Source organism: Acartia tonsa, chromosome 3 (assembly GCF_053477335.1).
Source record: "Acartia tonsa isolate MP-2025a chromosome 3, ASM5347733v1, whole genome shotgun sequence".
NCBI classification, from domain to species: domain Eukaryota; kingdom Metazoa; phylum Arthropoda; class Copepoda; order Calanoida; family Acartiidae; genus Acartia; species Acartia tonsa.
The window spans coordinates 50,568,662-51,722,094 of NC_137262.1; the positions used below are offsets into that span (position 1 = coordinate 50,568,662).

The 1,153,433-nt window shown below is 31.9% G+C and overlaps 33 protein-coding genes and 4 long non-coding RNA genes across 69 annotated transcripts; 12 read left to right on the plus strand and 25 right to left on the minus strand.

Annotated features, from left to right (window-relative positions):
* Positions 1–55,049: 55,049 nt before the first annotated feature.
* Positions 55,050–145,921, plus strand: LOC145314934 (uncharacterized). The gene is made up of 10 exons (XM_080155010.1): positions 55,050–55,110; positions 55,240–55,357; positions 85,384–85,441; positions 91,351–91,626; positions 100,978–101,104; positions 108,822–108,911; positions 127,790–127,839; positions 128,171–130,129; positions 138,100–141,205; positions 143,361–145,921. The coding sequence occupies exons 1-10, from the start codon at positions 55,050–55,052 to the stop codon at positions 144,392–144,394; spliced, it is 6,879 nt and encodes a 2,292-aa protein (XP_080011136.1). The 3' UTR covers positions 144,395–145,921.
* On the plus strand, positions 64,933–431,582 carry LOC145314518 (piwi-like protein Ago3). 2 transcript variants are annotated; one of them, XM_080154451.1, is made up of 36 exons: positions 64,933–64,951; positions 391,991–392,095; positions 392,711–392,778; positions 400,217–400,298; positions 400,645–400,689; positions 401,222–401,290; positions 402,062–402,120; positions 402,411–402,489; positions 403,002–403,097; positions 403,520–403,632; positions 403,940–404,029; positions 404,529–404,632; positions 405,064–405,100; positions 405,372–405,427; positions 405,954–406,012; positions 406,785–406,869; positions 408,706–408,799; positions 409,062–409,146; positions 409,676–409,712; positions 409,939–410,006; positions 411,448–411,502; positions 411,746–411,840; positions 412,870–412,942; positions 414,491–414,536; positions 418,748–418,887; positions 419,223–419,314; positions 419,638–419,689; positions 420,011–420,091; positions 426,494–426,698; positions 427,031–427,080; positions 427,579–427,653; positions 428,244–428,302; positions 429,055–429,184; positions 430,016–430,092; positions 430,509–430,596; positions 431,028–431,582. In XM_080154451.1, exons 2-36 carry the CDS (start codon positions 392,052–392,054, stop codon positions 431,088–431,090), a joined length of 2,751 nt encoding a protein of 916 aa, XP_080010577.1. In that variant the 5' UTR covers positions 64,933–64,951; positions 391,991–392,051; the 3' UTR covers positions 431,091–431,582. The 2 variants fall into 2 exon arrangements, with proteins under 2 accessions (XP_080010577.1, XP_080010579.1); XM_080154453.1 differs by having other exon boundaries at positions 405,372–405,422; positions 405,949–406,012.
* Positions 175,783–194,842, plus strand: LOC145315289 (uncharacterized). The gene is made up of 13 exons (XM_080155310.1): positions 175,783–175,887; positions 180,914–181,015; positions 181,810–181,867; positions 182,418–182,521; positions 182,877–182,946; positions 184,451–184,577; positions 188,868–188,998; positions 189,349–189,388; positions 189,529–189,629; positions 191,248–191,353; positions 192,752–192,858; positions 193,410–193,511; positions 194,035–194,842. Exons 1-13 carry the CDS (start codon positions 175,797–175,799, stop codon positions 194,087–194,089), a joined length of 1,194 nt encoding a protein of 397 aa, XP_080011436.1. The 5' UTR covers positions 175,783–175,796; the 3' UTR covers positions 194,090–194,842.
* LOC145314516 (uncharacterized) lies at positions 217,383–219,307 on the plus strand. Its single transcript, XM_080154449.1, has 2 exons — positions 217,383–217,747; positions 217,995–219,307. Exons 1-2 carry the CDS (start codon positions 217,599–217,601, stop codon positions 218,401–218,403), a joined length of 558 nt encoding a protein of 185 aa, XP_080010575.1. The 5' UTR covers positions 217,383–217,598; the 3' UTR covers positions 218,404–219,307.
* LOC145314517 (protein-lysine N-methyltransferase SMYD4-like) lies at positions 232,544–271,522 on the plus strand. The gene is made up of 15 exons (XM_080154450.1): positions 232,544–232,696; positions 237,514–237,751; positions 245,866–245,914; positions 248,362–248,548; positions 249,917–250,297; positions 250,993–251,056; positions 251,869–251,901; positions 252,879–252,923; positions 256,626–256,743; positions 259,020–259,164; positions 259,489–259,579; positions 262,387–262,457; positions 268,089–268,205; positions 268,781–268,903; positions 269,996–271,522. The coding sequence occupies exons 2-15, from the start codon at positions 237,568–237,570 to the stop codon at positions 270,482–270,484; spliced, it is 2,097 nt and encodes a 698-aa protein (XP_080010576.1). The 5' UTR covers positions 232,544–232,696; positions 237,514–237,567; the 3' UTR covers positions 270,485–271,522.
* Positions 272,253–287,237, minus strand: LOC145314520 (uncharacterized). The gene is made up of 13 exons (XM_080154455.1): positions 287,131–287,237; positions 286,643–286,825; positions 285,725–285,839; positions 284,715–284,775; positions 284,176–284,242; positions 283,826–283,892; positions 277,412–277,511; positions 276,918–276,998; positions 276,458–276,522; positions 275,857–275,930; positions 275,328–275,404; positions 274,846–274,957; positions 272,253–273,548 (listed from the first exon to the last, which is right to left on the minus strand). The coding sequence occupies exons 2-13, from the start codon at positions 286,819–286,821 to the stop codon at positions 273,542–273,544; spliced, it is 1,005 nt and encodes a 334-aa protein (XP_080010581.1). The 5' UTR covers positions 286,822–286,825; positions 287,131–287,237; the 3' UTR covers positions 272,253–273,541.
* LOC145314519 (uncharacterized) lies at positions 287,570–389,248 on the minus strand. Its single transcript, XM_080154454.1, has 19 exons — positions 389,120–389,248; positions 359,597–359,680; positions 355,860–355,959; positions 334,944–335,024; positions 329,595–329,663; positions 328,985–329,028; positions 327,472–327,610; positions 327,015–327,197; positions 316,945–317,097; positions 310,235–310,304; positions 307,799–307,863; positions 307,114–307,477; positions 306,854–306,939; positions 306,486–306,559; positions 303,904–304,044; positions 303,280–303,361; positions 289,901–290,024; positions 288,422–288,546; positions 287,570–288,046 (listed from the first exon to the last, which is right to left on the minus strand). The coding sequence occupies exons 2-19, from the start codon at positions 359,665–359,667 to the stop codon at positions 287,837–287,839; spliced, it is 2,181 nt and encodes a 726-aa protein (XP_080010580.1). The 5' UTR covers positions 359,668–359,680; positions 389,120–389,248; the 3' UTR covers positions 287,570–287,836.
* Positions 357,052–359,251, plus strand: LOC145314521 (uncharacterized). Its single transcript, XM_080154456.1, has 5 exons — positions 357,052–357,167; positions 357,535–357,659; positions 358,059–358,174; positions 358,404–358,480; positions 359,012–359,251. The coding sequence occupies exons 2-5, from the start codon at positions 357,538–357,540 to the stop codon at positions 359,117–359,119; spliced, it is 423 nt and encodes a 140-aa protein (XP_080010582.1). The 5' UTR covers positions 357,052–357,167; positions 357,535–357,537; the 3' UTR covers positions 359,120–359,251.
* A 19,562-nt stretch (positions 431,583–451,144) lies between the features above and the next one.
* Positions 451,145–781,828, plus strand: LOC145314526 (uncharacterized). 10 transcript variants are annotated; one of them, XM_080154459.1, is made up of 37 exons: positions 451,145–451,259; positions 454,573–454,631; positions 462,625–462,689; positions 468,660–468,808; positions 735,902–735,938; positions 740,353–740,437; positions 742,260–742,350; positions 742,741–742,771; positions 745,098–745,149; positions 745,523–745,586; positions 746,253–746,291; positions 751,832–751,875; positions 753,422–753,505; positions 754,741–754,839; positions 758,561–758,632; positions 758,813–759,148; positions 759,457–759,517; positions 759,802–759,948; positions 760,268–760,391; positions 760,863–760,923; positions 767,601–767,705; positions 768,062–768,218; positions 768,536–768,606; positions 769,073–769,162; positions 769,574–769,651; positions 770,982–771,029; positions 771,405–771,453; positions 772,802–772,844; positions 773,628–773,759; positions 774,117–774,237; positions 774,827–774,862; positions 775,698–775,721; positions 776,830–776,933; positions 778,660–778,740; positions 779,034–779,088; positions 780,098–780,169; positions 780,664–781,828. In XM_080154459.1, the coding sequence occupies exons 1-37, from the start codon at positions 451,163–451,165 to the stop codon at positions 780,694–780,696; spliced, it is 3,096 nt and encodes a 1,031-aa protein (XP_080010585.1). In that variant the 5' UTR covers positions 451,145–451,162; the 3' UTR covers positions 780,697–781,828. The 10 variants fall into 10 exon arrangements, with proteins under 10 accessions (XP_080010585.1, XP_080010589.1, XP_080010586.1 ...); XM_080154463.1 differs by having other exon boundaries at positions 760,866–760,923; XM_080154460.1 differs by lacking the exon at positions 760,863–760,923 and adding an exon at positions 763,021–763,081.
* On the minus strand, positions 484,083–491,551 carry LOC145315290 (uncharacterized). Its single transcript, XM_080155312.1, has 10 exons — positions 491,442–491,551; positions 490,881–490,979; positions 490,530–490,573; positions 489,660–489,727; positions 488,091–488,186; positions 487,566–487,614; positions 487,012–487,120; positions 486,390–486,452; positions 485,750–485,798; positions 484,083–484,320 (listed from the first exon to the last, which is right to left on the minus strand). The coding sequence occupies exons 1-10, from the start codon at positions 491,531–491,533 to the stop codon at positions 484,192–484,194; spliced, it is 798 nt and encodes a 265-aa protein (XP_080011438.1). The 5' UTR covers positions 491,534–491,551; the 3' UTR covers positions 484,083–484,191.
* Positions 492,134–497,210, minus strand: LOC145312932 (uncharacterized). Its single transcript, XM_080152141.1, has 9 exons — positions 497,160–497,210; positions 496,680–496,744; positions 496,115–496,193; positions 495,261–495,325; positions 494,315–494,374; positions 493,799–493,916; positions 493,326–493,448; positions 492,553–492,666; positions 492,134–492,220 (listed from the first exon to the last, which is right to left on the minus strand). Exons 1-9 carry the CDS (start codon positions 497,208–497,210, stop codon positions 492,134–492,136), a joined length of 762 nt encoding a protein of 253 aa, XP_080008267.1.
* LOC145314522 (uncharacterized) lies at positions 517,624–527,174 on the minus strand. Its single transcript, XM_080154457.1, has 10 exons — positions 527,063–527,174; positions 524,790–524,888; positions 524,564–524,607; positions 524,302–524,369; positions 523,573–523,668; positions 522,775–522,823; positions 521,405–521,513; positions 520,487–520,549; positions 520,017–520,065; positions 517,624–518,161 (listed from the first exon to the last, which is right to left on the minus strand). The coding sequence occupies exons 1-10, from the start codon at positions 527,098–527,100 to the stop codon at positions 518,033–518,035; spliced, it is 744 nt and encodes a 247-aa protein (XP_080010583.1). The 5' UTR covers positions 527,101–527,174; the 3' UTR covers positions 517,624–518,032.
* On the minus strand, positions 535,802–555,107 carry LOC145312933 (uncharacterized). Its single transcript, XM_080152142.1, has 12 exons — positions 555,033–555,107; positions 552,448–552,526; positions 542,784–542,878; positions 540,766–540,822; positions 540,194–540,258; positions 539,810–539,888; positions 539,407–539,465; positions 538,935–538,994; positions 537,845–537,962; positions 536,775–536,897; positions 536,285–536,398; positions 535,802–535,888 (listed from the first exon to the last, which is right to left on the minus strand). The coding sequence occupies exons 1-12, from the start codon at positions 555,081–555,083 to the stop codon at positions 535,802–535,804; spliced, it is 987 nt and encodes a 328-aa protein (XP_080008268.1). The 5' UTR covers positions 555,084–555,107.
* LOC145314523 (uncharacterized) lies at positions 564,149–569,541 on the minus strand. The gene is made up of 11 exons (XM_080154458.1): positions 569,452–569,541; positions 568,871–568,969; positions 568,459–568,502; positions 568,182–568,249; positions 567,859–567,888; positions 566,803–566,868; positions 566,589–566,637; positions 566,157–566,259; positions 565,682–565,744; positions 565,305–565,359; positions 564,149–564,671 (listed from the first exon to the last, which is right to left on the minus strand). Exons 1-11 carry the CDS (start codon positions 569,538–569,540, stop codon positions 564,555–564,557), a joined length of 783 nt encoding a protein of 260 aa, XP_080010584.1. The 5' UTR covers position 569,541; the 3' UTR covers positions 564,149–564,554.
* On the minus strand, positions 577,396–589,001 carry LOC145312934 (uncharacterized). Its single transcript, XM_080152143.1, has 13 exons — positions 588,419–589,001; positions 587,976–588,044; positions 586,605–586,654; positions 586,036–586,173; positions 585,357–585,424; positions 584,892–584,948; positions 584,756–584,811; positions 583,703–583,759; positions 583,098–583,209; positions 579,275–579,329; positions 578,899–578,966; positions 577,763–577,823; positions 577,396–577,511 (listed from the first exon to the last, which is right to left on the minus strand). The coding sequence occupies exons 1-13, from the start codon at positions 588,487–588,489 to the stop codon at positions 577,396–577,398; spliced, it is 978 nt and encodes a 325-aa protein (XP_080008269.1). The 5' UTR covers positions 588,490–589,001.
* LOC145312935 (uncharacterized) lies at positions 613,291–620,558 on the minus strand. The gene is made up of 10 exons (XM_080152144.1): positions 620,452–620,558; positions 618,619–618,717; positions 618,065–618,108; positions 617,159–617,226; positions 616,239–616,331; positions 615,380–615,428; positions 614,851–614,953; positions 614,302–614,364; positions 613,944–613,992; positions 613,291–613,389 (listed from the first exon to the last, which is right to left on the minus strand). The coding sequence occupies exons 1-10, from the start codon at positions 620,547–620,549 to the stop codon at positions 613,291–613,293; spliced, it is 765 nt and encodes a 254-aa protein (XP_080008270.1). The 5' UTR covers positions 620,550–620,558.
* Positions 621,798–626,830, minus strand: LOC145312936 (glutamate receptor ionotropic, kainate glr-3-like). The gene is made up of 8 exons (XM_080152145.1): positions 626,775–626,830; positions 625,517–625,581; positions 625,008–625,086; positions 624,435–624,502; positions 624,054–624,113; positions 622,925–623,039; positions 622,123–622,245; positions 621,798–621,827 (listed from the first exon to the last, which is right to left on the minus strand). Exons 3-8 carry the CDS (start codon positions 625,077–625,079, stop codon positions 621,798–621,800), a joined length of 468 nt encoding a protein of 155 aa, XP_080008271.1. The 5' UTR covers positions 625,080–625,086; positions 625,517–625,581; positions 626,775–626,830.
* LOC145315291 (uncharacterized) lies at positions 627,244–628,718 on the minus strand. The gene is made up of 3 exons (XR_013878010.1): positions 628,650–628,718; positions 628,097–628,175; positions 627,244–627,340 (listed from the first exon to the last, which is right to left on the minus strand). It is a non-coding gene; the product is annotated as an uncharacterized LOC145315291 (long non-coding RNA).
* On the plus strand, positions 639,439–643,189 carry LOC145314524 (uncharacterized). The gene is made up of 3 exons (XR_013877798.1): positions 639,439–639,573; positions 639,746–639,833; positions 640,268–643,189. It is a non-coding gene; the product is annotated as an uncharacterized LOC145314524 (long non-coding RNA).
* Positions 644,227–658,671, minus strand: LOC145312937 (glutamate [NMDA] receptor subunit 1-like). Its single transcript, XM_080152146.1, has 21 exons — positions 658,623–658,671; positions 657,983–658,039; positions 657,630–657,685; positions 657,256–657,312; positions 656,703–656,814; positions 656,223–656,277; positions 655,849–655,916; positions 655,546–655,606; positions 654,988–655,046; positions 653,622–653,679; positions 651,552–651,645; positions 650,980–651,078; positions 650,520–650,563; positions 649,027–649,094; positions 648,469–648,498; positions 647,949–648,017; positions 647,716–647,764; positions 645,499–645,601; positions 645,134–645,196; positions 644,638–644,692; positions 644,227–644,469 (listed from the first exon to the last, which is right to left on the minus strand). The coding sequence occupies exons 4-21, from the start codon at positions 657,303–657,305 to the stop codon at positions 644,311–644,313; spliced, it is 1,296 nt and encodes a 431-aa protein (XP_080008272.1). The 5' UTR covers positions 657,306–657,312; positions 657,630–657,685; positions 657,983–658,039; positions 658,623–658,671; the 3' UTR covers positions 644,227–644,310.
* LOC145312913 (uncharacterized) lies at positions 659,087–680,740 on the minus strand. The gene is made up of 3 exons (XR_013877177.1): positions 680,669–680,740; positions 680,380–680,429; positions 659,087–659,168 (listed from the first exon to the last, which is right to left on the minus strand). It is a non-coding gene; the product is annotated as an uncharacterized LOC145312913 (long non-coding RNA).
* LOC145312938 (uncharacterized) lies at positions 667,026–668,716 on the plus strand. The gene is made up of 3 exons (XM_080152148.1): positions 667,026–667,159; positions 667,912–668,005; positions 668,248–668,716. Exons 1-3 carry the CDS (start codon positions 667,026–667,028, stop codon positions 668,344–668,346), a joined length of 327 nt encoding a protein of 108 aa, XP_080008274.1. The 3' UTR covers positions 668,347–668,716.
* Positions 720,255–732,036, plus strand: LOC145312939 (uncharacterized). Its single transcript, XM_080152149.1, has 4 exons — positions 720,255–720,343; positions 729,651–729,701; positions 730,030–730,125; positions 731,787–732,036. Exons 1-4 carry the CDS (start codon positions 720,255–720,257, stop codon positions 732,034–732,036), a joined length of 486 nt encoding a protein of 161 aa, XP_080008275.1.
* On the minus strand, positions 781,815–804,227 carry LOC145314527 (guanine nucleotide-binding protein subunit alpha-14-like). Its single transcript, XM_080154470.1, has 16 exons — positions 804,107–804,227; positions 794,051–794,164; positions 793,384–793,463; positions 792,895–792,987; positions 792,528–792,581; positions 792,033–792,072; positions 791,587–791,657; positions 791,017–791,067; positions 787,680–787,752; positions 786,502–786,603; positions 785,807–785,889; positions 785,358–785,444; positions 784,523–784,583; positions 784,215–784,260; positions 783,008–783,078; positions 781,815–782,669 (listed from the first exon to the last, which is right to left on the minus strand). Exons 1-16 carry the CDS (start codon positions 804,143–804,145, stop codon positions 782,619–782,621), a joined length of 1,116 nt encoding a protein of 371 aa, XP_080010596.1. The 5' UTR covers positions 804,146–804,227; the 3' UTR covers positions 781,815–782,618.
* Positions 804,228–806,507: 2,280 nt separating this feature from the next.
* LOC145314532 (U3 small nucleolar RNA-interacting protein 2-like) lies at positions 806,508–814,589 on the minus strand. The gene is made up of 12 exons (XM_080154490.1): positions 814,422–814,589; positions 813,666–813,800; positions 812,908–812,973; positions 812,536–812,613; positions 812,011–812,157; positions 811,273–811,438; positions 810,137–810,209; positions 809,388–809,541; positions 808,848–808,985; positions 808,206–808,376; positions 807,056–807,124; positions 806,508–806,646 (listed from the first exon to the last, which is right to left on the minus strand). Exons 1-12 carry the CDS (start codon positions 814,518–814,520, stop codon positions 806,563–806,565), a joined length of 1,380 nt encoding a protein of 459 aa, XP_080010616.1. The 5' UTR covers positions 814,521–814,589; the 3' UTR covers positions 806,508–806,562.
* On the minus strand, positions 814,555–826,276 carry Bdp1 (transcription factor TFIIIB component B'' homolog Bdp1). 16 transcript variants are annotated; one of them, XM_080154487.1, is made up of 17 exons: positions 826,084–826,276; positions 825,610–825,737; positions 824,223–825,411; positions 822,407–822,529; positions 821,681–822,210; positions 821,289–821,493; positions 820,928–821,056; positions 819,356–819,561; positions 818,952–819,051; positions 818,578–818,652; positions 818,064–818,370; positions 817,477–817,649; positions 816,856–817,169; positions 816,404–816,478; positions 815,762–816,077; positions 815,483–815,552; positions 814,555–815,146 (listed from the first exon to the last, which is right to left on the minus strand). In XM_080154487.1, the coding sequence occupies exons 3-15, from the start codon at positions 825,033–825,035 to the stop codon at positions 815,822–815,824; spliced, it is 3,306 nt and encodes a 1,101-aa protein (XP_080010613.1). In that variant the 5' UTR covers positions 825,036–825,411; positions 825,610–825,737; positions 826,084–826,276; the 3' UTR covers positions 814,555–815,146; positions 815,483–815,552; positions 815,762–815,821. The 16 variants fall into 16 exon arrangements, with proteins under 16 accessions (XP_080010613.1, XP_080010609.1, XP_080010611.1 ...); XM_080154483.1 differs by having other exon boundaries at positions 815,477–815,552; XM_080154485.1 differs by having other exon boundaries at positions 815,483–815,564.
* Positions 826,277–827,436: 1,160 nt separating this feature from the next.
* Positions 827,437–828,227, minus strand: LOC145314534 (uncharacterized). Its single transcript, XR_013877799.1, has 2 exons — positions 828,018–828,227; positions 827,437–827,692 (listed from the first exon to the last, which is right to left on the minus strand). It is a non-coding gene; the product is annotated as an uncharacterized LOC145314534 (long non-coding RNA).
* Positions 828,228–828,692: 465 nt separating this feature from the next.
* TfIIEbeta (transcription factor IIEbeta) lies at positions 828,693–832,051 on the minus strand. The gene is made up of 6 exons (XM_080154491.1): positions 831,796–832,051; positions 831,402–831,539; positions 830,825–831,033; positions 830,439–830,525; positions 830,168–830,248; positions 828,693–829,658 (listed from the first exon to the last, which is right to left on the minus strand). The coding sequence occupies exons 1-6, from the start codon at positions 832,049–832,051 to the stop codon at positions 829,518–829,520; spliced, it is 912 nt and encodes a 303-aa protein (XP_080010617.1). The 3' UTR covers positions 828,693–829,517.
* Tango6 (transport and golgi organization 6) lies at positions 832,017–843,883 on the minus strand. The gene is made up of 21 exons (XM_080154471.1): positions 843,694–843,883; positions 843,475–843,570; positions 842,988–843,116; positions 842,646–842,803; positions 842,425–842,507; positions 841,894–841,991; positions 841,406–841,745; positions 840,982–841,072; positions 840,614–840,724; positions 839,626–839,784; positions 839,195–839,356; positions 838,379–838,636; positions 836,986–837,126; positions 836,384–836,677; positions 835,852–836,019; positions 835,293–835,408; positions 834,772–834,934; positions 834,118–834,282; positions 833,629–833,913; positions 833,254–833,351; positions 832,017–832,643 (listed from the first exon to the last, which is right to left on the minus strand). Exons 1-21 carry the CDS (start codon positions 843,767–843,769, stop codon positions 832,499–832,501), a joined length of 3,336 nt encoding a protein of 1,111 aa, XP_080010597.1. The 5' UTR covers positions 843,770–843,883; the 3' UTR covers positions 832,017–832,498.
* A 10,198-nt stretch (positions 843,884–854,081) lies between these two features.
* On the plus strand, positions 854,082–917,548 carry LOC145314539 (uncharacterized). The gene is made up of 38 exons (XM_080154496.1): positions 854,082–854,204; positions 854,722–854,872; positions 855,214–855,369; positions 855,471–855,670; positions 855,894–856,017; positions 857,029–857,132; positions 857,547–857,647; positions 857,975–858,021; positions 858,399–858,530; positions 859,070–859,142; positions 859,425–859,489; positions 861,262–861,342; positions 861,676–861,781; positions 862,080–862,203; positions 862,515–862,619; positions 885,949–886,037; positions 886,302–886,345; positions 886,841–886,918; positions 887,839–887,936; positions 891,576–891,727; positions 892,049–892,150; positions 893,933–894,031; positions 894,782–894,849; positions 901,563–901,668; positions 902,021–902,125; positions 902,545–902,714; positions 910,438–910,563; positions 910,849–910,976; positions 911,297–911,407; positions 911,667–911,723; positions 911,958–912,039; positions 912,343–912,441; positions 912,892–913,041; positions 913,931–914,050; positions 914,593–914,721; positions 914,888–915,007; positions 915,989–916,105; positions 916,507–917,548. Exons 1-38 carry the CDS (start codon positions 854,137–854,139, stop codon positions 916,921–916,923), a joined length of 4,404 nt encoding a protein of 1,467 aa, XP_080010622.1. The 5' UTR covers positions 854,082–854,136; the 3' UTR covers positions 916,924–917,548.
* A 5,110-nt stretch (positions 917,549–922,658) lies between these two features.
* Positions 922,659–927,571, minus strand: LOC145314536 (dynein axonemal light chain 4-like). 3 transcript variants are annotated; one of them, XR_013877801.1, is made up of 7 exons: positions 927,435–927,571; positions 926,477–926,557; positions 926,096–926,155; positions 925,472–925,567; positions 924,992–925,064; positions 923,772–923,876; positions 922,659–922,740 (listed from the first exon to the last, which is right to left on the minus strand). XR_013877801.1 is itself a non-coding variant. In XM_080154493.1 (6 exons), exons 1-6 carry the CDS (start codon positions 927,474–927,476, stop codon positions 922,718–922,720), a joined length of 375 nt encoding a protein of 124 aa, XP_080010619.1. In that variant the 5' UTR covers positions 927,477–927,571; the 3' UTR covers positions 922,659–922,717. The 3 variants fall into 3 exon arrangements, 2 of the variants coding, with proteins under 2 accessions (XP_080010619.1, XP_080010620.1); XM_080154493.1 differs by lacking the exon at positions 923,772–923,876; XM_080154494.1 differs by lacking the exon at positions 923,772–923,876 and having other exon boundaries at positions 927,447–927,570.
* A 4,164-nt stretch (positions 927,572–931,735) lies between these two features.
* On the minus strand, positions 931,736–935,550 carry LOC145314535 (putative oxidoreductase SAR2567). Its single transcript, XM_080154492.1, has 6 exons — positions 935,246–935,550; positions 934,043–934,161; positions 933,394–933,513; positions 932,924–933,052; positions 932,463–932,549; positions 931,736–931,933 (listed from the first exon to the last, which is right to left on the minus strand). Exons 1-6 carry the CDS (start codon positions 935,334–935,336, stop codon positions 931,805–931,807), a joined length of 675 nt encoding a protein of 224 aa, XP_080010618.1. The 5' UTR covers positions 935,337–935,550; the 3' UTR covers positions 931,736–931,804.
* A 4,042-nt stretch (positions 935,551–939,592) lies between these two features.
* Positions 939,593–952,230, plus strand: LOC145314537 (uncharacterized). The gene is made up of 7 exons (XM_080154495.1): positions 939,593–939,663; positions 940,514–940,676; positions 945,249–945,413; positions 946,763–946,990; positions 948,871–949,003; positions 949,823–949,923; positions 950,570–952,230. Exons 1-7 carry the CDS (start codon positions 939,654–939,656, stop codon positions 951,996–951,998), a joined length of 2,229 nt encoding a protein of 742 aa, XP_080010621.1. The 5' UTR covers positions 939,593–939,653; the 3' UTR covers positions 951,999–952,230.
* A 1,207-nt stretch (positions 952,231–953,437) lies between these two features.
* LOC145315292 (guanine nucleotide-binding protein subunit alpha-14-like) lies at positions 953,438–966,426 on the minus strand. Of its 4 annotated transcripts, none has more exons than XM_080155314.1 (15): positions 966,374–966,426; positions 965,860–965,903; positions 965,407–965,504; positions 964,299–964,405; positions 963,765–963,857; positions 963,429–963,461; positions 961,498–961,554; positions 961,067–961,093; positions 960,626–960,693; positions 960,275–960,372; positions 959,836–959,901; positions 958,102–958,161; positions 955,045–955,156; positions 954,634–954,741; positions 953,438–953,779 (listed from the first exon to the last, which is right to left on the minus strand). In XM_080155314.1, the coding sequence occupies exons 1-15, from the start codon at positions 966,412–966,414 to the stop codon at positions 953,691–953,693; spliced, it is 1,101 nt and encodes a 366-aa protein (XP_080011440.1). In that variant the 5' UTR covers positions 966,415–966,426; the 3' UTR covers positions 953,438–953,690. The 4 variants fall into 4 exon arrangements, with proteins under 4 accessions (XP_080011440.1, XP_080011442.1, XP_080011441.1 ...); XM_080155316.1 differs by lacking the exon at positions 961,498–961,554 and adding an exon at positions 961,652–961,708; XM_080155315.1 differs by lacking the exon at positions 961,498–961,554 and adding an exon at positions 963,295–963,351.
* Positions 966,427–1,026,831: 60,405 nt separating this feature from the next.
* LOC145314542 (uncharacterized) lies at positions 1,026,832–1,151,224 on the minus strand. Its single transcript, XM_080154502.1, has 12 exons — positions 1,150,989–1,151,224; positions 1,089,285–1,089,367; positions 1,084,834–1,084,894; positions 1,082,096–1,082,172; positions 1,065,443–1,065,812; positions 1,064,365–1,064,840; positions 1,064,049–1,064,124; positions 1,058,812–1,058,917; positions 1,054,686–1,054,792; positions 1,032,874–1,032,933; positions 1,032,086–1,032,205; positions 1,026,832–1,028,656 (listed from the first exon to the last, which is right to left on the minus strand). Exons 2-12 carry the CDS (start codon positions 1,089,353–1,089,355, stop codon positions 1,028,570–1,028,572), a joined length of 1,611 nt encoding a protein of 536 aa, XP_080010628.1. The 5' UTR covers positions 1,089,356–1,089,367; positions 1,150,989–1,151,224; the 3' UTR covers positions 1,026,832–1,028,569.
* On the minus strand, positions 1,134,387–1,139,950 carry LOC145314540 (uncharacterized). 3 transcript variants are annotated; one of them, XM_080154497.1, is made up of 9 exons: positions 1,139,870–1,139,950; positions 1,138,906–1,138,962; positions 1,138,399–1,138,568; positions 1,138,032–1,138,151; positions 1,137,330–1,137,584; positions 1,136,650–1,136,733; positions 1,135,638–1,135,709; positions 1,135,115–1,135,290; positions 1,134,387–1,134,531 (listed from the first exon to the last, which is right to left on the minus strand). In XM_080154497.1, exons 3-5 carry the CDS (start codon positions 1,138,563–1,138,565, stop codon positions 1,137,377–1,137,379), a joined length of 495 nt encoding a protein of 164 aa, XP_080010623.1. In that variant the 5' UTR covers positions 1,138,566–1,138,568; positions 1,138,906–1,138,962; positions 1,139,870–1,139,950; the 3' UTR covers positions 1,134,387–1,134,531; positions 1,135,115–1,135,290; positions 1,135,638–1,135,709; positions 1,136,650–1,136,733; positions 1,137,330–1,137,376. The 3 variants fall into 3 exon arrangements, with proteins under 3 accessions (XP_080010623.1, XP_080010625.1, XP_080010624.1); XM_080154499.1 differs by lacking the exon at positions 1,137,330–1,137,584; XM_080154498.1 differs by lacking the exon at positions 1,136,650–1,136,733.
* LOC145314541 (ral GTPase-activating protein subunit alpha-1-like) lies at positions 1,139,592–1,142,003 on the minus strand. The gene is made up of 4 exons (XM_080154501.1): positions 1,141,757–1,142,003; positions 1,141,233–1,141,340; positions 1,140,571–1,140,688; positions 1,139,592–1,139,956 (listed from the first exon to the last, which is right to left on the minus strand). The coding sequence occupies exons 2-4, from the start codon at positions 1,141,334–1,141,336 to the stop codon at positions 1,139,750–1,139,752; spliced, it is 429 nt and encodes a 142-aa protein (XP_080010627.1). The 5' UTR covers positions 1,141,337–1,141,340; positions 1,141,757–1,142,003; the 3' UTR covers positions 1,139,592–1,139,749.
* Positions 1,151,225–1,153,433: the final 2,209 nt, after the last annotated feature.

A 1,153,433-nucleotide genomic window follows, 5' to 3' on the forward strand; every position in this document is an offset into this window, starting at 1 on the left:
CTAATCCCTTTTCTTCCTCTCAAAGATTGTTAAATACTTCAAGAAGAATATTTTATTGGATAATTGGATGAAGATTAATTTAACGTTGATTATTTTATGACTTCAATACGAATTAAACAATTTTATTATAATGTTGTTAAAAACTTATTATAAAAAAAGTTCATATGATAAAGGTTAAACGTCTAAAATTCTATTTTTCTTATTGATCTTTTTAAATTTACATAAATTTAGCAATTTTAAAGGTTTAGAACTATAAAAAGTTAAGCTTGAAATCAATAGAATTAAGTTTATAAAATAATAGGATTAATTATATTATGATGATATACTATTGATTTTAAAATAGCATTTACTTTTGTAAGTTTAATCATATACTTAATGTTTATACATTTGTTCTTTAAGATCTCATAAATGGCTGTCTTAATAGAAACTTTGTATTGAATATGCCATATTTCTGGGAATTTCTTAACCTTATATGTAGATGATTCATATAAGTATAAGTTTAATTGATTTGATTGCTAATTGATTTTTTAAAATCCGACTAAATTTTTTTATTAAAAATATCTTCAGTTGCCATATAACTGCACCTACAACCATAAACTACCACAGTAGTACCTATAAAACTACCCTAAACTACCGTACCACCTTACTACTGCTATGTGTCGTTTCTGATAAGAAATCTTTGCATTTTTTAAGCACTTTAACTCGAGTTAACGTCCATTAAAACTGCATAAGGTGCTACAATTTTTTAATGTTAGATGAATTTTACTGGTTGTTCAATCCGTAGTATTTTTTGACGTCTCTAATAAGTACGTTCAAGTAACTTAATTGGTTTTTTAACATATGTTAAAAGGTCTGTGTAGCTGGGTTTAGTGCCCTAGAAAAATGGGGATAGATGTCACAACTTTTGGCCTACCTATTCTATTGACACCATAGTAGAGGGACAGAGAAAGGGAAGGGGGAAAGAAAATCCCTAGAATAGAGATTGGGTATAGGGTATTTCCTGACTTCAGTAGAATGGGTAGGCCAAAAGCAGTGACATCTATTCCCATTTGCACTATAGACAGCTACGTTTTAATATAATATGATAGAGCACTTCTTACTTCTTTATACAAAAAAATCACGCATGAACGGAAAAAGCCTAAAAACTATCCTTAATTATAAAAAATACATTAAGAAATGATGGTGTGTTGAAAAAAAATATTTTTTTCCAACAATTGAAAGAGATTTTTATATTTTTCTTATCGTCTATGGTGAAGCCATGGCTGCCAACACAAAAATGTTAAAACCGTATTTTTGTTCTCATTTCAACAATTTCCAGAGTTGACATGAGTTTCATACCTTAAACTTTTCCTTTAAACTTGCTTGGCAATCGAAAACCTTTAAATCAACACATTTATTAATGTGTAGGAGTACAGCTCTTCACAAGTCATTTTTACCTGGAGGTCGATTGTGGAAAAACCCCTGCCTAATATCAAATTTTTTTTTCATAAATGGAATAGTCTATACTTGGGTAAAATATGGTATCAATTCTAGATTGGAGACGTTATTCTAACTAGTTCTATAACTGAATAATCTTTTTCTAAAAATCTAGCTTCCTTTCTTTGAACTTCTTTGTACTTTTTTTTCTTGTCAAAATGATAAAATGATTTAACAAATAGCTGTTTAGGCCTTCCTAAACGAAGATCTAATGATTGTGATGAATATAAGCATCCATGATATGCTTCACAGCTCAATATGTATAAGGTATAGTAAATATTACAAATCTTAAACGGCAACCATGATTTTACATCAATTTCTTTTTAATCTTAAGGGCTTTGCTTAAATGGATGTTGTCATCCTTTTAACTTTTAACAGTCGTGCCCCTTGCCGTACCTTAATTGGTCGGGGGGGGGGGGGTGGGCGTTGAACGCCCCCCCCCCCTATTATCTCAGTTCCTATTAGAGTTAGAGGGGTAATTTTGGTTGTGAAAGTCCCCTGTTTGATAATGAATTTTCGACCTTTTATAAGTCAAAGTCAATTTTAGCTTCCTTCACCCTTTTATTTAACAACCTTTATTTTTAGGTCCTTTTTTACTTAAAAATTTCAAACGGCTGTAATTTTCTTATTTTTGAAGCCAGAAGAACATTTTTTTCTAGGAAATGTTTTTCTTTATGTAAAATTTTATATTAGAAATATCAAAACATAAATTTCAGCGGTCGCAGCTGTTTTTTGCAGCTGCCAGCCGCTGCAGTCGGCGGTCGGCGGAAACGGTGGCGGATCTTTATGAAATTTTAATACGTTAGACATGTAAGAAAAGCCTAAGTTTAAAATTTGACGTCTCTAAGTCAAAAATTGCGGCCACAGGAGTTTTTTTAAAGATTTATGGAGACCTGGAGGATCAGAGCCTGCAGGATCATACCGTTCAACGCCCCCCCCCCCCCCCCAACCGTTAAGGGTTAAATAAAAATTAACAATGTATTATTTTTTAGTAGCAATGTCTGTCCGTCTTTTAGAGACAAAAAGGGGGAAACATCATTTTCTCAGCTCCTATAAAAGATAGAGGGCTGAAACTTCTCGTAAACATTCAATCAATATGGAGCATAATTAAGTATAAAACATCCATAGCAGTCGGACTGCTGTTAAGCCGCTTATATTTTTCACAACTAATTTTCTCAATGTATTATTTCTTTTAGTAGCAAAGCTGCTCTAAAATTTGAAATGTCCATCTGTTAGTCCGTCTGTTAGAGACAAAACGGGGGTGGGGGGGGGGGGTTGAAATCGTGATTTTTCAGCTCCTGTAAAAGATAGAAGGCTGAAAATTCTTGTAGCTATTCACATAAATATGGAGCATAATTAAGTAGAACACATCCGTAGCGGTCAGACTGCTCTTTCTTTTCTTTCTTGTGATAACAGATAATCATCTCTATAACTCACTTTGTCCGTTTGTCTATTTCAGAATAGATTTTGTGCTTCACTACTTATGGATGTTGTGAACCTTGTTTTTTCATTTAACAATATAGTGTCAAAATTCAGTATTTGTAAGTGGATTTGTAATTTAAAACATTTAGAATGACTTTTAGTCTTTATCAAACTTAAAAAAGGGGAAGGGGGTTGTACACTTTCACAGTAACAGTGCGCTCTGAGGCCCATATTCAAGATAGAGCTCTGAATTATAATACTATGGGTCAGTCTATAAATATTCTGCAAAACTTTTAATTTTTGTTTGGTTTGGCGGTTTGGCGGCTGACCACTGGTGCAATTATTCAGCTAAACTTGTAAAATTGAACATGCAATCTTGTTTTTTTTTTGGGGGGGGGGGGGTTGTTTTGGTTAATTATGAGAAAATATATCAACAGTAACAAAAAACTGTTGAGCTTCAAACTACCAGCCGCTGGCTGTGGCTATTAATAAATATTACAACAATTTTGCAGCTCAGCACTTTTTCGTTACTGTTGATATATTTTCTCATAATTAACTAAAACACACCCTATGGTTTAAACAAAATTAATTTTAAAGTAGCTTCGCTACTGTAAAGTTGTTTTCATGCATAATGTATTTTTTTGTGTCCCATTTATGTAGGTTAAACAGGAAGGGATAATTCATCTGCCAAGAGGTAATAAGGGAAGATTTAGCCAAACTCCCTGGATATCCTTTTTATCTAAATTACCTCATATATTTAAGACTATTTGTTAAAACATTTTATCATTTTGAAAAGAAAAAAAAGTACAAAGAAGTGCAAAGAAAGAAAGCTAAATTTTTGAAAACAGATTAATCAGTTATAGAACTAGTTTGAATAACTTCTCCAATCTAGAATTGATACCATATTTTACCCAAGTAGAGACTATTCCATTTATGAAAAAAAAATTTGATATTAGGCAGGGGTTTTTCCACAATCGACCTCCAGGTAAAAATGACTTGTGAAGAGCTGTACTCTTACACATTAATAAATGTGTTGATTTAAAGGTTTTCGATTTTCAAGCAAGTTTAAAGGAAGATATTAAGGTATTACTCATGTTTTAACTCTGAAAATTATGCGTTTTAGAACAAAATTAGTATCTCCTCTTCAATGTGTTAAAATTGATGGCGTTGCTAAAGTCAAAACGAAAAAAAATAATTTTGTATTATTTAATGACTAAATGAATTTTTTTTTGAAAGACTATCAATTGTTTATGTATGTTGAACAATTTAGGATGGTTTTTAGGCATTAAAAAATATTTCGTGAGTTGTATAATATTCCAGTCAATTTTGTCTCGATATTAATCAGTTATAGCTTTGCTACTTCTGGACATAATCATTCTTTGTAATTGACAGATTTTAAAAAAATTGTGACACGTCCGATGTGTCTATCCTACGACACACTTAATGCCCATATTTGATGTGTAAAAAATATGCAGGGTCAAACGTGCACAAAAAAAGTCTGCATTTTTTATACACCTTGGCAAGGTGGGGATTTAATTCTAAAAAAAATGAATTGCAAGTAGCAAAAAAATTATTTCTTTTTTTGTAAAATTACTACTCAAAAAACAAACAATCTTAAAAATTAATTATTCTTTTCTTTGATGGATTTTTTATATGATAATTAGTTTCTCCTGTTTTATAGCCAAGACATTTACCTACCCCATTCACTTGCAATTATGTTAATAGAAAAAGGTTCTTTTTTTCAGTGTCAACCCTTAAGCCATACAACTATTTGTACACTAAACATTTAGCAAAAACAAATTAGACTGTTAAATTTTGGCTATGATGTAGCCACACTCGTCGCGTAAAAAATGAGTGATGGTGCACACATGAACGCATATTCCACATTAGTCTAAAAGTGGATAAATTTTGATTATCCGCAAAATAATTGTAAACTACAATTACAAAAAGTTTCTTGCTGAGTTGAAAGTATTTTATCGGATATTTTATTCAGCTAAAATGTTAAATTCATTAATTTAATGACTAAATCTGCCAAAAATGTTCTTTTTCAACTGATTTTCTTTGCTTGGTTAGTCAAATAATTTTGTCCTATCAAAATGTTTATTTTAATTGTAACCCCAAGTGTGGCTAATCTGAGGAAAAAACAAGGTTCATTGCAATTGTTATGTTTGGGGGTTAAGGAAGGGTTAGGGTGGGTTATGATCCTGTGGGGTTAAATTCCATGTCGCGAGGCATACAAGCATATTTATATTTTAATTCATACTTAAATCATTTTAGATTATTATTTTAAATAAGTTACTTAAGCAAATTGAATCATTTTAAAGACACATTATTACTGTAATTTTTTAATTGCCCTTACTGCTGGGTCCATGTTCAATATGAAAGCATTGTATTGCCAATTTCCATTGCCTATGTCGACATCATAGTTTTTAATCTAAGTGACAACAGTTAACATAGAAGTTATATTATAATGGAAATATTTACGCGAAAATTAGGCATTTCTAAATAAAAACGTTAAAGCTCTTGTACATAAATATTAAGTGTTTTTATCTACCCTATAACGCTATTCTAATAAGTATTTGAAGTTGATAATGCAAACAGACAGAAAGACAATATATTTTTTTTCTGATACTCCATATACTAGACAGAGGTAGAGGGTAAGGTACGGCTAATCAGAACATAAATTCGGGAAATAAACAATTATTTCCCCCATTTCAGGGACAAGAGGAAATGTAAGATTGGAAAAAATACTTAAATTTCAAATTATTTCGAAAAAAAATAATGTTTGCAAACTTTAATTGGAAAAAAACTCACTGTTTAAGTTACTAGAAAAACTGTACCGACTCAAATTTAGGCTTAAAATATTATTGTAATATACATATTCCCTTCTTCCTGTAGATCCCCTACTTGAAATGTGTAAAAACACTAGAAAATTGTAATATCAGCATTTTCAACTGTAGAAAAGGTTAATTAGCAATGTTAACATTTGTAAATAGTCTTATTATCATTCTTTCTATAAAAGTAACAGGATGTTTATCTGTCTGTATGTGTGGGTGTAGTTAAGGATCTCGCAAACCGCTAAATGGATATGCTCTTTCTTTACAGTTAAGCTTTGAATAGGTCCGAGTTATAACGATTTTGAAAGAAGGATTTTTTAATCGTTTTCCTTCCAAAATTCGACTTCTCCTTTCTAGTATTAAGGTAAATAGACAGATAGGTAATAATATTAAAAACTAATTTGACAAAATAAACGACCCAATAAATTTCTAATATTAGAATAACAAGAACAATTAAGTCAAGCAAAAGCGCAGCAATAACGAGCTAACTACATAATTGGCGATAAAGTACATTTAGGTTAGTTATGATGGGTTTGTTGTATAGGTCATAAGCAAATAATGCAATAAAATGTTTAAAGATACGTCCTTAACAACGTTTTATGATAAACTACAGACATACCCCTGTAGTAAAGTAGCTGTACAACAAACATAAAACAACTTTAACTGTAAGTATTAATAACGATAAAATTTAATGTTACATTTTTTGTCAAGTCCTCGACCATTCATTGTTTGAAGTATAGCTACTCTATAATTATATTACTTCTATTAATCTGCAAAAGATTTTTGCTGTGTTACTATTCCTTGCTATAATCTCTATTGTCCTCGTATTCATATAAATTTTGCTGTGTTACTATTCCTTGCTATAATCTCTATTGTCCTCGTATTCATATATATTTTTGCTTTGTTACTATTCCTTGCTATAAACTCTATTGTCCTCATATTAATAAAGATTTTTGCTGTGTTACTATTCCTTGCTATAATCACTATTGTCCTCATATTCATAAAGATTTTTGCTGTGTTACTATTCCTTGCTATAATCTCTATTGTCCTCGTATTCATGTATATTTTTGCTTTGTTACTATTCCTTGCTATAATCAATATTGTCCCCATTTTCATATAGATTTTTGTAGTGTTACCATTCCTTGCTATAAACTCTATTAGCCGCGTATTCAATTCATATTGATTTTTGCCTGGGAATAAAGTTGACAGCGCCGGAAATTGGCAGTTAAGCTTTCATTAGCTTTGGCTAGCGTGCTTGGTTTCAAGGATTATCTACATACAGTAGAAAACTGACAGTTAAGAATTTATTACTTTGGCTAGCGTGCTTGGTTTCAAGGAATATGTACATAAAGTAGGAAATTTGTCGTTAGGCTTTAATTAGCTTTGGCTAGCATGCTTGGTTTTAAGGAATGTGTACATAAAGTAAGAAACTAGTAGTTAAGCTATTATTAGCTTTGGCTAGCATGCTTGGTTTCAAGGATTATGTATATAAAGTAAGAAAATAGTAGTTTCGCTTTCATTAGATTTTGTTTCAAGGATATTATACTAAAAATCTGAAAATAAAAAAATCAAGAATAAAAGAAAAAACTATGCCATAAGACCATAAAGCATTTTTGCATGTTTTTTGATTTATTTGATTTTTTTCCTACTTTAGATAAAATTCTCCATGGAAAAGTTATAATTAAATTTGTATAAAGAATGAATATGGGAATAAAACAAAGATTTTTGTAAAAATCACAAAATCTTTTTTCTTTTAACCGGATGTAAACCGGTTTTAAACTGTGCAGAATAACAATATTTTAGATGGTTTCATAGAAATTAATTACAAATAAAATAACATAGAACATTTTCATGAACTTTAAAAAAGTATTCTTTAAAACAAGGTTATGGCTGTTTTTTTCAACTTTTCATATTGTAATTATGGAATTGCAACGATTAGTGGATAAGAAATCATTACTTGTATTAAATTAAAAGAATAATTTTATTGCTATGAAATTTACATGTTTACAACGGACATAATAAATATAGAGATGTTACGCTTTTCAGAATATACCTAATCGTAACGGGAGTCTACATTCATGATTCATTTTTGCAAGCTACAAAGCGCAGTAATGCCGTAATGAAGTATAGACAACATGCTCTAAGATAGAAAAAACTTGCTTTATAGTTTTTTTTATCTCAAACTGATGTACAACACACATTTATTTTGAAGCCATTTTTAAAACTATTTAAAAGTTTCTAGAGAATATGTAAATATGTTGGTTTACAACTTTAGATCAGGAAGTAAAGGGAATAAAATAACAAAAGATGTCATACTTCACAGAAGCCCTGTAATGGTTTTAAGCCATTTTATTATCAAATTAAAGTTTTCGGTTGATTTTAAGCTGTTTTCTAGCCCCTGACTCCGTCAGAGCTCCTAGATGCTAGTGGCGTAACCACTAGTTAGATAAATGTAAATTGTTCGAACTGAGACTGTTTTTAAATAATCTTGTTAAATAAAAGCAAATATTTTTTCCTTAGTTGTCATATACCATACATCTATGAGTGTTTATATAAACTTTATAAAAACATACAGAATACATGTTCGAGGTTTATGAGGCTTTGATAACATGTATGTTATATATGTTTTTACATGGTTTATAGACCGTTTGATGTTATGTAATTCAAATTTTCTTTGAAATTATGAACTTGGAATCTTTTTATTTGTTATGGGTGGTTTTTAGTTGGTAAGGGGAAGGGTAGGTTAATTCATTTTAGCCAAAATATTTGCAAAAAGGTTTGCTGTAATTATAAAAAACTGTTGAAAGTTTGAATTTTACTATAAAGTGAAAATGTGCAATCTGATAACAAACTATAAAGTAGGGAGAAAATAGGAAGTCGATCAACATGTCATACTTCACCATGCGCATTCAGATAATTAAAAACTATTTAATTATAAACAAGAATTACAACATCCATTAAAGCGAAGCTCAAAAAAACAAAAACATTAGCAAATATACAAAAAATAATTCTTAGAATTCAATAAAAATTAGACGTTAATTTGACATAATTATAGGATTAATAGTGTAAGTATACATTTTGGCCTAATCCTAATTAAACGAACATAGTAATGTTTATAAATTCAAATTTAATTATTAACTTATTTTTTTAGGTAAGTTTAAATCAAAAGGTGATGTTTATAAATCAATATTCCTAAAATAGGTTAGTATACAACATTTAAGTAATAATAACGAAAGAAAAATGGTTGGCAAAAATGTTTCTTTTCTTGTAGTAAATTCGTGTATGATGAATGATGATGTACCTATCAGCAACCGACAAGTGTAAATTGTAGAGAACCTTTAAAATGAAAAATAATTTCCTGTAAAAGTAAAATATAGCTGTTTAATTATAGAGCATTTTTTTGATGATTGACAGTTTTATGAAGCAATTAATTTAGAATTTCTATATTTTATGATGGTAAACTGGTATTTTAAGTAAGTTTTCTGTTTTGCCCTTGATATAAGATATTCTCTGAAGATTAGAAAGGGGGGATTATGTGCAAATTTGTTAAAAAAACTTTAAAAAACTAGTACCAATTCAGAGATTAACTGAAACATTTGAGATCTTAAATCAAGACACTTTCATTAAACCATTAAACTAAACCCAGAACCACTTCATTATGCAATCTACATTTTCCTGGATATTTTGTCTACGGTAGTTCATAAGTGTACAGCTTTACAGTACATTGTTTCTATTTGTTAAAGCAACACGTATGATAAAAGAAAAAGATTCTGTTTAAAGTAAAATGCTTATATTTCAATCAAAATCTAAATTTTTTTATTTTTTACCGATCCACTTCATTATGCAAATCAAAAGAAAATCAATGGGAAAACGTTTGTTTTGCACTTTACTCAACTTTTAAAAAAATATTCTGATAAAATAACAATTTTTTAAGGGATTTATGCATTAATTATAATGAAAAACAGTTTAAGGTAGATTTAAATGATTTTTCTAAATAAGAAATAATTGAAAAAAGGAAATTCTATCCCTATCACTTTAGAGGACAGCTGCTGACCCCCAGTCTTATGGATGAAGCTAAATACATGTTAAAGATAAAAATTACCCTGAAAAGTATACAAAAATGTTGTTTGATGTGTTAAAAAAATCCATTTTAAAATCTTGATTTTGAGGATGATGGCCTTTAAGATGCTCTTACTGGTGGTGAAGGTGAGCTAAATGTTATCTAATTACATGACCATTACAACAACTTGTCTATTAACCTATGTACCATTTTTTGTAGTCATATCAGCCTCCAGTGGAGCCTCTCTACATGAAATATAACCATTATCTAAAAACTACATTATTTACTTTATGAATTTTAGTAATTAAAATTGCAATTTATTTCTTTTTTAATATTGCTTGGCTGGAGGCTGCTATGACTACAAAAAATGGACCATAGTTCAATATATAAGTTTTCATCATGGGCATGCACTTTGACAACATTTAGCTCACCATCACCACCAGTAAGAGCATCTTAAAGGCCATCATCCTCAAAATCAAGATTTTAAAATGGATTTTTTTTACCCATCAAAAACATTTTTGTATACTTTTCAGGCTAATTTTTATTTTTAACATGTATTTAGATTCATCCATAAGACTGGGGGTCGGTAGCTGTCCTCTAAAGTGATAGGGATAGAATTTCTTTTTTTCAATTATTTCTTATTTAGAAAAATCATTAAAATCTACCTTAAACTGTTTTTCATTATAATTAATGCATAAATCCCATAAAAAATTGTTATTTTATCAGAATTGATTTTTAAAAGAAGAGAAAAGGGCAAAACAAACGTTTTCCCATTGATTTTATTTTGATTTGCATAATGAAGTGGATCGGTAAAAAATACAAAAATATAGATTTTGATTGAAATATAAGCATTTTACTTTAAACAGAATCTTTTTCTTTTATCATACGTGTTGCTTTAACAAATAGAAACAATGTCCTGTAAAGCTGTACACTTTTGGACTACCGTAGACAAAATATCCAGGAAAATGTAGATTGCATAATGAAGTGGTTCTGGGTTTATTACTTTTATTTGACAACTATTTATGAAAAACCATAAAAATAAGATGGTGGGTTATTTACTCCCGAGAGGTATATGGCAAAGCCACTAGCAATAAACTGCAGAACTGATTAGGGTTTAGGTTGTTTATTGTTATAGTTATTTTAATTGTATATTATATTTTTTTGATTTTATGACTTTTTTTTGTTTAATTTTTATGCCCAAATAAATATGTTTATGTTTTATGTTATGTTTAAAAAATGTATGAAATGCTTTATTTGAGTGAGAGGAAAGTGATTAAAAAGAGGAAATACTAGGATCCATAAAACCACCATGAACAGGGATATTGCAACTCAAGAATATCTTCCAACTTTTCCACAATAAAAAATCTTTTATAACAAACACAGTCTATGCTATATAGTTATGTATTTAAGATACTTTTCTCAAAAAAAACCTAATGTGATGACAGAAAAGTATCCTGCAAATACTTTTTCTTCAGATGTTATTTCCCTGTCCCTGAAAACCGCATTTGTTTATGCAGTATGCAACTGGAGTGCAGCTACTATATTACTAACTATCATGAATTCAAAGAAAATCATGCCAATAGATTACAAGGCTACTTATTAATACGTGGATATTGTGACAGGGAATTATTTTTCGTCAATTTTGGTTGCTTATATAGTCCTCAGATATATATGAATACTTTCTTTCATGGTCAGTGGAGAGGATTTGGTAAAGTTATTAGGCTTCTATGTATATATAAAGGACATTTCTATATACCCGTCTGTCTGTCGGACCACTAATGAGATGAAATGACTGTAAAGCAATGATTGATTGAAAATAATCTTCATCAAAGTTTTTTCTTAAAATTTGGTATGAACCTATTATTGGTTAATAAATTATCTTTTTCTACATAAATATTTCTACATACTTCTATATTTAATTGTAAGTGAAATAAGTTTTAGATCAGGCTAACGTGTTGCAGAATAACAATGTTGAAAGCCAACTTTTTTGAAGGTCTAAATGATTGATAGGTAGAGTAATTTTTAAAAAAGTCCATTGAAAAAAAAACAGAAGTTAGTAGTTTTAAATGTTTTGCACAATTTTTGAAACCATTCCTTTTTAAAGTACTTTTTTGTCATTCATGATAAAGTTATATCGCTGATTGTTAAGATGTAAAAAGCCTACAAGATAATGTTTAGTTAAGCTGTATGCATATTTTATCATGCTGTAAAAGTTTAGCTGTGTAAATCCCACTTTTTCTGCATCGCACATGCAAAAAAAGTTTTTGCTTTATATATGCAAACCTTCACACAAAACATCTTCCCAATAAAAATAGCTAAAAAAACTCTAAAAAGACTTGTCCTTTATTGAAGAAAAGGAGCATTAAAGTGCGCATTAATATATATCATTTTTTTGTTGACTCGATGCTTTAGTATGATTAAGATTAACCAATTACCATTAACTTAATAACAGTAACGTAACTTCTCTAGAACTAGATTTTTGCAGTTATGTCCATAGGTTGTATTGCCGAAATACCTATAAAGTTAACATGCAAGTGCAAATAGGTCTTTTAGAAATATTTCTAAGCTTTATACAGCAACATAAATAAGATACTTTCCAAGGATGGAGGGGACATTATTCTTATTCGTTGGCTCAAAAAGTTTTGATTTAGCAATGATGACATTGCCTATAAAAATTGATTTCAATTAAAATTTTTCTTACCACTTGCGGCTGCGCCCCTAGCATTAAGGAGCTTATTATTGGAATGTGTAGGGAAAGGAATTAAATGGCCTGAAACCACCCTTAGATTAAAAAAAAAATTAGATAGCCTACAACCATCCTAAGACCAATGTAAAGATCTTCTGAAATGGAGAACTCAATCGGTTAAATTTTAATTTAAGCTATAAACAAAAAAAGCCTTACTACCTTATATAAGTAAGAGTTTAAGAATTCTTTTATTGCCAAAAAAGTGTTTTTCTATTTCGTACAAATATCTATAAAAAGTCTGGTTGTCCGTTGCAAATGGGTGTCAAGGCCAATTAAAGATTGAATCAATTTTAAATCGTCCCACACTTGTTTTACTACTTACCGTTGCAGCCTGAGATACACGGATTGGCCAATTGGGAAAAAATACTTTCCCTAATTACTTTATTTTGTTACTAGCGGATACGCCCCTAGCCTAGAGGGGCTTTCTATTTGAAAAGGTGTAGAGGGTCTTTGAAAAGAGCCAAATCCCAAGACTTAAAAGAGAATGGCCTAAAACCAACACAGGACCTATATGAAGCTTTCCGTAAAAAAAACTCAATTGATTTAGTAGTTATTGAGATCTTAAGCTTAAGATAAAACCCTTAATTCTTCTTTTGTTAAAACTGAATCTTTTTTAAAAATTCTTTTTGATTAAAAGAAATTTAAATTTACATTCCATTGATCTGTCCCCGTTTTTTAGGCAAAGTAATACAGGAGAGCAACCTAATAACTATTCTAATATTGGCCATCTCTTTAGTTCTAAAACTTTTTAAAAGTAGTTAATTTTTATTAAAGTTAAGCTATACATCCACTATTTACCTTTTCTTTTGAAACTTTAATATTTCAAATAGAATTTATGACAGGCTAGTAAGCTTATCAACTCTAAACCATGATGAAAATTTTGTTATGATACTTGTTGAAATATATATGGCTAAACATATCGCAAGCAAAAGTGATCAAAATATACTTTTTTTACAGCACTATCATGATAAGCAATTAATAATGTAAAACACACACTGAGTTTTTTATTCTTTTGTCTTGTCTATACTTTTTAATAATATACCTTACACCGGATATAGGTCTTTAGGTGTCCATATGTTGTCGTCAATATTTTTATTCATTATCAATACCTATGGAGGTAAAACTATAAATAGAGTTTACATATGTTAAATGATGACCTCTAGGGTGATGGTGTCGCTTCGAGTTCTAGACCTCTCCATGCATATATATGTTATATGATGAACTTATTATTATAAAAAAAATATTATGTCTTTTAAATCGAAATCCATTATGTTCTTGATAATGATAATGTTTAGGGACCAAGGCATTCCACCATTCTTACTTTAAATGTCAGGCGTCTGGCATAACAGCAGAAGCTCATTGTAATAATTTAATAATAATGCTGTTTGTGTAGAGATTCAAACCAATATCATTATAATTATCGTGTTTTGTGTGAACATTCTGATATAGTTTTAGAAGCCTACTTTGTGGTAATATCCCCCTTCCCCACCCTCCCCTCTCCCTCCAGAGGAAATGATATGTGTAATAATTAGGAATACAGGGACGGGACAACAAAAGTGAACTCCCTTTTCAATTTTATGTATAAAATTCAATTTAAGGTACCTAGAGATAGTACTTTTGTCGGCTATACTATCCATCTTTGTACATAGTTTATAAAATGGTTGATTTGGTAACTATTTATTTGTGTTTTAAATAAGAGATCATGAATGACAAGTATTGTATTATTCTTTTGAATACTATTAATAAATTAGGCTTTATTTTTAAAAATGTAGTGGGCATTTTATGAAAAAGGCTTTTTTTGAGATTGGCGTTTTCTGAGATGGGTGTTTTTTTAGATAGGCGTTTTCTGAGATGGGCGTTTTTTGAGATAGGCGTTTTCTGAGATAGGCGTTTTTTGAGATGACCCATTTTGTCAATCTAGATATGTGTCAGATTTATCTTACCACCATTGTCCTCCCCCTTCTGCAATACTGCAACACAAAGTATTTCATTTTCGTATCCGTACAAATAAATTGCTTTTTTTTTATAAAGAAATACGATTTTTATTTGTCCGTTAAGATATTGCTAACCACTTTTCCAATTGAGATACCTATATAAAAAAAAAAATAAAAAAACTACCGGGATAGTTTTAGGTAATGTTTTATCATGGAATACAGATTTCCTAGATACTAGGGGCGAAGCCAATTGTTTATTTATATCTGATAAGGCCTTATTCTTACATATGTTACTATAGAAAACAAGGATGACAACATCCATAAAAGCGAAGCACTGAAACGGACAAACGGACACTAACACTTGTATAGTGTCAGAACTGAATAATCAGAATATAAATGTATAAATGTCGAAGCAAAATTGTAAGTAAAATTGTTGAAAAACTGCTTGATACAGAATAATGTTTATGGACATACTTACATTCTTAGGACTTGATTAAAGAGTTGCTTCGCTTATAATATTGTACTTTGTTGTCCCAGGAATCAGTATACCAAAAATCAGTTCAATCGGATTATTAGATCACATAAAAATTTGTTGTTAAAAAAGTAAAAAAATCAACATGTTTTAAATGGACGTACGGACATTCTGGTAATGATTATAGAGTTGCTACGCTTTCTAAATCGTACCTAATTACTACAGAAATCACCATGCAAAGTTTAAAATCAATAGGATAATTCTAACATGCCTAAATTAGCGAAAAAGGCTATCCGTTACGGACGGACGTACGGACGGACCGACCCTAATTATAGAAAAGCTTCGCTTTTAAAAACTAGGCTAAAGGTAGAGAACCTTTTAAAATTCTGTAAGAAATTTATTTCAAAGTTTTTTATATCTTCTTGAACTTACAATCTTAGGTTCCAACTTTAGCGTTTCCATAATCTAACCAAAATATTAATTGCCCAGAGCAGGCAAAAATAAAAGTATCCTGTATGCTTAAGAAGTTTTTTTGTATGTCCATCATCAATTCTTAAAAACTTACTAAAAGATCAATCAGGGTTGAATGCAACGAAGAACATTTAAATGGTAAAATATTTAAAGGAAATTTTTGACTCGAAAAAAGACTTATTTCAGACTCTTAAAAAACTATTGAGGTTTTGTATTACCCTAAAAATTGAACAAATTTACACAAAAGCGTCATCTATTTCAAATGTTTAAAAGATATAAATAATTTATTTTGCTGAAAAACTATTAGAAATCTACTAGGTTTTAGTATTACCTCGATCCTGAATTTGGTTTGAAGACTAAAGTGCATTTATCAAGTCTCAAAGAAAAAACTTGAATTGTTTAACATGATTCTTACATTAGGCTTAGAAATCTAATATTAAGGTCAGTTTCACGTTGAAAGAAGATACCATAACACTAGAATGTCTGTCTGTTGTAGATGATTTTTTATCAGCCCAATTACTCTAAAAATAAGGCATTCGACGGTCCTTTGAACCCAATTCAAGGTTCTTAAAGAAAATTATGAATGTGAATTATAGAGTTTTAAAAATTAAAAATTTGATTTTAGAAAATAACTTATATTCAACTTATTTATTGATCTCATATGCCAAAAAATGGAAGGTTTATGCAGTCTATAATTATTTTTTAGAAATTTAATCTTAATTAGTGAGTATTATCTGTTGTTTTATCCTTTTTAAAAAAAAAACAAATTTAAATGTAAAGTGAAAAATAATGTTAAATTTTTCCGAGGTGAAAATTGACATAAATCATACAAAGCTAATCCTATCTTTAACAGACGAAATTTATGCCCAAATCTCACTGTTTTGTTTGAAATCTTCTAAAGGGGAAAAACTATTAGCTTGATAGGAGCTTTTATACTTTGCTATTAAATTCAGCATGCTTTTTACCAACAACAAACTGTATTTATTTTCAATAATTAAAATTTTGACTTGAGAAAAAGTTAACAGCAAAATTTGAGGTGTAATAACTCTATCCCTAATACAATTTGTGAGTCTTCATTGCTGCAAATTTTAACATTTGTTTAACAATTGCTACTAGCAATAAACAATAAGTAATAAGGAATTGGAGACACACCATATTATTTACTTATTTGAAAACAACTAAATATTATAATATTTTTGTTCTAATTCATCATGCAAACGAAATAATCAATATTTTCATATTGATTGTATGTAAAAAAAAGTAAAAAAGTATCAAATAACTGTTTCTGTTAATATTTTTTTCGTCATTAGGAAAATCAATTTTTTTAAAGGTTAATTATCCTGTATGCTAAAGTAACAGGGAAATTGTCTGTCTGTTTATAACAAGTAAGATGTTTTTTTGTATTCATTCGAATCCGATGGATAGGAACCGGTTCTCATCCATACGAAAAAACTATGTCTAGCATCGTAATATATCCAGCTTTCTACGAAAATAAAAATGTACAATCATAAGATTAAACCATTTTTTTTAGCCAGTGCTTTCGGCACATCGGGGCTAAAAAACTGGTTTTAATCTTATAATTGTACATTCTATATCCGCGGAAAGCTGTTTATAATACGATGCGAGAAATAACTATTATTTAGCCGAGCCGATCTTTCACCGTTTTTAGAGAAGTTTTTTTTATGGCCTGATTGTGGTATTAGATTCATTAATCTAATAATAACTTATACCCATCCCAACTGAGTAAAAATACTCCCTTCCAAAATTTTTTTTTTTAAAGCTAATTTAAAATTTAGGAACAGTTATCTAAAAAGAATGATGACCTTTTTCATTTAAGCAACACAAATGCTCATTTTTTACTGTTAAAGATATATTTGCATAGACGTCCAAGGGGGGGGGGTAATGGGGCGATTACCCCCCCCATTTAAAATTTACCCCTACCCTGGGGGTGCCGTAGGCACCCCCAACCATTTAGGAGGGGGTATTTACCCCCCCAAACAATTTTGGGGGGGGTAAATACCTCCCCCAAAATAAAAAAATCTCTAATAAAAAAAAATTTTGCGCGCTTCGCGCGCATTTTTAATACTATATATTTAATACAATTTAAATTACCCCCCCCAAATATTTTACCCCGGGGGTAAATGTTGGGGGGGGTAAACTAAATTTACCCCTGCCAACAGATTTCAGGGGGGATAATTACCCCCCCCCCAAGCAAATTTTACCCCCGGGGTAAAAATTTTGGGGGGGGGGGTAAAAAAAATTTGCGGCGCGCTTCGCGCGCCATTTTACCCCCCCCCCCAAAACGAATTACCCCACCCCTTCAAAAATTTTTACCCCCCCCAAAATAAAAAGCTTGGACGCCCCTGTATATTTGCCCTCTGTTTTTTCAACATGAGTTTTAAAAATTGATTATTTTGTTCAGGTGAAGTGTCGTGAAACAGATTATTTTTCCACCAGGTGACCACACACACACAAAACAGGTAATGTTTTCTTTTTTTTCAAAATAAGAAGAAATATTTAAAATATTTTTTAATACTTGTTACCATTGTACTTTAGCTTTTAATTTTGTCTACCAAAAATTTAAGTTAGCCTTTACTTGAGAAAAATTAAGAGTTGATCTTCTTAATATTCTACAATTGTAAGAAAAATTCAATTCTTGATTTAGCTATCTAACAGATCTAAAATGAATAAATTATTTGACATGAAAGACTAAATATTTTTTTCCATTTTATTCTATGATTAGGTTCAATTTTTCTTCAATAAACAAGGGTTACACCGGGTGAGGAAAGGATCAAATAAAAGATTTGTTTATTAGTAGATAAGCTAAATATAGAAAAATATACTGTTACATTTTGATTGAATGTTTTTTTAATGCCATTTATCTATCCTTGTATGTCTCTCCCCAAATGAATGACTGAATTAAAAATGTTGCCAAAATGTTCCATGTTGATTACGCATTTCTAACCTGAGGGCAAAATTTGCGTTATTTTTGACAGCAAAGCTACTCTATATGATAACTCTTTTTGTCAGTTGTGAATTTTGGAAGTTTGGTTGGTAGTACATACTTTTGTTTGTCTAGCCTCAAGGCGCAGCTACAATATAGAAAATAGAAATAAAACTTGCCCGGGACCTATGTTAAGCCTCTCTCCATAGTAAAGTAAAGGTAAAAGAGTCGAAAGGATAAAATGATTTGATTGAGTTCTAATAAAACTAAAAAGAAAAGTCAAAAACAAAAAATGAACAAGCCAATAAAAAAACTTTTTTCTTTATAAAAATTCCAATAAATCTTTTTTGCTTTTGTACATCCTTGTTTCTTATTTGGACCCTTAGTCTAGTAATTATGGGATACTTTTACTATTACAAACAATAAAAAATAAGATAAATTATTGTTTTTTTGTGTTTAACTTACTTAATGAACCCTCTTTTAATATATTGTATAATTTAAGTTAAGTATGTCTTTTTAATGACACATTATTTAATAAATTACATATATTCTTAGTCTAAATGGCAATAATTAGTTTATGGTCTTGTAATTCTTGAAAAAGGGTGAATTTATTTTTAAGAATTTTAACAAAAATTAACTAGACCTCGAAATTTCTTTAAATTCCTTTGAAATTTAGTATTTTTTTATTTTCTATTAGTCTCACAACTTTGAAATGCATTGTATCTTTAGAATGTTTTAAAAGTTTATCAAACAACAAAATTAAGACTGTTCAAATTTCTGAAGGAAGGGATAAGAAATTGCCTTTATATTACACTGGTACCCGATGCTTTATAACCACATTACTTCATTCGTTAGCACAAAAACTTTAGATACTTTTATTCTTTGTGATTGGTTGGTTTTAAACTATTAGTGACAAAACTTTGAATCTACAAAAGAAGATAGTTTTGATTATCATCATTTGGAATGTAATTCAATTATCTTATCCCTAAAGGCATGTCAGTTTACCTGGATAACTTCTGAAGGACAGGTACAGTGTACACCTTAGTGCTAAATCAGTGAAATCATGTTAGCAACCTAAATTGACATAACATTCACGTATATTCTATATCCATTCTTATTAATTAAGCATATGTTCATATGTTCAAAAAAAATCTATCATAGTCAATAATTATGGAACCCAGATTCATTTTTTTATAGCCAAATAAAGCTGTACATAAACATTCATCTGTAGTTTTCTTTGTCTCCACGTACGAGACAAATATATCATTATTATTATTAGTTCATAAATCCTAAAACCGCCAATATCAATTAAAAATGCTATACTTACTTATTTAAGAGATAAAAACTGCAACTGGCTTTATGGTAATTGTTCTACTTATTTCTGCAATTGTAGAGTTAAACTAGGTAGATTCATCCTAATTTCTAAAAAAAATTTCAAAATAAAATTGGGTTAGGGGATTTTTTTGTTGTTGGAGGGGGGGGGGTTTCCACCTGGCAAGAAAATACCTTAGAACCGCCACAGGACCAATAGGTATAATCCCTAAAGAATAGAGTCCGATCGGTTCAGCGGTTATCGAGATCTTAAGCAGGCAGACAGATTTTTAAAATTCGCCAATTTATTTTTAACGTGACTACCAATTTGAGGCGCAAATTGTCAGATACGGATATACCCTAGTTATAGTGCTACAAAAATATGAACATTGGTCTATAACTACTTTATTTCATACATTTTTTTTGCATCGCGCAAAGACACAAAAATTCTAACGGAAATTGTAATTTAGTAATTTTTGTGTTGGTATTTGTTGTAGCGATGGTTATTGATTAAATCACCTGCAGGGAAAGGATAATGGACGATGAAAAATTAATAGTAATTTATGAAATCTTGCCATTGGTAGATTATAGATATCTGTGGAACATTGGAAACAGGGGCGTCCAAGCTTTTTTATTTGGGGGGGGGGGGGTCAAAATTTTGAAAATTAAAATTTTGGGGGTGCACCCCAAGCTCAATTGGGGGGGGGGGTAATCTTTATTTCATAGAGGCATTTTTTTTTATTTGGGGGGGGGGTAATCACCCATTTAATCCCCTCCCTCTATGATTGGAAAATGCCCTACCATCGCATTGAATTAAACTGTATACCATTTCACCGTTTACACAACCCAAAATAAGTATATAAATTTAGCAAAACAGGAATGACTGAATTCTTTGCAAATTTTAGACAATAGCATGAAATAGTAAAAAAAACTATTTTCTTTGACGTTCGTAAAAGTAGAATAGAGTTTTCTAGTATTGCCTCGAAACCGATTAATCAGCTTGATTAGAAGTTTAGATCCGAAATGAAACTGGTATGGAAAATTGACTGGTAGCAAAAGTTTTGTAAACATGCTCTAGCTTAAACTTTGGGTACTTAATCAAATCTTTGTAGGTTTGTTTTAACTAGAAGTAACCAAACTTTTCAACCAATTATTATGATCCACAGAAAAGGCAATTTTGATTATCTATCCTGCATTTATCTTGATATCTTCATATCCATATTAGCTATAAAAGAATTTAATCTTCAATTGTCTTATCCCTGTATTCCTGGGTTATTCTAGTCGTTTCATGATCTAACCAATATTTTTACACTTTAAACCTTTAGACGAAGAAAAAATATATTTAGATTAACTTTATTTTATAACAAAATGTAAAAAATAGCTAAAATTCTCTTAACATTGCTCTTGAAAAAACGAAGCTTCACTGAAAAAGTTTTTGATTTTTAGATAAGATTTACATTATTTTTAATACAATGCTTGCAATGATGTACTTTGTCGGAAAAATCGCATTTTTACATAATGTAAATGTCTAAAAATTCTCATATTTAAACCAGTTAAAACTGCTAGAAAACTTTGCACATGGATTGTCCTTGATTGCAATGTATACAGGGATGGTATACTAATCTTCCCCTAAATTCTTATATTCGGCTCTAATTATCTGTTAAATATTGGGGGGGGGGGGGGAAGAAAGGGATGTAGATTGATTTAACCTCCATGGTCCTCTCCCTCCCTGTATAGATTGCAAGCTTATTATGATAACATTTGGATATCTGCAAATTCTTGTGAAACTAGGGCACTATGGCGTATTCAGTAGATTAATGTGGATAATATCTTCCGAAATTTATTTTAATGTACCACAATTTTTAGTGTATTAAACATTTACACAGATTTTTCGATTGGTCAAAACTTTTTTCAATTTTTAATAATTTTAAGACTTTGAAAACAAATCTTTAAAAAAGCGAATCTTGACTTTATGAATCAGTCTGAAAATTTCCGCAATGAAATACTTACACAGACCAGTCTCATAGCATCTCTGATTAATAAATTTTTTCTGTGTTTTATTCTACTTTGTAGTTATCAAATCAGTATTCAATTTTCTGTTTTCTTTCCTTTAAATATACACATCTTTTTTTTATGTTTCTTATAACATAGTTGTCCTTGTTTTCAATGTTCCATTATTTTAAGCTCATATAAAAATCTGTAAAAATTCCTCCAGAATGAAGCTCCATATTACGCCCTTGAGATAGCAGAGTGTAAATTATATATCTTCCGTTACCTCCTGACCATATATTTAATTTTGGTTACAGTTTTTAACTTATTCTCTTTTGTACACTTAAACTTTTCATTATAACATTTCATATCTAGTCTCTAGTGGTTTTAAGAAAAAAGCATCTAACCACCCTCGAATACTATTTCTAATTCGATATTTTTTTTCTATGTTGCGTTTAAATCTCTAGAAAAATATCGAAAAAAATTCGATTTTTGTGATTTCTCTTGGGAGGGTGGTGGTACCTTCCCTCCCCCCAAATAGTTTTAAACTTTTCCGGGACCTATGAGAAGCTACCCTGTTAGGAACCCAATCGGTTCTGCGGTTAGCGAGATCTTTCGGTATTATAGATAACATACTTTGGAAAGAACTAAGCCCCTATTCTTTAAGTGATTGTTTTGCAATTTGCCTCATCCCTAAAAACTAGATTAGAATCTGCCAAGGATCAATAAGAATTATCTTTCATACAAAGATGAAAATAGCTTATTTTAGATTATTTTTTTCTGAATCATAAGATTTATGTAAATTAGAATTTTTGATATTAAATAATTTTGAAGTAAAGAGTTAGAGAATTAGAATGATGAAATAAATACTCTTTCTAATAAGTAATAATATGTTTGTTCTTCAGTGTGTGTTTTTATATCTCTGTGATTGTGTGCGTCATAATATGCAAAGCTTTTCCATAGGTCTTATGTCAGTAATGAATTTGTATAAATTTTAAAAGGCAAGTTCTTAAGACAAAAAACTTTTCATCTTGCTATCAATGTATTTATTGAAAGTTATCATCCTTGATTCTCTGTAAATGTTATTGTATATTTGTGTGTGTGTGTTTGACTGTGTGTGGTGAGTCACGGCTGATTGGTTGTGAAGTTCAATAATCATTATCATTGCATTTACAGAGTAATAACAATAGTTGATAAATTTATCCTTTTCAATATAATTTAGAAGTTTAGCAGTTTTAGTAAATTATAATGTAGGGAAACCTCTCAGCAGATTGTTGTCTAACTTGCAGCTAGATGCTAGAAACAAGCAGCTACATTTAATTCTTTGTAACTGTAGCTGCCTTAAGCCATATTATTGACGGCCGCGGCCTAGAAACGTTTAAAATAGGGTGGATTGCAGACGGATTAACTTTTATTTTTTGCACTTTATAAAATAAAGTATGCGGATTTGCCTGATTTGTGTTAAAATTTGTTTGTATGACCATGCACTGCAGAGCATCTATACTTACTTGTCCGTCTGTCTGTCTGTTATGATAATTTTCTCGAACACAGTAATAGTGTCTGACTCATTATGACGTAAAAAAAACAATAGCCAATGAGAGGCCACTATAAATTTTACCATTGGTCAATAACGGCCTCTCATTGGCTAATTTTTTTTGTTGCGTCATAATCAGTCAGACACTATTACTGTGTTCAATTTTCTCCATGATTTTACTTGGCTGTTTTTATTTTATCATTAAGAGCTTTGCCACTTATGGATGTTTTCATCCTTGTTTTTATATGTTTTATATTTTTACTTTAGCAAAATCTGAGAGAACTGAATATCCTACAGAAAACTTTTTCTATAGAGTAGCTTTACTAAAAAAACAATACTAGCTAAACTCACAAACCAACACGCCTCAACAATTGTGTTTGTTGCATTATTTTTAATTCTGTGGAAAAATTTAAATCTTTTGTTGCGGATTTTTTTTGGTTGGAGGGTTGATTAGGATTTTCTTTCTTTAATAGAAGTTAATCTAAGATTAAGGTTTTCTTTCCTTTTTTCTTGGCTAGTATACAGTAATGCTTAATGTTTGACTGACTATTTAAGTAAATATAAGGTTAAATTGCTCTTAAAATGACAGTTGTGATAACTTGGCATGAAGAGAAAATATTTTTGACATTTTTAAAACCAAAATTATCAAACATTGTTGCTAAAAACATATATCGCTTTTTATAAAAATATCATTTTACTAAGGTCTTATTATAAATATTGTTTTATCAATTTTAAACGTTTAATAATGAACACAGTAATAGTGTCCTCTAAATTTATAGTGGCCTCTCATTGGCTATTTTTTTTTGTTACGTCATAATCAGTCAGACACTATTGCTGTGTTTTTTAATAATGCTAAAATATATATTATTTTAAGAGATGAAAAACATATTCAACCTCCTAACTGTTTTATAGACAAACAAATGAAAAGAAAAAGAGTTATAATACCTTTTTGTTCAATAAGCTTTTTATACCCTTTTAATGATCTAAATATTTCATGTTTTATTTTTTTATATAAATATATCAAATATTCAAAATATATATTGATTTTAGTACCAATTTTACATGAACAAGAATAAATATGTCCACAAGTATAAAAAAATTAATAATTTTGTTTTTGGATAAATGTCAACGAATCATAAGTAATAAAAAAATTATCTTTTGTTCTATAATGGACATACGGACAAGCCCTGGTTATGAAGAAGCTGTCTTCTTTCATATTTCCTTTTTACAGCTTCTGTAAAAAAAGTATCAACAAAAAGAACATTACTTTTCGTCACAAAAGATTTTGATTAAAAATAAGAATAATTACATATCATATAGCAGCAACTTTATTAAATATGGTGATTGCGGCCAACCATTTTTTTTTTGAAGAGATAGGGTAGGGTAGAAAAAAAGCCTAAAACCACCCCAAGACATATGTGAAGCTTTCCTAAAATGAAGAAATCAATAAGTTCAATACATATTCTTTCTTCGGTCATTTATTTCCCTTTTTTACAAGCTAACTTGATTGTGTGTTTTCATGTGTTGCCAAGTCTCGTGAATTATAGAAAAGCTTTGCAATTAAAAATCTTATCTAAAACTGTACAAAAGTACAGTATAGAAATATTTTACATTTTGAAAGAAATTTTGTAAATTTTTGTTTGCGTTAACCCGAAGATTACGGTATTTGAAAATCACTTGCTATAATTTACAAATCAGCCACAGTGATAGTGTTCACACTATTAAGCACATTTATTTAACAACAAAAACACATTGGGAAATCTTTAAAATTTTTATTAAATATCAATGTCAACTTTATGATAAGTGGTAATAGCAGGCATACCATTAAAATGTTGTTTCAAGGGAAAGTTACCTAATGTATACATTGTCTCCAAATTAAACTAACAAAGTGACAATTAACCCAATAAAATACCTATATTTTAATGCATTTATGACTAAAACCAAAGTCTTAATATTATAAGAAGAAAGGGTTAATTGCGGTTTTGAAAGCACCTCCTACATATGTCTAATAATCAGGGATAAGACAATAGACGATGAATTAGTATGCATCCCCAATGATGATTCAGCAAATTTCCCCTTCTGTACATTGAAATTATTTGTTTGAAAATGACACTGCTAGTTTAAACCAACCAATCAAGTATATTAAAAGGACCCAACAAATGGGAGAAACTTAAATAAATTGCATACAATGTTCCTTCAACCCTGAAAAATAATAATATTAAGCTGCAATATGTGTCTGGGAAGAAATAACAAAAATGCTAATAAATCAGGGAGGAAAGGGACATTGATGGTAAACTTCAATGGTACCCAAAGTTTTATAACCACTTTATCTTATAAAAAAATTTGGGTTCTTTTAAAGAATTTTGATTGGTCGTTTCCAAGCTTCTATTGTCTAAACTTTTAACCAATAGTTCTAATCTACAGACAGTAGAAATTTCATCAATACACCAATTTATCGTGCATTGTCTTATCCCTTAAGAACCATGCAAAAAATACAACACATCAAAAAGAAGAACAATAACGCATAATATTAATTGTAATAAAAGTGTATTTTTTTGCTGCATAGCTACTTTACAAGGTGTATATGTTTGTGGGTTAGACTGATATGGCTGGCTTTGCAAGAGGCACATAATTAATTATGTTTGACAGACTTTTCTAAAAGCTTTGCTCCAATTGTGCTTAATCTGCATCAGTGCATAGTATATATATTATTAAAAAGGATATACTTTGATATTGGTCTTTAATGCCCTTGTTATAAATCTGCATATATAGTATTATTAAAAGAGCACTTACACTAATTATGGACATATTTGTTCTTGTTATATATTTACATAATTAGAATTATTGAATAACAGTTACATTACTGATGGACTTATGTGTTCTTGTTATTGATCTGCATAAGTAGACTGGACTTTGTTATGCAGCAGTTACGCAGTCGTAGCTTACTGGGAAAAAGTTGTGTTACAAAATTTCCAGTACAGAATAAAAAAATGGTTCCAAAATTTTTTGAATATAGAAATTGAGCAATTTTGGAAAAACTGCAGACGTCTGCATGTCAAGCAAAAACTTTATCTGCAGCTAGCTTTAATATTGATTGGTACAGCAGCTACAAAGCCCTTAATTAACAGCTGACGAACCATTTAAGAAATTAAGCGGTGACCCCTAAAATGGTGGGTCCACGTATTACGTGCATGACAAATATCTCGAGTTTTTTCCGTCTTAATTTCTTACGACTTTTATACAGTTTTGTATTGTGGGAGGCGTAGTTAGACAAATTAGTTGGGGGGAAAGTACAAAGTTTATACTGAGTTAACACTTTAAGGACAATAGGGATGAAAAGTAGAAAATGTTATTTATGAAATAAAAAAATTATATTTGAATGTTGTATATTAAATAATGTATATCATAAATTAATTTTGAAATGGTTTATAGAAAAGTAAAATCTTTAAAGGTTTAAATATAGATGTAACAAACAAAATGATTCAAACGGCAGATTTAAAAAACTTTCAAAATTTTAACAATTGGACATGAGGGAAGTTAAAGACTTGAAATCTGATTTCTTTTAAAGCTGAGTAATAATTATTTAACGCATCGTATTATAGACAGCTTTCCTCGGATATTAAAAATGAAAAATTATCAGATTAAAGCCCTGGAGGCCCTCCACAGTGCAGTGGTGAGGTAAAGTTTAGTAGCCCCGCTGAGTTAGGGCCCCCTGCACGGGTAAGGTTAGGTTAAACAAGGTAAGGGCTCTCCTCCACAGGGATTAGTTTAGGTAAAATTAAGTAGCTCCACAGGGTTAGGGCCTCCTCCAGAGATTGAGTTACGTTTAGTTAGGTTAGTTTAGATGAAATTGAGTAGCCCCATAGGGTCAGGGCCTCCCACAGGGTTTAGATTAGGTTAAACAAGGTTAAATTAAATTAGGTTAGGTTATATTGAGTTGTCCCGCTGAAATAGGGCCCTCCACATGGGTTGGGTTAGGTTAGGTTAGGCTATGTTAAGTTAGTTTAGGTAATGTTAAGTACCCTTGAAGGGTTAGCACATCCATAGGGGTTAGGTTATGATAGATTAAGTCAGATTAGGTTAGGCTAAGCTAGGCTAGGTTATGTTAGGTAATATTGAGTAGACCCGTTATGTTAGGGGTTAGGATAGAGTTAGGTAGGGTAGGTTTAGTAAGATAATCTTGGGTAACCCTGCAGGGTTAGAGCTGCCTCCAGGAGTCAGGCTATTTTAGATTCAATTAGGTAAGGTTAGGCTAGTTTAATTAATATTGAGTATCCCAAAAGGGTTAGGGTCCCCTGCATTGGTTAGTTTAGGTTAAGTTAGGTTTATTTAGATAGGAATAGATAATATAGAGTAGCTTCGCAGGATTAGGGCTCCCTGCAGGGTTTAGGTAAGGTTAGGTAAGGTCAGATAATATTGAGTAGCCTAATGGGTTTGAAACCTCCGCAGGGGTTAGATTCACTTTGGCTCAGTAAAATTAGGTTAGGTTAGGTTTAGTTATGTTAGTTATAACAGAAACCCTCCAGGATTTACCCCCCTTCCCAGGGGTTAGGTTAGGTTAGGTTGAGTTAGATTAGTTTAGGAAATATTAAATAATCCTGACAGGGTTAAGGCCCTCCAGAGAGGTTAGGAACGGTTAATATTATTGGATATAAATTTGTGCATATACAGTAAATTATAATAACATTATGATTTTATGAAAACATTCATAAACAACATCTATAAATGCAAAGATCTGAAGTGGTAGGTCAAACGCACATCAACATTTGTAGAGTGTAAAACTGCTTAAATATAGGATACTGTTTAAGGACATACTTACATTTTTAGGACTTAATTATAGAGAAGCTTCGGCTAAAACACTGTACAATGTTGTCTTAGGAATCATTATTTCAATTATCGCCAACTATCGCAAAAAAAAATTTAAAATCAACATGTTTGAAATGGACATACAGAAATTCTAGTAACATTTACTTAACAGATGCTATGCTTTCTAAATCGTATTTGACTTATATAGGAATCAACATACAAAATTATTTAATTGATAAGAAAAAATGTCTAAATTAACAAAAAGAGCTAACCGTCACGGCCGGACAGACAGACTGACCGATCGACCATAATTATAGAGAAGCTTCACTTTAAAAATTTCCGAATTCATTATTTTCAATTTATTTGTAATTTAGAGTGTTTGCGGTGTTCTTTGCTCAACTAGTCCCTTTGAGGAAACCATAATTTTTCCATAAAAATTTAGCCATCTTTATTATATAGCAGTTAAAATCTTTAGCTTTTTCAAATACCAATTCATACAGACGAACACATTAAAATTTTGAGTTATAGAGTAGTTCTTCTACTAAAAAAATCATTTGGTACAACTAATTTGTCTTAACTAAAGCATTTGTTTAAAGTCAAAAATATATAACAACATTCATTTTGTATGTTTACTCACTGAGAACTATCGCCAAAATTTCAAAGAATTTAATTAAACGAAAAAATCTAAAAATTATTATTGATTAATATAATCTCGAACGGTTGTTATTAAATTATCTTTTAAATTAAATTTCTTTTTTCTTTTAAAAAATCAATACAACAATGTACCTAATAACATTGTGTACTATTATCAATTTGAATGTAGAATAATAGAGGCGTTTCAAGGGGGGCGTACCAAAAAGTGGTTAATTCACCACCATTAATTAAACAGTTTTGAGAATAAAAATATAAAGAATATTGATTTTTTATACATGTATCATATTTTATTTCTGATTATCTTTCATTTCAACAGTAACGGGTGACTTTAGCTTAGGCGTCAATTTATTCGCAGAATATAAAATGTGTTCACTTTAAAGTAAAACGAGGATGACAACATCCATAAAATCAAAGCTCTAAAATCAGAAGGAAGAACAGTCAAACAATAAATTACGAACATTAATTTCCAAGTCTAAACAAAATTGTACATACATTTTTTTGTAAAATTGCATAAATATAGGAATCAGTAAAATGACATACTTTCATATTTAGGATTTGATTATAGAGATGCCTTGCTTATAATACTTTAACTTATTTTCCTAGGAATCATTATTCCAAAAACCAGATAAAAAGGATAAACAGCATCTTTTAATGGAGTTACTGACTTTCTGATAGATAATATAGAGTTGCTACGCTTTCTTATTCGTACAAAACTGTTCTAAATTGTGCCTAACTGTCATAGGAATCATTATGAAAAATTCGAAATTGATATGACAATTCTAAAATGTCGATTTTAATTATTATTTCATACAAAAAATGTTGTCAAAAAAGTTACAAATCAGCATGTTTTAACCCTTAACAGTCGGGCCCCTTGCCGCACCTTAATCAGTCGGGGGGGGGGGGGGGCGTTCAACGCCCCCCTTATTATCTAAATTCCTATTAGAGCTAGAGGGCTAAATTTTTTTGTGCAAGTCCCCTGTGTTATGATGAATTTCCGACCTTAAGTAAGTCAAAGTCAATTTTTGCTTCCTTCACCCTTTTATTTAACAACCTTTGTTTTTAGGTCCTTTTTTACTTAAAAATTTTAAACGGCTGTAATTTTTTTATTTTTGAAGCTAGAAGAAAATTTTTTTGCAGAAAATGTTTATTTTTATGTAAATTTTATATTTGAAATATCAAAACATAAATTTCAGCGGCAGCAGCTATATTTGGCAGCTGCCAGCCGCCGCAGTCGGCAGTGGGCGGGAAAACGGCGGCGGATCTTTATGAAATTTTAATACATTATGTAGACATGTAAGAAAAGCTTAAGTTTAAAGTTTGAAGTCTCTAAGTCAAAAATTGCGGCCACAGGAGCCTTTTAAAGATTTCTGGAGACCTGGAGGATCAGGACCTGCAGGATCATACCTGGAACCTGAAATTGACTTGAACACCTGTATTTAATATGAGGATGTACTACTAAAGGATATTTTAGTATTTTGGTAAGATAAAATGCTTTGTTTAATTAAAAAAATATTTTTGTTCTTTACCTGGATGACTCTGCCAGGTTTGCTGGCATCCTGTGCCCGCCAGGATGGAGATATTCAAAAAATTCCAACTCTCAGTTATGTGTCATACCCACACTTAAAAAGTCAAGCAGTATGGGCTCTTTATCTTTCACACACAGAAAATGAGATAGAAAAAACCGGATGGGGGGGCGTTCAACGCCCCCCCCCCCCTCTCCGACCGTTAAGGGTTAAATGAACGTACAGACTTTCTTGGTAGAGTTGCTACACTTTCTAATTCGTATGGACGGACGTACGGGCGGGGGGACCGATCAAAATTATAGAAAGGCTTTTTTTAAAATGTTTGCAGGAACAAATTGAGCTGAAAAATGAATCTTTTATTTGTTTGCAATTTACTCTATAATTTAAAATGTCGTTTAGTCCGTCTAAAAGAGTGTTTGTTTTTTAAAGAATTTCTGTATTTCCTACCCTTTTACTTTAGTATCGAAGCTACTCTATAATTCAAAATGTCCGTATTTCGGTTGGAGACAAAGTGGGGGGAACGTGATTTTCTCGGCTCCTATGACAGATAGAAGGCTGAAACTTTTTGTCAACATTCCCAACACTAACGAGCATAATTAACTTTAACACATTCATAGCGGTCGGACTGCTTTTTAGCAGGTTTTAGGCTATATTTGTATTTTTCAAATTTTTCACCATAACTTTGGTGTTTATGGTCCGATTTTCAAATCTTTTATAGTTATTGATATCTAAATTAAATCCAGCATATAATTTACTTTGGCCGTTGGTATGTCAATCATTATAGAAAATAAAATAAGGTTTTGTGTTTATTTTTTCCAGTGAATCTTTTCTTGATTTTAAAGTTTACTCTTTCATTCTATTTGTATGTATTCTCATCCACGATTTTTGTGCCACGCTACTTATGGATGTTGTCATCCTTGTTAGGCCCTTTTTAAAGATTTTAAGCTGCTGTAGTTTTCTTTATTTTTGAGGGTAGAAGAGCAATTTTTCCAAAAAAAAAAGTTTATTTTGTATTAGAATTCTCAAAATATAAACTTCAGTGGTGTACTTGGAAGCTGTCTGCCACTGCAGTTAGCGGTTGGTGGGAAAATAGCGGCAGATTTTTATGACATTTTAATATGTCATGTTAACATGTTAGTTTAAGCTTGGAGTTTAAAAATAAAATTATCTTAGTCTAAAAGTGCTTTCATAGGAGCCATTTAAAGTTTTATGCAGGTCATACCCAAAACCTGAAAATGACTTTAAACCCTATATTTTAAATTGATATGGACTACTATAGGATCTTTTAATATATTGGTAATGTAAAAAGCTTTGTTTAAGTAAAAAAAAATATTTTTGTTCTTCACCTGCATGATCCTGCCTTGTTTGTTCGCATCCTGTAACCCCAAGGATGGAGATGTGGACTCTCACACATAAAATTAGATAGAAAACATCGAACAATGGTTTCCTAATAGTTTATTTGTTTGTTTTATCAAGGTAACGACTTACGGTCGGAAATTTTTTAACAACCAGGGAATATGCACACAACCTTCTTGCTGTAATAGAAGATGATATAAAAGGTTAAAGGAAGCGTTCAATGCCCGTCCCCCTCCTCCCCACTCAAAAACGGAAGGGGTAAAGCTACCTACAACTGCCATTGTTTTCAAAAATGATTATATGAATGGTGTCAAGAAGTTTCAGGTGTCTATCTTGAATAGTAGCTGAGAAAATCACCTTTCCCCTACTCCATTTATGACAAAGTTAAGTATAGATGGACATTTTGGAAATAGAGTAGCTTCGCTACTAAAAAAAAGTGTCATGACATCCTAGAAGTAACTCGAATTTTTACATTAGTTTCATACGAAGTTGTCTGCGATGTCATCGCTAATTTTTAAAATCAAATTGATATTTTTGTTATACAAAATTAAATTTCTTGATAATTTTAATTGCTTTTTAATACAGAATGTATATATTCTAAATATAAATTAATTTTGTTTCTACTAAGGCGTTGCAAAATTTTAAGTTCGCCAAAATTGAGATATGCCAGAGAGCCGGACCCACCATTTTAGGATTCACCAATTAAGCAATGTACTTTATGAATTTTGTAGCCATACTTTTTGAGACATGTTAGACAAATATGTAATATTTTCAGACATACAACATAGTAAATAAAATTTCAAATACCAAGGATGTAGGGATAAGTTAAAATATGATGTCATTTTGTTGTCATTGTTTAGTCAAATAAAATAAAAATGATGTACATTAACATGCAGAAAAACAATACATAATAGATGAATAATGATTATTTCAATGATTAATGACTAATGGGTGATATTGAAAAGGTTTAGAGATATTTATGGAAAAGATTAATGTATTTTTTATTGTCCTATCTATCTATCCCTGCTAAACTGTAAATACACATATCAATTAAGTTTAATTGTGTATACGTAAATCAAGGTTCCATTTTTTATTCATTTTTTTGTTTTTTTTTCATTGTATTTTATAATTGTAATTGTTTATAATCATGATATTTTAATTTTAGAAACTTTTTCATTCATTCAGGGATATAACAATAGACGTTAAAGTCATCCCATCCCCCAACCCCCCAAAAAACTAATTTAAACTTATTAAAGAATAAGCAAGTCAAATAGCAAATTTAAGTGCTTTTCCCCTGCAATGGGCTTAGCGAGCAAAGAACCACCAACTGGGGGTTCTTAAATTGTTAGATAAAATATAAAAGTTTAGTATATTTTTTTCGCATTTTAAAAATTACTAATAGACAAAAATTATATTTTTTCCAATCACCAATTGTTAATCGAGTTTGTCTTAATTCAAAAAAAAGTATGGCTATTTCTTTTGGATGTTGTCATCCTTGTTTGTATAGCGTCATTATTAAAAGAATGATAGATTACTGCATTCCAGACTAAGGGAAAATTCATCAGGCTTTTCCCCACAAAATTAAGCGGCTTTAAAAGTGGTGCTAAGAAAAAAAAGAAATTAAGAGCAAAATTCAATTTAAAGAAATACTTAAAGATCTATGGATACCTATTTAGAATTTGTATTCTGTTTATTAAAACAAATTTCAAAGGTGTTTAACTATCAAGTATGCCTTTAAGTAACAAACCAAGCTAAGAAAAGGTTTAAGATGACTAAAAAAAATTGACCATGTTTTTATTTAATTATTTTGATTCACCATATCGCAAATAAGCAAAACCATGCCAAGACAGCTTTTTATCAACATGAATTATAATAAACCATTAGAGTAAAACTTAATTGGATAATGTATAATCCAACCAGGGTTGCTGAGATAGGTAAATAGAAAATATTATTATGTTTCAACAAAAAACCTTTTTTTCGTCCAGTAAAATGTGAACATCCTCTCAAATATTCTATTTTTTGTTAAACATTACACTAAGATACAGAAAAATGTGTAACATTTTGACTAGTAGAAAAGTAAGATGCAATTAATTTTGGAAAAAGATTTATTTAATTTTATTTAACCTATCCATTTTCCCCCAGAATATAACAGGTTGAAAAATCTTTGGTTTTGAAATTTGTGTTGCTTAGATAATGCTTTTTAATCGTTTTCCCAGACTTTCCCCACTGAATTTTGCTAAATTCAGAAGAAAGGGGAATTTGCATATCTTAATAAATTTTATAGAAACAAGGATGACAACATCCATGAAAGCGAAGCACTGAAACGGTAGAACAAACGGACATTAACACTTATATAGTGTCAGAACTGAATAATCAGAATAAAAAAAATATATATCGAGTCGAAGCAAAATTGTAAACAAATTTGATGAAATACTGTTTGATACAGGAATGTTTATAGACATACTTACATTTTTAGGACTTGATTATAGAGTTGCTTCGCTTATAACATTATACTTTGTTGTCCCAGGAATCAATATACCAAAAATCGGATGATTAGATCACATAAAAATTTGCTGTAAAAAAAGAAAAAAAATCAACATGTTTAAAATGGACGTACGGACATTTTGGTAATAATTATAGAGTTGCTACGCTTTCTAAATCGTACCTAACTAGTAAAGGAATCACCATGCAAAGTTTGAAATCGATAGGACAATTCTAAAATGCTTTAATTAACGAAAAAAAGCTATCCGTTACGGACGGACGGACGAACCGACCCTAATTATAGAAAAGCTTTGCTTTTAAAAAGGTTTTATGTATGTGTGAGTGTGTTTGTTTGTGTCTTTCTGTAAAATCTAAAGATTTTGCCAACCACTGACCTAATTTGGTTCTCTTTTACAGTGAAGCTTCCTATAGGCCCTTCGAAAGAATGGAGAGGATACCTCCACCCTCCAAGGAGATTTCTTCCCAAGAAAAAAACACCTCTCCCCCACAAAACTTTTTTCGTCCTTTTTATGTTTAAAAATAAATTGTAAGTTTAAGGTCGACATCCTCCCCCCCCCCCCCCCCTCCCACCACCTAAAGTGCCACTGAGGATGTATCCTTGTTATAGAGTAGCCCCTCTTCTACAAAAAAAACTTTTCTTTCTGCTCTACTGAACATAGTTTTCCTTGTTCTTGAAAAATTTTATAATACCATAGAAAACTATGGATAAAGGGTCATGTAGCTAGTTCTACATAGATTAATATTTATTAGTATTATCATTTCATCTATTAGATGCATATTGAAATAAAGAAATTATGTTACTTTTAGGAAAACTATTTTACTTTCATTTTTTCCCTCAATTTCAATTTATTTTCGTGAAGGCTTTTTTAAGCTTTTAATAATTGCTTTTATGAAGTACTGCGTACTTGAAAAGTAAATTATAAAAGGTGTGAATTTATTGCCATACTGAAAGCAAGGGTAGTTATCAAACGGCGGTGATACAATCTTAAACTTAAAAAAAATAGCTAGTAGTTATGCTTCTCTATTGTTTGCATTATATGATGATATACACAATTGCGACAAATGCAAAAGTAAGCAAAACCCATTTAATATAAGAAATATGAGATGCCTTGAGAAATATATAAAGTGACAGACCTATCAGTTAATAGTATAAATATGGATTAACATAAGAATAATAACTAAAATAAAATATTGGTATTTTGAGGAACCTCATAAAGAAACAAAAAGGGTTTATTCTTTGATGATCAAAATGCTTGAGAATTCTATGTAAAAAACATTCATTTTTTAACATTTTTAGTAGCATAGCTACTCTTCAGGCTTAGTATGTCCGTAAGTCCATCACTATGTCAAAGTAAAAGACTAAAGTTTGTAAAATATAAAAGATTTGATAAATCACAAATCTACTTTAAAAATGCTTTATTTAATGATTTATTAACAATAACTGCCCTATTTTAAAAACCAGCCAAAATTTACAATTATAAAAATATTTATTTCCCAAGAATTGTGTTTGATCGCTGATATTGGACATGAACATACTTGTTTTAATATTTTTATCATACTTGATTAAGTTTTATTTGTTTCCACTGTTCCATACATACAAAGTAAAGTGCGCACAAAAGTTGGGCAGATGGAAATAGATAAATAGATTAGATAAAATATATAAAGTTGTAAAAGGTATTTTGTCTATAGCTTAAGATTTCAATAAGTAATAAACTTGTTAGGTTTTTTATTTTAGGGAAGTTTTAGGTCCTAGTTTTGGACTACTTTTCTGCTCTCCGTACCGTTTAGAATACAGAACCACTAGATGCTAAAGTCGCAGCCTTTAGTATATCAATATTTTTTAAATGTAACAAGGTTGACAACATTTATGAAAGCTGACCTCATAAATATAAAAAAAATAATTTACTAATATAATCTTTTAAAATTAAAATAGCTTAGAACTTTTTTAATAACCTCAAAATAAAATGTCCATAATTCCGAAAATACAATATACCTGTATGCAAATGCATATGCCTGAAAGTAAATATTATGAAAGATAAAAGTGTTTATCTGCCTAATTGTAGAAGAGTTATATGAAAGCAAAAAATGTTGTCCTCTATTGTTATAATTTAACTACGGCATTTTAGCTTTAAATGATTTTTCAGTGTTATATCAAGCGAATGGCACATTTTTAAACTTCAAATTGCGCGGCTTGTATTAATAGTAGAAAAACGTTATGCATACCGTTAGAATCGTCATAAACTCTAGTTTTTGGAAATATAAGTGCCATTTTTGTGCTATTTGTAGTTTAGGAGCTACATTGAAAAATGTGAGAAAGGTTGAAGAGTTTTAAGAAAGTTGGAACATTTTTCCACGTAGCTCCTTAGCTATACGTAGCACAGGAATGGTTCTTATATATCCAAAAACTAGAGATTTTGACAATTCTAACGGTATGCATAACATTTTTCTACTAATAATACAAGCCGCGCAATTTGAATTTTTAAATGAGGGCATTTATTCCACAACCTTTAATTCTGTAAATCTTCAAAAATAGGGCCCTTGGAAAAACCGTTTTTAAGGCATAATTTGTCGAAAAAATCATTTTGAAATATTTTAAACATAAATGTCCCAGAATAGGTTTTCTAAATATATAAAGCATTTTATATAATCGTTTCATTTTCTATGCCTAATTAAGTTTTTAAAAAACGCATTTCTCTTGAAACACCCTGTATTAAATAAATTCTACATAATTATTTGGCTTTTATTAAGAGTCAACTCTAGATAGAACTATAGCTACGGTCAAAGGTAGGGTAATCAAAAGGTCTTATATATAAGCATACAAACTCATTACAACAATATTTATGATGAATAATCGTCTTAGTTTACTAATAATATTTTCTTGTTTCAGGTAAGTTTTTGAATATATATATACATGAGAAAAGATACTTGATTAAAATGAAGGAAAGGTTTGCTTCCCGTGGTTTTTTATTGATATTTACAACTTTACTTTGAATTAATTTTTAGCTACAACTTGTATTCTATGCACTGTGATTAAACATAAAATTGTAACCACATCTTTATATATCAACTCTTTGTTATAATCGATTTTATAATTAGAAAAATTCAAGGGGTTTACGGTATATTGGATCCTTTAATTTTTTAAAAATAATTACTGATAGGCCGTTGCCTAAATGTTTTGAATTCATTACCATTTAATGTAAGGCCCTACAGAAAAAGGCCGTGTTATCAAGTGGCTAGTTAGGTCGCCAGCTTTTATCTTTGACAATATAACCATAGCTAGGCATAACTGTTAGAATCTTATACCTAACGCTAATCTTATAATGACACTAAAAAACTTACATATATATAACTGCGCCCTAGATTCTGGGGGCTTTGTACTTAAAGGATATGCGGCAGATAATATTAAATAGCCTAAAACCAACCTGAGACCTTTGTGAAGCTTCCCTAAATGCAATGGATATATAATAGGTTCATTCGACAAAACATGACAATATTAATTTATTTCTTCGTATTTCATATCCATTATTAACATGGCGATAATAATTGTAAATCTCCCACTGATTTAAAATTATAATCACACACTTTTAATAATTATTTATATTTAATTGAATAAACTTATACGAGATACCACGGGATAAAGGAATAGATAACTGGATTAGAGAAGTGAACACAGTAATAGTGTCTGACTGATTATGACGTAACAAAAAAAATTAGCCAATGAGAGGCCACTATAAATTTTACCATTGGTCAATAACGGCCTCTCATTGGCTAATTTTTTTTGTTACGTCATAATCAGTCAGACACTATTACTGTGTTCTAGAGAACTTAATGCTCCGTCTTTAGTTATCATATTTAAATATTTAAAAACCCGCCATTAGATTACCCCCCTCAATTCTTTGAAATGCCCAATTTTCTCCCCTTAAAAAAGCTTGGGCGTCCTTGGATAAAGGGGGTTGTTTTCTGAAGAATTTTAATCTAAACCTCACCCCTAAAAAAAGATTAGTAATTCTTAAAAGGATATCTCTTAATAGTGAAAAGGCTATTATGATGAAATAAAATTAAATCAAACAATGTTTTTGAGTTTATGTATCTACACGTTTAGCTTTCATTTCAATAGAAAAATGTATTTAATAATATACACTTAACATTTAATCATGGACATAGGGATAAGAAAATTGACGACAATTTAATCTTTCCCCAATTATCATAAACAAAATATCCTTTTAGTAAATTGAATCTTTTAGGTTAAAATTGTTGGGATTATTGTATTGTTTTGCCTTTTCTGATCTTTACCCGAACAATTTCAAGCTACTATAGGTAGAAGTTTAATACAATATCATAAAATTGTTGTCAATTATCCCTTCCTCCCTGGTATTAAATACGTACTTGATACAATGATTAATAAATTATCAGAGGGGTAATTAATTACACCAATTAATAGAGTTTTTCTATGAGAAAAAATACTTAATATGTAATATTTTCATAATAAACGAGGAAAAAATAATAAAATATGTTTGTTGAAAAATATTTCACTGGATAATTAAATAAAAGGCAAAATAGATTGAAAGAAAGTTGCGCCAAAATGACAAAATCTTCATTGTTTATTGGTGGATTTTAAAAATTGTAAAATTTAAAACATCTTAAAGTATAAATTTTTAAAACAACCTCCATATGAATTAAAAAATCGTTCTTATTTATTATCTCATTTTATTCACTGTTGTCCGTATTTAGCTGTGCTCCTTATGAGAATGGTTGTTCTTGTTAATGAAATTTTTTGATTTTCCCCCCCAAAAGTCTGTGAATTCTAACCTTTGTCTATAGAATAATTTTTCATAAAAATTGATGATTCAAAAACTATTATTTGCTCTACTTTCCCTTTGTATTAATAAACCATTTAATGTGGCAAATAATTTGTAAAAAAAAATAGGATGATAGCATTTATTTGCAGCGAAGCTTATTTTACTATTCTTTTTTACGAAGCTTAAAGACTCAGTATGTTGCTAATACTCAAACCAAAATAATAATTATTTCTGGCCTCTGTGTAAAGCTCTAATCCTAAAGGGTCCCATCAATACTGAGTATTGTCCCTACGGTGCTCTTTTAACCTATTTCTCAAACTGACTTAACGTAATACACGTATTTTTATATACAAAAAAGTTAGTTTTTGGTACATAAACAACATGATTGAAACCAATCCCAATTCTTATTGTGTAATATGTCATATAACGTTGCAATTTTCTTACTCATTTTATGTTAATTTATTTTTTCTTCTAATATTTACTATTTTTTTTTCCTTCTCTACAATCCATTTCTTTTGACATGCCAGCAAACTGAAAGCCATACTAAGGATTTGTAGAGCAGCTTAGCTACTAATAATTTGTTAATCAAAAAAAATGTTGATTAATGCTTCCTTTATGTACATTTTTCCATAACTTTAATTATTGCAAAAAAATTTATACTTTGTCTTTTTCTCCTTTGCTTTAATTCGCTTTTACCAACAAAGATTTTATAAAAAAACTTTCTCTGTTTTCTTAGCTTGTTATGATTTTGTCCATTGATAAAAGTTCCTAGTTCTTTTTGGTTAGTCGTACAGACAAGCAGATAACAGTCAGTCCGACATATTCACAAAAATTCAGTCGGAATGACAAAAAATGGACTTTCCATGCCTATTGATATTTAGATAGTCATCTATAATACAAAGTAAAACGATGTCTATCTGTACGTCTGAAGCTTAAGATCTCAGTAACCGCTGAACCGAATGGGCTCTACTCTTCAGGGAATATACCTACTGGTCCTTTGGTGGTTTTAAGCTAATTTTTTGGGGGTTTAGACAACCCCCCCCCCCTAAAAAAAAGGCTAGGGGCGAAGCCGCTAGTACATACATAAAATAGTAAATAGAGATTATATTTTCATTAAAATTTCAAAGAGCTTACCTTCTTATAAACATCATCCTTGTTTTATCTTATCTCAAATGCTCTATGATTTTCAAAACCCGCCCATTTCGCAATGAAAAAGGTGTAAGATAAAAGATAATAATAATCTAAGTTTAGATTAAAGGCGAGAATTAATAATGTATTTTGACTTTTACTAAACCAATGATCTCTTTCACAAATGTATTGACCTTAGATTGGCTGAAAGGTTAACGTTACTTACACTATTATAACTCATTTATTGAAATCAGTTCTAATTATCTTTAGTTTTGCAGAATTCCTATCCACTAACGCTGTAAATGGCTTGCAAAAAAATTGCAAGTTTGTGCCATGTGCACAACTTCGTTGTTCTCTTGTGTCACAGGGAGCAGGGAATGCAGGGATAGGTAAATGGATTCATCTAAAAAGTAGAATCTGTTAACAATGATGCTTGATAAGTATTTATTTATAGTTCCCTGAATTTCGAACATTTAAGTGTTAAGTAAAGTTTCAATTGCAATTTTTTTTTTCATATTGACATCTCTTAATGCTTTTTGGTGTATTCTGACTTTCAAATTTCTTTATTTTTATGTTTATTGCACTCGCTGGGAGCTCCAACTCCGCGTGGCTTTCCTAACCTAACCTTACCTAACCTAAAATAGCATAAAAATAAATTGTTCTAATTAAGTTCGGTTTAGGGTATTGTATTTAGGGTATTTTACCTTTCCCTAATTTCCTGGCCATGTAGTTGATGGATGATTTTTATCATGTTTTACCATCCCTACAACCCTGTTGAACTGGATGATGAATGATTGTGCACATCAGTCATCCATGCATAGAGGACGTTTTTAGACAGTCCCGGGCTCTTTCAATAAAATGTCAAGGAAAGTTGGGACATTTGATGTGTTTTTCAAAAGTCTACTATCTAGAACTACCTCTTTAAGCCATATTTACGCATGCAATTTTCACAGATTATGTCTGCATGAAATTACATATTTTAATATAGCTAATATATTATGGACATATCGATATAAGAACTAACTTGTATAGTCTTATATTAAAATTGCATAGTTAAAGATTATATTCAGCCATTCATAAAAAAAGTAATTTTGCAAAAATAAGTTAATATAATTTTGTGAAAATGTTTAATGTTAAAAAAAACTTGGTCTACAGAAAGAAAGAAAGAGAATTATTTGTGTGTCTCTAACCATTAAACACTAAACAGTAGCAAAATTTAGCAATTTGGACACTCAGGAATAAAAGTAAATACACAGAAATGATTTTAAAAATATTTCTTTAACATTATTCAAATAAAATAGCCGTAGAGAGTTAGGACTCTAATTTATGAGGAGGTTAATTTTGTTTATGATAACAGGGGTGATAGAATAAAGGTTAAGAATAATATAACGTCCATTGTCATACCCCTGTATTCCTGATAAACTGCAAAGCAATTCCGAGACATTATACAGTCAAAGTCATGCATAAAAATTCAGCCACACAACTTTATACACAAAGAATAGGGATGGAACAATAGGATAAAAATACTTTTGAATTTTATAAGTAAATATAACTCAATAGTGTAAAATGGGACCCAACATTCTAAAGGAAAAAGAGGCATAATACAAGAGAAAAAAAAAGGATTATTTTATTGTACTGCTATGCTACTATTATGTATCGTATAGTCTGTACTCTGTTTTATTTGAAAAATGTACCTATTTATCCTTCTCAAGTCCCTGGCATTGTGTAATGGAATAGCCTTTTACCACAGCCAAAATTTACACAAACTGCATATATTCAGACATAAACATTACTAAACCAAAGAAAGAGTAGCACAACGTAAGGGGGGGGGGGGGCATGCTTTGGCTGAATTTAACAGTAGTTTTTTGTTTATTTAATTTGCATTTAGCTGCTCTACATAGATGATTAACTAGACTGTACAATTAGACCAAAAAGGCAACATTCCATAAAGGTTTATACAGTAGGGTTGTCAGCCGACAGTTTATACTTGTTTTAACTCCGACTAAGGATTGTTGAAAAATTTAAAACAATGGATATAGAATATACGAAGATATTATGACAGAGGAAAATTGTCTTCAATTTAGCTTGCTAACATGGACATCATTTATTGGTATTCATCCAGTAGGAAAGAAGGAGATAGGATAAAGGGGGGGGGGGGGGGTCCTTATTTTATCCAGCTTCTAGTTTCACTTTATTAGAGTACTTGATAATTTGGTGTAAGATAGATTAGGATTATTGCCTCAAAATTAGAAATAAAGTACGGACTAATGGTATCAATTCTATTAAAAAGATGGCTACTTCTCAATTTTCTGTATCCAGGTAAATGTATTTTGCTGGCTTTGAATTGTATAAAAAAGGCATTACAACTGGTCTATTTCATATATGTAGGATAGTTTAATCTTATTTATTCAATTTAGAATATTTTATATCCTTGATATTCTATATAATTTTATTGAAAACAAAATTAAGAATTTTATTATTTTACTCTTATATATTTATATTTTATATTACTTGTAGGGTATGTATCAGTATGCCCATCTGGAGAATGTTTTAGGGCTTCGCTCGTATGGATTTTTATCATCCTTGTACTAACAATTTTGTTGAAAGGCATCAATGCTTTTAAAAAATCTATTAATACACATTGAAACTTTTGGTTTAATTTAATTTTAAAATGGCATCTTTTGTTTGAAAGAAGGTGTATCAACTATTTTTTTTATAGCTAGCCGGTTCTTTTAGTAAGTAGTAGATGTAAAATTTTTCATAGAATTCAGATATGCAATCGGTTTTTTTGTAGACCTCTTATTTTTTAAGTAATTTAAGTTTAAAAAAAAAAAAATTAAGTCGATTTTAAGGTACTAAAATGCAACAAAAAAAAGAAAGAAAATGGTCATTATGAACAAAAATAGTAAGATCTTTAATTTGACACCTTACTTTTTCAATTCTGTCAGGTAATTATTGAAAAAATCGATTTTTTTAAACCCACGAGAATAAAAACTTTGAACTTAATTTTATTATTTCACAAATAAAAAAATATGGGTTCATATATACCATTAGAATCAGAAAAATATTACGAATCCATTGTAAGCAAAATTGAAAAAAAAAGTTTACAATATAGTATATAAACTACAATAAAAGGAATTATATGAAAATATCATATTATGTTGTACAGGCAACGTCATAATTCTTCAATTGAGTATAAAAATGGGAAGGGGGTAAAGAGGGGGGTAAAGAGGGGGCAAAAAAGGGAAAACAATAGTGTTGTCTGAACAAAAAAAATAATTGGCCATTTCTGTAATTTTTTAATTTTTTAATTTTTTTCAATTTTGCTTACAATGGATTCGTAATATTTTTCTGATTCTAATGGTATATATGAACCCATGTTTTTTATGTCTGTTTGAGAAAATATTTAGGTCTAAAGTTTTTATTATACCGAGGTTAAAAAAATAGATTTTTTCAATAATTACTCAACAGAATTTTAAAAGTAAGGTGTCAAATTAAAGATCTTACTATTTTTGTTCTTACTGACCATTTTCTTCTTTTATTTTGTTGCGTTTTAGTACCTTAAAACCGACTTAATTATTTTTTTAAAAAACTTAAATTACTTAAAAAATAAGAGGTCTACAAAAAAACCGATTGCATATTTGAATTCTATGAAAAATTTTACATCTACTACTTACTAAAAGAACCGGCTAGCTATAAAAAAAAAAGTTGATACAACTTCTTTAAAAAAAATAAAATTTGAATATCTTTGTATAAACATTCACTTTTTTGTTTTAATAAATATTTCACACATAAACAATTTTCTGTCCCTTCTCTATTTTTTCTTTCTCCCACCTCCGTCCCCAACGCACGTCGGAGATTTTTTGAATGGTCCGCTACGCAGCTACGCAGGGTACGCAATGGTAGGCTAGACTTGAGACTGTATAATAGACACAAAGAAACGCATCTTCACGTCTGCACGCATTAATTTATACTCAAATTTTGCTAGATTTAATATTGCAGCAACATGAAAAAGTTTATTTTATTTGCCTTCATTTCCACTTTGCTTTTGAGTTCACATAGGTCTTAGGATGGTTTTATGCTATTTTTGTGGTCTTACAATGGTCTTAGCTATTTTTTCTTTCAGTAGATTATAGTATATCAATGTTTGGTAAGTTTAATTGTTTGTGTAGCTGATTTTTGGGTGCGCAATTTTAAGAATGGCCAGTATTGGCTAGGTTCTAACTCAGTATGACGCAAGATGAGCCAATTATTTACTTAATCTTTATTGAAAGCAATAAAGCAATACCTACCTAATCCCACATAAATCATATCAGTTTGCACAACCCTCCTCCTTCAATCAAGGGCGCCCTCTGAAAAATACCTAGAGTGGGGAGGGGTTGGTCTTTCACCTATTTCAAGTATATATATGTATATCAAAATTTTTACTTTTTATTTTAAATTATTTTTGAAAAGCGAGATTGCCATATTTGGGTCAGGTTTAGACTTCCAGCTAATTTAAAAATACTAAAAGAAATTTCTCTGAGGATTACAGGCTGCTGACGCTTGGCTGCCGAGCCATGCATATTTTAAATATCAGCCATTATCACTTTTGTTGTAAACCAACACCATTTGAATTATGTATGGATTTTCTCATCTCCCTCTTGGTACACGCACCTGGCTATGTTACTGTATTAAAAATATGTGTTAAGTCTCAGGGATCTAAAGGGATAAGACAATGACCGATAAATTAATGTAATACCCAATAATGGTTGACATAAAATATCTGCCCTGTAGATTACAATTAGAGGTTTAAACGTTTGAACAATCAAGTTAATGATCCAACCAATTAAAATTCAATAAAAGTCCCCAAAATTGAAGAACCAACGAATAAGGAAACGTTAGTCAAAACTTTGTGGACGAGTGTAATAAACAGCCCAATATCCCCCCCTCCCTGGCTCAGTCTAGTGCAAGCAAAAATAAAGAAGATTGCCATAATTTTTCAATTTTTAACAATTATGTGAACAGCTATACAATTTTTCCAGTAATTATTTTTTCTTAAGGTAAAAATAAATGATCACAACATCTATAAAAGCGAAGGTCAACAAAAAGTGTTTATAAACATATAGTGGCAGAACTTTTGATATAAAAGAAATTTAAGTTTTAAAAAAATTATGCCATTAGTCGAAAAGTTCAAAAGACTTTATTTTGACGTTCAACAGTAAGAATAAATTGAAAAAAATACCACGCTAAAGCACAACAAGTGTAGGTTTAATAAAAGGCAGAAGAATAATAGAAAATCTTTGCATTAAAAAATAATTATAAAGGATAAAAAACTGATTATTTTCTATTGGATAAAATGTTACACCTGAGACAATCCATTACAAAATATAATATAAGACAATTATAGAATTATAATCTAATGATAATGGCACTTTATTTAAAATCTGTTTTTAAACATTTATTTATTACTTGATATCATCTTTCAGTAATTGCAACATGAAAATTTTATAACTTTGTTTTTAAATAATATGCAATATTTTAGTTTTAATAGATTGTATTTTATTTTAGGTAAGGCTACACAGCGCAGAATTAAATACCTGACTTTTCTTCCATTGTTGACTAAATCTACAAAAATAACAAGTTTTTTGATGCATCAAAATTAATAACGAATAAAATCAATGACATTACAGCTGAGAAAATTGGTGAATTTTTCTCCAATCAATCTATTTGATTTCAAAAAATGCTCCTTAATGTTTTTTGTGCTTCAATATTTATGAATGTTGTTGACTTTGTCTCTATATGAATCTTACATCAAAATTATCGTTATGCACGGACCAAATATTATTGTAAGAAATGTGAGTTATATAGCAGCTTCGTAACTAAAATAACTCATCCCTGCATCCCTGGCCACCTTTACTTTCATTCATTTTATAGTCAAGCGAAGATAAACAAAAGAATTTATCATACAAAAACACACACAACGATTTTTAAAGCATTCCATTGATAATCAATTTAACCCCCCTTCTAAATGTTTCAAATAAAGCCTTTTCTTTTTTTAAAAGCGAAGCTTTTCTATAATTAGGGTCGGTCCGTCCGTACGTCCGTCCGAGATAGTTAGCTTTTATTCGTTAATTTAGGCATGTTAGAATTGTCCTATCGATTTCAAACTTTGCATGGTGATTCCTGTAGTAGTTAGGTACGACTTAGATAGCGTAGCAACTCTATAATCATTACCAGAATGTCCGTACGTCCATTTTAAACATGTTGATTTTTCTTCTTTTTTAACAACAAATTTTTATGTGATCTAATTATCCGTTTGATCTGATTTTTGGTATATTGATTCCTGGGACAACAAAGAACAATATTTTAAGCAAAGTATCTCTATGATCAAATCCTAAAGATGTAAGTATGTCCATACACGTTATCCTGTATCAAGCAGTTTTTCAACAAATTTACTTACAATTTTGCTTCGACTCTTATACTTTTATATTCTGATTATTCAGTTCAGACACTATACAAGTATTAATGTCAAAATTAAACCCAGAATAAAAGCTTCTCTAATTTTTTTTTTTTTTTTGGGGGGGGGGGGAGGTTGGGGGTTTCCCGCGTCAAGTTATTAGGTTAAAACCCCCAAAGGACCAGAACCTATATTTTCTGAAGAGTTGAGCCCAATCAGGACCTTAGATTCAGACGGACGGACAGACAGACATCGTTCTAGTTTAAATTTTAGATTACGTAATTTTTTTTTATGAATATAAGATGGAAAGGTTGGTTTTAATAGGTTTGATTTAAATAAATTGGATATTATAAAATATTTTCATTTCTCTTTCTCTCTTTTACCATAAAAATATTTTGTATGGTTGACTTAAATGAGATGCCGAGTAACTGATCTTTATATTTGAAATTTGTTTTCGTATTTAAATATTTTTCTTTTAATAGTTTTATGGAACAAAAAAGAATATAGTAATTCAGGGAGTTTCAGAGATCTTAATCACCGCACATATAAACAAACGAAGTAATAAATTTTATTGGTTTTTTGAAAATTTAATATTTAAGAAGGTCTTTTACAACTAGCTATCTTTAGGGATAAACCAATAATTGATGTACACCCCAAATTATGATAACACAATCAAAATCGCATAAAAGATAGGTTACAAGGAAGTAACATCCCTTTGGTTACACGACCTTTGCTTGGAAGTCTAACTCTACATGGTAGTGAGTTGCGCCTGTTCGGCATATATTTATTCTAAAAAAAGTAACTTTTGCAGAAAAGTAAATTTAAATAATATTTAATATTTATAATTAAACAATGATAAAGAAATATTCTTTTTTTTTCATGACTTTATTTTATTAACAGAACAACCTAACTGGGGGGCTAGCCATAGAGCTCTTGATTAGATCAAAAGGTGATTCAAAATAACCATAATATTTTATAGACAAAATTACTAGGACATTTTTTAACCCAATTTGAAATACAAACATTAATTATATAGCAGATGCTGTGCTAAAAATTAATTTAAAACACGATGTAAATGTAAATATTTTGTTTAAAAATTGTTATTTTACTACACTTTTTTAAGTAGATTTGTTCAGGGTCTCGTTTTTTATAACGTAATTTTTTTGGTTAAAGATGAAAAACCCTATGTTGTATGAATGACATTAAAAGTTGAGTTGTTTGCTTTCTAGTGCTATAATTATCTATAATACAAAGTAGAATGATGTCTTTCTGTCTGTCTGTCCCTTAAGATCTCGGTAACCACTGAACCGATCGGATTCTTCTCTTCAGGGAATATACCTACTGGTCCTGTGGTGGTTTTAGGCTATTTTCTTGGGGGGTGGGACACCCCCAACCCCCCCCCAATTTTTTTTTGTAGAAGATTTCCTTGGTCCTTTTACGTATTTCGCCCAAAAAAAATTTTTTATCACCCCGCAAAGCCGCTAGTATAATATAAATTATTAAATTATCAAAAATGTTGTAGGCCCCTCTTTCTAAATTACTCATCTGGTTTTTATCTTCTCGTCATTTCTGTATGGTCCAATAACTTAGATTTTACGCATTTTCACCATTTCTTATTTATTAAAACATTATAATTTATCGTGAAGCAAAGCTACTCTATTTATTACTTTGTCTGATGTTCGTCTGTCCTTACGCTTTGTGGGAAATGGGATTACCTCGCGGTTCATTTGTAAAATAGAACGATTACTTTTCATTAACTAATAAACAATCATGATATAACCTACTTTGTCTGTTAGATCGTCGGTAATGCTGAAGAGAATTAGGATTATTCTAAAAGAAATTAGATTTTATCGGCTGATATTGGAGATATGTAGAGGATCTCCTGACTAATGATATGTCTATTAAAGTAAAACTTTTATGTAATACCAAAATAATACATGTCTCAACTACTACTATATATATAACCCCAGTAAAAACCTAAAACTACTTCATTGCTATGTCTAAAACTTTTATGTCCACTAAATCTACCCAAATATTTCAGGATAAAAAATAGTCTTGTACTTTTTAAGTAAGGGGAAGAAAAGAACAAAGTAGTAAAAAAGGCGGTAAGATTTTCCCTGTTAAAAGATTTCTGTACTTCTTTGAAATCTATTTTCCTTGTTTTTATCTGAAGAAATATTTTCCCCCGTAATTAAATCTAATTATAACATATTATGAATGATGTATGGAGTGTGTTGCAATAAAAAATTAGGATATGACATAAATAACTATACTAATTATTTTAATATTACATATATTACATACTTAGTTATGATTATGATTATTTCTGTGTATGTATTTGTATGTGTATGATAGTCGCTGGTCTAAGCAAAAAGTTTCAACATTAGGTGACACATAATTTTTAAAAGTTTTGAAATCGAATTTGGGTTTGAATAAAAAATTGACGATACCGTCTTAAACGGACAATATCTTAAAATTTTTTCTTTGACTATAAAGAAAAATCATAGTTGAGGACACTTTTGATAATATTTTGAAATAAAGTTATCTCATTCAATTTCAGTGGCTTAAATACAATATGTGGCATTTGATAGACATAAAATGGAAATGCTGATAGAATTGTATATTCATTAATATTTAGCCTAACGTTAAGCATAATTGATCCTTACCTGATGTCTATCCACAACTATACAATATATGTATATGTACATGTTTATAATGTGATATAGTTTGATGAATTAGTAGCACCTTCATATAAAAAGAGCTAACATATATCTGAACATGATTTGATGTGCCACCTAATAAAATATAATGCTACAATAATTAGCGTCTAGACAATCATGTGCAGAGCATTAGACAGGTTCAAAATTTGGTTCTATTGGTCAAAACTTATTTTAGGGTTTAGGGATTTATTAATACATTTGGAATTAGTGCCACTTGATGCGGCTGAATTTCGATAAAGCAGATGAAGCTTATATATACCTAATTTGGTGGCTAATGTAAAAATATTCTTTTTCCTTCCATAAAATAAGTACAGAAATGTATAAGGAATGATTTTGGACAGATCTAATAAGTACACATTCTTGCTAATGAAGTACTAAGTAGCGGTCAAGTAACATTATTAAGAATTATTCATTAATTTTAGTCAAGTATACAAGCGTTAAAAATCTCCATTTTGAAGGAGGTTCACATAGATCCAAGAGTTGTTTTGGGCTATATTGTATTCCTGACTCTAAATAAATAGGAGGCCCTTTGTGATATGGGCGCTGCCGATATTACTATTTTAAGTAGATCGCTAAAGCTAATTTTCTACTTATCTACAATTCAAAGGTACTTACATTAGGTATTAACTCATGTAATTAGTATTAATAATTCAGCATAATTTAATATCTTGATAAGTATACCCTTTAATTTTCATCTTAATGAAAGAGATAACTTTAAAAAATGTTCGAACTTTATTTTAGAAAAATCTTCTAAGTAAAAAAATATATTTTTCAATGCCAAGGCCTTTTTAATCAAACCTAATTGTACATTATTTCAATTATTTGACGAAGACAAGCCTATAATTTTATAAATTAAATACTGCATGAAAATCAAAATCTGAAAATATTTTTCAAATTGTTTGAAATTGCGTCCTCTTTTTCAGAGATTATGTACCTAAAAAAATTTAAACGTTACCAACAAATAAATGAAGGCCTAGTTCCATTATTAGAAAAGCGTTGTATCATCGAAAATGGATGATAATAGTAAAGGCTTTTTTCAGTCATAATGTTGACCTTTCAGAAATATTTTATCTTTCGGTGTCTTATCCTTATCCTGATATTTCGTCTGGGTTGATTGAAGATATGACAAAGATATTTCTAACTTGCTTGCTTTGTAATAATTTCATTACATAATAATTTGTTTCATCTTTTTTTTGTTGCACGGCTTTTAAAAAACCAGGGTCATGACCGTACGTCCATACGGTAAGAAAAGATTTAGAACCTTTATTTAAAAAAAAAATTATTGTGCTTTTGTGATGTTATCAATATTTTCTCAATATCTGAAAATTCTTCTAGACTTCTACATTTTATACTGTTTAATGCTTTACTGTCCTTTTTTTTGTATATATATGAACATTATTTTCCTGGCATAGAGCAAGAGAACGTCTGTCTATTTGTCGAATTTAGGTAATGTACATTCTTGGGATGATTTGTTATGTCGAACAACCGTACAGTATTTCTTATTGAATTTGTTTTATGTAAGCTACAATGTCGCTGTTTTAAACATAATGATCCTTGTTAATAACAAATTTCTATTTCGGTGTTTATTCTAGATTTTTCAAGTTCAATGCGTTTCATGTATTTTTCACCTGATTTAATTAAATCTCAGATTTTTTTTGGCAGATAAGCTTTAAAATGTACTATGAAATAAAACTTTTAACAATTCCTTTGGCAGTTAGGACAGGGAAAGCTCAATAGAAGAAAGATAACTTTCCCAAAGCAGAATTTGAAAGATTTAAAAAAACCTTCATTTGACTTGACTATGTTGCTTTGTATTATATCATCCTTGTTATATTCAGGTTATTTCATTATCTTTTTTCCTGTGATAATAATGTCCAAAATTAGCATTTTTTATTCTTATGCTTAATTTTAAGGTATGATAGGAAAATACGAAAATGCTTTTATAAACAAAAATAAAATATCATTTTTGTTAGTGTTATATATTTTATCAATCTTATGATCTTTTTCACTTTGGCCTATCAAAAAAATGCTTTTGATGCACTTCAAAATATTTTTATATCTTTGCTATCTATCTTTCTTTCCTTTTACGATTCTTTACAGATATTACTTTCTTATTAACAAGGATGACCAACATCCATAAAAGGACAAACGCATATTTATAGTGTGTCAGAACTGAAAAATCTGAACATAAGTGTATAAATGTCGAATCAAAATTTTAATTAAATTTGTTAAAAAACTGCAGAAATACAGGATAATGTTTAAGGACATGCTTACGTTTTTAGGACTCGATTATAGAGATGCTTTGCTTATAACATTGTACTTTATTGTCATAGGAATCAGTATTCCAAAAATCAAAACAATCGGATGATCTTATCACATACAAATTTGTTGTCAAAAAAGTTAAAAATCAATATGTTTAACATGGACATACGGACATTCTGGTAACGATTATAGAGTTGCTACGCTTTCTAAATCATACCTAACTACTACAGAAATCACCATGCAGTGTTTGAAATCGATAGGACAATTTTAACATGCCTAAATTAACGAAACAAGCTATCCGTTACAGACGTACGGACGGACCGACCAGGGGCGTCCAAGCTTTTTTTTTGGGGGGGGTAAAAAATTTTAGGGGGGGGGTAATTCGTGTTTGGGGGGGGGTAAAATGGCGCGCGAAGCGCGCCGAAATTTTTTTTTACCCCGGGGGTAAAATTTGATTGGGGGGGGGTAATTACCCCCCCTAAAGTCTGCTGGGGGGGGGGTAAATACTCCCCCCAAATCTGTTGGGGGGGTAATTACCCCCCCCCAAACTAATTTACCCCAGGGGTAAAATTTTTGGGGGTGGTAATTTAATTATGTAAAAAAAGCACCTACCTAATCTATTAAGTTAATAAGTACTATCCTATAACATAAAGTAGTAAGTAAGGTTTATTTGACTATAGCTTCAGATTTCATTACTTTTAATACTGAGTTCTCCTTTTTAGGAAAGCTTCACATAGATCCCATGATGGTTCCACACTATTATAGGTCAATCCTTTGAGTGGTTTTAGGCTATTTTTCTCCTCCCTTTTTACCCTTTAGAAAACACGAGTTCTTAGATGCTAAGGGCGCCACTACTATTCTAATATATAGTAGTATCTCATTCTTTAGAACATAAAAATACAATAATTAACTCACTAACCAATGAACCAATATGATTATGCTTTAAAGTGAAGCGTCTTATAGGTCCTGGTAAGTTTTATAACTAGTTTTGAGACACCCTGACATCCTCCCAAAAGAAATCGCCTATAGAAATTCTTTTTCATTATTTAATGAAATATCTAATTTAGTTAGGTATCTATTTTATGGAATCTTCAGTGCTTTACAATTACATCATAGATCCCCGGGATGGTTTTAGCCCTTATAAAGGCCCAAGCAAATAAAACATGATCAAACTATTAAATTTTTTCAATTTGGGGGGGGGTAAATACCCCCCCCCCCCAAAATTTTTTTTAAAGAACATTTATTTTGGGGGGGGTAATTACCCCCCCCAAAATGGTTTGGGGGGGTAAATACCCCCCCCAAAATCGTTGGGGGTGCCTACGGCACCCCCAAGGAAGGGGTAATTTTTTTTTTGGGGGGGTATTGTTAAAAAAATTTTGGGGGTGCCTACGGCACCCCCAAAATCGTTTGGGGGTGCCAAATGGCCCATTACCCCCCCCCCCCTTGGACGCCTATGGGACCGACCCTAATTATAGAAAAGCTTTGCTTTTAAAAACTAGTATCCAACCTTGTCTGGTTTATATGTCCGTCAGTCCGTTTGCTCAGTCTTATTTAATTGTCAGTATAAATCAAGAATAACAAAAATTATAATTTTTCTATGACTCATTTAAATTTTCTACTCTTTTTGCTAAAAATAAATATATTGCCAAATGATTTATAGCTAAATAACAAAATTACTTAAATTATTTATCAAATTAACCCTACTTAAACACTTGTTTTATAATAATAGAAATTAGGTAAATATTGAAAATCCCTTGTTTAAACTTTAAATTATTGTTTAGTACAAAAGAAACTAATTATGTATAAGTAAAACTAAAATCAAAAATACAAGTACTCATTTGACCAACAATAGCAGAGCTTTCATAAAACAAGGATGACAACATCCATAAAAGCGAAGCACAGAAACGGTAGGACAAACGGACATTAATACTTGTATAGTGTCAGAACTGAATAATCAGAATATAAATGTATAAGAGTCAACGCAAAATTGTAAGTAAATCGGATGATCAGATCACATATAAATTTGTTGTTAAAAAAGTAAAAAAATCAACATGTTTAAAATGGACGTACGGACATTTTGGTGATGATTATAGAGTTGCTACGCTTTCTAAATCGTACCTAACTATTAAAGGAATCACCATGCAAAATTTGAAATCGATAGGACAATTCTAACATGTCTAAATTAACGAAAAAAGCTATCCGTTACGGACGTACGGACGGACCGACCCTAATTATAGAAAAGCTTCGCTTTTAAAAAGAAACCATGTAACAAAAAAATAAGTTTACAAGCATAAATTACATCAGTGTTAGAGAAGAAGAACATTTTTTTATTCTATAGTAAGCATTTTATTCTTCATTTTATTTTCTTGTAAAATGTCGCGCCAATGAATAGTCACGTTTTGATGATGTAATGTTTTGACTAACCTGCTCTGTTTGTAGAGTAGATTCGTCACTCAAAATTAATTATACATAAAAAAGATTTTTTGCCAAAACAAAGTGTTCATTTCTAATGCATTAAATAAACAAAAGAAGCTATATTATGCATGAGATTATGTGAAGAGAAAACAAGGATGACATGATACTTACAAGAGGAGCTTATACATGGACGTACTTTCATTTCAGGTCTTTGTTTTGGTGATGTCTTGCTAATTAATTTATGCCTATTTGGTGATGTTCTGCTAATAAAATTTTAAATTATAGTCATATAAATTACGATTAAAGAGTACAAGTTTTAAAACAATTTGTGACAAGTTTATGTTTTATTTTTCTGTTATCTAATGTGTCATACCTATATTTTTTTAGACAAAATGAATTGAAAATAGTTGCTAACATCGAAATATATTTTCATGTCTTAGAATAGATTATTTTTTAAAAATAGGTTGAAAAACATACTAACTTTAAAACATTAATTTATAGAAAAGGTTCTTAAAATATATTTAACACCTGAATGTGAATATATGCAATGTTTGTTCTTTTAGATCATGTAAAAGTCCTAGGTCTGAATTTAATCTTTCGGGTGAGGGGCACACTCCCAAGTAAATTGGTTTCGAATTAGACGAAAACCCCTACTTAAATATTGCATTTATTTTAATTAAACGGCTACCTCTTGGTCCGAAGCCTCTAGAGGTTTCTAATAGTACAAAAAGCTACACTCTTTAGTGTTTTAATCAATAAATTTAAAGTACCCAGTTTAAATAAAGATTTTTAGTGGAATTTTCCTATAAATTGAATTTTATGAAAAATTAGGTTTTGTCCGCAAGTCTTTAGTCTAGAGAAATGTGTCTTACAGCATGGGATGAAACCAAAATAGATAGATAGATAGATTTAAAGAGCGAGACAGCAAGAGAATGCAAGAGACAATAAGAGTAGAGAAAAGAGAGAGGGCGAAAGGAATGTCTTAGAGCCATAGTGATGGAGGGGTGGTAGGGGGATTCGCCGGAGCGCAAAAATTATAAGAATACAAGAGAGCTCTTGCAGTGGAGGGGGGATGTGATGGGTGGTTTAAATGCCGGGAGTGGTGTGGGGTCTTGGGAGGAGGGTTGAAAGCACTGCAATCAAGCAAGCTTAATCTTACAGCTTACCCCTTTCTCTTCAAACAATAATCATAGAAGATAAATTTACACAGAGAATAATAGAGTGGGGGGAAGAGGGAGGGGGGCAAGAAATGCCGGGTATTCAACCATCCGGAACCTCTGAAAACCAGAGGTGTCCAGTAGAGGGTGGGAGTAACACCCCCCCCCCACGCCATGCTTCCACAGTTGGAAACCTAGAGTATGAAACCACCCCAGAGTATTGTTAAATTGGGGGGGGGGGGGGGTGTCGAAACCAGAGGTGGCTGTGGAGGGGGGCTGCAGCCACTCAGTACTGGTGTGACTCTGCCAGTCGGAGCACACAACAAACCTATCATTCTCTAAACAGTGATTATTACAGACTAACAGATCTGCCGCATATTTATTTTATATTTATTCTAAGGTGAGTTTAGTTATAAATATAAATGCATTTGTTTGTTCTTTTTTTTATGAAAGTGAGGTTTCTTAAAAAGTGAAAATATAAATGAAAATTTTTGTTTGTAACAAGGATGACAAAAACCATGGCATTGCAAAAATTATTTGCATTAGTCAATTGCAATGTTTGAGCATTATATAATATATATTTTTTTTAATGTTAACCTAAAATATGACTCTAAACTGTAAATATTAAAATATTTGTATTTCTTTGTCGAAATCATTTTTGAATTTTGACCAATTTTAAAGAAAGTAATTTTTTTCTGTTGGTAGGATGAGAATGCCTTTTTCGCTGTTAAAACCTTGCTTTCATGAAAAACCGAATTAATTCGCGTGCCAAATCAGTGAAATTTTTTTTATATTTTGTGCATTTTAAGTTTAAAAATCTTAAAACTTTATTTTTTACTCCTAACATCCTCCGCCATATGGTTTAAAGTTGAAATTTTTATATAAAATATTTTTTGTGTGTAATAATTTGGATAGGGTTGGGATTTTTGCATTTTTTTTTTTCATGCATTAAGAAGTATATAGGTAGTTTTTAAGTTCTCGAAAAGAAATTAGAAATATTAGTTGAATATGATCAATTATGAATAAGAGGAGCGCAGCTACTCTATAACTTAGGCGTTTAACTATTGACTTCATTATATATGTTTTCTCTTTTTATTCATCGACCGATCTTCACAATTCAAGAACGTAAATTGTTAAGATTTAATTAAGTAATTACAATTCACAAGAATTAATATAAATTAAATGCCTGCCGCCCCCCCCCCAAAAAAAAAAATACTAAGTGATTTTATCTTTGTTATTGGTTGTTTGCCTAAAGATTGTGTACATGTATTATTAGAATATAACAGTTTATTGTTCGTTTTTTAAATATTGCTTTTTTAGAATTTTTAATATCAAAATATCAATCTTATGTAAAAAAACTTTGACGTTAAAATGGTTTGCTTGCAGAACTTTAGATTGTTGTGCTGATAGCTTAAACGGTTGTTCAATTTAAAGGATTTTTTTCTTGTATCAAATGAATGGAATATAGCAACACTGTAAAAATTTATTTCCATGTATAAAAGAACTTATCACAGTTTTGTTTTATTATTATCAATTTATTTATATACTTTCTAATTATTGAGAATTGTTTTAATATTCATATATAATACACTTTATAATTTGGACTTGGTTTACACATGGTTTTACAAAGGTTTTTTTTTTACAAAGGGTGGAGACAGAACTTCAAAATTTTTATGTAGAATTATTTTTCTATATTAGCAGGTTAATAAATATGTAATTAAAAAAGTTATGAAGTGCTAAAAAGTTCCGACGAAGCCTAATCTGTACCACTTTTGCACCACTTATGATTCCTGTGACGTCATAAAATGAGGGAGATGAGAGGAGAAGTGAGAAAGATAACCCCTAAAAAAGAGATGGAGAATCCTTCGTTTTTATTAATTCACAGGGATCAAAAGTGGTGCAAAAGTGGTACAGATTGGGCTTCGTCAAAAGTTTCATATGTACAGGAATAAGTTTTTATAGTGTGTCCATTGATATGTATGCTTTATAATAGTTTTTTAAAAGCCTGGTAGCAGCGCTCTTGCATAGTGTGCAATAGTGGTGACATAAAAATAATTATTTCTAAGTAAATAACAAGGACAGTTACGTCCAGTAGTATTTGTTCAATTGATGAAGATTTTTTTAATTTTTCAACTTCAATGTCATAAAATGAATAGATAAATTCCTCTAGATTTTAATAGCTTGTAGCATCGGCTCTAGCTTCCAGGGCCATTTTTCACGAGAGGAATAGTACAGGAATATAGCCTAATACCAACCAAAGACCTCTACAAATCTTAAAATAAAAGGAATTTTTTAACCCTAGTTAATTTGCTATATTAAAAACTGATTATTAAATTTTTTATTCATTCCCGTTTGAAAATATTAACTGCTTTGCCCCTAACCTCTAAGAGACATTTTTAAGCTTTCCTGAAAAGGATAAACCAATAAGACCAGCTGTAGAAGTTTTTGATAAAATTGTAGAACTCTTGGTACACGATTCAAATTCTGTTGTTATTTTGATTCATACATGAATGATAACAAATATGATGGGCGATCACATTCGCAAAAAAATCAATCACTGAATATGATTTAGATAGCTAGATATCTCAATGAATTTTAAGCAACTTTTAAAAAAACTTTCCAGTCCATAAATTAGAAATTAAATTTGAAAAATCCTTAAATTATTTTTACTTTTTTACTTACAAACAAACAGACCGACCATTTTATTACGATGAATGTGTCTATGTTGCAGTATTAATAATTTTCATTTTGCCAACTTAACAGCAGACCATTTACGGTTGTGATTTGAGACCAACAAATATCATGTCAAATAAGAATTCTTTTCAAACTTTAAAAAGGGACATTCATATGCTTTGGCTTTTTCACATACAAAAGAAAATTTTAGGAAAAAAAAACAGAATCTTTACACAAGCTTTTCCGCCAGTCAAAAAATTCACACAAACGAGTAGAAAATTGAGACACTTTATTTAAATAAATTTGGTTTTAGCTGGCATAAAAGTTTTAATCACATGATTTAGAGAAAATAATCCTTAGATTTTAAAAGGCCTAGTGTGTATTATTTATTACTTAGGCAAGAAAAATCTTTGAAATATTTTGCTTAAGATTACTAAAAGCCGTAGTTTCTATTTAATGCACACACACACGTGCACACACCCTTGCTGCATATTTATTCCAGGGATACAAGGGATAGGATGATTGGCGATGCATTATTCTTATTATACCTAGTTTTGAAATAATGCAGTTATGATAATATGTATATGTAGGATATGATAAATTTTGCTACTTATCTACATTAGGGTGAGTCGATTATGAACATTTTTATCTGAGACCAAAGCGGGAACTTGCACATGATTTTTATAACCTCTAGATGATTTAAAATTTATCTTATGTCTAAAAACCGTTGGCTACCAGGCCACACTTCCAATTGTATAGCTATTTTTTAATGGGAGTAAAAAATGTATTGATCCAGAACTACATAAACTTTATATATTCTATAAAAAAAGTCATCCTTTGAGGAAGGTTAGTTAATCATCCCTGCATCCCTGAATTTATTGTAAAATAATATTTCACACTATCTGATCTTCAAACAGTTTGAATGAAACAACTTTTGTTTAAAACTATAATTTTCATTTCAATATTTCCTACAAAAAAATGAAAAGGTGAAAAACAAAAAAAAAGTTGAAAATGAAGTGTTAAACTTTTTCTGATGTCAATCAAATTAATCTTAGGTTTTCATACTTTTGCTGTTTATTTGAATTAATAGACCATTTTATTAAATTAAACAATAAATTTTTATTGGGATTGCAACATTGAAGTTAACTCTTGAAAGGACGTTTTTAAGTGTAACTATTTTTTTTTACTTACAGGCAGTCTTAAGAAAAAAATCTTTCTATGCTTTAAATCAGTTTTTTTTCTACTAAAATAAAAACCATCAGTAAATAATCCAACGAAAAGTTAAAAAAAAAACTTTATTTTTCATTTATGTCTTTTTCATGTGGGGTAAGCTCTGTATAAAGAAATATATTTTTTCTTTGAAAATTAATTGTTTTTATTTTTGTAGGTATGTTGAAATACTGTTGATTTACATTTATTTAGTGATTTTGCAGTTAAAAGTATAATTTTAATAACTTAATTATTGCATTTAGAAAAAAAACCAAGTCACCCCTTAAATTATCAATACCACTGCTACTTTACAGCTAGGGTCTGTCAGTGTGTGTGATCGAATGTTTTAATTGTAAATTAACAGTTTTGAAAAATTTTAGAATAAAAGTTAATTAAGATTTTTTAAATGTCACTGTACAGACAATATATTTGCTCATACATTTAATGATGTGAACTTGTTATTGCTGCGCTACTTAAGGTCATGACTGTACCTGTTTTATTATGAAGCATTCAAAATATTGCAAGCATTTTTGTTTTTCACGCCAGCTTTAATTCTGGACAAAAATTTACACACGTTGTTAATCAATTTTAATTGTTAATAATTCAACCAAATCTGTGTATGACACCACACATACACACACACACAAACACACACACACATAAACACACACACACACACACAAACCCCCTGAGACACAAAAATTATATTGATCATAAATCTTAAAATATTAAGGAAGAGTTTTACAAGAATATTCTATCTATTTGATTTTCTAATATGTTTTATATTATAGTCCATACATAAAGACTTTTGGTTCAATTCGAACTATATTTCGAATTTAGATAACTTTGGACTTTTTAATTTTTACTGATTTTAATATTGTTTTAGTTATATTCTAAAAAGGCTCCTTAAACTTTGAATTAAAAAAATATGTCTGAAAATAATAATAGCTGATAATAACCAGTGTATCAATCATAATTAAGTTGTGTTTTATATATAACAAAATAATATATATATAATCTATTTGTAGCAGGGCATGGGTGTTATAGCTTTATATATTACAAAATAATATATATAATCTATTTGTAGCAGGGGTGCCATAGCTTTATATATTACAAAATAATATATATAATCTATTTGTAGCAGGGGTGCCATAGCTTTATATATTACAAAATAATATATATGATCTATTTTTAGCAGGGGTGCCATAGTTTTATGTATCACAAAATAATACATATAATTCTATTTTTAGCAGGGGTGCCATAGTTTTATATAACACAAAATAATCATTGCAAAATCATAATTTTTCCAAAAATATTTTTTCACTTTTGGAATTTGGAAACCATGTCTGGCGATTTGACTAAATTGATAAAGTTGGCATGTGAAGTTATTTGTAATGATAACTATACTATGCTTATTTAATCATGTGAGGAAAATATATCATTATTGTATTATTCATGTCATATAAATAACAAACAAACTACATATGCCAAAGTTATTAAAATAAAGTTATTCTTTAATGTAAGAAGTTACTAAAAAAATCTGCAATCTTTTATGGAAACATATCCCAGGATGGCTTGAAAACCGATTAATATCCGCTGGATTAGAACCGATTCTCAGTCATACTGAAAAATCATGTATAGTATCGTATTATATACAGCTTTTAGCGGTTATTAAAATAAAAAAAATATAAGATTGAAACCAGTTCATTAATAATACCATTTTATCTATTTTTTAAGGTTTTTTAATATACTAAGCAATGACAAATATTATAATTTTTATTTTGCAATGGATAGAGAGAATATATAATTTTCTTTTTCTATGGGTTGTATATTTTTGAAAACCTAGCTTTTTTCTATTTTTTTTTAAAATTCTATTTAGTTGTTTGATAAACTGTGTAATGAAACCATTATGGTTTCTATTTTCTATGGGTTTCATATTTTTGAATACCTAGATTTTTCTATTTTTTTTTATTCCGTGTAGTTGTTTGATATATTGTGCAATGACAAATATTCTGGACCTATATTCAATGGATAAAGAATAACATAATTATTAATATAAAATTGTATTTTAACCTTTAAATAGAAATTATCGGCGAAAAAAATTGCGCTTCCTACCCAAAAATTAGTTTTATTCTTCCATTTTCTTTTATCAAATGGGATTGGGACCTTTTACCCTGCCTTATAGATTTGACAATTAAATACCTAAAATATTACTCCATGGTTTAGAAATCCACTAGATGCACGCCCTCACCCTTTCCAACCTTGACTTTCAGATTTGCATATATATTAAGAGTTATATAACAGGGATATATGGGGAGTGAAATGTAGATTAAATGATTTAATCTCATTTTTCCGAAATATTTTGTCTTTGGTAGTTAGTATATAATGGTAAGCGGAGATAATTTTAACAGAAATTCCACTTTTCTCCTTACATTTAATAAGTTGCTCATACATAGGACTCTATAAGAAAGTAAACATAGATAAAGTGTCTTGCAGCTGACTATGCATATTAAGCAAATCTTGCAAACCTGATTATTAAAGATTAGAAATTCAAGCATACCGTTCAGAGATTTAAATATCATTTTATTTACATTGGCGTAATGTCCAAAATTAGGCATTTCTTCAAACACTCTTCTAATAATGAAATTATGATTATTTTTTTGAAATATACAAATACTAGAGGATATGGCAAACATGGATATAATTTCCAGTTGTCAAAACTATACTACACTTAGTATTCCATGTCACGGCTTGACACTTGAAAAGAATAAAGCTCACGATGCATTTCTAATCCAGGGATGAATGGATAGGTCAATACTAAGTAAATCTGAATTCACTTTTTTAATATTCATAAAATCCTATGTATGTTTACTAGCAGCTGCGCTCTAACATAGAGGGTCTCTATATTTGAAGTATATGGAAGGGTAGAAAAATAGCCTGAAACACTTTTTATAAAAAAATTCTCTAAAACCAACTTAGTACCTTTAATAAGCTTCACTTTAAAGAAGAATCATATCGGTTCAGCGGTTAGCGAGATACTTTGCTACGGACAAAAAATCTTACTGTAATTTGTATATTAGGGTATAATTAAAACACCCTAGTTTCATAGGAGACTTTCACCTAATAAGATTTTTATTAAATCCATTGTCCTATCCTTATATTCCTGATTGGTAACACCTACACTCCTATCATTCATTTAGGGTAACAAACAACAACTATCACAAACAAACAAGGATAATTCTGTCATGAAAAGCGAAGCTTTTCGAGATTTTGAGAATTAATTTATTAAAAGTGATGGTAGTTTCCTTCAAAGTATCTTACTATTTCTAAATAAAGTAAAAGGTTTTTTTTATTCATGATATGTAAGGTTATATTGAGGATAGGGTAGCCCTACGTAGGGTTAGGCCCAACGAGCCTAGTTTAAGCCTTAAAGAACAATATTCCATTTCTTTTAAAATATATGAATTTAAATAATACACAATCAATGCAATTTATTTCATATTAACAACCAATCTTTAAAAATGACATTAAATTATTTTTTAAAAATACAAAGAAAGACAAATTGGCATTAAACGGTCACCAATTTAATTTTGCACATTTACAATAATACACACTCTAAGAAATGACAAGAATTTTTTTTATTGCTTCATGAATAACGAGGGGTATCCACCCTTAGATGTGACTACATTCGCTCGTCTACCAACAAAAAATTCTACTTTAAACTCTCATTTCTAATCGAATGAACCATTTCAATCATAGATACTCTTTTTCCAAAATTTAAATTTTACAATCCTTTGTCACAATTACAATACGCAGTCGTAGCCGTTCCTCTCCTTTTAAAACTTTTATAAACAATAAGTCTTTTTATTTTTTTGTTTTCTTCTAAATAATTAACTTTTTAGAGTATGTTCTTTAATAGATTTGAAGTTTATGTTGATATCTCGCAACCCTTGTATTGGTTTAGATAATTTAGCTGCACACATTTTTCTTATACATTTTCCTTTCTTTTACCGATTGGACCCTTCCCCCCACAAAAAAAAAATAAAAAATAGAACTATATCGCATTGTTGTCTAAGGTATAAAAATCTACTATTGACATAATAACAAAATATATGATTGAAAAGGAACCGAGACTTTTGTCCAAAAAAAAACATTCTGTCCCTACCATTACCACGCCCTTAATTTTAATTTAAAAAAAATGCTTCTGGGGGGAAACTGTTTCCTACAAAAGTGATTAAAAGGATTTCCATATTTTTTTCCTGCAAATTTTAACTGTAATAAAACAGATGCATATATTTTAAAATTAAAACATTCTTTCTTATTAGAATGGTTAGATTCGGAATACAGAAATAAAGATAAAAGTATGTCAGCTAGAAATTTTTTAAAAAGTTAAATTAATAAATTTATTTTATATGGTTGTGAAATTAGGCTCATAAGTTTAGCAAAAATTAAAGTAATGCATTATTTTATTTCAAAAACAGTAATTTTTGAGCAAATATTATCAATTAATCTTAATATATAATGCTTTTTGTTGGATACAACATTAAATTAATAAATTGTAAGATATTATAAAAACCATTAACCAATGTATTCATCCTAATAGCAGCTACGCTCTAAGAACAATTTACCAGTTTCTTTATTTCTGTGCTTGCATCTGACAAAGTAATAGTTATGACAACGCCCCCGTACTTGTGTTTCTGTCTTATCTATTTTATACTTGGGCTCGGCAGCCGCGAGTCAGCTGCGTGTAAGCCTCAGTGAAATCATCATATAATGACTATAAACACAGCTGAATACCTAAACCTGTTCCGATACATAAAATCCAACTTTTCGTAATTTTTTGCTCACAAGCAAGTTTTAATTTGTGGCTTATGCGCAGCTGCTGAGCCCTGTTTCAGATTGTTCTATTTATGTTTATTAAGTGGTTCAAATTATAGAGGAACAGAACAATTCTTTTATATATCTACAACTACAACCTTTTATTTTTCTAAAATTAAACAGTTACCAAAAGCAAAATAATGCATACGTTATTGGAGGTAGATTAATTTGTCGTCCATTGTGTTATCCCTGCCTCAGTAAGCTTTAATCATGCAAATTATTTTTGTTCTTTTTCTTTACTAAAAATTTCAGCTGTCTATCTTTATTACTTAGTTGAAAAGTTTAAGTAAGTGAGAAAATCGTTGATTTAATAAAAACTAAAAATATTGATACAGACTGTAATTACGTTTTAAAGTGTGGTTTACCTTCCACCTTGACATTTATCAGAAATTTCTCTGTCTCTCATCTGGCTGTCATCACAGATACTCATTTATCTTTCATTTATTTTCATGGGGTAAAGATTTCAGTAAATAAGTAATCAGAAGAAAAAGATCTTTTTAACCTTACATTGAAGGACTAGCAGGTGAGCCCCTGGCATCTAGGGGCTTTGTATTTAAAGAAAGATGCTAGAAAATAGCTTGAAACCGATCCAAGACTTAAATCCAAGGAATATAATAACCTAAAACCACCCATTAACTTGAATGGAGAATTCGGTTCAGAAGTTATCGAAATCTTTAGCTTCAGACAAAAAAGCATACTACTTTATATAATAGAATTTATTGGCATACAGTTTCAATATATAGAATAGTGTTCATAGATTACTTTTTACCTTGAAGCTAAACAATAGCATGTTATTATTGTCACCCTCTAATATTTTTTTCAATATTTAAAAAAGAAATTAAATCTTAAAATAAAATCAGTAATCTTTATTTACATTTTTTTCAATTTATTTTTTGGTTAATTTATTTTTCCCTTAATCCATGATTTTTAACACAATGATTTGATATGATTATCGTGTTTAGATAAAGAAGAAAGGATGTATTGTTTCATATTGAAACACAATTATTGATATTTATGGAGTTTCTTTTGTGTCTCCAAACAGAGACTTATAAATTTTTGATTATTGTCAATGTTGATTATATAGCTATAATATTAAAGTTGTCAAAAAAAAAAGAATTAAAACACAAATTCAAACAATACCTACTGTTGCAATGTTAGATGGGTAATAGAATATGTGCAATTTTTAGGCCATAAAAAACGATCAAGCTAATATTGCCTGATTCACTTCTACAAGAGACAAAATGAATTGAAAATGATTGCTATAATCGAAATATATCTCAATGTCTTGAATAGTGTAATTTTTTAAAAATAGGTTGAAAAACATACTAACTTTAAAAAAAATAAAAAAATACAACTTGTAATTGTGAAAACTTAGAACTTTCTGGCAAAGAATGTGCAATCAAAGAGTTAAACATAAAAAGAATGATACATATTTTCTGTTAAAAGAGTTACTTCTTTTCCAATATAATTTTTAAAGGGAACATTGTAACACTAAATATGTAGCAATCATATTCATATTACATTGAATATATGAATTAATATTAGTAAACTGTATAATATATTGATAACCATGGAAAGAGGAAAGTAGTAAACTAAGAATTAGTCCAAAGATATGAGGGGGGGGGGGAGGACTTCAAATCAAATAAACCATTCAATAGATAAAGAGACCTAAATCAATGTTAAAAAGATAAACAATTGGTTCATTCAATTGTTTGGTTGAGAAAAAGAGTTGTAATTCCTAATTATTTACTTGTCTCTTTTCAAATATTTAACAATAAAACAGCCACAAAAACACATTGAAAAAAAGTTACAAGCTTTCTTTCAATTGTTCAGCATCTTAATTTATTTTATTGCCAAATTATTTGTCTTTATGTTTATCTTGCAGTTAGAGACATAACGGGATTAATTTCCATAATTATGGAGATACAACATCAAATTATCGATGGACGCGATTCAAATATCTTTTTAAGTGCATCTGTAATATTAATATTTCTGTCCGTCTGTCTGTCCATAGGACGGCTAGTTAATTGTTAGTTATTGTGACAGCATGTAATTAATTGTCAATAATGAAGAATGAATACTTGGGCTTGTAAATTAACTGTTTCAGTATCTTATGGTGATGCACAAAATTACCCCTTAACTTAAATAACCAATCAAAATTCAATAAAAGCAAACAAATATGAAACTGTTTTTACAAAACTTTGGGGACAGGTGTAATAAACCGCCCAATGCCCCCTTCGTCCCTGGAAGTATGTGGATATGTTTAGTGGTTTTATGACATGAGTATAATCACCACCACCCTCTCCACAATATCATAGTTAATGAGGGAAAAGGTTGAAAAAAACTTGGACATTTTTTTGTTGTTTCCCGTGTACTTTTTTGTTGGTTAAGTTTTTAGACTACAGTAGAATTTCTTTTCAATGGATAAAAATGGATAAAATCATATTTTTTCCTAGGCTATATGTGCTATAATGTAAAAATGAGACTAACATCTTTTCATCGTAGATATAGGTTACTAGAAGTAACTTTTAATGTTGTTAAACTGTTATGACAACCTAAAAATACAATTTATATAAAAAAAAGATTCCAATAGTCGATTTAAACATTGAAATAACATAATATAAACATAAAGCTCAAAGTTCATTGATAGTTCGAATTAAAATTCGAAAACTCTCTCCATATTTATTAGAACCTTTACTTAAAGACTAAAGCAGTAAAATCTAAAAATGTAATTGTTAATTTACTTTTAATAACCGCGAAACACATTTTTTCTGTGTAATTACAGTGTTTTCTACATTTTAAATATGTTAAACAGAGTGAATTCAGACGTTGAAAGCAAATTTTAATTTATAGTAAAGTGTCATTTTTTTCTAAAGTTTTTTTATTAATCTTTTAAAGCTGATCAATATCAAAATAGTGATTTTTTTAAATAAGACATTATTACTAAAGTCTAAAAACGATGTAATAACATAAAGTTTAACAAGTATCCTATGTTGCTGTTTTTAGATATTGGTTTTAACTGAAAATTAACATAAAATGATTCGCCTTCTTTGGATAAAATCTGCTAATTCATTTTATAACACAGTAACAACTATAACATGATTATTAAAATTTATGTTAAATTTGTACATTATGCTTATAATTTATAAAATTAGCAGAACACCTGCCATTTTCACATTTATTAACAATACTTTTTTTTTATAGTTGTTGAAATAAAATGATAGGCGAGGGATATGGCAACTAAGCAAAATTACTTTTGTCTTTAATTAGCCATTTGCTATTAATAAAGTCATTGTATTATATTATTAACTCTTAAGGCAAAACAGTATATCTTCATATGAAATATCCCTACCCCTTGAATTTAATTGTACGCAATAACTTGGATATGCCTAGCTGCTATCTATCTATCTACAAAGTAAGGCCTAGCTACTATCTATCTATCTACAAATTTAGGCCTAGCTAGAATTATCATCAAAAGTCTTATTGTCTTGGTCACACTTCATTTAATTGTACATCATCTCTCTCTAGCCATTTATCTATCTAGCCATCTAGCTATCTAGTATCTGTCTATCAATATATAAATCTCTTTTTATGATTCTATGGATGCGTTTAATAAAGTACTTTTCAAAGCAATAAAAAAAATTAAAACTTATTTCTCTTAGTAAAGAATTTTTAATTATAGTTTTATTTTATTTTGTAAAACATTCCATTATAACTTTTAAACACTTAAAAAAATGTTGGTCAACTTTATTTGTTCATTGAGTTTTCATATGTTGAATATTCATTCAAACTTGTAAACTTGTTTATAATCAAACCTAAAATAAAATGCTTAAAATTTGTTAATTAAGATATTATATTTGGTTTAGGTATGTTTACTTCTATCACAGTCTAGAATATGATTCCTTTCTACGGGAATCAAACTGGTTATACAAAAATCATGGTCAGCAAGGACCATCAAAAATTAATTTATTCTATGTTGTTTTATTTACGTGTCTGCTGACAATAAAACCTTGGTAAGGTTAGAAAGATTGTGAATTTTTGTGACTAAACATCAAATTTAAATAGTATAAATATTTTGTATTTGATTTTAGTACTTCCGAAGAATTTAAAATTTTGTTCTTGAATATTTAAATAACACATTAAGACGTAGATACAGGTGTCTTTTCTAAATATTTCTAGCGAATAATAAAACAAAAATGTAATCTAATAAAAACAAGAATGAGAAAAGACAAGACATACGGACTTAGAAATTACAGTGTAGCGGTATATTTCAAAAAATCAAAATAAAGAAGAAGATAATTTAATTTAATTTGAAAAAAGAAGAACAGTAAATATTAAATTAAATTCCTAAAAATCATTGTTAAAACTAATAAAATTTACTTGCAAAAAATTAGTATTTAAAAGCAAAAACTATTCAATTAAAACCACAAAAATGTGCAGCGCTACGGCGTAATACCTACATTTTAATAAACCATGGATAATAAAAAAAATATTTTTAATAGGGGGGCCTCTTTTTAGGTTAGTAACTTTTTGAAAGGAAAATTACTTTAATTGCATAATAAAGCACTTTTTTACCATGCCTGCCTATTTGAATAAGTTTTTAGCGCATGCTGCAGATATTGGCAGCTTTAATTTACTTGCAAATCTGCCATGCGTGAACACAAACAAAAGCAAGGTTGAGTGTGTTCATAAGTAGCGCAGCAATAATAATCTTAAGAACTTAAGAAGTTTTATATTGAGAAATTAAAGATATTTTCTGAGAAACGGTAATATAAAAATGGCGGCAGGATGCCGGTATGTTTTTATCAAAACAACTACTGGATCGAAATGGATCTTACTTTCAGTGAAGCTTCTATAGGTCCCGATAAGCTGATACGATCTGTTTCTAATTTGACGGTACCTCAAGCTATTTGAGAGAAATCACCTTAAAAAAATAATCAAATACCCTTTCCCCTTTTTATTATTAGACATTAAAGGTTATAATAGTTTCAATCTTAACAGGTGTAAAAAAAAATAAGTTACTGATAAAAATCAAGAGCTGGATCTTTGAATCATTTTAGTGGTGAGCCAGATCGGGGTGAGCAAACTTTCCACCAATGAGAGCACAGCATTTTTTAAAATGCCGCGCTGTGATTGGCTGAAATTCGGCTCACCCCGATCTGGCTCACCACTAAAATGATTTAAAGATTCAGTTAAGGTAAAAATTCTTTAAAAATGAATGTTATTAGAAAAAAATCAAACAGACAGACGAACACACATACTTAGTTAATGAGTAGCTGCGTTACCATAAAGAGAATGAAAGAAATAAAAAGGGAAAGAACTTTAATGGAGAGATATAGAATTATAGACATTCTGTCAGGTTGTGCAAAAATTATTTGCCGATAATTGGCGGTATTTTGCAAGCAGTGAAACCAAACTCATTTGTTAACAACCGTAGTACTGTATAGTAGTTATCAATACACTAGATTTTTAAACATATGGAGTAAATCATATATATTCTAAAATGTATAGTTTAATGTAATTGAATCTTTGTATATTGGTGGATTTAAAGATTTAAAAATATTGTTTGCTTAGAATACAATTTCCAGAATTTATTTCAATTTCTTAATAATTTTTTTATAATTTGAAATTTAAATACTCGTAGCTTTATATTCCTTTGGTACACCGAGGGTTCTTATTAATAGCCCAAAACCATGGTATGTCCAGTAAGTGTATCTATTAAGAGTTCTAGTCAAATCTGTCCATTGGTTTGCGAGATATCAATATCAGACAGACAAACAGACATCGAACATTATTTTATTTTTCAAAATCTTTAATGATTCTTTATTTATGCAGATATATAAAACAAAGCTCTGAACTATAAAATGATAATTTAGGTTTTGTCTGGCGGATATAATAAATTAAAAGTTTTGTTGGCTTCAAAATTTCAATCCCATGGCTAGAGTAGTGTGGCGGATGAGACTCTGTATGATTGTCTAGAGAGAAAAATCTTTTTTTTTGTTTGTAATTTTCTAATAGAAATAAGAAATATTTGAGAAATCTTTATCCATTATCTATATTATGACAAACACTAAGCAATATTGATATTTTCCTATTTTATAAAGTAGTGAATTTTTTTTGTCTATTTATTCAGGCTATTATGTTTTAGATCTAAGCCTTGGGATGGTTTTACGCTGTTTTTCTGCCCTCTTCTTATCCCTTTGAATACAGATTTCCTGATGCCAGGGGTGCAGCAACTAGTTGTTATTATAAAACTGATATTATGACTATTCAGTCTCGATTCGGTTTTCATTAAGGATCAAAAAAATCTCTCTAACATATCAAAGCAGGTTTCACTAGCCTTACTATAGAACATTCCAAAGTTGGTGTGTAATAAATCATAATTTTACAAATGGCAAAAAAACTGCCATAATTCTAAAAAATTGTGTGTTTTTCGCCATTAAAATAATCATTGAAAAAAGTACCACTTAGGTTTTATTTTTGAATTATTAGGTAAATTGAATCAAATCAAGATAGTAAAGCTTTCGAAAGAAAGAACTTAAATGTTGTAGTTGATTTTCTTTTTTTTACCTGTTTTTGCTGACCTTTTCTCTCCAAGTACATAGCCGCTAACACTCTGAAGGGTATATTTGCTTTTGTAGATGCAAGTTTCTGCGCCCCTTGCATCTAGTGTCTTTCTCTATAAGGTGTGTATGAATCCCACCCCCCCCCCCCTTAAATACTAGTTCGACTTATTTCCGGCCGTTATTGAGATCCTAAGAAACCTAGGAGAGAGACAAAATACCATTTTTTGTATTGGATAAAATATAAAAATGTACTGTAAATCAAACGATATGGGTAGATAGAAAAACAATATTTTTTCTGTTTTCTATCACACATCGCATATAATATTTGGTGTGACATAACTGTCGCATAAGGTCTTGTTTATTTCCTAATACATTGCATTGACAAAAGCCACCAAATCCGCGAAAAACTATACTACAACTCAAACTACTCATTCTTATTTGATTAATTATTAAACATTCCATTTTAATTATATGCTATGCTATTTTGTCTTTTAGCATTTTGAAACAGTTTGAAATTATGATGTTAGCGGAAGTTAAGTAACATCATAATATCATTATTAATATTTATTGTGATAATAACATTTGCATATATCAGTTGAGTGGTTGGGTGAATTCTCATAACATAAGAATATCTTCCAAACCATACAAAAATGCGGTAAACTTGTTATGGTTTAGAGTAATAATTATATTAATATAGGATTTCAAAATGTAAATGTTTTAAATTTTAGCTACTACACTTATATAGTTTAGGAGTTGTTCCCTGTAGACAAGATCAATATAGTTCATGAGATGGTTTTAGACTATCCCTTTCTTCTCACTACAAAACAGATCCCTCGATGATAGAGGGAAGCTATTAGAAAAGTATAAAGTTATTAATCTCTTTTGGACAATCTTACTTTTAAGTCATTTGGAGTTGAATTAGTAATCTTAATTAAGAGAGGAAAAATATTTCAACCACCCAACATTATAATATAGATAAATATTATGGTTAGGAACCATATTTTTGATTAAAACAAAACAATATCTCTACAAGTAAATATGAAAAAAATCACAGATTAACCTTAACAAAATTTTATTAAAAATTTTAAATGCTAACAAGTAAGATTACGGTTAAAGTTTTCGGAAAAATTTTTTACAAAAAAAATATATGTCATTCTTAATGGTGTAAGTAGTATTACTGACCCTTGCTAGGGATAAGACAATGACCGATGAATTGATGTACATCCATAATTATTAAACACAAAATATCCCCTTCTGTAGAATACAATTAGTGGTTAAAACATTTAAACACTCAATTTAATGAACCAATCAATCAGAATTCAATAAATTCCCCCAAAGTTATTTAGTTAACGAATAAAAAACATTATAATAACAAATTTTGGGACTAGTGTAATAAATAGCCCAATGTCCCCTCCCTACAAACATATTTTTAGAATATCTTCCCCTCTAATAAATATATTTCCCAAATGCCAAACCGGTCGAAAGCAGTTTTTGGTGAACTTAAAATAACTTTTATTCCCACTACTAGATAGATATGGTTGCTCTGGGCTTTTGGTAAATTGTTTTATTATTAAAATTTAAATTGGCAGAAACGATTACCTAAGTGACTCATTTTAGCAATTTAGTTATTTACCACAAAAATGTTACTTTTTCCAAAAATAAATGAAGCAATATATACAATTATCTTAAAAATAACAGTAACGTATTGTGCAGTACAGATAGAAAGGGTTAAAAAATCCAAAAGAGATTTGGTTCGCTTTCGAAATCTTACATAACTGTTACCTAAAGTATTTTACTAAGTTAAAAATCAATAAAACAATTTTAATACTACTAAATTAGAGCATAATCATAACTAACCGTTTAGTAACCGACGTACGGACGGGCCGACCCCAAATTTTAAAATAGCTTCGCCTTTGAAAAGTATTAAGTAAATTAACCTAAATTAGTCATAGCTACTCCCAGGTACTAGACTATTAAAGTGCATACTTACTTAAAATCAATGTTTCATTGATTTTCTGAGTCATTACAATTCTTTATTTCTAACAGGGTTTTAGGTATATGCTGATAGAAGATAAGATTACAGAAAATAAATATTTGAAAATTGAAGGGTAAATTTGGAGAAGCACTTATTTTACACCTATACTTTTCCACCAATAAAAATGTAATTTTACATTTTACAATATATTAATTTCCCTATATGAATAATATTTAACCTACGAAAATGAGATTTTTCTAAAAAGTGCCATATTCCTGGTCCAATAAGATTTTTTTCTCCATTGCCCAATCCCTGTATCCCATTTTTTTATCATGACCAAAATCATTTAGTTAAAAATTCCCCAAGCTTTATATTTATCATTCTCTGCAGGGATCAGGGATAAGGGATGGGAAACGTAAGAAAATATTATTCCAGGCCTATTTTCCAACTAGGCCTAAAAAACTAGTTTCGGGATGACGCAGTAGTTAGATTTGAAAACTATGAACAATGATGAAATAGCTATTATATGAATGCAAAGAAAAAAAGTATAGAATAGAATTCAGGTAGTTGATTCCACAAAATATAATAAAAACTTTTCAAAGAACCAATTTGTTAGTGGCTTTAAGTAGAATCCCGTTAAGATGGTCATTATTTCGCCACCCCCCCCCCCCCCATTTAAAAAAAAGTTTTTTTTGAGATGGTTAAATCTGATTTATTTTCAAACATTTTAAGGAGGGATCTACTTCACCCCAAAATTTGTATTTAGAAATGAACACCGCTTTAGCCCCCCAGCTTTAATAAATAAATTAAGTAGATTTGAATAAGTACATGGGTAACATTCTATCAACAAATTGTTCCATAGCATACATATAAATTAAGAATTTTTAAAAAAATTAATTTTACGTTAAATATTAACAGAAAAGTTCAATTAAGTGTGCATTAATTTTTACCAAAATTAATGAAAAAATTTTTTTAACAAAACACAGTACACTTTTATTTACATATTGAACTAGTTTTGTATTTGTAATCATTTAGGTGGGTTATCAATTCCACATGAAATGTAACTTTTAAATTGTCTAAAGACAATGAGTTTTTCACATTGTTCTAAAGTATAAAATGTTGAATCCTACTCAGTCTTCAAAAAACGATCTCTCAATTTATGTTTTGCTATATGGACATTTATTAATGTGTAGGTTTAATAAAAAGTTGATGTGATTGAACGTCATATATATTGTTGTCCTTCTGATAGCAGAAACTTTCCATTGTTGTCTTTCTAATAGCAGAAATTTATGTTTGCTTGAATTAATTTAGCCAATAATGAACTGGGGGACGCGTTTGTTATTAATAATTGGTTAATGCTAAAAGCAAGTTTCAGGTTATTGGATATTGGCCTACAGCCAATGAGGAACTGGCGAAAATGAGTTGATTTTATAGGCAAAAAAGAAAAGTTGCCCCATCACTTTTAAAAGGAGGCTGAGACCTAATTTTCGGCCAGGTTTCCCATCCCTTATCCCTTGCAGGGATCTAGAGATAAGACGATAGATTGTTGGTTAATTTTTATCCAAACAAGGATGACAACATCCATAAAAGCGAAGCACTGAATCGGTAGGACAAACGGACATTAACACTTGTATAGTGTCTGAACTGAATAATCAGAATATAAATGTATAAGAGTCAAAGCAAAATTGTAAGTAAATTTGTCGAAAAACTGCTTGATACAGGATAATGTTTTTGGACATACTTACATCTTTAGGACTTGATTATAGAGTTGCTTCGCTTAAAATATTGTTCATTGTTGTCCCAGGAATCAATATACCAAAAATCAGATCAAACAGATAATTAGATCACATAAAAATTTGTTGTTAAAAAAGTAGAAAAATCAACATGTTTAAAATGGACGTACGGACATTCTGGTAATGATTATAGAGTTGCTACGCTATCTAAATCGTACCTAACTACTAGAGGAATCACCATGCAAAGTTTGAAATCGATAGGACAATTCTAACATGCCTAAATTAACGAATAAAAGCTAACTATCTCGGACGGACGGACGGACGGACAGACCGACCCTAATTATAGAAAAGCTTCGCTTTTAAAAAAGGAACTATGACTTTGGTAGCTTTTAATTGTTTCGGAAAGAACAATTTGAAGATTTTTTAACCACTATTATTCTCTTCTTCCCTGATAAATAAATTTTAATAAAGCTAATCTATTATTAAACTATTATTATACTATTATATGTATGACTAATAAACAGGGATAAAGGAAAGGACATTGGAAAAAATAGAAAAGGACAAATGAATGCTTATAGGAGTCTTCCTGTTCATTATTATATATATTGATTATATGAACAGATGTAATAGTAATTCTAAAAGTTTATAATGTCGTCGTAAATATCATCTGTAAAATGTTAGTCATGACCATTTAATCAAACAACTTATAGTCGATATTCTAATGCTGTATGTCAACATAAAGACATTTTTTACAGCCTGAATAATTTATCTTTCATTTACTTATCCCTGTATTCCTGATAATAATACAAACCAAATGTTAATGATTGCTTTATGTCTAGCTAATTATTTAATGAACCCTTTTATAGAAAGCTTTTTTCAGTTATGAGTAAAAAATATATATTGATAATTTTAGTAGCTAGAGGGCTTTGTAGTAAGTCTGTCGTTGATACCAACACAACCATGGCTTAAAGACTTCGGGTCATAAAAGAAGTTTTTAAAAAAGTGGTTATGGCTAATATAAAATAGATTTTATATATATACTAATGACAAAATTGATATTGACTTTTGAGAAAAATACATAATAGTTGTCAAGGAATAACGTGTACATCATAGACATGACATAAATACAGCACAAACGTTTGGCAGGAAATCGATGGACAGAACAAAAAAGTAAACTAGACTTAAAATTGCTAAAAACTCTTCGCAACAATTGGATGAATCTATTCTTGTTTATAACAAAATGCAATGTTTTAAGACAAAACAATTACGTGTTATTTGAATTGGTCAAATCAATGAAAAAACTGCGGTTTGTTTCAAAAGATTCAAACAATTAGAAAACAATGAAAATTTAGAAAAACCGGACTTTTACTTGAATTTTTAAATGAATTATTTAGAAAAGAAAGGGATGGTATAATAAAATAAAACAAAAGATAAAATTATTCTCGCTAGCTTTTTCTTTTTGGCTCTGTTGGTCACGTAATATTAATTATTATACATTTATGCATTCAGATTATTTTTAAGTATTTAAATTTATGCAAAGACTATTAAAGGGGAAATTTTATTTCCCTTTATTCAATATTATTGTAAAATTGGATTTTAATAGCACTGCTGCTTGATTACAAGGGTATGTATGTAAAGTCTATTGTTTTAAATATCCACATAAATAGATTTAATTGCTTAAAAAAATTAAAAAAAATTATTTTTACCCATTCAGTCAAAATCAGTTCATATATTGCTATGCCTCTCAGAATAAAATTTTTCTTGTTTTATATTATTGAAATAAACAAGAAATCCCTCAAAATATAATAAAACAAGGATAATTATGTCAATAATAAGCGCAATCAAAAGAAAAAAATATAGTTTATAACCAAATAAAAGTAATTGTTATCCAAAATTTATATCCAAAATTTATAATTTTACATTCAGACAACCAGTAGTTTTAAAGTAGCTGCGCTCATAAAACAATCGTTGAAAATCCCACACCCCTTTTTATTGTTAATTACTTATGAATATGGATTTTTAATCGTTTCCTAAAAGTCAAGGGGTCACGTACATCAAATCTACCCCTCGGGGAAATAGTTCTTTTTTTTACAATGTGAGAAAAATACTTGGAAAGCGGGGATATAATGATTTTTATAAGGTTGAAGTTGTTGAAAATATTTCCTTTCTCTTAAAATTATTTGAAAGATGATTACTACTCAAAAAAGATTCAAAATGTACTTTGAAGTCAGAAAGAAAAATATTTTATTACAATAGTAGATGCCTCTAGGGGCACTCGAGTGGAGGGGGGAAGTCAAACCTTCTCTTTCATTTTTAGTTTTAAACGGAAGAAGTGAAAAAAGGCCACATACCAAAAGAATTCGCCATTGCTTTAAAAGTGTTAAGTGTTTAAAAGAACATGAATACATTAATTATCTTTAAGTTTTTCTCAATAAATAATGATCTTATTTTTTTTACGGGAGAAGTATCATTTTTCACCCTCCCTACAGGAATAACGGTGATTAAGTATGTATTTTATTACAGGGGGCGGGGCCACTGAACAACCAGCGTTTAATGTTTGTGTATAATAATCATGTAAATAATCATCTAACTCATCATTACTTACGGTTGGGGTCGCGAAACCAATCCTTTAGGTGTAGAAACATCAACTAAGATTGATTTTTGCATCTTAAACTTTTGCTAAAATGAAATTAATGCTAGAAAAGTAAAAAAGAGTGGTTGTTATTTTTAATTCTGTCGACCTCTTTCAAACTTTCCGTCAATATTTTCAAGATACCAAAAACAGTGCCTAGTTACTTGAGTTTTTTTGTTATTGGAAGTTTAGTATTTCAATATCCCATCTCTTTTCTAAGCTTTCTTAATTTTACAGATTAAAATAGGGGGGTGGGGGGAATATCTTATATTTTTACTTCTAAAGTTGGTTTTGCGGTCCCAACTGCATTATACCTTTAATGATCATTGTACTTATTAAAGCACGTGGATTTTTTATGCTTCATCGAACAAAAATCATTACATCACAAGTTTAAAGAATTTTTAGTAGTTTTGAATTTTTGTAAAATAATAAACAATGATGAAAAATAATGTTATTTGATTCATAAAAAAAGTACAGATATTTTTTTATAATCTTGAAAATTAGTATTTTGTTGATATAATAGCTAAACAGTTGTAGCCATCATTCAAAAAATTTAAAAGGATTTTTGACAAATGTAATAAAAACTGTTATTCCAACTAAAATTGTTTTACTAAAAATGTCATGAAGCTGCGTTTTCCACTTCTTATGATGATAGTTTGGACAATCAAATAATTACATTTAAAATAGAGAGAATTCTGCTAACAATAAACGAATTCAATCCCATTAATTTGTTATATGTATCTTTTTAGGATAAAAATATGTAAATATCTAATTGTTACACTAGTAGTTTGAACAGATTTATAACAGTTCCCAAAGTTTTTTAAATAAATGAACGGGGTATCCTATGATACTATGTTACGATTTGCAGTTCTTTGTCCCCTCCCTAACTATTCATAATCCATTCAAGTTTTATAGATTTATAGAAGTTTCTAAAGTTTTCAATCCAAAGAATGAGAGAGCTTTTTACAAAAACTTATGGCTCCAATATAATTTACAGCCCTTTGTCCCCCTTTCTAATGATAAGAATTTTCTACAATATCTGTCATTCTTTTATTGCCAAATCTGAAATAGGCAAACAAACACACACACGCGCGACTTGTCTCAAATTTCAATTTCCCTTCTTTATGTGGTGTCTGTCAGATTTAATAGAGATATAACTTATAGAGTGCTACATCGCCTGTTATTTACATTATGAATAATAGAGTTAAGTAATAACTGAATAATTATATGACTTTCCATTTATTTAATCAATTCAGATTTAATTACTCCGCGAGACTTTACTATATCTTAACTTCGATTTGCTATGGATAAAATGTTTATGAATACTCAATAATAATAATTCTTATATGTCAAATGTATTTTTTAATGAAAAAAAAACACAGATAGCTTTTTGTGATAATGGCATTAACAAACATTTGATATCTTTAGCTATTGTTTAAAAAAAGAGAGATATAAGGAAAATGAATAATTTATGCCGTTTTTTTGTGTTTTCTTTGAGTAAAAACAAGGATATACGTATCAAAAACAACCATCAACTCTTTTCAAGCATCATGCAACATTTACATGATATAGAAAGAGTAGTTTTAGCAGTTATTGCCATTAAATCACTAAATTTAACATTGCTTAAGAAATCCTAGAAACTTTTCAATGATTTATTATGAATAAAATAAATTTTTAAAATGCAAAAAGAAATTCAACAAATTTTATCAACCTTCTTTGACAGTCGGTCGGGTATACACTAATTGTAGAGTAGTTGCGATCCTAAAACAAGGGTGGGGGGGATATAAAGTATAAATAACACCAAGGGACTCATTTGAATGAAAAAAGGAAAATTAACATAAAAACTTTCCCCCCTTATGAATTCTAAAAGTTATTTTCACTTTTTTTGTGTGACAAGATTAGAAAAATTTTCGGGGATTTTTGGTGACAAAGCGACGAGATCAGTTTTCAGTTTAAGTCTCACAGGGAGGGAGGGGATAATGGTGCTCAAATAAATCCACACTCTTTCTTCCAATTATTTCATTTCATTAAAGCATTGCCATTGATTGACATTTCCCTATTTCCCCATTGAATTTGTTTTTCTTAAGATAAATTCCTAAAAAATCCTAATTCTTAAGAATTTGACAAATTTAGAAAAATGTAATGTAATTTAATATACTTAAAAAACGATTATGTCCAAAAGAACGGAAGTCTTGCAAGAGAACTAGATAATTTTAAGACTATTCAAAGCATGTGCAACTGTCTAGGAAAGTTACTTACTATCTTTTATTTGTCTTGATCATATTTTGTATTTTATGATATCTACTTCTGATTTATAACTTTCAATATTCCAAACTACCTACGAACCAACAATGTTCATGACTTATAGAGAAGGCTCGCTACAAAACGAACATAAACAGCTTGTTATTGACTTTAGATATTCCCCCTAACCTATAAAGTTTATAAGTTAGAGAGAACCCCCTACTGTTCGTAATTGCCTACTCAATGAAATTCAGGGATAAGGGATGGGAAACGTAAGAAAATATTATTCCAGGCCTATTTTCCAACTAGGCCTAAAAAACTAGTTTCGGGATGACGCAGTAGTTAGATTTGAAAACTATGAACAATGATGAAATAGCTATTATATGAATGCAAAGAAAAAAAGTATAGAATAGAATTCAGGTAGTTGATTCCACAAAATATAATAAAAACTTTTCAAAGAACCAATTTGTTAGTGGCTTTAAGTAGAATCCCGTTAAGATGGTCATTATTTCGCCACCCCCCCCCCCCCCATTTAAAAAAAAGTTTTTTTTGAGATGGTTAAATCTGATTTATTTTCAAACATTTTAAGGAGGGATCTACTTCACCCCAAAATTTGTATTTAGAAATGAACACCGCTTTAGCCCCCCAGCTTTAATAAATAAATTAAGTAGATTTGAATAAGTACATGGGTAACATTCTATCAACAAATTGTTCCATAGCATACATATAAATTAAGAATTTTTAAAAAAATTAATTTTACGTTAAATATTAACAGAAAAGTTCAATTAAGTGTGCATTAATTTTTACCAAAATTAATGAAAAAATTTTTTTAACAAAACACAGTACACTTTTATTTACATATTGAACTAGTTTTGTATTTGTAATCATTTAGGTGGGTTATCAATTCCACATGAAATGTAACTTTTAAATTGTCTAAAGACAATGAGTTTTTCACATTGTTCTAAAGTATAAAATGTTGAATCCTACTCAGTCTTCAAAAAACGATCTCTCAATTTATGTTTTGCTATATGGACATTTATTAATGTGTAGGTTTAATAAAAAGTTGATGTGATTGAACGTCATATATATTGTTGTCCTTCTGATAGCAGAAACTTTCCATTGTTGTCTTTCTAATAGCAGAAATTTATGTTTGCTTGAATTAATTTAGCCAATAATGAACTGGGGGACGCGTTTGTTATTAATAATTGGTTAATGCTAAAAGCAAGTTTCAGGTTATTGGATATTGGCCTACAGCCAATGAGGAACTGGCGAAAATGAGTTGATTTTATAGGCAAAAAAGAAAAGTTGCCCCATCACTTTTAAAAGGAGGCTGAGACCTAATTTTCGGCCAGGTTTCCCATCCCTTATCCCTGATGAAATTTTAATATTTAAAAACACCTAATTTACACTGCACTTCAAATAAATTAACTGAGAACAACTATTTTATCTAATCTAAAAGTACAAATATGTCTATATACAAAATAAACAGATAAGATATAAAAGAACATTTTAATAAATATATACAGTAAGGGTAATACTCTTATTAAGCCGTTCGATGCTTTAAAATAAGATTTTATTTGAAATTAATTCATTTTATTGTTTTAGGTATGTGTTTTTGAAGATTTAAGAATAATAGGAAAATTTATATTAATAAGTAGATAAAATTAAATCAGGAAAATCAATGAATTCCACACAAGAGAAGTTGTATGTATCACTGTCTGCTCCTTAAGATCTTTTACCCATTAAGTTTTCCACTTCCGATAGGCCCTGGTACTATTCTAAAATGTGGTTAAACTTATGTTAGGGTCCATGAAGGCAGTGTTGAATATATTAAACAAAAAGATTTGGAAAAGCAAAAAATTAAATTCTCACTCAATTAAATGTTTTTGCTGACACATTATTTGTATATTTGGTGACTTTTTCTGACTCATTGAATTTCAACACGCGTCTGACAATGTTTATTTATCAACAAATACCTACAGTTAGATTATTCATATTTCTATTCATTTTAGTTGGGAGGAACGTGAGAGTAAAAATTCTTAGTAAAAGAACTGATATGGTTCTCCTTTACAGGGTAGCTTCTCATAAGTACTAAGGTTTCCTAATATTTTGGGGAGGGTAACACCACTCTCCCAAGAGAAATCGCTTCTAGAAAAAAATGCCCCCCTAAAAAAAATATTTTCTCACTTTTTCTTTTTAAAACTAAAATAAAAAAATGGGTTGTCATAGGAATTTTCTAGTCAGCTTATACCAACAATGAGATTAATTCGGAAAAAAATCTTGAAACCTATACGTGTTTTTTAGCTGTAGTTGGGGGGTAACATATCGTAAAATTGACCTCTCCATTTGCCCCCCAAATATTATTTTATATTTATTTGGTATTTATAGTTATTTGTTGGTTATACCTTATAGTTATACCTTTTTTCTAGTAATCATCATGCAAAGTTTCAAATAAAAAGAACAATTTTAACATATTAACATTAAGGACATAATGGAATTATTAGATAATCTATGTGCAAGCTTTACTACTATTAATTTCATTCAATTGTTGTTCTTTTCTTTTTGAATATAAGACATACTTGTTTTAATTAAAAATATTTCAATTTAACATAATTTAAATCTTGAAATGAATTTATGAAGGGCGACATAATTTAGAACTATATTCAAACAAATTAATTAGTGTTAAGACATTGTAACTAAAAATTATTGTAGTAATTTTATTACTAGAATGGAATTACATAGTAGATAATGGTTTCAAATAGTACTCTTAGTTTCGACATTAGGTCAAAGTGAAATTGAAGCAAGTTAGATCATATAATAGGGTGTCAATAGTGGGGCAGTTATGGTGGCATATCAAATTTTTATATGTTTTTAGTTAAGATTTCGGAAATGGCAAATGAACACCAATAAATTGAATTCTTACACATTATGGTATTGCTTTCCCACGAACGTATATTAGTTATTACAATTTACATTCAGTAAAGGTTAAAGGTATATGTAACTGAAAGATAAATCAATCTTTCATTCAAAACAAAAATATTTTCTTGTCCATTACCATATTTATTTATTAGTATTTAGTTGAGACATATCAAGTCATTATATTTTGTCACATTATTAATTATCATTTAATGATTGACGATATAAGTTAAAATATTTAATGTTATTAATTTTTCGTTGACCTATCTACGTATTCCTGATATGCTAGATATAATAACGTGGTTAAATCAAATCTAAATCAATTTAAACATAATTATTCAAGACAATTTTAATCCAGAATTTTATAACAATGAAACTAAAGTATATTATTTACATAGAGAAAAGCCTCATAGTTTAGCTGAACCACCTTTCTAATCTATCAAGAGCATAGTTATCTTGACTTGCAAAACTTTATTAGATTTGCTACTATTAAAATAGTGGCCTTATCTTTAGTCAATGGTTTTAAATCTTTTGAACAATTCTAGCATATATTTATGACAAGATCTATACGTTATTGACAGACAAAATAAAATTTTTTAGAAGATTTATTACAAAAAAGATATAATTAAGACGATTCGAATTATTTTTAAAAATTAGAAAGTTTCATAATTTTAGGAAATTATAAAACTTACTTTTTATATTTAAGATATGCATTCATTTTAAAGAAAATTAAGGCTTAAAAGATAATAACAGTTTATACTTTCTTCTAAAGAATCTACCCATTAAATTGTAATGCTTTTGTTATACTTTTTAGAATGTTAATTTCTAGGATTATAAGTCACAATAAAAATTATTCAATAATGTAAATGTTATTTTGTCATCTTTGTTGTGTTGAGCTTTACTTTTATGGTAGTTGTCATCCTTGTTTAAGAAAGAGAAATTAAACTTAATAAAATTAAGTGAAAAATTCGTCAGTGCATTTATATCTAGTTCAGTTTCTAAAAACCAAATGTGAACGTGATAAAAGATTTTTTTTGCAAACGAAGGTGTTTCAAATTAATGAAAATTTTATTAATTTGAATTTAGAAAAAAAAAAAACAATTAAAACATCTATTAAGGAGGGAAGGAGCCAGGTTGGCTGTTTTTTTTTTCATAACTTCCATGACGGTCAACCAAGAGTAAAATAGCCTAAAACCTACCCTATAATGTTTCTGACCAATTGTTTCTTTTACAAGATATTTTTGAAACAAATGTAAAATCATCGACTTAAAATGTCAAAATATCATTAATCAACATTTTTTTAGAAGTTTAACATTAACTTAAGAAACGGTGTTGTTAAATCTTTAATAACTATTGAATTTGACATTTTGTAGCACCAACTTTTATATGTGTAGTGTTTGAATTCTTGCGCAAATATAAAATAAAGAAAAGTTGAATTATCATCGCTCTGTCAGATTGTTGTAATAATTACTTTATTAAGATATCATTCTATTTCTAACTATGTCAAGTAAATAAAAAGTCGCGGCACGTACGCGCATTTTCTACCAAGTTTTTCTCACCATTTTCTCTTTTAAAGTTTAGGGTTTATAAATTTGTACAAAAGCTGCTTAATTTCTCTACTTTTTTTCTTTAATTTCAATACTTAAAAACAAGGAATAAGATATACCTAACAAGCGAAATAAATCTAAAATAATATTTGGGGGGCAGATGGAATGGTCGCCAATTCTACTAGTTGCCCCCCAACGACAGCTGAAAAACACATATGGGTTTCGTGATTTTTTTCTGAATTAATTTCGTTTTTGGTATAAGCTGACTAAAAACTCTATAAAATCATTAAAAATTGGTGCCCATTTCTTGGAATTAATCATCCTTGTTTAATCATGAAACAAAACAAAATGATAAGAAAGAAAATAGTACATTGGAAACAATTATTAGTCTTTTTTTGTGACCATTAATGAACGTTTGAACACGAATGGACATTGAAAATTATTCTTTACCCCTTTGCCTTCCAAATCAGTATTATACTGCCCAAAGACATTTAAAAAGAATAGGGGGAGGGAGGATTAATTTTTATAAAATATTTTTGTGACCATTAATGAACTTTGTATGCAATTTAAATTGTCTCTCCTAGTTCTATGAATAAGTTGTTCTATAGCCAAGTTAATTCCAGATATTTGGGGAATAGGGCATTTAAAAAATATATATTTTACTTCAAGTACTATTATGTAGCTCTGCTATTCTATAACTAGTATTTGTAGCAATAACGATAATTTTAAGCATTAAAAAATATTGGATGCAAAATTGTTTTTTGCTGATATCTAATCCCTTATTTAACTCCCTGGTTAATTCATTTCAGAGTTTAATTAGCTCTGTTCTCTCTCTGTTCATTATAAGGTGCAAGCTTTAATAGAACAGGGTGCTTTTAAAGTTAGTCATTCATTTGAATCAAAAAAATTATTCTTTGGCTTATTTAAGAAATAATCTAATATCCTCTAATTAATATAAAGTTTAGAATATTACAGTAGCCTGATATTAAATGATACAGTTTTTTTGTTTGGTAAAAGCTTAATATCAATAAAATTGTCTTGCTTTGAATACGTTTTGTGCAGGCAGGGTTTTATGCGATTTTTGTAATGATAACTTAAAAAACCCTTTGATTTTGCTTACAAATACATTCAATTGCTTAAAATATTTGGGTTATTGGCGGCCTTATGTCTTCTGTCTTAAACCTCAATTTAAGATATTACTGCCACTGGTACCATTTTCTTGTTATGTTAACATGTAAAGTTACTTCATTTATATGCAAGATATGAATTGTCTTGGACCCTCTTGTTTAGAAACTGTCATATAGACAGGAACATGGATATATTTTATTATGTGGTCTAACTCTCCCCAAGCTGAAAATTTGAGAAGAACAGGCTAAAAGAATCACACCTCTCCTGTGCAGCCAAATGATTTAATTTATATGAGCAATATATTCCTCCTACTTTAATCATCTCAAAAATCTTAATCTAATGAGTGACAAAAATATAAATTCCTTGATTAAATTTAATTCCTATAGCCGTATATATATATATCACCCTATCTTCTTATTAAGAATAAAAGTAGAATCAGACGTCTAAGCAAAGAAAGTGAGACTTAATTCTAACATTGCATGTAATCCAAGAAACAAAAATTCATTCATTTGTTTTCCAACAAAGTGTTAATTAAATTTTAAAATTTCGCCCTAACAGTATTTATTAAATAAATCCTATTATAATATAAAGTAGTACGGTTTTTTTTCTAAAGCTTTTAGTAAAGTATAGTAACTATAAACATTATCAAAACATAATAAAACTATTTTATAGATTAAATAATCATAAAACATAGTCAGCTTACTTAATGGTGATTTTCAATTGGACAGTGGGTCATTTACCCATTTACTTAAAGAGAAGCTAATTTACTAAAAATTATATTTGTGATTATTCAAAATAATCATTAAAACACTCATCAATAAAATGGAATAAAAACACAAATTTTGTTTCCATTATTTGAGATAAAAACATCATTGTATCATTTTTCAACAATTTTTATAATAATAAATAATTGCTATTGTTATTTCAGATTAAATCGGCGAGAAGTTGGTGAAATTGGATACATTGCAATCTGCAATCTCCGGAAGGTAAACACAAAGCAATTAGACTAACAGGGTCTTCCAATATTTATGTTAAATTGTTCAGAATTATTCGTAGTAACGCTACATTGTACCTTTTGCACTTTCATTGACATAAGGCATAGCAATTGGTCAATATATCAACAAATCAACCCTTTTAATATGAACATGTTGATATTTGACAATTTTTTTAAAAGTAAAATTTATCGATATCAAAATTTAATTCAACATTATTTTGGAAGGCCCTGTATTTTAAGTTTATTTGCTTATTTCATTATTTTCTGTCATGTTTTATTTCTTTTATCTACAATTTTTCTTATTTTTTTATGTATTCTGCTTTGCTTTTTTGTATGTTATACTTTTTTTTACCTAAAAACTTTATGTTAGATTACTTTAAAATGTTAAATGATAACATTTTCTGTTTTTTTTTGTGAATAATTAAACGAAAACATTTTTCTTACATTAATATTTCAAATATCATTAAATGTCAAAGGTGAACAAAATAAACATTATAAATGTTTAAAATAAAAAGAAACAAGAATGACTACTATATAAGTTAGGAGGAAGTAATGTGGAAAGTAAAAGCTTTTTAGTCAGGGAATCTTCCAGCGAAATTTCAGAATCTTATCTTTTACAGCAGTCTAACAAATTGCGTTTTCCTTTTTAACTTTTCAAGCTTCATTGAAAATTTCTGGAAAGTCACACAAACAAACGGAAAAATCAATAAAAAAGAATATCTTTTACAAAAAAAAAAATACTTTTTGAGTGAGAAACAGTTTTAATTAAATTGTGTGTTCTAAATTTTGATTGAATGGGTTTAAAGTTGTAGGTAAAAAGACAAAGTTAGATGGATTTAAATAGAAAATAGGTCAATGTCTCACTTTAATTTATTCCAAAATTACATATAGGACGACCATGCCAAAAAGCAAAAAGTATTAAACTTAAAAAAAAATATATCCTTTAAAAAAAGTAACAAATTGGTCAAACTAATTGACATTTTGACACCATATCTGATGTTCAATGCATTTAATAGAACAAATTTTAAATTCATTTCAAGTGCATATTGAAGTTTTTTTGGATTTAATACCAATTTGTTTATAATTAGAGAATCACTAAACCTTCCGTGAAGAAAAAATAAATTAGCAAGCTATTTTTCATAAACAGAATATAAATAGTTTAATACCGTATAATCATATCATAGCTTTATTTACTAAGTATACTTGCGATTACTTTTATTTAATGAAATCTTCCAATTTTTAACATTTACAAAACAGCCTGCATTATTGCATCAAGATCCATGACAGATCTATATAGGAAATAAATGTCTATATATGAGCTCAAGTCTTCCAAGGGATAAATGTTTAAAACTCATAGTGCTCCAATAATCCATAATAAACTCTCATTGCCCAGAACGATAAGACCCAATATTTTACTTTATTAAGAATAAATTCATCTTTTTTATTTGATGTTGCTATTTACATAATTTTGAAGTATTTAATTACTATTCTTAAAACAGAAAATTTATATTCATAATATAATAAATTTAAGAAAACTTAGTTTTAAAACAAATTGATTCTAGCGCCACTTTTAATGTGTTCAGATTTACAAACAAAAATTAAAAACATTTTAACCCTTTCGTGACGGTTATATAAAAAAAATATATATTGGAAAATAAATTCATTAATTCAAATTTCATTTTTGAAAGAATGAAAAAAGCATTATTATAAATACGTATCTGAAGATCAAATAAAGAAATCAAAAGAAAAATGGAAGAAAAAGCAAGTGTGAGAGAGAGGTTTTAAAAAAAAGAAAACGCTAAGGCAGAATGTTATTACGTTCATAGTATCAAAGGCTTTTATTATAAAATAAATAACTGAAATCAGCCAGACAGAAATTCTAAACGTAAGTAGTTGAACTTGAAGTAATCTTTATGTGCAAGTTAATATATTTATATTTATTTTCTAATATTTCCCCTGTGAATATACAGTGAACCCCCCGGCCCCCCCCCCCCCTCCCAAAGAAAAACGGGCATAGAATTGTCAGGGAAATTTTAACAAAATCCATATTTCTAATTCTGAATAAAAGAATGCATACCTAGCGGATGCGTACCTAGCATCCAGGGGCTCTGTAATTAACGGGGCAGAAACAGGCTAGAAAAAATAGCTTAAAACCATCTAAAAATGAAATAACCTAATGCCCCCATGGGACCTATTTGAAGCTTACCTAAAACTGAGAACCCATTTGCTTTAGTAGTTATTGAGATTTTAACCTTTAGACAAAAAAACTTTATATATTATTAGCGTTTGCCCCTTTATCATCTACGGACTAGAAAAAAAGCTTAAACCCATCCCAAGACTTAAATCTAAAAATTAAATAGCCTAAAACCATCACGGGACCGATGTTAAGTTTATATAAAATAGAGAACCCAATCAGTTAAGTAGATTAGATATTAAGAATGAGACATTGCATTGAAATCAAATTGACAATGTATTTACAAATAAAAATATTTTTATTAGTTTTTTATTGTTGTATGTTGTAAATCATATAAAACTTGAATAGAAGATAAGATAAGATAATAAAGTCTTCCCTGGAAATACTAAAAGCTATACTGACAGACCGACGGCATATAAAGTGGAAAAATACATTAATTTATAATTAAAGCCGTCTATCTTTAATAGCAGATGAAGAATTATGTTTTACCCTCAGACGGACATTTCTAATTATAGAGGTGCTTCGTGTAAAAAATATATTTAATAATAATTAAGCAAGTGATGTTTAGTGTGCTTTCCCATATCGAGTACATATCAAGCATTGAAAATACACTTCCATATTTTATAAACTAGCGGCTTCGCCCAAGAGGTTTAATCAAACCAATTTTTCGTATTTTTTATATTTTTTGGGGGGGGGGGGGGTAGTTGACCCCACTATTTTAATTTTAGTTTTAAAAAGAAAAAAAATATTTTACATTTTTTTGGGGAGTTGGGGGTGTCCCACCCCCCAAGAAAATAGATATAAACCTTCCCGGGACCTATGAGAAGCTACCCTGTAAAGGAGAATCCGATCGGTTCAGCGGTTAGCAAGATCCTTTGCTACAAACAGACAGACATCGTTCTACTTTGTATTATAGATAAACTAGCAGCGGCTATGCCCCTAGAGGCATCCAGGGACCCTTGGGTTAGGGGGGAGTCAAACCACCTCTTTCAAGTACAGTTTTTTAAAGAAAAAGTAAAAAAAAAAATTGAGAGGGGTTTATTATTTTCTAGGGGTGATTTCTCCTAGGGCGGTTGTGGTACTCTCCCCCAAAATAGTTATAAACCTTACCAGTTCCTATGAGAAGCTACAATGTAAAGGAGAACGATATCGTTTCAGTGGTCAGTGAGATCCCTTAGTACACACAGACACATGTAGAATGTATATCCTGTTACTTTATTATAAAGACTAGCGGCTGCACCCCTAGCATCTAGGGGCTCTATATTCTAAGGGATATGGAAGGGCAGAAAAATAGCTTAAAACTATACCTAGACTTATTTATAAAAAAATAAAATAGCCTAAGCCCATCTTAAAACCTATATGAAGCGTCTCTGTAAAGGAGAACCATATCAGTTCAGCGGTTAGCGAGATCCTTCGCTACAGACAAAAAAAGCTTACTACTTTATATAATAGGATTGTAAATTAGAAGGGATAGGTTTTTCCCATAAGCCTAATTCTTGCAAGGGGCCCTAACCCACCGAGGTTTACACTTGATGTGCCTTTACTCTTGATAGGATAAGGATAAGAATTTCTAAGAAATTTTAAAGCTTAACAAGGATAACATTATTTATAAGTCTTTAGTAAAGCTAAAAAACATGGAAAGGTTTACAATAGATTTATACAAAATCTTTGATAGTAGATGCATATCAAAGCTTTCCAACAGATGGACGGACAAAGTAAGTTATATACTGGATGTTCATCAGTATGGGGATGTTTTTTTTTAATTCCAGTCATTTATCTTTAATAACTGAAGAGAAATTCACAATTACTTCTTTACGGTTTCTTACTGACAGACAGACATTTCAATTAGAGTACATAGAAACATATGATAACATCCATAAACTTAGTGAACTTAATAAAAATCTAATAAGATAGACAATGTGGTTAAAACATTAGATTTCAATAGAATTATATACAGTAAACTTTAAACATACATCTCTAAAACCATAAAATCTAATTACTAAAACTTTAGCATAATGGACGGACTGACTGACAAAGATAATTGAATATATGATGCTTTTTAGTCAGCGAAATCCTCACAGACAAATTTGCTTTCTATTTTTATTTTAAAGTAAATCATAATTCTGATTGTGTACCAGACAGACATATAAAGTTCATGTAAGATTTTCTGCTAAAATATTTTTTAGTAGGGAAGCTACTCTATAATTTGAAATGTCCCTCTGTTTTTTTCTAATAACTCGGACTCTAAGGCGGCCTAAGGCCGCTTTGTCACTAGTTACGAATATTATCCCTTTTCTCTTTTGTGTAGGTTAGGATAGGCAAGCCCAGCAAACTTAAAGTTCCCCACAGAGGCTTGAAACATTTTGAAATCGTTATTAATATTAGTGGGGGGGGGGGGGGAGTTTTTATAAGCCAAAAATAAAAAAGACCTTCCAAATTCGATTCTTATTAAATTCTTCTAATAACTAAATTAATTTCTAAGCAGTTTACTTTAATTATATTTTAGCCAAAAAAATGATTCTCTTGTTTGTTAATATAGTTAATTCTTTCTTTTAGAAACTAATAATAGAGAATGAATATTTTGTGATATGTTTTTTTTGTATTTCATATTTAATACTTTTTAATTTTGGTAAATTCTTATTTTGCAAGAGTAGCAACTGTATGGTGTGGGGCCAAATGAGTAGGGTGAAATACAAAGTTAGCCCCGACAAAGTTACTGTATTTGAAAACTAAAAATAAATTGAGGGGGTCAATTTTATAAATGCTCAACTTGTACAATAAGATTTATGTACTGTATAAAAACTTTTGTTTTGAACTTAGTTTTCTTTTTTGGTGATTTCCCTCACAATGTCTAGTCGAACACAGAAACCCTCCCTTCCTTATTTTAAATTTATTCCAAAAAAATGGAGGCTTGGGGATGCTTGCTTTCGTGTTTTACTAAGGTTAGGTAATGTTGAGTATAAAAGCCCCGCAGGGTCAGAGTCCCTTGCAGGGTTATGCATAAAGAAAAATTCCCATTATTTTACATTTATTTAAAAAATAAGCGTGGAGGGGGCACTAGGCACTATGAGGGAAAGCACCCTTATTTCTTTTTTTCTTTCAAATACTGTATGATACTGTATTATAGCATGGAGAATGAGAACTTCTCCCTGGTTGATGACAATCACACCATCAACAACACCAACAACAAGGACAGAAAACTGAGCAAGAGCCAGGTAAACCATACGGACAAACGTTGTGCAATGATCTGCTGGGCTGTAATAACAAAATTCATAAAGTGCTCAAAGAAGGGAAAGTTCAATGGCAGATTAAACAACACGCAAATTTAAAAAATGCATATGTTATAATTGGGGGGGTCAAATAAAGGAAAAGATTAGGAGGTCATTTTTTTACTGATTATGCAAAGGGCAGGTAAAAAATTAGTATAGAAGTAATTAAATCATGTTATATGGTAAATCTAGATATAGAACAAATATTATAGAAGAAATCAATTATTTGAATTACTGATTGGGCTATCATTAAAAGGTATGTATTTATATATCAAGATAATCAAATGCCTTTTAAAATTTGGCAAAATCTCAACATTTTAGAACTTTGCTTGTGCTCTTTTTTTCCATAACGTATTGTTTTGTGAATTTAACTGTGTAAATTGGGATTTAAATGTTTTTGGATTTTAATGGCCTTTTTATTCAATGTTTTTTATTAAGGTTGAAGAAGAAGGCGCTTGCGCACTGTCTGGAATTAGCGCGGGTCCCAAGCTGTCCAACGGACACAGCTTTGCTGACAACCTTGTAGTTGCTGCCGGAAACGGCGATTCTGCCCGCCTTGAATCGCTCTCCAACGATGGTTACTCCGAGAGCGGCGTGAGGTCTACTTACTCTGCTGATTCGCCGTCCCCCGGACGCTCATCGCCGTCTATTTCGCCGGAGCGCGAGAGTGGATCTAGCCCCACTGCTGAATTTGAGAATAGGCCTATTAATACGGTAAGATAGTTTTAATAATGGCGCAGCCACCCAACAACTATTTGTCTTTTTGTTACAACGTTAATTTATTCGCCGGCTGAAAAACTTTTATTGCTTTTATTGCATTTGAATGGTAAGTTCTAAACCAGTAGTTTCCAGTAAGGGGCAATTTTGTTTATCATTAATGTGTTTATCCCTTAATTCCCTTGTTTTTCAGTTTCCAATTTATTTCGCTTTAATTTTTAAAAAAAACATGAATATCCTTGTCAAAAATATTCATTTAACTAAAAAAATGGATAAAATGCAATATTCTAATTCATTTCCAATATGAATTATTATCTCTTTGTTATTTATCGAGAACTCAGCCCAAAGCATGAAAATGAAATGAAGTAATAAAAGTTTCTGCGAATTTGGGTTGAAGCCTTATTCGTACTATCCGTTCAATACAGCAAATTTCAAGTTCCTACCTGATATGAAGACGAAGAAAGACTCTCAAAAAAAACTCTGACATCATAAAAATGGAAATGAGGAGAGGAGGAGTGGGAAAGAAAACCCCTAAAATAGAGATGGAAAATCCCTCATTTTTTTTCCTTTAATATCCAAAATTGCAGAGTTGCTTCACTAATCATATCTTTTATCTTAAATTAACAGGGGCGTCCAAGCTTTTTTTATTTTTTTTTTGGGGGGGGGGGGGAATAAAATTGTTTTAATGGGGGGGAGTAATCCCCAATTTACCCCTCCCCCCTTGGACGTCCTTGTAAATTAATCAATATTTAAATGAAAATAATAGGAATATTCTAACATCCGTTAATTTTATATTAATTGTATAAACACTTGGCCGGAGTTTCAGCTTGTTATGAAATGGGTTGAGAAGGGAGATTCAACAATTCGCAAAATTTTATTGCAAATTTTCATCAAATTTGATTTAGAAATTGAGTGGTGCTTTGTGTATTGTTGTGAATGTGTGTGTGTGTTTGTGTGTTATAGTAAGTGCTTTTAGGTTTTAAATATGGTTTAATGGAATAAAATTTAATTGTTCATATTTTTCACAAATATCAAAATAAAAATAAGGCCCCGACTAAATTCTGGTTTTAGTCTTTTAAGTTCTTTTTTTTAATATCCGCTGAAAGCTGTCTATAATACTATGCGATAAATATACTAAAACTTTCATATTAAACTGTTAGAAAAATAGTTTGAAAGAGAGATAAAATAGTTACATCAAATGCTATACAAAAGTCTTAATGCTAAAACTCTTATTTTACACCTTCCCAATATCAAACTGTGTTTACCCTATAGATATCTTTTTACTATTCCCTACTGTGTCTTATTTCTATAATCCAAGCTTCTCTATAACTCAATTGGGTTCATATGTCCGTCTATGATAGTATTGTATATAGGTATGGATGTAACTTTATTGTGTTTTGACGGATTTGAACAAAATATCGATTACTGAGAATAAAACAATACATCTAACAAAAATGCCATATTCAGTCATTTATAGACAATACTTATTTGTTTTTACTAATTATAACATCCTGTAAATTGTAAGATGAGGAGATGTTTGTCCTTGTTAAAAAATATTTTCTGTCTGTACTCCATATAGACTTTTGGCAAAAATATGTGAAATAGATATACCCAGGAAAGATAGGTAATAATTCGGAATAAAAATCTATGATGCCTCCGTTATATAAGATGCTGAGAAATACGATTTTTTCTTCTTAAATAATGATTTTTTTTCCTGGTGGAAAAAGACAAATGCAAAACAGTCTTCTTGAGGGTACAAATCCATTTGTTAAATTGAAAATGGGATAAAACCAATCTTAATAAAAATACCACAATCACTTTAATTCTAGTAAATTTAGTATCCCACATAAGGATTGTGTGTGTGTGTTTGTGGATTTGGTGTGTTCTCAGTGCATTTAAGTAATTGAAAATATCTCTAGTCTTTAGTACAATACTTAAAAATATGCTTCAGTTCCAAAAATTGAAAATGTCAACAATTAAACATTTGTTTCGAAATTGAACCTAAACTACATGACGTAAATTGTAGTTTTAGAAATGTAGTACATTAATTGGAATAACGTAACTTTTGAAGAAACTTTTTTTTACATTTTTAAGGATTGAGCTTTGGTTTCACCTAGTTTTAGTTTCTAAGTTGGCATAGAGGGTGAGAAATTGAGAATCGACTCAAATTTCTAGTAATTTTTTTACAAAAAGAATTATATTATATGGCAATAGTGGTTGTGTAATTTAATTAGGTTATTTTAACCTTCAAAAGTATTGCGTTTAATTGATTCTTGCATTTTTTGGAAATAAATCATGGAATATGAAGTTGTCTTAAAGGGGAAAAAAAATAGCTTAAAACAATCCCAAGACTTAAATCTGCAGAAGAAAATAGCCTAAAACCATCACAGTACCTATATGAAGATTACCTAAAATAGAGAACCGAATTTGTTCAGTAGTTATTGAGATCATAAGCCTCAGACAGAAAAACCTTACTACTTTATATAATAGAAATAGGATAGCAAGGATGGACGTAAGTCACATACTATTAGTATTTATAGAGAAGATTCCCATTTTAACACATTCAAAATGAGAAACATATAGAAAAAGATTAAGTAAATAGTAAAACGAAAAAAATGCCATTGTCGGGAATTTAAGCAAAAAATCTTTCAAATATCAAGATTTTGGCATAACAGACTTTCATGACATTTGATTTGATGATATAATTTAATTCATTGCTTGCAAGGATATTAGCATAGATATGTTGTAAAAAAATATTTTTTCTAAAAAACATTCAATTAACATTCAAAGAAATAGTTATTTGTAGATTTTTAAAAATAATGGCCACAATTGAATTACTATAAATTGTTGAAATACCCTGTCTAACTTTGATCACTATTATATATTAACATACGATTGTAAAAACGACAAAATTGTAGTCAATAAACTAATGAAATGTTAAGTGTCAACAATTGCCATTTTTATAAATCTCATCAATTTGACAGCAACCATTTAAGGTGCTTAGATACTTGACAAGTTAATTTACCTACCATTTATCGCTGTTCAAATCGACCAATTAGGACTATGTCATCAATAAATGTAGGTATTAATTTATCTTCCATGGATCTATCCTTATATCCACGATTATTTTGAAAAAAAATGAAGCTTTGTAAATAAACAAAATCCAAGCACAGGCACATACATACAAGTGCACATCAAGACTTCTATACTCAAGGTTTAAATTTAAGGGTTGGTTGTCTAGAATAGTTTGAGGCCACAAGATGATTTTTGCCCGAACTTGGGCGTCACATGACCTTTTGTCATTTAGAATACTATCAATAAAAACGACAAACCTTTTTCTTTGAGGATGAGAGAATTTACGGTTGACCTCTGCATCCTTCCAAATAAAATAAATAAATCTAGTACACGTTGCTTATTCGAACAACATTTGACTGCAGTCATAATATGTCATTAGCATAACTTTATATGTCAACCATGACCACTTTAATTTTTGGCTATGACCACTATTGTCATTTTTAGACTTAAACATTGAAATTGCATGTCGACAAGTATGTCAGTTTAGAAAGGTTATACTTTCCTCTCAAACCTCCTGTAAGTATTTTCAATGCTATGGTTAGTTTTTTTTTCAGCTGAGATTATAGTGGACCAATACAAAATCGGAACAGGGTCTTTGCTATTTGGTAAAAGCTTTTGCACTCTCTAATTTTGCCATCTTAGATAAATAGAACTTGGCGCACACAATTACTTATCATGAAAGTCTACTGCGCGATATTTTGCAAAATGGTGAAATCTGCAAAAAACGGAGAAAAAAATGCGCGGTTGGTCTACGCGAGAAATTCACTATAAGTCCCCCCCCCCCCCATCCATTTTATTTTTTTAATCCCCCCCCCCCTTGGGTAGTTCTATCCCCCTTTTTTCCGCCAGTTACTTCCTGCAAAGTAGACGATGTGCAAATTTTGGTATTTTTGCAATACGTTGATGTTAAACTAGCATCTACGCCCCTAGAGTCCTCTAAATGTCCCTTGAGGGTGCGTGGGAGGGGGGAGTCAGTGGCTGGCGCGAGAACCTTCGATACAGACAAACAGACAGATAAATACAGATATCCTTTGTAAAAAAAAGTGCTAAAGTCTTATGTTGATTTTATTACAGCAAAGACAGTAATTTAAATCTAAAATCTGAGAAATATATTTCAATGCTTTATATAACACAAACCATACTAGTAATTTTTGTGTTACATTATTTAAACACTCATATCTCAATTTCTCTTTAAATTTCTCTAAAGCATAAGTATCTGTCATTTTTTTGGACCTCCTGAATTTCCCCCATACCATTTTTGGATGTCTTTAACAAAGGGGGTCATTTTTAAGACAGCCTATATTAGGATTTGATATCAAAAGATTTTAAACGTATGAATTTATCTTCTTTAAGATTTAAAAGGAAAGGAATCTAAACTGAAAAAAAAGTATTAAAATTTAAAATAGGGTAGATATGGACGATTAAGAAATTAATAAATGTCGTAGGACAATTTGGCTTTGATTCTAAAAATTTCAATCATCAGTTATATAGGTATAAGTTTTATTTAGAAAGATTTCTTCAAAGCTATTTATCGTTTATTTAAAGAACCCCCCTCCCCCCAATTAGGGTTAATAATATCCTATTATATAAAATGTAAGAAGGGTTTTATTGTCTGAAGATTAAGATTTCAATAACTACTAAACTGATTAGGTTCTCTGTATTAGAAAAACTTTATTTAGGTTCCGGGATGGTTTAGACTATTTAATGCCCCTCTAAATGTAGAGCCTGTAAAGGCTAGGGGTGTAGTTACTAGTTTATTATACAATAGAAACAATTGATAATTTCAAGCCCCTACAATAAAACTATTTTTCTAATGTGTGGGTAAACCCGTTCCAAGCCCCCTAATTGGCATAGAAACATTAACCTAATAGAAATTAAAAGTTGAGTATAGCTAGCTATGTAAACAAACATAGTATAAATTATGTTAAGCTTAGCAGCAATGATTAATACATTTATAATCAACACACGAATACAGAGATAGGACAATGAACGATTGATTAGTGTTTCTCTTAATATTTATTTATTTGGTAGCTTGAATTTTTGGTGGGGTATGGAGGAAAGATTAACTGTTTAATTTCATAGCTAGTGCCCCTTCCCTTCCTGGAAATTAATGTTTTCTCAATCAACGAGAAGCTCAGGGAGGAAGAGAACAACCGTAGTTGAAACATTTAACAACCTGCCCCCTCCCCCTCGCTTTCTTCCTCAAATTACAAGCTACTATAGACAGACTTTAAAACATAAATATCTGGGAATATTATGATATCTTTGATTATTCCATCCCTGTATATCCGATATGGATAAGCTGTATCATAACGAGGATGATTACGTCCAACGGTTGTAACGTTTGTTGTTGTATTATAATGTTGAATAATTAGAGCATTTATTTTAAAGCAGGTTTTTAAAGGGGTAAGCCTAGGGTCTGTAAATTTAATCCCAACCCAGGTGATTTTACACAAAATTTCCCCTTCTGTAGATTACAATTAGTGGTTTAAGCGTTTGGACACTCAACTTAATGAACCAACAAATCAAAATACAATAAAAGTCTCCAAAGTTGTTATTAATGAAAAAGTTATTAAAAAATTTTGGGGACTAGTGTAATAAACAGCACATTGTCCCCACTCTCCCTGATTTTAAAGGTTCTTGAGTGTTGAAACCATGTAAAAGACAAAAGAAAAACAATTTATACCAATAAATACACAGTGTATAAACTAACAACCAACATACAAAACTACCAGATATAATTACAGAGTATCTTTGCTGCCCAAAAAATGACATATTCGGTCTGTACTCATAAATATACGTTTTAAAATCGCGTGATTTTTCAAATAAAAAGAAAATGAACATCCGAATATAGTTTTAAATTTGTGCTTGAAGAGTTAATACCTATTGAAATATATATAATTTGATTAATTATCTGTGATAAAATGTTAAAATTAAAAAGAATAATTATAAAGGTAAAAATAGTAGTTAGAGATTTATCCTTAAAAATTATTCAGGGTATTTTTTCCATTGCTCTACAGTTATTTCTATCATTTTACTCATTATATGCAATGTACGTTTATTAATTTTTTTTTTAATTTTGTTGAAAAAATGTTCTGGTATCTAGTGTAATGCAGGAATATAGGTATCCGTCAATGGAAAAAAATAATTTTACTTCTATAGCTTAAAAAAGATTATTCAGCGTTTCTCTAGCTATCCCCCTCCTCTAACAATAAACAATGTATTTCTTAGTTAGAAAGAATATTCATGAACGTTGAGTGTTGGAAAAAAAACTGTTTATATTTCATTGACTCATCCCTTCGTGCCTGTACGTAATTGAATGAAACCGTCAAGTGGACTGGAAAATTGACTATTTGCAGTTTTCAGAACAGCACAAATCATTTTTTCAGCTGCGTAGCTACTCTACAACTCTTGTGTCAACCAGTCTGTCAGTCAGATTAAATGGTCTAAATTAAATGGAAGACAATCTACTATATAAGCTACAAAGACAATAAAAAGTAAAGAAAGATCGATAGCTACAGCTACCATCGTCTTTAAGTTCAGCTAAGTGAAAATCCCTTTTTAAGCCTCACCCGTTTCATAGAAGGCTGTCCTTGTTATATAAACTAAAAAAACCTACCTATCAAATGCACACAACACAAAATTCTACAAAACAAAAAAAAGTTTAAATTTTATGTTCGCAATTTCAGAAGCCATTTTCCTTCTTTATGTAGTGCCTAAAAATATAAGTCTTAGATTTTTCTTTAAAAACTCAAAGGATCGTTCAGCAAAATTTAAAATTTAGGTTAGTATTATCTATTAATTACTGGTTCATATTTAAGCTAATGGGCAAAAGGTTAATTTAGACCATATTCATAAAAAAGTTCACAATAATATGGACAATTTTTCGACTTTAGATAAAAAAAAAGGCCATAATAATTAGATGCCAAAGTAATCAGCAACAAAAAAAAATTTACTTCAATAAAACTTTTCTTATATTTTAAAACAGTAGGACATAAAATTTACGTTCCTAAATTTCTTTATATGTTTGTTAAGGTTATAATGTTATTATTTTCTCTTCAAAAAAGGAATTGTTTTTATAAACAAAATAACCATGAATATATTTTTATCTTAAAGCCGATTTTAGAAAATGCATCGAACGAAAACACATTTTTTTCTTTTTTCAAATTCTTAAATTAAAGGGCAATGGTTTAGTTATAAAAAGAGTAAAAAGAGAAAAAAATTTCTATTAAAGAGAGCTGCAACGTTTTTTATTCGCCAGAGAAAATTTATAAAATATATAATTTAACTTTTACATTCACACTTGCTGAAATTTTCCATTACTTTAATTTGATTTCGTTTTTATTGAAACTTTTTAGTGGTCCTTTTATCGTTTTTATGACATAGGGTAGTAAATACAGAATACGGACATGAATTGAGCATTTTCAATCTATTAGAATTATGTATTGTTTTTGTCAATCTAAATTTGTAGATACCTGTCAAAATGAGGATATATCTAAAACAAGACATATATTTTAACATCTCAATTGTAGTCAATTAAAATTAATTAACATCTGTTCCTATCCCTGAAAAAAAGGGTTAGATTTAGTATAATTATACTTAAAAATGTCTAAATTTTCCCGTATTAAATTTAAGGTGTACTACAATTAATTTTGTCATTCATGTGGCTTTTTAGGATAACTTACATAAAGTATACTTACCAGCGAGATAGGTATGCCTATCTAATAGATATATAGATTTTGGCTTTCAAAGTGTAAATTGTGTTAATTTTATAAACTTTTCGTGAAATTACTTTTAGTATGCAACAAGGAAATAATAGAAAAGGTTAAATAACAAAACAATTTACCTTGTACATTTTTGTACCTTTTTCCTTTTTTAAAGTGTATTTACTCTACAAATATTATGGTAATTCTTTGGTCATTTTGTTAAAGAATAACGTAAAATGGGAAATCAACTTTTTGATTGCTCATAACTTGCTAAAAAATCTATTTTTCACCTTTTTAATGTCTTTAATTTGACTCAAGAGTAAACCTAACAAAATGGGGTGTTAATTGAAAAATTCTAATTAGAAGAGAATCCTAAAAAATACGAAATTGGACGAAATTGTAATTGTACATTACACAACATTATCAAAATAGCTTTTTAACGTGGAACATTTTAGATTTATTTCACTCTTTTCATTACTCATAAAAAAGAAAATTACGTTATTGTGCGAAAATTTAGGAAAATTGTATTTTTTAACTTTACTGTGTAGACATTTATGTAAAAAGTATAAGTATCATTTTTCATAGGGGGTATTTAGAATAGCGCAGCTACTTTATCAATAGATAGTTTCTAAATTCCGTATGTTTTAAGGTCATTCGTTAAAGGATGCGAAAGTTTTGATTAATTCTTGATAAGCCTCTCTTAAAGTTTACTTTATTGTTTGTCTGTATTACTTAGGATATAATTGTCCTGGTTTAAAATAAAGTTACAAAATTGTTTACAAATATTCATGGGATAGATTTAGTAAAATCCTTCCAGAAAATTGCATACAAAAGGGTTAGTTTCATGAAGATGAATTTGTCTGATAAGCAGAAATTTATATTTCTTGTATAATATAACCAAATTAATTTTAATATTTTCCCCCATTTAGTTTTTAAAATATATTGGAATTAAATTTACTATCTCTAAAACTTTTAAAAATTTACTTTAGAATATATATTTTTGTGTTATTTAAAATATTAATAAAATACTGGAGGTATTTTTCATTAATCTATCCCTTTAACACCATTAGCCTCCATACAAAAAATACTTAAAACCTAAATTGTTTATGCTAAAAATAGAAAATGTATAAAGATAAATAATGTCATTAAAATATAGGAAAAACCTTACTGTATCTTATTTACATCACATGGTATTTTCTCATGAATATTACATTTTATTTATTTTCTTTTATATTAAAATCTCTAAAAGAATATTAAGCAAATTCCCAAATTACAAGCTGGTTTTTAAAATTTACACGATTTATTTGGACAGATGGTTGGACGTTCCCTGATTTTATTGAAGCTTAATGTACATTCACAATGATGATAAACAAAAATTATCCCTTCTTTTGATTTAAATTATTGATTTAAAAGTCTAAATACTGCTAGTTTGTACAAACCAATCTAAATATAATAATAAAAGCTAAATAATGAGTTTCGTATTTAATTTGAAGCCATAGTCACACAAGTGGTTATAATACTTATCAAATTTTGAATATCATCTATCTGACATGTTCATCCTTTTCAGGTTGAGGGTTGGGTGACTGGAGTTCAGTTGGGCAGGAAGGAGGGAGACAGTGGGTTTATCAGCCCCGAGGGGGTCAACAACCAGAGGCACCACGCCAACCCCAGAGAGATCAACGCACAAGTCGAAGGTAGGTCAAACTACATGCTTTACACATCTGCTTAATTTTGTTTGGTGTCACGGTAATTGTTTTTAGAACTTATAATTTCTAATTTGTAATTGGAATTGGTATCTTGAATGGTTAGATGCTATCTAAATTGTCAAATGAAATTTCATATTCACGGACAACTGTCTATAAAAGGTTTTGAAAATGTAGAAAACCAATATCATGAATAAAAACAGAAATAAAATAAATTTACGTAAAACAGTGTGAGAGGTTATATGCAGGGAGGGAGGGGACATTGGACTATTAATTACACTAGTCTCTAAAGTTTTAAAAAGAGTTTGGGAACTTTTATTAAAGTTTGACTGGTTGGTTCATTAAGTTGAGTGTTCAAATTGTAATTGTAATTTACGGAAGAAGTAATTTGTGTATCATCAATCGGGATGTACATTAATTTATCGGCCATTTTCTTATCTCTTTATACCCCTGGGTTATAAGTATAGTATATTTTATGTCTATGTTTTTTTTATATAGGGCTAGAACAAAGGACAAACTATTAACCATCCTCAAAATTTTTATGTTGAATTTTGCCTGTAGTAACTGGTAGATAATGTGGGGAAGAAAGGATTGTAGATTATTCAAATCATCATTGTTCCCTCTCTCCCTGGCTTATTGTGTAAATGTGAAGAAAGGTCTAAATTGTAAACCAATTTTAGATAAATGTATTCGCTAGGCTTTTTATTGATATAGAATTTCTATATCTATCCTTTTTTATACCAGGATATACAGGTATAGGCTAACTGCAAGATAAATTCTTCTTTCCCAATTAATAGTGATTAAAATTTTGTCTTTGCTAGCATTGATAGTTAGGTAGGGATTTGCCTTCAACTTTTCTACCATTCCTTTGACAAAATACATTGCTTTTCTATCAATTTATCAAAAAAGTCTTTTAAAAATTATAATTATGGGCTGTTGAAGAAGTTAGAACCCTATGAAATATTGGGATGGGAGGAAAATTAATTTATGTGCTGTTAACCAATCCCCGAAACTCTGATTTACACAAATGCTTTGCCATTCTTTTTCTGTTCTGCTTTGTATTTCTGTTTATGGCCACACTATGCTACAGCTTGCCTCAGGGATACAGGGATTGGAAAACAGTATATAGTTTGTGTTTCTGTTTATGGCCACACTTTGCTACAGCTTGTCTTACTATCAGGGACATTGGGAAACACGAGATAAAAGTACATTTGTATTTCTGTTTATGGCCATTTTTTTCAATTTGAGCTTTTCTAAAATTATATCTAAACACTTGTCTCGTAATTTGATTGATTTCATATTCCTACAGAAATTAGGGAAACAATGTGCGTTTTATTTTGAAGGGGGAAAAGAATAAGAAAGGAAAGATTTAGCAATGGGAATTTACATGAATTTAAAAATGTGAATTAAAACATAATCATTCTTCACCAGAATTTTTCATAAGATTAATGTTCTTTTATTCCTGGTTTTGGTGCATAGATGTTTTATATGCATCATTTTTATGGCATGGTTTGTTTGTGAGAGGGGCTTACATTTGTATCAACCCATATACAATTAATTTCAAAATTGGATTTAGAAGATTTAAATTATTTTGCAGAATTATAATCTAATATAATAAAATATTTAAATTTTTTTATCACGCAACCTTAAAAATAAAACAAATATAGAATGATTATTTTATTATTTATTAAATAATCAGCCCACACAGTGTAACGGATGGTTGGACAGCCTTAACCCTTTACAGTCGGGCCCCTTGCCGCACTTTAATCGGTCTAAGCTAGTGGGGTAAATTTTTTTGTGCAAGTCCCCTGTTTGATAACGAATTTCCGACCTTTTATAAGTCTAAGTCAATTTTCGCTTCCTTCACCCTTTTATTTAACAACCTTTGTTTTTAGGTCTTTTTTTATTTAAAAATTTCAAACGGCTGTAATTTTCTTATTTTTGAAGCTAGAAGAAAATTTTTTTCCCAGAAAATGTTTATTTTTATGTAAATTTTACATTAGAAATATTAAAATATAAATTTCAGCGGCCGCAGCTTTACTTGGAAGCTGCCAGCCGCCGCAGTCGGCGGGAAAACGGCGGCGGATCTTCATGAAATTTTAATACGTTTTGTAGACATGTAAGAAAAGCTTAAGTTTAAAATTTGAAGTCTCTAAGTCAAAAATTGCGGCCACAGGAGCCTTTTAAAGATTTCTGGAGACCTGGAGGATCAGGACCTGCAGGATCATACCTGGAACCTGAAAGTGACTTGAACACCTGTATTTCATATAAGGATGTACTACTAGAGGATTTTTTTTGTATTTTGGTATGATAAAATACTTTGTTTTAGTCAAAAAAATATTTTTGCTCTTTACCTGGATGACCCTGCTAGGTTTGCTGGCATCCTGTGCCCGCCAGGATGGAGATATTCAAAAAATTCCAACTCTCAGTTATGTGTCATACCCATACTTAAAAAGCCAAGCAGTTTGGGCTCTTTATCTTTCACACACAGAAAATGAGATAGAAAAAACCGGATGGGGGGGCGTTGAACCCCCCGACCGTTAAGGGTTAAGGAATCAAATTGAGTTATAGGGTGTCTTCGCCACTAACTACATGGTAATTCTTAACCCTATTTTCATATCAAACAAATAAAAAATCTTTTGAGGGCAAAATAAAATAAGTAACATTAGATTTCACGGAACTATTCCTTTGATTTAAATTATATAAAATTTGAAATTAATTAAAACTATTCGTGAAGATTTGTTGATACTTTTGTGTGAAATTGATGATTAGGGGTCTACATTCTAAAAGGGGGTGTGCCTTGACTTCCGATTATTGTCCTATTCGTATAGTGTTCTTTTTATATTTGCAAAAAAAACTTAATATCAATTTATTAAAGACGAATTTTAGTTATAAGAGGGAATCAAAGTGGAAGGGGTAGTTTGTGTTGATTTAAAAGAATTCTTAATGGTCAAGTCAATGGACTAGGAATTTATATCCCCACTTACTTCTGTAGATAAAATTAGTGGAAAAAAGTTCAATAATTGAATAAAGGCCAAGTTTTAAGCCAACGAATGAAGGATCTTTTCTAAACAAAAAACTTTTGATACTACTACCAGCATAATTTACAGTTTATGTCCCCTTCCTATGAGATGTAATAATTAGTTCTGTTGATTTTTTAAAGAAATATATTTTGCGGAAATGATGGGCCATATCTAAAGGGTTGGGGTCTAGATTCTAAAGAGTTGCGGTTTTATCCCTTTCCAACACTTTTCCTTACACCCGTCTGAAGTGTGCGCACATTCTTGTATATTGAAATTTATAGACAATAGTATAAATACACAATAAAATATAGATGTAACTTCTACATCTATTTCCACAAGCAGCGTAGCACTGTTAAGATTTTTGATTCATACCAATTGATATATATGTCAATTGAACTTTTAATATTACATTTATTTCAATATCAAATTAAAAATTAAGAGGTGAATTTGCGAACACGTATGAACAACCCTAGCAGAATAGTGCAGAAAAGTTTGAGGTGATACAAAGTAAACAAAATTTAAAATTATTTTAAAAGTCCAAAAACTATCACAACTAAATTTACTAAGAAATCAAATGAAAGGGATAAAATTATATTCAATGAAACCCACAATTTTTTTTTAAATTGTACATATTATTTGTAGGACTTAAAAGTTTGCTATTTAGTGTGTTCAATGGTATGTGAATCTAGCCATATGGCACACACACATGCAATAGACATAGTATAACACTACTCAATAACCTACACCGAAAACGTAGTATGAAGCTTTCTTGAAAATTGAAGATTTAAAGTGCTAAATGTCATGGAGAACCTAACTAACATCCTAATTTCTTTACGAGAAAAGATTTATAAATATTAAAATTAATAAGTCTATTGTTTAAACCCTTTAAATTAAAATCTCACACACCTTGTTAGAATAGAAGAATAATCAAATCATCATGGTAACAAAATTCATTAACAAATTTCAAGTTATTAAACCTTAATTCAATTAAATATATATGTTAAAATGAAAGTATTGAGTATATTATTAAAAAAAAGTCATTCTAGCGTTTTTATGTAGTCAACTTTTAACCATTTTGAACCCATATTTATCAGGAACAAATGAACCTCCTCACCCTTAATTATTTTAAACTCATTCTTTTTATTATTTTCCGTCTTATTGTTGTCTTGTGTGTGCAGTTTATTTGATGAGTCATGAACGGTAGACCGACCTACAGATAGATTTTAAGAATATATTTTTGATTTATAACTTTTCTAGTATTGCTTTTAAACCGATTAATATCCGCTTTATTTGAACCGAATATCGGCCATACTGAAAAATCATGAATTGTATTGTATTGCAGACAATTTTCCACGAATATTAAAATAAAATCATAAAATTTGTACCAAAGGCTCGGGCTAACAAAACTGGTTTTAATCTTTAAATTTTTCACTTTGATAGCCGCGGATAGCTGGATATAATACGATGCGCTTAATAACTTTTTATGGAAAAATTTTTAAAAAAATACATTTAGTCTGCAAATTTACAATGTAATTTTACAAATAAGGTAAAGGCTATTATTGTAAATTCAAATTGATATTCCATTTTAAATATGTTTAAATATTTATCTAATAAAGAAACAGTTATAAGACAGGAACATTAGGGATTGGGAGACTGAAAAAAAACTATTTTGTCTCCTAAAATAAAGAACTTAATCTATTATGTTCTTGAATAATGCATATAACATCATGTCTTCTTTTTTTTATCATGTAGAATTATAGCATAAAAATATTGCTTATACTCGACAATAATTTTATTTAGGAATATTAAATATTTTTTTTTTTTATTGGGGACAAAACATTTATTCGTTAGATACTAATTCCCTGTATATAAGGAAGTTTATAAAAAGGCATGAATCTTAGATTTAATTTAAATTTGATCAGTTAACCAGCTAAATTTTAAGACAACGCCCTTACCCCCCTCAGTGCTTTTTTTGCATTGTTTTTGTTTGGTTGTTTGCAAATTTAGTTAATTTAGATAACTTATGTTCAATTAACGGTAATATTGCAAATTTAATCATTTTGCCATATTTAAATATGAACTTCACGAAACCTTAACATTTAAATTTTTTCTCAAAATTTATCGCCAATTTTTTCCTTTAAATTTTACCATAACCCTTAGAATGTAAAAGATCTTTAAAAGGTTAACGTTCTAGCAGTATCAAACTTATGGGAATAGTCCCTTTCGTGGCAACGCCCCTTAAGAGGCGATTCTTCGTCTTTTTTAAATGGCTTTTTATAGGTTATTTTAAGTTAGGTTAGGGTATATTGGGTGAGGTGATTGAAAAATTTTTTAAACACTTGTAATTGTACCTATGCTGTTTTAATTAATAAATTAAATTACCTACATGTGTAAGCAAAAACAAAACAAAAACAAAAAGTCCTTTAAAAAGCTAGCATGGAAGTACAAAAACAGAAAAATTATAATTTGAAATTGTGTGTATGAAAATGCCACCTGGTAGCAATTTCTCCACCCCATAGTGAACATGTAAATCAGCAAAATTGATTAAATAGCTAACACATTGGTTATTCGATTTTGTAGCATAAAAAAAGAATCTCTGTAAACAAAAATATCAATTTACTCCCAGTTTCGATATTTATATATTAGTAACGTTTTAAATCTCTTTTAGCTTTAATGTAAAAACTTTTGCTTTGAAATACAATTTTGCAACATCGCACTGACACCAGTAAGCATTTCTTGTGGTTAATTCTGACAATTTCAAAGTACACAAGTTGTGTTTTCTTTTTGTATACTAAAGTGCCTATATAGGTTCTGACTGCCCAGGCTTGCCAGAACAATATGCGTACATACAAATGTTGAGGTTTTCCAAGAAATTTTCTTGCCATATACTTTGCTGCATATATTTATAAGTTTTTAACATAATTAATACACATTCAGAAAATTTTGCTTTTCATTTATATTAAACTTATTAACACGAACAAAACACATTCTTAGTTTGATTATGGAATAGTTATTTCTCGTATCGTATTATAAACGGCTTTCCGCGGATATAGAATGTACAATTATAAGATTAAAACTAGTGTTTTAGCCCCGAGGTGCTGGAGGCACCGGCTAAAAAAACTGGTTTAATTTTATGATTGTACATTTCTATATTCGTAGAAAACTGGATATAATACGATGCTAGACATAGTTTTTTCGTATTTATGAGAACCGGTTCCTATCCACCGGATTCGAATGAATACGAGAAAGATAATTAAAGAAGAGGGAGGTGACAATTTCACTAAAATTATAATATAACCCATTTAAACAAGCTATAATTTTTTATTTGCAGATAAATGGAATTATTTATCATTAATTGTCTCATCCCTGTATCCCTGATTATTTATATAGTGTAAACAATTATAAATTATGTCTAGGTCTAAATGTTTACCCTAAAAATATTAGGAACAGAGATATGGCATTAGAAGAAAAAAATTTTGCCTCCAATTATTTCTACCTATAAAATAGTTGCTACTTTTTAGTTTTTGATTGAAAACAATATTTTTTATTACTATGAACATAAAATTTTCAGAAAGGTCTGCCTTAAGAAGTAATATTTTAGGCCCGAAATAGTTTTTATAACATCGTATTATAGAAATCTTTCCGCGGCTATTAAAATGAAAATATTTAATATTCATGGAAAATTGTCTCTAATAAAATGTTATACATGATATTCGGTATGGCTGAGAACCGGTTGTAATCCAGCGGTTTCGAAGCCATACTGGAACATAATGTATTTCGATGTGCTATATACCTATTCCTAAAAAAACTACATGTAACAATTGTGTATTCATTAATCTCCTAGTTCTGGGTAAAAAGCGTAGCGTGGAGAGGAAATAAATAATAGATCTTCTTTGCTTGCAGAAAGAACAACATATAGTTTGTTATACTGACCTTATATCAGAGCTCGGCAGCCGCTCATCAGCCGCGACTAAGCCCAAAATTTAAAACTGTTTGGATGCTTTGAATTTTTTTTTATAAAGAGGGATTACCAATTTACCATATTTGGTACAGGTTTAGACTTAAAGCCGATTTTAGAAATTGTAAAGTGTAGATTTTTCTACAGCCTAAAGGTGGATGAAGCACAACTGCCGAGCCCTGCTTTTTTCTTTAAAATGTAACAAGGACGATCACGTTCAATAATAGAAAATGTTATAAATTAAAACATTTATATATGTAGATTGAATATTAGACAATATTAATATTATTTGTTTGTTATTAAATTTGCATTTTAGTCTCATTCTTCACTCTTTCCCTACTGCTCTCTGCATGTCTTGTGTGTAAGTATGTTTGAGAAATATAAGTAAGAAAGCTTTTGATAGACAAACAGACAAACCAAATTATACTTAGACTTGAAGAGTGTTTTCGCAGCTATGATTTCAAAGTAGAGTGCTAAGTGGTTAATTCTCTTATAAAATATGTTAAATTCTTTTTTAAATTCAAGTATTCTTTTGCCTTAACCTAAAAGAGATGGCTGGAAAGTGGGTTGTCCTTTACAGAAAAGCTTTCTTCGGGTTTCATCTGATTTTAAGAAATTCACATAAATAGTTTAAAAGCCACAAAAGAATAGGGGCGAAGCAGCTTCTACATATATCAACTATCTATTATCTAGACAAAGAAATTAAAAACAAAATCTTTAATTTTAGAACCTAGTGAGAGAGCAGAGTCGAAAGAATCCTATTCACTCCTCAATCCTTTTCATTTATGTATGCACATGAAGAACATGATATTTGGAAGTAATTATTCTTTAACATAAAGTACTTAAAAAGGCTGAAAAAATCACACTATGCTTTATTTAATTATTGAAGGGTAAATGTATTATATTAAAACAGAAAAAAAACATTAAAAACACACAAAATGTAATATTTTAAATGACTTAAAACACCAGGCACAAAAAAAATAAATGAATATTGTATAAATAAATGTTATGTAAATCAAACTAAATACGCATTTAAAAAATCAAGCAAAAAATGCACAAAAAAACTTTTTTAGAAAAAAAATTGAGAACATCTGTGTCAAATTTAAATTGTCTAACCTTGCACTTTTTGAAGAAAACCTACTTTTCCTCTAATTTTCTTCTTGTAAAAAATAAAGACATGGCTTTATTTCTGCATGATAATTTACACTGTAATGCTTTTAATTGTCATTTAAATTTATTTCATAGTTCTATTTGACCTGCGGAAAAGTTATGGGAAAAAAAGCATAATTCGTTTTAGGGAATGTCCTTTTTAAAAGAAACAGTTTAATTTTTAAAGCTTTTGTAACGCTTAAAACCAAATTGTTCTTGTAAAAGCTTAGCGTTGCTTTTTTAAAGCTGCACAGATTTTATTTGTATAATGAAAATGAACACGAATACTGCACCCCCCTCACCCCCGCCTCTTAAACCCCTCAGGGGCCTAGCCCGGCTTAACATTTAACCGTGAAAGATGTGTTAGCTGTCAGAAAAAATCATGCAATTATTTTAAACTCAAGTGTATGGGCATGGATTGGGAATGGGAATCTATTTTGCCATTAACCTTTTGGACATAAAAATACATCAAATACCATAATCATTTATCAATTAGGGATGCTATAGTACTCGAGTTTTCTTTTAAAAAGAAAAATATATTTTGATTCAATTATAGTTTTTATACTGGTATTTTTTGAGTTGGCATATTTCTTCAGATGCAATATCCATGCCCCTGTTAGTGTATGGGGGTTAGTTTTTAAATAGTTCATTTAATAATGCATTTAATGTCTATATTTAAAATTATTTTATTTTTAGATTACAATTTTAAGCTACAATCCAATTATTGCATTTTTGCTACAAAAATAGTCAAACCATATCAAATTTATTAGATTAGACTTTTAAATGGTTTAAGTTCTTAATTTTTTCCAAACAATTAGTATTGGTATAACGAAAAAGGTCTTACTTCATAAATAACTCCTAAACTTTCTTTCCTAAAAATTGAAAGCTGGTTAAAATAATTAGGCTTTTAAAACTGGTATGTATGAGACACTGGCATGCACAACAATCGGAACAAATATTCTTGAATTAAATCGAATTAATCGTTTTACAGAAAGGAAGAGGACATTGGACTGTAAATTACATTAATGCCTAAAGTTTAACAACAACCATATTTTCTTTTTTGTGCTCAAAATTTTGGGAATTTTGATTGGTAGGTTAAATACTAGAAGGATACTAACTTTCAACCCGTTGTTATTATCTATTTTATTTATTTTTTTTATCATCTTGGGGATGTATTTAAAGCTTATAATTCCAATTTCTAATAAAAATTTATGCCTTTAATTTAAATCATACAAAAACATAATATGATTAAAATAAAAATCCTCAAGAATTTCAGAATGTTTGTCCTTGATCCCTGGTTGAGTAGTGCATGACTTGAAAATGCATTCCTAATCAACTTAATATTAAACAAGATGCGCGAATTATGCATGCGCTATACGTAGGGGAGGCAATATTACAGCCGACAAAAGTTTGGTGATTGTGTTTTTGTCAAACTATATTTTTTGTATCTTTCTTTAAATTGGCACGTTTCCTTCTTTACCAAGAATAAGGCTTATTGAGAAGGCAATTAGAAAACAGAAAAGTTTGTCAAAAACACAAAAAAATCAAATTATTTATGTAAGCTGAACATAAAAAAGAAAAACAATTTTGATTGACAAAAGTGCAACATCTGAAATTTGGAGGTTATAAAATTGCTGGTGACTGTAAATACATCTCACACTATCACAAAGCTTTTAAAATTATAATTTTATATATTCATTTAATATTGTATTACGTTAATTTTGCACTTAATATAGAATATTCATTCATTAACTTTACTTTTTACAACGCAGAGCTTGTTCTATACAGCTTTACTCTGTATGTCTGTATTGCTGTTGTGTGTGTACTGTTTTTTAAAGTCTCCTATAATGGCAAAATTATTAAGGAGGGTGGGAACATTGGGCTGTTTATGTGTAATAATAGTTACCTAAGTGTAATAATAACCTAGGGGACTTTTATTGAATTTTTAATGGTTGGTTTGTTAAGGTGACTTTCAATTACTAAATGTAATCCAAAGAAGGAGTAATTTTGTATATACCATCATTGGGAAGGTACATAAATTGATCCCTGCCAAATTACCAATATTTCTTTTGGAATTTCATTAAGTTTATAAAATTGGATTTTACTTATTTTATTGTTTATTTAATCTGTTTGCGTTATGGTCACATACGATCTTGTATTATATTTTACATTTTTGTATTGAATAAAAAGGGAAATATTCATAAGTGTCTATTGTGCCAAAAATACCTTCTTTTATTCAAAAAAGGTTCTTTCATAAAACATTCATAATTATATTCTATTTGTATTTGGTGACATAAAGAATGCAATATGTTTGCCTTGCTCTTTGGGGGGATTAATATTCCCAAAATGATCACAATAACTAAAACTTCCAAAATTAATACTTTCTGGCATAAATATTATTCAATAATTTAAAACTTTATATCAATAAAACTATAACAAGCTAAAAAAAAACTAGCAGACAAGTAATTGTAGAGAAGAAACGAGAAGTAACTTTTTCAAACATTGTACAATGCCATTTTTACCCCACTCTCCAAGGACAAGCCACTTGCAAAGGATACATGCAAATGATCAATCTTAGGTTGTTTTTGCCTCAATTTTGAGAAAAGTAAGACATTGACTAATCTTTGCATAAAATTAGATTTGTTTTCAATGGATAAAACATTTTTATAAATTGTTTTATATATTTTATTTGACAGTAAAAGAAAAAAAACCTTATTTCTATTTTTATCCCTTTATAATTTTTTTTCTCTCTAGACCTCTTTCACCTTTTTACTCTTTCTCTATTTTTCTATCCCACGATCTCTCTTATTCTTTTCTCTCTTTTTCATGTACTTTTTCACTCATTCATTTAGCTTTCTTATTCATGTAGTATTTATTGTCCAATGCCAAGATGAATAAATGTATATGAAAAGACACAATGTCATTGGTTATAATATGGGATACAGGGATAGAGAAATCGACTATTTTTTCACTTTTAGAAGAAAGATAATAATGCTACACCCACCTCTGTTTGGTAAGAAAAATTTTTATGTTTTTTTTACCCTCTTTAACCGATATTTTTAAAGGCCAATGAAATACTTTTGATCTTTACCTGGATGGCACAGTAAGGTTTGCTGGCGTCCTATGGCTACTGGGATGTCTATTATTATTAATGTGTTGAATAAAAAATCTGTTTCATTTTTCTTTTCCACAAAGAAAATTAAACAAAAATCTTTGTTAATCTTCCAATGTCCTATCCCTTGATAACTAAAATATTTGATTTTGGGGAGAAATAATTATTTAATACTTATATTTGCGGGAACTTTTGTTTAATGGAATCTTTCAATTTTTAACATTTACAAAACATCCTGCTTTATTGCATCAAGATCCATGACAGATCTATATAGGAAATAAATGTCTATATATGAGCTCAAGTTTTCTAAGCGATGAATGTTTAAAACTCATCCTTCCATATAACCATCTCTGGTTCCGTGAGTTACCAAAGCTAACATGGTTATTGCATTGTGCATGGTCATATATTTTCAAGGATATTAGGATTGTTGAATTGAGAAAAATTAAGGTTTACTATCATAGGTTTACCTTTATTCGTAATTTTGTCAATAAAAACTATGAAAATAATATAAGCTTAGCTACTTCTTTATTATTTAGTGTTCATTCACAGGTCTATTTGATAGTCTTCTTTTAATGCAATCAGAGTTGATTTAGTTTGCCCTTTATCCCTGCAATTTTGGTTAGATCTACCAGTTTTTACTGGATCATTGATTATGATTTTCTCTTATCAATTACATGACATTTGTTAATTTTTACATTATTTCATATCAAGCCTCATAAAGTCGTCATAAAAATTGAAAATGATATTTAAATTCAAACTTTTTTATGTTAATACAAAGGTCTATTCATTCAATTTAGAGAACTTCTTGTGAAAAGAAATTTATCTTTCTATCAAAGTGCAGTGATAGGGTAATAAAAGAACTATTAATCGTCCACAAAATTCTTATTGATTTTAAAATAATTATTAGTAAAGATATTAGGGACATTTGGGTAGAACAATTTAAGATCCTTTTGAGAAAAAAATTAAAGGAAAGTTTGCTGATTTTTGTTACCATTAACAATTTTGCCTTGGAGATAAAATAAAAACAAAGCAATGTTTGCATGTTATAAGAAAGATAGCTAATTAGATGCCTTCATGTTGAACAATTGTCAACCCTTTCCTCTAGTTACCAAGACATCTAGATATCAAGACAGTTAGGCCTTATTAATGGTTTAAAATTTTAGTAATGATATTTGAAAAATCTTCTAAGTGAGAAACGTCACCCAAACGTAATGATTATGATTTACATGAAACAAGGATGAAAACTTAAATTTACTTATAGTAATGATTGAATTCTTCCCTTTAGAGAATTAAGCTTCACCTTGTCCCGGGATGGTTTAGGCAATTTTATTGTTAGATTTACCCCTTGGGAAGGTTTAAGGCTAATTTTCTTTCAAGCCCCTTTAAAGCCAGTGTCCCTAGATGCTAGAGGTGTATCCGCTTTTAATCTATGAAGACTAATTAACACAATTAAAAACATCATTAAACAAAATAAGGATGACAGAACTAACTTTTTAATAATGACATCTTAATTGCGTCATTGAATTTTGTTATCCTTGTTTTCAATAATATTTATTATGCACTTATTATATTTACTTTATATAATTTAGTTTTTGATATCAATATCAGTTTGTCGCATTAATCAAGACTTTTAACGCAAAATATATGCAATAGATCTTTTTACTAGCACAACTTCTTTATAGTGCATTTGTTTGTATGTACGTACTAACTTTCTAAATTATTTCAACAATTCGCCATCCAAATATTACATTTCCATTTTTAATTTTTTTCATTGATTACAATTATAGCATTTTATTGTACCAAAAAACCTTAAAGACCATCAGTTAACTATTTACCGAAAAACTCAACCTTCTCCCCAAAACTGGTTTAAACATTTCTTTTATTTTTTTGACTTAATATCCGCGGAAAGCTGTCTATACTACGATGTGATAAATAACTATTCTTTAATATTTCGACTTCCTTAATGTGTAGCTCCAATTTTGGACATAATTATTCTTGTTTTAAAAGGTTATTTGATATGTAGATTAGTGGATTATGAAATCTTATTTTTGCAACTTTTAACAGAAATGACAGTTTATCATATAAGTTTTCACTACAAAATATTATGAAAATGAATCTAAATAATGAATAATATATAATTTAAACACCTTAACGTTGTTATACAAAAAAACTCATTACTTCATTAATTGATGTATTAACGTTAATTGATATAATCCTAATTATATCAAAGAAATGCATTAATCCTAAAAACAACCCAACCACCAATTTTTAAAATAAATTAATAAATTAAAATAGTTTATATCAGACACTTTAATTGAGGGCGTTCTGATATATTCTTTTAAATTACTTTTTTCTTCTTACTTCCGTTAAAGACATTATTATATGTTGATTAAAATTTAAACACGAAAAATAATATCAATTAGCTGTACAGCAAAGACATTGAAAAAAGTCTTACAATGTTTTTTTAGCCTTTGTAAAATTAATAGAAAACTACATGTTTATTAGTGGGTAAAAAAACACGCAACCTTGATCTTACATACATACATCTTAAGATTGTAGAACAATTAGGGACGTACAAAGTCTACGCTATAACTTGATAAGTTTATAGTATAAACTTATCAAGTTATAGCGTAGCTGCGCTACAAACAAACAAAAAATCGAATGTAAGGTTAAAAGAGTTCATATGGGGGGTGGTTTTATAACTCTGAATTATTCAAGACTTCCGGACTATGGTGTCCTATCAATTCCACAAAATTTATTTATCTTATTCTCTCCAATTATTATATCTAATTATTTATACAGCACCAGCTTCTTCTTCTCTTATGCTTCATTCTTTTCATTGAATTTTCAAAATTTTGCTATTGTACATTTTTGTGACTTTGATAGAACACAAATTAAGGTGTAAGTAAGTATGTAATGCTGATAACGGGGGTGATACAAAATAAAGTATTGGTGTGTGTGTATGTTTGTCTGGAAAGATCTCGTAAATAAGATTAAGGCAATTTTTGCAGGGAGAAATGAGTTTGTCTCAACACAACAACCCTTTTGAGACGATGCTAGATTTGTGTAAAATAAACTACTAATAATGTTGGCATTTCATCAAATATCAAGGTTTTCTTAATTCCTCTTTTTTACAAGCTATAAAGGAAAATTATATGTGTAAGAAAGCTGTGAGCTTTATTCATCATGCATTGTCATACCCCTGAATTACAGGTTTAGAAAACAAAAAAGAAAATGACTATTTTATTAATTATAAAATTGTTATTTTGTGGAACAGATAAAAAAGGGTGAAATTAAGGAAACAGGAAACAAATATGTGAAGTCAGACTGTATGCCATGTAAAACATAAGCTTACAAAAACAAGAATGACTACGTTTTATATAAGCTAAATGTGAGGCCTTTATATATGAACTAGCGGCTGCGCCCCTAGTATCTAGGGGTTCTGTATTAAAAGGGGTAGAAAGAGGCTTATAACCATCCCAAGGCTTAAAACTGAAATTAAAATATTCTAAAACCATCACGGGACCTATGTGAAGCTTACCTAAAGGAGAGAACCCAGTCAGTTAAGTAATTATTGAGAGCTTAAGCTTCAAATAAAAAAATACCTTACTACTTTATATTATAGAATATGAAGGTGCAGTATGGCTAAAAATCCTAATTAATTTCTGCTTGATAAATGCTGGTTGAAAGAAATACATATCATAGGAGTTATTCTTGTTATGTTGTCCACAAGAGGTCAAAGAAGAATACCACCTAAAAATAATTGTTTTGTTCTCTCTTTAACTCTTTGCCTGCCCTGTTCTGATATTTGTCAATAAGATCATTTTTACTTTAAAACTTAAATATTTTCTTTAGATCATTTTATTGCTTATTCAAACTTCATACACTAATTTAAATTTGATTTAAACGTCCATTGATACAATTAAAATACCTAATTTTATTGCGCGTTCATGTACTTCATACATTTTTGTTGTAAATTTAATAATGACATTACGCGGTCAATTTTTCTAATTGCCCCTCAATTTAAATATTTAGGGCTCGGCACTTGCAAGCAAGTAAAATTGCCATAAAGCAACAAAACCTCGACTACATCCGCACTTTTAGTTTGGAGGGTTTAAATCTTGGTCTAAATCGAGTCTAAAGTTGTACCTACTGATGCTATGTCAGATGCCCGAAATGGTCTTGGCCCCAAACAGGTACAGGACATTACCGTGCACAGATAGGACTTTCAGACAAAGGTCGTTGTCAATACTTTTCAATAATAAGTGGGATATTTGCATTGGAACCTACTATAAACATGGACAAACAATTTATAACTCGCATCCATATGTATTAATCAGGTTTAAGCTAGAAATTTGATTTTATTGCTGATTTTGCTGCCGAGCCCTGAATTAAATATTCCAAATATCTAAATAATTGTTTATATTTATTCACGAAACCTCAATTATTTTTTTTTAGAAGTCTTCAAAATAAAAATTTTTACAGAATCAAAAATTAGTAAAATTTACTTTTTAATGGGTTTTGAAAAACAAAGGAGATAAAAAGATAATTTGTAATTTAAACCAGAAATATTTTTCATATTTTAAACTTGTTTTAAAATGTTTTTGAGTACTACAGCTACTCTACAAATTTGTAAGATGGTGGAATGGTTGTGGGACACTAATCTACCTAAACCATGGAATAAAACTATTTATATATAACTTTAAATGTTAAGAACACTAAAAGCGACAAATACATGAATGTATACCTCGGAGAGGGTCAAATAACTAACATAATTAATCTTTGAATGAATTAGATACTTGTGGTATAAATGGTTGTAATCATCCTTGTTATTTTACGCGCATTTGCTCAATCATGGTTGGAAATTTTTAAGGCCTTTAATTGATCAATTAGAACATAAAAAAGTGAATTTTAATGTTGGCGGATTTTTGAAGGGATATACAAAAAATATCAGTAAATGAAAATGAAATAGATTCAAAATTAACAAAACACATAATTTCTTATGAATTGCTTGAAGATTGATTTATATTCCATTGACATATCCCCAGATCCCTGACATGTTGGTGGTTCTTTTGGTATAAAATTTTGAATATCACCTGGCACAAAATAAGGGATGGTGCTACAATTATACAAATATCGAAACTTTAAAAAAAAACGTTAACAGTTAATTTCTTTCTTTTCGTCCATTATTCATATTTTCAACCAACTTATTTTATTAGTCTCTTCTTTCTTTTTCCCTGAGAAAGAGAATAAACTATCACTGTTTACTCCTTTTCTCTAATTTTATTATGATTTTTTTTTAACTTTTTGGTAACTTTTGAGGCACCTCTTAGTTTTTGGCACCCTATACAAGAAATTTGTAAATAATTTAGAATAATTCTGGCCATTTCTTACAATTTTCTCAACATGGGAAGATTCACTGTCCGTGCATGGAGCCAAGGAAATGTCAAGGAAACTCAAAAATGTCTTCTTTTCTTCTATCCCTTCCTACAATTAATTATTTATGATATAATCTGATCATAATTAATTTGCGTCTTAGAAAGTTGTATTTAAATTCTTTATCAAAATCGACAATTATAAAGTAGTCAAGTAGGATTTAAGCTATTTTATTCCAAAAATTGTATGTGAATACAGAATTTCAACGTTCTTATTGTTACTTTAATGATTCTTTTTGTCAAATTTATCAACATTAAATATTTTGTAGGGGGGTTATTTGACCCCCCCCCCCCTCCCCCCTTTGCGTCTCAGAAACATAATATGATAAAATATACCTAACAAAACATTTTTAAAGTTGCTAGAAATTAAGTTAATTTTACCGCCATTACACCACCATTTATCATACTTCTGATCCCCCTCCCCCAACCCTTTAGGAATTGAGTTAAATTTCAGTTTTCTTGGATTTTGTCATTCTTGTTTTAAGTAGTTTACATATTTGTGTATTAAAATAGTATATATGAGGTTTTCCCAATTTTTGCTGGTAATTGGTTTTCTTACCAATTTGGTTTCAAGTACTACAAGCTTACATGTATCTAAATATAGACAGATTACCTCATACTTGTAATTACACATTTATGATGAAGTAATCGGATGTGTGTTTGTATTGTATGATTATAAATATGTATCTTAAGAAAGTCAAACTATACATTTCTCAAAATTTAAAGTAAAAAGTTCATTTGACAAAAGGATATTAGTTTGCTGCAATAATTTCGCATGATGTAAATAAGATTAATTCTTATATCTACTTTTAAAATTAAACAATGAGATTTGGTTTATTGCAAAATAGTTTTATATTAGAAAAAATCTTTACTTTGAAAGATTTGTAGATTTGTAAAGTCTCTATTTTGAATCATGAATCTTATAGGGTTAAGACAATTGAAGATAAATTGATGTACATCCTCAATCCCCAATAATGAAAAACAAGTTAACCCTTTCTGTAGAATAAAATTATTGCTTCTAATTTTTGGACACTATTAATTTTAAACTAACCAATCAAAATTCAGTAAAAGTACCCAAAGTTTTGAGCCAACGAATAAGATAACGTGATAATACTTTTGGTACCAGTGTAATAAACAGCCCTATGTTTCCCGGATTTCTACTAGTATATGCATTTTTTTTCATTCTAATATCAATTTTAGTATGTACTCATATAAATATTTGAGAAAACAGTAAAAGTGTCTGACTATGACGTCAGAAAAAATTAACAATTAACCAATGAGAGGCCGCTATATATTTTACCATTGTGAATACTGGCTTCTCATTGGTTAATTGTTAATTTTTTCTGACGTCATAGTCAGACACTTTTACTGTTTTCAATATTTGATTCAAAATAATAAACTTTTAAATGTAAGGTAGGTAGGTGTTATATTATGAAACAACAATGAATAATTTGAAATTTAAAAAGAAGCTTCTCTACATTTTTTTTCCGTCCGTCCGTCCAGTCTTAAATCTTATCTTTATTTCACTATTTTTTTTACAAAAGTATTTTTTCAGTATGAATAATTATTTATGTTTCCCAATTTCTCATCAATTCATAATTCATAAAAATGACTAATTTATGAATAACTGTTGCTGGAAAAAAATATAATTATAAAAAAAGACAATTTTTAGATAAGTCAAAAATAACAAAAAATCATATGATAACACAAAGTGGGGAAAAATTTAAAATCTTTTCTTTTTACTAATTGTCCAATTAGCAAATGTTTTTTAGATCATTTGTATGAAGTTTTAGTAGATTTACTAATTAAGTTAGTCAATTGTTATGTAATTAAATTAAATCTTAGATTCTATAAGAAGGAAATAGATAAAATAGATTAGGTTTTAGAAATAAAATATTTTATAAAAAAAACAGCAAAAAACTAAAAATCTGGTTTAGTTGAGTGACCATTGTCCAAGTAATGGCTCACTTTCAACAATATTTCATATCAAAGTTTAGTTTGAATTCCAGATTATTATTCAGAAATCTACTTGAAAATTTAGGATTTCTTTCTGTTAAAAACTGTACAAATGGAAAAAGCATTTTTGCAAAAAAAAACTTAATTGGTCACAACTTTTTTGCAGTTTTAATGACTTTTAACAAAAAATAAAATGTTGATAACCAAGAGGTTAAAATAGGATGACAGGAATCTTAAAGGCGAAGCTATTTGATGGAGAGCCTTACTGTCTATCAATCTGCCTGATTCTCCCAGGAATCACTTTCTCAAAATATCAAATTAGTAGGATTTTTATATTTTTTTGCTAAATTTGTTTGAAATAGCTAAGCATATTTTAATGGAGGTACTTACCTACTTTCCAATTGCTATAATACTTTTCTTGTCTTCTTGAATATAGCTTATTATTACATTAAAATCGTTAGTTTGTTGCCTGAATTGGCAATCATAGCTGCCAGAAATTGAAGTTTGGTTAGACCCTGGTTATAGAGTAGCTTCGCTAAAAAAATAGTTGATGAACCCGGTATTAGTGTCTTAGAAATTATCTTAGTGACGTCAAAAAAATAGGATGTGTCGATACTACTAGGATTTTTAAGAATTGTTAATATAGGCCTGAAATCAAGATTTTTTGTGCTTTTAAAAAATATTAAAAATATTTCTAAAAATTCTACATTATTTTTGCTCACTTTTAAAAATAAAATCAATTTTTTTTTATTTTTTTTTGATAAAATTATCTTTCAAAATTGAAATAAGATCTATCAGCTGATATTGTACTTCTTACATAACTCAAGAGTTGACTTACAATGTGTAAATATTTTATAGATTATTTAGCAAAATAATAAAAAACTTATATGTAATTTCGTGATTAATAATTGGCTTAATCTTACATTAAACATTGAATGATTTTAAATAATTTTCAAATATTTGCTTTTATAATTATACTTATTGTATAAACACCTCATAAGTTAGCGCAAAATGCTATATATTTTATCACATATGAGCTATTTTTTAAGCCAGCTTTTTAGTCAAAATTTCAAACCAATAACAATTAAATCAAAAGATATTTGGTTAAAACTATATATAAACGAGAGTAAAGAAATAAGATATTGCTATCAACAACAACAAAAAAGGGTTTTGTCTAGTTTTTGGTAAAAATAACGCATATTTATCATTTTAAATTAAAGCTATCTTTTCAAGATTACATCTATAAATTCGTCTGTATTTTATAACTTATACCTGTTAATCAATTGATTTTCCATAATAATTTTATTTCTATATTAAATTTAGAGACAGCTAATTTTTCTTTAAATATAATGAGATGTTTATCAGAAATTTTTAATTAAGCATAATAATGTATATATTAAAAAGACAATTACGAATAAAAACAAAACAATCAATTATTAGATTATTTATATCAATAAATTTAACGGAATTTGAACGTAATTGTTAAAAAAGCTAGCTTAAACAGTTTTGCCATTAAAAAATAACCTTCTTTATGAATGGTACATTCTAACAAGGGTAATGATATCCAGTAGAGCAACATATTTAACAAATATGTCTTTAAATAATCAGTCTATTTAACAAATATCTTTTTAAAATGCATAAGTTATATTACCTCTCACAAGATTGTTTAGTCCTTTGAAACTGTACATAATTATTATTTGATTGATCTATCCTTAATTTTTATTCATATTCAATTTTATTGTTTGTATATAAATATTTAATACCTGTATTATAATACGGTTATTATTTTTTTTGCTATGTTTTTATAAAATAAATATCTAAGCAAATGTTACCAATTCTTATAATTATCTGGAATTGAAAAGAATTACTTTCATTCGGTTGCTAAAAAGAGGAGAAAAAGAAATGTATTGAGTCAGATAGTAGCCTTAACCTGTACAGCTTTACATTTATTTCATAGATAAATTGAAATTGAAATTAGATAAAATTATTAATTGATTTTAGATTATTAAACAAGACATGTTAGAATTATCCTATCAATTTCAAACTCTTCATGATGATTCCTATGACAGTTAGGTATAATTTAGAAAGCAACTCTATCATTGTTAACAGAAAGTCAGTACGTCCATTTAAAACATGCTTTGTGTGTTTTTTGGCTGCTATTGAAGAAAGACAACTGAAATTTTAAGTGAAAAGGTCTTTTAAGCGGTGTTTTAATGTATTTTTTTTTACAGTAGCTTTTGATGGATTATTTTAGGTTAGGTTAGGTGATTGCCCTGCATGGTTAGGAAAATGGCCCCGCATGGATAGAGCCCCCCCCCCGCAGTGGCTAGAAATAGGATAAAATCTACTGTGAAAATACCAAGAAACGTCCCTTAAGAGGCATTGTCATGAAAGGGACTATACCCAAGATATATGTGCATCTACTTAACGACTTCCAAAATTTGAGGGTGCCCTCAAGTAATGACCCCTTCCCCCCCCCCCTGCATCTACTCTATACATTATTTTGTCTGTCTGACTGTCGGTCATGCTTAAAAAACCTTATTGTTGGAGAAATGTTATTTTCACGACTGCTTTTTTAGATAGCCAGCTGTAAGTTTTAGTCAAGATACCTTATATTTATACAGATCTGCTCCATATATTTATTGTCTGTCTGTCTGACAGATATACTTAAAAGGACAATTTAGTTTTAAAAGAAAAAAATTTAAAAAATGTTGGTGGTTTTTTTTCTAAGCGCGTGAGGGTGCAGGTACCCTATCCTAAAATAGTTAAAAACCTTCCCATGACCTATGACCTATGTCCCTGCAAAGGAGAAGCATATTAGTTAGGAAGATCCTTCCATATAAATAGACACACACACACAAACATTCTTTTACTTTGATATAAGGATTAGCATTTTGTTACTGTATCCTATTACTAGCGGCTACGCCTTAGAGGCCTCTTGGGGCACTTGAGGAGGAGAGAGTCCAATTTAAGAAACCAATTTATTTTTCTAGATTTTAAAAGAAAAAGACAAACAAACAAACAAAGAGACAGACAAACAGACATCCTGTTACTTTATTATATCCTATTATATAAATTAGTAAGCTAAGCTTTTTTTGACTGTAGCAACGGATCTTGTTAACCGCTGAACCTAAAGGGTTCTTCTTTACAGTGAAGCTTATTATAGGTATAGAAAAGTTTATAACTATTTAGGAAGAGGGCTCTCCACTCTCCAAAAAAAATAACACCTAGAAAAAAAGTACCATCTCCGCAATTTTACTTCTTTGTTTTAAAACTTAAATTGAAAATTGGAAGAATGAACTTTCCCCCTTACCACCCTAAAAGCTTCTAGTGATGTTACTGCTAGTGATAATATATTATAGTTTATATCAACATAATATGCGGATTTTAAGAAAAATTTAATCAAATATGCGGACTTTTTTCAACCTTTTTTGACAACATTTATTAGACATATTAGAATTATACTATTGATTTCAAATTTTGCACGGAAGTATGTCCTTTTACTGTATGCTATATTTACGCAATTTTGCAACAAATTTATGTGCAATTTCATTTAGACTTCAAAATTAATATTCTGCTTATTAAGTTCTGACACTCTAGCTATTGTGCGTTTGTTCTACCTTCTGATTTTTGTGCTTCGTTTTTATGGATGTTGTCATCCTTGTCTAGAAAATACAAATTAATTAATCTATGGTAGAAAGTACAGAGAGTATAAATTATTTCCTACATTTTCTTTATCAATTATCAATTATCAATCACCTCTATTATCCATCTCTTTTTTAGGGGTTACCTTTCCCACCTCCCCTCTAATCCCTCGTTTTTAGTTACGTCACTAAGATAATTTCTAAGACACTAATACCGGGTTCATAGTTGATAATTAAGACTATAAAAAAGAGGTATGTTGTTAATGATTATCAATCAAGCCTCACAACCAAATACTTTACCACTTTGATTAATCCTTTCCTAACCACCAACAATTTGCAAAAAAAAAATTGCCAAATCCATGTCCATCCATGCTTTCATTGGATTGGAGGGATGGATAGACGGATACAGAAACACACTGAGAGAGGCTTCTTCGGAGAAAGAGGGAGTGTTTTAGTCGGGGTGAAGTATTAGTTAGTTGTTGTATGTGTTATAGGATGTTGATAAGAGTTTAGATTAGTATTAGTAAGCTTCCTGTTACGCTTCAGTGCAGTGCAACTCTTCTCTCTCTCTCTCTAACTCTCTGTTACAACAGACAGGAGAAGAGAAATTTCTCTCAGAACTCGTGGAGATAGTGATACAAAATTGCAATTATTTTTGCAAGTGTAAAACAGCCAATAGTGTTAAATTGCAAGTATATATAGTTTTAGTTGATATTGGAGAATTAGTGCAAAAAAATTCAAAATGACAGTTTGATTTGAAATTGAGGTAAAGGTATAAAGATTAATATGATTAATATTGGTTTTAAAAATACCAATCTTGTTTGAAAGACTTATTGTCCTTTTAGACCTTTAGACCTAAATTGTAAGCTTAACTTACATGTTAAATATACCTAATTTTCATTTTAATATATATAATAAATAAATGGCTTTAAATCAAAATTATACTCTCACTCTATATTCTCTATATTACTGTTCTTTATTTCTTTCAAAACTGTTATTGCTGTGCTACAAAGCTGTCCTTGTTAAATACATATTTATTTTGTGCCACCACTAAAAAAAACATCTCAGACTAAACAGAGAGGATTGCATCTATTTTTCTAATCAGAACTCTCTCTAAAAAAAAGTATTTATACCATGTAAATACATCGACATGCATGACAAATTATATCTTGTCTATCATGTATATCTAATTTATCTATCTATTTATCTAACTAGACAGTCCTAAAAACAGAATGACAGTTTCCCTAATTAACAAATGTTCAAACTAACATTTCGTAAGATTTTTCTAAAATATTTTTTTTATACTTTGTATGCAAATTATGACTACGCCCCGAGCCACTATCTTTAATTTCACATTAAAAATGAAAATAAAAGATTAAAAGACAATAACTAAATATTATATTGTAGACAAGTTGTTTCGCACCTAGCCTCTAGGGGAGGGTAAAGTAGTCTTAAATCGCCTTAACACATTTTAAAAGCTTCCTTGGAAAGCACAACCTAGAATTCGGAACAGAATTTACAGAGAACTTTAGCTTTAGACGAATAAAAAATTAATACTTTATATTAAAGGATAAAGGGCAAATGTCTAACATTTAAAATTTTAAAAATGTTAAGTTTTTAGGTTAAGAATTGAAAGGTTGTTTATATAACTTTCTTAAAATACAAATATTAAATATGATTTTAGAATTTGTGTAAAATATTTCTTATTTGTATGTAAATTATTTTATTGAAATAATAAATAAATATCAATATTTTATTTTATATATAAAATTGTAATTTCTTTATAGGAAAAAAATGTACAGGATTAGCACAATTAGAATCAATTATTTTATTTGCCATTTTTGTCCTATCCTAAAGCACTGTGTACAATGCAGTTGAATTTTGCTATCTGTGTGTGTGTGTGTGAGTTTGTCTGGCCAATAGTTTTACAGTTAAGACATATGGTTACAAATTTTCCATTTGCCCCTCCCTTTCCCCCCCCCCCCTTAGCCAAGCCATCTTTTCTCCTTTGCAAATAGTGTTCTAACAATATAACAAAGACAGCTAGGTCACAATAAATAGCGTTTGGCAGGTATTGTCAATAAATCACCTATCATATTAATTACAAAGCTCCTATCTAATTTTAAGTAGTATACATTTTTTAAACCTCTTTCAATAGGATTTTAAAATAATGTTTTACATTTATCTTTTTGTGTGAACACCATGGCAAATAATTTGGCAATATAAGCGTGTGCGTGTTTCATTTAACCATACTCTAACATACCAGCTATACTAACTATATGTTATTATACCTTAAATTATTATTATTTTCCATGCGACTAAACCGATCAAATAAATGATATATCAATGATTTTACTTTTTGTTCATCTAATACAACAAAAAATATTATCTTTTTAAAACTTTTTTTTATTAATAGAACTTAAATTGATCTTTAAGAATAATCTTATTCTATATTTAATTTTATTATGATGCATGTTATTCTTTTAATTTTTGTCGTTTTTTGAAAACGCTGAAACACATTCCGCAGTTTTTTTTTAAAGTTTCTTTGCAAAATCCTTCTAGTTTTCTATTTTTCACTTTTTTTCTCTTTCTCTCACTTTTTCGAATGGTTTCTCATTGTATTTCTCTCTTTATTTCTCTCTTTCTATCTCTCTATCTATCTATATCTCTCATTTTCCATTTTTCTCAAATTCTTTATTACCTACTTTCTCTTATCTATTTTTCATTACCATGAATCTCTTTTTCTCTAAAACTTTTTCTATTATTTCTGAAAGTTTGATAATCTATCTACTTTATCTCTATCTTTCTCTACTTAAAAAAGTACAAATTAAAGTTTTCCAATGAAATATAAATTATAACGAATTCAGAAGAATAAAATATTATTTAAAAATCATGAATTTTAATGAAGCATAATTAAAAATTTTCAATTGTTATTAATTTTTATTTGTTTTATTTGAATCAATGGGCCCTTCTCATATGTTTGCGTAATTTTTGCATTCATTTTGACACACACACACACTCACCAAATACACACACTTTCACACGTCTATATAGACGTCATTTATACAAACACTAGCGGAAGCGCCCATAGCATCTAGGGACTATGTTATCGAAAGGGGTGGAAGGAGCAGAAAAATAGTTTAAATCCATCAAAATATTTAAAAACCAAAAGATGTCTAAAATTATCATGGTATTTGGAGCTATGCAAAATTCAATATGTTAAGTTGCAGTAGTTTTTGAAATCCTATGGATCAGATAATAAAACCTTACTACTTAACATAATAGGATAATGATAATCTGAAGTGATTGGGTAAAGCAGCAATTTTAAGTCTTGGAATCAACAATCAACCATTAACGAACGGGTGCAAGTTATTGAGAATCTACAATTTAGAAATAATGATGAAATAAAAAGAAAAAATTTTAAAAAATCCTCGAATTAATAATATTACGGTTTTCAATACTTTTTAGGATGGATTAATCTATATTTAAATTTTAATGTTTATTTAATAAAAATAGAATACTCCCTTTTAATTCCCCTACCACAAATTTGTACTTTTAAATGTTTTTACAAAAAATACTTAAAAAGGGTTTTGAGAAACAGAAATACTTTTATTTTTTTACTTTATCCAAATGTTGATGTTCATGTAAGACATTTTTTTATATATTAGGTTGACAAAAATTAGTGCTGGCTATTTTATGATTTTTTGGTAGATAGAGATTGATCGAAATAGCTAAAAAAAAATTTCATTGCAGTAGCCCCCCTAAAAAATCTCCAAATAATCTAAACTTAGCTAAATGAAACATAAACATTGAGAATAAAAAAGGATGCTTTCTTATTATTTTTACAACATAACAAACTGTACATTCTTTAAAAGCACCTGCTTTCATTATATTAGCTACTCTTTGAAAAACTTTTGATATATTTGAATATTGGAATCGACAGGTCAATGGAAAATTAAAAGTATCTTACCTCTACAACTTTATTTAGTGAATCAAACTTTTTTTCATTGCTATAAGGCTCTTTACTTCTAGACAGTTGTCCGCGGATACGAAATATAAAAAAACAGGAGTACCAATACATTCCTGATGTTATGGCATTTGCTTTTCTTTCGGTTTCATGTTTATGGATAAATGGCTGGTTTAATAACTTTTCAGTATGGCACTGTAATGCAGACAATTTTCCACGAATATTAAAGTAACAAATTTTAAAATGCAACAGTTTTGTTAGCCAGGGCCGGGCCTTTGGTCCTTTGGAGCTAATAATACTGGTTTTAATCATATAATTTTTCATTTTGATATCCGCGGAAAGCAGTCTATAATACAATGCAATAGATAACTATTAGTTTATTAGTACCTTTAGGAAAAAATCTATGAATCTAATTAAAATTTATATTTTTAGGTCGCCTTGAGTTACTTGACACAAGCATGGACAGCGAGGACGAACGCAACAGGAAAATATTTAACCTTACTTAATAACGTTGTGTTATATATAACTAAACAAATGGATGTAGAATATATGTGGATATTATGACAGGGGAAAAATTTAGCTTGCTAAAAGAGAACTCATTTTTTGGTCGTTTATCCATTTATAAACATTTTCAATTAAAATATTTATCTGCTAAGATAGGCTAACCATTTAGGGTAATTGTACAATTGTGAAAATTGGTAAACTTACATATTATTTCATATGATCTTACCTTAAAGACCTTTCACAAATAAAAGATACAAAATTATAGAATATTTTAGTTTTATTAAAAGGTTAAATCTTTCTTGAAATTTTAGAAAGTCAAGCTTTGACACAGATGACCAGGGCTCCATAGATGCTCGCGATGTCAAATTCAACGATGATTTCCACAACGGCGCTGTACACCACAAGAACAGCCACGACCTCGGCGGCGCAGCTGACCGCTACGAAAGCCAGATTTCCTATGTTGGTTATGACGTGACCAAAAGTCAAAATCCTTTCCTGACAAATCTTGATGAGGAGGAGGTGAGGAAGTTCAGCAATGATAGTTCATTCAGCATGGAGACAGCCTCGGCTGCCATTGACAAAGCATTCAGCTCCCTGGATCACGAGGAGGCCAATGACGGCATTGGCGAGATCACTGTCGGTGTTGATGTTGTCAAGCAGAATCCTATCTTTGACAATGACTTTGAGAGAGATACATCCAGCCCCATTGAATACAAACCTGTTGTAAATACCAAAGATAATGACATGTCAGAGTCAAGTGATGAAGAAGAAAGGGAAGAATTCATTTCCATTAAAGCAGTTGAGCCAGCCAAGAAGGAGAGCTTTGCTAAGGAGAATGACCATTCTGTTTCAGAAACTGAATTCATGTCATTGAAAGCCACATCCAAAGAGGTTGATACATCCTATGATGACACTGAATATTGTTCCATGAAGGCTCATGAAACATCAGCTGATGATCTAGAAGTCCCAACCAAAGAAACTGACACATCTGTTTCTGATACAGAATATTGTGTTGAAGCCAAGCTGGAAATTAAGCTCGAGCACGATGATGAAACAGAATCAAATCATTTTGATAGCTACAAGCCAAAAGAATCATTTTCTTCTAGCAATCCTTTTGAAGGCTACAAAGCTGATAAAACCAATGAATATAAGGATCAATATAACAGCTACAACTATGAAGAACCTAAAACAAAGGACCAATATGATGCTTATGAATATGAAGCCCCTAAGGCTAATGATTCATTTGATGGCTATGGTTTTGATGCCCCTAAGGCCAAGGAGTCATTTAGCAGCTACACTTATGAGGCACCCAAAGTTGATGACGATGAAAGTGCCTATTTCAACATGGCTCCTAAGAAGGCCAGCATTGATGGAGAATATGTCTACAATGCCAAGGAAGAAACATGTTCCTTTGAGAAAGACATTGATACCAAGGAGAGTTCTTCATATGATAGTTCAGACCATGAGGACAGTGAAGAGGAAGTTGAGCCTGCTCCAGTTCATGCCAAGCTCTCATTCTCAGCTGTTCCTGATGATCAAGAATTGACCACTGTTGTCACCACTCAGGATAAGTTTGAAACTGACTTTGTTGACCAAACTGACAGTGCTCAGTTGATGGATGTTCCTGCACAGTTTAACAATGTCAGTATCGATGCTTCTAACAACAACATTGATGCTTTTGCAAGATCAAGATCATCATCCCACAGTAGTGCTACAAGCAGCAGAAAATCATCAGTCAGCAAGACTTCCACAGAAGAACATCAAGAAGTTGATTATGTGCAACTCCACTCTGCTCATGATAATTCCTCTCATGTTGATACAACAGAACAAGATGATATTGATTATGTTGCACAGCAAGAGAATTCTTCTTCCTATGAAGAGCCTGTCAAAACTTACAATGATGACATTTCTGACAATATCGACGGGGCTGCTTTTTCAACCAGTCTCCCTGTTAAGGAACTCGCGGTAGACAATGAGGAAGATGAGAAAGAATACGAAATTGATGAAGCAAATCCGATGACTAATCAGTTTACAGCTGAGCAAGAGATTCCTAACTATTCATCTATCAATACTCAAGCTATCTCCAATGATATCTCTGCCTTCCTTGAAGAGGAAGAGAGAGAGAAGGAACAGATGGCTACAAAAGAAGCTTATTACACAGAAGAAAAGCAATATTCTGACAATGAATATGAAACAAAAGAAGATTCCTATGATGATTACAATGAAGAAAAAGAAGTTTATGAAGAGAAAACTGATCTTAAACAAGCGGTAAGTCTTAAAAATTCTAATTAGGGACAATTATGGAAATAAGTAGCGCTTCAATGTTATTATATATTTTTTAGAAGTTAAGAGTTTTTTTTAAAATTTGTTTGGACTGTTAGACTGTCAAATTTATGACAGACTCTTATATAGAAGATTTGCGGCTAAACATTAAAGCAAATTAATACTTTTTTCTTTAATGAATTGCTTATCAAAGCAATGTCATGTTTGATATTATAAAATTATTAATAAAAATTGAAAAATTAGGTCATGATATTAATACATATTACCAAATAAAATTAAAACAAAATAAATTTATTTCTTAGGACTTTTTATCCGAACGTAGCACATTAAACAGTTAGGGAGTTGAATCCATTTTTATAGAAGCAGAAATATAATCAATGATTATGGTTTTGACCCTCTAAAACTGTAATCTACCTTTCCACTTTCCCCTCTCTTGGTGAAGATATCTTCAACGCCGATACGATTTTTGAAATGTAAGATTCTACTTTCCCTTCTCTTGGTGAAGATATCTTCAACGCCGATACGATTTTTGAAATGTAAGATTCCACTTTCCCCTCTCTTGGTGAAGATATCTTCAACGCCGATACGATATTTGAAATTTAAGATTCCACTTTTGCCTCTCTTGGTGAAGATATCTTCAACAAGAGAGACAAAAGTGGAATCTTATATTTCAAAAATCGTATCGGCGTTGAAGATATCTTCACCAAGAGAGGGGAAAGTGGAAGGGTAGATTACAGTTTTAGAGGGTCCAAACCATAATCATAGATTATATTTCTGCTTCTATAAAAATGGATTCAACTCCCTAACTGTTAAATAATCCATCAAAAAGAAAACAACTTATATAAACAAATAGAAATATTTATAGTTTAAAAATTATATCTTTTTTTGAACCTTTATTCTTACATTTGATTTTATTGACCTCTGGATCGTTTTTTAACTTTGTTAAGATTCAAATTAATCCCTTGGTGGTTTTAGTCTATTTTCTTCTTAAATTAAGTCTAGGGTTAGTTTTAGGCTCTTTTTTTACCTCTCCCATTTAGAATACATAGTTCTTAGATGCTAGGGGCGCAAACGCTAGTGATGCTAATGCTAATGTCGTTTGGGTGAGTTGCACTTGGACTGAACAGTCAACTTGTCAACTCAAGGCCAGACTCTTGGTCCTTCACCTCATACCCGTAGTACAGTACATTACAGACAACCAACTCTCTGTGATGCACGACCTTTGTCTGAGAAGTCCTAACTGTGCATGGTAACGAGTTGCGCCTGTTTTGGGCCAAGGCATTCCCCCCACTCTAACTATTTACGTCGCGCATTTGACATAGTAGCAGTGGGAACCATTTTTAACGTCTTTAGTTTTGACGCGGTGTCGGACCGAGATTCGAACCTATCACCTTCCCGACGACGAGCGAATGCGCTACGTGTTGAGCCACGGTCGCGGGTTAAACGCTAGTGATACTTAAAACATAAGGTGCAATTCAAATGATTTGTTATAATAACTTCATTTTTGATTTTTAAACAATTCTGACTGCTTTGAATTAAAGTAAAATTATAACTAATGTCCATACGTAACGCAGCTATTACAATAAAAGTGTTCATCGCTGACTTTTTCCGAACTAATATCATTCCAATGGCATTAAAATATATTTTTGTTAAAGGATAACAGTAAAAAAAACAGTGAAAGTCAATTTCAAACAGATATTGTCAATAAATCACTAAACGGGTAATTTTTGTTGATAAGCTTATTTATTTTTGAGGACCTAATGTTTAAATTTTCAAATATGTCAATAAACAAAGACGATAAACTCCGGGACGGACGTACATTCGGACACAACCTAATTATAGAGTAGCTACGCTGCTAGCAACATGAATAAAAATGCTCATATTTCCATGATTTACCATGCTGGACATAATAACAATTTTTTCTGTAAAATCGATGAGAATTTTTGTTTAAAAAGTCCCAGGGATTATGATAGTTATAAATTCTATCAAGATCATTGCCCTAAGTAATCCGGGGTAAAGGAATAGTTGGGCATTTTCTTTGCTAATATTATTTAAATTATCTTAGATGGCATAACCAATTCAAATTGTAATGCTTCAACTTTAAACTAGTGGCGTACGATTGAGAGGAGTTAAATTACTCCACAAATTTGAATTTCTCTAAAAGGTTCACTCCTTTCCCCCCCCCCCCCCTTGCTAATTCCTGTTCACGATACTGCTTTAAACAACAAAAAATAGAAAATAATAATTCAATTTACCCAAAGAATAATAAAATCTAATTACATAACCCCCCTTTTTAAAACAACAAATCATTACTATATGCATGAAAGAAAGAAACCAATGTACTTTCAAAAAACTTTTAGGAAATTTATAAATCCATTTATTCTTGAATTAAACACTATTCTCTCTCTCTCTCTCTCTCTGTCTCTCTCTCTCTGTTTATCAACGTCATTATTTTCAATTTCTTTAATTTAAAACAAAAGAAATTAAGATAGAAGTTAAACGTTCATTTAAAGTTTGTTTTTTTGGCTAGAGGCGTTGCCTTTAGCATCAAAGATTTGAAATCTAAAAAATTTTTTATCTACTGCCCGGAAAAATAGCATAAAACATGCCAAGAAGAGCAAGTAGCCATTGCTAAAACCATATAGAATATGGTCAATTGGTCCTATGCTTTTACGTTATAAATTGTTTTCAGCAAATGTATGTATCCTAAAAATAAAGTAGTAAGGTTTATTTCATTATTTTTCCATTCAGATCTCACTTACCAATAAAATAATTCATTTTTACATTTAGGAAAACTTTACTTAGGTAACGTTATAGTTTTTGCCTAATTATTTTTAAATTAAAGTCTTAAGATATTTATTTTTTAGTTTTAATGATGTCTTGGGCCGACACAATAAAAACTGTCCCGAATTTGTATTAATTTTGAGGAACACGACTCCAGTTACGTCATATTTTTCTTTCCCGAAAAAGGGAAGGGGGAAAGAAAAAAAGGGAAGGGGGGAAGAAAAAAGAGATGGGAGAAAAGGGGGTTTTCCCCATCTCTTTTGAAGAGATTTTCTTCCCCCCTTCCCTTTTTCGGGAAAGAAAAATATGACGTAACTGGAGTCGTGTTCCTCAAAATTAATACAAATTCGGGACAGTTTTTATTGTGTCGGCCCAAGACATCAGTTTTTATTGTGTCTCTTGGGCCACTTTATGTCCTTATCTCTAATTTTTATTACGAAGCCCCTAGATGATAGGGGCGCACCCGCTAGTCTAACTAAAAAAAGTATAGTTTTGAGCAGTAGCTGTAGGTTTTTGTATAAAAATTAACCCCAACAAAAAAGTATCCTGAATACTAAAAAAAGTTTAATTATTTTGGGTCCCATTCATTATTTTACAATTTCAAATTGTCAAGAATTTAAGGATAGGTTAATAGGAGTTTAATAAATTCTTTCCCAATAAAAGAGTACACAATTTATTCTTAACTGTAGATAGGATTTACAATCAAGGAGGAAGGGGACATCTGGCTTTTTATTACACAAGTCCTCAAAGTTTTATAATAACGTTGGCTTTACAACTTAAGACTTTTGTTGAACTTTGATTGGTTGATTCATTAAGTTCAGTGTTCAAACGTTTCAACTACTAATTTTAATCCAGAGATGGGGTCATTTTTTGCTTCATTATTGGGTATGCACTTATATTTATCGGCTAATGTCTTATCGCTACTTAACAATATATATTTATATCAATTTATCTTTCATTGTCCTATCCCTGAAACATTTTGATTTAAATAAGGAAGGTATTCATCAACCTTTTTGTGCAATTAGACAAACCATATAAAAAGTAGTCCTACTAAATTTCATCAACTTTATCCCTAGCATTTTGTTCCTAAAATAAAATAAGAATGTCATAATAATTATTTACCGCTTTCCTGGGATTTCAAGATTAAAAACAGATTTGTTAGCCCGGAATAACAAAACCGGTTTTAATTTTATTATCTTTGTTTTAATATTTCTGGAAAGTTGTCTGTGATATCTACTTTCTTCTAAATATGACTTGTTTGTTAAGCTGCTAATTAAGGAGAAAAAGGTATAAAAAAAACTACTTTAATGCTGTTAACATAATCGTCTATGAATTAAAATTATATTTTAAAGCACCATTTTCAGGCATCAAACAAAAGTGTTGCACTCCTTATATAAATAATAATCTTGAAATGAATTGGTTAGAATTGATCTGACTACAAATTAAAATTGGTCTGCCCTTCCTTTTTAGGAAGGATTAAATCCCTTTTTTACGGACTGTGCCGAATTTTTTATGTCTGTTTTGTCACTTGATAAATTAATTGAAATAAATCTTTTTATGTGCTTGCAATGAAATCTATTTAGGGTGTAAAGAATCCCTTATTTAGCTTTTAAGACTTGTTTTATAGTTTATCATAGACGTCCAAGGGTAGGGGAAACTGGTTGCTTACCCCCCTCTAACATTGAAAGCCCTCGATCAATTTACCCCTTCAAAACTTTTAAAATTACATTAGATTTACCACCTTAGAATTAAAAGACTGAACGTCTTTAGACTGTATGACATACGACCAATTATTGAAATACTGCTGAAATAGTGAATTAGGCCTTAAATTCGACGTACATTACTAGAAATGCTAGAAACCTATATAGGTCTAAAATGTAATGTTATTCCAATAATGAAATAAGATGATAAGTCCTTTATTTTCAAGCCTAATATTGTTTTGAATAATTGATTAATCGATTATTGTTTCACATTAATAAAATAATTATTTCACCCTAACTACTCAACTGTCTATTTAAACGAAAATACTCAAATATTAGAAAAATTTTGCTTTCAAATTCCGTCATACCCCTAGTTTTGACCCTTTACTGGTAACAATAAAGAGACAAATTGGTCTATGCCACAGTTTACTGAAAGAGAGATTTAGAAAAACTCATAAAAAGCTTTGACTTTAAGCTTAATAAACTGAGAACGTATTTTTTGCACACAAAATATACTTTTATTTCAAAGTCAGGCGCTGTTCTTTGTAGGGAAAAGAACTATAGTAATAATGTTATTTTGAGAATAGCATTTCTTTGTATTTTGGTAGGTTTTCGTGGATACAGGTTTCTAATTTACATAGAATAATATGCTTAAAAGACAAAAAAACATTGAATTGCAGAAAATGATTAAAAACTACTTTTCGCATATTTTAAAATTTGTATGGGGGCGTGGATGAGTGGTGAGATTAGCTCAATCCAAATTAATCTTCCGAAATTTTAATGGCTGGGCAAACGAAAAAAACGGATCCGCTATTTTAAGTAAAATTTTTTACAAATGGCTTATGCTTTTGGTGTTAAAATAAATGTAATTTTAGCTAAGTGTAAAAATATTATGTAAAACCTAAACGTTCTATGAGAGGGAGGGGGGTGTCATAACCTGCCTCAATTTTTGAAATCCCTTTTTTACATCCCTTAAAATTTCAGAATACATTAGATTAACCCCACTAAAAACTTTGAAACCTTCCTACAAGTAAAAAGCTTGGACGTCTCTTCAAGAAAAGTATTTTTTTTAGTTGCCCAATTGTTTTTAATGCATAATCTCTTTGTCAACTTTGAAATGTGGATTTATCCGGATTTTTGGGGTGGCTTTTGACACAATGGACTTTTGGGGGATGTCTCGAAGAAATCTTGGAGAAAGAAGACTCAACAAATGGACAATAGACAACAATAACATACAATTAAGTCTAGTGAAAAGTTAATGGAAGATATTCTTAATGGAAAAAAACACGGAACCTTCTTCAGAGTAGTGATAACAATCAACAAATCATGTCGTCTATCCTCATTTAAGTTTAAATTTACTCGGAAGATATATAAGATAGATCGTTGAGTTTTTGCTGTTAGAAATGAAGCTCATTTTGATGTTATTTTTTTTAATACTTAGTCTTCTACATGTAAAGTGCAAAACTAAATGCTGTTACAGTTAGATTCTAAATTATAGTTTAATTGTAAAGCAATAAAAACTATAAATTACATGAAAACTACAATAAAATATTAGCACAATCCTCTTTTGAGCATGCGAACCTCATTAATAGCCATCCCCTCTTCCCCTTATTGATGTAGTTATTTAATTTGATGCTTAAAGCCAGTATTTTTTGTTATGATTTGATTAAAGATATTGTCGATAAAATGTTAGTCATGACTATTTTTTTTGCCCAGTCACTAACAAAGGGCAAGCCACCCATGGGTGTTAAACTCTAAGTGGTACGCTTTCAAATGAAGGATTGTACAAAAATTTCTCTTTTGAAAATCCTATGACACCCGCTTCACCAGACAAAGTAGCTCAGCTAATTAATTTAGAAAATTAGGGCGTCAAATAATAATGATCACAGAATAGAAATATAAGTAGAATAAGAACTGGGTTGTTTTTTTTAAAGCTGAACCTTATTTGAGTGTTAGAAAACAAGGTTTATGTCGACCATATGCCTTTTTAAAAGTGGTTTAAAATGTCATTTTGACTGGTAATGTAGAATACAATTTCTGTTAATTTAGCGTTAACATTACATTAAGCATTATTACTAGAAACACATATCAACAAAAAAAGTTTTCTAACAATTAAACATGAATAATATTGGAATAAACTTTCAAATTTCAAGGCTAGACCAAATATTAAAGTTGCCTTAGCCTTGCATAGATATAAAAGAATATTTAAGACTTAAGAGGCTAGCATGATAAATTTTAAAGGATTTGGTCATTTATTCAATTACCAAAAGTATATGATCAAGCTACCTGACCAATCATCTAATATATTCCATGATTTAAAAGCAATGCAATGTGTGAGAAAGAAAGGCGTGGAAAATTACATTTGAATCTACACATTTCATCTCATTTGACAAATTATAACACATTTCTTGTTTGGTTGGGTTAGAATGGGTCAAAGCATGTTTTATGGTTTAATTCATCTTAATGTTTTTTTTTGTATAATGCTTCAATAAATTGCAACTACTCTACAACTAGGTTTGTTGGATTTTTTGAATGACCGTCACTAAAAGATATTTCTTTTACATTTTCACTTTTTTAATTTTTACTTAAACCGTTTTCCGTCCTATTCTACTTATTTGTTATCCAAACAAATTTTATTTTATTTTTTGATTTTGTTGACTTTAGTGCATATAAAATCATGGATACAGAGATATATCGCTGAAAGATAAATTTACCTAATAACCCATTCTTCCTATTGTAAAATATTATACCCATATTTAGTGCAGAAAGGACAAATAGATAACAAAATTTGTTGGAAGAACTACTGAATTACAAATTAAACAAAAAAATGATATTTTGTAACAAATAAACATTTCCATAAATTTCTGGTTTTACACTTTCACTTTTTGGTGTATTCATACATACAAACAGACTCTAATCATATACTCACAGATGTTTCTTTGGAGTTCTACTTAGATTAATTTAGAATTTTAACGTCAGCTGAAAATATTTATCTTTTGGTGGAAAATGTCAATAAAATTTATTAAAAAAAACAATATTGAGTTTTTCAAGTCAAATTTATCTCTATGCTGAATCTAAATACAAACCATGTTTTTAATAACAAATAAGCTATACTGTTTTATCTCTAGTTTTCTAAGGGGTTGTCAACAATATTTATTCAAAATGCATATACATTTGTAATGTATGTTTAAATTTGAAAAGAAAATCATGACATATTCGCATTTAAAGTAATTTATGAATAAACTATTTTAAAAACCTGTAATCTAAGTCTAGAATCTTTTATTTTAAAGTACCTAAATAGTTTACCATTGATATTAAAAAGATTAAACCTTGAATATTTAAACTATATCAATAAATTATAGTTGTTTATTACCAAAACCGGACAATAAATAAAAATTTTCATTAAAAAACACAATTTTTTTTTTCGTGCAAATAAAATTTTTAAACTTATTAACAATTTTATTTTGTTAGGTTGTTGAGCCCGAGGAGAGTGTGGAGATCAACATCAGCCAAGCAACCGCAGAATCAGTCCTTGATTTTGTCAGAGATGTTGCTCAACAAGACAACAGCCAACAACAGGAGAATGAGGTTGAGGAGAGGTCCAGAAAGACGAGCATCTCTTCTTCTGTGTCTTCCAAGAGCGAAGATATGAACAATGAAGAGAGAATGGGTGAGGTGGCTCAACACCAACACAATGATGCTGATAATGATGTCAGTGATAATGAACAAGAAGTTTCTCTTGATGCTGTCAAAACTGATGAAAATGAATATTATGCCGAGCAGAAAGAAGAGATGTATGTGGAAGAAGAAAAAGAGATGGTGCTAAATGAAACGGAAAAGATGGTTGAAGAATCAAGCCTAGGCATCAATGAGGAAGACGGAAGTAAATTTGATACTGAGAAAGTAGAGGAGAAGGGTGAGATGGAAAGGGAAGTATGCATGGATGTGGAAGAGAGGGAGGAGGTTATGGCCCATGACGGAGAAAGTGCAGACAAAATGCAACAAGAAGCCGAGGCACCCCTGCCCCAAGAGGGGGAGGAAACTTCTACTGTCTTGTTAAACCCTTCATCATCAATTGAACAATTAGAAATCATTGAAGCACCACGTGGGGGTGCTGGTAGCCCTGCCCCTGCTGGAGAAGAGGAAAATGCGCCAGTTCAAATGATGCCAGAAAACAATTTCGCGGATTTTACACAATCACCCTCAGTTGTCATGGATACACAGGCTGATGAATATGCAGATGAGAAACTTGGTGATTCTTTTGATACAAAATCTGAAAATAATGATAATGTGATTGAGGAGCCTGTTGTTGAAAGTAAGGATATCAGTGCTCTGTGTGAGAGTGATATTGAAAAGGTCAATGATGACAAGATTGTCGATAATGACGACGCTAAATCTGTTGATTCATCCGATAATGAATCAGAAAATGACAAGGAAGTGATTGCTGCTGTTCCTACAACTGATAATTATGCAAATGAAGAAATTGTTGAATCTTCTCCTGAACAAAGCTTTGAAGAATCCAAGCTTGAAATTGTTGGCCACCAACAATCTGAGGTTGAGGAGGAAATGTCAGTCAATCATCACCAAGAAGAAGCTGTCCAACAGGATGATTCCAGCTCTGACTCTGAGGACTCTGTTGTTGAGCACAAGGAGATTATTGAAACTCAGGAATTGGAAATTGTTGAAGAATCCGACGCTGCTGATAGCTTTGTAGCTGTTGAGCCTCAGTCTCTGGCCCAGTCTGCTGACAGCTTTGCAGCTGCTGAGTCTCAGCCTGAAAGCCTTGAGATTGCAGAGACCCAATCACTTGCCCAATCTGAGGAAACAGAAAGTCAACCACAATCATTTGTTGTTCATGAAGATGTCATTGAACAAGAAATTACTGCTGTGCAATCAGAAACAATTGTTGAAAGCGAGGACAATGTCCATGCTGAAATTATTGAGGAGACATGCAACCAAATTGAAAATAATGAATCGCTTGTAGCAGTCCAAGAAGAAAGTACACAAGGGGATGAAAATGAAATTGCAAACAATGAGTTTGAAGGCAGCCAAGAAGTGTTGCAAAAATGCGATGAAAATATTTCACTCAGTGAAAATATAATGGGCAGTGTGGAAGAAGAGAAAGAAGTTGTTGGGGAAGTGGTGTGTGATGTTGATGACTCATTCCATGGGGAAGAGAGTGTAGAAGAGCAGACAGAAGAGAAGGTTGTTGAGGGTGTAGAGAATAGTACACAAGAGCCACATGTAGAAGAAGAAGAAGTATGCAGCACCCTACAAGATAATACGCTACAAAATTTCTCCCCCAGTTCCCACACCCCCGAGGAATCCTTGCCCCAAGCCGACGATACTTCCTCCCCCACGCCTCCCGCCCAGGAGGACTCCACTGAAAACCAGACAGATCTAAATATGATAGCAGCGGCGCCCGGGGTTCAGCGTGCACTAAGTGTCAGTAGTTGCGAGCAAACAAGTGGGGGAGATACACTCACTCAACATACCACCATGGATATAGACCAGGTGGACAGGGCTTCACTAATTGAAGAAAACATTGACCATAATATTGAAGTTATAAGCGAAAAAATGGAAAATGTTGTGATACCCACCGAAAGTGTCGACCAAAATGAGTCAGTGATTGATGAAAATAATGACGTCGAAACATTTGTCGACGATGTGATGCAGAATGGAAATGAAAGTGTTGAAAATGACCAAACAGAACCGGAAGTAGTTGAGCCGGTACAATCTGAATCAGCTGATACTGAAAATATTACTGAACCAGAGGTTATTGAAGAGGTTCAAAACGAAGCGGCTGAAGCTGAAAACGTCGAAACAGCTGAGCCAGAAACTGCTCTAAATGACGTTGAAGAGCCCGTCGAAACTGTCGAAGTTGAAGCCGTTGAATCTACAGAAAATGCAGCAGAGCCGGAAGCAGTAATTGTTGCCGAAGAAGAAACCGCCATCGAGGAATCTGAACCTGCAGCTGTCGAAGAGCCAGTAGTTGTCGAGGAGCCTGTAGCCATTGAAGAGGCCGCCCCCGAGACGGCAGCCGCTGAGGAACAGCCAGAAGCAATTGTAGAACCAGAACCCGCCGTTGCCGACGAGCCAGAGGCTGTCCAGGAAACAGAGCCAGAAGTTGCCGTTAAAGAAGCTGCCGCTGTGCCAGAACCAGAACCTGTAGCCGAACCCGAAACTATTGCTGAGCCCGAAGTTGCCCCAGTTGAAGCCGAAATTGCCGCCGCCGAACCCAAACAAACAGAAGAAGCAGCCGCCGAACCCGAACAAACAGAAGAAGCAGCCGCCGAACCAGAAGTAGTTGCCGAGGAAGCTGCTGAAGAAGCTGCTGCAGAAATAGCCGCCACAGAGACATCTGAGGAGCCTGCCAAGACAGATGACAGCACATCAGACGTGTTAGCCGCAATTGCTGCCGGTGTTGCCGCCACGGCTGCCGTTGCTGCTACAGGCGCAGCTGTTGCCGCAGCTGCTAAGTCCAAGGTTGGAAAGTCCAAGACCGCTGCTGCAGCTTCCAAGAAGCCAGAGACCGAGGTTAAGAAACGTACTCCACTCTCTACTAGATCTACCCCAGGTAAAATAAGATTATTAATAATTTATCTTAACAGTAATGCTGATGCTTTAAAATTTCACACTAAATACATTTAATAAATCTGAGGGGGATTCTTAAAAAAAATAGGGTTACTTAGTGAGGCAAAATTATTTTTATGCGATTTTGGAGGATTTTTCACAAAAAAAAAACAATTTTGACACACAAAGTGACCCTAATTTTCCTACAGAATCCACCTCAGGGGGATCTCTCCTTACAAGGTACTTTACTTGTTTGAATTTTTATATTCTCTACTTATAACATTAGATATCTAACCGTAAAAGTTTATAATGTTCCATCTGCGATTTGAGAAAAACCTCAATATTAGTTTCTTTAGATAACTGTTTTTATTATGCATATTTTTATCCTTGTCTTTGAAATATCCATGCTAAATAAATATATTTAACGCTCTACTGAATCTTAAGAAACAACAAAAATACTTTATTTTCAAATCACGAAACCTCGACTGACAATTTCCCCCCTCAATCTTAATAAAATGAACACCTGCCTCTACAAATTACTCCCTTTTCCTACAATAAAGAAAAGTCTATGAAAATTAGCTAAAATTATTACCTTTTAATGTAGTTTCTATGTTTAACAAGGATGACAACATCCATAAGTAGCGAAGCCCAAAAATTCATGGATGGGAATACGGTTGTTTTCTTAAAACGACAGGAAATTCAATTCTTATATCCTTAACTTAAAAAATTTGGAAAATCGGACTATATACATAAAAATGGAAAAATAAGGAAAAATTTAAAAAATAAATTCTTTAAATGAAAGAAAATTTAATTTTGATATCTATAACTGAAAAAATTTGGGAAATCGGACCATAAACACCAAAGATATAGAGAAAAATGTGAAAAATTCAAAAATAGCCTAAAACCTGTTTAAAGGTAGTCTGACCGTCATAGTGGTTTTCTTTAAACGACAGGAAATTTAATTTTGATATCTATAACTGAAAAAATTTTGGAAATCGGACCATAAACACCAAAGATATAAAGAAAAATGTGAAAAATACAATAATAGCCTAAAACCTGTTTAAAGGTAGTCTGACTGTCATAGTTGTTTTCTCTAAATGAAAGAAAATTTAATTTTGGTATCTATAACTAAAAAAAATTTGGGAAATCGGACCATAAACACCAAAGATATAGAGAAAAATGTGAAAAATTCAAAAATAGCCTAAAACCTGTTTAAAGGTAGTCTGACCGTCATAGTTGTTTTCTTTAAACGACAGGAAATTTAATTTTGATATCTATAACTGAAAAAATTTTGGAAATCGGACCATAAACACCAAAGATATGCAGAAAAATGTGAAAATTACAAAAATAGCCTAAAACCTGCTAAAAAGCAGTCCGACCGCCATTGATGTTTTATAGTTAATTGTACTCCTTACTAATAGGAATGTTGTCAAAAAATTTCAGCATTCTATCTTTTATAGGAGCTAAGTAAATCCCATTTCCCCCATAGCGTTACGGACTTACTGACGGACAGACAAAGTGAATTATAGAGTAGCTTCGCTACTAAAAACAAATAATAGCACATTTAAACGAAATTATAGAAATTTAAACCAGTGGCGTGCACAGGGTTTTGTCAGGGGTGTCAGGGGGATGTATATCCTTGTCAAGGGGGGAGGGGGTGTAGAGTGGTGTAGGGGAGTGTATCTATACCTCTTGATTTAACCAGATGGGTAGATGCACCCCAATTCTGCACGCCTCTGATTAAAACTAATTTATCCTTTAAAAATTTGAAAGAAGATGTTCGGCTTTTCGATGGAAATATTTATTTTGTTTCATTTTCTAATAATTTTATGTTAAATACATTTAAATTCTCCAAAAAAGACTTTTCAATATTTTATGCAATTATTCATATTGAATCTTATGCGATTGGACAATGGAAGACAAAATGATATACCCTTTTTAATAATAAACAAAATTGACATACATCAGTTTAATTTACAGACTAATGTCCCTTCTCTTCCTAGCAAATTACATATTGCTTTTGGATTTTTCATAAATTATGTTTGTTTACAATTATTTTTAGTGTCTGAAAATCAATTTAAAGTCTTTTTAATTAAAATCTAAACCGAAGTTCTGTTTTATTAATTTAAATTGGGTTTAAATTTTTGTTATTTTTTCAGTTAAAACCACCACAACTAGTCCTGCAAAGCCCACAACAACTGCACGAAGCGCCCCATCATCAGCCACACCCAGACAACCACTCAGCACAAGAACAGCCCGACCCACCACCTCTACAACCCCCAGCAGACCTGCGTCAGCCGCCACCACCCCCAGATCAACTCCCACAGCAGCTGCCACCACAAGGCGGCCAGCCACACGACCATCAGGAGCAACCACTCCGTCATCAACAACAAGAATATCCACAGCAACCACAGCAAGAACAATTACAAAGACATCGACAGCGCCTGGCAGCGCAACTGCTCCCAAGACAACACCTGTGTCAACATCCAGAACTCAGGCCCTGGCCCGTACCCCACTGCGTGCCCCGTCTGCGACAAGAACCAGCGCGGCGAGAGCCGCGTCAGCCGCAAGAAAGGCGGCTGCTGACACTAAATCTGCTCGCAGCACCCCAACATCTAGGACGACACGACCTGCAACAACCACTCCAAGAGTGCCACTGTCACAGCGCTCAACTCCCAAGCCCGCCACCCCTACTACAACAACCCCACGCACCACCCCATCCTCTAGACCCACAACTGCGCCAAGTTCTGCAACAGCCAGAACTCCCAGGTCAACAACACGGCCTGCAACAGCTGGCAGCACACCTGCATCAAAAACTAACGGCACCACAACCCCATCAAAGCCCCGTGTCCCATTGTCGACCCCAAGGACCACAACAACAACTACAGCAAGAGTGCCGTTGGCAAGTAGGACACCTGCTGCATCCAAAACAGCCGCCACCACCAGCAGAACATCTACCCTGGCTGGCAAGAAGGCCGCCACATCAGGTTCTGCTACCCCTAAGCCTATCAAGAAGCCAGGAAGCATTGCTGAGAAGAAGGCAGCAGCTGCTGCCGCCACTAACGGCGAGGTAAAGCCTGTTGAAAATGGAGATCAGAACGGTCACGCCGAAGAGGTTCATGAGAACGGTCATGCTGAAATGAACGGTCACGCCGAGACCAACGGTCACGCTGAGGAAATTGTTCAGGAATAAATAATTTGGCTCCAGCTTGGGCTAAATTATCTTGATATTTAATCACTTTATGTGTTTCTTATGCTTTTGTGTCATTATTCAGTAAAATTTACTATTCTGTAATTATAAAGCATTGGATGCATGTAATAAGAAAATTTTATCAACATTTTGGCAACAGAATTGCTAGTTTTTTGATAAAATTATGAATGTGAGCTAACCAAATTTACCATCATTGTACATTTGAATGTACAAAAAAAACTAAGTGTACATAAATGTACCCTTTTCTGAAAAAAGAACTCTGTAAATGATATTAAAACTAATTATTCTAAAAATTCTTCCTGAAACAAAATGATAAAAAAATAATTAGGATTAAAAGAGATGTTTGATAATAACTTGTGCTTTAACCGATGCCAATGTGAAGATGTGATACGCGCGCATATTTTAGCAGACGCAATTTTTAAGTTGAACCCAGGCCACTTTACATCTTATGCTTATATTATAAGAATTATGCCTAAATGGTTGAATATAAAAATTGTGTCTTTATTAACCCATTTTCTGCATATAATGATAATAGTTAAAGTAGCGTTTTGTAAAATTTTGAAAAATTTAATTGTAAAAAAATTATTTAGATGATTCAAACTTATTTTATTTTAAGCTTTTTTAAAGTCTTGCATTTTTGTGTCGGGTATTATTAATTAATTTTAGAATTTTAGGCACCCTTTTTGTGTTGAATTCTTTACAAGTTTGAATCATCTAAAGTTTTTAAAAGACATCCTTTTATTGGCTGTTAAAATTGTTTGATTTAGCAATGTGTTGGTAATAATATTTACAAATATTACCCAATTAAAGTTGCTTTAAAAATTTAAATAATGTTAATTCTAAAAATAATGTTTTTAATGCTGTTGTGTTATGATATATCCATTTTAAAATTTGTAAGCAGTATTCTTAAACCCGAGCTTCTTTTTATTTTCTATTTTGAATAATACTCAAAAATTAGCATATTATTAATATTGTATAAAATATGTTTCTTATTTTAGCTTAAGATTTAACAAAATATAAACATTTTTGATAAGTTATCAAAGTTTATTTTTTAATAAATCTTAAATCTAAAATATTTTGTAATAATCCATGTATTGTATATAAATAAAAAATAGTTTTAACATTAATGACATTTGATTTATTTTATATTTGATATAAATTCTTTATTATATCAATTATAAAAGGTCTAAAATTAGTATATAGCCTCCTAATCTTAATATCTTTAATAACAATTAAGAAGTTAAACTTTTTACCCTAAAGAAGTTTCCAATTTTTAAAAGATTTTTTCATGTTCCCTTAATACTTGATATAGTGTTTGTAAATTAGATATTACAGTTAGGGGCACGAAACCATCTCGTATTGAGTATATTTCATGCCCCCAACTGTATTACTGTATAATAAAAGCTAATATGAGTATTGTATTTATATTGTATTTATCAATAAACTGGTCAGCAAGCTTATAAACTAAATTTCATTTAAAAATGAAGAAAAATAAACATTAGAAAATCAGCCATTGTTTATGTTTTTTTTCTGTTCCATGCATTTTATCATTTTTTTCAGATTTTTGCCTTGAATATTTAAAGGCCGTGAGATATAAAGGAAGGATACAATCAAAATATGATTTTACAAGGATAACAATTATCATATTTTGCGCAGTTATAGCAGATAAATATGATTTTAAAAAGTATTCAATTGCCTCCGCTAAAAGGTCATACATTTGAAGTATTGATTCCTCAATTACCTTCGACATACGAAGATTATAGAAATGCTACTGTTTCTAAATTGTACCTAACAGATCCAGGAATTTCTTTGCCAAGTTTAAAATCGAAAAAATGATTCTGTCATGCCCAAATTTTTGATTATTAAAGCTATCGTTATGGACGGAAGGACATCTAAACCAACCGTATTTATAGAGGCTTCGTTTTTTTAAAATTTAGTCTTCCATCGATACGAGTCAAGGCGTAAGTAATTACTTCGCTACTAATGGACTAATTATTTTGGTTCTAATTCTAAAGAAATCTATTGAACCATTTTCTTTGCATAACAATTTCAATAAAAGAAAATAGTTTTGTAAAGTTTTAATTCTAAATGGTAGTAATTAAATTATAATTACATACAACTTTAGAATTGGTAGGTGGATAATATTTCATTTCAAAATTTCTTGTTTTATTATACAAACTTAAGATGTTTATAATATTGTTTTAGCAAAAAATATCCTCTATCACAACTATTATCCTATTAGATCGAGTAGTAAGCTTTTTTTGTTTGTAGCTTAATATTTTAATTACCACTGAACCGATTGAGTTATCCAATAATTAGGTAAGCTTCCTACAGGTCTGAGGATATTTTTAAGGTATTTTATATAAAAATTGAAATGTATAGCTATTTTTCTGGGCAATTTTTTCCCTTTTGAACCTAAAGTCCCTAGATCCTAGGGGCAAAACTGCAAGTTTAAATAAAATCTCCATATTGACCATACCACTAAAAATATTTAAAATGTGCATTTAAACTGGGAGGAGAAATTTTGATCTAAGCTGAAATCTTCTTAAGGGAGGATAAATATTTATATGAACCAACTGTAATATGCATTGAAATCAGGGAGGGAGTGGACAATGGCACATTAATAAATTTAATCTAAACTCCGTTCGTCCCTTAAGCATTAAATATCAAAATAATAATTGGGGGAAAGATAAGTTGCGTTCACTGATGTGTTCTTTAATGAAATGAATATTTTGAATATACGTTCCTTCACGTCTGCATATTTTCACATTAGCATAGTGTTTCATAATCGCAAAAATTGGCATAAGTAAATTAAAGTAGCTGAGTGTTTTATGATTCCATAGCTTGTTAAACTATACTTTCCTACTATATTCAGTTGATGTCAGCTATAAAAGCGATTTATGATTTGCTAATGTTATAAATTTACGGCAGTGAGTACACACCCTGTAATCTCCTTGTGCTATAGGTTCAAGTTAATATCAAACCAAAGGCATATTATTCACATACAACAATTATGCAGAAAGTACGTTTTTTACAGTTTAGAGGAGCGATACTACTCTACAGATCTTATTTGTTGATGACGGCACATTAGGCCATAAGAATTGTTAATGTTCAAGCACAATAAAGAATGAAGGATTGGAGAGGAAAGAAAAAAATTAAAATTTATATTGCCGGCATATCATCAATCTTGAATCTAGTATTTTAAGATTTTCAGATGTTCCGGTTCGATATTGACATTTTCATAATACAAGGTATTTCTCTAATTAACTGTAACACCCATAGGATGCTATTTTAGTAAGGACATTTTAATTGATCTAAAACTTTCAACTTAATAAAAACGACAGAGGAAAGCTTGCAGTAATCTTGGCCGATTTTTCAACTTAGCTTTGCTACTACTTTACACGCGTGAGATCGTCCTTGTTATTAAAAGTTGAACTCAAATGGCAGTCCTTGGTAGTTGATTGAATAAAAATTTGTTGCATATGAATAATTATAAAGACAGGCTCCAATGAACATTAAGCCGGGATAGGACAACAAACGAAATATCAATCTTTACCAAACCATTTAGTGTACAATGTACATACTTAATATATGGTAATCTTTTTGGGGAAAGTTAATTTAACAGGGATAAAATAACTGATAATAAATTAATCTTCCCTCTATTTCATGAGTGTAAGATTATGCCATTGGTACCTAGATATTATTAGACAACAAACAATGTTACTAAAATATCATTCCTTGTCTAACCATCAAAAATTGAGTGTAAAATCTTTTTTTTTAAAGCAAGATAACATTAACAGGGGAAAGAAAGGGTTGTAGAATGATTAAGCTGTCATTGTCCTTGCCCTCCCTGAAGCTTATGTAGAAATATTTAGGGTGTCCATTCACGGTAGCACACCCTAAATAATACAACTACAAAGTTTTAAATGTCTTTATTTTTTAAAAGAGGTTTATATAACCGAAAAACAAACTTTAACACGTAAATCAACGTTTCAGAATTAAACAATTGCCGTAAGTTTCATCATACTTATTTTCAACTTAATTTATTGCTATTTGAAAACAGGTTCATGTGTGGTATTGATAAAACATCAAATTATCAACCATATGAACGAATAGTGCAGAAATTTTCAATTTGCAAAATGTGTTTATTAATTTGTCTCAAATAATGCCAAAACTTCAGTAAGAGGGACAATTACCATTTTCTCTTATTTAGATTGTTGAAAAGTTTCCTGTGATCTAGAAGTTCGAAAACTAAGTCGAAATTTTAGAAGGTACCAAAATAAAAAAGAACGTCAAAGGGGAAGTGGGAGGGGGGGAGTTACCAGGGTTTGTACCCCCCCCCCCCCATCCAAAACAAAGCTTGCACGTCCTTGAAAACAAATCAAATTATCAGGTTTTCTTGCCTTAACTCAAATAAAGACAACTAAATGTAGCGAACTATGTACAGAATCTAATTATAGATTAACTGCGCTTCTTAGAATCTAAATAACTCACCGGGCAATAAAATGAATCAAATATATATTCGAAGGGAAAACAGTAAAATATTGAAAACGGGTGTTTATTTGTATTTTGTGATGAAATAAAAGGTGTAAAATTGCTCGTAAAAATAGGCGTTAAATTTCAAAGCACGAAAAAATGTAATTCTTTCAAGAAAAATGCAAGGAATTCAACATAAAAATAAGAATTTTGTGTTAAATAAAATAAAAATGTTTACCCTGTTAGTTTGTTGTGTCGATATAATCCTTATAAAAAAAAAGGATATCTATCTGTGTGTTTGTCAGGGGCGTCCAAGCTTTTTATTTTGGGGTGGGGTAAAAATTTTTTAGGGGGGGGGGGGTAATTCGTGTTTAGGGGGGGGGGGGTAAAATGGCGCGCGAAGCGCGCCGCAAATTTTTTTTACCCCCCCCAAAATTTTTACCCCGGGGGTAAAATTTGCTTGGGGGGAGAAATTACCCCCCCTGAAATCTGTTGGTAGGGATAAATTTAGTTTACCCCCCCAAAATTTACCCCCGGGGTAAAATTTTTTTTGGGGGGTAATTTAAATTTTATTAAATATATAGTATTAAAAATGCGCGCGAAGCGCGCAAAAATTTTTTTTATTAGAGATTTTTAAATTTGTTTTGGGGGGGTAAATACCCCCTCCTAAATGGTTGGGGGTGCCTACGGCACCCCCAGGGTAGGGGTAAAATGAAAAATATTTTGGGGGGGGGTAATCGCCCCATTACCCCCCCCCTTGGACGCCTATGGTGTTTGTAGCTTACGGTCCCACAAACCGCTGGACCTAAGTGAATCTTCTAAGGTCTAGTTAAGGTTTATAACTATTTTGGGGGGAGAATTATCCAGAGAGAAATTTCCCTGCAAAAAAATATTTGTAAAACTAATATTAGATGTGGATGGCGACTCTTCTTCCCTTTCCCTTAAGTGCCACTAGAGGCATTTTTTGTGTATCTGATAGTATCATCGTTATATTTTGCAAACTCGATAATATGTCAGTCATAATCACTTTTATTTATTGCCCATAATGTCGACATAAATAATAGTCAATTGTGTTAATTGAAAATAGTCGACATAAACTATTTAAATTGCAATTCGACATAATGCTTCTTACTATCTTAGAATAGGTAATTGCTATGGCTGACGGGATTTATATGAACAAATTAATGTTGAAAAGAACAGTTTCGCTACCAAAAACAATTACATTAATTAATTGCCTAAATAAAAGGAAAACCCTAGAGCTTTAATAATATGTACATTTGGGTTTCCCTTTCTTTGTTTAATTTTTATAAACCTTTATTTGAAATTTATTTCAACAAACAAAAAATAATACATTTAAAAACTGAAATGTTAAATTCCCGTTGCTAATAATACATTTTGGTTGCTGATATATTAAAAGTGAGTTCGATCTACGATTTTGGATTTTATACATTTGTTAGACTTTAAGTGAAGGTTAATTTATCTTTCGTTAATCTTTCCCTGATTTTATAAATACATTTTTATCGTAATACCTTTCCCGGATTAGAATAGGGAAGTGTTTAACTAAGTGAGAAGTGGAAGTTGTTTTTAACAAGGATGACAATATCCATATCGAAATGCTTAATTTGTAAATATAAATCGGTAAATAAAAGTAACGATCTATCTAACAATTTCAATCTTTGTAGAAGATACCTAAAACAATTAAGTAAAATTTAAACTCTATAATAATTGCCAAAAAGTCCTTATTTCCATTTAAAACATTAGATATTTTGATACACATTTTTTAGTTGGTGTAGTTATCCTATTAATATATAAGTTTTGTAGGGTGATTTCTTTGAAAATTATACCATATACACAAACGAAAATAATTATTTACTAAGAAACTACGCTGCGTAAAAATTTACAGGAAGGCATAAGAAAGCACACTGTCGGTTCACAGATACCTGAATTATAGAGAATCTACGCTGTGTAAGTGTATTAGTAGGCAAAAGAAAGCATGCCGTCGACAGTGTTATACCTTGCTATAAAAAAATACCTTAACTATAGAAAAGCAACGCTGTATGAAGAATGTGGTGAAGGGAGGTAAAAGAAAGCACCCTGTGCTTCACTGGTTGGTTACTCTTGGTAACAAAAGACAATACACTGCAGTCACAAAAATGAAAGGAGCAATAAAAACGTGAATTCTATTTAATCTTTTATTTAGTGGCAATTTTAGCTTATCTATGCATTTATAGTTGAAAAACGTTTTTGAGCCACTAAAAGATTCTTTTTTCCTCATTTGAATTAGTCATATTAATTCGAATGTAACCTTATATCAAAGTATCTAAAATTTCGCTTACCGCTAGAAGGATTTTTTTTTATTTGAATTGAAGATTTTTACAATCATGAGTATCTTTTTTCTTTTTAAGGATTTTTACATTTTTATTTAATAAAACTAGTTGTTTATCCCCTACCCTCCAGGGGAAGGCGAGTAAGATTTTAAAAATAGCCTAATACCACCCCAACACATTTATGACGCTTCCGTGAAAGTTAAACTAATTCTGAATAGTATTTTCCGAGATCTTTATCTTCAGACAAATGGAACGCTAATGATTATCAATTTCCTTTCTTCTTAGTTCCAAGTACCAATGGTTCTCCTGCTTTTCTCTTGCCCGATGTACATTGTTTGGTCCAAAGTATCGAATAAAAAAATTGAACTTATATCAGTGTATTATTACTGTCTGTATCAGGTGATATTCAAGGAAATAAAACTACAGTAAAGTAAGAGACGCCCAAGGACAAACTATTTTTAACTGTTTTTATGACTTTTATTGATGTATTGATAATGTCTTACTTTGTTTTTTATTTTTATTATTCTTTCACTAAAGTTACTTGGTATAATAATTCATTGTTACAGAAATAATATCATAATTAATGGTTATTTGCAGTTAGATTTAAAAGTTTAAAACATGGTTTCACTTTAATTTTTAAAGACATTCTTAGTAATATAGGAATATGAATTTATTGAATATGTATTGTTTAAAAAGATTAAAAATAATACTAAAATCCTAAGATAATATTTTTTAACTTGCTTAATATGCCTAAAATAAAAAGTGTTTGGATTAAAACCTTTTTTTGTGATATGATTAAATATAATTTTATTATATTTCTACTTTTCTATTTGTTTTATGCAAACTATTCCTACAACGGATTGATTGATCAATTGATAGGTCAACTGAAGAAATATATACAAGTTAAATGAATTGTTTTAAAGACTATTGTTAGGGAGGGAGGGGATATTATGCTGGTACCCAAAGTTTTATTAAAATATTGTCTCATTATATTTGCTGGCTATAAAACTTTTATTAAATCTTGATTGGTTGGTTCGAACTTGCAGTGTCCAAACTTTTCAACCAATAAATTCAATGTAAACTATTGGTAATTTTGTTTATCATCATTAAAGATGAACATACATTTACGATGCATTGTAATATCCCTTTGGAAACCCTAGATTATAGTACAATACCAATTACCAATAATTCAAATAATTCAAATTAATGGTTTTTCTTCACGAGCTGTGTTATTTGTCCTTGATATTTAAATATTAGCTAAATTCAATTTAATGCAAATTATAAATTTATATAAATTATTAGTCATAATCTCCTCCTACTTTGTAATTAGTGCAAGTGTGTAATAACAAAAAGTTTTGATTTAAATAATTATCTAATAATCAATATCAAATAAGAGAGATTGAATTTAGAATAGTAAAGATTTATCATTACTCCCTGTAAAGATTTCTTTCAAAGCTTCAGAATATTTACTTAATATTGCAGAGATGTCCAAGAGGGAGAGAGAGGGAGGGTGATTACACCCCAAAAAAAATTTGAGGTAAAGATCATCTTCCTTTCCCCTAACTCTTTGAAACCCCCTAAAGAAACTTAAAACCATCGTTCAAAGCCAATGGCTTTTATAAAGTTTTTATAATTCATACCCAAAAAGTGGGTTTCACCCTCAATGTCATGTATATCACAAGGTAAAAATAATTAGAGGGGGGGGGGGGGTAAGGCTTGAATCAAATTGGTTATGAAGCCATATTCTTTAAATTTTCTAACTTTAAATATTCTCTGTTACTTCCATTGTAAATTTAGGCTTGGTTGCATACTTTTCGTACTTGACTTATATTTACAAAACAGTTGATTATAACCAAAAGTAGCGCAATTATAACAAAAACTATAGTAGTATATTTGATTAAATTTTTTGGACAAGGATTGTTTACTAGTGGCTACGTCCCTAGAGTTTCCGGCCAATATTTTAAAAAAGTGGGGGAGTGGTTTTTTTTTTTGGGGGGGGGGGCGATTTCTCTTAGCAGGGTGAAGGCACCCTTCCCCAAAATGGTTGTATGAGAAACTACAATGTAAACGGGAACCATATCTGTTCAACAGTTAGGGATATCCTTCGATACACACACACACAGACAGGCATTCTGTTACTTTTATACAGTATTAAGTTTTAAACATTTTAAGATTTAAAGTCCAATAATAAGCAACCATAACAAAAAGACGGACGGACAAACATAAGTTATAGAATAGGTGCGCTGCAAAAAAACTAAATATATGTCTGAAATTTTTTTATGTAATGCAATGAGACTTAGGAGACTTGTAAAAATTGGAATACAAATTTTTCTTTCAAAAATGTGCCGCCTACGAAAAAGTTGCAAGGTGTGGATCTTTTTTGGGCTTTAAATTCATAGTACACATTGTTGCCAGAGAGAGAGGGGAAAATAGGCTGTTTATTACACTAGTCCCCAAAGTTTTATTATGCATTTCTTATTCGCTAGTTTAACAATTTTGAGGATTTTAGTGAATTTATATTGGTTAGTTCATTAAGTTGAGTGTTCTAACGTTTTAACCAAAAAGTTTAATTTACAGTAGGGGAAATCTTGAGTAATATCATTAGGGTATCGGCCATAATCTCATCCCTTTAGATCCCTGCTCATCTGTCTGTTGTTGTATCAAGTTAGTGTATTAACTACCTTTCACAAATTCAGATAATTTAGAATGTGCGAATTAGTTTCCAGGCATTCCTTTGTGATTGGAGAATATTTTTTGAGCAGATTGTTAACTAATAAACTTATTCATCCTTGTTTATAACACAAATTTAGTTTGCTTTTAAACCTTGAGCAAATGATATATGCTAAAACTTTCCCTCACTTTTCTAGAAATAATATTCATTTAGAAAATTGGTATGTGTGTTTTTAGCGGCGATGCTCCTAGAGGCCTCTAGGGACACATAAGGGAATTAGGTGTGGGGTAAGTCGACCCTACACTTTCGATTTTAATTTTGATAGGAAAAAGGAGACCCATATCGGTTCAGCGGTCAGCGAGATCTAAAGTAACACACATACAGCCCACATATCCCGTTACAAACAACTTAATATTTTATAATTACAATTTTCATTTAAAATATATATTTTAGGCCTATATATATAATCGATTTTAATTAAAGATCATAAATTAAGATAATGATTAAATAACTAAATTTTGTACCCGAGATCCCCAGCCCTGATAAAAAAATGATTTGGCAAAAATTACATAAATGTTCAACATGTGCGCTCAAAAAAAAATAACAAGGATTGTTATGATCTAAAAGGGCGAATCTTTTTTATCAAAAGTTGGGCTAAATCCATTCGAATAAAAATGTACTCATATTTCTTAATATATTATGGGACTTTAGAGATATATAAATGGCGGAAAAATTAATCTTTTATCCAATAAAGATACAAAATGTGTAGCATAAAAATTTGAGGTAAACAATTTGTATTCCATGTAAGTAAACCAACAAAATTGAAAGACCAATGATAAAAAAAAGTATTTCTTTACACATAATGCCTGTTGAGAACTGATAACCTACTCTCTTAATTTTTTTAAATAAATTGAAAATAGAGAGGAATTGGTAATTCCTAAACCAAATCCATTCGGACCCCTCACCTGCCGTGTCCTAACTATGCGGTACCCAAATTAACCTAACCTAATCTATCTACAGCAACAAACAACAGGAAAAAGATTCATAATTATTAACATACAAGTATATAAGTAGCATGAGAAGCATTGCTAACAGACAGACAAGAAAAAAACCAACATAATATACTTGTAGTTTAGCTTTGCTTACAAAAAATCAAAATCTTAAACACATTGAGTACGTAACTAACTAAGCAGGACAGACAAGATTAAAAAGATATAAAAAAAAACAACGCAAAATAAACCAAAAATGGGTAATTGCTCTTGATAAAACTTGCTCAGTTAGATACTGAAATACATTGCTATGTAGTGGGAGAGTTCTAAATTTTGTGAAATATTTAAATAATCTTAGCAACAAACATTTCCTTTTAAATCCATTATCAAAAAAATCAAATCCTTGATATTCAAATTAAAATAGGCAATTTTAAAGATCAGATTACAATAATACCATTAACATTTCCGTACCAATGATCATGCATCTATTGATGTATCTAACTATTGTTTATATCGGTGGTGGTTGTAAAACAGAAAATTATGATAATATTATTGTACGTTCACATCCGCACATTATACAATCATCTGAGTCGCGTATTTTTACTACAATGCAAAATTACTCTACGCCCCTAGAGGCCTCTAATGGCACTCAAGGTAAGAGGGGTCGACTTTCCCCCTCAACCAATTTTCAATTATAGTTTTGAAAAGTTCTAGGGGCGATTTCTCTAAGGATAGTGGTGGCTTTGAGAGGCTATATTGTAAAGGAGAAGCATGTCAGTTTAGTTTTTAACTTGATTCTTCGGTACACACTGACAGACAGACATCCTGTTACTTTGATACAAGGTTTACATGTTCGGAATGTACGGGCGAAATAACAAGTGGAAGTGATGACACACCGATAATATTATGCCCTTTCCTGTCTGGCCAAAGAACAAGTAAATTCTAGCTCGAGTATTCTCGTCTATTTAAAAGCAAGTCTTCTCAACAATTAGGGTTTGTTAATTCGTCTTTGCTCCATCCATAAAAAAAAGCTTGTATTGTTTTAGACATGCTGGGTTCGACATTTTTATTTCATAATTAGTAAGAAGATTCTTTTTAAAAAAGTGGTAGGACTGTTAGACAATCTAAGCAATTTAAAAAAGAAGATGAGGGTGTCCCATAGAGTAGTGGTTAGCGCACTACGCTGTGGTTGGGAAAATCCGAGTTCAAGTCCCCTCATAGATATTGCACTTGGATGACAAATGCTGTTGCAATTTGTCAGAATATAACCACACAACCTTCCCTGAGATGCCCTTAGGTTGTAAGGAGGGAGATTTGTAGGAAGTTAGGATTCTACCAATCAAGCAACTGTAATCGTGCTTTCTCTCGTCCATGCTCCTCATTCATATGAGAGTGCCATTAATTAGGGTGGCTTAATATGGAACACCTGCCAAAACTCTAGGCCAGGGTAATAATTGAGTAGCTTCCACGAGAATTGCGGGTCAGCTTGTAATGTAACATAGAATACACTGTGCGCGAATATTTAATCTATAATTGGCCAAAGGATTCTCACCTCCAATCTCCTCGTGCATCTTAATCCTAACTTCAGAGAATCAAGGCTACATACATACAATTTAAAAAAGATATATAACAGACATTTGTGCTTGACCTTTATTATTTATGGCAGTCGTCATCCTTGTTATGCTAATAATACATTTGTCTCAATATTTATCAAATTTGAACCAATTTGGAAAATATAGCCATTTGTATGGTTCAGAACAATCTCACAATTTAGGGTGAATTTTATGAATGTTATCTCTCGCATCGTATTATAGACAGCTTTCCTTGGATATTAAAATGCAAATTATAAAATTCAATAAAATTCATAAAACCGAGAACTGGTTTTGATCCAGAGGATATTAATTGGTTTCTAATCCATTGTGGAAAAGGTATTAAATCAGTTAAACTTTTTTTATTGCTACACAAAAAAATAATTTTGAAATAACCTATAGTAATGAAATAATATTCATATAACTATCTCTTTTACTTTAAGACAGCAGACAGTTAGTTATTATAGTGTCTAAATCACAAACTATTTGTATTTGCATAATTACTACAAATATATGGACCATTTCAGTACTACAGTTAGGGCTTTGTATATGAGGAAATACATATTGTGTCAGAGTTAGTGCTAATAAGACAGCAGTACAGTTAGTTATAATAGTGTCTATATAACAAACCATTTGTATTTGCATAATTACTACCAATATATGGACCATTTCAGTATTACAGTTAGGGCTTTGTATATGAGAAAATACTTTGTGTCACAGTTAGGGCTAATAAGACAGCATATCTACTATTGAGCCTTATTCAAAAACTTATATATTGGTATTTAAAGTTTTAAATCAGTCTAGTTATAGTTTTTAAAGTGAAATAATTACCCCCCCCCCACTCCCCTTCTAAAAAAATCTGAACAACAAAGTAAAAAAAAGTCTTTTAGCTCCCTAACTGTGTTCCCATTCATTCCATACATAAATGTTTAATATTTACATGGTAACAATCGATATATGATTACTTGGATGTAGCGCCAGATTTTCATGTACTCTAATAAAGTGATACTCCCAGCTGGCTAAAATAACGATAACCCCCATCCAATTTACCATGTATCTCCAACTACAACAGAATAAACGAACTAAATAAATGTGAACCATATTAGCAATCTAATTGACAACAAATTTTCCTCAGTCAATATATCCACATATTCTATATCCATTATGGTAGCTAATTAGGCCCAAAACATTCGAATATGTTTACATTTTTACAACCATCATAAATCAAATCTAAGATTAAAATTAGTTTTTTTTATTGTTGTCATTTTTAAAGCAAAGTTTTTCCATAATTGGGACTTGTGATATTGCCTTTTAATTGCTACTGGATGGTGGTACAAAATGATTTTTAAAAGCAGCATTATTCTCCTTATCCTTATTGCTCTATTACATATTAATTCACAACTTGTACTTTGAATTGATTTTGTGAATGTTGTCATCCTTGTTTATTTACAGCGTTGAAATGTTGTAAGAAGGCGTAACAAATGAATAAGATAACAAGAACAACTTTGTCCAAAGGTAACGCAACAGCAAAATTAGATAATTTACACTAATTTATACTAGATTGCCCTTAGGCAGGTTTGAGTTTATACTGTTTGTTTCTTCGAATTTAACAAATTCTAATTTTAACAGAGGTTCTTAAGGGACGCTGCTAGGTTGTACAACCCAATCAAAATTTAATGAAAGCCTCATACAGTTTTTAAGCCTAGTAATTCTATAAAGTAGTTGTGAGTTTGATTTTCAGTCCAATGTACTTTCCCTCCCTGGGCACTCCCTTTAACCAACTACATAAACAACATGAAATTTCTTTAAGTGACGGACAGATACACGTTTATGCCCTATTTATAGGTAGGCTGTGCTTCAAAAATATGGAGGGACTTAAATATTTTTGAAGAATGACCTTTAGTGGCTGAAGAACTGCATTTTATGTCACCAAAATTGGGGCGAGGCCGCAGCTCGAATGATGTACATACAATGTTACAAAATTACATTACACGAATTCTAATTGAATAATATAAAAATTACAAGTATGTCCATATGACGAGAAGGAATCACAAAAAAATGCAAAGCATTCTTTGTTGAGGGTTTTATTCGCCAGAAATTAGGATTGTATCTTCTACATATAATCCAGACGTACTTACCGGACCTGAATGTCAACATACTGTAGAGTAGCTGCACTAACTATAGCAAAGTCACAAATTGAAAAGACAATAAAAAACTAATACATTTGTTACATTTTTACTTTATTTGAAAATATCAATTTTTGTTGTATTGAAAACTAGCTGTGTTTAAAGTGCGTGGGTGTGGATTGATGCTGCTATGCTAAATACACACACACAAAACTTAAGATTAAGGTTCTACAATTTAAAAATCCTTTGAATGAAAAAAAAAATTTTAATTATAAAATTTTTGCAGATTTAACTAGGGTATCAGCCTGCCTATTATTTCCTATATTAAAGCCCTTATTTAGTCTAGATTTAAGAGAATAAGTAGACTGGAATTTAGTGAATTGTTTACCAGATAATTAAGAGGCTTGGGTATATAACTTATCTAAAACTAATGGACAAACAGGTCAAAGAAGAGTTAAAGACAGTATATTATTAGATTTTTTGTAACACCTTTCTATGAGGTTTTATGTCCTTTTGTTCAATTTTCACAGTTTGAAGAGATACATATTGCTAACAGGGATAAGGGATAAACAATCAAAGAATTTAATTAATTTGAGTAATGTATATTTTGGGGGATCTTTTCCCAATGCCACACCCCCTAATATATTCTCTATTTTCCTTTCTATGCTGTTGATCCAAAAACTTTAAGGAGACTATATAAAATTGGCACACTTTTGTAGGGGTATTTGTACTCCACCCCTTAAATTTTGCTAGGTGTTTAGATATATCGCCATTTTGTTCTTTATTAACACAATCATTTTTGTTTGTTCAAAAAAGTAGACATAATTCAAATTGCCGAATAACTATCCATCATCCAAAATTGCTTTAAGCAATTCTGTAACTCATTATTACACAATTTAAAATCCCTTATCACTACACATTAGACCCATAAAAACACCCAAATATACAATATAGACACAATAAGATTTTATTCTAATCAAAATGTAACTTGTGACCTTTTAGGTTTAGAAGTAATGGACTAATAAATCAACATAAACTAAAACTTGAATAATTGTTTAAATTTGGTTATTTAAAATAACTTTCTCGTATTCATTCGAATCCGTTGGATAGGAACCGGTTCTCATCCATACGAAAAAACTATGTCTAGCATCGTATTATAACCAGCCTTCGGCACCTCAGGGCTAAAAAATCTGGTTTTAATCTTATAATTGTACATTCTATATCCGTGGAAAGCGGTTTATAATACGATGAAAGAAATAACTATTATCAGACCATCTTCAAAATTTTATCCAAAGATTTAGCAAAAATTAGAGAAAGTAAGAAATCCTTATTTACTAAGTATATTTGCGATTACTTTTATTTAATGAAATCTTCCAATTTTTAACATGTACAAAACGGCCTGCTTAATTGCTTCAAGATCCATGTCAGATCTATATAGGAAATAAATGTCTATATACGAGCTCAAGTTTTCCAAGGAATATATGATTAAAACTCATAGTGCTTCAATAATCCATAATAAACTCTCATTGCCCAGAACGATAAGACCCATTATTTTACTTCATTAAAAATAAATTCATTTTTTTCATTTCATGTTGCTATTTACCTTATATTGATGTATTTAATTTCTAATCATAAAAAAGAAAATTTAAATTTATAATATGATAAATTTAAGAAAACTATGTTTTAAAAGAATTCGATTGTGGCGACATTTTGTGTGTTCAAATATTAAACTAAAATTGTAATCATCATCATTAACCCTTTGGTGATGGTAATGTAAAGAAAAAAATATAATTTAAAAAAATCATTTAAATTATTAAATATTTACTTTCTTTTAGATAGTAATGCCGGGTGAGAAAAATAGATTTATTGAGAAATAGATATGCATATAGAAAACTAGCCAATAGGGAGATAATTATATCGAGCCAACTCTAGTTATCCAATAGAGGGGACAGTTGGTTTTTATCCATCGTGACATCTAAAGTTTTTAAGTTGTACATGGTCTTTAGTTAGCTTTGAAACTTTTATCAAGTCAATATTAGTTGGTTACAACTGGCAGTGTCCAATCTTTTTAACCAATAATTTTAATCTATCAATGGTATATTTCCATCAATTTATCGACCATTATCACACTCCCAAAGATCCTTTATAGTAATAACCGATATTGATCAGAGTTTAAATTACCACATCAAAAAATATAAATTTGTATGATAATTGAAACAGAAAAAGACACACACATGCTTTTTATATTCATTTAATATTCAATATGAAAAATAAACATCTACACTTTCATAAGATAAGAATTCGTAAAATTTAAGACGTAGCTTTTAGATTTTAGCAAAGAATTACATAGGTATATATTGTATTTTAAACTGACCAATAAAGTTTAGATCAAAATACCATTACTAAATAGCAATCATTAATTCAGGTTTTAAGTCATTGAAACTTTTTTTCCTAATATTTGCCCCGCCCTTTATGGATAAAATTTATGGTATTGTGAGCCCCCTCCCTCCTCAACCACCCCCCCCCCCCCCTTACATATCCAAATATTGCATTCACATATAAAACTTATTTGTCAATCACAAGAAATAACAACATCCCACAGTATTTGGCATTCACTTTTTAGACCCCCCTGTGACTAATTTTTTTTATGTTGGTTTTCAATACTAACTGCTATTTACATCAACATTATGACTATCACTAAATTCTTTTCGTCTAACTATACATAGTTCCCTATTCTACCTATTTTATTTCTTGTGTGTAATTACTTTTTATACAATATGAATTCTGAAAATGCTTGGTTGTCTTAGTACAAAAGAAAACATTGCTAATGGACGCACGTATGGTCCCTCAGATGTCAAAACTTTATTTTAGTGTTTGGCCAAAATGACTTAGCAATTGTATCTGTAAGTACGTCTAATAACACCCTATGCTATTTTTAAAATCCTAGAAAATTTTTTTTGCAAGAAAATTGCATAAATTCGCAACCTTTTTTAGAACCACTACATAACTCGAGTTTTAAAACTTTTTATATAAAATCCTTTTTACAAAAAATATCAATAATTACTTAAAATTAAACCTGAAAGAAAAAAAATCTCATTACACGTGTTAATTTGCATGTTTTAGGTCTTTTTTTGAGGAAAGTATAACTTCCACATTTTTGACAATAATTATATTTTTTAACATTTCAAAGTAAAATATAATAAAACTTAAACGATTTTTCTTGTATTATCAGTTGAAAATTTCATCAAACATGCAATTTAAGTGATGAAAATTTAATAAAATCATTTTTTGAATGTTTAGAATTACCAATTTTCTACATTTAAAACAAAATGTTAACAAAATTTAAAAACATTCTAATATAAAACTTTAAAAATCAATAACATTTTATAAAATGATGTTTTAAAAAATAAATCATTAAAAGGTATTAAAATGCATTTTAAGTTGCTTAAAATTAAAACGAGAATATCTTTTTACACTTTATTCTTTGTAATAGAGATTAATCGTCATTTGCTGAAAATGAAACATTTAATAAACTAATTGAATCTTTTTGTGACCATATTTAGAATTTTTAATTTTTACACTAAGGTGTTTTTTAATAAAAATCTTTGTTAATTTCTGTTTTACGACAAAAAAAGAAAGGGACTTTTTTACTATTTCTAGGTTATCTTATGCAATTTAAACTATATAATATGAAATAAATTTTAATTGTCTTTCTTTTGAGCCACAAAACACTGTAAAATGTAACATATATGCAAAAATAACAATTTTTTTAATGAATATTATAATATCCTTACATGACATTGCGTCAGAGCTTATTCTTTAGATCATATGTTCATGAAAAGTAGCCATAACTTGGAGGGTTGCGCTATTTATTAGAATATTAAATAAACTTGAATGGTAAAAATATTAGCATATCCTTTGTTAATTCAAATGCTTTAGGTATATTGTTCGGAAAGTTAGTTAAAAAAGAGAGAATTTGCTGTGTATACTGTTGAAAGACTTTCAAAAATGTGAATTACAAAGCAATCCTAAAAGATCGGGCCGTAGGCGAGTCTTAGTCGATTGGGGGGGTGGGGGGGGGGGGGTGGGGGTGGTTAATGATCACCTTTTCCAACCAATATTCAATCAACTTCTATTTAACACTTATCAGTCGGTCGCCTGCCCCCCTATTATCTCAGCTCCTATTTGATCAGGGCTCAAAAATTTTGTGCATGTCCCCTGTTTCATAATGAATTTCCGACTATAAGTGAATCAGATTTTCGTTATTAGTATACGAGGTAAAAAAAAGAACATTTTAAAAAAATTATTTAAATAAAACCCAACGTGTATTGGCAGTACAAACATCTTAATGCTAGCAGACATATGTTTATCAACATTTGCAGAAAGCTATTTCCACAAGAAAAATTATTCAGGTTTCTACCTCACAATTTTAAATATTTCTTTTTGATAAAATGTTTGACATATATCGTATAATCATTTACCAAAAAAAATATTTTGATAATTTAGATTTCAGAGAAGATTAATCCTTTCAAAAAACTAAGACGACATTTTACATCTTCTGTCATGACATTTTAGAAAAAATATAAAAAAAACAAAATTTAGTATGAAAACTATTTTCATCGATTTTTCTGAAGGTATTATCGTATTCTGTGGCTTTGTTATTATCATTTACTTATATTGAAAGTGCCAAACATTGTACCCTAACTTATTCATTTAATAAAAAATCAACCGTGGGACGTATAGCGTGACGGAAAGTGTGAGCTATAGAATATACCTTCCGAAGTCTAAAAAAAGCCCCAAATGATATTTGATGAAAATTACATTCCATATAGCAGAATAAAATACATATATTTTGGTTACTCTTAGATGCAGGGATAGTTCAATTGAAAACAAATATTCCAATCATGAAATGAAGATGATTATGTCTTTGCTGAGCATCAAAGAACAGGGGAAAATATCAAACTATCTTTTATTGTCCTATCCCTGTAACCCTGCATCCAAAAGCATATATTTTGGTTTGTGTAGCACAATGCAGGGAGTGAAGGAGTAATGAAATGTAAATGATGATCCTATCTACTGTTCATAAAAGTTTTAATGAGCAATTTTTTATAATGATTGATTCGTTCAAATAAAAGTGTCCAATCTCTTCCACCATTAATATTTTCTACATATGAGTCATTTAATGGGTGGAGAGAATAATTTACCCGCCCTTAGTCCAATCCCTGTATCCCTGATCACAACAACAGCTTTGGTTCATTTGGTTATGCCCTCTTCTGTCTACAAAACAGATTTTCACATCATAGAACCAAGATAGAAGGGTAAAGTATGAAATGAAACTCGCGGCATTAGCATAAATATGTAGAAGCTCTACTTTGAGTCCTAAAAGGTGCACACCGGGTCATAATAAATTTATTACAATGCAGAGTTGGGACTTCCAAACAAAGAGAGTACAATCAAACCGTAGTTGTTAAAAGGAACAAGTTTAATGTTCTTAAAGTCTAAGAACATTTCTAATATCTTTTTAGCATTTTGTTTTATAATTTTTTTGAGAGGGGGCGGTTATTCTATGTATGTAACTCCACTATTTTCTCAGTGTAGCATTTTGCATCTGTGCTTTTTTTCAATCAATAACAAAACACAGTTGGGAATAGATTTGCCAACATTATTTTTATTTGTGAATATTCTAAAGATGAGAGTATTAAGAAATTTGGTTCTGTTGAAAATGCAGAAAAATATTGCTGATGATTACTATGAATGCTATAGAATGTATTTTTCAAATAAATATAAACTTTTTAATCTGCAAAAAAAATCTACAATAAAAACTGATAAAAAGTTTTCTCAGGTCATCTTTAATAAATTCTGCAAATCTATGTATAACCCTATTAAATGTGCCAAGTTTGTTTTAGCTGCGCTTCTAATAGACAGAATCATTAAATCTTGCTTAATTTTTTTTCTTTATACTATTTTTTAAAAGCGAAGCTTTTCTATAATTAGGGTCGGTCCGTCCGTACGTCCGTCCGTCCGTACGTCCGTCCGTCCGTACGTCCGTAACGGATAGCTTTTTTCGTTAATTTAGGCATGTTAGAATTGTCCTATCGATTTCAAATTTTGCATGGCGATTCCTTAAATAGTTAGGTACGATTTAGAAAGCGTTGAACTCTATAATCATCACCAAAATGTCCGTACGTCCATTTTGAACATATTGATTTTTTTCCTTTTTTAACAACAAATTTTTATGTGATCTAATCATCCGATTGATCTGATTTTTGGTATATTGATTCCTGGGACAACAAAGTATAATGTAATCAGCGAAGCAACTCTATAATCAAGTCCTAAAAATGTAAGTATGTCCATAAACATTATCCTGAATCAAGCAGTTTTTCAACAAATTTACTTACAATTTTGCTTTGACTCTTATACATTTATATTATGATTATTCAGTTCTGACAATATACAATTTTTTATGTCCGTTTGTCCTACCGTTTCAGTGCTTCGCTTTTATGGATGTTGTCATCCTTGTTTTTTAAAGAATGTTGAATGGAAAATTTAACCTAACTGAAAGATGCATCAACAAAGTGTAAAAAAACACAAGGACAATCATATACAATTCCAGCGAAGTAAAGGGAATCTTATTATATAAAGTAGTAAGGTTTTTCTGTCTGTAACGAAAAATTTTGTTGAACTGATTGAGTTTTCCATTTCAGTGAAGTCTCTCAAGGATCTTAGGATTGTTTTAGGTTATTGATTTTTAGATTTAAGTCCTGGGATGGCTTTTGGATATTTTTCATATATGCTACATGTAAGGAGTAGAGCCACTAATTGTAAATAAACTATCATAACGTAAATATAACTAAGGACCTTTTTTCTCTTTCTATGTTTGGATAATTGTGTAATTCAACTAATTCGATAAATATATAAGTGACTTGTGCAATACTACAAAGTATAAAATTTTTTTTAAAAGTTTATAGAGTAGCTTCGCTCCCAAAAAAAATTCTTCCAAATTGGCAACTCAAATCAACAAAACAGATTTTCAAAACATTTTTGCCTTTTCATAGCTGCATTTTTATTTTAACTTTGTGTGTTGTTTATTTTTATTGTTTTTTAATATATTAGTGATGATTGTTCCCTTATTCTAATAAGAGCTTTGTATAGGTCCTTGGGACTATTTTTGTGGTGTTATACTCATTCCAGCCTCCCACCTATCTCTAAAATTTTTTTTAAAAACTTTATTTATAATAGTATTAATTTTTCACGTTCTGTGACAAATCCCCCAAAAACTAGGGTCGAAGCCAATGATAATATTATAAAGGTAACATGCCTACTATAATTATGCCCATTTTTGTCATGGTATTTGCTTGAAATAAGTTGGTTTCTACCAGGCATAATCAGATAGGCATTTTAGCTAAAAATCAATAAGTTTCACTTTTTATGACTTCATCACCAGCTACTAGTTGATCTACTGTACAAGAAGGATGGATATCGAAAATTAGATTATTTCTATTTCATCTGATATTAAGTACAAAGAATAAAGTTGATATAAAATAGTTTTGCCTTCGTTGCAATATCCAAATATATTATTTTTCTCATAAACTGAAAGTTCTTATGTTCTAAATGATTGTCTAACTTGTTATCACTTCAACCCTGACAGAGTTGCCTTATTTAAATAAAACCAACCCATAGTTTTCTTATGTTGAGGAATGTAATTACTTAGAATTGAAATATATCACATGTGTTTGTGGTATCCGCCGAGGATAAATGGCAGACACCGGAGTTCAATTAGATTACGGCAGTGTGACAGACGTGGACACCTTACTATAGAGAAGCTACGCTTCTCTAGCATTCACCAAATAATAATCAACATCTATTTCAGTTGTCACTTTATTGCAGGTCTAAAGAGTACTGAAGCTATATACAACAAACAATAACTACACAGATAGGAATAAATAATCATAACATAAAAGCATTATAATACATATACAATAGTCAGTTTGGGCAATAATGATCCCCCATCCCTGGAAAGGGTGGGGGGGATTAACAATACAGTTAACCATAATAAACTTGGCAGATTCAATCATTAATTTTAGGCATAGGGAGGGGGTCGTCAGACCCCTTCCCCAGGACTCGGGGGAGGGCCATTGACCCTCCACCGAACCCCGGTCAGGGGTGCCATAGGCATGGCTCACGGTTGCCGAATACCACAACTCTCCCCTCGGAAGGCTGGGAGAGGGTTTCCCTACCAGACTTCCGACAGTGGTTGAGGCCTTCGGTCCGCTCCTTAGGGCTAAGATATATACAAACGATAATGATTCAATGGAATCCTAGTGGTGAGTGTTTCTCAGGGTTGATGGGCTCCCAACGTGGGATAGAAGGCAGAGGCTGGCTTTGGTTGGACACGTTGTTCAGCGCCGGCAGGTGTCAGGTTGGCGGGTGGCACAGTTGTTGCTGGGACAGTCAGCAGTGGGGCATGCTGGTTGTTGGTGGCAGCGGCTGGGGCACTGGCTGCCAAGTTGACCGTCTGGGCGGCAGCCTGACCTCCCGAGGGGCCGCGGGGTCTTCCAGAGGGCGGTCCTGGCCTGCCTGGGCGGTCATGCCCGCTATCGGCTGATTGCATGGACACCATTTCCTCGGCTGCTTCCCGGCCGATGGGAATGGCATCCCAGTCTACTGAAAAGTCCCGGGACTTGGCATGGGTGAGCCGGGCTCTGGCCAAGGCCTTCCTGTACAAAGTTGGATGGTACAGGAACACTTGTGACATCGCATTCAGGGCTGCCCGTACACCTCCTTGTGCTGCTGCCAGAGAAATGATGGTCAGATCCCCCAGCAGTTTGAGGATTAACAACAGCAAGCACAGTATGGCTGCGCCATCTCCCCACTCGTGAATAGCTTGTCTGAACCCAGCCCAGACATCCAGGGCGGCCTCTCCTTCCTCCGCCAGTCGGTCGATGTTGTAGGACACTATCCCATGGTCACCTGTGGCCGAACAGCTACCTTGCTGAACGCATGAGCCATAGGACAGGCTGGTCAGCATGGCGCTTTTATATGCTGGGAACGCCAGCAGTTGCTGCCAGTCGTTCAACTCAGCCTGCGAATACAAGCCCCCTGAACTGAAGTCATCCAAGGGTTCTGTCAGCAGCTGCTTAGGCGTATCCAGCGGGGGTGGCCTCTTCTTAGGAGCGGGGGTTAACTCTATCCAGCCTTCCTCCGCGTGCACAGTCAGGGGGTATGTGGAGGAGCAGGGAATCTTGGTGGCGTGGCCGCTATACACTCGTGTCACGGCGTCTACAAACCCTGTGGGCTCTACTGGCACTTTGTCCCAACACTCCTTGTGTTCACGGACAACATATTTGTTGCGTTGGCAGGTCAGCTGGAGCAGGACATCTCCCCTCAGCACCGAGAACGTGCTCCCCTGGACACGCACCGGGTGGGCCGGGTCTAGTTGCTGGAGCTTCCAGCAGTTGGCCGCTACTTCTTCTGCTGCTGTGCTTTTCATGCGTGTCTCCAGAGTAAACCCAATATACCCTGCATGTATCTGGGCCTGCAGGGGGACATCAACATCCCTGGCCGATACTCTGGGTAGCGCTGCCGCGGCTGGGTCAGCTGCCACGAACAATGCTGGGTGGTTGGTGGCATGGGCCTCAAAGTCGCAGTTCACTATTGAGGTGGGGTTGGTCATGTTGATGAAAAACTGGGCCTGATGGTCAACCAGGAACGCATCCATCACTAGGCTGGGCTGGAGGCTGCGGATCAGCCTCAAGGGGCAATCTCTCCCCAGGTGGTCCCACACGTAGGTTGCTTCCCCAGTGATGCAAGACAGCTCTGAATGGGGACACTCCAAGGTCAGGTGGTCAGATTGGGACTCCACCCGTCCATCCTCTACTACGTAGGTCTCTTCCTTAACCAGCAGCCGTCGCTCCTGGAGCACTAATTCATTGCGGTACAGCTGGCCCTCGAAGTGGACGTCCTCCCCTTCACAACCCACCCCCTCGGGGCTGTTGACGAGGGCGCCCACCATATCGAGGGTGAAGAACAGGGGATGGTTCAGCTGGAACGTCAGTGGCTGGGTCTTGCCTGGCAGCGTGTAGACTCGGTTCCTGGCCAGGTCTCGGCACGTTTCTGGATCTATCTTGGTTGGCCTCATGAGGGTGGGGACCGAGGTCACTTTGAGGTGACCCCATACCCCACACCTGAATGTCCACTGGGACACAGTGAGCTGGCAACTGTATCCTGTTGTTTCCCTCACCTTGACTTGCTGCAGGACGTGTACTTCATGGCCCAGGGGCACCTCCTGGTGTAGAGGTTCCGTGTTGCACATCTTTTCTTTATTGTAGGCTGTGACGTGGGTGGGGTTGGCGCAGTCCCATCCCACCAGGAGGTAGCTGGTTGTAGGCCACACGGCTGCCAGCAGGAGGCCCCACAGGACCATCCACCAGTGGGAGAAGCTTCCAGGCAGCCATCTACCTCGCACACGCGGCTGGGGATCTTCGGCTCGGGTCACGGCTGCTTCTTGGGGCTGGACACGGCTGGGCTGCTCCTGGCTAGATACAAGTTTCCATTGAGGGTTATCTTTGTGTGGCCGGGGCACCCCGATACCCTCCCCAATGACAGACTGGCAAGCGACTGGCACTTGCCTGGGTGTCGGCTCCCCTAGCCCCAAGTGGGTCTTTCCCTTGTCCAAGGCATGCCCAGTGGCATGGGGCTGAAGTGCGTGTGGCACAGACTCTCCCTTACTCACGTCCCTCCCCTGCCCTAGGAACTCAGGTGCATGTGGCACAGGCAAGTCCTTATTTTCCCAAATTTCAATCTCCCCAGCCTCTGGTGCAGGGGGCACAGGCAAGGCTGGGGTTTTACAATGGCTTGGATACAACACATTTATCAAATTTAACTTATCCTGGCTCGACTGGGGGTGCTGGGCAGCTGGGTTCCTTCGGCTGGCAGGGGGCTCTGGATGGCACGTAGTTGGGCTCTCCCTGCAGGCTGGTGGCGCTGGCTGGCTGGGGGTGACGGGTGTCACCCCTTCCTCTGGGACTGCTGGCTCGTTCCAGGATCCAGGTCTCTCGGTGGCGGCGACGGTTGTCGCCCAAGGCACCAGGTTGGAGGCTGGCTCGTTCCAGGATCCAGGTATCTCGGTGGCGGCGACGGTTGTCGCCCCAGGCACCAGGTGGGAGGCGCTGGATAGCACCCCCCAGTCATCACAGGTGGCGGCGCCGGATGGCGCCCCATACATCGATATTGATGCGCTGGCTAGCGCCTCCTGCCTTTCTCGTTCAGCGGCCGCCAGGGCCTCCCCGTACACCGTCTCAGTGACGCTGGGTAGCGCCCCTCCACTCTTGCTGGGTAGGCTCGGCCGAGCAGGCTCCATCATGTTGAGGCTAAAAGGCTGGGGCCTCAGGACTTCTGGCTCGGCGATGTTGTAGGGTTGTACCAACTCCGGCCCCAGGTGGTTTAGACTGAAGCCCAGGCCAACCCGGTTGGGTTCAGCCGCGCCGCCCAGTACGTTGATCCTAGCTGGAACGGTCCCAAACTGCGGCATCCCGTCGGCTCGGTCCACTGCTTTGGGGGCGGCTGCTTGCTGCGGTGGTGCTGGGGGCGCGCTCCCTTCCATATGGGCCACTCTGCTGGGCTTTCCTGGAGGGGCACCCTTGTCGGCGGTGCGCCTGCGGCTGGCTACCTGGTCCCAGTCAGCTCTGCACTCGGCCGCCGTGTGACCGGCATAGTGGCAACGCTCGCACTTGGCAGAACGGTCACGGCGTGGCTGGGTGCGTCTCTCCTCTAGGCTAACTTCCATAGGCGTCGGGCAGTCTCGAGCTCGGTGGCCTCTCCCCTGGCAGCGGAAACAGCGACCTGGAACCTTGTCATCTGGAGCGACCTTCCCCATCTGGTGGAGACCCGGAGCCAAGGCGCCAATCTCCATTGGCTCCGACTCGTCATATTGGGGCAACTGGATGCTGGCCGATCCAGTGAGCCCGTCGGTAGAGTCCACTAGGCACACACCCTCCTTCAGCTGCTTGGTAATCATGGTGACGGTAAACATGGCTCTACGAGTGTACTCAGGTACACTCGTGATCTCATGACTCATCATTTCACGTTTCACATTAGCGTTACGAATGCCACGATTTAATTCGTCCACCAACAACTCGAGATCCTCATGGCTGTAGGCGTCCCTATACAAGGCACACTTGGTTGATATGTATGCTTGTATAGGTTCTGTCGAGTGTTGCTTGTAATCCCTAAACGCTTGTTTAAGCGTTTGGGATTCAAAAGCAGGACGAAATAACATTTCACACTCGGCCTTGACCTGTTCGTAGGTCAAGGCTTGGCCTGCCTCGCCAAACAGATGAGAAGCCATTTCCGCCGCTTGCCCTACCAGTGACAGTAAAAGGGCGTTGCGGCGGTTGAGGGAGTCATGGGGCGGCACGCGGTAAGCCGCCCATGACATCTCGAGTCTGCGGATATGTGAACTCCAGGATTGCTTGGGCGGTCCTCTATACTCCGGCAGGTTACTCAGCATCAGCTTGCGGTACTCGGCTGGAGCCGGCTGAGGGTCATCCTGGAGCCATCCTGGGGCTTGATCGCCTCCTGGCGCTTGCGGCTGTTCCATCGGGTCAACGGTTCAACGGCGGGACACAAGTTATAAAGCAATAGGGTAAATGGTTTGTCACTTGAGGCTTTCTAGCCTAACAGCCAACACTGTTTTTATCACTAGGTTGGTAGTTTAGTTACAAAGATATAACTTAGCTGTACTTATCACTAGTTGGATTCTGAGGTTGTAGAGTAGGCTGGTAGGGGTAGATAGGTGTTGAGGGTCTGAACTGCTGTCAGGAACTGATTTGGTTTTCCTTTATCACACTATAGATAGGAGGAGGGAGCTTGTAATTCTTTATTTTCTAAAAATACCCCTGTTAGATGCTATGGAGTAGCTCCGCTCCGGTGTGTGTGTGTGTGCGTGAAATCTCCTGTCCTTGCAACGCGCTTACGCACCGTCAAATCCGCGCACACAGGTAAAACGCGCACTTATCCCTCAACTCGCTCTCTCATTGGTCCGCTTTGTCCGTTGAATTTTATGATATTTCCGCACTCCGTTGCGCTACCCGTGAATGGCGCTCTGTGTTCCCGGTCACTAGCTCCACACTGTAGACGGACTTAGTCTAGTGTGGGTAGGAGGGGGGAAGCGCGTGAGGGGACGGGGGTAAATCCGTCCGTTCCCCCTGTGAGGAAGGGGGGAGTGCTGTGGGTTTGAGGTAACTGTGTGATGAGGTAATGGTGCCTTTTCTCCTTAATCCTAGGCTTATCTATTATATCACCTTGATTGTATTTCCTTCAGTGGAGAGTGGGCTCCTCCCTTTCCTCTGAAATAAGGGGTGTATTGTTGTTGTGCTGTAGGCTTGAGGTGATTAGATTGTGTATCAGGGTCTTTGTTATATTACATCTAGCTTCTATTTTTGTCCTTATCACAATTACATAGCAGATTTGTTTACCAACCCTGTTCTATTTTTAGTTGTTATCACAATACACAATAAATCCAAGCCTGTTCTATTTTTAGTTTTATCACAACACAACAAATTGTTTGCCAATCTTTGCTCATAAATCTATTGTTTAGCCATCACACCAGGGTGGTAATCCCTGCAATGTGATATAATATCTGTTTTTCTAGATGGGTGGCTGCGCTGTAGCCTCTCAGGATACTTGGAGTTGACGTAGTTTTCTCTGTTTTGGTGCACTACACTCGTATGTTGGCTCGCAGCTCGCAGCTATGTGGCGTGTTTCAGCCTATCGGCGGCAGGGAATGTCCCGTCCTGCTAGCGCCGCTGATCCAAATCCGGCTGATGGCGGCAGGGAATGTCCCGTCCTGCTAGCGCCACTGGTTCGGATCCTGCTGTCTCTTGCAGTAAAATTGGCCTATTTTCAGCCGTTTACACTTATTTGGCTTGTTTCAGCCGGTCCGCAGGCCTGTTTCAGCCCTTTGAGCGCTCAATTCTCCGTTAGATGTCGGCGCTTCTCGCGGTTCTTCGTCAAGTTTCGCTGTTTCACTTCCACAACTGCCGGATGCAGAGTTAGACCTTGCTGTCCAGGGTGGGTAATTCAGGTTGCTTGTGTCAGTTTTGCCAGTTTCACTGCTGGGAGTACCTTAGCCTCAGCTGCGCGTCTGCTCTACACTTGTGGTTTGCCGTAATCTCACACAGCTGTCACCAAAAGTTGTGGTATCCGCCGAGGATAAATGGCAGACACCGGAGTTCAATTAGATTACGGCAGTGTGACAGACGTGGACACCTTACTATAGAGAAGCTACGCTTCTCTAGCATTCACCAAATAATAATCAACATCTATTTCAGTTGTCACTTTATTGCAGGTCTAAAGAGTACTGAAGCTATATACAACAAACAATAACTACACAGATAGGAATAAATAATCATAACATAAAAGCATTATAATACATATACAATAGTCAGTTTGGGCAATAATGATCCCCCATCCCTGGAAAGGGTGGGGGGGATTAACAATACAGTTAACCATAATAAACTTGGCAGATTCAATCATTAATTTTAGGCATAGGGAGGGGGTCGTCAGACCCCTTCCCCAGGACTCGGGGGAGGGCCATTGACCCTCCACCGAACCCCGGTCAGGGGTGCCATAGGCATGGCTCACGGTTGCCGAATACCACATGTTCAGTAAATAAACTTTTTTCAGGGGTGGGATGGGGGATAACCCAACTAAGAAAACTTATTTTCCAGTATGGCTTCGAAACCAAGTAATGTCCGCTGGATTAGAACCAGTTTTGAGCCGTAATAAAAATCATTTATAACACCGTATTAATTACATACAATTTTCCACGAATATTAAAATAACAATCATAAAATCAATACCAGTTGAGTTAGCTTCAAGGAGCCGAAGGCCCGAGCAAACAAAACTGGTTTAAATCTTATAATTTTTATTTTGTTACCGCGGAAAGCTGTTTATAATAAGATGCGCTAAATAGTTTATATTTTTTTGTTCATGAAGCCTTGTTTTTATTAATTATGATAATTAAGCAAATTGTATAATAGTAAGTCACACCTATATTTATATTAATTATGAATAATTTCTCAACAAAACAAGGACGGAGGCGGAATAAATTTGTTTTCAGTACGGATTTGAAACCGATTAATATCTGCTGGATTAAAACCGGTTCACAGCCACACTGAAAAATCATTTAGAGCAACATATTACAAACGTTTTTTCACGAATATTAAAATAAAATCTTAAAATTAATGCCAGTTTTGTTACCTCGGGACTTCGGATCCATGTGACTAACAAAACTGGTTTTAATCTAATAGTTTTTTATTCTAATTTTCGCGGAAAGCTGTCTATAATACGATAAATAACTATTTAGCTGATTAAAATAACTACTGTATTGCATAGTTTGATTCTAATTGTAGTAAATTAAGCTAATGCGTAGTCTCTTGTATTTTTAATAGTTATGCTTGTCTACATTTAATGTGTGTCTGTTTGTCCATATATGGAGTAACGGCTAGCCATGAGAAAATTTAGTTGTCGGAATCATCCCATCGAGTTAAAGTCTCATATTATTATTAAAACAAAGTTTAGTATTCTGAGCAATTTTGTAGTCTTTATATATGTAGTTAGGTCCTTTGCTCTATAATTTGAAAAACTAGTATATACTGTCGTCTAAGTGTCCGATTTGCTACGCTTAGATTGTATTGATGTTGTCATCCTTGTTTTGCGTCTAATTTGAAACAGGCCTAGAAAATAAGTCTGATAATAGGATAACTCAGGATCTGATTTTGTACAGTATGTATTTGTACATGTAGGTTTTTCTTAAGTTTTACAAATTTTTTTCTAAGTTTTATTTAAAACTAAAATTTAATTAGCTTTTAGAATTAGTATTTTAGTTGTTAGCCTTTGTACATTTAAAACTTACGTATATTCTCTGTCTATTGGATGCCTGTCATCATTAGTCTGATACACCAATACATTTATGAAAAAGTGTAGAGTAGCAAAGATACTTTATTATTCATTTATTCCTATTCATTTAAATCATGATCATAACTAATCACCCTCAGTCGCAGTCAATAAATTTCAATTGAGCCACACTTAGCCGCAGCCACAAGATTTGAATAAATCCGCAGCCGGAGACTGACAACGATTGTATAAATCTCAAATTTATTTCCATTAAATGTCTTATATACTTCTAATGTTTACATCCCTGTTCTATCTAATGTACTAGATATAAACATTACCATCCTTGTTTCTGGAACTAAACTCTAAATGTACTGCATGAAGCAAAATTTGTGTTAATTTCCCCAGTGGATTTCATGTATGTTGCATTTCTCCTTGGATATAGAGTTTGAAAACAATTAAAGAATCTCAGTGGGATAAAGTTGGTCTTGTTGATAACTATTATGTCATAACAAATTATTGATCAAAATTAGGGACTATACAATTAAATTATATAGGTACCTAACGTTTTTGTTTTACAAACGGAAACAATCTCATTCATATGTTAAAAATCTTTGGGGACTTTTAATAAATCTTGACTGTTTGGTTCAAACTATCAGTGTCTATATAACCCATAATTTTAATGTAGAAAAGAGCAAATTTTTTTATATTATAATTTAGGATGTATATCAATTTATCGTCCATATTCTTATTCCTTAAAAGATTCAAAAATATGCTAAACCTCTAGTTCCAAATAAAAGTTTTTCAAACTCGTATTCCAGGGAGGAGTGGTTCCTCTTTCCGTTTGTCTAAGTTTACTTCTTGACCTTGGAATATTTAGTTTATACAACCAGAAGGGGAGTATTTACACCAAAACAGATACACATAAATCATACAGAGGGAGATGGCAATGGTAGATAAATAAGTCCTACACTCTATTTTTCTATGAGAAAGCATGTTTATGAAACTTTAGAATCAGTGAAAAAATCCTGTAGCTTTGCATTAATTTGTGTTAAATTTTCATATTAGCATAGTGTTTCATTCTCCCAAAATGACAAGAGGGGAGGGGGGGTGTAAATGATGGGCTTAAAGAAAAGGGAAGGGGCAGTTTGTGCTGTTTTAATAATATGTTGGTTTATTGATGTTATAATCTGTTAAAAATGCGGAAGTCAATGCACACTGCATTAATTAGGGTTTTCATTAACCCACTCATTAACTTACTTTAATTATATTAGTTTTATCAACTTAATTTTGATTTCAGAGCTAGAAAAAAATGCCAACAAGTGGGGGGACTATGGAGTACACCTCCCCCCACCAAATTTCTGGGATTGATATCTGGAGGATCAAACCTTTGAAAGGAGCAGGTAAACACCTTCGTAGACTATCTATAAATGCAGTTCCAGAAAGTCTAAATGGATGATAAGAGAATAAAATAGCGTCCATTGTCCAATCTTTGTGTACCTGGATAATGAAAATTGTAGGGCTGGGTCAATAGCAGTTTCAAGTTTAATTAATCAACATATCATATCTACTATTGTTATGTTTGCTATTTCAAATCTATGTAATGAAAATTTACTATTTAGTTTTATAATTCATAAATTGCTTGTTTTTTCTTTTAATTTGATTATAAAATTGGCACTATGCAGATAATGCCAATACTTAAAGTTGGGACCCTAAGTAGTTTTTTAAGAGTAGTTTTTTTTCTTGTTCGTGCCAAACCATTTACAAATTGTTGGCAACTTATTTTACCACCTTTAACCAGAAAATAACCTAATAACCTGAATTCTTTCTTAAATATGTCCAAAAATAGATTTTAAGCTTCTTTATTACAATTCCAATAACTTTGCATGTTCAAATATAAAGGAACAGACATTAAAATCTATAATAAAAAGCATAAGCGTGCGGAAGGGGGGTGTAGGGTGGTGTCAACACCCTCTTCAAAATGTAGTAGTTTATATCAGGGTTTAAGATATGTACCTTGAAAGTTAGGGGAATCATCGCTAAGGCATAGTCAATCCATAAAAATGTCAACCCTATAAAAAGTTATAGAAATCAGTTGAAATGAGGTAATGTAGATTGTAGACCTCTAAAAATAATCACAAAGTATAGGGTTGCAGCATACTAGAGACTAAATTTATGCACTTTTCTATAATTATCAATATTCGATCACCTTCATTGCAGCAGTAGAATTATGAGACAGACAAAAAAAACGTTATGTAACTTAATGCAAAATAAATTATGGATATCAAGGCCGATTTCGTCCATAAGAAGCGTAGCAACAAAAAAAATTAACAATATTTAGAATTGTATAAGAGTCAATTCTTTAGTTTTTATGACCTAGGATCTTTTTATTCTTTGTGTGAATGGTCAAACAAAGCAAGGGACAAATATAACAAGGTTTTATAAACTTGTAGAGTAGCTTTTTGTGATCAAATAATCAATGAAAATTGTGCTAAAAGATTTCATGTTAAAATGCACAAACATGGACAAAGAATAGATTGAGATTTTTTGTGCAAAATTTTTGTATAAAAAATTAGCACTTTCATTTAAATTAAATTCTTAATAAATATCTATTTATGTGTGCTATTTTAAGCTACTGCAATATAATTAATTTTGTCTCTATGATTTTATATATTAGGCTTTAAAAAGTTAGCAGAAAGAAATTTTTCAGGTGATAAAAAAGACATAGTAACTATTAATAAATTTGTTTTATATAAATTCAATGAAAAATAGCTTTGATTATCTTTTCAAAGATGAGGGGAGAAGTGGAAAAGAAAACCCCTTAAAAAGAGATGGATAATCTCTTATTTTGTGACGTCACATGGCTGATTTTGAGACACTTTGTCACGCTAAATAAAAACTTAGATTTAATAAGATATTTTTTCATTACACTATCCGCAAAAAGCCGTCCATAATGTAGTGCAATGCATAATTTTACTAATCTGCAATTTTGTTTTCGGAATACATTGCCTATTCTGTCTCTCTGTCTATTTTTAAATTTTTTCGTCATTCAAATATTGCTAAAACGTAGCTATTTTTATTATTACATTTTTCTAAAATTTGCCAAAGATTATTTGTTTGTTTTTTCTATATATATCAAAGATGGTTTAGGACTATTAATGTACCTTTAAACCATATAGAACCTTTTGATCTATTTTTTTCATTTTTTGTTACAATAAAGCTGATCTAAATGCGTCATAATCTGAGTCTTGCATTTTGCAAAATATTACTTATGAAGCATAGCTTATGTACAATTATATTCCTTTTTTTTCGCTTTGTTAAAAGGAAGTAAATATAAAAGGATAAGGTCTTTGAATGCCTTGATAAAAGTGTAAGACTTGGCAGCCATGTATTTTAGATTCAGCTGTGTCTGTGAACATTTTGCAGCTGAATATGTGCATTCAAGCTGCAGTTTATACACATTCAGACATTAAATTTTGACTGCTGCGACTGTAAAGGTTGCAATAAATTTACAAAGTTAGATTAGTGGTTGTCGCTACAAATCTTGATAGTTGTGCGGCTGTATAAATAAAAAAAAATCTTACAATTTTGATATTCCAAACTAATCCCTTTTTTTCAAAAAGCTTTGCTTCTTATTTAAAGCAATCCTTCTTGTTTTGTCTTAATTTTAACACGCTATCTTATATAACAAATAATTTCTTTCCTGATAATGAAAAACTTAAAGAGTTAAACATGAAATCTTCTGTAAGAATAAGATTTTATCAATTATATTACTTCACATTTTATTGTCTACATTTAAGATACAAAGACTGATCTGTTTGTTTAATTAGGTATTTTCAGGGTAAACAAAATATAATTTATCTTTTTTTTATTTTGTATAAAGTTTTTAGTTTGGTCCAAGACTTATTACTTACGATACGCTATCTTTAATCACGAGTTACATTTTTTTTAAATAGAAAAAATCTCTTATTAAAACGTTTTGAAATTTCAAAATATGCATTAAAAATTGCACAAAGAAATGAACTTTATTATCTTTGAATTATGATTGAGTTAATTCAATTAGTTTCTTTTATATAGAATATATATGAAAATAAAAAATATCATGGTTTATATGGAAGCAAGGTGATTTAGTTCAATAATCAGATTGGCAAAAGTAAGTTTAAATAATAAGGGATTTAATTATGATAAGTGTATTTAAATTAAAAACGACAAATTATTCTAAGCTTCTGAATTTTTTACACAGTAATAAGTACATAATTATACATTTAAAGGTTAAATTCATAAATACAATAAATGTATAAGTATAGATGTATAACACAGACAACTACCTGCATGGTTTAAGTGGTGGGAACCTTTTTCGTCTGCTCTTTTTCGACTTGGTTGTATTAATATTTCCGAGAAGAGTAAATTCTAGTTACAGAGTGGCTGAGTGGCTGAACCGATTGAAATATATAAATATCAAGGACATGTTTTGTTCTACTAACACACTTTTTATTTCGACTAACCTTTCAAAATCAAATATTATATTCTTTTTATCCACTTTCTAGTAAAATTTCATCAGGGCTCGACAGTCGTCACTTTTTAAGTAGATTTGGCAGTGGCTGTAAGTAATGGGGAAAAAAGACTGCTTTAGATGCAGATAATTTTATAAAGGGTGACGGCTTTCTTTAGCGGCTGAGGATGCTGATTATCAATAAGTTGGTGGCTTCCTGCGGATGCCCAGCCCTGGTTTCTTTTCTATATACTTTTTGCACTCTTTATAACAAGCATAAAACAAACTTAATCACGTAATTTAAAAACTTTTACAGGAAAAACAAGAATGGTTATATCCCAGTGTTATTAGCGAAACTTTTTCTTGTTAAAGATCAATAGCCACTATATATTTAAACTAAATTTTTGTCAATTTTTCTAAAAACTTTTTTTTACATAGCCCTATTTGAGAACTTTCCCTGCGGGGCTATTCTTACCTTTACTTAACATAGCTCAAACTCAAAAAGCGTTAATTGTCTACAAAGAAGGAAACCAAATTAAAAAAACAACAATTAAATGTAGTATTTACACGATGATTTGAATACTCAACCAGAAAGACATGTACAACTTGTAGAGTGGCATTGGGACAAAAAAAAACTTGGTTTTTGCATGGTTCCAAAATTAGCCACAGTTGCCCAGTAGTTTTATTCATTACAATCAGGGTGGGAGAGGTATACACAAAATATATTTGCAAAGACTTTTCAAACCCGAATTAACTATGTGCATATTGTACATAATTTTGTCATAATGTTCATATTTGAAATTCAAATACTAATTTAGTATATTATAATCTAAGCTTTAAATTGGCTATACTCAAAAAACGCCTCTATTTCATAATAGCGACAAAAAAAATGTGTAATCTAAAGTTTCTCTCATATTATTTTGGCGTTTACTGACATGTAGGGGGGTGCACAGGGTTTTGTCAAGGTGTGTCAACAATGAGAGAAAGGGGATTTCAATTCACGGGGGATGTTGACACCATCCTACAAACCCCTATATAATCAAGTCCTAAAAATTTAAATATATCCTTAAACATCATGCTTTATTTATAAAAATTGTATCCAATTTTATAAGGACTTTTATATTAATTTTGCTTCATAAGATCATACCTTCTACAGTTGTTACGTTCATTTGTCCTACTGATTTGAGAGCTCCGCTTTTATGGATGCTGTCATCCTTGTTTTCAATATATCTATTCCTTGTCCAGGATTATAATGTTTGGCCCAATTTTTGTGCATAGCTCGTCAGGAATTGGATTGGTCATTAAGATATAGATATTTTTTTGTTTTGTTCTTATATCAACAAAAGACTAGCACAAGTCATTATTATATGGCGTTTTATTACTTATATGGTCACAATTTCAATTTAACTATTGAGTTATATATTGATTAATATTTCAACGGCCTATCCCTGTGTCGGCCCAAAAAGGAAGTAAAAGCTGTAAGTTTGTAAAATTATGATAATTTCCCTCAAACTCCAATAAACCATAATCGTATCTTTCTTATGGTAATAATCTATTTCTTTGCAAATAACTGTGTCAATAGTATTATTATTTCATTTTTTTCCTCTTTTATTTTAATTAAAATCAATATAAGTCAGTCATGAAAAAAAATATGTGAAAGGAGGGGGGATTGACCCTCCACATTTTTTTTGTTTTAAAAAGAAAAAGTAGGAAAGAAAAAAATCGAGGGGAGAATTTTTTTCAGGGGTGAGGTACCCTCCCAAAAATAAACTTATAAAAAGCCACACTGTGTAGAAGAACATTACCAGTTCAACTTTTAGTGAGATCCTATGCAGACAGACATACACTAAAATACTCAGACAGATAGAAAGACATTCTGTTACTTTTATTTAAGTATGTTTATGCAAATAGGATTTTTTTATTTTTTGTTCTTTTAGATTTAAACCTAGATGCTAGTCCTATGGGACTGGGAGGCAGCAGTAATGTATCAGACCCCAACTCACATACTGGTCAGACTAGCCAACCTCCAGTTAGTCCAGGTAGTACAGGATTATTCTTATTACATAAAAAAAAAACAAGATGTTTGTCTGTTTTTTTGTGTGTAGTTTAAGATCCCGCTAACCGCTGAACTACCATGTTTCTCGTTTACAGTGAATCTTCCCATAGGTCCATGGAATGTTATAATTAATTTAGGGAAGGATGCCACCACCTTTACTAGAAAATACCAACCCTCTCTAATAATAGTTATTTCTCGCATCGTATTATAAACGGCTTTCCGCGGACATAGAATGTACAATTAAAAGATAAAAACCTGTTTTTTTAGCCCCGAGGTGCCGAAGGCACCTGTTAAAAAACTAGTTTTTATCTTATGATTGTACATTTTTATATTCGTAGAAAGCTGGATATAAAATGATGCTAGACATAGTTTTTTTCGTATGGATGAAAACCGGTTTCTATCCACCGGATTTGAATGAATACGAAAAAATTTATTTTTATTTTAAACTAAATTATTAGTAGAGGGTCGACAATTAAGAACCCATATAGGCATCAAGGGCGTAGCTGCTGATTATAAATATTTTAAAACTTGTGATGAAGCTTACAAAAAATGGAACGACATACACACATCTAAAATCTTTTATGGATTAATCTTTCAACAAGTTAAATAAAAAACAAAGTTATATCTTACAACATGAATTGAGGAGCCGGCTCCGAGAGCCAGTCGGCTCCGAAAATTGAAATCAATAGTGTAGTATAAGTAAACTTTACTTAATAAATTACAATAATAATTTGTACTAAAGATTCATATGATATTAATGATATTTTTTTATTTGAGGTCAAGCTCTGGCAGCTGTACAGCCTCCAGATAGGACTTCTAACAGTGCCAAATACAGGTAACAACTTTAAGAATTAAAGCTTCTCTACAAGCCATATAATTAGCCATTTATTAACTCCCTTCAGGAGTGGTTTTATGAAGAACTTTATAAAAGCAAAGTTGTTCAAAATTTAAAATAAATAATATTTGCTTTTCTTGTCATGATTATGCGGCATCTCCTAGGGGGTGAAAATTGAACTTGAAATTTTCAAATCTAATTTTCTCAAAAAGCCCCCGCTGAAATATTTTGGTTTTACCTGGAATCATCATAGTTTTATGTCTATTTTCACCATACATAGGTCCCAGGGCTCGGCACTTACTTTTGTCTTGATTCGATTCTAGCCCACAGTGACCTCTGATTTTTGCTTTACCTGCCATGAAAACAAGACCTATATGTGAAACATACCTCTTTAACACATCACTTTTCTTAACCGTACAAATTCAAATACACATTTTTATAGGCGAAAATTTAAATACATCAATAATATTTGTCCATGAATACAATTATACATACTACTTTAAATTTTCAAATTAGGATTTACAATTTGAAGGAAAAAAAAATATTTAAGGATCTTAAAGCTAGAGAAATCTTTATCTTGGCTACAAGAACAACACACACGCATGTTGGCGGATCTTCACAACGAAATTGAATCGCTCAAAATCAAGAACAGAGGTAGGAAAATTAATTTTCATTTAAACTTTTATGAGTTTTCTCCCAAAATGCCTAGTTAAGTAAATTAGAAATAAGGGGGGGGGAAGTTTTGTCTGGTTTTCATTTTTACTAAAGGTTAGGTTAGGTTATAGTGGGAGGGGATAGCGACCCCAAAGAAAAAAAGATGTTTCCCTCCTTATTTTCAATTCTAAAATAAGTAAGTGGGGATCCTGTTCTCGCTAGGCACTTTAAGGGAAAGTAAAAAAATTTCTATATTTCCTTTATTACTAAATATTCGAACGTACAGTCGGACAGTTTTACTTTGCAAAAAAAATAGAAGCCAATAATTTGTATTTATGTAATTATTAATTTTTAGAATTGCAATTTGAACTCATGATGAACGGAGATGATGAACAAATAAAAAGGGTTAAAGAAATAATGGACAGGTAAATTAAATAAAAAAAATCTATTTTGCAGGTATTGTCAAATCATCAAGACATTTTTGGCAGATTTAATTTAATTTGAACAAATTATGTTATAGTATGTTTAATCTTTCCGCGGGTGTTAAAATGAAAATTGAAGACCAGGGCTAAAAAAATGGCATTATTTTATGTTTTTTATTTCATTATTCCTGGAATATTGTAAGTAATACATTGCTGTTTAGATTTTTCAGTATTGCTGAGATCCAGTTCTAATCCAGCGAATATTAATTGGTTTTTAAGCCATACTGGGAAAAAGTTAAAATTTTAAAAAGGAGAAGTACTAATATGTTGTGTTTACATAGGCAAACTTTTACTTTAAGGCTTTCGGAAATTTTTATCTCTCATTTATCCATCCCTTAGTCCCTACTTTATCCCAACTAGAACTTGAACTTAAACTTAAACATCAAAGCTTCAAAACTACTACTTTACTTCAACTAATAAGCATAATTCAATAGAGTGGTTCTAAATCAGTATTAAATAATAAAAGATAACAATTTTATTCATAAAGAACAATATTAATTTAGTCAGAAATTGTTTAACATTTCAAGGTAACTAAAAATTTCAAATGTTAGAAGGAACAGCCATATATATAGAAAAGCTTCGAATATAAATACTTAAATATTTATGGATATAGGATATGCATTAATATATTGACAGTGGGAAATTTCTCATCAATTTAGCTTGCTAATATGGACCTCATTAATTGGTCAGTTCATTCTTAAGGTTGGAGGAGAGGATAAGTGGTAAAGGGGGTAGGTGGGGTGTATCGTTATTAAAGCCAGCTGCAAGTATAATAGTACATGAAAATCTAGTGCAACATCCATGTAACAATATATCGATTTTAATATTATATCACAAACTAAAACCAAAGTTACATAAATAATTTCACCTGACAGGCCAATGAGTCAAATGCAATTTTTATTGGTTTTGTAATGTACTGACAATTTTGTTTCAACTATCAATATTATCAAGTGACAAAATTGCATAAAAAACTGAAGAAAATAAATAAACTTAGTCATAAAGTTATGTTAAGTAACATTTTTAGATGTAATAATAATGTATAATTCTAGATGTCCCCCTGTCCATATTGTCTAACCTAAATGTTAAAGTTGTCGGCTGCTTTTGTAAAGATTCCTCTGAAATAAAGGCATCTTTACCTTATTACTAAAAGTTACGATGAAAATTAGCATCCACTCCATAACTATAAGTAAATTTCTTGGCTGCTATATGAGATACTAGGGGCTCTATATTAGTACTAGATACTAGTGGTAGATAGGGAACAGAAAAAATAGCCTAAAACCATCCCAAGGATAAATGTACAATGAAAACAATCCAAAACCATCCAATAACATACGTGAAGATTCCGTATAAAGAAGACCTCAATCAGTTTAGTATTTATTGAAATCTTCAGCTTCAGACAAAATTTAATAGGACATCGTTCTTGTTTTTATCAGATTGTCTATTATAGGAAGGTTGACTACTCCAAAAGTTCTGAAACCACTGGAAGTTCATCAGAGACAGATAATGTGAGATCTTCAAGTAGATTACCAAATTCAAGTCAAGACTTTAATGTCCTCAAAATCTCAAATTTAAAGGTAACTTTTTTATTTACTCATTTTAGCTTAAGATTTACTTTACAAAAACTACTTGATGGTCTATTTTGCCCCTTTCATGTAGTCGATTATAATTCTCATTTGATACTGTGATATATAAAAGTAGATTGCCAATTTAGAAACAGGATTTAATGGCTTAAAACCTCTAATCTATATTAGCTCTTATCATTAATTTGTTCCTGTAACTGTTACTTGCGGCTACGCCCCCTAGAGGCCTCTAGGGGCACTTGAGGAGGGGAGAGTCGAATTTGATAACCCAATTTCATATTTTACATTTTAAAAGAAAAAGTAAAAAAAATTTTTTTTTTTTGGGGGGGGGGGGAATTTTTCTTTTTTGGGGGGGGGTTGGGGGTGTCCCACCCCCCAAGAAAATAGTTATAAACCTTCCCGGGACCTATGAGAAGCTACCCTATTAAGGAGAACCCGATCGGTTCAGCGGTTAGCGAGATCCTTCGGTACAAACAAAAACACAAACACACAGACACACAGACAAGAATGTACGACATAGAAAGCATAGACCTCCATAATGGTTTCCACAAAGTCCATACGTTTGTCAACTTTAGAAATGATAATTCTTAACTTTTTTTGCAAAAAAAAATTTAATGTTATATTATCTATAATACAAAGTAGAACGATGTCTGTCTGTCTGTCTGTCTGTCCGTCCGTCCGTCCGTCCGTCCGTCCGTCCCTTAAGATCTCGGTAACCACTGAACCGATCGGATTCTACTCTTCAGGGAATATACCTACTGGTCCTGTGGTGGTTTTAGGCTATTTTTTTGGGGGGTGAAACACTCCCAACCCCCCCAAAAACAAAAAATCCCCCCCTACCATTTCTTTTTTGTATGGGATTTCCTAGGTCTTTTTTGTAGGGGATTTCCTTGGTCCTTTACGTATTTCGCCCAAATTTTTTTTATCACCTCTTGGGGCAAAGCCCCTAGAGGCTAGGGACGAAGCCGCTAGTATTGTTTAAAAATGATAATTCCTATGAAAACAAAGATCAATGGTCTAAGCAAAGTATTTCTATAATAAAGTCCTCAAATGTATGTGTCCTTAAACAGTATCTTGTGTTAAGCAGTTTTGTGATGTTTGTTTTTCCTAATGTCTGATTTTAGAGGTTTGATTTTATGAATGTTGTCATGCTTGTTTATTAATTATTTTTAAAATTTGCAAAGCAATATTATAATATTTTATGTAAATTTAGTTGTCCTTACTATTATGACTGCATTAATGTGTGTACTAAATGCACAAAATAAAGCTTGCCCAGTGCAAAAAAGCGTCATTATCTAGAAATAAGGACTATTAATCCAAAAGTGGCGCAGCTACATTCAGCTAAGACAAATTAAAATGGAAAATTAACTATAAACTATAATACAATAATACTGTTATGCAATGAATTATTGAATTTTGATTGATTGATTCATTAAGTAGAGTGTCCAAACGTTTAAGCCACTAATTGTAATCTAAAGAAGGGGTAATTCTGTGTATCATAATTGGGGATGTACATAAATTTTTCGGTCATTGTCTTGTCCTTTTAGATCCCTGGTAGAATGCAACCTAACAACTTGATTTTCCTTTATAAACGTACAGACAATCACCAATTATAAATCTGCTACACTTCTAAAAATATAAAATTATACAGTATCAGATTATACATATACAAAGCTAGAAAAGACAAAAACAAACCATTTTCTCTCCATGCACTTTCAGTGCAAACACGGATTTATCCATAGAATAAAAAACACGAAAAAAACATTTAAAAATCTCATATTTATCTAAAATTATTTCAAAAATGCTCTTTGATTTTTAACACTTTTTTTCAGAAATAAACTTGACGAGATATGAGTAATAGACATTATGAACATAATGTCCTTGTCAGTCGTTTGACTAAAATGTACATGAAGTCATGGGCGTGCGTACGGGAGGTTTTAAAACACCCAATTCAAATTTTAGAAGGCCCGCATTCACCCGTTTCCAACCCCAATTACAAAAACCTGTACATGCCAGTGCATATAGTGGTGAGAGAGAAACAGACTAAGGCATCCTAGCTTTGTAGAACACAATTATAATTTTTGTGTCTTGGTAATCCTAGCTAAGAACACGTCCGTCCAAGACGTGTCATCGGTGGAAGCCATACCTTGAGCTTTAACACCATAAATTATTTTCGTAATCATAAAACAAGATAACCTAAGCCTTATATTTAAAACCTTCTTAGAGTTAGAAAAGAATGCAAACAAATAAGTTGTGACTTTAAAACTTTTTGAAAAGAGATCATAAAACTTTTTATAAACTTGCATGTAAAGTAAGAGAACCTAAGCTTTATTGAGTCAATGAAAAAGCTGGTAATTTATTTGTAACTCAGTAGGCATAAACAAAACCTCTGCAAGTGCAATCAAATTAATTGTTTGGATGTTTATTCATTCTAAATAGTTACACATTTTTTTCAATAGCAAAGCTACTCTTTCTAGACAGGAAAAGTAAGTTTAATAATCCTTATACTAAAGTAACAGGATGTCTGTGTGTCTGTCTGTCTGTGTGTCTGTCTGTGTGTACCAAAGGATCTCGCTAACCGCTGAACCGATTGGGTTCTCCTTAACAGGGTAGATTCTCATATGTCCCGGGAAGGTTTATAACTATTTTGGGGGAGGGTACCACCACCCTCCCTAGAGAAATTAAATTTTTAAAAATTTACCAATTTTAGAAAGAGAGTTCAACGAAAAATAAACATCAAACGTAAATTTTTTTAAACTTTTTCTTTTAAAATCTAAAATAAGAAATTGAATTATCAAATTCGACTCTCTCCTCCTCAAGTGCTCCTAGAGGCCTCTAGGGGCGTAGCCGCTAGTATAATAGATAGTAATAAGAATCCTTTAAAAGATTGTCAGACATTTATCTTTTTAGCAGCCGAGAAAATCAAATTTCTACCATGTAACTTATAACTTAATGAAGAAACAAAGGACATAATAGGTTAAATAAATTATGTTTCTTTGTTAAAGGAATCTTCACAAAAAAATATCATACTTCTATCTTTAATAGCAAACTAGAAAATCAAAATTATAGGTACAAAACGTGTATGACACATAGAGAGACGGACATCTGGAATTAAAGAAATAATTTGCTACTGGATATTTTCTAATTTAGACTTATATGAACATAAATGTTTCTAAAAGTAAATAAAAAGTGTTTTTGATTTATATATATATTTGTATAATAGTGTATTTTCAGCTGCATCCTTGATTTATATCAATTGCAGTGCATTCATTTTAAAGCAAAGCAGTGAGCCAAAAAAGTTCATTGAAAATATACAAAAAGCCTTTAAAACTCTGTCTTTGTTTGTGTGTTTTGTTCGCTTTTCTATCTGTCGATTTGGTAATAAAGATTTTAGCTAGATCTCTGCTCTTTGAGGAAGTTTCATATTTGTCCTAATTTCGTAGTAAAAACGACCTTCATATTTGCCCCCTAAATATTATTTTAGATTTTTTCGGTTGTTGAAGTCATACCTTATCCCTTAGCTCTAATAGTCATTTATTTTGATTTTGTCATATTCCAACATTTCTTAAATTAGATCTATATCTTTTTTGTGTCCACCCTGTAGTGAAGTGCAATGTGATTATTTTCCATGATGGATATGTTTTTAGCTTCTACATTTATTACAAGTTGTGGAATCAGTGTCATAAATTTATTTTTAGAGTTACTGCATTTTCATGTAATAGCTTTTTAATGTTTGTTTAGTAAATACTTATGTTTAACCATGACATTTTATGACATGATTTATTGTTTCTTTTTGATAAATATTTTATCAATGTTTCTATTGTAATAAATCATTAATAATTACCTATTCAGATCTTATTTTCCTTCGTCATTTCAATTTCAATATTTTCAATTTTTGATGCACACTAATGGACAACAATTTCGAGAAAAAACACCTTACAACTTCAATATTTTTTTGTTCGCAAAACATTAAGCCGGTTTGAGTAGAAATTTAAATTCTTTACATAACATTTTATAGTCCCTTTCGTAACATCGCACCTTATATGGCGATTTTTCGTATTTTTCTCCTATTTCTAGCCAATTACCTAACCCTGTGGGGCAATCACCTAACCAAATATAACCTAACCTAACCTAAAATAATCTATAAAAAGCCATTTTAAAAATACGACGAATCGCCCCTTATGGGGCGATGTTACGAAAGAGACTATTCCCCATTTTTCCTATTTTTTTTTTAATTGTAAAGCTTGTTCTATCTTAAATTTAGGTTTATTATTTATTATTTAGGGCGAGCTTGTGTCCAATTATCCTATGCAGATAGAACTTCTGGACAATGAGATGAAGGAGCTACAAAGTTCTTTGTTAGAGGCCAGGTCCAGGAACCTGTATCTGGAGAAAATTCTGGAACAACAACAAAGGTGAGCTCAAGAGTTTGCTACTTTAGGTTAAGTTAGGAATCTTTACCTGGAGAAAAAATACAGAGGTAATCTCAAGAGTTTCTGATTGTCAGGTACAGGAATATTTACCTGAAGGAAATTCTGGAACAGCAAAAGATAAGTTACATAGTTTACTACTGAAGGCAAGGTCAAGATATCTTTATCTGTAAAAAATTCTGGTACATGAACATTGAACAAAGTTGAGCTAAAGAGTTTTTTACTGGAGGTCTGGTCAAGGAATCTTTAGTCGGAGAAAATGATGGAGAAGTGTGACCCAATTTTGAAACTTACCTAATACCTTGATTCATAATTATATTTTATATTTATTCTAGAAAACTAGAAGAAATTGAAGAAAGAAAATTAGAGCTTGATCAGGAACAAAATTCGTTGAAAAAAAATATGTAATAACTCTATTTTTTTTACAAAGTCTTCCATAGATATATAATTTTATACATAATTGGTTGATTTATACTTTTTTTGCTTTTTCATTTCTGATGTGATTTTGTGGCTACCAGGTGTCAGTAACAAATACTATTGATGAGCTTACAGAGTCAGAGCACCTTCATGCACAACTATTGAAGAAACTTGGAGATGCTGAAGCTCTACTTTCCAGGTAATTGCTTGTAACTAATGGTGCTATAATCCATGTTAAGGTTATCATATTATCAAAAGGGAATGTTGGCGGTGGCGGAACTTTAAGGGAAAGCACATGAATATTTTGTTCCATAACTCATGATTGTACTCTATATAATACTTGCGGCTATGCAATTAGAGTTCACTAGGGGTAATTTCTCTAGGGAGGGTGGTACACCATTCTCCAAAAATAATTAGAAAACATTACCAGAACCTATAAAGAGCTGCATTGTAAAAGAACACCATATCAGTTCAGCGGATACCAAGATTCTTCGCTACACACAGATGGGCATACTATTACTTTTATTTAAGGATATAGAAAAACTTAATTAGTACCTAATTTTGATAAGTCCGGCGCGTGACTTCAATAGTAAGAGTAAAGACAATTCATTAGCTCATAATCCCATGAGACATACATACACACACACATCATATTACTTGTTAAACGTAAGAAACATACTTTAATAGTACAAAAGCTTCACTAGAAAAGAAAAATATAAGAATTAGAACCCGATTTAATCCTAGTTTATCACCGATTAAACTCTTTTAAAACTAATTCTTGTATAAATATATCTTTGTGAACTATTTTCTATAGAAATGTTTGATTTTCAGCGTAAAAGTAATTTACATTTACAATTATTTGTTTTAAGTATTAAGTATCAATTGGGCAAATTACATCAACCAACAAACGTTAAATTTTTAATTTGATTAATCACGCAACCTATATGATATTTTATGTGGGGGGAAATCACGAAACCTATGTACGACTTGTCTTTTTAAAAGCGAAGCTTTTCTATAATTAGGGTCGGTCCGTCCGTACGTCCGTCCGTCCGTCCGTCCGTACGTCCGTCCGTACGTCCGTCCGTCCGAGATAGATAGCTTTTATTCGTTAATTTAGGCATGTTAGAATTGTCCTATCGATTTCAAACTTTGCATGATGATTCCTGTAGTAGTTGGGTACGATTTAGAAAGCGTAGCAACTCTATAATCATTACCAGAATGTCCGTACGTCCATTTTAAACATGTTGATTTTTCTACTTTTTTAACAACACATTTTCAAGTGTTTTTATTATCCGTTTGATCTGATTTTTGGTATTTTGATTCCTGGGACAACAAAGAACAATATTATAAGCGAAGCAACTCTATAATCAAGTCCAAAAATGTAAGTATGTCCATAAACATTATCCTGTTTTAAGCAGTTTTTCAACAAATTTACCTACAATTTTGATTCGACATTTATACATTTATGTTCCGATTTTTCAGTTCAGATACTATACAAGTGTTAATGTCCGTTTGTCCTACCGTTTCAGTGCTTCGCTTTTATGGATGTTGTCATCCTTGTTAGATATAGATTAGGAACAAAAGATTTTTCCCCCATCTTATTATCCTCAGCGATCTAAAGGGATAAAACAATAGGCGATAAATTAATGTAAAACCACAATGTAATAAAAAATTATCACTTCTTGGTAATTATTTGTTAAAAAGTTTGGACACTGCTAGTAGGTAAATAATTCTATAAAAGTAACCAAAGTCCTGGAGCCAATTTGGGTACCAGCATAACTAGATATCCCATTCCTTCCAGATTATCCTTATTTTAGAATGAAGGTTGAGAATGAGAACCAACGCCATGAGTTAGATGCCATGAAAGCATTTATTGTGAAAGAAATGAAACTCAAATACAGAGGTTGTAATCACCCTAAGAAGGTAATTTTTCCCGGGCTACATGGAAATTGGAAAGGTCAATAACAGATATAACAGATTTACCCTTAAAGGGAGTGTGAACGTAAAAATTTCTCATCTGATTATCAAATCTTAACATTTACTAAGCACATTTCACTACACTGATCAACCAAAAATGTCCTATTCACAAAAATATCCAGAAATAATGCCTTGATTTTATGGTAATTTGAGAGGGAAAAAGGAAAAAACAGGGAAAATCTGAACGTTTTTGTTTCTTATAATGTTTGTAGGGATATTTAACTTGTCATATATAGTTGAAACAATTTACTTACTGTTAAGGATTTATTTTATGCTATAAAATTGCCAATTCGTTTTTTTATAACGTAGTAATTAGGTAATAAAGACATATTTTAAATTCGTATTATTGACAAAAAAATACCTCACTGTCTACAAAGGGTTGAATCTCATAGGTTATATAAAATAATAATATCCTTTTTTATTGTGTTGAACAATAAATAACCCACTTTGGAGAATTAGTTTACACTTTTATCAGACTGTCTATAAAGAAATATTGCGTGTTTATTATTTACAAATTTGTAATTAAAGGTGGGCGAGAAATGGGCCATTTAAAGTTAATTGGATACTAATAAAAAACCTGTTTCTGGCTTTGTTATTGTATTTGGTTTTCAATAAAAAAATATTGCTTATTTTATCAATTTCTAAGTAACTATACATTGGATTAAAGCAAGGATTATGTTAAAAGTCAGCTTTACTGTTAGGAAAAATCTAGAACTATGTGAAAAAGTTTAATTTTAGCTATAATGGGAGAAAAAAGCAATTTAATGCACATTTTATATAATACGGAAAATTTCTTCCTTTCCCCGTACCTTATAAAAATCGTCGGAAAAAGCCGTTTTTTAAGCAAACAAAAGCGCGTTTTGCTCTATCTGTGAGATATTATGAATGAGATAATGTTAAGATTTGATATTAAGATGAGAAAAATTTACGTTCACAGTCCCTTTAAATAGAAGTGCTGAATTATAGTTTCTTGTAGTTTAAAAATCTCGATGAAGATTTTTAAGTAAATGAAAAATATTGAGTTAGTTTTTTTTTACCTAAACGCCTATAGAGAGCCCTAACCCTTCGAGACTTGCCAATGCGCACTATGACCTAACTTGGCCCGACCTAAAAAAATAAATAAACAAATGAATAACTAACCCAACACCTTTATTTTCAAATAAGGAAAAGGGTTTTCTCGACAAGACACCTTGCATGAAACAACCAATAACTTTTCTCTGAAAATAGGCTAAGACCATCCATTAATCAAACCCACATGGCATACAAACATTCTTTATGAATAAGAAAATAAAATATCATCTGCTTTCATTGAACAATTTAAAGATGAAAGTTATAATATTTTAGATAAAACTAACAACAAACAGTAGATCCGCATCTTCTACTCGCCTTGAGATATCACTGGACAGATTTCCTCCATTAAAACCAATTTCTGTTACTCCTAGAAGATCCAGGTATAAATATATCTAGCAATATAGTTATGCATATTTACCACATAGGTAAATCTCTTAGGAGATATGCAATAAGGCACACAGAACCAGCTCATACCAATAACTAAATTAATTCAGAAGAAAATCACGAAACCTATACGTGTTTTTCAGCTGTCGTTGGGGGGCAACACATCGTAAAATTGACGACCTCTCCATTTGCCCCCCAAATATTATTTTAGATTTATTTTGCTTGTTGGTTATACCTTATTCCTGACACAGAACATTTATTCCACTTAATTTGATTTTGACAATGCTGCAATGGTAGTTAAAATAATCCACTTTATTACTATAATCATTTACAAGCCACGCCAATGCATATTTCCAACGTTATTCAACTTAACTCCTTCAGGGTTTTTTTTTCCATAGACTCCTTCTCATATATTTTCATAATAATCTTTTTTTAAATATATCTCTGAATGAAACATTATAAAAACGGCATTTTCAAATCAATGAAAACCTAGTTCAACCAAAAAAACATAATTTCATAAATGTAAATGAGGGATTTTTTTGTCTAGTCGAAGATTATCCCGTCAAGATATGAGTCCCGGCCATATAAATCAACAAAATTCAGAAAATATTCAACACACCACGTATCATCCACTGCCAGCTAAACACAGGTACATAGATGGATTCATGGATTGAAAATATATAGAAAAAGGTAGATAAAATCATCCTACTATTGTATTTAGTTTGTAAAGGTTTTTATGTTTAGCCGTTAAGATATCGCTAACTACTCCATTTTCACAAAGGGCCCATCTATTGTTTTAGGCCTTATTTCTATTATCCCTTCCCTCTTCTTCAAATACAAAGGCCTAGATGCTGGTGCTCTCTGCTAGGGAGCAGTCACTTTTAAATGAAAACAAAAATTTCTGCTGGAATGTTATTCGAAATGTCGTTGTCCACACAAAAACTTCCAGTTTTTAACTTTTTGTTTCGTCTTTTTTTTACCAAAGTTGAATAAATTCTACATTACATAAAATAATACATGGTTCAAGATGTTTTTAATTTTCATGGAAGCTTCATTAAAAGCTTTTACTGGTTTTTGGCTATTTTCTTGACCTTCTCGCCCAACCCTAGAAGCTACAACTAGTGCTTCTATAATTCAATTAAATCTTTATGTAATACTCTTTTTATTTTCAGATCTCTATCTTCACTGCCATCACTGAACCTTGGCCAAAGAAACATGCACAGATAAACAAGGGATACAGGGATAGGTATAATGAATATAAAAAAAATATTTCTCAGTCGTAGCACAGATAAATTCTTACCAGGGTTATAGGGATAAGTAAATGGAAACTATGTAGGCCATTCCTTAAAAAAGGATTCAGAGAATTAGCAATAGGATAATTAAAATATTTTGAATGAAACCTACAACAACTTTTTAAAGAATTTGGCTTGATTTTAGAAGATTTTTATTCCATGATTGGACGATTTTTCCACAAAAAATAGTGAATTTCTGAGATCTTCGAATTTTTAAGAACTGGCCTCTGGTTTATAATTCTGTATTAATTGTTCTTTCCGCCAATTTTTTCGCCAGACTTTATATTATAGCAAATTATGATTTTTAGCACAATATTGTATATTATGCCAAATTCCATTTTCCTCAGAATATAAGCTCATTGTCATTTTCAAATATTTCTTAAAATTCTTACTTTAAGTATTCGCCAATGATTTAGGTATAGGACAATGGAAATTAATAATTTTCCATCCACAAAGTTTCATGTGTTACATCCTGTCTTTGATAACTGATAAAGTTTGGGAAATAAAGAGATAAATATTAATAAGACTCCCATCATATTCTCATTATTGGAGAATTCTCCTATAAAAATATCATTGTCCTATCACTGGTAAACTGAACAGCATATAATTTTCTCGTATTCATTCGAATCCGGTGGATGGAAACCGGTTCTCATCCATACGAAAAAACTATGTCTAGCATCGTATTATATCCAGCTTTCTACGAATATAAAAATGTACAATCATAAGATTAAAACCAGTTTTTTTATCCGCGGAAAGCCGTTTATAATACGATGCGAGAAACAACTATTATAATCTATTTTTAAAAGCTAAGCTTTTCTATAAGTAGGGTAGGTCCGTCCGTCCGTCACAGAGAGTTTGTATGTTAAACTTATCCGATTCTTCTGATTTTTTGAAAACTGATCTTATTACAAGGTAAATGTTATAAGCGAAGCATCTCTATAAACAAGTTCTGAAAATGTAAGTATGTCCTTTTAACAGTTTTATCTATTTCTGCAGTTTTGAAACAAATTTACTTACAATATTGTTTGTACTGATGCATTTATATTCTGCTAATTTAGTTCTGACAATCTACAAGTGTTAATGTTCGTTTGTCCTTCCAGTTCAGAGCTTCGCTGTTATGGGTGTTGTCATCCTTGTTTGTAGTATAAATTCAATTATGCATTGACAAATACTAAAATAATTTCTCACAGCTAAAATACTCTTTATGCAGATTTTAGAAAAGGCTTTTTATGTTTTAAAACATACGTAATAAGTTGTAATATAAAATTGCTCACAAGACTGCTGATTTTTAGTAGCGAAGCTACTCTATAATTCACAATGTCCGTCCGTCCGTCCGTCTGTCCGTCTGTCCGTCCGTCTGTCCGTCCGTCTGTCCGTAATTAATGAATTGGGGGAAACGTGATTTTCTCGGCTCCTATAAAAGGTAGAAAGCTGAAATTTTTTGACAACATTCCCATTATTAAGGAGCATAATTAAGTATAAAACATCTATGTCGGTCAGACTGCTTTTTAGCAGGTTTTTGGCTATTTTTATATTTTCAGAGACAAAGTGGGGGAAACGTGATTTTCTCGGCTCCTATAAAAGATACAAGGCTGAAATTTCTTGTCAAAGTTCCCAATTATATAAAGAATAATTAAGTATAAAACATCTATGTCGGCCAGTCGGCTTTTTGGCAGGTTTTTGGCTATTTTTTTAATTTTTCCATTTTCCCTTATATTTTAGGTTTTTTTTGGTCGATTTAAAAAAATTTTCTAGATAAGGATATCAAAATTAAATTTCCTGTAGTATATATAACATCCATAAGGGACACACTACTTTTAAGCAGGTTTTTGGCTATTTTTATATTTTTCACATTTTCCCTCATATCTTTGGTGTTTTTGAACCGATTTAAAAAAATTGTAGATAAGGATACCAAAATCAAATTTTCCTCTGTTTTAAGGGATTATTGCGTCTGTCCTTCTGTCTTTCTGTCCGTCTGTCTGTTAGCCACAAAGTGGGGAAAACTTGATTTTCACAGATCCTATATAAGATACATGACCGACTCTTTTTGTCAACAATCTTATTATTATTAAGCATATTCAGCTATAAAATAAACCATGGCTGTTGGACTGCTTTTAGGCAGCTCTTAGCTGCTTTCATATTTTTAAATATTTTCCCATATCTTTCATGTTTTTTGTTTGATTTTCAAATATTTTTTGGAGGACAGAATCAAAATGAATTTTCCCATTGTTCTAGGGGATTTTGTCTTTAAATGAAAGGACAATTTCTTTTATTTTTATTATGACTGATAGACCAAGTAAATTATATACTTGAATTTCAGTGGCACATCTAAAATTAATAGTTAGACAAAAGCTTAAATTTTAAGAATATTATAGAAATCAATTAATTACCTGTGATTGATGGAGCTACTGGACTTAGAATCTGTTCACCTGTGGTGGATAAGTTCTTCTGGGTAATGGACACATTTGTAGATAGAGGGGTGGGAAATGGACTATATTCTCAGAACACTTCATAATCACATTCTGAGCATATTGTACATCACCCGTTTGAAATTTGTGTCCAGCTTATTTAAAAACGGGGGACAATTTATTAATTATGATTTAATGACCAATAACATGAAGGACATCATGGTCTAACCATGATATGGAATGATGAACAACCTGTATATCTATTTTCACATTACGTATGTAAATATGATCAAGCAGATTTCCTTGGTTATGTGTTGGTTTTGACACAATCTGGTTAAAATTGTGTTCTTTTAGTTTCCTTATAACTATGTTAGTGTTATCTTTAATGTAGTCAATATTAAAGTCACCTAGGATCCATAATTCTTGTTGATCAGAAAAGTTATCTATGAATCTTAATAGATCACCAATAAATAATCTGTGATTTGCACTTGAAGAACAATAAACATTAATCACTACTCTCTTGGATGATTTGTAGGCAGACATTTGATAACTGTTATTACAAATATCATGTACTTTAGAATATTCGTTTTTTAGGTAGGCTCCAACACCATTACCTCTTGAGCAGCTATTAAGATATAGTTTATATCCAGGAATTTCCAGGCTCTCAGCAACTAATAAGATTGATTGTTTAAAATAATTTCAAAAATAAAACTCAAAAAAAGTACAACTTGTAAGAATTTAGTCCTTATTTAAAGATTTATTTTTTGTTGTTGTGGATAAAAGTAAATTAATGTTTTAACTTTTTAGTTTACAAATCAAAATGAGATAAAATAAAAATAGAAGGAAAGGGATTAGTGCATTTTTTAAGCTAATAGGTGTATTAATTAGTATAAAAAACATTAAACAATCAAACCACCTGAATTAGTTGTTAACCATGTTTCTTGGAGAAGAATGATATTTTCAGAAAAATTTTTTATTTGTTTTTTTAGTATATCAATGTTTCTTTTTAATGAGTACACATTAAGACATGATAATATTATATTTTCTGATGATACATTTGTAAAGGAAATCATTGCATTTTCAGCAAGGCTCATTTCTTCTTCTAATGCCTTAGGGCAATGCCTTATTTTATTGTCCTTAAATTCACCATAAATCAAAATTTGAGATAACTCTTGCACACGAGATAACATTACATAGGATTGTGCTGCTTCCAATGATGAATCTATATCTATAACTAAAGATTTTGGACTTTTAACTGTAATTCCCTGTATTTTATGAATTGTTGAAGAAAATGCTAACCTCAGTGGAAATTGGATAACACGACCAGAAGCAACATGAGAATTTTCCCTGTAGGGGAACTCAATTCTCTTTATAGGGGTCCTTTTTATCTGTTGATTTTGTCCTAAACTCTTTCTTAATTTTTCACCAACATTGGGATCATCAAACTCAACATAAATCATACTAATTTTGTTGTCATGTTCTTCATAGTCAACTATTTCACCAAACGCCCCATTTATAAGACCATCTGATATATCAATATTATATGTGACCATCACTTTGGCGCCAATCTTAAATCTAAAGTCATATTTAAGTGGCGAATTTTTCACATTTAAAGTTCCTTTTTCAAGTTTGGGATTATCTATAATTTTTTCAAACCTTTCAACAATAGCAAGGGAATGTTGTTCATCACCAGGCAAATTTTGTAGACAGTATTCATTATAGTCATTTACAGCAGCATTTGTAGAAGTTACAAACAATACATCTTTTGGAATTAAGCTCAAAGATCTATTGATAACTCTTTCCCTTAGAGTTTGGAGGTCAGATTTCATAGTCTTGCCTATACGAATTCTATTCAATAACTCTGCATATGTTTGGTTTTCACCTTGTCTATGGTTTGTCCTTAATATCACTGGTTTAAATCTTTTCCAAATTGAATCATTGATGAAAGTAAATGTAAATTTGTCATTTTTTGGCTTTTCAAAGATGTAATTAGATCTAACTGGTCGTAATTGAAGTATATCACCAAACAAAAACACTGCCACACCCCCAAAAAGTTCATGGGGTTTTAATTTGATTTCTCCAAGGCGTAGATGGATTTTATAAAGCATGTCGCTATCAATCATACTTATCTCATCCACAATTAAAAATTTAAGATTTTTAAGTTCATTTTGTTTCATATCTCTTTTTTTATCACTTAAGCTTTCATAATTAGAGCCAAAACTAAATGAAAAAGCAGAATGAAGTGTAGTTCCTGAGATATTTGCAGCTGCTACTCCAGTTGGGGCAGTTTTAAGTATATAGGGACTTTCAATATCATCCCCAGCTTTTCTCAATATTCTTTCAACTGTCTGTTCTAATACATTTATAGTATGACTTTTACCAGTACCAGCTCCTCCAGTTACAATGACTAAAGGAGCTGTATCTGGCTTACATAATCCTTTGCTAGATTTTCTTAAAGAATTTGCATAAGATGTTGCTAAATCTATCACAATAAGTTGGTCAAAGTCACACTTTAGATACATGTTTCGTAACTGTTCCTTTGATACAAGTTTAACTTGTTTAAAAGAATCACATCTTGAGCTTTCATTTTCTGGTTGCAGCTCTGTTTGTAAATTCTGTGGATCATCAGTGAACCCTTCTAAAGCACATTCTAATTGATTTGCCTCATACTCAGGATCAAGAACATCTCCAATATTAAAATCAGAAGCTTTTTGAAAAGCTTCTTGTAAGTCAAGTGAATGTTCAAGTAGCTGCATTTTCACAGCAAATATGCTTTGAGTACCTGATTGGTTAACTTCATAAAATAATTTTTCACATAGTTTTTCATTGTAGGGTCCAAGTTCTTTATCATTTTTATGAGGATAGAACAATTGTAGTAGTGATAGACGGTATTCATGGGCATTATTTATTTTATTGTATTTGTGATATCTGATAACCAGAGGAGATCTCAATTTAAGATACTCTGTTCCATTGCTTGAATTAATTTTTATAAATTTTGGCAAACAAAAACTTTTACCAATCTCAGGAGGATTATGTGTTATTATAAAATTTCCTTCATCAATATCACTTTGAGCAACTTTCGAATTATCAGAAATATTAGGTTCTTCATTATTAGACTTGTACAGTGTGTACCTCTGACAAAATTGGCTGAAGCACATTTGTTCAAGATAAGGTTGAAGCTCAGTATCTCTTGTGCAATATCGGTTATAAGATGAAACCTTCTCCTTGTACCAACCCTCTCTTCCCTCAACTTGAACAGCATTTTCACATTTTTCTGTTTTGATTAGAAATTTACTTTGATTTTCTTTCAAACCAGTAGGAATAAAAATTGTGTCAACATTAAAATAGCTAAATTGCATTGATGGAATGAGACGAAAAACTGCTTCACATGGACCTTAATAATTATTACAACTTACAATGTTTTTTTTCAGACTTGTTGCTTCATTTCATTTGTAAGGCAGGGAAATTCTAGATCAATGTAGAATAGTTTATGTTCAATATTGCTGGAATCAACATTTCTTTTTAAAAAGAAAAAGGGAGAAGACATTAAATTGTAAATTATTCTGGTCTCAATTTTAAGGGTTGATAAAAATTTTTTATCCATTGTCTTATCCCTTAAGATATATTTTTAAAGTCAATTTCCAAGTTTTAAAATTAACATGAAGACATACAAACTGAATTATCAAGTTTTATCTATAATGGATTTTTGTATGCTGTTTTTATTTTTATTTTACACATAAGAAGCTTTACTTTAAAAGAAAATTGCGTGGTTCTAGCATTTAAAAAAATCTTTGGCAATGACAGACAGACATCCTTTCTCATTAAGTTGTAAATAATTTCCTAGTTGTCTAAATGTCATGAAAGTTCTTGCAACCAATTTTAATTTTTCTTGATACTCCTTATTTTTATTCTGTTTCAGCATGTCTTTTATGGCGTCTGTGGTGCCAGTATCATCTTTACTGAAATATGTGTTTATGTTATCCTGAATCTAAAAAATGTACATGTTAGTGACAGAGGTGGTGTTAGAAGGGGGGGGGGGTGTGATGTGGTATGTTTAAAATTGTAATTATAAGAAGTTTATATTTTTGGTTCTCTTTATTATAAAGGATTACCTTATTTTTTATGTTTGAATACACCATTTTTTAATAAATAAGCAAATTTTTACATTGAAACATAACAGCTTTTAACAATTTTCAATTGGGGTTAATACTCTTAAAATATATGAACTTAAAGGTTATACATAAACATGCCTGTAGTATTCAGATATGTATGTAATTACAGAATAAAAATCAAGTGAAGGTTGTAAATCCATGTTAGCAGACCAAGCATTAATCCACTCATTATTGTAGTTATTGATGTATGTTTCGTCAGTTTTTCGTTTTATAAATAATGAAAAGCACCTCTCATTCACTTTCAAAGCATTTTCATACAATGCTATCAGTTCACTATCATTAACTTCATCATCAATGTTTGAAACTTTTAATAAAGCTAACAATCTCTCTCTTAAGATTGATTCTTCAATTTCACTAATGTTCACTTGATTACTTTTTGCTTTTTCATATAAAGTCTCTAATTCATTCAGAGATAGTATAGCTTTATCTGAATTCCAAATTATATTGCTCCCCAAAATGTTTAATTCATTTTTATCAAGTTCTATTTCCTGCAGATTTTCGTGTATTAATAAAGAGAGTTTATGAACACATTTTTTGTAAAGCACACAGTACTCAAATTGTTTTTGTTCTATCAAATTGATTTGTTTCATTTTATCTTCATTTTCCAATGTATTCTTAACTTTTTTCAAAATAGATTTACTTTTTACTATTAATTCTTTTCTTTTTTCTTCATCTTTCTCTAAAACTCTAGCAGGAATACTAATTATTGTTTTAAGTGTTGGGAAACGAGGAAAATTGAATCTACATTTTTTTTCATGTTTATAGCATGTGTGGGAATGTCTATGCACATTTACTTTGTTTACTATTTCTTCACTAAGTGGATTGTATCTATCCACAGTTACATGTCTATCTAGGAACTTAGTTAGTGCATTTTCCTCTTCATATCTAAGTAAAACATCATTTTTTATACTGTTAAAAGCACCTTTGATAAAGTTAACATTGTCTAATCCTTCGGCTTTAGCCATATCCATCCAGTCAAGCCAGAGAATCCCATGTACATGGGGGGATCCCCTGGCCTGAAACTCCACCTAAAAATATAACAATAGTTTCTAAATTTGGATAACATATAGAAAATACTGTTTTCCTAAGATAATATTTTTTTTACAAAATTTGAAAGCTTACAGCAAACCTATGAGGAGTACACCACTTTAATTGCAGAAAAACTGTCACAAATTGACCTTATACCTTAAACTTAAAGCTTTAAAGGAAGCCTGCAAGAAATACAACGCTTAAACAGCTGAAAGACTGCCACAAGTAGACTCATTACCCTAAATTTGAAGTCTTCAGCTTCAATAACAAAAGAGTTCTAGGCATTTCAAAATGACATTTAATGTAAAAAGAAAATTTTGAAAGATTTCCATTGCTCATAATAGAATTTACAATTTTAAATTAAGTTGCCTAGACACAAAATTATAACTTTAGAAACTTAGGTTGCCAATAACTGATTACATTTATACAATGAAAACACATCATTTCATAGTCAAAATCTCTGAAAAAAAATCAGTTTTTGTAAGCTTAAAATCATAGCAGAAACAAATGAAACTAATCCAAGCTCAGCTTTGATTGGTTGTTGAGCTGATTCACCCTTCTGATTAGCTGGAAATACTATAGTACACTAGGTACAGCACAAGTTAAACTTGATATTTTTAATGATTTTGACTAATGGGTATTTTTTTGAAAAAGCCTAAATTTATGACAAAAATACAATTTTGTTTCTAGGCAACGTAGTTTAATTTCAAAATTTCTAACATAAGCAATTTTCAAAATTTTTATTGTATAAAAATTGTCATTTTAAAATGCCTTCAACAATATTTTAGTATTTTGGTAAGATAAAATGCTTTATTTAAGTCAAAAAATTATTTTTGCTCTTTACCTGGATGATCCTGCCAGGTTTGCTGGCATCCTGTGCCTGCCAGGATGGAGACATTAAAAAAATTCTAACTTCTAGTTATGTGTCATACCCATATTTAAAAAGTCAATTAGTCATAGCCTTTTATCTTTTATTCACAGAAAATGAGATAAAAGAAACCAGAGTGGGGAGTGTTCAACACCTCTCCCCCCTCCCCCCTGACCATTAAGAGTGAATAATCACTTACTTAAAGACACCTTGATGTCAGCAAAACATTTAACATAATTATAATATAGAAAAGATGATTAAAAACTTAATTGAATGCAATTTCTCACCTTGTATCCATAGTACTTTATCTTCAATTCACTACTAGGACTCATAACTATATGCTTGATGAAATTTTTTAGCCTATGCTGGAAATTCAAGGTTGTGTTGACAAAATTTTTCTTTATAAATTCATAAATGTCTATGTTGTTTTTCATAAATTCTTCTAAAGGTTTGCCGTCAACATATACAAATTCCTTTCCTTGACTGAATTTGTATTCTACATTAAAATCTTCTAGATGTGATACAAAGTTTTCCGGGAAAAGAAGGTCTGCACAACTGAGGGTAAAGAAGAAATGAAATGGTCCATGATTTTCAATTCTTCCCATTAATTCATGCCTACCAGAAATATGCAATTTTAACAAGGTTACCAACGTCCAATAATTCAGATTGTAAAAAATTGTAAATCTTTGTGGACTATAATGCAGGACTTAGGTTTTACATTGTGGGACTGAAGTAGTTTTTTTATTTATCTGTTAAACAACAATGAAATGTGTAAATAATTGGTTAGATTATAGCTTATCAAATGTATTACAGATACACTCATACTTTTCATTTAAAGAATTATAATTTTGTTAAATTGCACATACCTTAATTTTCTCCAATAACGAGGAGTATTTTTAATGTTTTCCAACACTGAATATTCATCTTCCAGATGATAAGTTGCAATGTTATTAGAATTTGTTTTCTTTTTTCCACGAAGGAAGGAAATATTAATATTTCTTTGGATTTGAAACTGTTCAATAAAGCTTGTTGCTGCAAAAACATAATGAGGATTTAGACAGAATCTTGTATCATTATTGAGAATCCTCTGTGTGAAAAATTGTTGAGGAGTAATTTTTATATTTCGTTTACTATCCAAAGAATTTTTACCATCTGGATAATAGGTTGGGAATGTTTTAGGCTCCCAATTTTCCTCAAAAAGAATGTTTGTGGGTACCTTACCCTCTCCAGGAGCAAAGGATATTATATCACTATTTGAAACATTTGATTTCACTGTAGTTTCAGGATAATCATTTATTAGGGCGGTAACCTCATCAGTTGGAAAGTTCCATTGACCTATTAATCAAGAATCATTATTTTTTCTGAGGTTTAAGTTTGAAATATTTAGCCTTAAATAATTATATCTAAAATCCTTCCCCCCTACCCCCCTTCCTCCCCTTAAAATCAGAGATTCTGTTATGGATATAACAACAACAAAAAAAGCAAATGGGTCACATAAATAGTCATTATGTAATAACGAAAATTCAAACATTTTAATATTCAACATTAATTAAATTTATGAACAAAAACTGTCAATCTATTCAAAATTTAACCAAAATAAAGGTTTTTTGTATGGACAATAACATGCTTATTTTTTAAGACTAGAAAAATCCCCCCCCCCCCACCTACAAAATTTTTTCTTTATTTTTAAAACAAGAATTAAGAATATAATTTCTGATACAAAGATACAAAAATTTAGGTATTTATCTTTGCACTTAAAATAATAGGTAAAGACCAAACAAGTAAATTAATGGTTTTATATTTCAATATAAGAAATTGGCAATAATTGATCCTGGAATTAAATCATTTAAAACTTCTGTTGTTGACATACCTATTGGATCAACATTTTCTTTTTGATTCAAATTTCTCATTTCTTCTTTTGATAAACTTTCCATTTCAAAGTCAGTGTCAGATGAAGATTCTTCAACAGGGCAATAGTCTGGATCTTCATCAGAATCATCACTGTCAATAAATTTCAATAAACCTTTAGGTAAAATTAGTATAGTCTTAAAAATCTATATTTCTATGTGTTTTAACAGCAATACACCCACTCTCCAACACAACTACCCTTCCTTATCAAAAATTATAAAATTTTATACAAGTTTTTTTTATGGAAACATTGCAATAAATGCATGAAAAATTGAGAATATTATTTGTTCCTAAATTCTGGGGGTAATAAGGCTAACTTCTCCCAAAAGTATTTTAAGTTTTAGGAATAGAATGATAAAAACAAGCTAGCAATAAACTCATCCCCTTCCCCTAAAACAAAAATATAATGTTTATTGATATTCCTGTGCAATACCTAGATAAGGTTATTTCATCAGAATTTTCAAAATTATCTTGTACATCAGCATAAAATGGATTTTTTAAATTTTTCATGGTTTTAACAGATTTTTTGATTCTTGACACATTTATGTATGAATTGAGATATGCATGTTTGTAACTTAATTTTCTTTTAAATGATACAGGTATAACATTGGTTTCTGTATCTATATTACTCCTTGCCTCAGGAACTGTGATAATGTTTGCCTGATCTAATGTTCTTGGTAACTTGTTGATAGTATTGTTTATATCATCAGCATTAATTGGAACATTTACAACTTTTCCACGTAGCCCTTTCATTCTAGATTTTGGCAGTATTACAAACTTTTGGAAAATAATATTACGAGATATTAGACTATTTTCTAGTTCAGTTATGTCTTTTAACTCTGGGTACTCTTGTAAATCGAACAGTTCAAGACCATTTTTATGGCAGATAGATGGAATTTTGCCATTTTTTAATTTTAAACTGCATGTATTACAAAGATATTTTCCTTCTAATTCATATGGATCAGTATTATTAGTACAATAACTCAAATTTGTTAAATTGCTAACAGTAGAAATCCATTTCTCACTTACTAAACTAAGTCCTGTTAGATGTAACCTTTTGTGGCAAGATTCACATTTGTATTTTCTTCCAAATTGAAGTGATTTTCTAAATTTTTTAAATCTTTCTAACCATGAAAGATTTTCTATTATGATTTTTCGACGTTTTTGTTTGAGTTGAGCTTCATGAAGTTTATATATAATTGGATCACTTTTCCTTTTTTTGGCTCTACTTTTTTGTTTTGATGCAGATTCTTTTTCTTTGTAAGTATCTGGGTCTTGGTTTCTTAAACTATTTCTACTTTTTTGTTTTGATTCAGATTCTTTTTCTTTATAGGTATTTTCATTCATTTGTCTCAAATTTGACCTACTTCTAGCTTTTGATGTAGATTCTTTTTCTTTATATGCATTTTCATCCATTTGTCTCAAATTTGACCTACTTCTAGCTTTTGATAACCGGATAGTTTCATTAAAGTTAACTGGATCTTGATTTCTTACACTACTTCTACTTTTTTGTTTTGATGTAGATTCTTTTTCTTTATAGGTATTTACATCCATTTGTCTCAAATTTGATCTACTTCTAGCTTTTGATAACCGGATAGTTTCATTAAATTTAACTGGATCTTGATTTCTTACACTATTTCTACTTTTTTGTTTTGATGTAGATTCTTTTTCTTTATAGGTATTTTCATCCATTTGTCTCAAATTTGACCTACTTCTAGCTTTTGATGTAGATTCTTTTTCTTTATATGCATTTTCATCCATTTGTCTCAAATTTGACCTACTTCTAGCTTTTGATAACCGGATAGTTTCATTAAAGTTAACTGGATCTTGATTTCTTACACTACTTCTACTTTTTTGTTTTGATGTAGATTCTTTTTCTTTATAGGTATTTTCATCCATTTGTCTCAAATTTGACCTACTTCTAGCTTTTGAAGTAGATTCTTTTTCTTTATATGTATTTTCATCCATTTGTCTCAAATTTGACCTACTTCTAGCTTTTGATAACCGGATAGTTTCATTAAATTTAACTGGATCTTGATTTCTTAAACTATTCCTACTTTTTTGTTTTGATGTAGATTCTTTTTCTTTATAATTGTTTTCATTCATAATTCTTTTATTTTTTCTACATTTTTCTACAACTATTCTGTTATTTTCATTGAACTGTATCAAATCATTACTTTTCTTTTTAAGTATACAGGTATTAACTCTATCCCTATTTCTTTGTTCATGTAGTTGTTGAAGATTTTCATCACTATATGCTAATGCACATATTAGATTGTGATTTAAATGTTGTTTGAGGTGATTGAAATTTCTCTTGCAACCATTACATTGAACTAACCTCAATCCATCTGCATCTTTTTTTTCTGATTGCTTCTTCTAAATATTTGTTTCATTCACTTTTTATATTCAATATTAAGGAATAGTACAGCCAATGTTTGTTAAGATTGGCCTATGAATTTATTTTTAAATGTGATTCATTTTATATTTTTATTTTCAAAATTGAAATGGAGGTCATAAAAATTATTGGTTGAAAAGATGAAAACTATATGTCCTTTACACTGCACTGTAGTAATTAGTGTAAGATCAGATAGGGACATGGACAGTTTTAAAGATATAACAGATTTAATAAAAAACTTATTTGCTTTTTGAGTGTGTAAATGAAACAACTTTCCTTATATAATTGTTTAGAAAGTTTTATATTATATTCTTTAATTTCAATCAATTCCTTCAATGTGTAACTTGATTTACAAGCAGAAGAACTCTTGAAGTGATGAAAAAGTTTTGTTTGGTTTTTATCACATCCTTTACAGGTTCTGTAATTAGTCTCCTCAAAGTTCTAATTAAGAAGCTTTTGAATTATTTTCTTTTATCAAATATGTAAAAGTTACATTATCCTAACCAAATGTAATCCCTATGAGTTGTGTGAAAAAGTAAATATATATATTGTGCAAAACATTGGATTAATTTGAGCAATATGTAATAATTTTATAGAGATAAATATAATTGAATTGTTTTTTTTATAACTTTTAATATTTTATAAATCTGAAGCTTTCCTGATTTTTGTCTTCAACCAAACCCTTTTTACTGAAGCACTTAGTCTAGAAATGATATATGCTAAAGAACTAAAAACTAAATTGTCAATAACTTTCTTTAACCCTAAACAATCAGGGGAAGTGGGGGAGGGGTCTTTTTGCAGAACCTTTTCATTTTTTAAGTAAGGTAGATAAGTAAGTTTTGATTAATATTGAAAAAAATTGGAATGCTGATTTTTATGATGATTTTCCTAATTAATGACTGTCTGTCTGTTTATCAATATATATGTTAGTCTGTCTGTTACTTTTAGAGATTGAAAACTGCTTTTGTTATCAATGGTTAGTGTAAATAAATAAGCTTGTTCTATAACATTCATTTTGTCTGTCAGTCTACAGCTATAAGTGACGCAGAAATTGTAAACTTATTACTTAATAAACTACAGATAAAGGTTGCACAATAAAATGGGTAATGAAGCCAAAAGTTTGAAATTCTACATAAAACATGGATTATAACATCCATAAAGACCATAAGTCTAAACAAAAGGGAGAGCAGTGAACCTGAGTATTTTTTTTTGTTTTTGCATAGGTTTATGCTTGAAATAATTATAAAGACTAAAATAAATCAAGTTTCACCATAGTTTTATATGAAAAAAAACACCTTTTTTTAAATTTAGACATTTTTTTTGATGAAATATGTTATCACATGCTTTGTTGAGTTCAAACTGATGTTTCAAAAGCTTTGAAAATGCATAATTAGAAAAAGGGGTGGTAACTTGTAACATTAAAATTAGTTTGCAATTTACAGTATCTATATGAAAAAAGGCTTAAAGTTTTTTTTCATTTAAAACCACAGTAAAACTTAATATTTTTAGCTGATATTAAACATAAAACTAGTATTTTACTAAAAAAAATACTGATGTTCAATGCTGGAACGTGTTAAAAACGTTTTAAAAATAACTTGCACATGTTCGTACATAGTCCTCTTTTACACAAATGTGTTGCAAAATTGCTTAAATATAGGATACAGTAAAAAAAAAATTTCATTTTAAGGATTTGATTATAGAGTTGCCTCGCTTATAATACTTTATCTAGTTGTCATAAACATTATTATTTCAAAAGTCAGATGAATAGGATAATTATCTCATACAAAAAAAAAACTTTCAGGTTGCCATCTTAGTCGTACCTAAGTGTTATAGGAATCATCATGCAAAGTTTCAACATGCCTAAATTATCAAAAAGAGCCAACAGTAACAGACATATAGACGGACTGACATACCAACCCTAGCATTTAAAATAAAAAAAAACAACACAAAAATTTCTAGAACTCTATATCTATTAGAAGCCGATTTACAAGTGTTATGTTAGAAGGACATAAGGATAAAGTTTGCAAAATAAAAGAGGTAAGAAATTTTAAAAAGATGGTACAACTTTATTCTAGTTAAAAACTCTATATATATATAAGTTTACAAAACTGTATCTCTATTTTAAGCAGATTTACATTTTTTATGTAAAAAAAGATCTACAGATAAAAATTACAAAATAAGAAGGGGTAATATGCAAAATATTACCATGTTACAGTTGCAACTTTTACATAAAAATAGGAAAGTTATTTTAAGCTCATAGATAACAGTTGCATAAATAGGGGTTAAAAAAGGTGTGCGAATGCCCCCCCCCCCCCATGATTTGAGAACTCATAGAGAGCCTAATTGTTTTAGGTTAACCCTATTCCTATTCATGAAATTCATTAGGTTTAGGTGCTAAGACAAAATTATTCTAAAATTTTTAAAGCTAATAATTTTAAATAGGAAATTATATATTGTTAATTGAAAAAAATAAACTAATTGAAGGTCAGATTATACACTTACATGATCTTTTTTAAATATTGTTTTGACTTAAGTAAGACTAAAGGACAAAGACTTATGTTTTTTAGCATATTTTCCTGTTGAATTTCTAATAATATTTTGTGTTCATTAAGCTCTTCAATGAAATAATACTTAGAACAGTCTTTGTTACTTTTTAAATGTTCAGAAATGTTTGGTAGAAAAACCAAGCATTTCCGACATGTTTCTGGTTCTTTAACAGAATCTGGAGTTTCAATGGTGTTGCTATGATTTTCAATAATAGGTTTGTTACTGATATTCTATATAGAAGACATATTAAATTTCTTTTAAATATAACTGTTAGCTAAAGAAAACTTACATACCTCAGAATATAATTCATTTTAATCTATGTCCTAAACTTCTAATTTTTTTATATTCTTATATCATTTTATGTTGTAAGATAAAGGTTTCTGATGTCCTAGATAAGATACAAAACAAAAATTATTGATTGAAACCATCATTATTTTATTAAAGATTTTATGTCTCAAACATTCCTGAATTATTTCATCATTGTCTGGTATTTTCATTTCTCTACATACAAAAGACCGCCAGTATTGCAAATTTGTTGCTTTGAGAATTTGATAGTGACTAACATTGTTGCCAAGCACTATCCTTGCCAGAAGTATAGGGGTAATGTTCACTACATTTCCTGCACCGCCTTCAGCTAAAGCATTTCCGCTTTGAACAATTATTTGACCAGATTCTTGATCAAAAATTATCAAGTGTCTTTTGATTATATAGGATATATAAGAAATTAGATAATCAAAACATTCACTTTTGTAATCATTTTTAGCGATTTCCCATTCATCTTTACTTTTTAAACACATCTGGTTATCACGAAAGAAAACCCTTGCTTTGTCTATTAGCGCATATCTTAATATTCTCAGGAACGGTTTTGCATATTCCTGTGTATAAGATGCTGTTATATTATTTATGTTAAATTCAACATATGGATATGGAGTTGTCAAGTTTAGTTCCTGTTCTGTTTCTTTTATAAAGTCTGTTGAAAAAATATGCTTGAAATGTAATTCATTTCCAGTAACATAATCATTAACAAGGACACTTTGAAGAATACTACGGAGAAAACAGTCACCATCTCCTGTTGTTCTTAATAATGGGACTGTAACAGGCTCACTTGAAAAATTCTGATTCATAAATTTCACAACATCAGGATCACCCATTTCGAAGCTAAATATTTTTGGATTAATTCTTTTTTTCAATATATAAGAATTGAAAAAAATAAGCACCTTTGTTAAAGAGAAGTTATTGTTATAAAAAAGATTATAATATAAAAAGCCCTTGAATTCTTTAGTATCAAAGACAATATGGTATAAAAGTAAAGAAACATGAGTTAGAACAGTGAGCACTTTAATGTAACATAAAATATAGTGGCAAAATAATGCAATTTGTTACATTTTCCTAATACTGTATATTTGTTATCTACAAAATGTAAAAAAAATTTCTGGCATATAAGAATAGATAGACATATTCTAGTTATAGAGTGTCTGCGCTAATAATAAGCATTATTTGCTCAATTAAACATAGATATTAATCATAAATAATGCCGACAGTTGAAAAAATATAGGTTTTCAACATAAATTATTTTTCTCACCTTTAGTTATCTATGTTTTATCACAAATGTGTCCAATAAAGATAAATAATTATTATATAATGCTCAATACTAAACTAAGCTTGATATTCACTAGGAAAACAAGAAATGTTTATAGTTTGTATGGGCACTATTATTGTCTCTTATATCTCAACAATATTTAACTGGAAAATATGTAAGGAATATGTTGAATAAATCTGTCAATTTCAATTTAGGAAAAATCGACATATTTCTAAATTTATAGTTTATATATACTTATAATGAAATCTATTTTAAGCTGTCATTAGCCATATCTACTTAAGACAGCTGAAGAAAATTATACCAATGTTAGTTTTCATGACAAAATTCAAATTTAATGTGTTATTTCGTGAATTGTTTAAGACACCCTTCCCTCTCCCTATAATTTTAAGCAAAAATATCTTTATAAGGATCAAATAAAAATAACAAAAAAAATAAAACAAATTTATATACATATATATTCCTTACTTACCCTATTGTATATAATTCACTTTTATTCACTTTGTAACTATCATTAACTCACTTTTTGGTAAAATTAACTTTAATTTTAATTAAATCACGAATGACTATTTGTATTATAGTATGATCACTAAATAAATCTATAATTATAACTAATTAAAAAGGGTAATAATTGTGCTATATATAGATTTTCTATAGTAAATTCTAGAAAAATCATGATAAAAAACGTTTAAAATTTATAGGTTTTTTGGGGTGAGGGGATGGGGGATAACAGGATAATTCTGATTGGTTTAATATTTTCTAGAAGTTTCTATGAAAATCTTTGATGTTCTAGAAGTTTCAATAAAATCGTTGATGTTCTAGAAGTTTCTATGAAATTCATTGCTGTTATCAGTTTCTAAGGAAATCTTTGATGTTCTTCTAGAAGTTTCTATAAAAAGTCTTTGATGTTGTATGGGATTCTTTGATGGATAATTTGATGGTTTAATATTTTCTAGTAGTTTCTATGAAAATCTTTGATGTTCTAGAAGTTTCAATAAAAATCGTTGATGTTCTAGAAGTTTCTATGAAATTTATTGATGTTCTTATAACAGTTTCTAAGGAAATCTTTGATGTTCTTCTAGAAGTTTCTTTAAAAAGTCTTTGATGTTCTATTGAATTCTTGGATGGATAATTCTATAACTTATAACGGTTCTTTTTATTATTTTTGTAAAATTTGAAGCTTCGCTACTTATGGATGTTGTCATCCTTGTTTTTTATATATGTTATTAATTTTAATTTTTTGATTATTAAAACTTGTTGAAATGTTTTCTTTTTGTTGATAACATGATAACATAGTGATTATGTATAACAAGGATAACAGTTTCATAAGCAGCGCATCAGAATAACCTGATAAAAAGGATGCATGTCTGTTTGTCTATCTGTTCTTTATAACCTCAAACTCGTTTTAGATTTACTTGTCATTGTTTCTTTGTATTCTTTGGAAGGGAAGTTTAAGTTTCTGTAGGAGGCCCTAATACAGCGGGGCTCTCCTAACCTAACCTACAATAAGCATGAAAAAAAAGTTTTGCCTGTTTCGTTTCAAAATAAAGTGATTTAGTTACAGTAAGGTCATAGAAATAACAAAAATAGACTTTACCAGTTAGTCTTGCATATAGAGTTGCTGTGCTACTAAAAAAGTAAAACTTTTTGAAATGCGAAACTTTGTAGATAGATAATTAAACTTGCTTACAATGCAATATTAGATTGTATACAAAATTATTATATCATTTTATTTGGTGCTTTTCCTCAAAGTTCCTAGCGCGCTCAGAACCCCCCTCATTATTTCTAAAATATACTGAAAATAGAGTGTTTTTTCTTTCTTTGTTTCAACACCTAATCCTGCGGGTTACAATGCACCCAGTATAACCTAACCTAAGCATAGCTAAGGTTAAACAAAATTCTAAAAACAACCCACAATATTTTCAATTTGATTCAAAATAAGAGGGAGGGGAGTTTTTGTGTTAAGCACTTTGAGGGAAACCGCCTATTTTTCTTAGTGTTTTTTTCCTTAATTTAAATCATATTAACATTTTGGGCCACGAAACAAACTTTTTACAACCAGAAAATTGTGTTACCACTTTTAGTGGAAATGATAGCCCACCAGAAAAAGTCTAGCCCAAGATTCCATTTTTTTCATCTTAACCTAAAAGATAAAATCATATTCTCTATGCAAGTTTAAAGGGGATGCGATGTTTCATAGGTTAAATATTTCTGCTTGTAAAAAGTTATTTTCGTGCTCTAATGGTTATATGTTTTTTTTTCTAATTCACATTAAACGTTTTTGTATATTTTTTGTTGTTGAAATAAACGTTGTATTATCCATTATAATGTCCATTGTTTTCTTAGCACAAATCAGATATGGCATCTAACGTTTTCTCGAACGTTTTTCCGTTTTAAGAAGCTTTATACGTGTCTTCAAATCAGGGGCGTCCAAGCTTTTTATTTTTTTGGGGGGGGGGGGGGTAATCGCCCCATTACCCTCCCCCCCCCTTGGACGCCTATGCTTCAAATGGTAGTTTTTAGGACATTTTCCTGATCCATCCGCTTTTCTCTAGAGACTAGAGGAGAAACATCAAGTATTATATTAAGTAAGGCTTTTCGTCTGCACTGGTTGAGGTCTTCATTTTAGGTAAGATTCACATAGGTCCCAGGATGATTTTAAGCTACTTTACTGTAATATTTAAGTCTTTTCATGACTCTTCACTACCTCTTCGAATAGAGAGCCCCCTGGATCCTAGGGCCGCTTCCGCTAGTTTAATACAAAAGGTTGGTACCTTTAAATTATTCCTAAGTTTAAAGTTTGAATTTTGGTCCAATATTTAGAAAGAAAGATAGCCAAAGCTAAAATAAAAATGTTTAATGAACGTGAACTGTTAAAAATCATGTATTAATAATTAATCTATTTAAAGCGAATTATGGAATTTTCGTTTTATTTTGAGCGCTATTAATAGAAGATAGACACGCTAAGAAATTGAACCTCCCCTAAAATAGTTTTTAATCTTCTTCCCCCACGTCTTGAAAAATAAGATTTAAGTGTCCATTAAAAACCACTTATAACAGATCATTCTTAACTCTTATTCTCTTTTCATTCAACTAAGGGTAAAATTTCATTAAAAATGGATATTTTTTCGAATTTTCAATAGTTATAGTCATTTTTAGTTTTTTTTTACTTTATTGCAAAAACATATCATGTATAAATTTAATTGCGGTCAGCACGTAATGACCGTTGAACATGATAAGTCCCGCCTGATACAAGACGAAATATTATCCCATCCCCTACCCCCTAAAGATAGATATACCAGTAGGAGGTTTAGAATGATTGGTTATTTATAAAGCGGATAGTCTTAAAAAAATATTACATTCATATAGTAGCGTGCACAGCAATTTACTAGAGTGTATAAAAAAAGGCAGTTCTTCCTTATACCAAGTTTTAGGGGGGTGTTGACACTCCTCTTCTGGACGCCACTGCTTTCAAGCTTTTCCATCTAAATTAAATACTTATTTTACGATTGAAGTTTTAAAATTTTCAAGAGAGATTGATATAAAATTTCATAATTATAATAGTTGATTCTTAGGAATTTAGAAAGTTTCTGCAAAATATAATAGTATAAGAAAAGCATTGACATGAAAATGGTCTAATAAAATGATCTTACTCCTTTTCCTTAAACTTATATAAGCAATTCTGCCACTAAAAAATATTCAAAGAAGAAAAATTTGTGGATTAATTTCTACACCATTAACAATTTCCAAACTGAAAATTAAAATAGTACATGCTCTAATAAACTAGAAGCTATTTCGAAAACCTTACTGTGTAAAGTTTTCTTCATACAACCCTTTCCTTATCCCCTTCTTCTCCTATCCTTCAGTCAGTTCAGTCCCCCTAGTAACACTTTCTTGACTTTCCATTAGGAAAAAAATATTTTCCTAAAAAAATAATAGACAAATAAATCAAAAAAGTATATTTTTTTCAGTATGGCCCAGTTCTTATCCAGAGAATATGTATTCGAACAAATATCCTTAAACTTACCAATACTAAGTTTACCTTGTCATATTCATTTTGACTATTCTGATTTACCCCACACATAGTGTATGTCTTACAACCTAAGGCTCACAACCCATCTATACCTCTCTCCATTTTTTAAAAGAAATATAAATAAATATCTAAATATCTCTATTCTAATTATTAGAATAGAAATATTTTCTTCATATAAAAACATCATTCTTTAAAAAAAAAGATATGTTTTAAAAGTTTTAAAAATTAGTTAATTATAAAGTCAATCTTTTAAACACGAAAGTAGATCAATCAAAGTCATATTGTAATTCTATTTCTTTTAATTCTATTGTTATTAGCACACCTACTCTACAACTAAGCTAGTTTGTACATCAATTGGCATTGTGGGTACTTGCAGTCAATTCCAAACCCATGAAAATAGTCTTCACACGACGAAGGCCAAAAATTAAGATTCCTTGGATGTTAAAGGGAAATCTATATAATGTAGATAGAAACATCAGAAATATATTAGCTATACATACATATAATTGTTACTGCTGTGCTACTTTCAGCAATTTTTGTCCTTGTTTAACGACAAAGTTCACCTGCACTTAACTCTATTATTAGATTTATGTTATTTACCCCTTTTCAGTTTTTCAGGTATACACACAAACCCGTTAAAATAAAAATAATGAAAAGTGTTTTTACATTTATACAAAGAGAGAACGAAACATGAATCTTTCCCCGTATCTTAGATATGTAATTCTGCCTTTGGATGATGGCACACATAAGGAGAACAAATGGGGAAGATTCATTTTATGAAAAATGTTCTCTTCCCTCAATAGACTTTTAAAAAAAACATTCAATTAATCATTTCGGACACAGAATTATTGATTTTTTAACAGTTAGGGAGTTGAATCCATTTTTATAGAAGCAGAAATATAATCTATGATTATGGTTTGGACCCTCTAAAACTGTAATCTACCCTTCCACTTTCCCCTCTCTTGGTGAAGATATCTTCAACGCCGATACGATTTTTGAAATATAAGATTCCACTTTTGTCTCTCTTGTTGAAGATATCTTCACCAAGAGAGGCAAAAGTGGAATCTTAAATTTCAAAAATCGTATCGGCGTGGAAGATATCTTCACCAAGAGAGGGGAAAGTGGAATCTTGAATTTCAAAATCGTATCGGCGTTGAAGATATCTTCACCAAGAGAAGGGAAAGTAGAATCTTACATTTCAAAAATCGTATCGGCGTTGAAGATATCTTCAACAAGAGAGGGGAAAGTGGAAAGGTAGATTACAGTTTTAGAGGGTCCAAACCATAATCATAGATTATATTTCTGCTTCTATAAAAATTGATTCAACTCCCTAACTGTTTAATATAGTGTCTATCTGTCTGTGTGTATTGAAGGAACTGTTGAACTGATATGTTTCTCCTTTTTAGTATAGCTTTTCATAAGTCTTGGCGAGGTTTATAACTATTTTGGGAGATTTACACCCTCTCTGGGGCGTAACCGCCGACACCAGTTAACTGAACAAGTAATAAAATTATACTTCTCTTAGGATTTTTTCGAACAACTTTAAATTTGCTAAATTGTTTTAATTACAGCAATGCATGAACATACTTTAAAATTAGCATCTATCTGAGTCCCCTTATTTATAATTGTCCCCATCATAACCCTTTTGCTAAACTTGTTAAAAATAATCTTTCTTTAACTTTAACCCTTTAATGGTGGGGATTTTTAATGGACGCGGGTTCTGAACGAATATATAATACGTTCATTACAATCCAATTTGTTTGTTTTTTTCTTCATAAAATGAAACAATAGATCTCGGAATTTACTAGTCTAAAAAGTTTACACAGTTTGCAGAAGCTTTCTACAGGTCCTGGAATGGTTTTAGACTGTTTATCCTTTGGATACATGGCCCCTATCTGGAGGCTAGGATAAAGCTGTTTTTTTTCAATAATCTTTCTTATATTTGGATGGCTCATTTTGGTACTTAAAGCAGAGATCCTTTAGAGCATAGAATTGTTTACTTTTTATATAAGCAGCATTAAATGTTTTAGCTATTCTATGATATTGCATTTAGAAAGAACATTTTGGAATATTAAGGCTAAGGAAATCTTATCTGCCTTTTCCAAACGTATATGGATAATCAAGTTTTTTCAAGTTATCAAAATGACCGTTTTTCAAAACAATATAGATTGGTATCTTTCTCCATTCCCACATAAAAAGGGTTAAAAATCTTCTAGAAGTCCCCTAAACAACCTCTCCCTTTAATCATATAACCCTATCCCACAAGTAACTAAACCCCCCGCTTTTCTAATGAATTTTATTATCGCTGATAGGGGATAATCCTTCCCCCACCCCTCCCCCACATAAACTTCGTAGTTATTGAGAAGAAAGTAAGCTAGCCTCAAATTTCACCCTTCCTCTAATATTTCAGTAAACAACAAACTTTCAATGTGTATAGACATATAACTTTAATACTTGTAAAGTATAAAAAAATATATATAAAACAATATGTCATCTACTTGTAGTATTTATGACAGTGACGACCAGGCCTATTCCGTGGTTTTGGTGAAAAAGCAACGGAAAAATGGTGGTTCCAGCAACCAGTATCAGAATTTAAGAAGAAATATGTCAAAGAGTTATGATCCCTTCACCAGGACGTAAGTTACTTTGTTTGTTTATATATTACTTTTACCTGCCTTAAAATTTTTTCTTTTTGATTATTTCAAAATTATTGCTATAATGCTTTTACTTTAAATGTAGAGATTATTTTGCTTCTTTTGGCTTGTTTTTATGTGCAGTTGAAAAATATTGTGTTATTTTTTTCCACAAGCTTACTTTTTCTAAACTATCAACTATAATTTGTCAACCACGTCAACATTGGTTTTTAAAGAATTTTATTTTTAGGAACTCCGTAACCCGCCACGATTACTTCGCCTCCCCCAAGTCCCGAACTACTCCCCCGCCTAAGGCGGTGCCCTTGCCCCCTACAACCTGGATCACTTCATCGCCGCCACCCGCCGCCGCAATGAACTCCGTTGACAGCCTGTTCTGGCACCACAATCACCGCCAGTTATCGCTATCTGACAGCGGCAGCGATTGGTCCTCGGATAGCGATGATACGTTCAGTATTATTTCTTCAAACTCTTCTGACCTAACCCCTGTGACCTCTAGATGTATTGATGACTCTGACAACGACTACTGTGATACCCCTGCGGGACTTCCCCGCGCTAGTGGATGGTGGAAGCAAGCACCTTGTGATGTATCTAGTCTCTCTCCTGGCGGACTCGCCATGAAAATTGATTTTGCTTCCTAGTTGCACTACCTACAAAGGATCTCAGATTATTATATTGAAAACGTCTTACGAAAATTTTTTTAGGGATTAATTATTATATAAAATGTTCTATTCCAATTAGAAAGAAGATTAATTTGATAACAATCCCTTTTTCTGTTATTTGTGCAATTGGCGAATTTTGTGTTTTTTCCTAAAATAAGTAAAACACAATTGGATTAAATTCATTTATTGCTTACAAATAAGCATTTTGACTATTATTAATAAGAAAAATTGTTATTAACTGGCATTAAAAATACACAAATTGTCTTTCAAAAAGATAATGTACACTAACAAAGGGTTATAATAACCTAAATGCCATGTAATTTTATTACTACTTTAATTGTCGAAAAAAGAATGTTCATTGTTCAATGTTTCAACCAAATTATTATTTCTTTACAAATTATAAGTTATAACATGTGATACTTAATATTTGTAATATTATTAACTTTATTGCGTGATATTTCTATTCTCATTTATAATTGTTATAATTTATATATTTGTATCTCTATTTAGTCCTCATATTTGAAATTTAAAGTGCTAAAATGAACTATAAAATGACTATATATCTTATCTATGATATCTAATGTCAATCATATCCTATTTTATTTCTTCTTTAAATCTGTTGTATATATTTCTTTTCATGCTTTGTAAAAAATCTTCAAAAATTTCTATAAAAATTTGTAAAAAAAAATAACTAAAAATATTTAATGCATTTATATACGATACATATAATATATATTTTATATGTATGCATGGAGATATTATTGTTGTGCTATTTATTGGACTATTTATTATTTTACTTTTGTAATACGCTTTTTTTCTTGTTTTGTTATTACTTACTAAAAATGTTTAAATTTAAAGGCAAAATAAAAGTTAAATAAATTTATCCGTATGCTTTCATTATTAAAGTCTGATTTGCTTTTAAAAGGTAAGTACGTCCTTATCTCTTTTAATTAATTTAAAAATGTTAGAATTATCCTATCGATTTCAACCTTTAAACGATTTAGAAAGATTAGTAACTCTATAATCGTTACCAGAAAGTTTGTGTAAACATCGTGATTTTTAAACTTTTTACAACAAAATTTTGTTTAATATAATACTCGTATAATCTGATTTTTGGAAATGATTAATAGAACATCAAGGTACAATGTTATATGTGAGGCATCTCTAAAATCAAACCCTTAAACTGTAAGTATGTCTTTTAAATGCGTCTGCATTTAAGCAAATTTGTAACATATTTATGTACAATCTTGTGTAAATTAATGTTCTGCTTATTAAGTTCTGACACTCTACAAGAGTTATTGTTCGTTTGTCCTTGCTGATATTATGTATGTTATCATCCTTGTTTCTATAAATAGAGTTATGTTTGTTTGTCTGTTGCTCTGTACGAAGTTTTAATTTACTGAACTGCTACTTATTACATACGTTTTGTTTTTTGTTTGCACCTACTCGAGAATTTACTTAATCAAGGGTCTGTCGGTAATGCTCTGGGGGACAAAACATTTCTAAATTGGAAATTTATATTTTGAGTTAATGGATGTATAATTAGATATTACACCTAATTTTCATGTTCTGTAATAAAGGTAACTCTGGGGAAATTTCAACCTAAAATGGCGATAATGTATCTCCTGTTATTTCATCCACGTATATTCTACATCCATTTTTGAGTTTATTTTTGAGCTTATAGATGACATACTTTTGTTTGTCTATTTCTAATTGAATTTAATTACGTTTTATTTAACCCCATAAGTAAGTTTTCTTGAATCGAGAGACGCCTGACCCATTTACACCAAAGCGAGCGGCTAGCGGTCAAAATGGCCAAGGAAGTAAATCTGTGAGAAGAGGTCAAAATTATAATTCGACAGGGGTTGAAAGTCAACAAGATTAAGTAGATAGCTGGTTCTAGGGATAATGATATCAAACAACACCCCCCCCCCCCTTTTGGTTAATAAGTAGCGAAACCAAGACATTCGATCTTTAGACCAAATAAGTATATATCTGTAAATTGTAATATACAGAAAAAGTAAATAAATTGTAATTAATTTCGCAAATATATCCTGTAATAGAATGTAGTAGTTTTTTTTGTTAAGATCTCGTCAACCCTTTCATTTTATTAGTGAACCGTGATGCTTCTATGCTTTATTTTAGAGTTTTTGAATGGATTTGGTCTATTTGTATGTCCCTTCTCTCCCCTTTTGAATTCATGGTCCGTAAAACTGATAGAGTTTAACTTAAAGTCAAGAAAATAAAACATTATGATAACCCGTTTTACCCCATCCCTTATCCTCTACCCCACTTTTGCTTTCATTACAAAATTCTTCCATCCTAACTTAACAACGCTACTCAATACTGTGGCTCACCAAATTTACACATAAGGTGACGTTAACATGGGAAATACATATAATTAATTATGAAAATAATATATCCAAGTGCGTCTGTCGATAAAAAGAGAAAGACACAATAAATCATTTAGCTCTTTATTTTTAATTTTTTAAGTTTAAAAATATTGTACTCGGCTATTCCTTGGCCGATTTAGGCTTTTAATCATATCCTGGCCGAGACAAATTTAGACCGTTGACTAATCAAAAATCGGTTCAGTTAGAGGGATACCCAACGTCTCAATTTATTGCTACCAAAAGTCTTATAACTACGTTGCAATTATATAAAAACCCGTAAATTGAGTTTAATCAAAGGAGTATACTACATATTTCAATCACGCCCCCATCCCGTGATACAGCGTGGAATTAATTTGTCATCGACCGTAAAACTTCTTGTTTTATTAAATAGTGTTTTTTTTTTTAAATGGGATGATATCCTAACTCTTGATCATAGACAGAAGAAAATACGTACATAACTTACCTGTAAAGTAGCCATACTTCATAAAGTCTTTCGCTTATTTTTGATGCTCTGTAGACATTATTACATTTGTTGTGTGACTTTCATCTTCCAAAATAATCATAGAACCCGCCATAAGAAAGGGGTTGAACAATAACATCATTAATGCAAAGGGGCGGAGCATTCTTCTTTTTAATCCATTATCTACGTTATAAGACGATAAGTTCAAAAGGGTTTCATGAAGGGTTATAGGAATAGGTCAATGCAAGAAAATTAAAACTTATATATTTGTTAAACAAGCTTAGATATCATATTAGTTTTTTCTCGCATCGTATTATAAACAGCTTTCCGCGGATATAGAATGTACAATTATGAGATTAAAGCCATTAAAAAAAAACTAGTTTTAATCTTAATGATTGTACATTTTTATATTCGTAGAAAGCTGGATATAATACGATGCTAGACATAGTTTTTTCGTATGGATGAGAACCGGTTCCTATCCACCGGATTCGAATGAATACGAGAAAACTGTATATCAAAACTTTGATTGGTATAACCATCTTAAAATATGGGGATCTAAAGTCTATGGACGATAAATTGCTGATTATCACCTATGTTGATATACAATGTTTTCCTTTCTATAATTAAGTCAAAAATATAGATTCCTACAGTTTAAACCAACCAATCAAGATATAGTAAAAGCTAGTACAAAGGGTTTTGAAGCCAACAAATGAGAGAGCGTAAGTTTACTACTTTGGTTACCAGTATATCCCCCCAGATAGGAAAAAATGCTTACTGATGTATTTCACTTAAATTTTTTAATGTGGAATTCTTGAATACAAAGAATAAAGTCTAAATGTTAGAGTATTTAAAGGGGTAGTTTCACGAAATGCATTTGAACTTTATTAAGTGAACCGCATATTTTTTGCTAGTTAACCCTTAACGGTTGGGGGGGGGGGCGTTGAACGCCCCCCCATCCGGTTTTTTCTATCTCATTTTCTGTGTGTGAAAGATAAAGAGCCCAAACTGCTTGACTTTTTAAGTATGGGTATGACACATAACTGAGAGTTGGAATTTTTTGAATATCTCCATCCTGGCGGGCACAGGATGCCAGCAAACCTGGCAGGGTCATCCAGGTAAAGAGCAAAAATATTTTTTTGACTAAAACAAAGCGTTTTATCATACCAAAGTACTAAAAAATCCTCTAGTAGTACATCCTTATATAAAATACAGGTGTTCAAGTCACTTTCAGGTTCCAGGTATGATCCTGCAGGTCCTGATCCTCCAGGTCTCCAGAAATCTTTAAAAGGCTCCTGTGGCCGCAATTTTTGACTTAGAGACTTCAAATTTTAAACTTAAGCTTTTCTTAGATGTCTACATAACGTATTAACGTTTTCCCGCCGACCGCCGACTGCGGCGGCTGGCAGCTGCCAAGTACAGCTGCGGCCGCTGAAATTTATGTTTTGATATTTCTAATGTAAAATTTACATAAAGATAAACATTTTCTGGGAAAAATTTTTTCTTCTAGCTTCAAAAATAAGAGAATTACGGTGCTTGCTTACATGTGAAGACCGGAGCACCGAAAACCCCCCCCCCCGCTTAGTTTTGACAAAAATCAAAAATAAGGGGGGGGTAGTTTTTTAACCCCCCGCTTAGTTTTGACAAAAATCAAAAATAAGGGGGGGTAGTTTTTAACCCCCCCCTTAATTTTGATGAAAATCAAAAATAAGGGGGGGGTAGTTTTTTCACTGTACAACACGCCAGAAAGTTGAGTGAGGTAAATCAAGTAAATCTAGTATACCAGAGGGGAAACCTTATTACAGGGATATTCATGTTTTGGGGCATAATTTCCTTATTTATTTATTTATTTTCCCAGTAAAAGGTTTTAATTTTGTGCGCACAAAATTAAAACCTTTTACTGGGAAAATAAATAAATAAATAAGGAAATTATGCCCCAAAACATGAATATCCCTGTAATAAGGTTTCCCTTCTGGTATACTAGATTTACTTGATTTACCTCACTCAACTTTCTGGCGTAATGTACAGTGAAAAAACTACCCCCCCCTTATTTTTGATTTTCTTCAAAATTAAGGGGGGGGTTTTGAACAAAAAGTCTTTGCCTTTCCCTGCACTTTTCCTCCTTGCCATTTTCCAGACATTAAAAAACTACCCCCCCCTTATTTTTGATTTTTGTCAAAACTAAGCGGGGGGGGGGGGTTTTCGGTGCTCCAGTCTACCACATGTAAGCAAGTACCAGAATTACAGCCGGTTGAAATTTTTAAATAAAAAAAGACCTAAAAACAAAGGTTGTTGAATAAAAGGGTGAAGGAAGCGAAAATTGACTTAGACTTATAAAAGGTCGGAAATTCATTATCAAACAGGGGACTTGCACAAAAAAAATTAGCCCTCTAGCTATAATAGAAACTGAGATAATTAGGGGGGGCGTTGAACGCCCCCCCCCCCCCGACCGATTAAGGTGCGGCAAGGGGCCCGACTGTAAAGGGTTAATGGGTCAAACTATATTTATATGGCATATATTTGAAAGAATTTAAATTTTCTACCACGTAGTTTTTAAAATATCAAGACTTGAAAATCGTCTTTTTGTGATATATGCAGTTTAAGGGAAGATTTTTGTTTTATCTTCTACTTATCTATTACTGTATTCCTGAGCTAGAATATATAATCACGGAGATAAAGGAATTGATGAGTAAGATTTAAATGACTCCCCAGCGTATTGAGTCTCTTGAAATCGACCCTTGGTAATTTCATTAAATATTCACCCGCATTTTTGTTTTTGGCAAAGGTACTGTTTACGTACAACCATTTATTATTAAAGAATCCGTTTTGTTTTACTTCTCTATCTACGAGAAGCGTCTACGCCCCTAGATTATTCTAGAGATACTTGAGGGAATGGGAGGGGGTCAACATTCCACTTTTGATTTTAGTTTTAAGACGAAAACGTAGAGACATTTTTTTGAAGGTTTGTATTCCCCCCCCCCCCCTTCCTAAAAAAAGTTATAACCTTCCCATGACAACGTATAAAATGCTTCACTGTAAATGAGTTCCAAATACGTTCAGCGGTTTGAAAATCCTTTACCCACACACAGAGACAGACATATAGACATCCTTTTACTTTAATTTAAGGATTACTATAAATTCTATGATGTAAGCGATAAATGAGCAATGGTGTTACTTACAAAGAATTTTCAAAATAAAATAAGTAGTACTAAAGAATTGGTATTTCTAATGCTAGCCAATTTGTTGAGCTCCGCTTTCGTTTCAATCATTATTCTTGTTATATGACCACAGATTTTGGTAATATCTGTTGAATTGTTCAATAAGCATGATAAAGATATTTTGATAAAATTATATTGTCTGCAGCTGCTAGTTAACAAATGTTTCATTTTCCCACAATTTTTCACAAAAGTAGAGTTTTTTAATGTTTCTACCCAAGGAAGAGGGGACAATGGGGTGTTTAATGCACTAGTCTCAAACGTTTTATAAGAAGAATATACTTATGTTTTTACCCAGGGATGGAGGGTTTAATGGGCTGTTTTTTTACACTAGGCCCCAAAATTTTTATAATAACGTTTTCTTATTCGTTTATTAATTTGAGTGTCCAATCGTTTCAACTATTAATTGTAATCTATAGAAGGGGTGATTTTGTGGATAACCATTGGGGATGTACATCAATTATCGACCATTGTCATATCCCTTAAGATCCCTGCTTTCTATCCGTTCAATTGGACACACCTGCCTAAAGCTTTTAGTGAAATAATAATCTGGGATCTTAATGGATAAGACAATGGAAGATGAATTGATGTGCGTACCCATAGGTGACAAACTAAATTAACCAATCTTTAGATTATTTTATTTTTTAGAAAATGTTTGGCACTGCTAGTGTGTAGTGAATCAATATCTAATAATGTACCCACAGATTTGAGCCTACAAATGGGAGAACATTGGGAACAGTATAATTTTCGAGCAATGTCCCCTCCATCAATTATACTAAAAGTATTATCTAAACAAGAACTTTTCTACACTGGAATTAAAATGATGAAATTTTTCTTTTAATTTTAATTTTTTAAATTAGTTAATACTAGGACAATTAGATATATTTTGTTTAGTGCAGCATATCTCTAATGAAGTATTATAAAGTAAATTGGTCCATCTTTTGATTTTGAATTTAAACAATTGTTTAATATATGCAAAAATTATATTTTACTTTTTCATATTAAAAAAATATTTAATGTTTGTTTGTCCGACTGTTTGATTTGTTAAGGCTCTATATTATGCATGTAACTTTTCTTATTTTCAAAATCCCAACCTAGAAGGGTACCCCCTCCCTTCCCTTTATAAAAAAATTACTTAGTTTCGTTTTGATAATTAAGAGGGGGGAGGTTGAGGAGATTTCTCATCTTTGGTTTCTTACACACTCGTTATTTGTAATTATCATTTAGAACTTAAAATTCAGAAACAAAATGTACAAAAGTGTGATTTCTCATGATGCGTCACAACTGTCCTGACACTTCATTTCAAATGTCAAGCAGAATTTCTTATTTTTACGAGTTTTTTTTTAAAACTGCTTAACAATACTTGATAAATTGATTGTGGACTATACCTTTTGAATTTATAATATACCATAGAGCGATCAACACAGTTTATTTAAACATTTTATTCTTATTTGATAAGTCCAATACATAGTGTTTTATTGTTTAATTTTAACAAATCATCCGTTGGTTTATAAATAAAGAGTCATGATATTCAAATGAATATGAATATTTTTTATTTGCCATATAAGTATCACAATAACTTATAGTAGAATATTGATATATTTCATCGATATTTACGGCTTATTCTCAAACTTTTAATTAGATATATCATAGTCTTTTAAAAATTCATATAATAAATCCATTTACTTATTATATCCATTTAAACAAGTAAAAATATTACAGTCTCATTAAAGATAACATATTTCTTTTCTGCAACAATATTTGCTATATGCAAAATGAGAAGATGAAAAAATTAGCATGTTAGTACCGAAAAACAAATGACAATTAAATGAATTTTTCATGAAAAAACTATGTCTTTATAATTAGGGCAAACCCATTCATTTAATTTCATAGGATTTTTAAATTCTAACACAGTTAAGATTAACTTATATAAATCAACTTTAAAAATAGATTTAGTGTTTTTGCAAATTACTATTTGGTATTCATTTGATGTATGTTTGCTGATTTAGTATTTATCTCTGTTCACAGCTTTACTTAACCCGAAACAGGTTTACCTGAAAATTCAAATGAAATAATTTTTTTCAAGGAGAGGAGGGGTTGGTAAATCTTCGTTATGTGTGTCGAAATTACGTTTAGCCCCCATTCCCCTCAAATATTTACTCCAGTGGTGGTAATATCTAAAAAGGCATGGAAGGGAGAGGTGTGGCTGTAAAAAAAATTGTTATTTTCTGATTATGAATTAAAAGTTTTAAGGTTGATGGGGGGTAAACCCATTACATTTCCCTTTTAAGCCCATGTTCCCAAAGCTATTTGACTATGAAATTTATTGGACAGGTTTAAGTTGAGATATAGAATAAGAAGACATTCTGGTGCATTTGTCCTGCATAAATCAACCAGATAATAAACCATAATATGCTTAATCCAGGTGTGTGTTTTTAAGTTTATAGAGATCAACAATTTCGATATCACATTCTCGTAGCAAATACTTTAGGCTTACATTTTTACAAGAAAAAAACACAATTGATTAAGGATAGTGCAAAAGCTTGCGAATTTTATGCTTGTTAGTTGTCAGTAAGGTGGCGGTTTCGAGTCTCGACACAAACCAAACCAAATGGTTTCTACAGGTATATCAGTTAAGTGGTGACGTTTTTTATTTTAGGAAAGCTTCACATGATTCCCGGGATGGTTTTAGGTCATTCCATTTATATATTTAAGTTTAGGGAAGGTGAAAGGCTCCCCCATCCCTCTTCTATAATATAGATACCACTGAATATTAGGGGTTAATACGTTAGTTTAGAATAATGCATTTCTTTATTTCTATCTTTACATTTCCCAAAATAGAACAGGAGAAATTGGCCTGCTAAATTTATTTTTGCATTAACCCTAATTGTAATTAACTTTTGAAATTTGCCTGCCCCTTTTTGTTTCCCTTTTCTCTTGCCATTTACTGTTTTCCTTTTCACTTCCCCTTCTCTTTCCCTATTATTGTACTAATTCTAATACTTTTGCAAGGCACATCAAACACAAAAGTTTTAAGAAATGACAAGAACAATAATGTTTAATATTAGTTAAGCCAACATTTGCTGAAATACAATAGGCTAAATGTTTGATTGATTGATTATTTTTCCGCTGGTCAATAATGATATGATCTTTAAAATGTAATAGTTTGCTGAAACCTTACATTAGAGTAGTGGGATGTCTGACTATCTGTTTATTTTACTAAAAGATCTCGCAACAACTGGAACTTTAACAGTTAGGGAGTTGAATCCATTTTTATAGAAGCAGAAATATAATCTATGATTATGGTTTGGACCCTCTAAAACTGTAATCTACCCTTCCACTTTCCCCTCTCTTGGTGAAGATATCTTCAACGCCGATACGATTTTTGAAATATAAGATTCCACTTTTGTCTCTCTTGTTGAAGATATCTTCACCAAGAGAGGCAAAAGTGGAATCTTAAATTTCAAAAATCGTATCGGCGTTGAAGATATCTTCACCAAGAGAGGGGAAAGTGGAATCTTACATTTCAAAAATCGTATCGGCGTTGAAGATATCTTCACCAAGAGAAGGGAAAGTAGAATCTTACATTTCAAAAATCGTATCGGCGTTGAAGATATCTTCACCAAGAGAGGGGAAAGTGGAAAGGTAGATTACAGTTTTAGAGGGTCCAAACCATAATCATAGATTATATTTCTGCTTCTATAAAAATGGATTCAACTCCCTAACTGTTTAAAGTGAAGTTCCTTTATCTCGTGGAGAGCCTTTTTTCATCACAGCAAGGAAAATAGCAACTAGAAAAATTACTTATCCATAAATTCTTACTTTTTTCTTGTAAACTTAAACCTAAAACGGAAGATTGACCACATTGAAATGCGCCTATATGGCATGATATTATTAGCTTCAGCAGTATGTAAATTCCGGGATGCCGTAAATTCCATATTTTTCTGCTAGTTTAATACCATCTGATACTCCTTAAATGAATTGACTTTTGGGGTATAGTCCCTTTCGTGGCAACGCCTCTTAAGGGAGTTCGTCGTATTTTCACAGTAGCTTTTGATAGGTTGTTTCAGTTTAGGTTATGTGATTGCCCCGTAGGGTTAGAGCCCCCCGCAGTGGCTAGAAATAGGAGAAAATCTACTGTGAAAATACGAAAATACAAAACTCCCGTAAAGAGGCGTTGCCACGAAAGGGACTATACCTGACTTTTGAATGTTTAATGTTTGATAAGTCAAACAAGTCAAATGGGCAACGATTGATCTAAAGATCTTGTGTAGTGAGTAATATATAGTAGCTTTGCTACAAGAAAGGTAATTTAGCTCGCAACCTTTTCTTCTTGCGTAATGACCGTAAGGGACGATAATGACCATTAGTGTGTTGTGTGTGTGTTTGTGCGTGTGTGTGTAATTTTGTGTGGGTCACTTTGTACCTGTTCGCATACATATTAGTTTCAATCTTTTTTACAGATAAAACTTTTTATACAAAAGTTGAAATTTATTATGCTCTAAATTTTTATCTTTGATTAGGGGAAGGGGGGATGGGTATTTTTTCTTCAGGGGGCGATTTCTCTTGGAAGGGTGGAGTTAACCTACTCCAAAAACCATGCGGTTCCAAATATTGAGAAGCTACAGATTGCCGAAAGACTTATATCCTGATACTTTTTATATACGAAGAAAATCCAATTGAAAGATTTCTCGTTGGGAAAGTATGTGAAGAAATACAAAGTTTAACGATGATATTTGGTACACCGACAAACGTCCTACTACGACAAACGTCCTATTGCGACAAACCTCCTAAAGAACAAACCTCCTAATGCAACATCTCTTAAGTAAAGCCTCCTACATTTTTTTTTAGAAATTAAAGGTCGAATTTTTTAATGCAAGGATGTATTGGGTTCGAAACCATGCCATTTGATAGCCAACACAGACTTTGCGAAAACTGTCGGATGGATTTTTAAATTTCAGCCTGAGTACAAAGTTATTTAAGAAATAAAATTCAATTTTGAATTAGGTCCGTGTGTATTATATTTTGGATTTTATTGTTCAACTTTTTAACAGTGGTGGATTTTGTCCTCAAATTTTGGAAGATTTTTTTTTATATTCTAATTTTCGAAAAATTTTAGGACGTTTTACTTAATCGATGTCGCATTAGGACGTTTGTCCCTTTTGGAGGTTTGTCGCATTAGGAGGTTTGTCATTTAGGAGGTTTGTCGCATTAGGATGTTTGTCGCATGATGAAGTTTAGGACGTTTTCGCATCAGGACGTTTGTCCCTTTAGGAGGTTTGTCGGTGTACCTGATATTCAAGTAAATTACAGACTGATAGATGGGACCTCAATGAAAGTGAACTCTCATTTAAGAAAATATCTTTTCATTAAGCTGTAATTTTGTCTTGTATAAGCCTTTTGAATAATAAGTTTACTTTTATTTATTTTACTTACTACTTTTGTACAAAATCTTTGAAATTGCAAATAGTAAAGGTGCATCACACTAACTTTTTTTAACTTATGGGATAAATTGATAGTTAAAAAGATTTGGAGAAAAGTTAAGGTTGTAATATTTTTTGAAGTAACAAGCAAAGTAGTATAACAATTATTTGATAATACGCCTTAAATGCGCTTTTATACCAGTACCCTTAAAACTTGGGTCTATCTATGCATGCATAATTTATCTCTGATTTATAATTATAAAAGGTTGCGTGAATTTTTAATAATTTTATTGATTAATTCATTCTATACCAAAGCTTTTACCTAATAGATTAATTAAGTAGATTTATTCACAATTTGTTATACAAATAACAAACAAGGTTTGCATGGAAAGAAAGGGCAACTTTTTTCAAACTATTCCTCAAAAAATGTCTAAAATTATCCCTAAATGGTTTAACAATACCTAAATAATAAAAAAAGAATCAATAAATTGGGTGGTGAAGGCTTGGTATTGTTGCGCTACTTGTTAGTAACGAAGCTACTCTATAATTCATTTTGACAATTTTTAGATGATGATGTTCTTATCTTTTTATCCTGTTAAAAGTATAAAAACTACTGGCAAGGTTTCAAAATAGTAAAGACAGTCCAGACATAGTGTAGCATACACAAACACACACACATACACACATACATACAAACACAAAATACACACTCAAAATAATGAAGTGTAACAAACACACACAAACATACACTTATAACACACAAACCTACACTAAATTTTAAAAATGCTCAAATACTACAAATACACTCAAAAAACACACAGAAACATTATATACACAGACTTACACAAAATAACACACACTAATTTGCACACAGACACACTATAACTTGCACTGATACACCCACAAACAAACAAATTAATTAGGTAAAACAACACAGAAAGACACACATACACAAAATTTATATAAACCCATTACCCACATAACTCAAAACAAAACGCACAAATACACAAAAATTTTATTGTAAAATTAAACAAGAAAGGTTATAAATTAAGTTGTTTAAATTGAAATTCATTGGAGTAATACACAATAATGAAGACAGTGAAACGCATTACATATTAACAGACCGACAGACATTTTAATTGTAGAGAAGCCTTGCTAAATATGAGCAGGGCTCTCTCGCCACCCAGCTGCGTCTAAAATCAAATTGTGTTTCTGTGGCAATAGTAGGATGAAGCTGTATTTAGGACGCGCGGTTTGTTGCAGCCGCAACTTAGACAAAGCTGTGGGATAAGTGTGGATGCTGCTGCAGCTTATAAAAGGCTGCGTTATTCATTTGCCTGCTGATCAGGTTGGTTCAATTTAAATTGTGTGGCTTCAATAAGCCGCGGAAGTAAGTGTGGTTTTGGCTGACGAGCACGGAAAATAACGTAAGCTAGTATCATGAACAAGGATCCGGCCCCAGAAACAACTACATGGTATTTTTACACGAAGAAGAACATATAGAACATTTCGTCCTGATAATGTTACTTTATGTGCATTATTTTTAAAACCGTTATAAAATTATAAAAAAAAATACTCTATGTATGTATTAAGCCATGTAAAGCCACTTTTGTATTTGACAAAATTTATCTGGAATTTTGAAAAGAATTAATTAATATCTCTAGTAGTATTAAAGTATAACACATAACATAAAATAAAAAAATACAATAACAGCAAGTTAATTAATTTATCTATGTAGATGGCTATTCCTTACATCCCTGTATAATGTAATTAAGTAAATCAGCAGTGACATAGGCTGAAGATTAGTTTACAAACTTCAAACACACAAACTTTAATTTTAAACAAATATTAGCAGGCTAAAAATATACATTCATTTATGTAAAGATAAAATTAGAAATTTAAATGAAAACAATGATAATGTCTTATAAAGATAAATGGTATTTTACTCGCCGCCCTTTGTCTGGAGGTCCTTAATGTGCAAAAAAATGCTCATTGCCTGCTGCTTTGTCAAGAAATTTTACCTTAGTCATATTGCCTAAAATATTAATATTTCAAACTAAAATTTAATAAAAAACCTCATCTTAATTATTTTGAATCGACATTAACCTTGTCTTTTTTGTAGGGGATAACTTGCTTGACCTTCTGAAAAATAACTAAAAACCTGCTTTGTTTAATATAAAGCTTCACTGACAACTGTAGACCTCTTGATAAAGCCCTTTGTGAGATACGAAATAGAAAACAGTCAATTATGCCACAAGTTAAAAGTAGTATTTCAAAAAAAAACTTAGTTAACCCAATAAACTTTTCCATGAATGAATGAAAAAACTAAGTCAAATGCCAAAAGAATTGTTAATTCTAAATCTAATTCATGACAAGCAGTGAAAAGCAAAGTTGAGCTATATTAGTTCCTTATTGACGTCAGTCTGTTAGGTAGAAGGGCTAAATACAGAGAAGGTGCCCTTAAAAAATATTTTATACATAATCTAAAAAATATATCTTTGAGATGCCACATATAAAATAATTTGAAGGACAAGAAATTACAAAAGTCTTTATATAATTTGAAAATTTTGGGAAATTTTTGCTGTCACCCTTACTCTATTCGTAGACACATAATACTATAATACCTAGAGTAGTGAAAAAGAGAGAGTATGCAGCCTGTAATTCTTTAGTATATAGTGATCCGGCGAGCTAGGCAGGTCAACTTAACCTGCACACACTCACACACACACAACTATTCTGCATTCAGTCACTATAGTATACTCAGAAAATTTTCTCTGATTTTAAGTAAGTTTGTTTTGTTAATGTTATTGCATTTTTAGTTTTGTGAAAAATAACTTTAAAGGAATGTTCAATTTACTAAGAAAGTTATTTTTTAGTTATTTTGTAAATCTGCAACTTAAAGATAGAAATAAACAAATTCTTTTGATTAAATTCTTAAAATTAACATTTGTTATGAAATTTAATCAAAGAATTTAAAGAACTAACCATTTGGTTAAATTATAATAAACTTATGTATGTATATATTTTTTAAATCTGTAAGTCTATAGCAACTAACCATATAAGTATACCTATATAAGATGGATGCTCCTTATATCGATATGATTTCACATATGCCTATTAAAAGTTTCATTTAAAAAGCTTTTTTTTATTTCTAATAAAATTAGTGTCATTGTGAAAAATTTTAGGAACTTTTGTACTTTGATTAAGATTTTATAGTTAAAAATAATTAAAGAAAGAATGCAACAGAAAACTGTATAAAAAGGATAAAAACAAGAATAATAATGTCCATAAAAAGCTTAGACATATTTACAAGATAATAATGTTTTTATTGAAAAAATCAATCAATGCTTAATAAGTAAAAGCAAAGTTAATTAACTGTCATATAAGTTTAAATAAATAAATGATTAAACTCCAATGGGTTACAAGACCCACGTTCATATATATCTTGTAGAGTAGCAGCACTATAAACAATTTAAATATAGTGAACCTGCATATATATGCAGCAGCTGTTTTCCAAAGTACAAAGTGTATTGTGTTGTGTGTGGGAAAGAGGGAAAGTTCAACTCTTCTATTCATTATTTAGTTCCTTTTGTTCACATGTATTCATTTCTTGATCTATACAGAGCATTTGATACTGTTTCTGTTAGTTCAATTATTGACATATTATTTACATTAGTTCCGCCTTTATGATTGCTGTAGAGTGATGTACGGGGATAGAGACACACCCCTTAAAATTCGAATTGGGAAGCCCTGCCTTCCACTTACCCCTACCACCTTAAGTTTTGAAACTTCCTGGCAAAACCGTAAACACGCCACTGGTTACGACTTTACTTGGAAACATTTAAGCTAAAAATTCCAGAAGAAAACCGTTGCATCTTTCTCATTTATTAACACATTTGAATATTTTAAACACAAGTTGCTAATTTAAAATACTTAAATTAAAAAAGATCCTCTTTTTTATTTCTGTTGTTTAACACTCTAATACTCTAATTTCTGTAAATGTTTAAAACTTTCAATAACAAATATGAATACAATATTCTATTTTTCTCTTTTTGTTTATTTAACATTTTAAAGCAATCCAAAAAAACATTTTTGTAAGTTTAAATCTTAGATTTAAAAAGAAACTTAATTAAAGCTTAAATCTAAAACGCATAAAGTATTAAGGTATCAAGGTTTTTTTGACTACAGCTTAAGATCTCAATAACTATTGAATTGTTTGGGTTTTATTTTCAGGCAAGCTTCAGAAAGTAATGATTTCAGGCAATTTTTTTTCTTCAGATTAAAGCCTATGAGTGGGTTGAAGATATTTTTATTGCCCTGAATTCTAGGGGCGTATCCGCTAGCTTATATACATAAATAGTAACACAGCTACTTTATAGTAAAGATTATTCTGCATCGTACATCAATACAAATATAAAAGCATAGCTACTCTACATAACTGTATAATGTATTGATTAATAACTCACTATATTTCCTACTTTTCACCTATCAAAATTTGTACAAAATATTATTCATATGGGGTGGTATTCAATCTTTTTTATAAGACCTCCCCAAACCTCACTTAGAGGCTAGGGGATAAGGAACTAGTTTTTTTACAAACAAAAAAGATGTAATATATGTTATTGCTGCGCTACTTATATTTTAATTGTCTTTTTTATACTTTATTTGTAATTTGCATAGTGATGCAAATAATTTTGTAAAATAGATGCCTATTAACAATTTATTGTCTCTTAGTTCTGCAAATTTATATAAGCAGTTAAAAGTTTATTAAGGACGAAACTTTTCATCAATCAGGGTCTAAACGTTAACAAAATATAGTATACAATGTATATAATATCATAATGGGACTCGTTCAAGCCGGTGATCGTTCTTTCTACTGATAACTTTTGTTTATTGGTCTTAGGACCTTTAAATTGTATTAACCTATTTTTTAGCATGCATCTGATGACGTTTCATGGCGGTAGGGGGATACCTGATGACGGCGGCGGACCGAGAAAGCTGGGGGTGTAGGGATTTCAATAAAGCACAACAGCGGATTATTATATTGATTGATAACAGTTGTATAATCAAATCAAAAGTCGAAATAATTGGCCAGCAATAGCGCCCCAACACCAACAGGGGCGTGCTCCAGCCTTAGGGCTACGTTTCTGCACCTGGTTATTTTGACAGGGCAAAATCCGCTAATCTTTATCATTTTTATTCTATGCAATTGCTTTATTATTATTAAAAATGTAATAAAATATGAATAATGATAAATAGATGGGTAATAAATAATAAACCATCATGTTTTTTTATAACAGTTAGGGAGTTGAATCCATTTTTATAGAAGCAGAAATATAATCTATGATTATGGTTTGGACCCTCTAAAACTGTAATCTACCTTTCCACTTTCCCCTCTCTTGGTGAAGATATCTTCAACGCTGATACGATTTTTGAAATGTAAGATTCTACTTTCCCTTCTCTTGGTGAAGATATCTTCAACGCCGATACGATTTTTGAAATGTAAGATTCCACTTTCCCCTCTCTTGGTGAAGATATCTTCAACGCCGATACGATTTTTGAAATATAAGATTCCACTTTTGACTCTCTTGGTGAAGATATCTTCAACAAGAGAGACAAAAGTGGAATCTTATATTTCAAAAATCGTATCGGCGTTGAAGATATCTTCACCAAGAGAGGGGAAAGTGGAAGGGTAGATTACAGTTTTAGAGGGTCCAAACCATAATCATAGATTATATTTCTGCTTCTATAAAAATGGATTCAACTCCCTAACTGTATAATGTAATTGATATATGTATTTTATATATTGCTATTTAATATTATTTTTGCCCTGATGGCGGAGAATTGTCCAAGATCAGTGGTTGTCGGATCTAGAGGTTAAATAAAATTTGATTTGATTTGAATTGTATCGTTAATGTCTATTTTTAAAAGCGAAGCTTTTCTATAATTAAGGTCGGTTCGTCCGTCCGTACGTCCATCACAAAGAGTTAGCTCTTTTAGTTAATTTAAACACGTTAGAATTGTCCTATCGATTCCAAACTTTGCATGATGATTCATATAGTAGTTAGGAACAATTAAGAAAGCGTAGCAACTCTATAAACAATACCAGAATGTCCGTACGTCCATTTTAAACATGTCGATTTTTAACTTTTTTGACAACAAATTTTTGTATGTTAAAATTATCCGATTCTTCTGATTTTTTAAAACTGATTCCTATTACAACAAGGTACAATGTTATAAGCGAAGCATCTCAAAAAACAATTCCCAAAAATGTAAGTATGTCCTTAAATAGTATCATCTATTTATGCAGTTTTGCAACAAAATTTCTTAAATATTAATTACGAGAAGAACGTAAATATATAGGTACTAGAGTTGGCTCGATATAATTATCTCCTTATTGGCTAGTTTTCTATATGCATATCTATTTCTCAATAAATCTATTTTCCTCACCCGGCATTACTATCTAAAAGAAAGTAAATATTTAATAATCTAAATGATTTTAAAAAGATTTTTTAAATTATATTTTTTTCTTTACATTACCATCACCAAAGGGTTAATGATGATGATTACAATTTTAGTTTAATATTTGAACACACAAAGTGTCGCCACAATCGAATTCTTTTAAAATAGAGTTTTCTTAAATTTATTATATTATAAATCTAAATTTTCTTTTTTATGATTAGAAATTAAATACATTGATATAAGGTAAATAGCAACATGAAATTAAAAAAAGGAATTTATTTTTAATAAAGTAAAATAATGGGTCTTATCGTTCTGGGCAATGAGAGTTTATTATGGATTATTGGAGCACTATGAGTTTTAAACAAATATTTCTTGGAAAACTTGAGCTCGTTTATAGACATTTATTTCCTATATTGATCTGACATGGATCTTGAAGCAATTAAGCAGGCCGTTTTGTACATGTTAAAAATTAAAAGATTTCATTAAATTAAAGTTATCGCAAATATACTTAGTAAATAATCTTGCACATTTTTGCTATCGTTTTTCTATTAGGTAACAAGATATTAAATATTATCATCGTTATAATTATATTTAAATACTGGTTTACAAATTTATGGATTTTATCATTCTTGTTTTATTTCTCTCATACTCTTTTAATGAGATATAATTAACAAATTTTTTCTATTTCAATCTCAATTAACCTGTGTTGCTTAACTTTTAGGAAAACTAATATTATATTTTTCTTTCCTAGAAAACACAAAATTAAGCCTTATGTAATGGTCCTATTGATCTAAAACTTCATCATATTTTGCAGCGGTTTGTGATTTTATTTTATAACACCCTTTTGCAGAACTTTTTTGGTTTTAGACCATTTTAAGATCTTAAAAGCTAACGTCCAATACTTTTTATTAATACTTTCCCTTTTAGCCTAAGGTTTTTTGTTTGAATCTTAATACCTAAAAAAATGCTTGTCCGAATGAATTGTACCATTCTGGAAAGGTTTATATCTATGTCATTGGGTGGTTTTAGGCTATTTTCTTTTTTCAGGCGAGGTGCAAAGCATCAAGTAACTCAAAAGAAGAATTAAATATTTCAATTTTTAAGAAAACAAAACACTAAGATTATTCTTTTATTTTCAGATATCACAAACGACTATCACCGACAAGAACGAACTCAACCATAGCAGCCTAACCATGAGTGTGAGCCCCGACTTCAAGCATGTCTTTCAACGAATGGACGAGACCATAGCGGACGTGTGTCTGCGGGAGCTTAATTTCTCTGATGGCGGATGCTGGATGGATGACCGGCCAGGCCTGGCAATGGATAGGATCCAGGAGGTCTACAGGCTGGCCAGGCCGCTTATTCTTCATCTTGTCAAGGAAACATATCTTTTAAAAATACTTTTTTTTACTTTGAAAAATTGATAAAAATAACAAAATAAGATGCGATGTCACGAAAGGGACTATACCAATGAAAATCTTCTTAATATTTCACGAAAAGTTTTGCTAATTGTTGTCAAATCTTTATTGCAAATGTTCATTGACAAAAAGTTAGATAACTTTCCAGTTTATTATTTGTACATTGATTAATTGAATCGGACATTTTTTCAGTTTGATTGTGCAAGTAAATACTTCACAGAATTGAGGGTATATGACACAAATAGAAAAAAAGCATCTACAATTTATTATTGAAAATTCACGACTAATATCCACAAAATAAAAGAAAGGTTTGAACCTTTAATTAATGAATGCTTGAACTCGATCCAACTTTGATATAACTTTAATACGTAATTTATTATGGTGTCCTTTACTTAAATCTTAGAAACTGCTAGTCCAAATGGGTAAGGCTTTTTAGGGAATATTACAAATGACTTGAGATGGTTTTAGACTATTCTCTTGAACTCCACTGTCCTCCCCTAGTATCCTGGAGCGTCGCAACTAGTATTAGATTTTCAAAAAAGTTATCAATGATAAAATTGTTATCATTAAATGATATATATCTTATCTAGTATAATTTTTAACGTTGTCTCATCCTTTAAATCCATGGGTATGTGCAATGTTTCGTAATTGTGAATACCTTTACTCCCCAAAAATGTACCAAGTATGCTTGCACATCAATCTTATAACTTTCAGGTCTTGTTTTTTTTATTATTTTTTACTATTCCATTTGATTTGCCTTCTTTTTCAAATACTTTTAGGTTTTATGAAAGAAATCCTAAGCTACTTTAACAAACTTTAAATCTTTTTACGGGGCAAAAAAACATTTCGAAAACTAAAGTTTTAATATAAAGTAGTCCTTTAAAGAAAATAAATATCAGTAAATAAAACATACAAAAAAATATTTATTATATAATGAAGCTATATGCTAATGTATTATTAAATGTCGTTTTCTGAAGGTTATTTCTCGAACATTTCTTTGTTGATGATATAGCCCCCCCCCCCCCCCACAAAAAAAACTATCAATGATAAGCTATCCTAGAAAATGTAGACCATTCAAAAATTAGATTAATTGGAAAAGTTGTACTGTTTTCTTTTCATAATTTTTAAAATTTCATTCAAATTCTCTTTTTTTTAAAAAAAAGCTCATTAGAATTTTTAGATTTCAGTGATAAAAAGTAATGATGTAAGCAAAGCTTTTGTATGTATGTTTGTGTGTGTGTGTGGCTAATGTGCCATGAAAACTAGCGTAAAGTCTGCAAAATATTGGAGTTCAAACATTTTCGCCAATTTAAAAAAATAACTAGAAAGTGTGGCTACTTTTTAAAGTTTTATACGTTTGTCTGTCTGTATCAATCTCTGATTGGTCATGAACAGAAACGCTATATTGATTTGAACAAAAATATTCAACTTATAGCCATAAAGCTGCCTCGTTAATGTTTATTAAACAACATTGTTGAAACACCAGAGAATACTCTTAGTATTTCAGCAAAAGATATTTAACCAAAATGATTTTTTCCGCTTGGAATTGACATATTTATTGTGTAAGGCCACGGGGTGGGTAGGGATGAGATACCTGAACAAAGATTTCTTTCCCATTGGCTTTAATAATAGAATCATATCGCGGTTTATCATAAAATGTATAGGGGCAAATTTTTTTTCTCATCTGCAGCTATATCCCTCAATCCCTGGCTGAAATGACCGTTTTAAAGATGAAATATGAAACCTGGAAGTATTTATATTTGTTTCGCTGGCAAATTAGCAAAATATTACAAAGCAAAAAACATTTGAAAAAATAGCATTTAGACAAAGAGCATTAATTTTAGTAGCATAGCTAATATAAAAGTCTGGCAATCTGATGTTTACTTTATTTGTTACTAGCGGCTACGCCCCTAGAGGCCTCTAGGTTGAAAAAAACTTTGAGTGTATAATTTATTTCTAAGGGCCATTTCTTTTCGGAAGGGTGGTGTTACCCTCCCCCAAAATAGTTATAAACCTTCCTAGGCCCTATGAAAAGCTACACTGCTAAGTTTAGTTTCTTGTCCTTTATTTAAATATTTAGCTTATATATTTGTCATTTATGATCTTGTTAACAACTAAACTTATTAAGTTTCCAATTTTTAGAGAGCTTTACATGGATTCTGGTATGGTTTTAGACGATTTTCTTCCCCTCCCACTATGAATTCAGGGCTCCTAGGTTCTAGGAGCGCATGCGCTATTTGGCAATGGGGTATTCCTGTCCAGTTTTTTGTGAATAAATGATGACCTATCGGTCCATCATTTATTCCCTCGGGTAAGAAATATTCATTCCCAAACAAAAAACTGGACAGGAATATCATTCTCATTTAAACAAAAAACTCATTTTTTATGCTAAAATGAGGTTTAATTTTGGTTTTTAATTTTCATTTATTTTATATAAATATGAAAAAAGGAGATTATTTTCTTTCTTTTAGTAATTAATAAAAATTATAAAATCTTCCAAAAAAAATTAAAAATCTTCTAAAATCATACCAGGGATATAAATGAGATACCAGGGAAATAAATGAATATTTACATCCACTATTTAAGGGGTTGTTTATATGGGAATGAAAAATCAAAATTAATTTTTTTAGGTTTGTTATTTTGTACAAAAATAAAAGGAATTTGTATTGTAAAATTAACCTTAAATCATTCTATTTAATTGTTGTTGATAGGCAAAAAAAAGAATTCACAATTTATATAACCTTACAACTTTGTGCACCTAAGAAATAAACAAGGACAAAAAGAAAATTTATGATGGCGCGATTTTGCGAAGAGAAATCTGCCTTTAGGGGACAGTAGTTTGGTTAGAGTTATATAATATTAACAATTTATAATTTTTTGTAAGAAGTCAAAACTTCCTATCTAAGTGCCAATTGAAAACAGAAAACCACCTTCCGCTTATTTTTAAAATATTGATTTTTTTAATAACCCTTTGTGGCTACCCTGTATCCAATATAACCTAACCTAAGGTAACAATATAACGAAATTATCCACCCTCCTACCTTATTTGAAAGTTTCAGTTATAGTCCCTTTCGTGTCAACGCACCTTAAGGAGCGATTTTTCACAGTAAACTTTCTCCTATTTCTAGTACCTGCGGGGGCCCCTAACCCTGCGGGACCAATTGCCTAACCTTGTGGGGCAATCACCTAACCCAATACAACCTAACCTAAAATAACCTATAAAAAGCCATTTAAAAATAAAACGAATCGCCTCTTATGGGGCGTTGCCACGAAAGGGACTATTTCCAAAGTTTTTTTCAAATTTATCAAATGGGAAGAGATTTTTAAGGAAGGTAATGTAAAATGAGAAACTTAAAAATGCACAAAAAACATTCACACTTTAGTATTTACACTTATAATATTTATCTATCTTGGTTAAAAACCAACATTTAAAAATTATAGAGCAACTCCCCTACAAAAAAAAACTGTTTGCTTACAGGGATAAGGGATAGGAAACCTGGCCATAAATTAGGTCTCGGCCTGGTTTTGAAAGGGATCATGCAACTTTTACCATTTGCCTAATTTATGGTGTTAGATCACATTAGTTTAATTATTAAATCTGCTTAGAGTTAAACATTAAAAAAGGACCATATAGAAAAAACAAAAATAACGGGATTATTTTTTTGGAAAGAAGGTAGCTACGAATTTTCATTTGGTAGTTTATAAATTAGATGTTGTATTTTGAATTTTAAAAATTTAGTACGGAACTGATACACCACCTTAACCCTAATTTTTGTACAATACAACACAGTACAGATATATCATTACTATATAGAATCCAAAGAACTTGATAGAATGTTACCCAAGTGCATATTTATTTATTTAATTTGAATTTTAATTAGCAATGAAATTTTCAAATAAAATTTTTACTCATTAATAAAAATGCAAATAATACAAACTAAAATCTGTCTGAGGGAAACCCAACGATAGCTTTCTGACAGTTCAAATTACCAAAGTAAAAGATAAAAAATTTTGGGAGAGAAAAAACTTCATTTTAACAAAAGCCATTAATATATAGGTTTATAAAAAGTTATGTTTTTTACTTTAAACTAGCTACCTGAATTTGATTCTATACTTTATCTACACACACACACACAGCTTTTTCATTAGCATTTTATACGAACCACTGCGCTATCCCAAAACTGGTTTATTAGGCTAGAAATAGGCCTAGGCTTGAAATAGGCCTGAAATAATATTTTCCTACGTTTCCCATCCCTTATCCCTGTTTGCTTAGCTTAATTCAGCATAAATAGTTGTCCACTTGATTGTAGTTGCAGGGATACAGGCATAGTTCAATGGGCCATCAATTACTATTTCTATATATAAATAAAAACATTAACAAAAATTTTCGTGGATTATTAAAATTTGATTTAAAAGATATCCTTGTTTTGGAAGTTTAATGTAATTTCTAGTGAAAAAAAGCCTACCCATTTATTTTTATTTGAGAGAAGAATAAGTAATCTTTTAATAACCTATCCCTGTATCCCTGAGAGTAGGTATGCAAGGTCAAATTTGAAACGCACGTTTTCCGGAATTTCTTGCAAAAAGAAACAAAGCTACGGTGTGGCAACGTTTCATCCACATTATATTAATGTGGCACTAAAAGTTTTAATTATCATAGATAAACAAAGACATTTATATCTGAAAGATTCATATTGTTGATTTTGGTATAGATTGTTAAAAAGAACTTTGGAAAACAAATAGATTTTAAAAATATACAGATAAAAAAAAATTAGACAATTTGAATGAAACACCTTAATTTCTATAAAACTTTCCTAAAATAGATTAGAGTATACAATCATACATACACACACCTACACAGACTAACAGGCGAACACACAATTTATTTTTGAGCAAATATTTTTCTTATCTTGAAAAGTACTCTTTTGTGCATTTTTTTACTCTAATTGTAAAGGTAAATGATGCTAGGTATAAATTTAGACCAGTTTAAAAGTTCATGCCAAAACAAGGACAATTAGTTGTTGCAAACTAATGAGAACAATAAGAAATAAATATCAAACATTTAAAAGACATCAATGTAAAAATAAAAGAATATAATAATTACAAATTAACAAAACTGAAAATAGTATTGTATTTAGTTTACCATTATATATTTCAACAAATCATTTACAAAAGCAAAGCCATTCTATGTCTACTGCAGTCTGCACTTGACATCTTACAGAATCAAAACTCTATTCATGATACCTCATAGGGAATGCATTAGTAAAGAAGGAGAAGAAACAATCAGTTAGGAAAAGAACAATTGCTATCATCTAAAGTCAACCACTTTTTAAAAAACTAGGTTATATAAAACTAGCGGCTTCGCCCCTAGCCTCTAGGTGCTTTGCCCCAAGAGGTAATTAAAAAAAAATTGGATCTGCCCCAGTATCAAATTCAAAATTTAAAAAAAATGGGGGGGGATTTACCGAGATCTTAAGGGACAGACGGACGGACGGACAGACAGACAGACGGACGGACGGACAGACATCAAGCTACTTTGTATTATAGATATCTTTTTTTATATTAATGTATTTTGGACTTTAAAAGAGCATTCGACTGATTAATTTTCAGCTAATGGTATGATATCTATTAGACCTAGCTTCCTCATATTAAGGGCATAACCAACGGACAACTGACTAACTTTTTTTTAAATATTCGTGTCAGAAACCTAAATTATGTTTGTTTTGTTTTCACACATAGCAGAGAAAAAAATTTAGCTATTTAGAATAAATTATTTATTAGGGCGGGTTCATATCGGAATTAGACAAAGAGGGGATATGCAACAGATAAAATTAACCTTAAAAACATTTCTGACCGAAAAAGAATTTTAAAAAATTGAGTTTTAGAATGCGACCACTAAAAAATATATTTCATTACTTATTAATATGCAAAGACGACATTCAAATTTTTCTTAAAATCAGAACTATGGCTTCATGGTGCTCCCTGGAAAGGCCTTGAGGAGCTGAATCAGGAACTTTTGTCTGTTACAAAATATCTCGTTCCTAGCCTTAGAAATCTCTAAAAAACTACAATTTTTTAAGGTTTATTGAGAATTGTCTAATTTGTAGAGGTTTTTTAGATTTTCTCAGGCTAGGAACAAGATTTTTTGAAACGGTCAAAAGTTCCTGATTCTACTCCTCAATGCCTTTCCTGGGAGTACGATGAAGCCATAGTTCTGATTCAAAAAAAATTGACTCCCATTTACAAATAGGTATACAATTGAATGTCTGGTCGTCAGCGGTTTTAAGACTTAGGATGAATTTTAATTCATCCAGAGGTGTATTATACGCATACAAATCATTTGCAGATCCCCGCTTTGGCCTCAGAAAAAAAATGTCCAAAATCGATCCACCCTATTATTTATATTTTGATTTTCCCAAAATGTTTTATATTTTCTTTTTTGTTATGATCTACTTTATCATTTAAAATTTGAAATTAGTTGATTTATATTTTTAAATTGTACGACCCTTTGACAGTTTTTAAATGTTTAGTTTGACAGTTAAAAAATAATTAATATTGTTCCAAATTAGTTTGCGTCTATCATGTGTGGGTATTTGTTGATGTGCATTTGTTAAGTAAATGTTAGAAACTGCAATGCATGCAGTTTGCTTGATTACTTTAAGACAAACTATTTTCTAATGACATAGCTGTGTATCTATGGAGTCTATTCTTCATACAGCAACCCTTTTAAGGCAAGGATGTAGGAGACATTGGGTAAAAATTTTGGGTACTTTAATTGATTTCTGATTGGTTGGTTCCAACTATAGCAGCGTTTTACCTTTTTAATAATAATGATTTTAATCTACAGAAGGGGATATTTTGTTTTCGATGATTGGGGATGTAAATCAAATTGTCGTCTATCTCTGAAGATTCCTGCTTTTAATGTCTCTTATTTTTTAACACAAATCTTATCTATTTTTAGAGTGTTTTCAAATGTCCGAACGTACATAACATATAGCTCTAATTTTATTTAGGCTTAAAGAGCATTCTGTTTCAAACAATTAATGATGATTCCTGTATTAATAAATGAAATTAATTAATAAATAATAGTAAAACCTCTACCAGTATTGCCATGTACTAAAAGAGGTGTACTAAGCTCTACTATCCTTTTACCCAGGGGCGTCCAAGCTTTTTTTTTGGGGGGGGGGGTAAAAATTTTTAAGGGGGGTAAAATGGCGCGCAAAGCGCGCCGCAAATTTTTTTTACCCCCCCCCCAAATTTTTTACCCCGGGGGTAAAATTTTATTGGGGGGGGGGGGGATAATTACCCCCCCTGAAATCTGATGGCATGGGTAAATTTAGTTTACCCCCCCCCAAAATTTAACTCCGGGGTAAAATTTTTTGGGGGGGTAATTTAAATTTTATTAAATATATAGTATTAAAAATGCGCGCGAAGCGCGCAAAATTTTTTTTTATTAGAGATTTTTAATTTTTGGGGGGGTATTTACCCCCCCAAAATTGTTTGGGGGGGTAAATACCCCCTCCTAAATGGTTGGGGGTGCCTACGGCACCCTCAGGGTAGGGGTAAATTTTAAATGGGGGGGGGGTAAAATGATAAGAATTTTGGGGGGGTTAATCACCCCATTACCCCCCCCCCTTGCCTATGCTTGTACCATAAACTATTCTTACCTTATCCTATATTATTATAATAAATTGTATATCGATAGTTAAATTAATGAAATACATACAATTCTGAAAGCGAAACAATAATCATTTCAAGAAAGTACCTTCGATTATTTCCAACATGATGATTTTTAAAACTTTTATATGAAAGATTTGTTGTATTAAATTGGTTTGTGGAAGTGTGATTTCTAGGACAATCATGCAAAATCTCTGTTATTGCCTCTCAAAATTTATAAACATCATGTATAAATTATTCTGGAATCTAAGCTACTTTCCCAGATTATAGCGTAACCTCATAAATATTATTTGGTATATTATAGCAACGCTATTAATGGACACAATTGTACTTGTTTGTCTACAAATAATGTGCGCACTTTGGTGAAATTTAAAAGACATGTTGACGCTGTTTAACAGGCAGATAAATCTCCCATGAAAAATATGAAGAAAATTAGTATTGCAAGGTAATGAGACATTTGTTTTTAGAAAATATGCTGCTATTTAATTGACTTTGTCTGTTAGTTTGTAAAAGTTATAAAATCGTTGAAAAAAGTTCAAATTTTGAGTCTTAAGTGTTCTTTTTGCCTTGCCATAGCATATGATTAATTTTGTGTATAAAAGATTTAATAAAGGTCCTCAAACTTTGTTATCAAACGAATGAGAGAACGCACTTGAAAGACTTTGGGGACTGGTTTAATTTACAACCCAATGTCCCCTTCCTCCCTAAGTATTTAGTGATGGTAAATATTTTATTAATTTTGTATGATTACTTGAATTACTTATTTTAATAAAAGTCATATATATAACACATATAAATTAGGGCTTCTTTTGCATTCATTAGTCTTGCATAAGTGAACATTACCGTACTTGTTATTATTATTTCTGCTGGCTTAAGTTTAGAAATAACAACTTTAAAAGTTTCATTATGAGTATGACGTTCATCTTTCAAAAGATAAGGTCAAAATATCTTTACAGACCTTTTCAAAATATGAATGCGAGTTATGAAATACTCTTTATTTTAGAATATACATTATACTACATGGATAATACATTTTTTACAAAGACCAAATTAAGTTTATTAAAAAAATGCAGATGGAATCAAGAAAAATAAAGTAAAAAATACTAATTGAAAAAAAAATTACGAGGAAAAGACTAATGATAAAAAGCAACATTGAAGTCTATACATTGCATCGAAAAGTAGGAAAGAGAGAAAAAATATAATTATATTAAAACCTTCCTCAAACAACTCAAAACTTTAAAATAATGGATCTATCTGTTTACAAGATCTTAGGGGACAAACACATAGACATCATGCTACTTCAATAAAAGGATATTGTGTAGAAGCACAAAGTCAGAGAAAAATAAACAGAAAGTAAAATGGGTGAAAAAATTAGACATTGGGATTAAAAACGGTATTTAGTCCGCGCGGCAATGCGCACACAAAATTAGAACATCAGACAAGAGTCGGATTAAATTTGGATTAATTATTCAGGGATATAAGTAATTTTTTTTGTATATAACTTTTTTTTAAATTTTCATTAAGACAATGTATAATGGCTCCTACAAGGATTAGGTCGATCTACTGGTGCTATGTTGGCTTTATCTCGCTTAGTAGATGGAATCTTGTTTGGGAAAAATCTATGAGGGATCAAATTAAATTAGAGAAAGAACAGAATTTATTTCTAAGTAATATGAAATTAGAAATATTCTTTAGTTTCTATTTGATCTGGGCTGGGTTAGAAATTAATAGAAAATTCATAAACCAAGCAAAAATATTTACAACTAGATAGTTTTCTTTTGATTAATATCCCTCAACACTAAATTTATTTGCACATTCTCATCCTAATCTATTTTAATCCTCTGGACAGACCAATTAACTTAAATAACTCTACATTTAACAATTACATAGTTTACACATTTTTATACCTAAATTTATCTTTTTAAAAAGTAAAAATACTATATCTTACAATAGTGAATTATATTTTTTGAGGGGGGAGTTGCAGGATTGTATAATTTGCATTTGATCACCTGCAAAAGGGGGGGGGGGGTAAAAATATGTTGGAGGGGGAAATAAATAAAGAGTTCTGGAAACAAATTTTTTCTCTCCATTTTTTTTGACTCCTTGGGGGGGGGGGGGTGAAATATTTTGTAGCCAGGGAAACAAATTAATCTTGCGCAGAATATACACCCCAGGGGAGTTAAAACCCAGGAAGTAAGGGAGGGGACAATGGATCGAATATTCAATTTTTAGGAGTCTCAGACTTTGGGTACTGGCTTAAAGGGAATGTGCAAGAATTTAGCAGTTTCTGACTGAGTTTGGGTACTTGCGCATGAAATGCCGCTACTCGTTATGTATGTTTTGAATATTGCAGACGGGGAGAAGGGATAAGGGAAGTGGGGGCAAGGGAAATAAACACTCGTTGTGTTAGTTTGGAATGTAGCAGACGGGGAGAAGGGAGAAGAGAGGTGGGGGCAAGGGAAATAAACAGAATAAAAAGGGGCAGTCATATTCTTGCTAGCAGCTGGACGGGTCCAATAATCTTGTAATATAAAAATCACACCAAAAAACCTCAATATATTTCATCTAAAACAAGTTGTGATTTCACTTTACATAACGCTATGGAAATCTATTATTCAATTAACAATCCCTTTATAATTTCCTACAAATTCATTGGATTAAACTGGATTTCATGCCCTTTCTTTGATAACTCTTATATTGAATTAATTGCCCATTGTCCCCTCCCTTACTCCCTGGTTAAAACCCCGATGAAATTGCCTAAAATAAAATTTTTAATAATCATGAATAATATAGTCACTAGAAATTTTCATAGCTTTTTGTGTGTGTATTTATTTGTCATATTTTATTCACACAAGATGCATTTTCGACCAATAATTTAAAACTTAATCATAGGAGTATGATGGACAACGGTAAGAAGAACATGGAGTCTAAGAACACGTACGACGCGCTCAACATGTACAACAAGTCTATTGTGTTTGCTCCAGAGCTGGATGAGATTCTAGGCAGAGCTTGTGCTGAACGAGCTGCCTGCCTTCTGCAGCTAGGGGACTATAACAGGGCCCTTATTGATGTTGCACAGGTAAGAAAATTAATAGAAGATTACAATTAGCCGGTTTATCACTAACAGCACCCCCCCTAACCCCCCACCACCCACCAACAACACACCCTCCACCCCCTACATTTTGAAATAAATTGAAAATGCCTATACCTACAAACCCCTAACCCTCTTGGGCTAACCAGTACTTAATATAAACAAACCTAACATGACCTACAGTGATTTGCATCCTCTCCCACCCCCCCGTTATTTTAAGTTTTAATTTATTTAAATTAAGTCAACTATTACTGCACAATTCAAAGCTGTTTTTCTAAAAACACTGCTCTTATAGCAAATCAGGAAAGGTTCTCCTTTGAAAGAATTTAAGTATAAAAATAAATTAATCTTAGCCTAGGAATTTTCAAATTATATCTTAATCTTTTTCTATAGGGAGCTAATTCATCCTAGTATAAAGCAAAGCCTATACTTATTAATTTGTTAGTTTGATATTCATAACACAATTGAGCATAAAAATAGGAATTGTTATTTAATTAGGGATATAGTATCATATTCTTTAGTTCAAATGTAATAAGTTTCAAAGTTATAAGAAGAATGCTTGTAAAACATTTCTGTGTTAACAAATGAATGAGATAAAAAATATTACACATTTTAAAACAAGTAAAAAGAAGAATTTTAATTGTGTATTAGAAAAAAGCATTAATAGGGCAGTATTGCTAGTAAAGTATGTTCTATATTGTATACTGAGTGGCAAAGCTCAGGTATAAGGTAATACCAACAAGCGAAAAAAATATAAAATAATATTTGGGGGGCAAATGGAGAGGTCGTCAATTTTACGATGTGTTGCCCCCCAACGACAGCTGAAAAACACGTAGAGGTTTCGTGATTTTCCCCCGAATTAATATCGTTATTGGTATAAGCTGGGCGAAGCTACATTATAATTCTTACATGACTCTGCGTTTGGAAGAAATTAAAAGCATTTATAAGAGGCCTAAACTGAAATAAAACTCAACTTCGTTTCCAATAATTTACAATCCATATTAAATGTTTTTTAATGTTTTTAATTTTTAACGTTTGGACCTACGCTTCCTTTTTGGATAAAAAGGTTCATTTTTATATTTTTTAAATATTTGTACTGTACAATTATGTAGGAAAGATTTCAAACATATAATTATGTCTCATTGGCCTTGAATATAGGGGGGAGGGAGGTAATCTTATCCTGCAGGACTGCAACCCCTAGCCTCTTTTTTAACCAAAGCTAACCCAAAAAAGGGTGCAATGTTTTGTTTTTGGTCCATATGAGATATAAGGAAAAATACCCATAAACCTAAAATCCCACAATATAGCATAAAACCTACATTGAAAAAAAAATCTATCACTTCTGTTTTCTTTAAGGCTGAACAATACGAATACCAATTCGAGAGGAGATTCGAACTTGAGGAGCGCAAAGGTCTGGCCTACCTGGGCCTCAACCAGCCAGAGTTGGCCCGCGAGGCCTTTGTCAAATCCATTAGCTTACTGGACGACGCCGCTGGCTTCCTGCAAAAGAAGTTCGTGGAGCGAAAAATGGCGGAATTGAATTATAACCTGAAGTCATGCATTTATCGCGGCAATTCTAACCACGGCGGCGCTACGAATGGTTTTCACGATGGTGGAGCGGCAGCCAGTCTAACACAGCAGAACCAGAGCCATTTCCAGAACCTGGGTAGGTTGGCCAGTATTGCCAATAGGAATAAAAAGTTTCCAGCGCTTTCAGATAAAGTTGAAGTCTTTCAGGCAAAACTAATAAATTGTTTTTTAAAAAAGTTCTCAATTTTCACGAAGTTCTTGAGATTTATCTGGACAGAAAAAAATACATTCACTTTTGTTTGCTTTTAAAGTTATGTAACATTTTGAGAACCTTTATTCTAAATCATTAGCATGAAATTCAGGAGTTTTTAAAGCTTAAAATAGTTTTGTTAATATGTTAGCAAACTAATTACAAGTTAAGCCAAGTGAAGCAAGAAATATTATTTAGCAAAGCCTCGTAAAATACCACATTTCGACAGAGAATCACCAATGACATCAACCCCCTTCCAATTAAATAAAATTTGGGAGAAAAAGGTATATCTTTATATTTGATTAGGATATATATAGGCTAGGAACTTCCGCGGGGTATGCAACAAGATTTTTAAAGCAGGTGGTGCCTTTTGATTTTAAAGCTAGTGAAATGTGAGATTTTGTGCCAAACTTTAAAAAATATTTTAGTTAATCTTGTTTGTTTTCACTTAGGCGTGCTAAAACAAAGCATTTCTACTCATAGTTAATTGATAGAATTATGTAAAGATTATCAAGTATTGCATAGTGTAAGATTATATTTCATAACAACTAATGAAAGGACTCTGCCTGGAAAAACAGCATTTTCTTTAATTCAGCTTCAAATTAGAAGCACTTTTCTTACACTATGAAAAACAATTTATTGATCCCCATAGAATGGTATGGACAGAAAGAGATGTATGAGGAGTGCAGCTGAGATACAAGCCGGAGATGTTCTAGGTAAAATATTTCTTCCATTTATCTTTCTATGGGAGGGTACTCATTTCTTTACCATCTCTCCCCCCCCCCTAAGCGTTCCTATTTAAGTAATGATCTGATAATATGCTCTTTTTTCATACATTATCTAGCCTTAAATTTTTACATTCTTGTTTCTTTAACATTTGTTTTATAATGATTTAATGAATGATAAAAATGAATTCATTAAAATATTCGAAATGTTTGTAAGCATGATAACTTCTGTACAGATAAATATAAAGGATGCAGGGATAGGACAATTGGCAATTAATTTTCTCCAAGTTTTTTTTGTACATTTGTTATATTTCGATCATTATAAAGAAAACAAAGGTCTAGTTGATTTTCTGATGTTATTGTACCTCCCTTCCCTGGATAAACATAGACTCGAACCCGTGTACTCAGATATTTGAATTATTTCATTCCTAATTTCAAATACCTGAAAAAGAACAGTGGGGCATTTAAAATGATATTTATGAAATAGATATTTTGTAATAAAGTATCAAAACTATTCTGTTCAAAATATGATTTTACATTAAATAAAGTATATACAATTTATCTTTATAACACTAAATTATATTTTAAAATGTCTTCCCCGTCAAAATCAGGAACTTTTTACCAAGTACAATAACTTTTGTATAAAAAACAATACAATTAATACTAATTAGATGTTCCTTTAAAATGTTGTAAAAGTTAAATAATTATTCTCAATTGTACATCTCTTATAAAACCATTTTATTATTTAAATATCATTTCGAATACCCCACTCAAAATTGTTAATTTTTTTGTAATCATTTCAGGTCTAGAGAAACCGATTGTCAGCTTTTTAGAAAAGGAAAATACAAATTCAAAATATAAAAAAAATAACAAATTTTTTTCCTTAAAATTATTTTTTAAATTAGATAATAACGTCAAATAAAATGTAGCATACATAATACATATATACAACAAAATAAAGAAAATCTTTTCAAAAAGATTGATTAATTTTCAAAATTTTCAGACTTCAAAGTTTAGTATTTGCTTTAGGAAAGTAAAAAATGTCAAAGTACTTAAGTTCTGACCGCTTATATATTTATTTTATCTTATGTCTTACGATTTAGCATAAACTTAAATAATTTTAAATCTTTACAAAATCATAAATAAAGGTAAAACAATATAAAGCAAAACTCAGCAATGACATATACCCCTTGCAAACTTTATATTATTATTTTTTTTTACAAAATTTTACAAATTTTTTATTCGAGGAAATTTGATGATTTTGTTGGAACATTTTTTACTATAGCTTCCTGAATCCGTATTATCACGGACGGTCAAAATCATTGATCACTATCGTATACAAAACAATATTGTCCATAAGTAGCGTAGCAATATCAATCTAACAACATTTTTATTTACAAGATTAATCATTATCTAAAAATGAGTAAATTATACTTCTTCGTTAAATAGTAATTTAATTCAGCAAATAATGTCTATGAATTTAAATAAAATGTGACGAACGGACGGACAGACATAAAATACTTCTAAAAAGTTACGCTACTAAAAAACAAATATTTTGTAAAACTCTGTTTTAAAAGTTAAGGAATGATCATTTTTATCTTGATTTTTTCTTATACCAAGGACAGAAGTATTTAATGGAAGCGAAGATTAGGCTCATTAATAAAATTTAAAAAAATGTATATTCTTTCTAAATCAAATATTTGTTTACAAAAATAAGAGCTTAATGACATTTTTTGATAAATAGCCTAATATTTTTTTTTAAATGGAGGCGAATTTTTGTTGTTGAATTTGTATTAAACTGACGATATTGCACAGGAATATGTTCGGACCAACTGCTGGCACTGTCTCGTCACTGTCAAGGAATTAAACACATTTAAAATACCTGGACCAAAACAAGGCTTCACCATTTCAGACCTATTGATTGCACGTTTTTGACTGAAAATCCTCACCTACCATGTAGAAATTGTGTCATCTTTTGATATCAATGTTAGGTAAAATTCATAACGTTTCACTGAAATTCGAACTACTAACCAACCTACAATTTTTACATGTTTTGCAAAGCTTATGGTTTTCTAATATACAAGCTAAGAAAAAGTACAAATCTAAAAAAAATGGCTAAATATCAGCCATGAAGTAGTGTGAAGTCTAATGCTATCATATTATTTAAGATGTGCATTGGCTTCGTGAAACTGCGCAGAAAAATTCAGCCTAGTTATATAGTAGTTGCACTACTAATAATCCAAAAGATAAGATTTCTAATGATTATTTAATTATCCCAAAATATTTGGATTAATTTGTCTTTTGGAATAAACGCATGTTAGACTTTAGTAAAACATTTAATCATCTTATTCAGAAAAAAGCTGACGCTACGATTTCAGTTTTTTTTTTAAAGATAGGAAGAAATATTCTGAAAATCAAATATTTGAAGAGTTACACGCACAAGGTTTTGTCAGAAGGGTGCGCGAAGCAAACCTTCCCCCCCCCCCCCTAGTTTTGAAGAGAAATATTGAAATATTAAATTTTTAATTTAATTATTGTATTAGTCGCTTTTCTTACATAACAAAATATAATTTATTTCTCTGAGATATTCCTAAGATTATATAAATAAAAACAGTTAAATAATTCAATTTTACAACTATAAACTTCGTTTAAAAAAAATTACAATTTGCAAATATCAAATTTGTTTAAATTAAAATTTGAAATTTTCATGTAGCATCTTATATCCTTTATTGAATATATGCAGAAAAAATCCTAATCTAGCAGATTTGAAAATCTATTTTTGCATCCATATATCAATTTTCAAGATATCTAGCTAGACTAAAAATAGAAGCTGCGGCCTGCGTTCGGTGTTTTTATGTTTAAAAAAACAAGGACGACTTTGTTCATAATAAGAACAGCGACAACAAGTTAATAGTTTTATTATAACATATTAAGGGAATGAAACCAGCTTATACCAACATCGAAATTAATTCGAAAAAAATCAAGAAATCAACGTGTTTTTAGCTGTCGTGGTGGGTGGTCTAAACAGAGTAGAATTAACGACCTTTACATCTGCCCCCCCCCCCCCCCAAATATTATTTTAGATTTATTTTGCTTGTTGGTTATACCTTATTCCTGAAATAAAACTAAAATGTACTTTTTACATAGTTACTGTAAGTTTTAGAGCATTTGCATTAGCATGTGTAACTAAGGTGTAAATGATTGGAAGAGTTTAACGACGTACATGCATACCCTATTTAAAAAGTAGCTTCGCTACTAAAATAAGGGAACTAGAAGGGCAAGGTTGTGTTAAGGGGATGAGTGACGCAGTATCGGCCTTTTTAGTAGCGCAGCTACTATATTATTTAAGTATGTCATTGTCCACCTGTTCTTCTCCGTATGTCCGTAAAATAATTCTATTCCATGTTTTATTAAAACTAACGGCTACACCCCTAGAGGCCTCTAGTGGCACTTTAAATGTTTTTTTTTATATTTAAAATATGGCTATGTTGCGTTTGACTTTTATGTTGCGTTGAACTATCTTTCTAAAATCGAGAAATAAAAAAAAATTTATTTCTCTAGGGAGGGTGGTGGTACCCTCCCCCAAAATAGTAATAAACCTTCTCGGGACCTATGAGAATCTACCCTGTTAAGGAGAACCCGATCGGTTCAGCGGTTAGCGAGATCCTTCGGTACAAACACACAAACATCCTGTTACTTTAGTATAAGGATAACACGTTGTTTTTTTATCTTATTCCTTTTTTTATATGTGTTAATCATTTGGTCTTTTCAAAGAATATTAGTAGCTCCGCTACAGGTAAACTCTTCCTTGTTGGCTGTATGTAGGTTGTCATAAGAATCTAGAAATATAATTATGCTACTGGTATACACTTCCTTGTTGGCTGTATGTAGGTTGTCATATGAATCTAGAAATATAATTATGCTACTGGTATACACTTCCTTGTTGGCTGTATGTAGGTTGTCATATGAATCTAGAAATATAATTATGCTACTGGTATACACTTCCTTGTTGGCTGTATGTAGGTTGTCATATGAATCTAGAAATATAATTATGCTACTGGTATACACTTCCTTGTTGGCTGTATGTAGGTTGTCATATGAATCTAGAAATATAATTATGCTACTGGTATACACTTCCTTGTTGGCTGTATGTAGGTTGTCATATGAATCTAGAAATATAATTATGCTACTGGTATACACTTCCTTGTTGGCTGTATGTAGGTTGTCATATGAATCTAGAAATATAATTATGCTACTGGTATACACTTCCTTGTTGGCTGTATGTAGGTTGTCATATGAATCTAGAAATATAATTATGCACATTCCTTTCCGTCTGTCACATATGTCCAAGGATACGGACATGGAGAAAAAATATTAATGCTGGTCTGACAGTTTTAGAAGTTTTAATTGTGGCCATTCATATTTAATCATTCTACTACAATAATTAATACATTTTTTGAATAGTGTATAAGGTTAATTTAACTAACAAAAAGGTTTTCTTTATGCTCTATAGAATGATAAAAATGAAAAATATGATAATATATGTAGTGTACACTAACTTGAACTATTTCGACAGACTTTTGTAATTTACTTCTTCATGTACTTGCCATTTTCCAGTAATAAAACCAATGTATTTTATCCTTGTAACGTTAAATGTGATTGGCGACAAAGTTAAAACATTTCTTGAGATGGCATATCCTTGTACCTGTATTTGATATGTCATCTCATTAATTTATAGTAAATGATGTTATGACTGAAAATCTCGGTGCGCTTATGCTTGTCAGGGAAGGAAAGGGCAATGGTGAGTAAATGATGTTATGACTGAAAATCTCGGTGCGCTTATGCTTGTCAGGGAAGGAAAGGGCAATGGTGAGTAAATGATGTTATGACTGAAAATCTCGGTGCGTTTATGCTAGCCAGGGAAGGACGGGGCAATGGTGAGTAAATGATGTTATGACTGGAAATCTCGGTGCGTTTAGGCTTGTCAGGGTTGGAAAGTACAATGGCGATTAAATTTAGTTACAAACCTATACTATTTTAAGTTTTTGCTAACTGGTTAATAAACATTTAGACATAATATCAGGTGGAAGATTTATTTACTGTCCATTGTACTTTCCCTGCATTACTGAAACACCTATCCCATATCAGTTCATTAGGAAAACTTACTTGTTATATGGTCCATTTTGACTTTATGTCATTGGATAAAAATTATCATGTTATAGAATAATTATTTAATAATGGTTTATTATGCAACGACCTAAGAGGTCTCTAGAGGCACATCTTGAATAAATTTAATTCGAAACTCCACTTTTCTTAAATAGTTTTTAAAAAGAATTTTTTTTTCTCGGAAGGATATTTATTTCAGGGTTGAGGTTCCCTTCCTCAAAACGTTTTAGAAGATTCATTTTAAAGAAAAAAATAATGGTCCACCGATAGTAGATATCTTAACCTACAGACATACAATTATATCCAGTTACTTATAAAGATTTACATCGTCATAAGGAACAACAAACATCATAAATATAAAATGTATAAAAATTAAATGTGTTTAAAAATACCCAGGCCCCATTCGGCTGCCCCCTGTGCAGTGCTGTTAAATTCTGCAGCAGAGAGTGTTTAAGAGAGGCTTGCTCCACATATCATCCTTCAGAGTGTCTGCTTACAGATATTATCATGAGGTAAGAGTCGTCCAAGGAATCCCCGTTATAATCTGTTAGAATTAGGGACATGAATTATCTGAAAACGAAATAAATATTATACACTAACAGCTACGCCTCTAGAAGCCTCTAGGGACACTAAAGGTAGGAGGGGGAAAAGTCGACCTCATCCCATTTTAAAGGGGGGGGGGGCGAAAGTGACACTTTTTGAAACCAAAACTAAAAGTCAAAGGAACTCAACTAAAAAAAGAGTTACAGGTCTGAGATTTTGCATGGCAGTTGCTTTATAGGGGTACAATATGGAACTGTGAAGAAACGGCGGTGCAACCGCCGAAAACCGCCAAGAAAAGGCAAAAAAAATTTCGGCGGGAAACGGCGGTTTTCGGCGGTTGCGCCGCCGTTTCTTCACAGTTCCATATTGTACCCCTATAAAGCAACTGCCATGCAAAATCTCAGACCTGTAACTCTTTTTTTAGTTGAGTTCCTTTGTTGACTTTTAGTTTTGGTTTCAAAAAGTGTCACTTTCGCCCCCCCCCCTTTGTAAATTAGTTTCGAAAGAGTAAAAAAATATTTTTTATAGAGGGGAGGGGGATAAAGACACCCTTCACAAAAATAGTTTAAAACCATCACAGGACATGTAAGATTCTTCACTGTAAAGGAGAACAATATCAGTTCAGCGGTAAGCGAGATCCTTCGAGACAGACAAAAACGCTTATTACTTTATATAATAGGATTATTATTACAAGAATCTTCATGCTATTCTTAAAATCTATAAAATGATTCTGATTACTAAACAACGGACAAACTAACCTTAATTGTACAAAATTATCTTAGTTTGCCCTCTGAAACTTTTCTGTTCATTTTCTTTTTTTGCATTATTTTTTATGTGCAAAGATTCATTTCTTGATAAATGTTCCACAACTTAAAAATTATTTCTGTAAACAGAACATTTTTAATCTTTTTTGATTTTACTGGAAAAATGAGTTTTAAAAATAAGTAAAAAAAGTCGTAGTTTTATATTAAAATAACTTAAAGGCAAATTAACAAAGAAAACATTGAAAATATATGACCTTCGTTGTAATTGAAGTACAAAGTCTTTGTAGATAGTTTTCCTACTTTGTCATAAGATTTTTCAAATAAGATAAGTTTCTTGAAATATAAGCTACCAAATGCAGAATTTTAAGAATCAATATTAATATATTTATCTTTAATCATTAAATCCCCCTATAATTCTTCCTTACACATAATGCCTGCACTAAAGCTTGCTATCGTTGTAAATTTAAATAAAAAAAAGGGGAGATGTAGTTATTTTCCTATGTCCAACCCCTGTGGCGGTTTAAAACCCTGCTAGGATTATACCTGCAGTGCCCCATCACTGCATACCTAATTTAACCTAACCTAAAGAAAAAAACGAAAACTACATCCCAACCCAATTTTTAGAAAAAAGGCTTTAAAATCAAGGCACTTACAGGAAAAACGTCATAAAAATGTTAGGCACTCAAGTGGGTTTATGTTTGAAATCTGCCGAGCCTTGATTAATGCAAGTTAATTAACTAACCAAACAGAAAGACAAATAGATATACTTGTAGAGTATTATTTAACATCTAAATAAAAAAGAAATATATAAATTCTTTAAAGTATCTAAATTATTAGTTTTGTAACAGCCCTTAAATTAGTTTTTAGCTCAATCAGGCATGTCAAATAATTGTTATCTCTACTTGGCCGTTCAATATTACTACATTTTTTACCTTTTTTTAAAGCGAAACTTTTCTATAATAAGAGTCTGTCCATCCTTAACGGTTAGCTCTTTTAGTTAATATTGTCTCTATACTCACGTCCTAAAATAGTAAGCATGTCCTCTATTTAAGCAGTTTTTAATTTTATTCAGTCCTGACACACTTTTTAATAATTGTTTGTCGTAATTATTTAGAGCTTCGTTTTTATTTATGGTGTCATTTTTGTTTAAAACCTGGCTTTATTTGTCTTTAGATAGTTGAGCTGTGCATCTCCTTCTAGGGGCTATTTATAATTATTCAGATAGGGGGTTAAAGCATTATCACCATCATAGCTTTTATATTGATTTAGTTTTATGACAATGACATAATTTTATACAGAATATTTTGTTGAATAGTCAGGACCTATATGAAGCTTTCATGAAGATTGTAGGCCTATACTTCAGTGGTATCGAGATCTTTTAGAGCATACAAAACTATAACACATAACCAACTTAAAGAGGACATTTTCAGTTTCAATTTAATTTACATTTCATGATTTCCTTGACGCCATTGTTTTTCCAGCAACCGCATAGCCTCGTGGCACCTGGCCTTCCGTGCCGTGTCCTCGAAGCCTCTGAAGCAGACCCTGTTGGTGGGCAAGAACGGAGTCTCTCCTGTCTACACCTCCAGTGACCTTAACAACCTGTTAAGCCTCGAAGTTCCACAGGTAAAGTATTGTCATAGCTTTATAAGCATCGTTATTATAATATATCAATGAAAGTGTAATTTTTTAGTATTTTAACTATTATGTTAATGTTTTTGTCAATGATTACCCTAAAATAAAGAGCCAGGATGTCTGACTGTCTCCCTGCGTGTCTACAGCGAAAGATCTAACTAATCACTGACCGATATGGCCAATCCAATCTAGATCATAGGAAGGTCTTTTTTGAATGGGGAGAACGTACACTCTACCAAGAGAAAGTGCCCCTAGAATCACATAAAGGACAAGTCTGTCATCAATATGAAGCTATAGATTATATTTATTTTTAAGGCTGGCTTGGGAGGTAACAGAATCAGTTCAGATGAAATGAAGAAGAGAAGTGTAATGGCTGTTTTCTATCTTATCCTTTTACAGATGACAGGTGATTTTATATTTTTATTTTTAAAAAGATTTCAATGATAGTTTGGTCATATGTTTATAAAGAAACATATATATTAATTTATGGTATGATTTGATTATATAAATAATATATACAGCTAAAACTCTTTTTGGTTATTTTTTAATTATTTTTTTGTATCATTGATTCAAATTTTCAATATAAACCTCATTAGCCAAAGTGCAGTAACAAATGATTTGACCACACTGTCATTTTGGGCTTTTTTATTTGTAATTTTTAATTACACATGTAGATGTTTTGCCTCATATCTTCTGTGTTTATAAATTATATAAATACTTTTCCTCTTCTCCTAATTTTGATTTGACCTAATAGTTTAAATTCCTTAATATTTAAAACAAGGTTTTGAAATATTAAAATATTTTCCCTGAAATATAGTTGATTAGAACAGACAGAAACAGTTTCACTTATTTTCTTAAGTTATTAGAATTCCAGGGAAAGGTATATGGATACAAACATTTCCTAGACAATTTTATCAATATAATATAGGATTCAATGACTGAGTTTAAATTTAACAGTTCTTTTTTACTTTAAGTATTTTCACAAAATGCAGTGGATGCTACAAAAAGATTTCATCTAAAAATAAATGCACAAAACTGTATCTTTTATGATCTAAAATGCTAAGGACATTTATGTAAAACAAAGTTTAGTACCTGTAAAAACTTGTGCATCAAAAAGATCAACTAGGTGAAGTTGAAGGTTAGGATTAAATAGTAATCCTGTTTTTAACTTCTTAAAACTAGGAAAACAAAGAAATCTAAATTAATTATAGAGTTTTTCCATTTTATTTTGATGCTATAAGAAATGTCCAGTGAAATTTGACTGATTTATTTCTTTAAATTATCATACTATTTGTGAAATTATATATTGAAACATTTAGATTGTTAATGATAAATTGTGAAAACATAACTTATATAAATCAAAGAAACTTTTCCATTACATGTAAGATACATTTTTAGCCAAATGTGCTATCCCATGTACAATGCTCAAGACAGACAATCCCAACCAAAGTCCCAGAGCACTACCTAGATCAACAACCAGACTAAACTCATCATATGCATAGATATCATGGTAAACATCAACATTCTCTTTAGCTTTGAGGTTAATCTTTGCATGCTCAGGCAAGTTTGGCAAATAATATGTTTGCTCTATATCTACATCCAATGTTTGACAGGGTGGTAAGCAGCCTTCTATCATTTTCATCTTTCTCCCAACAAGAATTTCAAACAAATCATCTTGTAATATCTTAGATATGTGATTTGGTTGTTGAATAACTTCTTTATCATCCTCACAGACCAGCCCATGATTGTCAGGAACCCAGGGAGGTAAACATCCAAAGTGATCCAGAAGTTTAGCCTTCAGAACACTCACTACACACTTGCCATAGCTGGAATGAAACTTGTTATAATCTGTACAGAAGACACCATCATGTATGCTAGCATCATACAGCTTAAAGGATAGCTCATAAAATGACAAACTGAACATTCCATCTTTTGTTGGACCAAATTTCATTTTTTCTTTACCCATTTTAAAGATAAGCAGGCTGTTGAGGAAAGAAGGATCAACTAGGAAGGCAACTGAACTTCTTTTATTGTAAAACATCTCTTCAATATGACTCAAGTTTGTAAGACCAACCTCCATACAGTATCCTTGATTAAGTAAAAACATGTTAGCTGCCTCACTTCTTTCAGACTTGAAATCAGAAAAGTTGTTCTTTAAAATATCCTGCATTAGATCTTTGAATTGCTGATCTCTATTAATTCCTTTCAATGATATGCTTGAATCTGCCAATTTTCCAACAACAAAATCAGAGTATGACTTGTATCCATAGGCTTTTGCTTTGTGAAAGTCAAAATTTTCATCTGAACAAACAAAGATTGCAGGCTGTTTGATGTCAACTAAGTTTACTGCTGATTTATCCTGTATAACCGGGGCTGTTATGTACTTGTGCACTGAATTTTGCATCTGATACAGAAATATTCCAAACATAATAAGTTGCAGAATTATCTCAAACTTTTTCATCTTCAAATTTGTAACTGAATGAACAAATTTTCTATGAAAAATCCATGTAATAAAGAAGTCATGAGTAGTGATATTTGAATTTTAAAGTAGTTTTGCTTCTAAAAGAGCAAATATTATGTTTTGTACATTAGTCAAGTGGTTTTAAAATACATAGTTAACATCCATATAAGATATATATATTTGGATTTGTATATTTAAAAAGTATAAGATATTGGATAATTATTTTTGTTACCTATGGAATATGGATATTACGTAACACTAAATATAGAAATATAAAGAACTAATCCTTATTTATTCAAACTTTCTTTACAACTAAGTTCAAAAACATCATAATCAAATATTGATTTTATGATTATACCTTTTAAAGAATTATCCACCATTAATGCATATTAAGCGTAATTTACTTTTTACTCATTTTTTACCTTCTTTTATATTAAAATTAATGATAAAATAATTTTAGGAAATTACAGTTAATAATGTACATAATATTCTTTAATGCTACTAAAATTTAGAGATATAGGTGAATGGTAATTCAGTTCATTTATAGATCCAAGATTTCCTTTTGTAAGATGATACAACCTAATTTTTTTACATTATATTAGTAAATGCTTTTTGAGATTTGGTTATTCAATCAGCTCTTTTCCCCAAAATAATATTTATTAGATAAAATAATAAAATTTAAACAGGCTCTTCTCCCCATTAGTTAAAATTACAAATAAATTTAAAAATCTATTAAAATGTTTTATTTTCAGGTTATTTTGACACAAATTCTGACGGTGATGGAAAGTTGAATCCCTCCTTGTCATCAATTCACCAAATGAAGGTAATTCTATACTTTGTTTTTTTTCATCATCAGGGATTTAGAGACGGATAATTTAAAGATGATTTATTCCACCAATCGGTGCTTTCCCTCAAAAAGAGGTCTACAAAAAAACGATTGCATATCTAAATTCTATGGATCATTTTACATCTACTAAACACTGAAAGCACCGACTAGCTGTTTCAATAAAAAATCACAAAAGTTAGGATAGCTTCTTTATAAGAAATTGGGGGTATTTTTTCCAATGTTTAACCACTGTGGGGGCCTTAACATCGGGGCGCTGTACCTAATAAAAAATAATCTAACGGTTAACTACAAATAAACCGACCTCTCCCCCATATCTAAATCTATTTTAAAATAAAAAGGCTCAGTGTTTTCTGGGCTCAACTAGGCACGTTTAGGGACACCACCAGTCTTAATTAAAACAAAGATTAACATTAGATAAACAAAACAAAATTTGACTTGAAACAAATTAGAGTTAATTTCTTTTAAGGGCATCATTACATAGGGTAAAATATTTATTTTAGACTGTGCTATAAATAGCCCAAACCTAATATATGTATTATCTACCTATCATAGTGTGGACAATTTAAACTTTTCAATGACAATAACTTATTTTAACATTATTTCTCTTTATGTGAGGAGCCTTAAATAATATGATAGTATTATAATGCTGGTCCTATTTTATTCAAAATATTTAGTTTAGAATTGATAATATTTTATCAAATGCCCTTCGTAGACTCTACCCAACAGTATGCCAAACTCATAGCAAGCTACACTTAAAAGTAAAATAGTCTGCTATATTATATATCAGTCTGAATTTCATAGATTACACTGTAACAGTAAATTGATTTGATGCAATTTGACCATTATATAGCTGTAATATTTGATTAGTTTTAAGCTAAATTTATAATACCTTACCATCGATCGACTAGAGCCTTTTTTGATCAGTTTAGCTCTCCCAGCCCTAATCTCCATTACATCACGAAGTCCACACACAGTTGTTAGTAGATTACCTTCCTCTTGTATTAGTATGATTTCATGGGCCATACTGACAGAAGTGTCCGCAACCTTTTAAGTGAAAATTTTTTACTCAGCAGACTTTTAAAAACAAATTCAACCTTTTTTTTAGAAGCAAAGTTATTCTTTGACTAGAATATTGTTGTCACTATGTTAATGTAAGTTGAATGAAGTTGATATAGGTTCATTGACTATTGACAAAATTTAGAAATTATAAATATTCCAATTTTCTCCAGACCTCCTTAAGATTATACCTTCTTAATTCTTTTACCTTAAATTATTTTTTTCACGAATTGTATTTTTGTTTGTTATTGCTGTGCTATTTATGGACATAAATGTCCTTGTTTACTTGCCAGCTATCATTTTTCAAGAGATAATTCACTCTAAAAGAGCGAATTTGTTTCAGCCCAAAATTAGATCTGTAATGGGGAAGGTACGGGGGGGGGGTCAAAATATGTCCATTTGGGGAGATAGGTGGGTTAAATTTGTTTCATCCCAAATATATGTCTGGGTGGATAAGATTTCTGTCTCAACATTTTTGTAGCAATGCTCCTCTGTAACTTGCTATGTAGGAGTAAAAAATGAATGTTATTATTCTGTCATTATAATATACACCCGGTCTTTGGACAAACGCAGAAGTGACAAATGTCATAGCGGACAAACGTCTGGGTGGACAAACGCAGTAGGAAAAAATGTCCTTAGTAAAAAATAATCATTATTGAGACGAAAAGTATAGTTTTTTCATCTAATTGTATATTAGTAAAAGTTATAATTGCTTTTGAAATTAATAATTTAAAATAAACTTAAAAATATTAAGTTTAATGTGCTTCTTTTAAAATGTATATTACTACCTTTTAGGATAGATTTTATTAATAATTTGGCTTAAATTAAATATATTAACCATTGTATGTTTATATCCTCATTTTTCTTGCTTCCTCTTTTAACTTGTGACTCTCACAACTTTTTAAATATTTGTGACCCATACATTAACAACAAGATCAATTTTATCCACTATGAGCGCAACAATAACCAAATTATGGCATCACTCGTCACTTAAATTGTATAGAAAAAGGGGTATTAGATTATCTATGGTATGGAGAAACTAAGTTAATGCAGTTATTATCAATAAATCTCTTTTTCAAAATCCGTCAAATAACTCTTATAGGTGACACAAAGACAAATACCCTTGTTAAAGAAAAGCTGCGCTTTTAAAAGTTTTCCAAAAATAGCTAAAAGGCTAGCTACATCTTTTCGGGTACTTATGTAGAAAATGTTTTTCTTTGAACTACATAGTATGGCATTAGAGTTAATAGCCAAAACAAGTTAAAAAACGGTTATAGCACAAAAATGTGTAATTAAATAATTATAGATATTAACCCATTCTCCAAGAGAAAATGCCCAAAAAAATAATCACTCAAATATTTTTTATAAACTTTTTGAATTAGGCATATCCGCTATTTAAATATAAGTTAAACGAGCTTAGAGTCAGACTTCATGCCATCACATTTAAAGAAGACACGTTTATAGACGTTTTAAATGACCGATTTATTTCATATTGAAATTAAGGGAAATATTGAATAATCAGCAAATGCCCTATCATTGTATTCCTGAGTTTAATTGCATTGGTGAAACAGTGAAATCTGTCCTAAACCTGCAGCAATATGCAGAAATGCTTTTCCACAAAGTTGAGAAATAAATAGGATATTAATGAAAATGCAAATGAATTTGGAATGTTAATTTTTTGGCAATTTTGTTAGGTGCTCCCTTTTCCTCCTTCCCCCCTCCAACCCCATCAAAAAATATTTTTATAACATACAAATAAAATTAAGATATAATTGATAGAAAGGTGGTATAAAAGTAGTTAGTTTTAAAATTGTAGATTATCTTTGCTACCAATAGCGGCTACTCTATATTTAGTGATAAGGAGGTGATAGAAAAGTAGCCTAAAAAGGCTTAAATCTATAATGAAATAGCCTAAAACCATCCCGGGACCTATATGAAGCTTTCCTTAATAGGAGATCTCTATCATTTCAAAGGTTATTGAAATCTCAAGCTTTAGACAAAACAACCTTACTTCTTTAAATAGTAGGATCATACCATCACGATATATCTAACTAACTTTCAAGTACGTTCAAACATACAAAAGTACACACACACACACACACACACACACACAAACACACTCACATACACAAATATAGTGAACCACATAAATTTGCCTGCATAAAAAATGTCTAAATTCTACTATTCTAGTTGAAGCATTGAAATCTCAAGTATTTTTGAGGTACATTGTAAAAATACAACTTTTCGATTCCCTTAGTGTACAAATTCACAATTTCAAATTCTATTAGGTAAATAAAAACTAAATTTATCTTTTTTTAATATTACACAATTATAAAAAATACAACGGACCAAACCCTATAAATTTTTCTAGGCTAATCTAGAAGTTAGGATTTTCTTAGTCTTAAAACATTTATAAAGGAATATGTAAGACTAGGCAAGCCTAGGTAATTTTATATAATTCAGCCTAATATCTTAAATTTAGACTTGAAAAAAATTGTCATTGAAAAGGTTTACACCCTTGTTCCTAAACCCAAAAAAAATCACAAAAATGATGATGATATTTCTGTGTATGAATGTTTGCAGATTTTTTTGCAGAATTGTTGGAATCTAGAACAACATTTTTTTTCAATCTAATTTAGTTTTCATGTATTTTGGAACAATTTTTAAAAAATATGGATGACAACATATGTAATTACCAGAGCACATTGATACATTATGTTTATAGTAAGAAAAACAAAAATTGTCGTTATTAATATTTCCAATTCTCCATGGGAATCTTATTTGTTATATATGTATGCAGTAGCGTGCAGAAGGGGGTTGTAAAAATCCCCTAAAACAAGATATTGGAAGAACAGCAAATCCCCTTTTTCATCTCCTAAAGGTGAATCGATATGCACGCCACTGAATATAATACGGACAATGAGTTTAAAGGTATTTGATCTTTGTGCAATTTTGTATCATTTAAAAAAATTTACCTGTAAATTTTGGAACGTTCAGCATTACGTGTTTTACATACATACATACATACAGAAAGACATCCTGTCACTGTTTATAATAGGCATAAAAAGAAAAATGTTTATAGAATTATTTTTGACAATTTCTAGCTAAAGGTGAAAAAAAAAGATATCTTAAAGTTACATCTATTTTATTCCCTGAAATCTGCATAGTAAGGTCGAATAAAAAGAAAAATTCGCGAAACTCAAATTTAAAGACATTTCTTTGTCAATACGTAAACAGTGAGTTACACGAATGTGTTACTGTTTACTAATCGATCTAATGTACTATCCTCTTTTATAAGTCTTGGATTTCAGAAAATAAATAAGTTTTATAAAGATAAAATTTGTCTCCAATAGAAAAATTTTGGTCGGTTTGTCATATTGAATGCGGACAACAAACAAACCATTTTAAAAATAGGTTTAAAAAAGATTTTAGTAAATTTTGTTCATGGACCTAACTGTTAATTTGAGCGCCATGACATTGAGTATCCAGTTTTTACTTACAGCAAAAACTTTTCAAGGCTTTTCATCTTTTACACAAATATTTGATTTATTACAAGTTCATCTTAAACATGAACAATTAAGAAATAAGTAGCGAAAATATAAACAGTAAACTAATACATTATTAAAACTTAAAAAAAACATATTTTGTTAAGGTTATGTTAAGTGTCAATTAGTAAGCATAAAAAGCAAAATTTTTCGGTTTTTCTTTTATTCCTTTAGGTTAGGTTACTAACTAATAAGGTTACTATTGGGTACAGGAAGTCCTGCAGGGTCTTACACCCCAAAGAGCTAGGCTGTACATGAAAAAAATTACCCTTTCCTAATTTTCCAATTATTTCAAAAATAGAAGGGGAGGGGAGGGGGTGGCTTTCAGTGCTCGATAGACACTTAGTAGGAAAAAACCTTGTTATAGAGTTACTACGCTACTAAAACATAAAATGTACATTGAGACTGTCTGCAAACTAGTCACCATCAGTCATATGTAAAAATAGAAATGAAATATGCTAATGTGTTTAAAAGCAAAGGGTTGCGGGTATTTCCGCTAACTACTGACGTCTTTTTTGGAAGATTTCGGGTAGGAAACATGGATTTTTATAATGTTTTTGAATGTTTATAATCTCTAATAAACTTAGGAAACATTGTGCTTATAAATACAATTTGTATGGATATTTGATGTAATGAAAAAAAGTTTGTTAAAATATGTGGACAAATCCTTTAAAATTTCTTAGGCCAGTTTATAAGTTAGGGTTTACTTAGCCTAACAATTGTACAAAGACATAAAGAAATATGGAAGACTTAGGAAACCCTAACAACTAGGCTAGCCTTAAGTCATTTTATAGGATTTGGGTCATTATTAACATGGTGATCAAGTATAATAATTACAATAGACGTGATAGACACGCCAAAAAATAAGTAAAAGCATATAAAATAAATAAGACCTAAATCAACATTAAAATTTTTGATATATTTGATTAGCGAAAGTTTTTAGATAAATTCTTGTTTCGTTCAGGTGTCATGTAAATAGTAATATAAAACTAGTTTTCTAATTTAGGGTAAGGAGAATGATTCCAGCCTGTCCAATGCAGAAATGGATATTGCTGTTCTCCTTGAAAGAATAATTGCCATCACTCCTTATTATACTACAGAAGTATGCCACTTTGAAATGAAGGTAATACAATGATAAGTTTTTAGTAGCGAAGCTACTCTAAAATTAACTTTTTTAACGTTTTCAAGGCTATGGGAGAAATGCGATGTTATCTGCTTTCATTTAAGATATACTGCTGATTTTATATATATCCTTCATCTAATTGTCCATTCATGTCTTTTTTTATGCTTAATTATTTGTGGATGTTGTTATCCTTTTTATAGTTTTATAGATCTAACTTGGGAAAGTCTTAAATAGTTACAGTTAAAATTTTACTTGCAGTTGCTATTTCAGGCGGTTATATTAACGGTAATTGTAGGAGGAATAGCCCTGAAACAGAAAAAAATAATTACATGAACAGTAAGAAATTATATGCAACGGATTGTTTATTTGTTGGGTGTTACTTCAACTAAAATAATAATATGAATCACATACCGAATGTTTTCCTGAAATTTTTTAGATTTTCAAAGTAACACCAAATGCTATTCTAAAGTCAAACTGTTGTAAATTCTGAGAAAACGTCATTGTTCAATACCAACCTACAAGACTTGTACATACATAAGATTGTCTTAAAAAAAACACTTATTAAATTTTTTAAGGGTGGTGGAGAATGGACCGCTGGCAAAGTGACCCCAGTTATTGGTAAATGTATCAACCCAACACTGGCCCTGGCAAAACATTCTTGCTATCCTACAGCTGCCAGGGTTTGCAGCGCTAACCAGGTAAAGTTTTTATCTCTCTATATTTAGTGCAAATAGGTATATATTTGATTTATTCATTAAAACCCATCCACTAATTTGAGATTCGGCTTTGTAACTGGTTTTAAAACTTTCCCAATTCGGTTCCTTTATAAAAACTCCTTTCTCCAGAAGCAGTAAAACAACAGTAGGCTGAATTTTACACATTATGATTTGGGGAATATTTATTTAGCGTTCATTGTTCTGTCCCTATATCCCTGTTTGTCTCCGATTATACCACATTGTTAAGTAGTGATTTTAACAAAATTCTGGCGCTTTCCTTTAAAGTATCGGTTGAGCAATTCCCCCCCCCCCCTTATTAAATTAATTTAAAAGAATGCCATAACCGTGCGGGGTAACTAATATAACTAACCTAACCTTAAGTAATAATCATAATGACCAAAAACTACCTTCTTTTTCAATTTATTCTAAAAAAAGGGAGGGGGAGGGATTATTAGTGCTCAAACGGGAACTTTGTGGGAAAGCGTTAAAATTATTGCTGAAACTCTTTAGATTTAAATTTATTTGTGTTGTGTGTACTTGGACAATGATTTGTGTACATGGACCAACAAAAATGCAGGGATATATCATTATAATCTAATCAAAAAGTTAATGCAGTAAAAATTAAAAAGAATAATATTAGATTAAGAATTAGTAGAGAAATTATTCTTAACAATCATTAACTATTAATATTTAGACATAGTTTAACTACGTTACTAAAATTTACTAGTCTTTCAGAACTAAGAGAAAGATAAATCTTTCTTCTATTGTCTTCTCCCTGTAATTGATGCAGATGACCGCAAAGTCGTAATTCTTCTGAGTAAATACGAGATTTGGGTCAACTTGCCGCGTAGGCATTCACACATTTTTACAACTAGGCCTTTTACATTAATTACAATAGATAAAAGACCAAGGCACTAAATCTGCAAAAAAATAAGTTATAGAATTAAGGCTACGTCATACTTGAGAAGTTTAAAAAATCACTTCAAAGCTCTTTAAAAAGATACAATTTATTACATTGAAAATATTGCAAGTAGGGACACAAGAGATTTTTGTTTACTAAATCTTTTTTTCTAGACTTTGTTGGTTGCACAGAAGAACATGAAAGCTGGCGAGGCTATAACAGTCAACTACTCCGCCCCATTCTACACCGCCTCAAAGGCTGAGCGCCAGGGCTACCTGAGCTCCGGCTACGAACTGACCTGCGAGTGTGACGCCTGCCAGCAGGACTGGCCGCTGTTTGACTTCCTGCCGCCCGGCCCACAAGGGCTTTCCGACACAGATATTGACATTAACGGCTTTAGAAGCATGGACTTTGGCGGCGCGGCTAAACTACTTTCGGCCCCGCTTAATCTTACACCAACAGAGAGAAACATTCTGGAAACATTTAACCGTGTTCGCAGCAAGCTTTCACAGGTCCAGCGGGCCATCTGTCCCGGCCAGCCTCCGAGCAAGGTCATGATCCAGAACCAGGTAAGGCTGTTCAGATGCCTGCTGGCCATGTACAGCACTAAGATGTGCATCAGGAAGACAGAATATGGCAACCTTCATTTGCCAGTTTCATAGTTTTAATATATTTTTTTTTATTTTCTTTTAAATTAAACTTAGCATTTCTTTAGTTAGGTACAAACTTCTTTTGCAGGCAAAACAATTGTTCAATTAAATTATTATTTCATTTAATAAATAAAAATTTCAATCGACCCTTTTCCTTTTATCTTCCGAGATGGGTTCTTAAAAGATAATGCCGCGTTTTTTCGACATTTTTTACGCTATGAATAACAAGCGCGGCATTCGCGAAATCTAAACAGAGTATACAACTATTTATTTAATTAATTCGCTTTTGTTAATACAGCCTTTATAAAAGAAAAACAAATTATCTTAAATCCATTTTTGCTGCATATTAATTAATATATCTTTTTAGAGCTATATTAGGCATTATACAAATGGCTAAAATAATAATTTTAAAATTTGAATTCTTAAGTTGTATACTCTGTTTAGATTTCGCGAATGCCGCGCTTGTTATTCATAGCGTAAAAAATGTTAAAAAAACGCGGCATTATCTTTTAAGAACCCATCTCCGTGGTGTAATTATATAAAGTAAGGTACATTTCCAAAAAAATTCAATGATCATGATTTTTGTTATTTCAAGTAAATATATTTTGTGATTTTTCTATATTTATAATGTTGTATATACCTATTAAAATTTAGTTTTAGCTTGCATATTGTATTAATATTTTATTTCTAAATGGTAGTTTCATGTTGAAATTTTGATTTTATTGCCTTAAAACAATAAGTAAAATTCTTTTAATTTGTTGAGAATTCAAATAAGCTGCCAATTTTTCCTCATAATGTAAAATTTAATGTACTTTTAGACAATTAGTATCCATGTAAAGTAAAATAAAGTAATTTTGAATATAAATGGCACAAAGTGCTGATGTAAAATGGGCTTTCCATGATTGAGAGGTTTAGAGTTTGGCTAAACAAATCTATTTCATAAAAAAGTCTCTTTATAAATGTTGTCGTGATATAATACATTCAGTAAAATATGATGTTATGTTGTTAGAATTAGTTTCAATATTTTTAATAAATATGCTTCCCTGAAAATTGTTCTTTATTCCGGAGTGGATACAAAACTGCGACAGTTACAAAACCGCGACAATAACAAAACCGCGACAACAACAAAAATATAACTATGTAAGAATTTTTGTAGAAAGTTCATGTACAATAAACATTCAAACATATAGGTTAGGCAAGGGGGCCGAGCGCCTGCGGCTGGGCAGGCCAGGGGTTCGAGCTCTGCGGCCATGACCTTCTAGCATTAAGATTTTTCTTATTTTTTTAGTAGATTTTTTTTATATGTAATGTCGCGGTTTTGTAACTGTCGCTGTTTTGTAACTGTCGCGGTTTTGTATCCACTCCATTATTCCAACATACCTTTCCTTTTATAAGTATAGATGTTTAATCCTGAAAACTATCAGACCAAAGTTGTTGAGACCGTTTTTATCTGCTAGCAAATTACTTTCTGTTCGTTTATATTTTCAATGCTATTGGTTGATTTCAAAGACCCAATATTAAATCGCGACAGTTTTCCCTCATTTTTGGATATGATATCTTGATTGAGTAACGGGTTTATACAATATAGCAGATTACAGACATTTGTATTAGTTTTAATCAACTAAAGGAGTCATTTTGTTTATCATAATTGAGGGTGTGTATATATTTTTTGACCATTATTCATTGAGATCCAATATTATCAGCTTTTGCTTTTGCTGAGCAATAAATAAGAACAAAATTATTCCAATTACTACAAGATTGAAATGATTCAAAGACGACCTTTTCTTTATCCATACTATATATATTTTCATAGAATTAGATATTTACAAAAACATTATTAAACTCTAAATATTTTCATATTTAAAAAAAATAAATTCATGATTTTGACTGGTAAAGTTTTCAATAAATTTCAAATTACATTACATGGGATAAAAATGCACTTTAAATGGACAATATAATTAAAAAAACCTAAAACAAATTAAGATACATAATACATATATAGAGAAACTATTAACTGAATACTACATGGTATAAATTGATACTAATGCCCAGTACTCTATTACATTAATTACTACATAAAATATGAGACTATACAGAAAAATGTTTAATAAGTTTCAATGCTTGTAATTTTAGGTAATGTTCAATAAGTTTTTTTAATGCTTAATTCAAAAACATTTCGCATCAAATGAATTACAAAATTTTGAGTGGTAGATTAACAGTTAGATTTTTTTGATAAAACTGGTGCTACAAATCAACGGAAATTGTGAACCTGCCACCTAGAAAAACTGATAAAGCCTCTAACTTTTCTGCCAGTAAAGAAAAGTTCTACAAAAATTGTGTATTTCACCAAATTGAAAATAAAATTACCAAAAGGTTGGGTATTTTGGATAGTAGATTTTCTCGGAAGATTTATTTATGTCCTTAGATATAAAGCCAGTTAAAAATGTTACTAATTTGAAGCACTGTTTACCCCATTTACAAAAATTACAATTTTTGACGGTGTCATATAAACTTAAAAATTGATAATTTTCAAGCAAATTTTTTATCATGCAACAGGATACACTCAAATTACTAGGATGGTAAACTTTTTCATTCAAACTAATTCATTTCAAATTTATGGGGTTTAGGAAATGTTTGAAAAATTCTTATTCTTAAATACAATTTTATTTATTTTTATTCGTTTGAAGAGAATTGCCACGGTTTATTTTTAATGTTAAGATAAAAAAAACTAAATTAAGGATGACTTGTAATTTAATTATTTTGTAAGTCTTAGAAGTTATAAATTCTAAAATATAACAAAATTTATATAGACTGAATGAAATGTTGTACAATGACATGTTGCAAATGTCAAGATAATTTTTTGGCTTTAAAGTATGTTTTCTTCATGCCAATTCTGTTCAATGTAATTTAAACTTCAAATTAAAATTAATTTTACGAAAAAATCCACGAATTTCAAAAAATCCTTGACTTTCACATGTTAGAAAGATTTGACTGATATTCTATTGTGTTCATCCAACCTTCATCTTCTGAGTAATTTTCTTTTGGTCTACATTTGGTTTCTACATTTCTTCAAATTCTAAAACAATACATTATTTTACACATTCATAGATATTTTACATTTCGTTGTAACTTAAGTTGTAAATGAATATTGTGAAATATTTTCGCATACCCTAATAAAATGTTTCAGCTAGCTAATATAAAAGAGACGCTCCCCCATACCCTTCTTATGGTGGGACGTATTGACTAAATATTTAAGGACTATATTAGCAATCTAAAATGACGACAATATCCACGTATTCGCATTCAGATTTTTTTTGGCAAATGTAGTTTATTTGGTATTTGCTGCGCTACTTATTTGTCCGTCACAAGTCAAACGGTTAAGAAATTAATTTTTCAATAAGGTTTAGGAAATATCTTTTTTCAACCAAATAAATGTAATGTAACCTATTATGAAATAAAGCCAATAGTTATTTAATTTGCTTCTGTATGTTGTTTAACTTCCCCTCTGCAGGGAAATTAGATTTCTTCAAATTTTTCTTCGCTTAGATAAAAACTATTTTAACAAATAACTTCAACTTCAAAATGACAGAAGGCAATCCCAAATACATAAATTCCTTTCCAAGATTTTTTTAACTTTTAGACCTAAGCTACTAAGCTTCATCAATGACAAACAGACGTACAAATATGAAAAACTGTAGAGTAGTTGCGATACTAACAAATATACGAATCAGGTACAGTTCACGGTAAAATGTTCCTGGAATCGATTATCTCCAAAAATATATAATTAACTTTAAAGACTGCTAGCGACAAAAAGGCATGATTGGATCTTGACTATTCCATCTATAATACAAAGTAGAACGATGTTTGTTTGTCTCTCTGTTTGTTAGTTTGTCTGTCTGTCTGTCTGTCTGTCTGTCTGTTTGTAGCGAAGGATCTCGCTAACCGCTGAACCGATCGGGTTCTCCTTTACAGGGTAGCTTCTCATGGGTCCCGGGAAGATTTATAACTATTTTCTTGAGGAGTGGGACACCCCTAACCCCCCCCCCCCCCAAAAAAAAAAGAAAAATACCCCCGTTCCTAAAATTTTTTTTTCTTTTCTTTAAAATTTAAAACACGAAAAATTAGTTTGATAAAACCTCTTGGGGCAAAGCCCCTAGAGGCTAGGGGCGAAGCCGCTAGTATTTGTAATACTAATAGGCCTTTTTGTACCGCTTATGACGATGTTCGGGTATAACATGTACGTTCGACCGTTTTGCCGCTAGCAGCCATTAAACTTCATAGATTTTAGGAGATAATCGATCCCAGGAACATTTTACCGTGAACTGAACCATATCCAAATGCCCTATAATAGAAAATACAAATGAAAATCTTACTTTCTGAGTATAGGGGGAGGGGGAGCAGGTTTCTTGAGGCCAGAAAACTTTGGAAATCCTCTGTTCTTGTTATTATTATCCTCCTTGTAGATACCGGGGTATCGAGCTCCAACTAGAAAAAAGTTTCGAAGATTTTTTCTTTTTTTTCCTGTATTTAAAATCGACATTTAATCACATTTTTAGGTAATATGTTAGTTAATATGAATCTTGCAATAAAAGATTTTGAAATGCTTGAATTACAAAAGTTTTTAAATATTATCAATTAATCCCTATAAGAACAAAAATGCATGTTTAGCTTAGTCTTTTAGTTGCATAGGTTACATGAACGGTTTTCATTTCATATTTTAAAACTACAAGAAAGAAACTGGTACCGAGTGCTTTGTGATTTTGTCAACCACATTGTAGTCTTAAATCAAGGTAAACAAGAAAAATACCCACATCATTATTAATCAAAAGTATGAATTCAAATTCAATTTACTAACCTTTATTCTGTTTTGGTGTTTTATCTTCTTGGAATTCTCTCTGCAGAGACTTGATATCCAAACAATATGGTCTTGGCCTTAATAATAAAGATTACTGTTTGGAGTGATAATTATATATATTAGATAATCAAAGAATAATGCAATTTATATTGCCCACAAAGGAGCTCGACATTATAAAGTATTTTGTTTGGAATTACTTTTAGAATTAAATATGACAGGTGTTACACATATATTTTAATTAGTGTAAGTGTTAAATTCACAAAATAAACTCTTATTTTATGTACCTAAGGTATGCTAATAAAAATCTCATTGAAAGAGATAGAAATAGTAAAAAAAAACATTTTTGTTAGGGGCAAGTACTTTTGGCAAGGTAGAGTTACCCTCCCCAAAGGTAGGCAATAACCATTTTTGATCCTTCAAGAGAAGCTTCACTTTAAAAGATAACTTTGTCGAACCAGGGATTTTACGGTACTAATATATATAGACATCCTCTGTTACCATTTTTTATTTTTACATAGTTTCCTTTTACCTGGGTTGAGCATTAACAGCTCTATAATCCTGACTGGCCAGTTTAGCTTCTTCTCCCTCTTCTTTTACAGGAATCTATAATCAAAGGAATTATTATTGTTGCAATAAGCATAGAAAATCACACAACCTATTACTACAATATTTTACTTTAATAATAAATAAAATAAAATAAAACAGTGCAAAGTTATGTTTTTTTGTGATTGTCTTCCAGTGTTATAACAGCAATGGATTTATTATTTCTTGGACCTTACACCAGATTATCATGTACACTAATAAAGTGAAACTTGTAGCGGGCTAAAATAACGATGTAACCAAATTCTCTATTTACCCCATACCCTTCCCTCCTACTGGATATACGAACTGACCAATATATGAGAGGGAAACAGCAACCAAAATTGACGACAATTTTCCCCCTGTCATAATATATTCTACATTCATTATTATACCTTACATGTCTAAAAAGGCTAGGGATAATAAGTCTAATTAGAAATATACTCACTTATATAAAAAAACTAAAGATTTGTTATTCAACTATGAAACACCATGTATTAAAAACAATGCCTTGATTAATTAATCTATGTAAAAAAATGTTTGTCACTCGCCTGACTTGGATGACAAGGTTTGGTTTGGAACTGAAAGCTTTCTTTCTCTCCTCCAAAACTTGACGCTAGAAATATAAACAATTCACATTATTTATTTTGATTATAAAAATCACAAAACCTTTGCAAAATTTAAAAAGAATAACAACTTTGGTAAGTTTCCTTATATAAAATTAACATGATGTTTTCTGTGTAAGTGTGTAGTGAAAGATTAGCCTTTACAGTGTAGTCACTTATAGGTTCTTATAGAATTATAACGTTTTTTGAGTAAAACGACCATAGAAAAAATAATCACACTCAAAAAGAAATTTTGTCTTTTAAAAACTCGAATATAAGCAGGTGTCTGGTGAGAGGCCTTTAGGTACGTAGCCTCTAGTAAATAATTCAGTAGATAGATGAGATATATTATTTTCTTGCTAGTATTTGATGTACAGACTCATAAACCAATGAAAAGTTGCTTTACCTGAAGTTATAGAAAGTGGTGTTGTCTTGAGTGAATCAAAATATGTTGGCGGTGGCTTGTGATCTACTTGTTTGGCCATATCTAAAAATTATTGTATTTTTTCACCTATAAGTTATGCAGTAGGTGGATTCTAACAGAATATGAAGAATTGTTTTAAGAGGTAGTTGCACGAAATGCATTTAAACTTGAATTTAGTAAACTGTCTATTTTTTACTATTTAATGGTTTAAACTACATCTAAAGGGCCATATATATAAAAGAATTTAAATTTTCTACCATGTAGTTTTATAAATATCGAGACTTGAAAATTGCATTCTTGTGATGTATGCAATGATGTATAATCGTTTGTTATTTATTTTATTTAAAAAATAAATATGTTTGATGGTTTACTAGTAACTTATGCATGAAATTAGTTTTTTGAAATGCACTTCATGGAAATAACCAGTTCAGTCATGTTTAAGCTATAAATTAGCAATTAAAAATAATTCCATTTACCTAATTGAAAGGATTCCATAGAAACTCCTTCAGTATTAATCTGTCTTCTAGAGTAGTGGGACATACTTCCTGATACTATAGATCCTGTTTCTGAATACTCCTAATAATAATATTTAGTATTAATATCTTCTATATTAGTGGGACATGCTTCCTGATACCATAGACCCTGTTTCTGAATACTCCTAATAATAATATTTAGTATTAATATCTTCTATAATAGTGAGACATACTTCCTGATACCATAGACCCTGTTTCTGAATACTCCTAATAATAATATTTAGTATTAATATCTTCTATATTAGTGGGACATGCTTCCTGATACCATAGATCCTGTTTCTGAATACTCCTAATAAAAATATTTAGTATTAATATCTTCTAGAGTAGTGGGACATACTTCCTGATACCATAGATCCTGTTTCTGAATACTCCTAATAATAATATTTAGTATTAATATCTTCTATATTAGTGGGACATGCTTCCTGATACCATAGACCCTGTTTCTGAATACTCCTAATAATAATATTTAGTATTAATATCTTCTATAATAGTGAGACATACTTCCTGATACCATAGACCCTGTTTCTGAATACTCCTAATAATAATATTTAGTATTAATATCTTCTATATTAGTGGGACATGCTTCCTGATACCATAGATCCTGTTTCTGAATACTCCTGATAATAATATTTAGTATTAATATCTTCTATAATAGTGGGACATGCTTCCTGATACCATAGACCCTGTTTCTGAATACTCCTAATAATAATATTTAGTATTAATATCTTCTATAATAGTGAGACATACTTCCTGATACCATAGACCCTGTTTCTGAATACTCCTAATAATAAAATTTAGTATTAATATCTTCTATAATAGTGGGACATGCTTCCTGATACCATAGACCCTGTTTCTGAATACTCCTAATAATAATATTTAGTATTAATATCTTCTATAATAGTGGGACATACTTCCTGATACCATAGATCCTGTTTCTGAATACTCCTAATAATAATATTTAGTATTAATATCTTCTATAATAGTGGGACATACTTCCTGATACCATAGACCCTGTTTCTGAATACTCCTAATAATAAAATTTAGTATTAATATCTTCTATAATAGTGAGACATACTTCCTGATACCATAGACCCTGTTTCTGAATACTCCTGATAATAATATTTAGTACTAATATCTTCTATAATAGTGGGACATACTTCCTGATACCATAGACCCTGTTTCTGAATACTCCTAATAATAATATTTAGTATTAATATCTTCTATAATAGTGGGACATACTTCCTGATACCATAGACCCTGTTTCTGAATACTCCTAATAATAATATTTAGTATTAATATCTTCTAGAGTAGTGGGACATACTTCCTGATACCATAGATCCTGTTTCTGAATACTCCTAATAATAATATTTAGTATTAATATCTTCTAGAGTAGTGGGACATACTTCCTGATACCATAGATCCTGTTTCTGAATACTCCTGATAATAATATTTGGGTATAGTCCCTTTCGTGACATCGCTTCTTATGGGGCGATTTGTCGTATTTTTCACAGTAGATATTCTCCTATTTCTAGCCCCTGCGGGGGGCTCTAACCCTGCGGGGCCAATTACCTAACCCTGTGGGGCAATCACCTAACCCAATATAACCTAACCTAACCTAAATTAACCTATAAAAAGCCATTTGAAAAATACGACATATCGCCCCATAAGAAGCGATGTCACGAAAAGGACTATTCCCTAATATTTAGTACTAATATCTTCTATAATAGTGGGACATACTTCTGATACTATAGATCATGTTTCTGAATACTCCTAATAATAATATTTAGTATTAATATCTTCTATAATAGTGGGACATACTTCCTGATACCATAGACCCTGTTTCTGAATACTCCTAATAATAATATTTAGTATTAATATCTTCTATATTAGTGGGACATGCTTCCTGATACCATAGATCCTGTTTCTGAATACTCCTAATAAAAATATTTAGTATTAATATCTTCTAGAGTAGTGGGACATACTTCCTGATACCATAGATCCTGTTTCTGAATACTCCTAATAATAATATTTAGTATTAATATCTTCTATAATAGTGGGACATACTTCCTGATACCATAGACCCTGTTTCTGAATACTCCTAATAATAATATTTAGTATTAATATCTTCTATAATAGTGGGACATGCTTCCTGATACCATAGACCCTGTTTCTGAATACTCCTAATAATAATATTTAGTATTAATATCTTCTATAATAGTGGGACATACTTCCTGATACCATAGACCCTGTTTCTGAATACTCCTAATAATAATATTTAGTATTAATATCTTCTATAATAGTGAGACATACTTCCTGATACCATAGACCCTGTTTCTGAATACTCCTAATAATAATATTTAGTATTAATATCTTCTATATTAGTGGGACATGCTTCCTGATACCATAGATCCTGTTTCTGAATACTCCTAATAATAATATTTAGTATTAATATCTTCTATAATAGTGAGACATACTTCCTGATACCATAGACCCTGTTTCTGAATACTCCTAATAATAATATTTAGTATTAATATCTTCTATAATAGTGGGACATACTTCCTGATACCATAGACCCTGTTTCTGAATACTCCTAATAATAATATTTAGTATTAATATCTTCTATAATAGTGGGACATGCTTCCTGATACCATAGACCCTGTTTCTGAATACTCCTAATAATATATTTAGTATTAATATCTTCTATAATAGTGGGACATACTTCCTGATACCATAGACCCTGTTTCTGAATACTCCTAATAATAATATTTAGCATTAATATCTTCTATATTAGTGGGACATGCTTCCTGATACCATAGATCCTGTTTCTGAATACTCCTAATAAAAATATTTAGTATTAATATCTTCTAGAGTAGTGGGACATACTTCCTGATACCATAGATCCTGTTTCTGAATACTCCAAATAATAATATTTAGTATTAATATCTTCTATAATAGTGGGACATACTTCCTGATACCATAGATCCTGTTTCTGAATACTCCTAATAATAATATTTAGTATTAATATCTTCTATAATAGTGGGACATGCTTCCTGATACCATAGACCCTGTTTCTGAATACTCCTAATAATAATATTTAGTATTAATATCTTCTATAATAGTGGGACATGCTTCCTGATACCATAGACCCTGTTTCTGAATACTCCTAATAATAATATTTAGTATTAATATCTTCTATAATAGTGGGACATACTTCCTGATACCATAGACCCTGTTTCTGAATACTCCTAATAATATATTTAGTATTAATATCTTCTATAATAGTGGGACATACTTCCTGATACCATAGACCCTGTTTCTGAATACTCCTAATAATAATATTTAGCATTAATATCTTCTATATTAGTGGGACATGCTTCCTGATACCATAGATCCTGTTTCTGAATACTCCTAATAAAAATATTTAGTATTAATATCTTCTAGAGTAGTGGGACATACTTCCTGATACCATAGATCCTGTTTCTGAATACTCCAAATAATAATATTTAGTATTAATATCTTCTATAATAGTGGGACATACTTCCTGATACCATAGATCCTGTTTCTGAATACTCCTAATAATAATATTTAGTATTAATATCTTCTATAATAGTGGGACATGCTTCCTGATACCATAGACCCTGTTTCTGAATACTCCTAATAATAATATTTAGTATTAATATCTTCTATAATAGTGGGACATGCTTCCTGATACCATAGACCCTGTTTCTGAATACTCCTAATAATAATATTTAGTATTAATATCTTCTATAATAGTGGGACATACTTCCTGATACCATAGACCCTGTTTCTGAATACTCCTAATAATAATATTTAGTATTAATATCTTCTATAATAGTGGGACATGCTTCCTGATACCATAGACCCTGTTTCTGAATACTCCTAATAATAATATTTAGTATTAATATCTTCTATAATAGTGGGACATACTTCCTGATACCATAGACCCTGTTTCTGAATACTCCTAATAATAATATTTAGTATTAATATCTTCTATATTAGTGGGACATGCTTCCTGATACCATAGATCCTGTTTCTGAATACTCCTAATAAAAATATTTAGTATTAATATCTTCTAGAGTAGTGGGACATACTTCCTGATACCATAGATCCTGTTTCTGAATACTCCTAATAATAATATTTAGTATTAATATCTTCTATAATAGTGGGACATACTTCCTGATACCATAGACCCTGTTTCTGAATACTCCTAATAATAATATTTAGTATTAATATCTTCTATAATAGTGGGACATGCTTCCTGATACCATAGACCCTGTTTCTGAATACTCCTAATAATAATATTTAGTATTAATATCTTCTATAATAGTGGGACATACTTCCTGATACCATAGACCCTGTTTCTGAATACTCCTAATAATAATATTTAGTATTAATATCTTCTATAATAGTGAGACATACTTCCTGATACCATAGACCCTGTTTCTGAATACTCCTAATAATAATATTTAGTATTAATATCTTCTATATTAGTGGGACATGCTTCCTGATACCATAGATCCTGTTTCTGAATACTCCTAATAATAATATTTAGTATTAATATCTTCTATAATAGTGGGACATACTTCCTGATACCATAGACCCTGTTTCTGAATACTCCTAATAATAATATTTAGTATTAATATCTTCTATATTAGTGGGACATGCTTCCTGATACCATAGATCCTGTTTCTGAATACTCCTAATAAAAATATTTAGTATTAATATCTTCTAGAGTAGTGGGACATACTTCCTGATACCATAGATCCTGTTTCTGAATACTCCTAATAATAATATTTAGTATTAATATCTTCTATAATAGTGGGACATGCTTCCTGATACCATAGACCCTGTTTCTGAATACTCCTAATAATAATATTTAGTATTAATATCTTCTATAATAGTGGGACATACTTCCTGATACCATAGACCCTGTTTCTGAATACTCCTAATAATAATATTTAGTATTAATATCTTCTATAATAGTGGGACATGCTTCCTGATACCATAGACCCTGTTTCTGAATACTCCTAATAATATATTTAGTATTAATATCTTCTATAATAGTGGGACATACTTCCTGATACCATAGACCCTGTTTCTGAATACTCCTAATAATAATATTTAGTATTAATATCTTCTATAATAGTGAGACATACTTCCTGATACCATAGACCCTGTTTCTGAATACTCCTAATAATAATATTTAGTATTAATATCTTCTATATTAGTGGGACATGCTTCCTGATACCATAGATCCTGTTTCTGAATACTCCTAATAAAAATATTTAGTATTAATATCTTCTAGAGTAGTGGGACATACTTCCTGATACCATAGATCCTGTTTCTGAATACTCCTAATAATAATATTTAGTATTAATATCTTCTATAATAGTGGGACATGCTTCCTGATACCATAGACCCTGTTTCTGAATACTCCTAATAATAATATTTAGTATTAATATCTTCTATAATAGTGGGACATGCTTCCTGATACCATAGACCCTGTTTCTGAATACTCCTAATAATAATATTTAGTATTAATATCTTCTATAATAGTGGGACATGCTTCCTGATACCATAGACCCTGTTTCTGAATACTCCTAATAATAATATTTAGTATTAATATCTTCTATAATAGTGGGACATACTTCCTGATACCATAGACCCTGTTTCTGAATACTCCTAATAATAATATTTAGTATTAATATCTTCTATAATAGTGGGACATGCTTCCTGATACCATAGACCCTGTTTCTGAATACTCCTAATAATAATAAACAGTATTAATATCTTCTATAATAGTGAGACATACTTCCTGATACCATAGACCCTGTTTCGGAATACTCCTGATAATAATATTTAGTATTAATATCTTCTATAATAGTTGGACATACTTCCTGACACCATAGACCCTGTTTTTTAATACTCCTAATACAAATATTTAGTATGATAAAACCCCTTGGTTGTGTCCTAAAGAAAATGCCTGAATTTTTAAGATAAAATAGTGTTTTCAATAAAATTTAATAAAAAATGGTCATACCATAGTTTTCAGTTATTTTCCCGAGAAGAAAATACCACCCTTAAAAATGTTCTTAGATATTAAATAAAAATAATTGTTAGTGGGAACTCCTATCACCTCTTCCTCTTGGAGGCGAATCTATTATAAATTAATTGTATTATTAAGATTTTAATTTCTTTGGAGCTGATGGAGTTCTTCTTTTTTAGGAAGCTTTATATAGGCTCTCTGGTGGTTTTAGGTTATTCTTAACCCTCTGAATAAAGATACCCTAGATGCTTGGGGTGCAGCTGTTAGTAATCAATAAATTATCAATTTACCTTTCCAGTGACATTGAAGGTAGATTGAGAACTGTAGCTGAAGTTTAGTGATGGTGCCTCATAACTTCTGAAAAAGTTTATATTAGGCTATAAAAATATATTTTTCTTATATGGTTTATCGTATGTTATGCATACCAAGACATTGTTAAAAATTACGATTATGTAAGCTATGATTTTTCTACAGGGCTTAGAATTTGCATGAAAAAGAAGCGAGTAAAAGCAACAAAAGAATCATTTTTTATCACAGTAAAATGTGAAACAATAACTTTATTCTTTCTCTGTCTTACATATTTTACATCAAATTATTTCAAGATCCTAAATCGTAATCTTATTATTATTATTATTATTACCTTAGAGAAGAATTAACAGAGTGAACAGGACTAGATTCAGGTGTCTTGGAAATATCTTTCATTGAACCTACAAAAAAGTTATTCATTGATCTGATTTTAAGATTTATAGGATTAAGAAAAAAACAAATCAATAGATTTTGATAAAATTATTCATATTTCCAAAAAGAAAAGAGAACGATCGTTTAAATAAGTGCTAATCAAAATGTGATCAATCAAATGCCCTCATAAGTCTAAATAACACATATGAAAATAAATGTTGAAACAAAAACTCCTTAGGATTTCAAGGATTCGTTTAATATGTAATAAACTAAGCTGTCCCTTATATTAAATTTTACTTTTTTGTATTTGAACAGATTCCTAGTTTAAGGGAACTTAAGGGACAATGAACTATTTATCAAAACTCAATTAAAGTACCCAAAGTTTTCAAGTACGAATAAGATATCGTGGTTATAAAACGTTGAGTACCAGTGTAATTTACAACTCAATGTCTAGCACCCCCCCCCCCCCCTCCCCAGGGTTAATTTGATATACTTTCATACCTGAAGAAAGTAAGCCGCCAGTACTGGAACCTTTACCCCGGGATCTTCCTTCAGAATCATTCTTTAATAAAAATATATATAGTAATTGATGAAATAAACACGTGACATAAAATAAAATAAATTCATTGGGTCAAGTTTTGTTTTTGACATTTTAAACAAGGACAATTCTATGATAAAACTTTTTAAAAATTTAAATCTGTTTGTGTCAAATGACGTCAATGCTTTTTTATGGGGGGGGGGGGTTAGGGGTTAATAAGTTTTGAGTGGGGTAATATAATGGCTTTTTCGTATGTTAAGAGGGTAAAAGAGGGGTTTAAAAATATGATTAGGGGGGGGGGGGTATCCCGACCCATTAGACGTATCAATGAAGAATAAGTAATCAGACTTTCTAAAAACATTTTTTTTGGAGTAGCTATGCTAAAAATAGTAAAAACCTTATATTTAAACCAATTAAAAACGGTAAACCAATTTGTAAACTAATATTTTCCTCAATAAAAAAAAAATAAGAATTATCTATGACGATTAAAAAACTTTTTACTTCTAATTATATAGGTAAAGGAAAGAGAATGGCGTAAAGGAGGGAGATGGGGGAGATCGTTATTTTAGCCCGCTACAGAGTTTACTTTATTATAGAACATGAAAATCTGATAAAAGATCCAATTAATTATACATCCATTATTTTAAGCAATTATAAAAATTTTTCTTATAAAATATGCTGATATAATATTGATTTTCTCTGAGAAATCTAAAAATATTCTTTTTGTATAGTTTTAATATCTTCCTACACAGTTTATAAGAACTTATTGCTATTGATTTTATTGATTTACTTTCAATAGAAGAAATTTCCTATTGCGGAATTTCAAAATGGTACTTTTAAATGCGAATCATAGTTAAAAATTCTTATTTATTTTATATTCAATTAATCAAGCACAGGAATTTAATACCATATAATAACTTTTAGAACAATTTTTCTGATATCACTGCATTATACTATCTTTTTATATGCTAACCTTATGATCCTCAGAAGCAGTGACTAGAGAGTTAAGAGACTTGGCTCTGGTGATTCCTTCTATTGTGGGCGGAGATACTCGTTTACCAATGTTTCTGTTCCGAATATACAACTTTCTAAAATATAAAAAAAAACATTATATAAAAGAAATATGATGTCATTGTCTGTGTGTATTAGTGTAACGAAGAATATCGCTAAGAACATATATTGTTCTCCTTTCGCCACAGACCTTCTTATAAGTTATAGGTCCAGTGAAACTACATAGAAATTTTCCTTAATATAAAACTAAATTAGTCCTACGGTTAGCGACATCTTTCTGTACAAACAGAGTGACATGATATCCTAGAAACTTGAAATTAAGTTTTTATAATTCAAAGGTTAGCTGTAATATTTAATTAATTAACCATGATAAAACAAAAATATTATTATGATCTTTTATCAGAATAAAAAAAACTTTTATTCGTGGAATACTTACTGATAATTGGTTGTTTTCTCATATTTTCTGTTAAATAAACAAGTAATGATTTAAATTTACACCAAAATTTATGCAAGAAAAATAATGATAATCACAAAACCTTTACAACCAGAATTTTTCAATAGATCTACCAAAATGTTACAATAACAACTTTATCAAAGAAGAGTTTTTTTTTATTCAATTTGCCTTTTTTTGGTTTTCAATCAGATAAAGCAATCCTAATATAAAAGAGGTAGGATATCTGTGTGTCCATAAACAAATATCTTTAATATCTAGTCTGATTAGGTTCTACTTTTCAAGGTACACTACATAGGCCAAGGGCATGTATAATTTCTTTTAGGGATAGGTGAGTAAATCTTACTAAAAAAATTAAATAGTATACTATAATAGAATTGATTAGGATATTTTCGAAAATTTAATATGTTATTAATTGCAAAAACTTACCCAGTGGCGGAGGGTGACCTGTCTGGGGTGGCATCATAATCTGGCGTAGGTATCCCAGGTATAAATATGGGCGCTGAAGTAGCCAGGTGTCCGCTGGAGCCGGTCATCTGACTGCCAGACACACTCTCCACCTCACTCTGCTTCTCGGTGCTCTCGCTCTCTTCGGAGTCGCTTTTCATACGGCTGAAAAAATATCTATGCATCTTCTATGCAGTTTCTAATTGCCTAACACTAGAGCCACAAAAAAAACATAATGGAAAGGATTTATAATTGATTGTAATTAGATAAATTGTCGTAAAATCCTAACATAGAGTGATTAAATCTTTAAATTATTACATTTAATGAACTATACTTTCCTCTTCTTTTTTATCTAAATAATTGTTAAACAAATGCTTCGCAACATGCAAAAAAAATTCTAATAACATTAAGAATCTATTGCCCATCACGTATTTACTAAACCCCCAACCCACGGCCCCCCTAAAAGTTACCTATCAGGTCTGAAAGTGGAGAGTGACCTGTTAGCCTCAGAAGTTTCGGAGCTAACACTTGGAGTTATGGAGGAATAAACTCCACTAGCAGCTGAGCTCCCTCCGTGACCCTGGTCACATGACTTCAATCAAATTATTATTTAGGTATCCTATTATATAAAGTAGAAAGCTTTTTTTTTGTCTGTAGCGAAGGATCTCTCTAACCGCTCAACCGATAAGGTTGTCCTTTACAGTGAACCTTCTTATATTTAGGTCCAGCTGCTAAAGTTTATTCACACTCAAAATAAAAATTTACCCCCCCCCCGAAAAATGTGTCCCTAGAGTCCTCTAGAGACGTAGCCACTAGTTGACTAAATTAGATTACAAAATGTCTAGTTATCTAAATGTAAATGATAATTCTTGTTTTAACCTACTTTCTTCCATGTATTGTAAAAAAAACTCTATATCTCCTAAACTGAAGATCTCAAAATCTACTGGTCGGATTTTGGTAATTCTAGGCTATCTTCCTGACCTCCTTTGCCCTACCTTAGAGGTTAGCGGCAAAGCAACTAGTAAATATATAGATTATAACCATAATTTGTATGGAGTTATTTTTCTTTTCAGAAAAGATTTAATATTCATGCATAAAATTTTTTTTCCAAATAAACTATTATAATTTCAATATAAATAAAATAAATATTTCAAATTGAATTATATTTTTTTTGTTTTATAAGCCACAATTTGATTGAAGTGCCTGCAGGGTTGACGTCTTCATTGGAGGCGGAGGGGGCGGAGCTTTGGGCTTCGCCAGGCTCGGTTCAGTCTCCGCCTGGCTGTGGGTTGGGGTGGACGTTTCTGTTCGTAGAGATAGCGGGGAGGGAGTATGGGGTGTTGGTGTTTTATGCTCCTCCCCTACTTGCCGTTTTCTCATGTGGGCCTGAAAGAATATATTTTAGTTTAAATTTTTAACTGTATGATAATGACAGAAGAAAGTTCTGTTTCAATCAAACGTAATACACATAGCAATTGAAAAGCAATTATGTAAACCAAATTTACCTGTCTCTTTTGCAGATTGAAATTATAGGTAAAAAAGTCTGGGTACAATCTAATTTTAATGTAACCTAACCCCCAAATGCTCCAACTCTGCGGGGTCAATTGCCTAACCCTGCGGGGCAATCATCTAACCCAATATAACCTAAAATAACCTATTAAAAGCAATTTTGAAAATACGACGAATCACCCATTAAGAGGCGTTGCAACGGACTATAATTATACAGAATTTTTTTTTACTAATCGAATCTAATTACGACACCTGTTTAAACTCTGCTATGAGCAGATCATGTTTGTTGGTATGTTCCTTCATGGCAGGACTCGGGCTCTTCACCAAACTATTTGAATCACTTTTCTTCAATATCCCCTTCGTCGCAGTTCCCACACCTTCAAAATCAATTAGCATTGCAGAAAAAATTATGCTTATGTAACATTTTCTGTTAGTTTTCAGGGTGAATATAATTTCTCTTTGATAGGTAATATTCTAATTGTATAAAGGGATATCTTATTTATGACTTGACCTTTCGTATGAAAAAAAAAATAATAGAAGTTATCATGCATAGACAATACATGAACCTAAAATGTTTCAGGCTTTAGTCTCAGCATTTAAAAAGGAGCTAACAAAATTCGGGTATAGTCCTTTTCGTCGTGTTTTTACAGTAGCGTTTCCCCTTTTTCTAGCCCCTCTAACCATGCGGAGCAATCACCTAACCTAACCTAAAATAACCTATCAAAAGCTACTGTGAAAATACGTCGACGAAATGCCTCTTAAGAGGCTTTGCCACTAAAGGGACTATACCCCAGAATTATTTCTGACATCATGTCAGATGTGATCAAAGGGTTTGTTGTCTTATGTGTATTACTGTAAATGACCCATAACGTTAGTTCTAGACCCCTCAAGTCTTATCTATAATAAAGGGACAATATTTACCCCTAAATATTAAATAATAAAGTAATCAAATCAAATTTGACAGGTCTTTACAAATAAGCATGATATGCCACGCTGCAATCTTATACATTTTCGAGAAATCAATTCAAACAAATTATATTTAAGAGCAAAGCTTCTCTATACTTGTAAACTAAAATGACTAATTGCCCAATTCAATTCATGCAATTTTTAAAGAAATTGTAACACAATAAACTGTAAATATTTTTTATCTTTGTACCTGCTCATATTTCTGGGGATTTTTTATATAATGTGCTTTATTTTAAATGGAAATATTAAAATAAGAGTAGCTACTAAACAAGGGGGGGGGGAAGTTTTGATATATTTGCGTAAACCTGGCACCTAGGCTTTATCTTTGGACTGAGAGGATAGGTTATTAGAGATAAAATCATTCTTATATGATGAATTTCACGAAGTTTTAAGATTTTTTGGATAGACCTCCAGGTTCCGGAGCTGCAGGCCTCCAGGTGGTCTCTGTACAGGTAAAAATAAATAAAAAAGATAAAGCCTAGGTGCTAGGTTTACGCAAATGTGTCAAAACTCCCCCCCCCCCCCTTGCAAATTAGCCCATAAACAGTTGATTCGTAAGTTTTGCTGCACTAGATGCTGTCATTCTTGTTATTTGCATTTTAAACAATGTAATCATGTACATTTCAAAAGTTTTATAAATTATCAATACTGGGTATTTTATTGATTCTCCGTTTAACTTAGTGCATTTAAACATTTTTCGTGTTTTATTTGAATGTAGCATGCTGTAACTGTTTTAAGTAAAGAAAAATTACAAATATAACCTACCTGCGTTCTTTTCAGCCCTCCGTCTGATTTCAGATTGAAGGGCGGAGGCCAGGCCACCTCCCCCACTTGAGCTTCCCCCCTCATCACCAGTTGTGGTTCCGCCCTCCCCAGAATCAAAGGAATCCTGAAATGTTGAATTAGGAGTTATTATAGTAGCTGTTCTCATGTTGCCTATAAGACAAAAGCGGATAAATTAATCTACATCCCCAATGATAAGATACAAATCTACCTTTGTGTAGATTACAATTAGTGGTTAACACAATTTAAGACTAAAATAAACCAACCTATCAAAACTAAATAAAAGTCCAAAAAGTTGATAAAACAAAGAATAATAAAACGTTTTTTTAAAAAACTTTGGGGACTAGTATAATAAACAGCCCAAGAACCCCCCCCCCCCTCCCTGAGGACTTCTGCTATTTGTTAAATTATTTTTTTTATCAGGAGATAACTCTTTGGAAGTATGGCAGGTGTCCCTTAATCTACCCCAAAAGAATAAAGATGAACAGTGTATCATATTAATTATAAATTAAAAGACTTAAATATGGAACAGCATTAAAAAATCAATTAATTAAAAAACCTTTTTGTAACCAAGAAAAATCATTAATTTACAAATAGTACAATTAAGGCTAAAATTAAAGATTATAAATGTCATTTCAAACCAAAGATAAATTTTTGCAAATTTTTTAAAGAAAATATATGACGGCAATTTAACAATTAACTTAAAATGCTGCAACTGTTAAAATTAAATAACAAATTAATGTATAAATCATAATTAAGGCAACAAATCAAAGAAACCGTTTAACCGCCGCCAACAACATATAGTCAGCAACACAACAACATCCCACTATTAAATTATTAGAACAACAGTAGTGTATGTAAAACTCTAATTGTATAATATTGTTTCGGAACGCAATGCCTAGCCGTTCTCGAAATCTTATCTCGAAGCCCTCCGAATGACCAACATAGTGAAGTTTACGAATGTGTATTTATTACCATGAAAACAGTGAGTCTAAAACAAAAATATAAGAATTAATTACATAAAATTAATGGTTATTATTTTTGTGACATCGAGGTTGCGTGATTTCAATTTAATAAAAAATATGAATTTTCTAAAAAACTTTAAATTGGCACGAAACATCTTAAATCGCATCAGAAATTGATAATTTTAGAATAAAATGATCAACAATATAAAGGAAAATATTCGTATGTCAAAACTTAGCAGGTAAATGGTCTATTTATTGAAAAATTAATGATTTAAATTTCTTCATAAATTTGTACCATTCTACGCTTATTTTCAAGAATTAAAGATAAATTCTTACCACATATGATGTCAAACTAAGCAGGAAGGCTTATTTGAGATATTCCACACATCAGAGCGCATGTATATTCAAGCAATACATTATTTTCATTCACGTAGCTCCTCACGTGGGACTTATCAAAGGAAAAGTGCGCGTCTCTTTTGTTCGTTTACAAGCCACGCGCCGCGCGGAGATAGTTAGGAATGCCGCGTAACACACTCATTCTCAGGGGAATTCTGGTGTAAGGAAACAGGGATTAATGGGTTCGAACTTGCCAGGGAATACAAGAAATACATACCGAAACACACCCGTCTATTCACTGGGAATCGAACACAATACCTCATCTTTGCAATATGCGTGCAGACAGTGTCCACGAAATCACAATCTCACAACACATAAACCACAAGAGTTTAAAATGTCATGGCCATAAGGCCTAAAATTGGTTATGGTAACTTACGAATACCACAATAACTCAAACCGACTCCACTACCACATAAGGATAGGAATAAGGAATGGGAAAAGCATTCAACATTCATGAATTGCACATTTACCACTCACACATCTCATTATATCATGGCCTCATAATCTCAAATAAAATTAGAATTACAGACCATGTAATTGCGAATACATGAATTAATAATCATTAGTACCTAAACTTCAATTAGGTACCTACATAATAAAATAGGTAAATGATTTTTAAACTAAAAATCGCATCAATAATTAAATAATCAACTCAAACTTTTTTCATCAAAAGAAAGAAAGATTAAATAATGACATTTTTTCTACTAAATCTTTTTGCTAGAAAAGAAAAGTAAAATTGCATAAAAAACTTCTCAATAATTAGAATTTTTCTCCGACGGAAAAATACTTGCTTACATCTAAACATTTTTCAGATAAGATAAGTAAGATCCTTAAATCTAAACATGTTTTAATAAAATAGATACTTAAATCTAAATAAAATATGACTGTAAAAAAAATCATCAAACTTCGGAAAATTAAAATTTCATAATTTTAAATCTTCGTGAATCAAAATTGCGTAAAATTAAAATTGCAATTGAAATACGCAAATTAAATTTACCAAAATAAAACAAAAGCTCAATATAAGAAAAGAACTTCTCTAAATGCTGAATTTGCAATTTCTCTCTGTTTTAAGAAGAAAGCAACTTATACATATTCAAACAGTCATAATTAAGGCAATCTGGGGCCTCAGTCAGAATGAATCCCTCAAGATACAAACTAACAAATCCATCAAATATTAATAATGCCATGTTCCAGTTATCCTGTCGGACGTTATGTCTTTCCATCACAACTTTTGATACTGCATAATTTCCAACAGGATTTCTGGCGCAGGGCTGCATCAACTGAAAATAAACATAATTAGTGATGTTTAAATCAAATTAAATAAAAAGAATCATGAAATAATTCAAAGAAACTTTTAAAATCATCAATCAAAGCAATCGAAATTAAAAAACAATTATCTTATGCTTTAGTTTTGCCGTTTTGCGGCATGCCTGGCCGAGGAAACAGAGCTAAGGTACGCCGTAAAGCGGTCTTATTAAGCTTAATTCTGCGAATATCAAAGAATCTACTTAATTCATCGGCGAAAAAAATCTACATTTTTTCTTTAGGTACATCAGTTCAAAGGTAAATAGTAATAAATTTAATATGCATGTAATATTAAATTATTTATGTGATTGTAATAAATCATAAAGAAATATTTAAATGATGTAAAAATCTCATTTTCTTAATTTCTTATCATATCAAATTTCAATCCAACAAGGATAAAAATGTTTATATCTGCGTAGGTACCTAGGAAATTTTCCGCGAAAAAAATCCCTGGTCCCGGAAAGACTTAAATCATTGAAAAAACTTGCGAAAACGTATAAAAAACTTAAGTTTGCATTTCAAATGAAAAAATCTTGCATCGATTTGAAAGTTTAAACGAAATTGTATCAAAAATTGCGTTACTTATAAATCTTAAGAAATGACAAAATTACCCATTTCCTTTTTAAAAAAAATACTGCTTCAATTTTTATATATGCGATAAAAATGAAGGTAGAGTTAATTTAAAATATGCATAGTTTATCTTAAATTAATTCTGTGACATTCAGATAAAATATTAATCAATATTTTAATAATATCATACATCGTGTTCATTATTATAAATGCTTAAACATGAACGAAAATATATGTACCTAGGAAAATAATTGCTAAAGTATTTTCTCAAGGTTTAAAATTGTCCGAAATCGCTAGGTACGTATATTACTACGAATCTCTGCTCTCGGAATGAAAAAAAATCTTTACGCGTGGATTAACAGGAATCCCAGCTTCCGGAGTGAAAGAAAAACTTTTGAACATGAATTGTTAAGAATCTCTGCCTCCGGAATGAAAGAAAATCTTTGATTTGCTTACAAATTTAAACAAATATCTTGATTTTTTGCGATAATCTTTTAAAATAATAATGAAGAATATTTTAAACATTATCATAATAATATTACATGTTGTGTTCTTTACTTTAATGCATTATTTCATATGAGAATCTGAGAAATAACATTTTTTAGTAAACGTGAACCATAAAAAAATACTTTTCGAGGTATTTTAAATTCTGCAAAAATCATTTGGTAGTTAATATACACGAACTTTTGCTTTTCAAAATCATACTTAAAGAAACAAAATCTTTTAAAATCTGCTTTAAAAGTCTAAACAGTTTTGTAGAATTTTTGTGCTTAGGTATGAACAATAAAATTAGTTGAATAATGAATACTTATTCTTTACAGAACCAATTTAGGTTCCTTTCACAAGCTCAACATATAACTTGTAATATTTTTTCTTTAAAGATCATTTTCACATAAATAGTTTATGTTGTAGATTAGATATGTGTGGTTTGAAAATTTTCAATGACTTTCTGGCGGCAACACCCGCCATATTTCCACCCGCCATTTGCAGGCCTCTTACCCTGTGTCGGGCGGCAAGGTTGGCAGCAGCCAAGTGTGGCTGTCATAAAACTTAGAATCATCTACCGGCTTTTGTCCGGCCGGAACCGAAACTCTTATCGGCTCTTGCCCAGCTGGAACCGAAACTCCCGTCGGCTCTTGTCCAGCTGGAACCGAAACTCTGATCGGCTCTTGTCCAGCCGGAACCGAAACTCCCGTCGGCTCTTGTCCGGCTGGAACCGAATCATTTAGCGGCTCAACACCCGCCGTAACAATGTCATCAACGGCCACAGTATCGTCACCAATATCATCAGGAATAACTGCAGCACAACTAACACCATTATCAGTAATAGCCACGGCAACACCCGCCGTAGCCAAGTTGTCAACGGCTGCAGCACTAGCAGAACCAAAAGGTTCATCAGCAGCGTTACAAGCAGAACCAACAGGTTCAATAATAGCATCACAAGCAGCACCAACAGTCGGCTGCGGCTGAACATCTGAGCTTTCTGGTTTTAAAAACCCTATAGCTTCACTTTCCAACTCGAAATCTGAGCAGACAACATACCTACTCTTTGCTAATCCATTAGCACTAACAGCAAAATATCCAGATCCAAACAGGCTGGAGTAAAGCATGGTTTCACCTACTGAGCGTTCAGAGTAGGGAAACATCGACGGGCAGAGGTGCCCAATGAGCAAATCCACCTGCCCATTAACCAAAGTAAAATCTTCAGGTTTCATATCAAACAAAACAGCTGCCTCCACAGGATTCATGGAGCAGATCGCCTCTTTTGGACCAATGAGAGGCACTACCACAGGTTCTAACATGTGATAATTCTTGTGTCGATCAACTAAACATAGCTTGACCGTCGGGAGACATTTAACTTCACCGTCAGCTAGAGAAATTCTTGCTGAACGTCCAGTAAAAGGTAACTGAAGTTTATTAACAAGTGACTGGGTTACCATTGAGGTAGTTAAACCAGTATCCCACATGGCGGTCACTGGGACCTTCTGGCGATTAATATTAACGACGTCTAATTGTTGTAACATTAACATTAGGTTCGCCTCAGGGGAAGTATGTGCTTCATAGACGGCGGCAGCCATATCAACACTCTCATGGAGAAGGTTGTTATGGGTCATACCACAATTATCCACTTTGCATCCGCCTATTACATCTGCCTTCGGGCAATCCACAGATTTATGCCCTTTCTGCAAACAAAGCAAACAGCATCCAGCACTCTCCACAACACTCTTCCTGTCTGGCACTGACAGGTCATGAAATTTTGGGCACTTGTAAAGTAAGTGCATGTCATCACAGCCATTAACAAAACATGACTGCTTCATCTTAGATTTACCAGGTTTACCTACGGCGGTAGCTGCTGTCGCAGGATTACCCTTCTTCTTAGAGGGGGTGTCCATATCAGTCGAACACCGCATTAAAATAGCGCCCCTCTGTTCCTCTATAATCTGCATCAACTTTGGCAAATTTGGGACGTCCATTGAGCCCAATGCCAAATTGAGCTTATCTTGAAAATCTCGGGGCAACTTCTTGGATAACATCTCCAGAAGTATCACGGTCAACCACTGGCTTGTGGTAACCTCATCTTCTTCATCATCTTTAGTCAGCTGCTCCAGCTGGCTAACTGCACCACCAAACTCTGCTAACACAGTCACAATCTGGTTGGAGTCCGACGGTTTAGACTTCTTCTCCCATTGGTTGAAAAGGCAGAGCATTTGACGTGTTTTAGACTTGAAACGCGCGTCAAGGTAAGCCCACTGAGATTCATGCGATTGAATTTGAATCAATTGAAGTCTCAGCTCTTTATTTTTACAGACCTTCTCACTGCTCAACAATAACTGTAAATATGACGGGTCCTGTCCTACAGTAAGCTTTTTAAAATTGTCTTTGAAACTTACGTAAGCTGCTTCCTGGCCGTCAAAGGAGGGAAGTAAACGTTCGTCGACACGATTCATATATCCTGGCGTGAACATAGAACCGGCGGCGAACTGTGGTGTGCCAAACGGTGACACAAATGGCGATGCTGTCGAGGCACCCGCCGTCGTCATGGGTGGCTTCACAGGTTCAAGCTTAACCTCAGCCAATTTTTTCATCAATGCAGACAAAGTGTTTATAATTGAATCAGGCAAGGGAAAATATGGCCCTTTAATAACTTTCACAATCTTCAAGCATCGATCATATAGTTCAGCCTGATGGTTAGGCAAATTATCACCAACTACATCAACAACACTTTGAATGTCACTAAGCTCTTCTATAGCATCAAGAGCATCTTTCAAGGCACTATAGTCTTTTTGCACAGTAACTATATCAGAATAAATGTCACTAAACTCATCAAGCTCTTGGATTCTCAAACCAAGCTTGCTAAAACCGCCCATGATGCTGTCGAACGTTTCGAACTTGTCGTGGACAAGGATTGACTCCTTAGTGAGATGTCTAACATTAAGTTCTGAAGTATCACTGACCAACTTCATCACTCTACTTAGCTCACTGGTTAGGGCATCAACGGCTGGACGCAGCCGCTTACTCAATTGTTCACCTTTATTCTTTTTAGGACCCATGATTGTCACTAAAGTTAACTGTACTGATTACGACTATAATAATGTGTGTTAAGGTATCACAACCAACACATTCACAAAACTTCACAGATTCTTCTTAGCTGCATCTGTTCTGTCTTGTTTTCATTGTTTCGGAACGCAATGCCTAGCCGTTCTCGAAATCTTATCTCGAAGCCCTCCGAATGACCAACATAGTGAAGTTTACGAATGTGTATTTATTACCATGAAAACAGTGAGTCTAAAACAAAAATATAAGAATTAATTACATAAAATTAATGGTTATTATTTTTGTGACATCGAGGTTGCGTGATTTCAATTTAATAAAAAATATGAATTTTCTAAAAAACTTTAAATTGGCACGAAACATCTTAAATCGCATCAGAAATTGATAATTTTAGAATAAAATGATCAACAATATAAAGGAAAATATTCGTATGTCAAAACTTAGCAGTTAAATGGTCTATTTATTGAAAAATTAATGATTTAAATTTCTTCATAAATTTGTACCATTCTACGCTTATTTTCAAGAATTAAAGATAAATTCTTACCACATATGATGTCAAACTAAGCAGGAAGGCTTATTTGAGATATTCCACACATCAGAGCGCATGTATATTCAAGCAATACATTATTTTCATTCACGTAGCTCCTCACGTGGGACTTATCAAAGGAAAAGTGCGCGTCTCTTTTGTTCGTTTACAAGCCACGCGCCGCGCGGAGATAGTTAGGAATGCCGCGTAACACACTCATTCTCAGGGGAATTCTGGTGTAAGGAAACAGGGATTAATGGGTTCGAACTTGCCAGGGAATACAAGAAATACATACCCAAACAAATATCATATGTAGGTTTAATACCAGTATAGCCCATGAAAGTCAAGCCGATATGAAAGCGAGGTTCGTTAACCTGTAATGTTTTCATTTGCATTTTACACCCATCTACTTTACTACAGCTTCTAGACCGTATAGTGAGCCTCAAAGTGAAGAAATTTATAGTTTGTATAATAAAAAACTAATTACATTCATCCTTTTATATTAATTCAATTCGAAATTTTAACAATTCAGAAAATATGCGTAAGCGTAAACTTGGTTTAGGATGAGAAAACCAGGGATAAGGGATAGGAAACCTGGCCATAAATTAGGTCTTGGCCTGGTTTTGAAAGGGATCATGCAACTTTTACCATTTGCCTAATTTAATGACCTTACTGGCGGACGGCTCATATTGGCTACCGCTCTAAACCAATAGTGTTCTGTGATTTGGGCTTGTTTTGTATCAACCAATCACCAATTGGCGGCGCCAATTGGTGATTGGTTGATACAAAACAAGCCCAAATCACAGATGGCGGAAATTTTAGAAGCAGACAATTCTAGAAAAAATAATGATTTCGTCTGCTACGAAAAAATAAATATAAATGGTGTTAGATCACATTAGTTTAATTATTAAATCTGCTTAGAGTTAAACATTAAAAAAGGGCCATATAGAAAAAACAAAAATAACGGGATTATTTTTTTGGAAAGAAGGTAGCTACGAATTTTCATTTGGTAGTTTATAAATTAGATGTTGTATTTTGAATTTTAAAAATTTAGTACGGAATTGATACAACACCTTAACCCTAATTTTTGTACAATACAACACAGTACAGAATACAGATATATCATTACATTATAGTATCCAAAGAACTTGATAGAATGTTACCCAAGTGCATATTCATTTATTCATTTTGAATTTTAATTAGCAATGAAATTTTCAAATAAAATTTTTACTCATAAATAAAAATGCAAATAATACAAACTAAAATCTGTCTGCAGGAAACCCAACGATAGCTTTCTGACAGTTCAAATTACCAAAGTAAAAAATGAAAAATTTTGGGAGAGTAAAAACTTCATTTTAACAAAAGCCATTAATATATAGGTTTATAAAAAGTTATGTTTTTTACTTTAAACTAGCTACCTGAATTTGATTCTATACTTTATCTACACACACACACACACAGCTTTTTTATTAGCGTTTAGGACGAACCACTGCGTCATCCCAAAACTGGTTTATTAGGCCTAGGCTTGAAATAGGCCTGAAATAATATTTTCCTACGTTTCCCATCCCTTATCCCTGGAGAAAACTAAGAAAAGGATTATGTTTGATTGATTTAGATCACTCATTTTGTTTGCCCGAATCCTGTTCCCTCATCCCTGGATCTACTCTAGATTCTTTTATGTTCAATATACAAAAGCATTCTACCATTCAATATCTTTCAAAATCTAACATAAATGATACATATACAATTTCTTAATGGAGGTTTAGATTATTCTATCTATAATATCATATTTACATTCATAAGCTCCACTGACTCTAATTGTATACTGTTGTTGAATTAAGAATATTTGCGGTTAGGAGCAATTAAAAGTTGTGAGAAAAATGAAGACCTAAGCCAGTGTTTTATACAAATCTGCACCATACCGAACCCAGCTTAGCAATATGAGATAAAGAGAAAGGTAGATTAATTCAAGAAAGATTTTAGTTAGTATCATAACACAAGTTTATTGACAAAAAATATTAATTTACAAACTATACTTGAGTAAATATTCTTTATGTAAGAAAATGATGGTTTATTCTATTATTTGCTTTTTTTGTACAACTATCCCTCTGGGTATAACTCTATTTTATAACCCTTTATCCCTGTATTGCTTTACAATTAAAAATGATATCGTAAATGGCACAGAATTGCTAATTAATGTTGAAGACAAAGCAAATAATTCACACCATATACAACTCCAAGATTATTCTTCTCATTATCATAAAAAAAAATGATTGCAAAAATATTTACAAAATAAAAAGGTCGTAAATTGGCACTAATTCTGACGTTTTTTTTGCTTGTTTTTCCTTAATTTAATTATATAAAGTAAAGATTATAAATACTGAACAAAAAGACTTTGAGAGAGAGGGGACAAAGAGCTGTTTATTTCACTAGTCCCCAAAGTTATATACATAATTAAATTTTCTTATTCGTTGGCTTAACAAATTTATTTGGGGACCTTTTAATTGGTTAGTTCTTTAAGTTAAGTGTTTAAACGTTTCAACTACAAATTTAAATCTACAGAAGGGGTAATTTGTGTATTAATATTGGGGATGTACAGTACATCAATTTATCGACCATTGTCTTATCCCTTTACATCACTGAAAAAGATTACTTCAGATTTTACAAGAACCTAGCGCAAGCAATCATTTGATAATAATGACACATTTAATATTTAGGTTGCTGATCTATGAGCGGTTGCCAAGCCCTGACAAACACGAATACACAAAAAAACACTAGCATAAACTACTATTAAAGTTGTGCTAGCTTAAAATAATTTGTGGACAAAATTAGGCAGATTTGACAATCTTCATTCCCATATAAACAACCCCTTAAATAGTGGATGTAAATATTCATTTATTTCCCTGGTATCTCATTTATATCCCTGGTATGATTTTAGAAGATTTTTAATTTTTTTTGGAAGATTTTATAATTTTTATCCTTATACTAAAGTAACAGGATGTTTGTCTGTCTGTGTGTCTGTCTGTGTGTCTGTCTGTCTGTGTGTACCGAAGGATCTCGCTAACCGCTGAACCGATTGGGTTCTCCTTAACAGGGTAGATTCTCATATGTCCCGGGAAGGTTTATAACTATTTTGGGGGAGGGTACCACCACCCTCCCTAGAGAAATTAAATTTTTAAAAAAAATTACCAATTTTAGAAAGAGAGTTCAACGAAAAATAAGCGTCAAACGTAAATTTTTTTTAACTTTTTCTTTTAAAATCTAAAATAAGAAATTGAATTATCAAATTCGACTCTCTCCTCCTCAAGTGCCCCTAGAGGCCTCTAGGGGCGTAGCCGCTAGTCCTTATACTAAAGTAACAGGATGTTTGTCTGTCTGTCTGTCTGTGTGTACCGAAGGATCTCACTAACCGCTGAACCGATTGGGTTCTCCTTAACAGGGTAGATTCTCATATGTCCCGGGAAGGTTTATAACTATTTTGGGGGAGGGTACCACCACCCTCCCTAGAGAAATTAAATTTTTAAAAAATTTACCAATTTTAGAAAGAGAGTTCAACGAAAAATAAACATCAAACATAAATTTTTTTTAACTTTTTCTTTTAAAATCTAAAATAAGAAATTGAATTATCAAATTCGACTCTCTCCTCCTCAAGTGCCCCTAGAGGCCTCTAGGGGCGTAGCCGCTAGTTATATACTAAAAGAAAGAAAAATTATACCAGGGAAATAAATGAAATTTAAAAACCAAAATTAAACTACATTTTACTAGCATAAAAATGAGTTTTTGTTTAAATGAGAATGATATTCCTGTCCAGTTTTTTGTTTAGGAATGAATATTTCTTACCCTCGTGAATAAATGATGACCTATCGGTCCATCATTTATTCCCTCGGGTAAGAAATATTCATTCCTAAACAAAAAACTGGACAGGAATACCCCATTTCTGAACTTAAAAATTTGTTAAAAGAGATAGAAAAGTTGTTAATCACATTGTATTCTAGAAAATTTTAGTGGTTGGTAAAATTAAAAATTAAAGGAATAATTTCAGTTTTGTTGGCCCCCAGGGGCTGAAAGCCCTGTCCACCAAAACAGGTTTTAATTCTATGATTTACTTATTTGTCAACTCTACGAATCGTCATGATACGATAAATGATTTTTTAATACGGCTTTGAGCCGGTACTAATCCAGCGAAAATGAATTAGTTTCGGAGCCATACTGGAATATTCTTTTTTTCCAAATTAAAAAAATATATTGAAAACTAAAATGTAAAAGGGCTAAATTAAATATCAAACAGATTTCAAAAGTGCAATGGTGTGTATAATTATATAGCTCTGTCTTCTGCTTTACACACAATTAAATTAAATATTATTGAAAGAGACAATTGATTTATGAGCCAAAAATACTGTAATCATAATTAAAAATAAATAAAATAAAATGGCGTTTGAAGATTAAAAGAGTTTGATTTATCTATTTACAAAGATAATTAAGCTTTCATTGTTTTTAAATTAAAAAATCGTCGTAATAGTAGTAATCATGCAATTGAATTTTTTTCCAAATTAAAAAAAAGGGGTAATCAGAGGGATTTAAACTACACTGGTACCAAAAAAAGGAACAACAAGGTACAATATTTTAAGCGAAGCATCTCTAGATTCAAATTGTAAAGTGTAAATATGTCCTTTACAAGTTCATATACAATTTCTTTTTAAAAGCAAAGCTTTTATTTTATTTTAAACTAGCGGCTACGCCCCTAGAGGCCTCTAGTGTCCTTTAAATGTTGTTTTTTTTATTTTAAATATCTAATTTGAGAAATAACTTGTCTATGTTATCAATTGTTAAATTCATGTGTCTACGCAGCGCGACTACGCTAGCGAGACTACGCTAGCGACACTATGCGGCGGAAATATTTCAATTTTTTCGATTTTATTGTGATTTCTCTTGGGAGGGTGGTGGTACCCTCCCCCAAAATAGTTAAAAACCTTCCCGGGACATATGACAATCTACCCTGTTAAGGAGAACCCATTCGGTTCAGTGGTTAGCGATATCCTTCGGTACAGACACACAGATACATATCCTATTTCTGTTGTATAAAGTAAACCATGTGAAAGTGAAGAAAAATAGAATTTAGACACTCCCCCTTTTTACCCTAGCCAGTAAAACAAACAGATTTATCAATTAAAAGTAAATGATTTCACCGCTTAATGCTCTGATTGTTATAAATATTGTTGACAAGTTGAAAATTATCAATAATGCTAAAATAAATTTTCAAAATATTAAGCTTAACTTTAGCATATACCATACAGAAGACAAAAATATGCCAAAAAAATTTCTTTCAAATAAAGCAATAAATCTAAAATCAATAGATAAAATTAATTTTAACAAGGATAATTTTGTAACAGAAGCAAAATTTCCACATTTAAAAGATCAGTATGATGTAATACATAAAAAAACTTGTGGTACATTTAGTAAGAGTAACGTTAATGAACATAAATAATATAGCCATACAGAATAAATATGATCATAGATATTCTAAAAATACTTTTTATGACTTGATAACTCTGGAACATTTAAAGACTCCCTGTAATTTTGGTTTAGCTTAGAGCTATGTTCAGAGACAGAGTAGCCAACCTCTAGAAACTTTTTTTATTATAGCACAAAACAGACAACCAATCCTTATTTCTCAAAGTACTAACTAAGTAGTAGTAAATATGTGCTGTCAAATGTTCTGCATCTGTTTGTGTTTATAAAATATTTCATTTATTCTATTACAATAATGAATTTATTATTACTCGGATCTTACATAAGAATTTTATTTATCTAATAAAAGTAAACTTGTAGCGGGCTACAATATCGATCCCCTTCCCTCCAACTGAACAATAAATGATAGGAGAAATAACAACCAAAATTAACAATTTTCCCCCTTTTCATAATATCCACGTATATGGTGCAATACATCCATTATTACAATTGACATTACTCTGCCTTAAAAGCAAATTTTAACACAGTTTAGGCTTGGATTTGAACCCCATTACCCCCTAAACACCCAGCTAATTTACCTTGGATCCATGTTCAGAAACTGAGTAGTCACACTCTGTCCCAGTATCAGATTCCAAGTCCATGCTTTTATTTCCATTCGTTCTAAAATATAAAAAATACATTAGTTTCAGAGACTTATTATGCATGTTGTAGTTGTGTAAGTGTTAAAAAATTTCAAATAATGATTAATAAACAAGGATGACAACATCCATAAGTAAAAAAGACATTATATGTCTATAGTAGCATGATTGATCGACTGACGTAAAAAGTAAGTTATATGCAGGGTGCTCTTTGTAAAGGGTGAAAAAAACTTCTGTCTGTCCTAAATAGAAGCTGAGAAGGGTTACGGACTAAGGATGGACAGACAAAAAAAATCAAGAGTGGCTTCGCTACTAAAAATATTATAATATTCATTATTGAATAAAAAAAATATATATGACTTTTTACAACTGTATGCATCATACTTGATTCAATGCAATGTAAAAATCTATTTTATTGCTTTTTTCTAAGTACATAAAACAGCTTTTCTACATTTCTAAGAATACATACTACTGAAATTTTCTTCATAGTGTATAAAAAAAACAATAATGATATTTTCTTTTTAAACGAAATTATCAATTTTATGTAATTTGATCGAGTATTACCTTCTTCTATTGACAATAGACTCCATAAGAAGAGTTTCTCTGGCCGTTGAATGAACCGAAGACGACCTTTCTATTTCTCGAACAGCTGATTGGACAGTTTTAGTCGGCCTCTCCTCACTTTGGGTTCGTTGTATTGTGTTTCTAAATATGTATCAAAATTAATTAAAAGTTGCATAGACAAACTAGATTAGGTATTTTGTTTGATTTTATTTCATACAAGTTTTAGTCTGTCCGTAACGCTATGGGGGAAACGTTAATTTCCCCGTCCCTATTTAAGAATGACAGCTGAAATTTTTAGGGTTTACATTCTACATAATTGCATCAAGTTTCATTTAGATTGTTGAGATTATTTGTTGGGTCGATATTTAGATTTGATTATTTTCCTTACTGTCAAAGTCCCTAATTGAAATGGTTCATAGTCATTCGAAAGCTTTTTAATTCCTGACAACAAACATTTAATTACCCTTAACAATGCCTCTGGGCGAAAACGTCCACTTCCTCTGTCGGTTTGTCAGTAATGCATCAAAAGATCACTAAATTTTTTTAAAAAGATTTCCTGATTTATTTATCAAGTTTAATGTTTATTTTTTACTTTGCACTATTTTTTTTTTTTTCGCGATGTGCATCGATAATTTTTGAGCTTCGCTACTTATGGATGTTGTCATCGTTGTTGAATGTTTTTTTTACATTTTAACTATTTCGTGTGTGCATATAGGTGAAGTAGTGTGCAAGATCAAGTGCACATATCACATGAAAATCAATTTCTTGTTGGTTCTCCACGCACAATAAACATGCAATTTGATTAACACAATGTCACTAAAAAATAAACTTAAATGTGCAGCTACTCTTTCGTATGATATTTCTGTTCTTCTGAATTAGTAAACCCTAGAACTCCATTGGATAGTATGTGCCACCATATGAATCCCGTCTTTAATGATGAATTGTCACAATTTATGAGTGTCCCAACTTTCTCATAGGGCTTAAAGGACAATGAGAGATAAATTGGTGTACAACCCCAATTACATATAAGTTGACCCTTTTCTAGATAAAATTATTGGCGTATAAAACTTGTAATTAAAGAGAAACTTTATTATCAAGATTTTTTGACACCTTTCCTCATTCAAGGCTGCAATGTCAGACAGGTTTTGCTTTTTATCTATTATAAATTAAATGTAATGCATTTAAGTCAGGGAAGGAGGCATAGTACAAAGGCGCTTTATTAATCCACAACACTTTTTTTTACTAATAATAGGCCCTAAAATGCAGTAATTTCCAAATAGAAAGTGGAAAGACTGATCAGGCATCCATTGTCTTATCCCTGATTTAAAATACATTGATAATGAGCCTAGGAGTTAATTATCCACATTACAACACAGTAAACAAGTTAATAGGAGAAAACAACATAAGCACAATTTCATATTTTTGATTTGTAAACATATAATTCTTCAACTTAGAAGAAATTTATTTTTGGAAACTTCCTTAGATAATTAAATGTCCTTGTTTGTCAAGATTTATGCGTCTTTGTGTGTACTGAGTCATGTTACAGCCAAGTATTAATTACTTTAGTGAACTTATTTAAGCCGTTTTTAGTGAATTTATCTTAGAACAAGCAGAAGTCGCTCTTAGCCTTTTAAGTCGCTCTGTATAAATGTTTTTTTAGGAATCCAAAGGCTGCAAAGTTTTATAACCAAGCTATCTTATTCGTTGGCTCAAAATCTTTGGGTACTTTATTGATTTTTTATTCCTTGGTTCCAAACTTACAGAAGGGGTAAATTTGTTTATGGTCAGTAAACTAACGAGAATTCTTTGGGAGAAGCCACTCTCTAATAAAAATTATAAATCTTTGATGCACAACATAATTGCTTAATCTTAATTAGCAGAGAAAATTAGATTTGGCATCTCCTATCAAAATTCACCCCCTGCCTGCTGAGAAAAAGTTATTTCATACAATATGCATCTTCTTTATATAAAGCACAGCTTTTCTCAAATTCATTTTAATAGTGTTCAAAACTTATCTGTAATAAGGACGTTGTTCTTGTTTTATTACAACAAAAATTCTTAATTTTAAAAATAATCTACTCTAGAACTAACTCAGTATAATTTCCCCCAAAAATTGATTGTGGCAAATTCATTTGTCTGGTCATCAGTAATAGTAATGGTTAATGTTATTCTTGTGTGTGATTCCATTACTTAATTACATAAACTTAATTAGGCTTGACAGTTTCGTATTCAATTGTGTCAAAAAACGTTAATGTTCTGTTGCACAACCAATCTTATCAAAAATTGTTCATTGACTTTGCCTCTATAGAATATAATCGTTCTTGATTTGTATAATATTTTCAGTATGGCTTAAAAACAGATAAATTTCCGCTGGATTAGAACCGGTTCTCAGTCATACTGAAAAATCATAGCATCGTATTACAAACAATTTTCCACGAATATTAGAATAAAGATTATAATATTAATACCAGTATTCTTAGCCCGGGCATTCAGCCCCTCCGGGCTAAAAATAACGGTTCTGATCTTGAATTTTTTATTTCAATATCCGCGGAAAGTTGTTTATAATACGATATTTTTTTTACCTGAAAAGTATTTTCTCTTGTTCAAGTCTGTTCCTCTCTATCTGAAGGGCTTGCTGTTCTCGTCGTAATTTCTCCTAAAATTTACAGGCATGTGTAGGAATACAGGATTAGACAATGAAAGATAAATAGTTCTTAGACTGGACCTACCCCCTCCATCTGCATTGTCCCCCAATTTGTTTTACCCTTTTGGAATCATTACTAATAACCGTACAAATATAAGCCTTTGCTCGACATAACATCAACAGGAACTTATTAACATCTTATGTACTACGAGCTCTAGGTGCAAAATTGAAACTATCTTATAACCTCTGTTTGAGGTCAACATTATAGAAAATTGTCCAAAACGAAAATATTGATAAAAAGCATACCTTTTCTGATTCTAGTCTTTGTCGTTCTCTTTCTAGATCTCTTTCAAAGGTTGATGCCGGGCTTGAACGGTAGGAAATTGGAGAACCTAAAAGAAAATTTCAATAAAATTTCGAGGACTTCTAGTAAACAGATTTTACCTAGTTACTCTTTAAGTTTTAAAGCCTTTTTAGTTAGTTGAATGGTAATGGACATAGTTTGCACGATAAAACTAGGCTAGCTATACAAAATCATTCTTGTTTTTATTGATTTATTTCCTTACCATGTGAGTATAACAGCTGGCTTCCATGAACAGGTTGACCGCGTGACAGCATAGAGGCAGGCGATGCGGGACTACCACGCGACATCTGCACACTAATAACCGGCGAAGCCGGACCGCGCATGGACGACAGCTGTTGGGCTTGAGCAGGAGAGCCGGGACAGTGAGACGACATATGTGATGTCACTGGCGAGGCGGGACAGTGTGACAGCTGTGAGGGTGGGCGCTTTCCATGGCGAGGGCTGGCTGCCACAACCCCTCGGGACTTAGAGGATGGGGATGATGTGCCTCCTGAAGAACTGGATGAAGGGGAGGAAGAGATGGATGTACCTGGAGGGGGTGGAGCTCGAGGCACAGGGAAACTTGTCTGCAAAAGAAAATACAAATCAAAACAAGTAAAGGGGAAATAAGTTAAAAATAAGTGATTTTTCCTTACCTAACACCTGCGTGAAATCCGAACCCTGCTAGGCCTATAATTGCGACGCACTAATCCAATATAAACTATCATAACATAGCCTGATATAAGTAATAAACATTAAAATCTCCCGTCCCCAACCCACTCTTATTTCTAATGTATTGAAAAAATAATGAGGGGGTATTATTGCTGAAAAAGGGTATTTTTAAGAAAACGCTATAAAATGTCACACTGCACTGTTTGAAATTTTTCTATAAAGAAAATGTATTTTACCTTAATAGTCCTCTTTCCTCTAGGTTTAGAAGTTCCTGTACTACTCCCAGATGAACTTTCATAGCCTGAAAATAATAGATTTGTTATAGCACATTTCAATAACAAAGTAAAATATTTTTAAGAGTGTTAGCTTTTAATCAAGTTTGTAAGATATTGTTTCAAAGTGACAGAAAAACGGTTTTGTGAATATTAATTACTGTATAAAAAGTTGTATTTGTGTGTGTGTGTATTAAAGAAAAGGTGGCATGCCAGCAATTCTAGGCTGCACCCTTTCCTTTCCAGGGTTAAGGGAATAAGAAAGTAAACCACATTTTGTAAATGTAAATGATAATAGAATCCTATAGAAACCCTCACAGGATCATCAAGGGAGTGAGTTTTGACAGCAGAAAAAAAACCAGTATTGCCTACTATATTTTCTAACATATTATTTAAAAATAACACTTCCTTCGCCTTAATATTGAACTATTAGGACTAATTACAAAGTTGTAAACCTAATATTCATGCAAAATAAATTTGATATATTTACACCTCCCTTGATCCCTGTTTTTACCCCTTTTTTTTCTGCATCCTTTAGAGATGATTTACAAGAGGCAAAGGTTATTCAGGGCATGCCAACTTACATATTACTACAACTAACACAATTGAAAAAAAAATCTACTAATAATGTATCCTTTTTTATTGTTCAAAAAGAAATATATTTTCAGTTCAAAAAATAAGTTTTGAAAAATTGTATAAGTTAAGAGATGTTAATTCAAGACAGAAAGGTATCGTTTGGCTTTTAAGAAAGAGAGAGAGGAAAGGGGATGATTCTTTAAAACTTTATAAACGCGTTCTGTCATTGGTTAATTGTTTGGAGGAAAGATTGGTTAAGGATTGAATTTATAAATACAATTCAATTTAGGTGAGATTAAAATAATGTTTGTTGCCTAATCCCCGGACCCCTGAAAATAAGACAATTTCTCAGCTGCCATCCAAGATAGTTTTCATTTTTTTATGACATAGATCAAGCTGATCTACTATTTAAAATATTTTATTGATTTTAAAATTCTAAATGTTTTCAACTGTGCCACCCCTTTATTTCATTGTTGAACATGACATCTTTGCATTTAATATTATGCTAATATGAAATTACACCCATTAACATTTCCATCTTTTATTCTCCATGCCACACACACAGAAAGTTCATTAATTTCGTGCTTATTACAAGTGTCTTAAATTGTCACGCTTTTAAAAACAATGCTTGGTAATTTTAAATGCATTTCCAGAATGGCATCAAAACCGATAAATATCCGCTGGTATAGAGCAAGTTCTAAGCCAAACTGAAAAATTATTCATCGTATCGTATTTTGTACAATTTTTACCGATAATAACATGATATAGCATAATATCAATACCAGTTTTGTTAGCCTGAGCCTTAGGCCCCTCGGGTCTAAGAAAACTCGAATTAATCTTATAGTTTAAATTTACTATCCGCTGTCTATAATACGTTGCGATAAATAACTATTAAAATTAATTTTGTGTTAAATATGTCCCTGAGCATCAAATCTTTTACATTTTTAAAAGCGAAGCTTTTCTATAATTAGGGTCGGTCCGTCCGTACGTCACAGTTAGCTCTTTTCGTTAATTTAAAGAGGTTAGAATTGTCCTATCGATTACAAACTTTGCATGATGATTCCTGTAGTAGCTAGGTACAATTTAAAAAGCGAAACAATTCTATAATCAATACCAAAATGTCCGTATGTCCATTTAAAACATGGCGATTTTTTGACAACAAATTTTTGTATGTTAAAATTATCCGATTTTTCTGATTTTTTGAAAACTGATTCCTATTACAACAAGGTTATAAGCGAAGCATTTCTATAAACAAGTCCCAAAATGTAAGTATGTCCTTAAACAGTATCATCTATTTATGCTGCTTTGCAACAAATTTACTTACAATATTAATTGTACTGATGCATTAATATTCTGCTAATTCAGTTCTGACAATCTACAAGTGTTAATGTTCGTTTGTCCTTCCATTTCAGAGCATCGCTTTTATGGATGTTGTCATCCTTGTTAACATAAATATTCTGTAACTGTATTATCCCAGAAATGGTAAGGAAAAAAACTTATCCTTTCTGCCATTAAAAAGTGAACAGAACATTTTTTTCACAAATTGCTTCCCTTAACCCCTCCCTGCTGAAACTTAATGCCTCTCATCAATAATGTAATTGTTATTTATCGCATCGTATTATAGACAGTTTTTACGAATAACAATATGAAAACTTGATTAATGAAAAAATGAAGACTTTATCTTATTTGTAGAAAACTGTCTATAATGCCACATGATACTAATTTTTCAGTATGGCTAAGGACCGGTTTTGATCCTTTTCAAAGCCATACTGGAAAGCTTATTACTTTTAATGCTCCGTTTCTGTATAACTGGCTGTTCTTTACCTGAAGATTCATTCGGGAAGAGACTAGACCCAGCTCCCTTCCAGATTGTTAAGTTCAGCTGTTTCGAGGCCTGCAATGGAAATATTTTTTAGTAGTAAAGGTACTTGGTACTAATAATTTATGTGTCTGTTGGTTGACTAATCAGAATAAGCGCGATTACACAAAATATAAGCAACACCATTTTCATCGAAATCGTCATCATTGATTTAAGTTGCAAAACTATCAAAAGAAATGTAAATTCAATTATTAATATGTTCAAACAAATTAAAAAAAAAAGGACATTTTTCTTTTGGTAACATATCCTTATCCCTGAAGAATAGTTATTTTTCGCATCGTACTATAAACACTAAACAGCTTTCTGCGGATATATAAATGAACAAAAATAGTTTTAATATTATGATTTTTATCTTAATAATCGTAGAAAACTGGATATAATAAGATACGATACATGATTTTTTAGTATGACTTAGAACCGGTTCTAATCCAACGGATATTAATCAGTTTAGAAGCCACACTAGAAACTGAATTATGACTTTTCTCTTTTGTACAGTGTTGTGTATACGTACATTGTAATCTGAGAAAGTGATAAACCCGAGCTAAGCTTAATTGTCAATTAGTAAGGTAAAATTTGGTATGGTATTTATTGGCTGTGTTAGTTAAAAGCAGTAAAAACTTATTATACAGAACAGCAAATTTATCACTACAAGTCTTAAAATCCAAGTCATTTTTTCTGCTACTTAACAGTTCTTTTCATAGAACATGGCGCTTTATATGCTAGACTATAGGTAAATGGACATTACTGTCCTTGTTTTATTTACATGTACCTTAAAAATGAGGAATTGAGCAGAAAATATAAAAAAATTAGCTGTTTGATGAAAACATACCCTATCAAACTATTACACCATGCGAACTAAAAGATAATAGGTAAAGTTCTTATTTGCAGCTAGAAGCTTTAATTCAAAGCATGAACACGATATTTCTAAGGTAATTCAGTGAAAGTCTGTAGGGAAAGTGGACTCTTAAAGAGATGCTATAAGCATCTAAAATATAGCAACTTGTCCCAAAAACCTACTCTAATAAATATACTTTGATAAGTGCAATTTTGTCTTAATGTCATATGAACAACTTACTACTCTACATTTGTCATTTATTACGTCATAATTTAATTGGAGTAATAAATACAATATTAACTTTAATAGTAACAAGAACAATTAAGTCCACAAGAAGTATATTATCTCCAACTAGCGGCTGCACCCATAACATCTAGGGGCTAGAAAATAGCTCAAAGCCTTCCCAAGACTTAAATCTCATAATGTAATAGCCTAAAACCATCTCGAGACCTATGTGAAGCTTATCTTAAATATAGAACCCGATTAGTTAAGTAATTATCGAGATATCTAGCTTCAGACAAAAATAAACCTTACAACTTTATATGATAGGGTATTATAAATAATCTTTTGTTAAATTAGGTCATCATTTTCAATTTTACTCAATAGCAGCCTCTAAATAACACATCATCATGTATTTAGTTTTTTTCTAATAGGCTATTGAATTTTCGCTTAAATAGTCTTCTAACAAATAGGCATCTATTCTATAACTTGAAATATATGAAGAGTGGTTAGTTTTCAAAATTGATAAATGTCTTTTATCCTTGCTTTCGCAAGTTATTATCAACTTTATATCGTTACTAAAATTAAATAATCGTTACTAAAATCAAATAGAGGAAAGTATGAAATAGTTTTGGAGTTGCTTCACTTATAAAAAAAAATTCTGAAATTACGGCTGTATTTTCTTATTAATGACAAATGTTGTTATAATTATAATAAAAGTGCAAGTTCATATAATAAATTGTTATTATTATATCAAACAAGGCATCAACATAGAAGGTTAACATAAATAAGGCCAATTTTATGTTATTTGGTGTTGACTTACAATGTCAAGAGTTTATTATAAGCAAAGCAACTTAACAACTTACATAGTCTGAAAGTTCGTCATATAGGAAAATTTAATTACTCGGCTACTTTATTAGATAAACAGCTAAATTATTTTTGTGAAAATTTTGTTGCCCATTAGAATCTATTAACCTTGTAATAAAGTAACAGGATGCATGTCTGCCTATTTGTCTGTCTGTCCATTTTTACCAGGGGATCTCGCTAACAACTAAACCGATATGGTTCTCCTTTACAGGGTAGCTTCTCATAGGTACTTGGAAGGTTTATAACTTTTTTGTATGGAGAGGGTACCACCACCCTCAGGTGAAATCGCACCTAGAAAAAAATAACCCCCACCAAAAAAAAACTAAAATAAAAATATGGTTATCAAATTCAACACCCCCCTCCTAAAATGCTCCTAAAGGACTCTAGCTATTTTATATTTCATTAAACAAGCAGTATCCAGACAAATAATTTATTCTAAGCATTTGCAATGATTTTTTGTCCAAAAATAGACAACATATAACACATGTAACGCTATTTTGATAATGAATATATTTACTTAATAAATAATGTATAGTATGTACTACTGTAAAATTAAGTAATGTTAAGAAAAGATGATTTATTTAGCAAATAACAGATTATCCTGTCTTCTTAATTACAATTACAACAATTATTTATTAATATCAAATTACACATAGGTAATGCAATAGCAAATATTATCATTATTAAAAGTGAAGCTATTCTAAAACTAATGTAAAGATGTCCCACAATTTGTAAACAAAGAATTAATAGTTGTTAATCGCATCGTGATAATGGACAGCTTTCCTTGGTTAATAAATGAAAAATTAGATGATTTTTCGGGCTAACAAAACTAGTATTAATTTTCATCATTTTTCTAATATTCGTGGAAAATTGTCAGTAATACGATGCTAAACATGAATGTTCAGTATGTTCGAGAACCGGTCCTAATCCAGCAGATAATAATCAGTTTCGAGGCAATACTGGAAAGGTTCAGCGCAATTATACAACATAAATTGCAGGGAGTAAGGGAGGGGACAGTGGGCAATTAATTCAATATAAGAGTTATCAAAAAAAGGGCATGAAATCCAGTTTAATCCAATAAATTTGTAGGAAATTATAAAGGGATTGTTAATTGAATAATAGATTTCCATAGCGTCATGTAAAGTGAAATCACAACTTGTTTTTGATGAAATATATTGAGGTTTTTTAGTGTGATTGTTATATCAAAAGATTATTGGACCCGGCCAGCTGCTAGCAAGAATATGACTGCCCCTTTTTTTCTGTTTATTTCCCTTGCCCCCACCTCCCTTCTCCCTTCTCCCCGTCTGCTACATTCCAAACTAACACAACGAGTGTTTATTTCCCTTGCCCCCACTTCCCTTATCCCTTCTCCCCGTCTGCAATATTCCAAACATACATAACAAGTAGCGGCATTTCATGCGCAAGTCCCCAAACTCAGTCAGAAACTGCTAAATTCTTGCACATTCCCTTTAAGCCAGTCCCCAAAGTCTGAGACTCCTAAAAATTGAATATTCGATCCATTGTCCCCTCCCTTACTCCCTGCATAAATTGTCCTCCCTAGCACTACTTCAAGCCACACGGACGGACTATTTCAACTATTTATAGAGTAGCCCTGCACATGAATAAAAAGTGTAAATAATAATAATTGTACAAATTGTTGCACTTGACCTTGGCTATAAAAAGGAGAAGGTAGTTAAGGAAACACGACGTTCATACATATCAGTCAAATTTATCTACATTTCTGCAGACAAATGTTTCAAATCAGGACTGGTTTGTGTCCGATAGAAAAGAAAAAAATGGAAGACCCTAAGGAAAATGGATTATCCATGATCTAGTCTATGATCTAGCGTAGCAATAACAAGCTACAATGATTCTAAATAGATAAAAAGCCGCGTAATCTGTAATACAGCATTACATATGTAGAAAATTGAGGGACCTAAAGAGATAAGATAATGGCCGATAAACTTTTGTACATCCCCAATGATAATTCACAAAATTACCCCTTCTGTAGATTACAATTAGTGGTTAGGGAATTGTGTAATAAACAACCCAATGTCCCCTCCGTTTCTGAGAAAATCTATGAGTATAACATTGAAAATACCATATTCTAAAATACAAAGTAGAATGATGTCTGTCCGTCCGTCGGACTGTCCCTTAAGATCTCGGTAACTAATGAACCGATTGGATTCTACTCTTCAGGGAATATACCTACTCGTCCTTTCAAAGTTCCTAGAGGCTAGGGGCGAAGCCGCTAGTAATATATATATATAACATAGCTACTTTATTCTTATAAATTTGTAGTTTTGAGAAAACACTCTTAAGAGTGATGAATATTGTTCCGTTGAATAATTTTCACATGTTTCAAGATTACCAGGGAGGGAGAGGACAATGGTGGCTAAATTAATCAATTACCTGTAATGTTTATCAGGTACTAAAGTATTTTGCATATTAAATTAAGGGAAAGGGGGGTTATTTATCGTCCATAGACCAATCCCTAAATCGCATGAAAAATCTACACCAAGTCTAATTAGATAGATAGATAACACAGGTGTTTCTTTAAAACCACTAAATTATTGGATTATCAATCATATGCATATGCAAATATCACATAATCAAAGTTTACTTTAAATAAATTTTGCTTTAAAAAGGTGCAAAAAGTTTGCAATAGTCTAGAAAACTCCATTGTTTTAATAATCAACATTAACACAAAAACCAGGTTCTTTTGCGTAATTACTTAAATGGTAGGTAATTATAGGATTAGAGTAAAGCTATTTTTCATATCGTGTGATTCAACACTAGTTTGTGCCTGCCATTAGATTTCCTAAATATGGATAAGAGGTTATACAAAAAATATTTTTAAAGTAACCTTTATCTACCATTCTTATCGAGAACAATATTTGGGTATAGTCCCTTTCGTGGCAATGCCCCTAAAGGGGCGATTCATCGAATTTTTAAATTGCTTTTGATAGGTTATTTTTAGTTAGGTTGGGTTATATTGGCTACGAGAACTGGTAAGCTGAGTCAATATGTTTATCTAATTTCTATATATCCATTTACAATTTATGCACTAGCTACTTAATATTAGTTTATTACTGGTAGAAAACATATATTAGAAACAGCAACAGATACTTAACCATTTTATTTATGTAATGTTATGTTATGTTTGAGTTGATTTTGTTTTTAATTCCCCTTTGATTTTATTTAAACTTTAATGTCTTTCTAAGTGTTAACTTTTCTAAGTTTGCAATTTCCCAAACTCTGAAAATTGGTAAGGAGGAGGGATTCTTTCATCACTTGTCACTTAAAGTTGTACTTAAAGTTTGATTGCACCAAACATTACATGAATCGGGTATAGTCCCTTTCATGGCAACGCTCCTTAAGGGGCGTTTCTTCTTTTTTTTTCACAGTAGCTTTTCTCCTATTTCTAGCCCCTGCTGGGCCAATTTCCTAACCCTGCGGGGCAATCAACTAACCCAATATAACCTAAAATAACCTATCAAAAGTTATTTTAAAAATGCGACGAATCGTCACGAAAGAGACTATTCCCCATGAATCAAAATGATCAAAAAATCTAAATGAATATAAGTCCCAATTCCTTGTAGTTAGTACCATACTTATTAAAGGCAACAATTCATAATGATGTATAATAGTTTTATGACTTTTTGTTGACATTATACTTTAACAAGGACAACAATATGCAATTGCAACAGAGCTTCAAATAAAATATTTATACCAAGATATGCAGGGACATGATAAAGAAAGATAAATTAATCTTAAAATAAAGATTATTTATCTACTATTGTCTTCTCCACCCCTATCTTTCTAACACAGTTTTTATAATCCATAAACTTATGTTTGATATGAATCGTGTATAAGTTCGTATCAAACCTATAAAATACTTGTGAACTATCTTTTGAAAACTATCTATAAAGAAGATTCGCTAGTTTTAATTATTTAAAGTATTCATTATTAAATATTTTGTGTGTGAAAATCAACACTTCATACAAGGATTTTTTTAACAGTGTTGGTATTCTTAAAATAATAGGACAATTAAAAAATGTTGTTTGAAAATAAGCAGTTCTATATAAGAGTAAAACCCCTACTAACCCAGAATATTTGTAATACATGTAAAGCCAATCTACGCCCCCACCCCCCCTAAAAATAGTGCCTTCTATTACATTGCATTAAAAATAAACAAGCAAAGTCTGTTATTTAAATTGTACTGTATTAAATATTTAGCTATTTTCTTGAGTTAAAATTAAAATATTGAAAATGATTTTACACAAAGAAATAAAAAAGATTTTTACCACAGATTTTTCTTTATTTAGCTACAAAACAAATATACCTATATTTATTACCTAATATTTTTAATAATATAATCTTTACAAATATATTTTGATTATAGCTGTAGCTTATCAATTAAAACAGTACAAAAATATTAAGTAATTAGTAACATATATTTAACCATAAACGATAATTTAAGCCATCTTTAAATCTTAATTTTAATGTTTTTATTCATATAAATGTAATAACTATTAAATGTGTATACTATTGAATTATTAACTTTTTGATAAAGTTATCAATTTGTTAGACACTTTTATCTATCAAGTCATATTCAGGTTTTATTATTTTACTTAATTAAAAAAAAACAAGCAAGATTTTTACAATACCTTTACAATACGGGAAAAAAAGCATAAATGCTTCTCTCCACTTTAAATTACATGTTCAGCTCACCTTAAGATGGAAGACAGCATCACCGAAGGGAATATTGAGGAAGTCAATGCCGTTGCAGTGGACAATCTGGTCCCCAGTCTGGAGGCCGACCTCGCGGGCCAGCTTACCAACCTTCGTGGACTGGATGAAAATGCCAGGCTTTTCAGGGGGTCCCTGCAATACAAAAAGAATTAGACTTAACCCAGTACAGGAAAAGACATTGATGTTCGACCCAAATGGTGATAAACAAAATTACCCCTTTTGTATTTAAAAATATTGGTTGAAAAGTTTTGAAACAGCCAATCAAAATTCAATAAAAGTAACTAAAGTTTTTGAACAAACGAATAAGAAAAAGTAGCTATAAAGCTTTGTGTACCAGTATAATTTACAATTTATTGGAATTAGGCCAATAAGTTCAATTAGATACTCTTTCTCAAATTTCTAGTAACGAAGCTTCTCCTTTTGTAATGCCCAGGGAGGAAGGGGACTATATATAATGGTACCCAAAAGGTTTATAAATACGAGCTCTTTGGGTACCAATTGGTTGATACGAAACAGCAGAGAAAAACTTTTCCGTCATGATATTTTAATCTACTGATCGGATAATTGTGTTTAGCATCATTGGAATGCACATATATTATACTTAAACTGTTTTTAACCTATTTTTTTTATCATATATCAAAAATATACTATGACACCAGTAGAATCAGACTGCAGAGCCCAAATTTGAATTAAGTCCCCACAGTGGCGTGCGAAGCACTTTGTCTAGGGGGGGGCATTTTGAAGATTTTGTAAAATTTTGCCCCCCCCTAAATCAAAGTGCCCCGGGGGGGCACTTTGCTTTAGGGGGGGGCATTTTGATTATATATTCTAATTTTAAATAAGGGCGTTTTAAGGGGTGGGATTATTTGATTATGGACCTCCTAGTCCTTATCCCTTCTTCCCCATCCCTTCCCTCATCCCTATTTCCCATTTAGATCCCCCACCTCTTCCCCCCCTCATCTCTTCCCCCCCATCTCTTCTCCCCCATCCCTTCTCCCCACCCTGCAATGACCGAAGGGAAGGGAGCTAGAAAGCATCTTCGAAAAAATAGTACAGAAGAGAAATTAACCTTTTCCCCCCCCCCCCCTCCACCACAGAACATTTTTAATGTGTGGAAGGGGATGTTAAAAAATCTCAGCAGGAAGGATGAATAACCCCATTAAAAAAAATTGGGGGGGGGGGAGATAAAAACTCTCATTTTGGAAATAATTTACCAAAAATTAACCTAATATGAGAAAATGATATTAAATATTTCTTTATTGTTTGACAACAAGGATGACAACATCTTTGAGTAGCAAAGCACAAAAAATCATTAATAAGAATACAGACAAGTAGATTTAAAGAGCATCTGTTGAAATAAATATATATTTTAGGTAGAAAAAGTCACAAATCCTTTTTCCTGTATGTTGTGTGATGACAGTCAAAGTAAATTACATACTGGATGCTTGAAACAGCGAGAAATTTTATTTTTTTTAATATTATAATCCACAAAAAAATCTATTGTACCATAAAAACCAAAGATATAATGAACTGTGTAAAAAATAAAAAAAATTACTTGTCCTTTCATTGTGATAAAAAGCAGAAACCATTTGGAAGGGCGTGAAGCGCAAATTTTTTTCTTCAAATATGCAGGGAGGGAGGGGTTTTTGGGCTATTTATTACACTAGTCTCCAATATTTCATAGCAGAAACCATTTGGAAGGGCGTGAAGCACAAATTTTTTTCTTCAAATATACAGGGGGGGAGGGGTTTTTGGGGTATTTATTACACTAGTCCCCAATATTTCATAGCAGAAACCATTTGGAAGGGCGCAAAGCGCCAATTTTTTTCTTCAAATATGCAGGGGGGGAGGGGTTTTTGGGCTATTTATTACACTAGTCCCCAATATTTCATAGCAGAAACCATTTGGAAGGGCGCGAAGCGCCAATTTTTTTCTTCAAATATGCAAGGAGGGAGGGGTTTTTGGGCTATTTATTACACTAGTCCCCAATATTTCATAGCAGAAACCATTTGGAAGAGCGCGAAGCGCCAATTTTTTTCTTCAAATATGCAGGGAGGGAGGGTTTTTGGGCTATTTATTACACTAGTCCCCAATATTTCATAGCAGAAACCATTTGGAAGGGATTGAAGCGCAAAGTTTCCATACATTTCATCCACTAATTGTAATCTATATAAGGTAATTTTGTGTATCATCATTGGGGATGTACAAAATTTCTTTGGTAAAAAGTTTATATTATACAAAATAAAATACTTCCTATAACCTGGTTTGTTATGTTCAGTGAAAAAAGATTAAAACCTAATTTCTTCACTAATTAAAAAATTTTGTAAGGTTAAATGAATAGTAACTGTCTGTTTGGCGCGAAGCGCCAAAATTTTTTTTTGGAGTATTTCTTGATCTTTTTTTTTTTGAAACTGGGATAATTTTGCTTTCTGTAGGGTAGGGGGCAAAAAGGGGCATTTTTGTTGACCAGGGGGGGGCAAAATGGGGCATTTTTTAACATTTAGGGGGGGGCAGGGGGGGCAGTTGCTAGGGGGGGGCAGTGGGGGGCGTTTTGGTCGCTAGGGGGGGGCGATTGCCCCAAATGCCCCCTTCGGTTCGCACGCCACTGAGTCCCCAATAAACTTTTTTTGGGAGATTTAAAAATCAATTTTATATGTTGCTGTGATCATTTTGATGGAAGCAAAAGCATTTTTTAGTTTGGGGTTAAATTGTTTCTTACAGAACAATTTGATGTGATTCAGATTATATCAATGCAATAATAAAAACTCTACTCTGTTCGATGCAAAAAATTTTTTTCTAAAACAATAATTTATATAGAAGAAATTTAACATTAAAATAAAACATATTATTCTGAAGTCTGAACCAATTAGAAGTCTCGTTTCATTTTAGTTTTTTACAATTCAAAAAAGAGTGTTTTCACAAAGTGACGTATTTCCAATGTAGTTAAATAATTTTTATTTAATTAAAATGAAAAGAATGAAAACTATACACATAAAAGATACATGCTTTTTAAAAATATTTTAAAAAATAAGTTTGAATAATCTTATATTTTATCATATTTGTATATGTGACAAAAAAAATTTGTTGTATTGCGTAAACGTTTGTTGTCATCTTTCACTATTTAACCCTTTACAGCCAATTTTTTGTGTTTTAAATAAGTGATGGAAAACAAGCACGATAAAGTTAATTCATTGATATATTGTAAAGAATTAAGTTTTTAATGAATTAATTTAGATGAAATCAAAAGGCCTAATTTTACTCTATACCAGAATACTATATATATGAAGCAAAACACTCTAAAAGCTACGAATTTTACCCAAATAAAAAAAGACCTTTTGCTCTGATCAAAAAAGACCACAGCAACAGTAAAATTAATTTTTAAATCCCCTCAAAAAAGTTTATTGGGGACTTAATTCAAATTTAGGCTCTGCAGTTTAATTCTACTGGTGTCATAGTATATTTTTGATATATGTTTTAAAATAGGTTAAAAACAGTTTAACCTATTTTATTTTTCATTAAAAAAAAAATATATTTTTACATTTAGATAATTAAAGTAGTATCATAATTGCATGTTACTAAAAGCGTATCACAAAGTAATTTTTTAACCAAAATCTATTTATCAAAATTTATGGATTTAAAATGAAATAAATTAGATTCTATTAGGCAATATTCATTAACCAAAAGCAATAATATAAGGTAAATAAATTTCTCTTTTTGATAACGCATTTTTTTCTGGTCTGATAATTTCTAACTATGATTTGATTCGGCAAAAATATTATGGTTAGGGGGTTGAAAGTATTTTGCCTTTACTTAAGTTTAATATTTGATTTCTTTCATTTTTGTATTTTGAGCGATCGGGCATAGTCCTTTTGTGACAACGCCTCTTAAGGAGCGTTTCGTCGTGATTTTACGGTAGCTTTTGATGTTTTTTTCGGTTAGGTCAGTACCCCACGTTGTTAGGCAATTGGCCCCGCAGGATTAGAGCCCCCCGCAGGAGCTAGAAATAGGGGAATAGCTTCTGTGAAAGGCGACGAAACGCCCCTTAAGAGGCGTTGCCTTGAAAGGAACTATATCCAAGTAATCAAACTTCAAAGGGTTTTACCAATTCATTAAAGCTCCATTAAATAAATATCAAATAATATCCTATAATATAGTGGGGTACTTTTATGGAAAATGTTAAATCTTAATTACATATAAAACAGAATAGTAACTGTTTCCATCCTCTCAACTTTACTAATTGAAGGGGAAAGATAGGAAGACAGCGGAAATTATTTGTGCATAAAAACTGTAGGGGAGAAAAGCAGAATTAAGGGATAGGACAATGGCTGATAAATTAATTCATCCATAAAAAGTAATTCTAAACATTTTTAAAGGAAGGTCAGAAGAAAATGATACTTTTTGCAATATTATTCCACTATCATCAATTTTAGCTATCCAAAGTCATATTGCTATCTGGAATATTGATTTTTTGTCAAGTGTCCTATTCCTATATCCCTGGGGAAAAATAAAATCGTACACCACATACATGTTTACAATTACAAGGTCATAAAATACTGAATAATTACAAAGGCATAAAATAATCACATACTAATTAAACATCTTTCTATTAATAATATCTATCCTCTTGAATAAACTGCTGAGGTTTTTTTTTATAAACTGAACAGATTGAGTCCTTTATTTTAGAAAATCTTCACATTCACCCCGGGTTTCCAGCTATTTTTCTGCACCAGACCCGCCCCTTTAAACATAGATCTACGAGATGCTTGGGGCTCAGTCGCTAGTTGATTTATATATTCTAGTAAATAAAAAGATTTTCTATATCTAAAAGTATTGTAAAGTTACACACATAGCTCTATGAGGGCATTTGGATATATTAAAATCGTCCTATTGATTTAAAACATTACTTGAATCTTTTAACAATAAGGCGTAATCTGGGGGAAAAATACTACTTAATCATCACCAGAAGCATAAAATTGTTCTATTGAATTATTTTGGCTTGGTAATAGTTGGGTAGGTAAGATGATATAAGCAAATCTTGTCTGTAATTACAACTCAAAAGGTAAGAAATTTAACATCAAGCATTTTCAGTATTTTTGTCAGACACAGATGAGACTTTATTAGCATCTTTGCTCCTTACAAATATCCGCATTCTTAATCTAAAAGTGTTTAGTTTCTATAAAATTAGCCTCTGCTGTGATTCAATTACTTTAAACAGAGTTTCCTTAACATTATCAATTTACTTTAAAATCAAAGGATTTCCTTAAAGGACCCCTGCAAGAAATACCACGCTTTAACTGCTGAAAGACTGCCACAAGTAGACCCAATACCCGAAATTTAAAGCCTTCAGCTTCAATAACAAAAAAGTTCTAGGCATTTCAAAATAGCATTTTATGTACAATGAAATTTTGAAAGATTTACAATGCTTATAAAAGAAAAAAACAATATTAAATTACGTCGCCTAGACACAAAATTATGACTTTATCTTTGTCAGAAACTTAGATTGCAGGTAACTGATTACATTTTTACAATAAAAACACCACATCTCATAGTCAAAATCCATGAAAAAAATTCGATTTAAATTGCATTTTTAAACAAAAATCAAACGGAAACAAAGGGGGAAACTAAGACAAGCTCAGCTGTGATTGGTTGTTTAGCTGATTCAACCTTCTGATTGGCTACAGTACAATCGGTACAACGCAAGTTAAACTTATTTTTTTTTAATGATTTCGAATATAAAAATGGGTATTTTTATTGTAAAAATATAATTAGTTACTGGTTGCCTAAATTTATGACAAAAATAAGCTTATAATTTTGTTTCTAGGCCACGTAGTTTAATTTCAAAATTTCTAACATTAGCACTGCAATTCTTTCAAAATTTTCATTGTATATAAAATGTCATTTTAAAATGCCTAGAACTTTTTTGTTATAGAAGATGAAGGCTTCAAATTTGGGGTATTTGGTCTACTTGTGGCAGTCTTTCAGCAGTTAAAGCGTGGTATTTCTTTGCAGGCTTCCTTTAAATAGTAACTGTGCGTCCGTCCGTCATTCATAAATTAAGCTAGATATAATACAATTAAGACGTTGTATTCGAGGTTGTGTTTAAAAAAAAAAGATGTTTGAAATATTAATTTGCTGGTCCAATATATAAAATTGTATAAGGGAAATACTTTGACCCAGAAACAGTTTTTTAGGTCTCTCAAACAAAGATTGTACAATCTAAGGGAATTCTGTATTTTAATCTTTTTTAATCTTGAAATTTTATTTCTTGTTATTGAACTTTAAATATTTTTTGATTTATTCCTTTAATTGCAAAATTACAACAAAGTACAACAAAATTGTAAATTTTTGTAAATCAAAACAAATACTTTACTATGGGAACATTTTTAGGAAAACATTTAGAATTTTATATAAAATAATATGCATACACAAATGATAGATAATGTCATAACTTTTAATCAAGGCTCGGCAGCCAATCATTTGGGCTGCGGCTTGTTGAATAAAAGAATGGGAGATTCAGAAGGGATGGAGAAGACATTAGGCTGTAAATTTTACTGGTATCCATATTTTTAATCATAATCATGTTATCTGATTATCGTGGGCTCAAAAATTTTGGGCACTTTTAATTTAATTAGTTGGTTCTAAACTTGTAGTTTACATGCTTTTCAATTTTAATTTTAGATTCAGAATGGGTGTTTTTGTTTCTCATCATTGGAGATATATATTTTTGTCCATTATTGATCCCTTTAGATGAAAAGAGGTTAATTTTGATTAGAAGAGTCTTAATTAATATTCTTTAACGGCTAAATTTATGTGGATTGTCAAAACAAATGGGCGGCTGCGTAAATTTGCTGCGGCTATCGAGTCATACTTAAATTATAATTCTTTATGTTTTATGATTAATTGTATCTTAATTGTGTCGTTAATAATTTGTACAGGTTTGATTTAAGTAAAAAAAAATGACCACTACGTTGCCAGGAAGGGGTTAATATGGACAATTAATCTATTGTAACTTTTCTAATTAATTGCTATACAATCATAACTTATTTTTAATTATCAAGCATTGTTTTTTTTTCATTAATAAATATTTGGTGGATTAATGTCATTTGTATTTTTCAATAGTTTGTCTGTCTGTTTACAATCACTGTCTTACACAGTAAAAAATATTTTTTTCATTTAATATCAATTGATACGCTGGATATAATACGATGCTATACATAGTTTTTCAGTATGGCTGAGAACCATTTCTAATCCACCGGATATTAATCAGTTTCGAAGCCATACTAGAAATTAAATTAACCTGTTTTTTAACATTTTTTAGACCTTACTTTAGAGATTCGAACCTGAAACCTAAGGAAAAGTGTACTGTTATTTAATAAGAAGTTATGTTATCAATATCTTACCTAATAATAATCTCTAAATGACATCATGTGGTTTATTAAAATAGCAATTAAGAATAATTATATAATGAAGTACGGTACATAACTATGAAAAATATAAATTTTTGGTAAACAAACCTAACAAGATAAGTAGGTATACTTTCATATTAAAAAATAAATTCCCGAAATTGATTATGGGGAAAAAATGCTTTGTGATCGAATAAGAAAATTTAAAATTAGACACATTCTAAAATTGGAAAGAGAATAAGAAGAGTAGATGGATGCGAGGGGTGGGACATTAGACTATGAATTATACTAGTAAATACAGTTTTGTTCATGTATTATATTACTCAGTAACTCAATAGAAGGGAAGGGGGGGGGGGGGGTTAATGCAACCATCTCTAAATTTTGCATGACTAAACCTTGGTAGGTATATTTTCCCTAAATCGAACAAAAAGTTGGAAAAGTTACGTATAACGGCTGGCGGCTTAGTTATTTAGCCATTTTTTGGCTATTTTCAAGGCAAATCCATCACGAAACCTATCTCCACATAATACTCTTTGCCGCTTCAAAATATTTTCAAACGGTTCTAGCCGGTAGTTGCTGTTATTAGAAATCAAATAAATGTTTTTTTTTTGTATCATTCACATGATATAAAGCAAAAATATGTTTCAATATGTTTTGATACCTACGTAATTTGTGAAGATTGGCCCAAAAAATAGCAAAAAAACGGCTAAACGGCTGAGCCGTTAGCTGTTACTTTTTCAACTTTTTGTTCGATTTAGGGAAAATAGACCTACCAAGTATTACTCATGCAAATTTAAGATCGAAATTCGAATTCTAAGTGCCATTTACACATTGATTACGAGATGGTTGCATTACCCCCCCCCCCCCCCCCCCTTATATAATGATCTCCAAATTAGGGTTGGGCCGGATATCCGGTGTGGCCGGATATCCGGCCATTTTCGATATACGGCCGGATACCGGATATTGAAACTATCTGGCCGGATATCCGGCTCTATAATTTTTTATACTTTACACCAAAAATCTCTGCTTTTTAAAATCTTAAATGGCTATAATTTTGTTATTATTGAAGCTAGAAGAACATTTTTTCTGAATAAGTTTAACTTTATGTAAATTTCCTATAAGATTTCTGAAGAATTTTTTTTTTACTACTTTAATATCTGGTAATTTAGCCGGTTATCTGGCCGGATATCCGGTAATTTGGCCGGATAGCCGGATATTTGCCGGATATCCGGCGTTGGCCGGATATTTGGCCGGTTACCGGATATCCGGCATTTGAAATCAGCCGGATATCCGGTATCCGGCCAAAAAAGTATCCGGCCCAACCCTACTCCAAATAAACCAACTGATTGAACTCGTTGTAAAGTAGCTTCACTGATTAGGAACGAATAATTCAATAATGCAAAAAATGTACCATAATAAAACTAAATGACCCGTTTAAAATAAGGGACCTTGTTCAATGTTAAAACTCTTTTTATAAGCAAATCTTTTTCTAAATTAAGTTGTTTCCGACCGTCAATCTGTAATATATAGTATTGACAATAGTTTGAGCATCCTATGATTTTCTCTTTGAGTCCAATCCTTGTATTGATTGAAATTCCTGATCAATAAGGTATATTGTATGAAATGTAGAAATTTGAACAGTGATTACAGTGAAAATTTAAAGAAATTATTAAAATATTCTGCACAGAAGCTTCAATAATGAAAGTTCTGCTACTACAAAGTTGTAACAATTCGTTTGTTGATTTGTTCAACTTCGCTTTTTGGATGTTGGCACCATTGTGTTGATAATAAATGCTAATGTGATTATATCTAATTGAATATCGGTTGATGAGTAAAAAGTGGTAAAATAAAATGTTTTAATCAAAACCAAATGTTACGTTCAATTAATTTTAATGTGATCTAATTGAGTATTTACTGTATGTTATTCGTTTTTCAGAGCAAGAGAAGCTACTCAACAATCAATATACGTTGGTTAGTAGGTAATATGCTCGAGCTGTTAAGAGATTACTGGACATAAACAATTGAAGCGGCTTTGCATATAACAAAAAGAGAATAATCATAATTAAATTAAAAGAAATTTTGAGTTACTGCAATATGAGCGCTGAAAAAATGTCCTAATATTTTGCTAATCTTTTAGAATCTTTGTATTTTTTCAAAATTATCATCTTTGCCTTCTGTTCAAATATAAAAAGTAGAGTTTCTATATTTAAAACAGTTAATTTTTCTTTCTTTCTTTAAATAGAGAGAAACTTGTAAATAAAAATTGCAAGTAAGTCAAAATTTTTGCCTATCATTTGATGTCTTACAATCAACATTAAATATGGAAGCTAGAAATTTTAAGTAAATTGCAATACGATTGAGTTGCTAGAAGAGTCAGGTTCTTATTGCTTTTAATGTAAGATTTGGGTTATGCAATGTCTTATAAACAGGTTCAACCTAACACATTAACCTAAACAAGTCCAGACTTATAGTTAAACTTTGTGCAATGAATTAGCTAGATTAATAATGGGCGTTATTTACCTTATGTATGCTCCTTGGGTTTGAGAATTTCTACCTTTGTTAACCTAAGCTGTTTAAACTAATTGTACATGTTTTATAGGTGTATAATAGCATAAGAAACAAAAGAAAATAGTAAAAAATGTTTACCTTACAAATAGAACAGCCTAAACCTTGCTGTTCCTTCAACTCCAGAGATATTTTGACCTCCGTGAACTCAATATCACTGCCTCCCCCACTCCCACTTCCTCCGCTCCCTCTCGCCTCACTTCTTTCCCTGTTGCTATCCCCCTTGCCCCCACCCCCACCGAGGCCAAGCTTCCCCATTCTTATCCTGAGTTGGGTATTTAAATTGGCGCATTTTATTCAGGTCTCATAACAGACAAGCAATCCAATGCCTAAGGGTAACAAATTCTTTGATTGGACCATCAACGATAGTTTATAAATCATTTTTTATTTCTTGAAATTCTATTTTAGGGGAATAAAAGGATTGTAGATAAGATTCAAACCTTCATTGGACTTTCCCTCCAATTTTTGTATTTTGACCTTATCAAAGCTTTTGAAATTTATCATTTTTAAGAGTTATGTGCCATTTTAAGTATCCATCCCTTGTAGGTTCCCTAGCCCTGCTTCTATCCTGCTGATGTTGGCCGTTGTCTCCATGTTTATGTCGCTGGTGGCCGCTGTCTCCAGGTTTGTTGTGTCCGCCGCCAGGATCATCAACCTTATTCAGTGGCTCATCCATCCTGAAATAATAAATAACATTTTTAGTTGGTAAGGTTCTAGATCATGATTGATTAACATTCGCAAAACAGCTCAAAACATGACCCATTACCAAGTTTTCATCATAGAAGATGGGAACAAATAAATTTTTTCAACTGTTTTTGAGATCTCACATTGGGATAGGGAAATTGATCTATATAAAATATACTCCGAATTTTTCACTTTCTGAAAGTGCCTTAATAAGTTATTTTAATTACTTACAGCATATTAATATCCAATCAAAATAATTCATTAAAAAAAACATTTTTCTTTTTAAAGTACGTTAAGATTGTAGACTTTAAAAAAATTATCAAACATTTTCAATCTCGAATATAGAGAAAAGATTAATTTGCATTTCTATTGATAAATTAAAAATAATAATCCTCTTAAAAAGGTTCTCTAGTATTGATTATTTAAATTTAAAAAAAGTTTAATCAATAACATAAACACTTTCATAAGAAAGTGGTATTTATTATTTTTAGTAGCAAAGCTACACTATAATTCACTTTGTCTGTCCGTCCGTCCGTAACGCTATGGAGAAAACGTGATTTTCTCGGCTCCTATTCAAGATAGACAACTGAAATGTTTAGAGAAGATTCCGATAATATATACCTATATATATACATTGTTTTCTCCATCTGTCTGTTATTTGGGTTGCTAGATCGATTTCTAGATTTTTACGTATTTTATATTCTACATTTTTACATCAAGTTTCATTAAGGATTTGTCTATTAATTGCGGTGCTAGATCGATTCCTAGATTTTTAAGTTTTCATAATTTTAAAGGTTTCGTGATTTCGCTATTTTATCAAGTTTTATGTTTATTTTATGACACTGCTCTATATAAAAAATTTTCCTGTTATCCCTTCATTATTGAGCTTCGCTACTTATGGATGTTGTCATCCTTGTTATTTATTTATTCAGAATTGTTCAAGAATGTGGATATCCAAAGAAAGGAAATAAGTTTGGGAGAAAATTTATTCACTTTTCGCAAACAACAGCTCGATGCTTCATAGGATCACCTAAGTCAAGTTTTACTTAAATTAGTGAGTTTGTTCTAATAAGCATTGAAAAGGGTTGTGTTGTGTTAATGGGCAAATGCATTCCCTACATCTAATATTAACTCACGTCTGACATTGGAAGGAATAAATGTTTCTTTATTAGATTCCTACCCATCACATTAACGCATATAACATTAAGAAGTGTCGCACCCTAAATCCTTGAAATCGATTACTCTGAATAAATTTGCAAAATTTTTAATTATTTTCTTCTAGCAAATCCTATAAAGATAGATTCTTCAGTAACAACCATCCTTCAAGTTTTAAATACTTAATTTACCATTCTAAAGATCTTAATTACCTTATTCCTTCATCTAGTTCATCACTGGATTCTAATCCTTCATCCTAAATAAAAAATAATTTTTTTTTTTATTAATATCAATGTTTTGTGTATTAATCATCATATTAGTAAGGTCTTTTGTCTGAAGCTTAGGATCTCAATAAGTAATGAACAAATATAAATTAAACTTCTTATATGTATGTTCGCAGAATTTAAAATGTTAGAAGTGCAAATAATATAATTTAGACATCATTAATATTTTAATACTTCCATACATTATCATTTGTAACATAAGTGTCTTTTCTTATAAATTGCTAATTCAAGTGATTGAATAACAATGTAGATTTTAAGGCAAAGACATGATTAAAACTTTTAAGAATGAAATTGATGTCTATGTATTTAAAGACTTAAAGTGCTGTACTTTTAAGTGACGTCGCCTATAGCCTCTGAAACCAACCAAATTTGATTAGTGGGATTATTTTAGTGTCAAATCTTTAGTAGGAACAATTAACCTATATCCTGCCAAGGGCCTGAAAATATTAAATCATCGATCCAGCCTTTCACGATATCTTACAGGACATAATATTTTATATACAAACAGATTATATATTTAACTAATATTTGGGCCTACCTTTACACTCTTCCATGAAACTGGAGCAGATTTGGTTTGTTTTACAGGAAGAACACCTTCACTTCGAACCTAGAAAAATGAATAGTCATAGATTTTTTTATGTATAAGAATGAGATACTGCAACATTTTTTGGTGGTTTGCTAACTTTTTTAGACGGCAAAGGAAAACTAATTAACACTCCAAACTTAATTATTTCAAACCCATCGCATTATCCTTATTTGCAATGATTTATCCTCAGTATTCAAAAAACCTTGCAGGAAAATAATCAAATTCAAATGAGGCGATTACTTTGGCTGTAATCATTCTTACTTTAAGATGGTTGCGCCTGTTTTAAAGGAAGATAAAAGCGTAAAAATCATTTTGAAAAAAAATGTGTTTACTCTTATTTCTTTGTTTCAACATTTTTTATGAAGTAAGGGAAAATAAATAAATAAATAGCTGAGGTTTTAAAATTATAATAGAAAAAGGGGGGAGTTGAGGGGAGCATTTAAACTACATCCCCTAAAAAAAGGGGGTGTGGAAAATGAGGGGCGTTGGGAAAATATTTGAAATTCTGTGTAATTACCGTTTAATTTGCATTTTCTAGACAATTTAGATATTTAGTTGTTAAATTAGAATTAAATTGAAAAAGGCATGGGAGCAAATATTAATCATCTTTAAATCAGGAATAAAAGGCTTACTAATCGCAAGAAAAGCTTAATGGAAAACTATGATCAATAAAAAACTATAATTCTGGTTCACTATAGTTCGCTAATATTGTTGTCAATGAGAATTTCAGAATAAAAAAGAAATGAATATAAAGGTAGATTCAAAATGTTATATTTAGTTCTTATACTCCAAAAACTGTCTATTTATTTCTGATAAAAAGGTCCAATTTTTTCTCGGTGCTACGAATTGTTCTTCTTACTGAACGAACAAGATAGTTTGATGAATCATTTATAATACAAGTTTGACACTAATAACCCCTCTTCGTATTTTCTAATTCAATTTTCTCTGCTGCTATTATAAATAGTTGGGTTGTTTTTGTGATTATTACCATTTCAACATCTACTCTTTTTTATTGGGATTTACATGTGTGATATTAAAGGTTGTTGATTTAATTATCTTTTGACAAATGAGCAACTCAATTTGTCCTTCTATTTTTAATGTTTAAAAAGATATATTTCTTTGAAAATTGCAATCTTAAACCAAAAAAAAAGTAAGAATAATAATAAAATAGGTGGGCGATTAGGGTATCTACTGACGAGAAGGGATACTTTTCAAGATATCTTCAGCACTGACTTTGTTCCACATGGGAGAAAAGATTCAGCTTTCGCATTATCTCTGCACAATAACAACAATTTGGTAATTTAATAAATCCGCCAATTTTTGAATTAGCATAAGATTTTTGCACAAATATCTAAAAAGAAATAGTTGACTAAAATTTTATTTATAATCCAAATGGTTCTTTTTAAAGTTACTTCCTGTATTTTATAAAAATTAGACTTATTTAACGGGATGGAGTTCTTATCATTGTGCTTTAACTAAGAGCATTAAAAATCAAACCTACAGGCATATTAAGGGGGGGGGGAAGTTCTGACACATTGGCGTAAACCTGGTGTATAGGCTTCATCTTTAGACTGAGAGGATAGGTTATTAGGGATAAAATCATTCTTATATGATGAATTTCCCCCAGATTTAAGATTTTTTGGATAGGCCTCCAGGTTCCGGAGCTCCAGGCCTCCAGGTGGTCTCTCTACAGGTAAAAATGAAAAAAAAAATTTTTTTTTCAAGAGTTAGATGTCAGCTTATGAGACAAAATATGTATGTTTTTTCTTCAAATATGTGAATAACAATCAAAAAGAAGCATATTTTGTTTTATAAGTTAACCTCTAACTCTTCAAAAAAAATCTTATTTTTAATTTTTACCTGTACAGAGACCACCTGGAGGCCTGGAGCTCCGGGACCTGGAGGCCTATCCAAAAAAGCTTAAATCTGGGGGAAATTTATCATATAAGAATGATTTTATCCCTAATAACCTATCCTCTCAGTCCAAAGATAAAGCCTATACACCAGGTTTACGCAAATGTGTCAGAACTTCCCCCCCCCCTTAATGCAAGCAAAAAATGTAAGTGTTTTACACATAGAAGTCCAAAAAGTGGAGCAACTCATTAAAATGCACTGTTTTAACTTTCATCCAAAGGTTTGATTTATGTTTTTTGTTAATATGAAAAATAGGTTCTTTTGCTGTTTTGATTAGTGCCACTAAATAATTTATCTTGCAAATATTGTTGCTAATTACTTTATGCGAAAGTTTGACCAGGGCGACTAAATTATTCTCTCATTCAATCCAATAGAGATATAATTAGAGTATTAGATTTATAATAAAAAAAAACGTTTTCTTACGCCTTGAAAAAATAATAAAAACTGGTTGTTGTGTTGAATTTTAATAATAAAAAAACAAAATAATGATTTTAGGAAAGCCATAACATTTAGGAAAAACCAACTACAGTCGTCGAGTCATAATTTATAATCAACCATTTTAAAATTATTACTCCAACAAATCTCTATTAAGAAACCCTCTATCTCATGATTATATTTTATCAGATGTAGAAAATTTGATGAGTATTTTATTTTATTTTCTCTCGCTGTATTGTTACAAGTAAAGCTCCTCTTTAACTCTTTTTCAAAAAATAATTCATTAAATGGTAGGGAGGGGATATTGGACTGTATATTATACTAGTAACCAAAGTTTTATAGACATGCCCTCGCATATGTTAACTCAAAACTTTGGGTACTATATCAAATCTTTATTAGTTGGTTCAATCTCTGAGTGTCCAAACTTTTCAACAAATAATTTTTATTAACAGAAGGATTAATTTTGTTTTTCCTCATTGTAACTTACATCAATTTATCTTCAATTGTCTTATCCCTCAAGTTCCCTGGTTATTTTTTAATTATTAAGTCATAGTCCATGATGTTTTTAAATAACTACAGTAAAAAGAAAAAAAATGTGTGATATCTATGAAATCTTTCATGTTCAAAATTGTTATAAAAAAACATTATTGAATTGAACAATACAGCTTTGAATTGGATGTACTTGTCATAACAAATAGTTGGAAGTAAATGTTGTGGTATAAAATGGCCAGTAAACTAAGCAGGGGAATCAATTAATAAGACAGGGGCGAGCAGAGTAGTGTGCATGCACGCTGTGCTCATAGACAATTGAAATTGAAAGTGGTGTTTAATAAAGTCCTATGCAGTTAAGTCATTTACTTGCTCGAACTCACAAGTTTTCATTCAAAATTCTATAGGTGACTAGATAAAATCTATTTAAAACTCTCAGTAAATGTTTTAGGATTCTACACCAAAAATGCAATTGACTTAGATTTACTTTTTTTGTACCTAAGCACTTCTTACAACTTTATTGTCCAAAAGCACATCGTGTAAGGAGATCAATTACTACGCTACTAACATTATTAACTCATTTCTCACACTTATCTTAACAATTTTCTTTGTTACAATAAGAGATCATATTAAGAGTAGCATTTCATTTTACAGTGTGTTTAGTAAAACTTTTGAAAGGTATGTGAGCGTGGCTAATTTGAAGCTGTTGACAACTGTACTCAATAGGATTTATATTTAGTTAAACAACACTAAATTAACTCGAAAAAATTTCATGATTTTAGGCGAAATTAGGGGCCAACGCCTAGCAGTAATGACAACCTTTTTATCTGCCCCCCAAATATAATTTAGACTTAATTAGCTTGTTGACTATAGGTAATCATTTAGTTGTTATATTTTAAATCTTAGTTTTGAACATTTTAAATCTTAAAAAGTTTCTAGCTTCAAAATTTTCTATTTTCATTAAAGTTAACAGTCTAATATAAAATTGTAAAATACTATTATATATCTTTTTAGGTTTTAGTACACAATTAAAAAAAATTTAATCTTTAAGAAAATAAAAGTAAATTCGTTCTTCATTCAGTATAAGGGGTTGATGAAACAAACTGTTAATAGCACAGCAAGTGATCTTTAATGATAAAATTTGAACAAAAGCTCTCCATAGAAAACGTGCAAATAATTCTGAAAAGGTCATTTTTTTGCCAGGCAATAAAATCATAAAATTGTTGCTGAGAACAAATGAAAAAAGTCATAAATACAACAAATTCGTAAAAAGCAAGAAAAGGCATTTATTACAGATAAGTCTAAAATTACCCTTTCAATTATTGACAATTTCAACAGAGTTTTATCAATTAGCAAACATTTAAAATGCATGAATAATAAAAGACATTTGGATGTTTAACCATAAAGTAAAATTTAATAACCTATGACTTTTTCGCCAGTCTAAATAGTAAAATGAAATGATCAGGCCTGCTACAGTTTATTGTACGATAGCATGCTTTAATTGACATCATTATAAAAAAATATAGAATATTTGTTCATGTATAATAATGGTTTAAATAGGTTAGTTCAGATTCCTTATGATGAAAACTGAATAAATCATCTAAACACACCTAATACTTGTAGAGTAGCTCCACTACTAAAAATCTAGTATATAATTAATCTAAAACATCTTAAAAGGATAGCAAGTAATTGTAGACATAGACAAAATAAATACGTAAATGGACCCAATTAGACAAAATGACACAAGTTTTGGCACGACACACATATTATTCTAAACCAGGGATCTAAAGGGCTAAGCTAATGGCCGATAAATTCTTGTACATTCCCAATGCTGGTACACAAAATAACCCCTTCAGTAGATAAAAATTAATGGTTGATACGTTTGAACACTCAACTTAATGAAGCAATCCATCAAAATTCAACATTAAGCCAACGAATAAGAATACGTTATTCTAAAACTTTGGGGACTAGTGTAATAAAAAGCCCATTGTGGGCATTGTCCCCTCTATTTCTGATTCTAAACAGTCAAAAATTGACTCATGATCATAATACATTAGATTGTCAGGGATAGGACATCTGGAAATTAAATTGTTCGTAGTTTTAGAGAAAGTAAGCCCCACCCACCCTTATTTTACCCCTGCAAGGAGCCCAACCCTGCGGGTTTACCCTGTACAAAATCAAGTGATGTTAGTGTATTCTTTACGATTTCAGAGAAAGCAAAACCATTAATTTCTAAGAAACTTAGTATTTGGTTTTAAAAGCTATTGATCCATCTCAACCCAAGACTACTTTATCAAACTAACATCTTTGTACAGGCCATATATATACCTGGACAATATCAAAATCAACTTCAAACTAATTTTAAACAATATACTTTTACACTAATCTTACAGATTTTTCAGTATAAAATATTTATACTGATGACTTATCACTGTAATGCATGATAATGAACTGTAAATGTACCTTTAGGTCCAGTAAAGTTTTTTCTTTGATTAAACTGAATATTTCTTTATGAGTAGCTTTGTCCACATACAGTCCACACACCTATAAAAGAATAGAAAGATATTAGTTAAGTACATAGTTGTATAATATAGACATTGAATAATATGTACCTAGTTGTATAGTAGTTGCGTTCCAAGTATCGCGTATAGTCTGAAACTTTAGAATAACTACAGAACTAATTAAGTTTTTCCTTTTAGCGTTATATAGGTCCCAGGGTGGTTTAAGGCTTTTTTTTAGATTTTAACCTTAGGATGGTTTAAGACCATTTTTGTCACTCTACTTTAAGATAAAAAAAAAATATCTTAAAAAGGAAAATTTATTTTTATTTTATAGTACTTAGCATAATATATGAAAATAGCCTATCCTTGTAATTAAGCAAAAAAAATACAGCTTCAAAAAATAAAATTATTTTTGACAAATTGCAAATAAATTTGCAATCATTAAGATTTTTACAAGTTCACTAAAAATTCGCGCAAAATTAGTTACGGTTTCAGTTTGAAGTATAGAATTAATTCTGTAATTAATGATTGCAGTTTGATTCCTCCGGGCTGTTATTAGGATTAATTCTGTGGTTTTAAAACACAATTACATCCAGAGGCCAACATGGTCAAATCAAATTAAGAATAGTTTAAATAGTCTCTATGTCTTATGCATCAAGTGATTTTTTGTCTTTTATTTTTTATAAGAAACTTAAATATGAAGATTATATATTAGTTTTGATAATAACAGGACATAACAAATACCGAGATGCTTCGCGCATCTTGAGAAAATGTATAACAAAGATAATTTAAGTAGACGCCTTGTTTCTTATTAATCAATCAACTTTTGTCTCTTTAAACATAAGATTAATATTTTTCTGAATATTAGACAAAGTGTTGTCATTTACTAATAATTCATAAATGGGATCGACCAAGTCGATTATACTAAGAAGGTACTTTTTAGTAACTTTTTATCTAAAATAATATAAAACTTAATAATAGACATGGAATGTGTGGATCACATAAGCGTGCTTAAAAGTCCGATTTAAGGCGCGTTTCGACTTGCCATGCGATATCAGTGCATTTTAAATTGTGTGCTAGGTTGTAGTACAGTACTCCAACTAAAGATATGCTATAAACTGACGTATTATAGACAGCTTTCCGCGTATAGTAAAACTAAAAAAAGTTGAGATTAAAAACTCGGGGAATATTCGTGGAAAATTGTCTTTAATACTTTGCTATACATAATTTTTTCAGTATAGGGGAGAACAGGTTCTAATCCAGCGGATATCAATCGGTTTCGAAGTCATTATGGCACAGTGCCTTCGAAGGTGCTTTGACTTTAGTGCCAGAACCTAAATTGGGACATAGTGCATTTCATTACCCTAGGTTAGGTAACTTCATTTCACTTTTCAATAAAATCTAAAATGCAGCGGTTTTTGAGAAAATTAAATTTGAAAATTTCGAGTTCAATTTTCACCCACTAGGAGTTACCGCATAATCATGACAAGAAAAGCAAAGATTAGTTATTTTAAATTTTTAACAACTTTGCTTTTATAAAGTCAGTCATAAAACCTCTCTATATATGATTTATTTAAGGCGGAATTTCCGTGACCTTAGCAAAGCAATTGATAAAAATGGCAATTAATTAACTCACTTCAGGAGTGGTTTTATGAAGAACTTTATAAAAGCAAAGTTGTTCAAAATTTTAAATAAATAATCTTTGCTTTTCTTGTCATGATTATGCGGTAACTCCTAGTGGGTGAAAATTGAACTTGAAATTTTCAAATTTAATTTTCTCAAAAACCGCTGCATTTTAGATTTTATTGAAAAGTGAATTGAAGTTACCTAACCTAGGGTAATGAAATGCACTATGTCCCAATTTAGGTTCTGACACTAAAGTCAAAGCACCTTCGAATGCACTGTGTATGGAAGGTTAATTATTCAATTGTATACCCGACATGATCCTTATGAATGTCATACTTATGATGTATTAGCTTAATTTTGATAAAGCGTATGAGAAAGATACATTCAAGATAATGTACACCTAGCATCTGAAAAACATATTCATGCATACGTTATTTGTACATATATTTTAACAAAGACATTGTTAGATACACATTTCGTACAAATGATTAAGAAAATGTAGATCAACCTACAATACATTGAAGAAAAAAATCTATCTTTTTACCTTACTTAAAATTTAAAAACAGCCTAAAAAAACCCAAAAAATTCGTATTCTAAAAATGGAAAGGTAAAGATAAAAAAATTGTGGAATATTTTGTATGATAAGTTCTATGATTTTTCAGTATGGCTTAGACTTTGTTTTAATCCATCGGAAATGAATCGAATTTGAAATCATGCTGGAAAAACTTGTCCTTGTTTATGAATTATTTATATTCCTTAACAAGGAACAAGTACGTCACTAGAAAATAATTAAAGCTAGCTAATTAAGCAACATTAACTACGTGTCGTTTTACTGTTGTTAGTAGATCTAATGACCAAAGGGTTCGGCCGCCGAAATAATTTTTAGTCCCCTTCATTTGGACAAATTTTAAATTTCTGAAAAAAGTTTTTGCCGTCAAATAAATCTGCAGCTGGCCGATAGGGTCGAAGCCGCAAAAAATCGATTGATTGCTAAAAGATAAGTCATTTATTGTAACAAAAGACCTCTTTTTTGTTAAGCCGCAGCCAAAACTCCTTTAAGATATAAGTCTGCAGCTGCGATAAGCCTGCTTCTAGTCAATAATTTGCGACAGCGGCTGCCGAACCCGATTATTTTCTCACAATATTCTTTATTAATATTTAGATAATTATTATTTTAGCCCCCCCCCCCCCCACTCTACACCACCCTCTGCATAATAAACCAGAAATATCTCACAATTAATTATATGCATTATATAGGACATACCTTTTTATGGATATTATATAACAAACAAGGTCACTTATATCCAGTACTGAAGGATCTCTCTAACCACTGAACCGTTCGGGTTCTCCTTAACACGTTAGCTTCTCATAGGTCCCAGGAAGGTTTAAAATTTTTTGGGGGAGGGTACCACCACCCTCCCAAAATAAATCACCCCTATAGTTTATCCTAGATAGTAGCGAAGCTTTTATTTATGCTGTAAAAATGGATATAGAGTATATAGATATTGTAAGAAAATCTCGATTACCCTGATAAAATGTTTCTCCCAGCTGGCTAATGCAACGATAACCCCATCCCCTTCCCTGAAAGATTGTTACAATATCCACGTATTTTATAATATCTCTTGCTGTAACATGTATTGCATTGCATATGTCATTCAGAAAAGTATTTAGAATAGTAAAAGCTAATTGTTGACAGATTTTTCAGTAATTTTAAGTTTTCAAAAGACATAAAAAAGACTAGTCATTGCTACTAAAACTGATGTGACGGACAGACGGAAATATCCTAGGTATAGAATAGCCCCGCTACTAGCAGCTATAAGGCTATTAAAGTACATGAAGTATTTAATCAAAATGCATGTTTTGGTTAAGTTTTTAAAGTAGAATGATTGCTTAAACATATTTTTTGTATCTTGCGAATAGCGAAGCTTTTCTACAAATGGTAGTTCGGTCAGACTGACACACATAAACTGAACTTTATTAAAATAAGAGTGGTTAAAACAGTATTTTGTTTTTCTTATCACTAGAAATATGAGAAAAATGCAGGGGGAGGGGAGGAGAGGACATTGCGCTGTTTTATAATATTCTTTTTAAATTTCGTCGGATTAACAACTTAAGGAACTTTTCTTGAATTTGATTGGTTCAATACAGTCCATAAGTTTCAACCACTAATTGTAATCTACAGAAGGGGTAATTTGAGTATCGTCATTGGGGAGGTACATCAATTTATCTGCATTTGTACTATCTCTTTAGATCTATGAGTAATATGTGTTACAAAAGTCTATAAATAAATAACAATAAGCTTTTGGAAGAAATCGTCCTTGTTTTGATAAAAAAATACATTTATAAAGGGGTTGAACTGTGTTGTAAAGCTCTGAACTTGAGTTTAAGGTCAAGAGGACAAGATTGTGTGCTTCATCATATTGATATTTTAATTTACGGAGACATATCTATCTTTAGGTTGGGAGGGGGAACATATTCTACCTCTCTTAAAAAGACAATTAAAGTTACTAATAGAATAATCCAGCGTGTCAGAGCCGTTTAATTTTGATGCGGCTCCGGCTCAGGCTCCTACCTTAAAATTAATATATCAATTTTTGTTCATTATTGAATTTGATAAAATAAAATAAATAATATAAAATAATTAGCTTTTATTTGATTAAAGCTATATAAAAGTAGAAGGATGTGTGTCTATTTTTTAAGTAACAATAGTTTTTCAGTTTATTATATGGAAATAGACCGTTGCCAAATTATAATATTACTTTAAAAAAATCAGTTTTAGCTAATCTGGAGCCGGAGCCGTTTTTAACGAAAAATACGGCTCCAGCTCCACCAAAAATGTTGTTGCTCCCGGCTCTGGCTCTGAAACGCTGGAATAATCAGTCTTTCTATAATACAGAATTTGGGAGATTTGTGCTAGCGGATTTTCTTTTTAAAATAGAGTTTGAACCACTTACATAAAAAGCAGGGCAAAAGCAATAGAAATGATAAAATGAGTTATTAGGTATGTGAGTTATTGGTATAATTACGTTAAAAAGGCCGTATACTTAAGATATTTGTGTAGTGTATTGATCAAACTTCTTTTTTTCATAATTAAAATGATCAAATACTTTAAAATTGTGAATCAGTATGGTAAATAGGAACCTAGTAAAAGTATCTGACTCTGATTATGACGTAAAAAAAAATTTGCCAATAAGAGGCCACTATAAATTTTACCATTGGTCAATTACAGTGTATACTGGCCTCTCATTGGCTAATTTTTTAAATCAGAGTCAGACACTTTTACTACCTTCGTAAATAGTCTTAAGTAAAATAACAATGTGATGAAAAAATATTTTAAAACTTCTCAGTGAGAAAATATTAATACTTTATTTAAGCTCATTGTTATTGTCATTTTTAGGAGAGGGAAACAATTTCATCCTCCCAGCTAGCTATCTTTCTTGTTGCAAACTTGTTCATGCAAAAAATTGACAAAACTCAGTGGCCCGAGACATCAATTTTTCAAAGCAAATATATGACATTTTTCATTCTTCATTGGATGTCTTGGAATTGTTGCCTGGTTCATCAACAGCGAAGCTTCTCTATGAGCATTGTATATACGTTGTAATAATGATTACAATTTATTATGGTGGCAAAACTAAAATACAAATACATCTACTTTTACTGTTTATATGGTAGCGAAGTAAAAGGATTTTTGTCTGTCGGTGTGTACCAAAAGATCTCGCTGACCGCTGCACCGATATAGTTCACATTTACAGGGTAGCAACTCATAGGTCCTGAGAAGGTTTATAACTATTTTAGGGGAAAGTACCACCACCCTCCAAAGAGAAATCGCCACTAGAAAAAATTACCACCCCATAAAACTTTTTTAACTTTTTCTTTTCAAAACTTTAATTTAAAATAGGGGAATCGACTCCCCACCCCCCTTAAGGGCAACTATAGGCCCCTAGGGGTGAAGCCGTTAGTAATTATAAAGTCTCTATATCTATATCTGTCTGAATCTATTTGAAGAAAACATAATTTTCTCAGCTGCTGTTCAATATACTTTTTATAGTTTTTATAGATGTTTTCACACTTGTTAAACTTTAAATTCACAGAAATATTAAATCAATGTCTGCAACGTTTGCATTTATTATTCTTAAATTTAATACACTATAAAAATCACTTACATAAAACTTTAATAGATTTTTTAATATTTTATTATAAGTTTAGGACTAACACCATTAAAACATATTGATAAAATTCCATAAAAAGGAATCCTATTAAATAAGAAGTATGGGGGTATAGTCCCTTTCGTGGCAACGCTCCTTAAGGGGCGATTCTTCGTTTTTTCACAGTAGCCTTTCTCCTATTTCTAGCATGCGGGGGGCTCTAACCCTGCAGGGCCATTTGCCTAACCCTGTGGGGCAATCAACTAACCTAACCTAACCTAAAATAGCCTATCAAAAGCCATTTTAAAAATACGACGAATCCCCCCTATAAGGGGCGTTGCCACGAAAGGGACTATTCCCGAAGTATGTATCTTAAGATTTCGATAACTGATGAACCAATTAAGTTCTCCATTTTAGGGAAGCTTCCCAATGGGTCTTGTAAGGTTTTACGCAATTTAATTTTTTAAACTTAACTGTTAAGCTTGTTCTGATTTTTTTTTCTGCCCTTCCCCACCCCTTAAAAAAGAGAGTCTCTAGATGCTAGAGGCGCAACCGCTTATATTTTTTTTTATAGTGTATTAAATTGTTTATCATCATTATAGATTTTAGTAGAAAATTGTCATAAAACTTCTAATATTTGTATCAAGAAATATTAATATCAATCTACAAATATATAATGAAACAATTCAAAGACTTTAAAATGTGACGAATTATAAAATGAACGTAAATAATTAAAATCCAATCTAAATTTGGATGCGCTTGTATCCTTATTCGCGAGATATTATTAAGTTGTATCGCTGAACCAAATCTTGCAGAAATATGTACATGGTTATTTGGTCGTACGCCATTTAGACAACCATCTCTTTAATTGCACTATTTTTGTCTAGAAGGCCTAACTGTGCATAAAAATTAGTTGCGCCTGTTTTGGACCAAAGAATACCCTTTATATTTGTCTGTAGTTCACCAGATATTGCAACAGAAGAAACCATTTAACATCTTTAGTTACGATGCAGTTATTGGCATGGATTCGAACCTATCACCTTTCCGAAATTTAGCGGATGTGTTACGCTACAGGCGTCGGGGAAATAATAAATACAATAGAGCACAAGTTATACAAAATATTTAGAATCTAAAGCCACAAGCAATAAAAAGATTAATATGTAAATGTAACTATACATATTTAACATTCAAAGCATCATATTACCGCAAGAATCATAAAACAAGGATGACAACATCCGTAAAAGCAGATCTTACCTATCAATAAAATGGCGAACTATATGAATTTTGGAATAACTATAGAACTGCTTTGCAGAGCATTTTTTATGAAGATTCATATGAGGTATAATAATTGATAACAATAGAACATGCTGACAGACGAACGTAGGAATGCCCTAATTATAGAGCAGCTCCGCTATTAAAAATAGGATGTAATTTTATATTGCTCAATTTCCGTGCAAAAACGTTAACACATAATAAAATGATTTTGCATACATACATACATACAAAGTTTACTCATTTTTGAAATAAGAAATGTCGATTTCTTTAAAAATCATCTTTTCTATAAAACAGGGTTGGTCATTGGAATTAACGTTTCGTTACCGAAAGAGTAGTTAATATGCCCCAACCCTCATATTATTAGATAAATAAGCAGGAGGATAGGGGCGAAGCATAAAAACACATATTACCTATGGTAATTGAATAATAAAATATTAAACCAGAGATTTGTATATAAGATATAATACAGGAGTTCTGAAAACTAATTATGTCACACTGTTCTGTTCACTGTGTATGTAAATTATAGAGTATACACACTCTTAGAACTATAAATTAAACAAATTGTCTGTCCTTATACTTCGATTTTTCCAAGACAGGTTTTAATCTATTTTGTGAGAGGTTAAGTTACTTAACTAGAAAACTATTTTACGATATCATTTCTCCCCATAAAAGGGTTGTCCCCCCCCCCCTATCCACATAGTTTACGATGTTTGTTTCTGCGAAGCTTTAATCTTTGACATACGTAGTCTAAAAAGTTTTTAGGCTCTTATAATTTTCCGAAACAGTAAAAAAGCTAAGGTTATCCTAATGTATAAAAAAGTTTTTTTTTAAGTATTTATAAACTAAGATTTTTTAGAGTGCTCTTACATCTCTTCTTGTGTTGACAACAAAGCAAAAAAATTTGATATTGACAATATGACTGAGCGAGCATTCAAGGGGGGGGGGGAAGTTCTGCCACTTTCGCGTAAACAGTGTGCAGTGGACTAGGTATTGATTTTAGATTATAGGTTATTTAGGATAAAAGTTTACTTTTGGGTATTAGTTCACGTATATTTAATCATTTTTTGAATAGGTCTCCAGGTTCAGGTGCTGCAGGCTGGAAGGTCGTTTCTGGACAGGTAAAAAAATTAAAAATTTTTTGTTTGAAGAGTTAGAGAGCAACTTATAAAACAAAATATGCTTCTTTTTGAATGTTATTAACATATCTGCAGAAAAAATTAAATTCGGCCTCCAGGTTCAGATGCTGCAGGCCTCCAGGTACACTCTGGACAGGTAAAAATTAAGTTTTCTTATTTGAAGAGTTAGAGGTACACATATTTAACCAAATATGCATCTTTATGGATGTTATCATCATATTTGCAGAAAAATTTAAAATCGGCCTCCAGGTTCAGGTGCTGCAGGCCTCCAGGTACACTCTGGACAGGTAAAAATTAAAATTTCTTATTTGAAGAGTTTGATGTACACTTATTTAACCAAATATGCATCTTTTTGGATGTTATTACCATATTTGAAGAAAAAATGACAATCGGCCTCCAGGTTCAGGTGCTGCAGGCTTCCAGGTACACTCTGGACAGGTAAAAATTAAAAACATTTATTTGAAGAGTTAGAGGTACACTTATTTAACCAAATATGCATCTTTTTGGATGTTATTACCATATTTGAAGAAAAAATGACAATCGGCCTCCAGGTTCAGGTGCTGCAGGCCTCCAGGTACACTCTGGACAGGTAGAAATTAAAATTTCGTATTTGAAGAGTTAGAGGTACACTTATAAAACAAATTATGCATCTTTTTGGATGTTATTACCATATCTGAAGGTAAATTGACAATCGGCCTCCAGGTTTAGGTGCTGCAGGCCTCCAGGTACACTCTGGACAGGTAAAAATTTAAATTTCTTATTTAAAGAGTTAGAGATACACTTATTAAACCAAATATGCAACTTATTGGATGTTATTACCATATTTGAAGGTAAATTGACAATCGGCCTCCAGGTTCAGGTGCTGCAGGCCTCCAGGTACACTCTGGACAGGCAGTTATAATATTTTTTGATACTTTTTGATTTGGACACCTTACCTGGATCCTGGTGACCACTGGTGACTGCTTGTGGCCGCTGGCAAGGTAAATTCCAATAAAGGTAATATTTGATATTAGAGGAAAGGTTTCTAAATAGAAAATTATTAAAATATAATAATATGACAAAATTTATTAAGTAAGTCTTCTATTTTTGTTCCAGGCAGGCTCTAGGTAGCCTCCAGGAGCCTGCTGGACGGGTTTAAAAAATCAATTTTATAATTTGTTTTATTTAGATGAAAGGTTTGAGTTGTGCTCCAGATAGGGTCAAGGTGGCCTCCAGGAGCCAGCTAGATAGATCTGTATTTATTACTTTTTGTTTATGTATGGTTTTCCACACATATGCAAAATATAATTCTGTCTAAGATATAATATTACAGATACTCAGAATGGGGAATGCAATTTCAATAGGATTCAGATTATAAAGTATAGATGCTAATGAAATAATTTTAAAATTACTACTGAGAGAGGTTAATTTTATCCAGATGTCATTCAGAGCTACAGATTCTCCATCCAGGTTAGTAAAATATAAAGAAATTCTTAGATTGTATATTCAATCCACATCTAAAGAAAAAGGCAGGAATTCCTGACACTTTCTTGCAAAAATTGTATTTATTTTTATATTCTATATTTGTTAAAAGTTCCTCTGATATTCTAAATGGCCGACTGTTTGTCTGTGCATATGTAAGAAATATTATGGAATAAATGTAAATTTCTTGGCAACTAGGTACTAAAGATAATATGCTTACTTTTTTTTAGTTGGAAATTCCCTATGACAATAAGCATTTTCTTGGTCTGTTGGTCTATCAACAATGTCATGACGTCTAAAGACTTCAAAGGAAAATGTGATTTTGTTTTAATATATTCTAAAAAGATCTCAAAAATCTTTTTTTGTTTGTCTTAGGAGAAAGAAAAGAAGAGGCCATGTTTCTACTCCAGTATATAGTTGTGTACAGGTACTTAATTTTCTTTCATATATTTTAAAGTTGGAAGTATAAGTTTGACAGATTGCTTTGCACGTTTGAGAGGATCTCTTTAAAATCCAATAATCACCCTAAAATTTTCAAATTCAGGAGAAATACACTGGTAATTTGTAAAAGCAAAGCTTTTCTGTAATTAGGGATGGTCTGTCCGTTACAGTTAGCTCTTTTCGTTCATTCAAACAGGTTAAAATTGCTCTATCAATTTCAAACTTTGCATGCTGATTTCTATAACAGTTAGGTACGACTTAGAAAGCGCAGCAACTCTATAATTGTTACAAGAAATCCGTACAACCATTTAAAACAAGCTGTTTTTTTTATATTTTTTTGACAACAAATTTTGAATGTTTAAATTATCTTATTCATCTGATTTTTTTAATACTGATTCCTATCACTAGGTATAGTGTTATAAACAAAGAATCTCTATAATCAAGTCCTAAAAAACGTCAGTATGTACTTAAGCAGTAACATGTAATTAATTAGTTTTCAACAAATTTAATTACAATTTTGTAGAGACCTATGCATTAATATTCAGTTCTGACACTCAACATGTGTTAATGTTCGTTTGTCCTTCCAAATCAGAGCTTCGCTTTTATGGATGTTGTCATCCTTGTTTTATTATTATTAGATGTGAGATATATGGTTGTAACAAGACTTTTGGAAGACAGGTAAAACTTTTATGTTGAACTAGTTGGTATGTATTCAAAGGAAGGGAGGCTGATTTTTTAAGAACATCTGAATAACTAGATAATATTGTGTTGTCTAATAACTATCTCCTTAAGTAGTAAGATATATGTTTGTCTGTGTGTCTAATATTGGCCATTTTTATCAGATTTATTTAGGCTTCAAGTATAAAAAAAATGATTTCCAGTCAATCTGTGAAGTTGATGCAATAGATTTTTTAGTTTATCCTTTTCAATTCCTTTGAATGTATTGCAGACGCAACATTATATCATTGAAATATTTTTAGGCCCACTTAAAGGGAGTGTGAACGTAAAAATTTCTCATCTGATTATCAAATCTTAACATTTACTAAGCACATTTCACTACACTGATCAACAAAAAATGTCCTATTCACGAAAATATCCAGAAATAATGCCTTGATTTTATGGTATTTTGAGAGGGAAAAAGGAAAAAACAGGGAAAATCTGAACGTTTTTGTTTCTTATAATGTTTGTAGGGATATTTAACTTGTCATATATAGTTGAAACAATTTACTTACTGTTAAGGATTTATTTTATGCTATAAAATTGCCAATTCGTTTTTTTATAACGTAGTAATTAGGTAATAAAGACATATTTTAAATTCGTATTATTGACAAAAAAATACCTCACTGTCTACAAAGGGTTGAATCTCATAGGTTATATAAAATAATAATATCCTTTTTTATTGTGTTGAACAATAAATAACCCACTTTGGAGAATTAGTTTACACTTTTATCAGACTGTTTATAAAGAAATATTGAGTCTTTATTATTTACAAATTTGTAATTAAAGGTGGGCGAGAGATGGGCCATTTAAAGTTAATTGGATACTAATAAAAAACCTGTTTCTGGCTTTGTTATTGTATTTGGTTTTCAATAAAAAAATATTGCTTATTTTATCAATTTCTAAGTAACTATACATTGGATTAAAGCAAGGATTATGTTAAAAGTCAGCTTAACTGTTAGGAAAAATCTAGAACTATGTGAAAAAGTTTAATTTTAGCTATAATGGGAGAAAAAAGCAATTTAATGTACATTTTATATAATACGGAAAATTTCTTCCTTTCCCCGTACCTTATAAAAATCGTCGGAAAAAGCCGTTTTTTAAGCAAACAAAAGCGCGTTTTGCTCTATCTGTGAGATATTATGAATGAGATAATGTTAAAATTTGATATTAAGATGAGAAAAATTTACGTTCACAGTCCCTTTAACACTGCATGAAGAAAATCAGTATTTTATTAAATAATGTATTTCTTTTTGATAATGTAAGTTGTACATATTTTAAAAAAGATAATTTGATCTGTAGAATATTTTTTTCAGAGTTCTAAAATGAAGAAAAATTTATTGTTCACTGGAAATAAGTAAATGACGAAAGTTATGTGAATATTATTTAGGATAACATTGCAAATTTTATGCTCTAATTTTTTATATAAAGTTTCTTTTCTATTTCTACATAGTATACCTTTCTTTTAAATAAAAGATTACACATTTGATTTACCTGTCCAGCAGGCTCTTGGAGGCCGCCTACAGCCTGTCTGAAGCCTTAAATGCTATATTATACTAAATTATTATAATTTAGCCATTTTCTTTTTAGAAACCATTCCTATAAATTCAAAAATAACCATTTAGGATTTTTTAACTGGCTACCAACAACCAGCAGTCAACAGGATCCAGGTAAGGTTTCCAAATTAAAAAGTATTAAAAAATATTTTATCTGCCTGTCCAGAGTTGACCTGGAGGCCTCCAGTACCTGAACCTGGAGGCTGATTGTCAATTTATCTTCAAATATGATAATAACATCCAAAAACACGCATATTTGGATTAATAAGTGTACCTCTAACTCTTCAAATAAGAAATTTTAATTTTTACCTGTCCAGGGTGTACCTGGAGGCATGCAGCACCTGAAACTAGAGTCCAATTTGAATTTTTTCTGTAAATATGATAATAACATCCAAAAAGATGCATATTTGGTTTTATGTACCTGTAACCCTTTAAATATTTTTTTTTAATTTTTACCTGTCTAGAATGGATCTGGAGGCCTGCAGCACCTGTACCTGGAGGCCGAATATCAATTTACCTTCAAATATGATAATAACATCCAAAAATACGCATATTTGGTTTAATAAGTTTACCTCTAACTCTTTAAATAATTTTTTTAAAATTTTTACCTGTCCAGAATGTACCTGGAGGCCTGCAGCACCTGAACCTGGAGGCCGATTGTCAATTTACCTTCAAATATAGTAAAAACATCCAAAAAGATGCATATTTTGTTTTATAAGTGTACCTCTAACTCTTCAAATAAGAAATTTTGATTTTTACCTGTCCAGAGTGTACCTGGAGGCCTGCAGCACCTGAACCTGGAAGCCGATTGTCATTTTTTCTTCAAATATGGTAATAACATCCAAAAATATGCATATTTGGTTAAATAAGTGTACATCAAACTCTTCAAATAAGAAATTTTAATTTTTACCTGTCCAGAGTGTACCTGGAGGCCTGCAGTACCTGAACCTGGAGGCCGATTTTAAATTTTTCTGCAAAAATGATGATAACATCCATAAAGATGCATATTTGGTTAAATAAGTGTACCTCTAACTCTTCAAATAAGAAAACTTAATTTTTACCTGTCCAGAGTGTACCTGGAGGCCTGCAGCACCTGAACCTGGAGGCCGATTGTCATTTTTTCTTCTAATATGGTAATAACATTCAAAAAGATGCATATTTGGTTTAATAAGTGTACCTCTAACTCTTCAAATAATTTTTTTTTATTTTTACCTGTCCAGAGTGTACCTGGAGGCCTGCAGCACCTGAACCTGGAGGCCGAATTTAATTTTTTCTGCAGATATGTTAATAACATTCAAAAAGAAGCATATTTTGTTTTATAAGTTGCTCTCTAACTCTTCAAACAAAAATTTTTAATTTTTTTACCTGTCCAGAAACGACCTTCCAGCCTGCAGCACCTGAACCTGGAGACCTATTCAAAAAATGATTAAATATACGTGAACTAATACCCAAAAGTAAACTTTTATCCTAAATAACCTATAATCTAAAATCAATACCTAGTCCACTGCACACTGTTTACGCGAAAGTGGCAGAACTTCCCCCCCCCTTTAATAAACAAGGATAGTTAGAAGCGCCGCAAAATTAAGCTAATGAGAACTTTAAATGGGTAAGAAAAGCAAACTGAAAACAGTACATATAAAGTTATACAGTGTGTTTTTTTATGAGAACTTTTTTGAAGGTAATTTTACCCTACTTATAGTTATCAGAATTTAATGATTAATGGCTTATTTTCTTCGTTTTTTATAACCATTTATTTGAACATCAAAAAAATATTTCAGTTTTTATTTAAAAAGTACAGTAAAATCAAAAAATCAAAACCTAGGTGTCAACATCTAAAATGGTTTTAGCGCATTTTTCTCATGCTCAAATCTTCTAACCTTTGCAAGAATGGCTGCAAAACGCTTCAAAGTTGAGATACATACTTAAACATTGATACAGATACTTTTGGGGACATGTACTAGAACATGTTAAAGTTTGAAGGCCATATCTCCACCAGGGAGGGAACACTGGCCCCTCAAAGTGGACTACTGAAAATCCATTTTTTTCTTGCAAAGGGTAGAAGATTTGAGCTTAAGAAAAATGCGCTAAAACCTTTTTTAGATGTTGACACCTAAGTTTTAAATTTTTGATTTTACTTTACTTTTTAAATAAAAACTGAAATATTTTTTTGATGTTCTATAAATGGTTATAAAAAACGAAGAAAATAAGCCGTTAATCATTAAATTCTGATAACTATAAGTGGGGTAAAATTGCTTTCAAAAAAGTTCTCATAAAAAAAACACACTGTAGAAAGTTATTGACACACTCAGAAAATATAAACATACACATTAAAGACCATTTAGTGAAGTTTTTGTGTTATGTTGCACTTTATGATAGCAGAGAACCAGTATATATAGCGTAGAGACTGTATTTTTATATGTTATCACAACAATAAAAGTATTTTTTTTGTTAACACTTGAAAAGCCCACAAACAAAGAAAGAAATCAGCTAGGAATTTTATAAAAGCTTTATGAATTTCTAAAATTTTTATATTTTCATGATAATTGTCAGTGTTGTGTGCTGTTTCTATCATACCTTATCCAGCTGATAGCAGGATACAGTAGACAAACCCTAAATACAAAGAAGCCACGCTACTAAACACTAAAATGTTTCATTTATCTTAACGCTTTAACATCATAAATCAAATAAATGTTGGCAGCAAAATATTGATGAGTTAATCTTTTTCTTGTGTGTAAAATGGCATAATTTTCTCACGAAAGGGACAGAAGCATCTCAACATTTATTACGCTTTTTTTCATAAATACGTGATAGTGGATACTTGCTACCAGTTAGAGCCACAAATTTATCACTGTTTATTAATATTAATACTAATATAAATATTCTTTTCTCTTTATAAAAAAAATAAGGCCACATATTTTTTGAAAAAAAGGAACTCTACTTATGCGTATTTGAAGTTAGGTTATGTTACGTTACGGTAATGGAAGCTTTAAGAGACTTTAGTTCCCTGTGGGAACTTGAACACGTTAATACGTTTGGACGGTTGATAGACCTTTATTGTAGGTCTCAAGGCGCTAACATCACAACTATTGAAAACAATCGACTGCATGGAAAGGTTGTTAGCCTTGAAATTCCCCCCTAGTCATACTTTTAATGTAGCGCATCTGTCATAGCAATTTTAACGTCTTCAGTTATAACGCAGCTTGGGTTGGGATATATTAGATTGGAAGCTTTGAATCAAATGGACGGAAAATAATGTAGATTACATTAGCTTCATAAGAAAACAATAATTCGTTGATGGCTCTAACTGTCATTCTATCATACTAATTGATGTAACGAGAACACGAACAAATTCAGTGACAGAATACAAAGAAAAGTTGCCATCTTAAAAATTGTTTTAAAAATTGTCTCCATTCATAATTTGGTTGTTTCTTTGTAAAATAAAATAATCACGCAGATGCTTAGTTCTTTTCTGTGAAAATATCAATATAAAATATGGGATCATGAAAAGAAAACGAAGTAGCGTAAAATAACCAATCAAAGCTACTATGAAAATATGACGAAACCCGCTTCTTCGTTTTCTTTCCATTATCTACAATAAGAACTATACGTAGTTTTAAAACAATTTGCCATGATACTTGCGTCAGATATCATAATAATCAGACAACTTTTTAATGACACTTTGTCATGTTCAGGATATGTTTTAATGATTCTCCTTTACAGTGTTGCTAGGTACTCAAAAGTCCTGGGAAGGTTCATAACTATTTTAGGGGAGGGTACCACCACCCTCCAAAGAGAAATCGAACCCAAGAAAAAAATACCCCCCATAATTAAACAAAAAATGAAAGTGGGGAAAAGGCGACTTTCCACCCCACCCCATCAAGTTTAAACTAAAGAAGATAAATAATTTATCGCGTGTCTTTAATAGCTGTAAAGATTATTTATCTTGATATCATAATTATCAATAATAAATCTTAATAAGTAATTAAGGCTATAAAACTGAACAAAACAAACATCTTTATTTGAAGCAAAGTTTTTCTTTGCACACGGTTATCTGTTCTTTATACCTTTCTTTAATTTGGCGCAAGTGATATAGTTTTTGATTGTATAGAATAATCATTTAAAAGAGAATGAGATATTAAAATGTTAACTAATATGACGATTGAGTCGGCTTTTAAAAGATTAGAGTATCTATGTTTATAGATATTTTGCATTTTAAAAATTATGAAAAATAGTAAAAGAAGCAAAATCCTTGCTTTGTTAATGATTTTATTGTCCAGAGCTTCGCCATTATGTATGTTGTCATCCTTATTTTTAATATTTTTATCTGAAATGACAGAAATAACAGATCTATGTAATTATAGTTATCATTATCTAAAAAGGTTCACAAAGTTATCCATCAATTATCTAATGTTTAGGGAAGTGATTTGTGGTCATAACTAGTGTTGATAAATATTTAACAAGTGTCTTAAATAAGAAGAAATTCACATCTTAAAATTGTGTCATAGGCCTTATGTGATAATCTAAAAAAGATTATGACATGTTATTAATATAGAGTGTCTAGATGATTAATCCTATAATTGGACCAATAAGAACGCAATGTAGAATCAATCTGACCACATTATTGGTTTTAAAATGTACTCTTTTTTAATAAAGTTTTTTTTTGTTTTTCAATTTAATTTTATAGGATAAAGCTTTTATCTAAATATCTTATGTGACAGCTAACGTTAATAGATTATGTTTTGAATGCTAGAAATTTATTATTAAGTTAGACTGATTACTGTGTCTAATAGACCAACAAGGGTGATACATCTATTTTACATTTATTGATTATAGACAAGTTACTTAATAAAACAAAACAAATAAGGTAGTCTGTGTTTATTTCCTTAAATTGGTTCCATTATACGTAAAAAGCAAAGCATTTGGATCTTATATGTTTTTTTTTTATTTTACAATATCAAACCAACCAAAGCGGGCTTAAAACATACTGCTCAGGGAGTCAATAAAAATACATTTGACTATAACTTGGACACCTGCCATACTCATATTCCATGGAAGGTATTAGCTTGATAAGTCATAGTACAAAAGTGTCTCTGTCTACTTTATAGCACTTTAAGTTAAAACTCTTAAAACAATGGTTTATCGATCAATCAATTTATGAGAAACTATTTTTTTTTGAAAAAAGTAATTTGTTTAAAATTATTTAAAATGTATAGGTAGCATGTTAGGCAAAACTTATAGTTATCAGAATTTAAAATGAGGATAGGATAGCGTGCAGACACCTCTAACTGTTACATATAGATATTATACAAACACATTATATAGGTGTTTATACCATCTATATAATATTATTAGAATAGCGTGCAGACACCTCTAACTGTTACATATAGATATTATACAAACACATTATATAGGTGTTTATACCATATATATATTATTAGAATAGCGTGCAGACACCTCTAACTGTTACATATAGATATTATACAAACACATTATATAGGTGTTTATACCATATATATAATATTATTAGAATAGCGTGCAGACACCTCTAACTGTTACATATAGATATTACACAAACACATTATATAGGTGTTTATACCATCTATATAATATTATTTATTAGAATAGCGGACAGATACCTCAAACAATGTACAAAGATGTTTAACAAAACAAAAAATTGTATAAAGGCGTTCCATCGTATTTTCACAGTAGATTTTTTACTATTTCTAGCCCCTGCTGGGGGCTCTAACCCTACGTGGAAATCACCAAACCTAACTTAAAATAATCTATCAAAAGCTATTGTGAAAATACGACGAAACGCCCCTTAAAAGGCGTTGTCACGAAAGGGACTATACCCGAATAGAGTACATAAAAACTTTACCAAAAAATAATAGAACATCAACCTATATTCGAGTTATATCTGGTTATTTTATGTGCACACCCCAATAACATTTGCATGAAAGACAGAACTCTGCAAAGCTTCAAGTAAGTGTCACTTAAGATTATCTACCAATATGGCTCTCAAAATCAAATATCTCAAATCTGTCATTAGCGTAGCTCAATATTTTTTTATTAATGGCTGCCCCACAACCCATAAGGGTGATTAATTCTAAGTGGAATGCCAGATGGAGAAAATTATTTAGTATTAAAAATCCAAGTTATGATGAAGGTGTAAATCAAATCATGTTTAATTGTGCTTTTAGATAGAGTATACGATACACTTTTTATTATTATAGAATACCTTTGCTTTCTCCTATTTTTTTCAATTTTGAAAATTTGAGTACCACCCTCCCTCCCCCCCCCCCCCAACAGAACAACTATTTTAGGTTAGGTTTTAGGCTAGGGAGCCGAGCGCTGCGGCTAGGCAGGCAAGGGTGCCGAGCGCCGCGGCCAGAGTTCATAGTTCTGTCAGGGGGGTACTCAAATTTTTAAACTTGAAAAAAATATTTCTAAGAGGATATTACCCTTTGCTTGTATTATTATTAAACACAAATTTGCGTTTGGTTAAGACCTTTAGTATCACCATTTGTATAAGTTAACAAAGACAAATTAAAAAAGGCTTAAAGTATGCATTTTAAATATAACAAAACAATAATATTTAATGCATCATAAGTTTGCTTTGAAATTAACTAGACATAATTTAAACGAACAAGGATAATCATTTAACAAGCATTGCAGTTTTCACAGCTTAAATAAAAGTTTATTAATATATGCCAAATATAAACAGCAACTTAAAGCAACTAGGTAAAAAGTATCATCTGATGCATTTAGGCTTCCTGAGCAAAGACGTCTAAGCTTTTATTTCAATTCTCAACATGAGGTTAGTTCCTATTGAGTATATATCCCCTGAAGGTAAATTTGGTAAAGGTGGTAACCTCAAATTCGTTTTAGGGTGGTAAACACCTCTTTACCCCCCTCACTTGGACGTTCCTGTTCGATCCTACGTGAATTTGTTAATACTGCGGCCTTTTAACCGTTACAAACTTACATACCTAATTGTCTATAGAGTGGCTACTAGAATCATAAAAGTGCACCAGACACTTTTTTTCTCGGGTTAAAACTTGTCAAAATTATTTGTAGATTTTGTGGCTAGAAATCAATGAAGTTTGGCCTTACCACAGAATAATAAAACAAAGCTTGAAAGTATCCCATTAAAAAAAGGAGCTAAATAATAAATGAAATAAAAAGGCTTATCTGAAACGAACAATCCAATAACACAAGGCGTTTAATCTTAGATATCTTTTATTAGAAATGAAACATTGAATAAAAGATTTGTTTTCCAAGTCAAGTAAAATAAGCTACAGGAAAAATTTATCTCTATTAATCAATGGGTTAAACAGTGTAAAATTATTTGGCGGGTACATTTAAATTCTATTTCTCTTTTTTATTGAGGTGTAGGTTATCAAGGGAAAAGTGGACATTGGACTGTATATTAAGCAGGAACCAAAAGTTTTATAACAACATTATCATTATCGTTGGCTCAAAACCTTTGGGTTTCTTTTATTGAGTTGTGATTGGTTGGTTCAAAACTAGTAGTGTCAAAATTTGATCTTCAGATGGGTTAATTTTGTTTATCATCATTGAGTATTTCAATTAATTTAACGTCCAGTATATTTTCCCTTATTATCCCTGGTAGATTATACATAACTCACTTTGTCAGTCCTAACAATTGTGACGTATAAAGAGTAATTCTTTAATGAAGTCTATTCAACTGTCTATAATTATCAGAAATACATCACAGGGTGTTTTTCTTCAAATTTTTCCTCTCTTATTATTTTTATTAAAATCCATCCTTGTTTTATAACAATGAAGACACAGTTTAACTTTTTTTGACACATTAGTCATCAAATTTTAAAAATACTTAGGTAATAATGGAAAATTATGAAAAAAGAGAAACAAATTATTTCAGAGTATGTCTTTTTTTAAATGTAGTAAAATATAGCAAAATAGTTTGCAATTTGTGCAAAACGATGATTCACACAACAACGTGTTAGAAGAAAAACGTAAAGATCCTCTTTGAATAATCTATCAAGATGTTGTACATTTTAATTACGTTATTTGTAAATTTCCACCAATCAGCCGACTGTTATAAAGACTTTAATTTGGAAATTAAAAATGAAAATATTATCTTAAAGATTTTGCTGCTAAAAAAGAAGAATTTGTCTGTTGATATTTCCTTATCTATAAAACATAAATATTTCACCTTGTTAATTTTAAAATCAAATATTACTATTTGATTTTAAAACCAACATTTTAGTTCAGCTTGAGTTAAATTTAAATGGGAGTTTTCCATTTTGGCGGGAGAGACACTCTTTTAGACAAAAACTAGTCATTCATAAATTTAAATTTCATAAATATTTGGAATTCAAACATTTTATATTTAATATATAGGGGATAAAGTGATAATCAAATAAGAATTAAAGATAGCTTCAAATTTTCTTTTTCAAATCACAGTAGACACAATCCAAAGAATGTTATTATGATCATTCGTTCTTAAGTACAATAACAAACAAATCCTTACCTTGAGTATTTGATCTCCTTTCTTGAGGCCTTTGACATGGGCTTCTGAGCCAATCTCTACTTGGGAGATATAGATTCCCAGTCCATGCTCGGCTCCGCCCCTAGATAGATAGATAGTTAGAAATATGGTTATTTAGATAGAAAGATAGACATAAGCTTCAATCTATAAATAGGAGATAAGATTCCCAGTCCATGTTCGACTCCTCCCCTAGATAGATAGATAGTATAGATAGTTAGATGCATTGATAGATAGCTAGATATTTATATAGATAGAAAGATAGACATGTGCCGGTCTCTACTTAGGAAATGTAGATTCCCAATCCATGTTCGGCTCCTCCCCTAGATAAATAAATATTTAGATTTATGAATAAATAGCTGGAAAATAAAATAAATAGAATATGACCCAATATTAGGAGATAAATTCCCAGTCCATGCTCGGCTCCTCCTCTAGATAGATAGTAGTAATAGTATGGATAGACTGCTAAATTACTAGATAGAAAGATAAACATGAGCAATCTCAACTTGAGCGATATAGATACCAAGACCATGCTCGGCTTCTCCACTAGATAGATAGATAATCAGATGAATGAATAGACAGCTGGATATTTATATAGATAGAAAGATAGACATTAGCTTCAATCACTACTTGAGCGATATAGATTCCAAGTCCATGCTCGGCTCCTCTCCTAGATAGATAATTAGATGTATGAATAGATAGCTAGATATTTATTAGATAGAAAGAGAGATATGTTCTATAAAACAAAATAAATTATACCTATTTAAGTTAAAAGTTTGAAGAAAATATGAACTAATATTAATAATACCAAACACATTTTAATCTCATATTTAACTCACAATAATAGCACTTTAACTTATCATTGAAAGCAGTTTAAACTAGACTAAACTTGGATATTTTATATCTTAATATAAATGTCCTAATAAAACTCCTTTCTTTAAGTGTATATTTGAAATATTCTCAACATGTAAAGTGTTCTACTAAGTTTTACTTCACTCACTCTTACATATTAATGATCTCATTGGGAAAATTTAATTTTTCTTTGTTTTTTATTTAATAATTGATGTTTTTTTTTACATGACATTTATCAAATAAATATGCTTCGCTTTCCTCTAAGAGTTTTATATTTTATAATGTTATGGCCCTAGTTCCCCTTGTTTCAAGCAGTTATTGTTTTAAAAAGTTGTAAATCATAACTAACAAATGTTTTGCTTTTACAATTATTCATTCTCAAACATATTTTCTTTTGAACAATATTATTTTATTTCAGTCTCTCTGGGTTATCTAGCTTAGGTAAATGTTAAAATACATTTATAATTAGAAATTTATAATAATAGAATTTATATATTTGTCTTATTTTTTTACCAACTAAATTAGTTTATCCTTTGATTTAGATCTTACCCTAACCCATAACTCTAACATCATAGGATCATAATCATTTAATATTTAGGCCTTATCTAACCTAGAAATGCACAAGCAAAAGAAGTAGAGCTAAAATTATTGAGTTAGACTTCTTGGTTCTCAAATTGCCATATGAAATTTTAAAACATGTTGCAATGTAGAGTACTAAAAAAGTTCTTACAAAAATAACTTTTTCTTGATTTTTTTATCAACATTTTTCAGCTTTAACCACCAACAAATATATATAAACCTTTTTCAGAAAATGATTAAAACACTACTGACAATATTGGTCGTCAGTGTTTTAACAACTGATGGCAATTTCAATCTCTCATGTAAAGATGGCTCTGATTTTGTGTGTAAATGTCCTGGTGATGACACGACCTTGTAAGATTTATTTACATTACTCATTTAAAGGACGTCCAAGGGTAAAGGGTAAAGGGTGTTTACCCACCCAAAAAATTTACAATATACATTAGATAACCCCCCATATAAATGAACTCAATCTTACTTTCTTGTGAGAATTTAGTTATTGTCTAATTACCACTAAATTCTAGTATGGCAGGTATCTTAGATGATGTCATTTTATTTATGTTACTGATAATATCCACGTTGTTAATAAGTTTGCAATCTCTTTTTTAAAACTTTTTTTTTGTTAGTTCCTATGTATTCAATATTATATTTAATCAAATTATTTGGAATTATTAAATAAAGTTTATCTACTCAACTGATTTCAAGGAAATATCTAATTAATATTAAAAAATCAAAGGATAAATATAAATTTAGCAAGATCCACAGACACCACTGTGAAGATATGTCAAAGCCAGTATGTGTGTGCCAAGATGGATCTGAACCTGTAATAGAACCAAGCTGTAAGGATGGAAATTATCCAGTGTGTCCAGGTATACTGCCCATGCACATACAGCATGCTATAATTGTTCAGGGGAACATTGGGCTGTTAATTACACTTGTCCCAAAAATATTATAACAACGTTTCCATTTTAGTTGGTTTAACAATCGCGGGGACTTTTATTGAATTTTGATTGGTTGGCTCAAACCTTTAAACCACTAATTGTACTCTACAGATGGATTTTTTACCAACAAAAAATAAAATGAATTATAATGATTTAGGAGCATGCCCAGATGGATCAGATGCAATTATGGATGGATATTTGTCTACACCTCTGTGCAAAGATGGTTCCTACAAAGTAATGTTTAATACAATAAAATAATCAGGAATTTTTAGATGCCTTTTTATACTGCAATTGGCTGTGGTGGCGGATATTTTAAAAGAGTAGCTGATTAGTGAATTATTCAAATTGTGGCACGTGTGTGTCGAGTGAATTGTAAATTTTCTTGCTGCTTAAAAATTAATAATTAATTGGCAGAATGAAAATCTGGAAAGATAAAGGCAGATGGTTAAAAAATTTCGCCTAAAATACTTATATAAGCAAAATAGTAAACTAGCAGCAAATATATGATTTCATGGCTTAAAAACCTTATAGGAATCTGATCCAGCTAAAACTAATAAATACCTACATTGATTCGAAAAAAAATATTGGGTAATGTCAGCTGATTTTTTTGTGATTTGGGGGGCAACACTTCTTAATAAAGACGACCTTTTAATATGTCCCAAAAGTATTATTTTGTATTTATTTCGCTTTTTGGCTATACCTTATACCTTATTCCTAGATCTAATCTACACCTTACTATGGAAATAATATTTTCTTGTTTTCAAGATCAAATGGAACAAATGCAAATGCGAGGATGGAACACCTTTTAGAAGAAGGCCTGGAAAAAAGAATAAGAATAAGGGAAACAAACAAGATAATGAAGAGAAAAACTAAACCTATTATAAAAATTTCGACCCTATTCTACTGAACTACTTAGAAAATGATTTTCAATTTCAAATATACTTTTTGTAAATTTCTTTTTAACTTTTTAACTAATAATAATAAATCCGATTAAAGCATTTTGAATCATGTTTACTTTTTGCTTGTACGTTTTTCAATAGTATTTTTTCCCAACGTATTATTGACAGCTTTTCGCGGATATTAAAATAAAAAATTATAACACTAACACCAGTTTTGTTGGACCCTAGGGGCCGAAGGCACGGGCTAACAAAAGTGATATTAATTTTATGTTTTTATTTTAATATTTGTGGAAATTGTCTGTAATACAATGATATACAGAGTTTTTCAGTATGGATGAGAACCAGTTCTAATCCAGAAGATATTAATTGGTTTCGAAGCCATACTTTCCCAACCCTACTAATTATTTTTTCAAAGGAAAGTGGCTACATATGAACAATGTTATTTTATTACCTGATGTAGAATCCAAATCCTCCAGATTCTGGTCTGACCAGCCTGATTCGCTGTATCCGGTTACTGGTCATCTTTCAACCATACCTGAAACATAATAGAAAATGAAATATTAACATTTTTAATTTGGACAATTTTTCCAAAATATTCGAAGATTTACGAAATAAATAAATTTAAGAAATTATATTGAAGAATTTTTGGGCCTGCCACCTTAGAAATTATGAGATTAACAAATTTCAAGGATAATCTTACAATTTTGTTTTTCATATGTTTTAGTCTAATTAGAATATGATGTAACATAATAAAATTTCATGAATTTTTCTATCCATGACCTTTTATTTGCGCAACTACTGTATAATTGAGGTACATCCGTCCAATGGTCAGTTAACCCCCACAAAGAAAGTACACTTGCAGCAGAAAAAAGTGCGGTTCTGTATAAGCTCAAAAAGCATAATCTTTATTCATGTTTATGCTACGCTTGTGATAATACTATTCTTGATATAAATGCTTGAATACTCTACAAGCTCTGATTTCTTATTAATAATTGCACTTCAACTAATTGCAGTAATATTCAAGGCTGGAGGGATATGTCAATAATAGATAAATAAATCTTTCTAATAACATACAAGTTATGCGCTCCTTTTTACCAATGAGTGAAAAAGTAAAAGAATATGGAGAAATGATTTTTTAAACATCTAAACTAAATTACAATAAATATAACGCTCAAAAATATTTATTTAAAGTGACTGTGAAGCTTTTACTATTTTTTAGGGAGTTTATTTGACTTACGTCCTTTGATCTCATTTCTTTATATCCACTACCCCATTAAAAACAACCCTAAACCTATAATTTAACAACTTTATATCCAATTCTGCTACATTTTTTAATAAAATAAAATTACTGAATCATACTCTTTATTTTTATTTTACCAAATTACCAATGCTTTAATTCTTATCTAATTCGTAAAAATGTTTACAATTGCATTTCTATAAAATTATTATCATCAAAATACTAAATAGAGCAAACACACACACACTCACACAAACACACACACTATAAATGTGCCTCCATTTAGTTGTGAGGCGGAAAATTTCTCTTTCTATACTCGCCATGGTTCGATGGTTTAAAAAGATGAATTCACTCCATTTTATAAGCAAAGCTGTTTCTACAGTTAGGGTCTATACGTCAGTCGAGTTGTATACTAAAAGATGTATAAGCATACAATTAACATAATATTTGTATTTTCAGCTAGTTCCTGTTGTTAACAACTTAAAAATAGATAAATCTTCTCTGTAAAAGTATTTAATATGGAATTTTTTACTTTGAGTTATGTTATCCTTGTTCTCTTTTATTTTCAACTACGCTCCCTTCATATTTATCAATATAAAACCCTTACCATAATAAATCAGTGTATATATCGTTCCCCTTTTTAGTAGCGCAGCTACTCTAAAATTCAGGAATCTAAAGGGATAAGAAAATAGTTAATAAATTGTTGTAGATTCCAAATAATTATACACAAAATTACTCCTTCTGTAGATTACAATGGGTGGTTGAAACTTTAGGACATTCAACATAATGAACAAACCAATAAAATCTAATAGTAGTTCCCAAAGTTGTTAAGCCAACGAATAAGAAAACGTTATTATAAAAATTAGGGGACTAGTGTAATAAACAGCATATTGTCCCCTCGCTCCCTTCTAAAACTATGCAGGTCCGTCAACAAAGAAGATAAAGTATAGAATAGAATCCAGGTAGAAGATTCTGCCTGGCTAGCCTGAAATAAAATTGGAACTTTTGAAAGCCCTAAATGGCTACAAGGCTTGTAGTAAAATCATATGATTTAAGATATTATCGAGAAATGATATGAAAAATAAATGCCTTTTTTAATAGTATACTAAAAGCCATACAGCCAATCGTCCAGCCATATTTGTCCTATTCACAATGGATTAAAACCTTATAGTATTAGCAAAACTTTAAACAAAATTCATTTCAACATGAATTTAGTAAAAAAATGACTTTAAAAATATTTGGTTAAGAAATAATGATCACGGCATTTGTATTAGGGTTGCATATGAATTTGTTTACAAAAAATCCTTAGCAGCTGATTTTTAATTCTTTCAAGGTGTTTATATCCAATTATATATTTTTAAGTATTTTAATTTCAATTATTATCATAAATTATTTTATTAATTGTTGAGTTATACGCAAGTTACGTTTACATTTCATAATCGAGTGATTCACAAGTTGCGTCATAAAGTACATTGACAGTGGTGAAATGTAAACAATATTAGATAAACATAAATTTAATTTCTATGCAGTAGAGACATAAAGTTAGAGGAAAAATCTAATACTTTTCGATATATTTTCATTAAAAAGATATTATTTCAGTTTTGTCCCAACTTGACATGTGTACCATTCAAGTTTCATATTATGTTTTTATTGCGCAAGTGCAACTTTTCTTCAATATTCCCTAAAATATTTGAGGTTTTCATTTCTATTCCTCCTTATTCTATGTCCGTCAATAATCTAAACTTCCAGAATTTTAATTAGCTTAAGAAATTTTAAATTATGGTTATTTATTGACTGCAAAAAAATTAAGTTCATATCCTAATTTTTTCTTTTAAACAACGGCTAGTTAATTCTACACTTCTTATGGACATTATTGTCTTTGTTAACCAAGGATTTATGTTATTTATTTATTTAATAACACACATAATCTCTCTCTTTCCTTTTCATGATTTCTAAAGCTATATAAAATGTATAAAAATATATGATTAATTTTCTGATTTTACTATATTACACACTTTAGTTAGTTGTTTATTATATAGGATTATATTTACACATAGTGAAGAAGCGAAGCTACTATACAAGTTTTTCTGTTGGTAAGTATGACGTCATGAGTAGACAGAGTACCAATGTATTGAGGACATAACAATCCTATTAAATAAAATAGCCCGATTTTTGTTTTTTTGCTTACGATATCGACAACTAATGAAACACTTTAGATTTCAATTTTAGGAAAGCTTCACATGAGTTCTGGAATGGTTTTAGACTATTTTGAATACGGAGCTTATCAATGCAAGACTCACAATGTTCTAAAGTATCAAACAGTTTTTAGAGCATAAAGAAGGTACTGCTTGAAAATATAATATCAAAGCAACTTCAGACACATATACTTTTATATCTGATAGCACCTCTAAGTAAATTTCTATATTAATACGGACAGACAATTAAAGTGAATTGCATAGATTAGCATTACCACAAGGGATATGTTATTTCTTGGATTTTACACCAGATTTCCATGTTCTCTAATAAAGTGAAACTCGCAGTGGGCTTAACTAATGATCCTTCCTCACACCTCCTTTACCCTATCCCCTTCCCTCTTTCTAGATAAACGAACTGACCAATAAATTAGTTGCATGTTAGCAAGCTAAATTTACGATGTTTCCCCTGTCATAATATCCACGTATATTCTACATCCATTATTACCACTAAAAGAGAAGCAATGAAACAAATATCGAACTTTCCTTTATCAATAAACAATTAAGACAAAAAAAGATTTTGTTTAAAACGGAAGTAATCGTACTTGTTTAATATTTAAGCAGCTGTAAATCTAATAATAATTTTACGTTTGTTGTGAAAATTAAGTTTCACTTGTTCAATTTTAAAAGTAGTTTACATCGGGGTTTGTTTGCGTGCCTGTCTTATATAAAAAATCTATTTTAATTTTGGAGTAAACTAATCTTATTTTTATATTTTAATTTTCCCATATTAAAACTGTTTTGAAATTCCAAGTTGAAAAAAGTTACAAGAGCAATAAGAAGTGCTGGAATATCAGCTTTATATCCAAGGATGAGACAATGAACGATAAATTGATGCACATCTCCAATAATGATAAACAAAGTTATACCTTATGTAGTTTAAATTGGCAAAACTTTGGGTATAATTTATAGTTCTTGAATTTTAATAAAATACAAATTTTTCTATAATTCTTATTTATAACAACTTCCTTTCATAATGGGTGGGTAAAGATTGGGAGAAGAGAAGATAAGCGCGAATTTAACCACTAGTGTGCTCTCCCTCTCTGATTTAAATGTCATAAATTTGCATGGAGATTGATTGAAATGGTTTAAATAAATTAATGAGGTTAAACAGTTGCACCACAATATCATATTCAGGTGTTCAAGCAATCCAACAATTATTTAAGGTTTAGGTAGCTGAATATGCAAAGGCATTAATTACCTATGCAATGATATTAATATGTAGATTTGTCAAGATAGGTCTTAATATTAGAAAGAAGCTTTAGCTTTAGACAGAAAAGCGTAGGAGTGTGGAATCTTAACAGTTCTGGAGGTAGCTGGTTCGAATCTAGCACACATACCACACATGTCCCCTACACATTTATCCTATAATATAAAGTAATAAGGTGTTTTTTTTCTGTAGCGAAGGATCTTAATAACTACTGATCCGATTCTCTATTTAAGTGAGCTTCATATAGGTCCTGTGATGGCTTTGGGCTATTTTATTTTTAGATTTATGTCTTAAGATAGTTTTAAGCTATTTTATAAGCAACTTTCTGTCCTTTAGAATACAGGGCCCCTAGAGACTAGGGGCGCAGCCTCTTGTGATTTTAAATAGCAACAAATTGATTTATTACCAAAATTCTTGCCTGTGTATCCCATCTTTATACATGTGAGTACTACAAATAGCTAAGTAGCTGAGAGTAAATTAAAGCTGAACTGCTTAAACACTATATTATAACATACTTCTCTGATTCTTATCACTTCTGTTACAAACCAAAGAGTAAATAGTTAAGAAGAGAAGTAAATTTTAAAATTAATTATAAAATTAAGATTGGCATTTTGCTGAATGAACTAAAGTAAATTATCAACTTTTTATCTTTTGGTTTAACTGAAAGTAAAATTTCAATCAAATAAGAATAAAAGTATGTCGTATAAAAATTAGTTATGTGTTTAATTAAAACAAGACAAAATAAAACATTTACATATTGTTCATGTTTCTAAAATTTATAAATGTTTTTTTACTCTTTCCTTTTACTCTATGAAATGTGCAGGAAATGGGATGATATGAGAAGATTAAAGATGCACCACACACACACACACACACACACCACTACGTGCACGCACGCTCACACACACAAACGTGCACGCACACAGTATTCTATACAGTTCTGTTACATACATATCCGGCCATGTAATGGATCAAGAAATTGACAATTAGACTAAAACCAAAGATTATTAATAATGTAAAAAGGACAATAAAGCTTTAAAATAAACATTTTTCTAGGAAACATGATAATAAAAAGTTCAATACAATAATGCAATCCCAAATAAGTTAAATTAAATCTGTCTATTCATGCCTGCATATAAAAACTACATATCAATCCCTATGTCCCTGAGAGACTATGGGCTCATGTCATAAGAACGACAAACCATGCAACTATTTAACTGGATATTAGGCATAAGTCAGTCATACAAGGATAGGCCAACAATGTAAAACTCTATTTTGCACAAAATTATGGAAACTTACTAATACATAAGCAAAGTTTAAAGACGTAAAACAAACGGACGGACATGCTTGGATGTAGAGTACACATTCATAAATCTTTGGAACCCTCCCAAGATAGGTATTAAACTTTGAGAAACATTTTACTTTAGAAATCTTTTCTCCAAAACAGCAGAATGTATGGACATACGGACAAAGTAAGTCATAGAAAAGATCTTATTACTAAAGAGAATCTTTAAAGACAATTTAAATTCAGATGAATCTATTAATTAGGAATTCTTATCAATCAAGCTTATGTACGGACATTTTTAACTATACCTAGTTACTAAAAGTTGTAAAAAAATTTAATTTCAAATTCAAATAAATCTTCCAGTTACCATTCCCTTTATTCCTGGATTACATACACACACACACACACACACACACACACACACACACAGATACAATATATTATGAATTAGGTGTCATACATCATGTCAAAATTCAGATTGCTTGGAAATGAAAAAGGTGTAATATGATGACTGCTGCAAGATGCATTCTACTTTTTTTTATTTAATTAAAAAAACCAAAGATTACAACATTTCGAAGTTGCGAAACAAACATAACATAAAATGGATGGACGGATAAGATAATTTATTTAGTAGATGTTCATTGGCCAAAAGAAACTTTTGACAAATATTCGTAACTCTATTAATAAAGCAGTTAAGTAAATAGATTTTCCTGATAAAATACATTTTTCCCATTGCATAATGGATTAATTACTTAAACTTATGGGTTATGAAATCTTAATAAAAATTTCAGACTTAAACCTCCTACATTAGTTCTATTACCTTCTAAAAAGAGGGATAGAAATCAATTGATGAAAAACAAAATTACACACTCTGTAAGTTATAATTACTGGTTGAACAGTTTAAACACTACTAGTTTAGAACCAATCATTCAAAAATCAATGAAACTACGCAAAGTTGTAAGCCAACAAAGAACAAACATGTTTATTAATAATTTTGTACCAGTGTCCCCTCCCTTCTGGGTATTGGCAAAATGATGAAAAAGTAGTGTCAAGACATTCTCCATGATTTATGTAGATTGACTTCAAAATATAAAAAATATATTAAAAGTATGAAAATCTTTATCTTTTTTTTAGAGAAATCTCAACATGACTGCTAAAATAATGATGATTTTCAAAAATAGACATATCTTATAAATCTAACCTACATATTTTTACTTTTCAAAAGTATTTAAGTAAAGGATTACCTATTAATAAACAAAAGACGGTACTAAAATTATTTTAACACTATATGTTAAAAATCAATAGAAGAAATCTATTATCCGCAATTAACAATAAATTTGAAAGATATTGCTAACAGTAATTTGCAGAATAATACAGTAAAACAAATTCTAATTTAAACTGTTATAAATTTGATGATTAAATTCTAATTTTATGGTTCATATGAAAGGAGAACATGTGGAAGGAAACACAGGAAATAGGGGATATGTCAATGAGAGCTAAAAGATAAATTATTAAATATTCTCCTAAAATAAAATAGTACGAGGCAGGATAACGACCAGAGAGAAAAAATTCGTCTTACCACTTTTTTAGGGGATGGGAAATAGTTTTCACCTTACCAGACCCTATGAGAAGTTAAATTGTAAAGGAGAACCAAATCAGTTCAGCGAATAAAAAGATCCTTTGGTAAAGACAGAAAAATCACACAGACACCCTGTTACTTTAGTATAGAGATAAGAAAAAATGTAAGGTGCAAAAGTCGTAGGCAAAAAAATAGTTTTGAGTGACATTTTACTTCATTTTCTTTGCAAAAAAGAGTAGAGTAGAGATTTATTTATCTATATTTTCCTGTATCGCTGAAGAAACGGGAGTAAATCCGCGAATAAAAATATTGCATATTTACATTACACGGGTCAAATACACAGTTACACTGCCCATAAAAATTGTTTCTAATAAATTTTCCATGGATAAACGACTCTGCCGAAGAAATATTAAATTATCCTCTCTCTATTAAAAAAGAATAAAATAAAACGTAACTAGAAATGTGGGAAATATAGACAGACAGAAACTTCCATTATGAAATGTCTAGAGAATCTTCTATGCTTGAATAGTGCTTTTCTAAGAGAAGCTACTCTACAAGTCTGTCTTCAACACCAAATCCACTTAACAAATGCAATAAGACTTTTAAGGTTTATTACATTACTTAATGCTTACACATTTCCTGACTTCGCAACTTTTGGACGCGATCGGCATTGCAAGAAAAACGAATAAAAAATAATTGTATAACTCCTAGGGAGTGAGGAATATGCCAATGGAAGATGAATAATCTTTTTAAAAAGAATCCGAAGTTAGAAAACATATTTCTAAGAAACTCAAACCACAGAAGACTAGCTTGAAATTTTAAGAGAAGATTAATTTATGTTACATTTACCTATCCTCACCCAATATAATACATATGCAGTGCATCTCGGAAGCTTCAACATTTTTTTTAAAGAGATTGCTGTTCTTATAAAGCAGAATAATTTTCAAATTAATAAATAGCAGGATAAAAAACATGCCACTTTAATGATCGAACAATTCTTTTAACAATTACCTTATTTACAACCCCAATCCAATATAAACTCTAGTCATCAAACCAGAATTTCTGAATTTCAACAAAATCAAATTATATTAAAATGCGGTATTCCTTGATTTTTTTTACAAAATAGCACTTTATATTAGCAAAAATAAACTATTATTTTAGATCAAAGGAATTTCTTAATAATGTGTGTCAAAGTTTTACAATTGCATAATAAAGAAAAGATTAATTAAAAATTGTGTTTAAATTTTACACAACGTAGCTAAAAATGCTTTATGATAAAAACCAGTTTGTTTGTGGTTTTGATTGCATACCCTAAGATGATGGGAATAATAAGGAAATAAGAACTGGCATACCTAATCAAAATGCACGAGACTTCAGGGATGCAGGGATAGCTCAATCAACGAAGAATTCATCTACCCTTAAATTCTTGTTGATTAAGTTAGGGTAATAAATAATTAATATAATGGATGGAGAAAGTAAATACACAAGTGTCTCTTACAAAGTTAGATGCTTTAGTGGCGAGGGTAGTGGTACATCTAAAATAGCTTAAGACCTTCCGAGGATCTATAAGAAGATACACTGTAAAGAAGAAACATAGAGTTTCAGAGGATAACGAAATCCTTCAGTACACAAAGATTGACAGACATCATGTTACTTTTATACATGTTAAATGGTTTAAATCAATGACAAATTCTATAATTTTTATAATAAAATAACCAAATTCATCATAATAAGATGGATAATAATAAAATCAATGTTTTTCAAGACAACAAAAAATTAAACATATTTCTATAAAAAAAGTTCAAGATATAAGTATTTAGATAACTATTCAAGGTCGATGTCAAATTAGACTTGTAGTTTTTACACTTATAAAAAAAGGAATATTTCCATGTCAAGGATTCGGTCGAAAGTTGGTGATTTTCTAAATCATATATTTAGATTAAATATTCATTTTCTAACACTGTTTCATCATCTTACTATTTTGCAAAAAAATAGCCTGAAACCTTACTTTGACATATGTTAAACTTCCCTTTAAAGGATAATTCAAGCAGTTTATCAGTTATTTATATCTTGATCTTGAGCAGTACCTCTCATTATAATAGGGCAAAAGGGTTGTCCCCACCCTGACCCCCCCCCCCAAAAAAAAAAGTAAATTATTTTAATACTTGTGCTCCAAAAAGCTACAGTAAAGAGCAATCTTTAAATGCATATTATTTTTGCAAATTACAAAGTACTAGTTAATACATCAAGTAAGTCATCATACACTTCATGGAAGTACCCTTTTAATTTAGAGATAAATCAGGCACTTTTAATGTTGATAGATTGAAAATAAAAATTTCAATTATGTTCAAATATGAAATTCTAGGAGAAATTAATGATAAATTGTTCTCAGTAATGGCCTATTATCCTGTATAGGTTTGTTCTAGAATATATTTCTGCTTTTTGTTACAATAGAATGTTTGTCTGAGCTATAACGAATCTGTATAGTTTTAAAGTGTGACAAACGATTTTAGAATCTGCCTTTGTAGTATTGAAAAATTTTACACTTAAGATGAAACGTTTAAGAAATTTTATTTAATACAATTACACATTGTTTAAAATTTAAGGATACAATCAAGACAATTATGTTAATAAGGAGACTAACTTTATGGCATATCATAGATATATGTAGGGTAGCTGCGCTACTAAAAATTCATCTTTGATTTGGTGATAAGATATCATCAAACTTGAAGCATCACTCAAACAATGAATTCAAGATTGCCTGGTTAAAAATCATTTACTTTAAGATCAATCAAATTATCAGGAAAACAGGGAGATCTGATACTAGAATTTATTAATATCTTATATGGTCTTGAAACAATGGGTATAGGATATTCGTGGATATATTGATTGGGAAAATTTATCGTCAATTTAGCTTGCTAATATGGACCTCATTTATTGGTTAGTTCGCTATTAAAGTAAGAAGGATGGGATGGGGTAAATGGGATGGATTGGGAGTATTAGCCTACCCTTGTTAAGCCTGCAAACTATTGTAAAAAATATTTCATGACAAAAAACATTTTTTTGTTGACAACATGAAAAATCAAATGAAAATGAAAGGTGTAAGAGATTTTTTTTTATTTGGTAAATATTGGATGTTAAGATAACAAGGATAAAAACAACTAAGATAGCAAAGGTTTATATATATATTATGAAATTCTATGGATATCATGCATCAATATTTAAAACAGAAACTGAAAACGTTTTACATAGAATTAAAACGAAGAGCTCTATAAACATGTTCAACCTCTATTGATATAAAAATTTTATGAATAATGTCATTTTCTTGTGAGGTAACGCCTATACCTGCTGTGCCCTAACCCTGTACCCAATATAACTGAACCTAACGTAGCCTAAGATAATAATTTTTACCAGATAAAACAACATCACTTATTTTCAATTTATTTAAAAATGCGGTAGAGGGTTTGTGCTCGACAAGACACTTTCAGGGAAACCGACTAAAAACTCACTAAGGAGATTTTTATTACGGAAACAATAGAAAAAATTCGCAAGCCAAGGTTAACTTTAGGATAATTAGTGATATTATAATCTTTATTTATGTTCAGTAAGGGTAATTAATTATATAAATCAAATATTTGTTCAAGCACAGCTTCTCTATAATAAGGCTTTGACCATTCATCCGTCCCTATGCATACAAGAGTTTTGACGTCATATGGTTTCTAAGTCATTAAAAATGTAATATTACTTCAGAAGAATCACATTTCTTATAAAAAACATCAGGATTTTTTTCGAGCTAATCATGCCTAAATTTTTCGATTATTACCCATTGATTAATGTTTTACGCTAATGATCCTCAGTCCAATGGAATTTACAATATTTGTATGCCTTTATAAAAAATTAACGCGTTTTTGAAGAGGTTCTGTATTCGAAGGGGCAGGGAAGGGGCATAATAATCTAAAACCACTGTAATACTTATATCTTAAAATAGAATAGCCTAAAACTAGCCCGTGACCTATGTGAAGCTTTCCTAAAAATAGATAAAAATCTTAAACAAAAGACAAAAAATTCTCTGTTATATTTTGGGATACAAAATACTTTTAGTATTTTTCTGATCTAATTATTTACCATTCTCTATTAAAAAAGATTCTTTTCCCCTTTTCTAAGAAAAACAAATTAATACTGACTGACAAACAAACCAATTTAGACCTGTAAGATTTTATAGCTAGGTATGCTTCTAAACTATTGAACTTTTTTATATCTTATTTTATTTTACCAATGAAGCTCAATGAAATAGTATTATGAAAGAAATTCCATATAAATTAAGGTTTACTCTTTGCACTGTATTAATTATACAATTCAAAGTGTGAAAAAATTCAAAATTAAATTGACCAAGCCAAAAAAAAGAGAGGTGAAAAAATGCTTTTTATTCTTTATTATATCTTTAGGGTGGAGATTTTAAACATTACCATTTCCGGCACACTTACACACACACACACACACACACACACGCACACACACACACACACACACACACACATACACACCTATGCACATCTATTCAAATATATAGCAAATCAGGGAAAAGGGAAGAGCGAACATGAACCTAAATCCTAAAATGTTAAGCATGAGGCTTACAAATTCAATAGGGAATTTCTCCCCGTCAATTATAAAATTTTCTATCTTGTGAAATGTGACACTTAGAATTAAGATGGACATTTAAAGGTCTTAATTGATTTTTTCGTTTAGAACCAGGAAAAATTGCAAGTAAATCAGCCTTTATTCGGCGGTTTCTATACTAATGTAATATTGTTACCTTTAATAATAATAAGCCAACACCAAAAAAGACTCGTTTATCTCTGTAAAGATAAAAATTTTGCTTCCGGTAGACTAACTAACTACAGTACTGCAACAGTCCATCTAATGCTTTGTAGAAAGCTTTCAACTTTTGGTCAGGGTTGCTTAACAGAAAAATAAACACAATTTAAAATTTTTCAACCATCTTTTCTCTTAAATGTGTGTTCCAATCCCCAAAAAAAGTCAAAAGTGTGTATGTGTATAAAGAAGGTAAAAATTAGATGTAGTTATTAACTAAAGTTACAATCGATTAAAATTAGAGGATGCGTTCCCTTTTCTTTGGGTATTCTTAATTGATTCATTTAAAATTCTATATTCTATTAATTTATTCAAAAAAATCTTCAATCGCGGAAAAGGTCTGTTTAAAATTAGTTTGATTCAAGCAATGTGTTTTCATTATTACAGGGATATGACAATAGACTGTTAAATATTATCAGGGCGGGTTTTTCTTACTTTGGTCCATCCCCGATTGTGCCAATTGTCTAAACTCACGTGTGCTTCCGTGGCTATTTTGAGCTTTAAAGAAAAATAGTTTTAAATAGGAAGAGAATTAAGAATAACCAGAAGTTAATTCTTTAAATAGGATGCCATAAAAGAAAAAAATAGGTTGGTCCAAAAAACATACCTAAAATGTAAATAAATATCATTACTTTTCATATAGACATACTGAGAAAAAAAATATTTTATGACCCAGTCTAATCTATACATTATAATTTGTGTTGATAACGAGGACAGTAATATTTTAACCAGTCTAATCAATAACTTACAATAAAACAATAATTGAGCCAGTCTAATCCATGTATTACAATGTGTGTTTAAGTGCAGAGAGACTGGTCATAATTCAAACCACACTTACCATAACCAAGCTACTTCATTTAGACTTTATTAGCACTAGAGCTACTCTATAACTAATACAACTTAATTTAGTCTTTATTATTAACATAGCTATTCTATATCTAATGCCAAGGATGTACATTTCACAGTCCTTGGTTTTTACGAATCAACTAAAAATCTCCACACACCATTTTACCACCAAGGGAGTGTAAATAACCTCCCCCCCCTCCCCCGGAAATTTTTAATGAACATAATTTAAATCCAGATAAACACACTTTTAAAGCTCACGTATTACTGAACAAAATCTTAAAGAAACAACATTTGAAAATAAGTTGTAGAATATTAAAAAAAAGTTAGTTGTTATCCTTTATTTAACTTTCGCCCTTGTGAACATTATGATTCTTGTTATTTTTATAACACACACATCCTTGTTATATTAGCTTTTGGTTTCATTATAACATTAAGCAAATTATGGACTTTTAATTATCATTGCTGAAAATATAATTAACAAGAACATTAATGTTAATAAGAAACGCAGCAATAACAAGATAATAAAAAATCCTAAATAGATATTTTGTGTTTTACAGCTCCAATCAAATAAAAAAAATACCTGTTAATCAGTCAATTACAAATTTACGCTTTGATTGTGACCATTGGACTTACATACCCTAATTATAGAGAAGCTGCACAGTTAACAAGGACGTAAACAAAATTAATTGCCATGTAAAATTATAAAATGCATATGATATCGTATCTATTTAGTGGCGAAGTTTTTCTGTAAAAAGTGCATCACTGAAAATAAAAATGTAAATGGTCTGAAACCAAAAATATAATCTTCTTTAACAATAATGTTTTTGACTACATTTAGACCTAATTCCCCATTTTAACAATATTGAGTAATTCTACATATAATCATAATAATAAATGTTAAAAAATAAATAATCTTTTTATTATTAAAATTCTACTCTGACTGTTAAATACTTCATACATATGTCAAATCTATTAAAATTATTTAAATTTTTAATGATCTAACATTTCTACAAATAAACTTGATAAAAAATAAAATCGGTAAATCAAACATTAAGTCTATTTTTTGGTTTAGTTGAGAAATACATGATAAACAAATCCTTAGTTTGCACGACCTTTTACTAAAAGTGCATGTAATTTTTAGTGTTATTTTCAGGGCCAAATAATTCCCCATAATCTTGTTATAAGTTTTGCGAATTTTATTTAGCAATAGATTGAGCAGGTTTGTTTATGACACGATTGAGCCCGGGTTGGATAACATTCCAGCTATAAAATATCTAGGTTAAAACCAGTCCCATACCCAACCACCAGCAAAGGTTACAAACGGTACAGAAATGGTACTTTTTTTGTTGAAATGTATGATTATCATGTCTTTCAACCAAACGTTACCATTCAATCAAATAAAAAATACCTTCTCTATGTTAGAACAATGACATAATGCATAACACGTCATCCCTAAATGCAATCAAGATATATTAATATGTCACTAAATAACAACAATTAGGCGTTAAACTATGAGGTACCTGTAGCAAAATTAAATCAAAACAAAGATAACAACATCCATAGAAGCGAAGCACAATTGTGAATGTACCAATACCTAATAGTAGAATGACCGGAGATTCTGATTAATTTACACACTGGATGTTAATTGCTATAGAAATCTTCACAAAAATTGAAGCGTTCTATATTAAATACCAACCGAGAAATCAAAGTTTCTTACAGTCGGACAAACGGATTGGCAGTCGAACGGACATTTTAAATTGTAGAGAAGCTTCGCTACTAAATATAAAAAATCAACTATTTGATAGATTGAGCTAAACATACATACTGTATAAGACGGAATAATGTTATTACAATCATGTTTAAATGTCTTGATGACATTAAGGGACGCTGTGATAACACAATGAATAAAATAATATAAATGCATATCAAATTAAAGTAATATTGACGTGTTGTTTTACAATTTTAAGTAGCGCAACTACTCTTTTATTAGGGTCAGTCCGACTAAGACACTAAAGAACGCGCCTTGGCTCAATTGTATAAACTTTTAGTAATTGTACAAAGCGACCAATGTAGCTTTTATAGTAATTTTTACGACGAAATTAACTTTCCCCATTATTTTCAATTTCATAAGTATTATTTTGAGAGAAAAAATCCGAAAGTCAAAAATAATATTCCATTTTGTAAGATTTATCACTTGCACTTCTTTGGTACATAATTGTCCTTGTTTGGATATTTATGTAATGATAATTGTTGTTCTTTTGTTTCAAAAATATAAACAAAATATAAACAGGGACAATTTTGTCCATTAGAAACCCTGCAAAAACAACCTTAATTGCACTGACACCCTAGAAAAAATGCATAGGTGCTTTAGACTTTATAGTGAAAATATTCAAACCAACTTAGAATTTATTGAGAGAGCTAATTTATGTAGAGAGAAAAGCAGCAAAGAAATAATGGTTGAGATAATGTAACGACAAATCCTACTTAAAGAGTAGCTGCGCAACAAAAACTAAGATTTTACATGTCATATTAAGTCTATTCAATTAGTGAATAATATAAAGGGATGCAATACTTATTCTCCTGTTTATCATGCATATAAAGTGATAAGACAATGGCCGATAAATTGATTTATATCCCCAATGATGATAATCGATATTCCCTCTTCTGTAAGTTACAATTAATGGTTAAAACCTTTGAACACTCAACTTAATAAATCAACCAATCAAAATTTATTACAAGCCCCCAAAGCTGACAAGCCAACAAATAAGAAAACATTATTAAAAAACTTTGGGGAATAGTGAAATAAACAGCCTATTGTCCCCTTCCTTGCAACTTTTTTTTTATTTTGCTTCATTCTCGTCTTTGTGTCAGTGCAGTGCAAGGGTTTAAAGCATATAATTATTTTGGCCAGAAAGTCAAACAGTGAGGTTTTAAAGGCCCCCTCCCTAATAGTGAAGACTTTGACAGTCGCATATTATGTCCATACAAAGTTACAAAATTTACCTAGCCGATTTTTTACTTTTTTTAAATATTAAAATTTTTGGAATTAGATGAATTAAAGAAACCGTTTCGACAGGGCTCGACAGTGGCTCATTTTAGGGTGACAATTGCGGCTTATGCAGCTTGTCAAAAAGGAGACTAACTTGTATTGCAAATGCTTACATTAAGTAAAATATAAATAAATAATAAATAATGCAGTCGCGACTTCCACAGGATGACAAATCATCAATCTAAGTTATTTAGGTGATGCAGTTGAATTAGTGCATCTCGGAATTTTAAGTATTAAGACCGTTATCTGCGGATAAATTTGCTAAAAATGGCGGCTAACATCAACGCGGAAACCCGTCGTCTTGACAAATGCTGTCTTTAGTGGTTGTTTTAACTTTACACAGTCATAAACCGTCGTCATGGATATGGTTTATGAATAAGAGTCAACCCATACATAAACAAACAACCAAGAATATGACAATGGACTCTAAATTTCCTTTGATATCTGTTTATTTATGTTTTTATTTATACCAATCAAACATACCTGAAAAACATATCTTAATTAAGATTACATTTATTACGGGATTTTATACTTATTAAGTCTAAAATTTTGTATAAGGATAAACGAAAATTATACATTAAGTAATTTTAATCATTTGAATCATGTAATAATATCACTTTTTTTATAGGCCATGTGTGCCCTTGTGTATAAAGTGCTGCCTTTAGTAGCTAGTAGTCAAACGAACTGGGTCTAGATTATTTTCATTGTTCTATCCCTTCCTGAGCAATAATTTATAACTGACCAGTACTTAAGTAATTGCAACAAGCCTTCAATATTACTAGCTATGATACACTACGAAGTTAAGAGAAATTCAAAACTATGGTACATTAAAACTCAGGAATATAAGGATAGAACTATGAAAATATTTAACATTGCTGATATTAAAAATAATTTAATATTTTTGCTTTGAAGTAAAATAACTTTTTTTACTTGAAGCCTTCCCCACCTCAAAAATTTCAGTGACTATAGAATAAATTTCACATTTAAAATATTTACTTATTTAAAAACGTTGTTCTTTCAATTTGCCTATCCCTCTGACTCTAACTATTAGGAATTATTAAATGAAATTTAACTTTAATTGACCTAACCATGTAACCATGTAATAAAAAACATTCAGATTACCCTTTGGGGTTTATGAACATGAAATTTAACTTCCCATTGTCCTATCCCTGTAACCATGTAATAATAAACATTCAGAAACGGAATACAAATTACCCTGTGGGGTTCATTAACATAAAATGTATCTTCCCATTGACCTATCCTAATAACCATGTAATAATAAACATAACTTACACAAACAGAATACAAATTACCCTGTGGGGTTTATTAACATGAAATTTAACCTTCAAGACAAATGATAAATCATACTTAGAAATAATTTAATGCCTAATGTAAGAAATCTTCCAACACGTAATTTTGAATTTCATTGATTATAATAGATTGATATTTGGTAAAGTACTTTTAAAACTATTGGTACAGCGAGATTGTAAAATATATTAGTTTTCTAATTTAAAGTAGTAGATTTTTAGCCTGTAGCTTAAGATTTCAATAAATACTGGATTAAATATGGATCTTGGACAAAGTAGCTTCGGAAAAAGTAGCTTCGGACAAAGTAGCTTCAGACAAAGTAGCTTCAGGACAAAGTAGCTTCAGGACAAGGTAGCCTCCTAAGGAAAGTAGCCTCCACTGTTAATAAAGGTCATGGCCGCAGCGCTCGGCCCCCTGGCCTGCCTAGCCGCGGGCGCTCGGCCCCCTAGCCTTTAACCTAACCTAACAAAAAACTTGTAAAAACATTATCAAAACTTGTAAAAACAATATTAAAAATTGTAAAAATCTATCAACCACTCTTTGCAAAATCCACGAAATCCTAAACCAACTATGTATTATCAGTTGATGATATTTTTCTTAGATAAATGTTCTCAGGCTAACATATAGTTATGTTAGGTTAGGTTAAAGGCTAGGGGGCCGAGCGCCCACGGCTAGACAGGCCAGGGGGCCGAGCGCTGCGGCCATATTGGAGACTTTTTTTCTTAGGAAGCTACTTTTCTTAAGTAAATGTCCTGAAGCTACTTTGTCCTGAAGCTACTTTGTCCGAAGCTACTTTGTCCGAAGCTACTTTGTCTGAAGCTACTTTGTCCAAGATCCGATTAAATCCTCTCTTTTTGTCTTAAACTTAAAATTTCAATGTTTTGAAACAATTGAGTCCTCCTATTAGGTCCAGGGATTGTTTTAGGTTATCTTATTTTTTGATTTAGATCGTAGAATGCTCATCTTTTTTCCTTTTATTAAGGAGTCCTTTTAGATGCTAGGGGCGCAATTGCTAGTTATAACAGAATGTAGATATAAGTTTTGTTTATTTGCATTTAAATCTAACTTAATATTATAAATAATTTTAGTGTAACTTTTAGAAATACCTACGCTTACTAAAATAATTAAAATTAACATAAATATGATATTAAAATTTCTTTTGTTGTAAAAGTAATATAATATGAATATTATTGAAATGTTGTTTATTTGACACATAATAACAAATTAAGCATTGACTTTATTCATGCATGAAAATTTGCTCCTACATTTTTCAGGGATTTAATGGATTTTCTTTCAAAAATTACCTTCTTTTTAAAAAGCCAATATTTATAAGCTAAACATTTAAAATGAAAATCATTTAAAACTATAACGTACATGAGGGGGGGGGGAGGGTTAAAGGGGCATACACTATGTCCCCCCCCCCAAAAAAAAAAAAAAAAATTATTACGCTTTTACCGAGTTTTTTAGGCATCCCAAAACAAAAAGCTTCGACGTCCTTGGTTGACAAAAAAGTCTTGAAAAGAATTAAATAATGCAATTGTTCACTTTGTTTAACCATCCCTAATTCCTGTATGATTATTGTTCTATATAATTAACATGTGAAACTAAATTGTTGAACAGAGAAAGGGAGAGAAAGGTTATGTAAATTAGTGTGTTCTTGCTATGCGAATACCTTCATCCAAATTTAAATCATGAAATTAACATTATGTCGCATTAAAAACATCAGATAATGAAAAAACAAACTATGAATAGTTCTTGAATATCTAAATTTGATTTTAAAACTTAACTGTAAATGTCAATTTCCTTTATTACAGTTTATTGTTCTTTTGCAACTAAATTGTTGCCTTGTTCTTGTTTGGCTATTAATGAATGTTTTCGTCCTTGTCTAAAACTTATATTGTAAAGGTTTGAATAGGCTGAATTCATTGCCAAAACAAGATAACAAGCAAAAGCTCTTTAGAAAATAATAAAAATAATAACCATGTTTTTGTTTGACTTAAATATGACTTTAAAAATACAATAACAAAGTGTTGTAAAACAGGGATGATAACATCCAAAAGCAGAGGAGCACAAACAATTGTTGATAGACATACGGATTAAGTGAGCTATAGAGCAGATTTTCAGTGTTGACCGACAGACAAAGTAAATTATATACTAGATGCTTATTGGTTTAGGAAATCTTCTAATCGGCTTGTTTGAAATTCACGTTTCTCCCTAACAGTTTCTTATAAATGTACTGACATTTGAATCATAGAGTAGATTCGATACTACCGATTAAAGGGCCACTATATAAGACCTATGCGCTTTTTTATGTTTATTAAACTTGAAGTTATTACGACACTTGGCTAGTTAACTGAAAATCAGAATTTTATTTTTATTTGGACATTAACGTACTAGTTTTAAAAGTTTGCAAATAAAATCATGAAGATCTCATGTTAAAAAGCATCAATAATCATTAAATTACCTACAATTTACGACAAAGATTTAAACAAAAGGGCATGTCCCCGTCCCCCTATCCCCCAACCCTCCTTGTTAACTAATGAAAAATTCAAATTAAATGTCACAAAGAAGAAAAAATATTTTAATGTGTGTATGTGTATATGCAACAAAGACAATCTTCATGAAGAAGAAAAAAGATGAGAAAAAATGGAGATTTTGATGGATTTTTTAACAAAAGCAGTTATTAGCCAATAAACTAATCAACAGAGTTAATAATTTAGCATAATTGCTTGCTAACTAAGTTAAACAATAAGAGTTGAGAAAAATCAAAACAAGGATGAAGGCATCCAAAAAGTTAGGTTAATACTACACAAAACATAATAATGTAAAACAATTTCCAGTATGGTTTCGAAACCGATTAATATCCGCGTGTTTAGAACCGGTTCTCAGTCATACTGAAAACTCATGTATAGCATCGCATTACGCACTATTTTCCACGAATATCTAAAAAAAATCAATTTAGTTTGCCCAGGACTTCGATGGAAGGCTGTCTATAATACAATGCTACTCAAAAACAAGAATTTAAATTATATATGTATTAAAAGAGTAAACATAAATACATATTTGCATTTAAAGCAAATGCCAAATAAATAGAATTATATTAGTGTTTCTATGCCTAACTGAAGTTTAAGATGGATATATGGTTACAAATTTCCCAGGCGCATTATAACATTATGATAATAGAGGTGTTAATATAGAGTGTTTATTCTCTAATATTCTATGCCTTAAATGACACTACCTACTCACTTCTATTTGGATTGGACAAAACAATATTGAGACAGGGCTTTATAAAACGTATGAGGAAACCCAGATAAGACTTCTAAAAATTCTGTTCAATAAAAGAAGCTGTTGGTCTGAAAGGACACAATAAAAGGTTTTTTTCCTACTCTTCGACTGTAAAAGAAAAAATTTTTTACCGATTTTAACAATTTATGGAGTTTCGGTCAAGAATTTTTCACTTTCAAATAATATTTTCACGTTGTTATTCTTTTATTGTATAAAACTAAAAGAATTCTAAATCGTTTCTGTCTGTAAAAATGCCATCTTCATCTTATACATTATCTTTCTATTTGTGTGCTTATTAAGAATGTTCTAATGCTTTAATTGGTTTACTGTTACATGCTGTCCGCAAATTATATACGGCACCACCAGTCAAATAAGTAGTGTGCGCTGCATTCCGCATTATCAGAATCGCACTTTGTTACAACAGCGGAAACTTCCCCATTTCCCTTTATTTAACTCTCATTATTAAAATTCCTTCTTATTCATTTGTTTTTATATTTTTAAGCGAATATGAAACAGACGTAATGTGATAATATGCAGACGTGAATGCACAACCCAATAAGTACCATCACATATTTATTACAAGAAGAGATGCGCTAATGTTCTACCACGGGTAATGGTATAGGTATGTTCTAAAACTTTTTGATAGATCTTGAAATCAAAGAGATTATTAAAAGTCCCTAAAAATGTCTAATAGTCATGTAAATGTGTTGATTAGAATACAGAAGAAAGGGTTATTTTGCTGATAACTGATAACTTCGAAACAAAAAAATTCTATCAATTTAAGGGGGGGGGGGGGAGTTTGTACACTTATAGGAAATGAAATTCAGTACCAAAGTTTGGGAGGGTCGTATGGGCTTGTTTTTAAAGTTATCAACCTAATTCTTTTTGTAGGCTCTCTTATATGACTTGATATACACGTATTTCTTTGAAAATTGAATTTCGGTACTTTCCTTCTAGGGGCTTGTGGAGCAAAAGACCCCCAAAAACACTAAAAATATGAGTTCTGACCTTATTTTTAAAGATATCGACCTGATTTTTTCTTTATAATACTTTTTTAACATACCCGAATCAACGAACCATTACAGATTACATTTTGGGACTTTCCTTCTAGGGGCTTGTGGAGCAAGAGACCCCCAAAACACAAAAATATGAGTACTGGGCTTATTTTTGAAGATATCGACCTGATTTTTTTTATAATATTTTTTTTTAACTTAACCGAATTAACGAACCATTACAGATTTCATTTTGGGACTTTCCTCTTAGAGGCTTTTGGAGCAAGAGACCCCCAAAACACAAAAATATGAGTACTGGGCTTATTTTTGAAGATATCAACCTGCTTTTTTTATATAAAAATAATATTTAAACATAACCGAATCTACGAACCATTACAGATTTCATTTTAAGACTTTCCTTCTAGGGGCTTGTGGAGCAAGAGACCCCCAAAAATCATAAAAATATGAGTTGTGGGCTTCTTTTTTAAGATATCAACCTGATTTTTTATATAAAAATACTATTTTAACATAACCGAATCTACGAACCATTACAGATTTCATTTTGGGACTTTCCTTCTACGGGCTTGTGGAGCAAAAGACCCCAAAAACACTAAAAATATGAGTTCTGAGCTTATTTTTTAAGATATCAACCTGATTTTTAAAAAATGATACTATTTTAACATAACCAAATTAAGAAAACATTACAGATTTCATTTTGGGACTTTCCTTCTAGGGGCTAGTGGAGCAAAGATTCCAAAACCACTAAAAATATGAGTTCTGAGCTTATTTTTAAAGATATCAACCTGATCTTTTTAAAATAATACTTTTTTAACATAACCGAACTAAGAAACCATTAAGGATTTCATTTTGGGACTTTCCTTCTAGGGGCTTGTGGAGCAAAAGACCCCCAAAACACTAAAAATATGAGTTCTGAGCTTATTTTTAAAGATAACCTGAGAACTCAATTTATTTTGTTTTGGAGGTGTTTTACCCTACTTTCCCCTAAAAGGAAAGTGCCAAAATAAAATAATTAGTGGCTACCTAGTTCAAACATGTGAAAAAAGTTTTCATGAAAAAAATCAGCTCAATATCTCTAAAAATATTTTTTGGGGGTCTTTTGCCCCACTAGCTTCTAGAAGGAAAGTCCCAAAATGAAATCTGTAATGGTTTCTTAGTTAAGTTATGTTAAAAAAAGTGTTCCAAAAAAAATCAGGTTGATATATTTTAAAATAAGGTCAGAACTCATATTTTTAGTGTTTTTGCGGTCTTTTGCTCCACAAGCCCCTAGAAGGAAAGTCCCAAAATGAAATCTATAATGGTTCGTAGATTCGGTTATGTTAAAATAGTATTTTATATAAAAAATCAGGTTGATATCTTTAAAAATAAGCTCAGAACTCATATTTTTAGTGTTTTTGGGGTCTTTTGCTCCACAAGCCCGTAGAAGGAAAGTCCCAAAATGAAATCTGTAATGGTTCGTAGATTCGGTTATGTTAGAATATTATTTTTTTATTATATAAAAAAATAAGGTTGATATCTTAAAGAGAAGCCCACAACTCATATTTTTATGATTTTTGGGGGTCTCTTGCTCCACAAGCCCCTAGAAGGAAAGTCCTAAAATGAAATCTGTAATGGTTCGTAGATTCGGTTATGTTTAAATATTATTTTTATATAAAAAAAAGCAGGTTGATATCTTCAAAAATAAGCCCAGTACTCATATTTTTGTGTTTTGGGGGTCTCTTGCTCCAAAAGCCCCTAAGAGGAAAGTCCCAAAATGAAATCTGTAATGGTTCGTTAATTCGGTTAAGTTAAAAAAGTATTATAAAAAAAATCAGGTCGATATCTTAAAAAATAAGCCCAGTACTCATATTTTTGTGTTTTGGGGGTCTCTTGCTCCACAAGCCCCTAGAAGGAAAGTCCCAAAATGAAATCTGTAATGGTTCGTTGATTCGGGTATGTTAAAAAAGTATTATAATGAAAAAAACAGGTCGATATCTTTAAAAATATGGTCAGAACTCATATTTTTAGTGTTTTGGGGGGTCTTTTGCTCCACAAGCCCCTAGAAGGAAAGTACCGAAATTCAATTTTCAAAGAAATACGTGTATATCAAGTCATATAAGAGAGCCTACAAAAAGAATTAGGTTGATAACTTTAAAAACAAGCCCATACGACCCTCCCAAACTTTGGTACTGAATTTCATTTCCTACAAGTGTACAAACTTCCCCCCCCCTTATTCCTTGAACTCTGATTGTCCCACACAAACCATTCAAATATAACAATAAACAGTATTCTGAGCCAGTGATATGGCATCTTAAGAAAAACAATATCAACCCAACTTTTCCGCAAGTCCCCAAAGTTTTTTATTCAGAATTGTTTATCGGTACCTTAACATAATGTTTACCTAGTGGAATAAGGCTAAATTAATGTGTTTATTTTAACCCGTAAATAAGTTGAAGGCAAACCTTTTTTTTCTTTTAAATGCCGCGGATGAACCAACAGACAATAATAAATTGTAAAATAGTTAACAAGAAAACTGGGACAATTATGTTCCTTAGTAGCGGAGTAATAATCTACTAATACTTTAATTTAAGAGGACAAAAAAAACAGTAAAAAAATATTAGAATGTTTACGTTTGTATTTTTCGCGAATATAGAAACTGCGTAGACTAGAGATTGTGTAAGATGAAACTATCTAGCGATATTAGCTTAGCACGCAAAGAGTGGACATTAGGCTGTTTTTTACTAGTCCCCAGAGTCTTATAATAACGTTTTTTTTTAATTTTTACTACTTGACTTAACAACCTTTGGGACTTTTATTGAGTTTTAATTGGTTGGTTCATTTTAGTGTCCAAACGTTTCAATCACTAATTGTAATTTACATAAGGTGTAGTTTTGTGTATTATAATTGGGGATGTACATCAATTTATCGGCCATTGTCTTATCCCTTTAAATCCCTGGATATTAGCCGTCGGACAATTGCATCTTAAGGTTGGTATAGCTACGCTTTTAAAAGAAAGAGAGACGGGAAAAGATATAATTCTATAATCTCAATACAATAAACCACATTCAATAAAATGGTCAAGGGATTATTGAATCACGAAATGGCAAAATTAAAAGTAACAGTAAACTGTCCAATAGGGGATCCACGGATTTTGCAATGTTGGAGTTCAGAAACCAGTCTATATAAATGAATATAGGATAGTCAATGCACACCACCCGAAATGCACTTTTTCTGTATAAAAAATTAATTTGTTGGACTTATTTAATATCAAAAACTTTTTTAAACAATAAATTGCAAGAATTTGAGTTAAACAAAACTAAATACAAACAAAGATTTTCCAAATTAGTATTAGAGCCCTTGCAAGACTATCATCATAATAGTATGGTCTGGTTCCTGATCTGTAAAGGCGCAAAATTCGTGGGTCCTCTGATGTCCACCAAGGTTCAATGTTTTAAATCGTTGAGAAAAAACTTATTTTGCAAACAATTACAAATCGGATAGCAATTTATTTGTTTATAGCAGTAAAATGAAAATAATAACATTATTTTTTTCTTGATTCGTAGCGTAGCTACTCTAAAAAAAGTCAGTAAATCTTCATTTTTTTAATAGTAGGTAATTCAAAAAATGATAGTATTCTGTTTATTTACTGATATAATCAGCCAAAACTATCTAATCCAATTAAAAATAATCTTATTTTACCCCAATTGTTGCTAGCTTGTTATTGATATGATAAATTGTCATTGTTGTTGTTTCTATTAAGCATTTAAAGTAATGTTATGATTTAATAATTTTTGCGGATTTTTATGGCCTTTCTATTATTGTTTCTATTCAAATGGCATCTCCTACCTTACCAAACTCTTTAACCTCTCCATTTCCGCTGCTAATATCCCTGCCATTTGGAAGCTCTCCAAAATTATTGCCCTCCTCAAACCTGGTAAACCCCCTGACCTTTCCACCTCCTACCGCCAAATCTCCCTCCTCTGTCCTGCAGCTAAAGTCCTTGAACGCCTCCTTCTCCCATACCTTAAACAATCCCTCTCCACCCACCCCACTCAACATGGCTTCAAACCCCTCCACTCCACCACATCCTCACTCCTTTATCTTTCCACCTCCATTGCTAACGGTTTCAACCAAAACCTCCCCCCCAGCCGCACAACCGTAGCTTCCGTTGACCTTTCCAAAGCCTTTGATTGCATCCCAATCCATCTCCTTCTCCAAAAAATCTCCTCATCAAACCTCCATCCAAACATCATCAGATGGCTATCCTGCTACCTGCGTGGCAGGATGGCCTTCTGCTCCTACCAAAACACCAACTCCTCCCCCAAAATTGTCCACACTGGTGTCCCCCAAGGCTCTGTTATTTCCCCCGTCCTTTTCAACTTCTACATAGCAGATGCCCCCCACAACCCCCCCGCCACCACCTCCTCCTATGCCGACGACCTCAACTCCTTCCACTCCTCTCCTGACATCCCCCAGTCAGTCGAATCCATCAACTCCCACCTCTCCTTAATCGCTGACTGGGTCTCCACCAATGGCCTCTCCATCGCCCCCAACAAATCCACTGTCACCCTTTTCACTCCTGACCGTAAACACCAATCCAACCTCCATCCTCAAGTCCAAATTAATGGCTCCACACTCCCCCTTGAGAAAACCCCTAAAATCCTTGGAGTTACCTTTGACACCTTTTTCAATTTCAGTTCCCATGTCTCCACCATTTCCTCTAAAATTTCCTCCCGCCTCAGAATCCTTAAATGTCTGGCTGGCACCAAATGGGGCCACCAGAAGGAGACCCTCCTCACCACCTACAACACCCTCCTCCGCCCCATCACCACCTATGCCTGTCCTGTCTGGTTTCCTAACACCTCCAAAAACAACATTGATAAACTCCAAGTCCTCCAAAACCAAGCCCTCCGCATCTGTACTGGTTCCACCAAAAAATCCCCCATTAGCCACCTCCACCAAGAAACTAAAATCCTACCAGTGCGGAATCACCTCTCCCTTTTATGTTCCCAGTACCTGGCCTCCTCCCTCCGTCATCCCACCCATCCTTCCCCAATGTCACAACCCCTCCTGGTCCTAGATCCAAGAAATCCACCCTCCAATCCATGTTCCTCCCGACTCTCCAACCATTTCTCACCCCTGAGAACACTCTCCTCCCTGCAAATTACAAATCCACCATCTCCCGACTCCACACCTCTGCAGTTACCCAAGCCATCAATTCCTATCCCCCTAATCCTGTCCTTAACCACGCCCCTCCCAACATCAACCCCTCTGAGATCCAACTTCCTAGGCACTACAGAACCATCCTCTCCCAATTGAGATCCAACTATTGTCCTAAGCTCCAAAGTTACCTGCATTCCATCAACGCTTCTCTTTCACCCAACTGCCTATCCTGCCCCAACAATCCTACCCCTGAAACTGTCCAACACCTCTTTTCCTGCCCTAATAACCCCACCAACCTTAATCCCATTGACCTCTGGCATAATCCCACCCTTGTAGCTGCCTTCCTATCATCACACCCAAGTTTCACAAGCCTTCCTCCTCTTAAGCATTGCCGTAAGCATTGCATAGTTTTATTTATTATCAGCTAACTTATATTTACATTTAAGAAACTACCGGCGGCGCCCTGACATCTAGGAGCTCTGTATTTAAAAGGGTTTAGTAAGGGAAGAAAATAGCCTAAAACAAGTCTTAAATATAAAATAAAAATAGTCTAAAACCATTCCGGGACTTGATTAAAGCTTATTTAAGAAGGAGAACCCAATCAGCTCAGCAGTATTTGAAATTTATTAGCTTGAGACAAAAAAACACTTTGTATAATAGTTTATATAAGTATGAAACTTTGGGGATACTTTTAACGGTGAACAAGAAGACATCGCACTTGCATATAAAAGATCGGATAACATGAAACCTAAAATATACTAATTCACTAGGGTAAATCATAATTGTATAAAGTTTAGGACAAAAAGCCTTCAAAAACCAGTTTTCGTGTTCTAAATCTAGAGCAATAAGGCGCGAAATCTCTATCATGAAGTCTTAAAATGAAAGTGAGCCCATGTTAAGCATCCTGTATTTAAGCAATTTTGAGTAGGGTAACATTTGAATTACAGTTAATACTTTTAAACTTTCATAAGTTGTAGTAAAATTAAGTCTATTTAGCTGAGCTATTAAAATCCATTTTTCTTGATTATGATTACGCAATGCAACGGAAAATAATCTCAAAATGACCCCGAATGAGAAAATTAGAACCCATTAAATAGATTGAAAGTAAAATTAGTTTTCCCCGCATTTTCGTGCGTGTGTGTGTGTGTGTGTGTGTGTGTACAATTGACGGGCCTAAAATAGACATGATTTTGATATTTTGCAAGATAATTTGTCCGTAATAATAATTATAGCTAAATCATGCCCCCTACTTGTTCGCTCCAAATATAGAGTGTGTTGGGGGGGGGGGGGTCTTTTCCCCTTTTTATTTAATAATAAAATAAAACATTTGTTGGGAAAGTTTTTGCAATGTTATTTTCGTTTAGTCAGTCATATTAACCCATTTTTTAAACTAAGGTATAAAAAAGATTTGACAACAATGTTAAATCTTTTTACGTCTATAAGCAATGAAACATGTATACAGAAAGTAACTCTAGTATTTAACGTTCTTTTAATTTCTTGTTTTAGAATCCTTGAAATCTTTCCACCCTATAAACACCCCGGCTCTATAATTAAAGCCATATTCTAGCTATTAGTGCACTCATTAAAATTCCTATATTAAATTTTCTTTTATAAGATAAGTTGGGTAATGGTATAGTCCCTTTCGTGACATCGCCTCTTAAGGGGCGCTTCGTCGTATTTTCACATTAGCTTTTGGTGGGTTATTTTAAGTTAGGTTAGGTGATTGCCCCGCAGGGGCTAGAAATAGGAGACAAGCTACTGTGAAAATACGACGAAACGCCCCTTAAGAGACGATGTCAAGAAAGGGACTATACTCGATAAGCTTTCTTTTATTTTGTCAGTGTGTAACAAATAAATCTATTCTTCAACATTAGTTTTGTTTTCTATAAACGTTAAAACAGTTTGACAAAATTAAAATTCTTAGCATCTCGTCAGTACGTGGTCATATTTTTTAAAGACCTCGCAGCCCCCCCCCCCCCTCTCCCCCGAAGTTAGTAGGGTGAAGCTATGGGGCTCGATTGGCACTTTGAGGGAAAGCACCAGTAAGTCTTAAAGTCTGTCTATACCAATAAATACATTTTATGTCATTTTATAATGTATACATTAGAAATATGTTAAAAACAAGATTTCTGGAGATATTAGTTAAAATATCTTAATTACAAATGAAAATTGTGTTTTAATAATACTTTTAATAATAATAATAATAGACAGTCACATAATAAGGTTTTTGAACTTATAATACATATAACATCCTGTTTCAAAATTGAAATTAAGTTTTATTTATGAATTAGAAAAGAATAAATTTGCTAAATTGAAAATAGGTCCGAGTTATAGCTTTCGTCAAAAGATATAAAATATTTCATAACTTGTTTTGTCTATTATTCATTAAAAGCACACTTACTTTTTCATACTTGTATTTATTTTAATGTTTTATTTGTAGACTAATTACATAACCAGCTGTCTTATTTTACTATTATTAGTCTAATAGTTTAGAATTTATTATACTTTATGCTTAGTTAGAACATCTTGACAGTACAAAAATTAAAGTGAAGAAAATCTAGTGTTATGCTTATCTATTAATATCATCATTTTTTAATTGGTCTTAAAACGTATAATAGATCTAGGGATCCAGAGGAATAAGACAATGGCCGATTAATTGTTGTACATACCCAATAATGATTAAGAAAATTACCCCTTTTGTAGATTACAATTAGTGTTTGAAACGTTTGGACACTTAACTTAATGAACCATTGAACAAACCAATCAAAATTCAACAACATTCCCCAAAGTTGTTACGCAAACGAATAAGAAACATAATTATCAAATTTGGGAACTAGTGTAATAAAAAGCAAATTTTACCCTCCATCCGTATAAGAAATTAATGTAGTTAAATTCTTACCTTAAATTTTCTTGCTTTAACATCAAATTTTCATTGTTTTCACTTGAAAAAGTCACATATCAATAAAATTGATTAACTACATTTAAAAGTCTTTCGGTAATAATGTTATTCACGGGTCAAGGTATAAAATTGAACTGAGAGTATTTATTATTTGCTCCAACTTAGCGCGTCCCTATCTCCTCCCTCCTATTCAAATCCACGGAGACAAGCAGAGGGAAGTGGAGGGGGGTGAAGTAACGCACCATCCTGTGGAATGTGGACGTAGGGGGGGGGGGGGGGGTGGGTTATTAGCGACGGAGACAAACAAGCGAGGAAAGTGGTACTTTTCATTATATAGGTGTTTCATCCTTGAAGCTGATTATATTTTTTTTCTTTTAAAATATGGATAATTCATAAAAAGGGCAATGAAGATTCTATTTTTTTTCTTTTACGAAAACTTAAGTACATATTAGTTGTTCAGTACAGAAGTCACTAAAAATCTCATTAACGGCTAAAATTATTTCTATGTAATTCTGCTTTTGGTGAAGATAGTATTTGGACATTTATCCTGTTTTGATATTATCACATGTTATTAAGTAGTAGAGTGTTTGTATGAATGTCCAGTAAGATCTCGTAAACTGCTTTTTAGATAGCTCCACGATTTTGAATAAGGTTCTATAGTACTAATCATAAGTTAGAATATTCCACTTTAGACTAATAACACTCAAAATAAAAAAGTACATTGGCTCAAACGTTCCGAGAGCGCCTTAACCTTCCCTCATTGGGCATTGGGTAGAGCCCCTAGAGGCTGGGGTTAAAATACTTTTGTTATTGCAAATTATTGGTAATACTTTGCTAAAACTTAATTTTTACATTTTACAAAAACGTCGATAAAAAGGTAAATATTAAAGAGAGAAAGAGAGAGGGGGGAAAAAGAGAGGAAGGGAGAGTTAAGAATCAGAGTGAGAATTATTACGAGAGGAAACAGGAGGGTGGATCAGAGATTTTGACGGATGTGCTAAAAGGTGGTAAATAATATTAGGAGGGTTAAATAGATAGTAGCTTATAAAGGGAGGATACATACATATGTAAAATCAAAACATAGACTTATAAATTAACTGAAATATTAAAACATTTAGGACTTTTTGGGTTAAAAAAGTGTTAAGTTTTTTTTCGCCAAACAATTATAATACTTACTATCGGATTCTCATGTATTTTGAATAATTGTTGAAATATTTTAAACTAGCGGCTTCTGGGCATTTGAGATGGGGGAGAGGAATTCATTATTTTCTCATTGGAGGGTGTTAGCACCCACTCTCAAATAGTTACAAACCTTCCAAGGACCAATTAGGAGCTACATTGTAAAAGAGAACCGTATCGGTTGAGCGGTTAGAAAGATCCTTCAATGCAATAGACAGACACCTAGACATCCGGCCTGTTACTTTTGTGTTAGGATAATATGATTCTTGCTTGTAGTCCATCTATCTAAAACCATAATATCTATGTCAAGACATGTATACTGATTTATCAGAGTAACTTTCATTAATTCGTCCTTAGTCCCTTAATTGTAAAAAAAACATAGGATATTTTAAAGGAGCACTACCTAAATTATCCTAATTTACACTAAAAAAGTATATATCTAAACATACTTTTTAATAAAGTCAGAAAAACTATTTCGTTTCTCAAGAAATTAAAATATTTATATATCACCAACATTATCGAAATTCTGAAACAAAAATATTTTTTTTAAGCTAAAACCAAACAGTTTAAGGCTAAAAAGAAGAAAAAACAATCACATCACTCATGTATATATACTATTAGAATACCTATAAAACAGAAAATATAAATTAATATACTGTTAAGTCTTTAATTTTAATTGAATAAATCAATAACTTGCTTGAAAATGAATATTTTAAATATTTAAAAATGTAAACAAACCCGTCTGCTAAATAAAGAAAACAAAGGGTTGCCAACATTATATATATTTTTAAAATAGTATTATGGAAAAACGCTCTTCTGTGTTTAGCAAATGATCTCTAAATTAGATGATTTGATTTAATTTTCCTCCTAAGTGAAGCTTAATCTACATATCAGGGTTGTTTTATTTTTGGACTAAAGTGTTTAGTTTACTTGATTTTCTCGCAGCCTTGAGGCTAGGAAGGCACTAGTTCTTTTCAAAACTATCTGCTGCGTCCCCAGTATTGGTAAGTTTTAACGTCTAAATTATTTCATTTTATTTCAGGGATCTTATAAAAAAAGAGAATGGATGACAAAATTATATTCATCTATAAAATTTACAAAAAAATACCCCTTTTGAATATTAAAAGCAATTGGTCGAATTGTTTGGACACAACTGGTTTGTACAGCTCAATATTTTTAAGTTTTAAGCCATCTAAGATGAGAACGTTTGTATTATATTTAAGGGCCCTTTTTAAATACCAAATGTTCCTTTACTCCTCAGTTTTTTTTTATAGAGACAAACTTAGATTTTATCATAAGTTTCTTTTTTTAAAATAAATTTTAGTGAAACAAATTTCGGCCACCATGAATTTGATAACCAATTACGTCATAGTGCAATTTCCGGTTCAAGCGTGGAGAGGCCATTCGTTGAGGTTTCCTCGACTTGGGCGAAAGGAAACTTGAATTGAAGCCGAAAATTAATGAAAATTCTTGAATTTTCGTAATTTAATTAATTTTTGTTAAAACCATCAGTATTTTATACGTCATTTGTTTGTGAAATTGTCGATTTAAGGTTTTGGTGGAGTAAACTCCTCATTTGAAACTTTTTTCCATTTAAAGGTGATTCGATTGAGTTCTTTTTTATAGGATAATTTTATTTTGTTTTTAAGTATAAGCAATTTTATCATAAAATTTAAGTTATTCCTTCTTTTCAGATTTTTACAGTGAGATTTAATAATTAGAATTTCAAGAAGAATAATAATTCCTATATGAAATGGAGGGAGGCGAAGAAGGGAATTCAAAACAATCCAAACTCAGGTAAAAAAAGGTTTAGATTAATTAAAAATACCCCTGTCATTTCTAGGATGAAGTAACGTCCAAAATTCAGGTAAGGATCCTTCCATGCAGCCTGATATGAAAGGTTCTACTCTCAGTTTTGTTTTCTAATCGATCGATCGTTTCTTTAACTGGGTTTTGAGAAAGAGAATGTTTTATACTTCTTAAGATTGTTGGCGGGTGTGGGAAATTTGTTTAGAATTGGAACAGTCATTAAAAAGGGGAGGGGTACGTATGTCGAACCTCTATTTTACATATTAGTTTAAGTATAAACTAAATCGGTGTGAAATTTTCTAGAAGCGATTTATCTTGGTAGGGAAATGGTAACCTTTCTCTTAACAATTTTAAACTTTTCCTGAACCTGTCAAAAGCTTTACCGTAAAGGAGAATCGGTCCAGTAGCTAGCCTTCGGTACAGACGTAAGACATTATCTTACTTCTTGCCCGTTATACAGCTCAGTAAATTTTCTATTTGTTGTTGGTTTCATGTAAAGACAATTAAGTAAAAGAACATTTTCAAAAATTATTCAGTAAATACTCGATCAAACATCCTGGTCTCATTTCTTTAAAAAATATTAATATTAAAAAATTTTTGCAGGGAGCTGTTGGCGAAGCGAAAAGAAAGGTTAGCAGCAGAGCAAGCCAAACAAAACAAAACTGAAGACAGTAAGTATTTTATTATTTACTCCATATTACAGCTTATTTGTTCTAAGTCCTCATCTTTATTAAAACTAAACTATGAGGTCTTTATTATAATTGGACAAACTAGCAGCTTTGCATACTTTTCCGCCACTAAGTTTTATCTAAAGAAAGAATAATATTAATTATGATATAAGGTATGCAAAATGTATCGTCTTTTGTTTCATTCATTACTTAGGATTCAGGATTTTATTTTGCATTGCATTTTATTAAACGTTTTACTTATGTCAAAGTGCTAAATAACTAAATTAGCAAACAAGATTGTGTAATTTTCATTCCGTATTTAATACTAAATAATTTTAGGAATAAATAAGGTGGGGGGGGGGGGGGGGGGTAGATATACCACACTTTTCTGGGATCTTGCCAGATCAAGTATCAACTGTGGGGAATACCAAAGGATGACTCCATGCAAAATTTGAGCCGGATCCGGCCAAAACCGGCCGGGATTTTTATAAAAAACCGGTTTTTCCCGGTTTTTAGGGGGTATCTGTAAATCAAGCCCCCTCCTGGGTACGCCCCAATATTGATTTTTGCTTTAAGGTCTGATCTGAATTCCTCAACACTGGATATGACCCCTAGATTTGAAAAAATGGTTAAAATCCGGTCTTTTGACCGGTTTCCGGCCATTTCCGGCCCAAAATTTTTTTTTACAAAATCAAAATTTCATCTAAAATTAAAAAAAATATGCTTTAAATTCCATTTTTCATTAATAATTTTTCAAAAAACAAAAACCTTAGGTAATGAAGATAATTTTAGCAACTTAAAATGTGAAAAAAGGTTGAAAATTGACAAACTTATGTCAATTTGAAAAATGTTGGTAAATCCTAAAAAATTGACGGATTTATACATTCATTTCAGAATTTAGGTTGACTATGGTCTTTAAGATACGCCATATCCAACAAAATTGCAATGAGAGGGTCTAAATATTTTTCTTAACCAAAATTCTACATACCCTGGCGGTTCCAGGGATATATCATTAAATCTTGTCGGCTGGCCAGAAAGCTTTTAACAGGCGGCCGACTAAAAGCCGGATTTAATGGTTATCAACTGTACACAGTAGCGATTTTCGGTTTTTTGGCCAAAACTCATGCAGGGAGTTGTTTTTTGGGATTGACATACAAAAGCAAGTTTGTACAACTTATTTGGGCGGACATTTCTTTACTTATGCATTATGAGCCTCCGGCAAACTGTTTGGCTGTTATTTGCCGCCAAAATCGCGATTTTCGGCAATTTTGCCGTTCACGAGGTTTCAAAAGCAATTTTGGAGGGAAATCAAAATGATTATTAAATACTTTTCTTTTGCAAAGGGGGGGGTTTTTAATGCAACCATCTCGTAATCAGTGAGCAAATGGCACTTAGAATTCGAATTTCGAGCTGAAATTTTGCATGGGTAATCCTTGGTAGGTCTATTTTCCCTAAATCGAACAAAAAGTTGGAAAAGTAACGGCTGGCGGCTGCAGCTCAGCCGTTTAGCCGTTTTTGGCCTATTTTTAGGGTAAATTCATCATTATTTACGTAGGAATCAACTTTTTAAAACATAGTTTTGGTTTAATTCATATTAAATGATAGCAATAACCATTTTTTAAATTTCTAGTACCAGCTGCTAAACGGCTAGAACCGGCTGCAAACGGCTGGGAGCGGCCAAGAGTATGAAGAGTAGATAGGGCTTGTGACATGTCTAGGGATAGGTATTTATGGGTGCTGAGCTCAAAAATACTACTAAAAATAGTGACGGCCAATCCATATGGCAGCTGGGTAACAGCTGCAGCTCAGCTGCAAGCGGCCAAGAGTAGAATGAGTAGATAGGGCTTGTGACATGTCTAGGGGTATGTTTTTATGGGTGCTGAGCTCAAAAATGCTACCAAAAATAGTGGCGGCCCATCCATGTGGCAGCTGGGTAATGGCGGCAGCTCAGCTGGGAGAGGCCAAGAGTAGAATGAGTACATAGGGCATGTGACATGTCCAGGGTTAGGTTTTTATGGGTGCTGAGCTCAAAAATACTACCAAAAATAGTGATGGCCAATCCATGTGGCAGTTGAGTAATAGTTGCTGCTCAGCTGCGAGCGGTCAAGAGTAGAATGAGAAGATGGGGCTTATGACGTGTCTAGGGGTAGGTTTTTATGGGTGCTGAGCTCAAAAATGCTACCAAAAATAGTGGCGGTCCATCCATATGGCAGCTGGGTAACGGCCGCAGCTCAGCTGTAAAAGGCCAAGAGTAGAATGAGTAGATAGGGCTTATGACGTGTCTAGGGGTAGGTTTTTATGGGTGCTGAGCTCAAAAATGGTACCAAAAATAGTGGCGGCCAATACATATGGCAGCTGGGTAACAGCTGCTGCTCAGCTGCGAGCGGTCAAGAGTAGAATGAGAAGATGGGGCTTATGACGTGTCTAGGGGTAGGTTTTTATGGGTGCTGAGCTCAAAAATGCTACCAAAAATAGTGGCGGTCCATCCATATGGCAGCTGGGTAACGGCCGCAGCTCAGCTGTAAAAGGCCAAGAGTAGAATGAGTAGATAGGGCTTGTGACGTGTCTAGGGGTAGGTTTTTATGGGTGCTGAGCTCAAAAATGGTACCAAAAATAGTGGCGGCCAATACATGGCAGCTGGGTAACAGCTGCTGCTCAGCTGCGAGCGGTCAAGAGTAGAATGAGAAGATGGGGCTTATGACGTGTCTAGGGGTAGGTTTTTATGGGTGCTGAGCTCAAAAATGCTACCAAAAATAGTGGCGGTCCATCCATATGGCAGCTGGGTAACGGCCGCAGCTCAGCTGTAAAAGGCCAAGAGTAGAATGAGTAGATAGGGCTTATGACGTGTCTAGGGGTAGGTTTTAATGGGTGCTGAGCTCAAAAATGGTACCAAAAATAGTGGCGGCCAATCTATATGGCATCTGAGCAACAGCTGCAGCTCAGATGGGAGCGGCCAAGAGTAAAATGAGAACATAGGGCTTGTGACGTGTCTTGGGGTAAGTTTTTATGGAACTTAGTTAAAAAATTCTCCCAAAAATAGTGGCGACCCATCCATATGGCAGCTGGGTAACGGCTGCAGCTCAGCTGGGGAAGGCTAAGAGTAGAATGAGTAGATAGGGCTTGTGTTACCCAGCTGCCATATGGATGACCTGCCACTATTATTGGTAGTATTTTTGAGCTCAGCACTCATAAATACCTACCCCTGGACATGTCACAAGCCCTATGTACTCATTCTACTTTCGGCTGCTCCCAGCTGAGCTGCCGCCGTTACCCAGCTGCCACATGGATGGGTCACCACTATTTTTGGTAGCATTTTGAGCTCAGCACTCATAAAAACCTACCCTAAGACACATCACTAGCCCTATCTACTCATTCTACTCTTTGCCGCTCCTAGCTGAGCTGTAGCTGTTACTCAGCTGCCATATATGGATTGGTCACTACTATTTTTAGTAGCATATTTGAGCTCAACACCCATAAAAACCTACCCTGAGACACGTCACAAGCTCTATCTAGTCATTATACTCTTGGTGGCACGCAGCTGAGCTGCAGCTGTTACCCAGCTGCAGTGTGGATGGGTCGCCACTATTTTTGGTACCATTTTTGAGCTCAGCATCCATGAAAACCTACCCCTAGACATGTCACATGCCCTATGTACTCATTCTACTCTTGGCCTCTACCAGCTGAGCTTCGGCCGTTACCCAGCTGCCATATGGATGGGATGCTACTATTTTTGGTACCATTTTTGAGCTCAGCACCCATAAAAACCTACCTCTAGACACGTCACAAGCCCTATCTAATCATTCTACTCTTAACCGCTCGCAGCTGAGCAGCAGCTATTACTTAACTGCCATAGGGATTGGCCGAAACTATTTTTAGAAGCATTTTTTGAGTTTAGCACCCATAAAAACCTAATCCTGGACACGTCACATGCCTCATGTACTCATTCTACTCTTGGCCTATCTCGTCTGAGCTGCGGCCGTTACCCAGCTGAGCTGCGTCCATTATCCAGCTGCCATGTGGATGGGCCTCCACTATTTTTGTTAGCCTTTTTGAGCTCAGCACCCATAAAAACCTACCCCTAGACACGTCACAAGCTCTATCTACTCATTCTACTCCTGGCCGCTCGCAGCTGAGCTGCAGCTGTTACCCAGCTGCCATATGGATTGGCCGTCACTATTTTTAGTAGCATTTTTGAAATCAGCACCCATAGAAACCTACCCCTAGACATGTCACAAGCCCTATCTACCCTTTATACTCTTGGCGGCTCCCAGCCGTTTTCAGCCGGTTATAGCCGTTAGCAGCTGGTACTTAAAATTTTAAAAAATGTTTATTGTTATCATTTAACATGAATTAAACCAGAAATAGGTTTTAAAAAGTTGATTCCTACGTAATTAATGATGAATTTGCCCTAAAAATAGGCAAAAAACGGCTAAACGGCTGAGCTGCCAGCCGCCAGCCGTTACTTTTCCAACTTTTTGTTCGATTTAGGGAAAATAGACATATCAAGGATTACTCATGCAAAATTTCAGATCGAAATTCGAATTCTAAGTGCCATTTGCTCACTGATTACGAGATGGTTGCATTAAAAACCCCCCCCTTTAATTGGCTACATTTCATGTGACATAATTTTTTTGTGCGTCCAACCGGTTTTGTTCCAGTTGAAATTTTAAAAAAAGATAACAACTTCTAATTACACCAACCCCATGAAATGTATTTTCCCCCCACAAGAAACAAGTTTGGGTGAAATAATTTTTTAAGCCACAGGATCCAAATTATCTTATTATTAATTATAACACTATAAATATGAATTATATTATCTTACCATATTTATACATAATAATTATGATTATGTTATTATTATTATTCAGTTATAGTATTATAAGTATTAATTATCATATATAACCTATTACAAATCAATCAATAAATTAAAATACATAACCTATTTTAAATCTATCAATAATAACTCATATTAATTATCATTATCTTTTTATTACTTATTATTTATGATTTTATCATTATTATTCATATAAAATATCCTATTACTAATTGATCAATACTTATTCATATTGTTATAATTTTTTTTTTAAATGTAGTAACTATCACCATTTCTAAATTACTTTATTTGATTATCAATTGAATTACCTAACCTATTACATATCTTTTTAATTTATAAATAATTGCTAGAGATGAATAATAAGAGATATAAGTTTTCCAGAATTTTAATGTAGGGAGTAGATTTGAAATCTGCCCCAAATTTTAAGGATTTTTTATAAAATTCGTTTTTTGTAAAATACTTTATCTAGAAGCGAAAATACATTTTAAGTTAATTAATTTTGACCAATAGGATAGGTGGATTTTAAACTACCTGCGCTCTAATTGGTTGAATGATGTACGACATCCAATCAGAGCGCAGATTTTTTAAATCCACCAATCACAGATGCCAAAATTAATTAACTTAATTTGTATTTCCGCTTTTAGATAAAGAATTATACAAAAACCGAATTTTATAAAAAATCCTTAAAATTTGATGCAGATTTCAAATCTACTCCCTACTTTACAATTCCGGAAAACTTATATCTCTTAATGAATAATAAGTATTCAGATTTATCAGTAATAATCATTAAATATTAATCAGAAAAATAAAAGATAAATCAAAAAAAAATATTACCAAGTAGTAAATATGTGGAATTAATTATCAAAATTATGATGTTCTAACAATTAGTGTTTAATTAATTTTAAAATTGCAAGAAAAAAATAATTATAATTAAAAAGTAATAATTTTTAAATTTCAACTGGAACAAAACCAGTTGGACGCAAAAAAAAATTTACTTCACATAAAATGTAGCCAATTTAATTTGCAAATGAAAAGTATTTCAGAGTTATCTTGATTGGATGACTCCTTCCCCTCAAAAATGGTCTTTAAAACCTCGCGTGCGACAAAATCGCCGAAAATCGCGATTTCGGCGGCAAATAACTGCCAAACTGTCAGTTAGAGGTGAATGATACATAAGTAAAGAAATGTTGAACATTATTTAAGAAGTATCCTAAGTCGTCAAATCGACTCCGTTATCCCCTAAAGGGCCAAAAAACGAAATTTTTTGAAAAATCGTCAAAAATTGCGCCTTTTGCGGTGCATATCAGCCAAACGGTTCGCTTGTGGCGGATAATGCGTAATTGAAGAAATGTCCGCCCCAATAAGTTGTACAAACTTGCTTTTGTATGTCAATCCCAAAAAACAACTCCCTGCATGAGTTTTGGCCAAAAAACCGAAAATCGCTACTTTGGACAGTTGATAACCATTAAATCCAACTTTTAGTCGGCCGCCTGTTAAAAGCTTTCTGGCCAGCCGACAAGCTTTAATGATATATCCCTGGAACCGCCAGGGTATGTAGAATTTTGGTTAAGAAAAACATTTAGACCCTCTCATTGCAATTTTGTTGGATATGGCGTATCTTAAAGACCATAGTCAACCTAAATTCTGAAATGTATGTATAAATCCGTCAAATTTTTAGGATTTACCAACATTTTTCAAATTGACATAAGTTTGTCAATTTTCAACCTTTTTTTCACATTTTAAGTTGCTAAAATTATCTTCATTACCTAAGGTTTTTGTTTTTTGAAAAATTATTAATGAAAAATGGAATTTAAAGCATATTTTTTTTAAATTTTAGATGAAATTTTGATTTTATAAAAAAAATTTGGGCCGGAAATGGCCGGAAACCGGTCAAAAGACCGGATTTTAACCATTTTTTCAACTCTAGGGGTCATATCCAGTGTTGAGGAATTCAGATCAGACCTTAAAGCAAAAATCAATATTGGGGTGTATCCAGGAGGGGGCTTGATTTACAGATACCCCCTAAAAACCGGGAAAAACCGTTTTTTTATAAAAAATCCCGGCCGGTTTTGGCCGGATCCGGCTCAAATTTTGCATAGAGTCATCCTTTGGTATTCCCCACAGTTGATACTTGATCTGGCAAGATCCCAGAAAAGTGTGGTATATCTAGGGGGGGGAGGGTTGTAAACTTTAGTTATCTTGGAGATTATGCATCCCAGCCCTCTCTTAGTATATGAATTTGCTATATCAATGGGTATAGTTACAGACAATTTAAGTATTTGAAAATGTCTTTACATATTTGCCTTGCCAAGTTAACAGCAATTATGGCTTAAACCATTGAGGACTTGATTACTAATCTAAAATACAAAGTAGAACGATGTTTGTCCGTCTTAATCTTTAGATCTCTTACCGCTGAAGCGATAGGTCTCGACTCTTCAGAGAATATAGCTGCTACTGGTCTTGTGGGAGGGGGTATAGTCCCCCACCCCCACAAAATCACTGCAATTTTTGCATTTCTTGTAAACAAAAAAAAAATAATGGGGATGCTGAACTCCATATAAGTATTTGATAATGTCTTTCTGCTAAGTTAATTGCAATTATTATTAGGTGTACCAGTACCTGCACCACAAGAACCAGATAAAGATGAAACAACAGTCATTAAACCAGCGGGTGGCGAAGAAAAACCCAAAGGAATATTACTTTTGTTTTTTAAAACGTAATATTACTTCGGTCCAATTTTTTTGATTAAAAAATTGTTATGTCCGTAGAGCACATTTGGTAGATTTTGGAAGTTTGCAATTATATTCAAGCAATAATAAGTTTGGGTCATGTGAAGGAAACGAAGTTGTGGGAATCGTCATATTTTCACAGTAGCTTTTCTCCTATTTTTATCTTTCAAAAGCTGTTGTGAAAATACGACGAAACCCGCGACATCGTTTCCTTCACACGACCCATAAGCTTTTATGTCTTAAAGCACTTAATTTTTGGGTCAATTCTGAATATAATTTCTAGGAAAATTAAAGTAAAATATGATTAGCTGCCGGGAGAGCTGAGTTTCTGGCAAGATTACGTCAAAAGAAGTAAGTGCCGTTTGTTTTAATAGTTAAGAAGAGGATGAGGGGGGAGGGAGGTGGGGTCAAGTTAAATTCGTAATTTCACCCCAAAAATTTCGTTTAAAATGACATTGTATCACCGTTTATTTACACTTACTAAAACCGCTAACCTGCGTTTGGGAAAGACATATTTTGGCTTTCTCGTATAAGAATTGAGAAAATGTTATACAAGTATCAAGTTTTCATTAAGAAAATTTTTTTGTAGGTATTTTTTTCACTCATTGGCACACTTTCTCTTCTTTAAAATCAAAGTTAAGCAAAACAGCCTTAAAACATATTAATCAATCATTCGAACTTTTTTGTTGTGCCATAGGAATTTTATTTTTGCATTAATATAACGGCTACTTAACTACTTCAGTACTTTTATACTGTCTAATTTAAGCTAATCCGACATGTCGCTCATTCTTAATATATTCCTTTACACATCCCATTGTTTGTTGTCTAATCCCTATGGACAAGAACACCTTACAATAACAACCTGAATGTATGCTGTATTTAGATTGGCACCGGTCGGGAGTGGAGCTCAGGGGAGCAGCGAGGAGTCGTCGGTCAACAAACCACTTTCAAGGTAACGATGGGAGAGACGGGGGGGGGGGGGCAATTGAATTTGTAAGCTTTTCTATGATTAGGGTCCGAAACGGACAGCTTTTTAAATTAATTTTGGCATGTCAGAATTGTCCTATCGATTTCAAATTTTGCATGGTGATTCCTTTAGTAGTTAGGTACGATTTAGAAAGCGTAGAAACTCTATAATCATTACCAAAATGTCCGCACGTACATTTTAGACATGTTGATTTTTTTTACTTTTTTAACAAATTTTTATGTGAACTAATCATCTGATTGATCTGATTTTTGGTATATTGATTCCCGGGACAACAAGTATAATGTAATGAGCGAAGCAACTCTAATCAAGTCCTAAAAATGTAAGTATGTCCATAAAAATTATCCTGAATCAAGCAGTTTTTTTCAACAAATTTACTTACAATTTTGCTTTGACCCTTATACATTTATATTATGATTATTCAGTTCTGACACTATACAAGTGTTAATTTCCGTTTGTCCTAACGTTTCAGTGCTTCGCTTTTATGGATGTTGTCATCCTTGTTATATTACTACGTACCTAAGAGGTTTAGTGAGTAACAAAATGTTAAAGTTGTTTACATTTCAAATCAAGATATCAAGGAAAACCTATAGTCGTCGTCTGGGCCTATGAGGTTTTAAGAGGCAAAAATTGTAAACAAAATATCTTTATTAATACTTAAACAACCTGTATCATACAATCAATTTAATACCATTAGATACTTAGGGTTACTTAAATGATCACTTCTTGGTTATTTAGAGCGGATATGTTGGCCCGCCTATTAGCAAAGAAGAAAGAAGCACAGCTGAACCCTACAGGTGTAGTATTTTGTGCTGTGTCAAGCTGCTAATCTTTGAAATAATTTTAATTTATTATATAATATATATCGCATCGTATTATAGACAGTTTTCCGCAGATATTGAAGATTAAAGATTATAACCAGTTTTGTTAACTGATAGTAATTTCACGAGTTTCATTTTGATATTTAGGGAAAATTGTCTGTTATACGGTGCAATGCTATATAGTACATGATTTTTAAGTATGGCTGAGAACCGGTTCTTATCCAACGTATATTAATCGTATTTTGACTAAATTGAACTTGTTATAGGCTGTTCTGGGGATGTTTCTGATGGAAAATCTACCAGTGGAGTTTCACATAACAATGATGACATGGAGCAGTTAAACAGGTTTGTATTTTATACCATGGAAGGAGGAGGTGCATTAGGGTTGTAAGTAGGGAGGTTTGTAGGATTTCACCTATCGAGTAGCTTCAACAATGCGTTTTGCTATAATCAAATATTGTTATCCTTAACAAAATGTTTCTAAGAGACAACCTAACTCTTTTGCCTAAAATTTTTACTTGTCCGACATTAAGTTAAATCAACCCTCAGGAATACACAATAATGAAGTATCTTTTTATTTTGTTCCATGAAAAGAATATCTTTTTTGCTCAATGACGTTCTAATTGCTCGCCATAAATGAATAATAGAATATACGTGGATGTATTATAAGGGAAAAAAATTGTCAATTTAGATTGCTAACTAGGAACTTATTTATTGGTCAGTTAGTTCATCCAGTAGGAGTGGTTAGGGGTATTTTAGCCCGCTGCGAGTCTCACTTTGTTAGAGAATATGAAAACCTGGTGTAACATCCAATTGATAATAAATCCATTTTCCACATTGATTAATATTGTGTTTAGATTGATGGAAGCTGCTCGGATGCCCCACGCAATCTCACAGGACAGGCAGAAAGGTGTCAAGGGTCGAGAATTTCAAGCTTCAGCCAATATTGTTAGGTAAAGATTTAAGTGTAAGAATAGAGGTGGCATGAGCTATATTAACTCTTTTCACGGGGTCGGGACCTTGAGCCAACTTTCCATTGGGTTTTTGAATATCAGCCAATAGCGTCGGAAATATAGACACAGCCGAGTCACTCTAAAGAACAGAAAGTAATTTGCTTACAGATGAAAAATGTCTTCAGTACTTGGGGCAGGTTGTTTATAACACATTTATCTTTTTACATTAGTTAGGTCGTAAGAAGGGTAAGTGGTTGACAAAGGATAACCGTTTAAAACAGTGCATGTTAGGTGTTTTTGGGTAAAGAAGCAAAAATGCAGGCGGAAAAATCCTTCAGGTTTCCTTTAACTCTCCGCGGAAACCTGTCTATATTACGATGCGAAAAGTAACTATTCCATAGATAAAAAAACTTATATTTTAGGTTAACCCTGAAAGAGGATATGGGCGTATTTGAGTATCACTGCAAGTTTGATCCTGTTATTGACAGCATCAAGGAAAGAAAACACCTTATCAGACAGCTCGTACCAACAATAGGTAAACTTGCATGGAAAGATCTCCTAAATTGCATGCTATCACATAAAAAAAATGTACCTCGTGTATTCCTTATGTTAGTTGAAGTCATTGTTGTTCTTTTAACGACATAATTGACAATTCTAAAATAAGGATTTATTTTACCGTCTAAAATAAATTGATGGGAGCTTGTTATTTCTACATTGCGCATGGAAAACAGAAAGGGTGGGTACATTGCGCTGTTCATTAAACTATCAGCCATTTTCTTATCCTTTTAAATCCCTGCACGGATACAATGACAATAATATTGCAATGTTATAACTTAATTCAGGTGAAACAAGAACTTTTGATGGAACCACCCTGTGTCTGCCTAAACTTCTGGAGACTGCACTTGTTGTTTTGGACGCAACATGTACTTCAGGTTAGGGGTTAATTCTTTAGGGGTTGTAACTATGTATTTTTCACATATCTTATGTATGTTATTAGAAATGGCCGATACTAATATTTATCATCGGTTTACTTACAGCAATGCTACTATTGCATATATTTTAATACTACCGGAATTCTTGGCTGATTTTAACTTTTAGTTAAGCTTAGCATATGACCTGGCTCTTATTCTGTTATCTTAGTAATAGATTATTATTATTTACAAAGTAAATACTATAGTAGAAAGTCACAATGTAGCAAGGTTTTTTTTTGTCAGTAACTTTAGTTTCGATAACTTCTGAAGCGATTGAGTTTTATGCATGTTTCTGAAAGGGCCATGGGTGGTTCAAGGCTATCTATTTAATTTTCATATCTAAGGTTGGTTTTAGACTATTTTCCTACTTTGCTTACTACATAGACAGTAGACTCCTAGATGCTAGGAGCTCAACCGCTAATACTTGAGATTGCAATGACAAAAGGATAAATACTTGAAGGTGAATCAGTGGGAATAACACTAAAGCTGGTGAAGAGGCGGAGCTTGGCCAACAGCTTGCAACTGTTCAACGTTCTTTTCGGAAAGATCTTTGAAATTCTGAAGGTATTTTAATATTTTTTATAAGTGATTATTTTAAGCAGTGAAGCTACTCTAAAATGAAATATGTCTGTGTTTTAGCGCTAAGTGGTGATTTTCTTGGCTGCTATTCAAAATAGAAAACAGATATTTTTTTAAGTTTCGTATGATCATGTCTATAATAAAGGTATTAAATGTACAGGTATAAATGTAAAATCCTGACTAATACCTAGCCCAAGTAGTGGAGACCCTTGGGACTCGGTCTAATTGTATTACTTGATTTTAAATTGTGTGTATGTACATCTATAAGTATTAGGGCTTCGCTTCGCTACTTATGAATGTTGTCATACTTGCTTTTGATAATCGAAAATTAGATTAAAAAATACGATAACTTAAAAATTACAATTTTATGGTTTGCATAATATATTAAAATTAAGTTATTATCAAATAAATTTCAGATGGTAGAGATCAAAAGAAACTACTATGACCCAACAGGTTAGATATTTATTGCATCGATTATGGTCAGCTTTCCGCGAACATGAAAATTTAAAGATTAAACTAGTTTTAATTGCATCGGAGGCCCGAGCTTACAAAATTGGTACATAAAACCTATTTTTAAAGGTTTCGTGATTTTCTTATGGGTTTTGTTTATTATCTTTTTTTGTTTTGAGAACTTAACGTCCGCTTTATAGCTTACTTTTTAATAATTCTATGATTTTAAGCTTCGCTACTTATGGATGTTGTAATCCTTGTTTATTTGTTATAGCTAAGATGATGGTACCCCAGCACAAGTTGGAAATCTGGCCAGGATATGTCAATAGGAATAAATAATTGCAACATTTTGTATTAAAGCAACAATCCGCATGGCTATCCTCAGGGATCTAAATGGATAAGACAATGGCAGATAAATTGATGTACATCCCCAACAATATGACTCAAATTATCTATTCTTTAGTTTACAGTTGGGGGTTGGGCACTCAGCTTTATTAACCAACCAATAAAACTTCAATAAAAGTTTTTCTCGTATTCATTCGAATCCGGTGTCTAGCATCGTATTATATCCAGCTTTCTACAAATATAAAAATGTACAATCATAAGATTAAAACCAGTTTTTTTAGCCGGTGCCTTTGGCACTTCGGGGCTAAAAAAACTAGTTTTAATCTTATAATTGTACATTCTATATCCGCGGAAAGCCGTTTATAATACGATGCGAGAAATAACTAATAAAAATTTGTTAATTCAACGAATAAGAGAGCGTTATTATATGACTTGTACCAATGTTTCCTTCCCTCCCTTGGTTATCCCAAATCCTTTAAATTACAAAATGTTACAAGTGTATCCTCACAGAGTGCACGAGACAGACGGCGGCTTGATGCTCATCTGTGATACCCGCAGCAAGGTGCTCAGGTTGGTGCTAATATAAAATAGTTATAAACTCGTGTCATAGTAATTCACACCCAAACAATTACGACGTCAATCGTAACATATATTAAAATATTAGAATATGAGACTAAGATATTGGTAAGAAAATGTATTAAAATCACGAAACCTTTCTAGTAGAAAATAAGTTATTTGTACCTACTTCGAACGCTAAAATTAAAGGTTATTTAAGAAATGACAATTATTTTAATTTCTTTTAATTGGGATGAAGTAAATGGAGGTCGAATTTAACAGTTTTCTTATCTTCCCCCATAAAGTTTTATGCTACTTTATATTGTCTTTAAGTTTTCTTTGAATAAAAGGATATTATTTAATTTTAAATAGCATCTTGCAGTATACGTGGTTGTTATTGACATTTTAATACCTAGCTTTGTTCACATCTATAATTTTTACTGGGTTTTGCCTGTTCTTCAGCCAATTAACTTGAATGTCATAATTAAAGTTAAATAATAGAGGGGGTATGGGCTATATGTGATTCTACCCACAGGGCGGGGACCTTATCCCGATTTTGTATTGGGTCTTTGGATTCAGCTAATAGCGTCGGAAATAAAAACAAAGCGTCCCTACAAAAGGGACTCTGCCACGTGGGACAGGTTGTTGTCTGGATCATACATTTCTACTTAAATATTTATTATGCTATAGACGTTAGTATTGCAGCGATACTCATGCATAACTGACAAACATCTCACAAACCTGCTTTGCATTACTTTTGTGCTATAATGATCTTAACATTTGGTAGGAATGAATCGGCTTACGAGATAATCAAGGATGTGCAGAAGAAAGGTGGCAAAGTTCATGAAATTGAGAAAGCTTTGATTGGATCGGTAGGCTTTTATTTCTTATCAGTAATTCAACAGTTCAAGCTAGGGTTGGCAATCCGTATAATTTTTGGGTCGGATTTGGATTCTTACAAAAATCCGACCAAAAATTAGCGGATTAATCCGTGGATTGCGGATTCTTATTTTTTTTGCTGATTTTCGGATTGTAGATTGCTGATTCTGGCAATATTTTTAAAGGTCTTTTATAAATAAAAAGAAATCCAGCCTTTACTTAACCTAACCTAAAATAACCATGAAAAGTTGCTGTGAAAATAAAAAAAAATCTTTTAATGCCACCCACCATTTTACCTGAAGTTAATAGGTATACAATAAAATTCTTTTTTTTCTGTCACATTTTCAATAAAAAAATTTAAGTGCTACAAAAGTCATAAAAGTCATCAATCAGAATCCGCAATTTCAATTGCGGATTCGGATTCTTGGTTTAAAAATTGGGCGGATTCGGATTACCAACCTCAGTTCAAGCTATCTAGTTTGTCTACAAATAAGTCACCTCTTAACATAAACCTACCATAGCTAGGTCAATTAAAATTCACCAAAATGTATTTTGTTCTGCTACTTTTACTATAAAGGAGCCATCTTAACAGATTTGTTAATGAATTACCGATGCAAAGTCTTTTTTTTTCTTTGCCTGATTTCTAACTATTTATATCGAAGAAAAATGAATACGCATTAAAAATAATAAAACGCAGAACAGGGGTGTATATTCTGCATGGGATCCCCGGCTCAGGGGGGGGGGGGAAATAAAAAATAAGTGGTTGGAGGGGAAAAAAATGTAAAAATTAAGAAAACTGAAAACATTTTTTCCATTTCGCCCCCCTCCTTGGTTAAAAAGAACTAAAAAATGTGTGGTAGGAGGGATAAAATAAATAAAATATAGAATTCTTTAAATATTTTTCTATTTCCCCCCTTACTTTTTAAGAAAAATCTAGGGGGGAAAAAAATAAAAAATTTTATAGCAGGGGAAAAAAAATAAATCTTGTGCAGAATATACACCCCTGACGCAGAATGAAGTAAAATCAGTTTTAACAATTTAAAATCGATTAATTTTTATCCTACGTCTTTTCTAGATAAGGAATTATAATATAATTATTTTGATTTTGATCCTAAAAAACTAAGGAGGAATTTTATTTTAAGATTTTTGAAGATGTGTTAGTTCTTTTGAAATATTAAATACCTAATATAACAAGACGCCTTTATTTTTTTAGTACTTTGATAAACGATTCATAGGAGATAAGCAGAATGACAATAACTAATTTTTCTCCTAAAATTTACAACTAGTGGTTACGCCCTGAGAGGCCTCTAGTGGCACCTAGAAGTAGGGGGAGGTCGATTGTTTGTTTATGAACCATAAATATCAATTTATTATTTTTTTGGTGGGGGGGGGGGGCTATTTTGCTATTTGATGTGAATTATATTGGGAAATTATAGGATCCGTTCCACAAATTTATTTTTAATAATTTTTCAAGGCCAATAAGGATTTACCTTTACAATAAAATTTTACATCATGATCAAAGAATTGTAGGGAGATCAATTCTCTCGTTCTCATGTCTATATAATTTTAGAATAGTTGTTGATCGCATCGCATTATAAACAGCATTCCGCTGATATAAAAATGTATAATTGTGGCTAACCAAACTGATTTTAATATTATGATTATTAATTTTTTATATTTATAGAGAACTGGATATAATACGATACTAGGTATTCAAGATTTTCCAGTTTGGCTGATTTCGGGTTCTAATCCAGCGGATATTAACCGGTTTCGTAGCCATACTGGAAAAATCATTATTGACTTGCATTGAATATTTATTTTATGTTTAGATTGTGATGACTGAGTACAACAAAGCCTCGACCTACAAGATTGAAGATATCAACTTTGATATGAGTCCAATGTCGACTTTCCAAATGTATTCCGGTAAGTTGAATTTGAATCAAGGTTACGGCAGTCAACGTTTCTGAAAGCTACATGTTTTTTTATGGACAGTTTTTAGACACAAGTTTAAAATTCAGTATATCGTCGTCGTTCTGTCGTTTATGCTTAAAAGATTTTATTCTAAAATGAAATATCTCTTTATTTTTTGAAAACCAAACAATTGCTCTAAAACTCACGTTGTCCGATAGTGATGATATTTTTAATGCATTGCTACTTATGGATGTTGTCATACTTGTTTATCTAGGTGAAGAAATTACATTTAAAGATTACTATGCGCTGAGGTACAAAATTGAAGTGAAAGACCCCAACCAACCTCTGCTAGTTTACAGGTAAATTCATCCTATTCTTTTATAAAAAAAAACATGTCTGTCTGTTAATGCACTGAAGGATCTTGCTAACCCCTGAACCGATAAGTTTTCCTCAACTGCAGTTGCTTAAAGGTCTTGGAAAGGGTTGCAACTATTTTATGTGACGGCACCAATTAGAAATCGCCATTGGAATAGGTAACCCTATCTCTACCGCCCTAAATTGCCCCTAGAGGCTTCGTATCTAACACTACGTTTTTAACTAAAGACGCTGAGAGTTAATCCTAATGCCGCTATGTCAAGGGCCGAACGCCTTGACCCAAATAAAGGCGCTGATAACAGCTATCCTAGGATATGGTCTTGCAATCAAAGAGATCGTTGTCTTATGGACGTTTTGCCGCATCGCAATATCAAAACTTTCAGATAATCTTGTTCTTAAATATATATAATAATATATATCTCAGTAAATGTACATCAAACACTTTACATAAGTCTAAACTCCAAAAATTAAACTAATAGGTAATTTTACAATTTATTTTTAATTTATTATTAGGGAGAAGAGAAAACAAGCAGGCGAGGAAATCACAAGGGTTTGTTTTTTTAATCATTTTTAGTTGGTGTCAATTTTTCATACAATCTCCAAAGTACTACATTTTACGTGACCATTTCAAACTTCGTGTCAAGTCCAAAAATATTCAGAGAATGTAAAGATTAAAATTATTGGAATAGCGTTATTTTCGTCTATAAATCAACTCCTTGACAATTTAACTGTTGAAGATGCCTACAACTTTGCACATTATCTTTCTTGTTGTTTAGACTGTTATGCTGATTCCTGAGCTGTGCCGTATGACTGGCCTCACAGATGCTATGATCTCAGATTTCAGGTCTGTATGATAGTAAACAAATTTGGACAGGGAAATATGGTAGTGCGAATCGAGCGCTTGTCCAAAATCTGGTATGTGGAGATCGCTCTTCTATGAGTACTACTTAAATCCTTCTTTTACTGTAATACACATAGACATTCTCAAAGTCGGCTTGTCAGTGAAGAATGCTTTTCCTTTTATTCCCACAAGTATAATACGAATTTGGTTGAACCCGTGGCAGTTCAACAAATACCCACGCACGGTATTATATTGCTTTAAATTAAGAACAAATGTCTGGATATGATGTCCGATCTATATCATATAAGTATATCAAGTACATACGAAGGAAGATGGTTTTATAAAGTGTATTTATATTACAATTGAATCAATTAAGTATGAAAGATACAGGATAGGAGATAATAAACATAAGTAGTGTAGGACAGGAGATTGTTTTAAGTCCAAAGCTTCTAATTGTGCATAGTGTTAGGCCTCTAACATAAGACCTAGGCACAATTCATGCTAAGTACTAAGGAATCTAAATTTAAACTACAATGCATGCTAAATTAACCAAGATCATTACCTTTAAGCCAGGAGAGAAGAAAGAACTTAATAGTTCAAGAGTTAGTAAATAACTGACTGATTTTATAAGGTGCAAGCTATAAAGACACCTTATTACCCGGATTTAATTCTTCTCTGTTCAATAAAGTGTCTGTGTGTTAAGCTTGTGACGTAAATGTAGCAGGGGCTTTAGGTATACTTAGTTTTGCATAATTGTTACATGGTTATGTTATCAATAGATACAAAGTTTACTATAAACATATAACATTAGTTAATCACATATAGATTACCATAGATAGGCTAGTATTACTCATATATGGATGTATATTGGTAATAATAGGCCTGAAAAAGCATTAAAGTGCATTAAAATTGCCTAAGGGTTGACCACTTTAGCTGTTTCTTGTGTCCTGACGCACAAGCGATAATTACTCTAAAACAGTCAATCAAAAGTAGAATAATATTTCATATAGTACCAATTTATAGAGGGTATACCTAAATAAAGTGATCTAGATGCGAAGCATTTCTTTTAAAGATTTGTCTGTACGTTCAAAGTATTTTGAAATTTAGATGTCGCATCTCCAAATATAAAATACACGCCTAGTTATTAGGTCCTGAGCTTTGATTTGAGGGTTACAAAATCTTAGCGGGAAAAAACTATTTTTTGGGGGGTAGGAGGGGGGGGGGGGGTGAAATGTTGCATGTAGCGCCTAATACTTTTTATCACGTGACTAAAACTTGGGGTAATTACCCTTCCTAACCTATATATATTTTTTCAGGGAGAGAGGGGGGGACTAAAAATCCCAGATATTAGAAGATAAAACAACATATATAAAAACAATCATTTTCTTAATAAAGCTCACTAACACTCCCCAAAATTAATCCTAAATATTTCTTATTATTTTAGGGTTATGAAGGATGTAGCTGCCCACACTAGAGTAACACCTGAACAGAGACAGGCTGTAAGTTTTGTTAATGTTACGACGCTACCCTAAAATACTTATTGATTGGTATGTTTCTCGTACGTTTATAATGTGTATCAGAGATATGTTTGTTATAAACCGGAATTGTTGAATGTAAAGAAAGGTAATGGCAATTATTCTTAAATTATAAACCTACCACTTAAAAGAGCACACATAATTAAGACAGTTGAATTAATCTTAATGCACAGTATCATATTTTGATTTCTATTCTTTTCCCCCAAGTCTCTGAAAAAGTTTCTGAAGAATGTACGCGAGAATCCTGAATGTGTCAGACTACTTGGCCAATGGGGCCTTGAACTGGACGCAGAACCAATAAGGTAAATGTTTTTCAAGTGTCTGGTAGATAGATAATTTTTTTTGAAATTAAGTAGTTCTAGGTTATTATGTGTGCGTGTGTATTCATAGTTTCTTAATGTTTGGACCAGAGGGGTATATTCTGCACAAACATTTTTGGTATTATCCTCTTCGAAATATTTTTTTCAATTTTGAAATTTTGTTAAGTTCAAAGGTTCAAGTAAAATAACACGCCAAAACATAATCAAATGCTCTAAATTACGAAATTATTCTCAATAAAACTGTTTACTATATTAAAAGTTACAATCCCTTTTTCTAAATTAAAGTTTTTTATGGAATAGGTTTACTTTTGTGCCACAGCAGTTTGAACGCAACAAATTTTTTGATGATATAGCCAAAAAATGTCAAACATTTCAATTTTTTCTATAGAACTATGGCAGGGGTGTATATTCTGCACAAGATTTATTTTTTTTCCCCGGCTACAAATTTCTTTATTTTTCCCCCCCACTATTTTTTTCTCACCAAGTAGGGGGGGGGGAATTGAAAAATATTTAAAGAACTCTATATTTTATTTATTTTAACCCTCCTACCACACATTCCTTTTTTTTTATTAAGGAGGGGGGGGGGGGAAATGGAAAAAATGTTTTCAGTTTTCTTAATTTTTACAACTTTTTCCTTCCAACCACTAATTCCCCCCCCCCCCCCCCTGAGCCGGGGATCCCATGTATAATATACACCCCTGAACTATGGTGAAACTTATTTTTTTTTAAATTGATATAACGATATTAACATAACACAAGTATATTCACAAGAAAATATATTTAGAATATCTGCTGGAAGGTGCTTAGAATCACTTGCTCTCGTTAGTGCATACTCTTTTGTGTAAAAAGTTCTAGCATAATATTTTACCCACTATTAAAATATTAGTTTAATTCTAAGACGTTGTTAGCACCATTTTAACGTCTCTAGTATACTGATTCCTGGTTCTACTTATTGAGGCATTTTCTGGAAGCACCTTCAAATTTGTTGCTGATTAATTATGTTTCACTTAGGTTGATTGGCCGAACATTGGAATCTGAGAAGCTACTGATGGGAAATTCAAAACAGTTTACTGTCAATTTCAAGGCATTTCAATATTATTTTTAAATATATGATGTTTTGAAGCAAGCTTAAAGTATAATTCCGACAATGCTGATATTATTCGTTAAATAGTCACAAAATCTTTGTTTATATGCTCTAAAATTATTGCATCGCAAATAAAGGCTTAAAAGTAGTACAGCAACATTTTTGATTAACGAAATGGCAGAGAAGCCTGTAGTAAAATAGAATTACAACTCTAGAAGTTCATTCAGAAACATTCTACGATCTTTCAATGATTAAAGACGACTTTTATATAAGAAAAAACGCGGGGATGATAGATGGTTTTCAATTATAAGGAACTAGTGGCTTCGCCTCTAGGGGCTTCGCCCCAAGAGGTTTAATCAAACCAGTTTTTCTTATTTCAGATTTAAAAGAAATTTTAAAAATAATTTTTTTTTTGGGGGGGGGGAATCGACCCCACTATATTATTTTAGTTTTAAAAAGAATATGTTTTCATTTTTTGGGGAGGTTGAGGGTGTCCCTCTCACGAGATTGTTTAGTCCTTTGACACTGTACATGATTATTATTTGATCTGTCCTTAATATTTTATTCAAATTAAATTTTTTTGTTTGTATATGAATATTTAATACCTGTATTATAATACTGTTATTATTTTTACTTGTTATTTGTGTCATAAAATAAATATAAATAGAAAATAGTTATAAACCTTCTCGGGACCTATGAGAAGCTACCCTGTTAAGGAGATCCTGATCGGTTCAGCGGTTAGCGAGATCCTTCGCTTCAAACAAACAGACATCGTTCTACTTTGTATTTTAGACTAGCGGCTTCGGACCTAGCCTCTAGGGGCTTTGCTCCAAGAGTTTTGATCAACCTATTTTTGTGTTATTTAAATTTTAAAAGAAAAATAATTATAGATATAAAAGAAAAGAATGTTTTTTTTGGGGGGAGAGGTGGTATTTTTCATTTTTTGGGAGGGTTGAGGGTGTTCCACCCCACAAGAAAATAGCTTAAAACCATCACAGAACCAGTAGGTATATTCCCTGAAGAGTAGAGCCCAATCGGTTAAGTGGTTACTGCAGGGGTGTATATTCTGCACAAGATTTATTTTTTTTTTCCCCTGCTACAAATTTTTTTATTTTTTTTTCCCCCTAGATTTTTCTTTAAAAGTAGGGGGGGAAATAGAAAAATATTTAAAGAACTCTATATTTTATTTATTTTATCCCTCCTACCACACATTTTTTTTAGTTTTTTTAACTAAGGAGGGGGGCGAAATGGAAAAAATGTTTTTAGTTTTCTTAATTTTTACATTTTTTTCCCCTTCAACCACTTATTTTTTATTTCCCCCCCCCCCCTGAGCCGGGGATCCCATGCAGAATATACACCCCTGGGTTACTGAGATCTTAAGCTTCAGACAGACAGACATCGTACTACTTTGTATTATTGATTGTAAACTTTCATATCTTTTCAGATTGACTCAAATCTTACTGTTACACAACATATTTCAAAATTAAGTTTTATCTTAAATGATTTTTAAAATAGTAGAATCTTGTATAAATGATATTAAATATTTAGTGTGACTGGGGTCGAGAATCCACCAGCAATTCCTGTCTTGTCCCAGGTTATCTTTAGTTCACATGTAGAGCAGCTACTCTTTAACTTGCACATTTCTTCCCGAATGTCCAACAGTACACATGTCTGTAAGCCAGCAAGGGAAAATTCAAATTTGTAAATATGTACATCTGAAATATATGCCATGTCTTGATTTCTACCTCTAAATTTTTTAACGTATATTGACATGTCTTTTTTCAATTTTATGGGGAGGAAGATTATAATCTGCAGCTATGAATGAATGAAAAAGAAGTTGCGGGCGCAGTGATTCACCAAAAGGGGGTGGGGTTAGACGGGCCGTCCAAATTGTTAATATTTTCTTTAATCTATGAACACTTGGGCTGAGCTGTTTTTATTAGAAATAGCATCAATATAAGATGTGATATAATGCACAAAGGCTCTATTTTCTTATAAAAGCGAGAAGTTTGTAAACATCTTACTCAACGCACTAAATCGTTACAATTTTCATGAGAAATACGCATTTTATAAGGCATACAAAACGCTCTAATTTTCGTTATATTTAACATAATTTTGTAATTTTTTTGCTGGTTATTTCATTTTACATATACTTTTATCATTTTATCAAAAAAAAATCATCTTTTTAAATCATTTTTTGGAGAAATTAAAGCTTAAACTAAGGGATCTTTAAACGCAAAATTGACGCACTTAGAATTAATAATGCGTATTGAGTACAAAGGGGGGATAATTTCAAGACATGCATGTTCCAAAGATATCTTTTTTTCCATAAAATTTTAATGTTTAGTCCACCGGAGATTACCCTGAAAATCATATATCAATTTAGGAAGATAATTTTTGTAGAATAGTTACTGAATTTACAACTTTATGTACTCTAAAAGTATAGTTAAGATCAAAGGCGTGCAAAAGGTTGGTATAGGGGTTGTTTACACCACCCTTGTAAAATTAAGGGGGATGGATACACCTCCCTAGGTGTCCACCCATGTCCACCCTCTTGACAAGAGCCTACACCCTCAGATACACCCCTCTATAAATTCCAAGGGGGTATAAAGGAAATAAATTTACACCCCTTAAAATAAAGTGGGGTTGGGGGTGTTTAAGGAGGGTGTATTTAAGCAAGTCACTGATTCAGATAATTCTATGCTATCTATTTTTAGGTAAATTAATTACCAGACTTTACTAAAAAAATCTTGCAATATTCTGTACAACTTTTAATTAGTAAATTGAGACATGAGGAAACTCTCATACATATGTAGGGGGGGGGGGGGGAGTTAATGCAACCATCCCATAATCAATTAATCCAAATTTTGTTATGAAAATTGGCATGTGTAATCCTTAGTAGGTCTGTTTTTCAAAATTTAACAAAAAGTTAAGCTGAAGGGGGGGGGGGGGTTAAGGCAACCATCATGTAATCAATGCACAAATGGCACCTAGAATTCGAATTTCATTACAAAACTTGGCATGAGTAATCCTTGGTAGATCTTTTTTCCCAAAATGGAACAAAAATTTGGAAAAGTTATGGCTAAGGGCTGTTTGCTCAGCTGTTTAGCCATTTTTGGGCTATTTTCAGGGCAAATCCAGCAATAATTACGTAGGAATCATCCATTAGGGATAGGTTTTAAGGGGTGTTGAGCTGAAAAATACTACCAAAAATAGTGGCAGCTGGGTAATGGCTTATAAGGATATAAAAAATTGAATATTTCCATTGAATTAAACTTTTCTTAATTAACATTATAACTTTATGTCATGGACAAGGACATATTACTAAAAACACTTTTTTAATTTCTAGATTTCGCTGTCATAACAGCTGAAAACTGCCAAAAATGGCTGAGAACAGCTGTCAACAGTCAAAAGTATATATTGTAGATTAAATCATCCCACCATGAAAAAAATTTGAAAAAATTTTTGCCCCCAGTAAAAATGTGGTTGATTTAAGCAAAAAAATGCTAAATATTTTTTTCTGTGGTGCAATAATTGTGACCTCACGAGCACTTCAAAGTTTTTGAAATCTGCAAAAAGAATGTTTTTTTAGTTCTTTTGTGTGATCTCAATTTTAAAGATTTTTACAAAATTTCAATTCTAGTATGTCAATATAAACCTATAATTTACCATAAAAACATAATAACATATGAAGGTGTAGCAAGAAATCTGCAAAGTCAAATTCCATTTTTGCAGTTTTTCTTACCTAACTTAAAAAAAATTTTTAATTTTGTTTTTCTTTTAGATGCAGTAACTACTGGACCAGGTAGTTAAAAAATTTTAGCTCAATATATATCAATTTTGTCCACCTTACAGCACCAAACCCTCCTTTATTGATAAGAAGACCATTAATTTTATTTTATTAATTTTTAAAATACCACAAAAAAATTCATTTGGCAGCTTGCTAATGACCGCAGCTCAGCTGGGAGCGGCCAAGAGTAGAATGAGTAGATAGGGCTTGTGACGTGTCTCTAGGTAGGTTTTTAACAGTCTGTGTAACAGCCCCAGCTGCCAAATGGATGGACCCCCACTATTTATAGTAGTATTTTTGAGCTCAGTACCAATAAAAACCTACCCCTAGACATGTCACAAGCCCTATATACTCTTGATACTCTTAGCCGCTCCCAGCCATTTTCAGCCAGTTCTAGCAGCTGTTACAAGAAATTTTAAAAATGGATATTTAAAGCAAAAATATGTTTGAAAAAGTTGATTCTTATGCAATTAATGATAGTTTCGCCCTGAATATAGCCCAAAAAACGTCTAAATGACTGAGCCGCCAGCTGTTAGCCGTCACTTTTGCAACTTTTTGTTCCATTTTGGGAAAATATATGTACCAAGGATTACTCATGCCAAGTTTTGTAACAAAATACGAATTCTAAGTGCAATTTGTGCATTGATTACAAGATGGTTGCATTAAGCCCCCTCCCCCCCCCCCCTCAAACTTGAGTTAATTCCTTTAATGATCTTGATAGATATATGTTTATAACTTTTAATATATTTTACAATAGTTTTTAAAGTTAATGTTGGGAGGGAGATATATCCCAATCCTCTTTTTATAAAAAAAATTTTAAAATGTAATAAATTTCTTATGTAAAGTAGGTTTGGTAAAATCTTAATAAAATCACCCTTGATTTTAGTTAAAGGGGGCTGTTAAAAGTCATAAGTGGGGTGTCAAAAATTTAGTTGTTAATAAATTAATGGAATATAACCTGATATTATAAATTTAAAACATATTTTGATGTACAAAGAGAATAAAGGAACATGTATTACACTTTTCTTCATAGAAGAAATTGAATCATTTTTTATTTGTTTTTTTTTCAACACAAGGTTATTTGTGTATCTCTTGGTACAAGATACCACCATATTATTAGTTAAATCTATTTTTTTATGAATTAAGTGAATAAGTTTGTTAGACCAAGAGGGTAGAAACTCAGTAGATAGACAGACAGACGGGCAAGAAGAATTATCAAAGTTTTACTAAAATAGACAATTAATTAGATAAAATCCAATAGAGAACCTGTGAATGATCAGACAGACAGAGGGACAGGTTAATAGTAACAGAGAGTCTTTGAGGCATTAACAAATTACAATTAGGCTATACTAGATGATTCATTGAAATCCAAAAGAGAGGCAGTTAGACAGATAGACAGACACGTGGTGGGACAGACAGACAAAAGGACAGACAGACAGAGGGACAGACAGACAAATTGGTATTGCCTAAAACAGTTTGGCTGCTATATGAATCATTAAAACCCACAGTAGAAAAGAAATTCACATTAGTTTCTTATTTCGATACTCAACGCCCCCCCCCCCCCCTGCCCCACTTAAAGGGGTTTATTATTTCTTAATATCAATAAGTGACTTTTCAGCTTCATAAAATTGAATGTACTTTTTATTTCATCAATTTATCTTAAATAGAACGAAAGTTATAATCATTTTATTGTCTACAAGATATATGCTTTGAGTAAAAATCAACATAATTGTCAGTAAAAACGTCATATTTATGCATATTTACACAGTAAATAAATTTTAAAATTGTATTTTACTGTAATGAATAACTTAAGGGGGTTGTAATAAATATCAAAAACCTAAAAAAACCTAATTTGGTTAAATTAGTCCAAGTAATGATTGATTTAGTACAGTACGTATGAATAAGTTGTCAATTTCCTACCAGAGTCCTTGTGAATGTATATTAATTTTCATATTTACGTGTTCATATTCTGAAAGTTTTTTGGGTCACATTCGTCACCAATTTATATTGTTTAGTTCACCTGAAAAGCTGGCACGTGGTGACCACTGACAGGAACCAGAAGCTGGCTGAAGGGTTCATCAACCTGATGAAGACTCTGGCCCCGAAGATGAGCATTCAAGTCGGTCAACCCTCCCTCTCACTCCTCAAGAATGATGTAATCTATAATATTGTATGCCTTTGAGAGAGAAAAGACGTTTAGTTTTCACTTTAACAAATTCAAAAAAAAAAATTATTGCTTTCTCGTCATTTGTATTGCCATCGGGACATCTAAAACGTTGGTCTCCAAAAAGTTAGTCCGTCTGTCTTACTACACCTTTTACACTAAATAAGTAGCGCTTGAAGAATTTTTCAATCAGTTTCAAAATTATTTAATCAAGCCTAATTAAGCTATGACACTGAACGTCTTCAACTAGTCATTCATATGTCCGTCCTTTCTAATTGAAAAACCAAAATGAAAAAAACTGTCGACTTAAGTAATTTTTTTTCCAGAGATCTGAAACATTTGTGCAGGATATCCGAGCAAACGTGAATAACAACACTCAATGCGTTGTTATCATTGTTCCACAACAGAGAGAAGATAGGTAAACCGGTTTTTAGAATTTTGCTTCTTTACAATTTTAAAGCATTTCTTTGTTATAATTGTCCGTCCGTCATTTTATTATGAATTATATTGCTCTAATCGGTTGTCGATTTTTATCATGCTTTTTTGGGAAAATCTACGGAATTTTTTTTTCATGTTCAAAATAATCTTAATTAAAAGTTATAAAATATGAAGACAGGGGTATATGTTTGAATAAGATTTATTTTTTCCCCTCCCACATATTTTTTATTTTCCTTTAGCAGGGGATCCCATGTAGAATATACACCTTTGCTTGAGGTTTCTCATATATTAATGTTTGATTAGGTATGCAACCGTCAAGAGATTGTGCAATACAGATTTACCAGTTGCTTCTCAGGTCAATATTATTACTCTTAGATTATATTTTGTTTGTTCTTACTTCTGTTAGAGAACTAGTATTTTCACAACTGCTATAAAAATGATTTAGGCTACATTCAACTAAACCACATATTGTTTTAAATGTATGTTAAATATTAAGTTTTGAAATAGCACAGATATACGATTTATACATACCGTAGTTCATTTTTTAGAAACATATTTATTGATTAAGTAGTTATTAGTAATTACTGTCTTTTTTTATTTTGTCTTCCTGAATCACTAATATAGTTAATAATAACTTGTGTAACTTATAAAATTGTTATATTCTTAATTTCTGTAGGTTATTTGTGCGAAAACAATTTCGAATGAGAAGAAAGTTCAATCCGTTGTTCAGAAGATTGCTCTACAAATAAACTGCAAGGTATGTGTAGTATTCAATATTTCTCAAGCCATGGAAGAAGGGGGCATAGGGCTGGTTTACACTAGTCTCCAAAGTTTTTATAATGACTGTACTTTTATTCGTTGGCTTATCAACTTTGAACTTCTACAGAATTTTGATTGGTTGTAACATTTAGTTCAGTGACCAAACTTTTCAACCATTTATTGTTATCTACAGGGCGACCACTGCATACTATATATACTATTTATACTATATAGGATGAATTTGGATACTATATCATACTATATGACCAAAATTTACTATATATACTATATATTTTAACCTTTACTTGACCAAAATTTACTATATATACTATATAATATTACACTTATATAACAAAAAACTAATATTGTCAGTTTTGTGACAACGCCTCTTAAGGAGCATTTTGTCTTATTTTTACAGTAGGTTTTCTCCTATTTCTAGCCCCTGCGGGGGCTCAAAAGATACTGTGATACGACTAAATGCATAAAGATGAAGAAAATCCTTTAAAATATATTTTTGTTTGTGATTATGATATAAATATCAGTTATTTTTCATAGGTGAGGGGTAAGTTTTACCACTTTCGCTTACTCAGTGATTATTAGGCTAGGTATTAATGTGAGACTATAGGGTATTTGCCAATTTGGGACAAAAATTTACTTTTGGGTAGTAGTTCACTTATATTCAATATTTGTTTGGGTAAGTTTCCAGGTTCAGGTAGGAAAAAGGTGGTTTCTGGACAGGTAAAAAAATTGTAAAATTTAGAGATCATTTTATTAAACAAAATATGCATCTTTCAGGATGTTATTAACATATCTGAAGAAAAAAATTAAAATTGGCTTCAAAGTTCTGGTCCTGCAGGCCACCAGGTCAACTCTGGACTGGTAAAAATTCAAATTTTTTTGTTTGATGAGTTAGAGGTCAACCTATCAAACAGAATATGCATCTTTTTGGATGTTTTTAACATATCTGAAAAAAAATTGAAAATTAGCCCTTAGGGTCAAGCCCTGCAGGCCTCCAGGTCCATTCTGGACAAGTAAAAAATCAAATTTCTTATTTTAAGAGTTAGAGGTCAACTTATAAAACAGAATATGTATTTTTTTGGATCTTATTAACATATCTGAAGAAAATATATAAATCAGCCTCCTAGTTCAGGTTCTGCAGGCCTTTAGGTCCACTCTGAACAGGTAAACAATCAAATTTCTTATATGAAGAGTTGGAGGTCTATTTATCTAACATATTATGCATTTATTTGGATAATATTAACATATCAGGATCCAAGTTCAGGTTCATTCAGGACAGGTAAAAGACTCAAAATTTTTATTTGAAGAGTTTAAGTTCAGGCCTTCAGGTTTTCTCTGGACAGAGTCTACATGGAAGCCTGCAGCACCTTGACCTTGAGGTCAAGGGGAGGGGGGAAGTTCTGACACATTTTCGTAAACCTGGTATATAGGCTTTATCTTTGGACTGAGAGGATAGGTTATTAAAGATAAAATCATTCTTATATGATGAATTTTCCCAAGTTTTAAGATTTTTTGGATAGGCCTCCAGGATCCGGAGCTCCAGGCCTCCAGGTGGTCTCTGTACAGGTAAAAATGAAAAAAAATTTTTTAAAAGTTAGGATCAACTTATAAAACAAAATATGCTTCTTTTTTAATGTTATTCACGTATTTGATGAAAAAAAACATGCAATTTTTTTTTCATATGCTGACCTCTAACTCTTCAAAAAAAATTTTTTTCATTTCTACCTGTACAGAGACCATCTGGAGGCCTGGAGCTCCGGAACCTGGAGGCCTATCCAAAAATCTTAAAACTTGGGAAAATTCATCATATAAGAATGATTTTATCTTTAATAACCTATCCTCTCAGTCCAAAGATAAAGCCAAAATACCAGGTTTACGCAAATGTGTCAGAACTCCCCCCCCCCCCCCTTGTATTTTTTCTTCAGATATGTAAATAACATCTAAAAAGATGCTTATGGTGTTTTATAAACTAACCTCTAACTACATAAATAAGAAATTTTGATTTTTTCCTGTCCAGAGTCCACCTGGAGGCCTGCAGCATCAAACCTGGAGGTCGATTGTCATTTTTTCTTTAAACATATAAATAGCATGCATAGATAGCAGTCCAGAGTTGACCTGGAGGCCTGCAGCTCCTAAACCTGAAGGCCAATTTTATTTTTTTCTTTCAAATAGTTGGCCTAGAGAGGACCTGGAGGCCTATCCAAAAATCTTAAAACTTGGGAAAATTCATCATATAAGAATGATTTTATCTTTAATAACCTATCCTCTCAGTCCAAAGATAAAGCCAAAATACCAGGTTTACGCAAATGTGTCAGAACTCCCCCCCCCCCCCCCTTGTATTTTTTCTTCAGATATGTAAATAACATCTAAAAAGATGCTTATGGTGTTTTATAAACTAACCTCTAACTACATAAATAAGAAATTTTGATTTTTTCCTGTCCAGAGTCCACCTGGAGGCCTGCAGCATCAAACCTGGAGGTCGATTGTCATTTTTTCTTTAAACATATAAATAGCATGCATAGATAGCAGTCCAGAGTTGACCTGGAGGCCTGCAGCTCCTAAACCTGAAGGCCAATTTTATTTTTTTCTTTCAAATAGTTGGCCTCTAAATCTTCAAATAGAAAAATATCTATAACCTGTCCAGAGTGGACCTGGAGGCCTGCAAGACCAGAACTTGGAGGACTATTTTAATTTTTTCTTCATTTATGTTAATAACATCCAAAAAGATGCATATTTTGTTTTATAAGTTGATCTCTAACTCTTCAAACAGAAATCTAAATTTTTTTACCTTTCCAGATAGCCTGCAGCACCTGAACCTGAGACCTATCCAAAAAATGATTAAATATATGTGATATACTAACCAAAAGTAAACTTTTATCCTAAATAACCTATAATCTCACATTGATACCTTGCCTAATAATCACAGAGTAAGCCCCTTATATGTGAAATTGCTTTGATAACAGCTATGCTTTGAGTTATTATTGATGATGTACATTGTATATACTATGTATTACTAAATAATTCTAAGTCCGATACTATATCATACTATATGAGTTTAAAAAAATATACTATATATACTATATGCAGGGTGACCACCGTGTACTATATGTACTTTATGTACTATATAGTCAAAATTTTGTACTATATGGTACTATATGACAAACTAGGTACTATATGTACTATATGAGTTAAAATTTTGGTACTATATGAAATTTTTTTAATATTATTTTAAAACTTATTACCAACCAAAGTATTATAATATTGTTTATAATATTACAATGTACTTTCAGCTCTAATACATACTAATATAGAGAGTAGTGATTTGGGTATGTAAAGTAAAATTATAAGCTTTGAAATATGCAATGACTCTTAAAATCACCTTGATCATATATTTTTTTGCTTTAATGATTTTTATTATTTCTTATAAGATATAAAACTCTTTTTGTTCTTCATATTTTTATGATTGCTGAAGCGGCTGAATACATAGACTAAATTTTTAATTAGTGCTTTTCCTGTATATTGCTAGATGACCAAGTTAGGTTAAGTAAAGAATGCCCTGCTGGGTTAGGGTAGGACCTTGGAGGTGTATGTATAGTAGACCGACTCAAAATGCAAAAAAAATTGGCGCATTATTTTAACCCATTTCTTTTATGATATAATGACAATTGACACCAAAACAAGTGTTCTGGTAGCTTTTTTCAGCAATATGTCAATTTGATTTTCATAAAAAAAAAGAATTTTTGTTATGGCTTTATACACCTTCCTGAATTTGCTTTGAAGAGTAGGATCTACTGCAGTTCACGGTAAAATATTGCTGGTAAGCAATATTTCCAAAAATCTATGAATTTTAAAAGCTGCTAGCTTGTAAACGGCTGAATGTTCAGATCATATCCGCACACCATTTTAAGCGGCCTACGAAGGCCTACAAATAATCTGGAATAGCCAAGATCCAATTATGCACAGGGAAAGCTTCACTGAAGAAAAAACGCGTAAAATAGGTCTTTTTCGCGCATTTCTCAGCACTGCAAGATAATTATGCATTATTGATTTATGGTTATTCCAGATTATTTGTAGGCCTTCTTATGCCGCTTAAAACAGTGTGCGGGCATGATCTGTACGTTCAGCCGTTTGGCAGCTAGTAGCCTTTAAAATTTATAGATTTTTGGAAATATTGCTTACCAGCAATATTTTACCGTGAACTGCAGTAGATCCGAAGAGTATATTAAAGAATTTAAAAAAACGATTTTTAAAGATTTTGATCATAGAAAGGGCTATCCTCAAAAGACTGACAATTTTGGATGTTTTAGCAAAATCAGCAGATTTTGAGTTATTTAAGGATAACTTTTCATGGGTCAATATTTTTATAAACCATTTTTTGATTCTTAATCTACTCTTCAGGAAGGTAAATAAAGCCATACTTTGAAAGAAGAAAAAATTTCTCCTCCAGAGGGAACCCTTCCCTTTTTTATGAAAATCAAAACTGACATATTGCTGAACAAAAGCAACCAGAACACTTTTTTGGGTATCAATAGTCATTATATCATGAAAGGAACTGGTTGGAACAGCACGCCCATTGAATTATAAAAAAAAGGGTAATTCTGAGGTGAAATGTATAGGTTTAGATCCTCACTGTAAATTTTAAGTAATACCTTTATGTGCGACATCTTTAAAGGGAGTGTGGACATAAAAATTTCTCATCTGATTATCAAATCTTAACATTTTCTAAGCACATTTCACTACACTGATCAACCAAAAACGTCCTATTAACACTCACTGTCTACAAAGGGTTGAAACTCAGAGGTTATTTAAAATAATAATATCCTTTTTTATTGTGTTGGACAATAAATAACCCACTTTTGAGAATTAGTTTACACTTTTATCAGACTGTTTATAAATAAATATTGCACCTTTATTATTTACAAATTTTTGATTAAGGGGGGCCATCTAAAGTTACTTGGATACTAATAAAAAAACCTGTTTCTACCTTTGTTATTGTATTTGGTATTCAATAAAAATTATTGCTTATTTTATCAATTTCTAAGTAACTATACATTGGTTTAAAGCAAGGATTGTATTAAAAGTCAGCTTAACTGTTGTGAAAAATAGAGAACTATGTCAAAAGTTTAGTGTTAGCTATAGAAGGAAAAAAAGACATGTAACCGCACATTTATATAGTCCGGAAATTTTCCCCCAATCTTAGACATACTTTGATAATCTGATGAGAAATTTTCTCGTTCACAGTCCCTTTAATTAGGCAATAAATGTCCTTTTTTAGGACTTATTTGAAAAAAAGTCTTCTAGTGTTCGGTTCTTCCACCAACTAAAAAAAATGTTTAATGCTCCCTCATCATTTCACAAAAACCTTATTATTTCATTAAAAAAAGTCCTCAGTTTTAAGGAAAACTATTTTTGTGAAATTACTAGGAATATCCCATTTTTTGGGTGAAATTTCTTTTTTTGGGGGGGGGGGTTGTTAAGGGGTATTTCCTATCCCCTTTATTTGTTTTTTTTTCTCTGCGGCTTCGCCCCACACTGTGCTTTAAACCACCACATGAACAGTACAAATATTCTCTGAAGAGTAGAGCCCAATTGGTTCAGCAATTACTTTTTACTCACAAGAAAAATTTAGTGGGAGATATCATTTTTTTTTTTTTTTTTGAGGGGGTTAGGATTTACCAACCCCACAAAAATTGCTTAAAACCACTATATGACCAGTATGTATATTCCCTGGAGAGTAGTGCCCATTCAGTTCAGCAGTTACCAAATTCTTAATCTTTAGACGGACAGACATCAAGCTTCTTTGTATTATAGACTAGCAGCTAAGTACCTAGATTCTAGGACATCCCAGGACAATTGTTCAGTAGTTAAATAATGAGATCTTAAGCTTCAGACATAAAACCCTTACTACTTTATTTAATAAGATATATAGGTACTATTTTTTAATATTTGGTACTATTTGGTATTACTGCATAATTAGTTAAAATTTTGGTACTATATGGTACTATATTAGTTTAAATTTTGTGTACTATATGGTACTATATGAAAATTTTTATGTACTATAAATGTACTATATATTTGTAAATTTTGAGTGGTCACTCTGTATATGGATTAAAAAAATATACTATAAAAATACTATATTTTTTTGGTTTCGGAGTGGTCGCCCTGTATCTACGAAAGGAGTAGGTAATTTTTAGTATCGTCATTGGGGATGTATATCAATTTATCGGCCATTGTCTTATACCTATTCCTGCATAAAGCTTTGTCATAACTAGCTTTACAGAAAGAGTTACAATTGAAGTATTATCTTTAATATCTTGATAGATAAGATCTGTAGAAATATCATCCTGACTCTTCTCCCCTCACATAAAACTTTTTTAATTAGCTGGGCGGTGAGCTTTGGGGGTGCAAGATTCCAGTGCAGCACTTCATGGTGGTGGGTATGGACGTGTACCACGACCCTGCCCGCAAGAAGGAGTCAGTGCTGGGCGCAGTGGCCAGTGTCAACTCCACCATGTCAAAGTGGGTGTCTGTCTCAGAGTTTCAGAGACCTGGCCAGGAGCTGGTTGATGTTATGATGACCTGTCTGGGTAATAAATCATTATAATATCTAGTAGCGAAGCCATGGATATATATAACTGTATTTTGCTAACATTAACATAATTGTTTGTCAGTTCGTTCAGGGGGGGGGGGGGCGTTGTTTTAGCCAGCTATCATTTTAACTTTATTAAAGTACATCATGAAAATCTGGTGTAAGATCCATTTAATAATAAATAAATCAGCGAAGCCAATCTTCAATACCCACTGTTTTCTTTCCGCCAGTTTGTCTAAAAAAATTGAATATGATAGTCACTTCGAGAAGATATCTGTGCCTACTGCCTACAATATATTGCTTATTATCTGTAAATGATTTTGTTTCTAGGAAATCTGATTGCCACCTACAAAGAAATCAACGGAAATGCACCAGAGAAGGTAAAACAATTTACTTAAACAAGTGCAAAGTAATTTTTATTACAATAAGAACGCGTCCGTCCGCATGTACATTCTACATCCTATTAACGATAGTAAATTCAAGCATTTGAAACGTTGTAAAGAATTAAGGTATTAATGATTTTTATGCCTTTATACCTAGTCACTTATTCTACCAATTGAAAAAAATAATGCTATTTAATCATTTGTATGACATCCAGAATTATGGTCTAAACTTTGTCCGTCGCGTCCGTAACCTTTTTTTCTTGAATACATGTATTGTTTGAACTAAATTGGTGTACCTATTAAAAATATTGCTTTATCGCATCGTTTTATGTACCGCTTTCCATCGATATTAAATAAACTAATATTGTTTTTATGATCAATATTTTAATATTCGTTGACATTGCCTGTAACAGGGTATAGCTAAGTTTAACCAAGAACCGGTTCCAATCTACCGGATTTTAATCGGTTTCAAAGTTGTACTGGCAATGTGTTTAGATAATTCTGTATCGTGATGGTGTTGGAGATGGACAACTGGAGGCTGTGGACTTCTATGAAGCTGAAAGATGCCAGGTTAGTTCTGCAAATCCTGTTATATAAATTAGTAGGTTTTTTAGTTGGCAGCTTAAGATCTCAATATCTATTAAACCGTTTGAGTTCTCTATTTTCGGTAGGCTTCATTTAAGTCCTGTGGTAGTGTTAGGCCATATTATTGCCCCTCTCTTTCCATCTCTGTTGCTAGGGGCATAACCGCTAGTAGGATGAAATATGTTATTTTCTTCAACTAGTAGAAAAGTCGAAAGATTGAAAAAATAACTTTAAAAAATCCCGTACGTCCAGTGGAAAATTTTATTTCCTGTAAATATACAAACTTCCCCTTTGACGAAGCCCAATCTGTCCCACTGTGAGGAAGACGATTCCCTTTTCTCCCATCTCTTTTGAAGAGTTTTTCTTCCCCTTCCTTCCCTTTTTCTTTTCCCTTTATATGACGTCATATAGGAATCGTCTTCCTCACAGTGGAACAGATTGGGCTTCGTCGCCCCTCTCCCTCCCCCTTAAGGATTCATTCAATAGTTTTCACTCTAGTCTGTAGGTATGTATTTTACCCAACACTCAACTATCAATTTTATTACCTACTTTTAAATCTAGTTTTTTTTTATTAGAAAATGTTCAAGACCCTGCAGATCAATCCGGAATTCGCCTTCATTGTGGTTCAGAAGAGGTAATAATAATTTTTCGCATCTTTATAGATATTTTTCCTAGGGGACTGAAGGACAGGGTTAACAAAACTGGTATTGAATTATGAATTAATTTTACGATGCTAAACATGATTTTTCAGTACGGCTGATAACCTGTTCTGATCCAGCGGATTAAATTTTTTATTTTACACTGTATTTTTTTATGGCCGTTTTCGGTCTTTTTCTCTTATTGATTTAGTTTTTTTTACCAAGGAGGGGGGGGGGGGGGAATGGAAAAAATGTTTTCAGTTTTCTAAATTTTTACATTTTTTTCCCCTCCAACCACTAATTCCCCCCCCCCCCCCCTGAGCCGGGGATCCCATGTAGAATATACACCCCTGGTTTTATATGAAAAAAACTTTAATGTAAAGCATTTTTAAATACAATATCATCAACTGCGTTGTTGAGTTCAAAGGACAAAATAAAATAAAAGCATCAAATGCTGTAAATTGCAAAAGTACAGTAATTAAACTGTTTAAAATATTACAAGCTACCAACCCTTTATAAACATACATTTTTAATCAAAATGATATACTTTTGTGTCAAAACTTAACATGAACCTAGTATATTCACTAAAAAAAATGTCAAGGATCAATGCTGGAAGGTGCTTAAAATAACTTGCTCTTGTTCGTGGATAGTCCTCTTTTGATAGGTTTTTTTCATGACTGTATATTGATAATTATACAATAAACCGCTGTTTTATATCCTTTTCTAAAAGAAAATATATATATTTTAGGATAAACAGGCGGCTGTTTGAGATCAAGGGTAACAAATATGAGAATCCCGCTCCCGGCAGTGTTCTGGATCATACAGTCATGAAGAAGAACTTCCAGGATTTCATTCTTGTGTCACAGCATTCATCTCAAGTTAGTTAGTGGCTACGCCCCTAGAGGCCTCTTAACGACACGTGATGGATTGGGTTGGGGGTGTTAAAAATTCGACACTTCACTTTTAATTTTATCTTTGAAGGGGGAGGGATCATTTTTTTCCATAAATCATTTTTTTTGTAAATACACTCCCAAAACAGTTAAAACCATTTCCTGGACCTAAAAGAAGCTTCACTGTAAAGGAGAATTAAATCGGTTTAGTAGTTCCTTCGCTACAGACAAAAAATACTACTCCTTATCATAGGATTAACAGATTGTTATCCCTATAAAAGAAAGCTATCAGGCTTAAAGCAAAAGATCTTTTACTGAGCCATTATGTGTCCCAAATTTAACAATTCTTTTTCTTGGAATAATGTTTACCTGACTAACAAGCAAAATAAATTAGAAATTAAAATTTTGAGGTCACCACTAACGCAACCCCCTAACCCCATCCCAGGGTTTCGGATCCGGATCCGCAAGGATCCGCATATTTTTGAGTCCAAGGATCCGGATCCGCAAAAAAATGCGGATCCGGATCCTTGGACTCAAAAAAATGCGGAAAAAAATGGAAAAATCTACCTAAATTTATATAAAATCTCAGACCTTCTCTTGATGAGAGCCAATCTTTAAGGTTTAGGGTCAGGCTTGAAAATTGAAAGTATTTTTGACTTCGAATTAAAGAATAAATATTTTTGAAAAATTTGGTGATTTTATTTTTATTGTCAAGGATCCGGATCCGGATCCGCACTGACCAAATTTGGAGGATCCGGATCCGCAAAAAATCAATGCGGATCCGAAACCCTGCCCCCTCCATAATCGATATATTTCTAGAGCGTTGTAACGCCGACCCACTACGTGATTGTCAAGAACACGACAACATTCACTGTTGATCAAATTCAGAAGATCAGGTAGAAATATTTTAGACATTGCTAAAAATTACTAAACCTTTAGAAAGGTCTTTAAAACTGATTTAGTTGATTAGTATTTTTTTTCTCGTATTCATTCGAATCCGGTGGATAGGAACCGGTTCTCATCCATACGAAAAAAAACTATGTCTAGCATCGTATTATATGCAGCTTTCTACGAATATATGTACAATCATAAGATTAAAATCAGTTTTTTTAGCCTTCTTAGATATACATTCAACTTGTTATAAGGGTTTGCAATTAGGCTATAGAGTATAAAGGGATAATGGAAGCAAATTTTATACTTAGCCAATAAAGTAGATAATGTGATTATAAAACGTTGGATACCTCATTGGTTTGAAAATAAAGCTATAATGAATGCAAAATAATCTTGTTTGAAATTAAAAGTTATAATTTAGTTACAAGTTGACCCATCAGTATTTCAACTGGCCTGGAACCATCCGTGTACCTGCCCCCTGTCAGTATGCTCACAAGCTGGCCTACCAGGTATAGTTGTAGTTAATGCCAGTCCATAATAATATGCCTGTCTTTACGGTATTATTATTTACCAAAGGGTTGTATATTGCATGGGATCCCCATTACTTCTCATCTACAGGCAGATCGCCCGCAGCTAGGTAGGCTAGTGGCCAAGCGCTGCGGCTAGGCAGGCCAAGGAGCCGAGTGCCGCGGCCAGGCCGGCCAAGGGGCCGAGGCCAGAGTCATAGTTCTAAGTTTCATATAAAAATTATGATTTTTAAGTCTTGATATTTTTAACTACCTGGGAAGAAATTGAAATTCTATTAAATAGGACATGTCCTATAGATGTAGTTTAAACTATTGAACAGAAAAAAATATACAGTTCACTAAATTCAGGTTAAAATGAAATTCGTGCAACTACCCCTTAAAAAACTACATGGTAAAACTTTTTTTTGTTATAGATTGGCGAGTCTACAAGAGCACTTCCTCACCCCCTGCTTACCAAGAGATTGTTCTTCCTATAAAGAGCATGGTGACTGTTCTCAATATGGGGCTATTGATTATTATTAAACTTCTGGCAGCTATCAATAAGCCATGAATTATGTCTTACTTAAGGAGGAGATTTCCCACTTAACGTTTATTATGTATATTTGTATTAGTGTCTTCATTGTAGTCGAAGAATAGTGACAAAATTTTCAAGTTTTAAACCTAAATTATTTTTATAATCTATTTATATAAAAAAAGATAGAATTCTAAAAAAAAAAACTCAACAAAATGATTACTGTAGCACTGGTTAATTGTTAAATAAAACTTGAACACTGTAAATAGTAAACAACTGCTTAAATATGTACTAGTAACAACTCAACTTTAATGTATACGGTATTAAAATTAAAGTAATGGTTAACTGTTAATTAATCTGTCATTAATTATGATTTTGGATGTTTTTTGGTCTCTGAAAATTGTTTTTTTTTTGTTTTTTTGTACGATTATTTTGAAATGCAAATTATTTTCGTGAATATTTGTTTGTTTTTTTTGTTTCGAAATAAAGTCTTGGTAATAGTATATTTATAACGAAAAAGAGCCTATATCTTATACAAGGTTTAGAAACTAAATAAGTTCCTATATCCTTATAAAAATGTAACAGGATCGGCGGCTGTCTGACGTCTGTATGTATACCGAAGGATCTAGCTCGACTGACCATTGAACCAATATGGTTCTCCTTTACAGTTCAGCTTTTCATTATGTCCAAGAAAGGTTAATAGAAGGATGTATCCGCATGTAATTTAAGATGAATTGGGCACATCGCTGCGGGGCTACCTAGACCTTCCTTATAAAACCTAACCTTGGGTAACACAAACGAGATAAATTGTAAGGTTTTTTTTGACGTGACGGATAGCTTTTTTCGTTAATTTAGGAACATTAAAATTGTCCAATTGTTTTCAAATTTCGCATAGCTATCCCTATAGTAGTTAGGTACAATTTAGAACGCGTAGCAACTCTTTATTCGTTACCAACAAGTCCTTATGTCCATTTTTGATATACTGATTCCTGGGACAAGAAAGTACAATATTATAAGCGAAGCAACTCTATAATCAAGTCCTATGAATTTAAGTAAAGTATGTCCTTGAACATTATACGGCATCAAGCATTTTTTCAACAAATTTACTTACAATTTGGCTTCGACTACATTTATATTCTGATTTTTCAGTTTTGACACAAGTGTTATCGCCCTTTTGTCCTACCGTTTCAGGGCTTCGCTTTTATGGATATTATTCTTTGTTAAAAAATGTAGAGGGAGTATTTGAATATTAAGATTCTATATTCTCACCTGTGTGTATAAAACCTGCACCAAACTGTCCCAAAGAATAAATTAAATATACTTTTAAAGAACGGTCTCGAAAATTTTCCCTCTCAAAACCAACCGGTGAAAAAGATGATATGTTCGTCCGTAATACACTTCTTGAGAAGAGAAAATAAGATTATGAACAACTAGAGACGGAGAGAATAAGAGAGCTCTGCGTAAGTAACAGAGACACAGTGGAAAATTATTACAGATTTAAAGGTTTCCTTCAAATATTATCTCGATCCCTCTGAAATAAAAGTTTTTAATTGGAGGAAAGAAGCTCTATATATTTTTTGACCGATTTTTATATTCCCCATTTTTATGGCTATGATAATTGATGATGATTTCTTTTAAGAATATTGTATCCTATAGAGGGATCTAAAGGGATGAGACAATAAATTTAATTGTAGAGCTCAATAAAAATTTAATTTTTAACCAAGTTAAGAGCAGCTTATACAAACAACGAAATTAATTCGAAAAAAATCACGAAACCTATGTTTTATCAGCTGTCATTTGGAGGTAACACATTGACGACCTTTGATCTGGCCCCAAATATTTGGATTTTAGATTTATTTCGCTTGTTAGTTATACCTTATTCTTGATTTAAGATTAGAACTATTTTATACACTTTGGAGATTTATATTCCATTGTCCCCCCTGAGATGGGTTTTTGAAAGATGAATGCTGCGTTTTTTCGACATTGATTAATTGAACGAAGACGATAGGATTTCAACAGAGTATACAACTTAAGAATTCAAAATTTTAAAATTATTATTTTAGCCATTTGTACAATGTCTAATACAGCTCTAAAAAGATGCATTAGTAAATATGCAGCCAAAATGGATGAAAGATAATTTGTTTTTCTTCTATGAAGGCCGTACCAACAAAAGCAAAATAATTAAATAAATAGTTGCATACTCTGTTTAAGTTTCGCGAATTGAAAAAACGCGGCATTCATCTTTCAAAAAACCATCTCTGCCTTCCTGTTATAATCTCACTGTGTGATGAGAGGATCATGGGGAATAATAAAGGTGTAAAACCCTCTTCTTTCCACAATTCTCTTCTTTCTACAACCTGTGGCCGTCATATTTTACATCCAGTTTCTCTCTAATATTGCATCACACAGGTTATGCTAACATCCTCTCTGATGATTTATTATATTTTCTTCTAATTATGGTTTCGTGTTATGAGAACTAGTGAAATATAATATACATATATGTGTATAATAACCATGTTTTATCAATATTAATATTCTTTAGTGATTAATTATTATATAAAAGAATTAGATACAAAAGTTATTACTAAGTTCTTTATTATTAACCATGTAATAATACCAAGTTTTGTTTTTTTTTCTTTTAAATTTTAATTGGGACCAATTAAGCTTCTATCTCTGTGTTTTTGTGTTATTGACAATTAAATTTACCAATTAATAATATATTATTTTATAAATTTTATTGGTGGAAAATTTACATGCAAATATCGTTTCCTTTTCATTGCCTACATATCAAACATTTTGTTTTAGTCTAACTGTACTAAAATATAATTTTAAATCTGTAAGCAAAAAGACACTTATCCACCCAATGATGATTACCAATATTACTTTTTTTGTAGACAAAAATTATTGAGTGAAAGTCTTTACACTGATAGCTTAGTTAGTACTTAAAGTTTTTAGGCTTACGTATGAGAGTACGTGTTCATAAAAGGGGTAGTTGCACGAAGTGCATTTAAACAAGAATTTAGTGAACTGTACATTTTTTTCTCTTCAATAGTTTAAACTATATTTATAGGATATATATTTGAAAGAATAAAATTTTCTACCAGGTAGTTTCAAAAATACTAAATCTTGAAAATCATGTTTTTGGGATATATGCAACTTATATGGCTGTCCCGTTTTCATAAAAACAGCATGATGTACTTCATGCAACTATCCCTTTACTACAACGTACGGAAAATTAGAAATTTACTTACATAATGGTCATATCATGTCAAAGATATTTGTTAAAATAATCATATGACTTCTTAATACGCTCTTATCAGAGTCAATACACTAAACACGTCATGTAAATTTTAGCATGGAGGGAGGGGATATTGAACTGTTAGTCCCCAAAGTTTCATAGCGAATAAGTTTTATATTCATCGGATCAAGAAATCTGGGGAATATTAATGAATTTTTAATTGGTTGGTTACTTAAATTGAGTGTCTAAACGTTTCAACAACTAATTGTAATCTACAGAAGGGGTAATTTTGTGCATCATTATTGGGTTTGTACATCAGGTTATCGACCGTTGTCTTATCCCTTTAGATCTCTAAAATACAGACAGTTTATATCTATTTATATAGATGCTTTTATATTAAAATGTCTGTAATAAAAAGTATCATTAATAACAATTATGTAATGTTAGATTAATTATTGCTGACATTTGAGATAATACAAATTATACAGCAGTTAAAGCGAAGCTACTTAATTATAAACTAGCAACTACCCTCCTCCATATTGGTGGTACCATCACACTTTTACCATTACCTCGTAAGGGCAGGATTTTCCTTCGATATAAGTGATCATCAAGAGAATCATCCACGTGTAATGGGATGCGAAGACCTTAGGATTGCACGACCTTTGTCTGAGAAGTCTCAACTGTGCATGGTTGGGCCAAGGCATTTCCCCTACTCTTACTATTTACGTCGTTCACTTGACATATCAGCAGTAGGAACCATTTTTAACGTCTTAAGTTCTGACGACGATTCGAACCTATCACCTCTCCGGCAACGAACGAGTGCGCTAGGTGTTGAGCAACGATCGCGGGTTTACCCTAACACAAAATAGTTATAAACTTTCCCAGGACATATAAGAAGCTACATTGTAAATGAGAAGAACCATATCGGTTCAGCGGTTAGCGAGATCCTTCCGCACAGAAAGACAGCCATACACACAGACAAAGAGATCCTGTTACTTTTTTTAATCACCATTTTTGGTGCTTTTTGCGTCAACATAATTTTTTTTTGTATTATTGGAACCTTTTAGCTGTATACCTATTCTTTAATGTTAGCCGATTTAATAGAGGCATCATAATAAAATACATTTTTATTTTGAACGTGAAAATTTTTAAAAAATTAAGAATGAATAAAACTGATATTGATCAGGGAGGAAGGGGAGTTTTGATTGGTTGGTTCATTAAGTTGAGTGTTCACAAGTTGCAACCATTAATTGTAATCTACAGAAGTAGTTTTGTGTATCATAATTGGGAATATACATCAATTTATTATTAATATTCTTATCCCTTTAGATCCCTGAATATTAATGGTTACTAATAAAGAAAAGTGAATATTTGAAATAGTTTATAATACAAAAGATTTCTTATAAACGTGACGCAGGGCTGCTGAGCCTCCTACAGTGAATATATAAAGTACAGTGAAATTTTGTATTGATCTCAAATGAAAGGGATTAAACAACAGAAAATCAAACAGGTTATTTTAATTTTCATGGAACTAGTATAATCTTGTTCAAAAGTAGCGCATCAACAACAAAAATATAATCCCATTACTTACTAGTCCATAGTAAGTAACAAAAAGCTACCAACCTATTTTCATAGCAATATTTTAAACAAATTATGCCTTGCTTTTATGGGAATCGAACCAAAAACTCAGATCTTTAATAACCCCAGAGAATTTTATTTTAATTTTTGGTATATTACTGTAACATAAGGACGGACGGACCGACTTTAGTTATAGAGTAGTTTGCGCTACTAAAAAAAAGACTGAATGCCTTTTTTCTAATAAATAATTTTTATATAACTAAGACTATTTTGTCTAAAAGGATAACAACATTCATAAAAGCATAGCTCTAAAATCAGAAGGTTGGACTAACAAGCCATAACATTTGTAGAGTGTCATCAAAATGTTAAATTATAAGTCTGAGTAAAATTTTGTATACATTTGTTACAAAATTTCTTAAATACAGGATACTGTTTAACCCTTACAGATCGGACAGGTCTGACCGCTATGACTAGAAAAAGTAATTTTCTCTAAAAATACACATGAACCACCAGAAAAAAAATTTTACGTCTTTATCTGTAACAGGAGCCGAGATCGAGAAGGGGGCTCTCAGAGCACCCCCCCCCCCTCCCCGATCTATTAAGGTGGGAATTGGGGACCGATCTGTAAGGGTTAAGGACATACTTAAATTTTTATGACTACATGTCTAAATTATGGAATCTTTTTCAAGAAAAGCTTCGATTTTAAAATTATGTAAATAACCTAGATTACGCTGCTACAGAGAGTAAAAAAATATTAGATAAATCAGTTTCTTAGAATATCCTAGGAAAAATAGTTTATAATTAATATAATTGAGAGGTAATAAGAACTCGCTATTTTTATTTTCTTCTCATCAATTCTAAAAAAGTTTTTTTCTTTAATTGGTAAACTATTTATATATATTTATTATTAAAAGCGAAGCTTTTCTATAATTAGGGTCCGTCCGTCCGTCCGTCCGTCCGTCCGTAACGGATAGCTTTTTTTCGTTAATTTAGACATGTTAGAATTGTCCTATCGATTTCAAATTTTGCATGGTGATTCCTTTAGTAGTTAGGTATGATTTAGAAAGCGTAGCAACTCTATAATCATTACCAAAATGTCCTTTCGTCCATTTTAAACATGTTGATTTTTTTACTTTTTTAAATAGATTTTTTCGTTAATTTAGGCATGTTAGAATTGTCCTATCGATTTCAAATTTTGCATGGTGATTCCTATAATAGTTAGGTACGAGTTAGAAAGCGTAGCAACTCTATAATCATCACCAGAATGTCCGTACGTCTATTTTAAACATGTTGATTTTTTTTACATTTTTAACAACAAATTTATATGTAACCTAATTATCCGATTTGTCTGATTTTTGGTATACTGATTCCTGGGACAACAAAGTACAATATTATTAGCGAAGCAACTTTATAATCAAGTCCTAAAAATGTAAGTATGTCCATAAACTTTATCCTGTATCAAGCAGTTTTTCAACAAATTTACTTACAATTTTGCTTTGACTCTTATACATTCGCATTCTAATTATTCAGTTCTGACATTATACAAGTGTTAATGTCCGTTTGTCCTACCGTTTCAGAGTTTCGCTTTTATGGATGTTGTCATCCTTGTTTAAGTATAAACATCAAAAGTTGCACCCAATATATCAACAAACCATACGACAAAGTATTCTTAAAATTATATAGGATAATGATTTTCTTTTAATAGAATCGACCTACTTGACTATTATGAACAATCATTAATAGCAAATATTATAATTGTTGGCTATTTTATATCAGTGAATTTGGTAGTTGTTTTTTTAATCTTTTTTTTATGTATTCATTTTCTATTTAAAATGTAATTAATGTGCTAAATGACAGCACCTTATAATGAGCAATTCTGATGTGTAAGTTTCTTATGTCTATAGATACATTCATATTAAAGAGGAAACTTTCGGCAAAGACAAATACTTGACCATCCATCAATACAGAAGTCAGGGATACAGGGATAAGTCAACTAAAGAAAAATTTATGTACCTCAATTTCTTTTCCTCAAAAGTATGTTCATTAGATATTTATTTATTTTATGACACACATAACAAATAATAATAATAACAGTATTATAATACAGGTAATAAATATTCATATACAAACAATAAAATTGAATATAAATAAAAATTAAGGACAGTTCAATCAAATAATAAATATGTACAGTGTCAAAGGACTAAATAATCTCGTGAGAGGTAACATAATCTCGTGAGAGGTAACATAATCTCGTGAGAGGCAATTACCTGGTAGTTAAAAAGTTTAGACTTTTTCAAGCAACCATTGTCCGACCATTGATTAGTAGTCACAATAGTTCAGTATAGGTTGTTTGATATGAAAATCTGGTTTCTATTTCGTGGCCTTTCCCTTTAACCCTAGCAAGATATAGATCTAAGTTGAGATGAAGGAACTTTGATAAAGTTTCTCTTTGCCTGTCTGTCTCTTAATACTCAAATTAATAGATACTCAAATAGAGAGAAATAAGGAAAATAAAATAAAAATCTTTTTATTTTATTTTAAATATTGTTTTAAAGAAGTCCTGTTAAAACGCGTTGTTTCAACTTTAAATAATATGTCCTAATAATTAAACTATTATTTCTGAATTACATCTTACTTTTCTTTTTAATCTAGTTTAATTTAACTGGTGTTGGCTCTTAATCAATGGACAAATTAACATTGTTTAATATAAAATGTTTAAGATAAATTGTATAAAAAAATGGCATTTATCCTTATACTAAAGTAACAGGATGTTTGTCTGTTTGTTTGTCTGTGTGTACCACCAAAGGATCTCGCTAACCGCTGAACCGATCGGGTTCTCCTTAAAAGGGTAGATTCTCATATGTCCCGGGAAGGTTTTTAACTATTTTGACGGAGGGTACCACCACCCTCCCAAGAGAAATCACAAAAAATCGAAATTTTTTTACGTTCTCGATTTTAAAAGAGAGTTTAACGCAAACATAAACGTCAAACGCAACATAGACATATTTTATATATAAAAAAAAACACATTTAAAGTGCCACTAGATGCCTCTAGGGGCTTAGCAGCTAGTCTTAAATAAATTGATATAACTAAAATATTTTTCCTATTAATAGAGTTGGCGGATGGGTAGATAAGAAGTCGAAACCTCTGTTAACTCAACTTTATTAATTCAATTCTAAAGCTTAAGATAAATTCATTTGAGTTTTTAAATAGATTTTTTTTACGAAGGAATAATCATTATATTAATTAGCAAGAGAGTTACTTCAAATTCCTTCTTGTGGTCAAGCCAATATATATTAGTTCATAATTCATTGGATATAATAGAAAGTAGAATGATGTCTGTCTGTCTGTCTGTTTGTTTGTAGCGAAGGATCTCGATAACCGCTGAACCGATCGAGTTCTCCTTTACAAGGTAGCTTCTCATAGGTCCCGGGAAGGTTTATAACTATTTTCCCAACCCCAAATTTTTTTATTCCTTTTAAAACTAAAATTAAATTAAATAGTGGGGTCGACTACCCCCCCCCCCAAAAAAAAAATCTCCCCCACCAAAATTTAAAAAAAAAATTTCTTCAATTTTTCTTTTAAATCTAAAACACGAAAAATTAGTTTGAACACACCTCTTGGGGCAAAGCCCCTAGAGGCTAGGGGCGAAGCCGGTAGTATAATACAAAGTAGCTTAATGTCTGTCCCTTAAGATCTCAGTAACCACTGAACCGATTGGATTCTTATTTTCAGGGAATATATCTACCCTCCAAAATACAAAAATCCTCCTCATTATTTTTTTTTATGCAGCACCAGAAATACTTAATTTTTTTTAAATTACCTCTTGGGGCAAAGCCCCTAGAGGCTAGTGGCGAAGCGGCTAGTATAATAAACAGTAGTAGGGATTTTTTTGTTTAAAGATTTCGATAATTACTAAACTGATTGAGTTTTCCAATTTAGGGAAGATTCTTATAGGTCTCAAAGCTTTTTTAGGCTATTTTATTTTCAGATTAAGTCTTCAGATGGTTTTAGGCCATTTTTAATCTTAAAAAACAGAGCTAGAGGCGCAGCCACAGGTTATCATTATAGTGAAGTGAATTTATTAGAGCTGCACAACTTTGTCCAGTGTGAAGTGAAGGCCATCTAAATGCAAACTTTGTTTACATTGAAACTATCTAAGTAAAAGTGTTCGTACTCATCAACATAATTTTCAGAATAGCCAATAGAATAAACACAGTTACACAGGATTGCACTGAATTTGGATAATGGATAGTTTAAGTTAGGTTATTTATCTTCATTTTTAAAAGCGAAGCTCTTCTATAATTAGGGTCGGTACGTTCGTCCGTCTTTCTGTCCGTCTGTAACGGATAGCTTTTTTCGTTTATTTAGGCATGTTGAAATTGTCCTATCGATTTCAAACTTTGCATGGTGATTCCTATAGAAGTTAGGTACGAGTTAGAAAGTGTAGCAACTCTAATCATTACCAGAATGTCCGTACGTCCATTTAAAATATGTTGATTTTTTACAATTTTAACAACAAATTTGTATGTGACCTAATTATCCGATTGGTCTGATTTTTTGGTATACTGATTCCTGGGACAACAAAGTACAATATTATAAGTGAAGCAACTCTATAATCAAGTCCTATAAATGTAAGTATGTCATAAACATTATCCTGTATCAAGCAGTTTTTTAACAAATTTGCTTACAATTTTGCTTTGACTCATTCTGATTATTCAGTTCTGACATTATACAATTGTTAATGTCCGTTTGTCCTACCGTTTCAGAGCTTCGCTTTTATGGATGTTGTCATCCTTGTATTAAGAATATTTTAGCCCCTTTGAAGGACTTTAATGAAAAAAAACACCTATTTTTTTGCTGTTTTTGTAAAAACATTATAAGTAAAGTATCTGGAAGTATCAAAGCAAAGAGAAGAGAATTATTTTGGTTTGCCAACTATCCACTTCAAACACTAAGTTTAGAAAAGTCGTAGCTTTGTTTTACAATCGCATACATTTAAAAATTATATATTGAGGGTCGGCGGATGATAGTAAAACGGCGGCGGATGATAGTAAAACGGCGGTGGATCTACAAATTATAATATTCAGATAATAAGTTAGTCCCAAGTTTATACTATGAAGTCTCTAAGGTCAAATTGTGGTCTCTTTGCCGGAAACATGGATGATCAGGTCTGCAGGTTCATAACTGAAATCTGTAAATGGCTTATATTTTTTCCTTTAATTTTAGGGTATTACATATTTTGGCTTTTTTAAATGCTTTGTTTTTGAAAAAATATATTGTTCTCACATTCTATCTGGAAGGTTTACAGCAGATCCTGAGACGCTAGAATTATTAAAAATAAAAATTAAATTGATTAAGAAAATAAGATAGAACAAATTAAAGAAAGGGGAGGGGTATATTACTTCTCTTGTATTGTCTTTCAAATGTATACCTTCTTTTAATTACATTGATATAACTTTAAACATTTATCCTTAATAGAACTTCATAGATAGAGGTATAGATTATTAGAGGGTAATCTTCTGTAATGGGGTATTCCTATCCAGTTTTTTGTTTAGGAATGAATATTTTTTGCCCGAGGGAATAAATGATAGAGCGATAGCTCATATTCATTCCTAAACAAAAAACTGGATAGGAATATCATTCTCATTTAAACAAAAACTAATTTTTATGCTAAAATGTGGTTTAATTTTGGTTTTTAATTTTCATTTTTTTCCCCAGGTAGTCATTTTTTTAATATTGATATTAATAATAAAAAAAATCTTCCAAATAAAATAGACTATAGAAATAGAAATAAAATCATAATCCAAGATGGCGTCAATACATGTAAAATAATATTTTCAAAACAAAAAATTAAAACTTGAATATCTTTTTTCACAGATTGAATTTTTAAAATCTGTCTGACAGTTTTTCCAAAGTCGGTAAGATCTATTGGATGGAAAAGGTTTGAAACCGATAGAACATATAAAATCATCTATAAAAAATTTCATGGATGCATTTATAAATCAAATAACGATATAATAATCTTACCCTCATTAAATGCGCAATGAAATTATGTTGCTGTCAAAACCTATCATTTCATTTATTTATCCTAACATCCCTGGAGAAATTAAACTGCTTTTAAAGTAAGTGTCTTCAATCATTTGGATGTGTTTGGGTTCTTACTTTACATTTAAGCTTATTCCCGGGACCTAAAGGGATAACGCAATTGACATAAGTTCATAAAAGTACCTAAAAGCCAACGTTCCTTCCCTCCCTGGAAAATTCTACATTATTTTACACATACACAAAACCTTTTATTTAATCACCTAAAAAAAATTTTTAAATACTGTCTTAATTGGCAATTTTATGGGAAACTTAAGTTTCTGACCAACAGATAGTTTTAGACATCAGAGTTGGTAAAAAAAACAGTTTTTAAAAAAAAAAAAGAACAAACCAGTTTAATTTTTTTGGTTTAAACCGGTTTGTTTGATAAAAACCATATAATATCCAAATTAGAGGCCTGTCCCCCCCTCTTTTTACCCCCTCCCCCTTTTTCTCGCCCCACAAACTGGAGGTGCCCAAATCTGCCCAAAAGGACCCGAAAAAGGGCAGCCTAAAACCGCCCGCCCAAATTGACAACCCTGGCTGATACGGTAATTTAGGTTTTTGACACTTATTTACTGTATTATTTACATTATGAAAAGATATATCTGGAAAGATAGACCTTTGTATAATTATTTAAAAAAAACATCCCCACCTTGTTTTTTTTTTTTTTTTTAAGCACGGTTTTTTTGGTTTAAACCACTTGGTTTAAACAAAGTGGTTTTTTTTTATGCCATCTCTGTTATAGATAGAGTATATGTACTCTAAATCAAAAATTCGCTGACCTAATTTGACATTAATCATATTATTATGAAGAAAAGTGATGACCTAATAACAGAAATATTCTCATAGTATTGTTGCTGTACTACTTATTATTACAAAAATTGCTGACCTAATCTGCCAGTAATTATATTATTAAAAAAAAAATTCGGTGATTTTGCTCTAAACAATTATGGACAAACTACCCCCCCCCCCCCCCCCCCCCCCACTAGATATACCACACTTTTCTGGGATCTTGTTGAGTCAAGTATCAACTGTTGGGAATATCAAAGGATGACTCCATGCAAAATTTGAGCCGGATCCGGCCAAAACCGGCCGTGAATTTTATGAAAAACCGGTTTTTTCCGGTTTTTAGGGGGTACCTGTAAATCGATTCAGCTGGAGCAAAACCGGTTAGAGGTACAAAAAATTTTACTTCACATGAAATTTAGCCAATGCAATTGCCTACAAAATTGTACTTCATCATCAACTTGATTGGACAACTCTTTCCCCTCCTAAATGTCCATTAAAACCTCGGAAACGGCAAAAATCGCCAAAAATCACGCCTTCGGCGGCAAATAACGGCTAAACGGTCAGCCGGAGGCGAATGAAACATAAATAAAGAAATGTCTGCCTCAAAAAGTTGTTCAACATCAAAGAGATGCTTGAAGTCTCTAAAACGACTCCTTCCCCTCCTTTAAGGGGAAAAACTGAAAAAACGTGATTTTCAAAAGTATGCCCACTTTGTGGGTGTGGGGGGCACTGAACCCTTCACCTCAGGGTCACCAAATATAAAGTCTAGGCGGCCCACAATGCTGAATTTTCACCAAGTGAAAGTCTTGTGTCATTATCTTTTATGAGAAAAAAGTTATTAATTAATTAAAATTTCAAATTGTGATTTTTTGATGGATTTCTTTGATGAAATGACAGGCCGGTCAATTTTTAGGCCATTTTTGCGGTTTTTGGGCCGTCACGCCTAAACGGTTTGAGATAATCTCACGGGACCTTTTGCCCAACCTAAGTCTGGTTATTTGTGAGGTCTAGGAAAAAAAACAGACTTACGCAAAAGATTATAATTATAATCTTTACACAGAAAAATGGCACAAGGTGAGGGTTTGAGGGGGCAAAATGAGCCGACCAGCGATTTTTGACGGCACGCAGCGACGTCGTGCTTCATCCAATCCGGGATTTTTTTTTTCTTAGACCTTACAAATAACCAGGCTTAGGTCGGGCAAAAGGTCCCGTGAGATTATCTCAAACCGTTTGGGCGTGGCAGGCCGAAAACAGCAAAAAACGGCCTAAAAATTGACCAGCCTGTCATTTCATCAAAGAAATCCATCAAAAAATCACAATTTGAAATTTTAATTAATTAATAACTTTTTTCTCATAAAAGATAATGACACAAGACTTTCACTTGGTGAAAATTCAGCATTGTGGGCCGCCTATTGTGGGTGACGGGTTCAGTGCCCCCCACACCCACGAAGTGGGCATACTTTTGAAAATCACGTTTTTTCAGTTTTTCCCCTTAAAGAATGGGAAGGAGTCGTTTTAGAGACTTCAAGCATCTCTTTGATGTTGAACAACTTTTTGAGGCAGACATTTCTTTATTTATGTTTCATTCGCCTCCGGCTGACCGTTTAGCCGTAATTTGCCGCCGAAGGCGTGATTTTTGGCGATTTTTGCCGTTTCCGAGGTTTTAATGGACATTTAGGAGGGGAAAGAGTTGTCCAATCAAGTTGATGATGAAGTACAATTTTGTAGGCAATTGCATTGGCTAAATTTCATGTGAAGTAAAATTTTTTGTACCTCTAACCGGTTTTGCTCCAGCTGAATCGATTTACAGGTACCCCCTAAAAACCGGAAAAAACCGGTTTTTCATAAAATTCACGGCCGGTTTTGGCCGGATCCGGCTCAAATTTTGCATGGAGTCATCCTTTGATATTCCCAACAGTTGATACTTGACTCAACAAGATCCCAGAAAAGTGTGGTATATCTACCCCCCACCCCCTCTTTGGGCCCTAACATAGCAGAGATCTATCTATTGAATCTTTAATAAAAAAAGAAATAATCACCAATAGTCTTGCTTTATAAGTATACACTAAAACAAAAATTTCAAAAATTCTTTCAAAAGTTCTCCTGTTATAATAAGAGTCTACAATTTAAATAATTGTGACTGGTGTTAAATCAAGTCTTCCCAATACGTAGCCATATTGCAAATTGCCTTTTGTATTGGCTATATGCGAATCTGAAATTTCTGCAATCATACCTTGGCAAATAAGCATTTTCGAAGCAACAACTTACTTCTCCCAACTTAAGACTTTCTTTGTATTTAAGAGTAATCAATTTAAAAACAGATGTTGAACCTCTTACTCCGTGGATTTATCACCAAGCTTTTTCTTCAACCAATTTTGTTCTTATATCAATTGTGTTCATATATAATCAATTCAATCATAGAATGAACATAAAGTGCAGTATATTTTTTGTGCTTATTGACAATTGAATAGGCTTTTTTTATAGTATAAATGGGCGAAGCATTCAGAACTAACTTAAGTTTATTTAAATTTAAATTTGGAAAGACGGGGTGGATTTAGAAATTATGCAATTATGAAAAAGCTTTGGTTAGTTGAGGGCAGGTCTGACAGCTCTTGTTGTGTTATCCTTCTGATTACAGAAGACGTTGAGGCTGAAGCTAATATAACAAGGATGACAACATCCATAAAAGCGAAGCACTGAATCGGTAGGACAAACGGACATTAACACTTGTATAGTGTCAGAACTGAATAATCAGAATATAAATGTATAAGAGTCGAAGCAAAATTGTAAGTAAATTTGTTGAAAAACTGTTTGATACAGAATAATGTTTATGGACATACTTACATTTTTAGGACTTGATTATAGAGTTGCTTCACTTGTAATATTGTACTTTGTTGTCCCAGGAATCAGTATACCAAAAATCAGATCTATCGGATTATTAGATCACATAAATTTTTGTTGTTAAAAAAGTAAAAAATCAACATGTTTAAAATGGACATACGGACATTCTGGTAACGATTATAGAGTTGCTACGCTTTCTAAATCGTACCTATCTACTACAGGAATTAACATGCAAAGTTTGATTTCAATAGGAAAATTCTAACATGCCTAAATTAATGAAAAAAAGCTATCCGTAGCGGACGTACGGACGGACCAACCCTAATAATAGAAAAGCTTCGCTTTTAAAAAATGCTGCTGAATATCCTATATGGTTGTATCGCATACATATACATGAGAACACTATAGGCGTCACAACAACAACAACCTTGCATACATTCAGAGATGTACAAGGGTGGGGTTAAAAGGGGTGTTAACCCCCCGCAAACTTAAAACCCCTCTTTTAACCATCCTTAATTTAAGAAAAAATTGCTTTAGATTTCCCACTGAAACCTTTAAAACCCCTCATTTTACCCCCCACAAAATAAAAAGCTTGAACGTCCCTGCGTAGATTCTAGGTAAAATTGTTTAACTTAGCTTTACCACAAATCTAACTTATAGATTGATAACATTTATTAGAATTAGCCTAATTTAGAATTAAGGGCAAATAACAAGATATATAGCATGTACTTCATATACTCCCCAATATAGATTTATAATTTAGCGATAGAGAAGGGTAGATAATAGAGAGTGATACATTAGGGAAAAGGGGGTGTCCCAACCACCTTGAAAACAGAAAAGATATCGGAAGCTTTCTACATTTTAGGACCTTATAAGAAAAAATACTTATAACTTCAACTTTTCTGCAAGCCAATCATTTTATTAGAAGCGTCATTTTTCGCAACAATTCTGTAAAATAGGGTGCAAGCTTCAGGTCCAACGCCCTTATTAGGTCAAGCTGTCATTAATTATGACCAAACGCATAATATAATTCATGTGATGTGCCCTAACTTTCAATCTAAACATAAATTAACCAATGTCTTGATAAATTTATCTTCCATCTGCCTATCCCTGTGTCCTGATGATGTTTGATTGTTATAAGATTAGTGTGAGTGAGGATACTAAAATAGAAATACAAACTTTCATTAGCTTTTATTTCATCACAGGGATATAGGGTTAGATTATTGGAGGATAAACATGTTTTCCTCAATTCTTTTCTCAAGGTTTCTTGGATAAGTCAATGAAGGATACAAATTACTTTTAAAAAAACCTGCCTTAAACTAAAACTGCTGCCTGTACGCACTTTTTCCAGGCTTAAGCTACTTATAGACATAATCGTCTTTATTACATTGAAAATTAGTAGATATTTCTCAAATATCAGCGCATCGTTTTATCCCTGGTTGGATTTGTTGTATTTGTTTCCATTGTTATTTATCAAGAAGAAAACAAGGTGGATGTGCAAATAGAACAAAAATATATAAATACTTGTATATCGGTTTACAAACTAACACATCTTACATATAAATGACTAGTGGCTTTGCCCCTAGATGTAAGGGGGATTCTCTCCAATACTGTTTTCAGGGAGGTGTCAGCTTTTTCAGTAGGGGGGAGTCCCACACCCCCACGGGAAATAGCTTCAAACCACCACAGGACCAATAGAACCATTATCTATAAAACACAACTAAATCAGTTCAGCATTAGTGAGATCTTCAGCTTCAGACATACGGACAGGCGTCGTTTGACTTAACGGACTTAACAATTTTATTTAAAAATGAGCATAGATTCAATAAGATAGAACCATTCAAACAGTCTAAATATGTTGATGCATTACTGTGTTAAGAGAAATTAAGAGCACTGAAATTAATATAATGTAAAGAAGGGAAAAGAGATACTATATCTAATTTCAAAGTTTTTCATTTTCTTCTATTTTTAGCTCAATTTTATTTTATTAACTACTTAAAAAGATTGATTATAAAGTTAAATAACACTTCTCCTATTTATTTCCTTAGGTATCGATACTAAAACGAACATTTGATGAAAAAAAACTGTTTATGTTTTTAAAAATATGTATTTGCAAAATTGATTACTTTTTTCGAAGCAATTTCTTGTGGGTATATCTAATTATTTTTGTTTTTCCGAAAAGGTAAAAAAAATCATTTTTTGATTTTAAGAAAGGTTTGTGTTTTATAAATTTTACACAATTTTGTCATCATAAGTAATAAGATGGATGGCACACCATCATCAAAAAAAAAACTTTACAGTTTATTTTTTCTTTTTAAAAAAATTTAAGAAGATAATGTTTTAAATGACATTTTGGACTATCAAATTTTGAACGGAATCGAATTTTTCATTGTTAGTGAATTTGGGCATAAAGATAACAAAGTTGCTAAAAAGTTCCTTTTTCATCTTGTCTTTTAATTTTAGCATATGATTTGCAAATAATTTTATACATGAATTGATTAAAAATCCTCTCCATATTACAAGGGAGAAAAAAAGAGACTTGACTTATTAAAAACTTTGTTTTATGCTCCCGACTGAGAAGGATTTGCAAAGATTACTAGAGAGACAGAAATAGAATATTTACAAAAATCTCACTTTCACCTCTCTCTCTCTCTCTCTTTCTCTCTTTACCACAAACTAATTCTAAATGTCAAAGACAAAATTGAATATTGGTTGTGTTTCGGTTTGTACTTTTATTTTTAGAACAAATTTATTTAACTGTGCAATTTTTTTCCTTACTCAAGAAAACGATTTTCAATCTTAAATGTGATGAGCCAAAACTTAATGTTATAGATTTTTAGGTAGTAAAATCGATATATAATTACTTGGATGCTGAATCAGATTTTCATGTACTCTAACAAGGTGTTACTCACAGCTGGCTAAAATAACGTTAACCCCCATCCATCTCCTTTACCCCATTCCTTCATATCGAACTGGATGAACGAACTGACCAATAAATGAGTTTCATATTAGCAACCTAAATTGATGACAAATTTTCCCCTGTTAATATATCCACGTACACTTTATCCATTTGTAGAAGCTTAAAATAGACAAATTAAATTTGCAGACTCAGATTTGAAACAGCAAAGTCTAGTGTGTATAATTCTATTGTTCTAAATCTAAACAAAATAGATTTACAAAGTACGTCTAAAGAAAAGGATGTATAATTTTAAAGCATAAACATTTGCCCGAGAAAATTCTGTCCGTTAGGCAATGTATTGAGTCGACATCCAAATTCATTGGTTTAGTTTAACCATATGTCATTTTTCCACTAGCAATAATAACTCTTCCAAATACTTGATAATATTACATAGGTATTTAGAATACAATATAAAGAAAATTTATTTAAACTTTAAAATATAAACGCTGCAATATGTTTAAGATACCAATTTAAAAAAAAGAAATAAACTAAATATATACATATATTATATAATATATACTAGCGGCTTCGCCCCTTTAAATTTAACTCTAAAAAATGGAGGGATTTTTTTTGTTTTCGAGGGGTTGTGGGTGTCCCACCCTCCAAAAAATAGGACATTCCCTGAAGAATCCAATCGGTTCAGTGGTTACCGATATCTTAAGGGACGGACAAACAGACGGACAGACATCAAGCTACTTTGTATCATAGATATTCATGTTGACGGGTATTTGGAAATATAAAGTAGTTTTGCTAATAAAAAGAAATAAAATAGTAATTAAAAAAAAAAAAATTATTATTATTTATAATTAATAGAAAAATAGAAAATAGTAAAAATGAATACATATTACATCTAAATTATGAATTGATTAAAATGTATTTTATTTCATTTGAATTTAAAATTAGAATTTAATAAAAATAGCATGTTTGAAATCAGATAAAATATTGATATTAGTTTCATAATTGATATCTAAAACACTTATGTCAATGGATATATTATTACTTGGATGTTACTCTAGATTTTCATGTTCTCTAATAAAGTTAAATTCGTAGCTGGCTAAAATAACGATCCCACCATCCATCTCCTTCACCCTATCCTCTTTCTACCTATTGGATGCACGAACCCACCAATAAATGATGTCCATGTTAGCAACCTAAATTGACGACAATTTTCCCCCTGTTATAATAAAAAAAAACAATTTGTATTTTTAAAAGGCTTTCATGACAAATTATTTTTTAATCTTCAGCAGGTATTGTTCATAAACCACTCAATAACAGACAAACAGACAGTCAAACATATCGTTACAGATTTATTTTGAAAAGATATTCTATTAAAAAGTTTGATTATTTTATGTAAGAGTTAGAAAACTAAGTTGATAAATATTTTATTAGATTTTTAAAATTTGCATTATCGACAATATATATTACAAAGTAGAATGATGTATGTCCGTCCGTCTGTCTGTCCGTCTGTCTGTCCGTCTGTCTGTCCGTCTGTCTGTCTGTCTGTCCGTCTGTCTGTCTGTCTGTCCGTCTGTCTGTCTGTGCGTCTGTCTGTCCGTCTGTCTGTCTGTGCGTCTGTCTGTCCGTCTGTCTCTCCGTCTGTCTGTCTGTCCCTTAAGATATCGGTAACCACTGAACCGATCGGATTCTACTCTCAAGCGAATATACCTACTGGTCCTGTGGTGGTTTCAGGCTATTTTCTTGGGGCGTGGGACACCCACAACCCCAACCCCCAATTTTTTAAAACTACCTCTTGGGGCAAAGCCCCTAGAGGGTAGGAGCGAAGCCACTAGTATTTTCAATAAGAGACTTCTCTAAAGTTAATTTTCTTGGACATAATCTCAGTTATTTTTGTTCTTTGAATAAAACATAGGATAGGGGGCGTGGGTATGCGTTATTGTCCGTGTGGCTAATAAAGTAGCTTCACTACTACATAAAACTAAACTTAAAGAATTTCCCATAAAATAATTTCCAACTTTTTAGGAAGATCCTGTCGTGAAGAAAGGGGACCAACACACGGAAACAAGAAAGTTTATATTCGAGACTGGCGGACCAAACAATGAGACTGATAATAAAAAGGAATTTTAAACAATGAAAAATGTCTCGTGCCTTTTCGTAATTCATATTTTGAGTGAAATTTTGTTGTAATGTCTTTTAAAATCAAAACTATCTTTTACTTTTACTATTTCTCAGAAAACCCCCCAGGAGGAGTAAGGACTCAAAGATAAACTTCTCATGCCCTTTTCAGAAATAAGAAGTTGGGGGTTTCTGCGCTAACAAGGCACTTTTAGGGAAAGCACCGCACCATACTTTTTGAAACTGAAGAAATATGAATCTAAAGAAAACTTTTAAAAATTAAGTATAATACACGTTAAGCATTTTTATATAAATACAAAGTTGTAATTAATATTTTTGGACAGGTTTACTGAATTTTCAGGATAGCAGATTTGCTATTATAGCAGATTTATCTAAATTTAAATCTAAAATGCAGTATAAGCCAGTTTCATTTTGTTTAAAATAAATTGTCAAGATCGGCACCGAGCAAGAGACCATGAAGGTCGGTAATGATACAGAGACGGGTAAGGTTGGTAGTTATGAGGCCATCAGGCACAAATCTAATCCTGCCACGGGTACCATCAACAGCGTTAAGGAATATTTCACCAGGATTTAGAAAAAATCTCTGAAATGTTTGTATGATGCTTTCCAGCGAAGTGCCTATCGAGTACAGAATTACTAATTGTAACCTACAGAAGAGGTAATTCTGTATATCATAGTTTGGGATGTACATTAATTTATCGGCCATTATCTTATCCCTTTGGATCCCTGATTGATTAAACAGTAACTAATTGAATAAAAAAATTTCAAACAGTAGCATAAGAAATAATGGCTGGTAAAATGTAGTTTAAATAAGAGAATGGTAATTTTTTAAGGCAAAAAATCTAATTTACTTTTTTTATAAACTGAATGTTAACATTCATTTTATAAAAGTTTAGTGTACAGAAATATTTTGAAGATGAAACTTTGTATTGTTCAGATATTTTAAACTTCTTTGAAAGGATTTATTTGTTACATATTTTGTTTTTCTAAAAACTCTAAATATATCTTTTTTTTCTGTCAGCGATATGGATCTTACTATTTTTGGCGGATCTAAAACAACCTCCTGGCTAAATAAAATGTTTCCACTCTGAACTCTGTGCCGACTCTCAATTGGGCCTTAACAGTCAATAGCGTCTATACAAAAACAGCCAAGTCGCTATAAAAGAACAGAAAGCATTTTGCTAGCATACGAGAAGGGTACCCACGACTTGGGCCAGGTTGTCTGGATTATACATCTATTCCTATACCTATATTATTGGCTCCACATCGATATAAGAAAGCAGCAGCCATCTTATTTTAGCGGCTACGCTACGGATACAGTTCCACCTCATTGTTTTGTTATGTACTGAACATCAGGGAAACAAGAATGAGACTATTGGTTTAAAGTAAAAATTTTCACACGAGTAATTAGGGGTAGAACAAAAAACGTACGTGTAAATATTGTTGTCAATTTAGCATGCTAACATGAAACTCGCTTATTGATCAGTTTGTTCAACCAGTAGGAGGGAAGGGGATTGGGTAATGTGGGTGGATCGTTTTTAGCCGGCTACAAGTTTCACTTTTTTAGAGAACATAAAAATCTGGTGTAAGATCCAAGTAATAATTTATCTCTTTAATTAGTATTTCTAATAAATTAATTAAGCATATAAAAAATAGGGAGTCTACTATGCTAGTTTTACCTAGCAAGGGGATGGGTCAGCCTTCAAGACCAGTATTGGAAAGAGATAAATAGATGGGGTGGGGGAGGGTAAAAAGGTGTTTTTTGGTTGAAATCACAATAGATTTTATAAATAAAACTCTAAAACTAAATTCGATTTTCTGTGGAGAAAATTTCTGGAAGAAACTGGTTTTGACTTATATTGTCATATACCTGCATCTCAGCCAAAAACAACATTGAATAAGTTCTCTGTTGAATGATGAATGAGGCTAAAAATTGCACAAATTGTAAATAATTAATTCTTCAAGGGAGAACTCTTCAAGTATTTTCAACAAGTTCAAGAACGATGTTGTTCAATTTTGGGAGGGAGGGGGCATTAGGCTGTTTATTAAACTAGTCCCCAAAGTTTTTCAATAACGTTTTCTTATTCGTTGGCTTAGCAACTTTAGGGACCTTGTATAATTTTGATTGGTTGGTTCATTAAGTTAATTCTAATCTTCACAAGGGGTAATTTTATGTTTCATCATTTGTGATATACATCAATTTGTCGGCCATTACCATTAAAAATTGCTTTTACAAGGTAATCATGTTTGACTGGCAAAATGCTGATTTTTCATACGAAAATATATGTACAGTAGCTACGCTCCCAAAAAGGAGTTATAAAACTTGAATATTTAAAAAGAGCAAATTTGACAAAAATTACTTACTGAAAATTCAATTGAAACCCATGTAATATCAATATCATATTTGATGAAGTAAAGGAAAACAAGGATGATAACATCTATAAGAAAATAATTAACGAAGCTATTACAGATTTACCAAGCTAACAGATAAACATTCTGTTTGTCATTAAAACTAAAATCAATTTTACAAACTTGATGAAAAAAGTGTTTTTTTAAGGAGCTGAAAATAATGGGTTTAGATATGAATTGTATAACACCAAGGCCATAACAGACGAACCTCGTAAAAGTGTCGAACTATGACGTCAGAAAAAAAAAACAATTAACCAATGAGAAGCCAGTATTCACTGTAATTGACCAATGGTAAAATATAAAGCGGTCTCTCATTGGTTAATTGTTAATTTTTTCTGACGTCATAGTCAGACACTTTTACAGGGTTCATAACAGACACGCGATTAGTGATCTTTATAAAAAGTTAATCAGTCTACCTTAAATAGCAAATACAAAAAAGAAAACATATGCAGTCTCTTAGAGTTATACCTTCAGATCGACTGTCCAAGAAAGTTATAAAAAAAATTTTTAATAGTCAAATCAAAGGAGGGAAAAGAAAAGAAAATATAAATCTTCATAAAAAATACCAGCTGTTTAACTTGAATATCAGCCAAAAAACTTACGTTGCAACCTATCGGTTGCGTACAAACAGACAGACAGGCGGACATTTCTGATTATAGAGTAGATTTGTTACTAAAAATATGATAAGAATTAATATGATATGTATTTAATGTATTGTGGTGGGATTTATATTGGTATTATAATATCATGCAATTGTACAAATAATACAAAAGTTTTTATCATAGACGTCCAAGTGGGGGGGGGGGTAATGGGGCGAGTACCCCCCCCCCCCAATTTAAAATTTACCCCTACCCTGGGGGTGCCGTAGGCACCCCCAACCATTTAGGAGGAGGTATTTACCCACCCCAAACAATTTTGGGGGGGGGTAAATACCATTTTACCCCCCCTTAAGATTTTTTACCCCCCCCCCAAAAAAAAAGCTTGGACGTCTATGGTTTTTATTCGTCATTGGAGGATACTTTTTCGTTTTCTTGTCTAAACTGACCAAGCTATATTTGCTTGATTCACTTCACTAAGACGTGCGATTTATAATAAGTATTTTTTACTTGAAATATATTTTGCAATGATAAAGTAAACTTTTTCCGTTTAAATTGGGTTGAGAAATATTTCTAACTGAATCGTTTTTCTGTTGTTGACTAAAAATTCCTTAAAAAGTACCTATTAAAGTACTGAAATAATAATAAAAAAGATTAAAATAATTAAGAAGGGGATAGTTTTTCGTGTTTTACGAGAGGCCACAGTGTATTGAGAAGTCCTGGAGGATAAGGGCACCTCAGGTATAGCTTCGGCAAGGTATAATTCCCCCCCCCCTAAAATTTTTGTATTTATGCACTGCAATGTCTGAAATTTATTTCTAATCTATTTTGTGTACAATGGTGAATTATTTCGCATGACAGGCTAAAAAATCAGCTTCGTTTGCCCACAGAAGGGGACTTGGTGGTGTTATTAAACAGGTAACTAACCTATTAAAATCGAGGCTATTCTACAATTAACTAAGGTCGGTCTTACTGTCCTTTCCTCCGTCTGTAATAGTGTTCTTCCGTCCGTAACGAATGTATGATGTACAGAAATTTTTATAGAGGTTCTAAACAATATTAAATAGTAAAAGCTTTGTCGCTCTATAATTGTTAATGTTCGTTAATCTAACGGTTTTTTGTCTTTATTATTTCTTGACATGCAACCATATTTGTAAAGTAGCAGCGCCCTAAATTTTAGAAATTTATTAATATTTTGAATATTTTTTAGTAACTTTCTTATTCTAAATTTTTAAGGAATGAAATTTTTATCAAATATTAATCCAACATTTTGTTGATGTCTAACTGATGTTTTTAAATAATTTATTCAATAAATGGATTTATTATTTCTTGGATCTTACACCTGATTATCGTGTTCTCTGATAAGTGAAACTTGATGTAGGATTAAACTATGATTTCTCCCTTTACCCCAACCCCTTCCCTCCATACTGGATGGACGAACTGACCAATAAACGAGTTTCATAGCAAGCTAAATTAACAACAATATTTTTCTTGTCTTAATATACAAGTATTTTCTGCATCCATTATCGAATAATACTTTTAGAGAACATGAAAAAAACTTGAGAAATGAACAAGAATAAATATGATCAATATACTCTTCTGATTATGAACTGGGCCATAATGCCATGAAATTATATATTTAACTTTGGATACGTCTGTAATTCCAATATTTTTTTATGTTATTCAACGATTACATCAGGGGCGTCCAAGTTTTTTTTTTTTGGGGGGGGTAAACATTTTTAAAGGGGAGGGGAATTCGTTTTTTTGGGGGGGGGGGGGTAAAATGGCGCGGGAAGCGCGCCGCAAATTTTTTTACCCCCCCCTGAAATCTATTGGCAGGGGTAAATTTAGTTTACCCCCCCAAAAATTTACACACAGGGTAAAATTTTAAGAGGGGGTAATTTTAATTTTATTAAATATTTAGTATTAAAAATGCGCGCGAAGCGCACAAATTTTTTTATTAGAGATTTTTTATTTTTTGGGGGGGGGTAAATACCCCCTCCTATAATTTAAAACTGTACTCGCTCATGTGTTCAATCTTAGTTTTAACATACGGAGGAAGGGAGGACGTACGGACCTACTATAGCTATAGATAAGCTGCATTTCTGAAATAAATCTAAAAAATGCCAATTATGTTGGCTATTTGTTACACAAAGATAAAAAGAATGTCATTAATTATAATTATTTTTAATCTTTTTCTTCTATTAATAAAAGTAAGGAAAATTACAGAAATATATATAGATGCAATAAAACAAGGATGACAACATCCATAAAGTGAAGCTCTGATGTTATTTTTACAATAATAGCTATCCGTTACGTTCCGACGAGCCGACCCTAATTATAGAAAAGCTTTAAAAAGGGAAATTACAAAGTCATGAAAAGCTAAATACAATTTTAATTTAGACTTAGTATATATTTTTTTTGTTCAAAACAATAATAAATATTTGAAAATTATTGATAATATTATTGTACTTTAGTTGTACTTTCTTTAATATTAAACAAGGACAAAATTATACCATATGAGTGCAATAATGAATAATGTAATAACAAACAAAAATACATCCTAACCACCTTATTTTCAATTTATTTTAAGATAGTAGAGGGCAGTTTTATATTTTCTGGTTTCGCCATCTAAATTGACAGTCTTCCTTGTTATAATAAAGTTATATTGAGCATATCAAAGGGTGAAAGTGAATTTTATATTAGCTTCCAGGGAAGGATACTTCTTCCAAAGAAAAGAATTAAAAATTTTGACAATGTTTGTGTTTCCAGTAATATCTCGTTAACTGCTCGAATTTTAGAGAGGCCTTTTATTGATCTTTTGCTGACTTTGGACGGGATTCTTTTCCCAAGAGTGATATGGTACTTAAATTAAGACCACTCCACCAACTTTTTCTTTTGTAATGAAAAAAATCAAATTGGAGCCCTAGAGTAAAGGGTCGCAGCAATTAATACATTAATATATTGTAAAATTAAGCAAATAACTATAAACTTTTTCTTGTTTTTTTTGTCTGACTAAAACTTGGGTTAAATATAATTTTCTTACATTATAAATAAAAAAATCGTATGTATAATAGTTTTTCTTTGGATAAATATTCCTGTTTGACTGGCCTTGCCGCGTATAGGTTCCTGGTAACCTATTCCTGGAACCTTTCATCATTCTGCAACCTTTGTTTGCATAGTGCAAAGTATAGGTATGGAAGGATATAGACATTAGATAAAGAATATGGTGGTTTATCGCAAAAATAAAGGAACTTGGAACAATAAGAAGAATATGTTATGTAATGCAAAGTAAAAAATATTTTAGGATAAATCAATATCTAATATATTTTTTTTATTTATGACATTTAGACCTTGAAATTTTTCACAGAAGAGCACAAGATAATTGTAATTAAGAAAACATTTGCTACCTTTCTATTTCTTCTAAAACTAGGATGACAACATCCATAAAAGCGAAGCTCTGAATTGGAAGGACAAACAAACATTAACACTTGTAGATTGTCAGAACTGAATTAGCAGAATATTAATGCATAAGTACAAACAATATTTTAAGAAAATTTAATGCAAAACTGCATAAATAGATGATACTGTTTAAGGACATACTTACATTTTTGGGACTTGTTTATAGAGATGCTTCGCTTATAACGTTGTACCTTGTTGACCTAGGAATCAGTATTCCAAAAATCAGATCAATCGGATAATATTATCACATAATTATTTGTTGTCAAACAAGTTAAAAATCGACATGTTTAATATGGACGTGCGGACATTCTGGTATTGTTTATAGAGTTGCTACGCTTTCTAAATTGTACCTAACTACTATAGGAATCATCATGCTAAGGTTGGAATCGATAGGACAATTCTAACCTGTTTAAGGCCACAGTAAAAGTGTCTAACTATGACGTCAGAAAAAATTAACAATTAACCAATGAGAAGCCAGTATTCAAAATGGTAAACTATATAGCGGCCTCTCATTGGATAGTTGTTAATTTTTTCTGACGTCAGAGTCAGACACTTTTACTGTTTTCCCTGTTTAAATTAACGAAAAGAGCTAACCCTCTGTGACGGACGTACGGACGGACCGACCCTAATTATAGAAAAGCTTCGCTTTTAAAAACTGAATGGGCATATGAGTGTTATCTTTTATAATAATTGGAAGACCTTTTTCTGGAAGTCCTATTTTTGTATGGTAATCAGTTTCGCTTATTTGAGCCAAGGCATTCACTCTACTCTTAATATTATTGACGATCATCTGACATTGCAGCAGTAGGTACAACTTTTAATGACTTTAGTTTTGACGCGGTTTGGGCCGGCTTTCAACTTTGATATACTTATTTTGTCTCTTAAATTATAAATCAAGGATATTTATGTCAATACGTAGCGCAGCAAAAAGATACCATCTGTTTGGAAAAGTAACTTATTAGCAGTTAATAAAGAATGATGTAAACTATCTATAAAGCAGCTGTTCTACTACCATGTGTTTGTATGTTCATAATGCATCTATGTAGATCCAATAAATATAATAAATTTGATTCCTTTGATCATCAGAGAACAATTCATAAAAGAAGCTTTTGTGTGCTTATAAAAATGACGTCATTTGGCCTACCATTGGTCAATTAAAATGTATACTGGCCTCCATTGGTAATTAAGTCTGTGTATTGTCCATTTATATTGTATGACGTCATTTTTTATAGGCACTATAAAGAGCTTCTTCATAAAAAAAGATATGTTAGGTAGATTTAAGGAAATATTGGGGTGGCCTTTTTTTAAGTTCAACTTTTACGTTCGGCCGAATTGGCTGTGACTTTCTATAAGTCAACTTCTTTAAGTGGTTAAGTTTGCGTTGCGACTTCTTCCAGCCAAGCGGCATGATACGGCTGTGGCTGAATATGTGACTTGATTAAGACGCGCGGCTGAATACAGCTGAGAGCACGGCAAGCTGCCTGTACTGAGTCCTTCTTTTTATCATTTCATTGGATTGTTTTAATGTATTTATTTTGGTTGACCTGATCATAATATGGGTCAATCAAAATCATAGACGTCCAAGGGGGGGGGGGGTAAAGGGGTGATTACCCCCCAAAATTTTTGATTTTCAATTTATACACCCCCCCAACAAAAAAATGCCTCTATGAAATAAAGATTACATCCCCCCCCAAAAAAAAAAATGAGCTTGGGGGTGCCGTAGGCACCTCCAAAATTTTTATTTTCAAAATTTTACCCCCTCCCCCCCAAATAGAAAAGCTTGGACGCCCCTGATCAAAATGATCTTTTGTGAATTGGGCTCCGAGATTCAAACAAAGAGTATATTTTGTTTACATCTTCTTTAATATAAAGTAGAATTATGTCTGTCCGTCCGTCTATCTGTCTGTCCGTCCGTCCGTCCGTTCCTTAAGATCTCGGTAACCACTGAACTGATCGGGTTCTACTCTTTAGGGAATATACCTGCTGGTCCTGTGGTGGTTTAAAGCTATTTTCAACCCTCCCCCCCCCAAAAAAAAAAAATTCCAATTAAAAGTAGTATTCAATTGTGGAAAAAGTTTGATATTTTTGTTTGTCTGAAGCTTAAGATCTCGGAAATTTCTGGTCAGAATTCACAATATTTTTCAGAGAAGCTTAGGGTGGTTTTAAGCATTTTCCTGACCTCAAACACCCTTCCCTAGAGGGTAGGGGTGAAACAACTATTGTAATATGTATTAGATTTGATACATAAGAAACTTCAATTCTTGAAACAAGTAATATATGTTAAGATAAACATGCACCTGTCAAAAAATATATTATTTTTTCTTCCGTTTGTTTATCTCATAAAGTACAAAAGTGTATTGACTTTGCATGGTGATTCCTGTAGTAGTTCTTATTCTGATTATTCAGTTCTGACACTATACAAGTGTCCTACCGATTCAGAGCTTCGCTTTTATGGATGTTGTCATCCTTGTTTGTATAAAATGACGTGTATAAGGTTAAATATTAGCAACCTACTGACAGACTTACCATGACAATACAGTAGTTAGTTTTACAAGGAGGTTTTTTTTCTAAGTAAACAAAAAGAACTATAAAGTGGATATAGTATGTATAGATATATAAAATCTTATGTCTTCGATATTTTAAAAGTACATTATTCACCAATATAAAGCAAGTAAGGTATTTTTGTCTGTAGCTTACGATCTTGGTAATGGCTGGTCCGAATGGGATATTCTTTTTATTGTAGGTTTATGTATGTGCTGTAGTGGTTTTAGGCTGTTTTCATGACATATCCGTCCTTCCATAGAGGCTAGGGGCGCATCAACTAGTAACAAAATATAAAGTATTTATTTCGTAACCATATTTGCTTGTGTGAGTGTACCGAGTGTTGTAACGGTAGATTCTATTCTTAACTTTATTTAGTGACTGACGTATGAAGACAAACGTACAATGTACATACCAATATATAAATCATTTATGCTACCCAAATAATTCTGAGACACTAATGAAGTAAATCAGTGAAGTGTGTATGGAAATGTTATTCTATATCCGTTCCTGGATATCAGAGGCTCGGCAGCCGCATACATATTCAGCTGTTCTTTATTATCTGCAGCTGCTGGTTCTACCCTTTTATAGCGAAGCTTTTCTATAATTAGGATCAGTCGATCCGTACGTCCGTAAAGATTAGCTCTTTTCGTTAATTTAGGCATTACGATTTGTCCTATCGATTTCATAATGATTCCTATAGCAGTTAGGTACGAGTTAGAAAGCAAAGCATTTCTATAATCGTTACCAGAAAGTCTGTACGTATTTTAAACATGTGGATTTTTAACTTCTATAACAACAAATTTTTATGTGATAAAATTATCCAATTGATCCGATTTTTTAAATACTGATTTCTAGAACAACAAAGTACATTGTTATAAGCGAAGCATCTCTATAATCAAGTCCTAAAAATGTAAGTATGCCCTTAAATAATATCCTGTATTAAAATAATTTTTCAACAGATTTAACTACTAATTTGTTTCGTTCGACTTTTATACATTTATATTCTGATTATTCGGTTCTGACACTATACAAGTGTATTTTGATGTAAATGTAAACGTGCCGCACTTTAACTTTACGGCTTCTAAGCTCTGTAAACAATATAATTTTCTAAGAAACGGTTTACATAAACAAAAAGCTACACCAAGCAAATAATCACATTTTGAGATTTTATGAAAGATATAAATCAAACAGTTTAAAAAAAACTTAATCAAACCTTAGACACTAAACTAATCCTTATATAAAAGTAATAGGTGTGTACCGAAGGATCTCGCTAACTGTTGAACTAGATTTTTATCCTTTACAGAGTATATTCTTATAGGTCCTGGGAACAACTGGCCTAGAAAATATGTTATATTAAAAAATGTTAAAGTATAGCTAGAGGCCTCTAGTTGCATTGCCATTAGTTTTACATAATTTAGATTGATAATATTGAATTGGCAACAAATAACAAGGATTATTTTTTAGTGACTTAATTTTAGAATGCCTGTTCAAAAACCTTTTTTTTAAACTTGCAATTGACATTGACAGTATTGAATGATGAATGTTTGTGTGTGTGTGTGTTTATGTGTGTGTCAATATTTGATGCAAATAATTCAATTCTCAGTATCATTTCTAACCATAGGGTTTTTAAACTTATCATTAACGATAATAAGTTCTAGAAATTGTAAACTTTTCAAGATCATAAAAGATAATTTATGTAAAAAGTATTAGTGTCAAGTCATTTTTAAAAAAAAATAGGGATGTGAATCCCATTGATATATAGCTTAAATCCTGTAAATTCCATTTTAGGGATCCAAACTCTAGGATAGAATACTTAAATCCTTAAAGTAATTTACTAAGTTTTTATGTAATAGTTTGTTTTATATAATAATTTAAAAACTGTGGTTTAGTTTCCTGTGCAAATGTTTTGCAAAATTAGTTTGCTATGGGAAAGATTTAGTTTTAACACAGGGAGGGTAGTACGTTTGGAATAACATCCTGCACACACCAAGCAACACCCCCGAAAAGAATGCAATGAAAGCCCTAGGTGTTTAAACAAATCAAATTTATGATTATTAGATGTTTGAAAAAGAAAGCAATATAAAACAATTTTTAGCAGCAAGACGGAAAAATTCATATTGAAAGACTCATTTTTAACTAGTGGTAAAGTAAAAGACAAAAAAAGTAGTTTATCCTAGAATAAAGTTGAAAAATATATTTTTCTCCATTGAACTATCCCTGTACACCTTGCATCTTACGGGGAAAACATTGCAGACATTTTGAGTGCAATATTATCTTTTCATAAATAGGTTTACTTTACAAAAATACTTCAGACAAAAGAAAAAATAATTAAGTGCAACAAAATTGCGTCCAAGCTTTTTTTTTGGGGGGGGTAAAATTTTTTTACGGGGGGGTAATTTTTTTTTTACTATTAAATATTTATTAGTAAAAATGCGCACGAAGCGCGCCAAAATTTTTCTTAGGGATTATTTATTATAGGGTGGGGTATTTACCCCCCCCTCCAAATTTTTTGGGGGGGTGAATGCCCCCTCCTAAATGGTTGGGGGTGCCTATGGTAAATTTTAAAGGGGGGGGGGGTAATCCCAACTTTACCCCCCCCCCCCCTTGGACGTCCTTGCTTAAAGCTGCTCTAAAAGTTTTTTTTTGCGTTATCCTAATTATTTTGTTGATTAATAAATATGATACTATGCATATAAAAAAATAGCATGTCTGTGTTAGCATCTTGCTAACCTTTAGACCCATTTGGTGAATCTTCTTACAGCTTCTTTCAAGATTTTACCCTTAAGAAATAAATAATTGTGTAAGGTGTTTAATTGACCCCTCCACCCTCCCCTTTTAAGGTCTGCCAACTGAATAACAAAGAAAAGGAAAATAGCACAAGAACACATATTTATTTCTGTTTCAGTGGTCAATGGATGAGACAGCGGAATGGTTTGCCAGCAGATCCTCCAGCCAAGACAGAGATGCCAGGTTACACAATTTTGGACTGTTCTATAAAATATTTTTTTGGCTAGTCTCAAAATTTGGCCACAAATCTTAATTAATGTTCCGCTGCGGATAAGAATATAAGAAGGTTAATTGGCAGCTATTATGAAGTTGATATGTTGCCAACTATCAAAATAAAATTGAGATTAAATGTTTTTTTTTTAAATAATACCTCGTCTAGTTGTTAAAACTAAATTCATAAAAAAAATCAACCAATATTGCTATTAATCATCGAAATGGTTTGAAATTTAATATGAAATTTTTAGTTTTACATATAAATATTTTTTTCTCTATTTTCTGGGAAACTCCGATTACTGTTGAAAACAAAATATATCATGAAAACTTATAACATCAATGAAAAGGAATATTTTAGAATCAAAATATAAGAAGATTGGAAAGTTTACGATTTTAAGGAAATGATTTCTTTTGAAGAAAAACTGTATTATTAACAAACAAGGATACCAACATCCATTAAAGTTTTTTTTATTGTATTTTGATTGGTTGGTTCATTAAATTCCAAGTCCAAAGTTTCAACCACTAATTCAGAGTGAAAGTTAATTTTGTGTATCATCATTATGGATGTACAACAATTATCGGCCATTGTCTGTCTTATTCCTTTAGATTCCTGATTTTAAATGATGATTGCTAGACAATTTGTATAGACGCAAAACTCCTAATTATATATAAATTCTATGGTTTTAAAAATGAATAAAAAAAACATCATATTGAATCACGTTTACTTTGCTAAAAAGATTTATAATCATATTCTTTTTATTCACTTTAGAATGATTTGTGGAAAAAATCTATTAATATTTATCTGAGTTTCATAAATTAAAATTTGGAAAAAGATTATGAATAATCAATATTTAGATTTTAATAAAAAAAAAAATCATATATAAATATGAATAAATTAACCATTTTGGGATTTTGCTTATTATAAGAAACTTTTTAGTAGCGAAGCTACTCTATAATTCACTTTGTCTGTCCGTCCGTCCATCCGTCAGTCCGTCTGTCTGTCCGTCAGTCCGTCCGTCCGTAATGCTATGAGGGAAATGGGATTTACTCAGCTCCTATAAAAGATAGAATTCTGAAATTTTGTAACAACATTCCCATTATCAAGGAGCACAATTAACTATTTAACATCAATTGCGATCGGACGGCTTTTTAGCAGGTTTTAGGCTATTTTTTAATTTTCACATTTTCCCCCATATCTTTGGTGTTTGTGGTCCGATTTTCAAAATTTTTTCAGTTAAAGACATCAAAATTAAATTTCCGTCGTTTGAAGAAAACAACTTTAAAGGTCAGACTGCCTTTTTGGAGGTTTTTGGCTATTTTATATATTTTACATTTTCCCCCATATCTTTGGTGTTTATGATCCGATTTTCAAAATTTTTTCAGTTAAAGATATCAAAATTAAATTTCCCGTAGTTTGAAGAAAACAACCATGATGGTCAGTCCCATCCACGAAACTTTGTGCTTCGCTACTTATGGATGTTGTCATCCTTGTTTGTGAATGAACGGGGAGATTTAATGAGTTTGGTTTATCAAATTAATGAAAAGGTTCTTATGTTTATTTGAAACAAATAATGATTAACAGAAATTTTGAAAACTAAATCATTTTCAATAGTTGTATGCAAGAATGTTTATTTATCGCATTTTATTATAGATAGCTTTCTACGGATATTAAGATGTAAAAGTATATGATTAAGGCCAGTTTTGTTAGTCCCACTGGGTCGATAGTCCGGGCTAATATCAAAACTGGTAATAATTTTATGTTTTTTTTTTATGTCCGCAGAAAGCTGTCTATAATACAAAAGGTAAAAATAACCAGCAAAGAAACTATTTTAGTTTAAATCTTCTCAGTTTTAAAACAACATTTTTTTGTAAATTTTTTTAATAGTAATAGGAATGATAGTTCATCCTATGCATCTCGCCAACTGAATGATTTCCCTGGCAAAAATGTTATGCTCTTTTTTAATCTTGAGGTGCAATATCCCAGGTCTATGAATCTACCCATTGAAAAGAAAAGTTTTTTATTTATGTTGAAGAAAGTTGGAAAGTTACCTTTGATCAATTTACACTTACAACTTTTTATAATGGATATAGGATATACATGGATATATTGTTAGGGGAAAATTTTCGTAAATTTAGCTTGCTAATAGTGACGAGAAAGCTCAAGGTGACATGTGTGACGTCATAAGAATCTACTTTTTTAGGGGTGTCCTTTCCCACTTCTCCTCTCATCCCTCCTTAATAGACGTATTTTTATGACGTCCCACTTGACACTTTGAGCTTTCATAAGGACCTCATTTATTATATAGTTCGTTCATTGAGAAGGAGGGGAAGGGATGATGTAATGGGGTTGTAAGGGTTGTATCAGCCAGCTGTGAGCGTCATTTCATCAGTGTTCATGAAAATCTGGGGCAACATCCAATATCGATTCCTTTTATAGATCAATTATTTTATAGAACTTTAAACTTGATTTTCACACGTTTTTTATTCAGCAAAGCTACTCTATAAAGAGTTTGTCTAAAAAGATTTTAATCAAAGATTTTAGTGGCTAAACTTTTAACGACGGTTGAAATATTTAGTGTAGATTCCTTTATCAAATAAGCATCTACTCAATAACTCACTTTGTCTGTCTTTCCGGCCTTAATACTATTATTCGATAATAAAAAAAGTAATTTTCTCAGCTGCTTATACAGATAGACGCTACAATACTTTTTTATGATTTCTACAAAGAAAGAGCTAGCATCTATTCTAATACCTAAGCTAAACGTCTGTTCGTTTACAAGTCTAAGAAAGAAATCTTTTGTGTCATTTATTTAATGAATCGAATGCTTTAAAATTCCTTGGATTAAGCTTCTTACCAATAAGATTCTAAGTATAGTCCTTTCCACGACATGCCTCCACAAGGAGCGATTCTTCGTACTTTTTACAGTAGCTTTTCTCTTATTTCTAGCCTCTGCGGGGGGCTCTAACCCTGCGGGGCCAATTACCTAACCCTGTGGGGCAATCACCTAACACAATATAACCTAACCTAACCTAAAATAACCTATAAAAAGCCATTTTAAAAATACGAAGAATCGCTCCTTATGGAGGGATGTCGTGGAAAGGACTATACCCGATTCTACTTTTTCTTATATCTGTCTGTTCAGCTTTTTTTTCTTTAGAAATAATCTTTTATATAAACAAATGAATGTTGGCTTCCTTGTTTTAACTTTTCTTATTTAAATCTTTGGTGTTACGTCATATATTTAGTCGTAATAAAATAAATCTTCAGGAACTGGGGGCAAGATTTTCCTAAATATTAGTGTTTGCTCTGTAAAAGCCGGGAAAGTAAAAAATTCAATTAAAGTCAACAAAACATTATTCAAAATCAGTTTTTAGGTGACAATTTATATTTCTACTAAATAACCCACTAATGATATTAAGAACTTTTAGGAACAGAAGAACGATGAAAGACTAGATTAAGAGGAGCTTTGCTAAAAAAGATATTAATTATTTATTTTGAACAGTATAGTATATTTTAAAATTTTTTTACAACTTTACTATTTTGTGCTTAAATAAGCAAATCCCTTCAAATCGTCTCTAAGAGTGTTAATATCCTAAATTTATAAAAATTTAAATTTCTCTGTTATTTTTTGTAGATAAAAAATATATATTTTTCATGAATAATTCTGTGTTTCTTTTCATACAAATACGGGGTAAATAAATGAAAGATATATTCATCCGAGCTACTTGATAATGCAATTTGTATGTTGTTCTGTACGTAACTTTTAAGGAAATTGGATTTTCCCGGCTACTGTTTAGGCTATATTTTTTGTGAAAATTCCCCGTACCTCAGGAGTGTCCAGTATACAACTTGATTTGTCTGTTGGTTATGCAACAAAACACATATAAATATTTTGTGTGTTAAGGTTTCGTGATATTCTTTCTCTTTTTCATTATCCCTCTCTCTTAGTGATCTCTAAAAACTTCTCTGTCATTCTGGTCGTTTGTCAATAGATTTTTTTGTGCCTCGCTACTTATAGATGTTGTCATGCTTGTTTTTTAAAAATATAGTAAGGGAAATGACTCGAGCTTTTTGGACCTTTTAAAGATTCAAAAACCTTCCCATGAAAGCACAAGCAGCCACTGTTTATATTGTCTATCCATGATCCGTGTGTGTAATTTTTTCGGCTGTTATTTTAAACAGACTTCTTATTTTTTTTTGAGGGAAATTCCTTTTCTCAATCAGCATCCAGTATATAATTAGTCCATTTTTGAGTTTCATCCATCATTGTTCTGCTTTGCTACTTTAGGATGTTGTCATCCTTGTTTTCTCTGTTTCTGGTAAAAAAAACTGTGAATATATGAATAAGCCAGACACAAATATAATTGTTTTGTTTCAAACTGACAAATAGATGAAAATAAATAGTTACAAAACAAGGATGATAATAGTTATTTCTCGCATAGTATTATATACAGCTTTCCGCGGATAAAAATTATAATTATAAAATTAAAACCAGTTTTTTAGCCCCGAGATGCCGAAAGCACGGAATAAAAAACTGCTTAACCTTATGATTGTACATTTTTATATTCGTAGAAAAAAGAATATCTTACGATGCTAGACATAATTTTTCAGTATGGCTGAGAACCAGTTATAATCCACCGGATATTAATCGGTTTCTAAGCGATACTGCAAAATACATTACAGATAAGTAGTGTGTGTAGAATTTTAAACCAATTAGCGTAAAAAGATCCGTAGATTTCATTTCTGGCAACCATAAAATGCCAAGAAATATATTTTTTTTAGAAAATTAAGTATGGAAATTTCAAGTTCAAATTTTTCCTAAAAGGAGTGATTATATGTAAGAGCTTCAATTCTTAAAAGTTATTAATTAGAATTAGAGCATTTTATGATTTTTACTAATATTGAAAAAATAAGCTACAAACAAAAACACCTAACTTCTTTAAATAATAGAGTTTTAGAAATTCAAATTCAAATATTTAGATAATTTATAATTTTACTGAAAGGATTAGTTAATGTATCTTTAAAAAGCTTTCAAGTTTTATAAATACAGAATATTTATCATTTTAACTCGAGGCATTCATTTTTAAACGATTTCAACCCTTTTAAACCTTTTTTGTTAAAATAACTACTCTACAACTCACTTCGGCTGTCTGTTCTTATTACTAAGTTGATCTTAACGTTGCTGAATTGAAGATAGATAAATTGTTCGTGAGACTGTCTGTTGCGATTAAAAATGTGATTACTCGGCTTCTATATAAGACACTAGGTCCTCAATAAGGAAGTAATTGGACAGAAAAATATCATAAAACCATACTGAGACTTGAATCTAAAAAAATGGCTAAAACCATCCTAGGACCTATACGAACCTCAATTGGTTCAGTGATTAACGAGATCTTAACAGAAAAACAAAGAATCCTACAAAAAATTCTACATTTGTTTCTAATTATTTGCTTTACCACTTATGAATATCGTCACCCTTGTTTATGATTATTGAAAGCTATATAAAAAAATATTGAATCTTTTTATTGTTGTATCTTTTAACTGTGTTCTTACCTATATTGTTAATATGTTCTTTTTATCTATTTCTATTTAATATTTATAAGAAAATAATCATTCGAATTAAATCTAAATATTGTCTATGAATAAATATTTGAAAAAGGTGTATATAAAATCAAATAGGAATAGAAAATAAAAATATTCATATTTGGAAGAAGATTTTATGATATGTATAAAATTCTGAATGCACGACTTTCCGAAACGGATAGCTTTGATTTAATTACGTTCACCAAGCCTCTGATGGCACCTGGATGTCCTAACTGTTAGCAAAGACCAATTTGAAAGTCGGTACAAAGACCCCATCCCGTAGGCAGAGTTACATATAGCTCGTGCCTCCTCTATTACTTTCATCTGTCAATGATTTCCAACTGATATTATTACAGGCAAACGGAGCGGCGACGCAAACGGTGGCAGCGCAGTGTCGGGTCCGCCCCCGTCTCGACAGACTGGGGGCTGGAGACCATGACCCTGACCAAGGAGTTGGAGGACATGCTCAGGGCCAGGGCTCTACAGGATTTAGAACAAGATACAGGTAACAGTACATGTATTACTATTGATGGTCAATCATACCTAATAATACCATGCAACTTAAAAAGGGATTTGTACCAGACGAAGATTTGTTTATATTTTTTAATATATGATTGATTCCAACATAAATTCAACTATGTTGTATACCTGACGAATCCTACGGAGGAGAAAAGACAACTGCAAAATGTGTAAACTTTCCAACCAATAATGTAATAGGATTGATCCTACTCTGTATTTCTATCCCTAATCTTTTTATACTTTCTTTAGTTATTCAAGTAAGCTTAAATGTAACTTGTAGTGATATGGTTTACTAATTTTTTATAATGAATCAGAATGTATTCTCAGAATAAAATAAAATAAGCACAAATGAATTATATATCCTCTTTGTTTTCGACATTGAATTTAATCGTTTTAAAACTTACTCGTCTATATAAGTAAAACCTATGTACATATAAATAATTTGCAAAAAGTCTTTAAACGCGAAGCTTTTGTGCAATAAGCATATAACTAAAATATATCAATAGCATATCTGTTTGTAACGGATAGCTCTCATCGTTAATTTGGGTATGTTTAAATTGTTTCATTAAATACTGCTAATTAACGCAATTTACATCAAAGTTTTGCTTAGATTCAGAAATGATATAGATGCAGTCACTGTTCGTTGTTTGTGTATTTGTTGATCTTCGCTTTTATTGATGTTGTAATCCTTGTTTTGATAACTTTTTGCTCTACTTAAAGTTTTATGGAATTGTTGAGACGTATTTTTTATACACTTTACACATTTGAAAAGTAATAATGTGAAATGCTGAATAAGTTCAGGGGAAATATTGAAAAAATCTCTTTAATCTTCAGCGGACCTTTTAAAATAAAGTCCCTCCCAATGCAATGTATGAAAATGAAAACAAAAATATTTTGTTATCATGGTTAGGTTTTATTTATCTATTGTATGGTTTTAAAGATAGTTGTCCACGGATAGGTAAATAAGAAAATGTTTCTATAAAAGCATACTATCAATAAGTTTTTTTGCTTAACGTAAATTAATAAAATTGAGATGATGTTTTGAACTTTAAAACTTCTCATTTAATTTTATATTATTTTCAAACAGAAAAGGCTTTGTCTTTTTATCCCTCCCCCCTCAAAAAAATATGGGGGGAGGGGGGGTGGTGACAGGAATAACTCATTAAGTATAGGATTTGTACCGAAATTTTGTTAAAAAGTTGTGTAATTGTATAATCCATCATTTCTTTCAAATATGTTTCTAAAAAGAAAAGTTTGCTAGAAGTTACTCAGGAAGGGAATATCATGCTACAGGGATAGATGGATAGGAAAGTGGTGTTTAATGTTTTTTTTACAAAGAAAAGTGTGCTCAATGTAATGGTAATCCAACATCATACGGCCAGAAATGGATAAAGAAATGATAATAGACACAGTTTATTAATAATTTAATAAGATTTGGGGCAGTTTCCCTTAAAGATTGGGTAGCTCCTCAGTATTGGAAATATCCCATTTACATTAAGTTTTTAAAAGCGAAGCTTTTCTATAATTAGGGTCGGTCCGTCCGTACGTCCGTCCGAGATAGATAGCTTTTATTTGTTAATTTAGGCAGGTTAGAATTGTCCTATCGATTTCAAATTTTGCATGATGATTCCTGTAGTAGTTAGGTACGATTTAGAAAGCGTAGCAACTCTAAAATCATTACCAGAATGTCCGTACGTCCATTTTAAACATGTTGATTTTTCTACTTTTTTAAAAACAAATTTTTATGTGATCTAGTTATCCGTTTGATCTGATTTTTTGTATATTGATTCATGGGACAACAAAGAACAATAGTATAAGCGAAGCAACTCTATAATCAAGTCCTAAAAATGTAAGTATGTCCAGAAACAGTATCCCGTATCAAGCAGTTTTTAAGCAAATTTACTTACAATTTTGCTTCGACTGTTTCGATTCTTTTATATTCTGATTATTCAGTTCAGACACTATACAAGTGTTAATGTCCGTTTGTCCTACCGTTTCAGTGCTTCGCTTTTATGGATGTTGTCATCCTTGTTTTTTTTAAATTTTATATTGAAAATATTTTGATTTGTATTTACATTTATCTTTATCTCTGTGAGAAATAGAAATTAAGTGTGTATGTGGCGTTTTACAAATTCTTTTATAATAAATTATAAAATATCGATTGAAAATTAATCATTGGTAAAATATAACAAATTCGGTTGTAAATAATAAACAACCATTTCAGGTAGCTGGACAAGTGTTCAAAAAAACAGCCTTGTGACGTCATAATTTTTTTTAGACACTTTGTCCTGTTACCATTTCAGATTTATTGTCGATATCAGGGCTCAGTAGCCTCAGTAGCATTAAACCAACAAAGGTCTCTATAAGCTTTGCAGGTTACATAAGATACTCGAACAGAATAGATAAAGAATAATATGCCTTACTCTACACGTTCCTAAGAATAAGCTGAAGCTGCAGCCGCAGCTGCACGGGTTCGAGGAAGCCGTACAGCTTAGTGGAAGTATAAACTATTAAAATTTAGATTCAGCCGTCCCCAACTTAAGTCACCCTTAGTAACAAAATATGAATTACTTCAATTGATTTTATTTCAGTCAATGTATTATTTGACCTATTATTACTCTTTAATTTCTAGAAATAATAAATATTTATCTTATCAAAAACAAGGACAACTTTTTTGTTTAAGGATTGCATTAATTTTCAAGAATAGTGTTAAAAGTAAAGAATCTTTAATGTTTGAATCTATTAATAAAATAACCAAAAATTAAGGCTTAATTTATTTTGTCCAAAATATTGGAGAAGATTAAATTATTTTTCATCGCACAAGTTATTGAATTATTTATAGACTTTAAATGTATGGTTACAAAATGATTATATATATATGATAAATTCACTGAGTGAAAAAGTCTTTGATACTTCTTAGTTATTTATTGAAATATATTTTGGTGGACATTGCACCCTCTTCAGTCTAAATGACATAAATCATATTTATTTAATTTACATATTAAAAGATAAGTAAAAATAAAGAAATTTGTAGAACTATAAAGGCAGAAAATGTTGTTAAATAAAGAAAATAATATGATCAACCTTGTAGTTTAGCTGGATGTTAAAAAAATAAACTGATAGGGATTTTTTAGCAAGAGGCAAAAATCAGCAGGGGGGGGGGGCGGGATGTTTCAAAAATACATTAATATACATAAATTTTAATATTTAACATTTTTATATGAAATTATAGTTGCTTTAGATGTATCTCAACTTATTAACGGAGTACAGACGATATTAACTTGTTATAGAGTAGCTACGAAGATAAATCCTTTTCTAGCGAATTGTTATTCGTCTAGGATAATAATTGTATCATGATACTCAATCCATTCTGTTAAGTCAGGCAGGTGAAGCTATTCTCGTTGATAATTTTGTCCAAACTATGGTCTATGTTGACTATATTGACATTAAACACAGTGTGGTCATAGTTGATACATAAACATTATAGGAATACCATTACTTAAATGACATAATAGACTATTTTCTATGTTAAGAGATAAGACAATGGATAATAAAATGATACATCGTAATGTTAATAAACAAAATTACCCTTTCTGTAAATTAGAGTATTGGTTGTAATGTTTGGACACTTCTAGATTAAAACAAACCAATAAAAAATCAGCCAAAGCACCCAAATATCCATAAAATAAAATTATATGCCTATTAAACTTGGGGTAACAGAGAAATTTATATTCCAATGGTTCCTTACTCCCTAACATAGGGCGATTGATTATAATGACGATATTTTAGTTTAGTTGTAACATCTTAAAATTGAAATAATTTTAGGCCTGATATTCTGATATCTATGGACATATTTTCCTAATAAAAATGCTAAAGAAAATTATTATTGCATTCTAAATTTTCTTTTTTTATTCCTTAAACTTAATATCAATTAAGTTATTAAAAGTCCTCAGTAACGAGTGCAAATGATATTGCAAACGTACTAATGTATTTAAATAAAAATTTAGTTTTGTTTGCACGACTGTTACATATTACATGTATAAAAAAAATTAAGTAATATACACGCATTACTTGAATGCCATGAAGACATTTTGCAATCTAAAAGTCTATTTAAGAATATTCTTAATATTTATAGTTATATTTAATTTTAATATTTGTAGCTATTGAAAATACTACTGTGAAATATCTATACAATTGCATTAATTAGTGTAAAGAAAATTAATATTTCATTGGCAAATTGATCAATCTTAAAATATCTTAAATGCATTTGGGACGAGAGTGTATGTTATGATATTATAAAATTAATCCTATTATCTGTTTTGTTGTCTATAATGAGTAATTACTATACATACAATACCAGTTATATAACTTATACAAAAAACAAGGATGGCAACATCCATAAAAGCGAAGCTTTGAAACGGTAGGAAAACTGAACATTAATACTTCTAGAATGTTATAACTGAATAATCAGAATATAATTTATAATTTCGAAAACAAATTAAGTAAATTTGTTGAAAAACTGCTTAAATAGAGGATAATGTTTAAGGACATATTTAAATTTTTTAGGAATAATATTGTACTTCGTAGTCCTAGTAATCAGTATTCCAAAAATCAGATCAATTGAATAATTATATCATATAAAAATTAGCTGTTAAAAAGGTTTAAAATCAATGGCAACCAAATAAAACCACAAATTCTCCATCAATGTATTAACCTACAAAACTGGCGCAGCCACTTGTCCTTAGTGGCCGCAGATACAGTTTCTATTTAATATTTTAACCTCCAGATGTGTTAATTGCGGCACCCTTGCCGAAAAAAAAACCGCAGCCAATCCGTATTATTAACTAGGTGCTGCATGACAAACGCATAAATTTGTTCGGCTGCTGCTGAACCCAGTTTAATATGTAAGTTCTACTTTTATCAAATTATTTCAGCTTAATATGTATTAAAAGTTTTCTAAACAGTAGTTGCAAATGATTTAACTTTTAAAGAGAGATAAAAATATGCAAAATTATGAATAAACTTCGTTATAACTTTTGAAAATTTTCATATTTTATCTTGAAGATGATTATAATTTTGTATAATGGACGAGAAAAATGTTGTTCATAGGTAGCGTAGCAATAAAAAGTCAAAACTTTTGTTTATAATTTTTTTGTAAATAAATTCACAAAATATGGCTTTTTAAAACTGAACTTAATTTGAATTAACCAAGCTTTCTTAAGCTTTGCTTCCTAATAAATTTCTTTCAGCTATTGTATATATAGCTTAGAAAGCTAAAAATAGCTAAACCAAAAAAAGAGATAGATTATTGAAAAAAATCCCCATTTTATTGAGATGACTATTAAAATTACATCCCTTTTTTATAATCTTTCAAACAATTAATTGTTTTCCAATTATTTCTCGCCATTTGGCTGGTCCAAAAGACTGCTTAAACAATGGTTTTAAAATATTCTATCTTTCTGTCTGTCAATCATACTTTTTGAAATTTGGTATATATTAGCCTATTTTCATCTAACATTATATTTTTGAAGTAAAAGCATTAGAAAATTATTTCAGTTGGTTATAGAAGTCATAAACGTCCAAGGGGGGGGGGAGGGGTGATAACCCCCCCCCCAAATAAATTTGGGGTTGCCGTAGGCACCCCCAAAATTTTGGATTTTCAATTTTTACCCCCCCCCCACAAAATAAAAAAAATTGCCTCTATGAAAAAAAGGTTAACCCCCCCCAAAATGAGCTTGGGGGAAATTTTTTTTTCTTCAAAATTTTACCCCCCCCCCCCCCAAATAAAAAAGCTTGGACGCCCCTGATAGAAGTTCCTTGGTTGTATGCCTGTACAAGAAAAAGCAGCCAAGAACCTCTTTTTTTTTGGAAAACCTCAAATACACACTCAAAATAAAAAGCTTGGACGGCCTTGATAGCATTTTATTCATTTAGAAAGGCATAACTTTTCATAAAATCTAATCTTGTTAATTTTAATCCTTCTACACTTTGTGGTAAGTACTTTCATGAACTCAGCCCAAACAATTACTGAATTATGAGATTTATTAAAATAGAAAGATTGGTTGTGGGTGTTTTTGTGATCCACTTAAAACAAAAAGAAATTGCAGATAGATTATTTTGTTTGATGGTAATTTATCCCACTCAATAAACAATACAATGTTGCATTCCATTGTATATTTAGATTTGTTTGGTCAAATAAAAACTTTTTTATTATTCTATTTCTATACTAAAATATTTACTAACATTCTAATTTTTAAAGTTTAGTATAAAATGATAATTTACTGACACAAAATAAAATTCAAGTTCCCATAATAACACATAATTTAATCAGTGCCGTATGGTAGAGGGGTGTGAGAGGTGTCAACACCCTTTTTAAAATTTAACTTTGGAAGGCCTGCCTGCCTCTTTTTCACCCCCCTTGTGGTGCCACACATTTTATTGAAACTTTGCTAATGTTATAAAAATATTATGGCTTTTTTTGACAAAATGTTGTTAATGCAGCACTAATTTGGACAGAGGTGCTTTTTAATCTCGTTACATTGCCATTTTTCTTTTTAAATATAGAAACAATTGATATGGGTATATCATTATTTGGATCTTACACCAGATGTACTATAATAAAGTAAAACTTATATAGTGTCAGAACTAAATAATCAGAATATAAATGTATAAGAGTCGAAGAAAAATTGAGGTGAATTTGTTGAAAAACTTCTTAATACAGGATAATGTATATGGACATACTTACATTTTTAGGACTTGATTATAGCGTTGCTTCGTTTATAACATTATACTTTGTTGTCCTAGGAATCAACATACCAAAAATCAGATTAATCGGATGATTAGATCACATAAAAATTTGTTGTTAAAAAAGTAAAAAAATCCACATGTTTAAAATGGACGTACGGACATTCTTGTAATGATTATAGAGTTGCTACGCTTTCTAAATCGTACCTAACTACTAAAGGAATCACCATGCAAAGTTTGAAATCGATAGGACAATTCTAACATGCCTAAATTAACGGAAAAAAGCTATCCGTGTGTGACGGATGGACGTAAGGACGGACTTACAGACCGACCCTAAATAAAGAAAAGCTTCGCTTTTAAAAATACTCCAGGGAATATATACCAATTATATAATACAGGTCATATAATGTATTGCAAGATCAACTAGAACTGTTCACTTACATATTTGTTTTAGTTAATTTCTTGTCTTATCCTATAATATATAAAGTAGTAAGATTTTTTTTGTCTGTAGCTTAAAATTTAAATAGCTAATGAACCAATTGGGTTTCCCATTTTATGGAAGCTTTACATAGTTCCTCTGGGATGGTTTTAGGCTAATTTGTATTTAAGATTCAATTCTTCGATTGGTTTTAGGCTATTTTCTACCCTTCACTTCTAGATGCTAGAGGTGAGCCTACTATTACTGATAAAAAGTTGAAGAGCATGGGACGTCCATACCACAAACAATTTGATAAGAATGACAATTTTCATGAGCAGCGCAGCAAAACAGAAATCATTGATGGACAAACAGATAAAGTAAATAAAACCATTAGTTGTCACAAATTATAAATCAGAACGGACCAAGTATATCAAATATTGGATGCTTATTTGTTTTAAAGAATCTTCACAACAAATTTCAGCCGTCTATCTTTAATAGTAGCCAAAAACGGACAGACAGGCGGACAAAAACACCAAAGATCAGAACCGATCTAATGATTACTTTATAAATTAGATAAATTATATAATAATGACAGTTCTGCATACAATATAATCTAATCACATTACATTTTATTCAATTATTATTACAAAAAAAAGTATTTTTTCACCTTATTCATAATTCACCCTTATTTCTTTCTCAATGTAAAATACTTTTTCTTTTTTATGAGAATCCAGCTGAGCCAACAACTGAATTAATTTGTAAAAAAAATACTTTCAATTTTAGCTGTTGTTGTGAAACTGAGCCCCCTCAACAACAGTTTTAATCACGAATTATTTTGTACGAAATAATTCAGTTGTTGATTATACCGAATCCTGATGCTGACAACCATATTTTTATTGAAGGTTTCGCGAACAAAGTTATTTTTTCGTTGTTTTAAATATTTTTTACAACTATCTGGCCAAGTTATTAAAGAACAGACAGTATTTCTTGATTTATTGAAAGAAATGTGTTGTAAAACAATATTGCATAAAGTATTTAATTACCAATCTAACAATTACGACCAATCCAGTGCCAAAAATTCAATTTTTGATTTTATAAATATTTAAACATATAAATTTATTCTTTAATGTTACTGTTTTTTATTCATTTTAACTGTGTTGATCTTGTCATTGCTGCGCTGCTTATACTTATTTTTTTTTCATTTCCTTTTTTATCTCTTTTATAAAAAAAAATGAATGTTTTATTTATTAATCAATGGTTATTATTTGTTCTGTATTCTTTTATGTACATTATGATAAGCTTAAATTACATAATTTATAATACAATCATTCATTAATTTTTATTATATTCTTCTTTGTTTTATTAATATTTTCATCATACATATTTTAATTAATCTTTATCAGGTAAGATTAAAAAAAAGAATAAATTAATATAATATATTAAAAATAACAGATAATAAAAATCTAAATTAAAAGAAACTATGAAAACATGAATAAAATAACTTATCAAACCTAAATATACCGATAATAAGTGACGTTGTAAGTGATTTATTGACAACAGAAATACAAAGTTAGTATTTATATTTATTATCAAAATTTATCTAAATGCTTTTTATTGCCCCCCCCCCCCCCCACCTATTTACGCCCTGGTTGTTATTCCAATGAGCAATAAAGTTTTGCAAATAAGTATATGGTTGTTTACAATAGATCTATTACCTTAGATAATAATGCACAATAATCCGTCACAAAATTAAAGAGGAATTTCTAGCATACGGAGATTTTGTTTACATTTAGTCCTATATGATTCAATCCCATAATACAAACTCAAAAAAATCCCAATCGAGATTAATTTTAGGAATTTCAAATATTTATAGCTGACTTACTATTCAGATGAAATTATAAATTGATTTCCTTTTACAGATTAATTGGATTCTTTCTATAATTTGTCCCTATTGGTTTATCGGTGTATTAAGGGATAGTTCATCTTTATAAAGTGGGAGGTAGGTTGTGCTAAAATTCCGTAAAGGTGTGAGTTTTAAGGCTTAAAAACAGTAGTAGAGCGATAATATTCACTTAATATGTGTATTCCTTATTAAAAATAAACTATTTTTATTGGAGTTAACATAAACTTTATCATTTTAATAATGTTTTTAAACCTTAATACTCATTACTCACCCCTATACGGAATTTTAGCACAACCTACCTCCCCTCTTTATTTAGTCTGCAATACCAATGATTCATAGATAAGACAATGAAGATAAATAATCTTCAATTGTTTAACCTGCATATGTAAATGCTGTCTTTGGTAATGGATATAGAATATACGTGGATATTATGACAGGGGAAAATGTCGTCTCTTATCACTTATTGGTCAGTTCCTTCATCCAGTAGGAGGGGAGGTGATCGTCATTTTAGCCAGTTACTACTTTATTAGAGTACATGAAAATCTGGTTTAAGATCCAAGTAATAATAAATCCATTTTTTTGTGGTATATTAAATATTAGGGGATATAAGGGTTACATAATCCGGCAATGTCCTTTTTTTCTCTGGTACAATTATTGTAATACAATACAAACAATACTTATTACTCATTGAATACATTTCATTTGAATTAGAATCCAATTTATTTAGATTTTCCACAAAATCAATTATTATAAACCATACCAGTACATCACGTATTGTATTAGTTATTTGTTAAGAACAAGGATGACAACATCTATAAAAGTGAAGCTCTAAAATAAACATTGACTCTTGTAGAGTGTCATAACTGTATAAGCAAAATATAAATGTGTAAGTTTTGAAAAAATTTTACTTAAATTTGTTGCAAAACTTCTCAAACACAGAATATAGGACACTACTTATATTATTAGGAATTGATTATAGAGATTCTTTGCTTATTATATTCTATCTTGTTTAATTTAACGAAAAGAGCTAACAATTGCAGACGTACAGACCGTCCCTAACTATAGAAAAGCTTCACTTTAAAAAATTTTTAAATAAAGAACATTGGAAATTGTGTTAGGTTACTTTAGTCGTTTTCGAGATCTTAATTGACATACAGCTATAAACATTTACACCCACATACAAATTCTGTACTTTATAGTAAAGAATTTCGCAGTTAAAATAAAATTTATGATTCTTGTTTAAAAATTGAATATATTATACGCAGTGTATACCAGAAATAAGAAACGTAATACCATTGCTATGAACTTATTTCAACGCATTGACGCAGGGATAGGTAACATAATCTTCATTCCATTCTACTACAAATTTTCATAAGCTACATAAAGACAAACATAAAGTCGCTCAAAAAATCAGCATGTGACGTAATAAAAATGAGAGATTTTCCATCTCATTTTTAGTTGTTTTCTTTCCCACTCCTCCTCTGTTCATCCCTCATTTTTATAACGTCAGAATATTTTTAAGCCACTTTTTATCTTTACAAATTGGGGGGAGCCACTTTTTTCTAGGAGCATTTTCTCTTGTGAGGGTTGCTGGTACCCTCCCCAAAAATGAACCTTCACAGGACCTATGAGAAGCTACATTAGGAGAACAATATCGGTTAGGAAGATCCTTTAGTTCACACAGACTGACACACAGACAGATAGACATCCTGTTCCTCTATTAATATGATTACCCTATTCCTATATTCCTGATATAAGTATACTGCAGATTTTTAAAGAGAGCCTCTTATTGATTATGGATTATCTATACACTTTTTTTAGGAGCGAAGCATCTCTATGTAAACATTTTGTAACATTGGAATGTGTCTTCCTTATTTATTGCTGGAATTTAAAAAATTACAATTATAAGTTGTTTTAAATAAAGCTTTCATACAAAAAGTATCTCTAATTTTTTATTTTATATATTTGGAGTATATTAGGCACGCTACTAGTTATTGTTGTCATCCTTGTTTAATGCGTATATTCCCTACTTTTGGAGGTTAATATCATATCTGTTTCAATGGACATATGAAGGGCAAATTATATTTATGGCGGCTTCAACCCTAGCCTCTATAGAACTTAGTTTCAAGGGGGAGGGAGAGTTAATCCCTGATTTTGATTTTGTTTCAAAGAGAAAGGAAAATAAATCCTTTCTATAGAGGTTTGAATCACCAACCACCAACCAAATAGCCTAAAACCCACCCTATATAACAAAATCAAGTTTTCATGACAAAATGTTGATAATTTTTACGGCTAGGTATGTAAAGAAATAAGATTTATCAATATAGCTAGTACAAAGATGCCCAAAAAGCGTGGCATAAACCGAAAATGAAGTATAATTTCTTTGTTGGTATAAATTTTATTTAACTGATAATACCTGTTTGAATGCTTTGATTTTAATGAAACCAGGATGAAAACATCCATAAAAGCGAAGCTCTGAAACGATATGACAGACGAACATTAACTTTTGTTGAGTGTCAGAACGGAATATACAAAATATGAAAATAAAAGCTTTGACAAAATTATACGTAAATTTGTTGCAAAACTTCTTAAATACAGAAATCTGTTTGAGGACATACTGACATTTTTAATACTTGATTTTAGAGATGCTTTGCTCATAATATTATACCTTATTGTAATAGGAATCAGTAATCAAAAACTCAGATTAAAAACTCGGATGATTTTATCACATAAAAAATTGTTATTCAAAAAATCAACATGTTTAAATTGGACGTACGGACATTCTGGTAATGATTATAGAGTTGCTGAGCTTTCTAAACCGTACCTTACTACTACAGGAATCACCATGCAAAGTTTGAAATCAATAGGACAATTCTAACATGCCTAAATTAACGAATAAAAGCTAACTATCTCGGACGGACGTATGGACGGACGGAGAGACCCTAATTATAGAAAAGCTTCGCTTTTAAAAAGCATACATATTTATTTTACTAAATTAACAAGGTTATTAAAACATATATGTGCAGTATATGTATATTTAGAAGCTTAAAAGATTAACTCTCTTTCTCTCTCCATAGTTCTAAGGAAAGGATTTGTAAACCTTGAAAATAGATTCTAAGCTAAAAATTATATTGTATTTTTTTACTCATTTTTTTGTATTTTGATATCAATGAACAATATTAAAAGAACAATCATTTTTAAAAATTTTAATTAAATTAGGCCGCACAGTATATTTTATTTTTTAAAAAGTTGTTATCCTTTATTGGAAAAAAATATTAATGGATTTTTGTTTGACTTTAGTAAAATGTTCGATATCCCTTTAAAACAATTCCAGTCGATCATCACTCTTGATGACTATTGTAAGATTTGTTTTGTAACGAATCTAGTCTATTATGTATTAGTCTGTAGGTGATTTCAAGTCATTATGTCATTAGAGTTCGTTTATTCAATAATCTAAAAAATCTAATAATACCTTATTTTATCAAATAATCAATTGTGTGTTATAAAAATTTTAAGGTATTTTGTTAGTATTTAAACGTACTTTTTGACCTTTAGTAAATTTTTGAAATGAATTTAAGTTTGGGTGCCTTTTCCAATACTATAGGCCAGAAATTTGGCACTAGATCCACACACACTTTCGCCCACATACACACACACACCACCATGTATACAAATAATCTGAAAAGCGTTCTAAACTTTTTTTGCATTGATCAATCCAGGATTTTTTATTCAAATAATCAATGATTGTCCACTACACCGACTAAATTACCAATAGCAAGCCAGTAGTCTTTAATTGACCAATAACAGGCCAGCATACATTTTAAATTATCAATGGCAGGCCAGTATACATTTTGATTGACCAATGGTAGGCCAGTTTTTAGGCATTATAAAAAGCTTCTTACACATGTTATAAAAGTTTTCTATTTGAGTAATAATTCTGGCAAAAAATTCTAACTAATATTTTACTTGCCAATTGCATACAAAATTTAAATTATTAGACGGAAATATTTTTGTAGTTTTTATAATTTAGTTTATCTTCTGATAAACTAAATATTGACGAAGTCTGCATTAAAAAATATTCACCAAAGTTGCCAGAACAGGATACAAGGGAATAGAGAATGTTTACAAAAGTCAAAATATTTTATATTTATTTCTTTTTGCTCTACTTATATTTTTATGAGCCTACGTCTATTTTTTTCTTTTTTTCAATTCACCCTTTTCTATTTTAGCTAAAATTATTTTTTTATATAGAAAGCTAGATACCTTTATTAGTGCGCCTTAGGTTTTCCAATGATTTTAGTTGGCAATTATTGATATGCCTCAAACTTTGTGTATACACACACACACACACACACACACTCACAAACACACACACACAAACACACACAAATTAATTCAAATTCCATTATTTTTTCCATCAAAATTTTAGTTTATAGTGCATCGGGTATTGTTAGAGCATAGCTCCTCTATATAGTTATTACATTGTAGATTTTTCAGGTAAAGATTTTACAATCAAAGGTTTGTAAGCTTCATGGGTGTTACTTTGCTTACAGACAAACCTACAGAACGGCTTACGGTACAGAACCTAATTATAAAAAGCTTCGGTTTTTAAATAAGTTATACTAATGATGTCTAAGATAAATTCTTTATTTTAGTGATTTGTAATATGGTATGATATGAAATGTATGATAGTATTGATAATATTTACAATGTAATGCCATGTATTAGATACTAGCGAAGGCCCTTAGGGGCGGTTGTGGTGTGGGATGGGTGATATAGTCACTTACCCCCCATTTTAAATTATAGTCAAAAAAAGAAAATGGGGAGGGAGCAATTTTTCATAGGTGATTTATTTTTGTAATGTGGAGGTAACCTCACCTAAAATAGTTATAAACCTTTCATAAAACCAATGGGAAGCTACGTTTTACAGGAGTATCATATCAGAAACACAGACAGTCTGACAAACATCCTGTTACTTTTTTAAAAAAAATTGGTCACAACTGGTTCTAGCAGAATTTAATCGGATTCGGAGCCTTACTAGAAAATAATTACTATAATTTGATTGAAAAAATTTATACTTTTTGTTAACATAAATGTTTGTTTTGCTCCATACACTAGTTTGATACACGAGTGAACTTCTGTGGGCAGGTATAGTATGTGTATTTGATTCATAAAAAAAGATTCTCAAGGAAAGTTTTGCAAAAGGACAGTTTTTTTTCTGAAAATGAAATGAATAATAGACTGAACACCCTACCTTTTAATATCAGTGCTAGGCCATTTAGCAGTGTTTATACAGTGTGTTTTTTTTATGAGAACTTTTTTGAAAGCAATTTTACCCCACTTATAGTTATCAGAATTTAATTATTAATGGCTTATTTTCTTCGTTTTTTAAGGCAATTAATAGAACACCAAAAAAATATTTCAGTTTTTATTTAAAAAGTAAAGTAAAATCGAAAATTCAAAACTTAGGTGTCAACATCTAAAAATGGTTTTAGCGCATTTTTATTATGCCTAAATCTTCTACTCTTTGCAAGAAAAAAATTGGATTTTCTGTAGTCGACTTTGGGGGCCAGTACTCCCTCCCTGGTTGAGATATAACCTTCAAACTTTGATATGTTCTAGTACATGTTCCTAATAGTATCTGTATATATTTTTAGCTCTATATTTCAACTTTGAAGTGTTTAGCAGCCATTCTTGGAAAAGGTTGAATATTTGAGCATAAGAAAAATGCGCTAAAACCATTTTTAGATGTTGACACCTAAGTTTTGAATTTTAGAATTTTAAATAAAAACTGAAATATTTTTTTGGTGTTCTATTAATTGCCTTAAAAAACGAAGAAAATAAGCCATTAATCATTAAATTCTGATAACTATAAGTGGGGTAAAATTGCTTTCAAAAAAGTTCTCATAAAAAAAACACACTGTATCTGAGCACTCACTCAGTTATTTAGCTCTGGGACGAGCACTTATTAGGTATCCTATGTAACAGACAGATGGAGAGACAGACTGATAGTGAGACACAAACAATAAAAGAGATCCATAGGAGCGAAAAAAGGAAATTCTGAATTCTTAACCATAATGAACTTTTTATTATTCTCTTTACTTGAAATTTTAGCCATTGCATCGGAAATAATTATCCTTACAGTGATCTAGCAAAGGGTGCTTATCAAATTATAAGTTTTGATACACAGTAATACATTCGTGTACCTTACTAAATACAAAGTAATTCAAAAAGGATTGACAATTTAGACAATTTTGATTTGTTGTATTGACGCTTAATTTTCTTTTGATATGTTTTCTATGCATTATTTAGCATAAAAATAAAATACTTTTAGATTAAAAATGCCCAATTTGTCTGCGATGACTTCAATTATGAGGATTAAAACTGCTAGAGCGATTCCAGCGGCGATACACACAAACAGAAATATGCAGCTCTGAAAATAAACAATGATGAGTGAGTTCAAAAGAAGCGGAGCTTGTTTTGTAATAAAGATAAAAGTTTTTCTCGTATTCATTCGAAAGCTGTTTATAATACGATACGAGAAATAACTATTATGTATTCTTATACTTTTAACTTTTGATATAATTTTACATGATAATAATATATGAAATAATGTTTAGTTAATAATATTTCAGTTTGATTATATATATGACAGCACCTGCAAAAGCTTTAACCCTGCGGGGCCCTATACCCGCAGGGCTCTTATTCCCTTTAATCAACCTATCCTAATCTATAATTAGCATCTACAAAATATTCTTTTGCAAAAATAACATTTGTGCTCCAAATATTATTATAAATGTTATTATAATGAGCAAAAACATTTAGAAAAAATACAATTTAAGTTTTAAAGCAACAAGGTTCTGCTCAAGGCTGGTTCTAGCAACATATTGTCACAGTTAGTTGATTAGTATTTAAGTATTTAAAACATTACAGGGCGACTATGGAACCCACTTCTATAAGTAGGTTCAATAGTACTATGAATAGTCTTGTCTTGTAAGCAAATATTCTCCTAGGATTATATCACAAACATGAGTAGAATCCCTGTAATCCAAAAGTGGATTCAATATCCGCTCTTTTGAGAAGTTATGCTGCTCTATAATTTTTTTGTCCGTCCGTCTTTCTGTAGACAGACTTACTAACATAACTGTAACTCACTGTGTCCGTTTGTCCAAACATAATTATGTTACAAATATTTCCCAAAGCGGTGTCTCTAACCCCCATTCGCTAAAGCAACACTCTTTTACTCCAAAATAAAAGGGGGAGGATACTTTTGTTGTTTACTTATCGTGGTACAAAAATATATTTTGTGTTCAGTATTCCAATCATTTATAGACTTATTTTCAGGAGCATATAAGCACTGTTGGACAATAGTTGTCCTTGGTTTCCATTGAAATGCAATAAATCGAAAACTGGGTCAATTATATTTCTTTTTATTTATTTAAAATAAGTTCTATTTCGAATTGAAACTGTAAGTTCTAAAAGCGCAATTACAAGTTCAGCATATATCCAATGATATTAGTTAGTAGCCAAAATTTTTACACTTTTCTTAAATATCCCAAACTAGGGGGGGGGGGGGTGTAAGCTATAAGGTGGAGAAAAAAAAAGAAAATAATAACCTTTCCAATTTTTTTGGAGGGGGTGCGGTTGAGTTTGACAAACCCCCTTTCAACACCCATTTTTCCAGCAAATTCAGATATATCAGGAAGCGTTTTTTCATTAACTATTAAATTACACAAGTTTTAAAACTTTTTTGGGGGGCATTTTTAAAATTTCATTTTACACTAAAAAGTCGACAATTACGTAAATTACTCAATTTTGACTTCCGTGTTAGTTTTTACTTCTCTTATCCCTGAGATACTTACTCCAAGGCCGAGAACCAAGCTTTGTCCCTGACACTCTTTCATTATGGTACTGATAATTAGACAATTATTAATTTAAAAAATTGTTAAAATTTTTTTAGTTTTAGTTTTAAATTTGTGTTTTTTTAAACATTTACAAGAAGAAACGTAAATCAGTTTGAAAAATCGGGTATAGTCCCTTTCGTGACAACGCACCTTAAGGGGCGATTTTTTATCATTTTTCACAGTAGCTTTTCTCCTATTTCTAGCCCCTGCGGGGTCAATTGTCTAACCCTGACGGGCAATCACCTAACCCAATATAACCTAACCTAAAATAATCTAAAAGCCAATTAAAAAATACGACGAAAAAATGCCACGAAAGAGACTGTTCCCGGAAAATCTTACAAAAATCTTTGCTAAAATTAATGACTTCGCCCTGTAGGCTGTGGGGGATATGTTATTTAAGTGTAAAAGAAAAAGACCAAAGGCGGAAAATTTAAAGGGGGGGGGGGGGAGGGGAGCTTAAACCAATAAGCAAATTCACTAAAAAACAGAGCCCAATCAGTTAAGTTATTACTGAAATCTTAAGCTTCAGATATATAGACAGACTGACAGACATTGTTCTACTTTGTCTTATAGTTAAACCTTAATTTTAAATGTTTACCTTGTACCGTCTTTAGTTATGATGTTGATTACGCCACTCTCATGAAGGGTTGATATTTGGTTTCTATAACACAAAATAATTCATAATTAAACTTGTCATTAAAGTTATTAAAAGCGAAGCTTTTCTATAATTAACTGATTCCTAGGACAACAAAATACATTGTTATAAGCGAGGCATCTCGAAGATGAAGTCCTAAAAATGTAAGTATAACCTTAAACAATATTCTGTATTTAAGCAGTTTTTCAGCAGATTTACAATTTTGTTTCGTTCGAATTTTATACTTTTATATTCTGATTATTAAGTTCTGAAACTAAGTGTTAATGTTCGTCTGTCCTACTGTTTCAGAGCTTCGCTTTTATGGATGTTGTCATCCTTGTTAATATAACTTTAAAGAATTAGAAAATAGGACCATTGCAGTTTTCGCTCTCTCAGGATACTTATCATACAATTTTAGATTGAGGTTTTTTTTACTTCAAACTGTGACTTTTTGGTTACTATAAATTTTCAACCCCAAAAATAGCTATACATATTTAATAGCAGCAAATGTTCAGCATGACCTAACAGACGAACGAACAGCTGGATAAAGTAAGTTATAGATCAGCTTCTCTAAATTAAAGCTTACTTAAACATTTGGGTTAAAGGCGAATCTTTCTGAATATACATTCCAATTTGATTAGCAATCTTTAGAACTGGGTCCTTGGGTACTATCTCGATCAGACATGGATATTTGTCTAAAATTAAATCATTTATTGACAATACCTGCTGAAAATATCATGTAATATGTTTATTCATAATCTTTTCAATTATACAATGTTATATATTCAGGAAAATTAAATTGCTTTGAAGTTAAATATTTATATACATTCTATTCCAAATCTAAAAAATACTACTATTCGATAAAAAGTATGAAGTAGTACATAGTTTTTCAAAAAATTCCATTAGAAAAGTAAATATTTATTCTGCTTGGTTGCAGAGCATTTATATAAGTGTTATTTTCCCTTACTCTTCAAAAAAATCTAGTTGCTTTAACCCCCTAGGTAAAGGTAAAACCAACTTAATTCTTTATAAGGAATACCTAAAAAAACACAAAATCTATTTAGACTTGCATGGTCCGAGTTATCTAGCTTCAGACATGGAAAACTTTACTACTTTATATAAAAGGAATAAAACGCTTACTTTTATACACATACGCCATTTCTCCAGATACAAGGACAACATAATTTTCCTAAAATTATTTTCGATATGATAAATATATGCCTTAAGAAGCCTTTATAAGGTATATTAGAGGGAGGGGGATTTGACCTTCTACTCTCAAAAAGAAAATGTAAAAAAATTAGGTAAGGGTCTATTTTATGGGAGGCTACTAACAAGGGGAAGGGTACCACCACGTTCCCAAGAGAAATCGACGCTAGAAAAAAATTCCCCCTTTAACATTTATTTTACTTTTAAAAAATTTAAAAAAAATAAAATAGGTTATCGGATTCAACTCTCCTCTCCTCACGTGCCCCTAGAGGCCTCTAGTGGGCGTAGCCGATAAAATGTAATAATGTAACAAAATCCATGTTCTACTAAACGAAAGTTTAATTATCTTCGCTTCCCTTTTAGACTTTTAAGAATTAAACGTATTGCTTTTATTTTCATATCTACGGACAATTTCTAATAATCCATGCAAAAAAGACAAGAAAAACACAAATTATAAACCTTTAAAGCTTCAACAATCAATTCTTCAGTTTGTTTGATAACTCCATATTTAGTGCCCTGAATTTTCTCTCTGTAGATATCTTTGTAAAAATCTCCCTGAATAAGAAAATAATCCTTTTAATAAAGTAACATGATGTTTGTGTGTTTGTCTGTGTGTTTGTATTTTTGTACCGAAGGATCTCGCTAACCGCTGAACCAATCGGGTTCTCTTTAACAGGGTAGCTTCTCACAGGTCCCGGGAAGGTTTATAACTATTTTCTTGGAGGGTGGGACACCCCAAACCCCCCCCCCAAAAAAAAATGAAAAATCCCCCCCCCAAATTTTCATCTTTCTTTTTTCTTTTAAAATCTAAAATAAGAAATTGGGTTATTACATTCGACTCTCTTCTCCTCAAGTGCCCCTAGAGGCCTCTAGGGGGCGTAGCCGCTAGTTAGTTATAAAGCGTCAATGATGCGTCGGGAAGGTGTCGGGTTCGAGTCTGGTCCACACCGTGTCTTACTAGAGACGTATCTACTAGGGTTGGGCCGGATATCCGGTCATTTTCAATATCCGGCCGGATACCGGATATTAAAACTATCTGGTTACATGATATCCGGCTGATTTTTGACGCCGGATATCCGGTTATCCGGCCGAATATCGAACGTTGGCCAGATATCCGGCCGGAACCGGATATCCGGCATTAAAAATCTGCCGGATATCCGGTATCCGGCACAAAAAGTATCCGGCCCAACCCTAGTATCTACTTCTGTTATTTCCGGCATGTTACACTAATAGTGAGAGTAGGGTGAATGCTTTGGCCCATAAACAGGCGCAACACATTAACATGCACAGTTAGTTTTTCCAGACAAAGGTCATGCAATCATATGGGTGGTTGTCTCATGTCTGGTGTATCCTTGGGTGTTAGAGTATCGTATCCCATTAATTTTAATATAGTATGTATTACACTAGTCCCAAAAGTTTTATAATAACTTTTCTCGTATTCATTCGAATCCGGTGGATAGGAACCGGTTCTCATCCATACGAAAAAACTATGTCTAGCATCGTATTATATCCAGCTTTCAACGAATATAAAAATGTACAATCATAAGATTTAAACCAGTTTTTTTAGCCGGTGCCTCCGGCACCTCGGGGCTAAAAAAACTAGTTTTAATCTAATAATTGTACATTCTATATCCGCGGAAAGCCGTTTATAATACGATGCGAGAAATAACTATTCTTGTATTCATTCGAATCCGGTGGATAGGAACCGGTTCTCATCCATACGAAAAAACTATGTCTAGCATCATATTATATCCAGCTTTCTACGAATATAGAAATGTACAATCATAAGATTAAAACCAGTTTATAATACGATGCGAGAAAAAACTATTCTTATTCGTTTTACAACTTTTGGGGCCTTGTATTGAATTTTGATTAGTTGGTTAATTAAGTTGAGTGTCCAAACGTTTTAACCTCGGATTTTAATCTACAGAATGGTTTATTTGTGTATCATCATTGGGAATATACTTTAATTCATCGGCCCTTGTCTTATCCCTTTAGGTCCCTGCAATTGTTGATTTAAATACTTACATCTCTAGCATATTCAAACTGGGTAACATAAAAACTTCCTTTTGGAAGAGAGAGCAACATATCAGTGTCTTAAATATAAATATATTAATGTAATTATCAATTTTCTAGTATACATTCGAATCTGATGGATAGGAACCGGTTCTCATCCATACGAAAAAACTATGTCTAGCATCGTATTATATCCAGCTTTCTACGAATATAAAAATGTACAATCATAAGATTAAAACCAGTTTTTTAGCCTGCGCCTTCGGCACCTCAGGGCTTAAAAAACTAGTTTTAATCTCATAATTGTACATTCTATATCCGCGGAAAGCCGTTTATAATACGATGCGAGAAATAACTATTCTAGTATCCTTTGTTATTATCATCAATTCAATTGCTAAAATTAAAACTTTTATACATTAAGGTTATTGCCGTGATCAAAAATAATTGACAGCGTCATAATTTTATAATTTATGACAAAAAAATTAACTTGTAAAGGGTTGAGTATTAAAATATTGAAGATAGGTACCTAAATGCACAAAAATGTGTAACATATTGATTCTTTACATATTTTAAAGCTAATTTTTGGATGTACTGAATTTTAGTTTCCGAAAATGTACCTAGCATCCACGTCTTATCTCAATATTTACTACTAGCTAAAAAAAGCTTTAAACTTCCCAAAAAAATCTAAATTTGAAAAATTAAAATTTGAATGTATAATGTATAAATCGTTTATTATACATTATGTCGCTTTTCCCTTTGACCGGAGTAGCTGAAAATAGCGTTTGCAATAATTGGGTTATCTGTTGTACACATTTTTGCCCTCTTTTAAAATTACAGTGATTTATAAGTGAATTTTATACATATTATTTATAAATATAAAGTTACCCATAATATCTTCAAGTCTTTCAAGTGGCAGTTTGACTTCTTTCCTATTATAAAAAGTTATGTTTCCCCATTTACAATTTATTCGCCAAAAAAATAATTCAGTTTTTTTACGGAATATTTAGATTGTCGAAGTGTAGTTATATATCAAAGTCAACAGCAACTCATTTATCACTACTTTTTTGTTGTTGTAAAAATACGTTAAAGGTTTAAATTTATTATTTAGGAATTATTTTCATGGAAAATACATAATTTTTCAACATGGCTTAAAACTAAAATTAATCCAGCAGAAATTAATCGAATTCAATACTGGAAAAGAATTCAATCAAGAAATGAGTAAAAATATAAGCTTACTTGGTCAATGAGGTGGTGAGTTCAGCATTATATGTTTCCACAGCAAAGTATCCAGTCAATATAAAGGTGAACAGCACAATTTTCCATACATATTTATACCTAAAAATTATTATAGAAAATTTTTAAAATTTTATTATTCAAAATAAACAGTGTATTCAAAGTTTTCCATCCATTTGCGAGTTTCTGTTAGCCGCGTGGCTGAGGTTGGCTTTAATTTGGACTGCTTAGCCCTACAATATTGTCAGGATCTAATCCTTTAGATTTGAATGTCAACAAGGACAATTATGTTTATTAGTGGTAATATTGTTTGAAATTATAAGCGAAATAAATTGTCAACTATTAAGAGGATTAAAAAAGAAGAAAGAGAAAAAAGTAAAAAAATGAAGAGAAAAATAAAGGATAGAAGAAAATATTCTTGTTAAAAATATACTTGTCATCATCTTTCGCGTAGTTTTCTCCTTTTTCACCAATGTTTATTTTTAAAATGTAAGTAATCGGACAACCCTATACAGACAAACACAAAAAACTATAGAGTATCTGCGCTATAAAAAAAACAACAACCTTATTTCTTCCAGCATATAATTATCTTTAGTTGACATAGTTCTGATGGAGAAAGCAATATTATCAGCGGCTATTGCTAATATATTCCACATTGTTAATTCCTGCTTGCAATCCCTGGTTTACATTTCATTTACCTTTTTTCTTTTAATCTTTTTGAAATAATTTTTAAAAAATAATAGACAATTCCCTATTTCCCTACCTTTATTGGAGGACGTTAAACTGTTAGAACTTATTAAGTAAATTTTTTTTTTAAATTGTTTTAAAAATTGCTTAAATGAAGGATTCTTTTTATGGACTTTCTTACATTCTTATGACTTGATTATAGAGATGGTTTGCTTATGATATAAAATTTTGTTGTCCTAGGAATCATTTTTCAGAAGTCAGATGAATAGGATAATTATTGTCGTACGGACTTTCTGGTAACATGTATAGAGTTGCAACGGTTTCTAAATTATACCTTTTTCATGAATTATTATGCAAATTACAATAATTCAGAGCTGGATCTTGAAATCGTTTAGTGGTGCATTGAATCGGGGCGATCCAGTTCACCCCAGTACCGCGCCACTGGGCGCGCTGATGTCCATTCCATTTTGATTTAAAGATTGAAATCTAATAATATCTAGGTGCGCCGAACTGGATCGCCCCGATTCAGCGCACCACTAAACGATTTAAAGATCCAGCTCAGATAAAAGTTAAATGTTCCTAAGGGCAAAAAGTGTGAGAATAAATGTAAACAAAGAAAAGACGACAGCAGACACAAGGTAGGCTCCCCATACATCCTAAATAGAATAATATAAGAATGAAAATATCAAGTAACAGTGGATCCCTTTTTCATGAGGGAGGGAGGGAACACAGTTTTATAATGACGTTTTCTTATTTGTTGGCTTAACAACTTTGAGGACTTTTATTGAATTTTGATTGGTTGGTTCCTTAAGTTTGAGAGTCCAAATGTTTCAGCCACTAATCAAAAGAAGGTTATTTTGTGTAACCTCATTGGAGATGTACAGCAATTTATATCTACATTTTATAATATGGGACATAATAAATTAAAGGACTTCTTTTGCAAAACTGATATTCTGACATTGATTAAACCAAGAACACAAAGTCTTACATTGAAAAGAACAGTAAAGAAAGCCCAGTATTTGTATTCTTCTCCTCCAGCCCCAACTTTCTTTGCCATGAGGATAGTTCGTTGTAACATCATCATCCCACCAAAATCTGCTTTCTATATCAAATGAAATTTTAAAAAGTTTTGTTGGTTGTTAAAGATTTAAACTCCACCCCCAACTCAAAAATTTAAAGGTGACGCCCTTTCATTGTTTATTAAAAGCGAAGCTTTTCTAAAATTAGGGTCGGTCCGTCCGTCCGTACGTCACAGGTCACAGACAGCTCTTTTCGTTAATTTAAACAGGTTAGAATTGTCCTATTGATTCCAAACTTTGCAAGGTGATTCCTGTAGTAGTTAGGTATGATTTAAAAAGCGTAGCAACTCTATAATCGTTTTTTAAGAATGTCCGTTCGTCCATTTTAAACATGTTGATTTTTTAATTTTTTACAACAATTTTTTATGTGATAAAATTATCCGATTAATCTGATTTTGGAATATTGATTCCTAGGACAACAAAGTACAATGTTATTAGCAAAGCATCTCTATAATCAATTCCTAAAAATGTAAGTATGTCCTTAAACAATATCCTGTATTTGAGCAGTTTTTCAACAAATTCACCTACAATTTCTTTCGATTTTATTCATCTATATTCTGATTATTCAGTTATGATACTCTACAAGTGTTAATGTTCGTTTGTCCTACCTTTTCAGAGCTTCGTTTTTAAGGATGTTGTCATCCTTGTTAAAAATACAACTAACTGAACAAACAAATTTAACCTGGGATCTACTAAAGGTATATGTTAAATCCGCCAGGCCAACATCAATTTCTTTTCCCTCCAGCATCCCTATGAGGCCAGTGTGAGTCACCTCGTGCCCATTAAATTTGATGGGTTTCGGCAACTAGAAACATACATTGTATTAGTTGGTTTATATTAAGCAGTTCATGTCTGTCGTTCGTTCATTCGTTCTGTAAGGATAGTCTTGCATAATTTTTATTAAAAGTCCATATGATTCAATCTGCTTTACTTCCATGATTGTCAAATTTCCTCAATTTTTTTATCCACACTTTTAAAACACGTTTCAAAGTGTGGATTAAAGGCTATAAAGCAGAAAATGATTTGCCTAAAAATATTTCAACTGCAAAACAAAATGACAAAGTTATAGATATTTATAAATCTGATTTTCAGTTCACGCCCCTTGAAGCCTATATTTGTCGAAAGATTTTAAAACTATAAAATCAAATGAATTACCAAAGATCCATAACCACCGTCTTTTGAAGGGATAGCTTTATATGTAAAATTCATCTGTCTCTTCATTATCTCAAATAATTTGCCAAATCTCAGGCCAAAACCAGTTGTCTCGTTATAGCTAAACAAAAAATAATTTCATAAAATACATAGAATGCAAAATTGCATATATTGGTTATAAGATTGGCATCCGAAGGGAAAGACCACGTACATAATCTAAAGCCAACAAAAGTCTTGAATTTAGAAATAAGATAAAACTATAACAAGACTACAATGGAGAAATTTAAGTAAATGGAAAAAGTCACTTAAAAATCAGGCATGTGTCGTCATAAAAATGAGTGATTATCCATATCTTTTTCAGGGGTTTTCTTTTCCACTTCTCCTCTCATCTCCCTCATTTTTATGACACCACATGTCTGATTTTTTAGTGTCTGCAAAGGAGAACCGTATTGGTTCAGCAGTTCGCAACACATGGACGGATGAACATTCTGTTACTTTCATAGAAGGATTTATACTTACTCAAGGTATTCTTCATCATAGATATATCCCACTGTCAACTGTAGCCCTTGCAAATCAACCCTAAAATCAAAATTACAAATTAATAAACAGTATGTTGACCAGCAGTTTGCTGCCTACATTATATGAAACTAGCGGATACGCCCCTAGAGACCCCTAGTGACGCTGTATTTTTTCATATCTATGTTTAGTTAAAGTCTCGAAATTTTCGATTTTATTGTGATTTCTCTTGGGTGGGTGATGGTACCCTTCCCCAAAATAGAGTTATAAACCTTCACAGCTACCCTGTTAAGGAGAACCCGATCAGTTTAGCGGTTATCAAGATCCTTCGGTACAAACACACAGACAGACATCCTGTTACTTTATTATTAGGATAGTTGAGTTAAGTCTGATATTTTCTTAAAAGTCTTATAATTTTGTTGAATCTTCTGAATATCGGAGGTTCAATATTTTCTTAAAATCAAATTCATTTCTTTTAAAAATTGAGGTTTTGTTTGTAGTTTAATTTCGATAACTACCAAACCGATTAAAATCTCCAGTTTAAGGAAGGTTCTCATATGTCACGGTACGCTTTTAGGCTATTTTCTGCTGACCTTAATCCGTCTAATGCAGAGCTCCCATATGCTAGGGGCGCAGTCGCTAGTAGCTTTAAAAAGTGAGTACAATGATATTTTTTGTACTATTTTGAGCTTTCAAGTAGCTTTATTATAACACATAATTATTTTATTATATATTTTATAATTATAATTATATATATATTATTTTATTATATTTATTATATACAAGTAACACATTTTTACTTCTAGAAATATTAAGAAACTGTTGAAACAACTTTTTTTAATCACATTGCACATGATTAGATTAAGTTTGACATCGAAACGTAGTACCAATCGCAAACCAATCGCTTATAAATAGATGGTTTGAATTCAAATTTTATGAAAATATTTACCCCGATCCAGATTTTTTACCAGTCAGATCCAGTGGTTTCAAAAACGACACTTTATCAAACGTTGCCTGAATTAAATATCTGCCATGATAAATATTTAACAAGATCTGGGTATAGTCCCTTTCGTGGCAACGCCCCTTAAGGAGTGATTCTTCGAATTTTCACTTTAGCTTTTCTCCTATTTCTAGCTCCTGTGGGGAGCTCTAACCCTGCGGGGCAATCGTCTAACTTAACATAACCTAACCCAACCTAAAATAAAAGCTATTTTGAAAATGCGAAGAATCGCCCCTTAAGGTTCGTTGCCACGAAAGGGACTATATCCGAAGATATTTTTTCAATTGCATGGCTATACTGATTTAATCAACGTTTTACCAATTGCCCAATTCATTATCATTTAAGGATAGCTTCAATTTTTTAAAAAATGTAATAAGTGTACATATTGTAAAATAAGGAATACAAAGATATTCCAATTGTTGTATTCTGGCTATTTTGTTTAGTTTGTATATATATATTAAGGGAAAGATAAATTAATTTTTCATTTCCATTTCCATGTATCCCCATAATATTATGTGTTCTTGTTGATTGGTATATAAACAGAGGCGTATGAAGATGGATGTATCCTCTCCCTAGGGCAAAATTAAAGGGGGGTGTAATTACCCCCCCCCCCCCCCACCTCTACATCCCCCTAAAACAGCCAACGAAGATCCAAAGTAAAAAAATCACTCTTCTAAAATTCAAGGGGGTGTAAAAATGTTTTTTTTTTGCGCTTCTCGCATCAATGTACCACATTTAACCCCCCCCCCCCCCCCCCCGATTTGGGTTTATGCACGCTACTGTGTGTAAATACTTAATCTAACCTTATGGTAGACAGCTTCAAAAATTTCAAACTTTGAGTTAATCAAATATTTCGTGTTGTTATATCCATTTGCCTCAAAACTGAAAAAGAGTTGAACAAGGATGACATCGTCTATGAATAACAAAACACTAAAATCTTTGATGAAAATAGATATTTAGAAAAACAGATATCTAGTGGTCATAAATAAATATTAAAATTATTTGGGAAAATCTTGAAACCTTACATAACTTTCTATATGTTTCAATTAGTTTACTTTTGTAGCATGACAGACGGACAGGTAAAGATAATTGTAGGGTAGCTTTACTACAAAAAAATAGGAATGTATATACATATGTACTCAATAGAAGAAAAGTATTAATTTTTTCTTCAATTGGAAAGATCTACATTTAAGGTACATCAAATAATATCTAGTGGTGTGTCTGTCTAGAGGTTGTACTATTGGGAAATGTAACCTTAGAAAAATAAAACCAAATCCAGAACTTTATTTTTTCTTAAAAATAAAACCAAATTGGTCCAGTGGTTAGCAAGATTTGCAAATACTTACATCTTACTATGAAAAATCCTACCTTAGTGGAATACTTGTGTTGTCTGTAAGGAATATAAATGTTGCATGAGTTGTTTGAATAACACCCTGCAAATATAGACAAAAAATTACATAGTTTAAATTTTACTGACAATTTAATATCATCATAAGTCTATAATGTTAAAATTAAAAAAATATTAACTTCATATATTTAGATAATTAGACTAAAAATAATTTAAAAACTTTGAAATAATTTCTTTTTAAGTTTCAAGCTAATTTTCATTAGAGCCTTGAAACCGATTAATTTCCGCTGGATTAGAACCGATCCTGAGCCATACTGAAAAATCAGATATAGTATTGTATCGTATTGTAGCTTTCCAAACATATTAAAATATAAGATTTTAACCAGTTTTGTTAGCCCCTCAGGCCTAAAAAAAACTATTTATGATTTTATGCTAGTGATTTTTTAGTATGTCTGAGAGCCGGTTCTAATCCAGCAACATGATGGTTTGATATGAGTTACCTTGTCTGGTTCATTACAAATAATTATTGTAGATTCCTTTGGGGGCGTCATTACACTCTAAGGAAAAAATTACAGGTTAAACATTGCCAATGAAGAATTATGAAAGAAATCAAACATTCACATGTCATAGTTTTAATAATTCTTAAATGATATAATGATATTTAAAAGATAAATGCAATGAGAAAGCTATTTTTTTGTCATTTCAGAAGAGCATGAATTTGTTAAGTGTAATTATAATGAATTCTTGAATTTTGTGACTTTTGAATTTTTGTCGTTTGTTTAGGTTTATAATATAGTCGCATTTTACTAATGTAATCCTTAAATCTATCCTTATACATTAAAACCTTCTAATTTGCCGTTTCAACTGTAGATGTCAATGCAATATGCTTATTATTACTCACGAGGCTACACACTGGGACACACAAAAGTCCTAGTAATACTAACAAAACCTGAGCAATCTTGAGGTTGAGACTTTCTGATGTATATAGATCATTTATCATGGACAGTGTTTCATCTGTTGTGTTGCAATCAATCATGTAGATAACTAAGAACAGAGAAGATAAGTCAACACAAGACAAGACAACATGTAACAAGCTTACTCATAATAAGGCACTACATAAGACAAGATATCCTAGCATAGGACAAGACAATACAAGATAACACAAGACAAGACAAGACGACACGTGGTAAGTCATTACAAGACAACGTAAGACAAGACAAGAAAACACAAAAGAAGGTAAAACATGAAAAGACAACACAATACAATACATCACAGTACAAGATAACACAAGACAACACAACACAAGATGATACAAGACAATACAACATGTAACAAGCCAACTCGACATAAGACAATACAAGACAAGTCATCATAACATAAGACAATACAAGACAACACTAGACAAGACAATGCAAGACAACTCAAGTCAGGTCAGGACAACTCAAGTTAGGTCAAGAAAATTCAAGACAAGACAGCTTAAGACAACACAAGACAACACAAGACAATACAAGACATGGCAAAACAAGACAACATAAGAAAGCACAAGACAACTAAATTTGAAACAAGTCAACTTAATAACAAACATGTTAAGGCAACACAAAAAAAGACAAATTCCGGCCCTTGTATGATTTTTTTGATACCTGATTTATAAAGTAAAGCATCAATGGTGCGCAAACTATCAAAATATTTCATCCATTCCTCTGTTGTAAAACCATTAACCTACAAATAATAAATTTAAATCACAAATTTCTTACTATGAATGACTAACTGGGTACCTAAATTCAAAAAGATTATTACAGGAATGAGCAAGCAAACAAGCAAAACAAATCAAAAATGATATTTTGGGGGCAGATAAAAAGGTTGTCAATTTTACAAAGTATTGTTCCCCAACGACAGCTAAAATTGAAGTATAGGTTTGGTGATTTTTTCTCGAATTAATTTTGTTGTTGGTATAAGCTGAGATTATTAATTCTTTTTCTAAAAGTTCTGTATAAGGAAATGACAGTAACAATTTTCAATGCATTCTTATCTGAGTTTAAATGATAACTTTAAAATTAGTTCTTGCTTTAATCATTTTATAAAGGTATTATCAATGAGAGAAGGAATACAAACAATATTTCTTGTTATTTAAATGTAAAATGTACATTATTTCAAGCTTATATATTAAAAATCTGGTTCAAATCAGTTAAAAAGAAAAAAATATTCAAAAAATTAATAATCAATCAGAGAATAGATTTGTTATTCTATGTGATTCTTTGTGGTTTGTGTGATAGAGTATGATTATTGTAATTAAGATAGTATAAGGTACAAACACATTATGTAATTTATAGTACATCAGTGGAATAGTTAATAAATGGATATAAATTACTTGGATTATGCATCAGATTTTTGCCTACTCTAATAAGATTATACTTGCAGCTGGCTAATATAACGCTATATCTCCCGTCCCTCCCCGGGCCCGCTTATGATTTATACCATCCCTTTTCCTCACCACGAAGGAATACATTGACCAATAGCTGATGACTGTATAAGCAACATAAATTGATGACAAATTTCCTCTGTAATAATAACCACGTACTATTTATTTATTAGTTTAACGGGTTTCTTTTAACTATGATAGTATTAGGTACATCATTGCAGTACCTTATAGTACAATAGTAAAGTAGTTTGAAGTCTTTTTACGGTTAAAACATTTTCTAACTTATCCAAGTTAATGTTTGTGTAATGACAAAGCATTAAGTTATATATTACAGTTTTCTGCGGATAGTAAAATTAAAAATCTTATTATTCCAGGTTTGTTGTCGCCAAGGGGTTCAGTATTGCTTTGAACTGTTTTAATTATAAAGTGGAAATAAATTGGATTTTGAAATATACAATTAATTATAACTTAATATTAATTAAAGGTAGAAAAAAATAATAAGAATATTAGATTAGCAATTTAAGAAAGGAAAACTAAGTTCGACCTCCCATCTATATTGTGTGTAGTAACTTTTCCAGTTCACACATTCATAATATTATTTATTACATAAGCTCATGAATCTTTAATTTTGGTGACATAAAATTGTTTTATTTTTGAATAAACAATGATGACAAGTGACATAACAGCGAAGCTTATCAATATACATCTATCAATAATCAAAAGAAGTACAAAATTTTGTATTACAACATACAAGTTTTTCTAACTTAATGATAGAATAAAAACTTTGTTGAAGATTTATTACAGATATAATGTAAAGAATAAACTTCACTGAAAAATTAGAGGCCTCTAGAGACACTTCATGGAATGTGGGAGGGGAAAATTGACCATTTACTTTCAATTTAGTTTTAAAAAGGATTTTTTTGAAGGGGGGTGTGGGCATTTTTCCTTTGAGTGATTTCTCTTGGGAGGCTAAAGACTACATTTAAAAGTTTTATTTATTTTTCAGGTATGTTTTAAAGAAGATTTAGACATTTAAAAATTACTAAAAATTTAGAAAGAAGTTGTATCAACTTTTTCACTTTTTATTTAAGAAAGCTAGCCGGCTCTTTTAGTAAGTAGTAGATGTAAAATTTTTCATAGAATTCAGATATGCAATCGGTTTTTTTGTAGACCTCCTATTTTTTAAGTAATTTAAGTTTTTTTAAAAAATAATTAAGTCGGTTTTAAGGTACTAAAACGCAACAAAATAAAAGAAGAAAATGGCCAGTATGAACAAAAATAGTAAGATCTTTAATTTGACACCTTACTTTTAAAATTCTGTTAAGTAATTATTGAAAAAATCTATTTTGTTAACCTCGGATTAATCAAAACTTTGAAATTAAAAATATCCTCTCACAGGCATAAAAAGTATGTGTTCATATATACTTTTAGAATGAGAAAAATAATACGAATCCAGTCTAAGCAAAATTGAAAAACTTTTATAAAACTAAAATAAAAAATATAAGTTTATTTTAAGAATCATAATTTTCGGCTTTAAAGGGTTAGCTTGAATAAAACCTGAACAAAACCTAAACAAAAGACAATGCAATGTAGCAGATATTTTTTAAACACAAGAAACAATAATGTATTTTTAACTGCATTGTTTTGAAGTTTATAAACAGACTGATGCATATTTGTTCATAATTTTTCATTCTTTACATGTTCTGTAATATCACTATATTTATTGTAGTATCTATTGTATATATTGTATGAACGTTCCCTTTTTTTTTGGTAATTCTATTGGTTAACTTTATAGGTTAAGCTTCGCGATTCGTCAATTTTCGCGATTTGTGATTGGCTAGTTTAGTAGTTACAATTCTTAAAATAAACTTTTTATTTTTTTATTTTTTATTACAATTTTTTAAAACTTTTTCAATTTTGCTTAGAATGGATTCGTAATATTTTTCTGATTCTAAAGGTATATATGAACCCATATTTTTTATGTCTGTTTGATATAATATTTAGGTTTAAAGTTTTTATTAAACCGAGATTAAAAAAATTTATTTTTTCAATAATTACTCAACAGAATTTTAAAAGTAAGGTGTCAAATTAAAGATCTTACTATTTTTGTTCATACTGGCCATTTTCTTCTTTTATTTTGTTGCGTTTTAGTACCTTAAAACCGACTTAATTATTTTTTTTAAAACTTAAATTACTTTAAAAATAAGAGGTCTACAAAAAAAACGATTGCATATCTGAATTCTATGAAAAATTTTACATCTACTACTTACTAAAAGAGCCGGCTAGCTATCTTAAATAAAAAGTGATAAAGTTGATACACCTTCTTTTTAATAGTTATTTCTCGTATCGTATTATAAACGGCTTTCCGCGGATATAGAATGTACAATTATAAGATTAAAAGATTTTAGGCACCGGCTAAAAAAACTAGTTTTAATATTATGATTGTACATTTCTATATTCGTAGAAAACTGGATATAATACGATGCTAGACATAGTTTTTTCGTATTCATGAGAACCGGTTCCTATCCACCGGATTCAAATGAATACGAGAATAGTTATTTCTCGTATCGTATTATAAACGGCTTTCCGCGGATATAGAATGTACAATTATAAGATTAAAACTAGTTTTAATCTTATGATTGTACATTTCTATATTCGTAGAAAACTGGATATAATACGATGCTAGACATAGTTTTTTCGTATTCATGAGAACCGGTTCCTATCCACCGGATTCAAATGAATACGAGAAATTATATTATTTCTTTTTTTTAAAGTTACTTATTCCTATAACAAATTATAAAAGTTTTGGGTTTACAAGGGTTTATAATTGTTCTTTCGGTTTTAAACTTATAGTTATTGGCTGATAAAAAAAATCCCAAACCTATCTGAGCTTTTTTACTTTTATATATATAGGGCAAACGGATCCGTATAGGAGCACTTGAGGCAGGGGGGGTTGTGATGAGTCGACACTTCACTTTCAATTATAGTTTTAGAATGTAAGAAGTAAAACATTTTTAAATATTTCTTTTTTTCTGGAGGGGGGGTATTTTTTTACAGGAGCGATTTCTCTTAGGAGAGTTTTGGTAACTTTCCCTAAAATAGTCATGAACATTCCCTGGACCTAAAATAAGTTTAACTGTAAAGTTGAACCATATAGGTTCAGCGGTCAACGAGATATTTTGGTACAGAGACACACTCAAAAACACCCCGTAACTTTTATATCAAAATATACCTGATTTGTAAAAATAAGAAGCAAAACTGTGAAAGTGTATCCAGTGACCATTCTTGTGTCTGGTGGTTATCAGACTAACACATAGTGTATATAGTACGCTTCACAAAAATCAAACTGAAATGGAAAAAATTGTTTTTTAATGTATGATACGCTAATTACCCAATTTACCATTCACGCACGGAATAAATGGAACAAGAACATTTATGTACATAACGGGCGTAGCAAAATTTTAAGGAATAAAGAATACTTAACTTTTGTATTTAGAATTGGTATGCATATTATATCAAGTAATAAGCGGCTATCATGTAGGGAGGAAGGGGACAGTTTAACTATCAGAAGGTCTAAATTTACAATGAAATAGCCAAAACCCTCCCGGGAGAATTCCATTAATTTAATGACCAGCTAGAACTTTACAGAAAAACAAAAAAATCTGATTGCTATATATAATAGCAGTTACAGTTGTTCAGTTAGGTTCAGCTATTTTTTCCTAAATCCACGTGTGTTACTTGAATGAACAACCACATTTTGAATTCACACATTCAAATTCACATGTACAAAAGACTTACACCCTAGTAGTGGGGTAGCTGCGCTAATTATAGTATACTATCTTCTTTGAACTTAGTCTACATGTGATTGTGGACACTTTAATTGAGTGATTCTAATAATTTATTAAACAACTAGCGGGTACGTTCCTAGAGGCCTCTATCAGGAATAAGGTATAACCAACAAGGAAATAAATTCGAAAATCCATTTGGGGGGCAAAATAACGCAACCTTTATTAATTTGCCGTTTTTAGCTGTCGTTGGGTGCAAATTTTGTATTTCACCATAGACAAAATTATCAGAATTGCGGCATTTTATATTTGTCGCGCTTTGTTTGTAAACAAAGATATACCAATGGAAGCAGACAACAAAATGGCAGCTAAAAAAACAAAAAGTGTGTTTTTTTCAAATAATATCATATACTCACAACAAATTAATAAGTAAATGCTTCACAAAAAAAAACATTTAGTGCATTTCTACATAAAAACACATTTCAAAATTTATTTAGTGAAAAAAACAAAAGTTATTAAAGTACACATAAATTTACTGTGTATAATTAATATCAGGGCTCGGCAGCCTTGTATTCGTCAAAAATTTAATAAATCTTATGTGAAAAAATTCCGAAAAGATTGATTGTCTGTTTAGAAACAGGTTAGATAAACAGCTAAATTTTAAAGTCCCTGATTATTATTATTATTTGGAAAGGGGAGAAATGAGACATCTGATTGTCAGCTGTTTTTCAGTACATAGATTTATTGCGTGTGAGATATTTATAGAAAAAAAAGTGAAAAACATTATTTTTAACATGTTAAACATAAATTTTCAGTTTATAAATGCAAAAAAGCAAAGCTTTTATATAATTAAGATAGGTCCCATTCCTTCCGTCCGTAACGAATATATAGCTCTTTTCAGTAATTTATACATGTTAGAAAGCTTTGCAGTGAGATACCTATAACGAATTAGGAAGCTAACTATGTTCGTTACCAGAAAGTGTACGTTTATTTAAAACTTGCTGATTTTTATACTTTATGTTAAACTAGCAGCTTCGTCTTTAGCCTCTAGGGGCTTCGCCCCAAGGTGCGTTCGACGTTCCCTCAACCAGGTTTGTTCCCTGAAAAGTAGAACCCAATCGGTTCAGCAGTTACTAAGACAGACAAACATCGTTCTTCTTTGTATTATAGACAAGTGGCGTTGCTACAAAAGACCTACTCTACAAAAGACCAACGCCTACAAAAGACCTACTCGTCGGTTCTACAAAAGACCAACGCCTACAAAAGACCAACTTTACAAAAGACCAACGCCTACAAAAGACCTACTCTACAAAAAATCGTAATGCTAGAAGGTCATGGCCGCAGAGCTCGGCCCCCTGGCCTCCCTAGCCGCGGGCGCTCGGCCCCCTTGCCTATAACCTAACCTAACCTAACCTAACTTATATGTAATAATGTATGAATGTTTATCGTACATTAACTTAATTATATTTTAGAATTTCGTTGATTTACAAAAAGTGGTTGATAGATTTTTTTCAAATTTTATTATTTTTTTTTACAATATTAAGTTAAGGTTAGGTTAGGTTATAGGCAAGGGGGCCGAGCGCCCGCGCCTAGGCAGGCCAGGGGGCCGAGCGCTGCGGCCATTTATTGATTATGTATTACTTTATTAATAAATTTGATGTTTATATAACAATATATATTCGTTGGTCTTTTGTAGAGTTGGTCTTTTGTAGGCGTTGGTCTTTTGTAGAGTTGGTCTTTTGTAGGCGTTGGTCTTTTGTAGAGTAGGTCTTTTGTAGGCGTTGGTCTTTTGTAGAGTAGGTCTTTTGTAGCAATGCCTAGACAAGTTACCTCACCTCTAGAATCTAGGGGAGGGGGAAAGGGGTCAGAAAAATATTCCTTAAAAACACCAACTGAAATTTATAAAGCTACCCTAAAAATTATAACTAATTCATACTACCAGTTTCCAAGATCCTAAGCTTCAGACAAAAAAAATTTATTAATGTATACTTTTTTTAGAAGATTTCTAGGACAACAAGGTCCAATAATATAAGCATAGCATCTCTATAATTAAATTTTTAAAATTAAATGTCCTTTCACAGTATCCTGTATTTATGCAATTTTATGGATGTTCTCATCCTTGGTTAGTAATAATTTTTGTCAATTAAGAAATTCAATATCCTAACATTCAATAAGCAGGCGTCTTCCCTCAAAGTACCTAGTTAAGTACAAAACAAGGATGACAACATCCATAAGTAGCGAAGCATAAACAATTAAATAAGAATTTAGATATTAGTTGACAAAAGCATGTATATTAGGAAAAAATCACGAAACCTTTTCAACATTTTTTAAATTTCTTAATATTTATTTATATTTCAGTACTATGACTAACAGAATGACGGTCAAAGTAAATTACTTACTGGATGCTCAGAACAACGGGAAATTTAATTTTGATATTTCTAACTACAAAAATTTAAAAAAAACGGACCATAAACACCAAAGATATGAAGAAAAATGTAAAAAAAATATAAAAATAGCCAAAAACCTGCAAAAAGGCAGTCTGACCGCCATTGATGTGTTCTTGAAACGAAAGGAAATTTAGTTTTGATGTCTATAACTGAAAAACTTTGGAAATTGGGCCATAAACACCAAAGGTTTGGAGAAAAATGTGAAAAATACAAAAATAGCCTAAAACCTGCTTAAAGGCAGTCTGACCGTCATAGTTGTTTTCTTGAAACGACAGGAAATTTAATTTTGATTCTATAACTGGAAAAATTTTGGAAATCGGACCATAAACACCAAAGATATGGAGAAAAATGTGAAAAATACAGAAATAGCCTAAAACCTGCTAAAAAGCGGTCCTATCGTCATTGATGTTTTATAGTTAATTTTGCTCCTTGATAATGGGAATGTTGTCAAAAAATTTCAGCCTTTTATCTTTTATAGGAGCCGAGAAAATCACGTTTCCCCCAAACTAAGACGGACATACGGACAGACGGACAGACGGACAGACGGACATTTCAAATTATAGAGTAGCTTCGCTACTAAAAAATTGAAATAGTTAAAATAAGGGGGGGGGGAGTTTCAAACATGACATTATGATTCATGTTATAGTAATGTACAATTTAAAAAGCATAGCAACTCTAAAATCATTACTAATAGGTCCTTACGTACATTTACAGGATAAGAATTTTTTACATATATTTTTTAACAATTGATTTTGTCATATCGTCTGAGTTAATTTATGTGTTTTATTCTTTATTCATAATTTATTTTGCTCTAATTATATGTTTTTCAGAGATTAAATCATGTATAGTATGCCAGGAAAAAATGTAAGATTTCACTGCTTTCATCTTGAACCTAATTTTAGAAGACACTGCACTGGTTTATCTCACTGAACATTTAAAAGAGTGCACATTGGGGCAAATCAAGCAAAAAGGGGATTTAATTATTTAGTACCCTTAAAATTCATCCCACAAAAATTTCATTTTATACTTTTTTGTAGGCAACTTAACAACGAACAAATTTGTTTTTATGTTTTTTTCTGTCATTTGAAAGGAACATGGAGATAAAGGTCATTTAATGAAGGTAGATAGAAAATTACCGGAATAACACCCCACGAAAATAGCCCCCCTTTACCCTATCCATCTATCTATTAATCTCTCTATCCATCCGTCTATCTATTTATCTATCTATCCATCTATCTATCCATCTATCTATCCATCTATCTATCCATCTATCTATCCATCTATCTATCCATCTATCTATCCATCTATCTATCCATCTATCTATCCTTCTATCTATCCATCTTTCTATCCATCTGTCTATCTATCTATCTATCCATCTATCGATCCATCTATCTATCCATCAACTATTTATCTATCTATCCATCAACTATCCATCTATCCATCCATCTATCTATCCATCTATCTATCCATCTATCTATCCATCTGTCTATCCATCTATCTATCCATCTGTCTATCCATTTACTCATCATCTATCTATCCATCTATCTATCCATCTGTCTATCCATCTATCTATCCATCTATCTATCCATCTATCTATCCATCTATCTATCCATCTATCTATCTCTCCATCTTTCTATCCATCTGTCTATCTATCTATCTATCCATCTATTGATCCATCTATCTATCCATCAACTATTTATCTATCTATCCATCAACTATCCATCTATCCATCCATCTATCTATCCATCTATCTATCCATCTATATATCCATCCGTCTATCCATCTATCTATCCATCTGTCTATCCATTTACTCATCCATCTATCTATCCATCTATCTATCCATCTATCTATCCATCTGTCTATCCATCTATCTATCCATCTATCTATCCATCTATCTATCCATTTATCTATCCATCTATCTATCCATCTATCTATCCATCTATCTATCCATCTATCTATCTATCCATCTTTCTATCCATCTGTCTATCTATCTATCTATTCATCTATCGATCCATCTATCTATCCATCAACTATTTATCTATCTATCCATCAACTATCCATCTATCCATCCATCTATCTATCCATCTATCTATCCATCTATCTATCCATCTGTCTATCCATCTATCTATCCATCTGTCTATCCATTTACTCATCCATCTATCTATTCATCTACCTATCCATCTAACTATCCATCAAAGTGTTCAAAGTGTCAAATTTGGGGTCATAGAATTCATTTCAGTAGAAGGGGAGAGGATGGTGTAAAGGGGTGGATGGGGATTCTTATTTTAACAAGCTACAAGTTTCACTTAATAATAAATCCATTATAAATGTGGGCATTATTGACATAGATTTTTATTAGCTAATATCTATATTTATAATGATATTATGATTCTTGTTTACTGTTTATATGTATACTAGCGGCTTCGCCCCTAGCCTCTATGGGCTTTGCTTCAAGAGGTAATTAAACAAGGATGACAACATCCATAAAAGCGAATCTCTGAAATGGAAGGACAAACGAACATTAACACTTGTGAAGTGTAAGAACTGAATATTAATGCATGTCTATAAAAGATTGTAATTAAAACTGATTAAATACATCAAAACCTTAACATTCAAAACCATTATTTGTTGTCATAAAAGTAAAAAATCAGCTTGTTATAAAGGACCAGTAGATATATTCCCTGAAGAGTATAATCTAATCGGTTTTGTGGTTACCGAGATCTATTGGTACGGACGGACAGACAAACATACATCAAGCTTCTTTGTATTATAGATTAATATCCAGGGATCTAAGGAACAAAACAATAACCGATTAATGTATGTACATCCCCAATATAGATACATTAAATAATAAATTATTTTACAAAATTGATTGTCTGTAGATGACAATTAGTGGTTGAAAAGTTTTGATACTCATCTTAATGAACCAACCAATAAAAAATCAATCAAATTTCCTAAAGTTGTTATGCCAACGAATACAAAAACGTTATTATAAAACTTTGAAGTTTGGAGACTAGTGTAATGTCCCCTCCCTTTCTAAATAAAACTGAAGACGCTAAACATGAAGACCATGTAACTACAAAACTTAAAAACAAAGCATTACCAATAGACAGACAGATAGACTACTTGCTAATTCCAATTTAAAATGATTATAAGAACACTACGTTATTTGAATGTTAGCTTTACCTTTCCGCAGTGAGGGAGGGGACATTGGGCTGTTTATAACACTAGTCCCCAAAGTTTTACAGTTGTGTGTTCAAACATTTTAACTACTAACTTTGATCTACACAAGGGGTAAATATTCATTATCAACTTATATTCAAAGTCTGATCAAATAAATATTTCTCATAACTATGTTTTTGCGTCTTTTATTTATATGTATTACATCTTACATTTGACTTTAAAAGCGCATTTAAAAGCTTTTTCTTACAATCTTTTCTTGCACCCACCTTTAGAAAACAGGCTAAAAACCCCTACGGGGGCGCGGGGGGGTAAATGAAACCAGTACAGGCGATTATAATATGTCTTTGGGCAATCAAATATCGTTTTTTTAGTCGGTGGCAACCAGTGAAAACATGTTTCCTGATACTGTCTACTTAAATGTTGATTTTAAAACAAACAAAAATAAACTAAAATCTTGACTTCAACTAGAATTATTTAGGACTAATTTCTTCAATTTGTGTTTTTTTCTTTTATACTGTCAAAATATATGTAATGCATGACTCATCAAAAGTTATTTTGTCTAATTACGTTAATTCTAAGAGATTTTATAATACTTTTAAAATTGTTGGTGAAACACAAAAAGTATGCCTTTTTCTGTAAGAAAATTTTTGCATTTCTTGACTTCCATGCATTAGAATGCTTACTTGAAAAGTGTATTTTTACGATTCCTTTGAAATCTGATGTACATTGGGTATGATAATACTCATAGAATGTTTAAAACTTGATTTGGGGGTGGTGAATTGATGCCCCTTGTTGCCCCTATGTGGAGTGGAGGAAAAGTTTATTTCAGGTTAGTATTTACTATGATACAGACAGACATATGGACGGACCGAACTTATTTTTAGAAACCATTACCTTTAAAAAATACAAATAAAATGTTTAATTTCATTAAAACAAGGAGGACAACATCCATAAAAGCGAAGCTCTGAAACAGTAGATAAACAAACATTAACATTTTTAGAGTGTCAGAATTTAAATGTATAAAATTCAAACAAAATTTTAAGTAAATTTGTTGAAAAACTGTGCTTAAACAGGATAATGTTTAAGGACATACCTACATGTTAAGACTTCATTGGAGATGCTAATCTTATAACAGTGTACTTAAATGTGTTTAAAAAGTTTTAAGTCAACAAGTTTATAATGGACGTACACTTTCTTAATTCTACCTAACTACTACAGGAATCACCATGCCATGCAAAGTTTGAAATTGATAGGACAATTCTAACATGCCTAAATTAATGAAAAGAGCTAACCCTTACGGACTAACGGACTGACTGACGGTCGGACCGACCCTAATTATAGAAAAGCTTCGCTTTAAAAATAAGTATTTTAAATTCTCCATTAGGGGAAATGAACGAACATGATACATAAGTGAATGGTACATTTGAAATACGTCTTAATTCTGATAACATTTCTCTTTATTTTTAGACAGTTAACTCTTGGTAAACTGGTGTGTACTCAACAGAAAAGTAGCAAATAAAACCTTTGAAGAAAACCATGGCACCTATCTCAAAAGAATGTTTTAGAGAAATATCCTATTCCTCATTTTTTGATTTTGAAAAAAAAATTTTAATATTTAAAATGATAGTAAAAGTAGTAGTTCCATTAATGAATTTTAATGGGCATTTTGGTACTTATTGTTAATTCATTTTTTATGCAACTATTTTTCATAACTTTAAAAAAAGAAATTACTTTTTGGATTTTTATCGAGGAGCTAAAATTATTGTATGAGTCATTTATGTATAGATTCTAAGTTTTGGATTTCCGTATAATAAAGTAACAGGATGTTCATTTGTATGTCTGTTTGTGTGTACCAATGGATCTCGCTAACTGCTGAACCGATTGGGCTCTCCTTAACAGGGTAGCTTCTCATAGGTCCTGGGAAGGTTTACAACTATTTTAGGGGAGGGTCACCACCCTCCCAAGAGAAATCGCCTCTAGAAAAAAATTACCCCCAACTGAAAAAAATTTTAAAGATCAAAAAAATTCTTTTTTAACTAAAATAAAAATTTCTTTTTTTAAAATCTAAAATAATAAATTTAGTTATCCAATTCGACTCTCTTTAAGTGCCCCTAGAGTCCTCTAGGGGCGTAGCCGCTAGTTTTGAAAAAAAATTAAAATAACTACACAGACAGCTTTTATTATGATAATTTGTTATGTTATTTTCAAAAGTAAAGTTTTTGTATAATTAGGTTCAGTCTGTCCGTCCGTAACTGATTGATTTATGCATGTTAGAATTGTCCTTTCAATTTCAAACTTAGCATGGCAATACCAATAGTAGTTAGGTACTATTTAAAAAACATAGCAACTCCATAACTAGAATGTCCGTACGTACATTTCATTTAAAACATATTTAATAAAGATTTTTTATGTGATATAATTATTCTATTCATCTGATTTTTAAAATACTGATTCCCATTACAACAAGACACAATATTAAAAGCAAATCATCACTATAATCAAGTCTTAAAAATGTAAGTATTTCCAACAGTTTCTTCAATTTAAGCAGTTTAGCAACAAATTTACTTTACTATGTATAAGTGCTAATGTTAGTTTGTCCTACTGTTTCAGAGCTTAGTTTTTTTAATATTTTTTGTTAAAGATTATTTTTTTTTTTGGGGGGGGGTATTTAGTATTTACCCCCTTCGATGTCTATGCATCTCTATAATCACGTCCTAAAACGTAGGTATGACCTAAAATATTATCCTGTATTTAACCCTTACAGATCGGGCCCCAATTCCCACCTTAATAGATCGGGGGGGGGGGGGGGGGGCTCAAAGAGCCCCCCCCTCTATCTCGGCTCCTGGTACAGATAAAGATGTAAATTTTTTTTCTGGTGGTTCATGTGTATTTTTTAAGAAAATTACTTTTTCTAGTCATAGCAGTCAGAACGCTCCTTAGCCGCTTTTTAGCAGCCAGCCGCTAAATTTTAAAACAGCTGTAGAGCGGCCAATTTTGCAGCTAGGATGACCAAATTTTAGGACGAACTTTTATTTTTTATAAAAAAAAAATTACTTTTTCTGATCATCGCCGAAAAACGGCAAATAACGGAAACCGCCAGTTACGGCGGTAAAACGGCGATTGGCGGCGCAAATTAATATTTTTATCTGTTTATTTTTGCTCAAGGATTTACCAAAAAAAATTATAGGTCTCTAGCTGTAATAGAAGCCACGATATTCATGATATATGTCTGTAGTAAAAGCCGGACAAAAATCGGTCATAAAGTCGGTCAGGGAGCGGTCAAACGGTCATAACACCACTTTTCTCAGATGGTCATTGATATCTAAGTATTCACAAAAAAAATTTTAGGTTTCTATTTTATACACAAAAGTCATAATGTAGAAATTAAGATTTATTTAGAATTTTTTCTAATTTTTTTTGCTACCCAACCAACTTTGACCGGACACCACGACCGACACAGACCAGATATCCTAATAAAATCATTTCTTGCCGACGTATAATTACTAAACTTAAAAAGTCATGAAGTTACAGCTCTCCATCTTACCTACAAAAAAAATGAGATTGAAAAAACTAGAGGGGGGGGGGCTCTTTGAGCCCCCCCCCCCCCCCCGATCTGTAAGGGTTAAGCAGTTTTACAACAAAGTTAATTAAAATTTTGATTCAACATTTATAATTTATGTTCTGATTTTTCAGTTCTGACACACTACAAGTATAAATGTTCGTTTGTCATACCGATTCAGAGCTTCGCTTTTATAGATGTTGTTATCCTTGTTTATTTATTGCACTGTTATTTTTCAATATTCTTTTGCAATCATTGATTGTAGTGTTTAAATGTAACAAGGATGACAACATCCATAAAAGCAAAGCTCTGAAATGGAAGGACAAACGAACATTAACACTTGTAGATTGTCAGAACTGAATTAGCAGAATATTAATGCATCAGTACAAACAATATTTTAAGAAAATTTGTTGCAAAACTGCATAAATAGATGATACTGTTTAAGGACATACTTACATTTTTGGGACTTGTTTATAGAGATGCTTCGCTTATAACATTGTACCTTGTTGTAATAGGAATCAGTTTTCAAAAAATCATAAGAAGTGGATAATTTTAACATACAAAAATTTGATGTCAAAAAAGGGAAAAATCGACATGTTTAAAATGGACGTACGGACATTCTGGTATTGTTTATAGAGTTGCTACGCTTTCTTAATTGTACCTAACTACTATAGGAATCATCATGCAAAGTTTGGAATCGATAGGACAATTCTAACCTGTTTAAATTAACAAAAAGAGCTAACTCTCTGTGACGAACGGACGATGTACGGACGGACGGACCGACCCTAAATATAGAAAAGCTTCTCTTTTAAAAAGAATAACCTTTTTTTTTATTTGGATTTATTGTTGAATAAATATGAAAAACTTATTTCCGTTTACTTTATTAATGAAGCTAACCTACAAATCTTACTTTGACTGTCTAAATCTAAAAAATGCATTGCTTAATAGAACACTATTTATACTATTTAATTATTTAAAATCTTCAATACATATTTAATTACCATTAACTATCGCTGCGTATTTTAGACAGCTTTCCAATGCTAATAAAAAGAAAAATTATATAAATAATTAAAATTAGGGGCAAAGGATTGGGCTAACTAAGCTGGTATTGGTTTTATGTTTTTTGTTTCATTATTCATTAAAGCTGTCTGTAATATGATACAATACATGATTTTTTAGTATGGCTCAGAACCTGTTTTAATCCAGCAGATATTAATTAGCTACAAAGCCAAATGTTTGTTTACAAGTTTGATTTTCTGGGTCATGGAAAGAAAACGAAGTTGCGGGTTTCATTTTTTTTTTTTAAGCAGCTTTTGAGAGGTTAATTTAGGTTAGGTTAGGTAAATATTAATGATTGCCCCGCAGTGTTAGAAAATATGCCCCTAAGGGCTAGAGTCTCCCGCAGAGGCTAGAAATAGGAGAAAAGCTACTGTGATAACACAACGAAACCCGCAAATTCGTTTTCTTTCCATAAAAACTAAAAAAAGTTGGTTGCTAACATAATATTGTTACAATATGAATTTCACCACTAGGCTTTTAGTAAGTTAGGGTGCCAGCTATTTCACCATAGTTCGAGTGTTTTTTATGCTAAAAGTTGTATCTTCAAAAAAACAGGTTTTTAGCAACTATGGTGAAATAGACTTAAATAATTAATTCCCTTGTTGGTTATACCTTATTCCTGGGCCTCTATGGGGTACTTAAAATGGTGAGGGTTCAATTTGACCCCCCTTTTTCTATTTTAGTTTTAAAAAATACCCCCCCCCCCCCCTCCCAAAAAAAACATATAAACCTTCCCATGAGAAAATAAAATACGAAGAAGAACCATATCGGTTTAGCCGTTAGCGAGCTCCTTCGGTACAGACACACAGAGATCCTGTTACTTTTATATAAGTAAAACACCCAGCTAATATTGCTTGATTCACTTAATTCTACAAGAGATGCGATTGATAGATTTCGTTATGAAGCAGCAGTAGTTACTAATTTTAAATGTTATGGTTAAGATAGATTTATAACTGTTGAAAGTTTTATGTGTCTAAAATTGAACTTTCATTGCATGTTTGAATATGGAAACATTGAAGTTCAAAACAAGTTCAATATAAAATTTGTCATTCAACAGACCCTTAATAAACACACATAGACTTTCAATTGTCTTTTAAATCAAGAATTGTAATAGCTTGTGGTTTTTTTTATATATATGGACATAACTGCCCTTGTTGATATGATTGGTTACAGAATACGTGGATACTGTGACAGGGGAGTTTTGTCGACAATTTAGGTTGGCAATATAAAGGGCGAGCAAAAAAAATATGTAGATTTTAAAAATTCAAATTACGCTGCATGAGGTAATGGTAGACTAAAGGTATGAAAAATTTTTGAGAAAATTAGATTTGAAAATTTTAAGTTCAATTTTCATCCCCTAGGAGTTACTGAACACTCACGACAAGAAAAGCAAAGATTATTAATTTAAAATTTTTAACAAGTTTGCTTTTATAAAGGTTTTCATAAAACCACTCCTGAAGGGAGTTAATCACTGGCCATTTTTATCAGTTGCTTTGCTAAGGTCACGGAAATTCAGCCTTAAATAAATCATATATAGAGTGGTTTTATGAAAGACTTTATAAAAGCAAAGTTGTAAAAATTAAAAAGTGTGAATATTTGTTTTTCTTATCATGGATGAGTGTAAGCTCTTCGGGGCTGAAATTCGAACTTGAAATTTTCAAACTTAAATTTTTCAAAAATTAGATTTAGTTGGATTTTAAAATTAGCAAAAAGTGTTATTAGACCTATAATTACTGATACAATTGCAAAGTCATTTTTGCCTAACACTCAAATAAACTTTTTTCATCTGGCCGTGCAACATCCATTTTGAAAGATTCCAGCGCAGAAGTGTGTAGCGACAACTATTCGACAAGACAAATTCGTTGTCCTTACAGAGTATGGTATTCTAAACACTGTGTAAGACAATCCAGCACATAGGTTTTTGTAATTTAGGTTAGGATTTATGAACTTATATTTTTTACTTAAATAAGGTCCTATAATCCTGCGTTTATCCTATGTTGCGTTTGTTCTTAATGTTTGTTGAGAGGAATTGTTTGATATTTTCAATGTTAAAGTTGAATGTGAACTATTTTGATGAGTTTTGGGTTGATATTATTATTAAGTATATTAGTCTGTCTTATAACTGGTCAAAACTGGTAAGGAGTGTAGCTTCTCTTTAAGACAGCCATGATGGTTTAACTAGTAATGAGTTAGAAGCTTTTGAACATAGTTTTTTGTTCTAAATTCTATTTCTTTTTCTTCAAGTTCTTCCTGCGTTGTTTTTTTGATTCTTTTTTGTTTATTTACAAACCTTGTTTTGTGGCCCTATTTTTAAGCAATTCTGAAGAAAAAAACCCAGTTTGAATTATGGACAAAAAAAGGTAAATGCTTTGTTCTTGATATTTTTCTTTTTGAAACATTTTTTTAAAAGACTGAATGCTTCGATTCTCTTATAGACAAAGACCAAATTGTGTCAAAAATGATCCATGTGACGTCATAAAAATGAGTGATTATCCATCTCTCTTTTAGGGGTTTTCTTTCTTCTTCTCCTCTCATCTCCCTCATTTTTATGACGTCAAATGGATAATTTTTGACACAGTTTGGTCTTTGTCCCTTTATACTTTACCATCCTTGTTGATTTTGTTTTGATTAATGCTTTCCAACTCATTATCATTATCCATTTTAATGTTCTATTTGTGGTCATCATTATAAAACACCAGAGCGTACAGAAGCGTACAGAAGCGTACAGAAGTAGCGAACAACATTTTAAAACAATGATGACAACATCCATAAGTAGCGAAGCTCAAAAATTATGGATGGATATCCAGAAAAAATCAACTCTAGGGCAGTTTCATAAAAAACATTGACCTAAAAAAATCACGCAACCTTGTAAGATATAGTGAAAATCTAGGAACCGATCTAGCACCTCAACCAAAAGCAAATATTAATGAGACTTTGTGGGGATATGTAAATTGTAAACGTATTTAATTCCTAAAAATATTAGCCGTCTTTCTTGAATAGGAGAAAAGAAACTCATCAAAACTTAAAAATATAGGAATTGAACTAGCACCCCAAACAATGGACAAAACTCAATAAAACTTAATAAAAGTATGCCGAATATTAAGGTATTCAATCCATGAGAATTTCAGCCCTATCTTGAAAAGAAGTTGAGAAAATCATGAAAACTTAAAAATGTAGGAATCGATCTAGCACCCCAATTAATTGACGAATCTTAATGAATAAAAATATGAAGAATGTTAACATATTTAATCCCTGAAAATATCAGCCTTCTATCTTTTATAGGAGCCGAGAAAATCTCGTTTCCTTCACTTCGTGACTAACTTACAGACGGACGGACGGACGGACATTTCGAATTATAGAGTAGCTTCGCTACTAATAAATATCTATATTTGTGCACTGAATGATGCTGGATGTCTATTGTGCACGCCTCTTTATCGCACATAAATTTCTTCTCATGTACATAGGACGTTCAAGCTTTTTTTTAGACTTGCAAATCCATCCCAAAATCTAATTGCTTTATACAAATCCTAGCGGCTGTGCCCCTAGAGGCCTCTAGGGGAACTTGAGGAGGCTGGAGTTGAATCCCAAGACTCAAAAATAGATTTTTAAAAAGTAAGGAAAAATTCTCCCCTCCAAAAAAACTTCACATTTTTTTAATTTTTGGGGGGAGGGTGGTGTAATTTTTTTTAGGGTCGATTTCTACCATAACAAGATTGAAATCGATACACCAATTCGAATATGCCTAAATCAACGATAAGGGCCATCTAGTACGGTCAGACATACGGACCTACCCTTGTTATTTGTTTATAGGAAAGCTTATCTTTAAAAAAAAGAAATTCGAATGCACTTTGCATTTCGTGTTCTCAATACCCTTAAATTCATTTCACAATTTATCATTAGAGACATAATTATAGGTTTTTAAATCATCAAAATGAAATTTTTTATAGTAATAATGACATGGTTTTTATGTAGTTATTCTCCAAGACACAGTATATTTTTACATTTTAGATGGCTAAAAAATGAGAAAAAATTAATTTCATAATTTTAACGCGGTCAAAATTAAGGTTTTTAACATATATTCCAATTGAGCTGACTAATACCTGATCATAGGAAGCTATATATATATATTTTTAGATTTCCAGGAATAAAAAAAACACTGTGCTTTACATGATCAGTAAACCCTCCGCTTGTTGATTCAAAATCAGTGTAGTTGAAAATCCTTATATTAATCCTTATATTAAAGTAACAGGATGTCTATATGTCTTTGTGTAGCGAAGGATCACGATTACCGTTAAACGATATGGTTCTCAATCACATTAAATCTTCTTATAGAGGTATTGCTATTACTATTTTGAGGGAGGAGATAGTGGACCTATAAGTTCCCCAGAGGCCTCTAAGACGTATCTTTAAGTTTACATAAGATATTAAATAAGATTTATTAAATTCTGAATGTATAGATTCTTTTCATTTTTACAACTCAAAATACAAGTAAAAACAACACACATTGTTTAGATAAATATATTTATTGAATAGATTTGGAATAATAAGATTCTTAAAACTACATGAAAAGATTAGACAATACAATAAATAACAATTGATAAAAAGATATTTTACATAGAATTAAAGATTTTAGATAAAGAAAAATTACTTTTTTAAAGGCGCATAATCTTCAAGTCTTGCTGTTTATTAAATTAAGTAGAATGTTTAACTATATGTATATTATACGTCAATCTGTCAATTTGAAGCTTAGGATCTCAATAACCGCTTTCTATAAATGTTGGGAGAAAAGCCCCCACTTCCCTAACTAAAAAGTTTTACAGTAAAAATTAAATCAAATGTTACGTAGAAACGAATGAACATTCTAACATATAGTTAAACAGTTGCTACGCTTTTTGAAACTATATACAAATAAACCCATGATTTATTCAGTGTAAAAATAGAATGTATGAAGTTTAAATATTCCCAATTTATCAAAGATAATTTCAATAATTAGAATGATGAAGGCCAAGGCAACTCCCACAGCTATACACACAAACAGAAATATACAGCTCTGAAATTTAAAAAAGATATGTTTATAGAAAAATTAGGAATAATCTCTTTCGTGGCAACGCCCCTTAAGGGGCGATTCGTCGTATTTTTAAAATGGCTTTTTATAGGCTATTTTAGGTTAGGTTATATTTGGTTAGGTGATTGCCCAATAGGGTTAGGCATTTGGCCCCGCAGGGTTAGAGCCCCCCGCAGGGGCTAGAAATATTAGAAAACCTACTGTGTAAAATACGAAGATTCGCCCCATAAGGTGCGTTTCCACGAAAGGGACTATACCCGAAAAATCTAGGAACATCTAAATAACAATAAATTGTAATGAATTTTTATTTTTATTTAATGAAAGTTAAGAGAAACTATTTTCTATATATATTCTATACAGGTATCTTTAGGGATAAGACAATAGACGATAAATCGATACACATCTCCAATGATGATAAACAAAATTACCAATTATGTAGACAAATATTATTGGTAATAATAAAGTTTTGGACAATTTAATTTGGAACTGATCAATCAAAATAATAATACCCAAAGTTTTGCAGCTAACGAATAAGATAATGTGGATATAAAATTTTGGGCCAAGCTCAATATCCCCGTTTTTGGTAATGCTTTAAAAGTATGAATAATAATCAAATTAACCCCGGCCCTAGGAATATCATATTCTCAATTAAATTTGTTAAAAGTCAACGATACTAATTGGTTGATTTAATTAAAATACCCGATAAATCAATTATTTCTTTAAAAGCTTAAAAATCAAATTAAAATAAAAATTAAATGAATCTTACGTGCGTCATATTTTCTCTCTTTTTTAATACGCTCTCACTTCAGAGAATAATATTTATTTAAATTTTATTTATTAAAAGTAAATCTTCAGCTTTTTTGGACGCAAAGCAATCATACAATATGAAGGAGTTTGTATATTTGCCTGCCTGAAAGAGAGTCGTTTTGGTCGTATTTCTGGCAAAAAGAGGGGGGTTTAAGGGGTGATTATCAAATAGTTACGGTTTTCTTGCAATGAAACCATACAATTATGAACCAATTGTCAGTATGTCCATTATTTATTTTATCAGCTTCTCTAGTATTGGACATAAACGTCTTTAATTACACTTCTTTTGTGACGTAACACAAGTATTAGTGTTACATAAAAACAAACAAAGGAAATCTTTTTTAGCCTTTAAAAATAACCAAAAACAAAATTAGCAACAAAAGAGAACGCTTATGCAATAGGATTTGAAAAATTTTTTTTTAGATAAGATAAAAGAATATCAAATAGACATAAACGAAAAAGTTACATAAAAGCTAGGACTTCCAAACTTTTTTATAAGTATATTTTTTGGGGCGTAAATTAAGAAATTTTAAGCTTAAAATTTGACTCTATGCATAAAAGCAAAGTCATTGGAACACTTTTGCCTTTTAGTATTACCATAACGAGAAATTTTATTCTGTAGGGACAATCCTATTACTATGCCACTGGACAGACCAACCATAGAGTATGTCTTGTTTCAAACGTTCTTAGTTATAGTACGTATAAGTAGTACACCCGCCTATACCCACCCTTTGCACGCTTATATTATCATACTTCATACGTTTTTGTTTGTATAATGCCAATTATTAAAGATATTTATCAACATATCTTCTTTTATGTATTAATTCATTATTGAACAATTTCTCTGAAAGTTCCTTTTCAAGCACAAGTCCCCCCCCCCCTTGATTTTGAAATCAATTGAAAACAAAGGAGATAGTTTATCCCCACTACTTCTGTTTAATATTATCTAAAAAAAATAAGGGAAGGGAGGTTTCAGTGCTCGATATACACTTTAAGGGTAAATACCAACAAATTAATTTTCTAAAATATTTACCGCAAGATTAAGTACAAGATCAAGTCCCTGGCATTCTTTCATAGCTCCACTAAAATATTAAAAGAATAATTATTCTATGAAATTTTTTTTTTCAATTTGAGAGGTTTCGTGATAATTAAATAGTATTTCTTTTAGACTTTTATGTAGCTTTTGATTATTTGAAGAAAAACCTAAAAAACTGTTTTTATTGTTGATACTTTTAACTAGTTCATTAATTAGCGAAATCTAGGTATCATGAAAAGACAATCACGAAACCTTTAAATGAAAAAAAGTATTTATATTTTTAATGTATTACCAACTGGCCGATGGACCAAGTATTAATATATGTATGTATACAAAATTAAGGAAACTTGTACCTAAAATTTCACCTGTCTATCTTAAATTACAACCGAGCATTACTCTTACCATTAAGGACAGATGGACAGACAAAGTGAATTATGGAGTAGCTTTGCTATGACTAACGGACTTACTTTCCCTCGTCTTTTGTTACAATACTGACAACTCCGCTCTCATGCATAGTTCCCAGTTGATTTCTAAACAGATATATAAACATGTTCTTTTATTCGTTGGCATAAATCATTAGGTTCTTTATTTTTAATTTGTTGGTACAAAATAGCAGTGTACAAACATTTCCACCAAAAATAATCCGGGTTAATTACTGAAGAAATAAATATATTATATTTTCCTCTGATTAACCTAGGGAAGAAGAAGACATTGGGATTGCAAATTAAACTGGTTCCTGAAGTTTCATGCCATTTCCTTTAATATATTGGTTGGTACATACTAGCCGTGTACAAACTTTCAAACAAAATTTTTTAAACTGTACAAAGGGTAAACTTTGCTTTCATAACTGTAGTAAATGTAGCCTAAAACTTTGGTATGTTGTTTGTTGAAGCACATCTTATGGACAAAAAATCCATATTTGTATATTCAAAAATAATTGATAGTTTAGCTTTGCATATTTTTAGATTTTTCTATGCTATTAAAGAAGGAAAACATTCTTTATTTATTAACTAAAATATATTTTTTTAAGATGCATTTTTTCTTTTCTTTATTGTTTTTCTTCATTACAAACAAAATATTTGATTTAAAATGATTAACATTTACGTACAAACTTTTTTAGGCGTAATAAAATAGTGATTAAGCACAAATATCATGAAAACCAAATACCATGTTCATAATCAAATAGATAAAATTTAACAATAAATGTCAAAATAGCCTTAAAGTTAAACCCATTGTGATGCTTTGACATTTGTTTTGAAATGAAGAATTGTAATATGCAGTTCAGGTTTAGATTTGTAGCTGGATTTTAAGATTGTAAAAAATGATTTCCCTGGTGCTTACAGGCGGCTGATGAGCGACTGCCGAGCCCTGTATTTAATACTTACTTAAACATTTGTGTAAAAGGTGAATTTTTCTGAAGATACATTCCAATTTGATTCTGAGATTCCAACAGGGGATCGTTGGGCACTATTTCTATCAGACAGGGGTTGTTGTCTGAAAATAAACAAGGATAATTATATTAATTTTCATGAGTAGCGCAGCAATGGTAAGCATAAATTTTCCAAATTGATTTTAGGACTTTAAAGAGAAAGACTAAACTACATAACTTTTGTGTCACTTTAGAGGAAGACGATTCCCTTTTCTCCCATCTCTTTTGAAGAGATTTTCTCCCCCCTTCCCTTTTTTTCCCCTTTATATGACGTCATATAGAAATTGTCTTCCTCAAAAGTGACACAAAAGTTATGTAGTTTAGTCTTTCTCACTTTAAATGTAGAGCTATTTTTATTAGGCAGGATTTACAGTGTGAAAAAAAGAATTATTATTCAGTATGGCTTTGAAACCGATTATTTTCTGCTGGATTAGAACCAGTTCTCAGTCATATTGAACAATCGTATGTCGTATCAAATTATAGACAATTTTCTACGAATAATAAATAAAATTAAAATCATGAAAACAAAACTGGAAATAATCATACACTTTTTCATATATAATATCATAATAATAATAACAATAATAATAATATTACTCTGAGACTCATATGTGAAATATTTAGAAAATAAAATTTCGCGATAGGTGCATTAAAGACTAGCAGTTAGAAGGAAAATATTCTTATTTCTTACAAAAACTGTTGTAACTTGTATTTTTGGATTTGATGTGTCAAAAGTTTTCTAGAGTTATGAAATTAATTTGAGTTAGAGATTGCGAGATTTTAATTTTTAATCAGTTTCTTATAGAAGTTTTCATAATTGAACAAAATAAAAAGATTTTGATGTTAAACATCTTTTTGAATTGTTGTTGAGAAGTGAAGTAATATATAATTATAATTTGTATGTTTGTCAATCTTTATTGAATGAATGGATATAGAATATGTGAATATTGTGACAAGAGAATTTTTTCGTCAATTAAGGCTGATAATATAGTCCTCAGATGTTAGTCAATGGTCTATGGTCATGGTAGGGGTTGGGGTGAAGTCATAATAGAAGGATTGGAGAGGGGTGGGGTATCCTTATATCAGCCAGCTTGTAGAAACACTACATCAGAGTATGTGAGAATCTTAATATCCACGTATTCCATATTAAATCTAGTATGTTAGCAAATATTAGATTAAATTATCAGCTATTTAACATAAGGCATTTTATTTTTTTGTGTTCAAATTTTAACAAAAACAACATAGACAGTCGGATTGCTTCTCTGAAAAACTCTACACTAATGGGCATATTTTTCTTATTTTATATTACTTATAAATAGAACTTACTTTTATATGTAAAAGCTATTTCTCCAAAAGTAAGTACAACATAATTATCCTAAAACAAAAAAATGAATTAAAACAAAGAAATAATTTTTATTTAATAGCAAAACCAAAATTTAGGTGCTTTGTCTCAAAGTGACTGTTGACCCCTCTTCCCTCTTATACTTTTATAGGATTTGAAAATAAGGGGAAGGGTTTGTCTTTTCAGACTAACCCAGGGCGTAGGGGAGGGGACAATGGATCGAATATTCAATTTTTAGGAGTCTCAGACTTTGGGTACTGGCTTAAAGGGAGTTTGGGTACTAGCGCATGAAATGCCGCTACTTGCTGTGTTAGTTTTGAATATAGCAGACGAGTATCAATTTGTGTATGATATGGCTGGTTTAAAAAAAAATTCTCTAAAAACTATCATTTCATAGATAAAAACTTTCTTGTGATATTTGTGTAATAAACATTCCAAGAACCCTAATTTAACAACCTAAATTTAATTCTTGTTTATAGTGGCATTTAAAATCTAGAAATATGGGTTGAACGAGTTCCAGAGAGATTTTTCTAGTAATTAATTACAGAATGGTTATGTCAGTCTGATATACTGGTAATCTAATTTTCAAATGGTTGCTTTACCCTTTACAATTTCCTCCAAATTTTCTGCATTAATCTGGATTTCATGGCCTTTCTTTGAAAACTCTTAAATTGAATTAATTTCCCATTGTCCCCTCCCTTACTCCCTAACCATGCGAACAACTAATTCCTCATTCTAATCAGTGGACGAGTATTATCTTAAAATGGTTCAACTATTGAAACCTTCAGGGCAGCAATGGTAGATTCTTCAGTCTGTTGAACAACTCCATATTCTTTTCCAACAACCTTCGTATTCCAAATATCTTTGTAATGGTCTCCCTGAATAGTATTACAGTAATATGGGTCAGAAAAAAGTAACAGGATGTATGTGAATTTATGTGCATGCTTGTCTGTGTGTACTGAAGGATCCTGATAACTGCTAAACTGATATGGTTTACCTTAACAGGGTAGCTTCTCATAGGTCCCGGGAAGGTTTATAACTATTTCGGGGGAGGGTACCACCACCCTCCTTAAAGAAATTAACAGAATGTGTGTGAGTCTATGTGTGTTATTGTCTGTGTGTACCAAAGGATCCTGATAACCGCTGAACCGTTATGTTTCTCCTTTTTAGTGAAGCTTCTTTTTGTTCCTTGGAAGATTCATAACTGTTTCGGGGGAGGGTACCACCACCCTTCTTAACCTTTTCTTTATAAAACTACTTAACTAAGGTGCCCCAGAGGCCTCAGTTAAAATTAAAAGGCACTATTAAACCTGGATTAATTATCTTTACTTTCAATATCAATGTTTTTTTAGATTATATGGACTTAAATTTAAGAATTTATTAATAATCGACAGCTATAAGACAAGCAATGTAATCTCTTTATAAAAGAAGCAGGGTCTTTGTACTGAAAGGTCTAACTGAATTCTGGCTCCCCTTCACAGTGAAGCTTATTATTAAAATTGTACACTTACATCTCCAGCAAACTCGAAGAGGGTGACATAAAAGGTTCCTTTAGGCAGTGACAGAAGCATGTCATTCTCTAAATAAAAATAATAGTTCTAAGAGCGCAGCTAAACTACAACAACGATATAACGTCCATACTTCCGTCTACTCGTCTATGCCTGGATTTGAGAAATTGACTAAAAAAGTTGCATATGTTAAATTTGGGTATTTTTAGTAAATTTATTTATAATAATTCAACAATCAATACAAATCTATTTTTCTTTTTTTTACCTTGAATATCCTCAAGTCTCAGGATTGGCATTTTTATTTCTTTCCTGAAATATATTTGCATTTTATATTTTGCATGAATTTTAGATAGGCTATGCTTGCAATATTTGCTTGATAAGAAAAGTTGTAAGCTTAGAATTATAAATTTCCAAAGTAAAATATCCAGTTAGAATATTGGAAATACCAACAATAACTGCTTATAGAGGAGCTGCACTACTCTATAACTTACTTGGTAAGAGAGGTAGTTAGTTCAGCATTATAAGTTTCCACAGCAAAATATCCAGTAAGGATAAATGTGAACATGGCAAATTTCCACACATATTTGTACCTGATAAAAGGACAATTAGTATATCAACAATAGACAAATGTCAGAAATAGTCTGTGATGTCAATAAATCACTAATAATGTCAATTGGTAGTTGAGTTATCTTTTAAATTAGTCTGTAATGCAATGGGGAAATTGGGATTTTCTTTGCTGATATTCTAGATAGACGCCGGAATTTTTTTTTATCCTATAACAACAAGCATCCAGTATGTAATTTACTTTGTCAGTATGCTATCTACTCTTTTCCTTTTCCGCATATCATTATCCATCAATGATTTTTCGCTTCACTATTTATGGGTGTTTTCATCCTTGTTTTATAATTTAAGCACTATTTTTTGGCATCATCTAGTACAATAGTATGATGTTATTGCTATCATATAAGAATCTAATAAAACACTTTCACTAGCCGAAAAGTTAAGGTAATAGACAATATATCTTTTTTGAGATGCAAATGAAAAAAGGTCATAAATTATATTACTTTTTTAACGTCCTATCTATGTATATTATCATCCTTGTAATACAATAATGGCTTTATAAACCTCCATATTTAATTGTCATTGAATTGTCAACAATATTGGATCAATATTTCAATTATTTGACTTTAATAACATTGTTCTTGAAATTGGCCTGCTGCAGACAGGTACATGAATAGATTATTGTATATTAGAATAGCAACTAATTTCTATCTTTTATAGATCTTGTAAATGAGAAGTGGTGTCTTTGTTGATTAGATTTGCTCTTAACTGTTAGCCTTGATCGCAATGTTTTAACTATTAGAATTGTCATATCTAGTTAAGGTTTGGTATATGTGTTCCTGTAACATTAACCCTTAACGGTCGGGGGGGGGGGCGTTGAACGGTTTTTTCTATCTCATTTTCTGTGTGTGAAAGATAAAGAGCCCAAACTGCGTGACTTTTTAAGTTTGGGTATGACACATAAACGAGAGTTGGAATTTTTTGAATATCTCCATCCTGGCGGGCACAGAATGCCAGCAAACCTGGCAGGGTCATCCAGGTAAAGAGCAAAAATATTTTTTTGACTGAAAAAAAGCATTTTATCTTACCAAAATACTAAAATATCCTCTAGTAGTACATCCTCATATTAAATACAGGTGTTCAAGTCAATTTCAGGTTCCAGGTATGATCCTGCAGGTCCTGATCCTCCAGGTCTCCAGAAATCATTAAATGGCTCCTGTGGCCGCAATTTTTGACTTAGAGACTTCAAATTTTAAACTTAAGCTTTTCTTACATGTCTACATAACGTATTAAAATTTCATAAAGATCCGCCGCCGTTTACCTGCCGACCGCCGACTGCGGCGGCTGGCAGCTGCCAAGTACAGCTTAGGCCGCTGAAATTTATATTTTGATATTTGAAATATAAAATTTACATAAAGATTAACATTTTCTGCAAAAAAAATTTTATTCTAGCTTCAAAAATAAAAAAATTACAGCCGTTTGAAATTTTTAAGTAAAAAAGGACCTAAAAACAAAGGTTGTTAAATAAAAGGGTGAAGGAAGCGAAAATTTACCTTGACTTACTTAAGGTCGGAAATTCATCATAACACAGGGGACTTACACAAAAAATTTTAGCCCTCTAGCTCTAATTTTAACTGAGATAACATGGGGGGGGGCGTTGAACGCCTCCCCCCCCCCCCCCCCCCCCCGACTGATTAAGGTGCGGCAAGGGGCCCGACTGTAAGGGGTTAAGGAATAATCTTTAGCCAAAAATTCTCTATTTAAAAAAGTAAAAAAAAATTATTAGTCCACAATTATAGTACTTTTCCTCTCCAATACTCGGTTCTTATATTCTTTATTCATAAAAAGAACTATGCTGTAAAAGTTCATGAAATAATTACTTTGGAATTTTGATTACAGACACCTAGTACACCAAGAATGTACAAAGTTTAAATTGTACAATACTACTTAACTACTTAAATAACTACTTAAATACTGCTTTTGCAATTTCATTCCTTTGCATTTTGTTTTAAAAATCTTTTTGTTTAGAACGTTTTCCTAATCAAACCTTTTTAATATATCATTAAAGCTCGAGAAAAGCCCATATGTACATAAAATGCACTGTAGAAAATATGAACCTTGATTTACCACCCATCAATATATACCGTCTGTCAGCTTTTTTACTGGTTCAAACAGCCAAAAATTATTAAAAATAAAACAGTACCTTATTTCTTCCAGCATATAATTGTCTTTTGTGGACATAGTTCTGATAGAGAATGCAATATTATCCAGTCCTATAGCCAACACATTCCAAACTGTTAACTCTTGCTTGGAATCCCTTATTTATATTACATTTAACTTTAAGAAAAACATTTAAAAAAGGACAAATTATTGGAATAAAGAATAAGACATATTGCAATGAAGGATAAAAGTCCTTTTGTTGCGTAAAGTTTATTACAATTTGTTTAACTGTAAATTCTAGATTTGTTTAGTTTTAAAACGTTAAATGCATTTTTACAACAATCAAAAAAGCCAATTATATTTTTTGGACATTCCTTTCTGAGTAGCTGCGCTTCTTAAAAAAGAGAAGTGTAAAGTTGTTTGATTAAGAAGAATTAATATCTAACTAACTAGGAACCAGGAATATTATGGATATTGTTTGATTAAGAATAATTAATATCTAACTAACTAGGAACCAGGGATATTATGGATATTGTTTGATTAAGAAGAATTAATATCTAACTAACTAGGAACCAGGAATATTATGGATATTGTTTGATTAAGAAGATTTAATATCTAACTAACTAGGAACCAGGGATATTATGGATATTGTTTTATTAAGAAGAATTAATATCTAACTAACTAGGAACCAGGGCTTTATGGATATTGATTGATTAGGAATAATTAATATCTAACTAACTAGGAACCAGGGATATTATGGATATTGATTGATTAGGAATAATTAATATCTAACTAACTAGGAACCAGGAATATTATGGATATTGTTTGATTAAGAATAATTAATATCTAACTAACTAGGAACCAGGGATATTATGGATATTGTTTGATTAAGAATAATTAATATCTAACTAACTAGGAACCAGGAATATTATGGATATTGATTGATTAGGAATAATTAATATCTAACTAACTAAGAACCAGGGATATTATGGATATTGTTTAATTAAGAAGAATTAATATCTAACTAACTAGGAACCAGGGATATTATGGATATTGATTGATTAGATATAATTAATATATAACTAACTAGGAACCAGGGATATTATGGATATTGATTGATTAGGAATAATTAATATCTAACTAACTAGGAACCAGGAATATTATGGATATTGTTTGATTAAGAATAATTAATATCTAACTAACTAGGAACCAGGGATATTATGGATATTGTTTGATTAAGAATAATTAATATCTAACTAACTAGGAACCAGGGATATTATGGATATTGATTGATTAGGAATAATTAATATCTAACTAACTGGGAACCAGGGATATTATGGATATTGATTGATTAGGAATAATTAATATCTAACTAACTAGGAACCAGGAATATTATGGATATTGTTTGATTAAGAATAATTAATATCTAACTAACTAATAACCAGGGATATTATGGATATTGTTTAATTAAGAAGAATTAATATCTAACTAACTAGGAACCAGGGATATTATGGATATTGATTGATTAGGAATAATTAATATCTAACTAACTAGGAACCAGGGATATTATGGATATTGATTGATTAGGAATAATTAATATCTAACTAACTAGGAACCAGGAATATTATGGATATTGTTTGATTAAGAATAATTAATATCTAACTAACTAGGAACCAGGGATATTATGGAAATTGTTTGATTAAGAATAATTAATATCTAACTAACTAGGTACGAGGGATATTATGAATATTGATTGATTAGGAATAATTAATATCTAACTAACTAGGAACCAGGAATATTATGGATATTGTTTGATTAAGAATAATTAATATCTAACTAACTAGGAACCAGGGATATTATGGATATTGTTTGATTAAGAAGATTTAATATCTAACTAACTAGGAACCAGGGATATTATGGATATTGTTTTATTAAGAAGAATTAATATCTAACTAACTAGGAACCAGGGCTTTATGGATATTGATTGATTAGGAATAATTAATATCTAACTAACTAGGAACCAGGGATATTATGGATATTGATTGATTAGGAATAATTAATATCTAACTAACTAGGAACCAGGAATATTATGGATATTGTTTGATTAAGAATAATTAATATCTAACTAACTAAGAACCAGGGATAATATGGATATTGTTTAATTAAGAAGAATTAATATCTAACTAACTAGGAACCAGGGATATTATGGATATTGATTGATTAGATATAATTAATATATAACTAACTAGGAACCAGGGATATTATGGATATTGATTGATTAGGAATAATTAATATCTAACTAACTAGGAACCAGGAATATTATGGATATTGTTTGATTAAGAATAATTAATATCTAACTAACTAGGAACCAGGGATATTATGGATATTGTTTGATTAAGAATAATTAATATCTAACTAACTAGGAACCAGGGATATTATGGATATTGATTGATTAGGAATAATTAATATCTAACTAACTAGGAACCAGGGATATTATGGATATTGATTGATTAGGAATAATTAATATCTAACTAACTGGGAACCAGGGATATTATGGATATTGATTGATTAGGAATAATTAATATCTAACTAACTAGGAACCAGGAATATTATGGATATTGTTTGATTAAGAATAATTAATATCTAACTAACTAGGAACCAGGGATATTATGGATATTGTTTGATTAAGAATAATTAATATCTAACTAACTAGGAACCAGGGATATTATGGATATTGATTGATTAGGAATAATTAATATCTAACTAACTAGGAACCAGGGATATTATGGATATTGATTGATTAGGAATAATTAATATCTAACTAACTGGGAACCAGGGATATTATGGATATTGATTGATTAGGAATAATTAATATCTAACTAACTAGGAACCAGGAATATTATGGATATTGTTTGATTAAGAATAATTAATATCTAACTAACTAATAACCAGGGATATTATGGATATTGTTTAATTAAGAAGAATTAATATCTAACTAACTAGGAACCAGGGATATTATGGATATTGATTGATTAGGAATAATTAATATCTAACTAACTAGGAACCAGGGATATTATGGATATTGATTGATTAGGAATAATTAATATCTAACTAACTAGGAACCAGGAATATTATGGATATTGTTTGATTAAGAATAATTAATATCTAACTAACTAAGAACCAGGGATATTATGGATATTGTTTAATTAAGAAGAATTAATATCTAACTAACTAGGAACCAGGGATATTATGGATATTGATTGATTAGATATAATTAATATATAACTAACTAGGAACCAGGGATATTATGGATATTGATTGATTAGGAATAATTAATATCTAACTAACTAGGAACCAGGAATATTATGGATATTGTTTGATTAAGAATAATTAATATCTAACTAACTAGGAACCAGGGATATTATGGATATTGTTTGATTAAGAATAATTAATATCTAACTAACTAGGAACCAGGGATATTATGGATATTGATTGATTAGGAATAATTAATATCTAACTAACTAGGAACCAGGGATATTATGGATATTGATTGATTAGGAATAATTAATATCTAACTAACTGGGAACCAGGGATATTATGGATATTGATTGATTAGGAATAATTAATATCTAACTAACTAGGAACCAGGAATATTATGGATATTGTTTGATTAAGAATAATTAATATCTAACTAACTAGGAACCAGGGATATTATGGATATTGTTTGATTAAGAATAATTAATATCTAACTAACTAGGAACCAGGGATATTATGGATATTGATTGATTAGGAATAATTAATATCTAACTAACTAGGAACCAGGGATATTATGGATATTGATTGATTAGGAATAATTAATATCTAACTAACTGGGAACCAGGGATATTATGGATATTGATTGATTAGGAATAATTAATATCTAACTAACTAGGAACCAGGAATATTATGGATATTGTTTGATTAAGAATAATTAATATCTAACTAACTAATAACCAGGGATATTATGGATATTGTTTAATTAAGAAGAATTAATATCTAACTAACTAGGAACCAGGGATATTATGGATATTGATTGATTAGGAATAATTAATATCTAACTAACTAGGAACCAGGGATATTATGGATATTGATTGATTAGGAATAATTAATATCTAACTAACTAGGAACCAGGAATATTATGGATATTGTTTGATTAAGAATAATTAATATCTAACTAACTAAGAACCAGGGATATTATGGATATTGTTTAATTAAGAAGAATTAATATCTAACTAACTAGGAACCAGGGATATTATGGATATTGATTGATTAGGAATAATTAATATCTAACTAACTAGGAACCAGGAATATTATGGATATTGTTTGATTAAGAATAATTAATATCTAACTAACTAGGAACCAGGGATATTATGGATATTGTTTGATTAAGAATAATTAATATCTAACTAACTAATAACCAGGGATATTATGGATATTGTTTAATTAAGAAGAATTAATATCTAACTAACTAGGAACCAGGGATATTATGGATATTGATTGATTAGGAATAATTAATATCTAACTAACTAGGAACCAGGGATATTATGGATATTGATTGATTAGGAATAATTAATATCTAACTAACTAGGAACCAGGAATATTATGGATATTGTTTGATTAAGAATAATTAATATCTAACTAACTAAGAACCAGGGATATTATGGATATTGTTTAATTAAGAAGAATTAATATCTAACTAACTAGGAACCAGGGATATTATGGATATTGATTGATTAGGAATAATTAATATCTAACTAACTAGGAACCAGGAATATTATGGATATTGTTTGATTAAGAATAATTAATATCTAACTAACTAGGAACCAGGGATATTATGGATATTGTTTGATTAAGAATAATTAATATCTAACTAACTAGGAACCAGGGATATTATGGATATTGATTGATTAGGAATAATTAATATCTAACTAACTGGGAACCAGGGATATTATGGATATTGATTGATTAGGAATAATTAATATCTAACTAACTAGGAACCAGGAATATTATGGATATTGTTTGATTAAGAATAATTAATATCTAACTAACTAATAACCAGGGATATTATGGATATTGTTTAATTAAGAAGAATTAATATCTAACTAACTAGGAACCAGGGATATTATGGATATTGATTGATTAGGAATAATTAATATCTAACTAACTAGGAACCAGGGATATTATGGATATTGATTGATTAGGAATAATTAATATCTAACTAACTAGGAACCAGGAATATTATGGATATTGTTTGATTAAGAATAATTAATATCTAACTAACTAGGAACCAGGGATATTATGGAAATTGTTTGATTAAGAATAATTAATATCTAACTAACTAGGTACGAGGGATATTATGAATATTGATTGATTAGGAATAATTAATATCTAACTAACTAGGAACCAGGAATATTATGGATATTGTTTGATTAAGAATAATTAATATCTAACTAACTAGGAACCAGGGATATTATGGATATTGTTTGATTAAGAAGATTTAATATCTAACTAACTAGGAACCAGGGATATTATGGATATTGTTTTATTAAGAAGAATTAATATCTAACTAACTAGGAACCAGGGCTTTATGGATATTGATTGATTAGGAATAATTAATATCTAACTAACTAGGAACCAGGGATATTATGGATATTGATTGATTAGGAATAATTAATATCTAACTAACTAGGAACCAGGAATATTATGGATATTGTTTGATTAAGAATAATTAATATCTAACTAACTAAGAACCAGGGATATTATGGATATTGTTTAATTAAGAAGAATTAATATCTAACTAACTAGGAACCAGGGATATTATGGATATTGATTGATTAGATATAATTAATATATAACTAACTAGGAACCAGGGATATTATGGATATTGATTGATTAGGAATAATTAATATCTAACTAACTAGGAACCAGGAATATTATGGATATTGTTTGATTAAGAATAATTAATATCTAACTAACTAGGAACCAGGGATATTATGGATATTGTTTGATTAAGAATAATTAATATCTAACTAACTAGGAACCAGGGATATTATGGATATTGATTGATTAGGAATAATTAATATCTAACTAACTAGGAACCAGGGATATTATGGATATTGATTGATTAGGAATAATTAATATCTAACTAACTGGGAACCAGGGATATTATGGATATTGATTGATTAGGAATAATTAATATCTAACTAACTAGGAACCAGGAATATTATGGATATTGTTTGATTAAGAATAATTAATATCTAACTAACTAGGAACCAGGGATATTATGGATATTGTTTGATTAAGAATAATTAATATCTAACTAACTAGGAACCAGGGATATTATGGATATTGATTGATTAGGAATAATTAATATCTAACTAACTAGGAACCAGGGATATTAAGGATATTGATTGATTAGGAATAATTAATATCTAACTAACTGGGAACCAGGGATATTATGGATATTGATTGATTAGGAATAATTAATATCTAACTAACTAGGAACCAGGAATATTATGGATATTGTTTGATTAAGAATAATTAATATCTAACTAACTAATAACCAGGGATATTATGGATATTGTTTAATTAAGAAGAATTAATATCTAACTAACTAGGAACCAGGGATATTATGGATATTGATTGATTAGGAATAATTAATATCTAACTAACTAGGAACCAGGGATATTATGGATATTGATTGATTAGGAATAATTAATATCTAACTAACTAGGAACCAGGAATATTATGGATATTGTTTGATTAAGAATTATTAATATCTAACTAACTAAGAACCAGGGATATTATGGATATTGTTTAATTAAGAAGAATTAATATCTAACTAACTAGGAACCAGGGATATTATGGATATTGATTGATTAGATATAATTAATATATAACTAACTAGGAACCAGGGATATTATGGATATTGATTGATTAGGAATAATTAATATCTAACTAACTAGGAACCAGGAATATTATGGATATTGTTTGATTAAGAATAATTAATATCTAACTAACTAGGAACCAGGGATATTATGGATATTGTTTGATTAAGAATAATTAATATCTAACTAACTAGGAACCAGGGATATTATGGATATTGATTGATTAGGAATAATTAATATCTAACTAACTAGGAACCAGGGATATTATGGATATTGATTGATTAGGAATAATTAATATCTAACTAACTGGGAACCAGGGATATTATGGATATTGATTGATTAGGAATAATTAATATCTAACTAACTAGGAACCAGGAATATTATGGATATTGTTTGATTAAGAATAATTAATATCTAACTAACTAGGAACCAGGGATATTATGGATATTGTTTGATTAAGAATAATTAATATCTAACTAACTAGGAACCAGGGATATTATGGATATTGATTGATTAGGAATAATTAATATCTAACTAACTAGGAACCAGGGATATTATGGATATTGATTGATTAGGAATAATTAATATCTAACTAACTGGGAACCAGGGATATTATGGATATTGATTGATTAGGAATAATTAATATCTAACTAACTAGGAACCAGGAATATTATGGATATTGTTTGATTAAGAATAATTAATATCTAACTAACTAATAACCAGGGATATTATGGATATTGTTTAATTAAGAAGAATTAATATCTAACTAACTAGGAACCAGGGATATTATGGATATTGATTGATTAGGAATAATTAATATCTAACTAACTAGGAACCAGGGATATTATGGATATTGATTGATTAGGAATAATTAATATCTAACTAACTAGGAACCAGGAATATTATGGATATTGTTTGATTAAGAATAATTAATATCTAACTAACTAGGAACCAGGGATATTATGGATATTGTTTGATTAAGAATAATTAATATCTAACTAACTAGGTACGAGGGATATTATGAATATTGTTTAATTAAGAAAAATTAATATCTAACTAACTAGGAACCAGGGATATTATGGATATTGTTTGATTAAGAAGAATTAATATCTAACTAACTAGGAACCAGGGATATTATGGATATTGATTGATTAAGAATAATTAATATCTAACTAACTAGGAACCAGCAATATTATGGATATTGTTTAATTAAGAAGAATTAATATCTAACTAACTAGGAACCAGGGACATTATGGATATTGTTTGATTAAGAATAATTAATATCTAACTAACTAGGAACCAGGAATATTATGGATATTGTTTGATAAACAATAATTAATATCTAACTAACTAGGAACCAGGGATATTATGGATATTGTTTAATTAAGAAGAATTAATATCTAACTAACTAGGAACCAGGGATATTATGGATATTGTTTGATTAAGAATAATTAATATCTAACTAACTAGGAACCAGGAATATTATGGATATTGTTTGATTAAGAAGATTAATATCTAACTAACTAGGAACCAGGAATATTATGGATATTGTTTGATTAAGAAGATTAATATCTAACTAACAGGTATATAATGGTGAATGATTTATCAAGTATGGCTTTAAAAACCGATTACTGTAAGTTGGATTAGAACCGGTTCTATATAACTAAATAACTTTTTTTATTGTGAATACATTGCTTATATTACTGATTGCGAACTTGAATCCCAATTATGAGACTGGAACTTCTTATGTTACACAATAAACTTTTATTCTTTTCTACATATTCTTTAAACAAAGATAATTTTGTGCCAAAGTTTCTAAAAAAAGATAATTATAATGTAGCGTTTCATTCTTAAAGTTAAATGTTCCTTAGAGCAAAAAGTGTTAGGACATAAAGAAAGAGGGCAAAGACAACTGCAGACAACAGGTATGCTCCCCATACTTCCTGAAAAATAAGGGGCATGATCAGTGGGGTTGGTTATCATTGTAACATAAAATTATCTTTCTTATCAACCGAACACACTCCTCCGATTTTTTTTTTTAAAGAAACAAACATATTTCAGTTGCGGGGCTTGGTGTTATCTTTAAGGGGTGCATCTCAGTTAGGCTCTATTATCCAAAATCTTACCTAACCCAAGAAAATATTTCACTTATTTCAGTAACAAACTTTCCCAAAATGTTTAGAATTGTCTTTGACCAAAGAAACCAATGCTTGATAATGCTTTGCTTTTTTACTTCAAAATATTTTTTTTTATTTCCTGATTTACGCCATTGGCAATATTGAACAATTACAGACCAACATAAAAAAACTTATAAAGTACAATTGCTACCAAATACTAACCACAAAAAGAACAGTGAAGTATGCCCAATACTTGTAGTCATCCCCACCAGCTCCGGGTTTCTTCACAAGCAAAATAGTTCTTTGTAACATCATCATTCCACCAAAATCAGCTTTCTGAAAAATATGAAATGAGACACCTTGCAATAGTTTTATTGAATCAATAGAACTAATTATATTGATTTTTATGTTTTTTTAATACTAAATAAATGTATTAAGCTCTGATTTGATTGCTCATAATGTTAGTGAAATTTGTATTATTATTAAACTTAAAGTACACGAATGAAATTAAAATTAAAGAAATTGCAAGAGTTTACAGCGTATTTGATAATTGTAAATTAGATTCAGAAGGAATTATTTGAGAGTAACATTGCAGACTGATTCGATCAAGAAACGAAGGTCTTACAAACAATCACAATCTAATCAATTATAGAGTGGCTTCGCAACTAAAAATAATCTCATAATTGTTATGATACAAATAAAAATAAAAAACCTGGGCTCTGCTGTAAGTGAGGGAAAGATCAGCCAGTCCAATATCAATTTCTTTGCCCTCCAACATTCCAATAAGACCTGTGTGGGTAACTGTCTGCCCGTTGAACTTAGTAGGCTTTGTCAACTGAAACAAGGATATTGATATATAATTATATAATTTTTATTAGTAGTGGAGGGGGGGGGGGTATTCCAAAAGTACAAAAAAACAGAAAATTTTACTTTTTAAGGAGATTTATTCATCTGTCATTGACCCATTCCTGTACAGTTTATAGCAGTGTTGCAGGGCCGGAGCCGGGAGCCGTGGAGCCTCCATATTTTTCCGGAGCCGGAGCTGGAGTCGTAATTTTCGTTAAAAAACAGCTCTGGCAACGGACTAGTTAAATAAAGAGATTTTTTATAAATTATAATTTGGTAACTCTGTTTTGTCATGTGCAAAAATTGAACTTTTAAAACCTTCAAAAGTCAAAAATAGACGTGGGAAAAAAATATGTCGAGGTTTTCTTGATTTTAGGTCGGAGCCGGAGACAAATCCGGAACCGGAGCCGGAGCCAGAGCCGGAACCGCCATCATCACAGTCGGCTCCGCGGAGCCGGAACCGGAGCCGCACCAAAATCAAACGGCTCTGCAACGCTGGTTTATAGTGTCGAAATAGTTTTTGTAGGGGAAGTCAGTGGAATTAAATAATTATTATCTTAAACTTTATAAATTTGTTCTGCCATAGGTTAGAATAAGTTTGGATTGGAGAATAGTTATTTCTTTCATCGTATTATAAACTGCTTTCCGCGGATATAGAATGTACAATTATAAGATTAAAACCAGTTATTTTGGCCCCAAGGTGCCGAAGGCACGGGCTAAAAAACTGGTTTTAATCTTATGATTGTACATTTTTATATTCGTAAAAAGCTGGATATAATACGATGCTAGGCATAGTTTTTTGTATGGATGAGAACCGGTTCCTTTCCACCGGATTCGAATGAATACGAGAAAAGATTTTATCCGGATTTCAAATTTATTTCAAAAATAAGAATTAGATTTGCTACCTATACAGTAAAAAAAATCATAAAAATTTACCAATGATCCATAGCCTCCATCCTTAGAGGGAATAGCTTTGTAGGTGAAGTTCATCTGTTTCTTCAGCAATTCAAATAGTTTACCAAACTTCAGGCTAAATCCAGCTTTTTCGTCGTACCTGAAAATAACAAGGTAAAATGTTTAATTTTTTTCTAATGGTATTACGTCAAAATATGGCCCCATAATAAGTAAGAACCTAAATGTATATACATATATTTCAAGTACGATCTAAGGGCAGTAATGTTGATAAGTTTAAATACAAGTTTCTTGATTGGTACCAATAAATACAGCCAATATACGAATGATTAAGACTTGTAAATGTTTGTTAATTAATTTTGAACTGTCTAAACTCATTTATATTTAGATATAAATGAAAATATATTGGTTTTAGAACAAATTATCTCATATGGCTAGATGGGAAGAGAGTTATGTAAAATTTTAACAAAGATACAAACATAGAATCGATATTTTTGATATGCTTTCTATAATGACATTCCTATTCCTAAAATTTTTCAATTATACACATAATGTTCATTTTTTTAGCTATACTGTTAAAATATTTGTGTTTTGTAATCGTTTATTAATAATTCAGTAAATCTTCCAAACTTCAAACTTTTTGAGGAAAAATCTGGAAGATTTTTTTGGTATTAAAGAAAACTTTTTTAAACATCAGATATAGGAAGTAAAAGTAAAATATTATATAAGTAAAAAATAGGTTGGGTAATTATGTGTTTGATGGGTTAAAAAAAATATTCGGAACTTTAATATTTTGAGGATACATGACGGGATAAGAAACATTTTTAAATTTTAGGTTTATAAATGCTTCTTTTTTAAATAGTATATTTTGAAAAATTCTCTGTTTCTTCAGTTATTTTTTATTTTTGGCAACCCCGCCCAATTTCTTGCCATAGATTGAAAATGGTGAGTTTAGTTTTTCAGTTTTTTGTCTGGGTAATGTGTAGGAATAAAGAACCACAGGAAGGCCAAGCAGGGGCTATGCAGTCTCAATTTGTAAAAATAAGAGGGGTTTTAGTGCTAAATAGGCACTCAGAGGGAAAGCACAAAATTTTGTTTAGAAGAATAATCTTACTTGACATAACCCTCATATTCAATGTAGCCAACAGTGAACTGTAAACCTTGCAAATCAACCCTGCAAATAAAATAAAGGAACACAGTAATAGTGTCTGACTGATTATGACGTAACAAAAATAAATAAGCCAATGAGAGGCCGTTATTGACCAATGGTAAAATTTATAGTGGCCTCTTATTGGATAATTTTTTTTGTTACGTCATAATCAGTCAGACACTATTACTGTGTTCAAATAAAGACATATTTTAATTATTATTTCCTTGAGTGTTTTAATTTTGCTTTATTTTGCAGGTGAGTTATTAAAAGTTTACACAAGGACTGGATAAACGGAAACAATTGCGGGTTTGTTAATCTTTTTAAGTGTGATACAGTAAATTTTGATGCTTATAATTTTGTTTTGCTATGGAGCTAAATTGTCTTTAAAACGGATGGATAATTATTTTCCAAACAAAGATTGCCAAGAAAAAACTACCCAGATTCTTCTTTTCTACCATTCAGTGGCCTCAAAAATGACACCTTGTCGAAAGTTGCCTGCAAAAAATATTATCTTTAGTATTAAATATATTTTTTATTCTTCAGAATGGTACCGAATCCAAATGGTTTCTACTGCATAAAGCAGTTTCTAGAATATAATTTAAAATCATATATATTATCGTATTTTCCATGGCAAAACAAACTCGATATATTTTAATTATATTAATAACTTATACAAGAATCAATTAAATGTTTATTTTTTGGTGAAGATCACACAAAATGTAAGAGGTATAACTATGTCCGTAACATATCAAATTTATGAAACACCGATAATGCACTGACTAACAGACTCTGATTTTCTAAAACCTTTTTTTTAAATATAATCAAAATGGTGATTTTACCTTATGATAAATTGCTTGAAATATTTGCAGCTGTGAATTGATTAGATACTTGGTATTGTTAAATCCATCTGCCTCAAAACTAAAATAAGATTTGTGTTTTAATAGATTAGCTATTCTATAACTTGACCTTGTATATCAAAAGTTTTCTTTTATTCTTAGCAAAACAACTTTGTAAAGCAGCATTTGGTAAGTAAATTGGTTATGCAATCATATTTATGAATTTTCTTAATTATATTTATCACTTTACATAATTTCTACCTTTTAATCCTTCCCTTTTAAATGCACATTGTTATATAAAAGTGAAAGTATGTTTGTACCTAAAACTCTCAATATAATACCGTTTATACTTTTTAGGTGAGTAAACAAGCCATCAAAAGAAATTACCTCAAAGGAATTGTTTCGTTATCGGTAAGGAAGATAAAAGTTGTATATGAAATATCGATTTGATTCTAAAAATACAAATCATTAAAATGACTAGATCAATAAGCTGAATTAAATATGATAGAAGAAGAAAATTTCATATTAAAGTTTGCTAAAATCAAACCACAAAAAAAAATTTATTTTAAAAAAAGGTAAAAATGATATTTTTGAAAGATATTATTATTAAAAATTATCCAATTTTCTAATATGAAATAATTTGGTCCTTAACTTTAAAATATTCAGGTGAGAAGGGGCCATTAGGCTGTTTATTACACTAGTCCCCAAAGTCTTAAAAAACGTTTTCTTATTCGTTGCCTTAATAATTTTGGACTTTAATTGAATTTTGATTGCTTGTTTCTTTTAGTTGAATGTCCAAACGTTTCAACAACTAGTTGTAATCTACAGATTGGGTAATTTTGTGTAACATAATTGGGGATGTACATCAATTTAACGACCTTTGTCTGATCCCTTTAGATCCCTGAAAAAAATCACTGAGTCATGGAGCTAGCCATCATGAAAAATACAAGTAATCATACCTTATCCGGAGCATTACAAACAAGTACTGTTGACCCTTTGGGTGCTTGTTCTATGCTCTAAAATGAAAACATAATTATAATGAATTTTTTTATTTAGTAAAACAAAGTTTTTATTTCTTAATTATTATTCTTATTTGGAATCTTCAGAATGATTCTAATGATTGTTACAAAAACGGTTAGATGATTTTTTCAAAATGTTTTAGAAGATTTTTTTGAGCATATTTAATGTAAAAAAAGCTAATTTGAACAGCTATATTCTATATGATATAATTGTAATACTAATAAAACAAACGAATATTTTTGTTATGCTCATTTTAAGATTAGATTAGGTAAAGTAAAAATTTAAAGGCGCAAACCCACAGGGAAAGCAAATACAAGAGCCCCATGCACGGGGCTAGAAATATGTTTTAAATCAAAAATATAATTTTATTATGTATTACTTTGTATTGTAAATTAAATATATTGATACTAAGGTCAATATAATGTAAAACATATAAACATTATTTGTTTTCAAGCAAAATGCTTTTATTAATTTTCCAAACATAATTATACTTTTGCAAAATACAGTAATTGCTGGGTATTAACATAAAAAATAAAAATTGCAATCAAAATTAAAAATGTTTATTTATAATGAATTTTATTTCTCAAAATTGACAATTAATCATAAAAACACAAATTTAATAATTTTTGTTTGTCCAAAGTCAAATAAAAACAGTTAATTTATATTGATTGTATTGAGTTAATGAAAAACTATTTTATTTTACAATTTTTTTTTATGAATATTTTATGGTGTATTAATTAATGTAATTTATATAGAAATGCACCAACTAAGTGTTCTCAATCAGACAATCGGAGAGAGAAGGGACAATGGGCTATTTATTACACTAGTCCCCAAAGTTTTATTATGATGTTTTCTTTTTCGTTGGAATTACAACTTTGGGGACTTGAGTAAATTTTGATTGGTTGGTTAATTAAGACGAGTGTTCAAACTTTTCAACCACTAATTTTATCTCCAGAAGAGCTAATTTTGTTTAACATAATTGGGTATGTACATCAATCTATTGATCATTGTCATATCCCTTTAGATCCCTAGTTTTCGATTGTCTAGAATATAAACAAGATGATTTGTGGAAGTTTGACTTTTCCGAAGTGTTTGACAATTATCAATATTTAATATCTATAATACAAAGTAGAGCGATGTCTGTCTGTTTGTTTGTAGCGAAAGAATCTCGCTAACCGCTGAACCGATCGGGTTCTCCTTTACAGGTTGGTGCGCGTCCTTTTTATGAATATTCTCCTTTACAGGGTAGCTTCTCATAGGTCCCAGGAAGGTTTATAACTATTTTCTTGGGGAGTGGGACACCCCCAACCCCCCAAAAAATGAAAAATCCCCCCCCCCCCAAAAAAAAAAATTCTTTTTAAAACTAAAATTAAAATAGTGGGGTCGACTTCCCCCCCCCCAAATAAAAAAAATCCCCCCCCCCCAAAAGAATTTTTTTCCATTTTTCTTTTAAATCTAAAATACGAAAATTTTGTTTGATCAACCCTCTTGGGGCATAGCCCTTAGAGGCTAGGAGCAAAGCCGCTAGTGTAAAAAATAGTGTAAAAGAATACAATGGGCACGAGCTATAACTCTACCAAGACCCTGTGCCGACTTTAAATTTGGTCTTTAAATATCGGTCAATAGCGTCGGAAATATAATCACAGCCAAGCTGCTACAAAAGAGCAGAAAGCAATTTGCTAGCACACTAAATGTGGTCCCCACCACTTGGGCAAGGTAGTTGTCTTGGTTATACACCTATATACTTATACATTTATAATTTCAAAAATTTAAAAAAAAGAACCTTTGGCTTTTTTGGGAGACTTCACACAAAGAGATTAGCTTTCATAAAAATCACATAGATAAATTTTGCTACGAACAGATTTACAAACGGAAGCAATTAAATAAACAAAAAATAGACAAACGTACATTCGCTAACTTGAAAATTATTATCTCTAAAACAGAAAAAAAAGTGTACCTGTGCAACTTTTAAGTTGAGATACTTTGATGTATAGAGGTCATTTAGCAACCAGATTGTCTCATCTGTTGCGTTGCAATCAACCAGATATATTACTAAAAACAAGGATATTTATGTTCATAAGAAGACCAGCAAGGCAACATCTTTAGTGTTGTAATCAACCAGATATATTACTAAAAACAAGGATATTTATGTCCATAAGAAGACCACCAAGGCAACATCTTTAGTTTTGCAATCAACCAGATATATTACTAAAAACAATGATATTTATGTCCATAAGAAGACCACCAAGGCAACATCTTTAGTTTTGCAATCAACCAGATATATTACTAAAAACAAGGATATTTATGTCCATAAGAAGACCACCAAGGCAACATCTTTAGTTTTGCAATCAACCAGATATATTGTGGTATCCGCCGAGGATAAATGGCAGACACCGGAGTTCAATTAGATTACGGCAGTGTGACAGACGTGGACACCTTACTATAGAGAAGCTACGCTTCTCTAGCTTTCACTAGATAATGATCAACATCTATTTTCAGTTGTCACTTTATTGAAGGGTTAAGAGATACTGCAGTTATATACAACAAACAATAATTACATGGATAGGAATAAATAATCATAACATAAAAGCATAAATAATACATATACAATGGTCAGTTTGGGCAATAATGATTCCCCCATCCCTGGAAAGGGTGGGGGAGAATTAAGAATACAGTTAACCATAATAAACATGACAGATTCAAATCATTAATTCTAAGCTTAGGGAGGGGGTCACTAGACCCCTTCCCCAGGACTCGGGGGAGGGCCATTGACCCTACACCGAACCCCAGATCAGGGGTGCCATAGATATGGCTCACGGTTGCCAAATACCACAACTCTCCCCTCGGAAGGCTGGGAGGTGGTTTCCCTACCAGACTTCCGACAGTGGTTGAGGCCTTCGGCCCGCTCCTTAGGGCTAAACTATATATACCAACGATAATGATTCAATGGAATCCTAGTGGTGAGTATCTTCTTAGGGTTGATGGGCTCCCAATGTGGGATAGAAGGCAGAGGCTGCCTTGGGTTGGATACGTTGGTCAGCGCCGGCAGGTATCAGGTTTGCTGGTGGCCCGGTTGTTGCTGGAACGGTCAGCAGTGGGGCCTGCGGGTTGTTGTTGGCAGCGGCTGGGGCCCTGGCTGCCAGGTTGATTGTCTGAGCAGCGGCCTGTCCTCCTGAGGGGCCGCGGGGTCTGCCAGAGGGCGGTCCTGGCCTACCTGGGCGGTCATGCCCGCTGTCAGTTGATTTCATAGACACCATTTCCTCGGCTGCTTCCCTGCCGATGGGAATGGCATCCCAGTCCACTGAAAAGTCCCGGGACTTGGCATGGTTGAGCCTGGCTCTAGCCAACGCCTTCCTATACAAAGCTGGATGGTACAGGAACACTTGGGATATCGCATTCAGGGCTGCCCGGACTCCTCCTTGTGCTGCTGCCAGAGAAATGATGGTTAGGTCCCCCAGCAGTTTGAGGATCAGCAACAGCAAGCACAGAATGGCGGCGCCATCTCCCCACTCGTGGATGGCTTGTCTAAATCCTGCCCAGACATCCAGGGCTGCCTCTCCTTCCTCCGCCAGTCGGTCAATGTTGTAGGACACTATCCCATGGTCTCCTGTGGCCGAACAGCTGCCTTGCTGAACGCAGGAGCCATAGGATAGGCCGGTCAGCATGGCACTCTTGTATGCTGGGAACGCCAGCAGTTGTTGCCAGTCATTCAACTCAGCCTGCGAATACAAACCACCTGAACTGAAGTCATCTAAGGGGTCTGTCAACAACTGCTTAGGCGTATCCAGCGGGGGTGGCCTCTTCTTGGGAGCAGGGGTTAACTCTATCCAGCCTTCCTCCGCGTGCACAGTCAGGGGGTAGGTGGAGGAACAGGGAATCTTGGTGGCGTGCTCACTGTATACCCGTGTCACAGCGTCTACAAAACCTGTGGGCTCCACTGGCACTTTGTCCCAACACTCCTTGTGTTCGCGGACAACATACTTGTGCCTTTGGCAGGTCAGCTGCAGCAGGATGTCTCCCCTCAGTACCGAGAACGTGCTCCCCTGGACACGCACCGGGTGGGCCGGATCTAGTTGCTGGAGCTTCCAGCAGTTGGCCGCTACTTCTTCTGCTGCAGTGCTTCTCATGCGCGTTTCCAGGGTAAATCCAATATAACCTGCATGGATCTGTGCTTGAAGGGGAACGTCAACATCCCTGGCCGACACTCTGGGCAGCGCAGCCGCGGCTGGGTCAGCTGCCACGAACAACGCTGGATGGTTGGTGGCATGGGCCTCGAAGTCGCAGTTCACAATTGAGGTGGGGTTGGTCATGTTGATGAAAAACTGGGCTTGATGGTCAACCAGATATGCATCCCTCACCAGGCTGGGCTGGAGGCTGCGGATCAGCCTCAAGGGGCAATCTCTTCCCAGGTGGTCCCACACGTAGGTTGCTTCCCCAGTGATACAGGACAGCTCAGAATGGGGACACTCGAGGGTCAGGTGGTCAGACTGGGACTCCACCCGTCCATCCTCCACCACATAGGTCTCCTCCTTGACCAGCAGCCGCCGCTCCTGGAGCACTAATTCATTGCGGTAGAGCTGGCCCTCAAAGTGGACGTCCTCCCCCTCGCAACCCACCCCCTCGGGGCTGTTGACGAGGGCGCCCACCATATCAATGGTGAAGAACAGGGGGTGGTTCAGCTGGAACGTCAGTGGCTGGGTCTTGCCTGGCAACGTGTATACTCGGTTCCTGGCCAGGTCTCGGCACGCTTCTGGGTCTATCTTGGTTGGCCTCATGAGGGTGGGGACCGAGGTCACCTTGAGGTGACCCCATACCCCACACCTGAATGTCCACTGGGACACGGTGAGCTGACAGCTGAACCCAGTGGTTTCCCTCACCTTGACTTGCTGCAGGACGTGGACGTCATGGCCCAGGGGCACCTCCTGGTGTAGGGGCTCCGTGTCACACATCTTTTCTTTATTGTAAGACGTGACATGGGTGGGGTTGGCACAGTCCCACCCCACCAGGACGTAGCTGGTTGTAGGCCACACGGCTGCCAGCAGGAGGCCCCACAGGACCATCCACCAATGGGAGAGGCTTCCAGGTAACCATCTTCCTCGTACACGCGGCTGGGGATCTCCGGCTCTGGTCACGGCTGCTTCTTGGGGCTGGACACGGCTGGGCTGCTCCTGGCTAGATACAAATTTCCATTGAGCGTTATCTGTATGCGGCCGAGGCACCCCGATACCCTCCCCAATGACAGACTGGCAAGCGACTGGCACTTGCCTGGGTGTCGGCTCCCCTAGCCCTAAGTGCTCCCTTCCCTGGTCCAAGGCATGCCCAGTGGCATGGGGCTGAAGTGCATGTGGCACAGGCTCGCCCTTACTCAATGCCCTCCCCTGCCCTAGGAACTCAGGTGCATGTGGCACAGGCAAGTCCTTATTTTCCCAAATTTCAATCTCCCCAGCCTCAGGTGCAGGGGGCATAGGCAAGGCTGGGTGTTTACAATGTTTTGGATACAACACATTTAACAAATTCAACTTATCCTGATGGTGAGCCGCTGGGTTCCCTTGGCTGGTAGAGGGCTCTGGATGGCATGTAGCTGGACTCTCCCTGCAGGCTGGTGGCGCTGGCTGGCATGTAGCTGGGCTCTCCCTGCAGACTGGTGGCGCTGGCTGGCTGGGGGTGACGGGTGTCACCCCTTCCTCTGGGACCGCTGGCTCGTTCCAGGACTCAGGTCTCTCGGTGGCGGCGACGGTTGTCGCCCCAGACATCAGGTTGGAGGCTGGCTCGTTCCAGGATCCAGGTATCTTGGTGGCGGCGACGGTTGTCGCCCCAGGCACCAGGTGGGAGGCGCTGGATAGCACCCCCCCATCATCCCAGGTGGCGACGCCGGGTGGCGTCCCATACATCGATGCAGAGGTGCTGGCTAGCACCTCCTGCCTCTCTCGTTCAGCGGCTGCCAGGGCCTCTCCATACACCGTCTCAGGGACGCTGGGCAGCGCCCCTCCACTCTTGCTGGGTAGGCTCAGTCGGGCAGGTTCCATCATGTTGAGGCTGAAAGGCTGGGGCCTCAGCACCTCTGGCTCGGCTATGTTGTTGGTTTGCACCAGCTCTGGCCCCAGATGGTTAAGACTGAAGCCTAGGCCAACCCGGTTGGGTTCAGCCGCGCCGCCCAGTACGTTGATCCTAGCTGGGACAGTCCCGAACTGCGGCATCCCATCGGCTCGGTCCGCAGCTCTGGGGGCGGCTGCTTGCGGTGGTGGTGCTGGGGGCGCGCTCCCTTCCATATGGGCCACTCTGCTGGGCTTCCCTGGAGGGGCACCCTTGTCGGCGGTGCGCCTGCGGCTGGCTACCTGGGCCCAGTCAGCTCTACAATCGGCCGCCGTGTGACCGTCATAGTGGCAACGCTCACACTTGGCAGAACGGTCACGGCGTGGCTGGGTGCGCCTCTCCTCTAGGCTAACTTCCACAGGCGTTGGACAGTCTCGAGCTCGGTGGCCTCTCCCCTGGCAGCGGTAGCAGCGGCCTGGAACCTTGTCATCTGGAGCGACCTTCCCCATCTGGTGGAGACCCGGAGCCAAGGAGCCAATCTCCATTGGCTCCGACTCGTCATATTGGGGCAACTGGATGCAGGCAGATCCAGTCAGCCCGTCGGTCGAGTCCACTAAGCACACACCTTCCTTCAGCTGCTTAGTAACCATGGTCACGGTGAACATGGCCTTGCGAGTGTACTCAGGTACACTCGCAATTTCATGGTTCATCATGAGGCGTTTTACATTGGCGTTACGAATTCCACGATTTAATTCGTCCACCAACAACTCAAGATCCTCATGGTTGTAGGCGTCCCTATACAAGGCGCACTTTGTTGATATGTACGCCTGTATAGGTTCTGTCGAGTGTTGCTTGTAATCCCTAAACGCTTGTTTAAGCGTTTGGGATTCAAAAGCAGGGCGAAATAGCAATTCACACTCGGTCTTGACCTGTTCGTAGGTCAAGGCTTGGCCTGCCTCGCCAAACAGATGGGACGCCATTTCCGCCGCTTGCCCTACCAATGACAGTAGTAGGGCGTTGCGGCGGTTGAGGGAATCATGAGGTGGCACGCGGTAAGCCGCCCATGACATCTCCAGTCGGCGGATATGTGCCGACCAGGACTGCTTGGGCGGCCCTCTAAACTCCGGCAGATTGCTCAGCATCAGCTTGCGGTACTCGGCTGGGGCCGGCTGAGGGTCATCCTGGAGCCATCCTGGGGCTTGGTCACCTCCTGGGACTTGATGCTGGTCCATTGGGTCAACGGTGAAACGGCGGGCACAAAGTTATACAGTACTACAATGAATGGGTTGTCACTTGAGGCTTCCTAGCCTAACAGCCAACACTGTTTGTATCACTAGGTTGGGAGTTTTAGTTGCAAAGATATAACTTGGCTGTACTTATCAATGGTTAGGTGTTGAGGTAGATAGATGTTGAGGGTCTGAACTGCTGTCAGGAACTGATTGGGTTTTCCCTTATCACACTAGAGCTAGGAGGAAAGAAACTTGCAATTCTTTATTTGCTAAAAATACCCCTGTTAAATGCTATGGAGTAGCTCCGCTCTGGTGTGAAAGTGTGTGTGTGTGTGTGTGTGCGTGGAATCTTCTGTCCTTGTAACGCGCGTTCGCGCCGTCAAATCCGCGCACACGGGGAAAACGCGCTCTCACCCCTCAGCTCGCTCTCTCATTGGTCCGCTTCGTCCGTTGGATTTATGATATTTTCCGCACTCTGTTGCGCTACCCGTGAGTGGCGCTCTGTGTATCCGATCGCTAGCTCCACACTACAGACGGACTTAGTCTAGTGTGGGTAGGAAGGGGGGAAGCGCGTGAGGGGACGGGGGTAACTCCGTCCGTTCCCACTGTGAGGGAGGGGGGTAACTGTGTGCTGGTGTAATGGGGCCTTTGCTTCTTAATCTTAGGCTTATCTGTTATATCACCCTGATTGTATTTGCCTTCAATGGAGAGGGGCCCCTCCCCTTCCCTTGGAATAAGGGGTGTATTGTTTTTGTGCTGTGGGCTTGAGATTGTTTTGATTATATTACATCTAGCTTTCATTTGTTTGTCCTTATCACAATTGCATAACAGATTTGTTGACCAACTCTGTTCTATTTTTAGCTGTTATCACAATATACAGTAATCCAAGCCTGTTCTATTCTTAGATTTATCACAACACAACAATTTGTTTGCCAAGCTTTGCTCATAAATCTATTGTTTGGCCATCACACTAGGGTGGTAATCCCTGCAAATGTGATATAATATCTGTCTTCTAGATGGGTGGCTGCGTTGTAGCTTCTCAGGATACTCGGGGTTGACGTAGTTTTTCTCTGTTCTGGTGCACTACACCCGTATGTTAGCTCGCAGCTTGCAGCTATGTGGCATGTTTCAGCCTATCGGCGGCAGGGAATGTCCCGTCCTGCTAGCGCCACTGGTTCGGATCCTGCTATTTCTTGCAGTAAAGTTGGCCTATTTTCAGCCGTCTACACGTATTTGGCTTGTTTCAGCCGGTCCGCAGGCCTGTTTCAGCCCTTTTGGCGCTCAATTCTCCGTTAGATATCAGCGCTGCTCGCGGTTATTCGTCAGATTTCGCTGTCTCGCTTCCACAACTGCCGGATGCAGAGTTAAACTTTGCTGTCCAGGGTGGGTAATTCAGGTTGCTTGCGTCAGTTTTGCCAGATTCACTGCTGGGAGTACCTTAGCCTCAGATGCGCGTCTGCTCTACACTTGTGGTTCGCCGTAATCTCACACAGCTGTCACCAAAGTTGTGGTATCCGCCGAGGATAAATGGCAGACACCGGAGTTCAATTAGATTACGGCAGTGTGACAGACGTGGACACCTTACTATAGAGAAGCTACGCTTCTCTAGCTTTCACTAGATAATGATCAACATCTATTTTCAGTTGTCACTTTATTGAAGGGTTAAGAGATACTGCAGTTATATACAACAAACAATAATTACATGGATAGGAATAAATAATCATAACATAAAAGCATAAATAATACATATACAATGGTCAGTTTGGGCAATAATGATTCCCCCATCCCTGGAAAGGGTGGGGGAGAATTAAGAATACAGTTAACCATAATAAACATGACAGATTCAAATCATTAATTCTAAGCTTAGGGAGGGGGTCACTAGACCCCTTCCCCAGGACTCGGGGGAGGGCCATTGACCCTACACCGAACCCCAGATCAGGGGTGCCATAGATATGGCTCACGGTTGCCGAATACCACAATATTACTAAAAACAAGGATATTTATGTCCATAAGAAGACCACCAAGGCAACATCTTTAGTTTTGCAATCAACCAGATATATTACTAAAAACAAGGATATTTATGTCCATAAGAAGACTAGCAAGGCAACATCTTTAGTGGAGCAATCAACCAGATATATTACTAAAAATAAGGATATTTATAACCATAAGAAGACCAGCAAGGCAACATCTTTAGTGTTGTAATCAACCAGATATATTACTGAAAACAAGGATATTTATATCCATAAGAAGAACAGCAAGGCAACATCTTTAGTGTTGTAATCAACCAGATATATTACTAAAAACAAGGATATTTATATCCATAAGAAGAACAGCAAGGCAACATCTTTAGTGGTGTAATCAACAGATATGTTACTAAAAACAAGGATATTTATGTCCATAAGAAGAACAGCAAGGCAACATCTGTAGCGTTGCAATCAACCAGATATATTACTAAAAACAAGGATATTTATGTCCATGAGAAGACCAACAAGGCAACATCTCTAGTGTTGTAATCAACCAGATATATTACAAAAAACAAGGATATTTATGTCCATAAGAAGACCAGCAAGGCAACATCTTTAGTGTTGTAATCAACCAGATATATTACTAAAACAAGGATATTTATGTCCATAAGAAGACCAGCAAGGCAACATCTTTAGTGTTGTAATCAACCAGATATATTACTAAAACAAGGATATTTATGTCCATAAGAAGACCAGCAAGGCAACATCTTTAGTGTTGTAATAACCAGATATATTACTAAAAACAAGGATATTTATGTCTATAAGAAGAACAGCAAGGCAACATCTTTAGTGTTGTAATAACCAGATATATTACTAAAAACAAGGATATTTATGTCCATAAGAAGAACAACAAGGCAACATCTTTAGTCTTGCAATCAACCAGATATATTACTAAAAACAAGGATATTTATGTCCATAAGAAGAACAGCTAGGCAACATCTTTACTGTTGTAATCAACCAGATATATTACTAAAAACAAGGATATTTATGTCCATAAGAAGACCAGCAAGGCAACATCTTTAGTGTTGCAATCAACCAGATATATTACTAAAAACAAGGATATTTTTGTCCATAAGAAGAACAGCAAGGCAACATCATTAGTGTTGTAATCAACCAGATATATTACTAAAAACAAGGATATTTATGTCCATAAGAAGACCAGCAAGGCAACATCTTTAGTGTTGCAATCAACCAGATATATTACTAAAAACAAGGATATTTATGTCCATAAGAAGAACAGCAAGGCAACATCTTTAGTGTTGCAATCAACCAGATATATTACTAAAAACAAGGATTTTTATGTCCACAAGAAGAACAGCAAGGCAACATCTTTAGTGTTGTAATCAACCAGATATATTACTAAAAACAAGGATATTTATGTTCATAAGAAGACCAGCAAGGCAACATCTTTAGTGTTGCAATCAACCACATATATTACTAAAAACTAGGATATTTATGTTCATAAGAAGAACAGCAAGGCAACATCTTTAGTGTTGCAATCAACCACATATATTACTAAAAACAAGGATATTTATGTCCATAAGAAGAACAGCAAGGCAACATCTCTAGTGTTGTAATCAACCAGATATATTACTAAAAACAAGGATATTCATGTCCATAAGAAGAACTGCAAGGCAACATCTTTAGTGTTGTAATCAACCAGATATATTACTAAAACAAGTAAGATTATGACTATGAGTAGAGCTGTACAGCAGAAAGCAATTTAGCCAGCAATATTGCTAAAAGCAAGTATGATTAGGATCACAGAAATAATACTTCAGACGACAAAAAAACGACCTATAGATAGATATGAAATGAAAGAATAACTAGGAGGGTCGAGGTACCCCCTCCAAAAATAGTTATACACCTTTCCTGGGCTTTACTTTAAAGGAGAACCATTTTTGTTCAACAGTTAACGAGTTCTTAATCTACAAACAGACAGCATTCTTGTTAATGATAAGCAAAGTATTTTTAGAGTGGCTTTGAAGAAAATAAATTGCAAAGACATTGTTCACAAGATTGCAGAAAAAACGTATATATTTATTGGTATTTTGTTATCTTGATTAAAAAGTAATAGGCTGTCTATATTTAATATGTCTGTAACTTAAGATCTATGAAACAGCCGAGCATAAGCCACTCATAGAAAATTAAACGTCTTATACTTTAACTTTAAACCTGCTTCCATAATTGCAATCAATCAATTCAATAAATTAAATGATCACCAAAACATGTCTAAATTTGAGGCCTATGCGATTCTGGTAAGCCCTGTTTGTTATTGCTGTGCTAATAATAAACATTTTTGTTCTAGTCTAACTATTTGTCTTTTGATTTTTACCTGAATTGTACAACAATGGATCAATAGAGCTAAAACTTTCAATGTATTTCAACCATTCATCCGTTGAAAAACTTCCAACCTTTAATAAAATTTATTCAATCTACAATTTGTTGTGGTCTTCGTATTTCATTTGGCACCTCGCGTTCGCACTTTATATATATAACAAGTGGTGAAATAAACAGTTATTCTTCTTAAACTCCTTTGAAAAAAGTCATAATACTATTATATGAACTAGCGGTTACGCCCCTAGAAGCCTCGAAGGCACTTAAGGTAGGAGTGGAAAAAGTCGACCTCATCCCATTTTCAAAAGAGTAAAAAAAATTTTTTTGAAGGGGAGGTGGGTGAAGACACATTCCCCAAAAATAGTTTAAAACCTTCCTAGGACCTATAAGAAGCTTCACTGTAAAGGAGAACAATATCGGTTCAGCGGTTAGTGAGATCCTTCGGGACAAACAAAAAACGCTTACTACTTTATATTATAGGATAGTATTATTTGGTAGGTAATTCATGTTAGTAGCGATGCTTAATATTGGACGTAATGTCGGTGTATTTGGAAAAAATATATCCCTGAACTATATATCGCTAGTATATCAGCTATAATTTTTTTCTTTGGTGTCAGTCAGAGAAATAAACATAAGTACAGACTAATATTTAAAAAGCTATGCTTATTTAACGGTATTGTTCTTGGTAATTTTTAATTCATATTTAAATGATGTACGTCATTTAGAAATAAGATTAATAGTTTTATTCAATTTATTTAACTCTAAGATTTTTCATCTCAATATTAATTAAAGTTAAAGAAAAAAATATTTTTTTTGAAAAAAAATATATTTTTATAAGTATTAACTTGATTTTGCCTTTTCATGATATTTAAAAAAGATGTATTAATTTCCTTTCAATAAATAAATTTGAAAATAATTATATATAGTTATTATATCATTATCTAGAGTTTACTAGTAAATTATGTTTTAAAGCACACAAAATGTTGTCATTTAGATTTAATTGCAATTTGATTACCTAAAAGAATTTGTTTTTGAAAAACAGCTAAATTTACTCTGTTTGTTTATTTTCCGTTCTAACATTTCTTTGCCTAACATTTAACACCATTAGATAAATAAAAAGGTTGATACTTTTTGAGCTATTATTGGTTACAAGTTTTGAATTTATAGAAATAAATAACAATTAAACAAAAAGTATCAGGGTGTGCAATTGTGATTTTGTACCAAATATTTTACTGTTATTTTATGTATTTTCGTGGATTGTACAAGATAAAACACCCCTAGAAAAAAATATTTTAACAAATATCAATTTTTGGAAATTAACCCCCCCCCCCCCCCCCTCCTCCAACCGACAAAATTTCCCCCGACCCAGCCGCAAAACACTAAACTATCTCCATACATCACTTAAAGATGTTCCTAGAGGCACTATTTGCTAAAAAAGTTATCTGCAGTTTTCAATTGACAGTTGTTTTTTCCCAGTTATTTTAAAATGAATCATAAATTTCCTCCTAGTTTTAAAGTAACTTTTAGCTTTTTACCTAACTTTATCCTTATTCAACAGTATAGAAGACTTATTTTATGGATGAAGTGAAAATAATTGCACTTTCGTACTAAAACGTGCACAATAATGTGGTCGGGTTGACCCTACATTATTTAATTTTTGGTCCAAGTAGGGGATTGATAATCTAAACTTTCTCTATGTTTATTCATAATGATTTATCATATTATACAAGAAATTTACAAAACACTAACTTTGATGTACAGAACAGTAAGAAAGACGACGATTTTTAGAACTAACTTTATAGAAAAACCACCCTTATGTTTTTTTTATTAAATATCAAATAGTATATTTTTAGATAACAATGCTAAAATTTTACATGTACTGTCAAAAGAATTTTGTAAACTCTTAGATAGGATTTTTATTGAGAAATCTTCATATCTAGAACAAACAATGTAATGTGTTATTTTTGGAAAGTAATCTTGCTTCAAAGAGCTCTAAAGTATGAAAAATAGTGATTTTGTTCGTTGCTGAGTTTTGTATGGTCTAGTTCGGGAAGTGAAGCTTTATAGAATACATACTGAATGTTTAAAACTGGTTTTGAAATTAAATTTGATTGGGTGTAATTAATATTTTTATTATAATTGATAAGTAGAATCAAGAAGCGAACACACATTGTTTAATTCACATTATATACTACTAGCGGCTTCGCCCCTAGCCACTAGGGGCTTTGCCCCTAAAAGGTTTGATTAAACCAATTTTTCTTATTTTAGATTTGAAAGAAAAAATTTTTAAAAATTTTTTTTTGGGGGGGGATGGGTAGTCGACCCTACTATTTTAATTTTAGTTTTAAAAAGAAAAAAAATAAATTTTTTTTGGGGGGGATATTTTCATTTTTGGGGGGTTGGGAATGTCCCACCCCCCAAGAAAATAGTTATAAACCTTCCCGGGACCTATGAGAAGCTACCCTGTAAGGGAGAACCAGATCGGTTCAGCGGTTAGCGAGATCCTTCGCTACAAACAAACAGACAAACAAACAGATAGACATCGTTCTACTTTGTATTATAGATTATTATTAAATAATTAACCTGTGCTAAAGAAGCTGCCAATGTGAGGAAAATATGAGCAAGTTTGTTCATTGTTGAGTTGTGCCTGGTCTGATACACACTGACACTCAATATATATACAATTAAATTTTAGGATTAGTCAACAATATACAGTATATAGTGCAATGAGTATATATATATATATATATCCTCAATACTCAAATATAATTTTGATTGATAACTAATAGCGCAGCTACTCTATCATTATAAATGTCCGTCATTCTAAAACGATTTTCTTATAAATGTCGATGATTCCCGCCAAAAGTTCCAAGGCGAGACAATAAAAAAAATGGGGTAGTTTTTCACTTTATGTGAGATTAGGTTAGGTTGTACTGATTACAGGATAGCCCCAATGAGACAGGTCTCCCATAGGGGCTAGTCATCATGAAAAAATGCTGTTTCTTATTTTCAATTTATTTAGAAAATACAGGTTGTGGGTTTTCTGTGCTCGCTAGGTACTTTGAGAGAAAGCACCGAAATATCTAATGCATCTTGTCTATAATTTACTTTGTATGTCAGACCTTCGAATTCGAATTCTAAGATAGAAACATGAGTTTGCTGGTCTTAAGAGATTTTACCCGTCCATTGGCTCAGTTCCTGTTGCTTAAGTACATAATTTCCTTGTTGTTTTGAATGTTAGAATGCATTATGTCTATATTTAAATGCAAGGAACTTTTTAAGTTTTTAGAGTTCAAATGAAAACAATAATTGTCCGTTCGACAGTCTTTTTAAACTTGGCTCTGGTACGGTTTTGTTAGTAAGGTAAACAAATATATGGAAAAAGTTGTTGTTATTATCAAATATCAATGAAAGGGGGCGTTTCCTCTCTGTGGGGTTAAGCCCCTAGAGGCTAGATACAAAGCCAATAGTACGTACATTATTTAGTTTGTCAAGGTTATGTTCAATCAAAAGTATATTCTGTATAATAACATAAATTGCAATAAAACAAGCAGCATCTGCAGCCGTTCTTCAACATTTTAAAAAAATAACTCAAACATCGCCCCACCCAACCTATTGTTTGATTTTTTGTTTAAATTTATGCCTATTAGTGACTTTTTAATCATGATAATTTCACACAAATATTTAACCTGCTAATTTTTCTGTGTAATCGATGTAAGGAGCAGAAATGTGGACACCTACAATGCCTAACTTTCCACACACACACACACACACACACACACACCTCCCCCTGATTTATTTAGTCTATAATGAGGCACGACCATTAGGTTGTAAAAACCGCAGTATTTTCAACATTTTAAATAATTAGCAGGCGCAACACTTTAAATGGTGGCTGTAGAGACATGTCATGCACAATGAACATAATTTTAATTGCAATAAAAACAAGCAAATTGCATTAATGTGAAGGTCACTGATATGTTAGTACCAAGAATAATTATGTCTATGAGTAATGAAGGTTCAATGTTTATTTAAAATCATAAATATCATATTTAAAATAACGGGATATACTTGTACAAGTGACTTTACATGTCCTGTAAAATCTTTTCTCGTATTCATTCGAATTCGGTGGATAGGAACCGGTTCTCATCCATACGAAAAAACTATGTGTAGCATCGTATTATATCCAGCTTTCTATGAATATAAAATGTACAATCATAAGATTAAAACCAGTTTTTTTAACCCGTGCCTTCGGCAACTCGGGGCTAAAAAAACTGGTTTTAATCTTATAATTGTACATTCTATATCCGCGGTTTATAATACGATGCGAGAAATAACTATTCCAGTATGGCTACAAAACCGATGAATAGCCCACCAAGCTAGGAGATCATAGTCAGATGAATAGCCCACCAAGCTAGGAGATCATAGTCAGATAAATAGCCCACCAAGCTAGGAGATCATAGTCAGATGAATAGCCCACCAAGCTAGGAGATCATAGTCAGATAAATAGCCCACCAAGCTAGGAGATCATAGTCAGATGAATAGCCCACCAAGCTAGGAGATCATAGTCAGATAAATAGCCCACCAAGCTAGGAGATCATAGTCAGATGAATAGCCCACCAAGCTAGGAGATCATAGTCAGATGCATCAGTGAGACGGTAGAGAAGACTAGACATCAGCGAGATTAGAACCGGTCTTCAGCCATACAGAAAAATCATATATAGCATTGTATTAGAGACAATTTTCAAGGAATATAAAAAAAATATATAATTAATTAACAAAACTGGTTTTAATATTTTTTATTTTAATGCACTTGGAAAGCTACGATGCGATAAAGTAACTGTTCATGAAGTAAAATAGAAATTTCCTTTTAGATTTACGCATTATATTATTATAAAGCTTTAAAAGCTTTCAATAAACAACAAAAAACTTACTTTTACAAAAAGACAAATTAACATACATAAACTTTAAGCTAGTTAAGGAATAGCTGTAAAATTAGCAATTAATATAATTTTAATGAGAAAATGCAATTCAGAGTGAGTGAAGGACATTAGCGACATTTAATAGAATATTAATGATGTTACATAAAAGCCCTACATTTAATTAAAAAGACTTATCATAAAGTACAATGAGGGAAAATTCACCTCAGGAGAAATGAATATTTCACATCATAAACAACTATTTTGCAGCTTTTTTACCAATTCAATATTAATCTGTAAGGAAGTCAATTAATAATAATTGTCATTTAGATGCATGATTTTATTTAATTATTTTCTTTTAGTTTTCTCAAATTTGTTTTACATTACGACGAAGTTTTGTAAAATATTTTTCAGTATGGTTTAGAAACCGAATAATATCAGCTGCATTAGAACCGGTTCCGAGCCATACTAAAAATCAGGTATCATATCGTATTGGGCTAACAAAACTAGTTTTTATGTTTATAATTTTTTATTTTAATATACGCGGAAAGCTGTCTATGCAATAAGTAACTATTACTTATTTGTAACTAGATTTGATACTATTGGATATAAATATCCTTGTTTGGAACCGCACCAACTGGCAAACTGATTAGACTGAAAGTAATCCAAATATTATTTGCGTCGTCGAGTAGACAAGACAAATACATAACAGTGATTGATATTTCTATTTATTCTACACAGTTGTGCTGCAGCTGAATGAAATCCTCTTTACCTTTATTTTTAAGAGCTGTAACGAATAACTGAATAAGTTCGGGAAAAAAACAGCTGAAATTTTTTTTCGAATCAATTTAGATGTTGGTTACATCAGTTTTCTAAATTGGGCTCTGCTCTTCAGGGACTACATGTAATGGTTTTAAGCTATATTTAAGGAGTGGGAAACATCCACCCCACAGAAAAGACATGCTACCCCCCCCCCCCATTTGAAAAAAAAACAATAACTAAATCATATAATGTGATGCAACCTTCTTGATTTATTCGCTAGTATTTAAAATATAAAGCAGTAATCTTTGGTATCATTATTAGGTAAACAGAAATTACTTATTCTTCCAACTAATGTTGTTAAAATAACAACATCTTACACCTTATGTTTTGATTAACTAATTACAAACATTGGCCCCTCAGTGTATTTAGTAGTATATTCTTCATTTATAAAGCAGCAACTCCATGACTAACTTTATATGTCAGCCTGTCCGCCTGAAAGATCTTCCGGAAAAGACAAACCTTATTTGTGGGTAATTTTTACTAGTGGATCACAAATTGATTAATAGTAGCCAGTAAGGTTACAGCTTTGCGAAAAATATCATTTTAAAAATTGAACATCAAGATGGGCGAAGGTTCGGTTTCGGTGGTCAGATATAAAACAGCTTTTTAAACAGATAAATAGACAAGATAATTCTCAGCTACGGTTCGTATGGACGCTGTCCAACTTTCTATTATTCTACATACATCCCATGTGCGTTTTGGTTTTCATACAAAGCAGAAAAAATTGGTCAAAGCTCAGAGTTAATAATTTAATAGATGAATCTAATACAGAAGAATACCTATTTTTTAAAGCAAAGGTACACTTATGTTATTAAATTCATAAAAAGTAATAAAGTAAGATTTTTGTCAAATTGCTAGAACAAAAGAACATAGATGGATAATCTGCGTAATAACAGTGCACATCCAGGTATATTAAGGGATAAGACAATGGCCAATAAATTAATGTACATCCCCCACGGTCATACACAAATTACCACTTTTGTTGATTACAATAAGTGATTGAAACTTTTAGACACTCTACTTATTGAACCAACCAGTCACAATTCACAATTAATAAAGCCCTTAATGTTAATAACAGCTTATTATACAACTTTGGGGACTAGTGTAATAAACAGTCCAATGTCTCCTTCCATCCTGATGCACATCTGTACATAGTAACAATTCTTTATTTGTGTAGGTATGCAACTTTTTTATTATTTTCTCTAGTTATTTACCTTATTGTTCAACCAACTATGTTATTTTATAGGTTAAAAATTAAAAGAAAATAATAAAAGCAATGCATAGGTAAGAAATTCAATTATAAAACTAAATGTATAAAAATAAAAGTGTATAAAAGTGTAATGAGTATTTTAAAAACACAAACTATCATTATTGGTTTTCAAAACAGACATTTAAATCATCTTTTACAAATGATTACAAATCAACCAAATAAATTAATTAAGTTAAAGAAACATTAAGGGTTTGTCTAATAGTTTATTTAATAAGGTTAAAAATTCTATTTAGAACTAGGAAACAGACATCCATTCTCAAGTTAAATTATTAGAAAATTATAATATATGAAGATAAAATGGCTAAACATGTTCCCAATATAGCACTTAGTTTATGAAATATTAAAAAATAACACTACAATTGAAGGCTTATCGGCAGCGGAGACCCAAGCCCTAATTGATAACCTTTTTGGATAAAAACCTAAATTCAAATCCAGGTTTGAAAATGAGCTTGTGAAACTATTAAGTCTGATAATAGCAGGCACACAACCTTTTATCTTATTATTTAATTAATAATTTATTATTTATAAGTCATACCTGTTTATGGGTCGGCGCATCCTTTTATTTCAATGTTTATATAAGTTTCTGATACAGGTACAAAATAAAAGATTTTTTCCATTAGTTTTTTAGAAAACGTTTCAATGTCGCAACGTTTTCAATTACGAATACAAATGGAACATTAGCATATTTTGCGGTCCAATTCTAATAATTTTCATATTTACAAACAATGGAAAAACATCAGAAAACAGCTTTATCATTTTAATATTAGATTTATTGTTAATCTATAATTTAATTAAGTTAGATTGTTTTATGTGGCATATCATTAACATTAATCTATTTTATATTTATTTTAAAGAATTCATATCTAACGATTTACTCAATCAATTATGTTAAAAATGCATTTGATATTATTCATTTCAGTATGACTAAAAAACGATTAATATCCGCTGGATTAGAACATTTTCTCAGCCATACTGTAAAATCATGTGTAACAAGCAATTTCCAACAAATATAAAAATTATAAAATCATTTCCAAATTTCGTTGCTCGGGTCTTCGGCCCCTAGTATCGAATCTAACAAAGCTGCGAAATGTGTCTATTTTAAGATGTGATAAATAACTATTCTCGTATGGAAGTAGGTGGGCTTTGAATAATGTTACTGACAGCCCTTTTTTTCTGCTTATTCCTTATTCGAATGAGCATCCAGCATAACTTTATTGCTTTTTTTACGCTCTTTTCTATCTCTAATTTTACTCTGCTTCGCTACTTTTTGATATGTTTATCCTTGTTTTTACCTCATCTTACCTTTGCATTCGAATTAAAACATTTGCCTACAACCCCAATCATAGGTCTGCTATGCGTTCAAAATGAATGATGTATAAATACATCATAGATATATTGAGTTTCATGGTTTCAAGTTTCCCGTATTTTCTGTGTTTATCTAAGTTCTAATTCATTATTTAGATTTGGAAATTAAATAGAAATAATATAAATTATTCTTTTTCCCTTTAAAACCAAAATCGTTGGTTTAAAGTAGCCTTTTAAAGTGTTATATTAAAAATCAAATTTCATATCATAGACGTTCAAGGGTTTAGACACCAATTTACCCTCCCTCAAACTTTGAAACCCCTCAAAATCAAAAAAATATAATAGATTATCCCCCTCAAACCTTTAAAACTTCTCATTTTACCCCCCTGAAAATGAAAAGCTTGGACGTCCCCGTTTGATAAACCTATCCTTGAATTCAATCTAAAATTCAAATATACTTATACATAATTTGAAGGAAAGGTAAGTTTAAAATAAAAAATTTTGTAATTAGAAACAGTTTGATATTAGTAAAGCATTTGACGTGATTCATTTCTTTTTATAATTAATTCTATATGAAAGCATATTTTCATTTTACACGATAGAGTCATCTAGTTGATTTTATACTTGGAATTTTAATTTCCAGGACATTTATTTCAAGATGATATTTTATCTTAGACAAGCCCCTATGTCTCTAGAGGCCTCAAGGGGCACTAAAGGTCGGGTGAAGCTAACCCCACACCATTTCTAATTTTAGTTTTAAAAAGAAAAAGTAAAAATAAAAATTCTGAAAAGATTATTTATCTAAGTAATACAGGGAAAACAAACAAAATGAAACAAGAGGTTTTGTTTTCATCTTAAATATAAATATTAAACAATATAACATTCCAACAAAAACATTTATTCATTATATTTTTTAAAAGAGTTGTAAGGTATTGAATCCGACCAAATTCGTATGGATAAAAATCGACAATAAACATGAAAACGCATATAACTGATGTTATATAGAAATCGTCAACAAAAAACCATAGTATTATTACTTTTTTCAACTCAAAATATTCTAAAGATATTTTGATAGTTTCCTTGAAAAGATTAGGAAATTTAAGAGATTCTCTGCTTTTTATAATTCGGCGTTTCACATTGATAAAAGTTTTCAGTTTGAATATAATTGTTCAGTATTAAATTTAATTCAAAACGTAGATAAACTTAACATTATTATACTTTAGTATTTGTTTTCATTTAATTTATAATTCATTGGATGCCTTTTCTTTAATCAACTAATGGCCAAAATCCAGTATTGTGGAAGTAAGAAAACCATTCTCACATTTGGATGGTAAAAAATTTAACCAAAATAGTTATACACCTTCCCAGGACCAATATGAATCTTCACCTTTGAAAATTTTATTTTTAACTAAGCGAAGCTTTTTATAGTGCTAAAAAATGACGTCATACTGGCCTACCATTGGTAAATAAGTCTGTTTATTAGCTTATCATTGGTTAAATAGTTTGTGTATTGGCCTATCACTGGTCATTTGTATTGTATAACCTTTTTTGTAGGCACTATAAAAAGCTTCTAACTAATATTTTTGAATTCTGCAACGTTAGAGCTTTTGATCTGTCAAACTCACATCAAGCAAACAAATTTGAAGAAAAAAACATATTTAGATTCATTATTCAAATTATACATCTCTAGGGGCACTTTATGTGGTGGGGGTTTAAATTCGACCCATCCCTTTTTTATTATAGTTTCGAAAAGAAGAAGTAAATCAATTTCAAGGGGCGATTTTATTAGGGGCATAGTGATATCTTCTCCAAAATAGCTATAAACCTTCCCAGGAAATATGAAAAGCTACCCTGTAAAGAAGAACCGTATAGGTTTAGTGGTAAGCGAGGTTTTAATTGTATCAAGTAAAAACAAACTGAAAGACGTCAAATATTAATTTAATTTCAATCAATTGCATATTGACACCAAATTTGTGGCATATAAAGTCCACAATTACACGGAGGGAAAAGACAATATCATAGAAAATGTCCTTTTTAAAAATTTACAATTCTTGCAATGGGGGATTTTGCTTGTTGGTTATTTTTTCTCTTGCAAATTCGAATTAGCGCTTTATCTGCACCCTATATATTTTGTAATCTAACATCTAACCAAACACTTTAATCACATAGTATTTACCTGGAAGCACCAAATGGATATGGTAATAAGTTGTACATGTTAATTTACATACGAATTAACTCAATAATTGATACCACGAGCCAGACATAGCAGCGGTAGGTAACTTACCTTACCTGATATAAATAAGACACGTAAGAAGGGCGGGGATTTGGGTGTATGTAGATATCTTTTCGTAAGAACATCTCTCTTCTCCGTATTAGAGATCAACATATCAAATAATTTCGTACAAAACATAAATATTATTTATCTTTAATCAATTGTTTCCCTATCTAGTATCCCTGACAAAAAAATGTAGTATATAATTTTGATTCAAGGCTATGAAATAAAAACTATATTAGTATTTCAATTTTATTGATTTTTAATCATTCATAAAGTCAAGGCTTTCATAGAATCATGTTATATTAGATTTTGAGAACTAAAAGGATTATTATGGCTTTTTTTCTATTTCATAAATTTATTAACCAAAAGCAAAAATTATATTTTTTTCTGTTAAACAATATTTCTACAGTTTAAATGAAGTAATTACTAATTTTTAATTCTTGTTTTAACTTACAATGTGGTTGATTTTAAAGTATTAAGGAACTGATTTTAAAAAATTGAGGAGGTAATCAACTCTTAACCCCCACACCTTGGATGTCCTAGGTCTGCCGTTTTGAACATTCATGAAAAAGATAACAAAAATAAAGCTTAGGTTATTTTTGAAATAAAAATAACAATTCATATCTATAATACAAACTAGAATGATGTCTGTCCGTCACGCTGTCCCTCAAGATCTTGGTAACCATTGAACCGATTTTATTCTTATCTTCAGGGAATATACCTATTGGTCGTTTGGTGGTTTTAGGCTATTTTCTTGGGGGATGGGACAAATCAACTCCACCCCCCCAAATAACAAAAAAAAATCCCTCCATTTTTTTTATTTGTTTATACCACAATTGGCGCAGTTGCAGTAAGGGAGGGTGCAAAAATTTTTTTTTTAGTTAGATATCTAATTTAAAAAAAAATACCTATTGGGGCAAAGCTCCTAGAGGCTATGGGCGTATCTACTAATGTAAAGGTATAATAACTAATATATTCAAACAGACGCACGGACAAACCATTAATATAAAGATCATCACACATCATTACCAAAAATTATTAAAAAATAATTTTTTACAAGACATCTAAGTTAAATGTCGTCTTACTCAGCATTTATTTTTCATGATTATACAAATAAATTTAACAATATTTATTACCATAAGGTTAATAAACAATAATATATATTTATTGAGGTGTTTAATATAAAGATTAATTTGGGTCTGCCAATTTATCTTATTGTATTATAGAGTATAGACAGCTTTTCGCGGATATTAAGATGAAAAAAAAAACTGCTATTCATTTCTATGATTTTTATTTTAATATTCGTGGAAAACTGTATGTAATTCAATGATATACATGATTTTTCAACATGACTGAGAACCGGTTCTAATCCAGTGGATATCAATCGGTTTCAAGCCACACTTGAATGAAATATATCATATGATTTTTAAAAATACAATACATGTTTTTGATATATAGATCAGAACAGGTTTTTATCCAACGGAAATAAATCTGATTGAAAACCATACTAAGAATAATTATTTAACATATTCTACGAGTCTTTCTCTGTATTTCTTGATGATGATTTCTAGTATGAGCAGAACAATGCTCATGATCACACCAATTAGTAGGTATACAAAGATGGCTATCATGCTCTAAAAATGAACATTATTGATATTAAATTTCATAATTATTTATCTCATGACACAACAATTGGATTCTTTAGAACTTATCTCTACCTTAATATTTTATTTACTTGTGGCATTTTTGTTTATACCTTTTATAGCTTTGTTGCGGTTGCTACTTGATACAATGATCCTTGTTACAAGATGAAATGGTTTTAAAGTGTGTTTTTAATAAAAAAAATTATTATCCTTATAATAAAGTAACAAGATGTTTGTGTGTTTGTATGTTTGTACCAAAGGATCTCGCTAACCGCTGAACCGATCGGGTTCTCCTTAATAGGGTAGCTTATCATAGGTCCCGGGAAGGTTTATAACTATTTTCTTGGAGGGTAGGACAAATCCCCCCCCAAAAAAATATTTTTTTAAATTTTTTAAACTAAAATTAAAAATGAGGGGGGGGGGGCACTCCCCCCCCCCTTCCAAAAAAGTTATAAATACAGGGGTAACACAATGGACATGGATCCAATTAAGATTTAATAAAAGTCCGTTTTTATTTTTAAGGCAATTTATGAGAGAAATTGAATACAAAACTTTGGGGGCCATTATAAATTACAATCTAATGTCCCCTCCCGCCCTAATAAAATGGAAAAACAAAATACTTACTGGATAACCTAAAGCTAAACTTGCACTCTGTCCACAAGTAGCTGTGGCTGAAGATCTAAAAAAGTCATAAATGTAATCAAGAAAGTGCAAGAGCTAAAAAAGATAATTTAGGAGATAGAATGTTTAGGCCATGGAATTTTATGAAAAAATTGGATCATGGAAAGAAAACGAAGTTGCGAGTTTCGTCGTATTTTCACAATAGCTTTTGATAGGTTATTTTAGGTTTGGTTAGGTGACTGTTAATGAGGGTTAGAAAATATGCCTCTGGGTTATAGCCCACGCAGGAGAAGAACTACTGTGTAAATACGACGATACTCGCTACTTTGTTTTCTTTCCATGATCCAAAATTAATTCTAAACATTATAAAAAATGTTTACCCCTGATTATTTCTTATAATAGTTTCCACTACTCCGGATTCTTTCAAAGTCTGCAGCTCATTTCTAAAATATTTTATTCAATATTATCAAAGAAAATTATACCCACAAATAAAGAAATCTGGGTAATGAAAGATTTTTTTCTAACTTACCTATCATAAGCAGGGATTTTTAGTAATAAGTAAAATTTATGTACACCAACAGTTATGATAAACAAAATTACTCTTTCTTTAGATTAAAATTATTGGTGGAAAAGTTTGGACACACTGCTAGTGTGAACTACACTATCAGGATTAAATTAAAGTCCCCATACCTCAAAGCCAACTTATGAGAAAACGTGTTTATAAAGCAAAATATAAAAAAAGGTTGAATAAATAAGGTATTTTTTAAAAAGAAAAATAAGTTATCTATTTAAATTTTTATGTTGATCAACAAATTTACAAAGAAATTTAATGCAAAAATGAATAATAGAATTTACCTGACCGCCATAACAAATTGTGATTTTTTCTGGAGATAAATTCCAAGAGGCGCTGCCCTCTGAAATGATTCGGGAACTCGAGCAACTTCACAGGGATGACGACCTTTTAAATTATCATTTCTAATTTACATTCTGTAAAATAACAGGTTTTCTGTGTGTATCATAGAATCTCGTTAAAAGCTTAAACAATATGGTTCTCCTTTTCAATGTATCTACTCATAGGTCCTAAGAATGATTCCAACTATTTTTGGGGGAAAAACCACCAACCTCTTAAGTGATATCGAATCTTTCCTCCTTTTTCTTAAAACTAAACGGAAAATTGTTGGGGAGGGGGTCATCTTAACCCACCACTTTGTGCCCCTAGAGCCTCTAGGGTCGAAGCTACTAGTTTTAATCTTCTAATTTTTAAACTGTAAAAAAAGTAAAATTTACTTATAAAATTTAGAGCATCTTCACCATAATGAACCATCACATATCCTTCCTAAAATTTAATTTGAATTTTTTTTATTTATTTCTTTTTGGAAAACTAGCTGGGGATTTGTTATTTAACAAGTAACACTGTGTATTAGACTATTGTGATTTATGCTATAAATAGCTTAAATGTGAAATACTAGAAAATATTTCAGAAAATTACTTGTTGATGTACCTTTAAAGCTTTTAACCTATCTTCATCAGGATAGTTGTAGGGAACAACTCCATATTCTCCATTCACCTAACATTTTTAGTTTAGTGGATGATCTTTATAATAATTGAAGGGAGAGAAAAACGACATCAATACGTATGTAATCACAAAAATTTATGGATTTACACCCGAACAAATAGAATTATAGAGCAAATTTTCAGTGGTCATAAAAAAAGAGAATTACAAGGAAAAACATAAGATAAGAATAATAAACTGCGAACCAAAAAAATAGGCAAATCAGAATTTGCAGAATAGCAGCTTTATTATTTCATTTAGGATGATTTTACTGTAAATATCAAATGTAGATGCATCTTTTGGTTACAAGTTTCCACCGTTAATTTTTTTTATTAATCAGCATCAATGAAGCAAAAGATCTCAAAAACAGCATTTTGGGTAAAACTGGTGAACCAAAAAGATATGCAAATCCAAAACAAATTAATGGAAAAACGATTTTTTTTGCACTTTTCTTCTGTTTTAAAGATTGATTCTACATTTCATAATAATTTATGCATAAATCCCTTAAAAAATTGTGAATTTATCAGAATCAATCTTTAAAAAAGAAGAAAAGTGTAAAAAAATCGTTTTTCCATTGATTTGTTTTGGATTTGCATATCTTTTTGGTTCACCAGTTTTTACCCAAAATGCTTTTTTTGAGATCTTGTGCTTCATTGGTGCTGATTAATAAAAAATCAAGGGTAGAAACTTGTAACAAAAAGATGCATCTACATATTATATTTACAGTAAATTTGTCCCAAATGAATAATGAAACTGCCATTTTAAAAATTCGGATTTGCCTATTTTTTTTGGTTCGCAGTTTAGAAAAAATGACATCTCGAAACTTTGATAAAAAGAATACTTATATGTCTATTGTAACATGAACGACAGACAGAACGGACGAACAGATAAAGTGAATTATAGTGTAGCTTCGCTGATTAGAATACTGATTAGAAATGAGAGATTTATAAAACAAAAAATTTGGTATTGACTTTTTAGTAAATTAGATCCATTTTTATTTTTTACCTTTTCATTATAAATTCTTTTAAATGCTACCTGAAAAAAATATAATGTCATATCTTTATTTTTGATTTCTCTCTTTCTAAGTTTAATTCTTTTGATTATAACAGACCAATGAACATTATGATTATGAAATGACACCTGTCATACCCAGGACAGATTAGGTAGAATATAGTAAGCTATTGTTAGAACAAAAAATATCCAACTTATAAAAGTCCATTGGGACCAATTTCTGGCCTTCAGGTGGTTTTTTTTTCCATCTCTATACATTTTTAGAAACTATAGACAAACAAAATAAAAGGTGATGAATTAGTCAGCAGTTACTACACCTCCTCTGTAGTTTGAAACCATGTAAGGGCAGAAGTTCCATCTGGCAATGACAACTTCATATCATTATCTAAAAAATAAGATCAGATTTTACAACTTAAAATTTCTTAAAGGATTCTTTATATCCCAAAAAAATGACAACGTGTTATCAGTATCATGATAATAGCTTAACTGTTTAAGATATATTTCCTAAGATAGGTAGTATATACAAAAAAAACTTATTGACATTCATTACAATTATGTGCTTAGAAAAAAATTCATTGTATAAAAATGTTTTACCTAGAATATCTTCAATTCTTTGAATGGGTAATGTTGCTTCTTTACTGTAATATTTAGAAAATTTAAATTCAATACAAGAACTTTTATGTCTAATTGTTTCTAGTCTTTAAATTTATTTGAGAAAGTAGCTTACAAGTGACTGGTTGGTAACTGATAACCCCCTCACTCTTATTTTTTTTTTATTAGGGGTGGAGGGTCCTATTCCTAAGCCCTGTGGGTGTCCGAACTACTTATTTTTGATTTATTTTAATTACGGGGGAAGTAGGTATCAAAATGCTTAAGAAGATACTTTGTGTGATTCAAAAAACTTTATTATTCCTATTAAATTTTATATATTTCTTGAATTTCCCTGTAATTTTGGTTTTAATGAGATCCTAATTTTCATAAAGAAAAACATTCTTTATTATTTTACCTAGTGAGGTAAGAAGTAAGTTCAGCATTATATATTTCCACAACAAAATATCCAAGCAGAACAAAATTCAAAATTCCGATTCTCCAACTTTTCTCAAATCTAAAAATAGGATTAAAACATATAAAGTTAGTATTAAAGTATACATACACCCTCAATCCATAGTCGTATATTGTATTACGAATAAATAATTAACTTTTAACGTTTTAACGTAATAAATTCCTTTTGTGAGAGGTAACTGTCTTGTATATTACAGATGTGTTACTTTTGGTAACCAGACATTAAACACAAAGATTCTGTACAAAAAATAGAGTTACAGTGCTGGGATTTTACATGGTAGTTTCTTTAATGGGGTACTAGGTGGAAACCGTCGCCGAAATTCATTATTTCCTATTTTGCTTTTCTAGCAAAATAAGACAATTTAAAATCATTCGCTTTTAAAAAGCAAAAAATCGGCGGGAAACGGTGGTTTGGCCGTTTTTTTAACAGTTCCACATTGTGCAACAATAAAGCAACTGCTGTAACTCTTTTTATGTTTTAGTTTCTATGTGTTTAAGTTCCTGGTCACAAAAAAAACTTTATACCTTTTCATTGAGTTGGAATAAGGATAAAAATTATCCTTGCCCGTCATAGTTCTAAAGTAAAAACCCACCATCTCCACCCAAAATTCCATAGTCTCTGAAAAACAAATAATTAGGTATTAATATTTTAAACTTAATGCTTTTATTATTTTTAAATGATACTAATCAAGTTAGTGATGCAATTATGAAATTAATAATGCATGCCTTTTATTGTTTTTCCTCTGTACACTTTTAATGTGCGATAAAAATGGATGTAGAATATACGTGGATATTAGAACAGAGGAATAAATTTTCGTCAATTTAGCTTGCTGATATGGAACTCATTTATTGGTCATTTCGTTCATCTAGTAGGAGGGGAGTGTATTGAATAAAGGGGATGAATGGGAGGTATCGTTATTTTAGCCTGCAGCAAGTTTCACTTTATCAGAGAATATGAAAATCCGGTGTAAGATCCAAGTAATGATATATCTATTGTTTGAGACAGTGAATCATGATATTTAAGTTTGGAATTTTGATTATTGAAAGCGAAGCATTTCTTAAACTATGCTCGACCCGACCGTACGTCCGTAATGGATAGCTCTTTAGGTCAATTTAGTCATATTAGCATTGTCCTATCGATTTTAACGTGAGGATAACTGTAATAGAAAGGTAAATTTAAACTTTGTTGATGACAACTATTTGTATTCTGGTAAGCCGAGCGTTCTCGGCCCACGGGGTAACGAGTTCGGATTCAACGAGCCCTGGCCTTTAATTATTCTACCAAACAAACAAGCAGGATTCAATCATACAGAAATTATATATTTAAACTGAATAATATTTACAAGTTATGTTTACTATATATATACAACAGATTATAACAATGGTTAGGTTTGAAGGGGGTGTGGGGCGCTAGGGCTTAGCTCCCGACGGCAGACAGGCTGTGGGGGCAGCGGTGGTAAAAGGGGAGGCAACGCCTCCCAGTTATATAAGCGCGTGAGGGACTCGTGATAGTTGCATGTTTGAGTCCCCTCCCCACATTTAGGCAGGCTAGTTTGACCGCTGGGTGCGGGGTCAACAGCGGTCATGAGATAGATGGTGATATAATAAGATTAGTGCAGGGGGTTTGTTATCATAAGTCACAGCGAAGCAACTCTGTAAACGGCCTGTCCGTCTGGGTGTCGTATTACCACAACCTCCCCTTCAAGGGTTGCGTGGCTCCTGAGCCACCAGGCCTTGAACCTGGGGATACGACAGCCTATGCCTGCGCCGGACAGGCAGTTCTTGGGGCACAGCTCGATGGAGGACAGCTCGGGCTACACAGGCTCCCTGGGACACTCGTTGCTCAGTCTGACTGTGGTTGGTGATCAGCATTGTCAGCTCCTGGTTGGCTTCTAGGCGTGGGTTGGCGACGGCCAAGCCCCGCCGCTGGAAATTTTGCCTCGTCTGCAGGATTAGTTCTGTCTCGGCTGGTAGCTGGACACGGAGGCCTAGGCAGACTCTGATGGTTCCCAAGGGTGGAATGGCGATGGCAAATGGTGCATAGAGCTCCATGGGGGCGCCTGCTTGATTCAGGTTGCTTGGTCTCCTAGCTCCTACCCGGATGGGGATGGCTGTCATCAGCAGGGGGCACATGGCTTCTTCTTCTTCTTCTGGGGCGGCTTCTTCCATCGCAGTGGCTGGCTCTTCTCCTGCAGGCTCGCTGCTGGCTGGCAGGTTCTCCATGTCCGCGTCAGGATTCCAGATGGCATCTCTGAGTGGCTCTGGAGCGGGCGGCAGCGGCGGTGGTTCGTTGGGCTGCTCCTGCAGGTTCTCCTCTACTGGGTCACGATCTTGGCCGCTAAGCTGTGGGGCGGCTGCGGCTGGCTGGTGCACTGGGAGCTCCCCTGGGTTGCTAGCTGCGGGCGCCGCCGCTCCAACTGGCAGCTCAGTGGCGTCCTCGTCGCCGTCCAAGTCAACTTGGATGTCTGCTGGGATCTGGTGGGCAGTCACATCTCCAGTGTATTTGCGCAGTCGGCCGACATGCGCGGTAACTTCTGAGATCCTGGCTACTGGAGAGGCAGGTTTAATGACATAATGGACTTCTGTAGCTTTCCTCACTACTTTCCAGGGGCCAGTCCATCTCTTGGTAATCTTGGCTGCCTTCCCTGGCACCAGGCGGGGGGCCAGGTACCAGACCAAGTCTCCAACCTCATACTTGGCCGTGCCTTCGTAAGCTGCCGCGCTCCTCCTGATGGCTCCCTCCTCCTTCTGCTGGATGGCATCATACACTGCATAGTAGCGCTGCAAGAGAGCTTGGACGTTGGCTGGAACTGAAGTATATTCGGTCTCTGGCAGCCGTAGTACCATGTCCACCGGAAGTTTGGCCTCTCTCCCAAAGAAGGCCAGGAACGGGGTCACGCCAGTGGATCTGCAGGCCTTGGTGTTGTAGGCGAAGGCGATGGCAGGCAGGTGTGGCTCCCAGTTGTTATCGTCTCTGTCTAGGAACAGGCGCATGCCTGTGTTGAGCGTCCTATGAAACCTCTCCACTCGGTTGGACTGCGGGTTGTAGGGTGGTGGATGTGTCAGGCCAATCTCAAGTCTGGAGGCCAGTTCCTGGAATACCTGGCCGGTAAATTCCATTCCATTGTCGGAATGGATCTTCAGGGGGCATCCGAACGTGGCCAGGTGGCGGTGCAACAGGGCTTCAGCCACCGTGAGGGTGCGCTTGTTGGGGATGGCGTAGAGGCTGACAAACCGGCTGAATCCATCTTGGCAGGTGAGGATGTAGCGGTTCCCAGCTGGGGTCTCTGGCAGTGGCCCCACCAGGTCGATGAATAGGACTTGCTGTGGATACCCCTGGCGGGAGGGCACATGGATCCCCTGCTTCAGCCTCTCCTTGGTAACTTTCTGGACACACTCAGGGCAGGTTTGTACCATCAGGCGGACGTCACGGGCCAGGTTGGGCCACCAGAAGTGCATGGCAACGCGGGCGATAGTTGTGTCCATCCCAAAGTGCCCAGCCATGGGGAAGAACGCGTCCTGCTGGAGGGCCGAAGGCAGCAGGTATCTTGTCCTCTCTCCTGTCAGAGTCTGGTCAGTGGTGGTGAGGCAGCCATGCTCGTCAAGCCCCAGGGCTGGGAAGCGGCTGGCGTACTGCTGCTCGTCTCGTTCCTTGCCACGCAGCTCAGCCTTGGTTGGGGCTTTGCCATCAGCCACCCATTGGCGGACACGGAGCAGGAGGGGGTCCTGTGTCTGGGCCTCCAATACTCTAGCTGGATCCAGTCGGGCGGCAGGAGGCCGGCTAGCTGCGGACTCCCCTAGCTGTCAAAGGTTGTGGATATACTCAGCCTGCTCTGCTAATTCTTCGGCGCTAGCCGTTGGCATGTTGGCATCTTCCCGGCGGCTGAGGGCGTCGGCGTTGGTATTCTGGGTGCCAGGCCTGTGGCAGACGGTAAAGTCTAAGGCCGCTAGCTCCTCCTGCCAGCGGGCCACCATCCCTGTGGATGTGTTCAGTGATTTCATCTGTAGCAAGGCAGAGGAATCAGTGTTGATCTGGAAGCTGCGGTAGGACAAGATGCCGTGGAATTTTCGGATCCCATACATAATGGCGGCCATCTCTCCCTTCCAGGACGGGTAGCGCGTCTCAGGGTCGGTTGTCTTGCGCCCCACGGCGGCAATCAGCCTCTCCTTGCCCTCCTGACATTGACTCAGTATGGCAGAGATGGCGCGGCTGCTGAAGTCTGTGGTGAGCTGGAACACCGCTGGCAAATCAAACCTGGGCGGCGCTCGGATGGGGGCCTTGCGGAACTTGTCCTTGAGTTGCAGCAGCTGGGCTTCCATCTCAGGCGTCCAGGTTAGGGCCTTGGCCGTCTTCTGGCGGTTCATCTCGTAGGTGAGTGTCTGCATACTCTGGGATGAACAGGCGGTAGTATCCAAAGAACCCCAGCAACGCCAGCAAGTCCTTGGGGGTGCTAGGGGCTGGCCAGTCCAAGATACGGTCAATATAGTCCTCTTGCATGGCTATCCCCTCACGGCTGAGGGTGTGGCCCAGATAATCCACCTTAGATCGGAACAGCTTGGTCTTGGCTGGCTTGAGGCGGATCCCTCCCCTGCGGTGGGCTTCCAAAACCTCTTGGAGCCTGGCCAGGTGGGCCCAGGTATCCTGGTGGAAGGTCAGGACGTCGTCAAGGTATGACTGGAGGTTGGCTGTGCCTAGTGGGTTTAGGACCCCTGCAATAAACCTGGAATAGACAGACGGTGCCGTAGCCAGGCCAAAGGGCATCCTTTTCCATTGATACAAGCCCCTGGGGGTGGTGAAGGCGGTGCAGGGCCGGCTGTCCTCGGACACACGGATGGTGTAGTATGCGGCCACCGCGTCTAAAGCACTGTAGACACGGTGCCCGCCAGCTCGTTCCACCAACTGCTGGATCCTAGGCAGGGGGTAGCTGTCCAGCTCCAGACACTTGTTGAGGGCTCTGTAGTCGACGGCCCAGCGGGTGCTCCCGTCCTTCTTCTTGATGGGCACCAGGGGGCTGCTCCAGGCGGAGTCTGACGGCTCTATAACTCCCTCCTGTAGCCAGGTGTCCAGTTGTTTCTCCAGTTCAGCCTCTTGCCGCGGGTTCAGATCCCTAAATCTCTGGCGGATCGGCTGGGTCCCTGGCTTGAGGCGCAGCTGCAACTCAACCACATCTGTGCAGCCGGGGGTAGAATTGGAGAAAACGTCCCTGTATTCTGACAACATAGTCCAGACCTCCTTCTTGAGCAAGGGGTCCTTGCGTAGGAACTCATTGTCTTCCATCTCCAGGGCCTCCCACAACTCCTGCATGTCTATAGGCTCAGCAGGTTCTTGGAACGAGTGGAGACGCGGGGGAGGCGTATCAGAGACCTCTAGAATGTCAGGTTTGACCAGCTCCCCTGCCACTGGGAGGCCAGCATCCAGCAGGAGGGGCACCTCCCCCTCATTGACCACCAGTACTCTAAACACAGTGGCAGAGCCAGGCCTGTGGGCATACAGGCCCTCTGGGATAACAAGATCCTCCCCAAACCTCTGTTCTGGGGCAGCTAGTTGGATGGCATCCTTGGTGCGATGGCCTACTAGCTCAACAGGGACCGCCATAACCCCGCGGCCAGGCAGGACCACCCGCTTGGCTGTGCGGAGCTGGGGTGGCTGGCCATCAGTTGGAGTGACAGCGCTTAGCCTATACGTGGCTGGTGCGGGGTCAGCTTTGGCTCCGGGACCCACCGGCCGCGACTTGACGGGCTCGGCTTCTGGAGGGGCTGACGTGTCGGAGCCAGGTGTGGCTCCGAGGGCGTACGGCCACGATTTGACGGACTCGGCGCTGGGAGAGGCCAAAGTGCTGGGTCCAGCTTTGGCTCCGTGGACGTCCGGCCGCGACTTGACGGGCACGGCGCCGGGAGAGGCTGGGGCCTGAGAGTTGAGTGTGGCTCCGGGTACATCAGACCGCGACTTGACGGGTCTGGACTCGGGCTTGGCTGGTGGACTGGCTGGCCGTTGATAAAGGTGTCGGCGGAGAAGATTGGTTCTGGAGGGCTGGCAATCTCAGGAAACGTTGTTGGCAGGCTCTCCCTTGGCACCTTGGGCACTGGGGGCAACCCCATGGCTAGCAGGTTAGCTCCCTTGTGTGCGTTGAGCTCAGCGTCCACCCAGTGTGTGCCTTTCTCAACCACACGCGGCTGCTCAGGCAGGGGGCCTGGCAGGGGCCCCTCATAGCTTAGCTCTCTCTCGGCTGTCTCCCGGTCAATGGGGACGCCACGGAGTGGGATAAACTCCCCACGCACCCACAAGCAAGGTGGTTGCATGTCGAAACAGAGCCTAGTTCCGAACTCCTTGAGAAAATACCCTCCTAGGTTCAGAGGGTGTGAGAGATTCCGGACCACAGTCACGTGGTATAGATGGAGTATAAGAGTGTGTGAGACTGCCATATATAACTCTTTTAACTTTCCGATTACCTGGAGGGGCTGGCCTTCCTCATTAGCAGTCAGGATCTGGGTGTTGTCTGGAATCAACATACGTTGCACGCCCATCGCGTGCATGAGGTGCTCAGAAATTACAGCAGACCCTGGTACACGGTTGCCAGAATCAATCATGGCATCAACCTGTACATGCTGGGCAGGGTCAGGGGTAGGAAACCTCACCCTGACATGGCAGGGGAAGTGGAGGTCCTGCCCTTGAGACAAGGGGGCCTCTCGTTCGGCTGGGGTTGGCAGAAACTTTGGTGGTGGCCGCACCGCAGCTATGGTGGTATCGCTTACCATGGTGGCTTAGACTGTAGCTTCGAATCACTAGAGCTTATTAATTATCACTTGGTCAACAATTTTATATTTATTTTTATCACTTGGTTGACATTGATACACACTTATGTGTTGTTATCACTAGGAGCTCTAGGTGTGATTCTGGAAGCACTGGCAGCAGGGAATGTCCGTCCTGCAAGGTTCAGAGGGGTGACGGCGGTAGGGAATGACCCGTCCTACAGCGCCGCTGGTTCGAATCCCGAAAATGGCGGCAGGGAATGGCCCGTCCTGCAGCGCCTCGGGTTCGAATCCTGGGAGGCAGCGGCAGGGAATGTCCCGTCCTGCCGTGCCTGTGGCTCAAAATCTGCTATCCGTCGCAGTGGTAGGGCTTACTTGTGTGCTGAAGCTTCGCAGCCACACATTGCCTTCTTAGGGAGACCAGCACCCAGCTGTCTGTCTCGTAGGTTTGGCCTGGGTGTCCTGGGGCTTGTCCCAGCTACACTTGCCAATTTAGACTCAGTTCTGTAGCCGTCTGAGCTAAATTATCCGATTGCCGTGGCTGCGCACCTAGCGCTACTCCTACACGACACGGAAAAAGCGTCTTGACTGGCGCTTTTAGCAGGCTAAATCTGCTTGCCGTAGGCCAGAGGCCCACATATTGCGTTCAAAATGATGGAAATTCGACCTAAAAAGGCCGTCTCACGGGTCAGTTGGCGGCTGATTGTCCCCTTACTTGCCAAAGGGTCCAATCAGAGGTAGAATAGGCTAGTTTCTGTAAGGCTCGATTGAAACACGCTGACACCAAGTTTTGGTAAGCCGAGCGTTCTCGGCCCACGGGGTAACGAGTTCGGATTCAACGAGCCCTAGCCTTTAATTATTCTACCAAACAAACAAGCAGGATTCAATCATACAGAAATTATATATTTAAACTGAATAATATTTACAAGTTATGTTTACTATATATATACAACAGATTATAACAATGGTTAGGTTTGAAGGGGGTGTGGGGCGCTAGGGCTTAGCTCCCGACGGCAGACAGGCTGTGGGGGCAGCGGTGGTAAAAGGGGAGGCAACGCCTCCCAGTTATATAAGCGCATGAGGGACTCGTGATAGTTGCATGTTTGAGTCCCCTCCCCACATTTAGGCAGGCTAGTTTGACCGCTGGGTGCGGGGTCAACAGCGGTCATGAGATAGATGGTGATATAATAAGATTAGTGCAGGGGGTTTGTTATCATAAGTCACAGCGAAGCAACTCTGTAAACGGCCTGTCCGTCTGGGTGTCGTATTACCACAGTATGATATGATTATCTTATTTATCTGATATTTGTAGTAATGATTCCTAGAACAACAAGGTACAATTCTAAAAGCGAAGCATCTAAAAAATTAAAGCGTAAAAATGTCCTGTAACAATATGTAAAATTCTTAAATATTTTTAAACTTACTCATATTAACAATGTTAAGAGAATATGGTTCTTGTAACCAGTAAAACAGTATTTCTGTTGAAATCTGAGTTAATCATTATGTTATTATTTAATATAGTCATCTTCTCAATCTTAAACTTATCTAAAGGTTTGTAAGTCCAAATAAGGCCCATATTTTTAATTTTTGGCATAACAGCATTTGATTTTTGTATATTAGTTTCTATTTTATAAATAATAACACCAATTTATGATTAGAGTTATTTTCTTTCTTAAATTTTATATTCGTTTTATTACATTTTTTGCTTAATTTATTGATTTACACTACATAGTAATATTCCTGATAAATGACAAGAATAGCTGAAGTTCCCAGAACCATAAACCAAATACTGTCCTTCAGTGGAGATATGTAGGCTTGGTAATTATACTCATTTCCTAAATAACAATATTTTTAAAAAAATTATCAGCAAACTGATAATACCATGTCTAGTCATTTTAGAATTTTTAGACCATAAGAATGTTGCATATGATTCAATTTTTAAAATTTTCACAATTGTTTTAATTAATGAAAATCTAAGAACGTGTCCAATAGTTTTTGAGTAATCGGTGTCTTGTTTTCATTGTTTTATGTGCAATAAATATTTAGACATATTTTTATTAGTAACATAAATAAACCTCATAATTACCTCCTTTAGACATGTAAGAAATAGTTTCTTGTGTCAACATTGAACCACCCCAATCAACTACCTTTAAACATGAGATGTATGTAGTTGATAAAATAAATTTGGTATTTTTGTTTAATCTTTTAAAAGAAGAAAGCAGAATAACAAATATAAGTGAATTCTTTATAATTATTAAGAGATAAAAGTTTTCCAGAATTGTAATGTAGGGAGTAGATATGAAATCTGCATCAAATTTTAAGGATTTTTTATAAAATTCGTTTTTTGTATAATTCTTTATCTAAAAGCGGAAATACAAATTAAGTTAATTAATTTTGGCATCTGTGATTGGTGGATTTAAAAAATCTGCGCTCTGATTGGATGTCGTACATCATTCAACCAATTAGAGCGCAGGTAGTTTAAAATCCACCTATCCTATTGGTCAAAATTAATTAACTTAAAATGTATTTTCGCTTTTAGATAAAGAATTTTACAAAAAACGAATTTTATAAAAAATCCTTAAAATTTGATGCAGATTTCAAATCTACTCCCTACATTAAAATTCCGGAAAACTTATATCTCTTAATAATTATGGGTGACTACATATTTTCAGATAAGTCTAATAACTTTTAAAACAGTTAGTAGCTACTCTAACAATCAATTCTACAAAAAAAAAATCACGAAACCTCTTAAGTAAGGTGGAAGTATATTTTTTATGTAATTGAAGAGGGGTGGGTAAGAAGGGGAGGAAAAGGGGAAAGAGGTAGTGGGGAAATTTTCCTTCAGGATTGTTTGTCAGAATCACATTCCCTTTTCCCAGTAAGAAAATTTATCATAAATCCATACATTTAGAATTTATAACATTAGTAGACGGACATTTTTGGGGCAAAATATTTCTAATTGTTTCGCACCCTTGCTTCCATTGTCATATAATCAATCTAAACATTGTGCTGTTTATTTCACTAGTCCCCAAAGTTATAAATACCGTTTTCCTTATTTATTGGCTTAACAACTTTGGGGACTTTTAATGAGTTTTAAATGGTTTGTTCATTAAGTTGAGTTTACAAACGTTTAATCCACACTAATTGTAATTCACAGAAGGGGTAATTTTGTGTATCATCAATGAGGGATACAACCAGCCATTGTCTTATCTCTTTAGATACCTCCTGTCTAGTAAGAGTTAGTATAATATCTGTCAAGCAAAGGTCAATCTCTCCTCTCTCCAGCATTCCTAAAATAATTGTTTTAATTATGAAATACCATCAAAAAATTAGCTTCACATAAGAAGAATTTTTTCTCTAAAAGCATAGACATGAACAGCAAGGTCATATTTTTATTGCAGGGGTTGTATGCTAGTGATAATTCCTCAAAATCAGTTTCAAATCAATCCTGTGGTTAATAAGACCTTAAGTTGCATTTGGACAGACAAGACTGACAAAAATAATTCTACATTGTATTAAAGATATTAGAGATATCTCAAGACTGTATCAAATTAAGTTAGGTTTTTGTATTAGCTTTTCTAAAAAATATAAGATTTACCAATGAGGCCGTTATGGGTAGAAAACGTATTTCCAACTCTAATGATTTCCTTAGCCTAAAAAAATTAAATATTTTTTTTCAACATGGTTAAAATAAGGTGAAACTTTACAACACTCGAAGATATGGAAAAACTGGTCAGTTAAATTTGAAGTGCCGAATGTGTACACAGTTTCCTCGGTGTTTCCTCATCCTATCGCAATATTTACTACTAGCTAAAAAAGCTTCAAACTTCAAAAAAAAATCAAAATTTGAAAAATTAAAATTTTGAATGTATAATGTATCGTGCGACTAACTACTGAAAATCCACCGCTAAATATTTCACTTTCACTTTATTTATAATCATTCTTTATCATTCAAGTGCCAAAAGTTAATTCTTCATGACTAAACAATATAATTTGTAATTTTTGCAACCTCATAAACCAAATATGACAATGAAAAATTTGAATAGCTTGTGAAATAGATTTTATTCTTAAAGAACGTGTGATTTTAAAAAAATAGCTAGTCGGTGCTTTTAGTAAGTAGTAGATGTAAAATGATCCATGGAGTTTAGATATGCAATCGTTATTTTTTTGTAGACCTCTTAATTAAGTAAATTAAGTTGGTTTTAAGGTACTGAATCGCAACAAAAAAAAAAGAAGAAAATTGCCATTATGAACAAAAGTAGTAAGATCTTTAATTTGACACGTTACTTTTTGAATTCTGTTAATTATTGAAAAAATCTATTTTGTTGAAGCCCGGTGAATCAAAACTTTGAACTTTGGGAGCTTGTCACGAATAGGTTAAAACAAAATCCCAAAAGTTTGCATAATATGATTAAATCATCATTTGCTGGCAAAATTATTTAATACCTATATTTGCGACAACTTTTATTTAATGAAATCTTCCAATTTTTAACATTTACAAAATCGGTGGCCCTCTCGGACGGGATTCGAACCTGGGTTAGCCAGATAAGAAGTCACACATTCTATACATAAGCTATATGCAACTTCAAAGTTTGGAAGTAAAAATAGATAAGGTAGTAAAAATAGTATGATTCACGAAACCTCGAAACCAAAAAATATATTACTCACGAAACCTCCGTGTTTTTCTCACGAAACCTCCCAACTTTTGAATTTCGTGGTTTCGGTCGAAAAGTACATGGACAAAATTTCCCATATAAAAGATTTAAAATTTAGCAATGTTTCGTATAAATTAAGCTTAAACTGACCTAATATTAATTAAAACTATTTAAAACATTATATCTAATGTACATACACATATAATAATCCTAAAAACGATATTCTTTTAACAATTTACATCAAAATTAAGTTTTTGTAAAAAAAACTATACTATTATTATAAATCCATCCCACTTCATATGTTCTTCCTTCCCTATTTCCTCCTTATGTCTCCCCCCACCTCCCAAAATGAAAAGTTCATGAAACCTCCGTGATTTTTTTATAATGTCGTCTTTGTAAAAATTATTAGATTAATTTAAATTAATTTTTTTAGCTCTTATAACAATATTTTTAACAAAAATTTGGTGTAATTTAATATCGGCGTAATAGTTTTAGCTATTATAATAATTTCAATTTCTATCCCCTTAATATTCAGAGATTAATAGTCGGGGATTGGAAAATGGAAGAAAAAGATTAATAGTAGGGTAAAAGACAATGGAAGAAAAATATTAATATTCAAGGAAAGTTCAAGGAAAGAACAATGGAAGAAAAAGAAGGGTTGATTAATCCCCATTATTAATTTTGTTTTGGGTTGTAAAAACATGACCAATTTTTGTTTGATATTAATGTGGCTTTTGTGGCATAGGGGTACGTTGTAAGGCTAAGGTCGTGGCTATCCAAGATCGACTCCAGGTGGGGACATTCATGTAAAAAAAATTTTTTATTTAACATAACAGACTGAAAAATATATTTAACATCTTATTATATCCAGTTTTCTATGAATATAAAAATGCACAATCATTTCAGATTAAAGCCAGTGTTATATAATAATAGTTAATAATACGATGCTTTAAATAACTATTATATTACTCGCCCTACCCTCCAAACATACAAACACACAGACAAATATCCTGTTACTTTATAAATTTTTGATTTTTATATCCGTTTAAACGGTCGCTGATGATTGAAAATTACGCAACCTACGAATTTCTTTCTCTCTCTCTCTCTCTTTCCTCCTATAATATTAAGTATCCCTCAAAGCTTATAGGTCGCCGGTTCAAAACCCCCCAAGTAACTTATCAAGAATTCCAGTTCTATTGCCCGCATGTATAATAAACTATTAAAGCTATCATCCATATAATAAAGTAACAGAATGTTTATTTGTCTGTCTGTTTGTTTGTGACAAAGGATCTCGCTAACCCCTGAACCCATATGGTTCTCCTTTACAGGGTAGCTTATCATAGGTTCTGGGAAGGTTTCTAACTATTTTGGAAGAGGGTAAAACCACCCACCCAAGAGAAATCGTTCTGGAAAAAAATTACCCCCCCCCCCCTCCACACAACAATATCTTTCTTTCTCTTTCTCTCTCTATACAGATAAAAATATTTTTTAAATACCCGAAGAGGTTTCGATCTTAGGTGCTTCAGACTGCTTGGATAAAATATTAACAATAAAATTTATCCACTGAGCTAAAGAGGAAAGCTTTAATGATCAGTTAATTTAAACAATTAGTATAAAGTATTCTTTAAAATATTTAGGGCCATGGAAGTCGGTTCGAGGCTTGGCGATAATTTTTTTTTTAATTACCTTTTTAAATATATTAAGGGACTTCAAAATTAGTTTTATTTTATTAATTACTGATATTGTTTACAATGTCATAAAAAGAAATATTCTTTAGAATATTTAGGGCCAAGGAAGTCGGTTCGAGGCTTGGCAACATTTTTTTTAAATTGCTTTTTTAAAGATTTTAAGTGACTTTTCAAAATAAGTTTTAGTTTTATTTTATTTATTTAATAAAAACTTAATTTTTTTTAAAGGAAATAAAATATGTTTATTCTAACAACAATAATTGAACCACTGATCTTCGTACCCCATTCTCTCATATCATACCACTACGCTATGAAAGAATAGCTATAAGATGCAATACCAATAATGTATTATAAAAAAAGGAAACAATAATTTTCACTAATTTATCTAAACCTGGATGGTACATCCAGGCATTTCTAGTCTTTTATATATATATAACAATGGTATAAAATTCTAAAATTCCTTTATTTAAATGAATACAATTCTTCTAATATTTTAATTATTTATTTAAAGACATAATAAATAATGTATTAAGCTATTTAAATTTATTTTCACATAAAAACAATTTTTGCAAGTTATGATTTGTACTTCAATTTTATGTTAAAGATTTATTGATAATAACAAAATAATTACAGGTTATTTATTTGATTTATTTTTATATTAGCTATAAGATGACAGCCATAAATTCTAGGAGAGTCTTGCTGCTAAACAGAGGTGTCAAATACAGTTGTACATTAAAGCTGCAGGTTTGTTTAAACACGTTTTATCCTGTTTTTTTTTTAAATTCCGGTTGAATTTGGCTTATTACTAAAAAATAATGTACTTAAGTTGTGAGGCTTCCTAAAAATGGCACTTCAATGTGGATAGGATAAATATTGACAGGGCAAAATTTGTTGTTAATATAGCTTGCTAATATGGACCTCATTTATTTGTCTGTTTCTTCATCCAGTAGGAGGGAAAGGGATAGGTTAAAGGAGGTGGATTTTCGTTATTTTAGCCAGCTGCGAGCATTACTTTATCAGAGTACATGAAAATCTGGTGCAATATCCAGGTAATAATATATCGATTAGTACTTCTTACCTTACCACCGTAGAAACCATCCACCGATGGTACAGCTACATATGTTATGTTCAGATTTTTCTTTATAACCTCAAATACCTCTCCCATTGAACCAAGAAATTTGTCCTTGTACCTGTTAGAAATAAACGTTTTTAGAATTATTGAGTTGCTTCTCTTGTAGCCTAATTGATCTAGAAATCACCAATTTATTCAGCTAACCTTATAGAGTTGCAAGGCTCTCTAAAGTTTTTCAATAATCATTGTGCAAAGTTTGAAATCTATTGGACGATTGTAACAAGCTTAAATTGACAATCATAGCTATCCGTTACGGCTAATCAAAAAGTGGTCAGACATTTTGAATAAATATTTATCACATTGTGTTATAGACGTATTGTAAGAATATAAGATTAATTCATATTTTGTTAGCCCTGAGTCAGAAGTCACGGACTAACAAAACTGGTATTGAAATAATGATTTTCTATTCAAAATTTACATAAAATTGTTTACATGACACGATACATGATTTTTTCAGTATCGCTAAGAACCAATTCTATTCCAGCAAAAAATATATATTTTAAAGCCATACTGTAAATGTTATGAAACGACTGTGCCACAAGTATACTCACATAAGATATGGGGCAGCAGTCAGATAACCAACTTTAACTTTCATACCCATAAAATCTCTGTAAAAACACTCAATCAATCATTTTTAAAATCATTAACTGCATTATTTTGATTAATTATACTGATTAATTTTAAATTGATTCATTGACAAATTCCTTAAATTAAGAATGACAACATCCACAAAAACGATAAATTTTGGGTATGCTTTTTTTACATAATTATTTCTAAGAGCAATATCCTTAATATCATATTAATTAGTAAAGTTCACAGTTTGTCGCTAACTATAAATCACTTGAGTTCTTCATCACTCTACGGACGTCCGTCAGAGACAGTTTCAAACATTTTTCAGTTAGCTTTGATAAATTCTAAGTAAATTTAGAGGGTAAGGCTGCTATATAGTAATATCAAAATTGTCTAACTTTTAGGTTTCAGAAATATTTTTTAAAATAACCAGTTATAGAGCGGGTCCACCTTCTCTTTTTAATTAATATGAAATTGACTGCTACCTCTTCAATTTTTGCACAACCATCTTGAGGTAAAGACGAACATATTTTTTATTAGTGATTGGGAAAGATTTGTAACTGATTTTTAAATTTTCAAAAGGGATAGGTTTCACTGGTGTCCTGGATAGGAAACAGGTTTTTTTTTGAGTTATCTGTAAATATGAGAACATTGTGATTTTTTGGGGAAAAACTATGAAAAATTGGGTAAAAAAGTAATTTTCAAAAAAATCCACAAAAATGATCAGCTGTGATTTAATGAAAGTTATGTGCTGAACTGTCATACACGGAACCCGGTATTAGTGTCGGACTGATTATGACGCAATAAAAAAAATTAGCCAATGAGAGGACATTATTGACCAATGGTAAAATTCATAGTAGCCTCTCATTGGCTAATTTTTTTTGTTACGTCATAATCAGTCCGACACTAATACCGGGTTCTCATACACGCCCGGTCATAAAAATATAGGTCTTGTCAAACGTAATTCAAAAAAACCTGTTTCCTTTCCAGGACACCGGTGTTTTCATGAAAACAATCTTGTGAAAAATACTTACACTTTAGGTTTACCATTACCCAGTTTTCTTCTATACACCAATTTGTCTATGGAAGACTAAAAGTATATTCATTTATGAAGAATAATGATATAAGTAAAGTTTACCATATTTTATGCCATAATTTTATTAAATTTACCTTTATGTTGATTAATTCAGCAATTTGTCCATCGTTTTCAATAATAAACAAATTATTCTAAAAAATAAGTTATTACCATACCACTTCACATACAAAAACAGACATGTAACAAACAAAATACGAGAACCCCATTTAAAATAGACTTCACCAATGACCATCCACTCTATAAGTCAATGGTCCCTCTGTCTGTAATACTATTACTGACAAATGTTCATCTACTCTATGAATTACTTGGCCGTCGGTCTATAAGTCAAATTTTCAGTAAATATGTATTTACCTAAGCTGTTTGTAAGACAGATTGCTGAAAATTTTTTAAAAATTTTTACCACTGAGCATCTTCAACTCCTTTATGTCCATCTGTCTGTCTGTTATGCTCATTTAATCTTTAGATGGCTTTTTTTAATATCTCAGAGCGTCGCTACTTACAGGTGTACATATCCTTTTTTTGTAAATGCGAAGACATACTTTATTTGAGGATAATTCTTCTAGGTTTTCTTCCGTTACATGAAAACTTTCAACAAATAAAATTGATCCTAGACAATATAAATACAACCGTATGTGCATTTTTTAAAGGCTTGGAAAATCATAGGACAAGTATAAAACATAGATAGCTCAACGTACAGGGATAGCGCACTGGAATTTGAAAAGAAAATATTATTACTACACAGCTAAATACTTTTTTAACCACTTACATTTTCTTGCGTTAATAAATTATGTACAAATTCAATGCTGATAATTAAAATTAACCCTTTGGTAGATAAAAATCAAAGTTAAAAAGTGGGACGCTGCTAGTTTTAACTAATGAATCAAGTGCCCAAAGTTTTTAAGTAAACCTCCATTGTTTTTTCCCTCCCTGAAATTTCAGGACATTTTTAGAATGTTCGGGTATAGTCCCTTTCGTAACATCGCACCTTATGGGGCGATTCTTCGTATTTTTCACAGTAGCTTTTCTCCTATTTCTAGCCCCTGCGGGGGGCTCTAACCCTGCGGGGCCAATTACGTAACCCTGTGGGGCAATCACCTAACCCAATATAACCTAACCTAACCTAAAATAACCTGTAAAAACCAATTTTAAAAATACGACGTATCAATTGCCCCTTATGGGGCGATGTTACGAAAGGGACTATTTCCGAATGTTCTTTACCTAAAATATTTAAACTCTGAAAATTTTGAACGTCACAGAGATATAAATATTCAGTTGCTATCTCTGAACTGGATTGTGGTATTTTTATATCTTTTCTCCAAAGTTTTGTTGAAATCATAGGTACGTCGCTGCTGACAACTAAAAAAATGGATTTATTATTACTTACAACAGATTATCAAGTACTCTAATAAAGTGAAACTTTTAGCTGGCTTAAATAACTATCAACCCCCTCTACCCCATAACATCCCCTCCTACTGGTTGAGCAAACTGACAAATAAATTATGTCCATGTTAGCAACCTAAATTGACGACAATTTCTTTATGCTTATTCCTTTTTTTAAATCATGAAGAAGTTTGTTTATTTAAAAATGTATCACTAAAGTTTTTATTATAGATGAGTGGTTTTCAATGGAGGTAATCTAATGTATTTTTAAGAATTTTGAGGGGGGGGGGTAAAATGATAGGTTTCAAAGATTTAGGGAGGTAAATACCCCTCTACCCCCCACCCATGAACGTCCATGGTAGTAAGAAAATCTCCAATTAAAAAATAATAATTAGAAATAAATTTACCTAAATCGCCTAAAACGTCATCTGAAAATCCACAATCAACAAAAAACAAACTAAAAATTATAAATACATTATTTGTTATAAAAATGTACATTACTTTTGATGGATATGTTTAATTAATAACAGTCAAATTCAGGGTCTAATTTTGTACAGTAAATAAATTGTACAAAATCTGAACATTTTTTCAAGTTTTAAAAATATTATTGAAAGGTTTTATTTAGGTATTAAGATGCAAAAAAAAGATAATTAATAACATTAAATATCTATTCTGTCTGTCTAACTGTCTGTCTAACTGTATAAATTGTATATTTATAACCAGACAACTACCTGGATCCCCCTGTTAATTAATGACCTTTTTCGTCTGCTAGCAAATTATTTTCTGCTACTTAGCTGTATTAATATTCCCGAAACTGTTGATTTATTTTCAAAAACCCTTAATTGTGAGTTTGCACAAGGTCCTTGGGATGAGGACATACAGTTATTTAACCCCTTCTTCCCCTTATAGTGTTGTCATAGAATAAGGAGGAATAGAAATGAAAACCTCAAATATTTTAGGGAATATTGAAGAAAAGTTGCGCTTGCGCAATAAAAACATAATATGAAACTTGAATGGTACACATGTCAAGTTGGGACAAAACTGAAATAATATCTTTTTAATGAAAATATATCGAAAAGTATTAGATTTTTCCTCTAACTTTATGTCTCTACTGCATAGAAATTAAATTTATGTTTATCTAATATTGTTTACATTTCACCACTGTCAATGCACTTTATGACGCAACTTGCGTAATAACTCGATTACAAAATGTAAACGTAACTTGCATATAACTCAACAATTAATAAAACAATTTATGATAATAATTGAAATTAAAATACTTAAAAATATATAATTGGATATAAACATCTTTTACTCTCAGACCTTGAAAGAATTAAAAATCAGCTGCTAAGGATTTTTTGTAAACAAATTCATGCGGAACCTTAATACAAATGCCGTGATCATTATTTCTTAACCAAATATTTTTAAAGTCAATTTTTTTACTATATTCATGTTGAAATGAATTTTTGTTTAAAGTTTTGCTCATACTATAAGGTTTTAATCCATTGTGAATAGGACAAATATGGCTGGACGATTGGCTGTATGGCTTTTAGTATACTATTAAAAAAGGCATTTATTTTTCATATCATTTCTCGATAATATCTAAAATCATGTGATTTTACTACAAGCCTTGTAGCCATTTAGGGCTTTCAAAAGTTCCAATTTTATTTCAGGCTAGCCAGGCAGAATCTTCTACCTGGATTCTATTCTATACTTTATCTTCTTTGAGTGTTGTACTCTAATATATAAACTATACAAATTCAATACATGAAACTTACTTGACAATATTATTATCATTATGAACTCTGTTGAAATTATCCACTATCTCTAATATTTCTTTAGGAGGCCTAAAATCATTAACAAATCAAATTCATGCGATATTTTGTTTTGATTAGATGAAAAATAGTAGAAAAAAAGAAATATACTAAAAAGCTGCTTTGCCCTGGCCTTACATCTTATGAATTCGATCGTGATTATGATGGGTGTCGTATTTATTTAAATGTTTGTTTACAATGTTGTATGCAAATCCACCCCTCCCCATCCAATATTTTTTTCATAGATTGAAAATCAAGGATCGGAGCTTGATTTTTTAAGTTTCCTAACCCTGCTGTAACTTAACCACTACCCAATATAACCTAACATGTAAAAAAATATCCCCCCCTCCCCCTCTACTAAAATTATTTCAGTATAAGGAAGTTTGTTCATCCTTTTGTCAATATACCTGGATTGGGAGTTTCCAATGCTGACTACAGTCGTTAAAAGTACGCCTATCAAAAATCTGTTTTCCATCATTTTTAGTCACACATTTTCTCTGGACTAATTAGACAGATATACGAGAGACTGTTGCATAAATTAGGTGATTATAATCAATTCAAATTGTACAATCTTTGGTTTTATAATGCAAAATGAATGTCATATAGAATTTTCTTTCAAAATAAAATTTATTAATTTCAAATAAGAGATCGCTAGCCGTTTTGCTTTGCAGAGACCTCTGCATAGTGACTCTAATAACCCAACTGTGTAATTACCAACTATTCATAAATTACTAAAATAATGTAATAAATAAATAACATTAATGAACTAGAGAATAAGTATGTATTTTTATTAGACCAGTTCATTATTTTGCTTTTTGGTCAAAGTTCAAATTTTTCAATATCTAAGGTGTGCGTACATCTGTCCTAAACATATAAACTCTGATTATTTTCTTAGATAAATTGAATCAACAAATTTTTAACTAGTAAAAGGTTATATTTTTCATTTTCTTCGTTGTGTTTTCTTTCTTTATGTCTGCGGGGGGCTTAAGACTGCAGGGCCTCTACCTTCGATGTCATAACCCTATATTAACACACGACTCCCCACCCCAATTTTCATTTTTCAAAATAAAGGTGTTGGGTTTTTGTGCTCGACAAGGTACTTTGCGGGAAACCGTTTTGTTTTTTTCTTGGGCACCCTGAATGTAAATTGTAAATGCTGAACACTTCTAACGTAAACTACAACACTGTGCCTGAAGAAAGCCACACTCAAACTAAATTAAAGATATTCAAAGAAGACTCATTATTGCATTTTCCTTTTATGTGATTTTTTTTAGAATAACCCACTTTTAACTTAAAGTAAATAATTTTATTATGACTGTAAAAGCATTCATTAATGTTCTTGTTTTAGCCATGCTTCGCTACTTTCTTAAAGTATTTTCCTTGTTTATGTCTCTTAAGAAAAATTACTATTCTTTGACATTGAATTATAGTTGTTTATAGCATCGTATTGTACACAGCTTTCCGTGGATATTAAAATGAAAAATTATAGTATTAAAACCTTTGGCCCCGAAGGCCCGGTCTAACAAAACTGGTATTAATTGTATGATTTAAAATTTTGTATTAATTGAAAATTGTCTTAATACGATATTATACATGATTTTAAAGTATGGCTGAGAACCAGAAATAATCCACCGGATATTAATCGGTTTAAAAGTTCCACTGGAAATTATATTCTTTTCTTGGTATTACTTTTTTTAGATTTATTGTTTCTGAATTTATTGATTGTTATTTTATGTCAGAAAAATGAATAATTTTTTTGTGTGAAGTGTATACATGTCAAATTTATCGTTTGGAAATAGATTAGTAAATAACTCCAAATCTATAATAATTATGTATCAATTTAGTAGATGAGCTACTATACAACTAGGGTCTTCTGTACAAGTCATCTAAAAAATGAAAATTTTCACAACTTAAAAGAATGCTATTGAAAGTTTTATCTTAAAAAGAGGTAATTTCAAATTTTACTGGATATTAATTCTAAAAATTAAATATTGGTACATTATCAAATTTCAATATCAAAGTTCATAATAAACTTTCTCGTATTCATTCGAATCCGGTGGATAAGAACCGGTTCTCATCCATACGAAAAAACTATGTCTAGCATCGTATTATATCCAGCTTTCTACGAATATAGAAATGTACAATCATAAGATTAAAACCATTTTTTTTAGCCGGCGCCTTCGGCACCTCGGGGCTAAAAAAACTAGTTTTAATCTCATAATTGTACTTTCTATATCCGCGGAAAGCCGTTTATAATACGATGCGAGAAATAACTATTCCTTATTTGAATGCATTTTATTGATAGTCTAATTATATATTTTGTATAAATTTTCTGAAACTCGTCAAGGCCTTTTTTCTCTCACTATACTGCTCTAAAATTTACAAACTTCTCTTTAATTAAAATTTTTATTAATATTTTATAACTAGCGGCTTCGGGAATTTTTTTTTTTTTGGGGGGGGGGTGTGTTACACTCCCCAAGAAAATGGCTTAAAACCACCACAGGACCAATAGGCATATTCCTTAAAAAGTATAAGTAAGACGAATGGTTAACGGACCCAACATGTAAAATCCTCAGACAGAAAAACTCAAGGCATCAAATTTTTAAATTTATTCAACGTTTCGAGGGCAAAACTGCCCTCATCATCAGGAACTAAACAAAAAAATAGCAATTAAAATTTATCAAAATATGCATTTTAAGTCAATTATTACTTAATATATGTTTTATAGGCATTTTTACATATAAAAAAAAAGAATTAAAATTCCCTATGGTTACACATTGATAACAAATAAAGTGAATAAATAGGATATATGTTTATACAAGGTTAATTAAATGCAAAGTAGGGCAGTTTAAATAACAAAATAGAATTAAATTTGAAATAAAATCTTACTTTTTTTCGTCCATGTACATTATTAACAAAACACAAATTGAAACTGGCAAATTTTTGATTGATTTTTGTAAATTTTTTGAAAGTTGGACGGTCAAATTAAACAAGTTATTAAATCATTTGCTCTAGAAAAAACTTCAGTATAGGTGCAGCTTTGCAGATCAGTCTTTAAGTAAAAGTTTGACGAAGAAAATTTTTTAAAAAAAGATGAGCAAATGTAACAAAACAAAACAAAAAAAAATTTTTTTATTGCAACTAGCAAAAAGGTACATAAAATTGTCATGAATTTATATTTAAACCATGTTCAACTGTCTTTTTTTCTCTTATCCAATATTTTTCTCTGATATCCAACAGAGTTTTATCTTTCTTGTGGAGTTTTTCAAAAGGGGTAAAAACCATGTCTGACCATGAATGGTTTCTACTGTTAAAATGTTTGGCAACTGGCTTTGAAATTTTTTTGTTTAAAATATCCGAAGAATGAGCATTAAATCTAACAGAGGCAGCATTAGAAGTTTGTCCAACATATTGCATTGGACATTGTTTACACTGAATAGAATAAATTACAAAATTATCTGAACATTTAATATTTGACTTGATTGGGTACTTTTTTTGAGAAAAACTGGCAACATGTTCAGAAATATTTTGACTACGATTACACAGGTTACAACCAATATCTCTTATGCTACATTTAAAGAATCCATCTCTTTCTCTTAAGTTGTATCTCTGAGTAGGATATAACTTGGCTCGAATTAGGTGTTCACCTAAATTTCTTGCTCTTTTATATCCTATCATTGGCATCAGAGGAAAAGTTTTTTTAAAAACTGGATCTTTACTTGCTAAAGAGAAATGTTTTTTCATAGAATTAGATACAGAATCAATACGAGGGTCATATGTTAAACAAAACACAGGTCTACTGTTACTTTTTACATGAACAACTTTTTGTAAGGCTTGTGTGCGAGAAATAATCTTTACTTTCTCAAAAGCATGTTTTATAACTTTAGAGTTATATCCACGAATTAATAAATTACATTCAAGTTCTTTTAATCTAATTACAAAGTTATCATTTGAAGAACAAATTCGTTTTAATCTATAGGCTAAGCTGTAAGGAATATTTTTTGTAACAAATGGTGCATGTGCACTTTGAGGCTTTAAATAGGTTACACGATCTGATCCCTTTACAAAAAGGTCAGTTTCAAATTTATTATTTTCATTTATCCAAATATTACAGTCTAAAAAATCAACAGATCTGGGCCTGATATTTAAAATAGGAAAATTTTCAACAATAAATTGGCCATTTTTCCATTTTGTTTTTACAATTTTATCTTTTAAACGATATTCACATGTAAATTTAATAGTGTTATGAAATGTACTTATATATTTCAAAAAATCAAGAAGTTCATCCTCTGTTCCTACAAACAAACAAAGAATGTCATCAATAAAGCGTTTCCACCAAGAGGGGGGACGGCCTTTCCAATCTGTGAGTAATTGGGATTCAAGTTTTCCCATGAAAATATTGGCATATGTTGGTGCCACTTTTGTTCCAATGGCTGTCCCCCACTCTTGCAAATAATACAATCCATTAAATATGAACGAGTTGAATTTTAGAACAAAAGATAGTAACATAATTAAAAAAGGAATAGATACATTACAATCGCCATATTTCTTATCACTTATAGCTTCTTTAAAAGCTTGTATCCCTTCATTGATAGGAATTGAAGGATAAAGTGCCTCGACATCAATACTGACCAATATAGCCTGTTCTGATTGGTCCATATTTTCATTTTGCTGATCAAGAAAACGTAGTAAATCGGGGGTATCTAAAATGTGGCTATCAAGCATTGGGGGAATATGTTTGGCTTTAAAATCTAAATAGCTACTTAGATTTTCAGTATTGCTGGAACATCCACTTATCACTAATCTAGTGGGCGGAATTTTTTTACCTTCTGCTACACCTTTGTGTACTTTGATTAAGCCATAACCTCTCGCTTCTGCTGGTTGGTCAGGCAAAAGTTGGTCAGCCAGCTTTTTGTCAATAGTCTCGTCTACAACAGCATCCTCTAAGGCCTCCTTGATTCTGTTGTAGTGTACTTTCACCATTACTTGATCTATTTGTCTATAAACAGACAAAACAGATCCATCCTGATTGGTTATTTTTGAGCTGAGGTGTTCACCTTCAATCGCTGAAATATAATCATTTCTATTTACTATAGTGGATGCACCACCTTTATCAGCTCTTAAACAAACAATGTGACCCGATTTTTGTTTGTCAATTAAATTTTTTAAGGCAATTTCTTCCCCTTTTGATACATTTGGAAAGACTTTCTTTTTTTGATTAAACATTAAATCACTTTCAATTCCATACAGAAAATTAGACAAAGTTTTAGTTGGCTGACATGAAGGTAGATTAAATTTTTTAACAGGATAATCCAATCAGTTACCGAGATCTTCAGCTTTAGGCGGACAGGCAGACATCATTCTACTTTAATTTATATATTATATTTCAAAAATATACAATTAGAAACCATTATATGGTTAAAATAATAATCTAGAACCAATAAGATTCCTTCCAAACATAGTTCTACATAGTTTGTGGTGGTTTCATATCATTATTATTGTGTTTATTTTAGAATAAAGGCAATCAAATATTTGATTATTGTCAGTGGTTATACTAATAGATTGGTTATTTTTATGCATTTCTGATTATACTTTTTTGACTAGTGGCTGCGGCCCTAGAGATCTTGAGAGACACTTGAGGTAATTAGGGGTTAGGGGTAAGTAGTCGACCATACACTTATTTTTTTGGAGTGGGAGGGCGGGTTATAAGGACAATTTCTCTTGGGAGGGTAGAGATACCTTACACTAAAATACCTTCCTTGGACCTGTAAGAAGCTTCATTGAGTAGGAGAACCACATGGATTCGGCGGTTAGCGAGCTTATTTACAACACAAACAAAGACAAGCAGACAAATAGACACCCTGTTACGTTTAAATAAGGATTGTCTATTTTTTAGTTTGCAGTCTTACGTTTAATGTAAAAATTGAATTAACCTTATAGGTTATCATAATTTTTTTCTTTTTTTTACAGTATAAATTTCAATGTTAATTTTGAATTAACATGCATTGTGCATAGTAAAAATTTGTTTGATATTTGGAAGAACGTTGTTCAAATATCTTTGATTTTATGAGAAATGTTTAATTGTATATGTTTAATATGTACACTTGTCCATTGAAAATTATATAGATCATTTTCCTTTAACAAGGCAAAGCAAGTCAAACAATAAAACAGGATTTCGTAGTTTTGAAATCTTTTTTTATTCTAGTATTTTTTTTTAAAATATTCAAAAATCACATACAATGATATACTCAACAATCATTATCGCCTGAAATTTATTTGTTTAAATATCATCAATAAATACTTATTGAAATTATATTGAAAAAAATACATTTTGGTTTTATTAAAGGTTGTATCAAAAAGAAAAAAATATTAGGCTTAGTACGTGGGTTTTTCCATTTATACTAAAATTAATATTCTGACGAGACAAAAATTTAAAACTCAATTAAAAATCAATTTTATATATCAAAAAACATGATAATTTATTTGATAAATAAATACAAAATTGCCTTGTATTTATTTTGAATTTGACAGAAAAAAGGACTTCTGTGATCCAATTACGTGTATTTTTTAATAGTAATTTCTCGCATCGTACTATAAACAGCTTTCCGCGGATATAGAATGTACAATTATAAGGTTAAGACCAGTTTTTTTTAGCCCCGAGGTGGCAGAAGGCACCGGCTAAAAAAAACTGGTTTTAATCTTATGATTGTACATTTTTATATTCGTAGAAAGCTGGATATAATACGATCCTAGACATAGTATGGATGAGAACCGGTTCCTATCCAACGGATTCGAATGAATACGAGAAAAGTTTTTCAACGTTTATCAATGTTTTCAAACAATTTGATATAAAATCTTCGAAAAAAAAATCCTCTAATGAAAACATCCAATAATGTTAATGATAATCTAGAATTGCTCCGTTTAAAAATGAGTTTAATTTTTACGTGTGAACTCCCTTATCCTTGCTTAGTACAGGGTCAATATTTATTATAGGTAATTATAATCAGTTTGACATTAGTACAGCATTTGACGTGTCACATTTTCAAACATTTCAATATATTGTGTACAGTTCATTTAATTCATGAATTATAAATCTTCTAATTTATACATTTTATAGCGGCTGCTGAAAAAAATCCTCCATTTTTAATGCTCATCTAAAATTGCTCCGTGTAAAAAGGAGTTTTATTTCATACATGTGAACTCCTTTATCCTTGCTCAGTACAGGGTCAATATTTATTATAGGTAATTATAATCAGTTTGACATAAGTACAGCTTTTGACGTGTCACATTTTCGAACATTTTAATACAGGGTGTTTCAAGAGAAATGCGTTTTTAAAAAACTTAATTAGGCATAGAAAATGAAACGATTTTATAAAATGCATTATATATTTGGAAAACCTATTTTGGGACATTTATGTTACAAATATTTAAAAAATATATTTTCAAAAATTATGCCTTAAAAACCGGTTTTTTCCAAAGACCCTAATTTTGAAGATTTATGAATTTAAAGATTGTGGAAAAAATGTGCACATTTTTTAAATTTAAATTGCGCGACTTGAATTAATAACAGAATAACGTTATGCATACCATTAGAATTGTCATAAACTCTAGTTTTTGGAAATATAAGTGCCATTTTTGTACTATTTGTAGTTTAGGAGCTACATTGAAAAATGTGAGAAAGGTTGAAAAGTTTAAAGTAAGTTGAAACATTTTACCACGTAGCTCCTAAACTATACATAGCACAGGAAAAATTCTTATATATCCAAATACTAGAGATTTTGACAATTCTGACAGTATGCATAACATTTTTCTACTATTAATACAAGCCGCGCAATTTGAATTTGTAAATGAGGGCATTTTTCCACAACCTTTAATTCTGTAAATCTTCAAAAATAAGGCCTTTGGTAAAACCGGTTTTTAAGGCATAATTTGTAGAAAAAATTATTTTTAAATATTTGAAACATAACTGTACTAGAATAGGTTTTCCAAAAATATAAAGCATTTTATATAATTGTTTCATTTTCTATGCCTAATTAAGTTTTTAAAAACGCATTTCTCTTGAAACACCCTGTACATTGTGTACAGTTCATTTAATTCATGAATTATTTATATACATCTTCTTATTTTAACATTTTACTGTGGCTTCGCCCCTAGAATTTAGTGGGGAGGAAGGAGTCAAAAAAACATCATATGACTTTCTTCTAAAAATAAATAGCCTAAACCCTTGTACGTCCCAAATCGATTGACTCAGTTATTAGTTAGATCTTTACATAAATAGATAGTTTATCAAAATTTAATCTGTATTTGTGTATTAGTTTAGGATATAACAAGGATGACAACATCCATTAGTAGCGAAGCTCAAAAATTATTAATGGATATCTAAAGAAAAAAATTGTTATATAGCAATAAACATTAAACTTGATAAAATAGGGAAATAACAAACCCTTGAAAATCACAAAAAATAAAAAATCAAGGAATCAATCTAGCACCGCAATTAATAAACAAATATTAATAAATTTTAGTGAACATATGTAGAATGTAAAATTAATTAATCTATGAAAATTTCAGCCCTCTATCTTGAAAATTGAGAAAATCACGAAAACTTAAAAATCTAGGAATCGATCTAGCACCCCAAAACAGACAGATGGACAAAGCAATGTATAGATAAGATGGGCATATGTCATAGGAATTTTCTGTAAAAATTTCAGCTGTCTATCTTGAATTGGAGCCGAGAAAATCACGTTTCTCCCCATTCATTAATAACGAACAGACGGACGGATATTCGGAATTATAAATTAGCTTCGCTACTAAAAAATGTTTAACTGAGCCTACTAAGTTATACTATAATGGGTCCATGAGTAGTTTATTTACCATAAATTTATTCTATCCTTATAATAAAGTAACATGATGTGTGTCTTGAACGACGGATCTCGCTAACCGCTGGACCGATAGGGTTCTCCTTAACAAGGAAGCTTCTCATAGGTCCTGGGGAGCTTTATAACTATTTTAGGGGAGGGTACCACCACCCTCCAAGAGAAATCACAAAAATCGAATTTTTTTTACGTTTCTCTATTTTTCAAAGAGAGTTTAACGCAACATAGACATATTTTGAATATGAAAAAAAATGTTTGAAGTTCCACTAGAGGCCTCTAGGGGCGTAGCCGCTAGTGATAAATAAAAAGCAGAACTTCTTCTTAAACTACTTTAACTGACGTTCATTTAGCCAGTTGTAATTACTTACAATGCTTAATCCGTGGCATAAGCGTAATTGGTAAATTGCTGTTGGGAGGTGTTGGGCTAGGGTCTGAACCCCACTTTGTCATGCTAGAGACGTTATAAATGTACCTACTGCTGCTATGTCAGTTACGTTACATCAATAATAAGATTAGGGGGGAATGCCTTGGCCTAAAAATTGGCGCAACTCATTAGCATGCACAGGACTTCCGGAAAAATAATGTGCAATCAAAGGGATCGTTGTTTATCGGGCGAATGCACGCTTTACACCGCTATTATAATACGCAGTGTATGTTTCAAGTTGCGTTGAGAGGTTTAGACTCCGAAAAGACATCAAGCCCCCTAAAGGTCCTCAATCATACTACATAATCAAGTAATAGCAACAACAATTAACGTTGAACGACATAAAAAGAACATTCTGATATAATGGACTTTACAGTCTGCATTTTTTTATCATATGAAAAATAAATACATTATATATTTTCACACTACCATAATCACAATTGATATAATTTATGGTTCAAAGAAATATTTAGCAACAAATTCCAGTATGAAAATGATGATGGATACCAGCTCCAATCCCAACACAGATAAACAGAAATATTGTATTCTAAAATATTGAATTAATCTTAGTTAAATACCTAAACTATTAGAATCAGGTGTAGTTCACGGTAAAATCTCCCAAAATCTGCTAATTTTAAAGGCTGCTAACAGGCAAACGACGGAACGTATAAATTAAATCAACTCCCCCCCCCAAAAAAAAAAAAAATCTTTCATGAACCTTCTTCCTTACATATCATTATATTTATGTACGTTCAGCCGTTTAGCAGCTGGCAGCCTTTAAAGTTCATCGATTTTTGGATATAATTATATACCGTGAATTAGACTAGATCCAAGTTTTATATCTATTTAAAAAAAATTTGCTTTAGCAAAAGTCCCCAAAGTTGTTGGGCCAACGCATAAGAAAACGTAATAATAAAACTTTGGGAACAAGTGTAATAAACGGTTTATTGTCCCCTCCCTTCCTGATCTGGCGCCCAATGTTATTATATGATAAAACATGTCCTAAAGTTAAGGAATCTACACTAGTAAAATCAGATTTCTATCTTTTATAGAGTCTCAGAGAATCCGACCCTAGCTTGAGCTATCAATAATTTGATGTTACCGGAATACCCAAAACATTATTTTGAACCGAGCAGTCACCAGGCTTTGTTCTGAAAAGGATAACAAAACTAAATTAAATATTTAAAAAATAGTGCTTTTCCACAAAGTGATGGTTATGCACTTAAACACTTCCCCCCCCCCCATATTTTTGAAATATTTTGAAAATTAATTCTAATTCTAATTAATTAGAACGGGTTTTTTTTAATGCTTAACCCCTGCGGTGCCCTAACCCCGCGGGCCCATCTAGCACCTAACATAACCCAGCCTAATCTGACATGTAATCAGCGTGTACTTTCTGTGAAAGCGCCAAATAAATTTACATTTAAAAAAGACTTAATTTAATCAAAAATACTTACACTAGCTTTTTAGTTGCTATAGTGCTGACTATTCCTATTTCTTTCAATATTCCCAACTGTTTCCTAAATAAAGTACAATAAAATCAAAGTTTTAAAAGAGGATAAAAAGGTTGAAGATATTTATATATATCAAGAATAGATCTATTGGGGGAAAATGATTAAACCTTTAATTATATTCTCATATTTTTTAACGTTCATATTTTGTAACATTTTTTAGAACCTAGTAATAGTGTCTAACTTTTTATCTAACTTTAAATATTTGAAACATAACTGTACTAGAATAGGTTTTCCAAAAATATAAAGCATTTTATATAATTGTTTCATTTTCTATGCCTAATTAAGTTTTTAAAAACGCATTTCTCTTGAAACACCCTGTACATTGTGTACAGTTCATTTAATTCATGAATTATTTATATACATCTTCTTATTTTAACATTTTACTGTGGCTTCGCCCCTAGAATTTAGTGGGGAGGAAGGAGTCAAAAAAACATCATATGACTTTCTTCTAAAAATAAATAGCCTAAACCCTTGTACGTCCCAAATCGATTGACTCAGTTATTAGTTAGATCTTTACATAAATAGATAGTTTATCAAAATTTAATCTGTATTTGTGTATTAGTTTAGGATATAACAAGGATGACAACATCCATTAGTAGCGAAGCTCAAAAATTATTAATGGATATCTAAAGAAAAAAATTGTTATATAGCAATAAACATTAAACTTGATAAAATAGGGAAATAACAAACCCTTTAAAATCACAAAAAATAAAAAATCAAGGAATCAATCTAGCACCGCAATTAATAAACAAATATTAATAAATTTTAGTGAACATATGTAGAATGTAAAATTAATTAATCTATGAAAATTTCAGCCCTCTATCTTGAAAATTGAGAAAATCACGAAAACTTAAAAATCTAGGAATCGATCTAGCACCCCAAAACAGACAGATGGACAAAGCAATGTATAGATAAGATGGGCATATGTCATAGGAATTTTCTGTAAAAATTTCAGCTGTCTATCTTGAATTGGAGCCGAGAAAATCACGTTTCTCCCCATTCATTAATAACGAACAGACGGACGGATATTCGGAATTATAAATTAGCTTCGCTACTAAAAAATGTTTAACTGAGCCTACTAAGTTATACTATAATGGGTCCATGAGTAGTTTATTTACCATAAATTTATTCTATCCTTATAATAAAGTAACATGATGTGTGTCTTGAACGACGGATCTCGCTAACCGCTGGACCGATAGGGTTCTCCTTAACAAGGAAGCTTCTCATAGGTCCTGGGGAGCTTTATAACTATTTTAGGGGAGGGTACCACCACCCTCCAAGAGAAATCACAAAAATCGAATTTTTTTTACGTTTCTCTATTTTTCAAAGAGAGTTTAACGCAACATAGACATATTTTGAATATGAAAAAAAATGTTTGAAGTTCCACTAGAGGCCTCTAGGGGCGTAGCCGCTAGTGATAAATAAAAAGCAGAACTTCTTCTTAAACTACTTTAACTGACGTTCATTTAGCCAGTTGTAATTACTTACAATGCTTAATCCGTGGCATAAGCGTAATTGGTAAATTGCTGTTGGGAGGTGTTGGGCTAGGGTCTGAACCCCACTTTGTCATGCTAGAGACGTTATAAATGTACCTACTGCTGCTATGTCAGTTACGTTACATCAATAATAAGATTAGGGGGGAATGCCTTGGCCTAAAAATTGGCGCAACTCATTAGCATGCACAGGACTTCCGGAAAAATAATGTGCAATCAAAGGGATCGTTGTTTATCGGGCGAATGCACGCTTTACACCGCTATTATAATACGCAGTGTATGTTTCAAGTTGCGTTGAGAGGTTTAGACTCCGAAAAGACATCAAGCCCCCTAAAGGTCCTCAATCATACTACATAATCAAGTAATAGCAACAACAATTAACGTTGAACGACATAAAAAGAACATTCTGATATAATGGACTTTACAGTCTGCATTTTTTTATCATATGAAAAATAAATACATTATATATTTTCACACTACCATAATCACAATTGATATAATTTATGGTTCAAAGAAATATTTAGCAACAAATTCCAGTATGAAAATGATGATGGATACCAGCTCCAATCCCAACACAGATAAACAGAAATATTGTATTCTAAAATATTGAATTAATCTTAGTTAAATACCTAAACTATTAGAATCAGGTGTAGTTCACGGTAAAATCTCCCAAAATCTGCTAATTTTAAAGGCTGCTAACAGGCAAACGACGGAACGTATAAATTAAATCAACTCCCCCCCCCCAAAAAAAAAAAAAATCTTTCATGAACCTTCTTCCTTACATATCATTATATTTATGTACGTTCAGCCGTTTAGCAGCTGGCAGCCTTTAAAGTTCATCGATTTTTGGATATAATTATATACCGTGAATTAGACTAGATCCAAGTTTTATATCTATTTAAAAAAAATTTGCTTTAGCAAAAGTCCCCAAAGTTGTTGGGCCAACGCATAAGAAAACGTAATAATAAAACTTTGGGAACAAGTGTAATAAACGGTTTATTGTCCCCTCCCTTCCTGATCTGGCGCCCAATGTTATTATATGATAAAACATGTCCTAAAGTTAAGGAATCTACACTAGTAAAATCAGATTTCTATCTTTTATAGAGTCTCAGAGAATCCGACCCTAGCTTGAGCTATCAATAATTTGATGTTACCGGAATACCCAAAACATTATTTTGAACCGAGCAGTCACCAGGCTTTGTTCTGAAAAGGATAACAAAACTAAATTAAATATTTAAAAAATAGTGCTTTTCCACAAAGTGATGGTTATGCACTTAAACACTTCCCCCCCCCCCCCATATTTTTGAAATATTTTGAAAATTAATTCTAATTCTAATTAATTAGAACGGGTTTTTTTTAATGCTTAACCCCTGCGGTGCCCTAACCCCGCGGGCCCATCTAGCACCTAACATAACCCAGCCTAATCTGACATGTAATCAGCGTGTACTTTCTGTGAAAGCGCCAAATAAATTTACATTTAAAAAAGACTTAATTTAATCAAAAATACTTACACTAGCTTTTTAGTTGCTATAGTGCTGACTATTCCTATTTCTTTCAATATTCCCAACTGTTTCCTAAATAAAGTACAATAAAATCAAAGTTTTAAAAGAGGATAAAAAGGTTGAAGATATTTATATATATCAAGAATAGATCTATTGGGGGAAAATGATTAAACCTTTAATTATATTCTCATATTTTTTAACGTTCATATTTTGTAACATTTTTTAGAACCTAGTAATAGTGTCTAACTTTTTATCTTTGTGACGTAACAAAAATCCATCTCTTTTTTAGGGGTTTCCTTTCCCACCTCCCCTCTCATCCTTCGATTTTTGTTACTTCACAAAGATAAAAAGTTAAACACTATTACTAGGTTCATTTTTTTATTTTGACTGACCGATTGACAAAGTGAAATACATGCTCTTTAAAGTAGGGAATCTTCCCAAAAAAATCAGCATTGTATCTCAAATAGTAGCTGATAAACTCTTCCATGTCGTTATGGACTGACTGACGAACAGGCAGGCAAAAAGAAATGCAAAATAGCTCTGCGGTTGAATACTTACTCGAAATCAATTGTGAATGGAGAATTTTTCTGCAAGTACATTCCTATTTGAGTTGGTTTCATAGGGTCTTCAGATAGGATCTCCATTAAACAGGGGTGCCGTGCTGAATTGTTTATAAAATAAGTAACAATCAAATGATCAAATGATTATAGTAATTTTGTTTTCCAATCTGAAAGATGTAATAGAATAGAGGGGGTACTTGCTATATGTAACTCTACACACGGGTTAGGGACACTGTGCCGACTTTCAATAGCGTCGGAAATATTAAAACAGCCAAATCGCTATTATAAAGCAGAAAACAATTTGTTAGCAGACAAAAAGGTCCCTAACACTTGGACCTGGTATTTGTCTGGTCATGCTAGAGACGTTATAAATGTACCTACTGCTGCTATGTCAGTTACGTTACATCAATAATAAGATTAGGGGGGAATGCCTTGGCCTAAAAATTGGCGCAACTCATTAGCATGCACAGGACTTCCGGAAAAATAATGTGCAATCAAAGGGATTGTTGTTTATCGGGCGAATGCACGCTTTACACCGCTATTATAATACGCAGTGTATGTTTCAAGTTGCGTTGAGAGGTTTAGACTCCGAAAAGACATCAAGCCCCCTAAAGGTCCTCAATCATACTACATAATCAAGTAATAGCAACAACAATTAACGTTGAACGACATAAAAAGAACATTCTGATATAATGGACTTTACAGTCTGCATTTTTTTATCATATGAAAAATAAATACATTATATATTTTCACACTACCATAATCACAATTGATATAATTTATGGTTCAAAGAAATATTTAGCAACAAAATCCAGTATGAAAATGATGATGGATAAACCAGCTCCAATCCCAACACAGATAAACAGAAATATTGTATTCTAAAATATTGAATTAATCTTAGTTAAATACCTAAACTATTAGAATCAGGTGTAGTTCACGGTAAAATCTCCCAAAATCTGCTAATTTTAAAGGCTGCTAACAGGCAAACGACGGAACGTATAAATTAAATCAACTACCCCCCCCAAAAAAAAAAAAAATCTTTCATGAACCTTCTTCCTTACATATCATTATATTTATGTACGTTCAGCCGTTTAGCAGCTGGCAGCCTTTAAAGTTCATCGATTTTTGGATATAATTATATACCGTGAATTAGACTAGATCCAAGTTTTATATCTATTTAAAAAAAATTTGCTTTAGCAAAAGTCCCCAAAGTTGTTGGGCCAACGCATAAGAAAACGTATAATAAAACTTTGGGAACAAGTGTAATAAACGGTTTATTGTCCCCTCCCTTCCTGATCTGGCGCCCAATGTTATTATATGATAAAACATGTCCTAAAGTTAAGGAATCTACACTAGTAAAATCAGATTTCTATCTTTTATAGAGTCTCAGAGAATCCGACCCTAGCTTGAGCTATCAATAATTTGATGTTACCGGAATACCCAAAACATTATTTTGAACCGAGCAGTCACCAGGCTTTGTTCTGAAAAGGATAACAAAACTAAATTAAATATTTAAAAAATAGTGCTTTTCCACAAAGTGATGGTTATGCACTTAAACACTTCCCCCCCCCCCATATTTTTGAAATATTTTGAAAATTAATTCTAATTCTAATTAATTAGAACGGGTTTTTTTTAATGCTTAACCCCTGCGGTGCCCTAACCCCGCGGGCCCATCTAGCACCTAACATAACCCAGCCTAATCTGACATGTAATCAGCGTGTACTTTCTGTGAAAGCGCCAAATAAATTTACATTTAAAAAAGACTTAATTTAATCAAAAATACTTACACTAGCTTTTTAGTTGCTATAGTGCTGACTATTCCTATTTCTTTCAATATTCCCAACTGTTTCCTAAATAAAGTACAATAAAATCAAAGTTTTAAAAGAGGATAAAAAGGTTGAAGATATTTATATATATCAAGAATAGATCTATTGGGGGAAAATGATTAAACCTTTAATTATATTCTCATATTTTTTAACGTTCATATTTTGTAACATTTTTTAGAACCTAGTAATAGTGTCTAACTTTTTATCTTTGTGACGTAACAAAAATCCATCTCTTTTTTAGGGGTTTCCTTTCCCACCTCCCCTCTCATCCTTCGATTTTTGTTACTTCACAAAGATAAAAAGTTAAACACTATTACTAGGTTCATTTTTTTATTTTGACTGACCGATTGACAAAGTGAAATACATGCTCTTTAAAGTAGGGAATCTTCCCAAAAAAATCAGCATTGTATCTCAAATAGTAGCTGATAAACTCTTCCATGTCGTTATGGACTGACTGACGAACAGGCAGGCAAAAAGAAATGCAAAATAGCTCTGCGGTTGAATACTTACTCGAAATCAATTGTGAATGGAGAATTTTTCTGCAAGTACATTCCTATTTGAGTTGGTTTCATAGGGTCTTCAGATAGGATCTCCATTAAACAGGGGTGCCGTGCTGAATTGTTTATAAAATAAGTAACAATCAAATGATCAAATGATTATAGTAATTTTGTTTTCCAATCTGAAAGATGTAATAGAATAGAGGGGGTACTTGCTATATGTAACTCTACACACGGGTTAGGGACACTGTGCCGACTTTCAATAGCGTCGGAAATATTAAAACAGCCAAATCGCTATTATAAAGCAGAAAACAATTTGTTAGCAGACAAAAAGGTCCCTAACACTTGGACCTGGTATTTGTCTGGTCATGCTAGAGACGTTATAAATGTACCTACTGCTGCTATGTCAGTTACGTTACATCAATAATAAGATTAGGGGGGAATGCCTTGGCCTAAAAATTGGCGCAACTCATTAGCATGCACAGGACTTCCGGAAAAATAATGTGCAATCAAAGGGATCGTTGTTTATCGGGCGAATGCACGCTTTACACCGCTATTATAATACGCAGTGTATGTTTCAAGTTGCGTTGAAGTGTTCACGAAGCTGGAATTAAGTTGATATATGTCACTGATTAATGTTTTTTAAGATTACTTTTTTGAGAATTAAGTCTTAAATACTTCCCATTTAAAAATAAATCAAACTTTAAAAAAACGAATTTATTCCCTTGAAAACATCGTTGTATTTTGTGTTTTATTATACATATCTAAAAACCTATCAAAATCGACAAATAACAATCTTTTAGTTGAAGTTTACTTGCAAATTTATAGTAAAATAAAAGCTTTTGTTACATACCGTATTAAACTAACCAAAAAATGTTGAAATTGTTATCTACGGATAGATTTAAAATTTTCTTCCGATGGTCACAGAAATAAAGCCATATATGGTAATGAATATCACTGATAATGGTACCTGGATTTTCATTTTTTCCTTTATTTAAAAATTTTTATGAATATCTAATTCTACATATCTACATGGCTTTAGATATGTGACGTTAAAAAACATTTAAAATCAGTTAATTGCTTTGTATATGTATGATAAAATGTAATATAACCATTGAACAGGATACATACAGGCAATTGATAATATTATAATTGAAACTATAAAATTAAGCTATTCTCGGGACCATCAATAATGTATCATCTTAATTAACGCCTATCTCAAAAAATGCTTATCTCAGAAAATGCTTTTCTAAAAACATTTTAAAAAGCAAAGCATTGTTTTATATTTAGCAATCAATATATTAATAAAAATATATTTTGATATCATTAATATGACTTAATTATATTCATTTTGTATAAAGACACATTCATTTATTAAAAATTGTTAAGATAAAGTCCAAGCTTTTTAGCTCTAACTAGTGGCTACGCCCCTAGAGGCCTCTAATGGTACTTTAAATGTTTTTTTTATATTTAAAATATGTCTATGTTGCGTTTGACATTTATGTTTCATTGAATGCTCTTTGTTAAATCAAGAAACATAATTTTTTTGTTTTCTTGTGATTTCTCTAAGGAAGGTGGTGGTACCCTCCCCCAAAATAGTTACAAATCTTTCCGGGACCTATGAGAATCTACCATGTTAAGAAGAACCTGATTGCAGCGAGATCCTTTGGCACAAATATACAGACACACAAACATCCTGTTACTAATAAAGTAACAGGATGTTTGTCTGTGTGTTTGTACTCTGTTTTGGAATCATACTGCAGAGCTAAAAATACGAATAGGCCCCCACATAATTGGGGGATTTTAAAGTTTTATTATCAATTGAGAAAGTTTTTACAGATATTAAGGTTTTATTTTATTTTGGGGTAAAATTCTGGCTTAGATTATATTTAATTAATTAACTAAAATTTATAGAAGATATTTAAAAGAAACAAACTTTAAAATGTGAATTAATTAAAGGTTTTGCTGTAAGTGTTTTCTAAGATAGGCGTTTTTTGAGTACAGTCAGGTTGAATTAAACACACACACACATACACACAGACAGAGTAAGGACACCACAGAACTTGATTGTATTAAAGTTTATTCTTCAAAACATGGAATAGGACAAAGAGCACACAAATTCTATTCTTTTAATAAATTTATATATAAATCTGTTGTATATGGATGTACAATAATTAAAGCAAGGCTTTATTTTAATACTAAACAAAATTACGTAAAGATGGTTCCTGAGATATTAAATCAAGTCAGTTTATAAAATAACATGTCTTTTCAGTTATGGGAATACAATTATTTACTTATTATAGTTATTGAAATTGTCCTATATTGGTCCAAACTTATAACTTAAAATACACTGAAGGGACTGCAACTTTTACAATATTCAAAAATGTTTGGTTTCTATATTTCAACTTAACAAAATTTGTTGGTACCATTTGTACAATAACAGGTAAGAGAGGGGACGAAGAAAGAAAGAGGGAAATACAAACGGCTACAAGTTGGGTTTATAAACAAAATCTGTATGATTATAAATCAATAAATTAATAAACTTGTTTAACCAAGTTGTCGAGATTTTACATAATATCACCAGGGACGTCCTAGGGGGTGGAGGATAAAGGGGTAGGCATCCCCAAAATTTTTAATTTTTACCCCCCTTAAAATAAAAAAAGCTTAGACGTCACTAACTCTATGACATAAAGATTTCTCCCCCCAAAATGAACTTTGTGATGCTGTAGGCATCTCAGAAATTGTAATTTTTAATTCTTCCCCCCCCCCCCCAATAAAAATGCTTGGACGTCCTTGAAAAGTATGATCTATGTTATCAAGATTTTCAATGATAAACAACCTTTTTGTTTCAAAGACCCAACTCTGTGTGAATGAAACAGTGATATTACTGGATAAAAATTAATTAAAATCAACTTATATATTAGCCAGATTTTATTTAATTGACGACCTTTTTGTTTTAAATCCCCAACTCTGTTGAATGAAACAGACAACTACTTAAAATAATGGGCCCTGAATGTTTATTTTATATGGATTTTTCATTTAAATAATGTTTAGTTGAAACTTATGTATATTGATTGTAGGAATATGAATTGAAGGCTTTAAAAAAAATTAAATAAAAAACAAAATTTGGATATCTAGGGTTTAAATATAGGCAGGTATTTAGAAAAATTTGACTCTTTTCCGATAATTGGGAGAAAAAAAAGATTGCTTTTGTTTATGGAAAACCTTTAGTAAGACTGCTAATTTTTTTGCTAGATATGTATAGCAAATGATATTTGTTTATTCTTTTTGCCCAATTTTATTCTTAAATCATGTATTTTCTGAAGATTTCAACAATTTTTCATATGTTAGTGTACCTGCATAGATATATCAATATTTGGTAACTGATTTTACGAAATTAACGCAGGTTTTATATTTAATTGTAAACCAAGTTTGAACATTTATTTCAAAAGAGGTGTAGTACAACAAAATTTTTGTAGTATAAATTTCGTTGTTTTTATGTGTAAGCAAAGAAAAGGGTGATTTTTCCTTAGTCTTATAAGTGCACAGATTGTTGTGGTATTTTTGTGAGAAGTGGATCTCGGCATTCTTAATTAATTTATTTCTACCTTTATGGAATTTTTAAGGCATTATTCAATGAAAATTACTTAAAACATAAGAAAAAGTAAATAAAAATGCAATTTGAAAAATTAGCTTCGCGATCACTTTGAGAGGTTTAGACTCCGAAAAGACATCAAGCCCCCTAAAGGTCCTCAATCATACTACATAATCAAGTAATAGCAACAACAATTAACGTTGAACGACATAAAAAGAACATTCTGATATAATGGACTTTACAGTCTGCATTTTTTTATCATATGAAAAATAAATACATTATATATTTTCACACTACCATAATCACAATTGATATAATTTATGGTTCAAAGAAATATTTAGCAACAAATTCCAGTATGAAAATGATGATGGATACCAGCTCCAATCCCAACACAGATAAACAGAAATATTGTATTCTAAAATATTGAATTAATCTTAGTTAAATACCTAAACTATTAGAATCAGGTGTAGTTCACGGTAAAATCTCCCAAAATCTGCTAATTTTAAAGGCTGCTAACAGGCAAACGACGGAACGTATAAATTAAATCAACTCCCCCCCCCCAAAAAAAAAAAAAATCTTTCATGAACCTTCTTCCTTACATATCATTATATTTATGTACGTTCAGCCGTTTAGCAGCTGGCAGCCTTTAAAGTTCATCGATTTTTGGATATAATTATATACCGTGAATTAGACTAGATCCAAGTTTTATATCTATTTAAAAAAAATTTGCTTTAGCAAAAGTCCCCAAAGTTGTTGGGCCAACGCATAAGAAAACGTAATAATAAAACTTTGGGAACAAGTGTAATAAACGGTTTATTGTCCCCTCCCTTCCTGATCTGGCGCCCAATGTTATTATATGATAAAACATGTCCTAAAGTTAAGGAATCTACACTAGTAAAATCAGATTTCTATCTTTTATAGAGTCTCAGAGAATCTGACCCTAGCTTGAGCTATCAATAATTTGATGTTACCGGAATACCCAAAACATTATTTTGAACCGAGCAGTCACCAGGCTTTGTTCTGAAAAGGATAACAAAACTAAATTAAATATTTAAAAAATAGTGCTTTTCCACAAAGTGATGGTTATGCACTTAAACACTTCCCCCCCCCCCCATATTTTTGAAATATTTTGAAAATTAATTCTAATTCTAATTAATTAGAACGGGTTTTTTTTAATGCTTAACCCCTGCGGTGCCCTAACCCCGCGGGCCCATCTAGCACCTAACATAACCCAGCCTAATCTGACATGTAATCAGCGTGTACTTTCTGTGAAAGCGCCAAATAAATTTACATTTAAAAAAGACTTAATTTAATCAAAAATACTTACACTAGCTTTTTAGTTGCTATAGTGCTGACTATTCCTATTTCTTTCAATATTCCCAACTGTTTCCTAAATAAAGTACAATAAAATCAAAGTTTTAAAAGAGGATAAAAAGGTTGAAGATATTTATATATATCAAGAATAGATCTATTGGGGGAAAATGATTAAACCTTTAATTATATTCTCATATTTTTTAACGTTCATATTTTGTAACATTTTTTAGAACCTAGTAATAGTGTCTAACTTTTTATCTTTGTGACGTAACAAAAATCCATCTCTTTTTTAGGGGTTTCCTTTCCCACCTCCCCTCTCATCCTTCGATTTTTGTTACTTCACAAAGATAAAAAGTTAAACACTATTACTAGGTTCATTTTTTTATTTTGACTGACCGATTGACAAAGTGAAATACATGCTCTTTAAAGTAGGGAATCTTCCCAAAAAAATCAGCATTGTATCTCAAATAGTAGCTGATAAACTCTTCCATGTCGTTATGGACTGACTGACGAACAGGCAGGCAAAAAGAAATGCAAAATAGCTCTGCGGTTGAATACTTACTCGAAATCAATTGTGAATGGAGAATTTTTCTGCAAGTACATTCCTATTTGAGTTGGTTTCATAGGGTCTTCAGATAGGATCTCCATTAAACAGGGGTGCCGTGCTGAATTGTTTATAAAATAAGTAACAATCAAATGATCAAATGATTATAGTAATTTTGTTTTCCAATCTGAAAGATGTAATAGAATAGAGGGGGTACTTGCTATATGTAACTCTACACACGGGTTAGGGACACTGTGCCGACTTTCAATAGCGTCGGAAATATTAAAACAGCCAAATCGCTATTATAAAGCAGAAAACAATTTGTTAGCAGACAAAAAGGTCCCTAACACTTGGACCTGGTATTTGTCTGGTCATGCTAGAGACGTTATAAATGTACCTACTGCTGCTATGTCAGTTACGTTACATCAATAATAAGATTAGGGGGGAATGCCTTGGCCTAAAAATTGGCGCAACTCATTAGCATGCACAGGACTTCCGGAAAAATAATGTGCAATCAAAGGGATTGTTGTTTATCGGGCGAATGCACGCTTTACACCGCTATTATAATACGCAGTGTATGTTTCAAGTTGCGTTGAGAGGTTTAGACTCCGAAAAGACATCAAGCCCCCTAAAGGTCCTCAATCATACTACATAATCAAGTAATAGCAACAACAATTAACGTTGAACGACATAAAAAGAACATTCTGATATAATGGACTTTACAGTCTGCATTTTTTTATCATATGAAAAATAAATACATTATATATTTTCACACTACCATAATCACAATTGATATAATTTATGGTTCAAAGAAATATTTAGCAACAAAATCCAGTATGAAAATGATGATGGATAAACCAGCTCCAATCCCAACACAGATAAACAGAAATATTGTATTCTAAAATATTGAATTAATCTTAGTTAAATACCTAAACTATTAGAATCAGGTGTAGTTCACGGTAAAATCTCCCAAAATCTGCTAATTTTAAAGGCTGCTAACAGGCAAACGACGGAACGTATAAATTAAATCAACTACCCCCCCCAAAAAAAAAAAAAATCTTTCATGAACCTTCTTCCTTACATATCATTATATTTATGTACGTTCAGCCGTTTAGCAGCTGGCAGCCTTTAAAGTTCATCGATTTTTGGATATAATTATATACCGTGAATTAGACTAGATCCAAGTTTTATATCTATTTAAAAAAAATTTGCTTTAGCAAAAGTCCCCAAAGTTGTTGGGCCAACGCATAAGAAAACGTATAATAAAACTTTGGGAACAAGTGTAATAAACGGTTTATTGTCCCCTCCCTTCCTGATCTGGCGCCCAATGTTATTATATGATAAAACATGTCCTAAAGTTAAGGAATCTACACTAGTAAAATCAGATTTCTATCTTTTATAGAGTCTCAGAGAATCCGACCCTAGCTTGAGCTATCAATAATTTGATGTTACCGGAATACCCAAAACATTATTTTGAACCGAGCAGTCACCAGGCTTTGTTCTGAAAAGGATAACAAAACTAAATTAAATATTTAAAAAATAGTGCTTTTCCACAAAGTGATGGTTATGCACTTAAACACTTCCCCCCCCCCCATATTTTTGAAATATTTTGAAAATTAATTCTAATTCTAATTAATTAGAACGGGTTTTTTTTAATGCTTAACCCCTGCGGTGCCCTAACCCCGCGGGCCCATCTAGCACCTAACATAACCCAGCCTAATCTGACATGTAATCAGCGTGTACTTTCTGTGAAAGCGCCAAATAAATTTACATTTAAAAAAGACTTAATTTAATCAAAAATACTTACACTAGCTTTTTAGTTGCTATAGTGCTGACTATTCCTATTTCTTTCAATATTCCCAACTGTTTCCTAAATAAAGTACAATAAAATCAAAGTTTTAAAAGAGGATAAAAAGGTTGAAGATATTTATATATATCAAGAATAGATCTATTGGGGGAAAATGATTAAACCTTTAATTATATTCTCATATTTTTTAACGTTCATATTTTGTAACATTTTTTAGAACCTAGTAATAGTGTCTAACTTTTTATCTTTGTGACGTAACAAAAATCCATCTCTTTTTTAGGGGTTTCCTTTCCCACCTCCCCTCTCATCCTTCGATTTTTGTTACTTCACAAAGATAAAAAGTTAAACACTATTACTAGGTTCATTTTTTTATTTTGACTGACCGATTGACAAAGTGAAATACATGCTCTTTAAAGTAGGGAATCTTCCCAAAAAAATCAGCATTGTATCTCAAATAGTAGCTGATAAACTCTTCCATGTCGTTATGGACTGACTGACGAACAGGCAGGCAAAAAGAAATGCAAAATAGCTCTGCGGTTGAATACTTACTCGAAATCAATTGTGAATGGAGAATTTTTCTGCAAGTACATTCCTATTTGAGTTGGTTTCATAGGGTCTTCAGATAGGATCTCCATTAAACAGGGGTGCCGTGCTGAATTGTTTATAAAATAAGTAACAATCAAATGATCAAATGATTATAGTAATTTTGTTTTCCAATCTGAAAGATGTAATAGAATAGAGGGGGTACTTGCTATATGTAACTCTACACACGGGTTAGGGACACTGTGCCGACTTTCAATAGCGTCGGAAATATTAAAACAGCCAAATCGCTATTATAAAGCAGAAAACAATTTGTTAGCAGACAAAAAGGTCCCTAACACTTGGACCTGGTATTTGTCTGGTCATGCTAGAGACGTTATAAATGTACCTACTGCTGCTATGTCAGTTACGTTACATCAATAATAAGATTAGGGGGGAATGCCTTGGCCTAAAAATTGGCGCAACTCATTAGCATGCACAGGACTTCCGGAAAAATAATGTGCAATCAAAGGGATCGTTGTTTATCGGGCGAATGCACGCTTTACACCGCTATTATAATACGCAGTGTATGTTTCAAGTTGCGTTGAGAGGTTTAGACTCCGAAAAGACATCAAGCCCCCTAAAGGTCCTCAATCATACTACATAATCAAGTAATAGCAACAACAATTAACGTTGAACGACATAAAAAGAACATTCTGATATAATGGACTTTACAGTCTGCATTTTTTTATCATATGAAAAATAAATACATTATATATTTTCACACTACCATAATCACAATTGATATAATTTATGGTTCAAAGAAATATTTAGCAACAAATTCCAGTATGAAAATGATGATGGATAAACCAGCTCCAATCCCAACACAGATAAACAGAAATATTGTATTCTAAAATATTGAATTAATCTTAGTTAAATACCTAAACTATTAGAATCAGGTGTAGTTCACGGTAAAATCTCCCAAAATCTGCTAATTTTAAAGGCTGCTAACAGGCAAACGACGGAACGTATAAATTAAATCAACTACCCCCCCCAAAAAAAAAAAAAATCTTTCATGAACCTTCTTCCTTACATATCATTATATTTATGTACGTTCAGCCGTTTAGCAGCTGGCAGCCTTTAAAGTTCATCGATTTTTGGATATAATTATATACCGTGAATTAGACTAGATCCAAGTTTTATATCTATTTAAAAAAAATTTGCTTTAGCAAAAGTCCCCAAAGTTGTTGGGCCAACGCATAAGAAAACGTATAATAAAACTTTGGGAACAAGTGTAATAAACGGTTTATTGTCCCCTCCCTTCCTGATCTGGCGCCCAATGTTATTATATGATAAAACATGTCCTAAAGTTAAGGAATCTACACTAGTAAAATCAGATTTCTATCTTTTATAGAGTCTCAGAGAATCCGACCCTAGCTTGAGCTATCAATAATTTGATGTTACCGGAATACCCAAAACATTATTTTGAACCGAGCAGTCACCAGGCTTTGTTCTGAAAAGGATAACAAAACTAAATTAAATATTTAAAAAATAGTGCTTTTCCACAAAGTGATGGTTATGCACTTAAACACTTCCCCCCCCCCCCCCATATTTTTGAAATATTTTGAAAATTAATTCTAATTCTAATTAATTAGAACGGGTTTTTTTTAATGCTTAACCCCTGCGGTGCCCTAACCCCGCGGGCCCATCTAGCACCTAACATAACCCAGCCTAATCTGACATGTAATCAGCGTGTACTTTCTGTGAAAGCGCCAAATAAATTTACATTTAAAAAAGACTTAATTTAATCAAAAATACTTACACTAGCTTTTTAGTTGCTATAGTGCTGACTATTCCTATTTCTTTCAATATTCCCAACTGTTTCCTAAATAAAGTACAATAAAATCAAAGTTTTAAAAGAGGATAAAAAGGTTGAAGATATTTATATATATCAAGAATAGATCTATTGGGGGAAAATGATTAAACCTTTAATTATATTCTCATATTTTTTAACGTTCATATTTTGTAACATTTTTTAGAACCTAGTAATAGTGTCTAACTTTTTATCTTTGTGACGTAACAAAAATCCATCTCTTTTTTAGGGGTTTCCTTTCCCACCTCCCCTCTCATCCTTCGATTTTTGTTACTTCACAAAGATAAAAAGTTAAACACTATTACTAGGTTCATTTTTTTATTTTGACTGACCGATTGACAAAGTGAAATACATGCTCTTTAAAGTAGGGAATCTTCCCAAAAAAATCAGCATTGTATCTCAAATAGTAGCTGATAAACTCTTCCATGTCGTTATGGACTGACTGACGAACAGGCAGGCAAAAAGAAATGCAAAATAGCTCTGCGGTTGAATACTTACTCGAAATCAATTGTGAATGGAGAATTTTTCTGCAAGTACATTCCTATTTGAGTTGGTTTCATAGGGTCTTCAGATAGGATCTCCATTAAACAGGGGTGCCGTGCTGAATTGTTTATAAAATAAGTAACAATCAAATGATCAAATGATTATAGTAATTTTGTTTTCCAATCTGAAAGATGTAATAGAATAGAGGGGGTACTTGCTATATGTAACTCTACACACGGGTTAGGGACACTGTGCCGACTTTCAATAGCGTCGGAAATATTAAAACAGCCAAATCGCTATTATAAAGCAGAAAACAATTTGTTAGCAGACAAAAAGGTCCCTAACACTTGGACCAGGTATTTGTCTGGGTTATACATCTATACTTATACATCTATTCTTAAATTTATCATTTTTATAGGTTAAAATTTTTGGTTAATATTTTTTTTTAAAATAGATGTGATAATAGATTATAAATATTTTTATAAAATTTATTTTCTATTTTATATATAAAGTAAAGAATTCTTAATAAATATTAAATTTCTACCTTGATATCCAACATATTGTTCTCCTCCTGCCATTACTACGTAATTATTCTAAAAATAAAATTAGTCTATCACACATTTTTGAAACTATATTGAAAATCTAAAAGCTTTTCAAGACGGAAATTTAATTACTTAAATCCAAGCTTTTAACAAAATAATTTGGCATATTTTATAATGTTTTCTTTATCTTATACTAGCGGCTTCGCCCCTAGACTCTAGGGGCTTTACCCTGAGAGGTTTGATCAACCTAATTTTTCGTATTTTAGATTTAAAAAGAAAAAGTAAAAAAAATATTTTTTTTTTCGGGGGGGGGGGGGGGTTGGGGGTGTCCCACCCCCCAAGAAAATAGCTTAAAACCATCACAGGACCAGTAGGTATATTCCCTGAAGAGTAGAGCCCAATCAGTTCAGTGGTTACTGATATCTTAAGCTTCAGACGGACAGACAGACGGACAGACGGACAGACGGACAGACAGACGGACAGACATCGTTCTACTTTGTATTATAGATATAAGATATAATATTTTCTCTTTATTTGTTAAAACTTTTGACTATTATCTCACAATAGCATGCAGAATACAGGGATAAAGGGATGGGACAATGGGATCTAAACTCTCCTTGTGATACCTCTAAAATAACCTCAAAACAATTAGCATATCATATAAATTGAAAAAAAAGATATGGGGTGTGAGCCGAGTTTAAAATTGCTAATTTTGCACTTGTCAAATTGTAAAGTATACCTAAATGAATCGGGTTTTCAAGACAAAAAGCTTTGACACTAAAAATTAATTAATGCCCATTGCCCAATCCCTATATTCCTGTGAAACATGACTACATGAACATGAAATGAAAATATAATTACTTTAATGGCTTCCACAATTCCCTCCTCGGTCATATCAATGAGACCATAGGGTTTACCGACCACCCGCTCATCCCATATTGGTTTATAAAAACCCTAAAATATAATTCTATTTTTTTAATTTAAATCAGAATTTATAAAAACAAGGATGACAACATCCATAAAAGCGAATCTCTGAAACGGTAGGACAAACGAATTATATCACATGAAAATTGTTGTCAAAAAGGTTAAGAATCATTACTTTTTAAATGGACTTACGGACTTTTTGTTAACGATTATAGAGTTGATACGCTTTCTAAATCGTACCTAGGAATTGTCATGCAGAGTTTGAAATCGGTAGACAATTTTAACATGTCTAAATTAACGAAAACAGCTAACCGTTGCGGACGTACGGACCTACCCTAATAATGGAAAAGCTTCGCTTTTAAAAGAATTATTAGCGATGACAGAATTTTTTTTAAAATTCTATTAAGTGTATTGCTGTTTAACTAAATTAGACCCTCCCCCCCCCCGCGATCTATTAAGGTGGGAATTGGGGCCCGATCTGTAAGGGTTAAACACGCAATGGTTCATGCATGGTCAAATGAAAAGCTAGTTTAACAGTTCTGGTAAAAGCTGATTGAGAAGAGACAATTATACACACAACTTACTTCTTTGTAATATACTCTTGGGGATCATCTCAAAAAACGCCTATCTCAAAAAACGCCCATCTCTTGGGACACTTAGGGTAATGATGGAGCGAGGGGGTAGAAGGTAGGCCCACCACTTCAATTTTTTTTAAGTTAAAAAGATGTATATAAATATTCCATCGACCTTCATTGTAAATGCAATTCCTATCGGTGGTGCGGTTAGATATGCTATAGACAGACAGGCATCCTGCTACTTTTATATACAGAAAACATTATGACATTTTGTATTATTACCGTGGTATCAAATTCCATGAGACCGACCCAAAGAGTTCCTTTTGGTATGGCTAAATTTAGGTCAGTATCTGAAAATAATTTTAAACATTAATATTATTTTAGCTAAAGAGGATTAACATATTTATTCAGACATTACAATTTGTTTCGATGATGTTTGCTCTCTTCAGATATCAATTTAAGCTATTTATGTTAAACTAGAAGTAGGGTCCATACAGCCATCTTTTCGCCTTGAAGAGTGGAGAAGGGGTATGGTCATCTTTTGGCTTTAAAGAAAATACGCTTTTTTTAGAGATGTAGGGGAGATGAAATTGACATTCAAGGGCCAGATTGAAGCCTTAATTTCTACGAGAATTAAAAGTTTGAAATAATTGATTATCTAGAATATTCTGGTATCAAATATTAATTTAATGAAAGCCGTGTAATGTCTAGAAATAACAGTGTACCTTCTATTCTTCTAATCAATCAATCAACATGTTAAAAAAAGTGAGTGTACTATACCAATCACGGCAGCATTGTACAAATATAATAATAAGCAATTTGGAGAATAACATGTAATAATTATTTTAATATCATAGTAATTTTAGACGAGGATGAGTATTTTCCATTGTTTTATTCTATGTTTGTGTCTTACAAGCTGTTAGATTACTCTGGAAAAGGTGATGACGTAAAACTACAATCAACTTATATTTTTTGGGAGGGTTGATATTTTTTCCTGGGACGAATAATTAGAAACATTTCTGGAATCTAAATTTAGCTTTATTGTTAATGAGAAACATATCGGTCAAGGGTAAAAAAAGAGAACTTAAGGCACAGACATAAAGACATCCTTTTAATTTCATAAATGGATTTAATACAGACTAATATATTGGTGACTTTGAGAGCAGATTCGCTGTTTTAAATGTTTACTTAGAATGTCCTGGAGTTGTTTTATTGGCAGAACCAGTTCTTTTCTAATTATAAAAAGAAATATGTTAACACTAAACAGTTATATTTTGTACTTACTTGAATTGTTCAAATTTAGTCAAATGAATTAAATAAACTATATAACTAATTGTTGTATTTAATCGTGATTTCTAATCTGATAAAAAAACATAATTCGGTGCTTAATATTTAGACAAAAATTAAATAAATTTTAGACATTAAAAAAGTATGGATGTTATTAAAAATAACAAAACAATAAAAAATTGTAGGGATCTAAAGGGATCAAACAACGACCGATAAATTGACATCCCCAATGATGACACAAAAAATTATCCCTTCTGTAGATTATAATTAGTAGTTAAAACGTTTTAACACTCAACTAAATTAAATAAAAGTCTCCAAGGTTATTAAGCTAACGAAGAATAAAACGTTTTTATATGACTTTGTATTCTAGTGTGTGTAATTTTCCAAGGTCCCATTTCTCCCTGAGATAATTGGCTATTATAAAACCAATCCAATGCTTTCCTATAAAATCTGACCTTGTTAAAGAGGTAGTAAGTTCGGCATTATAAGTTTCAACAAAAAAGTATCCAGTCAAGAGAAACGTCAGCATGATTATTCTCCACGAATATTTGTATCTAAATTAAAACAATTAATAAAACTATTGAAGAAAAAAAATCAAATAAGTACTATGTGAATCAGAAAGACGCGCAAATGAATATTTTATAAGGACTATGGGAATAGTCCCTTTCGTAACATCGCACCATAAGGGGCGATTTGTCGTATTTTGAAAATGGCTTTTTATAGGTTATTTTAGGTTAGGTTAGGTTATACTGGGTTAGGTGATTGCCCCACAGGGTTAGGTAATTGGCCCCGCAGGGTTAGAGCCACCCGCAGGGGCTAGAAATAGGAGAAAAGCTACTAAGAAAAATACGAAGAATCGCCCCATAAGGTGCGATGTTACGAAAGGGACTATACCCAGGACTATTATTTCCAATACAAATATCTTTTTAAGCACTACTTTTATTCCTAAGATATAATATATACTAGATACAGAAATAGCGATAAACAATTCACAAAATGATTTGCAACATTAATTTTTAAAAATTTTAATGGTTCAACTATATGGCATTTAAAGAAAGTGACCATGATTGACAAAATAAAGACATGCACTATTTGAAAGTATGTATATTTTTAAATCAAATGATATGTTGACCATTTAATATTAGTCGTCAATGGTGACATGATATCGATAATGCAACGACATTTTATGATTCTAATAACATTATGATGTTTTCCTAGAAAAGGTGACCAAGTAAAACATTATCAAGTTTTGCTTCTAAATGAACCTAGATACTTTCTTCTTGTTCTAATATTTTTTTCCAGTATGGAAGCAAACCCGATCTAAATCCGCTGTAATAGAATCGGTTCTAAGCCATACTGAAAAATCAAGTATCGTATCTTTAGAGGCTAACAAAACTGGTTTTAATCTTGTAATTTTACATTTTAATACCATCAAAATCTGTTTATAATAATGATGCGATAAATAACTATTATTTGTAATATGTAGTGTACTGTTTGACATTTTAAAAAACAATTTTTAAAACTTTTGTTTTTTTGTAATAATTCATATTCCAAAATTATATCATAAATATATTCATTAAATGGATTTACATATTATTTTACACTGACGTAAATTACATAATTGGTTATTTTGGTAGTTTTGTAGCAAAGCTACTTTACAAGTTAACCTTTTTCATTTATCATAAAAGAGGGAGGAGGTGAAAAAAATAGTCACAAACCTGTATCGATATTGTTAAAGCTTCCCAAAAATACAGCTCATTTGGACCAACAATTTAGGAAATCTTTATCACAAGACAAAAAAAAATTCTAATTTATCTCATAGATTTAAAATCTTTTCAAAAATATTAGTATACTTATAGTAAACCCTGCAAGTAAAAAATATGTTCTGTATAAAGTCAGACCGTAAATTGACATTAAAATCTATACATACCTAAACTTTATATCCTCTTTTTTAAAGCTTTGCTACTTTCAGATATTGGTATCCTTGTTTTATACGTTTATGTCCTAATAATTTTGATATTTTCTAGGTATGTTTGTAAATTTGTAAACACCGCGGGAATTCAATTATTTTACTCACAATTTACGAGTTTATTCAGGTAATTTCATTAATATATATTAAATGAATATTTTTTTAATTGTTATGCCCATATTTTACATTTATTTGTAGTTTTTATTTTTGTATCATACAAAATTAGTCGGTTTAAGTTTCAGAATAACTTAAACAAGACGTAAGGGAAACGAATCTTTATAGAACACTTAATGTTTTGGACAACAATTAAAATCTATACCTCTTTTCTTCTAGTAGAAAGTTATTTGTAGTAAATATAGATCTGAGTATAAAACCGATAAGATCATTGAAAACTTCAACTTTCTCGTTTCCCATCATATCCTTCTCTTCTCTGATATAACCATATAATTTAAATCATATTTTTTTCTGGTGGTCGATAAGCTGATAAGGCTTTTAGGTTTTAAATACGAAATGGTAAATTAAAAGAGAAAAGGACGAAATGATAGGGGGTAGGGAAGTAACAGAATTGGTTTTTGGTAGCGAAACTACTTTATGATTTGTTTTGTCTGATTGTTCATCAATCAGTCCGTTTATCAGCTGCTTTTCGAGATATTTTGTATAGATTTTCCATGCAAATGAATTAATTTGTCCGTCGGTCAATCATTCATGTTACAAAATAAAAATATCAAAAAAATATAAAAAATACTTGAGAAAGGTTTCGTGATATTTTTTCTCCAATATATATATTCTTTATTTAAACAAATGCATCTTATATCTCCTTGTTCGTATTCCTATCTTCGCTACTTATTATTGTTGTCATCCTTGTACCATCAAAGGTACCATTATGTTGGATTTTATTTGATATGGTAAATTCCTATATGAAAAATAGGATAAAAAGCATATGAATAAAGTAAGCAATAAAATTGTAATTCCCATAGCTAGCCAAAGGTCCTGAAATTAGAAATCAATTTGAGTTATATTCGAACAAGAATGTTAATAACCAAAAAATCAAAACTCTAAAATCAGACGGAAGGACAAACAAACATTAGCCCTTTGCAGAACATAAATTTATACGTCTAAAAAAATGTATGTGAATTTTAAGCAAAATTGCTTGGATATCATATTTAGGGACATAATTACATTTCTAGGGCTAAGTTTTAGAGATTCTAGACTGATAATAGTTTACCTAGTTGCCCAAGTAATCGTAAACCAAAAAAAGATGAATAGAATAATTATATCATGTAAAAAAGGCTGTCAATTTGCCTAACCCTGCGGGAAAATCACCAAACCCAACCTAACCTAACCTAACCTAAAATAACCTATCAAAAGCTACTGTGAAAATACGACGAAACGCCCCTTTAGAGGCGTTGTCACGAAAGGAACTATACCCCTTTAATCTTACTTTGGTGAGAGTTTTGAAGTAAGCCAGGTAAGAAAAATCATTGCCGCCAGGTCTAGGAACTATCAGCAGCGACCTCTGCAAAGCCATTGACCCTCCAAAATCTGCTACCTGCAATTAAGATATAAGTAATTAGATAATGTGTCAGTAGGAGATAATTAGCTCTGAAACAAAGAAATAATGGGGGGAGGGGGAAGTGAGGTTAGAATTTGAACTTAACTCGAATATTAAGATACAATGTCAACTATCTTTATAGACTGGATAATAAAGAAATATTAAAATTCTTTATAAATAGCCTGACGCACTTTCTCTAATTTTTCATATGAAATACTTTTTATATTTCCAGCGCAGCAACTCATAATATAATTTCATATAGTTCTATATAAAAGCGGCTACAACAGGCCTCTAAGAGAAAAAAAAATATATGTTTTTAGGTGGGCGATTTCCCTAAGGAAATTGGAGTTACCCTCCTCCCAAATAGTTTTAAACTTATTCTTGACAGACAGACACACAAAGAGACATCCTTTTACTTTTATATAAACATAATCTTACCTGTCCTCTATTATAAGTTAAAGAAAGATCAGATAGAGCAATATCCACCTCTTTAGCCTCCAACATCCCAATCATTCCGTTGTGAGTCACTTTATGCCCGTTTACAAATATTGGCTTTTGCAGCTAAATAGGAAAAAGATTTAATTTTTAGTAGTAAATTACAGATTAATTTCCAGATTGTTGTAATACATTTTTTCACCAATTAAAAGTAACAGTTTTTCTACATAATTAATGTTTTTTTAACAAATAAAAAAGGTAATAAATAAAGATAAGGATATAAAGAATAATTTTATGTATTACAAATTATAATGTCTAGACGAAGTGTCTAAAAAAAATCACCCTTGTGACGTCATAAAAATGAGGGATTTTCCATCTCTTTTTTAGGGGTTTTCTTTCCCATTTCCCCTCACATCTCCCTCATTTTTATGACGTCACATGGCTGGTTTTTAAGACACTTTCTTAAAGTTTATTTAAAAATTTAAAATCACGAAACCTTTTAATAAACAAGAACTTTATGTAATAGGATATTTATGATAATTAAATTACATTTTTTCACCAATTGAAGTAACAGTGTGTTTAAGAAAAAAGGCATCATAAAGATAATAATAAAAAAAAAGTAATTGGATATACTGGCAAAAATATAGACATATACTTCATAATAATTTTTTAAAAATTCACGAAACCTTTTAATAAATAAGAACTAAATTGAATTACATTGGTTTCTGTTTTTTAACTTTTCTTTTTCCGTCCAACAAATTTATTATAATTGTAAAGTAGATTATCTACTCAAATTAAACCAAACCTGCGAACCATACATCCCATCTTTGCTAGGTGTTATTTTATATGTAAAATTCATCTCGTTGGCCATGATGTTAAAAATATCACCAAGCGCGCCCTCAAACCTCCCATTTGCTACCCTAAAAATAACATACTTTTTTAATGGCCATAAATTATTGCATAACCAGTAGGAAAATCTCTGAAAAGTAGTACCAAATCGGTCCAGCAGTTAATGAGATCTTTTAAACTTCGTTTGAAAGGTCATACGGACGGACTGGCAGATGGAATTTGTTTTATTTTGTATAATTGATAAGGCATTTCTAATTTTTCTTTGGTGCACATATAAACACATCCTTATACTAAAGTAACAGGATGTCTGTTTGTCTGTTTGTGTGTTTGTGTATTTGTGTGTTTGTGTGTCTGTCTGTGTGTTTGTACCGAAGGATCTCTCTAACCGCTGAACCGATCGGGTTCTCCTTAACAGGGTAGTTTCTCATAGGTCCCGGGAAGGTTTATAACTATTTTGGGGAAGGGTACCACCACCCTCCCAAGAGAAATCACAATAAATCGAAATTTTTTTCCTTGAATAGAGACACCTACTTAACATTGCAAAGTATCGTAGCAATTCAATAGAGACTCCATCGCAACATTGCAAGGTATCTTATTATTTTTTTTTAAATCAAACATCAGTCAAGTGCCACTAGAGGCCTCTAGGGGCGTAGCCGCTAGTCCTTATCATAAAGTATCAGGATGTTTGTTTGTCTTTGTCTCTGTTTTTCTGTTTGTACCGAAGGATATCGCTAACCGCTGAACCGATCGGGTTCTCCTTAACAGGGTAGCCTCTCATAGGTCCCGGGGAGGTTTATTTTGGGGGAGGGTACCACCAACCTCCCTAGAGAAATCGACCAAAAAAAACGCCGCCCTGCGGACAATTTTGCAATTAACTAAAAACATAACTAATATATTGAAAAAAAAACAATTTTATGTGTCCCTAGAGACCTCTAGGGGCGTAGCCGCATGTAGACAAACGGTTGTCAACAAAATGACGCTATTCAAATAATGAAAACGATTTCACTAATATGTTTTAATAACATGTATAATCACGAAACTTTTACAATAATTCTAAAAACCCAATTAATTTAAATAAAACTTACGTTAGATAAGGAGCTTGTGCAACATATCCTATTGTAAGCACCAAACCATGCAAATCAATCCTAAATACAGTTGTAAAATTATACGACATTTTTTATTCAAAGTGTTTCCCCCCTTTACTTTAGAAATAGTTTAAAATGGGGGAGGGGAGTTAGGTTAGGTTTGATTAAATTTGGTAGAGGGTAACCACGCATATACTTTGCAGGTTTTGGGCCCCAGACAAGGTTTTAATTAAAAAAGTATCCTAACAACCTCCCCCCCCCCTTTTTTTAAAATTTATTTAAATAAAATATATAATGTTTTCAAAGACTGGTCGACCCTTGACGTGCACAACCTTAAACCTTGTAGAAAAGCTTCGCTCTCAAAAAACTATTCAAATTTACCTATTCTGATTGTTTTTGGAACTCCTTATGTCTATTTGCTTCAAAAAAGATATTTTACTGAAGGTTGCCTACAAAAGAAATATCAGAAGGGTAAAATTTTAGATTGAAAAAATCGATGAATATGTGACTGATAAGATCTGGAAAACAACATGAAGGAGGTTTCCCTCAACGTGTCTTGTCGAACACATAAACCCCATAACCCCCCCCCCCCCTTACTTTGAAATTTGGAGAATGGGTTCTGGGGTTAGTTAGTTAGACTAGGTTATATTCGGTACATGAAAGCCCTGCAGGGAGAAAATTTCGCGAATAGGCCCCGCAGGGTTGGGCACCCCGCAAGGGTTAGAAATACAAAAACTACCCTAAATCTCAAAATCTTTAATGAATAAGTTAAATTCTTAATCGAAACCAAAAATAATCTAAAAGTGCTATTAATATAGGTAAGAAATTATTAAGTTTTAAATAACTGAAACATAGTGCAAATACTTTAATTTCAAATAAAAACTACCAATTTAGAAAACATAATGGTAGAAAAACTTCACTAAAAATATTAACGCATTAAAGTGTTTTATCTACCTTGATGTCTATGGCATGAAAAAGATTTGAATTTTGATCTATTAAATATTTTGTATTGTTTACTCCATTCATTGAGAACCTAATAAATAAGATAAAAATAAAATAATAAAATCTTTTTATAAAAGTTGTGTTTTTAATCATATTTTATTATTTCTAAGAAAACCAATGCAAAAAGAAAGTATTTGAATGTAATATATGAATTTAAAAGTAAAATTTGTCATTGAATCCGCCAAAAAATAAGAAAGTTGATTACGTACAACAGTTCCAACGCGTAAAATAAGTCTTTTTCGCGCCTTTATTTGCACTGCGAGATAACTGTGCATTTATTAGTAATTGCAATTCAGATTATTTGTAGGCCATCTTCTGTCGGTTAAAATTTTGCGAGTATAAACTTTAATGTATGCCTTAAACCGCTTGGCCGTTTGAACACTTTACCAGGAACATTTTCCATGAAGTGCACTAGGTCCAAGGTTTAGTTGTAGAGAAGCTTTGTATAAGGAAGATATTACCTCAGAACAAAATCTGATTTGTCAGTACAGAATATAGCTGTAGAATAGGATATTCTTAATGTGTCCTGAAAGTAATGGATTTATTATTACCTGGATCTTACACTAGATTATCATGTACTCTCTTAAAGTGAAACTTGTAGCTATCAAAAATTCACTTACTTCCTTTACCCCATTTACTTCCCTCTTCAGGATTGACCAACTGACCTAAATTGACGACAATTTTCCCCCTGTCAAAATATCCACGTATATTCTACATCCATTTTGAAAGTGGTTAGGAGGTGGATAGATTTCCCCTTTCTTAAAATATACAATATACATATATCTAGCCTACTATTTTCTTTCAAAGTTCCTAAAAAAAGATTAATTTCTCTCTTACTATTGCCTAGTTAATTTGAACTTTTAACCTATGAATCTTTAGGAAACCATTAGAAATGTTGGCTATTCAATCTAACGAAGTATGCGACTTTTACTCTAAAAAAAGTCAAATTGAAATAAAAAAAACTATATGTTGATAATCTTTATGTATTTTGGTAAAACAAACTGTATCAAGACCCTTTTAGTGTTAATTGTTGTGGTATTATAAAAGCAAAAATGTCTATTTTAAATGAAGGCATTTTAAAAAATTTATTGGTATAATTGATAGTTTAAGATTTTATAAAGACCTCTTTTCAACCTCTTAACTATTTTGCTTATTAAGTGCATAAATTTGTTTGTATTATTATTAAAATCGATATTGCATGGATTTATTGTTGAGGAAAATATAAAATTTTTGTTATTTTGTTTGTTTTCAAACACAATTTTAAGATGTAATTTTAATTTTAAAAATCTACCGAAAAAGTCACCGTAGATTTTCATCTGAAATTATTTAAACATCAAAACTTTTGGGTTCATTGATTAATAAAAAGTATTTCTCTTACTGTAAACATTCTTTCTGATTGGACACACACACATAGACTTTTACCATCAAGGACTTTCAAGCTTTTTTTAATTAGGGTTAACTGAGACGTTTCAAAGGATCAAGAGGGGTAATCTTATGTATCTTTCAAAGTTTTGAGGATGATGAAATGTGGAGTTTCGAAGATTTTCTTTTCTAAACTAAACAAAAGTGAGTTTGTACATAATATGAAACTGGTTTGATTCCTGTGGATAATTAACAGAAGCTGGCCAGGCTGAAAACTTATTTCTTGTATTCATTCGAATTGTACATTCTATATCCGCGGAAAGCCGTTTATAATACGGTGAGAGAAATAACTATTACCTCTCTAGGAAGATTACAAAACAATAGTGTTGTAGAATTTTGGGTAACCTCAGACATATCCTAAAAATATCAAAATGAATAACACTTTGTTTTGTCTAATTATAATGTTGACACGAATTTTGTAAATATTTTGATTTATTCCTTTTTTCTGGCTTACAAGACCTAACTATAGAAAAACCTCGCTAGCAACACAATATATGCAAACAAATATAAATACTCAGGGATCTAAAGGGATAAGACATTGGCTGATAAATTAATGTACATTTTACTTCACCAATAGTGATACACAAAGTTATGTAAATTAAAATAAATGATTTAAACGTTAGAACACTCAACTTATGAACCAACCATTGATAATTCAATAAAAGTCCCCAAAGTTGTTAACCCAAAGAATAAGATACGCTTTTATAAAACTTTGGAGACCAGTATAATAAACAGGCTAATGTCACCTCCCTTCCTGATAAATACTACCTTGACAGCCCTTAGAGAATATTGTCTGCTGTAGAATAATTCATTGAAAGAAAATATTAGATCATCAGAGAGCTCACAGTCAACCATGTAAATAACTGAAACAAAGACAATTAAAGCCCAAATTGTGTTAAAATTGTGTCAAAATGATCCACGTGACGTAATAAAATGAGGGAGATGAGAGGAGAAGTGGGGAAAAAACCCTGAAAAAGAGAGGGATAATCCCTCATTTTTATTACGTCACATGGATCATTTTTGACACAATTTTAACACAATTTAGGCTTCGTCAAAAAAGAGTTTCATGAAAAAATTAATGAATATCTGATTGATTCTTGATATGTTGAATTTTTTGTATAAAAGTTGACCGTGGTTACGCCCCTAGAGACTTACACTCTCAATTTAAGTTTTAAAAAAGATCATTTCTGATTAATCTTGGTAGGGATTCCTTGGACCTATAAAAAGCTTAATAACAACTATATTGGTGCAGCAGTTAGCAAAATCATTTGTTACATACAAACAAGCAGACATCCTGTTACTTTTATTTCATGTTTGTTTCTTTAACTTGTTGTTTTCTTCACATTTCAGGCATTTATATTTATGCCTTTCCATTTTTTTAGAAGCTCTGTGTTACTCATAGGTATTTCCTAGTCTTCTAGCTTTATACAGTAAAAAATGCAGTGAAATATATGAGAATACCTTTATTTATATTTGTATTACCAAACATGTAATTTCCTGGATACAGGAATTAGGCAATGGGGTAAAATAATCTTCCCAAAATTACTATGTCATAAATTCTGTCTTTGCTAGCTACTAAAAACTAGGAGGAAGTAGAAGCCTCAAACTTTAATTCTGACCTGATTGATATAATGTTGGATTTATCATTTGAATAGTATCAACATGGCGCAGGTAATCCAATGATGACTGACAACCACTCTTAAATATAAAATAAAAAATCAGCACAATTATATCGATTCCTAGATTTTTAGGTTTTCGTGATTTTCTCGATTCCTATTCAGGATTGACGTCTGAAATTATCATGGATTGAATATGCTCATATTTTACATATGTGTATCAAGTTTCATTAAGATTTGTATATTAATTAAGGTGCTAGATGATTCCTAGTTTTTTTTAAGTTTTCGTGATTTTAAAGGTTTTGTGATAAGGTTTCATGATTTTCTTATCTTGTCATTTAAAAGAAATTAAACGATGTTAAAAATCCAAGGGCAATTTATTCAAGATAGGTGATCGTCCCTCAAAAATTTTTTTAAAAACAAGCATGGGATATACTTTTTTAGGGGAGCGGAGTTATGACACCAAATATCTGCCTTCTCCCCTTGGACCTTCTTCATATCACTTATCAAACCTTCATTTCTAAATAGCAAAACCTATTTGTTATTATTATATTACCTGTTTTATAAAATAAAAAATAAGAAAAGCTAATAAAATAATTTTACTGGCTTGGTTCATTTTTCACACACACCTAAACATGACTGAGGCATATTTACTAAATGGTTTTTATTGGACTCATGCATGTAAACATAATGCTTAACAAGAATGGATATAGATAATAAAAACATAACTTTTAATAAACAAATATAACATAAACCATAGCACACATACTACCGAGGCTTAACATGTAGAATATTTATAAGGTGATTGGTTCGAATCTCTGCTCAACACTTCATCATAACAAACGACGTTTAAAATAGTGTATAGTGCTGCTCTGTCAGATGCGCGATATTAATAGTTAATTGACAATGCCTTGACCAAACTCACCACTACGTACAGTTAGGAATTTCAAAAACGGTCGTGCAATCAAAAAGTCGGTTGTTTGATGTGTAATACTTTTCCTAATACCTCGGGTGATTTGAAGTTATCCTATTCTAATAATGAAATTATGATTATTCTATTCCATTAGTGACATAAGTTTTACTGATTCGTATATTAAATCTTTTAAAATCATTAAATCTGGTATTGAAAAAAAATTAGCCGTCAATTATAGAGTAGCTTTGCTACAAAAAAAAGACATAAATACCTTAAATATGGTAATGTTTTTCATAATTTTATAGGCCTAAGTTATTTTCATTGTCTTGCTGTCGGTTTTAATTGAGTACCAGAGAGACAAATATTATTATTATTCATATACACTGTAAAATTTAATTTCCTTTCTAAGTAATATAAATCTTACCCGTTTCTGATGTTACAGCATGCCTCTGCAGGGGCAGTTGTCCACCATACTTTTAGGCTTTTCGCAGCAACACAGCTTTATTGCCATGCACTATGATGAGACTATCATTAAAAGCAACTGCTTTTATTCAACTTGCTTTTGTTCTGCAGCAGCTGAAACCGCAGATAAACTTTAAAAGGGATATTATAATATAATAAATATCCTAAGCAAGTGAAGACTTTGCCAGGGAGTAAGGGAGGGGACAATGGATCGAATATTCAATTTTTAGGAGTCTCAGACTTTGGGGACTGGCTTAAAGGGAACATGCAAGAATTTAGCAGTTTCTAACCAATCTTGGGGACCAATTATGAATGACGTCACGCAAAATCATGCATAATCTCGCGGCAAACTAGCGCGTCAACAAAAAGATAAACAATAACAAGCAGACAGAATATTTTCATTTTGAAAATTATTTTGTAAATTGAATCATTACATTTTTTATATCTAATTCTTGTTTAATGTTAATTCATTCCGATTAGTGCGTTGTAGAAAGAAATTATATTAAGATTATTAGTTATTATGAGCAAAGCCTTCCTATAATTAGGTCCCGCACATTTGTACGTCCGTAACGGTTAGCTCTTTTCGTTACTTTAGACATGTTAGATGTTTCTTATTGATTTAATGTAAAGGCAAAAGTTTTTTGTCTTTAGCTTAATATTTATGTAATTAATGATCCGATTAATTTCAAAATTGTAGGGAAAATTCACGAAGTCCTGAGTTGTTCAAGGTTTGTTTATCATTAAAATCTCAAGATGGTGTTATTTTATTTTTCTGTCCTGGATGCTAGGAGCGCAGCTACCAGTTATCCTAAGATATGTTACTTAAACCTTAAGATCTTTAAAATTAAGATGTACTTATGTTCTCAACTATTTTATTTATGTAGTATGAAATTTTGACGCAAGGAATCTCATTTTTATTTCGTTAAATGAAATAACTTGAGTTAAAAGTTCTGTAGGAAGGTAATTGTTTTAGTAAATTTTGTAATATAATTATTTAAAGGCTTTTTCATGTCTAAGCTTTTTAATAAATACAATAAAAAAATTTGGATAAAAGATGTTGTAAAAGTAAAATGGTATGTTTCCTTAATTTTCCGAAGTTTAAATAATAACAATTATGGAAATGAATTGTAAACTAGGGTTTTGATCTCTAGAATCAAAGGCTTGTAGTAAAGCATTAGTTTAAGGATGGTGCATTTCGAATTAAAAACAATTCAAAAAGTCAAAAATTTCCACTAAAGGTTGCTATATTGCAAATACTTGTTTTATCTGGAAATATCTGGGTTTTCAACCTTAAAGGGTCACAACTATAAAATTGAATTAACTGCCCATTGTCCCCTCCCTTACTCCCTGAGACTTTGCAGTCGTTCTCCACTTTGTTAATTTCTGGAAGTTTTTTATATTGTAGGCGATAATATTATTTTCTTCTGTTAGGCTTAATTGAAGTATTTTTAATAGAGAAATAAAGCTACTCTAAAATTTTTGATTTGTAGGTCAGTTATGCATTCAAATGTCTGAGCTCAAAGACACAAACTGAAACCGGTGGATAGAGGAAAAGGAAAAAATAGGTTTCTTAAAGAAATCAACAAATTAAACTTTAAATGCAGGGGAAAGGGAAAAGAAAACGCTTGTAAAATGCTTTTAAAATATTTAATTATTTAGTATTTGATGAATCTCTTCTAGTGGATACAGCAAAAGTATAACTAACTACTTTATTAATTTGACTAAATATTTTCCAGTTTGGAATTAATGTTTAAGTATAGATGTATAACCCACACTACTACCTGGTTGACAAAAAGGGGACACTTTTTGTCTGCTATGAAATTGCTTTCTGCGCTTTTGTATCAACATGGCTGTGTTGATATTTGGCTGGTATTGAAAGAACCAATTAAAAGCCAGCCCCTGCCTACTCTATTCGTTACTTAAAATTTTTTTGCGAAGACGATTTTTAAAAAAATAGCTGCATTGGATATATTTATCCTTATCATAACTATTTACACTAAAATAAAATATTTTTGTTATTGAAATTGTAAAAAAAATTACTAGTTTTTACTATATTTAAATATTTTAGTCTAATTTTAGTACTTTCGTAATTTAGGCATAATCATTTATAGTTACATGTAATAATTTATTGGCAGATCTGAAAATTTAAGGTATAAAAAAATTTAAATTAAAAATTTCAAAGAGAAATTTTCTATAAACAGTGTATCAAACTGTTCTTCTCTAAAACAAAAAGTTTTTAAAAAGAAAGATGTCTCCCAGCTTGTTTGTCTGTACAAATATTTTTGATCTATTGTTAGACAATTTTTAGGGAAGTTTAGTATTGGTTCAGGACAGGATTTAGGCTTCTTGCCCACGGTAAAAAAGTAACCCATTCCGCAACAAAAAAGTGGGTGCGAAGATTTGTCAGTGGTATACCGCCCACATCCACCGCTTGAAGGTAGGGGCGAAGCCACTAGTGCGTGTCAGAAAAAGTAAATCATTCTCTGCAGTAATTATTGAAAATCGTTTAAATATAATTGTTCATCAGGAGTGACAAAAAAGCATAATTTCTCTATTAGGTTTGGAGGATCGGCTACTCTATAATTTCTAATGTTCCGCCATAAGGAAATAATGAGATTACATTATGAAAAAAATGTCCAAAATTTCTGGTACAATATTATAGGAAAATTTCCTTTACGTAAAAACGCTCTGATTGGCATTTTTAAGAAACAAATGTAAATTAATTGATGGCATTAAAAATTTCTTTTATATCTACGAATTGTATAATATACTGTGTTCCTTATTTCTCTTTTATATTTATGAACTTTGTTACTTCTGGATGTTGTTTTACTTGTTTACTAATGATTGTGTAATAAATAAATGTTAGATTTCCAGGGCACAAATACGCAAATATAGTTGGATTCTTTAATATAGTTAAGGATAAAAAAAATGAAAAAAAATTGGATGGCAACATCGATAACAACGCTTCATTGCTTAACAGTAATGACAAACGAACATTACAAATTAGGTATTCAATATTAATATAGATGTCTTTCATTATCATCGAGATTCTACAATTGTAATGATGTGTCTTGTTGTTATAGGTATCAATTTACAAAAATAAAAGTGCTTCGTTTACCAATTTGGAGCAAAATGACTTAGAACTACTCGTTAAAATTAGCATACAGACTTCTTGTTAACACTCATAGAAAGGTTGCGCTTTTAGATGTGCACAAATTTAAAAAAAAAAAGGTTTGAAATCGATAAGACGATTATAACCTGCCTCATTTTGAGTTGCCTTGCTACGATTCAGATATTAATATATATATTTAAAGGCCAAATTGTTCTTGTTTATAAAACTTATTGTATAAAATTCATAAATCATTTTAATACAAAAACTTTTTTCTAGTGTTTACTACAATAATATCAACCTACTTTATGAATTAAAAGTATATTGTAACTTTTAGTTTTAGTAGCGAAGCTGCTTTAATTTTTTTTTATAAACATAAATATATATATTTAGAATAAAAAAGTCATATTTTAAAGAAAAGAGGAAATTGAGAAAAAGCCAGGGATTTTAAGGGATAAGACAATCGAAGATAAATTACACACATTCACGATGATAAAGTTACCTCTTTAATAGATTAAAATCATTTATAAACTACTAGACCCTGCATGTTCTTGTATTAATAATAAATGTCTACTATACAGTTCGATCACTATTGTTTATTATTAATTAAAATGTATAGGATGTATTTATGACATATAAAAAAGTTTAGATGTAAAATTGGCAAGAAATAGATGGTAAATTTACAATTTTGGATGTATAAATGCCTGTGTTAAATGCAGGGATCGGAAGCCTCACGTAAGCCGCGCATAAGCCTCAGTTTTAAACCTGCTTGTGAGCAGAAAAAAAAATTTCAGAAAGAAGGATTGTCTGCTAAAGAGCCGTTTTATACATCCAGCTGAATTTTATAGTGATAAAATCACGATTTCACTGAGGCTTACACGCGGCTTACGTGAGGCTTCCGATCCCTGGTTAAATGTATTTATGGCGGTTACTTTAAGTATGACTGTATTTTTGGCAAAGTTTTTTACATTTTGACAAAAAAAACATCCAGCTGTATTTCTGCCAGTTGCAGGAACGCCATGTACCCTTGGTTATATGTAATCAAAGATCTAATAAGGGTACCCAGAGTTTTTAAGTCAGCGAGTGTGAGATTGTGTCTTTAAAACTTTGGGCACCTGTAATTCACAGCACAATGTTCCCTTCCTCCTTGGGAAAATGCCCAACAATATTAAACAGGCTTTAAACTATTCCTACTTCCTACATACTTTTTTCGTTCTTGTTTATTTCTATTTTGTACTTGCATATAAATTTTAATACTCAAAGTATATTAATGATATTAGTTTTCAAGGTCTTAAAGTGGTTTTAACCTATTTAAATACAAATATTTATAGAATATTGATTAAACCAACTATGAAACAATTACATCAATTGCAACTTCTTTTGGTGGACGCATTGGACCAAATAATACTAACAAAAATCTTATAAGAAACAAGGATGACAAAAAAAATTTGAAGCTTGAGATACTGTGATGTATAGTCCCTTTCTTCCTGACTTGAGAGCAATGTATGTATTTTGTATTTTAGCTTTTAGTTCTTGTGTCAACCGTTTCGGAGCAAGACATTGCTCTGCAACACGACACGAACATAAAAGTGAATAGTTGCCATTATATTTAATATTATTATTGTATGTTTAACTTGTCTTGAATTAATACACTTTATTAGAATATTTAGCTGTTTGTTCTTGCTATTACTACACGTCATTTTGGCGCAGTAGTGTAGTACGAATCTATAGCTCAGATTTTCTTTTGACTGTATTATTTCTTTACTTTGTTTTTATTCAGGATTTTTTTGTGAGCGATGAAGTTGGACATTGCTCATTTCAGGAAGCTGTCTCCGGAGGAGAGGCAGGAGTACATCTTCGAGGCGATAGCCTCGTTGCAGGGTGCTATATCCTCGATGCAGATTGATCTTGGGACTAAGCTGGATAATTTGACTGGGCGAGTGGCGCCGTTGGAGACGAAGGTTCAAGAGTTGACGGATAATGTTGATACCAACAGTGCTGCGGTTACAGGATTAGTTAACAGTATGGACGATTTCGAAGCTCGAACTGCTAATGAAAAATTTTGTTTCCTTGAACAAGAAAGTTTGGTGGTGTTGCCAACACTTTCTATGGACGATTTCAAAGCTCCAATTGCTAATGAAAAATTTTGTTTCCTTGAACAAGAAAGTTTGGTGGTGTTGCCAACACTTTCTATGGACAATTTCAAAGCTCCAATTGCTAATGAAAAATTGTGTTTCCTTGAACAAGAAAGTTTGGTGGTGTTGCCAAACAGGTTAGGGGGGGGAGAGTGTATAGGTGGAGAGGACCAGGTAACAGTCAAGGAGAGGGTGAACCAGGTCGAACCTCTGGAGGAGGAGAGACATGTGATGCTGGACCAGGTCGAATTCCTGGACCAGTTATGCTTGAAGAATGGAGAGATGGTGAACCAGGTCGAACCCCTGGTGAAGGAGAGATATGTGATGGTTAAGAACACCATGTCATCATCCTGTCCATTGAAGGACACCACGACACCATCCTGTCTAGTGAAGGACAACATGTGGGTGGAGGACACCAACATAATGTCCAGGGAAAGATATGTGCCGCCCTGGACATGTACTATGTTGGTGGAGGACACCATGAAAGGGGAAAAGGTGCCGCCCTGGACATTGCAGGACAACATGTGGGTGGAGGACACCAACATAATGTCCAGGGAAAGATATGTGCCGCCCTGGACATGTACTATGTTGGTGGAGGACACCATGAAAGGGGAAAAGGTGCCGCCCTGGACATGTATCAGCAGGGAAAGAAGGATAGACATGTGTTGTTAAAAATATATCCTTTTATAGTTTGTTTCTACAGGGAGACGAGGACAGTTGAGTATTGTTAAAAATTGTTAAAAATGTATTCTCTCTATTGTGTATTGATTAAACGAGTATTTCTTTCTACAATTTGCAGGGAAGAAGGATTTTCTCTACAGTTTTGGATTGTATCAGCAGGATATACATGTACTACGGCGATTTGACGGCGGTGTGGCGACGATCGATTTTTGAAGTTTTGCAATTAAGATATCTATAATTGAATAAGTTTTGTATCTGATAGATTTGACATATCAATTATTTGTGGAGCAACTTTTTCTAGAATGAACGAAAATTTATCTGCTATTGTTATATCCCTGTATATTACTGATCTTACTCGATTTTTTGGGAATGAACGTCAATTTATTTTCCATTGTTGTATCCATTGCTAATCAATGTAGATCTCTGATATTATTCGAATTAGTGGGATAAATGTTAATTTATCTGCCATTGTGGTGTCCATGCATAAGGTTAGAATTTATAACATATAATTTGGAAAGCGCTGACATTGTTTAAATAATAAGGAGAGAAACGAAGCAACTCTATAAAGTTTGTGATGGAAAATAATTTGATTTATGGTAATTATTTGAATTCTGGAAATATAACATTTTGTTAACTATTGAATACGAGTTTATGAGATTATGTTATTATGAAAATCAAAATATATGCATTTATTTTTTTTTTGTGTTTTGTTACACTGGAATTGGATATTTGGATATATTTATTCTTGTTTCAGACTATTGTGGTGTCTAACAGAGATAAGAATAATAAAAAAAAATTGAAGATGGATTAATTTCAACGAAAATAGGAATACAATTTTGTAAAATTGTTAATGGAAGAAAATTGATTTTATTAAATGTTAATATCGTGATTTTATGAAAATTGGATAAAAATTTGAAATTAGATACTTTAAAAGGTATTAGAATTTTGATGAAAGGCTGTAAATTGTTTTAAAAGTTGAGTCAGTTATTATGGTTCTAAGTATTTAATTTTAAAACAATTATATTGCGGTTTATGTATAAATAAGAGTAAAGCTACTCTTAAGTTTATATGTATGGAAACAAAATATTTTGAATATGGTTAAAATGTGCTATGAATAATAATAATAACGATTGTACTTGCGTGAAGATAGATATGTGATCTTTGATCTGTGATATATTATTCATAGTACGAAATTTCTATTATAGATAGAACAGAAATTTTGTTTGTTTGGTTTTTGAATTTACGTTGATTTGGATTGATACATACTTGTCATCATGATCAGTAGAATGTGATATTTGATTGGTGGGCGGAATTTTTGTGGATTTAACTAGATTTATTTTAAACAATTAAATGGCGATTTAAGATTGGAATGCATAACTCAGCAAAAATTTTTAATGAAGCAAAAATTGTTATTCAGTATTTGATTATGATGTGAGATAGAGAGAGAGAGGGAGAGAGAGAGAGAGAGAGAGAGAGAGAGAGTGAGAGAGAGATATGTGTGTAGAATTGGATTGTACAATGGACATATTATATGTGGATTAATTATGATATGTGTGCAGAATTGAAATGTATAATGGACATATTATATATATATGAATGAATTATCGGAAATATTTGTATAGTAGGAAATGAATGTTATTGGAAATATTTGTATGGAGAGAAGAGAAAACTTGTTGATGTGTGTACAATGGATATATTATTTATGGATGTTTGTTGAAAATAAAACTTTGTGCAAGTTTTGACAATAGATCTATTATATATAGGATTGTGTAGGGAAGAGATGTCTATTGTGTATATCTATATCCAATGATGGGTGATGCAATATAGATTAATACTAAATGTGTTGTTTAGACTTGGTGGTTAAATGTTGCAAGTTTAGTTTGATTTATATTTGACTTCTATTGTATATGAATCGTTTTCGAATATGATATTAATATTCATAAAAATGGAGCATTAACACTCGTATAGTAAATGTTGATATATGATTTATATGATATATGATAATAGTTGTAATGAGGATATGATGTATAAAAACAAAGATGACAGCATCCGTAAAAACGAAGCAATGGAATGGCAGGACAAATGGACATCAACACTTGTGTAGTGTCAAAATTAAATAATCAGAATATACGCGTATAAGATTCAATGCAAAATTGTAAGCAAATTTGTTTGTAATAAACAAGGAAGACAACATTAATAAAAGCGAAGTATTGAATGGTAGGACAAACGAACATCAACACTTGCATAGTGTCTGAACTGAATAATCTTTGTAAAAAACAAGGAAGACAACATTAACAAAAGCGAAGCATTGAATGGTAGGACAAACGAACATCAACACTTGTATAGTGTCAAAACTGAGAAAATAAGTGTATAAGAGTCGATGTCAAATTGTAAGTAAATTTGTTAAAAAAGAACTGATTGATACAGATTGATGTTTTACTTACATTTTATGAACTTGCTTATAGAGTGGCTTCGCTTGTAAACCGCTTAACACGTAGCACATCTACTTGTCGTTGGATAGGTGATAGGTTTAAATCTCGGTCTGACACTGAGTCATAACTAACAAAGTTAAAAATGGTTCCTACTGCTACTATGTGAGATGTGTGACGTAAAAGTTAGAGTGGGGGGAATGTTTTGGCCAAAACCGGTGAAACTCATTACCATGCACAGACGTTAAAAATGGTTCTCACTGCTACTATGTCAGATACTTGAAGTAAATGAAGTAAATAGTTAGAAGTAAATAGTTAGAGTGAGGGAATGCCTTGGGCTAAAACAGGCGCAATTCAATACCATGCACAGTTAAAATTTCTCGAAAAAGGTTGTGCATCTCAGAGTGTTGGTTGTCTGAAGGGTGATTGGATGCTTGACACTGTAATCATAAGTATTGTACTTTGTTGTCCCAGGAATCAATATACATCAAATCAATCGGATAATTAGATCATATGAAATTATTGACACCGCAATCATAAAGTATTGTGCTTTGTGGTCCCAGGAATTAATATACATCGAATCAATCGGATAATTAGATCATATAAAATTATTGGATAATTAGATATTTTAACTGCTTCGATTATAATGTTGAATTTTGTTGTTCCCGGAATTAGTATACAATCGGATAAGTAGATCATATGGAAATTTGTGGTCAAATCAACATGTTTACAAATGGAAGTATGGACGTCATAGAAATGATTATAGTGTTGCTACGTTTTCTAAATTGTACCTACCTGCTGCAGAAATCACCATGTAAAGTTCGAAATACAAAAAGTAGATAGATGTAAAGTTTGGAAGCGATAGGACAATGCTGACATGTATTAATTAACGAAAAAAGCTAAAAGGATTGACGTACAGAGTGACGGAAGGACGAACGGTCGTATGGATGGGCGGACCGAATCTAATTATAGAAAAAACAAATATATCAATAACACAGGGTGGTCAATCAAATTGCACTCAAACTTGAAATGGAAACATTATGTGTTGCTAAATTTTGGATGAATCAAAATAAGTTTTTTTTTTAAGTTTTTGTTTAACTTAAATTTTTTTAAGAACACTCGATATAGAATAGTATATATTGCGATTTAGTGATGTTGATTCAGCAAAATTATTTATGAAGCTTAGAATTTCATGAAGCAAAATTGTTATAATGCATTAGATATTTGTGTGGAGCTGTCTCTCTTCATGGAGAAGGGGGGTGGGCAATAATTTGGCAAGGAAAGTTTGCACTGGCTCTCGGAGTTGGTATGCGCAAGATGGGGTGGTGCAGAGAGGTAGCTGCAATGATGAGCAGGAGTTGGGCGTTGTATGCGCAAAAGTTGAGCTGCGCAAGAAAGTGCTCTCAGGTATAGAGAAAAATAGTTAGTTGTGCTTCAACTTTCAAGATTCTAATACATAAAAATAGTTGTGGATGATATAAGTTATTATTCAGATATTTCATTGAATAATTAGGTAAATTTTTTACTGTATTAGACTAATAAATTGTATTAAGAATTATTTTTATGTTGCTCGATTATTGACAAACATTTGATTAATATTATATTTCTTAATACATTTTTAAGAAGACATGTTGAAATTTTATTTGTTAAGTGATAACATTTAAGTATGGCATCTAAAATAATTGTATTATGTTTTAGATTGGTCGAAAAGAGGAGTAGTTGTGGTGGTTGAGATACAGTATTACCTGTTGGTGAGTTTTAGTTTGTTAAGATTTTATTTTTAATGATGTTCAATATTGATATACCTTTGATTAATGTTATATATACTAATACATGTTAAAGAAATTATTTTATTTTGTTGAGTGAAAATAAAATATGTATTAAATAAGTTTTGGCATCTAAAATGATTGTATTTTGTTTTAGATCGGCCGCAAGAGAAGTAGTTGGTGGTGACTGAAATCTAGTTTTGAATTTGGCCATTGTTTTGAGTTGACATTGATATTATTTGTAGGTGAGTGATTTGTTTTGTTTTATGATATAGTGATTTTTATTTGCTTTTTCTATTGTCATTGTTAGTAAGAAAAATGGCGGAATTTGATGTAGACAGGCATTTTGAAATGGCTTATGAGTTTTGGGAAGATATTCGTGAATTCTTTGCTCATTTTAACAGTGTTTTATCTACGCATATACACAACCCTGCTGAACTCAAGGAGTTTGTTAGAGATTGTGCAAAGAGTTACTTGACCAAGTTAGAGGCTTTGTTCAATTGTTTTAGCATCGCTAGGCCAGAATATGGTGATCACTTCGAAGATACTAGAATAAAATTGACTCCTATTCTAGAGAATATTGATGCTATATATGATGATTTTAAGGACTTAATTACTGTTAGAATAATATTAGAAAAAGTATAGAAAATTATATTATTTGTAGTCGATCTGTTTATAGATTAGATGTGAAGTCTGTTGAAGTTCAGGATGCTAAAACTGCTCTCAATAATGCGGTCAGGAAGCTTGGAGTATCACCAGGAAGGTAGATATCAAGTTCAAGGTTCCTGTATTCTCTGGCAACTATAAGGAGATTTAGTGATCATGAAAAGTACCTGAAGCTAACAACTGAGTGCTTGCACAAAACTCCAAAGGAAGCCTGTGCTGGATTGACAACATATTTGGAATGTATGGAGCTGCTGGAGTTTATGGATGTTTATGGATTTACTGATATTCTGTCTATTGTGCAACAGAATATGTTTCCTCATGATGTACTAGAGTTGAAGAAGAGAGTTGAAAGTAAAAGGAGAGCTGATGATGTTACAGATTAAATACTTGCAAACAATGATTGATGAAGCTATCTTTGAGCTTGAATATGGTATCTCTATATATGGGAAGACTATTACTGATCTTGGCAAGAAGAGTCTTAAATCAACCAGTAGTGGCAAATCATATGCAGCTAATGATAGTACTGGTGATAGTGATGATCATAATTCTACTGAAGCAAGTCAATCTGTTGGTACTGTTGTTGCAACCCTTTCTCAACCTGTTACAAGTACTCCAATCAACAGTCCAACTGCTGCCAAGGAGAAGAAAAGTAATTTAGATTTATAGATTGCTAGATTTATAATAACTGTTGAAAAGTTTTGAAGACTTGGAGGTGTTAAATTTAAGCATTTAAGCAACAGTGGTGGATAATAAGACGTCGGAAAGTAGTTTTGAAGCTTAATTTGAAAATTGAGGATTCGTATGTCAAGGATAATGAAATAACATTGAGTTAAACAAAATATGTTGATATTGTAACATTTTGAACAGATGTGCACAGTGTGCCAGAATAACGTAAATAAATGCACAGTGAGTCAGGTAGATACAAAGAGCTAAACGAATTATGTTGATATTTATTTTGAACAGATGTGCACAGTGTGTCAGGATGATGCAAATAAATGCACAGTGAGTCAGGTAGCTACAAAGAGATGTATTTACAGTTGTCAAAATGAGAAGTATTTAGTTGACAGATAATGATATACAGAGATATACACCATGGGCTAGAAGCTATTGTGAAGTTGTGCAGAATTTTCAATAGCATGCATTGTATCTTAAATATATTTATGACTGATAAAACGGATATTTGTAAGTTGTTAATACAGTGGGCAGTTAAAGTAAAATGCTGGTTAGTGAAATTTTAGCTGTTCTAAAGAAGGCGGGGCTTAAAGATGATGTGGCTGTTGTAGATTTGACTGCCAGGTTGGATATCTTACTTGTCAATGGCTGGTGTTTTTGTCGATAGTTAGTATTGAAAAACGAAATGGATCAGATTTCGAATCAATCTATGGCGAAGGTTTTGGTTGCTTTTGTTCGGCTGCAGTTTTCTCTGTGTTTGTTGTTTCTGGTCATTATTGTCAACGTTATCATTGGTTGGAGTGTCGACAGTAGCATCATTGTTATAACGAAAATCATTGGCAGTTTCTGTATTTTGAATGACATGTCGATCTTTGGATTCTAACAGAGATGTTAATAGCAGTTATTGTGGTTGTCATTATTAGGCTTAAGTCATGCCTGACTATGCAATAGATATAATCTCCTGGTTGATAAAGGTGAACAGCAGTTCTGATTTTTGACATGAGACCTCAAACATTTGGCAGGTTTGGCTACTAGAATGGTTGAGTTAGATGCTCGGTTGGCTAACCTGCAGGATCAGTAACGTATTTTGAATCAGGAAAGGGTGAATTTTGGGAAGTAGCTAGAGCCGATGCTAGAAAGGATTTGATCCCAATTTTTTGAAGAGATTGGAGGCTTCTGGTGGTGGAGGTGAATGGCTGTTGTGTTGTTTGAGAAAATCACAGTTGCTAAGTGGAAACCAGTTTATAACTAAGTTTATAACTAAGCTAAGGTCAACTGGTATGGTTATATCGTTTGTGGTGTTGTAGCATTGGTATGGTTATGTCATTTGTGAGATGTTGATGGATTGATGGATAATGATGGATTGATGGATATGAATGATACTACCATTATCAAGAAAAATCTGGCAAAAGAAAATGAATATTATGATCAAGAATAATTATAGTTTTACTGTGTATTAATTCATATTTTATTTTATTTTTATGTATTAATGTTTAAGTATTTGTTGAGGCAGTAGTAGTCTCGAAAGGTTTAATATTAATGCTTTTATAACAATGCATCTCTAATGACATGTTTTTAAATCAATGCATTCTGATGGTTATATGTTAATCAGTGTTTTTATTTATTATGCATTTATAATAACTATGTTAATCAATGCATTTCCAATGTTTATATGTTAGTCAATGCATTATATGTTAATCAATGCATTTTTCAATGGTTATATGTTAATCAATGTTTTTTTAAAAAAAATATAAATAAAGAGAAAAAAAAACACATAAAGAGAAAAAAAGGAACATATAAAAAAAAACATAAAAGAGTTCTAAGGAACCAAAACAAAAAGAAAAAATGTATATGAAGTGTTTAAAGATCTGGAAATAAAATAAAAAAAATAAAATAAAAAATATGGCAGGTGTCATACCAGATCAATTATTATCTATTTAATAAGCATTCAATGCTACTTATAATATATATATGATAATTAACATGTAATAAACATATTGTTATATTCAATCTGAAATATTACAGTTTTGAAATCCATGTTCATGTTAAAGCCAGGGAGAAATGTGATGTATAGTCCCTTTCTTCCTGACTTGAGAGCAATGTATGTATTTTGTATTTTAGCTTTTAGTTCTTGTGTCAACCGTTTCGGAGCAAGACATTGCTCTGCAACACGACACGAACATAAAAGTGAATAGTTGCCATTATATTTAATATTATTATTGTATGTTTAACTTGTCTTGAATTAATACACTTTATTAGAATATTTAGCTGTTTGTTCTTGCTATTACTACACGTCAATACTTTGCCCGATAGTCCAAGAAATCATTATTTAAAAAAAATAGAGATATAAATCAAAGTATTTTAAATCAACCCACGGATATTCTGCAAATGATTATATAGTTGCTATGCAGGGGCGTCCAAGCTTTTTTATTTGGGGGGGTAAAATTTTGAAGATTAAAATTTTGGGGTGCCTACGGCATTTAGAGGGGGGGGTAATCACCCCTTTACCCCCCCCCCTTGGACGTCTATGTTGCTATGCTTACTTATTATTATATAGCTGTTACAGGAATCATACAGCCATGGTTTTAATCGATATGAATCAATTTTAACATGCCTAAACTAACGAAAAGAGCAATATTTTTTATTTTAGAATTTATTTTTTTCAAATATTATTTTTTTTAGAATTTTGGAAAAGAAAGAAAATAAGTCAATAGTAATTATACCTAATTATATTCATGAATACAAGAGCCAAAAATAGCAATTATTTATACAGTAAATTGTGTTCTAATGCAATTATAATGTACCGGTTGTTAGTTCTTTTGTTGCATATCAAATAAATGCAGCCAATTTTTAGCAGATAGTAGTTGTGTTATAGTTATAGTTAGTTATGTAATATGTTATGGTAATTTTTTTATTGGGGCGATTACTTTTGAGAGAGTGGTGGTACCCTCTCCCAGGATCTAATAGAAGAAAATCATATCGGTTCACCTGTTCGCAAGATCAGCCGTACAGACAGAAACACATACATACAGAACATGTTACTTTACTATAAGCATAAATAAGCATGTTAAACGAATATTATCCTCAGATTAGCTTATTTAATGTCAGTTTGAACTAAGCATAGCATTTGACAAACAATTATTAAACAAATAAAATATTTCAAATCAGGAATAAAGTATGGTCAACAAGCGAAATAAATCTAAAATAATATTTGGGGCACATAAAAAGGTCGTCACTTCTATTTGTTGCCCCCCAACGACAGCTGAAAATGAAGTTTAGGTTTCCTGAATAATTAATTAATTCTGTTGTTGGTATAAACTGATTTAAAATGTCGTCTTATTAATAATCAACACAAATTATTTGGTTAATAACACTTTATTTATATTAATTTATTATCGCAGTCTTTATTATAGTATTCCAATTTTCTTTTGATTTTTGTTTTCGTTTACTTTGTGTCCATTTAAACAATATGATTTCAATTAAAAGTAGAAGGATGCTTGCTAGTACACCAACTAGAAGATACACAAAGATAGCTATCATTTCCTGAAAAATAATTAAAATGTTATTTCTTATTAAAAAGGCTTTTAAAAAAAAATTCTTTTCTATTCAGTTATTCCACTTAGATTTAGTTGAAGGAATTGAATTGCTCATCGTAATCTTAAAAGAAACTGCAATTTTTTTATAAATTGAAATTAAAATGCAAAAGCTTACAGGATAATCTAAAGCTTTGCTTGTTTTCTGTCCGCATGTTGCCCCAGCTTTAGAACTAAAACAAGAACAAATAAATTAGTTAATAGAATATCCTTTATAGCATATCTATAAAATAGAGGTATTTCTAGCTATTGTTGGCCAAACAATACTTACTTATACCTATATGAACATTAATTTTTACGTAAAAATAACTTTTAATGTTAGATTTTAAAAAATAATTTACCCAATCTACAAGAAGGGGGGGTCGACCCTACACTTTTAATTTTGATATAAAAAAGAAAAAGTAACAGAAAAGGGGGGGGGGGATAAGTTTTTTTCTAGGGGGTGATTTCTTTTACAAGGGTTGTAGCACCCCTCACTGGACATATGAGAAGCTTCACTGTTGGGGAGAACCATATCGGTTCAATAATTATGCAAAATCCTTAGCTGCACACGCACACACATAAAAAGACAACCTGTTACTTTAATATAAGGATAATTTATTAAAATAACTAACCCATCATTGTTTTGAATAATTGTATCAACAACACCAGATTCTATCAGTAACATCAACTCTCGTCTAAATTTAAGTTTTTGTTTATATAAAAATAAACCAACAAACGAAATAAATCTAAAATAATGGGGAGCAGATATAAAGGTCATCAATTTTACTATGTGTTGAACCCCAACGACAGCTGAAAACACGTATTGGTTTCGTGATTTTGCTTTCGAATTAATTACGTTGTTGGTGTAATCTGATTTATATCTAGTTTTATTCAATGGCATGCTGATTAATACAAAAAAAAGTAATGGTGACAGAAAAGAAATTTTACTTCAGGTTCTATATCACTGACAAAACATATTTGAATAAAATTATTAAACCTAAAAGCTTCTGTAAACGGAGAATTTTTCTGCAGATATATGCCTACAGTTGCTGCTCTCTGGTAGGATTCTGGTACTCGAGCAACCTCACATGGATGACGACCTTTAAAACCATAATCAAAATACAGGATATAGTGTAAATTCATTAGGGTATATCTAACTACCAATGTAAGTGACCAATTCGGCATAAATGTACAACAATTAATGTTATGTTTTTACAAATTGTCTACAAAAACATATAATATTCTAAATATTACGGGGGAAAGCCAATAATAGTATCATAGATATTTTTCCGTGGATATTAAATTGACAAATTTTGTTAGTTCGAAGGGCCAAAGGCCCGGGATAGTAAGAATTTTATTAGTTTTTTGTTATTTTTTTTAATTTTCGTGAAAAATGTCTGTAATAAGATGATATACATGATTTATATCTGAGAAATTTATTTTTCGTGGAAAAATGTCTGTAATAAGATGCTATACATGATATATAGCTGAGAACCGGTTCCAATCCAGCTGTTATCAATTTGTTTAGAAGCCATAATGGAAGGCCAATTATATATTTGAACTAGCCTACAGCTCACGTTGTTCACTGGTCTGTAATGTTCTTGAGAATATTAAATATCCGTACTGGAAAGGTAGAAGGCTGATGCAAATATTAAGGTATAAAATCCGATGTATTAAGAATTTGTATAGGGCCCGATCTTTCAGGGTTAAGACAGAAGGCTTATTTTATGTTGGCTGACCAATGCATGTATACTCTAAGAATAATATTGTCTGTCGGTCTATCGGTAATGCTCTTAAATAATTTTCCCAGCTTTTATCGAAGATATTTTTTGTGTAAAGATTCAAATACCACTAAGTATCATTACTCAGTATGTCTGTCTTTTGTGCACCCTTTTTGCTTTCATTTGCTTTGCCTTTTATTTTTTTAATTCAAGAGCTTCTACAGTTATGGATTTTGTCATCCTTATTTGTCCAAATAAAATATCTTGTATTTAAGCTATTTAATGATATATTTACTCAAATTTTATTTTATACAAAAATTCAATATGTACTTCCCCCCCCTCCCTTTCTCTCTCTCTCTCTCTCTCTCTCTCTCTCTCTCTCTCTCTCTCTCTTTCTCTTTCTCTCTTTCTCTCTCTCTCTTTCTCTTTTTCTCTTTCTCTCTCTCTCTCTCTCTCACTCTCTATCCCCTAATTCTCTCTCGTTCTCTCTCTTTCTTTCTCTCTCTCTCTCTCTCTCTCTCTCTCTCTCTCTCTCTCTCTCTCTTTCTCTCTCTCTCTCTCTCTCTCTCTCTCTCTCTCTCTCTCTCTCTCTCTCTCTATCTATCTATCTCTCTCTCTCTCTCTCTCTCTCTCTCTCTCTCTCTATCCCCTAATTCTCTCTCGTTCTCTCTCTTTCTTTCTCTCTCTCTCTCTCTCTATCCCCCTGTTCTCTCTCTATATATATCCCTCCGTTCTCTCTCTCTCTTTTTTCTCTATCCCCTTGTTCTCCCTCTCTCTCTATCGACCCGTTCTCTCTCTTTCTTTTAAAAATATTAAGTTGCACATAAAGATTACAACTTTAACGTCTTATTTTATAATATCTGTTTAAATGATTTATTCAGTAATTTTTTGTTTTATCTATATTTAATGTAACAATACACGATATAACGTTTTGCTTCATTTTTTTAACATTTTTTAAAAGAATATACACCTAATATTTTTCATTTCAAATTTTCGTCCTGAAAGGGTTAAAATGTTTAGTTTAATATCAGACCACATTACGGGAGTGTTGCACGAATCAATTTATATTAAAACTAAGATTTCTTAGATTTACTGTATTATATATTTAAATTTTCTGTGTTATGAATAGAAATCAAATACTTCAATGTTATTCAAATAGCAACATGAATTAAAAAACTGAAATAATGATGCTAAAAGTAGAATAATGGGTCTTATTGGTCTGGTCAATGAGAATTTAATAGGGATTATTGGAGCACTATGAGTTTTTAACATTCTTTACTTGGAGAATTCGAGCTCGATTATAGACGTTTATTTCCTATATAGATCTGTCATGGATCTTGATGCAATATAGCAGGCCGTTTTGTACATGTTAAAAATTAGAAGATTTCATTAAATAAAAGTAATCGCAAATATACTTAGTAAATAATGAAATAAAACACACTAAAAACAAATTAGCAACTTTCTTATTTTTATCTAAAATGTAAAAATATTACCTATAAAGTTCAAAGCATCTTCCCCATAATGAACCATCACATATCCTTCCTTAAAAAACAAACATAATTCTCTTCAACTTTAGGTTGCGGTTGATTTAATTTTATATAAAATTCGAATGCAGAGACAAGAGATGGTCCATCTGAGGAAAAACTAATTTACCCCTAAGGATTTCTCAAGTCAACAATCTTAAATAATTATGACTAATTTAATATTACCTTTAAAATATATTTACCTTTAAAACCTTTAACCTAAATTCGTCGGGGTTGTCATAGGGTACAATACCATAGGTCTGACCTTCAACCTGAGACAGGTAAGTTTAGTTATCTATCGTATCGTATTATAGACAGCTTTCCGCAGATATTAAAATTAAAAATTATGAGATAAAAACCAGTTTTGTTAGCACTGTAGGTCTTAAGGCCTGGTCTAACAAAACTGGTGTTTATTATATGATTTTATTTTAATATTAATGATAATTTCTGTAATACGATGCTATACATGATTTTTTACAATGGATGAGAACTGGTTCTAATCCAGTGGATATTAATCGGTTTTAAAGCCATACTGGAAAATTAATTATGAAGCTGGAAATTTTCAGAAAATAGATAATATTAAAACTTAAAAATTAAAAGAAGAAAGAAATGAAATAATAGCAGCATTTATTGGCGAAAAAAAGAAGAATTAAAAGGAACAAAAACCGTCATAACAGAAACAGACCGACATTTAATTTTGTAGAGTTGCTTGAATTGTTTTACCTTTTCTTTCCACAACCTTTGAAAAGCTGGCTAAAGTACACAAAAATATAAAATTAATAGTTTATATACATAGATCATTTATTTATAGTAAGTTGTAATTATTATTCATTTATCTTTAAACAATCATTTATTTATAAGTATATTGTTTTTAGCAGCATAGCTACTTTATGTGAAAAGTATGTCTGTCATTGGAGTAAGTTACGTAGAATTGGCTGCTACTTAATTGATGACTGTTGAGTATATACAAATTTATAGTCTAAATTTTTATTGTAAATATCTAAGTAACTTTATTTCATCAATTTTCTATTTGATATAATTATCTTATTCATCTGATTCCTAGGACAATGTTACAAGCAAAGTGTCGTTTTAATAAATTCCTTAAGATAATGTTAGGAGGTCCTTAAACAGTATTCTGTGATAAGAACTTTTGCAACAAATTTAAATGCATTCAAAGTCTGCTTCGTTTCGATACATTACAAGTGTTAATGTTCGTTTGCCTACCGTTTCAGTGGTTCGCTTAATTTATGGAGGTTGTAATTCTTGTTTATTTACTTTTACCTCTGCAGTTAATTGAAACCAAGTCATAGTGGCCGTACCATTGGGTAATGATAACTTCATAGAATTATCTAAATATAACAAAATTATAAAATCAAGCTAACCTAATTATTTTTACTTTTATTGGATCTTAATTGGCTGATTAAAACTAGCAGTGTCCAAACTCTTAAACCAATATTTTTTATGCACAGAAAAACATTGTTTTTATTACAATTGGGGATTTAATTTATTATCCATAGTATTGGCAGAAAGGGTGAAATTAAAGAGAAAGATCTAGATTAAAAAATTACCAAAATATAGATACTAATTATAATTAAGGATAAAGTTGAAATTATTTGTCACATGTTGATAATAATATTGACACACGCACACTCACATACATTCACACACACGCACACACACACACCTACACACACCCACACACACCTACACCCACACACAAACACACACACACACACACAAACACACCCACACACACCCACACACACACACACACACACACACACACACACACACTCACACACACACACACACACTCTGCCTCAAATCAATAAATTTAATTCCAGACTAATCTTAATCTTATTTTGGTTATATTGGTTTATAATTCTCTCATCACTGGAGACAGACAAAGATTGACGTAGGAGAAATTAAATTATAGAATGTCAAGGTTTATTTAATGGAAGCATGTATATCAACCAAGAATATTGCTTTCCTTTGAATCATATTTGAACCTAAATCATCACTACTCTAAAAGATGTAAAGTAAGAGGATATCTATCTGTATCGAATAATCTTGCTAACCGCTTGAACAGATATGGTTTTCCTTTACAATGTAGCTTTTCATAGGTCCGGAGATGATTTGTGACTATTTTAGGATATATAAAATGAATACTTTTAAAAAAATTGAAAAGGGGAGGGTATCCCCCTTGCACATCAAGTACCTTCAGTGGCCTCTAGGGGAGTATCCGCTAGGTAATACATAAAAGATCATAAGAATAAATCATAAGCCCTTAATTTAACTAAACTAAACTCCATATAAGTGAAAGAGAAGAAGAAAATTATTCTGTTGAAATTTAGTTTCAATTTAATAACGCCACTATATGGCACTAATGGTTATTTCTCGCATCGTATTATAAACGGCTTTCCGCGGATATAGAATGTACAATTTTGAGATTAAAACTAGTTTTTTTAGCCCCGAGGTGTTGAAGGCACCGGCTAAAAAACTGGTTTTAATCTTATGATTGTACATTTTTATATTCGTAGAAAGCTATATATAATACGATGCTAGACATAGTTTTTTCGTAAGGATGAGAACCGGTTCCTATCTACTGGATTCGAATGAATACGAGAAAAAAATTTACAGTCGTAGAGATAAGCAGACCAACATCATAACATGTAGAGTGTCTCGCAATATTAAACAAATACACATAATCAAATCTAAATATATTGGATAACCAAAATCTAAAGTTAATGTATATCTTTGAAAATGAAAATTACCTAAAATATCTTCTATCTTATTAATTGGTAAAGTTACTTCTTTACTGAAAACAAAGTAACATGATTACAATTTAGGTTATTTTAAAGGGTTGCTTTTCTACATTTAGTGTAGGTCGTCTATAAAACTCTGGTCGTTAATTTAGACATGTAAGAATCGTCTTATTGATTTCATCCTTTGCATGATGATGCTTGTAACGATAAGATACAATTTTAATAGCATGGCAGCTTTGATTTCTTATTTAATTGTTAACATGTTGATTTTATTAATGTTGTGACGACAATTTTTTACATGATATAATTTTATTTTTTCTAAATTATCCTGTTTTGCGATATATTTGCATTATATTTTTATCAAACTTCTAAATAATATTCGGATTTTTAACTTTTAAGTGCTACCACGTTATATCTTTTGTGATTAGCTTTTATGGATGTTGTCATCTTTTCATGTATATTTTATTACCTAGTGAGGTAAGAAGTAAGTTCAGCACCATATATTTGAACTACAAAATAACCAAGTAGCACAAAATTTAGAATACTTATTCTCCAACTTGTTAAGTATCTAAAACAAAAGCTTTCAGTTGAATTTTATCCACTAACTGCATTTAGGAACCTTGCCTGTTAAATGGGCCTAAACCTTGCAGTAGTCTAACCAATATGAGGGGCTACCGTAAATTCACAATGTTAAACAAAAAATGATCCAACTTAACCTTACCTATATCATATCAAATTCAAAATTGGTTTAATTCAATATTTAACGAAAAATGTAAAAGAATAAAACAATGGCCGATAAATTGATGTACATCCTAAATGATGATTCACAAAATTACCACCTCTGTAGATTGGTGGTTGAAACGTTTGGACACTCAACTTAATGAAACAACCAACCAAAATCATTAAAGGTGCCCAAAATTGTTAGGCAAACAAATAAGAAAACGTTACTATAAAACTTTTGGGACTAGTTTAATAAATATAATAATGTTTCATTCCCCCCTGATTTTTCCATGCATGAAAAAATTAAAACTTGTTTCCTACTTTTTGCCGGAGTTTGTGTTGTGATAAAAGTTGTCCTTGTTTGCCATAATTCTGATTCCAAAACTGAGAATATCCAACCAGAATTCATAAGTATCTAAGTGTACAAATATACAATGATTAAAATTGATTACTTGTTTTTTATTACTCAGCAAGAGACAAACAATTATGAAGTATGTAATTATGTAATATTTAATGTTATTTGGAATTCCTTAAACATATATGAAAGTCAGTATATTCTTGTTATAATTAAATGTTTTGCAAACTTTCTTTAAATAAAAACAAGCTATAGTACAGTTAGGGAGTTGAATCCATTTTTATAGAAGCAGAAATATAATCTATGATTATGGTTTGGACCCTCTAAAACTGTAATCTACCTTTCCACTTTCCCCTCTCTTGGTGAAGATATCTTCAACGCCGATACGATTTTTGAAATGTAAGATTCTATTTTTCCTTCTCTTGGTAAAGATATCTTCAACGCCGATACGATTTTTGAAATGTAAGATTCCACTTTCCCCTCTCTTGGTGAAGATATCTTCAACGCCGATACGATTTTTAAAATTTAAGATTCCACTTTTGCCTCTCTTGGTGAAGATATCTTCAACAAGAGAGACAAAAGTGGAATCTTATATTTCAAAAATCGTATCGGCGTTGAAGATATCTTCACCAAGAAAGGGGAAAGTGGAAGGGTAAATTACAGTTTTAGAGGGTCCAAACCATAATCATAGATTATATTTCTGCTTCTATAAAAATGGATTCAACTCCCTAACTGTAGTACATTCTAATTATGTTTATTTTTATTTTTTAACCAATTAGTTTTAATTAAACTGAATATTCAAAAAAAAGTAAAATTTTTTTTCTTTTTTCTGACAGTATACTGTGAAATTTCGTTTTGGGGGGAATAATATCACTTTTTTTGCAGGTTGCTTACTCATATTGCCCCTCGGGCCCTCCCCCTCCCCCATAGTTAACTAATCTTCTTCCTATTAAACAACCTAAACCAATTTTAACCCTACTTGACCCAACTCATATTATGTTATATCAGATTTAATTCCATTTAAATTAAGATTAGTTTTGTTTATCTAACTAATTTAATCATTCACTTGATAATCTTGAAAATTACACTATAAATAGACTTATTTATTTACTACAATATTAATTCAAAATCATAGAATAAGGAGGAATAGAAATGAAAACCTCAAATCTTTTAGGGAATATTGAAGAAAAGTTGCGCTTGCTCGTGTTGAAATGAATTTTTGTTTAAAGTTTTGCTCATACTATAAGGTTTTAATCCATTGTGAATAGGACAAATATGGCTGGACGATTGGCTGTATGGCTTTTAGTATACTATTAAAAAAGGCATTTATTTTTCATATAATTTCTCGATAATATCTGAAATCATGTGATTTTACTACAAGCCTTGTAGCCATTTAGGGCTTTCAAAAGTTCCAATTTTATTTCAGGCTAGCCAGGCAGAATCTTCTACCTGGATTCTATTCTATACTTTATCTTCTTTGTTCAAAATCATAAAAATAAAATAACAAGGATGACAACATCCATAAAAGCGAAGCACTGTAACGGTAGGGCAAACGGACATTAACACTTGTATAGTGTCAGAACTGAAAAATCAGAATATAAATGAATAAGAGCCAAAGCAAAATTGTGAGTAAATTTGTTGAAAAACTTCTTGATACAGGATAATGTTTATAGACATACTTACATTTTTAGGACTTGATTATAGAGTTTCTTTGCTTATAATAATGTACTTTGTTGTCCTAGGAATCAGTAAACCAAAAATCGGATAATTGGATCACATACAAATTAGTTGTTAAAAATGTAAAAAATCAACATGTTGAAAATGGACGTACGGACATTTTGGTAATGATTATAGAGTTGCTACGCATGCTAAATCGTACCTAACTACTACAGGAATCACCATGCAAAGTTTGAAATCAATACAGTTTTAACATGCCTAAATTAATGAAAAAAGCTATCTATCTCAGACGTACGGACGGACCGACCCTAATTATATAACAGCTTCGCTTTAAAAAAAAAACTTCGCTTTTAAAATACCTATTTGTAGAAGTGGAGAACCCTGCTGAAGTTTGTAGAAAATAATTTCTGTAATACCCTGCAGGGTCATGTTACATTTTCTCATTAAAACATTCATTCAAGGATTCAATCTACAGGGTCTTCTATTCAATCTGTTTATTTAATCAATTTTTAAATAGAATTCAAGATTACTTGACAGCATATTACGAAAAAATCAACATTGAAAACTGAGCTGGATCTTTATATCGTTTAGTGGTGCGCTAAATCGGGGTGATCCAGTTCGGCGCACCTAGATATTATTAGATTTCAATCTTTAAATCAAAATGGAATGGGCGAACCAGCGCGCCCAGTGGCGCGGTACTGGTGCGGCAATGGCACTCAACGATTTAGCGCACCACTAAACGATTTAAAGATCCAGCTTTTGAAAATCTTCAAAAATGGTCGAAAAGTTTTGATTACAGATTAAATTCTTCATGTGATTCAGCATCCTGTTATATTGTCTTAAAATGCTGTTAGTCCCTTGTTGTAGCAAGACATTTAAATAGCTTTAAAAAAAATTTTACAGGTATTTTAAAATTAAAAATATTTATTTGGACACCCTGTATTTTGTAATTTATTATTTATACACTTGACTGTAATTTTTATTGTCAACAAACATTTTTGAAAAAAAAACATTCTTGCCTAATTTGACATACATTTTGGTAATAAATTTTTGTAATTATTTTTGTAATATAATGTCTTAGAGCCATATCAATTGTAAGAACACAATCTCATTGACATTCTACTTTTTTAAAATTTCATCTAGCATTAGCTTTGATAATATTTAATTACTTTACAGAATTTTCTTGTAATAGCTGCGTTCATTATAGGCATTGTCCTTGTGTAAAAGTAACAAGATGTCTGTCTGTTTGTTTGTTTGTTTCAAAAGATCTCAATAGTGCATTATATTTCTTCTTTACAGGGTTTACAACTATTTTTGGGGAGGGTACCAACACCCTCCCAAGAGAGGTAGCCCCTAGAAAAGGAGCTGGAATAAGTGTCTCAGCCTTGTGACGTTATGAAAATGAGGGATTATCCATTTTTTAGGGGTTTTCTTTCCAACTTCTCCTCTCATCTCCCTCATTTTTATAACGTCACATGGCTGATTTTTGAGACACTTTGTCCAGCTACCTCCCCCCCCTAAAAAAATGTTTTTTTTTAACTTTTTCTTTTTAAATCTAAAATAAAAAATTTGGGTTGTTGAATTCAACTCCCCCCTCCCCAAGTGTCCCTAGAGGCCTCTAGGATCGTAGCCTCTAGTTATAAATACTGTATGAGGAAAATGTTTCAACAAAATAAATATGTAACATTCCTGGTAAAATAAAAGAATAGTTGCTGTAACAATTACCAACAGCCATATTTCATTCTTTAATGGTGATATATAGGCTTGGTAATTATACCCAGATCCTAAATAAACAAACAAAATTTAATATTGTAAAAAAAGTTTAATTTTGTTGCTGAATTCAGGTTAATAAGATATTGAAGTCATGGTATAAGCTTCTTGAGAATACGCCACTTTAGAATCAGGGATAAGAAAATAGCCGATAAATTGATGTACATCCCCAATTATGATATACAAAATTACCCTTTAGATTATGATGAGTGGTTGAAATAATTGGACACTCAACTTAATCAACCAACCAATTAAAATTCATTGAGTCCCCAAAGTTCATAAGCCAACGAATAAGAAAACGTTCTTATAATTCTTTGGGGACTAGAGTAATAAACAGTCCAATATCCCCTACCTTCCTGCTAAAGAACATGCTTATTAAATAACAACATTAATTGCTAAAAATCTTTGGTTCAAAAGTTGATAAAAAATGTATACGTTTGTTTTTTTAAAAGAAATTCGAAATGAACAAAACTAATATTCATATTTTTGTTTGAAATGAAAGAGAATACTTGCCTGTTCTTGCCATGTAAGGAATAGCTTCTTGTGTTGTAAAAGCACCTCCCCAGTCAGTAACCTTTTGCATTAAAATTAATTTATTATAAAAAAATTTTACACTAATGATTTTGCTAACTATAATTACTAGTGGTATTTAAGGTATTTAAACTTACAATGTTAAATAGTTTTGGTTGGGTATTGTTTATCTGGAATGGGCCAATTTACCCTCTCCTGTACTAATTCAAAACTTTGCAAGGATCTATATGAAGGAGAAACAAACAGGCAGACATCCTGTCTGTTTTATACAATATACATACGTACCTCTCTTCTGACTAAAGTCAATGTTATGTCTGTCAAACATAAATCAATTTCATTTCTTTCAAGCATTCCTAAATTTAAGAATAGTTATTTCTTTTATCGTATTATAAACAGCTTTCCGCGGATATAGAATATACAATTATAAGATTAAAACCAGATTTAGCCCCGAGGTGCCGAAGTCACGGGCTAAAAAAACTGGTTTTAATCATATGATTGTACATTTTAATATTCGTAGAAAGCTGGATATAATACGATGCTAGACATAGTTTTTCCGTATGGATGAGAACCGGTTCCTATCCACCGGATTCGAATGAATACGAGAAAAAATATTTCATGAATCAAATGTTGAATGTAAAAAAAGGAAGGTTATTTTGTACCTATTAAACCATTGTGAGTTGATTTAGCTTGTCCTACAGTGACACCTTTTTCTACCTGAAAAAAAGGTTTAATTTTTACCAGTTATAGTTTTAGTTTGGTTTGAGTTCAACAGTAGTCATTAAAGACATTTATTTACCAATTCCTCATCCTTTGATTAGTCAACTTTTATTTGGTGATCTAACTGTACCAATATAAACATTTATTTCTGCACGATTACTTTAAATTTCTATATATACACTCTTAAAATGCTTTTAATTGAAAATCCATAAACATTTTTGCACATAACTTTAAAACAACAAACTAGTATATAAACCTGTAATTAAACTTAATTATTACATCAAACTGTGACAAATAGTGCCATTTATTAAAAAAAGCTTAATAATTACTAGTAGACAGCTATTTATTTCTTGTTTTTTTTAAACAGTTTCTATGTACTTTAAGTCTTTAAAATTTGTTTTAGCATGGTTCAAAATTTATACCTTACTTCCATAAAATCCATCAATTGATTTGACTGCATCGTAGGTAATATTTAGATTTTTGGCTATCACTTCAAATATTTCTCCCATTGAACCAGAGAATTTTCCATCAAATCTTAAAGAAGAAAAGTGAAAAAATTTTATAAAAACACCTGAATTAGGCAAATTTATTTCATATTTCTACAAATTCTTATAATTTTATACTGTCCCTTATTAGAATCATATATGTTAAAACACATTAAAAATAAATATTTATGGCTGACATATTATTCACATAGCATTGTTATGAGAACATTAAGAATGCATTTTATGTTGATATAAAATGTAGGGGGACAAAGTGTCTCAAAAAATAAGCCATGTGACGTCATATAAATGAGGGATCATCCCCTTTTTTAAGGGTTTTCTATCTCCCACTTCTTCTCTTTATCTCCCTTATTTTTATGACGTTACATGGCTGATTTTTGAATATCTTTGTCACCCTACTATAGAAATAACATTAAATGATGACAAATTTCGGTACAAAGTTACTGGTATAAAATAAAATAAAAATACTCACTGAAGATATGAGCTTGCAGGAAGGTAACCAACTCTTATCTTTAAACCCATAAAATCTCTGAAAATTTTTTTTAAAAATTTATTATTTATTAATTGTTGCAATAATTAATCACCAAACCTTTGTTAGACATTTCAGGTCCTAATTAGTACACGCCGGAGTGAACAAACGTCAAAGAAGTCACCTAACCTAAAATAACCTATGTATTTTAAACCATCTTATAGGTTTTTTATATACCTAACTCCAAGAGGGTGCTTATTTGTATATTAATACCTTAACCTAACTTATACAACCGTACAAAAATAGCATTGTAGTAGTACCAGCTGGGTTCAAAATTATTGTTTTATTGCATAATTAAGAAAATCCATAAAACTTACGTGTCAAATTTTTCAAACGTCAGCTTTCTTTTATACACCAATTTGTCTATGGATGACTAAAAAATTAAATAAATAAGTTCGAATTTTTTAAAAGGATTTTTCCCCATGTATGCCTTTGAAACCGATTAATATCATCTGGATTAGAAGCGGTTCTCAGCCATACTGAAAAAACATGCATAGCATTGCAACAGATAATTTTCCACGAATATTGAAATAAAAAATCATAATTTTAATACTAGTTTTATTAGCCTTGGATTTCGGTCCCTGGGGGCTAAAAAAAACTGGGTTTAATCTTTTTTCATTTCAACATCCACGGAAAGCTGCTACAATAAATAACTATTTCAAAATTTTACCTTTAAATTAACAACTTCAGATAATTCATTATTATTTTCAAGGATGAACAAATTATTCTAAACAATTATTTACAATTGGGAAGCTAGTAATAGTGGCTGACTCAGATTATGACGTCAAAAAAAAATAACCAATGAGAGTCCACTATAAATTTTACCATTGGTCAATTACGGTGTATACTGGCCTCTCATTGGCTATTTTTTTTACGTCATAATCTGAGTCAGCCACTTTTACTAGCTTCAAAATTTGAATGTACATATTTTTTTCTGCTCTTTAGGAGTAGTAAATTCAAGAGTCAGTCAATTATCTCCTTTTAGCTTTTGTATCTAAGCCTATTTTGATATAAGACTGAACCCCTAGCATCTAGTAACTCAGGGGTAGACAGGAAAATAGTGTAAAACTATCTCAAGGCATAAATCTATGAATAAAATAGACTTAAACAATCCAAAGACTTATGTGAAGCTTTCATTAAAAGGAGAACTTAATTGTTTCATTAGTTATCGAAATCTTAAGCTACAAACAACAAAACTTTACTACTTTCATTTTAGGATACATAGGCAAACATTCAGCTTGTAATACTCGGTTTGACTTGATTTATTAAAAATTTAATATGTTTAAATGAAACCAATAAACAAAGCAAACCTTAATTACTAATTCAATTTGTTGGGCTTCATTTACAAGTGAGTTTTCAACAAACAATTTAGATCCTAAAATCAAAATCATATGTTTAAGCCTGCTTATTTTAATTAGGTTTGCTCCAGGAACAAGGGAAGGATATTCTGACAAACAATTGTAAAGGAAAATTTCCCCACAACCCCCTTCCCCTTTTCCTCCCCTTCTTTCCCATCACTCTTTACTTACATGAAACACAGGTTTCGTGATTTTTCCTGAAAAACTCTATAAGGTTTCGTGATTTTTTTTAGAATTGATTGTTATAATAGCTACCCCTGGGTTTGCTTCAAAAAGATTTCTAAATCCAACAAAAAGATAAAATGGGTTCAAACTAGGTCTCATAGGCATTGAAGTAATATTTTTTTATATTTATTTTACCTGTAATATTATATGAATCAAACATTTGAAGTCCACATAAATAATAATAAGAATTGCTTCCATCAAATAATGATCTTCTTGTTTTTAGTTCATTTCTCCATAATTTTAAAGTTATACTTGTAGTTTCTTCTCTTTCTACTAAAATTGGATATCATATCAGTTGCGTGCACAGGGGGGGGGGGGGGAGAGTTTAAGCCTCGATGGTGTAAAAAAATGATAAGGTATTACTTCAAAATATTTTTTAGTGGGTTGCTAACACTCTCTCCGACCGTGGCTGTATCAAAAAGATGAAAAGATAATAGTTCTTTTGGCACGGGGTTGTGATTTCCACTCTTTTACGTCATCCAAACCCCTACGGGAAACCTAATAACTTTGTTAGGATAACCTAACTTTTTATTCAATATTTAGTTTATTTAGTCAATATGGTTTTTAAATTAAAATTCTACATGCTATTACATTTTTACGTACTTAATTAACTAAGATATTTTATCAACAAGGTATATTTCACTAATTTGACATTTCAAATAGAGTATATATATGGTTAAACTTTGAGTGTGTTAAAAAGACTGGCTTCTTCTACAGGTAGTTTGTGCTTCCTTCTTGTCTGGTTGTCCGCACGAGCAGTATGCATGGTTGTGGTTTATATTTTTCGGAGGTGTTACAAAAGTTGTAACATGCTCCCCCCTCTTTATGAGGCCAACGAGGCAGGAACTTACAATCATTCAGTAACCTGGATTATCTTTTGTAGATTTAGAAGTTATTTTCAAAAGTCGTCTTCAACATAGTAAATGTTTTTGTTTTCAGGTTTCGATGACAATATGATGATTCAACCAAAATTGCAAGGTAGAAGCTCGCGGAAAATATGAATAATTTGAAGGAGAACTACAACGAACAATTGTGAAGAAGTGGCGCTGCTTCGTATCATTATGATTAGTTTATTACATAGTAAGCAATATTACATATTACAAAATATTAAAACATGTTAATCAATATCATTTTCTTAATCAAAGGGAAATATTTACTATTTGTATTTAATTGGTAATTGTCACTAAGCATAAAAAATATCAAAAGTAAATGATTTTGTAACTTTAATTTTATTGCAAAAAGTTGATTCAATTTTTCATTTTGAGTTTTCATTTATATTTAACATATTAAAATACATAGATCACATATTAACAAATGTTTTAAATTACATAAATTTTGTATTACAATTATCAGTGAATTATATTAATTTTGTATCATAATTACTGGCGAAAATGTTTGAATTGTTAAAGAAAATTTATTATTTTTGCAGTACTATGTAACACAATAAAAATTAAGAACAAAGATAAATGAACGTCGCCAAAATTATAGTATATACGAATTGTTGATTATAATTATAATAAGAATTGAATATCATAATTATTGTTTTTTTTGTTTTGTTGATTTTCTTTATATTATAACCAAATAAAGTATGACAACTTGGTTATTATATTGATTCGAACAAGTATTTAATTATAAAGAATGGTTTATAATAATTTCTTCAATCGAATAAAGAAGGGATTATTGATTGATTTACATACTGATTATTAGCCAATTAAAGACTGAATTAACGGCTGATATATTTTACGTGATTTTATAAAGAGTGAATTATAAAATGTTGACGCAATTTTATAAAGAGTGAATTATAAAATGCCTAATTTAGGGACAGGTAAATAATATACCAGCTTTAATCATTTTATAAAGAGTGAATTATAAAATGTTGACGCAATTTTATAAAGAGTGAATTATAAAATGCCTAATTTAGGGACAGGTAAATAATATACCAGCTTTAATCATTATTCTTGATTAGGATTGACTTGGGGAGATATAAACACAGGTTCTTGTGTATTAGCTGGCGTATACCTTGTACTTCTTCTTGTATTTTCAGTTTTATTTTTACAACAAGAACAAGTAGCCATAGAGCGGGCGTTGTTATAACAAAATATAACAAATTTTTTAGCGGCAGCGAATAAAACAAGAACTACGCCAGATATAGCTGAATATATTAAGCCTTTGAGTAATATTTCATTTTCCTCTGGGAAAAAGGATATATTAGAATCGTTTTCTGTGTCAATAAAGTTTAGATTAAACTCGGATATAGTGATAAAACCTTTTGACACTATTATGCCTTCATTAAAATAATTACAACCTTCCGATTTTGTACAGTGGTATACAAATAGGTCAAGTATAGAGATTTGTTTGGCATAAGATATATCTTTAAAGATACATATATCACTAGGTTTTTTTATCATAGAACATGTAGGTTTGTTTTGAGTTATTTTACTTACATAACCATATTTAGCATCAGAGGAGGTGGATATAGTTCCAAATTTATTATCGTCTAATTCTACATAAGGATCAGCAACTAAAATTTTACAGGTTTCAGCACAAAAAGGCAAGGGGTAGAAAACATTTTTATTTTCGAATTTATTAAGGTAATAATAAAGCTTATTTCCATGACGAGAAAAATGTGTTTTATCTTGTAGGGCTGCACACTTGAAAAATTTTGCTGACAAAGGTTTATCTTGATATTTTAGCTCGGTAGCGTAAACAATATTTAGAAATTTTAATTCATTTAATATGGGTGATAATATATTGAACATAGCGTCTTCAGATTTATAGCCTTCCTTAAATTTATTACTTAATTTAGAGGTGTCAATATTAACCATTTCTCCGTAATTTACGGTTCTAGTTAAGGTATATGTGTTTTGAGTGGCTTTAATGTCCATAGCTTTACTATATACGTCAGCCAAAGTTTGGGATTCCGAAATTAGCTTGGTAGCATCAGCCTCCCCTAAGCCAAAATCAAGGAGTTTTTTCCTAACATTCATTTTGGGTTCCTTTTCTATGCAAACTTGGGGTGTAGAAGTACAAAAAGAAGCTATGTCTTGTTCATCCTGTACTGATCTTAACTCTTCATAGGTAAGGTTTTCAAGATCAACGGTACACGCTTTTTCAGGTTCACTTAGGGGAATGTTTGTAAAGTCTAATCTGAGTGTACCTGATACAGACATAAGTATAAGTTCAAGGAGCTGTCTCCTCAATTCATTTAAGGGCATAAATTCTTGTTCTGATTTAGTTGTTTCTGAATAGGCTACTCCAGTGTGTTTTAATACCTGTTCATAAGTGTGCACAAGATATGTTCTATGCCTATTATTTACCCAACAAGCGAGTATAATCTTAATAGCGTGGTACGTTGAAGCTTTAATCTGCATTGAAGATTTTTTCGGCTTATTATAGTGTGTATCTAATTTTCTTACAAGATCAATTACACGCTTAACCTGTTCATTAATTTTAGCCTCTGTGTAAGGGTCTGGGGCACTAGTTTCTGTTGTACTAGTAGTAGTAGTGGAACTATCTTGATTAGAACTATCTGAATCAGAATTACGTTTAACTCTGCCATCAGATATTTCATCTAGAGCGTGTTTAAGGGCTGATTGAATGTTAGTTATATAACAAGTAGTTAGACTGGAATCAAAAAAGGGGCTATAGGATTGTTTAACCCTTTTAGCCTCGGCAATAATCTCATTCCATAAATCAAGTGATTTTGGAGTAGAAGAGCTAGGTAATATTGAAGTAAAAAATGATTTACTAGGAGTTTTTACTTTAATCAAATCACTTATGGCGAGGACTTGTAATGAAAATCCTTTTCTCTCGGTGAATATTTCGTCTACTACTACCAAGGGTGAAAAGTGGGATTTTCCAAGTTTCAATTTTATGTCACCTTCTATATCTGCTTTATCTAGGTGTAGGAGAAGAAACAGCAAAAGGATATTCAGCCATTTTATTTTCATATTGTCTGAAAGAAATAAAAATATGATTTAAATAAAATTAAAATATTTGTTATTGTTTATATAATACGGCTTTGGTAAACAGTATCACTTTTTATTTGTTATACAAAGGTATTATTAAATATTACATATTGCAGAAATAAAACAACAAATTTTTATTTTATTTTTTTATTAGCATGTTTGGCTGCATTTTTGGTTACATTTATACATTATAATTATGCGATAATAATTTTTACAATCGTGGATGCATAATACATAAGGTTTAGCAAGTATGATTGCATGATATACGTTTACAATAACATTTTTGCAAGTATGGTTGCATAATACATTATAGGTTTATATTGTATTAAAATAAACACGTAGATAAATACATGTTAACAGGGAAATAGATTAGTAAACATCTTTTTGTGCATAAGTGTCATATTTTATTTATTTAACTAATAAGTGCAATTTGATTCTTGAAATAATAATAAAATAGGTTATACTCTAATGCAAGCAAAAAGTTTTATTTGATCTATAATTAGTGCTACATTTAGCAAAACTTATTATATCAATTGTTTAATGTGTAATTTTAGTCAGTATGACAACTAAAAAGTTTGATAGGGATTCTATATTTTTAGTCTGTATGACGACTAAAAGTTTATAGAAAATTTATATTTTTAGTCTGTATGATGACTAAAAGTTTATAGAGTTTTCACATTTTTATGTGTATTTTTGAATTTTAGTCAGTATGACAACTAAAAGGTTTATAGGGTTTTTTATATTTTTAGTCTGTATGACGACTAAAGGTTTATAGAGATTTTATATTTCTAGGCGACCAAAAGTTTTTATAATATCCATATTAATCCGTGGGCGTAATTAAGGTTATTTTATTATTAACTATTTAAAATGTTGATTGCAATAACAATCAGCTCATTTTACAAAAACTTTTCATAATCATTTATTGCAAATGATCCATCTTTTAAATAGATTTATTATCATATAATATGCATATAATATTTTACAAATTTTTTATAAGTACAGATAAGTAGATATAACATATATGAATATTTAATTATGGGCTTTTCTTTTTTTATTGGTCATGGCTGCTCCTGCTGGTGTAGGGCCGGCTGCAGTTATGGTTAGAAAATGTTGTATAGCTTGAATAAACCCTTTTTCATCTGATATTTCTTTCGTTATGACTTGGTTGTTTAAAATATTTGTCATTAAATTAGCGAAATCTGCGGCTTGCTCAGAATCGGTTTTCTTTCCAAATTCTGGGTCATTGAAGGTATTATTCAATGTTATCATGATGTCTTTAACCACAGAAAGTGCGGCATCAGCGTTTTCTTTGCAGGATTGAAATCCAGTGTCTTCACATCCCCGAAAAATTTCGTTTTCAGGATTTTCAATGTCAAAGGCATGGGACATAATGTTGTAATTCGCCGGCATGTATTTTTGACACATATTTAGTAGCCTAGTTGTAGCATTTAGAGTTTGTTCTTTGTCATTAAGATTATTTTGAATTGTTTCAACTTTAATTTCTAAGTTCTTATTATCATCTGCAATGTTTTTTATTCTTTCTAGCGAATGAGTGTACTGATTGTCCTTCATTGTATAATTTGTTAATGATTCTTCATATTTCTCCTGTAAGGATGTAATTTCAGGTAATATATCTGTTGAACTTTTAACATTGAGTTTTCTCATAATTCTGGTTTTAAACTTTTCATCTTGATCTCTATCATATTTCAGTTGATCTAATTCTTTTTGGACAAGCTCTAAAGTAGAGTTTTGGTCATTTTGTTTGCTTATTTCTTGCCTAGCAACATGCAAATCATTTTCCAATTCAGATAAAGTTTGGTTTTGTACTCTTAGATTTTCTATTTCTTCTTTTAATGATTGTATGGTGTTTTCAAGAGTTTGTTTTTCACATTCAAGTTGCTGTTTTTCGTTGTCGGGGAGTGTACAGCTAAAACTAATATTTGATATCTTTGTCATTAATTTGTTAGACAGGTCATCAAATTTATTAGCAAGCAAATCTTGAATGGTTGGTTCTGTATTAACCGAGAGTACTTTGTTTTCAACCATTTCTGTGTCTTCTTCAAGGTTAACATAAGAATGTCCCGCTATTGTTTCAGACGGGTTAACAAATGAAAGTCCTGCTACTTGTTCTAATGGCTGAATATAATGATATGGACTAGTCAATGTTTGGGATTGTTCTGCAGTAGATGTTACATATGGGCCTGATATAACCATTTGTTGAGGCTGATATATTTGTTGGTTATAAAGTGGAACATTTTGTTGAGGTGGGACATTTATTTGAGAATGGGAAATTGAATTTGAGGTAGCTACATAAGGCGCTGACGTCACATGAGAGGCAGCAAAGCTACTGTGCGGTGCTACAGAGACCGCAACATTAGCCGCAGGTATGGTTACAGGTACCGTGGTGTTAGTACACACTGTAGGTACAGGGCTAAGATCCATTAAGGAAGGGATTGTTTGAATGTTATATCTCTTTTCATACTGATCAATTAAGTGGGGTGGTAATGGGTATAACTTATTGTTTCTCAGCCAATGAACGCAGTCTGTATTGATTTCAAATCTGAAACCCTCTTTGCCAACATAGCGGTGGCTTTGCATATAACTGATTTTTAAATGAGATTTACATTTGTTGAATAAAGCAAGATTCATTAAATCAATGGAACAGACATTGTGCATAAAATATGCAATCGCCGAACAATTAATCAAAGCAAAGGTTATTAGAAGGGACTGAGCTGCTATTTCGGATTTAAACCATTCCTGATAAACATAGTAGCCGTGCAAATACACGATACCAGTTCTGGCGGAATATAGGTTTTCAAGTTCATCGCAAAGGTTGCGGCTTAAATGTGCTAACATTACAAGAATTGTGTCACTAGTTGTTACATTAAACGAGGTACAATTAAAAAGGGCATGTTTAAGTTTGGTAAAACAAGATTTTAGTACTTCGTCGCATTTGAAAACTAATTTTTCAATCAGATGTACAGAACGAGTAGTATGGGGTTTTGTGTAATAAGATTTGCTTTCCAGGGACTCGAGGTACACCACTTCGAGGTGTTTTTCATTCGAAAGAAAAGGGGAAACTTTTTCATACACAGTTTTTATATAGTCAACAACTATGTTCGATTGGGTATTGCTGGGCAAATTAAATCTCGATAGAACATCTTTTTTATCAACAATCTTTTTTCTAAAATGAAATACATTGATATCAAATAAGAGGGATGAAAATACTACTTGATTTTTTCCAGCATTTTTTACATGGGCTACAATTTGTTGGGTGAGAGCTATTAGATCATTAGGAGCAAGGTTATACTTTTTTTTGACTATGAAAAAATTGTTGCTTAAGGAATTGGGAAGTTTAGCATTGTGCTGGCTAGATACAAACATACCGCCAGTTTTTGATATTACGTGAAGCGTGTTAGCCGAGCACAGATCAGGCTCGGCTGCAGGAAGGGACAAAAATATTTTATTTCGGTTTGGGTTAGTAGATATATATGGGTCAACCGGGGAATCCTTTTTTTCTTCTCGGTAGAAATCTTGATGAACTTTTGGGCTGTCCATGGGGATTCCGATGTTTGTTGGCGGTTGATTCATTTTTAATTCCTTAACATGAAAAATATTGTTTTAATATGATTTTAACTAAGGATTGTGCTATGTAATATTAAAACAACATGGAAATATTGGTCTAAAATGATATAACTAGGGATTTAGCTATGTAAAGTTATTTAATGTCATTTCAGGTTTAAACAGTAATGATTGTGCTATGTAATATTAAAACAACATGGAAATATTGGTCTAAAATGATATAACTAGGGATTTAGCTATGTAAAGTTAATTATTTAATGTCATTTCAGGTTTAAACAGTAAGAGAAAATTGATGGTGCAGGGTAAAGTTGATACGGCGAATGATTTACCTGTGAAGCAAACCAGTATTGAAATGAGTGAGTTGTCTGTTCCTACTGTGAAGGAAGAGGGAGAGAAGGTGAAATCAGAGCGTACCTGAATACAATTTTAATTTTATTTAATTTGTATAACTTGTATCACCCCCCTTTTTTTTTTTTGATTTGTCCTAATTTAATTTAATATTAAGAGTAAGGCTTTTTAATTATTTTCAGAGCAGTATATGAAAAAAAACTTTTAGTTCTTTAATAGCCATACAGCAAGAATGTTGGATGTGACTTTTTCCTGCCGCGACAAAGAGTCGTGTGTGACCGAGTGCCAGGCTGTTCTGGCACAAAGGACAGCCGAATATTTTGTTAAGTCTGAAAGTTCTTTAACCTCCATTATTGACTTATTAAGGTAAATTTATAGTATTTAAAATTTAAACCACTTCAGTACAAATATTACTTATTAAAGTTTGAATTGAAATGCTTAAATAAGGCGCTGAATTTTGTTTAATAATATGAAATGAGAAGAAAAATATATTTAAATTGTCCATGTACATGTATATATATATATGTATGAATGTATATATATGTATGTAATTTTGCGTCACAAAAAGGGGTTGTTGTATTTCATAATGTACCTTGATATTTGGCGCTCCAATAAACGTAGTGCGCACTCGAAAAACCGGTAATTTTATACCTAAAGGGTTGGAACTTTTTGGGGTTTTTATTTCAAAAATATAATTTATGTACATTAATGTGCAATTTCTATTACTTTTTCGCGATTTTTTGGTATGTTTTTGAGCATAAAAACACTATTTACTTGAAAAATCAGGAAGATAGTATTTTATGAGCGCACACTTTATTGTTTGTGTGAGTAGTGTAAAAACATTGACCACTTTTAAGATTTGAATTTTCCGATATTCACGAAACCCAACTAAAAACCGTTACAAATTGTTTACAAATATAAGACCATATCGATCATTATGGTAATGTGTAGACAAATACTTTTCTGAAATATTTATTCCATATCTGCGTATTGTGCAGACATAAAAATATAAAATAATATATCTTAATGCAGATTGGTTATGTAATATATATATTTACATCTGTCTTTATATAGATATATTTTTTAGATACATATTATAAATTTACGTATTTTTTAAGGGAAAAAGAAACCGGTGATGAGATCAAGTACAACAAGATGAATCTGACCTCGGATACTAGACAAGCGGTCTTCAATGCTTTATTGGGATTCAAGGTGAGTTTTACCTTATATAATTCTTCAATATTAGGTACAATCTGCGATGTTTTATGGAGGATGGTCGATCCTGAAAAATAGGAATATTTTTAGGGATTTTTATATCCAATATATAACTTGTTATGAAAAAGTTTTTAATAGTTAATTTTTTAAGAAACTTATGGACTCTATGGACTTGCAAGAGATTTTTATATCCAATATACAACTTGTTATGAAAAAGTTTTTAATAGTTAATTTTTTAGGAAACCTATGGACTCGATGGACGTCAGACTTGCAAGAATGAAGCTAACGGATGGTTACTTCTGATTGTTTTTGTACTTTCATGTTTCTTGGTAAGATAATTTACAAAACACTTTTACTGGCTTCAAAAGCAAATACTTATAATTATTATTTTACTTCATAATAAATAATTAATAAGCATTTTGTTGTGTAAATATAAAAGATGCGGTATAAGCAAATAAAAACGTTTATTTATGTATCACAAAGAATAGAAATTTGATTTAGTTTAATTGCGTAGATAAGAATCAATTCCGCAAGCAAAAAAAGAACCTTGTGAACGAAAGGGGAGAAAAATTTTTCATTCAACGGCTAGGCGAAACTGTAAGACTCAATTATCTTGCCGCAATCGCGGACGTGATTAGTTACCCCCCTTTTTTATAATGTTGGTAACATAATTTCCTAACTAAGTTTTATATATTATTTATGGTACATAACAAAGAATAATTTTCAAGCCTTTATTTTCTTACACACACAAAGAAGTTTGGGAACTAGTTGTTTAAAAACAAAAGATAATATACTAACAAGTTAGAAAAATAGGGTCTAAATAATTCTATTTTTATTTTAATTTTATTTAGGTTTCTGCGGTTGTTTTAGCAGCTGTAGGTTTCAGCCTGAAGAGATGTAAGGAGTACTATCAAGGACGGGCTAACGAGAGACGCAAGAAGAAATTGGAACATATGGAGCAGGGGAAAACATTGTTACAAAAACTCGAGCATATAGATGCAAAAATCGAAAACCATAGGGCCGCGTCCACTTTAAACAGAAGTTTCAAGGCTGAGTCGGTTAAGCCGGATCATTTGTTAGACACCGATTCTGATTCTAAGGAATTGGTGGAGTTTGACCACCAATGGAGACTAAATAAAATTAAGGCGCATTGTTATGAACAGAAAAAGGCTAATGAAAGTCTTGATTATAATTATGTATCTACTATGTGCGATGACCCAGTAAATCCTGTAAGCAAGGACAATGTTAAGGACAGTGTAAATGACAATTAACTTAATGTTTGAAATTAGTAACCTGTTAGTATTTTACTTAATAGCGCAAGTTGGTAGAATTTTTATATGTAGTGGTTAGTTATCATTTCCGTTTTTGCTTAGATTCTTTCATTGCTTAACAAATCCTTATTGTTTGTAGGAAAAAATAACTATTAAATGTTAATTTGATGTAAAGTTAATAATAAAATAATTGTTTTGTAATTGACGTTTTTCTTGTATGTCAATCATTAATTGTTATCTATTATAAAAATGTACAACCTATTGATATGTTATTAAAATTCATTACACGTAATAAAATTTAAAAATAAAATAATATTGCAAATTTGTTTTTAACTTGCGGAAATTGTAAAACGTTAGTAGGGCTTAGCCTAACCCGGATGCCAAGCCTAGTAAAGCTAGCTTTTATGTTGCTTTGTCATGCTATTTCGTGCTAGGTAGAATATCTTGTTTTGCACAAGAAGGTGTTCTTATTTTTTCCGCAAATTGTTTAATTTACAATATAAAGGATGGAATTATGTGTAAAATAATTGGTAAAAGAATTTGCATTGGCTTTAGAACAAATATACTTGTATAACGATTTAAAATACAAAAACACTAGTATAATGACGTAATACTAATATTTGGTATATAAGTCTTTTTAACCAGTTTTGCAAAACATTTGCAAAAAATAATATACGTCGGTCCTGCATAGCTTGCCCTGGCACAGAAACGCCTTTTTAGAAAGTGCGTACCGTACCGGATAGGTTTACCACTAAACCATTAGGCTAGCTATGGATGTACTACAAATTTTTACACATTATGTTTGATAAATATCGTTTTAGCGTATTTTAAATATATTTTAATAATTACCTTTTTATGTTTTTGTAGTTTTTTGCCTTTATACAAGATAGGTAGGACACGGGGGTATTCAGGGTTCCTATAATATTAAAAGATTAATATTAAAGATTTAATTGTTCTTTTTTAAAAAGACATTTTTCAACATGGAGAAAAGATTTTATATCAGACATGAAGATGGTTGTCTTTTAAAATATAACAATATAAAAATTGAGCGAAAATAATTTCCGTCAAATATTTACCTTTAAGTCTTTTAATAGTATAGGATGTGTGTTATTTTGATGATATAACTCGATGAATGCGTTATCCTTCCGTCTGAAAGAAAAAGGCAATTTTATAAAAAATGTTTATGAGGTTTGATAATTTCTACAATTATTTTTTTTATTAACATTCAGAATATATAAACCATAAGTCACAATTTTTGGGATATTATGTACAGTAGATATAATAATAGGATACATACTCATAAATATCTTAGTATGGAAAGATATATACATCGAAAAGGGTCTTTAATAAAGGGGGAATACATTATATAGTAATATACACATAAATATCTAGTATGAAAGACATTTTCTTGTGTAAATAAAGGTAAAGGAAAAGAAAGAGATTGATTTCTTTATTCCTCTAATATAGTTTCTAAATCATTTATGCTATTTTCATTGTTATCTAAATCGTGATTTTCGTTACTGTATAATTCATCGTCGCTAGATGAAGAATCTAGGTAATTAGGTTCTTGGATATCTTGGTTTTTATTTTTATCTAAATTCCTCGGTTTTAAAACTGGTATGTTAAACAGTTCATTTATATTATCATATGAAAGCAGTTTAAAGGCTTCTGCCAATGATTTGTCAATATCTAGTTTAGAAAGTTTATTAAAATTAACCTTCTTTAAATCGCTTGCGTGACGCATAACCACTTGACCGGAAATTTGATTTTGAATATGTATTGTTTGATCACTACGGTCAACAACTTTATAAGGTACAAGGCCAAACAGTGGCTTATATTTAAAACCGTAGCTTTTGTCGTTTAATTTGGTAAAAACAATATCGTTAATATGAAAACTATGGTCTATTCTATTTTTATTTCTCTTATCGGAATTGCGCATTTTGTATTGAACTACTCTATCTCTACAATCTTTGATTAGTTGTTGGACCTCTAATTTATATTGTTCTGAGTATAGATTTAAATTATCATTCAACACATACTGAAAAACGTTTTCGGTCGGATCCTTAAATTCACCATCCATTATTCCATCTAAAGAATTAAATTGAATATTATATGGTGACAATTTTTCATTTAAAAAGGGGATTTTATTTAGCATTGCGCAACTTATAGACAATATATGACTAAGATCTAATGTAGTATATTTTTCTCTATAAATTCGCAACATTTCATTTGTGGTACGGACGGCGCGTTCGATAAATCCACGTGATTTAGATTTAAGGATTGAGCTGTTAAGAACTTTAATATTAAGATTATTAAAATAATTCATTATTAACTTGCTTTTGTAAATTGAAGCATTGTCGCTAATAAATGAAGCAGGTATGTCATGTACTGAGAAGTAGTTACTCAGGCAGTTCATAATAGCTCTAGATGTTTTAGATTGAAGAATATATATACTAGTATACGTTGAGTAAACGTCTTTAATTATTAGCAATGCTTTAGGGTCTTGTTTTCTAACCTTATTTTCAAAGGTAGGTAGCTCGAGAAGGTCAGAATAAATGAGCTTATTAGGAGAATTAATGGAGTTGTTAAAGGTAGATCCTTCTTTTAGGCGCAAAGAGTTTGGCTTATTCTGAATACAAAGTAGGCAGTTAGCAGTTAGATTATCACAAATGAGTTTTGCTAATTTTCTGTTATTGAAATAATAATAATTGTTTACATAATTCCAGAGCCTTTTATTTCCCATATGCATCAGCGAGTAATGGATAAAGCAAATGTAAGGTAAATATAGTATTTGAGGTAGTAAAATTTTACCATCTATAAATTTTATTGTATGAGGGAGGGAATCAGGGCAGTTTTTTTCTGCCAGTTGTAGTTTTATAAAATTTGGCATAGACAAATACTCTTTAAATTTATCTGAAAAGTATTTTCCTACGTTGGGAAATTTAGTATGTACTTTTTTTATTGAATAACCTTCTTTTTCATTGCTATTATTACCCAAAATTGGAAATTCTGATATAGTTAGGTAATCATCAGTATAATAAGGCTTTACACTATTATTAAAAGTTGAAATTTCTATAGGACAGAGGCGTGACCAAACATCAGCCAAATTTTGTTTGTCTGTTACATGTATGAAATATAACGCCGTACCTTTATACCAGAAGTATAATTTATTAGCTAAATTATCAATTTTGACATTCCGGGATGAAAATTTATGTCTTGTTAATACTCCTTTGACTACCATTGAATCTAACAAAAGGTAAGTGCATTTGTTAGTAATTTGAGGTTCATAATATCTTAGGCTAGCATATACACTAAAAATTTCTAGATATGCTATACCTTGTTTTTCTAGACAACCTAAGGGAATCGCTTTAGAGTAAAAGCTAACTATTTTAACCAAATGTTTGTTCATTTCATATGTGTTATTTTTAATGATATTTATAAAATAGTCTTTAAATTCTGATAATGTCATAAGATTAGGTCCGAAGCGTAGCACAGTTTTTTTACAGAGAATGCTGGGTGTTTTTACATTCAATCCATAAATTAAGGAATCATGGAGTAAGAAACATATATCTTCGCTATAATTTCCGATTTTAATTGTACTACAGGGTGTAGAAAATACTATATTTGTTTTAAACATTTTTGTACACCCATATAATAGGTAATACAAAATATGATCATTGTTAATAAAAAAATCAGTATTTAATTGCTGAATTGTTTTACAGAAAACTTCCTTATGTAGCGTAGACAAACATTCCTTTTTATTGGTATAAGGCATGAACTCTACAAAATCGTAATCATAGAGATTTAGGATGGTATATAAGTGTGTCATGGCGCTAGTAAAATCTTCTGGAAAAGATCTATGATTAAGTTTTCTCGCTGTTTTAAAAATACTTTCTATAATGTTTTCATTTAAACATATATATTCTGTATCTTTAGGATAGGGATGAATAATATTGGGATCAATTTTGTGCGAATTAATAGGGAATTTTTTAACGCATTCTGACATATTGACATTCAGCAGTACTGATCCTATACTATAATGTGACGCGTCTGTTAGTAAGACGTTAACACTGTTTTCACTAGGGACATCAATAAACCTTTCGGTTTTTGATAATAACTCTTTAATTTTAGAAAAAGCTAGTTTAGCTTCTGAATCATAAATAAAAGGGTTTAATTTTTTATATAATAGATTACATTGTTCATGAACAGAAAGGGGAAAAATAGATCAATAGTAATTTATTTTGCCTAACAAGCTTTGCATTTTTTTCAAAGAATCAGGTTCCCCTAAAGTTGTTATTTCATTAAGTTTTTTATCAGGACAAAGGATTTTTCTATTCTTAATTTTATACCCAAGAATATGAATTTCATCTGAACTATCTAAATCAAAAGCAAGTGTACATTTAGAAGTTGAAATTTTTACTCCTATCAGGTGTAACCTGTTTAAAAGTTTTTCTATTTCTAAAATATGATTTTGTAATTCTTCTTCTGATTCAGAATATAAGATAATATCATCCATAAAAATAAGTAAATTTTGAATAAAATCTAATTGACCATTTTTGTCTAAGTGCAAGTATTTTTGCATGGTCTGAACGAGGTAGGATGGCGTTTGGCAGAATCCCGTAAGAGCGCGTTTCATTATGTATGCTGCTTTCTCTGTCAAAACATTCATCGCCCCAGAATCCATGCTTTCTTTGTCTACCTGAATGCTATAAAAGCATTTTTTCAGGTCAATTGTGGTTATATATTTAGATTTTTTAATGATTGGGCTTAACAGATTTTTGTAATCAGGGAGTGCGGCACTTGTTCCCCTAAAAGCAGCTTCATTGCTATATTTGGCATCTATTATGATGCGAGGCAATTCTGACTTATCTTCGCTGCGGCTAGGGACAGTAAAGACAGGGTTGCCAAATGACATGTGTGGGGGAGCTATCTCAGCATACCCATTTTGAAGAAGTAGATCAAAGAATTTATCGACAGCTTCTCTGTCTGTTGCTTTAAGGCTATAAGGCTTTGTATTACGATATACAGGGCTGGATAATTTTACTGACATTTTGGGTATAAAAGATTCATTGAGGGACCCGCAATCAAAGGTATGTTTTGAGTAAACTTGCAGATCATAAATTAAATTAGCTATTCTTGATTTAACCTTTTCAAATTGGCATGTAATTGAATCTTTTATATCTTGTACTGTAGACAACTTTGTTTCTAAAACATCTGAGATATTAAGTCCGATGTCTAAATCATTTTGAAAAGATTGAAAAAACTCATTTTCATCTATTACATTTGGGGATGGTTTAACCTCTTTTTTTATTGTTTTATCTATTTTATTAATAGTTGTATATTTGTCAGTATACAATACCAAAATATGGGAAATTAAGTTATTTAGCAAAAGGGTTTTATTCAAGAATAACAGTATTTGTTTTGATATAAAATTTAGGGGTAAGACTGTCATAATATCATCCAAAGTAAATTTAATATTTATCAAAGCTATCCAGAATTGTGTATAAAGGTAGGCTAATAATGGAAAAATAGAATTAAAGCAATTCTTTGAAATAATTTTTTCAAAAATAAAAATGGCATTATTTTTATTATTATTACAAGGTTGTTTTTGCTTTTCTATTAATGTAATAGAGGAAATTTTATGACTAACTGGGATATTTAGTTTATTGGTAGCGGTGATATAAATATCATTATTTTCTTTAAAAGTTTGCTTGTATAGCAAAGGGCTAGAAAAACTGTTTTTAATTTCATAAGAAGTGTTTTGTTTGTTATTGACAATCTTTCCTACTATTAGTTTTTGTTCAAACGGAAGAAACGTTAAATGGTCGTTAACTTTAACTTTAGGGGCTAATTTTCTGTTGTACTCCAGCCTGGCACTGTTTATGCTATCGTCATATACTATTGTAACACAGGCTGCCTTAATAAAATCCCTACCTAATAAGAAGCAATTATCAATAACATTGTCAGTTACTAGGACGTCCAAGACTATGTCACCATAATTTGGGAGATAAAAAGGGATTCTGAATAAACCATAACATTTTATATCATGGCCAGTTACTGACTGAAGGGTATTTTTAGCCTTTTTATAAAAATATTCCTTATAATTAGGGATTAAGTGTTCTAAATACTCACGGGATACGAGATTAGAACCTGCACCACTATCAATTTCGAACAGTAGTTTTGTATTGTTATGATAAATTTCAAAAATATAAGGCTCTAAACCAGTTCTATGATCCACTTGTTTAATGTAATCTTTTGAATTTTTCGGCGCTTTTATTAGGTTACTATAAATACGCTTTAAAGGGCCGCTAAAATGTGCAGGTTTAAATCTAGTTTTGGAAGATTTGCATTTCCTGTTCAATTTTGATTTTTTAAATTTATTAGGAATAGCATATGTTAATTTACTAATTATATTTAGTTTATACAGTGGGAATAAGCCTAACATTAAACTACTGGCGCATATTATATTAACACATAAAGCAAAAATATATATTGCTAGTTCAGGGTTTAATGAGCAGACGCATAGTAGGAAAGGTATTAGATAATATAAACCTGTTTGAGAAATGAATTTAAAATTAATTATAATATTCCAAAGGTTAGAACACATAAAAGATGTCTTTCCTATAAACTTTGACAGGGAAGGTTGTATATAATTCTTTGTAAGATAAGAATTTTTATTAAAGGGAGCATTTGTAGTAGTATATTTCACATTTAAATCATCTTTTTCCATAAAAAGTGTTTGTTTTGTCAATACATTACTACTTTCTGTTATATTTGTATTTATTAATTTAGATACATTTGTAATAGACGCGGTTTGATTAGATAAAATATCTGTATTGGCGATATTGTTATCGTTATTTTCGACAAGGACGGATTTATTTAACATAATATCTGTATTGGCAATATTTTTATCGTTGTTTACAATTAAATCAGATTCCATATCTGTGGTGACGATATGATTCTCCATACAATCTGTAACAGGTTTTTTGTTATATTTGTTATTAATATCTTCATTATCAGAAGAGGAAGAAGAAAGATAGTCAGTATCATAAGTATTAAGTTTTTTGCAACGTTTTCTTATGTGTTTACTTCGGATCTTTTTAACTTCTCTAAGAAATTATTCTTTACACAAGCATCTACAGGGTGATTATACATATAAAATCCAGCATCTTGACAATTGGGACAAGCAATTGGAATAGGTTTCACATTAGGAAAGTTTGGACATTTAGTGTCAGTGTGAGCCTTATCTCTACAAAGGAGACAAAATTTTATTTTCACATTCTGAAGATTTGCTACTCTAAGGCTATCGTTAGGGTTAAAAATACATTGACTATTTTTATGTCCTATCCTTTTGCAAATATCGCATTTTAGGGAAGCTTTATTTTGATAGCTGTTTAACTTAAAAACATTCTGTGGGCCATAATTGCATTCATCATCACTTAGGTGATCGTAAAGATCTTCTGCGCAAATGTCTACCTGCTCCCAGTCTACATCGACCCTTTTAACGACGTTTTTATGTACTCTAGACTCTTTAGAAAGAAAACTGTCGATCGAGGCTTCGTGGGTGCGCAAAAAATTTTCGAAAGCTGCAAGGGTAATTTGGCCATTTTGAATGGCAGCGGTTGAATTGAGAAAATGACGTAAGCCGTAAGGGATGTACTTGTATACCGCACTAATAATTCTCCTATTTTTTTCTTTTTCAGAAATTATAGCATCAGAAATATTTTCTATATATCTTTTATATTCATACAATATAGACATAATGGATTTAGAAGAAGGTTTAAATTTTGCAAAATTTTCATCGATGTCTAGCATATTTGTAATAGACCCATTGAGAAGACGATTAAGTTTATTTAAATATTCGCTAGTAGGGAGATCTAACGGGTTACCCCCAGCCATTTCCAATTTTTCTTTGATTTCCTTAGATATGGACATGTGAATTAACATATTGTATTCACATGGGCTAAAGTCCGAAAGATCAAAACTATCCAACTGATTTAAAAAGGCTTTAAGCCCTACTGTTTCTATGGACATCAATTGACGATGGATAACTCTTTGTTTTTGGAAAAGTTTATCTGCATTATACGTGTTTTTTCTATTTGCTAAGAAAGGGGGCTCAAGGTTGTTAAAGGTGTTACACTTTAAATGAGGGGCGTTGTAAGTATTCTCAGTGTTTTGTGCTTTAAAGATTTGTTTTATTTGTTGGCTAGTTTGATCTAATAGTAATTCTTTGTTTATTCTATCCAACCCTTTAGCCTTATTTATATGGTCCTCTATTGAAGAGAGAAGTTCCCTAGCATGAATTGTGGATAATCCCGTAGGAGATAAATCTCGTTGGTTTGACCTGTAGACGGGAATATCAGTTGTAGCGTAGCGATAATTCTGAGGGCCAAAACTAAGTATTGGGTTAAGGCTAGGAGGGGGTTGGCTGAAATCATTCCTTATTGCATTACTAGAACCAACCTGCAGGTTGGATATGTCACTTGCCATTTTGTTAAGACTACTTACAATTTCTCCCATATTATTTTTTAAAGCATTTAATTGATCTTCATTATTAGAATTGGAGTTTTGGGAATTAACTGGTGGAGTAGGGGCCGAAGGGACTAATAAAGGTGCTCTAGGTGTGTTTCTTACAAATCTTCGTCCGAAAGTTCTCCATCTATCCCTCATACCTATAGAACCTTCGTCATCGCTGACGTCATAATCTCTGTTCCTATCCATGACTTATTAAAAGCAGTATGTAGCCTTAAATATTTATATGGATTTAGGGACGAATTCAAAACGGATATTTTTTGTTAAAAATATATATTATAATAACTGACGAAATTTAACATACAATTATAGCAGTATGACGCTATGTGTAATAAGTAAAAAATCGTACAGAATTATATAAATTGAATTATTTTAACAATAACTTTTACAAACAATTATAGCAGTGTGATGCTATAGTACAATATATAGGTTAGGTTATAAAAGGGATTTGTGACTTTAGATATGGTATATAAATTGAATTAGTTTAACAATAACTTTTACAAACAATTATAGCAGTGTGATGCTATATTATAATGTGTAAAGGTTAGGTTATAAAAGGGATTTGTGACTTTAGATATTATATATATACTAAAATGAGTCTTTTTATGAGGGACTGAGTAAGGACAGTACCCCGCGGGAAAAAAAAAAAATAAATTTTTATATAAAATGAATATATAAAAATTGAATAAAACTTACCGGTTCGAAAAAGTCGACGGTGGCTAAGCCTCCATATTACATTTTTACGTACTTAATTAACTAAGATATTTTATCAACAAGGTATATTTCACTAATTTGACATTTCAAATAGAGTATATATATGGTTAAACTTTGAGTGTGTTAAAAAGACTGGCTTCTTCTACAGGTAGTTTGTGCTTCCTTCTTGTCTGGTTGTCCGCACGAGCAGTATGCATGGTTGTGGTTTATATTTTTCGGAGGTGTTACAAAAGTTGTAACAATGCAGCAACTCTTGATAGATTATTAATATCGACATGAAAAGTGGCCATGACTGACATCATAAAGACATAATCTTATAACTACAGTCATGTGTTTATATGAAAACAGCACAAAGGTTTCATAGGGAGAAGTTACCTTCCTTGTCAGTATTGTTAAATGGGAAAATCCAGTTTATGTGTAATTTTATGCAGGGAGTTAAAGGGATAAGACAATGGCCGATAAATAATGTACATTAAAAATGAAGGTACACAACGTTGCCCGGTCTGTAGATTACAATTAGTTGGTGTAGGGGGTGAAACGTTTTGACACTCAACTAAATAAACCAACCAATCAAAATTCAATAAAAGTCCCCAAAGTTCTTATGCCAACAATTAAGAAAATGTTATTATAAAGCTTTGGGGACTTGTGTTATAAACAGCCTAATGTCCCCCTCCCTCACTAAGTGTTATGTCATCTACATAAAAAAATGCTTTTGAAACGGTTTTCAATAATGAAGTATTTTGTTTATAAAAACATAATGATACTTAATGTGAGGGAGGGATATGACGGCTAAATAAATAATATTTTGCCTCTAAACATCTATATATTCTTATTTGTAGTGTTAAATAAGATGTTTTTTTTTAAGATTTTTAAGTTAATAACAATACATTTTTTCTTCGGGTGTCTTTGTAGATTACAATTAGTGGTTTAAATGGTTTAAATTGAACCAACCAATCAAAATTCAATAAAGGTCCCCATGGTTGTTAAGCCAACGAATAAGAAAACGTTGTTATAAGACTTTGGGGACTAGTGTAATAAACAGCCCAATGTCTTCTCCCTGCATTATTAAAATATTAATTTGTCAAATGACTAAGATACATTAATCAACAAAGACAAGTGACCAGGATACTTACAAACAATTAGAAATAAAATATACTTCCTGTATTTTGCCTCCACTTTCCTTAAATTATATCTTAAAGCCTTTTTTACCTCAATCCTAACCAACGACAAGTTAACCAAATGTTTTGCAATTTTAAGTTACACTAACAAGAGATCTAAAGGGATAAGACAATGAACTTTAATTTGATATGAATTACATGCCCAATGATAATAAACAGAATTGCTTCTGTATATCAAAATTATTGGTTGAAACGTTTAGACACTACTAATTTGGAACCAACCGATCAAATTTACATTAAATTTCCCGAAATTGACCCAACAAATAAGATAACGGTTTGAAAACTTTGGATACCAAAGTAATTTACATTTCCAAGTCCCCTCTCTGGTCCTTGCAATTACAGACCGATGAAATTCTTTTAGTAATCCTTATACTAAAGTAATAGGATGTTTGTGTGTCAGTACCGAAGGATCTTGCTAACCGCTGAACCGATCGTGTTCTCCTTAACAGGGTAGATTCTCATAGGTCCCGGGAAGGTTTATAACTATTTTGGGGGAGGGTACCACCACCCTCCAAAGAGAAATGACAAAAAAATCGAATTTTTTTTTTAATATTTAGGAGTCTTCAAAGTAACATAAAGAGATATCGTAATATAAAGAATTATCGTAGAGACTTTAACAAACAAAAACATTTAAAGTGCCACTAGATGCCTCTAGGGGCGTAACCGCTAGTCTTACCTAAACTACTAATATTTTCATCTGTTAGTCCACATTCGATGAAATACAAACTGAAAAGCATAAATTAAAATAATACATTTATATATACATAAAAGGAGAAAAATATTTTAGATTTTATTTAAATTAAAGTAAAAGAATAGAGGTGGCATGAGCTATATGAAACTCTGTTAACAGGGCGGGGAACCTGTCCCGACTTTGAATCAGGTAAAAGCACCGAGTCCTTGCAAAAGAACAGAAAACAATTTGCTAGCAGGAATGATGAAATTTTTGCTTATTTAAAATTACCTACCTAATATGATTATTATTATTATAAATACTGTTATATTTATCAATTACATTCATGTTTTCACCTGGAGGCCTAAAATACAAGAAAGATATCATCCAAAACTGTAAAATAGCCTTAAACCATCACCAGACTTACATCTGATTTAGAGATATATGTGAAGCTTCCCTAAAATGGAGAACTCGTTTTCTTAAGTTGATTACGAGATCTTGGACAAACAAAAAACCTTACTACTTTATAGATTACTAGCAGCTTTAAAATATCTTTAGTATTTTTATTTTATGAAGGCGTGGTCTAAAGGAAGCTTCACTTTAAATAAAAAAAACCACATCGGTTCAGTGGTTAGCGAGATTCTTAAAGCTGCAGATAGACATCCTGTTATTTAAGAATAACATAATACCAAACAAAGGTCCTACCTACTTTGCTGATAACACTGTTTGAATAAAAAAAGTATGAAAAGTAATAACATTTTATGAAACATTTTGATTTTATTTGGCTTAACCTGTAATTTTCAAATTTTAAACTTAGTTAGATTAACGGATGTTGTAGAATATAATATAATGTAGATATTAAGACAGGAAAAAAAAAAAATTCGTCAATTGTTAAAATGGAACTCATTTATTGATCAGTTAGTATTTAGTAGGAGATGGGATGGGGTAAAGGAAGTGGATTGCACTGGGTATTTTAGCCAGCTGCAAGTGTCACTTTTTTATAAACATCTGGTGTAAGATCCAAATAATAATGTATCCATTGTGAGATCTAAACCTCTTTTTTGCATTTTCAATTCATCATAACACCCGCCTCCCCCCCCCCCCCTTGTTTTTTATCAGATATTGATAATGGTTTACTCCCTATTCACTCATGAGTTGAAGCCCCTTAGGGCAAGCAACGAAGCCTGGAGTCTTTAATAACACACACACAAAAATCTTACAGACAGACATACTAGATTGACTTTAGAATAGCTTCAACTAAATGTTCTATTTTAAAAATCAATTATGTGAACTAACCTAAAAATTAATTAAAAGTAAATTCTATTGCAAATTTAAGCAAACATAGTTAAATGTCTGTTTTATTTGTACATTTACAATGTTGGTTTTAGGTGATTTATTATCATATTCAGTGGAAATTTAATATTTCATGAAAAAAAATAAGAAAAAAATCACTCAACTTATTCATTTTATTTTCAAATTTATGTAATAAAATGGATTTAAAATATACGTGGATATTAAGACAGGGGTTAAATTGTTGTCAATTAAGGTTGCCAACATGTAACTCATTTATTGGGCAGTTCGTTCATCCGGTAGGAAGAGTGTGTATGGGGTATAGATGGTGCGAGTTTTACTATATTAAAGAACATGAAAATCTAGTGCAACATCCAACTAATTATATATCCATTTGTTTTAATGTACAAAATGACAGAATTTTTTTTTTGGGGGGGGGATTTACTTGTTATTATTACATTTATGATTTTATTATTATTTTTTCAAAACTGCTCTATAATTACGTGTATGTATCATGTAAGTTGTCAGGTTAAAATGGTAATATTGTTATCATGCACCTGTAGCGTGACTAGAACACAAATAACTGATGCACAAAAAGTAGTAAGGAAAAAATTTTAGATTTCAATACAAGTGAAAAATATGATATAATGACTACAAGAGCTTCATTGTTAATTATTTTTTATTCACTTTTACGAACCAATTAAAATCTAGAGATCTGTTTATGCAAGAAAAACTATTTTGAATCAAACTTTCAACTTAACCAGTTTCCATTGAAGTCCCTAGCGACTACAGAAACAGACAATTATTGGAAAGGAGGGGGGAATTTTCGTGTGTTATTATATTATCTTAGGTTAGGTTACATTGGGTACATGGAGCCCCCGAGGGAGTGAATTATTTATACTTTTTATTTTTGAGAACAATTACAACATTTATATGTAAAATAAATGTGACCAATAAATTTTACACTTTAAATAGCGAATATTTGAAGCAAAACAGTTTTTCTTGCCATAGTAAAAACTTCTGTATCGTCCATATATTAAAATAAACCAAAACTTGTATATCTATGCATCAGCTTTCATTAGTCGACGCTTATATCAAAACTAACAAAAAGCGTATTACTCAATTTTACGAGAATCCCGTGTTTTGCGCATTATTACATTTATGAACTGGTTTATGTTGCTGTAATTATAAATGCACGGAAAATTTTTACTGTCTGGGTTTTTATTATGTTTGTAAATAATATGTTATATCTATAACACAAAGTAGCTTGATGTCTGTCCTTCTGTCTGTCCCTTAAGATCTCGGTAACTACTAAACCGATCGGATTCTACTCTTTAGGGAATATACCTACTGGTCCTGTGGTGGTTTTAGGCTATTTTATTGGGTCGTGGGACACCTCCTACACCTCCAAAAATAAAAAAAATCCCCCTCATTTTTTTATTGTGGAGATAACGAAGATGAACGACATGAACTACATTTTTTTAAATTACCTCTTGGGGCAAAGCTAGGGGTGAAGCCGATAATAAAGTCCTCAGATATTGGTAAATACGTAAATCCATGGTCAAGGGAAGGGGACTGTCGTTATATTAGCCAGCTGGGAGAAACATTATATCAGGATTTTTTTGATTTAAAAAAAATTTTTAAATTAAAATTTGAAATCTTTTATAATTTTTTTAAAACCCTAAAGGTAAACTAGCGACGGAAATACCCTTTTTTTTCGAGAAGCTAACCTGTAATATTTATTTATCGCATCATATTGCTTTCTGTGAATGATAAAACGATAATTTTAACAAAACTGGTATCAAACAAAATTATCTATAATACCATACACGAATTTTTAGTATGACTGATAACCGATTTGAATATAAATCGGTTTAGAAGCCATACTGTATAATCTGGTCTTAACCGGTACGGATGAAGTATTATATAGAGTAGCTTAGTCTTTATTTTTAAACAAGATAAAATAATCACGAAACCTCTTATCAATATATAAATATACTCAATTTTTCAATGAAAAAAATCTAGAATTTTCTATGAATAACCATCTTTTTCGTTTTAGGTAAGTCGTAATAAACGTTATTCTTAATAATACAGGTAAAAAATACCATTAAATCATACCAATTTATACGCACAAAAAATAATATATAAATGAAAAAACAAATGTATATGTTATTTTATAATTTATTAGATCTAGATTAAATATCATAAAAGTTATCCACTATTCAAATTTCATTATACAATTGATATAAATATATCTCTATATATGCTGAATGTATCTTATTTGTTGAAAATTAGGAAAAATTATGGAAAATTGTAATTGTACTACAAAGTTTTGTGTCTCTTAAGGCTGCGCTTGGATGTAGCAGCCGCCTTTTGGCCGCTGGGACTGGCAGGAATACAAGGGGTAGATTCGGTTCTTTTCAACTTGTTGGACTTGGCGGCTGTTGGCCAGTCACCGGGGTACAGCTCACTCTTCTCATCAACGCTAACGTTCAACCTGGACTCCAATGACTCCGCAGGGCTGGCGGGCCTCTCAGGGCTGTAGGACACACTGGCAAGCTGGAAAGGAGCAAGAAGGGGCTGTGCGGTGTACGGACTAATAAGCTTCAAAATCTGGCTCCAAAGGCTTTTGATTTTAACCCACTGGACGCCGCCGAAAAGTGTTGAAAGAAAAGAATCACAGATGATAAATTTGTCGGTAAGAAGTTTGTGTTGCTTGGCGTAGGCAAGGATAAGAGAAATCACATATTTGGGGTGAAGCAAATATTTCTTGCCAACCAGACCACATAGAACATCGTCAAGCATGTAGAAATTATACACTTCAGAGCTAAACTTGGGCATAAGCTTTACTTTCAGCTGCTGCAAAATTTTATCACAAGTTGGTTTAAGTTCATCCAGGCGGTAGACAGCAATGCTAGCGTCAACCTGGCCGAGAAATTCAATATCCAGCTGTTGACTGTGGCTGGCAGGCACTACAATCTCGAGGCTGGAGGCGACGGACGCCATCTGGACAGCCTGACCGGACATAACGGTCTGCACGGAGATCAGCCAGGAGCGGAGGCCGGAGCCGTGGCTCACAAGCTCGGTGTTGGTGCGCAGTTCAATTTGAGTTTGGCGCATTGTTTCCGCCATTGTAAGTTTTGTTTTTAAATTTAAGTTAAATTTGTATAAAGCACTAATAAAGGTTGGGATAACCTTGGTATGTGTTCACTTGATGAACTGAATAGTGGAACTGATGAATTGAATTGCATAAACCTGTATTATAACTATCTATTTACAGTTTGACCCATTACTCCCCCATCCCCCTCTGTCCGCAACCCAATCACCCCTTTCTCCTTGTCGCACCTCCCTGTTAACAATAATGGTCGAACTGACCGCTCATTGGTGTTGTTCGTAATGGTTAGAAGATGGGAGGGGGGGGGGGCATAATAAAAGGTGGAGAAGTAAAGGTGGGGAAAGGGTATTAAAAAAAAAGCATGGTTTGGGGAAAGGGAGATAGATAGATAGTGGGATAGGGGAGGAGTAGAAAGGGTTATGGGACAGTTAATCCACCATTTCACACGAACTTAAAAACTTGAGTGTAATCCAACGCAATTTTCCCTCCCTCTTCCTTATCTGACCAATATTTCACCTAACAGAGACAACTAGATCAGACCAGATTAAAATCAACCATCCATCTTGATATTTGGAAATTGTTTAGGGGGGGTTTCAACGTCTTGAATTTGGCGAAGATTAGAAGAAATGTAAGAAAAAGTGGAAAGTGTTTTAATTATTGCACCAACAAGTAATATAATGATTACCTCCCAAAAGTATTAAATCCGGAAGCTTCAGACTTATTTAGGTTAATTTAAACTTTATTAAGTTTACTTCCATTCATTACAAACAATCAAGACATCCTTAAGTATTAGAAGACCACCCCCTTTCTATAGATTTTACTTGATGCTTTACTATTATGATTTCATCTGATTAAATCAAATTAGTTATCTTATCACTTTGTTGGATTAATAAGTATCCGGTTTTGGGACAAATAAAAGGCATCCCCGCATCTACTTCTTGGAAAACAAGGATGATAAAAAAGCATAACATATCGTAATTTTATGTACCAATCTTATCCCAAATCGTTCAATGAATGACTATTTGAAAGTCGAATATATTTTATCCTGTAAAAGAAAGCTATATATGATAACGATTTTACCACATTGTTACATGAATATTAATTAAAGATTTGAAAACTATATGACGATTCTATGAAACCTAAATTTTCGATCAGAGCTATATTTTTCGGGCAAATCCTAAGTATAGAGAAAGAGTCAGAGACTTTAGTAAATTTTGAGTGTTCAAACGATTCAACCACTAATTATAATCAACAGAAGGCGTTATTTTTTCTATCATAATTGGGAATGTACATCAATTTATCGGCCATAGTTTTATCCCTTTAGATCCCTGACAGAGAATGCTAGAGAACTTAAAAAGCCAGGACGTCTTGTTTTTCTTTTTAAAAGCGAAGCTTTTCTATAATTAGGGTCGGTCCGTCCGTCCGTCCGTACGTCCGTCCGTCCGTCCGTCCGAGATAGATAGCTTTTATTCGTTAATTTAGGCATGTTAGAATTGTCCTATCGATTTCAAACTTTGCATGATGATTCCTGTAGTAGTTGGGTACGATTTAGAAAGCGTAGCAACTCTATAAGCATTACCAGAATGTCCGTACGTCCATTTTAAACATGTTGATTTTTCTACTTTTTTAACAACAAATTTTCAAGTGTTTTAATTATCCGTTTGATCTGATTTTTAGTATATTGATTCCTGGGACAACAAAGAACAATATTATAAGCGAAGCAACTCTATAATCAAGTCCAAAAATGTAAGTATGTCCATAAACATTATCCTGTTTTTAAGCAGTTTTTCAACAAATTTACCTACAATTTTGATTCGACATTTATACATTTATGTTCCGATTTTTCCGTTCAGATACTATACAAGTGTTAATGTCCGTTTGTCCTACCGCTTCAGTGCTTCGCTTTTATGGATGTTGTCATCCTTGTTTTGTTGTAATTATTGGATATCTGATATTTCACTCAAATTAGGACATGCCACGCGTAGCAGATATAAACATTAAAAAAAAACAAGTAAAATTATGTTCATAAGTAGCCTAGCAATAATAATATATATATTTTTTAAAATTATATAAGAATCGTATCGTAGTAAAGTTTTTAAAGTATGGCTGATTAATATCTTCTGGATTAGAACAGGTTTTCGGCCATACCAAAAAATCATGTAAAGCATCGTATTACAGTTGATTTTCCACGAAAATTAAAATAAGAATCATGGAATTAATACTAGTTTTGTTAGACCGTACCTTTGGCCCCTCGGGGCTACAAAAACTGGTTTTAATCTTATATTTCAATATACGCGAAAAGCTGTCTATACCAGAATGCGGTAAATAACTATTCCAGGCTTTGAAATAAGATCTTGAAATGTTTTAAATCTGTATATACAAACGAAAAAATTTTCTAGTTAACGGGGATTGCCACAGACGGACAGACCATTTTGATAAAATAGTTAAGTTACTAAAGAAAAGAAAATTGTTCTGTTCATGTGATATAAAAAATATTTTACAGTTATTAAAAATTTAAGGTTAAAAATAATGATTTTTGATAACTTATCTTAGCAATGCAATGTTGACCTTAACTTACAAAAATGTATCAAAATATTTTGAACAAATATAACATTTTATCATTGAATTTTTTCTTGATAAGTTATCTGCTTGTTAGATTTCTCGCCTTTATTTAAAAGAATCTTTAGATCTTAAATTTATTGTTGAAAAAAAATATTTTTTTTTACTATTTTGTAATCCACTAGTTATTTATCGCATCGTTTTATAGACAGATTTCCGCGGATATCAAAAATTTAAAATGTTAGATTTAAACCAGTTTTGTTACCCTCGAGGGTCCTAACTGGTTTTATTGTTATAATTTTTTTAAAAATATTCGTTGAAAATTGTCTGTTATTGATGCTATACAGTTTGGTTGAGAACTAGTTCTAATCCAGCGGATATAAATCGGTTTCAGAATAACAATCCTTTACAGTAGAAATTACGTTCAGAAGCGCAGATACTCAATTATATTAACTCATCTGTACGACAGTACGTCCGTACTTTTTTTTTATTAATTCCATTGTCAATATTTAATATTTAAATACGCTTATTGATTCCTAGATACTAATCAAAACCAAGAATTTGAAGTGTCCCTTTTTCTATATTTGTACTTCCTATTCTATTTGTAATGTGATTGTCTGGTCTATATATCCAACTATCAGACTTCCTGGCTATGTAGGTCAACCTAAATATAAAACAGGAAATAAGACTTTGACCTTCAATTAATTTGACGCATTTTATCATGACAATTTGGGGCATAATAGATATTTATCGCATTATATTATTACAGAAGCTTAACGCGGATATTAAAATGGAAAATTGTCTGTAATATGATACTATACATTTTTTCAATATGGCTGAGAACCGGTTCTAATCCAGCGGATATTATCTTCGGAACCGAATATAAAAAAACATTCCTGGAATAAGACATGAATTATATAAAAAATTAAAGAGTGGCTGTACTCCTAACATTAAACCTGTTTAAAATTCTTACGATGTAAAATTCAACAATTAAAAAAATTCTCTTTTAAGTACATTTTATTCAAATGTATAAAAGAAACGTATGAAATGGATTTTATGCAATTATATAAAAATATCATATATAAAATTTGCTAAAATTTTTTTAAATTATAAAGTGTTTCATGAATTAAGGAATTTTTATTTCAATACTAACCCTTTAATTATATTATAATTAGGAGAATGAAGCAATAATGGCTTTGCTATTGGTTGGTCATTGATAAGAGCAAAGCATTTATAAATTAAGGATATGTTCTCATGTCCATTGGTAACTATAAAATAAATAGCACAGCCTTAGTTTCTGCATTTTAATCTTTTATTTAATTTGATTTAGTAAAAAATGTCAATGTACTTCATAAAAATAAGAATATAGTCATAATTTCATCATGAGAATAGCATTGTGCTAGATTCTTTTAATAATTAAAATCATAATTTCGACTGCATATGAGTCAAATAAGCCTTAATATTGTCGGTCGATAGTTTATCAGTCATTACTACTTTTCCAAATACCATTACATATTCATATACATATATTTCAATATTTTAAGTTTTAATAAGGAAAATGTTAATTTTTATCTAGACTTGTATAGCTTCGCCTTAATGGATATTTTAATCCTTGTTACATAATTTAGTATTTACTGTTACAGGCAAGTTAATTTCATCTAAAATTAGAATTTTAATAACATGATGCGGCTTCTCTCTGATCTAACCATTATTTTGACAAAAACATTGCATTATAGGTGGCACCGACCAACAGTGGACAAGTAAAACAGTAAAGATTATGTAATTTTTTAAATTTTTATAAATTAATTAGAGGAAAATTGACAAACTAAGGTAACATTTTAATAACAAGATAACCCTGTTAGTATTTAGTCGATTTTAATATTAGCCATGTCATAGTTACATTATCAGAATTGCGTTTTGAGGTCAATGTAGACTTTTATCATTTGAATGTTATAAATAAGTAAGTAAATATCGACACTATACCAATTATAAAAGAATATGTAAGTAAGCAATGACCATCTTAATCTAATCTAATTTACACAAGTAAGTTAGGAAGATATTTTCTAATTTGCGATACAAATTTTGGTAGAATTATACGGACACCAAATTAAAATTTAAGCCGATCCATTCATATATATTTACAGGTTAAATGAAGGGTGTTCATATATATCCGCTGATAAGTTTATTTAATAGGCAGTAGTTTTTTATAGTGCCTTTAAAAAAGGATATCATTCTGGCCTTCATTAAAATGTATACTGGCCTATCATTGGTCATTTGTCATTGCTGCGATATTAGTTAAACTGAATATATTGCTAACAGTAAAACTAAACTTTAAAATATTTGCTAATGTTGCAAAAAATCTGCGAAAATGCTTGGACACTTTAGTTGTGGATAGCTTTGATTATTTTTGTTTATTACATTGAAATAAACAACTTATTAATGATATATCTACACATAAGTGTGAAGGCAAGCCTTGGCGCTTAGCATACAAGGTTTTCGGGTCTTTTTGAATGGTGTCAAACTAAAAAAAAATAAACATATTCATCAAATTTTAATTTCTATGAATGGTCAATAATATGCCCCTGAGGAAAATTCAAGATATGTGATTGATAATAATTATAGAGCAACACAAACAAAGTCTTTTAAGTTTTAATATCTTTATTTCAAATGAATGACAACAAATAAACAGATTGAAACGGATATTACTAAATGTTTGTGACATAATTATAGGGTAGATGTGCTTGTAATTAAAGCCGTTTTTAAAAGAAACCGTTTAAAAATTATTTTTTAGCTGTAATACTTATTATGGCGTATTATACATTACTAGCGGCTTTGAACCAAGAGGTAATTAAAAAAAAAACATTATGTACGTGCCTAAAAAAAATGATGTGAGTATGGGAATCATAACATTTTCTATTACCTACCCAGCTGAAAAAATTGTGAATGTGTCGCAAATTTTCGCGAATAAATGGCAATTCGCAAAATATATGCCAAAATTTTTTTTTTAAATTGAAGGGGAGGGTTGTTTTTAGGGAGGTTGGGGGTGTCCCACCCCCAAGAAAATAGACTAAAATCACCACAAGACCCTAGGTATATTCCTTTAAGAGTTGAATCCAATCAGTTCAGTGGTTGCCGAGATCTTAAGGGACGGACAGACATCATTCTACTTTGTATTATAGATTTTAGTAGTTGTAGAGTAGCAGCGATTTTGATAATTTTACCATGTGGAGCGAAGCTGCACTATAGCTATTGCTTGTCCGTGCACCTGAATACTGTGATAAAATTATTGTTATGCCTTAAAGTTGGTTTAAATTATATGTAACTAGCGGCTTCGCCCCTAGCCACTAGGGGCTTTGTCCCAAGAGGTTTCATCAAACTAATTTTTCGTGTTATAGATTTTAAAGAAAATTAAAAAATTAAAAAAAATTTGGAGGGGGAGTTAGGGGTGTCCCCCCCCCCACCCCCCCTCCAAGAAAATAGTTATATACCTTCCCGGGACCTATGAGAAGCTACCCTGTAAAGGAGAACCCAATCGGTTCAGCGGTTAGCGAGATCCTTCGCTACAAACAAACAGACAGACAGACAAACAAACATCGTTCTACTTTGTATTATAGATATATTGTCTAAACCTTAAGGAGGTACCCAACGAAAATATCATATTAAATGATTTATTGACAATAACAGCTTTAATAAAAAAAACCTTGTTTGCCTGCATTGTAATGGATATAGAATATTCAAGGATATATTGACAGGGGAAAATTTGTCGTCTAGTTAGGTTGCTAACATGGACCCAACTTATTGGTCAGATCGTCCATCCAGTAGTAGGGTAGAGAATAGGGTAATTGGGGGTATCGTTATTATAGCCAGCTGCATTTATTACTTTATTAGAGTACATTGAAGTAATATTATATCGATTGTCATTGTGGTTCTTCTTATGTAAAAAAATACTTAAATACCTTTTTAACCTTAAAATTAATGAAATAATTATAAACATATTTTCTGTTTTAATAAGGAAATGAGGGGATTTAAATATTGAAATGCACAAAATAAATATTATGTAAAAGTTAAGCTAACAAACTTTTGGGGTATAGTCCCTTTCGTGGCAACGACCCTTAAGGTTAGATTCCTCGTATTTTCACGGTAGCTTTTCTCTTATTTCTAGCCCCTTCGGGGGGGTCTAACCTTGCGGGGCCAATTGCCTAAACCTGCGGGGCAATCACCTAACCCAATATAACCTATTCTAACCTAAAAAAAAACAATTAAAAGCCATTTAAATAATACGAATCGCCCCTAAAGGGGCGTTGCCACGAAAGGGACTATTCCCAACTTTTGATATTCAAACAATTAATTGTTGCTCTATCTATTTTACTTTGATTTAACAAGGATAACTATGTTCATAAGTAGGGCAGCAATAACAAGATTTTTAAAAATATTAATAATAGAAATATACTGATTAGAATTTTTTGATACAATCTATCAACCTTAAAGTAGATTTTGTAGGTACAGTCAATAAAGCTCTGAATATGACATTTAATGCTTAAGTAGGATAGCGTATCTTTAAAACATAAGCAACCAATAATTATAATCCGTTAGTAACCAAGGAAATTTTGATAATTTTTTTCAAATCTATAACGTAGCGACGTACGGACATATCCTTGTTATAGAGTAGCTGCGCTATCAGAAAATGTTTATGTAAGTGATGATTCAATTCGAAATCATTTATTCTCGTTGACATGAATATTATTATTTTGAATTGTTGAATTTATGACAATGTCGAAATAATATCACAGATTACGATCAAAATAGAATATAATAGTAGACACACAGGCATAAGGGGATAAGTCAATTGGAAAAGAAATTGTTGTCTGCGGATTGAAAAATAATGAAGGAGAAAAGGCTTTTGTATCAAAAGGTAAAAAATTTATCACTTGGATCTTACACCAGATGATCTTGTTTGTAATAAAGTGAAACTTGTAGCTGGCTATAATAACAATTCCCCCAATACTCCCCCTTTACCTCATCTCCCTCCCTCCTACCGGATGAACTAACTGACCAATAAATGTCCAAGATAGCAACCTAAATTATCGACAACTTTTAACCTGTCACAATATCCTCTTATTTTTTAATATCCATTCAAAGGATCCATTATAGTTATATTTTTTTCTTTCGTTTTAATTGCTTTTATTCCTATTTTACGGAAGTAAACCTAAATTAGAAGCCTCTCAACGTTTGATATTTTACATTTACTTATCACTGTATCCATGTCAAATATAGAATCTCTTATGATGAACAATACTTCTAGCTACAACACAATTATTCAAATTTAGAGATTAGGGACAAAACTAAATTTTAAACCAGTCTTTTTGTTTAACTTAGAAGGGGAAGGGCAACTATCGATAAATTATTTTCCATGGACACGATTGGTATGTATCATATGCCGAAGCAAAACATCCGCATATTATATTAATATAAATTCTATTATACAATATCTGCATTTAAACGAAGTTTATTTTTTATTTATATTAAGCTTTTCTTTGAGCAAAAAATGAGAAAGTGAAAATATTTGAAGATACCTACCCACTATAAAATAAAATAAAACCTGCCCTTGAGTAGTAGTTTTAGCCGTTTGTGAGATCAGACACTACTAAGGTAATATTTTTTCAATATTTTAACCAATTTGATGTCATAGTATATTTCTATTGTAAATGGTATTATCCAGAATTTGACTGGTGTGAGCTAAAAATTGACAAAATATTTCTTATAATGTCGCTAAAAATATTAATTTGCAGCATATATATATTTTAGTCCTTTTAATAAGGATTATTTTCTCTTAACGTGATCGAGTTGTCCTATTCTTTTGAAATGGTATTTTTAAAAAATGGAAATACATCAAAATATGTATCTGTAACTAACCATTAAATTGGCATACTTATATTCTGTGTAGATTAATTTATGTCAGCTTATTATGCATTGTAATTTTACTTAATATGAACTTTTGAAAAACAGAAAAAATAAGATTTTAAATACTGTGAAAAAACACCTCAAAAACGAGAACTATAGGTTAACGGTGTTTACTTGTATATAATACTACAGTTCTATACCTTTATTATACGAATATAATATTATAACATGTTGGGATTAAATCTTTTGTTCAAAAATAGAAATAGATTTAACATTATTTTTGAGGTCTTGTATTTGAATAATTATAACAGTAGAATTTAGTTGAATTCATTCTACTATTAAATTGTTATTATTGTGCCTTGTTGTGCTTTAAACCCCATGTTTGGCTTATATCTGTGTGCCAGAGTGTATGTTATTATATTATCCCCTACAGGTGACCTATTCACTCATCCTTGTAAACAGTATTGTTAATAAAATTAAATCCTAGCTGGCCAAAAAAACATTCAATCAAATTTGATTATTTTTGTGCTTTTGTTCAGAAGTTGAAATAGTTTTTTTTGTTTAGTTGTTTATCCGTTAAGATATAACTAACCATTGAACCGATTGGGTTCTTCATTTTAGAGAAGCTTCATAATGATTCCAATGATGGTTTTAGGCTATTTTTTATGCACTCTTCTTTCCACCTTCGAATACAGAGCCTTCATATGCTAGGAATTTATGAATTACATATCTACGGAGTGAGAGAAGTTTTATAGAACACACTTTGCAGTTTATAATAAAAAAGAAATACTTATTTTGGTTATTTAAAGTGTTAAAATTGATGTAAATATGTGTTATTTTTGTTTGGTTGGCATAATAAGATAATCCTCTCCATGGTAAAACAATTACATTTTACAGCTAGTTAGATCATCTAAAGATATAATCATATAATAAGGTTTTTAAACGCGTACCTCTTCTATAATTGATATAATCCGTTAGTATTCTTTTCCATAGAGATTTTCAGAAAAAGGCTGACAATTTACAGACAAGGTTTGCTTATGATTAGGGCTTGTTTTAAGCTATTTTTCGAAGGGAAAATTGCTCTATAGTTTTGTTTCTTTTATAATTAGCTTTAATTTTATTTACCGGATGATATCTTAAATTAAGTAATTAGGTTTTCAGTATGGCTTCGAAACCGACTAATATTCGCTGGATAGTGAAAAATCATGTGTAGCATCCCCGAATATTAAAATAGAAATCTTAAAAGCTATCTATAATAAGATGTAATGCAATATATAACTATTATTGTATGAAGTGACAGGTAAGTCAACCTTTTAAGCTTCGCTTACATAGATTTGTCGTCCTTGTTGAAATAAATTTTACACCTCTGCTTAGTATGGGGTCTAAAATGTAAATTTGTTTACGTAATAATGATAATAATAGTAGTTTACATTATATCTGTGTTGATTATTTTTTAATTTTATTATGTTTAGGGTTTTAACTGGCTTAAAATATTTCTTGATATGGAAATGTAGATGAAAATAATAAAAAAAAAATAGTTAAAAACTCAAATAAAGAAGGGATAGGACAATAATTTTAATCTATAACTTGAGTAGTTTTTTTTGTGTTGGAGGAAAGAGAGTGTTGTAGATTACCTTTAGGTTCTCATATTTGGTTAAAAAATTCATAATAAAAACGGCAAAACTAATAATAGTTATTTCTCGCATCGTATTATAAACGGCTTTCCGCGGATATAGAATGTACAATTATAAGATTAAAACTAGTTTTTTTAGCCCCGAGGTGCCGAAGGCACCGGCTAAAAAAACTGGTTTTAATCTTATGATTGTACAATTTTATATTCGTAGAAAGCTGGATATAATATGATGCTAGACATAGTTTTTTCGTATGGATGAGAACCGGTTCCTATCCACCGGATTCGAATGAATACGAGAAATTAAGTTTCTATTTTTTTTAAATATACCTACCCTTTCTTACTAAAGAAAAATCCTTGATATTTAAAAGCATTGTATTTTCAACTTTAGATATTTTCATCTTTAATAGATATCTTTTAATTTTTTTAAAATGTCTATAAGCCCTTTCGTTGTATTATTTGTACTCTCCCTTAAAAGATATCAAAGAAAGAACCTTTGATAAAGTCTTTGATATCAAAGTACTTGTTATTGTTTTTCACCACCTAATACTTCCTTGTACAATTAAATATAGGTATATACATGAGAAATTATTTATTCTTTTTTAGAGAAAGGTAATTGAAATTTTGTAGCTGATTAAGTACCTTTGATATCAAAGTACTCGCTTTCGTTTTTCACCACCTAATACTTCCTTGTCTAATCAAATTTATCTACATGAGAATCATCTATTTATTTTAAAGAAATAATATCATAATCTTGTAAGAATAAGAACCTTTGATAAAGGTCTTAAATATCAAAGGACTCGTTATTGTTTTTCACCACCTAATACTTCCTTGTACAATTAAATATTCCTACATGAGATATTATCCATTCATTTTGAAAATGGTATTTAAATGTAAAAACAGAATAAGAACCTCCGATAAAGGTCTTTGATATCAAAGTACTCACCATCGTTTTTCACCACCTAATACTTCCTTGATTAAAGGAAGATGTGTACATGAGATATCAACCATTCATTTTGAAGAAATGGTATTCATATCTTGTAAGAAAAAGGCATGATGATTCATGTAACAGGTACAATTTAGAAAGCGTAGCAACTCTTTAATCATTTGCTGAAAGTAGAAATTTTCAATTTAAGCACGACTTAATTTTTCCTATGATAGAAGTATCCAAATTACTTTTTAATTAGATTAAGGCACAATGTTATAAGAGGAACATCTTTAAAAAAAATACTGTATTTTTAACGCAACTAAAAATAACGTAGTGACGGACATACACTATGTATAAAGTAACTCCGCTTCTAAAAAAAACTTCCAAGTTCCATGAGAAATATTTTTATTTTTGTCGGTGGCTGATGTTTTTATATGAGAAATAAACATTAATATCCCCTTCTGCGCATATTTTTCTATTATTTTATAGGATTGAATCATATTGTTAAACAAACCACATATAAACAATTTTAAGATTTGACCACATATCACTTCCTGTCCATCCGTCCGTCTGTCCCTCCCACCTTAATCATAAATTCATTTATTACATCTATCTCCCCAAAAAATCTAACCCCCCACCCCATAAAATTTGGAAAAAGGAGCCTTAATGTTTTATTACTTATCTCCTAACCCTCTCTTACCCAAACTTCCCAATTCATCCGTTTGACCGCCTAGCCACTGAGTATGACGTTCAAGCAATACAGGTAGAAAAGTTTTGTTTCTTTAAAAATAGCACGTTGCTGATTTCATTTACTATTCAATTTAAGCGAATGTGTATCAAAGAAAAAAATATTTTAATATGTATCTATAAGACTTAAAAATAAGCTGTAAAACATGAACATTTCTCTTTAAACTATTGTTAATATTTTAATTTTTATTTCCGATTAACAAAAAAACATACCTATAAAGTGTATATGAATTGTAATTAACCCCGGCAATGCAATTAAAAAAAAATATTGTATAAATTTAGTATTTGCAATTAGTACTTTTAAACCATTTAGAATTATACATTCTTCATATTACGATTTAGCACCTGTATAAAATATTTTTGTTGCTTTGCTAAGACACTTTTGATTGCTTGTTAAACATTGCCCAAACTACCAATTATTTCGAGAGTATTTAAACCTGTAATATCACAGTTCAATTATAGGCTAGTTCGATAAGTTATTGTGTTTAAAAATAAATCTTTAAAACCTTCATTTAATTGTTAAAATATTAGTGTTCGATCATAATGCAAAAGGCCTATTTTTACAACAAAAAAAAATTCAGTAAATATTTAAACAATCCTTACATAAAGTTAACAGGATCTGTGTCTGTCTGTCTGTATGTATGTAACGTAGGATCTGGCTAACCGTTAAACCGATATGAGACTCCTTTGCAATGGAGCTTCTTATAGATCAAGTGCCTCTAGGAGCGTAGCCGCTACTAGTAATAAATATGGAAGCAGCAACTATGAGATTGACTTGGAAATAACGGTAAACTATAAAACAGCAATAATAAAGAATGGACTAAAGAATGACTAATTAAAAAAAATACAGCTTTTGGTAAATTGAAAGCACACCAAAAATTGGGGGGGGGGGAGGCTACGTTATTATGCTTTATGAATGGGAAGTTATCAATCAAACAAATAACAATTCCAAACATAAAAATAGATAAAAATCTTTTTTTTTATGTAATATTCTGTAACAATAAGTTATATAATAGATTTTGATATCTTTATATAGAACTGATTATTTTTACATTTTTTATGCTTTTGTTACAAAATTTGCTACCTTATTTGTTGTATTTATAAATATAAAATTTTATAAATAAATTTTAAATTTTGGTCAATTTAATTTAATATTTAAGCATTATTTAAAACGTAATAAATAAAACTAAATATAAATGTATGCCTATCTGCAAATAGGGTATCCTACACATTTCCCTGATTTTATTCCCACTGTTTAGATTCCCACAAACGGATTCCCCGAAATCTGATTCCCCTAATGTTAAATATCCTTTGTTACTCTTTTCCCAATAACACTTTGGCCTGATGCACTTAGCCTAAACGTCTTAAAGCAATGAGATCATATTCCCTCTTCTACAAATTGCCGCATCTAAAGATATCCATTAAAACAACATTCTTTTATTGGCTCAAGTATTCTCTGTTGACATATGATTGTTAAATACTCTAATTACAAATCATGAGATTTAAAAGACGGGAAATTTAATAAGTTCCATATGACCTTGCTGGGACACTCTCACATTATAATATTATAAACTTAGCAATTTTTAACAATACAACCCCTTTCGGAAAAGGCAAATGAATGTAGAATTTGAGCAGTTTTATTGGTTTAGCCCCCCCCCCCCTTCCCCCTTCTTAATTTATAGACAATTAATAATTTCTAGGGTATTTAAGAAGGATATCAAGGACACGTGGAAATGTAAACTTTAGGATATATGATCTGTCGCTAAAGTGTAATTAGGATGAGTGCATTATGGATATCATAATTTGGGGGTATAAATTTTAATGGGAATTTAAATTGGGGGAATTCGTCACGTTGGCAAAATGAAGTTTGGGAATTTAAAAGAGGGAATTCGATTATGGGGAATCGATTTGTGGAAAAGTACCTAGAACCCTGCAAATAGGTGTATCTAAATCCTAATCAGGTATACGTACTTACAAATATAAAATTGAATACATTGATTAGGTTATCGTCAAATTAGGTTGTTTACAAGAAACTCATTTATTGGTCAGATGGTTCATCCAGTAGAAGGTGAGGGTATTTGGTAAATGGGGGTGGGTATCGCTATTTTTGCAAGCTGCGAGCATGACTTTATTAAAGGTACATAAAATTCTATTGTAATTTGCTACATCCAAGTAATAATATATGGATTAGAATATGGCACCTAATATAAAATTATATTGCCTCCAATCTTTCGACAGCTAAAAATCTCTCATTCCACAAAGATAAAGACTGCAATTTATAACTACGTTATTGAATTATGATAAGACTTATTTATCTAAGAAAAGGTTTACTATGAATAAGTAAGACAACAATGCAAATAATTATTCAAAGGTTTTAACATTTCTTATCCGTGATAAAATCTACCGACTTGTTTCTTAAAGTTTAGCTTCTTAGATCTTTTTTTAAGTATCGAAACTACTCTATTACAGGGTGTGTCTGTATGTCCTCATACTCATTTAAGAAACTGCATATAAGTATAAATACACTTGCAGTAGTTGTGCCAAGTTTAATGTGCCAAATTAAATGACTGACCTTTAAAATATAATAAGCAAAACTAAAGATATTCAATATTTTAAATATATAAAAGTTTGCTGTTCTCTTTTATTTATAATATTGTAAGCTGTGCTACCTAATGGCAAACTTATCCTTGTTTCTTAGATCTTTTATTTAAACCTTAAGCCAAAAATATAAGACAATTTATTTATAGAAATAAAAATCTTTGAATAAGATTTATTTTCGATTATTTTTCTTTTGAAATAATCGCAATATCTATCTTTATATCTTTTATTGATTCTTTTATTAGAATTAATATAAAGTAGTAAGCTTAACCGCTTAACCGCTTAACCGATATGGTTCTCCTTTACAGTGAAGCTCATTATATAACCTGATATGGTTTTAGGCTGTTTTATTTACTAAATAAAAGTGCGTGTGGTACACTAGAGGCCCAGCCGCTGGTTAGAATTTTAAAAATAGAGAAACAAATTTTTTGTTCAAAATACATATATTAAAAGCAGGGCTTTTCTGAATTTTAAATTTCAAACGCAAATTCAATTATAGCTGGAATTATAAAAAAAAGTTTTTTAACACCTGATATTTAACCTGCCCGAATAAATAGATCATAAATTAAAATTTAAAAATTAAGGATGTACGTTCCTGCATAATTTTATAGCAGGTCAAAACCTTTCCATTCATTGATGTTTTACAAGACACTTGGTGGACATACTAACGTCATAAAACAAGGACAATTATGCCCATAAGTAGCGCAGCATTAACAAGAAAATAATACCTTTTTTTAAAGAAAAAATAGAGTATTATGCAGTTAATTTTTGGCTGATATTGTAAAAAAAAAACTAAATTGTAATTCCGTAAAAAATGTTTAAAGCAATCGTAGAAGATTTTTTTATAAGCTTTATACTTTCATGCAATGAGGTCTATTTGCTAACCGTCTCGTTAGACAAATAGATAGACATACAAAGCCTAGTTTTATAGTAGCTGCGCTTCCAAGAATAAAAGAAAATGTGGGAAAAGTCCATCCTGAATGAAAATTATTTGTTTGTGCCAAAAATACCGACTCTCTTCATATACCCCACCAGAGAATTAAGAAATTGGATTAGAGAAAAGGGGTTAGGTAATAATATTCCTTTTGTTATGTGTGTGTGTGTGTGTGTGTGTGTGTGTGTGTGTGTGTGTGATAATCAGTGTGAGAACTGGGGTCACATGTTATGTTTTGTGATAATGTTATAGGTGAATGAATAACAATCTAAACAGGTCAAGCCTTGCAGGTCAAATGGTGTTCACAAAGAACAAAAAAATTAGCAGAATTAAATGCACAATATTCAGATTTTAGAAACGCTATAAAAACAATTAAGTTAATCATACAAAAAAAAATTTATTTACATAATTTTAATATTTCTAGTAAGAATACGCCAATTTTAGACTGTTTTTTTTTGTGAATTGGATAATTTTCTGTTAACTTTTGTCATGATTTATAATATAATTTTTAATATTAATAATAATTTTACATTGTAGTTATAACTTTCTTGTAGTTGACCACTTAAAAACGACACGTAAATATGAAGCATTTAGCATATAAACGTATGTAATCTATTACGTTTTCTAAAGATGCCTCAAAGTTGACATAGAAATATAACTTTATTAATAAACTAGCAGCATCGCCCCTAGCCTCTAGGGGCTTTGCCCCAAGAGGTAATTAATGAGAAAAAAATAAAGTACCTGGTGAGAAGTCCAACTCCACCACTAATTTTAATTAATAGAAAGAAAAAAATTTGGGGGGGGATTTTTTCATTTTTAGGGGGGTTGGGGGTGTCCCACACCCAAGAAAATAGCTTAAAACCAACACAGTACCAATAGGTATATACCCTGAAGAGTAGAATCCGATCGATTCAGTGGTTACCAAGATCTTAAGGGACAGACAGACAGACATCGTTCTACTTTGTATTATAGATAGGTTTCCAAAATGTTTAAGGGCCAATAATTATCAGTATTATCTGAACACTGGGGTCAACCCCGTCCACACCCCAAGTTAAAATTTATTTCCTGAAAACATGTTATTATTAACAACATGGGTTATTTATTATCAAATGTTATTTTCAAAATAGGAAGCCAATCACTTATTATCTGAGGTTATAAACAAAACATGGACAAACATATTCATCAGTAGCGCAGCAATAACATGTTATCAGAATTTTTATTTAGATGAAAAAGAATTAATAGAAGCAAATTTATTCCATAAGAAAACATAAATTAAATGTTTGAGTTCATTTAATGTGTCTTTTTTTTTAATTTCTGAGTTGGTGTAAAATGAGTTCTTTCAAAGTTTGATGGATCTAATTTTAATAAGCTTACTCAATTCGATAAAAAAAGGGAAGCCACAAGCTAATAGTGAGACGTCGAACTTATTGGTTATAGAGTATCTGCGCTACAAGCGATTGGCTTTTAATTATAATACAAAATCCCATACTCAAACTTGATGTTAAATCAAAAATAAATAAAATATTTCCAACCTACAGATTAAAATCCCATTGATTTCTAAATAACTAGAAGCATACCATTTAATTTAGATGTTCGTGGATTTTTAATTTTGGTTTGGAAGAAAATTTTTTTAGATTTATAGTAATTACATGTTCTAGTGTTTGGCGGCTACTAATCAGTTGCGGCTGTTAATTGTTGAAAAGTGTGGCTCGGCTGGGCAATTTTTAAAAGTTAGACAGCTTTGGTCAATTTTTCTTTCAGTTGCGATTAGTCTCCATGTAAGGATCTGCAGGTTGTCCAAACATGATGCGTTGACCGCCGATTGATATGGTCGTAGCCTGCAAACTCTGTTTTAAAATAAATTTGCATAGATATTTATTATAACCAGAGTATCTATAAAATTTCAACTTATCTTCAAAATTTTCTTCTATCTTAAAAGCAGTAATTTTCATTGGCTCATCGTTGCCATCCTTTTGAAAAGCGAAGCTTTTTTATAATTAACCTCCGGAATGGATAGTTTTTTTCGTTAATTCAAGCATGTTAGAATTGTCCTTTCGATTTGAAACTTTGCATGGTGATTCATTGAGTGGTTGGGTATGATTTAGAAAGCGTAACAACTCTATAATCATTACAAGAATGTCCGTACGTCCATTTTAAACATATTGATTTTTTTCACTTTTTTAACACTAAATTTTTATGTGATTTAATTATCCGATTGATCTGATTTTTGGTTTACTGATTCCTGTGACAACAAAGTGCAATATTATATGCGAAAAAACTTTATAATCAAGTCCTAAAAATGTAAGTATGTCCATAAACATTGCTCTATATCAAGTAGTTTTTCAACAAATTTAGTTACAATATTTTTTCGACTCTTATACATTTATATTCTGATTATTCAGTTCTGACACTATACAAGTGTTAACATCCGTTTGTCCTACTGTTTCTGTGCTTCGTTTTTATGAATGTTGTCATCCTTGTTATTTATAGTTTGTTTGTATATTTACTCAATGATACTTTATTGTTCTTTTCCTTTATTTACAAGTCATAAATCTAAACATGTTTAATCTTGTTAAAGGTCTTAATTAATCCGCATATTGCATAATAACCTGCCTGTTCTAGTTTTGGAGGGGTCAATATAAATTAAAATTGGGTTACAAACAAGGAAATTATTAATTGTTGACCATTCATAACTGAATTCTCATAATATCTGGTTCATATCTAAGAAGTGGGCGTGTCAAAGGGGCGGAGTTCAAGGCAGCTGGACTCTAAATTGAATGGCTTGGGTGTAAATATTCGGGGAAAGGGTATTTTGGAGCCTTGGGGTTAGAAATGGGCGTGCCTGGTTTCCAGAAAGTTTGAGCGTCTCGAGAAGAAAGGGGGTAAAACAATTGGGGATGATAAAAACGTAAGTTGACCGTAATTTAATTAGGTGTAAATTGAAATATTTTCACGCTTATTATTCAATTTATATTTAATAATTAAATAATGTTAATTTCAATTAATAAAACACTTGTCCGTATCTGATTTAATACAAATAGATTTGTTTTAAATCAAATATTTGCTTTTTAGAGTTTTTGAATTACTGCGATGCTCCTATATAGAAGTCTAGGTGTTACATACAATTTAGTACTGTTTGACAATTTTCCGAATAGAAAAGACAGAAGTTTTCGATTAAATTTATCCAAGTAAAGTCCAATGAATTATAAATTACCCTTCTATCCAATTTTTCTATTACAAAAATAAAATAATAAATATATTTCTTAACTTTTAAAAGCAGAATTACGTTGATAAATATATTGAAGATTCAAATTCAAATAAATGATTAATTTATGCATACCGTTTTGACAAATTCGTATGGATAACGCCAAAAGAAAGGTAGTCTGTTGTCAGACCTTTAAACAAATTTTAAAAAAATAATCATAGAATTCCATCTTTCTAATAACAAACTAAGATTTAATTTTAATTCTGTATATATTTATCAGTATTTAAATTAATCATATTTGGTCATCCATTGGTCAAGGATAATAAAATCCATAAAAGCGAAGGTAAATAACTAAAATTATATTAACACTAGCGGTTGAGCCCTTATTATCATCTAGAATATCTTTATTTAAAGTAGTAGGGAAGACAGAAAATACCTAACCATCCAAAGGTTTAAATCTTGAAATAAAATAGCCTAAAACCTTGACAGGGCCTATGTGAAGCTTAATTGAAAGAATGAACTAAATCGGTTCTGTTGCTATTGAAATCTTAAGCTACAGACAACAAAGCTTTTACTTTATAAAATGGAAATTATTCTGTCTATATATTGCTGTCGTCGTGATGGCTCAAAATAAATATAGATTTACATACATACAGACCGAAATAACCTTATTATAGAGTAGCTGCGTACCAACAAATTACTATGTATGATATCGATAATATCATCATCAGTATTTTGTCTACATATATCAGGATTTAAACATATTAAGGTTACAACAAGATAAACATTTTTTGAAACAACGCAGCCAAATTTAAAATTTGTTAATTATAAAATTTTAAAAGAAAAAAAACACTTTAAAACAAGACATACATAATCCAACGTTAAAATATTTCGCTGTTATTTCATCAACATAGGAAGACTTCAGTCATTATTGTTATAGCGTTAAATGATTAAAATAGGATTCTTTTTAGATATTAAGCAAATTACCTCGTTAAAAAGCTCTGTTAAAGTAGATCAAAATTAAGTAACATTGATTAGTAAATACGTCTATGATACATTTAAAGAGTAGCTTTGCAACCAATAAAACCCATGACCCACACATGCATGCATGCCTGCTATGGAGGGGGAGGGGGGATGTTCGTATTGGCGTCTGGATGTGGGAATATGAAGATTAAGGTGATGAGATCTTTTAATCTGGACATGTCAATCATAATTGGGGGTGCTCACATGGGTTTCATCATCATACACACAACTTGTACAACATATGTCATTTTAAAGTTTTGGGTGGGATGGATGGGTTAATTAGAAAGGAGGAGTGGTTTTTTGGAAAGCAAAGCTTTTACAAAATTAGGTTTTATTCGTAATTTAACGGTCAGCTTACTTTACAAGTAACACCGCGTTAATTTGGTTTAATCAAATAAAGGCCTTGAAAGATTAAATAATATAATTTTTAAGAAGTCACCTTATAAGTTTAAAACAACAGTAAGTAGGTCCTCCTAAGACTATTGCAAAAATAGTTTATGGTATTAATGATATTTCATTATTTTTTTTAATAAAACGTTTTACGCTTTCATGGATTAGATTCATTCTTGTTAACATTACGTGCAAATCTAGTCTTTCTACGAACGAAGGAGTTTTTTTGAGGGGGGGGAGGTGGATTTACCAAAATCAGGGGGAATTCTGAATTTTAGAAAAGGGGGAAACTAACTGTAACAGGTTATTAATAGCTAAGGGGGTAACATTAATATTGGGTGGAAAAATTTTAAATGAAATTAAGGGGGGGGGAGGGGGAATCGAAGAAAATTTTAATCCATCTTAATCCTTCAAGTGCATTATGTCTAATGACAGCATTTATTTCAAACTTCCCTTACAATTAAGTTTTCTAAATATAATGTCAACAAAATTATCAATACCTATTTTACAGTTTCAATTATTTTAGAGAAAAAAGGCCAATTCTTTAGGGTAAAATATAATAATAATTAAAATTAATATATTTACAATTGGGCCAATAAATTAATTATAAATGATCAAAAGATTTTAATTTGTTCATTCATAAAGTGTTTCTAAAAATATATTTCTTTAAAGATTGTTATCGAAGATTTTAGTTTCTTAACAGATTTTTTTTATTTGGGTAATTGAATGAAAAATCAGTAATAAAATCTTGCTACTTAATTTTTATTGTATTCATTGGAGAATCTTTTCTTTAATTTGATTTTTACGTTTATTAGTACGATATGCTTAGATTGACTAAATAAGCAGGGCTTGGCAAGTTAAATTTTAGTTGGCGACTGCTGTTTGTTTAAAAATAGTAAAGAAAAGGCGGCATTTGCGATGCCTACTGCTGCAAAATTTTAGAAAGTGGCAGTTGCTAGGTAAGAAAAATGCACAGTTAAACGCGACGGTAGGATAGGACAAAATGTAAGAACAGTCGATTTCTCAGTCCAGCTCTTTTTAAAAAAGATATTAAGCAACAAACAAATCTCTAACAAAAGAAAGATAGTTGTAACCATAAGTTAGAAAAAAAGCATTCTTTATGACATCTAGGTATATTTTTTGTTTTCCTGATTCATTTCAAAGATGGCAATACCATAGAAAAAGGTAGAATACTAACAACTAGCATTGGATCTTGCCCAGGCATTTAAAGAATTTTAAGTAAACAACTAGGTACTTCAGTGAATCAGATAATTTTTTTTTAGTTAAATGGGGATGAAAATAAGCTACCCTTCTTATCTTATCTTATATCTATGTTAATCTATGAATTTTTGCAAAAATAAATTTTCAGTGCAAATATTTGCTAATATTTAGCAGATTCCATTTTTTTAGTTGCGGAGCTTCTATATAGCAAAACTGTATGTAAATTTGTAGTCGTACTGATATTGGTGTTACACTGATGTTTTCAAAGGAACCAAACATACACATACAGATGGGGGGGGGGGGGTTGAAGAAGATTGCCCATCCCCCTACGCATGAAAATACATAGACATAAACCTTGGTAAAGATATATTCCCTAAAAAAGAGTCGAATCGGTTCAGCGGTTAGTGCTATCTACATCCAGTTGTCTGGACATAGAGTCAGACATCGTTCTACTTTTAATTATTTTTTGGACTCTTGGTGCTGCGCTGCTAATGGATAAAATTATCCTTGTTAAGTTATGAAGGTTTAGAACATTCTTCATTCATTTAATTTTCCTTTATGAAATCAGATGAAACGAGTGTATGACTAATTTTAATACAATGAAAAGTATAATACAGAGAACCCTGAACCATAAATGCATAAATAGGAAAACTTTTCTCCTGGCATCTTTATTTCTATCTTTCTGCTTTTTAAAGACTATCTCTCTTACTCCTTTTTATCTCAAAATAAAATATTTCTCTTTCTAGTCCTTCTCTCTCTCTCTCTCTATCTCTCTCTCTCTCTCTCTCTCTCTCTCTCTCTCTCTATCTCTCTCTCTCTCTCTCTCTCTCTCTCTCTCTCTCTCTCTCTCTCTCTCCGTCTCGTGAATAGAACCTGTTGAATCTCCGGGACTGTTCCAAATTCCAGGTGAGAGCAACAGCCAACTTTTCCACCGCATTTTTTCACTGTTTTCATTTAAGCTGACTTAATCTTTTTTAAAAGTTTAATTAAGCTTGAATAATGTAGATGTACTACTAGTACAATTTATCTACTTATTCATAAATAGATAAGATGCACAAAGAAAATTTTTAAAGTCAGCTTGTTTTCTTTGGTTTTGGCGCGAAAAAATTCTTAAAGGTTTCTTTTAGAGCAAATCCTCCTTGATCCGCGATCAGATTTTAAATCCACAGATATTTTTTTTTCATTCAACGAGCCAAAGAAATAAATAGAGAAACTAATGAGAGAAAAAGGGACAGAGGGAATAAAAAGGAGATAAATAGCAGAAAAAAGAGAGACAAAATGAAAAAGGAAAGAGAGAGATTATTAGCGAGAGATTGAAAGAGAAATGAAATATGGAGCATTAAGATGTGTGTGTGTGTGTGTGTGTGTGTGTGTGTGTGTGGGTTTATGTTAGTTTATAGGTAATAGTGATGCCGTAAATTAGTGCAAGAGACTGTGCAAATAAGAGGATTGGCAAACTCATGACACTGCCACGGAGAAAAATATGGAAAGAAAAAAATGATTTCCTCCAAATTTTATAGCTTTCTAACTATTATTTTCTGTGAGATGATGCATGTAACTATTCAGAAAACAATACTTTTTAATTTTTATTAAGATTACTTTTGAGGCAAAATTATTTTTCTGAAGGTGTCATATTTTTTTCTGTTCATGGTTTTAAAAATCAATGTCCGCGTATACGTATATGAAAATAATGAATTTAGTTCCTTTTTGTTAGGAATGGCGGGCAAAAAAATTCTGCAAGACATAGTTTTCCTTCGCGGATTTGAACTTGTTTCTTTCCACTAAAAACAGCCAATTTTAACACATTTTCCCTAACATTAAATTTGTGTAAGATATCTAATTTCAAAGGAGAAACGCTTATATAAAAATAAATCTGTGCATTATTAATGTTATTTTATAACTTTGTGGGCTTCATTTTTAATATTTTTCTTTAAAGTAGCGAAACATTAACAAAAACTAGTATTAAATTCATGATTTTTTATTTTAATATTCGTGGAAAATTGTTTGCAATACGATGCTATACATAATTTTTCAGTATGCCTCATAACCAGTCCCAATCCGGATATTAATCGGTTTCAAAGCCATACTGGCAAAATAACTTTACCATATGTTTTATTGGACAGCTTTGTTTGGCGCTATTTATGTTTTTTTTATGCACGGATGGACGTTCGGACATGCCCAGTTTGAAGAGTGGCCTATACTTTTAGATAATTTACGCAATAAAGTTTTTTGTCTGTACGTTAAGATCTCACATTGGCCCCTGGTTGGGTTTAGGCTATTTTCAAATCAGAGTCTTGGGATGGATTTATGCTATTTAGCCATTTGCTAAGATGATTAATGTACTATAAGGTTATGATAAATATTATAAAATTCTAAGAATTGTAGTTTTTTTTCGCGATTGAAAAAAAGCTTCTTTATATTGTAATTTGTATAAGGGCTTCGAAATTTTATAAGATGAAAGCGGAAAAAACCTTACGTCAAATTTTCTTTTTGTCTTATTCTTTTGATAAAATTAAACCTAATCTAACTCTTTAAAAATTTCCATTGTTTATTTTCTTATTATAATAAAACAAGGATAATTATATCCATGACTAGCGCATAATTGACATTTTATGTTAAACTAGTTCCTTCGCCCCTTAGATGGGGTAATAGTCTAAAACCAACCAAAAACATTAATAAAACTAAATTCAAAAGTTCAACCCATTGGGATCAGAAAATTCCGGGATCTATATATAGTTTTAGACAAAAAAACACTTACTACTTTGCATTATATGATTATGATAATACACAAAATTGAGTCCAATACGTTTGTTATGGTAAAGTAATTAATGTACTTAAAGTACATTTTCTAACAGTAAATTGTACATACGGACATAATCTATATACAGAGTTGCAGTGCTTCTTCTAATAAGAGAGAAGAAAGAGTTGTAACATAATACTTTTTTTGTGTGTATATAGTCAAATCAGCCAATCTTTTTATTCATCTAATCAGTCACAAATAAACACACAAGAATCATTTTATCCAAAACAGATATGATGTAAAAAAAACCGTAAATTTGAAGAATAAAAAGAAAATTATATTGAATATCTTGCAAACGGCTGAACCAATCGTTGCACTATTTAAAGGGGAAGTTCGACCCCCCCCCCCAAAAAAAAAAATCTTTTTTGGGGGGACTTAAGTAAAAGACCCTTATATTGATCTTTCACAAGAACAGTAAAAAAAATTTTACATCTTTAATTATGACGCTGCTTGTTTTTTACCATTTTAACTAAAATACGTAAACTACAAGAAGATTATTGTAAGGAATAATCGCTGCTAAGAAAATGAGATTATTTAAAGTTAATTAGAAATACAAATAAGAACAATTTTATCCATAAACAAGGATTAAAATAACTTTATCAGCGAAGCTCATAAAATTAACACTGGCATCTTTGAGTTGATTTACTAATTAATGTATTAATTACTTTTTCATTGCTTTCGTCAATTTCACATTATTAGAATTAAAAATTTTGTTTTCGATCCAAGAAATATTTGAATGAAATAAGTTAAGTTTATACGACCAATTTTTTAAAACAACAAAACTGGTGCTTTTTTAATTGCCATTTCTATTTTGGGTTATCACCCCCTTTCCCCAGCCTTAAAAATAGATTAAAACCATTCTATTCCTCACCTTTGCGATCTTAAGTAGCACACTCATATGTTATACAACTTTAAGATAGATTATTGTTCTTGAATATTCTATCATATAAAGTAGTAAGTTTTTTTTGTCTAAAGCTTAAGATTTAATTAACTACTGAATTAATTGAGTTCGCATATTCAAGGATGCTTCTCATAAGTCTCTGGGTGGTTTTAGGCAATTCCATATTTAGATTTAAGCCTTGGGATGGTTTGAGGCTATTATGATGCCCCCCTAGTAGCTAGGGGAGTAGCCGCTAGTATTATAGAATGTGGAACATATATTGTGAAAAGGAAAGTTATTGGATAATTGAATCAAGAATTAATCTATTGGTTTTATCTGCTTACGGTATTTAACTAGAAAAAATTATCCACAGTAGCGATGCTTGATTTTTGATAATCAAATTGAAGACAATTCTGAAATAATTGCCTTTTAACTTAAAACCTTTACCATTACTGTTTTAGAGACTAGGATAAAATGATGTACACCCCAAATTATGAAAAACAAATCTTGTTGATTAAAATAGTTTTTGAAAGGTTTTTTACCCTGCTGCTTTGTACAACCCAATCGAGATTATTTGATAATTGAAACAAGCAACAAATGAGAGTAGATGTCCATAAAACTAGTTAGATTTAATAGAAAAATAAAGCTAAAAGGATTAAAAAGTATATTGTAAAAATGAATATTTGAATCTGTACTTGTTTTGATTTTAAGTTGGCATCTTGATGTTTACAAGTATTCTAACTTTTAATACATGCGGCATAATTTCTTATCTCAGTATAATTTACAGTCCAATGTCCCCTCCCTTACTTATCTTTATTAATTTGTTTGTATACACTAATGACGGACATACCAATCAAATATTGAAACTTGTCGAGTGGCTGCGCTCCTAAAAATGTTTGCGTGATATGTCATGGAATAATGATAATTGCAGGGATAGGGAGGGATAGGGCACCATGAGATAATTTAATTGTAAAAATCTAGGTTTAACCCAATCAAAACTATAAGCGGCATTATTCGACATTCAATATAAATGCTATTAAATAAAAGTTGATATGGCTGACATGATATTGATATGCCTTTTTTGTCAAAAGATATCATTAAACATTATTTATGTCTACTATCATCGTAAATGATTTACACTTAGATGAAGAAAAAAAGGCTTTATTAAGTCAAATTTTGGAGTAAAAATACTTTTTTATATAATTGATCCGTGTGTATTTTAATATGTATGATGCTCTACAAAATTTCCTAATTATTCTTCACTTATTAATATTTCATACATTTCTAAACTGTAATTAAATTAATTACAATTTAGATAAATATGTTGAAAAGCGAAGCTTTTTGTAATAACATTTTTAGTAAATTATTTTTATCCATATTTTAAAAACTTTGCGGATTAAAGTCACTGAAGTGATGGGAGAGTGAACTATCTAAAATACAGACAGTCATTCATAACAACAGACAGACACCAACACTTTTAGAGTAGCTTCGCTACTTAAAATGTTATTATTGCTGCTCTATTAATGTAGTTAATCATCTTTGTTTCTCTGTCTTTACTATAACTTGTGTCTAATTAAGTTAACTTGGTGAAGTATGGAAACTTTTAAAAAGCGAAGCTTTTCTATAATTAGGGTCGGTCCGTCCATCCGTAACGGATAGCTTTTTTCGTTAATTTAGGCATGTTAGAATTGTTTTATCGATTTCAAGTTTTGCATGGTGATTCCTTTAGTAGTTGGGTACGATTTAGAAAGCGTAGCAACTCTATAATCATTAGTAGAATTTCCGTACGTCCATTTTAAACATGTTGATTTTTTTTACTTTTTTAACAACAAATTTTTATGTGATCTAATCATCCGATTAATCTGATTTTTGGTATATTGATTCCTGGTACAACAAAGTATAATGTTATAAGCGAAGCAACTCTATAATCAAGTCCTAAATATTCAAGTATGTCCTTAAAATTATCCTGTATAAAGCAGTTTTTCAACAAATTTACTTACAATTATACATTTGTATTCTGATTATTCAGTTCTGACACTATATAAGTATTAAAGTCCGTTTGTCCTACCGTTTCAGTGCTTTGTTGTCATCCTTGTTTTTACATAAGATTACTTTTATTAACATCTTTTTGATCTACACTAGTAGTTTATTATTTTCTTTTATAAGCTAGAAAGTTGGGCAGTTGAAAATATTTTCTTTTCCTAAATTAAAAGATTTCTTATTGTAAGAGTACCTATAGACAAAGGTTGCTAAATAAAAAAGCAAAAAGTACTGTTTTATAGTCAGAAAACAAGAGAATTTTTTTCCTCAGTGCATTTGTAGAAAGATATTAAGAAAACACAAATCATCAATTTTAGCTTCAAAAGCAATCCAGTGGTGATAGATTATTTAACAATGATACACAGGTGTGAATACGCTTTAGCAAATGTTTTGCATTAGCAAATAATCAGTTCCGCATTTTTAACAGCAAAATTATTACTTCCCCATATTTCAAACCCATAGTAACCCATTTTTATCTATTATCACTAATAACACATATACTAGCATACTTACTACTTGAATATACATAGATCTATAGTATAGATGTATATACAGACAACTACCTCCCTTCTTTTTTCAAAGACCTTCTTCGTCTGCTTCTAAATTATTTTCTGCTACTTGGCTGTGTTAACATAAGCGAAACCATTGGTTGATTTTCAATGACCCAATAGAAAGGTTGCACAAGGTGGTTGCGATTGGGAGATACAGTTATTCAACCCTTTCTCTCATTAGCGTATGAATATACAAAAATATTCTTTTCACTTTATTATAAAAACACTTTGATATGAATAGTATTATTATATTATATCTCACACACTAAATCATATAATTGATTATGCATAATTAAGTAACAAAAACATTTGTATCCATAATAAGAGTTTTACCACAACACCCCCCCCCCAAAAAAAAAAAAATAATTCAAAAAATAGATGGTCAGTAATTTTTAGGCAATACAAGCCAACAATTTATAGCTTAGTCAATAAAAAATAATTTAATTGAAAAAAAATTATGTCCTGTCTTAATGAAAAATTTATATTTAACATCTAAACTGGTACTAGCTTGTCATTGCTACGCTATTTATGGACATTATTGTTTTTGTTTTAATTCTAAATAAACCAAATTAAACAGTATACATAATCTAAATCAAACATTGATTAAAATTTAATTAAATTCAAGTATTTTGTAATATTTACTTATTCGAAATTAATTATTAATATTGCAGCTCCCCTATTACTACAGTGCGTCCGTAAGTTCGTCCATCATTACGTTAAACGTAAATCTACAAATATTAATAATGCTAATCTAATGCTCTGATTCAACAAAAATATATTTGCTTCGTTAATTTTGGATATAATAGTCTTTGTTGATTTCTTAAATTAGAATATTTTTTCTTGGGAATAAAAGTAACCTGCTTAAAACACCTTTTAAATTTATTGTTTTGATTTAATTTTAAAATCATTAGTTGTAGAGTAATCATAAATAGATTTTTCTCTAAAATCTAATAGCAAAATTTTATTTATATAAGATTTGAGTGAAATGTAGAATTTTAACTTTAATGAATCCTTTTTATTGAGTAAGCTGTGTCGCAGATTATTTTTAAACTAAGCTGTTGCTAGCTTGTTATTGCTGCGCTACTTAAAAACATTATTATCCTTTAAAGATTGAAATGATCACTCTAGTAAATTTCCTTTAATTTTCAATGGTCAAGCATCGCTAATTAAAGAAAAACACACAGCACCTGTTTTTTTGCAGTGTTTACTCGCAACTGCAGAATATATTCTCAAACGCTAACAGAACCATTGACAGTAACGAATAAAGAAAAGAAAGTTAAATTAATGTTATAGGCCTAAAGCTTACTTGAAAGTCTTATTAAATGATCCAATTTATAGTAGTGAGATTTTTCTGGGTTTTTTTGCTTTTTAGGAAAACCTCTTATACAATTACATGCGTTTAAGGGTGAGTTTTGACTATTAACTGTTAGAATATAACACATTATTCAAAATTGCACTGTCTGTAATTTATTGTGAGCTATACAATTTTATAGCGTGATATTCGCGGAATCAAACATTCGCTGTTATACAATTTTGCTGATGCGAGGAAGTACTGTCTTGAGCGCGCAGCTAATTATGCTGGTGAGCGCGCATCTAATTATGCTGGTCAACCTCGCGCGTGCACCTGATTAACATTAATTAAAAGGAAAATTCGAAGATTTACTCGCTTTTGTAAAATAATGAAATAAAAATACCTTTTTTTAATATGTACCAAAATCAAAATATTCTTTTTGGAAAAAAAATCCAATGAAATTGAAACTTAATTTTGACTATTTGAACGAAATTTTATTGGCTTTACCCTGATAATCTAGGCTCTGTATTCAAAGAGGGAGGGAGGAGTGATATAATGAAATAGCCTAAAACCATCACAGGAGCTATGTAAAGCTTCCCTACAATTGAGAACTCAATCAGACAGCGTTATCTTAACACAAACAAACAAAAAACTATCTACTTATAATGTAGGATGATAATATTTATTTTGAAACCACATATCAAAAACAAGTAGTCTCCTTTTCATTAATTTAATTATAGTAAGATTTCAGATTATTTTTAAAATCCTCCATAATTATTAGTTTTGGTTTCTTAAAAATTCAAGAAAAGCATTTATTTCATGGACTAAATAATTTATGTAAATATAATTGTTGTTTAAGAATGATTACATTAACAATTTAATAATTTGATAATTATTAGTTTTGGTTTCTTTAAAATAAAACAATGATGACAACATCCATAAGTAGCTAGCCACGATGTCAAGGCAACAAAAGAAAAAAAATTGAGTAAATGCTAATAAATTCAAAGAATCGTCAAAATAATTTTAGAAGTAAATTTCATACTGGAAAGAAGCTATCTGACATTTTCCACAAAATAACAACACTTAGAACAACTAGAACTTGACATATGTGGAAATACCTAAAAAATAAGAATTAAGCTTTTTTAAAAAACTTTAACTTTAATATTACAACAACAACAAAAAAACAAAGCACATCAAAGATATGTGGAAATCAGTTGTAAAAAATAAAAGCAACTAAAAAGCGGCGTTAAAGCAGTCCGACCGCCATGGATATCTAACCTTATGCTTGAATATGCTAATTGACAAAAAGTTTCAACCGTTAATCACGTTTTTTACATTCCGTCTCTTACGGACAGACGGACGGACAATTTAAATTATAGAGAAGCTACGCTTCTAAAGAGAATATCTATTCAAAGTTCTAAACAGGTGGAAGTATTTTTTTTCAAAATAATTTATGTTTTATAGTAGATGCATTAATTTGATAATTATTGGGTTGTGGTGTTTAGAATCATAATTAAAAGAAACCTATTTAAAGGACAAAACAGGTGGAAGTGTTTTTTTCCAAAAATAATTGTAGCCTTTAGTGATACAATTAAAATACAAGAATAAGTTTATTGCATCGTATTATTGTCAGCTTTCCGCGGATAGCAAAATGAAATTGGTCTATAATACGATACATGATTTTTCAGTATGGCTCAGTACTGGTTCTATCAAATATTATTTAGTTTTGAAGCCATACTGGAAAAAATTAATTTAATTAATTTGGGAGCTTATCTTCACTACAAGATATGATATTGGTCCGTTTGGAATTTTAACAGTCTGTAAGTCAATAAATTTTAAATATCAAAACCTTAATTAAAAATTTAGGTATATTTGATAAAAGACCTTAAAGATAATGTTTACAAGAGCATATGATTTTTGACATAAAGTTATACAGATTTATAATAATATTTTTAGAGAAATGTTTAGCCCAAGATGACTTCAAAGCCAAAAAAATTCTTTCGGTCTCTGACCATCGATTCTATTAGCGTGCCAAAAGCTTTGATCAAGGAGGTAAGCATAAAAAAATTGTTTTTCTGTGTGGCTTCGAAACCGATTAATATTTGCTGGATTAGAACCGATTTTAAGCCATACTGAAAGATCATGTATAGCCTCGTATTACAGAAAATTTCCACGAATATTAAAATAAAAATCATATAATTAATACAAGATATAATACCCGGAATTTTGGCCACTCGTTGCTAACAAAACTGTTTTTCCTTAATTTTTCATTTTAATATCCGCAGAAAGCTGTTCATAATACTATGCGATACATAATAATTTTATTTTCGAGTATTTTAAATCAAACCATGGACATTTATATCCATAACAGCACAGCTATTACAATTAGATGTTAATTTAATGAATAGTCTTTTACATATAGAAAATTTTAAAATCAGCCTAAAAAAGATCGAAATAGATTTTAAAGAGCAAAATAAAACTATAAATTATAAAAATATTAATTAACGTATTTTTGTATTTTAGAAACGATATGAGACTTTAGGAAGCGCTTTGCTCAAATTTAGTTAAAATGAATTTTAAAGAATTAAAGAAAATTATGTATTTTTCTATTGGCATACCCCTGTTTCTTTACAAAGAATCCTTTATATTCTCTTTATAAATTGATTAATTTCTATTCTATTTGTCTCTATGTCAATCTTCCTCTTTTTTCTCTCTTTCTCTCTCTCTCTCTCTCTCTCTCTCTCTCTCTCTCTCTCTCTCTCTCTCTCTCTCTCTCTCTCTCTCTCTCTCTCTCTCTCTCTGTGAATCAATTGTTCTACAGCATGACCCTCAAAAAAGTATTTTTAAGCATCTGCAGCCCTTATTTCTCAATGAATTATTAAAAAATGCATATGTCCTTGTTCTCTATAGTATTCCACGAAAGTAGATATAAAAATATTTTTTTTACCTCCATTAACACCGGAGATTTTTAGTGCTAAAGTTTTGAAAAAGTGACTGAGGAAAAAGTAACTTTTAACATGAAACGACTTTTTTAGCAAAATTAAGCTAGAAATCCTTTTATTTTTGTTACTAGCAGAAACTTTATACAAAAATGAAATAAAAAATTTAGTTTTTGAGTAAAAAGCATTTTTTTACACATATTTTTTGAGTCTTTTTAGTTTAATGATATTTTGAAAAACTTACTTATTAGGCAAAATTGTTTAAGATTAAAAAACCAAATAAATCTCTATGAATATAGCAGGAAAATTGTTTTTGTTTCACAATCCTAACTTTAATAACAAAAAAGTTATAAAGAAAATAAAAATAAACATAATGATTTTTTAGTCTAAAAAGCTTAATTTACCCCCTATTAAATAATTGAGATGTCAGAAAAGTAGGCGGAGCAACTGTCATAATTAATCCTTTTCTATAAATAAGGGTTAATAAATAACCTAAAATTTGCAAATAATCAATTCATTCAGTAGTATTTTTTGCCATTAAAAATTTATATTTTTTGGTGGAATAAAAAAGAAATAATTAGTTAACTTGTTTTTCTTTGTGTATTATTATTTAGATGCCAGAAAAACATAATATAACCATCCAAAAAATAAGAGAAACAAAAAAAAATTCTTTTTCTCAGTCACTTTTTCAAAACTTTAGCTCTAAAAATCTCCGGTGTTAATGGAGGTAAAAAAAATATTTTTATATCTACTTACGTGGAATACTATGGAGAACAAGGACATATGCATTTTTTAATAATTCATTGAGAAATAAGGGCTGCAGATGCTTAAAAATACTTTTTTGAGGGTCATGCTGTATCTTTCTTTTTACTGTTTTCTCGGCAACTGTGAGAACAAAAGAATTTTCTCCTTGAGTTACAAAGAATTATAAACCTTCAAATATTCTTATATACATAAAATACAAGTGGCTTCGCCCCTAGCAACTAGAGGCTTTATCTAAAGAAAGTAGAGGTTGCCCCCATTACACATTCATTACTTTCAAATGGTTAGGGGGGATTTTTTCGGTTGCTTAGCCAATTTCCCCAAGAAAACAATGGTATATTCTCTGAAAAGCAGGGCACCTCCGGTTAATCAGTTAACCGGATTTTAAGTTATAGACAGATATATATTGAATCCTTTGTACTTTAAAATTAAGAATAGATATTTACAATGAGAAAATTTTTGTCATAAATTTTAAAAAAAGTTAATTATTATATGATGATTCTATCAAAATTATCCTTGGTAATTTAATCATGAGCAAAGGTTTGCTTGCAGCCGAGGGAAAGGACAGTGCAGTACAGACACCTGATAACAAACATTTCACAGGAATATATCCCTGATTGTAAAGTATATAAAAAATCCTAAGATCAACGATGTGCCAGGAAAAATCGAAATTTGAAACTGTTTACATATAATAGTAACTCAGGGTGCTTTGACTGTCCTGTATTTAAAAAAAAGGCCCAAGGGCTACAATAACCAAAAACGTCTTGTCTCGATATATTACTGGGAATGAATAATTTTTGGCTGTTGGCGAGAAAATTGAAGTTAAAAGAGCAAACGAAATCTAAGTTTCTATCTGTTATTATTCAGACGGAATAATGGTTGCCGGGAATATATTGAATGAGTAATAAATACCTGTTTTAAATGTTTATGAATACTAAAAATATTAGTTTGGTTGTTTTGGCCTTGGCGGGGAGATCTGTGTAGTGCAACTATTCTTATTTCAGTAGATTTTTTATTTTTCGGGGAAACATGTAAATGGAGCTTGAATGCCGTTATAAATTGATAATCTAAGCAGAATAAGCAATATAAAAGAAGCAAACCTTAGCAGAAAACGTTTAGGAAGGTTTTTTATTTTGTTATCATGGGATGATATTATTCAGCAGCCCCAGGTGGCAGTATCTCCCCTACACCGGCAGGACTACAGGATCTCAAGTTTAATTTCGTGAACAAAACTGGTCCAGAATATACTCCACCTTTGTTTAATACTCAAGGTATGAAAAATAAATTTTCCTCCAATTATGTTAGGTACACAATGAATATTTCAATTATTTCCTCACATTAAATCAGACCTGTTATAATTGTCCTAGTAGTATCAAACTTTGCATGTTTATTCCTATTACAGTTTAGTAAGCGTAGCAACTCTATGATCGTTACCAGAAAGTACATTTGTCCATTTAGAACAACCTGAGTTTCAAACTTTTTGACAACAACTTTTTGTAAGATATGATTAGCCTATTCATCTGATTTATGGAATAATGATTCCTAGGACAACAAAGTACAATATCAAGATTGAGGCATCTATATAATCAAATCCTAAAAATAAAAGTATGTCTTTTTATTGTAATTTGTATTTATGAATTTTGCTTCAATTTATGTACAATTTGTTTAAACATTCAAATAAATATTCTGCTTATTAAGTTCTGACTCTGTACAAGAGTTATTGTTCATTTGGCATTCCTTATGATTTTAGAGCTTCACATTTATGAATGTTGTCTTTGCTTTTATAGGAAAAAGAATAATTCATTTTATTATGATCTATCTATACAACTTTCATGTGTTTTTTCAACATAAACTTCAATTTACAAATTGTTTGACATCTAAAATATATTTTTTCACTTTACTACAGATCCAGAATGGATACTAGCACTAAAATCTTCCACAGTTGGCAACTCTGGTCTTCCCTCAGCCAGCCTCCAATCAGCAGGGTTGCCGTCAGCAACAAATATTCATAATAAGTTTGTGTTTCGCAGCTCTGGATATCAACATCCCAGTGCTGCACAAGGCAACTATTGTTTTTTTTAAATTCCTATAAGTTTTACTTTTTTTGATCTGAAATAGGTAAAATTAAAAACAAGAACAGATATAGGAAGTCCATTTAAACAATACTTTGACTGGATCAACTGTAACAAAGCAATCATATGAGACTATTGGTTAAATTGTACACATTTTGCTATGATATCGCAATTATTCTGTGCATTTTATCTATATAATAAATTTTGTACTTTAAAATTTTGTCCCTCTGATTATGATATTGATTTATATGTTACCAAATAACACATAAAGCTGTACAAGAAAATTTAGACCATCCAGGGATTGAAATGCCAATTGATGATAAATTGATGATCACTGCAAATAATAATACAAAATTACATCTTCTGCAGATTGAAATTATGAATGAGCAACAAACAAGATAAACATTTTTATAAAACTATGGGGACTAGAATTTATCACAGTTTAATGTCCAAAGTAATGTAGACAGTACAAATGAAACAAACAATTGTTGACTTGAACTAGACATACCCCATCATCACCAACCTCACTCTCATCATGGTTCACCATATCATGGATCTCCACTCCATCAACCATTTCAAATTATTCAACAGGATACTTCAAGCCAAGGAATTTGATTTAAAAACTTAAAATGACCATTAACTCTAAGAAACCCTTAAATTGCAATACATTTGTCTGAAAGTCTTTGAATTATATGATTATTAATTAAGCCTGTTTATAGATTAAGGCATTCTCCATAAGCTAGTCACATAAATCATGTGATCCTAAAATAGCTGGAAAGAATACAAGTTTTTCATAATCAAGATATTGAAAAATTTAAAATTGGCAATCAAATAAGGCAGAACTAATTTTTCATTTTTAATTCAAAAGTTTTTAAAGTTTATTTGTGTAAAGGAAAAGGCTTTGACAACTTCTACCACTATCAACGGAGTGGCCACTCCTCCCCCAATCACTCTGTGACCCCCACCCATCATTGTCACTGCACGTGTGGGCGCAGCGTACCTGGCATGGTCATACCTGGACAGGTTATGGCTGGGGGTGGTAATGCTGTACAACCTATTGGGATGCCTGGTCCTTTACTGAATAGATCAGGAGTGTAGACAATTGTTAATTATGAACAGTAAAGAAAAACATTTCTTTGAAAAAAATCATTAATATTTTTTACTTACTTACAAATAATCAATGCATGATTTTTCAATAATTTATTGATCGATTGTCTCTGTTACAATCAATATTTGACTTACGAACATACAAAAGACTCCAGTTATTGCTGTGAAAAGTGGTTCTATAAAAAAGGGGACAAATTAGCTGAATTATCCTGATTGACGTCATATTTCCTTATAATAGAAGCTCTTTATAGTCCCTATAAAAAACGAGGATAAATTTAAAAACTTCTGGCCAAAATGTCCCAAATGACGTCATATTAGAGTAATCCATTATAAAAATATGACGTCATTCTGTAAACTTTGGCCCGAACTTTTTTAATCTATCCCCTTTTTTATAGGCACTATAAAGAGCTTCCTTCAAATATGACGTCAATCGGAATAGTTTGGCCAAACATTGTAACATTTGTTCCCCTTTTTAGGATACACTTTTACCAGTTTGAAATGCTATAGGTAGGTTAAAAATATTAAAATTGAACACATTGTACAAATCCAGGAGAAAGACATGTCCGGCCAAGATCTCTAGTTAGCACAGAATCATCATTTTCTCCCATATCATGTCATGAGAACAAACCACAGCTGAGGAACTTTAGATACTTTTTATTTGAATTTGCTGCTTCCCCCTTAGTCTCTAAGGAAAAGTGTCATAAATAGCCTAAAAAGAAGCCATGGCATTTATAATCTTTCATAGAAAAACACAACTTTGTAAGTCCTACCATTTCCGAGATATTTGTCAGATTTATCTACTATTTATGCAAGAATATTATAAATGAAATTAGTTTGAGTTTTTATAAAACCTTATAAATATCGAACTACTTTTCTTCATGTTGTCTCAAGAGTCTACAATCTAAATATTTAACTCTAACTATATAAAAAATTAAAGGAGGGGGGGGGGAGGTTTTACATATGCCAAAAATCTTCAGAGGGCCCTAACCCTGCAGGGCCTATAATCAGATGCTCTTCAAGCGCAAGACTATTTAGTGCCAAAAATAATCTAAGCTAACAATACCTAAGGTAATGAACAAACAAACAAAACCCTCCCCCTCCCCCCCCCCCCTTATTTTTTTCAATTTACTTCAAAATTTCTATTAGACACCTTAAAGGAAAAAGAAAAATTATTTTCTATTCTAAGATTATATAATATCTTGAGACATGGTTATAAAACGATTTTTGTATATAACAAATTATTATATTACTTAACAATCTCTTTAACTGGAAAAGAGAAAGTTCTAGACACTACACTAAAATCACGACGCACCGCCCACTTTCTTAAATTGTAAAAATTCCTAAAGGTTATGCAATTAATTGATCTCCGCCCAATAAAATATTTTAGGTTTTTTTTTAAATTCAGATAACTAGTTTAGGTAAATTTTGAATAGTCTTTTTTAAGTTGCTAAGCTTAGATTTTAATGACTAAAATCATGTTTTTGATGAAAGCAAAAGTTAAAAGCGGCTTAAAAGCAGTCGGACCATGGATGTTATGTACTAAATATGCTCCATAAAGCTTGGAATGTTGTCTAGAAAAAACAGAGGTCTAGCTTTATTAGCGGCTGAGTAAATCTCATTCCCCCATAGCGTTACGGACTGACTGACGGACGGACGGACGGCTAGACATAATGAATTATAAAGTAGCTTTGCTACTAAAAGCATCATTGATAAAGTGGCCAATCCTGATATTTGTAGAGTAGCTAAAATAAAATAAAATCAAATTTTAAAAATAAAAGCTTACATTTATAAATATCAAATATTTAAGCAAATAAGTAATCCATGAAAAATAAAGCCATATGGATAGACTTATCTTAGATTATATTAGGTATACATAACATTTGAAAAGTATAAACCTGCTTAAGTCAGGATAATCTATGATTGTAAATTACAAGACATAAAAATGGGCGGAGTAATCCCCAAGTTTGACCCTAAACGTCTCGTCTTTACCTGACCCCAAATGTACTTATTCATTAGCATGTTGTTAAATCATATAACCATATTAATAGTTAATATTAGAGTTATTAGTATTGAACCTTCATTTACTGTTTTTGCAAATAAATTAGTAACTCATAAGGTAGCCATTCTTCTACTATTTATAAAAAGTCATTGCAGACAAAGAATTATTATTATCAAAAGTAGTGCAGCTATTTTTAATAAATGAACAGTCAATTCTGTTTTATTATATGAATACTTCTGTGGATGGTTGATAACAATTTCATAGTTGGAATTAAGGCACTGATACCCCTTCTATTACAGACAACCATCACTTTGATTGCATGACTTTTGTATGAAAGTCTCTTGATAAATTTGCAGTTATTGTATGAACAAGGTATCCTATTATATAAAGTAGTTAGGATTTTAGTCTGAAGCTTAATTTCTCGATAACTACTGAATCGATTGGTTTATCTAGTTTATGTATGTTTCACATTACTAGTTATTTAAGGTTATTTTATTTTCAGATTCAAGTCTTGGGATGGTTTTGGGCTATTTTTTACCCCTATCTGCCCTTTAAATACAGAGCACCTATATGTTAGGTGTGAAGCTGCTCTATATTCGAGTTTGAAGCGGCTTGTTGATCTATCTAATTATTTCTATTAAATGGTTAAACCTAAAAACAGAACATCTGTACATGAAAATAATTATTAATAAAACCATAATTTCATTTCCATATAATTCCTACTTGTTGAACCTATGTGCTAACTCATCAGTATTTTATAATGTTTTATTGTTAGTAGCACAGCTATTCTATAACTTGGATATGTTTTTTTGTCTGACAGGTACTAAAAGGATATTATGCAAACTTACTCTTTTCTAATATGTTCATTAAAGGCTAATTTTAGGAATATAAAGAAATATATTGATTACAAATTTACAAATAAGAATCTAATATTCCAAGACAAGTAATGCAAAAATGTTTTAGTCTTTGTGATTCTTTTAAATTTAAATTGCCTCCTATGCTTATTAAGTTCCTGTGTTATACTTCACTGTTCTTTTATAACAAAAGTTTTCTTTGTCGCGGTTTTTATGGATGCAATTTTTCTTGTAAGCTACCATTATGTTTATTGATATATGGTTGAAGTACGTTTGATAGGTAGCTAGGGTAAGGAAACGCTATAAGACATTTTTAAAGCACTTAAATTTATGATTGCTATTAATCTTTTATAGCTAAGTTTTAAAAAGTAAATAAGAGGGCTTTTAAAGTTTTTTAATACACCATTTAATTCACCAATTAATTTCGATCATCCAATAATGACATACTAATCTTGATATCTAAGTTTAATCAAAATACTATTATATAGGATTATATATATTTAACATATGTTTTTTTTTACAAAAATAAGACAAGGATTGTATTATATTTGAGCTGCAATTAAGCTTTTTTATCTTTCTTCTTTTTTTTAAAATTCACAATTAAATTCTTAAAAAGTATAGAAATATTTTTACGAAAATATTATTTATTCCCAATGGTCTTATTGAAATTTTACATAACTTTACATTATTCTTACATTTTTAGTCTATACCTGCCCTCACCGCCCCCCCCCCCCCCAAAGTCTGGGGGTTGTAAATATTTATTATCTAAACGTGACATCCTTGTTCTATGTAATCCTCAAAGATGCCGAAATATCTTGGGCATAAAATAATTGTGATTGTCCCAGGTTGAACTCTATTAGTATTGAGGTGCTAAGTATACCTGTGGTGTGTCCGTGACCTAACCTGTACCCTGCAGGGTTGTAGTCATAGTTATGTGTGTGTTAAAATATTTCATTCTTAGTGTATTGTTAACAAAGTTTTATTTTCATCTCATTTATAGAAGGGTATATTGATAATTGCTTTGAATTTTAATATTTTTTTTGTTTTAAATAGACCAGATTTTTTCATGATACGACTGCCGCCGTCATTTTTGCATTTTTGGGGAAAGGTCATTCCTGCAACGACATAATGTTGAAAAATGTTTCAACCAACCGCAGTTTGTTAGAGGATTTTTTACTTACTAGTGACCCAATCAAAAAAGTTGGCTGATGAGGATAAACTTACAGCATCAAGTCACTATTATTGTGGTGGCGCTTGCAAGCGAAAACTGCGAAGCTCAGTTGCGGATTTTTTTTTGGCTTACTTGCAGATATGGTTTTTCAACAATATAACAAGCGGATGCGGTTATGTAACAAGATTCATAATATTAAACGAATATTTTTTTCTTTGTTTTGTTATATTTCCATATACCTTTATCCCTGGTAAGCCCCCTCTGGTTTATTTGGATTTATTTAGACACGCATTCCTTTTCAATAATTTTCTTAACATTACTTAAGAAATAATAATTATTAGAAAAATAATCTTTTCATTCAGTCCAACTGAAAACTAAAAATTTAATATGTTTCCAAACGTTTCTTAGATTTAAAAATGTTGTTTACAATATGACAAAACAAAATAATTTCTTATTTGATGAAATATCTAAACATTAATTGGTTATAAGATAGGATAAGTTATGTTATATATTCTCTACTGCAAGCGTGAGTGTTTGATTGCTTGCTTAGAAACCTTAAACTGAGCGTTTGAAATCAAGTTATACAATAATTTTCTTTAGGAAAATTTACAATTTTCTTGTGTAAAAAGTTTTCTTCTCAGTCTGTATTTGCTAAGAAAAGTAAAAATAAACTGTTGAGAAGTTTCTTCTTTTTATGAAAGTATTTCATTAAGCCCTTTCTCACGACGTATTTATTGTCTAACACCGTAGGATTGCTTTTAATTAGTATTTGTATAAAATATCTAAAATTTTAAGATAGCTATTATTTATATTTAATAGCGTAAAAACTCTATATAACTAAGAATCTTCAAACCGTCATTGAACGATGAGGATGGAAAAGATTGCCTTGATTTTTTAAAACCATCCATATTCATTAACTATATGTTGTTAAAGTTATCTTTTATACAAATGAAAACTAAGCAAATTTATACTTAAACAGTTTTAAAGGAACGTTCATTTAATTAAGATCTTATAAGACTGTTTTATTTCTGTTTGTAGAGAGAGGTTTTAAGTAATTTTTGTTCAAGAATTTCTAGGAACACAGATTAAGAATAATAATCTTCTTATCATCTTAGTTTAAAAAGTGCAGCCTCTCTGTTACAACAGTTTGTCCGTACGAACAACTGTCATTCAAAGTAAAGTATCATCTATCCTGTCTTTATCACTCTAAGGTTAAATGCTTATTTATGTTTATAATATGTATATTAAGGCACAAGCCTCTAGGGGCTTCGCATAAAATTTACAAGAAAAAAAACCCTGGGCAAATAATTGGCTTCCCATCAAATTGCTGATTAATTGACCAAAAGTTTATGAGATTTTACTCGACATTCGAATATAATATATACCACTAAAACTAGAATATTAATTTTAAATTTTGTCACCATTAATGTATTTTCCAGTATGGCTTCGAAGCCGATTAATATCCACTGGATGAGAACCGATTCTTAAGCATACTGAACAAAACTTATTTAAAGCTTGTAATTTTTAATTTATTAATTAATCCGAGGAAAGCTGTCTATAACACGATAAATAACTATTACATTTATAAAAGTTTGTTATTTATTTTTCTCCAGAGACATCTTTGATAAAGCTACGCCACCCCTGCATATATAAGTGTAAATTGTCCTTGTTACTATTATGGTGGGACATTTTGTAATGTCCAGTTTTACAGTAGTTTGCATTTATTAAGAATAATTAAACTATTTTTAAGATGCTAATTAAAGAAAAGGGATTATTACAAAAAAATACCAAATAAACAAGTACAATTATTTCCATAAGTAGCACTTTCAGGGAGGGATGGGACATTGGACTGTAAATTATGGTGGTCCCCAAGGTTTTATACTATTTTTTGGCTTGAAATCTCCATTTGCTTGTAAAACTAGCAGTCTCCTTACTTTTCCACCAATTATTTCAACAAAGGAAACGGGTAATTTGCGTTCATCTTCTTTAAATTATTGTTCATTAATTGTTTTTTTTGTTCAGAATCACAAGAAAAAGAAATCAATAACTAATTAAAAAAAGATATTTAGTGGGCAAATTTGTTAAATAAAATTAGTTAGACAAGAGATATTATAAATAATGATCTTTTTTCTCAATAAATGTTTTTATGAAAACAAAATGAATAAATATTTTTCTGGCAAAAAAAAACATTATCTGTTTAGGATCAAATAAAGTCTAAATAAATCTAATTTACTTTTCAATAAACTTAGGAATCAAATTTCACTCAAGAAATCAGGGATAGGACAACAGACGATAAAATGACCTTCCCCAAATAATTTTCGATAAATTTTATCTTTAAAAGATCATACTTATTGGAAGAGAGCACGGGTTGAAGATTATTTGCCATTATCTCTTACCTCTCTGAATTTTTATAAACTTGTGTAAGTAAGTTTTAAATCTTAGAAAAAAAGTTACAAGTTTAAAAGTTTTTGGTTATTTCTTTAAACCAGGGATTGGCATCCGCTTGTATCATCAGATGTTATTGTGTTCGCAGTTATCCGACAAAATAATAGCAATTTGTACATAGGGAAATGTGTTAATTACAGGTTTAGCTTTGTATCTGTGATCTAAAGGTATAAGACTATAGCCGGTAAATTGATGTATATTTCCAATAATAATACACAAAATTACTCCTTCTGTAGATTAAAATTAGTGGCTGAAACGTTTGGACACTTAACTAGATGAACCAACCAAATAAAAGTACCCAAAGTAGTTAAGTCAACGAATAATGATTATAGAGTTATAAAACTTGTTCAATAAACAGCCCAATGTCCCCTCACTTCCTGGAATTATAAAGTTTTGATTCTTTTTTACAATGCTGCAGTTTTCTATTCAACAATCCGCATTCGAATACAGCCGCCTTTAGGATATGTGGTTGCCTGTCCTGCTTCAACCTGGTATTTATGTACTGATTCTATTAAGATTACACAAATTCACGTTCAGCGAATAAATCATAATTTAAAAACATATTTTCTTCTTTAATAATACTATATTTCTTTCTTTTTACGCGATTATGTCGGGTTTTTAAAAAACATAGTTGTTGTTGTGTAACATTTAAATCTACGTGCAGTTGATACAACTGATTAATTCCAAATTTAATGGAAGCCTAATTAGGGACAACTTCAGATGGGGAAGGGGTGATTACCCTCTCCCCCAAACAAATTTAGGATTGCTATAGACCCTCCTAAAATTTGGGAAATATATTATCTTAAAGTTGAAATAAAAATACGCTATTCTATGATTTATTTTAGTAATCATTTTCAGTTCATTTTGTCGCTTTTAGAATCAAGCAATATATCAGCTTGTTCGTTTTGAAAAATTATTAGATTTTTATAAGCCTCCTCGAGAGTTAAAGGAAAAATCAAACAAAACTTATATATTTGAAAACTATAGTTTATGTACTCTAATAAAGTGATACTCTCAGCTGGCTTAAATAACGATATATATTTACCCTATTCCCTCCTCTCCTTCTAGATGAACAAATTAACCAAAAAATGAGATCCTTATTTGCAGCAATAATGGACGACAAATTTTCCCATTTCGATATATCCAATACTAAGATAAAAAATACATTTTTCCTGTAGTAAATTGAAGGTCAGACGTTGAGATGTAGATATTAATAAGAGAACTAATAGATCTGACACCAATTCATCAATTAGAATATAATGCCTAATAAAAGAATAAATCTAGCTGTGTTTTTCCACTAACAACAAGGATCAATATTTTCAAATGAAGTGCAGCTATTAATTGTAGTTAATAGCTATTCATCTCATCGTATTATAGACAGCCTTCTGCAGATAGTAAAATGAAAAGTTATAAAAGTTGATTCGAGTTTTGATAGACCCGAGGGGCTGAAGACACGAGCTCATAAAACTGGTATTAATTTTAAGATTGTTATAATAATAATCATACGATTCTATATTGTATAATATTGCAGTATGGCAGAGAACTGGTTCTAATCCAGCGGATAATAATCGGTCTCGAAGCCATTCTGGAAATACAATTATAGACCTTTATATAACCAACGTTATCAAACATTATAACAGTTATTATATTTTGTAGTTGCTTCCGATCAAAAATAAAATTTTATTCTAATATTCACCGATCTATAGAACACAAAAGCGCATTAAGTTCTTTTCAATCAAAGCTTGTTATTAATGTTGCGCTATATGGACATAATTAACATTGTTAATACTAAACTGTATAAACTTAAACCATTTCAATTGATATGTACCCTTTGATTTATATAAATTAACCCACATATTTATATTTTAATAGACATGGTTTATTTATTTAATTCAAAAATTATGGTTAAATAGTTATTTTAGTTTTATTAAAACCGAGGAATTTCAATATATAAAAAAAATTAATATAAATATTTTATTTTTATCTACATTCACTTTTAATAAAGGGATATAAGGAAAAGACAATGGACAATTAATAAATTATTTCTCTTATCAAAATTCAAAATGTCCTCCTTTAGTAGATTAAAACTTGTATAGAGAGGAATATGTGTTTTATTAAACATTTCACCTAATAATCTTAAAAGTTTGAGGATAAGATTTATCAACAGTTTGTAATCCCCTTCATCTATGACAAAAACACACAATAAGCAAATATTTGATTTAAACATTCTATATAAATAGTTATTATGTATAGAATGTTAAGGCTAAATTTTCTCTAATTTAGTATTTTTGGATTCTAAAACATTGAGCTATGAAAACAAGACTATTTACGTCCACAAAACAAAAAACATATATATAAAGTATATTGAAAGCTTTAGATATTATTACATATTAATTTTTATATGCCTTATATCTCCTATAATCATGTTTCTTACAATATGCTTGGCTTTAAACCACGAACGTCAAGTTACAAAAAGTTATTAATGGGTAAAAATAGTTCGTTTCGTTAATGCTTCAAATATCAATTACCTCGTTGGGATATTAGATCAAAGAACATCCAACAGACAATCAACCCTTTAATTTCCTTTGTCTACAAGTCCTACCTGTGCATGTTAATGAAATGCGAATGTTTATTGGCCGAGGCATTGCTTCTACCTTAAACCTTAATACAATAATTGTATCATTGTCACATGCCCGACATAGTAGTAGTAGGTACCAATCTTACTGTCTTTAGTATGACGCGGTTTGGATCTGACTTGAACTTGGCCTTAAGCAGACAAGTACTTGAATCAAGTAGAAAGTATCTAAATGAAACCATAAATATAGTGTTGACAGTGGAAAGAGTCCTCCAAGTTTTGTGGTCACCAGTCCTGCCAGGTTTATAACAATTTACATATTTTGAAATAAATGTATAGATTACTTTTAAATAAACAAAGTATTATGCATTATAGAAAGTGCAGTAATTAAAGACATATTTTCTGTAGATATAGAATATGGCATATATAGTAAATGTAATGTTGAAAATTTTGTGTTTGGATGTAATTGTTGGGGGGTGGGTAGGGTTTAATGATTGACTAGGTGAATTTTCGAGCTATGTGAAATGCAGAATGTGTGAGGAGAGAAACTGCAGTTATTAGGAAGGATCATATTTTTGTTAAAAAGTAGATGTGCTACTTTAAAAATAAATAAAATTGTTAAAAATAAGATCTACCACAAGTTTACTGAACAATGGAGAGGAGGAGGGGAGACATGTGTACAGGAACCCATTCCTTTCTCAGGATAACAGCTGTAATAACTCCAGGTATTCTATACAAATTTCTCTGGATAACAGCTGTAATAACTCCAGGTATTTTATACAATTTTCTCTGAATAACAGCTGTAATAACTCCAGGTATTCTATACAATTTTCTCTGGATAACAGCTGTAATAACTCCAGGTATTCTATACAATTTTCTCTGGATAACAGCTGTAATACCTCCAGGTACTCTATACAATTTTCTCTGGATAACAGCTGTAATAACTCCAGGTATTCTATACATTTTTCTCTGGATAACAGCTGTAATAACTCCAGGTATTCTAGACAATTTTCTCTGGATAACAGCTGTAATAATTCCAGGTATTCTATACAATTTTTCTCTGGATAAGAGCTGTAACAACTCCAGGTATTCTAGACAATTTTCTCTGGATAACAGCTGTAATAACTCCAGGTATTCCTTTCTCTGGATAATAGCTGTAACAACTCCAGGTATTCTATACATTTTTCGTTCTTGTTTAAATAGAAAAATACGGTCAACTGCAACAAAGTGCCCCTCGAGCACTAACCTACCCCAAAATCCCTGATTTTATAAACTAATTTGTTATATTAAAACATGGCGGGGGAGTATTTGTTCCCATGCCTAAACCCTGTGGGGCCTATACCTGCAGTGCTAGTGCAAGGCCATTCAGACCAAAACTTGATTTCAGAAAAATAATTTTTTCTCGTTTGAACCAAAAATTTTCAAAGAATTTCTGTTTTGTAAGTCTATATTTTAAACAAAATTACTGCAAATAGTTTTATTTTGTAGGAGTGCTACTTACAATTTTGTTCTTCTGACTGTTCGAACTAAAATGTTTTCTTTAACTGATAATAAAGATAGACTTATAGATTCTTTGTGATTCCCCTGACTAATAAGCAATTATTTAATAACTCAGTTATACTCTACAAGCTACCTACAAGCAACTACTCTATAATTCACTCTATCAATGAATTTATTCGTTTTATTGATACTATGCTTCGCTACTTTCGGATGTTGTCAACCTTGAGTTCTTGCTTTTCATTTATATTTGTTATTTTAGATTTGTATATTTAGAAAGTGCGCGAGAAATTTAAATATTTTAACACAGAGAGACAGATATTTTCTTTCATTCAAGTATAGTTATGTCACAAAAAGAGTATTTTGCTATGAGGATAATAATATTTCTTTCGTGGGTTATATTCTACTAATTTATCTCAAGGTTTATGTTTCTCCGTCACTATCTCGTTAACGGTTTGAGTTCTCTATATTCATATGGCTATCTTAGGCTACTTTATTATTATTGGGATGGTTTAAGACTACTTTTCTACCATTTCCCATTGGAATTCAAATTTAGAGTCCCTGAATACTAGAGGAGCAACCGTTAGTAGAACAGAAAGCATAAAGACAAATTAATCAAAACTGTAGTTAATCCCTTGTTAAGTGGTCTAACAAATCTATAAATATAGATGTATAACCAGACAACTACCTGGATCCCTCTGATGGGGACATTTTTCTTCTGCTAGCAAATTGCTGTCTTCTATTTTGTAGCGAATTGGCTGTGTTGTTGTTCCCGATGCTATTGGTTGATTTTCAAGAACCAATTGAAAGCGCACAGGATCCTCAGGACATACAGTTATTTAGCCCCTTTCCCCTCTATTGTTTTACTCTAATGTGGACTTATATTTAGATCTCCAAGTATCGACGTCCCGCGTACAGAATCCCTCCGCATGTCCAACCCCCGGATTTCAGACGCGTGCACAGAGATCTCGGAGGTGAGCATGACGTCAGAGAGATCCCTGAGCTTCAACAATATCTCTGATATGGAGGCGTGTATGGAGGATATGGTTACACCTGCAGCTGTCCTCCTGGGGTGCTCCAGCACAGGAGAGCATGATATAAACATGATGAAATACATCCTTACCTTGGATTTAGATTAGATTCACTCTTTAGAAATTCTATTTGGTTTTAGGCTTATTAGAAAGAAATTCCTGCTTTTTAAAAATGAACTAGCTTTTAGTTATTTTTTTCCCATTTTCTAACTCCTGCGAGCCTTGCCTGCCTAGTCCTACCCTGTACCCAATATAATGAAATCTACACGGAAAAACTTTTAATAAAAGTGTGGGGTGGTTTCTAAGCTTGACATTTTTAAGAAAACCGACGGATATTCTTTGCTAAAATGTATAAGTCATTGTTAAACAGGTTGTTCCAAGCAGTTAATAAATTTGAATTTTTTTCGCAGTAAATGTATAAATATGACTTATATTTGGACATTGCACCGACGTTCTTACAAACGTATTGACAATAATATACCCAAGTTATAGAGTAGCTGCGACTCCCAAAATTTTAACATCCACTATATCAAACTAAAACTATGTACAGGAAACTTGGCCCATCCAACATTCAAGATAAATGGAATCCCTTATGGTTCCATAGATAGATACCATAAGTATGCACATCAACAGGCTAAAACGGAATCACCAAACTCCCCTAGGTATAATAATTCAAACAAAACAGGAAAAAAATGCCAAATCACCTTTAATTTTTGGCCATTGTAAAATAATCAATACTGCAACGAAATATATTTATTTTCTTTATATTAGCCTCAAATATTTATAATCTTTTACAGATAAACGTTATTAGCAATTTTGAAAAAAAATGTATTTTATATCAATACAATGAGTTAAAAAGAATAAAATATTCTTTGAGTATTAGTCAGTGAAATTTGAAGCACAAAAGGTACATTTACACAAGAATTGTATAAATAATTATTTTTAGGAGTAGTCAGGGTAAAAATGAGGATTTGTTTATTGAACATGTTTCAGTACTTCAGGATCAACAGTGTAGGTTAGAACAGCTTCTATTTATTTGCTAAGACGACATTTTTATAAACTATATTTATAAGTTATTACTAAAATCAAAGACGACTTTGAGATTAAAAGAGAAATTGATAGAAAACAAGTGGATAGATCAAAAGTTTTTATTTTATTTCGTTAAAATATATAAGATGCTGCATCCCTAGCATTTATAAGCGCTATACATATGAAGGGGAAGAAGGGATGACGGAAATGGCTCAAAACCCTTTTCAAGACTTATACACATAAATAAAATAACCTAAAACCATATTAGGACCAATATGAATTTTCCCTAATAGAAAAATCGGTTTAGTAGTCACAGTCCGGTCAGAAAAAAAACCTTCATACTTTTAAATAGAAAATTAAGTTTTTTAAGTGGCCTCTGTATACATTATCATTTTTAATATAATATGATTTTTCTACCTAATAACATTACATAAACTAAGTAGTGCATCTTCTTTAAAATTCAATTTCCAACTTCTCTGGAAAATTCTTTTGAATTCGGAAAATATTTTTAAAAATAATTTCCTAAATGTCTGTATCATATATATTTGGATCTGATAGAACATTTATGGTACTTTTGAAAAGATACTCTAATAGCTGGGTTTTATTGTATTTCCTTAATATAAAAAACAAAATACTATAAAAGCAAAAAAAAATATGTTTCCCTGTAGGGTAGGATAAAGCATTTAACATGCAGATAAATAAACAAATGTTTTATTGGTGAGCTATGCACACGATAACACAATAATGGTTCTATTAATGAGCGTTGCACGACAATAAACTAATGTTCCATAGCTTCAAAATAAACCAATATTCTATAGAGCAACAACTTATTATTCTGTAGATGAGCTTTGCATTACAACAAAATATCTATAGATGAGCTATGCTACATAACAAAAACATCATTTAACATCAAAGATGAGCTATATATGCTCTATAACTTATACCCATATTCTATAGATAAACAAAGATTTACAAGAAAAAACAAATGTTCTATAGATCAGCAACAACATAAACCAATATTCTATAGATGAGTTACACGTGACGGCAAAAAAATAAAGTTTTATACAGTTGAGCTAAATACTACAAATTATACCCAAATCTATTAATGAGCTATTCAAATTACAACAAAATTAATGTTCTCTAGTTGAGCTAAAAATGACAATATATAGATGTAGCATTGTTATATTTGCAGGTTTTGTTGTAAATCCAGCAGTGATCCAGAACATAGCGATTGTTCCAGAATTAAAATATTTACCAGAGGTATTGTGTGAAATAATAACAAGAAAAAAAATAAATGTTTCAAGATTGTAATCTAATAAATATTTTAAAAATTTGAAGTTAAAATTGAATTATACATATTCAGTGTGATTAAAATTAAAATCTTTAAATTTTAAAGTTGAATTATACTGCCAATAGTTAAAGTTTTGATTTAGTTGATTTAATATGAAAGTATATCTAAAAAGAGATGAGGTATAAACATATTTATTATGTTGTATGATTCTGACTTAAAACCATTTTAACATAATTGTACTAAAACTAATTGTTGATTAGTTAATTAGTAGTGACATCATTTCTATACAATTACAATGTTTTTTTAGAATGTGTATTTTTAGTATCATAGTTCACTACATGTACAACTTATATGAATAGGGTAATTAAAATGTAATTAAAAATATAACTACATAATGTATGTATGTATAATATCAAAAATAGAAGCAAGGCTACCTTTTAACCAATATCTGTCTGACTGTCCAACGCATAAGAAAATCAGTACTTATTACAACATTACATTCAAAGAGCAAATCACTATAATATGGTGTTTCTGAAAGCTGTGCTCAGCAGCCGCTCGTCAGCAGCGACTAAGCCTGAAATTTAAACCAATTAGATGCTTTAAAAATTTTTTCTCATAATTAAAAAAAACCTTTAATAGGATGATTTCCCTGAGACTTTCCGATGACTGACGAGCAGCCGTAGCGCCCTGTTTAAAAGTCTTACTGTCTTTTTAAGCATCAAATTATACACAAAAAAAAATTAGTGTTCTTTTCTTTGGTTCTTTATAAAAAAAGTATGTTAGTTTTTTATATGTTTGATCGTGTATTTGGCCATAACTCTGTCAAAAATACTTACAAAACAGACCTTTTTTGACCAAAGAAACTAAAACAGTTTCTTAACAAGCCCAAGTAATTAATTGTCCCATATCTTTGTAAGCATTTTTGACAGAGTTTTGGCCAAATATGTACATGATTGAACATATAAAAACCTATCAGACTTTATGTTGTTGGGATACTTATGGATATAATTGTCCTTTTAATAATATAATTACACCCATTTATCAACTGCAACCAAAACAGACTTATGTATCATTCTTTTGTATACAACACAATTCAACATTGTATTATATGTACAGAACACATACAACCATATATTATTTACAAAAAATTTTTGTTGAACATTGAAAGCGAAGCTGCTCTAAAAGTCCAAGGTGTGTGTATGTTTGTCAATAACGATTTAAATTCCGTTAGTTTCTCTGTTGAATGAAAAATCAATGAAAAAATCCAATTGACAAAAACATTAAAATCAGAATTGACAGCATTGTATTATTTTAACTTAAAATTTCCAGTTTAGCTTCGAAACCGGTTGATATCCAGTAAGTTAGAACTGGTTCTTAGCCATATAAAAACTAATGTATATCATCTTATTACAGACAATTTTCCACGAATATTAGAATAAAAATCATAAAAATAAAACCAGTTTTGTAAGCTTGGGTTAACAAACCTTGTTTTAATCTTATATTTTTTTTAGAAAAGTTGTCTATAAAACTATGCGATAAAAAACTATTCTGCAATCAAAAGAAATTTTTCTCGTTGTATATTGATTTATCCTTGCGATGATTTATAGCTGTAATGTAAAGAAAATGTTTTTAACATATATTTTTATATTTCAGGTTTAGTTGAGAAAAGTGAGGCCAATAATTCTTTAGGGTAAGTTTTTATTTTAAATTAACTACGCGGTCTGTCTGTCAGCCTTTAACAGAAAGTAGTTCATCTTAATTTAGGCGCGTTTGAATCGATCCTTCGCTTTTAAACCTAATGTTCAAGCTGTAACAATTTAGTATATTAAACTTTACATTACTACAAGAAGTTCGGTAATTTTTTTTTATTTTCCTGTATTTTTTTGGCGCAGAATGTTGACATGATAAGATTAGACTATTGATTTACCTATAGAAATGATGCTTCCTAAATAGATTAGGCACTATTTTTTTCTTTTTCCTTCATAGTAGCTACTCCAAAAGTGCTGTGTCTGTCTATCTATTTTTCTGCAATGTTATTGGTGGCCAATTTTTATTTTTAAAAATGCAATAATTTCCTTTCTCGTATTCAGTCGAATCCGGTGGATAGGAACCGGTTCTCATCCATACGAAAAAAATTATGTCTAGCATCGTATTATATCCAGTTTTCTACGAATATAAAAATTTACACTCATAAGATTAAAACCAGTATTTTTTAATCTTATAATTGTACATTTAATATCCGCGGAAAGCTGTTTATAATACGATGTGAGAAATAAATTTTTCATTCCTTTAAAATTCCTTTTTTTCAACTCCCTTTTTTCCCCTACCCCTTTAATTCTATTGACAGCAACATCTAAACATTTCTAAACAAAAAAAACTTCGCTACATGTGGATGTAATCATTCTTATTTTTTGATCATTTGTCATATGAAATATACAGATTGTTCAACAAATTTAACTTTCAATACGTAGGTAATATATTTCTTTCAACTTTTGTAAATAAAAATATTTATGAAATTTTGAAATTAAGTGTTGTAAAGTGTCAGAAACAGTCAAACCTGCTGCAAACCCCTCATACACCCAGTGGAGAACCCATATGCCCCCCTCTTTAAACAATCTAATCCTTATATAAAAGTAACTGGATCTCTGTGTGTACTGAAAGAATCTCTTTAATCGCCGATTCTAAAGGCCTTTTTCAATATTTTTTGTAAACAGCATATCAGAATATAGATTTAAAAGAAGTGCAACTAGAGGCCTCTAGGTGCGTAGCTGCTAGTGTTAATAATATAGCGTTATTGGATTAGTTTTGCACCAATGAAGAGATCTAAAAATTGCTGCTGAATGTTGAACATTATGTCGACGTATAATCGGTCGAGTAATATTTATGCAGTCTTATTATCATTAGTCATATTGATTCGACTAAATGTCATTTATAAATGGATTTATTATTACTTAGGTCTTACACCTGATTATTATGTACTTTAATAAAGTCAAACTTGTAGCTGGTTGATATAACGATTCCCCCATCCACCCCCTTTTCCCCAATCATCTCCCCTCCTCCTGGATAAAAGAACTCACCAATAAGTTCATGCTAATTAATAATTGACGACAATATTTCCCCTGTCATGATATCCACGTATATTTTACATCGGTTCATTTATGGCCATCTAATGCCTTTTAGACGGCAATATGTCACAATTGGACAGTTTTAACAGGGTATATAAAAGGTCAAACATTACCACTTCTCCAGGGCTGAGGCGACGTGATTCATTAAATTTTATATCTACACAATTTTAGGGGGTGGGGGGATGATACTTTGGTGAAAGAAAAGGATTTTTATGAAATCTGCAATTTTTCTGTGAAATGGTATTTTAGCTTCAATACCAGAGAAATTCTGTCATATGTGTCAACATTTTTATTGATAAAATAAAATTTATACTTTTTAATGTATTATGTTGGTTTTGGTAGATTAGTTTTTAGTATTTATGGATGTAGAATAATCGTGGATATTATAAAATTTGTCGTCAAATGAGCTTGCTAACATGAAACTCATTAATTGGTCAATTCATTCATCTAGTACGAAGGGAGGGAATATGATAAAGGGGGTGGAAGGGAGGAATCTTTATTTTATCCCGCTACGTGTTTCACTTTATCAGGAACATGAAAATCTTCTGTAAGATCCAAGTAATAATATATCCATTTTATCATTTTAACAAAGAATTTAGTCTTTTACAAAAACAGACAATAGGGCAATTTTTTTTACTAAAATAAACTTTATATGTTTATCTATTTTAAAAATTACTTGAAATAGAGGAACTTACTTTAAAGGTTAAACTTATTTTTCAAAATGCCAAAACCCTAACATTTAAAAAAAAAGCCATCTGATTCAGAAAATTATTATAGAGTTTAGTTCATAGTTTTAAGATATGCATTTTGTTTAAATGAATTAAAGTGTACAAATGCATCGGTTTTTTTTATTTTGGATTCAAGCGTTCTTGCTACATTGCACGTCAAAGTGATTTTTTATTTATTTTGAGTAATTGTTTAATTTTGTAAGGGCATCAATATAATAGCTTTCCATTATAGCATCATTTCAAGGAATTTTAGTACTTTTTAGTTGCATAAGATGTGCGTTTGTCATTTAAAGCAAATCAAATAGTATTAGATACTTTAATCAAATAAACCAAAAAAGCATTTCCATAAAATTATAATAGCCTTAAATTTTTTATCGTATTATAAAAAACTAGTGGCTACGCCCCTAGACGCCTCTAGGGGCACTTAAGGTAAGATGGGGAAAAGTCGATCTCATCCCATTTTAAATTTGAGTTGCAAAAGAGTAAAAACAATAGTTTTTTGGGGGGAGGGGGGTGAAATACACCCTCCCCAAAATAGTTTAAAACCTTCCCAGGACCTATAAGAAGCTTCACTGTAAAGGAGAACAATATCGGTTCAGCGGTTAGCGAGATCCTTCGGGACAAACAAAAAACGCTTACTACTTTATATAATAGGATAGTAGGTTTTTTAGAACAACTGAACCGATTGAGTTTTTCATAGCAGGAAAACTTCACTTACGTCGTGGAAAATTTACCTTTAGATTTAAGTTTTGGGTTGGTTCTAGGCTATTTTCCTCCACCTTAATATATTCGTGATTATCTAGAGAACTTTAGGGCATGATCCACATGTTATGGGATGCAATACTCTAATACCTCTTGTGGATATTAGGTTAAGTAACCCTTTGATTGCACGACCTTTGTCTGAGGAGTCCTAACTGTGCATATAAAAAGTTGCGCCTGTTTATGGACCAAGGCATTCCTACTACTCTAACTATTTATGTCGCTCACATTACATAGCAGCAGTAGGAACCATTTTTAATATCTTCAGTTATTAGTTGCCAGACAAGCATATATGAGTATAATATTTCAGGGTTGCCAGACCAGCATATATGAGTATAATATTTCAGGGTTGCCAGACCAGCATATGAGTATAATATTTTAGGGTTGCCAGACCAGCATATATGAGTATAATATTTCAGAGTTGCCAGACCAGCATATATGAGTATGATATTTCAGGGTTGCCAGACCAGCATATATGAGTATAATATTTCTGGGTTGCCAGACCAGCATTAATGAGTATAATATTTCAGGGTTGCCAGACCAGCATATATGAGTATAATGTTTCAGGGTTGCCAGACCAGCATATATGAGTATAATATTTCATGGTTGTTAGACCAGCATATATGAGTATAATATTCCAGAGTTGCCAGACCAGCATATATGAGTATAATATTTTAGGGTTGCCAAACTAGCATATATGAGTATAATATTTCAGGGTTGCCAGACCAGCATAAATGAGTATAATATTTCAGGGTTGCCAGACCAGCATATATGAGTATAATATTTCAGGGTTGCCAGACTAGCATATATGAATATAATATTTCATGGTTGTTAGACCATCATATATGAGTATAATATTTCAGGATTGCCAGACCAGCATATATGAGTATAATATTTCATGGTTGTTAGACCAGCATATATGAGTATAATATTCCAGGGTTGCCAGACCAGCATATATGAGTATAATATTTTAGGGTTGCCAAACTAGCATATATGAGTATAATATTTCAGGGTTGCCAGACCAGCATAAATGAGTAAAATATTTCAGGGTTGCCAGACCAGCATATATGAGTATAATATTTCAGGGTTGCCAGACCAGCATATATGAGTAAATTATTTCAGGGTTGCCAGACCAGCATATATGAGTATAATATTTCAGGGTTGCCAGACCAGCATATATGAGTATAATATTTCAGGGTTGCCAGACCAGCATATATGAGTATAATATTTCAGGGTTGCCAGACCAGCATATATGAGTATAATATTTCAGGGTTGCCAGACCAGCATATATGAGTATAATATTTCATGGTTGCCAGACCAGCATATATGAGTATAATATTTCAGGGTTGCCAGACCAGCATATATGAGTATAATATTTCAGGGTTGCTAGACCAGCATATATGAGTATAATATTTCAGGGTTGCCAGACCAGCATATATGAGTATAATATTTCAGGGTTGCCAGACCAGCATATATGAGTTTAATATTTCAGGGTTGCCAGACCAGCATATATGAGTTTACCCTCCCCGAATATTCCCACAGCAGAAGATGAAGAAACGGATGGCGGGACAACAGAGGTAAAAATTATTTTAGAAAAAGAACATTGATAATAAACTAACAACATAATAGGCGAAAACAGTATAAACTTTTCTATTAATATTAATATTAAATATCAAAATAAAATTTTATGCAAAAAAGAACTAATAAAATTAGATTGAGAGGGGAGGGGGAAGATAGTGAGGGGGAATTTCTTTGAGGGATGATTTCTCTTGCCATGGCTAAAGTAACCTTCTCAAAAATAGATAAGAATTTATTCTAAAGTATGAGAACCTTCATTGAAAAGGAACTTTATATTAGTCCAGGCAGATACAGACAGATTGAATGTTGACATTTACCTCTAGAAAGGAATAAAGTACAACAAAGTAAAATACAGTCTCAAATATATCAGTGTTTTTTTCTTGTTTACATCAATTTTCGTTACTACTTACTGGCTTTTCAACTGCTTAAAGAAAAACTGTTTATTATACATACAATAAGCTGCTAAATTCAAAAAAAATTGTAAAATAATTTATGCAGGTGTTGCAAAGTAAAATGAAAGTAAGTCTGTTAAAGAAAAAATGAAAACCATTTTGGTTGTAATACTTTCGAAAGAAAAATGGTAAATTCCCACAATCTATAAATCGACCACCGGCCCTCCATTAAAACCAATTTTCACCAAATTTTTTTTGGTGTAGAAAATAAAAATTATCTAGCATAATTATTTTGCCCTTTTTGAAATCATTCTTTTCGGATATAAGGCTTCTCATTAGGAGAAAAGGTTAGGGGAAAGGATTAAATATATTTTAAATAAAGCTATTTCTTGCCTAACCCTTGCCGGAAACAATTGCACTAAAGTCAGGCTTCTCCTTATCCTTATTTTCCTAAACTCAAAAAGAAACAAAAAAAGGAGTATGTGTTTTTGACTTTTTAAGGGAACAAAAATGGTCAACTTGAGTATAAAGAGATTTTGTTGAAAAAATTTATTAAAAAGTTTTTACTCTCTGTGTACACTGTACGTGGTGGGACAAACTTGTTTCACTAAATAGCTGCCAAATCAGCAAGGTTCGGCAGCCAAATAAGCCGCAGAGCTCTGCAGCTTGAATACGATCAGATTTATTTAGATTATATTATTCAAAATTCGCCATTCTTAGACTTTAGAAGCTTCGCCTAAGAAAAAATCTAGTATAGGTCATAAAGTTGAAATAATTAATTTTGTCCGAGGCATTTTTCATTCCTTATCTCTAAGGATATTTGACCTTATGGGGAGGAACAAATTATAACGCGGCCTATGTCTTAAAAGGACACAACCCCAATTAAAATAAATCAGTATTTTGGCAGCAAAGTAACGGATGACATCCCTTTGAAATAACTTCTTACTTTATACTCTCTACTTACAAAAAAAAACTTTTAAATTTATTTAGATAAAGTTATTTTTACTTGTATAGCAACACAATAGTTTTTTTTTTGTGGCAAAAGTACGAAAACACAAGGATGGCAATTTTTATAAGCAGTGCAGCAATAATAACATTTAAAACAATCAATAATTATGATCTGTTTGATTGAATTTTAGATTTAAACTTTTAAAAGTATATAGGGACTATTAGGGCAATCTGCTATATAAAGTTTTTTTTTGTCTGTAGCTTAAGATTTCGTAAACTACTGCGATTGAATTCTCTTGTAGCTTTACGTAGGTCCCAGGATATTTATTTTATATTTAAGTTTTGGGAATGTTTAAGGCTATTTTTCTGCCAATCCTACCTCTTCGAATACAAAGGCGCGCAGCTGATGTACAGATTTAATCATCTTACACTAACATTCATAAAAACAAAACATTATGATTAAATAATGATTATCATTAAGTGTGAGACAGAAGGCGAGGGAGATGATGTGATGGGGACCAAACTTACCAACCGCAGGGGGGCGCTGGTACCCCCTAAAATGCTGGAAGCAGGTAAACAATACATACATCCTAAATGCATTACAGACCAACGAACGTATAATTATAAAAATGTTAAATCACTGTCACGAAAAATTGATAATCATAAATGTCATTTATTAAATGTAAACTGTATAAAATCTAATATAATTAAAAACATATTTTCTGTTAGAATGATTTTTAGTAGCGCAACCACTCTACAATTAATTAATGTATGTCCCTACGTCCCCATGTCATAATGTAGAATATCTTCAGCTTAAAAGGTTTTGGGATTTTGAATGGTTTTATTTACAGTTTATTTAATTATCTTAAAGTATCTTAATTTTATCATCTTCTTTCTCTATAAAACAATACGATAAATAATTATTCTAATAAAATATTTCATTGACATATAAATGTTTTTAGGTTGCTCTGGTTCAGGAAGCTCTGTCAGTCTGTAAGTATTGTATAAATAGACTAGCGGCTTCGCCCCAAGCCTCTATGGGCTTTGTTCCAAGAGGTGATTTAAAAAAAATAATTAAGGCGATATTCGTAAAAGAATAAGAAAATAGCTTAAAACCACCACAAGACCAATAGGTATATACCCTGAAGAGTAGAATCCGATCGGTTCAGTGGTTACCGAGATCCTAAGGGACAGACGGACAGACAGACAGACGGACTGACATCAAGCTACTTTGTATTGATAGATAGAAATATAGGTGCTTTCCCTCAATGTGGTTAGCTAGCAAAAAACCCCCTTCCTTATTGAAATTTAAAATACAACATGACCTACAGAAAACCAATTCATGAAAACAACCCCTTTCTATTTTTTATAATTTTTCAAAATAGCTGACGAGGGGGTCTGTGCCCGACTAGACACTTTCAGGGGAACCACCAAAATAGATATTAGAGAAAGGTTATATTATAGATACTAGAGTTGGCTCGATATAACTATCTCGCTATTGGCTAGTTTTCTATAAGTACATATCTATTTCTCAATAAATCAATTTTCCTCCCCCGCCATTACTATCTGAAAGAAAGAAGTAAATATTTAATAATTTAAATGATTTTAAAAAGATTTTTTCAATTATATTTTTTTTTACTTACTATCGCCAAAGGGTTAATATGATTAGAATTTTAGTTTTAATGTTTGAACACACAAAGGAAGTGTCGCCACAATCGAATTCTTTTAAAACAGAGTTTTTTTAAAGAAGGTGTATCAACTTTTTTTTTATGGCTAGCCGGTTCTTTTAGTAAGTAGTAGATGTAAAATTTTTCATAGAATTCAGATATGCAATCGGTTTTTTTGTAGACCTCTTATTTTTTAAGTAATTTAAGTTTTTTAAAAAAATAATTAAGTCGGTTTTAAGGTACTAAAACACAACAAAATAAAAGAAGAAAATGGCCAGTAAGAACAAAAATAGTAAGATCTTTAATTTGACACCTTACTTTTAAAATTCTGTTGAGTAATTATTGAAAAAATCTATTTTTTTAACCTCGGTTTAATAAAAACTTTTGACCTAAATATTTTCTCAAACAGACATAAAAAACATGGGTTCATATATACCTTTAGAATCAGAAAAATATTACGAATCCATTGTAAGCAAAATTGAAAAAAAGTAAAAAAATAAAAAAATATAAAAATGGCCAATTGTATTTTTTGTTCTGGCAACACTATCGTCTTACCTTTTTTACCCCCTCTTTACCCCCTCTATACCCCCTTCCCATTTTTATACCCAATTCAAAAGTTAAGACGTTGCCTGTACAATATAATATGATATTTTCATATAATTCCTTTTATTGTAGTTTATATACTATATTGTAAACTTTTTTTTTCAATTTTGCTTACAATGGATTCGTAATATTTTTCTGATTCTAAAGGTATATATGAACACATATTTTTTTACTTGTGAAATGATAAAATTGAGTTCAAAGTTTTTATTCTCGTGGGTTTAAAAAAATCGATTTTTTCAATAATTACCTGACAGAATTGAAAAAGTAAGGTGTCAAATTAAAGATCTTACTATTTTTGTTCATAATGGCCATTTTCTTTCTTTTTTTTGTTGCATTTTAGTACCTTAAAATCGACTTAATTTTTTTTTTTTTAAACTTAAATTACTTAAAAAATAAGAGGTCTACAAAAAAAACCGATTGCATATCTGAATTCTATGAAAAATTTTACATCTACTACTTACTAAAAGGACCGGCTAGCTATAAAAAAAAAAGTTGATACAACTTCTTTACTATATTATGAGATGCTGTACGTATTGGTGCAAAAAATGGGGACAATTTTTAAATTGATTTGACGGGGCTGTTTATTTACGTCACAAGTGAGGGGAAAGAAAAGGGAAGGAGGAAAGAAACCCCCTAGAAAAGAGATGGGGGTATGACGTCACACGCCAAAACAACCAATACGTACAGCATCTAAAAAATATAAAAAGTTTTCGCTCATATACAAGGTATAGAATAACATAACTGACAGAAACAAAATAATGATTTATAGACACATAAAATGAATATGCGTAGAAAATAAGAATATAATTTATATAAAAAAGATCATAAATGACTTTCATAATGATAGATCTAAAGATAGTTTTAATGAATATTACAAAATAAAAAAAATTATAATATTTAAGATTTATCTAGGTTAAAAAGTAAATAGTTAGATATCTTAATCAATTATAACCTAAATAAAATAATTTTATTATACATTTATATTTTTATGTTCAAACCCTCAATTAAATTCTAATAATAGTAAGTAATAATTTAAAAATTTTATTTAGGCAACATGAAAAAGAAAGGTCGTCTTCTGTTGTGGTTATTCCACCAATGCAGGTCAATATATTTTGTTATTTCTAGCGACCTTTTCCCTCGCATATTTGGATTTGCAGTAAATTTTCATTCATACTCTTTTGTGCAATACAAATTTTAATTTCCAGAAACATTGATTAATTTTTAAATAATGTTCAAATTCACTGTCAGGAGAAAATCTTCTAAAATATTGGAGAGAAAAGACATAAAGAACCGTTTTTGATAAATTAATTTAAATATTATGAGAATGCCATATCTTCTGCATCTATGAAATTTTATAGATATTAAAGTAAAATCCAAACATATTTCTAGGACATGTAAATAATTTTTATAGGTTCAAATAAAATTATAAAAAAATAGTATTTTTAAATAAATGATTTTAATTTTCTATTGCTAGATATGTCCTGGTGATCTACTTGTGTACTCTAGAGCTTTGACACATAAAGCTGGCGGTTATGGAGGTAACATAGATAGATAATCGTACATACAGATATTTAGATTATTTTTTCCTATTTCAAAAGTTGATATAGCAATTGCAGTATAAATTTTTTTACTAAAATTCAAAATTTTCGCTTAAAATTCTCATAAGGACGGGATCGAATGGGTTTCCAAATTATTCTGTCAAATAAGAAAGTTTTAATTTCAACCTTCTTCGTCCCTGAAGGGTTGAGCAAAATTTCAAGTTTTGCCATGTAATCAAACATTGACAGAATATTTGGAATAGTAATTTCAGCATGCCCAATATTAGGAAAATGCGATAAATAACTATTATTTTATTTTTGAATGATTTATAATAAAGGATAATTTTACTCAAGCGGCTCTTGAAAACTATCTGGAAATAGCTTGGTGATAAAATAAATTTCGTATTGATTTAGTAAGGACCAGACTATCTTATTTATTTGCAATATTCAGTTTTTAAGTATGTATTGACACTTAACTTTTTTAAAAAAAGATATACTGAAATTTTATGAGGTTTGTATGCAGCTAATTCACTTCAAACTTACTATATTAAAAATAAATCCTGTTTTTTTTTCAATTTGAACATTTGTACGGACTTAAAACAAAATGAATTAAAATATCAAACGCTATTGCAAAGTCAAACTGTTTATAATTAAAATTTTATTTAGAAATTGATGGTTCTACCCAAAGCTTAATATCAGACGCAGGTAAAGATAAAATCATGAAGCAAAGCTACTCTATAATTATCCATAAACATAGACTTCCAAATTTGAAATTTAAAACACCTTATCCCCCACTCAAAAATTGTAAATTGAAAATATTAGATTCAGTGGCGTGCGAAGCACTTTGTCTAGGGGGAGGCATTTTGAAGATTTTGTAAAATTTTGCCCCCCCCCTAAATCAAAGTGCCCCGGGGGGGCACTTTGCTTTAAGGGGGGGCATTTTGATTATATATACTAATTTTAAATAAGGGCGTTTTAAGGGGTGGGATTATTTGATTATGGACCTTCTAGTTCTTATCCCTTCTTCCCCATCCCTTTTTCCCATTTATATCCCACATCTTTCCCCCCCCCCCCATCTCTTCTCCCCCATCCCTTCTCCCCACCCTGCAATGACCGAAGGAAAGGGAGCTAGAAAGCATCTTTGAAAAAAAAAGTACAGAAGATAATTTAACCTTCCCCCCCCCCCCACCACAAAACATTTTTTATGGGTGGAAGGGGATGTTATAAAATCTCAGCAGGAAGGATGAATAACCTCATTGAAAAAATTTTGGGGGGGGGGGGAGATAAAAACACTCATTTTGGAAATAATTTACCAAAAATTAACCTAATATGTAAAACTGATTTTAAATATTTATTTATTGTATGACAACATCTTTAAGTAGCAAAGCACAAAAAATCATGAATAAGAATACAGACAAGTAAATTTAAAGAGCATCTGTTGAAATCTATAATACAAAGTAGAACGATGTCTGTTTGTTTGTTTGTAGCGAAGGATCTCGCTAACCGCTGAACCGATCGGGTTCTCCTTTACAGGGTAGCTTCTCTTAGGTCCCGGGAAGGTTTATAACTATTTTCTTGGGGGGGGGGGGGGGACACCCCTAACCCCCCCAAAAAAATTTAAATATCCCTCCCCCAAAAATATTTTTTTTTCTTTTTAAAACTTAATAGCAGGGACAACTAACCCCCACCCCTGTAAAAAAAAAAATACCCCCCCCCAAGAGAAATTTTTTTTTTAAGATTTATTTTTTAAAATCTAAATTACAAAAAATTAGTTTCATCAAACCTCTTGGGGCAAAGCCCCTAGAGGCTAGGGGCGAAGCCGCTAGTAAATATATATTTTAGGTAGAAAAAGTCACAAATCCTTTTTCCTGTATGTTGTGTGATGACAGTCAAAGTAAATTACATACTGGATGCTCGAATCAGCGAGAAATTTTATTTTTTTAAATTATAATATTATAATCCACAAAAAAATTACTTGTCCTTTCATCTACAGATATAAAAATCTCTTAGAAATATAGGGTATAGTCTCTTTTGTGGCAACGCCTCTTAAGGGGCATTTCGTCGTATTTTCATAGTAGCTTTTAAAAGGTTATTCTAGGTTAAGTTAGGTCAGGTGATTTCCCTGCAGGGTTAGGCAATTGGCCCCGCAGGAGCTATAAATAGGTGAAAAGCTACTGTGAAAATACGACGAAATGCACCTTGAACTGTTTTTAACCTATTTTTAAAACGTATATAAAAAATATACTATGACACCAGTAGAATCAGACTGCAGAGCCTCAATTTGATTTAAATCCCCAATAAACTTTTTTGGGGGGATTTAAATATTAATTTTTACTGTTGCCGTGATCATTTTGACCGAAGCAAAAGGTTTTTTTTATTTGGGTAAAATTCGTAGCTTTTAGAGTGTTTTGCTTCATAAATATTGTATTCTGGTATAGAGTAAAATTAGGCCTTATGATTTTACTATAAAAATTCATCAAAAAGGTAATTCTTTATAATATATCAACGAATTAACATTAACATGTTTGTGTTCTCTCACTTATTTTAAAAACATAAAAAATGGCTGTAAAGGGTTAAATGACAACAAATGTTTATGCAATACAACAAATTTATTTTTGTCACATATACAAATGCGTTATAAAATAAGATTATTCAAACTTATTTTTTAAAATAATTTTAAAAAGAATGTATCTTTTATGTGTATGGTTTTCATTCTTTTCATTTTAATTAAATAAAAATTATTTAACTACATTGGAAATAAGTCACTTTGTGAAAACACTCTTTTTTTGAATTGTTAGGAATTGAAATAAAACAAGACTTCTTATTGGTTAGATTTCAGAATTATTTGTTTTATTGTAAATGTTAGATTTTTCAATGAAATTAATTGTTTTGGAAAAAAAATTATTTCCAATGAACAGAGTAATGTTTTTTTTATTGTATCAATATAAAGTGAATTATATAAAAATGTTCTGTAAGCCACAATATTACTCGAAGTAAAAAAAAGAGCTTTTGCTTTGGTCAAAATGATTACAGCAACACTAAAAATTAATTTTTAAATCCCCCAACAAAAGTTTATTGGGGACTTAATTCAAATTTGGGCTCTGCAGTCTGATTCTATAGGTGTCCTAGTATATTTTTGACCCCCCATTCAAAAATAGGTTAAAAACAGTTTAAGAGGCAATGTCACAAAAGGGACTGTACCTGAAATTTAAAAGATACAAAAATAGCCAAAAACTTCCTGAAAAGCAGTCCAACCTCCATGAATTTTTAATAGTTAATTATACTCCATAATGATTGGAATGTTAACATAGTCCAAGGGGGGGGTAATGGGGCGATTACCCCCCCCCCCCCAAACGATTTTGGGGGTGCCGTAGGCAACCCCAAAATTTTTTTCATTTTACCCCTCCCATTTATAATTTACCCCTACCCTGGGGGTGCCGTAGGCCCCCCCTAACCATTTAGGAGGGGGTATTTACCCCCCCCAAACAATTTTGTGGGGGTAAATACCCCCCCCCCCCAAAATAAAAAATCTCTAATAAAAAAAAATTTTGCGCCCTTCGCGCGCATTTTTAATACTATATATTTAATGAAATTTAAATTAAAAATTTTGGGGGGGGGTAAAAAAAATTTGCGGAATTTTGATTGGTTGGTTAATAAAGTCGAGTTTCCATACATTTCATCCACTAATTGTAATCTAAATAAGGGTTTGTGATTTTGTGTTTCATCATTGGGGATGTATAAAATTTTTTTGGTAAAAAAGTTTATATTATACAAAATAAAATACTTCCTATTACCTGGTTTGTTATGTTCAGTGAAAAAAGATTATAACCTAATTTCTACACTAATTAAAAAATTTGGTAAGGCTAAATGAATAGTAACTGTCTGTTTGGATTTTTTTGGAGTATTTCTTGATCTTTTTTTTTGAAACTGGGATAGTTTTGCTTTTTGTAGGGTAGGGGGCAAAAAGGGGCATTTTTATTGAACAGGGGGGGGCAAAAAGGGGCATTTTTATTGAACAGGGGGGGGCAAAAAGGGGCATTTTTATTGAACAGGGGGGGGGCAAAATGGGGCATTTTTCAACATGTGGGGGGGGGCAGGAGGGGCGGTGGCTAGGGGGGGGGCAGGGGGGGGGCGTTTTGGTCGCTAGGGGGGGGGCGATTGCCCCAAATGCCCCCTTCGGTTCGCACGCCACTGATTAGATTATCCCCCTCAAACACTCGAAACCCCAAATTTTACCCTCTAAAAAAAGCTTTGACATCCCTGTTTATATACTGTTTTAAATTTTAAATTCAACTTGATTCCTATACAAATATACCAATTTTTCGATAATGGCACAATGACTGTTTGTTACTATGTTGACATAATAACAACATAAAAAAATTAACTGGGTATTTTTTTAATATTTCATCAGTTTCATACTAATCACGACTTAACCTTTAATGTAAAATAGATATTAAAATGTACTTTTTACCCTAAATATAAGACAAACAAATAAACAGTTCATATTCAAATCAAACAAGAAAATTTATGTATTTGACTAGCACATAAAAAATACATTTTGTGAATAATTTATTTATAAATATTGTAATTGAGGCCATTTGATTAAAGTCTACTTTGTTTTCTTAACTGTAGTTGACTGTCTATTGGTTATACAATCTGTCAGCAAACCCCTAAATATAGAGTAGCTACGCTACTAACAAATATCCCTATACCACCTACATATCCCGTGCTATACAAATATTGATATTGAAATAACAAAAATACACTGCGACTCTGTAAAGAAAATATCCAACAGTTTAATATTTACATAAATCTGTCAATAAATTCAAATACTCGCATTGAAATTAAATTAAATTTTTTCCTGCAAGGATGAAAATGTCCCTATGTAATGCAGCAATTACAATTTGCTGCTTAGTAAGAGTCTTACATCTTACACATTTTTTATTAATTTTCCTGTAATAAGCTTAAACAAGAATGAAAATAATTATAAAGAGCGAAGCGTCTCGTATATTGTAGAAAATGTTAAAAAAAAACCAGCTGAGTAGATCACATAGACCTTTTAACTTAAAAGAATAACAGAATAACAGATGAAGTTATAAAAGAGTAGATGCTAGAAAGATTCTATCATATAGCAGTTAAATTATTTACTCATAGAATTTTGATGAAATGAGTTACAGACGGACGAACAGCGAGAATTATAAAACTCTTTAGTCATGAGAATCTAATCAAGAAATATTTATTTATTGACATACGGACAGACATTGCAAGTTAAAGAGTAGATTCTTTACTAAATATTCTTATCCTAATCCTAATACATCACATGAAGCTGGGGGATTTTACGAATGTAAAGTAAATCCATACAAAATATATGAAATAATCATTTCTAATAGTTGGGATATATAATTACTAATAATCATGCTACACTTTATAGACATGAAATCTATCAAACACTGTAAAAAAAAATATCCCCTTAATTTTTAAACATATATTTTTATCTATAATACAAAGTAGCTTGATTTGTGTCTGTCTGTTAGTACGTCCTTCCCTTAAGATCTCGGTAACGACTGAACCGATTGAATTCTTTTCTTCAGGGAATATACCTATTGGTCCTGTGGTGGTTTTAGGCTATTTTCTTGGTGGATGGGACACATAATACCCCCCCCCCTCCCAAAAAAAAACACCCTTAATTATTTTTAAAATTTAAAACTTGAGACTAGGGGCGAAGTCGCTAGTTAGTATATAATATGGAACACTTGTAGATTGTCAGAACTTAATGAGCAGAATGTAAATTTATTAGTCGAAGCATAATTTTATGTAAATTTGTATCGAAAGTGCATAAATTCAGGATACTAATTGAAGGAATATTTACTATTTCTAGGATTTGATTATATAGATGATTCGCTTACAACATTGTACCTGTTATAGGAATTATTATTTTACAAATCAGACAAATAGGATAATTTATCATACACACATCCAAAAAGTTTTAAAAGATCGACATGTTTTAACCCAGACATACGGACTTTCTAGTAACGATTAAAGAGTTGCTGAAGTACGGACCTATCAAAGCTTCGCCTTTAAACACATAATTATTTTTTATCAACGTTATTTCTATATTTTTATAAAAAGCTGCCGTTTATTTGAGTAATAAATTTTGTGAAATTAATCAAGTAAACATTTTTGGCTTTGAACGGATTATTTGTTCTTTTTAGTCCAATATAATAAATATGATATAATATTTTTAGATGGAGGAAAAGCTAAAGGAAAACCCTGGTCTCTGCTAAAATTGGTAAATATATTATAATTCTCACGCTGTTCCTTAATGCCCTCAAAAATAGATATTTAACAACACAGCAACTTCCCTTTTGTTTTAAAGAAAAATTTAAGTAAGGTTTAAGGTTAGTTTTCGTGTGTTTGTATTTTACCTTTGGATAGGTTAGTTTAGGTTATATTTAAAAAGTATGGGGGAGGGGGGTTTTACTCTTGCTGTACAGTTTGAGGGAAATCACCACCAACAACTTCTGCACTAGAATAATAAACCATAAACCCGCGATCGTGGCTCAACACGTAGCCCATCCGCTCGTCGCCGGGGAGGTGATAGGTTCGAATCTCGGGCTGACATCGCGTCATTACAAAAGACGTTAAAAATGATTCCTACTGCTGCTATGTCAGGTGCACGACATAAATAGTAAGAGTAGGGGGGAATGCCTTGGCCCATAACAGGCGCAACTCACTACCATGCACAGAAAGGGTTGGTTATCTGAAGGATGTTACTTAACCTAATATCCTTTTTATGATAATCTTTATGAAGAAGAGAAATTACAATACCTTAAACATAAGAATGTTTTTCAGTGATTATCATTTTTCAGGTCTTTCAAGAATCTGTCCATAATTTTTTTTAAATTTTACTTTTCTGGTTTAAACCCTTATTTTTCTAATTGGCAAAATATCTTGATTTCATTCAATATTGCCACTGTAATCTACTTTACTTATATAAATCTACTCTAATTTAACTTAAAACTTTTTTCTTAATGTGTTTTTAAATGAACTTTTTTTCTGCATTCGTTTTTTATTTACTAATTTTTCTAAATTGAGAAAAACAAAATGATTATGTAACTTTTTAAAAAGAAATACCTAAGCAAGGAAAAGCTTGATCCTTGAACTCAAAGCTTAGACAATGAAATATAAATATAAAAAGTGGCTACTGAGGTAAATTCAGATTCCTAATTTGTATAGCACATATCAATTCCATTTACCCTTGTACACTTTAAGCTTGATAAAATTCTCAACCTTCTAGACATCTAGATTAACAGAAAAGTTTTATAATATGAATTGACGTACCTACCTTACAATTAAAGCTTTGCTGAAAATTATGAAGCCGTAAAATGTCTGACCTATTTTCCGTTTAACAGTTGGACAGAAAAGCACTAAACATATAAAAGAATCACTCCCTGAGAGGATTTAACAGAAAGCATAAGTTAAGACATAAAAGCAAAACTATGTTTCATATAAATATATATATTTCCACATATAGTATGTACTTTTAAAAGACAATTTTTTATATTATTTGAATGACGAACGGCGTTATTTCTAAATGGATTTTTCTATAAGTGAAATGTGACATAAGTGGTTAAATGCAATTAAAATTAAGAATGACAAATATCTCAACTTCGGTGTAAAAATAGGTATGCCTATAAAACACTTTTTGGGTCAGGTTTACCCTTCTAGGTAATTTTTAAATTGTAAATGTTTCTCTGATCCTTAGAGGCAGCTGACGCGCGGATGCCGAGCCCTTCGATTTTTCGTAACTTGTGGAAATAAATTTTGTTGTTTAGTTTGATCGAGATAAAAAGCTGAAAACTGGTGGCGAAGTAACTCTACAATCTGTTCTCAGTCATATCGTTCCTTCAGAATTTAAGGTACGGTTACACATCTTGTTATACAGTTAATTTTTATCCTTTGTAAAGCTTGTAAGTATTAAGAGTAAGGATAATGTATTAACAATCAAGGACTGTCAGACAAAGTTCGTTAATAAATGACAAAAAGCCAATTCTGGTGATTAGAATATGCAAATGTGAACTAACAATTAAGTTCTTAATCGACAGCAACCAGCAAAACAATATTTTAGTTTTGACTTTGTACAATTGTACAATGCCAGTTATCGTTGTCTAAAGTATCTTTACCCTAAAAGGTTTTTGTTTAACAGTATACTTCATCTTATGGATGCTCCGCATAGCTCCCGGGATGGTTTTAAGCCACTAACGGAAGGGGAGAAGCCACTAGTATACAACATGGTGATAAAAATCATTTTATTTTTCCTTAAATTGATTTTTATATGATTCATAAATTCATTGAGTACAAATCATTTTTATATTTCTATTTGATTTCTTACGAATCGGTTTCAATAATAATATATATCAATTTATATTTCTGCTTCTAAGAACGTTTTTTCATTAATTTTTAATTCATTTTTTTATTCTTCATTAAAAGTACATATCATTTATGAAAATTTATATAAAAAAGCTATCCGTGTGTGACGGACGGACGGACCGACCGACCCTATTATAGGAAAGCTTCGCTTTAAAAAATATTTTTATGATATAAATCCTTATTCATCAAGGGTTTAAAATTTGGGTTTTTAGATTACTAAGTAACCAGCGGTTTCTGTCCTAGCATCTAGGACAGTATACCAACTTAAAATCTCCACAATACTTGAATTAGCAAATAAAAAAGTATAAAACCAACCATAGGTGGGCCCACGCAAAGATTTCCTAGAACCGAGTAGTTGATCGGTTCAGCGGTTAGCGAGATCTAAATAACCAAACAAAAAGATATATTTTATAATTGTACTAACGGCTTCGCCCCTAGCCTCTAATTTTAGATTTAAAAGAAAAATTGATTTTAATTTTAAAAAGAATTTTTTTTGTGGGGGGGGGGGGAATTTTTATTTTCTTTGGGGGGTGGGGGGTTCGCACCCCTCAAGAAAACAGTTATAAACCTTCCCAGGACCTATGAGAAGCTACTTTGTAAAAGAAAACCCGTCCGGTTTAGCGGCTAGCGAGATCCTTTAGTACAGACAAACAGACAGACATCGTTCTACTTTGTATTATAGATAATAAGATTTAAATTCAATAATTAAATATTGATATTTCAGGACTCCCAGATGGATAAATATTCATGTTTCACGTGGAATGATTTTGTGGACCATATTCGCAGTGAACGAAGTGGTCGTAGAAGGTCTGGGGTCAGAAGGGTAAGTGTACTTTAGAATTCAGGAAGAACAGTCAGCGCTTTCCATCAAAGTGCCTATTGAAATAAATAAAATTTTCCTGGGCCTAGCCTCTGCAGGAGCACTAACTGTATGGGGCTTATACCCTGCTTGCAGGGCCCCTCAGTACCAAACATAGCCTAATCTAATCTGCCCTAAAGTAATAGCCCCAGGCCCCCCCCCCCTCTCTTTTTCAATTTATCTCAAAGATAGGCGATGTAGAGGGTGTCATCCATTAACCACTCATAAAATTTCCCAGGGCAGCACCTGGGATGTCAAAGATGTAGTTTTATTTTTGGAGGTAGGAGGATAATTGCGTGCTAAGCGCCGTAAATTTTTTAATAGTAAAGTTTACATAGGGGTGGGTGTCGCCTGGCGGGTGTTTATATCATTGTTTAGGGTGTATTAAGTCTCACACACATTAAAATTAAATTATATGAATGTCTTTTTTACAAAAAGCTGTACTTTCAAAATTAATACAAAATAGTTGCAGAAAAAAAATGATTTTGTGTTCTATAATAATTGTATTTATCTTAATAATATAGTAAAAGTGCAACTGTCAAATACAATTTTTCAAAAAAAATCAAGGATGAAGTTATCCTTAAAAGCGAAGCTCAACAAATACTCCGAAAAAATATACTGGGATGACAGGGCGACTACAATTTCAATATTAAAGGAACAGAATTAAATGTAAAAATATGAGCAAAAATTTTATCACAATATATCGTTAAACAGCTTAATTGCAGGATATGGATATTTGGCTCTGCTTAATTATAAGATGCCATGCTTATTAACTCCAGTCTGATTACAATTTCAAAGATTTTGGTAATAGGAGAACTAAGTATCGAAAGAATTTTATATGAAAAAATCTAAAAATAAAAATTATTGTAATTAATTAAAGTTTACAGATTCACTACGCTTTTCAAATTGTAACAGGCTATTTCAGTTATAAATATGAAAAGTTGAAAATCATAGGACAGTTCTACCATGCCTAAATTAACAATATAAGTTATGTTACGGACGGACAATACGGACCAATAAGAATTGCAGAAAAGTGGCGCCTTTAAAAAACATGGATCATTGTATCCATATGATACACTAGCGGCTGCGCCCCTAGCATTTAGGGGCTCTTTATTCGAAGGGATATGGAACATTTATATATCCGATGGGAAATGGAAGGGCAGAAAACAGCCTAAAACCTTACATCTACTTATTTTCCAAAATAAAGTAGCCTAAAACCATATAAGGACCTGTAAGAAGTTTCACAATAAAGGAGAACCATATCGGTTCAGCGGTTAGGGAGATCCTTCGCTACAGACAAAAAAAGCTTACTGCTTTATATAATAGAATATATGTTACTCTCTGTAAATTGATTAAAATTTGAGGTAACTCAAATATCAGCAGAAAATTTTTTTAATCAGTCCAAACGCCAATTTCATCAAGTTTCATAAACAATTGATGAAACTCCTGTTGGCTTAATATTTTTTTGTGGACGAACATACATCGGCAATCAAAGAGTATCTTTGCTACTAATAAAGAAACACAGGATCAAACACACACACACACACACACACACACACACACACAAACACACAAAAAAACATACACACACCGAAAAGTAATTTTAGAGAGAAAAAAGATTTATTTCCGCTACAACAGAAATCAAGGATGACAGCATCCATGAATGTAAATTAATACAATCATATCCTTTAGTATCATGAGCAGTTAAGTGATAGAAATTTCCAGTATGGCCCTCAGGTCTAACAAAACTGGTTTTAAACGTATAATTTTTTTTCATTTTAATAACCGAGGAAAGCTCTCTATAATAGGATTTGATAAATAACGTCTATTATAGTTAAAAAAAACAATAAAGTATAGAAAATTTAATTTAAAAGTAGAATAGAGCAATTTTTGATGGATTTTTAAAATTCGTCAATTAACAAGAAAATCGAGCAATTATGTTTGATTTAACTTAATAATTCATGCTACAAACCGTCATATAAAAATCTCAAAAACTGACATACAATAAAATTAGAGAAAATCTATGATTTTAGAATATGATTTAAATGTTTTCGGAGTTGTGTGTGTGTGTGTGCGAAGGTGGGTGTGTGAGTGTGTGTGTGTGTATGTGTGTGTGAGCGTGTGTAGTGTAGTCGCTTGTGTATTTGACAGCATAAACGTAAATGAAAGGATTTCTGTGTAAAGAAACTGCGTAGAAATAAATATAAATATAATTCGATATTCAAAATTACTTTACATTGGTATTACATTTAATAAAAATACAGGGTGACTATTTAGTAAGCAAATATGACAACATACATGATTAACCATTAAAGTCTAACTTGCTTTTAATTTTCCCTGTAGTAGCTTGCAGCAGGAGGGGTGGCAAAGACCTCTAAGGTGTTCACCACTCTACACCTTTCTTAATTTCAAGGGGGATGTGAAAAAAATCCAATTTACCTATCAAAGGAAGCTAGCTTGACTTTTATAGGGAGTTAGATACCTAGGGGGGTGTAGCGGGTAGCCTCCCTCCTGACTATAAAACAACAACCCTTTTTGTCTGTATTGCACCCCCATAAAAGCTAAGGTGTGAATAAGGAATCGTAAGAGGGGTTTTAAAACCCTGTGCAGGCTACATTTCTTTTAATAATTGCTATATATTTGTCATGAAAAATGAGTTCACCCTGTATTAATATGAAAATTTCCATGTTTTGAAAAGATTAAAATTTAATCTGTTAAAAGAAAGTCAAATAATCCCTTTCATAAGATTTAATCATTAGATTTTTTTTCTTTTATTCAGAATATTTCGCATTTATGAAAAGCGAAGCCGTTTTATAGTTAGGGTACCTCAATACCAAGAATACCTCAATACATCATGTTGTACACTGCACAATTACATGTATTTTTTGACGTGAAAAAATTGTCTAAAAACTGAATTAATATCCTCTGGATTAGAACCGTTTAATAGCTATACTGAAAATCATGCATAGCATCGTATTACTGAAAATTTTTCAGGACTATGAAAATAAAAATCATAAAATCAATACCAGTTTTGTTAGACAAGGCCTTCAGCCCCTGATGACTAACAAAACCAGAATTAATCTTATAATTTATTGTTTTATGTATCTGCGGAAAACTGTCTATAAGAAGATGTGATAAATAAATATTTTTAAGACCTTGTCATCCTAGTTATTATATATTCAGAATATTTTACTTCGCATTAATAGAATATTAATTGAAAATTTACAACAATATAGATTTTACACAACTTTTTGAAAATAATTTTGATTAAAATCACTAAAAAGAAGAACAAATGTGGCCATAAATGCGTCTATGTACATTTTACTTTGTACTTAGCGGAAAATATGCGCATGATCACATAATTACTGCGAATCCAAGTTTTTTTTAGTTTTGGATTGGGGGGGGGGGGGGACAAAATCTCAAGTTTTAGTTTTGGGAGACGCACAAAATTATTCCCGGCTCAATTTAAAAAAATTTTGTTTGGTCATATAATTTACGGAATTTGTTATAATTATTTGTTATAAGGGCTTTGAACCATGGTTTAGAATTTTTATGGGAGATGTAAAATCAAATAAATTTTATAAAATTTTGTTGGGGGGGGGGGAACACTCCCCTCCTGGCCTTCCCTGTAAGACAAGACAAATTTATGTGCATATAAAATCTTGAACTTTAATTTATATTTTAGAACTCAGTTTTGCCAAAGACATTGAGTCCCAGACTTGAAGAGACAGATGAAAGCGCAACTGAAGAAAATCAAGTAAGAAAAAATAATGCTGCGCCACTAGACTTAATTCCCTTTTTTATTCTTAAAGAGCCTCATTCATAAGTAATTATTTAATTTGCTGTAATTTTTTTGAACTTCTTTGACTTTTTTTCTATATAATTGACTTATTTTATGATAAGCTTCTAATTTTGAAAATAACTGTTTCTATTTTAGTCTCAACTGCTTGTATCCCTATCAGCTGAAGACTCCTCCCTTGTACCTGGCCTTAGCTCCCCCCGTACAGTCTCCCCCACACCCACTCTACCCCAGCAGAGATCCTTCCCCTCCCCGGAGCACCGCAGCCTTATGCCACCCCACTCCTCCTCTTCAACAAGCAGTGGGATCGGTACTATGGGTGCGTTTAGTGGGGGTGTACTTAACAGCTATGGGAGTGGGGCGCTGGGTAGTTGTGGGGTGGGGTCACTGGGTGGCTGTGACCGCCAGTTTGCCTCGCCAGAACCAGATCACATGGCCCCGCTCTATTCCAGCCTTTCTCTACAAGATCAACAGGTAAAAATCTTGAGTAGGAAAATAGGAGTGAGAAAAACTTTTTTTTAATTCTAAAAAACTACAATATACCACAAAACCACAAAAAGTTGTAGATAATTGACAAGTAAAAATTCAAAAGATTTGTACTAATGATTTGATTATTTCAGTAATTCCAACAGAAGATTTGAAAAGTTAATATTTTTTGGGAAAAACCTCTGGCTAAAAAGAATACTTTGTCATTTTAAGAGTTCCTGTCTTATTTTCTGCACTTTTTTATACTAAAATAACCTATGATTATAGCATTAAAAATTGATATTTTATAATTTCAGTCTGGTCTAAATGTAGATACAAATGCTAATAAAAGATCTCAGTCCATGGCAATTGAAAAAGGTGAGATTTTTTTTTACATAAATCATGGAAAGAGCTCAAAAATGCTATCTACTATTTAAAAATAACTAGTCTGTGTGTCCAAAGATCTAAACTGAATGAAAAACAATATCCATTAATTGATTTTAGGTTATTCATGAGGTTATCTTGATCGTCTGACGAGAATTCATCCCTTCGATTAACTTATTTTTTTGCTTATAATTTAAAATAAAGAAAATTCAGACCTTTCAAATGGTCATAAAATACTTGTTTGAGTGAACATGATTTACTAAAATTTCATATTTAAAAAGGTCATGAATCTCGACGTGATTACCAGCTGTCCCTGCAGTCCAGACAAACGTCCAGCAGCATGGACAGCCAACCATCCCCAAGTTTGGACAGGCAGCTCTCTCCTGGTCATGGACAGTCCACAACACCTCGCCACTCATCTCCAGGTATTGTAAAGAAACGATGCGGTAATAATGAACATCAATTTGAATTATGGGGATCAAATTTATTAATAACTAAAACTAACCCTTCGGGGACTTAAATTGCGGTCACCTTTTACTCTGGGCTACCCAATACCCAATAATACCTAATCTAACCTGGCCTAAAATAAGAAATATTATGTCATCAGCATTAACAATGAATCATTGAAATTTTTTATAATCAAGCAAGTTAAGGAGAATTTTTATAACTGAACTATAAAACGTATGATCTGACACTAATAAATCTTTTTATACCTCTTGTTTTAAACAAAAATTTAATGTTTAGACAGTTCCGGATCTTCAAGCCACCCATTGCCGCACCCTCATTTGCCAGATTTGGTTGACCAATCAGAGAGAAGGATAACAAATAATGCCGCGGCTGTTGATATTTCTGCTTATCTTGCCAATAGGTAAAATTATCTAATAAAAAAATATTAAGAAATCTGTACAGAAAGTTGATGTATTGTTTAAATACTACATCTAGTATTTGTCTGTCAAACTATATTTTATACAAAAATTTAGTTTAAAGTTTATTCTCTATTGCATTAATTCATTTAAAGTAATATTGATGGCGTCCCCAGTTTTAAAAAGCTTAACCCTTGTTTTTGGATGGACAATCGTTCAATCTTTCACTGAATATACTAACTTGTTTTACCGTATGGCTACGAAACCGATCAATATCCGCTGTATTTAAAACGGTTTTAAGCCATTTTGAAAAATCATATCTCAAATCATATTACAGTTTTTATGAAAAAAATATTAAACTCATTTTATTACCCGCCATAATCTATCTAATTAGGATTCAATAAATAAATAACTTGTATTAAATGTTTTGTTAAAGTCAAACAAGCACAAAATAACAAAATATTTATTTGTGTAAGAAGATATTCTGGTCCACCTTCCCCAACTGTCCAACAAAGCCAAGCGTTTTCTATACCAGAGGTAATGACAGTTGATTTGTCATGATTATAGAATTGTTTTGCTTCTTACAAGGTTTATAATCAAAATTTGATTTTTATGGATCTAATCTTTATTAATTTTAGTAGAATAAGGGAAGGAGGGGAAATTGGATTGTAATTTACACCGGTACAAAAGTTTATAACCAACGTATACTTGAATCATTGAAGATTTTATCCGTTAAGTAAAAAGCATAAATATAAAAATTTCAATTAATTTTTACCATGTAGTTAAGTTGTAAGGTTTCTTTATCTTTAGCTTAAGTTTTAAAAAAATGATGAACCTATTGACTTTTTTTGGGTAAGCATGAAATAGGTCTCGGGATGAATATACATAGATAATATTTTTATTATTTAAGTCTTTGGATGGTTTTAAGCTTTACCTAAAACCCCTCCATAGGTAGGTACTACTACAGAGTACCTGGATTCTGTGGCAACTCCGCTAATAAATTCTTTTACATAAAGTAGTAAATTTTTTTGTCCGTAGCGAAGGATCTGGCTGACCGCTGAACAGATATCGTTCTCCTTTACAGTAAAACTTCTGGATCATGGAAAGAAAACAAAGTCATTCCTAAATTAGGACAGAAGTCACCTTCCTAGGAAGGACATAAGTAGCCTTCCTTAAGTGAGAATTTGTTAGATGAAGGGCATAACATGCCTCCCTAAACAAAGATTTTGCAAGATTGAGGACATAAGTAGCCTCCCTTCACCTCACAAAACCTAGCTTTTTGATCCTTCACATAGCAAAATCTTGCATAAAATTGGTTTTTGCTCCATCACATAGCTAATTCTTGCAAAACATAGCAAATTCTTACAAAACATAGCAAATTCTTACATAACATAGCAAATTCTTGCAAAACATAGCAAATTCTTACAAAACATAGCAAATTCTTGCAAAACATAGCAAATTCTTGCAAAACATAGCAAATTCTTAGAAAACTTAGCAAATTCTTGCAAAACATAGCAAATTCTTGCAAAACATAGCAAATTCTTACAAAACATAGCAAATTCTTGCAAAACATAGCAAATTCTTAGAAAACTTAGCTTTTCTGTCCTTCACATAGCAAATTCTTGCAAAACATAGCAAATTCTTGCAAAACATAGCAAATTCCTGGAAAACTTAGCTTTTCTGTCCTTCACATAGCTAATTCTTGCAAAACATAGCAAATTCTTACAAAACATAGCAAATTCTTGCAAAACATAGCAAATTCTTGCAAAACATAGCAAATTCTTGGAAAACTTAGCTTTTCTGTCCTTCACATAGCTAATTCTTGCAAAACATAGCAAATTCTTACAAAACATAGCAAATTCTTGCAAAATATTGCAATTTCTTACAAAACATAGCAAATTCTTGCAAAGCATAGCAAATTCTTGCAAAACATAGCAAATTCTTACAAAACATAGCAAATTCTTGCAAAACATGCCAAATTCTTACAAAAAATAGCAAATTCTTGCAAAACATAGCAAATTCTTACAAAACATAGCAAATTCTTGCAAAACATAGCAAATTCTTACAAAACATAGCAAATTCTTGCAAAACATAGCAAATTCTTGCAAAACATTGCAAATTCTTACAAAACATAGCAAATTCTTGCAAAACATAGCAAATTCTTACAAAACATAGCAAATTCTTGCAAAACATTGCAAATTCTTACAAAACATAGCAAATTCTTTTAAAACATAGCAAATTCTTGGAAAACATAGCTTTTCTGTCCTTCACATAGCTTATTCTTGCAAAACATAGCAAATTCTTACAAAAAATAGCAAATTCTTGCAAAACATAGCAAATTCTTACAAAACATAGCAAATTCTTACAAAACATAGCAAATTCTTGCAAAATATAGCAAATTCTTGCAATGAGGGTCCCAAACTCAAAAACAAATTTTCTGTATTTAAAACGGTTTTAAGCCATTTTGAAAAATCATATCTCAAATCATATTACAGTTTTTATGAAAAAAATATTAAACTCATTTTATTACCCGCCATAATCTATCTAATTAGGATTCAATAAATAAATAACTTGTATTAAATGTTTTGTTAAAGTCAAACAAGCACAAAATAACAAAATATTTATTTGTGTAAGAAGATATTCTGGTCCACCTTCCCCAACTGTCCAACAAAGCCAAGCGTTTTCTATACCAGAGGTAATGACAGTTGATTTGTCATGATTATAGAATTGTTTTGCTTCTTACAAGGTTTATAATCAAAATTTGATTTTTATGGATCTAATCTTTATTAATTTTAGTAGAATAAGGGAAGGAGGGGAAATTGGATTGTAATTTACACCGGTACAAAAGTTTATAACCAACGTATACTTGAATCATTGAAGATTTTATCCGTTAAGTAAAAAGCATAAATATAAAAATTTCAATTAATTTTTACCATGTAGTTAAGTTGTAAGGTTTCTTTATCTTTAGCTTAAGTTTTAAAAAAATGATGAACCTATTGACTTTTTTTGGGTAAGCATGAAATAGGTCTCGGGATGAATATACATAGATAATATTTTTATTATTTAAGTCTTTGGATGGTTTTAAGCTTTACCTAAAACCCCTCCATAGGTAGGTACTACTACAGAGTACCTGGATTCTGTGGCAACTCCGCTAATAAATTCTTTTACATAAAGTAGTAAATTTTTTTGTCCGTAGCGAAGGATCTGGCTGACCGCTGAACAGATATCGTTCTCCTTTACAGTAAAACTTCTGGATCATGGAAAGAAAACAAAGTCATTCCTAAATTAGGACAGAAGTCACCTTCCTAGGAAGGACATAAGTAGCCTTCCTTAAGTGAGAATTTGTTAGATGAAGGGCATAACATGCCTCCCTAAACAAAGATTTTGCAAGATTGAGGACATAAGTTGCCTCCCTTCACCTCACAAAACCTAGCTTTTTGATCCTTCACATAGCAAAATCTTGCATAAAATTGGTTTTTGCTCCATCACATAGCTAATTCTTGCAAAACATAGCAAATTCTTACAAAACATAGCAAATTCTTACATAACATAGCAAATTCTTGCAAAACATAGCAAATTCTTACAAAACATAGCAAATTCTTGCAAAACATAGCAAATTCTTGCAAAACATAGCAAATTCTTAGAAAACTTAGCAAATTCTTGCAAAACATAGCAAATTCTTGCAAAACATAGCAAATTCTTACAAAACATAGCAAATTCTTGCAAAACATAGCAAATTCTTAGAAAACTTAGCTTTTCTGTCCTTCACATAGCAAATTCTTGCAAAACATAGCAAATTCTTGCAAAACATAGCAAATTCCTGGAAAACTTAGCTTTTCTGTCCTTCACATAGCTAATTCTTGCAAAACATAGCAAATTCTTACAAAACATAGCAAATTCTTGCAAAACATAGCAAATTCTTGCAAAACATAGCAAATTCTTGGAAAACTTAGCTTTTCTGTCCTTCACATAGCTAATTCTTGCAAAACATAGCAAATTCTTACAAAACATAGCAAATTCTTGCAAAACATAGCAATTTCTTACAAAACATAGCAAATTCTTGCAAAACATAGCAAATTCTTGCAAAACATAGCAAATTCTTGGAAAACTTAGCTTTTCTGTCCTTCACATAGCTAATTCTTGCAAAACATAGCAAATTCTTACAAAACATAGCAAATTCTTGCAAAATATTGCAATTTCTTACAAAACATAGCAAATTCTTGCAAAACATAGCAAATTCTTACAAAACATAACAAATTCTTGCAAAACATAGCAAATTCTTACAAAACATAGCAAATTCTTGCAAAACATGCCAAATTCTTACAAAAAATAGCAAATTCTTGCAAAACATAGCAAATTCTTACAAAACATAGCAAATTCTTGCAAAACATAGCAAATTCTTACAAAACATAGCAAATTCTTGCAAAACATAGCAAATTCTTGCAAAACATTGCAAATTCTTACAAAAAATAGCAAATTCTTGCAAAACATAGCAAATTCTTACAAAACATAGCAAATTCTTGCAAAACATTGCAAATTCTTACAAAACATAGCAAATTCTTTTAAAACATAGCAAATTCTTGGAAAACATAGCTTTTCTGTCCTTCACATAGCTTATTCTTGCAAAACATAGCAAATTCTTACAAAATATAGCAAATTCTTGCAAAACATAGCAAATTCTTACAAAACATAGCAAATTCTTACAAAACATAGCAAATTCTTGCAAAATATAGCAAATTCTTGCAATGAGGGTCCCAAACTCAAAAACAAATTTTCAGCGCGATCCGACCACCGGTTCTTGAGATACGGTGACCTGGTGTCCTTGGTACTGACTGTAAGATTTGGGAAATGGTTCGAATCCTTAGTAAATTTGGCTAAGTCCAAAAATGTTTTGACACTTCGATTCGAACCATTTCCCAAATCTTACAGTCGGTACCAAGGACACCAGGTCACCGTATCTCAAGAACCGGTGGTCGGATCGCGCTGAAAATTTGTTTTTGAGTTTGAGACCCTCATTGCAAGAATTTGCTATGTTTTGTAAGAATTTGCTATGTTTTGTAAGAATTTGCTATATTTTGCAAGAATTTGCTATTTTTTGTAAGAATTTGCTACGTTTTGCAAGAATTAGCTATGTGAAGGACAGAAAAGCTAAGTTTTCCAAGAATTTGCTATGTTTTGCAAGAATTTGCTATGTTTTGCAAGAATTTGCTATGATTTGCAAGAATTTGCTATGTTTTGCAAGAATTTGCTATGTTTTGTAAGAATTTGCTATGTTTTGTAAGAATTTGCTATGTTTTGTAAGAATTTGCTATGTTTTGCAAGAATTTGCTATGTTTTGTAAGAATTTGCTATGTTTTGCAAGAATTTGCTATGTTTTGTAAGAATTTGCTATGTTTTGCAAGAATTTGCTATGTTTTGTAAGAATTTGCAATGTTTTGCAAGAATTTGCTATGTTTTGTAAGAATTTGCTATGTTTTGCAAGAATTTGCTATGTTTTGTAAGAATTTGCTATGTTTTGCAAGAATTTGCTATGTTTTGTAAGAATTTGCTATGTTTTGCAAGAATTTGCTATGTTTTGTAAGAATTTGCAATGTTTTGCAAGAATTTGCTATGTTTTGTAAGAATTTGCTATGTTTTGCAAGAATTAGCTATGTGAAGGACAGAAAAGCTAAGTTTTCCAAGAATTTGCTATGTTTTGCAAGAATTTGCTATGTTTTGTAAGAATTTGCAATGTTTTGCAAGAATTTGCTATGTTTTGTAAGAATTTGCTATGTTTTGCAAGAATTTGCTATGTTTTGTAAGAATTTGCTATGTTTTGTAAGAATTTGCAATGTTTTGCAAGAATTAGCTATGTTTTGTAAGAATTTGCTATGTTTTGTAAGAATTTGCTATGTTTTGTAAGAATTGCTATGTTTTGCAAGAATTAGCTATGTGAAGGACAGAAAAGCTAAGTTTTCCAAGAATTTGCTATGTTTTGCAAGAATTTGCTATGTTTTGTAAGAATTTGCAATGTTTTGCAAGAATTTTGCAATGTTGTGAATGACAGAAAAGCTAAGTTTTCCAAGAATTTGCTATGTTTTGCAAGAATTTGCTATGTTTTGTAAGAATTTGCTATGTTTTGCAAGGATTTGCTATGTTTTGCAAGAATTAGCTATGTTTTGTAAGAATTTGCTTTGTTTTGTAAGAATTTGCTATGTTTTGTAAGAATTGCTATGTTTTGCAAGAATTAGAGAAAAGCTAAGTTTTCCAAGAATTTGCTATGTTTTGCAAGAATTTGCTATGTTTTGTAAGAATTTGCAATGTTTTGCAAGATTTTGCTATGTTTTGTAAGAATTTGCTATGTTTTGCAAGAATTTGCTATGTTTTGTAAGAATTTGCTATGTTTTGCAAGAATTTGCTATGTTTTGTAAGAATTTGCTATGTTTTGCAAGAATTTGCTATGTTTTGTAAGAATTTGCAATGTTTTGCAAGAATTTGCTATGTTTTGTAAGAATTTGCTATGTTTTGCAAGAATTTGCTATGTTTTGTAAGAAATTGCTATGTTTTGCAAGAATTTGCTATGTTTTGTAAGAATTTGCAATGTTTTGCAAGAATTTGCTATGTTTTGTAAGAATTTGCTATGTTTTGCAAGAATTAGCTATGTGAAGGACAGAAAAGCTAAGTTTTCCAAGAATTTGCTATGTTTTGCAAGAATTTGCTATGTTTTGCAAGAATTTGCTATGTTTTGTAAGAATTTGCTATGTTTTGCAAGAATTTGCTATGTTTTGTAAGAATTTGCTATGTTTTGCAAGAATTAGCTATGTGAAGGACAGAAAAGCTAAGTTTTTCAAGAATTTGCTATGTTTTGCAAGAATGTGCTATGTTTTGCAAGAATTTGCTATGTTTTGCAAGATGAAAGACACAAGCAGCCTTCCTAATGTAAGAATTTGTCAGACAAAGGACATAAGTCACCTCCCTTAAGTTAGATTTTGTTAGATGAAGGACATAAGTAGCCTTCCTTAGATCAATTTCCAGTGACTTCTGTCCTAATTAGGAATGACTTTGTTTTCTTTCCATGATCCAAACTTCTTATAGGTCCTTAGGTCATATAGGAAGGTTTATGACCGTTTTATGTGAGGGTATTTCCATCCTCGCAAAATAAATCACCTCTATAAAAAAAAATTACAGTTCCTACGGAATTTAGGGGCGCAAATATATAATATTGTATTATTCAGCCTGAGCTGAGGTTAGCTATGGAGCAGAAGAGAAAAGAAGCTGTGTGGGATCTCTTTCAATCTGAATCAAACTTTCTTAGACATCATCTTATGGCGCTTAAAAATGTAAGTTTTATCTACAATATCCAACAATGCACAACTAATCTTCAAAGCCAAGCTTTTGATTGGGTCTTTGATTAAATATCAGCAAATAGGGTCAAAAATATAAACACAGCCAAGTTGCTACAAAAAAGAAGAAAGCAATTTGCCAGCAGATGAATAAGGGCTAGGTAATTGTCTGGGTTATACATCTATACTTATACATTAAATAGCCTAATAAACTTCTTAAATGACTAGAAATCAACAACAAAAATTGCAAAAAGTTATGCAAATATTTTAAAATTAATATAGATGACAACCGGTTTTAATCCAGTGGATATTAATCGGTTTCGAAGCTATAAAAAATCCTTAAAATATTACAGGTTTTCCTGGAGCCGTTGAAAAAGGTGCAGGTTGAGGGGTTTGTGATGTGCGCTGAGCCCGAGGTGTTGTTTGGTAACCTGGACGAGCTCTGCTGTGTTACCTATGCTTTCTGCAAGGAGTTCATAAATCTTCTCATTGATCTCGTCACTGTTGAAGGTAACAGAAAATAATTTGGTTTTTGAGTATTTGTCTGTCTGTTCGTCTGCAAAGCTATAGGTTCTATTAGATATTTCTTATAAATATATCTACAACTATTCCATCCTCTCTATTTCGCTTAGTTCATAAGCCTTTTAATAAGATTTGAATTACACATACACAGTTGCTTAATAGGAGAAGCAGCTTATAGTGCCTATAAAAATATAAGTAATCAATGATAGGCCAGTATACATTTAACCAGTGCAGTAGTCAGTTAAGCACTATAAGCTGCTTCCTAATAGGAAGTCTTATGAAATATATTACAATTTTGTTTTCAGGTGACCTCCCCGTAGTTGAGATCCTGTCAGTGATATTTCTACATAGCAGCAAAGCTGTTCAAGTCTCTAAGGTAAAATTTGCTAGCCAAAAGTGTAATACATCCGCTAGTTGTCAGTTAAGGGATTTTCTATGTCTAATTGATGAAAGAAGGATGCAAGCAGGATAAGATGCATTTATCCAACTATAGGAAGGATCAAGTTGAAAGTCGTGCAATCAAAGAGTTTTTAATAATAGTCAAAATTACAGAGCTAAGTGTTAAACTATTAATATCTGAGTCTGATATCAACAATCCCCTTGAAATTTCTTGGTTCGAAAAGTTGCATACACCATCAAAAGGCCCAGCTAGTACACTACAAAAAGGTTCATTGGATCCAATTGTTGGTTTTCTGCTGGGCATTTGACTCTTTGACAACAAAGACCTTTCCTATGCAATAGGAATTAAATGTCCTTTAAATCTAAGAACTAGTCCACTTTGGTTTTGCCTTTTGGGACGTTATCATCCTTGTTTAGATAATGAATAAATATTTTGTGCTTAGGCTTTCCATCGGTATGCCCTGAATTATATAAATGCCCTCAACTATTTGGAAACACTCAGACGACAACCAGAATTTCTAGAATTTGAAAAGGTAAAATTCACTTTCTTTAGGTTAATATAAGTGTGAATTTCAACAAAATTTTAATGTAAAATTTCTATGTATATTTTTTTCATTTTTTAAGAATCGTTCACAAAAGACTGATTCAGTATACCTTGCCCATAGTCTGAAAAAAAAACCTTAAACCATCAGTCAGACCTCAAATATATTAAAATCGTCTTCTAGTGCGAATTCCAATCTTCAAGACGAATTCAGAAAGTTAAAATAAAGCCATGTTGGAATTGAAACTTTGTTCTGTATTGAGTAGCTCCGTTCTCTATTTTTTGTTTTTCTTCCCTTTTAAATAATCAGTTTTGTAACTATTTGACACGATCGTTCTGATTCATATCTATCTCTCCTAATACTCAGTACTATATTTGTGTATCTAACTAATTTCTGTTTCAGTGGTGTAATAAGGATCCAAGATGTAAGAAGCTACAACTTACTGATCTTTTAGTTGCTCCTGTACATCATATCATGAAGGTAATAGGTGTAAGAAGCTTCAGCTAACTGATCTTTTAGTTGCTCCTGTACATCATATCATGAAGGTAATAGGTGTAAGAAGCTACAACTAACTGATCTTTTAGTTGCACCTGTACATCATATCATGAAGGTAATAGGTGTAAGAAGCTACAACTAACTGATCTTTTAGTTGCACCTGTACATCATATCATGAAGGTAATAGGTGTAAGAAGCTTCAGCTAACTGATCTTTTAGTTGCACCTGTACATCATATCATGAAGGTAATAGGTGTAAGAAGCTACAACTAACTGATCTTTTAGTTGCACCTGTACATCATATCATGAAGGTAATAGGTGTAAGAAGCTTCAGCTAACTGATCTTTTAGTTGCACCTGTACATCATATCATGAAGGTAATAGGTGTAAGAAGCTTCAGCTAACTGATCTTTTAGTTGCACCTGTACATCATATCATGAAGGTAATAGGTGTAAGAAGCTTCAGCTAACTGATCTTTTAGTTGCACCTGTACATCATATCATGAAGGTAATAGGTGTAAGAAGCTTCAGCTAACTGATCTTTTAGTTGCACCTGTACATCATATCATGAAGGTAATAGGTGTAAGAAGCTTCAGCTAACTGATCTTTTAGTTGCACCTGTACATCATATCATGAAGGTAATAGGCACGAAGCAAACACAAATTTTTAAAACCTTATCCATCAATATTTTGTGTCCCTCATTTCATTATATTTACAATGAATTTAGAAAGTAATTTGTGTATTTATTGCCAAGGGCCAAACCGACTTAAAAATTATAAAAATATTTCACGCTAAACCTACTTTAAAATTCTTAAGATATTTGTTGCCTTCCCTCAAAGTACCGGTTGGGCACTGATACCCTTTGATATTGTAAATAAATCCTTATACTAAAGTAACAGGATGTTTGTCTGTGTGTCTGTCTGTCTGTGTGTACCGAAGGATCTCGCTAACCGCTGAACCGATCGGGTTCTCCTTAACAGGGTAGATTCTTATATGTCCTGGGAAGGTTTTTAACTATTTTGGGGGAGGGTACTACCACCCTCCCAAAAAAAATGACAAAAAAATTTCTCAAAATCTGGGAGACTTCAACGTCAAATAAGGAGGTATCGTACATAAAAAATTAACTTTAACAAACAAAAACATTTAAAGTGCCACTAGGGGCCTCTAGGGGCGTAGCCGCTAGTTGAAAATATAGGAAGAAGGTAGTTTTTCCATAAATCTGCAGGGCTCAATAAACCCAACCTAACCTGACTTAGAGTAATAAAATAACCAAAAACTACTTACCCCTCCCCCTTGTTCTAATTGTTCTTGTTTCTAGATGCCCTTGGTGTTAAAAGAAATAGAGGCTAGAACAGAGGACCCTATGGTAGGTTCTTACTAAATTAATGAAAACAAAAACAAGATCAGTTAATTGAATTGGTAGCGAAACCTTTTGGTCAATTTTGTGGCCACTAGACTTGCCTTTGAACATAACAGCCTTATGTCTCGTTGTCGAGCTATGCTAAAAACCAATTCACTTGTTATTTAAATCGACATTGAAACCAACATTAATCCTAACTGCTAGATTATTATATCAAGTTAAATTTTGATTTTATTACAGCACGTAAATTTTAGATAATATTTAACTCGAATGTAGGATAAGCTTTTTACATACAGACCGACAAACACAAATTACTTAAAGCTTTGCTAATAAACTGTTTTTTTTCCTCGAAAAAATTTCTAATAATTTTTTTAAATTTAGGAGAAGCAAAGTATTTCTGGTATCTTACAGCTAAAAGAACATTCTCTAAGTAAGAATTTTAATAATTTTGGAAGATTTTCACAGTAAATCTTCTCTATATTTAGGATTTTTAGGCCCAACGATCGTGATTTTTTACATGTTAGAATTGTCCTACTAATTGTGTGTAAAGATTCCTGCTAAACTTAGGTATATATAAGATGCGCTATATTATGATGCGCTATAGTATCAGAAAGTCCGTATGTCCATTTGGTTTTTCAGAGAGGAGTCCCAAGAATAAAAGACATAATGAAATTCTAGAAATTGAAAAAGTTGGGGGAATGAGCGTTTAACGGGCAAAAGAAGTAATTCTACTAAGATGCAATAATCTAATTTGCTTTTATCTAAAAGCATTTAAATTCGATTTTTACATAAAAGTATTTTGCGAAAATATAAAGAATTCCATATTTAAGAGTTTTTTTTAGGCTAGGTTAATGAATTTTCTTTTAATATTTCAGTGAGGCTATTACAATAATTGTCATTTACTTAAGTTTTTTTTTTATATAATTTACATAACTTTATGAAATTGAATTAAGAATTTCTATTAATGAGATAATAAATGTATTATACTCGAATTTAATCAGCTTTATGAAGTCAAAAAGAAAAAAAAATAATATCTTACAAAGTAAAACAACTACATAGATTCATTGTTTTTACTAACCCCTGGACAGTAGCTTCTTATTGATCAGAGAAAGATTTTTTTGTGTATTTTGAAGAACCCACACTCTCCCTTAAGATTTATGGTGGTTATGGGGCCTGCTCATGATAAAGTGCCCCTTTTAAGGTGTACAGTGTACACTGTACACACTAGTTTATAGGCGAGCAAACAATTATTTTTGCCGAATATGTGACAAAATTATAGTCATTACGGCAATTACTGCTAACATAATATTGACATACCATCTATAATACAAAGTAGAATGATGTCTTCCGTCCGTCCGTCTGTCTGTCCCCTAAGATCTCAGTAACCACTGAACTAATCGAATTCTACTCTTCAGGGAATATACCTACTGGTCCTGTGGTGGTTTAATACTAATTTCTTGGGTGTTGGGACACCCCCTACCCCACCAAAAAAAAAAAAAAAAAATTCCCCTCAACTTTTAAAAATCAGTTTGAAATCAGTGGTTGCATCTCCAATTTTTTTAAAAAATTTTTATATTATTTCTTGGGGCAAAGAGGCTAGGGACGAATCCGCTAGTATCTTAAAAAGAATTAGAAAGATATCCATTCAAATGCAGAGTGTTCAACTGACATCCCGCACCCTGTGTGTGTATATAATCATATTATTGTCGACAACAAAAGGGATTGATTAAAATTCTGTTGAATAAAGAAAAAGAAATGAGATTAATGTTTAATCTTAGGAGAGCTGGATGATAAGATGAAATGGTTGAAAAATTTTGAAAGGTAATATTTAATAAATAAAATTTAGATTTTTCTATTAAAATTCAAACCGACGAATTTCACTATACAGATTCTTTAAGTCACAACTTTAGGCCATATTTTTATCGTAATCAGAGAGAAAGGGGACATTGGACTGTAAATTACACTGGTAGCCAAAGTTTTATAAACTCGATTTCTTTTTCTATGGCTCAAAAACTTTGGGTACTTTTATTAGATTTTGATTGGTTGGTACAATTACTGGCAGTGTCCAAACTTATCAACCAACAAGTTTTGTTTATTATCATTGATGATATACATCAATTTATTGTTCATTGTATCATCCCTTTGAATATCTGGTGGTAATAGAAATGTTAGATTATTGAGTAAATTTCGGCAAAGCTACATACATAAATAAATATATCCGTTAGTCCATGCAATGTTAACTATATAAGAATCAGATTTTATAGGAATTTCATGTCAAATTATTGGTTGTATTACGTGTAAGTGACTTAATCTATGTGAAAGACATAAGGACGGCAGTTTCTGTGCAATTTTTTGAAAGCTTATTGTTGCTGCTCTACCACACAATTGTTTTTGTTTACTAATTTAATCGATATATTGCATTTTGCACCAGATTTCCATCTACCCTAATAAAGAAATAATCGCAGCTGGCTAGAATAACAATACTCCCCAACTTCTCCCCACTTGATGAAAGAACTGACCAATGAATGAGGTCCATGTTAGCAACATTAATTGACGACAATTTTCCCCTTTCAATATGTCCACGTATATTCTATCCATTACCAGATTACTGGAGATCCAACGGAACGTGGTATGGCCGGGTGTAATGGAACTGGAGCCCAAACAATATTTCCCGGAGTTTTTGAGAAGTGCCCTGGCCAAACAACCCTGTGAACGGCTTATTGTCAGTCCTAGGAGGTAAATAATTATTTATTTACTCGTTTCGAAGTGATAAGGCAAGATTAACAAGATTAGTCTTAATAAAAACCGATGTCTTTAAAAAAAAACATTACAGTCCTTTCGTGAACAGACATATAAACCACAAAGAAAGGAAAGAAAAAAAGTTTACATACACTTACACAAACTTATTTGAGATTATTGTTTTAGAGGGCCAAACAAATGAAAAAAGTATTACAAAAAATGAATTGATGGAAGAAGTAAAAAATAAATGCCTAAAATGAATAAGTAACATCTAAAAATGACTTAGGCTTTTAGCTCTTTCCATTATATGCACTATTTGTGAATCATTTCGCTTATTGATTATTCAAATTTTAGACAAATTCTACTGGAGGGGCCGTTGACAATGGTGGAAACCAGCAAACCTATGGAGATGTACATTATTTTATTTGATGATATGCTTCTTATCACTAGAAGAAAGAAAGCCCTGTCTAAGAAGGTTGTAAAAACTTTTATTTTTAAAGAAAAGAAGGCTTTACATTATTTTGAAAAGGTTTATTAGAGTTTTACAAACATTGGATTGCATTCAATACAAATGCAAAAGTCTAACTACTTAAAGGAGGCAATAATGTAACTTTTTGGGTGAAAAAAGCACAAACATGTAAAAAGAGATTATACTTTTTGCTTCTTACATAGCTTCTTATAGAATAGCTTCGCTAATACATATGTAGTTATACTGAAGGTTACTTTCTTGAATGCGATGCCGTGTATGTAAAATTTTATGAAAACTCTTCAAAATAAGCCATGCCTTCTTTTCCTTATTACTTGCATGAAGAAGGTTAGATTCTATCTTGATACTAAATGTACTAACTGTGCGAATTGTCATATTTCTACCAGTTTTTAACAAAAACTAAACTGTATAAAGCATACCAGTTTTTTAAAACATAGTTTTTGAATTAAATTATAATTAGTTATGTAAAAAATCTACAATCGAATATTAACTATGAAGCATAGGTTAATTATTTTAACCTGTTTAAAATTAATGTTCGCGTTAAAACATAGAATTGATGGTTTAATATTTTATTTAGAAATCCTTCTGCGAATCATTGACAAGTCATTCTAGGGTAATTACTTCACCACAAACATGCATAATTCAAACCACTCCCATTTATCAGTTAGGGATATGAAAGACCATTGCTAAGCATGGAATAACCTCAAAAATGTCAAAATTTACATTCCTAACAAATCTATTAAAATTTTCACTTTTTTCAATGTAAATTTTGAATGGAAAGAAATTATCTATGCTGAATAGTGGTCTGATCCCTAACTTATAGCAAACTATGTTCAAACATCACTTATGAATGCCCGCACATTTATATTGACTGTATTCTTCTATGGACAGAAAATGCTGCGTACAACTTAACACAGATTGTTAAAGCTATTTAATTGGGAATAAGTCAGCATTTGAAATCTGTAGATAGAATTTGACAATAGAAAAAAATAATCGGATCAATGGATACCCCGCCCTATTTCTGTTTCAATCATTTGATGCTAAATCAAATCATAAACTAAGGCCTTGCGTCTATTAAAGTACTAAGATTATATGTACTGAATTACAAGGATGTAATGTGAAATATATCAAAGAAAACATGAAAATATTTGTCTACAAATTTAGGTACAGCAGATTTTATGATTTTTACCAAATAAAAAAATTGGCAGGGTTAATAATTCTTCAAACTCTAGAATTAAATCTACTATACCTTAAATAAAACTAATATTACAAGCCTATTTAAATCATTGTTACCAAAATGATATTAATCAAGTAATCCAATAAGTGTATCAACAAAATTGCATAAATATGATTATTTGAATAATACAGCTATGAATCGTATAAAATATACTGTGCTATGCTATGTTAATGTTAATGTTGCCCTAATTCTGTGCCTTTCTTATTTACAGATCTCATTGTTCGAGAGTCAAGCAGTAAGTTAGATATTGAGTTCTCTCTTTTATATATAGTCCAATATTTTTATTATTAAATATTTTTTCAGCATCAAGATTTCAAACACCTTACTTTGTTATCTTGAATTTTTTCACCTAGTGCACAGCTTTTTATATTTAAACATGTAATTTGTAAATAACTAAAATTTGCATCGCGTGCTTTCTCAAACACAAGTCTTAAGTTTTTATTAAATAGATGTTGCATGTAAGTGTTTTAAATTTAGTTAAGAGTTGTTAAAACATTATTTAAATTCAATCTATGAATCTAAAACGAATGAAAAACAATTACATAAAGAAGTCTTTTTAAAATTGAGATTTAGTGTTAGCTCCAGTAATTCTAATAGTCGACTTAAACCTATTGAGAGTACTTTAAATTTGGATATATCCTCTTTATAAATTTAATTGGCCTGAAATCATTACATTTGATCAATAAGTCAAAATAAACAAGTATATCTATAGCTTGCAGCTAGACCAAGATTATTTTATAATTATCTACAAAATTGCATGTATGTTAATTGAATGTTTTGTATATTGTTAGAAAAACCAACAGAATAATAAATTACACAGCTTCTTAAATTTTACATTATGCATACTGCTTATAGCTTTAGATGTTATGTATTTTAAAGTGTTTAAAAACAGATGTTTGGATCGAACTGTATGTACATTAACAACAACATCATTAAAAATGTGAAATCCTCTTTTAGCTACCCAACTGTTTAGAAAGATTTTAACCCTCTATATTGTCATATCTAAATTTAAAGTAAATATTATTTTTTTTTAAATTATTATTTAAAGCCCTTTATAGTTTAAGTAGGTTAGACTAAACCATATTTTTCATCTTTTATAAAATAACTTAAATGAAATTTGTACTTAGTAATTCCTTAGTATTTTCCAGTTTGTTAAAACTTGTATATAAGAACTGTATTTTGAGTTACGAACTAAGAAAGTGTGATTTTTTTGTAGGAAACTGACGGATTTATTTTTAAATTCATCTGAAGATTTTATATTAGGAATTATGTAAAATAGCTACTTTAATTAAAACCTTATCCTATTGAGAATTTTTTTATATAACTTTATTGTAATTATTTAGAAATCCAGTATAACAGATTCCTGGCCAGCCGTTTGTAGCACAACAAAGAATTCTGATGTAGCTCTCAGATATATTGTCTACAAGCAGCCACTGTCTCTGGATAGGTAAGCCAGGGGGGTGGGGATATTGGGCTGTTTATTATACTAGTCCCCAAAGTCTTAAAATAACGTTTTCTTATTCGATGGCTTAAAAAACTTTGTGGACTTTTATTGAATTTGCTTGATTGGTTAATTAAGTTGAATGTCTAAAAGTTTCAACAACTAATTGTAATCAACAGATGTGTATCACAATTTTGGTTGTGCATCAATTTATCGGCCATTGTCTTATCCCTTTAGATTCCTAAAGGTAAGCCCTGGGCAAAATAATATGTAAAGATGTAAGCTTGATATAAACAAAGCTTTTAATAAGAGCTTCATGAACTTGAGAATTGAAAAACATATGATAGCAACTATGGTCAGCTTGTGGTTAAATTTCAATTATCTTTTAAAAAGAAAAAGTACAATTTTTTTGTTGATAGGGATTTTTTTCCAGGGGCTATTTATCTTAGAAGGATGAAGGTACTCTCACCCGAAATATAAATCTACCCCGGGCTTTATCAAGCTTCACTAGAAAGAAGTACCATGTCAGTCTAGTAGTTAGCGAGATCTTAACTTTTTACACACGCACGTTCAGTCAGACATCCTGCTACATAAGTTTTACTTTGCCATATCTTTTGGCAACTGAGACGATGGCAAGACTGGATTAAAAATTCTCACCACTTGAATTTAACCTCCAAGTACCAAAATTAATAAGCAATTTTTTTTCTAAAAATAAATATACAGGGTGGGGCAAATAAGACCGGACAAACTTTAAACGGCCATAGCGCCAAAACTACTTGACCAATCAGGACGTTTGACCACACTATAAAAAGCTTAGGTAATGACCTTTAAGCACAAAAAAATCTTTGGACGAAGATGGACGTGTACAACGAGCTGGCCGCGCATTTGTTCAACAAGGCAGATTCCAAATGCGCCGGTGGTTTAAACTGGATTCTCGACTAGGGCCCACTAAATCTTACCTCAGCCCATCTGTAGGTGAGGTAGAGTTATGTAACTTACTGGGGATACTGTCAGATACATAAGTAAGACACTAGAAAAGACTAGAGCTTTCTATCTGAAATAGCTTGGCTGTAGTACTCCTTCAAAGTGAAACGAAGCAGATTTTGAGCTGTAAAAAAAGGCCTAAAACCATGAACATTCGTGAAAATTTCTCGGTTCTTGACTTCACGGACCCATATTGAACTTAAAAACACATTTTAGACTATAGGTTGCGCTGACAACCCTAGCTGAAACTTCATGCCATTTCTAAAAAGGTAAAAAACGTCGTTCTAGCTCAACTGTGGTCCGAATAAGAGCCTCCGTGTATAAGGGTAGCTTGAAAGATGGGCGAATTTGGATCCTGCAGTTACTCACGTTCCTAAGGAAATGTGGCCTCCCAGCAGCCCGATCTTAATTCAATGGACTTTTGGGCCTGGGGCTTCTTTGAAGCATGCACCATTAGACGTGCCCATGCCACAAAGACCTCCCTCTTTGCCACTATCAAGGAGAACTACGCCAGCTTGGACAGGTACATTTTGACCTGGACCTGCCGGCGGTTGAGGAGGCGGGTAGAGGCGGTGATTAAGGCTGGCAGCGATTTTATTGAATAATCTAATAGTCATATACCTATTTTGCTTGCCAGTTTTTAAAATTCAATAAAATCTTTAAAATTGACGATGTTATGTTCATTTGTTTAGAAGTTAGAATTTGTCCGGTCTTATTTGCCCCACCCTGTATGTATATATAATTTTAGATTCTTTATCCATGATGTGACTGCGGGAGAGGCAAGTATAGCCAAGCTGGAGAATGCTTTTATTATCATTTGTCTTAACAGGTTTGTCAAGTTTAGTTTTTAAATACTCTATACACTTTTTTTAGTAGCGAACCTACTCTATTTTTTATTCAATTTTTAAAGTTTACTATTCTTGTCCATCTTTTCTTTCTAATGACAACTGAATATTTGCTTGATTATTTCTCTTTCCGTTTGTCAATCCATGATTTTTGTACTTTGCTACTTAAAGATGTTTAATATGAGGGATTAAGTGGTTAATTGCAGAAAATTAATGCGTGCAGATAGACCACTATGTATACATCTTTTATAAATTATATATTGGATATTTTTTATAGATACCAACAGATTGTAGGTGTCCTAACTTTCCAAGCAGCTTCAGAATCTGTAAAGGTAGGTTTCTATTAAATAGTTTCATACCAAAGACGTTGAAAATGTTATGTACATGATTTTCAAAGCAAGATTAAGTGGAAAGAATGGGCCCAAAAGATGTAAAAATGATAGCTAGAAACAGATAAGATTTCTAGATAACGATCGTGCAGTCAAAGCATTGGTTGTGTATGTTATGACTGGACCTTGTCCAAAGATGGCTGGCCAATTATTATATATTTGGAACCATGTAACAATTGGGGGAGAAAAAGATGTAGAGTGTAGACTGCTGGCAAAAAAATCTTCTCAATATAGATTTAAATAGATTTTAGATTGCCTCAGATCTAATCCGATTTTCTCAGGAACATAGGATAATTGAAGATAAAAATATCTTCCCTAACTTTGAAAACTAGTTTCTGTCTTATTTAACTTGATATTTATTTAAGGAAATTCTCCTAACTTTCCTCTCATTAGTTATAATTACTTATTTTATGTATTAAATTTTATTGTTATTTTCTGTCCCTATATCCATTCATTTATAGACTCAACTTGAAAGAGTTTATTTCATTTTGGATTTTTAAAAAAATTGATTGTAAAATGTCTACCTATCCATATAAACAGATGTTTTTATTTTTCTTTTAAATCGATCCAGTACATTTCTTAGGCTACAATAAACATATTTTCACTTTTTTCCAAATTAGAGATAAAAATGTTTTGAGAGGGCATAATACTTAATTTTGAGAACAATTTTATACTTTATTTTTCACTGGCGGCTATGCCCCAACAGGATATATGTTTCCAGGTATTTCCAGGGTGACGGAACCTTCCCCAAAAATAATTATCTTCTCTGGACCTATGAGAAGCTTTACTGTAAGAAGAACCTATTGGTTCAGCGTTAGGCGAGATCCTTCGATACACTCATACATGCAGATATCCTGTTATTTTTATACAAGGTTTATGTAGGTTGATTTGTATATTCATATATCATATGGCTTATTCCATTAATTTTTTTAATTATCTGTGAATAATTTAGGCCAACTGGCTGCAGAAACTGAATGATGCCCAGGACAGGTGGAAGTCAACTCTGCACCAGACAGTTTTTAGGGTAACTTTATTTTATTTTCTTAAAAACAAGCCAAACTACTTTTTTTCACTTTGTCTCTATCTTTTGAAATATAAATATAGGAACCTAATAAATAATATACAAAATAATGTACATTGACGTTAAGTGATGACAAATTTGGGTGTCTATAGTCCGATTTTAACATTATTCTTTACTTTTTCAACGACAAAACTTATGTTATGTTAACTGACACTAAATTTAATGGAATGTGAATGTGTTACCAGCATTTACTGTTTGAAAATTATATAAAACAAGAAGAACTTGTAAAGGTGCATAAAGATATACTTTAAAAGAAAAATTTATTGCCATCCATAAGGGACCCTCCAAATTTTTAGATGCATAGGGGCATCGTCGAAAATATTTTCTTTTTCCTTTTTTGGCTTTTTTATATTATGCTCAACATTAAAAGTTTGTAGCACATTCACTATAAAAAATCATTTAAAGCGACCAACTCTATAGAACAATAATTTTTTCAGGAACCAATGACAAGCCATAATCTACCCAAGTAAAAACATGCTATAAAAAAATAAAATCATCCACTAAAATATTCCTTCAAAAGGAACAAATATAAGCTATATGTGTCCATTAAATAGAAGATATTATTATTATAATGCCAAAAAATATATATTAACAAAATAAATTTATAGATATTTTTGTAAACCTTTGCTAGTCAAGTCAATAAAATGTTATATGTAGAATTATAGGTCAGTTGAATTTGAGTTGCCGATTGTGTACACAGTTTCCTCGGTGTTTCCTCATCCTATCTCAATATTTACTACTAGCTAATAAAGCTTCAAGCTTCAAAAAATCTAGATTTAAAAAATAAAAATTTTGAATGTATAATGTATAAATCATTTATACATTAATTTTTTTTTGGGTGGGGAGGTTTGAATTTTTTAGCTAGTAGTAAATATTGAGATAGGATGAGGAAACACCGAGGAAACTGTGTACACATTCAGCAACTCAAATTCAGCTGACCGAATTATATTAAAGGTGTTTTTACATATCAGCAGAAAATTACACATATAATGATTTGTCAGTTGTTTATCAAAGTATATTAAACTAGTTGTCGTATGTTAAAACACCTTATAAATAACATTAACAAGAACAGATATATCCAAAGGGAGCGACGATTAAAGCCTTTTCCTCAAACTACTTAGGGATGAAATTAAGGAAAGGATAGGTTAGGGGGGACAATTGTGATACCTATTACCTACCATAAGAAAAACTGTCTGTCCCTACTGGCTTTTCATGGACACCTTTTTCTTATAATACTAGGAAGGGATAGAACATTGGATTGTAAATCGCACTGATCTCCAATTTAAACGTTTCTAATTCGTTGGCTTAAAAACTTTTAATAAATTTTTATTGGGTTAAACAAAATAACAGTTTTTAAACCTTTCTACCAATACAGATGCGACAATTTTGTTTAATATAACTGGGGAGATACTGTAAATTATTTCATCATTTATTGTCTTATGCCTTAAGATCCCTGTATAATACCAACATACCGACCAATACTAGACTTGTAGAGCAGCTATGAACCAACACATACACATATTCATAATAAATTACTGTCAGTATTATAAATATTACTAAATGTCAGATGTTAAAGTGAAATAAATTATTAAAAAGATTAAATTTTTTATTCATTGATTTGTCATAATAGTTTTATTCTTAAAAATTATTATAAAAGTAGCGAAGCTACTATATAAAAGAAAAGTTTCTTCAACAATTTTTTGCTTTTTTACTTTAGGACATAAATTTTAAAATATTTCAGAAAATTGACACTTTTTGGTTACCGAGATCTTAAGCTTCAGACGGACGGACAGACAGACAGACATCAAGCTACTTTGTATTATAGATTAAAGTACACATTTAACTTATTTTTGAACTATTCAAAAGTAATACACATATTTCGGCCAAAATGTTCAGAAAATTTTGAAATTATATATGAAGATTTTAAAATAAAATATGCAATACTTGTTTTTTTCAACATAGTTCTTTACTGGTAAGTTTCAAAATTAAAGCATAAAAAGGTTTCAAGATTTAATGTGAAAATACATTTTTTAATGTACAGAAACAAAAAAAAATAGTAAATGCTAAGTTATGAACATTATTGTGTTCATAAGAGTTCAGAGATTAGGGGTGTAGGGGTGTCTACCACCCTTTAAATAATATATCAAAATAAAAATTTCCCTTTTTAAAAATCTCCTAATGTGCATCTAAATATATTCTACATGTTTACGACGGACTTGCATATCCTGAAGCAGCTTATAGTGCCTAATAAAAATAACGTCATACAATACAAATAACTGATAGGCTATTGTACATTTTTTCATTGGTCAATTAAAATGTATAAAATTGGCCTATCATTGGTCATTTGTACTGTATGACGTCATTTTTTTTTTAGGGTCAAAACACTAGGAAGCTACAATAAATGTATTCTGATGATTTTTTCCAGAATGGAAGATTTCACTTGCTGAAAGAAAAAAAACATATTATTAGCCAGGAGGAAAGATGTTCAGATTTTTTCAGGAACATTAGGCTGTAAATTACACTAAGCACTTTAATTAAGGGGCTATTATTGAATTTTATTTGGTTGGTTCAAAACTAACAGTGTCTAAACTGTACAACCACTAATTTTTATATAAAAAATGGGTAATTTTGTTTATCACTATTAGAGAGGTGTATTTGAATTTATCGTTCATTGTCTTATCATAATTAAGGGGAAGATTAATTAATTGTCCATTGGCCTATCCCTGAAACTTAGGTATAATTTGTACAAGTATAATCTAATCAAATAAAATTTAAAACTACCTGAAAGACAGTTTTAATATTATCTGTATCGGTTGCGCATGTATGATGGCTATAAACAGATCTTTCAGTCCCTATACATATATATTTTTAGTTTATTATAGACAACTAGCGGCTTCGCCCCTAGCCTTTAGGGGCTTTCACCCAAGAGGTAATTAAAAAAAATGTAGTACATGTGGTGGATCTTCGTCTTCATCATATGCATTATCAAAAAATAAATAAAATTGAGGATCCTCATCTTCATCATATATAATTATACATCATCAAAAAAAAGGGAAAAAATGAGAAGAAAAAAAAATGAGGGGGAAATTTTCATTTTTGGGGGGGTTGGGGGTGTCCCACCCCCCAAGAAAATAACTTAAAACCACCACATGACCAATAGGTATATACCCTGAAGAGTAGAATCCGATCGGTTCAGTGGTTACCGAGATCTTAAGATTCAGACGGACGGACAGACATCAAGCTACTTTGTATTATAGATTACATGTATAATCATTTGAGACGACATGGAATAATGCACCTTATGAAAAACTAACCAAAGCCAATTTTATGCAGTTCAGAATTAAGGATTTTCCGGCCATTAGAATTGTAAATTACTTTGCTATATAATATTGAGAGGTTTGTATGTAGCTTAAGATTTCGGTAAATACTGAACCGATTCAGTTCTCTACTTTAGGGAAGCTTCATATAGGTTTTGGGATGGTTTTACGCTATTAAAAATTTAGATTTTTCAAAGAATGATTTACGCTATATAGCTGCTTTCCCTACCCCTTTAAATACAAAGCTCCTGAATTCTAAGGGCACAGTCGCTAGTAGAACGTTAAAGTGTTTTCTCGTATTCATTCGAATCCGGTGGATAGGAACCGATTCTCATCCATACGAAAAAACTATGTCTAGCATCGTATAATATCCAGCTTTCTACGAATATAAAAATGTACAATCATAAGATTAAAACCAGTTTTTTTAGTCGGTGCCTACGGCACCTCGGTACTAAAAAAATAGTTTTAATCTTATAATTGTACATTCTATATTCGCGGAAAGCAGTTTATAATACGATGCGAGAAATAACTATTAATAAGAAGTCTGATAAGAGAGGATTGCGTTGGTAGCGCCACAACGTATATTCTACAGTTTCCGATACTGAATGACCTCATAAACTTAATATAGGTATATATAAAATAACTTTGGAAATAAAATTTAAGCATCTTACCAATGAGTGGCTTTCCTTGTTCATCTTCAATAGTCATAAATAAATGCTGAAATAATAATTAAATCAGAAATGAGGCAGTGATTCCTTATGCAATACGGTCCCTGGTAAGATAAAGATGTTTTTTTTATAATAAATGTATAAGTATAGATGTATAATTCAGACAACTACCTGCCCCAAGTTGCGGAGACCCTTTTCGTCTGCCAGCAAATTGCTTTCTGTTCTTTTGTAGGGATTCGGCTGTCCCCGCCCTGTGGGCACAGTTACATAAGTATATGCATATATAGCTCATGCCCCCTCTATACTTTTACCTGTATATAAGAGATAGCGGAATCATAATCATAAGGTTTGTAGTTCTTAAATTCACGAAATCTAAAAAGATAGATTTTTGACAGTTTGATTTAAACAAGGCGTTTGACAATCACCTTTACGAAATAAAAGACTGAAAATTTGTGTCACAATGATATGGTTATCCTGTATAACCGGATTATTTCACTTAGATGTTAATTATTAATAATGTAAAATTTAAATTGGGCTGAAAAAGGCAAAATGTATTTTATGTATATACTAGCGGCTTCGCCCCTAGCCTATAGGGGCTTTGCCCCAAGAGGTTTAAAAGAAAAATTAAAAAAAAAAAATTTTGGGAGGGAGGTACTCGATCCCACTATTATAATTTTAGTTTTAAGAAGAAATTTTTTTTTTTTTTTTTTGGGGGGGGGGTTTAATTTTTTTTTTGGGGGGGGGTATCCCACCCCCCAAGAAAATATTTAAAAACCCTCGGGACCTATGAAAAGCTATCCTGTAAAGGATAACCCGATCGGTTCAGCGGTTAGCGAGATCCTACGCTACAAACAAACAAACAGACAAACAGACAGACACACAGACATCGTTCTACTTTGTATTATAGATGTTGTACTGACGAAGCCTGTTTTTTTCTGGATTGTAACAAAACTCGTTTAAACTTTAGTTCTAGTTGCGTCTGGCGCGCGGCTGCCGAGCCCTGGTACCTTCCCACAAAATAGTAATAAAACTTTACTGAACTATAGAAAACTTTACTTTAAACTATATCGGTTCAACGTATAACTAGTTTCTTCGCTACATACATCCTATTAAATTGACATCAGGATGAGTTGGATTTTTTTTTACCCAGGAAAAAAGTCCTCCAGCTGGGAATACTTCACTTTTTCTTGTAATAAATCTTTCTTGTTTAAGAATAGTGCAATTGAACTCTTCCTGAAAATATACAACATTTAGGGATTTGAGGTTTGGATAAAAGGGGAACGCATGTTGATACCCCTCTACCGTGCATTTACAGAGTTACCCAAAATAAAATTAGCCATGTTATCTTATTTGTTATTTGGCTCAAAACATTAGATACTTTTATATTGATTGGTTGGTTTTAAACTATTATCTTCAAACTATTCAATCAGTAATTTTAATCAAAAAAAATTATTTAAAAAAAATTAGTTTATTGTCTTATTCCTTGAGACCCCTAAACATATTCTTTAGGCCTTTAAATTGGAAAACCAGCTATGATTTTATCAATAATTGAACTTATTTGAACATTCCTTAATCCCTGATATAAACTAACTTACTTGAACCAAGGGTGTTTCATGAGCTTGGTGAAGACCTCAATACTTTCCTCAAGTCTGTTCTTGGCGGAATCTTCTAACAATTTCTAAATATTGATAATAAGTAAGACACGCCAGCTGCAGCGGCTAGTCGTCTTTATTTTGGCAGCTACCAACCCAATTTTGCAGATTTTCCAACCACAGCTGATTTTAGTGTTGAACAATATGCAGCTGCCAACATTTTGCAATAATATTGAAACTAGGATAAATAACTGGCGGTCTCAGAAATTTGCAAAGGGTTTCAAATGGGTAAGGTAGGCCTTCCTAATTTTGATTTTAGGGGGTTTGTTGACATCCCCCTTCCGCACCCAAACTTGGGAAGTAGAATCAAATGAGCATTATCTGCAATGCTATTTAGGATGCTGTTTTGAACAAGATGGTATAAATTGACGTCGCCCCTTCTCAGTAATAATAATAAAATCGATCTAGTATTGCTTGGATGCTGCACCAGATTATCCTTTACTCTGATAAAGGGATGGTAATTACTGGCTAAATTAACGATACCCACCACCCAACCCCTTTACCACATCCCCTCCCCTCCTACTGGATGAACGAAATGACCAATAAATGATGTCCATATAATCAAGCTAAATTGACGACAAATTTTCTCCTGTCAATATATCCACATATATCCTATATCCATCTGTAATGATAATGACCTGATCAAACTCATTGCTGGCACACAGAAAGATGAGAAGTTGAACATCATCAAAGCAATGGAGCCATTTTCTTTGCTCCGACCTTTGACCTCCAACATCCACCTATAAAGAAATATGAGAATTTGGAAATCATCAAAGTAAGGGAGCCATTTTATTTGATCCGACCTCTGACCTCCAACATCAACCTGCAAAGAAAGATGAGAAGTTGGACATTATTAAAACAATGGAGCCATTTTCTTTGCTCTGACCTTTGACCTCCAACATCCACCTATATTAAAGTTCCATAAGAATGCTGTGACATAGCGTGATTTCATGATTTCCCAAGATCTTCAGGGAACCTAATGTAACATATATTAATCCAAAGAATTATACAATAATAACAATTCTACGTTACCTTTCTAAAATATAATAAAAAAGAATCTAAATATTTTTTCTTCAAACCTCATATTATTATCCTAAAGCTTAATCTAAGTAAACATTCCTCCAATCGAACTTATTATGTCTATCTTGCTAAAATCGAATTATATCTTCATGTCTTAGAATAATGTATTTTTTTTTAAAAATAGGTTGAAAAACATACTAACTTTAAAATAAATTATTCTATCTATAATACAAAATAGAATGATGTCTGTCCGCCCGTCTGTCTGTCTGTCTGTCCGTCCGTCCGTCCCTTAAGATCTCAATAACCACTGAACTGATTGGATTTTACTCTTCAGGGAATATACCTATTGGTCCTGTGGTGGTTTTGGGCTATTTTCTTGCAACGTGGGACACCCACAACCCCCCCCCCCCAAAAAAAAAAAAATAACATATGGTTATTGCACCAGTAGTGCTGAATGATTTTTTTAATTACCTCTAGAGGCAAAGCCCCTAGAGGCCAGAGACGAATCCGCTAGTAATTTTATATATAACATCATAAGTAACAAATAATAAAAAAGGCGTTACGGACTGACAGAAAGACAAAGTTAATTAATAGAAAGTATATACTAAGTTAGGCTACTAAAATTGGTAAGATGGTAAATTTTGATAACATTTACTTGCGAACGTAAATGAAACTCCCCTGAAAAGAAGAACTACATTAACCCAATATTTTTAACAGTGGATGGACAGACAGACATTCAACCTCTTTAAGCTTAGGATTAAAGATTATCAGAATATTGAAAAAGAATGAAAGTTACCATAGTAATGTTCTTGATGTTTCCACGTAATTTGACTTGAAATTCATACTTGTGAATATCAGTTGTCATCACTCTGAATACAATAAGAGGGATTCAGTAGCGCAGCTACAATATAATTATGGTTGTTCGTACTTTAAAAAAAGAGTAAATTATAAGTCAACTATGATAGTAACCTAACAAATAACAAAACACTTTTTTTAAAGTCGCAAAAAAATCATTCTGGTACTTAAAGTTTTCTTAAAATTCGTTGGCTTTAAAACTTTGAGTACTTTTATTACATCTTGACTGATAGGTTCAAACTTGCAGAAGGGGAATTTTTTATCATCATGGGAGATGTACAATGTACAGCTATATTACCATTCATTGTCCTATCCCTTAAAATCACTGCCAAATCAATTAAATGATCTTTTTGGGCTACAAAATAATGTTTGATTATTCGGCGCTACATATGAACATAATTGTCTTTGTTAGCCTTTTAATTTTAAATCAAATATTTCTTCTTCGTAACGTCAGTGCTTTTTTATTGTGTATAACTGTATGTAATATGGAGCTACAACTCACCAGGTACGTCTAAACTTATTTCTTTTGAGGGGGTAAAATGAGGGTTTCAAAGATTTAAGGGGGGTATTTTAATGTATTCTTTAAAATTTTGATGGTGTAAAATAAGGAGTTTCAAAATTTGGGGGCCTTAACACCCCTTTACCAGCACCATTGGACGTAAATGCAACCCACTCACATTTTAAGTTTGATAATGCGACAAAACTAGAAGCTTTGTGTGGCACATCTAACAACATGCCAGTTGAACCAACCACTTTTATTACAGCTGCCAAAAGAGGTACAATTGCTAAGTCTGCCAGTATTGTATTTTTAAAACTTGGCTGTTTTAGATTTGCGGAAAAATGTCCAAACCCGGAAAAAATGAAAAATAATAGGATAAATCTGGAGATCTCCTGACTAAGAAGTATTTCTCGTCATGCATAATATCCACCGCATATTAGTTTAATCAACAAGGACATATTATTTCCATAAGTAGCGCTGATAGAAGTATTCCTAGGCATGCATAATATCCACCGCATATTAGTTTAATCAACAAGGATATATTATTTCCATAAGTAGCGCTGATAGAAGTATTCCTAGGCATGCATAATATCCACCGCATATTAGTTTAATCAACAAGGATATATTATTTCCATTAGTAGCGCTGATAGAAGTATTCCTAGGCATGCATAATATCCACCGCATATTAGTTTAATCAACAAGGACATATTATTTCCATAAGTAGCGCTGATAGAAGTATTCCTAGGCATGCATAATATCCACCGCATATTAGTTTAATCAACAAGGACATATTATTTCCATAAGTAGCGCTGATAGAAGTATTCCTAGGCATGCATAATATCCACCGCATATTAGTTTAATCAACAAGGATATATTATTTCCATAAGTAGCGCTGATAGAAGTATTCCTAGGCATGCATAATATCCACCGCATATTAGTTTAATCAACAAGGACATATTATTTCCATAAGTAGCGCTGATAGAAGTATTCCTAGGCATGCATAATATCCACCGCATATTAGTTTAATCAACAAGGATATATTATTTCCATAAGTAGCGCTGATAGAAGTATTCCTAGGCATGCATAATATCCACCGCATATTAGTTTAATCAACAAGGACATATTATTTCCATAAGTAGCGCTGATAGAAGTATTCCTAGGCATGCATAATATCCACAGCATATTAGTTTAATCAACAAGGATATATTATTTCCATAAGTAGCGCTGATAGAAGTATTTCTCGTCATGCATAATATCCACCGCATATTAGTTTAAACAACAAGGGCATATTTTGTCCATATTTAGTACAGCAGGAAGTATTTCTAGGAATGAATAATGTCCACCGCATATTAGTTTAAACAACAAGGGCATATTTTGTCCATATTTAGTACAGCAAGAAGTATTTTTTAGACTTGCATAATATGCACCGCATATTAGTTTAATCAACAAGGGCATATTTTGTCCATTAGTAGCGCTGATAGAAGTATTCCTAGGCATGCATAATATCCACCGCATATTAGTTTAATCAACAAGGATATATTATTTCCATAAGTAGCGCTGATTGAAGTATTCCTAGGCATGCATGATATCCACCGCATATTAGTTTAATCAACAAGGGCATATTTTGTCCATTAGTAGCGCTGATAGAAGTATTCCTAGGCATGCATAATATCCACCGCATATTAGTTTAATCAACAAGGATATATTATTTCCATAAGTAGCGCTGATTGAAGTATTCCTAGGCATGCATGATATCCACCGCATATTAGTTTAATCAACAAGGGCATATTTTGTCCATATTTAGTACAGCAAGAAGTATTTCTAGACTTGCATAATATCCACCGCATATTAGCTTAAACAACAAGGGCATATTTTGTCCATAATTAGTACAGAGCAAGAAGTATTTCTAGACTTGCATAATATCCACCGCATATTATTTTAATCACCAATGATATATAGGGTGGGGCACATAAATCCGGACTTTTCTTAAACGACCATAGCGTCAAGACTACTTGACCGATCAGGACGTTTGACCCCACTATAAAAAGCTTAGGTAATGACCTTTTTACCCATAAAAATCTTTGGACGATGTAGGACGTGTACTCCAAGCTGACCGCGCATATGTTCAACTAGGCAAATTCGAAATGCGCCCGTTGCTCATGAAACTTGCTGAAGGTACTGTTAGATACATAAGTTAGGTACTAGAAATTACTAATGCTCTCTATCCAAGTTAGCTTGGCCGTAGTACTTTGGAAAATTGACACATAGCAGATTGTGAGATGTCAAAAACGTCAAAATCTTGAAAATTTTACGATTCTCGATCCTCTTCACGGGCCCATATGGAGCCTTGATTCTCGTTTTAGACTATAGGTTGCGTTGACAACCCTAGCTAAACCTTCATGCCATTTCCAAAAAGGTATAAAACGCCGTTCTAGCTCAACTGTGCCCAAATAAGAGCCGCCGTGTCGAAGGGTAGCTTGAAAGATGGGAATTTGGATCCTGCGGTTACTCACCTCCCTAAGGAAATCTGACCTCCCAGCAACCCGATCTTAATTCAATGAACTTTTGGGCCTGGGGCTACTTTGAAGCATGCACCAATAGAGGTGCTCATACCACAAAGAGCTCCCTCATTGTCCAAACGTTTCAGACAATAATTGTAATCTCTGCATGTACCACTAAGTCAACTATTTGTAGCTGCAGAAGGCCACTGTGTCCCATTTCTAAAAAATCCGGCTAGGCTGCTGAGCCTTGATCTTATAGTAATCTAAATTTATTTTACCTTATATTTAAAATATCTTGATTAGTTGGTACAAAATCTTGACCAGATATTCTACATTACAATATGTTTATCTTTTAATAAAATGTCTTTTTAAATTGGAAATATGAAGGGAGAGGGGTATTTATGTACACCTACAAAATTTAAACTTAATATGCATTACCCCGAGAAATTCATCTATTTATAGAAATCTAAAAATAATTGTCCTTTCGTATCAAAATGTAAGCACTTTAAACCTATAATGTTGTCAAATTTTTCCTCCAATATGTTCCTTTTAGTTCAATTACGGAGTTGGTCATCTAGAAGTCCTATATTTATTATCAAACCCTTTGAATTTTTGTTTAAAGATAAAATAAAAGTAGAAAAGAAGGTTTTCTAGGATAGGAAGGAGTTAAAAATTTTCAAAGTATCAAATTCGTTTTGTGAGGAGACCTGGTCCAAACTGACCCCGAATTTTAAGGAGCTTTCATATAGTGGGCGAAACAAAGCAGTTTAGCTGTTTGCGAGATCTTTTATTACAGACACAAACTAACATCCTTCATTTTTTATATAGTGCATAATAAATAAACATTCCTGTCGATATTTTGAAGAAAGTACGCTGCTGAATCAGGAAGGTGAAAATCTTTTCTTCGCCTAAATGTTTCCTAAAAAGAAATTAGCATTTAATTGATTTATTTATTCATTTTAGAGAATTCAGAATTATTCTGACAAAAAAATCATAATTTGGTTAAATTGCTGTTTCCATCAGTGGCTAATAAAAAAAATTGAAAAGAAGAGGGAGGGTAGCCAAGGACATCAAAGAGGGAGGGGTGAGGATATTTACCCTATTCAGAGCTTGAAGTTCCTTGAGGGGATTTTTTTTGTTTATGACAGTGAAATAGCACCGTAGATATATATAGGCCTTGTAAGGTACAATAATATAGACAAATAATTTTTATCTTTTCATTTCTTGTAAAGAGAATTACACTGGCTTCCCTTAATATTAAACATTACGACAGGTGTTCCACAAATATTGTTACCTGAAGTGCTTGGTGCTGCCAGATTTCTTTGATGAAAACCCTAGATAGTTCAAGGTTTAATTAAATGATTGTTTTTTTGAAGAGAGAATGAAATTTTGTTCATTATTTTAATTCCTATGGTTGAGAAATTAGATTATATACAGTGGCGTGCAATGGGTTTTGATAGGGGTGTGCATTAAGAAAGAGGAGTGTCAGATAAAAAATCAATAAAAGAATAATATTTGACGGACAAACAATAAATCTTTTATTATTAGTTGTCAGAGAGAGAGGAGTCAATACTTATTACACTAGTCCCCAAAGTTTGATAATAACGTTTTCTTTTTCGTTGACTTAACTATTTTTGGGTATTTAGTGAATTTTGATTGGTTGATTCATTAAGTTGGGTGTTCACTGTTCAGTTCAAGAATTAATTTTGATCTTCATAAGGGATAATTTGTGTATCATCATTGGGGTTGTGCATCAATTTATCGGCCATTGTCTTATCCCTTTGGATACCTGTGTTGATGTAGTTTATCCTGGTCTCTGTCCTCATCCAAATCTTCTAATTTCCTAACAATATGGTATAATAGTTACTTATCATAAGATATTCTTTGATTTTCTGAGAATAGACCATTATTTTTTCAGTCAGTAGCAGAGTAACTACTTTAAAGGTGGCTTACTTTTTGATTGGTTGTTATGTTGTTTTCCTAACAGTACCAAGTCGAGCATAGGTAAATCCGCAAGGTTAAGATCCCACGCAGTGGTTACGCATAAAGAAATAAAACTACCTTCCCTTTTAATTTTTTTAAATAAAGAGGGATCATTGGACACTTTTAGGGAAAGCACCAGTTAGTATTTCATAGCAGGACAATTTACTCTTTACCTGGCATTGTTTTCAAATCCAATGGGAAGATCTCTCGTCTTATTTCTGAGTAATAATTGCAGACTGCAAATCACATTTCTTCGTATCTGATCTCTTCAGAAAAATTCAAATTATATTCATGATAATTTAATGTCAAAAATGTTTAAACTCTATTGAATACAATTTCTAATAAGATTTGTTTTGACATCAAATTTAAGTGCTATTTTTTCATATTTTGATAATATTAACAGACTTGTATTTATAAAAGTAGTCATTGATGACATACTATCGACATAGCTACAATTTGACAATTTAACTACATCAGAATTGCTCTGAACGACTGAAATACATCATTTTTCCCTATCAAATATGTGACTTTCTCAGCTGTTATCAAAGCTGTATGTCTCTTATGAACAGTTATTTTCTTTACTGCCTAAATGTTTGTTAAGAACTTCGCTATTTGAAAATGTTATAATCCTTGTTGATTAATTTGTTTGGCAAATTTTATACCTAAAGTTCTCCAATTGTTCTTTTGACCATGTGTCCTCAGCGCTGGAGTGAATTATTTTCATTTGTTTTATAAATGTTGACTAAATATATTACATTATATAAAAGGGATATAATTATCACAACTACTCTATATTTAGAGTATCTGACCGTAGGTATTTTTTTGGTTGTTGGAAAACGTTAACAAAACAATTAGATAAAAGCAACATGATGTCTCTAGCTTAAGAAATGGTTACAGTGACCTATTTTAGGTCCAGAGAAAATTCGTAGATATTTTGTGGGGATAGTACCTCCACCATCCCAAGAGAAATCGCCTCTTTAACTCTTTTAAATGGTTACGCATTACTTATCTTAAAACTTATAATATGAGTTTTACTAACACCTATGCCCCTAGAGGCACTTGAGGTAAGTGGGGATAAACTTTATGAAAAAGGCTTTTTTTTTTGCAAAATAATTGAATCTTCCATCTTAAATATCAGCCGAGAAATTCAGGAATAAGGTATAACCAACAAGCGAATTAAATCTAAAATAATATTTGGGGGGCAAATGGAGAGGTCGTATATTATACGACGTGTTGCCCCCCAACGACAGCTGAAAAACACATATAGGTTTCGTGATTTTTTCCCGAATTAATTTCGTTATTGGTATAAGGTGGGAGAAATTACATTACCTTCCCCGCCTCGCCACACCCAAGAAGTAAAATCTTGATAGTATTGTGTAAAATTTGCTCATCTTTTTTCAATTCTCTCTCGATTTTCTCATTCCTTTGTCGTAGCTCATTCAGCTAAAAATATAAATGTATTGTATATGTATGTACCAGAGGGAGAGGGGACAATGGGCTGTTATTTACACTAGTCCCCAAAGTTTTAAGTTTTTCTTATTCGTTTGACTAACAACTTTAACTTTGATTGGTTGCCTAATTAAGTTAAGTGTTCAAACGTATGAAATTCTAATTTTAATCTACAGAAATGGTAATTTTGTGTATCATATTGGAGATGTACATCAATTTATCAGACATTATCTTATTCCTTGAGATCCCTGACATTGAACAAAAATAAAACACTATGTTGGGCCATCTAATTGCCATAGAGGAAAACCGGAGTTTGGCAGCCGCAGCTACAGTCACGACCAGCCTCGCGGTTTAAAGAATCCTCAAAATCAGCCGCGCGGCTTTCTCAGAGACCCATTAAGCCTCAGTCTAAAAGAAATAATAAGCCACAAGAAGCCTTGGCTACTGGCAGATTCAGGCACCAAAATTCAGCCACCCTCAACCGCAGACAATCTGATAGCCTCGCGTGATAAATTGGACGAAGAGAGTGTAAATGCTTTGCCCAAGAATCACGAGGGATAAGACAATGGTAGATAAATTGATCTACATTAATGATGTTAAACAAATTACCCCTTCTGCGAAAGAGTAGACTCTACAAGTTTTAAACCAACGAATTACAAATCAATAAAAGTACCCAAAGTTTTTGAGCCAACTATTATACCGGTTTTGAGTCATTGTTTAATTGATAAAAAAAAGTAAAAAGTCTACTCTACAAGTTGGGGGTTAACATCATACTTAAAATTCATGTATCGCATGGCCAACATCCATAACGCCATGTGAGAAATAGAATGATATGACACACTGTGGTTTTCTGGACGGAGAATGTGTAAGGACTACGGCCAGAGAGCATAAGTGATATACAGTGTTGGATAATTTGATGTACATTCATAATGATAAACAAAATTATCCCTTCTTAAAGCCCAGACATAAAATGTAGAGTCACAACGCTTTTAATATTATATATTAGTTTTAAAAATCGGAGCTAAAAATCGTTAAAATGTCCATTTTTCTCGTCAAGGGACTAGGACATGCAAAGGTCTGTATTCGAAAGTCTACAGAATTTCTGGAAAGCATTGTAGAGTTGGTACGCTTTCTTAATTGTATCCAAATATTACAGGAATAATAATGCTAAGTATGAAATTGATAGGACGAGCTAACCGTTATTGTAAGAAACCTAAATGTATAAAATCTTCACTTTTAAAGATTGTCTTAACCTCTTTTCGAGGAAGCTTTGTGTTTATCAAGTTCGAAATTAAATTCCTTATCATTAAACCAAAAAGAAAGCGCAAATGTCGTCTTTTAGGGCTTTCCTTTCATAATGTGGCGCGGCATAGAGTGTTTGTTTATTTTGAAGCGCACGTTCCTGACTTTTGAATGGGATATGAGAGTGTGAAGATTGCGGAGAACAAAATTGGGCCTATCATTGGTCTCATTGTGTGCGGACGACCCTAGTATATCAGGGATTTGAAACCATAAGAGCTTCAGGTAGAATTTGTTAATTTGATTAAGAAGTATGGTGTATAGGACGATTATATGTAGTTTTAAAAAGGCTTTAGCCAGCTAAGCATGAAACTTAATTATGATTAATATATGTTTTAGTAATTTTTATGTGCCTTATTGTTGCATTTAACAATGATTTATTAAACCAAATAATTTTCCTTTAAAGCCAAAGTTTCCAAAGATTCTTTAACCATAAGAAAAGAAAAAGATTTTTTTTAGTGCTCAAAGTTTTAAGATAACGAATAATATTTTATTCTGTTTATTAATTGATCTTGTAATTTCAGGTCTTTTGAAATAATTTCATCAATAAATCTATATTCAAACCTGCTGTTGAAACTTGATGGTTCCTGGTATTGGGGGTTTTGTATGTTCGCCAACTGATCTCGTGAACTTCCCGCTAATTCGGAAGTCCAAGCTCAACCAAAGTGTCATGGTTGAGACAATTTCAAAATATCTGATGAATAGGCGTTAGCATTCATCAAGAGATCAATAGCATCTAGTGAATTATTGATGCAATAAACTGTGACAATTTTTCTGTGAAATAAGTACCTAGTGAATCAATATGCCACTAACCAAAAAGCAGAAAATTGAGCGAGCTATCGCTATTGGCAGTGAAAGGCTAGAAGTTTTTGATGAACAGTTAAAATTGTTTTATGACAATCTAAAAGCCTGCCAAAGTTTTAGTTCATGTGAAAATGTGAATGTAAAATCAATTCGTGACATTTTTAGTGAGGTCAAGGACCAATCTGACCTAATAAAAAGTCTAAAACCTGCCGTGGAGACTAGTGAGCTGCGCGAGTTTAAGCGTGATTTGGATGAAGCTAGTGAGCAGAAAACTGTTGCAGATAAAGTTTATGCGTCGTTGGAGCAGTGTACAAAAATTCTGTACTGGCTTGACAATGATTCAGATGACGCGAGGTCAAGCACTGTCGCCAGGAACCTTGACGTCATTGAGAAGGTGAAGATGGACATGGGAGTGCTTAAAATTTCCGTGGAGTTGCGCCAAGAAGTACGTGATATGTACCGAAGGCTTAGAGAGATGGAACGTCGTTCATCTAATCTGGATGAGAGTGGGACACCTGTCATGCTCTCCAGAAGTATGTCTGCTGTGGATATTCGGAGTTCCAACCCGCAGTATGGGCGCTGGGACAACAGTTTGTTGCCGTCGTTCGACGGTACTGACACGGATTACCCAAACTTTAAACAGGTCTTTAAGGATCTATGCTCTGGTTATGGATTTGCTGACCAGAGGTTAAGTCTGATGTTGTGTATGGAGAAGGTGATAACCAACCCGGAACTACGCAAGCAAGTGTCAGCGATTAGAGATCACAATGAACAATGGGCGTTTCTTGACCAGATGTTTTTATCAAACACTCGCCGGTTCATGAGGATTTTAACTAAGTTGAACAAGATGAAACCTGTGGATAAACCTGTGGACGTGGTTAGCGCAATTGCTACCTTCAAGAGCATGATGCAGGAGGTAGAAGCCATCGTTGGTTCTGCAGCTAAGGATTACAACCACCTAACTCTCATTCATATTTTTAAAGACAAGTGCCCTGAAAATTTGAGAGACAAAATTATGATGGAGCTAGGTAGCATGAACCAACCCAACATCCCGAAGATTGTTGAACTGCTGGAGAGGACCAGGGGTGCCATGTTGGCTGGTGATATGTCCTATGACAATGGCGCCGGCAAGAGAAATCGTGACAGAGCTGCCGCCGCGCAAGTATCTGGCCGCAGCGACAATAAGAATGGAAAGGCTGGAAAGGACAAGGCTTCCAAGTGGAACAGTGCATGTCCTGTGGAGAGCTGCAAGGAGAAACACCCGATTTTCCGTTGCCTCACGTTTAAGAAGATGGACGTGGTTGACCGAAAGAAAGTTGTCCAGCAGAAGAAATTATGTGAACTTTGCCTATGTGACGGCCATACTGCTGACAAGTGTAATAAGTCTGATAAGCTTGGTGTTTGTGGTACTAATAATTGCGACAGATACCATTCCAGGTTACTCCATGAGGCTAGTGCTGGTGTGAATACAGTTTACAAGTCAAGTTCTGCACCCAGCCCCTGTACTTTCTTACTGCAGTTAGTTCCTGTTGTAGCACCTGGCGGCGGCACCTGCCACGCCACGGTAATGGTTGACTCCGGGGCAAATTTGCCACTTGTGTCTGAGAAGTTATCCAACAAGTTGAAGCTGAAATCTACTGGCAGATATACAACTATTTCTGTAGCTGATGGCAGTGAGTCTTCCTGCCGCAATGTTGTGTTTTATCTGAAGGATAGGGACGGCAATATGAGGGAGTTTGAGGCAGCTGTCATGCCTACCCTCGGCGGGGCCAACGAGATGCGCTCGGTCCACCCCGAAACTGCCGCCGAGATATTTAAAATGCCGCCAGAAAGGTTTACATATATTAGTGGAGGCTTAGATATCATCATTGGAAATACACATCCTGACGTGTTTCCTTCAACCTACCAGAAAGTGGGCCAGTCTATGTTGTGGCGAACCATTTTTGGTAGTGGTTTTATCTGTACGAGTGCTGATGGTGGAGCTGGAGATCAAAAGTCGGCTTATAAGGCTGTCAGTGTCAGTGGAGGCACTTTGCCAGACTTTCTGACGTCTGAATCGTTTGGCATACGGCCGCAGGCACTTTGTCCAGGATGTACTGCTTGTCAAGAGTGCAAGGCTATGGCCGACGGCACTACCTGGGACCAGCGTGAGAGGCAGAGGATAATTGAGGCAGGTTTAACCCTAGACTTGCAGTCCAACAAGTGGACAGGTCAATATGCTTATATTGAAGATCCTCACACTTTACCCTACAATGAAAGTTTAGCCCGCAAAATTGCTGAAAAGGATCGTGCCAGGATGGTCAAGGAAGGTACCTATGGAATGTATGTGGAGGTATTCAACGACGCCATAAGAAGAGGCGTTTTCCAAAAAGCCACGCCTGAAGAGTTGCAGTATGAAGGACCTAAGTCTTGTTCATCAATAGTGGTTGCTTTCAAGGAGGATTCAAGTTCCACACCCATGCGATTGTGTGCAAATAGTTCTCTGACGTTCAAGGGTACCAGTTTTAATAACATAATGCTGGGAGGCCCGCCGCCAATGCAGAAGATATTTTATCATTTGATGCTTTTCCGCGGTTACAAGGTTGGTATAACCGCGGATATCTCCAAGTTTTATAACTCCATCCTGGCCACAGAGTTCGACAGCCAGATGAAGAGAGTTTTATTTTCCCCGACGCCAGATGGTCCACTTGAAATTTACCTGACCAAAGTTGTAAATTTCGGCGAGTTAGCTGCGGGAAATTTGGCAGTTACAGCCCTGAAGTTGACGTCCCGCCTGTTCGGCGGAAAGAGTGAAGCAGAGGTCAAGGAGATGTATGGAGAGGGACAAATAAATGGTAGTGAAATTGTTGCCAAACCTGAATTATGGAAGGAGCCACAAATACCTACCTACCCTGATGAGGAATTCAAGTTACCTCAGATTCCAGTTGCAGTCAAGCTTGAGAAGCACAGCTTCATAGATGACGTTATTTCGGGAGCAGGATCGAAGCCAGAAGCCAAGGAGATGATGAAAGAGGCCGACAGGATTATCGGTAAAGGTAGTTTTTCCTTCAAACAAGTCATTTATTCTGGAGATGATTGCCAGCATACCAAGGTTCTCGGGCTGATATGGAAGCCAGCCACCGATGTGTTGTCCATCGCCACAAGAGTCAACCAAGATGGTAAAGTCAAGGGAAGGAAGGTGAAAGAGGATGCTGATTTGTACAACCTCCAGGACGCCTTGGACGAGAATCTGACAAAGAAGATGGTCCATAGGTTCGCCGCCCAAACCTTCGACCCGATCGGGCTTTGCAGCCCTATTCTGTTGAGAATTAAACTTGTCCTGCGGAAAACCTGTTTGCTGAATTTGGGCTGGCAAGATTTCATTCCAAAAAGTCTACGGGATGAACTTGTTCAGTCGCTGGAGGACAGAGCTGAGGTCGCTAAATTGGAGTTTGACCGTTGTGTGGTTCCGGATGAACCAACTGGCCTTCCATCCTTGATGATGTTTTCGGATGGGTCATCAGAGGCTTATGCAAGTAATGCATATTTGAGGTGGCCAACTAGACAAGGATTTGAAACGTTTCTGCTAGCCACCAAGTCAAGAGTTGCGCCGGTCAAGTGTGAATCAATTCCACGCCTTGAGTTGATGGGGTGCCAGATGTCCACAAGGTTGGCAAAGTCCGTCAGAGATGCCCTGCCCTTTGATATTATCAGAGTGATGTATTTTACTGATTCATCGTGTGTTTTATCACAAATAGTTTCCAACAGTGCTATGTTGAACACATTTAATTCTCATCGTATTGGAGAAATTCAATCTGCGACCAACAAGGATGACTGGAGGTGGGTCCCGGGGACGCAAAACGTTGCAGATTTGGGCACCAGAAGCACCTGCAAAGTATCAGATTTGGGACCAGGTTCCAGGTACAGATTGGGCCCAGAATGGTTGCGCCAGGATGAAAGTGCGTGGCCGGTGAAAACTGCCGAAGAAGTCAAGCAAGTTTTACCCCCAGAGGAGTTGAATACCAAAATGGTTAAGTTATGTTCAATGAAAGTTGCCGGAGAAGCCGCTGAAGATGTCTTTAGGTTTAAGCACAGGAGATCATTTGGACAGGCCAAACGTATTATGGCAGCTGTCCTGCAAGTTGCGAACACCTGGTTGAAGAAGCTAAAGAGCAGACAAGAAGGTAAGGCTACAGCCGCTGGTAGTCATGTAGCAGCCGCAGATTCTGTGTACAAGCCGTCTTTGTACAATTTTATGGCGGCGGCGGAACTTTTCATTGTGTCACGAAGCCAAGAGGATGAGTGGATAAATGATGCTAAAGGCAATTATGCGTCATTAAATCCATTAGTGCATGAAGTATCATTGACCTGGCCTGTCGTTGGTCCCGGTGGAAATTATGTGACCAGGGAGATGAGGATTCTTAAAATGGTTGGTCGAGGACAGCCAGTCATTGACGCCATTACTGGCGGCCGTAAAATGATATTTGAAGACATGCCAGGTTTAATAATTTTGGAGCCTGGTAATTGGTTAGCTGCTGTTTTTATGAGAGAAGCGCATGTTGAGCTTCACTCTGGTGTCCGTGGAACTTTAGCTGAGAGCCGCCGTTGGTGCTGGATTGTGAAGGCAAGGAGGTTGGCCATCATGGAAGTGAAGAAGTGTTGGCCCTGCAGTGTTGAGAGGGCTAAGGAATGTCGTGCTACCATGAAGGAGGTGTTACCTGACAAGTTGGTTCCGAGCAGGCCTTTTGAAGCTGTGCAAGTCGACCTGATGGGTCCGCTGGTTACGAGGAGAGCTGCCGCCAAAACGAGGAGTCAGACAGCAACGAAGAAGGTGTGGGTGTTCGTGGTGGTCTGCAGATTCTCAGGGGCGTTGTGGTTAGATGCCTTGGAAAAGTATGATACCAGCAGTATCCTGTTGTCCCTGCGCAAGTTGGAAGCTGTTCATTGTCTGCCGAAGATCATAGTAAGCGACATGGGCACACAATTGTCCGGTGCTCGCAAGGTTTTAGAGCAGAAGTTGGGCAGCCAGGTAGAGTTTTCTTGGTCTCAGATCCCGGCCCGAGCCCACCATTATATTGGGCAGGCTGAGAAAATGGTGGGATTAACCAAGAGATTGCTGTCCAAGAAGTTGGTGAATAGTTCTGTTAATTTCAACGAGCTCCTGGTGCTGTTGGCGGAGGTCAGCAAAATTATGAATAGCAGACCACTGACGATTGAAGCTGCAAACGACGTGGAGAATTGGCGGCTGATTACCCCTGGCCAGCTGCTGGGAAATGTTGACCGCCAGCCGTTGTGCAATGTGGCGATGAAACCGGAGGACCAAATTTCCTCCAGGTTGAAGTTGTTGGAAGATTTATCTGCCCAGTTTTGGACTGCCTACCGCCAGGAGATCCTACCGAAGATATTACGGATGTCCAAGTGGAAGGATGAGATGGCAGAGCCACTAGCTGATGGAGATGTAGTTCTGGTTACGAGTACCAATCCGCTGATGAGATGTTTGAGGATGGGCCGAGTGACGAGAATTGAGGATGGAAGAAAGACGGCAAGAGTCTTGTTCAGACTGACAGATAAATCTCCCCTAGAAGAACATGCTGTATCAGTCAGGCAGTTGTTAAAAATTATGATTAATAATTGATTCTTATTTTATGGAAATTGAGTTTTTTTTTAGTAAAAAGCCACATTTTTCATATGCCTATTTTTATGCCTAAAATAAGAATCAAATGAAATGCGATTAAATATTCTTCTATTTCATATGCTCAAATTTAATTTTATTGAGTTTAATTTCTTTTCAAAAGTACAATTCATTTTAAAACTTACCTGAAAAGTTTAACAAAAAGGAATAAATGTGTCGAGGTTGCGTGATTCGATATTTATTCTATGAAAAAAATCAAGTATTTTTTAGCAGATTTTTTTTAAAATTATATATGAATTTCAATCAAGTAAAACATTTTTATTCAGATCAAGGAATGATTGAAAATTCATATTTAAAGTTTTTTTTTTACAAAGAAAAAATTGGTATTTTTTTATAATTCCGATGAAAATTCTAAAGAAGATATTATTATTTTGCTATTCTTTAAGTATTAAAAAGTTTTATTGTTGATTAAGATATTACAGTTCTTATTCATTAGGTTTGAAAAACTTTCTGCCCAAGGATTTTGAAAAATTTTTTCTTACTACTCTTTTTGATGCTTAACAAATTTAGTTTTAAGTACCTATAAATCTTAATTTTCTTGTCTAAGATTTATTTCGTTTTATTTTTACCATTATTGTTTACCTTTACATTTCAACCTGATTTCGTAGGTACTTATTGATTTATTAATAATGATTTATTACCTATTGATTATGAAATGATATTTAGTATAGTTGTTATATTACAACATCATGATTAATAGGATTATCCATTTTAGGATTGTGTATGTGATCTTGTGATTGTCATGTGCATGGAATGTTGTATGGTACAAACCAATCCCCATCCTTCTATCCTAAATGTGAGGTATTATGAGTCCTAGTGAGGAGTATAATATTGTGTATGCATTTCACGGGGTTTCATTTAGTTAGGAGCAAAATTGTCACGTTTTCGGGATGTGGCCATTCTCATGTGATTATGGTGAGTTGAGTTTAGTGAGAAATGTTGCTAGTGCTCAGCGCGAAAAAAACCTTGAATCTCGTTAAGGAAGTTAATTTGACTTTCAAACGGGGGGTGTGTCTTAACCTCTTTTCGAGGAAGCTTTGTGTTTATCAAGTTCGAAATTAAATTCCTTATCATTAAACCAAAAAGAAAGCGCAAATGTCGTCTTTTAGGGCTTTCCTTTCATAATGTGGCGCGGCATAGAGTGTTTGTTTATTTTGAAGCGCACGTTCCTGACTTTTGAATGGGATATGAGAGTGTGAAGATTGCGGAGAACAAAATTGGGCCTATCATTGGTCTCATTGTGTGCGGACGACCCTAGTATATCAGGGATTTGAAACCATAAGAGCTTCAGGTAGAATTTGTTAATTTGATTAAGAAGTATGGTGTATAGGACGATTATATGTAGTTTTAAAAAGGCTTTAGCCAGCTAAGCATGAAACTTAATTATGATTAATATATGTTTTAGTAATTTTTATGTGCCTTATTGTTGCATTTAACAATGATTTATTAAACCAAATAATTTTCCTTTAAAGCCAAAGTTTCCAAAGATTCTTTAACCATAAGAAAAGAAAAAGATTTTTTTTAGTGCTCAAAGTTTTAAGATAACGAATAATATTTTATTCTGTTTATTAATTGATCTTGTAATTTCAGGTCTTTTGAAATAATTTCATCAATAAATCTATATTCAAACCTGCTGTTGAAACTTGATGGTTCCTGGTATTGGGGGTTTTGTATGTTCGCCAACTGATCTCGTGAACTTCCCGCTAATTCGGAAGTCCAAGCTCAACCAAAGTGTCATGGTTGAGACAAAGATAGATCAACACATAAATCACTAAAGAACGTGCTCTAACTTTGTGATTTAAAAAAAATAACTAGTCGGTGCTTTTAGTAAGTAATAGATGTAAAATATTCCATAGAATTTAGATATGCAATCGTTTTTTATTGTAGACCTTTTATTTTTGTTATTAAGTTTGTTTTGAGGTTCTAAAATGCAACAAAAAAGAAAAGAAAATTGCCATTACGAGCAAAAATAGTAAGATCTTTAATTTGACACCTTACTTTTCGAATTTTGTTGGGTAATTATTGAAAAAATCAATTTTGTTGAAAACCCGGTGAGTCAAAACTTTGAACTTTGGGAGCTCGTCACGAATGGGTTAAAACAAAATTACAAAAGTTAAGACACGTTCTTAAGAAATAAATCACTAAATTAAGAAATAAATAACCTCTTTTCTTATCATAGCTCTCCAAACCTTTGCAAACATAATGCAAATAAAAAAAATAACTATAATTACAGTCAAATAATTATACAGTTCTTATCAATAATTTAATTTCCTATTAAAAATTATGTTATCATGTCCGCACAATATTATTAACTAGCGGCTACACCCCACTTTTAAAAGCAAAGCTTTTCTATAATTAGGGTCGGTCCGTCCGTCCGTAACGGATAGCTTATTTCGTTAATTTAGGCCTGTTAGAATTGTCCTATCGATTTCAAACTTTGCATGATGAGTCCTATAGGAGTTGGGTACGAGTTAGAAAGCGAAGCAACTCTAGTATCGTTACCAGAAAGTCCGTACGTCCATTTTAAACATGTTGCTTTTTAACTTTTTTTAAAGTCAAATTATTATGTGATAAAATTATCCGATTGCAATCGATTGGTCTGATTTTTGGAATACTGATTCGATCCTAGGACAACATAGTAAATAGTAGTAAACGAAGCATCTCTCTAATCAAGTCCTTTAAATGTAAGTATGTCCTTAATTATCCTTTATTTAAGCAGTTTTTCAACAGATCTACTTACAATTTTGTCACAATGATTTCGAAGGTGCTTTGACTTTTGTGTCAGAACCTAAATTGGGACATAGTGCATTTCATTACCCTAGGTTAGGTAACTTCATTTCACTTTTCAATAAAATCTAAAATGCAGCGGTTTTTGAGAAAATTAGATTTGAAAATTTCAAGTTAAATTTTCATCCCCTAGGAGTTATCGAATAATCATGACAAGAAAAGCAAAGATTATTAATTTAAAGTTTTTAGCAACTTTGATTTTATAAAGTCTTTCATAAAGCATCTCTATATATGATTTATTTAAGGCTGAATTTCCGTGACCTTAGCAAAGCAACTGATAAAAATGACCATTAATTAACTCCCTTCAGGAGTGGTTTTATGAAGAACTTTATAAAAGCATAGTTGTTCAAAATTTTAAATAAATAATCTTTGCTTTTCTTGTCATGATTATGCGATAACTCCTAGGGGATGAAAATTTGACTTAAAATTTTCAAATCTAATTTTCTCAAAAACCGCTGTATTTTAAATTTTATTGAAAAGTGAAATGAAGTTACTTAACATAGGGTAATGAAATGCACTATGTCCCAATTTAGGTTCTGACACAAAAGTCAAAGCACCTTCGAAATCATTGTGTTGTGTCATTCAACTTTTATACATTTATATTCTGATTTTTCAGTTCTGACACTCTTCTGAAGTGATGTTATGTTCATTTGACCTACCATTTCAGAGCTTTGCTTTTATGGATGTTGTCATCATTGTTAATTTTAGTTTTAATAAGAAAAATTTCTGGGGGCGATTTCCCTCCCCCAAAATAGTTTAAACCTTCCCAGGACATATCAGGTGAAGTGATCATTATCAGATAATCGAACGTCCATTAAAACAAGCGGATTTTAAATTTTTTATATCACAATTCTTAGTTTTTTTTAGGGTTGGGCCGGATATCCGGTGTGGCCGGATATCTTGCCATTTTTAACATCCGGCCGGATATCCGGCAATATAATCTTTTATATTCTACAACAAAAATGTTTTTTTTAATCTTGAATGGCTGTAATTTTCTTATTATTCTTAATTTTTAAAGTTTTAACCTTAATTTTATAAAGTAGTAAGCGAAGGATCTCGCTAACCGCTGAACCGATATGGTTCTTCTTTAGAGCGAAGCTTCTTATAGGTCCCAGGGTGGTTTTAGGCTATTTAATTTTTATAAAAAAAGTCGTTGTATGTTTTCAAGTTATTTTTCTGCACTTTCATGTCCCTTCTAATATCCCTAGATACTAGGGACGCAACCGCAGTATAATATAAAACACCAGTTTATGAAGAAATTTTTTTTGCGGGTATAGTCCCTTTTGTGGCAACGCTCCTTAAGGAGCGATTATTCGTATTTTCACAGTAGCCTTCCTCCTATTTCTAGCCCCTCACGGGGGACTCTAACCTTGCGGGGCCAATTGCCTAACCCTGCGGGGCAATCACCTAACCAAATATAACCTAACCTGAAATAACCTATCAAAAGCTATTTTAAAAATACAACGAATCGCCCCTTAAGGTGCGTTGCCACGAAAGGGACTATATCCTTTTTTGATACTTTAAGATGTAGTAATTTGGCCGGATATCCGGCCTGTAACTGGTATTTGAAATTAGCCGGATATCCGGTATCCGGTCAAAAAAAAATCCGGCCCAACCCTAGTTTTTTAAAAAAGAATTTACATTCTGCTTATCAAGTTTACACTAATAATGGTTCATTCTGCCGTTTGATTGAAGAACTTCGCTTTTAAGGATGTTCTTTCCTGATTTTGGGCGATTTTTTAAATAAAGAAAAAGTTAGAAGTTTATAAACACACATTGAATAACAAAATACACTATATTTGTAGAAAGAAAATTTAACATAAATAAAATATCAACTAGCACAGCCGTTTAATTTAAATATATGTACTCTGTTCTTGACAGATTTGTCCACCCACCATCTACCCAGTCTATGCTCCTGAAATAACAAACAAATGTTAATGATTTCATAACTTTACAATAAAAATAAATATCCTTACAAATATAGAGTACAAACCCGATAAACTAGATAAAAAAACTGCACAAGCGTCGAACATTGAAATACCTTGAAAAATTATTAACCCTACAAGTATTCGTTTCGAAGACCGTAAAACAGTTAATGAATAAGGAAAATAAACAAATTCTCATAGCAAACACCCCACTCCTTATTTGAGAATTGAATTTCTAGAGTGAGGTAGTTTTTTTCTCCTTTCTATGCCTAACCCCATAGAGCTTACCTGTACCCAATATAAAGAAATAAATAACCCCAACCCCCACTCTCGTTTTTCAATTTACACATTGCAAAATAAATGGAGATGTCACCATTAAATTACAAAAAAAAATTTTACCTGACCACCTCCGGCTATTATCATTTTTCCTTCAGCACATATACTCAAAGAATTCACAAAACCAGATAACTAAAAAAAACAAATCTTAATAAAAGGAATAAATAACTAAATAGACAGAAAATAAGGAAAATTTTAATGTTAACATAAAAAAGAACTTATTTAAGATAATGACACAATCAAACAGGCTTAGTTTATTCTAGGGACGCTGGATGTATCAAAATAGTTATAAACCTCTGAGAAACTACCATGTGAAGGAGAACCATATCAGTTCAGTGGTTAGCGAGATCCGTTGGTAAAAACATACAGACTGATTTCCTGTTGCTTTTATATAAGGATTGCATATGGTTCATAAAAATGTAAAAGATTTAGGGATGGCAATCCGTCAAATTTTTGGACCGGATTCTGATTCTTACAAGAATCCGTCAAAAAAATGGCGGATTCCCGCGAATTCCTGATTCTTATTTTTGGCGGATTCTGGATACAAATTCCGGATTCTATAAATATTTTAAAAGGATTTTTTAAAAAATTAAGTGCTACATATGTCCTAAAAATTAATGTTCTTGGTGTTCTCTATAATTCACTTTCGATAATCAAACCAGATTTTAAAAGTTTTTATATATAATGATGATAGTATTTGCCTTCAAAAAGCGGCAGTTGAAAGAAAAAACTCAACACGCTAATTTAAGCCTACCAATTACGAATCCGAATCCGCTATTAAAAACGGATTCCAGATTCGGATTCAGATTCCAAAATTGACAAAAAATTGGGCGGATTCCGGATTCGGATTGCCAACCCTAATAAGACAGGGGTGTATATTCTGCATGGGATCCCCTGCTCAGGGGGGGGGGGGGGGGAATAAAAAATAAGTGGTTGGAGGGAAAAAAATGTAAAAATTAAGAAAACTGAAAACATTTTTTCCATTTCGCCCCCCTCCTTGGTTAAAAAAAACTAAAAAAATGTGTGGTAGGAGGGATAAAATAAATAAAATATAGAGTTCTTTCAATATTTTTCTATTTCCCCCCCCCCCTACTTTTTAAGAAAAATCTAAGGGGGAAAAAAAATAAAAAAAATTTGTAGCAGGAAAAAAAATAAATCTTATGCAGAATATACACCCCTGTAATAAGATTAGTCTATTAATGTAAGCCTCTACCTTGATTGATGTGACTAGGGTAAGAGATTTGAAATCTGGACCAACAGACCAGACTTTGATAATCCCGTTCCTAGATCCCGTGGCTATCATGTCGGAATTGAATAGGGTGGCCATAGCAGAGATCCAGTAGGGGTCATCGTTTACAGGGTCTCTGCCGTGACAAACGTGTTCCTAAAAAACAAGGACAGTTGTGTCAGTAACTAGCGCAACAAATATAAAATTCAATATATAGAACTTAAGTTAAAAGATAAAAGCCGCGAAAAGGATTAGCTATGAAATCGTTGGCAGGATCATCAACGTGATGTGAGGGGTTATAGGAGTGTTTTCCCCCTTAAACGTTGAAAGACCCGCATTTTATCCCTCTAGATTAAAAAAAATATACATTACATTACCCTTCAAACCTTATAAACCGTACATATCAACACTGTTCAAAATAAAAAACTTGGACGTCCCTGTGCGGGATGGTTAATATTTACTTCATATTTTGAAAAGATTCGAACCTTTAACTTTAGAATGTCCATGGATCATCAGGGATAAATAAATACTTTAATATAAATCCTCAATAATAATAACAACTACAACTATTGCCTTAACGATAATAGCTATTCGTTAAGAACGTATGGTTTAGTTCAAAACACTTACTATAGCTAAAGGTTTCTTCCTAATGGCGCCCCAGACGGCTAAATGCCCATCCTCTCCCGCAGTTACCCAGTGTTCCTCGTTTATCAGCCTCACTATATCCACACTGAAGCCAGGATGGTTGAAGATCAACTGAGATTCCTATAACAAATAGGTATTGACCAATTACAGTTCATAGAGTTTAGGATTTGAAATTTGCCGATTTATACGAAAATGTATCGGATTTCAAAGAATTCTAATCCATAAATAAACAAGTAATAGAAATTTAATTTGAAATAAATGACAATATCTTAACAGAGTAATTTGAAGTGTAGGACTAGGAAGCTATGCTTCTAATAAGGTTTCTATAACATATAATATACACATGGGTTTTGGTAATTAACCTACTCTTACTGTTGATATCGCACATCTGACATAGTAGCAATAGGTACAACTTTCAACGTAATGTAGTTTTCTGATCCGAGATTCGAACCCATCATCTCCATAACGACATGCGTAGTTTGAAATAAAGTGCCGCTAAACTCCAAGATAAAACAACTTTACCTCAACAACTTTCCAAACTCTGACGGTCATATCCCTGCCACCAGCGGACACACATCTCTCTCGGAATCCAGCATCTATGTCGGATATACTGCCCTGATGACCGAATAATGTTTCCATGTACGATAATTCGTCTACATTCCACACTTTAATAGACCTAAAACAAGCATTTAAAGCATAAGGTAGGAAAGTTTATACTAGATTTATTATCCTAGATAGCCACGTGTGTGTGTGTGTGTGTGGGTCGGCCAAAATTTCTTATTGTTTGGACCCGTCATTCGTAGTTTGGATAAGATAATCAAGACACAATAACCCGTCCAACTCAATTAGTACGAGACACTTCAACTTACAATAAACGGAAATAATGAAAAAAAAATACATATCTTTCTGATGAATTTGCGTACGCACAATTTCCATCCAATAATGTTGAATTAATCAGACATTGTTTTTATACTGGCCAAAAAAGGATTGTCTTAATATAAATTTTATCCTTTTAAAAAAAGCTACAATTATGTTTATAAAGGTTTTGAACTGTTATTTTTTTATTTAAGCCTTGTGATGGTTTTAGGATATTTTTCTGCAATATTCTTAACAATTTCAAATAAGATCCCATATATTCTGGGGGCGCAACCTCTATTGTATTAATATTTCAATAAAGTTTGTTTAAAAGACAGTCGAATAAACAATGAAACATGACCTACGAAAATATAGCTACAATAGTTAAGCAACTAATGTAAATTTAGAGGCAATACCTGTCAAAACTGGATGAAAATAATGTGTGTGTTTCTCTTCTAAACGCCAAGCCTGATACACCAGCCTTGTGTCCTAGGAAAATAACAAATATAAAAACAGAAAAAAAGATCTAGGAAGGTTTACAGAACTATACAAAAAAAGGATTCATGTAGTACATGGGGATTGCTAGGAAATCTAACCACTCCGCAGATTACTTTTTTTTACTATATTTAGTCATCTATAATACAAAGTAGAACTATGTTTGTTTGTCTGTCTGTTTGTAGCGAAGGATCTCGCTAAACGCTGAACCGATCAGGTTCTCTTTTACAGGGTAGCTTCTCATAGGTCCCGGGAAGGTTTATAACTATTTTCTTGGGGGGTGGGACACCCCCAACCCCCCCAATTTTTTTTTTACTTTTTAAAACTAAAATTAAAATAATGAAGTCGACTACTCCCCCCCCCCTCAAAAAAAACCCACCCCCCCCAAATTTTTTTGGTTAATTTTTCTTTTAAATCTAAAATATGAAAAATTGGTTTGATTAAACCTCTTGGGACACAGCCCCTAAAGGCTAGGGGCGAAGCCGTTAGTTTAGAAAAATAACGCCATTTAAAGGTAATAGTTATTTCTCGTATCGTATTATAAACGGCTTTCCGCGGATATAGAATGTACAATTATGAGATTAAAAATAGTTTTTTTAGCCCCGAGGTGCCGAAGGCACCGGCTAAAAGAACTGGTTTTAATCTTATGATTGTACATTTTTATATTCGTAGAAAGCTGGATATAATACGATGCTAGGCATAGTTTTTTCGTATGGATGAGAAACGGTTCCTATCCACCGGATTCGAATGAATGAGAAAATTTATTAATCTACAGAATAAGGAAACAAAGGCTTATGCATTTCCAAAAACATATTGCCAAAGACGTGCAAGGACCATAGGGGAGGTGGGTAAAGGGAGGTTTCCCTCCCTAAAACTTTAAGTTATTTCTCGCATCGTATTATGAACAGCTTTCCGCGGATATAATATTATGCTAGTCATAGTTTTTTCGTATGGATGAGAACCAGTTCCTATCCACCGGGTTCGAATGAATACGAGAAAACTTTTTCTACTCCCCCCTAAATAAAGCTAACAAGTCCTTGCAAATAGTTTAAATTACCTTTAAAAATATGAAGTCTCTCCATGTTATGACAGGACCAGATATGAATATTGTTTTTACAATCTCCAGAGGCCAAAAATTTGTTGTCCGATGAGACCGCAAGACAAAGTATGGTATGACAATGACCAGTTACATCATTCTCTTTACCTCTGTCCCCTCCTTTAATCTAAATTATTTCCAATTAATTCCAATATTTTACTTATTCGGGACAAGTTTCAATTTCAGCTATAATAGATTTAACAGGGGTGTATATTCTACATGGGATCCCCTGCTCAGGGGGGGGGGGGGGGGGGGGGGAAAATAAAAAATAAGTGGTTGGAGGGAAAAAAAATGTAAAAATTAAGAAACCTGAAAACATTTTTTCCATTTCCCCCTCCTCCTTGGTGAAAAAAACTTTTTAAAAAGTGTGGTAGGAGGGATAAAATAAATAAAATATAGAGTTCTTTAATATTTTTCCATTTTCCCCCTACTTGGTGAGAAAAAACTAGGGGGGAAGAAAAATAAAAAAATTTTGTAGCAGGGGAAAAAAAATAAATCTTGTGCAGAATATACACCCCTGAGATTTAATTAAAGAATTATTACACCAACTTTGATAAGACGATTTGATAAATGTACAAAAGTAAGGCCATTATTTGTTGTTAGGTCATTACGTGTAATATCAGAAATTTTAAACCCTTTGATACGGGACTTTTAACCACATCGGCTTAAATTATTATGTATTATGTAATAAAACCTTACCTTAAATAATTTTTTCCCACTGGGTAACTCCCATTTAATAAGGCCCTTGTCCTTCGAGGCTGTATACAAACTGTTTGAGTCATTAGAAACAACCATACAGGTTATACTCTGCTTATGGTGTTTGTCTTGTAGAAATTCATGGGATATCTAGAATAAAAGATAAAGATTTTTAATAATGTAAAACAGTGGCGTGTAGAGAGATTTATTGTTTTTTTTTTAAAGGAGTAAAATAAACTCAAGATACAAAATGGGTAATAATTCAAAACGTCGAAAATAAATACAAATAATCGTTTTACTTTAAATATAATTACATGTAAACAAAAACTAACATATCTCAGAGTAGTAAGATTTTATTGCCCAATGCGATCTCTCGAAAAAAAACTGTTATGAATTAGTTGTACTTTTCAAGAAAGCTAAATGTAATATGTCTGAGTGGTTTTAAGCTATTTTTTTGACCTCCTTCGCAATACTCTATGAAGCTAGGGGCGACCAACAAGTGTTCATACAAAGCAACACAACACTAACCTGATCAAAATCTAGGGAGGCCGTTATTTCTCTTCTCAACTTTCCTCTTTGAGCGTCCAAATCCTCGTTTAATCTCATCTGAATGAAAAATCATTAATATAGTAAGAAACATATGCTGCTTCTATGTCAAACACGTGACAATAATAGTAAGATTATGTGGAATACATAATCCCATAAACTGGCACAGCTTATTATTTACCATGCACAGTTAAGACTTCGGCACCTCGGGGCTAAAAAACCGGTTTTAATCTTATAATTGTACATTCTATATCCGCGGAAAGCGGTTTATAATACGATGAAAGAAATAACTATTATCATTTACAGAAAATAATAGGTTGCGTGATGATATTTTGACAAATTGCAATCAATTACCGTAATGCCATCCTCAGTCCCCTCATCCTTGCCAACCTCAACTCGCTCTTTCAGCTCTTGCTCGATTTCCTGTGCACGCACAAAATTGAATCTTCATGCAGACAGAGATAGCTTTAATAATCTTGTTCTTGGGTTTAATAAAGATTAATTCAAACCCAAGCTTTTTAAAAACTTATTCAGTACATGGAAAAAATACGCAGTATAGAATATACGTGAATATTCTGATAGGGGTAAACAGTAGTAAAGGGGTAGTTTCACGTAATGCATTTGAACTCAATTTAATGAACCGTATATTTTTTCCCGATTCATTGGTTAAACTACATTTATATGGCATATATTTGAAAGAATTTCAATTTTCTACCACATAGTTTTTAAAATGTCAAGACTTGAAAATAGTCTTTTTAAATTGCATATGTCACAAAAAGACGATTTTCAAGTCTTGATATTTTCAAAACTTCGTGGTAGAAATTAGAAATTCTTTCAAATATATGCCATATAAATATAATATAAATACCCAGTAACTTGCAAAAAATATGCGGTTCACTAAATTAAGTTCAAATGCATTATTATATTGTTATATATATTTGTTAGTTTGTTCATCTAGAAGGAAAGAAATTAATGGGGTAAAGGGGGGAGGGGATTGTTATTATTACCAGCTACAAGTTTCAATTCTAGTACATTGCATAAATTTAGTGCAAGATAGTGTAAGTAATAATAAATCCGTTGCAATAAAAGTTTTAACATGAAGATCTTCAATATTCCTGTAGGTACAGCTTGGCCAATCTCAGTTTCTTCTCCTCTGCAGTTTCTTTGTCCTCCTCACTCTCGTATCCAACATCATGACCGTCCACACCGTCAGCCTCGTCACTGTCAATCTCCTCATCATCATCGTTCTTAATAACAAAACATATTAGGTTAGTTGACGTAAATTATATGATCATGAAATATAACGGATATAAATCCAGTTGAAAATTATTATTGGTCAGTTCGTTCAGAAGGAGGGGAGGAGGTAAATGGTGAATGAGGGGTATCGTCGTTTTAGCCCACTGCGAGTGACAAATTAGAGTACACGAAAATCTGGTTTAACATTCAAGTAATAAAATGTAGAATGTTGACGAGCAGTTTGATAAAAAAAAACATCCATATATAGCGAAGCACAATGAAATCATAGATTGGCAAACAAACAATGAATTATCAAGCAACTGTCACAAAGTAATTTATAAAGTAACTTCGCTACTAAAAGGGCTATTAGGAAATGTTTTTATCTTAGCTTAATATATAAGGGCTTAATTAGATAGGGAACAAATAACATAGTTTTAAAAATATTAAAGGATACGTGAAACAATAACATACTCATTAAAAAAAAGAGTGAAAACTTGTTTGTACAGTGAATGGACTTTCCAAGGACGTCCAAGCTTTTATTTGAGGGGGAAAAGGAGTGAACACCCCACCCTTAATCATCTTTGGAACATTCATTACATATACTATTTCAGTAATTCAAAATTTGACGATACCTTTTTAAACTTCTTTCCCAGGTCATCTTTTGTCGTATTCTTTCTTTTGTTCCCAGCCTTCGCAAAGTCTTTATCCCCTTTCCGGACAAAGAAGGACATTGTAACTTTTATGGAAGCTCTACTCTTCTATCTCTCTGTAATGTAAAACCAGAATTTTTAAAGATGCCCTAACAAAAATTGATAAAATCCTTTATTAAGAGTAAAAACACACAAAAATGAAAGATATTAGGAATTTAGAAATATCAAGGAAAAACAGTAAATAATGCTAATTTGTATTTTATAAAAGCTCTACCCTTATCAAATAACTTCACTAATAAGCCCCAAAACTGAATTAACAACCCAAATAAACTAAAACGAATTTTGAAATTTAAGTGGTAAGTTGGTTACATACACAAGCAATTAAGGATTTTATCCAATATTTTCAAATATTGACAAACTGTAACAAGAACATATGAAATTTTTAATTATAAAAAGCTTAGAGGTCAATAAAAAGTAATTTAAAGCTTAGTAAAATACAACTGTTAAAATGTAGAAATTTTAATAATCTGACAATTACTGAACCTCTAAAATGTATTGGAATGGCAACATTTGCAACTATTTAATCAAACTTGTTTTAAAAATACTTTAATATGGGTTATATGCTACATACTAGACTAATAACAGTTTGTGTTTATATAATGATCATAATATATGATTCAAATCTAGAATATTTGCTGATTTCTTAACTGTAAGTATTTAGAATTTTCATTTTTGTCTTAAAAACTCAAGTATTGTTATGAGTTTATTTTGAAATCGAGAGACCTTATTAACAGGGGCTGCTATTAAGCCAATTAATTCCATTTGAAATTGGCAAAAATTAAATATTTTGTTGGCGTAAAAATTGTTTTTGATGTAGCTGAAGGGAAGTGGGTAAGGAAGGGGGTGGAGAAATAAGGGAAGAGGGTTGATGGGAATTTTCACTTAGAATTGTTGGTTGAATCACATTCCCTAGTCCCTGGAAAATTAAAGGTCTCTATTCATGTTTATTAATATTTAGGATCAAAAATGAAAATTACTTGTACAAGAACAATAATATATTACACATAGGATACATATTAATCATAATACAAGATAAAGCACCCGACAAAAATGCTCAATTCACAACTGTCTTTATATTAATATTAGAAATTTCGAAATAAGAACTTGCATTTGGGAAGTCTTTTAAGCTGTGCAATTAAAATCAAATCTAATTCGCTGAACTATTCAATAAAACCTAAAAATTTAAGAAACTTCTATTTAATTTGAAAACCCTATAAATGCAATCTGCAATTCTATTCTACGTAAATATTTAAAAATCCTACATGAGCAAAAATAAACAATTGTGAAAAACTTTGGCTTAAACCACCCTAAAAAGGTGAAAATTACTCTGAAACCAAAACAGGCCGTGATTTTCTTGCCACCGGTAACTCAGATAAAGTTCTATTCTCCTCATTTGATGCTGCTTGGTTGGCAGTCTCACTACTACTTGTGGTTGTTGTTGTCACAGTTGTAGACAAGGAAACTATGGAGGATCCACCCGTTGACGATGTCGTTTGCTGTACACCATCTGAGGCGGTTAACCCGCCGCTAATTCGTCGGGTGCGAGCATAAGGTTCGGATTCAAACGGATCGGGATACCTAAAATAACAAGAGTTTAATGCCTTTAAGTACCGCAGCTAAAATACAAGTCAAAGAACAATAAACCCTTGTACAGTTCAAGCATATAGAATATCTTGTGAGCTTGCAAAGGTACCCGAAATCAAGATATAAACATTATGATTTATTTTTTGAAGTCAATCTGAAATTTATTATGCTACTATTAATAAGCTACATAGACTTGTAAGTTACTAGAATGGATGTAGAATACACGTTGATATTATGACAGGAGATGAATTAACGTAAATTTGAGTTGCTAATTTCTCTAGCATTAAGATAAAGGAACGGCGAGTATCGTTACAAATTACCTGTTGCCGGGTCGACCTAAACTTCTTAACTTTGATGAAGATATTGTACTTCCTTCACTAAGCGTACGTTGTCTCCTAAAAAGTCAGCAAATTGAATATATGAAATAAAAAAGGGGTAAGGCAAAAGTATAAGGGCACAGCTAAAAAGTAAAAGGGCACAGCTTCAAAGTACAAGGGCACAGCTTCAAAGTACAAGGGCACAGCTTCAAAGTACAAGGGCACAGCTTCAAAGTACAAGGGCACAGCTTCAAAGTACAAGGGCACAGCTTCAAAGTACAAGGGCACAGCTTCAAAGTACAAGGGCAATGATTCAATTAAAGTGCATGGGCAATGCTTCTAAGTAAAATGATATATGAAGTCAAACTGTACATCAGTACAATCAAACTGTACAAAAAAATACAAACATACCGATAAAAATAATCAATATTAAGAAAACGTTAAATGAAACTTACTTGTAGATGTTAATATCCCTTTCAGCAAAATTGGTTCTCTTTCTATCCACAGCTCTGACTACCGCCGGGTCAATACTATATCGTCCTTGTTGTTGAACTTCGCTGGGGATACGACGTGTTGGGGTTGGCGACCTTGACCTGCCTGAGGCCGGCGACCCGTCTCGACTAATACCAACCGGTGTCGGTGTTCCTTTCCTCGGCTGCTGTGATGTTGAAGTAGTAGTTGTTGTTGTTATGGTTGATGAAGATGTGGTTGATTTTAGTTTCTTGTCAGACACCATGTAGAAGTGTAGCAGCTGAGTGGTTCGGTCACCCTAAAAAAATAATAATATCACAATCATCAACAGAGTCAAAAACTACACTATTCATTTCATAAAAATTCAATACATCACAGAAAGCATCTTTATAATCAGTATTTTTGTCTCTTGATGAATGACCGACAAACCATGTAAATATATTATACTGGAAGCTTAATGGTTAAGGAAATATTCACAAAGATTTTCAGCAAATATTATTAAAAAGCAACGGAAGAAAAAAGTTTTTTTCGCAATTCAGTACCGACGGACGAACGGACTATTATAAAGTAGCTTCGCTTCTAAAGCTTATTAACACAAATCTTACCTTTGATGGTGAGGCTACAACGACCAGGGAACCTGGCGTGGCCTGTGCCAAACCTGGATTGGCCGCCAGAAGCGCCGGCGGGAACTTGACATTCGGCAGTTTCTGCAGCGCTGATGACCCAACGTTGACAAAGGATGTCGTCTTGGTAGTTGTTCCGGATGAATGAGTATCAGCTAAAATTACATTATAATCAAAACTACATAAGTGAAAATGGATTTAAGTGTGAATATTTTACTTTGTGCTTGATCGAATACTAGCGGCTGAGCTCCTGTATTCAAAGGATTAATGAAATTAGAAAATAGCCTAAACCAAACTTAGATATAATAATTAAATAACCTCTAACCATCCTGGGACCTAACAATGCATAACATGTAGAACTCAATCGGTGCAGTATTTGTCGAAATCTGAAACTACAGACAAAAAAACCTTACTAACTAGATTTTATCATAATTCTAAAAAATATATGATAAATATTGTTATAAAATCATAAATTCTTAAATTTCTATGATCCATCGAAAAACTAATTCTGGACTGATGCACATATCCTGTTTATAGAGCAGCTGCGCTAATAGAAAAAGTTCAAATACCTGAAACAGGAGTTCTAGATCCATCCACCCGCCGAATATTATTTTCCGGCGTTCCCCGACTAGTCTGACTTATCCGCCGCTGGTTAGGATGATGTCCGCTGCCGCTGCTAGGCACCCGCCGCCTGCTAGCAGCTGGCGACCGACTAGTCTCGCTGACATCAGCATCTTCGCCGCCAGACGAGCTGTCGTACATCCCTCGGCTGCTAACCTTGCGGCCTCGAGCATCGCCGCGTCTCGAAGTTTTGCCACCTTTGGGTCGGCGGCCGCGTGTTGGACGGTCAGCCTTTTCTTCTTCATCTTCGCTTTCCTGTGAGAAAAATATCTTGGTCAGGGGAATTTTAAGATACTTTGAACGCTTACTCAGAGCCAGAAAAGACAGGATTTTTAAGAGTTACATGCTCATACAATTTTTTAATTTTAAAATAAAGACGAAAAATTCACACTAACAAGCTGAAAAGCGCATTTAAGAATTAAAGTGAAGTTTTTAATAAATAATAAATAATAGCTACCATACCTCATCCATGAAAGACTTGAGATCTGTAAATTGTCCTCTCTGCCGCAAACATTTATCCACCAAAGCTCCATTAATCTTAAAAGTATTATTTAAAAAGATCGGATGCAATTATAAAATCAAGTTTGGTAATACCGAGAAGTGGGCAACAATATCTAAAATTACTTTAGTATATTAACATTAAAAGTACAGGTTTTAGTGAGAAACAGCAAGGACCGTTCGAGAACTAGTAAAATAGTGTAAAGCATATACAAAAATTTAACTCCTAAGCGATCTGGTCTAATAAACCAAAAAGGAATAAATGATAAAAACGAATTCCAGAATTTAATATCCAAACTAAAAAACTTCTCATACAAATTTTAGACCAACGTGATTACCTTTTCTTCTTTCTTAAACTTAAGTTTAAGTTCCCTCCTATCTCTTTTCTTGAATAGCTGTTCCATCATAGTGAAGTCAGAACCAACCAACGATAAAGCCCTGAAAATAAAACAATGTTTCTGAAGAAAAAAAACATAATCCAGAATTAAGAATTTACAATTAGCATTAAAAATAATCATTTTATGTCATACTAACGGCTACGCCCCTAGAGGCCACTACGTGCATTTGAGGAGAGGGGAGTTGAATCCAATAACCCATTTTATTAATTTTTTCTAGGGACAATTTTTCTTCGTAACTCAAACAAAGACACAAACAAACAGACATACTGTTACTTTATTATAAGGATTAACATAATAAAACATTAATCAATACAATTTCACCACCTAAAAATTATTGAAAATACCTGTAAAACCTAAAGGTTTCTTTCTCCGACCAGTCGCTATACTTCCTCTTCTTGGAGTATGTGCCGTAGTTGGTCAACTTGTTACCCGCGTTTTCCACCACAAGGGTGGAGTTGGCGAGGTCTGAGCGCGCGCGCTTCGACGCCGTCGTCTCCACCATCGTGCTGGACTCGTCGATGATTATCTCACCGTTCGGGCCGACTTTAACCTAAAATAATTGATATAATATTATAACAGGGGTGTATATTCTGCACAAGATTTATTTTTTTCCCCTGCTACAAATTTTTTTATTTTTCTTCCCCCCCTAGTTTTTTCTAACCAAGTAGGGGGTAAATGGAAAAATATTTAAAGAACATTTTATTTATTTTATCCCTCCTACCACACATTTTTAAAGGTTTTTTTCACCAAGGAGGGGGGAGGGGGGGAATGGAAAAAATGTTTTCAGTTTTCTTAATTTTTACATTTTTTTCCCCTCCAACCACTTATTTTTTATTTTTTCCCCCCCCTCCTGAGCAGGGGATCCCATGTAGAATATACACCCCTGTATTATAAAGATCTTACACTGGATTTTCATGATCTTAATAAAAAGAAACTTGCAGCGGGTTAAAATAGTGTGCAAAAATGGCACATCAACAACCCCCCCCCTTTATTTTGTGTATAAAAATTCCTAACACTACTATAATCAAAAACATTTCTTTAAAGAGGAACTCAAGAAATCATGTATGAACAATATTCAATGAAAGAAACATTAAAAATTTCAGCCAATAAACTTTTGAACAATTTTATATATGAGATTTTTAAAAAATCTCTTATTGCTATAATCAACATAAGAGGGCAAATGGTTTCAACACCTTAATCAAACAACCTTTAGCTTGAAGTACTTGTATGAACAGTATTCGCTGAAAGAAACATTAATAGCTTCAGCCAGTAAACAATGAACAATTTTATATACGAGATTTAAAAAATCCTCTTATTGCTATAATCAACATAAGAGGGCAAATGGTCTCAACACCTTAAACAACCTTTATCTTGAAGTACTTGTATGAACAGTATTCGCTAAAAGAAACATTAATAGCTTCAGCCAGTAAACTTTTGAACAATTTTTTATGCGAGATGATAAAAAAACCTCTTGATGATATGATTAACAAAAAGAGGGCAAATGGTCTCAACAACTTAATCAAACAACCTTTATCTTAAAGTACTTGTATGAACAGTATTCGCTAAAAGAAACATTAATAGCTTCAGCCAGTAAACTTTTGAACAATTTTATATGCGAGATGATAAAAAAAACCTCTTGATGATATGATTAACAAAAAGAGGGCAAATGGTCTCAACAACTTAATCAAACAACCTTTATCTTGAAGTACTTGTATGAACAATATTCGCTGGAAGAAACATTAATAGCTTCAGCCAGTAAACTTTTGAACAATTTTATATGTGAGATGATAAAAAAAAACCTCTTATTGCTATAGTCAACACAAGAGGGCAAATGGTCTCAACGCCTTAATGACACAACCATTATCTAAAGGTACTCACACTTTTTGACCTGAAGCCCTACGGGGCTCCTTACTAACCTGTGGAACAGGTAGGGCAGAATCTTCCTCTCCATCTTGTTGCAGTTGTTCATCATCTAAGCTCTTATCCAAGATGTTTTTACTTGGGGGTGGAATATTATTATTTGTTGGCGTATTTTTTCCATCATCCTAGAAAAATAGTGAATTGAATATTTCAGCTGGGACAATAAAGCAAACGAATTTTGAGGGTTAAAAGAAAACAAGGATTCAAACCAGCTATGTTAAAGACTTTACCCGTTAGATCCAAATGACATTCCCCTTTTGAAATACAAATAGTATTTAAAACTTTTTAAACCTAATCAACAAATAGAGGAGGATTTACTAGAATATCGCAGCTATTTTACATGAAAGAAATACTTACACTTTTAGCTGGGGAGCTCCTAGTGGGTGACCCCTTCCTGCTTCCAGCGATGGATTCATCCCCATCCTCGTCCTGTTGCATCTCTGTCCCATTGTCAGGGTTGTAGTAGATCAGATCGAACATGGTCATGGTTGACCGTCCAGGAACTCCATTGGAAAAGCGGCGCTTCGACTCGATCTTGCGTCGTTTCAGCGCATAATTTGTCCTAAAAATTAACATAAATAAGGTCTTAACCTCAATGATTTAAGTAATAAAATGGGCAAATTTTATTAAAAAAATAATGTCAAAAATGACTTTAATATTTTATACCCCTCAAAGTAAAAAATACCCCACTCTAATGCAATACTGAACCTACATTTCCCTAAATCCTCTTATTAAAATAGTTTCAATACCTGTCGGAAACCGGAACCCTACTTTCAGCAGTTCTCCGCCTCGGCTTTCCATTCACCAGTTTCTCAGCCCCACCACTACCATCACCACGCATCCTGTGCAGTTCATCTCCAGAGCTATTTGATCCAGACCAGGAGCGGCGCCGACGTTTTCTTTCGGCGGCCGATAGCGGCGGCGTATTGCCGTTAACAGAAAATTTGTGATTTGTAAGATGATTAGTTTGCGCGGCAGGCAGGTTGTCATTAGCCTGTACAATCTCATCAGGAGAATCTACATTAGTTTCTTCAATATTTGGTGGTGTATGCTTTGCAAAAGGTGGCGATTTAGTGACTGTACTTTTATTTGTAGGAGAAATTTTAGTTATATCCCCATCGCTGTTTCTAGAATTGCGACGAATTCGCCGTTGGCCATTCAGAGGACTGCCACAATCTTCGCCGCCACTGCTGGCAGAATGTTTCCTGGTCCTGGTAGGATTGTTCACCTCTGGCAGGTTGGCCAGTTCTGCAGGCTTCTGGGTCCGGTTCATTTCAACCTTAAACACAAGACAACGTAATCTATAAGTACCTGACAAAACAATATTACAGCTATTTAAAATGAACTTTTCTATAAACTGTTCATGAGTATGTAATAATGGAGTAAAAGGTCTATTACGAACACTTACATATATCTTTTTTGTGACGACGAAAAAGAACAAACAATAAACAAATTAATACAATGTATTTATTTACCTCCATTTGTTGGGCTCTAGAGAACAAATTTGGTTTAAACTTATTTCTGCCACCCATAAACCTGCGCAACAGAGGTGGTTGCTGAGGCTTAGGTGGAGGTTGCTGCTGTTCTTGTGAACCATCCTAAAACGAAAATCATACTTTACATTATAGGGTTGGGCCGGATATCTGGTGTGGCCGGATATCCGGTGTGGCCGGATATCCGGCCATTTTCAATATCCGGCCGGATACCGGATATTGGAACTATCCGGCCGGATATCCGGCAATATAATCTTTTATATTTTACAACAAAAATCCGTTTTTTTAAATCTTAAATGGCTGTAATTTTCTTATTATTGAAGCTAGAAGAAATTTTTTTCTGAATATGATTATCTTTATGAAAATTAGAAATCTCAAAACATAAATTTTGGCGGTGGCAGCAGTACTTGGCAGCTGCCAGCCGCAAACCGACGGTTGGCAGGTAAACGGCAACGGATTTTATGAAATTGTAATAAGTCATGAAGATATATAAAAAAGCTTAAGTTTAAAATTTGAAATCTTCAAGTAAAAAGTTGCGGTCACAGAAACCGTTTAAAGATTTCTGGAGACCTGGAGGTTCAGAACTTGCAGGATTATACCTGGAACCTGAAATCGACTTGAACATCTATATTACATATGAGGATGTACGACTATAGGATATTTTAGTATTAGATAACATGAAATGCTTTGTTTAAGTAAAAAAATATTTTTACTTTTTACCTGAATGACCTTACCAGATTTGCTGGCATCCTGTGCCCGCCAGGAAGGAGGTATGAAAAATTTTCAACTCTTAGTTATGTTTCATACCCATATTTCGAAAGTCACTCGGTTATAGCCCTCTACCTTTTATACACAGAAAATGGGATAGAAAAAAACAGAGGGGGGGGGGGGCAGGCATTTAACGCCATCTCCCCGCCCATCCTCCAACCGTTAGGGGTTGATAATACATATTTTATCCTATTATATAAAGTAGTAAGCTTTTTTTTTGTCTGTAGCGAAGGATCTCAGTAACTGATGAACCGATATGGTTCGATATGGTTCTCCTTTTTAGGTCCCAGGGTGGTTTTAGTCCGTTTAATTTTTATAAAAAAAAGTCGTTGTAAGGTTTTAAGTTATTTTCTGCACTTTCATGTCCTTTCTAATATCCCTAGATACTAGGGACGCAGCCGCTAGTATAATATAAAACACCAGTTTATGAAGAATTTTTTTTGCGGGTATAGTCCCTTTCGTGGCAACGCCCCTTAAGGAGCGATTATTCGTATTTACACAGTAGCTTTCCTCCTATTTCTAGCCCCTCGCAGGGGACTCTAACCTTGCGGGGCCAATTGCCTAGCCCTGCGGGGCAATCACCTAACCAAATATAACCTAACCTAACCTAAAATAACCTATTAAAAGCAATTTTAAAAATACAACGAATCGCCCCTTAAGGTGCGTTGCTACGAAAGGGACTATATCCTTTTTTGATACTTAATATGTAGTAATTTGGCCGGTTATCCGGTAATTTGGCCGGATAACCGGATATTTGCCGGATATCCGGCATTGGCCGGATATCCGGCCGGATACCGGATATCCGGCATTTGAAATCAGCCGGATATCCGATATCCGGCCAAAAAACTATCCGGCCCAACCCTACTTTACAATTGTAACAAAGTTGTGTAGAGTCCAAAAGTAAAACAAATATGTACAACTAAGGATAAAATGAGAACAAAGCTGTAAAAACGACTTATCAAATATAAGAAAAAAATCTTATAAATACCTATTTATGTACAAACAAACACTAATATAAGCAAGCACATACCTTTTCAGACGTTAGTTCTGCAGAGATGTTCTTATCCGGTATCACAGCTCCTTTAGCAAGATACTTTCCATTCACAAACTGTCCAGTGCTGATCTTTGGTGCCTTGGCAATACCATTTTCAATGACATTATTCTCCGGGGTCTTAGCGGCATTTTGTTCAGTTGATACTTTGTTAACTTCATTATGATCGGTTGGTGTTAGATCAGATTCAATTATATTGATATCGGCTACCTTGGTTGAAACAGTAAAATCCAATGATTCAACAGATTCAATCTCAGCAGACAAAACTTTGGGATCATCATTGACAGTTTCTTTGTCATTAGTTGTAGTTGACTCGACAGGGATAACAATTTTGGTGTTATCAAGAGGATCACTGGTTTCTTGGACAAGAGGTTTAACAGAGTTTGTTTGGTCAGCATTAGCATTTGTAGCAATTTTGTTTGTACAATCAGGATTTACAGGAAGCTCATTTGTGGATACAGTATTCAAAATAGGGATGGCGGGAGTTTTAGGAGGCGATATTTGTTCTGAATTAGCCTTTGCTTCTGAATTATTATTAGACAATGGTTTATAATCTTGAGGAACAGGCTTTCTAGCAAGGACTGGAGAAACAGATGATTTAATCGCAGAAAAGACAGGCTTCACGGGTACTTTGCCAACAACTGCGGACCGCGGCGAGCTGGTCGTCGGCTGTCCTTTGTTTGCAGCGCCCGCGGGCGATGGCTGTGACGATGGGGAATCTGGGCCGCGTGCGCGGGCACGTATAACCGCCAAGTTTGGCGCGGCTTTAATACGCGGCCGGCGTGTAGCCATTTTGAATTTGTACTCCCAGATTTGATTACAAGCTTAATGCTTGGCGTATTTCTTGCAACTAATGTTTGTTTATAATCAGTATTGTGAAATAAAAACAGCTGATTTCTGATGCAATAGGCTTTCTTTAAAAATTTACCGGGTTACTTAGCAATATTCCAAAACACACAAACTAACTTTAATAACTACACGCAAACTGCGTAATTAGATCAACGCATAAAAAGCGTACATTACAATTTTTTTTTAATATAGTTTATAAAGGTAACTTTGTTGACTCACTTATTGTAGTAATGTTTTTATTAATGTCTTCAGTATTACAAAGGGTGTTTTATCATAAGTAAAAACACCTCTTTAAGCTAAGATTGCTACCGTTGCCACTCTAAAATAAAAAAAATACTTTATTATAAAAGTAAAGGATTTAAAGTGCATTAAATATTTTAAATTACAGGAAAAATTTCATCATAATAAATAAAGATTAATAAATTCAAAACAAATAGAAATTAATAATCACGAAACCTATAATTGCTCCAGCTGAGGTTGCGTGATTTTTTTATTTAATTCTAAAAAATGTTCTAACCTAAGTAGTCATGATAGTGATGTCGTTCATGTTCTCGTTCCCACAGAGTTTGACCCATGTTGACAGGACGGAACGGAAGTATCTGGGGCTGTTGGCGTGGTATAGGCATAGCTATCTCATAAATCATCCTTAAATATTTATTGGATAAAATAAAAGATTTATGAGAACTTTGATCTTATACCAGATTATCATGTAATATAATAAAGTGAAACTTGTATCTGGCTAAAATAACGATTCCCCCATTCACCACCTTTACAACATCCCCTCCCCTCCTTCTGGATAAACAAACTGACCAATAAATGATATCCCAGTTCGCAACCTAAATTGGCATTATCCTCAGATTTTTTTCAATTTTAAAAATTTTGGTACGACACCCCCTTTTACAATTAGGTTAGGTTACAAAAATATGAATTTATTTTTGTAAATGACCTGATCTAATTATAGAAAAGCATTGCTAATAGAAAGAACTTTTACCTTAAAAAATTCTGGAAAAAAGTTTTAACACGCTAGTATAAAGGGCTTCTTATGAAGAATTGACCAATAATGTGTTACAAAATAACACCTCGCTACAAGCTTGCAAAGAAACTACGGGTTGAAAACTGCAGCCAACAATTTCTTTATCTAACACCTCGCTGTAAGAAATCTAGTGATCTGAAATGATAAAAATGAGTGAATGAGGCAGGTTTGGTTAATATCAGAATGAACGGATATTAAATGCTAAAATAACAAATATAACTCAATAAATCACATAGGCTCATAACAAACATATAAAATGAATTCATCAGAGATGAGAAAGCATCATAGATCGGTTATTATCCACGTGATTCTGTTGAGTTAATGTTGAGATAGGCAGCATGTTGGAACCCCACGGGGGGATTTACTTGGACCTAGCCCTCATCTTCCTGCGTTTTCTCTGTAGCCTAAAATAAAAGAAATTACATATTACAGTATACATAAATTTTAAAAGCAGTAAATATACATTATACATTGTCTTTTTAAGTAGGATTGAGAATATTCTCTCAAAATCAAAGGGTTTGTTAATGGATAATAAATTCCAGAGACTAAATGGTATTCCTTAAATGGCCGCTTTAGTCCTCACGGAATTACAGTATACGTTACGAAAAATGACCCGTCTTTAAAATGATCTAGCCCCCCCTGTAATGAAGTTGTAACCCTATTTTTTTTTTGTGTGATCTTTATATACATGTATACTGGTGTTTGTTGCGGTAAATTAGATCAAAGAACATTTTCAAACATTCAGCAGGCTATAAAAGAAGAAATTCAAAATGAAAAAATTCATACCCTTATTTTTTAAAGTAAATTTTACTTAAGCCGAAAAATCACATAGTAAAATTGAAATAAGCATAGGGGTTGTGTCGAGTTTTATCTTCAGCATAAAATTCTGCTTCCATAGACCCCTTAACCGACTTCCTAGCTCTCATACAAGTCATTTGAGCCCAAAAAGTATGTATCAAGACCTCAAAATCTATGATTTTTCGGCTTAACCAAAATTCAATTAAAATACATTAGGGTCGGAATTTTTTCATTTTGAATATTTTCTTTCATAGCCTGCTGAATGTCGGAAAATGTTCTTTGATCTAATTTAAAACAACAAACACCATTATACATGTTTATAAAGATCACACAAACAAAAAATGGGGTTACAACTTCATTACAGGGGGGGCTAGACCATTTTAAAAACCGGTCATTTTTCGTAACGTATACTGTATACCAATCACATGACAATCTAAGACAAAATAAAACTGAAAATTACCTGCGCATACGCTTTTTCCTCCACTTTGCTCTCATTGTCTAAACTTTTTCACCTCTGAAAAATTCAGAATTAATATCCAACCAACCATTAAATGGCAAAAAGTTCATACAAAAAGTGGATAAATCACATGTATAAAAGTAGTAACTTTACAAGTGGTAAAAAATCTTCCAAAATTGGCGATGAAAATCTTCAATAGTTGGTAGAAAAATCCACGAATCGATCAGCTGATCGGTCATTCCATGGAAGGTTGTTGAGCTGGGTGAGGTTTACTTGGACCTGGCACGCATCTTCCTCCTCTTACGCTGTAGCCTGAAAAAAAAATTGTCAAAAACTTAGACAATTTGTGAAAAATCGGGACTTACCTGTGGGTAAAATGGGCTGCATTTAAAGAATTTGTTCTTGTACCAATGTACAAGAAACATAACATTTCACAGCAGAGAATATTATGATAGAAAAAGAGATAGTAAGTATTTAATCTTTTATCAAAGGGGTATAAAAAGTAGCTTGGTGACTTATCCTGTTTAAAATTCATCCTTTACGATTAATTTTATCCTTTTCATTATTTTATGACTAACAACCTAAAAAATGTTCAACTTATAGCGTAGCTTCACTACTATACAATAAAATGTCCTACCTACGCATACGCTTCTTACGCCACTTGGCTCTCATTTTTCAGCCTCCACAAGATAAAATCTGAAATACAAAGATTCATCAGTTTCAGATACCCTTTCATTCAAAAGCTTAAGCTTTATCATAACAGTTATAAAACATATAAAATGTGATGGAATAAAATATGAGGATGCTTCTTTCTTCAGATGAGGTTAATGTGGATTGACTGACACTTGGCTGGGTGAACAAGGATCAGTGTGCGCACGGACGCGCGTGCACAGTTTACTTGGACCTGGCGCGCATCTTCCTCCTCTTACGCTGTAGCCTAAAATAGATTTAAGGTTACCTTGTTACCTAAGCATTAGATATAAAACACTGCATTTAATTTTTAGCATCTCAAAATTAATTTTTTCCAACATGAATGTTAATTAGTTGTTAAACATCCTGACAAAAAAGGGCTATCTAGATATAACTTGCTTTACTAATATTACAGTTTACAACTTTACCAAAAAAAATCTTGTTAATAAATACATCGTTAAGTGATGTCAGTTTCAACCCCCCCCCCCCCATTTTCTTTTTAAAATTCCAACAATTCCGAAACTTGCAGCGTAGCTACGCTACAAACAATAAAGCTTACTTACCTACGCATACGCTTCTTACGCCACTTGGCTCTCATTGTCTATTTTACAAGAAAAAGGAATTCTGAAATGCGTATATAAATTATGATATATGATTTTGTATGTACAATAAATAAATAATAAGCAATTTAATACTTTTAACATTTTAAAGATTTTTAAAACTTATGTATGAATCTTTAGAGATAGGACATTGGAGGAAAAATTGAACATCCCAGATAACAAACAATCTTACCCCTTTCTGTAGAAAAAAAAACTAATAAAAAGTTTGGAACAAACCTATTAAAATTAAATATCCAAAATAAGAAAAAGAAAAACTTTAAGTACCAGTATGATAAACAGTCCAATGTCCCCTTTCTCCCTGCTAAAACAAACCTAATCTTTAGCTAAAAAAAAACCCTTAATTTTTAACTTAAAAACCCTAAATTATTAGCTAAAAATAATCTTTCAAAATTATGAATTCTATCAAATTGCCTATTTACAATAATATACTGATAAATATCACAGCCTTAATTGAATTTACTTTATCTAGATATGGGAAAATCATGAAATAAATCGAGAAGTTAGGGACCATTAAAAAGATAATTATGAAGTAACTTAGTGTAATTTACGTACATTAATTCCTGTTTTTAACAACAATAAATTAACATCCAACTTGCTACATAAATATCAAACGAATTCAGCTATCCTAATCATGTAATATTGATTGGAGGGAAAAAAAACGATATGGAGCACAGGACAAAAATTTACAAGGTTAAAATAGCTGAAAACTAGTTCCTAGGTAAATATTTAAACAATCCTTTTTTCCATCACATCTGAACTTCTTCCACCAACTTTCTATGCCAAATTACAAAATTTGTCAACAAGAACAATATTAACCACAGTAATCTCTAGCTCTGAACTTTCTTTCCACGTTCATCATAGTCCTCCAACACATCAGCAAGATGTTCGTTGTCCTTGGGAGCTTTCTTCTTACGGTTAGCTTGGGCCTTCTTACGCTTAGCCATGGGCAGTCTCTTTAACCCTTGATCCTAAAATTCAAAATACAGAGTTATAAATACTCAAACGAGTTTCAAACGTTGTTGCTATGAAGTAAGGATTCAGATAAACAAACTATTTATACTAGATTTATAATAGCAGGGAAAAGGGAATGTGATTCTGACAATTTAACAAACAATTCTAACTTCTAAGTGAATATTTCCCAACAACACCCTTCCCTTATTTCGCCCCCTTCTTGCCCACTTCCCTTCAGTTACACCAAAAAATAAATAAGTTTTACTCCAACTCTACACCCAAAGAAATAGAAATTTTTTAAAAATTTCAAAAGGGATTCATTGGATGCATAGCAGCCCCAGTATAATAGAAATGTAAAGCAAAGGTGAGGGAAATCATGATTTGAACTTCAATAAGAACATAAATAGTATTGTTTAATGAAAATCAATACAAAACTTACGTTGATGTATAAAGAGTTGACAATCACATAGCCACAAGGCTAGTCAAATAATAAATGAGCGGAACAAAAAATAAACAATAATCTGACCTGCATAGATCTGATGCCCTGTTTGTCCAAATAGTCTTCAATCTTCTGAATATCTAATCCATCCACTGATATAGACCTCCACTAAAAGAATTATAATATTAAGTCAAGTAGAAAACAAACAAAAACTACTAAAAGAGAAATCTTAAAGCAAAGATAGTACTAAGGCGGACATTAGTATAACGATACAAGAAGAAAAGACACTTTCTTAAATTTTGAAAAGTAAAAGACAGAACACTGGTAAAGCCCCACACTATAAATAAAAATATTCTACCTGTTTTACAAATTCTCCATCAATTTCTAGATCTGTAGTATGATCAAAGAAAAACAGAACTCTCTTCTTATCACAGGGCCGAGATATCTAAAATAAAACTTATTAGAAAATAGACTAACATTTTTAAATGTTATTACTCCAACTTTTTAGTAACAGGCCTTAAGAATTCGAAAGGAGTCTTTTAGCAACGTTTATGGGGAAGGAAAAGTGACAATAACCTCTGCTATTTAATACGGACAAACTACTTTTTTTAGTGCAGAAATAAATTTTTTTTTTGTGCTTCGCTTCTTCTAAATGTTCCTTATCCTTGTTAAGCAATATTCCTACATTTGTAGGAGGGGATTCGATTGTGGATTATTAAAACCACTAATGGTCCACTTCATTACCTGAATAATTTTTCCATTTGTAGTTAATGTTTGAACAATTTTCTCCGCATTGGGCAAGGATTCAAGCACGTCATCATACATAATTCCTCCCTCCCCGTTCAGATCCTTTCTCTTGAGTAGCTTCATCAGCTCTTTCTTGTTGACCATCTTGTAGGGAGGCTTAAAGAGGTAGGTCATCTCAGGGGTTACCTCAATCTTGGGATTGTTGGCTATAATAAATACAACAAAATTAGTTTAGATATCATAATTATGGAAAAAGAACAAATGCACATCACAGGAGAAAAAAAGTAATAAACTTTAACAAACTTTTAAGAGACGACCGTTTGAAGTTTCAATTGCCATTTTTAATTTGCGAAAGTAGTAAGAACAATATGCCTGGTTTCCAAAAAAAGGCATATAAACAATATTTGTAAACATAGCATATATTCACGAGTTTCTTGAAAATTAACGTTGATCATTTTTTGTTTCTTTCTTTAATCCATAAGGAAAATATACCAAATGAATTATTTCACACTTCTCAATATTTAATTCCATTCCTAGATATTTGATTCAAATTAAATAAAAAAAAATATATTACCTAAAGCTTCTGTGCTGAGCCACATCTTGGTAGCTCCAGTGACGTCCAGCTGATTTGTCTCGTCCAGTATTTCTTCCAGGGTTAAGGGATGATCCATCCCGTCCATGTGACGAGCTTTCATATGCCGCACTATTTTAGCTAAACACAAAATATTTTTAGCAATTACTAATGCACTTAAGTAACCCTAAATATAATAAACATCTCAACTTTTATTGATCTAATTTCAATAACATATTTTGAGACATTTGGTCAATATATTTCTTTAATTGTAAACAATTCATAAGCAGCAACGATACACTATTTTCATAGCAATTAAGAACCGGTTTTACCAAGAGGAAACAATTTGATGTTCAAACTGAAAAAAATAGCGATGATACAACTTCAAAATGCTTACCTAGAACACCAAACTTGTAGTTGGATCCTCCAGACGAGTATTTAGAAGTAAATGCGGGACCACTTTTCCCAGATTTAGCCGTAGAACTGCTTGCGGATTTTTTAGAACTGCTACCGCCAGTATCCTCGACTTTCCGCTTCTTATTCTCCACAACGGGCACAGCCATGGCCCGCCGTTTGAAGTCCTCACGCTCGCGTTTTAACGCCGCGTCCATTTTGTGGTCTGAAAAAGAAATTAACTTAAATTCTTTTCCCATTTTCTTGGTTTTTAAAATGGTCAATACTGACCTTAAGTATTAACATACAAATATTATGTCAAGTCAGTACAAACAAGACCTTTTCAGACTTAATCCATAACATACAATCCTCGCATTAGTTTATTGATAGTTATCCGCAAAGATCGGACCTTTTTAAATAGATTCTTTGGAAAATATTAAAATCTATAAACCCATGCGAGACCTTTATTACCTTCACGATTTAGAAACTTAATTTCAAGTAAAAACTTTCTCAAGTCGTAAAGAAATACGTATTATACAAAAATTACATTAATGACTAGAGCACCATTCGTTTATTTTAACACAGCCACATTTTTGTGAACTTTTTTTAGTAAGAAAATACTTAATAGCAAAATTAGGGTTCTTTCATAGAAAGTTATTAGATGTAAGAGATTCATAAAAGAAAAGGTTATATGCAAACAATATTGGTTAGTTGGTAACAAACATTCTAGGTTCTTGAGTAAGATGAGGGGTAAAAAGTTCTCTAACAATCTTGTCTATCTCGTCCAAAGCAAGGTTGACATGCGTCAGAGCCACCTCATCTGTTTCTGTTGAAAGCCGCAACCTCAAACTTCTAAATTTAATAAAAATATGTCATTTTAATTATTAAGATAATTGTAAATATTCATATTTAGAATTTGTAATAATATAACTTTCATGGTCACATACTTGTACTACGATTCATAATTATAGGTAATCTTCAAAAAAAAAAAAAAAAAAAAACTTCTTTAAATTTCTTCGATGCTTTATTATCAAGTTCCATTTATTGGCAGGGGTGTATATTCTGCACAAGATTTATTTTTTTTCCCCTGCTACAAAATTTTTTATTTTTTTTCCCCCCTAGATTTTTCTGAAAAAGTAGGGGGGGAAATAGAAAAATATTTAAAGAACTATATTTCATTTATTTTATCCCTCCTACCACACATTTTTTTAGTTTTGTTAACCAAGGAGGGGGGCGAAATGGAAAAAATGTTTTCAGTTTTCTTAATTTTTACATTTTTTTCCCCTCCAACCACTTATTTTTTATTTCCCCCCCCCCCCCCTGAGCAGGGGATCCCATGCAGAATATACATCCCTGTTTATTGGTTTAAATCAAAGCAGTCAATACAAATAACTTTTCTGCCCAACTCATTAACTCCCTTTTCACTAGAAATAAAAGTATTCAACAAGCAATAAAACTTCACCTATGAATATCCCTCAGATACTGTTCCAGAACAGTAAAGGCGTCTCTTCCCAAACCTTCTAGAACCATTGTTAATACCATAGCTGCTGCTCGTCGAACCTTTAAAAAATGACTTATTCAACAAGGATGGCAATATCTAAATTTGCCTTTTAAGAAATATTGATATATACGAATAAATAAGTTTTTTTACGATTGAATAAATATAATAAATTCAACAGAATTTTTTTTTTTTTTTTTGAAATAGTTGCGAGATGTTCATATAAAGCCACGTGATCAAAGAAACTATTCATGAATTTCTTGATAATCTCTTAAGAGATTAACAAACTAAAGAGTATTTGCGATATTAAAAAAAAATGCAAAAGCAGTATGTTCTTACCTCTACAGCTTTATCTCTGGCCGAGGCCTCTAGGTGCATCATAAGTTCTCCAGCAATAGGTCCTAGGCTGAACTTAATATTCCTGCACACTTCTCCCAGATTACTCAGACTCGAGGCCCGCACTAAATCCTCAGGATCGGAGGCTGCACCGAAAAAGGCATTCAGCAGAAGATTTTTGTACTTGGGAGTTACTTCGCCAAGTTCTTTGGTGAAGCGAACCAGGGCTTCGCCAATTTTGGTACGCGCTTCAACGGCTTTGTCGCCAAGGTCCTTTCGCTGGTATACCTAAACAATAAACATAAGCATGAAGAGAACATTTAATAAGCTGAAACTTTAAAGACAAGTGATTCGAAAAAGTGGACATTAACAAGAATGATTAACTAGGTTTAAGAAGGATAATAGCAGTAAGTTAATGAACCTTACATTTCACGATCTACATAAAAGTTAGTTTTTAACAAAGACTTCCCATAGAAAAGTAAATGCAATTACCTGGGTAAATTCTCTGGTCAGGATATCGAGAACCTTATCAGGTTCAAATCTAGCACAGCTAACCAATCCATTGATACAGGATAGATAGATATAGGTGTCATCATCCTCCAAGCTGTCAACAAATAGTTGGAATACAGAAGAAATGTGTTCTAGAGTTTCTTCATCCTAAATAGGAAAAATATGTTGACAATATTTTCATATATAGTCGAATGAAATATGAAGATTGAAGAATTAACATTAGTGTTATATCCAGAACAGAATTACGACACCCAATGAAAACTATTTTTTTGTCTTTAACATTTCTGCATGTAATATCTTTTAAAGCCTTCAAATTGTGAGTTTTAAGGCATTACTTAGATTTCCTCGGAATAAAATAATAGGCACCTAGAAAATACTTCCTCTCAATTTATGAATAAAAAAATAACTATCGGAAGCCATCATATAAAACGAAGCTTTCAGATTTACAAAATATGACATTCATATAAAATGTATAATTTTTTAACATTAATCATAAGGGTAAAATAAACAGCGATAGATAGCAAAAATAATTTATCTTTGATCAGGGACGACATTTCAAAGCGGAGACTACGATAGAAAAATAGTTAAGGTAAGAGAAGAAATAATATATACATTCATATTTAAAATTAAAGTTACCTTATTCTCAACTAGTTTATTTAGCTCAATAATACCATGGCCCCTGACAGGAAGTAGTGGATCCTTGACATCATAAAGAGCTGCCTCGTATGCACTCATTCCCTCCTTGTCCTCCAGAATTTGCATCTCAGGCTCCTCTTCTTTCAATCCTACCTTCTTTTTCCTACAAAATTATCCTTTATTAAAACACTTATGTTTTTTTTTGTAGCATAACGATTTTTAATGATTAACATTTCAAGATATAGTGCAAAAATTGTGTTATTGCATGTTAATGTTTAAAATCTCTGTTAATATCATGTCGCAAGATATTAATTTTGTTCGAAAAGATTAGGACGTAACACATTACCATGCACAGAAAAGACTAAATGACAAAAGTCGTGCTATCACAGGGTTCCTAGTCATATAAACGATGAAACGTCAATAGAACAAACTGATATTATGTAGAAAATATATAGAATTGCACCCTTATCATAAAAAAAATATTGAAGCCAGACAGCGGTCATAAAAAAAATAAAAATTACCTTGCAGCTTTAGCCGCAGCTACACTTTCAGCTTTCTCTTTCAACTGTTTCTTCCTTTCATCCATCATACAATTCTCACTGTCCTTCTGTTGGGACTTCAGCTCATCTGCTTTGGCCTATAGAAAGAAAACAACGATAATTAACAAGGTAGAATGATATCCCTTTTAAATTAATTTCTTTTATATACTACACAGGGGTATAATATTGTACATGGGATCCCCTGCTCAGGGGGGGGGGGGGGATGTAAAAAAGTGGTTGGAGGGGGAAAAAATGTAAAAATTAAAATAACTTAAAACATTTTTTCTATCCCCCCCCCCACTTCTTGGTGAAAAAAAAATAAAAAAATGTGTGGTAGGAGAGATAAAATAAATAAAATAGAGTTCTTTAAATATTTTTCCATTTCCCCACCTACTTGGTGAGAAAAAACTAAGAGGGGAAAAAAATAAAAAAAATTGTAGCCGGGGAAAAAAAATAGATCTTGTGCAGAATATACACCCCTGATACTGCAACTAAGAATCGCAGATAATAAGACAAAGTGCTATTTAATAAAGTTTTATACCTTAAGTTTCTTAGTCTCAGCTTGAATTTCTTTGGTTTTCTCCTTCATAACATTTGTATGCGCCAATACTTCTCCTTGCGCGCACACTAACTGATACAACTGGCTTGATAACCTTGATATACGTGGGTCAGGGTGGCCGCACAGTACTTTCAGGTCAGAGGTGTATTCCTAAAAGTATATTTTTATCATGAATGACTGAATAAACGAAACATTATTTACTAGGTTTTGGCCGGATATCAGTCGGCTTTCTAAAGCCGGATATCCGATTATCCAGCTGGATATCAGCTATTGGCCATCCGTCTCATATTCAAATGGTTATAAAATATACGTAAATATTTTGACAGGTGAAAATTTTGTAGTCAATTGAGTTTGATAACATAGACTTCAATTATTGGTCCGTATGTTTATTCAGTAGGATGGAGTAAAGGGGTTGGATTGGGGATATAGTTATTTTAACCCACTGCGAGTACCACTATATTAGACTGGTACATCAAATTCATACATCGATTCATCTTCAGCTACTATTACTAACCTGCATTCTTTTCCAATCATCCGAGGAAACATCCGCTTGAGTAAGATGCAGAGACAATATAGTCAATGACATATTGAGTGACTGTGTGCCCATTACACACGAGGATTCATCCACCACTGCGTCAGATTCCAGCAGCTTGGCAGCACGCTGCACTGTCGTGCCGATAAACTTGATCATACGCGGAGATTCTTTCATCAAATTGTCTTGCAATGTTTTGTCCTCGGAATAGAGTCCAAGAAGGCGAATTACCATTAGATTTCGGCGCATTTTATTCATCATTTTGTCCATTGAAGCCTAAATAAATAAGTTTGGACATACAGGATATTAACAAAAACATGCAAGGGGGAAGTTTCACGAATTTGCTTAAAATAAATGCTTGAATTTGAAAAAATAATTAGAACATTGTCCGCGGAAACTAAAATAAGTTTTAAGTTGGCCCTAAAGAAAAACCGAAGTTCAAAATTGAGAGATTTAGCTGACATTTGATTGTAAGTATTCATAAAACAAAAACATTTCTTGGAAGCAATACTTGCTCTAATCATAATTAAAACTGTATAAAGACCGCAATACAAATATATACCCTTATAAAAAATACTAACTACCTCAATTTCTAAAAGTTGTTTCTCCACGTCACAGCCAGGCTGCAGGGGTGGTAACTCAGGTTCTGGATTAACCTCGTCAGTCATAATGCCGGTCAGATCAGCTGTAAGGCTTAGGTAGAAGTCCACGACCATTTTAGGGTCCTAAATAAAGTTTGTTGTAGAATATTCTATATTGGAACTGTATTAGAAGTTATTGTAATCTAACATACACACTTACAACACAGAATTTCAATGCATTATGTCAGTTCGTTTCAGTAAGGGGGGGGGGGGGGGGGGTTAATGCAACCATCTCGTAATCAATGTATAAATTAGGGTTGGCAATCCGGATCCGGAATCCGCCCAATGTTTGGGCAAATTTTGGAATCCGAATCCGGAATCCGTTTTTTAATAGCGGATTCCGGATTCTTAATTGGTATGCTAAAATTAGCGTCTTTAGTTTTTTCTTTCAACTCTCGCTTTTTGAAGTCAAAGATTATCATCATTACATATAAAAAATTTTAAAATCTGGTTAGATTCTCGGAAGTGAATTATAGAGAACACCAAGAACATTAATATTTAGGACATGTGTAGCACTTAATTTATATAATTTTTTTAAAAAGCCTTCAAAAATATTGCTAGAATCCGGAATCCGCCAAAAATAAGAATCCGGAATCCGCAAGGAATCCGCCACTTTTTTTGACTGATTCTTTTAAGAATCCGGAATCCGAATCCGGCCCAAAAATTCGATGGATTGCCATCACTAGTATAAATGGCACTTAATATTCGAATTTTGATCTGAAATTTTGCATGAGTAATCCTTAGTAGGTCTATTTTCCCTAAATCGAAAAAAAAGTTGAAAAAGTAACGGCTAACGGCTCAGCCGTTTTGCCGTTTTTTTTTGCTATTTTTAGGGCAAATCTGTCATAAATTACGTAGAAATCAACTTTTTGAAACATATTTTTGCTTTAAATCATGTGAAATGATACAAAATAACATTTTTTAGATTTCTAGTACCAGCAACTACCGGCTAGAACCGTTTGAAAACGTTTTGGATCGGAAAAGAGCATTATGTGGAGAGAGGTTTCGTGATGGATTTCGCTTAAAAATACCCAACAAATGGCTATACGGATGAGCCGCCAGCCGTTAGCCGCTACTTTTCCAACTTTTTGTTCGATGGAAAATAGACCTACCAAGGATTACTCATGCAAAATTTCAGATCAAAATTCCAATTCTAAGTGCCATTTATACATTGATAACGAGATGGTTGCATTAAAACCCCCCCCCCCTTATGTAATTTTGAAATCGAAGGAACAATTCTATCAGGCGTTTATCAATAATAAAAGGTATTCGAGCGGACCTACGGACGGACAGACCATAAAAACGGAAAAGCTTCACTGAAAAAAAAATATTTTACCTTCAAATCCTCCAGCAAATCCTGAATAACAATACTCTTTTCATCATCCGTCAGATAGAAGCTTTGTTCCGCACTGGTCCTCGCCTTGACCACAATACCACCCTCTTCGCCGTTACCAAAGACAAGGTCCTTGTTAAGGCTCAACATGCGGCTGCGCTTAGCTTCAGGAAGATCGCATGCACTGCCGTCCAGTGCCCAGGCGCGAATTACGTCCAACGTAGTCTCAGAACTCATGTGCTTCAAGTAACGTGTGATGATCTAAAGTAAAATATTGATAGGACTTAAAAGTTAAAATACTAGATATTAATTAAATTAAGTTAATCATGGCATTTAAACTTAAACTATGGATATAAAACTTTGAAGGTATTTTCTTGTAACTTGTAGCAAAAATTAAAATAGAATTTAAAACACTCCATTATTACTTAAGACTATATATAATATTTGACAATTTTTAAAAATACTAGCGGCTTCGCCCCTAGCCTCTAGGGGCTTTGCCCCAAGAGGTGATAAAAAAATAAGGTGAAATTCGTAAAAGGACCAGGGAAATCTTCAGCAAAAAAAAAAATGGGGGGGGGATTTTTTGTGTTTTTTGGGGGGGGTTGGGGGTGTCCCACCCCCCAAGAAAATAGCCTAAATCCACCACAGGACCAGTAGGTATATACCTGAAGAGTAGAATCCAATAGTTTCAGTGGTTACCGAGATCTTAAGCTGGACGGATTATAGATATTTCTATAATGGTTGAACAATAGATTATCCTGGGATACGTAAAAAACATTTTACCGAAACTGCCATTGAAGAAAAAGTAAAAACTTTTACCTGCTTAACGGGATCACGCAGATGCGACACTCCAAAGGTGATGGAGGCATGTACTTCCAGCAGTAACAGGATCACACGATCCAGGTTGGACAAGAATATTACACATGGATCTGTACCAATTACAAATATCTTGAACAAGGATTTCAAACAATCATCCAACTCCTATAAAATTAAAGTTAATTTAAAATAATTTTACATATTAATAATGGATATAGAATATACGCAAATATTATGACAGGGAAAGATTGTCGTCAATTAAGATTGCTAAAATGAACATTATTTATTGGCCAGTTCGTTTATCAATTAGGAGAGGACGGAATTGGGTAAAGGTAAAAGGGGGGGGGGGGGTTAGTTATTTTAGCCAGCTACAAGTTCTCAGCGATGTATGGAAGTGGCAATGGATACAAAATATTTGGTAAAAATATTAAAACCTGTTCTGTGACTGTAAGACCAACTTTTTCATCCCTATCCGCGAGTCGGATAAATGGCTCCATGATGGCGTCCAGTAAATAACGTCGAGACAGGATCAAAGATCTTTCAGTAACAGCTTTGATTGACGCACATGCAATCATTTGATACACTTTGTCAGTCTGAACAAATAGCTAGATTAATAAAGACTTATATTTTGAGAGGAAAATAACTATTTAATGCCATAGCTCAAACTGTAGAGGAGCCATAATGGAAAACAATGCTATCGTGTAGTGTGGTATCTAAATTCAGTTCAAGGTCATGTTATAGAAATCAGCGCTTTAAAAATGAGGGGGGGGGGGGGGGGGGTTAATGCAACCATCTCGTAATCAATGTATAAATGGCACTTAGAATTCGAATTTCGATCTAAAATTCTGCATGAGTAATCCTTAGGTCTATTTTCCCTAAATCGAACAAAAAAGTTGAAAAAGTAATGGCTAACGGTTCAGCCGTTCAGCTGTTTTTTAGATATTTTTAGGGCAAATCTGTCATAAATTACGTAGGAATCAACTTTTGAAACATATTTTTTGCTTTAAATCATGTGAAATGATACAAAAAAAAACATTTTTAGATTTCTAGTACCAGCAACTACCGACTAGAACCGTTTGAAAACATTTTGGAGCAGAAAATAGTATTATGTGGAGATAGGTTTCGTGATGATTTGCATTGAAAATAGCCCAAAAAAATGGCTAAACTGCTGAGCCGCCAGCGGTTAGCCGTTATTTTTCCAACTTTTTGTTCGATTTAGGGAAAATAGACCTACCAAGGATTACTCATGAAAAATTTCAGATCGAAATTCGAATTCTAAGTGCCATTTATACATTGATTACGAGATGATTGCATTAAAAAACCCCCCCTTATGTGGCTAGCAAAAATTTAAAAAAAGGTAATAATTATAACTCAATCTAAGGAAACAAAATTAAAAACATTATAAATAGATTTAATATTTACTTGATTATTAAGAATATCGATGATTTGAGGACAGATAAGCTCGTAATACTTTTCCACACTTGCATAATTCCCTTCAGGGGGACTACCCAACACAGTTGCCACCAATCCAACCTAAATCACATTAGGTCAAAATTAGATATACATTTACTAAGCATAAAAAAGATAAATTAAAGTCCTTAGTACAAGTGAATTTCATCATTTCGATGTATTATATAGAGAAGTCAGCGCGCATTCCCTTAATCTCCAATTTATTAGATCCAATATAGTACAAAAAAAGCTTCTAAAACATTTACAACTGCAAATGAGAGACAGACAATGTTCAGTTCACATTCGAAAGAATTTCCCCCTCGCCTATACCTGTATCTCACCTTTTGCCAGTCCATATTATCCTCACTATCACCTCCTCCCATGTCAAGAACACCACGAATAACATTCGCCACTCCATTTTCTGCAGTCAACCTGAAAAAAAAAAACAATTATGATTTAATTTGGTTGGTATATTTTCTAAGATAACTAGGTATATCCTGTCTTTAATAGGCAAAAAAAATGAATATTAAGGCAGTTATATTTAACTAAAATGTAAAATAAAGAGGTGGTCTTAGTACTTTAACGAATTCTCAAAAAAAGTAATAACAATTTTTTTATCAGCACCAATAGTTTGGTACTTAATGCTACTCAAAGTATGGTTACGTCCGTGTATGTGTGCTATTTAATAAAAAAAATGGTTATTGTTCTATAATAGATCAATAGTTTTTAAAGTAGCTATACTACTTAAATAAACTTTTAAGTTACCTTTCAGTCAATAGCTCTGAAATCTTCTTTGAAAACCATTTAGGTGCAGGTTTGATAAAAACTATAGTTTTAATTCCAGCCTTTACACCTTTAGCCGAGCCAGCCAATACAATCAAATTCCTTACAATTGTTGGCTGGTAGCTTTTTACGACAATTCTGGTCAATTCTTTGGCATATCGCTGTTGGTCAGCTGATAGTCTGCTGTACAAGTCCGCTGTCATGACAAACTTGTCGGCAGATGGGTCCATGTTAAGTTTAGTGAATTCTTTGTCAACAGCATCAGTAGCCTCCGTGTTGACTTCAACATTGTGCTCACCATCCTTTTCTTCAGCTTCCTCTTCTAAAAGAAAAAAATTCTTACTATTCTAACTTTTGATTGTCTATCCTATTCATAAGACCGTTATCAACAAATGAACTTCTAGAAAATGTTTATATCAAATATTTCTTTATAGGAAATCAAAGTTAATAAAATCAAATAAAATATTTACCTTTTTCAGCAGGCTTCATCAGCGGAGCATGAGATATTTGAACTAAGGCAGCCAAAATATCTCCCATATGCTTTGTCAAAACCAATCCTGATAAAGACCTAAATAATGCACAAGTTAATTATGAGAATACAAGTTGATGGAACGAATATTGTGAAGAAGGTTTAAATAGCGGGACTTCATATTTTATTTTAACATTCTTATATAAAAGTAACAGGAGGTTTGTCTGTATGAACCGAAGGATCTCTTATCTGCTGAACCGACATGGTTTTCAACTATTTTAGGAAAGGGTTATTTGCTTACAACACAAAATCATTTTAAAATGTACTATATTCAAGAATAAATATTCGTCGCAAATATTTGGACAGGAATGCTAGGAATTTGAAGGTCATTAACACGTTAGGTACTATTATTAGATTTCAAGAGAAAGTAACAAATGGGTCAGTTCCATGAAAAAAGTTTTCTTCCCGTAAAAAACCACGTGGTTTTCAACTTAGGTTTTTTGAAAATAATATATACAAAATAATAATATACCTATGAGATGCCAGATCAAGAAGAGAATCTAGTGTAAACACAAGCTGTCTGTATTGCTCCAAAATACTGTACTTTGGTAGATCCTGAAATAAGAACACTTTAATATCTTTAGAGATTGGATCAAAGTCCTTCTCCTGCGTTATGAAAAGAAATTAAAAATCATAAAATTCTTAAAGGAAAATTTGTACCTATAATAAAGTACATATTAACTAGACTATTACCTTAAATATCAGCTGTAAGAACTCTGACCGCTTATGAACAGCCACCCCAACTCCAGGAAGGAGATTGGGAAGGACACCAAGAACAATCATCATTTCCAGGATGCTGCCGACACTCTTCTGTTGGGAAATACTCAATGCGTCAGCTTCCAACTTTGGACCTGATAAGAACATCAAATGAAGACTAAAATTCTTATAACTAAAGATTTAGTTTGGGATTTTAAGCCAATTCAATTGCAAAATAGCTTTAAATTACAAAAACTTAACTAACAATATAAAGCCGATTCCTTCAGTTCATAGATAATGCCAACAATTTAAAATTAATAATGAAGATTTTAAAACTACCTTTGGTAGCTCCCTCCGTGGGATTTTTCTTGGCCTCTTCCACTGCATTAATCAGCTCTAGCTTGAGATTTACTAGGGCATGAACACAACATCTTACATAGTCGAACACAGGCTGTTGATGTTCACCGTCTGTTCATTAAATAATCATGTTTCAAGTACAAACATATGATTGTCATTTATTCATTTATCAAATCAAAGCCCGAATCAGAGCTCTAATCAAATCACAGCTAAAAAGCTTTGATTAACGCTGGTATGTCTGTTGTTACAACATTAAAAGGTAAGACAAGAGGAAACAGATTGCCGAAAAAAAGTAAACTACATAAACATACTTAAATAGTAATGAAATCAATTTGGAAACTAGGAGTATCAAATATATAGGATCAGTATATTATTCTATCTTGAAAACTAAAATAGAATAATAGTTTACAATCAAGCGCCTACGAAGATAATAATCAAAATCAAGATCATATAGTTTGAAACAAAATTCCTTTTGATGTAGCAATTAAAAGTGACCCATCGACAGCTTTGCTGTAGTCTTGAGTCTTCTGTATCAATAGATTCAAGAACCATGTCTTTGGCTCTCCTACAAAAAAAAGAACAAATGTTAAACAATTATGAAAATCCAAAGCAAATAATTTAAATTCAGCACTTATATGTCGATCTTTTAAATGTTAATTAGAACTATATTAACAAGAAAATACCATACCTGGTTGAACAGATGTAGGTGTAACCAATAGGCTGACCAGCCTATGAGCTTTACCAAGGGCGTCCTCACTAGCCATCTTCACAAAGATTAAGGATACACAAAATCACTAAAATCTTCGATTCTTCACATCTTAATCATAGTCCAAATTTCACATCTATATGAAAGTACGTTCGTTCACTATATACATGAAAATTAAAAGATGTCACAACCGTTCAATTACACATCAATATATAATACTCTTAATTAACATCAAGGACATGCAGATTGTATAAATAATAGACTATAAATTACAAGAACTTAAAAAAGTAGTAGAAAATCTAAAGAAAACTTTCCACTCAACTTTCTAATTAATTGTCTATTATTAATACTAAATATAGAAATAGTCTAATGAATAAACGTAAAAATTGAAGTGTAACAAATAACTCTTTAATTAAAGGCACTTTTCACTTAAAAATTCTTCAACATAACTTTACCAAATTTAATTCCGCAGTAAAAAGTGCGGACGAACGAACCCTTTTTGACCCACGAGGCGAAACTAGGGTCCACATAAAAATAATTCCAAACAGGGTCGCCATGAGCACCTCTCATAAAAAGCACATTTTTCATAAAACTTAAAATTTGAACGCTTTACAGAAACACTATAATGTTAGTATATACCGTAAAGTAAAACTGATTTTAAATATAATCAAATACTTATTTAAAATTTACCTACTATTAATTTCCAAAATGCATATCAAATTGTTGGAATGAAAAAAATTTATGTGGCTACTCTGTTTATCCGCCCCACAAAAATACGTGGCATTGTCGCCTCACGCTCAACAGTGTCGACACAATTATACAAATAAATTGGCGCATTTTTTATATATTTTTATTTTAATATACAGAAAATTCGATTTTAATTATTCTAATAGAATGAAATAAAATAAAAAATGCAAGAGATAGGGATTTAGAGAAAGAAAAGAGTCCTTCACCTCCCCTAAATGTTACCAAAAAAATTAATTTAAATAAAGATCAACTGGGAACAAGCAAAAACAGGAGAAATCTTAAAAATGGTCTAAAAATAACAATAAACTAACTTTTTCTTCAAATTTTACGAATGAATAAAATTTTTATGATTTTGTAATGACTTTAATCTAAAAAAAAAGAGCATCCAAAGCTAAATCTAAAACCGAATTTTTTAAGAGTGGGAGGTGAATTCTGAAACAAAGACGACTTTTCCCAGAACAAAAACAATAACAAATCCGTCTGCTAGCAACTCAACATACAAAACGTGTTTTCAAACAAAACAAACAACTTTCGGATAAAGGTAGCACAAAATAGCAATGAAAAGATGAAGTTTGACTTTGACAGCAATAATTTTTATGTGTTTTTCTAATTTCATTTTATTTTATTCTTTTAATTTGTTTATGTTTTTTAATTGGTTGATGATATTTTAACCTTAGAAACAGAAAGTTCCAAAATACAAAGTAGAATTGTTATTGTCCGTCTTTTCGGCTGAAGCTTATATATGAGCCCGCTTATAGCTGGATCTATTTGGTCGTACTCTTATTTTGTGTGGGGTATCTTCACTAGAGGATTGGGTGATGCTAAATCGCATTTCCTTCCACTCATTCCCCCATCGCAACTAGCTGAAGTGCCGATTCCCGGGACGAAATTGGATTGTAAAACATACTGGCCCCCTGTAGATAAGTAAATCAATTATCACATTTACAGGTTTTTAATTCTTCAAATAGGCAGTGTCCTAGTCCTTGCTATTCATCCATCATTAATCTTTAAAGGGCGTAATTTTGTTTTTCATCCCTTTCTTACACAACATATCTCTGTTAAAGATCCCAGCCAATCTGCTACTTATATTGTATAGATCGAATGTTTTAATTAACATACAGAAAAATAAAATAAAACTCGAAGATAATTTAGAAGAGGCTTTTGGGGGTAATTTCATAAATGGAGAGGGGGAAGTGTCCACTAAATACAAAAAGTTAGTTTATACCCATGTAAGCCTAAGTCCAAAATATCTGCACATTTTATCAAGGGGCTTCAGAGAAAATTAAGGTTAGAACAATTAACCTTGTTTCATTTAGCCACAGAGAGCTAGTTGGAGGGGGACAGTTTTGTTGCTTCTTGCTTAAACTATAGCTATTATATATAGCTTAAGTCCAAAGTGTCTGCATTGTTCATCAACAGGTTCCAGAGTAAACTAAGGTTAGGTAAATTTTTATGGTTTTTTTAGTAGTCTAGGACTAGAGCCTCTGATAGCTTTAGTTAAAAAATTCTGCTCTGATGATCAAATGGTTTATAGGTTAATTATTAGGGCGTTTTAAGACCCAGGGAGGCTAGGTGGGTGGCAGGGGGATGATTTCCAAAGAAAAAGTTGGTTTTTACCCTTAAAAGCTTAAGTCCATATTTCTGCATTGTTTATCAAGTGGTTCCTTAACCTCTCACCCCCCAATTCAAAGGGCTTCAGTTTTCTCCCCCTTATATTTCTTGACGCCATAAATGAGTTTTGAGTCTATAGATAAGAGAATAAATAGCTTTAATTTTTAATAGAAACTAATTTATAATATAATTCGAAATGTCCGTCTGAAAATTGGAAGGTGATTTTCTTGGCTCTTATTCAAGATAGACGGCTGAATTTGCATGTGCATAATCCTTTCATTTTAAAGCATAAATAAGTAATAAATTACCATCGCTGTTGAACTACTTTTAGCCTTTGTGGTAAATATTACAAAAATTAATTTCTTCTTGTAATTCATTTCCCTGTCTAAAGATTAAAGGACAAGCAGTCTTATTCTTCATTTTTTATGCTTTTTTAATAATAAAAATTGAAATAGAGGGTGTTCATTAAAAATGCGGATATTTTTAAAATTCAAACTGCTATGAGCTATACTTTAAAAACTATTCCTCCTCTGCGTATTGTTAAGGAGCTACGTGGTAAGAAGTGTACATATTTCTTTTCGCACACCTTTCACTGCAGTTTAATAATTTACTTGCAAGTCAAGTTTTAAGTCAGTTAGGACATTTTACCACGTAGCTCAGGAAACGTTTTTATATTTTGAAGAAAAAAAAAGGGGGGGGGGCGTAAGGCCTAAAAAACGCATTTTCGCAGGCGTTTTCTTGCCTAACCTAACCTAAAAATAAAAAATTTGGATTTTTTGCCATTTAGATTTATTACCTATAGGATTAGGCTTATGTACCAAGTTTCGAGAATCTAGCTCAATATTTAGACCATTTTGCTCACTGTTTAAGTTTAGATGTTGTTACGCCCCCCCCCCCGCCCCCCCCCCCTTAGTATGTAGTATCTAAGAGTATGCATAACTTTTTTTTCTTGTCATTTGTATGTCTCCTAGGACATCTAAAGTTTTACAGGTAGTTGTATAAAGGATTTTACAAAAAAAATAAGGTTGATAGAGCTTGTTTGGTCAGTTCAAAAGAGGACTATAATAGACTATGCATGAACAAGAGCAAGTAATTTTAGGCACCTTCCAGCAGTGAACCTGATTATTTTTTAGTTTAATATACTAGGTTTATGTTTATCTTTATACTAAAGTAACAGGATGTCTATTTGTCTGTGTTTGTACCAAAGGATCTTGCTAACCGCTGAACCGATCGGGTTCTCCTTAACAGGGTTGATTCTCATAGGTCCTGGGAAGGTTTATAGCTATTTTGGTGGAGGGTACCACCACCCTCCCAAGAGAAATCACAAAAAAAAATCAACAAAAAATTATGTTTCTCGAATTAACAAAGAGAGTTCAACGAAACATAAACGTCAAACGCAACATAGACAGTTTTAAATATAAAAAAAAAACATTTAAAGTGCAACTAGAGGCTTAGCCGCTAGTAGTTATAAATCCTAGGTAAAAAATTAAGTTTCACTGTGGCTTTATATGAATTTTTTTTTCATGTTAAGCATAAAAAACACAGCAAAAAATCAACACATGCTGTAAATTGAAAAAGAGCATAAAATAAAATGTATACAATATTACAATTTATCACTCCTATTTCTAAATATGCATTTTTTATAGAAAATTATACTTTTGTGTCAAAGCTTTTTAAAAAAGAACAGTTTAAACTCAACAAAACATTTGATGATATTTCAGGAAAAAATTCTTATAATTTCAAAGTTTGATATATAAAACCATGTTGATACTCAATATTTTTAAGGGGGGGGGGGGAAGTTCTGACACTTTTGCGTAAACAGTGATTATAGGCTTTGTCTTTGGAGATAATGGATAGGTTATTTGGCAAAAAAGTTTCCTTTTGGGATGTAGTTTTCCTATTTTTAAAAAAAATTTGGATTCGGCCTCCAGGTTCCGGTACTCCAGGCCTCCAGGTGGATTCTGGACAGGTAAAAAAAAAAAAATCAAGATAGAACAAAACTTATTTAACAAAAGTTGGTACTTTATGGATGGTATGAACTAATTTGAAGAAATTTTTGAAATCGGGCTCCAGGTTCTGGTACTGCAGGCCTCCAGGTGGATCCTGGACAGGTAAAAATTGAAAATTTTTAATTTTAAAGTTAGAACAAAACTTATTTAACAAAAGTTGGTACTTTATGGATTGTATGAACTAATTTGAAGAAATTTTTGGATTCTGCCTCCAGGTTCCGGTACTCCAGGCCTCCAGGTGGATTCTGGACAGGTAAAAATTGAAAATTCAAGATAGAACAAAACTTATTTAACAAAAGTTTGTACTATATGGATGGTATGAACTAATTTGAAGAAATTTTTGAAATTGGGCTCCAGGTTCAGGTGCTGCAGGCCTCCAGGTGGATCCTGGACAGGTAAAAATTAATAATTTTTACTTTAAAAGTTAGAACAAAACTTATTTAACAAAAGTTGCTACTTTATGGATGGTATGATCTAATTTGAAGAAATTTTTTAAATCGGGCTCCAGGTTCTGGTACTGCAGGCCTCCAGGTGGATCCTGGACAGGTAAAAATTGAAAATTTTTAATTTTAAAGTTAGAACAAAACTTATTTAACAAAAGTGGCTTCTTTATAGATGGTTTGAACTAATTTGAAGAAAATTTTGAAATCGGGCTCCAGGTTCAGGTACTGCAGGCCTCCAGATGGATCCTGGACAGGTAAAAACTGAATTTTTTTACTTTAAAAGTTAGAACAAAACTTATTTGACAAAAGTGGCTTCTTTATAGATAGTATTAACTAATTTGAAGAAAAATTTTGAAATCAGGCTCCAGGTTTAGGTACTGCAGGCCTTCAGGTGGATCCTGGACAGGTAAAAACTGAAATTTTTACTTTAAAGGTTAAAACAAAACTTATTTAACAAAAGTGGCTTCTTTATAGATGGTATTAACTAATCTGAAAAAAATTTTGAAATCAGGCTCCAGATTCAGGAAAAACTTTCAATTTTTACTTTAAAAGTTAGAACAAAACTTATTTAACAAAAGTGGCTTCTTTATAGATGGTAGGAAGTAATTTGAAGAAAATTTGAAATAGGGCGCCAGGTTCAGGTACTGCAGGCCTCCAGGTGGATCCTGGACAGGTAAAAATTAAAAATTTTTACTTTAAAAGTTAAAAATTTTTACTTTAAAAGTTAAAACAAAACTTATTTGACAAAAGTGGCTTCTTTAAAGATGGTAGGAAGTAATTTGAAGAAAATTTTGAAATTTCAAAATTTTCTTCAAATTAGTTAATACCATCCATAAAGTATCAACTTTTGTAAAATAAGTTTTGATCTAACTTTTAAAGTGAAAAAATTCAATTTTTACATGTCCAGGATCTACCTGGAGGCCTGCAGTACCTGAACCTGGAGCCCAATTTCAAATTTTTCTTTAAAGTATTTAATACCATCCATAAAGTATCAACTTTTGATCAATAAGTTTTGTTCTAACTTTAATAGAAAAAAATTTTAGTTTTTACCTGTCCAGGATCCACCTGGAGGCCTGCAGTACCTGAACCTGGAGCCCGATTTCAAAATTTTCTTCAAATTACTTCCTACTATCCATAAAGAAGCCACTTTTGTTAAATAAGTTTTGTTCTAACTTTTAAAGTAAAGAATTTCAATTTTTACCTGTCCAGGATCTACCTGGAGGCCTGCAGTACCTGAACCTGAAGCCCGATTTCAAAATTTTCTTCAAAATAGTTCATACCATCTATAAAGAAGCCACTTTTTTTAAATAAGTTTTTTTTCTAACTTTTAAAGTAAAAAATTACTGTTTATCTGTCCAGGATCCACCTGGAGGCCTGCAGTACCTGAACCTGGAGCTCGATTTCAAAATTTTCTTCAGATTAGTTAAAACCATCTATAAAGAAGCCACTCTTGTAAAAATAAGTTTTGTTTTAACTTTTAAAGAAATTTTTTTTTACTTTTACCTGTCCAGGATCCACCTGGAGGCCTGCAGCACCTGAACCTGGAGCCCGATATCAAAATTTTCTTCAGATTAGTTAATACCATCTATAAAGAAGCCACTTTTGTTAAATAAGTTTTGTTCTAACTTTAAAATTAAAAATTTTCAATTTTTACCTGTCCAGGATCCACCTGGAGGCCTGCAGTACCAGAACCTGGAGCCCGATTTCAAAATTTTCTTCAGATTAGTTAATACCATCTATAAAGAAGCCACTTTTGTTAAATAAGTTTTGTTCTAACTTTAAAATTAAAAATTTTCAATTTTTACCTGTCCAGGATCCACCTGGAGGCCTGCAGTACCAGAACCTGGAGCCCGATTTCAAAAATTTCTTCAAATTAGTTCATACCATCCATAAAGTACAAACTTTTGTTGAATAAGTTTTGTTCTATCTTGAATTTTCAATTTTTACCTGTCCAGAATCCACCTGGAGGCCTGGAGTACCGGAACCTGGAGGCCGAATCCAAATTTTTTTTTAAAATAGGAAAACTACATCCCAAAAGGAAACTTTTTTGCCAAATAACCTATCCATTATCTCCAAAGACAAAGCCTATAATCACTGTTTACGCAAAAGTGTCAGAACTTCCCCCCCCCTTGATTTAATTATATTGAACATAAATCTAGTATATTTAACAAAGAAATACTCAGGTTCACTGCTGGAAGGTGCTTAAAATCACTTGCTCTCGTTCGTGCATAGTCCCATTTTGTAATTAAATTTAAAGTGTAAAAACTCCCCCCTTCCTATCTCCCACCCTCTTGAGTAAAACTTTGATGGTTGAGTTTATTATTACCCCAACTAGCCCTATCAACTGTATCAAAATTCAATTTCCAGATTAATTGATAAGCATCTACTCTTATTTTTTTGTGATATTTTTCAATATAATCATGGTTTGCCACTTATGGATGTTGTCAACCTTGTTCTAGCATTACTTTAGAACTCTTAAATTCACAATTTTTATTTATATTGTTAGACTTGAATGATTTTTAAAAGATGGACTATGCTCATATGCATTATGTCATATATTTAATTTACTATTATGCCTGAATGTTGTTTTTAGCATCCTCTGTTTACCAAATTATAGGATTTATAATAATATGGTATTAGATCTTTCTTCAAGTTTTCCTTATGTTTTCCAGTTTTTGTGTTTACACATTTTATAAACGAGACAATTGTCTTGATTTACAATTTGGAAAAATGGCAAAATATTCTTACAACACAGTTATGAATCATACTCTCATTAATTGTAAATCTCTGGAGTGTGTTTAGTTGTAGGGATTCTTTCTTCTACAATGTGTACATCATACATGTATATATTAATGTCAGAGAATCTGAAGCAACCTCTCTGATAAACTTTTCCCTCTCCCCTCCGTCTCTGGCAATCAACTTTACCTTATCCTCTTCCAATTTTTTTGTTTCTGGCCAGGTTTTCTAACACAGCAGAGAAAGAGAAAGTATGATTAGAGTATGGGAGAATTAATTTCTTATGTTGTGTTTCAACAAATTTCAGCTTTGATTATAGTCCTTTTTCGAGTTCCATTAGTACTCTGAATCAGCAAGACCATCATTTTCAATATTTTAAGGAGAGGTTTGTATTGGCACTAGCCAGGCTTATGTAATTTTTTTTATGAAGTAGATACAAATTGCATTAAAAATCAGCCAACATAGCAATAACCATTTATCATGAATTCGATTTTACATAAGAGGGGGGGGGGGGCATTACTCCTTCCCGTCGGGGGGGGGGGGGGGATGTTACAATCCCTTAAAGCCCAAGGGCGCAGTAGCTAGTAGTTTTAATATTTAACTTTTCAAATAATATAGATTTAAACTTTGGACTAAACTGAATTGATTTTGATGCAACTTTTAAAAAATCAATTATTACCATTGACTCTTCAGTAAATATCAACAGTCATAAATGATTCATATGCTTATCAACTAAAGCAGTAAAATAAACTTCAACATTTGTACCACTGTTTGCAATAAGAGTCTGAATCAGCATTTGTTGTGCCGGGATTGGCGCCGACGTCGGGGAAAGCAGATATTTCAGCCTTGTTTAGCTCTCTGTCAGAGAAGGAAATGTGGGAGATATAAAAAAGGGGAGGTGATGCAGGGGGAATATTGGTGCAGTAGAGGAAGTTAAAGCTGCAGAGGGGGAGGAGAACTCAAGGGATGTGATATACATACATTGTTCTACTGCTACTGACGGAGTTAATGGTGAGAAGATCAATATATTTGCTGCTGTATATATTCTATTCCCGGCTCAGCTTGTGTCTGGAGTTTTTACTCTCTCCACTACAGTAGTCTAGTTGAGTTGTAAAGTGATTGGGGGATTCTGTAACATATATTAGAGATTATCCTATGTGTAAATTAAGATACTCAATATAACAGATAATTTTGTTACATAAAATGATAAAATAAACAGTTAAGTTCTAACAAATATTAAGTATAAGATAATATTTAAAAATGTGTATATCTCAATTTCTTAAAAGAAAACTATTTACCTAGGTAATATAAACTGCTTTGCAAATCAGAGATAAATCCTTTAAAAAATTGCATTTTCTTTGTTAATAAATAGTGCAGTATGACAATAAATACTTAGATATTTTTGAGGATAAGTTTTTGTTCAAACTATTAGAAAACATGATAAAATATTAGTAGAAAATGATATTTAATGTTGCTGCAGTATTATTTGTGAGTGTAAAGGAAATTTTGGCAGAGTATTTTGATTATATTCTTGTAGAGAGATATTCAACTTTGTGCAGAATTTCTGGCATACTTTTAAGTTTTACATTTTATGAAGAATATTAATATTTTTTTTACTTTAACAAGGACAGTTTATGTACACAAATAATGCAGCTATAACATCCCAACAACATCTTTTATAAACCATTGTAAAGGAGAAATATATCGGTTCCGTGGTTAGCGTTATCCTTTAGTACACACAGACAGACGCACCCACACACACAGACATTGTATTAGTTTTATTAAAGGATATATATGAAAGATAAGTTCATCCTAAGCTCAAATTTCATCTATTTTGTTTTTAAATAGAGTTTTTTTCTCGATAAGTTAAGTTTCTTAAAAAGCTTAGTAAGAAGCTAGTAATATTATAGAGTAAGTTTTGCAAGCGTTTTGTTTGTTAATGAGCGGCTGTTTTTTGTGTACTTGCTTGTAAGCTGCACAGAAACTGTATTCTTAGAGAAATTTTACTGATGGACCTTAGGAAAACTAAACGAATATCCATAGCTATAGAGTTGCTACTTTTTTTTAAAGGAAAAATTACATAAGAATAAACGAGCCTTAAACTATTTTAATTTCTTTATTTAACAGGTGTTAAAATAGATGTTGTATTCTTAGTTAACAAATGAGGATGTAATTACTTTTCATCATAAACTGATTCATTTCGAATTATTATCAGTTTAATCTCTGCCGAAATCTAGTTCTAAGGGGGGAGGCGGATGTGCCACTTTTTGAAACCAAAACTAAAAGTCAACAAAGGAACTCAACTAAAAAAAGAGTTACAGGTCTGAGATTTTGCATGGCAGTTGCTTTATAAAGGTACAATATGGAACTATGAAGAAACGGCGGCGCAACCGCCGAAAACCGCCGTTTCCCGCCGAATTTTTTTTGCAATTTCTCGGCGGTTTTCGGCGGATGCGCCGCCGTTTCTTCACTGTTCCATATTGTAACCCTATAAAGCAACTGCCATGTAAAATCTCAGACCTGTAACTCTTTTTTTAGTTGAATTCCTTTGACTTTTAGTTTTGGTTTCAAAAAGTGGCACATCCGCCTCCCCCCTTTAAAGCAAAGCTTTTTATTCTTCAGGGCGTTTTCGTTTGTATATTCGTTATAGATAGTTCTTTGAATGTGGCATATATAAACTATTCCTATAACAATTAAGAACAATCTTAATTGAAAGCTTAGAACCTCGTTAAACATTATCACTATTTCATTTTATAAACTGTCCTAATTAGCAACATAATTGTGCTTTTAGATACATGTATGTGAGGTAATGATGTAATTTTTCAGAAAGAAATGAGAAGAAAAGAATGAAAAACAATAGTTGACTCTAAAAGTGAAATATGAGTCCCAAAGTGCAAACAATAACATGTTTCCTCTGCGGGGGTAAACATGTCTTTCCAGGGCCAAGGTATAGTTTTCTTATTTTAACATGGAAGGGATATTTTTTTTTGAAGAAAAACAAGTTGTCCTACTTCACAATAACGATCATTTCTAGGAGGCATTAAAGTTAAAGGCATAATATTATTTCTATTAAATATACTTTCCTATCAAAGAAACTTCTTTGAATTCTTATTTCTTTGTTCTGTTAAAAACTATGCAAAAACAATCTAATAACAATGATATATTAGAGAAGTAAATTGATTTTAAAAATAAATTCGTGAAGGTTTTATCATTTTGTGGGGCAACGCTTTGAAGTAAAGACGACCCCATAATCTGCCCCCAAATATATTTTAGATTTATTTTGCTTATTGACTATAACTTATCCTGAAATTAAAGAACATATTAAAAAACTGAAAATTTTGACATATTCAATAAAGAGTATAGAAAATGTACTCTTTTTTTTTCTTCTTTCTCGTGGGTTTAAAGTTATGTACAAACTGCTCTACTAATAATCTATTTTATTCTGATTTTATTGATAATTTTAGGTTTGAAGCTCATTTGATCAATGAGCACGGTGCCCTGTATGATATTGACTTCCTTGTTCAAATCTCCCAGTTCAAGGAGAAGCATAATGTTCTTCCTAATCTTGTCCTGGCTGGTACTGCTCTGGCGGAGGCTGGAACAGTTAAACCAAAGGTAATAAAACGGTCAAACTTTCTTCAATAAAGTCTGTTTGTTAATATAACTTACAATCACAGTCATTCTTTTTTAGGGAATAGATATGCCACAAATGATCATGGCTGTCGAACTAAATTGATTTTTTGGTCTTTTGTTAAATAATTTCATTTAAAGACCCATGTCTAAGACTATTGTGATGAATCTGCTCTTTTGCCAAGGCATTTCCCCTAATAGGCTAAATACATAAAGTCTTGGCCTATTCTTAAAAATAGAGAATAATAAGTTTATGCATTTGAATATCTTTATTTTATTGTTTAGCTTTCATATTTTGAGATTCGTTGAATCTATTTATTTTATAGGTTGAGACAATATCTATTAGTACCCAAACAGATGCATCACCTGCCAACGGACCAAAATTAAATGGGGTAGGAAAAGGCCCTGTTGTAGGCAGGAGTAAAGTAGTTAAACAAGAACCTATTGACGTGGACCAGTCTTTGAATTCAATTGACTTTCAGGTTAATATTTTAATTTATCTATTTAGGGAGGGGGTAGCAATAGAATAAAAGGTGATTAAATGAAGTGACGAAATGAATTTAAAACAAACTTTCATGATTAGGATGAAACAAGTTTTGACATCAACAACATATCCATGGAAGACGCAGAGAGCCTGGCGGATGAAACTGATGAACAGCTGACAAAAGTGGCGCCTAAATGTGAATCAGCTGATTTTGTCAACAATAATGAACATAATAACAGCACAAGCGAAACAAGACAGGTTGTTGGCAAGAAATGGGAGATCAACTCATTTTCGTCCAGGTAAATCTATTGCTCTCTTAGAAAAAAAGGTTAGGAGGGGATGTTAGTTTTTATTCTGCCTGTGTCTAAGTTAGGTTTTATTGGGTACAGGGTAGCCCCGCAGGGTTAAAACACAAGGGAGGAAAAGAAACCCCGGCACCCTATACTTTAAATAAGAATTTTTCATTTCAATGTGCAGATAAAAGTTTGTATTAATGTTAATGAACTAATTTAAATATTTCAGGTTTACATGTTATTTCTGCAATGAACAATTTCGCAAGGATTACAAACTGAAGCTGCACTTGATGATGAAACATAAAAATGTCCCGGCACATGAAATGGACAAAGCTAAGGAAGTTCTGATAAAGGTAGGTGCAACCAAAGAAAGAATAGTTTTTATAGCATTGTATTATAGACAGCTTTTCGCGGATATTAAAATAAAAATTTATAAGACTGAAACCAGTTTTGTTATACCCTACTAGGGGCCGAAGCGCTGAGCTTGATCTTTAAATCATTTTAGTGGTGATTTGGATCGGGGCGCGCCAAACTTTCAGCTAATCACAGCGCTGCATTTTCAAAATGCAGCGCTGTGATTGGCTGAAATTTCGGCGCGCCCCGATTTGAATCGCCACTAAAATGATTTAAAGATCAAGCTCTGGTTAACAAAACTGCTATTAATTTTATGATTTTTATTTTAATATTATAATATAGAAAATTGTCTGTAATACAATGCTATACATGATTTTTCAGTATTGCTGAGAACCGGTTCTAATCCAGCAGATATTACCTAATGGTTTCGAAGCCACACTGGAAAAAAAATTAATAAACTTTAATCTATGAATATTAGTGAAATATGAATTGTTTGAAATATAACATGAGAATATGAGAAGTAATAGGTTTATTTTAAAGGTGCATGAAAATGTGAAAAGCATTAAATGTATTGTATTTTTAAAACCGAAGACAACAAACATCCATAAAAGCGAAGTTCAGCTGTTTCATATGCGTACAAAACCCTTATGGTATCAAATTAATTTGACAGTTTAACGAGTTAAACACTTTTACTTTGATTTACAACAGGCATAGATTTTGGTTTTGCCGAAAGTAGGATTAAACTACTAAGAATTAAAAATTTTGATATAATTTTTCGGATCATGGAAAGAAAATGAAGAAGCAGGTTTCGTCGCATTTTCACAGTAGCTTTTCTCCTGTTTTTAGTCCCTGCGGGGAGGGAGGGGGCTCAAACCCTGCGGGGCCAATTTCCTAACCCTGCGGGGCAATCATTAACATTCACCTAACCTAAAATAACCTATCAAAAGCTACTGTGAAAATATGACGAAACCTGCTACTTTCCTTTTTCTTTCCATGATCCAATTTTTCAGAGTAAGCTGGACGGGTGTATACACAAGTGTGGTGTCTGTAACAACAAATATAACAGCACAGCTAACTTTACCAGACACATCAAGGACGTGCATAATATGAGCAGGTAAGCTCATCTTTATTTTTTTATGAGCAAGGATACATTATAATAAGGCATGTATATTATACGTCCCAATCCGTAAATAATATTAGAAAATATTTTGTTATATCTTTCCTGTTTTCCATCAGAATTTCTAGTTTCTTTTGTTTTGACAAAAATAGGTTTTATTTACATTCGGTTTGTAAATCTACATATATAGTTGCTTCTTCTCTAGCTTCTAGGGAAAGGCTAGATAATTTCAAGAGAATAGCATAAAACCTTCCCATTTATAAAGTGTTTTCTAAAAGAACAACAAATTCAAACTGGTATTTTTCAAGATGAGATGCAGACCAAAATATCCATACTACTTTATATTAAAGGATATGATGGGATATTTTTTTAAATAAAAAACCTGGAAAAATGTGGAATTTATTGTTTTAGGGATGAATACAAGCGGGATTATGGGAACAGTGAGATAATATCCCGCACATTTAAATGTGAAATTTGTTCTAAAGAAATCAAACACACGAGAAATATTATTGGTGAGTTTATTACACTTTTGAACCATTGTTCCATTGTTCACCGCCAATTTTTCAAAAAAGAAGAAATAGATTTTTTTCTTCAAATTGGTAGGAAAAACTTAGCAAAGTAGTCTATATAGGGGTTTCAGATATCTTATTGGACAAACACACTAACATACACAAGTTCGGCTTCTCTAGATATAGTATTATAATATTACATTTATTTATGATTAGAAATAGTTTTTTGGGGGGTTTCAAATGGCTAGGCTTTGTTATTAATCTAATGTTTAGAGAATTATGTATATAAACTCGGTTTAATGTTTTAAATTTTCTTTTATATTCATTTAGGAAATCACATGAAAATGGTTCATTTAATCTCATGGAAAGAATACCAGGTATTAATAATCTTAAAATAATGTAGAAATAAAAATAAATTTGTTATAAGTAGCCGAGCAGCAGCAGCAGCAAGTTAACAAAATCTTAGATTGCCCCACAAGCCCCTAGAGGGAAAGTCCCAAAATTCAATTTTCAAGTTTTATGAGTAGATCCAGTCATATAAGAGAGCTTACAAAAAGAATTAGGTTGATAACTATAAAAACAAGCCCACACGTCCAGGGCAAAATTTGGTACTGAATTTCATTTCCTATAATTGTACAAACTTTCCCCCCCTCCCCCTTAGTCTAATTATTAGACTGTTGTCTGTTAAATGTCCAAAGTTCATTTCCGTCTAACCAAATAGCCACACAAAATTAGAATAGAATTATTTATTCAGGACGTTGTAGCACGTATGAAGAACGGGGAGGGAGGGGTGATGCAAGATCTGCCAAATCCCGAGCTTTTTGAATGTTCAATCTGTGGCGTGTCCGTCAAGTACAAGAAAGAACATCTGGCTAAAACGCACCAGGTACATTAGTATCTCAGAAACAGCTATATTTACAATTACTTATTGTTTAGCTCAATTTTTCTGTAATTTAGTCTTCTGATTTTTTTAGAAACAATTCTACTATAAACACGCTGGTGTTCGTCTTTACTGTTTGTCTTGAACCTCAACAAAGTTTCTTTTGTTTTTGTTTTTCTTTTTACCTCCTTCTTCTCGTTTTTCTTTCCATTTTAAATCGGGGAGTAAGGGGACATTAGGCTGGTGGTTATACAATTTCCCTAAAGTTTCATAATAAGATTTTCTTTATTGTTAACTACTTTGAGGACTTTTAACGAATTTTGAATGGTTGGTTCATTAAATTGAGTGTACAGTACAAACGTTTCAATAACAAAATGAAATATGCAAATAGGGTAATTTTGGGTATCATCACAGGTGATGTTCATTAATAATCAGTCATTGTCTTTTCGTCTATTAGGTATTATGTTAATTTGACATCAATAATACATTTTTAAAGAAAATTTTGTTTTGACTGGTAAAAATATGGAAATTATATCGTTGTTTAGATTGATGAAGATATTTACAATGAGCTTATTGAGAAGAAAAACAACGGAGAAGATGTTTCAAATATTTTACCAGGTTAGACAATTTGTTGCAATAACTTGGTTATTTTATGATATGCAGACAGGGAGGGGAAATTTTTATTTGTTTAATGACCAAAGTTTTAACCAATAATTTTAATCTGCATGAGGGGTAATTTTGTCGATCATCATTTAATATGTTTTAGATTTCCTTTCAATCTTTAGGATAGACTTGGGCTATTTTTCTACCCCATCTGTTATCTCCATGAATAGAGCTACTAGATGATAGGTACGATGCCGCTATTAATACATAATTAACTAAAATCAATCTTAATTTCAGATAGAGAGATTTATCATTGTTTGGTGTGTGAAAGGGAATGTATGGATCTCAAACGCCATTTACAGGTATGCATCTGTTTATTGCTTGTTTTTAAACCGTTCAAGTCAAGGTACACATTTTTAATACCTAAAGAAAAAGAATAATTAACTAAAAATTTATCTAAATAATAGGGTAAGGGGGGGGAAATTTCGGTTTTTTTTCGGTTTTTTTGAAAAAAAAATGGGGTAAATATTAATATTTTCAAATGAAACCAAGACCAGTAGAAAGCTTACGGAAAGGACTATCAGGTCCTAAAAGGACATTATCCTGGGACTTTTAGAAGTTGGCCGAAATTGACCGCAAAAAAGTTACCGATATTTCCCCACCACCGGGGGAAATATCGGTAATTTTTTTCAACCTAAAAAAAATCGATGAAAAACGGCCAAACGGCCAGTCGAACATAAATAATCATAATTAGTATAGGTTATAGGGATTATCCACAAAAAGTTTCATAATGATCGGACTATTCCTTCTATGTTAAAAATGAATTTTTTTGAAAGACGCGTATTTTCGATTTTTTTTTTCGAAAATTTTTTTTTTAAAAACTTAAAATTAATATAAGAAAAAAACGTATTTTATTACTTTTTAGGCCTGATCCTAAAAAAGCTCACATTGAACTATAGATTTAGCCCAAAAAACATGAAAATTGATTAAAAATTGACCTCAAAAATTGAATTTGAAGCAAAAGTGTCATCTTTGCAAAAAATCTTGACTACATTTTAACCTTAAAAAAATCGATGAAAAAAGGCCAAACGACCAAACAAGCGTAATAAATCATAATTAGTATAGGTGATTGGGATTAACCACAAAAAAATTCATAAAGATCGGACTATTCCTCCTATGTCAAAAATATTTTTTTTTCAAAGGACCAGAAATTTTGATTTTTTCCTCGCAAAATTTTGATTCAAAAAATAAAATAAATTTTTTTTTTGTTTTTTATCTGTTCTATTCATTTTTAGGCCTAATTCTTAAAAAGTCCATATGGAATAATAGATTTGACAAAAGAAAACATGAAAACATGACCTTAAAAGTTGAATTTTAATTTCTTTTGAAATTACCGATTTTTCCCCCGGCGCCAACTTTGGTCATTTTTGAAAAAAATATTAACCCGATTTTAAAGCTCTCAACGGATTTGGAAAAAGCGGGCAATTTCTAGTTCAAAAAGTTTTTCAGATCAGCTCTAGGTCTTACCAATTTTTGTGTAGGTCGATCTTTACACACCTACTGAAAAATTTTTGGAAAAAAAAAATTTTTCGTCCGACTTTGAGACCCAATAAGTACCCTTAATATTCATCTCACAAGAAATTCATTTCATACTTTTTTGTACGCAATTTAATAAGGAACAAATTTGCTTTTATGTTTTTTTCTGTCATTTGAAAGGAACATGGAGAAAAAGGTCATTTAATGAAGGTAGGTCGAAATTACCGATAATAGCCCCTTACCGAAACTTCCCCCCCCTTACCCTATCTAAATTGATAAAATATGAAAAATGTTTATTGAAAAATAGGGGAAAATTAGCGTATTAAATAAATCATACAAGTTTTTTGTTTGTCCCTTAAGATTTTGATAACCTCAGAACCGAAAGCTTCACTTAGCTCTCGGGATGGTTTTAGGTTATTTTAATTTTTATCCCCCTCTCCCCCTTTGAATACAGAGGCCTTTGGTGCTAGAGGTGACGCTATGAACAAAGTGAAAGAAGCTTAGTTTCATAGAAATGCAGTTTAGTATTGTTGAATGTACCATTGTACATTTTCATATTAAACTTGGAACAAACAAACTTAAATCTTATTTTTGCCAGGTGTGCCATAAGATAACAGAAGAAGAATATTCCAATGAATTCTTAAGTGGTCAGAAACCACAACCTAAAGCATTTAAACAGGTATACACAAAAAATATAAGTGATGTATTTTTTTGTTATATAAGTATTTCTTTAATTTTTGTAGTAAGTACACTTACTTGCATACTTATAGTTCAGTAAAAGCAATCTAATAAAAAAAATTGAAAACATCGAAAATATGGTCTAGTTATAGAGTGGCTATTTTGATTGCAATTTTAATTGATTTTAAACAGGAATTTTGTGTTAGAATAAATCACAATCTCTTAGCAATAAAAAAAGCGATAGGATATTAAAATTGTTTGAAATAAGGATTACATCTTACACAATGCTTGAACAAATCTATTAAAAATAAAATACATTAGAAATATTATTAAGGATACTTCCAAGATTGTAACCGAGGAGAAAATAACTAAAGCAAACAAGCCAGGGGTTGTCAAAGCAGGAAATAAGATTCTTACAAATGGCACCCCTAAAAAGAAAGGTAATGATAAAAGTTAGTATAATACCCTTTTGTAAAGGTGTTCTTGACTGCTTAGCCAGACTAACTCTGTTTTTAACACTGGATTTAATAAAAATATTTCCTTCGTTTTTATTTCAACCGACGTTAAAGGTTTAAACCCAAGCAAAAAGATTATTGTTTTACATTTTTATTAGGGGAGGAAATGTTGTCAGGGTATCGTTATTTTATCCAGCTACAAGTTTCACTTGATTAGAGAGCATAAAAATCTGGTGTTACATCCAAGTAATATTATATCCATTGAAAAAATTATTTATTTTAGTGAAAGGAAAGCTGAAGGTAACAACACCAGTATTAGCTACAGATCTCCAGTGTTATTTCACTCACTGCCAAGAAGTTTTCAAGAAAGATTATCAGCTTTTCCTACATCTTAAACTTAAACACAGGTACTTCGACCTTTATTTGACTTTTATTCATTTATTGTACAAAAGCATGCGTTTTTATATTTCTATTATTTCTATTTCTCAAGAAAGTTATCAAAGGAGGAGGAGTGGGATATAAACTAAACTAACAAAAATTCAGCCAAATTTACGGCACTTGGATTTTCCATGGCAATTCCTTTGGTGTATAGTACAATGAGGAAAAAACGTTTTGTGATTTTTTTGTATAGTTTCTTAGGTTTAAGGTTAGTTTTAAAAGTCTACTTTCACATCTCCCCTTAAGTACTTAATTTTTCTAATCATCCCTTTTGATTTAGAGACGAGCCAAAAGCTGAGCAGGAAAAGGCTTTACAAGCTGCCAATGAAGAAATTGCTCTTACAAGAAGATCTGCCTCCCTATTCAACTGTGCTCTGTGTAACAGGTATGATTATGGTCAGTAGGATGAGAATCAGTGCTATTTTGTTCAACCAGCGACAGACGCTTGGTATCTACCTAATGAATTCTCGTTATTATTTATGCAATGAAATTGAAATTGGCTTGTTGTGCGCCCGGGATCTTATGGGATATGCCTAGGTGCAACAAATTGATGAGAAATAAAAGGGGGGGGGGGGGTGCGTAATGACATAAGCTCTTAAACCGTGAGCAAAATGGTCTAAATATTGAGCTAGACCCTTCAAACTTGGTATATAAGCCTAGTCCTACAGGTATTACATCTAAATGGCAAAAAAATCCAAAAAATTTTATTTTTAGTGTCATATATTTAAGTTGTGATGTCATATATTTAAGTTTGCAGACATGTTTTAGTTGTTACTCTCAATTACTCTTCAATTGCTCTCAGAAAGAATAAAGAGAAAATGTATTAAAGACAGTTGATATTGAGAGTCCTAACACAGAACATTATCTGGTTTGGGTTCGAGTCTTATTAAGACCAATTCAGCTATTTACAGACATCCTATTACTTTAGCTAGTTTGCATAGGCAGATATTCTACCCCTTCAAAGTGCATAGTTAATTAATACATTGTATTAATTAAACAGACAGTCATCCTGTTGCTTGGTGTCCTGATATACAGACAGACATCCTGCTACTTCAGAACTTTCCAGCTTAAATAATCAGTAGTTTTGAATTATTAATATATTTAACCATTTCTAAATAAAGTATATATATCTAATCTTATTTACTCAAAAACTGCATTTAATCCAATATAATAAATACTTAAAAAACTGTTTGTATTTTGAATTAAATATTAAGTCTACTCTATCATTAACTTATGAAAGTCTGTCTATATCTCATTTGGCGCAGTCTTATTGTGCTACGTGTTATTTAGACCTGCTACTGAGTTAAGGGTGGGGGAAGTGGTGTTTAATTTGAATTCAATCACTTTTTGATATTTTTTTATCTCGGATTTTTCACAGTTTTGTTTTATTTTTTTATATTTATAACTTGATTTATATTTTAGGTTTCTGTGGAATTTCACTCTTTAACTCTTCTGATCTAAAGGGATAGTTCTATGAAGTGTATTTAAAGAGTTAAGGTACTTAGAGTAGTGAACTTTTATATGTCTTAGTAGAATATATTAGGCATTGGATAGATATGATTATATGTTAAAGAATTTTTAACATTGACCAGACCAAACTTTTTTTATTTGACAATATCGAAAAAAAGTTAAAGAGATTTGTCACATCAATTACATGAGAATGGTCTATTTTTTTCCAAATATGTATAGCCAAAACACCAATTTTGGATAATCTTTTTCCACATATTTCACAAGAGTTATAAAAAAATTGAACAGGGGTTCCCCTTGGGACAAGTTACTTAAAAAACATAAAAAATAACGTTCGGTTCACTATAGGACAGGTTTTCTATAGATTCTTTTTAAAAAAATAAAGAAAACCGTCCGGTTTCCTTACAATATACACATTATCTCAAGCGGAAATACCAACTAACCATACAACATATAAATATATAAAAAGACCATTCTCATGTAATTTATGTTGCAAATCACTAACTCTTTTAGATATTGTCAAATAAAAAAAGTTTGGTCAGGTCAATGTTAAAATTCTTTATCACAATCATATCTATCAAATGCCTAATATATTCTACTAAGACATATAGAAAGATCACTACTCTAAGTACCATACTGAATATTTTATTGGTCATTCTTTGTTGTTATGTGTATTTTGTTGTATAAAAAGTTTGAAGTTCTATTAACTAGTAAATGCTATCTTAGGTTGTATTTATGACAAAAAAGTTTTTGCCATATATAACACGCAACGAAGTTGAAAATAAAAATGAAAAACTCATTTTTTAAGGAAAATCCCTGGTAAAATCTCTTAATTTTAATCAATAACTTTATATTATGCACTACTACGTTATTTAAAATAGAAAAAACTTACAGTTCACTATTTTTTTTTAAAATGCACTTCGTGAAACTATCCCTTTCACGGCGAATCTAGTTCTAGTGCTCGGATATGGCTGATGGAGAAAAAGGAGAGCGGGGTAAAGGTGAAGGCAAGCGTGGACGGCCGCCTAAGCGTCCTCGGGAGACTGACAGTCAGGATGATGATGGAACTCCCGACAATTGGGAGGAGGATGATGATGTTGCTGAGGATGTTGGTGCAGGTGCCAATGCGAATGTGGAGTCGGCGTTGGGCGATGTGGAGAATGATGTTGTGCCTGAAAGCATAAAAAAATTTGTTAGGGCAATGTTAAAGGAGCATACGACTGTCAAGGGTCAGGTGGATAAGCTAACGGCGGCGAATAAACGGCTGGAGAATAAGGTGAAAGATCAAGAATTCTGATGAGCATATGAAGTTAGGCTATGATGTTGATTTGGCTACTATCAAGAAAAAGGTGGCGCAACTGCCACCGGATGGGGATATTAGCGGTTTTTTGTATGAGACAAGTATGGGGGCTAGTGTATCTGCAGTCAAATTGATGGGAGATGATTCGTTTAATGCATCTTTCATTAATCGTTTGAGTGTGGAGGCTAAATTGGATTCTACCAATTTCGAGGCTAAAAGGGTGAAAAGTGCTCCTGGACATCTGAAGTTTTCGCAGATTGATTTTTTGGGTCCAGTTGGGAATGGAAATTGGATGAATGTTCGTGAGAGTTGTTTGACCGAATATGAGAATCAATTGTTGGATATATTTCCTTTAATTGAGGAAAGGGCTGAAGTGCTTAAGGCTTATAAAAAGGTGGCCGGCGGTAGTGTAAGTCAACAGACTGTAGAGGAACAGTTTAAGGAGTTTTGTCTTGTAAGAGGAGTCAAGTGGGATAGTGATTTTGTGCGGGATGCTCCATTTTGGGATGGAAACATTGATTTTGAGGATTATTTCTTATCATTATGGAGGGTTGCTCGGTTCGCAAAATTGGAGGATCCTATGCTTTTCAAGGACGTTCTGTACAATAGGATATTTGAGTGCAAAGGAAAGAAGATGGGGAGGCTAATTACGCCGGAAGCCAATGCTTCTCTAAGTGCTTTAGGTTATTACCTGTTGATAAGAAGGTTGGTGATACCTTTTGCTGATATTGAAACTGTGACTGAGTACTTTTATGCCCTAAAACAGAAGAGTGGTCAAAATGTGGATGGGTTCTTCAATGCTAAGTTACGGTTGTTTAGGCTTATGCATCCTGGTCAAATTTCTAGACAATCTTGGCGTGATTTCTATAATAATGTGGCTAAGAATTTGCTGTTTTCTGATCTAGCTAGAGATATGGCTAATTTCATTGAATCTATGCATTACCTGGAAGATTACAGCGCTTTCTTGACTTATTTGATTCGCAGAGGTCAGCATTACATAAGCTGGGCTCGTTCTGGACACGTTTCACCTGAAAATGTAACGTCCTGTTATTCTCAGGCTATGGAAGGGTTGAAACTAGAGGATTCCAGGGAGGTAAAAGCTAGGCCTGTAATCAGTGAAGTGCATGTATCTGATTTGGAGGGCAGGACTGAGATTGGCGATAATAATGCGTGGATTGAAGGGGATGATGATATTCCTTGGGATCAGGTTGAGAACGTGATTGGGGCTCTGAATTCGAAGGCTAAAACTATGATCTGTTGGTATTGTGGGAAAAAAGGTCATGTAGTGGCTAGTTGCTGGCAGAAGAGGGACGGTAAGCCGCCAGCTCCTGATTCTCGCATAGGAAAGACCAAAGCTAGGTTTTTTTCAGCAGGCAACGAAAAGAAAGAAGGTCCTGGAGTGCCTAATAATAGGGTAATACCTGAGCAGTTTCTGAAGAAGACAGTCAATCAGGTGGGGCCTGTTGTGGATTCTGAAAAGAGCAGAGATGAGAAACAGTATGAGGCTATGATTGCTGACATAGCTAGGAACAATTTTCAGCAATATCCTATGTAATAGATATTATTGATTCGATATATAAATTTCATTTTGGGATGAAATTTATAGGTCGTTCTTTTATTCGTATTCATTAAATAGGCTATAGTACTGTAGTTGATTTTTTGGGTTTGCTATGTGTAATTTGTTAATTTGGCTGTTTTGTATTCAGATAATTGCTCTCAACTTTATAAAGTATTTCTGTCCTGTTTATTCTTCAGTCAAGGTGTGATCGTGTTAGTGGCTGTCAATGAAAACAATATATATATATATTTATATATATATATATCTACTATATATTTACTATATATTATATTTTTTTGATAGGTACCTATGCAAAGTTGTAGTGAATATTAAAACTTTGAGAGGTACTTACTTGTATGAGAAAAGGCTTGGTGTGTAGCTGTGTGATGCCGGTAGTCTGGAAGTTGTACAGGATTTCATAAATCGAACAGTATGTTGGCGGCTGGTGACGGACGAAGGGCTGACTGCTGTGTAGTGGAATGATGTATATCTAAAATTTAAAATTAATTAACATGGATATATTAATTATTTGTAATACTGCATTGAGATTTTAATCCGAAGGTATATTGATAGAAATGACTAGGGTTTTCAAGAGATCGTGAAGTTTTTGAAGATAATGAAAATGCCTATTTGTGCGGATTTAGAATTTTTTGTGCCAGGGGCTGATATTACGGTGGAGGAGTTAGGAATTATTGATACAGGAAATAATTTTAATTCTTTAATATCTAGAGAAATTCTTGATAAACATGGAATTGGGTTTTGTCCTGCTAAATTATCAGCGTATTCAGTAGATTTAAAGAAAGTTAATATTATTGGATATGTCGAGTTGAAATTTAGATTTGCTGGAACTCAAGCTGTGTTTACGGAGATATTTTATGTACCTGAGGTAACGAGTAGGTTGGTGAATCTTGGATCTGATTTCCTGAAAAAGAATAAAATTAATATTTGTTTGGATGAGGATAAATTTGAATTTTGTGGGGAATCTGTTCCTATTAATTCCTGTTTACAGAAACAGGTGGTGGCAGAGATACAGAAAATTCCTATTTTGTCCGTACGAATGAATTCTGAAATTCCATCTAAACCTACCTTGCCAGGGATAAAGGAGGGGGGTGGGTTTGGAGAGTTATATTCAACGAAGTATAATGTGAAGTTGCTGGACAAAACTATTTTTTATCCTGGAGGATCTACAGCTGTTGTGCATGTGGCTGGATTAAAGAATGATGGGTTTTGGTATGTGTCACCTAATTCTTCTAAGATGACAAGTGGTAATGGGATTATGATCATTGAGGGAGTGTATCAGCCACGGAAAGATGGGTCCTGCGTGGTTAATGTAGTTAATGCGTCAATAAAACCTATTACCTTGCTGAGAAATGTGAAGATGGGGCATTGTTTTGTCATGGATAATCAAGATGTCACCTGTAATAAAACAATTAATGAGTTGGATAAGCCAGAAAAGTTGTCGGGGCAAAAAATGCATGAGCGAGTACAGTTTATTATTCAAAAATTGAAGTTAGATGAAAACCAGATGATTAAAGAAAATCCAGAATTGAAACCTAAGATTATTAAAATTTGTTTGGAAAATTTTGATATCTTTTCAATGAATGATTCAGATATTGGTGATTGTCGATTAATGACATATAATATAGAATTGTTACCTGGAGCTAAACCTGTGAAGGCCAGAAATATTCCGTTGAATCCAGAGTACGATGCTAAGTTGAAAGAACAGTTAACCAAATGGTTGAACGCCGGCATTATTGAAGAGGGTTTCTCGGATTGGTCTACAGAAGGAGGCATTGAGAGTGACAGATGTTTGTTATGCTTTCTTCAATATTGTGAAGACTGACGTGTCCAAGAAATTACAGTCTTTTTATGGGGGGCCTTTTATTGTAGTTAAGAAATTTTTGGATGCATTGTATGAATTGGCACCTTTTGGGAATAATCCCATCAAGAAAAATCAGGTTGTGGCTAGAGATAAAATTCGAAAAATTCATGCTCGAACGGAGGTTTTAGGGGAGGAGGTTAATTTTAACGTTTTTCCTTTACCTGAAATTTGCCCTTCCGATGAGATATTTTTGGAAGTGGACAATATGCCTGTAGAGAGAGAAACTGTAGAGGAGAGAGAGAGTGAAGATGTTGTGTATTTGTCACCTGAAAATGAGGGTTTTGAATTGGCAGAGGAAAGAAAGAGTGATGAGGTTCAGGAGAAGGAGAGTGAGATTGTGGTTGATAATGACAGAGTTTCAAGGGATGGAAATGAGTGGGATATTAATAGAGAAAATATACCTGTAGGCGAAGGAATAGAGGTGGGAGTGACAGATGAATCTGTGGTGCCTGCTTCTGTAGCTGAGGGTAATTTGACGAGGTTGAGCTTCCATCGGAACAGTCGTTTTTGACTCTGGCGCCGCCGCAATCTTCGCCTGAAAGATTGGTGACAATTAAGAAAAGTGGGTCACGGGTGGCGAAATATTTGTGGGACACTGGGAGGAGGTTAAGATCTCAGGTAGGGGGTCCTGTGGTACATGTTCAGATAGGAACTTGAGGACGGAAAAAGTAGGGAAAGGAAAACTGATAATAAGGGAGGGGAAGTTCTGACACTTTTGCGTAAACGGTGAGTATAGGCTTTATCTTTGGACTGAGAGGATAGGTTATTAGGGATAAAATCATTCTTATATGATGAATTTCCCCCAGATTTAAGATTTTTGATTTTTAACTTTTAAAAAAAAATTTTTTTTTTCATTTTTACCTGTACAGAGACCACCTGGAGGCCTGGAGCTCCGGAACCTGGAGGCCTATCCAAAAAATCTTAAATCTGGGGGAAATTCATCATATAAGAATGATTTTATCCCTAATAACCTATCCTCTCAGTCCAAAGATAAAGCCTATACTCACCGTTTACGCAAATGTGTCAGAACTTCCCCCCTCCTTATTCTTGTATAAAAAAATATATATTATAAAAAAAATATATTATAATAAGAGTTCATGAATTGTTATTTGATTATTTTAATAACAAATATGTGCTGACAAAGCTAGTAGGTGGAAAGTTGTTCTACAATGAAAGGCTAGTTCAGTTGATATTTGTGGGTGGACTTGTGAACAGTTATCAGCTAATAATGTCGGGTCATAATAATAAATTCAAATCAGGTAAATATTTTTTAATTTGGGGATTGTATTTAATATCCTGTGGGGCTGACGTGGTACCTGTGCTAGTGAAGGAGTGTGTTGGCGGCGGTCCTGAATTGAGAGCTTCAGAGTGTACAGTGTTTGGACAGCATGAGTTTAATGGGACAACCAGCGGTCACCTGTTAAAAAAGTAGGAGTGAGATTTCTGCCTGCGGTACAATGTCACGTCGACAGAACGGTTCATACCTGGTATTGTGGCAAATATAGTCATATTCATTTAGGGGCACCAGCTGTGGTTAGTAGTGATGAATTAATTTCTAGAGAAGATTGTAAAAGGATGGAGGAACATGTTAAATGTCTAGTTTTATCATATTATTGATTTATTAAAATGTATTTATTTATATTTCAGTTTGTTTATCCATGGAAATGTGCAACTGTTCATTTGTCTATGAAGATTATTTATATATGAATTTTATCTATAATAAAATTAATATTAAATGTTTTGATGATGTTCTTTAATTTGATTATTAATTGCTGATTGGTTTATTCATATGTTTTTATGATTACAGAACATTCGCTCGTATTGAGTATCTAGGGTTTTTAATACTTTTGTCTATATAATTGTTTTGTATTTCAAAGTTAAAAATGGCTGGAAACCTGTAGAGTGTGGTGTTACTTAAATAGTGTCCATTGGAGAATCTTAGGTATATATCAGTGGTAGCAGAGCATAGTTGGAGACTCCTTAGGATACTCATCTTCCTCTTGAAACCCTCTTGCCGTCAATCTGGCTTTTACCTCTGAACCTTTTTGTGTCAGAACCCAAGTAGTAGTTATCCTTGTTTGTCCTACATCCTCAACTTCTTCATATGTGTCAAAATCCTTTAGTTTCTGCAACTCAGCAGCCTTTGCTGCATGACATTCTGGTGTATCTCTCTTATCTTTTGGAAGCATTACAGCTAAGACTTCCTCTTGCAACCATGTTGCCAAGATTTGTTCTTCATCAAGTTCCATAATGTTGTTGGTATCTGCGGTTTTCACTGTCTTCCCATTGTCTAACCTAACCACATGCGTATCATCAACTTTTTCAGTTTCCTCTGTCACTAACATTGCTTCATCTTCATTTTCGGCTGATTTCACTTCTTGATGTGCAAAGTCAGCTGAGAATTGCTTGCCATTATCTAGCTTTACATTGTACCAGTGTTTGTACTTCCCAGCTTTCTTTCCAGCTTGACTAATGACAACTCCTCTCTCCCATTTTCCATTGTCTTTGTATTCAATTCTTTGGTTCGGTTTGAACCTATCTGGGCTTCCAATAATGTTTCTGTTATCATTAGGTGAAGCTGTAGCTTCATTCGATGAGACTTCATCTGACGTCGTTTCATTAGACACTTCATTTTCAACTGTGTCTCCTGCTGTATTTGCAACATCGGTTGATTGTTCTGCTTGCACCTCTTCTTGCTGCTCTCTTGCCTCTTCAAACTGCTCTTCCTCTTCTGATTCTTCTTCTGCCTTGATGATTTTCTTCTTCTTTGCCTTCTCGGCAGTTGCTTCAGCATCACTCTGTTTGCCCTTAATCAACCTGTTGAGTTGCTGCTCTTCATCTCGCAGCCTCTCAGAGAGTGTTTCTCCTGCTGGCCATAGGCGATTGGCACTTACCCTTACATAACCCATGGATGTTCTGATTCCAATGACCTTGCCATCCTGAAAAATCACTTTAGCAGGACCTCTCCATTGATCATCTTTCTCACGCTTGTAGTACACAAGATCTCCTGGGTTATAATCATGATTAGCTGATCTCATCTTGCGGTTGAGAGCCAATTTCAGCTTCTCGCACTTCTCAGCTTTAGCAAAAGCTTCCCTGCAATTCTGGATTGCTCTGATGCTTTCCAGCAGAGCCTCGCTCCTTGGCTTGACCTGAGAGACAGGGATTGGATCAGTCATGATGTTGGGTAACCTTGGAACTCTCCCAAAAGTCAACTCAAATGGTGAGTATCCATAGACATTTGTGAGTGAATTCTTCACAGCACATGCCCATGCTACTGCCTGTTCTAGCGTCATCTTTGGATAGTCCCTCCTTAGAATCATGACAACAGAATCAGTGGTATCATGATTCTTCTCACCTATGCCATTTTGCCACGGCGCATAAGCTGCCGTGGTGGCATGATAAATGTTGGTGCTTGCACAGGCCTCCATCATTGCTTCATTGATGAATTCGCCTCCATTGTCGGTAAGAATGATGTCTGGAGCTGTGAAATATCTTATCCATTCTGTGAATAGTTTGTTCACAATTGTTTCTGGTTTCTTATCAGTAATCACAGTTCCAACTGTATATCTTGTGAACATATCTACAAAGTAGAGTATGTAATGTTTATCATCCCATTTCTTTAGATCCATTGATACCATGTGGTTGAAATCCTTTGCCATGGGCAGCGCAACTGCTGGTCTGTCAGGATTCCGCTTGCGCATTATGCATCCCTCACAGCCATCTATGATTGTGTCAATCATCTTGCTGAATTTCGGGTCCCATTGTTCAGCTGATTTCAATAACTCGACAAAGACTTTCTTTGGTCTGTGACCAAATTGCTTATGCAACTTTACCAACATCCTGTTTTGAACATCTTCATTCTCCTTTAGCATGTTAACAGCATGTATTTCTTGCATCAAATGATTGTCTTTGTGTTCATTGTCACCAAACAGGTTTAGAATAAAGTGCCCTGCACTCGTGGTATCAACTCTTATTGGCTTTCCATTTATTGTAGCGGTGTCATTTCCCATATCAAGTGTAATACCTAGCTGTTTCATGTGTGTCTTGGACATCAGCAATGGAATATCACTACTGATTGTATCAACTTCAATGCGATGTTGCTTTCCCGCTACTATAATTGGGATTGTGTAAGCATTTCTTGTAGGTAATATCCCTTCATTACCAAATTGGAATGTCTTCTTGCTATCATAAGGCCCTTCGATCAAATTTGTAAGCTCATCAGGAACTGACGACAGAAATATCTCCATCCATTTTTCCCCAGCCACAGAGGAAGTGCAACACGAATCAAGTGCAGCACAGTTTATTGCCTCTGAAGTAAATTTGCTTAGCTCTTCCTTGTTTGTGGTAAAGAAAACTCTTTCAGACTGGTCTTCATCTGTATCTCCCTTCTCTTCATCTTCCCCTTCACTCACAACCTTATCAAATTGGGACAAAAGTGCCTCTTCTTCTTCAGCCGTTTCAACATTTATCAGGAAAACTTTACCCTTTTTACGGTTAAAATTGTTTCCTGAATTGAAGGTATTACCATTAAATCTATTATATGGACAATCTCTGTTGAAATGTCTAAAGGAACCACAAGTTTTACACTTTAAAGGTTTCCCCGAAATGGGGTTGGGTGGATTTACAGAGTTGGCTTCCCTGCTCTCTTTAGGAACAGAACGGTAGCCATTCGAAGCATTATTATTAGACTTTTTATGACTATTATTATTGTAGTTCTTTGTATAATTGTTTTTATACGAATTTTTCTTTTGCCACGCTGCATAAGCTTCTTGGTGCTCCGCAACAAAGGCTTCTAGCCCTGTTTTGGATGACCCTGACGATACGACATTACCCAGGCTATCGGATAACATGTCTTTCATCTTTTGCTTTACAGCCGTGTACATAGTATTAGTCTTAGCTTCTTTTTGTATATCTACCACTCCCTTTACTAATTCGTATTGTACCGCACTAAGCTTCGCCCCTAACATAACGATAAAAGCGCTGCATGTGTCAGTAAACGTAATTCCTAGAGTTTTGCATTTATTGTAAAAACGCTCATGCTCTTTTAGGTATTCAAGGATTGTTTGATCATTAGACCTTCTATAGGACCATATGTTGTTAAAAGCTTCGATTTCGCTCTCTCTTGTAGCCTTACCAATGTGTTTGTCCAAAAAATCAATCACAACTTTAGCCCCTTCCGCGTTTCCTATCAATGTTTCTACAGGGTGTGCGCAAAAGAAATCTTTCTGGATATTATCTCCAAATGAGATGCTCTTATTCGGCAACGCATATGCTAACATAGGCCCCATCTTCTCTTTCTTTATATCGCAAAAACCCTGCCAAAGAAGTACGTTGTTTTTGTAATCTTCATAATGTTCAAATTTGTTTAAATCCGGCGGATCCGCCCCTATTTTCATTCCTTCCGACATTTTTGCTCTTTACCTAGGGTTTTTGTACACACCTTTAAGGTTTAATAATTTTGTCTTTCAACTCTTGTTTCAGCACCACTATTTAAATGGTTGTTATTGCTACACTACTTATTTAAAATTAATTCACCAGAAATTAACTATCTAACTTTAGAGATTGTTATTCTAGTTGTTATTGTTGCGCTACTTAACTGTGTTAAATTCAAGCTTTCACTTTAGGAAAACTATTTCTTTAACTTTGTTCTCGTTGCCCAACAACTTTTTATTATTCACCTGTACGCTGCATTTTATTAAAAAAAAACTTATATACGGTTGTGTTGTAGCCACACCTCTTTGGAGGTTAAACAAGGTCTTTTTGTATTTTTAAACACTATTGCTTTTAGAATAGCTAAGTTTTCTCTGGAATTGTAGATTTGTGGTTATTGGATTATCTTAGATCTTATATGCAGAGTGCCGTAGATCTTTTTAATTTAATTCGATTATTTAAATCTAATTAAATTAACTAAAGCTCTGTTACTACTGATATATACCTAAGATTCTCCAATGGACACTATTTAAGTAACACCACACTCTACAGGTTTCCAGCCATTTTTAACTTTGAAATACAAAACAATTATATAGACAAAAGTATTAAAAACCCTAGATACTCAATACGAGCGAATACTATGCAAAAGTACTCTCTAAGGACCCTGTTAGCAATCGCCTCAGCTAAAGGATGGGCGATAGAGACTGTCGATGTAAAATCGGCTTTTCTACAAGGCACAAGGCTGAACCGAAAAGTGTATGTTAAACCTCCAAAGGAAGCGAATGCACTAAGTAAACTTTGGTTATTACATAAATGCTTGTATGGTCTTAGAGATGCTAGCAGGCAATGGTACACTAAAGTTGAAGATGTGCTGACAAAGCTAGGATTCAAGAAATGTACCTATGACTCTGGTTTATTTTACCTGACTATTGATGGACAGCTAGAAGCGCTGGTTGGTCTGCATGTGGATGACTTCCTGAATGCAGGAGGCAAGCACTTCCATGAAGTTGTTTTGCCAGCAATACTAAGCACTTTCAAAGTTGGTAAGTCAGAGAGAGGAAGTTTTATGTACACTGGATTCCAGATCACACAGGATAAACATGGAATCACACTTGACCAATCAGAATACGTTGATAACGTTAACATTCCTGAGATTGAGCCCGCAAGGTTAAGGCAGCTGAAGTCTGAAATGAGCTTTGATGAGCTGTCTCTGCTAAGGAAGATGACTGGACAGCTAAACTGGACAGTGAGATCAACAAGAGCTGATTTATCATTTGACATGATTGCATGCTCAACACATTTCAAGGGTGGCACAGTTGCTGATCTCAAACATGCCAAGAAAACCTTGGTTAATTTGAAGGAAAGTAAAGCTATTTTGAGATTTTCAAATCTTGGTGATCTATCAAAGACAGAAATATGGCTATTCACTGATGCTTCCTATGGGAACTTGAACGGTGGTACTGACAGTACACAAGGATATGTACTGTTTCTTGTCAATCCAAACAATGGCAAATGTGCACCAATTGACTGGAGAGCAAACAAGATTGATAGAGTGGTGACGTCAACACTGGCGGCAGAAGCTATCAGTCTTACAAGAGGATTAGATGCAGCGGTGGCATTTAAATGGACAATGCAAGAACTGCTAGGCGAAGATTGTAATCTGCCTGTTAGAGCCATTATAGATAACAAGGACACCTATGAGAGTGTACATTCTACGACAGATGTGGCAGAAAGAAAGCTGAGAAGGGAGATTGGAGTAGTAAAGCAAATGATCAAGAGTAAAGAGCTAGATCAGCTGATTTGGGTAAGAGGACCTCATCAAATTGCAGATCCTTTAACCAAGCTTGGTGCCAATGCTGAATTGCTTACCAAGACTCTACAGGAAGGTAAAATTCCTAATGATGTGGTAATGGCTATGAAATCTTAAAAAGATTACATACACCATTTCACATACAACTGTAAATAATTTATTGTATAATAACAATTTTATTTTGCATATTTACTACTTGTAATATTTTAATAATGGTGATAAATTCGTAAACATTAAATATTCTATTTTAAAAAGAAACCCGCCGAGCATAAGGTGACAACTTTCACTTCAATGGTGAAATTTTGGGGAAAAATCATTTTTCAAATTTGGCGCGTATGGAAATAATTCCCGGAAAAACACCAAACCAAACGCGGAAAGAGTTTCAGTATAGAAAATATGGTGATGGCGTTCGAACGTTTACTTGTTGTCAAGGTATTTTTAGAAAAATCATTCGGTTTTAACTGTTTATTTCCATCACTTATCCTTCTTTGTGCTTTAGCTACTGTTTGTTATCATGAGGTAATTAAATACTTATCATTTTAACACAATTATGTTGATATTTTGTTAGTTAAATACTATTTTTCGGCAAAACTTTAATTTTATAAAGCATTTAGGGTTTAAATAACCCAACGAAGGCTTTGAGGGAAACTACAAAACAATTTATAAAATAATTGTGTGGTTTTTCAAATTAATAGCATATAACAATTTGCGAGTTTCTAGTTTTATTCTTATATCTAAATGATATTAATCTGCGACATCTAATAGCATTTTATTTCTTGTTTTTTTAAATAAGACTATTTGTTTATTTGCGTCGTTCTAGTAAGCAAATTTTTATTCATTTTTCTTACACAGAAAAATTTTTATTATGATGAAATTTGTTACAGCTTGATAAATTTAGCTTGTAATATAATTTTCTTTATTTTAATTTTTGTTTTAAATTGACAATCCTTTCAGCAAAAATTTTTTTTTTAAAAAGGATAATTACAGTTTTTGAGCAACAAAACTCTTACAAATTCTTTAAAAGAGAATTAGAAGTATTAGTTAATAGGATTGCAATAAATAAACAAATAAAGTAAAGTTTGACACCTGTTAAATACAGTGTTTTCTTTCAGTTGCGACGCAGCGAGCCTGAAGTTTGTGCGAGACTTGGAGGTCAGCCCGGGGACGTCTCACTGCCATCTCAGTGACGTCGAGGAACCGGACAGCGTGCCACCCCAACTCAACTGGCGCTACTGTGGCGAGTTATGTCCGGAAAGGCTGCTGGAGCTCATCTTTTCCTATATGGAGAAAGGACAGTCGCAACGGCTGTCTATATCAGCCTTCCAACTTTTTGTTGGCTTGCACCCGGAGAGGGAGATCATCAAGGTGATAGATGAGGCGCTGGAGGCCGCCAAGGGGACTGCCCACATAATTTCCATTTGTACCCTGAGGTATCTACCAAGCTCGTTTGTTACTTGGGATACTGTCAACAACATCAACCGCCACATTGCTAGAAGGTCGCAGGAAGAGGGGCTCCCGATGTTGAACCTCCACAAGTCGTTCCTCCAACGACAGGGTTCGGACTGGGTCACCTCGGGGCTGTGTTACCAGGATTTCGTGGAGAAATCAGCACTTGGATCTGTTTTGTCAGCGATGGGAGTTTGCCGTTACCGGTCACGTATAATCAGCTTTCACGGTCATTTTGACCAAAACGTGGCTGTTGTGAAGCCGCTGGTGGACCAAGCTCCACTCCCATTGTGGTATACTTCTTCTAAGAAAAAGTAAGAAGAAAGAAAACATCAAAAGAAACTGTATTTGATATTAAATGTCTAGTTTTATCATATTATTGATTTATTAAAATGTATTTATTTATATTTCAGTTTGTTTATCCATGGAAATGTGCAACTGTTCATTTGTCTATGAAGATTATTTATATATGAATTTTATCTATAATAAAATTAATATTAAATGTTTTGATGATGTTCTTTAATTTGATTATTAATTGCTGATTGGTTTATTCATATGTTTTTATGATTACAGAACATTCGCTCGTATTGAGTATCTAGGGTTTTTAATACTTTTGTCTATATAATTGTTTTGTATTTCAAAGTTAAAAATGGCTGGAAACCTGTAGAGTGTGGTGTTACTTAAATAGTGTCCATTGGAGAATCTTAGGTATATATCAGAACAGAGGGTGTTAAACATAGATGGACGACAGTTGCCTGTAGCATTTTATGACCGGTCAATGACTTATTTCATAAATGGTACCATTCTGTATGATGACATGATGACGTATGGAATTGAACAGTGCAGAGGAGATGGTATTTATTTAAATAATACCTTTGTGCCTAATAGTTTCCAAGAAATTCAAATTACAAGTTATTTGAAAAATATACAAATTTCAATGTTACCTGATAACAGTTGTTTTCTTGAGGATCAGTTCATTGGTGCACATTGTCTGGAGTCTGATCTGCGGCTTGGCTCGATCGAGTGATAGTTCACAACAAATCACATGAAGATAGACGTCATTTTAGTTATTTTCGGACTGTTGAAATTGTAAATTTAACTTTGTTTACATTTTCCAATATGGCGGATGATGCTAGTAATCAGGGTGGCCAAAGTTGGTTGGCGATCTCTCCACATTTTTCGTTGGGATTGAAACTGGGGAAAAAAGTGGAGTTTTCTGACTTTCTGACAGATTTGCATTATTTTCATACCAACGTTCCAGATGTATTTTTGTGGATTACAACAGCTAAAAAGAATTTTTTTCCTTGGATGCATAAAAAGGAGGAGGATGGTGCTTTATTATTACAGCTGACTTCTTCATACCATCAGGTGGAAAGGATTTTGCGGGCAGAACAGGGGTGTTGGGAGAATAATTTGTTTCATTCCAACATCAAACAAGTAGGAAATTTGTTGGTACAACATCTAGGGGAGATGGAACTTGTGTCTGTGTGTAAAAAAAGGTGGTTGAATGTGACCTTAGGAGTGAATTTGCCGTGTTATCTTGGTCATTTTTCTTTGTCCATGGACAATAGAATTGTTGCTGTAGAACCGTTTACAAGATTAGTTAAAAATGTTTCCTTGTTGATGGCAGTTGAGTGCAGGAAAAATCCAGTATTTGTGAGGGTTAAACCTGGATTATATTTGGGCAACAAGGGGGCAGGAATGCAGCTGGTTCAGACTAAACGGCTGGAGGATAGTTGGCTGGAGGTACCGGTGAATTTTGAGCATCTGTTGGATAAGGGAGAGATAGGACAGGTGTTGGAGTCTGTGGAAGAGGCTAAACTTTCGGAATTGGCTGCTAATTCACATGCTTTTGTTGTAGAGGTTACAGAAGATTGGTTTGTACATCTATATAATACGTCGATTAATTGGTTGACTAATAGTTGGCAGCATTTTGTTATGGCTGTGATTGGTGCTGCGGGGGTGGTGGTTGGATTGCTGTGTATTGGTTGTTTGGGAAAACTGTGTAACTGCGTTAAATTTTCTCGTTATCCTTCGGGGAGGCAGTAATTTAAATTTGGCATCCCTGATAAATATAATTTGTGTAAAGTATTTCGTTTTGAATGTCGTCTTATATATGCAAAATGTTAAAATATTAAAACATTTAATTATTGATTATTATCAGGAAATGGTGATGGAAACGAGAGGCGGTATCAGCGGGCGTCTGGACGGCGGGAGGAGCATGAGCTGTCTGTTGAGATGCTGGATGCTGATAGAGCTAAACGGCAGCATGTTGTGTATAGGAGAGATGATAGAGAAGGGTCTCGAGGCAGCAGTATGAGGTGGAGTCGCCCAGGTATGAGCCTGAGTACGATGATGAGGACGATGTTGGCAATGTGGGCCTTGAGGTTGAGCTTGACTCCAGGGATCGTCTGCCTAGTGATCAGAGTGGTTCGGAGCTAGACAGTTGGGCTGAGCCTCCAACGGACAAGCCTGAACAAAAGGTGGCAGATACTAGTTCTGGCGAGGGACGGCGTAGGTCTGGCAAGTTCGTGCCAAAACAGGCAGCTGTGTCGGTCAGGACTAAGGGGGCCAGCAAGGCTTATGAGGATGCTGGGGAAGGTAGTTCCAGAAGGGGCGTGGTCAAGCGTCCTGCTGGGGCAGATTCTTTGGGTCCTAAACAGAAGAGGGAGTTACCAGACTTGCGTGCGGAAGTCGAGAGGAATAAGGCTGAGCGCAAGAATGACAGACGTGGTTTGGCGCCGCTCAGTGATGAAGATATACAGGGTGGGCCACATAAATCCGGACTTTTTTCACACGGCCATAGCACCAAAACTACTTGACCAATCAGGACGTTTGATCACACTATAAAAAGCTTAGGTCATTACCTTTTTGCCCATAAAAATTTTTGGAGGATGGAGGACGTGTACTCCGAGCTGGCAGCGCTTATGTTCAACATGGCAGATTCGAAATGAGCGCTAGTTTACCCTAGATTCTCAATATGGGCCCACTAAATCTGATCTCAGCCCATCTGTAGCTGAGATAGACTTATGAAACTTGCTGGATATACTGTTAGATACTTAAAGAAGACACTAGAAAAGATTAGAGCGCTCTATCCCATATGGTTTGGCCGTAGTACTCCGGCAAAGTGAAACGTAGCAGATTTTAGGGTGTCAAAAATGTAAAAAATCTTGAAAATTTCTCGGTTCTCGACTACATGGGCCCATTTGAAACCTTAAAAATCGTATTAGACTATGTGTTACGATGATAACCATAGCTTAATCTTCATGCCATTTCCAAAAAGGTATAAAACGTTGTTCTAGCTTAATTGTGGCCAAAATGAGAGCCGCCGTGTCGAATGGTAGCTTGAAAGATGGGTATATCTGGATCCTGCGGTTACTCACGTTCCTAAGGAGATGTGGCCTCCCAGCAGCCTCGATCTTCATACAATTGACTTATTGGCCTGGAGCGCCATTAAAGCACGAACCAATAGACGCGCCTATACCACAAAGACCTCCCTCATTGCCACTATCAAGGAGAACTTCGCCATCTTGGACAGGGACATGGTGACCAGGGTTGGGGGGCGGTTTAGGGGGCGGGTAAAGGCGGTGATGGAGACTGGCGGCGATTTTATTGAATAATTTAATAGTCATATACCTAGTTTACTTCCCAGTTTTCAAAATTCAATAAAATCTTTAAAATTGACGATTTTATGTTAATTTGTTTAAAAATAAGAAAAAGTCCGGATTTATCTGGCCCACCCTGTAGGTCGTATCAGTAATTCTGTTGCTTCAACTTTAAAGCCTATGGTTGGGGAAAAAATTCGTGAGGCTGTAAAAGAATCAGTCAAAAGTTTGAACGTTGCACAGAAACTTTGGCAGACAGACGGTCATAAACGTATTAAAGACATGTTGGCAACGCATAAGAAGGATCTGATGGAATGTATTAGGAAGGTGGATACGGAAGTCCAGCAAATGGTAACTACTACTGCACAACAAAAGGCTTCTTATCTGGTACAGCGTATACAGACAGCAGTGGCTGATAATTGGGAAAGTAGTTCAACCAAGTTGGGACAACAGGTGGGGCAACAGGTGGAAAATGTTTTGACAGGGCAAGGAACTAAGGTTCAAGAGGCTATTTTTGAGATGGCGCAAAAGGAGGCTGAAGTGCAAAGGCACCTGGCTAATATTTTTAGCGAGTTGTCCGAGATCCGGCGCAGAATAAATAATGACTTACCGGCTGCTGCATATTGGCAGCTGCAACAGGCTGGGACTTCTGGCGGTGCTGAGGCTACCAACGAGGTGATGATGGTTCCGGGAGGTGTTCAGGTCGCTGGTGGTGTTGAGATGGAGGTGGCAATGTCGGCGGATGGGTCAGCGGTTGCTGCAGGGGTGGCGGCTGTGGATGATACTGCTGCGGCTGTAGATGATGCTGTGATGGTTGCTGTAGGAGGGCCAGTGGCTGCTGCAGCGGGTAATGCGGTCATGGCGGCAACAGTGGGTGTCTCGGCTGAGGTTGGTGGAGGGGCACTGAACACTCCTCCTCCAGTGGGGGAAGGAGATGAAGGACTTGAGGCCGGGGTTAATTTCGATGTGGGTTCACCCAGTGAAGACGTTGATCCCAGTTTGTTGGATCAGCCTGATGGATGGTGAAACCATGCCTAGCTGGATGGTTTCAGAAGGGGGTAAATGTCATATATTTAAGTTGTGATGTCATATATTTAAGTTTGCAGACATGTTTTAGTTGTTACTCTCAATTACTCTTCAATTGCTCTCAGAAAGAATAAAGAGAAAATGTATTAAAGACAGTTGATATTGAGAGTCCTAACACAGAACATTATCTGGTTTGGGTTCGAGTCTTATTAAGACCAATTCAGCTATTTACAGACATCCTATTACTTTAGCTAGTTTGCATAGGCAGATATTCTACCCCTTCAAAGTGCATAGTTAATTAATACATTGTATTAATTAAACAGACAGTCATCCTGTTGCTTGGTGTCCTGATATACAGACAGACATCCTGCTACTTCAGAACTTTCCAGCTTAAATAATCAGTAGTTTTGAATTATTAATATATTTAACCATTTCTAAATAAAGTATATATATCTAATCTTATTTACTCAAAAACTGCATTTAATCCAATATAATAAATACTTAAAAAACTGTTTGTATTTTGAATTAAATATTAAGTCTACTCTATCATTAACTTATGAAAGTCTGTCTATATCTCATTAGGTTAGGTTAGGTAAGAAAAACCCTGCGGAAATGGGGTTTTTAAGCTTTTTTTGGTCTATTTTGATGTGGAAACTTGCCTTAAATTGTTTTTCTTAGGGTTTTAACTTAAATACACTGTTTCTATTCATATGGACATTATTTAAGATGATTCAGCAAGTCGGGGACCGACCCCAGGGGGCTAGGTGGGTGGCCCGCAGGGGTTAAGTTCATTTTTCCCAATATATTTGTTGTGATACATCAAATTATAGGTTTTTTAGGTCAAGGACTCAAATTCAGAGCTAAAATAAGCATTAGACAATTCTGAAGCTAGCCCCAGCGGGCTAGGTTGGTGGCCCGCAGGGGTTAAGTGCATTTTTTCTAATATATATCTTGTTATATATCAAACTATAGGTTTTTTAGGTCAAGAAACTCAAATTCTGAGCGAAAATTAGCATTAGACTGACCTGAAGCTAACCCCCCCGGGCTAGGTTGGTTTTCTGCAGGGCTTAAGAGCATTTACCTAACCTAACCTAGAAACTTACTTATATTTTTACAGGTTTTTTTCTTGAATAAACTATGTCTATTAATGAGGACTTTATTTAAGATGATCCAGCAAGTCGGGGACCGACCCCAGCGGGCTAGGTGGGTGGCCCGCAGGGGTTAAGTGCATTTTCCCCAATATATATGATGTGATACATCAAATGATTTTTAGGTCAGTTAACCCAAATTTAGAGCTAGAATTAGCATAAGACTAATCTGAAACTAGCCCCAGCGGGCTAGGTTGGTGGCCCGCAGGGGTTAAATGCATTATTTCCAATATAGATCTTGTTATATATCTTAGGTGGGTGGCCCGCAGGGGTTAAGTGCATTTTCCCTAATATATATGATGTGATACATCAAATGATATGTTTTTTAGGTCAGTTAACCCAAATTCAGAGCTAAAATAAGCATTAGAATAATCTGAAGCTAACCCCAGCGGGCTAGCTGGGTTGCCCACAGGGCTTAAGTGCATTTTACCTAAGCTAACCTAGAAACTTACATTTATTATTTTTTTTAGGTTTTTTTTCTAGAATAAACTGTCCATTCATGAAGACCTTATTTCAGCTGATTCAGCAAGTCGAAGACCGACCCCAGCGGGCTAGGTGGGTGGCCTGCAGGGGTTAAGTGCATTTTCCCCAATATATATGTTGAGATAAATCCAATTATATGTTTTTTAGGTCAAAGAACTCAAATTCAGAGCTGAAATAAGCATTAGACTAATCTGAAGCTATCCCCAGCGGGCTAGATAGGTAGCCCACAGGGCTTAAGTGCATTTTACCTAACCTAACCTAGAAACTTACATTTAATATTTTTTTTAGGTTTTTTTTCAAGTAAACTGTCCATTCATGAGGACCTTATTTCAGATGATCCAGCAAGTCGAAGACCGACCCCAGTGGGCTAGGTGGGTGTCCCTCAGGGGTTAAATGCATTTTTTTTAAGTATGTGTTGTCATACATCCAACTATAGGTTTTTAAGGTCAAGAAACTCAAATTTACAGCTAATAAAAGCATCAGACTAATCTGAAGCTAGCCCCAGCGGGCTAGGTGGGTTGCCTGCAAGTCTTAAGTGCATTTTACCTAACCTAACCTAGAACCTTACTTGTTTTTTTATGGTTTTTTTCTGGAATAAACTGTGTCTATTTATTAGAACATTATTTAAGACTTAAGACCCCAGCAGGCTAGGTGCGTGGCCCGCAGGGGTTAAGTGCATTTTTAGTTGTCATACATAAAATTATAGGTTTTTTAGGTCCAGAAATTTAAAGGGGTAGTTTCACGAAATGCATTTGAACTTAATTTAGTGAACTGCATATTTTTTCCTGGTTAATTGGTTAAACTACATTTATATGGCATATATTTGATAGTACAATGTTAGCGGTAGAAGAATTTAATATGCTAATAGGATACAATTCTTTAATATAATGTATACCACATACCACGAAAAAACTAGCATCAGGTTGCTATTGTGTTTTTAACTCCAAATTGACTTAAAAAACCTATAGTTTGATGTATGACAACACATAATTTGGAAAATTTACCCCTGCAGGCCACCCACCTAATCCGCGGGGGTTAGCCTTAGGTCAGTCTAATGCTTAAAATAGCTCTGAATTTGAGTTTCTTGACATAAAAAACCTATAATTTGATGTATGACAACACATACTTTAGAAAAAATGCACTACACCCCTGTGGGCCACCCACCTAGCCCGCTGGGGTCGGTCCCCAACTTGCTGGATTATCTAAAATAATGTCCTCATTAATAGACACAGTTTATTCAAGGAAAAAACCAAAAAGAATAAGTAAGTTTCTAGGTTAGGTTAGGTAAAATGCACATAAGCCCTGTGGAAAATCTACTTAGCCCGCAGGGGTTAGCTTCAGGTAAGTCTTATGCCAATTTTAGCTCTGAATTTGAGTTTCTTGACCTTAAAAACCTGTATTTTGATATATAACAAGATCTATATTGGAAATAATGCATTTAACCCCTGCGGGCCACCAACCTAGCCCGCTGGGGCTAGTTTCAGATTAGTCTTATGCTAATTCTAGCTCTAAATTTGGGTTAACTGACCTAAAAAACTTATAATTTGATGTATCGCAACATATACATATATTGGGAAAAATGCACTTAACCCCTGCGGGCCACCCACCTAGCCCGCTGGGGTCGGTCCCCGACTTGCTGGATCATCTTAAATAAAGTCCTCATTAATAGACACAGTTTATTCAAGAAAAAAACCTGTAAAAATATAAGTTAGTTTCTAGGTTAGGTTAGGTAAATGCTCTTAAGCCCTGCAGAAAACCAATCTAGCCCGGGGGGGCTTAGCTTCAGGTCAGTCTAATGCTAATTTTCGCTCAGAATTTGAGTTTCTTGACCTAAAAAACCTATAGTTTGATATATAACAAGATATATATTAGAAAAAATGCACTAAACCCCTGCGGGCCACCAACCTAGCCCGCTCGGGCTAGCTTCAGATTAGTCTAATGCTTATTTTAGCTCTGAATTTGAGTTCCTTGACCTAAAAAACCTATAATTTGATGTATCACAACAAATATATTGGGAAAAATGAACTTAACCTCTGCGGGCCACCCACCTAGCCCCCTGGGGTCGGTCCCCGACTTGCTGAATCATCTTAAATAATGTCCATATGAATAGATACAGTGTATTTAAGTTAAAACCCTAAGAAAAAACAATTTAAGGCAAGTTTCCATATCAAAATAGACCAAAAAAGCTTAAAAACCCCATTTCCGCAGGGTTTTTCTTACCTAACCTAACCTAAAAATAAAATTTTTTGGATTTTTTTGCCATTTAGATGTAATACCTATAGGACTAAGCTTATATACCAAGTTTGAAGGGTCTAGCTCAATATTTAGACCATTTTGCTCACGGTTTAAGAGCTTATGTCATTACGCCCCCCCCCCTTATCTCTTATGTAAAAATTTAGTGGTTGATTAGATTGGATACTGAGGTTTAACAAAAGTCACCAAAATTTTTAAGGCCAAAAATGAAAGAACGTGTTTGTAATACTTTGGGGACCATTACAATATAATCTTGTTTAGGTATCTTTTATTAATGTTTTATTTTGAAATTGTTGTTTTTAGGGTGTATAACGACAACGGAGCATTTTACAGCCATATTCAGAAGAAGCATGATATGACCTACATGGATTACAGGGATAAATATGGAAGATGTAAGTAATATAATATCCTAAAAAAGACAAGGAATGTTTTTGTTATTTTTAATGTTCTGCTATCAGATGGATAATTCAAATCCAAGATCTCATCTTTTTACCGTGGTCTCTGTTTGGCAGGTGTTCTACTTTAGGCTATCCAATTAGGATAAAAACTGGCTCTTAGAATATTACCGAAGAGCCTTAAAGTAGAATTAATAACCCTCTAAGTTGAAAGAGTAGCTTCACTTGAAACAAATATACCTAATATTAATGTTATTTTAGGCGAAACTACCACTGCGCCGTTTGAATGCATTATTTGTCAGAAGGTAATATTATTCACATTTTCAAGTTGTTCTTTCTTTACTTTTTGATTGTGCTTGGTTGTTGTTCTTTTGGTTTTTGAAGGGGGGGAGGGGGTTGGATATTATGTCTAAATTTCATGAGCCATAAATTCTGACCATGGAGTGATAATCCTTTAAATTCCAGTGAAAAAAATAGAACTGTCCAGAAATGTATTCAGTGTTAGAGCAGCTAAATTCTGAAATGATCTTCCTGTTCATGTGAAAAAGGCCTTGACTTGATCTACATTCAAGAAAAGACTTGATAGTCATATTCAGACTTAGGCCTAGTTATTCAGACCTCTTGCTATGACCCGAGTATACAAACAATACACAATGATTTCATTGAATATTAAGCACATTGAAGTTTTTAAAAGTTTTCAGCAAGACATCCACTTGACTGCTTTCTAGTCTTATACAGATAATTCTAAATCTCCTTATTGTGATAATTTTTATCATTGTACTTGATTTGAAAATATTTAGATTATCAAATATGACAGAAACACAGTTCACACACATCTCAAGAATGTTCATGGCATTAACTGGATCAAATATCTTGACAGGAATACAAAAACATCAATTTAAAAACGCGTCAATTATTTTATCAAAGGGGTGTTTTTTTAATGCAACCATCTCGTAATCAGTGAGCAAATGGCACTTAGAATTCGAATTTTGATTTGAAATTTTGCATGAGTAATCCTTGGTAGTTCTATTTTCCCTAAATTGAACAAAAGGTTGGATAAAAACGGCTAACGGGTGGCGGCTCAGCCGTTTAGCCTTTTTTAAAAACTATTTTCAAGGCAAATCATCACGAAATCTATCTCCACATAATACTTTTTGCTCCTCCAAAACGTTTTCAAACGGTTCTAGCCGCTAGTTGCTGGTACTAAAAATCTCAAAATGTTTGTTTTGTATAATTTCACATGATTTAAGGCAAAAATATGTTTCAAAAAGTTGATTCCTACATAAATTATGGCAGATTTGCCTTAAAAATAGCCAAAAAACGGTTAAACGGCTGGGCCGTTAGCTGTTACTTTTTCAAATTTTTGATCTATTTAGGGAAAATAGACCTACTAAGGATTACTCATGCAAAATTTCAGATCGAAATTTGAATTCTAAGTGCCCTTTGCTCACTGATTACGAGATGGTTGCATTACCCCCCCCCCCCCCCCCCTTATATAAAGTGGTAAGTTTTTTTTTGTATGTAGCTTAAGATGTCGACAACTACGGCACCACTTAAGTTTTATTTTGGGTAAGTGGTTTGGTTTTTGCTCATACATTCAATTCTGAGGGTAGATAGTTTGAGTAATTGCAAATCAATTGGATTCCTTAAGTCTTAATGGTTCCATTGAATAGTTTGAATGCAAGTAGGTGAATGAACAATAACATGTTAAAAAGATTTTAACATTCGACGGTTGTATCTCTTACCTATACAAGAAAACGCAATACCTACCACGCAACGAATGTTTTTTTATGAAACTAGAGTACGTAAAGTGCGGCGAGGACTAAAACCTGACCCCCTACCAGTTGTCAAGACAGTCGAATGCAAAGTCTGCAATCTCAACGTTAAATATTTAAAGTAAGTTGATTAACTCAAGGGGGGGGGGGAAGTTCTGCCACTTTCGCGTAAACAGTGTGCAGTGGACTAGGTATTGATTTTAGATTATAGGTTATTTAGGATAAAAGTTTACTTTTGGGTATTAGTTCACGTATATTTAATCATTTTTTGAATAGGTCTCCAGGTTCAGGTGCTGCAGGCTGGAAGGTCGTTTCTGGACAGGTAAAAAAATTTTAAAATTTTTGTTTGAAGAGATAGAGAGCAACTTATAAAACAAAATATGCTTCTTTTTGAATGTTATTAACATATCTGCAAAAAAAATTAAATTCGGCCTCCAGGTTCAGGTGCTGCAGGCCTCCAGGTACACTCTGGACAGGTAAAAATTAAAAAAAAATATTTGAAGAGTTAGAGGTACACTTATTAAACCAAATATGCATCTTTTTGGATGTTATTACCATATTAGAAGAAAAAATGACAATCGGCCTCCAGGTTCAGGTGCTGCAGGCCTCCAGGTACACTCTGGACAGGTAAAAATTAAAATTTCTTATTTGAAGAGTTAGAGGTACACTTATTTAACCAAATATGCATCTTTATGGATGTTATCATCATATTTGCAGAAAAATTTAAAATCGGCCTCCAGGTTCAGGTGCTGCAGGCCTCCAGGTACACTCTGGACAGGTAAAAATTAAAATTTCTTATTTGAAGAGTTTGATGTACACTTATTTAACCAAATATGCATCTTTTTGGATGTTATTACCATATTTGAAGAAAAAATGACAATCGGCCTCCAGGTTCAGGTGCTGCAGGCCTCCAGGTACACTCTGGACAGGTAAAAATCAAAATTTCTTATTTAAAGAGTTAGAGGTACACTTATAAAACAAAATATGCATCTTTTTGGATGTTATTACCATATTTGAAGGTAAATTGACAATCGGCCTCCAGGTTCAGGTGCTGCAGGCCTCCAGGTACATTCTGGACAGGTAAAAATTAAAAAAAAAAATTATTTAAAGAGTTAGAGGTAAACTTATTAAACCAAATATGCGTATTTTTGGATGTTATTATCATATCATTATCATATTATCATATATTATCATATATCATGCCTCCAGGTACACTCTGGACAGGTAAAAAATAAAATTTCTTATTTGAAGAGTTAGAGGTACACTTATTAATCCAAATATGCGTGTTTTTGGATGTTATTATCATATTTGAAGATAAATTGACAATCAGAAAATTAAGTACCTGTACACAACTATATTCTTTACTGGAGTAGAAACATGGCCTCTTCTTTTCTTTCTCCTAAGACAAACAAAAAAAGATTTTTGAGATCTTTTTAGAATATATTAAAACAAAATCACATTTTCCTTTGAAGTCTTTAGACGTCATGACATTGTTGATAGACCAACAGACCAAGAAAATGCTTATTGGCATAGGGAATTTCCAACTAAAAAAAAGTAAGCATATTATCTTGAGTACCTAGTTGCCAAGAAATTTACATTTATTCCATAATATTTCTTACATATGCACAGACAAACAGTCGGCCATTTAGAATATCAGAGGAACTTTTAACAAATATAGAATATAGAAATAAATACAATTTTTGCCAGAAAGTGTCAGGAATTCCTGCCTTTTTCTTTAGACGTGGATTGAATATACAATCTAAGAATTTCTTTATATTTTAGGTACTAACCTGGATGGATAATCTGTAGCTCTGAATGACATCTGGATAAAATTAACCTCTCTCAGTAGTAATTTTAAAATTATTTCACTAGCATCTATACTTTATAATCTGAATCCTATTGAAATTGCATTCCCCATTCTGAGTATCTGTAATATTATATCTTAGACAGAATTATATTTTGCATATGTGTGGAAAACCATACATAAACAAAAAGTAATAAATACAGATCTATCTAGCTGGCTCCTGGAGGCCACCTTGACCCTATCTGGAGCACAACTCAAACCTTTCATCTAAATAAAACAAATTATAACATTGATTTTTTAAACCTGTCCAGCAGGCTCCTGGAGGCTACCTAGAGCCTGCCTGGAACAAAAATAGAAGACTTACTTAATAAATTTTGTCATATTATTATATTTTAATAATTTTCTATTTAGAAACCTTTCCTCTAATATCAAATATTACCTTTATTGGAATTTACCTTGCCACAAGCAGTCACCAGTGGTCACCAGGATCCAGGTAAGGTGTCCAAATCAAAAAGTATCAAAAAATATTATAACTGCCTGTCCAGAGTGTACCTGGAGGCCTGCAGCACCTGAACCTGGAGGCCGATTGTCAATTTACCTTCAAATATGGTAATAACATCCAATAAGTTGCATATTTGGTTTAATAAGTGTATCTCTAACTCTTTAAATAAGAAATTTAAATTTTTACCTGTCCAGAGTGTACCTGGAGGCCTGCAGCACCTAAACCTGGAGGCCGATTGTCAATTTACCTTCAAATATGGTAATAACATCCAAAAAGATGCATATTTTGTTTTATAAGTGTACCTCTAACTCTTCAAATACGAAATTTTAATTTCTACCTGTCCAGAGTGTACCTGGAGGCCTGCAGCACCTAAACCTGGAGGCCGATTGTCATTATTTCTTCAAATATGGTAATAACATCCAAAAAGATGCATATTTGGTTAAATAAGTGTACCTCTAACTCTTCAAATAAATGTTTTTAATTTTTACCTGTCCAGAGTGTACCTGGAGGCCTGCAGCACCTGAACCTGGAGGCCGATTGTCATTTTTTCTTCAAATATGGTAATAACATCCAAAAAGATGCATATTTGGTTAAATAAGTGTACATCAAACTCTTCAAATAAGAAATTTTAATTTTTACCTGTCCAGAGTGTACCTGGAGGCCTGCAGCACCTGAACCTGGAGGCCGATTTTAAATTTTTCTGCAAATATGATGATAACATCCATAAATATGCATATTTGGTTAAATAAGTGTACCTCTAACTCTTCAAATAAGAAAACTTAATTTTTACCTGTCCAGAGTGTACCTGGAGGCCTGCAGCACCTGAACCTGGAGGCCGAATTTAATTTTTTCTGCAGATATGTTAATAACATTCAAAAAGAAGCATATTTTGTTTTATAAGTTGCTCTCTAACTCTTCAAACAAAAATTTTTTAATTTTTTTACCTGTCCAGAAACGACCTTCCAGCCTGCAGCACCTGAACCTGGAGACCTATTCAAAAAATGATTAAATGTACGTGAACTAATACCCAAAAGTAAACTTTTATCCTAAATAACCTATAATCTAAAATCAATACCTAGTCCACTGCACACTGTTTACGCGAAAGTGGCAGAACTTCCCCCCCCCCCCCCTTAGGGAATTCTGACCTACCTTTACTGAGATCTTAATACTGTAAATATAGGATTTGTAAAGTAATATCTGCGAGATTAATCAAGGTCTTTAAAGATTAAACTACGAAAGGACAGGCAAACGAACAGCTATCTACTTTATGATTACTTAATGATTCTTACAGTTTTTGAGAACTTTAAATCAATACCTTACAACCAGAAGATGAACGAGTACTTGTATTTAAATATTCGAGGACATCAAAAATGTGCAAATGCGTGCAAAACTCAATCTTACCGTTTTCGGGATCTTACTGGACACACCGATAAATAACAACCTACTTATTTTAGGGATCACCTGCGTAATAATCACAAGATCAGTGAGACCGAGTACAAGGAATTATTTGAGGACGAAGAAGAGGACAATTATAAACCTCGAAAGTCCAAGAAGAGAAAGAAAGTTGAGTCGGAGAGTGACTCCATGGAGGATGAGTGGACATCAGGTATGCTTGCATTTTATAGAATCGTCCAGCAAACTTAAAACTTTAACGTTATGATATGGTGCAATCACATTAAGTTTTGAATAGAAAAAGTAAAACAATTATGGAGGGCATTTTTTTCCAGGGGCGATTTAACTTGCGAGAATTAAGTTACCTTTCCCAAAAATAGTTAAATAACCTTCCCTACCCCTATAAAAAGCTTCATTTTAAAGGAGAACTATATCGGTCCAGTTGTTTGTATCATTTTAATCTACTCATAGAAAATAATTTACGTGGCTTTGATTTGTTATAAGGAAGCTTCAATTTTAAGTCTGTTTTGCTTAGGAATGAAATTCAACTCTAGTGACAACTCTACAGAGAATGTAATGAAGACAGAACATGACAACTCTGCTGCCAATACATCCACTGAATCTATTGATCCCAGAGGTACACCACATTCTCATCAGGGATAAGTTAATTGAGGATAAATTATTACCTTTCCTTGCAACAAGTCTTGTTTGTATTTCGATGAGACAAATCCACCCCACCTTTCTTATGCCCTCCAACAAAAAAAATCTTTACAATGAAATGTAGCAGGGGTATTATCCTGCATTGTTGACCCTGCTAAAGGGTGGGGGGATAAAAAATATGTGGTTTGAGGGGGGGGGGAGGGGAATTAAAAAATTATGAGAACTGATTTTTTTTCTTTTTTTCTCCCCTCCTTGGTGAAAAAACAAGGATGACAACATCCATAAGTAGCGAAGCACAAAAAATTGTGGATGGGAATACGTAGAAGTAGATTTAAAGTGTATTTATTAAAGTCAAGAATAGATTTATTGGAGAAAATAAACACAAAACCTTGTTTTATTTTGTAGGATGAAGACGGTTAAAGTAAATTACATACTAGATGCACATAACAATGGGAAAAATATTTTGAAACTGTTAATGCAAAAAAGTTTTAAAATTGGACCAAAAATACCAAAGATATGGGGAAATATGTCAAACATATAAAAATAGCCAAAAACCTACAAAAAGGCAGTTTGGCCACCATTGTTTCTTTTCTTAAAACGCCAGAAATTTGATTTTGATATCTTTAACTGTAAACTTTTTGAAAATTGGACCATAAACACTAGACTATAAAAGTTGGAAAGATTTTTAATCAATATAATAGATTTGAAATCTGCATAAAATTTTAAGGATTTTTTATAAAATTAGTTTTTTATATAATTCTTTATTTAAAGGCGCAAATACAAATTAAGTTAAATAATTTTGAGATCTGTGATTGGTGGATTGAAAACTATCTGCGCTCTGATTGGAGAAGCTTAAGTGACGTACATCATTCAACCAATTAGAGCGTAGGTAGTTTCCAATCCAGCTATCCTATTGGTCAAAATTTATTAACTTAAATCGTATTTGCGCCTTTAAATAAAGAATTATATAAAAAACGAATTTTATAAAAAAAATCCTTAAAATTTTATGCAGATTTCAAATCTATTATATTGATTAAAAATCTTTAAAACTTTTATAGTCTAATAAACACCAAAGATATGGGGGAAAATCTGAAAAATATAAAAATAGCCAAAAAACCTGCTAAAAGGCAGTCTGACCGTCATCGTTGTTTTCTTCAAACGACAGGAAATTTAATTTTAATATCTTTCACTCAAAAATTTCTGAAAATCGGGCCATAAACACCAAAGATATGGGGAAAAATGTGAAAAATATAAAAAAAAGCCAAAAACCTGCAATAAGGCAGTCTGACCGTCATCGTTGTTTTCTTCAAACGATGAGAAATTTAATTTTAATCATTAACTGAAAAAATTTTGAAAATCGGACCATAAACACCAAAGATATTGGGAAAATTTGGAAAATATAAAAATAGCCTAAAACCTGCTATTGCTGTTTTATAGTTAATTGTGCTCCTTAATGGTGGGAATGTTGTCAAAAAAATTCAGCTCTCTATCTTTTATAGGAGCCGAGAAAATCACGTTTCCCCCAATTCATTAATTACGGACAGACGGACGGACATTGTGAATTATAGAGTAGCTTCGCTACTAAAAATAATTGAATAAGTGGGAGTAGGGATATGAATAAAATAAAGAGTTCTGGAAATATTTTTCCATTTTACCCCTTTCTGTGCTGGAAAAAAATAGGAAGGGGAAAAAAACTTTTTGCAGCAGAATAATAATTAACTAAGTCACAAATTTCGAACTAACCACTAAATTTGTCTAGGGATGGTGCGTATCAAGAGTGAGCCCTTCGATGATCCCGGGGAGCAACGGCTTGACCTGACCCTGGCGAAACCTGCTAAATCTGACGTTACAAACAATAGTAAGTACATTATTTAAATTGTACTCCTAATTAGGAACAAAATCACTCCAAAGTATTTAGCCATATCGGTGGATAAGTTTGGACATTGCTGGTTTATACAATTTTCAGTCTAATCAAGATTTTAGAAAGTCCCTAAAGGTTTTAAGTCAACGAATTGGAAATTTAGTATTAACCATTGAAGGAGGGGACATTTCATTGTGAATTACACTGATACCAAAAGTTTTAGAATCACGTTATTTTATTCGTTACCTTAAAACTTTTGGAATTTTGGTTAATTTTGATTGTTTGGTTCCAAAGTATTTCAAACTATTCAAAATGCAGGGGTGTATATTCTACATGGGATCCCCTGCTCAGGGGGGGGGGGGGGGGGGGGAAATAAAAAAAAAGTGGTTGGAGGGAAAAAAAATGTAAAAATTAAGAAAACTGAAAACATTTTTTCCATTTCCCCCCCCCCCCCCTCCTTGGTGAAAAAAACTTTTAAAAATGTGTGGTAGGAGGGATAAAATAAATAAATTGTAGAGTTCTTTAAATATTTTTCCATTTTCCCCCTACTTGGTGAGAAAAAACTAGGGGGGGGGAAGAAAAATAAAAAAATTTGTAGCAGGGGAAAAAAAATAAATTTTGTGCAGAATATACACCCCTGTCAAAATGTTAAACTATTAACAAGTGGGGTAAATGTGTTTTAGTTTATCATCATTTGGGATGTTTCTACTTTACTTAACTTGACTATATCGTCCTTGTTTAATTTAGATAATACAAGCTGCAGTGTTTGTAGCATTATGTTTCCTACCAGAAAAGAATTTATTCAACACTGCCAGGTTTATAGTTTATCTTCTACATATTTATATTAGTAGCGCAGTTAATTTAATAGATAGTACGCCTGATTTTTAATTATTATTTTTACATGTTTTTTATTGTTTACTTATAATTCTGAATAATAGTTTACTCTACTTTCTAATCTAAAATATTGTTATCGTGGTAATTTTATATCTTCTTACTAGCAGCTATGCCACTAGCCCCTAATGGGAGAGGTCAGTAAAATAGTCTAAAATCTAGGGTTGGCAATCCGGATCCGGAATCCACCCAATTTTTGGCCAATTTTGGAATCTGGATCCGGAATCCGTTTTTTAATAGCGGATTCCGGATTCTTATTTGGTAGGCTTCTCTTTGAAGGCAAAGATTTTCCTCATTATATATAATATCTTTTAAAATCTGGTTCGATTCTCGGAAGTGAATTATAGAGAACACCAAGAACATTGATTTTGAGAACATATGTAGCACTTAATTTTTAAAAAATTTCTAAAAATCCTTTTAAATATTACTAGAATCCGGATTCCGCAAGAAATCCGCCATTTTTTTGACGGATTCTTTAAGAATCTGGAATCCGAATCCGGCCCAAAAATTCGACGGATTGCCATCACTACAAAATCATCCTATTATCCTACAACTAAAATTCAAAAATATAATGGACTAAAACCATCCCGCGGGACCTATGTAAAGTGCTTTAAAATCGGACATACAAAAAACACTGACAACTTTACACATAGGGTTTTAAAGGGTGTGCAAAAAATGCGGACATTTTTAAAATTTAGATTGCGCGGCTTGTGTTAATAGTAGAAAAACGTTATGCATACCATTAGAACCGCTATGAAGTTTATTTTTTGGAAATATAAAAACGATTCCTGTGCTACGTATAGTTTAGGAGCGATGTGGTAAAATGTCACAACTGCCTTAAAACTTGACTTGCGAGTAAATCATTAAAGATTAAAGTATATAAAAAAATATGTACCTTTTTTAAAATTTAAATTGCGCGGCTTGTGTTAATAGTAGAACAACGTTAAGCATACCATTAGAACCGCTATGAAGTCTTTTTTATGGAACATAAGAACCATTACTGTGCTACTTATAGTTTAGGAGCTACGTAGTAAAATGTCCCAACTGACTTAAAACTTGACTTGCGAGTAAATCATTAAAGATAAAAAAAGTGTGTGCAAAAATGCGGATATTTTTAAAATTCAAACTGCTCGGCTTGTGTGAATAGTAGAAAAATGCTATGTATATCGTTAGAACCGTCATAAGCTCTATTTTTTGGAAATATAAGTACGATTTTTGGGCTATTTTTAGTTTAGGAGCTGTATTGATAAATATGAGAAAAGTGGAAAAATTTTATCTTTAATGATTTACTCGCAAGTCAAGTTTTAAGTCAGTTGGGACATTCTACCACATAGCTCATAAAGGGGGACGTAACTGAAGACTTTTTGATGCAGGGGGGGGGTTTTCTCCGGAACCACTTGATGAACCGTGCAGATTTTTTGGACTTAAGCTTTTATGGGTATGAACATCTCATGGTTTCGAAGTCAACCCCCTACCCCCACCCCCTAGCCCCCCGGGGCTCAAAACCCCCCTAAAAATGAACCTAACCTTAATTTTCTCAAAAACTATTTGACCAATAGATATGATTTCTTAGAATTAAGCTTTCATGCTAATCAACTATCTTTTAGATTTGAAGTCACCCCCCTGCTACCAACCCCTAGCCCTCCGGGGCTCAAAAAAACCTTGAAAATGAACCTAACCTTAATTATCTCAGAAACTATTTGACCAATAGATATGATTTCTTAGAATTAAGCTTTCATACTAATAAACTATCTTTTAGATTAGAAGTCACCCCCCTGCTGCCAACCCCTAGCCCTCCGGGGCTAAAAAAACCCTGGAAATGAACCTAACCTTAATTTTCTCAAAAACTATTTGACCAATAGATATGATTTCTTAGAATTAAGCTTTCATGCTAATAAACTATCTTTTAGATTAGAAGTCACCCCCCTGCTGCCAACCCCTAGCCCTCCGGGGCTCAAAAAACCCTGGAAATGAACCTAACCTTAATTATCTCAGAAACCATTTGAGCAATAGAGATGATTTCTTAAACTTAAGTTTTTATGCATATAACTTGAATTATAGATTCGAAGTTACCCTCCTGCCTCCAACCCCTAGCCCTCCGGGGCTCAAATTAACCCTAAAAATGAACCTAACCTTAATTTTCTCAAAAACTATTTGACCAATAGATATGATTTCTTAGAATTAAGCTTTCATGCTAATAAATTATGTTTTAGATTAGAAGTCACCCCCCGGCTGCCAAATCTTAGCCCTCTGGGGCTCAAAAAACCCTGGAAATGAACCTAACCTTAATAATCTCAGGAACCATTTGATAGATAGAGATGATTTCTTAAACTTAAGTTTTTATGCTTATACCTTGACTTATAGTTTCGAAGTTACCCTCCTGCCTCCAACCCCTAGCCCTCCGGGGCTCAAATTAACCCTAAAAATGAACCTAACCTTAATTTTCTCAAAAACTATTTGACCAATAGATATGATTTCTTAGAATTAAGCTTTCATGCTAATCAACTATCTTTTAGATTTGAAGTCACCCCCCTGCTACCAACCCCTAGCCCTCCGGGGCTCAAAAAAACCTTGAAAATGAACCTAACCTTAATTATCTCAGAAACTATTTAACCAATAGATATGATTTCTTAGAATTAAGCTTTCATACTAATAAACTATCTTTTAGATTAGAAGTCACCCCCCTGCTGCCAACCCCTGGCCCTCCGGGGCTAAAAAAACCCTGGAAATGAACCTAACCTTAATTTTCTCAAAAACTATTTGACCAATAGATATGATTTCTTAGAATTAAGCTTTCATGCTAATAAACTATCTTTTAGATTAGAAGTCACCCCCCTGCTGCCAACCCCTAGCCCTCCGGGGCTAAAAAAACCCTGGAAATGAACCTAACCTTAATTATCTCAGAAACCATTTGAGCAATAGAGATGATTTCTTAAACTTAAGTTTTAATGCATATAACTTGAATTATAGTTTCGAAGTTACCCTCCTGCCTCCAACCCCTAGCCCTCCGGGGCTCAAATTAACCCTAAAAATGAACCTAACCTTAATTTTCTCAAAAACTATTTGACCAATAGATATGATTTCTTAGAATTAAGCTTTCATGCTAATAAATTATGTTTTAGATTAGAAGTCACTCCCTGCTGCCAAATCTTAGCCCTCTGGGGCTCAAAAAACCCTGGAAATGAACCTAACCTTAATAATCTCAGGAACCATTTGATAGATAGAGATGATTTCTTAAACTTAAGTTTTTATGCTTATACCTTGACTTATAGTTTCGAAGTTACCCTCCTGCCTCCAACCCCTAGCCCTCCGGGGCTCAAATTAACCTTAAAAATGAACCTAACCTTAATTTTCTCAAAAACTATTTGACCAATAGATATGATTTCTTAGAATTAAGCTTTCATGCTAAACAACTATCTTTTAGATTTGAAGTCACCCCCCTGCTACCAACCCCTAGCACTCCGGGGCTAAAAAAACCCTGGAAATGAACCTAACCTTAATTTTCTCAAAAACTATTTGACCAATAGATATGATTTCTTAGAATTAAGCTTTCATGCAAATAAACTATCTTTTAGATTAGAAGTCACCCCCCTGCTGCCAACCCCTAGCCCTCCGGGGCTCAAAAAACCCTGGAAATGAACCTAACCTTAATTATCTCAGAAACCATTTGAGCAATAGAGATGATTTCTTAAACTTAAGTTTTTATGCATATAACTTGAATTATAGTTTCGAAGTTACCCTCCTGCCTCCAACCCCTAGCCCTCCGGGGCTCAAATTAACCCTAAAAATGAACCTAACCTTAATTTTCTCAAAAACTATTTGACCAATAGATATGATTTCTTAGAATTAAGCTTTCATGCTAATAAATTATGTTTTAGATTAGAAGTCACCCCCCTGCTGCCAAATCTTAGCCCTCTGGGGCTCAAAAAACCCTGGAAATGAACCTAACCTTAATAATCTCAGGAACCATTTGATAGATAGAGATGATTTCTTAAACTTAAGTTTTTATGCTTATACCTTGACTTATAGTTTCGAAGTTACCCTCCTGCCTCCAACCCCTAGCCCTCCGGGGCTCAAATTAACCCTAAAAATGAACCTAACCTTAATTTTCTCAAAAACTATTTGACCAATAAATATGATTTCTTAGAATTAAGCTTTCATGCTAATAAATTATGTTTTAGATGTGAAATATAGATAGAAAATCAATCAATGTTAAAAAAACAAGGATGACAACATCCATAAAAGCGAAGCACTGAAACTGTAGGACAAACGGACATTAACACTTATATAGTGTCAGAACTGAATAATCAAAATATAAATGTATAAGAGTTGAAGCAAAATTGTAAGTGTAATTTTGTTAAAAAACTGCTTGATACAGGATAATGTTTGTGGACATACTTACATTTTTAGGACTTGATTATAGAGTTGCTTCGCTTGAAACATTATACTTTTTTTGTTGTCCCAGGAATAAACATACCAAAAATCAGATCAATCGGATGATTAGATCACAAAAAAATTTGTTGTTAAAAAAGTAAAAAATCAACATGTTTAAAATGGACGTACGGACATTCTTGTAATGATTATAGAGTTGCTACGCTTTCTAAATCGTACCTAACTACTAAAGGTATCACCATGGAAAGTTTGAAATCAATAGGAAAATTCTAACATGCCTAAATTAACTAAAAAAACTATCCGTTTGTGACTGCTAAATGCTATAGAAAACATCATGCAAAGTTTAAAATCTATAGGACATTTATAACATGTCAAAATGAACGGGAAAAAAGCTAACCCTCACAGACCATATCTAATTAAAGATTTTTCAATAAACAAAGTATTGAGTCCAAACTCTCACAAAATTGATTGACATCCTTCTTCTCCTAGAAAAGTAGTTTTTTGAGCCCCGGGGGGCTAGGGGATCGGGGCAGGGGGGTGACTTCTAAACCATAAAAGTCCTAGAAATCTGCTGTATTGATCAAATGGTTTCTAAGAAAATTAAGGATAGGTTCATTTTTGGGGTTAATTTAAGCCCCGGAGGGCTAAGGGTTGGCGGCAGGAGGGTAACTTCGAAACTATAAGTCAGTTTATAAGCATAAAAACTTAAGTTTAAGAAATCATCTCTATTTATCAAATGGTTCCTGAGATAATTAAGGTTAGGTTCATTTCCAGGGTTTTTTTGAGCCCCGGAGGGTTAGGGGTTGGCAGCAGGGAGGTGACTTCTAATCTAAAACATAATTTATTAGCATGAAAGCTTGATTCTAAGAAATTATATCTAATGGTCAAATAGTTTTTGAGAAAATTAAGGTTAGGTTCATTTTTAGGGTTAATTTGAGCCCCGGAGGGCTAGGGGTTGGAGGCAGGAGGGTAACTTCGAAACTATAAGTCAGTTTATAAGCATAAAAACTTAAGTTTAAGAAATCATCTCTATCTATCAAATGGTTCCTGAGATAATTAAGGTTAGGTTCATTTCCAGGGTTTTTTGAGCCCCGGAGGGCTAGGGGTTGGCAGCAGGGAGGTGACTTCTAATCTAAAACATAATTTATTAGCATGAAAGCTTAATTCTAAGAAATCATATCTATTGGTCAAATAGTTTTTGAGAAAATTAAGGTTAGGTTCATTTTTAGGGTTAATTTGAGCCCCGGAGGGCTAGGGGTTGGAGGCAGGAGGGTAACTTCGAATCTATAAGTTAAGTTATATGCATCTCTATTGCTCAAATAGTTTCTGAGATAATTAAGGTTAGGTTCATTTCCAGGGTTTTTTGAGCCCCGGAGGGCTAGGGGTTGGCAGCAGGGGGGTGACTTCTAATCTAAAAGATAGTTTATTAGCATGAAAGCTTAATTCTAAGAAATCATATCTATTGGTCAAATAGTTTCTGAGATAATTAAGGTTAGGTTCATTTTCAGGGTTTTTTTGAGCCCCGGAGGGCTAGGGGTTGGTAGCGGGGGGGTGACTTTTAATCTAAAAGGTAGTTGATTAGCATGAAAGCTTAATTCTAGGAAATCATATCTATTGGTCAAATAGTTTTGGAGAAAATTAAGGTTAGGTTCATTTTTAGGGGGTTTTTGAGCCCCGGGGGGCTAGGCGGTGGGGGTAGGGGGGTGACTTCGAAACCATGAGATGTTCATACCCATAAAAGCTTAAGTCCAAAAAATCTGCACGGTTCATCAAGTGGTTCCGGAGAAAACCCCCCCCCTGCATCAAAAAGTCTTCAGTTACGTCCCCCTTATACATAGCACAGGAATCGTTTTTATATTTCCAAAAAATAGACTTCATAGCGGTTCTAATGGTATGCATAACGTTGTTCTACTATTAACACAAGCTGAGCAATTATAATTTTAAAAATGTACGTATTTTTATTTGCATACCCTTTAATTTAATCTTTAATGATTTACTCGCAAGTCAAGCTTTAAGCCAGTTGGGACATTTTACCACATAGCTCCTAAACTATACGTAGCACAGGAATCGTTTTTATATTTCCAAAAAATAGACTTCATAGCGGTTCTAATGGTATGCATAACGTTTTTCTACTATTAACACAAGCCGCGCAATCTAAATTTTAAAAATGTCCGCATTTTTTTTGCACACCCTTTAAATTCTTCCTTTCTTGCATTTTTATCAATTTATTTGAATTTCATATTAGATTGTTCATGGAATGAAGTTTAAGAATCGCAAGACCGGAAAACCAATAGCGCTGCCACCTCCGACAGAGGTCTCTGACGGTCTCAAGAGGGTCAAGTCAGATCCAGGTATAAAAATATTCCAACGTTCATTTATTTTGTTGGCGTTATTAGAAAGGCCTGCGTGCGTGTGTGTTGTGTATTTGCTCAGGGAGGGAGGAGACATTGGGCTGTTTATTACACTAGTTCCTAAAGTTTTAAAACATTTTCTTATTTTTTGGCTTAACAGCTTTGGGGATTAATTTTTGTTTTTGATTGGTTGGTTCATTAAGTTGAGTGTCCTAACATTGCAACCACTGTCTGTAACCTACAGAAAAAGTAATAGGAGATGTACATCATTTTTCGGACACTTTCTTATCCCTTTATATCCCTGACTATTTACTATCTTAAATTCTTTCTCATGAAAAAATGTATGTCCTAGATTTATCCAGCGAACCAGCTGTTAAGAAGATCCGTAGTATAACCACCAGCGATGGCTTTGAGATAGAGATTGAAGGCTCGCCTAGCTTGACACACAATAGCTCAGGTTTGTCACCGGGTCAAAAATACAATATTAAGTGAGGTTTTTGCAGGGAGGGAGGGGGCAATGAGCTGTTAATTACCCCAAAGTTTTATAAGAAAGCTTTCTTATTAATTGACTTCACAACTTTGAGGACTTATATTAAATTTTTGATTAGTTGGTTCATTGAGTTCAGTGTCTAAGCGTTTCAGTCACTAATTATAATCTACAAAAGGGATAATTTTGTGTATCATTATACTTAAAAATTTCGGCCATTGTCTTATCCCTTTAGATCCCTGGGGTTTTGACATCTATTGTTAAGTACAAACTTGTTTATACTTTATATAGGTATATAATTTAAATGCTGAATTACGATAAAAACATGGATATTTAATTGTAGGTAATTTTTTTTTTAAGGAAGGATTCAGTATTGTCTACATTTTTAGGTCCATTTGGGCGAGTATCGAACAAGTTATCCAAATGGAACCAGTGCACCTTTCGTTGCGGAGTATGTGACAAGGAGTCGAACAGCAAGAAAGGACTGCTGGGCCATATTGTAGAAAAACATGGTCTTAACACGGCTCAATATGCTTTTGCGGATTATCCTGACTTAGAGGTATGATTTCTTTTATCAATATTTTTTCTCTAGAGTATGGCTGCAAATTCAAAACCATCCTGCCGTATTAGAACCGGTTCTGAGCCGCAATGAAAAACCATGTATCGTGTGATATAGATAATAAAAGAAATATAACATTAATTCCAGTTTTATTAGACATCAGTGAGCCGAAGGGTTTTCTTTTAATCTGAAAATTCAACATTTTACTATCTGCCGAAAGCTGTCTATAATACGATAAAAAAACCATTGGGTATACTATTTGGTAGGGTGGGCCGGATATCCGGCCATTTTCGAATTCCGGCCGGTTACCGGATATTGAAACTATCCGGATACAGGACATCCGGCTGATTTTACTGCCGGATATCCGGTAATTTGCTGGATATCGAGCGTTGGCCAGATATCCGGCCGGATACCTGATATTGAAACTATCCGGATATTCGGTATCCGGCCAAAAAAGTATCCGGCCCAACCTTACTATTTGGGAAATCGAATAATACAAAAACATTCATAAATAAGACAAAAACTCAACTCACCCGGTCATTATAAAAAGCTTGTTCTGAAAGCAGCAACATATTTGAGATCTCCATAATACATCCATTATACATCCAATAGTCAAATAAGAGAAATAAGCGCCATCCTGATATGTAGGTATTGTGTGCTTCTTATTTGCAGATAGGCTTTGTGAGTCTTTGCAAAGGTTTCGTGACTTATTATTTTAATATCCATTTATTGATTGTTTGACTTTCACGAGGCCTTTGATAGTCAGTTGATGGTTCTTCTTGGTTATCTAAAACAAGAGAGCATTACTGATTAGCGTCTCCCTTCTTTTCAGGTGCAGGTACATTATTTTGTACAGAAGTGACTTCTTGAAAACTTGAAGAAAGTCTATCCAAGATAGAATTAAAAGTGTAGACTCTGTTTGTATCTAAATTTTCAGAATGAGCCGATAAATTTAGAGGTGGATGCATAAACGAGTTATCTGTAGAAGGTTGATGAAATATGTCTGAAGGATCTGGATCTGGGTGTTCTTGAGCATCAGAATAATCCCAGTCTAATGATGAGTCATCAGCAGTTTCATCTTCATTACAATGTAATAAATCAAAAACAGTAGAGGAATGTCTTCTCTGTATAGGTTTTGATTCAGGACTTGTCTGTTTGGAGGATTCAGAACTAAATTCAGATTCTGACAGAATACCATCTACTTGGAGAATATCCTTTTTATTCTGTAAACATGCAGTTATTTTACTTTTTGCCGCTGTTTTTTGATATCGTGCGGGTCTCTCTGTTTGCACAATATTTTCAGGTTCCATTGGTTGATGAACAATGACATTTGTTTCTATTTGATATGATGAATTTGCAGATTTAAGTTGGTCAGAAGCCTTTTGTCGTTGTAATTCTAATCTTCTATCCAAACTTGATAAATGTCTGGTCTGGTATTTGCTGTATTCTGTATCCTAATATGTGATTGGTATTCTTGATTTTTATTTCCATTCACACTTTTACAATTTTCGTTTTCATCTTCAGAATTTTCTTCAACATTTCTGATAGGATTCCAATTATTTATTTTCTTTGTTGTTACAGGTTTTTCTTGTGGAATATGGTGAAAACTGTTTGTGACAAATACACGTTCACTGTTGGTTAGATACTGTTTTGAACGAATATTTGGGTTGTTGGAGTGTGGGTGAATAATTTTTTGAATCCTTACCTTTTCTTCTTCAGATTGTGATACAATATAGACATCTCTTGCTTTGTGCTTGTCAGATTTATTTTTTATTACTACAATATCACCTGGCTGGGGCTTGTGCTGTGGTTCCGGAACTTTTTCATTGTGTTTGGTATTATGTTTATCTCTTATCTGAACTTGATCTTTTCTTATCTTTTCATAATCCAAATTTAAATTTTCTCCCGTGTTCATATCACGGTTGAAATGAATCTCAAATGATGAAATTTGTCCTTGTCTGCGTAATTTATTATTCAGCCTGGATACTGTAATTTGAAGTGTTGTATTGTTTACTGGTCTCCCATCTGGTTCTATCCTTTTCAACTCCTGTTCAAGTTCTTGGCAACCCTTGTCTACTACGGCGTTGGCGTTTTTGTTAAAGACATCGGTTTGTATTACTTCAATTTGTAGTTTTTTTAAATCTGGGTCTCTATTATCAATTAATGGGCAGAATCCTTTAGCATTATCGACCGTTAATCTACATTTTCCTAATAGTTTGATAGGATTTATAGTTTCTATTATAGCAGATTTTAGTTCTTGGTGAGTTTCATTTTTGATAATTTTGGCTGCTGTTAAGCTAGAAAAATGATCACGAACTATAAAAATACACTGACCTTGTCTCCTTATTACATCTCCATGAAATTCGACTCCAGGGACTCTGACATCAGTTTCAGTTTTGTTGCTGGTCACTGTGGGTATTTTTTTCTGAGTAGAACAGAAGAAACATTCATTATATAACTTTTCTAGGGCCGGGGTTAATCCTACAGAGTAGAAAGATTTATCAAAATGAGCTTTGAGTTGAGACTTTGTAGGATGTTGTAAATGATTATGAATTTGCCATAAAACCGCCGGCAGATGTGATTGAGGTATAACAATCAGATCTTTAGTACTTGTGGAAAATTTGTTGTGTTGAGAAGGTACAATTAACATATTGTCTTTATCTAATTTTGCCACAGAGCACAATCTTCGTATTTCAGAATAAATTTTACCTGACTGTTTAGTTGGGGTTTTACCAGACTTCAGGAGATACTTTGCATCTTTACATGCTTTCTGTTGGTCTTGTATGTTATTCCATGCTGTTCTGTTGTGTAATACAGATACTGGTTCCATATGATTTATAGCAGCAGGTATAATAACAGAGTCAGATTTTTCTGAAATAAACAAGCAAATAGAGCAGTGTTCAGCATTACATGAGCTTGGATGTCTTGACTGAAAATCACTACTTTGATTTTGATTGGACTTGCCACTTGCCAGTTGGACGACAATAGGTAATCTATTTATATTACTAATAAAACTTTGCATTCTTGGATTTGAACTGTAATGACCTTTTTTTATTAGTTTAACGGCATCTGCAACTGGTTTACTGTCGGGTGTTATAATAATGGGTTTAGTACATTCTTTTAATATGTTGTACTCCGAATTTATTGCTGTAGCAAATGCTAAACTTTCTAATTCACATGCCATCCATTTTGAATGATTAGGGCTCAATTTGGCACTATGAAATGCAACAGGTAGCTTTTTACCGTCTTTGATGCAATACAAAGTATGGCCTATACCTGGGGTTGATTTAGCAGCATCAACTTCTAGGAGCAGCTGGTCATCAGGATGAGGAAGGTACAGGGTCTGGAGCTTATCTACGGCTTCTGTTGCTAATCTAAATTGATTTATCAAGTTTCTATCCCATTCTATAACATCTTTAGAGTTTTTATCTGCCACTTCTAAGTCAAAAGGATTTAACATTAATGTGAGGTTTGGTGATGATGGAAGTAATGTTTTATATAATCCTAGCCAACTTCTTAGATCTTTAACAGTTTTTATGTCCTCATGTTTTGTATTTCTTAGGGCATTTACACGATGGGGGGATGGTGCTAAAAATCCACCTTGTTGCCATTTCCAACCTAATACATCTACACTACGAAGAAATACCTTGGTTTTTGACGGAGAAATCTTGATATTTGCAGCTTGAAATTTTTTCAGTATTTCCTTGTAGTTTTCCGCCGTTTCCATGGGGGTTCGTCCACCTACAATAATATCGTCAGCAATGCGTGCACATTTCCCAGCTTTCATCTCTGGACCTAATATTTTGCTCAGCATTTCATCCAGTTCTTCAGACTGTCCTATGAGACCTTGACCTGACCTTTTCAAAAATCTAAGCCCATCAAAGGGTGTTGAAACTCCAAGCCACTGATAATCATCTGAACAGACATGATTTTGAAAAAATCCTGAATGAAGGTCAGTAGTTATAATATAATTCCATTTACCCAATGTAGTGAAAATATCTTTAGGTTTGGTGATTGTAGTAGGAATATTTTTTAAGTAATCATTGAGTTGTGTAAAGTTTATGACAACTCTGACGTCATCAATTCCTAGATCTTGTTTAGCCTTATTTTTAGCCTTTTGTTTTCTGACTAGAAAAGCAGGGGAACAATATTGAATGGGTATATCATAGTCTTGAGGAATGCCAAAAACGCCCTTTTCTGTCAAATCATCACATACATTTTGTAAAAGGACTTTTGTTTGATGATCATAGTTAATGTTTTGAACTTTAGCTGCTGTTGGCCTATTCGGACCCGCCCAATTAAGTTTAGAAATATGTTTGCCATATCTATGGTTGTAGCCTGTAGAAATGTCGTTGTTAAATACATCTCTATAAGTATGATGAATATCATTAACATACCTTAAAATGTCCGGGTGAATATCTTCTTTGTTTACTTCAATTTTTCCAGTATTATCGACATCTGTGGGAGTTGTATGTTTATTAGTATTTACAGGTATATCATCATTGTTGTTAAAGTCATCATTCATTGTACGGACTTGAACTTTGGGGCTACTTTTAGTATGTACAATCTCATTATAGTTATTTTTGACACTGATTTGGCCGTTTTTAACTGAACAAAGTTGAGGGTCTGGCCACTGTATTCCTTTGTTCTGGTGCCATGGTTGGACTGCTAGAATTGTGTCATCATCGTGGGGTACTGAGAACTGCACTTCTTGGCCTGGCAATATAACATTAAGATGGTTATTTTGCAATAATAAATTGTTAGGTTGGGTCGGCAAAATGAGAGATTTACTAGTTTCAGAAATAACATATTTTTTGTGGACAGAAATTGTTTTGGCATTAAAATCTTGAATTATTGAATTTTCTTTTATAAAATTGTTCCCTGCGACAAAAGGACAATGTAAACTTTCAGTTACAATTGCATGGAATCTTACACACCAATTGTTACGGTAAAGTATTTCATCAATTTCCCCAATTGCAGCCATTTTTGTTCTCCCGTCCGCTAGTTTAGAGAGTTGGGAATTGGGTTTAATTTTGAAACCATGGGCTAGAACATCAGACAATTTAGCATAACTAACCGTAGCGCTGGAATCCAGGTCCAAAAAAATATCTTTTTTGTTGATATCTTGTACAGAGAGTGTTTGACTGGCGACGGGTTGAATAAAGTTACAGGTCAGAGGCTTGCTAAAATTAGAGTTATTTTCAGAATTATCAACTTTTGAATTATTGGCCATAGAAGAATTAAACTTTACCTGCTGCTGGTCTTGCAGCTGCTGAGTCTCATCTTGGTCATATCCATATTCTCGGGCAATAGAATCATCATCTTCTTCAATATTTATTGTGCTGAGCTGTTGGCTGATTCTGTTGGTTAAAAGCTGTTTGTCTTTAGCAGACAATGATGGACATGTTGCTTCTCCCAAATAGTGACTGGTAAACAAGGCTTTTGATAATCCTGATAGTTGGCATACTCTGCAAAATGGTGTTGGCTGTTGGCTAAATGTTTGGGGCTGACTATTTGAGGCAGACTGCTGATTGGGTGTGAATCTAGGTCTGGATTGTTGATATCTTCTCTGTTGGAAATTTGATCTGTTGAATGATGGTCTTGAGTAGTTTTTTGTTGATGTGTAGTTGCATTGTGCTTCTTCAATTGATGATACTTGTGGGGAATCAGATTCTATTTCAAGAATGAAATGTTTAGATTTTGTTAAGATTTCATTTTTAAAATCCATGAGATGCTTATCTTTGCCAATTTTGTGGGCATACATTTCTCTAATATACAGGGTGTCCCTCGTAAACTGGTTTTTTTGAAACGCTTATTACTCCCTTTCTATTTGAGCTATCTTAGTAAAATAAAAAGTATTTGACAGCCTACTACTGACCATTTCATGATATAGTGATGAAAAATCCGCAAAGTTAACAGAAAAAAATCTACAAGGTAATACATAACAGGCTGATTTAGTGAATATAAGACTAATCCACAAGAAAAAAATGCCTTAGTTAACTTTTAAAGCAGCTGGTGGTCAAACGGTGGATCACAAAGACTTACTCCAGACATTATAAGAACTGGCATTGTAGTATAATTAAAAAGTCTGGTATATTTCAGGTTCTTGTGTGCATTTGAAGCGAGCTCACATGAAAAATTAACAAAAAAAGATCAATATTATGCCTATTTTTACGTATTGTTCACTTATATTACACTTCAGATTCTTGAATATTAAGAATTTCTGGTATGCCATGTCAAGCCTATTCCATTTTTGTGCTTAGAAAGTCTGAGCGACCAGCCGTTTGAACCCTAGCTAATCTTAAAGTTCACAAAGCAAATATTTTCTTGTGGGTTAGTCTAAATTCAATAAAATTAGCCTCTTATGTAATACCTCGTAGATTTTTTCCTGTTTATTTTGTAGATTTTTCATTATTACTCCATAAAATGGTCAGTAGCAGGCTTTCAAATACTTTTTATTTTACGAAGATAGCTCAAATATTAAGGGAGTAATAAGCGTTTCAAAAAAACCAGTTTACGAGGGACACCCTGTATGATGGAAGCTTGGGATGGATCAGTGTAAGAACATTAAGAAGGATTAGATCTTCATGACTGGGTGAAAGACGTTCATCTTCGGTTAAGATTTCATTTTTCCATTCTATTTTTGAATCCTTCTTTGCCAGATTACCAATGATGAGAGATCTGTACTGGTTGTAAAATCCGACAGGTGTGACTGATCCCGCAGGATCCCACTGGAGGTCAAGTAGATTTAGGAAGAATATTCCTTGTGTTTGAATATTGTAATCTTCTCTGATTTTTTTGTATATCCATTTGAGCGATGAAGAATGTCTCATGATTGGGTTGAAATAATCACAGTGTACAAATTTTGCAACTATTGAAACAAATTGACGGAGGTCTCTACGCAGGTCTGGTAGGTCTTCTGCTTTATCCGGTGCTATAGCAGACAAAATTCTTTTTTCATTATTCTCGGCAGGTGTCCATTCAGAATATCTACCACCGGGAAGAAATTTTCTGAATTTTTCTTCTATTTCTAAATAGACCTCAATGGTTTCTTTCCAGATTTCAAACTGGACATCCGTTATGTTTTCTTGAGGTAGAACATTCGGTGGATAAATCTTGATTGATGACATGTTGAGCTCAGATCTCTTATTTGTCTACCGGATGTATTATAGAGACCGAAAAGGGGGAGTTAAAAAGGGGGGGGGGTTAAAATTACATGTTTAAAATTAAGATTAATAAATAACTAAAAAATCACTATATTTTTTTTAAATCACTTTAAAATTTGTCTAATTCCAAGCAAGAGGAAAAATGTTTATTTTTTTCCAAAGTTTATAGAGGAGAAATCTCCGATGGGGGTAGGAGGCTGTTCTGGTCAGAGGTGTGAGTTTGTCTCGGCTGCCACCACATAAATAAGACAAAAACTCAACTCACCCGGTCATTATAAAAAGCTTGTTCTGAAAGCAGCAACATATTTGAGATCTCCATAATACATCCATTATACATCCAATAGTCAAATAAGAGAAATAAGCGCCATCCTGATATGTAGGTATTGTGTGCTTCTTATTTGCAGATAGGCTTTGTGAGTCTTTGCAAAGGTTTCGTGACTTATTATTTTAATATCCATTTATTGATTGTTTGACTTTCACGAGGCCTTTGATAGTCAGTTGATGGTTCTTCTTGGTTATCTAAAACAAGAGAGCATTACTGATTAGCGATTGTTTAGGTCAGCGTGGAATGGTTTTTCTGTCGACTTTGTCAAGGAAGTGTAAAGTTCAACAAGGATCAGATTATTGCTCATTTAAAACCTCACAGAATTGGATTAGAGGAATATGAAAGGGATTATATGAAGGTAAAATATTTTCTTTTAACATTGAATATTACTTTAATATTACAGCCTATTAATAATACGTTCATACTATTAAAGAATAAAAGCAGCTGAAGCTATTGCAAAGCTTTTATAAACGGCATCTCCTTATTATAAATAACATGAATTTGATAACCAAATTAATATTTTTGTTAATACTTACTTTTCAAAATAGCTTTATTAAATTTTAGATTAAACCAAAATCAATTTTGTACTTATATATTCTTGACGCTGCGCTTATTCTGGACATGATTTTCCTTGAATTTCTAGGCTGAGGACTGGCCATACCACCCAAGTCATGTGCGTATACCTGGCTCCAACAGTACCCCGTCTTCGGCCAGCAAAAGCAAGAAATTACCGCGTAGGTCGATTAGTCAAGATTCTACTGAAAGCAATGGGTAAGACTTTGTTATGCCTTTTTGGAAAAAAAGAATATGGTTTTCACTTCTTCCACGGATTGAATACAAGAAGGTTTTATGCTTTTTCGTCAAAGGCCATTAGGACCTCAAAAAGTTTGGCTGTCCTTTTGTTCTTCGTGTTGGTGTGTGTGTTACGTTACACATTTTCCCAGCTGAAACTTTCGGACACACGGTTTTAAGATTCTTTTTCGACTAAAAGCATTATAAAATATTCCATTTTTTTAAATGCAGTAATAGGAATTCTATATGCCAATTAGTAAGATATGTTTGTAAAGACTAATCTTGTTTTATATATAAAGATGTTCAAGCCCGGATACCGCCTATGAGAGTTTGAGTGTCCCTTTTCCTGGGAGCAGAACAGCCTCACCTGGCCTGGAAGCATCTGCCACTGGACAGGATCCATGGAACAAGTAAGATTAGTTAGATTTTAAATAAGTACAATCGTCCATAAAATACGGTGCTTTCAATCAAGCTTAATTCTTGACCACCGAACACCCCCTACCTAATTTGATTTTGGAAGAAGAAAAAAATATATATACCCCCTGCGGAGGGCTCTAAAGGTACTCATGGGACTCATTTAGACTTTTCTTAACCTAACCTAACCTAAAACAAGCATCAAGTTAATAAACGTTTTTTTACTAGGTAGGTATAAAATATTTAAAATTTTAGATGTGAATTTCAATGCTTCCTGTGTAACAGTGTCTTCCCAGATAAAAGAAACATAAGGTCAGTTTGCTTTATTTCATAGGAAATGGGCGTGCTAAATAAGTCTGTTTAGAGGGGGGCGGGGGTTGATTTTCAATCAAATTGTCCGAAGTTTTTTTTTGCGGGGAAGGGGGCGGAAATTACATGAAACATATTTTAGTGGGGTGTTCTATGATATTACATCTCCCCATCCCCATTAGGACTTAATGCATATTTAACTTTGATAGTTTTAAAATGTATTACTGATATTTTTAGATCTCACGTACAAACAGTACATAATCTGGATTTTTCTCTGTATGTTGATAAGTTTGGACCGCCAGAAACCAAAACACCAAAGGTACATTTTATTTGTAGATTTATTATATTATTTTTTAAAAGCTCATTTAAAATTAATTCTATGAAATTATTCTCATTTTTGTTGTCAATTCTTATATAAAATTAAAACGATGTCTATCTGTAGCTTAAGATCTAGCTAACCGCTTGACTGACATGGTTTTATTACTGGGAAGGGTAACTCCACCTCCCAAGAGAAATCTCCCTAGAAACAATAAAAATATCAAAAAATAAATTGAAAATGGAGCCCCCTCCCCTATCTTATATAAAATGCTCCTTAAGGCCTCTCAAAAAAAATTTATTTTAGTGGGAATGTAAGATTTGTAATGCAAGCACCCGCCATGCCCGCAACAATATATATACTCATCTTCGTGAAATACACTCACTCACCATTGACCAGTACAAGGTAAATTTTGTAGGTAGATGCTTCGCGGCATTTGCGCATTTTTTTCAGTAACCCGTTATGTTTTGATTTTAGGTAGGTATGTTAAAAATCTTATGTTTCTCAATCTATTTTTTTTTAATACACTTTTCTAAGACATGAAGATATATTTAGATTTTAGCAATCATTTTCGATTCATTTTGTCTCAGGTAGAAGTGAATCTATCAAAAAATTATTTAGGTCTAAAATTATTTAAGAATTATCTTTGGATTTATAACAAATACCTAACGATATATTGCGGTATTTTAACGGTAAGAATAAGCATAAGATAAATGTCTATTGAGCTTTGTTATAAATGATTGTATGAAACTTGATTATAGAGTTTTAGCTGTTTAGGTTTACTAAACACTTGATTTTATGAGATCCTATCTTAGATTGTGTCTTGATTTAATATTTAGCTACTTGTTTTTTTAGGCTACCTACGGTATCCCTGGAGGCTCAGAGCAGATTTCAGGTTCAGATCCTGTTGAAACTACCTGGCCTGACAGTAAAAGTGTTACCAGCAATGCTCCGCTGAAAGAAAAATGGAACAAATGTGTGTTCACCTGCCCAGTATGTGGCAAGGTAAAACAAATATTCCATAACAATATGTATCATTAATGTAGCACAATTTGAACAATGTTTTACAAAGATCTGCAATCAAAGGCTTGGTTTTCTTTTAGTAGGTCTTTAGCGTTACAGTGTTTATGATATGACCTTATCAGTACATTAAGTCTTTGGCAGACGAACAGATACAAAAATTAACATCATATTTAACAAAAATTATCCTCATAATACATTTAGTCAGTTTACTGAATCTACTTAATGTGCATTTAGCAATTTCTGCTGTAAACGTGTGTATTTGAGTTAGTTTTAGCGTATATAATTTGATTTGTTGCGTAGAAACTGTATCTTTAACTAAATAAATTCTTCCTCAGGGATCTCAAGGGATAAGACAATGGACGATATATTTATGTACATCCACAATGATTATAAATAAAATCATTCCCTCTGTAGATTTAAATCATTGGTACTTTACTAGGTTTGAACTAATCCAATCACAAGTACCCTAAGTTTTTTATCCAACAAATAAGCAGGGGTGTATATTCTGCACAAGATTTATTTTTTTTCCCCGGCTACAAATTTCTTTATTCCCCCCCCCCCCCCCTAGTTTTTTCTCACCAAGTAGGAGGGAAAATGAAAAAATATTTAAAGAACTCTATATTTTATTTATTTTTTCCCTCCTACCACACATTCTTTTAGTTTTTTTTACCAAGGAGGGGGGGGGGGGGATGGAAAAATGTTTTCAGTTTTCTTAATTTTTATATTTTTTTTCCCTCCAACCACTTATTTTTTATTTTTTTCCCCCCTCCCTGAGCCGGGGATCCCATGTAGAATATACAATATACCCCTGCAAATAAGATAAAGTGATTTGAATAGTAGTGCTATTTGGCATAATATTTTTATTGTTTAGACGTCCAATGACAAAGCAGTTATACGTGCTCACACCAAAGCTGATCATGATATTGAACCAGATATTATTGAGAGAGAATACGGAGCTATGGAGACACATACAGAATATTTTCATTGCAAGGTAAGCATTAAAATAAAAGGGGGGAGGGTATTTTAGAGATCTTGTATTGCAAACAAAGTATCCCATCTGTTTCTTCGATTTAATTGTATTATTTAAACACTAGCGGCTACGCCCCTAGAGGCCTCTAGTGGCACTTTAAATGTTTTTGTTTGTTAAAGTCTATGTTAATTATTTATGTTACGATACCTACCATATGTTACGTTGCAGTCTCCTTATTTATGTTACGATACCTACCATATGTAACGTTGAAGTCTCCCAGATTTTAAGAAAATTTCCAATTTTTTGTCATTTCTTTTGGGAGGGTGGTAGTACCCTCCCCCAAAATAGTTAAAAACCTTCCCAGGACATATGAGAATCTACCCTGTTAAGGAGAACCCGATCGGTTCAGCGGTTAGCGAGATCCTTCGGTACAGACAGACAGACAAACATCCTGTTACTTTAGTATAAGGATTATAGGCTTAGTGTTATATACGAACTATTAGTTTTTACATTTAGTGGAAATAAATCAGATACTGAAAAGTTATATAAAATAAATGTTTTAGCTCTGTGACTCAGTGATCAAGCATATCCACAAGAACATCAGTATGCACCTGCAGAAATCTCACCAGCTCACACCAGAAGAATATGAACCACAGCATACTCCTGTACAACCAAAGATTCAACCACCTAAGGTAAGATTTCTTTTGCCTCTTAAAAACTGAAAATATGATCAGTTAAGTCAAATAGTAACAGTTAATCAATTCAAATCAAAACTATGAAATAAATTTAGTAGATATACCCTTATAATTGTGTACAGCTACTCAAAATTGTCTAAAACTAAAGAATATTCTTGTTTAGAGGGGTAAACTATCATCAGTGAAGTGTAAGAACTGTGACAAATGTTTTTCCTCTCCAAGTAACAGATCGCGGCATATGCGCAACGGCATTTGTGGAAAGAAAGATGAAACAGTCACAGAGGTAAATTATTTGTTGTTGATAATAATAACGCAAATTTTTAAGATTTTAAAAGATATGTAAATAATCTAAAACTTTCTCACGCCCCATGATGTATAAAGAAAAGTTTTTTCCAATTAAATTCCTGTTTTTTATTTACATTGAGTAAAAGGGATAAGGGATGGGAAACGTAGGAAAATATTATTTCAGGCCTATTTCAAGCTTAGGCCTATTTCTAGCCTAATAAACCAGTTTTTGGATAGCGCAGTGATTCGTATAAAATGCTAATGAAAAAGCTGTGTGTGTGTGTAGATAAAGTATAGAATCAAATTCAGGTAGCTAGTTTAAAGTAAAAAACATAACTTTTTATAAACCTATATATTAATGGCTTTTGTTAAAATGAAGTTTTTTCTCTCCCAAAATTTTTTATCTTTTACTTTGGTAATTTGAACTGTCAGAAAGCTATCGTTGGGTTTCCCTCAGACAGATTTTAGTTTGTATTATTTGCATTTTTATTAATGAGTAAAAATTTTATTTGAAAATTTCATTGCTAATTAAAATTCAAAATAAATAAATAAATATGCACTTGGGTAACATTCTATCAAGTTCTTTGGATACTATAATGTAATGATATATCTGTACTGTGTTGTATTGTACAAAAATTAGGGTTACGGTGTTGTATCAATTCCGTACTAAATTTTTAAAATTCAAAATACAACATCTAATTTATAAACTACCAAATGAAAATTCATAGCTACCTTCTTTTCAAAAAAATAATCCCGTTATTTTTGGCGCCGCCAATTGGTGATTGGTTGATACAAAACAAGCTTAAATCACAGAACACTATTGGTTTAGAGCGGCAGCCAATATGAGCCGTCCGCCAGTAAGGTCATTAAATTAGGCAAATGGTAAAAGTTGCATGATCCCTTTCAAAACCAGGCCGAGACCTAATTTATGGCCAGGTTTCCTATCCCTTATCCCTGACATTGAATAATCTTTTTTTAGGATAAAGCTGTAGTGCCGAACCAGTGTCCCCTGTGGGATTGTCAACAAGTTTTCGAGTCACAGGACCTTGTGACCAAGCACCTGGAAAGTGCACATACCATCAAGAGAGATTGTGTGGTAAGTTAGATAACTAAGAATAGGTATCAAAGCAATGACAAACCTTGTTACTCAATACTTCAAAATGTTTTTTTCGTCAATGTATGCTAGTTAAGTCCTTCTTTGAAATAATGTGAGAACGTGAGAAAGTAGGTTTTTTTCAGATATTAGGACAATGGATATATTGAAATGGGAAATTCGTCTTCAATTTAGGTGGCTAATGTGTAATTTATTTATTGGTTCAGTAGGAGGAAAGGGGATGAGAAAAGGGTTCTATCGTTATTTTAGCCAGATCATGGAAGTAGTAATTCAGTAGAGTTGATAAAGATTAAAGATCTGGGGCAACATTCAAGTATATCGATTAGTTAGTACCTATTCTGTTTAAAATTAAAACATTTTTCTAATTAAAATTTAATTTTAAGGTAAAGTTGAGTGGTAAAGACCGCAAAATGGCCGAAGTCAACAAGAATTCAACAGATAAAACAACAGATTTGCCAGCAAACAAGATCAAGAAGGAGCCGCCTCAGGAACCAGCAGCTGAAAACGACAAAGAAACAGACGAGGGGGAAGACCCAAATGTCAAAACAAATCTAGTCCTAAATAAAGTCATATCTGAACAATTAGATGATGAAAATGAAGCCTCAGTTAATGAGAAAGAAAGTGAAAACAGTGGCGAGACAAACGAAGACGATAGCAGTGAGAAAGAAAATGACAATGACACCATAACTAATAAAGACGAAACAGAACCTAATGAGAATGAAAATGAAACTGTATCTGAAGATGTTAACACTGAGAATGACATTGACCAAAATTTGGATTCTCAAAAACAAGATGAATAGGCATTACCAGGAATAAGGTATGACCAACAAGCGAAATAAATCTAAAACAATATTTGATGCATTACATTTTAAGGCATACCTATTACCTAGTTCCACAAAAAGTATCTAAATCATCACAAACAAAATAATTCAATAAGTGAATTTTTGTAACACCCCATCTTAAGAAACATAATTATATACCTATTTGGCTAAAACCTTATCAAAAAGAAGAACAGTTTTTTTAGCGTAAGAAACTTACCAACATAGGTACTTATTTTAAAATCTAAATTGAAATATTTCAAGGAAAGTTAATGAAGTTGGTACCAAAAACTAACCTCTCACTTCTGTGGATTACAAAAATATGAAAGTTGTTAACAAATTTTAAGAAAAAAACTTACCATAAAATAAAAATTAATCTTAGATGATATTTGCTTTTCCAAAAAAAATGCATTATTTTATCAAACTAATAATACATTTTGATATTATTTATACTACTTTAATTAATTTTGCTCATGTAAAATAAGTGAATTTGTCACTATTAGAAATATTTTTTTTGATAAAAATAACAAAAATCAAAGGGAGAATCTTGTAGGTACCTAAGCTTTTTAATTTTTTGATATAAGAAAACAATAAGAAAATAAATTATGGGTTGCGTAAAAATTTAGAAACTTTTTTCTATCATCACCCAGTTCAAGTTCAATTTAGCCCAAGCATGTTTTTTTTGTGTGCATTTTGTCATTGATCTCATTTAGAAGAGTGTATTTCTGAAAATGTTATTTTTATTAGATTTTAGTACTACAATAGTATAAAATATGCCTAAAATTGAACAGAGAACAATAGTTTAAGGTTAGATTAAGATAAAATAAAAAAAATTGCATGAATTAACTTTTTCTGCAGTTTTAAAAATTGTAATAAAATCAAAATTACTTTTCTGATTTTATCTTTGTTGCCTTGTTTTTTTATGGATAAAAATTTTGTATACTAAAAACAAATTTTAAACAGTGCCATTTAATATTTTGTTGATTTTGAATTTTTCCTCTAGCATTATGCATTGTAATCAAACTCAGAGCTTTGTAATTTCGCCATATTATGCAATACTTCTCAGGAATAAGATAATGGACGAACGATAATTTCATTATTAGCAGTATAAAGTAAAGGTTAATTTGGATCTACTGCAGTTCACGGTAAAATATTGCTGGTAAGCAATATTTCCAAAAATCTATGAATTTTAAAGACTGCTAGCTGCCAAACGGCTGAAAGTACAGATGTTGTTGTTGTTTGTAGCCAGGTCAGGAAGCAGATAAATTTAGTTACAATAGTCCAAGAAATTCTGCGCTCTTTTTGGGCTGCGTCCAGAGGTCAATTGGTGATAAAATAGTGGGTTTGAAAGTACAGTTAAAAAGATGCTCAGTTGTGTGGTCCGCTATGTTACAGTCTGGGCATCGTATGCTCTTTGAAGTGTCAAATCTTGAAATTGTTGACTGCAGAAAAGTGCTGTATCCTGATCTTAATTGGGCTAGTGTGCTCCTCGTCTGTCTTGAAAGTGTTTTTTCTTCCTGAATATTAATTGCAGGGGGTCGTGAATTTAAAACTTTATTTACAGGATACTTATTTCTGCAGTCTCTGTGAGCATCGTCATGGATCTTCTTTAGTCTCTTCTTGTAGTTCTGTTCGACCGGTGGACCATCTCTGAGGTAGGGTTCCACATGAGGGAGGTGGTTGATGATGGGAAAGAGCACAGAAAGTACAGATCATGCACTTGCACGCACACTGTTTTAAGCGGCATAAGAAGGCCTACAAATAATCTGTAATAGCCATAGCATATTTATTTATGCATAAATTAATAAACATAATTATCTCGCAGTGCAGAGAAATGCGCGAAAAAGACCTATTTTACGCTTTTTTTCTTCAGTGAAGCTTTCCCTGTGCATAATTGGATCTTGGCTATTTCAGATTATTTGTAGGCCTCCTTAGGCCACTTAAAATGGTGTGCGGATATGATCTGTACGTTCAGCCGTTTGGCAGCTAGCAGCCTATAAAATTCATAAATTTTTGGAAATATTGCTTACCAGCAATATTTTACCGTGAACTGCAGTAGATCCGTTAATTTTATTCACATTGTCTTTTCTCCCTGAATAATAATGTAATAATTTGTGATCTGCCATTTAAACAAAAAAATTATATTTCTCTACTATTGTTTTTGAATGATTTATTTTAGTAATTGTTATTTTAATCTTCTCGGAAGTATTTTTTCTTTGCTTGATCTTTTATATAAAACTAGCTGCTACGCCCCCTAGAAGCCTCTAGGGGCACTTAAGGTAGGAGGGGGAAAAGTCGACATCATCTCATTTTAAATTTGAGTTTCAAAAGAGTAAAAAAAAATTTGGGGGGGGGGGAAGGGGAGTGAAGACACCCTACCAAAAAATAGTTTAAAACTTTCCCAGGACCTATAAGAAGCTTCACTGTACAGGAGAACAATATCGGTTCAGCGGTTAGCGAGATCCTTCGGTACAGACAAAAAACGCTTACAACTTTATATAATAGGATAATAAGTTATTTTTTCAATTTCTTAAAGCTTTTTTTTCTCAATAAAAGTTATCAGGTTGTTTAATATTGCAAATCATTGTATGTGAAAAGTATTTCAAATAATCATGTAATAATAGTATAATAATTTGAAAATTTTGTACTGTATTTATAAAAATAAATTTTTGGATGCATTTTTTATCTTGTTAATTTTTTTAGAATTTTAAAAAAACATGTATTATACGCTTTTTATATAAGCAAGAACAGAAAATTGCATACTTAGCACAGCTCTAGCAAGCTAAAAACCAGCTGTAACTAACAACTGAAATAATTACAAAACAAAAATATTTCGTAATTTCAGCCGATTTTTGGGAGCAATTGAATTAAATAGGCATCAAGCTTGCCCCCCAAAAACACGATTGAGAAATATTTTTTCTAAATTAATTAGTTGTTGTATATATCTTTAACAGGCTAAATCACCTTTAGTGAAACAAGGATGACAACATCCATAAAAGCAAAGCTCTGAAACGGTATGACAAACGGACATTAACACTTGTATAGTGTCAGAACTGAAAAATCAGAATATAAATGAATAAGAGTCGAAGCAAAATTGTAAGTTAGTAAATTTGTTGAAAAACTGCTTGATACAGGATAATGTTTATCAGGGTGGGCATACAAAAAACCCACCCAAAAAAACCCACCCAGGGTTTTTTAAAAAACCCATTGAAAAAAAACCCAAGGTTTTTTGGGTTTTTGAAAAAACATTGAAATTTCACGTTAAAATTTACAATTTAAACCTCTATTTACTCAAAGACTAGGATCTAATAACATTTTAAAGCAAATTTTACCTAAAAAACGTAAAAAAATATGAAGTAAGGGGGGGGGGTTAATACAACCATCTCGTAATCAATGATTAAATGGCACTTAGAATTCGAATTTTGATCTGAAATTTTGCATGAATAATCCTTGGTAAGTCTATTTTCCCTAAATCGAACAAAAAATTGGAAAAGTAATGGCTAACGGCTGGCAGCTCAGATGTTTTGCCATTTTTCGGCTATCTTAAGAGCCAATTAGTCACAAAACCTACATATCTCCACATAATACTTTTTGTCACTCAAAAACCTTATCAAACGGTTCTAGCCGGTTGTTGTAGGTACTAGAAATTTTAAAAATGGTTATTGCTATCATTTAACATGAATTAAACCAAAATATGTTTTAAAAAGTTGATTCCTACGTAATTAATGATGAATTTGCCCTCAAAATAGGCAAAAAACGGCTTAACAGTTGAGCCGCCAGCCGCTACTTTTTCCAACTTTTTGTTCGATTTAGGGAAAATAGACCTACCAAGGATTACTTATGAAAAATTTCAGATTGCAATTCGAATTCTAAGTGCCATTTAATCATTGATTACGAGATGGTTGCATTACCCCCCCCCCCCCTTATAAAAATGATGCTCTACTTATTGTTCAAATGTTTATGAAATTACTTTCTCTCAAAACGTAACTTCAGAAAACGCTTTGCTACTAAATTGATGATATATAAATTGTGTAAATTACATAATCATTATTGATTTTTAAACTAAAACATAATAATTTATGAAAGGAAATAGTTACAGTGGCGTGCAGAGGGTTTTAGTAAGGGAATGTAAAAAGGGGAATACCTTAATAATTTCTGGGAGGGGGGGGGGGATGTTGACAGCTTAGGAATAGAGGAGGAGGTTCCATGTTTTGAAGCTTTTAACCTTCCCCCCCCCCCCTTAATAGAATATTTTGTGCACCGTTGCTAATAAGGGTTTATAATTGATCGTAATGCCAGTTTTTTTCATTATCTATCTTGTTTATTGTGAAATCTTGCTTACCTTTTACCTACAACAACATAAACATTAATATTTCATCAATATATCAAATGTATTTGACTCCTAAATGAAAAACCCAATAAAACCCGAAAAAATCCAATAAAACCCAGGGTTTTAAGGGTTTTTACGGGTTGGGTTGGGCTTTTTTAAAAAACCCTGGGTTTTTCCCCACCCTGATGTTTATGGACATACTTACATTTTTAGGACTTTATTATAGTGTTGGTTTGCTTATAATAATGTACTTTGTTGTCCTAGGAATCAGTAAACCAAAAATCAGAACAATCGGATAATTGGATCACATACAAATTAGTTGTTAAAAATGGACGTACGGACATTTTGGTAATGATTATAGAGTTGCTACGCTTGCTAAATCTTACCTAATACTACAAGAATCACCATGCAAAGTTTGAAATCGATAGGACAATTCTAACATGCCTAAATTAACAAAAAAAGCTATCCGTTACGGACGGACCGACCCTAATTAAAGAAAAGCTTCGCTTTTAAAAAGTAGATATATCGTTCCCCATAGAGGATGGGATTAAAGAAATGTTTAACCCCCTCAAACTTTAAAACCCTTCTTTTACTCCCCTCGAAATTAAATTTAGGGAAATCAAACAGACAAACATCCTTTTACTTTTATACAAGGATAAGGACTTTTATATAAATAACAAGGATGACAACATCCATAAAAGCGAAGCTCTGAAACGGTAGGACAAACGGACATTAACACTTGTATAATGTCAGAACTGAATAATTAGAATGCGAATGTATATGAGTCAAAGAAAAATTGTAAGTAAATTTGTTGAAAACCTGCTTGATACAGGATAATGTTTATGGACATACTTACATTTTTAGGACTTGATTATAGAGTTGCTTCGCTTATAATATTGTACTTTGTTGTCCCAGAATTCAGTATACCAAAAATCAGACAAATCGGATAATTAGGTCACATATGAATCTGTTGTTAAAAATGTAAAAAAATCAACATGTTTAAAATGGACGTACGGACATTCTGGTAATGATTACAGAGTTGCTACGTTATCTAACTCGTACCTAACTATTATAGAAATCACCATGCAAAATTTGAAATCGATAGGACAATTCTAACATGCCTAAATTAACGAAAAAAGCTATTTAAAAAAGTAAAAAAATCAACATGTTTAAAATGGATGTACGGACATTTTGGTAATGATTATAGAGTTGCTACGCTTTCTAAATCGTACCTAACTACTAAAGGAACCACCATGCAAAATTTGAAATCGATAGGATTATATTCTAACATGTCTAAATGAACAAAAAAAAGCTATCCGTTACGGACAGACGTTCGGACGGACGGACCGACCCTAATTATAGAAAAATTTCGCTTTTAAAAACAAAATTTTGCAATAAAATAATTTATTTAAATATATGTAAGATATTACTGGATAGGCAAGGGCTTCAGCTTTGGTACAAGCTTCGTCCTGAAATGCAAGACAAAAAATGATTAGTAATTTATTTCATAATCCTAAAAATATCATTCAATGTTTAGATAGGTATTAAAAACTTTGCGCGGTAGATTGAATGTTTAATAGTTTATTTAAATACATGGTAAAAATGATTAACAGAAGTTAATACTTGCAAGCGTCAAATTCTTTGTTTAAGTCTAAACGCAGAAAATGATTGAATTGATGTACTTTTCAGTATCTTTAAAAGTGACCCTAAAATGCCTTTTTTAACATCAAAGATAATTACGTCCATTAAAGCGATCTGCATATGTGACGATCTTAACAATGAAGTACAATGGAAGAGTAATGGATTATATAAACAGGATAAAGGCCCGATTAAAGAGGAACAACATTGCAGACTAACAAAAGAAAGATAAACACGATTACTTATTGAGTAGCTTCACTACTTCAAAAAAATATTATTAGTATAAAAACATGCATAAAATACTAAATTTTGTACAAGAAAAAAATATTAAAAAGAATAAACATCAAGAAATTTTATTTGTAGTTCTGTTCATTAAAGATAATTTTTAAAAGGGGAGTTTTAATCATGTTATTGGGTCCTGCAGCTGTGATTAACCGTCGTTTTTCCTATGCATCTTAGCCGCTAATGGAAGCCGGCAGACCTATCAACAGTAAAAACAGCCAGCTATTTTCATGGGTATATACGATTACGCAGCCAATTAATGATGGGATAAACTGGCTGTGTATCTTAAAGACAAGGACAAAAAAATCCGCCCTCTACCTTAATAAGAAATCAATTTAAATTAGAAAGGTGAAACGGTTATATTTTCATGTTTGTGTATTTAGGTTATATTGGGTGTAGGGTAGCCCTGCCAGGATTAAGGAAAAATTAGGACAATATGCACATTTAGGGAAAGCACCGGACAATCAGTAAGAAATACCCAACCGCCCTATTCTCTAAAATTTCTAGCCGGCCGTAATTTAAATAGCGGCTGCCGAGCCCTGTTTTTTTTTATTTGTGTTCACCATACATCTTTTCTGACCTTAGGTCTCCGAGATATTTATGATGATGTTATGAGGCTTGTAGTAATATGATGACAGCGACACATGAAGGGGTTTTCTGTGAGCATCAGAAAACTCGGTTCATTCTAAAGTTTACAAAAATAAATTATATTCCACTGACCTTGGCTCGCCTCTCTTATTCAAGTATTTAAGAATAGTGTCTTAAAACAAACTTTAAAAAATCGCTTAAAATCCATAAAAAAAAAAATGAGGCAGTACGAATATTTGAACTTTTAAATAAATCATTTCTTCATCCTTTTTGTCCAGTTTAAATATGAAAAACATGCAATTTTATAAATATCAACACATGGAAAACCTAAAAATGTGTTTGCTTTATGTACATTTAATTTGAATATAGGGGGTTGATCGGAAGAACCATTTGCTTCTGAAACCCTCTCATAAAGGCCAACGAATACTGATGAAATATAAATAATTTTGCTTTTTAACAAAAAGAGCTGCTAAAAATAAGATTGGGATTTTCTGCAGTTCACGGTAAAATATTGCTGGTAAGGAATATTTCCAAAAAAATTTATGAATTTTAAAGGCTGCTAGCTGCCAAACGGCTGAACGTACAGATCATACCCGCACACCATTTTAAGCGGCATAAGAAGGCCTACAAATAATCTGGAATAGCCAAGATCCATTGATGCACAGGGAAAGCTTTACTGAAAAAAGAACGCGTAAAATAGGTCTTTTTTGCGCATTTCTCTGCACTGCGAGATAATTATGCATTATTGATTTATGGCAATTCCAGATTATTTGTAGGCCTTCTTATGCCGCTTAAAACAGTGTGCGGGTATGATCTGTACGTTCAGCCGTTTGGCAGCTAGCAGCCTTTAAAATTCATAGATTTTTGGAAATATTCCTTACCAGCAATATTTTACCGTGAACTGCAGTAGATCCTAAGATTGTACCATCGATCCCTCTTTTTGTAATTTTTTGAGAAAAATTGTTTCTAGCCCCTGCGGGCCTAACTACCCCCATACTTTTTTAACATTAAGTTTTTGGGCTATGGGCATTTATTGATGTGATCAAATGGTTCATCCGCTCATCCCTCTTATTATCAAACTATGATTAGGTAATGTTCAATTCAAATGTAAAATAAAGTCTTTTGTACAATAGAAGTTGATAAGCAAATATAGAAAAAAAATCATGCTATTTTGAATATTTTTATACTTGTTCAATCAAGGATTATTTTTACCTCCGTAAGGTGAACATTTCCACACAATGATTCCAAGATTTCCAGCAAAAAACATGTACAGTAATTTAGAGGACTGAAATAAAGAGATTGAGAAAAATAGTTATAAACCTTCCCAGGACCAATGATAAGCTTTATTGTTAAGGAGAACCATATCGGGATAGTGGTTAGCAAGATCCTTTGGAACAGACGCAAATCCTGATACTTTTATATAATAAGGATTCAATTATATTACACCAGTTACTAGGCAGTAACCTGAGCTGGATCTTTAAATCATTTTAGTGGTGAGCCAGATCGGGGTGAGCCAACTTTCCACCAATGAGAGAACAGCATTTTATGAAATGCCGCGCTGATTTAAAGATCCAGCTCTGGTATATTAAAGTATCTACTGCTTCGTAAGGTAGGGCGTAATCTTTCACTGACACATATTTCTTATTGTAGAAACGATCGTCATTAGCGCTGCTACTCTACAATAAAGCTTACCTCGTATGTAATATCAAAACTAAATCCTTCACCAACTATGACGTGCCATGTTGAGCCAAACTTCAGGTCTAAACTTTCCTTTATATTTTGAGCAGCCTAAAAATTATAATATTGTCATATAAACAATCTTGAGAAATTGAGTAAATTCATAGCATTAAAAATTTAATCTTGAGTATGATTATATGCGGCATTAGCGTAATTGGTAATTGACGAGTCGGGTTCGAGTCTGGACGACACCGCATCATCCTAGAAACGTTTAAAATTGTACATACTGCTATGATGTCAGGGGTGACAATAATAATAAGAGTAGATGAATGCCTTGGCTTCCAGATAAAGGTTTTGCAATCACAGGGTTGGTTATCTATTAGGGGAATGGACGCTTTACAAATCAATTATAAGACGCAGTGTATGTTTCAAGGTGCGTGGAGAGCCCCCTTTAAGTCATCATGAGTAATAGTATAGAAGAACAACTAATCACTACTCCACTCAACTCAAAGTCTTTATTTTACATAAAATTGTTTGTCCTTTTAGAAGATCCAATACATGTAGTATTTATTTTTTAATTTTATCTTTGAGTGTTATGACCGCTCCCCGGTTTCAATTTCTCAAAAGAATTTAAATTACCAATTCATTATTTGTAACGTGTTTTTCACAGGCATTATTGCATATCTCCATTACTTCAACCTTGATAAGAAAAATAACTAGAACTTTCTTTTGTAACCATTTTACTCTAAAACTAATTTTGTCTGTCTGTCTGAATTGATGCAAGAAATGAAAGTACAAATGCTTATTATGAAGTTAATTAGATGTTTGAATTTTTGAATTTTTTAATGTGTTATTAAACAACAGCTCCCAAAGCCGAGAAAATCTGAAGGTTAGCATTCGACTTCTGGTAATAGTCTTAAGAATCCCCTTTTGGGAAAATTTAGTTTATTATCTTTGGGGTTTGATATCAATTTATGATCTGATCCCTTCAGATCCCTGGTATAATGTAATATGTCTTACCCGCATTTGATCAGGCATGTCAGTTTGTGCCACCATTGGGTAGGTAAATATTACTCTCTTGCTCGCCCCTATTTCTTCGGACTAATAATAGATAATACTTTATTTACAATCTAAAAGAATCTTGCTAATAAAAAGGCAAATAGATTTGAAAATTGCCAACTGTAATCAAAATTTGATGCTTGTGACAATTAAATTATTTACATTATTTTAAAGGAAGATTTCAGAAAACGCAGTGCAATTGTTGACAAGAAAATTCACACAAATTATAAAAAGTATGTACATTTTTTTAATTATTTGAATATGATATGAAATTAAGAATTGTGAAACTTTGAAGTAGTTAACCCCCAAAATTATGATGATAAAAATATTACATGAAAAAAAGAATGATTTATAAAACACTCGAAAACCAAACAACATATCAGAGTTTTAAAAAGATTTATATACAAAATCATATGTTCATCGTAGGAAACAATATCCTTAAAAGCAAAGCAAAGACAAAACGCGGGAAAAAATTTCTCAAAAGTCGATAATAAAGAGAATATGTACAAACTGCCAAAAGGCCCACTTTTCCAAAAATAAACCAGGAAAAATCTACTGACAAAAACAGCTGTCTTGTTTGCTGAACACCACTCCTTGAAACCTGTGATTTTGATAATGAAAAGAAACCTGAGTTAGGACATAGTTTTTATTGTCTATTTTATGTTAGGTTGGGTTAGGTAAGGGTTAGTAAAAAGATAAATCCCGCAGGGTTAAAGCTCTTCCCAAGACCTAAACTCGTTTTTTTTATCAACCCAATTAAAACCAAAAATTTGTGCATAAAGAAATAATTTCTTTCCACCTTAGAAATAAAACATATTTAGTGCTAAATTAGGTTCTATCAAACTTTTCAAACACAGATTTCATAAGAGTTGTGTTTATGGCAGTAGGTTGAACAAAAAGTGGACCTTTTGCCACCTACCCTGAATAATACCTCGTTCGGGTCTGCTTTTAGGTTAGCCATTGTAGATTTGTTATGCTTCTAAAATGTCTAAAACTTTTTTTTGGCAAAAAAAGTATTATTATTTTGTTCATTAACAGTACGATGATAAAAAAAAACTAAAAAGCATGATAATAAGAACAATAAATGATAGTATACATTAATTTATCTCAATTGTCTCATCACTTTAGATCCATGCATAATATTTAAAATATCACAATGAATGATAAATTGATTTTCTCCCAAATTCTGCCTTTATATACTTATAAATATTAGGGGGAGGAATTGTTTAAGAAATTTATTGCCATTGTCAAACCCCTGTTTCCCTGTAAATAAATGGACTAACAGACAAAGAAAGTTGAGATTAGCTGCGTGATAACAAAATTATAAACAATAATCACTCTTTTTTATCCAAATTAGAAAATAATATCAAAAGTTTATTCGAATAAAAAGTGTAAAGGTTTGTTTACTTGACTAATTACTATAACAACATAGTTCTAGGACCAACAAGTTACAACTAAAAGTATTAGAAACAAACTTGGAAGAATAACCATAAAAAGAAAAAAAACTTTTTATTTATTATTACAATACAGCAAATTTTCTAAATAGTCAGTTTTTCTTATTTACTGTTTTTATATGAACAAAAGTATTGAGATGACATATCTTCTTTGCTATCACTGGATATAATAGCTATGTGAATATCAAGAATAAATATGTCTTCACATTGATATTGTGTCAGTCATGAAACACATAAGACCTTTGAATTAGATGTCATCGTCAACACATATCACTAAAGTCATGCACGTCATAACATAAAACCCCCAAAAAAACATTTCAAAAACTCATCTTTGCCATATACTTTTTTTTACAATACATTACAGACATGCTGGCAAAAATGAGGGATAATTGTTGAGCAGTTTTGCTACCTACATAAATTACCAAATCCCAAACAAGATATCTTATTTAATTGTTCCTTTTAAACTTTTTTGGCTTTATTTTATTTTTGCTGTTTTGTGTAATTTAAGAACACTTTTTGTCCGACTTTTTTCCTTTTATTTTCCCTTCATACATGATCCATAAACTATAAATGCTTTTTAGTTCCATGTATTTATATGTAATATTTTCAATTTTTTTCAAAAATGTATGTCAGGTTTTGAAAGGAAAGTGTTGGTTAACATTGCTATAAAAGATTGCAACTCATTTTATCTTAACTACGCTCTGGGTTAAAATCTTGGTCCAAATAATCTCTTTAATAAAACAAGTACAATATATTACCATGCACAGTTTAGACAATTGTAAGTAAAATGTAAAAAAAAAATAAACAAATTATAATAGTCTATAAAGGGGTGATTGATTTCCAAAGGATAGCTTACTTTCTACTGTTGAATTTAATCAACTAAGATAATGTCTATTAAGACAGCACAAAATGCCAACCAAACCACTACAAAATTAAATTAATACTCAGGTCGTCTATAAAGGGCTATCAATGTGACATTAATTCCCTTGGGTTAGCTAACTACAGAGCTAACTATGATTGATAAACTTTTTAGTTTTAGTGTTGCCCTACAATTATGCAATAAAATATCAATTAGCAAAATTTTATCTCTTTTTAAAGCAGATAAGCTGCCCTACAATTAGGAATTGTCTGTATGTCTGACAATTAACAACGGTTTTTACTTTTATTGATTTTATTGGTTTTTATTGATGGATATTTTTACATATTTAAAGAATAAATTAATTTTAAAATAAATATTATTGTTCTGTTTTTGTTTTCTAAATAACAGATCTATAGTATAGATGTATACCTCTTTTCCTTTTTCAAAGACCTTCTTTGTCTGCTTCTAAATTATTTTCTGCTACTTGGCTGTGTTAACATAAGCGACACCATCGGTTGATTTTCACAATAGAAAGGTTGCACAAGGTGGTTGCGATGGGGGAATACAGTTATTTAACCCGTTCTCCCTCTAGTGTTTTACTCTCATTTCTAAATGGTATGGCTGCGCTAGATTGTAAAGTCTAATCTATCTATCAAGGGTTAAACGAAGTTTGCCTGAAAACTTTAGATTTTCATACCAGCTGTCTTAGAGTCCTTAAGCAACACTTCATAATACTTAAGTAAAAGAAAATTTTACATTTGGCATTAATAAAACACCCTGTAGAGTTATTATATATTTGATTATAACATATATTTCCATCAATTGGTTCAGCTATACAGCTGGGAACATGAGTGGAAAAACTATTTACTTATGCATTACCTCTAAAATTGAAACTGGGTCTTAAAGATGAGTGATTATCCATCTCTTTTTTAGGGGGTTTCTTTCCCACTTGTTCTCTCATCTCCCTCATTTTTATGACGTCACATGCAGGGGCGTCCAAGCTGGGGGGGGGGGTAATTTGATAATGTATTAATATTTAGTAGTAAAAATGCTCGCGAAGCGCGCCAAAAATTTTTTTTGTTAAGGATTTTATATTTTTGGGGGGGGGGGGTATTTCCCCCCCTAAAATTGTTTGGGGGGGGGGGTAAATACCCCCTCCTAAATGGTTGGGGTAAATTTTAAATGGGAGGGGTAAAATGAAAAATATTTTCGTTTGGGGGAGGTAATCACCCCATAACCCCCCCCCCCCTTGGACGTCTATGGTCACATGACGGATTTTTGAGACACTTTGTACAGTTACCTAAAATTTCTTTAATTTGTAATATTTCCATTAGTTTAACACCTTGTTGTAACTATAAAGTAAGTGTCATATTACCTCAAAAAAAAGTACAAAAGAAAAAATGTATCCAAATAAATGTGACTATCTATAGCTGAGTTATTATGCTAATAAAAAGAAAAATTAACTGACCTTTTTTTTAACCAATAATATGGCCGGATTGTCCCTCTACTCTTTTCCTATTGGCAGATCTAGAGAGTATGTATCTAGATTATATCTATTTTTATATTAAATACATACTACGCCCCTAGAGGCATCTTGGGTACCTTGAGGTGGGTGAGGGGGACCACGCCCCTTATTTAAATTTTTTAATGTAAAAAATATTTTTTCTTTGGAGGGTTTGAATCACCCTTACTTAAAAAATTGTTAGAAACCATCACTGGACCTATAAGAAGCTTCAAGGTAATGGAGACCCATATCTGTTCAGCGGTTATCGAGATCCTTCGCTATAGACAATATGTAATAGGATTAGGGGAAATGGTTGCTTTAGTAAATTACAATCCCTTCATATTCTCCACTAAAATATAAATCATGATTACAAATGGAAAACTACACGAAAGAAATATATCACAATTAATGCTAAAATCATTTATGCCTATTTTGGAGCGAAGACACTATGCAATTTTCTTTGCTTGTTACAATTTTCTTGCTCTAATTTTAGAAATAAAAAGCTTCAAACAATAAAACATAATAAAAATTATATCATTAATTTTAAAAATGTTCTGTTTACATCATAAAAGTAGTTTGTTATTACTGCGCTCTTAATAGACATGATATTCTAGACTTTGGGTTTTCTATTTATAAAAAAGAAAATCATAAAATACATTTTACAATATTTACTTAAAACTAGGGGCTGCGTCCCTAACCCCTAAAATTTTATTCCCACAGGTTTTACACCAGGATAATTATGGCAACGAAGAACCTGCAGTTATTAGCGTAAATGATAGAGTGCCTGTTTACTGTCGGGTTTGAGTCTGACCCCAACTAGAAATGTTAAAAATGATACCTACTTCTGCTTTGTCTAGCACGTGACACAACAGTAGGGGGATAAGCTCAACTTATTACCATATACAGTTAGGACTTCCTATTAAAGGTTGTGCAATCAAAGGGTTGGTTGTCAGTTGGATGTAACTTAATCTAATATAGTGGGCGTTAAGCATAGCAACTCATTACAAGTGAATGATGCCCCAACGAAGTAATAATATTGAGGAAAAATTGTTTGTTCTGATCACTGTTAAAAATATTAACCTCGTATCAACCACAAAAATTAATCATAAATCAACCAAAAATCATGCAAAAGAAACGTCATATTTTAGTTGCGAAGCTTCAAGTTACACGAGCCTTTTTTGTTGGTCTATAGCGTTAAATATCTAATTTTACATATTTTATATTTCTCCAAATCAAAACCCTTATAAAAAAGCTTTCAACAAAATCTAGCAATATAATATGTATTATAGACTTTAACAAAACAATTTTTTCGCACTTTAAAAAATCTACGAGATCTTTTTCCTCAGACATAAATAATATTTAGTATAAGATCTAAATATTTGTAAAAGTAAAAAGAAATATAATTAACAATATAAAACATGTATTTTTAGTAAACAATTTGAACAAGTTAAAGCATATACAAATCCGCGAAATCACCAGTTCTCAGTGTATGGTCTCATATCAGTTTCATGTGTCCAGGCTGTCTTGTTCTGATGAGCAATGGCGTAGTAATTGTCCGCAATATCTTCAGGTTTCATGTACCCGGGCTCGTTCATGCGTACCTGAAAAATGATTTTTGCTGTAAAAGATTGTCTTAAATAAAGGCCTAAATCACAAATGTCCTTTTATATTCATATTTAGTAAGCTACGATAACACTAGTAATGTCATGTCAAATGACCACTTTTATTTATTTACAAATGATCGACACAAACCATTGAAATAGTATGTCAACAAAATTGAGGGGGGTGGGGGGAATGATTATGGATAACTTGATTTTCCCTTGTGTTGTGAAAAAAGGGTATTTATAAATTTGTTCATCAAGCACAATCCAACAGCCAACAATCAAACACAAATACTTTGGCAGAAAAGACACTTAAAATTAATTGAGTTAAGTATATGATCAAGTTATATATTGACAATATCTGCAAAAGAATTCCTTTTGAAAGTGTAAAATGCTATATTCTAACGTTTCTTCTAAAACCATGTTAACTTTGGTTTTTCATATTACATAAATTACTTAAAGATAATAAGACAAATCTTAAAATCTACTTTAAATCGCTTACAGGAGCCAAATATAGAAATCATTTTACCTGTCCATCTAGAATAGTGTAGAAAACATGGATACCCTTTGGTCCAAGGTCTCTGGCTAGGGACTGGGCTAACATTCTCTGGGCAGCCTATAATAACAAAATTCATAATTTGATAAGAATAAAGAAAATAAAAGAACATTAGTAAAATATAATGCAGTAAATTACATTTAGCAAGGTCAGTTAGATAGAGAAAAAATTACAATCTAATATGTCGTTAGGATATAACATTTTGCAAAGAATAATAAAAGGAGGACTAAATTAACTTAGTTCGAGTATGACACACAAGAATCTTAATCATAGAGTAGCTGCACTATTCTATGTAAAACCTGCTCATATTGCAATCTATAGCCAATTGGCAAGTAAAGTCATTTCTTTAATACTCTTTGTGCGCTAGATAGCTGTAGATAAAGATATATATCCCAATTATAGAGTTGTTGCACTACATTAACCAGTATGTTTACCTTAGCTGGAGCGAAAGCAGAGGCAATAGGTCTCCCCCTAAGGCTTGCAGTGGCGCCTGTTATACCAATCACACCTTCCCCTCGCTCAACCATACCTGGACACACGGCCTTAGAGACAAACAGCAGGCCCTGAAAAAAAAAGACAAGGTTCTCAGTATATTAGACTAATAAGCTTAATAATATTAATTTAAGAGTTTATTTATATATTAAAAACATCGGCTTAAATTTGGTTCTTATTGGGTACCAGATATTTATCCATTTTAGGTATAGAGTAGAGGCACAGCCGCCTGTCAAAGTGTAAATCATTCAAAACGTAATTCTCATTTAGATTTGTCCTTCAGATGAGCTTTCTCATGGCCCAGTGCAGGTTTTAGGCTACTATCACTTAGAAAATATATAGCATATTTTAATCTTTTAAAAATTTTAATTTAAAAATCTTTAATATAACATAAATATTAACAACAGTTTACCTTTGCATTTACATTAAAACTGAACTCAAACTCTTCAACAGAAATATTCTCCCAGTTTTTGAAGATGAAAGAACCAGCATTGTAAAGAACTGTGTGGATTGGACCGTGGCTATTCTCAACCTAAAATAAAACATATGATATTGGGACAGGCTAATGCTATAATTCTTGATGAAAAGGGACATAATTTGACAGCAACAATTCTCTTTGAAAGCGAATGTTTTCTATAGTTAGGATCTGTACATAAAATTTATCTCTTTTCGTTAATAGCGGAAGGTTAGAAATATCCAATCGATTTCTAAATTTTCATGATGATTCCTGTAACAGTGAGGTACGACCTAGAAAGTGATGCGACACCATAATCAGTACCTGTAAGTTCATACGCTGCCCATTAAAAAAGTGCTGATCTGTAATGATTTTAGAACATGTAATTGAAGCGAAGCAACTCTTTAATCAAGTCCTAAAAGTATGTCTTCAAACAGAATACTGTATACTATTTACGCAATTTGCTATAATTTGGTTTTACTAATTTAATATTATTACACTTTTAAGTTTTTGACTCTCGACAAAAGTCCCTGTTCATTTTTTACTGTTTGATTTCAGAGCTCCGCTTTTACAGATGTTGTCATCCTTGATTTCATGGATAATATACCTTTTGAACAAGGGATTGGACATCCTCTTGTTTAGTGACGTCACAAGGAATACTGGTGACCCCATCTCCCAGGGTGGACAGTTCTGCTGGAGGGATCTCTGATCTTCGTGATACAACAACTACAAATAATAGGTATTTATCGCATCGTATTATAGACAGCTTTCCGCGGATAGTAAAATGGAAAATTATAAGATTTAAACCAGAATTGTTAACCCCTGGGCCCTAGGTGCTGAAGGTCCGTGCTAACAAACAGGTTTAAATTTTAAGATTCGTGGAAAATTGTCTGTTATACATGCTATACATGATTTTTTCAGAATGGATGAGATTTATTTTGACAATATTTAATGTCTTTTTTGCCACCCTGCATAAAATTTGTAAGTGTATAAATATGAAATCATGTCAGACAAAAACCGACTTTGAGCCATACTGAAAAATCATATATAGCAGGGGCGTCCAAGCTTTTTATTTTGGGGGGGGGTAACATTTTTTTAAGGGGGGGTTAATTCAGTTTTGAGGGGGGGGGTAAAATGGCGCGCAAATTTTTTTTTACCCCCCCCAAAATTTTTACCCCGGGGGTAAAATTTGCTTGGGGGGGGGGGGGTAATTACCCCCCCTGAAATCTGTTGGCAGGTTTAAAATTTGTTTACCCCCCCCAAAATTTACCCCCGGGGTGAAATTTTTTGGGGGGGGGTAATTTAAATTTTATCAAAAATTTAGTATTAAAAATGCGCGCGAAGCGCGCAAAAATTTTTTTGGTTAGAGATTTTCTATTTTGGGGGGGGGTAAATACCCCCTCCTAAATGGTTGGGGGTGCCTACGGCACCCCCAGGGTAGGGGTAAATTTTAAAGGGGGGGGGGGGGGTAAAATGAAAAAAATTTTGGGGGTGCCTACGGCACCCCCAAATTCGTTTGGGGGGGGGGTAATCGCCCCATTACCCCCCCCCCCTTGGACGTCTATGATAAATAGCATCGTATTACAGATAATTTTCCACAAATAATAAAATTAAAATCATAAACTTAATGCCAGTTTTATTATCCTTGGCCTTAGGCCCCAATGAGCTAACGACATTGGTATTAATCTTTATTATATATTTACATTACCTATTTGAAATAATAATGAATACATTTGACAAAAACTAAATTCCTTTTTATTTTGAAGAATAATATTATTATAATGTTATTAATTATAATTAAAATAAATACCTTTATAACCATTATTAGCAAACTTTCTGGCCAATGCATATCCTATTTTCTCGCCAGCTCCAAAAATAACACACACTTTTGAACTTGACATTGTATAACTTTGATTTTGTAGTATAGTTCTTATCAAGTGTTTTTAAGCGACTAAACTAAGCCGACTAAGAGTAAAACTGTTTATACTTTAAGGCTGAAATTTCTAGATTTTGTAAATAACGCTTCAAGTTGAGCGTACGGACTGTTTGAACCATCCAATGTATCTATCTATGACTCAAATTTCACAAAGTAGAGAAATAGTGAGAGAGAAAGAGAGGTAGCTTGAGAGAGTAAGATAAACAGAGAGGAAAGATGTTTCAGAAAAACAACTGATAATTATTTTAGTAAAAATAAGAGCGAAAAAGACATTTAACTGAAAGCGGTATTCGTTCCCAAAGTTTCATTAAATGATTAACATTACACATCACACTTGGATTTTAATCTTGGGAGAGGAGAACTCATTCATTTCTGTAGCTTTGGGAACAAATACCGCTTTCAGTTAAACCTTCTTTAAATCTTTATTTTCCATACTTTTCTCCAATAATATAATCCACGAAGGAGTAATCATAATTGTGGATGTACATAAATTTATAGTCAATTGTCTTATCCCCTAAGATCCCTGGTGAGAAATTTTTAAAATTGAGTTTTTTTTAACAATTCTACATTAAATTTTCCTACTTTATGCTATTTCAAAAAATTTGCGTTATTTTGAAAGTACATTGAACTAGGCATTGAGGAAAAAAGGAGAAATTGAAAAATAAGGGGAAAGCTTTTTTTTCCTTATCACTTATGAGTAACATTCACATAGCGCGACTTAAAAAGTTCACAATGTATGTATATGGCTTTTTAGCCACTGTAATTGTATTGTTGTATGTTTTTATCATAAATTTTACCTGTCCATAAACAAGGATAACGACATCCAAAAATATACGATACAGAGAAGAGAATAATAATATTAGTTTGTCCATAGATTTTCTTTTCTTTTATCTATAATACAAAGTAGATTGATGTCTATCTGTCCGTCCTTCTGTCCCTTAAGATCTCGGTAACCACCGAACCGATCGGATTCTACTCTTCAGGGAATATACCTACTGGTCCTGTTGTGGTTTATAGCTATTTTCTTAACCCCCCCAAAAAATAAAAAAAAATCCCCCTCAATTTTTATTTATGCAGATGGTGATGATGCATCACATGCACTAAATTTTTTAAAATTACCTCTTGGGGCAAAGTCCCTAGAGGCTAAGGACTAAACCGCTAGTCTGTTATATAAAGTAGTATTGTTTTTTGTCTGTCCGTAAGATCTGAACCAACTATATTTTCCATTATAGAATCATGGTTTTGTCTATTTTACTACTAGATTATTGTCTCAGGATGGTTTGGACTTTTTTTTTCTGATTATTTCCTATACATTTACTCAGGGAGTAAGGGAGGGGACAATGGGCAATTAATTCAATTTAAGAGTTTTTGAAGAAAGGCAATGAAAACCAGAATAATCCCAAAAATATGGTGGAAATTGTAAAGTGATTGTTGATTAAATCTAGAAAACCATAAACTAAGAAAAAAGTTCCAAGAAAAAAAACAATCATTTGAAAATAAGAATACCAGTATTACAGACTGACATAACCATTCTGTAATTAATTACTAGAAATATCTCCCTGGATCTCTTTAGATGACAGGGAAAGAGAAAAGAGATTTGTGGGCAAGTGATGTGAACACGGAAAAAAGGGGCAGGCAAGCGTGTAGCTGGATGGGCAAGTATATGACCCGCACGCCTTCCTGCCCCTTTTTATCCTGTTTATTTCCCCCAACTCCCTTCTCCATTTCCCTTTCTCGTCTACTTTTAAAAAGGAGGTGGGGATGAAGGGAGTGAAATATAGTATGAGAGGGGGGCCGTGTATTTATATTTGAACTACTCTCTGTCTGCAAAACTATATATATTCAAAACTAACATAGCGAGTAACGGCATTTCTTGCGCAAGTCCCCAAACTCAGTCAGAAACTGCTAAATTCTTGCACATTCCCTTTAAGCCAGTCCCCAAAGTCTGAGACTCCTAAAGATTGAATATTCGATCCATTGTCCCCTCCCTTACCCCCTGCATTTAACTACAGATCCACAGAGCACGTTCTATAATTGTACCTAATTGTTACAGTAATCATCATGGCAAGTTTAAATTCAAAGAAAAATTTTGACATGTCTTAATTAACGATAAGGGCTAAGATTGATTCTAGTTTTGTTGGCCCTGAAAGTCCGAAAGCCTGGTTTAAATAAACTTTTTATTTTAATGTTAGTTTTATTATTTTTATTTTAATATTCGTGGTAAATTGTCTAAAATACGATACCATACATGATTTTTCAGGTTGGCTCAGAACCGGTTTCTATCCAGCGGATATCAATCAGTTTGATCGCTGTACTGGAAGAAAATTAATATCAATTCATAATTAAAATCTCTACGTGCAATGAAAGAGCTATTTGATATTGAAATGGTTTAAATCTCCTAATTTCAAGAACATGAAAGGGAATCTTTTCATAATTAACCTGAAATTGAATAATTAACACTACAGAGTAATGATTTGGCTATAAAACAGGCTTATGTCATTAAACACCCAGTAGAAAAAGTGTTCCTCTGTCATACCTTACTTATTTTATTACTTAAGATGCTTTACAAAGTGTTTCAAAAATCATCCATGTGACGTTATTAAAAATGAGGAATTATCCATCTCTTTTTTAGGGGTTTCCTTTCCCACTTCTCCTCTCTCTCATCCTTTATTTTTATGACGTCACATGGCTGATTTTTAAGACACTTTCTAAAGCCTCATTACTGATTAGGTTAAATGTTCATATAATAAGGTTTAGAAAGGAAAAACTTCTTTTACGTTCTATAAAATTCATTTAGTATTTGTCCAAAAAAACAAGCTTTAATCATCATTTGATAATCCTCAGAAAAATATCGCGCGTATAATCAAAGGGCTGGTTGTCTGCTATTCATCTGCCATTTAATATTTAAATGGTTTAAACGTAAGGATAGGAAAGGGAAACCATTTAAATGTACTCTGGCATAGTAGCAGGTTCAATAGAAAACATTAGACTTTGTGTAGAGTGCTCGCTCTCACTTTTCAACGGTCGTTTGAAAAAAACTTTTTTACACTACCCACCATTTTGGAATTGAAAAAAATAGTTTAAATATTAAATGAGACTATTAAATTACTTTTCTAGAAACCAATAAAAGGCTTCTCTGATGCCTAATATAACAAGTAAGTCGATATCGTTTTAAAGGACAAAAAACATAAAACTATTGTATTCTATCTAAAAAATACTAAGACTATTGAAATATCAGGATTGTTTTTATTTCTTGTTTTTTAATATCAAATTCGAATATCATATCATGAAATTATCGTTTGTGTCCCTAGCATCTAAAAATTGTGAGAAAGACGGGAAATAAATGACAAATACAAAGCCCCAAACCAATATGAATCTTCCTTTAATGTAAGCTTAATGGCTTTGAGATTTTAAAGGATAAACAAACAAACAAAAAACTTACTTTACTTTTACATAATAAGAATTTAATTATACGCCTATGAACGCTGAAACAAATAATTATAATAAACTATCTTTGATTAGTCTAATGGTATTTGGTTTCTTATATTGGAATAAAATAAGGGGAAACCGGAGAAAAGGGAAGCTCGGTTAGAAAGTCAAGAGGAATGAGAGAGGGGGAGGGGATAATTCCCCCGGGAATATATTTTTTGGGGGAAACAGGGCCGGGTCTGGTTAAGGGGGGAATATTGATTTTTAGAAAGGTCATTAGCCCAGCTGATCTATTCAACCAAATTTGTGTCACAGTAACCATCATAGAGCCTCTACGAATAAAACCTCATTTATTTTCATTGAATTTAATTAATTTGTGATTAAAAACACGTTTTAGTATAAAAATCTCCTTTAAATGTCATTAAAATATAGGAAAGAAAAAGTTAGTTGTTTTTAATAGAATAGTTAAAAATTGATTAATTGACTTTTTTGGGTTGTTAGTAGCATAGCCACTTAATAAATATGAGAGGTTTGTCCGTATACCGTTAAAAAGCGACAGCTACGAAAAACATTCCGAACGTATGAAATTCTCATTTAACAGACCAAAACTTGTCCGCTTGCAAAAGAAATATATTTGAATTATTGTCTTCTAAACATTACATTAATTAAATATGTCATAACGATTTTCTATTTATTACTTCTGTGTCCTTTCTTACATTATTTTTCCTTATTTTCCTAAAAAAAAATCTTCGAATATTTTTTTAAAAATCCCCCCAAAAAATTTATTAATTATTATTTCAGATTATTCAGAAATTAATTGGTTTTCTGTTGGGTGTCTTCAGGTCTTTTAGTGATGTCAATAGGTAAATCAAATTAAAATCTAGATAAAGAGTATAAGATTTTTCATTACGTTTTGAAAACAATTATCTAAATGCTTTTGATAGCGAAGCTTTTCTGGAATTCAAAATCTCTGTCTGAAAAATTTGTGTACAGTGATTTTCTTGGCGACTATGATAGACTTCAGGAAAAAGTATTTACCTAGCTGTTATCTGAGATAGACGATTGATATTTTGTGATGTCTTTGCGGACCTCCAGCATAAAATCTTATGACTTACTGGGTCTTTCGGTTTTTCAGTAATACTCATGAGCATCACATCAAATTTCTTTAGGAGATCTTTGTTAATATTACATATATACGAAAAATAATTCTCGGTAGGGTTTTTTTATGACTAAACATTAACCACTTTTCTCACTTTGTCCGTTTGTCCATTCATGACTTTTTTCTTCTCTACCTTTGAATGTTGCAATCCTTGTAAGTTCTATTTCATTTCTGCATTTAATCATCGATAATCAATAATGATTTACGTAATAAAAATTACTCTATGATTCACTTTGTATGTTCTTTCTTCAGTAACGCTCTGGGGATAATGCAATTTTCTCGGCTACTATTGAAGATAGACGGCTTAAGTTTATGGTGAAAATTCTCTGTACCAATAAGCTTTCAGTATTTAATTTAATTGGCCTGTCTGTCTGTCTGTCTTTCAAAAAAAATATTTTATATTTTTTTTTATAAGGGTTTTTGGTTTCTAATATCTTTTGTATTTTTATTAGATTTATATCATTCCCTTTGTCCGTTTGTCCTTCCTTGATTTGTTTGAGCTTCGGTACTTATGGATTTTATCATCCTTGTTATTTTACCCATTTATATTGTAGGTGTGAGGCCTGGAAGTAGCAGCAGTATGTTGTCACTACCTGGAGGCCTCCTGATACCTGGCAGCACCAACCTGTCCATGCCACATGGAGCCTCGGCCAAGGACCTCCAGAGAAAGGTGGAGTTCAAGTGTCTTGAACTGGAAGAAATGCTTGAAAAACAGGGGTAAGATTTTAAAAATAAATTTATTTCTATGACAAAACTATGGGGTAATTTCCCTCTAAGTGCCTTGTCGAGCACAGAATTCCCCCTCCTCCTTAATAATTACCTAAATTGAAATTAAGGAGGAAGGTAAACTTTCGATTGTTTGTTCATTGTTTAAGGTTAGGTTTTATTGGGTTAGGTCGACGCGGTAATAGGCCCCAAAACGTTAAAGCCCCCATAAGGAGTTAGGCATATGAAAAAATTATTATATTAGGTGGAAGGGGGGGGGGGTTCAGTGCTCGATAGGCACTTTGTGGGAAAACACAAACTATACTTCTACTGAGAAAGCACCCACACGGGATTCCAAACACTATTATTCACAACCATTAACCTAACCTATTCAGAACCCCAAAAACCTGCCCAAAAAAATGTATTTTACTTAAATGAACCAAATTAAATCTATTTGCCTAGTGTTATGTGTAATATTGTGAGGGTGCAATCTTATGTTATTTGAACAATGACAGAGTAAAGTTTTTAGTCTAATTATTAAATGAAAAAAAAAACATTTTTGAATTATATTGTATTTTGATAAATGTATTTTCAAACAAAAAGATTTTTTCCCCGAAAAGATTAATTATACTAAATATCAATAAGATCTTATTTTTTATTTAGTAATTTTAATCAAGGGACTTTCTTAGGGTTTTGTTTGTATGTAATTTAATTTTTAAATCTTGAAATATTATAGAATACCTATGAATTTTATTTAATTTTGCAACACATAAACAAAACTCTTAAAAAGTCCTTATAAGTGTTAAGAAATAAAATATAAAAAGTCATAAAACTATTTTACCAAATTATTATTTTATTTTGCATCAGCCACACTTGATTTGACAACCCCGGTGAGTCAGTAATTATAAAATTATTAAAAAATCACATTGTATCTCAGTAAAAATCTCATGTCCATCTAAATTTTGACATGATATAATATGTCAAATTTTGTAAACTATACAGGTTAGGCCCTTCTTAAGATATTGCTATAGTTTGTAAGTAGCAAGTCTTCTCTATAAGAACTACGTTATGGTCGTACTGTTGGCATCTATTTACACTCTATTTAACCTCAATTCGAAGGCTTCTTTTTCAATAATTGACAATGCAGAAGCGGGGAGGGGGGAAGGGGGTGCAGGGGATGCCAACAAACCGCCTACGTATTGAAATTAGGGAGGAATGCCTTTCACTCTAGTCGCCCCTTGAAGGTTTACACCCCATTTGCAAACTACTGTGCACGCCATTGTAATAGTTATGGAGGTCATTAAATTGTTCTAATTGTCTTATACATACCTTACCTTACCATCTCAATTCTCCACAGTTGGAGCAAGAGGCTGTAGCAGAGTTCTCCATCCTCGTCTGTCCTGGGCAGCTGTTCTGGCAGTATTCCAAGTCAGCTGTCTGTTTCTAAGGTCATCTCTTATGGTTGACCGCCATGTTTTCTTTGGTCTCCCCCTCCTTCTGGTGCCCAAGGTGGGTTCCCATTCTATGGACTTTTTGGTGAGTCTAGAATCATGCATTCTGAACACGTGGCCAAGTAATTTTAGTCTCCTTGTTTCAAGAGTTTGTTCAATTGTTGATGCATTTGAAATTTTATGTAAATTTATGTTTGAAATAGTTGTAGGCCAGAAGATATTGTGAATCTGTCTTAGACATCTGTTTTGAAAAACTTCGAGTTTATTCAAATCACATTGTGTTATCCTCCAGCATTCAGCACCATAAAGTAATACTGACATAACATTGCTTTTAAATATTTTAAGTTTGGTTTTGCGGGAATATTTAGTAGATCTCCATATTGGTCTTAACATTGAAAAGGCAGTTCTTGCTTTAGCAAGTCTACTTTGTATGTCCTTGCTAGTACCTTCTTCTGTGCTAATTGTAGTTCCAAGGTATGTAAAGGAGTCTACCTTTTCAACAGTTTCATCCCCAATTGTTATGTTACCATTGTTATTTTGGAATTGCATTATCTTGGTCTTATTAACATTTATTTGTAATCCCACAAGCTTAGCAAAATTTTCTAGTCTTGTAGTTTTGATTTGCAAATTTTCTAATGATTCAGCAAGGAGTGCCAAATCATCGGCAAAGTCAAGATCTTCAAGATCATCATCAGATGTTAGTTCAACACCCCGTTTCTGATCTATAGTTTTTCTCATTACCCAATCTATTGTTATCAAAAACAAAATTGGTGATAAGATGCAACCTTGTCTGACTCCTGTGTTGACATTGAACCATTCTGTGAGATCATTTTCACATATAACACTGCATTCATAATTTTCATAAAACAGTTTGATCATTTGGATAATTTTATCAGGTAGGCCATAGGATTTAAGGATTTTCCAAATAGCTGGGCGATGCACAGAATCGAAGGCTTTTTTAAAGTCTACAAAGTTGATGTGTAGTTCTTTGTTCCACTCTAGACATTGTTCAATAATGTTTCTCAATGCCAGAATTTGATCTATGCAGCCTCTACCTTTCCTAAAACCCGCCTGTTCTTCTCTTAACTTGGAATCAATTTCTTCATCTATTCTTATCAATAATATTTTACAAAAGACTTTGCCTGGAACAGAAATAAGAGTTATTCCTCTCCAGTTGTCACACAGGCTGAGATCGCCTTTTTTTGGTATTCTGACTATCATTCCTTTTTGCCAATCATTTGGTATTTCTTCAGAATTCCAAATAAGTTTAAATAATTTATTCAGAAGATCAGCACTTAAATCTGTATCTGCTTGGAGCAGTTCTGCTTGAATGCCATCTACACCTGGAGCTTTGTTTTTCTTCATGCTATCAATGGCATTCTTAATTTCTTGTCTGGTTGGTTCATTGATATCAATATCTAATACAGGTTGGTTAATAAGATCACCAATGTCCTCTTCAGGTTCATTTTGGTTCAAGACTTGTTGAAAGTGTTCTTTCCAACGTTCTGCTACCTCTTTATCATTTGTGATTTTATTTCCATGTCTGTCTTTAATAGGATTGGACTTACTTTGAGATTTGCCTGAAAGTTTCTTGGTGATTTTGTAGAGTTTAGCAGTGTTACCAACTCTAGCTGCTTCCTCTGCTTCATCAGCTAAGTCTGCAGCAAACTTTCTTTTATCTCTTCTAGCGTTTCTCTTAACAGCTTTGTCTTGTCTTTGGTATTCTGTTTCTAGTTCTCTCTTTCTCAACAAATTTTCTTCATTTAATACCTTTTCTCTCATAGTTTTTCTTTCTTCTATAAGATTCCAAGTATCATCAGAGATCCACTCTTTCCTCTCTTTCTTTTTGAATCCAATAACTTCTTCAGCACTTTTCTGATAACATTCTTTTATGTTATTCCAACATGATTCAACAGTTTCTGTTTCATCTAGTACCTGTAGGTTTTGGAATCTGTTTTGGAGGTTTAATTTAAATTCTTGTTTAACAAGTGGATCTTTTAATTTGGTGACATCAAATACTTTGTTTCTTTTATCTTCTGCTGTAGACTTCTTTAGTTTTAAACGAAATTTGCCTAAGACTAATTTGTCTTATACATATTTACTTGATATTTTACACATAAAGGATATATTTTATTTTAATAAAAACTAATTTGTCATAAAAGCTAATTTCATTATGCAACAATAATCTTTTTGTTACATTGCATTGCCAGTTTATTTATAGCACTCTAAGAAGGGCCCAAACTTGTAAATTCTATTAAAGGGGACATGCATTAAATAATATTTTCTATATTTTTCATTATTATCATGAATTTTTAAAACAATATTTAAGACAAATGTATCCATAAGCAGTTCAGCAATAGCAAACAACATTTTAGATTGAAAAAAATAACACATAAAAAAGATTTTTTTATGTTTAGGTTTAAAACATTTTAAGCTGACGAACACTAAAAAGCTTAAATTTTAAATCTTTGTAAATAAATATTAGTATTTCCTTAAATGCTCATGAAATTTAGAGCCATATTATTTTTTGTCAAAGATTTAAAATCAATAATCAGAACAGGGTGCATCCAGAAAAACCCAACTATGTATAAGCTGTGCCACTAAAAAGTAAAAAAAGGAAAATATTATTTCATGACCCCTGTTAATTAAACTAAGTGTAATTGAGACAATTTGTGCAATATTATTGGGGTAAAGAGTTTGGTTCTAATTCAAGCTGTTGTCATGCGATTGCATGTAATACAAAAATTATACTCTTGTAGAGCATAGCTACTCTGTAACTAAGATATTTTTATGGATATGTAGCAAAGAAAGTTTTTCTCCATTTAATGTAAATATCTTTAATGAAAACAAATCTAACATGAACAAAACAATTCTTGCAAGTTATGATTTTTCCTAATTTTCCCCCCAAGACCAAAATGAATAAACTTGTAAATATACAAAATGAAAAGTAAAATTCTATAAAAAAAATATCAATTTCCTTATTTTCCCTTTATATTTAGAAAAATCAATATTAAATGTCTAAAATTCTCAACATATTTTTTTGGTAAAATCTTTTTTTGTGTGTATTGTATATGGTGATTATTTATATTTATATGCAGATTTATGATTTATTGAACTATTTTTTATTATATAGGCATTCCCAAGTTGAAATAGAAAGCAAAGTTGCTTCATTTCGCAGCCTTCTTTTGAGGCAAGTTCATACATCTACCAACAACAATAACAACAATGTTACAAGCGCAGCAAAGTCAAAAGATAAAGAGGATGACAGTGTTTCCTCAAGAAGAAATCAATCTAGAAGGTAATTATTTGTTTTTGGTTGAAGCTACTACAAAAGTCATAAGTTACAAAGATTACAAACATATATTTTACCTTCATTCATGATTTCAAACATGTTAATCTTTCTCTGTTAGGATACTTATACTTTTTATAATAATAAATAATGTTTAGAATAGTTCATCTGTCAGTTTAAAATCACTTTAAATTGTTTTTTAAAAAACTATCATTTTAACAATTATAATTTTATGACTTTAAATTCGAATGGATGAAATGGGGTTGAAAAACACCCTTAAAAGATTACCAGATTTGATATGAAACCATCTAGGGATTTATGGAAAATATAATTGGTCCAGTGGTTAGAAAAATCATACCTTTAAGCCAAAAATACAATACTTCTTTATGTTTGACTAACGTCTGTGCCTCTATCATCTAGGGGTTTTGCGTTTGAATGGGTAGGGAAGTGCAGAAAAATAGCTAAATCCACCCACGGACCTAAGTAAAGCTTTCCTATAACAAAAACCTTTATCAGTTATTCTTAAGCTACTGATTTCTAAACACTGTTACTTTGCATTATAGGATAGCCAAGGGTAATTAGCGGGGTTGTTAAAGTTTATTAATTGTAGCTAACATTTAAAAATATCGATCTGTCTGTAGTTATTTAGAAAAGGTATCATATTTTGTCCCAAACCATATCATATCATATTTTATCTCGAGTATTGATTTTTATCCCATTCTTGCTGCACATTCCCTTTACTCCTCCAACCCCCCTAACCACATTCTTGTCCTCTTTATAATATATTCCCTTATTCTACCCCTCCCCCTCTCTTTTGAGTATGTTCTGTTTGGGCCTCGAAAATCTATATATTTGTGTAGTAACCATCCCACCATCTTGAATCTTAGTCATGAAAAAGAACTTTTATTTTAGAAATACTTGTTAAACAAAATGTAATTCAATGTAGTTGAGAAAAAAATACCATAAAAAAACTATTTCAATCTGTGATAAAATCTTGTCTTCCAATTTTAATGTATTTAGTGTTGTGATTTATAACTGAAAGTTGTGTAAAAAATGTCTTCCAAATTATCAAATTCTAATAATATGTCTTCCAAGTTAACTGTTACTAAAAAGAATTGTGACCTGCCTAAAAGCTTTCAAAAGTCTAATTATTCTGATAAAGAACATTGTTCATCGTGTACTAATCATGTTAATAATAATAATAATCTGCAAGGACTAGATCTTGCCACCCTTATTAAAGAAATTGATCCTTCCCCGAATTCTCTATTGCTGACTGTTTTACTTCAAGCTGTTTGTCAAAAGTCAGCTGTGCGCAAAGTGGACTCTGACACACAAACAGACAATTCTTTTTGTTATAGCCCGACCAAGAACAAGTCTCGGCACAGGAAGCGGAGTCGGGAGCGTAAAAGCAGCCGGAATCGAAGTGAACACCGCCGGCGAAGCCGTCACAAACGTGGGCGCTCTTCCAGGCGACGCCGGGACCATCACCGTCGCTCCAAGAAGCGCAAGAGCCGGAAAGAGAGCGCCTGCTCCCCATCTTACTCGGATTACGAGCCGGAAAATCCGATTCTTCGGCTCAGGGCCAAGTAAGTTTCATTTTGTTATTTCATTTTTATATTTCTACTTTCGTCAATATCGGTTATTTTAAGTCAAATATTGTTGGATTTTATTGGATTTACATTTTTCTTTAAAAGAATATGAGCATGGGTATTACATTTTGGATAGGGGTTCTATACAATAAAAGCAAATCAATCTTTTTTTTTACATATCTGTTGTATTAGCATTGTTTTCATGACAATTATCCTTATATTAATTAAATGGGTTAGAAACCTACTCATAAAAGTAATAAAATCCAACAATATTAAGAATAAGCTTTCAAAACATAGAATACAATCTTCACTTTCAAATTATTCATATTTGGCAATATGCAACAAAAAAAAAAAAAAATATTGCAACAATCCTTTTGTATAACTTGATACTTTCACTTGAATTGTATTTAAAAGTTGCAAAAGGAAGTGCTAAAAAGCTAGGTAAAGTATGTATAGGAGTATGTGTAAAATGTTGATAGAAATTAAGCACATTGCATTTGATAATATCATTTTTTAGAATGTTCAATTAAATAAAAATACACCCCCCCCCCCCCAAAAAAAAATAGATAAGACTAAAATTATAAAAAATATGGTTATACCTATTTCCATTACTTTAAACTATATGGATAACCAAATTTTATGAAATGAACCTTTTACATTTATTTGAACATTCTAGCTTTGCTTTGCATGATTTTACCATTTTATATTTTTATGTTCAACCATCTAATACACTTTAAAATTACGTAATAATGCATGTTTTATTTTAAGTAAGCAGTTTTTTATGATTATTCATACCCTTATTTGCATCACCTACAAATAATCTAAATTATGTTTAAAATGCTAGTTTTATCAATTATAGAAAAGTATTACTTCATTTGTCATTTACCTATAGCTTCCTTTAAAAATTTTAATCTTTAATAAAATTTTTATTGTAAAAAATCATAATTTTTTCTTTTTTGGTGAATTTAAAAAAACATTTTAGGGCAAAATAAGATATATACATATTTGTATATAAATAAACAAAATTCTAACTGCATTTATTTTGACTCAATGTTGTGTTTTAAACTCTTAATTGTCTGTTGATGGACTGTGTGTGTTTTTTCTTGTATTTTGCACCTTCATTCTTATTTTTTGTTGTATAGTATGTGTCGAACACAATTTATTGAGCATTGAATAAGGAAAATGTAACATTTTTAAGCAGAAAGGTTTAGTATATTAAAAGTAAAATTTATAGATCTAATACTTCATACTTTATAGAAAATATTTCAATTAGAAATAGAATAGATAGATAACGAATAGATTTTTAAACACTATACTGTTATCTCAACAGAAGGCTTAAGACATTTTATTGGGTATGTATGTAAATAAATCAGACCTAAAAATTAAAAGATTTTAATATAAAATTTTATTTTATCGAAAACAGACTCATGGCTAGTTTCAACATTTTCTAAGGTAAATAAAAAGGCAAGAAACTAATTGTTTTACTGCTTAATTTAACGTATTATGTTGGTTTCAAGGTTTTAAATTTTGAAACATATAATATTTATTTTCAACTTTATTTTGCATGTTTATATAATTTATCTTTTATTTATTGAAAAAAAACAGATGTACAATGAAAATTATATTTTAAATTTTTCTTGTGAATAAAGTCTTTGCCTTTTTTTGTAATATTTATTAGAAAATGCTAAATATTTTTTTCTCAAAAAGAAATATTTCATTACTTTACAATCATAAAAGAACTAAAAAAGTATCAACATTTTTAATTTTTATATGCATGCTGTAAAATAGTTGTCCTGTACTAATATCATATAAAATGTACCATAAAAACATTTAAAATTAGTTAGCTAATAAAATGTTAATATTATGTAATGATTTAGGGTGAAGAATAACGTACTAGAGCCCGCAGCAGTTAGAGCTAAGATGAAGGAACAGAAAGAGATTATTACTTCTACTACTGGTGGTGGGACTGGTGGAGATGTTACTCAGGATAATGGACAACAGACAGTAAAGGTAAATAAAATTCTCAAAGTTGTTTCCTAGTGCTTAGATTTGGAAATCATCTATAACGTTTTAATTTAATGAGTTCAACTTAGATCTATAATCATAGAGGGCTGTTATAATCTAGCCTTTAACAGCGTTAAAGATACACATATATATCAAAAATTTATTTCAAGTGAGAGGTTTAAGTCAATCCAATTCTTAATATTTACTCTTTCATATTTCAATTAAAAGACTTAGTTGGGTAGATTTATTTAAATTAAACTGATTGTTTATTGAGCTAGGTACTAGGTACAAATATGTCGAAAATGAGGGGTTCCAAAGATTTGAGGGGACAAAGACGTATATGTTTCAGAAGTATAAATAAATGTAGTTTTTTTTCTTAAACAAAAACAAAGCAATTCTAGAACCACTAATTTACCATCCATATAGAATACCAGAGCTGGATCTTTAAATCATTTCAATGGTGCGCCAAATCGGGGTGCGCCGAATTTCAGCCAATCACAGCGCGGCATTTCGTAAAATGCTGTGCTCTCATTGCATTGGTGTAAAGTTGGCTCACCCCAATTTGGCGCACCATTGAAATGATTTAAAGATCCAGCTCAGGAATAAGGTATAACCAAGAAGCGAAATAAGTCAAAAATGATATTGGGTGGACAGATGGAAAGGTCTTCAATTTTAATATGTATTGCCCTCTAACAACAGTTAAAAAAACATGTAAAGGTTTCGTGATTTTTTTGGGAATAATTTCGTTCTTGGAAAACTGAATATACCAACAGATAATACAAATTAAATCTAATTTTAATCAGAAACTTTAAATTTAATTTTTAGAATGGACGGAAGAGAAAGAAGTCTCTGTCAAGATCCTATTCAAGATCTCCTTCCACATCTTACTCAAGATCAAGGTCAAGATCAAATAGGAAGAAATCTAGGTAAAATGTTAGTCTCTTGATTAGGCATGACTATAAGGGAGTAAGGGAGGGGACAATGGATCGAATATTCAATTTTTAGGAGTCTCAGACTTTGGGTACTGGCTTAAAGGAAATGTGCAAGAATTTAGCAGGTTCTGACTGATTTTGGGTACTGGCGCTTCATGCCGCTAACTCGCTGAGTTAACTTTTAATATAGCAGACAGAAAGTTTGTTATGAGATGGCTCGTTTTAAAAATTTTGTTTTCGTCAAAAAATATCATTTCATAGATAAAAACTTTATTGTGATATTTGTGTGATAAACAATCTTTCAATTTTTCATTTTAATATACGTGGCCAGCCTGTCTATAATGCGATAATAACTATAAATCTGTAGATATATCTATTAATGTGTGCAATTGTACATATATGGTTAGAAGGTAATGAACATATAAAATAACCTTTAATATTTTCATATACACAATATGGATGTCTGTTTGTGTAATGCATCCAGAACAAATTTAGTATTAACTTGCGCGAAATTTGAATCTACAATTTTCGGAATAGCCTTATATTGGTATTTGGTAGATTTTAGACAAGGGTTAAGGCTCATAATACTTTCTGAAAGCAGTGTATAAAATTGTATTTCATATAATATTAAATTTTTTAGGTCTCGAAGTTCCACTAAGAAGAAAAAGCACAAGAGAAGTTCTCGCGAGAAGGAAACAAAAAGAAAAGATATAAATTCAAGTTCCAGTCAAGAAAAAGACGACAATTCTGTCCAGATTCTTAAAAATCCCAAGGATGGTAAACTTTATCCAAAACATTTACCAAAAAGAATCCTTCTGTCTCTGGATAAAACTTCTGAGAATGATAAAGATGAAGCTAATAATATCATTAATAATATTACAAATAATAATGATGTAGAACAAGATATTCCTTTACCAGGGAAAATTGTAATTTCAAGCATTGATGATATTCCAATTTCACCAACAAATAGTAATAATTCAAACAACAACAAAGAATCAAATTCCAAGGATAAAAGATTTGAAAAGAATTCTTTTGTGACAACAGTAAATAATATTCAACAAGGCCAATCTAAGAAAGCCAAAGGTCCCAAACTTTGCTTTGAAATTAATCAAACCAGAAAAGGAAGGTCAGATGGAACACAAAATGGTCCATCAACATTTGCAGAGCTATCCAAAAAGCTTGAAGAAAAGAAGATGAAAAATAAGAAAAAGAATGGTTTCTTTAAAAATGCTTTTATTGATACATCCAAAGATGATAGTGAGCGCAAACTTCCACCCTTACAAGATCATATTCAAACTATTAAAGGTGATTTAATTGATTATGATGTTGTTGATATTGAGCTAGAGGAAAGCTTTAAACATTTCAAGGATCAACAAAATTCTGTTTCTCCAAAATCTCACCCTTCCCGATCTCGGTCTAGAAGTAAAAGAAAATCCCGCTCCAGATCAGGATCAGGAACGTCGCGGTCACATTCTCGTTCATCGTACGGGAGCCGGTCATCCTACTCCTCCCGGTCACGGAGCCGCTCCTACTCATCCCGGTCAGACTACAGCTCAAGCAGGTCCAGGTCTCGGTCACGCAGTCGGTCTCGCTCACATTCCTATTCATCCAGATCTGTGTCATCGCGGTCAAGGACCCGGTCACCCACACCGCGGTCGCCATCGATTCCACGTCGGCGCGGGTCACCCAGTTTTCTTGACCGCCGTCGAATTACAAGCGCGCGAAAACGACCCATTCCCTATAAGCGCAAGCCACCGCCAAGCCCAACACCTTCCACTTCTAGTTGCGACGACGAAAACGACGATAATGATCCCGCCGTCAGCGGCAGAAGTGAAATTCTCACACCTACTATTGACAAAAACCGGTTTGAAGGCTCTCAGGATCGCAGTAGCGCAGGGAGGGCGAAATGGGATACGCCAACGCCCTCCCCAAAACGGTTGGAAAATTATGAATCTGATGAAATCATTGTAAATCATAATGTTGATGAGAATGTAAATGAACTTGGTGATGCCTCTAGAGACACTGCTGCTGGCTGGGAGGAGGATATGGACATTTGTGATGATAATTAGAGTGGCCACAAAATATTAGATTCCTAAATTCTGACTCTAAATTAGGGTAAGAATAATTAGGGACTTCAAAGTGAGATTTTCTAGTGAGAAAAAGTCCATTTTTCCAAGATAACCTTATTATTATTGTTATCCATTGTGTTTTCTATAAAATCTTCCTTCTTATCTAAAAATATTAATATTAGTCATTTTTTGTGATAAAAAATACTCAAGGTTGTATGTTTAATTTACGAAAACAAAAAAAGTGTCTAACTATGACGTCAGAAAATATTAACAATTAACCAATAAGAAGCCAGTATTCACTGTGGTAAAATATATAGCGGCCTCTCATTGGTTAATTGTTTTTCTGACGTCATAGTTAGACACTTTTACTGTTTTCTTAATTTACCAAAAAAATCCAATTGCTATGATATTCTTACTTTTTTTCTATTATACAGGGAACGCAAAATTTTTCTATTAAATCTATGGCAAACATTTTTGATTTGGAGTATAATACAAGGTCATTCAAGAGAAATGAGTTTTTGAAAACTTAATTATGCATAGAAAAATGCTTTTTTTATGATTGGAAACACAAATACAAGTTTACCAAATATCAGCACGAAAAATTTTGCGGGCCCGGTATATGATTTGTACCTTTTAGGAACATTATGTTTAAATAGATTTGTATTTAGTTTATTTAGGTTATCATGTAATTTTATTATCATATTAAAACTACTTTCTAGTCGCCAAAATAGTCAAACAGTTGAATACTTTAAAATACTCACCCAATTTATGCATTATAGAGACAGAAACATTCCCAAAATCTAAAATAAATTAGGTCCTTAAAATTTTCTAGTCTTAACTTACTTAGAAACAATTTAGTTTTTGTATTTATCTATTTCAAATTGATCTCATTATTGTGATTTATTTATTTAATTTAGTTAATATAATCAGTTTTTTACTAGTCAAAAAATCAAGAAACTTCCGTATGATGATACTCATATTTTGTACATTTGTTTCATTATTTAATTAAATTTTGTTTTTGAGCTTAAATGAAATAAAAATTACCAACTGATTAACTTTTTTATTCATTTTGACAATAACAAAGCATTTGATAACTCTAAGAATCAATTTCTTTTTTTTATGTGATTTTAAAAGCGAAGGTTTTTCTATAATCAGGGTCTGTAAGTAACACAAAGCTCTTACAGTCAATTTGGGCATGTTAAAATTGTCTTATTGATATGACAGTTAGCAACGGTTAAGGAAGCATAACAACTTTTTGGAATTAAGTACTTTAATAACAATACCATAAGTAAACACCCAAATAACTTTTTTTCAAAACCCATTTACTTATTGTCAAAAACACAGTTACTTTATTGGCTAGATGTATAAATGCCTGTGAGTTATAGAACGTTGTGTGTGTATGCAAATAATAATAAAAAAACATACATACATTTCTAATTCTATTTACAATTTGAGGTAAATTTATATGATAATACAAATCTAATATGATTTAATAACAATATCATAGAGGTAGGATTTTAAAAAGCATCAAAAATAGTATAAAACAAATTATTATACATGAATTAAAGTTTAAAATAATATCAAAAATTAAAAATGTTAATTTGTAAAAAGTTTTTTTCCTATTATGGAAGTGAATATGTTGACTATTATCTAAGGAGTTGTAGCACAGCAACTCTATAACAAGTGTTACTATTATTTAATAAGAAGTCCAAGAGATTCAAAGTGCATCTCCAAGATTTTATTTTTCACCACGTCAAAGATAACTCGGATGTTGTTCTTGTCTGAAAATAAACAAGTATGACAATACCATAACAGAGAAGCTCTAATAAGTAGACACGTTGTCAAAAAGTGTTACATTTATTTTTGCTTCTCATGCTTCCGTGAATATATCTAATCATAGCAGGTATCTTTCTACAATAATGATAAAAAAGTAAGGCCAATATGACATAGTATGTCTAAATCTACATAAATGTAGAGCTTTATGAAATTAGAAAAGAAAAAAAAATTGGATAACAACATCCATAATTAGCAAAGCACAATACAATATAAAAAACTATCAAAACCCCCACATAAGTTGGTGTTCATTTCTATATTTGTAGCATGACTGATAGACCAACAGTAAATCCTATAATGGATTCTTATATGTATAGGATATTTTCACTTAAAAATTCAGCCTAATATCTTGAAAAGCACTTGGTAATTTGCGTTTCCCCCGTTCTGTTTCTAACAGACAGATATATCGAATTATAGATTAGTCTTCCTTCTAAAAAGTTTAAAATTACTTCTCATGTAAATTATAGACAAACAAGTTTAATAAAGGTACTAATTGGTTGTCTGTTGAATGTTATAATACCTGTAGCTTGAGTGATGTGATGGTACATTTCTCTGCCATGAGATTTAGCTATGGAATTATTATGTTATACCTGTAGCTTGAGTGATGTGATGATACATTTCTCTACCATAGGATTTAGCTATGGAATTATTATGTTATACCTGTAGCTTGAGTGATGTGGTGGTACATTTCTCACCATGAGATTTAGCTATGGAATTATTATGTTATACCTGTAGCTTGAGTGATGTGATGATACATTTCTCTACCATGAGATTTAGCTATGAAATTATTATGTTATTATACCTGTAGCTTGAGTGATGTGATGGTACATTTCTCTACCATGAGATTTGGCTATGGAATGGAACTCGTTCTTGATAAAATTCTGAACATCCTGCTCACTGTTTGAAATTCCTGAAATAACAAATATTTCATAATTTGAGGTTGCGTGATTTTGTAAATATTTATTCCCAATATTCCAAAAAATAGATATAGATGAAGGTTTCTAATTTTTGTATCACTTTAGGACAGGATAGGTTTGGTGAGGTTATATTGAATACCGGGTAGCCCCGCAGGATTAGAACATCGCTGCTTTAGGCCACGCAGGATTGGAATTTGTTATAGGAAAAAAACAACTTTAAAAAGGATGGGAGGTAGGGGCGTGGGTATTCTCAAACTATTAGAGAAGCTGCACGACTAAAATTAATTTTTTATTACCTTCAAACTTTGGAAAATGAGCAGAGATGTTTGAGTGTTTAATTTTCTTTCTAAAAACATCCAATTTGTTGAGGAATAATATAAATGTCGTGTGCTCCATCCATTCATTCTCCTTAAATTAAAAATAAATTTATCAGGGATCTAAAGGGATAAGACAATGACCGATAAATTGATGTACATTCCCAACACAAAGTTACCCCTTTTGTTGATTAAAATTAGTGGTTGAAACTTTTAAATATTCTTCTTAATAAACCAACCAATCATAATTCACTAAAGTCCCAAAAATTGTCAGACCAACGAATAAGAAAACGTTATAATAAAACTATGGGGACTAGCATAATAAACAACTCATTGTACCCTCTCTCTCACTGTATATTAATCCTACCACCAATTATCATTCTGTTATGTGTTTTGCCATTGGTGCCTAGTTGATATTGGAGGATTAAGAGTTCTAGGGATCTTAATGGATAAGACAATAAATTGATGTACAACCCCAATTATGATATCCATTAAGATTAGTGAGGAAATGTTTGGAAACTGATCGATTTTTAAAACACAATTAAGAATTTATAAAAGTCCTCAAAGTTTTTATTCAAACTAATAAGAGATCGCGTTTAAAAAGCTTTACAGTCCAATGTCCCCTACTTTTTCATCAATACAAAGAAATCCCTTTTTAAATTTATAACAGCTTGTGTGTAATCGCTGAAAAATATTTAAATGAAAAAAAATCCTGGAATATAATATTGCTATTTTATTTCAATCAATTTTCAAAACTCATCAATGGACAAGGATTATTGAGTAAGTCACTTTAAATCAGAATCACAAAATCAAAATTCAATTAATATTCTTAATAATTAAGTAAATATATACAGGGTGGGGCACATAAATCCGGACTTTTTCTAATTTTTAAACAAATGAACATAAAATCGTCAATTTTAAAGATTTTATTGAATTTTAAAAACTGGGAGGCAGGATAGGTGTAAGACTATTAGATTATTCAAAAAAATGGCCGCCAGGATCAATCGCCGCCTCTACCCGCCTCCTCAACCGCCGGCAGGCCCAGGTCAAAATGTACCTGTCCAAGCTGGCGAAGATCTCCTTGATAGTGGCAATGAGGGAGCTCTTTGTGGTATGAGCACCTCTATTGGTGCATGCTTCAAAGTAGCCCCAGGCCCAAAAGTTCATTGAATTAAGATCAGGCTGCTGGGAGGCCACATTTCCTTAGGGAGGTGAGTAATCGCAGGATCCAAATTACCATCTTTCAAGCTACCCTTCGACACGGCGGCTCTTATTTGGGCCACAGTTGAGCTAGAACGACGTTCTTTACATTTTTGGAAATGGCATGAGGATTTAGCTAGGGTTGTCAACCCAACCTATAGTCTAAAACGAGAATCAAGGTTCCATATGGGCCCCTGAAGAGGAGAATCGTGAAATTTTCAAGATTTTGACGTTTTTGACATCTCACAATCTGCTATGTGTCAATTTTCCAAAGTACTACGGCCAAGCTAACTTGGATAGAGAGCATTAGTAATTTCTAGTACCTAACTTATGTATCTAACAGTACCTTCAGCAAGTTTCATGAGCGACGTGCGCATTTCGAATTTTTCTAGTTGAACAAATGCATGGTCAGCTTGGAGTACACGTCCTACATCGTCCAAAGATTTTTATGGGTAAAAAGGTCATTACCTAAGCTTTTTATAGTGGGGTCAAACGTCCTGATCGGTCAAGTAGTCTTGACGCTATGGCCGTTTTAAAAAAGTCCGGATTTATGTGCCCCACCCTGTAGTTATTAAAACAAAAAATGAAAATCTAAAATAAAGGTAAACAATCTTGACATTAAAAAGTTTGAAAACATATAAAATGTTAAGAGAGAGATAAATAAGAGTACACATAATTGAAAGGTCATTTTTATTAATTTCGTAATAGAAATTTATGAAAATGATATAAAAATGTTACGCTGCTAAAAAAACTTAATTGTGAAAACAATGTACAGTCATAGCGATAGACCATAACAATTACATTTTAATAAAAGGAGGGACCTTTTCAAGCCTTTTTTTGGGTGGTGGGAGGGGCGGGCAATCACCCCTTTAATCCTCTTTTGGAATGTCCCTAAATTGTAGCTGCTCTATTGTGGTATGTGGGTTTAAGGGGAGCTACACTCCATTAAATATATTAGTCAGCATTGATGTTTAGATTGTGGGATGGATTAATGTATCTAGCTGACTTTTAGGGTAAAGGGAATTTAGGGTTAAATCCCCTTTGGTGAGGGAGTATGTGGTATGTGGGTTTAAGGAGAGCTACACTCCATTAAATATATTAGTCAGCATTGATGTTTATATTGTGGGATGGATTAAAATAAATAGACAGCTAAACAAGGGCAAAGACCATAGGGGGAGCTGTCATAAAAGATTGCAAGCTGCTGCTTGCAATCTAACTTGCTAAGGGGTTTAACTTCAGTTTTGGTTTGATCTTGCTACTGGCAAGGTCTCTTTCCTCGGCTTGAACTAAGTGTTCGCTGAGGGGTTTTATTGCTGCTGGCTTGTAGGTAAATCCTCGTCAGTAGCGTTGGGATAAGGCTCATTAATCTCATTACTTGGGGTATAGACTATATAGGTTATAGTCTATTAATCTTAGTACTTGGGGTTTAGATTATATAGGTTATAATCTATAGGTATAACATATAATTATTCATTGCTATCTATTTGATTAAATACATGATAATAACTTGCTTATAAGTAATAAATAAAGTGATTAAAGTTAAAGAATTGGTTTGTCTATGGTAAGATCATCATTTCTATTCTATAATTAACAGGAAGTCTGAACGTCTGTAGACACTACACTATTATCTCAGTATGTCCTGGATTTTAAACCTTTAGCACCAAGGCACAAACTATCCTTCTTTTAGCCAATTGAGAAATATGGAGAAAAGCTTTATAGAACACGCTTTGCATAACCTTATATGTTATATCTCCTCCCTCCTAAGAGAAATCGACCTTCCCACCTCAAAATTAGAGGCCTAGAGGGGCGTAGCTACTGTAAAAAAAAATATTTGCTTACCATAATGTCTCTGAAAACATTTATAGATTCTTGTAATCTGTTATACAGTCGTACATCATCCTATAAATGTATTAAAGGTTAACTTTGTTTTATAATAACTGAATCATAAAATTATCGTTGCATATTAGGATATATAAGTTGGAAGGAATTTTAGTGTTAGAGTGAGATTTGAAATCTGCATCAAATTTTAAGGATTTAAAAAAAAAATTGTTTTTGTATAATTCTTTATCTAAAAGCGGAAATACAATTAAGTTCATAAATTTTTACCAATAGGATAGGTGGATTGGAAACTACCTGCGCTCTAATTGGTTGAATAATGTGCGACACTTAAGCTTCTCCAATCAGAGCGCAGATAATTTTCAATCCTCCAATCACAGATGTCAAAATTAATTAACTTAAATTGTATTTCCGCTTTTAGATAAAGAATTATACAAAAACGAATTTTTATAAAAAATCCTTAAAATTTGATGCAGATTTCAAATCTCCCTCTAACATTCAAATTCTTTCCAACTTATATATCTTATTGCATATGTATTTGTATGTTTTTATCTGCCAATATGTCCCTCTTATTTTTCTGCCTATTGATGTTTTCCTGCTTGGCCTAAACCTGCGGGGACACCTGGTAAATAATATCATCTAAACTAACTGTTTTGGCTTACAAGATCTTATTACGCATTGTATGCCGCGTTTTGGAAAGGAGATTTTGAGGAAAGGTCGTCGTAGTTGCCTTTTATGTGTAAGGTTTTAAAGAACGTAAGGATTTATACAAATGCACGACTAAGGACTAAAGGAGCGCTTCACGCCCGCCACACTAACCTAACCTAACAAACCAACAGAAACAGAAGCTCCCATTATTAAATTTTAAAAAGACAAAGGTGGTGATGGTTAAGTGTTCAATGAATGTCTTTCTGTTTTTTTTTGTCTTTTTGTCTGTCTATTTTTCTGCCTATCTCTCCTTCTCTATAATTGCCAGTCTGTGTTTGTCAGTCTATTCTTAGCTGTCTTCCTTCTTGTATAATTGACTGTCGTTCTGTCTAGTCTCCTACCTTTCTTACTTTATGTTTTTTTTGTATGTCTATCAATATTTACATATACTAGCGGCTGCGTCCCTAGTATCTAGGGATATTAGAAGGGACATGAAAGTACAGAAAAATAACTTAAAACCTTACAACGACTTTTTTTTCTAAAAATTAAACAGCCTTAAACCACATTGGGACCTATAAGAAGCTTCACTCTAAAGGAGAACCATATCGGTTCAGCGTTTAGCGAGATCCTTTGCTACAGACAAAAAAGCTTACTACTTTATATAATAGGATATATATAATATATATATATATATACCTCAGTTTTAAAATAAGAATCATATTCATCCATTGCTACAAAATGAACAAACTTGGTCTACCTAACCATCTGTGTATATCTATCTATATATTTACCTCAGTTTTAAAATAAGAATCATATTCATCCATTGCTACAAAATAAACAAACTTGGTCTACCTAACCATCTGTGTATATCTATCTATCTATTTACCTCTATTTTAAAATTAGAATCATATTCATCCATTGCTACAATATAACAACAAACTTGGTCTATCTATCCATCTGTATCTAGCTATCTATCTATCTATCTATATACCTCAGTTTTTAAATAAGAATCATATTCATCCATTGCTACAATATAAACAACAAACTTGGTCTATCTATCCAACTGTGTATATCTATCTATATATTTACCTCAGTTTTAAAATAAGAATCATATTCATCCATTGCTACAATATAAACAACAAACTTGGTCTCGTGCTAAAAGAAAACATTGTTACAAGTTAAGCTTCTTTATGTTCAATGTAATTCGGTGTGTCTTACATTTGATAAAATATCGGTAAGACTATTCACAGTATACTCTTTCTAAAAATCAGGGCTCGGTTGCTTCGCGTCAGCCGCCTATAAGCCTGGTTGAAATTAACCTTTTACAATTTTTAAAATCAGCTGGAAGTCTAAAGCTGACCCAAATATGGCAACCCCCTCATTACGATTTAGAGACAAAGGAACTTGAATATAATAAGTGACTAAATACTTGTCTAAATATAAACAAATCGTGTGATAAAAATTCATCTTAAAGTTGGACGGTATATTATGTGACAGCCCATTTAGGATAATAAATCTATGTTGCAACCTGTAAAAGCTGAACCCAACGCAACCTCTCTTCTTTACCACCACCCACATCTCGAATATGAAATTCAACATGCTTGTCTATAGCAAACTTTGATACACCTGAAATATAAAAGAAAAGGATTAGAAGTGGCAACAGCTTTAATTAAATTTGCACATAGGTTGGGGACCCTCTACCGATTTTTATTTGATCTTTGGTCTTTTATTTGATCAGCGAATAGCGTCAGAAATATAAACACAGCCACGCCCCTTTAAAAGAACAGAGAACAATTTCCTAGCAGACTAAAAGGGTCTCCACAACTTAGGTTAGGTAGTTGTAGGGTTTTTAAAAGAGCACAGCTTCTATATAACTCACTTGTTACTCCTTTAGTTGTGTTTCTCATTCGGATAATATCCTCCGTCTCTGGCAAATATCCTTCATCACTGTGCAGATGTTTTTAAAAGATTTGAAAAAAAATTACCTTTATTTTTTTATTTTTCTACTTTAAGGCAGGCCTCATTGTATATTTAGGCATTAAGTATGAGGATTCCTGTTAGTTTGATACCATTTAAGATCTTCTTAGGATTACATTTTATCAAATGATATGATTATCCAATACACCAATGCAAGTCTTGTAAGTATTATTTAATTAAATGATGTATTTAAAAATGAATATCAAAATAATACCAATTACAATTATATTGTTTATATCAAAAATAGGGAAATGCTTTGTTATAAACAACATCTGTTTGTTCAGGGCAAAGAGAGATAAATCTAGTAAGAAGTGTTAATTTTACATTAAATCCTTTAATTTTCCTGATTCTATCCAAGTGTGCCAGAAAACTAAAGAATAATAGATTAAAATTAATAACAAATTAATTAATAGTTCAATAACAAAGTAGTACGGTTGTTTGTGTGTCTGTGTGTCGCTAACTACTAAACTTATGGAGTTGTTTATAGAGCATAGTAGGGTTTTAGTCTATTTTTACCTCTTCCTTACCCTTCAAACACATAACAGAAATAAAAAAAGGTCTCTACGAAGAAAGATAATGATACATAGGCAGACATATTTAGGAGATATATATACTTACTAGTGGGCACAGGTGCTAATTCTGTGTGTGGTCTCATATTCGTATTTGTGGACACACCTATTTGTAGGTATACTTACTAGTAAGCACAGGTGCTAATTCTGTGTGTGGTCTCATATTTGTATATCTGTGGGCAAACCTACTTGTAGGTATACTTACTAGTGAGCACAGGTGCTAATTCTGTGTGTGGTCTCATATTCGTATCTGTGGGCAAACCTACTTGTAGGTATACTTACTAGTAAGCACAGGTGCTGATTCTGTGTGTGGTCTCATATTCGTATCTGTGGACAAACTTACTTGTAGGTATACTTACTAGTGAGCACAGGTGCTAATTCTGTGTGTGGTCTCATATTCGTATCTGTTGGCAAACCTACTTGTAGGTATACTTACTAGTGGGCACAGGTGCTAATTCTGTGTGTGGTCTCATATTTGTATATCTGTGAGCAAACCTACTTGTAGGTATACTTACTAGTGGGCACAGGTGCTAATTCTGTGTGTGGTCTCATATTTGTATATCTGTGGGCAAACCTATTTGTAGGTATACTTACTAGTGGGCACAGGTGCTAATTCTGTGTGTGGTCTCATATTTGTATATCTGTGGGCAAACCTATTTGTAGGTATACTTACTAGTGGGCACAGGTGCTAATTCTGTGTGTGGTCTCATATTTGTATATCTGTGAGCAAACCTACTTGTAGGTATACTTACTAGTGGGCACAGGTGCTAATTCTGTGTGTGGTCTCATATTTGTATATCTGTGGGCAAACCTACTTGTAGGTATACTTACTAGTGGGCACAGGTGCTAATTCTGTGTGTGGTCTCATATTTGTATATCTGTGGGCAAACCTATTTGTAGGTATACTTACTAGTGGGCACAGGTGCTAATTCTGTGTGTGGTCTCATATTTGTATATCTGTGGGCAAACCTATTTGTAGGTATACTTACTAGTGGGCACAGGTGCTAATTCTGTGTGTGGTCTCATATTCGTATCTGTGGGCAAACCTACTTGTAGGTATACTTACTAGTGGGCACAGGTGCTAATTCTGTGTGTGGTCTCATATTTGTATATCTGTGGGCAAACCTATTTGTAGGTATACTTACTAGTGGGCACAGGTGCTAATTCTGTGTGTGGTCTCATATTTGTATATCTGTGGGCAAACCTATTTGTAGGTATACTTACTAGTGGGCACAGGTGCTAATTCTGTGTGTGGTCTCATATTTGTATATCTGTGAGCAAACCTACTTGTAGGTATACTTACTAGTGGGCACAGGTGCTAATTCTGTGTGTGGTCTCATATTTGTATATCTGTGGGCAAACCTACTTGTAGGTATACTTACTAGTGGGCACAGGTGCTAATTCTGTGTGTGGTCTCATATTTGTATATCTGTGGGCAAACCTATTTGTAGGTATACTTACTAGTGGGCACAGGTGCTAATTCTGTGTGTGGTCTCATATTTGTATATCTGTGGGCAAACCTATTTGTAGGTATACTTACTAGTGGGCACAGGTGCTAATTCTGTGTGTGGTCTCATATTCGTATCTGTGGGCAAACCTACTTGTAGGTATACTTACTAGTGGGCACAGGTGCTAATTCTGTGTGTGGTCTCATATTCGTATCTGTGGGCAAACCTACTTGTAGGTATACTTACTAGTGGGCACAGGTGCTGATTCTGTGTGTGGTCTCATATTCGTATCTGTGGACAAACCTACTTGTAGGTATACTTACTAGTGGGCACAGGTGCTGATTCTGTGTGTGGTCTCATATTCGTATCTGTAGGTAAATCTACTTGTAGGTATACTTACTAGTGAGCACAGGTGCTAATTCTGTGTGTGGTCTCATATTCGTATCTGTAGGTAAATCTACTTGTAGGTATACTTACTAGTAAGCACAGGTGCTAATTCTGTGTGTGGTCTCATATTCGTGTCTGTGGACAAACCTACTTGTAGGTATACTTACTAGTGGGCACAGGTGCTAATTCTGTGTGTGGTCTCATATTCGTATCTGTGGGCAAACCTACTTGTAGGAATACTTACTAGTGGGCACAGGTGCTAATTCTGTGTGTGGTCTCATATTCGTATCTATGGGCAAACACCTCTTGTATCCCCCTATCTTGCCAAAGAAACCTAAAAAATGTCAGTTTTGAATAATGAAAAAAAATTAAACAGTTTAAATTTTCAGTGATTTTTATCAACCTTAACTTACAGGTAGACATTAAAATGCAACCTAGTAATTAAGTATTTGCACAATAAGTTCAATTTTACAGGTACTTATAGTTTCATAAGATCGTTTTTTCATCGGTTAGAAAAAAAAACTTTTGTTAAATCTTAATTGGTTGATAGAGATGAAAATTTCAAACTTTTTAAACGACAATTATGATATTATAAAGGTTAATTTTGTTTGATATGGGCTGTATTACAAATATTTACCTAGCAGCTCTTAGTTTGACTTGTGTATCCCGAGATTCTTTATATTCTTGTATTAAAATTAGCGAGGAGCTTAGCTCCAACTGTATTCGCAATCTAGAATATAGAAAAATAATTTAAAAGATTTGTATACAACCGAATTTAACTTGACTATGATTTCATCAAAAAACATTATTATACTAACAGTCTAACACTTTTTGAAAATAACTAAATTACTAATTACTAAATAACAAAAACGATTAATATCCGGTGAATTAGAATCAGTTCTCAGCCATTCTAAAAAATCATATATAGCATCGAATTACAGACATTTTTCCACGAATATTAAAATAAAATCATAAAATCAATACCAGTTTTGTTTAGTAGCCCTCAAAAAAGGTTTTAATTTTAAAATTAATCATTTTACGATGCGATATAATTATTTTTTTCTATGCTTCTATTTTGTCTAGGGGAATATTTTTCACATTTATTTTATGTTTCAAATGGACTAAAAAATAAAGTATAGGGTCTAACTGTTTAATAGATCTTAATACTTACTGACTAAGCTGGTATATGAGAATGTCCATGACATCAAAAACATTTTGATAAATATTTGGTCTGTACTCGTATCGTTTCTCATTATCAAATCCGCTTCCATGTATCACCTTAAACAGTTAAAAGTGGCTAAAAACAAGGCAAATAAGACATGAGTGTTGAATAGTGGAAATTAAATAGTTGTTTAAATTGGCCAACATATTTATAGACTGATAACGGTGAGTTTTCCTCAAAGTTCAAGTTTGTGTGACTTTTTTCCGGTTAGGTTAGATCGGTATTCAAGTATTCAAATGAAAAACCAATAGCAAAAAAATGCGTAGATTTCAAAAATTCAAATTGCGCGACTTGTGTTCATGGTAGAAAAAAGGTACGAATACCCTTAGAACCACTATGAAGTCTACTATGAGGAAATATAAGAACGGTTCCTGTGCTACGTATAGTTAGGGAGCTACGTGGTAAAATGTCCCAACTGACGTAAAACTTGGCTTGCGAGTATATAACTAAATATTGGAGAAAAGGGTGTGCAAAAAGAGATGCGTACATTTTTAAATTTCAAAATGTGCGGCTTGTATTAATAGTAGAAAAATGTTACGCATACCGTTAGAACCGCTATGAACTTTTTTTTTTTGGAAATATAAGATTGGTTCCTGTGCTACAAATAATCTAGGAGCTAGGTGTTAATATGTCCCAAAATTTACTCGCAAGTAATGTTTTAAGTAAGTTGGGACATTTAAACACGTAGCTCCAAAACTATGCGTAGCACAGAAATCGTTTTTACATTTCCTAAAGGTAGACTTCATAGCGGTTCTAACAGTATGCAAACTTTTTTTCTACCATTACCAAAAGCCGCGCAATTTGAATTTAAAAAATCTACGCATTTTTGTTGCTCACCCTTTAGATAAAAAAATTTAAAAGAACCAGACACTTACAGGTGGAGTTATAGATGGATAGGCAAAAGAACAAGTAAATTATAAAGTAGCTTCGCAAATAAAAAAATAAAGAAATTCTAACAGAAAAATAAATAAAGAGACGAATAGGCACAGAGAATAGAAAAAAAAAGACAAAGATTCAACTACTGAGTGACAGAAGGACATATTGTTTATCTACATACTTGCATTTGTCGCAGAAAAGTAGATTTTCCCGAGTTTTCAGTGCCAAGCAGTAGCAACTCTATAACTTCTTTTGAACTGTGTCTTTTAGGTTTAGCTTCTAAAGATAAAAAAAAAACATTTTTTTTAGCGAAGTATTCTTTAGTTTCATTAGACATAAAAAATCTTTTCGAAAATCATAAAATTTGTCGTTTAAAAATGATACAACTTTCCAATGCTCAGCGGGTAAGATTCGTACATTTAAAAAAAAAAAATTAAAGGTGTACAAAAAAATTTATTTTAGAAATTGCATAAATATCGAAATGGGGTGAGAAATACTTTTAACTTTAAATGGCTGAAAAATTGTTTCTGTTTTTAATCCAATAATTTATATTATCTTATGTTAAGTGTTATGTTAAAGTCTAAAAGTCAAATGATTAAAAATTGGTTTATTTTATGTGAATTGTTTTTTTTCCCTCGTTCTGATGACTTCTTCTCCTTCAAACAGCAACACAACAAGCTAAATAAGTATCATTGTGCGATTTAAAAACAGTCAGACCAAGTAATCTGTAGAGTTGTTTGACTTTAATTTTACCAAAGAGGTTTCAAAGTTTTTTTTAAATTTTCATTTAGATATGATATTGAAACTTTCTAACATTATAAGTAAAAAAAATTAACATAAGACTGTACATATTAACTAGCGGCTGCGCCCCAAGCATCTAGAAGCTTTATATTAAAAAGGGCAGAAAAGAAATAGGAAAATAGCTTAAAACCATCAAAAAACTTAAAAGAAATAGCCTAAAGCCATCACGGGACATATGTACAGCTTATCTAAAATAGAGAACCCATTTTTTTCATCAGTTATTGAGATCTTGAGCTTAATAAAACAAAAAAATCTTTACTACTTTATTTAATAGGATTATGTAAAGCCTTGGATCTAATACTGCACATTTTATTTTTCAGGATAGCTTTGTATTAGTATTGGTTTACCTTCTAATATTATCTGATTCGTCATCCGTTACTACATCCATTTTTTATTATCTAAAATAAATGTGCATAAATAAAATTAGGATTCCTCAAATGCGTTGTTATTTGTTAGCTTTCTAGTAAAGCTTTATATGTGTATTGTGTTGGTTTTTAGATTATTTCTTACGCGCTTTCAACTTAATTATGTCCTAGATAGATGAAATAATTGCTCATAAAAAATAAAATTTATATATATTTTTACCAAAAGAAGATAAAATAAAGAAAAAACATTAAAGGCTTTAAAATTTATTGTAATTTATAATCATACGCATGAAACATTCCAATATTATTTCTCATTAATCCATTGAAAGTTATACATTAGGTTAATTGGTCATTGCACCAAAATTATAATTTATAATGTCAATTGTGAGCGTCTGTTTTTTACACCCTTTAATTCAATTTAAATTGCAACGTGTTTAGGTTTACGTAATTGCATAAAAAGTTGACAAAAAAGAAGATAAAAGTAGTTTTACAAACAGGTTTAGCTGGTAGCAAATTAATTCATGTAAATTACTTCATTTAAAAACACTGTAAATCACTGGCAAAATGATTTTTCTAAAGCTAACGTGGTAGGTTAACTGTTTGGTGAAAAGTTTAGTTAGTTCTAGACTTTGAGAAACTTATCATTTAGAAATTCTCTTATCACTTGAATAGAAGTGCAGTTAGGGTCGTAAAATATTTATCTCATTTGCACGTTCATACAATGATACATGTTATTTAGAGCTTTTTTTAATCTGAGCTGAATCTTTAAATCATTTTGATGGTGCGCTAAATCGGGGCGCGCCGAATTTCAGCCAATCACAGCTTAGCATTTCATGATATGCCGCGCTGTGATTGGCTGAAATTCGGAGCGCTCCGATTTAGCGCACCATCAAAATGATTTAAAGATTCAGCTCTGGAAACGTTTACTTTAAATACAATTAAATTGTTTATGTCGACTTTTAATATTAACATTTGCTTTAAGTTGCCATAGATAGATATCATTAAGTTGCTGTTATATGAGCGAAATTGTCTGATATTTACATTAACATTTTATGACCAGTATTTATCAAATAAATGTATAATCTATGAATTCCTAAGCCGGCTTAAAATTCAAGTTTTAAGCCAATTTTTTGGAATTCATAGTGTAAACTGGGGATTTCATAGTGTAAATGAAATATGACACCAGGGTTGTAAAGATAAGAGTCTTGGATTCATAGTGTATTGGCTTAAAAGTGGCTGAAGATTTTACACTATGAATTTGCTTTTAAGCTTTTATATTTTTAGAATTAAAAAAATCACGAAATTCCACCTTTTTGTTATCCCATTAAGCCTTTTTAAAAGCCTCACAAAGATATAAATAAAACTTCCCGGAAAAGTACAATCAAATTAACCCAACAGTATCGAGATCTTAAGCTTCAGACAAAAACACCTTACTATTTTGTATTATAGGATTGCTGAACTATTTTTTTTTATATAAAGAGTATTTTTAAAAAGCGAAGCTTTTCTATAATTAGGGTTGGTCCGTCCGTCCGTACGTCACAGATAGATAGCTCTTTTCATTAATTTAAATAGGTTAGAATTGTCCTATCGATTCCAAACTTTAAATGGTGATTTCTGTAGTAGTTAGGTACGATTTAGAAAGCGTAGCAGCTCTATAACCGTTACCAGAATGTCCGTACGTCTATTTTAAACATGTTGATTTTTAATTTTTAATAGTACATTATGTGAGAAAATTATCCGATATTCCGTTCTGATACTCTTGAAGTATTAATGTTCGTTGGTTTTACCGTTTCAGAGCTTCGCTTTTATGGATGTTGTCATCCTTGTTTATGGTAAATGTACATTTCTTGAAAGGTTAAGGTAAAAAAAGTAATTTTAAAATGCATTAAACAAGGCCTAAAAATCCATAAAAGCACGAAACTTTTTTTACTAATGGTTTAAGATCCAAAACTAGAACTAAACGCATTAATTTTTGGCATATATTAAAGTGGCCATCATTGTGACATTATATATATAATGCTGTTTTAAACAAGTACCCTTCTATGCATCTAGGGGCGTAGCTGTTAGTAGATAATAGAGTAGCTGCACTACTAAAATTAATAAATACTTAAATCAGAGAATACCGAAAATTTCAATATAAATACTAGGCATGGGCCCTAGCAAAAAGAAAAAAGTTCTTGCATTAGTCCTTTTTTCCCCCCAAAAATGTCAAATTTCAAAAATCAAGGATATATATTCTAAAAACAGTAAAATATTTTTTTATCATATGTGAAGGTTTCTACAATTAGGCTGTGTCCACACGCAGCGAAAAGAACTGAACGGATATTAAGGTTTATAAAATCCTTCTTTCATCAATAGTGTAAAAACAATCTATAATCTAAAACTAAAGCAACTCTATAATTGTGAAAAGGTCTCTTTTTATCAAAATTGATATAATACATTCATATGCAAAATTGATTTAATGTATAAAACGATTCCTATGACAATGAACAGAATGAGGCTGTTAATAAACAGCAAATGTTTTAAAAACTAAAAAAATACTAATTTTTTCTGTTTCCTGCTTCTTATCTTTAAGAATAAATGTCAATTCCCAAGTTGAAATCTTTAGTAAATCTTTCAAATATCTGGGATAATGTTTAATTTTAACGGAAATACACTTGGCAAATGAGGTGGATTTTTGGTAGCTTCGCTTTAGTTTGCTTACTCGAAAATAATTAATATTCTTATTCAAACTTGTCTCTAATGATATGTCTGTGTGTTTGTTTGCACCCAAAGATCACAACTGATATGAATCTCCTTTTTATTGAAGCTTCTGAAAAGTCATGAGACATTTACTTCAGTGGCAGAATGCGCTCTGCTTTACGAAGCAATATATGCAATAATCCATTGCTTCTACTTTATTATAATTTTTAAAGTTTAATAATTAGAAAATTGTTTTAAAAGTAATGATAATAAAATTTGCCACTATTATGAAGAAATTTCAATTCATCTTTTATTTGTATATTTACTAAAATAGCTCCGCTTGTATTCTAGAAATTGTTCTTGTTATTTAATTTAAGATAAATCTTTTTAAACAGATTTTTACAAGATAATGGAATTTTAAGAATGTTTTTAAACTGTTAAATTTTTACAGATTCTCATATGATTTTTTTTTTTTTCTTTGTATTTTTCGTAGCGAAGCTACTATATAATTGTTCGTGTCAATCAGTCTTATTTATCTATGTCTGTCTTGATTATTATATATATACGTGTATTAAAATATGATTGTTCTTGTTATCTATTTATTTATGTTATTTGTTAAACTTAAATATCTTGTCACCAAATTTTTACTCCTGTTTTTATCTTTTAAACAAGGATGACAAAATCCTTAAAAGTAAAGCCAATAAATGACAAAAGAGCTTAATGAAACCAACTAATTTAGTAATAAAGCTGTATAAATTAAACCAAAGTTAAACGAAAAAATACCCCGCCCCCTCCAAAATTAAAGAAGGATGACAACACCCATAAAAGCGAAGCTCTGAAACAACAGGACAAACGGACATTAACACTTGTATAGTGTCAGAACTGAATAATAAGAATATAATTTATAAAAGTCAAAGCAAAATTGTAGGTAGATTTGTTGTAAAACTTCTTTATAAAGTACATTTACACCTAAAATAAGTATTAACAGTCAGTCAGACAAAAAAATTAAATGACTGTTTAAAGAATTGTTGTTTCCAAGGAAAACCCTGCAATTTATCTCTCTCTCTATCTATCTATCTATCTATCTAGAGGAACCCTGCGACATATTTGTTTACTAACGGCTATTTTTGACATTTAAATATTTATTTCTACAAGAAACAATATACAACAGTCATAAAATAATAAGATATAACATAAGTATAATAGATAGATAAACATAATCATAGTACTTCATATAACAAGGAACGGAATATTTTTAACATCTAAATAATTGGCGGATTCTTTAATTCGTAGAATTTGTGTTTTTTACATTGTCTTTCTGCCCAAAATGCAATAGAATTTAATTAGGTAATATTTAAAAGCATGGATCTTAAGGGTGTAAGACAATGGACAATAAATTGATATACAACCCCCAACAATGATATAAAAATTACCCTTCCTGTAGACTAATATTATTTCTTTTTAATTTGGATACTTATCTCATATCTCCACCCCCCTTTATTAATGATTAATATTAGTATTGGGATGTAGTAGTTTTATGCGTTTGTTTATTACTTTTAATTAGCCTAAGCTGAGTCATTTTGGTACTTAGTTGCCCCACAGGGTTAAGGTCCCACAAAGATCCTCCTTATTTCAATTCATTTTACAAATAAGAGAGTGGAGGTTATCAGCTTTTACATGCATTTTGTATTAAAGCACCTAAAATTAATCTGAAGTACCCAAGGTTTTTGTATGTCAAGATCTTGCCAGCCACTTCACCAATTCAGTTCTAAATTAGGTCCTAGGACAAACGTAGGAGTTCCAAACGTCGGAGTGGACACTTAGCCTACCTAACCTATTTCAGACCATCTTATAGGTTTTTTATATTCCTAACCCATGCGGGAGGCTTATTTGTACATTCATATCTTAACCTAAAAACTACAAGAAATGAACTTGCTATTTTTTCTTGCATCAAAATATTTACTAAATATCTTTATGGGGGTCTTACAGCTGTCATTACTCACAAATAACAAATAATTTATAAATTGAAATATAACAAGGATGACAACATTCATGAGTAGCGAAGCACAAAATCGTTTTGGATCAAGGAAACTAGCGGGATTCGTCGTAGTTTCACAGTATATATTCTTCTTTTTCTAGCCTCTGCGGGGGATTTAATCTTGCGGTGCAATCATTAAAATTTACCTTACCCAATCTTACCTAAGATAACCTTTTAAAAGCTACTTTGAAAATACGACTTAGTCAGAGTTTCCAGGCTTTCAGAGCTCTTTAGCATTTTTGTAGCATCTATCTATTTCTTTAGGCGAAGCTACTCTATATTTAGTTTCATTGTTGTACATTCATCTGTTTGTCTGTTGGTCGTTCAGTAATGCTTTTTTGGCTGGTATGGGAGTTCTTGAGGCTTATCATATCTATCTATTTCAGTGAAGCAACTCTATATTTAGTTTGTTTGTTGTACATCTGTCCGTTTGTTGGTCGGTCATTAATATTTTATGGCTTTCAGGGGAGGTCTTTAGCTTCATTGTATATGTATATTTCTTTCAGCGAAGCTACTCTATATTTAATAATTTAGTTTGTTTGTTGTACATACATCTTTTTTAATGTAGGGGAAGGCTTGTAGCCTTTATAGTATCTGTCTATTTCTTTTAGCGACGCTACTCTATATTTTGTTGGTTTGTTGTACGTCTGTCTGTCGATTGGACAGTCAGTTATTATTTTTAGAATGAAATGATATTTGTCTATTTTTCTGTATGTATTCCTGTTGTATATGCTTTTAATATAAAATTTTCTCTTTTAATCTGTCTAATGTTTAACTATTAAATTTTTATTGTCAAACCTCCCCTCCCTCATGTGCTCTTGAGGCCTTTAGGGCCGTATCCGCTAGAAACTATAAAATAAAAGTCTTTTTTTTTAACAGGGATCTAAAGGGATAAGACGATCGATCTAGCTGATTACGAGATTTTACGGACATACATGCAGACAAAATGACATCCTTTTAGGTTGCTAATATAGTTTTCAGATATATTTCAATATGTTCCTCTATTGTTTGGAGGGGATGGGGGGGTAACGCTATATTAACCATCTGGAATAAACAGAATATTAGAGTATGTGAAAATCTCAGACAATGAATTATTTAATTCTAGCATTTTAAAACATCTATTTTATGCAGGATTTCTAAGGGATAAGACGAAATAAGATAAACTTTTATGCGTCTTCAATGATGATTATCAAATTTATTCATTCTTTAGATTAAAATTATTGGTTAAAAGGTTGGGACATTTTAAAATTTAAGAAGTCAGTATACTTATCAATTTAAATATAAGTACCCAAAGTTTTGACTCTCTACATGTGTTAATGTTCTATGGTCTTTGGTTTTATAGAGCTTTCTTTTTATGGATGTTGTCATCCTTGTTTTCTTTAACAGTAAAAGATAAATTTACACTTAATGCTCACTGATATAGAATCTTCGCTGTCTATCTTCAATGGAAGCTGAGAAAATTTCATGTCCCCCATAGCGTTACAGACTGGAAGACTGATGAAGAGACAAAGTAAATTAAAGAGAAGCTTTGCTACTAATAAATAAATTGAATTATTTGAACTTAAATATTTAACTTCTAAAATTGTTCTATGTTTCTTAACTCCTTAAATATGAAAAAAGTTTTCATGTACGAGTTAACATAGAATGAATATTAAAAGGTTATAGGTATTGTAACAGAGGGTGGTGGTACCCTCCCCCAAAAAAGTTATGAACCTTACAAGGACCTATAAAAAGCTACATTGTAAAAGAAAACCATCTCGGTTCGGTGGTTAGCGAGATCCTTCGATACACACAGACAGACAAACACTGTTACTTTAATAGAAGGATTATTTTGGATAATGATTTTTAAAAAATGAACACAGCACATAAATTTACCAAAACAAGGATGACAACATCAGACAACATAAATTTTTGCAAAATAAATTAAATACGGGACATACTTTCATTTTTAGGATGGTTCTGTATCTAAAAGGGCTTCAAAAATAGCTTAAAACCAAGACTTAAATCTAAAATTGAAATAGCCTAGAACCATCACAGGACCTATGGCATTGCATATACTCAATTATTTTTCGTATTTTCAAATAAATTAAGCTTTCTTAGAGGCAAAGTAGTCTGAAAATTATACTGTTGCTCAAAGTTTTGCAAACACATTCTTTCGGATGTTTGCACAAAATTTTGGGTACTTATATATATAAATGATTTATTATAAATAAGATGATTAAATTTCTATGTGGTCTTTTTTTTCTCTCGATGATAGTTTTTTGAAGCCATGCTACTTATGAAAATAAAATATTTCATTTTACATATTTTTTCAATAATATAAATCACTTGAATCCGACTTATTTACAAAAAGTTATTTGATTTGTTATTTCTTTATATAAAAAATTTGCAAATATTCATGCAAAAATAATGGTTCATTTGAGATTCAATACTTTTGGGATTCTTTTTTAATGTAATTTATAAATATATATTTTAAGATAAAATATAAACTTTTAAAAGAGGAGCTTTTCTAACTTTAGATTTGGTAGACCTGTTCGTCTGTCTGTCTGTAAAGCATCACTATGTAAAAATATGTATATTTCGGAATAGATATTTTTATTTGTTGCACATTGTCCATAATACTATATGATAAATAATTTTTCAGAATTCTAATTCAGCTGATATTTAATTGTTTGATTAAAGGAATCGTTTCATTTGTTAAAGTTCGTTTGAATGACAGTCTGATCGATAGATCTTTGCTTCTAGTAATTGTTGTCATCCTTGTTTTCTCTAAAGTTATTTAAACTTACGTAATCTAAAAATAACGAATTACATTTTTTAAAAAGCAAGGTAAACTTTTAAAAACTTCATAATAAACGTATTTACCTACAGATTTTCCTTATTCTATTTATTTTTTAAAGAAAGAATTATAAATCAGGGTATTTTAAGAACAGCATTTAGAAGAATTTCGGTCTTTTCGTGTTTTTAGCAAAAAAATAAGGCCTAATTTCTGGCATCAAACCTGCCCCTAGAGGCTCAAAGACAGTTGGAAAAATACTCAAATGAAATTTTTTTAGAGTAAAACTAAAAGTGTTTTCAGATTGACCAAATTCGGCTTAGGAGGCCAGAGATTAAGTAGCCAAAAAATGGACTTATTTTAGGTTCAGCAAACCAATAATCTGGGTACACTTTTACAATTTTGAAGACATTTTGATTTCAGAGGCCCAGGAGGGCTAAAGTCCGCTTCGACGACCCCCCATAAATGGGCCAAAATAATAAATCTTAAACAATTTGATTAGAGCAGGTTTTAGGCTACTTTTGACGACCGGGAAGAAAACATAATCCAATTTTGAAAATTTAGAGGTAACTTCAGTTTTTAACCTTAATGGATGCAATCAAATCAGATGAAGTTTAAGTGTCTAATGATATCAGCTCGACGAGCTGGTCGTTTTTGCTCCTTCTTAAGCAAGTGATTGGTGGCCTCTGGCGGCCTCGAGCCTCAAAAAACCAATCCAAAATGACAATTTTGATGTTTAAAAAATCGTAGCTCAGCTCCTAATTGACCAAAATTTTTGGTTTTTATACTTTTAGAATTGTCTGACCTGCAGTTATAACATACTGAAAGGTCAAAGCTCTAGCTAAAGGTTAAAGGTTCGAAACCCCGCATTGAAAGTAGAAAATGGCTGTATTTTGGAAATAAGCTCATAAAAAATTCAATTTCTTGTTTGTCTTTTATTGAAACTATTTATTGTGCATATACATTTCTCATAACTATCAACAACCTCCAGTTGATTTTTGAAAATCAGTCAACTACAACCTAACCTAACCTAACATTGCTGATTTAACCTAAATAGCATTCTAGTTCCGAGGTGTTTTAAGATTTTAACAAAATTTCAAAACTTGATAATAGACTTATTTATTTGCTATTATTGCACAACATATCAATGCCATATCTCAAAGGTGACAGGTGTGAGGCCATTTTAAAGTTTTGATATTTTTTTTACGTTACAACAATGTTATTCTTGTTTGTCTATTGAGTCATTGAAACCATTTATTGTGTAAATACATTTATTATAACTATGTACCACCTCCAAGTGATTTTTTAGAAATCAGTCAATTCTAATATAATCTAACTTATCTTTTCTGGTTTTTCCATAACCAGCACTCTAGCTTCGAGGTCTTTTAACATTTTAACAAAATTTTAAAACTAGCTAATAGACTTATCTATTTAAAATTTTTGTACAAGAAATTAAGTTCATATCTCAAAGGTTGCAGGTTTGAGGCCCTTTCAAAGTTTGATTATTTATTAAAGGGGGGGGGGGGGTTCGTAATGACATCTATTCGTAAACCGTGAGCAAAATGGTCTAAATATTTAGCTGGACCCTTCAAACTTGGTATATAAGCCTAGTCCTATAGGTATTACATCTAAATGGCAAAAAAATCAAAAAAAAATATTTTAAGGTTAGGTTAGGTAAGAAAAACCCTGCGGAAATGGGGTTTTTAGGCTTTTTTTGGTCTATTTTGATGTGGAAACTTACCTTAAATTGTTTTTTCTTAGGGTTTTAACTTAAATACACTGTGTCTATTCATATGGACATTATTTAAGATGATTCAGCAAGTCTTGGACCGACCCCAGGGGGCTAGGTGGGTGGCCCGCAGGGGTTAAGTGCATTCTTCCCAATATATATGTTGTGATACATCAAATTATAGGTTTTTTAGGTCAAGGAACTCAAATTCAGAGCTAAAATAAGCATTAGACTAATCTGAAGCTAGCCCCAGCGGGCTAGGTTGATAGCCCGCAGGGGTTAAGTGCATTTTTTCCAATATATATCTTGTTATACAAGGTGTTTCAGAAAAAACTGCGTTTTCCAGATTTGGGAAACAACCATTAGAGTACAAAAAAAATAATTATATGTCCATATTCTCTATAAAAATATGCATCAAATATAGGCGTTTTTTAATATCTCTTAAAACAACAGCGCATTTTAGAGCCCAAAGAATCAAAATGTGTGTGTGTTATTGTATTCTTACAGAATTTTATGCTATAACATTGAATTAAAATCCTTTTTTAACTTGAAAACAACATTTTAACATAAACATCAAAATAATCTGATAATTACATTTAAAACTTAATTTAAGATGCCTTTTTTTAAACCAAAAATCAATATTCTTTTTGCTTGGATTTTAATTCTTAGTATTAAAATTCTTCATATCCGTTCCTCGCCCCTCCCCCTTTAATCTCTTAATTTTGATTGACAGATTATAAGAGATCATCTTATAAAACATGAGTAATTAAAGAAAACGCACTTTTTACAGACAATTTCAAACCATGATAACTTGCTTATTTTTAAGTTATTGAAATGAAATAAAAAGTGACTTGTTTTATTTGTCAATGCACACAGTATTAAAAGAGATTTTTTTTCTAAAAATGACTTTGTCATAGAGAAATAGAAAAAACTGAAGAACCTAAAAAGGTCTTTTCATGGAGCCAGAAAAGAAAATATGTAAAAAATTTCATATGGGGACATTGATTTAACCTTTTACTACTTTGATATTGTACTTTTGAAACAATATGTTGCAAAATATACAAGTTATTTCAATCTAATTGATATCTCATATTCAACATCAAGCATTTTTCCCCTACATGTACCAATCAGTACAGCCACATTTTTAGAGATATCAAAAAACACCTTAAGTAAGTCCGATGTACATTTTTACATAGAATATGAACCTATAATCTTATTTTCATATTCCTTCTGGTTGTTTCTCAAAACCGGAAAACACAGTTTTTTTTTAAACACCGTGTATATCAAAATATAAGTTTTTTAGGTCAAGAAACTCAAATTCTGAGCAAAAATTAGCATTAGACTAACCTGAGATAACCCCCTGGGCTAGGTTGGTTTTCTGCAGGGCTTAAGAGCATTTACCTAACCTAACCTATAAACTTACTTATATTTTTACAGGTTTTTTTCTTGAATAAACTGTGTCTATTAATGAGGACTTTATTTAAGATGATCCAGCAAGTCGGGGACCGACCCCAGCGGGCTAGGTGGGTGGCTCGCAGGGGTTAAGTGAATTTTTCCCAATATATATCTTAAAAACCTATATTTTGATATAAAACAAGGTATATATTGGAAAATAATTCATTTAACCCCTGCGGGCAATTTGATGTATCACAACATATATGTTGGGAAAAATGCACTTAACCCCTGCGGGCCACCCACCTAGCCTGCTGGGGTCGGTCCCCGACTTGCTGGATCATCTTAAATAAAGTCCTCATTAAAGGACGCCTGCAAGAAATAACACGTTTTAACTGCTGAAAGACTGCCACAAGAAGACCCAATACCCTAAATTTAAAGCCTTCAGCTTCAATAACAAAAAAGTTCTAGGCATTTCAAAATAGCATATTATGTACAATGGAATTTTTGAAAGATTTCCAATGCTCATAAAAGAAAAAACAATATTAACCCTTTACAGTCGGGCCCCTTGCCGCACCTTAATCGGTCGGGGGGGGGGGGCGTTCAACGCCCCCCCTAATTATCTCAGTTCCTATTAGAGCTAGAGGTCTAAATTTTTTTGTGCAAGTCCCCTGTTTGATAATGAATTTCCGACCTTTTATAAGTCAAAGTCAATTTTCGCTTCCTTCACCCTTTTATTTAACAACCTTTGTTTTTAGGTCTTTTTTTATTCAAAAATTTCAAACGGCTGTAATTTTCTTATTTTTGAAGCTAGAAGAAAAATTCTTTCCCAGAAAATGTTTATTTTTATGTAAATTTTACATTAGAAATATCAAAATATAAATTTCAGCGGCCGCAGCTGTACTTGGCAGCTGCCAGCCGCCGCAGTCGGCGGTCGGCGGGAAAACGGCGGCGGATCTTCATGAAATTTTAATACGTTATGTAGACATGTAAGAAAAGCTTAAGTTTAAAATTTGAAGTCTTTAAGTCAAAAATTGCGGCCACAGGAGCCTTTTAAAGGTTTCTGGAGACCTGGAGGATCAGGACCTGCAGGATCATACCTGGAACCTGAAAGTGACTTGAACACCTGTATTTCATATAAGGATGTACTACTAGAGGATTTTTTAGTATTTTGGTATGATAAAATGCTTTGTTTTAGTCAAAAAAATATTTTTGCTCTTTACCTGGATGACCCTGCCAGGTTTGCTGGCATCCTGTGCCCGCCAGGATGGAGATATTCAAAAAATTCCAACTCTCAGTTGTGTGTCATACCCATACTTAAAAAGTCAAGCAGTTTGGGCTCTTTATCTTTAACACACAGAAAATGAGATAGAAAAAACCGGAAGGGGGGGCGTTCAACGCCCCCCCCCCCCGACCTTTAAGGGTTAAATTACGTTGCCTAGACATAAAATTATAACCTTATCTTTGTCAGAAACTTAGATTGCCTGTAACTGATTACATTTTTACAAGAAAAACACCACATTTCATAGTCAAAATCTATGAAAAAAATTCGATTTAAATTGCATTTTTAAACGAAAATCATAGCGGAAACAAAGGGGTAAACTAATACAAGCTTAGCTGTGATTGGTTTTTAAGCTGATTCAGCCTTCTGATTGGCTACAGTACATTTGGTACAACGCAAGTAAAACTTAATTTTTTTTAATGATTTTGACTCTAAAAATGAGTATTTTTATTGTAAAAATATAATTAGTTACTGGAAACCTAAATTTATGACAAAAATAAGCTTATAATTTTGTTTCTAGGCCACGTAGTTTAATTTCAAAGTTTTCAACATGAGCATTGCAATTCTTTCAAAATTTTCATTGTACATAAAATGTCATTTTAAAATGCCTAGAACTTATTTGTTATAGAAGCTGAAGGCTTCAACTTTGGGGTATTTGGTCTACTTGTGGCAGTCTTTCAGCAGTTAAAGAGTGGTATTTCTTGCAGGCTTCCTTTAATAGACATAGTTTATTCAAGAAAAAAACTTGTAAAAATATGAGTAAGTTTATAGGTTAGGTTAGGTAAATGCTCTTAAACCCTGCATAAAACCAACCTAGCCCACGAAGGTTAGCTTCAGGTTAGTCTAATTGTAATTTTCGCTCAGAATTTGAGTTTCTTGACCTAAAAAACCTACATTTTGATATATAACAAGATATATATTGGAAAAAATGCACTTAACACCTGCAGGCCACCAACCTAGCCCTTTGGGGCTAGCTTCAGATTAGTCTAATGCTTATTTTAGCTCTGTTTTTGAGTTCCTTGACCTAAAAAACCTATGATTTGATGTATCACAACAAATATATTGGGAAGAATGCACTTAACCCCTGCGGGCCACCCACCTAGCCCCTCTGGGGTCGGTCCAAGACTTGCTGAATCATCTTAAATAATGTCCATATGAATAGACACAGTGTATTTAAGTTAAAACCCTAAGAAAAAACAATTTAAGGTAAGTTTCCACATCAAAATAGACCAAAAAAAGCCTAAAAACCCCATTTCCGCAGGGTTTTTCTTACCTAACCTAACCTTAAAATAAATTTTTTGGATTTTTTTGCCATTGAGATGTAATACCTATAGGACTAGGCTTATATACCAAGTTTGAAGGGTCTAGCTAAATATTTAGACCATTTTGCTCACAGTTTACGAATAGATGTCATTACGAACCCCCACCCCCCCCACCCTTAATTTTTATTCATTTTTCCCTTCTACAAATGGCAATATGTGTCACAAAATTTTGGTCTTTACATTTTTAGAAATGTCTAACCTTCAGTTATAACATACTAACAGGTCACAGTTCTAGCTGAAGGTTTAAGGTTCGAATCCCTGCATTGAAAGTAGAAAATGGCTTAATTTCTTGTTTTTCTATTGAGATATTGAAACCATTTATTGTGCATATACAGTAACCCTTGTCAAGCGGGAGAAAGTTAGACTACTCTACCCTTAACCCTCGCCCAGTTATAGGCTCCCTTTCCCTACTTAAGCGCAATTAGACTACCATAATCCAGCCTAAAGACACTCTTCCTTAACAGGACACCACTACCCAGGTTATCTACTACCCAGCTAAGCCAGGGTATCCCCAAAGTAGTCCTCTGGAAGCTAGAACCAAAGATCTTTAACCGTTGTTAAGACATCTCCAACCGTAGTCTACTTATAAGCCTTCTATACTAAGCTAAGAGGGCTCTATCTCCCTTCTAAAGGACAGTTTTACATCGTAGACTAGCTTAGTAGACACTTTTGTGTTGCCATTTAACGCTAAAACCTCCACCGAGTCCATAAAGGGTAACCGAGGACTTTCCAAGATAGACGCACATCATAGTTCCCCAAGAAAATACACAAGATTTCAAAATTACACTTATATATAAATGTTTAAAAACATTAAATACCAAATTGACAAAATCCATGTTTCTTCGATAACTAGCGAATGGATTGAGCTAGAATCGATGTTAAGGTTTCTAAATGACCGTCTCGACCCCACAGACTCACACAAAAAATTCGGTTAACTTTGGACAACTTTTAGGGGGGTAGACCAAACGATGTTTGATTTTTTGATGCAAGTTTTGGCTCACTAAAATCCAAAAAATCAGTTTTTCCTAGGAAAACTTTTTTGTTTCTCAACCGATTTTGGACTTCAAGGTGGCAAAATGTCCGTCTCAATATGCTACACATGTGTACAAAATTTGGGGTCAAGATTCCAACTCAAAGGGGGCTGGACCACGACTTGTAACTTCAAAAGCCAAAACTTGTATCGATGGACTTACATCTTGTGGTCCGCCTATCTAAAAATTGTCCTAGGATCTTCATCTTTGGAGGGTGAATTCTACTCGGTGAGACGCTCATTTAGACACCTTAACATCGATGGTAGCTCCATCCTAGCCCAAATGGTGGAGAAAACTTAGATTTTTCAATACGCGAGAGGCCGAAATTAGTGTAAGTGAGCCAAAACTTGTATCGATGGAAGTTACATCGTTTGGTCCAGCCCCCTTAAAAATGGCCTAGGTTCACCAAAATTTGTGTGCTTATTCTACTCATTGAGACAAACATTTTGCCGTGTTTATATCTTATGTAGCTTAATCCTAGCCCAGATATTGGCCAAAACTTGAATTTTTCAGCGGCACCCTTCTAGGTTTGAAAATTACTTATTTCTTCGATAACTAGCGAACGAATTGAGCTAGAATGGTGTCCTAACTTTTAAAATCTTTTTAACTATTATTTTAATTAACAGAAAGAGTGCAATTTATTTAACATCACTGAAGATCAAAATAAATTTATCATCCATTGTCTTATCCCTTTTGTACAAAGTTTTTTTTTGTGCGAAGCTTAAGATCTTGACAATTGTTGGAATTTTAAGTGTCTTGTTGTTGTTTTGGGCTATTTATTAATAAAACAATTGTTTTATCATTATTTCAAAAATCATTTATTTTGCTAAACAAGTTTTGAAGCATAATTATTGCAAATTGTTAACTCTAGTTTCGGATATAAAAAGGTATTAAAGAATAATTTATATTAAAGATAAGTGGGTTATAGTAAGCAATACTTTTAATTTAATAATTGATATTGGAGTTAGATATATTCACCCACCCAACTTTATTATCTGTACATAAATGTAATAGGTGACGAATTGTGGTGTAGCTCCTTTTTATTGGTAGAATAGCTACTCTATAACTTGAGTATTCCAGTACGTCCATACGTTTATGTACAGCAAAACAGAAAACTTAAGTTCATGTAAAATAAAAGAATTGTCCTATCGGTTATAAATTTTAAACAAAATTGTTTTTGATTCTGATTACAAAAAAGCTATCATTTTGGAAGCAAAACAACTCTATGGTTATAATCTTTATCTACGACAGTATGTATGTCCATTTGGAAATATAATAGCGATTCTTCTATAAGGTAAGCAACTCTAATTTGACCAAGAATTTTACAACCAAAACATAGTTACCTTGCTCAAAACTATAATTAAAAATTTGTTAATTTTTTAAGATCTGATTTTAAGGATGTTTTTAACTTTTTATCCTTGTAAAATAAAGTTAAAGTTGATGTACATCCCCAATGTTATTTCACAAAATAACCCCTTATGTAGATTACAATTAGTGGTTGAAACGTATGGACACTTAATTTAATAAACCAAACAATCAAAATTTCCCAAATTTGTGAAGCCAATAAATAAGAAAACGTTATCATAACACTTTGGGGACTTATGTAATAAACAGCGCATTGTCCCCTCTCTCTCTGTAGAATTCATTATTCAGTGGCGTGAACAGGGTTTTGCCAGGGAGGTGTGCTAATCATATACATATCAATATATATGACATTCAATATACAATATATCTATCTATCTATCCATCTGAATTAACAAATCAGAAATTAACATTTCTATAATTGTACATTTTTGCCTTTAGTCACCTGACTAACAGTCTCAGAGACAAATATTTACAGAATTGGCACAAAAAATGAGTCCTCTATCTTAATTATGGGCCGAGAAAATTGCGTTATCACCTAAACCTGACATACGGACGGACAGCCATAGTAGTTATGGAGAAGATTCAGCCAAAGTAAGATGAAGAGTAGCTGCAAATAAATGTGTCTTATTTTGTAAATTTCCGTTAAAATTAAACATTGTCTTTAACTTTGAAATAAAAAAAAATTCACAGGGATCTAAAGGGATAAGATTATGGCTGACTAATTGATGTACATCCCCAATGTTGATACACAAAATAACCCCTTATGTAGGTGCTTGAAACGTATGGACACTCAATTTAATAAACCAACCATACAAAATTCATTAAGAGTACCTAAAGTTTTAAAGCCAACGAATAAGAAAATGTTATTATAAAACTTTGGGGAAATCCATGTTTCAATTCTTTTTATTTATGTCTTTAGTAGCATGACTGACAGGGACAAATAGAATAAATAAATGCTAATTTATGAGAGGAATCTAAACAGATGCACCAAGTGTACATTGAAAACAACAAAAAATATCACATTTCATTTTTCTGGTAATGTTTGTTGTACCTCCTCGCTGTTCTGCAATAGTCTAGCGTCCATATATTTCATTGGTAACAACCTTTCTTGTTTTTTTGTTTATATGAATAAATAATAAGGCTTACAAAATGATTGAATGTGAAGCTTAGGATACAATTAACAGCAATATTTGCTAAAGGTTTGTCCCTGAAAGTTTGAACTTGATATGGCAATTATAACCTGCCTAAATTAACTACTGACGGACGGACGTACTAACTCTAATTATAGAAAAACAATTTTTTTTTGCTGTTTTAAAAGAACACTTATTTTAAAGTATTTAGAACATTTGGCAATAGACATAATAGGTTTAGATCTACAATTTCAGAATTATACCAATAAGGAAAATAGTATAGGAAGTTTTCGACCAAATCATTAATTTTGAAGGTATTATTACTCAATGTAACACATATGTCAATTATAAAAATTATCTTCTTCTGCCACAAAATTCTTTTTAATATGTGTTTCTGAATAACCATCTAGAGCAATAAATCTATTGTTTTTTAGCAAACGGAAACTTGTATAATGGGTATATTAGCCATAAACTCAGAGACTTAAAGGGATAAGCTATATAAAATTTTAAAAAATCCCTAAAGTTATTACACCTACAAATAAAAAAAACGTTATTATAAAACTTTGGGGACTAGAGTAATAAACAGCCTAATGTCTCCTCCCTGTAGGATGAAGAATGAAGAAAATCCTTCCTCTGTGGAACTGTTTAAAAAATGTACTGCCTTTCAATGAAATAGGTCACTTTGACATCCCATTCGATTAAAAACTGCAGCATTTTTTATTTACTTTTTTATTCGGGAAATATTTAGGTATTAATTAAAACTTTCAACAACAAGGCAGTATCAAAAGGCTACTTTTTCTAATAAAATGAAATATACTTTTTCAGATTACAACAGGGAGGGATTAGTCAGTGCCGAAAAAATGTCCCATCTTATCATAAGAAAGTACCAACTGTATAAAGACAAATTAGACAATTTTTTGAGGGGGAGAATTTACATTCCATTGTCTCCTCCCTGAATCCTAGTAATTTATATACATGCAATAATAAGCAATAAGCAAAAAACCCGACAAATTTTAAGTTTTCCTTATTTAAAGTAAGGAGGGCTAATTTGTAGCTACTCTATATTTCAATATTTGTGTGGTTTTTTTGAGATTTACTTTAATGAATGTTAGGTTAGGTTAGGGTGTGTTTAGTTAAGGTTAGGTTTGCCCGCAGTGTTAGGAGGTTTGGATTAAGGAATGCAGGGACTTACTCCCCCCCCCCCCCCCTCCCTCTTTCTCCGGGAGTTGGTGATGTCATGTGTGAAAGAATTTTTTTAATTGGTTAAAAAACAAAAATTTAAAAAAAAAATTTAGGGGGGTGAGGTCGCCCCCCCCCCCCTCTCCCCCCTCAACCCCACTCGATACCTCCCCACCCTGGGTTTAGTGAAAGAATTTTTAAAATCCGTTCATAAATAAAGAAGTTAGGTTTTGCTAACTGGTTTTTCTCCAGTTGAATTTTCATTTGGATTTAAATGTTAAGTTTTGTGATTTTAAACCTACTAAATTTATATTTCTCTTTTTAAAAAAATTTTATTACCTCTATTATCAGACGTATAATCAATAACAATGCTTTCATGCATTCAAAGTGGAGATTTTTTTCAATATTGGCTGAATTTTCTAAGCCAATTTCTGTGAAAAATTGAGAAAAATGAAAGGAATTCTTAGTGTAGTTTTACTTAATAGACTTACTGTAATACACTATGATTTCCTGATTATTTCAGCCACCTGGCTTTTTAAGCCGGCTTAAGGAAAACAAAGTGTAATAAGTATAGATGTACATATATAAGAGGATAAAACCCAATTGAAAGTCGGCACAGGGTCCACGGGGTGGGGACATACAGTTATTTAACCCCTTCCCCCTCTACTTTTTTACTCTAATATCTGTGTTTATATTCAATTTAATTTTTGAAGTTTTAATTCTAAATTAGAATATGTAGAATATTTTTTTTGTTATTTTGTATGATATATGTTTTATAATTTCTACAAGTAACAGACTTTATTTGTATTAAAATATAAAAGCATTTTTTAAATGTTAGATATGTTAACAAAATATTTAAATATCAAAGCAAACCTTGAAAATCATTGATTTTAAAAACAATAAGAAAAATTCAAATATTTTAATCTGTTTTTTTTTCGTTGAACTTTCCAATGGACAATTCTGTTTGTATGTATTTAATTATGTACCAAGGCAACTAGCTTAACCGTTTAAGTCGTTTTAATTCTTTTTTAGACCCCTATGTCTTACTTATTTCATCATTAGTTCGTGTTCTATTATTTGATGACACATTAAAATCACGCGACAAGCGCTTAATAAGTGCTTTACTGCCTCACCGTACCAACAAACAAGAATTGTAGAGTAGCTTCGCTAAAAAATAATCATGTTGCCATGTGTAACATAATTTTTTGCCATTTGAAGCAGAGATAATAAAACTGGAAAAATCCTTTTTTTTATTTCAGTAGTCCTCCCTCGTCCCTCGCCCTGGCCTTCATTACTAAGTGAAAGGATTTGGTATTGGTCATAACCTTAAAACCCCCAAAGGCATATGCTAAGCCTCCCTAAAAAGCACAACTTAGTTATCCTTCGCTTAAAAAATCTTACTACTTTGTATTATCAAAGGATAACTTTCTAAACAAAGAGCAAAATTCCAAAAATGAGTGTATAATATATTTTTGACTACAAGACAATTATCTTTGATTATAAATTGAACGAAAAAATTTCATTCATTAAACGATAGAATACTACTGCATAATCAACCTCTTATCCCTTTGGGAATGTACCAACTTAGGGCTTCCCTAAAAAGAACAGAGTTATTGGTTGTAATTTAATTCTGCAACAGTCAGACGCACAACATTCTATTTTATGTAAAGATTCCTATAGATATTATCAGTGACATGAAGAGATCAAACTCAAGTCCCGACAAATATTTTTAGTGTAGTGAAGCTACTCTTCGACTTATATGTGTCTGTCTGAAACAGTTTATTTTTATAACCGTGCTTTCCCATCCCTATTCTTTACTCCTAGCCATTCTTTAAGTCTTTCTCTTTCTCTCCTTTGTTTTTCGTTCCATTTTTTCCCTTTTAACGTTTCTCTTTTTTTCTTTAGTTTTATCCTCAAACTATTTTTTTTATTCTCCTTTACTTTTTTATTACCTTTATGAATTTTCCATCTCCTCCACTTTACCCCTTCCTTGTTTTCCTTACGCACTAATTATATAAAGTAGTAAGGTTTTTTTTAACAACAGATTGAGATCTAAATAACCACTGAACCAATTGGGTTCTCTATTATAGGTAGGCTAGGTAGATCCTGTGATGGTGTTAGGCTATTTTATTTTTACTTTGAAGTCGTGGGATAGTTTTTAGTTATTTTCTAGCCCCTCAGCGTCCCTAGATGCTATGGGCGTAGTCAGTAGTTGTTAAAATATAACGTCGCTAATAATGTACATACAAGTTCTTATTAGATATGATTGATATTTTGTTGTGTCACACGCCATACCCAACATGTGTCTATGTTCTGATAATACAGATTCCTAGAGTATTCATATTTTATTGTGTCACACACCATACCAAACACATGTCTATGTCCTTATAGTAGAGATTCCTAGAGTATTCATATTTTATTGTGTCACACGCCATACCCAACATGTGTCTATGTCCTTATAGTAGAGATTAATAGAGTATATGGTAATATTTTTCTTATTGTTGAATTTCTTTTCTAACTAGAAACCGAAAAATAAAATAAACTAAGATAGTTACTTTAAAGTTACACTTCGACAATTTAAACTAGGACCTTAATTAAAGTAAGCCTGCAAGAAATACACTGCTTTATTTACTGAAGAACTGCCACAAATAGACCCAATACCCCAAATCTTAAGCCTTCAGCTTCAATATTAGCATTTCTATTTGTCATTTTAGGTAAATCAAAATTTTGCAAGTTTTCTATTGCTCGTGATAAAAATTTTAATATTAAATTACGTTGACTAGAAACAAAATTATCAACTTATTTTCGGCACAAAATTAGGTAACTGATTACACTTTTACAATAAAAACACCTCTTTTCATAGATTAAATCTCTCAAAATTATCTATCTTGAGCAATGAAAAACTTACAAAATTTTCATTTTCCTTAAATGTCATTTTAAAATACTTACAACTTTTTTAAAATTTTGGGTATTGAGTCCATAGAATAAGGACTTTATATTCTTTAATTGGGTCTGCTTGTGGCAGCCTTTAGAAATTATATATGTGTATTTCTTGCAGGCTTACTTTAAGATATGATAAATTTTGGCAAAATGTAAATTTAACAGATGAATTTTTTTCTAAAAATATATTCTAGAAGCAAAATTGTTTTTCTTTCTTTGCACTACTGCTGTTTTTCATTGTTTGATACGTTAGTGTCAAGATAATCTTTAGGTTCATCTATAACCATCTCTAGTTGTCATAATATTCATGCCTTTTTACCTTCCGTCTAGCTGCTAAAGTATAATTGCCAGGGATAAGGTATGTGAAGTTTTCTATTTTTCTATCTTAAACAAACAGTCTCTTGAATTAAGAGACTTTTGACTGTAAAATACACTGGCGCCAAAAGTTTAAAAATGTTGACCTAAAAACTTTTGAGACTTCATTAAATCTTTATTGGTTGGTGTAATATAATAGTATCCAAACTTTTTTACCATTATCACCAAACCCTTGCCCCTTGTGATTATACGACAGGTAAACTTAATCTATGTATATATTCTTGGTTGTAATTATAATTAAAGATGCTTTTAATCTTGACAAAATTTGTAACATTTGCCTATAAATTAAGAGTGTAACATATGCAAATATCTAACTATAAATCATTTAGAGCGAAGCAAAATTTTTTTAGGTTTGTTACTTCCGTCTGTAACGGGTATCTTGATTATTAACTTATATAGAAAGAATATGAGAAATCATATAACAATTACGTATAATCCTGAAAGCCTAACAACATTTTAATCTTTACCACAAATTCAGTTGTTTATATTTAAAAAAAAACTTTTTTTTACTTCTTTCGAAAACAAATTTTCATATATTTCCATACAATCACCATACAATAGACATGATTTAAGCTAAAGGTAACAAGCGTGTAGCATCTCTAGAAAATTTTCAAAAATTTAAGTACGTCCTTATTTAAAGATTTGATACTGTTTAATTATCATTTCGTTTGTCCGGCTGTCTTATTGACAAGATTAGGATATTTTAGAATTAAATTTTTCATCCTAAATATTTCTTTTGAAAAATGGTTCTTCTATGCAATTTACTACTCTTGTTATGATTTGTGCTAGGTCAAATAAAACAACGAATTAAGATTAATGAAAGTACATGGTTTTATTTGGCTTGTGACCAAAGTACATTATATCAAAAGGACATTTAGTGACAGATACCCAGGAGACCGAGAATGTACGCAAGTTCTAAAAGTACAAAGGCAAATTACAACTAATATACTGCTTCAAAATTATTTTTAGTCTCTTTGTTTTGTGCATTTTTCAAAAGTTTCCAAAAACTCGTGAAAAATACTTTTAAACATACATCTACACAAATTGTAACATAATGACGTTTTCGAAAACCTATATTTTATTTTGTATACATAAAATAATAAATCAATTCTTTATGAAACAAATTTAAAAACCGTACAATGATTAGAAAAAAGATAAATAATAGTTTTACATGGATATGTTCATGGAAGAAAAATAATCTTCTTCCCAATAATTTGATACAAACCTAATTTTATGCCTATTAATTTGTACCTTCTCTTTAACTAGATTTTGTCAAACATTATATTTAACCAAAATTCGGTAAACATTATATTTTTTTAGTCTGTCCCTATATCCTTGATTAAATAACGAATAACTATACAAATAAAATAATCTCGATATTAATTTATCAAAAACGTGGAATTTTAAAAGATTCAATTAACATTTTGATAATTCAATATTTTTGAAAAATGATAGATATTAGCATGAGTTGATATTTGATTTTTCTGTGAATCTACTCTTCGAGTCATAAATTTCTTTTTTTCTTTATACATTACATACAAAGAAAAAAAGATTCGCTTAACAAGTCGTCCATTTTGGTTGTGATTTTAAAGAAGCTGTAAATATGTCATGAGATGGGTTTAGGCTATTTTTTTGAGAATTGCAACCCTTGAATGTGCATCGCATAAAGACTAGGGACATGGAGGGAGGTTAGAATATTTTGTACAAACACTCTATTGTTAAATCAGTTAGTGGATTGATTGGTTTAAACTAACCTAATCATCTATTACAGGGTCAAACCAAATTAATCCAAAATGGTGTCTTTTTAAACACTCTATTGTTAAAAATCTATTACATCAGTAGGGGATTGATTGATATTAACTAGCCCAATCAAAACCATGACTAGAAGTTTTCTTAACTTATTATTTGAAGGTCAACATCAGAATACATGATTTAACATATAGAAGAATATTTAACATTCTTGAAAATAGAAAAAAGTTATTTCAAATTGTGAAGAATAAACCACCATGCAAAAGCAAGCTAATATCATAATAAAATAATTATATCTGTTACATAATTGCTACTAGGAGCGTTCTAAAGAATTTTGCTAAGAATGGGTTGAGGTGTCCTAGATTAAAAACTCTCAGTAAACCGAAGCAATTTATGAAAATGCTCAAATTTGGTAGTGCGAATGGGGCGCTTGTCCAATATTATGGTATGGAGATCGCTCTTCTATGAGTACTACTAAAAATCCTACTTTTACTGCAATACACATAGACATTCTCATCGTCGGTTCGTCAATTTAGAATGCTTATCCCTCTATTCCCACAAGTATAATACGAATTTGGTTGAGCCCGTGGTAGCTCAACAAAGACCCACGCGAGGTATTATATTGCTTTAAATTAAGAATAAATGGTTGGTTATGGTATTCGATCTATATCATATAAGTATATTAAGCACTCAAGAAGGAAGATGGTTTTATAAAGTGTATTTACATTACAAGTGAATAAGTTAAGTATGAAAATATTTACAGGATAAGTGATAATAATCATAAGTAGTGTAGGACAGAAAAATGCCCCAAGTCCAAAGCATTGAATTGTGCTAAGTGTTAGATCTCTAACATAAGGCCTAAGCTCAATTCATGCTAAGTACTGAGGGTCCTAAATTTAAACTACAATGCATGCCAAACAACTAAGTCATTACCTTTAAAGCCAGAAGAACTTGATGGTTAGAGAGTCAATAAATAACTGAGATATTTTAAGAAGTGCAAGTTATTACATCAACTATTAATAAGGGTCTAAGCCCTTGTCTGTTTAATAAAGTGTTTGTATGTTAAACTTGTGACGTAAATCAAACTATGGTTGTAGGCATACATACTAGAACTAAGTGGTTACATGGTTACTTTAACAATAAACATAATGTTTTAATAAGCATATAACAATAATCAATCACATACAGTTTACCATGATTAGGCTAGCGTTACCCATATAAGGTATCATATTGGTAAAGATAGGCTAATAAATACTTAAAACATATAAAAAAGTGCCTTAGGGCTAGCTAGAGTAATTGTATCTCGTGCCTGAGTTGCGCTCGATAATTGCCATGGCACGTCAATCAAATATTCAGATTCTACTTTTATATGGTGTAAAATTTATAGTAAACATATGTAAGTGGACTAGATGCGAAGCATTTCTGTAAAAGTCTTATTCGTACGTTCAAAGAATTTTGAAATTTGGGGATCGCATCTCCAAATTTACCCTGAAATTTTTTAGGTGGGAAACATTCCATCCCAAAGAAAACGGCCCGGAGAAGAGTATTCCTCCACCCCCCCCCATGTGCACGCGTAGGTTTCCTACTCATACCCAACATAATCATAAATATAATATACATAATTTACAAATTTAGCTTTTTAATCAGAAAATCTAAATAGCATTTATCTAAATGTCCTTAATATTGATATAGATCTTTGACAAATTGAAGCCATTTCAAAAGTCAAATAGTATAAAAATAATTGGTTTTAAACATAACAAGAAGAGGAATGACCATAATAGTATTTAAGCGAAGAAAAAATAAATATTCTATGGTAAAGCATGTTGTTTCTTATTCTCATGTATCTAAAGTAATTAGATAATGCCTGAAAATTTACTTACTTTCCCAATGATGGCACACACAAAAACCCTTATGTAGATTATGTGGCTCAACACGTAGCGCATCCGCTCCTCGTCGGGAAAGTGATAGGTTCGAATATCGGTACGACACCGCGTCATAACTAAAGCCGTTAAAAATGGTTCCTACTGCTGCTATGTCAGGTGCGCGACATAAATAGTTAGAGTAGGGGGAATGCCTAGGCTCCAAAACAGGCGCAACTCACTACCATGCACAGATAAAAGAGTTGGTTGTCTGATGGGCAAATGAACGCTTTACACCGCAATCATAGGGCTTAGGGCTGACAATCCTATCCCATATCCATAAAAAGGCGACATTGTTACAGAAACACTAACAAATTGTCAGCGGCCTATGCTACCCTGTAGAGTGAAAACGGCTTGTTACTGTGTTACTGTAAGATATAAATTAGTAATTAAAACGTTTTGATTCTCAACTTAACGATCTAACCAATCAAAATTCAATAATAGTCCCCAAAAGTTGAAGCCAACAAATAAGAAAACGTTATAATAAAACTTTGGGGACTATTTTGATAAACATGCCAATGATCTCTCCCTCCCTGCCCCTTATATCATTATTAAAATAACCATTTCTTTATTAACATTTCATAATTAAATGTTTGTTTATTTTGATTGGTTTTCAATCAAAACATTTCAATTTGTGTGCTCTGTAATAAAAACTTAATTTCATACAAAAAGAACAAACATAACCGAAATAAATAAAGAAAAAATGGATATAAAATATGAGGATATTGTGACAGGGGAATTTTTGTCGTCAATTTATTGATCAATACGTTCCTTCATGGTTTGAGAGGGGATGAGGGTTATCGACATTAGTCAGCTGGGAGAAACATTTTATCAGGTATTATCCACATATGCTATATCCATTCAAAAAGTAAATTAATATATGCATTAAAATTATTCAATAAATCCTTATACTAAAGTAATATGATGTTTGTCCGTGTGTATGTACCGAAGGATCTCGCTAACCGGTGAACCGATCAGCTTCTTCTTAACAAGGTATATTCTCATAGGTCTTGGGAAGGTTTTTAACTATTTTAGGGGAGGGTACCACCACCCTCCCAAGAAATTTTTTTTACGTTTCTTGATTTTAGAAAGAGAATTCAACGCAAACATAAACGTCAAACGCAACATAGACATATTTTAAATATAAAAAAAAACATTTAAAGTGCCACTAGAGGCCTCTAGGGGGCGTAACCGCTAGTTCTAAATATAGTTTCAGATTCCATCTGTAATGACGAAGACGAAGAAAGTCCCTCAAGAAATCAGCATGTTTCGTCATAAAAACGAGGGATTAGCCATCTCCTTTTTAGGCGTTTTCTTTCCCATTACTCATCTCCTCATCCCCCATTTTAATGACGTCATTGAGGGACTTTCTTCATCTTCGTAATGATTTCGACCTTATTTACATTAAAAATGTTGCTATTGCTTGTGGAATTATTATGTTTTTGCATTCCATTAACCTTAAAAATCATTCAAAATCTACTTTTTAATAATGATTCTGCGCCTTTTCATTATAATGCAAACAAATCATTTATTTGATTTTGTTCTTGACCTTTCCAACATTATTTTTTTTTTCAATTTTGTTATCATTTTAATAAATTATTCTTTCCAACTACAAATTAGATACAAAGAATTTTTTACAAGCGTGTGCTCAGATGTAAGCCTTAAGGAGTTGTCAAAGGGGATGGTAGCCTCCCCAAAATCTTTCTGAAAGGAGTTGTGGATCAAGTCAAGCTGAATGTGCCAATGGCAACAAGTAAAGCAGAGTGTGCCAATATTCCCCCTAGTCAAGTATAGTATGCCAATAATCCCCCAAGTCAAGTAGCGTGTGCCAAAACAGGCTATTGGCATACTCAGCTTGACTTGATCCGGAGTTGTTATTGTTAATACCAACTAAAACCCCCTTTAGGACGCCACTAAACTATTTATTTTATTTTTTAAGAAACATTTTATTGCTAATATCTGTTATTGGTCCTTTTTCTTCAATAAGAATTAGATAGGCATTGTAGTTAATAAATAAATAAACTGTTTACATTAAGGCAGAAAATCACGCAACCTTGAGAGATTTTAAGATTTTATACTAACCGAAAAAACCTTTATGATTACAAAATAGCAAATTTAGCTTAGTAAAAATGTATTAATAATAGGTATTAAGATAAAAAACATTAATTCTATACACTTAATCTCATACTTGGTTTATAGCAGAGAATCAATACAGCAAGCGTGTTTAAACTGTGGCTGATTAACGTATTTTCGAATAGTCATACGTGTACCACAGTTAAATAGCAGCTACACTCTACTAATGAAATAAGAAAAATATTTTACAAAGTGAAAAGAATACCGTTTTAAGGAGCTGAAATAAAAGTACCCGCTTTGCAAAAATAGTTGAAATTTTAGCACATTTTACTTTGTGACACTTGCATAAAAGTAGAAGAAGGGATAGGTATTCCGCAATTTTTTTTTGATTAAGAATATGTAAGCATACGATTTTGGCCATTCTTCGATGGCTAAAAAAAACTCATATTTTTGGTATTTCGACTGTTGTTTCAAAAACGTTAATACTTTCGCCAAATAACATAAAAGGTAAAAAATTAAGGCGGTCCAAGAAAAAAATCATTACACACAATCACTCTATGATTAATTTAAAGTCAGTTAAGATTATTGAATATCTGTCCTTATTATTGTAATGGAATACGTTAAATTTATATTAAAGGCTCATTAGTGTTGGGATAATTATAAAGTAGCTTTGATACTTAAAAACAAATAGAATAATATTAAGCTGTTTTCTATTGACATAGAATTAAATAATAATAAATTCCTTCGCAGACCTAACCAAAATATTTTCATTTTAATCAGAATTTGATTACCACTTTGTTATTTTGTTTCAAAAGATTCTGTTTTCTTAAAACATTACATTTCTTTCATTACAGTAACGCCATTGGTGAACTTTTTTTTGATTAGATACCTCTTATAAATACAACTTACTTTGTCCGTTCTTTCGATCATTCATAATTTTTTTGTGCTTCGATACTTCGATATTTAGTTTAAGAGGTAAAATGTAGTTGAAAGCTTATATGAAGTATATACTTAAAACGAATAAGAAATTGTCATTAGTTTAGAACAATAGTTAATATATAAAGAATGTATTGCAAATGATAAGATCACTTCATATATAAGTTTCTTTAAATACTTTCTACATTTTCATAGGCTATAGCCTTCATCCCAAGATTGGAGGGTTAACTTCAACCTCCCCCCTAATGCAATATTTTTGACAAAAAATCTATACAAGATAATCCCCCCCGGACCTTTTCTCGTATGTGGTTCACCTATATTCCCTCTCAAAATAGGTGTAAACCTGCCCTGAACAAGACAATGTTGTTTTGAAAATATTGCAGTGATTATTTATTCTATCCGTTTACGAGACCTTAAAGATGAAGCATACATACTGCTACTTCAATGTGTAGGATAGTTGTAAAACATCAAGATCAATGGAAACCACGAAACCTTTCTTGTTAATATTTATAAATAGATAATTTGCTATAAAACGTTTAAATATTATACTTACTTGATAAGTTATAAGATTATCTACATTTTGTTTTCTCCTTTTCTCCACGAACATTTTCTTTACAAACCTCAGATTTATAATTTCTTCCAACATATATATTATGAATTTTTTCGATTATTAACTTTTCCATAGATACCTGAATTAGTTTGTAAATAATAATTGTTAAATAAATCTATTTTTACCCTATTCCTGAATCCCTGAGTATCTAGATATAATTTGACAAATTTATCAATTATTTATATATCCCTAAATCACTGAAAAGTTTTTTTTCTGTTGTTGACCAATCTCTGTGTGCATGAAATAGTAATTGAATCACATATGACAAATTTATCTGTCATTACCAATTCCTGATTCCCTACAATATATGAATTATTTAGTTATTAACCAATCCCCTAATCCCTGAGAAAGTTCGTGAATAATAGTTGATGAATTGGCTGATAGGTGACCGCTACATTCTTTTATTCTAGAAAACTACTCCAAAAAAATCACCATGGAAGGTCTAACAAAACTGCAACAATTACATCTCTGGGCTAATTATGGTTATAGAAAATATTTTTTCCCAGTATGGCTTTGAAACCAATTGATATCCGTTGGATCAGAACCGGTTCTCATCCATACTGAAATATTATGTATAGCATCGTATCACAGATAATTTTACACGAATAAAACCATATAGAAAACATATAATTAACACCAGTTTTGTAAGCCCGAGCCTTGGCAACTCGGGGTTAACAAAACTGTTTTAAATCTTTTAATTTTTTATTTTAATATCCGCGGAAGGCGATAAATAACTATTTTACATCTTGAGAATAGATGATACCTCCCTATAAGCGCGCCTATATGCTACTTTCCCGAAAAAAGAAAATATGATGGGCAATACTGTTAACGAGATATTCAGAAACAACACAACCACACATAGAGACATCCTACTTCTTTAATTAGGAAAATAAAGCTACTGTAGAATTTTGACCGGCATGAAAATTAACCATGATCTCACAAATAGCTGTTATATAATAGAATGTATACAATATAGTTACAGTAAGAATTTACACATAACTGGAATAGTTATTTCTCGCATCGTATAATTAAACTGCTTTCCGCGGATAAAAAAAAACAGTTTTTTAGCCCCGAGATTTGAAAGAAAATTTGAAAATAAATATTTATTTACAATACCTTAAGTATAATTTCTGTTTTTATAAATCTCACAATCTGATAATTAAAACATTAAGATAATGCGTACAGAGAAGTAAATCGTTGTTAGTTAATCATTATACAATATACATTGTATCTCCATATAGTGTCCATTCACGTCGACATAAAGACACGTTTTTCTCCATTCTTAATAGCCGATTGAAACACAGGTTTTATTTTTTGCTAGCTTAATTTAACACCTATATATGGCTTCACATATAGATGTATCAGAAATTATAAGATTTTGTTGCTATACATACTTCGCTCCTATTGGAAAAATTCGTTTTAGTATCTAAAAATATATACAATTTTTGTCAATATCAGTAAACACCTTCATATACATATATGGACCTTAAATTGTAATTAATACAGTTTTTGACATCCACGTGAATACAGAATGATGGAAAACACGACCCAGCCCTTCATAATGGATGAAGAACTGTGGAGTGATCGTCTTATTGATTTAAATTTTTAATCTTTTGTATAACTGATTTTAGGATTTTTAATGCCTGTACATTGATTTACATGTTCCTCACGGATAAATGAACTAAATTACCTCTATTATAGATTAGAATTATTGGTGGAAAAGTTTGATCACTGCTAGTTTGTACCAACCAATCAATATTTAACCAAATCATAATTCAACAGTCAGTTATCATACTATACGAAACAGACAGTCTATCTACCTTCTTAAAAAAAAAATATGTAACACTAAATCCACTTTGAAATAAATCCTTTATGTATTTTTAACAATAAGTGTTCCTTAATCCATCCCTAGCTAAATTGAAAACTTATTCTTAAATCTTAAATGGGCGGATTAAATAAAAAATTCTAAAATTTTCTATTGTTGATGAAAATGTTATAAAAATAGATTATAGATTGAATATTGACAGTGCAGATACTCTAGAATTAATGTATGTATGTACTTCAATTCACATGTTTGTCTGTCCGTCAACTTAAGATCGCGTTTTCCCGCGTGTATTCGTACACCTTAAAAGACCAGTAAAAACTAACACACATTGTACTTGAGTAGCTGAAATTTTCTTGGTTTTCCTTTAATTGAATTATATTTACCGAATATTTCATAGGATTACCTATTATAAAATTTACTTAATCATCTGATTGCAACTACGCTACATTTGGACACTAATTGTCTTTGTTAAAACAAAATTTTGTTATTTTAAAATGTCCAGTAAAGGGCAGTTATCTCTAAAAAAACCTATTATGTAATCCTATAGTATAAAATAATAAGATGTTTGTATTTTAAGCTCAAGATCTCAGAAATTGCTGCTTTGACTGTCTTATACTTCTTAGTAAAGCTTTATTAGTGTTTTGGGGTGGATTTAGGCTATTTTCCTGATCTTCTCTGCTTCCTCTAGATGCTAGGGACGGAGCAACTAGTGTAATATTTATTTACGTCAATTCAGAACAATGGAATTTTTACTAGAACACAATATTTATATGATGTTTACTATATGTTGATATGTTTTATGTTAATATGGTAACAGCACAAAAGTTTAAAGGAATATGGTTGATAATCAAAAACAAAAAAAATGTCCGAAAGTAATTAGTGTTTCAAATAAGGTTGAAAAAACAAAGTTCTTAGCTAAATCAAATATTCTTACAAGAAATTAATAGATACCCAAATGAGGAATTGTTGAGGATGTAATTAAGTTATCAATCTTTCACCAGTGGGGACTTTGAGTAAAGTAATGTTTACTAACTTTACCTGTTAATTACCTCGTGCGGGCGATTTGGCTGAGTAAAAGGCAAAGTAACACTCAACAGAAAACCAACCCCTTGATTAAACGACCTTTGTCATGAACTGTGTATTTTAATGAGTTGTGTATGGATCAAGGCATTTCCTCTACTCTTACTATTAATATCACTACTATGCAAAGCAAATTAAGTAACACTACAACAAACCCCTTGATTAAACGACCTTTGTCATGAATTGAGTATTATGATGAGTTTCGATTGTGTGACGGCCAAGGCGTCCCTCTTTTCTCTGCTCTTACTATTAATATCACTATTTTGCAAAGTACAAGTAATAGACAACTAACCCCAATAACAGCAAGCTTTAGGATTTAACATTTCTTGTTTGAATAATAGCATAAAAATCAGGGATCTGAAGGGATAAGACAATGGCCGATAAATTGATGAAAACATCCTCAATAATGCTACATAAAATTACCCCTTCTGTAGGTTGCAATTAGTGGTTGAACGTTTGGAAACTCGTACTTAATGAACTGACATATGAAAATTCAATAAAAGTTCCCATGATTGATGAGCCAACGAATAAGAAAACTTTGGGAACTAGTGTTCTGATCAAAGTCGCCTTAGTAACTATTTTCAACTGATATTCCCTCCCAAATCAATCTTGTAATATTGAAATTATTCAAATAAGGAAATCAATTAAAAGTTTGTTTAGCCAAAGTTTATAGAAGCAACAACTTTATCAAGGAATAAATTAATTTACAACAAACATTTTATTTTTAAAAGTACAAAATTGAGCTAGAGAGTAAGGAATGAGCTTCAAAGACCCCACCCCTTCTAAAAAAAATAAGGCTTTAATGTCGTTGATAGTAGATAATCGTTTTGTAAGTAAATATTGTAGATGAGCTTATTTAATGACATATCGATGACAACTTTTCTAAACGACGCTATTTTTCAGGTTTTATTGATTCATTATTTACTGCTTTGCCCTTTAGGGGGAAGAAAGTCTTGTACTCCAATGGATAAAGAATAGGTAAATTTGTTGACAGGGAAAAATTTAGGTTGCTAATATTGACTTCATTTATTGGTCAGTTTGTTTATCCAGTTAGAAGGAAGGGAATAGGGTAAAGGGGTTGGATGGGGGCACGTTGATTTAGCCAGTGGCGAGAATCACTTTATTGGAGTACATGAAAATATGGTGCAACATCCAAGTAATTATATATCGATTTTACCATCAAATGTAAGTTTTTCCATAGAGTAAAACTATTTCACATGGAAAATTCATCTCGGGGGGGAGGGGGGGTAGATGTAATGCCACAAAAACTTTATTTATGTTGAGAAAAGACATATTATCTCATTTTTTTGCCAACCATAACAAAATCACTACAAAAGAAAGTAAAATTTTTAAACACACAAAAACTGAAAGTAATTTCTAAATAAGAATTAATTTACAATGGAGTTTTTATTCGCCTGTCAACTATAATATACTGCGAGTCATTTAGGGTAGAACTTTATTTCAAAGATTATAATATACAGTATTGGCATTAAAAATTTGAAAATTTTAAAAATAATATGTAGAAATTAAAACAATTATTTTAGTAGAATAATTGATCTTTAGTTGCTTGATGTCCAACTGTTTTTTAGATCTCAATGGAAAATACAAAACATTAAAAGAATGAAAGCATTATTCTTTTATTTTTATTCACCTTTCCCTTTCTTTGGGTTATTACATATATTTTTGTACATTGTTTTCCTTTGTAATTCTTCATTCTTGTTGAACTAATCAGAGTCTTACTTTTAAAAGCGAATCTTCTCTCTAAGTGTAAAGTTTTCTTCCTAACTATTATTGTATAAGGAATATCAGTAAAATCTTGTATACGTTTCCTATATTTCCTAAATTTTTAAGGACATAGTTATTTATAATTCAGAGGGGGATAGGTTTGCTTAACCCAAATCTAAAAAAACGGACTTAGTAAAAATCTAAATCCCTTTTCTGACCAAGTTATGTTTATAATGTTCTCTCCATTTGCAAGCGTTACTCCTTGTTTTATGGTTACAGAGTCCGCAAAAAATGTGTATGTCATTCGAAAGTGAAAATTGAGGTTTTGCAGAAATAGAAATTTTATAGTTATGCGGAATAAATCCATTTTTTGTGTAAGTGGACCTAAAGATAGGCCCCACCCCTCTCAATGTGAATCTTATAGAATTCTCCCCTTATATGACGTAAACAAGACCCTGTCAAAACTATTCTATTTCATGGATTTCAATATGTATAAAAAGTGTTATTCATTTTATTTAGACAACATTTAGGTCGACACTATGCCTTTAATAAAAAAGAATTTTCAGATGACTTGATGTTAACATAATAACGACGCAACTTTTCTACTGAGAGTTTAAAAAGTAATTAATTATTTTACTTTAAACTTGAATTATTATGGAAACAGGAAAAGAACTTGGGGTGGAGATTTGAAACAAAATGTACATTTTCAAAATATGCGACAATGCCGCGTTATGCATTTTAAAATGACTTCTGCTTGACCATAAAACATTTAAACCTTCCTCTTCCCTTTCTTTTCTTTTATTTGTTTATAGAATAACTGTGTTTATATGTGGATTTTATTCAGGGATTTAAATGGATAGACAATGGTTGATAAATTGATGAACATCCCAAATTAGGATACACAAAATTACACCTTTTAGATTACAAATAGTGATTGAAAAGTTTGAACACTCAACTTGATGAACCAACCAATTAAAATTTGATAAAAGTCCGTCATGTTGTTAAGCCAACGAATAAGATAAGTTTATTATTAAACTTTGGGGACTAGTGTAATAAACCGATGTCCCCTCCCTCCCTCCCTAAATTTTATTACTTAAATAACTTTCTATATGTTATATCCTCCATTAAGGCATAAGCATCTGAAGCTGCGAGGTTGAGAAAGTTACAGCTGCAGTTGCAGCCACAGCCGTTTTCATCTGGGCGGCTGATGGTGGTTACTTTGAAAAAAAATGTCATATTTTATTAATTTATTGGCTATACCTGTTGAAAATTTAATGTACAGTTCTTCATTTGTCTAAAACAATGTAAATTTATTGTTGCTGTGCTGCTTATGAACATAATTGCCATTGTTTTATTAACAAAACTATTGGCTTCGCCACTAGCCTCTATCAAACTATTTTATCGTGTTTTAGATTTTAAAGAATTTTTTTTTTTTTTTTTTTTGGGGGGGGGTATTTTTCATTTTTTGGGTGGTTAGGGGTGTCCCAACCCCCAAGAAAATAGTTATAGACCTTTCCTGGACCTATGAAAAGCTACCCTGTAAAGGAGAACCCGATCGGTTCAGCGGTTAGCGAGATCCTTCGCTACAAACAAACAGACAGACAGACAGACAAACAAACAGACAAACATCGTTCTACTTTGTATTATAGATAATAAAATGTGCTGACATACAATTTCAAGCCATATCCGGCTTCAAGATAAATCTTAACCAATCCATATCAACTTATTGGCCAGATAGAAAGATAGATAATAAGATAAATGTATCTAATCCATATCAGAGTTGATATCCAAGCCCCAAAGTCGTAATGCCAAAAATGATTTTGAATGATAATTATGAATATGGCGTGGGTGGGTGGGTCATGGTGTGCCTTCTCCCCCCCCCCCATACAAACTTCCAGGGGGTGTTTTTACGCTGTAACATTTTAAGGCGTTGTTCGGCGGATGGTTTTGAAAATATATTTGAAGTAAATTGAAGACATAGAATTACATTGAAATGGTTAAAAAAACACTAAATCACAAGGATAAATATAAAAAAAACGCAGCCAACAGAGACAAAAAAAAATCCTGCAGAAACGCAGACAACAAAGAGTTTCGACCATGGATGAAAACAAAGTAACGGGTTTTGTCGTATTTTCACAGTAGCTTTTCTCCTATTTCTAGACCCTTTTTGGCAATCATTAACATTTACCTAACCTAACATACCATATCAAAAGCTACTGTGTAAATACGACGAAACCCGCTACTTCGTTTTCTTTCAATGATCTAAGATTTTTGCTAAAATGTAAGAACACGATATCTAAGACTATTAGCAAATAAACCAAGATTTGACTATTGGGTCTTCAACTAAGAACGTTCATTCTGAAAAATAAAAGTTAAAAAGCCAGAAAAAAATTTAAAAAAAAGGTATACAAACTATTTTGGCTCCGACATTTCCACTGGTAAAAAATACTGAAAAATCATGTATAACATCGTATTACAAATAATTTTCCACGAATAATAAAATAAAAAGATTGAAATTAATATAAGTTTTGTTATCTCGGGTCTTCAGCCCCTCGAGGCTTACAAAACTGGTTAAATCGTATATTTGTTTCGATTTAATATCCGCGGAAAGCTGTCTATAGTACGATGCGATAAAGAACTTTTTCTTCCGTGACCCTTTTCCATGAAAAATATATTTTGTAATCCTTATTCTAATTCTTGTTTTGACAAGAAGGGGAGAGAAATATTATGATAGCTCTATTTCAACATAAATAATATAAATTATATCAATGCAATCAATAAAATAGGGCTCGGCAACCGCAGCCGTATTTGTCCGCACGTCAGTTTGAAAACATCACAGCCATTCAAAATTCAATAAAAGTCCTCAATGCCAACGAATAAGAAAACGTTATTATAAAAGTTTGAGGACTAGTCCATACGTCAATGCATATTTTCACAGCCGCAGCCAACCGCCCTAAGAATTTGCGGCTGCCGGACCCTGTGATAAATTATAGATGAAATACATATAAGGAACTATAATGCACTTGCATATGAAATGTATTTATTACAAATAGATCAAAACTTTATATACATATTGAAACTAGGAGATACAAAACATATAATTTTTGTATAGTCCTATAGACCGCAGATACCCAAATAAAAAAAGATTTTACTACTTTTTGTTGGACATGAGAGAAATTATAATAATTAGTTAGGTATATTTATATCAAGATTTTTGCTTTTGAGCAATTTTAAAACATTTGAAAAAAGAATGATTATAATTTAATAATCACCGAAACTTTTTTCATCCAATATTAAAATGATAAAATTTTTGTTGTTATATAATTATGCATGTTATTATAAAGTCGACATTACAGCCAATAATTGTTCCTTTAACACTTAATGTCTTATTTGTTAATTTTCGCTTGCATACATTTTGTCATGCTTGTTAGATATGAATATTACAGGAAGGATGTTTGATAAACAACTAATGTTAAATTAAATTAATTCTGACTGGCCTCGTTTCCAGCCAAACTAGGACGACAACATTTATACGAAGCTCAAAACAATTTGTGCACATTAATTGCTTGCTTGCAATAGTTTGTCTAATTGTCCTTGGAATCAGTATGTAAAGTTTCATTTCTTTCATGTCAAAATATTATAAACTTATGTAAAATTTGGATTTCTATGTTTAACAATTATACCTTATCATCACAAGAATGTTTTTATTGTGGGTCACACTCCTGCTACTTACCCGATTTTCTTTATGAGAAGGCTTTTTATAACACCGTACAGACAGACACACCTTTTATACTGAAAAGCTAGGCTTTTGAATAAATAAATAGATAGATAGAAACTACAAAGTTCAAAATATGTTTGAATAATGATACTTGTCTGCATTAAGAAACCAATAATTAACAATATTTAAATTTGGGCTTCATTGAGCATAACTTGCCATATCCGTTTTAGGTTTGTATAATAACTTGCGGCTACGTTCATAGCCAATAGGGAGATCTTAGGGGCCTGGTTTTGTGTGGGTTGAGCTTACCAAATTAATTATTCATTTTTATGAAATGATAATAGTTATTTATCGCATCGTATTATAAACAGCTTTCTGCGGATATAAAAAATCATAAGATTAAACCCAATTTTGTTAATCCAGAGTAAGTCGACCGTACACTTTCAATTTAATTTTTTAAAAAGAAAAAGTTAAAAAAAATTCTGTGAGGGTGGACCCATAAGAAGCTTCGGTCCAGAGAATGATAAGTAACAAGTCTCTAAATTAAAATTACTGTAACCTTTTTGTCAAGCAAAATAGGTTCATTCATAAAATAAGCAAATAGGGATACAGGGAAACAACATAAAAAAATTCCTTTTAATTTATGTACAAAAAAAACTCCTCTTTAATTTACCATGTCTTTTTATGTATCGTTAAAGTCTTGCTTTTTATCTCTCTCATCATCTCTCTCTCTCTCTCTCTCTCTCTCCGTGTATTTCTCTCCCTCTTGTTCTTTTACATATGTACATTTGTTTGTTTGCGTAATCGTCTTTTTCAGTATGGCTTCGAAACCTATGAATATCCGTAGGATTAGAACCGTTTCTCAGTCATACTGAAAAGTCATGTAAAGCATTGTATTATAGGCAATTTTCTACAAATAATAGAATTAAAACTTGTGTTTCAATCTTACAAATCTTCATTTTTGTCTCCGCGGAAAGGTGTCTACAATACGTTGCGATGAATAATTCCATTTACGTATCCCCAAATTCCTGCCACCCAAAAAAAAACGTATCGGAAACGGAGCTACCTAAATAGAGTAGCGGTGTTGCAACCATAATTGAGTTATTACCATATTCAGGGAAACAAATGCGAGGTAATTGGTGCTCCCGCATTTTTACACAAAAAGTAAAGTGTTCTTTTTTTAAATGTGATTAATTAGTGGCTTATCATAGAAAGGAAGTGGTTTTACAATTGTGAAATAAACTAAAGACATCAGATAATTGTAATCTATGTCTTATTTACTGTCTCAAGAAATAGTTAAAAACCTGTCTAGGTTCTAAATAAAGCCTCCCCAAGAATAAAAACTACAAGAGAGGATTGTTTTACCACATATCAAATGAATGGATATATCTATTAGATACAAAAACAAACACATAAAACCGCAACAAGAAATGATAGTGAAAATTTCATTATTTTTTTGCAGTTTTTGTGAGAATTCCCCAAACTAATCACCTTAGAAATAGTTTAACAAAGGTGTTGACAAATAAACAAATCTTTGTATTTCTTAAAACCGAAGCTTTTCTATAAATTTTTACAGTCTGTAAGCCTGAAACAGTTATTTTTAACTTTAGAATTATATTTATTAGGAAGTATTATTCATGAGCTAAAGATTAAAGTAAAAGAATAGAGAAGGCACTAGCTACATAAATGTGGCTACTTTCAATTGGGTCTTTGAATATCAGCCAATAGCGTCGTAAGTATAAACACAGCCAAGTCGCTAAAAAAAGAGTATTTTGCCAGGTAATTGTCTGGGTTATATATCTATACAATTATAAGGTAAAGATATGAGATAGAACAGTAGATTTACATTCACAAAAAAAAACGAAAATTGGGGTTTCTAGGGAAGCTTGGCTCTGATGCATAACTACATCCTTGGTCTAAAAACAAACAAAACTATAATTTAAGTTTGGAAACAAGTAAAGAATGAAAGTTTAAATAATAAGCAAAGATGCTAATGGGCATTTAAAGATAATTAAAAGCAATTGAAATATCGCACCTCTTATAGTAATTTGTTGAAGTATAATATTTAAATTATATTGATTTATATAGATAAAATGAATCATTTTAAAATTTAGGTTCTTAAAGGATGAAAAAAAGTGGTCATTGCTAACTTAATATCGACATGTCTTTGAAAGAGTTAATATTAAATTAGATTATTAAACCATGCAGTGTTTCAAATGATATTCATGTAATTACTGTACAAATTACGGCATATACTGTTAAGATATAAGATGTCAAAACTATTGAAGAAATTAAAATCTAGATAAAAACCATGGAATTGTCATAGGAATCAATATTTTAAATACGAAACCAAAATAAAATTTGCCATGGCATAATTGGAAGTCAAATTAAAAGAATCAAAATTTTACATATCTGATACCAATTACTTGAGTTAAACTAATTGTCTTAGGAGTCAGGAGCCTTTGGCTTAAAAGTTTTAAAAACCCAGATTTATGGATGGACAACCGTACCTACTCTCCGCAAAGCTTTGGTTTTTAATAGAAAGAACCAACACCAAAGAAAAAATGGCGGCAACAGCCCAGCAATGGATTTATTATTTTGTGGATGTTTAACCAGATTTTGATTTTCTCTTATAAAGTGAAACTCGCAGCGGTCTCAAATAACGATAACCCCCATCCACCTCCTATACCCACACCCCCTTCCCTCGTACTGGATGAACGAACTGACCAATAAATGAGTTTAATGTTAGCAACCTAAATTGACAACAATTTAACCTCTGCCATATATCCACGTATATTCTAAATCCATTAACGCAACTTCCTCATACGTCACCCTGACATCTGTACGTAAATCTCTATCGACACATTTAGTAAATGATAGATTTGTGTTGTTTGAGAATGGTTGATTATTGCATGAATTTGGCTAGGGGACCTCAGTGCATTCATCATTCTAAAACACACTCAATGACAGTGACTTATATTAGAAAAACAAAACTACAATTGAAAGTGCAATTATTTTTGGTAGTCTTTTATTGCCCGTATCTGTCCTTCTATAACACAAGACTTTTCCTAAGCATTCTCTCTCTGTGTATCTCTTACTTTTTATCTGATATTTTTTGTATCAATCATCCTGTAGTACGTGACCTCTTATGTCTGACTTTCCTTTCTTGAAACTATATAGTTTTCCATTCTAAGGAAGATATATATAACTCCTAGAATGGTCTAATGTAATATTAGTTTTGGGATTATTTTACGCTATTTACTGATCCCCTTTTAAATACAAAGGCTCTTGACGCTTTGGGCGGAGCCTCTGGTATATAATATCTTACTAATAATTACATTATATCTCTAATCTTTTGCTAATATAATACTAATCTTAAAAAAAAGTTTCTGGAACTGGACAAAGTGACTCAAAAATCAGCCTCGAGGCGTCATAAAAATGAGGGATTATCCATCTCTTTTTTTAGGGGGTTTCTGTCAAACTTCTCTCATTTCCATCATTTTTATGACGTCACATGGCTGATTTTTGAGACACTTGGTCCAGTTACAAGTTTCTTTTACCTGCAGAATAACTTTACCTCTCCTGATTACATAGGCATATAGTTAATAGGTGTAAAAACAAAACCACCAATAAATACACAAATAATCCCTGTGCAACATTGTCAAAGACAATAAGAAGGACTACTATCAAGCCTCCTTTAAAAGAGGAAACCCATCAGTTTAGGAGAATCATAGATCTGTTGCAGCAAGCAATATTTTAATCTGAAGCTTTCATATGTTTTAAATTTTTACTATAAGGGTAGGTGAGTCAATTCCTTTCTGAAAAAAATAACTTCCTCTATTAAAGAAATGCCATTGCTAACTTTGCACTGCAAAATATACTATAGAGGCTATGGGCAGAGCCAAAATTAAATGTGAATAAGGTCTAGATAAATGAAAGTAGTATAAAACAAAGTTTAAAAGAACTTTATTTGAGAAACATTGGTAATGGTATCTATGCAAAAATCATTGCCATCTTAAAAAAAGATAAAGTATGGTTTAAAAGAATACTTTTAAAACATATACTTCATGACCTTACTAAGTTACTATTGCTTAGTTTCTTACTTATATTTATTTGTATTACATATATGTATTTATTTTTAACTTTTGTAATTATACACTATCCTATCCTAAATAATTTTGTCTGAAACCTTTGAAGATTTTAAAAACTACTGGACTGACTGAGTTCTTCTTTTTCCCTAAAGCACCCAGGATGGTTTTAGGCTATTTTAATTTTAGATTTAATCCTTGAGATGGTTTAAACTAATTTTCTGCCCCCTTCACACCCTTTTGAATTCAGATCCATAAATGCTAGGTGCGCAATGGCTAGTGTGATAAAAACAGATAATTGATAATCGAAATATATTTTAATTACAATTAAGTGCTTGACCATATTTTGATTAGACATTCAGTGATTGAGTCAAATTAAACATTAGAGCTAATAACCATAGAGTAAAACTCCAATATATTCAGTATCTGAGTCAAATTAGACATTAGATTTAATATCCCATAGAGTAAAACTCCAATATATTCAGTGTCTTAGTCAAATTAGACATTAGAGCTAATAATCATAGAGCAAAACTCGAATATATTCAGTGTCTGAGTCAAATTAGACATTAGATCTAAAAATCATAGAGTAAAACTCTAATAACTCCATGTTCCGATGTCTATAATAGCCTAAAGACATCAATAAAATTTTTGTAACGTTTGATCCAGCGGTTTATTAGATCAATAGAAGATATACAAACAAACATTCTTTTACTTTAAAATTTATTATATAGGATAAAATGATTTTTAAAGTCATTCAAAAAGTCAATTGTCTTAAAGAGAATTTACTCTAATGTCTAACTACTTATCAACTTTACTGATTTGGAATGCTTTTAAGTGTTTTGATTGATATTATTATTTGCGTTGATTATTTAATGGATAATCAAATGGATTTGGATAATTAAGCGTTTTTCGGTATTGAAAGCGTTTTTTGGTATTGAATATTTTTAAAAAATTTTATTTGCCTTATGTTTTATTACAATTAAGGGTGTTTCCTCATAGGTCTGTAACAAATATATCAGACGGTTACTTTGAAAACTTCCTTTGATTAAATAATTGTATTATTAACTTGATTTTTTAAATGGCGAATCTTTTAACGAGCAGAAATAATAATAAAGTCATCTCTACCTCTCAAGATTGAAGTAGATTTTTTTTTATAAAATTCGTTTTTTTGTATAATTCTTTATCTTAAAGCGGAAATACAATTTAAGTTAATTAATTTTTACATCTGTGATTGGTGGATTGAAAACTATCTGCGCTCTGATTGGAGAAGCTGAAGTGTCGTACATCATTCAACCAATAAGAGCGCAGGTAGTTTTCAATCCACCTATCATGATGTCAAAATTGATTAACTTAAATTGTATTTACGCTTGTAGATAAAGAATTATACAAAAAACGAATTATATAAAAAAAATCCTTAAAATTTGATGCAGTTTTCAAACCTACCTCTAACATTAAAATTCTTTATAAAAACTTAAAAAATTATGTATCTCATTGTTTATTAAGTTTCTTCCTTATTAAAAAACGAAGATTTTTCGTCAAATAAGGTTGAATATTGGTCAATTCGTTCATTCAGTAGGAGGGGAGGGATTTAGTATGGGGGTGGATGGGGGAGATAGCTAGCTGCGAATATTACTTTACTAGAGTAAATGGAACTCTGGTGCAACATCCCAGTAATAATAAATTGATTGCTGCGCTTAGCTTATGGATACAGTTGTCCTTGTATAAAACTATAATTTGTGTCAAATTGACAAACTGTTGGCTCTAAAGTTGGAATTGTTATTCTTATTTGTCAAACATTTAACCTAAAGATCACCGGGTCAAAAAATTCTTAAATTTTTAAGGATTTTGAACTTCCTTGTATAGTTAAGTGGATTAAGAAAAAAATATTTTGATATGGATTATTAGATTTTTGTAGTGGCTCAGCAGTTGCAGGGAATATTTTTTTGGGGGGAGGGGGGGGGGGCAATTCCCCCCCTCTACGCTTCCCAACGCTGTACGTCTTTTAAACAACAGAATTACAAACATTAGAATAAAAAGGATATCAACAAGAATCTAAAGTTTCGATTTCGGGTCATCACAAAAAAATGCCTATATCAGAAAACACCTATCTCAGAAAACACCTATCCCAAAAAACGCTGTTTATTGGGATTGGACATTCGGACAGACAATGTAAGTTATAAAGTAGATTCCAATTAGTCAAATTAATTATGATCTACAAAAATGATTAATAAACAATTAAACATACATTTGATAGACAAATTGACATTGTTAGTTATAGAATAGTTTAGTTACTAAAATTGCCTAAGCAGAGCTACCTACATATGATAGACAATAGTTTACTATTGTTGTCATGTAATATTTGTTTGGTCCATCTAGCGTTTTTCACGGCTGTTAAAAACTTAAGGCAAAAACAATACTATTATCATATAACATTTCATTGTTTCTTGATATTTGTTGTAAGGGGGAGAGAGCTTTTCCGAAATAAAACAGAAAAATAGTTTGGGTTACTTTGAATTCTTACAATTTTTAGTTCGTGTTGATCTAATTGAAAATTAGGTTAGTAAAAAATACGTCCATATTCCTCCTATATTCAAGCATTTTGGCGACAGATTAACAACAACTTTTTGCTCTACTTACAAATTAATGTCACTCTAAATTGTTTATGGTATTTTGTTCAATTATCTATTTATTAATCTTCCCTTCCATGAATGTTGTCATCCTTGTTAAATAATATTTGTGAATTATAAATACTTTAAATGCCTTAACAAAACAGCTACTTCCTTTTTACAAATGTCAATATATTATACAAATCTTATGTGTAAAAAGAGGACAATAATGTCCATAGATGGCTGAGCATCTAAAACAGTTAAAAAGAATAGTAATTGCATTACAGTAAGCATAGGAGATAATCTTTGTTATTTCTAACATTGCATATAAATATCTGATTGTGACCTTTTTGAAAATTTAATCATTTATAGAAAATCGTCTTGGACTGACGATTAAACAAGGATGAAAACATCCATAAGAAGCGAAGCACAAAAAAAATCGTAGATGGGAATACGTACAGGTAGATTTAAAAGGTTTTTTACTAAAATCAAGAATAGATTTATTGGATAAAATAAACATGAAACCTTGTTTTATTTTGTATGATGACGATGGTCCAAGTAAATTATATTAAAGATGCTCATTACAATGGGAAAAATTATTTTGATACTGATATCCCATAAAAGTTTGAAAATTGGATCAAAATAAACAAAGATATGGGAAAATATGTAAAACATATAAAAATAGCCAAAAACCTGATAAAAGGCAGTCTGGCCGCCATGGTTGTTTTCTTAAAACGACAAAAAATTTAATTTTTAAATCCTCAACTTAAAAATTTGGAAAATCGGACCATATACACTGAAGATATGGAAAAAAGTGTTAAATATATAATATAGCCTAAAACCTGCCAAAAAGACAGTCTGGCCGTCATGGTTATTTTCTTTAAAAGACGGAAAATTTAATTTTGATATCTATAACTGAAAATTTTTTTGAAAATCGGACTATAAACACTGAAGATATGGAGAAAAATGCTAATAATATAAAAAAACAGCCTAAAACCTGCTAAAAAGGCAGTCTGGCCGTCATGGTTGTTTTCTTTAAAAGACGGGAAATTTAATTTTGATATCTATAACTGAAAAAATTTTGAAAATCGGACCATACACACTGAAGACATGGAGAAAAATGTGAAAAATATAAAAATAGCCTAAAACCTGCTAAAAATGCAGTCTGGCCTTCATGGTTGTTTCTTTAAACGACGGGAAACTTAATTTTGATATCTGTAACTGAAAAAAATTTGAAAATTGGACCATAAACACTGAAGATATGGAGAAAAATGTAAAAAAAATATAAAAAATAGCCTAAAACCTGCTAAAAAGGCAGTCTGGCCTTCATGGTTGTTTCTTTAAACGACGGGAAATTTAATTTTGATATCTGTAACTGAAATAATTTTGAAAATTGGACCATAAACACTGAAGATATGGAGAAACATGTGAAAAATATAAAAATAGCCTAAAACCTGCTAAAAATCGGTCCGACCGCCAATGATGTTTTATAGTCAATTGTGCTCCTTAATGATGGGAATGTTGTCAAAAATTTTCAGCATTCTATCTTTTATAGGAGCTGAGCAAATCCCATTTCCCCCATAGCGTTACGGACGGACTGACGGACGGACAAAGTGAATTATAGAGTAGCTTCGCTACTAAAAAAAAAACAAATAAGGGGGCACGATCTATATGTTACTTTACTTAGGTCTTTGAATATCAGCCAATAGCTTCGGAAATGTAAGTGGCTACAAAAGAACAGAAAGCAATTGCTAGAAGACGAAAGGTTCCAAACACTTTGGTCAGATAGTTTTCTTTGTTATACTAATATACATCTATACATTTATTGACTGACGTACGAACGTATTATTTAAAAAGTTTAGCTCCATAAAGATAATATTTATTTTTATAAAATTGAAAAGGAGCCTAGAACAATAGATAAAAGTGGCACATTCTTAGATATAAAAAATAATAGTTTTATGGATAAAATAAAACTAGGGTTGTGAGGAAGTAAAATTTATCTAGAGTTAATTTTTCTTTTTTCTAGTTGTGTGCGTCAAACTGCACATTTAGGTAAAGTTACGAACATATTCTATTGGAACTTTTGGCGATAGAAAATTGACTGCTTTATTTTCTGATTTCTACAGAGACGTGCAAAAGGTGGTTATTTGGACACACCTCCTAGACGTAAAACCCCATTCTTCCCCATTTACAAAGGTCTACAAGGGTTGTCAAGGTATAAAAGCCGCCGCACCCTCCTAAATTTAAGGGGGTTATAAAATTTTGTTTTCGTCTCATATTTAGTTTTGACCAAAAGATATAAAAATGGGAGGACTTTTATTGGAATTTTGAAAGGAGAAGTAACAAAAGGGAAGACCTGCTTTACATATATCCTTCCGTCTATTACATAAAGGGCGTAAAATTCGTCATTGATCAAGAATGTGACAAAATTACAAGGATCTAAAGTGGTAAGACAATTGCTTATACATTGATGATACACAAAATTAACCCCTCTGTAGATTGCAATTAGTGGTTGAAACATTTAAAAACTTAACATAATAAACTGACCTATTAAAATTCAATTCAAGGTTGTTGAGCCAACAAATAAAAAACATTATTATAAAACTTTGGGGACTTGTGTAATAAACAGCCCATTGTCCCTTCCTCTTTGCAAAATTAACTCTGTAACTGTAATGTTATTTATAGTATGGTATTATAGACAGCTTACTCCGGATAGTAAAAGTAAAAATTATAAATCGTTGTAAAACATTTTGAATGGGTTACACGAACTAGCAAATCAAAACTTTTCAACTAATATTTTTTTTTGTTTATGTAAATTAAGGATCTACATCTATTTTACTTCCATTGTTTTATTCCTTAAGATCCCTGATCACATATTTTTAAAAAGGCGACTCACATAACACGGACAAAGTAAATAAAGATATAGAGTTGCCACTGTCGACAATAATTAAACATACAGAAGGTGCATAGATGAAAGTGAAATACTTGACGAACGGCTTAAATACTAAATGTAGAGTAGCCTTGCTGCCTAGTTTGTGAAGAATAAAACCAATTGTTCTTCCACCTGTCATTATTACAATGGTGCTCACACAATCTTACCAATAAAAAAGATTACTAAAATAACAATTAAATAAGAAGTTTTATACTTAAGGAAAAGCCATTGGCTACGTTCAAAAAAGATCCATAAATAACATTAAACGTAATTCATACTTTGGTAACTAAATTGGAAATATTAAGTAGTTGCGAAGCACCAGAAAATTTTACAATTATTTCAGCAAGTTTACCCAAAATCGCCCAAGTTGTTTTTAGATATCTTTAGCTTTAAACAAAATCTCTACTATTTCTAAATTTAGTTAGTTGTAAAAATTGCTAAATTGAATAGTCCCCCATTTTATTTTGAAGAGATTGTTTTGATAACATTGTTCTTGAATCTTGTCATTTAGGGATGAGGTAATCTTTAGCTGCAAGGCTTCTCTACAAGTTTTATACGTGATTGTCAGTACCAATGCACTTCTTTCGTGCTAGTCCTATACGCGTATACACTTGAATTTGCACAAGGGAAGTGTGCAAAGTGAAACAAAATTTTGTACATTTACTATTAAAATTATGGGAATGTAGAATGTGGTTTGATCTTTTAGGGGGAAGGGTAGGTTATAGAGTTGTGAAATTATGAATCGGAGATATACAATACTTTTCAAAGGGGGTATTAACACCCCAAACAATACTCTTTTGCACGCCTATACATACATTCAGGCCCTAAAATGTTCCCCCATGTAATGCCATAACAAAACAACCTAACAGTCTTGCTACCAATGAATTTGCTTGTCCTTGTGTAATGGTGTGAAATGGCACAGCAGTGAAAGTTTTAGAGTAAGAACATTTGGCTTAAATAGAATCTAGTTAGGTACAAAAAGAAACAAGGATTAGGAAAAGGAAATATTTCATAATTACTTAAAGGACACCTGAAAAAATACCACGCTTTAACTGCTGAAAGACTGCCACAAGTAGACCCAATACCCCTAATTTAAAGCCTTCAGCTTCAATGACAAAAAAGTTCTAGGCATTTCAAAATAGCATTTTATGTACAATGAAATATTTGAAAGATTTCCAATGCTCATAAAAAAAAACAATATTAAATTACGTCGCCTAGACATAAAATTATAACCTTATCTTTGTCAGAAACTTAGATTGCCGGTAACTGATTACATTTTTACAATAAAAGCACCACATTTCATAGTCAAAATCTATTAAAAAAATCGATTTAAATTGCATTTTTAAACAAAACTCATACCGGAAACAAAGGGGGAAACTGACACAAGCTCAGCTGTGATTGGTTGTTAAGCTGATTTAGCCTTCTGATTGGCTATGGTGCACTCGGTACAACGCAAGTTAAACTTAATTTTTTTAATGATTTTGACTATGAAAATTGGTATTTTTATTGTAAAAATATAATTAGTTACTGGAAACCTAAATTTATGACAAAAATAAGCTTATAATTTTGTTTCTAGGCCAAGTAGTTTAATTTCAAAGTTTTCAACATGAGCATTGCAATTCTTTCAAAATTTTCATTGTACATAAAATGTCATTTTAAAATGCCTAGAGCTTTTTTGTTATAGAAGCTGAAGGCTTCAAATTTGGGGTATTTGGTCTACTTGTGGCAGTCTTTCAGCAATTTAAGCGTGGTATTTCTTGCAGGCTTCCTTTAATAAAATTAAGCCTTTTTAATACTGCAGCTACTGCATAATTGTGCCGCGCCGACTGACTAACTATCCAAATAACAAATATAAAGTGTGCAAAATTTCTTTTCCTTTAACTAAAGAGCTTACAAAATACAGAAAAAGTTTTACTGAAATTGAGTTTCTTTTTCTTCGAAGTATTATTTTTGCTTATCTATTTGTTGTGTAATTTAAAAGAAAGTAAATTTTGTGCAGTTAATCAGAGACCATTTCAAAATTGCAAGACATTTTTTGGGGCTACTCAATTTCTCTTTGAAAACAAGAATGGCATTATTTTTAAAGCACAGATTATAAACTATAGTAATAGATTTATTACAACTAGGATCTTATATCAGATATGGTCACTTAGATATAAGGATAGGCTTGTATGCCACAAAAGTAAACTACAACATTCAGTTATGATAAATCAAATTGTGAATCCTTAAATAATAAAATTTGCGATCTTTATACAATTTAAAATATTTTAGAATTTTTGTAATAAAATATTATACAAAACATACTAAAATGCCCTAAATAGCAATTATTACAAGAAAATATTTGAGAAAAAGAGAAAAATTAATATGTAAACTATTTGAAATAAAAAAAAAAAATTAAAATAACTTTTTTGTTTGCGACTCCTAGCGGCAAAATTAAAAACTAAGTATTTATAGTGCATATTCTCTCAATACGTTACCACGTGCATTTTAGAAATAAACAAATATGCAAACTAAATATACAAAGTAAAAAAAAATTTATTCATAGAGACAGAATTTACTATACAGGATAATCATGTGGTTTTTAAATAAGTCATGTTCAATAAATAAAAATAAGGGATGCAGGGAATAATTAATGGAATAAAAAATAAACATAATTTTTTTATTTTTTGCTGTATAAATTGACATTTTATTACTTGGATGTTGTACCAGATTTTCATGTACTCTAATACAGTGATACTCGCAGCTGGCTAAATTATCGACATATCCACCTCCTCAACCCCATTCTCTCCCTATTATTGGATGAACGAACTGACCAATAAAGGAGGTCCATGTTAGAAACCTAACCTGTCAACATATCCACCTATATTCTATATCCATCGCTGTCGACACAATACTAACTTGTTTTATGAAAAGTTAAGTAAACAATTTTTTTTAACACAACCATTTATTCAAAAATTAGAACATCTAAACAAATGGATATAGACTATACGTGGATATTATGATAGGGAGAAAATTGTCCTCAATTTAGGTTGCTAACATAAAACTCATTTATTGGTCAGTTAATTCATCAAGTATGATCTATGGGGTGTTTCTTTACTCTAGCCCGCTGCGAATTTCACTTCATTACAGAACATAAAAATCTGGTGCAACATCCAAGTAAAAATATATCCATTTTTAAATAGGAAATAGTTGTGTCTTCTTGAAATTTCAAGTGAGAGTAAAAATAAATTTATGTAGAGCAAACTTTCGATTTTGTGGCCATTGTTTTTCAGAAAAAGCGTTTTTGTAAAGTAACCAAATTATCCACAGCCACTGCTGTTTTAAACAAATATATAGCCGAGCTAACTATAAATAAGGTTTAGTGGCGGTTAAACACCGAAGATTCAACCGCCGGCAGCTGCCATTATTTTTCAACTAGCTACTTTTGTTTCTTTAGGTTATTGTATAACTGCATTTTTTCAACTATCAGGAGCCTCAGCCGAGATGCCTTTGAAAAAGTATCTTACAAGCAATCAAAATTTTTGCGCGTTTTTACTGATACTAATTTGATATTGTTTTCTCGATGAACTGAAATTAGTTTCCGAATGTGAACACATTTTCCTAGGTGTTTCCCAATCCTATCTCAAAATTTGCTACTAGCTAAAAATCCTTCAAACTTCAAAAAAATCAAAATTTGAATGTATTAATACATTTATACATTCAAAATTTTAATTTTTCAAATTTTGATTTTTTGGTTGGAAATTTGAAGCTTTTTTAGCTAGTAGTAAATATAGAGATAGGATGTGGAAACACCGAGGATACTGTGTTCACATTCGGAAACTAATTTCAGTTCATCGTTTTCTCTTGCTCGTGAATAAATATAAATAGAGCTATTTACAAAACACTGGAATGACAATAATATTTTGTCTACTCTAATGAAATTGTACTTCAGCTGGATAATATAAAGATACCCCCTGTACACCCCCATTCCCCATCCTCATTCCTATATTCTCGAAGAAACTGCTTACCAATAAATGTACACTATATTAGCATCCTAAATTGACGACAAAATTTTCCCTGTCATAAAATTTTACATCCATTTGTATACAACCTGTGTATGTGTTCAGGCATATTGTAATAGTTATTTCTCGCATCGTATTATAAACGGCTTTCCGCGGATATAGAATGTACAATTATAAGATTAAAACTAGTTTTTTTTAGCCCCGTGGTGCCGAAGGCACCGGCTAAAAAAACTAGTTTTAATCTTATGATTGTACATTTCTATATTCGTAGGAAACTGGATATAATACGATGCTAGACATAGTTTTTTCGTATGGATGAGAACCGGTTCCTATCCACCGGATTCGAATGAATACGAGAAAATTATATACCAAAATTTCAATACAAAATAATAAACTTATCAAATGGGGAATAAATTATGAATGTCAAGTACGTTAATGTTGGAAGTTAATTTATATCTTCCAATGGCTACAGAGACGCCCAAGCTTTTTGTTTTGAGGGAGGTTAAATGATGTATTTCTTTAAAGGTTTGAAGGGGTAATTTAATTTTTGTGAATGATAAAATGAGGGGTTTGATAACTTGAGGGGGATAATCACTCCCTTCAACCCCACCCTTTCATGTCTATAGCTACCAACAAACTACTATATGAATTTTAACAGATACAGTGGGATGTTTTGCCAGGGGGTGTTAACTTCGAGGTAGTCAAACCTTAAAAATTATAGGGGTTGTTTAATGAGTAGTAACACCCTGCTGAAATTCATACATCATACCAATTGCGAGTCGAATGTTTGTCCTATGACCATGGAATCTTCCCACGGCTATCATCAAAATATCATCCGAGTTTCCTTTTTAAAATAGCCTTGCAGCTATATAGTACATACCAATAGAGAAAAATTAGATATATTCACAATTTTGAAAAATATAAAAAGAATTAATCTTTAAATAGATACTCTAAATTTCTCTATTGCTGATCAAGCTTAACTTTTATACTTAGAAATAGGCTTGCAGCTATATAGTACATGCCAATATTAAAAGATATACAGTGTGTTTTTTTTATTAGAACTTTTTTGAAAGCAATTTTACTCCACTTATAGTTATCAGAATTTAATGATTAATGGCTTATTTTCTTCGTTTTTTAAGGCAATTAACAGAACACCAAAAAAATATTTCAGTTTTTATCTAAAAAGTACAGTAAAATTTAAAATTTAAAACTTAGGTGTCAACGTCTAAAAATGGTTTTAGCGCATTTTTCTTATGCTCAAATATTCAACCTTTTGCAAGAATGGCTGCTAAACACTTGAAAGTTGAAATATAGAGCTAAAAATGTATACAGATACTATTAGGGACATGTACTAGAACATATCAAAGTTTGAAGGTCATATCTCAACCAGAGAGGGAGTACTGGCCCCCCAAAGTCGACTACAGAAAATCCAATTTTTTTTCTTGCAAAGAGTAGAAGATTTTAGGCATAAGAAAAATGCGCTAAAACCATTGTTAGATGTTGACACCTAAGTTTTGAATTTTAGATTTTACTGTACTTTTTAGATAAAAACTGAAATATTTTTTTGGTGTTCTATTAATTGCCTTAAAAAACGAAGAAAATAAGCCATTAATCATTAAATTCTGATAACTATAAGTGGGGTAAAATTGCTTTCAAAAAAGTTCTCATAAAAAAAAACACTGTATATAGAGATACTCTAATTTCCTCTATTGCTGATCTTCACTTTTCTGTATGTTGTTCTCAAATTTTCTTTTCATTTCTTTTAATGGCTTATCTATATGAATTCTTAAAATCAAACACTTTTTACTTTTCTTTAGGTTATGTTCGCAAGCAAAGTATCTTATAATCTATGTAACTATTAACGTCAGTAAATGTTCGTACATCTTTGCTTAACATACTTATTTTAATCTACAAGAGATTATATTTCTTCAGACAATTCTGTTTCTTCAATATCATAAACCAATATATCATTACTTGGATGTTGCAGCCCCTTTACCCCACCCTATTCCCTTTTAAATTAGCTAATTATCGTTTGTCTTGAGATCTGATGCATGGCTGTTGTCATCCTTGTTTTAAATAAATTATCATCTTATACACTGTTTAGAAAAGTAAATATGCCAAAATAAGTTTAAAGAAAAACTTAAATCTGACACAAAAGTCAAAACAATAAATAAAAAGCATCTTTAGAAACAAAGACATTTGCAAAGACTAAAATATGAAATGATTTCTTAAGAGCCCTTGAACTAAATAAAATAAATAAGTGAATCATCAAAGGGAAAGTGACAAGTATTCTTTGAAAAAAAAATAGATATCTTCATCCACCAAAACATATCTCTTGGAGAGTGATAAATTCCCAAAGAGTTGGTAATTTTTATCTTTCAACCCTTTGGGGTACACACTATACCCCTCTTTCGTCGCTATTGACGGAGGTCTACATCACCCCCCTTTCCTACAGTCAAAAAAGTATAGGTTGAAAAAAGTTACACCCCCCCCCCCCTTAGATTTAAGAGGTGGTGAAAAAATGAACGCATTATGTGTTAAGTTATCAATACATCCAAATAAGTTTTGACGTTTAACTTCGTTTCTATCCATTTGTTAGTTCGTTCTAATGATTTGCTCAACCAAGCTCCCCTGAAAAGAACATCCTGCTGTAGGTCTGTTTTACATATTGCTTACCCCACCCAAATCCAGCCAAAATTACCCTTGCTTTAGCGAATTGTTTTTTTATATTACTTGTCAATGTGGATCCATTGTAAATATGACAAACCAAAAATATTTCAATCAAACTTTAACAGAGAAAAAATTAATAATAAACTGTTATATCATTATACACTGGTATAGAAGTTGATAGAATAGTCCTTAATTTGTTAAACTTTATGCCAAGATACAATTTATGTACAAGAAATAATAGCAGAACAGTTGGAAAAGGAGTAATAATATTACAAACTTGAAGCTTGGCGGTTTGGAGAAAGAATCAGATACAATACAACAGCCGCAGCCACTGTCTGTGTAAGCCACCCCTAGCCGCAGATATTCTCAGGCACAGCAATTAAATCTTAATTTAGTCAACCTCAAACTTATTGGCTAAAGCCTCAATCATTTACAGCAGTAATATAGACACAGACAGCCATAGTAACCCTCAGCCGCAGCCAGCTCTAATTACCCTTAGCCACAGCAGCGCTGCTAAAGGCGCATTTGCCGAACAAAAGTTTCTTAAAGTATAATTCAAATTTATGATTTTGTTTGTCAAATTTTTGGTCAATTGTTTCCAAATCAAAATCAATTCTGAATATTTTTGTCCATTTTTAAGCAATAGTAATAAATACTCTGTCTCAATTTAAGTATGACTCTTCAAATATTTCTGGGTCAATACTAAATTGATTAAAGGGACAATCATAGAGTTAAGTTTCGAAAAAAAGTTTTTAAAAAGGTAGATTAAAGCTAGCCTCTAAATTTATAACAGCTCTTAGCTTATTATTTACATTAGCAAAAAAACTTTTCGTTTTATCAGCTTCCAGAAGAACCACTTTAACTTTATGTCATTTTCCTTTAAAATTTACATTTGTCGATTGGAAGTAGATCCGAACTTAAAAATACTTTTAATATTCAAATTACTATTAGAAATTTTGAAAATAACCTTAAATCGGACACAATCAAAGATTTTTGTTTGTTAAAGGCATTTTTCTACTTTTTTTTTTGAATTTTTTGTCTTTGTGATAACATGTTTTATTTTACTAAATATTGTGTTTAAAACAATTTGCAATTCCTTAAATTTATGTTTCCCTTAAAAAGTAGGTTTGGTTATTACAAGTTCAATCCTTATTTGTGTTGTTGTTAGTAGTCAGGGATCAAAATTGATGTACATCCCCAATGCGGATACACAAAATTACACCTTCTTTAGATTACAATTAGATGTTGAAACATTCGGACACTCTAATGAACCAAACAAGAATTTTAAGCCAACAAATAAGAAACTGTTATTATAAAACTTCGGAAACTAGTGTAATTATTGTCCCCTTTCTCACTGGTGAGTAGTAGTGAAGCTACTCTATAATTCTTCAACAAAAACACGCATAATTTTAGGTAATCTGGTTGATTAGGCTTGAGCTTGTATGCAGGTATGTCAGAAATGTAAAAAATGTTTTTTTTTATTTTTTATGACGAATATGTATACCATATTGTTCTTGGAAGCTATTGAAGATATTAAACTTTAATTCTTTTTGGGGTTGTTGTTGATCTGCCCTAAGGTCTGAGTACAATTGTAATATCTGGAATTTTAGTGTAAAGGGGGAGGGAGGAAAAGTCCAGGGACGTCCAAGGGGCATGATAAGATTTTTTTTATCCCCCCACCCAAACGAATTTGGGTATGTCGTATTTGGATATTTTTTTCTATGCGCGCAGCGTTTCTTAGTCTAGGTGTGGTTACTGTCAGGTTGTAATTGCTGCGTTATATATGTACATTGTTGTCCTTATAAGAACGTATTGTTATAAATAAACAGAACAAATAGTATTAAAAATATAGTCAAAATGTTAGTGTTGTTTTACTGTGTTATAAAAAATCAAATAAACCAAGCCTTTAAACTAAACTTGTATACTTTTTGAAAAAGGCAATATTACTACATATTAATATAAGTATTTTAAGTATGGTCTTATGACTCAGCAAATCAAATTACACCAAAAGGGAAAAAGTTTCGTATTAAGGAATTTAATTAATTGAGATTATCTAAATGGAAAAGGATAGAAGTATATATAATTGAATAGATAAACATGATAGATTGATAGATTTATGACCATATTTAAGCAATTAAACGTTAAGTAGGTTTCGTCAGCCGCAATCAATCCGCCAATAAATCGCTCAATTTCTTTTATTTGGCATAATCAAGAAGCACTGGAAAGTGTCATGTGTGACGTCATAGAAATACGTCTAAATCCATCTCTTTCTTAGGGGGTCGCTTTACAAATTCTTCTCTTATCCCTTCTTTTAAACGTATTTTTATGACGTCACACATTACACTTTAATCAATATACGTTACATAGGTGTACCAAAAACATTCATGACTGTTTCAAAGCAGCTGCCTAGCGGCTAACTGACGGCTGCAGAACCTTGCAACAAAAAAGGCTGCTAATAAAATGAATAGTTGAACCATTAATACTTATTCATTGACCATAAATAAACAATCAAAATGGCACAATTAAAACAAGAATCAGTCCATCCATTCCAAACAATTAGGGATCTTAAGGGATAAGACAATGGACGATAAACTGATGCACATATCTATCCAATAATTGCAAAAAAAAGCCCCTGTGAAGATTATAATTAATGATTGAAAAGTTTGAATATTGATTATTTGAATCAATCAATCAAGATTTTTAGCCAGCGAATGTGAGAGAATGTTTATAAAACTTTGGGTACTAGTATAATTTAAAGTCCATATAGCCATTCCCTCAACAATAGAAATTATAAATTAACTATTCTAACGGACGTACAGACAGTCTAAACCCTAGTTAAAGAATAGCTGTGCTTGTGATAGAATGACATAGATTACATAAACCATGAATCAACCATCCAAACGGACGTACAAACGGACAAATCCCTAATTATAGAATAGCAATGCTTGTGATAGAATGACATAGATTACATAAACTATGAATCAACCATTCTAACGGACGTACAGACAGACAAATACCAAATTATAGAATAGCTCTGCTTGTGATAGAATAACATAGATTACATAAACCATGATTCAACCATTCTAACGGACGTACAGGCAGACAAATCTTTAATTATAGAATAGCTTTGCTTGTGATAGAATAACATAGATTACATAAACCATGAATCAACCATCCAAACGGACGTACAGACAGACAAATCCCTAATTATAGAATAGCAATGCTTGTGATAGAATGACATAGATTACATAAACCATGATTCAACCATTCTAACGGACGTACAGGCAGACAAATCTTTAATTATAGAATAGCTTTGCTTGTGATAGAATAACATAGATTACATAAACCATGATTCAACCATTCTAACGGACGTACAGGCAGACAAATCTTTAATTATAGAATAGCTTTGCTTGTGATAGAATAACATAGATTACATAAACCATGAATCAACCATTCTAACGGACGTACAGACTGACAAATCTCTAATTGTAGAATAGCTCTGCTTGTGATAGAATAACATAGATTACATAAACCATGAATCAACCATCCAAACGGACGTACAGACAGACAAATCTTTAATTATAGAATAGCCTTGCTTGTGATAGAATAACATAGATTACATAAACCATGAATCAACCATTCTAACGGACGTACAGGCAGACAAATCTTTAATTATAGAATAGCTTTGCTTGTGATAGAATAACATAGATTACATAAACCATGAATCAACCATTCTAACGGACGAACAGACTGACAAATCTCTAATTGTAGAATAGCTCTGCTTGTGATAGAATAACATAGATTACATAAACCATGAATCAACCATCCAAACGGACGTACAGACAGACAAATCCCTAATTAAAGAATAGCAATGCTTGTGATAGAATGACATAGATTACATAAACCATGAATCAACCATTCAAATTCAATCCTAGATAATAAATGGATGTTTTTATAATGTTAGTAAAATACAAAAATAGCAAAATTCGTAAGAGCTATTTGCTTCTACAAATGTTTAATCTTATTCGAGAATAGGACAATTCTGTCACATTAAAATTTAGAATTATAAAACCTTATGTAAAACTGTTTCAGTTTGTAATGAATTTCCGTATACGAAATGGATAAAAATAAATTCAATTACATTTCCAATGATGATACACAAAATTACCCTTTCTGTCAATTACAATTAGTGGTTGAAAGATTTGGACACACAATTTAATGAACCAACCAATCAAAATTAATAAAAAATTCCCAAAGTTGTTAAGCCAACGAATAATAAAACGTTACTATTAAGCTTGGGAGATTAGTTCTATAAACAGCCCAATATCCCCTTATTTAAAAGTTGCATATTTTGCTGCACTATCAACTTGATTTTTGTTGTTTTGTTTGAATGCCTATCAGGCCCCGTTTTTCTTCTGTGGTCAATTAGGAGAGGTTTTTAAAAGACTATCTATCTATCAAATTATCTAGATATTGGAATAAAAAAGTACTCTGAACAAAAAATGGTAATACAACTTTATATTTTAGATATTCAATTACATAAACTTTTTCCTGTAAGCCCAGTCTATAATCGAATATTTGTTTATTAGTCTAATATTTAGTTTGTTAATTTTTTAAATTGATTGTCTATCCATCTAAGTCTATCTGTCTATTTGGTCCAATTGTCCATTCATATACATTGGTGTCCCATAACTTCCGCCAAAGTGTCGTAACACCAGGGTCAAAAAAGGCATAAGAGGAAAACAAATTATATTAGAGGTTGAGAATACATAATAATGTGTGGTGATAATTTATTCTAATGGATTTACTATTACTTGGATCTTACATCCGATTATCATGTACTTGTAGCTGGCTCAGAAAATGATCAACCCCCCCCCCCCCTCCATCCACCCCCTTTACAACCATCCCTTCCTTTTCTTGTGGATCAACGACCTGACCAAAAAGTGATATACTTGTTAGCAACTTAAATTGACGACAATTTTTCCCCAGGCATAATAATCCACTTACCATATTCAATAACCATTTTTGCGGATCCAATAACTTTGAAGAATGAAATAAACAAGACTTTATGCGGATGTGATGTTTCACCACATTGTATTGAATATAATAGACAGAGTGATTTGTGATTTTATAACTGAACAAGAAGGACAGTGATTAAAGTAAAAGAATAGAGGGAGCATGAACTACATATAAGTAACTCTGCCTCCAGGTAAGGGACCCTGTCCTGATTTTGTATTGGGCCTTTGAAAGATAAAGGTGTCGCAAATATAAACACAGCAAAGTCTCTACATAAAAATAAAAAGCAATTTGCTAGCAGACAAACTTCGACTTGGGGCAGGTAGTTGTCTGGATTATGTATATATACTTACACATTTATGAACAAGGATATAGCCCATGAAAAAATCTTTATTTTACTGTAAACATGGTAATAGTATAGAAAATTCATGTTAGATAGGGAAAGTGTAAAGTGTATAATGCGTAGATACTGTGGAGTTTAGACTGTGTATTACTGTAGATTTTAGAAATGTGGATAAGGACTTAATTTTTTTTTTTTTTGGGGGGGGGAATTTAAATGCTCCCTTTGATTGTTTCTGGGGGTAAAATTACAATTATGGCATGTATAATGTAAAGATATCAACTATTTGTAAAACTATTAGCTTTAAAACATGGGTATAGGTAAAGTATTTGAATGTTAGCTGGAAAACTCATTTTTTTTCTTTTAAAAAGTTTGCTTGAGATGGTTTATCCATGCCATTTTTGAACATTCATAAGGTTGACACCTTAATCTTGAACCTGACTTGCAGTGGAGATAAAAAACATCAAAATGAAGCTTCTCTGAAATTGAAACACTAATAGACGTTAAAAACCGTTTATCTTTTTAAAGGTATTATACATATGAATTTTAAGTTTTGTTTTGTTTTAAAATAAATATAATGTAATGTAAAAATCTAAAACCGAACTAATCGCGGGTTCATTTTAATAGAGTGGTTGCACTGTACGCTTGTTTATTACGTAGAAAAAGAAGTAAATTGTCAATGGAAAGACTCTGGTATATATTTGAGTCTAGTCTAAAATCTCTCAAATTCATTTAAATACTCAAATTATAATCTACATTACATACACAAGAGTTGGGATTTTGAGCAGATTACAGTCTACCTTTGTGAGAGGGGAGAGAGGGGACATTAGTATCTGCAATTTATCGGTTTAAAAGTTTTTGGCTTCAAAACTTTTTTTATTGTTTGTGTTACTCGATGTTTCCGAACTTTTCACCCAAACATTGTGGCCAGCAGAAGGGGCTAATTTGTTAATCATTCATCATTTTATCGTCGATTGTAAGATGATACTTTTCTTGAATTAGTAAGTAATAGCCATTCAATTAAGATTTGCATCAAGTACTATAAACTTATTTTCATACCTAATTAAATAACGGAAATATATTTTTTAACTTATTTTTGTACCTTTATATCCTTAAACTGTAGTAAAAGAAGTAATAGAGATTTTTTTGTATCTTAACATAAATGAGATAATTTAATATCCACCTAAGTGTACTACAATAAATTCAAGTTTCTTATTGTATAAGGTATAACCAAATGATAAGGCAAACTTGTAATTTTAATCAGACTTATATGTATTCTGATACACCCCTTTTTGGAGGCTGTGCCAAGCTTTTCTGTATCTTACTTGGTCTGTATGTCACAATTTCAAAGCGTAGCAAACTTTATAATAGTTACCATAAAGTCCGTCCATTTAAAACATGCTGATTTACTCCTTTTTTTTACAACAATTTTTTATTTCATACAATCATCTAATTTTTAGAATACTGATTCCCAGGACAATATGGTACAGTGTTATAAGCAAAGCTTCTATATAATCAAGTCCTTAAAATGTAGTAAGTCCTTAAACAGTATACTGTATTTAAGCAGTTTTTCCACAAATTCACTTAACTTTTATTTCGACTTTTATATGTTTATATTCTGACTATTTAGTTCTGACACTCTACAAGTGTTAATGTTGACACACAGAAAACTGTCCCGAAAGAAAAAAAAGGGTTTTCCCCATCTCTTTTGAAGAGATTTTCTTCCCCCCTTCCCTTTTTCGGGAAAGAAAAATATGACGTCACTGGAGTCTTGTTCCTCAAAATTAATACAAATTCGGGACAGTTTTCTGTGTGTCGTGTTCGTTTGTCCTACCATATCTTTATTATGTAACAGACTAAATATCTTTCTTTTTATAACAATATATGCTTGAAAAAATATAAAAAAATAAATTAGCAATAACATTTATTACATAACTTAGATACAAAATATAATATTTACACGATAAAATTACATAAAAAATATAAAACAGTCATACATGAATTGAAAGATAAGACCTTTTTATTTTTACAAATAATAAAGCAGTCATTGAAAGGACAAAAATGATAGCCCAAAAAATAATCTTATAAAAATAATTTAATAATATGACAAGCAGCTAATTCTTAAAATATATTCTTATCAGGGATAAGGAATGGAAAATAAGTGAAGTAGTTTTTTTAAAGAAAAATTCGCAGATATTAAAATGAAAAATTACAATGAAGAATCAGTTTTGTTAGCCCCGAAAGCTTAAAAACTGGTATTAATTTTACGATTTTCATTTTAATATTCCTGGAAAATTCTCTGTGACACGATACCATTCTATAAATGATTTTTCAGTATGGCTGAAAACCGGTTCTAATCCAGCGGATATCAATCGATTTTTTAGCCATACTGAAAAAATAGTTCTACAAAATTTTGACAATAGGCAATATCTTTCTAAAAATTCTTTTATTTTAAATAAAATAAATTTTATGATTGTCCATCCCTTATCCCTGATCAAATGGCTGGAAGATCGCGCCCATGAAAAATGTGTGAATGCCTAAAAATGGAAGCATACTGGTAATAAAATGACAAAACGCATGAATTATCGTTTTTTCTTATCATACAGACACATTTTTATAAATGTTTTTTTTAGTTCCTACATATTCTTAAACATATAAAATGTGTGTATTTTTTTAAAGCTAAAACAAATGTAGACAATTTAACGTGAATATGTGTTTTGCAAACAAATAAAATAGAAAGTTCCATTGAATTTTTTTCGGGATGGCTGGCGTATTAATGGCCTGCAAATGTGTATTTGTTGAACTTTTGACAGTAAAAATTTTAAATTTATAATTTTCTTTTCTTCTATAGTTGATTTTTTATCATCATACATTTCTCATTTGTAATAGATTATTTCAAAAAATCAATGCAGAATAAAATCCAAAAAGAAATAAAATTGTCAAATTACCAACTATAAACTTTTGCAAGCCGTTAACATGTTTTGTCAGCCACCCAAATTGTGCAACAAAATTTGCATATTATTTTTTAAGCATAGGGAAATAGTGGAAGAAAAAATACATTGTATTTAAACAAGTGAATATATTTACATCAAAGCCTTGGTCACAATTCATGTAAAAAACTTTTAATTCTAAAAAAATGTTTTGTCAATTTAACGCAAAAAAGTCTTTTTTGAATTTCTTGTAGAAAAATTTATATTTGTGACCATGGCTCCTAACAGTATTGGCACTAGAATTTTTCTTTTTATTTACATTTTTCTTTAAGATGCTTAATTTCATCTTTTTATTATTTAATTCATAAAAAAGTTTTATAATTGTTTATTGGTAACAAAAAGTACTTTTTCACTAATAGCACTTTTTAAACAATTCAGCCCATCAAAAAAAATGAAGCAAAAGAGACAATTTTATTAAAATAAAAAATGGGATTTTCTTAAAGTTGTACTTGTAAAGGCAGTTTTTGTGATTGCCTTGAGATGCTTTTGTAGATCAATATTAGATCATTCTTAATAATGGATATAAACAAAAAAATTTCAAAAACATCAAAAATTTGAAGAAAAAAAATTATCATTTTTTTATGAAAAAATATTCTGTTTATATCCATTATGAGTAGTGTAAGCTACTCCAAAATTCATGCAGTTCGTACGTCTATCATTTAGACGGAAGGTTCGCTGATACCAATGACACCGCAGGCCACCCTACCACCAGCATTTCCAGTCTTCAAGCTTCCATCATTGCCTCCCTAAAATAAAGATATACGTTTGTTAAAATTTATAAACACACCATATTAAACAAATAATGAAATGTCTCATTACATATTTTGGCAAAATATTTTAGTTAAAGAGGAAAAAAGGAAAAAATAGAAAAAATATATTACTTTCATACTAATTTAAATACAAATAACTCCCCCTCTAGACTGTAGGGGCTCTATAATGGGAAAGAAAAAGACCTAAAACCACTCTAAGAGATATATTAGACTTTTTTGAGAAGCATATAACAGATAGCAGAAAACAATTTTTTCTTTACTGTAGACATATTTCCTCACTTAAATTTTTATCATTCATGCCCAGTATGGCTTCGAAACCGATTAATATCCACTGGATTAGAACCGGTTATCAGCAATACTGAAAATCATGTATAGCATAGAATTACATACAATTTTAGATTTAATTTTATGATTTTTATTTTAATATTCCTGGAAAATTATCTGTAATACGATTCGAAAAATAACTATTATTTGGATTAACAATTGAAAATAATATTTTTCAAAATTTTTATCTTTAAAAGCAGAAAGTCATGTATACAGGAAGAGGTCCATAATATTTACTAAGATTGTTAATCTATCCTAATATATAAAGTAATAAGCTTTTTTTGTCTGTAGCGAAGGATCTCGCTAACCGCTAAACCGATATAGTCCTCCTTTACGATGTAGCTACATATTGGTTTTGGGATGGTTTTAGGATATTCTATTTTTATGAAATGGCTGGGTAGGTACGGATTTAGGCTATTTTCCTGTCTTCCACCTTTCTTCGAATATAGAGTCCCTAGATGCTAGGGGAGCATTCGCTAGTAAATGATAAAGAACAATCTTTTTTAGGGGCTCTTTCTCTTAAGAGGGCGAGGATATCCTTCACCTAAACAGTCATAAACCTTCCAAGGACATACAGAAGCTTCGCTACACACAAAAGCACACTACTTTTAATAATGAATACAAAAGTATTATAATTTGGATCTTAACTATCGTAGGAGAATTATCAATACAAATGATATTTTCCATGAACCAATCCCTAAAATCCCCAGAGCAATCAAACACAACGAAACAACACATTTGTTATGAATTTTGTCAAAATCTGTAAAACAAAGATAATCATATGTGCTTGCAATGAAGTAAGAGTTTTGCTGCTTTGATAGCAGGCATGCTCATTAGATAGAGAATGAGCTGTAATATCACTTCCCAAGAAGTTCATTAACGTGTTCTGCCATTTGTTACCTTAAAAACTTTGAAAAGTAAGATTGGATCTTTATTTGGTATTCCACATACAATTTTTATGTATATAAGGGGTTATTTTATTTATCATAATTGGGAGTAATTTATCGTTCATTATCCAATCTCTTAAGATCCCTAAGCGATTCTTTCAATCACAACTATAGCGTTCTATTGTCCAATAATGTTCTTTTTACTGTTTTGTTAGGTAACCTAATCATAGGCCTATTAGTTATCATTTCTATCTCATATCATAACGTTTACTAAACTCAGAAATGTAAAGACAAGTAAATGGATTAAGTATTAATAGTAAAATGTGTTTATTGACCTCATAGACGTCCTAGCGGATGGGAGAGTGGGGGTGGGTATAGGGGTGTTTATTTCTCTAAAATTTGGAAACCCTCATTTTACCCCCCTCAAAATTAAAAAAAAAACATTATATTATCCCACTCTCAATACTTTGATATCCCAAATTTTAACCTATTCCCCACTCAAAAAAAGCTCGGTTGACTTTTTTGTGTGTTTTTTGTTATTTGGAAAAATACACAATTCGATTGTCTTCTTAACAATTATGCTTTATTTCACTTTTTAAAAAATGGAAAAAAATCAATTGAAGAGTAGGGGGCATGAAAATAAATTTTGATTTATTGATTTTATACTAAATTGTTGAAAGATTCAATAAAATTCCCAAAATTGCTAATTTAGTTGTAACTTTTTGGATAATTTAACCTTTCCTACAACCGTGAGTAAAACAAAGGTCTCGAATATTTTCTGCATATGGAAAATGAGACCAAATTTCTAACGATTATCATTTACAATTCCAAATAGGAGAAAAATTCTGAAAATGGTATTATGTTTATGTGTGCTCTGTTGTGTTGCCCTTCTTAATTGGGATAGGGCGCATTTTGTAACGTAGGTATTTTAAAACACTAGATCATAAACTAAGCTTTTCTATATATAGTAAGTGCATTGTTGTTTTGACTTTCACCATTCAAATTGGTGGGGTGTTGTGCAGTAAGATATATAAGTTGGAAAGAACTTAAATGTTAGAGGGAGATTTGAAATCTGCATCAAATTTTCAGGATTTTTTTTTTATAAAATTCGTTTTTGTATAATTCTTTATCTAAAAGCGGAAATACAATTTAAGTTAATTAATTTTGACATCTGTGATTGGTGGATGGAAAACTATCTGCGCTCTGATTGGAGAAGCTTAAGTGTCGTACATCAATCAACCAATTAGAGCGCAGGTAGTTTCCAATCCACCTTTCCTATTGGTCAAAATTATTTAACTTAAATTATATTTCCGCTCTTAGATAAAGAATTATACAAAAAACGAATTTTATAAAAAGATCCTTAAAATTTGATGCAGATTTTAAATCTCCCTCTAACATTAAAATTCCTTCCAACTTATATATCTTATTGTGCAGTAATCTTATGGAATAAGACAATTGACGATAAATTGAAGAAAAATTCCCAATGATGAATATCAAAAATAATTTTGTACATTAAAATTATTTGTTACAACTAATAAGATAACATGGTTATTAAACTTACTGGGGTAATTTACAGTCCCCTCCCTCCCCTACAAATGAAGTTCTAAGTTTTTTTTCTTAAAATCATTTATGTTAATTTTATATTAAAGAAGTACAAATCAGAGGGAAATATAAATATATTTGAGGCTTCACACACAATATATACATGATCCAAATACTTATCCTTACTGAATATTACAGCCTTATAAAACAAAAATATTTATGGGGAGAAAGAAAGATAGATAAGAGAGAGAGAAAGAGAGAGAGTGAGAGAGAGAGAGAGAGAGAGAGAGAGAGAGAGAGAGAGAGAGAGAGAGAGAGAGAGAGAGAAAACTTATACTCTTTGTTTCATTTTAAGTATTTCAACAGAAATCCAAGTATTTTGACGACAAATATATATGTATAGTTTAAAATCTTTTAGGTCAATTTTAGATTAATATTGTTCGGATCATTTTGTAACTTTTAAAATTAATTTTAAAAACCCAAGCACCCTGTATTTGTATGCGAAGCTGTCAATACTTTGTATGGTGTAAAAATGCCCTATATGGAACTTTAAAAATGCATATACATAAAAACAATGAAATTTACTACACTGAGAAAATACATATGATTTATTTATTTTTTTATCTATCTATCAATCTATCTATGCACTCACCCTGCCAAGATCATCAGTGCCAGCATGAACAACAACGCCACGGCCGAGGATAGAGTTGATACCATTGAGAGAGATATGACGGTCAGTCACCTCGAAATTAGCGACACCATAACTGTTGGCCTGCACAAATAAATTTATTGTTAATTGATATCTTGATAAATAAAGTAAGAGGACCTCTTTCTGTCTTTGTTTCTGTCTGTCAGGTGAACCAATATGGTTCTCCTGTTCTTTGGTTCTTTGATATGGTTCTTTGAAGGGTATCTCTAGTTTTAAAAGAGAAATCACCTCTATATTAAAATACTTCCCAAATTTTTTTTACATTTTCTTTTTAGTATTAAAATTTATTTATTGCTGCATAAAACAGTCTTCTAAAATTACTTATAAATATTTTCCTGGCCTAAGCATTTTGTCTATTCTCTTTTAAGAATATTATCATCCTTTTTTATTGTCCTAAAATCTATCTAATATATTTGTGTAATATCTCAATGGGTTCCAGGACAAACGCATGAGTCCCAAACGCAGGAGTGGACAAACGCAGGAGTGTTAAAATATTAATTTAATTAAGTATTTCTGTACAGATTAGGTTAGGTTAAGATATGAATGTACAAATAAGCCTCCCGCAGGGGTTAGGCATTTAAAAATACCTAACAGAAGGTCTAAAATAGGTTGGTTAGGTTAAGAGTCCACTCCTGCGTTTGGGACTCCTGCGTTTGTCATAGGACCTCTCAATGTTTAGTCTATGTATGTATATTATATCTTAGTTAAAATAAATATTTAAATGTGCATACCTTGATGTTTCCAAGATCTCCTACGTGTCTGCTAACATCATAAGGTGCTCCGTGAGATACCTAAAACAAAAAATAAAGTTAGAGTACTTCAAATTTGAATAATTAGGGTACTACAAGATATACGTAGATTTAGTTTACATTAGGGCACATCAAATTAATCTACTAAAATGAAATATTATTGTTAGGGTTCTTCAAAATATACGTTTTCTTTACATTAGGTCACATTAAATATATTGACTAAAGCCATCGAGTGCGCCATGTGAAACTAAAATAAAATATTAATCTTAGAATATAGATTTTATTTAGATTAGGGTACATCAAATTTATCTACTAAAGTCAGATGATGTTTCAAGACAAGGAAAATTTTGTTTAACAAACTTTTTTATGTAAAAATCACTTTTCATGTTATTTGTTTTTTGTCCTGTTTAAATTATAGTATAAAACTGCCTTTAAGGACGTGTATCTGATTTTTATATTAACTTTTTTCACTCATAAAACAATATGAAAGTAATTACTAGTGGATTTTAAAGATTCATGTCATCTCAAAGCTAGAGGAGCATTTTTAAAAGCGAAGCTTTTCTATAATTAGGGTCGGTCCGTCCGTCCGTCCGTCCGTCCGTCCGTAACGGATAGCTTTTTTCGTTAATTTAGGCATGTTAGAATTGTCCTATCGATTTCAAATTTTTTATGGTGATTCCTTTAGCAGTTAGGTACGATTTAGAAAGCGTAGCAACTCTATAATCATTACCAAAATGTCCGTACGTCCATTTTAAACATGATGATTTTTTTAAAATTTTTTAACATCAAATTTTTATGTGATCTAATTATCCGATTGATCTGATTTTTGGTATATTGATTCCTGGGACAACAAAGTATAATGTAATAAACGAAGCAACTCTATAATCAAGTCCTAAAAATGTAAGTATGTCCATAAACATTATCCTGTATCAAGCAGTTTTTTAACAAATTTACTCACAATTTTGCTTTGACTCTTATACATTTATATTAGGATTATTCAGTTCTGAAACTATACAAGTGTTAACGTCCGTTTGTCCTACCGTTTCAGTGCTTCGCTTTTATGGATGTTGTCATCCTTGTTGTTTACAAAATTTTATTATCTATCTATTAAAATAAGCCTTATATAAAGCAATATGATCTTAATAACTGGTAAGAAAGTAGCACTTTTTAGTTGCACAACTACTCTATAAGAAGTGTAATTTCCGTAGTCTGTCCTTAAAGTAAATAAATGACGTATCTTTCATCATTTTTAAAAGAATCTAAGAACGAAAAACAAATTACGTACTACTTTTCTAATACCTACCAAATTTTGCTTTTACTTTCGAAATGTGCTTTTATAGTTCATTTTCTGTTTTTTACTGTAAAATACACTACTGTCCTATTTTCATAAAAAAAGTAATAACTAGTATTGAACTAAGATTCGTGTCATTACAATAGAATATAAAGTTTCATTTTGTCAAAAAACTTTTTGCAAGGTTTTGCATAATCTAGATCATTATTCATTAGAAGGTTATCAAATATAGGTTTCAAGAATGAGAATAAGTGTAAAAAACTTTGGATACCAATATGATTTCCAATAAAATGTACTCTTTTATCCCGGGCTTAGGAACATTGTTAAGACTAAGGTGTTCTTCTTTCATTTTTTTGGTATTTACGTCACTACAGAACAACAATAAAAACTTAAGCTAGTTTTTAAAACAAGTTTTTTGTTTAAAAATAGTGGATAGTTGATTTCAATTCCAAATGCCAAGGCATGTGAAAAGATATTTTGAAGATACCCCTGGGTATTTACATAAACCAGGTATTAAAATGACTACGCGCGCTAGTAGAACAATTATGGTTATAATATATGAACACCTGTCATTGTGATATCAACATGCAAATTTTCTTTGTTAATTGAGATACATCTTTCTTGTTATTCTGTGCGCAGTGTTTATTCATTCCAATATAGATCATTTTTATTTTAGCTGTTACTGCAATGAATGTATATGTATAGATGTATAATCCAAATAACTACCTATATTCAGTGTTGGGGATCCTTTTTTTCTGCTAGCAAATTTCTTGCTGCTCTTTTGTAGTGATTAGGCTGTGTTATTATTTCCAACGCTATTGGCTGATAATCAAAGAACCAATTGAAATTCGACCCAGGGGGATGACATACAGTTATTTAACCGATTCCCCCCTCTATTGTTTTATTTAAATGTGACTGTAATGAGTACTCCATGTATTTTTATCCAATTTTTATTGCGGGTCAATAAGAAAGAAGGGGGCAAGGTGGTTGTTTAATTTTTTGTTTTGTTTTTTATTTTGAAAAAGTCTGTAGAAACACAACAAAATGTATAATTATTAAAATAATGATGAATTTTTTGCCTAAATGTTTTAAATTTGAAGGAAATGTATCAATGTATATCAAACAAGCCTTATACAGTGTTTTTTCAAAGCAGCATAATTATTCTTTATTATTTAGCTTGCACAGGGTTGTGGCATGGGTGCTTGCAAAAGTTTCTTCGGAAAAATTTATGATTTTGCAACAATGTAAAAACTTATTTTTTTCTGCAACCTTTATGCAACATTACAAGGTGTGTCAGTGTTATTATTATTTCCATACACACACACAAACACATCCTCAAAATTTTTTGGGACAAATCTCATTTTGCTCCCCTAGCATCTAAAAAATCTGTTTTTAAAGAGGATTACGGGGACCAAAAAAAGAGCCGAAAAGTGTTTGATGCCTTATATTTTAAAGTAAAAAAAATGCTATAAGATCAATATTAAGGTTCCCTTAATAGAAGAGATCAATCAGCTCAGTGGTTATCTTAAGAGGGTTAGACATTAGTATTTTTAGGTCACAAATTTTGATATTCTACCATCAATTCTAATTACAAACAAACAAACACAATAATTAAACAGAAATAAACAATAGTAATATATATATCAGAGATTTGAAGGGATAAGACAATGGCCGATAAATTGATGTCACCCGAAATGATGATGCACAAAATTACCCCTTCTGTAGATTACAATTAGTGGTTGAAACGTTTGGACACTCAACTAACCAATCAAATTTTAATAAAATTACCAAAGTTGTTAAGCTAAAGAATAAAAACCGTTATTATAAAACTTTGGGGACTAGTGTAACAAACAGCCCAATCACCCCTCTCTCCTGATTCTTACATAAATATATGTTGTGGCTTTCATTTCATGTTGTTCTCAACTTTGTTCTAAATATTGAAACGGATATAGAAAATTTGAAATAGGTATTTAAAGTTTCGGTTTTTAGTAGCGAAGCTACTCTATAATCCACTTTGTCTGTCGGTCCGTACTATATAAGGTTTCGTGATTTCTTTCCAACTTATTTAATCTTGATTTATGACAACTTAACATTTGCTCTTTAAACAGCTTTTTTTGTATTTTCATTCAGGATTTTCTTGTGCTTCGCTTCGCTACTTGTGGAAGTTGTCACCCTTGTTTACTAATTGGAATCTTTTGTTTACATGAAATATGGATTGTAAGAAATTTTTATATCATAGCATGAAAGGCACTAACAAATAAACCTAAAAAAGTTGCAATCTGGTTTCTAGAAAGGGGTTTTAGAGTCCCAATTGAAATAAATACCCAAATCTAAAATTTGCATCCTTCCAAAAAATCTTATTATTTAAAAAATTAAGTGACCCTCAAACCTTTATTTACGAGAGTTTTGCAATAAGCACCTCCTCACTTTATATTCTTTATTCTTGGTTTGCTCTCAATTTTATTATTATAGGACCTTTTCGTAAATGTAGATGAAAAACTTTTTAAGCCAGGCAGTCTTTTAAGACCTCTGAATTGATATTAAACTCTTGTGCCTTATAAAAATAAGAGAGTTAACTTAGTATTTTTGTTGTTTGAAGGCACAATATACAATTAGTGGTGTGCACAGTGTTTTAAACATTGAGAGGGGATAAAAAAAGGGATAAGGCAGGCATCCCAAAGTTTATTTTATTGACCCCCTCCCAACACATATAAAAATGTTTCAGTTAATATTAACTTTTACCCAGCACTTTGTGTGAAGTTCTGTCTTTGATAGCTGAACGTGTTTTCGCTTTTCTTCATTATTTATGAATACAGAAAGTTAAAAATCACAATCGTTCACTAACTTCTTCTTTAAAAAGCAAGATTGGTCTATATCAGTTTTCTCTGATGTTAACATCAACAATCTGCCATAATCGTAACATATAAACAAAATTGCCCCCGAAAAGTCAATATAAAAGTTTTTAATATCAACTATGTACGTGTTCTTGAGCAAATTTTATATCAAATTGAACGGTTAACTCCTTATATGATATCAGGGTGGAAGGGGACATTGGATGGATTGTAAATTACACTGGTACCCAAAGTTTTATAAACACTTTTTGGGTATTTTAATTGGTTCCAAACTGGAATATTATTAATCTCTGCATAATATACAAAAAGTCATATTTAAAACTTTGTCATTGAATTGCTGTTTTATAATTAAAAATACATAGAAAAATCATAGAAAAGGTTCATAGGTTTAAAAGAGAAGTTCTTTTAAAAAAAAATAAAATATTATTTTTAAAAAGCCTATTTTTTTATCTTGTTTATCTATAGCTGTCCTTTATCTACTGTCTATCTTCCTGTCTATCTGTCTCGCTATCTCAAATATCTATCCACCCAAGCAAATATGAAGAAAATGTTTGTTGAAACATATTTTCATGGTTCCTAAAAAATTGGAGCAAGCACAAGAAATGTAACATTTTAATCAGACCCATTTGACATGCGTTAAATTTACCGAAAAATGGGCCCCCTAAAGTTAGCCTAAATGCAACATATTGTGTAGTTCCAAAAAATGATTTAACAAGAATAATACACATCTATAGAAATGAATCTAAAAGATACTCAAATACAGACTTATAGGATTTTAGAAGAGAAATTGACTTTAATGGAAAGATGTAGAATATAATTACTTTAGGGTGTTACGGGTCGTGTCAAGTGTGACGTCATAAAAATACATCTAAAAGGAAGGACATGAGAAGAAGTGGGAAAGGAAACCATAAAAAAGAGATGAATTTAGACGTATCACCTTACTTTAAACCAAAATATAATAATTTGTTGTAAATGAATCGTGTACTACTCTAAACATAGCAAATTTGGTCACCGAGGTATAGGAACCAAAAAAGTTAGACATACTAAAAAACGATTAGCTCCCTTTAATTTCAATGTATAGAAAGGGGGGGGGGGATGTTTGTGAATTCATTGCCAATCACTGCAAGAGCTAAACGTTTTTGAGGCATTAAAGACGGACATATCATTATTGTACAGCATCATTGTTTTAACAAAATTTGTCTTAAAAATGTTTTAAAATGTTGCTAATTTGAGACAGCGAGCCAGAAACTGTGTTGCGAGCATAGGTGTTCATATGAAGCAACATAATTTATAAAATTAATGGTTTAATAAACAGTTTAATAAATGACACATATTATAAATAAAAGTATATCAATAAATATCAGATTTTAAGATTTTGTATGCTCATAAAATTATTTAAAATCTTTAAACATGATGTCTGTTCAATCTATAAATATTTTATTAGAGTACCTTTTATCCTAGGCAGGTTTAATGCTATTTTAAATTATCAAGACACTCACATACAAGTTTGTAATATATTTAAAGAGGGGAAAACTTGATTTCTTGATGATCCTTTTTATATATGTTTAAACTTTTCTACAACTAATTTATTGGTAGAAAAGTATAAACACCGTTGCTATAATAGCTCATTCTTCTAGTTTAAAAACTTTTAAATCTGTGCGCGCACCACTCTTTAATTAGACTTAATTTGGATATACGTAATTTTGTAAGAAAAGCATGAAATTTTATTTCTTAGAAGTGAAGCTACTCTACAATGTTGATTGGTTGGCCAGTGGGTGGGTCAAAAGAATATGATGTCAAGCTATACTTCACGCGGTAAAGCTAACTCTCACAAACACCAATAAAACTTTTTAACCTCTGTCAAAAATGTAATTATCATAAGAGATGTTAATATATTAATAAAGATTTCTAAACTTATCTTAATATAAAAGCAACAGGATGTCTGTCTGTCCGTGTGTTACTAACTTAAGACATCGCTAATAGCAGGACAGATATGGTTCTTCTTTACAGTGAAGCTTCTTATATGTCCAGTGAAGGTTAATACAATTTTTAGGGAAAAGAAAACTTCAAAAACAATACCCCAAAATCTTTTTAATTGAAAAATTGATACTTGTGGTTCAACCTAACCTTCCCTCAACTAGCCCCGCTTGTTTTAATCAGGCATAAAATTGAAGTTTACATCAGGTCAATTAGTCTTGAAAGCAGTATGTTAAGAACTATTTAGAAAAATCTTCCCTAAAATTGGTGATAATCGTTCTTGTTACAACAGTCATTGTTATGTATCTTTAAATTACCAAATGTTTTTGGAAAATGCGTTTTTTTGTGCAACAGTATTTTTTTTGCAGCAAGCCAGGCCCTTTTTAGGGTCATTGTTTTACAAGGGGTCCTAGGTGAAGTCTTAGAAAACAATTATAGGTATTGCTATACGGATAGGTGTAACTATTTTGAATTAAGTATGTCCAAATGTAACAAATGTTAAACATATATTGGTTCAATTCTTGTGGTCTTTTTTATCTAACTAAACATATTTAATCCGGGGAAAATTTCAATATTTCTTGGAAGGTTGCATAGACGTCAAATGGTGGGATAAACTCTAATATCCCTCATTTTAGCCCCCCTCAATATTTTATAAAAATTTTTTAGATTACCCCCGTCAAAAACGAGACATTTTTTTTTGGGGGGGGGGGATGCGATTCAGATATATGTTTAAGAAGACAGGGAAGTACTAATTAAAGAAAAGTTTCACATCTACTCTAATTCTTAGCCTATATCAAAGTTGACCTTTTCAAGATATAATATATTAAAGAATTAACATGACATAGTAAGCAATAAATTTTGTAATTAGCAAAAGCGGATCTTTTAACACCTTAAAAATGTTCTGTAAAAATATATAGATTTAACTATTATTAAAAAATCTTGTCAATGGATTTATTAATACTTGGATCTTACACCGGCTATATAATCATGTATTTTAATAAAGTGAAACTTGAAGCGGCTAAAGTAACGACCCCCTATCCGCTAATTTACCCATTCCCTCCCCTCCTACTGGATGAACAAACTGAACAATAAATGAAATGGGAAATAACAACATAAATTGACGACAATTTTTACCCTGTCATAATATCCACGAATATTCGACATCCATTTACACGGTTAACTTGTATTCGATCTGATTTCACCAATGTTTAGGTTAAGTTAGATTAGTTTTTAATGTAATCAGTTTGTTAAGCTACCGCAAGGTTTAGGGCCCCCTTTAGACCTAGGGCTTGGATGCAATTACAAGTAGGTAATAATTAGATGTTTCCTAATTAAACATTGAAAAAGCATCAAAATGCAGGAATCTAAAGGGATAAGACAATGGACGATAATTTGATGTACATTCCCAATGATGAAAAACAAAAATTATCCCTTCTGTAGATTACAATCAAAATGGTTGAAACGAATAGAAACTTAACTTAATAAACCAACCAATCAAAATTCAAAAAGAGTCCCCAAAGTCGTTAAGCCAACAAATAAGAAAACTTTGGCGACTGTTGTAATAAACAGCCCAATGCCCCCTCCCACCCTGATCAAAATGTCTAAATATACTCTTGTAATTTATGCTTTAATGTTATTCGTTTTCTATAATGGTAGTCTATATAGTTATATTGACCTTTAGCCGCGTTCTCATGTATATCATTTTACTTGTTTAAAAATAAAAACAGATTTTATTACATAGCACTGGTGTCCTGGATAGGAAACAGGTTTTTTTTGAGTTACGTATGACAAGACCTATATTTCTATGACCGGGCGTGTATGTCGGTTCAGCACATAACTTTCATTAAATCACAGCTGATCATTTTTGTCGATTTTTTCAAAAATTACTTTTTTACCCAGATTTTCATAGTTTTTCCCCAAAAAATCACACTGTTCTCATATTTACAGCTTAATTAATCTAAATTTATTCAAAGAAAAGTATAATAGATGACAGCTGAACCAAAGATTATGCTATTATCAATAACAAGATCTTTCAGAATTGATTAACTAATCTAAGATTTGTAGTCTAGAGGTTGGGAAAATTTATTTAAGGTTGTTATTTGAATTAATGTCTAAACAGTAAAACAAAACTTAAGTTTGTTTTGGTAGTCAACACAAAAAAATACTCACTTTTTAAGTCCCTCATGCATGCCTCATGAATTGTTATAGCATAGTTCCTGGCTGTAATAAGATGTCCCTCTGAGGTTCCACCAATGAAGTTTAAACTAACATGCTTCAGAATCAGCAATGATTCTGTATAAAGTATTCCTCGTAATATTGACAAATTATCTTGCTCAATATTGGTTCCTTGCTGACTTGATGTCTAAATAGTTCCTCTGTTATTGTTTGTTCCTGCTCATCATTATTAGAATCATTCAGTTCAGTATTGTTGCTGATTTTAAAGGTGTTGATGGGTTGTGGTTGCAGTTGAAATGATGGTGGTTGTGTGAAATTCTTGCCAGTGTCAGACACAAACTGCACCAGATTCTTGTTTACTCTGGCCTTTAAGGTATTCAGGTAAACATTGTAACCTGAAAGTATTGGGACAGGGTGGTTTTAGCTGTTCTGGGTAATGAGTTTGGATCTACTGCAGTTCATGGTAAAATATTGCTGGTAACGAATGCTTCCTGGTTCGTTACGTGACTGTAGATGGCTGTTCTCAGAGCAGCTTTTCCAGCAAACAGTAGGCTGTCCCAGCTGGCATTACTAAATATGGAACTGCAGTAGAATATCAGGGACTGGAAAATTGCTTTTTATGTATTTTCTATGACTTGCTTTTCTTTCCCTCTGGTGGAGAGAGCTTAAAGCATTTTGTTTTTAGGTTTTAGTTTGTTCCTAGGCTTTTAACAAGAAGGTCAATATAGAAAAGATTGTCTCATGTAACAGCTAAGAACTTAGGATGTCTGACTTATGGTACTGCTTAAACAATGACTACAGTGCCTGCTTCATTCAAAAAGGTGGTAAAGACTATAATAGATGATTTGGCTGGAGAAATGAATGGGTTCTGGCTTTTTAACCAATCATTAAGAACTGCTAAGTAAGCTTTTTTGTCCTTTACATAAGGATAAATAAGGGGACCTATGCTGTTGGAGTTGTCAACAGAGGAAACTATATGTAATTAGAGTGAGGTGTTGGCATTTATGAAATTTACAGTTCGAATAGTATATGGTATAGGACCCCTCCTTGTAGGTCAGCCTGTTTGGCAGATTTGTATGCATATTTAGATCCTCTGATAACAACAAATTGTTGCCTACCTCTAAGGTATTCACATAAAACATTACATGTACTCATTCAAGTCTAGTGCATTAATATTATGCAGTAGAACCTCATTGTTTACAGTGTTAAAAGCCTTTGAAAGATAAATGGCAACTGGCACTGTTCTGATAACTGGTTTCTTATTGTTTAGGCTGTTGTTGATTAAGGTTTTAATACTCTGTAAGGCAGTGGTGGGGAACCTGCCTGTGTGAAAGCCATAATATTGGTCTGCAAGTTTAACAGCATCATTCAGGTAGGGACAAATAATGCAGGCAGGATAAAGAAGTGAGACAGGGCAGTAGCTGGAACCCTAATTGTCAAGTTTCCCTGGTTTCAGTAATGAAATAATTTTACCAGTCCTCCATATGCTTGGTGTCTAGAAGTGATTTACTTGTCAATACTACAATAAAAACATTGTACAAAATCATTGCTGATTCTGATTTGTTCAAACTTTTTTTGGTGGAACCTCAGAGGAACTTTGTATCACATCCAGGATCTATGTTTTACCTACAAATCTTAGAATAGTCAATTGAGGTAAATGATCTTGTTATAGCTGTCATCTATTATACTTTTTTGCATGAAAATAGAATAAGTAAGCTGGAAATGTGAAAATATTGTGATTTTTGGGGGGAAAAACTATAAAATTATGGGTAAAAAAGTAATTTTCAAAAAAATCGACTAAAATGATCAGCTGTGATTTAATGAAAGTTATGTGCTGAACCGTCATACACGCCCGGTCATAGAAATATAGGTCTTGTCATACGTAACTCAAAAAAAACCTGTTTCCTATCCAGGACACCGGTGATAGGTTAAACATTAAAACATTACAAGTTAACCTTTATCTAATTAATGTACGTAGGGTTAGGGTTAAATTGTTAGAAGCATTGCTATTCTATAATTTTATGTGATTATTCCGTCGGTCTGTAACTAAAAGTACAACTAGCGGTTAGCGATATCTTTTGTTAGAAACAAACAGACGCATAAAAAACAGACACACATAAAGATAATAGACATCCTGTTACTTTAATATAGCAATTTAAATGCTTAAACAAAATATTGGATCAATCAATAAGCAATGCTGAAATTTTGAACAGACTATTAAAGTCCAAAAAAGCTTCGCTAATTTTGGGCATACATGTGCTTGCTTTAAAAGTATGTTTTAACAAGTCTTAATTTATTATGTTAATCAGGCACTTTAAATATAAATAATTACATACAAACAAACACACACACACAAATAAACACACAAACACACACACACACATACAAACGCCCATAAAAACAACACGCTACATTTGAAAATATTGCTTTGTAGACGTACTTATAATGTTAATAAGTTGATTGGTGTATACCCTCAAACTGCGTGTTGAGCATTAAAACCCCCTCACCTTACTTTTAAAATAAATTGTAAATACTTAAATTACAGGGTGGGTTAGGTTAGTTTAATTTTAGTACTTGGACCCCATAGCGCCTTAATTAGGCAATGGAAAAAAAGGAAGGCTGGTTTAGTGCTAAATTGGCATTTTGACGGAAAACACACATTGCTTTGTATATATTTATTACTTATTAATCTTAATTATATTTAATAAAAAGCTAACCTACAAGTATACAAGAACAATCTTGTGAACAAAAAACGTACGGTGAATTTTTAGAAATTCATAGATATTTATAGCTTGAAGCTGATCAGCAGTGTTTTAGGTGAATATAGAACTGCGGATAATGCAATCATAATATTGAGGGCATAATTAGTAAATGAAAAGTTCTTTGCTTTTGCCCTTTTGTGATTTGCGCTAAAAAAGAGACCTAAGAACATGCCTTAATTAATAAGGTATTTGCGCCCCTACAGCATATATTGCTTAATGTGTAAAAGAATTGCATAGGAAGCGAATTGCTCATTTCAAAACTTCAGAAGGTGTTCATATAAAACAACAAATTAGATAGGTTTGATGTTTGTGTGTGTCCAGTATGATCTTACAAACTACTAAACTTTGAAACACTAATTGACCCTGTTTTGGCTCATGTGGTAATATTTCTTAAATTTTACGATTTATCAATGTTTAATAATAATAGGATGATTCTATCATGTTTTGTATTTACATACAGGAGAATTATATTTTAATTGAACTGATTATTTGCATCTTGGTTCCTGCAATTATATTTTAGATAAAGTTCATTGGGCTTCAATAACAAATTGATCGGTTGATTCATTTGGCAAAACTTTTCATACACTAATCTACAGAATTTTTGGGTAATTTTGGGATGCATATCATTGCATTGTCTTATCCCTTCAGATCACAGGGAAAAACATTTAGGACTTCCAGCAATGTGGAAAAACATATTAATCTATTAACTTTTTCTGTTTTCAAAAAAATTCTACTAAATATTATGTCAATTCTCTAATTGTGTACTTTATTATGCAAAAAATGCAAAAAATAGTACATTTTTTCACAATAATGATAATAAAAAGTTTAAAAAGTCAATACAATCACACTTGTTTAACAGGACATTGTCGACACTAGTGCCTAACGAATCCGCCAATGTGGGTTGCAAATGCTAAAACAATCTCTGATTAGGAAACAAAAACCATCTTCCAAAATCACATAATTGAAATCTAATGGCTGTCAGGGAGGGAGAAGTCAATGACAAAAAAACTTCATCTTACCTTCAACATCTACAATTTGCGAAAGGCATAATTTGTTAAATTTTTTTGGAGTATGATTAATTAATCCTCCATTATCCAATCCCCTTCTCCCTGACTAGTTATGCACTCATATAGATACAGGGATTTTAAGGGATAAGACAATGGATGATAAATTGATGCACATCCCAAATGATCCTAAACAAAATTCCACATCTGTAGATTAAAATTATTGGACACTCAAATTAATGAGCCAACCAATCAAAATTAAATAAAAGTAACCAAAGTTTTTAAGTCAACGAATAGTAGAAAATGCGATTTTAAAACTTTGGGTTATTAAAACCAGTGTAATTAACAGTGCAATGTCCCCGTCCTCCCTGTATAAATTTATATAAATTTTGTACATATACAGTATATTTCTCATTTGGGTGCACTGCACTGTTAACAAGTGCAATTCTATTCATATGTAGTGCAGCAATAACAAGCTATCAACATATTCTAAAAAATATGACATAAAAATGTAATACATTAAAACCTCAAACTAAAAAGGACTTTGGTATATATATTATATATCTTAATATTAGTTCAGTAACTGCTAAGTATTCCTATCAACGATTATGACTACATCCAAAAGCAGCGATGCACAAAAATATATTATGGATAAACAAAAGTACAAAGTCAATTAATCCACAGAGTCTCTACGCAGTCTAGACTTACATTATCTATAAAGTCTAGGTTATACATTTTTTTAGACCTAATATTGTTTCACAGTCTAGATAGAACAATATCTACACAGTATATACTCTACAGTCTCTAAATTTAGACTCTACAAGACCGAAAACGATCATATATGCTCAGATGTGTAAATATATTGTATAAGATTTAACATAGACTTAATAATAGAATACAAAATATTGTTTTTGTTATATAATGTTGATATGTTGTCGGCTTGAAGATTTTGTAAGTCGAGCTGATTGCGTGTAGATGTGTTTGGGGTGAGAAGAGCTAAATTAGAGTGTTTTTGTACAGTTTTTAAAAGCGAAGCTTTTCTATAACTAGGGTAGGTTCGTTCGTCCGTCCGTCCGTCCGTAACGGATAGCTTTTTTCGTTAATTTAGGCATGATAGAATTGTCCTATTGATTTCAAACTTTGCATGGTGATTCCTGTAGTAGTTAGGTACGACTGAGAAAGCGTAGCAACTCTATAATCATTATCAGAATGCCCGTACGTCCATTTTAAACATGTTGATTTTTTTACTTTTTTAATAACTAATTTTTATGTGATCTAATAATCCGATTGATCTGACAACAAAGTACTATATTATAAGCAAAGCAACTCTGTAATCAAGTCCTAAAAATGTAAGTATGTCCATAAACATTATTCTGTATCCAGCAGTTTTTCAACAATTTTACTTACAATTTTGCTTCGACTCTTATACAATTGTACTCTGATTATTCAGTTCTGACACTATACAAGTGTTAATGTCCGTTTGTCCTACCTTTTTAGTGCTTCGCTTTTATGGTTGTTGTCATCCTTGTTAAAAGTTCATATCGATGAAACATAAAAGGATGAAGAAAAAGTAGAATTAAGATAAAAGTAGGCATTTACTAATTATTTATAAACAATAATCCCTCAATTAAAGTAAATTTCATTAGATATTCCTTTTCATTTTGTCTATTTGTAAATTTATACGTTCTTTTAGGTACAATTATAATACTAAATAATTAGTAATTAGTTTTTCTTTTATAGACAGAACTCCATGAATAGGAAATATTAATCCTTCATGATTTTCTTAGGTGCTCCCTCTCAAAAAAAAGGTAGGGGGGGGGGGGGGTGAGAATGGCAAGGGTTCTGTGTTCAATTAGACATGAAAAATTAAATTTGAAATGTTTTTTTCTTCACTTTGAATCCTATTCTCAGCCTTGATGTAAATGGAATTGTCTGATTAGTCTACAACTATGTCTACTGGTTTGAAAGGAAGTAAACGGGGACAAAATTGCGCCACTTTTTTCTCTCTTGCTGCAGAAACATAATTCAAGGATTTTGATAAATAAAAGAAAAATTAATCTTCCCCTAAGTTTTATAAGTGCCTTATTTTATCGGGGGAGTAAGTTTGGTGGATTTATTTTTAATAATTATCACAAAATGGTTATTTGGCTAATAACTATTTCGACAAAATTTAGGCAATTCTACTAGAATCCTATAGCTACAGAGCACCTGTATTCTAATAATGATATAATGATGTTGATAGAATGTCATCATAAATGATTAAAATAAACAAATAATACATAGTTATTTATCACTTCGCATTGTAAACACATTTCTTTGAATATTAAAACAAAAAATTTTAAGATTAAAACCAGTTTTTTTAGTTGATTTTTATGCTAATATTCACGTTAAATTGTCTGTAATACGATGCTATACATGATTATAATCAGTTTCGAAGCCATACTGGAAAAGAAAATATTCAAAATGGAAATAATACAAAATAACACCAAATGGTTCTAATAGATTAAAATCTCCGAAAACAAATCCCTATTCTTGAAAATATGATATTATGATTGTATGTATATGTGTAAAATAAAGACCTAAAATTTGTATTTCAAAGACTAAATTGTTTAAAATTATATACCAGATTAAGACATAAAAAAGACAATCTAATATTAACAGTTCCTTCCTAAAAAACTCGCAAAAAATACCAAAAAAACACTTTTTAGAGGCGAAATAAACAAAACTAATTAAAAAAAAAATAGTAAGAAATTATTTCGGGCTTTGTCAAAAAAAATGATAATTTCTAAGATTAATTAAATAATAGGAAATTAGTCTTTTTTATTTATAACATCATTCAAAAAACAGATGAAACCCGTTCTTTGTCAATTGGATTTAGGAATAATCCCTATTTACAGAATAGCTGCGCTACTTACAGCAAAATGATAGAAATGTACTGTCAGAGTTGTTGTAACTTGGTGCATATAGTTGACCCTTGTCCTACAAAATTGCACCCTGAGGCCCTGCAGGGGTGTTCACAAGAGGTTCCACGGCTTTTGCAATGCTTTAGAGTAGAAACCAGACCATATAAATGATAGTAATCCTCATAAGGAAAAAGGATAAGAGGATGAATACTCACCCCTTTTTCATGGTAAAATACTACTTCCCCATCCCTAAATTTAGAAGCAGACGAAAATCAAAAACCGCCCAGGGCTTTTTGTAAGTCAATCATATATAATAATGTGAATAAAAAGAAAAGCGATATTTAGCAAACAGCCGTGGGCGGTCAGAATCAGCTGAATGTTCATTATGAAAAAAATTTCCCTCTTTTTAGAAATAGAAGGATTCATCTTTCATGAACAAATTTTTTAAAATAAAAATAAAATTCTATGTAATTTTTAATTAAAACATTAAAACGAAAATATCTAATCTAATATTCTTGCCCTAAATATGGAAATAGTAAAAAGTAAAAAAATATTTTTTTAAATAATTTTTAATCCTCCCATTTGAAAAGTAGTGGAATAGCAATAAATTTTAGCGCGGCAACAGCGCTGAGTAGGCCTCTAGGCCCACTGCCTATTTTCGTCTTCTAGTTGCTTCGATTCCTCTCTTTTATTTTTTTCTCTATGGTAATCCTAAAACTCATATGATTGTGTATCATTTATCTTTACTCTTGCATGATAACCACACCCGTTTAAATTCTTGAGTTTAAACGATTCTGAACTATACTGCACTATTTCAAAATCCGTGGCTACTCTGCAGAACCTTGTTGTACTAGGGGGTCAAACTTTGATATTGTATCCAGTTTTTTTTACTCCAGTATTATAAAATCTGTGGCTACTCTACAGAACCTATATGTACTAGGTGTCAAACTGTAATATATGGTCTGGTTTCTGTACTTCACTATTACAAATTCCATGGCTAATTAACAGAACCTTGTTGTACTAGGGGCCAAACTGTTAAATTAGGTCCAGTTTCTGTACTCCACTATTACAAAATCCGTGGCTACTGTACAGAACCTTGATGTACTAGGGGTCAAACTGTAATATTATTTGTAGAAAAGAAATAGAGAGGTTCTTTCTTTTCTTTCTTTCATCACATGTATCGATTATTGGGGTTTATATGAAGCTGTTAAATTCAAAAATATGTCGATAATAAAGTAAAACAATAGAGGGGGAAGGGGTTAAATATCTGTATGTCCTCTCCCCGTGCCGTCTTTGAATATCAGCCAATGGCGTCGGAAATAAAGTAAAAAGAAATTTGCTAGCAGACGAAATAGTCCCCAACACTATACCCTGGTTGTTGTCTGGGTTATACATCTATTATTATACATTTATTATTTCGATACTATTGTATGAATAAATACTTTGTATACAAAATGTTAGCCATTTAAAATGAACAAAAAACTTATCCAGCTTATTTGCTTTTTTTTGTGGGCGCACCAAAATCGATATCTTTTGCAACAGTGAATATATTCATAAAAAATGTCCGATTCATAATTAGAGAGCAGAAAAAAACAGGAATGAAAATGTCCAAAGATGCTAGATAATCGAACAATTACGTTTTGAAGAAAATATAAAGTGAGAAAAAAGTTAGATAAAAAATATAGTAAGGAAAATTCAAAAAAAAATCAACATAAATAAATTTAGGGAAGGAGAAAGATATAATAGTATCAACCTCAAAAATTAGTTATAATTAATGGAAACCCCATGCTTATTGAAATGCTACGCGTCTAAAAGAGTTGGTACACCGTATGTTTCAAAATTATACAGAGGTGTGCTTTATTTTAATGCAATCTGATTTCAACAAGGATGACAATATTTAGAAAGAGGTGTTGATTTCCGAAATAAATATAAATTGGGATGGATTTATTAATCTTCAATTGATATTAAACTGTTTCCCTTGGTTTAATCTCTATCAAAGTTTTTCAACTTTGGACCTAAAATTAATCTTCTTTCCAATTCTTGGATATGACATTCTGGCTTACGATGATTAAAAGGGAATGAAAAAAAGAACTTGAATTAACTGCAATGTACAACTCACTACCTCACTGAATTTAAGAAGATTGTATATAAAATAAAAAGACAGATCAACAAAGCAGATTATAGAGTATCTTATTTTCAAATAATGAAAATTAAAATTTTGGAAGCATTGAACTTTTTGTAGGAAGAATTTTTATAAACTGCAGTGACCCTGGCAAATTAAATTCATACAACGAATGTTGACAATGAAAAAAAGGATGCTGTAAGTATTGGTGCAAAAAATGGGGACGAATTTCAAATTGATTTGACGGGGCTGATTTTTTCACGTCACAAGTGAAGGGAAAGAAAAGGGAAGGGGGAAAGAAACCCCCTAGAAAAGAGATGGGGTTTTCCCTTCACTTGTGACGTAAAAAAACCAGCCCCGTCAAATCAATTTGAAATTCATCCCCATTTTTTGCACCAATACTTACAGCATCAAAAAAAGTTTTCAATATGTCAATATTACCGCTGATTTAAATGTTGTAATTAATCAAACGAAATCCAGTATTTTCTGCATCGAATGGTAAAGTATTATTTTTTTGTCCTTTAATAAGATATATGAATTTTCTGGTAGAACTAACTTTTTTGGTAATTTTAAAACATCTAAACCACTCCTAAACTCATAACAACAGCCAATAGACGCACAAGTTCAAATCGCAAAAGAAACATTTAAAAAAAATGTCATTAATTTTTTTAATGGTTTTTATATAAGTATTTAAAACAGATGAGTGTCTCAAAATCTGGGGGTGACTAAAAATATGTGACTTTCCTAAACTTTTGGCAAACATACAAACAAGTAAAAAGAAAAGAAAATGATTTTAGAGAGTCTTTGCTACTAAAAATCGTAATAACTTATTAGTAAAGATTTATGAAATTGATCTAGACTTAATTAAGGATTTAATTATATATTTTCACTTCTGCTAAGAATAATAATAATGGGTTGTGTGCAGGGGCACAGGCACATGACAGAGGACGAAAAATGATTCTTCCTTCCTTTTTTCCCTCTTAGTTTTCGACCTTTTGTAGGGAACATTTGGGGGAAGGAAGAGTGTAAATTACCCCCAACACTTTTATTGTCATATCCCTCCCTGGTTATGTGTGAGTGCTACTTAAAGACATATGGCTTATTATCGGTATGTTTATTCAATACAGCGAATTTGTAGCTTCAGAAATCAAAAGAATAATTGGCTTAAAATCAAATTAGCTGTATTCAACAATAATTTTTGACACTACAAAAACCTATCTTTAAATAACTTCTCATTTTTATTCTTTTCAAAAAATATTTACATTAATGAAAAAGCACCTTGTTATATATATTTAGAGAAGAAAAATAATTAGAATCCAAATTTCCCTTTCTTTTTCTATTTTTTCTAATTAATCATTTTAATTACCTATTGAAAGTAAAATGAAATCTTCTAGAATTTCAAATAATTGAAAATCAAATGTTATTTTTTTAAATGGATATAGAATATACATACTTTAATATGACAAGGGAAAAATTTTCGTCAATTTATGTTGCTAACATGGTTATCATTTATTAGTCAGATCGTTCATCCAGTAGGAGAGGAGAAGATACGGTGAAGGGGGTGGATAGGGGGTATAGAAATTTTAGCCAGCTACGAGTTTTACTTTATTAGAGTACATGTTAAGACACGTGTAAGATCCAAGTAATAATAAATCCATTCATATATTAGCTAGCTCAGTTTCAATGGTCAAATTCATCCATGTTTAAAATGAGAAAGTTTTTAAGACGTTTTCTTTTGATATAATCCATTTTTCCACACTTCCAAATATGTAGAAAAAGAGAAAGATATTACAATAATGTTATGTTTGCTTACAGGGTGTCTAAAAAGATTAAATCAAGGAAGGAAAAATCAACCTTTAGAAGTTCTTGTTGATAAATATGACAGACGAAAAGATATTAACTTTAAGGCAACGTGATTTAATTAACAATTTAAACAAAAAATCCGTTGGTGAAATTTATTTTTGACACCCTTTTAAACATATAATGTATATTATACAATAATTTTTTTTGTTTGCTTACATGCCCATTATGTTAAGATTATATTATATAAAAACTTCCATTATAATAAAAGCTTTGTAAACAAATTAATGAGAGAATAATTTCATGTTTGGATATTTATAGGGATCAAATCTCTTTTTTGCGGATTTTTAAGACTTTAAAGTTTTTTTTTTTTTTTTACAAAAATTCGCATTTTAAAAATATTTTAAAAATGAAATTATTAGTAATCATTCTGGTTTTACAAAAAGGACCAAATCCAAGCATCTTGCAAAAACTAATAATATAAAAAACAAAGAAAATCCTTAACCTATTTCCACATTTTATGCTAACATTAATTCTTTTCTGATAAATAACATATAAGGGGAGCAAAAATTACACGTCTTTATTTTCAAAACTTTAAACCAAAAGTAGTTGAATTTTGGTTAGACATAGTACAAACCTAGGTGTTTATATTCTAAGTGAAAAAGATTAAAGTTTAGAAGGAAATTGGAAGGTGTTATTTGTTTCTTAATATTTACATCTATAGTTAATAGCTTAATGCAATTGATTGTATTTCTTAAAAATATAAGCCTATTATATAAAAGTTAAGCTTTACATAGGTCCTACCCCTTAGAATACAAAGCTAGGGGCACATCCGCTGTTAAACACCAGATACTCATAGAATTCATTAAGTAAAAGATAAGCTTTACCCACAGAATTGATCTTTGAACATTTTCTCTTTCTCATTACTATACTAATATTATGAATACAATGCTTTAGAGAAAATAGAAATGTTATTGTTTATCTCAGGTCGAGACCATTGTATTCAAAATTATAAACGCGCAAGGGTATCAACCCAGGGTGGGAGGGGACATTGGGCTGTCTATTACTTTAGTTCCCAAAGTCTCATTGAAACTTTGGAGACTTTTATTGAATTTTGATTTGTTGGTTCATTGAGTTAAGTGTCTAAACGTTTCAACCAGTGATTGTAATCTACAGAAGGGGTAATTTTGTGTATCATCATTAAGGATCTATCGGCCAGGTATCAACCAGGCGAGTCAACAGAAATGGGAAAAGGTGCAGGGATCTTAAGGGATAAGGCAATGGCCGAGAAATTATTAAACATTACTAATATAAAAGTACAAAAGTTTTTAGGACACGAGTAATATTACGTGATTATAACACTTTAGGTACTAGCGTAATTTACAGTTTAAAGTCCCCCTCCACCCTGGAAGAAGTGAATTTGATATGATTTTTAACAAAAAAAGTATTTTGTGTCTTAATAAGAGGGGGGAGATGCTCTCAAAATTTACAAACATTCATGAGTAGCTGCGCTATTAAAAATTGGCAAAAACATACATAAATCATGTTTTATTGTAATTCGTGTATTTTCTCTTTCAATGTACATGTATATATAGTAGAAAATCATATATATAGAATGAATAAAACTTCTAGTCCCAGGATACCTGTCAACGACCTTTAGTATAATATGCTTTAGTAAGCATATTATATGTGTGTATTTTGGTATTTTTAGACACCTATACCTGGATTTTTTTGGTTTCCTGTGACCACCAGGATTGATGAATTCAAAAAAGAAATTTTTACAAAAATTTACATATTTGTGCCCTTTGAAAAGTAAGAAATTTTTATAACTGTATCTTTCATACAATCCAGGTATAAGGTATAACCAACAAGCGAAATAAATCTAAAATAATATTTGGGGGGCAAATGGAGAGGTCGTCAATTTTACGATGTGTTGCCCCCCAACGACAGCTGAAAAACACGTATAGGTTTCGTGATTTTTTCCGAATTAATTTCATTGTTGGTAGAAGCTGCATACAATCAAATGAGAGGCAAAGAAAACTTTAGGATTGGGTAGAAATACACAGTTTTATAGAACTATTCAAACATGATATTGTGAAAACCTGTCCTATATCTTTTACAGTCTTTATGGAAATGGAAATAAGTTATCTGTAACTAGTTCGAACATCATTGAACTTTTGCTTTTATTCTCAATCCGATTTTAACATTCTATGTAGAACACAGTAATAGTGTCTGACTGATTATGACGTAACAAAAAAAATTAGCCAATGAGAGGCCAATATAAATTTTACCATTGGTTAATAACGGCCTCTCATTGGCCAATTTTTTTTGTTACGTCATAATCAGTCAGACACTATTACTGTGTTCTTCTATGTATATGATAATACTATGTATGTATTATTGAACTTTGGCCTTAAAATGTTTCTTTTAATATCTTCCTGTCCTCACATACTTTTTAATTCAATAGTTTGAAAGTAAAGATTCTCTATAATTATGACCCATTCGTTTGGTTCAAACAAGAAGGGAGTATGTAAGTATGTCTTAAATAAGAAACCAACTTATGTAGTTTGCTGAAGTATTTCTTTGGTTTGCTTTAATTGATGTTGTCATCTTTAATCAAATCAGCATCAATTCAATATATTTCAGCTATTAATTTCATAAACATGTAAATTAAAATGAAACGATATTTAAACAAACAGACATATTTCAGATTTTAAATGAACAGGTAACTTTTTCTCTTTATGTTTTAATTTCTTATTGCTAAAACTAACCACTTTAGAATCATCTATATTTCTTCAATGAAAATTAAATGTACAAAAATCTTAAAAACCTTTATCTATAGCTATTTTATCACGTATTTACTTTATCTTTATTCTTAATTGATCTAATTAAAATGTTTCAATCTTACCTGGTTGGGGTTAAAGTGACCGCCCATTGATTTGCAACCGTTGGTGATGTCTCCAAGCTGATGGATATGGAAACCGTGGGAGCCAGGGGTCAATCCAGTCAGGTTACCTAGGATAGATAGTTATAGTTGGTGATGTCTCCTAGCTGATGGATATGGAAACCGTGGGAGCCAGGAGTCAATCCAGTCAGGTTACCTAGGATAGATAGATAGTTATAGATTTTAAAACTTAAATCGGCATGATTAGGTGGTGAGTCGCTTTGCTTTTGTGTGAGTTATTAGTGTAACTTTTATATGTTAGATATATGTACTGTACATGGACCATTTATGAAAAATCATTAAGATGGTTGTATAGAGGGTAACATAGGCAGAATAGATAGAGAGACAGTCAAACAGAAAGAAAGATGGAAATATAACCCAGGATGGGAAAGGACATTGGGCTGTTTATAAAAATTTTATTATAAGGTTTTCTTATTCTTTAACTTAACAACTTTGGGGACTGTTATTGAATTTTGATTGGTTGATTTATTAAGTTTAGTGTCCAATCGTTTCAACCCCTATTTGCAATCTACTGAACTGATAATTTGTTTATCATCATTTGGGATGTACATCAATTTATCGTTCATTGTCTTACCGCCTTAGATATCTGAATATAACCTTTTATAAAGTATGTGAATGGATAGAATTCGATTATAAGGTGAACAAAATTAGCAAATTAATAGCTAGCAAAAAGATGTTTAAATATTTTTTTAAAAAGGTATACAATATGCATATGTGTATATTTATAGACTTAGGTAGACATTGAGATAGATAGATAGACAAGGAATGAGGAAACATCTGAGGATAACTGTTGATATGAAACAGATTAGACTCAAAACTATAAACCAAACTTAATTCTAAATCAAAAACAAAAAGGCAGGCAGCCGTGATAATACAAAGGACAGGGATAATACTATTTTTCCAACAATAATTTATTAAAAAAATATCTCATTGAATAAAGCATGCTAAGATTCTGAGGGGGAAGGGGGGATTAAGGGGTATTGATTCTCAAATTTAAAAATTCTAAAATTACTCTCCTCAAACCTCAAAAAAAGCTTAAACGTCCTTGCTATGTAATTATTGAATAAACAGATTACACAACAAAATAATGTTAAGTCTTTGCCTGAGCTGTTATATATTTTATTTACAACTATTTCTGTGTCTTTGAATGCTTAAAAGATCATGACTGAAGTATTTACTCTCTTATCATAAAAAAATTGAAAAATATCCTATTTTTCAAATCTGACTTCACGTTGATCTCGTTTTGCATTTTAGATTTTTTTTCTCTTTCACTCTCTCCCTTGCTCTTTCTTTAATTTCTTTCTCTATAATTTTTATGTTGAGATAATTCATTATGCCAGTAATGTGCAGTTATCTCAGTAAATAACATTTAATTGTACCCGCCCTAAAAAGAGTTAGGATCGTGAATGGATTAAAGTAAATTGGATGAGGGAAACGCTCCTCGATGTTTAAGGGTTCCTAAATGCCTCTTTTGTTATAATTGAATATTATTAGTTGCTCAATGTTTTATAAAAGGGAAAATATTATACATTGTCTTAACTAAAAAAAGTATTTTGATATATGGTATTTTATATTTGCATCAGTACGGATTTAGAGTATATAAAATTATAGATTATCATTCCCTATATAAAAAGAACCATTTGTTTTACAGACTGTAAAACGTCTTATAAATGTAGTAAGCGAGATATAATAAATGTAGATTTTAACCAGGGAGTAAGGGAGGGGACAATGAATCGAATATTCAGTTTTTATGAGTCTCAGACTTTGGGTACTGGCTAAAAGGGAATGTGCAAGAATTCAGCAGGTTCTGACTGACTTTGGGTACTAGCGCATCAATGCCCCGCTAACTAGCTGAGTTAGTTTTGAATATAGCAGACACAAAAAAATTGTATTAGATGGCTGGTTTTAACAAATATTTTTCCAAAGAAAATGTCATTTCATGTATAGAAACTCTACTGTGATATTTATGTATTAAACAATCTAAGAACCCCTTGAATTTAGGTGGCAGTTAAAAATTTAAGAGAAGAGTTGACGAAGTTCTAAACACGATTTTTCTAGTGATTAATTACAGAGTGTTTACTACATTGTGATGTACTGGTAATTTAATTTTCAAGTAAATGATTTTTTTCTTAGAACTAATTTTGTTCTAAATTATATTACCAAAATTCCCATTACAATTTTGGTCAAATTTTCTGGATAAATTTGGTTTTTGTTTCTTTTAAGCGAAAACTCTTAAATTGAATTAATTGCCCATTTTCCCCTCCCTTACTCCCTGGATTTTAACACTCTCTATTGCAATAAACATGGATACTTAGATTTAAAAAAATGCTTTTAATGCTTTTTTGAAATATGTCTATACACAAAAGAACAAAAGTTTTTATAAAAACTAATAATGTTAGATATTGATAAAAAAAGCAAAATTGAGCAAAAGGATGATTTTTTTCAGTTTTGAAAATATGGGTATCGAGCGGCCACAGCTAGGCAGGCCAGGGGGCCGAGCGCCGTAGCCATGGTCATGGTTGTGTTGGAGGTGGGGGGTACCAAAATTTTCAACTTTGGAAAAAATCCTAAGAGGATAATAACGCTTTCTTCAACAAAATAATTTTTTTTTAGAAATTCTTTATCCATAAAGGTGTATTAAATCCATTAAATATGTATAGTTTTCAGTACAATAATTTCGTGAGATATTTAAGTTAATAAAAGGTAAAAGCAACACCAATCTAAGTGAAAAGTTGAACCCTTAAAAAAAAACTATTTTGATTACAAGTATTATACTAAATTAAATTGATGGTTGAATGTTATGCTTTATATATATTTTTTTTTTTTTTTTTTTTACAATTTTTGATGTATTTGATAACAAAATACAACTATTTTTGAATAGTAGCAGTAGGTGGCAAAATGGTTTTCCATTAAAAAAAAAAAAATTTTATTTGATTGTACCATAATAATATAAAGTTTGATATTCAATTTTTTTTACTTTTTTTCCAATTAATTGTTTATAAGAATATTTGTCTTTTTAAAAACAATCTAGGCTCCCCATTGCAGAAATCAAGCCATGAAATATTGTTTAATTGCTAATCATACAGAGTAATAAAAGCTCTATCTTTCTATATCATTATCTATTTTTCTATCACTTTTTCTACCCGCTGTATTAATGTTAAAAGTGTTTAACCTGACTGCTGATGAAAATGTGTCAGGTTCGAGTCTTTACCACACCCCGCTATAGACACAACCCAATCTTTCCCGATTTTGTATAATTTTTGAGGAACACGATTCCAGTGACGTCATATTTTTCTTTCCCGAAAAAGGGAAGAGGGGAAGAAAAAAAGAGATGGGAGAAAAGGGGGTTTTCCCCATCTCTTTTGAAGAGATTTTCTTCCCCCCTTCCCTTTTTCGGGAAAGAAAAATATGACGTCACTGGAATCGTGTTCCTCAAAAATTATACAAAATCGGGAAAGATTGGGTTGTGTCCCCGCTATACTACAGAAGTTAAAAAGTGAGAGGGATAGATTTTAATTTAGTTTTAAAAAGAAAAAGTAAAAAAAATAAGGGGACAAAGATAATTTTTTCGGGGGCAATTTGTCTTGGGAGGGTTGCGGTATTCATATCAGGCAGGCGGTTAGCGAGATCCTAGGGTTAATTAACAGCCAAGTTAATTTTATATAAAATTTTTTAAAAACATCCAGCTCCTGCTTATATAATGTCTAAAACCTAATGACTATGTATACAGTGTACTCACCTACAATCTTGACTATGTATACAGTGTACTCACCTACAATCTTGACTATGTATACAGTGTACTCACCTACAATCTTGACTATGTATACAGTGTACTCTCCTACAATCTTGACTATGTATACAGTGTACTCACCTACAATCTTGACTATGTATACAGTGTACTCACCTACAATCTTGACTATGTATACAGTGTACTCACCTACAATCTTGACTATGCATACAGTGTTCTCACCTACAATCTTGACTATGTATACAGTGTACTCACCTACAATCTTGACTATGTATACAGTGTACTCTCCTACAATCTTGACTATGTATACAGTGTACTCACCTACAATCTTGACAGCAGAAGTGGGACCATTGAGCTGATAGAAATGAACAACACCGCTGACCTTCTCTCCAGTCACCACAGCAACAGCGTGATGATCTAACTTGGCCTTAGAGCAGTATATTGTATTAGTATCATATTAAATTAATATTAATTTATTAGCCACCAAGACTTATTTCAGATCTACTCAGGGATCATTAAGGATAAGCCATTGGACGATAAATTCGTTTACATACCCTGGTTTTTGGGTTCAAGTGTAATTTACAGTCCAATATGCCCAATCTCCCTGGGATCTACTGTATTTTTCGTTAAAATTTTGCTTGAATAAAATTTTTTTTGCGATCCATTTGAATTTTTTAATATTTACTGTTTCAGATCAGGCCCCTAGGAACATATATTAATTTTGGGTAAAGGTTCGATTCCAGCAAAAATTTTTAATGAATAGCAATAGATCCATTAGTTTTGATAACAAAAATTCAATTAAAAATGTAGAGGGGAAAACAGTTTTTTTTAGATTGTGTCTAAAAATAAGTCTTGGCAGTTTTTTATATTTTATATGTGTTGTGCAAGATAAAAAAATCAGCCAATAAAAATAACTTTTGTGTTGTTAATTAAGGTATGAAAAAACTAGTAATAGTTATAATTTACAAAAGTTATTTTTATTGGCTGATTTTCTATCGCGATAGTCTCAGTCAAATGGTCTTTATAATGAACTAGATTATTGTAAAACTACGTCCAAAGTCATATAAGGTCAGGTTTAACTACACATTACAAGATAGGTATACCATTATACTTATAACTAATTCCAGCTTATGCTGGAAAAAATCAACCAATGAATTGAAATGTCTTTATATATAATCAAAGATTTTTTTATTTCGATATTGGTCACCTAGGATAGGATAAAGGAAGGTTTGGAGTTTTTAAGGATTTTGTTAGTTAGTATCTGAATAAAAAATATAATTATCATTCCAGTAAGGCTTTGAAACCAATTAATATCCACTGGATTAGAACCGGAACATCATGTGTAGCATCGTATTATAGACAATTTTCCACAAATATTAAAATAAGAATCATAAAATCAATAAAAATTTTGATAGCCCTGGCGTTCAGCCCCTTAGTGCTAACAACACTTTTTTCAATCTTAATTTTTTTATTCTAATAACCGTGGAAAGCTGTATATAACACTATATATATGACTTTTAAAGTGTAACAAAATGACCTGAAGAAAGCTTCCCTCCTTAATCCTACCAAAAGAAACCAGGGGATTAGATGAATGGTCAGATTCATATTTGTAACAAGATGTGTTTATACAGAGCAGTTAATAAGTATTTTATAGAAATAGCCAATTTTGCTATTAATTAAACCATAACAGGACAATAAGTAATTACATTTGATGACAATAGATCAATGTTTTTGACTAGTTATATTTATTTGAAAGTCTATCAAATTTCTAGCAGCAATGTATGATTTAACTTCACCAATTAAGAGGGAAGTAAAAGTGTCTTTGCCTAGTTTTCTTGAGCAACAGAGCAACATTGTATCTATTAGACATACAGGCATACCTTAATTATACTGAATTTGCTCTAAAATCTTTCATAAGTTGATGGCATATTTTTTTATACTACAATGTAAGGAATACCTATGCTCATTTGTAAGGCAAACATGACAAACCATCAAATTATAATAACAGTAAAACAGCTAAAGAATTAGTTGTCCTACAAATTATCAAATTATAATATAAACAGCTAAAAAGTTGGTTATCCCACAAACTATCAAACAAAAAAAAACAGTGAAATAAATGATTGTTAGGCCTACAAACTATCAAATTATGATAAAAACATTAAAATAAATGGTTGTCTCTCAAACCAACAAATTTTAATGATAGTAAAACAGCTAAAGGATTTGTTAGCTAATAAACTATCGAATCATAATTAAAACAGCTAAATAAGTTTACATTGAACCAAAAACATTTAAAAGGCAATTAGCAATTCATTGCAATATACTAAAATCCAAATAAAAAAGGGCTTTGTTTCAATTCAGTAAAAGTAATAAGCACTTTGAAGTTCAGTTTCTTTTTAAACCAATAGTTCTTTTAGTCATTTGAAAGATTTAATCTTTTATGTCAAAAAATACAAATTAAAAAAGCAAGTTGGAATGAAGTTTAACATACTTACCACAAGTAAAAATCAGAACAAATAAATTAGCCCACAAAGAGAAATAAAAACCCCTCTTGTCTGTTTCCTATTCACAGAGCATGAAAACTTAAGATAGCAGTCATAATAAAGATAAACAAGTATTCTAAACAGGTAAATGAAAAGAATTTCTATATAAAGGCAGAAAAAAAAATATTTCTTGTTTTTTATAATGGAAATAACCTAAATAATTATTAACATTTACGATTCTTAGGTATAGTTTTTTGGTTTGGTTTATCTTATTTAAGAAAATTTATATTTAAAAGTCATAAGGACTGTCTCTGTCTATGATTTACACAGCCAATAAGAGAATCAAAAGTCATAAAGTGAGTCATAAAACATGACTTAAATGGTGCTTGTGACTATCTATCTATTTATACCAGACAGGAATTCTATTAATTATTTTGATGAAAAAGTGAAACATTTAAGGAATGGACTGTCCTTGAAGGGCTCTTCCCCAAACTCGTTCTGTCATTTGTTATTTAAACAAAAGTTTGAGATTGATTAGGCTTTGATAGAACAAGGCTACATCTCCAAATTTTCTTTCACTGACGGATCAGTAATTTGATAATCATAGTTTGGGGGGAGTTGAGTTTCCATTTTCTTATAATTATTCTTCAGAAGTAATATCCCTGTGTAAAAATCAATGAGCTGGCTATCTGTCTCTGTATATGACACATAAAACTGACATAAATGTATGTCTGTTTACGCTTAACAGTCAGGGATAAAGAGGCTAGTATATAGCATATAAAACTGACATAAATGTATGTCTGTTTACGCTTAACAGTCAGGGATAAAGAGGATAGTATATAGCATAAAAACCGACATAAATGTATGTCTGTTTACGCTTAGCTGTCAGGGATGTAAGGGAAAGTATATGTACATAACATTGACATAAATGTATGTCTGTTTACGCTTAGCTGTCAGGGATATAAGGAATATTATATGTACATAAAACTGACATAAATGTATGTCTGTTTACGATTAGCTGTCAGGAATAAAAGGGATAGTATATGTACATAACATTGACATAAATGTATGTCAGTTTAAGCTTAACTGTCAGGGATGAAGAGGATATTACATGTACATAAAACTGACATAAATGTATGTCTGTTTACGCTTAGCTGTCAGGGATATAAGGGATATTATATGTATATACATCTGACATAAATGTATGTCTGTATAAGCTTAGCTGTCAGGGATATGAGTGATATTATATGTACAGGGTGGGGCAAATAAGACCGGACAAATTCTAACTTCTAAACAAATGAACATAAAATCGTCAATTTTAAAGGTTTTATTGAATTTTAAAAACTGGCAAGCAAAATAGGTATATGACTATTAGATTATTCAATAAAATCGCCGCCAGCCTTAATCACCGCCTCTACCCGCCTTTTTAACCGCCGGCAGGTTCAGGTCAAAATGTACCTGTCCAAGCTGGCGTAGTTCTCCTTGATAGTGACAATGAGGGAGGTCTTTGTGGTATGGGCACGTCTATTGGTGCATACTTCAAAGTAGCCCCAGGTCCAAAAGTCAGTTGAATTAAGATCGGGCTGCTGGGAGGCTACATTTCCTTAGGAACGTGAGTAACCGCAGGATCCAAATTCGCCCAACTTTCAAGCTACCCTTATACACGGAGGCTCTTATTTGGACCACAGTTTAGCTAGAACGACGTTCTTTACCTTTTTAGAAATGGCATGAAGTTTCAGCTAGGGTTGTTAGCGCAACCCATAGTCTAAAATAAGTTTTAAAGTTTAATATGGGTCCCTAAAGTCAAGGACCGAGAAATTTTCACGAATTTTCACGGTTTTGTGACGTTTTTTACATCTAAAAATCTGCCCCGTTTCACCTTGCTGGAGTACTACGGCCAAGCCATTTAAGATAAAGAGCTCTAGTCTTTTCTAGTGTCTTACTTATGTATCTGACAGTATCTATAGCAAGTTGCATAACTCTACCTCACCTACAGATAAGCTGAGGTCAGATTTAGTGGGCCCTAGTCGAGAATCCAGATTAAACCACCGGCGCATTTGGAATCTGCCTTGTTGAACATATGCGCGGCCAGCTCGTTGTACACGTCCATCTTTGTCCAAAGATTTTTTTGTGCTAAAAGGTCATTACCTAAGCTTTTTATAGTGTGGTAAACGTCCTGATTGGTCAAGTAGTTTTGGCGCTATGGCCGTTTAAAGTTTGTCCGGTCTTATTTGCCCCACCCTGTACATAAAACTGACATAAATGTATGTCAGTTTACGCTCAGCTGTCAGGGATATAAGGGATATTATATGTACATAAAACTGACATAAAAGTATATCTGTTTATATTTAGCTCTCAGGGATAAAAAGGATAGTAGACGGTTAGGCTTAGAAGCAGGAATTAATATTTTAAAAATATTTGACGTTGGAAATATATTTTTCACATTGACATATCCATTATATTCCCTGTCAAAAAAATGATTTACAACTGGAGGGGGCAATAGTAGATTATAAGTCAAATTTTTAAGCATTTTTTATGGCAAATATGACATTTTTAAGATTTGTAAAAAAGTATATGATGATTTTTAACAAATCTTGGGTATTTTATCTAAAAAAAGGCAGATTTTTTTTTATATTATATCAAATTTGCCATTGTCCCATCTCTTTCATGTTTAGTAATTGTGTAAAAATGACGGGTTTGAATGATTCCCAATATTAAATTTAAAGTTTTTATAATGTAATTATAATAAAAAAGTAATTATTATGGTTTTATAAACCACAAAACAAGATTGTTTAACCACCTTATCTATCATTTGTTCAAGATTTTAACACAACAGTTAATTAAGATAAAGAAATTAAATGAAAATATTTAAATTATGATAAAGATGAATTATAAAATGTAATATTTCCGTCCCTACCAAATTGTCTGGACAAGTCAAAATGAAAACTTATTTCCCTTAGTTTAAACGAAATCTGCTTTTTAAATAGCCAATGAAAATGTTATTTTAAATACTGTTTGATTAATTAAAGTCAAAACATGCAATGAAAAGTATTTTTTTAACATTCCAATTTTACTTACTTCCTCATTTTCGTGTCCGTGGTCGGGGCGATCCTCTGTCCCCTCACTTGTGTGAGTTTTCTTGTTTGTAAATAACCTTGCATTTTATGGATATTCGCACCCCTGTTATGTTAACCCTCATTGGGGAAATTATATGTATATCTTTCAAATAAGACATATATTATAAGAAAATCTACAGTCTTGTGTTATATAAATGTAATCAAAAAAAAAAAAAAAAATTTTTACCTAAACTAAAGTTATGTTTAATAATGTTTTTTTTTAATTATAAATCTAGGAAGTAAAGGGTTGAAACAAGGTGGTTCGAATATCCGCTAGCCTTTTAGGCAAATTTTCTCTGAAAATAGTCGGGGAGTAGGCGTATTCAGGGACAGGAGAAGGAGGAGGAGTTGTGGTGGTGGAAGGGGCAGGAGTTGTGTAGGAGGAGGGGGAGAATACAGAGAAGGGTTTGATTGAGTTATAGGAGTAGGAAGGAGTGGAGGCGTAATGAGGATGGGGTGTAGGAGTGTAGGGAGCGGGGGTAGGACTGTAGGGAGAAGGAGTAGGGCTGTAAGGAGAAGGAGTAGGGCTGTAAGGAGATGGAGTAGGGCTGTAAGGAGCAGGAGTAGGGCTGTAATGAGCAGGAGTAGGGCTGTAAGGGGCAGGAGTTGGGGAATAAGGATGGTGGTAATCAGAGGAGTAAGGATGAGGAGTAGGAGAGTAGGGGGAAGGAGTAGGAGAGTAGGAGTGAGGAGTAGGGCTGTAAGGATGGTAGGGAGAAGGAGTAGGAGTTGGGTGATAGGAGTAAAATCTAGGCTCCCTAAAAGAGGAAAGGAAAAATGAAATTAGTCTGCTGAAAGTCAGCTTTTTTTTAGGAAATAAATTTTTTAATCAATCCTTTTAGCTTGGTAATTTAAAAAAAATAAAATAATATAAAATTTACTTGCTGTATTGTTTTTATCTTACTATGTTATTGATAAATTACCATAAACAATCCTGCTTTTTATTTACACTTAATTTCAGTTTTTTAGTTAGTTACTTATTTGAAAGTTTAAAAAAAAAGCTAAATGGATTGAAAAAACAACAGGATTTTTATGAACATGGTTGTAAAAAGGATGAAAACATTATCAATATTTAAACACTTCACCATATAAAACTCAGCTCACCCGATTATACAACCCCATATCAATTCAAGTATTTGTTGACCACTTTAATCCATAAGGTTGTAGAAGGGGCGGAATAAGGGGTGCCAACAACCCCCTTAATACAGAATTTTTTATAGTCTGTTCTTCTCTTTTTTACATACCCTCAAGGTGAAAACCCCTCTTGCAAAATCCTGTGCACGCTAATGACCCAATCCTTAGGGTACCAAAAATTGTCCATATTCATAAAAACCCTGCGGGCAAAGGAAAAGTAACCTCCCTGTCATGAGCAGCTTCGGCGGCAGGGTCCTCAAGGTGGATAGGAACAGGATTGGGAGCATGCTGCTCAGCCAGGGATACAGGAGAGGAAGGAGCGGCAGGAATTGGCTCGACAGGAGAGGGAATTTCAGGATGACCAATTTCGTACGCCGCGGGTTGTTCTATTTCATACGCCGCGGGATGCTCAATTTCGTACGCGGCGGCGTGTTCAATTTCCGCCTCGCCCGGCGAAAATGACGGCGTGTGGTATTGGTAGCGGTATTGGGTGGCGGAATTACCGCCGCCCATCTCGTAACTTACATAGTTGTACGGCCGCATGTACAGCTCGTGGACGGCGCTGCGAAACTTCTCTACTTTCGGGGTTTGCCTGAAATAAAAAAAAACAATTATAAAGTTTTGAAAAATTTAAGTTTTATTAGTAAATTATTCAAAACATTGTCAACTCATATTCAATTAATAATGAAAATGTTTAAAAATTGTTATCAAGGGATAAAAGACGATGAAGGACGACAAACCAATATAAAACTTTATATATAAGTATGTTAAAAAATATTGGTGGGAAAGTTTGCACTGTGATAGTTTATACTATCCAATCAAGATATGATAAAAGTCTTTTATGTAAGAACTTTAGGTACCAGTATGATTTACAATCAAATTTCTATAACACACATATAATATTGTCATGAATGAGCTATTTTTGACATTTTTATTCTGTTTAACAAAAATTAATTAAGCAATTACTACTAATATAATATATAAACTTAAATATAATGTATGAAATATAAAATAACTATCTATATTGTATATTTTAAAACTATTAGATGTGTTAAGCATAATATTACAAAAAAATTATAGTAGTCTATTCGGATATAATAGATATAAATAGTGTACCATACATTCCGCATATTGTTATAAACAAAAAATATTCCTATTTACACAAAAAAAACTATAGCTAGTGTATTATAGAAAATGTATTTGATAACATTAAAGCAAGAGAGAAAAAGATTTGTGCTCGTGTAATAATGGATGTTGAATAAACGTGGATATTATGCCAGGGGAAAAATTGTAATAAATTTTTTTATGATCATTAGATTGAACATGGAACTCGTTTATTGGTCAGTTCGTTCATCCAGTATTAAGGACGGTGATGAGATAAAGAGAGTGGAAGGAGGGAATCATTATTTTAGCTTGCTGCAAGTTTCCCATTTTTCAGAGAACATGAAAATCTGGTGTAAGATCCGTGATAATATAACCATAGTTGGCCGTTCTGGTGATTTGATACAATTTACGTAAGTTAAGGCACACCGATATCAATATATGAAAAAATGATCTTCCATACATTGTTATTATTCATAACTGAATTAATGGATATAGAATTTACATGGATATTATGACAGGGGAAAATTTGTCGTCAATTTAGGTTGCTAACATGTACATCACTTATTGGTGAGTTCGTTAATTCAGTAGAAGTGGAGGGGATTAGGTATAAGGGGTGAGTTATCATTTTAGCCAGCTACAAGTTTAACTTTTTAGAGTACATGATAATCTGGTGTAAGATCCAAATAACAATAAATCCATTACTGAATTATTTTGTACAATATGTATAGTTATAAAGGAATACAGGGATGAGTCAATCAAAGATAATTAAATTTCCTTCCCATTAAGCGTACATTGCAATTTAAATTTTGAGTGTGTAAAAAAGTGTGTTTTATCTTAAATTAACCATTCCCTGTATTCTAGATAATAAATTATGTAAACCAAAATAAAGTATAGAAAATAAAGAACATTAAACTATAATGAAGAGAAGATTTAAAATGAAAAATATACTAGTAAAATTTAAAAAAAAACTATAAAAATTGAATGAATTTTAGTTTAAATGCCAAGTAATATCAGCAGCTGCAAGCGTGTCTTTCTAAGTTTGTATCGGGCTGTATGGGTTTCATTTTGGAAATAACCCACATAATTTCAAATAAGGAAGTTTAAATAGAAAAACACTTTTATTTTATTAATGCACGTTTAGAAATATTGTTAAGTGGAATATATTTTTATTTTATTTTCGTTGTCGTTCAGGCTTTTAAGTTTTATAGGATATCAAATTGATATCTCCGGCAGCTAGGTATCTATTTCTATCTATCATTTTTATATATCTTTTTTTGCAATCAAAATTGATGGTGTGCAATTTTGTCAGCCAAAGAATCATATGAGCTAATTTTTAATCGTTTGCAGAAGCGAAACTTTAGGGCGTTGAAATAAATTTAGAGTTCTGCTAAGTTTGATATATTGAAAAATGTCAATTAAGATAAAAAAAGGAGAGCAAATTGCGATACAGTAAAACATATTTTTTATAAGGGAAGTTTTATATAGTGTATAAATAGATATTAAATTAAGCTAAAACTAATTCTAATGAGAAACAAGTTATTACAGAAAATGTAATAAAACATTTGAAGTATTTTTGCGATATTGTTGTGACACCATATTGAGGTTTGAAGATATTTACGATCTCAATGTGTATAAATGTCTTGCTAAAAACAGAGGACTGGAATAAATATACTAAATAACAAGGACAATTGTGCCCATCAATGATTTCTAAGATTAAAAGCAGCTAATAACAAAACTACCAATTGTTTTCAGTGTTAATAGAGAAGAGACCTCATTTATTGGTCAGTTCGTTTATCCAGTATGAGGGGAAGGGATAAGGTAATACTAATTAGGGTGGTTGCCTTGCGGGGTATCGTTATCATTGGTACAGCCAGCTGCAAGCATTACTGTATCGGAGTACGTGAAAATCTGGTACACAATCTAAGTAATAATATATCGATTTCAGTGTTAAACAAAATTCCCTGTAATTAGAAGTAAAAATTAAGAAGAATTAAAGATTTTATATGGTGTATCATAAATAATGAAGAAAATATTTTTTTTACTAAGTTTACTTTAAGGACGGAACTGAGACCTAAGTCTAGACATAACAATGTCAAAATTATTAATAGCATAAAACATTTTTTGTGTACTTGATTATTAAGTTACAAGTTTTATAATTGGGCCCAATTATTTATTTGCGAAATTTTTTGAAAAATTTAATCTTTAGAACAATTATCTCTTCCCAAGACACTTTTTTCAGAAGTTGCGTCAGAGCACTTTGACACTTTTAGTGCATAGAATAGAATTCACTATGGAAAAAATTACAATTTTGTAGAAGTTTTAATAGATAGTAGTTTTAGGTCTTTTAAATTTGTACATCAGTTGTGTTTCTGCTCTTTCTTGTCAAGGGCAGGTTTTAAGCTATCTATAAAGATGTTAAAGAAAGGAATGATCAACTTTTAAGTTTCCTAAATATCTAAAATACTTCAATTTTCCCACTGTTGCAAAAATTGCATGGTTCCTTGCAATAAATATTTTAAAATTGCAACCTTTTCCATTTTGCAATAAACAACCAACAATATGCGGAGGGAATTTTCAGACTCGCAGATACTCTGTAAATTGATTAGTAGATCTGTAAAGAAAGTCTCATATGTGACGTCATAAAAATACGTCTATAAAGGAGGGATGAGAGGAGAAGTGGGAAAGGACACCCCTAAAAAAGAGATGGATTTTTATGACGTCACACATGACACTTTCTCGATATGTGAATAGTATTTGCACAAAAAGGTTTAAGCCTCTGTAAAGGCTTTGCTACTATTGTATTTATTAGCCCTTTTAGATCATATTTTGATACATTTATAAATCAAGTAAGAATTTTTAGAATGTAAATTACACTAATCAATCACTAATGCATTTCTTATATTGAAAAACCTATCCTAATGACTTAAAAATGGAAATAGAGTCTGCATGGATATATTAACAGGGGAAAATTTGTCGTTGATTTAAGTTGCTAATAGGGACCTCATTTATTGGTCAGTTCGTTGATCCAGTAGTAGGAGAGGGGATGGAGTGAAGGAGGTGGATGAAGTGAATAGTTATTTTAGCCAGCTGCGAGTATATATTTAATAGAGTACTTGAAAATCTGGTGCAACATCTAAGTAATAATATATCGATTGACTTAAAGCCTTGGAAACTACACTGTTTATTTACCCTTCCATCTATAGGCATGCTATTATAATCGCAGCAGCTTGATACTTTCCCCTACAAAGGTTTCTCTGGTAAGTAATCTATTTTTTTTACTTTTTATGCATTTAATATTACTTTTGTTTGGATTATTAGTTTTTAGTAGTGAAGCTGCTCTACATTTTACTTTGTCTGTCTGTCGGTCCGTCATGCTATGATAGATTTTAGTTTTACTTTCTGTGGAAACCTGTCTACAATACGATGCGATAAACAATTATTTTGACTGTCTAACAGAGAATTTCAGATTTTTCTCTTCCGAAATTTCACCGATAAAAGATGAAATATATTAATATTAGACTTGTGAAAAAATTGGAAACACACATGTTTTTCTTCGGGTGGTATATCCCTGTGCAAGCAAAAGCAACAATTAATTAGCCTAGGAATCTTGTAACGTATATTCAAATATACATCTCTGTACAATATCAAAACATTAGATTTGGGATCTAGAATGATCATAATTAATTCTAAGAGCCATACTAAAACAGATGTACAGCAAAGTTTCAGAGACGATTGTCCACGAAAGAGACAATATAAATATAGGAGTATTCAACAAAATATGCATTATTGCAATATTTGTAACCACGGAAAACTGTCAAAAATAAGAACTTTAAATTAATTAAAATGTAAAAGAGAAAAGTATGAAAATGAAATACTCTAAAATTCTTCTATCTAAAATCTACAATTACATTGCAATGCTTGAAGTTGATTTCTAGAAATATTTTTCTTCCTTATAATTAATTCAAACTTACAGCTTATGAACCAGCTGTATTGTGATGTGATGTTAATCTATATAAGATCTCAGGAATGGCCAAAGCCTAGCCTCATTCATGAGTGCAATTAATTCTTATGAAAATAATCCAAAAAGGACACTCTGTTCAGTCCAAAAACTTAAATTGGATATATTATCAAAATGTAGTCAAAGTAGATATTTTCCTGTTATTTCATCGACATTATGACCATTGATTTTAAGTATTACTGTCTGATTACCATATATCCTATTTTATAAAGTAGAAAGATATGTTTTGTTCGTTTAGATCCTCCCATACAATTGAAACGAATGAGATTTCCATTTAGAAAAGCTTCATATGGGCTCAGCGATTGTTTTATGCTATTCCTCATTCCCTAATACTAGTATAATATATTGCATATTTCAAATAAATAACAATAATTCTTATAATAAAAAAACTAAACAAAATTTTTACAAACACACTACCAACTGCTTAAGTATGTTAAATATAAATAGATACAAATAATTGATTGTCCCTTGTTAAAACAAAGGTGTGATCTTAGCTCTAACTGCATCCCTCCTAGAACCCCCCTGGACCATTTTGAACCCTCCAACCCCCACCCCTCCCCCCCCGTAAAATCACTCTTAGACCCCCCTAGGGGGTATACGTTGCATAATTAGAAGAAGGCGAATTTACACGAAATTATTTTGAATATATCTTTAGAACAATTCCAGTTTCATCTGGTATAAAACTGGTTCTGAGCCATGGTGAAAAACTCCTGTATCATATCTAATTAATTCAGTTCTAAACAATTGTTGGCAAAAAAATCATAGGATGAATTGTTTTTTTTTGTTGCCCCTATAAGTTATCCTATAGTTTATCATTTTCTTATCTGCAGACTACTATATACAAGATTCGATGAAAATACTGCCAAATATATACAAATCTTTTAAAATATTTGCTAAATATGGAGAAATTTAAGTTACTCTTCAACAAGAACACAGAAAAAAGTAAATAAATTAGAGGATTTAGAACAAAAAGAAAAGTACCAGGGATCGGAAGCCTCACGTAAGCCGCGCATAAGCCTCAGTTTTAAACCTGCTTGGGAGCAGAAAAAAAAAATTAAGAAAGAAGGATTGTCTGCTAAAGAGCCGTTTTATACATCCAGCTGAATTTTATAGTGTTAAAATCACGATTTCACTGAGGCTTACACGCGGCTTACGTGAGGCTTCCGATCCCTGAAAAGTACACTAAAAGTTAAAATAGCTTTGCTACCGATGGACTGAATTGTTTTTTTTTCAGTTTGTTTTGTTCTACATATACCAGCACCCTAGTGTAATTTAGTATTCCAATTACACATTGGTCTATTGCGTTTTAATAGGGACAAAATAAGTAAGAAGTGTCAAAATAAAATTAGATGAGACTTGTCAAGATTTTCTTTAGTTGTGCTACTCTACAGTCTTGTCTGTATGTCATGATGTATAATTAACAACAAAAGGAAGTGTTAACGCTGTTTTGTTCAGCCAATATCATTTGAATTGGGTTAAAAAAAGTAATGAAATTTTAGTAGTCTGACTGTAAAAAAAAGTACATTCAGTATTGTTTTCCAAAAAGGCTTGACAGTATTCTATTTTTTTTTATATAAAAAAGGATAATGTAATTTAAAGAATGTATAATAATGTGTATAATATAACACATTTTTGCATTAAATTATACGGTATTATAATTCGATAATAGATATTCAAATTTTTGTATTGGGAAAATAAATAGGGTTCAATAAGACCAAGATAAAGATAGGTATTCTAAAAATAATATAATAATAGACAATGACTTTATATTAGATTTATTCACATTTTTACTTCTGATTAAAAAATAGCCTAGTAATTTCAAAGATGTTTATCTCAAAATTCAATTATGTCATCAATTTGCAATATTCATATTTATATCCATAATCTTGCAGAATAGTAGAAAGTTGTAGATACAGGTATCCCGAAGTACTACTAAAGAATATTATGTCAACAAATTTAGCTCTTATAATGTATAACTTAATTTTAATATACTGCTGGTCGTTCTTTTGGGCGGTTTTCATCAAAGTAACTAGAGAGCACCTCCCCCCCCCACCAAGTGTTAGTGTTTTACTATAGGCTAAGTTATATAGGGTACAGGGTATCCCAAAAGGGGGTTTTGTGCTCGCTAGCCGTTTTAAGGGAAAGCACCCACTTTTGTACTTAAACAAGAATATTCATTACATACCTAATTAATTTAAATTTACCCCTCTTCTAGTACATTGTGATAACAAACAGTGAATAAAAGGTCAGAGCAAGCTATAGCGGCTAAATATTAGGGCTTAGGAAAAAGGAATTGTATTTTCTTTGTTATAAATAATTTTACCCAAGGATAGGTCGATAGAGGATAAATTAATTTCTACCAAAGAGATAAATCACATTTCCTGACGACAAATATAAAACCATAAGAAAAAAATATACTGTATTCTTTATCCAAGAAAAATAAATATAAGAAGCTTTGAACATAGAGAGCAAACAAAATAAATAATATCATAAATTACAAACACAATTTCGTTCCAGGGACACAGGGATATATCAATAGGAATAAAAATCATTATACATCTCAATTCATTATCAGTAAGTTTTAAGAATCTGTCAATGGATTACTTAAATGTGGCACTTGAGACAAAGTGTCCTATTGTACATTGATACATTATGAAAAAATATGAATAAATATGTAATAATACTTTAGGTCCTATTAAGTTAGGATTTATTTGGTACTGGGTTTCCCCAAAGGGGTTACAATACAACTGGCGTTGGCTCCGAAGGGCTAGGGCCCAATACAATGGTTAGAATTAGGAAAAAACTGCTCCACTTTATTATTAATTTATTTTTAAAAATGGGGGTGGTTATCAGTACTTAAAAATGGCATTTTATGTACATTTTATATTTCAAAATCCTTGCAATGAAAAAAATAATACATACTCGCAAATGCGATATAGTAGCTGCACTATTAAATGCAATTTTAAAATTGTTTACATAGAAAGCTAACTAGAGATAAAAGATGAAAGGAAAAAAGGAAAAGAAAGAAAGAATCATAAAGTGAGAAAGAAAGGGGGAGAAAGATAGAGAAAGAAAGAAAAAGGGAGAAAAGATTGATTTAATATGAAACAGTTGTATATTTATGTATATATGTAGTTGCATTGATAAAACAAGGAAAAATATTCATAATTAATACTTAGTCGTCCTAAGAATCACTATTAATAAAATTGGAGAAAAAGGGCATTTACATTGTGTTAGAAGTCAAATTCAAATATCCTTAAAAAATCAACATATATATTTAACATGGACATACTAACTTTTTGATAATTGTACCTAACTGTGACAGGAATTATCAAGCAAAGTTTAAAAATGATAGCTGTTCGTTACGTACATAAGGCCATAATAGTAAAAAAAGCTTCTCTTTTAAAAAGTTAAAATACATACAACTCTAATGTGTTTAATGTAAGCTTGCATTTCTTAAAGAATTGTTTGAAATATTCTGATTAAATCTAATGCAATTGCAGTGATGCTATCTTCAAACACTTTCTAACTCCATGGGTTTGTTTTCTTGATCAAAACCCAAAATTTTAACAATGTAGCACCTTGGAATTTTTGCTGTAATTTTATCAATGTAACAAATAGTCTACACAATTTCATTATTATAAAGGCGGACGTTGGCCATAATTTAGACCAAACTAAATTAACTCTTTAAAAAAAAATTAAAAAGGGCGGGGAGGTTTTTTTTGTTTAGTTGCTTATTACTTTAGGTTAGGTAAGGTTATATTGGGTAATTGGTAGCCCCGCATGGTATGGTATGGCACCGCAGGTATAGGCCCAGCAAGTTAGGGGTTTGGTGTAACTTGTAAACACCTAATTTAAAAGAAACACGGAGGGGGGGGGGGTGGGGGGGGGCAGTGTTTGAGATGCACATTGAGGGAAACGCACCACATTTTCTTTGTGTATACTTTCATTAATATGCTCATTGCAACCCAAAAAGGTCACGTCTAAGGCACCAAAAATCTCATTGAAATTATTGTTCAATGAAATTTTTAAGCGGAAGCAAATCTATGGACTTAAATTCTGAAAGAAATTTTGTAGCCAAATACGAAAAGTTATACAAGTTACGAATGCAATAAACCGGTTTCATTTTTAAAAATTGTTCGTTTAATTATTGTTTTTCTTAGTTAGTGATAACTTTTCTCTATACAATGTTCTATAGTTTAGTTTTGCCTGTTCTGTTTTAAAGAACCCAAAGGAGGAAATGACCTATTTGTACTTTCTCCCCAAGTATTTTTCTCATGTCAACGACTCATATACAAATTAAACCAGGGATATGTCAATACAAGATATAAAAAGGTTATTTGTTTACCCGAGTTCCTATTTTTGATTGGGTTAATCTAGCCAATGTATTCTTGCCATATATAGCCTAAAACCCACCATGTACCAACAATAGGCATCCCAGTCAATTGTGGACAGATAGATCTAGCCATTTACGATACTTTTATCGCTATCGTTAAAGTCACTCACTTATAAATTTTAAGAATATATTTAAAGTTATAGATTTATTTAAATTTGGATTTTATACCAGATTATCATGTACTCTAATAAAGTGAAACTTGTAGCTGGCTAAAATAACGACCCCCCCCCCATCCACTCCCTTAACCCCATTTCGCCTTCTAATGGGTGAACGAACTAACAAATAAAGTGATGTCTATGTTAGCAACCTGAATTTTTCCCCTGACATAATATCCACGTATATTCTACATCCATTTATAAAGTCTATTTATTCATTCATTCCATCTTTAAAAATTGTGTTTTTCGCCCCCTGTGACATGATAAAGCATGCCTCATATTATAGGAAGAAGCGAGTAGGTGTTTTGGTAAAAACACAAGAAAAATAATATTTTAAAAATTACAAAGCACATGTGTTATTTGAGTGGCTTTAACCATATAAAAGTAAAAACATAACAATTAAACATTAAATGGCAACTGGATCATAATCAAACTTGTATAGAAAACGTTTTTTTAATAATGCTTTTACTGTAGTCTAGCAGAGAATGAGCTCCTTACAGGGCTCTAAAAAATAATAATAAGGGGGTTTCATGTAGTCTACAGATTTGCCATTGGTAGAGATCATACAAGGAATAGAAGAAGATTTAAAATGAAATGGTTTTGCTAATTTGATATTTGTAAGATTTTAAAAGAACACCCCTATCTGGCAATCAATCATTTTAGAATGATGTCAAATAAAATAATTGTGATGCGCTGCCTTACTCATCTCTGCTCAAAGTGGTACCCACGGAGTTTTTCATTGTAGGAGCACAGAAAACGGACAATATTCTTTAATAATTATATTAATGATCCTTCTTAGAAAGGAATAATCTTATTTTTCTTTTGAACCATTTTTTTGAATTTTAAAAACGTTATGGAAAAATAACTTCCGTTCCAATACTCCACCATGACCAAATCCCTGGATGCCAAACATCTCAAATCTGATCCTATCCAAAGGCAATCATGAGCATAACCCTTGATCCAAAAGTTGTCCTACCACATATTATAATCAAAGATACCAAAAGAAACAGTAGTAAGGTGTTTGTTTGTCATTTAAGATCTCGCTAACCACAGAACCAATTTAGTATTCCATTTTAGGAAAGTTTTATACAGGTCCTTGGGTGTTTTTAGTTATTTTTTTTAAAATTTAGGTCTTGGAATGGTTTTAGGCTTTTATTCTGCCCTTCTTTCCTTAAATGCAAGAGGTTTAGCAAATGAATATAATTGAAAAGGACTATAAGTTAGTAGCCTAATAATGATAAAACTAATAGTAATATTATTATTTGCTAGGCTAATGTTTTGGTTACATTATATGGACTTCTGATCCCCTTAGATTAACCTATGCAACTAAAAAACAAATTGTTATACAATGAGAATGGATGTTATCACACACACATGATAGTCATTCCAGGGGGCGTAGCTACTCTATACTTCTTGGTGTATGTACGTCCTTCGGCGTGGCTATTCTATACTTCTTAGTGTACATATGTACGTCCTAGAGTGCAGCTGCTTTTTCTTAATTTTGTTTGTCTAATAGATGTTATTAGAGATGATACAAATCAGGGGGCGTAAATACTCTATAATTCATCGAGTATGTATGTATGTCCTACATTATAGCTACTCTTCACTTCATAATGTATGAACGGCATAGACCAGTAGCTTTTTACTTTATCTAGTCTGTAAGTCCATAAATGCTACTTGGTTAGCTAACTCAAAATGAGTGTTTATTGCTATCTGTCTAATGCATGTAAGAATAAATTTTAGTCATTCTAGGGCTTAGTTAAACGAATAGCTTTAAAACCGACTAGTAAGATGTCTAAAGGTATAGAGTATAATCTATGAATCGTTGCAACTCAAAAATAGTTATGTTAGTTTAAATATGTGTAAATAAATGTATTAATTGTTTTAACAGTTTGTCACAATCTTTTCAAACAATCATATCCGAATTTAAATTAAATTAAACGAAATACTATTTCACAACTTAGAAAACATACTTAAAAACAGAAAATACAGCTGTACTGCTAAAATCATTTTTAAAAAGTGAACTAGCTGTAGAAAAGCAATAAATTGGTATTTATTTTTGTTTGATTTAATACTTTTGGTTGATTTAATGCCTTTCAACTATTTAAATAAGATTAACAATATAAGCAAAGCTATTCTATAAAAAGTTTAACGGACAAATGCTGTAACTTTTTTTGATTTACAGTTTTTTTAAAGTACAAAAATATAAATTGAATAAGGGGGCTGTCAATCATTAAAGTGAAATATATAATAATAAAGCACAAATAAACAGACATACAAAGATAGCTTATCTAGTAGCTGCGCTACTAAAAACCAACGCCTGCAACTAATAATGATTCATAAATAACACTTTAACCCATAAATCACAAAATAACCAAACATTGAAAATTAAAATAAATCCATATTTACAGCTATTTTAAAACTTTTAAAACTGTTCAACTTTTAATGCAGTTATTTCATCAACATAAGCTTACGGTCATATTATTATTATTATTGATACATCATTACTTGGTAGATACAAGTTTCTAGTATTTATACCTAATATGGAACGTCGACTTTCTTCAAAAACAAACAAAAACAAAAAATACTCCATCCAATAAATTTCAAGATAAGTTTATTCTTATTTTAAGGCATAGATAAACCTATCTTTACCCCTATATTTTTTCTTTGATCCAATGCATTGGCTATGTTAGTTTCCAGCATTTACAAATAGAAATAAAGTCACATCACAGCCTTTTTTTATGATTATATTTTGCAGTTTTGTACTAACTGTGTCTCTAAAAATGTAGTGTGTTGTCAGACATTTGTTGTAGAGCATAACTAACAATATTATCTATCTGCCCATCTATCTGTTTATAAGGAACATAAGTTAGCAGGGTGGCCAGCAAAAAAATATTCTATAATGTACCTATTAAATAGTCCTCTATGAAGGAAATCTAATAAAAATTTTGCCTCTCACTTAAAATATGTTACTTATTTTTTAATACTAGAGTTGGCTCGATATAACTATCTCCCTATTGGCTAGTTTTCTATATGCATATATATTTCTCAATAAATCTATTTTACTCACCCGGCATTACTATTTAAACGGAAGTAAATATTTAATAATTTAAATGATCTTAAAAAGATCTTTTAAATTATATTTTTTTCTTTACATTACCATCACCAAAGGGTTTATTATATGATTACAATTTTAGTTCAATATTTGAACACACAAAGTGTCGCCACAATCGAATTCTTTTAAAACAGAGTTTTCTTAAATTTATTATATCATAAATTTGAATTTTCTTTTTTATGATTAGAAATTAAATACTTCATTATAATGTAAATAGCAACATGAAATGAAAAAAATGAATTTGTTTTTAATAAAGTAAAATAATGGGTCTTATCGTTCTGGGCAATGAGAGTTTATTATGGATTATTGGAGCACTATGAGTTTTCAACAAATAGTCCTTGGAAAACTTGAGCTTGTTTATAGACATTTATTTCCTATATAGATCTGACATGGATCTTGAAGCAATTAAGCAGGCCGTTTTGTACAGGTTAAAAATTGGAAGATTTCATTAAATAAAAGTTATCGCAAATATACTTAGTAAATAAGCCATTTACATATTCTTATTTTAGATAAATATTTTGCACATTGTCCCGTCTTAAGAAAATGTTCAAACATTTTTTGATGGACACTCTGCATAACATAAACTGTATGACTATGACCAAATCAATTAGAAAAACAACATACAGATAACATCATTAGACAAAGAGTAACTTTTAAGATACAAGGCGTTTAGAGTGAGATTATTAGTAGTAAGGAATTTTGTCTGAAGTTTAAGTTCTCAGTATCTACTGAACTGATTTTTCTATTTTAAGTAAGCTTTACATAGGTCCAGTGATGGTTTTAGGCTATTTAATTTTTTTGTTGTTGAATAGTTTACATTTTTAAGTTTTCCGTAAATGCCAATCAACAAATATATTATGTTAAGCAATGAAGTATTGTTTTAACTTACTTTTACAATAGTTGAAGTCGAATATGTAGTTATTATTTCAACAATTTAGATCATTATATGTCGATAATTTGTCAGCCCAAGACCATTTCTTATAATGCAAGATATTCGACAAAAATAACATAGATGGCATGTAGAAACGATCGTTGTTAAAATCAGTAACTTTTTTCTTGGCAGAGTTGGTCTATGTGATTAAAACCCAAATCTAAATATGGCATGTTATGTTCAATACTTTGATAGCTTACTTTATTATTATGAGATGCGAAGCATCTATACAATGGGTTTAGGTATTATAACAGCAACAATTTTTTTTGTAAATTTACTCTTTATTCTTCTGTTTCTTATTGATTTTCTTTAATATCTTTTTTTCTCCATTTTTGCTTCCTTTCTATCTCTAATTATCTTTTTTTTCTTTCTATCTTTCCCTCCCTCTCTCTTTCTATCTCTCTCTGTTAGCTTACTCTCATTTTCTTTTTTCCTTTTTTTCTCGCCCTAACTTCTTTTTTTGTCTTTTTCAAATTTTTTGTGTGACTATTTTTGTTCTTGTTTGTTATCCTTTTGTTTGTCTCTACACAACTCAGTACATTCTGAGGACAGGAATGTACATGTTATGAAAATAAAATAAACAGATTGTGTGTAATTCAATTTATAGTTTTAGGGTTGCTTTTTAGGTTTAGATGTAGAAGACATTAAGATCTTATTCACTACTAAGTTATTAAGTTTTCGTTTCCATGAAGGGTTTATTCTAGTCTTTAGTTTTTATCTAGATTCGTCAAATATGGGTAAACATTTCCAATTAAATAATGCACTAAAAAATACCCCCCACCAAAAAAAAATGTTTCGTTTTTACTTCTTATTTCTCTTACCGTAGTTTAAGTTGGTGGGGGTGTTTTTCTCCATTTCATAGAAAATAGGCACACAGAAAAATAACAGTTTAATAGAATGAACAGTGCTGTTTAAGCTTCAGTATTTTTTGGGAATACAGTTTCCTATCTTCTTGATTATACAAATACACAAACACATGTATGAATGTGTAATGTCTTTTTCCTGGGCTCTAGAATAGCTTTGTCATTATTATAACACATAACGGCATACTAAGGATAAGGATATAATTTACTGTACTATCAATGGGAGAAGTTAACTATGAAATGCTTGTATTGAGTATATCATGTACCCTAGTGTCATAATAATACAAGCCCATAAATTCATTGTATCACAGCTTCTCTACGACAGGGATTTGTCCGTAGGCTAGGAAAAAAATGTAAGCTAATCTTTACTGTTTTTCACTCAAGCACCATAAGAATACAAAATGGTAGGGGAGGGGAGATTCAATTGTAATTCATACTGATACACAAAATTATATAACCACACCTTCTCATTCGTTAGACTTAATCTTTGGATGATTTATTAAATCTTCATTGGTGGGTTCAAACAAGCAGGTCCAAACTTTTAAACCAATAATTTCTATTTACAGAAGGGATTACAATATGTATTAATGCATAGTCCATTATCATATCCCTTTAAACCCCTTGTTACAACTACATAATTTTTATAAATATTTTATTATTAAGTTACTACTTTCTTCTTTCTATTTTAAATAATTTTTTTGTGCTTTTATGTTGCTGACGTCCTTGTTAAAATTGACTGAACCAATTACTAAAAAGGAATGTCATTTTGTTCTGAATTGGAACAGAGATACAGGGAAATGCAAATTGAAGATAAACTCATCCTCCTTCAAAATTTATATATTATTACTTGGATGTTGCACAAGATTTACATATACTTTGATAAAGTGATGCTCGCAGGGATTCAACCCTTTTACACCTTCCCCTCCCCTTCTGCTGGATTGACCAACAAATAAATGAGGTCCATATTAACAATCCAAAAAGACGACAAATTTTCCTCTGTTAATATATCTACGTATATCCTATATCAATTATTTTCAAACAGTTATTTATAAATGGCATTGACAACTTTTCCAAAGTTAAAAAGTCCTAAGAAAAATATAAAAAAAGTCGACAAAAATATTTTTTTATAAGCTATATTCCAGTCTCTTCATCCCTGCTATGAAATAAATTATGACACTAGACACAATAATAATACAAGCGTAGACACATGTAATACTGTTGCATATGCATATTACGCCAGGGAACAAGGAAACACGGTAGGAAAAATAATCTACAACCCCTTCTTTCTTTCAATATCTACTAATAGTTATCTATCGCACCGTATTACAGACAGCTTTCCGCGGATAGTAATAGGGAAAATTTTGAGATTAATCCAGTTTTGTCCGGGCCTATTAATATTATGATTTTTTATTATTATTCGTAGAAAATTGTATATAGTACGATACGATACATGATTTTTTAGTATGGCTTAGAACAAGTTCTAATCCATCAGACACTAATTGGTTTTGAAGCTGCATACTGGAGTGAACTTTATTTGTAGGAGGGAATAACTCTAATTATAAGTTATTGCAACACAATATCTCCTTTATAAGGCTACCAAAAACAGAATTTTGCAAATAAGGATGAAAGTAAATGAAAATGAAAGATTTATCGTCCATTGTACTTTAACCCTGACATTATAAGCATATGTAATACCTTATAAACTTTCGTTATACAAATTGAAAGTGTTTTCAATAGATAAAAAGAATATATAATACATTAATTTAAACTTATTTTATATGACATTTTCCTTCTTTATATTTATACATACAAAAGTACGAAGACGAAAAAAGTTCCTCAATGATGTCATAAAAATGAGGGATGAGGAGAGGAGGAGTGGGAAAGAAAACCCATAAAAAAAGAAATGGATAATTCATTATTTTTATGACGTAACATGCTTATTTTCGAGGGACATGCTTCGTCTTCCAAAAGTACGTCTATGTATTACAAATAATAAAATCTAAATATTAACAAAATTATATTAAATATTAAAGATTGAATTGTTAATTGGGATATATATAGCGGGTGTCATATCACTTAAATAGATAGATAAATATACTATATAGATTGATATATTACTTTATAGATTGATAGAAAAATATACTTTATAGATTGATAGATAAATATACTTTATAGATTGATAGATAAATATACTTTATAGATTGATAGAAAAATATACTTTATAGATTGATAGATAAATATACTTTATAGATTGATAGATAAATATACTTTATAGATAGATAGATGATCCTACCTGTAATACAAAAATCTGCCCTGTGCAGGTTGAGGTGCCCGCTTGAACTTGGTTGGCTTCCAGCCTGGGTATCCAGCCTATAAAATAACATAATTAGATAACATAACCTTTGTCTGGGAGTCCTATCAAAATAATAGTAAGTTCAGCCTCATTGTAACCATTCCCATGTTGCAGTCACTTTATTTATTACATGTAAGAAATATTTTTATTTTTTGACAACCAACCCTTTGATTCTATGCCATTTGTCTATGAGTCCTTACGATGCATGTTAGTAGAATATGTTCAAAAGCCAAGGCATTTTAGCAATGCTTACTATAAACAAGAACTTAATATAACCATTTTATTGTTGTATTTCGAGGAAAAAAATTTAAATAAATTTTTTTGTTTAATTCAATTACGATGCTAAAATGTATCTTTTAAACGTTGAAACAGTTTTAAACCACACTGAATCTAAATCTAAAAATGTAAATGTCATTTGTATCACTTTACTAATTAAAAATTAAATGTTATTTACAACAAAAAGAGGGTGTGTACTTTAAAAAACGATCAGAGTAAAGTGGTAAATAATTCTAGGAAAATCCTCAACAAAATTTAAATACTTTTATGGATTTATTGGTAGCTGATGTAAAAAAAATTTTATCTTAGATTTGTATTATCATATATTCTGTTTTATTTAAAGGAGAATACGGAGGGAGAGAACATTGGACTGTAAATTATACTAATACCTAAAGTGATCTTAAAATCTTTAGGTACTTAGTTGGTTCTAACTAGCACTGTCTAAAAAATTTCCAACTTTTTAAGATCAATTGATCATTCATTGTTTTATCCATTAAGATACCTGAAAGATTTTTACAATTTTCAAGATTTTCCTGCTTTATTCATTAATTTTGTAATTTTTTTCATCCTTTAACACACTTTCTTTATAACACTTAATAAAACAGATACAATTAAATCCATAGACAGCGCAGCATTAATAAGCTAACAAGAGTTAATATGATAATATAATAGTGAAGTACGTTCTAAAGAAAAATTTAAAGAAGATTAATATTTGTAAGTATCATTTTTCATAAGTTCATAAGGCATTTTTTACAATTTTTGAAATATGCCAACAAACAACTTTTACCAACATTTTATAACACATGGATACATTTGGAAGAATAGACGTATGGACATAGTCTGGTTATAGGGCAGCTATGCTACTTAAAAATGAAAGTGTCACTTTAATTATAGAAAATAAAATTTCTTAAGTTATTTTATTATTATTTATTACTTCATTTTGATAACAATCGACAAAAAAGTAAAAGTTTTCAAACATCTGGACAGAAACTTAACAAGGAAGAAAATTTCCATAGTAAATTACTTGACAAAGATATTAAGCTACGATTTTATGGATGTTGTCATCCTTAAAATGTTAAAACAATATGATTGGTTTCAAAATTAGGCATATCTTAATTTAATAAAAATCAGGCAATTCTTTTAAATATCTGTCCTAATAGTTAGCGAGATCTATTCTTTAACTACGGTATGAACGAATCATAGAATAACTTTACTCCACAGCATATTAAGAAGTAAATAAATTTTCTTATTATAGTTGCCATCTCAGACTAGATTAAGCAAAAAGTGCTTATACAATATTACAAAAAAAACAAGGACCAATATGTCTATATTCATTGCAGCAAAATAGTGTGTTTTGTTAAGGTATATTCACTTAAAGCAATATATGGTTTCATTTTTTAAAATCCACATAAAAAGAAAACATATTGATTTCCTTTTAGTTTAACTGAATTGTCTCTTTTGACTTTTTGATTGATCTAAAAAGCTCAACTAAACCTACTGTTTTAAGAAATTGTATTTACCAGAAATAATTTGTTAATCTATGTGCCAATGAAATATTTTTACTTTGTATTATTTCTAAACAAAAATTTGCCTAATTGAAGTAATACTGGAGAACATAAGAAGAAGTATATAATGAGAACCAATGGAAAGTGAAACTTTGTACAATGCAATGGTCTGGAAATGCTTTTTACTGATTAAAAGAAATGAATAAGCTAAAAATAAAAAAGTATACTAAAGTAATAGGATGTTTGTCTGTCTGTAAAAATGGATTTTATCTGGATAAAATAGGCAGCTGGGCTGATCGTTCCTCAAGTCTCAAAGCAGATTTAAGTCTATTCAACTGGCAGAAGATGTGAGGCCGTCTATGAGAAAGTGCACCTTGTAATTGTTTTTGGTGGAGGGAATAACCCACATCCCTTTTGAGAAAAAGCCTTATAGTCTAGAGACAAAGTCACTAGTTGACATAAAAAGGAACTTAAGAGAGTTATGCTCTAAAACAAAAGTTTGTGTACAAAACATCTATTTAATTTTTTTCACTCATTAAATTACGATCAAATTCTGAAATATTTATCTTTAAAAATGTCCTCTTATAAGCTACTGTGATTACAAGATGTTTTAAGTGCAAGCAAAAATAAATGCAAAGTCTGCTTTAGCTCTTATGTACTGTTTCACAAATATTTTCTTCCTTGGATAAATTAGATGAAGACAGAAGCTTAGGTACCAAAATTATGACAATATGAAGCAATTTATAAAGGAAATTTTCAGCATTTTTGGTTCCAAAGTAAGTTAGTGCCATTTTAATTGTATATTATTTCCTAAATCAGACGGAATAATACCTAATAGAAATACTAATCAAATTATTCTATGTAATTTCTAAGGGTCGTGATATAAATAAATCTTACCTTTAAAACAACATCTGCCTCGTTTTCAAATGGTAAAGGATCAGCCATAATTCTTGCAGATCTAGAATAGAGATAGATAATTAGATATCTACATAGCTAGATAGATAGTTTGTTGTAAGGTAGATAGTTTGAAGATTTCAGCTATAATTCTTGCAGATCTAGAATAGAGATAGATAATTAGATCTCCACATAGCTAGATAGATAGTTTCAAATGGTAAGAGATCAGCCATAATTCTTGCAGATCTAGAATAGAGATAGATAATTAGATATCCACATAGCTAGATAGATAGATAGTTTTCAAATGGTAATGGATCAGCCATTATTCTTGCAGATCTAGAATAGAAATAGATAATTAGATATCCACATAGCTAGATAGATAGATAGTTTTCAAATGGTAACAGAGCAGCCATAATTATTGCAGATCAGAATAGAGATAGATAATTAGATATCCACATAGCTAGATAGATACATAGTTTTCAAATGGTAACAGAGCAGCCATAATTATTGCAGATCAGAATAGAGATAGATAATTAGATATCCACATAGCTAGATAGATACATAGTTTTCAAATGGTAACAGAGCAGCCATAATTCTTGCAGATCTGGAATAGAGAGATAATTAGATATCCACACACATAGCTAGATAGATAGATAGTTTTCAAATGGTAAGGGATCAGCCATAATTCTTGCAGATCTAGAATAGAGATAGATAATTAGATATCCACATAGCTAGATAGATAGATAGTTTTCAAATGGTAAGGGATCAGCCATAATTCTTGCAGATCTAGAATAGAGATAGATAATTAGATATCCACATAGCTAGATAGTTTTCAAATGGTAAGGGATCAGCCATAATTCTTGCAGATCTGGAATAGAGATAGATAATTAGATATCCACATATCTAGATAGATAGATAGTTTTCAAATGGTAAAGGATTAGCCATAATTCTTGCAGATCTAGAATAGAGATAGATAATTATATATCTACATAGTTAGATAGATAGTTTTCAAATGGTAAGGGATCAGCTATAATTCTTGCAGATCTAGAATAGAGATACATAATTAGATATCCACATAGCTAGATAGATAGATAGTTTTCAAATGGTAAGGGATCAGCTATAATTCTTGCAGATCTAGAATAGAGATACATAATTAGATATCCACATAGCTAGATAGATAGATAGTTTTCAAATGGTAAGGGATCAGCTATAATTCTTGCAGATCTAGAATAGAGATAGATAATTAGATATCCACATAGCTCGATAGATAGATAGTTTTCAAATGGTAAGGGATCAGCCATAAATCTTGCAGATCTAGAATAGAGATAGATAATTAGATATCCACATAGCTAGATAGATAGATAGTTTTCAAATGGTAAGGGATCAGCCATAATTCTTGCAGATTTAGAATAGAGATACATAATTAGATATCTACATAGCTAGATAGATAGTTTTCAAATGTTAAAGGATCAGCCATAACTCTGGCATATCTAGAATAGAGATAGATAATTAGATATCTACATAGCTAGATAGATAGTTTGTTGTAAGGTAGATAGTTTGAAGACTTTAGCTATTTTTCTTGCAGATCTAGAATAGAGATAGATAATTAGATATCTACATAGCTAGATAGATAGTTTGTTTTATAAATAGATAGATAGTTTTTAAATATAGAAAGATAATCAGATAACTATCTGCTAAGCTAGATGGATAGAGTTGTGAAGGGGGGTAGATCCTTTGGATGCTTAATTTTGCCAGGGGATTTAATACAACTACTGTAACACCCTTCTGCACGCTTCTTTAACCTGTCCGTTAAATTCTCATTAACAACTTAACTAATTCAGTTCAACATTTTGATCATATTGCTCATTATATAGTTTTAGGCTATTTTAATTTAAAATTAAAAACTTTAAGTCTCTTTAAGGCTATTCTCCTGCTTTTTCTATATCCCTTCGAATGCATAACCCCTAGATGCTAGGGGCGAAGCATCTATACAGATATGTACAGACATATTGCTACAGATAGATAGAATAAAAAAGTGCAAAAAATTCTATCCACATTTAAAACTCCATTAAAAGACCTGAAGTGAGTCACGAATGTTATGTAAGAAAAAGGAAAGTTGGTCCATTAAATCTAAGTACTTTTTCATTTTTATATTTATAAACAACTTTAGTTTCACTTTAGCAGCAAGAAAAGGTGGCAAGATCAATTCATTTACAAGTATCACAGCAAGAAAATGAAACAATAAAGCTCTGGGAAAACATAAAATCTTCAACTTACCCATCCCTCTAAAGTAATATCTCCCTACTTGTATAAAAATCTAAATTGTATTAATTCTTGAATAAAAGTTTGATAATACTTCCATTTAACGTCTTCCATACACGTCCAAGGGTGGGGGTAAAGAGGTGTTAATCCCCTTTATACTCTGAAACCCTTTATTTTACCCCATTCAAAATGAAAAAAAAGACATTAGATTATTTCCAGCTAACCTTTGAAACTCATCATTTCCTCCTCTCAAAATAAAAAGCTTAGACATCTCTATCTACATGTGTATATTTTTTTTTTATAGTTCTAATTCAACCATTCCCCCCAACACACTTGAGTTACAAAAGCAAAAATAAAATGTTTTAAGGGTAAGATTGATTCTTAATCCATTGCCTCCTCCCTCTCTCTTAGATTTAGTTTAAGGAAATGGGCTGGTAAATTAATCTTTAAATTATGACGTTTGATTGAGAACAAATCATATATACATAATTTTAAGCAGGACACAGATGTTTACAATAAAAACAAAGTCAATTATGTCCACGAGTGTTTGATAAAAAAAAACAGTATATTATGATACAGAAACAAAATATAAGATTTTTTTTGAAATTGTAATGATTGGATGGTTATTAAATTGGGAAGGTAGTGGGTTCGACTCATGACTATAGCCGCGTCAAAACTCAATATATTGAAAATAATACCTATTATTACAAATTTAATTAATTAAAAGTAAAAAAAGAGCGCAATACCCAACTACCAAGTTTTCCAATCAAAGGTTGGTTGGCTGTAATTGTTAATAGGAAAAGTGTCATTATATCTACAATGATTGATTCTTTTTTGGAATACGTGTCCCAATAACTCTATAATTCAGAAAGATATTTAGTTATCTGGAAAAGTAGTGTACTACATAATTTTGCACAACCTCCTAAACAGAATTGTGAGCCATCATTACCTCAAGGACGTCGAAGTTTTTTTTGTATTGACAATGAAATTAATGTATAAAAATTTAAATTGTTTTTTTTAAAAGATGGGCCTGAAAAGGTAAAAACCTTAAATAAGATGTGTGAATTGTATAATAAATAACTTTTTTTTAAACTAAGGTTTTTTTAGATTACAGGTCGTCCATGGCTCCCAAGACATACCATTATTTCTACTTATTGAGTAGCTCCTCTACTCAAACTAATGTGTTTTATACATGGTCCTCTAACGATTTAGGGGATGCTCCCAGAATTTGAAACGGAAATGTTTACAAATAATTTAATGCCATTCATACTAACAGTTAAAACAAATCTAAAAGTATTCAATCAATTACGCAAAAGTTGCTGTTTTTTAATAAAGGTTACAGAGATAGGAAAACAGAGATTAATTAAAATATTCAATCAAAATTTTATTTGTGAAATTAGGCATTTGTTAGTGAGGCAATTTGATTTACTATTATAATTTTAAAAATATTTTAAACTGTATTGTTTTTACACCAATCAAAACCAAAAATAAGTAATATGATATAATATATTATTATTTGTGTTACTCATATTTATTCTCAAATTAGAACTAACTATCTATAATACAAAATAGTACGATGTCTGTGTGTCTGACTGTCTGTCTGTCCGTCTTTCTGTCTGTCTTTCTGTCTGTCTTTCTGTCTGTCTGAAGCTTAAGATCTCAGTAACCACTGAACCGATTGGGCTCTACTCTTCAGGGAATCTACCTACTGGTCCTGGGATGGTTTTTAGCTATTTTCTTGGGGGGGGGCGGGACATCCCCAACCCCCCCCAAAAAATGAAAAATATCCCCCTCCCCCCCAAAAAATTATCTAAAATTTAAAAGGGGGTCGACAAGTCCCCCCCCTCTAAAAAAAAATTGTTTTTCTTTTCCTTTTTAAATCTAAAATATGAAAAATTAGGTTGATCAAACCTCTTCGGATGAAGCCCCTAGAGGCTAGGGGTGAAGTCGCTAGTAGAATATAAATAAATAGCGGATGCAATCATAGGGATTAGGGACTAGGGGCTCTGTATTCAAAGGGGTAGAAAGGGTACTAAAATATAGCCTAAAATCATCCTAAAATTTAAATCTAAAAAAATAACCTTCCTGAAAAGGAGAACCCAACGGTACAGTTGTTGAAATCTTATATTTACTTACTACTTTACATAATAGCATTATCTCTATCTACTAATCATTTGGCTACAATGAATTACCTGGGGCTGGCAACACCTGTAGATATACTGCTGGCTACAATGACAAGGCTGGCTACTGTAAACTTCAACATGGCGACTTTTTCCTGAAATCAAATTATACATGAAATATCTTTTTAAAACAAGAACAAACAAGTTAATTGTGTTATTGTAGATTTTAAAAGTCCTTCTCCTTATAAACATGATAGCAATCACTAGAAAGTTTAAAATAGGAATTTGAAATGAAATAAAACAAATTTATGATTATTTAAAACACTAATTTTACCTACCCTCCCCCCTCGAAAGAAAAAATAAAATAAAATAAATGATTATATAATTTTATAAACTTATTTTGTTCTATTTTGATGTACTATACATTTCATGTCTAAATTTTCAAAATAATAATTAGATAACATTTTCTTAAATATTATAATTGTTTAAACGGTTATTCAATATTTTTACTGTTTATTTTTACCATTTATTAATAATTATAAATTTTGTACAAAGTTATATCATATTTTGAATGTTTTTTTTAGTTTAAAGCAGCTTCTCTATAACCTATAACTGTACCGTATTTGTTCTTCATTTAAAATGCCATTGCTTTTGTATCGTATCATATGCAGCTTTCCGTGGATAATACAATGAAAAACTCGTTTTAATTTTATGATTTTTATCATATAACCAGCGGATAATAATTGGTTTTGAAGCTATGCTGGAAACATAAAACTGTCATTGGTTTTATCTTTATATAAATAATGTAATATAAATTATTTCAAGCCTTAAATTCTGTAAATATTTTCTTTACAGTTTCTGTATGATAGTATATTGTCATTTTAAGTAAGTTTTTGTTACCTTCTAATTGCTGAGCTATATTTAGACATTATTGTTCCTGCCATACTTTAAATAGATGTATTTTATAATTTTAATTATTTATTGAAAGGGTAATAATTATATTAATATCTGTTGACATTTTAACTGTTAAAAATAAATTTTGTTGTCAATATTAATTAAATTTAATAATCAAAATATGTACATTTATGTTTTGATAAGGAAAAGATCAAATAAAACAAATTAATTCACAGTTTTTTTTTTAGAAATATTGTTGCTACTCTAAAAGTAAAGCATGCCTGTCAATCCCCCGAAAAAAAAATCATGACTGTGATAGATATTGTAGTCAAATGATATAAAAAAGGCTTTCTTTTTTATTATTATTAATGTCTCTTTTTAGCCAATTTGTGCAATTTTTTCAATTCCTAGACAAATCCTAATATACTAATCTTTTTATCCATATATAGTAATACAAGGAGTGGTAAATAGAAAAATTAGACTTATTAACATTGGATGGTTTGATACCTTTTTCAATATGGTTTCATAACTGACTAATACCAACTGAATTAGAAGCGGTTCTTAGTCATTCTGAAGAATTATGTATAGCATCGTATTACAGACAATCTTCCAAGAATATTAATATTAAAAAAAATAGTACTAGTTTCTTTAATAGCACAGGCTTTCGGCCCCCCAGGGTTAACAAACTTGTTTTAATCTTACAATTCTTCATTTTGATATCCGCAAGAGCTGTCTATAAAACAATGAGATAGATAACTATTCAAAGCATTCCCTCAGACAAATAAATACATTGATTTGAATGACAGACAATACAAAATCAATATCCTATTCTAAGAATTGTTTAGAAAAAAATTTATTTCTGTCATTGACCTATCCCAGAACTACAAGAGAAATTTAGAAAGTGCCTAATCAAAAATTTGAGAAAGGTAAATCTTTAATCTTTAGGCCTAGTCTGCTATTCATATATTATTTTTATGAGTGTGCATAAATAACAGTTAATCTTAGCAAAAATAGCAAGACATATAAAAGTAAGTAGTATATTGATTTAGATTTCGTTAACTAATACACCGAATGAGTTTTCCATTTGTGAAGGCATCATATAGGGCCAGAAGCTACATTGGTTTTATATTACTGTCTTAGGATGGTTTTAGACTATTTTTCTGCCCTTACATACCTAATATAATACAATGCATCTTGATGCTAGGTGCGCAGCCTCTAGTAAATACACAAACACCTTATTTAAATTGCCTGGCCTATGACTAACATCCTTTCTCTACCCTCTGTTCATAATCACCTAACATGTTCAGTACAGACCATTAAACAAACCAACCAACAAAATAAAATTCAGGAGAAAATTACTCTGTAAAACAAAAATTTGCTATTTCTATTGAAATCCTATGTTCGCAGTTTCTAATCCTATTTTTATCCGATTATGCTGGGATATGAAAAAAGAAACCAACAATCCCATTTTTTTGCTTTCACAAACAAAAAACAAGAAAAAATTATGTCTAAAAATAGCGAAGCAATAATCCATGTTTATAATTTCTAAACTTATTTTTAAGTCGATTAAGCTGAGTAAGCTTTAAATTATCTTAAAATTTTGTTTCTTCTAATTAAACAAGGACAATTATATACACCGTAATAAGCTAGCAATATTTTTTATGAGAAAAAAAGAGTTTAGTATTTAAAAATTACTTAATTTTCATATGAATATTTATTTGGCATTTACATAACTTGGCATTAAATAACTCACAACTCTTAAAGCTTACCATCAATTTAAGTAAAGGACTCAATTGGGACATACCCTATTCTACGATTAGATGCGCCTCTAAAAAGATAATACTTGGGCTGATACATAATTAGAAAATTTTAAGTCTCGCTCTTTTATGGATAGTAAATTTGTTTATTCAAGATAAGATTCTTATTAAAAAGAAAATTTATATTATCAGCAATAAAGAAAATAAATCTATAACAAGAAAGTGGAATAAAGAAGAAGATAGAGAAAGTGAGAGAGAGAGAGAGAGAGAGAGAGAGAGAGAGAGAGAGAGAGAGAGAGAGAGAGAGAGAGAGAGAGAGAGAGAGAGAGAGAGAGAGAGAGAGAGAGAGAAGAGAGAGAGAGAGAGAGAGAGAGAGAGAGAGCGAGAGAGAGAGAGAGAGAGAAAGAAAGAAAGATAAATACAGAGAGTGAGAAAAAAATGATAGATAGATAGTTAGAGAGAGAGATAGATATTTAGATAGAGAGAGAAGGAGAGAAAGAAAGAGAAAAAAAGAGAGTGAGAGAGAGAGAGAGAAAAGAGAGAGAGAGAGAGGAGAGAGAGAAAGAGAGAATATGAGATAAAGTGAGTAAGAAAGAGTGAAAGACTGAGAAAGAGAGAGAGGAAGAAAATGAGTTAGAAAAGAGAGATGAGGAAAAAGAGAGAGAAGAGAAAAAGAAAAAAAGTAGAGAAAATTTTAGAGAAATTAGCTGTTCTGCTAATCAATAAGATTAAGATTAACTGCCTTTCTTAACAAATTAGAGAGTATCTCTGTTAATAAAGTAAAACAAGTGACATTATATCATTATAGACTTGTTGTGTTCCAAACCATTTAACACAAGTTAAATTTCTTTTTAACTAAGGACATAAATATGATGTGATGTTTCATTCAATGTAGCTAAATTTTAATTTTACTGTTAAAAAGTTTATCGATATATTATTACTTAGATGTTGCACCAGATTTTTATGTGATAAATGATAAAGTGATTCTCGCAGCTGGCTAAAATAACGATTCTCCCATCCACCTTATCTACCCTATTCCCAAGTTATATTTTGGATTATGATGACACTAAATTAATCAGCCTATAAAGATTTCTGGTCTAGTAAGTTTTTCAATAAACATATCAACTTGACAAAGTAGGGACAAGTATTCTGATATACAATTTTGTCTCTTTTTCATTGAAGTCTGTGGCGCTAATTTTTCATTTCAATATATATATATGATTTTAAAGACAAACTTTTTATGACATTAAAATCTTTTTTTTTATGTATGGTAAAAGCGCAGTTTTTCTAAATTTGCTATTGTCGTTTGTCTTTCTTATTTGTTAGTTTCGGTTCCATGGATATTGTCATCCTTGTTTAACGCTATCCTAACTTTATTTGCCAGAAAAGATTTTTTATTTCTTCGACTTTACACCAGATGTTCATATTCTCCCTCCAACTGGATGAACGAATTGTCCAATAAATGGGTTTCATATAAGCAATCTAATGTGACGACATCTTCCCCTGTTATGATATCCACGTACATTCTACACCTATTTTATCCTTATACTTGTACCCGTCGTTGGTATGTCAATCAACGCGTGACAGACTGATGTTTATTAAGAGGTGAAATTCAAGAGTTATTTTACATGCTTAAATTGGTTTAGGTTAGGGATAAGTCAAAAGATACTTTTCTAAAAAGTTATGTATATTGTATAATCGATATCTTTTAATCAACCACTTTCTTAACCAAATATTCACAAAGACACACTAGATTCACACAAACACAGCGTTAATATAGATGAATATCTGTCAATGTTTCTCGATATGGTCCTTAATATTGATGCCTCACTATGGTCTAAAACGTGCATTTACAAAAAAAAACACCTGTTTATCGAGGGGGGTAGGGAATCGGGGGTTCAAGGAAATTAGTCCAAATGACAATTACAAAATATTTATAAAGCTTCCCTAAAAAGTCCAATACCTTTGAAATAGTTAATCGAGAGATCTTTAGCTTCATACGAAAAAGGGATAATATCTTTGAAGAAAAATTTGATAAGCTAGACTTAGAAATAATGAATTTATTTATCTTTAATAATTGTTAAAATGCACAATTCAAGGCCTTAGTGTGCTCTGAGCTGAGTATATTTGTAAATGTATAAACAAAATCAGTCAAGGAATTAATATATTTTCACCAATTTATAGTACACTTGCCCTACAGGGTCTTTAATTTTCAAGTTGTTTTGTCAGTCTCACTAACCACTGATACCCTCAATTTAGAGAAGATTCATGTAGCTCCCGAGATGGATCAAGGCTATTATTATAACTATTTTAGAGGATGTACCAACACCCTTTTAAAAGAAATCGCCTCTAGACCCCTCCCCCCTCCCAAATTATTTCCTTTTTTAAAACTAAAATTGAAAAGTTGGGATTGATTAAGTGCCCCTTTTAGCAGATAAACTACTTAAAATGAATTAGATTTAAAGAAATACCCTGTAGACCTCTGAATTATTGAAGGATTTAATAGATTTTCACCACAATGAATAGGAAATTATTTTCACAATTAACAAGTCTAAATAGTAAATAATTTGCTTCACTAATTTTGACAATTAAAATTTTAATTACATATCTTAAATTGTTTTATGTAGGCAGTTAAATTAATTCTCATTGACAATTTCCTATGATAATAATATGTTTGAAAATAAAATTACAAGCCACAATACATCATTTACTTAAAACTGTGTTAAAAATTAAGCTTTATCCCTTTAAAAATAGACAAGGTGTCTTTCTGTACCAAAATATTTTGCTGAATCGATATGTGACTCGAGTAAAACATTGAAATAATCACAAAATAACACTTGTTTATAAGCCCTTATAAATTTTCTAATGATGTATTATACATAATAGTATACTAGCTGCTTCGCTCCTGTTCTGTATTCGAAGGAGTTAGAAAATTAGAAAAATAGCTTTAAGACAAAAAACCTTACTGCTTTATGTATTAGGATGTAGTAGCTGGCTGTGTATTATATTAATAAAGTAGATGCACCACTATATAATGCTATCAATATGATAAAGCAAGCTCATAACTAAAACTAACACTATTTCATGAATACCGGGATTAGAAAATGAAAAAAAATATATCCTCACAATACTTTTCATGTTTTATACTGTCTTTAGAAATTTGCATATATTAAGGGGGGGGGGGGTTGAATCATTTCTGAACTTATCCATCTGCCACTGTCCTATCTCTCCCTGAAACTCGCAATAGCTGCATCTAGAGAATAAACGGCACAATCGTTTATTTCTCAAATTATATCCCCCATACCTTTTATCAAAATGTTGACAAAAAACAAACTATTGAAGAAAAGATTAACTTCTTTCAGGTTAGGTTAGGAAAAGTAATAGTAGAATAGGCCATGCAGGGGGAGTAATCCTTAGATGGAAGGCCCCGCTTTGTAAAAGGCCCCTGTCAATTAAACATAAGCAAGTGGGGTTTTCTGTTGTCAAATAGGTAAGTTTGAGTGAAAGCACTTTGGAATTTTTATATCACAACATTGCTTTTAGGCTCATATTGGAGGCTAGGCTAGTTAGATTTGGTAGAGAGCCCAACTGGGTGTAAAAACCAGTGGAAGAGGGGGGTAACTGTCATTCCAATGACAAATTAAGGCTCCTATCTTATAAATATTAAATAGAAGCATTTCTCACTTCGAGTTTAATGATATTTAAAAGCTCATAAGGAAGCATTTTTTACTATCTTAATGTCTTCACTATTCACGACCATGGAGTACCAGGGAGCCAGGGATAGGACAACATGTGCATGGAGTACCAGGGAGCCAGGGATAGGACAACATGGGCATGGAGTACCAGGGAGCCAGGGATAGGACAACATGTGCATGGAGTACCAGGGAGCCAGGGATAGGACAACATGGGCATGGAGTACCAGGGAGCCAGGGATAGGACAACATGTGCATGGAGTACCAGGGAGCCAGGGATAGGACAACATGGGCATGGAGTACCAGGGAGCCAGGGATAGGACAACATGGGCATGGAGTACCAGGGAGCCAGGGATAGGACAACATGTGCATGGAGTACCAGGGAGCCAGGGATAGGACAACATGGGCATGGAGTACCAGGGAGCCAGGGATAGGACAACATGTGCATGGAGTACCAGGGAGCCAGGGATAGGACAACATGGGCATGGAGTACCAGGGAGCCAGGGATAGGACAATGTCAGTAAATTAATCTACACAATATTTAAAACTCCTCCAAGCCAGAATTTCACTTAAAAGATCTTATTTTGAGGTCATAGAATCTATGGGCGTATAGTTTTAGTGGGAGGAGGGGGGTGGGGATTATTATTTACCATTGTCTTTTCCCTGCATCCCTGATTTCATATACAATAGTGTCACAGTATCTATATATTCCTATTTTACTTTATTTGTCTTTAATTCTAAAGATTTTTATTTATTTTTATTTTTCATCTCACAAACTTCTGAACCGATTGAGTTCTCAATTTAGGAAAGCTTTAAACAAGTCCTTAGAAGTTTTATTGTGCTTGTTTTGAATAATTTTCTTCCATTTTCCTGTCCGTTTTTATATAGATCTTATAGATGCTAGGGGTATAGTCCCCTTCGTGGCAACGACCCTTAGGGGGCGATTCGTCGTATTTTCAAAGTATCTTTTCTCCTATTTCTAGCCCCGGCGGGGGGCCCTAACCCTGCGGGGCAATCACCTAACCTAATTTAACCTAACCTAACTTAAAATAACCTATAAAAAGCTACTGTTGAAATAGGACGTATCGCCCCTTAAGGGGCGTTGCGACGAAAGGGACTATACCCGATGCAAGTAATGAAATATAGCACTGAAATATAATTGTTTTTGATAAGCTCTCACTTATATTTGGTTTTGAAACAACAAGGTATATAATGAGAACTTTAAATTGATATTGTACTTAAATAATTTATTGATAAAACTACGATACATACATAGTTAAAATGATATATCAATTGCTCAAGTTTAAAGTATTTTACACGGGCGACGTTTTAGCGGTTCTATGTGCCAGATTTAGTGTACTATCACTTACCCACATTTCTCAGAGCCGATAATTGTTTAATATGGGAGGATTAAATTGAGAGAGAATTGAGGAGAAAGAACACGAACAAAAAAAGAACAAAAAAACCACAACAACAATCAAATAGACTGTCGTATTTAAAGATATAATGAAGAATGAGTTGGTAAAAAGATAAATGCATCTCTTCCCATTTTAAATTTTAGTATTGACCACCCCCTTCACCCCCATTCTGCAAGAATTTTGTGCAAGAAAATAATTTGCAGCTCTGATAATTTGATTACATAAATATTATGCAGAATTGATGGCACGCCTCCAGATGTAGCTGAAGCTGCCTGCCAACTTACTACAATAATTGTTCATATTAATAATGTAGAAGGGATGGCACACCACCAGATGTAGCTGAAGCTGCCTGCCAACTTACTACAATAATTGTTCATATTAATAATGTAGAAGGGATGGCACACCACCAGATGTAGCTGAAGCTGCCTGCCAACTTACTACAATAATTGTTCATATTAATAATGTAGAAGGGATGGCACACCACCAGATGTAGCTGAAGCTGCCTGCCAACTTACTACAATAATTGTTCATATTAATAATGTAGAAGGGATGGCACACCACCAGATGTAGCTGAAGCTGCCTGCCAACTTACTACAATAATTGTTCATATTAATAATGTAGAAGGGATGGCACACCACCAGATGTAGCTGAAGCTGCCTGCCAACTTACTACAATAATTGTTCATCCGTCTGATGTCTCAGCCTTTTCTGAGGGATTCAGGAATATGTAAATTCCGGATAAAAAATTCTTGAGCCAAAACTTTACAGCTTCTCTATAACTATGTTATGCTACCTGTCATTCTAGAATCGTTTAGGTACTTGCTGAAAAATATTTATTGGCTTTTTTGTGAAAAATTTTTAAAACTTGTATAACAAATATATACTTTGTAAAGATAATTAAAAAAAAACAAATTACTTTTCTTTCAATCCCTGAAAATTCATATAGTCCATACTACCCGTATTATTGACGTGTCTCAGGGAATGGGGACGAATATTAAAAACATTTGGAAGATTATTTATTTTTTCCAACAGCAATTTTTACATTATTCGAAATATGAAAAAATAAGGTAAAAAAAAATTTATATCAAAAGATTTTAGAACAGATCTACAGTATAGATGTACATATATACAGACAACTACATCCCTTCCTTTTTAAAGACCTCTTTCGTCTGCTTCTAAATTATGTTTACTGCTTGGCTGTGTTAATATAAGCGACAGCATTGCAATTGGTTGATTTTCAATAACCCAATAGAAAGGTTGCACAAGGCGGTTGCGATGGGGAGATACAGTTATTTAACCCTATCTCTCTCTAGTGTTTTACTCTAATGATTTTAGTCAAGACTTACCAAGCTGGCATTAAAATAGCGACTTTAAAACCCCTGATTATAAGGATATATTAGTTTTAAATATCCCATATCCATGACTGACTTTTTAGGAGCCAATACCTAGTTATTTAAACATGCCTAATAGCTCAATAATCAGAGGTATACATCATACAAACATATCTATAATACAAAGTAGAATGATGTCTGTCCGTCTGTCTGTCCATCCGTCTGTCTGTCTGTCCGTCCGTCCGTCCCTCCCTAGCTTAAGATCTCGATAACCACAGAACCGACCGGATTCTACTCTTCCTATATACCTACTGGTCATGTGGTGGTTTTAGGCTATTTTCTTGGGGCAGATAGTAGGGCAGATTTAAATATCTATAGATGAATAATCATGTATATAATGCCTAATAGCTCAGTAGTCAGAGGTATACATCATACAAACTATATACATATAGTAGGGCAAATAGAAATATCTATAGATGAATAATCATATCTATAATGCCTAATAACTCAGTAATCAGAATTATGCATCATACAAACTATTTATACATATAGTAGGGCAGATAGAAATATCTATAGATGAATAATCATATCTATAATGCCTAATAACTCAGTAATCAGAAGTATACATCATACAAACTATATATACATATAGTAGGGCAGATAGAAATATCTATAGATGAATAATCATGTATATAATGCCTAATAACTCAGTAATCATAGGTATACATCATAAAACTATATACATATAGTAGGGCAGATAGAAATATCTATAGATGAATAATCATGTATATAATGTCTAATAACTCAATAATCAGAGGTATACATCATACAAACTATATACATATAGTAGGGCAGATAGAAATATCTATAGATGAATAATCATGTATATAATGCCTAATAGCTCAGTAGTCAGAGGTATACATCATACAAACTATATACATATAGTAGGGCAGATAGAAATATCTATAGATGAATAATCATATCTATAATGCCTAATAACTCAGTAATCAGAGGTATACATCATACAAACTATATATACATATAGTAGGGCAGATAGAAATATCTATAGATGAATAATCATGTATATAATGCCTAATAGCTCAGTAGTCAGAGGTATACATCATACAAACTATATACATATAGTAGGGCAGATAGAAATATCTATAGATGAATAATCATGTATATAATGCCTAATAACTCAGTAATCAGAGGTATACATCATACAAACTATATATACATATAGTAGGGCAGATAGAAATATCTATAGATGAATAATCATATCTATAATGCCTAATAACTCAGTAATCAGAGGTATACATCATACAAACTATATATACATATAGTAGGGCAGATAGAAATATCTATAGATGAATAATCATGTATATAATGCCTAATAACTCAATAATCAGAGGTATACATCATACAAACTATATATACATATAGTAGGGCAGATAGAAATATCTATAGATGAATAATCATATCTATAATGCCTAATAACCCAGTAATCAGAATTATGCATCATAGAAACAGATAGTAGGGCAGATAGAAATATCTATAGATGAATAATCATATCTATAATGCCTAATAACTCAGTAATCAGAGGTATACATCATACAAACTATATATACATTTAGTAGGGCAGATAGAAATATCTATAGATAAATAATCATGTATATAATGCCTAATAACCCAGTAATCAGAATCATGCATCATACAAACTATATGAACGGAGGCACAATATCTAACTGAAACAGAGCCTTGATATTCTAAGGCTTTGGATTCTATTTTTCATAAAAATTCTTAAATTAAAGGATATTTCATTGAGGCACTTTAAATACACAAATAAGGTCCAATTGAAACATCCTTTGTAATGGATATTACTATCCTTGTTTTAAGTATTTATTTTTATCAAAATTAAAAACTACTTAAATGAAAATTACACTGTAGCTAGGCAGCTAGACCAAAGCTGCTTATATACCGGGATACATGGAGAGGTAAATAGAAGAAAAATTAATCTTTATACAATATCTATGGGCACACGTTGATAGGGAAGACTGAGGGGAGAAAGAAATAGCCCAAAATCATTCGAATTTAAATAATGGGAGAGGGTTCCTGTGCTCGCTGAGCCCTTTAAGGAAAACAGCTTGGAATATCCGTTCATGGAAAACTTGAATACATACCTCTGATTTAAAACCAATTATATTCTTAGACACACAGGCTAAAGTAATCTAAGGCAGGAAAATAAGTCAACAGCACGGTTTTAAAGATATACAAAAGTTTTTCTTCATGTATTAGAGCTAATAAGCTATAGACAGTTACTAAGTTGGACAATAATTTTCTTGGTTATGCATTGACTATGTAACTGGACAAAGTGTCTCAAAATTAAGCCATGTGACGTTACAAAAATGAGGGATTATCCATCTCTTTTTCGTGGGGGTTTTCTTTCCTTCTTCTCCTCTCATCTTCCTCATTTTTATGACGTACATGGCTAATTTTTGGGACACTTGTCCAGTTACATTGAATATACCAATAACATGATTTTTGTTATATAACTTTTCTGTTTTTTTGGTACCGTAAAATCGTAACTACTTGCAAAACAATATTTTGCAACCTTTTTTTATTTCCTTACAATTATTAAAATACTTAAATACGGGCCCCTTTTCTAAGATAAGATAGGGTACAAAATATACTTATAAGCTGCAAATAAGAGGCCTAAACACAAGAACAACATCATAAAAAACAAAGCTCAGAAAATTAAACATTTATGGACGGACAAAATAAGGTTAACAAATGTAGAGTGACTGCGCTAAAAAAAATAAGACTGGAAAAAGAAATTCCTTTAATTTAATATTAATCAGAATAAAGAGGTAAATTATATATTTGGAGAACTTGGAAAGCTGCTTAGTCACAAAAACTAGCCAAAACTATCAAAAATAAAAAAAAAACAGTTTAAACTCAAAAATCAAATCAATATTAGGAATTTAAGGCCTTTAAAACAAATTGTTAAACCTGATTACTTAAAATCTAATTAAAAGATAATTGTGATCTTACTCTATCGATTGAACGTAAGGGTGGGGCTACGCCCCCCACCACACACAGTGCGGTTTCTAGGGGCGTAATCTGCTTCCTTATCAGGGGGCTGTTGCCGCCCCCGGGGGGTTTCAAGATCTTGGTGATAGTGTTCGTACAATACAGTTATTTTTTGGTTAATGAATATATTTAGTATTCTATAAAGTAGTAAGTTTTTTTGTCTGAATCACAAAATCACATAAAATACTGGTTCGGATTTGTTGTACTTTCATGAATGTTTTAGGTTAAAGTTTAAAGCTATTTATCTGACCTACCTTGTCCTCCCGTTTTTTATCAACAATTTTATCATTTGGCATTTAACACTTGTGTTATTGGCTGTCATAATATCGATGCTTGCTGCTATTTCTATTTAATAAACTAGCGGCTTCGCCCCTAGCCTCTAGGGGCTTTGTCCCAAGAGGTGATAAACAAAATTAATATTTATTGTTTTTAGTGAGAGAATGTTGCGGTGCTTGCTTACATGTGAAGACCGGAGCACCGAAAACCCCCCCCCCCCGCTTAGTTTTGACAAAAATCAAAAATAAGGGGGGGGTAGTTTTTTAATGTCTGGAAAACGGCAAGGAGGAAAAAAGCTCAGCAAGGCAAAGACTTAACCCCCCCCTTAATTTTGAAGAAAATCAAAAATAAGGGGGGGGTAGTTTTTTCACTGTACAACACGCCAGAAAGTTGAGTGAGGTAAATCAAGTAAATTCAGTATACCAGAGGGGAAACCTTATTACAGGGATATTCATGTTTTGGGGCATAATTTCCTTATTTATTGACTGATTTTAGTAATTGATGTATCCCTGAACAGAAAATGAAAATAAGGAGGAGGGGGGCCAGTAAAAGGTTTTAATTTTGCGCAAAATTAAAACCTTTTACTGGCCCCCCTCCTCCTTATTTTCATTTTCTGTTCAGGGATACATCAATTACTAAAATCAGTCAATAAATAAGGAAATTATGCCCCAAAACATGAATGTCCCTTTAATAAGGTTTCCCCTCTGGTATACTGGATTTTCTTGATTTACCTCACTCAACTTTCTGGCGTGTTGTACAGTGAAAAAACTACCCCCCCCCCTTATTTTTGATTTTCTTCAAAATTAAGGGGGGGGGGTTAAGTCTTTGCCTTGCTGAGCTTTTTTCCTCCTTGCCGTTTTCCAGACATTAAAAAACTACCCCCCCCTTATTTTTGATTTTTGTCAAAACTAAGCGGGGGGGGGGGGGGGGTTTTCGGTGCTCCAGTCTACCACATGTTAGCAAGTACCAATGTTGCTATTCTTTCATTCAAAATAAATGCTGGAATAAAAAATAATAAAGGGCAGCCTGCGGCAGCCTGTAGCAGAGCAAAATAAAAAATAAAGGGGGATTTTTTTGTTTTTTTTGGGGGGGTTAGGGGTGTCCCACCCCCCAAGAAAATAGCTTAAAACCACCACAGGACCAGTAGGTATATTCCCTGAAGATTAGAGCCCATTTGGTTCAGCGGTTACCGAGATCTTAAGCTTCAGACGGACAGACATCGTTCTACTTTGTATTATAGATATCATTACTACTGGGATTCTATGCCTATCATCATTACAAAACAATAATGTTACAATAATAACATATAAGTTTCACAGGAATGTACAAAAATTGCTGCATTTTGAAGAAACCTCTAGTCAGACGCATTAAGTCCTTATGTAATAAGGGCTTACAACAGGGCAACTACGATGTGGGATTAAAAATGGGTATGGATATCAAAAAGGGGGGCAAAGCTGGGGTTCACAATGTTCTTCGGCGTAATCAAGATATTTAAAAATGGAATCGACAATCCACGTTTCATTTAATATTTTAAAAAGAAGTATGAGGGAGAGGGGTATTTTTTTAGGGTTAGTAAGGTGAAGGTACTCTACCTTAAGATAGTTAAAACCCTTCCCTAGACCTAAGAAGAAGCTTAACTGTACTAGAGAAGCATATCGTTCATGCAGTTGGCGAGATCCTTTAGTACAAACACATAGACGGATACTTAAGGATTAATCAACTCAGGCTTTTAAAATTAGAGGTGACTTGTATGTAAAATGTCTTGACTCTACAAAGGCCGGACGTTATGGTACAATATTTGGGCGATAATGACCATTTCTCATGAATGGCATTTTGATTAGGCACGAACAAACAATAATACTTTTGTCTAATAAAAGCTCTGGTTACAATTCAAGCCAATAAATGTTTTAAAAATCCTCTGCATAATATTATTCTGATATATATGACAACTGCATAGTTATGTTATTATAAAATAAATATTAAAAGAAGAATGGGCGGGCACCTTTCGAGAAAAAACTAGCTTTGAACTTTTTAGCCATTCAAATAATAAATATTTTTTTTAATAATAAGAACAATTTTACCATAATAGCATAGCGCAAAAGACACAAAATATTTTAAACAAAATAATGATTATTTTGACCAGGGGCGTCCAAGCTTTTTTATTTGAGGGGGGGGGGGGAGTAATCTTTATTTTATAGAGGCATTTTTTTATTGGGGGGGGGGGAGTCAAAATTGAAAATCCAAAATCACCCCTTTACCCCCCCCCTTGGACGTCTATGATTTTGACTTGCGGAAAAGTTGCAAAAGCGAAAAAACTAAAAGGTTTTTGAAAAGAAAACTTAGGTTTTTAATCTAAGACCTCTGCTAATAATACTTTTGTCTAATAATAGGCAAACAACACAATTGGACTTTGGGGTTAGGTCTAGTGGCTAGTTGGGGGTGGTGGGGAGGGGGGGGGGATTATAGTTGGTAGATTGATTTTTGATTACAAGGGCGCTGTGTGATTATTTTTCATGATCGGGCCAAAAATGTTTGATAAAATTGATAATAGGTCAGATAATACGTTATCTTTTGTGGTAGGAGCGTAGCTCCAATGCAATTGCAGTATGTCATTGTCTATACGTCTGTCTGTAAGGGGTTTCTAGGTATAACGTAATTTTAGTTTTATTAACGTCTTATTTTTCAATTAACATCAAGATTTTATTTTTATTTTTTTGTTCTTATTTTATTAATCAATTTATTTTGCTGTAGCTGCGCTACTTTTGGACATAAAAGTCCTTGTTTATCTTTTTTTTGAGAAGTTTTAGAGGTATTTTGTTAACAATAATGTTCAAGAGAAACTATGAATTTTAAATTTATACAATACAGAAAAAAAATATTATTTATTAATTTAAAAACAGAAATTTCAAAATGAATATTCTAAAAGTTAGTTTATTTGTTTGTTTGTTTTTTAAGATCTCACTAACTACTGAAACGATTGAGTTCTTAATTATAGGAAATATTCAAATAGGTCTAAGGATGGTATTAGTCTATTGAAGTCTTTTATTCAGTTAATTCTCCCTACCCCTTCAAATACATATCATTTAGATACTAGGGGAGAAGCCGCTACATACTTAAACTTATACTATCCATTTTACATCCAAAATGTGAATAGATTATTATTACTGCGCTACTTGTTAGCATATAAATGTTTTCTTTTAAGAATATTAGCCCCTGAAAAGCTCAGGACATGTTAATGATATATTTTAGGGATGAAAATTTAAACTTTTACAGCTTGCCAAAAACTTAACAAAAAGGGAACTTCCAAAAAGTTGCCTTTATTTATGATTTATATATATATATATGTGTTTGGAGGGTCATAGAGATGGGCTAATGAAAGATTTTTTCTCCTATCCCTTTATAATGTTAAAACATACTGTTTAATAGTTCAGCTAAACTTTCTCATTATGTTAGCAAGCTGCAAGTTTCACTTTATTAGAGTACATGATAATCTGGTGTAAGATCCTAGTAATAATAAAGCCATTTAATCACTGACAACTATCATTAAAATATAACCTTATTTTATAAATTAGTAAAAATGTTTATTTTATCTTCCAATAACCTTCCATTATGTCCCTGAAATAATTGTGACTTAAACAGCTATATGTCATCATTGAATGGACTTGTTATACTCTGGACATATCATTTGTTTTATTGGCGGTTTCCCCTCAAAGTGCCTAGTCGAGCACACACCCCCTTATCTTGAAAAATTTAAATAAGGAGGGGTGTGGGAAATATAGTTTTTCGTTTTTTTTAAATTTCATGTTATGGGTACACCATACAGGGTAACCCCGCAGTGTTAGGGTACCCATTTTATAAGTCCAGGAGGAATAGGGCACTCACAACAATCAATAATCTACTCCATCCATATTTTCAATCCTAGATTTAGTTTTCTTTAAGATGCCTCGTATATATTTTTTTGCATTTTGGTATTATTTCATATTTTTTTAGGTTTTCTATATTTCAACTTTTTCAACTGTAATGTGATCTATAATTCTTTTATCCTTTGTTTAATTGAATTTGTTTTATTGATGTTTAATTAATTTGTTTATTTATTTAGGTTTTCTGTATTTCAACTTTTTCAACTGTATTTGTGATCTATAATTCTTTTATTCTTTGTTTAACTGAAAAGTGTTCAAATGCGTGGGAGGAAGGTGTCATAAGTTTTGTTTGGAGTCTTCGTATTGGGTTTAGGGATAGGTCAATGAATGAGAATCTAACCTCCCCCCCCCCCCCCACCAACGAATTATCTTTTCATGTCTTTGAGGGAAAAGGTTTCATATTAGGCTAAGTCAATTGGCAAATATATACATCTAAGCAGTGGCATGCACAGGGTTTATTCAGGGGAAGGAGGAGTCTCAAAGTTGAAAATATGCCAGCTATGACAGCTTAAATTTAATAACAAATAGTCGACATAAACCATTAAAATATAGTTTCATCAAGATGCTTCCAGATTTTTTAGGGAGTTGATTATTTGATTTTCTTTTTACCTATCACTGTAACCTTTATACCCTTTAAAGTATTTTTTGTTCAGTATTAATTGTTATTTAGAGCATTTTTTAAAAGCGAAGCTTTTCTATAATTAGGGTCGGTCCGTCCGTCCGTTCGTCCGTAACGGATAGCTTTTTTCGCTAATTTAGGCATGTTAGAATTGTCCTATTGATTTCAAACTTTGCATGGTGATTCCTGTAGTAGTTAGGTCCAATTTAGAAAGCGTAGCAACTCTATAATCATTACCAGAATGTCCGTACGTCCATTTTAAACATGTTGATTTTTTAACTTTTTTAACAACAAATTTTTATGTGATCTAATAATCCGATTGATCTGATTTTTGGTATACTGATACCTAGGACAACAAAGTACAATATTATAAGCGAAGCAACTCTATAATCAAGTCCTAAAAATGTAAGTATGTCCATAAACATTATTCTGTATCAAGCAGTTTTTCAACAATTTTACTTACAATTTTACTTCGACATTTATACATTTATATTCTGATTATTCAGTTCTGACACTATACAAGTGTTACTGTCCGTTTGTCCTACCGTTTCAGTGCTTTGCTTTTATGGATGTTGTCATCCTTGTTTTAGCACAGACACTCTATATATAAAGTTTTATGTTCGTCCGAACCTTTTAAAGATTTTAGTATCACTTAAGAAAGCTAAATAAATGTCTTGGGGTGGTTTTAAACTATTTTCCTACTATCACTCGCCATCCACTAGCTCCCAACTAGAAGCTTTCTAAATACAGCTATTAGGACATAAGTTAAAATTAACAAAAAAAACCTATGTTCTAAATGTACTAATAACTTGATTTCACATCAAAAAAATTTAAAATAAATTAGCATATTAGAGGTGACAGTTTTATTATATCAATTAATTGTATGAAGGAATACTAAATTAATACTTTTATCATTTTTATTAAATCTTTTAGGCGAACTGGCCAAAAATATAACTGGCTTTATTAGACTTTAATAATTTCAAATTAATATTGTTAAAACTTATGCAGAGTAAAACAAGAATGACAATACCATAAAAACAGTGAAGCTCTAAAATTAGAGCGAAGGACAAACGAACATTAACTCTAGTAGAGTGTCAGAATTAAATTTAATTTAACAGAAAATTAATGTTAACAATCTAAGCTAATAAGAAATACATTTTTATTTCTAATTGGTTAAAATGTTAAAAAAACATAGCTTAATAGTAGTTTTTCTTTTCTTTTTTCAGTTATTGTCTTTCAACTTCTGGTAACAACTTACCTAAAATATAAAATACATTCATACATTGTGTCATCTTGTTATGTGGTAGATATAGGTTTCTAGTATTATCATGGACAGAGGAATAAATAAGTTTAAGATTTTTAAATTGTTTGGCGGATTTCTTTTAACACAATTATGTTTAGTGGTTATACATTTCTTTGGATTAAATAAAACCTAACTAAGCATGGAAAAAACAGTTTAAAAGTTGTAATTATAGTTATAAACCTAATGTCATTATTATCAAAAGCAAAATTTTCTGCATCTAAGGTTTTTCCGACAGTTCAGTGTAACGGATAGCAATAATTTAGACATATTTAATTTATAATTAACATTAATTATTTTTTTATTTGCAGATTTCTGTAACGTGTTGGTATAATGATAAAATATCTTAGGTAATTTACAACGGATTTTTCTTTAGACCAATGAGATATATCAATATTGTATTTCAAAATATTGTCTGATTTGTTGAGCTGCACTTCATTGAATTTGGTTATTCTTATTATTATTTAATATTTAATTGAGGAAGAAAAGTTAATGATTTAAGTTTTTATGTTCATGATTGGTTTTTATCAAATGTAACAAAAAATCTAAATTTGATAATTTATCGCATCGTATTAAAGACAGCTTTAGGTAAAAGATTTGTTAGCCCCAAGGGGCCGAAGACCCGGGCTTACAAAACTGGTATTAATTCTATTACTTTTACTTTGATATACGTGGAAAATTGTCTATAATTCGATACTATATATGACTTTTCAGTATGGCTGAGAATAAGTTCTAATTCACAGGATGATAATCAGTTTCGTAGCAATACTTTTGATTTTAATATTTTGCACTTTTTGATAAACACTTATGAAAGTTAAAGTGTTACGGTTACTAGTCGATAATAAATTTTGACAACAAAAATATTAAATCATAAAACATGTAAATCTAATTATTAGTAGCGCAGCTACTTTACAAATACTGCCTGTCTATCAGTCCTAAATAGATCATAAGCTTTAATAAAAAAATATTACTTGTTGATTTATTTTTATAGTCTAGCACATAACACGTTTGAAATTAATGTTAATGTTAATTGATGAATAAACTTTTTTGACCTTTTCAAGGAGATGATTGTTCTTGGTATTATTTGAAATGATTTATAGGATATATCCTATAAATCAACATATTTGTAAAGATTTGTCTAATATTTTTGTTAACAGACGATTATGAAGTGCAGAAGTAAATAAAATTATGGAGTAGGTTGGAAATGTTTTCTGGAGATCAGGGGCGTCCAAGCTTTTTTATTTGGGGGGGGGGGGGTAAAATTTTGAAAATAAAAATTTTGAGGATTACCCCCCCCCCCTTGGACTTCTATGCTGGAGATATTCATTTTAAGTAATTATTTGTTACCTTTTTATAATAATTTAGTAATTCTAAAGCCCAGCTACACCAAACATAAAGAGAAGCTGTACTTTAAACAACAAAAAACAGTTATCAAATAAAAATTTAATAAGAAACCCAAATTTTTATAACATATAATAAATTTTAATTATTTTAACTTATAATTATTATTATATCCATCAGAATCAATCTTAAATATAAAATAATTTTTAGTCTCATAATATTGTCTATCAATTTTGCTTCTTTATCTTATTTTTATCTATTTTATCCTATTGTATACAGTGATGTTGCAATAGTTAAAAAAGTGAAAAATATGATGAATTGATGATTTTGTGTTGTGCTTAAATGTTTATATCCATTTAAAGCGTTATTTCGACCTAGAAGTTTAATGATCGACTTTTTACAAGACCTGATTTCGTTAATATTCTTACTGTTATAGCATGCTGTAATTGTTAATGATAAAGTGTATCCCCCATCCTTGATTGTTTATCCCTTAATTAGTCTATGGATCCAGCTTCATAGCATGCTAAATTTGTTAATAATATAATGTATCCCAATCCTTGATTGTTTATCCCTCCATCAGTTTATGAACTAAGCCTAATAGGATGCTGTAATTGTTATGAATAAAGAATATCCCAATACTTAATTGTTTATCCCTCAATCAGTCTGTGAATCCAGCTTCAAAGCATGATGTAATTGTTTCCAATAAAGTATATCCCCATCCTTGATTGTTTATCCCCCAATTAGTCTGTGGATCCAGCTTCATAGCATGCTTTAATTGTTATTAATAAACCGTAACCTCCATCCTTGATTGTATATCCCGCAATGAGTCTATGAACTCAGCCTAATAGCATGCTGTAATTGTTATTAATAAAGTGTATCCCAATCCTTGATTACCCATACCTTAACTAGTTTATAGTAATCCAGCTTAATGTTATTATTTTTAACAAAGTATATCCCAATCCTTGATTGTTTATACCTAAATCAGTCTGTGTATCCAGCTTCATAGCATACTATAATTATTATCAATAAAGTATATCTGTATCCTTGATTGTTAATCCCTCAATCATTCTATGAATCCAGCTTCATAGCATGCTCTTATTGTTATCAATAAAGTATATCCCCATCCTTGATTGTTTATCTCTCAATCAGTCTATGAACTCATCCTAATAGCATGCTATAATTATTATCATTAAAGAATATCCCAATACCTGATTTTTATCCCTCAATCAGTCTGTAAATCCACCTTCATAGCATGCTGTAATTATTAATAATAAAGTATATCCCCCATCTTTGATTGTTTATACCTAAATCAGTCTATGAACTTATCTTAATAGCATGCTGTAATTGTTAATGATAAAGTATATCCCCATTCTTGATTTTTTAACCCTCAATCAGACTGTGGATCAAGCTTCATAGCATGCTGTAATTGTTAATAATAAATTATATCCACATCCTTGATTGTTTAACCCTCAATCAGACTATGGATCAAGCTTAATAGCCTGCTGTAATTGTAATTAACAAAGTATATCACAATCCTTGATTGTTTATCCCTAAATCATTATAGGAACCCAGCCTAATAGCATACTATTATTGTTATCAATAAAGTATATCCCAATCCTTGATTGTTTATCCCTCAATCAGTTTGTGAACTCAGCCTAATAGCATGCTATAATTGTTATTAATAAGGTATATCCCAATCCTTGATTGTTTATTCTTTAATTAGTCTATGAACCCATCTTTATAGCATGCGATAATTGTTAATAATAAAGTATATCCCAATCTTTGATTGTTTATCCCGCAATCAGTCTGTGGATCCAGCCTAATAGCATGCTGTAATTGTTATTAATAAGGTATATCCCCATCCTTGATTGTTTATTCCTTAATCAGTCTGTGTATCCAGCTTCATGGCATAATGTAATTGTTATTAATAAAGTATATCCCCATCCATGATTGTTTATCCCTCAATCAGTCTGTGGATCAAGTTAAATCTTCTATTTATTTTATAATATATTATCAATTGCGAGCCAGCTCTATAAGACTTGGATTCCCTCACTTACTATCTTAAAATTGCCTCTATGCCCCTTGATGCCTCTAGGTGGTGGGGGGTTAAAATCAACGCTCCCTTTTTTATTTTGACTTTTAAAAATGTAAAAAAATCTATAGTAGGGAAATATATATAAACCTTCCTAGGACCTATGCGAAGCTACAATGTAAAGGAGAACCGCAACGATTCAGCGGTTAGCGAAAACATTCGGTACAGACAGACAGACAAAGATTCAATTACTCAATATAAGGATAGTTTTGTTTAGAGAACTACTTGTTTTGAAAATATCATCCACCAATATAATACAATAGTCCTAAATTCTTAATTGCTGCGCATGTTATGAACATCATTGTTCTTGTTTAATCTCTCCTATTTATTTATCATCCATCTATTATTAAATACTAGACTAGAAATCCAAAATTAAGATACGATTCAGCATCGGATTTGTATTTTAGGAATGGATATAAAATAAACGTGGATATATTAAAAGGCGAAAATTTGTCGTCAATTTAGTTTACTATCATGGACCTCATTTATTGGTCAGTTCGTAGGAGGTGAAAGGGGTGGGTGGGGTAAAAAAGGATCATCCTGTATCGTTATTTTAGCCAGCTGCTTTATTTTATTTGAGAACATGGAAATCTGGTTGAACAATAACATCCAGTTTTTAGATGTTTCAAAGAGGGTTTTTCTAATTTTCTAGTTCATCCACTTGTATCTAACAAACTATTAAATATTTAAGATTTCGCTATAACCACTGAACCTATTAAGTTCTCGATTTTAGGAAAGTTTCACACAGGGCCCAGGAAGGTTTAGGTCACTCTTTTTAAAAAATATAATTTTTGTCATGGTTTTAGGCTATTTTACTACCCTTGTACAGATGCTAGGGGCGCAGATAAAAACAAAATATTTCGATAAATTGTTTTTTAATCAAAACTAATCAATTCATATTAAAAAAGAGTTATTGATAAGTAGATTGATGTAATTATATTAAAATAGAAAGATATTTACTTAATAATAGATAGATAATAATTGATAACAGACAGAAAATTACAGATAATAGATAGATAATTATTAATACTAGATAGATATTTATTGATATGTTTGTGGACAGAATTGACAAGTAAGTTTCACGCCTGGATGAATTTATACAAGCTCCAGTTAATCGTTGTTGGAATTCATGTAAAACCTCAAAAATTTGGTTTTTTATTTAGCAAAAAATTGTATTATATCAAAAAATCAAAGTTTCTCATTCTTTGATTAAAATTTTTTGAATTTTTAATGAATTTTGATTGGTTGAATCATTTAGTTGACTGTCCAAACTTTCACACACTAATTGGAATCTAAAGAAGGGGTGAGTTTGTGTATCAACATTGGGAATGAACATCAATTTATCGGCCATTATCTTATCTCTGATTCCTGATCCCTTAAGAAAAAAGAAACAGTAAACTGATATACAGAAATATTAAAGAAATCCGTATCGTATGTCCTAAAATTTTATATTACAAATTCTGTTTATCTGTTTGTATGTACCGAAGGATCTCGCTAACCGCTTAACCGATCGGGTTCTCTTTAACAGGGTAGCCTCTCAAAGATCAAGAAGGTTTATAACTTTTTTTGGGGAGGATAACACTACACTCCCAAGAGAAATCTAGAAAAAAAATTATCCCCCCCCCAAAAAAAAAATTGTGGGTGAAATGAGATGTACAGAGAGGGATGTACTTTGTAAATACTTATATGAATCTGACGTAAACTGACTAGAATCTAAATAATTGTGTATCTTTTGATTTTTTTGCTATTTGAGCTTAAATATAAAAACACGTATTTAAACCGGAGATAATTTATCGTTTTTGTTAACTCTATTAAATAACTTTTATTTTTATTAAGGGAAACAGGGATGGGGTAATGGAAGATAAATAGTATTGTCCTCGTAAATAATATTTGTTTCCTGTAGGTAAATTTTTAAAGATGAAACATTAATCTATTATATATTTACTTTTAAATATTTGTTTATAAAGCAAAGTTTTTCTGAAAAGGAAGAGATTTTAACAATTCAAAAATTTGGCAAGAAGAGAAGCTATGTCTATAGATGCTAGGTTAAAAGACATTACAAGTCCCGTCTATTTATTCTGCTTTTAATCATTTTCAGTCTTTTTTCTCAGAGTTTTTATCCCAATTTTCTTTTTATAACATATTTGTTACCTTTGAACATGGTTGTCCTTTTTAAACATAAACAATACAGTTTGTTAGTAGTACGTGTGTTTTTAATATTATGATATTTAACAAATAATAAGCAAATCAATCTGTAATTTTTTAAATATTTATAATAAATATTACTAAATTTTGATGTGAGTCAGTTATTATAATTGATTTTATTCATGCAATGTTTGTATTGATTTATATCATCTACCATTTCTCTCTCATCACCCTGAAAAAAAAACGACTGTCGATGGGGAGAGACTGGACTGAATCTCGGCCCAAACTGCGTCTTAAACGTTAAAAATACTGTTCCTATGTTAGATGTGCAACTTATTACAAAGCACAGTCTTCCACATAAAGGTCGTGTGATCATTAGAGTAAAACAATAGAGAGGGAAGGGGTTAAATAACTATATGTCCCCTTCCTAAGGACCTTGTACCGACTCTCAATTGGGTCGCCAAGGCGCTACAAAAGAGCAGAAAACAATTGGCTAGCATACAAAAAAGGTACCTCACAGGTAGTTGTCTGTTTTGTGTGATCAAAGGGTTATTTGTCTGTAATAGTTCGAATGTTGGTGTTTTGGGACCTATCTCTGCATTGCTATCAACTGTCCCAAGTGAGAGGCATCAATGTGGTAAAAACTCAAAAAAAAAGCCAAGAAAACCATATATACAAGTAGCACATCAATAAAAAACACAAAGAGACAATATAAGTAAATGGACTGAAAGCATTAAAAGTGTTTTGGAATTGATAATCCTAGTAATAGTGCTTCATTAAATGAGATTAACCAACAATCCCTAAAAATGGCATTAAACTTGCAAAGAAAAGGAGAATCAATCTGCCCAGGAACAAGCCCAAATACAGGCATATAGACGGGCAGTAATTTGACAGACGGACAGACAGACGGAAAAAATCAAATAAAAATGAACATTAAAAATCAAAACTCTAGACAGTTATTAAGTGAATATAATTTTTGACAATTTATACATCATCCTTTTACTGTACACAACATGTCTAATTAAAAAAAGTAAAAACAAGATCAATTGTAACCATTAGTAGCACAGAAAAAAGCACAAAAATACTACAAATATTCTACATTAATTGTGTAAACCAATTATATAAACTTTTAGTTTTTTTGCAGGCATTAAAAAACTGTTAAATGGGTAATGTTTAAATATCTATATTTTAGAATATTCAAAATTCGTGTTTAAACAGTCAATTGACGTACTTAACATAGTGACAAACGAACATTCCATATTTAAAGAAGATCCGTACTACTAAAAAGCAGAATTATTATACAGAAATTAAAGTTATAATTATAGTTGAGTCATCACTTCCGCAATTCAATACATATTCCAAGTAATTAGTGTTCGCAACAAGACACAATAGCAATAGACAAGGCTGGAAGTTTAAGATGAGGGTGAAGTATTAAAGAAAATGAATAGAGGGAGCACGAGTTATCTGTAACTGTTTGGGTCCCTATGCCTACTTTCCATTGGGTCTTTGAATATCAGCCAATAGCTTCGGAAATATTAATTCAGAAGAATCGCTACAAAACTGCAGAAAACAATTTGCTAACAGATGAAAAAGGTCCCCACCACTTGAACCATGTAGTTGTGTGGGTTTATATATTTATAGTAAAGCAAAGGAAAGGAAAGGAACAGAGTTCTTACTGTTAATTTTGTATTTGGCGGATTTTGTAATATAATAATATGTAATGTGTAATATGCGGAAGTTAATGCACACTCTTATTAAAACTACGAAGCTATAAATAAACACTGCACCGTTTAAACAATTATCATATATCATATGTATTTTTAGTAGCGCAGCTACAGTAAAACTAGAATATGTCAGTACGTACATATTCAGTGATTTTTGACCATTTATTCAAAGTTATTGTTATTACTTTAATTAAAATCCAATTTTTAATGTAAAATTTTCTCATTCAAAACTTTGTAAACTCTTATAAATTGTCATTTGTCAGTCAGTCAGTCTGTCGACTATTATTCATTAACCACTTTAAATAAATTAAAACTCGACAAGTTGTATGCTATTATGTAATGGATGAAATTATTTATGCTTTAGAAGGAAAATCTTTTATCTCTTAAGGAATGGACTTGGTAATAATTCTTGTATTAATTAATATTATTTGCATATTTGCATTTTATATTCATACACAAAATTCTCTAATTTTTTTTCTCTGAGAAAAGTTAAAACTGAGAAATTTTCCTAACTCATGGTCAAGTTTGAAAAAAATTGCATTTAAAAGAATTTATTTCACACAAGATTTCTTTGGTAATTATATAAAACAACTAAAAATAGTTCAACAGAAAAGCAAATTAAAAGAACATTTTTATCCCTTTGTAAAGAAACAAAAAAGAAATAGAAGTGAAAATAATCACATTATAATAAGCCCTTGCACATATCTAAGGTATACATAATAAAAGGATTTTATTTACTTTATTGAATAAACATGCTGCATTTCTCAATGAATTAAACATGTGAATTTGCAAGCGAAAAGGAACTAACAAATGAAATTTTATTTTTTGACATATATTTGTGTTTAATTGAGTACCTAAACACATCTTTTAAAAATAAAATAGTTGATTCATCAAGTAGCAAAGCTCAGAAATTTTATTAAGTATCAAAATTAGTCAGTCAAGATTCTCAAGAACAATGCAAGTTTTAAAGTTAATGCTCATTACCTATTCAAAACATTTCTAAGTTTATCTCAAATTTTTGGCAAGTAAATCAAAATTCCCCATTGAAAGATGATTTATACCCTAAAATTATTTAGTACTCCTAGAATGATAAAGTGGATTATAGACTCTCAAATGTCTTCATATGTTGCAATACAATTTGTCTCAATAATGATTATTTATTGACAAATGACTAAATACCTAGAGTATCCTATATTTAATCCACACATACCTATATTCGTGAAATTATTTGCAATCAATAAAATTACTTGAATGACAATACAATACTAGATTAACAAATAATGCATTAGCAATAACCAGGAATACAGAGATATGACAATGAAAGATAGTTCAATCCTCCAACCATCCTTAAGTGTTCATTCCTTTTCTAAATGTTTGAAGGTAGATTATTTTCCTTATAATATTTTACAAATAGAATGTAGGTATAACCGTATACTTTTAAAAAGAAATAGGTTTGCTAAAACAATTCTAGCTATTGCGACCGTGCAATCAAAAGCAATACATACAATTGCAGAAATGTTTAAGCAAACTAGTTTTTCTTGAGACGCAACATCCCTTTAATAAATGCTAAGCAATAACCTTTAAAAGAGAAAAAAAGTAAAATTGCATATTAGAAAATATTTTACGCATTTGCATTGATTGTGATATTATTAGTAGCGATGCTACATCGCATAACCAAAAAATGGGCAATGATATGCTTACGTCAAGATTAAATTGTCTAAAATATAACGCTAAATTTTTAAGCTAAACGCTAAAATAATTTTTGGTCTTTTACTAATATACAAATGAAGCTTTAATATGCAGAATTAAACTGCAGAATATTTCTTCTAATTGACATACCTGTAAAATAAAGAATACTGTTATTAATATATCTAAAAATTTAACTTATAATTACCTCTAGATTTCATGTAAACTTAACGTTAAAAAATATCATTGCTATAATGTAGCTACACTAATAAAAATAAAAGATAAAAATCTTATGAATAAAGCCAATTCCTTTTACATCTAAAAGATGAACGTATAACCTATAATTTACAAATAATGGCATCTGTCGATGAATAAAAACAGTTTTTTCATGTGAAAAATTTATATTTTTAAACATGAAATTGAATAAAAAACCGTTCTAGAAGATTTTTTCAAATGTGCAGTTAATCTTTGAGGATGAAATATTAGACATATTAGTCTTAGAACAAACAAGTAACCTTTTTATAGAAGCGAAGCTTCTAAATAATATGTCATACTTCATGAGGACTTACATCAAATAATCGTATTGGAAAGAAAGTAATTTGTTATTGAGTTCAAGACAATTTGCTTTTCATATTTTTATGCAAAAAGGGCCATCTGATTAGAATGAAACTTTCAATGGTAGTTTTAATGATATTTCGAATGACCAACCCATTAACTTTGGGAAAAGGTATGCAAGCCTGGCTATATATATTGTACCAGTCGTGAGATCTTAAGGAATGAAGCTCTAACTCTAATTTATCTCTATTGAAAAATCTTTAACCTTGTTTACATTATTTTCCCATAGAATGTATCAATTTGGGTGTCTTAACACTGCCGATAAAATGTTTTATTTTTGCAAAAATAGCACAATTATAAGTGTAATTACATGTGGTGTTTAGTGAAAAGAATAATCATTTCGTGGCAGCTTGTTTTTGTTTTTGCAATAATAATTTGCAGTCCTACGATCTTTTGACAAAAAATAGTCTTTTAGAGAGACATAAAAAAACAATATCTATTACTTCTCTATCAATTATTTATCATATTTTGTGTAATTGTGAAAACTAACTAACATCTTTGTGCAATTTTTGTGTTTTGTGCGAAAAAAAACAATTTTCTGCAAAAATTTAGGAAAAATTGGAGCTAATGATATAATAATGCGTAGAGAAAAAGTACAAATATGCAAGTAAATATCTTAGCACTTTCAGGAAGTACAGCCATTCTGTAAAAAGTTTTTTTTCTATATCAATTAGTGGCGTGCACAGAAATGTCAGGGGGAAGTAAACAATTGCCTTCTAAATTTTAGTTTTGTAGGGGAATGCTCGCTTATGATTCCAAAAAGGAAAATTACATCGATAAAAATTAAAAACCCATACAATTTATTGTTTGAAGTGTTGTTGATATAATTACAGCACCAAATTTTAACAGTTTTGGCCTTTTTATTTTCTTAGTAGTATATTTAGAAATACTATATTATTAAATACAAAAATAACACGTATATTTGTAGGGTAATTGAAATAATAACAACATTCAAAATATACAACAAGGATGACAAAAACCTAAAGTAGAATTAATTACAATTAATTAAATATTTTATTGTGCAGATAGTGTGAGAGTTGGAATAGATGCTTTAGAGAAATCCTCACATGAAATCTATCTTTAATAGCAATCGAGAAAATCACTTTTCTTCCACATATAGTTCCAATCTCCATCACAACTAAATGGATGGATGGACAAAGTAAGTTATAGAGTAGGTACTCATTGGTCATCATCCTAAAACTTTACAGACGAACAAACAGTCAGACAAACTTACGGACATAAACACTTTGATGTAGCTTCGCCTACTAAAAATCCCTTAAAACAATTTGTGTAGAAAATTACATGTATTTTTAGCTACTTTATGCTAAAATATTGAAATTTGAAGTCATAATAACAAGTTAACTTGAACCTTTGGTTGTATGTTTAAACAGGGGGGAATGGATATGTAATGAAAGATAAAATAATTATTTAGGCTATTTTGTGGGGGGAGTAAGGTAAATCGTTTCTAGTTGAAAAAAAATTATATTAGGTGAAAAATCACTTTATCATCAATCTCCTGGTGTAACCAATATTCTTTTGATTTCGAGGTAAAAAATATCCTAATTTCATGCTGATATTGATTATTAAACCATAGATTTTGTAGTTAGCCAAGCTAATAACCAAAGAACCATCCATTGACCATCGACCTATATGTATAATTTAGCTTTGCTGAAATATATCAATTTTGCTATTGTGTTAATTTGTCTGCTTTTAAAAACTTTCGTTATGTTAACTACCAACAATTAAAAAGCTTGTAAGGGTAGAAAATTATTGTACTTGAAACTCTCATATTGTTAAAATAATTATTCAATTCTACCCAGCAATATAAGGGAAAATAAAATGACTAGTAAATAAACTTGGTTCCAAAAGTCTGAAAACACGCTCCGAAAATATTTTTTTTTTATAAATCTATAGACGGGCTAATTTTGTTTATCGTAATAGGGGTAATCATCAAATTATTGTCTTATCCCTTAAGATTCCTGCTTTTTAAAGAATCTAATCTTGAATTTAAAATTGAAATGAACAAAAATACACTTTTAAAAGCTGATGTTATCAATTAAAACTTTTTGAATACATGATTTTATATGCTTTTATTTAAGGTGTGACCCTAAAAGGAACGTCATTATGATTTTTTATGTAAGAGTTTGAGTTTAAGGTAATTTGATTTCTTAAAGACCAAATTTCAACTAATGCTGTTTAATATTCCTGATTTTGAATATTTATAATTAGAAAGAAGTTAACTAGTAGTATAAGTTTCAAGAAAATGTTTCATTTTGTTTATAATTTCGATATTAATTAATAAGCTAAATCAAGTATAACATGTCGAAGAAAAGTCAACTATGACCCCCTTTTTTAAGCATATAACTGTCGACATAATGCAAGAAATTTATGTTTTCTTGTCAAACTAAAAATAATTTATACAACTAAAAAAGAGTATCCTATGATAGAAAAGAAAGCTAATTGTGTCTATTTACAATTTTGACATTGATTTTTTAATGTTTTTGTGCATTTAAATATCAATTCTGTAATTTTGATTTAACACACCTAAAGGTATAGTCTCATAGATATATAAAGAAAGTGGATTTAACTTGAATTAATGAAGTAAAAGATAATGTTCCTTTGGATCAACTTACAATAATACTTCTTGGATTTCCCACCTAGAAAAGATCTGCAAAATCTACTTGTTACCCACCTCTAATATACTTTGACCTACAAATAGGGTCTGCTGGTCCGTTTGTACAACCTTCAAAGTCACATATCAAAATTATGTGCTTTCACGCAAATCTTTGCTTGCCCCCACCAAGGGGAACTGGCTCTATGGGGCTCTTCTAACCTTAACGTTATGTAACCTAAACTAAAATAGGTTTTCATCTAAACTTTTTATTGTAGAAACAATGTGTTTGTTTTTATGCTTTGCTATTTGTGGATATTTATAATTCTGTTTTATGTATATTGTTTATTTAATTGCAATTAGGGTTTTATACTATGTAATTTGATTCCAAAACGTCTAAGAGACACATACAGACAGACAGACAGATAGTCAGACAGACAGATAGTCAGACAGACAGATAGTCAGACAGACAGATAGTCAGACAGACAGATAGTCAGACAGACTTATAATTATAAATTAGCAAAAAAGCTGTTGATGCAAATTAAACAAAGCTACAAAAACAACAATACACAGTAAAATAACCCCCCGTCTTTTCTTTTCATCTAGAGTGAACATAGAACTATATTTATCCTATAATATAAAGTATAAGGTTTTTTATGTCTGAAGTTTAAATACTGGTCCAAATTATTTATGGTTTTCAGGGTTGCTTTTTAAATGTCTAGAGGTGGTTTTAGGCTATTTCCTGACATCTAAAGGCTAGGGATGATGCCACTAGTATGTATATAAGTTGCTGGATGTGTATGAGTGTAAGTTTGTGTAATAAAGAGTTAATGGTAATTTTAATAGAACACATGCCATAACCAGGCCAACAAGAAGTAATATTCATTAAAAATAGAAGTAGAAAATATTTTGGCTATTTGTTTTTCAGAGCGATTTCTCTTGAGATGGTGCTGGTAACCTCCCCCATGAGAGATATAAACTTTCCCGGGACCTTTGAGAAGCTCCTATGTAAAGTAGAACCATATTGGTTTAGCGGTTAGCAAGATCCTCTTAGACAGACACATTTTATAAAATGAGGATTGTAAAATTAATATTGAGGGCTGTCTACTATACATGGTTTAATGTAAACCCTCTGTAAAAAAAATCTGAGACACAGAGCAGCGGCGGCGACCTAATATCAACACACAGCCACTGACAGGGACAGGAAAAACACATTCGGATAATTTAATCATAATCATAATCAAAATTTAAAATTACTTTAGCTTTAACCTATCAAAATCAAACAAGGATGACAAAGTAGCACAGCACATCAATAAAAAACTAAATATTGCGGATTGTTCATTGAAATCTTCACAAAAAATTGTACTACATTTTGTTTCCCACAAATCAAATTAGTGAATAATGCTCTCTGTTTTAGAACCCAGCATCATTTACATTTAATTAAAACTAAACACCATGTGGGAGTTCTAAGAAGAGTTAGTTTTTAACAATAACAGCAAGTTATCATGGCTGTTTGAAAATTGGAGAATTGCTGATTTGTTTGAGTCTAAACCGCTTAAGACGTTTAAAAAATATATATAATGTTGCCATTCTAATTGTATTTTAAGGTAAGCTTCTTTTTTATTCTATTTTTATTCCTAGGGGATGGGCCCCTATAGGTCTCCTGGGGCATTTTTAGTTTTAAAAAAAAGCAAGAACTAAAAAATTGCTCAAGATGTATTTTTTCTATGAGCGATTTCTCTTGGGTGGGTAGAGGTATAATCACCCATAATAGTTACAAACCTTAACTTGACCTATAAGAAGCTTCACTGTAAAGAAAAACCATATTGTTTCACCGTTTAGTGAGATCTAAATCTACAGACTCATAGACAAACAAATTGTATACTGTGATATCAATGCATAAAAAGTCTGAAAAACTGATCCAGTATATGCACGACAAAGAAAAAAAGTCTGCAAAAAAAATAATTCCCTGTCTCCTCCCCGACTTTCATGCATACGATATTAATTGCATGAAATATTATTATAAAAAGAATTTGTCAGATAAGTTAGTAAATGCGAATAAAAATAAATAATTTTCTCTTAAATTATCTAGTATTTTATATCCTGAAGGGGGGGGGGGGGGGGGAGGAGTTGCCCTATTGTCCAGAAAATAAACCAATAAGCCCATCGTTTTGTAAGATTTTAATCTCCATGCTGACGAATATTCTTTTATAGATAATACATAAATTATTTTTCAAATTTTTCTTGTTTAAAAGATTTTGAGAGCCATAATTTCTATTTTCTGTAAATTATACTTGTACCCAAATTTTCGTAACCACGTTATTTTATTAGTTGGCTAAAAAACACGGCAAATATTGGGCGGAAATATTAATGATGGAGAAAAAATATCTTTCAATTTAATTATTAATTTTGCATATCTGATTCAGATTGCATACAAAAATGCATTCATATATTTATGTCCCTTGACTTCTGTAAATATCTCCAAAGTGTTTCATATGGTTTTTAAATCGAAGCTTTTCTATAGTTTGGGTATGTCCGTTCGTCCATCTGTAACTGATAGCTCTTATCGTTAATTTGGGCATATTATAATTGTTTTATCTGTTTCAAACTTTGCATAATAGTTAGGTACAATTTATAGATACAAGAAAGTCTGTAGTCTATCTAAGAAGATGGTGATTTTTCTAATAAAATATTTATCCCATTTATCTGATTTTTGATATATTTTAAGCCAAGTATCTCTGTAGTCAAGTACTAAACTAATCAAGTTGATAGCTTTGCCCCAAGAGGTTTTATCAAAATAATTTTTCGTGTTTTAGATTTTAAAGAAAATTAAAAAATTTTTTTTGGGTTTTTTTTTTTCTTCATTTTTTGGGAGATTAGGGGTGTCCCACCCCCCAAGAAAATAGTTATAAACCTTTCCGGGACCTATGAGAAGCTACCTTGTAAAGGAGAACCCGATCGGTTCAGCGGTTAGCAAGATCCTTCGCTACAAATAGACAGACAGACAAACAAATAGACAAACAAACATCGTTCTACTTTGTATTATAGATGGTAGGCAGACTCTAGTTATTTAATACCTATATTTGCGACAACTTTTACTACACAGAAACTCCCAATTTTCAACAACAACAAAATCCCCGGCCCTCTCGGACAGATTCGAACCCATAATCTATGGATAAGGAAACCAACATTCTATATACTGAGCTATGGAGGAGACCAATCATCGTATGCAAAATTAGACAATGTAGACAAAAATTTATGTCTTATACTATACTTTAAAATTTCACATGTTTTTATATTGGTAATCTTAGCTCAGGGGTAGAGATGAGGATTCAGTTTTGCATCGATTTAAGTAGGAAGGTTGTCAGTTCGAAACTACCCAAACACTAAATATCATTTTCACTCCCTGATATAATAAGTAATATTTGGTAAAAGTTTACATATTTACATTGTATTAACAGTCACTTAAAATATCAAAAAGCTATTTTTTAAAATTTGCTTTCGTAAGTCTTGAACTCGCATCCAAGGTAGACTAGGAAATGAACTGAAAAAAAAAAATAGATTTCAGCCAGGATTTGAACGCTTGATCATTATAACCTGAAGCCAGTACTTTGCCCACTGAGCTATGGTGGACACCAATTTTTATGCACAAAATTAGACAACGTACACAAAAATTTATGTCTTATAGTATACTTTAAAATTTAACTTTTTTTCAAAATGGTAATCTTAGCTCAGGGGTAGAGATGAGGATCCATTTTTGAAATGATATTAAGTATCCCTCAAAGCTTATAGGAGGTCGCCGGTTCAAAACCCTCCACGTAACTTATCAAGAATTCCAGTTCTATTGCCCGCATGTATCATAAACTATTAAAGCTATCATCCATATAATAAAGTAACAGAATGTTTATTTGTCTGTCTGTTTGTTTGTGACAAAGGATCTCGCTAACCCCTAAACCCATATGGTTCTCCTTTACAGGGTAGCTTATCATAGGTTCTGGGAAGGTTTCTAACTATTTTGGAAGAGGGTAACACCACCCACCCAAGAGAAATCGCCCTGGGAAAAATTACCCCCCCCCCTCCACACAACAATATCTTTCTTTCTCTTTCTCTCTCTCTATAAAGATAAAAATATTTTTTTAATCCCCGAAGTGGTTTCGATCTTAGGTGCTTCAGACTGCTTGGATAAAATATTAACAATAAAACTAATCCACTGAGCTAAAGAGGAAAGTTTAAAAACACTGTTACTTTAAACAATTAGTATAAAGTATTCTTTAAAATATTTAGGGCCTTGGAAGTCAGTTTGAGGCTTGGTGATAATTTTTTTTAATTACCTTTTTAAAGATATTAAGTGACTTCAAAATTAGTTTTATTTTATTTATTACCGATATTGTTTACAATGTCATAAAAAGAAATATTCTTTAGAATATTTAGGGCCAAGGAAGTCGGTTCGAGGCTTGGCGAATTTTTTTTTTAAATTGCTTTTTTAAAGATTTTAAGTGACTTTTCAAAATTAGTTTTAGTTTTATTTTATTTATTTAATAAAAAATTCAATTTTCTTTTAAAGGAAATAAAAAATGTTTATTCTAACAACAAGAAGTGAACCACTGATCATCATACCCCATTCTCTCATATCATACCACTACGCTATGAAAGAATAGCTATAAGAAGCAATATCAATAATGTATTAAAACAGAAGGAAACAATAATTTTCACTAATTTATCTAAACCTGGATGGTACATCCAGGCATTTCTAGTAGTGAAATAGCTGCAAACATTTAAAACAAGACTTCAATTCAAGCGGAAGTGAAGTTTCACCGCACATATGGATTAGAAAACAGAAGACAAGAAAAAAATTGAATGCAAACATGTTCGCAAAATGTCGCCGACCCAAAAAATTTGAGAAGGGGGGGAGGTGTGCTTTTTTGACAGGGTGTTTTGGGGGAAGGGGGAGTACAATGGCGACGCGTCGTGCAAAGTTCTTGGGAAAGGTTGAATCAATCCAGGGATAAGGGGATGATCAATGGTAAAGTATTATTTTTTTATAACTATTTGTTATAAACTATGAATAAAATTGAAATAATAATTTTAAATTGTGAAAAAGTACTAGAAAAACAGTCCATCTAAAAGTGTTATTTTCAAAAAATTGACTGAATTTGCAATTTTTTAAAACTTTTTAAAAATTTTGTCACATGTCCTATCCCTGCAATCCTGATGCCAGACATGGGAAACCAATGCGAATAATTTTGAGGCAACCAAAAAATCTTTCAGAATTGCATACACTTTCTATTATCTATCTATCTATTCGAGATATATGTTCCATTATTAACTTTTTATCCATCTGTTAATTATTTTCTATTAATTTCAATATAATTCAACCTTTTTTTCTATCTACTATCTATCTATTTACAAAATTCCAAATTATAGCTTTGCCAAGCTTGCAAAGTACGTTTTTTGGTTTAAAAGCAATAGGACAGCTCTAACAAGCCTAAATTTGAGATAAACGGACACATTATAATTAAACAAAAGCTTTGCTTTAAAAATCCCTCTGTAGATGAACTTTCTCGCAGGGATCTAAAAGGATAAGACAATGGCCGATAAGGTGATGTATATTGCCAATGATGATAAACAAAACTGTCCCTAATGTAGATTACAATTAGTAATTAATACGTTAAGACACTCAACTTAATGAACTAGCCAATTTGTTTTGTCCCCAAAAGTTGTTAACTCATCGATTAAGTAAATGTTATAATAAAACTAGTGTAATGAACAGCCCAATATCCCCTCCCTCTCTGACTTTCTCCCTACTTTTTTTACCTACTTAAATGCTACCCAAAGGGTTAGTTAGGTCAATGGCTAAGAGATAACTTTCTATTAATATATTAGATTCCCACAGGGTTAAAAGGAGTTGCGCATTTTTAACTGTTTCTAAAGTGATAGTTATACAATAAAATAACATAAGATTAACAGGCTCTTATAGACTTAAATCCTAGTGTATTTTCTATGCATTATACAACATTAGAAAGATTATTTAAAACGAAGCTGTTCCAAAAATACAATTTTTATGCTTAGTCTCGGTTGGCTCTTTTGGAGTTCAAATGATGAAAAAATGAAAAAAAGCTCATATACCTCTTTAAATCTAAAAAAATCATTATAAAAGAAGTATATGAAAGAAAAAAATTCTTTTCCTAAATGTATCATTCTCTTCTTAATTATAAGAAGATTGATTTAACTCCTATATATATGCTTATTGCTTATTGGACTAAAAGCTTCGCCACTCATGAGCAATTTTGTCCTTGTTTTAATCTGTGCATATATGATTATGCATCTGGGAATCTCCACACTAAATTTCTACTACTGCATCGTTATCTTAGTTCATTTAAAATTTCTTTTCCTTTAGGACCAAGTTTTGTTTAATATTTCTGCTGTATGAATCGGGTCTTTCCCTCAAGGGGCCATTTTTTCCCCTATACGTAAGCCTTTAGGGAGGCATAACCCTGATCTATGCCTGCTATGCTCTAACCCTTTCCGGAATATCCGGTATTCACTATAACCTAACCTAACCTGATGTAAAGTAATAAACAATCAAACGAAAAACTTTTCTTCCCACCCCACTTATTTTTAATTTATTTCGATGAAGGGTTTTCATCATTGCTTATGAGGTTACTTTGTGTCTAACTAACCACCATTTCAACAGTCAACTTATGGACATTACTTATGCAAAAAGTAAAAAAAAAAATTCTACCTACAGCAAAAGTTATTTTTTAAATGATTATAACAAGCAGAAGCAACATACCTAAAAAACAGAAATTAAATTATTTACGATATATAAATTTTATAACCAAAAGAAAACAATATAACACTTTAATTCGTAGATTTATAGAAATAACATTTAAGTATATTTTTGTTTTGTAGGTTTTAAAATATAGAAATGTAATCTTCCATCAAGCCTCCTATTAAGCTGGAAAAATCATCTAAGAATAGGTCTAAAAAGACCATAAATCCCAGTGATTTAATAAATTTATCTTTATAGAGACCAGGTATCTAAATGTATAAGACAATGACCGATAAATTGATTTTCAATCACACATCCCCAATTATAATACACAAAATTACCGATGCTGTGAGTATTGGTTTAAAAAATATGACGTAACAAAAAAAATTAGCCAATGAGAGTCCACTACGCATGCCGCCATTGGTCAATAACGGCCTCTCATTGGCTAATTTTTTTTGTTACGTCATATTTTTTAAACCAATACTCACAGCATCAAAATTACCCCTTCTGTAGATTACAATTTGTGTTTAAACACTTCATTAAATGAACAAAATTCAATAAAAGTCCCCAAGGTTAATAAACGTTATTATAAGACTTTGGAGACTGGTGTAATAAACAGACCAATGACCCCTCCATCCCTGAAAGATACAGTATCCGCTGCACACCTTTTGTTTGTAAGTCAGCAACATTATCAACTCACATAAAAGATAAAAATCTTATTTCAACATCAAATAAAAAGGGCCTAGGCCATTCCAGCGGGGATTAGTTTACTGAAAACAAAATAAATAATGTTAACAGCAATGCTTTTATACATTAAAGTGTGTCCAAATGTGTTATTATTTATGGTCATTATGGGACGTACGTCATTGTTTTATAGGCTTTTGAAATGGTGATTCCTAGATTAAATAAGTACAATATTAAGAGACGACAATTGTTAAGGGTTAAAGTAAAATAATATAGGGGGCATGAGCTCACAGGGCGGGGACCCTGTCCTGATTTCGTATTAAGTCTTTGAACTCAGAGTCACAAAGCCGATTCCCTACAAAAGGAAAGAAGCAATTGTTAGCAGACGAAATGATCTCCAGCACTTGGGCCAGGTAGTTGTCTAGATCACACATCTATACTATTACATTAATTAGTTACGGTGCAAAACTTTCTTATCCATGTATATTTAATTTTATTTTTGGTTCAGTAATTGTTTTTTTTCTTCAGAATTTATGTTCGTGTCCGCGGGCATGTGGTGCATGTATTTTACAAACAATGTAATAAAAGGAATATATTTGACCATCTCATCGCTTTATTAAGCCATCAAAAGATTGTGTCTACATCAATGCTTTGAATGAAGGAATAGACGTTCAAATAGAGTGTCCTAACTCGAGATTTTTCATATTTTGTTAGACACATTTTTCGCTATTTTTTTTAGAGGGGCCGGTTGTGTTAGCCTAAATCTACTAATATCAAGCATATTCGAGATCCTAATGGACAATCCCACAAGGAAAATTTAACCCGTATTACTCTGACCATAACTCTTATGACTTTGTAAATCAATCAGAATAAAAGACAAAAAAAACTTTTTTTTAAATACAAAAAATGGTCTATAATTTTAGCTCTAAATAGTGTTATATGGACAAAAAAGACTGAAGGAAGCAGGCTAAACTATTGAAAAACAAGGATTAAAAGAAACAAAATTTGTAAAATAATTATTTATTTTCTACCCATAGAAGTTTTTAATTTCATTGAGTCCCTGGCAAAGTTTTTCGGGCTATTTAAGAGAGAATTTGCCCTTTCGAAAACATTCTTCCCCCCATCCTTCTAAAATTCTTAAATTTTTCTAGCTTCAACTATTAATTGAGGAAACGGAGCCGAATTTGGAGCCGTTCGGCTCAAGGTTTACATTTTCAATTAGATACACATCCACATGCACAATTTATATCTAAGCAAATTTCAGAGAAGCTTCGCTCTAAACGCCTTGTTGTATGGGTTAATTTAATGTCAGAATACCCTATATGAAAAGAGCTGTGTTGTGTTTTTAACAACTCATTTACGAGACCATATTTTGGATTTTTTTTGTTTAATCATAACAGTCTTTTTCAATTGGCCCTTTCAACAGGGCTGTTGGATTATGACCGCTTTTTGTGCTGTTTCACGCTTGCATTGAATATATTAATTTGCGGATGGATTTGTAGTATCTAAGCTACTCTATAATCAAAGATGTTCGTCAGTCTAACCATTAGCTATTAAAAATGAATGTCATAATTGTCCTCATGAAGATAATAATAACTAAATATAATCTATCCAAGATGTATATTTAAAAGAAAATAGGTTATACTAAATTTATTTCAATCAATTACATTTATTTTACTATTTGATCGCCCGTCTGTTTGTCTGTTCGCTATCTATAAATGATTTTCTCCTTGTTTTCCCGAAACGATTTGAATTTTTAAAATTATCAATGGCATTATTTGAAATAAAAGATACTTCAAAAAAGGTATTTTATGTTCTTTAATTATAGTAATTCAAGGCTTTTTGTAAACCGTTGTAAGAATGTAATGGACTAAAATATAAGGAAAAATGTTTCAATAAAATGTTTAAGTACTAAAGATTTAGATTAGTCTCTAAGTGAACGTTATTCAATCAGACGAAAACAGTTTTTACTTGATTTGCTAAATCTCTATATAAAACTGAAACTCATGAGTAAGTTTTCAAATCCGCAAACATCAGCATTTAAACAGTTTCATGATCGCAAAAAGATCACAAATAAAAAAAATCATAACATCCAAAAAAGCAGTTTAATATTTATATAACATTTAACTTCATAAAATAGTAATACATTTGGTACATATGGTAATCATTGACAAAATCTGATAAAAAGACAAATGCACAAATCAAACCTCTATCCTCAGTAGACTTGAAAAAATGCGAAATTGAAAGCACATCATGCAGGTTACCAGATTAGGCTAAAAGCATTATTCTGATAGTTAATCAACTACTTTCAATAATGTCCAAACAAAATTGCAAATGTTTTCTACAAAATCAAATCAATTACTATTGAGATTAATTATATTAAGATAATGTAAAATGGTTTCCTGCGATCTAAATCAACATTTAAAATAATTGTATCTATGGCTTTACTATATATAGTTTACAATTTTCAAGGCAGTTTTGTATTGGTTGTACTTTGAAGAAACAAAAACGCAGAAACGCTTATTTCCTACCCATAAAACCGTTTAGCTAGATGTTAAAAACACTTTTTAGCATAATGTTGAAGTTTTTGTAGGTATCAGACATGATAAATGCAAAATAATCCATTTTTAAGTAGCACAGTTCAGTGTGGCCAATGGTCGAAATATGCTTGCTGTTAAAAAAATATGTACTTTTTTTAAAATTAGCGTTTAACTAAAATGCAAATTGTTGTATAAAACCTGTATTTTCCATTTTTACCCATTAAAACTGCTTTATATTATAGGACAGTAGTTTTGCCTCTCTATTATATACTCTTTCTGTTATTGCCCTAACTGTAGATTGTCTAGTCCAAATACATAAAACTATTGTTTGTATGCACAAAATCTCCTTTAAAGATCAACAAAAAGTTCCATTAAAAATAAGTTTAAACAGGGATGATAACTTCTTATTCAGCGAAGCTTTTAAAGAAAAATTTAACCGGACTTTAACAAGAGTAGCTACTCTTTTATTAGGGTATGATAGTAGAAACTTTGTCAATTATCACGAAAAAGATAATTTTTTTTTCTTAATAAATTTTTTACTTTAATATCAATCATCTGTGATTGTAATTTTCTATTTTAATGGTGTTTTCCCTTTAGTGGCCAGATGAGCACCGAAATAAATTAAAAATAAGGGGGAGTGCGATATCTCTGTGCCCTTATCCTGCAGTGCTATCCAGTAGCCAAACTTACCTAACCTAAAAGGGGGGTATCAGTGATCAAAAGGGTACTTTGTGTGAATTTAAGTGTTAAATTTCCATAAACAACTTATTTACGGTGCTTCAAACTGATGTTAGCTTGTAATGGGGAGATTTGATTATAAATCCTTTCACAAGACATAAACAAAAACTTTTATCTATACAATGAAATCTATGAAAAAACAGAGGCGCAAAAAATGTCGGATCAATTGAGAGCCATCAATCTGAGCAAATAAACAGATAGAAAGATAGACAGATAGATAATAATAGGTATCCAACCCAACTATCAATCATATCGATGACTGGCGCTAATAGTTTGAAAGATTTTCTCTTTTGAGTGATTGCTTTATGCTATAATGTGTTTTGCATACATTTTTAACAAGAACAAGAATGACAACATCCATAAAAACAAAGCCCTTAAATATGACGGTAGATAAACGAACATAAACACTTGTAGAGTTTAAGAAGTGTATAAGCAAAATATATTTATAAATCATATCATACAAAAAAGTTAAAAAAAAGCTTATTTTAAATTGACTTACGGTCTTTCTTATAACGATGATGGAAATGCTACGCTATCTTGACAACGATAGAACAATTCTAACACGCTTAAACTATTTAAGATTTAACCGTTAAGTTATGATTTTTTATCTAATCAATGATTATTCAAAAATTCAAAAAATCTAATTATAGAATAGCAGTATAACTAAGAATAAAAATACAGCAAGGCCATAATTATTAGAACACACCCAAAGTCTTGAAACAATCTGGAGAAAACATTATTGCCGGAATCAGAAGTTTATTATACAATCAAGATGATTAGATATTTCTTCTGTTATTTTAATGAGTATTGTTTTAGAAATGTAGTTGTCATTCTTTTATTAGAGTTGAATGTTTAATTATTTGTTTTCCCGTATTCATTCCAATCCGGTAAATAGGAACCGGTTCTCATCCATACGAAAAAACTATGTCTAGCATCGAATTATATCCAGCTTTTTACGAATATAAAAATTCTATATCCGCGGAAAGCCGTTTGTAATACGTTGCGAGAAATAACTATTCTAGTTTTTAAAACATACAAGTTGCTTCACCCACAGCCTATGGAAGCTTCAATACAAGCTTCTATAAAAATCTGTCATTTTGGTGCTGGAGTTTTAAAGTTTTTTTTTTAAATTTTCAATTAGAGTAAAACTCTAGAAAGAAAGGGCTAAAATAGATGTATCTCCCCATCCCAATGTCCTTGTTCCGACTCTCAATTGGGTGTTTGAAAATCAAACAATTAACACAGCCAAGTAGCAGAAAACAATTTGCTATTAGACGAAAACGGCCATTGAAAAAGGGTGGGAGGTATACATCCATACTATAGATCTGTTATTTTTCCCTCCCATAATGTAAATAAAACCTGACCCGAACCCATAAAATGCTTTCCTTAATAATATGACCATATAAACGCACAGACTTCTTCATAAAATGATAAAAAATAAAACATTTGATTGATTTTAGATCGTTTTTAAATCCCTATCGTTGATATCAATTGATTAATAAATATAAAAAAAAATTAAGATTAGATACTGACCACTTTCAATTTATTGTTTTACTATAAAATTTGTACAGTCAAATCTTGTGAAAACAAGCAATAAACCTTGCAGAAAATTCGCACAAGTACTTTGCTATTTCATCATGCAATTTACAAAGATAATGGAATACAAACAAAGGTTTAAAGAGAATAAAATCAGGGCTTGTATAGTTAAAGACCTTCAGTTTAAGCAGATCTAATTACAACAAGAATGATGGCTGATTTCACATTAAGCATTTTTTCAAAGAATTTAATGTAAAAAGTGTTTTTGCATTGTAATCAAAAAATAATTTGGTATCGTATTAGTGACATCGACCTTTAAATGATAACTCATGCAACGATATTGTTAGAATTCATCAACCTTTTACTTCTTGCCAAAAAGGCAATGAAACTTAAACCTATCTAAAATAAAACATCTTATTTACGAATTTAAAATCAGTTTTTGGGCAACTAATAAGATAACGAGGTTATAAAACTTTGGATACCACCGTTATTTACAGTTCAATGTTCCCTTTCTTTCTGAGTTTTCTTTTAATATAGATTTTTATTTATAAATTCCAAGAATATTCTGTTCTTTGACATTGAAATCTGTCCCAAGCTTTATTTGCATTATTACCCTTGTTCTGTGGTATAGTATGCATACCTATTTATTTATCACGGGTAGATCTTAGTAAATTCTTTAAAGTTCGCGTCAACTCAACAGCTAGCGTTACTTAACATTAGAATATTTATATCTAGACTAATCATGCAATTTTCAGATTATAATTGTTTTGTTATATGATGGGTTTAAGCTATTCATCTGATATACCCCCCCTCCCCCCCGTATAACATATTACAGCCTATATTATAACATATGTTATTAGAGTCAGCAAAAAGCAACTTTATCGTATTACATTCGTCGATGTAATTCATTAAAATGTTAGCCACGCAATGTTTCTATAAATCTTAATATTTATTTCTCGCATCGTATTATAATCTTATGATTGTACATTTTTATATTCGTAGAAAGCTGGATTGGATATAATACGATGCTAGACATAGTTTTTTTTCGTATGGATGAGAATCGGTTCTTATCCACCGGATTCGAATGAATAGGAGATAGATTTTTCATCAATCTTTTTCCTAATATGAGATATTCCAAAGGAAATACATATTATATTTTGAAGTTTATTTAAAAAAATAATATTTAAGAGGATAAACAAAGTTTCTTATATGTTACTTAAAAAGACTGTAACAATTTAATTATTTTCAAGTAAACTCTAATATATGAGAAAAGAGCACACATAAATCTAGGGATAGAAAAATGGAAGAAAATTTTATCTCCACCCAAATATTTTTAAATAATTTATAGGCATTTGTTTGTATTTTTAAGGTGTCAGATTAATTATCTTCCATTGTCTTATACCTTTACTCCTGTCAGAGGTACACAACGGAATTTTAATCAGATGCCTTTTTAAAAAGAGCTTTGATCTTTTTTTTAGAATAATAATTGTTTGCATTTTGTGATGCTTTGGTTGCGCTAGGTGTAAGCTTTTATAGAAAATTACATCAAATAGAGCAAGTAACAAGGATAAATATGTCCATAAGTAGCGCAGCAATAAATAAAAACATAAAATAAATAGATGTTCGTGGCTGTGTAATGCAAGGGAGTCCAGGTGGGGGCTAATATAATTTTTTATAATCTCGAGGGGGTAAAATTGGGGCTTTAAAGTTTGAGAGGGGTAAACACCCCTTTACCCCTATCCTTGCAGGTCTATGGTGTAACACTTTGTCAGAAAAGATATCTAAACGGAAAGGTCTATTTATTATTTTTATGGAAAGCCTCTTAGTGGTATTTAGAAGGTTTTATGCTACTTTTTGTGTGTGAAAGGTCATCAAACCATATCATAAGTTGATTTAACCCAGGACGGAATTAATACCATAAAAAAACCTAGTTTTTACCACTTTTATGGTAAAATTTTACCAGCCTATACGATTTAAAAGGTGGTAAAATTTTACCGTAATCGTGGTAAAAACACTTTTGGTGGTACTCTGTGACGCTTTTTACCAGCGATTTTTACCACAATTATCGGTAAAATTTTACCAGATTTCCGGTAAAATATTACCATTTTAGGACGCAAATTTATACCAGATTTTGACCAATTTTTACCACTTTTTTGGTAAAATTTACCGCAAATTTCTGGTAGATTTTACCGAAAAAGTGGTAAAACTGTTCAACACCTGGTAATATTTTTGCCCTAAACTGGTAAAATTTTACCAGAAATAGGGTAAATATGGTAAAAATTTACCAATAATTGTGGTAAAAACGGGTGGTAAAAATCACGAGAAAGTGGTAAAAAACGACCTTAATTATAGAAAAACATTGCTTGTACACGAATCGCAAAAATAAAAAAAAAATTGTTTTCATTATTATTTTATTGATTGAAACAACACTTAAACATATTTTTCTTGATTCTACTGCTCTGGCCGCGAAAACTGTTGCGCAACCTCCAGGATTTGCTGGGCACCGGCCCCATTCGACCTCGTATCACTGATTTTCAACCTGGAATAAAATTGCTCATTAGTTAATTAGATAATTACAGGGATATAAAGGGATAAGACAATGGCTGATAAATTGATGTTCATCTCTAATGATGATACACATCGTTACCCCTTCTGTAGATTACAATAAGTGATTGAAATGTTAGGACACTCAACTTAATGAACCAACCAATAAAAAATCAATAAAAGTACCCAAGGTTGTTAGGCCAAAGAATAAGAAAATGTTATTTGAAAACTTTGGGGGCTAGTGTAATTTACAGCCCAATGTCCCATCCCTCCCTACTAAATATCTAATCTATAATACAAAGTAGAACGATGTCTGTCCGTCCGTCCGTCCGTCCGTCCCAAAGATAAAGCCTATACTCGCTGTTTACGCAAATGTGTCAGAACTTCCCCCCCCCCTTACTCTCACACCTAAATTTTTTCTTTTGAAAGCAAAAATAAAAGTGTGTAGGTTAAACTCCCCCTCTCCCCCCTCATTCATTTCCTACAGGCATCTTGACACGTGGCAAAAAAATCAGCAAACTTATCTAACTAAACATCTTTGAAAACGCAGAACGAGAAAAAATAAAGGGAAAGCTTACCTGGAAAACATAAGCAGTAACAACATCCCTGGCTAACAAGAACATGCTGTGTCCATACTACTCGGCATCATAACAGGGAACCCGATCTTGTCTGCCTCCGCCTTCAAGGTGTCCAGGCTCTGGTCCTCTCCGTGGTAACCGTGGATTACAGGTACGTTAGCGGCTTCCATGATCATCTAAAAAACAGGTTAAATATTAGAAAAATTGTAACGACAGACTTCTTTTAAATACACAGTTGCTTTTCCTAGAGCCTACTTGTGTTTCGTCTTAAAAGAGGATGGTTGGAGGGTTTTTACCAATGAAAATATTCGAGGTCATTTTTCCAAGAAGCGGTGTCATACCCCCCCCCCCCCCGCCAAAAAAACAGCACAAACATTCCCTGAAAATTATGGAAGACCAGAAGATTGAGATCGTACAGGACAAATGAACAGACATCCTGTTACTCCGGTATAGTATAGAGTGTTATTTTTTTCTACTTGAAATCAACCAAAATAAGTTCCTGAGTAGCTACTCTATCATTTACCTTAGATGTAGACTTGATACCCATATCTCTAATGGCAGTGGACGGTGGACCAACAAATATAACTCCTTTCTCCTGATAAAAAAAAAAAATTTAAATTAAAAGGTAGGTATCATTCTTATTAATATAATATTACATTCTTGAAATTAACCAGAAAAAAACGTAAGCAGTACAGTCTGCACAGGGTTTTTACGGGAAGGGATGTAATCTTAGAGGTTTTTAAAAAACGGGGGGGGGGGGGGAATCTACATAATTTTAATTTTAAGGGGTGTGTTGTCAACCCCATTCCTCACACTAATGACCGTGGACAAGATAATGAACGAAATATACATATATAAATCCCCAAATATATTGAACAAAACAACACCTTAGATTAGTTCAGACACTGCTAGTTTGAATGAACCAATCAAGATTTAAAGTTGTGAGCTAACGTGTTTATAAAACTTTGGGTACCAGTATAACTTCCAGTCTAATATCCACTCCCTCCCTGAAGTCAAATGGAAAATATTACCTGTCCAGGGATATAAAATACACGTGGATATTATTAATGACATATCATGGAAATTTGTTGTCATGAATTTAGGTTCCTAACATGGACTTCATATATTGGTCAGATCGTTTACCCAGAAGGAGGTAAGGGGGTGTTGTAAGGGAGGAATAAGGGTGTATCTTTATTTTAGCCCGCTGTGAGTACCGCTTTATTAGAGTACATGAAAAACTGGTGTAACATCCAGGTAATAATATATCCATTTACCCAAGAATCTTAAGGGATAAGACAATGGTCGACAAATTGATGTACTGTACATGTACAACCCCATTGATGATACACAAAATTACCCCTTACATAGATTACCTTTTGTGGTTGATACGTTTGGACACTCAACTTAATGTACCAACCAATCAGGGATCACTTAATCCCCAAAGTTGTTAAGCCAACGAATAAGAATACGTTATTATAAAAGTTTGGGGACACGTGTAGTTAACAGCCCATTGTCCCCTCCCTCCCTGCATTTACCTGGCAAAGATTAGCAAACTCGACATTCTCGGAGAGAAATCCATAGCCAGGATGTACAGCATCGGAGCCGGTTTCCGCCGCAACCTAAGATAATACAGTGTATGGTCAATAGTAACTAAGCCCCTAGAGGCCTCTAGGGGCACTTGAGTTAGTGGTGAGTTGAAATAGATCCCAACATTTTTTTATTTTAGTTTCAATAGAAAAAGTAAAAAAAATCCATCTTAAGGCTTAAATATGATCAGAAAATAGAATAAAACCAACTCAGGACCTTTGTGATGCCTACCTAAAATAGAGAACCCAATCGGATCAGTAGTTATTTAGAAAAAAAGTCTTACTGCTTTATATAATAGGATGATGCATTACTGATTATATGCTTCACGTGGCGTATGGAGTCGTGGAACGCGGGGTCCTAAGTTATGGAGGATTAAATGAAGGAAGGAAGTGGACTGTTCATTACACTAGTCCCCAAAGCTTTATTTTCTTCTTATTATAACGTTTTCTTATTCATTGGCTTAGGTAACTACTTTGGGGAGTTAATTAAATTTTGATTTATTGTTTCAATAAGTTGAGTGTTCAAACGTTTTTTAACCACTAATTTTATGTATCATCGATGTCGATGTTCATCAGTTTATCGGCCATTGACTTATCCCTTTACATCCCTGATATAAATTTGATTTTACCTTGGGGGTGGCCGACCTCTTGGTTCAGGTGAGTAATCCCTGGGCCCCTACCGGGAGGTCCCCTCCTGGGTGACGGGGAATATTCTCTGTGGTGGGGGGGAGGAGGTCCGCGGGGGGGGTCCTCGTGGCGACATATCCCTCATTGGCGGTGGGGGGCCTCTGTAACGTTGTTGTGGAGGGGAGTAGTCGCCCCTGGGGTGTGCCTCCCTTGTGAAGTAATGTGAGGGGGGTCCGTAGCCATCTCTCCTCTCATACCTGAAAAAATAAAAATAATTTACTTAAAAAGTTAAAATTCATTAAAAAAAAGGTTTTTAAAATTTTTTGATTGGTAGAAAAGGGAAGAACTAATAAAAAAGAGCATATCTAGGTAGGAAAGTTATTGTAATTTTAGAAAATCTTTAATAAAGCAATAAAAGAGATGGTAGGCATTTAAAGTTAGCAAATTTGGAAATTACACTAATATATTTTGTTTATATACTAAATTGTTTAAAGTAAAAAGGTTCTTTGTCTTTAGCTTAAGATTTCGATAACTACTAAACCGATTGAGTTCTCCTTTATAGGTAGGAAAGCTTCTCATATGACACGGAATGGTTTTAGACTATATTTCTGTCCCCTATCTATCCTTTTTAATACAGAGCCCCTAAATGCTAGGGCCGCAGCCGCTAGCAATATCTAAACTAATCTTAAAATTTAAAATTTTACCTTGGTGGAGGGGATCTACCACCCCCTCTGCCACCACGTCCTCTGAAACCACCCCTGTCACCTCCACGGCCTCTGCCTCTAAAGCCACCCTTATCACCTCCCCTTCCTCTAGAGCCACCTCTGTTATTTTTAAATGTTTTCATTTTGAAAAAAAAAATTCGATGATTTTTAGTAAGTATTTTGGAAGATTAATTTTAAATTTTTTTATCTTAGGTACTGCTGTTTTATTAGCGCAGCAACTTTATAACAAAACTGTACGTCAGTCCATGGCGAAATTACAAAAAATGCATTGCTTTTAAACGTTACATTTAATAAATAAGCCTACCTAAAGATTTTCTAACTTTTACTTTTTAAAACAAAAACTTTCCTAGAGTAATGTGGGGGGCTGCGTCTTTCATACCTATCCCCGCCCCCACCCCGGCCTCTACCTCTGTAAGAACTGCGCCCCCTATCACCTCCGCCTCCATGTCCCCTGCCTCGTCCCCGGGATATTTCCACTCTCAGCCGTTCACCGGCATATAATGTACCGTTCATTTCCTTAAAAAATAAAGTGAAGTAAAAATAACTTCAAGACCTGAAGTTTGTTTAATAACAATAAGGTAAAAATAAATCAAAACAATTCCCTATAACTTAAAAATACCTCCTACCCTTGTGGAATATTCTAAACCCTTCTTGATCTCCCTAAACCTAACTAAAAGCAGTAGTGAAAGTTTCAAACAAAAAATTCAAGTAATGAAAAGGTGAAGGCAAGCCTTGACTTTTAAGGGGGTGGCAACACCCAGCCATTTTGTTGTAAAGAAACTAAAATATTGTTTGTATTATTATACAGATCTACAAAGATAAATATAAGCTGCGAAACTTTTCTGTAACTTACTTCTTCAACTGCCCCCTATGTTTCAAATGCTGATCTGAGGTCTTGTTTCTTTACAATCTAAATAAAAGAATTTGTTATAATCAAAAACTATAGGTATGAAACTAAAAAAATACGACAAGAAACCTTATACTTTTTAGCTAGACCAAAATAATCAGTAGGTAACAAGTTTGAAATAGATAGGACAATTCCTACATGCTTGAATTAATGATAATAGCTATGAGTTTCGTCCATACAGACCGGCCATCCAACACTAATTATAGAAAAGCTTCGCGTTTACAAAAAACATAATTCCCTTCCACAAAATAACAATGATAACGTTTATGAGAGTAAAGCTCTCAAATAAGACAGTGGGACAAACGGAATTTTGTTGGTAAAACTTCAAGGATTTTAAGGGATAAGGCAATCCCCGATAAATTGATCCACATCATTAATGATTATTAACAAAATTATATCTTTATAATTATAATTTTTTTCTTCAATTTTTTTCAATTTTGTACCCACCCCCCCCACCCCCCCGACTACCGACGAACAAGTATTTTAGGTTAGGTTAGGTTTTAGGCTAGGGAGCCAAGCGCTGCGGCTAGGCAGGCAAGTGGGCCGAGCGCTGCGGCTAGGCAGGCAAGGGGGCCGAGCGCTGCGGCTAGGCAGGCTAGGGAGCCGAGCGCTACATTTCTAAAAGGATAATACCACCTACTCTAATGAATGTAGAATATACGTGGATATTACGACAGGGGGAAAAAATTGTCGTTATTTTAGCTTGCTAACATGAAATTCGTTTATTGGTCAGTTTGTTCAACCAGTAGTAGGGTAAGGATTGGGTTTAAAGAAGGGGGGTATCTTTATTTTAGCCAGCTGTGAGCATCTCCTTATCAGAGTAAATGAAAATGTGGTACAACATCCCAGTAATAATATATCGATTATTTTTATAAACTTTAATGGAAAAAACATTAAAAAAATAATATACCTGTCTAGCTAACACTCTGGTAAGGGTTTCCATAGTCTTAAACCACTCCCGGATTAATTCTTCCCATAAAGTTAGTCCACTCAAAACCTAAAACAAACGAACTTATTTTGACAAGTAGAAAAGTTGGTGGAAAAATAATTCATCTAAATTAATGAAGCAAAAATTCGTCCCCAAACTTCATTTTTAATTCTTGATACAGATTTTAAAGGGTGGGGCTTAAAGGGTGTTAACTCCACTCAACCCGTAAAACCCCTTATTTGTTTCCCTTCAAAATTAAAAAAAAAATATATTAGATTACCAACCTCAAACCTTTGAAATCCCTCATTTTATCCCTCTTAAAATTAAAAGCTTGACGTACAATCAACCATTGGTTGTCTTTAGGACGATTGGCAAATAGATCTGATTCCTGTACTGTAGAACAAATAAAACATTATGGAATGGATATAGAATATACGTGGATATTGATGACAGTGGAAAAATTGAAGTCAATTTAGGTTGCTAACATGAAACTCATTCAATGGTCAGTTTGTTTATCCAGTAGGACGGGACGGAATGGAGTAAAGGGGGCGAATTAGGGTTATCGTCATTTTAGCCCACTGGGAGTTTTACTTTATTAGAGAAAATAAAAATCTAGTGTAACATCCAAGTAATAAAATATCTATTTCTGCAGGTTATCTTAATTATAGTATAGCTAACATTACCTCTAGAAACTGATCCCAAAGTTCACAGGACACAACAACATAGAGATTAGCCTTGATCCATGTGACAATGAGGGTCTGGAAGATGGCCTGGGTCAACCTTCCTCCAAGGGTGTCCTCCCTGATAAGCATAGATAACTATTAACTAAAGATCCAAGAACAAATTAAATATAAATAGGCTATTTTTATTTAAGTGTGTAGGTAGGTATAAAGTATACTTTTTATCTAAAAATGGTATTTTTGTCTCTGATTTTATTTATCGCGTCGTATTATAGACAGCTTTCCGCGACTGGTAAAATGAGAAATTTTCAGATCAATAGCAATTTTGTTAGCCCCGAGGGGCCAAAGGACTGGCCTAACAAAGCTGGTATTGATAATATAATTTCTAGACTATTGTTCATAGAAAATTGTCTGTAATACGTAATTTTTCAGTATGGCCCAGAACCATTTTTAATCCAGGGGATATTTATCGGTTTCAAAGCCATACTGGAAACTCTTTGTTTAGGTCAAAACTACATTAATATCAATTTTTCTTTATTTTAGATTTAGTGTGCTGACTAAACAAACTAATTTCATTACTTCTTCTTTACAAGCAAAATGCTAGTGAATTTGTTCTTAAATACTTAAAGAAAATCGTAACTTCTCTATAATAATTATCTATGTGCCTGCGTCTTGGTGGTGTTTCTGTGAGGGTGAGTTGAGTTATCTGCAGCAAGATAAAGAGTAACTGCTCCCATGTTCGCCCGTCCATCTTTACATTCATTACCATAAACCTGACCAAAATAAAATTATTGTTAGATTAGGAATATCTATTTCTTAAATAAAATTAACAGGATGTCTTTCTGTACCATGTGAAAAAGTTTAATTTTAGCTATAATGGGAGAAAAAATCGGCGTTATCCTCTTAGAAATTTTTTTTTCAATTTTTTTCAATTTTGTACCCCCCCCCCCCCCCCCCCCCCCCCGACTACCGACGAACAACTATTTTAGGTTAGGTTAGGTTTTAGGCTAGGGACATTTTAAATAATACGAAAAATTTCTTCCTTTCCCTGTACCTTATAAAAATCGTCGGAAAAAGCCGTTTTTTAAGCAAACAAAAGCGCGTTTTGCTCTATCTGTGAGATATTATGAATAAGATAATGTTAAGATGAGAAAAATTTACGTTCACAGTCCCTTTAAAGACACAATACCTGTAATAATAATGTACAAACTTTTCAACCACTAATAATACCCTGGCCTTTCTAATTAAAGCCTAGGCAGAGCAATGCTGGTTAGCTCAAACGTGTACCGTGGTTTCTGTAGAACTGTACTTCTGAAGCCAATACAGGGTTACGAAAGTTTAAATTGATGTTTTTTTTTTAATGTTAATATTAAATGTAATATAGTTTTGTAATGACATATAAAATATATATTCGATAGAATATAAAAAAATATAGTGCATTCAATATTAAAAAAAAATATTTAAATATATATATAGTTGTTAACCATATAGAATCTATTTCCGGCCGGGTTCTTAAAAGATATTGCCGCGTTTTTTCGACATTTTTTACGCTATGAATAACAAGCGCGACATTCGCGAAATCTAAAAGAGTATACAATGATTTATTTAATTATTTCGCTTTTGATGGTACGGCCTTCATAGAAAAAAAAAGATTATCTTCAATCCATTTTTGCTGCATATTAATTAATGCATCTTTTTAGAGCTGTGTTAGACATTAGAAAAATTGCTAAAAAAATAATTTAAAATTCAGTATTTTTATGTTATATACTCTGTTTGAAATTCTATCGTCAACGTTCAATCAATTAATGTCTAAAAAACGCCGAAAAAATGTGGCATTCATCTTTTAAAAACCCATCTCGCGGTGGTATTTCCGGTTGGCAAAGACAACATAAATATAGAAATCATGAAACATTGTTGTTCCACAATTTTGCCACATTTTTAAACATCTTGCTTAAAAAAAATCTTCCAAACAAATTGTAAATTCTACAAATTTAAATATTTAGAGAAAATTGAGTAGTAATTTACTTCTTGATTCAAAATATTTGATTAAATTGAATCAAAACTAATAATTATTTTTGGCACTCTATATTCAAATAATCATAAGCTTATCAATAGCGCATGCGTGCACAGAGGTGCCATAAATTTCAAAACTTAAAAATATAAGTTTTGTAGCGAAATTACTCTATAATTCGAAATCTCTGTCTTTCTTTTAGAAACATTCAGGGGAATATACGAAAGCTTATATTTATATTAAAGATGAAAAATCGATAAATTCAAATGCACACGGCACATCTGCGTAAACACACCCTGGATTTTTTTTCTTTTAATTTTAATTCGTATGAAGCTAGCTCAAATAAGTAAATATTAAATTTGATATATTTTTGATGATGCGGGAGGATGTTTTAAAAGAAATGATGAAATAATTTTCAAGGTTTTAAAAAAAAGTTAGCTTCTTTTATGCGAAAAAATTCAATAAAAAGTAAAAATTTTTACCAAAAAGTTGGTCAAATTTTACCAAGTTTTTTTTTTTGGCAGAGTCCAAAAATCTGGACTTAGCCTAAAAATTTACCTTGTCAATTTTTACCAAAAAGTTGGTCAAATTTTACCAAGTTTTTTTTTTTGGCAAAGTCCAAAAATTTGGACTTAGCCTAAAAATTTACCTTGTCAATTTTTACCAAAAAGTTGGTCAAATTTTACCAAGTTTTTTTTTTTGGCAAAGTCCAAAAATCTGGACTTAGCCTAAAAATTTACCTTGTCAATTTTTACCAAAAAGTTGGTCAAATTTTACCAAGTTTTTTTTTTTGGCAAAGTCCAAAAATTTGGACTTAGCCTAAAAATTTACCTTGTCAATTTTTACCAAAAAGTTGGTCAAATTTTACCAAGTTCATTTTTTTTGGCAAAGTCCAAAAATCTGGACTTAGCCTAAAAAAATACCTTGTCAAATTTTACCAACTTTTTGGTAAAAATTGACCAAATTGCGTTTTTTTGTCTAAGTCCGAAAATTCGGACTTAACCTGAAAAATAGAGTTGTAAAATTGACCACATTTTTGGTAAAACTTCCAAAAGTGGTAAAATTAAAAAAAAAAAAAAAAATTTAAATTTAGGCTTCATTGTATAGAAGTCATTATTTTAAAGTACTACAACTGATTATGAAGAGCTGTTTTTTATTTAAAACACAAAAAACGGGTTTTTTTGTTTCGTCAAATTTTACAAAAAAAATGGTAAAATTTGACTAATTTTTTGGCTAAAATTTTTGCTGGTAAAATTTACCACGAAACTGGTATATTTTACCAGGTTGACCAGCTTTACCACTTTTCTGGTAAAACGATTTTTTTTTCTGGTATTTCGTAGAACCTGGGAAATTCTTAAATCTTTCTTCGGAAAAAGAAAAATTTGATACTTTAGTTAATAATTTATCATGTAGCAGCAATATCTATATTGCCAGACGCATTATGTCAATTATCCATATAAAAAAAATTATGATATCAATGATAATTAACAAATTGTTGATGACTGGCTTGTGGTAAAAATGTTGTTCTCTATTGGTTTGATAGGCTTACAATAAAGCAACAAAATAATTATTTAGTAAAAGCCAATTCTGTGTTTTAAAGTAGTAAATTGTGAGCTTCAAGTAGGGTCGTCAAAATTTTTCATTTTGAGGTGGGTAAAATGAGTGGTTTCAAAGGTTTAAGGGGGATAATCTAATGTATTTTTAAATGATTTCAGGGTAGTTGAATGAGGGGTTTTAAAGTTTGAGGGGGATAATCAGTAATCACCCTTTTACCTCTACCCTAAGACGTCTATTCTTTCAAGATCCCAACTTGACCCGTAGGTCTACAACTTTCCTAAACTCTTAATATTATTCCTAGGAAGGTTTTATGCCATTTTATTTAAAATAGACATGAGAATATTGGCCACGAAAAAAAATTCTCCTCTCACAAAGAATGAGGCATCGAATGACTTTGACTGGAAGCAAAATTCCATTTATCTTTATAATATTTATGTTTTGTTATTGTGCGAGATTGAATGGACACATATTGGTTTACATTATCTAGTAAATATATCCGTATATAATTATAAGTATTCTAAGTTGCACTGTAAAAAAAGGTATTTAATTAAATTAAAATTTATAACATTATTTTAGTTTTAGAAAAAATAAAAAGAACTATATATAAAATTACATGAAGTTTGAATGTATTGGAATTTTTTATTTCTTAAATATATTAAACTTTTCAGAAAAAAATTGAAATTAATTAAATTTTTGACTTTTTGACATCTTTGTAGCTAATTTGCCTTATATTTGCATAAGCAACATGAGTATTATCCTGGAAGCCTACCACTTTCAGATAACGCTATTTAAATAATGATAATATGTTACATAGAAAAGGGTCCAAAAGTTTTTTTTTAAATTTCTTGTACCATTTTTTACAGTGAATGATTAAAAAGCCTTTTTTTTAACAATTAAATGGTGAGCAACTTTGCATTTTATCATTATGTTAAAAAAGATGACATTCCAAAAATTTTATAATTATCAAAAACATTTTTAAAGCTCTAGTTACATTGTAATTTTGATGTCAATAACCATTTTAAGCCATTTATTAACAAAATTTGCAATAATTATAATGAACAACATTTAATCTTGTTAAAACAAGATGAAATAATTATGAAATACCAAAATCAAAATTGAAAATAGCCATTAAAAAAGGGACGCTTTTTGCCTAACTTATGTAAAATAAACTAGACTTGTGTATTGGGTATCATATATATTAAATGGAATAAGTATCCATTTTATAAATCTAAATGTTTTGAGGAGTAATAGCTTTTTACTATTTTCATTCTTTTATTTCCTTGATAAGTGTATGACCAACAAGTTTATTTATGTATTAAACTAGCTGCTGCGTTCCTGGCATTTAGGAGCTCTGTATTAAATGCGTAAGGACGCTAGAAAAATAGCCTAAAATCAAAACTTAAATAGTCTAAAACCACCCAGGGACCTATAAGAAGCTGCCATAAAATTTTAACTCAATCGGTTTTGTAATTATCGAAATCTTAATTACAGACAAATACCTTATGGCGAATTTAGAGATGGCCCTTCATCTGACACGACATGTTGCTATAATAACAACAACAAAATTTAAACTGCAGGTTATTCAACAATCTACACCAACCGCAAAGATTTATGTACAGTTGATTATGATTATATTTAAATATATCCTTATATAAAAGAGGTGTGTATCTCAAAATGTGGTTTGAGGTTTTACATCTTAAACAAGATCAAATCACAGTATAAACTTATCTAACAAGGATAAACATGTCCATGGTTAACAAAGCTTTTAAACAAACAATTTGTAAAATATGATCAATGTTGTATATTGTATCTTAATATATACTAAAGGGCGGGGTTATTTTTTTCGGGAGTGGCAAATATTTCAAAAATGGTATAAATAGTTTAGAAAAGTGTCGACCTTTCCTAGTAAAAATAGCCTAAAACCTAACAAGGACCAACATATGGACTACCGGAAAATTGTAGACCAAGAAGTCTCCGAAATCTTACTGGGTTACATTACAATAATTACAAAAAAGCATAGGAAAAAAACAGACATACAGTTCGTCTTATCAACTCTTATTAAGATGCTACACTACTTAAAAAACGAAAAATCCCATTTTAATGACTTCTAAATGTGTTTGATTGCTTACTTGTGTGTTCCAACATTTTTATGGATTTGTAATAGACAATACTTTTGTAGAGTTTTTTTTTTTGTAGAGAAGCTACTTTTAAATGAACCTGTCTTTTTGTCGGTATTGATTGATTTCCTATGGTTTAAGTTGAAATCTTTATTGGCCAAACACATAAACTGGTCTTTCGTTGGTATAAAATGCAATCCTGTATTATAATTAACTTTTTTGTCAGCATTATTCGACAAATTTTTCCATTTAAATTTCCAAATATAAGGTTTAACCGTAAAAGTTATCTTTAATTATATCTCTATTGTAAAGGAGATATAAAGTGTGTTCTAGACATTTAGTAACGATATATCAAAACACATTTTTATGCTAAAATAAACTATTGCTTTGCTGTTATTTTAAAGATATTTCTAACCATAGAACCAAAATAAAAACCTCAATATAAATCTATCTAAAATATGGATAAGATGTGTAAACATCAGCGTTTTAGAGAAAGTTAAATTGATGATAAAATTAAAAATCACATATGTTAAATATTTATTAAGTTAATAATAATATATATAAGATTATTTCAATCTCCGTTATTTAAACTATATAATTTATATTTATATCGCAAAATGGTCTACTTTAAATTTAACATTAACTTTGGTCAAATCTTTTTCTACTTGTTCTACTCAAAAAGAAAATTAAATCAAAAACATTACTTAACAACATATTGTGGACTAAAAACTAAATAATCAGTCTAATCTGGGAGGATTTTGAAAGGAAAAAATGTGTTTCTTAAGATTTAATTTTCCTGTAGATGAAATTTTTCTGTTTACCTTCACCCTATCCTTTACTATAGAGCACCATCAATAGAGTGTTTAAAAAACATAGACCTTTAACATTAAAAAGTGTTAAACCAATAATTACATTGCACATTAATTTAAACTAGTAATTAGATTTTTATGACCACGGTATCCTATTGGTTGACTCAAAAATGTTGGGTTCTTTTGAATGGTAATTTGCTGGTTTCAAACTAGTAGTTTCCAAACTTTCCATCTAATAATTTTAATCCACAAAATAGGTAATTGGGGTTAATATCAATTTATCGTCCATTTCCATATACTTAAGATCCATTATACTTTCATAGTTTTTTCTTACGTCTTTTGAAACCCTCTAACCACCACCACATAGCTTTTGTTAAGTTTTGAAATGTACCAATTAAAAATCAGTTTTTCAGTTTTACAGATAAAAATTCAGATAAATATTAAACGGGACTTTTTAATAGTTAAATATCAAAATAAAAATTATTTTTCTCTCCGATAAAGTTTCTGCAAGTTGGAATGTTAAATATTGGATTTTCAGTGGCATGCGCTGTGTTATACTATGGAGTTGTGAAATTTGAGGGACAAAAAAAGGTTAATGAAGTTGACACCCTTTACACCTTTGAATGGCATTTTTGGTATAACAATTACAGCAATTTTCAAAACGAAATAGTTATATTAGCAATTTGTATTCAAAATTCGAAAATCTTTCTTTTAATTTCATTGAGATAATAGCAAGGATTTAAAGGGATAAAACAATGGCCGATAAATTGATGTACATACCCAATCATGATACATAAGAAGCTCCTCTTGTAGATTATAAATAGTGGATGAAACGTTTGGACACTAAATTTAAAGAAGTTTCCAATAAAAAAAATCCCCAAAGTTGAGAATCCAACAAATAGAAAACTTTATTCTAAAACTTTGAAGACTAGTGTAATAAACAGCCCAATGTCCCGTCCCTTTGGATAATCGCAGGGAAGGTAAACCAAGTTGTATAAAAGCTTTGCTACAAGTAATGAGACAATAATTATATAATAAAAAGCCTAAAGTTACACCTAAACACTAGAGACAGAGGGGGAAAGAGAGAGAGATATATATAGAGAGAGAGAGAGAGATAGAGAGATAGAGAGATAGAGAGAGAGAGAGAGAGAGAGAGAGAGAGAGAGAGAGAGAGAGAGAGAGAGAGAGAGAAAGAGAGAGAGAGATAGAGGGAGAGAGAGAGAGAGAGAGAGAGAGAGAGAGAGAGAGAGAGAGAGGGGGAAAAGAGAGAGAATGGGAGTTTTTGTGTTTGTTTTATGTTGAGTTAAATTGACATAAAAAATAGACATAAAACACGCCTTTAGTGAATAGCATACTTCCTTGTTATGTAATAGAATATACACTTATATAATGTCATTTTAATTACTTTATTCTTCACTTGTGGCGGTGCCCTTAGCTTTAAAGCATAACAATTCCATATTTTTCCTTTTACATTAGAGCTTCCATGGAACGCACAATCTTTTACTTAATTTAAACTTTTTAAAGCATGATTTATTTCTTTTTAATAAAATTTCTTTTTTCAATAAATCTTAATAACAAGAAATTAATTGACTAACTAAAAAATCGTTTAACCATATAGATCATTAGCTCTAGAGTTTCTACGATTAGGACTTTAAGATGAAGGTCTCGCAATAAAAAAGTTGTCTTCTTCAATTAACGCTAAGAAATATCACACCATGATATTGGTAATTTAATGAAAAGATTTAGATCATGAAAAAGAAACGAAGTAGTGGGTTTCGTCGTATTTTTACAGTAGGTTTTCCCCTATTTTTAGCCCCTGCGGGGCAATCGTTTACAATTACCTAACCTAAAATAACCTATCAAAAGGTACTGTGAAAATATTACAAAACCCACTACTTTGTTTTTTTTTTCTCCAAAATCCAAAGATTTTAAGATATTATATAATTTTGAAATATACATTCAAAGCATCTTTTGATGAAAGATCATTTTTTTGATAAATAGGAAACACTTTAACAATATACACACAACACACATATCACAATAAGATAACCCAGTTCTTTTAGTCCTCACAATATTTACTTTTTGGTAGCGCAGCTTCTCTACAACTAGGGTACTTGTGTACGTCCTTTTTACATCTTAAAATCTATTTTTTAAATACCTACATAGTATTCAAATCTATAACGAATCCTTTATACGCATAATGACTATAGCCTTTTGTTCATATAATACAAGCAAAATTGTTTTAAGTTGAATATCACACGTCAAAAAAAAACACACTTATTTTAAATTTCAGGGAAGGTTAAGATTTCTCGCCCGTTGCCCTGTCCTTGTACCCCAGAGATGTTAGAACATTAAACAGTAAACTTTAATTGTATGTTATGAAAAACGTACATCGAACAAGATAAAATCTTAACAAAGTTAGCGAAAAATAACATCATTTAAAAATGTTTATAAAATTTTAAATGAAAGAAAAAATGACTGCTTAAATGAGCGTTTGTAATAACTTAAAACTTTATCATTGAGAGAATTAGTCATAACATCTGCTTTATTAAAAAGAATGATGTTTAACTCTAGTTGGCATTCTAAATAAATAATTAACAAATTTAATTTTATATTGTTGCTCTACTAACGGAAATTTATAGTCTTGTACATGATAAACATAAAAATGTTTTGCAGAATGACAGACAAACAGACAAAGTGAGTTAAATAGAAGCTGTGCTTGTAATATCTAGGTATGTTTTGAATTGCATGATTTTGTGATTATCTGCTTAGCTGTAATATGTAATATCAACATCTTACAAGGATTTTAAACATGGATCCATTATTTATTTCAAATATTTGGCTGGGTAATGTAAAGTAATTGAATGTTCGTCCGTCCTAGATTTAAATAAAAAAGTATAATGATGGAATATTTTTAGAATATGTTTTTCAAGAAAGCTATCTGCTGATCATACGGATGGTACAATATACAAATATTATAAATTAAAAGAGAAATTATTCGGAAAAAAAACATTAATTGTTTTATATCTCGAAAATGTCTTGATCAAATATTAGTTCAAAAAAACTTTCTGCAAAAATGAATTCTTAACTTAAAGGCATCGTTAAAATGCCCTAGACTTATATTTTAAAGTTTTCAAACTGTTAAGATTTACTCCAGTTACAATAAATCCACTGAACATTTTATAATTTTGATGTAAAATGTAGAGAAGTTATTTGACTTAAAAATTGCCAAACTTCATGTCCCAAAAATCTTGGGGCAGGAAACACATGTTTCTAACTTTTTGATTTGCACATAGTATTGTTAAATAAACTACTTTTGATTCTAAATTTAAATTGTAATGATAAATCAAGTTTGAATAATTATTATGAAAATGTGTTGAGCTGATTTAATCTTATAAAACCAATACAACTGAAAATTACTACTTCTGTAGATTTTAATGATTCATTTAAACGTTTAGACACTTATCCTAATAAACCAACAAAGCAAAATTCAATAAAATACAAATCTTGAAACTGTGGATTTATTGAGATTTTACTTTATCATATGTAAAATTTTATTAATTTTTCTTTTAGAATTTACTGATTTGCCATGCCAGTGCTGAAATAGCTACAACTCCTAATTTGTAAAAAAATTGGCTTTATTATCAATATCAAAATGAATTAGAAATATACCTAAATAGAAGTATTTTAGACAATAAGGTTTCTCATAATACGATTGCTTATATAAATTGAATTTTCTGCTGAATTATATGAAATTTTATAACAACTCAATTTTGATAAAATAACGTAAAACAACTCAACAAGTAAAACAACAATTTAATTTTTCATAATGTACTTTATAATAACACCTTGCATTTAAGGAAAATCTAAAATTTTGTAATATATGATTTCTTTCGTTATTTTTCAAAAATTTTCAGCTTGTCTTACCTTTTAAATTTGTCCTTTAGAAAAACTGGAAAAAAGACAGTAGTCTTTTTTTAAAACTGGCTTGATATAAACGCAATTAATCAATCACTTATCAAGCAATGTTAATCATAATATGATTAAATATATAATATATAAATAACTTTAGTCTTTTAATCACTTAAAAGTCTTAAATAATATATATAAATATTAAATAAAATTTGTCGCTTAATGTATCAATAGAACGACAAACTCGAACCAACTAACTCTAACTTTAAAGTTTTGTGCGATTCAAAAAAAATTCCACGAAACCCCCTCCCATATTAAACTTATTCGCCATTAGATAGATAAAGCACGTAACCGTAACATTACATACACCTAAACGCGCACAACGAACGGTGCAGCGAAGCGCAAAATGCCGCTACAAATTGTTAACTCCGTAAGATCAAATGCGTGAGGTTTGAAAAGCAAACGGAGAAATTTAAGGAGCTCTCTCTTTTCTTTCTCTTTTTTTCGACTTCTTTCTCTTTTTCGTTCAGCTCTCTTAATTTTTTTCGTGCACATCTTTTAAAAGCAAAGATTTTCTTAATTTTAAGCATGTCTGTCTGCCTGTATATCTTCTCTTTCAAATCTAAACATGTAAGATTAATCTTTTAATTTGAAAATTACCTCTCTATAAAGATTCCTGTTACAATAAGGAATCATCTTTGAGTACACTATGTGATTGTTATTACTCATTTTTCTTTTAAAACATGACAACAATTATAATGATAATACTTTATTGTGATTAAAACATCCAATAATTTAGTATTTGTAATTTAGTATGATTTTTTTTAGACAATTAGGTACAATGTTATAAGCGTACGGTCTATCAAAGGGCTATTTTATAAATGTGTTATTCTTATAAAAACGTCAAATTTTAGCGTATTGCAATTTTGCGCAATTTGAAAACAAATACAAATGAGTGCTTCATGATTTATCACTTGTACTTGGTCTGATTGCTTGAGAATTGCATTCAAGGGATATTGTCATTCTTGTTCTCCAACCTTTTAACCCCTGGGAGAGAGAAGGTAACATAAAAAGTGGGCATTTTCTCCCATTAAAATTTGACAAAATTGCCATTGTTTATACTCGCCCTGTTAGGCTTTTGAGCTGTTGTTATATCAACATGGTATTGAACACATAATGCAGCGCCTTGTACATATTATTTTTAGCGTACTTTATTTCATTAACTGTACTTTATTAAATTACTAGTCTTTAATAAGAAATAGTAAAAAATGAGGGGGGGGGGATTAAAGTTTTTCTATGAGTGATTTCTCTTGTGGCTGTGGAGATACCCTCCACAAAAATAAATTACAAACCTTCCCCTGACCTATAAGAAGTTTCATTGTAAAGAAGAACCATATCGTACAGGTGTAGCGAGATCCTTCGCTACAGACAAAAAAACTTACTACTTTATATTTTAGGATACATATTTTTAATAACTAATAATGTCACTATGATATCAGCAATTCGATGATTTGTCAATCATGCCGTTTTTTTAATGACATACTGTCGATATAAAATATTAAAACTTCTAATTCTTACAAGGTGTCAACCCCCCCCCCCCTCCCCCTCATTTTTTCCTAAGATCATTTCTCTTATTATTAATGTGTTGGGGGAAGGATAAAGAAAATTGGTATTTTTACATTGCAGCAAAAATTACTTAACAATCTGTACTAATTGAAAATAATTAGTAAAAAGTATACTAAAAAAACTAACTATCTTCTTAAATCATTCTATTTATTCATTTTCTGGTATTAAACTCAACATATACATACTTTTGTACTTTCCTTATTTAATCAGAACAGCTTCACCTAAAAGATAATATATTCGCCTATATTAATTGACAATACCTGCTAACTTGCAAGAAACTTATGGTTGCTTTTATAGAAAACTAAAGAAAATTGTGGGTAAAAGAACATTCAAGAAAAAAGGAATGAAACTTATAATTTTTTAAATAAACTATTATGGATTTACGGACTGACCATAATCCTAGAAAAGCTTCGCTTTTAATAGCATACAGGTAACAAAACACTGCTTATCCTCAAAAGTAAAATTTTAGTATACTTCTTTTAAGTCCATTGACCCATCCATTTATCTCCAAAAGAAAGGTTGGTGTGTTCATTAGAATTTCCGTTTAAAATTATCACGAATGTATGGTTCAATAGTGGCACTTGTAAATATGGAGAAATTGTTCAAAATTATCATGAATGTATGGTTCAATAGTGGCACTTGTAAATATGGAGAAATTGTTTAAAATTATCACGAATGTATGGTTCAATAGTGGCACTTGTAAATATGGAGAAATTATTCAAAATTATCATAGATGTATGGTTCAATAGTGGCACTTGTAAATATGGAGAAGTTGTTAAAAATTATCACAAGTGCATGGTTCAATAGTGGCACTTGTAAATATGGAGAAATTGT

Coding starts and splice junctions, on each gene's coding strand:
- LOC145314540 (XM_080154498.1), bottom strand. CDS start 1,138,565: ATGAACGGTACATTATATGCCGGTGAACGGCTGAGAGTGGAAATATCC. Junction 1,138,152..1,138,398: donor AGCCCCCCACATTACTCTAG/GAAAGTTTTTGT, acceptor TAAAAATAACAG/AGGTGGCTCTAGAGGAAGGG. Junction 1,137,585..1,138,031: donor GGTAGATCCCCTCCACCAAG/GTAAAATTTTAA, acceptor TTATTTTTTCAG/GTATGAGAGGAGAGATGGCT.
- LOC145314518 (XM_080154451.1), top strand. CDS start 392,052: ATGGAGGGAGGCGAAGAAGGGAATTCAAAACAATCCAAACTCAG. Junction 406,013..406,784: donor ACCCGCAGCAAGGTGCTCAG/GTTGGTGCTAAT, acceptor AACATTTGGTAG/GAATGAATCGGCTTACGAGA. Junction 409,713..409,938: donor CAGGCGAGGAAATCACAAGG/GTTTGTTTTTTT, acceptor CTTGTTGTTTAG/ACTGTTATGCTGATTCCTGA.
- LOC145314934 (XM_080155010.1), top strand. CDS start 55,050: ATGCCGGGTATTCAACCATCCGGAACCTCTGAAAACCAGAGGTGTCCA. Junction 91,627..100,977: donor AGAATAGGCCTATTAATACG/GTAAGATAGTTT, acceptor CATCCTTTTCAG/GTTGAGGGTTGGGTGACTGG. Junction 130,130..138,099: donor AAACTGATCTTAAACAAGCG/GTAAGTCTTAAA, acceptor TTATTTTGTTAG/GTTGTTGAGCCCGAGGAGAG.
- LOC145314539 (XM_080154496.1), top strand. CDS start 854,137: ATGAGTCCCAAAGTGCAAACAATAACATGTTTCCTCTGCGGGGGTAAA. Junction 854,205..854,721: donor CATGTCTTTCCAGGGCCAAG/GTATAGTTTTCT, acceptor TGATAATTTTAG/GTTTGAAGCTCATTTGATCA. Junction 862,620..885,948: donor AACTGTGCTCTGTGTAACAG/GTATGATTATGG, acceptor TGTTGTTTTTAG/GGTGTATAACGACAACGGAG.
- LOC145312936 (XM_080152145.1), bottom strand. CDS start 625,079: ATGAATGGAGTAAACAATACAAAATATTTAATAGATCAAAATTCAAAT. Junction 624,503..625,007: donor TTCATGCCATAGACATCAAG/GTAGATAAAACA, acceptor TTTCTTTTGTAG/GCAACCTTCAGTAAAATATC. Junction 623,040..624,053: donor GCACAAGCTCCTTATCTAAC/GTAAGTTTTATT, acceptor TGTTATTTTTAG/GGTAGCAAATGGGAGGTTTG.
- LOC145314527 (XM_080154470.1), bottom strand. CDS start 804,145: ATGTTTGCAAAGGTTTGGAGAGCTATGATAAGAAAAGAG. Junction 785,890..786,501: donor CCAGCAATGAGTTTGATCAG/GTCATTATCATT, acceptor ATCAATATTTAG/AAATTGTTAGAAGATTCCGC. Junction 782,670..783,007: donor ATATTAAAACTGTCTTTCAG/GTAGTTTTAAAT, acceptor TTTTTCTTTCAG/CAAGTGAAATCTTCCATTCT.
- LOC145314516 (XM_080154449.1), top strand. CDS start 217,599: ATGTCATCTACTTGTAGTATTTATGACAGTGACGACCAGGCCTATTCC. Junction 217,748..217,994: donor TATGATCCCTTCACCAGGAC/GTAAGTTACTTT, acceptor TTTTATTTTTAG/GAACTCCGTAACCCGCCACG.
- LOC145312933 (XM_080152142.1), bottom strand. CDS start 555,083: ATGAACAAACTTGCTCATATTTTCCTCACATTGGCAGCTTCTTTAGCA. Junction 539,889..540,193: donor AACGAAACAATTCCTTTGAG/GTAATTTCTTTT, acceptor ATCTTATTTTAG/TTTTGAGGCAGATGGATTTA. Junction 539,466..539,809: donor TTCAAGCAATTTATCATAAG/GTAAAATCACCA, acceptor TATTTTTTGCAG/GCAACTTTCGACAAGGTGTC.
- LOC145314536 (XM_080154493.1), bottom strand. CDS start 927,476: ATGGCTAACCTAAAAGCAGACCCGAACGAGGTATTATTCAGG. Junction 926,156..926,476: donor ACATGCCTGATCAAATGCGG/GTAAGACATATT, acceptor TTTCTTATCAAG/GTTGAAGTAATGGAGATATG. Junction 925,065..925,471: donor GTTTTGATATTACATACGAG/GTAAGCTTTATT, acceptor TCTTTATTTCAG/TCCTCTAAATTACTGTACAT.
- LOC145314541 (XM_080154501.1), bottom strand. CDS start 1,141,336: ATGGTAATGAATGTAAAGATGGACGGGCGAACATGGGAGCAGTTACTC. Junction 1,140,689..1,141,232: donor GAAACACCACCAAGACGCAG/GCACATAGATAA, acceptor TATGCTTATCAG/GGAGGACACCCTTGGAGGAA. Junction 1,139,957..1,140,570: donor TTTGGGATCAGTTTCTAGAG/GTAATGTTAGCT, acceptor CGTTTGTTTTAG/GTTTTGAGTGGACTAACTTT.
- LOC145314517 (XM_080154450.1), top strand. CDS start 237,568: ATGAGTGTGAGCCCCGACTTCAAGCATGTCTTTCAACGAATGGACGAG. Junction 245,915..248,361: donor AAGAAAATTAGTATTGCAAG/GTAATGAGACAT, acceptor ACTTAATCATAG/GAGTATGATGGACAACGGTA. Junction 262,458..268,088: donor CATCAATTCACCAAATGAAG/GTAATTCTATAC, acceptor TTTCTAATTTAG/GGTAAGGAGAATGATTCCAG.
- LOC145314519 (XM_080154454.1), bottom strand. CDS start 359,667: ATGACCAGTAACCGGATACAGCGAATCAGGCTGGTCAGACCAGAATCT. Junction 327,611..328,984: donor GAACTAGATGAAGGAATAAG/GTAATTAAGATC, acceptor TTATTATTTCAG/GATGGATGAGCCACTGAATA. Junction 303,362..303,903: donor TCTATTGTCAATAGAAGAAG/GTAATACTCGAT, acceptor TTTATATTTTAG/AACGAATGGAAATAAAAGCA.
- LOC145314537 (XM_080154495.1), top strand. Junction 949,004..949,822: donor ATGGACAACAGACAGTAAAG/GTAAATAAAATT, acceptor TTTAATTTTTAG/AATGGACGGAAGAGAAAGAA. Junction 949,924..950,569: donor TCAAATAGGAAGAAATCTAG/GTAAAATGTTAG, acceptor TAAATTTTTTAG/GTCTCGAAGTTCCACTAAGA.
- LOC145314520 (XM_080154455.1), bottom strand. CDS start 286,821: ATGAAAAGCGACTCCGAAGAGAGCGAGAGCACCGAGAAGCAGAGTGAG. Junction 277,512..283,825: donor CCTTCAATGTCACTGGAAAG/GTAAATTGATAA, acceptor TATTATTATTAG/GAGTATTCAGAAACAGGATC. Junction 276,999..277,411: donor TATGGAATCCTTTCAATTAG/GTAAATGGAATT, acceptor AATAATTTTTAG/ATATGGCCAAACAAGTAGAT.
- LOC145314532 (XM_080154490.1), bottom strand. CDS start 814,520: ATGTCCTTCTTTGTCCGGAAAGGGGATAAAGACTTTGCGAAGGCTGGG. Junction 809,542..810,136: donor TTTTCATCCAGTTTTGACAG/GTATTGCCTCTA, acceptor TGCTTGTTTTAG/GTCTATTAAAGTGTGGAATG. Junction 808,986..809,387: donor GAGTTTGGAAAGTTGTTGAG/GTAAAGTTGTTT, acceptor TATTTGTTATAG/GAATCTCAGTTGATCTTCAA.
- LOC145315290 (XM_080155312.1), bottom strand. CDS start 491,533: ATGTGGAATATATTAGCAATAGCCGCTGATAATATTGCTTTCTCCATC. Junction 490,980..491,441: donor TATATGCTGGAAGAAATAAG/GTTGTTGTTTTT, acceptor AATAATTTTTAG/GTATAAATATGTATGGAAAA. Junction 488,187..489,659: donor AGTTTGAATATGCTAGAGAT/GTAAGTATTTAA, acceptor TTTCTTATTCAG/GGAGATTTTTACAAAGATAT.
- TfIIEbeta (XM_080154491.1), bottom strand. CDS start 832,051: ATGGGAAAAGAATTTAAGTTAATTTCTTTTTCAGACCACAAAATGGAC. Junction 831,540..831,795: donor CTACAAGTTTGGTGTTCTAG/GTAAGCATTTTG, acceptor TTTTGTGTTTAG/CTAAAATAGTGCGGCATATG. Junction 831,034..831,401: donor GCTCAGCACAGAAGCTTTAG/GTAATATATTTT, acceptor TATTTATTATAG/CCAACAATCCCAAGATTGAG.
- LOC145314521 (XM_080154456.1), top strand. CDS start 357,538: ATGATTAAAACACTACTGACAATATTGGTCGTCAGTGTTTTAACAACT. Junction 357,660..358,058: donor CCTGGTGATGACACGACCTT/GTAAGATTTATT, acceptor ATATAAATTTAG/CAAGATCCACAGACACCACT. Junction 358,481..359,011: donor GCAAAGATGGTTCCTACAAA/GTAATGTTTAAT, acceptor CTTGTTTTCAAG/ATCAAATGGAACAAATGCAA.
- LOC145312938 (XM_080152148.1), top strand. CDS start 667,026: ATGTTGGATGTGACTTTTTCCTGCCGCGACAAAGAGTCGTGTGTGACC. Junction 667,160..667,911: donor TCCATTATTGACTTATTAAG/GTAAATTTATAG, acceptor GTATTTTTTAAG/GGAAAAAGAAACCGGTGATG. Junction 668,006..668,247: donor ATGCTTTATTGGGATTCAAG/GTGAGTTTTACC, acceptor TTAATTTTTTAG/GAAACCTATGGACTCGATGG.
- LOC145315292 (XM_080155314.1), bottom strand. CDS start 966,414: ATGGATGTAGTAACGGATGACGAATCAGATAATATTAGAAG. Junction 960,373..960,625: donor CACAACTAAAGGAGTAACAA/GTGAGTTATATA, acceptor TTTATATTTCAG/GTGTATCAAAGTTTGCTATA. Junction 954,742..955,044: donor TCATTTTCCAAAGTTTGAAG/GTAATAAAAAAT, acceptor TTGTTATTTCAG/GAATTTCAAACAGTGAGCAG.
- LOC145312937 (XM_080152146.1), bottom strand. CDS start 657,305: ATGGGTTTAAAGATAAGAGTTGGTTACCTTCCTGCAAGCTCATATCTT. Junction 656,815..657,255: donor CCTGCAAGCTCATATCTTCA/GTGAGTATTTTT, acceptor TTCTTCTTTAAG/ATTTGATGGAAAATTCTCTG. Junction 647,765..647,948: donor TTAGGTTAAAGGTTTTAAAG/GTAAATATATTT, acceptor TTGTTTTTTAAG/GAAGGATATGTGATGGTTCA.
- LOC145315289 (XM_080155310.1), top strand. CDS start 175,797: ATGCCAACAAGTGGGGGGACTATGGAGTACACCTCCCCCCACCAAATT. Junction 182,947..184,450: donor GTTAAAGAAATAATGGACAG/GTAAATTAAATA, acceptor TGTCTATTATAG/GAAGGTTGACTACTCCAAAA. Junction 192,859..193,409: donor GTTACTCCTAGAAGATCCAG/GTATAAATATAT, acceptor TTTTTTGTCTAG/TCGAAGATTATCCCGTCAAG.
- LOC145314523 (XM_080154458.1), bottom strand. CDS start 569,540: ATGGAATTTTGGGTGGAGATGGTGGGTTTTTACTTTAGAACTATGACG. Junction 565,745..566,156: donor CAATTTGTTATGGCGGTCAG/GTAAATTCTATT, acceptor AAAATATTTTAG/AAATGAGCTGCAGACTTTGA. Junction 564,672..565,304: donor GTTTAGCTTTAGGTTATCCA/GTAAGTATTTTG, acceptor GTTCATTTTTAG/AGCATGATAGCCATCTTTGT.
- LOC145314535 (XM_080154492.1), bottom strand. CDS start 935,336: ATGTCAAGTTCAAAAGTGTGTGTTATTTTTGGAGCTGGCGAGAAAATA. Junction 932,550..932,923: donor CTGCTTTCGCTCCAGCTAAG/GTAAACATACTG, acceptor TTGTTATTATAG/GCTGCCCAGAGAATGTTAGC. Junction 931,934..932,462: donor ACACTATTCTAGATGGACAG/GTAAAATGATTT, acceptor ATCATTTTTCAG/GTACGCATGAACGAGCCCGG.
- LOC145314526 (XM_080154459.1), top strand. CDS start 451,163: ATGAAGGTCGGTAATGATACAGAGACGGGTAAGGTTGGTAGTTATGAG. Junction 746,292..751,831: donor AAGCTTAATATCAGACGCAG/GTAAAGATAAAA, acceptor TAATATTTTTAG/ATGGAGGAAAAGCTAAAGGA. Junction 773,760..774,116: donor CTTATTGTCAGTCCTAGGAG/GTAAATAATTAT, acceptor TTCAAATTTTAG/ACAAATTCTACTGGAGGGGC.
- LOC145314542 (XM_080154502.1), bottom strand. CDS start 1,089,355: ATGTTGAAGTTTACAGTAGCCAGCCTTGTCATTGTAGCCAGCAGTATA. Junction 1,084,895..1,089,284: donor ACAGGTGTTGCCAGCCCCAG/GTAATTCATTGT, acceptor TCTCTATTCTAG/ATCTGCAAGAATTATGGCTG. Junction 1,065,813..1,082,095: donor GGCAGATTTTTGTATTACAG/GTAGGATCATCT, acceptor TTTTTATTTCAG/GCAAACCCCGAAAGTAGAGA.
- Tango6 (XM_080154471.1), bottom strand. CDS start 843,769: ATGGCTAGTGAGGACGCCCTTGGTAAAGCTCATAGGCTGGTCAGCCTA. Junction 841,073..841,405: donor TCAGAGCTATTGACTGAAAG/GTAACTTAAAAG, acceptor TTTTTTTTTCAG/GTTGACTGCAGAAAATGGAG. Junction 837,127..838,378: donor ATTTGCTGGAGGATTTGAAG/GTAAAATATTTT, acceptor AACTTTATTTAG/GACCCTAAAATGGTCGTGGA.
- LOC145312932 (XM_080152141.1), bottom strand. CDS start 497,210: ATGACGCCCCCAAAGGAATCTACAATAATTATTTGTAATGAACCAGAC. Junction 496,745..497,159: donor TTTGTAATGAACCAGACAAG/GTAACTCATATC, acceptor CTATATTTGCAG/GGTGTTATTCAAACAACTCA. Junction 493,449..493,798: donor ACGGTGGTTATGGATCTTTG/GTAATTCATTTG, acceptor GTATGTTTCTAG/TTGCCGAAACCCATCAAATT.
- LOC145314522 (XM_080154457.1), bottom strand. CDS start 527,100: ATGTCCACAAAAGACAATTATATGCTGGAAGAAATAAG. Junction 524,608..524,789: donor CTAACTACCTCTCTTACCAA/GTAAGTTATAGA, acceptor AATATATTTCAG/GAAAGAAATAAAAATGCCAA. Junction 520,066..520,486: donor GTAACAAAAGACGAGGGAAA/GTAAGTCCGTTA, acceptor TTAATATTTTAG/TGGAGCTATGAAAGAATGCC.
- LOC145312939 (XM_080152149.1), top strand. CDS start 720,255: ATGGTCATACCTGGACAGGTTATGGCTGGGGGTGGTAATGCTGTACAA. Junction 720,344..729,650: donor TTACTGAATAGATCAGGAGT/GTAGACAATTGT, acceptor CCATAAATATAG/TGTTGACAGTGGAAAGAGTC. Junction 730,126..731,786: donor AACAGCTGTAATAACTCCAG/GTATTCTATACA, acceptor ACTTATATTTAG/ATCTCCAAGTATCGACGTCC.
- LOC145312935 (XM_080152144.1), bottom strand. CDS start 620,549: ATGATGGGAAACGAGAAAGTTGAAGTTTTCAATGATCTTATCGGTTTT. Junction 617,227..618,064: donor ACAACTCCAGGACATTCTAA/GTAAACATTTAA, acceptor AATTATTTTCAG/ATACTGACCTAAATTTAGCC. Junction 614,365..614,850: donor CCATTCACAATTGATTTCGA/GTAAGTATTCAA, acceptor TACTTTATTTAG/GAAACAGTTGGGAATATTGA.
- Bdp1 (XM_080154489.1), bottom strand. CDS start 825,035: ATGGCTACACGCCGGCCGCGTATTAAAGCCGCGCCAAACTTGGCGGTT. Junction 821,494..821,680: donor AGGGTTCCGGTTTCCGACAG/GTATTGAAACTA, acceptor GTTAATTTTTAG/GACAAATTATGCGCTGAAAC. Junction 816,078..816,403: donor TTAGGTCGACCCGGCAACAG/GTAATTTGTAAC, acceptor TTGTTATTTTAG/GTATCCCGATCCGTTTGAAT.
- LOC145312934 (XM_080152143.1), bottom strand. CDS start 588,489: ATGATGGAAAACAGATTTTTGATAGGCGTACTTTTAACGACTGTAGTC. Junction 586,174..586,604: donor TGACGTTTTAGGCGATTTAG/GTAAATTTATTT, acceptor CCATTTTTTTAG/TTGTCAGCAGCGACGTACCT. Junction 578,967..579,274: donor TACCCATAACGGCCTCATTG/GTAAATCTTATA, acceptor CAATTATTTTAG/GAATGCTGGAGAGAGGAGAG.